This window comes from Bombus terrestris, chromosome 12, assembly GCF_910591885.1.
Source record: "Bombus terrestris chromosome 12, iyBomTerr1.2, whole genome shotgun sequence".
NCBI lineage: Eukaryota > Metazoa > Arthropoda > Insecta > Hymenoptera > Apidae > Bombus > Bombus terrestris.
This window is the reverse complement of record NC_063280.1, coordinates 3,190,909-4,282,922: the sequence shown is the minus strand read 5'-3', so window position 1 is coordinate 4,282,922 and position 1,092,014 is coordinate 3,190,909. Positions and strand designations below refer to the sequence as shown.

General features: G+C 38.8%; 33 protein-coding genes and 7 long non-coding RNA genes across 90 annotated transcripts; 24 read left to right on the top strand and 16 right to left on the bottom strand.

Annotated features, from left to right (window-relative positions):
- Positions 1–1,499: 1,499 nt before the first annotated feature.
- On the bottom strand, positions 1,500–4,337 carry LOC100642859 (protein penguin). Its single transcript, XM_003399487.4, has 2 exons — positions 4,071–4,337; positions 1,500–3,886 (listed from the first exon to the last, which is right to left on the bottom strand). Exon 2 carries the CDS (start codon positions 3,873–3,875, stop codon positions 2,022–2,024), a length of 1,854 nt encoding a protein of 617 aa, XP_003399535.2. The 5' UTR covers positions 3,876–3,886; positions 4,071–4,337; the 3' UTR covers positions 1,500–2,021.
- Positions 4,338–6,497: 2,160 nt separating this feature from the next.
- Positions 6,498–12,274, bottom strand: LOC100642413 (protein transport protein Sec24C). Its single transcript, XM_003399484.4, has 18 exons — positions 12,132–12,274; positions 11,291–11,554; positions 11,098–11,219; positions 10,916–11,021; positions 9,900–10,846; positions 9,702–9,824; positions 9,448–9,627; positions 9,175–9,370; positions 8,991–9,106; positions 8,508–8,918; positions 8,301–8,427; positions 8,068–8,228; positions 7,816–7,995; positions 7,539–7,740; positions 7,266–7,460; positions 7,006–7,197; positions 6,731–6,924; positions 6,498–6,660 (listed from the first exon to the last, which is right to left on the bottom strand). Exons 2-18 carry the CDS (start codon positions 11,544–11,546, stop codon positions 6,517–6,519), a joined length of 3,852 nt encoding a protein of 1,283 aa, XP_003399532.1. The 5' UTR covers positions 11,547–11,554; positions 12,132–12,274; the 3' UTR covers positions 6,498–6,516.
- On the bottom strand, positions 12,138–14,084 carry LOC110119748. Its single transcript, XM_048411085.1, has 3 exons — positions 13,741–14,084; positions 13,006–13,599; positions 12,138–12,932 (listed from the first exon to the last, which is right to left on the bottom strand). The coding sequence occupies exons 1-3, from the start codon at positions 13,808–13,810 to the stop codon at positions 12,664–12,666; spliced, it is 933 nt and encodes a 310-aa protein (XP_048267042.1). The 5' UTR covers positions 13,811–14,084; the 3' UTR covers positions 12,138–12,663.
- A 1,418-nt stretch (positions 14,085–15,502) lies between these two features.
- Positions 15,503–17,298, top strand: LOC100642531 (steroid receptor RNA activator 1). 3 transcript variants are annotated; one of them, XM_048411084.1, is made up of 4 exons: positions 15,980–16,234; positions 16,367–16,491; positions 16,576–16,837; positions 16,916–17,298. In XM_048411084.1, the coding sequence occupies exons 1-4, from the start codon at positions 16,216–16,218 to the stop codon at positions 17,110–17,112; spliced, it is 603 nt and encodes a 200-aa protein (XP_048267041.1). In that variant the 5' UTR covers positions 15,980–16,215; the 3' UTR covers positions 17,113–17,298. The 3 variants fall into 3 exon arrangements, with proteins under 3 accessions (XP_012169997.2, XP_048267041.1, XP_003399533.2); XM_012314607.3 differs by lacking the exon at positions 15,980–16,234 and adding an exon at positions 15,503–15,788 and having other exon boundaries at positions 16,367–16,837; XM_003399485.3 differs by having other exon boundaries at positions 15,984–16,234; positions 16,367–16,837.
- Positions 17,299–18,704: 1,406 nt separating this feature from the next.
- Positions 18,705–162,341, bottom strand: LOC100642293 (DNA N6-methyl adenine demethylase). Of its 8 annotated transcripts, XM_012314603.3 has the most exons (13): positions 162,244–162,332; positions 160,983–161,898; positions 144,133–146,863; positions 85,992–86,066; positions 53,197–53,436; positions 35,648–35,885; positions 34,784–35,019; positions 31,567–34,309; positions 31,016–31,191; positions 30,293–30,646; positions 29,760–29,987; positions 29,503–29,657; positions 18,705–29,410 (listed from the first exon to the last, which is right to left on the bottom strand). In XM_012314603.3, the coding sequence occupies exons 3-13, from the start codon at positions 145,252–145,254 to the stop codon at positions 26,710–26,712; spliced, it is 8,268 nt and encodes a 2,755-aa protein (XP_012169993.1). In that variant the 5' UTR covers positions 145,255–146,863; positions 160,983–161,898; positions 162,244–162,332; the 3' UTR covers positions 18,705–26,709. The 8 variants fall into 8 exon arrangements, with proteins under 8 accessions (XP_012169993.1, XP_012169994.1, XP_012169992.1 ...); XM_012314604.3 differs by lacking the exon at positions 160,983–161,898 and having other exon boundaries at positions 162,244–162,341; XM_012314602.3 differs by lacking the exons at positions 160,983–161,898; positions 162,244–162,332 and adding an exon at positions 160,206–160,409.
- Positions 54,518–58,495, top strand: LOC125386124. Its single transcript, XR_007225999.1, has 2 exons — positions 54,518–56,671; positions 57,579–58,495. It is a non-coding gene; the product is annotated as an uncharacterized LOC125386124 (long non-coding RNA).
- On the top strand, positions 86,662–87,769 carry LOC125386123. Its single transcript, XR_007225998.1, has 3 exons — positions 86,662–86,851; positions 87,166–87,271; positions 87,436–87,769. It is a non-coding gene; the product is annotated as an uncharacterized LOC125386123 (long non-coding RNA).
- Positions 162,342–171,772: 9,431 nt separating the features above from the next.
- LOC125386140 lies at positions 171,773–178,879 on the top strand. Its single transcript, XR_007226024.1, has 3 exons — positions 171,773–175,744; positions 178,535–178,720; positions 178,791–178,879. It is a non-coding gene; the product is annotated as an uncharacterized LOC125386140 (long non-coding RNA).
- Positions 178,880–180,816: 1,937 nt separating this feature from the next.
- LOC100652321 (protein spaetzle 5) lies at positions 180,817–190,671 on the bottom strand. 2 transcript variants are annotated; one of them, XM_003399482.4, is made up of 7 exons: positions 189,916–190,671; positions 187,572–187,726; positions 182,789–182,878; positions 182,224–182,376; positions 181,973–182,134; positions 181,604–181,849; positions 180,817–181,430 (listed from the first exon to the last, which is right to left on the bottom strand). In XM_003399482.4, exons 1-7 carry the CDS (start codon positions 189,943–189,945, stop codon positions 181,259–181,261), a joined length of 1,008 nt encoding a protein of 335 aa, XP_003399530.1. In that variant the 5' UTR covers positions 189,946–190,671; the 3' UTR covers positions 180,817–181,258. The 2 variants fall into 2 exon arrangements, with proteins under 2 accessions (XP_003399530.1, XP_012169991.1); XM_012314601.3 differs by lacking the exon at positions 189,916–190,671 and adding an exon at positions 188,829–189,646.
- Positions 190,672–192,081: 1,410 nt separating this feature from the next.
- Positions 192,082–198,470, top strand: LOC100651965 (endoplasmic reticulum transmembrane helix translocase). Its single transcript, XM_003399479.4, has 18 exons — positions 192,082–192,601; positions 192,817–193,082; positions 193,161–193,389; positions 193,457–193,610; positions 193,788–193,937; positions 194,019–194,201; positions 194,263–194,400; positions 194,480–194,600; positions 194,673–194,827; positions 194,916–195,091; positions 195,164–195,403; positions 195,480–195,695; positions 195,769–195,958; positions 196,026–196,274; positions 196,357–196,693; positions 196,768–196,939; positions 197,023–197,166; positions 197,244–198,470. The coding sequence occupies exons 1-18, from the start codon at positions 192,338–192,340 to the stop codon at positions 197,349–197,351; spliced, it is 3,492 nt and encodes a 1,163-aa protein (XP_003399527.1). The 5' UTR covers positions 192,082–192,337; the 3' UTR covers positions 197,352–198,470.
- Positions 198,471–199,812: 1,342 nt separating this feature from the next.
- Positions 199,813–207,768, top strand: LOC100652088 (sodium-coupled monocarboxylate transporter 1). The gene is made up of 15 exons (XM_020865700.2): positions 199,813–200,362; positions 202,476–202,678; positions 202,792–202,951; positions 203,025–203,090; positions 203,368–203,419; positions 203,492–203,559; positions 205,221–205,372; positions 205,454–205,594; positions 205,682–205,906; positions 205,979–206,162; positions 206,243–206,329; positions 206,626–206,795; positions 206,978–207,136; positions 207,203–207,314; positions 207,379–207,768. Exons 2-15 carry the CDS (start codon positions 202,491–202,493, stop codon positions 207,412–207,414), a joined length of 1,800 nt encoding a protein of 599 aa, XP_020721359.2. The 5' UTR covers positions 199,813–200,362; positions 202,476–202,490; the 3' UTR covers positions 207,415–207,768.
- On the bottom strand, positions 200,638–201,991 carry LOC110119738. The gene is made up of 2 exons (XR_007226022.1): positions 201,545–201,991; positions 200,638–200,773 (listed from the first exon to the last, which is right to left on the bottom strand). It is a non-coding gene; the product is annotated as an uncharacterized LOC110119738 (long non-coding RNA).
- Positions 207,769–208,749: 981 nt separating the features above from the next.
- Positions 208,750–213,045, bottom strand: LOC125386138. 2 transcript variants are annotated; one of them, XR_007226021.1, is made up of 4 exons: positions 212,852–213,045; positions 211,314–211,510; positions 210,632–211,151; positions 208,750–210,510 (listed from the first exon to the last, which is right to left on the bottom strand). It is a non-coding gene; the product is annotated as an uncharacterized LOC125386138 (long non-coding RNA). The 2 variants fall into 2 exon arrangements; XR_007226020.1 differs by having other exon boundaries at positions 211,314–211,507.
- A 76-nt stretch (positions 213,046–213,121) lies between these two features.
- Positions 213,122–690,476, top strand: LOC100650779 (LIM domain transcription factor LMO4.1). 12 transcript variants are annotated; one of them, XM_012314594.3, is made up of 10 exons: positions 213,122–213,294; positions 254,483–254,669; positions 296,644–296,696; positions 403,357–403,440; positions 467,350–467,382; positions 558,195–558,325; positions 605,779–606,316; positions 614,283–614,491; positions 684,092–684,235; positions 685,835–690,476. In XM_012314594.3, exons 7-10 carry the CDS (start codon positions 605,948–605,950, stop codon positions 685,992–685,994), a joined length of 882 nt encoding a protein of 293 aa, XP_012169984.1. In that variant the 5' UTR covers positions 213,122–213,294; positions 254,483–254,669; positions 296,644–296,696; positions 403,357–403,440; positions 467,350–467,382; positions 558,195–558,325; positions 605,779–605,947; the 3' UTR covers positions 685,995–690,476. The 12 variants fall into 12 exon arrangements, with proteins under 12 accessions (XP_012169984.1, XP_048267100.1, XP_048267098.1 ...); XM_048411141.1 differs by lacking the exons at positions 213,122–213,294; positions 254,483–254,669 and adding exons at positions 263,828–264,597; positions 270,234–270,383; XM_048411143.1 differs by lacking the exon at positions 558,195–558,325.
- Positions 410,287–412,878, top strand: LOC125386110. Its single transcript, XM_048410981.1, has 4 exons — positions 410,287–410,345; positions 410,435–410,560; positions 410,693–410,715; positions 410,778–412,878. Exons 1-4 carry the CDS (start codon positions 410,287–410,289, stop codon positions 410,843–410,845), a joined length of 276 nt encoding a protein of 91 aa, XP_048266938.1. The 3' UTR covers positions 410,846–412,878.
- Positions 690,477–692,751: 2,275 nt separating the features above from the next.
- Positions 692,752–933,839, bottom strand: LOC110119775. 7 transcript variants are annotated; one of them, XR_007226018.1, is made up of 8 exons: positions 933,578–933,835; positions 932,893–933,254; positions 932,718–932,817; positions 930,908–932,636; positions 929,506–929,786; positions 929,121–929,220; positions 738,539–738,658; positions 692,752–697,719 (listed from the first exon to the last, which is right to left on the bottom strand). It is a non-coding gene; the product is annotated as an uncharacterized LOC110119775 (long non-coding RNA). The 7 variants fall into 7 exon arrangements; XR_007226017.1 differs by lacking the exon at positions 692,752–697,719 and having other exon boundaries at positions 738,445–738,658; positions 930,908–931,534; positions 931,616–932,636; XR_007226013.1 differs by lacking the exon at positions 692,752–697,719 and having other exon boundaries at positions 738,445–738,658.
- LOC100650656 lies at positions 704,956–708,592 on the top strand. 3 transcript variants are annotated; one of them, XM_048411148.1, is made up of 8 exons: positions 704,956–705,432; positions 705,500–705,861; positions 705,961–706,043; positions 706,804–706,988; positions 707,448–707,564; positions 707,627–707,744; positions 708,004–708,265; positions 708,335–708,592. In XM_048411148.1, exons 4-8 carry the CDS (start codon positions 706,839–706,841, stop codon positions 708,345–708,347), a joined length of 660 nt encoding a protein of 219 aa, XP_048267105.1. In that variant the 5' UTR covers positions 704,956–705,432; positions 705,500–705,861; positions 705,961–706,043; positions 706,804–706,838; the 3' UTR covers positions 708,348–708,592. The 3 variants fall into 3 exon arrangements, with proteins under 3 accessions (XP_048267105.1, XP_048267104.1, XP_048267103.1); XM_048411147.1 differs by having other exon boundaries at positions 704,957–705,432; positions 708,348–708,592; XM_048411146.1 differs by having other exon boundaries at positions 704,990–705,432; positions 708,434–708,592.
- On the top strand, positions 709,178–716,072 carry LOC105666324. 2 transcript variants are annotated; one of them, XM_012314589.3, is made up of 8 exons: positions 709,178–712,823; positions 713,226–713,343; positions 713,419–713,680; positions 713,752–713,868; positions 714,957–715,047; positions 715,114–715,250; positions 715,483–715,615; positions 715,707–716,072. In XM_012314589.3, the coding sequence occupies exons 1-8, from the start codon at positions 712,734–712,736 to the stop codon at positions 715,752–715,754; spliced, it is 996 nt and encodes a 331-aa protein (XP_012169979.2). In that variant the 5' UTR covers positions 709,178–712,733; the 3' UTR covers positions 715,755–716,072. The 2 variants fall into 2 exon arrangements, with proteins under 2 accessions (XP_012169979.2, XP_048267093.1); XM_048411136.1 differs by having other exon boundaries at positions 714,957–715,250.
- LOC125386135 lies at positions 724,148–725,371 on the top strand. The gene is made up of 3 exons (XM_048411149.1): positions 724,148–724,611; positions 724,686–724,947; positions 725,026–725,371. The coding sequence occupies exons 1-3, from the start codon at positions 724,500–724,502 to the stop codon at positions 725,168–725,170; spliced, it is 519 nt and encodes a 172-aa protein (XP_048267106.1). The 5' UTR covers positions 724,148–724,499; the 3' UTR covers positions 725,171–725,371.
- Positions 725,506–726,558, top strand: LOC125386137. The gene is made up of 3 exons (XM_048411151.1): positions 725,506–725,685; positions 725,750–725,886; positions 726,182–726,558. Exons 1-3 carry the CDS (start codon positions 725,650–725,652, stop codon positions 726,342–726,344), a joined length of 336 nt encoding a protein of 111 aa, XP_048267108.1. The 5' UTR covers positions 725,506–725,649; the 3' UTR covers positions 726,345–726,558.
- LOC100651770 lies at positions 728,884–734,126 on the top strand. Its single transcript, XM_003399478.3, has 9 exons — positions 728,884–729,033; positions 729,474–729,590; positions 729,653–729,770; positions 730,166–730,427; positions 732,536–732,658; positions 732,745–732,835; positions 733,387–733,520; positions 733,700–733,832; positions 733,918–734,126. The coding sequence occupies exons 1-9, from the start codon at positions 728,884–728,886 to the stop codon at positions 733,963–733,965; spliced, it is 1,176 nt and encodes a 391-aa protein (XP_003399526.1). The 3' UTR covers positions 733,966–734,126.
- LOC125386136 lies at positions 735,002–736,137 on the top strand. The gene is made up of 3 exons (XM_048411150.1): positions 735,002–735,185; positions 735,602–735,718; positions 735,787–736,137. Exons 1-3 carry the CDS (start codon positions 735,039–735,041, stop codon positions 735,943–735,945), a joined length of 423 nt encoding a protein of 140 aa, XP_048267107.1. The 5' UTR covers positions 735,002–735,038; the 3' UTR covers positions 735,946–736,137.
- Positions 737,403–738,325, top strand: LOC100650535. The gene is made up of 3 exons (XM_012314656.3): positions 737,403–737,494; positions 737,567–737,700; positions 738,150–738,325. Exons 1-3 carry the CDS (start codon positions 737,447–737,449, stop codon positions 738,295–738,297), a joined length of 330 nt encoding a protein of 109 aa, XP_012170046.2. The 5' UTR covers positions 737,403–737,446; the 3' UTR covers positions 738,298–738,325.
- On the top strand, positions 742,696–746,970 carry LOC100650413 (odorant receptor 13a). The gene is made up of 10 exons (XM_020865903.2): positions 742,696–742,819; positions 742,909–743,891; positions 744,129–744,245; positions 744,314–744,431; positions 744,978–745,242; positions 745,306–745,425; positions 745,887–745,977; positions 746,054–746,187; positions 746,525–746,657; positions 746,726–746,970. The coding sequence occupies exons 2-10, from the start codon at positions 743,700–743,702 to the stop codon at positions 746,771–746,773; spliced, it is 1,218 nt and encodes a 405-aa protein (XP_020721562.2). The 5' UTR covers positions 742,696–742,819; positions 742,909–743,699; the 3' UTR covers positions 746,774–746,970.
- LOC100650169 (storkhead-box protein 2) lies at positions 815,343–927,208 on the top strand. 3 transcript variants are annotated; one of them, XM_003399547.4, is made up of 8 exons: positions 815,343–816,342; positions 872,343–872,600; positions 887,351–887,546; positions 918,601–919,056; positions 921,725–921,931; positions 922,500–922,663; positions 922,847–923,320; positions 923,850–927,208. In XM_003399547.4, exons 2-8 carry the CDS (start codon positions 872,400–872,402, stop codon positions 925,089–925,091), a joined length of 2,940 nt encoding a protein of 979 aa, XP_003399595.1. In that variant the 5' UTR covers positions 815,343–816,342; positions 872,343–872,399; the 3' UTR covers positions 925,092–927,208. The 3 variants fall into 3 exon arrangements, with proteins under 3 accessions (XP_003399595.1, XP_012169981.1, XP_048267091.1); XM_012314591.3 differs by having other exon boundaries at positions 922,479–922,663; XM_048411134.1 differs by lacking the exon at positions 815,343–816,342 and adding an exon at positions 871,153–871,170 and having other exon boundaries at positions 922,479–922,663.
- An 84-nt stretch (positions 933,840–933,923) lies between the features above and the next one.
- On the top strand, positions 933,924–980,713 carry LOC100651536 (follistatin-related protein 5). 2 transcript variants are annotated; one of them, XM_012314586.3, is made up of 17 exons: positions 933,924–934,099; positions 967,022–967,108; positions 972,967–973,102; positions 974,989–975,228; positions 975,756–975,940; positions 976,021–976,155; positions 976,242–976,374; positions 976,545–976,705; positions 976,864–976,987; positions 977,056–977,349; positions 977,691–977,812; positions 977,992–978,129; positions 978,220–978,435; positions 978,519–978,669; positions 978,760–978,960; positions 979,038–979,184; positions 979,257–980,713. In XM_012314586.3, the coding sequence occupies exons 1-17, from the start codon at positions 934,067–934,069 to the stop codon at positions 979,484–979,486; spliced, it is 2,733 nt and encodes a 910-aa protein (XP_012169976.2). In that variant the 5' UTR covers positions 933,924–934,066; the 3' UTR covers positions 979,487–980,713. The 2 variants fall into 2 exon arrangements, with proteins under 2 accessions (XP_012169976.2, XP_003399524.1); XM_003399476.4 differs by having other exon boundaries at positions 933,942–934,375.
- LOC105666323 (acyl-CoA Delta-9 desaturase) lies at positions 937,321–950,307 on the bottom strand. 3 transcript variants are annotated; one of them, XM_012314585.3, is made up of 6 exons: positions 949,997–950,307; positions 942,626–942,871; positions 941,997–942,127; positions 941,705–941,910; positions 941,135–941,317; positions 937,321–941,013 (listed from the first exon to the last, which is right to left on the bottom strand). In XM_012314585.3, the coding sequence occupies exons 2-6, from the start codon at positions 942,837–942,839 to the stop codon at positions 940,749–940,751; spliced, it is 999 nt and encodes a 332-aa protein (XP_012169975.1). In that variant the 5' UTR covers positions 942,840–942,871; positions 949,997–950,307; the 3' UTR covers positions 937,321–940,748. The 3 variants fall into 3 exon arrangements, with proteins under 3 accessions (XP_012169975.1, XP_048267096.1, XP_048267095.1); XM_048411139.1 differs by having other exon boundaries at positions 942,626–942,854; XM_048411138.1 differs by having other exon boundaries at positions 942,626–942,840; positions 949,997–950,305.
- LOC125386139 lies at positions 942,009–942,742 on the top strand. Its single transcript, XR_007226023.1, has 3 exons — positions 942,009–942,139; positions 942,216–942,270; positions 942,350–942,742. It is a non-coding gene; the product is annotated as an uncharacterized LOC125386139 (long non-coding RNA).
- On the bottom strand, positions 950,759–956,960 carry LOC110119773. Its single transcript, XM_020865998.2, has 3 exons — positions 956,294–956,960; positions 954,723–955,123; positions 950,759–954,172 (listed from the first exon to the last, which is right to left on the bottom strand). Exons 1-3 carry the CDS (start codon positions 956,354–956,356, stop codon positions 953,596–953,598), a joined length of 1,041 nt encoding a protein of 346 aa, XP_020721657.2. The 5' UTR covers positions 956,357–956,960; the 3' UTR covers positions 950,759–953,595.
- On the bottom strand, positions 979,629–987,530 carry LOC100651414. 3 transcript variants are annotated; one of them, XM_048411132.1, is made up of 15 exons: positions 987,411–987,530; positions 987,083–987,300; positions 986,368–986,602; positions 986,155–986,264; positions 986,062–986,094; positions 985,667–985,947; positions 985,318–985,588; positions 984,502–985,229; positions 983,977–984,249; positions 983,088–983,345; positions 982,213–982,521; positions 981,899–982,116; positions 981,706–981,822; positions 981,505–981,623; positions 979,629–981,425 (listed from the first exon to the last, which is right to left on the bottom strand). In XM_048411132.1, exons 3-15 carry the CDS (start codon positions 986,574–986,576, stop codon positions 981,253–981,255), a joined length of 3,099 nt encoding a protein of 1,032 aa, XP_048267089.1. In that variant the 5' UTR covers positions 986,577–986,602; positions 987,083–987,300; positions 987,411–987,530; the 3' UTR covers positions 979,629–981,252. The 3 variants fall into 3 exon arrangements, with proteins under 3 accessions (XP_048267089.1, XP_012169977.2, XP_048267088.1); XM_012314587.3 differs by having other exon boundaries at positions 986,062–986,264; XM_048411131.1 differs by lacking the exon at positions 987,083–987,300 and having other exon boundaries at positions 986,062–986,264; positions 987,411–987,506.
- A 413-nt stretch (positions 987,531–987,943) lies between these two features.
- LOC100651293 (type II inositol 1,4,5-trisphosphate 5-phosphatase) lies at positions 987,944–993,239 on the top strand. Of its 3 annotated transcripts, none has more exons than XM_012314582.3 (19): positions 987,944–988,166; positions 988,410–988,545; positions 988,640–988,820; positions 988,942–989,076; positions 989,162–989,277; positions 989,357–989,499; positions 989,575–989,748; positions 989,856–990,018; positions 990,101–990,279; positions 990,359–990,580; positions 990,657–990,792; positions 990,870–991,049; positions 991,110–991,206; positions 991,276–991,413; positions 991,484–991,581; positions 991,870–992,047; positions 992,123–992,250; positions 992,329–992,440; positions 992,510–993,239. In XM_012314582.3, exons 2-19 carry the CDS (start codon positions 988,480–988,482, stop codon positions 992,674–992,676), a joined length of 2,613 nt encoding a protein of 870 aa, XP_012169972.1. In that variant the 5' UTR covers positions 987,944–988,166; positions 988,410–988,479; the 3' UTR covers positions 992,677–993,239. The 3 variants fall into 3 exon arrangements, with proteins under 3 accessions (XP_012169972.1, XP_012169974.1, XP_048267092.1); XM_012314584.3 differs by having other exon boundaries at positions 988,368–988,545; XM_048411135.1 differs by having other exon boundaries at positions 987,944–988,545.
- Positions 993,240–993,593: 354 nt separating this feature from the next.
- On the bottom strand, positions 993,594–996,419 carry LOC100651654 (importin subunit alpha). Of its 2 annotated transcripts, XM_012314578.3 has the most exons (9): positions 996,259–996,417; positions 996,011–996,078; positions 995,793–995,894; positions 995,327–995,637; positions 994,977–995,232; positions 994,770–994,908; positions 994,319–994,677; positions 993,894–994,226; positions 993,594–993,813 (listed from the first exon to the last, which is right to left on the bottom strand). In XM_012314578.3, the coding sequence occupies exons 3-9, from the start codon at positions 995,856–995,858 to the stop codon at positions 993,718–993,720; spliced, it is 1,560 nt and encodes a 519-aa protein (XP_012169968.1). In that variant the 5' UTR covers positions 995,859–995,894; positions 996,011–996,078; positions 996,259–996,417; the 3' UTR covers positions 993,594–993,717. The 2 variants fall into 2 exon arrangements, with proteins under 2 accessions (XP_012169968.1, XP_003399525.1); XM_003399477.4 differs by lacking the exon at positions 996,011–996,078 and having other exon boundaries at positions 996,259–996,419.
- Positions 996,420–997,123: 704 nt separating this feature from the next.
- LOC100651049 (vesicle transport protein SFT2B) lies at positions 997,124–998,842 on the bottom strand. 2 transcript variants are annotated; one of them, XM_048411130.1, is made up of 5 exons: positions 998,445–998,840; positions 998,307–998,320; positions 998,019–998,188; positions 997,600–997,717; positions 997,124–997,511 (listed from the first exon to the last, which is right to left on the bottom strand). In XM_048411130.1, the coding sequence occupies exons 3-5, from the start codon at positions 998,183–998,185 to the stop codon at positions 997,383–997,385; spliced, it is 414 nt and encodes a 137-aa protein (XP_048267087.1). In that variant the 5' UTR covers positions 998,186–998,188; positions 998,307–998,320; positions 998,445–998,840; the 3' UTR covers positions 997,124–997,382. The 2 variants fall into 2 exon arrangements, with proteins under 2 accessions (XP_048267087.1, XP_020721411.1); XM_020865752.2 differs by lacking the exon at positions 998,307–998,320 and having other exon boundaries at positions 998,445–998,842.
- Positions 998,843–999,042: 200 nt separating this feature from the next.
- LOC100631072 (NF-kappa-B transcription factor relish) lies at positions 999,043–1,004,272 on the bottom strand. Of its 2 annotated transcripts, none has more exons than XM_020865750.2 (18): positions 1,003,911–1,004,272; positions 1,003,633–1,003,770; positions 1,003,410–1,003,555; positions 1,003,126–1,003,292; positions 1,002,855–1,002,993; positions 1,002,594–1,002,735; positions 1,002,414–1,002,518; positions 1,002,209–1,002,320; positions 1,001,972–1,002,099; positions 1,001,516–1,001,719; positions 1,001,377–1,001,444; positions 1,001,044–1,001,289; positions 1,000,794–1,000,917; positions 1,000,306–1,000,550; positions 1,000,058–1,000,213; positions 999,851–999,967; positions 999,493–999,747; positions 999,043–999,421 (listed from the first exon to the last, which is right to left on the bottom strand). In XM_020865750.2, exons 1-18 carry the CDS (start codon positions 1,003,978–1,003,980, stop codon positions 999,317–999,319), a joined length of 2,667 nt encoding a protein of 888 aa, XP_020721409.2. In that variant the 5' UTR covers positions 1,003,981–1,004,272; the 3' UTR covers positions 999,043–999,316. The 2 variants fall into 2 exon arrangements, with proteins under 2 accessions (XP_020721409.2, XP_020721410.2); XM_020865751.2 differs by having other exon boundaries at positions 1,004,155–1,004,272.
- Positions 1,004,273–1,004,523: 251 nt separating this feature from the next.
- Positions 1,004,524–1,007,886, top strand: LOC100650820 (lambda-crystallin homolog). 2 transcript variants are annotated; one of them, XM_048411128.1, is made up of 6 exons: positions 1,004,524–1,004,613; positions 1,006,340–1,006,527; positions 1,006,642–1,006,850; positions 1,006,961–1,007,118; positions 1,007,188–1,007,330; positions 1,007,581–1,007,886. In XM_048411128.1, the coding sequence occupies exons 1-6, from the start codon at positions 1,004,549–1,004,551 to the stop codon at positions 1,007,793–1,007,795; spliced, it is 978 nt and encodes a 325-aa protein (XP_048267085.1). In that variant the 5' UTR covers positions 1,004,524–1,004,548; the 3' UTR covers positions 1,007,796–1,007,886. The 2 variants fall into 2 exon arrangements, with proteins under 2 accessions (XP_048267085.1, XP_048267086.1); XM_048411129.1 differs by having other exon boundaries at positions 1,004,548–1,004,704.
- Positions 1,007,887–1,008,177: 291 nt separating this feature from the next.
- On the top strand, positions 1,008,178–1,010,898 carry LOC100650697 (serine/threonine-protein kinase pelle). Of its 2 annotated transcripts, none has more exons than XM_048411127.1 (5): positions 1,008,178–1,008,300; positions 1,008,739–1,008,943; positions 1,009,055–1,009,681; positions 1,009,760–1,010,199; positions 1,010,298–1,010,898. In XM_048411127.1, the coding sequence occupies exons 2-5, from the start codon at positions 1,008,811–1,008,813 to the stop codon at positions 1,010,637–1,010,639; spliced, it is 1,542 nt and encodes a 513-aa protein (XP_048267084.1). In that variant the 5' UTR covers positions 1,008,178–1,008,300; positions 1,008,739–1,008,810; the 3' UTR covers positions 1,010,640–1,010,898. The 2 variants fall into 2 exon arrangements, with proteins under 2 accessions (XP_048267084.1, XP_012169964.2); XM_012314574.3 differs by having other exon boundaries at positions 1,008,232–1,008,377.
- Positions 1,010,899–1,011,785: 887 nt separating this feature from the next.
- On the bottom strand, positions 1,011,786–1,030,494 carry LOC100650572 (scavenger receptor class B member 1). Of its 3 annotated transcripts, none has more exons than XM_003399469.4 (11): positions 1,030,141–1,030,494; positions 1,026,820–1,026,918; positions 1,021,056–1,021,147; positions 1,020,746–1,020,906; positions 1,020,502–1,020,646; positions 1,019,233–1,019,433; positions 1,014,784–1,014,944; positions 1,014,410–1,014,696; positions 1,013,794–1,013,912; positions 1,013,213–1,013,338; positions 1,011,786–1,012,730 (listed from the first exon to the last, which is right to left on the bottom strand). In XM_003399469.4, the coding sequence occupies exons 2-11, from the start codon at positions 1,026,851–1,026,853 to the stop codon at positions 1,012,470–1,012,472; spliced, it is 1,587 nt and encodes a 528-aa protein (XP_003399517.1). In that variant the 5' UTR covers positions 1,026,854–1,026,918; positions 1,030,141–1,030,494; the 3' UTR covers positions 1,011,786–1,012,469. The 3 variants fall into 3 exon arrangements, with proteins under 3 accessions (XP_003399517.1, XP_012169961.1, XP_012169962.1); XM_012314571.3 differs by having other exon boundaries at positions 1,030,228–1,030,494; XM_012314572.3 differs by lacking the exon at positions 1,030,141–1,030,494 and adding an exon at positions 1,029,238–1,029,258.
- A 6,698-nt stretch (positions 1,030,495–1,037,192) lies between these two features.
- Positions 1,037,193–1,047,753, top strand: LOC100650336 (HEAT repeat-containing protein 5B). Of its 3 annotated transcripts, XM_012314569.3 has the most exons (35): positions 1,037,193–1,037,490; positions 1,037,701–1,037,869; positions 1,037,989–1,038,200; positions 1,038,280–1,038,427; positions 1,038,539–1,038,649; positions 1,038,721–1,038,904; positions 1,038,978–1,039,138; positions 1,039,218–1,039,467; positions 1,039,559–1,039,702; positions 1,039,778–1,040,028; positions 1,040,116–1,040,227; positions 1,040,325–1,040,577; positions 1,040,677–1,040,786; positions 1,040,866–1,041,029; positions 1,041,242–1,041,274; positions 1,041,576–1,041,650; positions 1,041,723–1,041,998; positions 1,042,083–1,042,364; positions 1,042,498–1,042,687; positions 1,042,763–1,042,932; positions 1,043,021–1,043,342; positions 1,043,431–1,043,697; positions 1,043,774–1,043,955; positions 1,044,031–1,044,276; positions 1,044,337–1,044,556; positions 1,044,639–1,044,905; positions 1,044,982–1,045,144; positions 1,045,218–1,045,333; positions 1,045,402–1,045,686; positions 1,045,749–1,045,985; positions 1,046,068–1,046,219; positions 1,046,290–1,046,503; positions 1,046,612–1,046,626; positions 1,046,748–1,046,893; positions 1,046,987–1,047,753. In XM_012314569.3, the coding sequence occupies exons 2-35, from the start codon at positions 1,037,738–1,037,740 to the stop codon at positions 1,047,161–1,047,163; spliced, it is 6,267 nt and encodes a 2,088-aa protein (XP_012169959.1). In that variant the 5' UTR covers positions 1,037,193–1,037,490; positions 1,037,701–1,037,737; the 3' UTR covers positions 1,047,164–1,047,753. The 3 variants fall into 3 exon arrangements, with proteins under 3 accessions (XP_012169959.1, XP_012169960.1, XP_003399515.2); XM_012314570.3 differs by lacking the exon at positions 1,041,242–1,041,274; XM_003399467.4 differs by lacking the exon at positions 1,046,612–1,046,626.
- Positions 1,047,754–1,049,250: 1,497 nt separating this feature from the next.
- On the top strand, positions 1,049,251–1,052,081 carry LOC110119173 (prostaglandin reductase 1). Of its 2 annotated transcripts, none has more exons than XM_020866046.2 (4): positions 1,049,251–1,049,575; positions 1,050,880–1,051,174; positions 1,051,308–1,051,584; positions 1,051,662–1,052,081. In XM_020866046.2, exons 1-4 carry the CDS (start codon positions 1,049,470–1,049,472, stop codon positions 1,052,001–1,052,003), a joined length of 1,020 nt encoding a protein of 339 aa, XP_020721705.1. In that variant the 5' UTR covers positions 1,049,251–1,049,469; the 3' UTR covers positions 1,052,004–1,052,081. The 2 variants fall into 2 exon arrangements, with proteins under 2 accessions (XP_020721705.1, XP_020721706.1); XM_020866047.2 differs by lacking the exon at positions 1,049,251–1,049,575 and adding an exon at positions 1,050,364–1,050,515.
- A 59-nt stretch (positions 1,052,082–1,052,140) lies between these two features.
- On the bottom strand, positions 1,052,141–1,081,329 carry LOC100649939. Its single transcript, XM_012314566.3, has 4 exons — positions 1,076,379–1,081,329; positions 1,071,943–1,072,152; positions 1,070,143–1,070,423; positions 1,052,141–1,053,945 (listed from the first exon to the last, which is right to left on the bottom strand). The coding sequence occupies exons 1-4, from the start codon at positions 1,077,253–1,077,255 to the stop codon at positions 1,053,703–1,053,705; spliced, it is 1,611 nt and encodes a 536-aa protein (XP_012169956.1). The 5' UTR covers positions 1,077,256–1,081,329; the 3' UTR covers positions 1,052,141–1,053,702.
- Between the last annotated feature and the right edge of the window lie 10,685 nt (positions 1,081,330–1,092,014).

Genomic DNA, 1,092,014 nt, shown 5'->3' with positions numbered 1-1,092,014 from the left:
CCTATCCCTATGTCTAAGGCAGGGTTTGCTAGACAAAACTTGATGAGTTTTGTTGATTGATGAGTATTGATAACGAATTTAGCTATAGCAAGTTCACGAAACATTCTTTTCCCGTCCTTCTTCCTTTATCCTTCTTTTCGTCTACTTTTTAGTCTCCATAGTCATTTTAAGTAAGCGCCACATAATGTTAATTTTAAGAATGTAAGTATATATATTATCTTGTGGCATTCCATAGTGTGAATATTGGTGCGACAAAAATGAATTGTTCAGTTGCGTAGCCAAGGTCATCGAATAGAAGAATTTTAATGTCTCATATTAATTGATTAAATGCCAAAATTATTTATCAGTAAAAATATACAATTGTGTACATATAGGTCTGGAAACTTCTGTAATGGGAAGGTAATAAAAACTTCTTAGTGACCAGACGATGTTAGTCAATTTAGCCGCAGTAAGGCGCTTCAATCAAGAAGTTAAAATTCGTTGTGTAACGCCATCGTGTAAAAATAGGTCGTACTCGGTTATTTCTTTTTCTCTCTCCCTTTAATGCAATCGCGTACTCGATTCACGGTAGGTCACCTAGCAAGGGGAATAGAAGGAAAAAGCGGTATTATAATAATGTATTTGAGTTATATATATGATTATTATGATTATAATATTATTATTATTTTATATCTAACTAATGTTTAATGAATATTATATAATATAAATATTTTTTTATTATTAGATACATTTGTAAACTCTAAAATTATACTATAATATTCCTTTTTCAATAAAAAATTTAATAACATTGAAATTTTTCAGTCATGAATAATATTTAGGACATGATATTTATATATATTATAGATAGCGTTGATAGTTACACAACTTTTTAATGAATTAAAAAAAAAACTAAAAACAAATTTACTTTTCAATATACGTGTCAAATATAAAAGTATAAGTTGTTGCAGTTTAGTTGTTCCAGATGCTGCACCCGCTGCCAAGTGTTGAAAGCGTTCCATGCTCTCATATACAAAAACTTATAAAGTTAGGGATCTGCTCTTTTTAATTCCAGGCTAGTCTATACAAGAACCTATTTTATTGTACTGTTCTACAAAAAACTGTCCTATACGATATGAACAGATATGGAAATAACAAAATCGCACAATAATTAAATTTAGTTCCCTCAGAAAAAGAAATTAATTGTTTATTATATACTTCTTGGAGAAGAAAAGAAAACCTTTCCTTTCAAATGATAATGGAATAATGGAGTAACTTTACTAAATAAATAAAATTAATAAAGTTTGCATTTGAAACACAAATTTACATATACTTGTGCATTTGTATAGGTAGGTACAAGTAAGTGTAATAAAATAATATATAATACGTAAGTAACAACTATACATTATATTATGTATAATTTTTACATAATTATTTATATATGTTAACAAATTTAAAAGATGAAAAAAGGAATTATTACTAATATTTATATTATAAATGAAATTCAGTAACGTACACTCATACATGTTAAACATCCTTATAATTTCTATCAAAACATGATTTAGTATTTATAATTTTTATTTTTGCAACTTAGTACAATCTTTGTTGCTCATTATTTATCTACATAAATGTTAACTCTCTAAGAGTTCAAACGCGGATAAACAAAAAGCCTACTCTGTTTAACGGATAACGACCTTATTTGTCGTTACAGATAACCGATTTGCCAAAGTCATTACACAGACGGACGGTTAGAGAAGAAAAAGTATTTCGAGCATTAGAAATAGACACGGTTACAAGAAGGAAATTATTATTTATAGTATTGAAGATTGACAGAGAAGTAGTTTAGGACGTGGAAAATCGATTGTCGATTTTCAGGTAGATCTTGTACAAAGCTTTGTTATTCATTATTATTTATTGTTATTAATTATCATTAATTGTTGTTTACCTCTGTATTTTATTTAAGTATTGTTACAATAAACTCGATTTTCAGACTTAAGAATCGGTCCCTGAATTATCCAGAATTGAACATTATATAAATAATTCATTTATTTTAACTTCTTTAACAAGATTTTGGCACCTGGATTTGATTTTGACTTCAAAATATTCATCACTGGCTTTAACTTAGAAAGTATAGTATTCACAGTGGGCACTGTTCCATTTTCTAGTAATAATACAAACAAAAAGCATCCTCTATTGCATTCTATCCATTCCTCTATAATATTTGTTTCTAAATGATTAACTAATATTTTTCCAAATGTACTTTCACCTTTCTCTTGCAACTCTTTATCATTCTGTATTAGCTTTTTTAACATCATATGTAAACCGGCATGTTCAATAGGTTTATATTCTTCATCTCCTTCTTTAATCTTTGATTTTAAGTCTGTGATAAATATAGTGATAGCTTCGAAGGCTTTTTCTAATTTTTCTTTAGTACCTACTTTCAGTATTGCTAATGTTATCATTGCAATAGAACTGTTGGACATCCAAATTGGCGTGTTTATAATTACAGATTCAAGAAGTGAATCAGAAATTAAATCTAAAAGTTCTTTCTCTCTTATATGAGCTGGTTTTTTGCTTGTTGCATTGTTGTCCCCTTGCTCCAAGTATTTCACTATACTGGGAGCAAAATAATGGGAATTTCTTCTAGCTACTAAATACAATATTACATGTTTTCCATGATCATTTAATGCTATATCTGTCAGATCATTTTGTATTTCTGAGAATATAATTTTTTTTATTAAAACAGTATCATCTACCGAATCAAATAATGCTAATAGTATCAAATATCCATACTCAGACATTGAAATATTTTTTATATTACCTTTAATAGATTTCATAATGATTTTTCTGTCCTTGTTTGAGCCATGCCATATACATATTACAGCAACTTGTGAACCAAATTTTGTTTGAGACAATTCTACTATCGAACTTTTTAACATAGCTATTATTTCTTTTTTATCTTCAAGAGAACAATTATTTAAAAATTCTAAAAGGACACAGTGCAAAAGAGTGGAATTTAAAAATTTCTTATTTAATATTCTCATTAAATTTCCTTTTACTGCAGACAATGTTGCTGCTTTCATATCTTCTGCAATTACATAAGTATCAGACAAAGTCTTAATTTTTTTATCTTTAGCCTGTTTATACATGTCACCATAAAATTCTTGTTTAAAGTATCTCTTCTCTATTTCTGTAGCCCATGTTGAATACATAAGTTCCAATAATGGAGCAGATACAGAATGACTCATGAATCTTACTATATTACCATAACAAGTAGAAATAATTTCATGCCTAGTTTCTTGAGATCCATACTTTAGCATTGTTTTTATACAATTCCTTGCATATTTTGATTCAATCATAGACAAAAATGAAGGTTTCAATTCCTTAGAAATAGCCTGTCGAATCTCTGCGTCACTATACTTGAAGATCCACTGAATGATACGAGACATATCATGTGTAAATATTATTTTATTGTAATTAGTTTTTAGTAAATCATGTGCCTTTAAAATTAATCTTTTACGTTCCAGTTTTGAACAGTCAACCCTACGTAATTTTTCACCAAGCTGTTTTGTTACAATCGATATATCATAAATATTACTGAAACGTTTGGCTTTATATTTTTCTCTAATTTCTTTCTTTTTCTTTTTAAATTCTTGCCAATTTGGCTTTTCCATAGAGTTGCTATTTACCATGTTGGATTTCCCATTTATATTGTTGATATTATGATTCTCTTTGCCATCTTTTGTTACAACTTCTTCACTTTTTTCCTTTGCTGTCTTTTTAATTTTAAGTTTATTATCTTTATTATTTTTTATATTGTTATATATATCATTGTTATTTTCTGTTTTATTTTTCTTTGGTCTTGATTCATTATCAGATTTTAGTTTTCGTTTTGTCATTTTATAAATCTCTGAAATCAAATAAAAGACAAAATTAACGTAAATAAAAAGTATATAATCATTTATTTATTTTTTTTTTAATGTTCATTTAATACATAATAACTAATTAAGATATATTGATAGAACAACATAACCCAAAAATAACCTATAAATAACTATGTATAAAGAATCCATAAATAATAACGATAACATTACTTTAAGTTTGATATCGTGTACAATTGTGTTTAAAATTATGTAAATATATCACATCAAACTAAATCAGAAAAAGATTTTAAATATAAATATAATTTCTTTGATGTTAATGATTACACTCGGAAACGAATAGGAAGGGACGAAGTCTACGGCACTGTTAAAAATGTCAGTCAAAAGTGGACATTGAGAATGAAGGCCTCTGATAGTCAATGGCTACACTGTTCACCAATGAGCTCTTGGTAAGAAAAACTACTGAAAATTGACTGGACCATTAAAATTTGAACTCCGAAGTCCTCTCGATTACGAAGTTAAGCCTAGTCCATTAAGCCAATGCGGCTCTAATGTAACAATTGTTAGCAAAATACTTGGTTAAAAAAGGTTTACACAATTTCGTTTTGCTGATCTTGAAAGTTGATTTGAATAGTTGATCCTAATAGAGACTTTTTTTTATTAAAGATTATATTGGGTTGGCAACTAAGTGATTGCGGATTTTGTCAGGTGGTATTGACAAAATTTGACAATATTTGTTAATTAAATATATACAATCCTCAATATATCCTCAATGTGCAAATTCAAAATATACATGCTTAGAAAACATGTTAAATCGTATTTTATGTTTTCAATTAATGTTTTATTAATAATAATGCAAATAATTTTCATTCAATCATTGCATAAATATTTATATCATTTCCTAGTATAATTATTTACAAAACTGATATTAACATATTTTTCAATTAACATATGTATAAGATAATCTACAAGATAATAATACAAATTTTAATGACAGGTTATAATTAATGCGTATTTATTATAGAGGTAAAATCAAGTTGAAACGTAAATTTAACATTACATTGTTTTAATTACAACGAATGTGTACTTATTATAATTTAACAATTATTACTTATAAATACACTTGTTATCGAGTGACAACAAGGTAATCGATCGTGCGATCGAGGGACATCGAAGGACAAGGCAACCAATATCATCCCGCCCCCTTCACTTGGAAAAAATATTTATTTTTAAATAATATAAGTAAAATATAAGCATATTAAAAAAATGTTTTACTTGACATTTATAAAATGCATGAGAAACTTCAATCAATATGAAGTAAGTGGCATCCGATTTCTGACAAAAAGTTTCATTCCAAAAGTAATAGAGAACATATTTTCAAGATATAAAATGAATAATCCATTATAATGCGTTTACTCTGTGATAAACTTTATAGTTAAGTTAAGTAGAAAGAAACGTAATGATTTTACAGGAAAAAGCTTAGAGTGAAATATGTAGAACGTAGATATCGAAAAGACTGTATTGATGATCTTCTCATTCATCTTTGATTATACCATAGAGATATAAAGATACAGTGCATTAGACACGATAGAGTTATGAACAATCAACATGGAAAACAAGAAGGCTCATGTTCTGCGCATTCATGACATGCTATGAAGAGACACTCTACTTATTTCTGTCTGTCTTGCAAGAACGAGGACTTTGTTGTGTTCCATGGTGATTTTTCACGACTTAATTTTCGAACGAGTCTTTCTAGCGAGTATCGAGATCTATTTATATGACTGTGACAACACTAAATAAAAAGGATGAATAATAAAATATCCGTAAATTTGGATAACTTCGAAACATATTTAGAAAGAAATACAAAATTTTCAAGTATTTACAAAATATAATGATATATAAATAGAAATATATATTTATTTATAGCTTTTAGTCGTTTCTACATATATTTTTCTAAATATTTGTTTATATGATTAAATAATTAAATTAAATGCATTGATAATGTACATATATGAAATTTATTAAACGTAACTCACAATAACGCTATATTTAAAAGTGGAAATTAAAATATAATAAAAAATGTCATATAACTGTTTTATATGCACTCTCAAATGTAAAACATTTTTGAGATTGTAATATATAATATAGTAAAATAGTATTAACATACAAATAGTTTTCATTGCAGTAGTATTATTCAATTAACACAAGATATTGTTTTCATATATAAATTTATAATGATTTAATACATTTTTATTATTTAATTTAACATAATGATAACATTAATGAGCTAGTTAAAATAAAATGTAATAATACAAGTTTACGTTTACAATTCATGTATAAATCACTGTATGAGTGCATTCGGATGTTTTCATATGATGTCAAATACATCATTCTTTTCCACGGAATGATTAGTTATTTTGTAAAGTTCTCATTGCCCTTTTATAGGTATCATGTTACAAATATATGTTAAGTTTTGCTTTACATTTTTTTTTTGTCATGATGCATATGAATGCACGCACAACCTATGCTTTCCATTGAGCTTTGAATGAATTTCATTTTAATAATCTAACTGACCCTCGATATAACATGACAACAGTCACAAACATGTAGCAAGCTAGGGTTTCAACATAAGGTAACTGATTGCTCTTTAATATTCATTTTATTGGCTAAGAAGTGTTCTTATTTCTTTGTGCATATGGCAAAGGAAATCAACGTAACTCGGGCTTCCATCGTTTTCTCTATCCTCAATCAAGAAATGACGTAATACCATTTCTAGTTTTTCACGTTGTCTTATTATAGTTAACTGAAAAGATTTAATAAAACATGAGTTTCATGACATTTTTAGTACATTTCATAAATTTTAATTTACTTACCCTCATACAACGATGCCTTTCCATACGTACACGATTAATGATATCGGTAATCCGTTTATTTAGTGGAGTATCTAATACTGGCAGTGCAGTACAGTCTGTGTCAACTTGAACTACTGATGGGACACCGAATACTGCCTGTACCCATTGTGGAGAAAGTGCCAGGCCTAACCACAGGAACATGTGGATACTATTTTCTAAAAATGTAAAATATAAAATAAAAATAGATATAACTAAAAATTGAAAACTTATTAAGAAATTGATAAATGAAATCATACCCAGTAAGTACGCGCCATCATCAGTGAATTTATCAATGGAGCAGCGCAATATTTGTGGTAACTCTGAATCTTGAGGGTCAATATCGTGTAAAGGAAGTAATCTTGGATAGATATACACAACTGATATAGAAATTGGCATAGTTGCAACTGCTTGCATAACGAAAGATCTATCGTCAATAGTCATATCAGTACCTAGAAAATTGAATTTATAGTATTGACCATATTGTGAAACGTACGGAATTAGGAACAAAATTATGTACCTCCAGATATTGCATCACTTTTCAATAACGAGTTGATGTAGAGTGGGAGTAATTTCATACATTCTGGTAATATTAATTGACCAGCATTTGATGGAGAAGCACAATGTTTTCGATATGCCGCCAATATATTAGCACATCTTGAAATTAAATTATCTTTCACGGTTTTTGGAGTTGATTCAATTAGTTTAAACACACCTGAAATAATAATTAGGTTTAATAAACTAATATTTAATATATTTGAGATTATCATGGCATAATAATGATTTATCTCACTTTGTTTAGAGAAATAATTTATGATAGCATCTAGGTCACAAGTCCGATATAATTCAGCCATTTGAGACGACGTTTTTAAACTAAGGTTAATAATACGTAATCTCCTAACTCCACTGCAGGAAGTGTACAACAAAGCTGCTTGAATATATACACCTTCATCATCTGTTAGTTTATCATCATGTTTCACTTCTATAGCAATGGCCTGAAATGTTAAATGTAGAAATTAACTTTTAAAATATGTAATAAAATACAAAATTAAATTGCAACAACACTTTACCTTATTACAATCCACACTAGCTAATTCCATATCTGTAGTATTTGACATAAAGAAGTGACCGTAGAAATCAGTTGCACGAACACCGGTAGAGGTACGTACGCGCATAATGGCATCAAATGCAATTGGTCTACTAATGTTATTAATAACATCCGAAACTAAACGGTCACCATCTATATCAGCCTAAAAAATACAAAACTTCACATGGTATACATTTTTTACTTGCCAATATTAAATTAATCTTACTACTACTACCTGAAAATAAGTATATTTATAAACTTCTCCACCAGTTAATCTGGCAATTTGTCCTACTGTCGCAAGATCCACATATGAATTATTGAAAACAAACAAATCTACAGAACAACCCACACCTACGCAATCTTGACCTAGATTATTGTAAACATTATTTTGCGGCGCTGAAAAGGAAAGTGATTTTTTGGTTATAAATTGGGCATAATATTAACTTAGAAGTAATGAAACCAATTCACCTAATACAGTTTTCTCTTTCTCTGTTCCAAGTACTTTACGATCATCACGATTTTTCAGTTTACCAGGTGCATCAGCAATGGGCAAAGAAGAATGGAAAACCATTAATTTCCCAGAGCAATCTGAAGCCTTAAGATTTTTTATTAAAATTATAATTGGTTGATATATTTCATAATTGTTTTATCTCATACTGTGTATTGCAAAGATACCTTTAATGCTTCTAATCCGGCCTGGATGGCTGGTGCAAGAATTGTTTCTGTTTCACGTGTGTCTGCAAACATTGCTGGTATTTGTGTCATTAAACCATCAATAACAGATTCGCTTTCTTCGACATCGCATAAAAATCCATCAAGAAGTGGCATAAAAACGTCTTGTATGTCCCCCACAACCATCATTTGTGGTTGAGCAAGGCAGGAATTAATATTGTAAAAGTGCACCGTATTATTGTACGTTATAAATCCTACTTTCATGTTCGTTTTCGATTGACCAGCGTCAACGGGTAAATGTCGCAAGATTGACTTCATTTGCATACATAATAAATTAACTAAACCAGATTTAACTGTGTTGTATGATACATCAATCACGAACACAATAGCTGGTGGTTTTGGAAAAGCATTGTTCTAAAATGAATATTTCAAGATTAAGGTAATAGAAAGTGTTACAATAAAATAGTCTTTTAATCCATATCTTACTCTGCAGTAATCTTTAGTAGCAATATATTCATATGTTCCTAACATTAATTCTGGTCTTTCATAACGATCCATACGTTGTCCAGTATGATCCAGATGTTGGAAATACTCTGCTGGAACTAAATTCAAAACAAAAAAAGACTAACAATTGTATCAAGTAAAATATGCTAAGAAAATAAATTTGTACCTTCAGTTGTTGCTTTACAAAACATGCATTGGAATCTTCTTCCTGCATCAATAAATTGCATAAATGGACTCATATATGCTTTACATCGCACACAACGCACTGGACCAATTTCACCCATATCTACAATAGGTGGTTCGTATTCTCCTTCCGCTATACGAGCCATTGGACTTACTATTAGACCAAATGGAACATTCGTCTGGAAAGGAAAATTATTTTGAGTCCTGTATAAACTTAAGTTAACGATTTCACGTACACATAAATTATTCAACGTACTTGTTTTATAATATCTGCTGTGGTAGGAACAGTATACATAGTAGATCTGATATATCTAGGCGATGCATTTCCTTGATCCTGTGTTATGAATTTGGTGGTTACTAATGGCGGAACCAATCCCTTTTGATTTGTTAAGAATACACCACCTTTTACGCGTTGATCATCTTGAATTACTTGAATCTTTAAAAATATATTTGAGGTTATCTTAAAGAACCAAACTGTAAGTTATAACAATTTCATATCTAATTTCTTACCGGACTTGGCATTTGTTCAGGATCTAAACGTCTACTTTGTTGTGGTTGCATACCTGGCTGATATCCACTCGTTACACCTGGTGAAATACCTGGATATGAACCTCTTTGAGCATTATACATATCCTAAAACAAGAAAAGAGATTTATAATAGATAACTTTTAGTAATTTTAATAATTATTATTTGCAGAAACAACGTACATTATTATAGCCTTGATATCCTGTATGCTGATAGTTTGGCATTGCATTGGGTGAGCTACGACTAACTCCTACAGGATTTCCCATATGTTGTCCTTGCATTGGTGGTCCAGATGTGTATGGTCTTTGCCCAGATTGTGGTAAACTTGTACCAGAATTTATCATCTGTCCCATTGGTTGGCCAGGTAATGGAGGTGGCATTTGTGAATTTGGTAAATTTTGTTGTCCTAATAATGGTGGCCTATTAAAGCCCTGTTGAGTTGTTAATGAAGGTGGGGCACCACTTTGTTGGCCTGGTATTGGAGGTGGATGTATGTTCTGTTGATTCATTTGCGAAGGACCAAAGGAATGACCAGATTTTTGTTGCCCTTGTAATGAAGAATAATGTTGTCCTGGTAAGGGTGGTGTAGAGATAGGAGGACCAGACAATGTTTGTTGAGTTTGTGACAGTGGATTTGACAAATTTTGTTTTGGTGGCCCTATTAAATTTTGTTGTCCATGTGTACCTTGCATGAGCATGTTGTTATGTATTTGTTGATTTGATAATGGAGGCTCTGATATATTTGTTTGACCCGGTATTATTGGGTTAGAGAGATTTTGCTGCCCAGTTAAAGATAAACTAGATACATTTTGTTGCCCCTGTAATGGTGGAACTGTAGATCTTTGCCCCATTGGTGGCTTGGGAAAATTCGATTGTTCAGATGTATCAGTAACGTTCATTTGACCAGGTTGATGTTGATTTAAAGACAATCCTGCATTAAATGCTTGTTCAGATTGCAAAGTTTGTCCAGCATAATAATGGCTAGAAGTAGTCCCTGTAGAAGGTCCTGAAAATGGAAGACCAGTAAGCTGTGGTGTAGAAGCTTTTAAAGCTGCTTTTTGCTCTTGCACATTCTGTCCAGAAATAGCTGATCCAGATTTTCCACCAGGATCAGTTTGCCCTGTGGAACCTGTTAAAGTAAAAGAAATTTAATTTTCTATTAACTTTAGTGAATGTTAATTGAGTTTTTTATTCTTACCACTCCCCGATGATGTTTCTAATAAATTATTAAAACCATTCACATTTGAAGGTGTAGATATTGTTGGACTGCTCTTTCCAGGTAAAGGTGGTGGAGGGAAATTTTGCTGTGATATGAAATGAAAATTAATGCATCAAGTACTTTATAAGTATGTTCATGTCATATATAAACTGTATAATTACCACAGATGGTGGTCTTTGTTGATCTCCCAAAGACATATTTGACATTTGATTAACTATATTATTTTGACTTCCTGGAGGTGGTATATGTGGATTGTTTGTAGATAATTCATATTGAGTATTTCCTAAACAAAAGTTATTTTGTTATAAAAATAAATATATTCTAACAAAGAAGAATAAGAATAAATCATATTACCTTGTGTTTGTATATTATTCACATAATATGGTGCTTGAGGTTGATGTAAATTAGTAAGAGAAGGTCCTTGCATTGTTTTTTGAGAAGCATATAATTGTGAATTCATTGGGGGTCTTTTTAACATATTTGATGGAACATTAGAATTTACTTCTCCATATGGAGATGAAGTTGGAGGACCAGAGAAATAACTAGGTTGCTGTTGTGACTGTTGCTGTTGTTGTTGTGACTGTTGTTGCTGTATATATTGTGGATTCATTTTTGATCCTAAAAAGAGAACAAATTATTTTTGTAAATGTTTTTCTTTATACTATAATTTTACTATTTTAATTATCTCAAAAACTTTAATTATTTCAGAGAATACATGATCTCATCATTATTAAAAACCGAATTAAGTCATTTTCTAACACGTAAGTTTTTTAATGTCTCTAAAGCATACATGAAAAATTAAATTTTCTAAAAATAATAAACAGACTTATATTTATGAAACATATAACTTTAATGCATAAAATAAGATTGCGTAATGTTATAAGTGACACATTCCATAGCACAATTACAAATTCATAAATTAAAGATAGACATTCAAAATATGCTACATATTGACAGACATAAGATAACCTATACAAAATTAAATATGTGATTGTCGTACATCATATTGGACGTTGATTTTAAATGAATCTTATACGCTCATTACTTAATGACCTTCAGTCTATGTGGTAAATTATTAACAAATGTTACTTTAGAGTAGCAAAATAGAATAAGCCATTTTGCACAGAGTAATGCTTATAAACGAGTCTTTCGAATGAGTAATTCACAAGATGTTTTTGTAATATAAATTACTTACGTTATGTCATTAAACGTACTTGAACCATAACAAAAGTTAATATTTCCACAAATGTTTACACTAAATGAAGAAAATATATTTCGCTGCAATAGTGACTGCTGCCGATGCCACGTAAGGTGGCATTGCGCATGCGCTTAATGCACGCTGACGAGACACGTCATAATAAAAAATTAGAACATTGTAAAGAGGACATTTAAGTAAAAATACGAATATATTTTGTTCCACCATGTATTTATTATTATAATAGAATTACTGAAATAGTTGAATAAGCGGTGAACGACGAGTAACTGGTTGAATATTTCCACTTCTTTAATAAAAGATGGTGTGCTTTGTAACTTTATTGTTAATCAGTTGGTATCTATACAAGCGCATGAATTTAAAAAATTGTTAAGATTACTATTCTTATAAAATATTTGAAATTTATTTGAGGATAAAGTTTAATACATATTTTTATTTATTTATTCCTTTAATTATGCTGAAAAATCAAAATATAACAAGGAAATGTAATTAACTTATATGAACAATAATATTTTTAAATTACCTCTAGCGTTAGATTGCCATATATATGAATTAAGTAGACAAGTTTGATTAAATCAATGGTGCTCCATGTAAAACTCAGTATCACATCAGGTGCATAAAATGTGTTAAAAGTATGGTTATAGATGATACACACATGTAGACATATATATCCAATGTATATTATTGTCATGAGTTTGAATCGAAAACTATATGCTTCATTTAAAAGTGACATTGTTTTGTGTAATTCGAATCGAAGCCATTTTAATAATCTATATCTGGAAACTAAATTTCAACATAAACCATTCGTTTTAATGTAAAATAATTTGCAAAAATGTCTATTACAATAGAAACATACCATTGTTCATATCGGACATCTCAGAGATAGAAATGAAATGTTTTCCTTTTGTAATAATATTTAATATCGTATTTATTTGTATAAATCTAATCTCAATTTTATACATAAATACAGTAAAAGAACATATTACTATTACGCAAACAAAATCGGGTAATCTATCAATTACCCATATAAGAAGATATATAAAGCTTGAATCGTTATCCAATAATCCATAGTAATCCATTAAATTACAAGTTAGTACTACAAATATCGCAGTAGTTATTCTAACAATATCATTTTTCATACATAAAGAATGATCGATCTCTATATTTAAGAACTTTGCGCTTTCATCAACGGTATCTAACTGTTCGAATGCTTCTTTTACTTTTGAGCATTTGTACATACTTGAAATTATTATTATAGGATACGAAAGTACATTTAAGTAAACTCGAACATATCTAAGTAAAAACGTGTCATTTATAGAACGAAATTTATCAAACATGTCAAATATATAATATAAAAACTGCCAATGACAAAACCAATAAAGCGCCACTAGTATAGATACATATAAATAATTTGGAAATGCAATTCTGAAAAATTTGATAGGATATAAACCTGTAAAGAAAAGATATTCAAAACCTGATATGAAAGTAAATTAAAAAAAAATAATATAATTCTTTCTTTAAAATAATTTTTATAATCTTATATTTTCTGATAATTTATTTTATAATTTTTATTATTTAATCAATTTCTTACCTAATAATTTCGTTATACTCAACAATAACCAAGATTCTTGGTAAATATTAGAAGGGCAGAACAACTTCATGATTATGTTTCTTCGCGGTAAAAGTTTCAACTAAATAGATTGAAATCGTAATCCGCATTATATTACATTAGCGTATTAAACTTATCAATAGTTTCACTTGCATGTTAGTTGATATTGAATAATTAACTAGGAGCTTTACAACACTCGATTTATGAGTAGCAACAGTAGATATACAATCACTATTTTGTAATTGATCAATGATATTTAGCTCGTATTAAATACTACACACTTTTATTATTAATATAATTATAATGTTATATTAAATTAAATTAAAATAAATTAATTTCGTAAAAGTAATGTTTATAAATTAAACAAACAAAGTTATATTGTAATATCGCCAGAGAGATATCATTTACATATATTATTATTATATTATATAATATAAAATATATAATATAATATATATATTATATATATTATAATACAAATATATCTGTCCTTATCCAGATATATGTCTTTAGTAATTGAATTTTTAGATAGATGTTAATATTGCAAAAAATAAGTCAAAACGAAAAGAAAATAGATAAGAATTATTTAAAGGAAATTATGTATTTAATAATCATATTAAAATATTTCTTTATATACAATCTTTTTTGTCGCGTTGTCTTCAAGCAACAGCGTCAGATTATTCACATTATTGAATCATAAATAGGCTTCTTAGAGTTGGCCGCGAGAGAAACGTTTGTACCGTGAACCTACAGCTGAGTATTTTAATGCTTGTCCTTGGGCCTTGTTTATATATATAATAAATAAAGAAGCATAAGAATTATGTATTTTAATAAAAATTATTATGAATGCCCGTTCCGGCGAAAATAAGACTGTGATTATTTTTATCCTAGTTGCAAGATGTAAGCACGTAAGACGTGTCTCATGTTCCCTACTATCGCATACAACATTCGAACCTATTCCGAGTACAGCCGAAGAATGACGATCGGTCTGTTCGGGCTATCCCTTGCCGTTGCGTCACCAATGAATGTGTAACTTATTCATTCTAAATTTTTTGGTGTTTTCTTTTATCGCTTGGAGACTTGAGATAATAAATAGTGCCATTTCGACTAAATCACATTCTTTATCAAATGCTGCAAACGCAATCTAAATTGGATCGGTAGCTCTTTAGTTATAAGCGAACAAACATAAAAATACTTTGCGTTTTATATGTATGTACGTATATGTATATAAAGCAATATATCCTAAGTAATATTAAGCATAAGTAGATGTTTATATGTATATATTAAAATATTATAATAATAATGAATAATGAAAAGATATTGTAATAATAATATTGTAATAATAATAAATAAATTAAAAAAGGTTCCAAAGGTGTAGTTTATACATTGGCCGTTAGTCATAACGCTATGATCGATTTATTAGATTTTTACATTTAATGCCACCAGATATTGAAAGTAAAAGATGTAAATTAAACTACTTTTTTCATAAACTTTTCCAACGCATTTAAAATAAAGATGCAGTATTTCATATAGTACAAAAGAATGTTGTTTAAATAAACTTAGATTTACATAATATAGAGTTCATAGATATTTTCAATTTTACTTTAGAACTAAACCTAAAATTAACCTCACTCTAGGGAAAATCTCAAAAAACCTCGTCATTTTTATTTCACGAATTGCCCACTAGAGTTAAATCTAACCCTAACTCAAACAACATAAATTAAGTTGGGTTATAGTATCAGTATTAATCCGGCTGTTGTGAGGCGGCTGAATTAATAGTACTGTTAACCCAACTCAGCTTGAAAACTAAGGCCGAGCGGTGGGATATTTTTGTATAGAATTCGAAAACTAAAGACAACCACCGGTTATATGTACAAATAACAGTTGTTGAAAATGTCGAACCTTATGACATGTTCCAAAATCATCGAAATCAGAAAAAATGCTCTTCATCGACAACTTCATCGGTTTAGCTTTAGGCGAATCGCAGAATGGAAAAGATGAAGTTTTCTGGAGTTTTTGTTAAATTAAAGGTAGGTCTAATCCTAAGATAAAATTAAAAATATTTATAATGCTTTGCGACATTTCTTTTGTAACATTTTACTCATGTAAAAAGCACTTTTTGATATATTAAAGTTTGAAAAACTAACCAAATTGCTCACTATTGCTGTAGACCCCTGGTGGCAGGGTGAGGGAAGTTTCCACAGGATTTTTTCGAAGTCGGTATTACAGAACGTTTGATATAAAATCTCATATAATGTCATATCATCAAGTCTATTTTATACTTATTCAACGTTAATATGTTTACGATCATACTGTATAAGTAAATACGCTTATAACAGTTTATAAGTGTGCTTATCAAATTTAACGTTAATACTAATCCTAAATCAGTTCTACTCTATTTATCGTTTTCTTTTGACATTTCCTTCAATATAGAATTCCATAACATTACAATCACAGATGAGCGAAAAGGAAACAAGTAATATAGATACTTTGACATATGTATTTAGTTATTTCTCTGTAATATTTAATATAAACAATAATAATGTGTATGATACAGAAATATGTTTAGTAATATGTCTCATTATCTTTATGTAATTTTATTTTGCAGATCAGAACCGCTCTATGCAAAAAGTTTTATTAGGTCATGACCCTGGATGGAACGATCCTCCGAAATGGATATATTGTACTGGACAAAGTTCTACAACACCTACTAAGCGAGTATTGAACAAGAGGGTAGCATTTCCAATGGGATCTATACAAGCTGTAGATAAACAATCTTCTATAAACAAGCCATTAAACATGCCACCACATGTACAGGGTAGGACTGATCAATTAACAGCTCCACATCCTCCATTGTTATGTCCTTCAAACAAAAATGTAGAAGGAAAGAATATAGTGATTGATAAAGAGGAAGCCTTAAACAACGTTTTGAAAAATTTGGAAACAGTAATTAGTGAGCATATATTGGAAAATGGTAGAATTAAGGAGGTAAAGAAGAGATTAGACATATTGAAAACTGTATGGCTTGAAGATAAATTAAACAATGTGATATACAAGAATGTTTTAGATTTGTCTACAGGTTAGTTTTGTGGCTAATTATTCCTTAAATGCATTATTTTTTCTAGTGGTAGAAGATCAATGGAAAATTTGTTTCCAGCTTTACGAGAGGGAAATATTAAAAAAGCTGATGAGATACATGTTTCATTAATGATGGAACATGCTAGTCTGTGTAGTGCATGGATGCCTGGAATTAGGCATATTATTTTAGAATTGGAAACCAAAATGAAAAATTCAAATGTAACACAATCTCAAGGCCCTGAATTACATTTATTATCTACTGGAGAAAATAAGTAAATGATGATTCCTTGAATATATAATATTTGCTTGCAGTAACTGTTTTGTGATAGTTATTGACATTATCTTTTCGCTTATAAGTTTATATATTAATTGATGTTATTAAAAAGTGCACAGCAAAAAGAAACTATTGATATTATGAATGTAACAAATTTTATTATAATAAAACAAATTCCATGAAATTTATATAATGTGTATTGTACTTCTGACATCTATTGATAACGTGGAAATTTGTTGTAAGACGAACTCAACGTATTTTACAATGCTTGACATCAAAATTGAAATCAATATTGCGACCTTATTCTTAAACGGGTACATTCAATGAATGTATGTATATATTGAAAATATGGCTCACCATCTTCAATTTCACGCTTTTCATCAGATGGTAAATGAAACATAAAATATTAAATTATGTATAATATAGCTTTCTAATTTACCGCTAAATTTTCATTTCGCTTTCTGTAGATATGGATAGTTCGAATATTTAGCAGTTTCACATAGTGTTAATTTAACGAAAAGTATTTGATGTAAGTGTAATTAAATTGTTTTGATTAGCAAAGTCTGTATTTTGTTGACGCGTGTTTGTAAGTAGAAGTGTTAGTTACAATGTTAAAAAAATCTCGACAGTATTTATAATCATTGATATTTAACACTATCAATACATCTATTAGAGGAGTGGTTTTCATATAGAAAAACTCAAATTGTTGAATTTCGGCTACTATCGGGAAACTAGCAGTAATACTGTAATGATCGATTTAATTGATCGATTTATGTGATCGGAAAATAGTCGTGTTCAGTTAAAAAGTTTGAACGTTCTCTAAACGCGATAAACGCTTTGAAAATTAAATCACTTTGCTATCACAAATCAATCAATTTAAGAGTCTAGAGAGAATAGGGTCATTCGGTGAGTACAATTCATTTAACACTTGTGTTAAATACATAACATTTTTATTGTACCATGATATGCATGATTAATGCTTCTGTTTATCGAATCTGCGTAGCGAATTTTTTTCCAACTTCTACATATTCTTTACTATATGGAAAAAGCAATTTTATTACAATAAATAAGAGAAATGATCGTGTAGAAAATGACATGCGATGAGTTATATGTGAGCGAATACAAGTATCTGATTCCATGGATGCATCGAAGCAAATTGATCGATTATATTAATCTCAATCAATCAAATGAACATTTAACATTGATGAGAGAAATATCGATCGATATCTGGTCTTTTTTTTTACCGCGGATTCAACTAAATTGTCATCGTTCTTATACATCGTTTGAAATGATCTTTTATATCAATTTAATGATCGGCACGTATCGTATGTAAAAGAAATTCATTATAAATTTATTACATTCACACGTATCTGTAGGATGGACTCTTCTCAATGCTTTTATAATATCTCCTAAACATGTACACGAATGATCAACAGAACTGTCCAAAAATATGTGTACATGTTGTTGATCATTTAACTACGCGCGAAAACATTAAAATAATTCTTTTCCTTCTTTTTTTCATTTTGCATTCATTCTGTCTTATTTCGTTTCTCGACGAATGGTTACACGAAATACGAAAAATGATCAAGTCCTCTTTTTATCATAAAAGTTTCTTGTATTTCTCATTTCTCTCTTATGTATATTCACAAAGGACAATTACATCTTACTTAATAACATATTTTTCGTCTAAATGTACTCTTATGTCAATAATAGTCATCGATAGCAATGATCAGTTTAAATTACTCTATCGCTTATCGTCTATAAATCGCTACTAAACTCTAAGCATACGGTGTGTATGTATGTGTTTGTACGTGTGTATCCGTGTCTCTGTGTGTCTTTTCCTCTTATTTGTACGTGTGCGTACTGTGTATACGTGTGTACGTCTGATTTCTCATCGCTCAAAAGCACACCCGTGATTTTGTTTTTTTCCTTTCGTTTTTTTCTTTTGTATGTTAGTGTTTTGTTGTTACGTAATTGATCCACGTGCATTTCGTCACGTATTTCGCGTTTCAGTTGATCGATCGGAATAGAAATGCACGGCGATCAATGCTTCGATCTTTTTTTTATCGTTTGTCACATTTCTCTTTTTTGTTGTCGCTTGTTCTAAAAGTAATATTGAGAATTAAAAAACATGGACTGGAAACAGAAATAAGAAAAAAAAATACAATACGTAATAATAATAGTAATATGATAATAATAGTAATAATAATAAGTTACATCGTCAACGTTCACGATGGTACGACAAAAAACGAAGATCACTCTCTGACGTAATTAATTAATTAATTACTTTATCTTCGCGGATATTCACGTTCGTTTCATTTGCTCACGTTCATTGTTGACAGATAATTTTTTAATTACCACGTTTTCTTATTCTTTTAAATTTTTTTTTTGAATCGAGAATGAGTTTTTCCTCATTTCTTTCGACCACCATTGCTTCGCTATCCCTTCCGCTCGTTCGGCTCTTTTTGGCGCGATCGAACTTGGCGAAAGGCAATAAAACGCTTTACAAGTAAATATATATATATATATGTAGATTTATATATATATATATATATAATATATATATTCATTATAAAACTTACATCTTAAACTTATGACCATCTATTTTATTAAATCGTCAATATATTAGATTTTCTTTCATTCATCATTTTCCTCTTTTTTCCATCTCATTTAGTCTCGCGTAAATAAATATTCATAAATACATTTTTTTGGACCGGATGCATGGGGAATGTTTTTTCGATAGATCACTTCGGGTCTCCCCCATTCCATTATGCTTTATTATCTTTTAATTATATCTTTGTCTCGTATCTTTTTTCGTGATACCTATTCCATTTTCATTTCGTTTATTCTCGATGCACTATCTGCAATCACGATTGAAGGAGACAATTTTTCTCGTCATAGATCGTTTAACGAATACGATCGCGAATAATATGATACCAATAATCGAATCGATTTCACGGAAAATTATGAAAAGAAACAGAAAAGAATCATCATCATAGTACTTTTTTTACTCGTTTCAATTTTTTTTATACCATGCAATCTTCAACTCTTACTTTTTTTGTTTATTCGTTTTCCGTTTTGAATATTTGTTCGTTCGTAAACGATCATCGCGTCGAGAAACGATCCATCGAAACAACTTCATGATTTGCGTCGCGGTCCGAATTTCGATTTAAAACTTTTTTTTTTCTTCTGGGTTCTTTATCCAAAAATATATGTACACATATGTAACCGGTGTATACGTAGCGCTATATTCGTATGCCCTATTTCGGGGGATCCAGGGAATATTGTTTTGGTACCTAAGTGCAAAAATTGCGAGCAACGCTTTTTTTATCATTCCCTCATTTTTTACCTGTCTCTCTTTTTCTGATTCTCTACTCGATTTTATTTATTTATTTGTTTCTAACGGTGTAACACACTCTGTATGTATATACGAGCTTGTATGTACATACAAGTTTCCTTAAATATATACATATACATATTTAAGAGGTAAACATAAATATGTGACAAGCGTTTCGCGATTTTCGCACTTACCGTTAATTAACCTGTTACTTTTAATTTACTTTACTTTTTTTATTTTGTTTTGTCAATTCTTATCGATCGATCACCTATTGTATTATTCTGGCTTCATAAGGCGGACAAGTGGTTTCATTACTTTTTTGTTCTTTTTTATTTTTTTTACTTTATTATTATTATTATTATTATTATTGTTATTATTATTATTATTATTATTATTATTATTATTATTATTATTATTATTATTAGTATTATCATTATTATTATTCATCTCACGAGACAGATATACATCAAGTATATTTGTTGCGTAAATATTTATCTGTTTTGCATCTTTGTAATTTGTTCTGCAATCTGTTATTACAATTGTTATATTACGCTCGCTACAAACTATTTAAAAAATTTGTTCAACCCCGCCTGGCTTCAACTCCTCCCCAAACTTCCTCCTATATTTAATTCCTACACATTCTCACCATATCTCCTTCGTTTCATTTACTTCTCCTTCTTCCTTTTATATATTTTTTTTTTTACGAGTTTTTTTATAGGTTTTTTCATACAAAACAAAATGGCATCTTTTTGGTATTGGAAGAAAAAATACAGTTTTCAACCTTTTTCTTTCTTTCTTTCATCCTTCCTTTTTTTCCTGCTCTCATTCCACCTCGTTCGTACAATCACGTTATCGAATCATGCCCTGATCGACGCTAAAATCGATTTTCTCATCCAACTTCCGATCTTCCTTTCGAGAGGAAAAAGGTACAGTATTGGCAATAAAACTCGTTCGCGTGCGTCACATTCATTTTCTTCCTGCTCTCGCTACACACGACAATCATCATCGAGTACAACAGCTAGCGATTCCTCTTCTTACGCCTTAATTATTACCGCAAATATTTAATACTATTTTGGCATCGTGACGATACAATTTTTTCCACGCATCCTATACAAAAAAGAAAAGAACAGCAACGATAACTAGCCGATTTTCCCTTTTCACTTCTGTTCCGTTTCGTCCTGTCCTGTTACGTTTGTTCTGTTTATCGATCGTAACTGGAAGTTCAACCGGTTCGTCGTATGATTTTTATGAAAATATTCCTTTCGAAAAATCCTGCGACGAAACCTGTTCTTCTCTTCGTTTTTCCTTTTGTTCCTTTTCTTATTTAGTTTCTTTTTCTCAAACATTCCTTAACATTGTACTCACGCACGCAACTGAGAATCATTCGGAAGTCGACGAGAGAAAAACCTTGCCTGTGTGCCTCGCGCGGATCATTCTAAGCGGATCCATGGATCGCGATCGAGGAAAGAAACGTGTGCGAATGTGAAAGGAACAGGAGCGTTTCAAACGACGATCCGTCCACGGCTGACGATCGCTCTGAGACATATATAATAATAAAATAAGTAAACGTATCGTTTCTTCATTGTTTGTAAAATTGAGACAGAATTAACATCGATGATAAATCGAATCTAAAAAAGATTATTATAATCACTGGTTCCGTTTTGATTCTTCATTTCATTATCTCTAAAATTCATCTATTTTAAAATACCTAATTCAACAAATTGTAAAAAGTACGAATAGTTGTCGATAATAGATCTATACGAAATCGATAGATTACGATCGAGAGTGTGTAATAAATCTCATAAAAACATTCTTTTCTCGTCCAATCATTTTTCTGGTTTCACCGTGCGTTTCCTCTTATTTGTATCGTTTTAATTTCATTGTAACCGTCGCATGAGCGTTCGAAAGCAGAGAACCATTTCTACGAAATCGAACGTGAATAGTCTTCGATGAAGATCGACATGGGGTGAAGTCATAGCCGAAGACGCTTCACGATCGAGCAGAAACATTCGTCGTTAGCAAATCGTTCGTAAGAAACAAGAAGAGTGTTGTGATCGAAACATTTGCTTGCAAAGAAGAAAGAACTGGATGACTAACCAAGCTTACATTTTTGTTTCCTTTCTTTATAGGACGATCTTTCAAAACGGTTAAAAAAATAGAAATGTATTTTGCGATTTCAGCGTGAACTTTTATTTCTTTATTTTGGTTTTGTGAGTTTTTTTTTTGTTTGTTAGATGTTTAATTGACTGGCTGAGATCGATTCTCGGTATTAGAAAACCTAATCGAAAAATGGTACTCGTCTAATAGAAAAATAGTCGATTTTTATTCACCGTTTATTTATTTGATATCATCTACTTTAGAACGTAGAGACTGCGGAGTCGCGCGTTAAAAATGGAGGAACGATTATGCTCTTAGCGAATAAAAGTTCGTCGTACGGTAAAACGAAGGACGATACCGAGATATAAAACGAGAAAAAAGAAGACTCGATTAAGGAAAGAAATTTAGAAAACGAAAGGGACGACTAGCGTTTTAAAAAGGTACGAGTGTGTTATCGACGATATTGTTTCACGCTCGTGCTAAACAATTTTACAAAAAAAAAAAAAAAAGAAAAGAAAACAGAGAGGAAAAGAGAGAGAATATAAGCGAGAACACAAAATTAAAAGAAGAAAAGAAAATGGGAAATAAGTGGAAAGGCTTGGTGCGTACTCTCGACTTGAACTCGATCGTTCAATGTTACGAAACAAGAATTAAACCGAAGAAAAAGAGAGGAAAGGAAAAGATAAGGAGAAAAAAGGAAGATAGTACAGCAAAAAATATAATAATAAAAATATAATAGACCAACGCGTTTTGTCAAAACTTAATTAATAAATAGTCGGATTAAATTAGATTATATTACTAATTATTACTGTTTGCCGCTAATAATTATTATTACTACTACATTATGATAATAATGAATGATAATATATTAATGATTCTTATAATACTTCGATGGGCGAGGATTGGACGCGTTTTTTCACCACCCTTCTTCTTACAATAGTAGCGCCTCTCTGTCGATTATCGTGCAGACCCATCGATTTTCCACGAACAACCATGATTTTCCTTTTTCTATTCGATTCTCTTTTCGATTTCTTCCCCACGCATACGCTTACGCGTTAGCGTGGTCGTGAATCGAAACTTCGAAAGGCAAGAAACCGATCGATCGATTGTTTCGATTCAATGAACCAATTAAACAAAACTAACACGTGATCATGATTCATCCTCGGTCTTATCATCGAGCAAAATATCCCTCGATTTTAGCTATTTCTTTTCAATTAAAAAGACCTCTTCAGGAGCGTTTAGACGATCAATATTGCTGTCAATATTTCGGGTTCTCAACATTATTGTACGTACAAGATCCTCTAGATGATCAATATATATTGTCAATACAATGTTAAGAACCTTAAATATTGACAATAATATTGACAATAATATTGATCGTCTGAATTCTCCTTTCCACCTCTGCCTTCTCCTTCCCTTCGTTCGATACCACGATTCTTTTCTTTTTTTGATTTTGGTATTCATCGATCGAGTCACAAACGATCGATGAATGAGTTAAAAAAAAAAAAAAAAAAACAATACGATTGAAGGAAAAGCAGTGGATCTAGCCGGAAGTGGCGAAGGATGTTTCGAGGTAGCTACGCCAAATGTAGCTGGTCTATGTAAGAAAACATAGGGATCGTTCGAACGACGCGTACGATTAATACGGATGCTCCCGGTTTTTACTCTTTCTTTTTTTTTTTTGTTCTTTTTTCATTTTCTGACTCTCTGGCTCATCTTCCAACACTGGCACTCGTTAAATAACGTCGAACCTCGCCGGCTGGCCGCTGTGATCTACCGCGAAACAATTGGATCTCTGTGCGCGTGTCTTCCTCGCTCGAGAAGATCGCCTCTCGAAAGGCTTATATATATATATATATATATCTATAACATAAATCAGGATACCCGAGATCCATAGATTTGATCGTGGACCTGGAATCGCGATTATAGACTCTAAAGGGCTTGGAGAATGAATAAAAAAAAAAAAAAAACAGAGAGAACAAAAAAGAAACAATGGGAAGAACGTAGCTGACGAAGGAAATGGCACCACGACGACCGACGCATTTCTCTCCCCCTCACAGTTCGATATTCTATATTAAAAAATTATCTCACGATTCTCTCATGTGTATATGATGTGTATATTTGTGTGTGTTTGTACTGAACCGACCCGAGAATTCGATATTAATATTATAGCAATTATTGTATATATATGTATAATATATATATATATATAATATATATAATATATATATATTATACACATATATTATATATACATATTATATTATCGAATCGCCTGTGTGTGCCTCCTCGTCACATCGTTCTTGCTCTTGAATCTTTTTTACGTAATCGATTTAATAGGATAGAGCTACGGATGCAAGCACGTGCAAGTGAATTACGAAATAAATACGATGATTAACAAGCACAATGTACAATAGACGAACGAAAAGAGAGAAAACGAGAGAAAGAAAGGTTTTAGATAATATGTGCAAAAGAAAGAGAGAAATTTAAGAGAAAAAGAGGAGAGAGAGAGAGAGAGAGAGAGAGAGAGAGAGAAGAGAAAAGAAATACATTAAACGTTGATATTTACCGTTTAATTAATTAGCTTAAAAACTTGAGATCATTTTCGTGTCAGTATATGTATTATACGCGTGTACGTGTGTAACGTGTCTATGTGTGAGCTCCGTTTTTCCATGTGGAGCATCGAAGATTATCCAGACGACTTTTACAAAGGATCCACCCGAAACTATATATGCATATCGTCGTTCGATTTTTTGGAGTTATGATTTGTGGGCGTTTTAGATGATTTATGGGCTGGATGATGTTGGATAAAAATCTACTACGATGGCGCCGATTAATCGAATTAGAATTAAGGACGATTTTGGTCCTGCATGATGCACATGTATGTGTATGATGATGCAACAACAACAACAACAACAACAATGGGGTACACGTGTTACAAAAAGGAGAACGTGCGGAAAAATAAACGGCAGATCGACTCTCATAGTTACAAAATTGACCCAGCTTTGTACAAAAATGGATCATAGCAAGCGCGCACGTGCTATCAGCGTACATGTTTGCAACTCCGTGTGCCGTGTGTTAAAATATTGCGAAGAAAAAAATTATCTATCGCGTCTAGGCATGGACTAGCTAAATACGATTACGACTCTACCAGAATACGAGACCTTTTCCTAAAAATAACAAAAAAGAAAGAAAAAATAAAAAAAGAATCAAAGATATATAATTGGATACGTTTCATTCGTTCTTCGTCTTCCTTTCATTATCTTACTTTTCTACATCGTTTTTTCTTCTTTTGTCCTTTTTCCCATATTTTTACTTTCCATTTATTCTACTCTAGGTCATATAACATATTCGAAGTCATTTCTCGAAAAGAACACTGGTTCTTCGAAAGAACGTGGCCGATCGCCCTTTTGTGCTGTTAATCCAGTTACCGTGAAAATTAGCCTCGATTGCGATCAAGTGTTTCTCTAAGCGCGTGACACGTCTCTGTCGATCAGCTGCTTCGTATTCCTCCTCCACCTTCAGCCTTGAATTTGCCATTCTAGATACCAAACATCTTCATCGTGTTCGATATCCATTGTTGATCTGATTTCCTTTTCTTGTTCGCTCGCAACATTTTACCGTGATTCGTGTAAAAGATCGATATAAAAAGGGAAGCCCCGATTAAAATTGAATCCCGCGACGAAACGTCTGCGTTGCGAACCAGTCACCTGCTGCTAACTTTTCTTGCCTCTCCTTTGTTTCCCCTGTCTGTTACGTTTATTATTTATTCCCCGAAAAACGTGAGATAGAAAAATGGCAGTGCAAACGTGTTGTTTCTTCTTCATCTTCGTTTTGTCTTTTTTCGTCAATAACAACTATACACATCTAGGACGATGACCTGATAGAATTGCGATAGAAAGCCTCTCATGATGACAGTTTGCTCTTTTTGCTTGTTGATCCCCTCTCAATGTTAGCTGCTTGTTGCTCTGTTTCTCTCGTTGTTCTCGTGACTCGTTTCACGTTCTTCGTGTCGAAGTTACACGGCACGGAACAGCGTCGTCAAGTGAGATTCGTGTCGTTTGAAACCCACTTTTTCACTCGATCAGTCCGACGAGATCGCTCGATCGATTCCTGGCACGGTTCTTGCTCATCGATGGCTGGAATCGCGCCCTTCGACGTTTACTCATCCAATGGCCCCTCCCTCCTGATATGGGCCAGTTATCATGCACGGATGCATTGGGAAAAGTGTGGTCCAGGTCATGGTGGTATACGTAGGCGATCTCATCATGAACTGAGAACTAGGAACACTGGGTATGTAAGGTAGCGGAGTGGATTTTTCGGTGTTGATTGCACTGGCTGGACTGGTTGGAGTTGATGGAGTAGACAGTGATTGCGAAGTGGACGATGATGTAGTAGTAGTGGTGGTGGTGGTACTCGCAACACCTAGTTTCCTGAGTCGCATCTTTTCTTCCCATTCGTCCCATCCGTGTCTTGGTCGGTTAAGATTACGATGTTGGTAAAAGACCAGGCTGATTCTGGTTGGATTCAGACGATTAGGCTTTTTGAGAGCCGTGGTGGCATGCATCTCGTGCTTGGCGCACTCGAACAACACGCTACCGTGGCTCAATGCAATGGCAACTCCACCCATCTGCGAATCCTTGAAGCACTCTTCATTGTCGGAATAGTCGGCTACCTCTCCTAGTGGTTCTGCTTTTGGAGGAGGCTCTGGTAACACCGGAAAGTAGGGTGGTGGTCCGTAAATATCCCAGCGAGGAGTGTCCCATCTCGCCCAACCTGGATTCAAACCTTGATACGGGGGCACTCCTTGATAGGGATATTGAGGCGAAGGAAAGCAGGCCTCTCTCTTTGGTTGCTGATAGAATTGAGGTGGATATTCCGGCGCCTGATGGTGTGGATACGATTGGTGATAGTTGTAGCCTTCCCAAGAATTAGAATATGGTTTGTCAAAGACAGGGTATGTTGGATACAGTCCGTATTGTGGGAAGGAAGCGTGAGGATGTCCCAAGCCCGGCATCCCGTGGAAGTCTTGCACCTGTTTCATCTCTTCGGCCCATGGAAAGCAGTTCGAGTTTGAATTCGCGATGTTTTGTCTGGAATCGTGGAAACTCTCCTTCGTCTTATCTTCCGGCCACTCTGTTCTTCGTTGGTTACCTTGATGTGTCGTGATGCTGCTTTGCACCGCGTTGTTGCTTGGACTGTCCGCGTAGACACCGTTCCGCGTCGGCTCCTGAGGCTTAAGGAACGTTCTATTGGAAGAATTTTGATATGTATTGTCTGTGTTTGGATTCTGGTTTGACGCTGTCCTCGACGGTGGTCTGCCCTTTGGCACCCTGAACGGAGAAGGATCCGAGGGTGTTTCCCAGCAAGGTGGTTTCGACTGGTCCGGATGCGGTACTCTATCGTTCCAATTAAATGTTTTCTGGTGGTCTGTAGGTTGCTGGTGATTTCTATCAGGACCTATTTGATCGTTATAAATCTGTTGTTGATCGAAAGGTTTGTTTTGGTCGGGGTACCAAGTACCTAGCATGTTCCAGCTTCCCACTTGGTCAGAGGGCGCCGGTGACATTTGACTAATTCCGGGTGTCTTTTGTTCAGGAACCTTATACATCCGATATTTTCTCTGATCGAATGATCCTAAGCTCTGAGTGCCGTTTGGTGGATTGTTGGGCGGAAGATGCGTCGAGCTGTGTAGCAATAGATCCGCATTCGTGGCGCTGAACGGCTTGTGACTAGTGTTGCCCATGCAAGAAGACACCGACAGGCCAGTGAACATGTCCGCGTTTGAATCGTGCTGGCCCTGATATGGAAGATTTCTACCGGACTGCGCGGTATGAGGGGGGTGATAATGGCCTGGTATCCTGTTCACAAAAGGTTGTTCGATCTGCGATTTTTGAGCCTCTAAGTAGTTCTGCGTGGTAGGGTACTTTTGCTGACTAGAATCTTGCGCAGGTCTGGAGTACGGCAATTTCGACTGATCGCAGCTCTGTCCAACGTTTCGAATGTTATTTACGTTGTGCGATTGATGATGATGATTCGTTCGGTTGAGTGCGTTCCTCTGATCCAAATGGACCGGAAAATTTGTACAGCTTGTCTTCGGGGATGTACTACCCTGCCTGGTGTCGTACATATTCGGATAACTTTTGGAATTGGGAGGTGGATGGCCGTAGCCCGTGTCCGGATACCCGGAGCTTCTTGGCGAAGCAATTTTTTGGTCTTGATGTGTAGTTGGACATCCTCTAGGAGACATGGAGTAACCGATATCCCCTGGTGTTCCTGTATGAGAGCTCCTTGGTGAAATAGGATGAGCTCTCGGTGAGTGTGGATAACAGTTCCTCGGCGAGTCCATGGTGGAATTAGGCAAATTTCGCGAACCTGGTCGATGTTCATCCTGAGAAACGGTGCTCCTAGGCCTGATATCGTCTAGACTTGTACTATCTGGGTCAACTTTTGCGTCTCTGTCCAGACCACTGAACGAGTATTCTCTCCACGGGTTTAACCAATTATTTTTTCGCTGATCGAGCCAACCGTTTCTACCCCACTGTTGTTCATTCTGGTAACTCCATCCTTGATACATGGACACTGGACTGTCTAGAACAGTGGAGGACACCTGAGAGCTTTGTAATTGAGCATCCATTCCTTCGAACATAGACGCCATTTCCAGGGATAGTTGGGAGTCCCTCATTTGCGGTCTAGGTATTTCTTGGTGTCCTGGTACGCGTCCTGGGTCCGCTATTTTTTCAGCAGTGCTTTTGGAACTATCTTTCTTATTGCTAATGGTATCTGGCTCGTCTTCTTTCCTTTTCTTGCCGTGTCTTCTGCAGGGTTGGAGTGGAACCGATCGAACTCTCACTTCGCAAGGATATCTATGAATTAGATGATACGTATTTGTAAAGTTCATTACTAGAAGAATTCCGTGTGAGTGATTGTTTGTCATATAAATAACAAAATTATTTACTTTGTCAAAACTTCTACAGCTCCAGCGCGAACCTTCTCATCCTGTCCCTCTTTCGACCCATTCTCATCCGTAGTATCCATGATGTAAAGGGGAAGTACGTGCAACTGTTCCTCTTCAGGTTTTGATAGAGATCGGTGTTTTGTCATAGTGACCACCTTTAAGATGAAAAATTACAGCATAGTTATTTCATCTAAATCTTTACCTTTTCAGAATTATTAAGCATTGGAAAAAATTAAGTGTCTCTTTAAGTCACTTACCACTGTACATCCGTTGTTCATGTTGTGAAGATCACGATGAGAATGCGCGCAGAAGTCGATACAGGCCGTAACACCGGAAAAAGGTCGGCCAGGTTTAAATCCCAAACGGCATTCGCTCGCTTCCCGTTCGAATTGTGTCTGATTGTTGAATGCTTCCGGTGCAAGGCTGAGATACAGAGGCGATAAAAGTGTTGCTAGGACGTGCATTCTTTCTTCGACTTCTTGCTCCTATAATAAAAATAAAAAAAAACGAAACGTTATATTTGTATACAATAAGGAAGACAAGAATGGCGATTAACCCTTAGTATATTATAACTAGGTAGGTCTTGAACTTAGAATTTTTAATACAATATTTCTACGTTAATAATGAAATCTATAAATAGACATTTATAGCAAATAGTTAAGACTTTCGATGATATTCTTATTAAATTCAACACAGAGAACGAATGTTGTTATGACAAAAATATGATAATTTAAGTTATCAACAATTAATTATAATATATATATTTAGATTGTTATGATATATTCCTCACCTCTGATCGTACTGACAATCGAAATTTACGGACGGTTTTACTTCTGGCGTATTTGCAACCATTATAATACATTGACCAGGAACATCCAAAGGAAAAGCTTGCACCGCAAGTATCAGGATCGAGACCTTGGCAAGCACAGGTTCTCGGTTCGTTCGTTCCACATCGTCTAGTAGTAGGAAGACCGAATCGATTCAGCTTATGACTTAACAGGGAATAGATTCGATCAGCTTCATGAGTGGGTACGCCTTCCCAAGCAACCATGGCCACGACGATCCAAGCTGTTGGACACTTGTGCCCTTGTCGGTGTTTCACTATGGTCAGGATCTTCTCCTCCAGACCAGATCGTCGAAGTATCTAGCGAATCACTGATATTACAATCCCATCACCAAAGCAGTACAGAGTAATCTTAGTGGGTGATTCAAAGCGACTGGAATAGGTTGGATAAAATTCAATTTGAAAAGAGTCGAGTGAATTCGCTTTGACTTCGATCTAAAATATTAGTAGACTGCGAATCTCTATGCAAATTCATATTTTTATGAATGTTATTAGACAAATGGAGATGTAAATATCTGTTTTATTAATTTTAAAATATTATTCAATATATTATTCAAAATTTTTTTAATTCGAATTATTACAGAAAATTTACATTATTTAAATTTTTTATAAATGCGTAAACATTCGGTACAAGTATGGGGAATATATAGAATACAGTAATATGCTTACCCATTTAGCCATTGGACATCCCTGAGTGGTTTTCCCTTCTTTTCCGGTGTAGATGACCTTTTCGAATCTAATGGCGTTTCCCTTAAGGCCGGTTCTTCTTTCAAGATCGTTCCGTAGGTCAGGCAGGCTTGCAGCCGCCCCGAGATGAGTGTAGTACGAGCCGGGCTCTGGCGGACCTTGTGGTTGAACCTCATTTTACTTACGAAACTGGACGTTTCAACGGAAAGGAAGCAACAGAAGCGGAAACATTTATGCCACGTATGTAGTAGGTATGCCCCCTGGGAAAGGGGGGTAAGTTAGGTACGTGCATTCTTCTTTGGGTCACTGAATCAAGGCTCGGTTTATTTTTTGTTGGCCAGTAATATTAGTAGTGGTAGTACATAGAGTAGTAGTAGTAGCAGTAGTAGTAGTAGTATAGTTTTATATATATTTTTTTCTTTAAGAAAATTTTGTTCATTTTTTGATTATTTATTTATCTATATTTTCGTGTGAACGTGGTTAGTGTGTTCTCTCAATGTTAGTGTCGTGCTGAATACGCAATAGCAACTCACATTTGTCAGCTGGAAAGCAGTTGCAGTCCGGCACTTCGCTCCTGACATTGTTCTTCAGTTTGTCCAAGTGATCTTGCAACTTAGTCGTTGAAGGCACGCTACCGGTACGTGGACTTTGAGTGCCTTCGTTCTTTACGTCGGACTTCTCTGCTGAGTCGGCCAGTATCTCGTCCCTCGTTTGCAAACCCTGGCAACAACCCTCCCGCAAATGTTCGGGTGTCGGTTGTTCGGTGCCGCCTCGTCGACAACACCACGAACCGACACCCGGAGACACTTTAGCGGGTCCGCCATCGCCACGAAATTTGTAGTTGTTACTTTCCTGCGCCCTTTGGTCCGGTTCACTCTTGATTTCCTTCGACGCGCAGCCATCGCTCTTTGACGAGACCGTCGGCGATGGAACGCAATCGGAGCTAGAGCAACCGTACTCGACGATGTTCTCCTGCTTGATATTCTGAGAGGAATCACAGTTAGAGCTGTTGGTTGGCTCCGTCGACGCAATCTTTTCGCTGCTTTCTGGATAATTTGATGTGTCGTTCTTGTTCACTAATGCAACTAATGGAGTTTCTGAAAAACCAACGTCGTCCTCGGTCCCATCGTTCTTCTCGCTGTCTGCGTTGTTGTTTTCGCAAGATTCAAAAGTCTTATCGTTGGTTGGCTGCTCTATGCACAGTCTCCTCTGAAACGATTTATCCTCGATGTTTTGATTGTCATGGCTCTTACTTTCATCCTTCCATAGCTGTCGTTGCTCGTGTTGTTGTTGTGATTGTTGGTGATAGTGTGATTGCTGTTGCTGTTGTTGTTGTTTTTCGTATGGTTTGTCCAGCACGGACTTGTCCTCTGAACCAAACTTCATGAAGCTGTCGATGACCATCATTCCGTTTTCCGGCAGAACGGTACCGTTGTTTAATGTGTTATTACTTCCTCCTGACCATTCCCATAAGCCACCACCATCGGGCAAACTATCGACCCGAGGGTGGTGGCTATGCAATAAAAAATTACCGGTCAAGGATTCGTTGGATTGCGCCATCGAGATGATATTCGACTGACTTAAATACTGGTCCGCCTGCTTCTCTTGCAATTTCTCCGTATTGTCATGCGTGTCTCGTATCCTGTCTTCTGTATGGTATTCGCCGTTAGCTCCGTTGTTACTGTTCACATGTTGAGATTGCATTTGATGATGCATATTGTGATGTTGTTGCTCCTGATGGCTCATTTGATGCTGAGACTGTTGCTGCGATTGCTGCTGTTGAAGCTGTTGATGCTGTAGTTGTTGTTGCTGTTGTTGCTGTTGTTGTTTATTTAGAATCATCGATTTCAGTCGACTGTTCAAATTCACGCGATTTGATTGAGCAAATACATTACTCTCCTGAGTATCTTGCGTATCGACGAACCCATTCGGTTTTCCGGTGTCCTGTTGCTGCCAAAGCACTCTTTCCCCGGAATTCTGCATGTCTTGTTTGGTCGTTTGTTGGCCCCAGGTAGGTTGGTTCTCGGCCACCGAGTTCGGTGACCAAGACATTTGGTTCTCCATTTTATTCTCTTGTGTGGGTGGCTGAGGCTGCCACGTTCCCGGTTGATGGCCAGGCGTTCTCCTCGGACTAGGCTGCGAATCTGGCCATTGTTGTTGAGGTTGTTGACTACTGTCGCTCTTTATACTATTGGGCGACCAATTCGGTTGACTAGTTGGCGTGTCTGGCCAGGACATCTGATTAGACGGAGTAAGTCTAGGACTCTTCTCCAGTTTCGTCTGTTGTGACCACTGCTGCTGCTGTTGCTGTTGTTGTTGCTGCGTCCCAGGTTGCGGCATCTGTTGGTTAGATGGCGTCAGCCTTGGATTCTGTTGACTTGAGTTCTGTTGCATCTCTGGACTACTCTGCTGCCAGTTGTGTTGGTTGGAGGGCGTCATCCGGGCGTTTTGATGAGACGGATTCTGCTGATGGTCTGACAACTTCGGCGAGTGCTGCAGCCAGCCTTGGTGCTGAGGCTGCTGTTGTTGACTAGACGGTGTCAATCTCGGATTCTGCGAAGCGTCCCTCAGCTTCGGACTCTGCCGCGACCAATTTCCCTGAGTTTGTTGCTGCTGACTGTTGTCTGTATTATCTGTCCACGACTGCGGAGTCTGTGGCGTCTCCTTCACGCTACCGTTCTCCCAACTCATATGACTCGCTGGTCGGGGTAATTCTTGTTGTCCTTGCATCTGCATACTTTGCTGTGTCTCTTGTCCTTTCATACTATTGCTCTGCATACCCGGTTGCTGTTGTTGTTGAGAAGGTTTCTGGTGTTGCTGATGCTGTTGCTGTAACGTCCCATCCGACCAGTTCATGTTGTTGCTCACGTTGCTCATTTTCGTACCGGTACTGGTATCGGACCATAAATGCCGTTGGCCACCGTCAGGTATCGAATGTTGCCGTTGCATGTGCTGTTGCTGGTGTTGTGGTTGCTGAGATACCTGCTGCGGCTGCCATTGGTTCTGTACTTGTTGACCCATTTCCACGTAGCCTGGATATCCGTTAGAGTTGTGTAAACTCTGTGGGCCCGGTTGAAGTGGATACCCAGGCATCTCGTTTCCCGACACGTTGCTGGCCGCGATCGTCGCGAATCCCTTCACCTGCGTATCCGTTGGCTGTTGTTGCGGTTGCGACGGCTGTTGCTGAGAGGCCTGCTGTTGTTGCTGGTTGTCCATGTGTACGGAACTGCTACGACTCGTCGGAGTGGTTGAAGGCGGCGGTGCCATCGTCACGTCCTGGAAAAACGCATCATTCCATCTATAACTCAAAAACGTTCGGGAATTGACTGTATATTATTGCTATTCACGAAGATATTTCGTGAGAGATTAACTTTAATTTTAGGTGCATTAAAAAATATTTTATGCTTTGATATTTTTAGATATATTTAATGGTGCAACGGTTTTCGAACTGTCATATTATCATCTTAAAAATATAAGAGAAAATTACAGAAAAACTTCATTCAGAAAAATGTTTGTAACATTCAACTAATTTTTTAAGGACCGAACATCATAATTGAAAATGATCCAGAACATTTAACAATTAATTAATTTCTAATTAGCTTATCTTTTTGGACATAAGAAAAACTTTCTTTTTTCTATCTTCATGACTCTTAGATTTTTCTAAAATTCAATATTTTATCTTTGTTCGTGTCCGAGAAAATATTCGAATGAGCTGACTTTTAATTAAAAGCGATTCATTTCTAATTGTACCTGTTGTTGGTAACCATTGACGTAATCCTGCCTTTCATAACCAACTGATTGGGTTGCAGTAGCAGCGGGATCCATGAATTGACCGTTTAGTGGCCTCTGAGCTGTCGATGGTACAGTTTGTGGGGCGACTGGTGGCAAGGGTGAGGGTTGTCCCGTGATTGTGTATTGTCCTGTCGCCCCGGCACGTTGAAATGCCGACTGATCCGTAGTAATGAAAGTCTGCTGCTGATATGCGACTGTAATCAGAAAATTCACGTGCCGATTCCACGGAAACTGACGGCATATCGGCGGGACAAAGACCTGCATAGTTGCACACTTTGCATTCCACGATCGTTTTCATTCGCGAGGAATTCTGAATCGTCGAATTCAAGTGATCGAAATTGTGAATACGAATTTTATCATATTTTAGCTGTTCAGAAACCATACTCATCAACGTTATAAGTCGAAAAATAGAGAAAGACGATGATGTTACAACTTTATTTCTTTTAATACATCTTAAAATCTAACGTTGTTTGTACCATTTCCTTGTAACAAACTGATCAATGAAATTGCATATTAGTGGCTGAGAGACTCATTCTTGCTTTTTTTTTTTTTATCAAAATTAATGTTGCTTTATATCTATTGAAATTTTAAAATTAGCATCAAGGTAGTAAATATTTTATAGCATATGCTATGACGTTATTTTATAATAGTCGAAGAATATAAATATCTCACGATCGATAAGTTAAGAAAAGGATTGTGAAATTTCTAACGGGAATAGATATTTTCTACTCGATAAAACTTGAGAAGGTAAAATAAAAAAAAGAAGAGACACGTATCGGAAAAATTCGTAAATTCTTCAAAATCGATTCCCTCTTCAATTACCTGGTTGTGGATGGTATGGCGCTGCGGCGGTGTATTGGGTATGATACCTCAGCTCTTCGAGCTGATTCGGAGCAGGAATTTGTTGAATGAACTGCTGAGGTGGCCATGGTGCTGCTGACGTTTCAACCGCAACTGCTCCCACGGGAGCGACTCCCTGGTGCCAAACAGTATTCCCAAAGCCGGCTGCTGGTCGGAAACCGGCGCCAGTATCACCGTAGAATGGCATCACTCCGGGTGACTGTAACATCAACATGAGACCTAACTTTAGTTTCACCTTGAATCGAAGCTCTTAATAGTTTTCTAATACACATTAAGTTTTTCCGTACTTTGTAAATTTCTCAATTAAAAAAAAAAGTAGCATGGAATTTTACAATGCTGACAAAGTAAATTTCTTTTTTATTCTATTTCTGTACTTGTTCTACTCAACAAAGAGTAGAAAGTTCAGAGTTAATGTGATTTTTGTCTTGAAATATCCTTTCAAACTTTGATCGAGGTTCTTTGGACTATTTCTTGATGCGGAAGAATCGACAGTTGGTATATGGGTAATGTAATGTTATTTCTAGCCTCGATACTGGTTCCTCGAGCGAAGTCTACTTTAAATATTCGCTATTTTAGATATTCACTCGAAGATGGATTGTCTTGGATTTAGACAATTTGTAAGTGAAGTTACTTGACTGATATACCTATGTGTGAACATAAACTTGAAACCATGTTAAGTGAATACAATCAGCGTGAATCAAGTAACTTGATTAATCCAAACGAATCTTTAATAAACTAGTATCAAGTTATTTGTATACAATGGGTTCGAATAACAAGGATGAGCATAGAAGCTCGAAGAAATATTTCAAGTCGACTGAGCAACAATTTCACACTGATCGAGTGTTTTTGAGTTGTTCGAATACCATCAATCTGAAGTCAAATAACTTAACTAATGAAGGCAAGCATGCAAACTCTAGAATATTTCAAATCGGAGCAATAAGTTCACACCAAAAAAAGGTGATTCCATGTTAAATTAAAGCAATGACTAATTTGAACGAGACTACACTCGGAAACGTTCGACGATTCGAAGCTCGAACGAACTGATAGCCACTGTCGTGTACAGAGTGGGGGAATAGCCATTCGTCAGCAATGGTTCCTTAACTATGCACAGCGCAGAGGTTCTCAACTTTTTCCAGCATCCAACGAACAGCATATTGAGCACACGCTTCTACAACGATTCTACGAACTCCTTCAGCTACGACAGTATATACGCACACGTTCGCGACCCAATTAAATAAAGAGCTCGATGCAGCGCGGTAATAAAGCCATTAATCATCCCGGGAGGTGGGTTCGCGTGGTCCGCGGGCACCGCAGCGCCGTGGTCTACCATTATTTCCTGCATGCCTTCGCGCGTTCTCATGGTCAAAACTTGCTTCTCGACCTCCCGCTGCCTCGTAAAGCTATCAATCTCGCGAACAAAGAGAGAGTCGCGTGACTCGATTCGACGAATGCAACCCCTTTTACGTAGTTTCGACGTGTTCCCGTGACTGTTCGATGCAGACGCGGGGGTGAAACAGAGATCAACGTGGAAACGAATGAACCATCGTGGAACGCGGAGAATCCCACGGGGAATTGGTCGATGTTGCGGAACCGGGCCGAGAAAATTCCAGGACTTGGCGGTGATGATAATCGGTCGACGATGGTCTTCTTCCTTGAGACATATGGAACTTTCGTGTAGTGGATCCGCGAGACAATACAATGGAATCGCCACGTATGAAGAACTATACCTGCGCGATGTACATACTTTCGTTTATTTTCGTTCGAGTCCCGACCAGCGATGGCTTGAAGAAGCTTGCAGCATCGAGAGGGTATTTTCAGTGAAGGTTTTGAAATTATGATGTGTTGTAAGATCGGACGAGTCGTGGGACAGAGTTTCGTTTTGATCTGATGTGTGCTATTGGCACATACCAAAGATCGTAATTGCACTTTTCAACTGGATCGTTGTATATAAACTAACGCAGAAATATGAGATTGAAGACTTCGTACGAAGTTACCGAGACTAAAGAGAGCAATTATTTTTTCATTTTTAATTATGTTCATTAATTACGCGAGACAGATGATATTAAATGAGAAAGATTCATTAAATGGAAGAAGCTAGTGTGTAATAGCGTTTCAAGATAGAGAAAGAGGAAAATGGAATATTTACATGTACGTGACTGTTATGTCACCGTATCTTTTGGAACTATACATGAATTAAACATAAGCTAAACATGTACGTATACCAAGAGAAATGAATTCTCTAATTTATCTTCCTCTAATTTATTTTTCAAGATGTTAGTTTTGTCTTTTGAAATTTCTACTAGAAGCTTAAGAAGCCTATCATGTTATCGAAGAAGGTTTTCAAGCTGTAGCATAAAACGGGAAGAATTGTTGGGAAGAGTACCATTTTGATGTTTGATAGGGAATTTAGGTTACCCTGTTATAGACGTAGGATATATAGAATATACGAAAGAGTAAAATTGTACTTTGCAACCGTACGAGTGCATAACTATAAAGATAACAGAGAAGAAATGTAGAATATACAACGCTATTTAATTTTGTCTTCCGAAATTTCCAACAGGTACTTTATGCTACTGTCTCTGTATCCTTGAATCGTTTGAAAACTTGTGAAGTAAGGAAAACACAATTATTATAACCGCTCTCAGAATGGTAGAAAGTCTTAAAATGTTGCGACATCTCCGATCTCTACAGCATGATGCACGACGATGTCGAAATATAGTAACATCATTCTATACTTCATTCCCTTCTAAAATTGATTTTCCATTTCTCAATATTATATTAATATTCAATTCTTCAATTAATCAAATCTCTTCTTGACTCGTCTCATTTAAATTCACAAAATTTCAAAGATTCTTTGTTGCGACTACATTTAGAATTTCAAATAATAAACATTTTATTTCAATATACCTATATTAATTGCAAATAAAAAATAGATCGAATTTCGATCTCCATGGACGAACTAGCTTGCTTATATCCAAATATAATTCTTTTATTATACCAAGCTTCCAAAAAATTTAAAAGAAATTTGACACACTTATCAACACTTTTGCTACCTTATGCAACCATTCGGTTAAGTCAAACATCTGAAATTTCTTCTAGTAGAAGTAGGAATTCAGAAGAAATTTAAGGATGAAATGTCCCGTTTCTTTATGAAGAATTAAAAATTCCTTCCTGCAATTCTGACCAAAGTTTTAAATCTTTCTTATTATGTATTATTCATCATTTATTATATATAGATTTTACTTATCGACTTAGGACAGCTTCTCGGCCTTACATCATTTTCTTAAATCTTTCTTTATACTTAATATACCTCGAACAATTTAATTGCTCGATTCATTAATATTTATAATATACATCAAAATGTTTTTGATATAAATAGAATGTTTATGCACATATAGATAATATATTACTATAAGAAAATATACAATTAGAAAGGGAATTCCTTCGAATTCCTTCGAACCCGGTTCAAAATTTACTCAGTCCTCAACCTTGCTCGAGTTCCGTGTTGCGGCCATCACTACCATTTTCTGCTTGTTAGGAGAGGGAAAGAGGGCCTTCAGCTTCGATCCGCATGTATCTGCGTGTGGTTCGCGAGCGAGATGGCCTCCCCGCGAAGAAACGGATGGACGAGGACGGGAAAAGCTCATTGGATGGGAACGAGAAACTCGAGAAAGAAGAACGGAGGACGACGAAGGAATGATAGAGGAAGATGGACAGTACCGCAAATAGATTGTGGAAAAAAGATGGAGAAAGAACTAAAAAGGAGGGACGGTGAGGAGGGCAACAACTGGCAAACTCGCAACCGGACTATAAAACTTCGTACAAAACGAAAGCAACGAGCACGAACGATCAGCTTGCTCGTCCGTACACCACCGACGAGCTTTGTCATTCTATTTCACTTTCTCCCGCGTACCCAAGCGTCTCTCGTTTCTCGTCGATCGATTTTTTCAAAGTACGCCCCGCCGGCCCCGAACACGCTCGTTTAAATAAAAGATGTCTCCTCGCGGAGTTCGGGAATTTCTTTCCCAGTCCACGATTCTTTTATTCTCCTTTCTTTTTCCTTTTACTATTTCATCTGCTTTTTTTGTCCTTCTTCTGTCGTACTCATTCGGTTTTTCTTGTTCAACATTTCCTGGCCGGTTATCACCGAGCGAATGAAATATTCAACGTGACCACTCGCACAGCTGGAGAATTTCTCTTTTCCGTTCTTTGTCGCTGTATATAGGCTGTTTCGGAATATTATACTTATGCGTAGCTCGAGGCGTGGGTGTACGTCCGAGAAGAAGAAAGGAAATGTTGACAAACGTATATACACTGGTAGGTATATTGTGTTGGAAGGTATTGATTGTTTCGCAGGAATTTTGAGATTTTAATTAATGCGATTGTATCGTATTTGTGTGTACGCGTAGGTGTACAAAGGGTTTCGCTAATTAAAATGAAAGAAAGGTATAAATTTTAAAGGATATCAAAGGATTTTAAGAGTATCCGAAAGTAGACACTTCGAAAGAAAGTTTTACCGTAATTTTTGTCGACTGCAATTACGGGAATAATTTCCTACAAAATTATCTAATTTCGATTTCAAGGATCTAAATTTCTGTCGAATATTTAAGAAAGAAAACTTGGGGAATAATCCAGAAGGAATTTTTCATCCTTTTTAATTGAAAAGTTCAATTAATATGTTCATGAATTCTAAATTCTCCTTATACTCCAATTTTTTACATCTCAAACGTTAAATTCTACATTCTAAACTATTCATTTATAATTAAAATTAATTATAATTATAATTAAATATAGAGTTTGACGGATTTCGAATTTTTATTTATTTCAATTACCAGACCACGAACCTTTATGCGCTTGTGGAAAATTTCAATACGCAAAAATGCACAGGTACATTTCACTGATTTCAATGACTTTGAAATATGTTATCAAGATCAACATTCTAAACAACTTCTTTCCTACACATGTTACCGCTACTCGGCCTTAGTTTCCGAGAAAAACATTAGTACAATTTACCTTACGATTACGCTTCATTCTGGAATAGCCACGCCAATTTTTAAATAGTCCAACTTGAACTTAATTCGATTGACGAGAGTGATTACCATTTTTAAATATTCCGTAAATAAAGAAGAAAAGTGAATTAGGCTAAAGTGATATCCGACCGTTTAATGCAAATGGCAATACTGGCGTGAAATAATTTTCAATGAATTTATCGATGCATGAAATGTTGCACTGTGTCCTATTTGTCTACTCGTCACGTACGTACCAATAATTAGGCTCAGCAGATACACGTATACATGTCCCCTACGCGTAACATGATAATGATACCACGCAGAGTCTTAGTTTTTTCAGTTATACACAAGGTGTTGTTAGTTTATGTTTCTTATTATACTATGTATAAATAATGAATAGTAACAATCGAATTTACGACACTCTTATAAAATCGTACGAAATGAAACTTAAGTCATGTTTGCGTTACCAACAATCTCGTGACAAGACGGTCGGATATTAATTTAACATCTAACCCTAACTCAACCTATAACCCATTCATTTATCTTTCTTTATTTATATTACAGTAGATTAACGTCGATGATTTAAGTTTAGGTTGTACTGCATAAAGATACTATCATCTATATGGCAGAATCGACTGTAACGGAAACTAGATTTGATCGAAGCTTTTTACGAATACATCGAAAACGAAGATCATGCGGCGGTTACACGTATAGAAAAAAATTACTCAGAATATTGTTCCGGACAATTTATTTCAAGGTCATCGAAATCGGCAAGGCGCGCTCTTTTCTGTATAATCATCCAAATCTCTGAATTCTACCTACTTGTTTAATAACAGATACTCATAAAGATATCTTAGAGACTCACAGTCTAATAATTACAAATTATAAATGTAAATATTAAAAAACATTTTATAGTCTGTTATTTGTATCTCTATTTCCATTAGATTTAGGTCTGTTACGATTTTTAAATGCCTCGTAAATTTTCCGACATTTGTCGACATTCTCGTGGAAAATTTCATCGGTATTATCGAAGGGACGTGACAGGTAAAATTATCTAGACGGCCAGAAAAATGTCCCGGATAATTGTGTCTCGCGGTCGACACTTAAAAATTCGACGGAAATTCCGGAACACGGGTGAAAATCAAATGGACGATTGAAATAAAAGTTGTATCGCGTGCCACAGTGTCGCCTCGTGTGCATTTCGTGTTTATCTGGCGTTGAACGCCCGCTACGAACCGTTTTGCGGGTTATTACCCTCGTTACGCGGCACAGTTCAATTAACTGAGTTACGACGGTAATCCCATTGCCTATGACCAAGGAAGTGAAATTTCCTCGGGATATTCGGCCGTGGAAATTGAGCACGTTTCTCGTGATACCGATTGTCAGATCGAATCGTGTCAAGATTTCCAAACGAATCTATTGCAACCACGTAATTAAAACGTTCTATTTACCATTTGAAGATCGCAGGAAAAAGAACGTGATACGTGTGTACGTTTTTGTTGGTTGTTTTATTGGTAGAGAAAGAGTATATTTTAATATAAAATATCTAAAAGTGGAAAGAATCAGTTACGCCCAAAGATATAGTCGACAAAGATATATAAAGATGAAAGATGTAATTGTTAAGATATTTTAATATGTCGTTATAAGAAGTAATATTTCTAATTCTTCTACTCTTCGCATTTTTAAATGATTTTAGAGCTCGTGATAAAGAGATGATGGTTCAACGCTGAATCAAGTAATTGTTGTTAATTGAAATCCTGATAAAATCCATTTTCGACGAAGCAACAAGTTGTACGTGGTTTATACAGTGCCGTCGATAAAACGATAATTAACAGCCGTCTAAAAAAAAAAAAAAATCATCCTGCTTGTTCCGAAATCACCAATTCTTCTATTTTTGATCTATCAAACCTATAATCGCTGGTACATTACTTCCAAGATTCCAAAATTCCATCCCCTTTATCAAAACAATATGAAAGCACGGTAATTTTTGTTTAAATACCGCAACTATTCACCCATTTACTAACTTCCTCAATCCTTTTGAATAGCTTATTACACGTATATATGTACGTGTACATTGTATAAATTCGTTGTAATCTGTAAATTCTAACGATCTTTCTTAAATTTGAAATTATCAGGAAACAAGAAACGCTATCGTTATATCACGTATACTTTTCGGGGCAAAGTTATCACTGATATTTTAATAACATCTTACATCCTCATAAACAGTCCTCATAAAACAGTATTATCATAAACGTATACGACGTACGAGCCATTTGAAGCTAGTTGTGTCAGCAGTATCAAAAACCGACATCACTTTCCCTCCGACCCAATGCTGCGCGTGAAAACGAACCGGAGAAAGGATCGTAGAACGCCGGGGAAGCACGTAGAATATCCTAGGTCCGCGTGATGCCAGGAAATCCATAGTCGTCGGGGTGGATGGTTGAAAAAGTGGGTCGCGTGGAGTGGTCCAGGAGAGCGTGAAAGGTGTTGGTGGGCCGAGAAACTCCGGGGAACCCCCAAAGTGGCCGTGAATCGGTGTTTGTGGTCGAGGTTGATAGCATCGAAGAGTCGGGCGTCTCGCCAACCGAGTCAGCGATCCCTCAGCGAGCCACCTTCCCCTGGCTTCTCCTTCGTGTTTTCCTCCTTTCCTCTTCTACCACTCTCTCCCATTCCTATCGTTATCTTTCTCCTTCTATCTGGCCTCTCTTTCTCTGTCTAGTTCTGTGTGAGAGCGAGTCTCGACCGTGGCGTTGAGCTCTCAGGGGGAAAATCCTTCCGTTCTCTTGACATCGTGACCTAGGGCAACGTAAACCCGAGGCGTGATAAAACGGGATGTGCCGCGACAGCACCCAAACATAACCCTCAGGAGCCACGCTCCTCCCTCCTTGTCGGTCTTCCTCTTTCTTACGGCGTAGCTCCTTCTCTGACTTGAAGCCCAGCCAGCGAGGAACTTCGCCAAGCGAGCTGTTCAATGACCTCGAACCCTTCCGTTCCGGCTCCTTTCTTCCTTTCCTTCGTTTTTCCATCCGACGTGCTCGAGCGCCGGTGACTGGTTCCTGGGCTTCTCTCGATGATTCACGGAACGCTTCGCCGCTTCTCGCGTGATGGAGTATCCGGTCCCAACGAGGATGCAACGGGAAGATGTAGGGTAGTCGAGCCATTGCCGCGTTTTTCGAGATGAACAGGTTATTCGTTCGTGTACGTGACTTTTGAGTGAAATGGATCTTTCGGATTATCGAGTTTGGACGTTGTTTGTTCCGTTGTTTCCAACTTTACGACTTTGTGTTTTGCTCGTTCTTTAAATTTCTAACTGACATTTTCAGGTCTACGCGCCTGGAATATTTTAGTGAGCTTCACTCGAAGATTTTTCGGGTTATTCTTTAAGGTAGGTTGTTTAAAAAAGGAAGATTATTTTGTCTGAAAGAGAATCAGCTGTGAAAAATATTATACTGGATTGTTCGTAATTATCTTTTATAATTACGTTATCGTACCTTACAACTTATTTAATTACTTTATAAAACGAAAGAAAGAAAGTAAATTTGACAAAAAGATAATTCCCTCGAAAGCATAACAAAATCTTGATTATACTATTATTATAATTTTTAATGAAATTCTACAGAGTAGAATTTGGCAAAATTTAATGCAATCTCAGCAAGAGAGGCTAGCCCTCGAAGCGATAAAGCTGTTCACTTCAACAATACGACACGTGTACAACGAGCTCGTTCAGCGCACCTCTAAGACACCACATAATTTAAACCCCCATTATAGCTTCCACTTTAGAGGCGTGTGCGCGCTCGCGACCAGCAACAACGCCTCCTTTATTCACGTCAGAACGTCGAGGATCGTGTTTTACACGCATCCTTCTCTCCTCCCCAGCTACCAACCACTTCACGAATCAACCGAACGAAACCTTTCAGCCTTTCAAACCGTAGGCTACATTTTCCTACTTGTTGTTTCCTTCACAACGTCTTCACAATGAATGATGAAAATATACTTTGTAACAACGACGAGGCTTCGATATTTTCCAATAATTTATTACATTTCTGATTGCCTACGGTAGAAGAGGTTCTAGAAAATTCATACGAAAACATTTGCAATCTTAAAAGTCATAAATAGTTTCTAAGTGATCGTGGAATGGGCTTGGTAAAGTGATCATTTTTGTTACGAGTAGTTCGATTTTACTACAACTTCCTGTTTTTAATTCTTTGTGCGTTGTGAACAATACGAAGGAAATTTGAAAAATTTTAGAAACTGCTCACAAAGATCATAAAATATAGTTAATTCCAAAGAAGAAGAGAAAAACAAAAAAGAAATAATGAGAAGTAAATATCGTAATAATCACTTATATACCGGTAAAGGCAAAAAGTATTTAAGAATTGATTTATGCTATAATGATATATTTTAAAGCAAGCAATACATAATCCAACGTTACAATGTTTGCGATATACACGTGCTCTTTTTCTAACTCATTCGCCACTCCCATCCTTTTTGGGACAAGAATATAGCGTGAGCGATCCGCATCAGACCTATGTCTGTCACGTAAAAGGTTAAACATATTATTACATCGTTATGTTTATCCGATTTTACGGCTGGCATAATTAAACCCTCAACCCTGTTCTTATAATACACGTAACCTTACAAGAATTCGTATCAAGTTACTTACAAGCTATTGACATATGTGCTGTCTTGTTCCAATTGTATACTAACAATTTTCTGAAAACATGTAAAGTTGTTTTCTAGATTGTTATTAAAATGAGATTGAAACCTGAAACATTTAGGGACCGTAACAGGGTCAATCATTTCTTCTACTCCACTCCATAATTCTCCGTCAATTTTACGAAAAAGAATCCAAGGAATTTTCAGTTCCTTCCTCGACAAAATACTTCCGCTTCGCTCTATCCACCCTATGCATCACCCCATCAACCCCATGCTGTTCAAAAAAATTCTTCATCTTCCCCAACTAGCAGTCCCGCCCCAGTACACGCAACGAATAATTACCCCATGTACACACCTGTTCCATCCGCGAATGATCACGAGGGGAACATTGGCGAGAGGATCGACCGATATTCGATTACGCATAGGCCGGCCGAAACGCGTGACGGCAGGGGCGAATTTAAACCGCTTTGAAAATCGAGCCAGAAATTAATTTCACCGTTCTCTGTCCGTTTTTCTCTCTGCCAACGTTCTACGGCCCTTTCCATTCCCCGTTTCATCTTCGAAGCCCTGGTAGTCGTTCATCGGACTCAAACAAGAGGGGGCTGCAAATTTATCGACGAATTAGCCACAGCAATCAGTCCCGCATCGATACGCTTATTTCATTAAGCGATCCGTTGCGTGCGCGCGCGGATGATCGCAACGAAAATTCATTTATCAACGTGATGTCCCCATTGGAGCTCGTTTCTGCAGCCCTTTCCTCTGGTGATACGACAGATAACGGTGCTAAACGATCTTTTTTCTGTTTTTTGCGTATCGCTTATGATTTTTTTTTCTTTCTTCTTTTTTTCCCTTTTCTTCTTCTCTCTCTGTTGTCTTCTTTTTTTTTGTCGCTTCTAACCCAGCGATCGGCTAGCGGCACATGCCATGAAACCCGATAAAAACGGAATCGTTTGCGCAGTAAAACAGCTTTTATCGCGTTGTTTATACGTTGGGCGACGATTACGGGAGAGCGGTAACCGTGGCCTCCGATACGTCCATCGTTTTTCCGACGGCGACAAGCAGAAAGGGAAAGGGTTGAGGAGTGGCTCGTTGTAAATTTCTATTTCGCCGTTGCTTTGCAATCGTACGACGAAATCGATTTGAATGTATTCCTAAGACATGACGGTATATTAGTTTGTTGCTTTGAGCTGATCTTACGTTGACGTTGAATGGTCTGATGGATTTATGAAAATGTTTTATATTACACAAGAAGGTTAACTGTAATATAAAATTCGCGGTGGAGGAATTGTCGATTGACTCGCGTTTGTACAACTTTTAAGAATATTTTCTCTCAAAGAATATTCGAACAATATTTCGATATCGGAATAACATGAATAATAACGAAGAACATCTAAATCTACCTTAAGAATATTTTTTCCACATCTGCTCTGTGGATTGCTAAATACACAAACAATTTAGAACGATTAATATAGTTCTCGCACGAATAATACAATTCTTCATCGAGGGGAAAAAGAACATAAGTCTCGATATTGAAATTATCAGTTCGAAGATACTTTCTCAAGCACTCCATCTGTATTTCTTTTCTTTCGGGTTTTTCGACGTAAGATTTATATGCTCATTCGTTAAAACGTCCCTTTCGAGGATACTCTTGTCGACAGATCCTGTATCGGGCCCATAAAATTTTCGACGCTTTTGTCGATAGCTTTTCGACGGAATTTTCGTCTTCGTTCCTTTTTTCATCTCACCCCTGAGGAGCAAGGGGGACACGGGATTTATACGCGCACAATCCGGCGTGTTTAAATCGAGCCTACGAGAAAGAATTGGCAAACAGGAAAGGGGACAGCAGAAACGGGTATCCCGCGCTATCTACATCTTAGCCGACGGTTTTATTCACGACTGGCTCGCTTTCGGCGAAAACAATGCGCCTCAAACGATCTCGCGTAGAGAGAAAAGGAGAACGAGAAAAAATCTCGAAACAAAGCCGTGGGCTTACACCTTTCGTGCTTTTTCTCTAGGGAATGCGAGCGAGCTTATTCTTCGTCCGCGGTTCGACTACTGCGTCCGGCGGTGAAATTGAGATCGACGTGCGTCGAGAAATTCATGGTGGTTTGTGAATTGGGTATGGATAAAGGATTGAAATATACATATCGAAAATTGTAGGAACTAGTTTGTTTCAAGAATGGAACGACTGTAGCGAATTTTTCTTCCGGAAATTTTAATTGCTGAATTTTGGAATTTTCCAATAATTGAAATTATCGAATTCTCGGATTCCGGATTGTTCAATGTTCAATCTGCGATTTTCCAATTTTCTGATTTCTTAATATCCTAACTTTCTGGTTCCACGATTTTCGACTTTCTGTTTAAAATTTACGTCGATACGAGGCTAATCACCTTTTAGATGCTCGTAGAACCGATTCTCGGTAACACCATTACGTTTCCTAGAACTTATCAAGAATTCAAATGCACACATTCTTTGAGTCGTATACCTTGCTGGCAACCTTCTGCTCCATAAGTAGCGCAACTATTTTTTCCTTGAACCGTTAGAGATTCAAATATATTCTTCAAACATTCTCCGCGACACAAGTGTTCACCAACAGTTGTTACTTCGCGCGATCTTTACTCCCTGTCTTAAAACTTTGAACAGACGCAGTTCGCGATACACTGACTAAACTTGAGACATTTACATATTTATAATATTTAAAGACTCTTCTATAAAACAATCCTTAGACGTTAATCTCAATCCGCAATTCCATTAGTTCGACGACACTTTCTCCAAACATGTTGTTTAAAATATCCCTAATTAGTTACTAATCTCGTAATCGCTCAATACGCTTCTCCAAATAGAGTAGACAATTTTTGATACTTCTGTAAGCATTTCGATGCTTAATTCCGCTATATTCTTCTGATCAAGAAAATACAATTGGAACTGTTCGTCTTTTTCACGTTATTTCCAATACTCTCAATTTAAAAGTTATCCGCGAATAACGCAAAACTCTCTAAACATTCCGATGTAGCAAACTGTAAATGCAGTCGATGCAAGTAAGCAGCATTCCTCGATCTAAAAACAATTAGAATCAATTCACGATCGTACACATAAAAGAAGTTGCCACATCTATCTTACTCATTTTTCTACGCTCTTCTATATACTCGTACGATAATTCATAGAAAATGATCGTAATCGTGTGACAGAAGCAGAAAGCAAACTGAATTGTACGCAACGGCGTGTGCGTGGATCGCGACAGAGCGAAAACCGCACGTGCTTCGCGGTCGGACGCAATTCGTGCATTCGGACAACGAGCGTGCCGCGTTTCGCGGTTTCGGTTTACTGCATAATTGTGCGTCGGGCCGGGTGGCCGACTGTAACGTTGATTCCTTTATCGGCGACGATATTGCCAATTACCGTATCGCAGGACTGACCGCGTTTACGCGCTCAGATAGCCTCGTTTAACACGGGGTGAAACGCGCGATTAACGCTGCGGCCCGTCGTTTATAACGCGAGTGTGCCAAGCGCGCCGGAACGCGGCACGAAACACGTGTTTCCACGAGAACACGAGCCCTTTATTCGCGCCGTGCTGCCCTTTCTGCTCGCCCTCTGGTACGTTCGCTCAGTCGCTATGCTGCTTTGTCGACTGTCACCGACTGCGACACGGCGTTTTGCCGCAATTATTCCAACGATCAAGCTTCCTAAGACGATCAAGCTATCTAAGACGATCACGAGCTATTCTATCAGTCCTTAGCTCGTGGAGAAACTGGAGATGCGAATGGTAAAGGTGAAATGGGATTTTGAATGGATAGCGATTACTGGAGTACATATAGTTACGGAAATTTCTATGAATGTAGTTTAAAAAATGCAGTCCAGACAAAAATGTGTTTCACCTAGTAGATATCATGACAAATACTACAGTTTGGATGTTTCATATATTTTTGCATTCACATACATTATCCCGCTTTGGAATTGGCGGTGAGCAAAGTACGAAAAACCAAGGATAAGATAGCAAACGAAAAATATGCGAACGGATGTATGAAAATATACTTAACACAAGGAGAAGAAAATTCATAGAAAGTTCATTTCTTTTAGAGTTGATTGACCTGTGTCTTAAAATCAATGTCCTTTCTTAGACACTCGAATAACTTTTCATTCTAATTTTCTAATTCTTTCGTTTCTCGTTTCAAGATTAAAGAATCTTCACCTAAAAATCAGCAAGAAAATACGCTCTAAAAATTCCTGCCTCACCGCTAAAAAGAAGGAACGATAAAATGAAACCGAAATGGCAATTCTATCCAACAGAAGATTTAAAGATTGAACCATTGAAGGATAGGGGAGAAAAAAGCAGGATACGAAGGAGGAGGTATCGCGATGCGAAGAACGGTGCTCTTACCGAGGTAGCGTGTCGATCCGGCGCGAGCACTGGCTGGCTATCGCGTTTTCGCGGTTTTTTGCCTCGTGACAAGGGCTGCGAGGAAATCGGCTGCCGAAATAACAGCATAACGCCGGGGCAAGGGTAGACTACCGGCAGACAGCGACTATGGGGGCGGTGACCGCCCGCCAACGCGAATCAATACCCGCAGGAACAGGAACCACCGACCTAGCGAGAGAGACAGCGACCACGCCATGAGGGGTAGAGAAAAGGGAACGTCCCAGAGGCAGTTGCAGAGAGAAGCAGAGAGAGGGGAAGGAAAAGCGAGCAGTATCAAGAGAGGAGCAAGAGGTGGCAGCGGGGTTGGAGGCGGAGAATGACGGGCGGAGAGGAACAAGCCTGGCACATCGACGCACCCAGGGTGCCAACGGAGTGGAGCAAAGTGCCGATACCTGTCTCTATCTTCCGTGATTCCTTCCGTGGGTGCGCTGTCGCTGTTTTTTACTCTTACAGATTCTACGGAGAAAAAAAATTATCAAAGAGATCGTACACACGTGCTTGTATCCCTGTTGTCCATATATACGAAGACAAGTGCAATTTGTACCTTGATAGAATGGATAAAGAATTTTAGATTTTCAGCGTGGACAACATTGGGTACGAGTGAGGAAGAAGATGTTCGTTGGGAAGGGTTTTTTAAGGAGATTTTTAGATGTTGCTCGGAGGATCAAGATCGTTATACGTTGCAGAGAATGAACGTGGAAGCCCTTTTTAAAGAAAGGATTAACCAGTATACGAAAGCCTATACATTGCAAGCCTAAATTCATGGTATGAGCGAAGTCCGGGAGATATGATGGCTTGAAATACGAACGAAATCATTTGGAAATAAATGAAAGCCTAGAGCGAACAATTTTGAAAACTAAATATGAAAAAGTAAACATTTTTGTAATCAATTTCTTACATCTTTGATAACGAAATTACAAGAATAGAAGACTATGAGTAAAGGATTAATTTCTAGCGTGTCTCTGACGATGGTTGATAGTAACGGAGCGGTAAATTTTCGCCGTTTGCTTGTTACTCGTTCTGAAAACGCGTTCTTCTGCCAGAAGGGAGAAGATTGAACTCAGGATTGAACGGGACAGCCTTGGACGGTAGTCGAACCGGACGAGTCGCGGATCGACTGGTACCTTGTTCACGGCACAGACATCGCGGGTTTAACACGCGCATTTTTGTACACGGATAATCTTCACACGTGTTCGTCAGCAGAAAACAGAGTCGGTTCGCGCTTGGACAGACTGGTTTGCCCAGTAACCTCGCAGTACCAGGCCAAAGAGAACCCAGAGAGAGGATGCACAAGCTCGAAACGATCGCGGAGAACCGCATTCCTTCCGACGTTTCAACCTACTCCTCGATCGACTTTCCTCTTCCTCTCGGCCTCGTTGAAAGTGACAGTCCGGATGACGCTCGTCGAGGAAGCTCCTCGAGATTGAAAGACTGGTTTATACCGGTGCAAGTTGCTGCTTGATGCGAGAGTCGAGGAGGTTTTCTCATTTTTTTAGAACTTTGTTGCTTTTCTTAAATGAAATTACAGATTCTTTGATATTACAGATTTTCTGTAAGAACTTGTACGAAGATGAGATTTTCACTGTTTCGAGACTAATATATGCGTTTCAAGATCTTTTATTCTCTGCAAGAATTTCTACGAGGATGGAATTTTAACCGTTTTAAGTCTAATTGCTCTGAGTTGTTATAATTTCTCTAACATCAATAACATCTGACTTAGGAGATACACCATTTCATTATAAGTGGACCTATCATATCCTATTAAGAAAACTTATTTCTTTTTTTTATGTAAGTAGAATCTATATTGAAAGGTAGTGTATAATTTTGGAATTGGACGAAAGATTTCCAATATTCCCTATTTTCAATTTTAGTTAGAAATATTGCTGGAAAATGTGACATAATTTGGAAAATTTGTATTAAACTTTATACTATTTACCGTAAAAACTTTAATAGAAGCTCTACGATATTTTGTATTCTATCACCCTCCTTGGAGAATTTGCAAGATTTATGTTCCAATTAGTCGAATCTTTTATCAACGGGGAACTCTGAAAATTTAATAACTCCTGCTTTAATAAAATTTCCAATCCCGTTATCCCTTCTGAAGAATAAGATAATCTGAAAAATGTATATTCTAATCAATCATAATTTTTTATTATTAGAAAACTTCGCAACTTTACTATAAAATTTTCTATTTGATCATATTTCACTATCTTATAAATCTTCCTTAAAACAAAAATACAAGATGTTATTTTCGCTTTTAACAAAAATTACAAATTGTAGGCTTCAGTTCGTTCAAAAGAAAAGACCGCGAGTCTTTACTTTGGTTCTTGAAAGCAACGACTTTTGCTTTGCTTTGGTTCTTTCTTTGGTTTAGTGAAACGCAATCTGTGGAACACAGCGGGGGAGGAGCAAGCGTATTCCCTTGGAGGGTGAAGACAAATTGAAGTAATGAACCGCAATGGTCTAGGTCAAGGTCCTTGGCCTCGGTTTAGCATTGGCATACACGAAATACACCAAGGGGCCATACCGATAGGGCCGGACTGTTTATTCCCTCAAGTGCTACGTGTTACATGCCGATATACTGTGCCAGATTACGGGAGAGGAGTGGCTAAGCAGGAAGGGATCGATGTTATCCTTGGGGACCAAGACGCCTGTAATCTCATCGAGGATTTTCAACTCCATTTGAGATCGTGCCAGACAATCGGATCTCTCTAACACGCGAACTAGAATCCGGCTAATACTCCGGATAAGAAATTTTCCAAGCAGAATATTTACAAATTTCCAATCCAATTACGTAACATCTTCGCTTCTTTTCTATTTTAGGATAGTACGTTAATCGTGTATATTTTATTGAAAATAAAATATTGAAAATTTGAAGAATTGTGTGTTTGCGTGTGATGATAAATAAATATTTAGTTTAAATACTTAACAGATTAATTAATTCTAGTATTTCTGGGTATCGACGAGTGAAATATTCCTCATGTATAGTTAAATTAATATCCTTTTTCTCAAAAATTATATTTTCATAATTTGTTCATTCTTTTGTTATTTTCTTTTTTCAGTTATTCCAATATGTACGATTTTGAAACATCTATAAAAATTGGAATATTGTGAATTATGTCTAGTATCTCATCAATGCACCAGATATTCTTCGTATAAAGATAAATTAATATTTCCCTTCCCTAAACGTGTTTTCCTATTATGTACAGTTTATTCACAAAATATGGCAATTTCTTACATTTTTATATCCTTCCCTATGAATAAATTTCCCCGCAATAAGATTTACCTACGTTTTACGGGAGATTACGTGTCATAGATATCGGAGGAAGATTCGAAGAACATTAGACACACGTTTCAACAGATATTCGAAACATATAACGTTCAGAGTATCTTGTAATGTATAAGAGGAAACCAAGTGCGTACTTACCATAGAAACGACAGGAGGCGGAGGATTTCCGTTCCTAAGTGCCCCGGTTTGTTGGTTCGCCGCGGGATTCAGATTGTCCTTGGATTGCTGCATGGGATCCGGCTGATGAAGCGTTTGTTGCGTTTGCTGTTGCGGTTGTTGCTGATGCTGTTGCAGCCCGCCTATTCCAGCCTGTGGACTGCCTAAGCCTGCTGGTGCGCTATCTGGTGTACTCACTTGTCGCGCGATCTTTCGATAACTCTGAAATACAACAGTTAATCTTTCGTCAGACAGGTACATGATTACTACCTTTCGAAAATGAATATTCAAATATTTTTCAGATTTTTATGGTATGGCTTTGTACTGTCGTTTCTATTCAAAGCTTCCGGCTGTAAGCTCTGTGTAATCCATCTTCGTTTGAAAATTCCAAGTTCTACAAAATTGAAAAGTTGTAGAATTTCAGAAGATTCATATGTTGAAAAACTTTAGAATCTGGTCATTGAAACGTCTACAGTAATAACGGATTCATTTTTAATATATCAATTTTACTTATCGGAAGAGAGATAGGGGCGCAAGTTTCGTACTCAAAGGTGCAAAATTACTAAAGTGCAAAAATTCATGTGTGTATAGGTAACTAACGTCGTCCACGAATTTATAATGGCACAATTTTCTTAGAGAAATATTTGATTCTTAGTCGGGTTTCGTCGAAGCGAGTGGAAAGTGGAGTTGCCTAGTTGAATAGTTCGAAAATCGAAAGATTCAGAAACCTTTTTGATATTTGAAAGTTTGAAAGTTTAAAAGTTTGCGAACTATGAAATGTAAAAGATTATGAAATTTAAAAAGCACAAAAAATTCAAAGTTCACATTCGTCATAGCGTAGTTGTAGCATTTTCACAATAGTCGATTACGTCGTTCTCAACCACGACGGAACGCGACGCAACACAACGAGCAACAACCATTTATAAACTATATCTTGGAAACGCATAAACGTTGTTCATGCAAAGAGGCTCTCACACTAACAGCAAGAAAATCTGAAAGAGGTTGAAATTTACGGGACATATACGCGCGACGTCTCGCGTCCAATTATCCAATAACTTTCATCCTCGAGAGGGGCGTCGAGGTAGGTTGAACGACACACGCGTTCTTGCCTGTTCCTCTTCATTCGAGCAAAGTGTTTTCTTCTTGTATTGGGCCGCGTTGTAATCACCCACGCACGAGCGACGCGTCACGTCACGCCGGGCACACGACAAACAGAAGAGGAGGCTACGCTTTTGAAATGGCGAGGAAGGAAGGAAGGTAGGCAGGCAGGATGGTGTGTGGCACGGTAGCCGACCGTACGACGTACGGTGTGACCCTAATGCTAAAAATACAAAGGTGGCCTAAGTAGGCCGAGCCGGCTGAAACGGTTTCCATAGTTCAACAAGCGCCGCTGCCCGACAGCTATAACCGGCCACCCAACCGCCCCCAATGCCCCGCCACAAACGCAAACTTAATCAATTATTACGACGTCCCCCGAGGTATCACCATCTCTCGTAAACGTTTCGCGGGTGTAGTTACAAAGATCATCGATGAAACAACGCTGGTCAAATTTTGAGCGTTTTTCCAAGAAGCAATGGCTATGGATTGAGATTGAAATTCATAGAATGTCACTATAAAGTTCTAAGGTCTAAGTTGAGGAGCAAATAACGATGCTAGAAAATATAGAACTCTATTATGTAAATTCATTGAGAGGAAAATTGCAGACTGAAATAACGCGTCGTTAGCTCTTAATGGGTTAATTTATAAATAAAATAATAAACGTAGACGTAACTGAAAAATGTCACGGATAGAAAGCAATTAAAAAATTGTTAAAAAAATGTTTTTCTGTTTGGTTTACAGTTTACTATTTTTACCTCTCTCGTGGATATTTAACAGATATTGACTGTCATATCAGCTTTATTTAGGTTTATAAAACTTTGAACACACATTACGTACTTTTAAATGACAGGTAAAATACCTATTAATCTAGGAATTTACATTTTCAGCAGCAGTTTCGTTTAATAGTAATTTAATAATTAAAATCAGAAAATCAGGAAAAAAGTTATCCTATTATAATTTTCTCATATAGTTTTCGATCTTTCGTGGTTTCTCTGACTCGGAGAACGCGAGCACGAATAATTTAGACGCTACTACATGTTCGATATAGTAATCGTTTTCAAGAAAAAAACGAAGAAATGATGGAAAAATTTATGTCAACGACTTCATCATCCTCAACTATCGTTCTTTGGAAATTCTCTGGAATTTCGTTAGAATTCTTCTCATAACTGCCTTCAGTAATAACTAACTAACGTAGCTAGTATATCCATAGATATTAAAATCGATTTCTAATGTGATTTATACTGCAATTACAATAATTGCATCTACGTTTATATCATTCTATCATTTACAAGCATAAAACATAAAACGTACCAAGCTTATAAATACCATGATCATTCCCGACTAGCCTTGAACAATCAATTGATCCCGCGCACAAGCCTAACCTAAACTAAACTAACAATTTCAAGGACCACCTTCAAGTACCATCCATACTATTTAAGCAAGTATAATATGGAGTTCATTAATCACCGATAAATCTGTCTTAGGATACTTACGAAAAATTAATCTGAATAGCGAAATTATTGAAACCTTTAAGAATTATTATCTCATTTGCGCACTACGAATAATTATGGAAATTCATATTTTTATGAACACAATAAAGAAAAAGGAAAAGAAAAATAAAAAATATCAATAACACAAAATCTCAAAAATTAAAAAAATTAAGGATTTTTAAATTAAGCGATTGGGTGGCTTGAAAGTTTGAAACTTCGAACGTCTGAAAATTAAAAGATTCCAAATCCTCTTTACTTCTCTCAAGAATCTGTAAAAGTCCCTAATAATCAATCTCACGTTCAGAGAAGCCTGATCAATGAAAGTTGCGTAAATCCGAGCAAAATAGGCCGTAAATCCATCCAGACTGTCATCGCGAATCCATCAGCGTAATTACGACACAAAGTTGCTCACAATAATGCTGACATTTCCTTTTGACACGTCCTCTTCTCGCCAGAAGAAATCTTTCACGAAGAGTCACGATTCTCCAGCTCGAACCAGCACCGATAGGTGTGAATTATTAGTACGGGAACATCGAGTTTCACGTTGACGAGCAACGATGGTCGAGATTATAAAGAGCTGGTTGTTTATTCGTTGCGGGCACAGGTTGTTGCCGCAACCGCGACGCGGCCAGCCCCGTCATAAATGTAAATTGAATTCCGTCGCATAAATTTCTACCGTGCGGCGTACCCAATAAATTCACCGCCCGATACAATCAGTAATATTCTGTAACATCGTCGCCGATCGGATTACGAAACTCTTTCCGCGCTGATCGAACAAGTGCCCTTGGAACCCTGTTGACTCTTGGACGAGGAACCATCCTTTGCTCATTATCCGTGAAACTGTTATTATACGTCAAATAATATTATAGGTAAGTAAGAGTATTATAAGTCGACCATGAGTTGCAAGAAAATGGGTTCGTAGAAAGTTAATTGAATATAAATATCTGAATTTTTGAATACTCAAATTGTTGAATTTAAAAAAACTTTAATATTCAAAAATATGGAACTGCCAAGCGGTTAAATTTGTTAACAATTACGTTTCGAGTTTCCGAATTTTCACATTTCGATAAAATCCGATTTCATCGCGATCGAGCTGTTAAATTTTTCAATCGTCGGATTCTTGATAATAGAAAATTATCGTATCGTTAAATTTTTGATCTGTCAAGCTTCGAACGTTCGAAATTTTGGAATTTGCAAATTCTACAATTTAAAAACCACATCAATTCGTAATAGATTATTGATCTGACTAATGAATCGATAGATAAAACTTTCTTATATTCAAGTTAACACTTGAACTTAAGATGCTTTTAAAACGAAAGTGAAATTGCGATATATAAATACCGATAAAAAGGAATAAAAATACAGATAGAAAATAGAAGGCCACGGCAGAGTCGTTCTGTACCTAAGAAATGTTATTCACGTAGCTTTTCGCTCGAAGATATGTTAAATACCATCTATGCACCTGTACGATCTGAGACGTGTTCTGTGTCAGGACAACAGCCTTGCAGAACGGTTTGAAATTACCAATCACTTATTGCGGTTCGATTTTCCGCGCTACCTGGCCGGCATCGCTGGAATCGTGACGCGTTACGCCGTCACGTGTGTGCATATACACTGTATACTTTATAAATAGACAAGGTCTCGGGCCCACGCTAAGCCCACGGCTAGAGAGTGCGTTCGCTTGAACGGCGATCGTCTGGTCGCACTCACTGAGATATATTTCGCCCCGGTTTCTGTCCTACTCGACTTCTTGTGTTTCTCTTATTCTTCAACCAGAGTGACGGAGGATTCCAGCTGCAACACGTGCCGCGAGAACGATGCCGCTTCCGTTCATGGATCGCCTGGAATATCGTTGCTCCAACGGAAACGTGACTTGCAAGGGCCGACTGACTGCCAATTACAATCTGTTCGACTATGTTACGAGAGATCGGGTTTCTGTTAATCGGTCTACGAGCTATTCTTTAGTCAATGTCGATTAACTCAATTTTCTCTACAAATTTTTCGATTAAAATATTTGTTGTCTCTATCTATTGAGCTTTGAGATCGTTTTCGTTTCAGGAAGGATTTTAATCATTTAATACAATAAAATAGCTATACCTGTATTTTACAAAGAATATGTCGTATATCTATTTGCATTGTAAATTGTTTCTTTTTTTATCATAAAGCATGTAATTCTTTTGATTAATCTCTTAACGTGTACGCCCGTGAGATTATACTGGCGTGTACATTGGTAGAAACGTGTACTTGGTGTTAGATACACAGGTAAAGTGAAACACTCGCTTCATGGTGATTTGGTTAACATTATCAAACAGAAACTATAATATTTTATGCTTGGATAGCTGTATGAATTGTATCGTTAGCATAGTATATTACTTATAAATCTGAACAAAATTTTAGCATTAGATTGTAACGGGTATCCAAAATTTCTCTCAAAAATTATATCTGCCAAATCCAGCTAACTTGATTATATAAAATAATTTTACGAATAATATAATCCAAGAGTCAAAAAATCCTTCGCTAAAACTCCAAGTTAAACGTATTCCTCGATCATAAAGGTTCATTTCCTTTTATAAATCCTTTAATAAACTGTTCAAGCATCCAAGTTTTCTGCTCCGTTGAGTTTCTCTATCATCGAAGACACTCGATGTTTAAAGAAATCGAAGACGAAAAGACCTCTTGGGAAGGGAAACCAGCTATGAAAAACCTTGCGTTGGCCGTCGTGGTGTTCAGTGTTCATAGTCAATAACCTCCTCCAACTTTCCAAGGTTACCCCCTTCAAGGTTTCATAAATCATTTATCTTCGAGTGGGCATCGTAGTACAGCTCCATACGCGAATAATGGAAAGTCAAAATTTATCAATGCCTAGACTCTTCGTACGGTACGAAAAGTGATACCGATATCACGGGAAACGGAGCTGTATCGCGTTACCTCCGTTTTATGGAATATCGTTCGGCGTGGTTTGATCCGCACGATCGAACTTCCATTGGAACGGTGCTTTCAATCGAAATACGTGAGCTATCTTAGAGTGGAATTTAAAATTTCATCGAATTCGGAATTTACATGATGCACGTAATAAAATAATAAACAGGATAAAATTCCATTTGAATGCATCTATGAAGCTAATGCTACTAAATGAGAAAATTATTACACTTAACGGATATATAATATATTTTAACTATATCTTAACTATACAGAGTGCGGTTGAATGACACGCACGAGCGGGCATAAACTGATTCCTTATGAGAAAATAAGAAGAAAATATAGAAGAACATCATTTTATATGACGCTTTGCTTTCGAAAAAATCGAGCGCGAAAATTGATCAAGTATACTTGAACATGGCTAATGCCGGACTGAACGGGAACAAATAATCGACAGGAGGTTATTTTACGTGTGAAAACAAATCGAAAATGTAGAGCAAAATCTTTCCACAAGATGCTTTGTTTCTGAGAAAAATAAATATGGAAATTTATTATTAAATGGCGTAGTAGGTCAATTCTTAGTAAAACAAGTTCAAACTCCATTTTCTTGAAAATGGGGCTTTAAATGGGAATTTTATTCCACGTTTTTAACTTATTTTTGCACGTAGAATAATCCTCCGTTGATCGTTACTCATACCGTGCCAATAATTAGCCACATTCATGATATACTAGATAAATTTTGAAAATTGATTTTCTCGAGAACGAAGCCTCGTATGAAACATTTTCATTCCATATTTTCTTGTTATTTTTTCATAAAGAATCACCTTATACCCGCTTGTACGTGTTATTCGGTCGCCCCCTATATTGTAACATACATAATAATTCTAAAAACAGTTGCATAAATAAAAATTCTCAAATTCCTTTGTTTCTATGAGTTTGCATACCATCTTTTTGCCGTCAATCGCCAAAGAAGGCTTTCCTATCCGTTCGAGAACAATACTAAATGTTGCCATTCTCGAGCAGAATGCTCGTTAATGCACGGTAGAATGAGTCACGTAATGATTCGACTTGAGGTCGGTCACTTAATTATTTCGAATGATTTCGCGAACATCAAAAACGTGCGTGAACTCATTCCTTCTCTCCACCATCCTACGAAATGAAACGTTCGCTGACGAGACTTTTCATTGTACGGTTTGAAATATCAAAATGCAGAGAATCCTGGTATATTCGTATCTCTTGTCAGACGTTGGACTTTCGCATTTTTATCGAACTATCAGGTCTCTCGGTTTCTTGGCTGGCTTATTTATTATTCGCGACCATGGCTTGAAAGAAGAAGGAACGAGCATAATGGCCAGCCGGGACCGTGGCATCGTATTTTACAGACACACACGTACACATCTGAATCTGTGAAAAGTTGTAGAAGCTTGCAAGATCTCCGAGCGCTCATCGATCGTCGTGGAAAATGAGTTTCGCGATGCCACTAACGACGTCGACGATGGTTACGCTCGTAAACCTGGAGGAACATCCACCCGAGTCGCAACATCCCGCCACGATTTTATTGTTCTCCTGGTGTGTACACGCATGTCATTGATCGTGTTGTTAAAAACGCGTTGAACACGGTCATCTTTCACCGTAATGTAATTTGCTGTGATTATAATCGGCAGTCTCGTTTCGAGAGAAAACGACTCGATGGGAAACTCGTACGGTAGCTAGCTGTAAATTCTCGGCCCAATTAAAAGTTTCCGATTGTAATATCTCGCGTTTAAAAGAGAGACAAGCGTGTTTTACACGGATCTAACTGTAAAAGAGGAAATTCCGGTGCTGGATGTCGGAATACTAATTTATAGTAAAACGATGTGGTCTGCTGTCGGCAGCGTTTTCGAGAAGAATATATTGGTTAAATTCATATTCCTTTGAAATGAAATATTCCACTAACACTGCGACGAAATTTCATTCGTATTCCTCTTTAAAGTGAATTTTTATTTTTTCTCTTGCAAAATATTTTGAACGTGTCACTTAGAAACCGATTGCGTAACATAGTATAGACTTCGATAAGTATTTTGAAATTTTTTCAAGTGTTTTGAAAACCTAGACCGGTAAAAGAATTAAGTGAACATAAACGATCCACGAAGGATCAAGAGATTGAAAATTGATGTGATTGTAATTTGGAGAATTGATTGGTTGATCTGGATTCTTCAATATTACGTTCTTTGCACAAAGGACAGTATTGAAGATATCTCACGGATGAAAATAGCATTTAGAAACTACTATTAACAATGCACAAACTTCATGCTCAGATTTCCAACAAAGTTGATAGGATATTACGATCCATAAATTTAATTAAACCAGCACAAACCACCAGTCCATTGGTTAGTTATATACGTCTCTAAACGTTCCCTTTGCAATCAGCGATTCCATATCAGGAAATTCCACATGATGAATTCGACCAAATAATTCCAGAAAATATCTAACAGGATTCCACTCAGGGAATTTCATATGACTATCACATATTACAATACACGTAATACACGCATCTATTAGATCATAAATAAGTGTTACGTTTATAATTAAGAATAATATGAAGTAGGTAAATGTATTCTAATTAGTTCCCAAAATGTTTAGAAATTCCAAAATGTTTTATATAACATACACGATATATACATATAAAAATTTACTATAGCGGCTGCTCAAATACTTTCGTGAGTCTCACTGTAGAGAATCTTCTGGTGACAGGCCACACACTCGACCGACAATTTTCAATCGGTGTCGATCGAACGAGAAGAAGGTAGATTGGCGAGCCACTTCAAAGAGTCGCGTCGAGTCTTTTTCCACAGGAAAAGAACCCCGGCCAGGATTCATTTTTCTAACGGAGCGAGGCGGTACCAGGAGCGCATTTGCATCTCTCTGTCCGCGAGCTCATTTTTCCGACTATCTCGTCGGAAATAAATCTGCCCTGAGCCATGGAACAGGCCACAGCCGGTAATAAAAAAAAAGAAGAGAGAAGAGAAAAAAGAAAAGAAGGAGAGGGAAGGAGAAGAGAGAAGAAAAAAAAAGGCGAACGACGTTCTCCCTTTATCTGCGCCACGTAGCGCGGCTTTTTAATGACGGGCATAAGTAAAAGCGCATCCTGGCCTTAACGACTGAAACTGAGCACGGAAATTCATTAAGAGGAGAGGTCGAGATTCAATGATCCAAGAGTCCATGAATTTCGTGGATCATGGACTTCGCGCCTATTTTCCTTGTTTCTTCCATTTCTTCGAAATCCTTCTCGTTTCATCGAATCACTCTGTCGACATTCATTCGAATTTTAATACTTATCATGATAATTCTTATCATGATTAGTTAATCGCTTCTATTTTAAACTTGCGATCCTCGAACTTTCATGGGTCGATTTTACCTTTGTTTTTAACAAGCAAAAGTTTTTTAATGTTTTGAGAAATACTTCAGAGTACGTATAAGATGAGAAATCATGCATAGCAATGTTAACTATCTCGTTCCTGTCTTACAGATAAAAAATTTATTTCAGAATACAAGGCCATGATCGGACTTACAATAATCTAAGGAATGTAGGTTAAATTTATTACTTTTGCTACGTTTAGAAATTTCTTGTCGATCGTAGATATACCGACTAATTACAATCCCTAAGTTTTCGAAATAAGGAAAGACAGAATTCTTGCTACGTAATTTACAGACTTATGAATGTTACTGTTTCAACAGTGTCAGGATTATGTATCGCATTGATTGTACAGAAAAATATCAACCTGGAAGATAAATTTTACTATCATAGGATACAGTTTGTAACTGGTCATGTAACATTTACCTTATTGCTCCAATACTAATCAACGTATTCCAAAGAGTAAAAGCGAAACCATTATATCAGATGTTAGATAAAATCGGTACACGTAGGTCGATCATGACTCAGAAAGCGAAACTTGGACGTTCTATTTCGATCAGGTTATTTAACGTTCTTATCTGATCTCGTATATATTTGGATTTATCTTTGGACAATTATTTAATGTAGCATTTATAACACAATTAATATTATTTAATCTCATGAATTTCCTATATCGTAGGAAGAGAGGAAAGAGAAAGAGAGTGAGAGAAGAAGAAAGGAAGAATAAAGGTTTAGTTTCTGCTGCATAAATATTTCTTACAATTTTAAATCGTGCAGAATAATTATCTTGTTTGTAATTTATAAAATTTCTTATCTTATTGTCAAACTTGTGACTGTGTGTTATGTAAAAGATACTATTAGCATTGATAACTCGTGACTCGTAAAATTTTCTTTATAAAATTAGTTCAATTGCGCAATTCGATAAAATTGCTATAATTTATTTAAGAATTCTCTCTTTAACATGTCACTATATAAAATACGTCATATTACATTTGCATCTGCAAAAATTCAAACTATTAATTTGTATAATTGTATAAAAAAGTTTCTAACCAAGAAATAATTCTTAAATAGCGCTTGACAAGATGAAAATCAGTTCGCACTGTATGGTGTTTCCATCCTCGAAGCGTCCTCAAGACAATATCGAAGCTGATATTTCCCGTCTGAAAGACAAACTCGTTTCAAACGTCATCGTAATTCCCGCGGAAGCATTGGGATCGTGCATACGTGCCTGTCCCAGTATCTATCCGGGCCACGGACAGAATTTACGAGCGAGTTATACGAGCGACGTGGCTTTATATCATTACTCCCACCAATATTCGCCTCTTTTATTACCGATTCCGCCGGAAGTTTAGCCGTCCAGGTACACGCATAAGCCACGAACGTAACTACCAACTATTTTCTTCTTTTATTCGCTGTTTAAACGCGGCCAGCTTGAATACGCTTCACGGATTCTTTACGAAGAAATGAAAACCATTTCTCCCGAATGTAATAAGAAAAAGAGGAAAAAGAAGAAAGAAAAGATTTAGAGAAAAACGATAGATGCGTTTTACGGATGGAGAAGTGACGGCGATGATGATGGTTCTTTTAAAACATCAATCATCGATCAGAGAAGCGGACGAGGGTTTAGATCCCGCGTGGCTGGTTCGACCTTTTCGAAAATGGCCCAGGGGTAAAGACCACCTGGACCGAGCCGTCTACTTATACCAGTTGTTAGGGTCGCGATTTACCCTCGAATCCTGGGGGCTATATAACGTGCACACCACGTGCTCGAACACGTGGCCGTTTATTGCCACTGATAAATCCTACTTTTGATTAGCCACCGTCTGTTCTCATTACTACACACATCATCGATTACATTTTTCCGATCCTTTGCAGGAGTTCTCATTAACGAGATTTTCATTCGTGTTCTTGTTCCATTTGATTACGCTTCTTAATGAACCGCCGTGTTATGTACGAGTCGGTATTATGGGAAGGAAAAACGAGATAAATGGAAGTTTAATGAATGGTTGGGATGATTAATCTGAATCCTAAGTTAGGTCGCATTATGCGGAGATGAGGAGATAGCTAAAAAAGTATAGCACTGTTGAACCTCGTCCAGATTAATAAACTATTTGAATTCAAAGGAGTTGAAATGAAAGATTTGATTAATGAGAGCGTAGAAATTTGAGAGAATATTTCAAGTCGAATTAGAAGTTAAACTTAAATTAGAAATTTATACTGATCAAGTGGTTTCAAATAAAAATTCCTCGAACCTATCGCTATAATTGTCTGAAAGAATGTAAACCTACCTATTATAACAGTCAAACAGTCTTACAATTATATCAGACGTACAGTCAAAACCTTGCCTTAAAAATAAAACGAACATGATAAGAAGCCAACTTTAAATTTTACACTGTGTCCATTAAAAATTTTCTATTTTCTGCAAGACACAAAACTGGATTCTGTTACAAAACAACGTCGCCAATAAATATACAACGATTCCACATGGATTTCAAGGGCCATCAATTAAATCACATTTGCGTGCACCATCAAGGATAGGCAATCGTTATCGCGACAAATAACGAAGGGTACCGTAAGCGACGTTTAACGAGCTACGCTCGTTTCTTCCCCTTATCAGAATCGCGATAAATGTCCGTAATAAGCTCTTATCATCAATCACTCTGACAGCCTGATAACTCACTCCCATTCACAGAGATACCCGTTCCCGCGTCTTTCTTAACCATTTAACGCTTTATGTTCTCCAACTGCGTATACATAACGAAACATCTCGATACGTTTAGCAAGCATCATTCTGGTCGATAAAAGATCAACTACTAGTTGCATTTTATCACGTACTTAAGAATTCTATGCTTGAGAATTTCAGAACTTTTTTTTTTATGACAAAAATGTCATATACTCAGCTTAAGAATTTTTGTATAATGTAGTTGTACTTGAGAATGGTCGCGTGCCATGTTTTCCAGTAAACGTGACCATCGTTCAGAAGAATCTCTCTTCTTAAGCTCGTGTCTCGCCTAAAAGTTGACCACGGTTCATGATTCGGCCGTGGAATTCTCGGCTTCATTCATTCGAACCGGTTATTTCTAGGAAAGAGGAGGTTGAATGAAAATCTGTCAACCCACGTGGCGAAACGCGTGGCCAATGACCGCTTTCGACCTCGACGGTTTGTCTTTCGTCCATCTCTAAACCAAACGATTCGGTGACTAAACTCGTACGAAATCCAAGTGCTTCCTTTTTGTAATATGGTCGATTGATTGAGAAAGAAAAAAATTGGTCGATATGGTAATCGGTGATGTATTATATTTACATTGGAACTATTGACGATTAGAATACGAAGTGGAAACTCGTAGACGTTGTAGAAATCAAAATAGTTAAAGTGAAAGATATATGACGAAATATATAATGCAAAAAGAGGGTCAAGTTTTTAATCTTCTTACAAAAGATCATACAAATGTCGAAAAATATATTATTGTAAAATTGATAATTTTTGTGGTTGTTTTAACTAACCTGATAGTCTCGCTGTAAAAGGAATTGGTGATTGGAATGTTCTCTTTGTGACAAACGGGCTCCTCGAATTGATTCCAGCATTTATTCATGACCGATTGCAAATTCCACTCGCGTGAAACAATCACCTATATGGTATGCTGACCATTTGTACTCTAACGAGTTTTACGATATGAACAATTTGCAGTTTCTGCAGCTCTCTTTTTTAAATCAAAAGTTTTGTTTTGAGAAGGGAAGACCTATAAATGTCTAAACATTTATTTATACAGCAGTCTTCTTTTCTTATCCATTCCTTTATCGTTAAAGACAGAACTAAATTATCAATGTGTATGTGCTGTAAGGATGGTTGTAAAGTACAAAGGATCAAGATTAAATTTAATTTCCCTTGAACCTAATCTAAATTCATGGAAAATTCAAAAAACCCTAAGAATCAATTTCTGTAGATTTTGCTTAATTTTTCTCTAACCAAACCCAGAAGATTCAGCTACCAAATTCACGAAAACTTAGAAATAAAATCTTGAAAAATAATTTCCACGTTTTTCATAAGCGATCACAAGTCTCTATCTTCTAAAGTTATTCACATAAAAAAATCGCCTCTAACCTTCCGTTACGTTGTCTTGAATTTATTACGTGATGAATAAATGATCCTTGCATCTCGAGATGACTATCTTATGCATTGATGATTGTTCACGAGCAGTGGCTGATAGGAATCGCTATTTATTTTACAGCTAACAGGATTAGTTTCTAATCTCGTTGCCCTTTTTTCCATCGGACTCCACGTGATCGGTTCCAAAGTCACGAAGGAAGAATCGATGCCTCGAAGCTCGATGTCTCCGACGAATAGCTAGCGCATAGGACACACAACGCCTGACCTGAATTCCACCAGTACATGATAGACGAATGATTGCGTAACAGTAACACACGCGTGCTTTGTGGAATCGCTTTTTCGTGCTTAGCGTTGGTCCTTGAGGGGGGAGGGGGGGCGAGTAAAGAGAAAGAAGAAACGAGAGAAAAGAGTTGAACGAATCTCCACTGAACGTCCACCACTTGGCGGTTGTTTGCAAGAGGTGTTCTTCTCTGATCAAATTATGTTAATATGTTCCACAAGAACAAATAAAAAAAAAGGAATGTTATATAAGTAGATCGAAGCTTTGTTAACAGTTAGAATAAAAATTATGACAATGGTAGATGACGAGAATATATTTTCGATCAACATAATCACTAGCTATTAATACTCCATTACAAAGTGTTCACTGTTCCTGGCAACAGATATACGGCTGATAGTAATAAGAGACTTATTTTATTATATGAAATTCACTTCGATTTTGCATCAGCTTAATGAGTCGACAAAGAATTCTTTGATGTGTATTATTCTGTATTATTATATTCATTGTCCGTATTAATTCTCGCTTGATATATTTTTCCTTTCGATGATTTCATTTGAACGAAAATCCTTATTAAGAAAATCCTTAACCTCATTTTCATCATGCGTTCTAATTCAGGTCTAATATACTTTTTATTTCAATATTTTTCATACATAAAAGTGTAATGGTTCTAGATCTGATAATTTTAGAAACTAAAACGATCAGATAAAACACACTAAAGAATTGTAGTTGGAAAAAATATTGGAGCACTCTGTATAATTTTACTGTCTTCGTAATATATACGAACATGCGTTTCACGGAGGACCAACGGGATGTTCGGAGCATCGTATACGCTGATGGATCGCTTAGGTTTGTTGTATGCTGCTTTTTTCGCGGGCTCACGATAGTGTGCGTCAGAGACGATTAAACTCGAAGATTGGCTGACGAAAACTCGTTTAAACTGTGACAGTTGGTTTTAATCGTGCTCTAAAAGCAAACTGTCAATAGAATGAGAAAGATCCGCTATTTTTAATATTTTACCTTCGCAGCGTTTAATATCTGTGGTAGTAGAAAGCGCGCGCATGAGGTTTCCTTCGATGGAAACGATAGAAAAGAACGACAGAAAAGATGGAAAAGATAAAAGATGTTGAAACCTTTCACGGCATAATAAAATTACGAAGAATTCAGAACGATTAACTTAAAGAATAATTATTCTTTAAGTCCCCCAGCATTAAAAATATGTACTTTTAGCCTTTCGTAACTGATAAAATTTAATAATAGCACACTCTATATAATACGATTTAATACGTAAAGTAGTACACTTTCTAAGGCTAAGCCGTGAAGTCGTTCAATTAATTAAATTAAAAAATTGAAGGGAATTAGTTTTGCTTTCGATCGATCACAATGTACCGAAGCGTTGGTATAATATGATCAAGAAAAAGCATCGTGCACTATGCATGCGTCCATAAAGGTTTATCGCTTGTCTGCAATCTCTCTAGGTTGCCTTGAGGGTCCAAGGACTTCAATTGAAACCATACAAAATACGTAGTACGTTCGCGAGTATACCGGTTCGCGAAGTTTGCAACGATCTCCGCGGGACTTGAGAATCGACTGGACACACGGTTCCTCCAATATAAAGAGCGGGAAACTCACTCTGCGTCTTCCTGTGGACCACGTCTGCAACCGTGTTCTTTACCATAAATTCCACTTCGAATTCTCTTCTCTTTTCCTATCACGTCGTCGCTCTGATTCTCTTCACGCACAATAAAGAGACAACACAGTGAGCCAACACTGAATCACTCGAAGAAAAGGATTGTTTTTTTTTTGTACACGAAAAGAAGAAAAAAGAAGCAACACGCGTCGCGACACCGGAATTTCAATCTCGAAGAATCACTGCGCGAGTCTCTAGCGGAGGCGTATTTATCGCGTGTAATCGCGCGGCTCGGCTTCCCGGCGAATGCTTCTCGCTCGTGCAACAACCGTGAACACACCGTGCAACATGCACGACACACAGAGAGAGAGCCGATAGGGAAGGAGACAGCAGCAGAGTGGGAGAGAGGAAAAGAAAGATAGAGAGAGTCTCGTGTGCGATCCTCCGAACGGAGCTCTCACCGTGCACTGACTGCTCCGCTCCGCTTGCTCACTACCGTCAATAAGATCGATCGAGTCCACTACTCGCGAGAGATCACACTAGACGCGCAGCGATCCGCCGAAAAACTCCCGTGGGACGCTTCTCCGCCCTCTGCAGCCCTCCTCGCCTATTCTCCCTCCCTACTGTCCCTCGTTCCTTCTCACTCGCGCCCCCCCTCCTCCTCTGATGCTTTCCCCTCCTCTTCTCTTCACCGCGGTCTCTGGCTTCTTCTCCCTCGCCTCCCTCGCACCCCCCACTCAACCCCCACCAACAGTGCACTGCTCTGTGTGCTTCGTAAGTACGTGTATGCGCAGTCTGTGTAGACGTTTATACATATAAAGTAGTATACTCTCCCTGTTCCCCCCTTTATTCCCCCTTTGGCCGGTTGTCTCTTTCTCGTTCTTGTGTCGCTTTCCTTCTCCTTTTACGGTGTTCTTTTTCTCTCCTTCAACGAGTGAGGTTATCCTTTTCGCTCTTATCGTGGACGCGCTATCACGAATTCCGGCGGCCGGCGACACCGGCTACGTGAACTCGACACTGGTCCCGCGGTGTCATAACATTGGTAACAGCCTGTCGCTGGCTATTAAAAGCACGTACAACGCTGGGTGGCAGTTATCACGAGCGTGATACGCGGCCCGTTTGCACACGCCACACCCCGGAACCACGAGGATGAAGGAAGGTGGCAAGCAAGCAAGAGAGCGTCACGGTGACAGCCTGATCTCTCCGCAGTTTTCGAGGGTGCGACGCGATCCTGTCTCTTGGGAATTCGTTTAGTTTCTACAGCTTTTAAAACTGCCGCTCTTTTTCGCCATACATTGCTCCTTCTGTTTTTTACTCGATCTATCGAATGATCTACAGATCTATTTTAGTTTTTGCTAATTCGTTCGCGTTCGATGTCATTTCCCTGTTGTGACATCTTTTCTGCAAAAAATAAACGGTAAACAAGAGATAGAGATCGATGTATTGAGGTAACGTTCGTTGGCTCATACTGTCGTTCGAAGTCAGGCTAGCAGCGCGTCAAGTGCGCGCCTCCGCGCTGTTTCAGTGTTCTAACTCGTCACTCGTCGCTCGGAACCGTTCGTGCCTTTCCGTGTCGCTCCGCTTTCGCGCTTCCTCCCTCTTTCTCTCTTCGTATTTCCATTCCTCTCTTCTTCCCTCCTAAGCCCCCCAACATCTCCCCCTTCATCACTGTTTTCCTTCGTTTTCGTCTCGTTTTGTCTTCGTTTCGTTTCTCCTCCTGTATTCCCTTCTCCCTAACCCGAGTTGATTCTCCTACGCGTTTCTATACGTCTCTCTCTCTTCCTCCCACTTTTCTCTGTCCCCCGCCTCTTTCGTTGCTTCTGTCTCCCCTACTTGGTCCCCATACGAAGTTCTACCAATCGTACACCAACGTGGAGAACTCTAGCGATGGAAACGATACCCTCGCAAACTGTATCGATACGCTACCGTGGAAGCCCCTCGCTTTTCCATTAAAGTACAGGAAGTACTATGCAGTACTTCTCTCCATGATATCCTATTCTCGTTTTTACACATAGATCTCGCACTTTCTTCTGTTGAAACATTGGAATAATTATTGCCCCCATACTGCGTGACCTGTAGGAAAATCATTGCAATACTCTATCGCTTTGAAAGGTGGCTAATTAAATCGAGGTTTAATAATATGTATACAGTATCAGAATAGTGTACTATATGGTTGAGGAAAGCATTCGAGAAATTTGAAAGAGTTGGGGGACTCAGAAAAATGATGACGAATACCGAGGAATAGATAAGAAAAAGAACCTTCCCCCCTTAGGCATGTCACCTATCTTAAAACTCGGTAAAACTAAAAGATAACATGGAAATCGTAGGTAGACTTCAAGTGTTATTACATTACTCGACAGGCTTGTAATATTAATATTTAAAATATACAGCATACAAATCATCTTAATTAATATCTAACTATACAGTATATGAGATTATTAAAGATCGAGTATCTAGTTAATGCACCAAATATTTTTACATTTCTTTTCATTTAAGTTGTAACTACATACAAGATCCTCAATCTAATTTCAACTTCTTTTCATAAAGAAAAATATGTTTAAGTGCCAATGGAATTAATTCCATCGCTAGCTATCGCTACTGTTCCACCCCCGCCTCCCACTTTTTGTTTCTTTCGATACATATCCCTGCTAGAGTCAGGTAGCCCCCTTGAACCTCCAACCCCTTTCGTTCCCCCACCTGTGCAGTCACTACCACTTAGGATTCTCTCTGCCTTCGTCATTGCTACGGTTTTTCCATCTCTGTCGTTGGCATCGTCGTTGCAGACGCCACGACGACCACCAGCAGGTAGCCATAGCAATCCTCGCGACAAAAGCCACCACTTTCGATTCGAATTCTTTTCGATGGTTACGGTCGATTGCTCGTATCACTACGAAAGCATACAATTTTTTGATCCCAGCCTTTGGACGCCTTTTGTCTCGTCCGAGCTTTTCATCTTTACTCTTTCCAGATCTTTTAAATTTTGCTTTTTATTTTATTTTCTGTATTTTGAGTTCATCTATTTTTCTTTTCCCCATCAGTTTTAGAACAGATACATTTTTTACTCCGTTCATAATTAATGAATCTGTTAACTAGAAACTCCTATTTCTTTTAAAAACACGCTAGGCTATTTTATGTTAAAAAGGCTCTTTTACGCCTTTTAAATCTTAAAATTAACAAAGATGAACCAGTATCGGATTCAATTCTCATACGATATATATAATTTGTAATATGTAAAGAGTATTTATAAATAAAGAAAGAGATTAGTAAACTAATGCCGAATTAACTTGTCTTGTCTGATTAACAGAGACATTTTACATAATAAATTTTTTACTTATAGAATTCAAAAGATTAGAAAGAATTTCTATAGATTTCTTCTAATTAAATTTCAATGTTCTCGACACTGTGCATACACGTATGGCTACACGTTGAAAAAAGAAGAGGAATAAAAGTTGGACCAAAGCTCGTGTATACCGCGACCGGTTAACCGGTGAATCAGGCCGCTGGCCGCCGCGGCGCGGCGTGAGCAAATAAAAAGCGACCAGGGCGAGAGACCTCTCCCTTTCACGACATCGATATTTTAATTGTTCCAGCTCGTCAAGGCGACTCGCTTGCATCAGCGATCGTGTGCCATAACACTCAATTAGCTGTGTAACTTTCCTGCGTTCCCCTTCCACGCCTCATCGATTCGAGTTGCGATTTTCCGACGCTCTATTGGTCTCTTCAACAACGTTTCCTTGCATGTTTTCTCAAAATGAGAAAAAAGATTTAAACAACATCACGTTAACTTACAAGCTGTTCTATAATTGTTTAATAGAATTAATCCATGTACACTCGATTTTCTTTGAAACTTTCCAAACTTCGAATGAACAAACGTTGCTTTGAACTATTGATTATCATTTTGCACGAGGAATTATCTTTTTCCTGATTATATAATAATTTACGTTATTAGGCTAATAAGGTCGAAATGAAGTAGACGGTTAAAGCTACGATGGAGTAGAGCGAAGGGACCAATCGCAGTTCGAATTCGAACTCGAATTCGAAAAGCGTGGCTCACGATAGATACGTATATTTGAAACGCTGACTGGAGGGTTCGTTTATTAACGTCGCTGCAACTTGTTGCTGGCCGCGTTGCCGCCTCTGAATAACGCCCTTCTGACCTCTCCGGAAGCTTCCCTGTCCACGGCGCGCTCCTTTCAAGGAAACCGAGACGCCCTTCTGTGGCTCCGTGCTTCCGCATTTGCCAAATCGCTTCTGCCACTCGACGTAATCGCGGTCTGGCTTTCGAAACTCATCCTTCGATTGTCGGTGTCCTCGACATTGCGTTTCGTGCTGAAGTATACTTCTCGACTAAATTTTAGCACGTTCCTTAACAGCCAACCTTCTTACGAATTCTAGTTCAATTTTAGAATAGTAAAGCTGTTTTTTCCCTTTTTTCCTTACTTATCTATTAGTCTTTCAGTCTTATTTAGAACCTACTTCTTTTTATCATACTTAGATGATACAACAGTCATCCCATACGAATATGACAGCACCGGTGAAACTTGTTAAATTCTAACGAAAAATTTTGCTGTTTAAACGTTCTATTTAAGAAATAATAATAGGTCCTCCACATATGTAATTTACATGTTTCATTATTTACACAGTACAAATTTTCATTAATATTCATTAATATAATATCTAATATAATAATTAGAATCTTCAACATCCGTGTTAAATTTCTATCGTTTTCTTCGTTCCATGTAAGATTAATTTCTGTAAATTGTCGTGGAACACCAATGAGACGCGTTAACATCTCAATGATATGGAGAGGATGGCTACTTGACGATGCAGAGGGATGCATGAAGCAACAGCGATAACGGGGCTGCGGATGAGGGGATGAAATGAAAATACTGGTGTTTTTGATTGTGCATTCGGGGGTGAATGTTGCTTGTTGCTCTTGGGACTCTGCCAATGGTGGAGTGTTCGACGAGATTGTGGTAACATTGGGCGAAAGGTGTTCTCGAATTGTTATCCTTTCCAAATGTGAGGTTTTAGCAGATATTGAAAAAGAGATTAATTTTATTACTAGTTATCGCAATACGATCTTTTCTGAACTGATGACGGAATTTGGCGATGTTCCTCGGTTACATCAGCTGTAGTATAAGACGTGAAATAAACGGTTGAACTATGAGATCAGAAGTATGAATCAGTGCGTTGCAAGGTACTAAGTCGCGATTACAGTCATGTTTCAAATATTCTGCACTGTTTCGAAAGTTTTTAGTCGTGAAGAATTTACCGATTGTTCAAGATCATCCTGGAGTGACCTCACACCACAGACATTAATCGCTTTTAATAACTAAAAGCTCGTGATCTCTGTGATTTCTGAAATAAGGTCTGAAAGGTGTTCTATCTTATTTTCAATTATTTTACGTTTGATATAAACAATAATATTGCAAAAATTTGATAGCACAAGAATGAAATATATATAGAACCTGGTAAAAAGCGCTTCATTGGAAAGTAAAGATCCACTGTACAGTATTTATGTATAAGTAAGTACATTCCATCAAAGTTTTAAATCGTCAATAAAGAAAAGGTGGATTTCTTACAATTAACATGACAGTGCCTATATATATATACTATCACCTTTCCAATAAACTCCACATTATCCATTTGAAACATTATCGTTACTTTGTTCCTTTCACTTTAGTTGTTCCGCTAACTCTCTAATTTAATATACAAAAATCTTTGGAATACGACATTTGAAATTTCCTTTTTCTGGTATTCTCCATAGTATCACATTATTTACACATGTAATCCCGGCAAAACGAGAGTTTTACGTACTCGCGCAAGTGCAACCGTTTCCTCTTTCTTGTCAGCGATCCAACCGAAGTGGAACGTCCATAGTACGTTTGGTATGATTCATCGTGATCTTATAACTTGAAATTACATGATCTTATTCGATTGTGATCGGTTATCGGCGACACACGTGCGTTCCTTCACGTTTCATGCGGCAACCAAGCCACGATACGACTTCCATACGCCGAAACTTGCTCGAGAAACCTATCTAATCGAGCCGCGTTTACGAAAGGCAATCGATTTTTCGTTTAATTTTCGTCGTTGAGTCGCGTGGGCCCCAAGCGATCGATTAATCGTGAGCCATTACGAGTAACGATTCGATGGACAGCCCCAGGAAGATTGAGCGTTAATTATCAACCTCCTCTCGGACGAACATTCAATTATCCTCTCGAGATCGTTGGAATACTTTTTCTTGTATTTTTTAGCCAGAGCTTGTTTGTACAGCGTGATCTACTGTGATTGGATAATTTGCAGCCTATTTTATGGCGCGATTGGCTTTCTTTCCTTTTTGGTTGGTTAAAGATATTGCGATAGTATTTGTTTCGATCCACAAATTTTTGTATTTCAATCTGACTCTCGTTTCGATAAACGAAAAAGTCATTAAGGTTTTGAAAAGCTTGTGTATAAAATGCGAAGAAAATTGCACAGATTAACAGGGATCCTCGTATTTTGTCTTTGAATCTAGGAAATTTGTTAACGATTGAGAAACACGATTGGATTGAAAATAACTCAAAGAATGCAGTAGAATTAATGCTTATATAGGCAGCCAAACTGTTGTGGTCTAATTTTAATTCAACGAATTAACCAATTTTATCGTGTGACGTGTCATCTTTAAATAGATATTTTTAACACCTACAACTTTTATTCTACATTTTTTATAATCAGATTATTGAGTTTGTTGTTATATGAAAAAACTATCATCGACGACTTTGGAAATTGTTTACAAATGCAAGAAATTTCGAATGGCAAATATATAGAATGTGTTCCTGAAGATGATTTCTATAAGTTCGGGCAAAAAGATTTCAAATACCATCTAATGTCGGATTTGATCCTTTTTCAGGCTAATTTGACCGGAATGATATGTTTTGACTTAAATCTCTAAATTACTTCAACTTAAGAAAAGATATTAAGATATAATACACAGTTTCTTTTCAGTGTACATCGTTCGGTGTTCCTTTCTTGTCATTATGCATTTCATGTGATGCTACTTCGTTTTCGAGAAAACGTTGCAAGAAAATAAAACGTAACTACCCGCGAATAATTTACGAAGAGAAAGCTATCGTTGAACTTCGAAGAGGATCCATTCGCTGTTATTCGGTTAATAAGAAAAATCCGATTTCACGATAAAATAAACATTTGTATCCATAAAAGGAGTATAAAAACGTGACGAATGGCCCGTAAAACGGTGATACTCGATCAGGTAATATTTTTTTTTTAAAGTTACCTGTCTCACGGGACAAACGAGATTTATGTAATAATCTAAGCGCAACACACAGATATACATATATATAGCATCTTTTTTTCCCGTTGCTATCACACGATAAATATTTATTCGTAGCACGGTTTAACTTCTGATAACCGAGAGAGGAATCGTCGTAATGTCGCATCGATCATCGTCGTTCCCGGAATCTTCTTCAGGTGGAAACCACGAGAAACTCGACTAATGGCCGAGATTCGCTACAGACGGTCGCTATTAAATTTACCGTCACAGTTTCGGGTTAATTTATCTCCCGAGGTGCATTTGTTGCGAGTGAAACTTTGACTTGTAGGGTGAGATGATTTCCAGATGTCAAGGTCATCCGGCCTTTCACCAACAACATCATGGATTCTTAAATATTTGACATTTTTTTCATTTGTAAATGTCTATCTTTTATCTAATCGTTAGAATTTTTCGTTTTAATTTAAAGATAAAAATAAAATCTCTTTGCCGAGTTGTTGATTTTCGTTGAACACAAGGAATTTTTCATCGCGTTTGAATAATAACTATCTTATCGACTCGTTTAGTGGAAAATACGTGGGTAGTACTATCTTATCTACGGGTCTAGATTAGACAAGAGAAAGGCCCACTCAAGACCCAGAGCGGAAATCGTGGCCCAATTATTTCTTCCATGTTCCTTGCTTAATTAACAATAATAATAACAGTCAAGCCCCAAGATATAATTACAGTCTTGTGAAATCTACCATTAAACTTTGATCCAATTACCATACAATATATCTGCATACAATTCCATTAAAAATGAAATCAACGCAATAAAAGCAACAGAAAAAAGTATCTTCTAGCTACATGTAGCAGTATTGCAAAAATCTAAAAGACACTCGATCCTCGTGTCGTTCAATTCTTTGTACTTTTCTCGTACTTTGGTTATTCTGTACGTATAATTATTGTTACATAAAAATGACGCAACAGAATGCGAGTAAACGACTCTTAAGAAACGACTCTAAAATAGAATTGCTTGATATAAATACACTATCGTCTACGACTGCACGGCGTATTTTTATACGTTTTTTGAAAATTGAAAAGTGCAAAATTTATGACATATAGCATTTATGATAAATGATAATGATATTCGATAGGCAAGACAGTCTTCTATAAATATTACTTTCATTACTTCATATTGGTTTTTAAACATTTACACGCATCATAATTATTCTACGTGTTACACGTAACTATAGAAATTATAAAGCAGCCAAGATCATTGTATTTCGATTCATTAATTTGATAATCAACTAATGCTAGTGGTAATCTGATAATCAAAATGCATCTTGTCAAAAAATAAGCAAGTATCCTGTATACTTGTCACCCATAGTGTACACATTAACCGAGGCTGACGCGCAAAATCTTCGACAATGATCGAAGACACGTAAACGCCAGCTCGTCAAATATTAATTAAAATCTCGTTAATCGTAAATACGTTGTTTGGTATCGAGGCCGAAGAATCGCGACTGGATAACTGGTTCGAAAATGATAAAGAGGAAACGGTAAAAGAGAAGAAGAGAGAATGATGGCGGTTATCTGGCGTAGAAATTCGAAGGAGGGCGGAAAGTTCGCACAGACCGGTCATAAATAATGTCACCGTTCGTTCTGACTCGATTATTTCGCACGGCGCGGAACTTAATTATCCTAATCACGAAAATTATAGGCAAGAGTTCGCCACGGGTTCCATTACGCCGTGGCCAGCCTCGCAATACTTAATGGCCCCTTCTCGCCAGAAGAAACGCTCGTAAATAACATCGCGTTTTGGATAATGTAGAGTGCCTAATGGAAACACCGGGGCTCGCTTGATTATTTGAACGTTTATACGAACGCGGTCTTCGTAATATTCCTTCGTTTCGGAAATTACACTTCTTGTCGTTCTGATGAGGTAGTAAATATGGTGAAAAGGTAATCGGTACTCGGTGTATAACGGGGGATTAAGACGAATAAAGAGTAATTTTGCTTTTTAAATTCTTGAAACTGTACAAGTAATCGTGAAGTGATAGTGAACTTTATCCGTGTCAACGGTTGCTTAATTTGTTGTCAGGTTCAACAATTGTCGATGAGTTATTTAGGACACTCCACGCCGGGACATACGAAGTACAATATAACGTCTACAAGTATTTACATGTCGTTTATTACAGGATTAACATACCAATTAATGTTAGATTCCAAACTATCGAATTTCGTATTATTTAATGATACTGGCTATAAAGATTTGATACTATGAAAATGAAATAGGTTTTGATTAAAGAAAAAAGTTTCGCTGGAAAATAAGAATTTTTTTAATAGTAAGGATTTAACCTGAAGCCAATAATTATTTTAGGGTTTTTCGGTTAAAAACAAATTTAAAAAAGTTTAATCTGGCTAAATCGATATTTGGTAAAACAATAGGTAATTAATATTTACATTTAGGGGTCCTTTGGCCGATCTATCAGAATATGATATTCACTTAAATGGTGAATATGTACACTTAACTCGTGTTTAGTAATTAAAATGCGCATAGTGCGATGATAAGCGTTTCGGTAGGACCGTGCATGAAGCGCATAAATCTTTCGATCTTTATGTATGGGACGATTGCAAAATCCTCTCATCAGACATACTTATGCACTGAATCACGATTTCATTCCATACTATTCTTCCGACTCGCACTAATGATCCAGTTCATGGCGGGCATACTGCCAACTGGTTCGTTCTTATTCATCAATCCCTCAAAATTCCTGCCTTTTTTTCCTCTACTCAGCGTTCACTTATTAATTCCTCCTTCTTAATCATCCATTCAGCCTCTTTCCACCATAATAACTTTAATTTCTTTCTTTAATCAATCAATCGTGAACAATAAAATGATTCGTAAAATTCATAAGAACGCACTTCTTCCTTTCGATACTAATCATTTTTTTTTCTTAAAAAGAAGTTAAGTAATAACGAAGGTAGATAATCAAGGAATTTTGAAAATTCCTGTATTCTCGATTCGACTAAAAACGACTGAAATTGATTGTACATTGATTCCACAGCATTCGTGATACTTGTAAATGTATTTTCGTTCACGCGGGCATCTACCACAGGAAAAATTGTCAGCTTCGCGAACGTCCTACCCTCTCGAGCTTTGCCATTCCTTTGAGGCTCTTCGTTCGCCCCGATCGCTTCCTCTTTCCTTTTTCCTCTTTTTCACACTTTCCGTTTGTGTAGGTACGTCAACAACGCGGTAGCAAACTGGCCGTGGCAATGATCTGCCAGCGGTTTTTCACCTTTCTCGTCTCTTTGCAACGCTTACTTCGAAATTAACTGTTTTCTATGCTTCAGAATATGGATAGAATGTATTTTTAAACTATGTCGAATATTCATATCTGTTCAATATTATTCATTACAAAACCTTAACGAAGAAACGGTAGAGGGAGCAGGAGACGAAAGATGAGATAAAAGGCAGATGGAACGATAGTAAGAAGAATTTAAATTGAAAAGCGAAAACCTATGATGCTACAAATATTATTTTCGAAATTTAACCTAGAGTGTACTACTATTTATTATACAATTTTATTACGGAATATCTATTTGTATTATATCTACATTATATTTCTTCGTCTTATAGAATATTTATTTATTACACGTTTATATTTCATTAAATTGGAACTACTCTACTAGCAATATGAAATGAAGAAATATGTAAAACGTAAAATTGGAATTACAATCGGTTTCCTCCTCGTGTTTTTATTTCATTTTTCCGAACGAATCCTGAATTTCCGTTTCACGTTACCCAATTTCGCGACGAACGTACAGGTGAAAAAGGAAGGCGGAGAATGGAAACGAAGAAACGAGATGAACGAGAAGCAGGAAGAGAGAAAAGAGATGGAGAGGGTGGAGAGAAGAATTAGCATTTTATTCGTGCCGCGACCGATCGATATTCGTGGGCAGGTTCGTCTTCGTTTTCTGCCGGTTGGAACCTTTGGAGCCGACACATTGTTCGCGAATTCAAGATGGCGTGCACCGACACCTCTGCCGCCGCCGCCACTGCCGCCAACAACGCACCCCTCTTCGTAACCCCCTCCGTTTCGTCGAAGCTAAATTGCATTAGGTCGACGAAAGGAGAGGGAGGAGAGAACCAGGGACGACGAGGGTAGGTATGAGGTAGAACGAGGAAGGAGGGTGTATGTGAGCCAGGGGTGTAAAGAGGGAAAAGAGAGGAACCACGAGGGGATGGGTTGATGGCAGAAGACCGCTAATTATTTCACCTAGGATACCCACTAGGATGATCTTTCTACTTGCCAGCTGAAATCCGTGGATTGCGAATTACCATTGATTTTGGATTAAATCGTTTGGAAACCGGGGGAATGTCTGGCTCGATCGAGGCACGATTGCGATTTCATATCGAATTGTTGCCGCATAGGGCTTGAAAATCAATTCGTGCGATCGTTCGTTGCATGTTTTTAGCGAATTACTTTCAAAATACTACATATCAGGTTCGATAGATTTGTTCTCGGAGTGATCTCTTCATTTTTAATTTCGTTTTATGTTGCTCTTTGTGACTTGGATATCGTTTTGCTGTTCGATGTTGTTTCTTCGCGATCGCAGAGAAGATCTCGGAGATTCTTGCGATTTTTATAATTGCACAGTGCTCAAAATAATTAGAAACGTGACATTTTGATTTACGTGACGGTTGTGAAGTTAATTTCTGTTCTATATGTATAATTTGTATTTAGAGTATCTGCATATGGAATATAAATTTCTTCGCCGACATTAAGCTATACGAGATTATTATTTTTAAAAGCGTAAAGTTCTTATGAAAGCGATGCAAGTTACATAATCTACATGTATCGTGTCGATAATGAATTCCCCGTAGGTGGAGTTCTTCCTGTGTAAAGGTCACTTCCTTCTGCAAACAAAAAGACGCGACCTATTCTTTATAAGCCACAGAGGTACTTCAAACGAGCACAAAGACGGTAAGATCATCAAAGAACATTAATAATAGAGGAAAGGAAAGTACTTCCTCTGGATTTTCCGTTCCCACTTTCCTATTATAAACGTCCACCTTTTTCATTAACAATGAACATTTATTCATTTTAAAAGGAATAATTAATCTAAGTTAAGAAACTTCTCTACCTTGTAATTCTTCTTTTGCATTCAATTTTTTTTTTTTTTAATCTAATCATCTTTCCAATGTCTTACATTTACCACATTTCTTACTTAATTTTGATTCTATCTCCTGTGGTTTCTACTTTGTAAAATTTATCTAGATTATTCCTTGTCGTAAGAATAGAATATTACCTTTCTTACCATATCAAGATTTATTAATTCCATGTCAAACGAAACGAATTAACAATTAACATACAGAATTCCAATCGATTGTACGATTTAATGTTTCCGTAATAAATGAAACCGATTCCGTGAATTTAGTTTGCAAGCGTTTCGTTCGTTTCGATATCTTATACATGACCTCGATGAATGTTTCAGCAAACGTTATAGTATTCTATGAGTCATTAAAAGTTCCCTCGATAAGATCATCGCTCGTATCGAAATACCCTCCTCTTCGCTTGTAGTTTCCACGGATCTTTGCTTGGCCGTGATAACGAAATTCTCGTTGGAACCTCCTTATTGATCAAACGCAAAACCCTGTCTGTTATTCAGCAACAACATCGAACCGGTCAAGTTTGATTGCTTTTCGCTACAAAATCTATTCCCTCAAACTCGATTCCATTATCATCGAAATATTCTATCTATAACGAATTTAATTTTCTCCTTAGAAATCTATCTAAGAAAACTATCCTTAGAAATAAAAAAAAGATATTGTATATTGTACATTGTCTCAGTCGATATCGGAGTTTTATTAACGATAAATAAATTACCTCTCAGAGAGAGAGAGCGAGAGAGAAAGAGAGAGAGAGAGAGAGGGAGAGTTTATTTTATATATCGTAAACTGCATCATTCCGAGGTTAATAATTATTTTCCTTATCAATTTAATTTTAATGGCGTCGTTAACTCTTTCCACCTACTTTACTACGTACTGATTATTGGACTTTAATTACACGCATTGTAAACGGCACCATGTAAACCGTATGGTTACTATTAATTAGCAATTCAGTATTGTTCATCTGCGTGAAAAGAAATGACAAGAAAAAAAGAAAGAAGAAACCCTAAATACACCGTAGATAATTATAATTAGAACGATATACGATGAAAATACAAATAAAACAATCACGCTTCCATTTCAATAAAAAAGAGCATCAATCACGGCAGAAGTACTTGCATACTCGTAGCGTGCAAAACTAAAGAATCTAAAAACTATCGTTTTTGTAGTTGTAAAGTTACTCGTATCTAAATCCTCAATTTGCTCCACCTAAATTACTACGATGCACTTGAAGCAAATCAGTCAGCGCGATAATCGACGCGAGTCTCTAAGTATCCACTTGCCAGCGTCGTTACAGCCGTGTAATTTAACATATGGTCGTTCATATAACAACCGTGCAAACAGAGAAAGCTTTAGATTACACTTAACTCGTTGCAATGAAACATCCTAATTTGCCGTGCAACGAAATCGCATTTGCAGTGGAATCGCGTACACGTCGTCCCGTCAGAATAATTGATAAGGTGTGTAAAGTTGTTCGACGTCTGTACGACGCGACGTACAGAGGGGAGCGTCTCGACGCGGATGGTCGCGTGTTTCCTATTGGAACGCGGCTCAAGTGCATAGCGCCGCGGCTGATTTATATCGCACCACGTTCGACGAGCTTTTGATATCTTTGTGGCGGCGGGCCGGTATCGATCGAACGAATAGAGCGGTTGCACACGTGTACCGGCACCTGTGCCGACGCAACGTCTTCGTGACAGAACGCAATTCCGCTTTTTCGCTGTTTCAATTTATAGTTGTCGCGCTCGATCGATGCCAACGTGCCGCTTGAAGCCAACGTTACCGCTTGTCTGTCAGCTTCTGATCGTTGGAATTTTCTTCTACGTAATAGACACGGACATTGTTTTGGAATTGTAACTACCGATTCTTTCGATATCGAGTAGTCGTACGAAGATATACAGAGCATCTTATTCGAAACTCTACGTTCAATTATCTCCTGAACTATTCGTTATCCTACAGAGAATGTTTCAAGGAAAATTTGCTTTCTTTCCTTCGAAGATGTTCGTCGATAGCCACGCGTGTTCTTCGAGTGTCCCCGAGGATTCTAAGTGACAAAGGAAGGTGAGAAGAGAAGGTAACTGGGAGGATGTGGATCGTGTCGTTTCTCGATCAATTACTTTTAATGGAAAACTGACTTACACTGATCGGTTTTTAAACTTTCCTTAACCTCCCTCACATTCTCGTCATTTAAAAAATTCTTTGCCAGATAATTGCGACGTACGGTTTGGTGGATGTCCGCGAATCGTTTCGCCGGAAGTTCCATCGCTGAAAAATGGATCGCGCGTCCGCGTGTAGCTTCTGGGCGCGAAAGAAAGACACAGGCGCGTTTCCATCGTGTATTGACTCGGGATAAATGGCTGTAGATAAATCGGCAAAAAGTAGTGGCAGAGAGTCGCGAGGACGTATCAAACTCTTTTTTTAACCACCGAAGTGAAATGCAACGACGGCGGCCAGATTACGCTTGCAGCTGGAACACATTTCAAACATGGCGGTGCAACGCGCACACGCGCTCTCCGTTTCGATCAATACCCTACCAACATAGCACGTTGCTTAATGTCAGTTCTCAAACTCCTCCGTGGCTGTTCTGTGAGCGACGAGAAATTTATTCGGAATTTTATTCCCTTTATTTCAACCTCGAACCTGCGAGCAAATGTAGAAAAAGAATGATCTATCGGATTGCAGGACGTTCAACGATATAAAAGATTTGTCCTTTTAAAGGAAACTTATGTTCTTTAGTTTTATAATAGATTTTTAAATTGATCAATTTATACTCGCGTTTGTTCGTCTCGATGTATCAGCAGGTACATAAAGTAACTATATTTGGAATCTAATATTTTCTCTATAGAAAAAGAGAAGTGGTTTAATCTTGTTGCGATCTTGGAATTTTTTATATCTCAATCTCGCTTTAATTTCGACCGAGAAAAGGACATTTAATATTTGAACAAGAGGACTTTTAATTTCAACCGAGAAACAGACTTTTAACGTTTCAGATCATTAGCATACAACTAAAATCAGAAAATCAGAAGAAATGATTTCAACAGAAATCAGGCACATCGATAAGGATTCTTTTATATTTTTGTGAAATTTCAGAAATCTTTTAACGATGGGACAGTACAATTCGGTCGAAATTGACCCGAAGTGCGCAGATTATGTCATTTTTTAATACGATGCTATTAATATTTCTCCTATGTAACTTTGCAGGAAATAATGTAAAAGACATTCTCATATATCGATAAATTAACCACTTTTTTTTTTATTTTTACAAATTTTCAATTTCGTGTAAGATACCAAATCTTCGAATTTAAAACGCAACGCCTAACGTTCTATTAAATTATCTTCCTGTAAGAGTAAATAAAATTGTGTTTTTCTAAGAAAACGGTACATTTTTGTTTATTTCTTTATCTTTTCAGCGATCTCCTTGATCTAACTTTCTTGTTACTAGAAATATCCTACTATGTTAATTTCGTTAGATCTCTTACTCTTTTACCAGCTCGGTCTCTTTGACTATAAGAAGAGATTTTTTCTCGGTACATAGTATGTTTTATATCGGCAATAAGGCGATAAAATAGAGGAGAAATATCCTCGCGATAGAGGAGATTGTTTATGAACGGATTTTATGGCTGGTAGAATTGTCTACTGCATTTTACGAGCCTTAAACAGCACGCGAGGTAGAAGAATCGAATAGAAGAAACCTTCTGTCTATTTTACTTCGTATGTATAATGAATTTACGATTAATTAATTTCTTGCAGTATCGAGCTCGTAACTTCGACGTCACGTTACTAAAAAATATGAGAACGACAAAATACTCGGGAGAGATTTTGCAAATTATATCGTAAAGATGTAAAAATATCGAATAATAAATAAAATTGTAAATTTATTTTTCGTAGAATTTCTAGAATTTCGCTTGTCGTTCAAGAAATTAATTAATTCTTTCACCTTAGAATATTTGGTATAATCGATACGATTCATACTAATTAGTCTAATCGCAATTCTTGATCGTTATCGTTAAATTTTTTATTAAATTTCTCGTTCGCGTTTTTCATATATTCAAATTTGGTACGCACAGGTGTGCGTATATTTCAGCGATTTATTCGCAAAATTACCTTCCACCCGACCATATTTGTACTCTGATTCAGAGAGAAGGTGGGAAAATTCGTGCGAACCCCGTTCAAGACAATCAAATTTCCTCGTATTAGCCAACTTTGCGCGACCACCGCGGTTTTGTTTAAAAAGCGCGGCTGTTCACGCATCTGCAAAGCAAACATAACGTCGAGCGTTCGGCTCGACCACGCGCTATTTTTCTCTTCTCGTACAGCAACGATTTTCCCGCCGTTCTCCAACTCGAGTCGAGTAAGTTCATGTATTTCGAGTTTTGCTTTTATAAAACAGAGGGAAAAGGCTAACGGAAAATAGATCGCGCGTATACCAACGACTAAACCGCGAAATTTTATATGATTTTCTATTTTCATTAACATAATAAGGAAATGGAACTATAGAAAGATTTATTTCCCCAAATTTATTAAGGAAGAAAGTAGCCGCTCTGCTTTGAATATCTTTTATACTTTTATACTTTCAAATTTTCCTTTATCAGGAAGATACGCTCTCCTCGAGAACAAAAGATACGGTCGAAGTAAATGTTAACGTCGGCAATAAACAAAGAATTGCGTGAAGAGATAAACGCATCGACGAACGACCGATTTCAAAGGGTTTTCTGGAATTTCCAAGGGCGAGCAACGAACGTGTGTTTCGAGTAGTGGCAAACAGGAGGCCGTTTACTCGTGCGTTACCACGTTTCTAGAATTAGAAACGTGACGGGTAAGTGGCGAGCCGAGTGTGCACGAAAAACACGAGTGCTGGCCGAAAAGAAACAGAGAGTAAAGGAATGGAAAGGGAAAAAGTAAGAGAAGTAAGAAAAAAAATTGTAATAAAGAAAAGGAGAAAGAAAAGAAAATGAGAGAAAGATGAAAGAAACCAAAAGAAAAGACGTATAGAAAAAAGAAGAAAAACGCAGATACCCTGGAAATGGGATTCACGATGAACGTGGCTTAAATGCGCGACATTATGCTGGAAATGCATATCAGCCACCTCCTCTCTTTGAAATCTCGCTCGAAAAAGAGTATCGCAAGCAGGGCGAAAGAAATCATCCATTTGCACGGTCCGTGTCGTGTTTTATCGTTTTATTTTTCAAGCGTTCATCGTCCTCCGGTGTCTCACGAGCGAGCCAACCTCGGTTCTCCATTTTTTTAAGTGTTCGCCTTACGGGAATCTAATAAGAAGTAGGCGTAGCGATGTTGCTCGATGTATCAACGAAATATCAAATAGTTCGGATGGTTTAAAATTCTTTCAGGTGACTGAGAATACTTTCACGATATTTGCAACAAACTCCGTTATCTCTGTAAAATGAAATAATTCAAGACGAGTACACTTACCCTAGTTGTACCTTTGCCTCGACCCCTCCCTCTCTCTCTGAACGCACCCTCGCCTGTTTGCAGGTGGTACAGATGCTGAAACAGGATGATAACTTTCATTAGAACAAATCACCGTGTACATTTTCTAGCGATATTAACGACAAGAGTAAGAAACTCGGGTCGCCAATCTTGCGAACACTATAATTTCTATGTGTTCAAAGATCTCCTATTGTTTTACGTATAGTTCCATTTCTTTCAAAGTATATCATATTTTATACATACAGAGCCTAAACTGAAATTGACTCGCTTTGTGAATTTTTTGGAAAAACGACACGACTTAAATATAAAACCCATCTGCCTTTAATTAACGTATTAACTCAATTTTATAATTGTAGAAATTTCTGGTCAAAACGTGACTCGCTGTTGGCTAACGAATTAAACGCAAGCGCGCACGCGCGCGCGCGAGCTCTAGATCATAAATCACATAACGATTGATTTAAGCTTATAATATAAATATGCATATGTGTATATATTAAAACCGCGAGATCTCGCGTGCTCTCGGATCGTTATCGTTCCGACGATGTACTATCGTAAAATCAAGGCAACCGTATCACCTCAATTGACCTCGTTAAGTCCAATAGACGCGCCAATAAAAGTATAACCTTCCAGGGCCAGCGGTATTAGATTAGATTCCCGACGACAAAACGTTTTAGATTATTCCGGGGCGAAAGATGGTTGGAGATGGTCGCCCGCGGGCCCGATAGACGTTCGATCGGCTCGATGGGAATTAACGAGACATGACCGGAGATAATTGGAACAGGGAGATTGGTCCGCGGTTCGACGATAGTGAAAATTCATCGCCGTTTACGCCAGTGACGAGGGTAAAATCTGGTTTTCCATTTTCGTTACGTCCTCTTTCCTTGTTATCTCTGCCTTTTTTTATTTCGTTGTTTTCGTCATTTTTATCGCCAACCATTGTTTCGTAACTTTTGTTCATCGACGTCGTTATCATTCGCCATTCGTTGCTCATTGGCTTTGCTTATCGCGTTTGTCTTTTGTTTCTTGACCTCTCACATTTGTCTATTTTTAGCTTTGCCTGCGGTTTTCTTGACAGAAGGTTAATTGCAAGGGCGATATTATTTTTTATGCATAGCTATTTTCTTTTCTTGTCTTTTATACTTTTCTGGTATGTCAGGAGAAAAAATAACCAGCGAAATGGCGGATCTCGGAAGGTATTGCCGTGTCTCCTGGGAATGGTTTAGCTTCCGGTCCGAGGAAGAGCGGATACTGTTACACGATCGGTAAAATATCGAGCAAAGTGTTATTTGAAGAGCTTGTTGTTAATGCATGCTTGCAAGCAAATAAGACGCGAATAAATGTCAGTGTAAAGATATAAAAGAGAAAGAGAAATTATAGTTCTTTCGGTGTTTTTAAATTAAACGAAACGATCGATTCTTGTCGACAGCCGCTCAGTGCAGAGACCTGCGTTACCACCCGGAATGAAGAATCGCTACCTTCGAAGAACAATCGTAGATGGCGTGTGCGGTAGCTGCTGGTGCTGTTACACATTTTTAGTCGACGTATCGCGGGAAAATTTCCTAACTATAAGTTTACGAGAACCGAGATCTGTGTTAATAATCAAACGAAAGATTAATGACAGAATAAGGAAATAACATAGGTCAAATCATTCCTTGAGAACTATGTCTCGAATTACTGTTGTTTTAAGTACTGGAAAACGTACACGAAATGAAAATAGAAACATCTCAAATTTAAATACAGAAAATGGCTTATAAATCGCACAAGACCGCGTTTCTACTCGTTTTTGTACTAACGTTTCCAGAAAGTTACTTAAAAATAACCAACTCTAGTGTTTAATCTCTACAATCATTCGACTAAAATTTCTCCACTAAAATTACTAGCAACCTCGCCAGTAGACCTAATGAACCTACTAAAACTGGAAAACGAAATTACGTACACGCAGCTAAACCAGATAAGATCTCGAGAACCATTTCCTCGCGACTATTACCATCTCGCTAGGATATCACGCGATCTTCCTCAGGTACACACTGATTCCTCTTCAAATAGGTTCGCGATCGGAATCTTGGTGAAACCTCCCCGGATCGGTTGACGAACGGGGGGAAGGGGGAGGGGGGCGGGGAGGGAGTTCGATGAAATAAAAGAAGTAAGGAAAAAGACAAGCGCCGTGGAGTAGGTGGGACTCGGGCCGAGTAGGTGGTGGTCGGTGCTTGTAAGGTGCACACTCGAAGAGCAAGCGGATCCCCGCCGCGCGAGTGAACATCGAGGTCCGAGGCAGGCGGAAAACGTCCCCTTCGCGCGGCACACGCGTCGACGATTATGGTCTAATTCCCTTGTACGCGCATTCCCACCAACCTACCTAGCTTACCTACCAACCTACCTGGCTGCCTCGCATCACAGAACCGTCTTGGTGAGCGAACGAGGAAAAGCGTAGTTGTCGGTGCATTCGATAAGCGTACGCTCGAAAGACAGGGGTGTGTCCCCTTAATTCCATATCTCTCGTTCTCTCCCTTTCACCCTGGCTCTCTTTCTTCCCTTTCTGCCTACCTCTCCTCTCTTCTCATCATCTCCAGCTGAATATCTACTTTTCACCCTGTTTCTTTCTCTCTCCTTCGTAACCCCCTATCAGCCTCCTCTCTCCACGAACCTCCCTTTCGCTCTCTTGCTCTGCCAGCTCCCTTCGATTCGTCGCTTTCTTCGCTCGCCATCCGTTTTTCCTCTTTCTCCTCTTCACCATCGTTCAACCGCTCCCCGCGCCTCGGCTCGTTGCACCTTCCAACCCCTCTGCTCTCTCGCGTAAATATCGCGGTTTCTCGGTAAACAGGAGAACGCAGCGGGCAAACGAGGGACACAACGCGGCGGGAACGCGTACAGAGTAACATATACGTGTAATACGTGCGTCTGTATACAGGGTGTTTCAAATGGTTTATGCCAAACTTTATCGGTACAGATATATAATGCAGTGAGAAACGTTAGTCACGTAAAACATAGGCGTCGTTGCAAGAGATTTTTGTGCAACTTTTACCATAAGATTATGATTTCTGCGTTTCATTTATGGTTTCGTATTGGTTTTCCTTCCTCGGTTTTGGTCCTCTTCTTTGTCGGTAATAGGCAGTTAATGGAATGTTTTAATACGTACGATAGTACAATATCATGAACGATATCTCGACAATTTTGAGGGAGAACAGAAATAGAAATTTGGCTAATACAGGAATTTTAAAGATGCTTCTCTATGAAAAATTCAATATGTGATTTATCGTATGCGTCTCTTATGAGATTATTATTATTGTTTATATCGTATATTGTTATTCATATAGAACAATTTATAGAATATACCAACTGACAAGTAATGTTCTTAAAATGATAGAAACGATGAAACAGACAGACATTTAAAACCAAATAGGAAGGATAATTGTGGCGATATTACATCGATTGACCGTGTAACGAATTTTAAAGCTGCTGCTCTGTAAAGGAAAAGACTCAATTTGCATAAACGTACGCAGTTTACTAATTGTTATATCCTTATCAACGTTGTTAACATCCGTTTATATTATTGGATCATACACGGAAAATAATGACAAAGTTTGGCTATTAAATTGTGGAACACCCTGTATATGTATATAAACGCAAGGAGATGCGTGCACGCACACGGTTGCGAATATCTGCTCGTGCACGCGTGCAACGGGACGTTCCTTCGATATGTTCGTACACGGATGAGACCGCGGAACGGATGCTGGTGGAACAGAGAGGGATAGAGGAAGAAGGGTAAAAGCAATGGCAAGAGGGAATAGAGAGAGGGGTGAGACTGAAAGGGGGTGGAAAGAGTAAGGGAAGCAAGGCAAATGTCAATATCGACGATGCATCGTCAAGAGAGGACGCACTTGGGGCGGGAATGAGGGCGTAATTAATCGTCCAAGCAAAGAAATTCTCTCTTTGTCCTGTCCCCGACCCGCGTAACTACCTTCCTGCCTCCTGCACTCCCCCCCCCGTCGCGGTGGTGTCACGCGGCGAATTTTCCGCGTGCTTGGTCTTGTTTCGAATGACGTTTTAAATGCCGGATTCCTTTGAGCAATTTTTTAATATCGGCGAATATGGGAAGAGAATCTTGTTTTAGTCGAATTTCAGTTAGATCGTTTAATTTCATTTAATTTTGCATTGTATGTACGTATTATGTGAGAAATCCTATTTCATCAATGGCCTGTATGAGAGTAAGTTTGAGTCGAAGACAGACGGTTTGAACCAATGGAGAATGAGAATGTACAGACGTTCGTACTGTGTGTAAACGTTTGGATCGTAATTTTCCTTCGTATCATGCTGTTGAAACGCCATCGAGATTAGGAATCTTCTATAGCGTAATTTCGAGCCAACAAGATCGCACGAAATGGAATAAATTAATTAAATAAATAAATAAAAATAAAAAAATTAGATAAATTAAATAAATTTAAATGTAGAAAAATAAAAAATCGGTAGGATGATAAATAGTTGTCACGATGACTCTTTATAAAAAAAATTCCCTATATAAGTTTGATCGATATTTTGAGTCAAACGTAACGAGTCAAATCAGGTATAATTTATCTACTCACTTTCATATTACGTAATATGTTTGTCGTACATTTTTCCACGTAATTTTATGTTTACCCTGCATTGTACACTTTTTATCAGTTTACCGATATCAGTGCTAATTTTTCCGTTTACATTTGGTAACGATTTAACGAGCCCTTTAAAAGAAGGGTCGACCCTTTGTACATTTAATCCCCTTCTTTTTTAATCGAATATTACGAAGAATAAACGATTTTATTAACCGATATTTATCGAAGATATCCAGCAAGATCTCTCGCTCCGCTCTCTTGTCCCACGTTTCAAGTTCGGTTGGATGCTTTCTTTGGAAGTTTAACGGGATGGATGCACGAGAAAGCACGTGTTTGACAGCGTTATAATTAGCTTATTAGTCTTACGAGATGAATGCATTAGGTACTGTACCGTAATATCAGCGGAGATAAGTTGTAATTTTAATAAATCACGTCATTCTCGCGTTGTCGGTGGCGTCAACTTTCGCAATAGGAAAATATGGCTGTGAAATAATTTTCTCATTCGATTTTAATAATCTTTCGAACCGAAAGAAATTTCGAATAATTATCGATCCACTTTTCAGATCCAAGTAAGAAATTGCAATTAGTAATAATTCCTTTCTCCGAAAGCAAATAGAATGCCAATTAAATATAGAGATTCAAGCATTTTGTCCAATATTTCGGATCTAACAATCGTTTGCTAATCGTTCGTTTAAAATCTACCCGATTAAAATTAATTACATCTTACAAATTTGTCATTCATTGCCTAGAAAAATGTTTGAGTAAGAAATAATTCGTTGAAAAAGTTAATAAATGTTCTCAGATAGAAGGAACAGACCTGACATATTTTTTGGTGATTAATAATAAAGCAAGAATCGATGAAGGAACAAGGGTGCTTGATAATTATCTGCAGTCTAGATCAGTAATTAGAAGCACGTACCTTGCAGACAACTGTCATCGATTTCGTGATAAGCTAATTAAAACATCTGATAAATACGTATGTTTCGTTACATCTTCACTCGACAGATGTACGACGATTCTCGATAAGAAACACGAGTCTTCGTACTTGGGTCTTTTTATTTTACAATTCTTCTTCTCCATCCTCTTACTGAGGTTTGCTCTCTTGGAACTTGGAACAAGATGCTCCGTGGTCCAAATAATTCTCAAGGGTTGCAGCCCCGGTTCATTCTGTTTTAAGTAGAAATCTCGTCCCACGACGCAGAAAAATGAGTATATACTTTTAAGTTTCCAAACAACGAAGAAAGGGGAAGCAGCACGGTGGCAGCCGGTCCTTGTATTTGTCTAAAGTCCCAACGACGCCGAACATTTGCCCAGGAAGATGGTATTATAACCAAACACGGGTCTGTTCAGATGAAATGATTAGTGTCGGGACATCTGCTTCTGTTGACAGTAAACGTTGCGAGGAAATAGTAGTAAATTCTCAGATTCCTTTCTGTTTTAAAACGATACCGATCTTCCAATCTATCTAACATGTTTTTCTTCTGTGTGTTTTCTTTTTGCTCTTTATTCCCCTTTCTTGCCTTCTGTCGTCATTAAAACTGTGCTCCGAGTTTCTTTAAAATTGCGATCAAATTCTCGCAGATTATATTTTATCTTGTCGTGCCTCGAGGGGATTAATTACGTAGCTGGTTTCTTTATCTTCGCTTATTTTGCATGGAAAATTATAAAGTTCCGTTGTGAGTTTCTTTTTCAAAATATGTTTTGTATTCTTATATTTCTTTATACCATCCCTCGTGCCATGTGTTCTTTTCTTTCTTTTGTACTTTCATATTCGTTTGCAACGAAATGGTCGTTAGCCTATTTTCATAGAAATTTAACCCTGCACTGGTAAATTGGATGCTCGATCGTGCAAGCAAAATTCCACCCTTAAATTTTTCGAATACTCGAAAAAGAATTTAGACATTTGTTAAACGCAGTTTTCCAAATATTTCATCCGATTTAATCGATATTTTATTTCTCGAAATCTCGAATAGTAAAATGTTAAACCTACACGTATATTAATAATTATATTATATTAATAGTCTTTAAATTTTCGAATTACCCTGCAGCATCATCGCGTAATCTAACGCATCAAGAGACTTTCGCTAAAGAATTCTCTGATATTGTATCCTCAAGAGAAAGAACAAATCCCTCGTCTTTCTCCTCCGCTATTTACTTTATTTCACATTTTTACCCAATTAAACGGAATAATCTGCGAAGCAGACCGCGCGAAAAGATACAGAAAAGAAAGAGGAGTGAAATTAAAAAGGAAACGAGACAAACAAGGGAGAGCAAAATCAGACAATAACGTGAAAACAAAAATAATCACAGAGGATGGGACGAAGGGTACAAAACGGGTGCGGAATCCCGGATTTCCGTGACTGGTCCTTCGGCTAATGAAAGAATTCGACATCGAGATCTCTCTCCGCGCGTCCCTTTGTCTGCTCTTTTCATTCTCTTCGTCGGTGCTCGCGTTCACGCGGCCGATTCTGTGAAAGTGTCGCGCACAGTCGAGGGTGTTCGCGATAAAAATGTTGAATGCGTCGCGACGCGTTCCCCAAAACGTTCGTTTCAATGGCATAGCGTGCATATGTATATGCGTCGTGGAAACACGTTCCACGCAAAGCGACTGAAAATTCGTCCGAGAATTACGCGGCTGCTGACTTCGAAACGTCATCTCCCTTCCATGTCTCTGTACTCGTTCGTCATTGTTTCGCGACGCGGCTGAAATTTTTATCGTCATTTCGCACACAGCAAGTTGTACCGATAATCTGCGAGTACAGCGCGGATTTCTATGCGAACGCGTACTTTTACAAACACGATTAAATAATGGGTATTCGAGCAGAGATTTCCTCCATCCGCTAAACGTTATAGAAACTACTATTAAATTTGGAATATTTTCGATACATTTGTGTATTACGCGTATTCTATGCGTTTCTGCACTCTTAAATCTAATATACATAAGATACATAAACATAAATGTCGTTTATTTAGGAGAAATTTCTGGGAACGTGTGAAGCTTTCTTGAGTATTCTACCAGCAAATATTTATACTAACCCATCTTCTGTTAATTTAATTTAAAAAATCTCACAAACATTCTTTTCCGTTGCTTTTTAATTATAAATTTTGGTATTGCGTCGCGTGAAAATTCAATTTCTTCGATATAGGTTGCCGACAGCTAACGATAAGATCATTTACAGTGGTTGCTATCGACTCATCAAATTAAGTTTGTAAATAGGAAGGAAACATTTCATATGCACGAACCTAGGCGGTTAATATTCCCATAAATTATCTATAAGCTGGCTTGAAACGTAATGGAAAACGGAAGCACGGGATGGAAATGAACGAGAAAAAAGATTGTCGAAATTCCCGCGATAGTTAAAAACGTCCGCTTTCTCGGTCAGCTGACTTTAATTTCGTCAAAGCGTATCCAGCGGGCGACAGATGGTCGGCGCGCCGTTCGAAAGAGCCGTTGCACCCATTAGAAGTGCGACGGTTAAAAATGGTAGGTACGTCCGAAGGACAGGTTATCGAGCGTACCATGTGCACTCTTCGCCTGCAACCGCGTGTGCATTCTCTCTTTCTGTTTCCCGGCGCACTTTCGCGCGGATGCCACTGATAGTTTCTCGACACGATGATCTGCGTTTTAGCCTTTTCTCTTTCGCGCATTTATCTTCCTGTAAATTGCATTTCTTTCCTCTTTTATATCGTGCAGTTGGAAATTTTAGCGCGAGATTATGTGTGAAGCAGAATATTTCTTTAATTAGTCGAATTAATCACGATCAATTCTTATGGAAAATTAATATAAGTAACAGCTGGTTAATTAAAACAAGTTCTGCGTTTTGAACATCGTTTCACGTATTTATTTACTGCGTGTATGTATTATTTATGTAACTCTACTGATACAACTAGTGCATTTTAGCTTACGTATGTTATAACAAAATGATTTAGATGGTCGGAACGTGTTGCATGAAATGGATGACGTATTGGAACAAAGATTATCAATTTTAAGGTAGAAATATTTCTTGTGAAAAATAAATCCAATTCAGAGATGGATTGCTATATTTTAATAGTAGCGTATGTTTCAAGTTCTTATGGCAATTCTATATCGTGTTTTCCATTATTTTTGATTAAATGTATTTAGTTAGACAGAATGCAATAATGTTCTACTTTTTTAATCAACCACGATCCATTGTTACTCTTACTTATTTTTTATGCGATTCTTACATATTCTTACACACTTTGAAAATTGTGAAATTGAACCCCGATGGGATTAAATTCTATTCTGATCTTCCAATTTCTCAAGGATTTAAATGAAACGTTGCGATTGTATTACGATAATTTTTTCCCCGCGGAATCGATTCGAATTCGCGGCAGTTTAAATCGACATGGCCCGCAATAAACACGGAATATTGATCGCGGTAAATACGAAATACGCGGAAATGCGAGGACGTAAGGGAACACGCGAGCAGTTGCTATGGAATTGTTACTTCATTGGTATCGATAGGAAAAACGCAGAAACTTTACGAACAGATCGCTTTCTTGCTTCGAATGCGTTTTACCTGCGACTATTCGCCATCAAAAAGAAAAAAAAAAAAATATCCACATCTCACAATACATCGTACAAAAATGCCTCCCATTGATCTAAACGAAAATACCAACGCTATTGGTCAAAAGTTTCGGATCATCACCAATAATTAAATTAAATTATATTATAGCTCGACAATGGAATTACGCTGTAACTTCAAAATTAAAAGAAAAATTAGCTGCGACTACGGTTCCCTCAGACGATCGAGAAATACATCCGAATTGCTATCGATATTTTAAAATGGAAAGAGATGAACGAAGTTATTAGGTTGTCCGAAAAGTGTCTTTCTTTTACAGACACGTCTTTTACAACGCATCTTTATACAAACATGAAATCTAATCTGTCAAACGTTGTACTCTTTATCTTGAGACAACAAAATAGATCATACGTAATTCGATAAAATAATATAAAACAAAAAATGTGATGCAACCATTATTTCCTTATAAAACGAAAGAAACTTTTCGGACGACCTAATACTATCGGTCTTCAGCATGAAACGCACAAAATATCTTTCGGATTAACTTATACACGTAAGTAATATAAGTTAAGGACAAGATATATATATATAAGACACTATTGGATCATCGAATTCAGTTCCCCGATAGATCGAGAGGGCTGCACGAAACGTAATAATCGGATGGGAAACATGGCCAACGGGGAATCCCATTTTCTCCGAGGAGACTTAAGCCGATCGGCCATTTCGTTGGAATCGAAACGCTTGGCCGTGAGTAAAGAAATAATAATAATCTGCAATTACTTCCGCGTCGCCGGTCGAAATCGATGACTTTCGAGGGCGCAACGTGCGTGCGCCATCATGGGGTGGTGGCGGAGGAATTAAAGACTATGCGTATAAGTTCGATGGAAACGACTGTGTAAGAAAATTGAACGGCGATGAGGGAGGATTTTTCTTTCGGTTTCTTTACCTGTGGTTAATTTGAGGAAGATGGATGAAAGGGAACGTGAAAGTGAGAAAAGCTATAGACAGTGAAGATGAGGTGGTTGGGCGAGTTTTGAACGTATAGTGACGTGAGCTAGTAATACTGAATAGAAGATTGATAAATTATAATTTTGTTTATTAATGGATTCTGCGCTATACTTCGATTAACATTTATGGACGTGGACGCTATTTTTTTGCAAAACGTATATAAAATTTTTATTGGAATAGAATTCTCGTTTATATACGTATAGTCAAAACTCTGATATTATAGTTGGATTTTTCAACGCACTCATAAACGAGAATCCTACTGCAAGAAATAAATCTCAGTTACATTTTATAAAAAAATAATTTCACGTCTATATTCATTAAAGTACCATCAATATAATAATAAATTCATACGCGAAAGGGTCTCTTAAAAATCTGACGTCTGATTTAGAATTTCTATGGAAACGTGGTAATTATGGTCGCGTAAAAATATTTCTCTCGCAGTTGTAATTATATCAAGGTGTTTGGCTGGCAGCTCTGTTGGATATTTCCAACAAACGCGCGTTAATATACCGATATTGTAATTTGATTACAGTTTAAATAAGATAACGCGTTTCAGATGAATTTTAAACAGCTTTGAAAAATAAGTATATAGGCTGCGTAACGTGTTCAGCGGCTTTAACGAGTTGCAACTACATCGTGGCACGCCAATTGCAGCTATGTTGTTGTGGAGCCAGTCCGTGTGAACGCATCGTAAATGCGTCGCAAAGCAGCAGTTGCAGTTAGAGCACGATCAATTCGACGCCGTGCCACAGGGTTGCAGCTGCATCATAAACGCTGTTGTTGCAATTCGACAACGATCTTTACTTCCGCAACAATCTAAGTGTATCCGCGTTGTACAATTTCAATTAACTCTTTGTCCAATTTAATTATTCGAAGCCTTTCGATCGGAACGATGTACAGAATTATTAGAAGTAAGTTTAGACACGAAGAAACCACCTTCGGATGGTCGAAGCTAACATTTCAACATTTTTATAGAAATTCTTATTATCGTAGAATCCATCGATTCTACGTATTTGAAAATTATTCAAATAATACTGAGAAATCTTTTATTCGCAACTCACCCTTTCGAAAGAGTTAAAAATTTAGTTGCATACTCGTTAATTATGAATTATAAAAACAAAATGAAACTACATTCTTTCTGAAGACATTTCCGATATATCCTCTAATAAACAATTTGTTATCCTCTTGTATCCCCTGTTTATCCTCTAATAAAAATTTTACTTATTTAAAAATTATGCTAAAATATTCTTTATTCACAAACTATCCTTTTAAACGATATAAAGTGAAATATGACCCGCGTCCAGGTGTATAAACGTTCCCGGGAATAATCTATAACGTAACGGACCTTAATAACGATATTTGATGAAAAATCCACGAAGAAAGTAATGTTTCGCGGTTGGTTTTCCACGAAAGGATCGTTCCCCGGTGCGCTTTGCATGCGCGGATCGTGTGGACGCGCATCACGTCAACGGTAACGGCTTTAATAATTATTTTTACAACGTTTCCGAGTATATGGCGACCTTAGGTCCGTCTCGCTTGGCCGGTTTGCAGCTGCCTTTCTATACAACCCCGTGACACCGTGTACTAGGGTGCCCCATACACGAACCGGCGCAGCACGCCGATTCACGCACTAAGAGCCTGAAATTGCAGCTACGCTCTCGAGACAGGCAGGATATACCATTTTTCCAACAAACTTTTATCTTTCTCTCTCTTTCTTTCAACAAAATTTTATCTTTTCTCTCTCTACACTTTCTCTTTTATTCATTTACTTGAAACTTTCACTTGACCGAAGTTTACACGCTGTTCTTCTTTCCCCTTTCATCCTGTAATACGTTTATTGCTTGTCGTTTTGATAAATTTCTTAATATATTGCGTATGCTGTCGTAAGCATACGAGTTTGTAGTTTTTCGTCGTTCCAAGGAATCGACGCGTTAAATCGAATCGATACTGTTGCGAATGTAACGTAATACGAAGCAGACGAGAAACCCGAACAACACGACACGACGTAAAGGAGAAGCAGCGCGATGAACTTCTTCATTAATTATCCACGTTGTTCGTGTAAGGATCAATCAGCGATAATTTTCAATCGGAAATCTCCTAAATCGCTGCTGTATAAATCGAAACGTTCATAGCTTTTTTCTCAACCGATCATCTCTTTCTCTCTCTCTATTTTTTCTCTTCTACCTTCTTTTTTCTTCAGCCTCAAACTGTAACACACGAATTTTAACAATTTCTATTTCCAATTTTTCCATATTATAGATATATCATCGAACAAGCTCAACTAAAACGTTATCGATCCAAAGCTTATCATCGGCAGAGGGAAAAGCAAGAAGATTCGCAGAAGATCTTTTTTCCACGTGAACGAAGTTTCTTCTACTTGGTCTTCTTCTTGTACAGGGATGGTTTGCATAAATTTCCATGGAACTCGAACACATCATCAGGGATCGATTGACATCTGGTAGGAATCTGGTAGGTTTGGTCTTAGATCGCGCGGTTATCGCGTTCAATCTGTGGTTTTCAACGAATCGCTTGGTAATTCAGCGAAATACTGCGAGGCTAGGGGAGCCGTCAAGTTGAAAAGGTTCTGTCTGTTTACGGAGTGGATTAATAAGCGGTCGGATATGTAACAAGCCCTCCTCGACCTTCCAACCTTGTTCATGGGAAAACGAGCGGCCCAGATAGCTGCCCATTGTAGGCAACTCCTGAGAAAACTGAACTGGTTGTAAGAGCTCATAGAAATATGATTAACAAAGCGGACGAGAAAATTGCCACCAGCTTTATGACGTTTCTGTTGAGTTTGAATCGAGAGAAACCTGGTCGAATGGATTCGATGGATAGCAATATATTTTATCGGACATGTTGTTGAATATTGTTGTGGCGAACAAGATTCTATGCAACGTATTCTTATGCAATTTATTTCGTTTGTTATATAGCGTTATGTAATTGAAACATTGACTAATAACGAATAATAACAACTATATATTCCTCTACCCCTTTCTTGAAATTTTTTCTTTAACTTTCTATACTATCAAAGAGCCGAGAAATTAAGATACGTCGTTCCCTAATACCTTTGCTATATTCCTCGCTGTCAGCTTCTATCTTTCAAACTAACTTTCACTCTGCACCGATCATAAAATCGGTATGGTAACGGTACCGACAACGAGTCAATTTTGCAAAAAATTGACTTCTGGTTCCTCTTGTACGATAATTTACTAACTAATAATACTAGTTAGTAAAGATAGACAAGCGACGAGTAGTAGGTTCCAGACTTCGTTTACGACCTTACGCCAATTTTACGCCTTTCTTTTATGTCTTTGCGATTTTTGTAAAATTTCATTCGCCTTATTATGGGCCGATATTTCTATCAACTAAGTAAGAAAGCCAACTGGTGCAATTAATTTGTAACTTTCATTTTACAAAATTTCATAGTATCTATGGTTGGTTTCCATCTTCTATTCTACTCTAATATTAATATTAATCTAATATTAAAACAATCCTTTCACGAATCGATTCCTATTTTTCCGGCTTGATCACGTTTCATCCCGAATATGGACGATACAATGATATAATTCACGCGGTTCGGTCTTCTATCTTGATTTCCAGCAACGTACGCGCCATTTTTACGCTGTTGGGTGGAAACGACGCGACGGAAGCATCGCGCGACGCTGCGCTCCGAGCAGGTGTAACTGATGGATGTAACGTGCTTTTAAAACAGCAGGGGAATACTTAATACGTGTTTTTCTGCACCAGGTATTATAGCAAAACACGTATCCATCGTCTGTGTAATTTCTTTATTCGAATGATCGTTCGGAACGCTTCTGGGAGAGAGAAAGCAATAATCGAGTACTCTTGAGAATTAGAAGAATACTCTTCATTTGCATGGTATCGATGATCGAAGATTATCGTTCGTGGGAGAAAGAAATTATTAAATAATGAATTTTCTTCTAACTCGTGAGCGTAGCCTTAGTTTTGTAGAATCGTTTCAAGTTATCGTAATACTAAAAGTACGCGAATTATTAGAAAATGGTATTAAATTGTCCGGAAAGTGTCTTTCTTTCGCAAACGTGTGTTTTACAACAATGCACCTTCATACAAACGTGGAACCAAGTCTGTGAAATGTCGCGGTGTTTATCTCAACAGAACAAAATGGATCGTACGTAATTCGACAAAATAATAAATAAAAATCGTGCGTCTATTATTTCCTTATAAAACGAAAGAAACTTTTCGGACAACCTAATACAAACGCTCATGAAAGAGATGGTCTTCTCCAGATTCTATTTTTGCAATACTATATTACATGTTGTATTATGTGCACTTTATTTTTTGATTAGAAGCTTAACGCGTTATTTGGTTAATGATTAAACACACAATTTTCGAGGAATATTTGCAAAAAATGATGAATGTTTCGCTTTGAAATATTCAATTGGAGTATAGGTTGCGCAACGGGGATGCGAAGAAAAAGCAGGGGTAAATTCAAAGGGTTATTTATTACCGCACGATAAATAGCGTTTATTACGAAATTCCTTTGGTTACTGCAGCATTTTCCTTTTCATTACAATTTTACGTAATATCACCGTTCTCATTAGGAATTTACGTAACCCTGCCGATCGATATATTTCATTCATCTAATTTTAAACGCTCTGCAACAACCTTCACCCAATCTATTATTGCCTCAACTTCGAACTACTCGTCGTCGTTATCCCCCTCGTTTCCATCTTTCGATAAAAAACATCGGAACCTCCCAATCTGCGTGTACCGCCTCTTCAAATTTTATAAAACATTTCCTTCTTCGACATGTCTCAAATTTCTAATAATAAGCGCCTTCATATCGTTAGGAATAACCAAGTATGTGTCTAATCGATTCTTCTTGGAAAATGAATATTTCCCAATAACTTTTAAAATGGATGGTTATTTTTTAAAAACTAGCTGCAAACGATAAAACATTTCAATGTAAACGTGAACCAAAGGGAAAATAAGATTGTAGTATCCATATTTATGAAGGATAATTTAAGTAATTTGTTCGATTCGAATATGATACCGATTCTAAATTTCTTTCATTCTCTTCTACTCTTCTATTCTAATAGGTTACGCGAAGAGTGCAATGCAAATCGAAACTCCTAATGCGATAAAAACCACATTTTCCAAATTAATTGTTTCAATTAATAATATTCGCTACATAGAATCTCTGTTAAATATTTTAGACTTATCTTTTAACAGTAGTTAACTATCGACGATTAACGTATAATACTGATACGAACCAAAGAAATTGGAATGCAGTTGCAATCCGATATTCAGCGCAAAAAAAAAAACAATTTTCTATATAAACATGTAGCAAAAAATCATTTAATTCTCTGAAAAGCGTAGCTGCAAATTTATCCAATTCCCATAAAAAACGACAAATTGTCTATTGTCAAACTGTGCCTATATGATATACTACGAAGCATAGCATGCGCGAGCCAACACCACGGACGCCCCTGATGTTCTCCGATTGTGAAACGCGTTAAACTGTTAAAACATTAATACGATGGTGCCTCGCTAACCTAGCCATCACCACTCCAGTCACCCTCCAATCAACGCTTTACCACCTTTCCGATTAGCCCCCTCAGACTACCCTTATCCGCTACAACACGCCACACCACCAAGAAGCTTCTATCGAAGTCGCTCCTTGTGCCTATACACCTATAAAGTTCTATGTACATCCATAGATGAAAACACGTGGACAGTCCACGTGGTCATGTTATTGTTTCTCGGCGGCGTTTCTCTGTTGGGCCAGGAACGGCCGAGGGTATGGGTACGGAGGGTCAGGCACCCCAGAGTCGACCCTCCAGGAGGGATTTCATTCATGATCCCGAAACCCACCCCCGAGTGAGTGTGTCCCGAGTTTCTCTAAGGGCTGTGAGGGCAAGCGATACATTACCAGCACAGAAAAGGGTAGCCGTTGACTTCCTCCCTCCCTCTCTCTCTCTCTTTCTTCGTGTTTCTCCTGTTGGACTAACTCGTAGTCACAAGCCACGAGGCACATGACATCTGGAGTAAGAGAGGCTGACGGGGGAGACTTCGTATTTGGCCATTTGATATCTTAATACCGGAGGGATGACACGGAAACATAGAAAGCGAGAGAGAGATAGGTTGAGGATAAAGGGAAATGGGAGAGAGGAGAAGAGAGTATCAAGGACAACGCCCTCACGTTGCATTCTACTTAACGCCGATGTTCTGCCACCGAGCCAGACCTAGGTCAGTTACCGTCCCTTCTGCCTCGATTTCGGGATATCCCTTTCGTTTCTGTCCCTCGTACTTGGATCGCGTTGCTCCGATGATACCCGGCTTTGGAAACGATAAGGTGCGGAACAACGTGTACGGCGTGTCATTTTAGGCCATTGAACCCCATTCGGGTTTCCCTTTTCGCCTATGCAGGTGTTTGAGTTTGGGTTTAGCGGAAAAAAAGAGAGAGAAAGAGAGCGAGAGGGAAAGATGCAGACAACCAGAGAGTTTGTAGGGTGTAGAAGTGGGTTTTTTTAGGTGCCAGTTACTTTAGCAATTAGGTAGTTGATTCGTTACTTTATGATTTTTTTGATAGCTAATTAAGTAAGTATTTCAGTGAGTTAACGTCGTGTCGGATGATATGACAGTGAGACGTTACGTATAATTATAGGTAAAAATTGACGTAATAAGAGAAAACATTAAGTACATAGTTTCTGTAAGGAGACATTCTTTAAAAATCATAAGATTATGAGAAGATTTAGTAGACGATCTTAGCGACTGATTCCATTTTGTTGGAAGTTGTAATGTCTTTAGGGAGAAAGGCTTGCAATCAATACGATATTCCACTTGAAAGAACGAATTTCAAATTTTCTTACGTCAGAAAATACTTTGATCAAAAATCTACGAAGAAATTATTTGAAGGGAATTATCATTGATATCTGTAATATTAACTTTATATTAGAATTATTTGGCTGGAATTAATCTTTGCCCAGGAATACGTAATTGCGTTTTCTTTGAATCACAAACCTACATCAAATTCTCTAATACTACACTGCTGTATATGCTGTATCACTCACAGCTTAAACATTTCAACATCCGAATCTTACATCGTACCCATCGTAAAAAGAAAACGAGAAGCTTGAACCAACCACTGGGAAACAATCTACAGGTGCAAACGACACGTGTGTCTATCTCATTTCTCGAAAAAAAAGAAAAATAAAAAAATAAAAAAAACACTTACATTCGCTGAATTCCTATTGGAGTCGTCGAAATAGAATATCTTTAAAGGTACCACGGACGGTCGATTTGCTTTGGTCTTATGACCCTGATATCGGAAATAGGATGGATTTCTCTGACACAGAGAGTGAAAGAGAGAGAAAGAGAGAGAAAGAGAGACAGTCGTGTCCCCGACCCTGCCAACAATCGTAACACCACCCTTGTAACCGCCCGTTTCCATTCGGAGAGAGGGCCTTTCCACAATCGAGGGTTCTACTTTATCACAGTTTCGTTCTCCCGCCCCTTTTCATCGTGCCTCATCCTCTCCTTTTTTCTCTCTTTCCATCACCCTCGTTTCTTTTTGCCGAAGGTGTAGGCAAATCTGCGGATCCCATGCGAGACACGCACCGACTCAAACTCAAAGGGAAAGGGAAGTGTTTCAACCTCGAGCGTGTGTTTTTTTTATCTTAAATCGGTGAATCGAGATTCGTAATCGGGATAAGAGACGTTCATGTGAGAAAGAAGATATTAAAGCGATGGGGACGAATTATCGTTGCAGTGGTGTCTGTATACCTGTTAACTCTCATCCATTCCATTTCTTCTCCTTCTCGAACTATGTAATTTTTTATGCCTTGTCATCGATGCAATGCTACTTCAATTTGTAGATACGTCCATTGATAAAAGAAATAAGATTTCTTTTTATTTAAACTAGGCACTGTTTGGATCGTTGATTCTGTAAGGGATGTTCTTACATTTATTAGAATTTTCAGTTGATCTTTTTAAAGTCATAGACAAATAACCTTTGTGTAAGAAGACAAGCGAGAATATCGTGCGAATTTACTAATGGTGTCGCAGAGTATTTGTAAAAAGAAGGATCCGAAGAAGTTGTGGAAAAATTGTTTTTTAATAGTTCTCGTAATTAAGATTGCATAACGATCAAAATTCCCTGTGCAATGAATAATGTATGGAATTCAGAATGAAGGTTGCAACGAAGAAATTTAAACGCGTCTTTTGCATATTACCGTAACTGAAAACAATTCCTTCTATTATAAGATCAATATCACACTGTGTTAAACATTCAAAACATTCGGCAACAAATGAAGAAGAAAAAGATAGTCGGATCATACAATCTGATCGTTAACGCAGTAGCGAAACAATCGACAAACCCATCAAACCGAACAACAGTGTGCATGATTGCGATCACTCAATAATGAACACCATACGCAACAATCGCCATTGATCGACAATGTAGCAAAAAGCGATTCTAATCAAGAGGATCGAGTCGACATCGTTCTTCAGCATGAAACTTCGTGGTCTATGGCCTTTAACGTAGTACCATCGGTTGACATTGTTTCAGTGGAACAATGATCCGTCATCAGAATGCGAGACATCGTTGGAAAGGATCCCTTAGGGCACCGTAAATCAGCTCTATTTCAGGTCAGAGTAGCGGTACCGTCGGCAAAAAAATATCATCGAACCAATGAAATTCGAGTCAACGGGGCCACGGGTGCCTAACTTTCTCGACTTTTCTTTCCTTTTTTCTTAACAGGTAGCTTTCGATACTTGGAAAAAATTGTTCCATAGAAAAGAAAAATGCTTGGAAGTTAACGGAAACTTGGTTGCGAATTTGGAATTTTTATTCTTTCACTTTGATATCCGTTCCCTTCTTACTTTCATATTTTTCTCTTTTGAAGCGTTAGAGATTTGAAAAACATTCTACGGTTTTTACCTTTTTACATTCTTTAACGGGTATCCTTTCTTTCCTTAATTTGATCAACCTTCTTTTGAAGCATAGGATGTTTGATAGACAATTTGAGGTTTCCACTGTTCCATTTCTTTAAGTAGATGTATTTTCTTCTTTTAACTCAGTGGGTTCTCTTTCGAAGCGATGAATATCTGGCAAAGAATATTGGGATTTATACTTTTTCCCCTTTATACATAATTATATATCTTTTAATTTGTTAAGATTTTATCTGAAGATATCAGAGACTTGAAAAGGAAAAGAATTTATTTCCAAGTTTGTTATCGAATGGTTTGTATATAAATGATGATGACGGATTTTTAATGGGTTTTGATTTGATCAGGGTAAACAGCAGGAGGAAATGGAACGCGGAAACGTCCAATGCCGGACCGGTACACCCAAACAGCCTTCGCTCTAGGGTCAAGGTTTCATCTCTCAGACGTAATATCGCTATCTCACCCACCCTCCAGAGGTCAATACACGGCCATTGTCCGGTGACGTCGACTATTGAAGCCAAGTGTGACGTTCGAGATCGATATGTCGTCGCTTCGATAGTTTTCTTTTGAACAAATCTGCTTTCTGTACATATGTTTCTCCAAATATATAAACGATGTTGCAGAGAAAGCAGCGCGAAAATATTAATCTAATATTAAAAATTCTCAACCGTGGTGTGACTAAAAGAGAGAAAAATAATTGTAACGATGCTTCAAACCTAATAATTTAACAAATATTCAAAAATACCAAAGAGGAGGCAAAAATAAGTTCTACAAATTCTTTTCTATCCGAAGCCTGGGAGAATCATTTGCAAACGACTTTCAACCAGGACCAGATAATTAGAACTTGCAAAACAGATCTTCCTATAACGAGTTTTCCAATATTTTCCTTCTAGAAGGTGATAAATCTCAACTTTCCACCACCATCTATCAAACGTCTACTAAAAGCGATCAAAAACTATAAAACGGAGCGAATGCTCGGTAAAAATCGGTCGCTCGTCTCTCGCGAGCAAGCGAGGCGCAATTTTTTCAACGACGTTGTCAGCAATCGAACCAATGAACGAACGTACACACACGGACGAATCCAACGTGTCCGACACACGCTGAACGATCCAACGATGTGTCTCTTTCTCATTTTCTCCTGATAGGTCGGTCTCTCTCCGTGGCGACATTAACTGTCTACTTCCTAACTTAATCCGTAACTTCCGACGCCGCGGCAATCTGACATCCTTTTTATTTTCATTGGCTCGCTCTCGGGCCCGTTGTTGGCGAGGGTCTCGTTCCCAGGATTTTTCTATCCACGATCGTAGCCGAGCTGGCTCGGACCAAACTACCGGCCATCCTCGCTCCAACGTAATCAATTTATATCGTTGCGTTACATGCTCAGCTCTCTCTCTCTCTCTTTCTCTCTCTCTCTCTCTCTCGCTCTTTCTCTCTTTCTGTCTCTTTCTCCGCTTGACTTCATCCTCGTTTGACGTCGTTTGATCACGACGAGCGAAAAATAGAGAGTACGAGAGAGCAAGAGATGGCGTAACGTTGAATTACCGGCAAGAAGAACAGAGATGGAAAGGGATTGTTAGAAAGAGAGATGTTGGAATGCCGTCGACGCTGTCACACTTCCGTTCTCCGTGTTATAGATTCATAAAAGTAACGATGATTACACGCGAGCTGCGCCGCCCATTGTATCTGATCGTTCCGATTCAACGCCGCCCGAAAACAGAGCGAAAAAGAGAACCTTTTCCATGATCAATCGAATAGTCGAAAAACTTGAGAAGTGGATTTGGGGGTTGTTCAGAGAGATCGGACAGTGTTGGTGTTTCAGGAGGATCAACGATCTTGGGATTTAGTTGATTGGAGTTCGTCGTGGATCGGAGTTTGGAGATGTTTCTTCAGCTTCTTCTTGTGTCTTTTTATATCGTACGTTATATACTATACACTCTTTCTTTTTAAATGGATTTTCGCATTAACTGCACACACGTACGTGGTTATTACGAATGATAATTAGAATTAAACTTGTAGGTTGTACACGCTGCTGACAAAAAATGTAGACCTCTGATTTCACTCGAGTCGAAAAAATAAAAATACAAACAAAATGGATTTCATGAATTAGAAGAACATCAAAGTTTTTCGAAATTTTCAATAGTCCACGTATCGATCATAAAAATCGTGCAATCGCGAAAGTCGTCATACAATTCCATAAAATAATACTATAAATGACGCGATAAATGCTAGAATGTTCAAGGAAACTACAATTTTCGTGAGCGTATAGTCGTAAAAACGCAAAAACCTGTAAATGTAACATAAAAGCTATCCATAAAAATTTCCTCGACACGAAACATGATCACAAAAATAAAAGAAAGACTACGAGGATGTTGATTCGTACTTCATTTCTGGTTCTTTACGAAATGAATCACACCCTCGAGGGAACAGTATACGAGCACGTCGACGCTTTCTTATCTGTCGAGGATGGAGCAGCCGCCTTTGATCCTCAATAAGCAGGGAGAGAGCGATACTTCCTGCCCGATCCTCTTCGAGGATCTGGTTTTGCTACCAGAGCCTGAGCGAAGTAATCGTCGCGTTCGTGACATCATCTCGTAGCACCGTTTTCATCCTTTAATTTATCGGTTTGCACTGGCTGATAAGAATTCACCTGCACAGCCAGGTTGGTTTCTGCACGCCCCGGAAATAAACCACAACTTTCCTAAAGCAAAACGAAACGAACGACAGCTGTTTTATAAAACCTGACCCAATTCTTCCGTTCTTATCATTTACTCACGGTTAATCGTTTTTTAACGTTTCTCGAATTCCTCCGTTTTGGCAATTTATTTTCATGTTAAGATCGGATTGAGTGGTCTGTTGTCGATATAAGAAATTTTAAAAAGCTTGACATGCTTCGATATTTCAATTGGTATATTTTTGTATTTGATAGAAGCATTGGACTGTGTAGAATTATCGTTTAGTTTAAAAATCGAAGTTTCTTTAAATTTGTTCTTGTTAGAAAATCCAAACTCTTCTCGATGTTTCAGTTTCCAGACTCGAATTCCTTTCGATCTCTCCGTTTCAAAATTTCCATTTCATCGAATTTTTCTTTTCTCTGTTTACGTTGTTCTACGATTTAAATCTTTGGAAATTAAACAATTTCTAATCTCTACTTACGTAACGCTCGGCTTCAAATTACTCGTAAGTAGACTACGGATTTCCATGCATTTATAGGAAATTCAAGAAGTGCAAACGCATGTAAAACGTTCAGAATACAGTACTCGTTATAATATTTGAATGAAGTAAATATTTGCCTAGGTCCTACTCTCTGAATTATTGTCATAAAATTATAAATTTGCATAAATATCCGCAGTCTACTTATAGTGCTATATTATTAGAATTCCGTTACTCAAATCTTCAAATCAAGTATTCTACCTATATATAGATATATACTCGAGTATTCTAGATATTATTCGGCTTACGTTAAACGATACGTTATTTTACTATGCGAATTGGTTCCGACCTCTAATTACGTCGCCTTTTGTAAGGCTTCACCGTATACCAGAAATATGGATGCAGAGAAGGGGAGGGAAGTTGCAGTATAATTATGTTAATTAATACGTTAATACACGGAGAATGTATAAAGTGGTAATTAATGTATTAATGAGAACGAGGCTGTAATTTCGCGTCACCAGGAAGGTAAGGGCAAGATCATCGACGGGAAGGCAGATAAATTTCACTGACAAAGTAATTACTGGCCTCGAAACGCAATTTTATACTGGCATACCGGTTATGCCTGTATTGGTGGCATATGTATGTGTATCTGATCAAAGCGTGGAGCACATGTCACGCACACGCGTGACGTTTAACGAGCATCGAAATAAAAGTGTGCATGTTGTAAATTTTCATCGACCAAAAGCCGTTCGCGTAACTGCCGCTTTATATACTTTTGGTACAGTTTTTAGTTGAATGTCAATTTGACAGCATTGCTACGTTTCGTAGATACCGCGCAATTGAATTATATTCAGTATTTAATTATTCACCACACGAATTTTCGAGGAAAATTTATTTTTCTTCTTCTAACTGAAATAACTTGCGAATGGAATGGTGTTGTTATTGTAGAACATTTTTCGAGTGGATTTATTCACTTTGATAAAAACACAAAGATAAGAAAGGAATCTTTTAAATTCATATCTACTCTTACCTACTAACATGTCTTGCGAATGGAAATTACATTTCAGAGTTGTTTTACGGTGAGGTTATTTGTTTCCATGGAACATTGTTCATTCTTTCAGAAACATCAAGCGTTTGTTACGAGGTAACGAAGCTGCTTTAAAACGGAAGTGGCAGTAATATTGCTATCTTTAAGTAGGAAAGAAAATAGTGATTCTCACGTAACGTTCTCAAGTACGAAGGAAAATAGTGAAGATGTTTTCAAGTGGAAAAGAAAATATTAGACTCGTTTCGAACCGCGGAATAGCATGCTGAAAGCGTTCTCGAGAGAAAATTCGAAAATCGTTGCAAGGCATGGCAAAGCGTATTAAAGTCAAAATAGAGCGATATAACGCTTGTGGATATGATTTTTTGATTTTTCTATCCTTTATCAACTCAGAATCATTTCGACGATCGATCAAATCAAATCAAATAATTTTTCATATTAAGCGATCTATTTCGTCAACGTAGATACGTCAACTTACAATACTTTTTACCATTTCTCATACTGGACACGCTATTCGTCCTATTTCAAAAATTTTACGGAAGTACATTTCACAGTTCTTCCAACAGAACCATGTGAAATTTCTTCGAGAATTGCGTTATATTGCGCAACAGATCGCTTTGATAGTCATCAAAAAAAAAAGAAGAGAAAAAGACGATCATCATCTTCATACATAATAAAATAAAGTACCGACTTCTGGCAGGCGTCGTGAACGTCCCGGAAGAAGGGGCGCCATGTCGAACCCTCGTGTTTCGAGGAAAGTATTCGTTGTGCAAACGATCGACACGCGAGACGAATCGACCACGGGCCAGAGCCCAATTACACGCAACAGCCACCGTTTGGAATCCGTTGCACGGCGACATTTGCATGGAGTTATGAAGAAATTCTTGAGGCGGCGCGCATCGTTCGCGGGAATCCTGGCAATTTTAATTAAATCCGTCGAACAATGGGACGACCGACGGCGGAATATCGATCGTCGCCATCGTTGCCCTCCAACGATTCCGCAGAAACTTACGCGAACTTCGTGTCTTTCGTGTTTTCGCGTATAGGGCGGCAGAATCGGAGCTTTTAGAAAATTTCCAATGATTTGATCCAGAGTTTCAGAGAAGAAACTTTGTGAAAATGAAGAGAAAATATTAAAGTTGGATTATGACATATCGTACAATTGTTTAATATCATGTACCGAAATCTACTTTTAATCAGGATGAATAAGTATAATGCAATGAAGATAGACATAGAAACAAAGGTACACAAATTTATTCCATTCGTTTGAAGAATATTTTAGAACAAACATCTTTTCCTCAACATCATATTTTCATCTAAGAATGTCCTTTCGTCACGCTAGTAATTTCATTAAAAAACTTATTATTGAATATCGTATTATAAATAGAACGAAGAATATATAATATATGTTCGCGAATGTATATATACACACGTATCAGAAAACATTTTTAGTAAAACTTCCAGCTATTTTTTTTTTTTCAAGTTCCTTCACCACCGCTATGATATCCACTAAAATATTGATCTTGAGTGTCTCGAACGGTTTGGCGAAGAGCTTCGAATATTACTTGGCCGCGTATCTCACTGCGGTGTTTTCAGTACACGCTATCGAAATTTCGAGCGTTTTATCGCGGCAAATATTTATGTACGGCCTTCTTACCTGACACGAACTTAACTGTGTCTCTCTATCTATCGGGGAAATCGTCTATGGCGCGCGACGAATAGTTACGAGCTGTAGTAGATAAATTTATGCATAACAGATAAGCCCCCACTCCATGCTTTCTTTCCTTTTTATCGTTGAGCAAAGTTGGAGAAAGATCTCGATAAAAACCGACGTTAGAACGATGTTACTTGGAAATTTGGAAAGCGAAACTTTTATAAATATAACATTTCAGAGAAAATATTCCTTACGTTTCAAGTAGATTTCAACCCTCAACAACTGAAAAACTTCATTTTAGGGAGATTACGTTTACTTATATTACAGAGAAGGAGGGACTCTACGTGAAGAAATAATTCAGAAATTTCATACAATATTTTCTCGTCTAATCTTCCTTTCTCTCTCTCTCTCGAAGGGAAAATAATAAGATTTAAAAAATCTATAATTTAGAATTTACATCAAGAAATACTCTTTACATTCTCCTCACCACACACAAATGCTATAATTTTCTTCGTAATTTATATCTCTACTCTCTTTCATTGTCGTCATACACTTCGTTTCAATATAAAGACTCGTAAATCCATCCACAATTATACACAGCTCTTTAATAACGTCACCAATCCCATTTCTCAATCATCGTGCTACGGCTACCTTTCTCCGAATAATTCTTGGCGAAAATAGAAAGTGCGTAGAACTAACGAACCAAAAGGTCGCGTCACAGAAACAGAAAAACGTAGAACGACCTACACAAGTAGGTAAACTGGAACAGTTTTCCATGAGGCTATAAGTCTTTTTCCGAAGGGTGTCGAGTACCAGAGACCGGTTCGCCGAAGGGAATAGCCGTTTCCACGAAATCTTCCTACAGGATCCGGGATCCACGTGATCCACGGATCGTATGCGACCGTATGCACATGATATACGTGCCTGTGCATAATGCGCCGTGTGTTCTTCGATCGTCGCGATGCCCGACGTGATTCGTCATTGGGTAATTCGTCGTGGAGACGGAAGTGCCAGCAATTTTCTAAGAGTCCATCATTTTAACGAACACGCTCGTTCGTTCATCGCCGTTCGTCGAATTCATTTTGTAAGTTTCATTTGAAAATTTATAGAGAATATCGTACAAAGGTTACGCAGCAGGTGTACGATAAATCTCGTTTGTCAGTTTTTTTACATAGGAGCTGTTTAAAAATTCAATAGGTTATTAAACTTGTATTTGTATCCGATTTTAGACACGTAATTTTCCACACTCTTCGTAACTTTGGAAATATCGTTTGTCGCGATCTATTAAATTTAGATTTATTTCATTGGTATAAAAATGTTCTAAATACTAAATACGATGGATAAAGGCAACAAATATCTTTTGTAGCCGCTGTAGAAACTACAAGATATTTTAATGCAAGTACATAGATTCAGATAGATTACGCAAGTATTTGTAGTCAATTGTCCATCGTATTATGTAATAAGCCTCAATATCCAGATTATTTTTAGACTGGTTTTAAAATCAACATAACGATAACCGGTCGCCTCTCACTGTAATGCTAATCAAATTTGAAAATCTTTTATATAACGCGTACGACATATACGTTGAAGTTTTCAGTGGTAAACGTCCAAATATTTCTATGAGCCATTCTACGTCCTTTGTCTTTGGGAGTTTGGAAAATTTAATCGGAGAAACTTATCGTGTTGCTTTTTTTCTCTTTTAAGAGTAATTGAAGATAGAAGAGTAATAGAAGGATAGGTGCATGAATAAAACATTCAGGTATATAGTTATTAGACACTTAACGTTCCCCTTCGCATCGAGACTTTAATTGTGCATTGAATTCATCAGTTCCAAGATCTCGTGAGTCACATTTTAACGCTTGGAAGCGGGAAATCGCGAACGATCAAGGGAACTATTTGAAATTATAATCGTTGCATCCTAGAGAGAAGAAGGGATTCTCGAGGGCTAGTTAAATCCAAGAAACAATCGTACAAAACGGTCACTGTCCTATCCTTCGGTGTGAAACGAAACGATTGCGCAAAGATTTGATAGGATCGCAAATTTCGACTTTCGCTTTTGAAACATCAAAGTTCCTTATTTTTAATATGAATTTCTCAATCTTTAAATTCAAATTACCACACTTTCGAATGTAGATTTCCAAATTGTTACATCTATATTTACATTTATTAAGTGTTTTGATTCAGAGTTCAAAATATTATAATGTAAATTTCACATTCACAAACTCTCGCATTTCAATCTCCAAATTTCTAAACTTTTAGATTCGAACTTTTATGTTCCTAAATTTAAATCTTCGAATTTCCAATACATTTAATTTTACAAATCACCATTAAAGTATCTTTAAATTTCTGAAACTATATAACACGAACAGTATCAATAATATAATATTAATATTCTTCAAATAGCGAAGAATACTGAGAATTTTCCAATAGAAGTAAAGGAAATGGGGGAAAAGAAGCGTCAAATTGTGAAATTTATCAGGAATGAATGACGCGGCTAGTCGTACGGAAAATGCAAAAATGAACGTGAGACAGTGGAACCTATGGTTGACCAGCGTTACGGCGTCATCATCATCATAATCATCATCGTCAATCCTTCGGGCGCACCGTGCTCGCGCACAGACGCGCGTAATGTATGTCTGTAGGTTAATGCAATTCACTCAGATCTCATTGGGTGAATTGTACCGGCAGAGAATTGATTGATTGGCTGTTTCGTTTCAGCCTCGTACGAGCCGAACCGCGCGCGTTTGCGTCTGTCGCGAAAAACGGCACGCTGATACCGAACGATTCGTCGTGGAACGTCCCTGACCCTGGTTATGGTCGTCATTATAATGCACCGGTTCATTATTTTAGTACCTTTTTAGTGTATTTTCATAAAAGACACCGGAGATATCAATTAAATAATCCTGTTTTATTAGCAAATTACGAGCTTGTTGTTTCCTCGGTTTTTCGCTGGTTTGGAATGATTCTTATCAGATACATTGTTTAGTTATTATGACACACTTCGAGTATCATTTTGAACCAACTGAATAGATCAAAGTGCTTTCTTATAATTTGAATGAAGAATTGAACAATTTTAAATGCTTTTTTCTTGTTATATATTACAATTTGTTGTGTTCATGAAGCTCTTTACAAATTTGTTTCCTTTGAAATATTGCTACTTTTACTCGAAAGGGAAATACTTTTTCAATTGTTTATCAGGTTATATAAGATCGACGATATAAAATGAATTTGAGTTATGTAACCGTACGAGAGCAATAAAAGAGCCTTCGTGAAAGCTTCCCTTATTCGACAGTTCCTGCGAAAGCGAAGTTCCGCAAGGAAGAAAATTTAATCTACAGTTTCGATCGTTTTCCGAACTTCCAAAATCACCCTGCTTTACCTTACTTCAACCAAAACTTTGTAGCTAGGAAAGTTTAACTACTTCTGGAATAAAACGCAACTTTTCTTTCCTTCATCTCGGTTCAAGATGAAACTAAAAAAGTTACGCTTTTCTACCTCTGTATCTTATCTCCGATACTCACTATCTACCGGTTTTATTCTACAATTTTTACTGCTTTCCAAACGCAATCTTCCAGCCCTATAAAACCGCTTTATAATTAGAATTACTTATACACTGACTGCAAAAAGTACATCGTATTCTATTTATCTGCTATACCGTTGTATTTGTAGCATTTGTATTTGTTGTATTAGTAGCGTTTACACGTCAATTAACTACATCCAAGTATATTTCTCGTATCATTATCAGTACCTCCATATGACTACACGAACGTTATATCGTGAAACAGAAATATATCGAACCCGATAAAAAGAGATGCTTCGTTAGAAAAATAAAGGTATGTACAAATACTTTTGGTAGTATATATTACATTCGGATACGCAACAAGGGTTGCTTGTTCTAGTATCAAAATCAATCCTTCGCGAACGAACAAATTTACTTTTACCCTACAATTTTTACTAACCTTCCAAATTAGACCCTTCGCCTCTGTCAACATCATTCTCAACAATCATAACCTTTTCAGAAGTAAAAAAGAGATAACGGTAACCCTTATCGTGAAGAAAATCTATATCATGGAATCGGGCCATTTCCGGATCGACAACAGCCTTTCCCCGATTTCTCGTAATTCGGCGGCGATGGCTGTTGCACACGAGGAGGACAGAGAAACGCGTGTGACGCCACGGCCACGACGCTGCGTTGCGTGCATTCACGCAGGCACGCACGCATGCGCGGAACGCACACAGACGCGTACAGAGGCGGCAGATGTTCAAACGCGGAGTGGAAAACCGGTCGTGTTGATGTAGCTGCCGTCGCGAATCGCTATAAAAATATCCGGCATTGTCTGCGATGCCCGTGCCCGTAACGGTCTACACGCTTCAGCCACCGAAACGCTTCATTCTCGCCATCGTTTCATCCTTTTTTCCTCCTCTCTTTCTCACCCCTCCGACAATCTCTCATGCCTTTTCGCCATCTTCTACTTTTTTATCCCTCTCTGCCGGTTTTTTCACGCGCCACAGATGGGAAGCTATCACGGCGGAAAATCTCGGCGGGAAAACGTCTCGGTGATTCTGATTTTTCATCTCGCTAATCCTTCATTATCGTTTTATCGCATCATTTGAGCTTGTCACAAGTCCAACTGATCTAACTTCGCTCTTTCTTTGTTTCTCTGAATTTCGTTACACGAGTACACGATTAGCGTTCGATATTTAAAGAACAAACCACTTATCTTCGTGAAATAACGTTTGTTAGAGATGATTTAAGAAGATGAGTAATAATGACGAATTCCAAGATGAATTTCAGATATACCGTTTGCAATGTTATCATTTTTCTCTGTTTTTCCATTTCAAGAATTGATGTGTTGTGTGTGTCTTCATTTGCAAAGTCAACCAAACGCGTTAACTCGATCCTCTTTCTCGAACCATGCTGAGAAACGAGAAAATTTCCGCGAGTTCAACGAGAATGAACGATCGGCCGAAGAAAGTTGAGCTAGCGGAGTAATCAGGTGAAGAAAATAAATAATCCAAGTCGGTACGGAACGGCGCTGCGTTCAATTTAGCACGGGTGTCAGGAGCAAGCGATCCTCTCCCAGTGTGAGAGCAGCTGTCTACAATTATTATATTTCTGACCTGGTACTCTCTCTCTCTCTCTATCTCTTTCTCACTCTCGTTAGCCCCTCCCTCCATGTCGCAGAACGATTATCCGAGATATACCTGGTCTTTTGTTGTTCCCGCGCGAGCATTTTGCCCCAGAATCGATGACGCGCATCGTGCTCGTCCTCTTTGTCATGTTAAACGGATTAGTTGCATCCTGCCGTCATTTCTCTCTGCTTCCCTCGCTGAATCGGTTTGCCGTTCTTAGAGGTATTTCATTGCGTAATTTTTGAATCGAAGACCAGATTAGCTCGGGCCGAGGGAATTTCAACGATTAAATTCCTGCTCTGCAATTTTCTCACATTAGCAAATCGTCTTTTGTAAGAAAGAGAAAGATAAATTTTACCACTGTGCGTTCTGCTGTTGAGTTTCTTTTAATCGATACGTTTCTTCAGATTGGTTGCTTCGTGCGAATACGCATCGACTCAAAAGTCTTAGGACATGTGTTATTAATAACTTTTCAGTGTTTGATGTATCTACATTATAAACTTGCATAATATCGTAAATATATTTTAGTATACTTGTTAATGTATTAATATTTTGTGTACCTTCGTATTTCTACAAAGTTACTTGACTTTATTTGCTTTGAAAAGAGATATAATATATAAAACTATTGTGAAACTTTCTAATATATTGCTACGAAACAACTTACAGTCGACTTACTTTCAAAATTTCTTATACATCTTGGTCCAAAATATGGTTTGATTATAATTTCTACTTATGTAAACATCTATCCAGTCGAATAGCTAAATCGCTTGTTTAACCGGTATTTCGCTTTCGAAGCTTTATTTCTACATCTATACAAGATGCATTCGAAAACAATATCTAGATAGAAACAATATCTAGATTTTAGTTAGTCGATATTATAACAATACTTTGCTTATTTCATATATCTCTCTATAGATTATACACGCGTGTTCTGTAAATCGTTTCATCCTGGAATTTCCCATAAATGCGTAGACATCTATCCAGCGATCGGTGAGTGCCAGCAACGCGTTAACCTTACGACCTTTACATCTTAACGCCCTATATAATATCGGCAGCTTTGATTGCAACCCATTAAATCAGTCAAGAGAAGCTAAGATAATTATCTCAGCTCGCTAAAGAAAAAATACAAAAAAGCGAGATAAGACACCAAGCAGCTTAAGATGGAGCCATCGATGCATAGAAAAGCCCTAACTGCGGCATGAAATTAGAACAAGAACAGTTTACTTTCGGCTGCATCCAGAAATTCTAACGATCGAAATAAACATCCGGCCGCATCTGCGTTTCCTTGATGGTTCCAGCGTGCCGTTTTCCACCGTAAAAGGAAATGGATTTCCTCCACACGTGCTGCTCGTTTCAGAAATCGTGCAGCCTCCACGTTAGTGAGGCAACGGAGAACATCTGTCCGTGGCTGTGAACAGTTGTCGACCGACTATATACGCCACGTATCGTTACGATCATGGCCGAACGCGTGTATCGGGAACGGTGAACGAATCGATTTCAGCGGTGGAACACAGTAGGTTTGATCTAGAATCACGCGAATTAATATCGCGCTGGCGATCGCTGATAAATCATCGAGGATTAGCGGCGGATTAACGAGGGAACCAGATGTGCCAGTCATTTCTAGGAAAGATGGCGGACGAATAGATGGGCCGATGGCCCACCCCTGTTTCCTAAACGTTTCGCCCTTTTTGCGCTGATCTCCGTTTGCTCGGGTTTAATTGGCCCGGAGAATTTGCTCAAGAATTTTATTTGTAGCAAAGATGTTATTGGATAATTAGATATTATTTAGAATTACGTTGTTATTCATTTAAAATTCTTTTCTTCGCTCTCAGTCAGTTCTACTGTCTTAATCAGTATTTACACAGCACATAGTATTTCACACAGTATCGCAGAAACACACAAAAATTTGCAGGCTATTAATGACCCAAATTTCACTGTCAAACTCCTCGTCAAAAAGAATTTCCATATTTATTAAAGAAAAGTTCAAAGCGGTTGACAAATACGCCAGGACTTTACTAGATTTTTCTTAAAGACTAGAACGACTCAATCTCCTGAAAGAATCTACAAAAATGTGTTTGCCTATGGGAGCTTAATTAATCCTTTCGAAGGTCTTTTCAGTTTATTTTCCTTCTTGGGATGTTCAATTTCCTTTTATATAGGATTCCAGTTTCTCGTGAAATATAGTTCTGATAAAAAATATAAAATTTACTCGTAAAATTTTTACGTTTCTCCGTGGAGCGCACGAAGCGTTCGTGATAGGAACTGTACGATACGCAAGTACACTAATTCTTCCGTTTCTTGCTTGGTTTAACTATACAGAATTTCCTATAGACAAGAATATATTGGAAGCTTGAACAAGTTCCGAATACTTTCTACGATCCGCGAACTCTGAAAACGATGTCTAAATATTTCAACCAACCCTTCTAACAATCTCTCCTATGGAATTTAGTATTCTCCGTAGCTCTAAAACTACATCAGAAATCCGATAGATAGTTGCGAGAAGATATATTCCGATACGCAACCCTCGGTTTCAAATTGGGTCTAAATATTTTAATAATCTCGAACTCCCTTCGTAGACCCCACCAAAACACCAATTGCAGCTCCTATGAAATTTATTATTCTCCATAATTCTTGTCCGTGTGACCATGGGTCTGCCAATACCCTAAGCCGAAGCAGTATACTGATTAATCTCGTTGTAAATGACGCCATATAGCGTTGCGATTATTATCCAAGAGTCAGTATGTGATGTAACATGAAATATTCGTCTTATCCTTCGATATTATACGATAGTTTTTTAAGTCGCCCAACTTTATTCCGCGATTCCTACGGTAACTGTTCGCATTGTCCAACATCGCTTAAAAAGAATTTTTTAAGAAGGTAGCTAACGGCGATTAAAAGTTTGTTCGATATAGATACTAAGTAAAGAAAGAAGAAAACTATTACGAGAAATATTAAAAAAGTATTGAGACACGCGTGCAGTGGCGTTTACAAATATATTGTAAAAGAAACAAAAATTTAGATTTTTTAACTACTATATTTCATAAGGTTTCGATGACTTTTCTGATCTTTGTACGAGGATGAGCGACGGCGCAAAACGTCGAAAAACTACAATGAGATTAGCATCACCTCTTGAAATGATTTTGATCTCACTGAAGTGAATTTCTACATATATTTTGATAGATATAAACAGAACAAATATACTGCACTTCTATTATGCTAAGAAACAGATTTAACAATTAATAGAAATTTACGGATTAATAGGAAATTAAATACTTAATAACTGAGTGAATCGTAACTGTTGCCATTTAAGGTCAAAGAGAAAAGGGTTGGGAGTAGCACAGAGGAGGAGTGGGTCGGGCCATTTGGATTTCCAGAAATCTAAAACCGGCACCCTAGAATTCTCTACAATGTGACACATTAGACATGGGAAAAATCTCCGTGGTGAGAAGAGGACTCAAATGCGAACTGTAACCCCGTGCATTCTCCGGAGAAAAATGTCTCCCATGGTAACCATAGTAACTGTACAAACACCATGGCCGACCAGCTTCCGGTTTCGCCGCGACAGCTGCGAGGATCTAGTTTCTAGGCCTGCATCGGGAGAATTCGAAGGCCTCGCTATCGACGAAAGACGCGTTCGAAAAGAATCGATCAACCCTCTACGCCCAATGATCTTCCTCTTCTCTCGTTCTCGCGATTCTCTCTTTCTGTCTACGATTCGCTGTTTGCTGAACTTCTTCCAGCCGAGCTGGTGATTAATGTTTACCGCGAAATCGAATTGCGAGCCCGTTTAATGAAACCTGGAGCAAAGTATTGATCTCTCGTTGCGAGAGATGGGGCGGGATTAGCCGAACCTTCAGCTGTTTTTTCGAAATTGCCTCGAAAAATGAATATAAATTGGGACGGGGATTGGATTGATTCGTTAGCGAATTTTGGTTAATTGAATTGTCGCAGACTAGTCAACATATTTTCTGCTTTTTGAAAGTTTCCCATTTTATCAAATCGAGAAGGAATGCAGTTTGATTTAAAGGAATATAACTTACACGTTATTGTACACGTAGCGCGTTTATAAATTCTTAAATATTGAACAGCTTTAGAAAAGAACAAATTTTCGCTGTAATTACGAATCATCTAATTATGATAGCATTTGTGAAGGAATAATACGAATGGATATTTCCACAAGAATGGACAGAAAACAATATCTAACAACCGTATTTATTCGTAAGATTTGGTTATGAATTTCTACGAGTTTAATAATAATATTTAAAAGCAAACAGATTTCTTTATTACAGTTTGATTCGAATCAATCTCAACGGAAATATGAGATTCTGTAATTCGCTTCATCTGTTTCCAAGTCTCTCAAACGTAACACAGATTATTTTATAAATGTAATTTTGAAATCAAATTTTCTATAATTTCCACGCAATAATTTTTCTTCAAAGCTACCTTTCACCGATATAAGCTTGAAATGAAATGTTTCCCAATTTCCATATACTTATCTTTCCTTCAAAATTGACACTTACGAATACAAATTTGAAGGTAATGATTTTCCAAAATTTCCAACTGACACTTTCAAAACGTGAACGTAGTATGAATCTTACATGTAAGTACGTCGATCAAACGTCGCAAGCATAACATTAACATTCGAGAGTGGGAACCCGCGGATTATCACGGTCGATCGGAGGGCACGCGCGTGTCAATCGCCACGGCGGATCTAATTGGAGCGAGCTTGATCTATCCTCATGTAAATGAGCGTAATTAGCGTGCAACATAAATCAAGGCAACGATCGATTGGGTCTACGAATGTGGGCAACTAACCACGACGCGACATAGGAGAAGAGGATGGTGGGTAGAGGAAAACGGTGTACAATTTCTGACCCGATTTTCCTTCGGGATGAAACTAATGACCATTCGTAATTGGAATTAGCAGCGGCTTACTGTACCATTGGGGTTGTACACGGTGGACTTGAACGAAATGAAACAAGCCATTTTGCCGATCATACAAGGGCCAAGATGGAATTAGGTCGTTGCCCGGCCTCATTCGACTAGCTTCCAGATATCAGACAGGGATTTCACTGTCAAATTCACCGGCCAAATTGATAGACTCCGGTCAAATGTTAGGCATATGGGGTAATTCGATAGATGCGATTGGTGGTTGGATCTTAAGATGGTCAAGTGTTTGGAATTGATAGTTACGCGAATATTATAAAAAAGGAATGTATCTATTATTATTATAATGTCTCGGTGTGCATTACACTCTCTATCGACGAGTAAAAATCTTCTCATTACAATGTAGTAAATTATAAATTTTCGAGTAACATTTAGGTGTGACGCATTTTGCTTCGCAGTTTCGATAACGATTTATGTTTCATTAACGAGTGTCTTATGGAATTGGAAGTAACATCTAAAAATAGCAAGTAAAAAGAAAACTTAAGAATGGTAAATGTATGTTTAGCAACGGTGAAATCTATTTTCCAAGCATAATTTTTAATCAAACGTAAATGAAACGATCGGTGAACACGTGTCGCAAGAGCTTTTTCCTGTAATAATTCTCACCGACAGTCCAGCAAATAAGTGGCAACGATTTTTCTGTAAACACACGTCGCCTAACGATTTTCCTGTGTCTGAGTCACCGGTGACCCCAACCGATGAACTCACTGCCATATACCTCCACACTGTAGCTCCTATCGCTTGGGAGACTGTGACTAATAGGGAGATACAATGCAATAAATTCGCTATTGTATAGATGGAACTTTATGTGAACGTGGCCGAATTGAAGCGAAACGCGCACCAACGAATATTACCGTTCAATTTTATTCTGCGTAGTATCTTCACGTAAAACATTGGCTTCTACATATATCGGAGATACGAATCAACCAGAATTGTACGAAAAATATGGAAAACAAAGCGAAAAATGAAAAATTCATTTTCACGTGCTAGTTTCAAAAATTCAACGTTGCCAATTCCCATTGTGAGGCAAATAATTTTACCTCTATATTTTTTTATTTCCACAGCTTCTTCGTGGGGAAGAGATATCGCTAATTTTACAGCATCGTTAATCTGCTATTTATTGAAAAACAGACCTCAATAGCTGGCTGTATAAACAGCTCTATGAACAGACGAATAATTAATATCCACGTTGGCCGATAGCGCAGAAGGCCGGGTGCGCGGTAACGTGCAAGTACACTTACGTGTGATTTATTTGCGCCATGGGACACCATGGCACCGAGCACTGGCTGACGCACTCGACTCGAAATTGCTCGCGCGAAAATGGAAGGGCTTTCGAATCGACGCTCTTAATTGACCCAATTGGGCTGACAGCTCGACGATTAGATACACCGTGTAGCCGGTGCAGCGAACGTGGCTCGTTTTCCTATACATCGACTAATTATCATTCGCTTTAACAGTTCATTTCTATCGTTTTTGATGAACTTTCTCTATCTATGGCTCGTTAAGCTTGTTTCGAACGAAACCTGCGTTTTAAAAGCGAATCGTTCACGAGCTCTTCCATCGTTTTCGATGAACTTCCTGTACCTATAGATCGCTCAACTATTTTCCAGTGGAATTTGTGTTTTCACAGGGAAACAGAATTTCGTTTTTTTAAATCCGTCCTAAAGATCATTTTCGATTCCTCCTACTCGCACACAATCGTGTTTCTCTATTATAGAAATATTTGTTTAATTTCAGGAAAATATGACAGAATTGTCGTCGGTGCGCCTAATTTCTTTTGTCAATTTTATGCTAAAGATACTTTCAAAACATTAAAAGTCTACTGATCTATCGAAATGAGAGCGAGATTGAGACGTGAAGATTCGCGCAGTGCTGCAAGATTAACAGCAACAAGGGATTCTTCCCTTCTTAGGGAATGTTTCTTTTCAATTTCTAATCATTTCATCCTGCTATACTCTCATCTACTATAATTTCAGCCCAAACTATAAATCTTCGTTCGAAGTTCCTTAATGAACGTTTCTCAATCTCCTTCGATATCCCAGTTTAAAACCCCACTGACAATCGCTGACCTATGCATACGAAAGAAGGGAATCTTACCTCATCATTTATGCACTGAAAGCCTTTGGCGACGTAAGTCGCGCGATATTCTGCAAACACAAGGGGGTGTGTGACGAATGAGATCACAAGAGTAAGGAGACATGGACTTGCGTGACAGGTGAACGAAGAGTCACAGCAGAGGGTACGATAGAAGAAACGGGAATGGCGATAAATGACGATATGTTGTGTGTAAATGAAATAAAATCGAGATTATAACAAGACGACGATCGGCAAATTTTAATTTCTTGATTATAAAAATTTCTGATTAACACGAATCGAACAGTTGTACATTCGTACAAATTATAATATATTCGAATTTGAAGAAAGATAATTTAAACGTGATACCCACTTATAACGAGATCATATGTTTCAACAAATGCCAATAAATGACAGAGAAGGATATAATAATTCAACGATTTTCGCAGAAGTTATTTCGAGACATATTATTCTGTTAATGTAAAAAAAGAGGAAAGAAAGAAAATCGTACAAGAAAGATTCTCATCGAACCATCGTATTATATCGACCCTTTAAAGTTTCTATTAGCTTGTCCGAAAAGTTTCTTTCGTTTTATGAGGAAATAATAGACGCACAACGTTTTTTGTTTTATACTATTTTGTCGAATTACGTACGATCCTTTTTGTTCTGTTGAGATTAACACCGCGACATTTCACAGATTTGGTTTCACGTTTATATGAAGGTGCACTGCTGTAAAAAACACGTTTGCGAAAGAAAGATACTTTTCGGACAACCTAATACTAAGAAGACTCGAGCGGCGAATTCACAATTCGCGTTTACGGTGAACTTGGTCGATCGGAGCGCAGAAGGCCTGCGCGCCTCTGCGCCGATTATCCTTCATCGTCGGCGCTAGGTACATACCGTACCAACTAGATTCGCTTTTATGACGTCATAATGAACCAGCAATCAGCAGCATTGTCGACATAATTCCCGTGCCGTTGTCTCACTCGGTCTCGCGCCATTATTCGACCCGTTCCTTTCGACTTTTCCTCTGCTTCTTGCCGGCCGCCACGCCAATGTTCCTTCGCCCGTGACAAAGGAGCAGCTGCCCCGGAAAGGATGCTCCTGGCCACGACAGAAGACTGTCTTGCAGACCAGTTGACTTCTAAATTCGTCTTTCATTCGTACATTCCACATTGTCTTACGATTCCACATTGCCATTTAGTAACTTGTAATTGATAATTCGTTTTAATTCCTGATCGAGTGTATCGTTTCCTATTTTCTAACATCTTCGGTGTTTGGCAAGTGGATAGAACAGGGACGTTGTTTAGAAAATATAAGCTGTCTCTCTTTCGAGTTCAGTATCTACGTGGTTTTGATGGAAAAATTAGAGCAATCTTTCTGGATTAATTTGTGGGTGAAGTTTGGAATTAGAATGGAGGATAAGAGAGTTCTTCTATATTCTTCAAAACACATTTGGCTTCCACTTTTCAGAGCTGAAAGAATTTCAGAAGACTGGTTGGTTCCTCGTTTTTAAATAAATCACTGAATAAACTTAAGGAGGTGTGGTAGGATAAAAAGAAGTGTGGTGAAAAGTAACTGTAAACTTGAAAGCCAACATGGTCTTCTATGGAATAAATAATAATTCTTTGAATAAAATTCACCCACAATTCTGCGAAGCAATCTCGCCAAAATTGTCCAACAATCAAACACGCAACTTCTCTCACAACCTCCACCAGACTTGTCTCGCAAACCATTCGAAAACGAATTTCTGGTTCTCTTTACGTTTCGACTTTCAACTAGCAGAAGCCTCGAATCTCGTACTCGTCTCGGCAACAGAAACCAGTTCCAGCCCCGTTTCGACGGACAATCGAATATTTATGCGTGCGCGTTTCTCTCTGAGGATCCGTAAAGACGGACAGGACAGAGAGCATGGTACCGGCAAGGAATAGCGATCGAATCGACAACGAATCGAGCGAAAATCAACGGAGTGTACCAGCGTCTGGCGCGGGGCGATGTAACGAGATTCGCTGAGCGTGTGCAAGTTGGGGAAAGGGAGGATGCGTAGAATCGTAGAAAAGGGATGAAATGATGCGCCACTAATTCCGTTATGCTGTACGATCGATCCTGCGGCGCATTCGTTACGCATTGTACGCGCGAGCATGCTGCACGTGCACCAAAACACAAAGTGCGTTCCGACTCCGGCTAACATTCGTTCGATTTGTCTGATATGTGTATTTCTCTACGTGTGTACGTATAAACGCACATACGTGTACACGAGGGTAAATATATACATGTAGAGGAAAGTGGTTCATCACGTATGTATATAGGACAGAGGCGGCAGCTGTCAGACAGCTGTAAGGGCCTTTTTACCTGCTTCATCCAGCGTACGTAGAACAGAGTCCGGTAGCGTGGCGCATCCACGGGCAAAAAAGAATCGAGAAGTGGCCGAACGTCGGCAGGGAATATCGTAAAAGTTCGTACAGAGGCGACAGAGGAAGCAAGAGAGGGCCAGCACGTGCAGTCGGTGCGGCCGCGAATCGAAAAAAAATAATAACCACACCCTTTCGACGTTCCATGCAGCGATGGCCCACCTCGAAGTTACAGTCCGGGTTAGGTTTGCGGATCACAGCGCCGATTACGATACCATATCGACGTGAAAGCAACAAATTTCTTTTCTCTTATCTCCAAGGAAACAGGGAATGAATACGTAATTGTTGTTTGTTCGTGGGAATTGTTCAGCTGGATCGTTTGATTTTTGCGATGGATAGATGGGGATGTTACGAGGGGAGAATTGGTGGATTCTTATCGTAAGCATTGAAATACTTTCACGAGGCGGCGTACGTAGTTAAATAAAGAAAGATTACGATTTTTCGTAATTCAACGTCCAAAAGATGTACGTTCTATCTTACGATACGATATTTAAATTGGAATCTAAATAAATACGTAAATAAATCCGAGTTATGTTTCCAGTTATCAGCGATCAAAATTCAAATTATACAAGCCACTGGATAGATCTAGTTGCGAAACGCGACGAAGAATCAGAAATTCTCAATCGCAGATAACGAACGCGAACTCGCCCGAACAAATCATCCCCCATTAACAGAGAAATCGAGCGAGGAACGTAACGTCCGTTTTTTCCCGTATCCGCTTGAAGGGTCGACGGTTTTTTTATCGAGAGAATTCGCGAGGAATTTCGTCGGACGGGGTGTCTTGAGTTTCCCTTTCACGGGATTGACGCGCGAACTCAAGGTCTTGCCTTGGCTTCAGGGTCGGTGCCACGGCCTGGAGAGTGCGAAACGGAGAGAAAGAGAAAGAGGACACGATTGTGTCTCTCTTCGTACAGTACCTCTCCTTCCCGTGTTCGGGTTCTCTTTCTCGCACGCTTGTATCGATCCGACTGGCTGCCGGATGTAGTATCTTCGACGCAAACGCAAAACCGAGCGAAAAGGTGAATGCAAACGCGAAATTAGACACGCGGCGCGCGCGTCGCCGGCAAAAATTCGAGGAACAACAAATACCCGGGACCGTTAAACCGCTTGCAAACTTCGCGTGCAAGATGAGAAATCGAGGAGTAATCGGAAAGTGGCGAGATAATCTTCGATATTCATCGAGATCATTTTTCGATCGATTCTGCCACGTTGTGATTTCGATTGGAAAATTAATATTTACCTACATATTTCGATAAATTTACTATGGCTACGAAACTATTGGTATACAGCCTTATTTTCTTATAAAGCGTTCGTCTGCCAGTTTTTACATTTCATTTTCATAGTATCAAATTTTTATAGTCATGTAAGGATATCACTAAATAATACGAAGTATAATATACCTATATATAATACAATGGTGTGCTAATATTTTTTCTAACCACTATATGTATGTTTATTAAAATAACAGGTATCTTTATGGACAGACAGGAGGAAAGGAGACGTAAAAAAATATTTAAATTTCTTACGATATTTGTATCGAAATTGTTGCAAAATTTAATAGGTAAAGAATCATGTAATTGTAGAGTGACTCAAATCGTAGAATACAGAGAACCCCGCGAGAAATACGCTAATAAATTTACTAGAACTAGTAGAACTATTCGGTAATTAAACATGTTTTCTCGTATTCAGGTTTATTTTAATCCACGTCGGATGTTTATTGCACGATGGGATAGGGATATATTTGCATTTTAATGTCGAGTGTTTCATTCTGACGTAAACATAGAAACGTAGGCTGGAAAACGAGGGGATAAATTTACCACCATCGCTTGAAAAATCAAAGAAGAAAAAAAATTACAGAAAGTTTAGTAAAAAAACAACACGGCTCGATTGTCTGGCTAGGTTATCTATTCATTCCTCGGACAGAATACGTAGATCGTTGGTCACGTTTTCCGTTCGTTACGTCTTTGATAGACATCTTACAGGATCGCGCGGTTATCACCGATCTGTTCGCCTTTCATCTAAATCACACCCTGTATAAACTGTTTCATTTATGGTCGTTATAAATTCGTAACGCAACAATCCATTCTCACAAAGTTGTTTACTTTCAAACTTAACGTGCTTCTCATTACAGGCATTTTGATTTCAAACATTAATTAAAAATAAAGGAAATAGACGCAATTTTAATTTATACCGAATAATATAAATTCCTCTCTCTTCGCTTAAATTATGTTTTACTCAAAGGCAGTAATTCTACATAGTAATATTGCTCGAGTTATAGTACCATGTTCCAGTCGTTCTCGCTAGAACGTTCGCACCTTCTGTTCCCAGAAACGATTCTGAAACGAGCCTGAAGCAGGTAGGTACTAACAAGTTACATTTTCAATTGGAACTAGCTAACGTGCAAGTACGAAAATCGAAAGACTGTATTTAAATGCCATTTAATTGAAAGTGTTTGGTCTGTACGATTTCTATGAGTATACTCTTGTCTATTCTTATATTCTTTAGAATAATATTTACGTTAAACGAAAGAGAATTAAAATCTACAAGTCTACAAAACTTGAAACGATAATAACGAGGAATCATGTATGAAAAATCGCAGAAGTTCTTTAAAGCTATACCGAGACAAATAACTAGAAATTCTGCATGAAAAAGAACGTCGATCGCCAAAAGATCATAAGAAGGACAAATTTTAAACGCCCGCTCCAAAAATGTACGCTTTGAATCTTAAAAATAAAAGACATTAGATTCTACGAGAAGCTAAAATCTAGCAACCCGCGTCAAAACCAAAATAACTCCGACTCTCCAAAAAGTCACATAGAAAGCAAAATTCCAAACATTTCCTTCGAAAAAATGTCCAAATTTCGAAATGAAAAATTCCCTAGATCGTTAATAAATGCCTGGAAGAAAGAAAATTGCAAAGGAGTGAAATTCACAAGACGATCGAAAGCACGAAAAGCAGCTACGCTTTGATCACGATCGAAACGAGCACGTCGAAAAGTTGCGCGGAATATGTGGCGTCGCGGCGGAGTCTCGCCACCGTGGGAGCGTGTAAGCACGCATATAATGCGTGCGCAAGGTCGCACGATTCGTACGCGCGATACACACGCACAAACGATGGCGCGCGAGCGAGAGAGCTCCAACCCTCTCGTGTGTGTGTGTGTAAGTGCATACACGTGTGTGACGACGCATGAGTCACAGCGGCGTTTGAAATACGCGCGCGTCCACAGTGTGCGTGCACGCACGCTGAAAGCCAGCCAGAGAGAGAGACGCGTGCCTGACGCATTAGAGTCGTGCACAGCTCAAAATCGATATGGCGAATCTAGCCGGATTATTTCCTTCACGGGGCTTCGCGCAATGCTCGTAATCCATGGGTAAACCGTGGCCGCAGTTCGGCCCTACGAGGTGACGTTTTCAAACTTGTCTTTGACTAAGTTCGCATTCATTCTAACTTTGTACATACAAAATGTAATTTGCCTTTTCTTTGCTCTTCAGTAAATGTACGTGGATTCTACGAAATATTAAACATTTAATTAAAACGTCGTCTTTTTAATCATTATCTCGTTCAATGTAGCAAGAATATCTATTTAATTTAAATGAATTCTTGCGAACGAAAAAATTATAAATCGTGGGCAAAGTGTTTCTATTATATCTTTCATATGTATATGTGTGTTATATGAATTGCAGTTATATGCTCGATGATAAATGAAATTCTACTGTATTTATACAAATTATCAACTTTTTAATTGAAAATTTTTCGACTGCTGTTTCTATGGATTCTTCGCGATGAAGCGCTTTGTACGTTGAAGAATTATACAGACATTTTGGAGAGACGATAATATCCGAGTGTAAGAATAGGCGATCTAATCCGCCTTGTTCATTTCTTTTAAGTAACTTGTATTGCTAAAGGATTGCAAATGTTGAGAAAATTTAAAGAACTCTAGTAAAAAGAAAGCCTAACTTAAATTATGAAAGAATCCAAAGGACAAATAAAGATCCCAGAATTCAGGACAGAAAAATCAACTTCCATTTGTGGGAGCAGCCTAGACGAGAATTAATAAAGAAATAATCAACGATTTGCTTAAAAATCTTCGAAAGCAACAAGATGATAAAAAATAAGATCAAAGATGGACGAAGTTGGATATTTATCTGTCAACAGCTTCGAGAAAGAAGCAAAAAGCTTCATCGTTTTTGATCAGCCCATGGAATCTATCAACCAATCGTGACAGGACAACAGGACGGGCAATGTGAGCAAGGTATTTTGCATTTTTTAGCTATAATTGGACATTGGGGTGTCCCACCTTGTCATTAAGTGCACGTGAACGGTTGCACGTGCACGCGTATCGCCTGCGTGTCCTGTTCGCGACAAGGTTTTCGACTTCGCACACTCTGTTAGCTTCACTCGTTCGATCCTCGAGAGCAAACCCATGACCACGATCACGAAAATTCTCGTGGTTATTCCTATTAACGAAGTCCAAGTCTCTTCGACTTCGACATTCTTCGCGAAGTCCACCAATGTTGGCTAGAACTGCTGTACACGCGTATAATTCGCAACGAAATTGCTGACTTCCTATGGAAGCATCGCGAACGCGGGGGTTGAAAGTATCCATGGAATCTGAAGATTGATCATGAGCACGTGAATTCGTGCAGATTGTAGGTTGTACGAATTTGCGAGGCCAACGCGGAATTCTACTTTGGGAATTTGGTCTACGCTCGATGATCATTTTGGGAAAATTCTTTGAGTTCAATTGGCGAACTGTTTTGATTATTTGGCAACTTTGTAATTTAGGAGCGGCGTGGTATCTGGCAAGCGGGCGACTTATGGGAATTGACCTCTTTGTTTTTTTAATAATCCATTATTAGGATTATTTTTCGATGGTACTTCCAATAAAACCAAATTTCTATTACAGAAATTATCAACTGAAATTATCGCTTCACGTGGATACCAATATTTTGTAAATTGATCAAAGCATTTGAACGAATCGAAAGTTTTGTGATTTAAAGAAATTGTTGTGTTTCGTAAATGAGTGAGCTACGAGAAGCATCGACTCAGCTTTTTAATATTATTTTCCAAATGTGAACTGCGTAAATGATCGAGCAAGGAGCGAAACTTCCGTCTTCGTAGATTCAGCGGAAAAGGGAATGGCTTTGTGCGAACCGGAAACGGCGGAGGCCGAGCTTTTCCGATAAGTGTCGCCAGCGAAATCGAGCGGTGAAACAAAAGGGAAACGGTGAAAGTGACGCGCCGAGGGCAGCCAGAGGGCGGCGAACGAGCACTGGGAGGAACGGGAACACGGCCACCGCGAAACGAGGCGGAGAGCTTCACATAAACGTTGGAAATTAGGAAAAGCAAAATCGATTTTTCCACCTCCGTAACAAGTTCACGGGTATATATACATAATTTCATATTCGCTGAAATAATGTGCGCGAAATTTTCCACCTAATCGATACACAGTAGGGAACTGCGAAAAGAAATGGAAGGAGGCAAAGAATTCTCACGAAGGGCGGAAACTGGAGAAAGCAAAATATTATACAGTTCACGTTCGCACAATTCCCGTGTATTATACACGAAACTGTATAACTTTATATTCGATGGAATAATGTGAGCGCAATTTTCCAAACATAATCATATATAGTATGAAATACATAATCATATACAGTAATCATGTATATCATGAAAGGACGAAAAGAAGTAGAGAGGAAGAAGAAGAAGAAGGAGTAGAGGTTTTCAACAAGGAAGAAAAAGTTCATCGGAGCGTGGAAAAGAAAAAGAAGAAGGGGTAGGGGTAAACTAGGAAAGGGGGAGGAGAAAAAATGAAAAAAGAGAGGGAGTAGGAGAAGGACGTGGAGAAAAACAGAGTAAAAGAATGGTTTTCTCTGTGTTTCTCCGTTGCTCGTACGTGCGATTGTGCGTGCGCGCGCGTGTTCTCGTAGAGCATCGTAGCTGCCGATGTGTTACGGGGAGGCTGTGACTCATCCTGCGGGAGAGGGAGAAAGAGGAGGAGACGGGGAGAGGATGGGGGAGAGAGCGAGTCCTGTTCCCGTGGCAGGAAGCAGCGAGTGGGGGCGGGGATCGATATATCGACTCGAGAAACGTTCCTGCCGCTAGCAGGACTGCGTAGATTCAAGGTCCTCTTTTTCTCTGTTCTCTCTCTGCGTGGCTGTCTAGCTCGCTCTCGCAGCTCCGCAAAGTCACAGTCTTCTTCCCGTAGCCGGGGAACAAATGCGCGCAAAACTGTAAATTCCGTCCGCTTCCAAGCCTTGTTCCTTTCGACGTTGGAATTTCACCGTCGTACGTTTTATTCTTCCTTAAGTTCTCTTTTCTTTCTTCCTTTTATTTTTCGTCCGTTTCAATTGGGAGAAATATGGGTTTTAAATGAGGAGGAAGACATCTCGAGGTTTCAGGGGTGAATTTTAGAGGGATCTTTTTTCTTACCAAATTATTCGACCGTTACAGCGATGAATTGAAAATAGGAGAATCGATTTCTTCGAGAATGGCTTAGAAATCCTAAATCATACGATTATTCGATCGCATTTAACCTTAACGTTTCAACCCCTTGTCTCGTAATATCGAGTCACACTTCTGCCGTGGACTTATAGATCAAATATAACGAAGATATCTATCTGTCTCAGAATGAATTCAATTTTACAAATTCTAATCTCACTGTCGTATTTCGATACTGCCCTCGAATAGATTCCTAAAGATCGAAATATCTAGAATCAACGCACATACCATATCTACGAGAAAAAAAGAAAAAAATCACAAGATAAATGATGAAAAACTACAATCTGAATATTCTTCACCTTCGTGTACAACTACCCATTATCGTCAAACCCTTGCAACTTCCAATGTACGTTCGGCACTGAAAATCGACACGGAGCTATCAGCGTTAAGCGGAGACCTGAAGCCCCCGACGATCGATCGTCTCGGTTTGTCGACTACCGTTTCTCAGTGGCTCCAGAGTCGACGATTCGCGAATCATAACAATTCGCTGGAAGCGTACATACTACTCAGGTCCACGTGACATCTAGTGGATGATATAGATTCAGTGAGCGCGTCCAACCTGCTACGACATGGCACGATGACGTCAAAGAGGTCACGTTCAGAACATCCGGTGTGCGTAAGGCACATTTTGGCCATTTTTCGGCCACAGGCCTATCGATTCGCGAACGTTGTCGCCAGACCATTTCCGTTTGACTTCGAGAAGAGTTTTCGGAGGGTGGCGGCGGGAGGGGAGAGCGACACAAATTCGATTCGTTTCGAGAGCGCATACGCCGCGCAATGACTGCGTCCTTTAAAATTGGATTCCTGAATAGCATTACGAGGGAACTTATTGTGTTGGTTGCTGGACCAGAGGTTCTCAATCGGTGTCTTTCATCGATTAGTGGATTCAGAACGAAAATAATTCGTAGACTTGGAAAAACGCTTTTGTCTTTGTCAATTTCTAATAATAGAAACTTACGAAGATTAGAGGGGAAAAAAGAAATCATTTTTATCGGTGTTTTTACTCTGATATCAGTGGATGGCGAAAAAGAATGTATTTCTCGTATGAAATAGTGGAAATTGAGATAAATCAAGTTCAAATCCACGAACTTTTGTGAGAATCCAATAATACACGTACCTATAAAATTATCGTCTTAATATATGTAATTGTGTAACTTGTTATCCGAAGAAGAAGACAAATATCGTTATTGACAGCGGTAATTAAGATTCGTTCCAAGAAGAATGTTGAGAAGAACGAGATATCGTACTGAATAATGGTAATTAAGATTTATTCGAGCAACACAGACGAGCTGAACGATACTTGCGCTGTAACGGACGTTTTTTATGCTAGATCCTCGGTCGTAGATCATTAAATATTTTATGTCGAGAGCCTCGAGAATCTTCTTATTTATTTTATTACTTCTTTTACCTAAAAAAACTTTTCCGCTTCTCTTAGTTGCTGAACTTTCCTGTAGCTAACATTTCTCTGTCATATTTTCTTAATTACACGGTCTTGCCGATCGAAGAATCAATTTTTCGTTGATTAGTCGTTTTTGATTTGCTACGGTGAATAATATCTTCATTCCTAACAACCTGTATAATTGCATTAACCTCTTCACGCTTACGGACAACATATCTTACGAACTAATTCTGTCTCGAATTTATGAATGAAATACCTCACGTCTTAACCCTTTCTTTCATGCTTGATGTTGCGTATACGCAACAGCGTACTTTAATTTAATTAATTAACTGATTAATTAAACAAATAAAATCCGGATGAAAGGCTTCGTATCCACTAAATACTACAAGACGTACTTATGTGTCATGTATATGTTTTACATAAGTATTCTTACGTACGCATTTTGTGCATTTTTCCCTGTCGAAGCTATAATCGTATAAAAATTCGCATTAATAAAAAATAGAATCGATGTTTTTCTCGAACTAAAACGAAATTCGGTTCTGAGAAGATTAGCGAAAAGCGTGATATCTCGTCCATACGTCGCAAGCACGACATCGAACCGCGTCTATGGATGCGGAAGGATTAAGAGGCGAAAAGAACTGTTTCACTTGAAGTAAAACGTGCTTGGAACGATCGTATCGCTTCCTTGGTCGCGGCTTCGCACAAAGATTATCGGAAAACGGCGCGTTTAAATGCGAGCAGATGTACTTAAAGCGACAGATGCTTCGATGCCGATGCGAGAAATGGCCGCGCGTCGCCACGAATTCGTTGCTAGCTTGGCACAAGCCGCCCCGGGATTCAGGGTGTTTCGACGAGTCGAAAAACAGTCGTCGCTCGATCGATACTCGCCTCTCGTTCTTCCTGTACACACACTTGCGAACGTTCATGCGTACACGCGCATACACTTACGTGTTTCAAATACACGTACATGTATTTCAGGATTAACTAAAATTAAACTCGGTCGAGCCGAATGCGAGCAAGGACGATCTATTGACATTAACCAGTTTCGCAAATAGGACGCCGGTCGGCAGATGGCAGACACCAGAAGAAGAAAAGCAGATCTCGTTCGCGAGATTTCCAAAAGGCGATTCGATCGCTCGAAACACGAAACGCCATCTGCTGTACGAGGATAATTAGATTCTCGTAATGCAAGATAGAATTTTTGTTGACTGGCTCGAAATGGTATTGGGATCGGTTCTTATTGCCTTTGACGAACGAGCTGTAAAGGTTTCCGGTTCGGAACGGGTAATCCGATAGATGATACGTTTTGTCACGATGTTTTCACTCTTCTTTACGAAGAGGACCTCTTTTCGTCCTTTTCGATTGTCAAATGTTAAAGAGAACTGGCCATATTAAAGATAAAATCACCTGTGTGTAACTACCGTTACGCTAAATAGAAACAAGTATTCTGTCTTCCACATCTTCTGATAGAGAAGTTTGAACGAAGAGGAATCATGATAAATCTCGCGTATGTAGATGAGGACTTCAGGAACAGTAAAAGTAAAAAAAATTGGTTTAAAAAACTAACGTTTGTAGTTTTATCATCAAAGAATTCTTCGTTACACGTTTGCCTATGCTCATCTGATATTTTTATGCAAGGGGGAAAAGTTTTATCGAAAACATGGTAAACATCGTAAAATCTCGGGAAATTTGGCTAGACGCGGCTCCATCGTCGCAATGGATCGACGAACCGCGGCTAACGACCACGAAAACTGGATTTCACACTCGGCTGATGAAGGCCGCGTCCCGGAGAACCCGGCCCGTGTACCAAGGACGAAATTCCCTTGGCAAGGTGGCCGGGTCGATCGTTACTCGCGCGATTTCGCTGTCGCAACGTCTTCGCGCCTGCCTCTCTTCCAGGAAAATCGAGTTTTCACCGTTTTCCCTTTTACCAAGATAGAAAGGGAAAAGGGGAGGAGAGTGGAAGGAAAGGGGAGGTTGTGTTAATTTATACGAAATGTTAAGTCCGCGTCTCTTAATCGAGTCAATTGTCCTGGGCGACGATTAATCGACTTTTCCTTTCGCAAAATGAACGGAATGAAGCGAGCAATCTGTTCACATCTTCCGTGTTTTCTGAACGAGATGAAAATTACGCGACAAGGTGAACAAGTTCTTCGTTCTATAAGTTATTCCTTTTCAAAGATGATTTTTTTACTGATGTTAGAGGCACAGTTTGCCTTATAATTATGGTTAGTTAGATTCCCGATTGAGATCAAAATTATACAGTAACGCGAATAAATTCCTTTTAGTTGTAAGACTATACAGTACATTTGTAAGATGTTCCTTTTTTCCTTAAATCTTTAACTGGTATTGTTAGATTATAAGTGGTATATCAGAACAGTTTGACATATCATTTAATTTTGGACTATACGAACTTTCTTTTGTTCTATTCTTTGTCTGCTAAATATCATTAATGGTTCCTAAAATGGTCGTAAAGTGGTAGGAAAAAGTGGAAGTGACTAAAAAATAGAATGGGACGATGTCGGGGGATTTTATAAAGGAAAGGAGCGAAGAAGGAGCACGAGAGAAAGCAAGAAACCCGAGCAAAGGAGGCAAGGGCAGGGAGTAGTTCACCGTTGCGAGACGTTTCGCCGAGAGGCGGTCAGGAAGTGGGACGAATTTTTCGACTTCCGCGGCTCGATCGATCCCTTGTGCCCCGGCAGGCTCTCAATATCCATTATTACGACGAAATAGGCGCGCGGGCGCACCTCGGCGCCTCCCTTTTGCCAACAAAAAAAAAAAAACGGTGAAAACGCGAAAGCGCCGACGTCGAATCGAAATGCTCTTTAATCGCTCGCTTCATTTGCTACACGAATGGAATTGAATTTTTTTTCCGCCTCTTCCGAAAATCGACTTTTCGTCGCGTCAACCGATTTGTGGGATCGTTTAACCCTGATGCGATCCACTTTAATCCTAAATCGAGTAAAAGCTAAATAAGGATTGAGAGTGAAGGTTCTACGGAATTATGATATACGAATAAAACAAAGTTGTAAAATATTTTATAGAAATGGTAGAGAGGCTGCTTCCAATCGTATTTAATGAACGAGAGCTTGAATAATTTTCCATGTTTCCCAAAGATCGTTAATAGAGATTTAATTTAACAAATGTTCGATACTTGCAATGCTAAAGTGATAATACCACTATTGAACGATTATACGCTTTAGTAAATATATGACGTATATAATACACATAAGCCTAAACGAAGAGGAATCATGGCAAATCTCGCGTATTTAAATGGGGACTGTAGCAATAGTAAAAGTAAAAAAATTGGTTTAAAAAACGTGTTTGTAGATTTATCATCAAATAATTATCGTTACTCGTTTGCCTATGCTGGTCTGGTATTTTTATAAGAAGGGAAAAAGTACAAAACTTTCCAAATAGTCGATCCACTAACGCTAGAATTATTAATCTTTTAAATTTGCTTAAATATATTACACGTAAATCTATAGAATTTATCTGAGTCTAATTTTAATTTGCAAAATTATCATACTTTAATAACCATAAGAAGAATAATCTGAATTCCATATTTCGATAAATTGAAGTCTTAATGATGAATATGACTTTAAACTAGAATGCATAATCTCACGAATCAAGTCCTCGTTCCAAACCATCGAAAAACTCTTCCTTATTACCATTCCACGTCATTCTCTTATAAAAAGTTCAAAGAAAATTACAAAGAAAATCCTCTTATTCATCCATCATCGGCAACCTCATCCACCCTGAAAGAAAAGAACATCGAATGGTATACGAATGAGTCGATTGGTCTGGATCGATCCGCGGAAAGGGGTGATTCTCCCTCTGGTTCGAACGCGAACCGAATAATCGGCATTGGGCGGGCTTTTCGGTTCCGGTTTCTCGATAAATCGAACTGTACGAAGCCTGTCAACGGTAGCAAAGAGGAGAGAAAGAGGATCCGGCGAGTGTTCGGTTACTGGACGGCGTCGGATCCGACGATTCGCGCGCGTTTCACTCGTCGAACCGATAACCGTGTCCGATAACCGGCTGCAATTGCCTCAGGGTTATCGTACATCAGGCCAATCAACTCTACTCGGGCCTGGGAAGACGTTGAGAAACGGCTCATTCACTTTTCCACGGCCTTGGAAAGCGAAAACGAAACGTGTTTCATGATTTGTTGACTTTACTTGATCGCAGAGGAAATTGAACGATGACTATGTTTCGGCTGGATGCCGGGTGACATTGATAGGGTGCTTTTGTTTGATTGCAATAGGGAGGGTGATTGATGATTATGATGATTAGGATGGAATGGGTTATGTGTTTGGAAATGGAGCGGCATGATCCGTGGATTGCTGGCGAAGTTGAAGCACCGTGTGAGGAATCGGATTGTAATGGATTGGAATGCATAGGTTTCACGGTGCATAGATACGATTTTAAATTCTTTTGTTGATCAAATCATACCATTCATTTGTCTAAGCGTGTGATAATATTTTTTATACTATAATAAATTGAACTACTTATTGTATATAAAACTTGAAACACTATTTGGCGAAGATGATGGGTATATATCATACCCCAACAATATCGCGTGCAATTTGTATTCTTTTTAATCAAGAACCCGTCAATTATAATATATCCGTTTGTCTCGTGTCTTAAAATTCTATTACAATTAGTCCGTAAACGTCACACATATGCGTATGACGCTGGTAGCTGGTATTTTGCAGATTAACTGTCTGCAAAAATTGTTATAGTTGATGAGAATTTCGTACGTGTAAATATGTGCAGCATTTATATATCATATGTATACAAAACAATATTTTCCACTTTCCAAAAATGTGAATTCGCATGAACGTTCCCAATTTCTGTATCATTTCCTAAATTCATACCAATATTTAGGACAGAAATCGTGACAAAACATGGGCGGAGCGCATGGACAAGCACGTTGTCAGTGAGGTCACCTATTGCCCGTTTGCTCCAGGCTGATTCAACTGTGGTCCCCACTGCTTGATCTTCATGTCGTGCTCCGCCCATGATGTCCAGTGATTTCTAGAACCTGCTGCGTGTGCCTTCGTTCGCGTAGGTCACGTATAAAATTTTCCAGCGATGCCATTAGTGTAGCGATGAATCGCGCGAAAACTCGACCGCAAAAGAGACCGCAAAACGCACCGCGTATCGCACGTCACTGATGCGATCTTCGTTGAAGATCGCTGCCCCCGGCGGTTCCAACGCGCGATTCCCAACCGGCACGTGTGAATCGCCGCTCCCGGCGACGTAACACGACGTAATACCGCGCAAGAGGCGGCGTGGGCGTTGACACTTCTTTCGGTTGCCTCCGGACTATCCGTCTTTCTTGTTATTGTAGCAACGACGTAGTAAATACCTACAGGGTGTTCCACAAGTGGTTGTTTATATACAGTGGCTACGAAAAATATTTATAGACGATTCTATTTATTATTGCATTTAAATGCTAATTAATGTATCCTTCTTTTCACAATTTTGCCTTTACAGCAAGTAGTATATATCGAGTATATATAATATATATTCTTCATATTTCTAATGTTATATCTTACGTTTTTAACACGGTAAGACGCAAGACGCAAGGCAGAAAGGGAAAGAAAGTAATGGTTTTTACGAATGCGAATGAAATCTTTAATATGAAATTGTCTCCTATTTTTGATAGTGAAAAGGAAGGGAATTGAATTATATCTGCAGTTCCGAAAAAGTCAGCTCTTGAAATTCTACGATTTAAAATGAAACATTCTTTACGGTGCGGACAGCAATACCAAATACTTCCACTGAATCATATTGGAAACAAAAGCAAAGACCAAAGCCGACTTCTCCATTCTTAGCTTCTGGAATTATTTCCCTTCGTAAGATCAACGTCTAAGAAAATTCCTCGCGCCTCGACCCACCTCCCTCGATAACTTATCGTTGCAACCTTGGCATAAAAAGGCGACAATGCAGCCAATTAACCGGTTCGCGCATAGGGATACTTCTCCTCCGCAGAGTATACGTATCGATCCAATTGCAGCGAAACCCGGCAAGTGACAAACGTTTTCAAGGGTTGATCGATGTCGGAGGGCGAGGATATCATGCCAGTTGCACGATCGCAATTCCGTCTCCGACTTTCAACTTCAAACTATCCGAGACCAACTTTCTCTTTCATTCAATCCGAGAAATACAAGTTTTCACGCGAAAGAAAAGGAAACGAAAGAAAACGTTTCAAAGGGTTGTTCGATGGAAAACCATTACACCAATCGCATAATAGCGATTTGTTCTTCAATTTTCGACCTCAAATCCATCAAAATTATCTTCCTTTTCCATTTCAGAAAACCTTTACATCCCGTTCTTTTTTTCTACTCGGAAGAAAAGGAAGGAAGAGAAGAAAATACTTCAAAGGGTTAACCGATATCCGAGGACGTAACTCAATTGCACGATCGCGATTTCGTCTTTCATCTTCAATTTCAGACGGAATCGGGCTTCTTGTTTATTCGAGTAATACACGTATTCGTTTGACAGAACAGAAAAAGATGCAAACGAAAGTGAAAAAAAGAAAAGGGAGAAGAACTTGTGGAGGAATTTCAGGGGTTAAAATCCTTTACCCTCGGTCATGAAACGGGTCAAAACAGCGAGAAAGGCGATAAAAATTGGGGCATCGCGGATGGCCTCTCGACAGCAGCCAGGTGTACGATGAACTCGAGGGTGGCCTCCTGTTTCGCGAGCAGAAAGACACGGGGGGTGAGCCTTCCCTCGGGATAAAGAGGGTGTTAAGATCCGCGATGGTGTGGGTTGTTGTGACGGCAATGCTTGTATACCGGTCGGGGCCTTCGACTCGTGCCGCTGCCCATCTATCATCCGAGCATCTCTTCCCATTCCTCTCGTTTTTCTTTTTTTTTTTTCTTTTTTTACCTTGCCTTTGTCGTGCGTCGTCCCGCAACTCCTAACCGGTCGACGCTGTCTCAATGTGCTCGTAAAGATCACGAAATGTTTAGAGAAGTGTTATATGTGCATCTTGTTCGTTGTTTTAAATCAAAACTAGCACAGAATTTAGAATTACACATGGCTATTTGACATTTGGAATTTTAATTGTCATAATCATCTAACGATTCTAATACTATCGCGATATTATAGCACGATCATTTTTTATTCAATTATTTCTATAAAACGCCAATTCTGTGCTATTTATATTTTCTTTTGCTAGTTTTCTAATGGGATAGAGATAAAAACTATTTGGTAGAAGATTTAAATTTGTTATTAAAACTACTTTATACGTTCTTATAATTCTTAGCTAATTAAAATCACAAAATAAGCATGTTCTTTTTCCTGCTATAAGGGTCAGAAGTCGAAAAAATCGGGATGTCCCAGTTTCAACTGCCTGTCGCGATTATTATGAAATGTTGGAGGGCAGAGACGTCGCGTCCCTGTTCTAGCAAGGCGTAGAACATAGAGGAGTTTAACATAATTGGTTGTCATTGTCGCGGCATAATGGAGCAACGAAGGTGATGCATATACGGTGACGGGTTATTCAGTGATCGATTTCAAGAATCGCATATTATTTGCACTCGACAGGCTATCATCGAGCGGAACAACAATTTTCTCGTTTAATCGCGGCTCATCACGAGATGCGCTCTGCCTACGCACGGCTGTCCGTGAAAGTCACGATAATAGCTGTCAGTGACTCACTTAAGGTCAGCTCTCGGAAAGTGGCACGATAAAGACAAGAAGCAACTACGAGTCGACGACTCGTGAAAATCATCGTCGATCTGTTGAACTTTCCAGTAAAATGTCGCTCCTTGGTACGTCCAGAGGTACATATGAAACTTAGGAAGTTCTAAGAAACTTAGGAAGTTTAACTGTTTCACAATTCCATCCAGTTGTAATTTATTACGAAAGCTGAGAAAGAAGATTGATTCAATATTTTTCGAAATATTTAAACAAAATTTTTCAAACGTATACCATGTTATAATCGCTAAGAAGCACTGAATATATGTTAGGGTACTATTGAGTTTCTATAATGCAGCAAAATTGCTGTTACTGAAACGCGAGAGAGAAGCGTTATTGACTATGAATGATACGATGGAAAATGGCTGATCTTGCTGGACGATTGGTAAGAACAGCTAACATTACTCAATTTACACCCACATCTCTAGAATCCCTAACGGACAAACGCGTTTCATAGAACACATTCCTCTTATCAGTATCAACGACCGACCGTTCGATTCTCTGCCGAACATTGATCTGAATGTTTTTCTTATCGCAGTTCCATTTCACACAGAAAATAAAGAAAAGGAAGAGAAAGGACAAAAAATCTTACGCAAGAAAAGAAAGATCGAGTAAAAGAATATTGTTTAAATGAAATACTACGACTTCTCGATTTTCACGTGATTAGTATGAGAAAACTTTGCTTGTCGAGGAACGAATCGATTCGTTTTAATTGTTAGGCGAGCATGTTTTATCGTGACGAGAAGAGAGAGAAAAAGAGAGAGAGAGAGATGAAAGCAAAGGAGAGAAAGGAGAAAGAGAGAAGTAGCGCTAGGCCGTATCGGCAGCAAACAACACGTTTGTTTCTGAACGAGTCTGAGTTCGATACGCGATTATTATGACCCGCGACGAGCCTTGAACTTGCCCTACGATAAGCGGAGCTGCTTACGAGACGGCGACGCCGCGCGGCTGTTTGTTGCACACCGCTCTGTACACGCTTGCCCGCGACTTTGCCATTAAATTGACTCGCGTCGGAGTACAATGACCTCATGCATTCGAGTTTTCAAAACGAACTCTCCACGTCTACTCGTGGCTCGTTCTCGCTTTCGATGCCATTATCCTATCGAATCGAATCGTTCTCAAGCGTACTCTTTTTTCGATAAAGGTTAAACCTGGGTTTCGAAATTTGTTTGGAGTTTGTTTTATTTTTCGATGACTATCTTATCGAATTGAAGCAATTAAAGATATTTTAAATATCTGCTATCGTATGGATTTTGTAGAGGGATTGAAAACGTTCACTATTTTGATAATCGTTTGTCTACATGTTTGAGAAATTTCATTGCTTCGTTAATATAATTTTAATAATTGCTCGATGATTACTTAGTAGTACTTCTGGGAAATTTTTATTGCAGATGTTTCGATAAAATTTAAATGAGTTTGAGAATATTTAACTCGGTCTCTTGCGAAATGAATTGCGATTGCAAATAAATTGCGACCGTGTTCTTACGGCGAAGAATGCAATTTTCCGTTCTAATCGGAATCGGTAGTCGAGGAGCAGTACATTCGGTATAATCAACTTGCGGCAAGTTATTGGTAAATCGATGTTGTTAGAATGGCATGTGATTTTCTGTTGTATCAACGTGAACGTCACAGTCTCCTTCTTTTTTTAATAATTTTCATATGTGTAGCTCCTTGGTATCAAACAATTGAACCGTAGCATTGCAAATGCATAATTGACGATAACCTCCACTTGCAGCGCAACGTCTCTGATAAATAAAAGGAAGTAAATCATTCCCGTTGTTTCAACAAAAAATCGCGAGAAAAGCTTCTTCCTATTTTAAGAATCTAAACTGATCAGTCTCCTTTTTTAAACATTTGTTCCATGTTAACAAAAACTAACATTGTCTTTCAAACATCTAAATTGATCAATCTCTCCTTTTAAACATTTAATAAAAATACTTGTTCGACATTATAGAGTCACCAGCTCTCGATAATATTCCTTCTGATTTAAAAATTCACTCAAGTTTAATAAAAATTCATAAAGCGCAACAATTTCTTGGGAATAAAAACCAGGAGAGAGAAAATATAGGAGAACAAATTTTACAACGCTCGTTTTTGAACACAGTTCGAATCCGTCGCTAGGAAAAGCAACTGAACAGCCGAACAGCCAGCCAGCCAGCCAGCCAACGAGCCAGTCAACCCACCAACCCCCTATTCAATGTCGTTACAATAATAAACCACCTCGGTTATCTGTATTTCTGTATTTCCCTCTGGGATTCTCGGCACATTCAGGCATCGGGGCCAAGTTCAGCCTCTATCTATATATACACGGAGCGTTCTATAACGCGGCTGTATGCCAGTGTTTATCCTATCCTGGCATCCGTGCGCCACCCCTTTCTCCCAGCGGGCGCCGCGTGCACCTGGATTTTCACGAATTTCAAGGGAAACATGGGCCGACAACCAACCCCACCCTTCGAACGATGTCGCGTGCCGACCACCTTCATTTTCGCGCTCGTTTCATCGCCCCTTCGATCCGCTCGTTCTCGCGGAATTACTCCAGTTACGCGGGCGCGAACGCGTGCGGCGCAACAGGATTCCTCTTCCAGCGAAAGTGAATCCAGTCAGAGCGAATTTGTAACTTGTCGAGTGTTTTACGCGCCGATGTGTTTTTTTAAAGGGGAGAAGTCTTCAGTAAAGAAATGATTACAAACGATCTATGATTTAGGGACTGTTTAATAAATTACGAAAGACCCGTTTAAAGAAATATCACGTTTCGATCGTTTCAACGTGCTTCAATCAGAAAAGTATACTTTGATAATTAAAATAGTAAATGTTGGTAACTAATATCTGCTCTATATAAGGCTGTTGATTGTTCTACGTATATTCCATTCTAATTAGATTAAGTTTAAATTCACTTTGGGTGCCGAACGATCTTCGCATATCGCTAATCACGAAAGGATTTCGCATATAGCATCGATAAGTGATCGTGAAAATTCCAAGCTTCGTCGATGAAAACGAAATTGATTGATAAAACATACTAACCTTTTTCTCGGTGAGTTTCTCGCACCGCCTCATTTTGCAGATCTGATGGCTCTTGTCGTTGCGGCATGGCGCGCAATCTCCGCAATTGTCCTTGCGTTGACATCCGATGCACTCGCCGCACCTCTTGCGTTTCTTCTTAGCCGGTTTGTCGCTGAGTCCGCCGTCACCGTCGGCGTCAGCCATGCCGCCACCAAGGTGATGGGCCCCTCTGTTCGCAGTGGATGAAACCGCGGCTACTTGCCCGGAACTCTCGACATTTCCGGCGCCAGCGCTGTCTTCGGACTCCATCGAGCCGGCTCGCATTTTTCTACGCTCTTTTTTCCTGCCGTCGATGCCGATCGGCCTGGATGTAGGTGACGAGTCAAGCACCGTGGACATCGGGTTCTGGAAATTGGCGTGATGCAACTGAGGATACTCTGGCTTCACCACGGTCAACACCGTGTGATGAGGATGTCCAGGAGGCGGAGGCGGGAACGCCTGCACCGGACTGGAACCCAGCAACTGAATGTGCCTTTCGTCGAGTAGCTGCTGTTGAAGCGCCGGCACCTCTCTAGCTTGAACGGGAGCCGGTACCAAAGGATAACCGACGCTGCCTCTATGCGGATGCGGGGCTGGGAGCGGCGTGCCGAGCGTGTGGAAGCTAGGCAGGCCGACCGCCGACGTGACAGGTGGAGAGTGCGATATCGAGGCTGGCGACAATGGCGTGAGCGCGGTTAATTGAGGCTCTGCCTCGCTAGGAGCCGTAAATTGACTCGCGAAGCTGGGCAGACCTTCGGCGGCTGGCGCGGCGGTCGGCGCACCGCCACCAACGGCATTCTTCGACTCCCATGGCCTGTACTGGCTGGCGAGAACCACCTCACCCCGTGAATCGATCAAGCGACCCGTCAGTCCCTCGTAGTAGTCCCAGGAGGATGTCAGACCGAGTCCAACGTCCTGGGAGTGAAGGGTAGTCAGTGTTGTCGAGCTGTCCATCGCGTTGTCCCCGGCGAAGCTGCTGAATGGCGGCAGGTGACGCGCCGGATCACCTGGACCGACCGAGCTCGGCGAGGTCGCGACCGCCGCCGGAGGGCTTCCTGTTACCCTCTCGGTGGCGACGACCTCCTTCGTTACCTCGGCGCTCATCTTCCCCGCCACGTCATCTCGACGTGAACCCCCTGCACGCAGGAGGTCGTGTTACTTTTCTGCTTCCGAGAATACTATGTTTTTGACACTGGTCCGGGACGAAATCAACGACAGCACGAAAGAATATACGGTGCGTATGCGGCTGTATACGCACACGAATTTCCAATCTTTCGATCTTGTTTCCTCTATCGGGTGATTTTATAGACGTTCGTTTTTCCACGATCGTGACTGGACGCTCGTTATCGGGATTATCCGCTTTGCTCGACGCGTGCTCGGGACTCGTTTCCACAGCACCGTGACATCTGGGAGAACGGGTCGAATATTCTTTCTCTATCGATGCCTTTCCGTGCCTCAAACCTTCCGTTGGTCGATACTGAAACGCGGGTTTCTCCTAACGATTCTTCTGGTGTGTTTTCTCTGCTGGTGTTGCCTTTCTTTCTAGCTTCGTACCTTTGCGTTGTCTCGGTGTATGTGTTTCTTTTTCGTGTGTATCGGTTTGTATCGATGTGTATCAGCGTGTATGTGTGACTTTCCTGAATTTCTTCCTCTTGCCTCTCGTTTAGAGCTTTTCTTCGTTCCTCTTTCGCGTTCACTCTTGTCGTTATTCTCACTTGCTCTCGTTCTCTCGTTCGTACGTACGCTCTCGCTCTCTCTCTCGCTCTCTATAACTCTATTTCTGTCGTTTGTACTCAACAGGTTTAGGCTACGAACTGAAGTAGATCGGTTTCTCTGGGAGTAATTATATGCGAGTCCCCTTTTCCGGATATATAGGGCGGCCTGCGTTCTCTCCGTCTGTCTTTCGCTTTGGATGGGACTCTTCTTCTTTCCTTAATTAGATATTCTCATACGCGCTCTTTAAGAGTAGGTGCATCTGTTTTACTTTTTTCTCCTTTTTTCTTTTTTTTTTTTGTTTTTTTAAAAAAAAGAACGTCTACCCTTACTTTTAGTTTGCCTATCACGTAAAATTTGTTTATTATAAGCTTAGAAAACTTTGTCGGTCAGATTTTTTCATTTACTTATTTCGTATGCTTCTGTCTTGCGCTTTTTTTTCTTCTTCTAATTAAATCTGTTCGCGAAGAGATCGCCGCTCGTCTAGCTGGTTAGTGAGTATATCGTTAGCTCGCTGAGTGATTAGTAGAAAAAAAGAAATGGTAGATTCTTTGGTTTACGGTTTTTACTTCTTCTTTCTTCTTTTTTACCTTTTGTTTCGTTTGTCTTTTTTTTTTTTAAATCTGCTCTTAAACGTACAACAATCGTGTTAAACGCGTTTCTCCGTTTTTTTTGCTTTCTTACTCTGTTTCCTTTCCTTTTTCGTTTTTTTTTCTTTCGTTTCGTCTTTCGTTTTGGCACTGGCGGACTTTTTTTTATTTTTTCTTTTTTTTATTTCAGATATACTTTGTACACTAATTAGATACTATACCTCTTAATGCTTTGTCTTCTTCTGAACTTAAGCTCTTGGAATATCTTTCTTCTTTCTTTTCGCTTTCTTCCTTTCTTTCTTTGTTTTACGTCGATATAAACACACTAATTACTTCTTTCGCGTTTCGTAAGAAAATAGAAATCACTTGAGGTTAATGTGGCTTGTTAGAAGGCGGTTGATTTGTACGATCTGCAACAGAAAGACACAACACGATATTAAAATCAGTCGTTTTACAACTAAATCTATAAGACAGTTAATATCTTTGTAATTCGTCTCTCATCCATATCTTCGCACAACGATCATTTTCACTTTACACACTCTTACGCTTTTCGGGACGAACATTTCAACATTCAGAAACAAAAAGAATATACAATGACTACAAAATGTACTTGCACGAATCCTTATTCTTTATCGAAATGTTATCTGATTAAGTTCTACTCATATATTTGGATCCAATTAGCTACATAGTATGTAAATGCTACAGTCAATACAATGATGAGATGCAAATACTTTCTGTAGCCATCGTAGTTATCTCTAGCCTCTTGAGAAATAAAAAGTTTTCACATCACACTCCCACACTTTCTATCATCATTTTCGTACACTTCAACGCCTCCAGAAAAGGAAAGAAAGAATTCTTATAACCTCTCATAAAGAATAAAAAAGGTTTCGATGAAAATAATCTTTTGCTACATCACTAAAGTTTCTCAAAAAAAAAAGAAACAAAAAAAAAAAGGAAAGAAGAAGAAAATATAAGAAAAGGAAAAGAAATTTGGCAGATGATCGAAATTCCTGACGAGTTACTTCGGAAAAAACGGAGCGTTTCGAGATAAAAACGCCCCGATGACGAGGCTCATTGAGTCCTCCCCCTTCTCCATGGTCACGTGAGGCGATCGTAAGCGAGAACGTGACACGCGACTACGTGGGAACGTGTCATAGACGTTACCATAACGTGACCATCGCTAAGCCAAGGTTACTATTACGTTCGGCGTGTCTGCACACCTACTCGCTCGCTTTGATACCCGCGAATGTTGTGCCCTAGTCCCCGGACGGTTCATTCAGCGTTGCTTAGACCGCTGATGGCTACGAGCTTTTCGCGTTCTACCATTCTTTGTTTTCATAAAAAATGTACAGTCACTCTGCATCATTGATCTTCGTAATGTGTATATTTTGTACTTGATTTAATACTGGAAATATAATATTCATATTTTGTATATTGTAGTATTGTTAATTCATGGATGGTTCAAGGTCCAATTCAAGGCGCAATTTAACATGGTAAACGAAATAGAGATTATTTTGAATGTTTAAGGTGGAAGAAATAGTATTGTATGTTAAAAGTATAGTTGTTATGTTACATATACTATTATATATTACATATACTATATATAATAGTTTGCAGAATAGAACGTGATGTTCTATGAAAGAGTCATACAGGTATTGTATTAAATGGAACCCCACAACTCCTAAACTTTGATATTCTACCACATTATTTAACCAATAAATATATCATCATATTGTATTTTATTTTATTCTATCGTTGACCCACCGTCAACTTACCCTGTTTCAAGAAATTAATCACCCTAAAATGTTTAGTTTGTACTATCATCGAAGTACATTTACTATACCATCTAACCTTTGATTCTACGCTTCCTTTCTTGTACAATCTACCCTTGTTTACTTCAATATTCGATCGATAAATATCGAATAACATGAAACTAACGTACAATAAATTAATACGCGCATTATTAAGAAAACAATCAAGAATAAAAGGAACTCTTCTACAGAATTCAACGAGCGAGCGATTCGCAAGCGGTTCCAAGCCATCGTCAAAAAGCGGTGCGATGTTGGTCCTCTGTGAGATATCGACCGCCATTTAACCCTTCTCTGTCCTTCTAACAACCTCTCCCTATCTTTCTCTCTCTCTTTCTCCCTTTCTCTGTCTCTTATTCGCAGTGCATAGAGTAAGTACACATCCACACGATGAGCAATGCTACGCTTCTATACGTATGTTCATGTGTGTGTGTGTGTATATGTGAATGTGTACGTGTGCTGTTGGCGCGCGCACGCCAGCCAGCTTTTGCACGGCTGGTGGATGCACATAATGGCCGGTACATAGAGAGAGCAATAGCTCTGTCGCTATCTCGCGGCCGGTTCTCCATCGCTCCGCGCCACTCTCGCTGCAAAACTCTCTCTAATAGCTTTACAGCTGTGGCCGACGGAGCTTTCGCTATCGTTGGAAACTTGCACTGTCGTTCGACGCGCACTTTCGCTTGCTGTGAATTAAAACGCGAGTCACGTTGCCTCTTCGTTCGAACTTGCGCGCGAATGCTGTTCGTCCCTTCTTCTATTCTTCGAGTATATTTCATTTGAGATTGTTTGAGAATTGTTTCATTCGATTGTGTTCAATTTAAAATCGTTTAAGAACCGTTTTAACGGTGAAACGTGTTGAAAGAATTGTACGAGCTGAAAGTGGCCTTTACAAGGATTTTGTTTGCGTTTGAAACGCTCACTTCTGGCTTTAACACGTCTTGCGTTTCATGGTTTCGACTTTTTCAGACAGATTATCGATGTTTAGAAGCATATAGAATAACCAACGGTATGTGCTACTGCTCGCAATTATTCGTATTCGTGTTACACAAAGCATGTACAATTCCTAGCCAATGGTGTAATTAAAATAGAATTTATTAATCTAATAAAGAATCGTGCGTGTCAATCGAGGACCTTTATTTTGTTTTTGTAATAGAAAGCGAATTTAGTTTTCTGGATGGCACGACATTTTCGGGTTTCAACGTTGATATTTCCCATTATTTATACGAACGTAAGAATTTAATTCATATTTCATAATGAAAAATAAAAAAGCTTTTATACACCAGAAAGTATTTTAATTAAAATTAATTAAGCTTCGTATTAGAATTGAGATTCCAACAAGATTGCAACAATACTTGCAGCAATTTTTTCAGAATATTTTTCTAAGGAAACACAGCATAGGTACAAACAAAATTTTCGGAAGATATAGTTATACAAATAAGATCGACGAGACTAAAATTTTCAAGACACACTACATCCTGCGCATACCACGCTGCGTCGACACGTGACATGGGACAAAGACAAATTCGGCCAGTTGGGTCGAATTAACGAAGAATCGAACAGTTCCACGAATTTCCTTGAACGAACCGCTGTGCATCAGAAATAACGACATTTGAGCGAACAGCTCGCTGCCAGGAATTCTTCGTTCCAGCACGAGACTACGATCCACTGGGTGTCACCTATTAGCACATCTTTCAGAAAAACACCAGTGTCTTCAAACATCAGTGCACTTTTCGAAAAAGAATTTCATCAAATAAAAAAAATAAAAAATAAAAAAAGAAAGAACGCAAATTGAACCGCAGGGAAATAAATTCCTAAAATAAATTCCAAGGATAAATTCTTCGCAAATTCCTGCAATAAATTGTCTACAAAGATACTAAAAGAATTCCACTTTTATTTCAGTTTAAATTTCCAACAATTCAAAATTCACGGTTCATTAAGAAATCCAAGTCGCGATATTTTAGTTTTGTGTGGAAACACCTGCACGAAGGATCAGCACGCAGACCACAGGAGATTGAACTCTTCTCTAACTGTCCATAAATCTAATCTACACTGAATACCGCGAACTTTAGTCTTTAAAGGTCGCGAAACTCGCCGCGCTGATAGCACGGCCGCGGAGAACGTCTGCGTTCCCTGTCTGTACGCGAAAGAAACATTAGTTCGAGAAAAGAAGTTCGAAAGAAACCGGTGAATTCATGACACGGGTATACGTTCGGCCTGCTCGAATATAAATTGCTGCAGTCGCTTGAAAATCGATTCGGCTGCTATCGGCGTCCGACTTGACGCAAAACTTTCCCGCTTCCTCGAGATGTTTTATCGTTTCTCAGACTCCTTCGGCCACGGGATCGGTATAAATTAAAGCTATCTCTCGAATGGATTTCGATTTCCTTTGAAAATGGACCGATGTGTACATATAGGTAAGCACGTGCGTGTCTGTATTTGTACGTTTGGGAAGAGAGGCGAGTTTCAAGATACGTAATTAGAATTTATGGGTTTGTTTTTAGGTGGAAATATTGGAGTGAGCGATGCAAGATACGCGGAGCAATGACATTTAGAAGGAATTATGGGCTTGTAATGAGTAATTTGTAAGCGTAACTTGAATCATCGAAAATGACCACAAAACTTACAGTCAAAAGATTTTCAGAACATAAGCCACAGTTACTCCAATTTGTAGAAACCTGTCTATATAGACTTTACCAGTTTTATCAAAATGTAGGTGTATTTTGCGCTTGTCTGTATTATGCCGTAAAAATTCCAACAACATAATCTTTTGAATTCACTGCCACATCGAACACAAAACTACAAATTTCATTGCAGTCTTTATACCTTAATTTCCCTTGAAGAATCTTATTATAGAATTTAGAGAACTAATTATAATAAAATCAACAACGTAATTTATACGTTCCTACATAGATGTATCGTAGTATCGTAAGAAAAAGCCTGATTAGAGATCGACCAAAACAGTGTCGTCTGGCCTTTAGTTGTTAGTTTACATAGGGAAAAAAGCCTATGTGACTAAAATCACCTAGTTCTTGCGGAGCGTTAACAGGATGAGATTAAAGAGAGGAAAAAATAACGCTAATGGAGAGGGACGATTTGAATTCAAAGAGTGTTGATCGAGAAGTGTTGAACGTCGATCGAGAAGTGAGAACGTTGATCGAGAGGTCGAAGAGTAGAGTTGTTAGCGTTGTCATGTTGCGAGAGTTGCTAGCGTTGTTGAGAGATTGAGTTGTTAGCGTTGTGGAGTTGCGTGAATTACTAACGTAGCTGAGAGATTGAGTTGTTAGCGTTGTCGAGTTGCGAGAGTGGTGGTCGAAGTAAAGTACGATTGTTACATTTAGTTCAAATTAAACAACCATCGTTTTCTGTCTAATTAATATCCGTATAATTTATCTATTGTAAATAAATTATAAATAGTATCAGGAAAAATTTATACCTAAATTTCCACGATACTACAGTATTCGTGTAAGCTACAAATAAACCTCCAACCGGATCTCAGATAATCAATAAAGAAAGACGCAAGTTGCTACAAAAATCCCAAATTACTATAGATTCAAGAATTACCATAAATTTCGAGGCGGAACGAGGACTAATTGTCGGAAAATAAGATGTGAGAGTGCAAGAACGGATCTATGAGTACGCATAGCGGAAGGGGCGTCGCGACGCCGGAAGACGAGACGAAATTTCGAAAAGCTACGTCGTGGCCGTGAAAAGAAGCAGGAAGAGGGGACGCAGCTGGCGCCTGGTCGCGTTGTTGCACTCTCGTCGAATCGACCGTGTACGAGAGGGCCCTGACTGCTTTGTGTGCGTACGAGTTGCGCGCAGAAAAATTCAATAGCGCGCGCGCTGGTCGCGCTAGCGTGCGTAGCGACACCGAACGATATATCCCGTCGTCGGCACGCAGGAGCGCGGCTTCCCAGAAGCGCAACGCGCCGCGGACCAGCTGGCCAACAGAAAGAGAGATCGGAGATTCCGCGCGCTTGGAATTAATATTAGACGGCGACGAGTGCGCGCCATCGAAAAAACCGAGCTAACGAAACCTGTGCTACGAGGCGACCCGGACCTTTGTGCGCGCGGAATATTCTACAGCCGCATACGAACACACGTTGATGAAAATTAAAAACAATTGTGGCAAGAGACGTTGAATAATTATCGTATAAATTTCAATTGTCAAATGTTTTGAGTTTTAGAAATATGGTGTTGAAAAGTGGTTTCATTTGGTGTAATTAAGCAGAGAGAGAGAGAGAGAGAGAGAAAGACTGCAGGAGATATTCTTAGGATGAAATTTACACGCATCGTCGAAAACAAATTGATCAGAGAATAATGCAAATAACTTGATCCTTGAGAAATTAAATGTTAATTATGTATATAATTATTCAAGTACTTAAAATTGAAAAACTTTTAAAAAATGATGTTATATAATAAGTTTGCCTTTTGAGTGGCGAATAATGATTGAATTAGTATGAGGTGAAAATTTGTCCATCTGCATGTACAAGACTGATAATTCGCCAGAAAGAATCTGAACTTCTCGTGTATAAGAAGTAACTCGTACTGATAAAACTCGTATCTTCTTAAACTTCTTTGTAAAAACCAATATTGTTTTAGGTATTAAACATTAAAAAATTCTATTAAAAAACCAATCTCGTTATGTGATTTTAACGAGGGAACTTTCATTCCTTGTATGATTTGCGAACTAATTTTTCTTTAAATTGTAGACACGTGTCGGTAGACGCTACCCTTTCGATATATTTTATCTTGAAAAATCAATCCTCTTAAGTATGTATATCTCATCGAGGCGCAAGCTGCATCGCACCCTGTACATCGAGCGAAGGATAATTGTCAACGACACGTTCGTGCGTATATCGTCGTTCGACCGTAGCGTGCTCCTTTCTTCCTTTTTTTTTTTTTTTTATTTTTATTTTTACAAGAAACGACGCCGCGGAATTCTGCGCGTCTCGTTTCGTTATTATCGTGTACCCGTATCGAGCAGTTACGGCTGGCTCGAACTCCTTTGTTCCACTCGGCCACGGCGTCGCGCCGCGTTATCGTGACGCGGGCGAATTTCGCCTCGACGATTTTGCACGCGGCCGCACGGCACGCATGGAATTGTCGATTCGTCGCAGACTTTGCTCCTTCCTACTGATACGGCGATGCTTGGAAAAACAGAAAATTTCAGCTAAAGAGCAAGTTACAGTAACAAAATTTCGAATTAACTATTTGCTTCAGATAGAAGTTACGTGTTCCTTCCTTTTTTTCTACGTAACTATTTAAAAAAAAAGTATCTTGTAATTTGAGAAATATATCATTTGAGTTAAATCAAAATTGTTACTTGAAGCTCTGAAAATTTTCGGAATATTCTTAGAGAAAATTATGAATCGTTGATTCATTTTAATTATATGTTTCCTCCTTTTTTAAAAAGGATTAGTGCAACCGGTTTTTACCCAGGCTCAGTGTAAGCAGTTATGCAACCGTTCGAAAGAAAAGTTTAGGAAAAGAAAAAATAGGTATTTTAAACGTTCTTGTAAACATTGTGCACTCCAAAACCAAGTTTCAAATGATGCACAGACGAAAACCAGTAAAGAGGCACTCGAGGCGTTTATACATACATATGCTGATTGATATATATGCTTGAGAGAATCACAGTTTAGGCAATCTTATCGCTCACGGAGGTGTTCGATAGTTCAAAAGTCCCGACAAGTTATATAACTCAGATATCGCGTGTCAAACGGTGTAGTGTTCGATATAACAGTTCCTGTATCATTAACATGCTCTAAACAATCATAATTTTACACGGAAATTATCAATATCAACTTGACATTGTAGCTCACAAACTTCAACCACGACCTTCAATTAAACTGACTGTAGTTTTAATTTCGCACAAAGGCGTAGGTATTATATGTCAGGATAATTCTCACTTCAAAAATTAGAATATCATTTACGAATCTGTAAACCACTTACAAATTGTACTCCAAGAACTTTTAATACAAATGATCAACAATTTGAACATTTTTCTTACTGAAGCTGTTCGTGACATTTTCTCTTATCCTTTATTAAACAAAAATAAATTCAACTAACAATTTGTATACATACTATCAATGGAGAAATGAATATTTATCATTTCTCTTATCTATTTCTCACCAAAGTAGAATAAAACTTTAACTATTATTAACATACAAACTGGTAGACGAAATTCCGCACCGACAAAATCCAAATATATCAACGAGAAGAATATCCTAAGAATTAGAAATTCATTAACCTGAAGATATGTAGAGCAAAATTAAAGTCAACGCAAGAAACTGTCAACCAAAATTCTACAACTCTTCCTGATACGCAAATTACAAAGAAATCATCTTTCAGCAAAAACCATGGAAAGACAGAAAGAACCACTTTAGGAACGAGAAATTCATAAACGACAAGGCCTGTAACGAGATGCCAAAGCGACTCCAGTGGCATACCAAAAATTAAATAAAACTCTATAACTTCTCCTAATATAGACACAAGCCACCAGAAAAGATTCTATTCTCGCAAATACTAAAAAAACCAACGAAAAATTCATTAACAAGTAGAACTGAAATGCAATCTACCCTATGGTCGAGGAGCAGGAAGCAAGAGCAGTAGGTGAACCGGTGGGAAATCGGCGAGAGTGTCAGCGGGGGTTCATAATTATTATTCGGGCCCGGTTCCGCTTATCTCCGTTTCCGCAGGCGTAAATCCACAGCGATAAGCTCGGTTTTTCACGAGACTCGGCGTACGTCGCGCGCTAATTCCGGCATTACGGCGACGAGGAACAAAAATGGCGGTGCGCCTCGGTCGCCCGCTGGCGCGCGCGCGCTCATGTCACGTCCCCCGTCCCCGCTAGAGGCCGAAAAAAGGAAAGGCGAAGAAGAAAAAAAGACGAACTCTCCTCTCTCGCGGCGGCCCCAAGCAAAAAAGCTCCGGGTATACTTTCGCCGACCTCGTGGTGGCGAGCGCGCGCACCCGCGCCCGCTCGACTCTCGCGACAAAGGCTGCTTGATTCAAGGTCCCACGCACACGCACACGTCGCTGGATCCATACACACGAGCTCACGAATGCACGCGTTCGTCCGAGCGCATGCTGCCAGCGGCGTGGCCAGCTAATATGGTGCCCCACGAAAATACGGGTACGGCACAGCCCTCCTCAGTTCGAATCTCCTATCTAACATTTTTTCATTTTTCGAGATACGTTGAAACGTTTGACGTTCCTCGTGTTGTTTTATATTTCGAGATTTTGGAGCATGTTGATGCACATATGAGCTGAAGGTCATAAGGACGTAAATCAGTTCACCGCTATTTTGTGAAACGAAATGCTGTTTTATGTTTATCGACTTTGAGATTAAGAAGGGCATACCGCGACACAAAATAAAATTACTTGTCGGCTGCTGTGAAAGAACGTACAAGTGATTTGGCTAAATATTGAGTTGGACGTACTTATACGTACGAGAGGAAACTAGGAGAGATTGGAGGAATCGATGAAGGCGTAAGGAGTTTGATAAATAGTTTAGTGGTATTTGGATGTAGAAGGAAATTGAGAAGTTGGAAGAATTGATGGAGCTGTGAATTTGTAGATTGATGGAGTAGGAGGTGATTGGTAGGATAGGGAATGGGACAGGAGAGAAGGTATGTTGATACAATTGGAACATTACGAAATAGAAAAATTAAGAGCTAATGAAAGTGAACGATGAAGCAAGCAGAAAATGCTTCAAATTTGAACAAAGTATCAAAATTATAAAGACGACGCTATTATAGAAGACGGCAGTACTTTGTAAAAGTCCAACGCCTGTCGCCTATTAGGATCGTGAATTTGAAAATAGACGTGAATGCAAAACCATGAACTACAGAATCGACAAACTTAAAAGATGACGGTGGTCTCAACAGATTTAAGCAAAACACAATCTACAAGAGATTTACAGCATCAGGGCGAAGCGTGAATCGAGGATCCGAGCGAAGCATTAACTTTACACGAGCTATCGATAAGATTCGCGTGTCGAGATCGAACTTGGAGGAAGTTTATCTGGATTGGAGGAACGATAAGTATTGGCCCGATGTCTGGGCCAAGCACGCTCTCGTGAGTGTCAAGCACGAAACGAATAAAATTCGAAGAGAAGTATTTCGGAGCACGGTTTCCAATATGGTGAAAGATAGCCTCGTGCATAGAGAAGAAAACGAACCAGCGAACGTCGAAAGAAAAGCCGTAGCTGAAGGTATCATAAAACGGTATTTACTCCCGTATTAAGTAGCAATAAATAGCGAAGAAAGAAGCCGTGATAACTGACGTCATCCACTTACTCAAGTCATAACAATACTGTTTTTGTAGCGGCGATTACTAGCATCGTCGAAGAATATATAACTTATTCATCCGCTGAAAGCTACGGCCTCGCATACTACGCCATTGATAACCTCTCTTCGATGCCAGTGCATTCGTTGTACGAAGCACACCGTAGCTCAACATTCGTACGTAAGTACCACGATTATCGATTCGCCGACAACAGAAACGTTCCACCCTGGATCCGATTTCAACTTCTTCCTCTCGACCGACCCGTTTACCCTAAGCCACCCATTTTTCAGTTCTCTAAATCCCTGGGTGTCACTTTCTTTGTCGCGAGTTACACGTTTGATAAAAAGGCTAGAAATCGATCAAGAGAAAGAGAAAATGGAATAAAAACGCTGCAAAACGATCATAGACGTGGACGTTGTTCCCAGGAACGACCGGGTCACTTGTTGCTGGCGTGCACCGGCGTCGAAATCGCTCGGACGGGACGCGGGGATGGGCATTGGTCAAGCGACGCTTTTACGGCACTGCGTACGGTGTTCGACGGCGGACGAACGCGCTCGAGTGCGCATTGATTCGCGCGAGTGCGCGCGGCTCTGTGTGCTGGAACACGTACGCGTAACACGCGCGTATATTCGCCGTATGCACGTTGGTTTGGCCGTCGTAAAACGGACCACAGCTGGTGTTGTACCGTGCACGAACGTCCACGCAGACCACGGCCGCGCGATACGTATGCACACTGCACATGCACGCACGTGCGCGCGTAAGAGCACAAGGAGTGCGCATGCGCTCGTGCACTTTCACGATATGTACCGCAAACATACGTCGTGACGACGTAACATGCGGTACACCGGCGTACACCGAGCATACATACGGAGCGAAACGGTAGAACGGGTAAGAACCGGGGCGAAACGAAATAGAAAAGAACGCTAGAGAAACACGAGGTAATAAGAACGGCTATATGTAATGTCTATGCTGAGGACGTTGTTGAAGACGTTACGTATATGTTTGAAAAACGACAGCAGTGGCATTCTCGTGCAAAGAGGTGCGTAACGGTCCGACTAGGTGGAGAAGAGTGGTGGGGGTAAGGGGGGCGGGCACACTGTTAAACCCACCCACACAAGCACATGATATCGGAAATGATATAAAATTGCGTCGAGCGCGCCGCTGATATTTAAATTGGTTCGCTAAACCACGGATTAATGCGCACAACGACGTCCGACAGCCCACGCAAAGAGCGGGCTTCGAAAAAGGGCGTACTACGAAAGGGAGAAAAAGGAACAAGAAACTATAACGTATACGCTCCGTTCTGGGCCGATCGGCGATCCTTCGAAAACAACGTTTCACCATCGATACCTGTTTCTACGTTGGACAGGTGTTCGCTTCGCGTCTATACTGCTTTGAGCACCGCATATGCATATGTATTTCGTTTCTTTATCAACGTCGTTCGATACTTCATGCAACTGCTTCGCCTTTTCCGTTGGTTTACTTTCGTTCTTTTTACTTCGTTCGATCGAGCTAGATCACGGAACGCGTAGTCACTGAAGACCGGTTATGATGGTTACGACGGTTACGAATGGGTCTAAAACACGCGATAATATGAAAATTTCACGCATAGTACGCGTAACTGTCCCGGCACGCGAACCACAACGTACAACGCACAATGCGTACAACGAGTGTACGGTCCGGTCGACTTGTTATCTCCGCAAATTTGTTACGGAACAGTCCGAATTTAGGCGCGAGAGCAACTATCGAACGATTCATGTAGGTCGTCCGTAAATAAGATTCACGATCAAAAAACGATTACGAGTACAAAATCAACTGAAAAAACTATGCTGAAAGTACTGAAACTGTTTCTTTATGCATGGCATCAATGTCAGAATATATGTTATATATGATAAATAACTGATAAAAATGTCCTCGTTTTGGAAAACAGCCACACGTGGCAACGACTATAAAAGTTGCAAAAAATGATAACAAGTCGCTGATATCGATAAATATTTAAATGATTGAAATTATAAAGAATACCTTTTTGCGAAATTTCTCTTCTTTCCTACCTGATAGATTACCCAAGTCACATAGCGATTCTAGTATTAACGCCTCGGCTAATAATATATTTATTGGAGCAAAGAAAAGAAAAATACACGACAAAAGTATTCTCTATTTCATACACGGAAAACAACTGCTCGCTTTTCGAACGGCCGCGCATCGACTTTCGCCTCGCGACTCTACCTACTCTGTATTCGCGCGTCCGACTTCATCGCGGTCTATTCGCGGCCAAGTTCATTCGCAACCCTTTCGAACAGTGCCGGCGCAAAAGGGGGCAAGAAAGCAGAAGAAAAATCGCCGAGGAAGAAGAAAGAAGAAAGACAGAAGGAAAAGGATGAAAAAAGTAACATGGAACAGGTAAAAGGGATACTGTGCGTGCCCTTAAATCTCTTGGCGCCCGTTGTTCTCGCGGTCCACGACGTTAGTTCCTTGTCCGTTCCGATCCGTTCCACCGTTCCGTGAAGCGAGTAGGCCGAAATTCGCCCCCTCCTACCACCTTCTCCGCCGTCGCCGCCGCCGCCACCCCCACCTCCCTGACCGCGGCTGTAGCGCGCGGCTCGCCAACACAAAAAAGGAGGAACACCCACAGGAAAGGGAACCGGAGGAAAAAAGGAAGGAGATAGGAATAGAGCGAGAGAGAAAGGGGAATTGATCGCATTCGCGACGGCGGAACAGAGAGAGCTTCTCCTTCGGATTACTTTGCATTCCTGTCGTTAGGAACGCGCCCGTTAATTTTCGATTTCGACCGATCGTTTCTTTAGATCCACGCGTTGTTGCAGAGAGATTGAGAAAGAAACGGATATGTTACTATTTGGACCGTTTACAATGGATGGAAATGAAAGGTTGCCCGATGGAAATTTATCTTTTCCCTGTCTAGCACGAGGACTACGATTCGACGTGGCCGTTAAAACGACCCTTAACGATCCCGAAGTCGATCGCGTGTGTACGCGTCGATTATTATCGCATAAACTACAAATTGCACGTTATTACCGGGCTGCGTTTTTCTCTGTACGTTACACACGTCTATAGATCAGGGTCAAATTGTTCGTGCTTGATCCTCGTGGTGTACTCAAGCCGTTGCCACACAATATCCCACTTCCGATACCACTGCTGGAGCCCGATAGCGGCCGTTGCCGATGAAAATTTTTGACACGGGATCACGATCGAAATTTCAACGAACTGTGTGTACCGCACCACGCGGTTTATTGCATAGACGAAATCTTGAAACACACGTTACATACAGTTACATATACAAGCACTATGTAAGTATAGCAAGGAACACGCGAGCAGTGACTGCAAGATTCGAACGTTAGAAAATCAATTATGTATCTGTTTCTTGTTTTCTCCCGTTTTCTTCACCACACCAGGCGAGCCGGCACCAAACTCTACACAATCGACGAACAGCACTCCGTGTGTAGTCGATAATGCTGTTTACCAAAGCGGCGTTTGTTCCCAGTCAGGCTAGGCTAGGTTCACGCGCAATCGAGGCGAAAAACAAAATAAAAGGATCTCTCTCTCTCTCACTCTTTCTTTCTCTATGTAACTTTACGTGTACGGTATAGGTCGTGATGCGCGCGGGTTTATATGGAAGAGAATGGTGTTTAAGAACCTGTTTCCCATACACTACGCGACGAACCGTCGGAGCCGAGCCTCGAAAAGACCGGGAATCTCGAAGGGATGCACTTTGGCCCGTCACCCGTCTGACGACGACACAACGTGTTTTTGCCTGACGCACCGCGCGAGACTCGTGAAACATTCACAGCACGATGCGTGCACGCCGTGCTCGAGGACACTACCGTGCATCGCCGCCGGCTAGCAGGAGGCGTTGACGGCAATGGTAGTGGTGGCAGCGGTGGTAGTGGTCTGGTGGTGGTGGTGGCGGTTGCGACGGTGGTGGTGGTGGTGGTGGTGCCGATGGTGATGGTGGTAGAGGTAGAGGTGGTGGTGGCGATGGTGGTGGTGGTGGCGGTGGCGATGGTGATGGTGGTGGTGGTGAGATTGTGAGATTGTGGTAGAGGTGGTGCCGATGCTGATGGCGGTGGTGATGATCGGCGGACTTAGCAAAAAGACCACGGCGACGGAAACGTGTCGCGGGTGAAAACTTCCGTATGATCGTTCACAAGGGAAAAGGGGATTTACATCGGGACACGCTTCGCTTTCGTTGATCCGTGTCGTTTGCGGACACTTGGTGTGTTCTCGGTGGCGTGTACGTTCAATTGGAACAGGTTCCCAATGTCAACAATAGCACAACGAACGACAACGAGAAAGACACAACGATAGAGGACGAATAACTAAACACATCGAAACACATCGTTCCCACCGAAACGGATTGGTATCGGGCGCATCGATAGATCCACGGAAACGTTAGCTTAGCTCGCGCACTTACCCTTCTCCTTCTCCTTCTCTTCGGTTTCTTCGGCTGGACGAGGTATTTCTCTCTTTGTTGCTCGACGGGCACACGCTCCAGCTCTGTCTTCCGCGCGACGATTCTCTTCCTCCGGCGCTCTCTCACTCTCTTTCTTGTGTTCTCTTTCTCTCTCCGTTCTCCTACTAGTCGACGAGTAGCAGCAGCAGCCGCTGCGCGAGCAAGGGAGAAAGGAGAGAAGCAGAGAGAGAGGGAGGGAGAGAGGGACAGAGGAGAGAAGGAAAGATAAAGAGGGAGAGCCGAACGAAAGCGAGAGTGGTCCTCCGTGCTCTCTCCCTCTTGCTGCACACTCCACCCGTCCGGTCGCCCTGTCGCCGTCGTTGCCTTTGCCGTTGTCGCTGTCGTAGCCGCGGCGGACCCACTACAGCCACTACCGTTGCCGTTCTAATGCCCTACCGGCGTTACATTCCAAATTTTTCTTCGATCGGTCGGCACTGCGATCGATCTCAGAGGCGCCAAAAACCAACGTTCATCCACAATCACCGATAATATCGACACGACAAGACGTAGGAACTCTGGTCGCGGAAACCGTTTAACACTGTCTCTGCCGTTCTCGTTCTTCCTGCTACCCGTGTCCCTATCCTGTCCCTTCGATTTGCTTTTACCACGAAATTTTGCTCCTTTTCCCCACTGTTTCTCCGTCTCGTATCACCGTACGTATACATATACTTCCCGATCACTTTGTTGTTCCTTCTTTTATCAACACACTAAACGATCGAAACGATGAACCACGAGCGGAACATACACGTGTTTTTACGAGAGCCATTCAAAGAAGAAACTTCTCCGTTTATTTGACCATAACAATAGTAACACCGTTCTTTTTCGTTCCTATTCCACTCCAGTCATACGAATCGTCGCGCGTCGATCGAGAAATCACCTAGAGCCGGCGTCGTCTTTTAATATTCCTGCTCCTACTCACGCACGCTCGCATACGCACATACAACCACGCACGCACACCTCGCGCGTTCCTCCCTTTCTCACTCTCTTTCCTTCCCTCTCTCTCTCTCTCTCTCTCTCTCTCTCTTTCTTTCTGTCTCATTCGTTCGTGCTTTCTTTCGTTTTCTCTCGCGCTCCCTCGTTCGTACACGTTCACGTTCGAAGCTTCATACTACGTGCACACTCCGTGTAATCCTGGCCGAATAATACCCAGAAACACACAACACACATTTACGAGACACAACGTCGGCCGGCTACTCTTGGACGACGTATCAAAACACTATACCTTTGGTTCGGCGGACTGCCCCGTGGTGAGTGTGCTCGCCGCGCGGTGACTGTATGCTCCAAGAGTATTCTTTGTCCGTTCGGAGTCGCAGCTGCCCGCGTTTCGGCCGTCGGTTGCGATTCGGGCCTGTTCGGCTATTCTCGGGTGTCATCCCGTTCGTCATGGCGGGAACCCAGGATATACCCAGGACCATCGGTGGAAAGGGAAAGGGAAAAGGGAAAGGGGAACTCGAGCGTACGTTCGTGCACCGCGTCTCTTATTCTCCCTCTCCTATTCTCTTTGCCGCTGTTGTATACGCGAGAAAAAGTAAACGAGACGGTAACGGAGAAAGAAAAAGAGAGCGAGCCAGAATAAGAGAGAGGGAAACGAGAGTGAGTTAGTTGACCGAATACAAGACGAAGCACGAAAGATTTCGATGCGTTTCTGGAGTGGGGGGTGATCAACGGGAGTGGCGGGGAGATAGAAGCACGCGCAAGCGCGATAGACCGGGCTGCAACCCCTCGTGCGATGCCTAAGCAACAAGGGGATGCTGCGAGCCTGCTTCGACCCAAAGCCAAGCTTTCGCCTTCTTCTGTTTCCTCCTTTTCCTCCGCGCTCTTCTAGTTACATTCTTCGCTACTCCTCGAATTGCTCCTGATTAACCAACGATTTTCTCCCACCGTTGGGAAATCCTGAGAAAATTTTTCCCGTCTGATGAAACATTTTTTCGAATCGATAGAATTTCGCCTGTACATTATATTTCCTTTTCATATCTATGGTATTATTCAATCTGTAAAATTGTGACATAAAAAACAAAATTATAAATTATTTGTAATATACATAAACTACGAACAGGGATGATATCCTTTTAAAGTAAAAAAATCAGTATTATATTGTATTCTTTGAATTTATTGAAAAAAAAATTATTATTCCGCCTCGTTACTACATTTCTAACATTGTACGGTCATTTCCAGTTTATCCAAACAACATCAACTTCTTCGCAGGGGACAACAACACAGTGTCCGTTTCTTACGGTCGAGCAGGTCACACCGAGGACAGCCGTGCGAAGGGTTAATCGGGATTTGGTAACCCAAATTTCGGAACGAATGCCCAGCCACAAAGCGGACGAAGAGGAGATGGGGCGTTTATCACGTGTCGAACGCGCGACACCTCCTTTATCTTGGTAATTTTCGGGTCGAGTGCGACGAGGAGAATCGAGCCCTGAAGGAGAAGGGTTGTAGCTCGGCTGTAGGACCGAAAAGTCGTTGATATCGAATCGGAGAGGCACGTCGAAATAAATCGTTAGCGACTAGAAGGGGAAACAGAGGAGAAATGTTGTATACCGCCGCTGGGATTGGCCGGAGCAAGTTCCGGGATAGCGAGACCACGTTTTACGAGCATTTTTTACGAGTCCCAGAAAAGAAGTCGGTAGCCTCGCAAATGGAAGTCTAATTCCATGGCAAGTACATCGATCGCGAAATTATTTCCGAGAAGACTAAGACAAAATAACGATTCACGAATGTAGAGAATCTTCTCCGTTTGTTTTCGAGTTTGGAAGAATTCTTAGATGGGATGACCGTGTTAAGTAGTTCATGAGGGTATTCGCTGTTCGTTATGGTGCAGTTAGATATTTATCCAAGGTGTCGGCGTGGTACAGGCTGCGCATACGGGCCGACTTTTTTTTAACAAATACCCTTGTGACTCGTGATGGGTGCGGGTACATTCAAGGATTTTTAAACGTGCTAGTTGATAGAGACGTCGTTTGATTCGAACGTATAGCCTGTGCTGGTTAAACGCGATCCTTTTTACAAAGTACTCGATGTACTTCGACTATGGATTCAGACAGAAAAGTCGCAAATATTATCGAGGCTACGATGTTATTGAACCTTTTAATGAAACATTGAGAAATCAATCGGGCGTTATATCTATACGTTTCGTTTTAGTTTGCCATACTTTCCATAAAAATTCTATTTATATTGTGTTTGAACGAGTACACTGTACCGGAAAAGGGTCTACATCGCGCCTGAGGTTGTTTTTTTCCGATATATACAAATTCTGTCGATGGGGTCGCTATGACTGAGTTTCCTGATGGATAATGTCAATCTAAACGGAAGCAGTCCTCGAACCGTTCTCAATCCGAAAAATCCTACCAATCGATCCAGCATAGAAATTTCATAAATTACATAAATCCCCCATAATGTTAAAATCCATTCTTCTTCCACAATATTTTCCTCCCTCTTTCTACTTGAAGGTTTTCAATCTTGGTTTGATAGATGCGTCGTGTAACAGCAATCATGACGCATTTAATTCCCCTTTAAATTGAGGTAATGCTGAATTGTCGAAACTCGAAAGGATTGAACATCGTCAACTGCATAGAATTCTTTTAAAAGCCACCACAAACAAGGAAAAATCGTTTAGCCCTTAACGTTAAAGTGCTTCGAATGGAAGATTATTTCTGACGATTTCTCCATGCAAGAATGTCCTTCGTGGTAAATGATGGAATGCAGTTAATCGAGAGTACTTTATGCATAGGACGCAAAATGTCTGTTCAAAGTGAATGACGCTGGCACCCCGCATGATTAACATAATAATACTCAGCGTATGCAGATATAAATTAATGCGTATTCTTCTTGAAAGGGTCGACGACGCGATGGCTTCTACAAGCTGACAGGAGATGCATCCTTCTGGCGGTGAGTCCCGTGAGGATCTTCCGTTTCTCAGGCAGCACGTTACTGTTAACGCCAGCGTTACATCGTAAACGGGAACATGTATTATATCGTAGCAAGTATCGAATATGTTTACCATTTCATTATCATATTTTAGATAATAATTTTTGGCTTTGATATTTAATTTTTTTAATAAGCACGAAACAATTCTTTCATTAAGTCTGCAAATACATACATTTGCGAGTTCAAAACCAACGAGAAGGTTATCTGTGTGTTTTGTGCGAATATTATATACGGCAAATTCGTATTTTTGTAAATATAATTTACAAAATGAAGCTTAAATAGGAAATTGCTTTATCTATTAAATACTATAAAGGATATTGTACTTTGAATATTTTATGGATTTTTGCATATTCTATGGACTTGAATTCATAAAAATTCCCAATTTAGTAATCATAATCGTCTGAATTATAATAGATCGTACTGTAAAAACTATTTCTGTGGCTATTGATGAAACTAACATTAATCATACACTATACCTTAAAATTTCAAACAAAACCGTAATCTCAAGAAATGATAATATCGAATCTATATTTGCTAATATCTACCTATCCTCTCGTTCTTGCAGTACAGAGTGCTTACATATGTTCGCAAAATTCTATGACAAGATATCGAGTTTCTACATAACATCGACTCCACGAAAACAACATAACGTTTCCACAGTTATTTATATACCCATAGAAAAACGGCTTTGAATCCAGCCGGTATACTTGATCGACGATATCGTGATAAAAGAAGCCGAAAAGACAAAAAGATGAAATAAGTCGGAAGAGGCAGAAAGAAGGATGTGAAAGGTCGGAACGAACGGTGTATATTTCATCGAAGTGTGCGGAGGTTTCGGCAATGGCACTGGGAATCATGGACTTCGCTTGGCTACGAAATTCGCCGGCACAGATGCGACTTTGGCCCGATACAATGATGTCGAAATAAATCAGTTTATCGAGACCAGGTAGGTGGGGACGTTCCGTTGTACCTACAATGGTCTACGAGGCATTGTGTGTTGCATCCGATCAGTGACTCTCAATCGTGCCGAATGAATCGACGAGTGAACGAGCCAGAAAAAATAAAAGACTGAAGAGGGATGAAACTTTTAACGCATGATAAATGCACGACTCATCTTAAAAGCGTTCCTTTGTACGAGAAAAAGAGCTTCTGTCTCTTCGATGCTGTACTTTACGACGAAGAAGTTCCGCTTCAAAGAAACGGTATTCGTTTTTGTTTCCCGTAAGTGCTACTGTACGTGGAAAACACCGGAGGTAAATGTTTCTCTTGCGTATTCGCTTGGGACAAACTGATAATCGGACTTGCGGATTTTTCTTTCAGGTTGAAGAAAGAATGGCCTGTTCTCTTCTACTTTTTGCTGTTACGTGCATAAGAGCACGTGTAAGAGGGTATTTAAATATTTATTTCGTAGGCTCTTGTGTTAGAAGATGACAGGTAGAATGATGCGCGCTTTAAATGCTTAAAAAGATAACGATATACAGAGAGAAACCCTGACGCCAGATTCGGCTTCGAACGTCCACCTGATATTTAGCTTCGACTAGTCCGATATTCGTCGTACGACGAAAATCGACAGACCGATCTTATCTATCCCTTGGATTCTTTCCAATATCGATCCGAACGAATCGTGAAGTAGCAGCTGCTGAGCTCATCGCAAACTTCATTAAGATCGAGTATCATTTAATAAGTTAGAAAGCGGCAGAATCACCAGTGCGTTGTAGTTCGCTTCCTTTCGTCGATAACTATTGATATCGACTTTATCAAACGTATATTAACCTATGGACAATCTAATACGAAGATTTCACTTTTTGTCCCGAAAACTTCGTCCACGTTTCTATGTGACCAGATGGTAGTCGTGAATAATTTGTCGGTTGTTTGTCATCTAATTGCATACCGTTTGTAAATATGCTCTTTGAAGTATCTCCATCAAAGTTTCTGTTAGTTACAAGATATATTGGCACATACCTTCGTTACCTAATAGAATCTTTTTTCATCAGATCTTACATTTCACTAAGAAGTGATTAAATAGATAATTACATTAAATAATATGGAATTTTATATATCAGTAACCTAATTATTAATTATCAAGTTATTAATGTAAACGCAATGTATATTATAATATAAATAATACATACAATGATGTGCCAATACTTCTTATAGCCACTGTAAATCCTCTGCAAGAAGGTATCGAAATTCCCAAGTTCAAAGTTTCTATAAAATGTCCAGCCCTGCCGTGGAAATTCAGGCAATCTCCTCGATTCTTAATTCTTGCACTCGAGGTTGCTCCTTTGGATATTGCGATACATGTTCATCGCCCCATGTACCATGTGTACAGCACAAATACAGCGGCAAAAGCAGCTGCAAGATCGTGACACGCGTTTATTGTCGGTATTCCGTGGCATCGAGACATGAAAAATCGCCTCCCTACCCTGTAGTCTTTTCCCTTTACGACTGGCCCTGTCGAGTTCTCGTTACGTTGGGGATGCTCACCTGGACCACGACGTATAGACGCTTTTTGGGAAAAGCCAAACGATAGCGAACTCCGAGGACAAAAGTGGCAACTTTCCTTGTGTTGTGCGTATTCTGACAGCATCACCGGCCCGTGTGAACCGTTCTCAAATTCCTTTCCGATTTGTATCCCGTTTACGCAATCATTGAATGCTGCTGTCTATTAAATTGTATGGATGTAACGGGCCTTCCTGATGCCGATGTTTCATTTAATTTAACATCGATTCATAATCGATTAAATTTATCAAGTACACGTGTAATCAGTCAGTATACAATATACATAAGCGCGGATGAATCGGTCAAATAACGTTGGACTGAAACTTTTCTGAGTTTCTCGACTTTGGTGCTAGAAAATATAATAATTTTTTCAGAAAACAAATTATGTGCGCGTACATCGATATCGATAAAGGGGACAAATACAAGACGATGTGTATATGATAATAAATTTTCTACTATTATATGCATTCCATGCACTTTTAAATTTTCTATAGATGCGTGAAGATCCATAGTCCAGTTACAACCAAACAAGGCTCCTCGTAGAGATTAATCGATTTGCCGATGCAAACATAACGGAGCAAGGGTATCAAACCGAACGGCAAACTCGTCGGATAGCGAGCTCATCGACACGAACCGAATGACAAGAGCCAGATAACCGCGAGACCGACGACGGTCGCGGTCGTTTCACCTAACCCTCGGTTGATTTTTCACCGCAAAGGGTGGTCAACGGCTCGCTGCTGGAAGAAAAGAGCATTTAACCCCTTTCCGATAGGGCACCGTGGTAATTCAGAGAGGCAGGCTACTTGAGTGAAGAGGGCACGCGCTAGCTATCCGGGTGCCGACGGGACCCCCGTTTCGGGCGTACACCTAAAGCTAACCCCTGCACCCTCGCATCAGGGGCATTCCGTCGACGAATTCAGTGACTTTTCACCGGTCACGACACCCTCTTTCTTCACCCCTTGACGCAAGGTGCCTGCACTCGATGTTGTCCCGACGGATTAACGAAGAATGTTGCTATTGTGCACACCTGATTAACTTGCGGGTTCAGTTCGGAACGATGGAAGATCGGCCGAGTGAATATTCTAATTAATGAATTTTCCTGTGAAGGCAGAGTCATATTCTGGTGGAAAAATTATTGTCCCATGATAATTAACTTCTCATTCGATCACGTAATTAGTAGACCGCAGGTTTTTACCGTCTCGTAGGAAATTTGAAAGTGTAAGATCTTAGAAAATACAGGTAATATGAACAAATTTGAAAAATATCCAAAGTAAAGGGCTTCTCATGATATTTTCTGGATAGAACAATCTTCCGAGGTTCTACTTTGTTTTAAATATATTTTGAAAAATATGAATCTGTATTATCAAATTCGCAGTCTAGTTATTAGTCATACGATTACAAATTAGGGACATTACAGTTTAGTTCTCACATATGTAAATACGATACAAACTGACATGTAATAAAATAGAAAATCCACGGATAAAGAAATTATTATGTTCAGAGATTGAAAATTTGGGGACGTATTAACTCGTCTTTCTCGGATAACAAATTCAATTTCTATCAATATATATAATATTATAGGAAACCTTAAACACCGACATGTTTTTCTGCCAATTGTTGCTTTTTTTTGTCTATAATATAATCTAACCGAAATTTCGTTTCGATCACTTGATCTCGATCGTATACTGTTAAAAGTATAATACTAAAGTTGCTGTATAATACCGAAGTTTTTATTCTTTTCTCACGAATAACGGCGCGTTTGTACATTCGAGGTCTATAAAGAACGATTCGAATCTGGCGTCGTGGCATTTCAGGTTACAATTAATGCCACCGGTCTGTAGTATCAGGATCAATATTTTCTCATACTTAGGCCGGCTCATCGTTCAACGGAAACATCTGCCGTGCCCGTAGCCTACGGGGCACATGCAGCCCGTCTGGTAGCGAGACAACTTCTGTGCATTGTTCCATCTTCGATTGATGTCCGTCTTCGCTTCCACACCTTCGTACATCGAGTTATCTTTCTCTACCTTCCTGTCGAACAAGTAGTTTTAGTCAGTGCTCGATTAAACGAACTTTTTCTGGATATACCCATTTACCTGAAAGTAAACTTCTAAAGAAAAATCATAAAGGAGGACAGATCGTTGGACTTTCACAGGAGTTCATTGAACTCATGACATTGAAAGTTCATTGAACCCATGACATTGAAAGTTCATTCGTAGTTAAATTCATTCGAATGAATGAATTAAACCACCAGGCAAAATAACTAAAATTTGTTTCAACCTAAATAAAGTCCACGTAAACGCAAATCTACTACACACGATCGTATTTTCGATAGAAATGGTCAGACGAAATCTTTTCACCTTTTCTTTTCCCACGAACAAATTCTGACCCAAAAGAATCCAAACCTATAAATTCCAATAAAATCTACAATTTCGAGCAAACGTGAATAATCGCGAACAATTTGGGGCGCGATTGTTTCACTGTGGCGAGAGAAGAATGGTTCGTCAGTGACAATTTTGTCCGGGTTTCACACACGGCTGCCATGGGCAGGTATCCCCTAAAATTAGCCGTCTAGAAGGCCGAGGTCGATGATTTTTTCAGGGTTCCCAGTGTGTCAACAGCTGTTCCAAATTTCCCTCCTCTTTAGCTTTTAAGTCTACTGTTTGATTTTTCCCGCCCAAACCGTTCCCTTCCCCTATACCCGATCGGGCACGCGCCCAATCCTGCAAAAACTGACCGACGGAGACGAGATAATCCCCGAAGGAACCCCAAGATCATCGACTTTCCCGCTTCACGAGCCTCCTTTTTCTTTTCCATTTTTCTCTTCCTTTCTCTACTTCTATCTGTTACACCAGATAGAACCAACATTTCCTATTCGAACAGAGCGTGACATCTGGAAACTGTGCGCCTATTGGATCGTTTTAGATCGTTGGATCACGAGACGCAGTGTCTTGTTTCGATAGAAGGGAGCGCAGATGCAAGGAAGTCGCTCCTGGTGAATTATTGGCTGAGAGAAGAACGCTGCTATTTGGATATCGGTTTGCAATGCGTTTCCTCCGGCTGTGTATTCAGTCAGGCGATAATCGTGGTTAATTGCGGATGTATATGGCGTGGATTGACGGAGGGAATTCGACAGGGGGTGATCACAGGAATAGCGCTAACCGCTTCTGTAGGAGAGAATGTTTCTAAGTTAGGAAATTTAACAATACGAGAAAGTACGACTAAGAAAATGAAAATAATTGAGATTTTGATGTTACGTGATTTTTCGAGCTGATTCGATTCTGTAAAATCGACGTGCTGGATGATTGAACGGTGGCCCAGTAAATCCACCATGGGGTTGAAATCGACACAAGACTTTCCACCTCTGTTCACTCCCCTATCCGTTTCCGTGAAATATAGATATTAACCTTTTGCGGTTCGATGAGCGTTTCCCTTTCCAAGAAATCGGAATAAATTAATCGGCAAAAACGTTTGTAGCCATACGCTCCCTCACCAACCCTACTGTAGCAAATATATATATATAATACTGAGAACAATTTCTTTTATCAACATACATAAAAGTAACTCTATCTACTTTCTCGTAATACAAACTCCTTCGAACGTAAAGAGTAAGATATAGATTGTCGTTTAAAAAATATCTAAAATGTCAACCAACAGAAATAGTATAACGTACACACGATGCTAGGAAAAATCCTAAGGACTCCTATACCCCTGCAAAAGACCAAACACCATATGAATTCCTCCATAACACATGGTTATATAAATGAAAAATAGAATTGCAAATTCAAATAAAAAGTGTTAAAATCAACTAGGTAACCTTTCCTAACCATCTTCTCTTTATTCGCTAGATACTTTTACGTCGGTTTACATTTTTAAGCTACAATTGCGCGAACAAATTTGAAATATTAATAACTTAAACATATTTACAAGCTTCAAACTTTACCGATACGACCCTGATAAATCGAGTCTCGATACAGTGCTAATAAAATTTCAAAATGTTACGTACAGTAACGCAGTTTAGCTGTAGTACATTGATCACGAAACAGGCGTGAAAATTTTCGTTGCCCAATACGGGTTAAGCGAAAGCACTGAAAAGAGAGGAGGCTGTAACGAAATAGATAGAAAACGAGGAGGAGGCAAAAGTCGGTTTGTACAGTAGCCAGCCAGCTAGGCGAGTCGCGCACATACATCATCCCCAAGCGCGTATCTCTTTCGTGCGTGCGTTCGTGCGTGCGCGCGCGCGCGCCTACCTACGTCCCTTCTTCTCCGTCAGGAGGTTCGTCTCTACGCACTCGACTCGACGCACCGTCGAGCGGGAGTCTGCGATCAATGCGTGGCACTGGCACCGGTCGTCATGGTAACGGTGCGCGCCACGCACAGCGAACGAACGATCCGCCTCGATCGTGCGTAAGTGCGTGCTCGCGTAGCCCCGCTGGCCCCTGGTGCGCTCGCGCTCAACCACCGCACCGTCAGGGGTGTACACGAGCGGCCATGTGTGCGTGCGTGCATGTGAGTTCGTACGCGAGGGGCACGAGTCGCGTCGTGCTACCTACCGCCGCTTTATGTGCGTAAGGATCCAGGTTGAGGTTTTCGGAAACACACTCGAGCCTCTAGGAGCTGGCGGAAGCTGCGAGAACTCGCAATCTGCGTTTCGCGAATCGAATCTCACCACGGCTGACATTTTTTACCCAAGTACCAGATTATTGCTTCTCCCGTTTTGTAACATTTTCATATCGCTCTTGTCATATCGAGTTTGATGGATGTCTCGGAACATCTAAAGTCGGGGAGCATTTCTTGGAAATTTTTAGATGAAGATTTAAAGGACTGGGATTTTGGAGGGGAAAGCAGAAATGGGAGGTTGGTACCTTGGTTGTTGTAACTTGATGTGGTTCTGACATGGAACGAAGGTTTCGCGCTTGTTATTGAGATATCAGCACGTCGTTGCACGATAATTTACTATATAAGCACGTAATAATATCGGCGAATTGACTAGTGGCAAGTCGTTGGTTATAGACACGTTTTCTTTGACTTCGTCGGTCTTCCTTAAGTAGGATAATTGGGTAACTTATAATTTGTAAATTTGCCAGGGAATCTTGTAAATCAAACGTTAGAACAGTCTCTGTTACGAACCATTTACTTTGGTTTTTTTTTAGAAATTCTAGTAATTTTTATGGTAAAATGATCTTCCAGTACAAGGTAAGTATTTGAATAAGTAAGGTATAAAAAGTAGACAGGAATCGATATTGAATTTTTCTACAGTCACATACGCTGTTAAATATACTTTAAAAATCACTTGGTATTACGACTTTTCCTTTGTCGAGCAATCAAATGCATATAAGAAGAATACACATATAACGATGTACGTTTACACACACGCTACATCCTGCCACTTCCTACCTACGATCATACTTCGTCTCTAAAAGGACATTTTCGGGGAATTTATGTATTTTAACTAAAACAACCCCCGAGATATATGGCTCAACTTAAACAATCAACTACCTACGCGAATTTTTTAGCAATCATATCCCAAAACTTCTTAAGGAAATTTGTCTTTGATATAAGAGCCTTTACTTAAATTTCATACGAGAAGCAATCACTTGAAAAAAGAAATTACCTACGCATTCGCAACTTAGCTTAGAATTGTTCATTTTCACGGACATGATAATTTCTTAAAACCGGGAATATCGGAATGTTACATTTCTTAGGAAAGAAAAATCACGACACTATCCATCCCACAATCAACGATCGTTCGAGAAAACAATCTAACATTCGCGGCTTTACTTGCCGCAATTAATTTACATACCTACAATTAACTTTAATTTCCTTGAAACGAGGACACTGAACACTTACGTATCTCGTGATCCGATCTAAATAAAACCGTACTCGATAACAACGAACATTTACTTGCAAATACAAAATCAAGAATCTAGGTCTACAGTCAGGACTCTGCCTTGACACATAGCTCGGCCAGAGCATTCTATAAATAAAAAAGAAAAAATCCACCCTTTTCTGCACGCGTGAAACGGCGCAACGATGGGCACTCACACACCGTCAGGGTGCGTAAGCTTAGTTAGGTGTAGGCGTGCACGTGCGTAAGCACAGAGGCGCAAGCGTACGGAGCACGCACACACAAGAGGCTATCCTACGGGCCACGAGGAAAGTCGCATAGGACCGCGTGTACATGGCGCGGCGCGGCGGGCCGAGGCAACGATCGATGTCCCGCAAACTTCGAGCGGCAACGAGCACGTGGCACTTGTGTACGTACTCTATATATATTGCCGAGCGTACACCTCCACGCGGCCGAGGAAAAAACCGGAGAGGGAGAGAGAGAGAAACAGAGGGCAGGGGCATGCTTAGCTTCCGGGTGCTGGGATACTCCATCCGGGATCCGTGAATTTTAGTAGAAATTCGCTTTTACAAGAGCATCGATAGTTTGTATTTTACAATGATACGGTAACCAAGTTCCGTTTAAGTTTCAATTTTTATGATAGAATATCTTGCATTTGAATTTTCAGAAACCAGATAAGCGTAGAGTAGTGAGAACTTTTTCGAAATTTCAAGCTTTTCGAATTTAAATCGGTTCCTTTAGAATGAATTCTAAGACATTCGTGCGGGTTGGATTTTTAAGAAGAGTAAGGATGAAAGAGATGTTTCTGGATACCGTAAGAGATGTGTGTGATGTCAAAGAGATTGGATTTAGAATGGAATTGGAATAAGTGGATAGAAGTAACGCGTAACAAGAGATGAAGCGGGAGGATGTAGATCGTTTCGTGTAAAGTTCTGTAGGAAGCTCATAGAAACGTATAACGTAGGAATAAAGAATTCATCGAGCAGGTTTTTGACAAATCAAATCACAGTTCGCAAAATACGGAACTGCATCGCTTTTCTTTCTTATGTCCATGCGAACGATATCGTGAGAGGATTAGAAGGGTCGAGAGCAGGCGGGACGGTCGTCGAAACGCTGGGTGCAGACGATGTTCACGGGGTGAGACCGAAATGGCATGCAACGGAAGGGTCTGTGTCGGAGGGCGAACGTCGGAGGTGAGGAACAAGAGGCGGGAGGACCCTACCTAAAGCAAAACACAAGACCGCGGGATGTTTCGGCTAAGCGGAAAGGGTTTATGGAGAATTGGGGTATCTCGTAAACTTGACCTATCTGACCACGCGCTTAGGACATTGTGCACCAGTGTCAGGCAAGCGGAAGTGGGTCAAATTAAATATTAACCAACGTCTGCCGAAACTCTGTGATCAAGCTGCCTGTATAGGTATGTAAAATGACGAAATTTCTGACCCACGTGAGATCTAGACGCAAACGAGACACATTGCTAGTGTGCTTCTGTGAAATTTTTATGTAACGCGCGTTTCTCTATCGAGATGAGAGGAACAAGCAGAACGGGTATTACGCACTTATGAATATTTTATGTATAAAATACAGCATCTACGTTTATCTATGTTTCATTGATGACTCGAATATGTATAATGTATCTGGATTTACAACGGCATTAGATGATCCGTACAAACACTCGTGTTTCCATTCATACTCATAGAAGAATTCTTGGAAATGTAAGCATAAATTACGACCAGTGTCACGATCGTTAGTGATCGTAATAAACGAGAGTGACAATCCGATGGATTAGTCATCCTCTATACTGGTATACTTAGAAGTTTTATAGATCTTAGTTTATGAGGCCGAAAACTACTTTGAAAGTGTTATTTCCTCCTCTAAACTTCCTTATTATAAACTATTCTATATCATTAACTGAATCCATACAAGTATAAAGTAACCAACGATATAATTAGAATAAAATATCGTTCGTCGTTAGTAATTACAAAACGCCACAATGAAAATCGTTCGAAATCGATTGAAATCGATCTCCCCCTCGAGTAGGAGGTAAAGGGGAGGTGAGTACGAATTCCGTTTCCGGAAAAATCCGGTTGAAGGTAATAAAGGCCGCGCGTCGACGCGCTGGCAGAAGCGGCAATGGGCGAACGAAAGGGTTAGAGGTTCGAGATTAAAAGGAAGTCACCCCCTCTGCCCCACCCTGCCCCTTCCCCCTCGTCTCTCCATCAATCACAATTATATCCTCTCTCTCCCCAGCTATCGTTCATAATTACTGCTCGTGACTTTATCCCGACGCTGAACGTCGCTGGACCGGGGCCGTATCGTCCGCTTCGTTCCGCTCCAGCCGATCAACGGGGATAGGTGATAAGAGCGAACGAAAGAAAGCCACGAATCAGAAAGGGACGACCCGTCGACTTGCGTTCAACGTTCAACCACGGAAACCCAGCAAGTATTTTCATCCTTCTTCCATCTGGTCATTTATTTTTAAGATTTTGCGATAAGTAACAGTATTGAGAATTTTCAATGGGAGAAAAAATGGAGAACTTTGTGGATATTGAATACGTTGGGAAAACGATTGATTGATATTCTTGTCGTTTCTTTTCTTGTCCGTATCGATCTTCTTAAGATCTTGTGAAATATCTAAGGTAATAGCATCGAACGTTGTTATTCGAGGAAAAGGTGGAGAACTTGGTGGATATCGGATGCGTTGGTGGAACGTTTTCTCGTTTCTTATCGAAAATTGTTATTAGAGGGAAAGAATCGAGAGCTTGACGGATCCTGAACGCGTCGGAAGAGCGCTTGGTTGGCGCTTCGATCCAGAAGGTTTAAAGCGAGCGTAGGCGGATGCGAGGGTGAGCCAGAGTTCTTACAGGTTTGATTAACTGTAAATTCTCCCGTGGTATCTTGGTTGAAACTTGGTTTAAGAGACGGAGTATCCTATAAAAAGATGATTTCGATGCTCTGTTGATATTGTAATTAAAAGCAGACGATAATATGAAAAATAATTTGCAAGATAAAATTTAATATTTCCGATTAGAGAAACGTATCTTTTACGTCTAAATCAAATTGTGCTCGTATTCATTCCATTTGCTAATAAATTTCGTAATATCAGGATGTAAATCGAGACACAGTTTGTAATTTCTTAACATTTTGTCTTTCCTTGAAGTAATAAATTTTCTAGATCACAGGAAATTTATTTTGACGGCGAGGATTTGTTATTTTCGAATCGGTGAAAAGCGTTCGACAAAAGTTGAGTGTAACGAGTTCACCGGATGTTCGGCTATAAAAATCGTCGGATAGAATTTCCGGCATCGCATAGAGTTTGATGCAGTGCAGTTTATACCTTTGTCCGCTGCTGGAAATAACTGTACGTCTTACTTTCATCGCGACGTTGCGGTATAATCGAGCCCGGAGGAAAAGGAAAGGAGGAAGGATAAAAATCGAGCCGCGCTGTGAAACTGTCTTGCTCGCCCTCCTTTTCCTCTGATTGCGTGGCAACGAGCAAACGACAAAGAGGAAAAAAGTAGAACAGGGAAATTGAGGATTAACGATGGAAGTAGAAGCGCAGAACAATTGAACATTTTGTAATTCGTTGTAAACGGCGTACACGGGAACAGAATCTTTTAGGCGAAATTAAAATTATTAAATTAAATTATGAATTCATTTTGGGGAAGGAAAAACAGAAGAAGTGGAAAATAATTCCTATTTCGGTGTAAAAATAAAATATTCCATGCGCAGACCATAATTTATAATAGTAAAATATTAGACAAAAAAAAATATATATATATATATATGTATATAATTTATGTATATAATTAAATTATATGTAAATAATATAATTAATAATAACAATCGGATTGTAGATAATGTTTTTGTTTGTATCGATTAATGTTTGCCGCTTTATTCTCGAAGAACGATAAACAAACAGAAACACAAAAGCCCTATTCCAATGGCCCCCGCAGGGAAAGGACCTATAGCTACCTACCCTCTAACCATAAGCCCAAAAGGACCGTCAAAACAGGTGTCCAACACCATTTCTCACCTTCCCCCCTATCTTAACCATTCCACCCTCAAAAGTCAACAAACCTTCATTCCCAAAGGTTAACTATTTTACAGCATCCAACAAAAGTCATTCTTAAGTACAACTAATTTCGTTCTCCACCAAATACGAACTTCACTTTCCAATGATAGAAACAATCGTTTTAAGTTCTTCCAACGATTCTGAAGAAAATTTAACTGAACAAAAAATCCAATTTCTACCAAAGTTCTTCAGACGGTCTTGACTAAAATCAAACCGAACGAAATTAATATGAAAAATTAAGAAAAACGGGTTTCACTGGGGCAGCGGAGAGTCGCGCAGCAGCGCGCAGGATAATTGCGTGCGCCGATATACAGTTGGCCTATTACCACCGTGAACAGAGGAAAAAGGAAAGGGAGAGAAAGAGAGGGTGAATGTAATATATACTTTCCTCCAGCAGGCGATTTCAGCCCCCATTGGTCTGTCCTGCTCCGTTCCCGGTCGGCCGCTCCGTTCGCCCTTCGGAGCTGCGTGCGCGGAAGCGCGCGCCCTTCCACGCGGGGTGCGTGCGCGCATATAAATGGAATCCCTTCAAGTAGCCTCGGTGCCCGCGTTGCCATCCACCTCGTGTGCGTGTACCTCCCTCTGTACGCGCTTCTGGATTACCAAAGGGGCGGACGGGGGTGGCTCGGCGAGGGCTGCCCCGACGACGATAGTGCAACCCGATGGCTAGCCACGCTTGTTCCCTTCCCTCTCAATTTTACTCTTAGATTTGGAAGAATTTTGGGAACTTTAGGGTTTGCGGTAATTGGAAGGACACAGTAGGGGTAGCTAATGGATATAGATGTTATTAGGGAACGTATGAGATTTTGCATAAATAGCTTTTGTATAATTAGGCAGTTGAAATTTTCGTGATATTCGAATAACCGGAGGTATGAAAGTTTTGAGGAGGACGTAGAGATTTTTTACAATATTTTCGGAAAGTAAAATAAGCCAAATAGCTTCAGTTGGAAGGTAAAGGATGAAGTTGTTTTAACGACGTATAAAGCCTCTTTGCAATCGTTTGAGAAATTTAGACGAAAAGATTAAAAGAAATTAAACGGAGTTTTCTTTACTATCTCGTTACGTGAAAGCGCTCGGTTTCGAATGTAAGTGAGTGTTTTCTACGACGTTTCCAAACACTTCGATAAAAATTCTCGAAACGATACATTTCCAAAATAGGTTGGATCTCTGAAAATCAGTAAACAAGCAACTCGACGAGAATGTTTCTCCGGCATCGAACTCTCGAGTTGCGAACTCGGCTGGCACATCGCGAGGGATCCGAAGCGTCTTGAGGCCATCGCTAGTTGCAGGCACCGAGGGTAGGAAGCGCGTAGAGCACAAGTGCACGCGGATAGTGGATGTTAGGTGCGTTGCACGAGCGCTTACGTGCCTAGAAATTCACCCCTTTTTTCTGCTTTCTCTCTCTCCGGCGCAGGTTGGCCAGGCGAGGGTGGCCAAGGGGATGAAAGGGGACCAGCAGGCCTCGAGAGTGAATACGGCATACAGGAGCAGCACGCACAAGTACACGGTTTCGCAGAGAGTGGAACGAAATCTATAGCATGCACTTACGCGGTTGTATATGCGTATACGCGTACGCGTACCGCCGCACCCCGAGGACACTGCCACCGAGGGAGAAAGGGAAGGGGAGAGGGAGAAGCTTTCAATTTTTCCTGCTGCCTTCGCGACCAGCCGGAAGCTGAGATTCTTGCGGAAGAGTACGCGCCATCCATGGGCGTAGCCTAGCTCTAGCGCGATACTGCGCGCCGCCGTGTTAAAGGATGTACAAGCTTTCATGCCTCTAGTAATCGTTTCGAAGAATTTTTAATCTATCGCGGAAAATCGCATATTTAGTTCCTCTGATTCTTTCTACTATTTTCTTTTTGAATACGAAGCGTTGCCATCAATATTGTTTACTGCTTTGCTAAAAAATTGTTTGAATCGACGAGCCGAATTTTAGATGCTATTTGCGTAAGGTAGATGAATATCTTCTATATAAATCGAACGAAAGAATTTTTCATTTTGCCTCGCACTGGGTTGAAGTATTTCTTAATTTCGACTATGACTCTTCGATTTTTTGACGATCGCTATTATGATTCGGCGAAACGGACGGTAAGCGCGAGGCTCGTGTATCCTGAAAAATACTTCAACCGCGTGTGTCACTCATTGATACTCGATCTAACATACAATTTTTTACGTTTCGCAAATGAATCAATTCTCATTTTTATTGATCAATTATTCTCGAATGATTTTCTAAAACTTTTCGTCAAACCTTCATTTCTATTCTTCTTCGTGATCGGAATTTTCTTTTACATGAAATAAAACTCGTAATTTCTGAATTAAGAGAAATTTCCCGACCTTGGTAGGACCACGTTGCGGAAATCGAAGGAACGGAACCGTGGCACCGCTGAGGGTTGAAAAGTCGAACGATCGTAAAAAAGCCGCGTAGAACGAAGGGTGTGCGTGGCCTCGCAGCGAGAAAATTCCGCGCATCCTGCGCGTGTCTGACCTCCTGGCAGTTATTTCCCCGCTCCCTGCCACTCAAGCGCCATTTCCACCCCCGACATCTCCCGCCGCCCCTGTCCTTCTCCTTTTAGTCCTTTTTATCGCGGTCGACGCGAGTCGAGATACTTTTATTTCATGGCTGCGAGGTCGCATCCGCGTTTTACAACGATCCACACGGCTTAACCTATATCGCCCTCTGTCCTTGATAAACTGTTACGATCGGCCGTGAATCGCTTTCCGCGCGATATTCGCTAGTCCAATGACGTTTATCGCGTGTAAATTGGGAGTTTGGATCGGATTTCGCTTCGTCTCTATCGAAGCAGAAGCGAGACTTTTCGTTCCTCGATCGACCACGAACCTGATTATTTTCACAGAAAAGGATCTTGCGAAATTTAACGATAGAAATATTCTTTTTTTTCCTACCGATTTTTTCTAAATATCTGCGAGGATGTCGTATTATGTGTAAATGTTGGCCTTGAAGTAGCAACGCGTGCTGCACTTTAAGACCAGTTTCCAGGAGTTTGTTTCAAGCGACGATCGATGGCCCATGAACTGATGAATAAGTCAAGTCATTTTGCCGTACGAGATATAGCAGAGACTGCATTAATTATCGATGATGGCGATACAAAGTAAAGGTGAATTAATAGCGCGTAACAGGTACGACTTCGTGAAGTTCGTACTTCAGGCGCTTTGAGTAATAATTTGAATTTCGAGACAAGTAGCGACACCTGTCGACGAATCAAAGCATTATCCCGTTTCATTATAACGTAGAAACGTTTTTTTATTCTCGCATCGTTTTTATATGTTTTAATTAATTCTTCAGATTTATTCCCCCTTATTATAAAATCGCGATGAGTATCGATTAATTTATGTATACACGTGTTCATCTATATTACCAACTACAGAAAAATTCGCAAAAGATATCTCGTGAAGATTTATAAATATCCGAACTACTTAAGTGCTACTAAATTACTCGTATTAATATTATCTCAAATAAAACGACTGAAATAAAATTAAAAATGTAGAAAATATAAAGGTCATGTAACTAAGTAATACGTAGAATTAATATTTTAAGTTCATTTTCCTTTTTATATAAACTGAAGCTCCTTCGATCTCCTTTAAGAATTCTCCTACGAAATCCTTGATTATTCAATTATTTATACACGTACGAATCCATAAATCACGCACTTCGAGAAGTTCTTTCTTCATTTCTTCATCCATTGGCTATCATGGCGGTCCGATATTCTTTTGCTTTTCAATACCAAAGTATGACAAAATAATTTGTCCCAAAAATTCATTCACGAAGACTTTCGTAATACTGCGTTTTTTGCTGACAAGGATATACAATTTGAATTTGTCCATAAGTAAAATTTCTTCAGACTTCGTGATTCATTCGTGTTTTCAATAGTTTGCTATAATTTCACAGGCGCAGCCATGGGGGAACCAGAAAACGTCGGTGTACAACTGGTTTCCGCTTCCTTCCAATGCCACCAATCGCTTTTGGACATACTGTTGCTGACATCTACTGGTGTATCCCGCAGGAACGGAACAGATACCGTTGCAAACATCCATCCTAAGGAAAATCAAAGTATAATTTGAATTATCATAGAATTTTATTGAATCCCAATGAAATATACTATTGTGTCTGCTTTTTAATTCCAATTTAAATTTTCATATCTCAATAGGCATTTAAATTTTCGGATTCGAACTGACGCAGCTAAGAAAATTATAAATAAATCTACTCACGTGCATTTCTCACTCTTCACTACCTGCGAATATTTCCGGTCGTTCTCTTGAAGATTCACCACGTACATCCAGTTTCCTTGGTTGTTCAGAGCCGCTCTCGGAGTGATATATTGTGTCTCCGTTGGGCAAAGTGGAATTGCATCGAGATTGGACTGCCTCTTGTTACGCGTCTTGCTCAATTTGCTGTATTTCAATAACGGATTTTCGTAGGACGTACGTGGCGCAATTTTACTGCTTCTAGCGTATCTGAATAAATATAAATATATATATATATACAATTATACCAGTATGAATTTATATCAAAATTTACAGTACTACAATTTGATCAATATCATTACAATCGAAAAATTCAATATTAAGCATGATCACCTGTTTGACCACCACGCTTGACCCTGTCCAAAGTTCAAAGTCTGTGGTTGAGCGTAAAAAGAACGATCCGACGTGACTCTTTGCTCTGTAGGATGAAACTTGGCGGGCGCCGGTTCCTCGCGTAAAAACGGATTCCCTTGGGCTGGTGTCATGTACCTGTAGCTATAAACAAGAGCACGAGTTACTCGTCCAACGAAAAACGGACAATTTAGTTGACAATTTGGTAGGCGCAAAATTAGCATCGAAATTACCCATTCTGCTGAGTGTCGTTCGTCGGGGTCCCGTAAATGAGCGGCGGCTGCCCTCGAACGGGATACTGAGGCGATGGCAAGAATGGTAACGAGTGAAACTGACCCTCCCCGTGCGCCTGATAATCATATCCCTCGGAGTAATCCGGTACCGACCTTGAACAGAAGCACTATGTCTTTGATCCATTCCTCGTTTAATATAGTTTAGGAACGATGGTGATATTTAGTTTAATTTTATAATTATATATCATATTATAATTAGTTATTATTTTATGTATATATGTATTATTATCAGCATTATAATTATTACATTTTAATTTACGTTTTAACTTTAACTTACCTCATTACGATTTTCTTATTGATTTTCTTTCGTCTCAATAAATACATTATAAAATTGCGTTATAAACTTTTTATGGACGATTTATGTTATTATAGCATCTTTTTCTTGACATGAAAAACCTAGGATAACCTGTATTCTTTTTTTAACGATAACGCAATATGCGTTATTACAAAAAGCTTGGATAATTTGTGATCTATAAATGGATATAATGAATACAGAGGTATATACCTGTAATCACTGAAGTCCTCTTTGGACTCGTCCTTTAATGCAGAACTGAAGTCGAAGCTGCATTTGTCCACAAGAAATTTAATTAACTGTCTGTAATAGAAATCAAAGAAAGACAAAGTATTAATAAAAAAGAGAGAATGCAAAAGCATAGGTTTTCAATTGCATCTTCGAAATGATCTTTGACCCGTGTCGCGGTACTAAGTGTCGCGTATGATTTCTTGACCTAACTTTTAATAGAATCGTTTCATAAATGAATAAAAAATTGGTTATTTATCTCATGGATTATTCATGAATTCGCGGAAACCGGGTTCCACGACCTGTGGTCGTTCTTCCTATATCTCGCAACTGTTTTCGAGCGAAATTAGAAAATTGGATAATTATATTCCTTCATATCTTCCTCTACCATTCTCATTCTTCTTTAAAAAAAAAAAAAAAAAGTGTAAAATTTTAATTTCTATTTTTCAAAGAGAAACTTCAGAAAAAGATTACATACATTAACGTCTCTCGAAACTTTCAAAAGCCTATAAAAGACAAAAAAAAAAAAAAAGAAAGAAAAAGAAAAGAGAAGAACGAAAGAAAACGATAAACATAGTTCGATACTTCACGGTTCTTAAAATAAGTTAGTCGGTAAATTTTAAAGTATTCAATTGCAGAGAAGAAACGGGAGAAAAGAAAAGATTTCGATGTATACTTAAATCATTATCACGTCATAAGATAAGTAAAATATAAACGAATTGAAAGAGTCCAGTGACCCATAATGCCGCGTGAAATGTCCATGCAAACACGCGCATGAATTTCGTGCGTGGTCGAAGGCCCGCGAATCTTGGAACTTTCTCTACCGGTGAAAGACACCGGCTAGAAGATATGTCCCTATGTTTAATTCATGGTCCACGCCTAAAAGCTGTTTTCTCGCGGGCTGCATCTCGATCAGTGTCGTGGTGCTTCCACGAGCCCGGCCAACTTTCGAACGTGTGCGATTCGTCAATAGACGACGGAAATGGGGAGAGACAGGGATTGACCTCGAATCCCAAGACAACGTTTTAACTTACAATCTCGATACCATCGTTGTATTTGACCAACGTAGTTTCGAACGTTTCTTCCATGTCGTCCATCCGTCTTCTTCGAATTGTCGTTTGACAAGGGAGATGGTAAAAAAATGTTACGATTTTTTATTTTTTTATATTCATAGCTTTTTATTTTTGTCTTTTGTATTATGTCTTTTTATATCTTCTATATATATTATATTTTTAGTTATTCTGTTATCCTTTCTGTTATTCCATACTGTATTTTCCTCAATCATATTACATCGAGTAACAAAGTCGTTCGACTTTCATAATGTTATAAAGATGCGTATGTATATCTAAACCTTTTTTTTTATAAAAAATACGAAGAAACTTTTTATTAGCGTGTCATTGCAGCAGTTAGGAGAGTAGTTCTTGAGTCGATAAATGTGTTGCGGGGAAAATCTGAACTGGATGAAAATCCGCGAGAATTGGCGGGAAATAGCGGACAATGCGAGGTATTAACATTTCCTGTTATGCAGGCCGCATTACCACGCGTCTGCACACAATTGCAGCGGCACGCCGCCGTCGCGTCGCGCCGTCGAGAACTCGTTCATCAACGATAAACACCAGCAATCATCGTTTCCTTAAATCTTCCGTAATCTCTAGTGAGCGCACGTAAATACCAATTTGCTGTAATTGATCGCGTTCATTTATCCAGATTTATGAGACAGTGCATCGTGCTTGTATTGACACGATCGCGTTATCTAGAAGCGGTATCGATCAAAGATGATGAATGAAACGACGAAGACGAAAAATTGTATAGCAATTACGATATCAATTACAAGAGACGGAAAACCTCTTTAATATTCGTGTAACATATACATTGAAGTCGTTTAAGAAACACGCGACTTTCTAATTTAACAATTACCTAATATCTATAGAAATTCTGTAAATTACACAATGTAGTTTCAATAGAAAGTATTCAAAGTAACCGCTGTTCGTTGAATACGTATTTTGCATGTGTGCTGAAACGAGTCTGAAGCGTATAGGATTCCTTTCACGTCGTAACAAGCATCTTCGATTTGTTCAAGTTGGTTAACACTTGTCAATGCTATCAACACGCGTTTTCGTTATTCTATGACAGTTATTTGACACTTCTATCTCCATAGGAAAAATAAATTCTCTAATCGTTCATTGTCGATCGATATTCTCAGCGTACGATAAATTAATTTCTGAAAGTACGAACAGAAGCAGGAGCACGGAAATGGAAGCATCGTGACGAACATAGTATCCACAGCACTGTATGGAAATCCATAGCGATGACTAGCAACGATCGTTCTCGTCGATAAATCTGTTACGTTCCACGGACAACCTCACAACGCATAGGTGGAACTTCGAATCGCTCCTAGTATCAATTCGATCCGTAACGGTTCCGATAATTATCTAGCAGGGCATGACCGCGTCAAGGCCACGGTCACGCTACGCTGATCGAGAAATAAAACGTATCGGAAAGACGTCGGTTTTTACGTAATCGTTTGTCGCTTTCGAATCGATCTGGCTCCGGCGCAAAAAAGAGGAAAGATCGTGAAAATGATATGAACGAATGAATTGTATATAATACGATGCTGCTTTCTGTTATTCTACCTGGTTAGTTACTTTTCTAGTTAGCTTTTGCAATCTCCTTCTTCCTCGTTTACCAATGACGTTTTTATCTACTAACGAGGAATTTAAAAGCAGAAATAATCGAAAGAAATGATATAAATAATAAAAGGATACTGCTAGTTGACACGTTTAATGAAGATACAAGATATAAAATAATCCTATCGATTATTGTAATAAATCTTCTATATTTCTTTAGCGAAGCTCTTCTTCGTCACACTTCCTGTATCGACTAAACTGTTTACGATGGAACACGAGCGGAATAGAAGTCAGATGACGCAAGAACGCGACGATCTCCAGGATATCGTCGGGGTAATTTTAAGCAAGTTCACTATCCTGGAACTTTCCCTTCCTGAAATTCGTCTCGCCACGCACGATCAGCTGATTCGTATGCGGGAACGGTAACGCCCGACACGCCGGGAATATTAATAACGAGACGGTGAACCATATTTTTACAAATTCCGCAGACGCGAGACTTTTGGAAATTCGAGGAAACAGCTCAATCCATCCTCGAAATTCTTTCTTTCGGCACTCGATAATCCGATACTGTCTTACATGATTTCAAAGTCTAACAATTTCATGCACACTTGCGGGAAAAACTAGCTGTCCTAGAAATCCGTTTCGCGTATCACAGCGTCCTTCATTATTTTATTCGCCGTTGTGCACGTTATTTTTCCAGTTATTTCTATCCTCAGACTTATTCTCAAAAAAAGAGGAAAAAAAAGAAAGGAAAAGACTAAGATCGTAAAAAACAACTAGAAAAATATAATTAGATAACTAAGATTCGAAAGACACAAGTTTCTTATCGTGTTTCTTATCGAGTTGCCTGTCGTCAAGTATATCAAGTCATCTAATTTTTGCAGTTACTTTGATTCATATTGAAACTCTTCATTTTATATCTCACAAGGACCTTTTGCAAACTCAAGGAATCGGACGAGCTTCTTAGCGAGTCTCGCTTCTCCTGCGTCGCGAATGATCCAATTTTTTCGATCGTTCCGCGCGATTAATTGACCAAGGATAAACGACAAATGACCAATACCTTGGAATGATAATGTGTAATACTCGCGCAACTGTTAAGAGGCAGCATTATCATGCAAATACGATTATAGGCCTGACATCATAGATCTGCCATGTGGTATATCACGAACATAGTGTACGCGTAAGTAGCACACTACAACGACAGCTTTTTTTCGCGAGTCTTGCAAAAACCCATCCGGCATCTGTGTTATGCCATTTGTTCATTATTTTCGAAATCTAATGGTTACGAACGAAAGAATGTGTTTATCATCTGAAAGAAGGTTGCCCGATGCATACACTTCGCGAATTATTTTTAACGCGAAATAATTATCAATAGCTGTGTTCCTTTTTAATTTCTTAGAAACCCCTGTTTTAAGATGAATGTCCGTACATCTTGATCATTATCTTTTTAAAAACATCTCTTTTAAGATATATGTATGCACATATGCCTACAGATGATGTAATTTATATTCAATAGGTACATAGTCATTGATAGAATCTTTTCAAATGATGATCACCGTCATCTCTTACTCTTTGATAATTATTCAACAACTAACGAAAGAAGAGCATGAATGATTATCCCATTCCTTAAATTTACTGTAGTTTGAAAGTAACAGCGAAATAGGTAAGCGTTTAACCTTCGAACGATATAATAAAATGAGAAAGAATTGGAAATAAACGTTTCAGTGAATGATTATCGGTTTATTCTCCAGATTTTCTGCATTTTCAGTGTGGGATGCATATCCATAATTTTTTTTATAGAAAATAAATATTAATAATTGGCTTCAACCTTGGCGTTTAACCTTCGAGCGATATAATAAAATGAGAAAGAATTGAAAATGAACAACATCGGATGCATGTCCATAATTTTTTATAGAAAATAAATATTAATTGGCTTTATGTATAATGATACTTCAATATGAAACTTATAACACTATATCCGTTAGTTTTCTCAAACTACATTCTTTGCAGGGTTAATATCTAATAAGTATTCAACGTTCATCGAAAGCTTCTTAGGATATAAATCACGTTTTCCTGCGTACAGAGAACTCGTATCTAGCAATTGAGACTTCCTCTTTTATTAAACGAAATCGTCTTCTTACCGAGGATAATGATCGAGACTTTCACAGAACGTTTGTCCTGGCTTTGCGCAATTTGGTGTGTGCCCCGGAGGTGCGGGTACAAAAGGTTCGTATTGTGGTCGGCCTGGACATCCGTACTCGAGGCAAGGTTCGCCATGAGCGTTCACCAAAGATGCCTGAAACCAAATCGAGAATAACGTTCAAAGGGCCTTGATGAGACAATTAAAACAGCGACTAAGTGCAACGAACTGGAGCGTACGAAACGCTTACCTTCTTTCATCGCAACAAATACATCGCCCGTCATGAGTTAGAAGAGCATCTTTATTGTACAATTCAAAGAAATATTTAGTCGATATTCCATATGCACGAATGAAAATGCGTTCGCGAATATGTTACAAAATACATAAAATCTTAATTTAGATTCCGCTATAGATTTGATTTAGATACGGCGGGAAGAACGATAGTGGTTAAAATATTTGCAATATTATCCATTTAATGAGAATAACGTTTCCACTGATGAAACAAGATCGTCGAGATACTAACGTAACTAGAACGTTATTTGTATAAAATTTCTATAAAGATTATTAGGAGAAATCTTCTACTCGGTTATTGCGGAACCCCGGTGAATCATGCTTCTCTGAAATGGTTCCATTGGCTCGCGGCGCTATATAAGGAATATTAAATCTACGCTCTCCTAGCTTTTATTAAAACTAAAAAAAGGAAAAAGGAAACATTATTAACGATCTATCTCGTTAGCGTTCGCAATTGTGCAGACTTCAAATAATTTATCATGTTTGCGCAAAGAAAAAAAAAAGAAAGATCAAGTTCTTATTCGCGAGTTTGTTTTCATTGCTGTAGAACCGCAGCCGGAAACTTTAAGGTTATCCGAATTATTTGCTTCGATCAGTGAACGCATTTAAACCTGATGTAATATTCTAGTATTGGGTTGGCAACTAAGTGATTGCGGATTTTGTCATTACCACCTAATGACAAAATCCGCAATCACTTAGTTGCCAACCTAATAGAACGTTAATTAAGAGCTTTCTTATGCCACTTTCAATTGACTCATCGCATGGCATGGTTGGTGTCACTTTTTATCTATCCCCGAATCACCCTAAAAGTTCATATACCGCGAAGCAACTTTCGTTTCTACGATAATACAATTGGGACACAAATGTCTTATAAGAAAAAGAAATGCAATTTTTGGATATCGTACATGTGCAACCCTAAGGAAAAAAGTGAGTTAAATTATAGGTTATGAATGAAAATGGTACTTACTGTTTGAAACATTATTATCGTAATAAAATTACGGTATCCATACAGTTTCGATAAAGTTAGGATATTGAAATTTTCTCGTAATCAAGAATCATACATTGAAAGTAATTTTAATTTCGATCAACAAAAATGAATCATCCTGTATACTGTGATACTATGATAAGGCGTTTACACAATTATAGCCGTTTTATGATCATTTACACATATACTTAATCGTTCCTTTATTTTCACCGAAGTGTGCATCCGGTATTACAAAAAGCTTGAATTCAACTGACGCAATCTTACAAAACGTAGAGAATCTTACGCCAGATATTACGATACACGTCAGGCTTGAGTTTTACATTTCACTCGTGGCTTTCACGGTGTAAGAAACTAACTCGTTCTACGGATCCGAGCTAGCTACGATATCTGACACAGAATGGTCACGTGTGCGATCGTAAAATGCGTATTCACTTGTAAAATATTCGATTCGAAATTACTTTCATCTTCGATCGATCGATAAAAACGCGTAACGACGACTTTTGAAATCCGAGATTTTTACATTAGACATTTTTACATCACAGAGAATTTATCTTTAGTTTAGTTTTTAAACGTATTAAATTATATACATAAGCTTTTCATGTTTAGTAATTACTTTTCAAACGCGTCTCATACGCGATAAGTTTTGTATTGCAGCGAAATGAGGTTTAGGGCGATTCTTTATATCGGAACCGTTTCATTCACCGGCAGGCTAGAAAGTTACTCGTTATCCTTATCGTTTCTAACCACGTTGACTTTAAACCACGTACAGTAAAAGTTCCGCCTCGACCGTGAGACACATGCACACACGCTCGTGTGTTTAGAACTCGATTGTTCTACATCACTGCATCCGCTAAACCGACTGGAATAAACAAGCGAACCATATCGCACAAGTATCCTGTTTGTATTTTTTATTTTGATTATATGTTAATACGAGGCATACTTGATTAACCCCGGCTAAAATCAATAATTACCATATCTGCAATTTAGAATTACCACGGACATAGAAACTTACGAAACTCTATCTAACTCTTTCTAATAACAAAAATAATAAAATCATGTTTCTACTTACGATCGTTAATAAGGAAAAGATCAATTTCATTTTCGAAGATGTTAAAATAGCGATGCTGGCCACCGTAACAGATTCAATTCGAAAACACTTCACCACGTTCAAACAATCGTATCACCACTTTCTTTTCTTTTTCTTTTTTCTCTTTTTTCTTCTTTTTACCGATCTGAACCACACCGCGAGTCCTTTCGCGAGGGCTGATATTCGATCAGAAGTCAAATCACATAATTATGACATTACGCGAGCCTCGCGGAACGGGATTACTACGACACGATAAACGATTATCCGTTCAGTGAAACACGTGCCGGTAACCGCGGATGCGCTTCGCAAGTTAGACGGATCGCGGAAACGCCGATGTGCAATCATCGAGTCATGCGTGGTGCGAGCGTTGACAAGTATCGTTGGCCGCGAAAAAATACGTTTCGCCGCGCGAGTGATTAATCTTCCGAAGAGCACAACTTCTTAAACATGAAATTTACTCAACCGAGCTACAGAACGAAGATGAATCACTGAAACGCGATTAAAAGCTTATCGAAGCGAGTGAAATGTTCCTTCGTTCCGTATACGAAAATTTGATATCCTATTTAAGTCGCGAGTAACTGCGATACAAGCACCACCGTATGACGATCGTCGAACTGTGGAGGACGAGTGTGACTGTCGATACCTTAGTCACCGCCACTGTCACTCGTATATATGTATTCCGTGGCGTTAGGTCCAGATTCCGTCGGGGTTTGTCCTGTGTGATTTTACGCGCGGCGATCTTACCTAGCAACGTGGGTAACTCGGTGTACCGATACCCATACTCGCGCCTGTACCCCTTCCTCTTGCACGCGTGCACGAGTTCCGATCGAGCAACCATGGGTGGGATATAGTTGCACTTTGCTAACTGACCGAGGTTTTGCCTTGTTAACTCGCCCTCCGTATCCCCACCACTTGGAAATGTCCCTGCTCACCTAGACTAAAAACCAGTCGCTATATCTTTCTTTTCGATTGTTTCGAGTGTGGACGTTTAATTTTTCTATTTTTATCTTGTTTAACATTGGAAATAGCAGGATAAGCAAAATACCGAACAATTGTTCGTTTTTCATATTTTATTAATTTGCAATTTTAAGATTATTTTTAAGATGTAAAAAATTTTACTAATTACTTTACTTCAATTCTACGAGACGGTTCTGGTATGGATCTTGTCTTGCTAACTGGGTAGATTCTAGCCAACTACCAAAGCACTACCGTACTTTCACTGGTGTCCGTGTTCCCTAGTGTTCCTCGTTCGACCTTACACGTTGACAGAGATCGTGTCGCTAGAACGGGATCAATGAAATTGCGTAAACAGACGAAGGTCGACTTCTTGATAGTTCTACTTTTATCTCTCTATTGACGACGTGCGAATCGAGTCTAGTTTTATATACGATTTCTTTGCATGACGAAGCTAAAGAATAGCTTTAATAACAATGTGTTTTTCGTCTTATACATTGAATGACTGAATGAAGAAGGATAAAAATTGATTTATGATAAGAAAGTATTTGCTTCAAGGCAATGTCTTTAAAGAGAATATTCTTTACAATCTGATTCTATTGTCGTTTCCATATATACTATACGAAACGTCTTTTTATGTTTTTTTTTTTTGGCAATATCATCGTCAGTTATAAGTTAAAGATAATATTTCGAATTTTGTTAAATTTCTGAAATTTGAAAGCCAAGCGCTAATTTTGAAATGAAATATTCTGTCATGCGCGCTTTGTCGAATATGTAACAGTGCCATCTAGGTATATCATCAAGAACTTAATATTAATTTGATAATATTTCCACGAGTTTATTCACCTATGGTTGAAATATAGTACTGTAATTGAAATTACTTAAACGGTCTTAAAATTAATATTTTAAGAACATCTTGACATCTTAAAATAATTAAAAGATTTAATTACCATCACTAAAATTCAAAGACCACTATCTCATCTATTATATACTACAAAGATTAAAGTTACAATCTAACGTTTCAAATGCCAAACGTAATGATTAATGGATATTCGTGGGAGTAATGAATTATGACAAATGAATCTTAATTCGTAGAGCTTGAGTACGTAACGTATGAAAGTAATCTTATCGGAAAAATGAAGAATAGTTCAAAGTATGGCCACAAGATGCCACGAAAGTGATCCGCATAAAACTCATTTTTGTCTTGTTATCATAAATTGGTATGTACATATATAGTGGATTGTGCTAAGGTGCGAAAGGTGAGAGGGGTAAACATAATTCGAGCAAACCAACCACCTTTTGTACGGGTCAGTTGCTATGTACACGTTTTGCTGTGTGAGTTTGCTCTGTTCGTGTCATTGAATTTGATGTGAAAGGAACTAGAACCTCTCGATATTAAAGATCATATACGCTCCTGTTACGGCATAAGCGGCATAGCGTAATCATAGCCATGGCGATTGCTTCGTCGCGAGTAGACGAACTTGTACAAACTGTTACCCTTCATAATCCTCGAAAGTTGCTATTTACGGGCTATGTTCTGCCCTCTGTGATATTACACGCTGTGTGGATTTATAGTTGGATTTTTGTCTATGGAATTGACGAATATTATGATGCGGGTTTAGTGGGTATCGCAGCTATCGGTGTATTACAAATTTTCATATGTTTGTGTTGCCAGTGGTCAGTGCATATACACACTTTCCTTAATTGTAGCTCGGTGAGTTGACAATCGTTTACCGTAAGGAACAATATATGCTAATTAAATAATTCGCACGTGTAAGTTACGTTGTTCAATATGTTTTGTTAACGTGGCAGCCATTCGAACCGGCCTTCTGATCATACGAATCATATGGCTGATTGGCGGGAAATTTTAAATTATTAAAATGTAGCATTTGTGGAATCTACGAATACGGCCATTTGAAATCTTTTCAGGAAAAAGATCCATATAAAGCGAAAATAGCAAAAGTAGTGCCTACTCCCAACAATGGAAGTTCAGAGCTTGTTAAACTACATCATTCTGAACAACATGAGCCGTGGTTCATATTTCAAAAAACTAAATATTATTGGAATTCACATGAAAAAAGTTTCGAAGGCCTTCATTTTCCTATTAATCACTCTATCAAACATTATTGCGAATGGAGAGGATACTTGGATGACAAAGATGTTGCAGCAGCAGAAGAAAAATATGGGAAGAATAAGTAAATATATCTTTTTATATGTATTGTTGGAGAATTACATAAATTGCTTTATGTACCTTTTTCATTACTTTCATATAGGCTGGATATGGTGGTACCAGAATTTAGAGAACTATTTAAAGAAAGAGCAATTGCACCATTCTTTGTTTTTCAATTATTTTGTGTAGCATTATGGTGTTTCGATAAATATTGGTATTATAGTATCTTTACATTAGTTATGCTTATTATGTTTGAGTGCACACTTGTGCAACAACAACTTCGAAATATGGCTGAAATTAGGAAAATGGGAAATAAGCCATATACTATAATGGTTAGTAAACATCATAAGTAAATAAAATATGTTCCAAATATTTCCAATAAAATTGCTTTCATCAAAGGTCTATAGGAACAGACGGTGGCATTCCATGTTTACTGACCAACTAGTTCCTGGTGATATTGTATCCATAACAAGATCTCAAAATGATAATCTAGTGCCATGTGATATGTTACTTTTAAGAGGACCTTGTGTTGTTGATGAAAGTATGTTAACAGGTAAGTCATTAGGAAGAATCACTCTTAACACTGTTTGAGTCTTTTGAATAGAAGCTGTGTCCATAAGGAATTTCTTTTTTAAAAAGGCTGTGAAAGCCTCAACTTTCTCCTTAGGAAAAATATTAATTTATGGTTAGTGTCTTATATATTTTACATTCGTTAATTATGAATAAATAGGGGAATCAGTTCCTCAAATGAAAGAGCCCATAGAAGAAATTGATGGAAATAGACAGCTGGATATAGAAACTGATAAGCTTCACATACTTTTTGGGGGCACGAAAGTTGTACAACATACTCCACCAAGTAAAAGTGTATCTGGCCTTAAAGGTATCTAAACAGTAAATAATAAATTACTATATTTTAATATCATATATATTTTGTATTTTACATATATATTAAAAATTTTAGCTACTGATAATGGCTGTGTGGCCTATGTTTTACGTACTGGTTTTTCAACGTCGCAAGGAAAACTTTTGAGGACAATATTATTTGGAGTCAAATGCGTTACTGCTAACAACTTGGAAACGTTTGGTTTTATCCTATTTTTGCTAGTTTTTGCGATTGCTGCAGCATCATATGTCTGGATTAAAGGTATATAACATATCAAAAAGAATAAAGCTGTATTTCTATACTAATAATTTATTAATTACAGGAAGTGAAGATCCTACAAGAAATAGATACAAATTGTTCTTGGAATGTACACTTATTCTCACATCAGTTGTTCCTCCAGAATTGCCTATTGAGTTATCATTAGCCGTAAATACTTCATTATTGGCCTTATCAAAATTAGGTATTTATAAAGTGAAGATGAATGAAGATGATATTTAGTTCTATATTTTTTAATACAATAATATATAATTTCTGTATAGGTGTATTTTGTACTGAACCTTTTAGAATTCCATTTGCTGGAAAAGTTGAAATATGTTGCTTTGATAAAACTGGTACTTTAACTAGTGATAATTTAGTCGTCGAAGGTATAGCGGGGATTGAGTAAGAATCAAATAAGTTTCAAAATATTTTCAAATGTAAATACTTATATTAAGATATTGCTCATTATTTTAGAGGGAAACCAGATGTTATACAACTTTCTGATGCACCTATAGAAAGTATTCAAGTACTCGCAACGTGCCATTCTCTTGTACAATTAGACGACGGAATTGTTGGAGATCCCCTTGAGAAAGCTACGTTGAAAGCTATTAAATGGAATCTTACAAAAAGTATACTTCTATTTATTGATATTCTTATTCTTATTACACGTAATTTTTTCTTTTTTGACGATGTTGTAACAATTTCAATTTATTTAAGCTGATTCCATGATACCAAGAAAAGGACAATCGCCTGTCTTAAAAATCGTACAAAGACATCACTTTTCTTCCGCGTTAAAGCGAATGTCAGTCGTAGCAGGATACACGATGCCAGGATCATCAGAAATCAATTACATGACTACTGTGAAAGGTGCTCCTGAAATTATTAAGGACATGGTGCGTAGTAAATCGCAAGTAATTTCTTTTGCACTCATAATGTGTCGTAAATATTTTAATTTTTTCTTCTAGTTGCTATCTATACCAGATAATTATGAATCAACGTATTTGTCACTTTCGCGTCGCGGAGCAAGAGTATTAGCTTTAGGATATCGAAAACTTCCTGGACCTCTATCTTCGCAAGATTTAAGGGAGTTAACACGAGAAGACTTAGAAAAGAATCTCATTTTTGCTGGATTTGTAATCATAAGTTGTCCACTTAAACCTGATTCTAAAGCTGTTATTAAGGAAATCGTGAATGCTTCACATTCGGTAGCTCTTTCAACAATTTAATTTTATTTCTAATTATTCCATTTATAAATTATGCAAATTCACGTCGCTATTACAGGTTGTTATGATTACTGGTGATAATCCTTTAACAGCATGTCATGTTAGTCGCGAATTACATTTTACAAAGAAACCAGTTACGCTTATATTAACTGCAGCTAATGGAAAGTGGATATGGGAAAGTGTGGATAGAAAAATAAACTTACCTTTGGAAATGAAGAATGTTTCTCGGAATAATGAAATTTGGCGAGAATACACTCTTTGTGTAACGGGAGAAGTAAGTTATAAAAAGATATAAAATACATACTCATACTATAAAATACATTAGATCTATAAGATACAATTTTTAGGGTTTAACATATTTAAAAGATAACGAACGAGATCTACTTCGTAAATTGTTACCACACATCGTAATTTTTGCAAGATGTGAACCAAAACAAAAAGAATTTATAATTGTCTCGTTGCAAAATTTAGGATACACAACGTTGATGTGCGGAGACGGCACTAATGATGTTGGTGCTTTAAAACATGCTCAAGTGGGTTAGTAAAAGCTTATTAAATTTATATATAAAATAAATCATATATAGTAATTACTTAATTTATTCAGGTGTCGCCATTTTATCAAGCCAACCTGAAAGAGTATCTGCTGAAAAGCAAGATAATGTAAGGAATGAACATACTGTCTCAAATTCAGCAGTAACAAATGGTCCAAGAAACAATCCGAGAGTTTCTGCTAATACCAAGGCGAGAATACAAAAGATACTAAAAGAACTCGAAGAACAATCTGTTATAGTTAAGTTAGGAGATGCTTCAATTGCCGCACCTTTTACAAGCAAAATGTCATCAATTCAATGCAGTAGGTTCTGTTGTATATGATTTATAACAGTTCAAAGATATGATAATATATTAATGTTATATTAATATTTGTTTTATTATAGTATGCCATGTCATTAAGCAAGGTCGATGCACCCTGGTTACCACCTTGCAGATGTTTAAAATTTTAGCACTTAATGCATTAGGGCTTGCATACAGCCAATCTGTTCTTTATTTAGGTGGAATAAAATTCAGTGATGCACAAGCTACCTTACAGGGTGTTCTACTGGCCACTTGCTTTTTATTCATATCAAGATCAAAGCCATTAAAAACATTGTCTAAACAGAGGCCTCTTCCGAACATTTTTAACTTATACACGATTGTTACCGTACTCCTTCAATTTGCAGTACATTTTATCTCTCTTGTCTATTTGGTTAAGGAAGCTACTTTATTATCTCCAAAGTAAGTAAAACAATTAAAAGATTATGTGTACAATGATACTTGAATTAATATTAACTTTGTTCCAATTTAACCAGGAGTGAAAAATTAGCAGCAATACTAGCTCCAAGTAATTCATCTAATGGAAGTACAGCTTTGAATATGAGCTTGACTGACGAAGAAGAATTGTTTGAACCCAATCTATTAAACAGTACAGTTTATATTATTGCCATGGCGATTCAAATTTCTACTTTTGCAATTAATTATCGGGTAAAGTGCTTTGATGAATAAAATATTTATTAATGAAGACTTTATGTATTTTATTTTAATTTAACAAAAATTTTATGATACAGGGTCATCCATACATGGAGAGTTTGTTACAGAATAAATCTTTACTATACAGCCTTATAGGCAATGCTACTGTTATATTGGGATTAGCATGTGGATTTTTACCCGATTTGGCAGCACAATTTGAAATTGTGGATTTCCCAAGTGATGTAAGTTTATGCAAGGAAAATGTAATATTTTTCATATTTGTATAAATATTAATTTTTTAAATATTTTCTGTTTCTAGTTTCGAAGTCTTTTAGTTCAAGTTTTAATAGCAGACTTTGTCCTTGCATACATAGTTGATAGAACCTGTTTATGGCTTTTTGGAGAAGGAAGACATCAAAAACTGTGATTAGTACACAATTTCTATACTCAACTTTTAACTCCAAAAGTGCGAAAAATTGAATATACAACTTTGTTTTCTTGTTTCACAAAAAACGTTATCTTAAAAATGTTATCTTTGTTTATTAATATCTTTATACTTCATGAATCATTACAATTCATATGTGGAATATAATGCTTTTAAAAATCTGACCAATAATAACCGAGAAGTCATTAAAAACACTCATATTGTTAAAGAATTTGCGAATAATTCTTTGTGGAACAAGAAAAATTAACGTATATATACTTATGTGTGTATATGAGTATGTGGTATGTATGTTTTAATGAATGTAATTATTGCTATACAATGTGAAATAGTAAAAAGAGCATGCAATGTGAGTGTGTACAAATGATAAGTAAATAATACATAATGTCATAAGTATTACATATATCATTGTTTAAAAACGATGTAAGTGTACCTTGAGAACCTGATTTATGGAAATTTATAAAAGAGATTCTTTTATTGTACCACAAACGTATAAAAAACTGACTTTGAATAGTGTATAAAAAAATTATTGCATACTAGTAGAAGTTTGAAATTGATGGTGGAATTTCACACATACAATGATATGACTGATTATATGCTGGATTATGCTAGCAAAAACTGTTATGTTGTAATTTTACAATTTTGTACAATTAACATATCTGTTTTAAAATAATTCTTTTCACTAATATCATAAGATATGCACATGATTCATGAATGTTTAAGCTAATTCAGCAGTAAATGTTGTCAGCAGTTATACTTAAATTTCAGGGTTTATATCTTTTCTTTACTTTTATACTATTTTCATGTATAATAGAATCAAATTTAGAGAAGCTACTAATAGGAAGAATAGATTTTTAATTCCAACATTCCAATTTTATTTTTATCACATATTTAGGAGGATAAATAGAATATAAATAAATGGAATTGTATATGGCTTTGTCTACTAAAAATATTTGTGTCCCTCTTTGGTTGACAAATAATGTGTACACACCGAAATATTGGGTGTGGTTAATGAATGTGTATACCTTGGTTAATACTAATATCCTTACAACAATTAAATGCAACAGAATAAACTTTACATTATAGAAAATATTCAAAATTCAACAGTATGTGTTTTTTTGCGAAAAAAAACGGTATGCGAATTTTTAAAGCATCATATTTTTATATCAAAAATCCTGCAAGCTGATTGTATATTGTTGCCTTATAATTATCTATAATGAGAATGGTAAAATACAGTCAGTGTAAAAATTATTTGTAAAGTACTTAACTTTAACAAAATTATTGCAGAACATTGTTTAGTAACAAAATTTTAACAAATAAAAATTTATGCATATTCTTCCAAGTTTCCAGAATAATTTTAAAAGAAAAAGGGTATTTTAAAAGCGATACCTATTTCTTTTTTGAAAATATTAATAAACATCTTGCAAATGGTAAAAATATATGCATAATAAGTATTCGTACAGTTACCGTTTCACAGGATAAAATGTACATAGATATTTAAAAAAATAATCTGCATCAAACTGGAGAAAAAATGGGTTTAAAAGACAATTTTATTCTGATGCAAGATAACGACCATAACGTTACAAGCACAATGTTACTAATATGCGAGAGTGGATCTTGTATGATCTTCGGAAACACATAGAAACATCTCCACAATCCCAATATAAATATTATTGAAAGTATATGGAATACCTGAAACTGAAATGACTTAAAGAGAGCTCTTTTAAAAAAATGGAGAAATATTTCAAGTAGAATACTCATCAATTTGACAAATTTAATGTCACGACGACTTCAAGTTATAATAAAATCAAAAGAGACCTAACTAAATATTAAAATAATTAAACCTAGTAATTTCATCTTCTGGATATTAGGTAAGTCTTATTAGTTTTTCCTATTAAATTGTAACTACGAATGCGTACTTATTATGCATATATTTTTGCCAGTTTTTAGATATTTGTTAATATTTTCACAAAGGATATTGATATCCCATCTTTCTTTATGAAAATTATTCTGCAGACTTGTAAGAATATGGACATATTCTTTATTTTGTTAATTAAAATTAATACATTATTAATAATAATAATAATATAATTAAAATTTTGTTAATATACAATATTCTACAATATTCTTTTTATTTGTTGAAATTAGTTACTGTACGAATATTTTGTACACTGACCGTAATTTGCTGTAAACACTTATTTCCGTTTTATTCTACATCTTATATACTTATCTACCTTACATCATTAACCAATGATATGCAGGAACATACATATAGATCTATCATGTGCCAATTGAGGGAAGTAAAAAAGCAACAGGATACGTGAGTAGGTTAAACCATATTTATTAAGAAGGAGAATATTTATTTACATCCATGATTAGTATATTTGTGAGATTATTATTTTAATTTCAAATTGTGGAAGTTTATATTCTTAACTAAAACTTATATTCTTAACTAAAAATTCCTTTATTAAAATTTGAAGTAACATAAGAATATTTTCATGATTATTCTGATTCAATCGCTATTTGAATTTTGTAATGATTTCAATAATAATTACGGTCTTTGCTGGAATTTATCCTCGCTTAAAGATCGATATAAGGTTCGATCGAATGAATTATGTGTTTAAACTTTGTTACTGCATGCTTAATGCTTGGAAAAAGTTGAATGACTTAAGTCTATCGAGGAAACCGGTTGCTCTGTGTTGAGTCTCTGACTTCACGACAGTTGGTTGTTGATCACGGTACATGGTCGTTCGTTACGTTATTCTCTTCGTTCGATTATACTTATTCGCTGTATTATTTTGTCTGGCTTTTTTTTTTTAATATTTCAATCGTATGAACCTATCGATGGAAATATGTATACCAACATTAACATCACGGGTCGCGTAATCGTACTTTCTCATTGTAATTTTCGCGGTCTTGTTTGATGTTCTATGTCATTACTTGTGTGAAAGGAACGCGCTTAATTTCCTGATCGGTAGCTCTGAAATATTGTTACGGTATGTAAGTCAAGACAAATAAAATATACAAGTGAAATGACCAGCGGCACTTTATTTTCTCTAATTGTTTTCGATAGATTGTGACGTGACAAAATATTTGCGACAGATATAAACGATATTATGTCACATCATTTCCCTATGGATATCGTTTCTGTTCTACGAATATTAAGTTGTTTTTTGTGTGACGATTTATCCACATTCTATTGTATTGGTATTTAAATTAGTGATTAATATACGTATATTCTCAATATTTAAAAATGTTTTTTCGAAACTTAGGATAATTTTATTTGTTGTCATATGGAATTTTTGTAACGATATAATCAGTTTCTATAATTCCTTTATATTTCAAATTTAATTTTTCCACTTTTTTATTGAATTTCAAGTTAACTATGCCATTCCACGCATACTTTACTAAAAAAGAAAACAAAAAAGAAAAAGAGATTGCTTTCTAATATTACTCTCTAGAAGTAAATTGTTTCGTGGAAAGTATCGCTTGAATAACGAGGCAAGAGAGAGACAGAGAAGATGGGGATCAACTCAGGTAAAATAGAAGCAATTTACGTCAAAACTGAAGAATTCAGTTATTTGTTTGCACACCTTTTACCGATTATCGATCGACATCAAAGTGTCCCTGTCAGAAATATAATTAACTCTTTTTGTGAACGCGAAATAGATCCGTGTCCGTAATATTCTCATGTCGTGAACGTATAGAGGACAAAAATTTGGTCGCGTAAAACGGATACTAGTGCACCACAAATTGTTACTAAATATACAGAAAACTATTTATAAAGTTGAATAGCAAACGTTTATCAACGATCGGTCTCTACTTCATCGTTTACTAATTGTCCGGTTCAGTCGGTAATATCATTTAGTCAACCTTCACGTATGTATGTGCATATTATTTTTGTATTAAGTTGCATGCGTATAATTGCATGTAAGTAGTAACGAAAAAATACAGTTATGTATCAAGAAAGCATATGAAACCGAATATTTTTTCCACTAGCACGATTCACAACGAACCAATGTAATTAAAAAAGATGTGGATCGTGAAATATATTATATATTAGAATTCTCTTCGATGAAATGGTTAATATGATCAAGAATTATGTCATCGTCATAGGATAAAAAAATCTCAAGAAGCAATTAGGCTTTTGTTTTGTGAAGAAAGACGTAAAAACTTACAATGAGGTGTAGTGTTTACGCAAGCCTATATCCGTGATACGTAATTATTGTTCGTATTCCTGGAATGGTGTTTCATTAAATCCTTTAGTGTCTTTCGCGTTGTTCTCCCACGATTTACTGATCCCTGACTATTCATATTACCCGGTAACATGGTACACAGTTCACTTTCTCGAATTGAAATTGATTTCCGTATGGCTCTGACATCTGTGACTCATCAGGCGATACTAATGCAAACAGCGCCAAATTCAAACATTTGATATTCCATAATCGCTGCTAAATACATTAGTAAATATGTAAATATGATAAATAAATGTCTCACAAATGTTTCTATCGAAAAAATGTGAATAGCGTAGCAAAATTAATTTGCTTATTTATCGAAGCAAAACATAGAGAAACGAGCAGTTTGCCCCGATGCTGTGTTCAGAAAGTGCAACGTTTAGGAAGTTAACAAGCTTTATTGAAACACTAACAGCTGCGAGTCGCATTAAGGTCGCATGTGTCAATTACCAATTAGGGATATACACGCAATAGATACATGCATTAGTGTAAGAATTCCACAAACTCATTGTGAACTAATGGACTTCTGTACGTCTGCTACGTTCCATTAACACCGCGCATCGGTATATTATCGTTTTCCAAGACTATATTATATTCAGCTCCATTCTAATAACAACAATCTTTATTTCGTATTTTTTTCAAAATTTCAATAAAAGCTACAATTTATTTAAGCTTATTTATTAGTAAAAGCGAATTCTTGCCTATTGCTACATACTGTATAGTAGTGGCAAGTAAATGGCCGTCAAAGATCCATTATGCGTATCATCGCAAGAGCTATTAAGCTTTCATATGTGTTACTTGACTTCCATTACGTCTATTATCGGTGTTATCAAGCAAATCTGGCTTCATAAATCAGGTTTTCGCTCGTTTCCAGCTTCCCGAAGCTAGAATGCTGGAAACACAGGAGAGGGGATACTTTCATTGGGCAGATTGGCTGGTGTTCGCGCTGATGCTAGCCGTATCTGCCGCCGCAGGATTATGGCATTACAGGCGAGCGCAGAAGTCGAGCACGGAAGATTATCTTTTAGGAGGAAAGAGTATGGGACTCTTTCCCGTGTCCGCTTCCCTCATTGCTAGGTAGTTTCTCCCTTGAATCTTTCTAATTGCCACTGAATTAAATCGTCAGAAATTTCATCGTGATTGATCCGTGAAAATATAAGTATAGGAAAAGGAATTTTTATTCTTTCCAGCTTCATATCTGGCGTGACGATTCTTGGGACACCCGCGGAGATATACAATTTTGGAACACAATATTGGATTACTATTATCTCAATATTCTTCTCGGGCGTTGTCGTGGCTCTTATTTACGCTCCAGTCTTCGTTTCGCTAGGATTGAATTCCGTTTACGAGGTATATCTACCGGCAATATCTAATGAACGTGCTAATAACATATACGCATAATTTATTTATGATTTTCTTGTAGTATTTGGAAATGAGATTCAATCGCGGTGTAAGGATTCTCATATCGGCGATTTTCGTCGTTGACGTGGTAAGTGCGACAGTATCGATAAAGTTTACGTTGCTATGTAGCACCTATTTATCCTATGAGCTTAGGTATAAAATTCGATAGGCACAATTAAGAAATTCGAAACTCTGAAAAATATTATTTATTAACGATTTTAATTCGATGAAAAATTATTAATAACAAAGTTACATCACGTTACGTTACGAAAACACGAAACTTTAATTTGCTTCTCTTTGAGAATGACCAATGGTACCGACTGATCCCATGTTGCATTAATAATATCGTAATAAACCAATTTTAGGTACTTTACCAATCGATCGTGGTCTACGTTCCAGCGTTGGCGCTAAATCAAGGTATTACGTGCCCATATTATCCATAATAGAATATTAACCGAATATTACTAAAATCTTTCTGATTAATTACAGTCAGCGGCATTGATGTACATTTGATCGGGATCATTGTATGCCTTGTATGCGTGTTCTACACTGTTATGGTAAGTTCTCGTTTTGAAAATTCATCACGGTATATGTTTAGCCGATTTGTCGTTAATAAAACGAAATGATATTCTACAAAAACTGTTCCTTTGTTGTCCAAATGATCTTTGTGTTAGACTAGAGCTATATCACTAGTGATTTTCGCTTACTTTGACTTTTACGAAACTCAATAACTCGCGCTACCTCTATATCAATAAATTCGATTTTGCTTCGTGAACGTCTCGATCCCATGAATTCGTATAAATATTGAACACGTAGAAAACTGTGTGCGCTGTCGTACACAAAAAATTCTGGGGTCACGTATTTGAAGTTAAAAATACTCGGGCAGTGCGAGGCAAGGACACGTAGCTTCTACGAGCTGTAAAACTTGCATGCCTCCACAGTATTTCGTGTGAATTTTTTTTACCAGCCTTCCTTCCTCTTAATAATAGTTTCATGAAGCTTTTCCTTTGATCCTCGCCAGCTTTGCTTATAAATATCCCAAAAAACGAAATTAAAATCTATAGGTTGTTAATAACGATATATTTATACATAATGACGTTTAATGTATTGAAAATTATGTTGAGGGTTTCTAAAAATTGAGGAGAATTGAAATAGCTTTGAACAAGTTTCCAACAAACTTGATATGACTTTGAAAGCACTGATCCAAGTGGTAACGATATATTTTTCTGTCTTCGCAATCTTCTTAAATATAAATAATAGTAAACTAGATATAATGATAAATAAAATAAATAGAAATACCTTCGTAGAAACCATGACGGTAATAATGATCCAACGATTACGATTAGATAAAAAATCGATAAACGTATTTAATTAGGAGGATGTGATCGCGTTGAATTATCGTGACGAAGCTGATTCATCGTGAACCCTCGGGGACTTAACAAGACGTATCGCGGTGACGGAACACATGTAAAACGAGCGTAGGGCAGACTAGAAGTCCAGCCTCGACCGGGTGACTCGGTGTCTAGGTATATGGCAGCTAATTTTCCAAGGACGCCGGTTCAGCGAATTCTCCCGGGGATAGCTGGAGTTCCTCGGACGGGAGGATGCCGGTAGCTGGTAGGAAACAATTTTCGGTGGACAATGCCGCGAAGAATCTCTCACGCGGACCCGGCTACTGGAAATGTTTATGGACGGAAACTGAAAGCTCGACAATGGCCCAGCGGAAACAATGGCGCGGAGCACGTCGAGTGCTCGTTCCCCGTGGTAGCAGATCACAAAGCCAGCGCCGAAGTGATTAATCGCATGCTCGCGCGCGCTTGTAATTATTCAAGCAATTTGTTGTAGCCCGCGAATTAATGAAAATTTATCGCGGCCCAGTGACTCCTTGGAAATTTGTTTATTACCGCCATGGTCGCTTTCGCGTGTCTGTAAGCTTGTCTTTCGCTTAACGATCGCGTCTACCAAGACTGTAGTCCGCTTTTTCCTGGAGCTTTCGAGGTCATTCTTTCATGAAGTTTGATGGTTCTTGTTGTTATGATAAAGGAGCTTCGCGTAATGACGCTTTGCAGGTTGCAGGTGGCATATACTATTTCTTGTAGATTTAAGTGTAACGATGGATGAGACGGAATTCAATGAAAGGGTAGTTAGTCACGATTGTTCATGGCTATCGATGGATACATAGATGAAAGGTGGGTTAATTGGAGAATGTCATTACTAGGGTGGTATCAGGGCAGTAGTTTGGACGGATGCGCTTCAGGTCGGAGTCATGATTGCCGCTGTACTGACTGTTAGTATATTGGGTACTTATCAAATGGGTGCCACTGAAATATGGAAGATGTCATTGGAAGCCAATAGAATTGAATTTTTAAAGTAAGAAGAATTTAACATTACGTTAAGCAGACAAAATAAGTTTGCAATTCCATCGTTTTATGTTATATTTCCTTTTTGTAGCTTTGATACGTCTCCTTATATAAGACATACAGTATGGACCGTGTTAATTGGTTCGTGGCTCTATAGCACCGCTTACATTGCTGTCAATCAAACTATGGTACAACGGTATAGGTCGTTGAAAGATTTGAAAACGTCCAAACTGTAAGTGAGTACACTATTCATTTCGATATATGTAAAGTTATTTAATATATTATTTGCTTGTTATCGTATATAAATGTGTGATTTCAGATCATTAGCGATATTTACTATCAGTATTATGTTATTCATTTCATTATGCTGCTGGTGCGGCCTCGTCCTTATAGCCTGGTGGTCTCCACCTAAGTGCGATCCTAGAGCTACCGGTCTGATAACTGCTGACGATCAGTTATTGCCCGCTTATGTAATGGAAGTTGCGAAAAATTTACCTGGAGTACCGGGCCTCTTCATTTCTGGCATTTTTGGAGCAGCTCTTAGGTAAGTACTTATCATGAATTTACCCTTATCTATAAATAATTTTTTGTTAAAATATGTTTTATCTTGTCTCAGTACCCTGTCTGTAGGCCTTAATTCAACGGCCGTAGTGGTCCTGGAAGATTTCGTGAAGGGTTGCTTCGGCTTGAAACTGACCGACCGATGTTCCCATCTCTTTGTAAAATGTCTGGTTGTCTTGCTTGGTTGCATAGCTCTGGGTTTGCTATTTCTGGTCGAGAAACTAGGAGGAGTTTTAGCTGTGAATATTTTTTCATTTATTCGACTTATAAATTAAGTATTTTTTTGATAAGATTGCATGATTCTCTTATTTTGTTATAGATAACTGGAAGTCTAGCAGCAATAGCTGCAGGCACTTCTTTCGGAGTGTTCACGCTAGGTATACTCTTTCCATGGACAAATGCTAAGGTGAATTATTGAAAGGCTTGAATTTGCTTTTTTTATATTTCTTTCCTACATGCCTTCTTAATCCGATACCTCGACTGTGGATATTTATGGGATGTTTAAAAATGAGATCTAAGCAGAGACTCGTGCCACCTATTAAATATTGTAGCAAGTACCGTATTTTTTCACATCATGTGCATTTTATGCATTTTTATGCCATTGAATTTCCTATAAATGCATAAAAGCGATCTATTGATATCTTTCGTCAACATCACAATAGACAGATATAAAAATTTCAATACTTTTGTTCCGTCGAATAGGGTGCGTTTATGGGTGCTATCGTAGGATTCGTGATCGCTGGCTGGGCGAGCTTAGGTGCAAATTGGTCTATCGGTGCTGGGTTGCTGGTTCCTAAGAAACTTCCAGTCCCCCTTTCTCATTGCCCAGGCAATATCTCCGAAAGTTTCCTGAAACAGTTTGATCGTCCGAAGTAAGTTAACCTTAGCCTTGGCTATAATTATTAAGTCTTTCATAATCAATTAAATCCTAAGTGGCCACCAGCGTCATCGTTGAAACGTATGACCAGAGTTATAAATTGTTCTATTATCTTATTTGAAACTGTAACGATACGGGTTTATCCTCGTATTGAACAGAATCTCTCCTTTGTTTTAGCGAAGACGATGTGTTTCCTCTGTATCGATTATCGTACCATTGGTTTACTGGTTTAGGCACGTTAATCGTTATCGTCGTAGGCAATTTCATTAGCTGGTGGACTGGTCCTATGGATCCTTCTTCTGTTGATAAAAAGCTGCTTTCGCCGTTAATTCATTCGTGAGTTAAAAATAATATGTGTTTAACTACTTTCATAGAACTCTTACAAAATTTTGTATTTTTCAGATTGTTACCGGAACCAAAGGACGAAAATATTATTCCTACTGGAAATAACGCTGGAAATGGCGAATTAGCAACAACAGCAAGTCTTTTATTATATGATTTAAAGAAAAAAAGGGTAAATATCAAAGATTAATATTAAAAATATTTTCTAGTTAAAAATTTCTTCGGTTTCGTTACAGAGAAGTCAAAATTTTCCTAACGGGGCTACGACATAATCCATGCATCAGGATTGAATAGCTTGCTGAACATTTATAAACACATTGGAGCTAAACCACTGCTATGCTGCTGTGGATAATGCAATACTGAAAGTAAAATTTTCAGGTCGGGCGCACGCGAAATTTTACTTCTCTTGTTTGTCCCTCTTTCTGTACTTATTTAGGTTTAAACACCATTGTAGACAATAGTGTTCACATCGTTATAAGTCGTAGATCGACTCACTCACGTAAAGCAAGGTTTTGTTAGTAAGGTCATATTAAGACGCTGTTACTAGAAACGTTTACGAATTGTTTTATATAACTTTTAGAGTATATATAGAATAAATTTTTATATTATATTTTATGAACCACATACTTCATGTCATGTACTACTTTTCGTTACGTACAATCCTACCTTAATTTTTTCAATCTTATTTACTTCAATTTTATAGAAAATTATTTTACAGAAAATTACACCGTGATTGTCAGTAAAAATGTACAATCTTTCAGTACAATCACCGCTATTAAATTAATGATCGCCTAGGACGAAACAAAGTCAGTCCATAAACGTGGCAAGCTGCGTAAGAGAATCGTGGATGCGGAGAAGGATGAGTTTTGCCGGCAGGTCCGGTTGCTCCTCACACCGAGTTCTCTAACTGAGTTTGTTCGGTTTTCAAGCTTTGGTGATTCCCGACGGTGTCCGCCGTGCGGAAGGCGAGCGAGTCGATGGAGAAAGGGAGACGAAGGAACAGAGGGAAGGACAGAGAAGGTAGACCAAGGGGAGCCAAGGCCCCGGGATATTAGCCGTCTTGTTAAGGGAAAGCTAACGCCGTCAAACGTCCTTATTAAGGCCACGCAAATAGCTGGTACGCTTCTCCATGCTTATCTCTTGACTCGGCTTCCTCGAAATTCAATTTTCGCCTGGTCGAAATACGCCTGGTCAAAAGCGACATCCTCCTCCAGCTCGATATTGTTCCTGACGCTGATCGTCAAAATCGATATCCGCTGTGTCGTCACAGTTTTTGCACTGACGCTTTGAGGCGTGTCTCACGATTGGTCGGAATCGCTTGAAAGCTGGACGAAATGACGACAGGTGATTCGAGAAGAATTTATTGGAAAGAGGAACGGTTCATCGGTGTACGTTCTCAGGGTGGTGGGGATGAATTTATGACGCAATGGTACGAGACGCGATTTCTTGACGAAAGTAAGTCAAAAGTTTGAGCTTGATAGAGATTATTTTGTGGGAAGGTCCTATAAATGTTATCGCTTTGAATTTGACCATTAAACATAGAAGCAAAATAGAAGTTTCGTAATATAAAGTCTTCTATTTATAATGGGAATAAAAGAAAATAGTTCTTAAGTCTATCGTTTTATCTATATCCATAAAGTTTATTAGATAATAGAATTTCCGTGATTTACTAGAAAAGTTTTATTCTATGGAACTTGTATTCTTATGAACGGATCTCTTTCTACAAGGGAGTTGAAATGGCCCTCGTTCTCTCCCCTGGGCCGAAGCTTAACGATCCCGAGTGCGTTCTTTTTCTAACGGTATCGCGGGACGGAGATGCGTGTTGAATGGAAGCGTAGCCGCGAATTGCGCACGGTGCATGCGAAGGTTTCATTAAGAGGAGCGTGCGACACGTAGCGTCGAAAAGAAAATTGCGAGTTGCGGGCCGCGTGCGAGGCTTTATTAAGCGCGCTTCATGCGCGATTTGCATTCGTCTGGGTCGCTGATAGATTTGAAATTCCCACGTAGAACGTGCCACGGTTATATAGGGTCGAGAATTCGAATCGGGACGAATACTCGGTGACGCCTAGCGGAATGTACCTACGTAACCATGCGTGATTGTGTCGATGAATGAAGCAGGTCGAACAGAGACCGAGAATAGAGATAAGGTACGTCGGGGGAATAGATTGAAAGAGGAGAGGTAGTTGGTTGCGGTTCGAAAGGGTAGAGAGAGAGAAAGAGAGAGGGAGAGAGAGAGAGAGAGAGAGAGAAAGAGAGAGGGAGAGAGAGAGAGAGAGAGAGAGAGAGAGAGAAAGAGAGAGAGAGAGTGAAAGACGGACGAAAGTGAGAGAGAACATAGATTTAAGAAGGGGGAAAATGAAGCAGTGCTGCATAATCGAGAAAAGGAACGCGAAAATCAAACGAGTGAGAAGCGGTGACGGTGGAGCAGGGAAGAAAGTGCATGTAGGGCTTACATTCTTAAAAGGAATGGCTAGAGGCGAGAATGTATGAATTTGTGAAATAGAAAACGACGGAAGTCGAGTTAAACGAGATGCACGATTTAACGGATGAAAAGAAAGTGGAAACATTAGATGGACGGAGGACCAGATAACGGGGCGAATGGAATCGCCGGAACCTCGAAAAGAAAAACTTTTTTTGAGAGAGCTGAATAGAGGGAGCGAGATAAAGGATGTTAAATGGAAGGCAAAACATTCGATCCGCGAGGTGAGATTGAAAAGAGATGAGGCTACGACTGTATGTGTATGGAGCGAGCTATCGCATTAGGAAAGGTAAAGCGAATGAAATAGAAGATTACGTGTGTGGCGAGAGAGCCGGTCGAAAATTAGAGAGGGATACAGGGCGTGCAGAAGAAACGTGCGGCAAGAAACGTACGTCGAATTCGAACGGCGAATGAGGACTGAGTTTTCACCGAGTAGGAGGGAAAATCGTCCTGTGAAGTCGGTGCAAACGAGACGCAAGTTGAGAGCAACAGAGAGGCGAAGTTTGGTGATGAACGAGACGCACGGGTACCAGGGGGAGGGTGGCGGTGAATGAGGGTTGGAACGAGCGAGACACAGAGGCTGGGCTGGTAGATAGAGACGGCTAGAGAGAGGTCGTAGCGGTTTGAATGGGGCTAGTTTGAGATAGTTAGCGGGCCTTCAGAGGCACAATCGGCCGCGATTGGCGGGCCTACAATCACACGTCGCATTATATGTCCATCAGCGCAGCGGATCTTGCAAATACGTTAGCGCGTGAGCCAACGAGTTACCGTCCGCAAAAATCTTCAATTCAAACCGTCGTCGATGCGGATACGGGTTTCTGTGGTCAGAGACGAAGGATTCTTAGAAGCGTTGCAGTTGGCATGAGATGTTGGCCATTTTGGACGTGACCTGTTAGAAAAAATATGGAACTCGTGAACGTTGGAATTGTTAAAAAAAAAAAAAAAATAAATTCGATACTAATTTAAATATGATAAAGAATTGAATGGAACGATTTTATGGATTATCGTACCCTCGATTTTTGTTCTATCTGTGTAATACCCACGTCGGAAATTTCCATTGTAAGGGAAGACAAATAGTAAGCGATATTAAGTGAAGGCGCATCTGCGATTAGACGCAGAAGCACCGAAGCAAATATTGTCTTTTCTAATCTGCTGTTAGAGTCGTACTATCTTAGAATTACCATGGGATAGGATCGAATTCTTAGAGAGTTAATTGGGTCCTGGCTAGGGATTTCGCGCGAAGATTCTCTGGATGCAAAGACAAACGAGAATGGTCATAACCCTTAGTCTTGTTTGCCCAAGAGTAGAGTTACATTCAAAGGATATACTCCGGAACTGTTATCCGATGATAAACGGGCCAGCTACGCCCACTATTAAAGCTTTTCCGAATAATTTATAACCTTGTATAATCTCTAACATCTGACATGTATCAGATTACATGTATTACATCAAATTATGTCAGCTTCGCAGAAAAATATACTTTTTGATTCTGCAACATTAGATCGCCACAAGACCTGTAGTTCCTTGTTTCTGAAATCAAGAAAGAACAGAAAGAATATGATCAGAGAATATTTCCATCGAATTCTATCCCAGTCATCGCGTATATGTACTTAGATAGTCGAACGTTGGGAAAGCTCCAAAGGTCTTCAATATAAATAGGCATGACTATTCGAAACCTCAAATCAAACGTACCTGGAGGAACAGCAGCAGACGACTGACGGAATAACTAATTTATCAATTCTTCGCTTCGGTTGGCTCCGATACCTATGGCTATATTTGCGAACTCGTGTAAACAGACCTCCGAACTCCCAGAGCATGTTGTCGCGTCGTCGTCGTTGTATTTGGCTACGGAAGATCTCCAGAAAGCTTAGGATTCCGATGTTATCCTGCTGAATTACGTATATTTGTATTTATTCGATAAAATTTTTAAAATTCATTTAAAAATCATATTGTATCGTATTAAAAAAAAGGTATGATATTATATTTTTAAACGAGAGCTAAAATCGTTACAATATTTAAAAGAGAATAGCATCAAAGTAGGATCATTAACAAAAAAAAAAAAAAAAAAAAACAAGAAACAAAAAGGCAGCTAATTACAAGTTCGGATTATTGTTATTGCTATTGTGCTCATGGATTTAAATTTCCACGTTTTCGATGAAAAATATTTTTAATGCTTGAAAAAACAAGGTTTTAAGAAACACCACTCGAGGCAAAAAGCGTAAAACAAGCGCGCACCGTGTAATGCAGAGCAAGGGACGGGGAATCGGTTTATCCCAAAAAATGGGCAGCGCAGTAATGATGCCAATTAATGCAGATCGAGTAGCGCCGTCATGGATTGTGGCGGGCTTGTGTTCCGAAATATTGTTCGCGATACGGCGAGATTGTTAGAATAAAAATTTCGAGCGCAAACGTGACGTATTAGCTGGACGAGCGAGGCATAAAGGCGTATAATTACCAGTAGGACGTTCGATAAATTGTAACGAAGATAGAGTGACACACTCGTGAAAGGAGCGTGTTTAAAGGGAGCCGTTTCGCTAATTGAAGAAAATTGCACACACGAAAAGGCTTTTAATTAAATTGACCGATTCAGCGAACGAGTTGTATTTATCTACCGTTTTATCGAAATTAAAAAGAATTGGTATTGTCAAGAGAGCCTATTTACAATTGTCAATGCTACTTGTTACTTTTTTTTCGAATATGTATGACGAACGAATCGATCAAATTCCTTTGTATCATAATTTATTTAAAGAAATTAAATGAAAAATTGATCTTTTTCAGTTATCCGGCAGTTCGACGTTTTGTATAAAATTCAAGTTGTTGCTCGTAGTAACGGTTACGACTTATTAAGGGAGTTTTCGCATTTACGCTGTCGAATGGGTACAAACGTGTGCGCGACGTGTTGAAAATTATAATTCCCCTGTGTATACTTTACAGTGTTGCCCGTACGAATTTTAAAAGGTCTCGATGTTCAATTTAAAATTTTTTAACACGTAACACGCGAACAGTGTTGTGCGTGACTATTATTAATAGGGGTAGGAAAAAATCCAATCGAATCGAGTGCGGTTGTAGCGGCGATTTTATCGTTCGTCAAGATGAAATTTATAACAGCCGTTGCGCTTAATTTGTTTCGAGTGATCGAATGGCGTTCGAATTTTTTTCCTACGTGCAATTGTTCTATTTTTGGCGTGACCGTTTAGTAAATTTTTCCACAATCGTATATATTTACTTACCGTTTATATGTTTCCGTGTGTGCATTCGTCCGTTTCATTTCACTAACGATGATTGATGCTGCTCGTTTATTAGCACACAATAATCCGATGATAAAAAAAAGTTTCCAATAAGACACGTGAATTTATCCATTAACCTCTAATGACGCGAATTTATCTACCAACCATGGGAATCGAGCGTGGAATCGAGCTAACGATGTCTCGCATCTACGCTTCTATTCGTTAGTTGCGTGACGTCACGATGCAAAAAGACGGCAACTGTGGAATCAGGCGTTCGGTGTGTACATTTTTTCGTACCGCGATGTTTGGATCGTTCTGTTGCTATTTTTGTTGCAATTCTTTCAAATAAACGGATAAATGTGTGTTCCTTATAATGTGAGACGTGTAAAAGCAGCAGAAATATGAATGGATGATATATTCAATAATGAAATATGAATTGCAGTTAGGTAAGTACGATTCCAACCTTACAATTTCATACGAAATGATACTAATTATATTCATACTAATTTTGAAATTAATAAGTATCAATTTAATAAGGATCGACATTATAATATCATGATACTCAATAGATAGATACCCTGAATGTCTATTAAATAAATATAATTCATTTTGCTATGTAATTGTCTATTCGATATATTGTAGAAAGGTTAGGCTATGATTACAATGGGCACAGAGGGATCGTCCAGAAAGTAATACTCGTTTTGAAATAACAGCAATACAAATACATTTTAATAAGATTTCTCGATCTATATTTATAACTTTAGTATATATATTAAGTTATTTTTCAATATATCCGCCAGCTCTATTTGAACACTTATCGTAACGTTATACGAGCTTTTGTATATCGTCATACGCTTCCGCCGCCAATTCACATAACCATCGTCTTACGCAATCTTTTAAATCATCGTTTCTTCTGAAGCATTATCGACCAAACAATCCTTTAAGTTTTGCAAAAAACTGTGATGAACATCATTTGCAGTAAAATCGCAGACACGTTCTTGAGCTCCTTTGTAATAAGAGACGGACGACCTGAATGTTCGCGATCACGTACAGTTTTTCTCTCCCTATTGAATTCCCGCATCCACAATCTTACCAACAGTTCATTTATAACTCTACTACCTACTTTAATTGCTATTTAATTTATTTAATAATTTACTTAATTTAATTCTACAAAACCCTGCATTAACTGCTGTAATTCGGCGGTGAATTCCTTTTGGAAGAAATTTTTCAGCGTTCGGAATTCGCATCATCATTTCAAACGTATGATACAACGACGATGCTAAATATTTAAACACAAAATTTTGTATGATTTATGTCGATACATGAACGAAGCTAGACAACCTCCTATAAGTACATTCTATCGTTTTATGTGACTTCTATATATAAACGGGTAGTTCTTTCTGGACGACCCTCGTATATTTGATTGTTCTGACGTATTCGTCAGAATGACAATTTGTCAGGACACGGATCCACCGTAACCACAGGTTTGTTAGACGTGAAGTATAGAGCGTGCATTATTCAAATGACAAGTTAAGGTTTTACGAAGGAAATAATTTTCATCTATTTCAAATAACTGTTCGAAATGTCAATCGAAACATGACACATGAAAACGAATTGAAACAATAAATTCGATATCTTGTGTGTTGATACAAAGCACAGGTGGTTAAACGCACATGAAAATAAGGCATTGTTTCGAGAAATGTGTACCATGCAATTGAAGAATCAGATAACCGTGGTTCCTTTTTTTTTTTTTTTTTACATAAAGCTATTAACGTTTATTCATCAGTTAAATATTAATCCCTTCTATATTTGACATTTCCATCTTGTAAACGATCGTTTTTATTGGTCGTACATATTGCCAATTTCAGGGTTAATTTATATATGATTTCGGTTTGAAACGTCCATTGTAAACAACCACAGACGTAATTAGGACGGTTATACGACTGAAAACGTGTATTTTGTTGATATTTAATTTACGCTAGGTCGATCAAACGAGCGCGTTATATTCATGAATTTTGACTTCATACGCCAGGCGAGAAGGAAACGCCCCGAACCTGAAACCCAATTGCGTGTTTTTCATTTCCAAGACAATTGATGAATCAATTATTTTATCGATTATTTGTTCCACTCATTTCGTTCAAATTACCGCTAGATCTTTTTCTCTAAATTTTTTTTATTTATTTTTGACATATTAAAATTAATGATTCAAAATTCACTGTAATAGAAATTACATAATAATAATGTAAAAATAAGTAATAATGCGAAATAAATTAAAAAAATACTATTTCAATTATTTAAAGGTTTAAGTCGTTAAATTTAAACCACGACCTAGCGTGTGAGATCGCGAACGATCTTCCCTTAATAGAATCTTCTTTTGAATTGAATTCTCCAATTACTCAAACCGTTAATGCACATATTTCAACACATATCTTTGCAATCGTAGTTGCAACATTATCATTTCCTACGTTCGTTGGAAACTTTCACGTTTTCATTCGGCGTAATCCCTCAACACGCGCCTCGGTGATCGGTAAAAAGGATCGTGGACGAGGCAATTAATCACAATAAACGTCATAATTACTTAACGCGTGACGCAATAAACATAGCTCGTCGTTGGCAAAGCGAGAGGCTGACAAAAGGTTAGGTGGTTTGAAAAGACGCGGCCAGGTGACTTGTCGGTAATTTTTTAACCCGCCCCGAGTCCTCGGGGATCCAGGACACAGAGGTTCGCGTCATATCGAGATTACGCGAGGAAACGCTGCCTATCAAGCATCCACCAATCTCCGGCCGCGAGTTTCAATGAAGGTCCACTGGGATCTCGTGACTTCGTGTCGAACATAATGACACTGAATATTTTTCGCTGGCATGCGGATTGTCCTAGGAATCCACGTGTCACCCTTCCAACAAAAACATTCAGTTTCGTCGGTCTGTTCGTTTTATTCCCTCTTTTCACGGGTTTAAATACATGTCGACGATAATGCAATGTATTCTATGAATTTCGTGATTGGTAGAGATGTTCGTTAATTTTCCGTGTTTTGTTAGTTTTTTAGAGTGAAGTGGTGCATTTAGTTAGACGCCAGGGAATATGGATTTGCAAATGAACGTTTGAAATTTACGGAATCGAGAATTGGAACACGGAATTCAATATCGGGGATTTTTCTTGAAATGTATTTAATGGCAGGATTTATGGGGGAAGAAGATCGATCAATTCGTCATATTTATGAAAATTTATACCTTTATAGACGCTATCAGAAAGATTGGATCTAAACAGAAAGCTGGTTTGCTTATTAAATATTATAACGAATATTCTACATTGATTATTTTAATATTTTACGTTATAAAACACATATACGTTGGAATACGTGCGCTAAATATTAGAACGTGTCCTAATACTTCTGATCGGTTGCGTACATCCCATGACTTTTGCATTTTTAAATTTCTCAAAAATATCTAAAAATCCCCACTATATATAGTTATATTACTATTTCATGAAACTAACACAATAACTTACTAACAATTTTAGACCTAGAAATATCATCTCTTCTTACAATCCATTTTCTCATTAAAACTGCAACAAAAACGCCTACAGAATAATGTTAACTATGTATTTCAATATATAAGCTATTCATCTCTTATTCGCACTAAAGCGAACAATCGGTATCAATTAATCTTACAATTATTCGCGTAGTCCAATAAAATAAACGAGCGAGGAATATCATTACAAGGATCAAACGGCATCCCCGTGTACAAGCGTCTAACTAGGGTCTGCTTTGTTAGGAGAAAGCGACGAGACTCCTCTTACTGAGAATGTCTGCGTAGGTTCGTGCTGGTGGTCGTAGCCACGGTCGTGGTCGTGGTCGTGGTCGGTAATATTTCACGGTAACGGTATTTAGCGGAACCGTCGCGACTGTCATCCGCGATGAAACGGTGGAGGCAGGGAAGACATTAAGCGTAATGAATTACTAGCCGGGAGGAGTAATGTGTCTTAATTACGGACCCGCGGCACAATAATTATGTAATTAGGCATTGTTTGCCGACCAGCCCCTAATCACAATCCCGATGTCGCAGCCTCGTCACGGCTCGAGGTGCTGCACCGCGTTATCGACCGGCTCCGTTCCAACGTCGTTCGTCCGCGTCTAGACGCCGACGCTCGCCTCCTGTGTGACCGGCTTTGTACGACCAACTTACTCCCCTAACGAACTTCATCGATAAACGACTAGAACATTCTTATTCATTTACTTCTTTTTTTTTATATAATTTTATGTTATACATTGAATGTTATATGTTGGAAGATGTTCTCTGGGCTAAGGAGCGTGTGGTAATTTGTATTTAGGGTGGTATATTCTTTAACGATATGCTTATTAATTTGTTAACTGGATCATAGATCAGCCAAAAAGATCCATAATCATGGTATTAAAAGTTGGCACAGACAGATCAATTTTAGTTAGATTGATTTTAATCCTTAGAAATTTAAGTATAATATAATTTATCAGTAACAAAAATGAAGCTTTATATTGAAAACGGTATATTGAAAAATCAAACGAAGATCTATAAATAATGAAATCACTTTGTCCAAGAGATTAGGAATTCGTGTGACGAGTTAATTCGTCTTCTTCGGTTTCCATTAATATTTTTAAAAAAATTGTATTTATAAATATATAAGCAAGACTACACATAGAATATATAGAAAATATATTGGATATGTGGCTATTGTATCTTCGTACATCGTAAAGTATTAGCTACATATGGGACAAAATGATGTGGCAATACAGTTTCTTTTAAATACCACGGCACAGTTAATGAACGTGAAATCACGCGATTGCAGATATTTATTAAACTATTTCTAGTATAAATACGGTGATATTGGAATTTTCGATTCTTATCGCCTTATGTTGGCATAGCAATTATAAAAGGTGAAAAATGCTACGAGTTTTAATACCAAGTCGTTGAGAGACATGTAGTAATATCCGGGCTTTTTTAGATTCTCGCGATACGATACACGTTAATTATACGCCTATTCCTTCCTTTTCGCCTACGCTTGTCAGAACCGCGTTCGCCGTGGTTAGGAACGATTATGTCGAGTTCAGCTGTCCTTTCCCCTTTGTCAACATAGCGCCTTCAGATTCAGCCAGTCTGCACAAGTCATCTCTTGGATTGCTATCATAACCAACGTTTAACCAACTACAATTGTTCTTTGTTTTACCACCGTAATCGATTAGAATGAATCGAAACGAATAATTTCCTAGAATGATATCTTTTGATAAGTAAATCTTGTACCCAGATTTCACCAACCTATTCAGTCGTCGCTCTTAGGCATAATAATATACATGTATAAATTTCTGTATAGATTGTATTTATACTTCAAAAAATAAAACTAACGTAGGTGGAGAACATGATAAGTCAAACTTCTTTTGTAGAAGAACGATTTTAAAATTCAATATGTTGCCAATCAATTCCACTTCAATATTATTTTCTCATGTGATTTCGGACTGAAATGTGTTTTTGTACTAACGTAATAACTAAACTGAAGTTATCTATTTTTTTTTTTAATTACTGAATTTATTGTACTTCTGTCGTGCAGTCTTCAAGTTTTAATTTCGCGATTAGAAGTTTCTGGTTACAAGACGACTAGATTAATAGGTTAAATCTCTCTCTGGTAATCAAATAATGGAATATAATAAAATTATAGAGTACAATCCAATTGCCAAAATATTCAATCGAACTTTTTTAATCTTTCGTCGATGCAGTCACACAGCATCCATCGACACTTCCGGCGCACAGAGGCCAGGGTGATCACGATGCATTAATATTTATGCGCGAAATCAAATCCGTAAGCCGTGAGGTCTCGACCTGGTGGAAACGTAAGCACAGGAATCGAGTCACCTAAAACGCAAGACAAACACGATGGTATGTCATGGGCTTCGCAGATTTCCTGCAGGTATTTGGGATACCTTCTCCCCCGTCGTCGTCGTTCTCCTCTTCATCGTCTACAGTGCAAACCGTTCCATTCCAAAATTTACATCGTTCGTCGTACTCGCGCTTCCCAACTTGGTGTCGTCGGATTTAGAACAGTCGGATTAAATTTTCAGCTTTGTATCGAGCGGTGCGTAAGGCGCGTGCAAAATACCGTGTTTGCCTATCCGTGAAATAACACCAGTTTAGCGGTGATATCCGCTTAGCCGTCGAAACCTTCGAAATCGATGAAAATAAACGATGTTTCTACTGGGTTGTTCATAAAGTTCGTCGAGAAATTTTGGGAAAAATTTGAAGATATCGTATCTTTATAGAGTTATCAGACCATTAAACAATATATGCAGCGTATCTTCCGATAACTTTTTGTTATTTGTCGAGTAGCATAATGATCGCTTTTCCCAAAAAGTTATTTTAGCGATGAATTGAAGTATTGTAGTATTGTAAGTATTTTTCAGGTTTGTAAATTATATAATTTCTTATTATGAAAAAACATTTGCAAAAATTGGAAATCTTGTTAGAAACTCTCTCAACAAATGTATTTCCACAATTTCTCAGGCAGCATTTACATACGTAGATATCAGGTGGTAATATGTACGTTATAGCAGAATATATTGCTGCTTTTCGAACCACTCGATACTAGAACATCCACGAGATACGGCTATCTTCTTTAATAAATGGGACGACGGTTACAGTGTCTCATTGTTTCTTTAAATAATAATCAACGATGAGAAAACTGTTTAAGTTACTTGGTACTTCGATCGCGTAATAGACTTGCGTAACGGCGAATGAAAATAAGAAAGGTAGCTATAAATCGTATCGGTCGAAGAAAACAAAAGAAAGAAAGATTTGTAGGGAAAATTTAGCGGAACGATAGTTAAATGAGGGACATTCTGTTTTCTAATTTATTTCCTTATCTCATTTGGTATAAACCGAGGCCTACACGCTCAATTATTCCTCTTGGAATAACCGCGTAAACTGGTTTGCAGAGTTAAGGCTACAGGAGAGGCAGCCTGTACAAACCAGTTTGTGCAGTTCAGTACGCACAGGCAACACGGCGTATTTAGACGGTTCTACATGCTCGGCCTAATCCGTACAAACCAGTTTGCGCAGTTAAATACGCGCGAGCAACACGCTCCAAATTCTTGATTATGTTTTCCAACAATGCCGCTGTACTTTTGATATACCATCAACTTTAATGGCATCCGAGAAGAACGGAACTTTCTTTCTTGTGTCAGGAGTACAATATAGTTCAAACTAACCCTGTTAACGTTATAAGATGATTTTATAGTAAAATCGTTCAGGAGATATAAATGGTAAACGTGGAAGGTAATAGTACACTTTAAGATAAAACTTCTACTTGAAATACGTAATACGAGCATTCTATATTGTCGTGAATAAATCAACCATGAATTTCGGAGCCATTAATCCCGAAAACAGCTTATTGCAGTTCGAGATCGAACTTTTACATCGGCCTCCTTATGGCTGATTCATGAAGTCCGTTACTACTGCCATGAATCTATTACGATTGGCTGTTATTCAAACGGCGCGGCGGCTGGACATTCGAACGGCAACAAAAGATCATCCACGAGCCTTACATGGTCGTTATGTTCGATCTATTCCTAATGGTCTCGGCCTTCACGGTTCTTGACCCTGTTCGCTATCATAAATCGCTCCAACATTGGCGAATAATCGATGACATAGAATCGGCGGTTGTAGGGCGTTCGAATAGTCATAGAGAGATGTATGTACACGCGTTTCACGTGAAAGCCAGCGAATTAATCTTGAACGAACGAGTTTCTCGAATTTTTCTTCCTAAAATCGTCTAAGCTGATGGAGTGCTACGACTAAAATTATGGTAGCAGACATTTTCGTCGAGTAATCGATGTTCAATAGCCCTGTTTACTCGAGCATTGCGATAATTTACCGAATATCAGCGAACGTATCGAATATACCGTATGGAACGCGAATTCTCGATGACATCTTCATTTTCTTGATACCTCGACGACTCTATCGTTCTTCCGGAAGGGATAGAGAACGGGACGACAAACAGGCTTCGCCGGGACTTGTCGCGAACGCGAAATAGATGGCACGCTGCCATCGCGGAATGATACAATGGCACGGAATTATTCATAATTTTCGCAAGTTGGTTTAATAAACTTAAAGCGAAGGTGGGCATTCATCAGGACGCAGTGAGGAGCGTAGCTCGAAGGAAGGAAGGAAGGAAGGGGTTATAAATACGTCGCGAAGACACTCTTTAGCCGACGGAGAAGGAAGAATGAAGAAGATAGGGGGAACGGGTTAGTTACATACACTTCTCTGAGTCCTGATTTGCATGTCTAAAGCTTAAGTTTAACATCCACGGAGTGTCGTGGTCTCTGGCGGGAACAGCTCATTTAAACGTAAAAAGGAAAAGAATGTAGAGAGAAAGAAAAGAAAGGTCGAACGTTTTACGCTTATGGCGATAGAATGCTTTCGGCTATACTTGAACGATTAGGGACACGCTAATAGAGGAATAAAGAAAAATTACCGGATTAAATATAAATGAAATAGTTTCGGGATCGGCATAGGAAAACTAATTAAAGTTATTTGTGAACTTTTGCATTCCGTAGAAAATAACCCCAAACTTTTAAAATTCTCTAGAAAGTAATTTTCTCGTAACGACCTAAATTAAAAATAATGGATTCGATGATATAAAATTTGTTTCTTCAATTGGATAGCTTTGATAACTCGCAAAAGCTACTATCGATCTAGGCAATAAACTGTGATGTATGGTAATAAGAACCAGTTTAATCACGTGCATTTATACAGTTGCCATACTCGGTAAATGTTTACCATAGAAAATTCATTACAAGTTTGTACGGAACGTTCTTCTTTCTCCTGTTAATGCCCAGTTGTATCAGTTTCATTGAATATGCATAGTGGTGATCCAGGCTAAAGCGAAAATAGAGATTTCGTGGGATAAAGTGGTATTGATTTATGAAGGTTTCCAAGCATCTGTCAGGCCGAAACAGGTATCGTGAATCGTAGACTGCGGAATAGCCTGCGATATGAAAACGATTTTTTCACCTAGGTATATCCTACCTTTGTTTAGTTCTGATACCATTTCCATGATCGAACGTACGATTAAATCGCGCTCGTCATCGAACTATCCCATAAAACTACTTGTATAAATCTTCCTTTCTTTTTTATAGACAATCTAACAGATTAAAATAGACGCCGAAACCCTACAAAATCTAAAATAACTTTCTCCGGTTCTTACACGTAACTCGGTTTAGAACGTAGGTAGATTACTTGATGAAACGAAATTCACTCCGTGGAACAACTCGGCAACTTCTGCATCGGATTCTGTCGGTGCAAATGGATGTTAGGGAGATCCGTCACTCTCTCACCGGCACTTTTATAACTTTTCTGCTCTTCGAGTGGGCCAACTTTTGTTTCCATAATGTATTAACGAAAACGTTTTAACGCGATCGAAGACAGACACATCGAGATGTGTATCTTTCTGGATCGTCCCGTATATCGAGCACCCCTTTAAAAGTAGCCTCCGTCGAGTCGATTGGGGAGATAAAATTGAACGTGGCTGCCGCTATCCTGGTTAACCAAATGGTATAACGAAATTCAAATGGTATGCGATAAGGAAGTTGCTGGAATTCGAGCTATTAGTCTTTACGATGTGTAATAGTCTCGTAAGTGTATGCTACCGTGAGCGGAAAATCATATAACGTTCATAAATAAGGCAGTGTCATGGCTCGATGTAATGTAATGCAATAAATCTGTGCGCGGAGGAAGTGGAAGTGGAAGTGGAAGTGGAAGTGGAAGTGGAAGTGGAAGTGGAGGGGTGGAATAAATTCAGATTTGCCCAAGGCTCGGCGAAACTGGCCAAACGTAAGAATGCATGGCGTGGAACCGACACGCGGTGTAATATCATCGATGTAATTGTATGGAAATAAAAAGCGCACCTTATCGTTTACATCTACGTGGGTCGAACTCGTGTCGAGGGTTTAACACAGGGCGAGGGGATGGGGAAGAACGAGAGGGAGGGAAGACAGGGTCAGAGTGGTGTTGGTGGAAGCCGATGTAACAGGACGAAGGTGGAGAAAGGGGGGCGCCAGGGATTTATGTCTCGAGTAATACTACTCTTAACCGTAGCTTATTATGGAAATTTCCTTAAATTGTCGGTTGCCTCCGCAGAGAACAATGCAAACAGAAAATGGATAATTATTGGACTGTAAATTGTGGCGGGCATTCGGTAATTTATGTTAATACCGATCGTAAAGTAAATTCCAGTGTAGCGTAAGTGATGCGCACGTGGTACTTTGTAAACCAGTGAAAGTACAAAGCCGTTCGACGAGCAGCGTTTTTAGAACGTTGTTTTGCTGGCAGAACCGTCCGACAGAGAGGTAAATCGCGGCCTTCCATTAGCTACCCGAAACGCAGCCAAGCTTTATCGCTTCGTTTACTGATCTAACGATGCGTTTCCATTATGACCGAAAATCTCCATAATTACGAACTACGTTCTTCATTTTTTTTAACAAGTACAATTACGCTCGAATACACAATCCTTTGTAAATATAATAATATGGATAATGGACGAAAGAATGTGCCACTTTAACCAACAAATATCGCTGGAACGTGCCCAGTTGGGGGGGAAAAAAGTTGCACCGATTTTCACGAACGGCGTTTTTGACTTCCCTTTTTGCCCCGAGCCGAGTATAGAAATTGTCGACGCGCGAATGAAGGACCTCTTCGGGGGGTGGTCGCCGGGTTACGTCGATTCCAGCCGACAATCGCAATTATCCAGTAGATAACGATTCCCGGAGGGCCGCCGCTAATTAATATAACCGGCGACGATTCGTTCGCGATTGACAGGAAAATGCGCGGAGGCCGACATCGTGGCCACCGGCTGCTACCTCATGGCCACCGTTCGAGTTGGTTCGCCTGGTGCCGCTCGCTCGTTCGTTCGTTCGTTCGTCGGTTCCGCTCGCGCTTCCATTCGTCCGCTTCTGTTCGCTCGCTTCCGTTCGCGCGCGTCGATCGTGTCGTGGCAGCCTGTCGGCGTAGAGGGAGTTCGTCACCGAGTACGCGGAAGCGGAGGGGTGACCGGGGGGCTCGCAATTTGTCAGGTGACAGCCGAGAGACTGGAATAAATGGACAATTACACAAATACAATGTTTGACGTCATTTCAATGACGCGAGAGACACCTGTGATTGATTGTTAATTGCCTCGGTTTGTTACCCCGACCGGCGGTGTTGGTCGGGGCAAGGGAGGGAGGAGGGTGGTGTTGCGGACGAGGATGGGGTGGCGTGGCGGCGGGGGGTGGCTTGCCAGGAGGAGGTGAGAGAGGTAACACGGGATGGGCGCGAATAATTTAATTGAACCGATCGATGCGCGGCCTGTTTTCACCGCTTTTTCCGCTACTTTGCCACATTCTTTTTATTCAAATCGAAACCCGTTCGTCTTTATCCGCGCGCAACCGACATCGCTTTCCGGCTCTATCGTTTCCATTATCGGTCCCGGACGGGAATACCGAGGGGTTTTTTTTCGATTCGTTAGATTTGCTTCCTAAGTGGTAACTAACTGAACGGCGCGTAGTCTTGATACGTACCGTTGGGTTGTTTCTCCGGTTCTTAATATTAACTTGCTGGTATCATGGCGTTGTACGTACGTCTTTATTTCTCTCGTTTTCTTTTTCCACTCTTAACGCGTTACGAGCACGGGAACGAGCGCGAGAAGAGGCGCGACCGACACTTCGGTGGACGTTCGGCTGAATGTTTCAAAGCGGCATAACTTGCTGGCTGAGGGGTGAATAATGGAGAGGCAATAAAGTGCGCGGGCAAGAGGTTAAAAGATACTACGAAAATTGTATCTTCTGTCCCTTCTCGCTCTCGTTTCGATATAGTAGTATATCGTATAAGCATAAACATACGCGTTCAACCGGCCAATCGAAATACGGCGGCGTTCGTGAAACAAATGTTTAATTTCCGAAACTAAGTTATTCATATCCGTGTTTTCAATAGGAATGAAATTTATTAGCGGTGTCTTTGTTTGTTTGTCCGTAAGTTCGTGTATATGAAAGTTTCGGTTATGTGTAATTACGAGGATACTAAATAAATTGTACGGTTATTGTTTCTAACTCGGATTTTCAATGTAAAATGTACTCCCATCAAGCGTTATTATTGCCTCGTGCGCGTTCGACCATTCGGGAATCCATGGAACGATTACATCGGTCCTCGAATGATTTAATCCGTTGATTTTGCTCGATCGATCAACCCTTATCCCTTTAGACTCTGGTCCTATGTCTGGGCTTGACATTCGATTCTACTTGACCTTTTCAATTTTTGATATATAACAAATATTTTCTTGTAATATTATAATGTATTAGGTATATTATTACATTTTTTAGAATTGCATGAAATTTGGAAACATTTTACCGATTATGAACTAATAGAGTTAAACGTTGATGAGACTGTAAAGGATTTGTAAATTCAAATATATTTAAAGAAAACCTTCGAAAAATTTACTTTGCACTCGTCTCTTTTTTCCATCAACTTCGATACGCAGAATCGTGGTTTTTTGCCGGTATCGACCGTTAAGATTCGAGATACGAACGAATCCGGTAAATTAATTCGTCGGACGTATCCCATTAGAGCGCATATTCGCCGGACTAACTTCGTTAAGAATGCATCGACTTGCTCTATCGTTCGCATCAGAACCGTGCAGCTGCTCGTTTAAAACTGCCAAACACACGTTGCTGCCTGCCCCACGAGCTATCTTTTTTTTTCACGTAGCGTTGATATCAGATACTTATAACCACGCAAATTAAAAGTTTTCATCGCGCAATGGAAACTTTTCCCGCCCTTCTACACAGCACGCACGCAACTTGTAGCACAACATTTCGATCGCAGTCTGCTTACTTCTACGGATTTTCGACTCACCTGTTTACCATTCCGTTTATTCACTCCGTTTATTCACTCCGTTTATACACTCTGTTTGCCAGGGATTTGCTTTTAATTATCAATCATTTGATAACACTATAGGATTTAATTCTATTCCAAAATATTTTCATTTCCCTGTGAATATTTTCACACGAGAAGTACCCATTAGAGGACTGAAATTAATCAAATTGGGAAATGTATAAATGTACGAATTGTAGCATCTCGTTCACTTCCACTCGCAAATATGTGGGAAACACAGCAAATTTAAAAATCTCCTAAGAAATTATTAACACCTTTAATAATAGATAATCCCACTGACCTCACTAGAGAAATAAAATAGTCAAACTCGAAGATGGTATCCCGCTGGGGATAGCCATCTACATGTTATTTAGCAATAAAGCTAGAAAAATGTACCGAATGTCCAGCTGGGCAAATTGTAAAGTACAAATTAAATAATAATAAAAAACCTTTAATAATTACTATTCCGTGAGAAACTTCAGGCTATGAAAAAGAGTTCATGTATTTAATGGTATAAGTAATGTTAAGTAATATCGTTGTAAAATCAAATTCCCTCTCTCGGAGTTTAGATAAACTTCCTTAAGTCATGCACAATTTTCTTAATAAGATTTCAATCTAGAAATTGTCAGAAGCAATCTATGATTTTGAATACATCCTGCTCCGTAACTCCTGCAACATTGTTGCTCGCTTTGTATTATTATTTTCCATCAGTACAAAATTCTGGCCTGTTAATCGCTTTCTCCACACTGCAACTCAATTTTCCCGTTTCGTATAAGATCAGCAGCTGTCCTAACATCTATGAACGTACATTCAGTTTTCCATTAAAATGCATGTACAGATACACTGTGAACTATGTTTATTCGCCTCTCGACTAGAATTTCGACTCATACAGCTGGCTCGCGGCGCGTTATTACGCGTATAAGCGCAACGCTCGCGATCAGCCGGTGTTTGGAGCGTAAACGAGTGAGGATGAGTGTGGATGGCTAACGGAAGGAGATACAGAGGGAAGCGTAGGCTCACGTACATCGCAGACTCCTAGGTACGCTGGCAAACATAGATAGTGCGTCAGCGTGTTAATGGAGCTATCAGTCAACATACACGTTTGAGCGACGTCTCAATCAAACAACGATGCACTCCTGACCTGCGCTATATCAACGGCTCTGTTTTCGTACTGTGCTCGATTCACCGTCGCGTCGGCCAGATTCTCTGTGCTACCTCTTACCTCATTATGCCCGGTGATTAGGCCTCCAACAGCCAGTTAATTAACGCTGGATTTCCTTAACTTTTAATTCTTCAATCCCCGCTTGAACAGACAAGGAGGTAACGACCGCGATTCGAATACGTCGAATGCGACCCAACAGCCGTGGATAGTTCGGTTTTCGACGATTAAGTTGAAATTCGAAGTTATATGTTAAGTAGAGGATTTTTTTTTCTTTTTTAAATTAGCGATTTGTTTTCAACTTTCAGTTTTGGTTCTCGTAGACCGCAAAAGCTGTTGATCATTTAGTAGCGTTGGATCAGTAAACGTATGGCGTAATGTGTTTGATACATATCTAAGAACATGTAGATATCGTACAAAGAAACGAAAATACATAGATTTCGTAGAAAGTAATATGTTAGATGGGAAATATGAGAATGGAAAGAAAGGATAGCAGCCTTAAGTGATAGTCTTCTCAAACGTTGTGCGAGCTTCAGGTGTTTACAAATACATTTTAACGGACACGGACCGATCATTGAGACGTACAGAACGAAAATCGACCTGTCCATCGCCGACGAGTATAGCTACGCGAAAAAGACGCGAGAGCGACCCCGGGGACAGGAGAAAATTAATTTTCCACTGTCTGTATTTTACAACAGACGCTGCACATCGGGAAATCCTATTTAATCGGTCGTATTTCGACGTCGCCTTTATTATCCGATTTTATAAATCGCCGTAGAATATTCTCTGTAAAATTAATTAATATACACGTACAAGTAAGTGCAAGTCCTGTCTCGTGTATGTATATTCTTGATACGAGACAGGGGTGTGGCGAGAGGGAACCGATCCAGGTCCGTTTTAATCCGCCCCTCGACAATTTTCTTTCCACGTTTTCCGCCGATGATTTCGACCGGTCTGCCATCTATCCATGGAAAATTCTCTCTGTCTCTTCTAACAGAGAGGACATCCGTCCGGGGACGAGTTGTCCCGTATGCAAATTCGTTTTATTGTCGCGGCACAGAGAGTCGACCAGACGTGGACCCGTGTAAACGGCCATCTTCGCTACCCGCCTTAATTTCATTCATACCCTCTGCACTGACCCCGTCCGCCCCCGGCCACCTTTATCTCCTCCCCGCTTTAATTACTGCCAATTGCCCTTGCCGCACGCGAATTATGTCATTTCCACATGAGCAGCACTTTAGCGAAATTTTCGCCAGGTAGTCAGGAACGAGACGACCTGCACACATGTGTATACGTACATGCACACACACACATACACATACACACACTCACGGATATAGATACATATACATATACACGTATACATAGTCGCTTTCCTAGCCTCCTCTCTACTTTTCCAGAGAAACCCTTCGACCCCTTACCTCCGCAATTCCCTACCCCTTCTCCGCCAACCTAAACCATGCCCCCATCTCTTGTGTGCCCTCTCGTAATAAGGGAATAATTAATTAACTGCACTTTCGTGCTTCGTTTTTGCGCCGGTGAGCCTTGCCAGGAATAAAATTTATGTGTATCCGGGACCTTAATTAAATGGTACAATTTGACGGAACTGGCTGCATGGAAGTTTATGTTAATTTGCGAACGTACTTGCACTACCCTGACCCGTCGCCCGACCGTAGTCCTCGACGGGTGTCGCTACTCTAAATCGTCCTTTATCCTATGCTTTTAATTAACGCGCGATTCGTATCTCGCCGATAAAAGGCCACGCGTGACTTACGATTTTCTAACTTTCCAATGTTTCTAAAATTTTCAAAAAATCAGCTAGGTTTTTCGCGCAAACGATGGAAACACACGAACGCCAGTTCGAAACTTTCCATTTTCGTTGCGTTTCTATTGAAACGTATTTCACGAGGGCCGCGCGCGACGTTAATGCAGCGTTTCGAAGCTGCGCGAGATGAAATAAGGCGCGGGCTCGTGTTTTTTATTCGGGCGCTGGCTACAAATCAGTAGAGCGAGCAGTGTACTCATGCCGCCTAGTCGTAGAATACTCGCGCACGCTCACCACGGGGGGAACAACACCGCTAATGGAGAAAAATCACCCAGGTATGATAACATGCCTCCGTACTAATGCAATACACGATGCTACAAGCGGCGTTGGTGTGACGCCAAAAATTTGTCCGACGCGCTTCTTGTTTTTCGAAAAAAAAAACGTGGTGCGCGTACGCGTACGCGTTGCACCGGTTCCCTGTGAAAAACCGGGGCTAAATTTCGGCCCGTCGTGTAACCCGCGTTCGATTTTCCACTGAAATCTATGCGCGACGAGAAACTGAAACTAGTAGCTGCGACGACGGACAACGACAATATGTTCTTCGAAATGGCGACGTTGTCGCGTGATCATTTTCGAAAGTAGCAGATATAGTAAATCCTACGCCTTTTTGTGGGACAAAGATTCGAATGTTTATTAAAACTTTGGATTTTTTAAAAAAACGCTTTCTTATTAATACTTTCGAGTATTTTAAGAAACTTGCAAATTTTTAAATATTCGGAGATTCGTATATATTTGGAAGCTTAAAAATTTGAAAGTTGTAAATTTTATAAGCTTGAAAATTTGAAAGTTGTCTTCCTACATTCCGAGACGATTCGCAAAGTTCGTGAAGAACCGTAATAAAAAGACAGAGTTTTAATAATCCAGCGCGATAATTTGTCTCTCCCAGCGTTGCTTGTCAGAAGTTGTTAAGTATCGAAGAGGAAGGGATGGACTTTGACAAGTATTATATCATTCGGTCCGTTTACCCTTCTGCGTCTGGTCGGGGGTTAATACGACTGATTTATCTAGAATGGCGAGTGCGTGGTAACCATGCATCTAGGAAGAGGGATCGGGTGACCTGATTTTCCGCGAAATTAGCTTTGAATTCACTTTCGAAATTGTTCGACGGTCGGCGAATCGAGCAGCCATGAACTCTCGATGTGCGCTTCGACTGGCGTATATTTTTTGGTTTATTCCGTGACCGGTAAAATCGACTGGTTTCCTTTGCCGATTAAACGTGCACGACGTATCTAAAGGAGGGGATTAAACACGATCGAATCGGGACGAAGTTTAGGCAACTGGCAGATCTTTCGAATTGTCCGAAATCGAGAAACGTGAAACTTTTATGGGTTCTCCCTTCGGACTCGTTGGAAATGTCGAAACGTCGCTACTGACCGACCCCGTTCGCTGAAAATTCACCCCTCTGCGCATCCGCGTTTAATAACTCGAACTCGATGGGGTGGTTTGTGCCCGCGTATGTCGGTAACAAGGGATAACTGTATCAACGTGACTCTTGCAGTTTTTGTAGATTAAACACTCAAGTTATTTTTCTCCTCGAACCTTATCCTTGTCGTTAATTTCTTCGAATTTAATAGCACGTCGGCCACCGGAAAATTTATTCCACAGGGAAACAGAAAATTAAAGGATTACGGGAAAAATGGCAGGGACCGTTTCGTTTAATTTGCATCGAATCGGCCCAGTTGCAGGAAAGCAAGGATAAGAAAGGATTTGGCCATGGCTGCCATTAATTCTCATCTTCGGACCTTACCGATTGCTCTTGGATTCTCTTCTTTTCGGGACGCGGCAGTTTAGTCGTCACTTAGTTAGTTACTCGCTTCCTTACGTTCCTTAGACCACTTACTTTAATCGGGCGCTCGTTCCCCGCCGCTTCAACCCGATTTCCACTTGTTTTTACGCCTTATCCCTTAAGGCTAATTCATTAATTAATTCCGTTAGTCCTCGTACCATCGCTTCTTCGTGTTCCACGTCCGCCTCCTTCGTTGGAACTGCCACGAACCTCTTCTCCACTGAGCATGGTTGGGTGCTCACTAATTAAAGTAATTACTAAATAAATTGCAATTACACTAATGGATCGGGTACGACGACGAATACAGTCATCAGGAACTGTCGTCGAACTTTTCCAGGGTTATGTTGCCGATTTACACGCTTTCTATTTTCCACCATCACCCATCCAACCCTCTTTCCAATTCAACGATATTTGCATTTAAACGAGATTATTCGCTTTATTGCACGATACGTTCATTGTCTTACATTAATGTTTACGGTCGACTAGGATTATGGATTTTTAATTAAGTCAGTTTTTATATAATATTAACAAATTCTACAATTAGTCGTAATATTTCTTTTACATACACTACCGTCCATAAGCATCGAATCGAATTGAAATTGAAGCAGGTAAACCTATCACCGCTAGACTAATTTTGGAGAACAATTTAGCTAGCGATTTATATTGTCTGGCGTTCCAACGACCGTAAAAAATGAATCCAAATACGGATTTAATTAACGAAATAGATAGTCGGTGGACGTGGTGATTGACTGAAAGCTTACCGGAAAAGACATTTGGATATTTCATTACGACCAGTGCCAGGATAACGTCAATTATTCAAATTATAGGCGTATCACGGAGGTTCGAAGAGAAAAGCTGAAAACTTATTTATTATAAGCTTTTTTTAGAATGAAATGTTTGTCAGTTAATCGTGTTACGTATGGCACGTTAACGTTCGATTATCTTGCTAAATCCATCTGACTTTTTTTCAATCTTTCACTCACTTCGATATCTCGTCGTAAATTCTTCGTTTCTTCAACGGCATACGCTTCTGTTCACAAGTATTAGGACATTCAGGAAAATTTAGATAAATCCGAAGAATCATTAGGAAACTCAGAATGCTTGAGAATTCTTATCTCATTTGAAACGATCGACCATGAAGAACCCGTACATTCGGTATTATGATAATAATCCCATGTATTTGGTATAACAAAATTAATTTTCACTAGATAGGATACGTGTTAAGCTTCGTTTACGAGATTCTTAATCACGGGCAAAGAAAAAAACGGGGACAATGCGTTAAAATGACAGAACGTGAAAGGAGGATAGTGTCGCTGGTTTCGAATGGAATTACAGTTGTTGGTCATCGAATAAACGTTCTCAGTGGTAACGTGATACAGACTTCAATCGCGTCCCTTATCCTATCTACAATTTTCGAAATGGAACGGCTCCGCTTAATGAATTGACAGGTAAAACTCTATTATCGAGCCAACCAAATATTTCAGTTTGTACGCGAAGATTAAAGGCAATCCATTTTAAAAACATTGCGTATCGCGCGCGTATACTCTTTTTTTGTTTCGGTTCCGTTCAAATCTCTCGAATAGCTCGAAGTTTTCCTATGATGCGCAACAAAAAAAAAAAAAAAAAAAAAAAAAAAAAAAAGAAAAAAAAAAGGAAAAGGGAAAAAATTGGGGGAAGGAGAAAAAACAGAAAAACAAAATACAAGGTAAAAAAATCGGGGAAAAAATAAAAAACAGCAAAACATCAGACTCGCACAAAGAATTTCACGCATGAGATTTTGCCTTTCGGTGATCAGTTTTTCAATTATTGGCGTGTACACGAAGACTGGGCTAGGGCCTTTGATCGCGTCGTGTTGATTTCCGTTCTCCGCAGGCGATAAAAAAGAGAGAACCCCAAAGCAGAGAGAAATAAATCGCCGCTGTCCACTGTGTTTGATTTCGACTAAACAATAATGATCAGTAATATCGACTTGTTTATTGTTCCATTCCATGGCTAACCCAGCGCGCCGACGTTATTGCGGAATTTTTCGCCGAACCGGCCTTCATAAAAATGAATAACCATCCACCTCGGTTCCCCTGTCCTATCCACTTCGATAGAACTCTGTTACAGAGATAGCATGCTCGTCAGAGTTTCGTTCGGAACAATATTGTTATTAAGTCTCGGCTGTCCTACCGGTTCTGTATTGCAAAAATTAATACGTACGCCCCGTGTGTTCGTCTCTTTTAGCCCTGCGAATCTTGCGATTCGTTGCGTATCGTTACGTGATCAGCTAGTTAAATCAAAATAGACGATGCACACCTTTGATCCAGTCTATTGCATCCTTCGGCCCATTTTATCAAACAACAATTGACGTAGAAATATCCAATATTTAAAAATCGAATATTCCTCGAAACTCGTCTAATTTTACAACTCTTTCGTCGGCACATATTTCGAAGCTATTGGAGTCACCTAAGCATTCAATCGAATAATTCAGTTTTGAATTTTGCGCGTAGTAATAAACTTTGTTGTAACTTGCGAGGCACCATTAGACTTTCATATAATAACAAAAGAATGAGAATGTATCGTGTATTTTTGATGCAGCAAGAAAGTATTAAGAAACGAGAAAATTATTTCATTAACACTATGGTAGAGTTCTTTGAATCGGCGAGGGGACATTATACGGGAAGTAATAAAATAAAAAAGAAAACAACTTGCAGGAATAAAGTAATGTACGCATGATACGATTTTGACGGATTAAAAAATAAATTATCAGGTTGTCCGAAAAATTTCTTTCGTTTTATAAGGAAATAATAGACGCACAATATTTTTTGTTTTATATTAGTTTATTGAATTATGCACGAACGTAATAATAGAAATAGAACGAAATGAATCATACCTAATTCAATAAAATAATATAAAACCATATATATACCATATAAATAAACATATAAATAATATAATTTAATAAAATAATATAAAACAGAAATTGTTATTCATCTATTATCACTTTATGAAACGAAAGAAACTTTTCGGACAACCTAATACTTATGTTGACTCAAATATCTTCAAATATCTTCAATTGATTCAAACAATCCTATAATATAAAGATATCCTCGTTACAAGACCAAAGTCCATATTTCGAAGAATAATCCGTACGATAAAATATCCAAACGGTAGTTTATTTTTGGCTATTTTTAATACGAAATTGCTAGTTTGTCCGTTTCCGAGTGCGAGGATGCGATCGTCCGGATATTTCATGGATGCTTAAAATTCAATAAAAACCATGTTCCGTGCGCGTGTGTCACTTGGCCAGCAGGGTACAGGGCCGTTTTCGATTCGTGACAACGATCGCAACGTTTGTATTTCGTGATCGTTTTGCGTTTCCCCATTGTCCATGACACTAGCCGGTTCGCGCTTTGTGACGGCAAATGAACTGGAAATCAGGAAATATGTTGGGTGTTCGGGGTGCCGGCCGATTTTACCCGTGCGAAAGGTCGTGAACAGAACCGCCCCCTTCCCCCACTTTTCGTCCCGCATGAATCGCGTGTATTATCCGGAAGGAAGACGATCGATTTGTACATGTATCTCGTGGTTTCGCGACCGTTTTCGAATCGTTTTTCCGTGCGTGCCGCTGCACAGCGTTCCGCCGTATTTCGCGCGGGGAGCATTTTATTTTATTATGACCGGCTCTCTGTAATCGGTATCGCGCGGCGTGATCGGAACCGTAGAACCGTCACGGTGCGCCGGACCATTTAAATCGATTAGAAACGTTCGTGGAAAATACAAATTTTAATAATTTATAGCGGGCAACAGACCGCACCAGGAGTTTGGTTTTTCCATTCTTTTTCCCCCTACTGCAATGTCATTCGCGCGATTTTCAAGGCTCAAATATTTTAGGCCAATTACCTTCTCCTCTGTTTCACAGAAATTAGTTTAAATTAATCTTTGATTTCCACAGAATTTCGTCAGCTTATTAATTACTTTTAAAAGATTTGTGTCTTTTAACCTGATACGTCCATTTGGATGATGGTTCTCATTTACAATTATATCACATTTATATCATATTCATATTTAATCGTGAAGAACATTAAAATGAAAACATGGCAGGATATTAGAATGAAAAGACCAACAAAAATGTAAAAGTAAGCATATCACATTTTTCGCTCGCAATCTTTATATGATTTGAGATTTGGTCTTCTATGGTTGTTGATATTCTTAATATTCTACCTAAACTGGAAACGACTCGATAAATGAAAAAGATGCGTGTCTGCACTTTGAAACACGATTTCACTTAGTCCGTCGTGGCAATGTATCAAAGAGACGCGAGAGCATCCGATCGAGCTCGTTCGACAAACGACAGCCTATTACTTCGTTTTCCCAATGAAAAGATTCCCCATGTAACTCTATTTCTATTTCTCTCCATTGAAAACTCGGTTTCTCAGGATTCGATCTCTGGTGCGAGGGGGTTCTCTCCTCGGCTCGAATCGAAGGTGCAGACGGACGCATTGAAGAAGCATTTGCGTTTTGACACGCTCGGTTGCCGTAAGCCAACTTCAATTGAAAGGTAGGGAAACGGAAGGTGAACGAGGACGGACGATGTGAAATGAATCGGGCAAACGGACAGACGTGACAGACATAATTCCCCCGGTAAGCAGTACTTATCGGGGGAGCTACCTCTAGGGACACCTGTCGATTCCCACCGGGAAATATTGCCGAGCCACACGAACTGTCTTCTCGCGTTTGGACTGATACCGTTGCTGCTCCGAATGCACATGCGTCTACCGATACCAACTTCTTCCATCCCCTGGTGTGTGTACTTAGTTCTCTTTGCTCGTCGTGTTAGTCAGTCGTTATCATGTCGGCGCGCACAGTGTGTCGAGCAATGGACAAAAGTCAAGAATCTGAAGTCTATGAATGATAACTTTTTATATGTTTCAATATCAAGAAGTGAACGTAGATTCTAATACTAACCATAATTTTTATTAAATTTATCAGTTTGTTGTAAAAAATGATACCAGAAATTTATTGGAATTTTCGGCACATTCTTAAATGCTTCGCCATTTGTAGATTGTTTGTAAGTTTAATTTGATTTCTATAAGTTGTGTTTTGTATTATACTACCTTTGAAATGTTCATCAACTTTGAATCGAGTTTGAAAGAAAAGTACCAAAAAGTACCTTCGTGATGTTTTGTATATTCGATAAGTACACGTTAAATATTATATTAATACGAAAGTTAACTGCCCAAACTTGCTCGAACTAGAAAAAGTAGTCAAAATCATTATCGATGTCTTCACCGTATCGTGCACGGTACCGTCTAGACCTTCAGTGTCATATTTATATATTTCTACATTAAAAAAATTGTACTGTCATTGCCATTCCGTCGACCTTCCTCGGCCTTTTGCGATTTTCTGTGTTACAGTAAAAGGAGATCCTTTCAGAAGAGTTTGATTTGCATGGTGTAATTTTGTAATCGGGAATTATTGTTATCCGCATCTTTGACTGTAATAGGCAATTAATGTCGTCATAAGTACCAAGTACATTGCGGATTTTTATGTATTTATAGAAAATTTGAACATGTAGAAACGCCCAGAATGTATATAACACGGAAAAATATAGTACCTTGCATTATTTAATAGATAAAACAATTCATGTACCTAACATTCATTACTTCACTATTTATAAAAATATACATTTGCATAGATATCCACATGTCTGGCATTAAGAAACACGTTAAACGTTGTAGAGGTTGTTCGTGATTACAAAATGTAATAACCGCGTGTAAAAATGTATCGTGGTGAAATAAGCGAAAGTAAGAATACGAAATTCAACTGGCATTGAATGTATCAAACGATCGCCTTGCAATATCGAGTCAAGGCTTGAACATAATCGACTTCACCTACGAAAGAACGAGTTTCGATCGCAATCAGGTCGACTGACATTGTTTTTTGTTAATTAAGCGGTAAAAGCCAACGGCGTCAAAATAAGAAAGTAAGGTGGCTGGCGGTGAATGGAAGCATCGTTAATGGGGCATTATTAAATATCGTTAAGCTAGATTTATTACCTTGCCAGGCACGGGAAAGTGGCAGAGTTTTTAACTTTTTTCCTCGAGTAACTGAACGAACTTTCGAGGATAGAATTGTCAGTTGCGTTGAGAAATTCGAAAAATTCATCCGGTGATTTATGTCGGGAATTACCATCGAGCATCGAGGTATAACTTACCTTCTTGTTCGTTCGGTTAAACGTGTCTTATTTTCGAACGAGAAGGAACATATTCAAAGTTATCGACAGAACGTAACGCGTGACCGTCTTGCGACGATGGTCGAGGTAATTGAGTGTCTTTTGGTTCACCGATGTCCGTTAACTTGTCTTGTATATAAATAATGGCAGGCGAAAGGATAAAACGGCCACGAAATAAAATTCACCGGGCTCACGTTCTTCCCATAATACATAAACGTCAAATTTTTACTTTATGCCGACGATTAATTCTTTTCCTTCTTCCTTTTTCTCCCCTCGTGGTCGTTCCTTTGTATAGGTCGCATCGATAGCAGTAATATTTGTCATACGTATGTACAATATTTCGCTCTCATGAATCTAACGTAAGCTCATTTAAATCACGTGCGATCTTGATGGCGACTGCCAAGCGAATTTACGAACGTTCTCGACACCAGTGGGGCTTGTGTAACGCGAGGGAGCGTATTTCTTGTTTATTCCGATCGTAAATAGTACTTCATCGAGATGATAAAGAAGCAAAGAGAAAACGGTCGACGAGAAATTAGCAAGAGAAGGAAGAAATAAGCGATGACATGAAATATTTAAAAAGTTAAGATATCGTGTTTATCGGCATTAATCTTTTATAAACTCGTGTGAGTTACAAGTTACATACTAGCATATGTATACGTTTCTGAAATTTTATTCTATTTTTGTTAGTACTATACGTGATGTGGATGTCTGTGCAACTTTATATTACGATATTTAAGATTATGATATAATTATATTATACTAAACAAAGTAGCTATTTATTAGATATATTAGTGTAATATTATATTATATTAAATATATAACACAATTTTCTTTTTTCTAACAAGAATTATTAATCTTTTATAAATCGTAACTTTTTTTTCAAATAAAATTATAATTATAGAAGGCTAACAGATTTGTTGACCATTTTAACATACTTTTTGTTGCTTACTTTCAACTTTCACCCTAACTGATCTATTAATGCGTTCTTCAATTACTGGACGTTTTCAGTAGTTTAACTTAAGAAAAATTCAACCGTAATTTAATTATATATAACTCATTTAAATCAATTATACATAGTTGAATTATTATAACAATTACTACCGCTACTACCACTATAATACTTCTCCGTGTTCTTCCTTACTTTTTCCAAGCAGCAGTAAACTTGCTTGTCTTTTTTAGTTTCCCCTCCCTGATTGTATTCGCTTTTGAATAATAAAAATATGTTTGCTCTAACGATACTTGACGCGCGCGTTATCTATACGAGGGAAGAGACTACGAATACATTTTAGGTATACACGATGGAAGATACCATGCATACAGCGAATTCAGCTCAGATCCTGCCACAAATGGATGTAGCTCTATGTTCTTGGGGGAATATCATATGTCAATAGCAGGATAAGCGGCTTATACTCGCTTATTGTCGTCACGGCGCGTCGTCATAGCTGTTGCACGGCCGGAACTTCGCAATTTCTCATGCGATACTTAATTAAAATTAAAAATTAACGTGGTTAAAATTTGCGAATAAATTCCTTTGACTTGATGGAACATTAGCTTATTTAGATCTTTATTTTCGTATCTTTTTTTCTTTTTAGTTAAAACGAGATCTACGGTTCACGGTTATTAATCCAGTTTTGGTAATTGCAAATTGCAAAAATGGATTATCCTTTTCTAAAGTAAAATTGCCAAGGATACGCTACAATGGGTTCCGTAAAAGTTATATTCCCATGGGCTTTTGTATTCGAAATTATATTTTATTACGTAGACATTTCGTATCGAAACATCGGGACTGGGCCACGCTAGGGCTGTTTGTTATACTAAAGAGTCACTCGAATTTCATTATAAAAATTGCCGCGTTGTTGCTGTCGCGTTTGGCCACGGAGAGTTTGGAGTGTTGGTGGATACTCGAGTGCGGATCTTTCTTTTTTTTCCACCGAAACGGTCTCATCTCTAAATTAATTCGCGATGCGGTGTCCCCTTTAAAATGGTTTAATGTGTATATTATAAACCGGTGGCGGGCATCTCTCTGCGTCTCTCTATACCGTATAATCGTGTCGGCCGGTTTGGGTTAGGTGGAATGTTTAAAAGGGTGGAACGCAGCGTGCCGCTTAAAAAAAATCTCTTTCCACAAAGAGACTCGCGCCAGCCAGTCACACGCGAAAGCACTCGACACGAATTTGTTCTATTTTACGATATTTGTCGGCGCTTAATATTTTCAGCAAACAGGTTAAGTGCCTCTAAGTGGTCGAGCCAGAGAAATGAAGAGGGCTGCCGCGCGTGAGGGTTTGTCAGGGGAGGCAGACGGATAGCGGAGGGGGTGAGGAAACGAGGCAGGGGAATCGACAAGGATCGAGGGAGGAAAAGACAGACCGTTGCCGCATATTTGCGTATACGCGGGAACTGAAAAGAAAAAAAGCGTAAAGCGAAAGGCGGAGGTAGACACATTAGTCGGCTGGCATCTACCTACCTTTGTTCATTTTGCAACGGTCGAACGCCTGCGATGAGGTCAGACGTATATACGTAGGTATCCGGGAAGATCGCACGTTTCATCACAAATTAACACATTTTCGTGAAAATTCTCTGACCAGAGAGGTCGAACCCTCTCACTCTCTTTATTCGATCCTGGCTTTTTATCCCACTGTTTATGTATGAAGGAAAAGTTAACTGGTCGGCGAATGTTGCCACTGCTCCTCATTTTCCCTCCCTTAAATTACGTATTCCCAGTGTGTAACGTAGTTTGGAGCTATCGGGAATCAAATAGTAACGGCGCCAGTGAAAAGAGTCGCTTTTACTGTCTGTGTCGTGAACAGCTTTGATTCGTGATATATCAAAGGAATCTTATATCATTCTTTACATATCGACGGTTCGTAATATCCGACTACATGCTGCGGGCATTTCATATCCCGCCGATTACTTTAAAATCCTTCAAGGGGTACCGGGATAATTAAAATATTTTCTTACAATCAATATTATACTTACAGAGTGCAGTAAAGCATACAAAGAGCGGAAGAGGAAACGTTGGTGGGGGTGGTGGATGGTAGGAGCGAGGCCTTTGATCTGCAATGCAATCTGAAAGTTCGGCGTCCGACGTTTTCTCGGATAAATACATCCTCTCTCGGATAGATGCTAATGGGACACTAAGTATCCCACGTAGGCGGTTACGTTCTGTCAATGTTTGCCTACCCTTATGGCGTCCTGCTTGCACGGAGTGTCTTCTTAAACATAATTTTCTTTCTCGATCACGCGGCCTCGTACGACCGTTTAAATTACACACGTACGAATTATCACTATGGAATACCGACTGGTCGTAGAATTCCCTCTTGAATAAATCATCAACCAAACGACATTATTATTCTCATCGTAAGTTAACGATAGAACAAGATATCACGACCGACGACGACGAGAATATGATTTTCCTCTCATTCTACATTCTACATGCTTGTGAGAGGAAGTATGACCGTTGACTACATACAATTTCACAGCAAATAAGAGGGTAGACTGTTTAGAAGGGAATTGTGCACGCGGCGCATAGCTGCTGTGTTACAGCGGTAAGCATTCGCAATCAATGTCTATAATTCAATCGTAATTCATAACGCTGCCCTGGAATACAATCCGGCTAATTAACTCTAGAGACGTGCGTACATAAACGTACGCACGCTTGGAGGATTAATTACTTACTTACTTGCCCGCCATACTTGCTTAATTCGAGATACAATAGGGGTCGGCTCTCATTTGCAATCGTAAACTGGAATTCGTGCGCGAGACATTAAGCTGAGAGGGTGAGTCGATTCTCTCTCTTTCTCTCTCTCTCTCTCTCTCTCTCTCTCTCTATTGCTCTTGGTTTTCCTCTCTTTCCGGTTCTCTTCGTCTGTCGCGCGCGAGATCTCTTTCTCTTCGTCTTTCTCCAGCGCCCTTCGTCTCGCTCTTTCCTCTTTCTCCCTCTGAAGCGCACGCTCCGGGGTTAATTGCAAATATAATTAGCGGCTCGAGTCATAAGCGCAGGCGTTCGTATTTGAATGACTGCCTTGGTGTTCTCACGACCCCGATTGTCTATGAAGTGGATCTCGGGGCCGCACGCGGCAAAAGTAGCGAAACTCATTGCTAATTATCCGTGGAACGCCGTTTAATTAAGGCTGCGGCAATGACGGAGGGTATCCAGATGTATAGAGGTGTAGGTAGTAGGTACGTGCCTGCATGCAGAGGGAAGGCACACGCTCAAATTAGGTTTCCATGGAACGAATAGCTTGCTCGCTCGCTCGCTCGCTCGCTCGTTCGTTCGTTCGTTCTTTCGTTCGTTCGTTCGTTCCTTCGTTCCTTCGTTCATTCGTTTGTTCGTTCGTTCGTTTGTTCCTTCGTTCGTTCCTACGATCGAGACTCGAACGTCGCGTTTCGAAATTTCTCTCCTTATTTCCTTCCTCTCTCTATTCTCTCTCAGCTCTTTCGTTTTCTCGCGGATGTCTCTTCTTTTTTGTTTAAATTTCTTCTACCTTTCCGCCCGCTTACCTCGTATTTCCTTCTCTTCTAGTACCTAATTTTGTATTTTTTATGTTCTTTTATTTATTTGGAATTTTTATTATATTTTTATCGGTTGGCGCTATTAATTTTGTCAAGTACCTGGGTGACTAAACTCTGGCACTCGTATCGCAAAAACATCTCTTTCCTTCATTACCTAAATTCTTCCATGTTGTTTCACGCGATCGACAGCTCATACAAAATCTCTGACGATTAAGCAATATTCAACCTTAACAAGCTCAAATTAAACAAAATATCTTCATCCTAGTAACAGCAGGGTATTTATTACATTCAACTACAAGAAAGTGGCAATGTAAAAATCAAACTACGAAAGTACTAAAGCGAAAACATATTTTATATAGACATCACTCTGTCTGAAAAATATTTACAGATCATTAACTCAACATCTTGCGCGTTTTTCTCTTTTTTTAAACCAATTAATTGACAATTACTTAATTCGCAAAAACAGCATGATTAGAGTGCCATCGTGAACGTTCGCTTTCGCAGCAAGAAGTCTTGGCGGAGCCGAGGATTGTAATTGACTGGTAATTAAGAATTGCTAATTATTCTTGGTCGGCAAGCGTGGCCTCCTCTTCACCCCTCCTGTTCGTGCACCCTCGATCTTTCTACGTTTCCAAGCCTCCTTTGTGAGGCATTATAATGAGAGGCCGCACAACACTCGAGACTCGCAACTCTAACTCGGAGTCGTGGCACGGGGAAGAGACGTATTATTATTTCCTAATTGGGCCATTATTCACGAAACTAAGACCACGTGACTGTGGTACGCGTCCCGCCATACAATCCCGCCGACGGTCATAGTATTTACCGTGTTTTCGCGTTACTTTCGCTGCGATTACCTGCCATTTTTCCTCGTTCACTCAGTTCTTCCTTCTAATAACGAAGCTCTTCGTGATCTCCGCTTTTAGGGTTTTCGTAGCTTTTTCCTGTTTTACGATCACTCGAAACTGCGTGATTTATTGGGTCGCTCGACAAATTCGTAGCGAAATTGAAGAAAAATTTATAGACGACGTATTTATTTTCATTGAATTAATATTTTATCGAATTTTAAGTAGCGGCATATTATTGCGTCTATTATGACGCTTACAAAACTATGAGTACGAAAATTTAACGCTATAAACACGAAACATAGAATATCATAAACCTCCGGTTTCTTTTTCAAACCTCGGGTATAATATTTGTTTTAAGAGCTTTGAAATATTGAGCGAAAATTCATGATAAATAATCCTCTTCTAATCCTACCAAACATATACATTATAATAAACAAATATATTATACATATCTACTGCCAAAACTTTTTGGACAACCTAATAAAAACATGGATCAATTCGTTGATTTCTAACCGTAATAATTTTTAATTGGCTTAGTTTCAAGTAATTTCAAGTAGTTTTAATTATTACTCCGGGAAGAAGGGCTTCGATTATTCGATGAAAGCTTTCGCTTGGATTTTACAGTGACGGTCGAGGAACACGCGATAAAACCAATCGAATATTGTAAACTGCACGGCGGATACAGCGATTAAGGAGCTTTAGATGGAAATTACAACGAATTTACGCGCAACTTTCGCAACGGTTTGCCATCCTCTCGTTTCCTCTTTGTCTCCGGCAAACAATTGCCGCCTTTCGATGAGGCCGCCGCGTATTTAGTCGGTACGCGGGCTTAGTTTTAATAAATAATCAGCATGCCGTCCCGGCATATAATTCCAATTAATAATTCATTCGTGAACGTTATGGGTGGTCCTCGCGAGCTACACGACTGTAGTATTAGCATATACGTAAATTAAGAGACCAGCCAATTATAATAATTGTGTAATTACGATAATTGCTGGTCCAGGACCTCTCTCGCTCTCGAGCGTGCTTTTCTTCCTTTACCTTTGCTCGCCGTTCTATCATCGCCTAACCTTCGTCGAGGTATCGTAACGAGGTTGTCTCTATGTATGTGCGCGGCTTGATGGACCGATTAAAATATTTCTACGAAGCGAATGTGTTGTACAGGACAATACGAAGCGGTTGAAAATGGAAGTTTCAAATTTATATAAAATTGTTTCCATTATTTCTTTCTTAATATTAAAATAGAATCCAGGATTGCGATGGTTTAGTAACATTCTGTATTAATTCAGCGGATATCACTAATTGATATGTTGAGTTAGAAAATGTCTTTCTTTAACGACTGATGATAATTTAAAGATATAAGATGTATACGAATATATACATATCAAGTTTGGAATTGCAATTGAAAACGTCATTGAACTAAAGAAGTAAATGATAGAATGAAATGTCTGGAATATAAAACAGTCGACGGTTAAAAAATCAAGTGACGAATAAAAATTCCACAATCAAGATCGTCGACCCACCAGAGTACAAATTAGAACTGTACAAACCTTGCTAAAATATACAAAATATATGAGTTTGAAATATATCCAAACTCAAAAGTAGTAACTCAGCGCAATAGAATGTTTTTTTTTTTAGAAACTCGATAAGGTGCATGAAAATGTATTGGGAATCTACTCGAATAAAGCGATGACATTTTGTTGGAACAGTGGTTCGAGCGTCTCGTATTTGAGGATCGAAGAATACAACGAGCGGAAAGATATTCGCAGCGAAATAGCAATCGCTAGAAATCAATTAGAGAATCCATGAAAGCGGCAGTGATGTCAGAAAGGATCGTAATCAGCCGCATAGAGCGGCCGCGAAATATAGGCGCTGATAGATCAAACAAACGTCGGATTGGATTATTTTTATCGTTGTTAATGGGGATGGCTCGGCCAGGTTTCATTTCACAAAGCCTGGTGCTAAAATCAATTCTCCACGCTGTGATCCCCACCCTCTTTGAATCTCCTGCTCGATCGGCTCTTCGCTAGGCTACCCTCGCACCACCCTGCTCCATATCTATACGTATCTCGCTTATATTTATATATCTATATATATTTATACACATACACTCGCACAGTTCACTCTCCACGCGTATGTGTATCTACATTCATATATATATATATATATATTTTCAACTTCGACATGCAGAGCGAACAGGTATTCATCCGTTTGTGCGATTTCGACGGAATCATTTGAGCGAGTCGCTCTGCTATTAATATCGGCCCTCACGCGCCATCATCATCCGTGTACACTATGTAAACCGTTCAATAATCGTTGGACAATTGCTGGAAACTATTTACGGTGGCTCAAAGGTGGTTCGTTCGTCTATCCTGAGGAATTTTCTCATAATTGTTTCATAAACGTAAATTATATTTTTTAATTTGATTCGATAGGTATGTCGATGAACGGTACTAATTCTAACTAGTTCTTTTTTAATTTATTAACCAGAAAAGACGACTCGTTATTTATTGTCGGTGGATATCTATACAGGAGTTTTTTACATAGCTTTTTTTCTCATCACTTACGAATTACCATACGCTACTCGATATTTACGCTATATTTAATTACCATCACGTATAATCTTTCCATGTTATCAAAAACTTCGATGTATATATGAAAAGCATTCTTTGTTTCAAAGGTAGCATAACGAAGGATATCGAACAGTCATCGAAGTGTCGATTAAAAGCTTATTAAACACCCTCTATTTGTGCTTAACTGCGGAAAATGAAGAGTTACCGCAAGATGACACTTGGCTATACCATCTCAGGGGAGGGAAACCATCGTTTATACTGAAACACTTGGAACGTCAAACACAATGGATCCGCAGACGGTCGGCCCGTTTGTTTTTCGAAATGGCCCAGGGGAGGATGAAACGAACAGAAAATCGATACATCGATCTCGATGTCGTACGAATGGAGGAGACCTCGTGAATAATTTGACGAAAGACAAAACTGATACCGCGATCGGTCGTGTGCCGTGTCAATAGGAATCTTGGCAATGGAAGGTACACAGTCAAATATTTGAGGCGGACTGTCGAATTTCAAAAATATCGTCACCGACTGTCTGCCGTGCATAGTCCCGATGAAATGTTTAATTCACGGAAGGTCGCAGGGGGTTGAGAACCGGTACCCGGTGTGACATTCGCATAGAAGTCTGCATAAATCTCTTTTCAGCTATTCGACCTCTCGCCTTTCTTTCGTGTTTGCACTACCTCGTGCCTTTCTGACCGTTCAGCGAGGCCAAAATCGCCTCTCGATCCTCATTGAGTCGAGGGCGGGGCGCGACGGTCGCTTTTGTTCGATGGCCGTTTCGTTTTACACAGGCGCGCGCGGTTCGTTCGCTTTTTTCCTCTTCGATTACGCAAATTTATAGCTGATGCAAGACTAGCCGGAATTACACTGTCTTTTACGCATATCTTTCTGTCAGCTACATTTTCTTGTTCATGCGTGTAATTTTATGCTGCAATGTTATCTTTCCTTCATAATTATTCGAACCACGTCGATGGATAATAGGCGTGTTTTAAATAATTTAGAATTAAAATAGGTACGATTTCTAATCAATTTTTAACTGGAATTTATCATTCGACTACACGATCCGGACATCAGCGTCTTCCTATCTTATAAAACAGAGTTTAGAAATCTGGAACGGATGTATTTGTGCATTGAATAAAAGAAATAATAATAATAATAATAAAATGGCTTATAAGCTATGGAGTCCAAAAAATTAATTTCTGGAATTTTTCTCTGTCTGTTCGTTTTTCTGTTTATACTTGTATCACGCAAAAACTAGTGATTTAGTATCCGGGGAAGAAAATAGAGTATCTTTCATCTCGATCCGTTTTATTGAAGTTGAGAAATAACCTGGCGTCTGAGTTGTATGCGTTCCAATGTTTGATAGAGGTCAAAAGCAACGGTGGTTATTCTTTACCTCGCGTTTATTTTCAAATCGAACTTTTTCATAATTTAATACTTTTTTACTCCGAAAAATAAACTAACTATTAATATAAAAAATATATAGGTATTTAATTCGTAAAAGTTCATCTGCTTAAAAATTGTTCCGTACATTAGTAGTCCGCGCGGACGAAGTAGCGGGCTAAAGCTAGTCGCTAATAAATAATTAAACAATATCCATCCATCCGTATTAAGCGCGACAGATAAAATCCAAGAAGATTAAATCCTCGAAAGATTTGATTCGTACATAAAGCGGAGGCTCATTCCGCTTTCGATGCAGCGGGAACAGCACCATTAAGGGGTCTGAACGAACGGCAGAAGTACAGCAGACAAAACTTGAACAGCAAGAACTACGTTACCGTGGAGGCTTCCGCTTTTTAACGGTCACTTTCGCGCCGTTGTAGACGTTCGGCCGTCCTAACACGAGATCCACGCGCCTGTTACCGCCTAATCGGAAGTTTATGCCTTCATCCGAGGGTATAAAGGGGCCCTGCTCCCCGACGCCGCGAAATATTCGCCGGTATGGAACATTTAACGCCGCTCGCGGTCCCTCGCGCCGCGCGCCGTGACGCTACAGTAAAAACGACGATGCGCGAAGAGCGATAGCGAAGTGAATCGGCGAAAGAGAGACAGACCTCGGTGGAAGAGAGCCTCTCTCGTATTTGTGCTCTATACCCGAAACCGGTATATTCCCTGTGAAATTCACCTGGTTTATATTTTCTGTCGTTTCCGGTGCATCGCGTAATTTTCTCTCCCTTTCGCGCGCCTCGTTCTCTTTCGCTCTTACCAACGCGATCCTCGCTCGTCCTCTGCATACCCTCTCGTCCGCCATCCCGTGTCGTTCCATAGTACCCAGCTCCGGCATTTTTATGGGGATAATCCACCCACTCGCGGATACGGCACTGACACTTGTTTTATCCGTCGCTGAACGACGTTTCATGCTCTCCCGTGTCCTGCCACTTTTGATACGAGAAACGGGGTGAACACGGCGAGTGGGTGTACAGGGCTTGGACATCGGGATGGGTCATCGGTGACAGGGGTGGTGCGTAAACGATTTTTTATTTCGTCGCTTTTCCTCCATGTACCAGTGTATCCCGATGAAGTCCTGCAGCTGCATCCGATGCGCCATGTAATCGTTTATTAATTGTCGCGGAATAGTCGAAAGGACGTTTGTGCGGGAATAGAAAGGACGGGAATGGTGACGCTTCGTTTTGGGAAACTGTCGATCGAGCGATCGCATGTGCCTCGTTCCGTTAATGTACTATAAAGCTGGCCGATTCAAGGCAAGGGATTGATCGGTTTATAGCGGGATATCGTGTTGGCGTACGTCGTTAATCGGAGTATGATAGCGGTTATTGTAAGGACGTGTTGTTCGAATGGATATACTTGTTGAATTAGTATTTTAAGTAATAGGGGATCTTTATCGCTCGACAACAGAGGGACGAATATTCATTTTTTGAAATCTTTATGTCTTGCAGAAGAAAATTTTATCGACGGATTATCCGACATGTACTACGATACTAAATTCACCCTTCCATTTACTCTTTTTCTTCTTCACTGCTATTTTACGATATAACTCTCGTACGTATCTGGTACATTTTTGCTTGACTAAAAATACGACGTTTTCCGTCTCGAAATTCCCCTATTCGATTTCCACAGAATTGTAAAGCATCGCGCGACAAGCTAGCAAAGAATTTCTTATCATCGTTTCTCCTGGCCGTATTCAGCGTTACCGGTGTAACGGCGGACTAAGGTGGATAATGCCCGGTCGGGAAGCAGATTCGCGAGAGGAGAATTTCCCTTCGTTCCAGCCGGGTATCCGAGAAAACTTTATTGTTGGCATATTTTTAAAAATTCACGATCGTCTCTAAGCCGTCGTTCCGCGGGCACTAAACGTTCCGCAAACGGCCACCACGAATGTAATTTCTACTCGGCTTTAGCCGCGTACTACTCGGCCCCGCCGAAACCTGAGGATATTTCACGGTTTTCGCGGGACGATCGAAACGGCACGTCTGAACGTTTATCGCGCGTTCTCCACCAACTTACACGGCTCGGGGTAAACGCGCACGAGTGCGCCCAACATTCGCGCCGGCTTCTGGTCGTTATCATCCCATAACGTTTCCTCTGTGAAATTGTCGAAAATATTTCGATAGTACTTTTCGTCTATTTCATTGAGAAGCTTCTTTCGTGAGCCAAATTGGCTAAAAACTTCACAAATTATAGAAAATTTGAATTTGAATTAATGATTACTTAGGTTTCCGATTTATTTATCAGTAACATCATCACATCCTTTTTTCATTTGTCGTAGTTTGGTTGAATAAAGTTTCGGCTTTAAGAAATTACAATTGTGTATGCGGCGTTACTCGCGATTTGAAGAAAGAAATAATTGTAGCATTTTCCTTCTCATTTCTATTTCTCATTCATAATTTCTATTTCAACATGATATTTCACGAAATATACACGTACGTACATGCTGAAAATATTTCTGGAATCCTGTTGCTTGTATCTTTTAACAGTTCAAGCGCTCCATTTTTCCGATTGTTCGCTAGACAAGAAAACGTTTAACCAGATTCAAATACCTGCCATCAACCAGCATCTTCATGGCCCTGAATCATTTATCAGTTCCAGGTCCGCGTCAGAAACGTTTGTCTAGACTCGTGACTTGTTTATGATGGCTGCCCTCGGTGCAGTTTCATTTCAGCTTCGCGCCTCATATGGACAGAGCAAATAACTTTTCTCGATAGTCGGAGTTCGCGCTCGCTTTCTAGAAGGAGAGTAAACAGCGTGCCAGAGAGGATGGAGAGAAAAAAAAATGAAGAAGCTCGTTCTCTCTTGCGTTCACAGTCGCGTAAGGGAAAAGCGGAAAGGAAAGAGCAGCAACAGCGGGTGGAAATTCATTCGTAATTCATGAGTATCGGGCCGAAGTCCCCGTCAAAACTTTGGATATTCGTCCGTCAAACGTTTCTCCCGTCAACTTTCCGAGTGTCTAAAGCCGCCTATCCCCTTGGTCCTCGTCCAGCTGACGGTTCTTCCCCGAGAAAATGATAACCTTGTTTTCGACCACTTTGCGCCCGCCTAGTCTCCACGTACGAGTTTCACGAACTACTCTCTACGATCCCCTTCTACTCTCCTCTCTTTCTCTTTCTTTCACGTATACCTGACGTAATCGCGTTACCTTCACCATTTTCTCTATCGCACCACATTTCTATTTCGTTCCAACTCGGTTTTTTCCCCAGGACGAAACGCGTCAGGATAACATCAAAATAGCTGTGCGTGACCGCTAATCCGCGACAGTTCGAGTATCACGTAGCCACCGTGTATTCGCGTCAATTTACTTCCACTTACTACGATTCGCCTTGTCGGGCTGGATTAAATTCTAACAATTCCGCCTCTGCCGCTGGCTATCCATCAATCGAAAAACTCTCATCCACGTCGAGAGCAGCGAAATATTATCCGGTCGAGTTATTCGAGAGAAAGCAACGATCTTGGACTGCGTGTCTTAAATAACAATCGAGTAAACGGCAAAAAGGAGGGGGTGGAAGGGGGAACAAGTTTGAACGACGACAGCGCGAACGGTTTAGCCCCGGAGCTTCCATCCGAGACGGGCAACAGTAAAACACTCGGTTTCGTTCGCCCTCCCGCCGTTTCTCCAATGAAGATTCGAAGAAAAAGGCGGAGAAAATGTGCGCGTTTGCACACGAAGCGAGAACGAGATAGACGGGGCTCCAGGTATTCTCTCCATGGCGAAGAAGTCGAACGAAGCTGCCCAAGGCAGTCGTCGTTGTCTGTTCGCCGCGCTCTGTACTTACCGCGAAATGAATCAAGTCTCTGCTTCCAAGCCGGGCAGGTGCTTATTACTCACTCGTAGAGGCCACGGCACAGCCCTCTTTCCACCTCCGTACCAGCGTCCCTTGGCCCTTGTCTTCTTTCTCCTTCTAGTATCACTACTACTACTAATATTTCAGACTTCTTTGTCTTCCTCTTTCTTTCACGTAGGTACATATATCGTTGCGCGGAGACTTCCCTCGCCCTCTGGCTTCACTTCGGAACTCCTCCCTTTATCGTTCGCGCCTCTCCAATGCCTCGGAAGCGGAGGAGATTGTAAACGTCGCGATTCGTACGATTATCGCGCATGAGAATAATGTTCCCAAGCTTTAGTTGCGCCAAGTTGCCACGGAAATCATCCGTGTCCTCCGGTTCGAAGCTTCCGCCGATAGTTGCACCGACTTGCACATTTACCCGACACCCCTTATGAGACTAACTGTACTTGTTATCTTTGATTCCGAACGAATGGTGTTGCTGAGTAATGGCGTTGCGTGAATTTTCAGTCAGTTAATTTATGAAGTTATCTAAGCATTACGTTCATTAGACAGGGAAGTAGGTTGTATATTTAAAATTTCTAACTACAATTTTATGCTTCGTATTTAAAAATAAGATAATTGGTATACCATGTGTGGTTGGAAAATTGGATAGTGTGATGGTAAAAGAGCGAGAGACTCGATTACTTAATGAAAAATTTACTTGATGAAAAATTGACTCTACCTAATGAAAAATTCACAGTTGATGTATAATAAATTGATACTTTCATTAACATAATTTAAAAGGTAGAAGGTAAACAGGAATTTAATATAATAACAGATACTACGGTTTGAATATTTCGTATATTTTTGCGTATTACGTACATTTTGTGCATTTTTGTTCTTTGAAATTTATCATGAATGCCTAAAAACCCGCAGTTCAGTAAGAAACAAATATATTTCAATGATATATATATATATATATCGATGAAATATATATCGTATCATGAAAGTTGAATGTATATCGTACATATAAAACAGCATGTTTATGCGCGTGGACTTGCGTGAAATTTTGTAGCGGGGAGTTTGTCGTTTGCGAGGGTAGCGGAGGAACAACGAGGAAAACGGAACGAGGGAGAGATGAGGGACGCGCTTCTAATGGCGGTCATCTCGAATGCCCTAAGGCGGCTATTGTCTCGGTTTATGCCCTCCTTGCGCATACCAGCCCATACACAGGCCGGAAGACCTACAACATGACTACCTTCCCGTTTTCAAAGGGTGATCAGACGTTCACGGAACGCTTACGTGTACACACTTGGACGTCCGACTCGTACAACATCCCGCTGCCTTATATTCCCTTTAAGGCACTGCTTCGTTAGCTTAATGCCCGGTGATAATCATCGGTGGTTTGTTATATTTCGAAGGCTTCTCGAATGCTTTAACAACGCGTGATCCGACATCGCAGATGTCGTATTATACGTCTAGCGATTTTGATCCTCATGCTGCCTGTGAATCACGCGAGACATTCTTGTACTCGAACACATTGTTGCATGGTAGACAATGTAGCTACGATGGAGATAACAATGTGGAGGAATGTTACATCGATATTGGAGCCTGTAATTTTGTTAATTGCGCAGCTGGAGGGAAGTAGAGGGTAGGATATTCAATCCAGGGTGGATTACGTCACGAGCAGTTTGTAGAAAGATAGGTGGAATGATAGGAGATTCTTAATTAAGCAGCGAATGCGGTACGTGTTACGATTAAACGTAGTTTTTCATTCAATCAATTCAACCAATTTTGTTGATTTTTTAATACGCTCCTATTTTATGATCTCTGAATTTGTCGAGTAAGATAGGAATTTCCATCCCTAGCTTAAAAAACGTAATCTCGTAATATTCGAGTTATACACAATCGTGTTAATAGTGTACTAGACAGCTATAGGTGCATCGTAATTTTACTGACATAATAGTTATCCGTTTCAAACAAGTTTAAATTTGCTGCTCCCTCTTACACAATAATGTAACAAATAACAATAATAGTAAACTGATAAGCTACAAATTATGCAGTTTTCTTTCGTGAATCTATAATCGTGATTTTATAATCTTCTCTTACATACGATAATGAGATAATTCGTGGCTTGTACAATTTTACTAACAACACCATCTCTAAGATAGCTAATTAACGATGATAATTAATGGTATTATCCTAAAATTAAGATAAAATAATACATAAAACCTGTGAATACTTTTTATGATCTCACATCGTTACTTTCTCACCAAAGATCCATCAAAGACTCGAACATGAAATATTTACATATATGATAATGATAATAATGATGATAATAATAATAATAATAATAATAATAATAGTAATAATAAGAGTAATAATAAGAGTAACGTCGTCGTAGGTATAATTGTGAGACATTAGGATGAGAAATTGGGCTGAGAGAGACGAGGGTGCACACGGTACGTAGAAGAGCCGAATCCGCCCGAGGGGACGATTTCGATCTCTTGAACTATCATCCGTGGTGCAGCTATAATGCTGGTTTGTGTAGTACGTATCACGAGTTACCTGGTTGGGGTGCTTTCTATCGGCGATGTAGTCGCGCGTAATAACCGCGAACGGTTCGTTTCGTGGATCAGATTAGGAGAGACTCGGTACGTCCGCGTATTAGATCCTCCTGAGTGCGGTAGGCCGAGATTTTATCGTGGCGACGGTAAAGAGGAAGCCAACCCTCTCAGACCCTCGATCGGACACTTTCGACTGTCCTATAAAACGGCTCGATTAACTGCTTACACCTATGCCACAGGATAAGACAGATAATCTCGACGTTCTCGCCGTTTCCTACTCGATTTCCTGTGGCTCCAAGGACGTTTTCGGGGTGTGTTCCAAGCTTTTTTATCCTTCAGTCACATTACTTGGGATTTGGTTGCGGGAACCGTGACTCGAGAACTTTCTTCTCAAGAGTTGGAAACTTGATCCCAGTAGTAGGAAAGTTGGAAGAAGTTAAATGTGGGAACTATGTATTTGAAATTTTGTTTATGATTTGAATTTTTGTTTGTTTACATTCTTTTAGTTGCATGGGCGTACAAATAATCACACACAGTAGGCATACATCGGTCGGATTTGCCTGATATTTTAATCCAGAAATATTCTTCGACCAATGAATGTCTCGGAAGCTTTTCAGCGCCAAATGTATCTGTTCGTGCTCAAGATATTTGATAATTTAAATAAAATATTTACCACGTACCATCGATGATGATCGATTGCGGTTTACTTAATTTTTTACTAATATAACATTGCCACTCCTGAAATTAGTGCTATCAAAAGGAATTTCCTTTACTTGCATAAATTTTTGGCGATAAAATGTTCTAAAGTAACGTAAATTTAAGCAAAGCTTTTCTTTAAATTCTTCTATGGGATCTTAATTAGGATCTTAAATTCTATAGGATCTTAAATTTCTCAATAGGAATTAATGCCAACGTATAACTAATAATTTTCAACTCTTTAATACGGCTCTCATTTGAAACGGCGGAAGCACAGAAATATAATATCCTTCCTCATTTGTAAGAAATGCAATCGTCACATCAGAGAGTGCATCGATAATTTCAGGTAGTTCAAACTTTGACGATGCCTAGGCATTCGCGTCAGACACGGGCAGGCATTTTGTAGGGCAGTATTTCAATCGGTAGATAGTAGACGAAACGTATGGATAGGGTAAAGAATTAACCGGAACATCGTGAAAGTGCCGCGGGGCTTCACTTTGACAGCCGATCACCGCCGAAGGGTGAATGATACGAACAAACTCGCCCGGCATTATATTTCAATCACGTTTGTGCAGCCTTTGATTACTCGCGATTCGAGAGGCGACGCTAACTGAGAGACTAACGAACGATCTCTCTGATATTATTGATCGAGTTGTCTAACAATTTTACACGGCTTTCTGGCTTTCCCCTCATCCTTTTTTCGGATGCATCACTCACGCTTCATGGATCTTCATCGCGATGCAAATAATTTTTGCAAATTGCAAATCGAGTATATTCACTTCATATAGATACCAATTCTCTTTAGAAATATTCCTTTTATAAAAAATAATTGGTTAAAACAATAGTCGTATCTACAGATTCTTTGTAACTCGTTAAACACGGCATGGTGCAATAGAATTTCCATTAGATAGGTACTAGTGATATAACAGAATTTGTGTTGAGAATTTAAGAAGCACGTCGTATCGTTAAAATGGAAAACTTTCGAATTTACGAGTATTTTATTCGAAATTCGTGAGAATTGTATATGAAAGAAACGCAGAGGATAAGGATATCGATATAACAACGTAGAACTAAACCAACATCGACTAGCCGTAAATTAAAATATTGTTCTTTCGCGTTTAATTTTATATAATGCATCGTTTCGCAAGCGGTGCGATAAAACGCATAAAAACGCTGGTTGAATAAAATACGTTGCACGCGGAACATTTATCGGAAAGCTTCTTTAGATCCCCGGTGAATGGATTCGCCATGGAAAACTAGCATCTCTGGCGTTACAGTTCTCTACTCTTGATTTTTGCTAATTTACAGGTGAGAATGCTCGAGGAAGCGGGCCCGGCGAATGCAGCATTAAGGAGTAACCGGTCGACTTTTTTCTCCATCTCCATGGCATTTACCCGAGATAGCCGCGGAATCGACGGTTAAAAAAGCATTTCACGAAGCTGCAACCAACCAACCAACCAGCCAACCAGGCAAGCCAGCCGGTTTCGAATAAGAGGTAAGCCGATAGTCCTTCCTTTTCGTTGAAGGTGGAACAATAGGGTAGATTTTCCGAGATCTGTTTTACGTCTGCTCGCACCGAGGGTATGGCCCAGCATGGTAGCTCGGCCAGCCCCCGCGAATAAAATGAAGTAGAACGTTCCAACCGACCCCGTGTGTTTGCTTTTTGCTCGTAATAGCACCCACATCCACCTGTATCTCTTCATACATCCACTTTCATCGTTGTACCTGCTCCCGTAGAGATCAGAACGACGGCTTTTGACTGAACATTTTCGTAGTTAAATACCGCCTCTCCCCCCTCTCTCGCTCTCCCTCTTCCCCTCTCTTTGGCGTACACTCATTCCTAGTCCTTCCTCTTTATCTTCTACCCTTCCTTCGTTTTTTTTTATTTTATCCTCTGTGTCTCCGCTTTCGTGTTTCTTCCGTCCCGTCTCTCTCCTTCCACTCCCTCCACGTTGTTCCTACGGGATCGTCCCGCTTACGGACGCACTTGTACGCTCGCTAGAGTGCGGGGCAGGGGAAAAAAGCAAGATCCGTGAGTATAGATTCGGCATGGAGCACGCGAGCGAGTTTTTTAATCTTTCAATGGGCCTTCTACGCTCTGGAAATCTCTCTCGCTCTCTTTCCCCCCTTTCCCTGCTGTTTCTCTGTTTCTGTTCTTTTCCCGCTTTACTCTCATACTTTTTTCCCTTGCTCTCGCTCTCTGTCTGCCATGGCAGACTTCCTCTCCTTTCTCTCGATTCTGCAAACCCCTCTCGAAAGTTCGTCCCACTTCAACCCTAGCTGCGACCGCTCGGCTGCTTGTCTCTCGATATATTTACATATTTTCGTGATATTTCGCGACGTTAATCCCTGAGCCGGCCTCCGCCCCCCGCTTCACTCCGACGAGCGCGAATTAAATGTGAAAACTCGCCTCCGGCCTTTTTTTCTCTCCATCTCTCTCCTCAACAGAGGTTTATTGTTAAATTCGCGCTCAGCTACGGCTTGCTCGCTCGACGATTTTATCTCCGAGCTTCTGCTCTCTTTCTAACTCGCGAACGTACGTAACCTCCGTTTCTCTGTCTGTCTTTTTCACGCTGTTTTCCCTCTCCTTTTTCTATTTCTTTCTTTTTTCGTTTTTTACCTGGGAAGGTACGTCGATGTTGTAGCGTCGTTGTTGTCGTTGTTCTTCTCGCCGTTCTAGTCGATTCCGTTCCTTTTTTCCATACCAGTTCCGCTTTCGAACGAGTCTATTCACTCGTGGTTAGGTCAATTCAATTTCGTCTCGAAATTTCGTCGTTGCTCCGTGATTACGCGAAATTATAAGCGCAGAATTACATTGCCCGAGAATGTTACTTCACGTTAATTGTTCGTTAAATGTTCTATTTTATAGGGAACAAAGAGATAATTGAATGAATAAAGGTAATAAGCGAGCAATAAGGACAGAATATCGCGGAGCTGTTTGAATTAATAATTATGCGCAAGCTGGTTCCAAAGTGATTGGAAAATCATAGTCGATCCGTGGTTTCGTCCTTGCTTTCGTCTCGTGTAGACCTGCTAACGTAATTCGCACCGGAAGGCAAAGAAGATCGCACGAAGCCGGAACTCAGCTCGCGGTAAGATCTTTCGCATGAAATACGAAGTCTCGCGGGAGCAGGTCTTCCTGAAATATCGAGTATATATTCCACAGACAACCGTGACTCTTAAGACTTTCTCAGTATTTAGCGATGTTTCGAAGAACGAAGAAATAAAATAATTATAGTAGTTTGATGCTTGCGTGTTTTGGCCATCTGTACGATTTGCTTTTACATGGCCCTCTTTTTACCGTTATTCATTTTGTTTTAAACTATATTTTTCATTGGACATTTTTATCTGATATATATTCTCAAAGAGCCGGAAATTAATCGATAACGAGCTACGTTTAAATGATAGAAGTTTAACAAGTAACAAGGTAATCACAGCTGATCATTTTTGAGCGAATACAATTCTATTACGAATTTCTATACAAAATGCTAGTTCTCCGAAATAGCAGATAGTTCGTCTACAACGTTAATTGGAACGGATGTACTTACAGGGTATAAACACTTTACAGGTCTTGCCTAAAGTTTCTCGAATTTCGAGACACGGTGAAAAAAAAAAGAACGCGGAAGATTCATCCATTTCGGGTGGAGGCAAAACGAGTGCAATTTCGTAGATTAAAAATCCCAGGTTTGGCAAATGCGCGCGATTCTTACCGATTTCAATGAACCTTCGCGTTAATCCCGCGCGTAATTACGGCCACGCGATTGTTCGACGGCAATTGAATTGCGAACGGACAAACAATAAGCAAATTATATTTCCGAAAGTACCCTCGTTTAGAAAATTAACCGCGGTAAAAAAAAAGGGAAAGAGAGAGAGAGAGAGAGAGAAGAAAATGAGAAGAGAGAAACACGGCTGGAAACGATCGTTCAGCGAAATCCTTGGTAATTCGCGTCTTTAGACGGGGAAAACAAAACAAGAAGCAAAGAGGAGGGAAAGAAAGAAAGAGAAGGAGGCTCGAGAACTTGTATTTTCCTACAGCTTTTTATCGACCTCATTCTATACCGCTGAAAATGAAAAAAAGGAAGAGACGTGGAGGAACGAGGGAAAGGGAGAAGGGGAAAGCGAGGGGAGGTTCTTTTCGAACTCGACTTTATTCTGCGTCATTCAGCCGCTTCCGAGTTGCCGCTGTTTCACTTCCGGCCGATGATCGTACAGCGGATGAACATTTTGTCCCTTGCAATTCATAAGCTGAAAACTGCGTGGTAGACGGAAGGCGGAAGAGCACTCTTTATCCGTTTTGTTTCGCGAAACTATCAGCCACTTATCAAGCGCAAGTAGGCTAGTGGCGCGGGAAAAATTACGGACAATGCTGTGCTTAACGTTTCGATGGAAAAACCGGTATCATTTATTCAAACGGGAATACCTAATCAGTCATAAACCTTGAATACATTATTGTTTCGATTCATGATCGGACAGAAATCCAATACATATTCAGGGAAGATCAGAACATTGTTCATTTGATGAACGATTGGTGACTCACAATGATTATAAGGGTCGAATATTTAATTAATCTGTCTAAAGTACAAATATTTCTTTGGTTTATAGGTGAAAATTATTAAAGTTTGTTGCAAGAAAAATCTTTAATAAAGTGCATTAAATTAAACCCCATCCCTCTATATCAGATCCTACATTTATTTTGTTAATCAATTATTAGAAGTGGGAAGCGAGTAAGATAATCATGCCAGAATAGCGTAACGATACAGCGGAATTTGCCAGTTAATTTTTATATTTATCCTGTGATATTGTCCCAATATTTAAATGACTAAAACAAATATTCAAACCAAAAACAATCCTCTTATGAATACAATATAGCCTTATAAGTTATAATATATATGTGTGTTGAGAAATGCTTATTCAATTCACTACTTAAACACAAACAAACGCGATATAAAGAATTGTAAATTCTTAAGGATCGTCTCTATTTTTCATTAATTAAATATTTTCATAAAACAATTTCACCTTTGCTACAAATTTTAACCAAAACGTTTAACTTTCCCACGACGTATACCATTGTAATCGTTGGAGTTTGCGGAAGAAATCTGAATCGTACCTTACATGCGACACGCGTACTACAGGTGGTGAAGTTTTATAAAGTGACGATCCCTCGCCGTAGTAAACTTGTCGGGCTTGTAGTAATCTCGTTAACGAAGTCTCTTCGGGTACCAGGACGGCTCTCATGCATCTCATCTTATCTCGTTGTCTTCTCCATTCGTCTCCTCGTTATCGTCGAATCGCTCGTAAATCGAGCGTGCTCGTAGAGGCCTCGTTCAGGTTGTTCGCTTCGGGAGAATCGATATCGCTCTCTCGTGTCTGTGGGATGCCAGGCTCGACTTGATCTTACAAACCGGAGCTCTCGAGATCGCTCTTTGACTTCGTAGTCTCTCAAATCCTCTCTCTTACTTATCAGATCGCGTCACCGGGTGAAAGCCGAACGAATGGACCGATCGTTCTCTGGTTCGATCGTCTGCCGGACACTGCGAAAAATAGTCTTACTTCGATACCTTATATCCGGCTTTTCCGAGTTCGTATCTTTTAATGTAAAAATCCTTGTTATCTTCTCTTTTCGTGATTAGGATTGTTCCGATTCTTTTCTCGCCATTTAATACAACAGTAATGAGACTTTATGGTGTACGAGAAAATATATAACGCAATGAATTTTATTTACATATTTTACAAAAATACAAATTTCCAAAAATGTACTGTTGTAAGTTTAGGAATTTTCTTTGAAGAATCGTGAATTGGACAGTTTGATTATATTTCGCATGGTTCATACGAAATTATGATTACCTTATTCGGTCTATATAATCTTTATTTATTATTCCTTTTTTATTACTCTTTTTTCTTTTCCTTTCTGCATGTAATATATTTTCACAGAATTAAACATAGTATGAGACGATAAAGCCGTAGTTTCATAAGAACTTCAAACCTCACGGTAGAATGACCCATCAACCGCAGTAGATTTACCCAGTCGCCGTTCAGACGAAACAACATCGTAACAACTATAAAAATAGTATTCTAACAAAGACGTAATTTCGAAGACGAAGACGAAACTTCTTCACAGTACCAGGTAAAATGATCTATCAACCGCAATAGATTTATCCGATCACCATTTAAACAAACCAGTTAATCAGTCACCAACAAACTCCACTTCATCTAATGTTATATAATTTCGTACAAGTGCTATCAGCTTCTGTATGCGCGCCATAAACTCTTTTTCTCGTCTCGAAATTCATCCTAGTGAAAAAAAGGGGTTAACATGTTACTATCCGAAATGGGACGTATTATGAAATTTTGAAGCAGCGAGTGGATCGTGGTAGTGGTACGCGTGTATATATATCGAACAATAGGAGCGTCTCTATCCAAAAACAATGGTCGTGGCATTAATTAAATCGCACGAGCTCGGTTAGACCTCGGACCGGCCAGCGTGTGGAACAAGAAGGGGACGAAGTACCGTGACCCGCTGGGCGATTCAAAAATAAAAGGAATAATTTTAGTCTACGTATATCCCCGGGCGGAACGGATATCATTGTTGGATAGGACGGCACGGCTTATTAGAATAATACGGTCGCAGGAGATCCTGGAGGGGGACGATGGCCGGCTAAATACGGAGGTAATTGTTCGAGGGATTGTTGTTCCAGGTTATTCTTATGTAAATCTTGACCAAACCTTCCATGAAGGGATAAAGCGGAGGAGAGCGGTGGGGTTGGAGGAGGTTGAAGAGTGGATAGGGCGCAAGAGTGCCTACGAATATTTGCACGAGGTAATTATTTCGTCCCCGGAGGAAAGCCGGATTTCCGCCGGAGAGTTTTCCACGTGTTATTTTGCGCCACGCCACTCGGCCTCATTATATAAGCCATTGTTCTTTCCCTTAGCGCCTCGCCGACTTAACTATGTTCCGCGAGTCGATCCAGCCTGGCTTGGCTTCCGTTTAGGGAGAGCCATTTTATGCTTGTCAAGTGTCCTCCTTCGGTCTTTTGTATACTTCTATTACATAAAAATCGATATAGCAAGATAAGCGATAGCGATCGTTTCGAATAGATTAAAAAATGGATTTTCATGGATTAGTTTCGTTTATGGTATATTTGGATTTAGTAATGCGACGAGTAAAATGGATTTTATTATTGTTGGGGGTAAATGATGGTTTCTGAAATTGGGATGTAGAATGAAACGAGCGGAGGACGCGTTACGAACACGTGACATTCTGACGTTCTAAATAATTTATGTGCAGAACACGGTGGTGGCCTAACCTTTGCTCTTTTTAAAGTTTCCAGCGCGAACCATTGTTCGGCACTGCCTAGCACGCTACAAATTCATCCTCTTAGTTAATATATTACAGTATTTTTCCCGTTATTTTGCGCTTCCCTTGTGATATACGTGCTTTCACATTCTTTTTTTCGAAGAATTTTTTTGCAAAACGAAATATCGCCGGATTACTTTGTCACAGAATATTATTATACGTTGTCATTGAGTTTTACTCATATAACTTTTTATTTAGACTTGTACTTCATTTAGGTATATGTAAATTTTAATTTTAAAAGAATTATATATAACAACAAATTCGAAGGTTTGCAAGTTTATCAGATTCTTATCGTAATTTAAAAGAATTAATATAAAATTCAAAGATCCGCAAGTTTATCAAACTCATGTCGTAATAAAATTCACAGAAATATCGTCGATATTTTGTGGAAGGGACTACGCTTACCGTGCATCGCGGTTGATCTTTGTAATTTCCGAGCGACAGATAAGCGACAGGGCAGAAGTTAATAGCAATGTTATTCGATGTTGCGTGCGCTTTTGAAGCAGCTACGGCAGCCGTCTGTCTGTCACATAGGTTATCCACTGCCGTAGGTGGTTAGCTACGACTTGTGCTCAAACGAGCAAAGTCGATTACCTTGGCCCTTACGTGGCTCGCCGGAAGCCAGTCGGACATCAAAGTGCCCCGTCTGGCTTCCTGGGTAATTAATTCCTCCTGCTGCCAACTTTCATACAGAGCATCGTAACTGTCCTTCCAACAGATCACATCAAATCTTCTACGGAAAACAAAAACTGGCTACGCTGTAACCGGCTTACCTACCATGTTCCATGTTTGCGATGAAAATCATGAATCAACTTTTAATTAGATGAATGCTTCTCCCAAAGAAATACATCTTTCATTTTGTATCACAAATATACATATTCAATCAGTTTTCAAAAAACTATTACGATACGTACGAAACAAAAATTTATGGAATTTCTTTTAAAACAATCAAACACTATCAATCGAAACTTTTTTCAATAATAATTAAAAAATAAAGATTTCATCAATTTTCGGTTCTTCGTTGTTCTTTTATCAAGATCCTATCAAAATATTCTAATAGTTTTATCGATATATCTCCAAGATCATCGAGAACAGTTAGCTCGCGTTAAAGTAGAATTATCTATCAGTGTCAGACACGTATGTTCGAGCGTTTTGGCTCCCAGCGAAGTTCACATGCGAAAACTTCTTATCATTGTGAGATATTTCTATTATAATACATTGAGAAAACATTCTAAATAATTTTCAACTATCGTATTTGTGTTAACTAATCAGACTGTTGAATTACGACAGCGAGTTCTTCTTCTCATCTCTTATATTGTCGGCTATATATATTAGAACACTTGATGATACTTAGTACGAATTAGATGTCTTTCACTGTTTGCATTTCCTATTTATTTTATTCCCATCATATACATTGGCGGCTAAAAATGATTCATCATTTTCAGAGAATGTATATTTACTTTCCACTTTCACAGTATGCTTTCTAACGTGAAATATCAAATAAAATAAAAATTATTACTTCTCGACTAAAATACGTGCTAATAATTGATAATGTACCATCCTATGTCCTTCTTTATTTACTAGAAGAAAAGCTCCTTTTCTCTACTGAATGTCTGACTACTATCGATTCGATACAACAATGCAACCAACGTACATGCACATTCTATCACATAAATTCGTCATTAAACAACGTCATCGTTATTCGTTCTCCCTATAGCAAAGTTTCAAGTCTGTGTGAAAGACGTGTGCACGCCTTATCGGTCCAGAACTGATGTGACCGGTCATGAAACGAAGATCAGTCGTGTGGTGGGGGGTGCAAGGTGATTACTAACATCATGCAGGTGTATTAATAGATTCCGTATTCGCCGCGGGGGAGGAATGGATGAAACGGGGGGAGTCTTTCTGGCCAGTAGAGAGGGATGGATCAGGGGAACGGGGTGAAGAACGGCAAGGACACCGGGACCAAGCAGGTGAACAGAGTCGCCAATCACGAGCCTCTCTCCGGATTCTCTTGCGTCTCGCTCCTCCCTGGCCGAGCTTGCGGAGGTGTGGTTTGCACCTGCGCTTGCGCTGCACGCCCCGCCTCCCGCACCTGCGGCTTTTCCGCGCTTCCGCGTACGCTTTCCGCACTTCGTGCTGGTGGGGCACGGAACCCGAGACGAGGTACCACGAGGTTTCGGCCGCTAGTGCTGTCTGGACCGCGCTGGCTGAATCTACTTGCATCGTCTAGGCGGCTTTCGTACCGCTCCAGATCGTGCTTCCTCCCAATCTTTATGATATTTTCTTTTAAACTATGTTTGACAGTGAATGAGTATTTGGGAAAACTAGCATCATAGTGATAAAATATTTACAGATCGCAATACGCATACGTAAGAGTAGTAATAGTCGTATACATATTTGATTGCTTTAACGTATTGAGTTCATTAGAACACTAGTTCGTTCGAATACTTATTCGCCATAACCAATAGCCTTAGGTATTTAGGTGAAATCTTTCCGAATGACAAATGGTAATTACTAGTTGAGAAATTTTGTTGCGATGAAAATGCAGTTTATCGTTGCTGTTCTTCTTGCGTCTCTTTGATCCTAAGTGGACGTTATATTTCAATATCTCATGTATCTCATTCCTAATAATTGATCTTGCCAATCAAACTAATCAATTCCATATTGTATAAGATTTTGAAAATTGAATTTTAACAAGCAACGGACTTATTGCCATGAAGATATTTACCGCAGAAAAACAGCATAAGTAATCGCAAATTCCAAGATAAGTTTGAGAAGATAATGTCTATACTTGCCATTTCTCTTTGCATTTCAATTTATGCAGTTGACCGCCATGGCTTCAGGGATGTTCGTACATCCAGCCATTCGTCTCAATTATTTCTACATCCTCGTACAGCGATTCTTACCAAACGCTCGATCTTTCCTCGTCATAGTTCGCTAAACCGTGTCTTCGATCGTTGCACAAGTAGCGATCGATGCCCGATCCTTGGGCACGAACATTAGCGCACAATGGTCGTGAGACGTCAGACTTGGTGCTTCCGATTTCCGATGTTCCTCATTGTCTGAAATCGCATAAAAGTTTCATCGCTAGTATTTAGGGGATACAATAGCACAGGCATTCAGAAATATACCCCAAAGTAACACAGACACACATAGAGAAAGAGAATTATAGAGAAGCGTAGAAATGGATCGTCTTCCCCTCTATCGTCGTCCCCTCCAGCGCGTACCAGTAGAAGGGTCGCGTTTTCCGGCGGGTTCCGCTAGATGGCACGGATGCTTCCTTACGCGGTGGCTCGCAGTCGCTCCGCGGCGCCCAGACCGTGCGGTTATCCGTCTCTGCTCGAAAAAAGCCCGCCACGAGCAGGCGAGCATCGACGTTCTTCTCCGCTGCGAAGCGATATTACGTCCCTTTCTTGCAATCATCTCTCGCCAGACTTCTTCGTCTCATTCAGAATCTATTTACATATTTCCGTGGAAAAAATCATACTAGGAACGAACTTTGGAGAATTTAATTGGAACGTGTTCTCGACCGAATCAGTCGGTCCCAGGAGAACTCGGGAGCGCACACTCCTGACGTTTCTTCCCCCGTCGTTTCAGTCAGCCGCGGGCAACCGTCGCGGTGTCACGTGTTTTCGTATCGCCATCGTGTATATTTGCAATTAACCAGCAATTAACAAAAATCAGCGGTATTCAATTTTACTTCGAAGAATTATTCGCTGTGAAATTACTGCCACTTAACGAACGATGTTATCGAATAAAGTTCAATTAAACTTTAAATAAACATTTGGAATAAATTTCCATATATAGACTGTAGAATTTTCGTCGTCGCGATTAACAAGTTCGAAAGACCTTCGTGCACGGTCGTTTTCTGTTTATTCTTCTTCGCTCGCTCCTGTCTCCCCATTGGACGGCTCGCTCGTGATCGCCACGTGGTCGTGTCGCGATCGATCAGTGGTGCATCCTATAACCGGCCGAGAAGGAACGAGCACGACGTGGTGCCGCGAACCGGAGATAAGCGAAGAGGATCACTCGGAACTGGTGCTGCTAGGAAAACGTCCTGCCAGCCAGAGTGAGTACCCTTGTTACGATCAACGAACTTGTAGCATATTGTTGCCTTGCCGCATTTCACAACCCCCACCCTCTAGTCGCTGCCGCTACCCTCCTGTTTACGCTCGATGTCGATGGTCCTTGAACTTGCTTTGCTGAGAGAATGTGCGTAGGGTAGGTCTTTATTTGTTGCGCCAGGCTTAAATGTCAGAGTTTGTACATTCTCGTTTTATTATTTGCATATTTCTATTAAGTAAACCGCTTTTTCTTACTTCATTTTGCCGTGCTACTACATAGACAATTTTTGTGAAATTTTTGTTAAAATTTATATAGACATATAATCGATATGTGAATTTATACTTCTCAATTGCTTCTACTCGCTAACGCTTAGTAATGGAAATTTGCACGCCAAACAGAAACGTATCGATAGGACAAGTTTCTCTCACGCAATCATATACATAGGACACACGAATGTTTGCTATCGATGGACTTTTAAGATTTAGTTTCGAATAACGTATCTTATAATCGAATGTAATCGAATAATGTATTCGAATAGATACATTTTAGTATACGGAATAAAATATACATACATTTGATTTGCGTATTCACTATTCGATGCCCGGAAGGAGAAACGGGTCAGTTGTTGTGTCGTAATAAACATAATACATAGTGACTAGTCAATTCTACGCAAATTCATAACTAGACTGCGGATGTTTGTAGGAATTTTACGTTCTTATGAATATAATTACAGAAACGAGAACTAAATATAGAGATTTGTTATAGACATTAAATATTCTTGTGTGCGTTCTATTAGGTTGTCCGAAAAGTTTCTTTCGTTTCATAAGGTGATAATAGATGAACAACAATTTCTGTTTTATATTATTTTATTGAATTAGGTATGATCCATTTCATTCTATTTCTATTAATACGTTCGTGCATAATTCAATAAACTAATATAAAACAGAAATAGTTGTTCATCTATTATCACCTTATGAAACGAAAGAAACTTTTCGGACAGCTTAATATTTTACATATTTCATATATTCTTGCATATTATATACATCTTGCATTTTTAAATTATCTGCAAATGCATAAACATCCGCAATCTATTTATATCGGCAGATATCGCGATTACATGGTGCTGAGTTCACGTTCACGACAAAGTCAAAGTTTCCTTATATCGTGTCTGTCTGAATTAGTAATCTTCAAGAAGCTTAGTGTCTCAAGCTTCTAATTTTCTAATTCGGTCTGCAGGAAATCTTTTATCAAAGATAATCCGGCTAACCAACGTTGACCGATCAGAGATCGCAATTCAATCGAACTTTCCGCGTATTCCGGTCGAAAATTTCGCGAGGTTATCGGGTCTTAGGCGGCACACCATCGATCTAATTGCATCGATTGTCAGCAAACCGCGTGAAGAGACTAGAGCGAGGCCTGCGCCTGCACCGGGTTTAGCCCTTTAAATGACTTAGCAGACAATTTGCCCATTAACTCAGCCAGTCTCTAGCCGTAATGGAAGCCATTGTTCGACCTATCTTGTCAGTAATACACGGCTGACCTGTATGTGTGTGTGCGCGCGCGCGCGCCGTTCGCGTGGACGTATTACAGGTAGATGTTGCCGTGTGCACGCACGAGGACATCAAGACACTTGCGATATCGGGTAGCCCACATTGTGCGTCGAGATGAGATCGTCTCATTACGATTACGTTAATTAATCTAACGTATTATGGTCTGATAGTCCCTTAAGAAGGCTTGTCCGAAAAGCTAGCGCGAGGTAACTGTTTTCGGAAATGGGGTCTGAGAAGGATAGAACGGGGATATAGGAATATTATCCGGTAAAATAATTATTCGATATACGCCCCTATCTGAAATCAGATCATCTTAAAGATCAGAGCATCTTAAAATTTAAGAGGAAAGAATGAATTCCTTAAGTCGATAGATATCTTATTCGTGATATTCTTTTATGCTATAAAGTGTAACAGATACTGTACAGTTTTATTTCATTTTTTCAATTTTAATTAATTAAAATTAATTTCAATTTTAATAAACTAAATTTTATATTTAAATGTAATATTCTTATCCTTTAGAAAAAGTTTGTTTCGAGCAGGAGCGTATATGATTTTGATAGATTAATATTCGGTACTTTGAAAGGTAGTAGTTCAGGATTACGTTTGACGTTGAAATAGATATGTGATTTTGATCTCAGACTATTTTGATATTCGGATTTTCGTCCATTAGACTGTTTTATAACTTGATAGGTTAGCTATTTGTATTAGTATCGAGTAAGTGAAGTACCTAGATAGATACTAATAGATAGATAATAAATAGGCTTTTGTATCAATTATGTTCTGTCTATGTTCTAACTTTTAAAACGAAGAATGTTTTATTAGACTAATTTTAGTAATAAGTGAATTTTTTCGCACAGAATATACATTCAATTTTTACATGACTGCTTTGGTGAACCGGATTTTTATTAGAGCGATAGTTAGAAGAGAACAGTTTGTATAAAATTTAATGGAAAAATCTTGAGTTTGCAAAATTTTCATGCGGTTCCGCTACCGTGCTCTTTATATCAATATCTAATCCATTTTCGTTCGAAAAATATAAAAATTTTGTAAAAATTTGTAACACTTGATGCATCTTTCTACCTATTCGTTACTTTCATTCTTTTTATTTTACAAATTTTTGCATTTAAAGGATTTGCCAACAAAAACCTTTCATACCATATTTTATTTATTCTTAAGCGAAAGTTACATTAGCCTTAGATAAATAATTATATCTAGAACCCACGTGGAAAGTTATTTTAAATTTTCCGATATAATTATTATTACACATCGTCGCTCTCATCGGCAGTGAAAGGGTTCGCTTATTTACTCATTAATCATCATTCCGTTATCGAATTCATATACCAAGACAAATTACTTATTAACAATGAAGAACCTATCGTCGACCACGCTGCCATCCTGCTTTCTAACATTCTCCAACCTGCATCATCATTCGCTTATAACGTCTTTAATGGTGCACGATGTTCGTCGCTGTTGTCGCCAAGAGGCGCGCAGAGGGAAGCGGAACCAGCGTGGCGCGAAAGAGTTGTCGGGTAACTTTCACGCGAATCCTTCGCCGCGAGGACTTGCGGTCAGCGGAACTCGCAGTGGAAGGCGAGTTAGGACTCGGTAGTGGGGGCTGTGTCGGCGCTACCGGCGGGCGCAGAAGGCGCGAAAACGTCCTGCCGTGATTAGGCTGGCAGCTTGCGACAGGAGGTAGCACAGGACTAAGCTAGGTGGTGGCGCCGATCGCCGTGCGCAACGACAAGGAAGAACACCGCAAGAAGAAGGAACAAGAGAGACGGACCGACGTGTGCCGGTGAGCATAGTCGGCGACGGTCCTGGGACGAGTGCGAAACAAAGACGAAGAACGGAGAGAGAGAGAGAGAGAGCGTGGATAAAGATAAATCGAGGTCCTTGATTCGCAGAGCAGAAGGTGATCGTGCCGGGTCGAGGGAAGAAATTGTACAGCGATTTGTAATTGCATTGTACGCCAGACATTGATTGGGTTTCGCGATGATTTAGTCCTTTGTGCTCGAGCCTGGGTTATGTTACCTCGACGATTGTTCGATTAGGGGGAACGTTGAGTAAGATATTTTATCGGCCTCGAGTATCGCTTCTTGAGGGGTGGGGGTGGTATGATTGTGTTGCAATTTGGAAGTTCGACGGGGGCTTGAAGCAGGAGGGGGTTAATTAGAACGATAGATTACCGCCAGTAGTAGGGAGAGGGTAATTTCTAAATTGAACGTTGTCACGAATAACTTGTTAAAAAAGTATTCAACTTACACGAGTAAGAATTCAGTAGCTTAGAGAAGAGCTTGCCAGATTTTGTATATGTAGTTTGTAATGGCACATTGCGTCGATACAGGTATCGTACAGGAAATTTAATAATTTTTGTCAACGCTATTAGAAGAATATATTAGTGAAAGGAAAATGTATTTGTATGATCTTATTTAGTTAAGTGCATCTAAATCTCCTACTTCGTAAACACAAGCCGATCACTTAATCCGAAATATTTCTTGTAACAAAAAGCAATTTCTCTACCACTTAGCAAATGTAAGAAGACACTTGTACCGGATCGATCGGTGCCGTAAGGTCATAAAACTCTCGGGATTCAGTGGGTTATCTGTGTGCTATAACTGGATTTTAAGAATCGGCTGGAAGCACGCGGGACACTATTGTCCAAGGTCGTTGAAGAATTTAATCGAGGGCGGCCGGAAACGATTACACCGGAGAATTTGATTTTCGAACACGGTATCCGAATTCAGTGATGGGAGCGAGCATAACGCGGATGGAGGGAAATTCGCGAGTGAAGATTCTTCGTGCGGCATTTATTGGATCGTGACAAGTAGAGAATGGGGAAAGAGGGTACGACAGCGATGAAACGCAAAAGGGGGAGAAGCTGCAAAGGGCAGAGGACACCAAGCGCTCGCTCCATAAGAGAAAAGACGAGCAGCTCTCATTAAAAGTCGAGTATTAATATTTTAACGGACGCTCGTCACTTGAACGAGGTCGTTGCGGTGCCCAACGTCTCCCTTCCAATAATCGACCGGTGTATCGTAAACTTTCCAATATTTTGTTTCTATGGTGTTCGGATGTCAAAATCGCTCGACAACATTGACGCAAAATTACTCGATTATTATCGTTCTACAATGCGATCGTTAATGCGTTCACCTTTCCTGTTTCTGCATTCAATTCCGGATCGATGTAACCGTTAGATAACGTCTCGTTTTTGTCCGGTGGTCGATCTTATCCTATCCAATTACGAATCTCACCAGGTGCGCACAGGCTGTATTGGTGCAACCAGATCGTCGTGATTCGTAAGAAAAATCGTCCAACGACGACGAGATTATCGCGGAACCGGCGAAAGAGGGTGGAGAGGGGCAAAGAAATTGCAGCGAAGGCAATCGCGAGATAAAATGACGCGATAATCGCTTTACAGATTGACGGCGGGCCAACGTGGTATGGCGGCGCGACCGTGTCACGTCGATGCTACCGGCGTCGATTCTTTGGAACCTTACGAAAGTGACGCTCGTTTCCGCGACGCTTGAGCACCGCTGCGTCCGCTCATATTACATCCAGGATTAATATTAAATTTCACACGATGAGTGCAATTTCATTACCCCCCTCCAAACGGCCCTTCGCCGTCCCAGCACCGTCGTTTCTCCACCTTTCAGCCAAACCTCGCCGATGCTCGCGCAAAGACCTATAACGAATTGGCTCTATGAGAAAAATTGCAGTCGCAATATAACGCGATAAGGACTTACTGGAATGGCGGGTTCCGATCCTATGGAGAAGTAAAAATTTCAAGAATTTCTACAGATCGATGTCTGACCCGTTGATCGTTGGTGTACCGAAGAGTCGTAGATTTACGATGAAACATGACATAAGATTGTGCTTTGTAATTTCGTGATTTGGGAACAGATACCGGTTCAGGCTACAAATCGAGCTCTGCAGGACGCTTAGACTTTTTTTATATTAACAAATGTGACTTTATCATAATAGGAATCATGCTTTTAACTCGTTTGATCTGTACTCGTGAATCACAGGTTAAAGTAAACATACTATGTTTTTTCCACTGTAGAATAATCGCGTCATGAAATTCTTCTTTTAGACGTTCGTATATCGGGTGAACGGTTGGTGCGAACGGAAAAGACCTGGACGGGCTGTTACGCACGAAAAGCCGAAAGTTAGACATTAAACCTTCCACCTTTCGCGTTCGTTTGCACGACCTACAGGCACAGATGCGTCGGCCGTTGTGCAGGTGCGTATACATATATGATTTTACATGTGAGCTTTACGCGCGCGTGTAGGGCCGAGAGGGTTGACTGGCTCTCCAGTCGATCAATAGCACCCCCACGTTTGCGTCCCTGGGTGAATGCATGCGATAGGCACCCCATTGCTATGCCACCCCGAAAGCCACTTTATATTTTAGTGGGAATGTTCTACAACCCTTGGAAAGACACTCTCGAACCGGTTCGAACGCCCGGAGACCGATGTGCCAGTGCGTCGCTGCTCTCTCCATCCGCCGCTTGTTTCGAGTCTGGCCTGGATGAATATGACAAGGTCATTTCTCTTGTTTAATCCACGTAATTAGTTTGCGCCTTTTCCCGCCCTCTGCCTGCCATGCAAATCGATAACTTCTTTCTGTTGTTTTTTTAACGAGGCGACATCACACAGCTTTGATACTCGAAAACGATTTCAGAACAGAAACTGTTATCTTAGACCATTTTTTTTTTTATAAACAAGTCCGTGTTTCAACATTCGAATGACGTACGTTGTTACTAAAATTTGACTATTCATCTCTTCTTTTTGTAACAAATGAACACATGGAAATAAGTAATTTGTTTTCGGAGCTTGAACATTAATCGTGTATTTATATAATGAAATTGTGAAATTCTGATAAAAAGTGGAGTTGACCGGCACGACTTCTGAGCAGCTCATTTATTACCGGCAGTCTGGCAATTGAATTTCAGATAATTAATATAAAGCAACGTATGCATCGATAGCAGCAAATATGTTAAACTTTAAGAGGTATCGTTATTCAATCGAACAGTAGGCAAATGAAAATATCGATCCTTTTTGAGATTGGAATTTCGTTAAGAAACTCATTACCGTTCACGACAAGCACGAAAACGTACTGTTCGAGAAGCTGGCCAAGAGGTCGAGGTAGCTTCGGCAATGAATTAAGGTCGCGACATTAATCCTGGCCGGGGTAGCGGCCATGCTATCACGACATGTCGTAAATAACCGCGGAGGGACGGTGGGCACGGGGCGGGACAGAGGGTAAAAAGATTTCTAAAGAAATGTAAATTAAGGAATAAATTGATCCGTGCTGCTCGGTACCAGCGACACTCGCCTCTAACTGGCCGCAACGAGTGGCTCCTTAAGCGGGCCGCGTGCGCCGCTTCTTGAATGCGGTTCGATCGAACGGTCACGCAAAAAATTAATTTCGTTACCTCGGCCCCGTGCACGCTTGTAGATTGTGTCGCATTGCGACGTAATGGTCTCTGATACAACGATTGATAAGCTTACAAGATAACCTTTCCTCGATAAGACTAACAGGCTTACTTGATATTCGAGTCTCTCCCTCTGAAATGAAGCCTCGTCATAATAGAAGTATAAATAAAACGGTAGAAAGAAGAAAAGAAAAGAAAACAGGGAAAAAAGGAAGAAGATATTCATTATTCACGAAACAACGAAAAATGGACGAAACAACGCCAGCGGATTTCCAGAGAGCGCCTTTTAGGGATGAGAAGCACAGTCGGTACAGCAGGTAGCTGCAGCAGAATCATACTAGGTCACGTTTTCATCAAGACCTCAAGGTGCGGACGAGGATCCGGGAAGAAAAGAGAGGAAAGGACGAGCGAAAAGAACGGGCATACGGATAGGGGTTGAACACACCATTGTTTTTCGACACACTTTCTCTCGGCCTGGTCCTCTCGAAGACAATGCGTGCCTTACTTTTAACCCTCTCTATCGTGCTTAGCCCGATGGCCATCGTTCTTCTCGTTCTTCTTTCTCCCTTGGCTGGTATGTCGCTGTGCTCATTAAGTAAATCACCGTAATGGTGGCTCATCACCCGGGCCAAAGTGAAAATTCACTCGTGGACAGGACGCGGAATCTCGATCCTCGAAGGAATTCCTCTTCGTCGTTGTTTCGGCTTCCGGAAATTCGAGCTGGAAAAATTACAGCAACGCGTTCGCCAGTAGGGACGCTTTGTTCTTGCTCGTTGAAGTCCGCGTGTTTAAGACGTTCATCGTGGAACCTTGTACGGTATTTATGTATAAGGTGTCGCAGAAGTATAGGCCGATTAAGTAATAGGTGATGAGAAGATGAGATCTTATTTTTTGTGTATATTGTTTGATCTTGTAGTATTTTTAGTAAATGCGATAGATGTCTATAAGATTCATAACTAATTGCCGGTTTGATTACGATAGTCTAATCTATGTTAAACCTTCTGTATTAAAAAAATAAAACGAAATCGCGCACACGTTTATTAGAAAAAAAAAGAAAGGAATGTTTCTTCATCATCTTTTGCTACATCTTCCTCGATTGACCTGTTGTTATGAAACACTTTGTACCTTTGTAAGAAAGGTGACGCGCGTACGAGGTGTGTAAGGGAAAAAGAAAGAAGATACACGCGCGATCTCTGTCGTAACGAGATGGAGCGGCGACCGGTGTGTGTTAATGAGGTAATGAGAATAATGTGCATCGTCTGGTAGGAATATTAACGGCGGTCCGTCCTGGAATTTTGTACGCAATCTGTCTGCTTTCGAAGAAAGTATCATTTGCAGCGAAGCCGGAGAGAAATAATGAGCCGCGCCGTTGATCGATACCTCACCGCGCCGCTAACGATGCAATTTCGACGAAGTTATAAACGACCGTGGCGATCGATCAATGAGATTGAATTTTGCAACGGTCACGTTGAAAGGATCGACCGCCGCCAATGAAATAATACCGCTCGATAGCTTGTAAATATTTCGATACCCGGGCCCGACGTGACTTTTTGCTCTTCGAACTTTTCGTACTTTTCTTCTCGCTCCTTCTCCTCTTCTCTTCGCTTCCCGACCGACGTTAGCGTGTTTTCGCTTCTCCTCTCTTCTTTCCTCTTTCACTCTCTGTCACCCTCCTCTACCTTCCTACCTCACCTTCTGGATTTGATTGAATTTTTTCCCGAGGAAGAAATGTTTCCACCAAATGAATCCGTCGAAATATTGCATTCCGACAAGCACGATCCAATTTTTCGTTTAATAAAAGAGAGCTTTTCTCTTCGCAGACCTTTCATTTCTTTCTCACGCCTTTTCCGTAACCTTCACAGGGCCGAAGGGCAGAGTTTAACCCTCGCCGCCGAAACCTTCGATTTTCGATCTTCCATTGATCGCGTTTACACTTTTCCCCATTCCTGCATCTCTTCTTCTCTTAATTCTTCTTTACTATTTTCCTAATTTTCTCCTCCAACAGCAACATCTACAAAGTTCGTTACACAAGCTCGACGAGGCACAGTGCGAAGAGTTCTTTATCTGTTTCAGCGAATAATCGTTCAACGATTAATAAAATATATTTAACAGATCTTTGCGTGAATCGTTTCTCTTTTTGTTCGTTTTTCCTCCGGACGGTCATCGAAAGTTACGATACTCGGCTACATTTAATCGCGCCGGTCAGACTGCAACTGCGACGAAATAATTTTTTATTAGTCGATTCCACGCAGCTTCTACTTTTAATTTACCCGTACATTTTAATATTGCGTATCGTTGCTTTGTGAGCTTGTAAATACAGCCGTCTCTCTCCGCGGCATCGTCCCAACCTATACGCAACTTCGCCTCTATCCTGCGGCGTGGAGGCAAATATGGACGATGGTGTGGGACGAGGGGGTTGACAGGGTGAAGGGAAGGGGTGGACCAACCGGATAGTACTGAATAAATATAAACGATAACCAATAATACCTGTAAAATTAATAATAATCATGATCGTATCGACGGGGCTCGTTCTTGCGGCCCTCCTCGCCGCCCATCAATCACATCAAAAATTCTGGATTGGTCGATACGAGCCGTCGTCGTCCGCTGTCGCTGTTCGCCGACTCATTTCGATGAGTTTGTAATTAAAAAATTAATTAAACGAAATCCCAGTCGCCGGCTGATTTTTTCCGCGCGTATCCCCGTCGTCATTGTATACACTCGTATCCTGTGTATATCGCAGGGGTCATTATGACGACTGCATTTCAACGATACCGCCCCCATCTCGCGATACTTTTCTCTACCATCCCCATTCCAACCGACGGGGATAATTGCCTATGGTCGATTTGATAGGTCCAATCTCGCTTTTATGAATTGTATATACCATTTTTCTGCACGGCAGAAAACGCCGTTTCGTTTTTAATCGACTTACGATTAGAGAATATTACAGTTTGTTTTAAACTTTATTCGATATTAACGTATCGACGATATACTCGAATAACGAAGAATTCAGAACGAACGATTTGAAAAATAATGATCTCTTTATTGCGAAGGTAGTTCGCGTTTCAACGTTTTATCGGATGCAAGTATCGATAATTGCTTTACGTATGATGACACTTAAAATGTGACATTTACAATACGAAATTTCGTGGCTTGAGTTTTTCACTCTCATCGCGAAAGTGTGAAACCAGCAACGATTACGAGAAACTATTATACTAAAAAGTCTCTGGAGATCGGTCCGTAGGACGCAAACGAGGGAAAGGAATGGAGTTCGGCATACGATCCGGACAATTCCTGAACGGTACACCGTGCTGTGACATAAATTTCCAGAAGCGCCGGCCAGGTAAAAGGGTGAAAAAGTCTGAGCCGTTAACAGCAGCGGGTTCTCCAGATCTGAGAATCGGCCCCGAAATTAAATAACTTCCCAGGGGGATTCGTCGGCAGAAAATTTACGTTGGCCAAATAAATTGTGCGCGGTCCCACATTCCACAGGCCGCTACTATTTTAACTATGTGTATAGAGAGCCGCAACGGGGTCAGGGGTGGAGGGTTGGGTGCCAGGGACCGGACGAGTTCCGACTTATATCGCGTGAAAGGCGAAAGAAAAAACTGGCGAGGAGGAAAAGAGACGCAGATACGGAAAGACACATATATCGGGGCCATTTAGAGCAACGGTCGACAGTTCGAATTGTTAGCACCCACCGGTCTCCACATCGGCTTTAATTTACTCTTATTGGCCGGAATGGGATTGCATTGCCTAGCCTGGAATGCTTATCCATCGTTCTTTCTTTCGTACGAAGATAAAGTTCGCTCGAATTAATCGCGAAGATATGCTTGCAGTTTGATTCCTTTACAGTCGATCTTCGATGTAATACTCGCTGCAAATTGGGCCGCCCTTCTTTCGTTCCTCCATCTTTGAACTACACTGTGTTTCCTCTATTTGTTTCGTTCGATGAAGTTGCAATAAGAGGTAGTAACCAACTCTGGCCACATACTCGCTACTCTACTCCTTGTCACAGTTATCCTTTTTTCCTTCCTACTTCTTATTTTCCTCTACATTTCGATTTCTTTCCTCATCCTCTTCACCTACCAGTTTCTATTTCTATCAGCCCTGGTCGTCTCCCTCCCTCTTTTTATTCGAGTCGTTCTTTATCTCCGCTTTCTAGTCTACTATACCCTTTCTCGCTCGTTCCCAGTCTCTCCACTTTGTCTCTCGCTTTCTCTCTCATTGCCACTCTCCGTTCGTCTCTGTCTCGTTTCTTCGTGGCCAGGAGTGAGCCAGAGGTCGTGTGGCCAGGGGGTGGGAGGTTCGGATTCAATTATCCGATATTAAACTGCCCCTAACCACGTTCGTGTCGACCCCTTTGGCTGTGTGGGTTCAAATGGTTGTTGCTAGCTTGCCCTCCCCGGACCACCGTCCTACCCGTAGAAGTATTAGATTGAATGGACTTGGTGTTGTACTCGCTGTTACCCGGCCGAAGATACGCCTAAAGGTGGTAGTTATAGGATCGCGCTCATGTACGCCACTTTTCTTTCCACGCTACTTCTCCCATCCTCCTGCCACCCCCTTTCTTCAATTCGTTTGTTATCGTACGGCCGGGTACCGGTACATTTGCTATAAATGGACGTCCATTCAATCTTTCAGCAGATTGAGAGCGTAATTTTAACCGGCGGAAGGCTACGTGCGTCGAATGCTCACCGATGGATTAAAATATGTGAAGTTAGAGGGATAAACGTTTAATAGGCGGATGAACAATTTCAGTATAGGATTGGTAATAGGGAATAGAACTGGCAGTTATTCTTGAAAATAGGTTTTGCGTATGGTTAACTCGGGCAGAGTTTTATTCGCGGAAAATCAAAATTCGATATATTGACAATGGAATGAAAATGAAAATTCCTTTTCGAGAATTGAAGTGGCCGGCTCCGCTCCACTTTCTGTTAAATGAAATTTTTCTCCTTTGATATCTAATATTCGCGAAAATCTGTACCATGTATTACCGATATGGCAAATTCCACGATTTACATTCGGCAAATTGTTTCGTTAGAATTCCATTGTTAACAAAGATTGTTCTCTTTCGATATCTAATAACTACCAAAAAACCCTGCTATATGCCAGATAAATACCGATATTACAAATCTTGTAATCGTTACTTTTCCTTCGAGATACGATTTAATAACACACGAATGTTAAATATCTCCGATGATATCAACCTCTGCCAAGCGAACTAATAAAGTCGAATTACACGTTTGCTGGTGCAGCAACAACATAATTTCTTCGTACAGGTACCGATCGGCTTTCCCGCATGGCCGGTCGAGGAACTGGCACGACGATACACCGGCCGAGACCACTGATCTCGCAGCTCGATGATAATTAAATTGCCCCGCGGAGCTAGCGGTGACTAAACAGTCATTACAACGACTGGGTCATAATTGCGAAACTAGCAACGAACATGCTGGCAAGATAATCGTCGGCCGAGATATATCTACCTAACAGTCTAGGTCAGCCGTTAATTTACCATTATAATTGATTTGCATATAGATTGAATCAGATAAATCCGTGGGGACGGGCGGGTAGGGAAGGGGGGACGCAGAGAGGTTAGACTTACGAAGGAAAAAACCTGGGAAACATGGTCAAGTTCGCGTGTACTCTATTTTCGTTTTTCTTTTATGGCTATAGTTTCGCGTCTCTGGTCATCGCTCGACATTTCCAATATTTTTCTCCTCTTCGACGAAATTGAGAGGCGTAAACGAATTCTAACAGCAAATTTTATCAGTTATTGAAGTGTTATACACGCATATGTCGATTACTTGTATATTTTCCCTCATGCGATAGGCCATATTCCTTTCAGTGCACGTTAAGAGATACTGTCCTGTTTTTGCGACCAGGTTTTCAGGACAGAGATGGAAGTAAAAGACAATATCGTATATAAGCACCGCTCTACAGCGACTTAAATCTAATTTAAAAATAGTAACACTAAAAACTGTAATTTCGATACACAAAACATTGTATGGCTATGTCGTACCGTCACGTATCGGTACTTTTGCCTAAACCACCCCACAACCGAAATTCATTGTTTGTTGTGAACAACACACACATGTAATACTCTTCTACTGGTCAATAAACGTTATAAAAAAAGCACGCTAAGAGATCGTAGCGAAAGCGTATTTTCACTGACTTCGATTGGAATCACGGTTGATGTCTTTGAAAGAACGAAATGAAAAGGTATCGCGCGGGAAAGAACGGGAAAGAGAATCGGAACCATTTATTTAGTTTACCGTGCGCGCCACCACGAACGGTGCATTAACCGATTGGATGACCGATTAAGAGACGCCATTCTTTTTCATTCGATAGATCGAAAGGCTCCTCTAATGACGACAGGTTATTTACCGCTTGCACGGACGACACTTGATGTTGTTTTTAATCGAACAACGAGATCAGCCTGTACGTATGCTACCAACCATTTCATGAGATCACCGTGTGTTTCGTGTTGCATCAGCGTTATCTTTCTTCCCACTCAGTAGTTGTTTCAGTTAGGCACAGTAATCCAGAAACAGAAGTTAAATTACTACGAGAGCACATCAGAAAAATAGAAAAATGGCTACAAGATAAACAAATAAAAGCAAAGCCCAGTAAATGCAACCATATTACATTTACACTAAGAAAACGGAAACCACCAAATATCCAACTGAATGGCACGCACATAACGCAAACAAGGCAAGTTAAATACCTAGGACTTCACTTAGCACACAACTTACATGGAAGCAACATACTAAATCAGTTATAGACAAAATACGGATAAAAAGAGACAAATGTACTGGTTAACTAGTGGGAATTGTAAACTCGGCATAGAAAATAAATTAAAAATATACAAAACGATAATTGTTGAAGTGGTCACCACTTCTACGAAAACTCCACATCTGGTCTTTTTAGTTTTCTCAAGCGCTGAAGTCATTGACAGCATATAGACAAAAGATTAGCAGGAAGGCAGACCATAAATAGTAGACAAGCGACGTTGGCTTCGGGGTTTTCAGTTATAAGGTAACACTGCTGGTGGACCAGCTCAAATTGTATTCCTACTTATTATTACACTTCTCTATTAAATTAAATATATGTATATTGTACCTTACACTTTATCCACGCGTTTTCTCTCTTTATACATCTAATAACCTCAACAATAATAAAACTAATTTGGACGTACGGAATGCCGCTATGGGGGACAGCAGCAATGAGCCACATAAATAAACTAGAATCGCTACAATCGAAGATACTGAGAACAATAATCAACGCCCCATGGTATGTCAGAAGCGAGGATATACGCAGACTTAAAAACACCAACGATCAACGAAGAAATCGGCAGGTACGGAGAAAAATACAAGGAAAGAACGGCAACACATCCAAACCAGCTGGCTGCTGAAGCGAGCAAAACTCTTATAGTAAGAAGACTAAAAAGAAAACACCCCATTGACCTCATTAAAGAAATAAAATAGTCAAACTCGAAGATGGTATCCCGCTGAGGGTAGCTATCCACATGTTACTTAGTAATTAAGTTAGAAAAGTTTTACCAAATGTCCAGCTGGACAAATTGTAAAGTACAAATTAAATAATAATAATAAAAAAGGAGTAGTTTCTTTCATTTATCATTTTCTCTTATACGAATATTAACGTACAAATATGGCGATATTTATAACATTACTTTATCGAAGATCCAAATAAGGAAAGATTTCGCTCTGATCTGCTATCTTCATGGAGACTGGGATTTTGGATAGCTAGGAGATTAAAGTCGCAAGGAGGAAGAAAGCCGCGGCGCGATTAATTCCACGATAGAGGCGTTAACAAGCCGTCGAGCCGGGGGCGTTTCACGTTTCGTCGAACCGTTTAAATTTTCGTCTGGTCAGTTGTGAGATACATTCTCGAGCCATGATCCGGCGAAGAGATTCAGAGCAAAAGGCCAAGCACTATGGTTTCGTGATCGCTGCTGAATCTATTAGCATCGATTAGCTTCTTCGACTGACGAGATATCTGATCTTCCGGTACCGTTGTGTTTCCAGCAACTATTCTTGCTACACGAACGCTTAAAATCTCGAGTCGTATTAAATGGATATGCGTTTTTCGAAATTCCTTTGTCTATAACACCGTAGCTTGAAATCACAGAGCAAACAGCGCAAATCACAATAACAAATCAGGATGAGACAACTAGTTGTGCCAATTTTGGTCTGTATCAGTCTTGTGCATCAAAGTTGGCGAATCGTGTGAAAAATCGGCGCGATTTCATGAGCGTTAGCCGGTCCAGCGATAAACTAACTGGTGCGTGTAATGTTTCATGCCATTAAGCGTAATTTGTCAATGAAAGATTATCGAGTGGTGATATATCGGCAGGCTTTTAGCCGAACGCATTGATATGTCGTATTTCAATAGCGACGATACCGTGTGGAGGGTTAACGAGAAAACATTTGTAGAACTAATTGAGGATTGTGACAGGGGTCGGCTCCGAAATAAATCGATCGTGGCCGCGCTTGTCATTGTTTCCGCTTGACAATTTTTTTTACGATGCTCAACGCCGCTTCTACGTATTTCGAAACTTAAAAATATCTACGAGAAAAAATAACTAGAAAGTTGAAACATCGTTAATTAACGGTAGAATTTGTCCTTTTCCTTAAGAATTTTCACCTCCTTTCATTATGGCCATTAAAAGGAATTAACTGGGAAGCGCCGCGAAAAAGGACTCGAAAAGACTTGCAAATTAATTAATTTCAACATTTGTTGTGACAATTTTTCAAATAGCTCTATTCTTCCTTCGTCTTATCTTCCTTCTTGGTTTTATAGTTGGTTTACTTTCATTCGACGTAAAAATTAATTCGTCGTCTTCTTTCTTTGGTACATTCTTAGTTTTATTTAATATATTATAAATTCTTACTTCAAAGTCCGAAAATGGTGTGTAAACGACGAAATATATAAAGTGGATTTGTAATTATTTTAACAAGTAAAAGCATCGAATTAATTTCTACAGATAATATACATACAACCTCTTTTTTTACCTTTTTCCTCCTCGTTCTTCTTTTTTTATTGTATCACTTTTTAACATCGAGCATGGAAGCACTGTCCATGACCAAGCCCGAGTGTTACAAACAGCCACGCCGTCGAACGCAATGAATCGGATAATTAATCTGTGTTCCCTCTCGCATACTCGCAATATTTGCTCGCGAGTTAGTTGGCAAAAGCCATTTTAGCGATTATTTTCCACTCAAAAAAGCCCATAGAATAAACCCCGGAGATAGACGGCTATATGGGAGAGAGATGGCCCGGTTTAATATTTTTTAATTGCGTCGCTGGCCTGCCCGGTACCCGGCCCCGGCTTTATCACTAGCACGTAATTAAACTTTATGTTCAGCTGTCATATTTGCATTCTATCTAAGCTAGCCATTTGAAAATTAAAAAGCCCCGGCGAACCTTTAATTTCGTGCCCGCGGTTTAACTCGCGGGGATTGTTTACGAGGAATTTACATAAAGTTGTTTCGCGGCTATTTCCCCAATATACGTATATATACCGTGTATAATCTTAACGAATTAATACTGTGTTACGAACCAACGGATCTATATGTTTAACCGATTTCCCCTTACTCTTTTTCTCCATTCTGTATTCAATTCTGTTCTCCCTTTTCTTTTTTCGTTGTTACTCCTTTTCTGTTCCTTTTTTCTATTTCTTTCTTTTTTTTTTCTCTCTCCTCTTTATTAGACGCGTGTTTGCGTAACGCGGCCGCAAATTGTTCATTCGTAGACGAGGGGAAGGAAACGAGCCGGTCCGTAAATTGCGAAAGTTAACCGGCAAAGTGAAATTTCAGATTTCACCCGGGCAACGAGAAAAGTGTCGCGGAAAATTATGGGAATCGTTGCCGCGACGATAAATACCTCAACGTGATCTCACTGTGTACCTAAATATACCTCAGATAAATATACGAGATATCTCTCGTCACGAGTATACTGTTTAGCGGATCTCCGTGAAGCGATCAAAGTGATTCTTTAACGAAGAAAGGAGGCAAAGATCTGAAATTTGAAAGCGTTTCGCTAACAAATACGGGGAATACCATTTTCATACGATACGTTCGACATTTTCTTCCCTTTGAGTGAATGTAATTCAGTGGATATAAATCATCCGCGATTAGAAAATTATAGATATAATTTTTTTTTTTATTATTTAATTTGTACTTTACAATTTGTCCAGCTAGACATTTGGTAAATTTTTCTAACTTAATTGCTAAATAACACATGGATGGCTACCCCCAGCCGGATAACACTCTTCGTGTTTGACTATTTTATTTCTTTAACGAAGTCAATGGTGTGTTTTCTTTTTAGTCTTCTTTCTATGGGAGTTTTGCTCGCTTTAGCAGCCAGGTGGTTTGGATGTTTTGGTGTTCTTTCCTTGTATTTTTCTGCGTACCTGTCGATAATAGCTATAATTGTGAAGCTTTTGCAGCTTGTCGGATTTAAACAAGGGAATACAAGATAAAATGGTGTTTTTCGTTGAAATTTCATTGAAAGATTTGGTTCTACCTTAATGTCAGTAACGTTTGAATTGATAATTAGGGTAGCTCTTATATTTACTAGATAAATGAAATTTTCACGAGATACATAACTCAATTGCTCTTCAATTAGGGATTTTTCTAACAAAAATCTTCAAACTATGCAAATTTCCGCCCCAAAATTTCTTCTTTGTACGATGCATCCTCGCGTATGTACTCGGACCGAAGGTCGAAATATAAAAAGCACAGTATTGAACAGGAAGAAAGTAGGCTGATTGTCCCGTGGTACCGTGACGCTTTGATATTAAAACAAACGTACAGGGAAAATCACTTGAATTGCGCGGTAATTAGAGCTAGGAAGTTGCTTGTTGACGTTTATTTTGGTCGCGCGAAACGCGCACAACTTTTAATGAGATATGTCTGAATTATAGAAAGCCGTTACCGAAACGGAAAGACGGAAAGATTAAAGCGCGCGCGGCCGTAATTACTTCATGTTCATTAATTGCTTTTCCAAACCTTCGTGAATTAAATTATCGCGAACTTGGCGCCATAACCGTGCCGAGGGACAAACAGACCCTGCCGTGAAATCCATTGGCCAGTCACGTGTGTCTCTCGCTGTATGAAACGATTTTCCAGGTTAAAAATAACCGGCTTCGCATCCAGAATCAACGTTGGCAGGATTTTCACTGTCGTATATCGTCTCCATGGATATGCTCGTAGCGTTGTTACGCTGTGCCGAATAATCGTTCTACGTCATTTGCACAGACCAGTCTCTGGAATTAACCAAATACTTGACGACGTATTTTAATGCAGTCAACAAGCTGGTTAGTAGGTTCGTTAAAAACTTGTTGGCTTGTCTTGCTTCATTTGAAAAAATGGAAAGTGGAGCCTGTTTTTCGAGTACAACCATGTCAGAGGATAGATACAGTAATATTCAGCTATCATCCTTTCTCGTTGAAGCTTTTTAACGAATGTTGTTTGTTTCGCGTTTTTATTGCAGCATTTTTCTACTTTATTTTTATTTAAAAAACGATATTGTCCTTTATCCAAACTTTTTCTCTTATTCTGCCTTTCTTCGATGATTTTAAAGTCTGACTGGTATACGCACATGTTCATCATTTAATACGTCCATTTCTTTGTGAAACAGTTGTCACGAGAAACTAATTCGACTGATAACTAAACGTATAAGGAGTTTATCCATCAATCGGTTATTTACCTATCAAGAAACAACACGTTAGAACTTCAAACGGTATAACGAATAGGACAAAGATCGTTGATCGCTATTACCGATGGACGTCGATCAACGTTAGCGTCGACAGGTCGAAGAGGCCGTCGAAGAAAACGGGAGTCGCAGCTGCGGGACGCGTTTTATCGTGAATGTGCTAAAAGCAAAATCTCCTTGATATACCATGGAACCTTTTAGCGTCTTCTCGAGTGAAAGTCAAACGAGGTTCGAACGTCTGCGAAAGGCCCGCATGGCCGACGAATGGTCTTTGAGGGCACTCGCTCGCCTCTATTTTCATTCGAACTCGATTTTCACAAAAATTTACTATTCAAACGTTTCACCGTTAAAGTTTCACTTTTTTTTTCCATGGGACCTTCGAAAGATTCCTTACCCTTTGATAGGTCTATACATTTTTTGACGCTGCTTTCGTTCCCCTTCTTTGTTTACTTGGAAAAGAAAACTTTGATACATAGTCGATCCGAGCGATACCGAACCGTTTACGGAAACGAGAATCCTAGATACGAGGACACTTTGCATTTTCATGGGCTCTCCCAAACATTCTACGTTTTTCAACTGATCGACGAATTTTTCTTCTCGTTCCGCTTCTTCGTTTACTTAAAGAAGAAAACCTTAACATACGTAACGCGTGGTTGTTATAGCGATACCGAATTGTTTATGAATATGAGAATCTTAGACGCGAGCACATTTTACTTTTTCACTCTCCTTCGCTGACTTTGATAGATTCAGTAACTTTCGATAGACCGATGAACTTTATTCGCACTCTTCCTATGTCTGTTCTTCGTTTGCTTCTCGAAGAAAATCTTAACATACGGTCGAACCGAGTCGTTCACGAAAACGAGAATCCCAGGCACGAGGACGTTGGCTGGGCGGGCTACCCCTTTTAATTAAAATAAATTCCGCCGGCGAAGCGGAGCGGCGGCCACGGAATCGGAAACCCAGCGAACACTACACGAGGACAAAGGTGAGGGAGCAGCCTACGTGGAAAGACAACGCTCTCATCGATGAGACGAACGCTCAATTATCAAGCCATCTCGTTCGAGGTTTCCGAGAACCTGTCCCTCGTTTCTCTGTTTTCCCTCCTTCCCTTTCTTCTTTTTTCCCTCCTTTGCTTTCCCTCATTCTTTCTTTCTTTCTTCTCTTTTTTTTTTACCCTTTTACCCATGAGATTCCGCTTCGCGCATTTCGCGAATGGTCGATCGCTATTAAACGGAACGAAATAGCGCGGCAGAGAGCAGGAGAGAGCGAGTTGAAACCAGATGAGGGACGCGTGGATGGATTGAGGGAGGAAACACGAGGAACAAAGACAGTGGGAGAAAGGTGGTAGGTGGTTAGAGAAAGAAACGGATGGTATAGAAAAAGGAACGGGATGGTAAAGTTGGAAAAGGAGAAAAAGGGAAAGAGAAAAAGAAGCGAAAGGGAGGAAAGAAGGAAAGAAGAGCGTGGAAGAAGGAGGGAAGAGGGGTGAAGAACGCGACTGGTGTATAAGGGGGAGAGGGAAAAACGAGAGGAAGGGAGGAAGCTCGCGCATCGTGCCGGCACTTAGGCCTGGCTTTTAATCTTCGAGCCTCGAGAAGAGCTCTAATTAGAGCTGGCTCTAGCTCTAGCTACGAGCCCGGGCTCCGTTATAAGCAGGAGTTAGAGTAGGTAGCGTACGGGGAAAGAGGAGGTGGAGGTATGTTTAGTTTTTAGCCAAGCGCGCAGTTACACGCGGTGGTAATTAAAATCTTGATTAATGCACGTGTCCATCAGGGCTGCCTCTAATGAACTTTCACGTCGCCCGTACTCGTAAGTCCACACGAAACCGTCGTGATCGTCTTCCCGGATGATCCTAATCGTTCTAGACGAGGTAGACGGGTGAACTGTGAACTGGCGGACAGGAATGAACAGTGGGAAGGGGTTGTCGAAGGGTGAGAGACAGGTGAGCGAACAGGAGAGATGGACGAACTCGGTTCGACCATTGTCTTTCGCTTGGTACTCTTTAGTACCAGTGCTCTGCCTTCGAACCTGTAACATTTTTTCGCCAGGTGTAAGCTATTTTCCGCGAAAAACCGGACAGCTCGCGCGTTACCTCGTCGAACGGTGTTGATTCTTCCCGTTTCAACTGGTCCAACGTTCGATTTGCGAGCGAAGTAGCGGGAAGGGAGGATGGGGTGGGTTTTGTACAGCAGCGCAACGAAAAATAACGAGTTTATTATAGCCGGTCGGATGCGAGATATCAAAATCGCGCGCATGTATTTTTAAGCATCGCTCTTTAATTAAATATCGTTTTAATTACCGCGGCAGCTTTGAAATTCACCGGTCGTAAAAAAAGAAAAAAAAAAGAACAATACACGTGGGCGAGTGAGTGTGCTCATTCGCGATCATTTCAAACATTTTCATTTCGGCCGATTCTTACACCCACCGGGCGGTGAATCGACTCTGACAACAAAACCTTTTATCGGAATTGATTTAAGTTGGACGAAGCTTAAATGAAATTCAAAGGGCGCAGTCCACGGGTTCGTTTATTAAACTTTTCTGCGGCTGATTAAATTGCCGACCGGTCCCGAATAATATGTAACGAAATAAAACATTGGTATCGCTGGTAACGCGGTTGCTATGCCTCTGCCTCTCCCGTGTATGGAAATAAATAATGAGGCGAAATTCGAAAAATCTGGCGATATTTAACTCGTTCTCTGACCTAGACCGTGATTAATTAAGTCGCGTAATCGCGAACAATGCGCGAGCTTTTCGCGGTTACAAACCGAAGTTGCTTGAAAGCCACGACAAAAATCGTACTACTATCGGTTGACTTTTTTCTACTTGTGGCAAAGTTGTTTAATTACTTTAGATATAACAGGAGCACATTTAGATAATTGGAACACGTGTCTTATTGAATTTTATGGATCTTCTGTTCTCTTCCCGTTTTTTCTTTAAACTCCCTTCTTCCTACGATAACCTAATTTTTCTTTTATTTCAAACCAATTACAAACTCGATACAATAAGTTCTAATACCATTTCCTAAAAAAAAGAAAAAAAAGAAAAATGAAAAGAGCGTATATCGTATAGGAAATTTCTGTCAATTGAATTAACCAACCACAAAACCTCTCTGTATTTGATATTCCTAGCCGATTGACAATTCCAAATTTCAATATTCAATAATTTTTAATATTCTCTTCTGTTTTTCGAAATTAATAGAAACAAATAACGAAACACCTGGGAAAGTCTGCTAATTGAACCGACTAACCACGAAGTACTTTCGTAGATGCTTAAAAAAGGAAACGTGCTGGAAGTTCGACGCGTTCGTCGCCTTTTCAAACAGAAAAGTGAAAACAGGCAAACAGTCAGCTATGAACGGTGGACGCGGAGGCAGATATCATTAAATCACAGAAACAGCCTCTGTTATTGACTCCGCGGACAAATTTATCGTCAGCCGGGTACGCGTTTCGTTGTATAGTGGTCCTCAACGGTCCTCCCTCTCTACACGTTCCCGTACGTTCCTGGTAACCAGTCGTCTCTCCTCCTACCACTCTTCCCTGCCACCGACTACCGTACTCCGCAACCCCCTCGTTCCACCCATTTCTAGGATCACCGTACCCAAGCTACGTCATTGTTCTGGTTTATTCGGTGATTTGTGGATTTTACTGCCTCCTACCCCTGCTCACCCAACTTTCACGGTCCTCTTCTTCCTACCGCTTGCTCCAACTGCGTTCTGGCGCCCCCAATGTCGTCCTATTTGCCGCAAGATCTATCAACCGTCTCCTTTTGGGATATCTTGACTACTTTCAGGTGTTTCAGCGTGTACTCTTTCCAATGTAGCATTATTTATCCTTTTTATTTAGCATGGCGAATTGGAAGCAGCAGAGAAATGTTACTTAGTGAACTTGATTCCCCGTTTAACGAAGGTTCGTGTTCAACATCAGAGAACTCTGTCTTGCATTACAATTATGTTGTCATTAGTTGCACGTACGAATCGAATCGGTTGTCGTATAGATCCTACTCCAATCTTCTGTCATTCATCCACAATTGTTCATCCACAACGTGTGACTTACATTTGCATACTCGCACCTATCCACTCACACGCATCTCACATTAGGCGATCATTACACACACTTTTACATATACATATATGTAACTATATGTATATTTGCTTCGTGGTGAAACGTTCGTGGACATCATTAACGTATGACGATTACGTGTAATGACAAGAAGCTTTAAAGTACTTAAAGTTTGGTGACACATATATGTAGGACGTTTACAAGAATATCATCTTAAATATCACGTTTACAGTTAAAGACCCGTAAAAGGAAAGAACTGATTGTATAGAAAGAAAAAAATGGTTGCAGGAAATTCTGCATTTATTTTCTAAAATGCAACAGATCTATTCGAATCGCTACGTACCTATCCGTACTAAATCGATCTCTCACTCCTCCACTTTCGAAGCATTATCCATTATCGCGCGAGCGCGGCTCGTCACGGCTCGAAGTTTATTTTTGAGGTACAAGGGTGAGGAGTACGGGGTGGCATAGTGGCGGGGGGCGGGAAGGGTGTATGAGACAAGCTCGTCGAAAGGCGGCGCGTTAAAATGAAAGCCGGGGGTGGAAGCCAGGGAGCGAGCTTTCCGAAAATCCGCCTTAGTATGGTAATTGATTTAATTTGGGGGATGAATCCGCCCTTAACGAACGCACCGCGGCGATGGGGTTGGAAGGCTAAAGGGACCGTAAAAGCACTGCGACGTCTATTTGAGGCGAGACGAGCGAGATTTAGAGACGGAGGAACGTCCACGCGAGAAGACGAGCGCCTGATTACTAACGATCTGATTAATTCATGATTTTTAATTAAGGGGAAAAGCGACTGGGGACGAGCGGGTGGTGGGTAGCACGGGGGGATGTGAAGGAAGGTGCACGCGGTCGAAGCACCAAGTTATTTAACACTCTGTGAACCGGGTAGAACCTGTACGAGTAATCATTACGAACATAATTACGGAGAGTGTCGCGTAATGATTACAACCTTTTATAGGGTGGCTCCTCTTCCCCTTCATTTTTTCTTCGCCAACCTTATTCCTGGCTAGAGGAGAAGAAAGAGAAATGAAATAGGAGAGAGAGAGAGATAGGAATCGTCGTCGAGGAGGAAGCTCGAAATTAAGGCCGATACAGAAGAGAAGAAACGTTCGTTTTACGATTTCGTTCAATGTAATTTTCTCCCATAATGGAGATAGTACGATGAAATTTGTTGAAATCAAGGTGTAAAAACTTGCCTTGTCGTAGGTACACTTGTACGTACAGTTTATCGTGTATGTGTGTATTATTTGGTATCGTTCTGAATCGCTTGCGACGCGGTTAGATCGTTGATAATCACTCGACACGCATAACTCAAATTATATATAGGTTAAACTACGGAAGAGGGGTCTGCGAGTTTCTGGCGGCGCGTAGCAGTGGTTGGTATTATGATAGTAATGTTTATGGCTTGCGCCGGGCATAGTAATCAGAATGGTGACGGATTCCTAACCGAGAACCGGAAAGGATGCTAGGATGCCCTCATCCGTTATCAAACCGCAACTTGAACGAGAACCACGTCACTGATGTTGTCGTTATCCCCGTGATAAGAACTTGCTGGCAACCCTTGTGAATGTTTGCGAATATTTACATTACAAATTCATCTCCGTATTCTTCTCCCTTGTGCCGCGTGTCTACATTTTTCGTACATTGATCGGAGAATTTTGATTCTTCTCAGTTCTCTCAATGAATATCATAAGCTGGCAAAATTTGAATTCTTTTCATCGTAACACCCTGTATATGATAGCTCTATTTCGAAATAACGTGTAATCATCATGACGAAGAATGTCGCAGATAAAGGCTGTGAATCGGACCGTGATCAGTGTGTATTAATAAATAACAGTAAATTCGGTCGACCTGACAGTCGGTGTACTAATAGTTGAGAAAACATTTGGATTATTAATGATCTCTCATTTGAACGATCATTTAACCGATTCATAAATAATCGGCTAATCTGGTTCACGCCATTAGATTGATTAACCGATTAAACTCGTTAAACATTTAATCTTTTATCTAATTAGCTATTCGACCGATTAACTATCAGCCTGCACGGTTGAAATGAAATGTATATTTACCCTGATCTATCCATTCAGGTTTCGCAGTTAGCTGTCGCCTCCATTCTATATATATAAAATGTTTCACGGGATGTCGCGTTAAAAGTACATAAATTCAACGTATGAATAGTAAAATTCATTGTGACAAGTTTAATTCCGAACCTGTTATTTCTATTTCCCCGCTATTACTACCTTCTAATATTCTAGCTCTCTTGCATAGCAATTTGTAGTTAGTTCACATAGATCCTAAAGTTAATCTGTTCGATAAAAATCATGAAAACTTGCTTTCACAAACGAGCAATATCTCACTATTTTTAACAGGCTTATATCTTTGAATCTATCAGATTATTTAGAGTCTTTGATCATATCATATTAAAAGACTTCTTTTTCTTTTTTAACAATTCAATTAACAAAAGTGGGCTTGCAATGTTCTCTTCCAATATCTTCCTTTCTTTCGTACGATCAAATTTTTCTATCGACACGAGAGTGCCTGCAGATGATGAACCTACTTATTCAATAAATAAATACTATAATAAATCTTGTCCGCGATTTTGTATAGAAAAACATGAAAATCGTTCGTGACTAAAAGGCTAAGCGTCTTGGCATTATGCGTAGTTTTCGTTATCCTCCCGCCGGCTAGTTATCGCGTATGCGTAAGCGTATTGTGCATCGGCGCGAGCGAACGATTCATATCGAGTCGGTAGTCGCAGTTTTATCGGCGAGATGCCAAGCGACCGGTATAATTGGGCCATTGTTGGCTGGCAGGTGGTAACTAGCGGCCCTGTGTTCATACCAACTCTGACAAGAGAAAGATCGATCCGAGATTAGACCGATGCGCGTACGTACGTATGTATATGTATATATATACGAGGCTTTCTTCATAGCGGCAAGATTTATGCGCGGCTCGCGTCAATTGGTGGCCGCGCGCGCGCCTAATGCGATCGATAATCGTGCCGGAACAATGAGAAAGATCGCTCCTGGATCTGAGAATCTAATAAGCCGAGGATCCACGAAGGGCCACGCAGGGACGACGCCGTTGATTTATGCGATTCACCAACTCGATCGCTCCTTGCATCTGAACCATCGAGTAGGTTAACGAAGAATCTAAACAGCCCAGGACTTTCGTGCATTTTACTTAAATTGTCAAGTAGAGAATGTTAGAGGAAAGAAATTCCAAAGTCTCGTTCGTATTATTTAAATTGTTTGAATTGAAGCGATCATGACGTAAACGATTCATATTGGTAATGTGATGTCAAGCTGCTCGAATGTATAGTAAGTAAATTTATTTTTCTGATAAAAGCTCGAAGGGATAATTTTCACCAAGAAACAATTTCACATTAGAAGATAAGCATTAAGTGCACTTACTTTCCAACAGAGTAAATCGAGTGAAGGAATTAACTGAAGTAATTTTCAATTTACTCCTCTCTTTTGGATACGATAAAACATTTACACATAGTTATTCTATTGATGATGAGGTTGTATCATAGGAGCGCACTCATCGGTGATCGACGAACACGAAAGAGCGAGACGAGAGTGATAAACTCGTCGCGTCTCCGGCGTCGCGGTGAGTATTCGACGGCTGATTTGTATTCACCGTTTCGAGCGATTAATCTCACGACTTTTGACCCTGTCAGCTTGTCAGTCTGTCAGGAGTGCAGGCCGAGTTGTCGCGCGTCTCGCCCGATGATCGATCATCCCTCTCGATCCGTTCTATCCGCTGTCAGATATAGATCTTTCGCGGCTATCGACGTGGATCTCGATTTTGGTCGATGTTCTACATTTGTATTCGAACTACCAACGGAAGAACTTCAGCTCAGTTGTCCTTGGATCGACGATAAAATGGTACAAAAAAAGATGAGAAACATACGAGATTCCATTGAAATTTCATGCACGACGCATTTGGTTATTGAGAAATATTCTAATCGTCGATCGACCAGATTCCTTAAATCTGATTGTTTTTCTGGCGGACGATTAATATTCCATTCAGCATTTATATTCGAACAATTCTTCCTAATTTTATCAGGCAATTGTCGTTTCCTCTATCGATCTTTTCAATGTGGATTAAAACGAGGATACAGTGTAATAATAATACCATAACATTTTTTAAAAGATATTGGTTCACGTGGATTTTGTATTAGATTGTTCGGAAAGTATCTTTCCTTGGCAAACGTGTTTTTGTATAACAGTGCACATTCATACAAACGTGAAACCAAGTCTGTGAAATGTCGCGATGTCTATCTCAACAGAAGAAAATGGATCGTACGTAATTCGACAAAATAATATAAAACAAAAAACCTTGTGCGCCTATTATTTCCTCATAAAACGAAAGAAACTGTTCGGGCAACCTAATAGGTTGCCATCTATATATATTAGTCAATACATACCTTATGTATGGTAAATTTTAAAGCAAGAAATACATGGTTGTTCATAGTACCTTTCACCTCTCGATAATGAAACGATTAACATAGAAATCACTCAACTATAGAGGACAGTGTTCTTCAACTACGCTCATCTCGAATGTCTTAATTGTCTGCATATCATACAAATATCTTTCTGTCGTTCTAATTCCCCCACAAGCCTCACTCTTATTCGATGAAACTGGACAAAATTTACGAAGTAAATACTCCACTTTCTCTATACTCACAACTACCTCACCTATTCACTAGAAATCGAAACGATCCTCACTTAACCGTTCGAGTTTGGTAACACATCAGAGAGTCATGGTACGAACTGGTGATGGTGAATGATGGGGCAACAGCGATAGAGAACGTTTGGTAAATATAAGAGAGAGAGAGAGAGAGAGAGAGAATGGAGCATAGGTGAAACGAGATGGTGAACGCATGATCGAGGGAGCAGAGAACGGTGTCTTTGTGCCGGTGGTGGGCGGCCAGGCGCATATGTCGGCGGAGTTCGAAATCGGGATATTGAATTCACGCCATTTCTGTTTTGACGTATCGCGGCTTGTGATACGATCCGTCGGGGTTTATCAGCGGCCGGGCACGAGGAAGTGATTTTTTCATTCTAACAAATAGCCTTTTGCGGTTTATCGGATTTCAGTCGGGATATCCACCGGCGCGAAATCAAGCGCGTACGTTCCGCGCCAATCGAAAAGCAAAGCGAAATCATTGAAAGATACAGTGGTTTACGATTGCGTTTACAACCGGCCGACTCGGAGGCCTGTTTTTCCTATCCATTCTCGGCTTTTCATTCGAGCTTCTTGTTTTTGAGGATAGACACGGCCGAAGGAGAACGGCGAGCAACGACCCACTAGTGTTCGAATTTTCTTCCCTTTCGCCACGGTTCCTTCCTCCGCACTTCGAAACGTAGATCTGTCCGTTAGATTTCGGTGGAATCTCGAATGTAGATTTTTCAGTTGAACTAGAGTAGATCGATTTACTCCCATTTCAAAGCATTTCTGTTTACGATTCACAGAAATAAAACTATTCCTGTGTCAGTTTCACTCTTCAGATGCCCTTTACCGTTCTCGATTTTTAATCGAGTAAAAACGAAGTAATCTTCGCGACTGACATTTACTTTATTACTTTGAACCTTCGATCAAGTTACAATTCTAATTAATACAAAAATTTACAACGTCTGTTTAACGATGGATAATATAACGAAACATCTTCTCTGATAATTAAATAAAGTTGGACGAACGAAAGATGCAGATTTTCACTTCGTCAAATTCGATCCTTCTCTCTCGAACCTATAGGTATAAAAATTACGGAACGCGAGCTCAACTTGAAACATCATGATCCAGCTGAATTCTGTTCTATTGACCAAAAAGAGGAGAATATATGTAAAGTGTCAAAAGCCGTGACACATATTTTCCGGATGCTTTTGCTACGAAATCCATCCTCTGTCTCCCGTCCGATACATTCGGAATTACGTTTTATAAAACTCGAGTGAAATACGTTTTCGCCGTATCCAGAGCTCCCGCGAACAATGATGCGCGTAAGATATTCTTTGTTTTTTTTTTTTCGTCTACCCGTTGTTTTATTATATATGTGTATTTGTATTTTTGTATACGAGTACACTCTGAGAAAAAGCGAGCGCCCAGGATAGAAGAGGACCAGAGCGCTCGATCGTGAAACGTCGGATGAAGGCTGATTTATACTGCGCGCGGGAAGTCAACAAAGCGGAACGGATCGTGACTGCCGCGTCACGATATATTGTAATATATTTAAATATAATATTTCCGCAACGGATAGAAGGAATAATTGTATTTGCGCACATTACACCGTATTACCAGTCATCCCTCGTTGACGTTTGCACGCGTGATCTACTGTTTTTCACGTATCCGTGATTCAACGTTGTTGAAAGCGACACTGGCGAGTAGAAAAAATGGAATTTATCTGTTTTGTCGTTCGTTCGTTTCCAGTTTCGAAATTTGCATTTCTTTCACACTGTGTTTGCGATTTTTTCACAGATTTAATTGTTAAATATTGTTAATATTATTCTTTAGGCATTACAAGTGAAAAATGATCGTAAAACTGTTTATGCAACTTTGAGGAAAATGATAAGGAGACTGAGAGTGAAATTTCATTTTAACAATGCGACCTATAGTCGTTTCGTCCACCGATTTACTAATTGATGGTGTTGATAAATTGAGCATTGCCTTTTCATTTATATCCATAAAATGATCTTTAATCAAACGCAAACGCGTGCTTAAGAAATATATTTCGAGGGTCGTACGAGCCGATATGCTTGAAAAGTTCGCTTTTATTAGCGCGAATTTGATAAGGACCCACAACTTCCAACCGATTGAGAGAAGCTGCAAGGTCGATTGGAATTCATAGGGTATCGCGCGAACTTTCGAATTTCCCCTGCAATTTCCCTTGCGCGACTAGGAGCGAGCGGCGCGCGTAACGGAAGTACGGGACGCGACACGGCGGAAATCGCGATGAAAATTGGTTGAACGCTGTCCCGATCGAGTAGCGAACGTCGTGTTCAAGCCTGAAAAATTTTGGCGGGATTCTGACGGCTCGTTGGACACGCGAATGGAGACTCGCAAGATAAACGAACTTTTATGATCAAAGGATCATCTTAGACGTTTAGATCGTTTTATCTTCTTACATGTATAATAGCAACGTAATGAATTTGTTAAATTGTCTCAAGAACTTTCCGTTGATTAGAATAGACGTAATTGTTTAAACTATTTTTAATTTCTTCGGAACAGTGTTCGTTTTAAACTTACTGCCTCGCATTAACAATTCTACGACTCTATCAATTTCTTAATTTCATTACGCAAGAACACGATTACCGTTTCATTCTGAAAAAATAAACGATTATTTCAAAATTTCATTTACCGCAAAGAAATGACATAAGTAATCACTTAAAAAATACTGTTTGCAACAGCATCGCGTTTCTCCGCTTTTCAATTTACAGAATTGATCAATATGGCTTTGAAACGGCTCTCATATAGATAAACCAAATAAACGACAATAATATTAATGTACCTTTGAACACTGAAACCGGTAAGTCTTGATATACAATTCATAAGACAAATAGGGGTCCGTGCCATAAATGAAGCTCATAGAAACTAACCCTAAGTTCTATCGACAATCTCCCACTAACGATAATACGGCTTGTTATTGATTGGCAATTTCACGTTTCACGCACGTGTCAATTAACCGAGAGATTTTCTTGGAATAAAGGAAAATATTCATTTCTCTCGATTATACACGGTGTCCAATTATAAGCTGGAAAAATGCATGGAGAATGTGGTCGGAATACATCGTACGTTCGCGAGTCGCGAGTTTACGACATCGTTGATAATAAGCGAAATTTTCTCCTTGTTGGTCGACTGACTGATTTGCGCCGCGGCACTTCATTAAGGGTGTCGAACAATCTCGATATGGCCAGCCAATTTTCCATGGACAATTTCTGTTCTACGGCACACGGCTGAAATTTACGCCACGTTTCTTCTGCAACGAACATCTGCCACGTGATAGCTTTGTCCTTTTTCCACGCCACCTAAATCATCGCTAACGGTTATCACCCGTACTCGATACGATAATTGTAACTTTTCCTACATTTAAGCTTCGTTCACAAATTAGTCAACTTGTCGGAGTTCAAGCGATTCGAATTTTAACAATATGAAACTATTTCCCTGCAGTGTCAATTCGTTATTTATTTGTTTTCGAATATTCTATCTTATAATTGTCCTATGTATCTTATAAGAAAGATAGAATGGAAGGAGCACTGACCAATCGTTTACCATAACGCCACCCCTAGACATTAGTCGGTTGTACCGGCTGACATTTGTTCAGGCACTGGTTCCTCGTTCGAGCACGCTTTCCTCTTAAGCTGATTGCTTGCCCGTAAACAAGGCGCTTCGATACCGCGTTGCTTCGATTGCGTGCTTCTAAAATGCACGATGGCTCGTACCAGTCGAGAGTGTCGTGATACGGAAGACACTTGTGACCATATTTGACTATGCAAATAACGGTGCTACTTATGACTTTTCTAATCTGCACTTTCTCTGTAATACATATCCTTCTGATTCCTCTTGATCATTGGAAAGAGTTTCTAAATATCGACAAAAATTGCTTGCGAATTTACTATGTATTTCGTTATCGTATTCTTAAAACTACCACGTTGTTATAAATTTCTCTTTTCGTACTTCAAGTACAAAAGTTGCTAGTATGTTGCTAGTACTTGTTGCAGTAAACATAGTAAACATAGTACAATTGAAAATGGAGGATCGAATACAATTTTTTACTTTCCCAATATTGAGATATGTGTAATTTTGTGTGCTACACTAGATTAGCCGCGTAGTAGTGACACACATATATGAGTATGAGTGTTTGGGAGTATGTGCGTGCACAGCGTCTCGTAAAACAGACAAATGCAACTGTTCCGTTGGTAATGTGGTAAAGAAGATGGCGAGACAAAGAGAGCGCTGAGACGCGTGTAAATGCGCATCGACGAATATCTTGTAAATCAAATATTAAATAAATCTGAAACTATTTCAATATCAATTCTAAGTGTAATCTAAATGTTCCTATATATTTATTTCGGCGATTAAGATCGACAATTCTCAACAGCCAAAAATAAAACTTTGTAGGAAGAAATTTCACTCTTATGTAACCATATGATTCCGTAATCCTTTTACGTACATGGCAATACAATGAAATTAGCAAACCCGATCTACCGATAACTTAGGATCGATAATTTCTCTAACAGACGTTTCTAAACCATCCATTGTTTCGTTTCAGTTGGAGAGGAAGCGTTACGAAGCAGGAGAGTTAGAGAGCTTCGTCAAAGATCGGTGAGTAACCTTCGTTCTATGGGGTCTAGATCGATAGGAAGAGGCAAAACAATTAGAAAGGAGAGGATGTATTTCCCATGAGAGAAAACAAAGGGTACTGCGGTGGGTAAAGGTAAAAGAGAGAGACGATACCGTGGCGCTGGCACGCTAATGGAAAGAGCCTCGATACACATTTACCGTCTACGTACTCGCGTGAGTCCGGATCGATCGATATATCGATGGACCCTCTTCGTCCGTGTATCTGCGCTGCATGCTTAAAGGGGTAGTTAATTACGTTTAATACCCTCGATTATGTGTTTGCGCCGAACACACGCTCCACTCGAGCGCGTCATACCTCTCTTGCCGCTGTCGTTTCCGCTGCGTTTTCATCTTCTCCGCTGTATGGTGATAGAGCCAATGGCCGTTTTAATGTTGTATTATAGCTTTTATTCGTACAGTACTTACCATGTTTGGACATTCGAAACGAACAGCTTTTACACATTGTATGTAATATGAAATCTTTTTTTCATTCTTCAACTTATCTTAAATTTCTAAATGTTAGGTCGTTTTTGTGTTACCTCTCTTTAGCAATTTTCAATCCCGTCAGCGTTTCCTTTTTCTTACGAATCTACTAAGTAGTTTTAAATTTTGAACAGACCGCCAAACAACGTGCTCCGCGGCATAGAGCCATGAACGGAACATTCAGCGTCTAAAATATGACCAGCAACAATCTCGCTTTTACGACTCGGCTGCAACAGACGTACCTATTCATATTTCAAGCGTTCCTCGCTTCATCTACCACCCTGTAAGACTTTTTCTGTCGAAACGTATTAACCGCCGCTTACAAGCCGAGCTTCGTCTCGTCAGAAACCTAAGATTTATCTACGAATTTTCCATTGTTGCAACGATCCGCTTGTGGATCTTTTCAAATGCAATTACATCGTGGCTTGTTTGCGCGCGCGGTAAACTCGAAGACGTTGCTATAAGGGGTGGTATGCCTGGGTTAAAAGGGAAATGAGAATGAATGTAATAATATATTTAATATTCGTCGGGTCCCTGCCTCCTTCACTCTCGGTATTACAAGTCGACCAATATTCTCGCCCCCGTCCTTTCTACTCTCCTCCCCCTATTCCATCCTCCTTCACTCTTATTCTACCTTCTCTTTCTCGAGAGAGAGAGAGAGAGAGAGAGAGATTCTTTTACCTTTCCCCTACTCTGTTCTATCGTTGTTCCTTCGCCCTTGCTGACTTTCAAAGTGCACCGACATTATTTCGGTTGTAAGCAATGCACGATGGGATGGTGAGTTCCAGGGCTGGAAGGAGAGTAGCGGTTTTCTTCATCTAAAGAAAACGCCAACTTGCACCATTAGCCATTTATTTTTGTACGTTTAATCCTTTTACAGACACAGACAAGATACGAAGATATTCCGCGTATATTTTCATTAATGCCAGATGCCTGGTCCAGCACATAATCCATAAATCAAAATCGAAAGATATGAAATACCTCGGCCGTGGATACTAAGAGATCAACGTACAGTGGCTAGAGAAATTATTGGCACGTATAGAAGCGTTTTCCTGATAACCTGCACACTTTATTTCATAGTACCAAATCTTGGTAAACGTATGAAAGTACCGCTACATAATAAGCAAATTCAATAAACCTGAACCTATTGAATTAGTACGTACCTAAATGGTATAACAGATACAATGGCATGCCGATAATTTTTGTCATCAAGTATAGTTTAGGTATATCTTCAACATAAGAGATTAACGTATTTGGTTGTCCGAAAAGTTTTTTTCGTTTTATAAGGAAATAATAGACGCGCAATATTTTTTGTTTTATATTAGTTTATTGAATTATGCACGAACGTAACAATAGAAGTATAACGAAATGGATCATATCTAATTCAATAAAATAATATAAAATAGAAATTGTTGTTCATCTATTATCACCTTATGAAACGAAAGAAACTTGTTGGACAACCTAATAACATTACACCGTCGAAATTAAATTTTCAAATTTTTCTTCCACGCGAAACTTATACACGTTGCAATTTAAATCGCACGCAAATAACATCACGTCATAATTAAATACATCCAGTAGATAGTTTAAACACATCTCCCGATAGCTTCCTTTTCCTATCATATTCTCCAACTATTTATCACGGAGACAATCACATAGCCAGAGAAAAACCACACGGAGGCAACCGCACAAGGCGTCTTCGACGCTCAAAAATTCACAATAGAGAAAGGTGAAGGGGTGTGCGGGTGGTGCACACGAGTGCCGCTGCGTTGGCATCACGTGCCACGTGATATTAGTTCATATATATCGCGGGGGTAAACATGCAGCGACGCAGAGACAGGTTGACGGGGTAAGGGGATGGTTGGCGAGGGGAAAGGGAATGGTTTTTGCGAGGGTTGGAAAAGGAAAGGGTATGTGTAAAAGTAGCTGGTCCCGCGAGGCCCTACGGAGGAAGGGCACGTATTCGATGTAAACTATAAAACGGTACCCCGTTTGTGGCCCTCTACCCCCGACCTCCGCCCCTTTCCTACGTCTCCGCCGCCGCTCTTCCAAACCCCGCTAACATCGTCGCAGAGTCTACCCCATTCCATTGCTGGCAACCTGCTCGCTCGCGTAGCATATTGAATCTTATGAATTTGTGGCCCGTGCGGTCGGGCCACCTCCGGGGAAAAATTTAATTTCCAACGATTTCGGGCTTTACGCTGACGTGGGCAGCGTTCCCTGAGATCGAGGGGGATGTCTTGTTCCTTTCTCGCGAAACTTATCTTCATCGCGCTTTGCCTTGTTATCGATACCTGGATTTTAATAATTGTACTTTAGCAAGGCACGAGGAAGAATAGAATGGAAGATGGTTTGATATAGTGTTTCGGAAGATGTAATAAGCTATGGTGTAAGAAAAGAATCTTGGAAGCGATTGATACTAGAACTATTGATCACGTGTTTCGAACAAATTAAATTGGCGAGGATGTATATTATTAGTTATAAGTAATCGAGCACCTGCTGATATTTAGTCCGATGTGAATGTTTTTCGATAGTTTCTTGGAGTTATTTTATCGCAGATCTCGTGTTAATTCGCATTATATGTATCTTACAATATCGAATACTAAACAAAGTAAAATTTGTTTCCCAATAAATGTAGTTGGTAGATGTCGTAGTACTCATGGCTGGTAGTGTATATGGAAAAATACATAATGCAAGGTGAAGAACAAGCTTCTATCACTGAAATTTGCAAAAGTGCATCGTTGCAAATCTGTGAAATTTCTATGAATGGGATTGATCAAGGACAGCTTACAGAAAGCTTGAATTCCTCTTGACGTGAATCTCTATAACGAATTATTCTTCTCTCTGCTATTGAATTCAAATTTAATGCTTGTCTGGCTTGCCACGATTTTCAAAACTCCGCTACCATCAAATTTCACAAATATCGCTAATTAAGCGCATCTGACAACTAAACAGTTGCTGAGACGTCGTTCCATGAAGTATTAACTGCATCGAAAGTTGCCGTGCCTTCGTACAGGCAAAAACTACGGCCATTGGTCGGCGCCGGATGGCCGATACGATTCTCGAAAACGCTTCATGAATATAAATACCAGCCATCCACTGAATTCGATCATAACGCGCGATAAGGTGGCACGCGATAGTAAATATCCGGCGAAGTGTGCATTTTCTTCGATCGGATCGAGCGGTTACGCGTCGAATATATTGAATTTCGTCTCTGGTAAAAATTATCCTGCTCGCCGCCAATTAGACGGGAACACGTTCATCGTGTAGGTAAAGCGTGCACCAAGTAATAATGGTTTATTATACGCCGTGTTACGCTAACCAATTTTCGCTTGGTATAATTCAAGAAATTTCGATTAAGTCTTCCAACTGCAAATTATCCGCCTTTCTGTTCCCGCCCTATTTCCCCACTTCGTCTGGTCTGTGTATCACGAGCCGAAAAATATTTCTCATGAAAGGGACACGTTATTCGTTAAAAGAAAAAAGAGAAGAAAAAAAGAAAAAAAGGATAAAGCTGTTGGTTCACGCTGATCTTCTTCCTGCCGGTAGAATCGTATTTTTTTACGTTCTACGGGCGCTGTTACATATTTAGAGGCGATATACGATCTAATATCGCGCACTACGATACTACCACCGACGCGACGTCGCACGTGCTACCGTATAAAACGAATACCTGTCAAACGTTCGAACGAGACGAACCGTTTTCGTCGTTATCTTTCTGGGACAACGTGGCGATGATTTTTTCCAATCATTTCCCCGATTGTTCTATTCTTTTCACGTTCGACAAGCGATACGCGTAATGTTTGTCCACGTGGCTCGGGCAGACATTACCATAGAAATTGGACGAAGTCCTCGGTTTAAGCAAAGTAACAACCGGCCTGCGTACACCGGTTTGTTTTTCCATCGGTTCGAAATTATTATGGATAATATTATATGTCGTACACTATTCGCTAACAGTTTGAAACCTCTAGATGTTCTATAGGATTCAAAAGTTCAGCAAACAATTCACCCTCGAATCCTTCTATTGCGTTGGCAACTAAGTGATTGCGGATTTTGTCGTTAGGTGGTATTGACAAGATCCGCAATCACTTAGTTGCCAACCCAATAGCTTAACGAGTGCTTTCCCTTGAAATTTGTCGAGGTAAAGTAAGTTATTATCTGTATCAAGATTGATCGGTATGCTTTCCCATCGATTTGCAATTATTACAGATATACTACACACGTACGTTGTTATCTAAAAGTATGAAATTGTTATTCGCTTCATAGAAACTTGGAATGTAAAATAACTACAGCTTACAGCTCTTTCCTCGACAATTTATCCGACTGAAAAGTAATTATTATTGACACGTAGAATATTGGACTAAATCACTACACTGGATTTTTGTATACATTTATGAGAAACTTAAGATGCAAAAATGCATGAAATATGCCATATGCCAAGGATACTTACTGTAATGATAACTAAAGCACATCTCTGCATAGATCACCTTTATTCGCATTTATACACATGTGAATTTGCATAAATACCAGTAATCTATCGATATGCACGACGTTAATTTCCAAACGCTAAGAAAATTAGCAGAAAATTATAGGTGTAAGCGGGGAAAGTGATTCCAAATTTTTGATCAGCAGTGTGTATGTGTATCGGGGACGCAGGTAATAAAGTAAACGGCGTGTTTTAAGATGGATGGCGTTTTAGGGAGTGGAAACCAGTCTCCATCTGATATAACTGTAATTGCATGGCCGTTTAGACACGTAGGTAGATATACACCCAATACCTATTGGTCGAGCAATAAATCACAGCCTGGCGTGGCTTATTATGACCGCTCGTTTATGTTCGTAAGTTATCGTCGAGGGGAAAGATTGTAGAAATTATTGACTTTACGGTACGTACCGTGTAACGAGCGAACCAACACACCGACGTGACGACCGATGTCGGGACCAGCCAGAGATTTTCCTTACTCGCGTTCGATTTAATTTCTAAATTATGACGCTAAAACTATTCGCCTGTGGGATAGTTCGACGATTAGGCCATCATTTTCGCTTCGACGATTAGATTGCTGGTTCGTTTTACTTGTTCCGTTTTAAAACGACGACGCATGTTCATTTTTAACAGGTCGACTATCCCGCGAATTTTGTATAAGTATCTTGCCATGAGGGCCACCATGTAACATTGAAATATGCTACACATAACATTACATTTTTGCAAAATATATCAGCAATAAAGAAACAGCTACGATATTTTGATTGTATTTATCTGAAAAGAAAGAGGAGTATAGGTTTCACAGTGAAGAGCGCGATGATTTATTACTACGAATATTAGTTAATATTACATCACATTCGAAAAACTATTTGATTTTTATTTTTTTTTTTTTACTCAAATTACTGACAAATAGAGATATCTCCATGTTACAAGAGTCCCTTCAATCTCTACGCCGTTAATCGAAGAAAAGAAAAAAGGGTGAAGAAAAGAACGTCGGGAACAAACTAAATTAAGCACATTCGAAAATAGTGAAATCGCTTTCATCGCGAAATCCGACAGCTTCCCCCGGGCTCCGTTAACCGCAGGAATCAGAACGATCGAGGGTATTCGGCGTAACGTTATCCGACCCGGTGGCCATTAATTTCTCGGCGCGGGGCTCGTTACGAATCGCAATTTACACGCGCGCCAGCGTCCGCTCGATGGTGATGCTCGTAAAATTATTCAGGATTTGTAAATCCTTGAAATTACGTTGTTACGAGTTCTTACACGGGACAAGCGCGTCTCACTCTCTTTCTATTTCACGCGTGCAGAAATATTTCACACGTGACACGTAATGAGTGAGCGAGAGTAAACCTTAAAGCTCCCCCATCCCTTTTTCACTCTCTCCCCGGACTGCCTGTGTTGGTCGTTCATCGCGACGGCATGTCTTGATTTACGTGAGAGAGGCGTGCCTCCACGGAAGCCGCAATTAGTTTATTAATAATTAGTAAACGAGCTGCCGCCGCTCGAATACGCGCCGCGGGACTACGACGCCCGTCGTGAGGCGGCTACGGTAAAGAGAAAAGGAAGGAACGCGTGACAAACGCGAATGGTGGACGAAAAAGAGCGAAGAAGCAGGAAGACGTAGGGCCGCGGATGGCCGAGATGGTAAAAACTTGACGCCCAAATGCGAACACAGCTGAACGAGATCGGTTTTCGTGGAATCGCGCGAGCCTCCGGTTAATGAAGATATTATCTTCGATAATTTTACGAGGACTAAATGACTGGATAATATTCGAGCGCGCGGCTGGTTCATCGATCTTGCCTGCCGGGACCGAGGTGAAAGTAATTTGTCGAGTTAGCGTCTTTTTGTCCGGCCTCCGACGCTACCGGACGCCGTTGGAAGCCGCTCGACGATACGATATCGCTCAGAAAATTCGTCGATGATTCCGTTATTCAGGTAATTGTCCGTGAATGGCTGCTGGTTTAGGCTTGTACGACGCAGACGTTCTTTTCTCAGGTGCAACACACTAAATATGCCATGTTATAACAACACTTATGCTTTAATAGTGGCATAAATTGATATGTCCGTGAATACTTACATGTTCATTATCAAGTACCAGTATGTTAATATTTCCAAATTCATTGTGACAACCAAAGCAAAACACATTGCCTGCACAGATAGAATTAAACAACGCGTAAGCCGAAAAACTTATTCATAAAATCACCAAAGACAGAAAGAAAAATAAAAAAGAAGAAAGAAGAGAGAGAGAGAGGAGGAGGAAAAGAAGCAACCTTAAAAGAAGCAGATAAAGGAAAATGGTTCAAGTGTCTTTCCTCCGTTACTTTCTTGTGCCAGAGTCACCCTTCGCGAAGAGGACGCCGCTGACAACCGGTTGTCGTCTCTTCAACGTTCGCCGGTTCTTCCGGCGAGTTTTATTCATAGCGTGGCGTTGCTAATAAAAAAGTGCGCATAGGGACATTAAAGTCTCGGTGGATGGCGAGTTAGGGTGGCTGGTCCTGTCTGTGGTTTCGCTGCTGCCTTGCGGAAGCTCGCCTCTGTAGATGTCGCGCGATATACTTTGCGCGTGGCACGTTAACAAGGTATGCATTGTATCGCCAAAGCGTATATTTACTTACACACGCACGTGACCCGTAGCTGGTGCTCGTAAAAAGGGTCGGTTCGTACTTCCATTTATTCCCCTTTTTTCTTCATCCCCGATTCGCTTCGTCCTTCGTTCCTTCGTCGTCTTCTCAGTGACGTTCGGGCCTCGTTTGAGAGGTAGCCAATGTACACGGCCATACAGCACGGAAGTGCTCGCATTATGTACCGACAAACTCGAATCGAGTGCGGTTTACGATCGGTTTATTCGTCCGCCGCCCGTGAGCCGTTTCAACGCTGTTGAGCGACAACGTGTCTCTTTTGGCGATTCTTACGGCCCGTGAAAAGTCGCTTTACGAGTTGTGCAGCTCGTGGCTCTGAATAATTGCATTCGTTTTGATCGTTTAATCTAGCGCCGTCGAAACTGAACTGAAGAGATATTGGAACGTATCTTCGTTCTGTTCAATTTTCGTATTAAATATCTCATTTCTTTATTCGTTGAATATTATATATATATAATAATAGAGCTATTAAAAACCATTAATATAAATAATTGTATTATTATAAAAAAATTGTCGGGTTTGCATTTTACACGGTTCGCACATCGATTTTGGATTTAGTGAAAATTCGTAAAATATAACCGCGACAGAGAATTTATCGTGGTTTAGAAAAGTTTCGCGAGTAGTTTTAATAAGACGACGAGTATTAATTTAGAGAACAAGCAACGCGCATCGGGCAGGCCACGTAAACTGCTTACGTCTCCTGCAGACATGGCAAGATGAAGGAGGACGAGGCGGCCAGGATATGCAGATGAAAGAAAACTCGTTACTGTGTGACAAGTGCTCGTTGCGTCCTCGTAATTATCACATCCGACGTAATTAGAAAGAACGTGCCTTATCCTAACTCCAGCATCATAAACGATTCTAACGCTTGTCTTCTTTTGTGCAACCGTGGGACGCGTTTAAATATCGGGCAGCCGTCGAAAGAACCGCCTCAAGGATTGTTAAACCCTCGAAATTCTATACACACGACCTTTTGTCTAAGATTTTACTCGGAATATTTTACAAGAGAAAGTTTCCTTTGTATCCTTTGGAATCGTGAAAGAATTGCTTTTGGTCAAATTTTAGTGCGTTTATGTTGATCCCATTGACATACATATGTATCTGATTTTCGTATATAACTTACCATACATATAGATAGTTTCAACACATCTAAATCAGCTAGCTGCTGAAGCGAGCAAAACTCTCATAGAATGAAGACTAAAAAGAAAACACCCCACTGACCTCACTAAAGAAATAAAATAATCAAACTCGAAGATGGTATCCCGCTGGGGGTATCCATTCACATGTTATTTAGCAATTAAGTTAGAAAAATTTACCAAATGTCCAGCTGAGCATGTTGTAAAGTACAAATTAAATAATAATAAAAAAAAGAAATATAGATAGTTCAGTACAATTCCTCGTTGTTGAAGTGATCTTACTTACAAGAAAACTCTACATCTTCTCTGGTGTTTAGTTTTCTTAGTCCACAAAGCCATCGAGTATTGTTTAGCTCTAAATCAATGTGAAGGGCCTTCAAGCCTCATAGCCTTTTCTAGGAACATGCCATGCACAGATAGTGTAACGAGCCAGTTTTCGTGATTATATAAATTCCCATAGACCCATGGCTTCGAAGCTCTATTGTAAAATAACGCTGCCAGCTTACGGATCTGGACTAGTATACATTCTACTTATACTTACTTAAATATATTTCTATTATACATTCATCCACGCATTTCCTCTCTCTATTCCGAGATAAACCTCAACACTCATAGTAGTTTTTTTATTTCTGAGAACTTATATTGGGCTTTGAATCGATCGACTACCATAAACTATCACATATATTAGGTTGTCCGAAAAGTGTCTTTCTTTCGCAAACGTGTTCTTTACAGCAGTGCACCTTCATACAAACGTGAAACCAAGTCTATGAAATATCGCGATGTTTATCTCAACAGAACAAAACTGTACGTAATTCGACAAAATAATATTCTTCTTTTTTATTTGGAAGAATTTTACAATCAATTCTCATTGAGAATTATAAGTAAATTATTCTGGCGTGGTACTATAACTTATGTCTTTTTAGCCTGCGGATCTGATCCGTCGTGTCAAGTAATTGAGTAACTAGTGGGTTTTAGTGGTTGTTAATTCTTATGTTATATCTATTACTGAATTTGGATATTTCTTCTTTAACTGTAGGTATCTTAAGGTCACGATGTATTGTTTCGTTGGTAATATACCAAGGTGCATCTATTAAGGATCTTAGAGTTTTTAATTAAAATCGTTGAAGAATTTCTATGCTGGAATTACTCGCTGTTCCCCATAGTTGGATCCCAAACCAAACAGGTTTTAATATGGCTTTATATAGCATTATTTTACTCTGTCAATGAACCAGTAGAATTTTTTAAATTTTGATCTAAGTTGTTTGAATTTATCTATGATGTGTCGTTTCCATGTCATTTTTCTGTTCAGGATCATGCCCAGATATCTGACTGTATCTTTGTTTGTAATTGGAATATTATTTATGGTCACCTGCGGGCAGGATTGTTTTCGCAGAGTGAAGGTTATAAGACTGGATTTATTTTCATTTATGACAAAATAATATAATACAAAAAACGTTGTGTGTCTATTATTTCCCCATAAAACGAAAGAAACTTTTCGGACAACCTACTATAATATATATATGTTCGACTAGAAAGGAATATTTCCTACGTGTAGAAATTTCTATGATTTTACCTAGCTAAATACTTTAAAGTCAGATCTTAAAGTCATTATTGTACCGTGATTGATCGCCACTTGTGAAACATAGTCATAACTCCCCATTCCCTCGTCTAACATAAACAAATTGCTCCTTTCATTACCCTAACGAGCATTTGACAGTAACGCAAGACAGAAACTCTGCTCGTGACCATCTTAAACTATCTTATTTAGTTAGAGAATCTTATCAGCGTTATTCGAGGCGAATGAAAATCTGTTTCAACGTGACATTTGAAACGGTTGAATCACAACGAGGATCAATGGTTAGACTACGGGGCGACGAGAGTGGTACGCTTACTGTCGCCCACAACTCACTTTTCCATTGTCAAGCAGCTAGGTTCGTTCGGAGCACGTGGTTGGACGATCTCTTTGAAATCGAATTAGTTCCGATCCAGCCGGACAGATACAACACGAACGATATCCTTCGCCTCTATATAAACGGCTATGATATACCTAATACTACGCCGAATCGCTTCGTCATTCTACGGCTGTAATGCCGCGTTATTAGGCTGCGTCAGTTCTCAATCAACCAATTAAATCAACAAACGAGAACTTGACAGTTTGTCCTTTCATTGCTCGTTACATATTTGCCCGGCTTTGTGTCGGCGTACAGAAGAGGAACAGAACGATAGAAAGAGAGGAAGAAAAACAGAGGAGAGAATCGTTCGGCGTCGTTGGAACGCGTTTCCGTCCCGACTTAATGAAATACTTTCGAAGACATCGCTTTCGCGATTTAAAACTTGATTAAATATTTCGTGGCTCACGTTCTACTTGCTCGAGACACGTGTTTGTCCCTGGAAACTTCGTGTCCTTTACTTTCTTTTTTATTCGACGAATTAGTTGCGAATCTTCGAGATACCGCGTGCAAATCGGACGATTTGTCTAAATATTTGCCACATTGTTTAACGTGTGTTTTTACAACACACGGACTTTTTCTCCCTTTTACCCGAACTTAATAAAGAAGTTTGTGAAATGAACAATAAGATTGGCAAAAGCTAGCTGTTCCCTATCAACTCCGGCAAGCACATTCTACGATAAAACGTCACCTACGAAAGACTGACCAACGATGTAAGTATCGTATCGCAAATTGTACGGTTAAAAATACACGACATCAGTAACGAGTATGAAGCTTGTCGCGAATAATTGATATTCAGATGGGAAGATTTGATTCGAGTCGTACAGTCGATACGTCTCCGACGGGTTTTCCAATTATCGTGGACGAGATGTCATTTCGTCAACCACCGTCAGGCCGCACCCAAATTCCCGTCAACGAATTTATTCCAGCCGGTACTCCTGGACCGCGAATGCATCGATACGTCTTACGGTCGCGTTCGATCGATATGCAAGGTCGACCACGAGCTCATCCCGTACGCAAATGCGTGCACCGAGCGCGAAACTCGCTTCTGCCATCCGGTTGTTCGGTCATTCGTTTTGCACACCGAGAATATTTAAACGAGTATTAAATGCATATTGAGATAAAGCAAATTAAACAGGCGATATCATAAAATTCAAACAGTTTAAGATCATAAGTTAAATCATATATTAAATACGTTGAAACATAAGTCATATTGAAAATATAGAGTTGTCAACCACTTGCACATCAAATTTATTAATTCAATATTTGATGATCGAAATTCACGTGATGCAACCATAATTCCGTAAACGAAGGAAACGTAGTTTCACGTAGAAACACAGTTTTTCACCGGCAATATGAAACGTTTATAACTTTGATAAGACAATTCCACTTTAGTTCCACTTTAGTTTTTGGTTCTTTCTTTTGCTTTAAGTCTTATTCGAAGCAGAGAGAAGTGCACAGTAAGCCATTTGTACAGTTTCGAACGACTGAAATACTCTACAGTTTTCAGGTTTGTGTCATTTTGATAAATTGAGCCGGATATTTTATATACTTCTCCCTTTTTCAGTTCTCAAGCTTTACTGCGTTAAATATTAATTAATATCAATATTATAAAACTTTGTCGCACGTATAAGATGTAAAATACGTCAAACCGATCGTTCGTCTGGAGATTATATTTTAGTCTTCGGCGTTGATCCGATTTTAAACTGTCAAAATAAAGAAAATAAAGAAAAGTTGTTATAATAATTTTTACATCTAATACGTTACTTTTTGCTTTACTACGTCAGTCACAGTAGAATTACGAATATACTTTTTCTAATAAATGCACTCGTTATCATAATTATCGCTTTCTAGGGACGTTAGAAAACATTTTTGTCAATTATTTTTCATGCACATTTTCCTTTCTACAAATGCATCCATTCTACGATAAGAAAGTTATGATCATCCGAAGTCATCGATTCGAGTTACCAATTTAACGATTACCAATTTTTCGCTCTGTTCGCTTCATAGTTCAACTGCTTTTTTAACAACTTTCCCATCATATCGCCAGTAGAAAACTCTACTGTTATAATTCATTGAAACCTACAGAACGATGTCTTATAAATATATTTGGTGCCTGAGCTACACAAGAATTAGCCATTTTCGAACATCTTTCTTTTATGTGCCAAACATTTTGAATAACTTATTTCTTATCCAATTCTAGCTCCTTATCAGTATTCACGTTAGAATTTGTCTACGACTGCAATATCGCTTGAAGAACAGCGCTACCGTTGTATTTCAATTGCAAGAATTTCCAAATTCCAATTTCTACCCGTTTCTATCTTTCAACGCAGACGACGTTCACAACAGAAAAGCGAACGGTCCACGAACTTCCATGATGGAAACACGATGATTTCGTAAGAATAGTGGATCCGTCTTATGAATGGTCGAATCGGTCAATGACGTCATCGTCCTTTCTCCTTTGTGGCACCAAGACCTTCTTTCCCGCCCTCTCTCTCTCTCTCTCTCTCTCTCTGCATTTGCTCGTTGTCGTTCCCCTTCTTTATATCCGCCTTTCTATTTCTCCGTGTACGAGGCAGACGTTAATTTTCTGGTTTAATAACCGGGGCCGCGTTTATTAACGAAGCCGCCCCGAAAGCGGGCCAACCGTGAACTCTGGTTATTTGTTTCTTAATTAGAAAGAAAACTTTGACTCGCTCCGCGGCGACGATTATCGTTCCCAACTCCCATTAGAACTCGTTAACGCGGTATTGGAACGATACGTCTCGCGGGATGGCGACCCGATGGCCTTCCGTTTAATAACAACGCTCCTGGATACGCCGTTTTTCGGTGGGAACCGGAGAGAATACGGCGCGAGAAAAAGACGATAGGAAAAGAAAAAAGAAATGATTAAGCTTAGCCTAAGTTCCCGTTTAATCGCCTCCCGTTCCCCGTGTTACACGCAGCCGATTCAATTAAAACCAGACTCTTAAACGACGCGAAAATACCGCTCGATACAGCTGACCTCGGACTTTCCGCTTTAAACGCGAAGAATTTGTGAATAAGTTTCCACCTGCTAGAAATTTCCTGGATAATCCTTTTCGACTGTAATCAGCGAATCTGTAGTATTAAACGTGTTTCGATGTTCGACAATGTTTGTGTATGTCGATTAATGTTTGAAAATATCTCGAGCGGATCGTTAAAACAGCCGCTATAAAAATTGTCGATTTTTTATAATAGCGATGCACATAGTATAATGTATGCAAAGGCTAATTGGATTTCCAAGTTTCAGACTTCGAATTTAAAAAGTAAATATACATCGCAGGAAATCAGTAGCGGATAACTAGTATGAAAATACGTAATAGCGAATCTACGTGAAATAAAACAGCACGCTATAATTGCCGACTAAACAAATCGTAAAATCCGAAAGTAAGAGCAAACGAGTAGCCACTTTACTTCTTTTTTTTTTTTTTTTTTTTTTATATGTAACACATGTAATTTGCCTTACCGTGAACGTACAAATTTTACTCCATAATCCAGCGTGCATCGGGGAGCCGCGTGCCGTTTTTACAACCGCACGCGTCGATCCGGTTTGATTTTGTTTGCCAGTGTAACACTCCGTTGATGGACCGCCGTTGATGGGAGCACATCAAACTATGATTTGGTATTTAGTCACCATTAGGGACGCATTAGCACTGATTACACGTGCATCTAGCCTATCCTCCATCGTATGGCCGTGTGCACGCGTACACACAGGCAAACATGCGTATACATACAGGTGAGTCCAATATACATTAACCCAGATACATCGTGCGGGTTCGCGTACGTTCACACTGAGACATACAAATGTTTGCACGGCCATAATCGACCGATCCACCGACGGATTTCTCATGAATTCTTAATTCCATATTTACTTTCGCTGGTCGGGGCCTCGATGCCCGTGAAATTCGTTAATATTCCACGATCCTAAGTGTGCCGCCGACAAATAATCGGCGAAATCGCTCGATCGATCTGTTCTTCGTACGTAGATCAATAGATTCTTCCTGGTATTAGTCACAATGAATATTTCTTTCATCCTTTTTTTTTCTTTTTTATTTTCTGCACGAGGATACGGGCGTTGAAATTTGTACGATCGAATGCAGTGGCAAAATTGTTAATCGAATGTAGAATTTCGAGATTCGATTAGTCTGCGAAAGGACTAAATCAGCACGAAGGGAGGAAAGTTTGGACGAGTTTCGAGATGTAAACGGTTATAATTATCGGAGAGTGAATGGGTTTTAATTCTAGTCTGATCGGAGTTTATATTCGTTTCCAATTAGCCTCTAATCAAGAACTAAATTCATATTCGGAAACTTCGTTACGCTTAAATCGTCGATTTATTGCTAGCGTATATTACAGCCAGTCCATAAATTACAACCGATGAATTAACAAGTCGATAAGATTACGAGAGCCAATAGAGTATGGAAAAAGTCCAAATACACAGACAGCTACGAGTGTGAGTGTTGGTATACAGATCGAACAACTACTCCTCTCATTTGCTAATCTATATTACCTATATCCTGTTCCTCTATCCGCATTAGCGGATTGAAACGTTTAGCCAAGGCAGCTGGATGCATCAATTAGCGTTCGACCAAGAAGGAAGCGTAAATTCATTGACCGCTGTGTTTATTCGATGTGATGAGAGTGCGTTAGAAGCACTTACAACTGTGTTCGCACTACGACTAACAGAGTAATTCCCGAAGAAGTAAGTAAGAGCGTCATGGTGGCAGGATTCGCGCGTCCATTAAATGTCTTACGATTCGAGCGTGGATCGAGTCGTTGAATCGTCGAGAAAGCCACGATGGTTCCGCTTGGAACGCGGCCTTATAAATCACGATAATATCTCTGTTCGCTCAGAGCGACAACGAATAATTATTTGTATTAACATCACGATACGTAATTGCCGAGTATTGCCAAGCGAGAGACGAGAAATTTCGTCTGGAAGATAGCGAATGAAAGATCGAAGATCGTCGATGAAAGAGGGAAGGGCGACCTTTGACCCTTTCGAATCGTTCTCCACTTTCGGTTATCATCGTTTCCTTTCGATGTTTTCTTATTTACGATCGTGCGCAGCTATGCAAATAACATCGTTGAGGAATGAGCTTCAATTATGCTCCCGGGGATCCGGGAATTCTTTCGAGAGTTGGTGCGCGAAGTGTGCTTACCCGCGGCAAACGATTAATTAAGTCGATTATCGGCGGGCATCGCGCGGTGCGTTTAATTAGGCGCATATTAAACCGATCGCGACTCCGAGGTTTCATTTTAGAGCGAGGATCGATCGCGTGATTTGTATAGAAAAGCGAAGATGACGGGTTAAGGATTTGACTAAAGATGTTGGCGGAAAATTGAGCAAAAAGTTGGCCTTCGAAAGACGAGGCAAAACGTGGATAAATCACGCTGTAAATTGTACTTGTGATTTATAGACCCGAGATACGAGAAGCTACATAATTCTTACTAGAGATTTTCCTCAAAGAAGGGACATTAATTCAGTATTTAATAAAAGATGTGATTTTAAGGAAAAGAAAAAAAAATCGAGAATATTCAGATATTTGAGAATTTTGTATAGGTTCGCAGTACTTTCTACCATAATATTTTATAATGATTTATATGTCCCTTCGGTTCTGCTTCAAGCTTTCGATTCTAGTCATTTTTCGAATAATGAATATCGATGAAAAACACCAATATATTATGCACATTGCGTTCGTTCGTTTACAGAAATTTTTTATGAATATATTTTAAAATTTCATTAGCACGATAACAAGACCATCGACACTAATAAAATATCGACAAGTTTTCTACAACATACACTATACGTTCGTAAAATATTTCTATAATAAGCATCCAAATACCACTGTAACCCACTCTATGGATATATTATTTGTCATTTATCTATTTCAATTTGTATCACCTCTAACAGCTCACGATAATCGTTCAATAGTATCTCACGACTACTATCATCCGCTCGTTCTCATCCTCCGTTCGAAACAATTCACGCATCGAACAACATCGACGACGGATCGCACCAGCCGCTATCTGTCACATCCTAAGGCAACTTCCCCTAGTGTGCGCATCTCGGTAGGGTTAAACGTGTGTGTTGGCGCGCAATTCCGCGTATCAGCGGGTAAACACACAAGTGCAAGTCCGGCGAGATGCATCTCGCACGCGACTCCAGTATTCGGCTCTTCCTCATCATCATCGCCGCGTTCTCCCCTCGATCTTTCCTCTCCTTCTCATCCCCTGTTGCTCGACAGAGGTCACGGGCCACGACTCAACGCTATACTTACCGAACTCGAAGCTCATCATCTCACAGACATTTCATTATATGAATCAGACAACGGCGTCCCACCACCTCCAACGTTCCCCTCCCTTCCCCTGCAACCTCACCTTCACGTTTTTATCCAGCAACACACGCGTTGCAGCGAACAGAGAAACGTTCGAAGTAAGACGAAGCGTATTCAGATAGGTAAAGGAAGGAAATATATACAGGGTGTTCCATTGGTCATAATACAGTCGGTGACTGTAGGAGGGCGATTCTTCGTGTGAAAATGAATGGGAAGTGGAGAGTAACATTTTTCTTGAAAACTTATTCTATGCTTGTGATGTATTTTTGCATGTAGAATAACCTCTTCATTTTCATATCCGGTTGTTAATTATATTTTGATAATGACATAGTGATAATTCTGTAATTAATCATGCAAGTTCACATATGCAACGAAGGTGCGTATGAAAAAATGTTACTCCATACTTTCGATTTACTTTTCCACGTAAAATCACTCCTTTGTCGATTGTGCTATGATTACCAGGACACTCTATATGAAGAGAGAATACTATCCGCATCGCAATCTCCGATAGGCCGAGACTTAATTCCTGATTGGAATTGCCTCGTACGAACGCTATGGCTCTTCGCGATCATCGTGGAAGGGGCCACGTTGTGAGACTTGCGCGACGTGTTTTTCGCACGCGTCGACTAGCCGGATCTTCGATTCGACCTCGATAATTTCGATCGAGCATCGATCCGAAGTTCAAGTAGGATCGAAATCGTGATGAAAGTTTCGTTATTTGGCCTTCGACCGCCCTTTGTAATAACCACAGACAATTGACTGATTATATTGGTAAAATTTGAAAGAAATCTAAAAATGTATACAATTAAAAAATATTTTTGCAAAGATATATTTAATACAAAATTTAACGCACGGTATGAACTTCTGAACTATCTTAAGCACTTAATAAACGTTAAATATTCAATATTTATTGTCGCATAAATACGTGTGTCACGTTATCTGGTAACGTTCTCTGAAATCAAATAGCTTCGCAAGATATCGATCTACATATCGTTCCGGATAAACCAACCTTACTATCTCGCTAGCTAACCACACCAGCGTTTTCTTCAACGACGAATCGTCACTCGGCTCAACCCACCAGAAACTATATCCCTCATCGTCACATCATCCCGTCCCTACACACTTCCCATCAAGCCATCTTTCTCCCAGCAGATCACCGACCATTCACCGATCCCGCCGCAAATCAATCGTTAATCAAACCGTAGTCGAAGACAAGCGTTCGCGTTCCAGTCGAAATCGCAGAGCCAGCAACGACTTCGCCATCCTTCTTTTTCTCTTCTTTCGAATTACCCTTCCTCCATCGTGAAATTGTCGTCGCGTGCGGATTCCCTTTGGCTTTTTGGAAGGACCCTTCCGTGGAAGGCGGTCTCGAATTTCCATACACGCACCGCAGACCGCCGCTGAATATACTCACTTCCGGCAATAGATTTCCTCCTCCTGTGCCACCCTTCTCCTCGTCCGCCACCCCTTCACTGGCGCTGGCTCTCCCTTCCATCCCCCCCTCTCTTGTGTCGGAACTACAGCAGGATAGTTAGTTAGGGGTTAGAAGGGCCGGGGGGTGAGCGCAGTAGCGTACACAATCGGGGCCATTGTGCGCGGTGATTTGTGGGGACGATTTTTTGACTTCCGCCCTCGGCAGGGGGTGGCTCGCGCGCTTTCTGTCTCTCCTTCTCACTGCCTGTGCCAGATCAACCCTCGCGCTTCTAGACGAGTCACCAGATACAGCTAAATTATCGGATGGCATCGGGTTAAAGGTCGATCGCCGATTTATTCCTGGAGAAAGAAAAAGGGGTGGATTCGAAAGGAGATCGTAAGGAGGAGGTGTGGCAAATCGGGCTTCGCCGAATTTCGTTACCGCTCCAACCTTTTTGTTTCGTTCTCGTATCGCTGCGCATGCGGATTTTTTTACCAACCAAATGTTTTCTTTCGCGATTTTCGCGTTTGGTCATTTGAGGGAAAATGTAGATTACTGGTTCGGTATGTTTTGGATTAGATATCGTTTGTGTAATATTTGAAAGGAGAAGCGATACGATGATCACGCATTGGTATTTCGTAATAGACACTGTTACATTTATTACTTTTTATTAACTCGTTTCTATCGTTTTGAAACAGAATAGACAATTAAACCTAACGTATTTACTTTTCACTTTTATGTTATCATGCTCTTTGGTAATCATTGGGGTTTATATAAACGTGCATGAATTGATGATTTCCACTAAGTAACGGAGCATTCGAATAATTGAAAGTTATCGTCGCAGAATCTACGATGCTCGTTTTGCTTTCTAATCCGTGTTGATTGCAAATAAACTTGAATTTGCGCGCTCTTGATGAAACAAACGTTCGAAGACCAAAATCAATTTAAATGTAAATCAACCTATCAATCATCGCAATCACAAATTTCCCATTCGCAGTTTATAATTCATAGCTAATGAACGCTATTGCCTGGTCCAAGTGTTCATTTTCGACTTGGCTAATAAAGCGAATCGAATTCTTCGCGCACGTTGGAGGTTAATAGCGGTAATGAGACAGAATACCGCGAAATTCCGGCAGGCTGTATCTCGCTTATTAATAGACAGCGGTGTTTTTCACAGCCGGCCTCCAAATGTTCCCGTTCATCTCGCGCGTAATTACGCCCGGCATAACTTTAAATTTTAATCCCATTTTTGAAAGTGCTCTTTGTCTTTGCGTCGGCGCACATAAGCAATATCGTAATTAAGGGAAATGAGCAACGCGCGTCAGCATAACTCAACGTTACATGCCTCTGTTCGTGCACACTGTACGCGGACAAAAGCTTAATATAAATTTATATGCATTATTAACGAGGGCTCCTCGTCGAGTAACCGCTGTAAAAACACCGGCTACTGCCTAACTATACCACACGTTCCTTATTATTTGCTGGTATATAATTCGTCGAATCTGTCGAATCTGCCAGTTGAATATATCTTTTTAATGGGATTAATATAACATATAAGCGATGGGAGAGAAGTGAAGTGAAGAATTGGAAGAGAAGAGGAGAAACAATAAGGGAGAGAAACATTATAATATTAGGTTGTCCGGAAAGTGTCTTTCATTCGCAAACGTGTTTTTACAACAATGCATCTTCATACAAACGTGGAACCAAGTCTGTGAAATGTCGCGGTGTTTATCTCAATAGAAGAAAATGGATCGTACGTAACTTGACAAAATAATATAAAACAAAAAAACGCTGTACGTCTATCATTTCCTCATACTAATACGTTGTCATCTATATATTAGTCAATACATACTTTATGTATGGTAAATCTTGAAGCAAGAAATACATGGTTGTTCATAGTACCTTTCACTTCTCGATAATGAAACGATTAACATAGAAATCATTCAACTATAGAGGACAGTCTTCTTCAACTACGCTCATCTCGAATGTCTTAATTGTCTGCATATCTTACAAACCTTTCTGTCATCCTAATTCCTCCACAAGCCCCACTTTTATTCTTTTCGGACAACCTAATATTTTCGAATTAAAATGATCGTACTTTCTTCTAATTGACCATTCGCTTCTCCCAATTTCTCTTACCTAAGCGTGGTAATTAATTCCCAACAAACTGTCGCTATATCCAATCTAAATTGTATTTCATTGTTTTTTTTTTTTTCGCATGCATCGGTATTCATCCATCGAAACGGGAAGTGTCAGAGGAGCGCAACGTGCGATTTCCATGGTAACAGAAGTGACAGGAACCGAATTGTTTTACGAGTCTGTTTTTCCTTTATGCTAATGTACGATTGCGATGATCGCGATCATTTCACTCTCCCACCCCCCTTACCACCCTCTTTACAATTTACTACAATTTTGATTCATAGACTACTACGGATACTTTGAAGTTTCAGAGATAAGTTTGCGAAGGATTTAACGGGTCTTCGACCAGTCATGACGTCCGTAATGTTATTCTCCCTGTGGTCGATCGTAAAAAAAGTGACTCGCATCGACCCCCCGTCTGTGGCCATCTTTTCCACCCTCCTTATCGTTCCGTTCGTTCGGGAAGCAATTTGTATACGTTCGTCATGCGAACGGGGGAGACTAATGGGAGTAGGAACTGAGGAAATTAGAGCGAGTCTGAATCTCGAATGAGACTGGAAACCGATACGAATCTCGCGTTTGTTCTATCGCCCCTTATGAATAAATCGAAGAACGTACGAATAAAATCTCTTTAACACGTTGATTACTATGCAATTTTTCTATATTTTGTCCTTGTAGTCTCGATAGATATACCACACCGCGTAACATTTAATCTTTGCAAAATATTATATTGTATACGAGAAGTTTTTCGCTGATAACGTTATCTAAATCATTCACAATCTTGAAAATTTCATAATCTCTGAAATTTATCTTATTTTGATCTTATTTCTAATAAATTTACTTGACCGTTCTTTTGAAAAACACCCTTCAACTGCTATCGCAGCGAACCACCAGCATGATAAACCCGACTGAAAAAATAAGTCAACGCAATTGGAAGGAAATCGCGAAGAGAGAAGTGTATTCCTTCTTCGATCTGGGACTTGCAACGCGAGCGTTTAGACCGATTTATAAGTCGACTGTTGGATCGCGTGGACACGCCTGTTTCGTGCCAGGGCTGCCGATTTGCCATTCGAGCGGGGTCACGAAGACGACCCCTATTTATTCAAGAACGTTTCAACACCTTCGAACTACTTAAGAGACTCTCAGGAGTCGACGTGGATCCCGAGGGGGCAGGATCGACTCCGTAAGATAGAAATAAATTTTCGATGGAGAAATTGTGAGGTAAATTCGAGTTCGAGCGTAGGATATCTTCTTCGTAGGATGGTGTGCAACAGCGTAACGTTTTCTTGGAAGATGGGACGCTATGAACGCCGGGTATAATAAGGAGAGAAATCACGTATTCTTATGAGGAAATTTTTATCACAAAGCTTTATTCATCTATAAAGGAACGCGATAAAAAATTTGCCAAGACGCCAGACAGTGTAAATAGAATTATCCGTTATTACTAAAAAATTACCTTCCCATATGCATATTGTTAAAATAAAGAGCAAGTATGAACGCAGTCATGAAATGTCAATGAGATTCAATTGTACGAACTTTCTCGTATTTTGAAATAGAAAAAGGGTGTAACCATACAACTAAATTTTCTTTTTTATTATTTAATTTGTATTTTACAATTTGTCCAGATGGACATTCCTAAATGGTTATAAATTTGGTAGGTAGCCACTACTACTGTATTTGTTTGTTAGGACGTAATGATTGGTACCCTCGTTTCTTCTTCTTTTAGGCATCATGCAGTGCAAGGAGTATATTGTTATACAATGGAAGGTAAAAGAAATTTGAGGAGACAAGCGCCACAGAAAATAGCATAATTTTACAACAGAAGATTATGTTTCAACATTAAACTTGTTTTCCGCCGTCACTGTATATTTTATTTTCTACTATATACGTACGTTCAAATACAGACACACTATATTTCGGAACTATACTTCGATATCTGTTACAAGACACTAATCATTAACAGTCACGCTCACCTAAAAAAATACTGAAACCAAGAAGAACGACCATAAAAACTTCAGTAAGCAACTAAAGAAATTCTCCATCGAAGTAGCTAACTTTCAAGCTCGAAAAATCAGCTGAAAAAGGGGAAAAATCGAAAAACAACAAACTAGAAGGAAAGAAAAAAAGAAACAGGGACACGCAGGAAAATAAAAATGATTACGTAGCCACGGTAGACGTACGTGCATTGCGTGACACCGGGATGGTGTGCACGCGCGTGTACGCGTCCGGCGTTTATGCTCGTACGGATATTGGACGAGGGTGAAGCGCGGCGGCGAAATGTCCGTGAGGGGTAGAGGATAGCCGAGGAAGAGGAAGGGGTCGGATGGTGTCGCGGGGGCGTACGGCGGGCCGCCGCGCCGTTACCGCGATGTTTTGTAATTTAAATTAATTGAAAAATATGCACTATGTGTGTTGTCCGATCGCGCTCGTGTTGCCGGCCCGAAACGGGGAATGAGACCTGTGCGGCAGAAAAAAAGAGCGAGACCGGATGCGACCGCGCAACGAGGATCGAGAAACTCCACTTTGGGGGTGAGGGGGGAGGCCGGCTCGCGTAGAATAGGGGTGGTTCACGCGTGTGTGTGCGCAGAGAAAAACGGCGGAGAAACGCGGCCAATGCTTCGACCTGCATCGCGGGATCGAGAGGCGTGCAGGTATACCGCGTGGCCAATCATTCGCGCCAGCCGACCAATAACTTATTGGTTTTTCACGTACGATTTGATTCATTATCATTCCGTTATTTATATTTGCCCGGCCTGCTGCGAATTTCGGGGATTTCGGGGATTTTGTGACAAAGGTGTGGGTGCGTCACGAGCCGGGGGTGACGCGTAAAAAAAAAATGAAAAAGCAGTGTATGTACACATCGGAAAGCACGTCACGCCACGCAATCGTGTACGGCCGATGGTTTGCTGGTGTTTCCACGCGCGAACTTGAACCCGTGATTGGGGTTGCTTTTTTGCCGGAGGTGGGGCTAGGTGTTTGTCTTTGGTTTTTGGCCAACTTGGTGAAGTATCTTTGGAGGGTAGGTTAGCTGTGAAGATGAATCTAGGGGTAGGTGTTGGAGTTTTGTGGGGTTGTTAAAGTGCGTTTATTAATGCTTAGAGGGTTTCTTGCGGAAGATTTCGGTTGAAGAGGATCGAAGATTTTGGTTGAAGATTTTTGCGATTATGTTAATATCGATGAAAAAAGAATTAAGCTTGTTTGAGCTACGCTTCTGTTGAAGTTTATAATCCGGATAAATAGGGTAGCTAAATTTTCGCGATCGAACAAGTCGTATCCACGTCGGAAGATTTTTTTTCTCTAATTATGTAATGTAATTTCAGTGAAATATTGGAAATGTTACATCTTAGAGCAGATATTGTTATTTAAGTGTAATATAATATTGAGAAACAAAGGACCTTTTCCATTTGCTATATAACCAATATCAGGAATTTTGCAACAGCTAACAAAGGTTCTAGTTTCTTTTCTATTCTTAGCAGAAATACCTTTACTGTTAAAGGTCGTGAATCATTATCTAATTCGAAAGTTACTACCGCATTTGTCAGATTATTTTCTATAAAGGAACATGTGAACTGTACTTTCGTTATTCCATTTGGCGCCAGCTGAATTTCTCTATCCATAAACAGTGGCAGCGTTTAGAATAGTCTTTAACCATGGACTGAAAAGAGCATTAAACAGCATGTTTGTTAGCCCGTACTTTTTACTTGGCGGACTTCTCGAGTTACGGTTATTGTTTCGTCTAAGACTTCTGAGACCCCTTATAAATATTCATCGGTTCGCTTTCAAGCGGCAATTGTTTTCAGCGTACATAATTTCGCGATTTGTGGACAGAGTCGAATTACTGAAAGGGGTCCACTGTTGCTCGACTCTCGCTCTCCTCTTCATAATACTACCCATTCACCAGTAGACCCCATACGGATCTTGTACGTTCTCCTTTTCTCCCGTGTAACATTCTTCACTTGTTCTCTTTTTTTTTTTACGCGACGTTTCTTTACACTCGTACCGGAAACATACAAATTTGAAAAGCAGCGTTTCATCTTTGTTCATATATTTGCATGAATATGCAGTAATTCTGGTGAAAAATCATTAATTATACCGCGTGTATTTCATGGGAAGCAATATTGGTTAGAAAAATAGAGCAAGTATCATTCAGATATTCTAATTAGAAGCAAAATAAAATTCACATAATGATTTTTATTCTGGTAAATCCGATAAAAAGAAAAAATGTTGAAATATTTGCGATAACATTGCGAGTAAGACAGCGTTTCCCAAATTAAATAAAAATTGTTTTCTAAATAACTGTATCATTTTTATCACCTTCCGTGAGAGTAACAGAACTGGCGAAATATCGTTCGGGCGTATCGAACGAAACGATGCAACAACAGGGACGACAGAAATCTGCGATGTCGCTCTAAATCTTCACCGGCTAGCCACGGTTTCACGTTATTATTCATCGCGGTGTATTTGCCCAGCGAAAACATTTATCGAAGTTCGTGCATAAATTAATTACGATATTTTAGTACAACTGATGTTCTCAAACATCGTCGAACGATGCATTAATATAACTCATTTATATATGTTTTTAATGCGCGTTAATGAGCTATAAGTACGTTAAATATTTGAGAGAAAATTAGAATTAATAATTAACGCTTCGTTGCCGTTTAATATGTTGATTATCGGCTACATTTGTGCTCTCTATCGCTGTTCCTGGTCGTTGGATATTTTCAGTCTGTTGCCGATTATTTAAAGCACTTTCGTGTCTTCCGCCGATTCCCAATTGCAAACGCTCCTGATATTGATTTAATTAAAACCGTTTCTCTTAGTAATTATCGCTTCGAAAGGGAAAAAGAAAACGTGAACGTTTCCGGACGATTAACTCTTTGCTCTGGGAAATCGTTTGAATCCCTTTGAACGTTGCCAAGCGAACTAAAGACTGTTTTGAAAGCTTATGCACACCCGTGTTTGTAAAACATCAAAACGTTTTCAACGTGCCCGACTTGTGGATTTATTTTTCAATCGTAACGCCGCGCCGCGCCGACGCGATAGGCGCCTCTCCAAGTGATCGCTGACGTCTATCAGAATCTGAAAAAAAGAGATAACCGTCCCGTATGAAAAAAGCAATTTTTCATCACCGTTTTCCATATTTATGTTTCAATTTCTTTTTCTTTTTTTTACAAACTACCGATACGAGATACAGACGAAACCTTTTAAATTACTTCAAACTCCTGCTCTAATCGACGTATCTCCAAAAACGACGAAATACAGAAGATACGGCGGGGATTACTTTCTAACCATCTCGTGGATATACAAACGAGCTGCGGTCAATTTTTAGGCAACGATTTCTCTGTATCACCCTCTGTACCATCAAATTTCGTCGACGAATAGTCAGAAAAATATCAAAACCATCAGTAACAAGGAATAAAAAATTCAACTCGGAATCCATCGTCGGTAATTCCAAGTCTTCCCAAACATTCGGCCAAAAGGGTTCGATCCGAAGCTTCGTGAAACGTGAAGTTGCAACTTTCTCTGGAAACTCTCTCGTCGCCGTTTCGACAGGACTCGTGCGTCGAGTTTACAGTCCCTTCTGGCCGTAAAGTAAGCCATGGGGTGCCAGGTATCGTGGCTTCATCCGTTGAGAAAAAAGAAAGAAAAAAATTCTCTATTTATACGCGAGCACGGGACGGAAAGTCGGCCGGCCGATATTTCGCCCCGGTATACAGTTTACACGTAGAGACAATTCCGGAGGAAAAGTCTCGCCAAGACGCAGGCTTGCCCCGCTCCTTTCCAGGACCAAGCCTTTTTAATCATTCACGAGGACCTGACGGCGGCCGTGCCTTTAAACGATCCAACTGAAATTCGTCCGGACGTCCAACGTCCGAATTTAAATCCTCTCAAATATTAAACGTGCATCCGGGCTGCTCGCGTGTCTACACGCATGTATATGGACGGCTCGTGTACACATATGTGTTCAGCCACCTGACTTCTTCTTTCCTTTGCAATCCTAGTTGGATCTGGTGTACGTACGTACGTCTGTAGAGAGCTCCGTCTCCAACGGGCGAGCTGTTAAACCCACTCGACTAGGAGGAACGGTTTGTATCTGGTCGACGAGCCGAGTCCGAAAAGCGGATATAATAACGTAGGAATTATTTGAGTAGACTCGGTGGAAAAGGTAGCAAGCAGAGAGAAAAAAATTCATATTTTGTATCACGTCTGCCGACGCAGATCGAGGATGGAACACGGCTCGGACGATTTTGTTCGAGTAGGGATTAGAGATCGCGTATCTGTAGCGTAATACGTTGGACATCGTGCTCGTATTTTTGATCCCTATGTATGTACATACACTGCTGTCGATGAATTGGGACCACGTCAAACCGATTCCCCTTTCAGTCAAATAATTATCCTGCCTCTCTGTCGATTTACCAGGTTCATTAGCCACTTGTTCCCTTTTTTCCTGCTTCTTGGTTATTGAAAATATTCTTCCCTTTTTGTTATTGAATGTGAATTTTGACTATTTACCTTCCACAGGTACAATAGTACAATAGTACAATAGTACAGGTACTAGGTTCTTGGTGTGTCCTTTGAAACTGGTATCATTGGCCGTCATTCAGCTTAGAAAATTGAATTTTTGTCTGAATATTTTTATCTATTTTTTACCTAAATATCTTTGAAAGTTAACCCATTCTCCATTTTCCGGTTTATTTTTCAAGCAATCTATACCGTGTTTCATAAAAATATTTCACTTTTCAAGAATGTTTCCTGCTTTCTTTCAACGAAAGCCACAATCTACTCCCACCCCGTTGAATTAATCGAAGATCATCTTTCACCGAGTCGCCATCCAGCAAAAAGAGTGGCACAACGATTAAACAATCTTTCAGGCCGCGATCGTAAACCCGTACGACGATGCGACGGCTGCGTTTCTCGCGGTTGTAAAAGTCACTGGAGCAGATCTTGTAAACCGGGACACCCGGTATAAGCACGAGAAGGACGAGGCGGCCACGTTCGTTACGCGGTTCATAATAGCGAGCGTGATGTGGCATCGCGCGGACGTCCGAGCAATAACTCGGCCGGCTCTTAATTACTTTAATTAATTAGGAAACGCGGCTTCGTGGAAGTCCGATCTTATGGCCTCTGCTGTACGAGATGCTCGCGTTCTTCTTGTATGGGCGTGTATGTGTACGTGTACGTGCGTTTTTACGCGGGTGAGAGTGTGTACGAGCGCGAAAGAGCTCGCGAATAACACGAGGAAGGGAACGCAAAGCACGAACTACCCTCGAAATGTCTTCATTAATAATTTCTGCTCGAACGATTCTGCTACGGGACCACGGGAATGTAAAATTGATATTTTTACCTCGAGGAGAATCTACCTGTTTCTTGCAGGTGTTTGTAAGTTTAGTATACCATTCGCCGTCTATTGATTCTGCCGCCATAGAAATGGAGATTGGACGATGGATTAGTGATGAGGACTTGCGATGGTCTTTAGAAATTCTAGTTCCCGTTACGCGTCACGCCCCTACGAATCTGCTTGTGCTGATTTCCCGACCTTGAAATTTCGAAGAATTGTAAGTGCCACCAAGAGCAAAGAATTTATTTAACGAGAGTAAAAGAGCATATCTAATGGCTCTATCTTAAAGACATTCTACTCTCTCATCCATAAATAGAGCGTAGATTTTTATACAAGTTTATATTTTTATGAACGCAATTAGAAAAATATGTGTTTCATATTAAATTATAATTTCCTATAAAATCATATCAAACATATGGTAAATACATAAAAATCTACGTACATAGAATATGCTATTACATATGCTTTATCTACATAATCGAAAATCGAATATCACGGAATCTTGTTATCTGACGATTTTTCTTGGTCAAATAAAATACGGAAAACAGTGGCAATTAGTAAGGTTTCACCGTGGAATCGGTGTTTAACCGAAAGCGAAACTGGTTAAGATGGAGGCGATGCTGGTCCTCGACGGCGTGCCGCGGCACGGGCGCAATTGAATTAACCTTAAAAGAAATACGCGAGCCGCGGCTGAGGAAGAGAAGAGGGAAAGGAATTTTATCACGGACGAAAATACTCCGGAGGAGAAAATCCCGGCGCCGAGGTTACGTTAGGTTAATGCTTGCCCGTGAGGAGGAACGAGGCGAAAGGGCACAAGAGTTAACAGAGTCGTTTCTGTAATTGTGTGGTGGCACACACGAAGGAACAAGGAAGAACCATGGAAACTTCACCGGTCTGGCTAGGGTGGGAAGCGAGCGAAGAAGGGACATACGCCTCTGTGAATCTCAGCCTGTCTCCTTCCGCGAGAAGGATAAAATGTTGTTGTCGAAAGGAGCGCGGGAAAAGCTGGAGAAGGACGAGAGGATTATTCGGGAGGAAAAAGGATAGGACTGAACAGAAACGACCGACTACGAAGACGACGACTACGACGACGACGACGACAAGGTGGTAGGAACGAAGAAAGGGAACCGGGACAAAGAGGGACTAATGTCGTGGGAGGAAGACGGACAAAATGTGGATGGAATGGAAACGAGGGAAGGTGGAGGTGTGCAGCGAGGCACAGGAGAGAAAGAGAGGGAATGGAGAGAGTGGAACGACTCGATGGCATCCCAATAAGAGCAAAATCGCCGGAACATTATACCGGCAGTGTTGGTATTGCAACGTCTTAAACGATGCTTCGCGAAAAGAAAATGTTAGGCTCGGCTACAAATATTTCGAGACTTCGATTCTCGTGCCGCGGTATGGCCGAATCTTTTTCGATGTTCATTTTCCATCCTTGCCACGACAACCGCGGACTATCCAGTCATGAAAGATCGTTATTAAAGTCTATTATTCAACGATTGTCCCGACACGGCGTTCGTTCGACGACGTATCGCGTATCGAATCGGACGGGAATCGTGGGTTTCGCTATTAACGAAGTGTCAACGGTTAATGATATCGTGAAATCGTGCAACCTTGCGGGTGAACTATCGGTGAGCGCCGCTGTATTAATTGGTTCACCTCCCATTCTACCGTCCGCGTTCCCACTCCCATTTCTATCCACCGGCCTCCACTTTGTTGGCCCGGTTCAACGGAAGAGCGTTCTTCGATAAAATTATTTAATTAGAAATTGACTTCAATTAAACGAACAGGAATCACGGGGACGAAGAGTTTAATACACGGATACCGGCGGGCGACTAACGCAATAGCGGCACCGAGGCAGCAATAATTCTGATATAATATCGTTACGTTTACGAAGGAGGGTAATGCTGTTCCAATTTCTTGTAATATCGCGAACCGTATCTCGTCGTCCGGTATTATAACCTGAATTCCTCCCACCCTTCTCCGCCTCGCCACGGCAGCCGGCTGTATCTTCCACCGGGTCCCGGAGATTTTATTGCCACTTTTATTGTGACGGTGTATAGGATTAATCGCGTTTCTCTTTATAACGTCGTTGGATCGACCGGAGTAAATCCCTCGCCCGCTTGAAATCTTAATGCGGGTCGCGTGTCCCGAGAGGGTTTGTTCTCCTTTCTCGTTAATTATTCGATCAGATTGTTGGTATCCGTCGAATCTATTCGACGATCTACCGTGTAATTATTTTATCGTAATTTCTTCAAGACCCTGTGTGTGCACGTCTATCCCTTCATGAAGCCTGGCATTTCTTCCAAAGTGTCGATTATCGTTTAGCGTTGGAAAAAAGAAATATAAGAGGAAAGAGAAAAAGAATGCTGGACATCGAAGAAACCGAAGAATCGATCCCCGAAGGATCTCCTCTCGCGCGATAATCTGGAACATCGTCATTTTCAGCGGTTTAATACCTTTATGGCACGACAAGAACGTTATTAGCATCGACCACCGTCGTTCCTTCCCTATCCCCACGTCCTGCCTCGTTCACTTTCGCGTTCCTAAATTTAATTAAATTTCACGGTTTTTCGCGATTAAGGGACCGTCGCGGCGCACGGGAGACGTTACAAAATTAGTTTCGGCCAGGGATAATGAATTTCGTTAATTATGCCCCGCGAATCGGCGGTTCTCAGCCAGTGGCGTGGTTAAGGCGTCTTAATCTGGCAAGTCGCTTCCGGAAGGTGAAGCCACGCTTTTGGCACGTTCGTGGAATTACCGGCTTCGAGTTCTTGTCGAATTTAACCCCCTTTTAACCCGGTTCGATCAGCTGTCGGAATGCAAAGGAAATTCTAACGGAACTACGTGATCAAACACTCGTGATCACTTTCCTTTATACTTGATTGAAAGATTCGACGAGTCTGAGATTATAATTCGGCACGTAATGTATAGATCCTTTTCGTTTCTTTAATCGTAACTGTGTGTCGGTTTCACGAATTGTACTCGTCGTTATAGAGAGAGCAAGAACGTGTTTCGTATAATACGACTCTATCTACTCGGTAAGGGGAAGCATATTGACGTCTTGGTGCTGATTAGTCGTAGGCACCGATGAGGTTTCTCTTCCCTATGGCGAAGCCCTTACGACACCGCGCGTACCCTCGACCATCCGAAGGCTTTTAACTCCTGATTAACAGAACCTCAACTTTCTGTCAATGTCATAATCTCTTTGATAAGTCTATTCTATACCCTATTCAAAACTGTGTACTCCGCCCGTATCGTTATAAATTAGTACTCTCAATCCTAGATAATTTAAAAAATAAAAGGATAGAAGCTTAAGAATTAAAAGTTCAAGATTTTTTCTATCTACGTGGATGTTAAATCAGGGATTCTCTTATTCGCACGATCGATCACATTTCTCGACTGGTTCTAACACCGAGTACAAGTTCGTCTACTATTTTTTCTCTGTTTATGGTCGTAGTTGATACGCCTAAAATTGAATCGCGACTTCGACCATACAGGTAGTCGGGGCAGACTCCGGCAAAGACTCGCCCTTAGACGATCGCAATTAATTCGCGACTGGAGAGTAGGTGGGGGATGGTGAGGAGGGCGGGAGGGTGGGTGGGGGGAGGTAGGGTGGCGGGAGCGGGGGAGGTTAATGGATTTCCACGCCGCCATCCGTACGGTCGTTCCCTGGAAGCTCGTCAGAGGTTCCATAATGCAGCACTGTGTGCAATTTTAAGCAACCCTTTATCCTGGCAGCCTCTTCCCCCCTCCTCCCTCTAGCGGAGCTCCACACGTATAAGACTCCGGTCCAATTACCTCCTTGCTACGCCGGCTGCTGCTGTTGGGAAGGGGTTGCATGATAGTTAATTACACCCCCTCTACACTCCCCCGCATCACCACCACCAGCATTACCACCACCACCACTGCCACCGCCACCGCCGCCGCCACTGCTACCTACTCTCCTTCCATCCTCTTCGTCCCCACCAGCATCCCTTCACCGTCACCCCCTTCTCTTCGTCTACCTCCTCTTCGAACCCTCTTCTCTCCCCTTTCACCCTGCTTCCTCCTCTTCCTCGTCGTCGTCGTCGTCGTCGTCCTCCTCCTCCTCCACCTCCTCCTGCTCTTCATACATCTCCACCTCCTCCTGTTCGAGCTTCTCTACCGCTATCCCCTGCTCCGCAGCCACCCCTGCGTTCCTCCTCCACCTCCGCCTTCTTCTTCTCTTGCCGCCACTGCTAATTACTATTTTTAAAACATTAAAAGTAAAGTTTGTTAAATGAGTGGGAGTTAATTATGAAGCTACCGGGAGAGGCCGGAGGTAATTGGAGCGAACGACAAACAAAGGCTCGTACCTACGGCCCCGGACTCTATACCTATACCACACCACCAACCCAGCTACCTACTTTATTTTCGCGGAGAATTTCTGATCCATTCGCCATCGTTAATCCCGACCACTCGTCCTCGTCCGCGGGGCTCTTTCATTCGTCCTGCCAATTACGAGCTCGAGGCGAATGTCGAACCGGTTAAATTGCGAGGCTCCTCCGCAGCCTGAGGCGAGGGCTGCACGCGAGTGTGTCCTCGTGTGCGTGCAACTACGACGCAGCGCCGCGCGCCCTCCTCTCACCCACACCACCCCTTCGACACCCCCTCGACATCCCTCCGTCGTTCACCCTCTCCTCCACCTCCATCTACTGCTCTACCTCGTCCTCTTCTATCCACCTCCTCCTCCGCCCCCATCTCCTAACCCTCATCCTACAACTCGTACTGTTCCTCCCGGAGAGCCACCCTCGTCACCCACGACACCCTACGCTCCGCTAGCCCGCGTCGCGTTTGATTCTCTTTACCTACGTTCTGTGTTTCTTTCTGCAATTTTCCGGTTATTAACGTGTTCGTCCGTTAATCGAAGTTAATCGATAAATTAGGTTGCATCTGCATCTTCGGTTTTTCTCTGGCTAACCTTCCTTTCTTTTGCGTTAACAAAGTACTCGTTTTCTGGTAACGATTATTGCACGTAATATGTTTAATCTCTGTTTCTTGGGAAATGATGACAAGCTGAAATTTCTGCGTTTTTACTATTGCTTGAAAATTATCATTTTTAAAAACAAAGGTGCAGCTGTGTACAGTGATAGGCATACAAAGAAGGAAATACTTGCAAATTCAACTAATTGTACTATGAAAGGTTTTATTCTTTCCTAAATTTCTTTTAGCTTTTACTTTATGATGCAGGGTTTAAAAATACGTTTCTTGTCACTTGAATTTGGGCCAATAAGCTAAATTAAATTGAATTTGTTGTATTTATAAAAATGTTTCTGAAGGCCTCTAATAAAATACCATATATACAATTAATATATATATCCTGATTAAACAAAGTGTTAAAAACAGTTTTTGAATGCTGACAATCTTCTTATTAAGAAACATAATTTCATTGTGCATAATTGGTAAAATAATGTCACTAACAGCCATCCTAAAAAATAATACATTTTTAAAGTTCATTTCTGCAAACATCTCTAAATTAATGTTTCTTGGGACGTGTTACTCGTTTGACGAAGTAACTACAAACCTAAGGTGACAATTATAGGGACAGCTCCCCACGACTAACGAAGCTCAGTTCTCTCGTGTTTGCCTCGCATATGGCACCACCGTTGATCGACCAGTCCCGTTTAACGAGCGGATTTCGTGGATCCTAGCGATACACGGCCCGGAAGGAATTCCAAGACACCATCCCGAGGTGGCGTCCGTCACGGCCAGTTACCGATGAATTATATGCGTCGGACAATGTTTCCATCCGGCGACGACTCCTCATGTCGTGCGTTGCCACTGGCCGTTTCTTGGCACCACGCACTGGTGAGTCAACGCTCCCTGAGGAGGCGTTTCTGACGAGCTGTGACGTAGCATTTCTTTGGCCTTTTCTATTAAGGTTATTAGACTAGAATGCGGGTGGTTTGATCTGTTGTTCGATAAACGGGCCCATTTTAACGCGCGTGTATTGGATGAAATTGAATGGAATTGTAAAATTTCATTTGAGGAATTGTTTCCAATAAAATAGAAAATTAAAATACCCTTGAATGGTATAATAAAATTCGTAGCCTTCTAGCATTGTATCGTTATAAAACTATATTATATATTTATTTTTACATAACCAAATTTAAAATAAAATGTTTTACTATGCATGATGAAATGCATGATTCCCCAGTATATTATTGCTAGAAAAGAATTGATTTTGAAAGTTCCGCTTTAGAAAATTTTAGCGAAATAACAGATTTCAATTATTTGTAATTCTACGAAAAAGATTGAAATATTTTACAATATTGTTTTAATCAGTTTTTTACTATTGTATTATCACAATATAGGCGATACTGCTTCGTTTACACGTTATTACCACAAAAAAGGTAATACGGTAATCATGGCGAATAACACGAAGCGCATATAACCTATACAGGTGGAAAACATGAATTAGATGGTGCTATTAAGTACCACTCTAAAGGCAGGGTATGCTAATAAAGGGATGAGAGACATAAAGGAACTTTTTGCCTGCTTGTGGTACACCGTTATGTAGCTCTTTAATGTAGTAAATAATAAGTGCTCTTGCATTTGTAGTACATGGATGTGCCGCAAGGTGGCCTATAAGATATTTAGTTTCTCGTCAATTGTCACAAAGGTAGTACGTTGGAATATATACAACAAGGAACAAGTAAGTAATCCATTGTAAGGTACACCCGAGTTGGTGGTGTACCAGTGAAACACTTGTAATCACTTATGTTATTTACTTTCTCGTAACTCATATGTTAAACAAAGAAAAAAATTTTTTTATTTTATCATCTCTACATCTAATGAAATTATCGAATCTCGACAACATATATCGAGGTTTCACGCACTCGTATCGTAGAAATATCGGTCTCAGTAATAAGCATATCGGCATAGCAAACTACGTGTAATACGTCGGACAACTTGATAATAACTTGCGGCCTCGAGTTTTAGTTCACCGAATTTATTCTGCGCTGATTGAACATCCAGAATACGGAAGATACTAATAAACGACTCCCGTTCCTGGGAAAATTCAAAATGTGAGAAGTTCAGCCTTAGATTGTAAATGTTTTTACCTGTATTCTAACTATAACTTTAACTTCGACTTTCGTGTCCGATGCATTTTTCAGCGGGTAACACTTGTCAGAAAAATCCTAAAAAATTATGATATCTTCAAATGTTTTGGATTAAGATTATCATAAAACATTTATCGAATGACTTTTTTAGGCTAGGAAAGAGAAAGTTTTCTACTTGCTCCCTTGTGAGAAACTCAACGCGGTCAAAATGACTTGGATATGAAATACCCAGTTCTCTACTGTTCAAGGGTTAAATTTTCTTCATCTTTTACATTCTTGTACACTCTGATACTTGAACAATACAACAGCAAATTATTAGATCGCGACTCATGGCACTGCCGAACGAATAATCTTCTACATTCACGTAAGGGCAGCTGAACACTTTTATGGAAATTTAAATAAATTGTTCGCACTTTTCATAAACGTATTAATATGTGTCATACGCAGCGTGAAATTTCATTAGCACCCTAATGAGACTCGGAATTTCCGAATTTTTTATATAACGCATGTAGTAACTTAATGGATCTTAGAGTAAAGTCAAGTAGGGATGCTTTATTTGTTAACAAGGTGATATAGTTTGTGTATTTAATAACGATGAATATAGTGGTAAATCGTGATAGATTATTCAATGTCAACGTGTTCGCGACTTCATCCACCCGACTTCTCGACGTGTACTCTTAGAATCTTCAAAAAGGACTGCTTTGACCTTAGATCATTGCTTGATCTTCTCGGGAAGACGATCCCCCCGCCCCCCACCCACGCTCGGATCGCGCCACCGTTCGCGCTTATGATCACATATGTCGCATTCTTTTGAAGCAACAGACTAAAATCAACGTTTCCGGAAGTCGCTGCTTGGCGACAACTATGCGCTCGTCGATACATTGTTTGCACCTCGTTTTTACTATTGCGTTTGTAGTACATGGATATGCCGCAAGGTGGCCTATAAGATATTTAGTTTCTCGTTAATTGTCACAAAGGTAGTACGTTGGAATATATACAACAAGGAACAAGTAAGTAATCCATTGTAAGGTACACCCGAGTTGGTGGTGTACCAGTGAAACACTTGTAATCACTTATGTTATTTACTTTCTTGTAACTCATATGTTAAGTAAAGAAAAAAATTTTTTTATTTTATCATCTCTACATCTAATGAAATTATCGAATCTCGACAACATATATCGAGGTTTCACGCACTCGTATCCTAGAAATATCGGTCTCAGTAATAAGCATATCGGCATAGCAAACTACGTGTAATACGTCGGACAACTTGATAATAACTTGAGGCCTCGAGTTTTAGTTCACTGAATTTATTCTGCGCCGATTGAACATCCAGAATACGGAAGATACTAATAAACGACTCCCGTTCCTGGGAAAATTCAAAATGTGAGAAGTTCAGCCTTAGATTGTAAATATTTTTACCTGTATTCTAACTATAACTTTAACTTCGACTTTCGTGTCCGATGCCTTTTTCAGCGTGTAACACTTGTCAGAAAAATCCTAAAAAATTATGATATCTTCAAATGTTTTGGATTAAGATTATCATAAAACTTTTATCGAATGACTTTTTTAGGCTAGGAAAGAGAAAGTTTTCTACTTGCTCCCTTGTGAGAAACTCAACGCGGTCAAAATGACTTGGATATGAAATACCTAGTTCTCTACTGTTCAAGGGTTAAAATTTCTTCATCTTTTACATTCTTGTACACTCTTATCCTTGAACAATACAACAGCAGATTGTTAGATCGTGACTGATGTCAGTACCGAACAAATAATCTTCTACATTAACGGAAATACACAGAAGCAGTTGAACACTTTTATGGAATTTTAAATAAATTGTTCGCACTTTTTATAAACGTATTAATATGTGTCATACGCAGCGTGATATTTCATTAGCACTCTAATGAGACTCGAACCTTCCGAATGTTTTATGTAACACATACAACACATACATAAATTGCTTTCTATGGAAAATCCAAATACTTTTACGAGCTACCGTATGATGTCGATCGATCCACTGGAGTCGCAAACGTTATGAAGAAGAGATACGGAAGAAAACTATGATCGTCTCGAGGGAGCACAAACCACGGCGACGCGTGGTGCCGAGAAAAGTATTAACGCGTTGAGAATCCGTGGAAAAGAAGCCGGAGGCATAGGTCAGGTCGGGCGATCGGAGAGGCTCGTCGGACGTCTGAGGTACGCAGAAAAAACTCGCGGATCTGTTTTCATTAAATAATTCGCTAATTAAGACGGGGCGGCCGGTACCGCGTATAATTCATGAAAACGTTTCGCTGAACCGGGAACAAAGGGCACGGTAAGTAACGTTACATTTACGAGAAAAAGTATTAGGTTTAAAAAACCCGTGAAAGGAACTTATTATTCCGGCAAGTTTTTAAAGCATCGCGTTTCATGCCATTTGTGCGCGCGGTTATACGCCGCTACGAGAAGCAAAAGGAGTGGAGAAGGGAGAGAAAGAGAGGGAGGAGAAAGAGAGCGTATCTCGAGGAAATCAAATAACGCGGCGCCGTGCACAAGCCGGGGGTTTGAGTTTTACGGTTATTAATTAACCGATACCAGATTTCTGCATTAGCACTCTGTCCCGGCTAATGCACGGAATACAAGTACTCGGATAATGTGTGTCCTTTTCGCGGTAGATGGATGCGCCCGATACGGAGACACTCGCGTGCATCGACAATAGTTACGCACATGGTAATCCTGCCGCCGTCATTTCATGAAGATTCTGGCCTTCTGCGAAACCGGAAAGAAACGATTTTCGCGCGTATTATATATTTTTTTGTACAAGTCGTTTCCACATATTTTACATTTGTTTTAATTCAATTGAAGACCTAATATTGCGCGCGATACCTGCAATTTCGTGGAATACCGATTGATATGTAATTAAAATTACACCAAAGTAGGGCTGTAAAAATGATTGGAAATATATCGCTATTTAACGAATATTATAATAAGTATGTGGGCATTTTAGTCGATGTTGCAGTATGTAGTTACTGTGATGTAAATTAAAGATAGGAAATGATATTTATCATTTTTCTATGATCCCGATAAATTATAAATGATAAATTATAAATTTTGTTACAAAATTTAATATGTCAATTAATCGATGTGCCTTATTTAAAACTAATCACTAAAACTAAAACTAACTACTACTATTTCTATCTTTATCTAGTTTTGACGATGGGAAACTTTATAAATAGCGAAACATCATATACTTACTTGTATAGTTAATATCTGAACATCAATTATGTCGTGATGTACACAATCATAACAAAACTAAAAACCATTCTATGGCATTTTCGTAATTTTTTCATTAAATCGTATCCTATCAGAGATAATCATGTGTACAAATACTGTGGAGGAATAGTTGGTGCACGCAAGTCGAGTGTCGAAATCAAACTCGACGCGTTCAAAGAAGAGTGAGGCGCGATGGTTAGTTGGCACGCGACAGAGAGATCGCATCATCGCATCGGGGCGACACTCGGATTCCCAGACGGCTCGACACCTAACCTTCGACGATACTTTACGTTCACAGTATCCCCGCACGGTGAACGATATCTCTCGGCCGTACTTTTCGCTATTTCCGGCGCTATCCGTCAGGCCCGGTTACGAAGACACCGACGACGCCCCTCTACGAGAGCTATGCATCTTTCACAGACGGTGTGCGCCGAGTTATGCCCCTAAAGAGGTTTCTATTTAGATCGCCACTTCCCGCCAACACGTACGCCCCTTGTCTTATTCTTCTTCTTCTCTTTCGTCGTCTTCTTCTCCGTCGTCCTCCTCGTTTCTTTTCCTTGCCGATTTCGTTGATCTTATTCTCTTTTGATGCTACTTAGCATCCTGAGAAAACTAGGGTACATGTTCGCATAAGTGGTGTTTTCCTTATTGTATCTAATAGAAGAATAACATGTGGAGAATATTGATATAGACAAATTTTAGGGACTTTCACAGATATTTAAGAAATAAAGAAGCGGCAAATGTTTGTTTGTACCTATTATTTGAAAATTATTTTTTCTAAAGACAAAGATGCGGCTGTGTACAGCGATGGGCATACAAAAAAGGAAACACATGTAAATTCAACTAATTGTATTATGAAAGGTTTTATTCCTTGATAACGAGGAAACAACACTCCTTGATGATGCGTTTCTGACGAACTGTGCCGTAGCATTTCTTTGGCCCATTCTATCAACATTATTAGACTAGAATGGTTTGATCTGTTGTTCGATGACAGGGCCTATTTTAACGCGCGTGTATTGGATGAAATCGAATGGAATTGTAAAATTTCATTTGAGGAATTGTTTCCAATCAAATAGAAAATTAAAATATCCTTGAATGCGATAATAAAATTCGTAGCCTTCTAGCATTGTATCGTTATAAAACTATATTATATATTTATTTTTACATAACCAAATTCAAAATAAAATGTTATACTATGCATGATTAAATGCATGATTAGTCAGTATATTATTGCTAGAAAAGAATGGATTTTTGAAAGTTTCGCTTTGGAAAATTTTAGCGAAATAACAGATTTCAATTATTTGTAATTCTACGAAAAAGATTGAAATATTTTACAATATTGTTTTAATCAGTTTTTTACTATTGTATTATCACAATATAGGCGATATTGCTTCGTTTACACGTTATTACCACACAAAAGGTAATACGGTAATCATGGCGAATAACACGAAGCGCATATAACCTATACAGGTGGAAAACATGAATTAGATGCTGCTATTAAGTACCACTCTAAAGGCAGGGTATGCTAATAAAGGGATGAGAGACATAAAGGAACTTTTTGCCTGCTTGTGGTACACCGTTATGTAGCTCTTTAATGTAGTAAATAATAAGTGCTCTTGCGTTTGTAGTACATGGATGTGCTGCAAGGTGGCCTATAAGATATTTATTTTCTCGTGAATTGTCACAAAGGTAGTACGTTGGAATATATACAACAAGGAACAAGTAAGTAATCCATTGTAAGGTACACTCGAGTTGGTGGTGTACCAGTGAAACACTTGTAATCACTTATGTTATTTACTTTCTCGTAACTCATATGTTAAAGAAAGAAAAAAATTTTTTTATTTTACCATCTCTACATCTAATGAAATTATCGAATCTCGACAACATATATCGAGGTTTCACGCACTCGTATCTTAGAAATATCGGTTTCAGTAATAAGCATATCGGCATAGCAAGCTACGTGTAATACGTCGGACAACTTGATAATAACTTGCGGCCTCGAGTTTTAGTTCACCAAATTTATTCTGCGGTGATTGAACATCCGGAATACGGAAGATTCTAATAAACGACTTCCGTTCCTGGGAAAATTCAAAATGTCAGAAGTTCAGCCTTAGATTGTAAACGTTTTTACGTGTATTCTAACTATAACTTTAACTTCGACTTTCGTGTCCGATGCATTTTTCAGCGGGTAACACTTGTCAGAAAAATCCTAAAAAATTATGATATCTTCAAATGTTTTGGATTAAGATTATCATAAAACTTTTATCGAATGACTTTTTTAGGCTAGGAAAGAGAAAGTTTTCTACTTGCTCCCTTGTGAGGAACACAACGCGGTCAAAATGACTTGGATATGAAATACCCAGTTCTCTACTGTTCAAGGGTTAAATTTTCTTCATCTTTTACATTCTTGTACACTCTTATCCTTGAACAATACAACAGCAGATTATTAGATCGCGACTGATGGCACTGCCGAACGAATAATCTTCTACATTAACGTAAAAGCAGCTGAACACTTTTATGGAATTTTAAATAAATTGTTCGCACTTTTCATAAACGTATTAATATGTGTCATACGCAGCGTGAAATTTCATTAGCACCCTAATGAGACTCGAAATTTCCGAATTTTTTATATAACGCATGTAGTAACTTAATGGATCTTAGAGTAAAGTCAAGTAGGGATGCTTTACTTGTTAACAAGGTGATATAGTTTGTGTATTTAATAACGATGAATATAGTGGTAAATCGTGATAGATTATTCAATGTCAACGTGTTCGTGACTTCATCCACCCGACTTCTCGACGTGTACTCTTAGAATCTTCAAAAAGGACTGCTTTGACCTTAGATCATTGCTTGATCTTCTCGGGGGGACGACCCCCCCCCCACCCACGCTCGGATCGCGCCACCGATCGCGCTTATGATCACATATGTCGCATTCTTTTGAAACAACAACTAAAATCAACGTTTCCGGAAGTCGCTGCTTGGCGACAACTATGCGCTCGTCGATACATTGTTTGCCCCTCGTTTTTACTATTGCGTTTGTAGTACATGGATGTGCCGCAAGGTGGCCTATAAGATATTTAGTTTCTCGTTAATTGTCACAAAGGTAGTGCGTTGGAATATATACAACAAGGAACAAGTAAGTAATCCATTGTAAGGTACACCCGAGTTGGTGGTGTACTAGTGAAACACTTGTAATCACTTATGTTATTTACTTTCTTGTAACTCATATGTTAAATAAAGAAAAAAATTTTTTTATTTTATCATCTCTACATCTAATGAAATTATCGAATCTTGACAACATATATCGAGGTTTCACGCACTCGTATCCTGGAAATATCGGTCTCAGTAATAAGCATATCGGCATAGCAAACTACGTGTAATACGTCGGACAACTTGATAATAACTTGCGGCTTCGAGTTTTAGTTCACCGAATTTATTCTGCGCTGATTGAACATCCAGAATACGGAAGATACTAATAAACGACTCCCGTTCCTGGGAAAATTTAAAATGTCAGAAGTTCAGCCTTAGATTGTAAATGTTTTTACCTGTATTCTAACTATAACTTTAACTGCGACTTTCGTGTTCGATGCCTTTTTCAGCGGGTAACACTTGTCAGAAAAATCCTAAAAAATTATGATATCTTCAAATGTTTTGGATTAAGATTATCATAAAACTTTTATCGAATGACATTTTTAGGCTAGGAAAGAGAAAGTTTTCTACTTGCTCCCTTGTGAGAAACTCAACGCGGTCAAAATGACTTGGATATGAAATACCCAGTTCTCTACTGTTCAAGGGTTAAATTTTCTTCATCTTTTACATTCTTGTACACTCTTATCCTTGAACAATACAACAGCAGATTATTAGATCGCGACTGATGGCACTGCCGAACGAATAATCTTCTACATTAACGTAAAAGCAGCTGAACACTTTTATAGAATATTAAATAAATTGTTCGCACTTTTCATAAACGTATTAATATGTGTCATACGCAGCGTGAAATTTCATTAGCACCCTAATGAGACTCGAAATTTCCGAATTTTTTATATAACGCATGTAGTAACTTAATGGATCTTAGAGTAAAGTCAAGTAGGGATGCTTTATTTGTTAACAAGGTGATATAGTTTGTGTATTTAATAACGATGAATATAGTGGTAAATCGTGATAGATTATTCAATGTCAACGTGTTCGTGACTTCATCCACCCGACTTCTCGACGTGTACTCTTAGAATCTTCAAAAAGGACTGCTTTGACCTTAGATCATTGCTTGATCTTCTCGGGGAGACGACCCCCCCCCCCCCACCCACGCTCGGATCGCGCCACCGATCGCGCTTATGATCACATATGTCGCATTCTTTTGAAACAACAGACTAAAATCAACGTTTCCGGAAGTCGCTGCTTGGCGACAACTATGCGCTCGTCGATACATTGTTTGCCCCTCGTTTTTACTATTGCGTTTGTAGTACATGGATGTGCCGCAAGGTGGCCTATAAGATATTTAGTTTCTCGTTAATTGTCACGAAGGTAGTGCGTTGGAATATATACAACAAGGAACAAGTAAGTAATCCATTGTAAGGTACACCCGAGTTGGTGGTGTACTAGTGAAACACTTGTAATCACTTATGTTATTTACTTTCTTGTAACTCATATGTTAAATAAAGAAAAAAATTTTTTTATTTTATCATCTCTACATCTAATGAAATTATCGAATCTTGACAACATATATCGAGGTTTCACGCACTCGTATCCTGGAAATATCGGTCTCAGTAATAAGCATATCGGCATAGCAAACTACGTGTAATACGTCGGACAACTTGATAATAACTTGCGGCCTCGAGTTTTAGTTCACCGAATTTATTCTGCGCTGATTGAACATCCAGAATACGGAAGATACTAATAAACGACTCCCGTTCCTGGGAAAATTTAAAATGTCAGAAGTTCAGCCTTAGATTGTAAATGTTTTTACCTGTATTCTAACTATAACTTTAGCTTCGACTTTCGTGTTCGATGCCTTTTTCAGCGGGTAACACTTGTCAGAAAAATCCTAAAAAATTATGATATCTTCAAATGTTTTGGATTAAGATTATCATAAAACTTTTATCGAATGACTTTTTTAGGCTAGGAAAGAGAAAGTTTTCTACTTGCTCCCTTGTGAGGAACACAACGCGGTCAAAATGACTTGGATATGAAATACCCAGTTCTCTACTGTTCAAGGGTTAAATTTTCTTCATCTTTTACATTCTTGTACACTCTTATCCTTGAACAATACAACAGCAGATTATTAGATCGCGACTGATGGCACTGCCGAACGAATAATCTTCTACATTAACGTAAAAGCAGCTGAACACTTTTATGGAATTTTAAATAAATTGTTCGCACTTTTCATAAACGTATTAATATGTGTCATACGCAGCGTGAAATTTCATTAGCACCCTAATGAGACTCGAAATTTCCGAATTTTTTATATAACGCATGTAGTAACTTAATGGATCTTAGAGTAAAGTCAAGTAGGGATGCTTTACTTGTTAACAAGGTGATATAGTTTGTGTATTTAATAACGATGAATATAGTGGTAAATCGTGATAGATTATTCAATGTCAACGTGTTCGTGACTTCATCCACCCGACTTCTCGACGTGTACTCTTAGAATCTTCAAAAAGGACTGCTTTGACCTTAGATCATTGCTTGATCTTCTCGGGGGGACGACCCCCCCCCCCCACCCACGCTCGGATCGCGCCACCGATCGCGCTTATGATCACATATGTCGCATTCTTTTGAAACAACAACTAAAATCAACGTTTCCGGAAGTCGCTGCTTGGCGACAACTATGCGCTCGTCGATACATTGTTTGCCCCTCGTTTTTACTATTGCGTTTGTAGTACATGGATGTGCCGCAAGGTGGCCTATAAGATATTTAGTTTCTCGTTAATTGTCACAAAGGTAGTGCGTTGGAATATATACAACAAGGAACAAGTAAGTAATCCATTGTAAGGTACACCCGAGTTGGTGGTGTACTAGTGAAACACTTGTAATCACTTATGTTATTTACTTTCTTGTAACTCATATGTTAAATAAAGAAAAAAATTTTTTTATTTTATCATCTCTACATCTAATGAAATTATCGAATCTTGACAACATATATCGAGGTTTCACGCACTCGTATCCTGGAAATATCGGTCTCAGTAATAAGCATATCGGCATAGCAAACTACGTGTAATACGTCGGACAACTTGATAATAACTTGCGGCTTCGAGTTTTAGTTCACCGAATTTATTCTGCGCTGATTGAACATCCGGAATACGGAAGATACTAATAAACGACTCCCGTTCCTGGGAAAATTTAAAATGTCAGAAGTTCAGCCTTAGATTGTAAATGTTTTTACCTGTATTCTAACTATAACTTTAACTGCGACTTTCGTGTTCGATGCCTTTTTCAGCGGGTAACACTTGTCAGAAAAATCCTAAAAAATTATGATATCTTCAAATGTTTTGGATTAAGATTATCATAAAACTTTTATCGAATGACATTTTTAGGCTAGGAAAGAGAAAGTTTTCTACTTGCTCCCTTGTGAGAAACTCAACGCGGTCAAAATGACTTGGATATGAAATACCCAGTTCTCTACTGTTCAAGGGTTAAATTTTCTTCATCTTTTACATTCTTGTACACTCTTATCCTTGAACAATACAACAGCAGATTATTAGATCGCGACTGATGGCACTGCCGAACGAATAATCTTCTACATTAACGTAAAAGCAGCTGAACACTTTTATAGAATATTAAATAAATTGTTCGCACTTTTCATAAACGTATTAATATGTGTCATACGCAGCGTGAAATTTCATTAGCACCCTAATGAGACTCGAAATTTCCGAATTTTTTATATAACGCATGTAGTAACTTAATGGATCTTAGAGTAAAGTCAAGTAGGGATGCTTTATTTGTTAACAAGGTGATATAGTTTGTGTATTTAATAACGATGAATATAGTGGTAAATCGTGATAGATTATTCAATGTCAACGTGTTCGTGACTTCATCCACCCGACTTCTCGACGTGTACTCTTAGAATCTTCAAAAAGGACTGCTTTGACCTTAGATCATTGCTTGATCTTCTCGGGGAGACGACCCCCCCCCCCCCCCCACCCACGCTCGGATCGCGCCACCGATCGCGCTTATGATCACATATGTCGCATTCTTTTGAAACAACAGACTAAAATCAACGTTTCCGGAAGTCGCTGCTTGGCGACAACTATGCGCTCGTCGATACATTGTTTGCCCCTCGTTTTTACTATTGCGTTTGTAGTACATGGATGTGCCGCAAGGTGGCCTATAAGATATTTAGTTTCTCGTTAATTGTCACAAAGGTAGTGCGTTGGAATATATACAACAAGGAACAAGTAAGTAATCCATTGTAAGGTACACCCGAGTTGGTGGTGTACTAGTGAAACACTTGTAATCACTTATGTTATTTACTTTCTTGTAACTCATATGTTAAATAAAGAAAAAAATTTTTTTATTTTATCATCTCTACATCTAATGAAATTATCGAATCTTGACAACATATATCGAGGTTTCACGCACTCGTATCCTGGAAATATCGGTCTCAGTAATAAGCATATCGGCATAGCAAACTACGTGTAATACGTCGGACAACTTGATAATAACTTGCGGCCTCGAGTTTTAGTTCACCGAATTTATTCTGCGCTGATTGAACATCCAGAATACGGAAGATACTAATAAACGACTCCCGTTCCTGGGAAAATTTAAAATGTCAGAAGTTCAGCCTTAGATTGTAAATGTTTTTACCTGTATTCTAACTATAACTTTAACTTCGACTTTCGTGTTCGATGCCTTTTTCAGCGGGTAACACTTGTCAGAAAAATCCTAAAAAATTATGATATCTTCAAATGTTTTGGATTAAGATTATCATAAAACTTTTATCGAATGACATTTTTAGGCTAGGAAAGAGAAAGTTTTCTACTTGCTCCCTTGTGAGAAACTCAACGCGGTCAAAATGACTTGGATATGAAATACCCAGTTCTCTACTGTTCAAGGGTTAAATTTTCTTCATCTTTTACATTCTTGTACACTCTTATCCTTGAACAATACAACAGCAGATCGTTAGATCATGAGTGATGGCACTGCCGGACGAATAATCTTCTACATTAACGTAAATACACAGAAGCAGTTGAACACTTTTATGGAAATTTAAATAAATTGTTCGCACTTTTCATAAACGTATTAATATGTGTCATACGCAGCGTGAAATTTCATTAGCACTCTAATGAGACTCGAAATTTCCGAATTTTTTATATAACGCATGTAGTAACTTAATGGATCTTAGAGTAAAGTCAAGTAGGGATGCTTTATTTGTTAACAAGGTGATATAGTTTGTGTATTTAATAACGATGAATATAGTGGTAAATCGTGATAGATTATTCAATGTCAACGTGTTCGCGACTTCATCCACCCGACTTCTCGACGTGTACTCTTAGAATCTTCAAAAAGGACTGCTTTGACCTTAGATCATTGCTTGATCTTCTCGGGGAGACGACCCCCCCGCCCCCCACCTACGCTCGGATCGCGCCACCGTTCGCGCTTATGATCACATATGTCGCATTCTTTTGAAGCAACAGACTAAAATCAACGTTTCCGGAAGTCGCTGCTTGGCGACAACTATGCGCTCGTCGATACATTGTTTGCCCCTCGTTTTTACTATTGCGTTTGTAGTACATGGATGTGCCGCAAGGTGGCCTATAAGATATTTAGTTTCTCGTTAATTGTCACAAAGGTAGTACGTTGGAATATATACAACAAGGAACAAGTAAGTAATCCATTGTAAGGTACACCCGAGTTGGTGGTGTACTAGTGAAACACTTGTAATCACTTATGTTATTTACTTTCTTGTAACTCATATGTTAAATAATAAAAAAAATTTTTTTATTTTATCATCTCTACATGTAATGAAATTTCTACATATTTATTTCGGCGGTTAGGATCCACAATTCTCAATACGTCCCAAATTTTTTTGCCATATTCTCTACCGATTACAGATTTGATTTACGTTGAAACGTAAATAATACTACCTAGTATAACTGATTGTAATTCCAATATGGTTTTTTTATATTTCCAACATGAAAACAAATCATAAAATATATATATGAATAAAATATTCAGCACAATCTTTTCCATATTGTCACTTTTTTGTTAATTTTATCCGATTATTAAATGCTGAGAATTCATTTCTCTCGAGCCATGTGCAGCCGAGTTATGCGACCGAGTAGATGTTTCTATTTAAACCGGCGCCCCGTATACGTGTCATCCGGCCGCTTTTGATCTTGACAGGTGAACAACGTGAGAAAAGTCTTATTAACGAGGCGTGTTCTTCTGGCTGGCGAAAAGATTTTTGGTCGCCTCATAAATAGCCCCGCTTGATCACCGTTGACAGCCGTAACGGTCGGACAAATTCTCGACGGAGGGGTGTTTACGCCCCCGCGACGCGGATGTTCTCTAAATCCCGTTGAGAATCGAGAATCGAATAGCCGTTCAATCCGTAATTACTCGGCTACATATTTTATTGTGGCGCGAACTCTGTGTCCACCCGCGGTGCTGCGCGCCTCGAATTATTTACTCGGCAATTACATTAATTATGTTGTCGATAATTAATCCAATTACAAATGAATATTGTCGTTGTCTATTCTGCTAATGGCGTTGTTTCGCGCCATAGTGCGTTTCGCGATCGGCATTATTATTCTCTGGTCGTTCATTAAGTAGCAGACATTTTGGCTAATCGTTTACATTGGGAATATACAATGGGCGATACAACGAGAGCGAAAAATGAGTACGCAGCTTGCAGATGTGAGATTCGCTTAAAAACTCATCGCATATGGTGTATAGATTAATTAAGATTATCATATAATTTTTGTCAAATAATTCGTTGAACTTAACTAACTTAAAACGAGAACTAGCTTAAGAAGTTACAAGTTGTTTTTGTATATACCCACTTTATGAAGCCAAGTTGATTTTAAATATTTCGAAAATTGTCTTTTACCATTATACGTTATTTTCTGTTGACCAGCGGCGCTTCTATCGTAAAGTGGGATTGTTAAAATCTAAACAGTTTCTGTTCGTTGTTCGTTTTATTGTATAATAATATTCTTTATCGTTCGATCGTTTATGGATCGTTTGGTCCTTTCCTTTTTGATGATATCGATTGTGTTTTATTTTGAGATTATGTTTGATACAGCAGGTGTAAAATTAGGGAACTCGACGCGCGTCTGTTCGATCGGCCCGCGCAAGAACAAAAACTGTTTGTTCGACGCGAATAAAAGCGCAAAGCGTCGCGATGGACGATTGCCTTGCCTTAAAGCGATAGTTTCGAACGCGCCGCTCTTGCGCTCGATAAAGGACACCGATGCATGGACCGACGCGCCCCTTTGCCTCTGTTTAGCAAACAGCACGCTGAATTTTCTGTTCATCTTCTTTTTCAATCTTTTTTTCCATTCGTCCAACTATTTCGTGACGAAATGGTTCTGTTATCGCTTGTTTTCCATCTCCAATGAAGAGGTTGAGTTACATTTACGGATTCCTGCTATTTCTTCAATGACCTTTTTTTTCTTACCTAATTCCTAAACAATAAAAATAAAGATTTTATAATCTCTTTAAAATGTATCGATGTTTTTAAATCGGTACCTATACCACGAGATAAAACCCGGTTTTTGGATACTTTCGAAAAATCTTATTTCCTTTTGAGTCGTGTAAATGGCAATTTCAGGAAGCAAACTATCGTTTTCGATTGTGCGAGATTCATTTAAGACTTCTAATGATCTCTAGAGTGACTCTCTGCCTTTTGATTTTTTGCTGCCGGAAAAATCTATTAGACACACTTTTACAACATTTTCGCCTTTCATTGTGCAAAAAGACTGGCAATTCGAGTGACAAGATATTTCTCGATTAATAGGTTAAGTTCTCCTTGTTAATTTTCTGTATTTTATATCTTTTTACCTGCTCTGTATTTGTTAAATTATATTTACTGTTCATCTCTTATTTCATTTATTCAATCTCTATTATGCTCCTCGCTATGCACCGATATTTCTCTTTGCATACTCTCGTACCCTTTCCACCTTTTGATTCTCTCTCTCTCTCTCTCTCGCCACACATTTCCCATCCTCCTACTGTTTCGCGCTCTGTCTCATCCCCCACCCTCTGCCAACGAAGCCCCTCGAAATATCTATAACAGGGGGTACACTTTTATCTGCGTTACACGAACGTATCGAACGGGGCAGAAAACAAATGCGTTGTCGAACGTTCTCCACATAACGTAAAAATAATATGGCGATACGCTGCCAATGTATTACGAATTATGTAAAAGTAAAATTTGAATTTTAATTAATCGGAGGGGCACGGGAAAAAGCGTTCGGTGTACGGTATCCAGTAATTACGCGACGGTTGGTAGGGTTAGGGGTGGCTGTAGGCACACGAGGGGGACGGGAGGGGCGGACGGGAAAAATTCCGTGCGATCGTCCGCGAAACGCAGCGTAATAAATATATTTGATTTCCGCGATGTTTCGCGCGGCATAGTTCGAATTTTGCTTTTATTTTTTATCAGGCCACACCTTCTACCCCCGTATATCTCGTCCAACACCCTGTAAACCTCCCCACTCTGACGTTAATTGATTCATACGCGCTGCGTTTCTAATTAAAATTGTAACGATTTGCGAATCAGCGCGACTTTCCGCCAATATTTAACGTCCGACGTTTCTTTCTTTTTTTCTTTTTTTTTTTTTGTTAAATAATAATGTTTTCGCGAGCATCGTTCGCGGGAAAATCCCGCGGAACGTGGAAACGTATTTGCTCCTCTTCCCCGATGATGTAGCGAATACGCGTCCGATGAAAAACCGAATTGTCCGCTTCATTAATGTCATTTCCGACTGTGACGAGTGTGCACGATGCAAGAAGCTCCGGCACTGTATTTGCGATAATTCGACGATAATGGAGGAAAATGTATAAAAGCGGCGGAAAAGTATTATGAAATTGTAACTGGGAAACGTGTATTTTTGTAATGTCGCTGGCGATCGACGCTCGTAAAAGGACGTGTTTTCAGGTCTTATGTATTAAACAATACGGATAACACGCTGGAAGATATATTATGATTCACGGAGAGGATTTACAAGTGTACCTCCGACAGCTTTAGTAGCTGCAGGTACGTCTACAAACAATGTCAGCACGAATCTGAAACATTTATAGTAATCGCATATGAAATGTCGCTTTTTAAAATGAAACTTTAAACACGCGGAGATTCTTCGATATATTGCATGTTTAATTCAAATAATTTCCATATATTTCTATATTATAATTTTATTATTTCTCATTTATGAAAATTGTAGATCCTGAAATAAAAGATTCCTTCGGCGCTGTTTTAAATGTTACGAGAAAGATAAGATTCGTAGAATATCGCAGTTAGTAATTATTCTTATTACGATTGTCCGATACGTAATATATCTCCATTACGTATCTTTGCTCAATGGATATCTTTAGTTCGAAACTTCAATGTTTCCTTATCAAATGTTACATTGTAATTGTCTCGCTACTTGAGTGCACTGATAAGTACAAATTGTGCTCTTACAGTTATTCTTCTACTTAAGATTACTCACTATCCTCAAAGATAAAAATTACAAAACAAACACCAGCAATTCTTAATCGCTTCAAATGATCGTTGGTTAGGAACATAGTGACGAACAATCGTATGTTACGGCTTTATAAATAAATTTTATAAATCCTCTAAGAAGCTGTTAAACACGTTTTAACGCATCCTATTCCGCTATTAAAAATTTAAATGTGAATTTTTCTGTCGTTAAAGCGCAGCATCAGAATAAAAAAGTTTTCCACTTCGAAACTATGAAATTAAACGAAAATTAATCATTTTTTCTCACTTCCCTCTTTTCTCGCGTTTCTCCTCTTCGCTCCTCTGGCTGCATGGCAGATTCTGTTGCTATTCTCTTTAGTCTATTTCGTCTACTCACAGGGAGAGAACGAGAAGGAAAATGAGATTCATAATTCGTTGGCGTATTAGCGTGAATCGCGTTATTACGCGTCGTCAGCGGAGAAGAATACTCAAAATCATTAAAACGTAGAAGAACGTACTAATTAGAGACAGTAAGAGTTTATTAGGGAACGATTTATCGGTAGGAAAATCCTCTGTCGAGTAAGATGGAACTCTTGAGAGGTGACGGTACACGTGTTGACCACGTGGTACGATGTAAAGGTTGTAACGATGAATTCGTTGACAGTGTGAATGGTTTAATTACTCGTGGTGAAGGGAAGTAATGGCGTTGTGAAGAAACCGATGATTTATCGTGTGAAAATTAGAAGAAGATACCGGTATATTTTCCTTTAAAAATTACAGAGACAAAAAGAATTTATTTATTTTAATATAGAAGTAGAAAATCTGCGAATAAGCATCCTGCAATGCAAATCGCTATCTATTTAATTAATCGACACGAATTATGTTTTTGAAGGTATCGCTATCAAAATTAGGTATCTCGATCGTGATCGAAATAATTCAAGCGGTTGCCGGAAAATATTTAATTGCTTATTGTCGAGTTAAGCAAGACTTAAACCTCTTCGTATGTGGTTGTTGACGAGGCGACGCAAACACTATGAAATGCATGGGGTAAAAGCCCGGCTTGCGAGGGCTAGGTTTACTGCTAATTGCCGTTGTATTACAACGACCAGTCAAAGGCAGCTCTCGACTTGTAGAGTGCCGACCAAACCTTCCCCTTCTTGCCGCTCGGTCGCTCCAGCTAGTTGCCTCGTATTATACGCAAAACTCTAACAGATACTCGGCAATAACTGGAACGACAGCAATGGAGTAATAACCAGCGGCCCTTTGCTCAAATTCGATCATTCGCTACCTTCGTCTGATAATTCACGCCAAAGGAACGATGATATATCGATGAATTTTAAAAGTAAAACGAAGAAAATTGTGCATACTTTTTTTTATTTTTTCTCCTGTTATTGCGTACTAAAGAAAAAATATGGCAAACTTTGAAGGAGAAAGGAGAAGCTTCGAGTTCTGAGCTCTTTTTACAGATATTTAGCTGTTACAAGAATTACGTAGACTGTTGACAAATTAAAAGATTCCGGCTAATTTTAAATAACTAATTTCAACTGATCGAAAGGGAAGGTGAGAGAAAGGTAAAAAGAAGAAAGAGAGAGAAGCAGAGGGAGAAATAAAGTCACGTGGCAGAAATCTGGAGACGAAAATCAATCGATACCACCGCGGGTATTGGCAAACAATCGACGAAGCAACTACTCTCACCCTCTCGGGATGTGTAAACGCGATCGAAATCCCGCGAGCTGATACGGCGCCGTGGTTGACGCGGTGGTAATTTATTGGAACTGTCAATAGCATTGGTCACGTTAATCAGCCTGTGCATTACTACGTCTGCGTTCGCGTGGACACGCGGGATTCTTGAAACACGGTGAAAAGCGTTCGAACGAGGATCGAGCCAGGTTTACCAGACGTTGGCCCAACATTAAGCCGTGGCCCCGGCGTGCCGCGTGTGTGGCAATTTATCACGGCCACGTCTTGGCCATTATACGCGCCGCGTGACCGGGCTAACTCGAGAGGTCGACGGACATTAGGTTGTGACGGACGCTCGATTACTTTATACGCTTTATTACTTTATTTCCAGTATGGGACGACTGTGACGTCGTTGCTGTACATTTCTCTGAAAGTCTAGGGAAAAATGAAAGGAGAACGAATAATAAATTAACGTTCTTTCAACTGGTTCGATGTTATCGGACGACATTTACCGAAATTCTTTCTCGCTTGAAGGTAGAAAAAAGAAGGAGCGTCGTATTGTCGTAACTGGCGAACGAAATCGATTAAACGGCGTTGGTAATTTTGAGTGACGCCGGTTGATTAAATTTCTGATTCCGTTGCTAAATATAGCTCGCCTTTCGGTTATGCGGTAATTCGTTTCGCTTTATTATTTCTTCCATCTCTGTTCCTCCCACACCGGTACGGATGTGCTATTTGTTCCGCATTTTGCGACGCGATGTTGGATTACCGTAGGATTATTCCGATTCTGTTTGGTTTTCCGAATTTGTTTCGTTGATCGTTGCAACTTTCTCTTTTGCAGTTAATCGTGTGGATACTGATAGCTCTGAAATCGTTTCTTCATTGGTTATAGTTTCAATTCGATAACTGTATTTAACGATAGTTTACATTTAATATTTGAAACATTTACGTATAGGTTTCATATAATCTCCAAAATTTTAGACACATACAGTTCCAGATCATTTTTATAGTTCCATAAAATGGAGCGTAAAGACATTGGAGTAAGTCATTATCAACAATAACTAGGTAGCAAATTACGATTAAAATCTATTTCGTATCACTTTCACTAGTGTTTTGAGTTTTCACCTTATCAGTTATCTGTCTAACTGTTTAGACATTTTGAACTTGGACAATAACTTGGCCAATTTTATGGTCTCGTTACATACATGTATATATGATACGTATATAGAAGACCTAATCATATTGGAACCAACTGAAAAGCCAACAACGAGTTCGTAAGACGAGCAAAACCGAATGCTCGTTGACAGCGAGGGAAATCTTAATCATCGTAATCGAGTAACAGACAGCGTGAAACGTTTCAAGGTCTTCAAACAATCGCCGCAATGATTCTGCAATAAACAGGCCCGTCAACGAACCACCGTCATCCTTCCAGCCTTTATCTCTTTATTTTCTTCCTGCAGTTTATAACTTCGTTACACGAACTTCATCGATCGGTTGATCGAAATCTGAAACGAACCGCTCGAAATCACCTGTTCCTCGTCTATTGTCTTACCTTTCCTCTCTTTCTCCTCTCTTCTTCCACCTCTCTGCCACGATTCTCTTCGTTTCTTGATTAAAGAATTAAAAAGGAGGAGAGGAGAAAACGAAATATCGAGGGCGTGCGTCAACGGTGTCCCGGCAATTAAACACAGATACGATGTTATATTTGGCAGATCTCGAAGCAAGATCGCAGAGCCGTTCGATCGGGATCTTAAAAGCGTTTGAAGCCTCACCTGCCCAATCTGCATAATGAGAAGCGTCCATTAGCCACCGGGGATTGAACGAGGCATGGGGAAAGAGCGCTGTTACCTCCAAGCGCGCTGTCAGCCGTCTTAAATAATAACTATCGATTACCTTCGTGAACAGCATGCTGTGGTCACTTTGTTGCCGAATCGTTGTACCACTGTCAGCCCTCGTTTCAATTTTCGCTCATTTTTGCATCGAGACACCGTTTTCGAGAAGTTTCGTTATCTTAATGGTCGGCCAAATCAATTTGTAGATTGAACTATATGCCTGATTATTGAGTCAAGAGAAGCAGGTTCTTGCGAGAGTTCTGATCACCGTGATAATTTTATGCAATTGGTAAAAGAATGGCCGAGATGAGAGAAATTAATTTAACGAGGAAAGTTTAAAGGATGGTAATTATAATAAGCAGCATTTTTTCTCCGGTTGTAGCTTACTCTTATTTTTCCTGTACATTTGTACATAACGTTATGATAATTAATTAAATGTAATACGGTATCAAATTAAATTCATACAATCCCAATGGCAAATATTCGCTTAATTATTATGTAAGATACATTCTTCGAAAGGTAAAGATATTACGATCGATATCATTTCGTGTATTAACACGAAGGAATTCCAACACCCTCTCCATTCAAGTTTATTACTCGTGCTCCTTATAATTCGTTCCTTGGACTTTGCCTGTAAATCAACCTGCGCTGGGACCTTGCGTTACACCTCAAGTGGATGACCTCATTACTTCTTTACGCGGACCTGCTTCAATGTTCCTCGGTAGCGCTCACGCGAGTCCAAAACCTTATTTATATTGTACCACTAGGTCCCGTGAATGTTTGAAAAAGTTTATGTCGTGCGCGTCTCCTCTTTTCCTCCCCCTTCTCAACCGAGACGTCGTGCTATGTATTATTTGCGTATTCAGAGCCATGCAATTCGTAGATTGCATTTTAATCGAGCGAAAAAGGAACAACAGGAGAATATTTGTCCCGAGGAAATTTTCGTGTAACTTGGACGCACGAGCATGTCTTGGAAGTGACACTATTTGAAAAATACCCCGAAATTTGCTTATTTGCGATATTTCACGATTACAATTCATTTCAACTACAACATTATGAATAAGTGCAATGATTTTATCTTCCATAATCCCAATAGCTACGTATTAGATTATGATAGAAATTATCGATCGAATAGATTTTTAAAAGCCAATTTGAAGTAGTAAAAGTAACTCTTATAATTGTTAAACTTTGTAGAATTATCGTGTTTTATTGAAATAAATAACCCAAAGCGTCCAGATATAGTACCCACGGTACTATAAAAGATACGTAATCGCCATCTACCTGGCTTAATCTACCTATTTCTATAAAGTTGACTTCACGAACTCGTCCAGTTTCTGGTCGACGAAAAAATCTAGAAACGGTGGAATAATTTAGCTGAACGAATCAAGTGCATTCACTGGATTGAAGTATTCTTTGCCTTGAACAGGTTTCAATGGTGCAATTAAGGCATGAACGATGGGATTATAGCGTTAAGAAGGCGAGCCTCTTAACCCTTACGAGACTAATGGGACAATACGTCCCAAGGCATCTTTTAGGGAGATTGCTGGCTTGCTGTAAATTTTCTGACACTCCTCACATCTATTCAGACATAGAATTATAAATGGAACTATATTTTATTTAAAAAATTATGATTAGCCCATATATTTTTCAACTTAAGTGTATTATAGTCTGCATTACTATACATTACATTATTACACATTACAATTACATTATTGTACGTTCATTGTTAGGAGAAATTTGATGGATTTTCGGTATATGTAAATGATGTAAGATTTACGTTAGGTTTCTGGCTTTGCATAAATTCTAATCATTGTTCGATCGTGAGAAACCGCGCGAAAGAAAAATGAATCTTAATAAAATGTATCTTAATTAAATATACAAAGTATCTTCGCATATGCTTCAAGTTTCCCTTTGAAGAGAAATTTCGTATTCGACTTAACGTTAGCCAAAACTTTTATACCGGTTAAACGCGTAGGGCTACGATTTAAATCAGAAATATCCTGTTTTGAATGGCGCAAATTTACAACGGGGATTTCTAAAAGCTAGCTTTACAGCTTGGAAACTTTCAGAAATAACATAATCCGATCGTCACGTAAAATTTATATGTATTCCCGAAACTGGTCGGATAAATATACAAAAATTGCCTTCGAATAGAACCGTTTAACGAGCTCATAAATCCTCCTCTAAGACTTTCTGCCGTTCGACGGTGATGCTCGTCTCGTTCAATTTCACGGAAAATCCAGCCGTCTCGTAACTTTCCTCCTAGCAAAACAACATCCCCCGTCCCTGTGGCTCTCTCTTTTCTATTTGTGCCGCGCAATTATTGCATGAGGTGCTGGTGGTGCGCGCGTTCCTCTCGAGAGTGCATGCGAAAGTAAGCTTAAAAGAGATGGTGACGGAGGTACAGAGAAGATAGAGAGGAGGTTGGAAGCATTGTCGCGTAGCGAGTAGAGGGATAGATGGATGGATGGATCGATCGATCGATCGATCGACGAAGAACACCAAGCTCAGGGGGACAGAGTAGGCCTTCCATTAGCTTTCATTTGTTTGGACAGCCGGTACCGTGTCTCGATCTTAAGAGGGATAGACCGGGGCTATAGAGCCGGGGTGGGTTTGTTTTCTATCGATACCGTGGCCGATCGAAGCTAGTCGGAAGTCCCGATTAGCATCGTGGATTCGAGTCGCTTTGAATCGTTCCTCGACCCTGCCGTTGCTATACCCGGTCGCTTCTTCTATTTAGTCGATTGCTTGTCCCACCACCACTTTGCCTATTATTTCGCCGGGCTGAACCAGGGTTTGTTCGCGGCGACGGGTTTTGTGGATTTTCTACTGTCGCCTGTAATGCCAATAGTGCAATGCTTAGGAAATTCTTTATGTCCTTAAAGTCCGTCGTGATATGGAAGGTGTGAAGAAATAGATTACGATCAAATGATCGATGTTATCGTATTTTTGAAGGATAGGGTGTCGTTTGAATATCTTTTACGAAACTGTGTAAAGAGATATTTATTATACAGACTGTTTCTAATATAATCTAGTTGACAAAATAAATGAAAAATGTAGAGTAAGTTATATTGTTTCAGTATCTCCTGTAAATAAGAAGAATGTACAAAAATATAATTATATATTGTTTGAAAATGACTAGTAGAATTGGTTAAAATGTCTAACATTCGTTTTCCATTATCCTTGTCCCGATATATGGAACTTAAGGAGATGATTTGCGCTATAAAGTATAAGTTCATTTAACTCATTTGCTGCAAGGGAAGCTTGCCAAAAAGCATCTTCATTCTACAAGCACGGTATAATCTTCGTTACACTCTACAAGGACATACTATTTTCTATGTGTTTCCCTGATGCTTCGCAACCTACGTTTTCTTCCATTTACACAATTATTGCAAGTCAGGTTATATGTACAAAAAGTTCTTAAAGAAACGCATTACCTCGTCAAAGTAATTTGTTTAATCATATACAGCGATAAAAGTACTATTAAAAGACACGAAACTTAATATATCCGAATCTAATTAATTAGCAAGTGTAACAAATAAAATGTCTTGCAGATACTTTTTATAGTCGTTGAAAATAACACACAACGTCATCATAAACAAGAGTATCGATTTGAAACTCGTCACCCTGTACATCCAGCGAATGCTTTCACAGCCATTCGGACGGTCTGGCCATTAACCCAAATTAGTCTTGCAAGTGCTCGTGCCTTTTCGATTCCACTCGAAAAGAATCCCCTGCAAACACAGCTTACGCCTTTCCGCGGCGGTCAAAGAGCGCTAGGAAGCGAGAGTGTCTCGAGGAGATCGAGGGACGAGCGTTGCAATCGTCGAATCCTATTTTCAGCGATCGATATCGCGCGTGCCCGCGCGAGAATAAAGCTGTCGCAAGCCAGAGAGAGATGCCTCGCTTTAGGTGGTGTATGTCAATCGGTTAGAGCGACACGGTTAAGTGGTTAACGCGGCCCCGAGATTAGAGAGCAGAAGCGGCGATTTAAGAGCTGTCGTTCGCCGTTAAGATGTTTTCATTAGCCTGAGCTGCACGCGTGTTCGCATTCAATCGACCTCTTAGCTGCCTGTCTCCACCAATCATTCGACAACTAGGGGTTGAATGAGTTTTTATTCCTTCAGCAACTTGAATCACGTTGAATCACGGTAACGAATGTTGCAGATGTTGTGCGTATCGTTCGACAAAATGCTGAAGACGTTTGTGATCTATGGCTTGATTCGTCCAATAAACAGCGTATCGTGAATTCCAATACTATTGAAGATTCAAAGGTATCATTCAAAGGAAACATATATAATTTATTTCAAATGTACTAATTAGTATGTCCGAATGTTTGTATATGCAAATTTGTATTGTGTGTTAAATTGTTTTATAGAGATTACTTTTTTATATAATACATTCCTATACACATACTTTGCATATTTAGTGGGAAGAAATTACCTTTGCCCTTAAACTCATAATATGATCGAGTCAGGTGAGTTTGAACTTTCTACTGAGAAAACAGTATATACATGTGTGTGTACATACTAATACATAATACTATTTAATACGTACGGTGAAAGCATCATTATTGATACGTTCATATTGATCTTTTTGCGAATCATGGCTAAGGGAGGGGCATTCATTCAATAACGCCTTCGACGCGAATCGCGGTTGATTGAATCTAACGATCGTAATTAATTAGCAGAACGATCTGGGCGACGCGAGCACGCGATCGATATAATTTTCCCTTCCTCTGATATGCCACCCCACGCTGTTTACAGATCGCGCGTTCCCTGGTCCCTCGACTCGTTCGTCGCGAAAAAAAACTTGTCCGATTAAATCGCGGTCCATGTTTCTCCGGAGGGTTGCTTGCCATATTACAATTAATCAGCGACTGCAGCGGGTACGCTTCATAATATAAATAAAGCACGTTCCCTACGAATTGGTATTATAGCTCAGATCATTTGTATAGCATGCGCGATTATAAAAAATAACAGTGAAGCTCATAGCGAACGTGTTAACCGGTCATTCTATGATTTTGTTTGTAAAAGTAGCTGGAAAATTAGACTCGTACAGTACCAGAAGATGAACATCCTCGGTTCTTATCTTAATTCATGGACCTTCGCGTAGCTCGTTTCGTAGCAATGCCTGTAACAACGATTCCTTCCTTTTCGACCGGAATCGTGCCGAATTTGTCTGCGAATGATAAATAATCGATCCGGCCGCAATATTCGCGGTTCGTTTGATGGGACTGGCTCGCGGGCATGGGATGAAAATTTGGCCGGCCATTAATTCCGGCCCGTAAAATAAGCTTCTTACGAGCGCGTTATCTGGTCGCTGGTGCAAATACACCGCAAGGATAATAGAAACATCGTTCGCTTAATAACGGGACGCGATAGTGCCGGAGACAGGGGCCATTTTCGCGCAAATGCCTGGCCGAAGGTTAGGCCTGCCCGGAGACTGCCCCGTACCCTGTTCCCCCTTCCCCATTTCGCTACTCTCAAGGATGAACACGCCAGGTAGACACGGCCCTGAGGCAACACCGGCGGACCTTGATAAGCATTCAGATTAGCGTGACGCCTCGAATGTGTTTACGTTTAATTACGCTAAGAGTCTCCATTAGGCTGGACCGCTGCCAGCTTCAATTCGGAGGCCGTTCTGTTTTACCCGAGCGTAGGTGCACCCACTTAACTTCTTTCTCTTCTCTGTTTCTCTGTCTGTCTGTCTGTCTATCGTGCTTCATGTGCTGCTTCTATGTTCCTTTTACCCTTCCTCCGCTAACGTCCCTATTTCGTCCTCCAACTGCTCGTTCCTTCTTTTTCATCGTTAGATTGCTATTCCTCTTTCGGTGTATACATTTTCTTTGCATCTGCATTTTTCACTTATTGATAATAACTCGAGAATTGTCGAGAATTTTGCTCTCTTACCTTACGCTTAAAATTTCATATCGCAAATTAACAAATGTTCAAACATATTCAAACTGTAAATATAAATTCTAAAATTTAAAACATCCTTAAAAAATCTTTGCTCTTTGCTTAAACGATTTTTCAATCTTAACAATCGCCATTATAACTCAAACTATGACCAGTGTAACTGTGTAACTTAAATTATCAAGTAGCCTTAAATCCAGAAGTATTCGGACCTATCTAAACCTACATACACCTAAGCAAATGCTACTGCATTACGTTTTGGAACATTGATACGCATTGATGCGGGACTGATGACCTAGCAACAACAGCCTAGCGAAGGTTTTTGAGAAAGAGGAACGCGAAGGAAACGCGCGAAGCACACCGAGGGATGGGGGACAGGGGGTAGAGTTGGCGGAATTTAAAAGCGCTTTTAGCTTTTAGCCCGGGCGATACCGCTAAGAAAACGTTTTAGCGGATTTCATTTGCTCGTCGTCGCGCTCTTCGCGTACTGAGGCTCCGAGACGATGGATCTCAGAAGAAACGCCGGTTTGAGGGGTTGGCGGGGAGAGGGAAGGGTGAAACGCGCTTGGCAAAAGGGTGAGAAAAAGAGGCGGCCGTGGTGGTTGCTCCGAGGGGCGTCGGCAACACCGGTTATTAAGTAGATGCTACATTGGTGGATGAATATTTAAGACGTTCAACAAGTTGCGGATTTTTCTTTAATCAGCCTTTAACCCGCCCTCCAACCTCGCCACTTACTCGAGTTATCGCGGCGCGCCGACTTGAGCGGAAAGATTCGAAGAATCTGCCACTCTTTGTCGTTTGACAAAGCTGTTTCGTAAGTGAAACGAGTTCCGCGATGAATTTCTTTTTCATTGAAGGAATTATTTTATATTCTTCTAATTTGTATGGAGGATTTGTTAAAAACATTTGAACAATATTTGCTGGATAACGTTAATTAAATAAAGGTAGCGTACCTTAAGTTACGGAATTAATATCGTAGTTTGAATGGTTTTTTAATTACCGTTTCGATATTGTTTCGGTAACGAAAACGTAACGTACGAGGTTCCATTTAAACCGAGATTGCTAATGGAAACGGAAGTTTTCTTGGTCGGTTTCACCGGGGCTTACCTTTTCCGAAGTTTCTAATTATTATATCACAAAGCCCGATCGTAATCAATCGACAGACTCGTCAAAGTTAGTTAGCTACTTATTATAAATTGTTCGCTACAGTATGCAGCTAATAGCCGGCGCGCTCGATCACGCCAGTAAGTTAGTTTTAACTTCAATCCAGGTTAACGAAGGTTGAAACGTTCGTTCTATCGCCCGAGGAAAAGACGTGATTGCGCCATTTATTCTGTATTTAATATTGTCCTAAAAAGGAGAAAGCTGTCGCATGAAACAACGCGATCCGTTCAACGATCATTCTGTACAATGTGCTTCCGAATCGACGCGTACTTTTAACTTGTATAATAGATTTAACAATTTCTTTATTCGAGGATTTCCTATTTTTTTACGTGACATTTTTTTTAAGTAAATTATATTTACAACGAGAGAAATTGGTAATATGACGCATTGAATTTAAAAATTATCTTCTGTGAAACATGAAAAGTATGATATATTCTTCTTCTGTGATATTCATGTGTAAAGTTTTACAACGCAAAGACAAGTACTACATTGTAGGTAACAAAAATCGAACACGCAGTGTTTGTGTCGATCGACGACCTATATTCTGACCACTGTCGATCATTGACAATTACGCGAATCTTTTAAAACTCAGCGTTACCGCTTCTTAAATTTCAGCTTCGTTTTTATTGCGTCATAACACAGTAATCGGGTGAAACAGCCAATTCGTTGAAAGAAGAACCTGGTGCACACGGCTAGAGCTGGAAAGGTGATCAAATTCTCGAGTGCAACTAGGAAGCATGTTCACCCCTCTGACCGCTCTCGCAGTGATTTAAATGTGGCTCGCGCCGCGCCGGCCGAATCGATCGATTCTCTGTCCATCTGCTGAATTGGTAGCAACGGATAGGTCGATGTACAATCGCCAGGAATGAAGTTTTATTTGCTCCGTGTATTACTCTTCCTGAGATGGCGTTCCGTTAGGACCATCGCTCTCCTCGCCTTTTGCGTCACGCGGCTGGTCGCGGGAAGGTTCGCGAAATGCTCTAAATCCCTAAGACAAATAGTTTTTTCTCGATATCCGTGGGCCAGAAACAAACAAGATTCTTTATAGACGAGGCGAACCACTCCACCATAAGTACGTCCTCTCTTCGCCCTTGTGCCCTTCCTCTGGAACACCGGTCCACCTCTGCCTATGCGATCGTGCAAACTTCGCGTATATGTTACCGCGACCGTCTTCGTCCTTCTTGCGCGAGGGCGAAAGTGCGACTGTATGAGGATTTTGATGGTGGAGATATATATATATATATATATACAGGGTAGTCCGTAATTGATGGTACAATTGGGTGATTGTACGAGAGAAAATAGGGCAAAAATGTAAGTGAAATTTTGTCATATGACACTTAATTTCTAAGAAAGTCAGGTTTGAAAATTTGCCAAGTACACTTAAACTTAGCCAATTCCGGATCAAGTAGATTTGAACAATCGATAGCAGATTAAACTGCGTGTGAAAATAAGTGAAAAATGTGGAATAAAATTCCCTCGCAAGACGCTTTGTTTTCGAGAGAAATAAATTTGTGTATCAGACCGTCTCTTATCTAAACATGAGTATTCAAACTAAAAATTTTGCTTGAAAATGAAGTCTCAGACGGAAAAATCTTGTTTTACATTTTTGGTTTATGTTCCTACGCATAATAACCTCCTGCTGATTGCTTACTCCTGCCTAATTAGACAAATAGTAAGTTGTCAAAGTACAATGTTACGTTTGCGTAATATCGATAATGGGTTAAAACATCGCGAATTCTATTCAAACTTTCAGAACGGAAGTATTTTTGAAGTTCTCTGTTGATAAAAAAAGGCAGATAGATTTTGATAAAATAATCTAACATCAAATTATGCATAACGTTTAACCACTTATTTTCCAAACACCCCGTATATAAACTTGCTTTCTCTATTTCTCTTCTGCACATCTCCCTTTCTCTATGTTCGAACACGCTTTGCTCGTGTTCGGTCCGCTCGCGCGCTCTTCCGCATGTACACAACTGTGTACGTGCCTCTCTTCCTCTGAATGGACATACACACATGGCCGCATGTTGTTTGCGCGTGGCCGCAACAGCTAGCCAAAGTAAAGTAAGCTTTTAGCGGAGTGGCTGATTTATCAATGTATTTATTCCGAGATATTGAATTCATCTAGTTAAGTACTGCTACCAGGGCCGGTCGGCTCTTTCTCCCTCTCTCTATAGCTATTTTCACCTATAGCCAAACCATCCCATCCTATGCTGCTGCGACTTTCTCCTCTCGTTCCCGAATTATTCCAGCTTTCGACAGAATTTACCTCGCGCGACAAAGTTGGCTCGCTTAGACGTGTGTGTGAAAGTTGCGAAATGTCTTAAGTGCGAAAGATTGGTGGTTGATACGGTAAACTGTGCGAGCCAACAGGAAGAGAAAAATGTTCGGATAACGGAACAATCACGTTTCTGATATCGAACTTCACATTTGTGTTCATATCGATTGAGACAGTTGTCGGTTCGTTTGAATATTCAAGGACCTCGTATTTCTTCGCTACAGAACTGCATAAATTTCCGAAAGAAAACGAAGTTTGAGAAAGTACCTATGTCCTGATCATTTTCATCTACATACTTATAATATCGAATCGGGACACACTATGGTGCACTATGAACAGGAATCGTATTGAAACTGAATCTTCATTTTAATTTCAAATTCCGTTCCATTTTCTAAAACTGAATGTTATTAAATTCAACTTACACATATAGCATTGTTGCAAAGATGTTTTATCCACGACGATGCTTTAAAAGCAAATAATTCAGTTCAGCAAATTTGTATACTGCAGGACAAATTATAAGACAAGGGATTGATTAATACACAAAAATACGAACGATATAAATTGTTCAATTTCTTACACCTACGGTCCCTTATTTCCCTATTTTCCATCACGAGGCAAAGTTTCGGTCGGATGGCTACCCATTGGAAATTACTTTTCCAAGGGGGTAGATTTCCGCATAGGCGTACCGTACGTCGGTTGGAAGGGGTTGGGACGACTTATTGGAATTTTTGTGCCGCGAAACTGGGACGAACTGGCAGTATAGTTTACAAATAAGCTTCGACCGGCTTTGTACGTGGTCCCGTGTCTCCGCGTTCGATTCGTTCGTGGCGTTCGCGCGACTTCTCTTCTGTCCGGGACCTGTTTCGATCAGGCCACCCTATCTTCGTTGTTTATTCGATTTCACGTGTTATTTTACTTTGGTCGAAACAGCGACGGGATCAGGTCACTTGTAACAAAGTTTCGTAATTTAATCTGACGGCGTAACGTGCTTGAGTGCTGGACGAAATTTTGCCCTGAACGAACCCCGTCCCTGTCGCGGACATTAAGTGCCATACACGCAAGCTTTTTACTTGAAACGTTTCTATGACAATCGGTTGGCTGATTAAATGTGTCACGTTACGATGTGTCTACTTTTTTTCCAACAGTCACGGCCAACTCTTTCTCTCTTTCAGTTTTTTTTTTTTTTTTTTTTTTTTGGAGCGCGATCCCTGAAATGGTCCTTCTACGATATTTAGATACACGCGCTGTGAAAATATTTTATTGGAAGATGGTGGAATGAAAGTAAGGGATGATTCATCGATTCGTAGTATGCGATGTAATCGTAAGAGTAGTTTGCGCATCAAATTTCGCATATCTGAATGCACATGATGCACGTGTATGCACTCAAATGTGAAACAATCGTGTCTTCTTGATTCGACATGGTTACTTGATGCAAGAAGTGGTTTCTCTCTTTCGTTTAAATTATACCGAATCGTACATTTCACTTTGATTATCCGAGACTCAATTGAGAAACTTGCTGAAAAACGGCACCTGTAAATCTATACAGTAAATATATACAGTGAGTCATAGAAGTACTTGTGCTGTCTCGACTGTCGACTTTTTATTTTTACCATACCTTTTTTTGTCTCCTTGTTTTTAAAAACCTCATCGATTTCTAAACTCACCTTTCTGCATAAACAAACCACGATGGAAATCTGTCGTGTGTATTCATCCGAAACGCGATCGACATCGATACGAAAGGAAATCGCGTCGCGACCAGAGGTGCAAATCTCCTCCAACTTTCGTGCGTCTCTTACTCTCGATCGTCGAGTGTAACTCTTTGCTTCTCTTTCCCCTCGACAGTTGCAGAGGTAATTAACTTTCAACTCGTTATCGCGACAAACGAAGCAACGAAAAGGGCGTTCACCAGAACGTCGACGAGTAAAGAGAAGACTATTCGCCCCGTAATCGAATCACGAACATCCTTCAAGCATCTTCGGTGAAATATCGAAAGATATCGAACGATCGATAGGCGTCTTCCGCGTCCTTGAAGAACTTTCTCTGTCTTCTTTCGACATGGATAATTGCTGCGTTAAAATTGTCAGCCCGATTACGTAGCCAAAGTTATCGTAATCGGTTCGAGGAACACGCACGACCTGGAAATGTATCATTAGAACGATCGCTGGTGTTGCACAATCGACATCTGCGTTTACGTGGACGTCGTCCTTGTTATTAGCACGACTGTTCGCCGGATAATTGGTGGCCACTGGCCGACGTCGTTGCCCGGGAACTTTGTTACCATGCACACCGCCAGACGTCTGCAAACGAAATATTTACATAATTTTAAGTAGCCGGTAATCGGCCGGTTAATTGAGGGTCACGTCTCAATCGTGCGGCCGGTACCGCGAGGCGACGAACGCGGTGTAAACCAGCACGAAATTAGTAGCCGGAACACGAGCGGAGCGTGTTGCGTTCTCGCGAACCACTGCTGTCAGAAAGTCGTGGCTTGTTCGTTGCTGGATATCTGCAGAGATGCGATTGCTCCTGTAAAAACAGCTAATAACGGGCAATTGAAGGAAACGTTTGTTACTTTTTGTACACGCTCTATATCTTGCTCCTGCTTTAAGCTATTTCACGATATATTGATCTCGTTCGAGGTTAATCGATCCAAGGCATTTTGTATTTTAATGCGAACATCATAATAATCGAGATCAGATTGCTCGCTTAACTAGTTTGGGGAGGATCATGGTTTATAACGATTGAGCCCTCAATGTCTGATTGCAATGACAGATAGCTCGTTTATTTTGAAGTTTTCTTAAATTAATTCGTCTTATCTATATTCTATCAATATTCAGAACATCATTGTCTATATTCGTGTCAACCAATGAATCAAAATCCTACGAAATTCATTTTTTTTTATTTTATAAGTAGAATATAATTAATTGATAATCTATATGTAAAATGTAAAACTAATGTAACGATTAGCTTCTCGGTGTCTAAATACATGTAAATCGTTCATCTTAATGTCTTAAAATTAGTTCATCTATATCTGCTTAAATTCGTATGTCTAGAATCTATCAGTCGACCAATCAGGAATCTAAGAAATTGTTATTTTCTCAAGAATCTCTTAGTACTTAAAATTATAACTAATCTCATAGCCTCCGAAATTACTTCGCGTCAATAATATCTAAATCTAAATCTCCTCGCAATTTCCATCAATCGATCGATCACGAATTACCGTCCAACTTTACTCGAGCGAACGATCGGCCTGGTAAGCAACTGCATCGCGAGCTCGCAACCTCGATATCATGTTCTCGAACGGAAACGTGGCGTCCTTAAACTGTCGCGTAAACCGTCGTAATAATTGCGTTAAACAGCCGATCGGTATCTCCGACCGCTTTCGTCCTCCCTTCGTCTTGTTAATCGCCCCCTCCCCTGACCGCTGTCATTGTTATCTTTCCTGGGATAATTACGCGAGCAATAATCAACGAGGTTATCCGTTTTGATCTCAAGCCTTGGTGCAGCTGATCGCTGGACTTGTCGTTTCGAAGAACAGTCGAGTCATACGCAGGCCTCACGAGGAATTATTGGCATTACCGAGGGTGTACGATGACGTCTTGGTGTTCGGCGATCGTTAATTGTGTACGTTAGCCGCGAGCAGTCGATCTCTCGTTTCTCGGTTCGCTGGCATTTCGTGAGCATCATGTGTCACGACATACCTGTCGTCTAGCGGTTGGCAGCTGCTTAATGCGTGTCCTAAGGGTAAACGCGACTGGCCGCTGCTTTCACAGCTAATTTCGAAACCGAGTTCATTTTCTTCTCTGCTTTCGTACTGTTTCTCTGTTTGTTTCTGCTTCTATTCTTCCTTTTCTTTTTACTCGTGAGATATTTTCTTCCTTTATTCGATCTCGTTTTCGTTGCAGACCGCGCACCATATCCACGTATTTTTCCCTTTCCCTTTCGTTTGGAGTTTTATATTCTTTTTATTTTGGTACCCAATGGTCCATCGCTGTGCTTGATGTTCTTTTACCGACCGAGACTTAGATTCGTTTCATTTTGTCTTTTTACATTTTGTTCTTGTCCTTTTTCTTAGTTTTTTGTTAGCTCTGCTTTTGTTTCGTTACTTCTCCGTCGGTTTGCTCTGCCTTCGTTCTTCTGCAGCGTTGTTGCGTTTCGACTCGTCGTTCCTCTTTTTACACCGACTAGTTTTCTTTTCCCGCCGTTTCCACCGCTTTCTCTCTGTTTTTCCTTTTTCCACCGTCCCCGTCCGTGCTCCACGACTCGTCCCTCTCTTTTTTCACCCTTTTCGGTCTTCTTAGTCTTTTTCCCTACTATCCCTTTTCGCTTTCTTTTTCGTTTCGTTCTACTCTCGCCCTCCTATCGAACGCGAGAGCCTACACCTGGCCTTCATCGAGATAACGAGAACGGTCCTTTACGAGCCTTAAGGCCCTAGCGGGCGTTAACTCACTGCGACGCGCCTATCGGTCGCCCGATTAATTGAAATATACGTTTTAAAAGTCGACAATGAGATAACAGGCACGCGGATCCACTCGTTCGACCGGTCGTAAAATTCAGTCATCCCGTAGTTGGTGAATAGTTTCTTCCTGAATAGAGTACCTTGAAAATAGCGTGAATGGAATAACAGTTTCAGCAAATATCGATAAGTTATCCGTAGAATTTGAAATTTAAATGGGACATCGGAATTAAAGATCCGTATGGAATAATTAGAAAATTTGGAAAATTACTATTAATACGTAAATTTAAAAGTTCATAGATTCGGAGGTCTAAAGTTAGAAGCTCCAAATTTCGGAAGTTAGTAAATTCATAGATTTCAAAATCTAGCAGTTAACAAAGAATTTCAAAATCTACAACTTTGAGTTTAAATGAAAATTTGTCCTAGAAATTCCACGACTTTTACGAAACTATTACAAAAATTTCCAACCTTACCTGTCTCTGAAAAATTAGAACGAAAGAAGAGCTGATCGAATGTACCTAAATAAAACGGTTCACATGAATTCATCACACTTAGCTAAAGCCATGTGCTCGTCATAATCGAGGACAAAATTATATTCACGATGGCTATTTTTACAATCGTTTCTTGGCGTTTCATTGCAACATAAAACTCGCATTTGCTCCGCCATTGTGCCTCGTCATCTCCTTAAATATAAAGCACTTCTAAATCACCAAGCAATTACCGCTCGTTACCCTCGTTTCAAGGTGAATTCTCGTGTGACATGAATCAATTCAATTAATAAGGATCGATAATTAGACCGGTTTGTCGATAACTTAGCCCGCTTTCCACGGATATATTGGCTCGCAGTCGAAGCAACGAGCACCGGTCCTAGATAATCGATAATAATACACAATTATTATCCTCCCGGCCCGCTATAATTATACTCAGCTTCAATTTTGGGAATTAAGCGGGGCTATATCGCGAAATACGCCATTTACAAGATCTCTCCCTTTCTCTTAGACCTGCTGCAGATGTAACATGTAGGTTCGTTTCTATTTCGAAAGTGACAATACTATTCACTTCATCGGTCTTGTATTTTATAGCGAGTGTCCTTATTGATAATAAGTAGACCGTCGATGTTTATATAGAGTCGTATCTTTCTAAATGGAAACTACTGATTTTGAAGCCAATTTGAAGCTAAATTTATTAAAATTGAAACTAAAATCGTATACTGAATTTTCTAAAATTTGTCTACGTACGTACTAATTTTTGGTATATTTAATTCTATTTTGTACGTTACATTCTGCGTGATAAAAATGTCTAATAGTATTTAATTAAATGAAAAATATTTTGAAATAAATTAATTATTACGGTCATATAGAACGTAACGATACCATTTGAGAGTTAATATTTGCTAAATTTCTGTTTTATTAAATTACCTGAAAATACTGAAAGTTCTCCGTGTACCCAACCATCTATTCGAATAGGAAAGCGATCGGAACACGTAGAAGTACGCGGTCGGGTGTCGCGGAGGCGAGAGACCGCGTTGCGTTTACACCGCTAATGAACTCGACTTCGCAGACGGCGGTCGGTCCATTGTCTCTGGAGGCGGGCACAGATTGCGACTTCTCCTTTTATCGTGCGGCTCGCTCGGTAATCGGATTAAAGAGAAAGGAGATTACGGCTTTTTAAATATCCCCGGTGAAATAATAACAAGGCTTAGGAATCCGACGGTGGGGAATAGAGTGTAAGGGCCACTGTAGGCCAGCAACGTAACATCGTTACAATTTCGCTGATTACGCTCTATGATTCAGCAGTTTTATGCGTATTATAATATACATACGATCATTGGATCGTAAATTTGCGTAATATTTTGTAGGGAAAATTTCGAATATGAAAGTAACCAGAAGACCTGATTAATCAGTTAACACTAGAAGTACCACACCAGTCATATTTACTGGTTTTACAATTTTATTTAAAAATTCGTACTTCATGTTATATTTTTTCCGCTATGATGTAATGACTCTCGCAATGATAATTAAAAGAATAATATAATGAATTTTATTTTGTTTTTTTATGTATTCAAACTCGAAATAATTTTGTATCAAAGCTACTTATACCAAATACCAGTGACAGTCAAAATGACTGGTGCTTGTCAAAGTGCAAAAGGGTATTGCAATCTGTTTATCGAACCCCAAATAATCAGTTTCCTCGTTTTGTAAAATTTGCCACACGTTTTTAAAATTTATTATTCAATATGACGATATCAGTTATTAGGAAAATTCCGGATCGATCGCTGGATCGCTAGATGCTAATAAAAATACCATAACAGTCAAAATGACTAGTTCTACAATTTTATAAATGTGTCAACCCTCGTTCAGGGATCATGGTCCCAGATGGATTAATAATACCAAAAATGTACTACATAACATGGAATTGCTTCTGTAAGAAAGTAATAAATCAATAAATATAAAAATATTCTAATATTACGTATTTTTTAAAGACCAGTCATTTTGACTGGTCTTTCGTGTTAACTATCGGTAGTTCTAGTGTTAGTTACCTGACCTACTTTGGAAACACGTATTTTAATATCTTTCCACGGGATATAAAGTATAAAATATTGTATAATTACAAGTAGATATATAAAATATGAAGTAAAAAGCCAAAATTGTGAATAGGATAAACAATAGAAACTTTAGAATCTCTATTGGCCCCTTTTACCATTTTTAAATCTAGAAGAACCAGAGGCTACTACAGCGTCTTTAATTTCTGAATGCCATCTTTAACATATTTTAATCGTTTAAAAGGAAATACTACGATACATGTTTCTTATCAGCGATTCTGTAATTATATTCCGGAACAATTACACCTAATTAAATCACGAAGTTGTGTTCCTCACGGCGAAGCCCTCTATAAAACCGGTTAATTCTCATTCGACGATAAATCAAAATATACATAGTGGATCATTTTTTACAAATAGCAATTCCATTACATTGTTAGTCTATTGTCTAACGATAAAAATCCTGAAACTATGACTTGGGTCGTTTTCTTTGCGTGTCTCTCAATTTTGAAAAAAGAAAGAAAAGAAAGAAACAGTGACAAAGAAACTGTGTTTAAGCTTAAAGTTTTTTTACAATGGCTATATCCACATGAGTAAATGAATTCATTATTTCACAGCTCACGTGATAAACCATTTAACAAAATTGTCAGAGGCTGACTAGGATTTGTTGAATAAATCGATGGAAACTGGTTGTGTACGCGCGAGCGTAGCGAAAACGACGGTAAAGTGTTTCCGTTTTCTTTGTGGCCGCAACGCGACGCCGTGTTTCGCGCTATCGATCTGCTAAGTGACTTATTTCATAGCTGTACACGGGCTCTGACGTAAAAACCCTTTGCATGTCCGTCTGCGATGCACGACGTAGGAGTCGCGGTATGAATAAATGGCACGCAGCCCGACTTTATAGCATTCGAGCTCGCCGGCATCCATTAGTAACGAGGCTACATGCAATTTGATTAAGCAGAACGCACCATCCAAAAAGTCATTTTTCCTGTTTCTAGAGCTTCTTTTACATCTTTTGCATCTTTACATTTTCAAAATATTCGTTCGACCCTTCTCCTTTGGTTTCGTCTTTCGTTCGATTCAAATTTTATTTGTCAAATATGTAATTATTATACGAATATTGACGTATTTTTATTAGCCATAATAATTATATAAAATTGTTAAGAATTGCCGAAATAAAAGTAAAGGAATACTAAGGTTATACTTGGGATTCATATTAAAATAGTTTTAGATTTATTTAATAAACGATTTCCAGTATCTTCGTCGATATACATTTGCACGCTGAGTACACACATACTTCCATACACTCATACTCACATACGTGTGTTACTACTACGCGGCCAATCTAGTCCAGCACACAAAATTATATATATCTCAATAAAAATTGTTTTCATGGAGCACATAATATATTCATTTATTTGCCAGCTTAAAATGAAATGTAAATTAATCTTTAAACGCGACACTGCGAACATGTTAAACGAAACAAAAACGACGATTTTAAATAAGAGAAATGTAAGTTTATACGTAAAACATTTTAAATATGCGAAAAGTCAGGTGTTTCAAAAACCGTGGGAACTTTCAGGCTGAACTGATGTGTATTTTACTTTATTATATTTTGATTATATCTTCTTTGTCATACATATTTAAAGCAGCGTATATTTATTACGAAGGTTGATGAACTTACAAACGGTATCTAAATATAAATAAAAAGCGGATGGAATTTTTGAGCGGCAGCCTACAAGTTAGAACTAGAGTTTCTATATAACAAAAATTTACCGGCTCTTATTCATCCCGATTCAAGATCGTGTGTAGTCGACGGAAGAGGAATAAGGCGAGTCGTAAATTCTTGGCAAAGTTTTGGAGAAATAGCTAGAAAAGGACTCCTACGCTGTTCAGAATCGTATGAAATATCTTAACCCCAATACCATTACGTTCCCATTGCGGAATATATTTTTAAACTTTCAGTTCTGAGATTACGTGGATCCTTTTGTCTTCATATCGAATAAATCGAAAGATTATTATAGCTTAATTATATCGTCGGTTTGACAAAGGAGTAACACACATCAAAAAATTGCCACTGTTCAGATATCTTAAAAGTAAACTAAATTTTCTCAGATATCGAATATCAATCACGTACCTGTATAACAAAATTGGAAACTTCATAGAAAGCAGATCGTTATGGCTTTGAAGAGGATCCCATTATACTCAATAAAAATACATATCATCCATGGCTTCTGTCAGGCACATAAAAGCTGTCTTTTTCGTCATCACTGACGTTAAGCGGATTCGTACATTGAAGAGGAATGATCATGAACGAAAAATAGGCAGTATCAGGGGAATGTTAAAAAATGTCCGACTCGGCCAGCATGGCCTTTCACTTCTTCCTCTAATTAAAGGCCTGAATATTGCCGTGACCGTCTGTGAAACATCTCGATCGGTTGGATTCGCGAGCAGCGACGCTTATAATTATTGTAAACGGTGTACGCGCTGCCGACGATTCGCATCTCGATCGCCTTTGACGTGTCCTTTGCACGCGAGCTCTTTCACCTATCTACCAGAGTTCGTGCTTTACATGGGATACAACGGAGCATTTTATATTTTTCAACGAGGTTATTTAAATTTTTAAACCGCTCTAGGTTTCTATACAAGCAGCTTTTAAAATACGAGTTCACGATTATTATGTTTCGCGTTACATTTACATTTGAAAATACGATATTTAAGAACATCGAGCAGTGTCATAGGAAAAAATAGGGTAAAATTATTGGCAATTAATTGCAAAAGAACTGTGTTTCATTATAGTAATAATCAAGCAATTTGCAAGCATTTGATAAGCACTGTACCGGAGCGAGCTGCCCCAGTTTCCCCCAAAATAAGGATCGAGATCCGCAATTTAAATTATGATCGTTCATTGCTAATTTCCGTAATTCTACCCGTACCTTTCATCGACATCGGGGCGTTATAATCGCGCGTTATTACCGGCATCGCCGGCCTCTTTTCGTCCTCGTTCGGTTAATTAGAGTAATTGTAGTGGCCGCGTCAGGGTGAAAGTACTTCGGCGAATGTCTTCGCCTGTTTGACTTTTTTCCCCCGTGACGATCGTTCGTTCGATTCTTAAAGCTTCGCAGACATTCGCGGAACGTAAATTGAACAGACGTGTCATCAACCACGTGCCTTATTTGTTCGTTAAACGGAAGAATCAGAGAAATCGATGCTAATCTCCCCCATTTGCGTTCACGTAGCGCGCGCAGTTTTAATTTCTAGCTTCCACCTTTAATATTATGAGCTCGTTTTACTTTTAAAGGTTCGAATCTTTGATATTTCTATAATCGAATTGTTATTCTTCTAATTCATGACAGTTTTCTTTTGCCTTTCGCAGAAGTCTGTTCGATCGAAACTTTTTTCGAAAGGATATCGTTGTTTGAATGTACCTTGCGATGTTTAGTTTACGTTAATGAAGAACGTTGAAACAAAGTCTACAAATATGTGCAGCATTTTATAGACACTGGGAAGATCGCGTTTTGCAATATATCACACACGATGACGTATACATGAGACGTAATAGTTCTAGTGTTAATAGTCGCAGCATTAATTCCAGTAGGAACACTAATAGTATCGATTTAGCCAGAGTGTTCCAACAAACAGGAATAAAACACGCAGCAAAACCTACCACGTTACGTTGTGCTCTACATACGGTATTCAAACAATCGCATCGTTTTCAAGCAAATTCGCTTCTCGCATATATCGAGGTAAGCCATGGAGCAATATCTCCACCAAAGAACCAACCCTTTCTAGCTATTCCCTCAATTACACACCGAACATTCCTCTTTCACCAGAGTAATGTCTCAACGAAAACGCAAAGAAGCTTGCTTAACCCAAGCAGAACGCCAGAATTCATCTCCGTTCAACGATCCACCCCTTATTTTCCCCAATTCCACCAACAAACCACCTTTCCCCTCAGTCTTCCTCCAGGAAACATCGAGATTAGGGTAATCTCAAGGTCGATGGGGTTCGATTCGCCGAAAAATTCGTACAAGTATAGAAGGAAAGATAAAGAGAGAAAGAGAGAGAGAGAGAGAGAGAGAGAGAGGTTTTCCAGGTTTTGCCCGTCGGTCAGCCATTGCTGGCTCGCAACCACCCCAAAGCAGCCTGGCCGAGGTGGCTACCGAGGGTGGCTTCGCCTCCCTCCTCGCCTCAACCCCCTTCCGCTCTCTCGTCTCTCTGTTTAATGCAGTCCATTAGAGTGCATTTAGATCGAGGGATAGTTAAAGCGCGGACCAGGTACACGGCATTGTGCAGCGGCCGCCGCGTCACCATGGAAAATAGTGTGTTACACGTCGGCCGTCTACCCGCCCGTGTGTGTACTTAGAAATGACATTAGTCGCGTGATCGACTACTAGCTTCGACCTTTCTTTTCATTTACTCCGTGTTACGTTTCGGTTTATGATCGGTTTAATGGATTTCGGATGTTCCCTTTGATACGTGATATTTTATCGCGTTGATTAAATGAGGTTGTGGATACAGTGGATGTTTGGATGAGTGGAATATCTGAGAAACGAAATGCGTTCAATGCGGTTAATGTTATAAGAATATATGTACATATTTGTTTGTTTTAACGTATTCGTAAAAAAATGTATGTGATAGTCAAAGATATACGAGAAACGGCTCTTTTCCGCTTGAATTTTCTTGTTTTAAAGAATCTTTACGCGAAGTTGTCGCACGTACGATAGCTATGTTGCACAAATTTCAGAACATCGATCGGGTTCCTAAATGAAGACACGAATAAGTTTTAGTTAATAATTAGTCAGTGTCATCCTCTCCGTTTGAAACCAATTTAGCTCGGCTGCTGTTTTCGGGTCTGATGAAGATATCCGAAGAAACACAAACGTGAAGAAGAACTGCGAAGAACATTAAATTTAAATCGAAAGCAAACACCGTTTCATTCCCTGTCATATCCAATCTGCAATTCATCGTCGATTTACCGATCGAATTCTCCAACGAAATAATTCCGAGAACCTAAGAATCGTAAATTTTTCTATAGCACAACGAAATGCGTGGCTCCGCGGAAGAAGCAAAGTCTGTGGCTAACGAAGCTCGGAACGTCGGTCATAGCGTGGATGGTGTGCTCGTCGGAACATCATGTACGACAAGGGGATAGGGCCAGTCAGGCTTGGGAGTCTCGGCCATTGTATGCCGAAGGCCGTTATTCAGAGAAGCCGTCTCGATTTGAGAGCCGCGGCGATGCAGCTGGCATTTAGCAGGCATTCAATTAAATATTGATCCAGCTCCGTTTAGCGTCGGTAAACAATTATGCACGCTAATTAATGCCCCGCCGTTGTCGGCGCAATCAAACCGTATCGTCCTCGAGCGCGCCGAGCCGAATCCAACGATACCACCGCGGCCGTGGATCATCGATCCCGCGGGGATGTATGGCGACGCGCGCCTCGCACTCTTCCCTCGTTTCTACGTAGCACGCGTACACAGAGAAGCGTGTGGCTGTACTCCTCGATCGGTCGATCCTAATTAAAAACTGCTATCGACGCCCAAGCGAAGCTGAGAACGTGGGCGAGCCTTCGTAACGAGTGCACCGTGCTTCTCGAAGGAATTTTCTTCGTCGCATTGTCGTTTTTAACTCGAGAGATTCTTTCGTTCGATCGATGGGAAATTTTCCACCTGGCCGAGTATAGCTCTTCCGGTTTGCGCGTAGTTGCGGATATTTATGGAATAATATTTTTATTTCGCCAAGATTGTTTCTGTCGGAGTAATGTAACTATTGTTGCGCAGCAAGGGACTATACCAGCGAAGGTTTCAGTACTATTGGAATTGCCGTAGATATATCGCAGAAACATCTTCCGAGTGAGAACGATGTTAGCTTGTTTCTAGGCTGAATATTCTACTTGAAGAATCGACTAGATGTAGAATTTGGTGTCGATTGTTTTGTTTTTCATATGTCTCGTTTTCCTTTCTCATCGCACGGTGCTATACGACGTAAATGGAGAGCCGATAAATTCATATACCTATCAACTCTGGCCATCTGGATTTTAATAAATGTTACAATATGACGCTAAAATTAACAAACAGAATCTCTCGACCGTCGAGGTACGTATAATGGAACGAAACCGCGACGCAACACGGCGTGTGATTACGCGAGGAAAATCTCTTTTCCCTTTTACCTGTAACAACACAGCGGCACGCGAGCGTTGCGATCGCCGTTCTAATCTCGCTGAACATCGACAAAGCTTCCCTTCCTCCGAAGGCAGCGTAATTAAACAGGAAAAAGACGTGGCGGGAAAACGCGAACCGTGTCTATTACTCGACAGATCGGTAGCGGTTTTTCCCTACGAATTAATAGCCGAACCAGTAACCGTTCGGCCCTATCATCCACCAACCACTCGAGGTACCCTCGCCGCGAGAATTAGCGATCGTCGAGTCGTTCTCGCTCGATTCGTTCTCTATCGGCGCCAGGCTTCTTCGTTTATTCGTTCGTGTTTTGTTTCCGGTTCACTTGGACACAAACTGTTTGTTTTTCGTGACAGGATGGATCAATACGCGTTTTCTAGGGGGCGGAGAAGGGGCGCAGTTTATACGATATAAGAAATTTATTCGTGGGAGGAGAATTATTAATCGTATTTCTTGTTGAGTGTGGAATAGGAGCTTATAGCGTAATATTGGGATGCTTTTAAGGTTTCCTCGCACGATAATTTAGTATAATAATAACGAGTCCGCCGATATGAATGATAAATGGCAAGTAAATTCTACGTTTCTACGCTCATAGTTAAAATTATACTATTTCGTTTCTACCACCGATCGATGGGAAATTTTCTTTTATTTAACTCTTTTCACTAATTCTTTATCACATTCTATCAAGTAACTCTCTCTTAAGTTTATTACATGTTTCTTCTCTATCGATGTGACTATTATTCCATCAAGTTGCGAATCAATTTTTTAACAAATCCAAATTCAGTGGCAGCAGAGTCCTTAGAATATACCGACACCGAATTCGCAATAAAGCTACGCCCCATACGATTCATCTTCCCTGCGGTAACCGAAACCTCGTCCGGCAAGAAAATCAGCCGCCTGTTCGTAGACTTTCTCTCCCTTACGCGAGAAGCAATACATTTCACCGGAAGATTCGACCATGCCATTCAGGCAGCCTCCTTTGCATCGCGCGAGCGCGAGCTCGTTTAACCCTTTAAACCCGGCTATTCCATGCACGTTGCGCGTCGATTCGTTAGCCACTTTGAAGCCGGATTCCCTTGAAAACACGAAACATCCCGGAAACTGCAACCCTTGCTAAACCTCCTTTTTAACGGCGCCGATTCACGAAGAACCATCCACCATAGGGGCGAGTAAAAGTAACGGGAGTTAAAACAGAGAAGATGAGATCGGGGAGGAAAAGCCGCGCGAGACTTTTAGGGAAGGAGAAAATGCGAGGAGAGAAAGTACGGGAGAAAGGGAAAGCTGCGAGAGGGACGAGGAAGCTCGTTCGTTTCGTTCCTCCACCAGCTTCTTAGCTCGCTGGCCACTCGAAGGAACGGCGCAACAGGGGTGCGAACGAGACTCGCCTTCGGTCGTTCGCTCTTATTTCAGCCATTGTGGCACATAAACGCGACCACAATCTCGGTATAACGCTGGTAACTCGTTCGAAGGGGGTTAATCACAGAGTAACACTGTCGGTTAGAAGTATCGAAACATCCGCACGAAAAATCAAACTCTGATCGTTAGACTGCGTTAAACAGAGCAGCGGACCCTAAACGCAGAGTTTCCTTTACCTAACATGTTACAAAAAGAATCATTTTTCCCATCTTTTGTATGCTTTTACATATACGAAATTGTACATATGCATCTGGTAAAAGCAGAATAAAAAGAGACTAGGCTTACGAACGTTTATTTCAATAAACCTAGTTTATATATTACAAAAAACAAGTGTTATTGTATTTATTTTGCAGAGGCAAAATATGTATAGTGATCGCGGGGTTGGCGATAGGCAAGTATGGGTACCTGTGCAGATCCGTAGTTCGGTTGGCCGCCGGTTGGCGGCGCACTCTTCGCGGGCTCGAGGGTTGATTTAAAATTGATTTATGCAAATTGGCGCTGCACGAGCAATTAACAATTCCTTGTAGACCGGCTCGAGTATAGCTTTTCGAGGGTGTGGAAGGGCGGCTGAGACGGTAGGTGAGGATGGGTAGACGGTTGCGCGGAGGGAGGAAGGGTAGTGTTGGAGGGGAGCAGAGTGATAGAGGACAAGGAGAACGGAAGGGGGAGGGAAGGTTTGGTAAGGCACCGAGCCAGAACTCGAGCTTCGAGGAGGTCGGCGAAGCGCGAGAGGGTGAACGGTAGAGGAACATGCGAACGAAAGGGGTAGAAGAAGAGGAGGAAGTGGAGGAAGAAGGGGCTGAGGAGGGTGAGTAAGAGAGGTACCAGAAGGAAGGGAAACGGAGACGTAGGGGAGAGTATAGAGCAAGGGAAAAGGGGTAGCTGCGCATAGCCGAGCTGATGAAGGACGAAACACAGAGAATGCGCGATGCTCCGAGAAAATGGAATTAATTTGCTAGGATTAAATCCGCCTAGCGCCGCTACAGAACGCTGAATGTTTCTCGCGTACGTGTGCGGACTTATTTCAAGAGCACACGCGGGGAGAGATACTCGAATGTGCTTTGCACCTTCCACCGGCTCTGCCTTCTCGTCCCTTCTTTCTCTTTCTCCGCGTTTCTCCACTCTCTTTCCCTTCGCCCTGGCTGCGCCTCTTACGCTTCAGGGCTGCAGCTCAAGAAAGCGCTACGCAGGAAACGCGCCAGGGATAAAGCGTATCTTTTTCAAACATTAATTTAATATGGAAAACCATGGCGGAAAAAGCATAGCTGCGTTAACGTACACTGCGGATAGTTTAAATCGAATTTCGTGGTTTATGAACGCGGCTATCGTTAGGCTTGGCCAGCGTGCACGGTCGCTCCGATCGATCGCACATTTATTTCGTATAATATAACAATTCGATTTCAGTTTTCGGAATTGCACCGCTTGTACGTATACGTGCAACGTTTGAAACGATGCGTTCTCGATTGTAGAGTTGTTTTATCGCTTGCAACATCGTTGGAGAAACGCGTGATATTCGTGGATATCTTTTATATAAATTTAATTCTACTCGATATCTTCTGTTTTATTCGATTGTTTCGCTGTTTTGCCGTTATTTTCGATTATATAAGGTGAAAAGTTCAAGGTCGTTCTTTTTTATCAAAGTAATTTTCTCCGAAGAGAAGTCTTTTCCAAAAGATATTTAAAATTGCTATTTTCAATCAACCACTCTACGAACATAAAGGCTGCCATTGTGACAGCAGTCCATGAAAATCTTGGACTGGAAAATCAGAGGAAACGCTGGTTCTGAGTAGCGAGAAACGGCGAAACGAGGGGTATCTTTTTCAAACATTAATTTAGCACGCAAAAACGGGGAAACAAGACAGACGGGCAGAGGCATTAAGCTTGTTACACGGTTTATTAACGAAACGGGTATTAGTTTCACGAAGGAGACGTTGAATTTCTTTCCCCGGGCATTTTCCGCCCTCAGAACGAGATTGTTAAACGAATAGCGAAACCTTTTAACCGGAATTGAATTTCCACCCTCCTTAGAAACTCGTTTCTTGACGATTTGAATTTTAATCGAATCGAATCAGATGGCCATCAAACAGGTGTCAAAACTGAAAAATCCTGACGAGCCCCGAACATTCGCCTATTTTAACCGTCTGCACCCTTAAACTTTTCTGCTCCGATGCTACCTGCGACGCTGATCGCCAGCTTGCTGTTAGCTTGCTTCATGCTTGCACGCTCGCGTCGCGACATTATTCTACCCTAAAAGAATCCTACTCGAAACAAGCTCGCCGTTTCCCTACGAAAATTCGTCTCTTTCGTAGTTAATATAAAGTCGATAGCTCCAAACGTGTTCTGCTTCGTTTCTGATATATGCAAATCAAGAAATGTCGCTTTGTAACATAAAAACGCAATATTTTCGGAACGATCTTCAAAAATTCCAAATTGTCAACTTTCCCGACGTGGTTCACGCAAATTCGCGTGTAATTAACGCTAGAAGACCTGAGCAAGTAAGCTGGAACAAGTAAGCGCTGGATAACGCGCTCGAAATCCGAAAAAATCGCAAATACATCAAACTTCGATAATTATACACTTACCTCTCTTTGTTTTTAATCCTCCAAACACCGCTCTTCGTTCCGCGAAAAGATTATCCTCGCACGGTCCATCTCGAGAATAAGGAGACGAAGATCGAGGGTGGACGAAGAAAGGACAACGCTGTAATCGAAAATTCTAGTGGCGGGCCTTGCGAGCATCTATCGCGGAGAGGTTTATACGCGGCCCGGAAACGGGGAACGTTGGCAAATGTCTCCGGTGAGTATTTCGCAATAACAGCAGAGACGTCGTGGGGCCGAGCGCACACGGCGATTCTCCACCTTGCACGTACACGCGCTCGTAACAACCGGCTTCCTTCGACAATTTTGTCTGCAGGGATACTAATTTTGTAACGTCTTTGTCTAATCATCCTAAAGGTCTCGCGGTGTGCACAAGTGTCTGTGTGTATTCCCCGCTTCCGCCCATACCAAACAAAAGGAGACAGTTAGAGAGACAGACGGACGGAACAGTGCTAAGAGAGAGGGTACACCGTGGTGGAGAGATCGAGGGACACAGGGGAGAGACGTTGGATTCATGGTAGAAGAGGGCTGCCCGAAACGGAGGGAAGATGTGCAACTAGCGAGAGAGCCCCGGTATAATTAAAACAGCGCCGAGGAGAGTCTACGAGAGGAGACAGACACCGTGCTGATTTCATTAAACGTCTTACCTCAACGCAGACCCGGGTCTACGCGCGTTCGGCCCGCACCATCCCCTCGAGCTTCGTAGTATCGTTTTCCGTCTGCTGTTTGCGCGGGAAAGATCGTTCGTAACGACGACAACGCGCGATTTTCAAGAACGGTGAACAAAAATCTTACGGAACACGGTTTCCTTAAATCTTTTTGAGGTGCATGTGTTCTTCATTCCTGAAATACATTTGGTAAAAGTTATTGTATTATACAGTCATTTTTATTTTAGTTATCGCTAAAATATGGGCGATATCTCTGTTAGTCATGTGTCTTGACGCTTCCCTGGTACAAATAAATTGTTTGAAGCGTTAGCAGAATTACGTCTGCCGATCGTCTGAACAATCTACCTTTTGTTGTTTTTGTGATTGGATTGATTGACAATAATATGTGCAGGAGTAGTTTTTAAGTTATGATATTGCTACATGTATTTTCTTTGACGAGATAATCCATTTCTTTTATTATACTTTGAATAGTACCTCTGACTATTCGTAACACGTGAAAGATTGAAATTTCGTATTGAGTGCGTGCAATATGTCCTCCATCTTTCGAGCTTCATGGTTCATGACCGGTCTACAAATCACTGATTTATGCGGTGTTCGACATATTGGTGATTAATCGCGCGACGATAATTCACGTTTCGAACAGAACGATCTCGTCATTGCCAACATCGATGCATCGCGTACGTTTCAATTGTTCTTTTCCTTTCTTTTGCTCATCCTATAATGCTTGAAGACACGTGGAGCGTTATTCGTATAAAGCATTTTGTTTCACCCCTTGTGCTTGGTCCACGTTTAATTATTTAATCGATCAAAGCCATTGAGTTAAAATGGTAAAAGGAGAGACGTTGAAAAAGAGTTTGAAGAATAGAGAAAATGAAGAAAAAATAGAAAGATGAGAACGTTCTTCTTTTGTGGATAGATAAAAATAATGATAATGTAGTCATATAGATCACTGCTATTTTATTTCACGACGTTTCCTCATCACGTTATACATTCTGTAATTTTCATCCTCTCTCTGTTCGAGATGATACGAATCTCAGAAATTTATCTAAAAGGTACCCAAACACTCAAGTTATTCAAACTACCTCACCTACATCAAACTACGTTACTCAAACTATTTAACGCATTCACTGCTATTAAAATATGAATATCTCTCATTCTGACCAATTCGTCAGAACTTTAGCTCATCGCAAAACGCGTCCGATGTAATCATAGCTTTAAGCTTGGCGATATCATGCTACCGCGCTTCAAACTTTGGACGCAAACTTTTTTGCATTTTCGTCTCTTCATCGAAGATCGTAACAGGAGCGATTCTCTCAGTGGAAGTTCACCAGACCACGTCCGGTTTGGGATAGCGGCCGACCCTCCAGCTACATTCTTTCTGTTCCCCGTCCGGTTTCGGGAGTAACGAGATCAGCAACGTCGTCGTCGTCGTCGTCGACTGCACCAATAAAAGTGTACAAAGCCAACGCCTTGTATTTCCTTTCTCTGAACGAATCTTGACTCTCCGGAGGTCACCAGGAATGTAATATGGGACCAATTACTCGTGGTACCTAACCTGACCCGCACCTACCATTCCGACAACACGCTATATCGCGTACCCGAGACAGGCTCCAATTTTTCGTGTGATCCTGTCGAGCGATTTCGTTTCTTCCGATGAGACATCTCAACTTTCCCTTTTCGATCCTTCCAATAATTTCATCGAAATTTCCAAGAATTTTTTGTTTAATTCAGAGATATTGTAACGTTGAATCGTAAGTTATATAGTTATAGTTATATAGTTATATAGTTTTGAGTATAGTTAGGGAGGGAAGATGTAAGATGAAAATTTATGGTATAGCTTTGTTACGTCCAGTGACTCTCTATACAAACCAGGCCGTACGCCACCAACCTGGTAAATTAACCAATTGACAGCGAAGTCTATTTCCCTTACTCTCCTAATGAAAACTTGTCCTTAACAGCTTATCAGCTTATCTCGTGTCCTTAGACCCACTCATCACAAGCTTTCCTCCATAGCATTATCTTCACAGAAAGTTCAGTTCTTTTACATTTTTTGATCCGTCACCATATAGACTTACGTTGCGTACTCTGCACAGTAACTTTGTCTATCAATCGAGATCTTAATTATTCTATCAACTTATATCTATCTATCTAGAACGGTCGAAACAAGCTTACAGTGATTTGTGAAGAAGTAAAGTAGCGATTTGTTTAATACGACAGTTTACATCGAATATAATTCGCTTATTTCTTTCAATTTCAAGTAGGAAAATGTACTATCCACCTATGGAAGAAACTAGTATTTATTAAAAAGTCGATTCATGGTAAATCGTAATAAACGTTTTAAATCATCGTGTCCGAAAATAAGCGATTTTGAGAAAAATTCATGACGCGTTCTTCCCCGTTCGTTGCATATTGGATCCCGTGCTGGTCTGGATTTATTGTATCCTGAAAGATTTCTCTGAATTGTCCACGCGCACCTCTTTCACCTATACTTCTCGCTAGCAGCCTGTTCCCACCCTTGTGATTCCCAGGCTTCGCAGGAGTTGCGTAGCGAAAAGATTACATGACTCAGGAATCATGGGTACATCCAACTTTGATATTGAATTCTTCATGCATTCTTCTTCGTTAAATTTGAATTCTTCGAGTCCTCTTTTGTTCGACGATGCTTTTCTTCCTAAAGAGTACCATTCGTACTCATTCCCTTCCCTTGTTCTAATCTACAAAGCTATTTCATCTTTTACTGTTTGTCTGTCTTGTATTAATTTTTTTACGCGTATACATGTATCATATACGCTTATTGTCTTTTACTTTAACAGTCGGAATGACCAAGATAAGTCGCTCGTAATTCCAACGTCGATATTTACGCGCAACTATAACGCGAAATTCATAAAAATTCTTTCACCGTTTCAACTTCCATCTGTGGAAGTTTTTGTATAATTTCATGTTGTAATTGCGAGTTTTGGATTGTTAAATTCCTTGGCTAACGACTTCGTTATCTGTAACGAGATAGGAGACGTCTTTATTGGAAACTTTCACAATAAAAATATTCTTCTTCGCGCGATCATAAAGTACGCTTCTTTGCAACTTTTCTCCCTCTCTATTCGTAGTTTTTTTTTCTAGATGTAGATATATTCATTTGTAATATCAGTCGCGATACGATAACTACGGATTTATTAAATAATTCGAACGATAGTCGAACGATACAGTCGCTGCTATATCGAATCTCCTATCGCCTGGTTTCCTACTCTCGAAATTTCACACACAAGTACGTGTTCCATCAAACGCGGAATGTTAACCCCACACGAGCCACATACTAACTCATCAATTAATTTCTTTTTACCCATTTCGCTTCTTTTTTTACGTGTTTCGTACGACAGTTACCAGTGACCGACTTATCGTTAGAAATCCGATGCCAAATCGCTCTCGTCGGATAATCGAGACAACCGTATGGTCGCACGAAGGCCATCGCGGGCGCACAGTTTTTCTAGTTGTTTGTCTTGCATTTACAACGTAGTCGCGCAAAATGCATTAAAATTTATATCCTCCGGGATGAAATGTAGTCGCGATCCTGCGACTACACGTGCACGGTCTGTCCACCTGTATTACAGCCACTCGATCGTGAGCCAATGGTGGAATGGAAAAAATGTTTCGGATAAAAGTTGCATGATTTAAAGCTTCCAATCCCCCTTGCCCGCTCTCCACCACCCTTTTACCTTCCCTCTTTCCCTACATTTCTCCCCTCCTCTCTTTCTCTCTGCCCCTTTTTTTCTACGCAAATTCGCTTTCGACCGAAGTTCCGACGTGAAATATTATTTTTTTAACAGGCCTCTATGTAGCTCGTGTCCCGAAACGGGAGGAGGAGAGAGAAAACGAGAGAAAGAGAAGGAGGCCATGCGCACGCTGTAAATAAGATTTACTGGAATCCGATGACGTACGATTACGTAACCGTTTCGATAACTAAATTGTAAGTTACGAGCGCGATGTGTCTTGATTCGACTTAGAGAATCGCCCTCGGACCGGCGGCATTTGTCACCAACCGATATTCACTCTCTTCCGCGCGAGCTTCGCCAGCAAATTTATTGCGCCAAAGACGATACTGCTCGTATGCGCGTATAATCGGATAAAAACGCACCGGACAGGGAACAAAAAGGCCACGAGATCCGTGTGAAACGCACCCTATTGTTTCTCTACGATTGAAATCGATCTACGAATCCTCGTGAATTGTTTCGAACGAACAACCCCTTCTTCCATCTCCCCTCTTCGAACAAAGGAAAATCAACGAATAAAGCTGACTTGACTGACTCACAATGGACCACAAAAAGACTGCCGATGTCTTCCACGCAGAGAAAATAGAGCAGTATACTCGATGTTCGTTCGTTTCAGCGTCTAAGCAACAGATTATTTACATGACAGTCGTGTGGTCGTCAACGTCGTCGTTCTCGAAGTGTTTCGAAGGGGTAAGGTTGAGTTCGGTTGACACATGGCGAGCCTGGACGCCCAGGAATGTGTTAATGAGATCATTTAGTTGCCCCTATCTTCTTCCTTTATACTCTTTAGTCTGTTTTCCCCTTTACATCGGGCTCTGGGACCAGCTTCTGCTACCAGCTTGATTTACGCTGTCTTTCTTTCCCTCTCTTCGCTATTTCTCGTTTATTTTCTCTTTTGATGCGTAAGATTCGGAGCTTAGGTATCGTAAAATGGAAGTTATGCGCAGTTTTCGAACTAATCCTATTCCTCCTCTATGTCTCTTTTTTGTGAAACTACGCTATAAAAACGTATTGATATAAGGAGAATTTATAATCGGAGTTGTTTATAATCAACTTATTTCTCCTTTAGATGTTTGCGATAGCCAATTAAATCCTATTCCTGTTTTTACTTCTCATCCTCTATTCATCCTCGATATTTCTTTGAACATTTAATCGATAGTACCGAGAAGAATCTAATTTATGGCACCCCAAATGTCTGCCGCTTTCTCTTCATGGACTAAAAAACAGCCCAAGTTACAGCTTAAAGTATTAACTGGTGTGCTTGAAATTTCACGTTTTCCTACATACAAGATGTTTTCTTTATCTCGAAAAATCGAGATATCTCGTAAATGATTGGTCCTAGCAAAAAAATGTGTTCACAGAAATTATTCGTACCATCATACAGTGCCAATTATTTTTTTGCAGCTGAAGTAATGGAGGAGATTTTAAGGTGAAAAATGATTAATCTATTTATGTTGAAAAACTATCAGTTTAGCAGATATTTTAACTTGTATCTGTCAACTATAACAAATAATAATTTGCGCCACTGATGAACCCCCCGCCCTCCTCCGAATCAAACAAATTTTATTAACATTTTTTTTTTGATAAGAGATATTTGCGAGATATTTCGATTTGTCGAGATAAAGGAAACACTTTGCATATATTTGCTCGCGTTTTCTTCTTTACTATTTTGTGATTATACTTTTTAACGAGACGAACTGAAAGCCAAGTCGATGATTTCGACGTCATAATGAGAATAGGAGGTTTGGTACGGCCGCGTAAACGTACACACGTATGAATTAGCGTCACGTAGAGGCGATATTAATGTTAGGCGGTGCGGGATAATTATATTGTCTATTCTTCCGGCGGCCAGCCGACGTCGCTGTTAGTTTTCCCCGATAAGATAAGCCGAAGTTAGAGTGCATAGAGCCGGAGGATTTTAATTAACGCGCCTTCCATATTATATATCGCGACGACGCTTAGACCGGGCCGGCGTATAATGGCAGCCCGCTTGAGAAATTAATTGGCCCTGCCGCATAATGTAACGACAAATCTAGCACGGTGTAATTGCGTCCTCTGCCCCCTCGGCTAAATTACCGTGCCGCGATTCACTTTTCCTCGATGAAAGCGTGCTCCGCTTCGATCCTCCGTCACAATCGTTGCGTCATATCAGTTGAATTATAATTACGACTGAAATTGTATCGGAGAAAAAATGATCCTGACCAATCATCAGGCTGATGCGTACAGCGTGTATTGAATATTAATATGCGCTGTATTAATGTGTTAAATAAAATTGCTAGAAGTTTATTAGCCGACATGAATTATCCGAACGTTTGGCTTGTAAGAAGCTTGTGTAACTGTTCGTTACGAGGAATACGGAATACTCGGTTGTAGATAATTAGCTAAAGTTGAAGTAATGATCGTTTTCCGGAAATTAGTAATTTTCAAGCGCCATTGCAATCTATCCACTTTCACCGCTTAACACTTTCGCTGTTAATGACGCGTACATATATGTATGTATTACAGCGTTTCAGTTGTCTATTGGTTATGCAACTATTGCATTTTTGTTTCTATGCGTTTCGATAAAATGCCTTAGAAAAACAAGGAAGGTAGCGAGAATATGATATGATGGAAGAAACGTTATTGAAATAAATAAGATTCTGATGAAAAAACGTATAATTCCACGGACCATTCAATCGACTTTCTACCAATGAATTCATCTAAAAACGCTTCGTATTTTTAAAGATATTCAGAGATGAATCGAGGATGCGACTGTTTGTCCAGTAAATCGATGGTAAAGCGTTATTAGCTATGTCCAATTCCACGTAGAACGCGTGTCCACGTAAAAGCGAAACACTTATAAATTTTCCTTACGATGGCGCCATTAACGAAGGGTTCTTAATGAATTTCTCAGCGGGCAATCTCGAGGACCAGTTAAAGAGTGCGTCGAACCTTTCGTCGATGCTCTGATTTACGCCCAGCGATCTCTGAACTTCGACTGACGCGTGGAATAAAATCTTCCTCACTCTCCTCTCTCAATCTCCTCTCGTCCGCTCTTCAACCGCCTCCTCCTCCTCCTCCTTCTTCTCCAATAACGTTCTTTATACGAAGCCAGCATAAATAATCCTCGCAAATTTATAATGACAATTACCATAAAAATCGTCACACAATAAAATATTCGGAGAAATTTACGACGTTGGTTGGAAACAGGATTTTCTGAACGCACGAGTCACGGAAAGGGGAGGCTAGACCTTGTTCCTTCGTCATCCGCTTCGTAACCCTCTTCTGCCCTGTTCCACGTCCTCCCTCGGCGTCTTTTACTCCGCGTCTCGTGCAACTTTACAGCCAATTATTCTATGCGTACGTTTATTGTGCCCGTGCCTCGTCCGTGGGAGATCCTCGTTCGCTGTTGACCGAAAGTTGTTTTCTTGTCCACGAATACGTTTCTCAATAAAATTCAGCATATTTGCCAGGATATTGTTATCGTAATCTCCATTATGCTTATTTAGTTAAAATCGCGCTGAAAGTTATTTATATCGTCATCGAGTATTAAATTTATGTTACGGCCTCTTTCTTTAACGCGTTAACTGCGTTACTGTATTTTTCGGAGCGATTTGCAATTAGATAACATAGGGAGAAAAAAGTGTGCAAACATAATAGGAAATAAATTTAAAGGGGAAAATTTAAATATGTTTAGAAGATAAAAATGTAAAACGACTTGAAACTTACGCAACGATTAAACGGTTAATATTAATATTCGGTGGAGTTTCGATGGAATATGTTTCTATGGCGGAACGCGTGATTACATTTGCAAATTGCAACATTTACCGAAACCGAAGCGCAGCGTGGGAACGTATCGAGGCACGTGAAACGACGTTCCAAATAAGCGGGCACGATGGTATTTCAAATAATAAACGAAACAGAAATAATGTTTTCAATTTTTATCTGCGAATCGGTGAGCATCGATGGGAAGCGCGATCCGCGCTCGTGCTCGCGTACACTAGCCCCTCGGACGCATCGAGTAATTTATAAAAATACGGGAAAAAGTGGAATGTAAATTTCCGGGATGCGTTTTGCATGAAATGAGCCGCCTCATAAATATTGGAATTTTATTCAGTAGCTGCATTTCGGAAACCGGACGGTCCGACGCTCGTTATGGATCGCCCCTTTTCACTGGATTGCCAAGCATCTGTTGTATTTCGCCTTTTTGCTTCGTGAAACGTGTTCATTGTACCGAGCTTGTTTAATAGAATGAACTGTGCGAACTTTCAACCGGAAACCCATCGATTGTACCAGGCTTGTTTAACGGAATAAGCGCAAATTTCAAACGTATGGTTGTTCTACTCCAGAACTTTCCTAAACTTCACACCGTTTAATTTTCTTTGTTTGATCGATTTGAACAAGACTCGAGAACAGAACGCTGAAGATAAGACGCCCCATAAATTTATGGAGATGACAAGCGGTATCGAATCTTAAAATTAGAATTTCTTTTCGTTTTAACGACGTTTATAATGGCGCTGTCACAAACTTAATCGCAACAAGTTCTACGTTTTACGACTGCATAATAATTATATAATAATACGTCTGAGAGCGTCATGTGTGCGAATTTGCGTCGATTTTCTTTACGGTTATCATGGAATGATAACATTTCACAATGTCGAGCGCTGTCGTCAGCGTCGTGTTAGGTCTGCGAGGTCGTTGCCATGCAAAATGACGATACTAAACCGGGAAATACGACGGTTAGGTGCAACGCGTGACGGAAAAGCAGCGTTTTTAAAGAAACATACTCTAAAATGAAATGACGCCTCCAGGGTCAACCTCGTCACAGTCCACCCGCATCACACGCGTTTACGATGATCCCGAGTCTTTATATAAAGTGGAGCCTCGAGAAATTCTCGCAGACGTTCGTTCCTCGTAGTCAGTTTTCCAAACGACTTCATGCCACGTACAAACTTTTTATATACAAGTTAAAAAAAGTTTGAAAAATGTTGGTAAAAATGTATCTTCTCCTTGAATAATTTTCTTATCGTCAATTTACTTATTTACTTGTTTATTCTATATTAACCTGATTATTATGGTATTCTTAATTTGTCAAATACGTGTAATATTCTTATTGTTACGTAGAAATTTTGTTTCTTTCTATTTGAAGGGTACAGATTAAAAATACAAGCCGTATTTCTTCGAATTTCGTATATATTCAAAATTATTAATTTATTATTATTCCCTTTTTCGATTCTTTCATAAAGGCTACTTCTTTCCAGTTACTCAAGTGACATAAGAGTGAAAAAATGAACAGAAACTTGTCATGGCTTTTCCATTCGGTATTCGTGTACTTCGCTTTATTTTGCTCGTAGAGCTTTAAATTCATAGGAAATCTCATTCGTTGATCATTCTTCCGCATTGAACGGCGAAAGCAGCACGATCGGAAGAAGGGAAAATAAGATCGGATAACGGTACGCGATACGGTCGCGATAACCAGCCGTGCTAGACCTGACAGAGACATAATTGAACGTAATTTTTTTTAGGCTCTGAGATTGCACGTAAGGTACAGTCGAACACCGCTCGGCGATTAATCAGCCGCGTGACTTGCATTTTCGATTTTAATTAGAACGCTTCCGCGGCATATCGGCCTGCTCCATAAATAATACTCGTCTTTTTTGCCGTTCGCTTCACCGCGATAATCAAATTCTGATAAATTCTAGAACGAAGTCTCCGGCATAAAAAGGAATATTATCGGACGTTACGCGTAAACCATCAATCTCAACACCTTTTCCTTCTTTCGTTGACCATAAGTTTCACTCAACTGATTTTATTCGTCTACTTTCATCGTGCCTATGTCGTTCATAAGTCTTTAGACGCTTCTAAGATATCAAAAATATTCAAATGTTCGAATATATTAGAATACAGGATACGTTTAAAATAAAAATGGCGATACTTTATAATTTACTACCTATATTCATTGCTATTTACTCCAGGATCTCAATTAAGTTCAATGAAGTCGTTTAATTTTAAATACTCCAGGTATTCGTTTTTAACGACTTTTCAAGTTTCTCGTTTCCCGAAACCCAAACAATAACGATATGTAGAAAAATATCTTTTCCTTTGAGACCAATAATTCTGATCGGAAAACCGCTTTGACCAAGACTAAGTTTACTATATCTTAAAATATTAGGTCGTCCGAAAAGTTTCTTTCGTTTTATAAGGAAATAATGGATGCACATTTTCCGTTTTATATTATTTTATCGAATCACGTACGATCCATTTTGTTCTATAAAAATAAAAATTACAACGTTCGACAGATTAGGTTTCATGTTTGTATAAAGGTGCGTCGTTGTAAAAGACGTGTCTGTAAAAGAAAGACACTTTTCGGACAACCTAATACATACAAGGAAGAATCATAATCGAGATACGACTATACTACTACAGGTCTATATTTATGAAAAGAAGGTCGTAAACGAAGCAATTGCCATTTGAAACATGGAAAGTTCGCATTGAATCGAACATTATCGATGACGATGAGGAGAAATAAACGGCCATGGAGGACAAAATCGAGCGAGACCTAGGTAGATTTCATCATCCTTTACTTCCGGCGCGGCTCGCCACGATCGCAGCAACATACTGCCACAGGGAGGTTACGCAGTATTGCTGGCGTGTAAAGGTGGAACGTTCCACGTCTTGAGATGCGCATACATTACGTACACGCGAGCCCTCGTATAGAGGGCCCCGCTGCTGAAAATTACAATTTAAATGGCCGCCGTCCGTTCCCTCGTGCTCGCTTATCTCCTTGTTTTCATCTAAACATCTCATTTTTATGCGCCATTCAAATTCCACGTCCCTTCTTTTCACCCCGCCGACCGGACTCTCGGTCACGCGATACCACGTCGTTGTCACTTTGCGAAACTTTTTCGCTACCTCGCCTCCGTCGCTCGTCTTTTCCCTGTCGATGCTCTGCAAAACGAAGAACGCGATCACGAACGGTATGGCACGTTCCTTTCGATAGAAGAATTTGGAAAATTTGGCCAGGACTCAGCGAGCGCGACTTGCTCAAATCCTTTCGAGGAAAAGCTAGCGGCTGTTAAAAGATTATTAAAAATTGCCACTGGGAAGTCGATGGTGTATTGGGTTGGCAACTAAATGATTGCGGATTTTGTCATTAGGTGGTATTGACAAAATCCGCAATCACTTAGTTGCCAGTCCAATAGTTTTCGTATCAGAATACAAAAAATTTCGATGGCAAAGAAACAATTGATACAGAGATAAATAAAGAAACGAGAGATTGCTCATTCTGAATTCTTCTTCGTTTTAATATCCATGAGTTAATAACATTTAAGCAAGTAAGATTACTATAAATTGCTATCTTGTCAATCTTCTTGCTGACAGTATCGTTTTCTCATAAGGAGTCTAGTTAAAAGTATTGATACCAAGGTGATGAAAAATCAGCATACCAATTTATCATTAGCCTAAAAGGAAAAAGATAAGATGTAAGAAAAACACTTTGGCGTCGTAAAGAATTCCTTTGAAAGTGGCATGGGGCGAGAATAGCAGAGGTGAAAAGACGAATGCCGGCTATTAAAGCGGTACATGATAATAGAAAGCCGTGTTAGCCGCGAGACATAACTTCACGCTGGCATATCAATTGATCAGAATGTACAGCAGAAAGGGTAGAGGATATTAAAACCGTGCTTCGTTCCATCGTCCGATTTTATTGCCCGGCGATATCGATAAGCTTCGTTATTAATTATTGCTAACTATCTCTAATCGACGTATTGGGTTATCGGGTATCGGGACTTCAATAAAGCTACAATTTGATAACGTTAGAACGCAGTGTGATTCACGTCAATAAAACTAATTGCTCGACGTTACGCGTTACTCGTAAGATCGCGTGCCAGCCGGCTGTATATCACGCGTAATTATCTGAAAAATTACAGTTCCGGGAGACAAGTGACTGTGACGCTTTGCGATGAATTTCAGTTGCGCAGCGTGATCTAGAAAAAATACGATATAAAGGGGTTAACACGTTTTCCAATTGAAATTCCACAGATTCGCTCGCTTGGTGGCTAAAATGGTGTTATAGGTGATAAGAAATTTCGTGGTTACAGAATATGAAATATTAGTCGAACGATTGAATAAATTGAACTATCGAAGGTCAAATAATCAAATAATTCTTAGATATAACATTTATACGATATTATTAAAAAATTAAATAAAGTCAGATTGTTTCATTTTGTCAAGGCTTATAGACAACTTACAGATAAATAACAATTTCGGAATGAAAGAGTCCGTTTTTCTTCGTTACTTTCGTGGATTTGAACATTGAAGAAACTTTTGGCAATCAAATTGTCTCTTAATCTTATTAAATTTTTGTTAGAATGTTAGAGTCAGTAGATTTTGAAGAATCTTTGTCTGTACCGTAAATCATGCAAGTAATAGTATAACAAATTAACTGAAGTAAACTATCGTTCAATTTTTCTCTGGCGATCGCAACAAATGCGCGTAATTATCCGCGAAATCACGGCTTTCCACTATGAAAGCACTTGTTTCTGTAGCGGTAATTGGCAGCGAATAGATATCCGTGGCTGGATCGATCGATCGAACGTCGCGGAACGCGCACCGGCCCGCTCGAGAAACGAGTACACTTTCTTTTTCACGGAGCCGCGTTCCACTTCGAAGCGGCCCGTGGAAATCGGCTGATCGAGCCGGCAATAATGGATTTAGGAAGCGCGGCGAGTTTGATTAATCGTGGCCCGTTGTATCGATTAATTGTTGCCTTCGACGGAGCCAGGAAATCGAACTGCCTTGTGTTCGCAAAGCCTCTGTTTCTCGCAAAAGTTTCTCGATAACTTCGAATGAATTAGAAAATCCGTGGATCGTAGCTTTTCTACAAATTCAATAAAAATTGGGAACCTGAAGTTTTTTCATTCTGGTTGCTATCTTTCTCTTTATTTAATTAAGATAATTCGTTTAACTTTCTAATTATATTTATTTAAAATCTATTTCTTCGTTTGATACCGTGAAGAATATGTTGGAACTCCTGAGAAGAATAATGTACACGCACGTGACTGGGTATGATCAAGATGCATATTACCCTAATTTTTTCAAACTAGATGATTCTTACCTATTTTGTTCTTTCTCTTTGTTCTTAATAAAATACTGGTTGACAAATTGAATGGTTGAAAATATTTGACAACGACAAGTGTGTTTTTGATAACATCTGTAGTCGTCACCGTTTCAACGACGAATTTATTAAGCGCAGAAAAAAATAATTGTTTCCTCTTCTTTATTTGTATTTATTCACAAATATTACTCGATTCAATATTTTTGAAAATCACAGATATGGTTACTGTATCTTTGCATATTTAAACGAAACAAAGGAAAAACAAATACATACGTATATGTGCCAGTAACTCTCAGAAAGTTAGTAGAAAGTTAGTAGAATTTAGATGTAATGACGATAAGAACTCAAAGATAGAGTTTGAAAATATTGTTAATGATTAGTAGAAATGATTTAAAGAGATAAAACTTACAATTAAATATATCTACAGGGCATACGTTAATTCGATTCCTATTATCCAGCGGTACGACTAAGCAGCTTCTACCGATTAAACACGCGATATGTACCTTCCATTTCTAGCTACGTTCTCAATCCTTCGGTAAACATCGATATCGAATAGACAGTTCCGTTCACGAGAGCCGAAAATGTCCATCCGACGTGAACGTTTAACGCTGAAAGGACGAAATTTCGCGCGAATTTCCTCGGTGTAGTTACACGCGCGTATTGGAACCTTCATTAAGTCGGTTGCTGATAATTTGTGACCGAGAACAACGGAGACATTTTTAATTCGAATGCTAATTAGTGTTATAGGTCTTCTATTTATCAGTGGAATGTTTTATAGTATAATTTGAGGAAGGTACAGAATAAAAAAAAAAAGAAAAAAAATTAAGGACATGGATAAATGGAAAAGAAAATAATCACTTTGCTATTTTTAAAAATTAAACAGGATGGATTAGAACATGAAATTATGTCACATTCTCTTATTCGTTCCATCTTGTACTCGCGAGTTATCGTTTCCGCACATCTAGACAATTTTCTAAATGAAGCAACCGTGAAAGTACTACGTTGGTACTTCAAGAACTTTTTAATTCTAAAACTGACGATTTTAATTAACAGAGAGGAATGAAATTAGATAATTGTTATAAAACCTGCGCGAAATTAACGACACTTACTTAAAAATTTTTCTTAAAAGAGCAATAATTCAAAGCAATGGTTCAACGAGCTGAAAATTAAAACGATCTCATAGGAAACAGATCAACTTATCAAAATACTATTCTGTGAAAAACGAAGTTGAAATTGGGTCGTAGGATACCGTCAGCTCGACCGTCGATACAACGAGTGGACATTACGGACGCGTTGTTCCGCATAATTAATTTTATAGAATTCTGGATTGTCCCCGGAGGCGAGCGACGTTTCGTCGCGACGTCGAGCGTCGCCCCGGTGAAACTTCCACGATTGTTTTGAAACGAAAGTAAATTTAATTTACCGGCTAATTATCGCCCGCGCAAAGTTCCGAATTAAACTTGTAATTGGCTTTCGCTTGATTCAAAGAAATTGCACCGAGCCACGCCGCACCTGGCCCGCGACCAGGACTTCTCGCTTGTAATTCGCGCTACGTGTACACGCGTGCGCACACATATACATACACACACATATGCTGTTGATCTTTGGTAGGATCGATTTTTCTACGTGTTCGTTCGATTCATTTAATTGGTTTTTTTTTACGTTAAGAATAGACATGTCTTAAACCTATTCAGGACCAAAATTGCGTTAACGCAACATTATTTCATTTGCAATTTTTTATCAGTATAAAAATACAGTTAGATTTAGATTAGCGTTACACGAAGTACCGCTAATTTTTAGGAAAAGAGCTTCCAATAGCTGTAGGATAATTTCATTATTCGCGTCACACCAATGCGGCTCATTGGTTCATACTAAACCGTGCCCATGTTTTTCTCATACTCTTGAAATTTATTGCTTTCCAGATATGTGACAAGTACTTTTCTGTTTCAAGAAAAATCCAACATTACTTTATTACTAGGTTTCTAATTAATTCCTGTTTCTTCAATGTTCCAATTATTGAATCATCACCGGAAGATCCATATAAACTACAAGATTAAAACGTTACTCAATTAGAAAAACGAGTTCGAACAATCACCACGATAAAAGTAAATCTACCTCGATCGAACGTCTATGGCTTTTCTATCTTCCTGTATTCGTTTCTTTTTTAACCCTATCGACTAATGGCTAATGGGCTGAAATGCCTGAAAGATTATTACCCGAAAGCATCCTCCGCGACCGGCAGAGCGGAGGATCAGTTCTTTTGGTTATACTTGAAGCATAAGACCGTGCCACCGGCAATCTTCTGTCTTCTGGTAATTAACCGCTTCCTTAAACCAAACCGTATCTCCCCTTATCTGTCTCGACGCATCTACCCTGTGTGGTTACACGTACGCACGCACACGCGCACAAGTCCGCCCACAGTAGATGTTATGACCTCAAAACAAAGAGTATTTTCCCAGACAGGCTTTGCCCGCAACACGATTTCATCTAAATGTACACCAATTGGAGAATTCCAATGATTTCGCAAAAATGAAACGAAGAAGTGTTTGAGGCAATTAACAATTTCTACAGATGATCTATGATCCTCAATTTGGATGGAAGGATGCCTAACGCTTTATTGTTTGCAATACTTGAATTTTCATGCTCCAAATGATTCAAAAATTACAGCAACATTAATATATGAGCGTGGGGTTGTGTCATAGATGATAAGAGAACTGAAAGTCAAAAAATGGCACATAACGAATGGTAGATATTTGACAATAAGTAAAAAACAGGATAGAAGCAAATAAAGATGGAGAAGGAAGAAGAATCCCAAAATCAATGTCACGTATGAATCCAACTACATTATCAAAGAATAAGTAAACGAACAAATAAAGTTACTTGTAGAAAATTATTTTCATACAACGAGAATAAACAGTAAGAAATAGCATTAATAAATCGTCCAACATTTCCCGATATACGTAAAGTATTTTAACGGTTCTCTACTTTTCCTATTATTTTTAACGTTTTGTATCCTTTGAACGAGGCCGCACAAAGTCTCGTTATCTCGATAAGCAAATATAGATGTAATTCTCTATGGACGTTCGTTCGTTCGTTCGTTCGTTTTTCCTTTACGGCGAACGTACGTGCACTATTATACTTTCCGCAAACCTTTATCGGTATTGTCTCGCGAGTTATTCATATTTTACGACAGCATTAGTTGAATACATAGAAAACAGATAGGGGCCATACTTCAGCCCCCGTGACACAAGTGGATTTCCATTCCTTCGTGAATAAAACCAAGCACACGCTATAGGTGCATTACAGTTGACTCGTTACATGTATAGCTACTACTACTGCTGCTATTACTACTACTACTACTACTACTACTACTACTCTCTCTCTCTCTCTCTCTCGCTCTCTCTTTCTCTATCTCTCTCTCTCTCACCTTCCCTTTCTCTCAATAGTTCATTTCCAACATCTCATAAATTTACAAGTATAAATTTACAATTTGAATACGGGGATGAGCGACCATTGCCAGCCTCAAAGACTGTCCTCGCGCACATCCAACGGGAAATTAGAACAGACAGTTTCTCTATTTCTTAACGTTGCTTTCGCGAATTTTCGCGCTCGTCACAGATCTCTTAGAAATCGATGAAAAAGTTGCATAATGTCGCCTTACCACTGATTTTTATCCCTATCTAATTTTCCTCCTATAATTCTACTCTCTTCGGTTAAAACATTCCATTCGCCATCTAAACATTCAGGAGAAACTGAGTTTTTATTACTTTCTTCACTGTCTTTGATTTTCTTCGCTTGGTTGAAATTTCTTAACTAAGTAAATAAATTATTGAAGTAATTAACAGTTGGTATAATTTTTTACACGTTTAATAGTTATACGTTTGTATAACTTTACTTGCAAAAGTAAGATACACGGCGAAATTGAAATATTATATTTGAACATGTCTTGAAAAATGAAGAAATGTTAGAAAAAATAGCTCAAGCAACGAGACTAAGATTACTTTGTGACAATATTTTTTAAATTTTCAACAGTATGAAAACTTCATAAAATTGAAAAGAATAGGAAATGTGACTTATCACATTCTTTATCGCGATCTTCATACACGTTTGAGTGAGATAACTTTATTTTAAATAACTGCGTCGTAAATTATTTTAATGTATATAATACGTTCTAGAATGGTATACATGGAGCAAACTCATGATCGTAATACACACCTTTCGAACGCGTATCACGGGGAATCATCGCTGCGTTACTTAGACGGTGCGATGCGCGCTCAGAAGATTATTAATTTCATTTTCGTCGAACAACGAATTACAAATGCGGTAACAAGCAGCTGGTAATAAGTAGAAAATTAGGCAAATTTGCGCCATTACGTTCCCGCTGAATGGATGAGTAGATTCCAGAATTTAGACTGAATTACCATCAGAAATTCCGGACGCCTGGCTGCGACTACGACTCCGTTGTTAGTTCATGCGAACGGGGCCGTGTTCGTCGTAGGAGATTTCACGTCTGTCCCGGCCAGTTTTAATCGATACAACGATGGTTATTATATTTTCGTCACGCTATTAGCCAATTAAAGCTCGTATTACTTCTGATCATTATCAATCCGTTTAAAGCAGCAGGAATAATAATCCGGACGGTCCTTTCGCTCTTTCGATCGATTATTCCGTTTGCGCCTAGCCCGTTGGAAAATTATCCGATGGTTGTATCGTTCCCCTGCCTAGTCCGTTGTTTTATCGCGCGATCGTTTTTATGAGCGCCATTATTGCCTGTCCACGTGTTTTCCTTCGAGTAATGAGAACGTACAGGATCGTGTAATTTCCGTGGCTCGGTGGTTGCAACAATTTTTACTGTCAATCTTCTCCGCGCACTACCTACTTGTATTTTAATTAGCCTTCCGTTGAGAACTCGAAGAAACATATACTTTCTTCTTCTGCTTAGAATATTTTTTACGTCGTTCGTAATTGAGAGAGCTGGTTGCTTGATGAGAAAGACATAGAAGGAAATAAATTCTTTTTTATTGTAGCGAAAAGACTCACCTAGATTTCGCGCAATTTTATTCTTTGAAACTTGTACGTTCTGGCAAGCACGAATTAATTTCCATGGCGATTAATCGTGGTTTCTTCGACTCTAACGGTCAAATATTAACCTTCTCCGCCACTTTTCATTGTATCCGGCTGTTTCTTTTAAACCTTTCATGAAAACAGCCGGAGACATCGAGTATTTCCCCTCGACCCCCTGCATTCTTCGATACGTGTGTAAAAAAGAGCGGAACCGGAGAAGGGGCAATGCATAAAAGCCCAATTATGTGACTACTTGAAAAGCGAAAGCTCGGAAAACTTGTGATTGTTTAATATTTTGCGGGAGAAAGAGACGGAGTGGGCGTAAGAGAGAGGAGAGTGGAAATGAGAAAAAAAACTGAATACGTGTACAGTGAGCGAACAGAGCCCATTAACCGACGGCACGATTTTAAAGTCATTTGGCACAGTTAAAAGACCGACCAAAGAACTCATTACCAGAAAATGAATGGTCGTTGAAATTTTCATTGTCTTCGAGACTTACCTCGAAATGTGCAATTCGCGAGCAAGCAAACGAGACCGACCGATATAAAGTGAAGAAAGACGAAAACATGGAGGGGAAAGGGGCTCGAGGGAGAGAGGAAATTGGAACGAATTCACGGCGAGCGAGTGTTGCCGCGAAAGATATTTCCAACCACTTGACTTCGATGGCGATTCATTTGTTTTATTTACCTAAACCTTTTTAAAATTCCAACGATAAATTATTCCCTGTCTGGACCCCTCCGCTTTTAGATCGTTCTCCACCCCGAAATTTATCGTTTTCCAATGTGACGCACGTCCAAGGCTGCATTTCCAGCCAAACATTTGTTAATCGACCACGTTAGAGGGCGATAACCTTTCCGATTTTACCGAAGAAGCCACGAATCGTTCGAACACGACGATCGTTCGTTCGGTGCACGCGTAAAACGAGGGATTCTTGTTCCGCTGACGTCACAGGACACGTCGCTCAAAAGCCGAGAATGGCCGGAAGTCGTGAAATGGAATTACCTGTTCCTACGTATGCGGCCGTTCCAAGGTGATAATTGAATAGATAGCCAACGCCGTTTCTTCCACCATCTCTTCTTCGATTTTCCTTCGTTAGCCGACCAAACCGACGCGCTACGTGTATGATATTTTGTTTTTTGCATCGCCGTGTTTCATACAAAGCAACGAAAAATCTTTCGCCTTGGTTAAGTTAACGCAAGGTGTTCAACCGATTTAGTTAAACCAAGTTGTTGCAATTGAAAATTAAGTTACTTATACAGGGAAATAATATTAGGTTTTCCTCGAGGTTCTCTGGAATCTACTATTGTAGAATAAACACCGTTTTCTCTATATTCTCGCGTTTTATCGATTGTCCACACCTACCTCCTAAACTCTATCGTAATATTACTCCCATATCGCAACAGGTTATCCACTGTTCCTCTGATCATCTCAAAAACTTCAATTTTTAACCACAATTCTTTATTAATAATTATTCTATCCATTAAATGAATCTCCAGTGTCACAACCACGGATCTGCTCAAAACTTCAATTTTTAACCACGAGTCTGTGTTAATAATAATTCTTATCCATTAAACGAATCTCCAACAGTCAAACAGTGTGTGTTCAATCGCCAATATCTTTAACCCCCTGCCAAAATCTCAGTCCGACTGTCACCATGGTAAACCTCTGCTGTAACGGGGATTAAAAAAAAAAAAAAAAAATGTACGTCGCCCTCATCGATGCAGAGCTTCCGCCCTTTTCAATCGGCAAATTCATTACCGTTCTCGATGAGCATCGGGGTCTGTCTGACTGTCTGTCGACCGAGGGTTGACGAGCGTGCGTCCCAACGAGACCTAACCACAGCGTTTTCTCTGGTGTGCAGGGCGAGAAGAGAGGGGTTCCGATTAATGAGGACGGTTTAACACGCGTCTCGGGTCTCTAGAGTCGTGTGTTCCCGGGAGCCGATCTCTCTCACCGGTTCCTCCGCATCCGAGGCACGCGGAAGAGGCGCGTGTGCGTAGGTGGCCCTGGTACACGTGTCCTTGTGTCGCGTTTGCTACCGTGCAAAACCGTGTATGTGAATATTTCTTGCGACATGGGAGCCTCCTTTTGATCTCTTTTTAGCCGTCGAGTGCAATCGAGGCTCCCGTTCCAGCAGGCTTCAAGCACCACCGGAGCCTCGAGAGGGAAACGCACAGGGGTACAGTAAAGAGGAAGGGGACGCGTCGCGTCTTGCATGTGTTTCGACTAATTAACATACGTGAAAATCCTCTTAATTGGGTGATTAAACGCCTGCGGAGACACTCTAATGGGGAACGGACCACCCCCGACCTCCCCCTTTTTTCTGCTCTTTCTCTCGCAACCTCCATTCTCGACTCTGAACAACGGTTCCTCTCCGATTACTGATTCGCTTGTTATTCTTATCGTTCCATTATTTTTAACGTTGATTATGTTAACGTTTACAAGGGGTTGAAGAAGGAAGAGAGATTAATTATAGAGATTCGTGTGTTAATACATTAAGGGAGGGTGATATATTTCATAAAATTGTAGAATTCAGATGGAAAAGATAATAATGGGAAAAATATTAAATGAATTCTTGGAATTTTCTTTCATAGCCATAATGTTAAGAAACAAAATTCGATAGTATCAATTGATTGCAAAAGATTACCAATCAGATATTACGTTAACCTAACTTAACTCTTACTGAATTAATGTCATTTTTTATGCTGATCGCGAACGGACTTTCTTGAGAAGACTAAGCGTTTGGTTTTCGTGATTACATATATTTTATTGTTCATGAAGTTAATAACTATGATATAAGCAAGGCGAGAATAATTAGTGTTTGCGATCACGGTCGCGAGTATACACGAGTTTCTGCGGAAATTTCGTGAAATATACGGGCAAGACCGATCATTCTCGCCGGGCATCCGTTTTTCTAATTAAATGGCCGCGTCGGTAAATAAAGTTGAAGCGGAATTTACGTCAGCTAGATAGCCGACCGCTTGCAATTACTTGCGCAAAGTTACCGCGAGTAGGATTGGTTCGATACTAGACTCTATCCGTGCTCGTGCACGTTTCCCTTCTCTTTTATTTCACCGTGTGAATGGTTTTTCTTCTCCTTTTTTTTTTCTGTTACGCTTCTTTTTTTGTCAGAGGAGATTAAGTAATCGAGCGGACGATCGCGTATCTTACGGCGAGGCTTCAATTCTCGAGCAGCGAAATCTCGAACGGACACGAGCGTGTTTAGCGCTGTTATAACGAAGTATTTGCGTAGCTCGGTTTACTTGGCTCGCGAGGCGGCGTAATTAGAGAAGTTGAAGAGACTTTTGATGGGACTTTGGCTATCCAAAGTATTTACAAAACGAAGACAAATGGAAATTATGATTTCTTGTTCGTGAAACGTCGCACGGAACGCCGTAGGAACAGAGAATACGAGAAAACGGAGAGGAAGAGTAAGCTCGTCCTTTCTGGTGATTTTATCCCGAAATAAAATATTTACGACGTCTTCGTTAATTTCCACTTTCCGAAACTTTCCGTCAGTTTTTATAGGAAACATTTAATTAAACCGGTGTTGTTTACCAGTTTACTTTACAACCGGTAACCAGTGTTACAACGCCCGTATGTGTTCCTTTGTTAATTGCTTCCCTCCATTTTAATTTTCTTACTTCTGTGTTAATTACCGTACCGCGTCCTTCGACTGTCGTACTACTTTTTTTTCAACCGTGTTTGTGTCGCTCGATTTTCGATTCTACCATTCCGAAACGAAATTAATCTAAATTCATATACTTTTGGAGTGCTTATTTATAGAGATAATGAAAAATAAACAGAGAAAAATTTCGTCTCTTTGTTTAAGATACGAAATATTTATATTCACGATTATATTAATGTATATTTGTGTTTTATAATCTTCTAAAGCGTAGTATCTTCTGAGATAATTGCCTGAATTACCAGGAAAATTAATTACAAAGCAAAATTTATTCATTGTAGATTCTAATTAAAAAATTTTTAATAAAATGAAATGTTCCATGAACGTTGTTAGATCCACACTGTACGGTATAATGCTTTCTCCAATATTTATCAATAGAATCAAAATAACAAACAATTCTTTAAATCTTTGTCATCGTATCATTTTCATACTTGATATTTTATTTCCTTGTGTAATATTTGTGTATATGCATGTATCAATCAAGAAAATGCTTTCAAACATGAAATTCGTTTTTAATAATTCCGAAAATTAGATACGTTTGTAATAGTCATATTATGATAAGAAATTAATCTAAATTCATAAATTCTTCAAATATTTTGAATAACTTGTTAATGAAAGTTATGTGAGCAATAAACAGAGACTTTCGTCTCATTATTCAATTCAAACGTAACTCTCTTCATTTAGGATATATAAATATATACGTAATTGAAAGTTAAACGAAATCGATATCGATCGTAAGATATCTCAATTCGAGAATCGAAGGATCTCAATTCCATTTATCGACTGAGCGTGGCGCTTCGATCGCGCGTCTAACGACTAGTTCCCGCGTAATTTTTTCTAGGATAGTCGTCCCGTCGCAATGTCAAATACTATTGTAAATAATTTATTTAGTATGTTTACCTCGATGTTGAATCGGTTATAAATCTGTGAAAGTTCGATTAAGTGCTCGGGTTTGTATTGGTGCGGTGAATAGAACGTTGTGTTTATTTACTTTATGATCGTATCGTTGTCGTCATTGCGTGGTGCGAAATGTGATTCAGTTTACCGTATATCGTCATATCGTTACATCGTTGCATCGTCGCGTTCTGTGAAGCATATCGAGGTCTCTTTGATCATTTCGCGTAAAATGGAACGAAAGTTTCCTTAATTCTCGTGTTCGTTTCGTGTCCTTATTGAGTGTTTTTCGTCTTTATCGTAAAATCCGTGAGATAGTTCAGCGTGTCGTTCTCCCGTGGAATTGTGTGGATATTTTGAAGCGTCGAAAGCAGTAATTATATTTAACAATATTTAACAAACTGAATTCACCGTTTGAAATAGATCTGAGCATAAGATATTCATTGTAACAATTAATTTCGTTACTTTGTTTGGATTGATTTTGAAAAAGTGTGTATAATACTGGTTGTATCTATATATATTCTTTCTAACGTAACAAACGACATTTCCAAAACGTAACAAAACACATATGAAATAAATCTAAATTTTCGTATAATTAATACAGTTTATTAGTATAATTTGATGTTCTGAATTTGTATTTCAGAAAAAATCTAACATTCCATTTTTGATCTCAATTAACATCAAAATGCCTTAGGAGTAAATTAAATATACGAAGCGCGTTTTAATACTATACCTACTGGCGCCATAATTACTTTCTGTGTACCGAACATGTAAAGTCGTTCAGCCATATTGAACTTTGGCTGTTTCGAAACTAGGTTGAGCAGTTACAAGTACGAATTCGTTAGTCGAGTCCTTTTCTTTCAAAGTGCAAACGATGAAAAACATTTTGCGTATGTTCCATAAAAATTATCAGTCAATGTTTACATCGATCATTTCTTATAACCAATAACCATTTCGAATACTGATTTATCGACAACTTAAATGGTTTAGTCGTCAAAAAACGAAGAGAGACCCACGCTGCCCGCCTAGTAATCCTGTCGATTAATTTATGTTTATATTTATGTTCACATTGCATACTCGCGGTATTTAGCATGGTAAATATATTTCGATAGAGCTATCTTCATTCGCTTAATCGTCGATTTTATATAAAAAACAAATTCTTACAAACGGTTAATTCTAATTATGTACCTAATTATCTTACATATACATACATAATTGTCTTACATATAGAACGCAACAGGATTAAAAAACACATCGACAGATTCGAAACATTTTGTATATTACAAAATGTACAGTACAATATACAACGTACACTATCATTCATAAGTATTAGAATACAAATTAAATGATTTCCACTTCTTTTACTTAAAATAAAAAAAATAATATATAAAGTCTAACTGACGATTTATTTAATCAAATAAAATGACATTTAATAGAACTTTTCAATAGATACAACGAATACGAGTCCTAGTATGTACATACGTACGGTCAGCAGCGTAACCAGAAACGTAACAAGATAAACAAAATAAGTAGAAGAAAGAACTTTGATCATTTCACTCTATTCTTGCAATCGTTTACGAGTTTTGACAAAGTCAGTCAGCGTGTTGAGTGAGTTTCGTTGTTGAAAGTTCTGGCAAGCAGAGTCGGGCTTAGAGTTCGGCTGGTAATTGAAACCTGCTTCTTTCTCTAGAAGCGAACTCGTTCACTCCGTCTCGTTGTTCGAATTCCGCGAGTCCGCGCGCGTCTTTGAGGCTCCTCTAATTTAAACTAGCCGACGGGTGGCTCACGTGTCGTCCCCAAGTATTTTCTGCAATTAAATTGACATCTCGTATATCAGGGAAAAGTATGATGATTCGCAGAATGGAGTGCACATACTCACGTCCCCTCTGATCTAAATTAGTCCCGCGAAATTCGTGGAATTTTGGCACGCCGGCCATCCGGAAGGCATTCCGAACATTCGTCAATCTTTTGTCATTTACGTTTATGTTACATTGTAGTTATAGAGAATATGTTCTATTCATTTGGAAATTGTACAATGAAACGTATAGATATACATACGTAGTTGTTAATTTAGCGAGATTTGTTAGAGAAATATTCGTGGAAGTAAAATGTATATATTTTAAGTTTGGATTGTCATATTGAATAAATTTATACTTTTTAGATTATAACGTAATATCTTAGTTCTAGAGATATACAGAAAACAAATTGATCAATTCAATCGAGGTTACTCATTTTTGAAAGAATGTGAATTTAATATTAAATTTAGTATTAAATTTAAATTTAATAGTATGCATATAAGTTTATTAGAGGAAGAGCTTAATAGAAATCGGCAAACAATCGTAGAAATGAAAGAAAATACGCTGTTGATTAATTATTAAATATATTATTTATGAGATAATCTAATAATTAGACAGTATTAATTTAGATACAAATTGAACATTTCTCGGAAAATGGTTTGGTTTCTTAACGGTTTATATAAATTTGCATATATTATATTTTATTAAATTAGTAAAATGTATTGTTTCAGAATTATTTGTCGGTGAAATGGAACTCGAGTCTCCGCAGCTTTATTAAAACTTTCACCATCGGGTTTGAGAGACCAGTTGATAAGGTTTGTGATACTGATTACGATTTTTAATTACATTTCGTATGTAACCCCGGTAAATACAGTCTGTATATTGCTCACGTACATCGGAAACGTTTAACGAAATATTTTTGTACATATGTATCCCCTGTTACACGTATCGTTGATATTTTAATTACACTGCAGAACCGAAAAACCGAGGGGGGAAAAAAAGAAAGCATAACGAAACGCGTGTTCACGGCATGGAATAATTCACTCAAATTCGTAATTACAAACGCGTCAGAAGGAAACGTTCAATTAAACTGTCGGGTTTCGTTCGAACGAAATCAAAGCTTGTTCTTTTTTTTACACCGCCCCCCTCCCCGCCCTTCTATCCCGACAAATCCTGGACCACGATGCGGGAGCATAATTGGTAATACGATATGTTTGTTGTTTCGTTAACACTGCCAACAGTATAATTATGAATAAAGAGTTTTTCAGTCGCCGTGCCTTTCAATGATCTCGATATCAGTCTCGTCTAATTAATTCATAATTAATATCCTTCCTCTGCGACGTACCGCGATGATATCCTATCGATTTAACGCATCAAACCACGTTCCTCTTATATATTTTAATTTTCCAGACTTTCAAACCACTCTCGATCCTTGTAGATCGTTTTTGCGGTAGTCACTCTGTCTTGTAATTAAACTACGTTACATAGCTTTTACGTGGGATATTTGGACGACGACAAACCGCGCAGCTAAATCTCATTAAAAAGTAACACCCTCGTCCATAAATCACGAAATATAATAGATCTGCAATAAAATCTTCGAAAACATGGGATAATTTAGATTTCTTTGTAATACACGCGGTTAATCAGCGTTAGCTTGATTTTGTAATTCCAGCACTCATTTATACTAATCCTGAGTACATTAAGTATCCTCTCACTTTCTGTTACATTAGTAGAATTACCATGCAAATATTTTTGTATTTATACATTTCCTTTGCATCTACCTTTCTTCGTATACTAAATTAATCACTTAAAATATCATCTATGACAAACGAGTTGTTCGAAAGAGCTATAGAAAATTATTTATCAAAAGAGATAAGATACATCACATGTTCGAAGTAAGGATAAGAGCTCGTCTAGAACTTCGCTTAGTCCGTCGAAACGACGACGACGACGACGAGAGAAACCTACATCCATCTCTTTTTATCATTTCGCGATCATCGTTATCATTATCGGCAACCGTTGTATCGGTCTTTCGAAGTCGGTCCGCTTTTCTGGCCAGGATGCTCAGACCACTCGTGCGCCCGTATATTTGACCACTTGTTAAATCGGCCTTCGTCCCTTGTCGGAGAATCGTATCGCGTTCGTGGCCCGAGGTCCTGCGGTAATAACTGGACGCCATTATAAAATCTCCTGAGGGAAACCAGCTAAGGGTACCTTTCCCTTTCCCTTCGTTCCTTTCCTCTTTTCTTCCTTCTCTCTCTCTCTCTCTCTCTCTTTCTCCCCCTCCTCTCTCTTTTACCCAAGCTCAAGCCTTTCTTTCCCTCTTATTCTTTCTCTTCGTTCGGGCTCTTCCTTCCCTCCCCCTTTGTCCCCCATGATTTCTTTCTCTCTGGCTCTCTAGCTGCCGACTCTCGGTCCCGTTCGTCCATCCCGGTCGTTACTGCCAGGATACGGATTTTCTCCGTTGACCGACGATATTTCTTTGCCGCGATTCGACTCTCGTTTTGCTCGCCGTACGTATTCCTATGGCCGCCTTGTTCGACCTTACGATATTCTTGGATTCCGTACCTCCCTGTTTCCTTCGTGGTTTCTTTTTTTTTCCTTATCCGGTTCCTCGTCATGCTTCCTCGTCCAGACTACTACGGTTCAACCTCTCGTCTTCTGTCCAACATCCTCGACGTCGTGGTCGTGGTCGTTGTCGTTGTCGTTGGCCGGGACCTCGTTCTTTCTCCGCAACCCTTTCTCGAAAAACGGCCGGATGGGAGCAGGATTTTGTGTGACGAAAAAAGGAGAAACTCTAGCGAACGATTCGACAGAGAAACGCGGCAGGAAACGAGGGAGGAGAAGGCAGTCGTACAGAGGGTGGCTGTTGAACAGCGAAGGTAAACGCGAAGGAGAAACGAGGAGAGGCAGCGAAGGGAAATAGAGAGGGACAAGCCGGAACAGGGATGCGATTCCGCCCAATTTATAGCGGACCGGATTAAGCCGTAATCCCCTTTGGTACACGCTGCGCGTGCGGTGTCGCGTAATAATGATTCGAGTGAAAATATAACAAATATACCGAGTTGGTGCCGAAAATGTCTAAATTAGAGTGGAGTCGGCTGATCCGCGGCCGAGTCGATCAGCGCGGCTTTCAGCCGAAATCGAACGGATTTTCCCTCGCGTTCGATGATCAGGCGGGGGTAGGGCAGTATCTGGTCACTCGCGTAATTGTATTCTACACCGATTTACACACCCCGGGATCTTCGGCCGGATTGTTTTAATAAGGGCCGAACGAAATTCCGGATACGATTATTTTGTTGCTCGTCCGTGTGAATTCGGAGATCTAGGAAATGGAACGTGCTCCGTGTTTTTGGAGATTTCCCTCGGAAATAGCGTTATAGTTGGTTACTATATTCGGGGGCAGGTAGATACGATATTAGAATAGATTAAGTTTGTAACGTTTTTCATTGCTGGCATATCTTCGATTTGAAGAATTTGAGTTTGATTGAATTTTTATTAAATAATAAAATGTTAAGTATGAATTTCAATACTGCGCATAGTTAAGTTTTCACTAATACGGGAGACTAAAAAGAATTATATGTTAGGATTGATTATTTTTGCAAGAAATGTTTTGCTTTTCAATAAGGCAATGTTGAACATTATATGCGAATAAAATAAAACTGGAAAAAGAAATTATTACCGAAAAGTATGAAAAAATGGGTCGTAACGCTAGGTAGAAAAAATTATCCAACAGAATATTGCATGTATTATAAAATAATATTTGTATATCGCTAACAATAATAATTTTTTTTTTAATTTCGCGACGAACTTTCAGGATATCTCAATATTTATTAGATTTGCTAGACTACCAATGGGTACTGCATTTATACTATTTATAAAATATTTTGGAAATTAAAATATATTCTTTTATTGAAAATATTTTCTATAGGATGTCTTTAAAATATTTAATATAGCGAAATTTCCAAAATATACATCAGAAACTATAACGTATAATAGTTGACCTAAGTACCTCCATTGGCTATTAAATTTTCATACGCCCTCTAAGCACTTGGTAATTATTTGTCATACACGATGGCCCCGAAACAGTACACACACATTTATCGTACACTCGAACGTGCAAGCTCTTGGGTGCATGCTCGACGTACGAGCGTCATTAACTTTGTTTCCGCGTGATTTTGTCAAAGAAGGGGGCTTAATAACTTCGTCAGATACGGAAGAACCATCGGAAAAACGAACGGAAAACCGAGGCGAATAGAAAATTGGCGAATGTAAATTCCGCGCGCGGATTAAGCGGCCAGATTCGTTGCCTCGTATTTCTCGTGCTCGTTAAATCCTGATGTACTTGTCATTGACGCGTTCTTATTATCACCGTTCATTACACGATAATCGCGTTTATGATTCGTATTTATAAATCGTATTTAAGTATCGTATTTATAATCGTGATCGTTATACGAGCATCAGGCCATTACATTGTCGTTAGCACGGCTGACTCGTCCAAGCCGGTAAAATCATTCTTTCGAACGATACACACGTACATACATACAGAGAGCTGTGCATATGCAAGAATGACGCGTACAAACGCATTGCCTCGATTTCTGCCGGCATAAAGAAGTTAATTATCGCGACGTTTAATTATGTATTTATTTTTAGAACCCTTTGTCGAGCCACGAGTCCTTTACCGAGAAAAGAGTTACGCCGATTCTCGGTAACCCTTCCCCCTTCGTCCATTGCTAGCTGACTGCTAATGAATTTTCACCTTTTTTCGCCTTATTTGCTCATTAGTGCCTTACCCTCGCCTCGTCTCACCCTCTCCCACCCTTTTCCTCCCTGCCGTCCGCTATTTCTCCACGCTATGCGTCGTCCACCATTTCTGCCTTCTTCCATCTTCCGTCTTCCTCCCCCGCCTTGGTTAATCCACCGTAGAAGGAACTCTTTTCTGCGTTCGTGTAAGAGAATGGAATCCGTATACACGTACGCACCGGGATCCTTTAGAAGGCTCCGCTTGAAAACTCGATGTTTGGCGGGTCGTCGGTAAAATACTTGTTTGCAGGACGGCAGAGTACTAATTAAAGTTTAAATAATTCGTTTGTTGATCGTTAAATTATTAGCCGGATCGTAGGAATGTAAATTGTTCGGTTGATTAGCTGCTATTCTATGGTAGACGGCCAAAAAATTGTTAATAATTAGAACATGGACATTCAGGCATTTATGGGAAATTGAACGACACAAAACTGTTCACAATGAAAATATTGTAATGTGCAACGCTACATGTACAAAGTATCCGGAGCAACGGGTTTATTATAATATTCAGCAATATGAAATATATATCTGTATTTAGTTTGCACTTCTTTATATTCGTAAAACACGAAATTGCATAGGTAAATCTGGTAACATAGATTTTTGAAACTACGCTATAAAGTAGAATCGCGCTTTGTCGAAGGGATCTATCGATTATATCGCGTGAATGGAGGAAGTGGTGTTCGATCGTGGACGACCGTACAGCATCCGTAAGGAAGCGATTCGAGTCGTTTAAAAGCGGGAGCAAAAAATTAATTGAACCGCCGGGAAAAAGGTCGCCGCGAAAACGTTCAATCTCTAGTGGCCTTACACGCCGGCCACTCATTACGCTTCTTCATTACGCTTTTTCTCGCAATAATATCAATCGTTCCACCACCGACCCTTCGATCCCCATTACCGAACGTCGGTGCTCCTTCGTGTTCCTGTGTCGCGTGAGTTACACGCACGTTCCTCCATGAGAAAAAGGACCGGCCCGAGCAAAGAGGAAAGGAGAAGCAAGACAAAAAAAGAAAATACGTAGGAACAATGAAGGTAGAAGCAATCGAGCCGGTACGACGGTAGCTAACGGCCTCGTTAAGAAACCGATCGCGGGCGCGCGGATCGAAGATGCGTTTTTAATGATTCTCGAAAGTTGCTGGCTCGCGGGTTCCCGCGTCTCTCGCGATTCCATAAGTCGCGGACGTCGCTTCTAACGAGGGAGTTGCGTAGTAGTAGCGTGACGAGCATAGCCAGGAAAAGGGGCAAAAGAGAAGGGACGAGCGCCACAGCATACAGCACGTTGAAGAAGGTGGAGTAGGCGAGTGAGAAGAAGAAGGGATGAGGGTAAGGGGAAGGTGGATGGTGCTTTACCGAGGGTACGACATTATTAACAGTCTCTCGTTATTTATTCCTCGTTAATCCCATGCATTTATTACACGGCCTCGTACTCTGCTTTCTCTCTAAGTATTCGTATAGACCTCCCCCAAGCAGCTCGGTTCTCTTCTCTTGGCCGCGACTGATTTTCCTCCTCGGCTGCTCCTTTCCCCTCCGTTTGAACCTTCCCGCGCGCACCATCGAGGAAGCATAATTACTCGGCCGTTGAGATACGCTTTCTCGCATGACCCACACGTAAGCTTGGAGCTGTAATGAACGGTTGGGAACAACGACTTGTAATGGCCGAATGAAAGCATGAACGCGAACGATAGAGCGAGATAGATGTCGAAGGAGGAGGGAGAAACGTGGCAGTGCGCGTTTCTAGCTTAAAGGTAATTTATTATCGATCGCGTTTGTAATCGCGTGTTAGCCTTCGTAGTGCGCCGTCTCGCTCTTCGTCGTTCTCTCGCTCTCTCTCTTTCTCTTTCTGATTCCCTGTTGGTCGGTCTCGCGCGCACAGGCTGACCCCTCCGGGCGAGCGCGATGAACGCGCTTAATTAGTGTGCTTAATTAATAATTCCAGCGGCGGGGCCACTCCTCTACGCGGAGATGCGTGAAAACGCTCGTTATGCCTTCCTGAATTCCTCGGTCTCCGACGCCGGCCTTTGTCAGAGCATTCGCGGCGATCCTTCAGTCCCTCGTTCTCTTGATCTTCGATAAAGATCTCCGCTCCGAGGACCCTCACGGACTGTCTCAGTGTATCGGGCATTTGTATTCCGCTATTCGAACCTGCTCCTTCCGCTTGTAGATCTATGTAGATCCTTGTTCAACATCTAGATTACTCTAGGTCGCGAACTTGACGCGCGATAATATTTAGAACGACCGTAATACCGGTATTAGCCGAGGGAACAGAACGACGGATATGTAATTCTTTATAAGTTTTAAAAATTTGTCATTTTTTGAAAAACATATTTCTTGAAATTTTTACACTTTGCTCTTTTAGTAAGTTAAACTCTAAGGAATCTTTGATTTCTGTTTTATAATCTTAGGGAACCTCGAGCACACTCAAAGCTTGTTTAGTCAACCATGCAATAGTCCCATTATGCACCATAGTCATTCATGATACAATGTCCGTTTAAAGCCACGGGACGTGAATTAAATGATCCCTGACGGTCGATGCTAGGAAAGAAACGTCGATAGAAAGCCAAGCAGGAAAATCTAGAAACGGGTCGTACATTGGTGGAGACCGTGAGGCGCGTCGTAAATACGTAGTTAGGGGAACACAAATACCTAAAATGATAATCTCTTTACGAAGGATACAGGAAGGTTTACGTTCCATGGCCCGTTTCGTGGCATCGCTTCCTTCTCGGGCTATATCCCCGTGGCTTACTAACTCGTTCGAATGTAAATGGTGAATAGCGGCCCGCTAGCCGGGGTGCAGCCGAAGGAGGCAGCCTCAAAGCGCACGGCAAACAAAGTCTTTGTTTCGAGAAGACGGCGCGACTGGAATGCTGCCACAGAACATTAACCAAGCAGCTAGCATAGCAGAGAACATAGTAATGTTCCGGCGAGCGGGCTAGGTGCATAATGTGACGTAACGTAATATAATGCGACGGGACCATGCCGTTCGAGCTGTTGCATGGAGTAAACCGAAAGACCAAAAGCAGAAACCACGTGGAAAGACGGCACTCGTGGCGAATGGCAGGGGAGGCAGATCATACGCTCGACAAACAATTCCATGGTTACAAGGTCAAAGGGACTGCGCTGTGGCTCGAAAACCTAGCTGCCGTATCGTTTTTTAAGCCCTTCGCTTTTTCCAGTTAGGAAACGTTACGGTTTCTCTTCTTTCTCTTCTTTTTTGCTAGGCAATTCTTTTTCACATTCTTCCTTTTTTTGTTACTATATTTTAAGGAGCACAGGGTGGATGCAATATTTTCGTGGAATTTTCGAAACGAGATTTGCTCTACCTACGCTCGGCTCAGGGATTAATCCCCCGTAGCACTGGCCTCTGTCGGGCTGTTTCAAGGCAGATTTCGTTGTTCCACGCGATTTCAACCGCGCTTTTAAACGTTAATAATATTACGGCTGTAAAAAGTGATTTACTGGCCTTCGAAGTTCCTTTATTGCTGTCACGAGTCGGTAGAAATCACAAACGTTTCTAGGACGAATCTAAAAATGATGTAAAGTAAATTAGCTATTTAATGGCCGGTAAAATTATATTCGAGAAAAACAATGTACTTCGAAAAATGTGCACGGAACTCTTTGGAGAGTGATAATCGTTTTCTTGGTCACTACCCTCGACGTGGTGACCTATTTGCCCGCGTAGGCGAATATCGATACTCGTCATTTTCACGCCGCGGAAGGCAGCCCTATCCCCTAGTTCCCGAATCGTTTTCTGTTATTTCCATATTTCAAATTTCAATCTCGAAATTCCCCTCCACCTCGCCCTTCTTCGCGTGTGCTCGCACACGAACGGACTGAAACTTTTCGTACTCGGAACCCACATAGGGACACGCGAAATTGAACTTCGTACGAATACACACGGACCTAACGGTTACACCAACGAACTCGGGAACGTTGTTGTATCTGTACGACACGCTAACTCGATAAAGCTACAAGCTGAACCGACGTTGTGTGCGAACAAATCAGGGGAGTTTAGAGGTCTGTACGAAGGTCTTAGCTGCGCTCGCGATGCAGAAATATTGGAAACGCGTGGATTAAGTAGGCCATGTAACGCAATTGCCATGAATTTACAGGCTGGTACTTGAACAATGCTATTTTACGTTGTCAGTTAATTGTTCTAACCCAAATTTAATCGAAATGAGACTTGTAAGAGTATATTTTAAAGTAACTTGTTTAGTTATTCGTCGTACAAGTTATTTTTTAGTATCTATCCATTCCCGATTGAAAAACTAACAGTTGTTTAGATTAAAAAATAAAATCTACCTATACTAATTCTTTGAACTTAATATTCATGATTTGTTAGAAAATTATAGAAATCTCCTAGATTCAAAATTCAATCTGTCCGTTCCAGCATGCAGAATTTGGTATTTATCTTCCATTACAAATCTATAGAAATCTCCGCTTTCCTAAAAATTAATCTATCCATTTGTTTTATAATTTTCGTACAATACGGCGTCAAAGGCACCGCAAGATCACCCCAACGTGTTCATAATGCGTGTATACCCTGACGAGGGAGGAAGTTGAGAAGACGCAATCGTGAAGAAAGAGGAGAACGTGCGATAGGACGAGGAATGTGGAGGATCGTGATAGACGAGGAAAGAGGTTGGCGAACAATCCATATATGCAGATCCGAGATTTGCAAGAGGTGGCCGGCTTCGATTCTGGGCTCGAAGTTATTATCACATATATTAGATAACTGACCCTGCTACCCCTTGCTGCCACCTTTCTTCTATCACTATACGTCTGTTGGCGTGTGTGGCTGCCGCATTTCGCCCACCCCCGTACCTTCTCGCCCGGCAGATACAATATCGTGCCGGCTGAACCGCGCGGTTATGGTAAGAACCCTTTATTGTTTTATATTGTTTCCAAGCTGCCTTTATTATATGGCCAGAGCAGCCATCTCCTCCTCTACTCTTCCTCTTCTCTCTTTTCCCTCCTTCCTCGTCGTACCGTAGTGCCGGCAGAATCAAAATAAAATTGCCGTGAACGTGCGCGCTAGTATTATACGAAGGATTAGGAGATGCGCAAGGGGATGCTAGGCAAGAATCAAACTTCGCTGAGAATCAAATTTAGTCGGAAACCAGATCTAACAAAAATAGGAAATGATAATTTCAATTACTAACGTATGATTACTTGATGGATGATTCGTTAGAGCTTCGAAATTACCTCTCTGATCCCTTATTAATTGCTTATATAAAATTTGAATGTAGCTTATTGTTGACTATACCACACCTCCAAATACTTATCATTTACTATTATACATCGCGACCTTAAGATACTCACAGTTAAAGAAGAAATATCCAAATTCAGTAACAGATCTAATATAAGAGTTAACAACCACTAAAACCCATTAGTTGCCCAATTACTTGACACGACAGATCAGATCCGCAGACTAAAAAGACACTACCCTTTAGATCTACGCATTAGGTTCAACTAGAATCAAACATACTATAAACACTTATAATCCAAGTTACAGTACCACGCCAAAATAATTTACTTATAATTCTCAATGATAATTGATTGTAAAAATTCTACCAAATAAAAAAAAAATTTACTATTAGGTCGTCCGAAAAGTTTCTTTTGTTTTATAAGGAAATAATGGATGCACATTTTCCGTTTCATATTATTGTATCGAATTACGTATGATCCATTTTGTTCTATCAAAATAAAGATCACAACGTTCGACAGATTAGGTTTCATGTTTGTATAAAGATGCGTCGTTATAAAAGACGTGTCTGTAAAAGAAAGACACTTTCCGGACAACCTAATATATCATAGTCAGTAACTCAACTATGTGTTGTATTGGGTCGTCCGAAAAGTTTCTTTCGTTTTATAAGGAAATAATGGATTCACAACATTTTCCGTTTCATATTATTGTATCGAATTACGTATGATCCATTTTGTTCTATCAAAATAAAGATCACAACGTTCGACAGATTAGGTTTCATGTTTGTATAAAGATGCGTCGTTATAAAAGACGTGTCTGTAAAAGAAAGACTTTCCGGACAACCTAATACATACTGAATAGCAAAACTCACATTGCCACTCGTGTGACACGGTCGTAACGTCCGTCGCTTCGATTGTTTGCGATTTAAAACAATTTGGGTTAGACTTTTCTCTAGTTACAGTTATTTTAAAATGTCATCGATTGCGGAATATCGAATATTAATTGAGACACAGGTAGTTCTTAAATCGCCAGGCTCGTAGAAATATGTGTATATGTTAACAATGTTCGATTTTACTCGCGCAAGCGACAGTGATAAAGGCCCGGTACGAGGCGAAATTGACAATAACAGTGTTGCGGCGTCACGTTCATTGTTTGCCCGGCGCGTTACCATAACGAAACGGGAACTGATGAAGTGGTTCCTCGAAAAATGACAATGATTATCGAACATTTTAATTACAATATTTACACGCCTATCAACGTGAACAAAGCTGTTTGTCGACGGCACGCTTGTCCCGGCAAACGAACGATTACAGGTCGATCATCAGTCGCTCGATGCAGATGGTCGTTGATGGCGCGTGGACATTTGATGTTGTCCAGCTTCTATGGTTGTTAATAGCATAAGATCACGTGTGAAATATCGGTCACTGCAAATTTGTCAATAATCGGACCATTGTATTACCTTCTGAACGATACTTGTGAAATAATACTTTTAGCTATTATATGAATCTTTCTCAAAGTATCATTTGCTGTAAAACGCAATCAACTATAGTAATATTTACTCTTCGCCCATTTCGGACCTTCTCTGCCTTGAATTTGTTCCAAAACTTGAAAATTTTGATATCTCCGATTCTATTCGCTATATATGTATAAATAAATTATTAAAATTGATGGAAATGAAACAATAAACGTACATAATCAACATATATAAAATAAACAAATAATATTTTAATCTGGATAAAGAAATTATTAATTTTGCACGTATTCTTAGTAATCGCAAAAAGAAAAAACTAAAATTCATCGTCTTGACGTGTTCGATAATTCTGGCATTAAAGTCATTTATAATACCCGTTAATAGCATCATTCGAACCTGTATACGAATCAAAATACAATAGCTCTCAATTATCGTTCTACTTAAAATTATCCAAAATTCTATAACAGATTATGTACACATTTAACACATCTAGCTTTTCGTCCCTAAACCAGTACGCGGTTTTACTTAACGTTCCCCGATAATGGAATGTTAAATAGTACAGGTATTTTCGAGTCTACACAGCAAGAGCCAACATCTCCCTTTTTCATCCTCTAAAAGGGTGTCGAAGGAGCGATATAACGCAAATACAGGCCGGTTCCCTGGAAAGAGATTTCTTCCGTGACGGGATCGATCGATCATCCACGGTACTCATCGATCGAGATGAGTCCCGCGTGTCTTCCGCTCGCAACCACAACCCACGATACCACGCGAAAATCGCACGCACACGCGCACCGCTCGTATTTACCTTGTGGTTTCGATCGTAGCTTATTTAAATATAAATTACACGCGCGCGCGCGCGCACTTGGTGAACTGCTTCGATTATCGTGGACGATCTTGCGCCTCGCAGACGTTTCGATTCGATGGTCAAAAGAAGATCAGCTGTATCGTTTCGTGATCATAATTGCGAAGAGGCCAAGTGTGATCGACGATTTTCGACCGATAGTTGGAGACGGTTCGACGATTGAGAGCCACTCTTTGTGCCTTTTGTGCTTCGCGGATAACGATCATTATGCGATCGTAATGGCGCGAGATTGTCGGTCTACTCGGTCCAGCCGTGTAAAGCCACCACACCCGTTCTATACACGTGTATACCCACGTTCGACGTACCGATGTATCAATTTCTCAGAAGACATGACCAAGCGACATAATAATCTGCCCGGGTACCTACGAACGATCGATATCGATGTTTGAACGCTCGCTCATCGATGCTGGAGACATTGCCGAGAGGTTGTTGTGTTTGATCGATTTCAGCTGTTCCTTTTCGTATATAGATTTTCAATTGTTTGAATATTTTTGAATTAGTAAGATCGAAGTTATAAGTGAATCGTAATTGTTCGTGTAGCGTTCATCTGGAGAAGACTTTCTGGAATCGTGTCAAATAGATGTATAAAAACAGGCGTCCGTTTGTCTTCTTTAATTTTTAGTTAGATCTCATATCGATTTGCTCTTGAAAGAACTGTGGGAAAGTATAGTGCTAGTAGGTTTGGTAACGGTATCATTTGTTTCAATATCGTTCACGCCAACACAAAATCAAGTATGATCCGTCAGTTTTTTTTTTTTTTTTTTTTTATTATTTAATTTGTGCTTTACAATTTATTCAGCTGGACATTTGGTAATTTTTTTTAACTTAATTGCTAAATAACAATGTGGATGACTATCCCCAGCGGGATACCATCTTCGAATTTGACTATTTTATTTCTTTAGTGAGGTCAGTGGAGTGTTTTCTTATTAGTCTTTTTTCTATGAGAGTTTTGCTCGCTTCAGCAGCCAGCTGGTTTGGATATGTTAGCGTTCTGTCCTTGTATTTTTCTGCGTACCTGCCAATTTCTTCCTTGTCCGTTGGTATTTTTAAGTTTTGTGTGTATCCTCGTTTCTGACATACCATGGGACGTTGACTATCGTTCTTAGTATTTTCGATTGCAGCGACTGTATTTATGTGACTCATTGCTGCTGTCCCCCATAGCGGTATTTCGTACGTACAGATTGGTTTTATTAACGTTTTGTAGATTTTTATTTTATTTTCTATGTTGAGTCTAGAGTTCCGACTAGTTAGCCAGTACATTTGCCTTCTTTTTATCCGTATTTTGTCCGTAATTAATTTAGTATGTTGTTCGTCAGTCTATATGCACGCAGTCACCATTCGTCACTCACTCCTCTCGTTACAACGGTTCCAACGCTCTTTTTTCACGTTGACCATCCTCCTTGACAACGCTGACAACACTAACTTCTCAACTTACGACTGCCTGTTAATTCGTCTTTCTCCCTTAAGCATCCCTTTGTCTTTTCTCATAGCCCCAACACGTACGTGTTCCACAACCATCCGCAGCCATGATCACATAGGGCTTTTTTCCAAGTAACTATTCGACTGAAGGACCGACAACACATTGAAGGACTCATTGAAGTTTCCAGACCCTTTTGGCCTGCCGGCACTTAGGCTTTCTCGCAACATTGTTTATGGTTCACGCGATATTTCTTAGACAATCTATCCACGATACTACAGAACCGTCACGTGAATTTATCAAGATAATTTCATCCGGATATTAAAAGTTATTAATACGGTAGATTCCTTCAATAAATATCCATAAACATGAATTGTTGGCTGTCACATGGATTCTTCAGCGAAAGGGGTCAATGGCCAAATAATTGAAATCGAAGGTATGCGCGTGATTGCCTGGTAAATGCTCGTTAATACGCGACGGCCAGCCGAAACGTTAGCTTTGTTCTAATAACGTTTAATTTACTTTGACTGGTTCTAAATCGTGGCAAATTACACGGGATTGCGGCCGCGTTGTTCGTGATCGAAACCAGCATTCCAACGTCTGAATCTACGCGCGTGACGAGACCCCCCGTTGCCTCTGGTGCAAGTGCAACGCTCAAAGATGCGTTTCCAGCGCGGATGCGATCGATAGTTCGCCGAATGCGAATAGCAGCTGCGTAAATTTCTACATGAACGATAAAACATTCCCTAGAAAATGTACGGAAAATGGTTGTTGAAACTTGTAACAGCTTCGGGCTCTTCTGTACTCTCCCTAACATTTCACCTTTCTTTACACGATGCTGATTTTCACCAATAATAATACTGATGAAAATGCTATTAATAATGATAAAGAAGAAAAGAAAGAAAATATATTGTAATTATAATTATTGAGCTGGAATTATGTTGTTTCATTTTGTAGAAATTTACTCTGCTAGAGAGGACATATTTTCTGTGTAAAAACTGTTGTGTAAGTTTGTTCACATAAGATGTATGTATCATTGTTTTGTTATTCTTTCCAAATGGATCGATAAAGTTAATTTTTTATATCACAAAGAATCCATTTATGTACTCTTATGTTCTTCGTAAAACAGTTTTCCAAATATTGAGACGATTAATTGCTCAGACGAACGTAAAGTACAATTTTCATAAAATTAGTTTGTAATCTAATTAGTATGCCCTATCAGAGAATTCTTTTAACTAAACACTTATTAAGATTTCTATTATATTCCTTAAAATGTATCATCGAAAAGCGAACGATTGCATTACACAAGCTAATAACATCTTGGGCTTTTCTTAGTTTTTCAAGTACAATCGAATCAAAAAGCTGTTGTTTGCTTCCAGAATGTATAAGTACTTGAAAAATACACAGTCGCTCACGGCATCTTATCTTATACTTTGATTACGGTACCAAAGAACAACACGTCTTAGCCCTGGAGCGTCTGTGGGCTTCTTGTTTTAGCCTGGGAAAACTGCTGTTAAATTATGCGACTTCTTCGTACGTTTCTTGTTGCTTATTCGCTTATTCTTCCCCTCACCCCGGTGGCTCGTGTAATTTTCTGCGTAATTAATCATTACATCGGACAAAAAGCTCTCCCTCGTTAACAGCGGCAATGATACAGAAAGTATTTTAACGAACCTGTTCTTAAGCAGCATGACTGGGTACAATTATATACATACATGCATAGACATAATCTACTTTTAGATTACAGTAGAATTACAATCTAACAAATTCTCATTAGTTAGTTAATTACGTGATATAAGAAGTGGCTGTATTAAACGTCTCCTTATTTTCTAAAGTACGAAATTAACAGGTGGATGCCAGGTTTGAAACTTTGTTCGATATTCAGTCGTCGTAACTTATCTTAAGAAAGAAGAAATTTTATACGATGCGCGTGTGTTGAGTATTAAGAAGTGTCATAATAAAATTGTCAGAACTTTATTATTTGACGTCATGAATCATCAGAATATTCTTAACCTTTTTAGAAGCTTAAGCTTGGGAAACATTTCGTACAAGCCTCTATGATTATAAATTTACCACTTGAAGACCTTATATACCTAAATGTTAAAATAATCCGACGCTGATTCGTGGAATTCATTTCTTAGATTTCAATCATCGAAGCAATATCAGTATGTATACAGCACCTTGGTGATTAACAAGCTTAGTCATTAGAATTCCATCGTAACCCACGATTCTATTAAAACGTTAAAAAGTATCGGAACATACGGCCGAAAATCAATAATCAAACGCTCTAACGATATTTCCTACATCGATAAAAATACCACAATAAATCAAAAGGATATCAAGACCAAAGCAGGAGACAGCAGACATCAAACCAAAGAAGATGACGAGACATAAATTTCATTCCATGGAACGCAATATCCTGGTGCAATGGCTAGTCGACGTAAGAAACAAGTAAACTTGCTCGCGATCCGCGACCTCGATTAAGGCCGCAACGGGCAATGTTGGATCCTTCGTCCTTCCCGCAATCGTTCTGTTCCATCCAGATCAAGTTGAATGTCTGTCGAGGGAGCTACTTAATTCGCGATGGCGTGGCATCACGGTAGGCCGCGCGACACGCTGCACAATGGCTCAGAACGCGATTCGAACTCTGCTGTCGGGCAAAAAGTTAATTCATTTTCAGGGTTCTTACTGAGGATACGGTGACCCGCAGGGGCTCTCAGTTTCCTTGTACACTGCTATGCCCGGTGTCTATTTTGTGCAATATCGTTGTTAGAATGTACAGTGGCGTACAAAAGGAGGTTTATAAAATAAAAAATATAAAAAGACAGCGTAACCGTACAAACTGAATTTATATTTAATAAGAGCAACGAATAAATGTGATATATATTACACATAGATAATTGTTAACAATATGCTGAGAGATTTTTAGTATAGAAGTTACGAAAATTGATAGCGTGTCGGTTTTAAACTTTCATTTATCCATCGCTCCTCCTTTTTTCCCTTTATTTGGAAGAATTTCACAATCAATTTTCATTGAGAATTATAAGTAAATTATCCTGGCGTTATACTATAACGTGAATAATAAGTCTTTATCGTATGTTTGATTCTAGCTGAATCTAATGTTTCTAATGTTTAAATTTAGAACTCGGCTCCTGACATTAATTTCAATTTTAAATAATCTTAAATAATTGCTTCATAATACGGGTTATTTCATAGTAGAAGATAGTGCATATTTTAATTCGACTAAAGAATAAAGTATCAATTCAAAGAGTCATATGTATATTCTAACAATCATATATTCATAAAAAATAAGCAAGTATCTGATGATTTATGGACGGGAGTGTACACCTCGGACGATGGATTTCCACGTTGGAAACGATATAGGAAGACGGTAGGAAGGATCTCGTTTCAACATCGTCTCGATCGCGAATCCGATTTCTAAATAACCGTGGAGATTGGGTGTTTGCAGTGCTCACCGGCTGAGGAACGGGGATTTGACTCGTCTGGAGGATCGAGGTTGAGCAATGCGACTCGAGTGCTATTGTATTCGAGGAGGAAATTACGCGAGAAATGACGAGGGGGGGGAAGGGTGCTGGGCTCGACCGAGTTCCGCGGGCCGGTCGAACGAATTCGAGCACAGACAGTCGAGTTTGTTGCAAACAAACAGATGCCGCGACGATTTAAGGATGACGGAAACTCGATCGCGAGACTTTTTGATTTTCAAAGTGATGTAGAATGATATAAAAATTGGGGGATAGTAGATTTATATTTATATAGATTTTTCTTCACAACTATCGTTATTGGGGGGCGCGTCAGAGACTGTAAATGTTACAGCAAATTCAGAAGTTTTCTGAAAAGAGATCCTATAAGTCTACGACATATGTGAAATATATATATGTATTATAAAATTTCTATTCGTTTTGTACATACATAACGGACAAAGTTCTTTAAGAATGATTATAATTGTGAATTAATCTTCTCAATAATGTTTTACCGGTCCTTTTTCTCAACGAGTGTCTCTATCGTGACACGTATTTGGTGATCTTTCAATACACAAAGGCTAAATGGAACCGATCATCATTAAAATTCTTATGGTTATTTTATCACGAATATTTACTCGTTGTCAGAAGCTAGCTGCCATATTTCCAAGCATACAATATCGTTCTTATAAACCATTGTATCGCGGCAAGAATAACAAAATCCGCTTTCGCATATTCGACCCGTTTCTTGATACACAAAAGCTAAATACCATAACTGCGGCACAGTTCCAACATTGCATTGAAGTAGAGAGTTTTTTCGAAACACGTATTCTCGTGTATAGAAAATAGATCTCTATTTGCCTGTAAGGAGCTTGATTCGTATTATCAGTGTAATGCCAGTAATAGGTTCTTAATTATCCAGGCTTTGCGTCGGTTGTTTTATATGTACATTAATTTCATCTGTGTACATATAGAGCTTACGATGTGTCATAGCTTCGAGTTTCGTGCGCCATAAGGTGCAAGGGACCGAAAACGCAGGTGTAGCCAACAACAGATGGTATCAGTCCCTGTCGGTCGATTGGAGCTCATGGGGATTTGTTAATTCAATTATAGACTCAGTCGACGACGCAATACGATCATTGAATAAGTAGATACAAATGCTTCCTCTCTTCCGACTATGCTAATTTGATATGCGTTTAAAGAGGGTAAAAACACCAAATGTATCTATCATTTGTAAATGTAAGGAGGATGTTTATGCAAATTTATCAGTTAGATGTATTTTATCTGCCAAACATCATAAGAAGAACCTATTGTACGTTGCATATTTTGAATATTCTGAAATTAAGGACTGCTCCCCTGTGAAAAATGGAGAATATGACATACCGTGTCCAGCTTCTGTAATCATCATAAATTTTGCATGATTTTCGAATTCTGTGTGTTTTTACAACCGTATTTTTCGTAAATGCACAAACATTCCTGCTCTGGACATAACCCGATACAAAAATAGGGAGACACAACTTCGACGATAAGCAAAATGAAATCATACGAAGAATGTCAAACTGCAGGTGGCAAGGACGATCTTAGAGAGTGAGGGGAGGAGGAGGGGAGCAACAGCGTAACAAAAGGAAACGCGCAGCAACTCCTTCTTCCCTTGCTTAAAAAATCTCCCAAAGTATAAAACAAACCATAAACAGGCGCATTAATTCAACGGTATGGCCCTTAAAATGCGCCCGCGTGGGAATGGAGTGCGGTACTAATTAAAATCTCGAGCATAAACTCGCTCGATTCAAACGCATACAACGAAGAAGGCGGGAAAAGACTTTTGATCGGCTCCCTTCGTCCTTCGTTACGCGAAATGAGGGGCAAGCATACAGTCGGCCCACACCCTTTGTTTTCCGAATGCAAATAAGTAGCCCTCCGCCACTCATCGTCTCCCTCGTCCACCCTTTCTAACTCACGATTCGTCTCTCTTCAACCCCTACTTCTCAGTCTCTGTCTCTCACGCTGAAACACCCTCTCGTTTCCCAGCACCCTCTCTACTCGTCCTCCCTCTCTCTCTCTCTTATTTTCTCCTTCTGTCCCCGTCTTTCTCGCGCAAGCTGGTTCTACTCGCGACCTCTTCGTTGCTCGAACGTGGTGAATACAGTAGGCACTCTCACACTGCGAAACGCACAACAGACCGCATGCATATTCATACGTGGGCCACGGCTATGTGTGCACGAGAGGTTATTAATTAACCGGAAGCCTAATCAAGGCTCGTAGTCGAAGAGGGTAGCAGTCGCTCTGCATCGTTGAAACCCCTTCGAAATTGCGAAGCCACCGTACAGGTGACGCTCTCCCACTCTCTCTCTCTCTTTCTCTATCTATCTATCTATCTATCTATCTGTCTATCTCTTGTTCGCTCGGTCGCTCTCTCGCTCACACTTTGTGTTTGATCGACTCCGAGCGGATAGATATTTGGCGAACGCTTCCGTGCCGGGATCGAGAGGTTCCCGTGGCCACGCGCTCAGTGCTCGATGCTCGATCTTTAATTTTTTGGTTGTCCGTTACACGGTCGAAAGGGTGCTCCGTGAGGCACGTATTTGCTGTTCAATCTGTCGTATAGGTTTTTCGAGCGGCGATAGATACGTAAAATGCGACCGTTTTCCCGTGCCGACTTATTTTCATATCGATTCCCACAAGCCGTGTATTACTCTTCTCTTTCTATTTTTATTTTTTCCTGTTCTAGCCGGGGTGAATCATTCTGTATTGAATAACGTATTTACGCAAATTCCATACGAATTACCACCGTCCCGCGTAGAACGCTACATCATCCAACGTTTGCCGTATACCTCGATAAACCAGCAATTCGCTCTTAAATCAACCGGATGCATTTACGAATACAACCCAAATCGATTCTCCGTATAGAATGCTGGTTTACGCGTTAAAAAATTCAATTCGAACAACAAGACGAAGTTGCAGCGCGTAAATATAAATTTCGCGCTATTCAATTAAGAGAAACGACCGGTGACCGCGCTATCCCACCAACGTCACTCGATCGCGGGATTGAATCAGAGGAGACGAATTTTTGCTCTCCAATCGGCCCGATTAGCCGTGGCATTATTTCGATCGATTAGAAAGCGGGCTTTCGTTCCTGGTTTCGGGGTTGTTCCACGGGGGATGAAACAGGGCGCGCCCTCTTTCCGCCGAGTAATCCAATGGATTAGTCAATTATGTATATACCATTACGACTCCATACATTTGGATGGGTCTCCTTCTCTCTCTCCCTCTCTCTCTCCCTCTCTCCCCCTCTCTCTAAATGATTACGGACATACATACAGAAAATATACACACACGCGTGCGCGCACACATGTACACATGTACAGAGAAGAGCAAAGAAGGAAAGTAGGAAGAAAGGAAGAATCGTTGATTCGCGTGGCGACGGTATACGATGGTGTGGGATGATGGTAGAATCGGCTTGCCACCACGGAAGGGGTGCGTATATGTATGTGGGGTAGTGGCTGGGGTTGGGCGAGTAAGGGGTAGCGCAGGGGAGGAAAAACCAAATGAAAAAGAGCCTTTGTGTTTGGGATTCCTGCGCAGCGAGAGTCGAGGGATTGAGAGAGAGCGAACGGGGGATGCAACTGCAATTTGTACCTCTTACTGTCCGCGGGAAGAATAGGTATTGTCTTGCAGGAGAGAAACGAATTGAGCTTCTATGAAGCCCGGCGTGCGAATGGGAATCGATATTTTTAATTTCAGTAGAAGCCAAACATCTCCGGGTCTCGTCACTCCTCTGCCCTTTCTCACTCGTACCTGCTCGCCATCTTCCATCTATCCTCTTCCCTTTTTGCCGTGCCGTTTAAGCCACCACCGTTTGTACACACTTGTGGCTGTAAATACCTGTGGTACTTGGCCTATACACACCTGACCCCTTCGATCGACAGTCGACACTCGCTAATTGCAGTAGCGTATTCGCCTCGTGCCACGAAAATCGACACGTTCGCGCGTGACTCTCGAGCTCTCACGCGATATTCCATCGTTTCGATTAAGAATGTACCCGTGCCAGTGGCGAAAGCTTGTCGTTTCTCTGTTTCGGTATAAACATTCGCTGAATAGACCGACTGCATCGTCCTGATTGCTTGCTTCGTGGGTTTGCGAAGGGGAAAGAGACAGGAGAGCTAAACAAATTGCGGATGAATGTTCGCAGTTTAAGGTCGATTGGAGTTTTCAGACTCATTGAAATATGGCACAATTTTGTTTCGTTTCATCTCGGCGCGGCCGATATTAAGAAACTTGACCGTTTTCTCTTTCTTCGTCACTTCATAATGGAATTACCCGCCACCGAAATTGTGCTTATAATAGCGACTTATTTCGCTCTCTAGCCTTACGCTAGACGATTAAACAATCGTTGTTGCTTCCCACGCGAGTAATGTAGGAATACTTGCGTTAATCGCGTCTCGTAACGAGCGTCTAACTTACGTTCTCCGTTTTTAGCGTTGTCTTCTTAGAGCGCTCAATATCGTGTTTATTCTCTCGATGACGTTAGTGGACTCACTTTTTACTTGTGAGACAAATCGAGATGTACTTAACTATTTTTTTAACTATTTTTATAAAAGAATGGCCATATACATATGTAGTATATCAAAAATAATTCGAGTCATCTAAGCTTCAACATCTTAAAATCTTCAAACTAGATCGCGTAAGTACCATTCATAACCCGTTAATAACAGTCATAACAAATACGAATTATAAGACAAAATATTTAGTTCGACTTAAATATCTTTCCGATACAATTAACTCTGTCTTGCATCTATCAATATTCACAACGCCAAGTTCTCCCATATCATTGCAAGTTATATAACATCGATTGCATAATACTTTCGATTAACATTCCAATTGCTCGATAAAGAGGCTCGTTCCAAACTAAATCGGAGATTCTTGGAATCGTATCTGGCGAATGAAAGGAATCCTCCACCACTATCGACGCACCATCCAAAGGTAACAATTTGCCGCAGTTTCTAACCAAAGTCCCGGACAATTTGCGCACTACATGTATCATCCTAATTATGCAGACTCCTCGAAGCCTATCCGAAGTTGCGAAGCAACGGGGCCGCAGCTAACGCCTAACTTCGCCCGGTTGAATCTCGTTTCGGACCTCGAAACACCTATAACAGGATCCGATTCGAAGCTAAAACGGAGGGAGTCCGCTTTGGAAGTTGGAGATCGCATCCGGTCGAATTATCAGAGGGTGCTCGCTGCGCGAAAGACCTCTAGAATTCGTTGGTTCTTCTCGGCTCGGTGGAATCTAAGCTTGGAGGATAAAGGAGGAAGATTCACCTCGCGGCTAGAGACAAGAGGCACGCTATCGATAGGATGAGCACGAACGGTGCCAGGATGATTTCATTCCCCATAACTGACCGTTCCCCTGGGATTATTATTTTTTCATCAAGCCACGGAAAGCCGTGTGTGCGAGCAAGGAGAACGAGGAGGTATAGAGGAAGGCGGAGGTCTAGGGCGAGGGTCCAGACGGACGGAGCAAACCAGCACCCCGAGAAATTGCATCTCCAGGGCCAGCAGCGGCAGCCGGCCTCTCTCCCTTCCTCGCTCGTTCCTTCACCAACCTTCGCGAAATATATACGAGCCGGCAAATTGAAAACTAGCGATCGGCTCGCCTGAATAAAATATCGTTTAAATTTATCGTAACACCTGGTATATCGGAACTCGACCACGCCACGCCGGCTGAGTGCCTACGTTATATCGACGCTTTCCAGGCTACGATTGCACTGTAAACGTGCCGTACCTCCGATACCTTCGCGGACTGCCGATCTTCTCTCCCTTCCTCTTCTTCGTGCAACTCGTTTGAGGATACTTAGGGTATTTTATTCGCGTCGGGGCTTCGATCTGCTAAAAGATGCAAGCGGCATTGGTCTCGCGTCACCTTCTACTCCGAGATATTAATATCAATGTTGGCATGAAAGTGTAATTGGACATTAAAATTGGACCCAACTCTCATAATTTCGATGTTGAGTACCTAGAAATTATTTAAACAAAAGTTCGTTCTCTGCAAGTTGGTTTGCTCGTCGGCTTGTTGAAAGAAGGTATCTATATAGAACTTGAGGATAACAGCGATCTAAGTAAATTATTAAATGATATTACACCGAGTATCGGATCCATTATACCATAAACGGTGAACCCGCATAATACCATTCTTATTTCCATTATTATCCGCAATTTGATACCGATCTTTCCATCAGCCGGTGTACGTCGTGTGCACCTACCGTCTAAATTTAATTCCAAGGCTGTGCCACTACTTGGAAGTAGCTGATTCACAATGGCCGCGATCCAACAACACGATACACGTTAATAAAATATGCAACGAGCCCTGTACGTTACGGTCCACGCGGATAACTGGCGGATGATTCGATGTTCGGCGATAAACAATCGGTGTTTTGGTGTTCGCAATCGATGTTTGAGATCAGTTGTTACGATCGTAGATTGTTACGTAAATCGTAAATTTCCCTTTTCGTATTTTTTTCCCCCTTTTGTAGAGCAGAAAAATTACGATCGAACTATAGAGAAACTGAATTAAACAGAATTTTCAACTTTTACGAAGGTAGCGTGTTCTGACCTCGATCGCGACCAAGTAGGAGGACCGACGAACAGAAACGCGGCGCTCTCGACGAGGTCGAGCCACGCCGCGTTACTCTGGCATTAACTCCCTTCTACCTGACGCTGTATAATGTAACACGCTCATTAAGAAAATACATATCATTTAGAGGAAGTATATTACAGATTACTCGAAAGCGAGTAATTATCGGACCCGGTGTTCTTCGTGCTTGGAGAGTGGAAACTGAGTAACATAATAATTCCGTTGCCAGTGGAGGAAAAAATGAACCCGATTTCTAGATGTAATATATCGTAGGAAAGTTGGTACAGCGTCTTGAGATAAGAATATTTAGTACCGCTCTAAGTCTCACTAAATAGAATCGAAATGGAAGTTATTCGTTTCTCGGTATGGAAATAGAAATTCTTCTTAAGATTTCTAAATCCTCGAACTTTCTAAACGTTTTCCGCTCTACGTTTCTTCAGTCACACACCATCCACGTAAATTCGTATTCTCGCAATGGAGAATTCTAAATTATCCTTTGCCTTTCCTTCCACCATCGTTAGTTGCTTCTACCAAAGACCATGAACAATTCCGTAACAAATCCATCGAAGGTCAGTTAGGCTTTATGAACGGAACGTGTCTTAAACGAGTTGGGCATCGTTTTAAGGAGTATGTGTTGGGGTGGTTATTTTAATTACTGTCCGGCGGCTTTAAATTAAAGAGCCAGGTTATTCCAACCCCTCTGTTCTTCCTTCTGCTTCGGTAACTGGTAAGCACACAGCCACCCTCGTTGAACGCGCGTCTCTGTCTCCTTGCTCCCTCGCTGCTTCTCGGTTCCCTTTTCGCTAGGTAACCTGGTGCGTGGACCGACATTACTGCCGTCATTCTTTACGCCCGGCCAAGTGGCGAGGTTATGTTTGACGCTAACCGTGTAACCGCGCTAAATTGTCTAAACTGCGCCAGATTAAGCGAGGCTGCCACCCGTTCAAACGTGGCTCGCCATGCCGTCGGTGTCCAGAAATTAACCGACCCTCAGTCCCGGTCCGAAGGGAAGTCACGAAGAATTCCAGGAATTGTTTCATTTAGCTGCGAACATCGAGTCCTCTATAGAGAGCCGAGTTTCAAGGAAGTACGAGACCCTCGGTGCACGCGAGTTTTACGCGACGTCGTTCGTTCTAACAGATTCGAAACATTTCAAAGTTTCTAAGGTGATTATATGGCTCGTAAACTGATCATGTAAAAGGGGAACGTTTTATATTTCACGCAGATTTTGTGATCGTGACGGTTATCTTACATTTCAAGTTGGAATCCTTTAATAAGACGATCGTTGGAAGCCAGAATTTTTTCTTATTTATACAATGGTATAAATTAATCGCCTGATTAATCGAAACCTAAGATAAATCGTTCATTTAGATATTGATTCGTCGTCGACTTTGAATTACTTAATATGAAATAGATAAATGAACATATGTTATTTGTGGTTCCTGTAAATGTGTGAACGTGTCTAAAATAAGAAAGGGGATCAGCGGTCGTTCCTTCGAAAACCAACAAAGAACTCGACTGTTTTTCCAAGACACAGATTTCGATGGACCGAAGTGGGGACACGCGAGGACAGTATCCGGTACGCAAATCATCGCGTAGGCACGTTTCCTTTTCCTTCGCATACGAAGTCAGACGGCCACGACGATATTCTAATGTATTGTAATAAGGCTGTCGAAGGGAGGTAAACCTTCTCGCGCGACGGGCCATTGGCCCATTTTCACTTAAAACCACCGTCGATTGGTAGTCCGCAGAAGAAACACTGCATTATGTATGTTCCCGTTATCTCCTGGCCGAGAATGTTTCAACACGCAGATTATCAGCACCTTCTGTCCTTTCTCGTTCATCTTACCCCTACCTTTAAAGCGTCCCTTTGCTTTTCGACTTTCAACGTTCTCTTTCTCTCGTGCCCTTTCAATGGTTCCACTCGGAGGCAAGAACGATCGCCTTCGTTCTCTCGTTAGTGTTTCCAACATGAAGAAGAATGGTTGGACGGAGACTTAGCAAGTAGGAGTGTCGTTGTCCCACTAATTTTAACCCCTACTGAGCTGCTCGCGGTAGAAGTGCCGCCACTCCTCCGACACCACGCTTCCTTTTCTCTCGAAATTGAACGAACCCGCCAGAGATTCCCGATACGGTTGGTAAACACGCTCGGGATTAGTATCGGCGATTCCATTGTCCGATTGCGTTCCTTGGATGGGATGAACCGGGATTTACGATTCGGCCCGACGAGTGGGACGGGATGAGTGTTCTTTATTCTATCAAAGAACTTCTGGCTAGGTATTTTGCACTATCAATGGGATGGTGAGGAGCGGAAAGGGAAGTAACCGAAAAGGAAAAAGAGAAGAAATAGGAGGGAAGAAAAAGAATTATTCGCAAATGGTCTGTACCTTGTTTCAGCTGTTTCCAAATTTCTGGCAAGACTACTTCGCAATTTCAATCTGTCAATGACATATTTATATTTCATTCAACGAATACAAATTTCATATATCCATTTTATCATAGAATTTAACATCCTCCATGTATTTGTATAATTTCATACAAAACTTGTAACCACGTAGCACAGATTAAGGTCATTGTACCTCTCAAATACGTTGCAATCTATGACGCCAATTTTAAGACCGCGGCCTCCAAAAGGCTAACGAATAAATTGCACTAAATTTCTTCATACCGGACCATAACCTTTTCCATACGAATTTTCCGATATCGAAGTTCTTTCGTCCAGCTTTAACGGCGTAGCGTATCGCGGCTGCTCTACGAAGGGTTGCTTTAACGCGGTCGAAGGCTGTCCAAGAGGGATTCCACGTTGGGAGGAAAGGGGGTTGGCTGGCTGGCTCGCAGGCGTCCTCCTCGCGACGGTTGGAAGAAGGGAGGGCACTCGATGTTTAATACATAGGATAGTGGCGATATTGCAACACATAGAGGGGTAGTCGCAGTAGGTCCGTGTCTCGGTGACAGGGTGCGAAGTCGCAGCGGCCTCCTGGCGGGACGCGGCACTCAACCAGGGAAGTGTTGTCGGGCTTTTCAGGAGCTTTCAAGTGCTTTCGCAGTTGCCTCGAGTGCCGTAAGAGGCTTTCAGAAACGGAGGCAGAAACGGGCTTTTTAATAGGGCCGAGGAGAGGGCTTTCCCTCTCCCTCTATCTTTCTCTCTCTCTCTCTCTCTCTCTCTCCTCCTCGCTCCTTCCGTTTTTCTCTCTTTCTCATTTTTTCCCTTCTATCTTGTCCTCCAACCTCCACCTCCTGTTCCTTCGTCTCACCGACACGAAACCCTCTTCCTCCACCACCGCCCTCCTCCATCACCACCTCTGCTTCCCCCTTTCTCGTCCTTAGCTTCTCAAGCACGCGGCCAAACGATTTCCAGGTTATCGTTTGACGCGAAACAGAGCGTGCTCTTGAATCCCAGCGGGGATACCGATGAACCTGGTGATAAGGTTTTCAACATTGTTGTAATGGATCGAAATTTTCCTGTAATACTGGCCGGGAACGGGTGTGAACAAGGTGTTTCGTGTGTTACGGAGATTTGAATATACGTTCGAAGAGTACGAACAGTCTAGTGCTTTACCGATTTCAATCGTTTCTCTTCCAAAAGATGTCTCAGATGATTTAAATTTTTTGGATAGAAGAAATCTTTATTTAGGTTCCATTTGTTTAGTTACATTTATAAAAATATGAAACTGTATAAATATACATAGGCTAATTGCACGTGTTTTTGTGTTTACTTCATTAGTTTTTCGAAAAGTATTACATTTATGCCGCTTTTCCACTGATTCTATCAATCAACATCAAAGGACAACGATTATTACTTATTGAAAATGGAAAATTTCGTTTTTCCTTCGTTACGTGTTAGACGCGAATTTTGCCTCAAAACAAAATTCGTATGCGAGAATAGTACATACATACACACTTCCTAATTACATTTCGGCGAAACGGTCGTTATAGCCCGTTATATTTAACACGCGAACCACTTGGTGAGCTGGTTCGCCTAAATTGTGCGAACCGAAAGCTTCGACCTGCAAGACGCGAGAAAATGCTCCGTTTTCTTCGCGATGGAACGTTACTCGGTAACGTAACGCATTGTTCGAGCTGGTTAGTAACGCGCAGAGGATTCGTTCTTTCTTTAATTAATCACGATCTCGACACGGCCGCGCATTGCGAAAAATTATAATTAATCGCGATTTCCATTAACGCGCTGGCGATGAATTTACCGGTGGCGGAACGAAGGACGGGGTGCAAGTATTAAGAAAACACGCGAAACGTTTGAAAAAGGAAACGTTTCTTCGACATTTTATTCACCATAGAAAATCATTCTTGGAAATCGGAATCGAATAATATCCTCTTGTCGAAGAAAATATTTCAATACTTCAAAGAATTATTTGCTAGAATTATTTATTAAGAAAAAGGCTTTTCTGATAATTCTGCATTTTATCGGTAGAACGCGAAGGAAAGATATTTACACGAATTTTTAAAACATTAATCTAGACATTTACAATTTTATTTATATCCTTCGATTTATTCGTTTACACTTTTCGTTTATTGATTTAAACTCCTGGTTTGTCCGATTACATTACAATATGTTTGCATAAAATTTCCGATGTTTCTCTGATTCGAGTGAAAGTTCGAAAGTATCCAGCGTTGTCTGACTACGTTGTCTACTCAAGTTTAACGTATCAGAAGGTTTAAATGAAAGGTTCACCACTATATCTAGCAACGCTGAATAGAAATAGACTGTCTAATAGCGAAAGAAAGGTCCACGTGTGATTTACAGCAACGTTTGAGATAAAAGCCAAACAGCTTCGTCTCGTTTGTCGCCCTGCTCTACTCTGTAGGTTTATGTAACCATGTTATAAGGAGAGAATTTAATGTTACGGTTCAATATTCTCGTGGAAACCTGTTAGAACGTGAAACGCTTCTAAAAACGTTCTTTCGTGCATTTTTTTTGTCACTCTCATAGAAAATAAAATACTTGTAAGTTGAACAAAAGTAAGAATACAGGTTTTGGAAAAATTATATTGTTTAGTTTCGATAAAATTCAAATATATTCCTGTATTTCTTAGTAATCTTTTACGGTAACGTAGCACGTGAAAAATATAGAAATTTGATATAATATTGAGCATAGAACATCCTTCAGAAAGGATCGATCGATTTAAAAAGAAAATTTGCACTTCCATTTGAAATAGAAAAGCACTTTACGACCGCACTTTTACACACACAAAGAGGACGAGTGCTTTCTCTGTCTCTGCTGTTCGGAACCAAGTTATAATATATGATGAGCGTCCCTCATACAGAGTTCGTAACGCAGAGTATAATTCTCAATCTGTATTAATATCTTTAATATCTATGCCTATCTAAATTGTAATAAGTCCAACTTTCGCGATTCAAACTTTAATGCGAATATCATATGATTACATAGAAAATTATACGAAAAATGTGAGGCACGTGATTTGAATAATCCAACGTAACGACTGAGATAGATATCTTTCATTTTACTTTATTTAATAGGAAAGTTACGCATAAAGTATCACGTACAGATAAATGTAACTACTTCAATGAAGACAGAAACAGTACGGATTTATCTGTACTTGCAATCAGTTCGTAAAAATTAATTTTCAAAAACAAATGTGTACATCGAACGTCGAAAATACTACTATATAAGTACAATAGAATGTGACGAAGTAATCGAGCAAAAGTCCATCGTTAAACAAGAATTCGACGATCATACGAATACAACGAATCTTTATTTACGGATATTGAAATTATTTGCGGTAAAGTCTTCAACTTCTCCATTTTTATCATTAATTATTAATGAATTCTTAGTATTTGTGACATCAAAGTATTTTTCATTCATTAAAGAGATACGAAGGAATATTATGCTTCAAACTGCGGCAATTTTTCGATCAAATATTTGCCTAAAATATAAATAAAATCACACTAGAAGCTCAAGAGGGCAGTTATAAGCACATCTACCCTATAAACCTCTCAAATACGACTCCATAGGTAACTATGATTCTATTTTAAAATACGAGAAGCCTGTTACCGAATCGAAACACGATTCGTATATTACCACCATCCCTAAAACCGTAGAAACAATGAACTGAGAACAACGAGTTTGGTATGGAAGCTAGAGAAAAATCGAAAATCCGGAAACGGAAAGTCCTAGACTTTGGCCGGTCTCCACTCGACAAAGGGGCGACTTTTCCCGATTTTCGCATTTCGCGCACGTTTCGGCCGTCAGTCCGTTCGCGTCGCCGGAAACTCTCTTTTAATTTTCCGCGAAATTCGAATAAAGTTGCCTGGCCAAGCAGAGTATTAGGGACAGGGGTATTCGACGTGTGCACGTCGCCAGGCAACATTTTAAACTCGCATTTCACTGGCTTGTGAGCCCTAACTTTATCCGCTGGCTCGCAATCGCGCGCGGCGTTCGGGGTTTGAAGCCCCGCGATGCGACAACGTGTACCATCAAAACGAGATTCCGATGCCGGCCGGACGACGCGGCCAGATTTGGACAGAAAGAAAAGTTTCGCCCGGCGAACTGGCTTGAAACTTCCTCCAGCAGGGATTAGACGACCGTGCCTTCGTTTTTCGTCATCTTGCGAAGCAGATCCATGCAAATTTTCGTTCTTTAATATATATTGGTAAACCGTGAATTTTTATGCATTTATGGGAGAGGAGGTACAAAAATGTACAGAATACATGTAACACGCGAAGGTATATAAATATCCGAAGCGTGGTATTTGTTATGATTTTTAATAGGTAAAACAAGTCTTAGTTTTAAAATTGTATTCGTAAAAAATATGAATTTGCATAAATAGAATTATGGTTGCTAGGATCTGTGATAATCTTATTCATCGTGATTAGATTGCGAATATTTGATTTGATTGCGCATATTCGCTTTTTATAGAGGTAATTGACGAAACTAAATTTAAATAGAGATTTGTTTAACCTGCTTAAATGTTATGACGAGCATCTAAATCATCGCAATGAAAATGATGGATCGATACTGAGGTTGAATGTTTGTTTTTGCTGTTGTATACGGTTTTAATAACTCGTGATATTTACGAGATTAATGTTGTAAGGAGAATGTTCATTATCCTGGAATAAATCGATCAGAAGATCTTTACTCATCAAATCGATCCCATCAGTAAATTGAACGATAGGATCGACATCTGTCAGATTTTTCGAACAAAACTCCCGCGAACATCCATCCGTTTACCATACCGTTATCATTGCGAGCGAACACTGTTGTACATAACTCGCGAAATTGCGAACTTGCAACGACCGTAAAGTAAATTTACGACTACTAAATCGATGAAACAGGTTTTATCCAAAAATTCTTCTCGTCTTTCTCGGCCATCATCTCAAAGATCCAATTAAGCCATTCGATGCATGGAACGTACCAAACACAACGGAAATTGACTGAAAATGCGCGAAACACTTGCAATCGAAATACTTTCTAACTTTCTCGAGTATCGTTGCAAGAACCGGACTGATTCGTTTCGAAACAACTGCAGCCTGGTCTTTTTCACAAGTGAAGTACAAAGTTGCAAAAAGGTATCCTGTGATGGCGAGATTTACGAAACAAAGTTGCATCGAAAATCCTTTCTATCTGACATGACCGTTGTCGAGAGTCCAGGTTTTTTGCGATAGCGCCAGGGATAGCCGTGGCAAATTTTTATAGACCGTTTACGAGGGCGCGGAACGATTTGTAACACGAGGAACACGAGCGTCAGCACGTTGCCCATCGGCGTCGACCAAAAGAAATCGTCGGTCGTATTTACCGAATTGTTTTCGACTCCATTAGCCGGCGCCGCGCCCCGCCGGTCTTCTCGAACGCAAGAATAGAAACGAAGCGATTAGTTCTGTTGAACCGCGTTCTCTTTCTCTATCGTTTCGAACATCGACTCGTTTAGTGCTACTGTTAATAGCACCCTTGCCACGCTAATTTAATTGGAAAAATTGTTTATCGTCGTACGCATTCCCGACCGGGTTAAATGTTAATCGAATCTACTGGCAGATGGTAGACAGTTGCCTCGGTAATATCGATGTTTGCGATCAAAGGTATGGAAATTGTAGGACGAGGAAATTTAGATGCTCGATCTTAACGAGGTATCAAGCTAAACGTCGGTTTGATAAGCTTGAGAATTATAGCGTAATAAATTGGAACGTGTAATGCGTGGTAATTTCATTTTCGTGTTATATTCATAAAATTAATTACATTTGCGGATGTCCCAGAGGAAATTAGTTCTTAAGCACGAATTTGGAAGAATCGATTTACCTGATACACGATCTTAAATACTGCTTGTACTTACGTGTGTTACAAGCAGAAAAAATATATTGAATATTTTTCAAGCGAACGCTACTCGTTCCAACCATCTGATTCGCCTCTACCGCTACTATGTACAACCTACGAATTCTTTAACTGTGTAATAAAATGACAAACAATTTAGATTCAACTGTTTGGAAAATTATTTTCTTTTTTTTTTAATCGAGATATCTTGAATTTATGGAATCGTAAACAAAAAAACACATACTATCAGATTTTTATAGAAAATAAATATTCATAATTACGTTATGTATTACGAAAATAGTACTATATCCGATTACTTGTTCAAAACTTGTCTTTATGTATTTCCTGACACAAAACTAGTGTCACATCAATTATTCTTCCTTGTACAAATGGAACAGTAACTAAGTACTATTAGAAAGGTTCATGAAGAGCACCATTCAAAGAAGATCGGGCATAATAAATTCGTGTAATAAATTTGGTGCAGTGGTCGAAGCGACACGCGGCCGGTATCTAGCATCGGGCAAATGCCATAATAAACGGACGTGTGAACGGTGCCTTAAAACGCTGGGTTATCTGGCATGCTGGAAACCGAAAAGCTTTCGAGTGTCCACGGAGATAGTGGGTTAAGTGGCACGCCGGCAGAATGGTTGTACCGCTAATTGCCTTAATTCGATAAACTACTAACCCGTTCCTGCTGGGTTGCCTCCATCTTTCAACCTTTTCACGACTTCTTCTTCCTGCCATCTCTATCCCCTTACCCTGTCTCTGTCGTGATCCACGCTTTCTCGCTCGCCTCTTCATTACACCGCACCAAAGGTCAGCCGTTATTTAATGTCTCCGGCTTTGAATCGTTCATTCTTCTGCTTTCTCGTTACATATATTTCTTCGTTGAGCGTGACCAATCGGTCGGACGACTACGAATCGTCCTCTCTCGGCACGCGATCTCTCAGGATCGATTCTTTAACCGAGCCAAATTGATTTGACTCGTAATATCATTATCGAATCATGATTTATAGCCTCGTCGTAATTTACACGCGGTTAATTAGAGATTTAATCGCAACGTTGGATCATTCTTGTGATTTCTCTGCAATTAACAGCAAACGTATAAGATACACGTTTCTCCATGGGAAGAAGATTTCAGCGATGCTTAATCGCAACTCGTGCCCGTGTAAAATCGAACCATCGACAGTGTGTACAGTATATGTACGGTTCCTTCGTTGGTTTCTCTGGCTCGCGTCGCCAGCTAGACCCTGCAAGATGGGCCGAGTATCGGTTTGAACAAGGGGCCGAAGAGAGAGCAGTCTCAAGATATAAACACGTACACGAACGCCAATTTAATTCCGGCTCTCTCGATTCCCCTCGATTCCCTATCCAATTACACATAAAGCACTAATCACGCAATTAATCTCAATCTATTTAATAACACCTTCATTACCAGCCACTATAGGTACCGATTCAACCAGAGAGAATCTTCTTTGGCTCGTACTTTTTCCCCCTTCGTTCACCCTGTCTCTCTTTCACCCTTCACCCTTTCTTCGTTTTACAAATCTCTGCCTCTCTTTCACCCCTTACTCTTTCTTCGTTTCACAAACTCCTCCGTCTCTCTTTGCCGTTCGTTTCTTCTTCGTTGTTCGTCGGATAATTTGTTTGTTCGTCGTTCTTCCTCTCTCGCTTGGTTCAGTCGTCTTGTTTCTCTTTTTCTCTGTTTGTTGGATGGTCGTTCTTCGTTGGCGTTCGTTCTCTCGATCCTTCTCGCAAATCGTCGACACGCCCCTGCTATTCGCATTCCTGTAGAACGCGAGACCCACTCGCACAAGGCTCGATGTACACTCGCGGTGAACGCGAGCCGGATTACACGATTCCGGTTAATTGAAACAGCCTAAGAAGCGCATCGGTCGGACGTCGATTACACGTGCAGATATATCCTTTGCTATTGGTCACGATTCCAGCGAATATAGTTGTCACTCGCTCGATGGTGCACCCTTTCTGCTTGGGTATTTAAATATGCGCTGCTGAAAACGCTTCATCATGCGAAATATCGTCTGCGGAAATTTGAACGATCGATGGAAGAATTTGGGCTACAAGTGATATCGCTGTTCGAGATGTTGCACCTCGATTGCGATTTCTTTAATTTTCAAATCTCCGAACTCAGTTCTTGACATTTTAAATCTTTAAAATTGTTTAATTCTCAAATTCTCCAACTCCCGAAATCTCACATTTGCCGATTTCCAATTTCTGCCTCACTTACGCGTATTATTTCAAACATAATTCGCACGAAATTTATTTCACTGATATCGTAAAACGGTATCGTGAAATAGCTTCAGAAGCCGCTCGACCATATCCCAGAGAAGACTTCGAGTGAACCTTTTGGATCGAGATTAAAACACGAAAGTGGGGGGAAACCGGAGACAGGGGCGCAGAAATAAGAAATTAGAGTGGAGCCGATAAACAGTGAAGCATCGGTTTCGTGACACCTGCGGCGTGATTTTTTCGTTTCTCGGCGCGGTTCGACGGTCAATTTGATGGTAGTCCGCGAAATTTTTCCGCTGGTCCATCCGACCTTGTCTCTCTTTCTGGTTCTTGGCTCGCGGCCGCCACTTCCGGCCGTAGGATGATCGCGGACTGAGACCACGACCACTTTCGTGGCATCGATGCGCAGCGAGGCGCGAAACTGTTATTGAAGAAGAAATTAATTCCTCGCCGATTTTGTCCCGGCCGTCCTTGTTTCTCGTCTCACGCCACCCTTCCGTTACGGATTCCGGCCGATCTCGATTTTCCGCTCGGGGATTGGACCGGACACTGCTCGAGGTGTTTTTGCGATCGTTAAGCTTCGCCGCTCGAGGACAGATAGGTGTTCTCTTACGGTGGAAACGTTGAGAATCGTCGAAATAAGTCGATTACAAAAATCTTTTTCCGAAATATATGGAGAACGAATGTAATATAAATAGATATATGGAAGTTTACAGATTGTGTAAAATACAGTAGGTACAGAAATCTGCGTCACCATTGTATTTAATGTGGCATTTATATATAGTAATTGAGTTCCAGTATATCAAATTTCGGAATATTTTCTAGTAGTACTTTCATATAGCTTTGATAATTTGGTATTATGAAAATACAATGTAAAATCTGATAAAAAGGTGCTCCATTGAAAACTCAGGGTATGTACAAATACTTCCCGTAGCCACTGTAATTTATAGAAAAAAGCTCGTGTATAATGTTATTGACAATGGTAGAATTCCGTTTATAATGAGTGATAAGTTATGATAATCGCTTTGTATCGAGGAAATAACCGCATACCAACAAATTGTTAAGATTCTAGTTTCCTTTAAAACCTAGGAACGAGACATGCAGCACGGATAATCGGTATTTGTCAGTATGATAATTTTGTTCGTTAACGACTCGGCTCGGGGCTCGCGTAGTTTGGACTGAAATTACAGTTATTTTAAGGGCCCGTATAATATCCTCCGGCGCAGTTGAGAAACGCACGAATGGGCACGTTATTATTGTATCATCCGTGTGCCGTAGCCGCAGTAATAACAAAATTAATACTTGGCCCGCGCCCTCGCGTCCATGTTAACAGACGTTAGCGTCTCGGAAATGGAAGTCAAACAGAATTTTACGTCGCTCATCTCTGCGAATTAAATCGGTGCGAATTTTCAAATTTTCCTATACCGAGAAACTAACAAAAGCGATACTTATCATCATCTTACGGAATCAACAAATAGTACATTTTAATTGTTCGTTTCAAATTTGACAAACAGCATATCAAAATTCAATACGCGATTCATCGATATCCCTTAGAGACTTTTCCAGAACGATTTGTAAGTAAGGACGATAAAGAAGTTTTTCAAAATGATTTGTTGTAAATTAAATAATATAATTGTTAAAAAATTAGATCTGGCTGCATATGTACGCGAACTGTCATGGATTTGGACCCATAATATATACTTTGCGAGACGAAACCAAATGTACGTGTAATCGACTAGATTGGATTACTAGCTCAAAGCCATCGACACGAATAGAATTAAAGTTCGTTACATATCAATTACGTTGTTTGTCAGTGAGCTTATTACGCGAAGCATATCATTAATCAATTAATCGCGCACCCCGGACCCCGTTAATAAAGAGAAAATAATCAATCAACGGCGTTGGCGGCGGTTCCCGTCGATTCCGTATTTTGATTGATTGTTCTATGAGCGCGAAATGCGGTTTTCCTTTTAGCATTCGGCGAATGTGTTTAAATAAAACGTCATTAACGGAGGGCTCCGAACTGGGTTAGCGGGCTGCAACATTAATGGCCGTTCGATGTAACCGAATGAGTTAATAGGAAATCGAATCAACTTATTTCCGTGCATTGTTTCGCGCCATTGAATGAAATTCCTCGTTGATACCAGCCACGTCGTCTATTTTTCGCAGTTGAAAATCCACGCTCTAATTTCTCACTCCGTATGCCTTTCGTATCTCGTCGAAAGTTTATTTACAAAAAAAATTCGACGAGTCTGTGTGCAAATCGACGAAAGGTACGCGTACGTTGTGCGGGGGAAAAAGTAAAATAAAAATCATTTTCTCTGCAAGCGAATAAACTCATCTCGGAGAAGGAAAAAATCTCTCCGGTGCGACGCAACCACGCTGCGATCTACGGACCAACTTTCCCTGTTTACGTTAATTTCATAATGGCGAAAGTTCGTTCGTTGGTTTCGATGGAACTGACTGGCCCTCGGAGATCAACGCGCCACTCTAAAACCAAGAGAGTTCTCTGGCAACGCACAGGTTGCGTGTACGTGTGATTTATGGGGTGTTACAGGTAATATGGAAATCAAAAGGAGAGTGAATGCTCATTATCGAAATTTATTACAATTGAAGTGTTTGATCAAAGATTTGAACCTCGTTCCTATTTAATTAAGCTTATCAACAAAAAATTATTAGGTTTCCAACGTGTGGCTACAGCGTGCGGAAATATTAATACCCGTGTATCCTTATTTTCCAACGAAGCGTCCTTTTATCGTTCAACATTTGATCTTCGTATTCGTATGAAAGTATCGTACTACCAAGTGATACGAAATTTAACATGCAATTGCTAACATGGATGCAATTAATTAGTATGTAAATGCTATGCTAAATACGATGATGTACCAATACTTTTTGTAGCCGTACTGTATGCACGCGAGTGCATCTTAACATTCCTCGATGTATTAAAATAACTCCACTCGAGAAAGAACGGCTATTCATTGAACTCGACGTAAATCAGAAAGTATGTAATCGAACGATCGTGACCACAGGGTACCGCGAGGACGTAGGCGTCACATCGCGCGTCGTTTCGATCGGGCGACACCGGAGCCGCTGAAACATCGATCTGTTTTCAAGCCGGCGAGCGAAAAGATGCGGTACGGTCGTTGCGTGAACTGGAATATGCACTTAAACCCCGAAATGCCACTTTTCCATTAATGAAACCGTGTGCAACCCTTCATACGTAGGATACACCCTCATGCGCTTTGGCCGCCGTTCGGTTTTAGGTGGAATGGAAAAACGCGCGTGTGTATGCGCGCGTGTATCCGGCCGAGCCTATACAGATAGACGCGCACACGAATCGTGTGTATCGCGAATCAATCGATTCGATCGGCTTGCAATTTACCAGCGCAAGAAGCATCCGCTGGAATTTGCAGATTTTTGCCGGGCGAAACCGACTAATCAGTCTTCGTAATGGAAACACAAAGATCGTTTGACTCGATGATTCGTCTCAAATGGACCGTTTATTCAAGTTTATTGTAGTCCACTGAGAGAGGTCGAAAGTGGATCGGAGTAGAAGATAATGGATGAATGGCCGGTGTAATAAAAAGGGTTTCGTGGATGTTGGATTCGCGTGGATTATACTGGATGGTTCATAGATTCCCGTAGGTTTTATAGATGTTTGCTAATGTATTTTGCAGGTAAAAGCGAGACCAAAAGATAGTGCGATATATATTTTGTATTGAAAGGTGATAAAAATACGAAGTCTATAGGGAAGATAATGAATCTAATATTGAAGCAAATTAAGTGTATTGGATAACAAATTGTTTGACAAAATATCGACTTCTCTGATACAAATATCAAAATAGCCTACTATGAAAATAGATAAACATGAGCTGGTAAATTTAATCGACGTACAAAATATTACATCGTGAAACTAGTTCGTAGCAAAGCACGATTCTTATTTTCCTATGTTACTCGAAGAATAAAACCATTATCTCTTCTATATTTTAATTCACAAAACAACATTAAACTACCTCAATTTACGGAACGCCCTATATACTAGGCCCTATATACTATATACTAGTTAAATAACGTAGCATAATCAGCGTGACGTACAATCAAACATTATCATTCCAAGAAATATTATTAAACTGTCGTTCTTCCCAAGGTCCATTTAACTAACGGCAATCTTCTTCAAGACCTTCCCGCTCAAAATACATCCCATTAACACCCCGCTATCCCCGTGAATATGTGTTCACGCGGGTTCGTAGCTACACGAACTCACATGTATCCGCCCACCTATGTACTCGCACGCACACATTCTAGCAATCTCTGATTGGTATTCGTTTCCGCGCACGAATTCTACGTTGATGTGACCGTTGGCCCACGAACACATGCTGCCGTGTGAACCACACGTTACGGAAATGCGTACGAGCGCGCGTGTGTGGGGCCAAACAGAGCTGGATAGTATACGGGCCAGGGGGATGGAGGGAGTTGCCGCGTAGCTGGAACGAGGCAACATATCAGAACGACTATCTATCGCTGCCTTTTACGCTAATTGATAAATCGTGTTACGTTAATGAATGCAGCGGACGAGGCGGCTAGCCGGGGAGGGTTCGATATACTCGCGGACCTCAGGGAGGCCACGTAAGGATAACGAGGAAATTGAAAATCTTGCGGTTATGCGGCCGGTATCTTAAAGATGCCGCCTGCGATGACGCGATTATGGCTGCGTTAGACCACAGGACAGAGTTTCTCTTTCTGGATCGTTTCTTTTCGAAATGGATTTTGCCTCTTCTTTCACGATCGCTGCCTGCCCTTGTTTCTGCGAACGATGACGCTGACGCTACACAGGTTCGACCAAATTCTTACTGTTTCCGGTTGGAATAAACGCTATATTCAGTGGTTTTTGTATATTTAGGATATTTGTTTAAGGTGTTAACTATTTAACCATAAAAAGATCTCGAGTCTGGAAGGGTTAATTTAGAATCTCGTAAATAGATGTTGAAGAGTTATCATGTTCAAGACATTTAAACATATATTAACGATACATATAAGCAAAGATCTGGTAGCATTCGGTATATTTTCTAACTATCATACAGTTTCTCTAATTAATCTGTCAATTAAATCATACCTTAATCACAAACGACGTAATCATGAAATCGAAAATGAATAAAGACATATGAGTTTCAGATAGGTTGGTTTCTATTCTTGCAAATATACGTATAACATGAAATAACGTGTTAAATAATCTATAAATAATGTATGTTATTCAAGCGACGAGTTAGCTGGTCTTTTTTCAGTTATTGAGTTAAAGACATTCGGTGCCCTTCTTTTTGTTACTTTATTACTTTAATATAAATGAAGAAGCAAAAAGGTGAAAATTCTGCAATCTTTCTCCACGTTGTTTCGTTTGAACAAACTCTCGATGATCCGTGACTGGCGGTGTATGCATGCCAGTGGCCGTGATCGGCCGTTGACAGCAGCGAAATGAAAGGCAGAGAACGCAGCGGGCATGTAATTTAGTGTACTTTCGCCGATTTCGCAGATAACCGGTGATGGGCGTAATGTTGCACGGGTAAAATGTTTCCGATGTCCTGTGCTGCGGCCTTTGATAGTCGGGCCGTCTTTTTAATAAAGCCTCGAAAAACAGACGCCCCGAGGGGTGGGTGTGGGCGTACGTTGACTTCGGACATCCCGACGCGTTCTCGAGTTAATCGCCTCGTAAATTTACCTCGTATCGGCAGAGTCCGAGTGTCGGTACCCGAGTTTTTCGGATCCTCTTACTGTGTAGTAGAGTAAATTAGACTTATAGCAGAAACTTGCTTTATCGGAAAGAAATCGAAGCTGTTATTGACTTTTTAAATCTTGGAACGATGGTCAATAATAATAACAATCAAGCGCTATATGCGCTAAAAGTGAGGTAAAATTATCATTTTAAGAGATCACTTTGTTATCGAAATTTACCACGATGAAATTCGCGAGTGTTCACGGAATAGAACGTTGGTACGGTGAAGTACAGAAATTACCACGAAAACAGAGCTGCGTTAAAAACGTTCTAAGCATAATAACAGGAATGGTCGTAAACGTTGTGAATAGTATCGTGTTTTCATAGATTGCATGGAGAAGGTAATAATACGCAGGTCATAGTCGTCGAAGGGGAACGTTTATGCGAGCTTCAATCGGTCCGCATAAAGTGGATCGCGTGAGTGCACGCACTATATAAAAATGCACGGTCGCACTCAACTAAGATTAAACCACCGCACCGGTACACGTCTTATAGGGTTTAATCGAATTAATAAATCACCCGTGTTCACCGGCCAATTCGCAGCGTGATATTTTTATTTCACGCTGAAAGAAGATACCGGTGTCTTTTACGAGTCCCGTCATCCTCGTCATTTCTTTCCCCTTCTCTCCCCCCCCTTTCTACCTTCGCGTTTTTTTTACCGTAATCAACGAAAATATGAAGCTTCGGGTTTTATATGACTGCAGATAATATTAAATTACTCTTATCTCGTCAAGATTTTGTTGTTAATGGGATTGAGTTTGGATTAAATGTTTCAGATAAAATCTACTTAAGACTTACGTAGGTAGAATGTCGTTTTTAACTGACGTTAATCTTACGTAAATCGTCGATGAGCTTACATTATAAGTTGTTGTCAAAGGAATTTTATGATGAATCTCGAGGAGGATTCTTCATTACGAAATATAAACTGCATAGACGATTATAAGACAGTTATGCCATATTAAAAAGACACACTGCGCTACTGCACATTTTTATTCATTCGTAAGAATCATAGAAATATATAAAATTTCCAATGTAAACTTCTCCTTATAATATTTAACGAGCGAAACGAACCTCTACTCAAGTTCCACTTCTTTAATCCCATTCATAAAAATATGGATTTACATAAGAATTCGCAATCTACTAATGACAAAATTTAAAAAACCAGCCTTAAACTATCGTTACTAAATTTTGCATCCTTCATGAAATTCCCCGTATATTTGTATAAGCTGTTGTAGGAAAAGATTCATTGGACGTTCGATCGGTTGGGCCGCGATCGGCGCGCTTGTCGTCTTCCACTAATACTCGATCGCTCACGGTACGATTCCCAATGGCCAGCGAGAGATCTCGTCCGCTTCCGAACTTCTCTGGCCTTCCCGCACGAGACGGCCAATCCATTCATCAACCCCGTAGCATCGCATGTCGGTGCGCCCAGCGGGGGAGAGTTAACGCGCAGCAAGGGCGCTGCCCTCTGAACCCGAGAAGATTCTTCACCGTGCGAGTAAATCGCTCGATCTCGGACTTCTTCGCGTCGAGTTATCGTTATTGGCCACGATTGTGCTCGGATCTCGGCGGATACGCGCTTTCCAGGCCGATCCAATATACATAGGGATATGCACGTGTAATTCTCCGCGACTCTCGCGTCGAATGTTTCCCTATCTCGATCATCATCTTCAACACAGGGATTTCTCGTTGGCTTTTTGAAAATCTAAACGATCTGTCCCTATTTCCCTCTATCTGCTCTTTTCTTCTGCTTCTCTTTTTTTCCTTTTTTTTTTGGTATGGTATCTTTCGTTCTCGACCCTCGACGGTCATCCGAGTCACCTCAATTATCAAGATTCGCGGCTAGATTCTAGAGGAAACTGGACTATCTGATGACGATTCAGACTGATTCTCTTCTGGCCACTTGCCTGGGATTTTGATGCGGTTATCTGCCCCTGAGATGAAACTGCGAGTGACACGAGTGCGAATTGCGATGGGAGATTGGAAAGGTTTTAGCGTAGGGTGATTTTCGATGGAGAAATTTGTTCTAGGCGATGCGTGTATTTTGTGGTAAGTTGGGGTAATGCGAAATTTAATGGGGATAAAGAGGCTTTATGGTACTGTCGGCTGTAACCGAAGAGAAGCATTTTGTTTCTACTTGCGAGTAAATGAGTGCGCTGACGAATGCGTTAAAGTAATAAAATATATAAGTAGATTCTTATGAGAGTGTGCATTTCGACCTCCAGTTGCTTCGCCAGAACGATAGTTCGACAGAATCCGCATAGCCACTGTAACAATGGCCTAAGACGAAATGAAAATGTGAAATCCAAATTTGCAAAATTCGGAAATTCCAGTCAAGAAGTAGCTCACTTTCCGTAAACAAATTCGTGTCCTCAGCGAGGTGACCAAAACGTGAAACGTGTTTAGATAAACTATACCGAGGTTTTCGCGCGTGCAGGCAATCTTGCAGCGCGAATGTTTTTCCGTTTTCCATTCTTTTTTTTTTTTATATTTATTCAGCCCACAGATTTCCGCGATGGCTGGCTGCGAGAAATTATTTTGCGCGTACCACGGGGCGACGATGAGATATGTATCGGGCGCAAAAAAATTGCATGATGTCGCGAAAAGGACGGAATCGCGGCATTTCTGAGCGTTTTCGACCGGGGAACAATGGCGAGCTCGAACAAACAGTTGCTGTCTGCGAAACAATCCTCGTAACGCCTTGTTATCCCAACACCAATCGCTTGTACGCTTGCTATACCGGCTGTCCCGTTCGACGAAATTTTTTTCTCACCGAGATGCGACTGATAACGATCACGCGGCACCCTTTCCGGTATCGATTTCGGAACGTTCGAAGCATCCCCTTTCGTCGTTGTGTAATTCAGGAGACATTGTCCGATGGTATTTGTCGCGAATCAAATTAGCTCGTTATCGGAAAACCGGAATGATTTACTTGCTGGAAATACTAGGAACCTGATTTCCTCAACGAACAAAGCTTAATGGACAGTTCTATGAATGCCGTTTCAAGATTCATTCGCTCAAACCGAACAATCGAGTTTTAGAAAGGTCTGAGACGCACCTAATATGTTTAAACTTTAAAACTGTCTCTTCCATTCAATCCGCGAGTGAATCCCGGGATCAGTTTTTAGAAAGGCCAACTATACCACATACTAATGTATTCAACGAATTAAAGTTCCCGAACAGAAGGAGAGAAAGAGAGAAAACGTCATTGGCAAACGAGGTCGCGATCCAATAAAAGTGTCCGTCCCTTTTATTCGAATCGAAGATTCATCGCAGCCGCTCGGTAATATTTATTGTTCTTACGGGCGTCGATTCGAGAAGATGGCCCGACGAGGTTGTATCAATGCACGAGCGAGGAAGAAGAAGAGAGAGATAGAGATCCGTGAAGTCCGATCCAGGCGACCTTGAATAGGCACGAACCGCGTGTGCAGGACAAACAGACGTGCACCGAACGGACAGAGAGACTGGACCGCTAACAGAGAGGCTGTATGGCGTCTCTGATTGCCCATTGTCCGACTAATAAGATATTCTATCATCTGTGGTCGTGGCGGTGGTGGCCCCGGCCGTTTCGTGAGACGAACTTTCCAACTCGGCACCCACGGCCAATCACCTTCGAGATTTAACCGAGATCGACCAATGGTATCGCGGTGCCGCGGCCTCGTAAGTGCTCGGCGCTCGTTTTTCTTCGGCTGGTCGTTTTGCCGGGCAAATGAGCTCGGCGTAAGTCAACCGATAAATAATATCTGACTTTGCGACCAGCTGCGAGCTTTAATGCGGCCCCGTGTAAAAGTGTAATGGGGGCTTAATTGAACCCACCCAGGACATCCACGGACGTCTACGTAGGTAGCCGTCTATTTATATTCGTTCGTGCATACATCTGCTCCAAGCACCGTTTCGCTGCCTCGTATATTCTTCGTTCGAATCGTGGATCCTCGATCGCGTTACGATTTTCTTCCTTTCGAGGGAAAGTATCGAATTCATCTTGAGAAAGTACGTATAGACAGAGGCATCGCATACGTTGTGCCAGATAAACGACGTTTGATCCTCGGATCGCCTCTGCCTCCCACGGTTTTCCGTCTTCCATTGCTTTTCAATTTCAGAGACGGTTCGATCGCGTTTTAATTGCCATCGATGAGACAGCAGGCTCGTGTAGTGCACCGCGCGCCGCGCCGCTACCGCTAATGCCCGGGATATCGATAATTAGAGTTAATTGGTTTTCGCAATAGAAAATGGCCGGCGCAGCGAACGAGAGCTGCGAACAGCGGCGCAAAGTCGCCCCGGAACTCGTTCGATTCCACGGTTTCTCTCTCTTTATCTCCCTCGTTTCCTATCGCGTAGCGAGTTTACCGTTCCGCCAGTCGTCCTGCGTAACTCGTTCTTTCCTCTCCCCTTTCCCTCTCCTTCCTCGTTTCTCGCGCGCCCGCTACGCGACAGGAATTAAAGGCGAATGATAAATTAATTCGATAAAGACGTTCATTAGGGAGCTAGCAATGTATCTCGTTTTGGATGGTGTGCCTATCTGGACACATGTATCTCACCGAATTCTCGTTCTCGTTCGCCAAAGCCGCGCGTTCAAAACAAATCTGCCTTCAAGGCCTTTCTAACGCGTTCGAGATTCGACATTTACGCACGTATACCACCTGCGAGAATGTCTCTGCCCCTTCCACTTTTCATCTTTTACCCTTCTACTTTTGCTTGGAGAAGAAATCCATCGATGAGGTATCGCGTTACACGACGAAGCTCGAATGATTAACGATTGCGATAATCCTGCGTCTCTTCAGGAGTTTTCCGGCTCCAGCTAGGCTGGTCGAACGGTCATTTTGCAACGTCCATTTCACTGGGTCCCTCGCAAGCCAATGAGTGCGCTAGCACGCGAAATAAATGCAACTTTCCCTGGCAAGCCACTCGACTCTCCAGCAGCCTTGATATATCGCTTCTGAATTCCGCTCGGGCATTTCTTTTTTCCCCTGGTTTCTCGTTTTTTTCTTCTCGACCATCCGACCGCCAACCCATTATCCGGTGCACATTTTTGGACGATATCGGAGGGAAATCTATCTTCGTCCCTCCCCTCGCCAACCCTTCTATCGAGCTTTCTTCTCGCGAAGAAAGGGTGCACAAACATCGAAACGTTGGCAGCAAGTATCGCGAACAGTCATCTTTTAATCGAAGAAAAATGTTTGCTTTCGTTACGATATCGTCGAGTCGTTTGATTTTATCGTGCGGTAGATAGATAGAGCATGTATGGTATCAGGTACAAGGTGCTTCTGTTACTGGTGACAGCTATTTTTTAGTGGATAGATGGATTTGGAAGTCACGGACAGATTCGTAGAAAATCATACATACAGATACGTTCGCTGGTAAACGTGCCGGAAATGCGGATGTTAAATGTCAAACCGGAGGTATAACAGAATTTGCGTGGTATGTTTAGAACAATGAGTATGTATCAATATATTACAGCCTGGTTTAGAAAGCGACATAAAGACAATTCCTCGGCAAATAAATTATAATGATAAAAATAATACATAGGAATAATAATATGATTTCACTAAATTATCATCGAACTACTTCATCCCCTAAACACAGCATCTAAGCTACAAAAACAAAAGAATTAAACGAAAGAATAGAGAATCCACTTGCAAGCCAATTGTACGTGATTATGCTAGTCGAGGCTGTTGGAAGGAACGTTTAACGCAAAAACTACGTGGCCATTGTTCTCTATAGAGTCCATTCTTGAAACGAGTACCATTAACAGCAGCACACCCTGTATATATCGACGTGGCCTACCCGGGCATTCAGCGACGCCGAGAAACGAGAATGGATTTCGATTAATCTGTAGGCAGAGGAACAAACACGGATCCGGTTTTGTAACTGAAAACGTTAACAACCGACTCGTAAAACACGTCATTCCCGTCCACTCGGGGATTAAACGCGTCTCGTACAGGAAGTTACATTCGACGAATCCTTAATTCGCGAACAGGGGTCCAGCGTGATTCGCGTGCGTTTCGAGATAACCGCCGGATACCCGGTGCTAATTGAGCGATAGTCTTCGTCGATAGTTGTAATACCCTTCATGCTCTCGTTCTTTTATTTCCTTCTGCTCGTCGTCTTCGTTGCATCGAGTCCTTAACAAGTGGTTTTCTTGGAAACACACCTGTCAATGTTCTTCTTAATTCAATATATTTTGCTTCTGGCTTTTCCCAACGATCGGTTCCGGTGTTTGAACGTTTCACGCGGGTTGATTCATTTGTCGTGTAATGGAATTTTCTTTATATGGATTTGTTGGGATACAAATACGTAGATAGTTCTAGACAGAACGAAATGAGAATTTTCGGAACGTAGAATTGATCGACAGTGTACTGAATCTTAGAAATTGTCGCCGACTAAAAAATATGAAATTGATTTATCGTATTTTTCCATTTTAGAAAAATATGTAGAGATAAAAGAAATTATACACGAAAAGAAACTAGATTATTATAGTGAGACACGATAAAATTAACACCGTTCCACTTCAGCATCGTCTTTTATCTTGCAATAGCATCCGCGTCGTTGAAGTTTTCAATCTGTAGTTTACGAAGGACGTTCGCGCAGTTCCGTTTCGTAATCGAGACATCGCCGGAATACCGAATGGCAAGTTTAAAATCCGCCATGAAATTCCCCCGGCTGGTAACGAATTACATTCTCGAAAACGTTACAATGGTCGATGTAGAAATAAGAGGACGGAACAGGGATGAGAAGGGAAACTGTTTTTCGCCATCAGAGGAATTTCATTCGACGAAGTGAAATAATACGATCCCGCGCGAATAAGGGGTGGGGAATTTTGTTATTTTCGTTGGCGAATACAACAGACGAGCAGCGACTCGAATTTGCCGTTTAACACGGCCACGCCGCTCTTCAATGAACTTTAATAGTGTTGTAAATAATATTTCTTCCTAATTATACCGCTGGCGGTTCGAGCGTTTACGTCGCTGCCGACGCGTTGCTGATTAAGTTTCAAACTGCTCGTTTTATTTCCCGTTGCTGTTAGCCGTATGTTGTACGATCGAAAAAAATGATGTCACAAAGGGACGGAGAGTACAAAATAACCGCAGAAACAACGCGCCGTGTCGTCTCTTTAACGCGAAAAATGAATTCCAACGTTTACAAATCGTTCTTCGTCGCGTAATACGCGGGTAGCAAGTTGATTGGAGGCAGCCGAATTATATTAGCCGAAACGAAATAAAACAGAGCGAAAAAGACGGACGAGGAAGAGAGAAAAGGGACGGAGGAAAATACGCAGACAAATCGTAGAGGCGAAATTATAAATTCTAATTTTGTGCGCTCGCGACGATGTATTTACACGCCTTCCGGGCTGTTTTAATGAAAGCAAACAGCGATTTTTCAGTCACCGGCCCAGACGGAAATTCGTCAACGTTGTAAATAATAACGTTACGCTGACTGTACGGCGCGTTCGCTCGACGAAAATCTTCGACGAGAGCTGGACATTTTCTGATTCTACGAAGGTAGACAGAAAATTAGAAGCTGGGTAAAATCACGAGGGCCTGGCGGAATAAAATTAATTAAATGCATTAGAAGAAAAAGAAGGAGATAGAAATAGAAGGAAAGAAAAAGTAACGGAGGAAGGTGAAGAAGGAAAAAGGAAAAGGAGGGTCGAATCGAAGCCATTGGAAGCGGTGTGGTCGTAGCAGGCTACGGGACGAAATTTCCCGGAGTGGCAGTTTCTGGCTCACACGAAAAGGGTTGTCGCATTTACGGTGGCTCTTTTGGTTCTGGTCCGTCTCCGGGAAAAACGCAGCGAATTTCGCTGTATGAAGGCGGCGATCGTTTGGGAAAGAAAGAGGGACCGAATCGACGAAACGTCGAATTGAGTACCGCCCTAATCGTGTCGAGATCTGGTCCTATGGTGTGATGCACGTGGGTATATGGCGTACTTAGTCGACAGCGACGAGAGATCAACGTGGAGAGGCAGCGGGGATCAACCGGGAAGAGATACAGGGAAGAGTGGAGGCCACGATGGGGACAACGCGAGAACGGGCCACGGGAGAAACACGGCCGATAGACGGAGTAAGAAACAGCGGAAAATGGACGAGGGTGAGCGAGAACGGGGACAAGATCGTGAGAGAACCGGGAGGGTGAGAGGAAGGAGGGGGTGGATTCGAGTGAATGAGAGTCCTGATGGTAGAAGGAGTACCAGAGGAGGGTAACATCGGAAAGGGAAGGAGAGAAGGAGAGAGAGAAGGAGAGAGAGACTGCTGACGGTGGTCGAGAGAGTCGATCGAGCGTGGGTTGCGGGGCTGGCTAATGCGAATATGCTGTCGTCCAGATAGAAAGAGATACCCGATAGCGAATCTGTGTCCGACACGGATGTCGAATTAGCTTGGATTTAGGTTGCCCGGGGAACTGACAAATAGTTATTGCTTGATTAGGTGCCGGTAGTACTGGCACCTACCATACCGGCGCGACCAACACCCCTTATTCTCCTTTTTCCCCTATGGTCGAATCATGGTGGGGCGCGATTTTTTGGCCGACAAGGGTACCTTAGGGTAGTTTATCACCGAAAGAATACGATCGCGAGGGATTTTCGAAAGAGAAGAAGATTTCGAGGTTGGCAAACATTTTGAGACGTCGATGAAACCTTCCGTTTCTGTGCTAACGATTCGTCGTATAGAAGAAACTCAGGTTTCCACTATCTTTTCGTGGCAACTTTTCTCGATTCTTCTGCTAGCTGTTTCCGTTTACAAATGGACACATCGATAAATGAGTTTGTCTCCTATCTTTGACCCGGCGTCGTCTTAAATCGTTTCGTTTCTTATTCGTCGATTCTTCCAACGGATCGCTCTGATAAAGAAAAGTTTTCGCGTTAAACTTGTTTTCCATTCTAGACACGGTATTCCGAAGGGAAATGGTAATTAAGCGATTCAACTTTCGTAAATACGTTAACAGTGTAGAGAATAGAGGAATTTAATATTTAAAAACAACCATCGGTTTATATACGCCGGCGCTAGAGCGAGCGGGCATTCAACGAATTCGTTTTAATTTCGCGCGGCACGGTATCACTCGGCGTATTTAGCCGAAATATCGAAAATCTATAGGGCGAGAATATCGTTAAACGTACGTCGAAAACAACTTTAAAAAATATTAATAAACTGATAAAAAGCGTCACGTCCCGCGGAAAAATAATCAACGCTAATTGAAGCGTGTAGCCGTGATGATGCGGAAAAACAATGCAACCAATACATAAACGGGAGAGCGCGAACATGTATACACGTACACACGTGGGTGGGCGGGCGCGCGTGCGTGGCATCGATTAAAAATTAATCATCCCAATTACACAAGCTTTTTCCGTAGCGGCCGGCGTGTGCACCGGCGTTCGTTATTGTAATTGAATCTCGAAAAATTCAATGCATCGAATATCACTGTCTGTAATACAAATCAAACTTTATACGCACCAGATTTATGACATTTATGATATCATTATTATTACATATTTTCATTATTGCTCGCAACTGAATACGTACCCTTGTTCACGGCTCGTATTGTATTGAGGAAATTGAATAGAAAATAAGCGAATGAAATAAAAGAAAAAAGGCAACACTAGCGTGGAAAATAGTAAACCATTTTCTCACCACCATGCGTCACGGCACGGTATATTATACTGTATCCACATTGGAGTTCGTGAACAGATTTACAAACAGTATGGGTTAAAAATCCTCTGTTCATGAAACTGTTCGAGGAGAACTGGACCCAAGCGTTTAATTATTTTCATATGTCCTACGCTATCCTTCGGCTGCTCACAAGCTGTTCGTGATTGGTTCGCCTACAGAACGAACTTTTGGCGAACAGCAGACGAGCACAGAAGAAAAACACACTTGGATGTCATGGTGTATGTTTGTAATAACGTAAAAGAATTGATTGTGTTTCTTATTTAATATATTAAAATGAATATCGTTGTTAATAAAAGCATTTGCTTCATTCATTTAATACACATACTTCCTTAAATAATAAGCGATAACAGTATTTAATTTACATTAAATTATATTATTATATATTGAACGATAACAGTTGATACTTAATTTATCGCTTGCTATTTAAAAAGGTATATGCACTAAATGAATAATGTAAATCTTTTATCAACAATGATGTTCGCTTTAATACAATAAAAACTATCATAAACAAATATATTCAATAATATGATATTTTCGACATCATAGTACCGAATATTAAATATGAATCGCTATATACTGCTTTACTTTACTCTGTCTATTTTATGTCACTCGCGCTGCCCATTTCTCACTCGTGTCCTGGTGCACGCACGGTGCTTGGAAATCTAAATATCTGGAGAGGTTCGCAGGGACACCACTCCATTTCTTGGTATTCGGGAATTGTTCGCCAATTTGTTACAAGCACGTTCGCCAAAAATCAACAAGCAGTTGTAACATGTTTGCGAACAATGTTCGTCAACATGTTCACTGACAGGGACGCGCCTTACACGATCAAGTAACGCATCGAAATTCTCTATTTCGTTTGCATCTCTTTCGTCTTTACAACTTATTCTCCAATATAGCGCACACAGTTTACGACCAACGGTATCCCTTCCCTTTCGCTCCGCTCCCGAAACTTTTTCCATTTAATTAGTAGAATTATTCCAATTTAAATTTCACCACTGGCGTGAACATTCCGAATGTTTTTTCTTCCCCCCCCCCTTATTCATACGTTTCTTTACCTCACGCTTTGTCATTGTTGTTATTGTTCGTTCGTTCATTTCAATTTATCAATTATCTACAATTATTATACACACGATGTGAACGATATTCGATGCCGTGTTAAAAGAAAAAAAACGTGCATGAACGAAACGGGGTGGCAGATCACGTATGACGAGAAGGACAGAAATTAATGGTAATAACTCTTTTCCGAGTCATGTGTCGTACCATGGCAGAAACAACTGTTAAAGCCAAATGTCGTTCTCATCAAGGATTGACGATGGTGGCCGTGTCAGGCTCGTAATAGGCCTTTCTAAAACAGTGGCTGCTATGAGGAATGGATCGTACGTGGGTCAGTTGGGGATACGATCGGTTGGTGACGGTATAATGCAGAATTAAGAACGGCCATCTTTTCTCTTCATTTGACTCGTCCGTGTTTATGGAGGTTAACGAGACCTACGGGGGCGACCGATCGAACGATTTTATTTGTTAAATTACGCGCAATTAATGATTAATCCGTTCGTTAACGGCAAACACGAGCGTAATTGCTAATTACAAATTAATTTAGTCGACGGGCTTACGGTGCGCGTACACGGCAGACGTAATTCGAAATTAATTACTATATGATCCGTGATTTAAATTTATAATCCTATTCGGCCGCCATTGTAATTTCCGAGTTATTACCGTTTACTGTCCCAATTTCTGATCGAACCCACCACCATTAATATATTCATCCTTTATCCGCGTGATCGCACGAACAGCAAAATTAGGGATTTCCTTGCGACGAAAGCTGTTGCAGCCGCATCGCTGCCTGTCAGCTTTGAAACGCTAACGATCCACGTTGTAACCTATGTATATATAACGTTTTCTCTACGATATATATATATGAATATAATATAACTCAATATAAAATAAAAAATAAAAAATATATAATAGATATAATATAACTATATATGTATATAATAAGATGTAATAAGAGATTTTATATATATAATCATATGCAGTAACATCAACATTCTTTGTCACCAGAAATACAGATTTTTCTAACCATGTAAAACACGTTGGCACGGCAGCAAAAAAATTAGAAAGATCTGAAAAAAATACAAAAAAAAGATCAGTGAGCGGAGGGAGTACAACGGAAAGCTGGATACGGACAAACGCGACGACGGTGCGAAATCCGCCGTTATAAAACAACAACCGTGAAAATTTGTTTCCAGTGTAGCAAAACTCGCGAGAGCGAGGCTGGCGACGTCAAAGTATCGTCCCGCACTGTTCTATCCTGATCTCTATGGCGTCGCTAACCGAACCGACCAAGCTAAATCCAAAAAGGTAGAAATAGAGAAAAAAAGAAGAGAAACAGGAAGAAATTTTTTTTCGAATAACCGATCCTCGACTCGGGAGCCACGAGTCGAACAAAAAGATCGATAGAAAACAAGCACGCGTGGCGCGTTACGGATCGTGGCCGAGTCATGCGACCGCCGTCATTTTTACCCTCGACCAGCCCCATAGGCCGGGTTGGTTCTATGCATGTCTGAGTGGTGTCCTACAAGTAATGATTACCGGATTACCAGAATTTCCCATGTGCCGGTCGGCGCGTACGTGTATCTCATCAGTCCGCGGCGGAACTTCTCGTTCGGGGATCGATAACGAAGGGCGGACGAGAAACGAACGAGATCGAGTCCGATCCAGTGTTACCTGAAGCCATTCCGGGAATCGTTTGTTCGTTGAATTAACATATAAATTAGGCCTCGACTGGCGTCCATTGCCTCGCGGACTCGTACGTCTCTCTTACCTTTCTTCTATAGCTATACGCGTTCAGGTTGGACGTATTTTCAATTATTCCCTGTGTCTTCCACGGAAACCACCGATATGGTTTTGTGTAGTCGCCGGAGTATCCCGAGTTTTTGTTGGTAAATAAAATATGTGGATGTTACGATTTTGGGGCGATGGTTTTGGAATTGTTGTTTGACGTGAAAGGGTATGCGGAATTTTTATTTCAGGAAGGATAGGAATTTATTTCACAAAGGAAGTATTTATATATATGAAGTATTTTATTGGTGAAGAATATGATATTGTTTATTGGAAAGATGATTTTAAAGATTTTGCTGGTTGATTTTTATATAGTGAATAAAAAATACGGGTGTTACGATTTTTGACAGGATGTTTAAGTGCTCCGTTATGGAATAGTGGAATTTAGTATCTTTTAGCGCACAAACCTGATGTTTTTCTCCTATGTATTTTTATATTTTAGGTGTTAAATAAATATTAGTCTAGCGATATTAAAAATACGAATTCCCATTTTTACTGCCTCAATTGTAACAAAATATTTGTCTCGCTTTTAAAATAACGCGCGGTGTGTGTATTTGTTTCCCTCCGTATATTTAGCCACGAAGATAAAGGTTATAAAGGTACGACTTTCTCCTATTTGTAAAATATACAGGAAAAACGTGCAATTTGAAATTACTTTATTTAGTTACGAATTAATCATATTCTAAAAAAAAATTGGCTACTAAAATATGGGCTACAGTTTTTAAGTATCATTGGCCAAATTGGAACATTAGCATGAATGTTAGTAAAATGTATGAATTAATGAGAATCTAGCATCTAGGAGCAATACATATCATGTTATAATGAAATCAACAAATAATCGATATCTTTGTCAAAAATATTGGTTATCATATCTTAAATGTTAGATATTTAATTTTCAGGTAGAATAATCATAAAATTATTACTTATCACATTTTGCCTTGCGATATTCTATTAAAATTGTTAGAATTGTTAAAATCAAATAAGAACAAATGGAAACCGCAATAAATTACAAGTACAGAGTTAATTTCGTTTGATAAAAGAAGCATTTTCAATATTTACACGAATTTTAAGTAGCGAGAGAAAGAAAGAAAATCTACGAAAAATTGAATTAAATCCACATAATTGCGGCAAACAGTCGGAAGGTTGATGGAAAAAAGGAGCAGGCTAACGTTAATTCTAGAGAACGCGGTTAATTAGAATTTTATTGGGGTCCGAGCGGGAAATGAATACGAATGAAAAGCCTCATTTTTACAAGCGATGGAAAAAAGGAAACGCGTTTGATAGATGGTTCCAGAAACAGCCGGTATTATTTGCAGTTTTATATAGAATATCAAGAACGAGAGTGAAGTCTCTGCAGTAACAGAAGATCAGTTTTATAGCATGTTCTGGTATTTCCATATTAAATCACGGTCGCTGGGAACGCGAATGCGGTTATGGAGCCACAAAGGCAACTCGTAAAATATATATATATATATATATATGTATGTGTGTGTATATATATATATATATAATCTATATATATATATATAAAATGAAGAGAAGAAAGAACACGAGAGAAACAGAGACAGTAAATAAGTATGTAATTCATGCACGTGTTTCTGAATCGAGCGATCGTCCGAATCAAAGGTTACGAAACACCGACAAATAATTTGATTAGACACAATAGAAGGATTTACATGCCGCGGCCTCTTTAAAGCGGCCACCAAAAATATTATTATATATGCGACGTGACGCACACTCTCAACTCCGAAACACAGTTCCAACTTCTTCGTCCCCTTTAACGAAATTTACGTCGGATACCTCTCGAAACCGGACAAAAATTTTGTTGAACAAAACCAAAGCTGCGGTTCAAAAGTATCCAGACACTTGCCTACTTTTGACAAGATATAATTTAATTACAAAATCGTGAATAAAAATTGTAATATGTGTCCATAAGTAATCGTATTATTATTGTCATAGCACTATAAAGCTAATAGGCACGAATAGATAGAAACGTATTGTACCATAATTTTTCAACAAAATTTATGACAGAACATTCTTTATATATTCCTTACGTATCAGGATAAAGATTCTTCTAAACCCGTAAAAAGGCTAATGTCATTAATTCAAGTATTAATATTCCACTTAGTGGAATTGATTCTAATTACATAGTTTTCAATTAAGATCAATTCCAAAGGACTTTGCTATTTAATAGCGATCGATTAATCGAAAGAGATTCACGGTCACTTTCGTTGACGAATTTTCGTGGATCACCGCAGCACGAATAAATCCCTAATATTCCCTCTATTACGTTGGAAGCTGGGCCGACGCCGCCGTTCACCGATGAACCGTCAGTTCATTTAGCTTGCCCGGCCATCAATAGATAGTGTGTAACGAACGTGTAACGTAAAGTTTCCATCATGTTGCACAAAGCAGACGCGTGTATGCGGAACCACCGTTGCGGTAAAGCAGTGCGGTTCGTATCCCTATATGTCATATTAGCCTAAAAGGTTAACCTCGACTGTTTTACTCGGTTAATTGTAAATACTCTCCATGTACTCTCCATACTCAATAAAAACTCTCCATGACGATATATTATATATATTTTACAATGACGCGTTCGATGTGGCTGACTGTCGTGTAATTAAAAGGCAAATATCACGAATTCTCGTGAGCCGGTGGTTACTTTGACCGTATACCGAAATTGACATCAAAGTAATTATCGCGAAGGCGAAGAAGTGGTGTGGAATATGTTACGGACAAATGTGAAAAACTGATCGTTAACACGCTCGTATCTTTATTGCCAAGAACTTTGATATATCTGTTATTATTCGTTATAAATTTCAATAAACTGCGATTTAAGTGGTTCAAAGATGGAAAATTGAAGGCTGAAGAAGATTTAGAAATTTAAAAATTGATTCTAAAAACTTAAAGCTTCATCAATTTGGATTATTCTACCACAGTCACTTTAAATTTCTCCAGATATCTGGTTTCAACGATACAAAGTTCTCTCTTCATTTATCTAACGAATAAGCTACATTGATACCAATTCATTTGCGTCAATCAAAATTCGTTGCACCCTGCGCCGCGTGTCAAGAGCGCTAAAGCGAAATGTGAGTGTGTATCACGGCAGCTGGTTTCAATTGTAGCAATAATTGAACGTAAATATCTAGAAATAGGTAGCTGGGCACCGTGACTCGACCGGTCCGTATTCTCTCATGGATCCTGCTCGATGATACTTGTGGTCGGGTCGCGCGGCGAATTCGCGTAATAAGCTTACACCATGGGACAGTGGCCTTGTAAAACGCGAAACGATAACATATAGGAATACTTTTTAGTGGTTCGATTTATCCGCCGTTTTTACGGCGGGTCGGAAAAATGAAATTTTGAATAGATCCAATTTACGTTTTTAGAGCTATCGTTCCGCGATAAGATCAATCGTACTCGCTGGCCGGAATCGACGTATGAAAATTTTTACGTTCAATCAGCTTTGTTGCCATTTACCCCCGGAACTATTCTACGTCAACGGGATTAATCTTATTTTTTCTTTTTTTTTTGTTTTCTTCCTACTTGGTCGAATCGATCGTAGAGAAGTCGACTTTTATTCACTTGCATTTTATATCCTGTCTTTACGATCGGAACTTTCAACGTTTGACCAATGCCAGAGTTCTTCAAGTTCGATAATATGTATACATCTTGCACCACGTCCATGCCTTCTGTTGTTCGTTGCACGTTTCGAAGCTTGGTGTTCTGAAGAGTACGCGTAGCACGTGTTTGCTCCTTTTCCCGTGTATTCATCGCCAGATATCGACTCATTAACGACATATTGGTTTACCAACGTTTAACAAACAAGTACCTAATGAAGGCTCAAGTTACGGTGGATATATTCCATCGTGTATCTAATTTAGAACATATTCATGTTCACCATGGTCCGCGCGGCGAGATCGCTATGATTAGGCAACACGCGCACTAACGTGTTTATTCTACGAATAGTCTACATTTTCACTATAAGCTCGAGCCTTGCTTCACGATATTCATACCGTATCCACGGTATTTCTATCGAATATATAAAAATAGAGAAAGAAAAAGAATAAATATATGTATTCTATACCAAAAAATTAGGAATAAATCATGTACGCTCATCCCCTGTAGCGATAGGGTAATAACTCGAACAGTGTAAACCAGTGCATCGATAGAGATGTCGACGTCCATCTGAAAGCTACGAAGAGAAGGGATGCTGTGAAGGGTGAGTTGGCGATCGGTAGATGCGCGTCGTGGTAACGCCATTAATCGCGATATATTCTCAGGGAAAACGCGCGTGATTTGGACAGGGGTGTGGTGTCAGTGGGTGCGGGCGCGTGGAATCGATGGAGCGCGGAATCGGTCGCGGAGTACCGACCAATTAGTCGGCCGATGATTGGCGCGTGTAAACCGAAACGATGACGTCGCTGGCGAACCAACGACCGACGCCCTCGCCGTTCGTAAACCGGCCGGGACCGTACGGTTACCTATCGGTCTCTCTACCTGCTGCCAACACACCAAGCACACATACGCTTTCACATGGCGCTACACATACGCGTAATACATAGAGACACACATAGACATTGTGCAAGAGAAGAGAAGCGAGCACGCGCACCCAAACAGGCCAGCACACTCGGGCTACCATCACGAGCACCGTCAAATATCCGTGTGGACGGTTACAGGCCGGACTAATGGAATTGATTAAAATGTGTTCGATCAACCGAACCGCGGGCCCACCCCTGACCATCCACCTAGCGTGTTCACCTAGCTTCCACCTCCATCCAGCATCGCTTCTATCTCTCTACGCCGTTCTGATCCACCCTGCTGCCTCCTCCCTGTCCTCTGGCTACCGAGGCTGACCCTAGAACCAGCGGGGCGCAATCGAATATTTGCGTTTAGGTAGCCACGTCGACGCGGAAAATGCTATCTTTGTCAATTAATTCAACCTGTTGTCGCTCGGCAGCTCGACGTGCTCTCGCTAGCTCGCTCGCTCGCCCGCTCTTCCGTATACTCCTGTCTGCTTACCAGGCTGGCCTACACCCGCCTCTCTGTACGAGAACGACGATCGGGAAAATTGGCGGTTTTGTGGTCGCCATCCACCGGGAAAGGACCAACGCCTGGGAAATTTGTCTCTCGCGAGCCTATTCGCGATACTTTCTACGTTTAACTTGCATTTCCTACATTTCATTTAACTTGGATTTGCATCGATATTCGAATGTCTCTTAACAGGTGTCATTTGTTGCCTTTATCTTGTATCTGATAACGCTACGGTCGATTTAATCCATTCAAGACTGATCTCGAAATAAACGATTCCCCATTAGGAGTAGACATTTTAATGTCCTGATATTTCTGATCGTAAACTCGCTTGAACTCAAACTATTCACTTTGTTCTCCGTTTTGAAAATAATATTCTTTCTTAACAGAGTTGATATTGGTTACTATGAGATAGAGCTAAATTTCAGGGTATTCATTTTCGTAAATAATGAAATAATGACAAACTATTTCTCAGTAAATATGAATGAAATTAATATCTGGAATGTTCCAATATCTCAAGTTTAATTTATAAGGTGTAGATTTCGCTGTATGACACACGTGGTCTGATTTCGAACGAATAAAACAAGGATTTGAAAATTTCAGAAATAAGAAAGTTCCTTCATTTCTATCACTCAGCAGCGATTATCAAATACCTCAGCATCTGACAGACTTTCTACCTGGCTTCTATAATTGTCCTAAGCTAGATATCGTCATGGGTTGATCAAAATCGTTAAACATACAAGAGCATGGTTCGTGTAGCTACCTATGTTCGTAGATACAGAAAGAGAGGAAAGGGGGCGAGCAGAGACGGATAAGGTGAAAAATAAGGGAATAAATAAAACAGATGTCTCCGAGGCAGGCCTTAGCCAGTGTCGCTAATGAACTGGTCTTTCTCGTCTCTCTCAGGCCGACACGGCAACCCACTGTTCGCCTTCGTTCGCAGCTGTTCCTGGACAGTACTCGACCGGTCTTCATTATACTCGCCTCTCTGTCGTTAATTGCGCACGCACCTACGTAAGCATGGCGCCGTGTCGTACCGCCCGGGAATTAACCCGATATCGCGTGGACTCTCGCGTTCCTGATAAATTTATGGCTGTTCCGCGTGCGTTGCCAACAGCGCGCCGCGTTGGAAAGCTCGCGTGCACACGGGCGCGCGTTTTACCGACACGTTGGCCCTACTTTCGCCACGACGAAAAATTATCTGTCGAAGCAATCACCAACACTGTGCCGTGTGATCACCTGGCTGTGGCTCTTTCTCGTCTCCCTGTAATGTTCGTATCGTAGTTAGGCTTCGGAGAAATGGTACTATCAAATTCAGTGGTAGACAAAGTAGACAAATATCTTCTAGTCGTATATGGATAAAGATCGTTAGGGTAATAATGTAGCCACACAAAACCATATACGTGTACGTCATTCTTTTCAGAAGTTCCAAGCTATTTTTCACAATATTATCCGTCTCAATCAATATTTGCTATTTCTTTACCATCCCAAATTTATTTCAAACTTCTATGATCGATAGGCTGCACGTTGCACGCGATAACCCGCCACTATTTTTTCATCACAAGCATGTGACAAGCTATAAATAAGCCTCAAACTAGAGTCATTAAAAAAATCTTAATACGAATGCAAATTTGCCATGCTCCTATTAAAATATTCAGGGACTTACTCGCAATGCATCGAACCACGCAGGCTATCCGTCTCCTAATGGAAAATTCACAAAAAGAAGCTCGTCCCCTGTATCATCAACAGCTCCTCGAGCCTCTAATAGAACTACCTACATACTCCAGCAGCAAAAAGCTGCATATAGTACAGTCGCGTCCGGTAATCACCGCGTTGTCGATGAAAAACGCGCGAAACCTCGCAATGGCGTTTCACACGTTGTAGATCGCGATTGACAACGAGGCAGCGATACCACACGCAAAGGGAAGAAAATCGTCGATGAGTCGAAGTCGGCCGCGATTTATCGTATACACGAGAAAAGAAATAACGCGAGAACGAATCCGTGCATGGACGTTGGAGCGATTGGTCGCTAAGCTGACGAGGATACAGGGTTGAGACGCGTGGATTACAAATCGTCGCCAAGTATCCAGTTTCAACCTGTTACGGACATTGAAAAATCTGGCAGGTACTCGCGCTCCAAGGAATTTCCTATCAATTAAGGACAGGTTTCCACGGTACGCCGGCGTTGGAGGACGCCTTTTTTACATCCCCTCCTCTTCTACGCTCGCCACGCTGGTCGCCTTATCCGCGTTTTCATTCCTGTTTCTCTCATTTGTACAGTTAGCCGCTTAAACAGTTCCCGGCCATGAATAAAAGCGTCCATCCTCGCACGGTCATTCTTCTTATTTACATTCCCACGATTGCGCCGCCGCGTAACTTTTACCAGGGTGAATTAATTTACCGTTGTAAAACTGCTGCTAGATGCGAATCCATCCTGAAACCGTATCTACGGACGTCTCGATTTATGAAAATTGATTTTCCGCAAACGGTGCCTTGATCGCGATGTCTGATGCTCATGTGGAAAATGAATATTTTCTTGGCGTTTTCATAATGGTTGACGTGATATTATATGTTTTTTCGTGGATAAAGCATGGACAGGATTTTCTCTAATATTATCGATGAAACTATACTAACTAAAACTATACTATATATGTATACTACAAACTGAATCCAGATTTACTACTTAGGGATTTACAATATCAGATCTTTTAAGTATTTTACAATTACATATGAAAAATTATGAATGTTTTATTATTATATATTATATTCAATATTATCAAATATTATAGAAAAGGAATTTCTTCTGTTTATTTGAATTAATAATACACGATATAAAGTATTAAAATCAAACTTTGAAAATTCGTACCTTAGTCGCAAAAATTTGCGGATTTAGACTATCGGTGATTTAAAGGGAAGAAAAGCTTCTTATACGTATATTTGACAGAAAGTTTTTAAATTTTATGATTTAATTGTCGATTTATCTAAATTGCCGATTTATGTGTACCGTAGAAATCGAAGGACTGTTTAAATATTAACATCTCCAATACGACATCTCTGATACACGAATTCACGTGCCTAAATTTCACTTTCGTACAGAGCACCAAAGATTTCGACAAAGTTGTCCCATAACGAGAACTTATCGATTTAGCATGTTACTTAAATGCAAGCACTGGTTCATTTATAGCGTTGCAGCAGCGAACGAGCAACAGTTCCCTAACAGCGACTCGCATCTCGATCCATCGAACCCGCGTTACAGGCTGAAAACGCGATAACGCGAGTCGGCGATGTGGCGCGGTCGCGAGTAGCGGATTTGCAATTCGGATACGTCGTTATTTTTCGCGGCACAGTTTTACAGCGCAGTCCAGCAGCTGCATTGCTACAATTTAATTATTCGGCCCTTCTCCCCTTCTCCCGATACCCTGCGCGCTCTTTTTTCATCTGGTCCCCCTCTGGTCTGTGAAATCCGCGCGATGGCACGTATAAATTTATTCGAGAGAGCAAAACGTTGCCGAAGGAACGACCGGACAACGATAACGTTTGGTAACGTTTGAAATGTACAAAAAAAAAAAAAAAAAAAAAAAAAAAATAAGGGAGACGGGGCAACGCAGGAGAGAAAAAGAGCAAGAGGTAAAAAAAGGGGAGGGGGTATTTACATAGTAACAAGGCGACCGGTGGATAATTTTTTCGAGAAAGGTCGACATCAAAGCGTGGCACCGGTTGATGCGGAGCCACGACGCGACGGTGTTCCAAAAGGGCGTACATACACGCCATTTTATGGCATCCCCCTTCCGCGAGTGAAACGCTTCGTATCTAATTGGCCTTTAATTGGCCGAATGTAAATTATACATTAATGCCCCCTTTAACATTAAGCGGACGGAATAACCGTACGTTTGGCCTGTTGCAGACGACGCAGCGGGAGCTGTGCGGGTTGAATTTTTTGAAAAGCCCTCGTAAATGCCGCGCGCGCAGTTCACTACCTTTTGATAGTTCCCCCGGACGTTCGTTCGCCTCTCTTTTTAATCGTAATTGCAAACCGTCCATCCTCTTAAGATTTACGCTTCCAATTAGCTATACTTTATGGTTATAATGAATTTACATTCGTCTCCGGGTATAAATTAATCATGACCGAGGCTGATTCGAGAGGCGATTGCAGCGGACTTATGTCCACCGTGTATGGCAATCCGTCGCTTACATTCATACGTCTTTCGCATTTTTCTCCTTAATTTCTTCTTCTCCGTTTCTTTCATTTTTATTCCGATTTTTCAGTTGATAGCTGCTTTATGAATTATCCCGCCGACGTGATTAAACGAATGATACATCGCTTACTAGAAAGTAATCGATGATGTAAGATGTAAAAATATTTATTGGATTCTCGGATTATGATATTTAGGTTGCGGGTGTCTCTACATTTATGGAAAAGTCATAAGGACATAGGGTCAAGTCATAAGGATGAACAGAGTAATCGAAAATATGATAAAATATTCCTTATGATAGTAATGAGTGAAACTGATCTGCGCAGTATTTCTATAATTACGATCATCATTCTAACGATGATTAACTTTATCCCAGAGGACAGCAATAAAATAGTATGAAACGATATTTGTCAAATGCGCAATCACTCGAAAACAAGGATAAATATCAGCTAAAATCGATCGAGATGACGAACGTGGATCACGTGGAACGAATCGCGAGGGACGACGCTAAATGCCAAGGTCACAAATTTCCACTGTACCACGTTATATCCGTTGGGACGTAAGCCGCGCGCAGAAGAGATGATTCTCGTATTTGGATCCGGTCCAATTCGAAAGAGGATGCGACGTGGTCGTCTAATGTGCTTTTTCGAATAAAGCTACTTACACGAAAGACGGAAATATAAATGGCTGTTATGTATGGACGAGGAGAGAGGAAGGGTCGCGATGCAGAGACGACGCGCCGTTTCCAAGACATTCTGTGTCGCGATTTATACGATGAAAAAATGGATGTTGCGTCACGAGTTTACACGCATCGATTTCATTTAAGACAATAGCACAGGATATCTAAAGTCACGCGAAGTGACTCACGAAAGTATTTGAATAGTTGTCGTAGAATACTTTTATATACATGTACATATATTGTACGCGTTATATAAAACGTGTAAAAATTTCACTAACGTTGTAATGAGACATCAGGTTTGTCTTGATCTTGGAAAAGATTTTACAAATCATTTCAATCTATAAAAAAGCATTTTTATAAAAAAAGGTAGCTAGTTGTTTCGAAGATGAAGAAAAGCGACGGAAGACGGGGTATCTGGCGAGTCCTATGAGCCATTGAATCGCTCGATTTCCACGCGATCTTCGTAGAAGACACAAGGTTGAATCGGTCTGGGCGAGGAATCGAAACAAAAAGACACCTCTCAATGGATTATTTGTATCTATAGAAATGAAAGCGACCGGTGAATACGCGAAAGCGGACGATTCAGGCCGTGTTGCGTTAATTATCATGCTAGCGAGTCACGTTTCAATTTTTCCTGCGCTTCCTCAATAGGCTAGGATTCAAAAGGAAAACGAACGAAGAAAGCGGGTTCGACGGGTTGAATTCAGTTTATAATTATCCCGACGATAGGATAATAGCCTTATTGATAACGCTGTGTTACAATCGACGGATCGGCTAATCGTAAATCCAGCTACACGTAATTGCAAACTCCATTTGCGAATTTACATGGCTACACAAATTGCTTTTAAAAAGCCGTATAAAATAATAAAGATAGTACGACAACTCTTAGCTATCCCGATCGTTAACGTAGATTCGTCTTTACGGCTTCGATGTGGCGCAGGAGTCTGCGGATATTCGCAGCGCATCGAGTGCCAATAAATCTCTCTCTCTCTCTCTCTCTCCCTTTCTTTCAATGGAAGCGAAATCAGCGTGTGGAAAAAAAGCCCGGCACAAAGTGACCGCGTCGATTTTTATTCGCGACGCGTGCACGGGAATTTATTATTGAAATCTCGATGCCGCGGCTGGATGCTGCCACACACTCCGTTTCATCGAGTATCGACCGCGTGGCAAACGCAACAAATCCGGCCAGAAACTATGTAATTCTCCCGCGTTTTGTTTCGTTTCGTTCACGCTCGAAGCTCGTGTCATACATCTTAAATCGATCTGACGTCGATAATAGGAGAAGACGTTGTTCGAGCTTTAGCTCGTACTAGTCTATACAAAGCTTAATGGCCAGGACTTATGGCCGATTAGCATTTGTTTGGGTTACAGTCGGATGCGGGATAATGATGCAATTAATAATGTCGCGAAACACAGAGACAAACGTTCTGCCTTGTCTATAGAGTAGTATAGAGTACAGAGGATCTCCTTTGGCCTAACATGCCAGTATTGTACCGATATACACGTGTAGATGCGCGTGCTTCTACGTATATATAGAAACACATGGATGAAAGGGATGAAAAGGAACGACGGAGAGAGACATAGAGGAAGAGACGAACACAGCTATATGTATAGGTTTGGGTAGAACGCTTGTGCCGTTGTCGCCCGTTTGCGAGAGCACAAAGTGCATCTCCAGATTTATCGATGGTTATCGATGCACGGTTCGTTTAGCGGTAAGTAGGAAGCTGGCTCTCGCGACACGAACCACTTAAGCGAGATCCGAGAGTTGCATAATGATTGTTTCTTTATGGCCAATTAAATTTCGAACTCGTCGCCTCGTTGCGCTCGTCGTGCTTCTACTGCGCGTTTCGCGCACGGCACCGCTCTCCCGTTCGATGGAACGAAATAATTAATGCCATTTCATAGTCGTTTCTCTGCCTCTAACCCTCTAGCGATCGTTCCAACTCCTTTCAAGACCTCTTCGAAAGATTCGCTTCGATGACGTTTCTTTCTATGTATTATTCTATAACCTCTCGTTTCGGTTCAAATTGAAATGATCGATGTAGGCTTTCGAATATTTTATTAAGGTTCGTGTGTATTTTTAATTTGTGAACAATTTATTTTCCATTTAAAATATGTTTATAAAAGTTCTTTTTGTTCGTGTTTCAGAGCCGGAAACAGTATCGACGAGCAATCGTTTCGGTGAGTGAAAAAAATATTTCATATCATTTTATAATATATTATTTTTATAATCAAAGCAATGATGTTTAGAGACTTTTCCCTCGAATATTTCCATATATCTTGCATTTTGTATATACATATTTGAGAACCTAGAAAAATTGTGCAAAACGTCCTTCAAGAGTAAAACCGAAATCGATAATTCTTTCTAACCTAAATTCATTTAGCCTTCATAAATTAGCATGTTGGAACAACCTTAAGCAATAATATTTCTGTTTCAACGCTAGGAGAACGCCTAGTTGATAAAGGAAATTTATGCGGAAGATAAGGCGGTTCTGTTCTATTTCGCTGCACCCTGGAAACAAGTCAAATCGACCGTTTGATATCGAGTACGTGTTTCGTTCGATACGATCATTGTGAATTATTGTCGGGTGGTGGCACCTTGTCACCAGGACCCTGACTTTCGCTCTTTCGTTCTGCGTAGTTATCCTCGGCCTTGAAACGCGCTACGCGACGACCATGAGCGGAGCCTCCTCAAGTACAAAATCGTGTCATCTTGTTCTTCATCGTTCGCTTTAATTTAATTCGATCGCATCCTTACGATGTAGTAATTTATAACTGAAAGAATCTGAAACACATTTTCAAATTTCACACTTGCGAATTTCATGTGTAAAGATCGTTACATTTATTAATAGATAATCCTCGATTAATCATTTCCTTCATGACCTAGGTAAATTATTACGCCATGTGCAAGATCAGCAGATATCTTAATATTTATGAACAGTAATATATAACTGATAGCTTGCTTATTTAATAATGACTTGCACAGCCAAGAATAATTTATCATTTATGAAATATTATTTTAATTACAAAAAAGACATTTTTCCTTGTGATATTCATTCGATTACCAAGCACTGCAGATTCTAGAATTCAGTAAACTTCTCCTCAAATTTCTTCTCTCAATTAGCCACATCTCGTTAAGTGAAGCAAAGCTTTGTCCATTTTCCGTGGGTTGCAATGAATCGTCCGAAAATTTATGCAACAGCCAGCCAGCCACTGCGTGTTTCGTATTATGTTTGTGACACTTCGGAAGCAATAAATTCCACTGATAAGAGTAGAACGAGCAACCTTCTCTTTATTATGAATCGCTAACTCGCACCAGTTATTTTCCACGAAAACGTTATCAGAAACCACCTTAGTGTAGAAATTCTATTTTCCTTGGACGATTTCAATATAACAGTTACATAAAAAGAAAAAAAAGAAAAGAAAAGAAGAAAAGTTTCGTTATATGCAAACTGCCATGGAGATATATTCCATTATCGCAATTTAGTTCTATATTCGTTTCCGTTGCTCGAATTCGAGCAAAACACAGGGAACGGCGTAAAACGAGTCGCACGATCGAGACGAAAGTGGTCGAAATCTGCAATGCAGATTCGCGAATCGTACCGGTGTCCGATTCCATCCACCAGTTCGTTCCCTTTCGTTCCAGACACCCGGTGCTAATTGCGAAACGCGCGAGATTCGTGGCTCGATTCGCGAGCGAAACAGACTAATGGACGTAAGCGTGCGTTTAAATACCGGAACCGTATAATCTTATGTGTGTATATAGTATATCTTGATATAATACTAGGAACAATCGCTAATCTGAAAGTACAAGTTTTCTTTGTTCTGTTATTCATTACTCTGTTGCTATCGAACACTAAGTAGCAGGAAAAATTACGCGTTTCCGGCGAAGTCGCGTGATAACCTGACGTCATGATTGTTCCTTTGAATATTCCAAAGAAAAGTTCTCTTAAGCAGTGATTATCTCGAGTTAGCGGTACGTGAAATTATCGGCATATGTATGTTTATTAACCCTTTGTTTCGTGGTATTGCCATAGCCGCGATAGACTTTGATCGACATGTTCTACAAAACAAAAACTGTGTTCAAGATAAATTTCTCATTATAACTTTAAGTTTTGTTCCAGTTTGTAGGATAGAAATCTACTAGATACGCAAAATTTCTCCTTTATACGTTCTATACATTCGGTGTCTTCTTAAAACATCATTTTCAATTTTACTAATCCTTTCTGTTTGCTGAAATAAGAAGAAGATGAAACTGTAAAAATCGCAGGATTGTAGAGAGATTAAATCCCAAAGTACAAAATACGATCTTTGCAATTTTACCCTTTTCTTTCCTTTTTTTTCTTTTGCCTCGGAGATGTTCGATATTATGCAGAATGCAGATACACGAACTGCTTAACTTTTATTTCTTCAATTATAATTTCCATTTATTTAGAAATCGTGCGTTAATTAGTTGGACCGTTAAAGTAATTTAACCAATTCAATCGAGAGAAGGGAAAAAGATAGAGGCAAAATAGATGATCGAAGGAAGAAAAATCCTGGAACGATCCGAGAAAGTTAGATGCGGAATTCCTGTATACACAACCGAGCCCCTCGAATCGAGGCTTTCGAATGCCAGCGAGAATCAAGGGGCTATCGACGGCAGGGCTCATTTTCATAAATTATATTAATTCGCCACGCCGGGGGCAACCGGTTGATTGGGTGACACGTACTACGATCATCGGATGCTTCTCGTCTCCTCTTTCTCCCCTTCCCACGACTTTCTTTTATCTTTCTCTTCTGCCTTCTTTGAAAATTCCTCGGTGCCAACGAGGGAACAAGTTTTTATGGGATCATTAAAAACGTGAAATACGGAGTGTCAGCGGTATCGTGATTATTAGAAGTGGTCTAATCGGCATAGAGGCGTTAATTAAGAGCGACGCCCAACTCGAGTAAAATAATCTTAAGAATTTCTCCTGGAAATATGTATAGTTGTATGTATATGCATGAAACATGCGGAAAATGATATTTCCATGGGAAATTGGAATCGAAGATTATGTAAAGTTGTATGTACAGCGATTCAATCTGTGTATTTACATACATCTCGTGGAAAACTTTTACAGATATGTTATGCGAGCTGAGTAAAATTTGTTGAAATTTCGATGCTATTGGAAATGAGATATCGTGATTATATTAACACATTTACGCCAGGGAACGTGAATCAACGTCTTGTATTTTTCAAGCGTTGCTAAAGGCACACTAGATGCTGAAACTATGTCTTTTTGTTTCTTCAAGCGCTGTCGCATTTTCCACTTACACACTTACCTCGCAGAATTGTGCGGCAGATGAAAGTACATGCATGGCGCAGCATACCGATGTCACGGTGTTAATAAACTTTGAAACAAATTTGAAAATGTAAATGGACGATACGAGGACTCTTTGATTTGAATCAAAAGGACGTTCTCCTTGCTTTAACAATATCTTTCACTAACTTGCATTTGTGGAAAACTTGGAATAAGGAGAATAAACGACAAAACTGTAAGATTTCAAGAAAACGTCGCTGTTTTTGTCAACGTTCTGTACCTTTCGATAGAAAACTAAATTGTAAGAAAATGCTGAGAAATTCTTCGTTTATATTAGGAAATTATTCGGACCAAGAAACGTCCTTGTATTTTGATGATATTTTTCCACTAATTTCCAAGCGACGAAACACTATGAAGAGAACGAATGATGGAAATGGAAGATTTAAATAAAATATATTTCCCTTTAGGGCAGGTTCGAGTAAGGTTCGTTATGGCGAGACCGCGAGTCACAAAATCAAGGAAATAATTACGTTCGAAGTGTGTCCCACCGCGAATCAATTAATTCTTCGTGAAGCCCGGGGACGAACTTGCGAATGAACAAACTACCGCTGATTTTTCGCGTTATTTATCCCGGCCGGAGGGACGATAAAACCGCGCAAATTGAGTTAGCGTTCGCTTTACACGTCGGACAGGCGTCACAACGCCGCCGCGTTACAACGCTCTTACGCCGTCATCTATACATTAAATGGGCAGATCGCGAGACCAAAAACGATTCTACGCGAAAATAACCGCTTTTATCTGAATGCCGTATCGCGTCTGTGATTACCTTGGTGCTGCCGGTCTTTTCCAAATCTGCACGAAAACCATTATGGACTTATTTAAAACCGACCGTGTTTCATCGATCAAAGAGAAGTTATTACGTAACAATTACAGCGAAGCTTATCGTTTTACACGCCTTCTCCTTTGTACAGTTAATCACCAAAGTGAACATTTATTGTAAAAGTGTTTCATAGATATTTTATGTGTTTCATACATTAACGCTATAATGAGACACAGCTATAGCGATACAGTTTGAAAGAGATACAGTGGAAAAATGTACGTATATTTTATAGAACCATTGCTACAAATATATACTTGATTTTCTGGAACTCGATTTTCTAGAAAATCAACTGGCCAACGCGATTTTGTTATCCTTGATTTTCCTCTTATTTTCAGCCATAGAATTCCTCTGACTTCGTTTGTACCACGAATTTAGACCCACGGTGTATATTATGTCTAGGGTCGAAGCGTTACATCAACGTACTTACGATTCGTAGGGACACGCTTATATACGTCGTACAATGCGGCGCGAGTCGTTCGTCTTTCGAGAGTTCGTCCTCGAGCTCCCTTTCCTCGGTTTTTTCGGCGCGCTTCTGTCGGAGCCGAAGGTGGCTCCGGCGGGGTGCTGGGTGGGAGGCACCGATTTTTATTTCACATCGCGAGAAACCAGTTTGTAAATAATGTAAATCCATAGAAAACGACCATCTGGAATCTCCACGAGCCCCCGCGCGAGTCTTTAAAAGTGGAATGGCTAGTGGGGGATCCACGAATGGATTGGGAGGTGGGGTAACAGGCAGAAACGAAGAAGAAGAAGAAGAAGACGAAGAACTGGCGATCGCCGGCTCTCGCAACTGTGGGAATTCTGCGCGTATGAAACGTTGAATCATTTTTGAAAAGGGATTCGCGGAATCTCCACGTATGATTCGCTTAAATCGTGAGCGCACAGAAAAAGCATCCGGTTTCTACGTCGTTTTTGGAACACGAAATTGCTTCAGTTTCGTCACCGGTTTAATTCTTTTCCTGGATTCCCTTTGACATGTTTTTTTTTTTCAACAACACGCCGCGAAAATTTCAAGCATACATCGTTTTGTCAAACTGGCTAGCTATACAACTCTGACTGTTAAATGCGCGATTCGTCGGATAAACGACTTGTGGTTAAGCGCGGTTTCACCTGTTCAACTCTGCGTGGCAAAAATGATAAATTATAAGGTACATATGTGTGTATACGACGAAGGTAGCGCGTAAATCTGCTAGTGTAACCGGTGCTTGTAAAGGAAAGGAAAAAATGAATTCGAGGCAGGAGTAAATCGTGGTAAGGGAAAAAAATGGAAGAGGTATCGGTATCGAAATACATAAATGAGTTTGACCCTCTTTTGTCGAGTACATATTTGCATATGCTAATGAGGCGAATGTTCAAGGAACAAAATAACGGCTCGAAAACGGACCAACTGCTCCCTCTCTCCCTCTCTCTTCGTCAGTTACGCATCTGTTTGCTATCGCAATCCAGCAATGGCGAGTACTTGCCGCTGTTAATTGCTCCCTGTTGCATGAATAATATCGATAATTGTATTTCCACAGTTTCAGAAGATGCTTTCGCTTTTGACCAATTGCAAAGGAGCTTTCGGACTAATTGAACATGCAAATTTCTATCTTTAATCCATCGTTAAATAACGCAACTTTCGATACGATTTCACGTAATTAACTTGATAAATATTTGCAAAAAATCTGTCATAACACATTAAGACCAATCAAACATCCTTTCATCATCTTCATCTCCATAAATCACCAATCACCAAGCACACAGTTATCCCATCGCCTAGAACCACCACCATCCCAATACCTGATTCGATCGGTCAGCCATCAAGTTGGCAAGTTGACCTGAGTCCGCACCACAGTGTCTCCAATCGCAGAAACGGAATAATCCCGAAGTTGTCCGTGGCCGGAAACCGGTGGTGGATTTTCATCCGCTGGCGAAAAGACCGGTTTCTCTCGTCGTGTCGGCGCACGACACCGCGCCATTGTAACCGTTCCTCGTTCTCTTCATCTGGTTCGACGATATCTTGCCTGTTCCTCCCGCCTCCTGAACCTCTCTTCTTCTTCTTTTCTCTCTCTCTTTCTATTTGCTCTGCTTTCCGTTAACGGAGGTTTCGAGAGCAAGAGCAAGAAAGAGAGAGAGAGAGCGAAAACAGGGTCGAAAGTATAGAACAGAGGAGAGAAAGATAGGATAGAGAAGAAGAGGGTGGTTGAAGGAGAAAGGAGGCACGAGCAAAGGAGGAAAGAGAAGAGAAGAGGAGAGTGGCTCTCGACACGATCGCGAGATTATAGCTACACCCACGCCAGGAGATAATAGATAGTAATTGCAGGGTTGTCCGGTCGGGCTCGGAATCGGCTCGACAGATCGATCGCCTCGAACAGTAAAGAGGGAGATAATGATGCGGCCAAGGAAGAAATCGTTCTCACATTATTTTCTCGCGGCGGCGCAACCATCGCCGCCATTATTATTATTATCATTACTATTATTATTATTATTATTATACATATGCATGTGTACGCGTGCAGTTGAAGCCGATGGTTGAAACTCTCGTGATGGCGATCGATCGAAAATCGAAAGGGAATTCCACTCTTGTTTGATGTGCTACAAGATAGATTTTCGCGGTGCCAATGGTCTACGGTGTTGTTTCTCTGCTTCTAAACTGTTATTCTGAGATTCGGAGTATACAGTTAGTTTTAAGGATTTCATATCGTTGCTTTAAGAGACACTGTGTATAACGAGTTATGCACTCTGTTTCGTATTTACTTGGTAACAGAGGCTTCCGGCCTTTTTCTTTCGACAGTTTGATCTGAAAACGTGTAGCAGAGCTTGAGAGTTTTAACTGGTGGTGCTTTTTGCGGTACGAAAGTTGCAGCTAAAATTAGAGAGTTAAGTGGTGTTTTTGTAAGGGTGAACTGGCTCGTCGTACCACGGTTTGATTAATGAGTGAACAAATTGGGATCGTTAAATATCGGCCAGAGGGGAGGAAACGTTGCGAGGTAATGAAGACGATACGGGCCGTTTTCCTTTATTGGCAGTTACTTTCCGCATATTGGAAACAATAACACTAACATCCGGGAACGCTAAGATAACGAGTAATTGCCATTCTGAAACAAACGGCCATTTTCAATGGAGAAATGAGTCGATTATCGCGTATTTCGTCTCGCTACACCTGTTAACGATAACAAGCGTCGATAAGTCAACTTATGCTTGGGTCGATTACGTCGTCGATCGACGATTCTACGTGGGAAGATCATAGGGAAGAATTTTCTTGAAAAAGGTCATACTCGTCGCTATCCTTTGCCTGTATCGTTTGAATATATCAAAGAAGGATTATGTTAAATGCTATAAGATTAAATCATATTGACATATGTTCTAAAATATGGAATTCTTGGAATTCACTGTCTACAAGATGTTCCAGAATATCAAACGAAATTTTACCTTTTTGCACTTGTCGATCATTTTAATATTTTTCCCCAGCGACTCACGGCAATTAAGTCCAAATTCATGGAGGAAGTACAGGAGTGCAAGGGTTTCTACTTCGGAAAACGACGGATAATCGCGAAAGAAATTAGATCGTTCGAAGAATTCGTTGTTGCGCTCGGGGCAAGCGAATTATTTCGTACCGCGGCTCGTAAACACGCGACTGCACGTCAACGCGATGGCAAATTATTATTTATCGGCCGATCTAAAGGCGCGAAGCCCGAATCGACTAACGGAACGAACGCGACGCGGTCAATAAATTTCGGTTTAGCTGGCCCGATCTCGTTCGCCGCCGATTGTAAATCGCCCACGCTGCCCACTCCATCGATATCCCGCGCGATTAAAGATACTGCGAACAGATACGGCTAAGACGTTTTTACCGTGAACCATTGTGTTACTTTCTAGGTTTTCTCTTGATATCTCTGCACGTGCAACCTTCGCGAATAATGGACCTGAATTCGTCGTGTTGATAGCGTAATGGTGAATTAGCGACGATGTTTGACAAAATACCTGTAGAACATGGAGAAGATACTTGTGAATAAGGTGATTGTAATTATGGAAATCTGGAATTTCGGTTTTATTTCTAGAATTTCAAGGCTGTGAAATGTATTTACAACGCTCGTACGAGGAAGTATCTTTAATTATAAGCTTTCTTTAGTATCACGTGTCAGGTTTGATATCTGTTGAAGATGAAGATGAAGATGAAGATCTGATGAAGATGAATCTACTCTTTAAGGAAGGATGTGTAGCATCACATGAGTCATAGGACAAAGCTAATCATGCAGTATTTGCCTCGATGTATTAAGACTGCTAGAATACAAGTAATGTAAAAATAATGTCACCACTACCAGCAACCGTCGTAGGAGGACAAATTCGAATTCTCTGATTCCCCTCGACTAGTATAAATAATCCTACGCGATTGAGAGCGATAGTTCTTACTGAGTACGTATAGAGTTGATAGCAAGTATTTAGTGGCATCCGGAGTGACTTTAAATATCTAACAAGCGTATATCAGGTACGTGATAAGTGTTTGCGAGTCTTTATCCCGCGATTTTATATTGCGATTTATACTACTACTACTATTTATATATCGTCTATGTTTATACTTTAACTTATTTGTCTAAAATACATTCGACAACAAGTGTCTCGTCATTAATCCTCACGACCTGCTACCACATAAACATCTACAGATGTTTAACATTAAACCTTCCCAATAACGAACAAACTTGCGCCGTTCTCTTTTTCGTTTCATTTTGTTATTCTTCGTTCTCACGCCATCGATTTGACGTTCTCGCGCTCGTCGATCCCTTGCCCGCGTCACCCTCTCCCTTCCGCTACAGCGTCTCTTTATCACTGCACCCTTGCGACACGAACGACGTTACGAGGGCGATACCAAGCGACGCGACGCCGCGATACCTGCACGGCCGTCTCTTTGTTCCAGCGTGTCCGCCATTGTACCGTTTCCCGTTTGCCAGACTATCGCGATAAACAGCCGGAAAAGCCACGATGAATGACGCGCCACGCTGTAACCGTCGCGGCTCGCGACTTTCGCGCATCGATACCTCGAGATCCGTGTTTTCCAGCGCTCTACTGATGGTGTCCAGTCTTGTTCGTTACGAACGGTGAACATCGTGTTACGCTTGAATATTGAAATACAGTTCATTGATAAACGAATTTTTTAATTATGTTGTTCTCCTGACTCCAGGAGAATTCAATGTATCAGTTAAAAGTATCAGGAAATTAATTAAAGCAAAGAAATGTAAACTGCGTATTACGAGGTTTATAGTTTCGGAGTAGCTGATTTTTATTTTCTTCTGGACACTTTTGTTCAAATGTTGGGTCACTTCGTGGTCCTATTAATCTAATGATAGATTATCGAACGAATTTATCAGAATTATATGATCGTCTAGCACAACGATACAGAATACACAACAAAAGTTTCGATAGGTCACTTGCAAAATTTATAGAAAAATAGAGAATGTGAGATTATGAAACCCATACATTTTTCGATTTCAATATTATTAAAAAAATTGTAAATGAGTCAATGACCTTTTTCTCTTCCTTTAAGTATAATGATAAAACATTGTCACCCATAAACGACTTGTAACCGAATTGCTTACTAAAGAGTTATATACTCGTAAGTATTGTAATAATAATGATGATAATAATGATAACAACAATAATAATAAAAATGTATAGTACCAACGAATGACGTATACAACTGCCAAAAATAAGAAGAGTATTTACAATAGATTAGTAGTTTCTCAAAGAATTCTTGCTCATCCTCATTGTCAGCAATCGATGGAAGCGAATTTCGATTCATATACGTGTCAGTAATAAAACGACAATATGCATATAAGTATTAGAAATTTAAATTGAATTCCTTAAATAAATACCTAGATACGTTTCTGCGAGGAATTTTCGATGCTCTCCCGTAAATGGAATAATTCGTAGATCCGGAATTTAGATCCCGGATCGCAAAGTCATGCGCGCATACATACGCCGGTCCTTTGGGCTTCGTATCTCGCGTTGCACAAATATGTATCCTGGGTCTAATAAGCCCAATTAGGCTAATATAGCCAGTAATTAATATAAATACCAGCGTACGGATATAAAATTTAAACCCGTATGCTAAACTGGAGCTACGCGTCGTGCACTAATCACCACGCTGTGATATCAACCGTGAAATTATTCAGCAATATTAATATTGTATAACAATTATTCGTTCTATCTGTTTCACGTTTTCAATTAAAATCAACTCTTTAAAAATCAACCGTCCATTCAAAATATACAATATCATAATCGTTTAATAAAAATATAACAATTGTTTTTAATATTTTCTCATCATTATGATAAAACTTCCAGATGCCTTCATTATCGTACACTTGACAAACGTCTTCGTAAACTTGAACGCATTCGCAAGCTCGCACAACGATGTATATGAATTTTAATCACGAACATCTTCGATTGTTTGCAAAAAGGAACAAAGATCTACTTGTATATTGTTGAGATACGTCGTCTGTAGTTATTATATCAAATAATCTTCTATCTAATTTCATCGTAATTCATTTAAAAGAACGATCTTGTTAGTAAATGAAGCAAGTATCTGTCATCTAATAGAAAAAAAAGAGAACAAATCGTCATAAGTAACGAATAAAATAATGTCGAATTAAAACACGCGTTAACTGATTAAGCTCGCAGCAGTTTCAGCAGAGTAAACGTCGATATAGTAACGTGTATTAATGCGACACTAATTGGATAGGTGGCGTGGAAAAGAAAGAAAGAAAATTTGTACGAAATGAAATCCGCGACATAGCATAAGTTGAGCGAATATCGCTGTGGAGATAATTCGAGCTATGTAACAGAGAGGTTGCTGGTACACTTGTCGCGGGTTTTGCGTGCCCTCCCTCGCCGATGATACAATAAGGTACAGTCAAGGCTGTCAGCCGCACTCTCGTCGACTAAACAGAAGCGTATTAAGGCTGTCAAACGCATTTTCATCGACCGGCTGAAAGAATACTCGAAATATTTGAAGTATTTTCCAATCAGACTGGCCCGTCGCTCTTACGAACGTATCGTTCCTCGTTTCTCGTTAACGGATCGCGATCGATACTTCCGATTCCCGACGAAAAATCTAACGGAAATTTTTTTCCCAGGGACCTGCCTTTTCCAACGGGATTGCGCGTTAGAATATGATACCCGGAAATTACAATTCGAATTCCAACTTTTTCCTTTTTCTTTTTCCCTAGTAGATTGGAAAAATGTGTAACGAGAATATGGGTTTTTTACTACGTAAGTGTACAGATTTCGAAAGAGAGTTTGTTTCTCCATGGAAATTGACATTGGGTGAAAAATACGAACGGCAGGTGTCCTACTAAATAGCACACGGACAACGATTTATTTGATAACAATGAGACGTTCGTCTCGATAAGACGAGGATAAGATGGCGATATTTTAATGCGCTGTGTTACAGCGAAAGTTTCAAATCAAAGGCAATGTAGTTTTTAGACATCCGACAGAAAATGAGTTTACTAACGAACATCGTTAAAGAGACGATCTCTAAATCTTCAAAATACCCATTTAATAGAATGTTTCCAAATTCCTCGCTACGTAAGAATTTAAACGAGCCCAATTCCAAGAACATCTACTTAGGGACCATTTCGGAAGGTCCTAACACAAGACAGATTCCGAAACATTCTACTTCTGTTCTTCGCGAACCCGCTTCGTAAGAAAAGCATACTTCACTCGACGAAGTGAAAGAATTCTAAAATAGCGGAGTTGAATCAATTTAGTTTCTAAAAGGTTCATCTGGTGCCACCAATACTCGCTAAAATCGCGTAAACTGCGGAACGAAAGGGTATTTCAGTGTTTCAAGTTCCCTATCGCGAAGAAACGAGGTTCGAGCCTTTAATTACTCGGCGGGTGAACCGTGACAGAGGAACGACTTCTCGTCCCCTTGTAACCGGTCGACCGGTTGTTTTAGCAACAATTTAAACTCATAACGTTGCAATGTAGCCTCTCTCGTTGCTTTGGACGTGTCCGTACGCGGAGGCTTTGCCATAATTACTCGACCGGTAATACAGAACGGCCCTTGAGTGGCAGCTCATATTACTCGCCTAACCCGCGTGAAAACTAACCCCTTGGGGAATGAGCTGGAATGGGAATTACCATGGCTCGTGGACGCGCCGAAGCGGAGGGGAACTCGCGCAGCCGGGGGTCCAAGGGTGTAACGAACAACGGAGGAAAAAAGAAGTCGATGCTCGGCCTTTTCGACGGTCTTCTCGTTCGCTAACGTTCCGACGGTTTCTCTGTTTGCTCCACCGAAATGGCAAAATAAACTGCGAATTATAATTCGAGAGTGTTACTTTTTTGATCGAGAATGTTGTGCTTGAAACGTTGAGATGAATTTAATGCGAAGATACGATGTTGACTTTTTACGATGACGTTAATTAATGCTTTTGTCCATGCGTACGTATTGGATATTAGATATTAGAGTAATTGCCGATCTCATACAGAACATAATAATCGATCTATATTGTCAAGGAAACAATTAACTCACCAAAATTATATTAATACTAAATTAAGCTGTGGAATAATTTGTGACAGTAATTTGCAAGAGTTATATGAGAATAACAAATTAGCAATTACATATTTGTGTCAGTCAATCAATCCTTTGATTTAAACAATACAAAGAAATTTCTAGATGAATTAATTAGGAAATTCATGAAATCATTTATGAGATATACGAGATCTAACGATAAATACAGAGAAAGAAAAAATGTAAATAACAAAGAGACTTGATTATGTTATTTATTATTGATTTCGATCATAACGTAGAACATATAAATTCTTTATTAAGCGTGCTAATTCTTGTGAACAGAATAGTATAAAGTTAAAGATCTACATAGTTCACGTTCACACTTAAACGTGAGAATCGATTAGGTTCGCGGATTCTAATAAATTAATGCGAACCCTATCAAGGAAATGGAAGTAGAATCGAGTCGGGCGACTTTCGCAAGGCGTTCTGCAGTGACGCGTGCGATCTTCCGATTTTGCGAGGGCTGCAACCGCACGGTGCAATAAATCGCGGGTTGGCCGGAGATTACGCGGCAAACGTAATTCTTGTTTGTAGTAGATAAGATAGGAAACTCGATGAGGTGAGGAGACCTAGAAAGAGAGGAGAGAGAGGGAGGGAGAGAGAGAGAGAGAGATAGTATGAGAGCGCGCTCGAAACGGCAGAAGGTGGCGGAAGGGGAGTTTACGCCTCTATCGGCGCGGCTTATCTCAGGAAGTTGTCAGCCAGGACGTCGGGGCAGCCCGTTTAAGGCCGAGGGCCTGTTTAACGTGCAAACTTCTTCTCGGAAACCTGAAAAGTCGCGTCCTTACGTCGCGCCCAAAAGTCTCTCGGGCTTCAAGAACCGAGGAACCGAAGCGATAACACGGAACGATCGTTTTGGGAACAGCGAAGAACAGTTCTGACACGTTTTGCTCTGCGTGACTCAACAGGTCTCTAGTCTTTATTGTGGAAAACGATGTCTTGCTGTCTTCTCTTCGTCCTTCTCCATGCTTTTCAATCGATCGAGTGTCACTTTATGCCGTCTTTACCGTCACGAGATTGGGAACGGACGATCGTAAATTTTATAATAAAAATTACCCTTGTCTTTGTCTTTTTCCAGATATGCGAAAGAATACGTTAGTATCTAATTCCTGTCGAATGAAATTCAATTTTTGTAACAAATTTGTTATCATATTAAGCAATTATTGTAAGTTTAATTTTCATTCGACGATAAACCAGAAGATAAATCAATGGAAGAATTACTAATTCAGAGTTTGGAGACATTGGAGATCTCGTAGAATTTTACTTCTTGAGGGATTTTGAGGTGTGGTATGTTTGACAGTCGAATGGCTTTCTGAAGAACTCGACTTTCGTTAAAGACCCCGTTTGATCGAGTGTCCAGCTCATCGACAAGAAGTGACTGCAAAGGAGACGTTAAAAGACGCGTGTTCTCGAGTATCGACGTCGTGACACGATACTGTCGCATTTAAACGACGAAGAAAAAGCGAGTTTGCTGGCTTACAGCGTGAAAAACAGTGGACAAGTATATCGATAGCTCTCTCAATTGACGTCAAACTTCGTCGTGGCAGCGTGGAAAAACGCTGCTGGGTAGATCCAATCGCGAGTGTAATTAATGAAATCCGCTTATAAGATCAGCCCGAGAATCCAGTGTAATTACACGACTCATATTCAAAAAAGAACGACTTTCGACTAGCTGGTAGGCCTTGTGGTGGATTTAGGGAAGCGGGTCCGAGGAAACAAGCAGCTTGGCAGAGACAAAGCGACCATAGAAAGGTGGACAGAGGTCGAACAGAGAACGCGAGAGAAGTTAAAGGGTCTGATCGAGGGAAGAAAAAGCAGAAGAAGAACGGAACGAGCTGAACAAGAAAGGGAGAAGAATAAGCAGAAAGAGGCTGAGCAGAAGACTTGGCTTGACTCGGTGGGGAAGGGGCAGGAGTAGAATGTGAAGGAAGAAAAAAAAGGACGAAGAAGAAGAAGAAGGAAGAAGAAGGCAGAAGAAAGAGAGTGAGGTCGCGGAAGGTTCTCCGTCGAGGTGGGGGAGTAAGTTGTTGGAAGAAGGGTTTGAGGCGAGTCACCGAGCCTAACCGTGCACCACTCGAACTCGAACTCAAACAACTTTAAGCCGTGTGTACTCGCGCAAACAAAACAGCGCACTAATTGCTTACGTCACTCGGCAAGTCAATGGACTTCTTGACTGAGAGAAGCTCTCTCTCTCTCTCTCTTTCTGTTTCTGCACTCTGACTCATAGAACGAGTCCCAGGCCGCGGTGCTGCACCGCCGGTGTCGAGCTGCACCTCAGCTTTCAATTAAATCACGTCCACGCACTGTTTACCTCGCATAAACGCACCACGAGGACTGCCTTATACATATATACACCGGCGCGGCGACCGGGATCGCGTTAATGACGATGACAACCCCACGAACACGCTCGTAGAAAAAGTTACGCGAGATGTCTTCTCAAGACCGATCGTCGTTAATACGACGCGACGCAAGGAATGGGTTTTTCGTCCTTGATCAGGTGGCTGATCGATCCCATCACGCGGTTTAAATATAATTAGAGGCCATTAAGCCGGATAACACGTCCCCTTTTTCCTATCGCGAATCTTTTCCCCTTCTTTTTGCGCCGACACGATCCGGCGCAATCGTAAGACGAAAATTAGACCGTTAATGACTTCATTTTCACGAACCATGGTTCACTTCTCTTTCGCCTGGTTGATGAACAACGCGTCGCGATCAGATTGAAATTACAGAGAGACCGAATGGGCTTATTCCTTTCTGAGCGATAATGACGCCAACCGGGTCCGTGTACGGACTCTATTAATGTTCCCTGTCATCGATCTTATTTTCTTGCCTTACCGGTAATCGTGGCTATTCTATCTCGACTACTGATATTAATACACACAAGGAAGATGACTCGAGGTTCGTCGACACGGTGTGTAGGCAAAGGCCACCGTGTATCGCGATGGACGATCCGAGGTTTCGCAAAAACGCGCCGCTTCGATAGCCGCGTGACTTCGCGGAGAACTTCTACACCCGCAAAAACTTGGAGCTCCGCTTACAGACATTAACGATCTGCTGATCGAGGAACAATCTTGATACGAAAGATCCATTGCAGTGATCATATCGTTTACCCTGTTTGATTAGTACTATTTCTTCGTAGTAATACAAATGTATGTGTGCCTCTGTCTTCTTTACTATTCTCTGATGGAAATTATGCATTCGTGTGTTTGCTTCTTAATTTTATTATCATATTTATTACTAATTGTTTCACCCTCTTTACTTTCTGTCAACAATTACGCTTATATTATTATTCAACACATTGTGCTTCAATAGATTGAATAAATGATTATAATCAATAATAACTAACTGAAAGATAACAAAACTTTTCTCGTGAAATTGCTCTTACTATTAACGTACTACACTTTCTTTACAAAAACACCAGGAACAATGTGTTTTTGTTACGAACAATTGACAAAAATCCTGACAAATGATCAGAAAATCTCCGATTAGGTTTCGTAATTTAAGCACCTTTACTTTCGTTAAAGTTTGAATTTCCTCAGTCGCATTCATAAAGATATGAAACAGCAGAAACATGCCGCTTTATCTTCCTCAAAGATGATAATCCGTTAAACCATTGGAACTTTTGCTTTCTCCACGACGAATATCCCCGGACAGATCTCTCTCAGAATTCGTTCAGCTCAGCAGGTGGTTAGAACACCAGAGCAGGGATCCTGGCGGACGAAAAGCATCCAATTGATTCGAGTATCGCTGGAAGACGCGATCGCAGTCCCAAATGACCGAACGTTAACGGGAACAGACGGAAATACGGGTCATCTGAAGGATCGTGGCCGCTAAGAAGCTCGAGGCTGGCCGAGTTGCATAGGGCCAAGAGTCGAAGAGCGTATTCAACCGTGCAGCACATATCCCCCGCGGTATGCAAGCCTAGCAAGGGGCTATACAAGCTATCTTAGATCGAACGGAGTCCAATTACCGACGTTATTAATTAATCCTCTACCCTTGCCGGTCGGTCCATCGTCTCTCGCTTCCATTCTCAACCCCATCGTCGTCCGTCTGTCCGCCAGAGATACCTGCCAGAGATATCCCCTCCAGCGCAGCGTACTTCGGGTTACTCCATTACACACCGTGGCTCGGCCTTCGAAAGCTCGAAGGTCCTTTAAACACGTGCTTGGCAACCTGGCCGCCATTATTATCTGGCCGATGAATTTTCTTCGATTGAATGTTATGAAGACGTGAGTAGGCGTGGTCTGCCAGGGTATCAGCCGAGTGAGATTTAATTGTGACGGATGGTGGCAATTTTCTAGTTGTTGCGGAATGTGCCAGGAAGTTGTTAAGAAAATGTGCAAGTCGTTTTGGGTTTCGATAGATGATGGATGATCGAAGATAAGGGAGCTGTGTGGTCCAGTAAGGGTAGCTTTGTGAGCTAATTGGATGCGTCTGTGATATCATGTAGGAAGCTAATGAAGTATCAAACATGATTTTATTAACCCATTTTATTGTCGCTTATTGGGAGTCTTTTGTTTGCAGGCTAGTTTCGATATAACCATTGTTAATCATTATATATAGCATAATCTTAATTTACAGTCAAGTAGTCAACTATCAAGTTTTTGATAGTTTACGTAAAGAGGATTAAAAAAATCGCCGAGCAGAGAAGTTTCTACGTAATAAGCAACCGAAGGCGCGAATATTGCTTCGAGTTCGACTCCGTTGTTTCTCTCAACGAAATGCTACGTTATTATAGCCCTTGTACGCCAATGGTTATTGAAAAATCTCGAATGATCCGAAGTCAAGGTCAGCCGAGGTTATAAGCGAACGCAAAGTGATGATTGGCTGAGATACAAGCCGCGTTATAATATCGAGCGTGGTTATTTCTTCAGGATCAAAAATGTCCAATTACAATAACAAATTTTTTAAGATCGTGCTAAAACCGTGTTAAACGCTCTAAACGTACGAAACATTACGCGAAAGCGTAAGGAATCTTGCAGCTACCTTCCTGAAACAACTTCATCGTCAAAAATTCGACCAGGTATCGTCACAGTTGACTTCACCGCGGCCACGAGGGAATTGTTTACCTCGTCGGTCCGAGATCTTTATTAACTTTTTGCTTGGCACCCGATGGATCTCGATCCGTCCGGTTACGTACGCCGGACCAACGATCGTCCAGCGAAAGCTTCTGCTCGAACACGACACTTTCTTGCCTACGGTCTCCTGCTTATCGTCGTTTGATATCTACCGCGTTTTGCGCGCCGAAACCTGTCCCTGTTGGTCTAACGGTAACGGGCCTCTTTTTTTCTCCGTGTTGCTCGCGATCGCGATAACCAGCCGTGTTTTTCGACGTAGCCCGACGAAAACGACGAGTCGCGATCGCCTCACGGTTGACAAATCGAGTCCAGCCGAGTTCGATTTGAAGGAATCGAAGGAGCAAAGTCTCGTCTCTCCAGAGTCTGCGAAGAAGAAGAGACGGTTTTGTCGCCACGGATCGGTTTTCTCTCTTCATTTCTTTCTCTTGGTTAGAAACGTCCGTGAAATAACAACGAGGGACGATGAGCCACGGTGAAACGAAGATGATCGTGGAAAAGGGAGATAGAGAAGGGGTTAGAAGGAGAAGTTAGAGAGAAGCTAGTCGCTTTACCAGGCTGGTTTTTTGCTCGCGGCTGTCTGATTGGTGTTTTTGCTTCGAGCTCGAGATCCGATCGAGTCAGCACGGCTAAGGCGAGCCGAGAGGCTGCGCGGTGTCAGTCAATTACGCCTTAACAATAGGGTTACGTTTCAATTACATCGACCAGGAATTGGGTAGATCGGCCGCGAGAAGTGGGGCGTATGCCTCGCGTGAACCCTACCGGGAGATATAGGAAGGGAGCCTCGTGTGAGAGTGTTCTTCCTATTAGATACTGCTATTGCTACCTTTAGGGTTCTACTATTATGGTTGTATTACGATAAATCGAACACTGTTATTTGTTAATCGTTCTCTGATCAATTTTAATATCTTTTCTCCAAATCTTCATTATATCGTCGGTCATATCTATTCGAACCTCGTAGATCGATTTCTTAGAACACTCTTGTACGAGATGCCTGGTCAGAAACAAAATACAGGAAGATATTCATGCTATATGCGGCACGGTATCCGTGTAAAATCGTAGAAGAAAAGCTTATAACCCACAAGCTGTATCTTGTCAATTTACTAATACTATTACTCGGTAAATTACTATGTAAAGTTTTTGCACACGTATCTTCGTGTGAAAGCACTGTTACTCATCTTCCCCTAACAATTCTTCCTGATTCATGCACAACAGAGAGTGCTTACGACGAATCGTGTGACATGTATTAGTCCAATTTCATATAGCCTAGTCCCTTTGTATCTTGTGTTTCACGCCGAGCCGATCGGTGAACCGAGACCTTCGATTAAAACCGTGAACGATCGAGCATCTCTTAATTGATAGGCGCATCGTGGAATGCACAAAGGCCAGTCTTCTCGTCTCTTCGCCAGGCAACAATACCGTGTAACGAGTCGAACGTGAAAAAGACGGTACCGAGGTGCGGACTACCGCAAGACCGCCGAACTCTGGGTGAAGCTCGATCGATCGAAAAAAATGGCGTGGCATGACGTGCCGCGTTGCGTGGGCCCGGAGATAAGGCCTCTCGAGGCCTTCTGCCGGGAGTGGTGCGACCCATAAGATGCTCGGAGTCGTCGAACCGGCAACGCCGAGAGACTCTGTGGTCCCGCAGTCTCTCAGGTAAGGAGAAAAAGGGAGAAAAAAGGCAGGACGGTGGCGAGGAGCGAGGGGAGAATCTCCCCCTAGAATGTCCTTTGTCGCGGCCCCCTCCTCCGTCGCCTGCGTCCACCCTCTCCTCAGCGACGAGTCGAGTCCTAAGGCCCCGAACACGGGGCCCTTCACGTGCGTGGAATGCGTGCTTCTCTACCAGCCGTGCCTCCTGTTGACGAACCATTTTTGTATGTTTCCGTTCGACAAGTGGTTCCTTTTTATTTTTCATTTTTTAGTTGATGAATTGGGATTGTGGAAAGAATTGGAATTGGGTGTGTGGAAAGGAAGGTTGTTTGTTAATGGGAGGTTGTGGGAATGATATGGTTATGTAATTGAAAAATTATACAGTGAAGTTATGTTTTTATAATACTAACTTGAATATACACAAATTTCTTCTGATATTTCTTGGAACAATGTGTGTTTTCTCTGTTTGGAGTCTAAATCAAAGGTCGTCGATCAACTCTCTGACCATGGAATAAGATGACGACGAATTTACAACGGACTATCTTAACGGTGTCATTGAAGTGGTATTATGTAAAAATAATCAGTTTCAAAGTCAATGTTAATTTTCCTAAAAGCACTTGCCTAGTTTCAGTAATTGCACAGACAAATATCTGTGATCCATCATTTTGATAGATCTGGTAGTTCTAGCCTCCTCGATGAAAGTCTACGTGTATTTTGCCAAATCGATGATCCGTCAGTTTTATGGATTTGATCATTCCGATATTATAATGTTCTCTGAACTAACCCCCAAAAATGATATGGTAGATAAACTTCAACTAGTACATCATCTTCAGGTCAAGTAGATAATAGAGATCAAAGTATATAATAGCTGTAAATAATAATACCATTGCTCTCAGTATGTATTCGGATGGAAAAAGTCCACTCTGAACCTACTTTCCCAACTGTCCTCGCGTTTCCCTGCATGACGTTCGATTCTCTCAAATTCGGCCGTCGATCGGGCTCGTTATACGAGATCTAGGAATCTTGATCGCGTGTCCGGTGCATCGGAAGCCTGGTGAAGAGGGATTATTGAGAAGAGGGAAGACGGAGGGTGGGAATAAGGGGGCAGAGGGTGGGCTGGTATATACGAAAGCATCGTCCGAACTGTCGAATCGAATATCTGGGTAATAGCTTTCTGGGTCTCCCGCTGCCAGGAACACGGACCCATCTACGGCGAGCTTAAATTAAGGGTGGACCTTTCATTTTCTTAAAATATTAAATCATCGTGGCTTGGTGTCGCAGCGGGGCTGCCAGGCACGGACCCCAGAGGATCCGAAGAACGAGGCCCAGGGTCCGTGGAGGAATTAAAATTCATTGGTCTCAGAAACCCATGTCACCGGTCGAGTGCCATCGTAAATACCTGAGTCTCTCTTTTCTCCGTTGAGCGAGGTCACTGTAAAAATTATGCTTCCACGATTCACCAAGGCCAAGGGCCGATGATCTCCTCCACCGCTACCATGCTACTCATATACAGTATCAAGATAATCGAATTTTGTAAAGGAAAATGTGCTTGGTTGGTTGAAGAAGCGAGCCTCTTAAATTGATCACTTTTTATTCATTTTATCGCATGAGTACATTCTTACGAAACAAATATATCTTGCTTCTTACTTGCACGAAGCAGAAGCAAGAAAATGGCATAAATAATGGTAAATGAAAAAGATAATATTTCTAACACGATCGTTTCTCTTACATTTTCCATACTTTTTAATTCATGAAGTCGATCGATATATGGCTTCTATACGGTTCAAATATCGCAGCTTCTCTCAGACGAATAATATTACAAACGACAATAGCGGAAGTAATAGAAACGAAATATTGTATGTTATATTTATTCATTTTTCAGGATACGTTGAAACATCTGAAGCTTCCTGCGACTTTTACCTTTTAAAAAAATTCACAGAGCAGTAGAATCTCGATTATCCGACGTACTCGATAATCAATCGTACGGGATAATTGGACTATACGTATGAAACGATAAAAACGAAAAAACTAATTTAAAAAACCATCGTGGATAATATGCTAATGCGATTTATTAACAAAAATAAAATGTGAATTCCTCCAGTTTCTTCGTCATCTGTTTGGTATCGATATTACTGTCGGATGGTCAACGGTAATTTCTTTGTTCGTGCGAAATAAGATTCGCGACGATCGCTGAAGAATAGTCACAGCGAACGTGCATTTTTCCATTTGGTTAATCGGAACTCTACTGTATACGGATCAAGTATTTTAAATTAGACAGAGAAAATTAGACGACACGAATGAAATGATAAAAGTTCTATTTTTTTGTAGTTTTAACTAAGAGAGACAGTTTATAGATAAATTACTCGCAAATAAATTACACGTATCCATATCGAAATATTTTATCGCGCAAGTTAATAAATCACACTGTAGATACGAGTAAAAAGACTGCGCATCGTATCTCGTTATCGCGTTGTATCGACTTGGACTTAGCACTGTACTATTAACTCAATTATTTCGCGCCACAACATCTTCGCACATTATAAGCCCGTTGCAAGAACAGACACCCTCGTGTCTCTTCTGCCTCCTCGCCCATTCATATCCACATTCATATCCACTTACTTTTAATAAATCCCCATACGAAATACTCTCTGCTGGTCGGAATTCGCGAGTATTTCCATGCAAACGATCTGTTTCACCCCCGACGCTGCTCATTACGGCGTACAATAAATCGAGATTAAGCGTATAATTGTAGGCTCGCGTACGAACGCCAGAGGATGGGTTGCGGACGCGCAGGTGCGAACCACGATTTCCTGTTAATCTTATTCCAATGACTATGGAGCGTCCCTCGGTGAAACACGCTTGCAGCCGCGATCTGGACCCCCTTTAAATCGCACGGCAGATTCGTTAGAAGTCGGGGCGCATTAGTCGCCCCTTTTAGCCCGTTTCCAGCGTCGTCGATACGATCTTTCAGGGCGAGCAACACGAGAAACGAGGCGGAGGCGCGCGACTGCTTTGCATTTGCCGCGTGAGATTTTCATCTGTGTTTTCTCGGAACGCCACGATGAATAAACGCGCCTGAACGGATCGTTGAAAAACCGTAAACAGCGAAGGAAACGGTGAACCGATCGCTGCAACTATCGGCGACCCCTTTGCCTTCCTTAGCCGGTGAAATTGTTGCTGATCGGAATTTCGGTAAAATATACCAGGAAATTACGGTCGAAAGTGGAGCACTTACGACATTATCACGATGTATAATATACACAATTACACAAGTATATAACAATTTTCGTAACGTTTCTAGACACTTTTTACGAATACGGTTTGTCACGTCCCGCGATCCGTAGCGCGAAAGTAAAATTGGTCATTTCTTTCAAATCAAGGTAATTTAAAACGTTTATTTGAAACCGTGTTAGTTATATCTTGCGAAAACTTATCTAACTATGTTTCTATATTTACCTAACTATGTTTTCATAACGATATTAAGACAATTTAAATTTAGTTTGAATAAACGTTGGGGATCTTTCCAAACATTTTCAAAAGAAAGACCCCGACGTTTTTTCATCTCCGACAGATATAAATAAATATAGCGACTCGGAGAAGTCAGTAACAATAATTTCCGTTCGTCAACTGAATAATTACCATTCGAAGAGTTAGTTATCATTTTGTCTATCGAAGAATTTTATATCCGTCAGTCTGTCAGTTAATTGTCAATATCGAAATCGAGTAAGATTATAAATAAATCATTACATATTGTTAATTTACTTTCGAACAACTTTAATCCTCTCCCGTGCCAGTATTCCCGCACATAGCAGATTAGTCGAAAGTGGAACTTATTGCCAGTTGTATTAAACATCAGTTAACGCTACTTTCTCGTCGGCAACTAAATAGAACGTAACACGGTTAACAAAAATTTGTGTGATACATTTTGTCTATACCAAACACTCGCTTATTGTACGTAATTATATTATACGTTCATTTCTCTTGTCAATTGTCACTCAGTCTCGTAATTTCTCTTCTTCTTACGAGTAAAGAGAGTAAAGAGATCAGCACACTCGACTTACAAATTAGTTTCGACAAAAACTCAACACTACAACAGCGTTACAAGTCCATGTGAGGTTTAGATCGAAGGTAGATGAAATTGGGATTGGACAGCAGTGAAACCTAAATCGGAACGAATGTGCATTTTGATCCGTGATATTTTCGACTTAAGGTCGAGGCAGGGATAACTCGCAGGCAACTGTGTCATGGAAAGGGTTGAGAACGATTTCTATATCGCGACGGTCCTTCTTCTACCTCAACTTATATTCGTAAACAATATTAAACGCATATTTATTCGTCGTTCGAGTTTCCACCGTGTTTCTATTAAGCGCTTTATACCCACGATTCGCCAACTTGTTCGAGCAGAGCTGATCTTCGAAGCATCTTTAATTTCCAACCTGCTCTGAAGAAACGCGCTGGAATATTCACGATATGCCGGAACGAAGCGCAACGTGCCAATACAAATATGATAGAAATCCGAAGAACCGCAAATACATCATTGAATGATGAAAGTCTGAAATGTAAAATGTTAAACACCTTCTGGAAGCGATGCTCGAGAGTCGTCGCGTTTGTCAAGCTGACAAATCAGTATTCTCGTGGAGTAGAAAGTCTCTCGTTCTCTCTGCGGAGGGGTTAATCGTTTTTAAAATTTCCGACACGTGAAAGAAGAGAAAAGAAAAGGGAGAGGAGAGATGGGATGACCCGGGGCTCTCTCAAAAGAGCGTATCTCGCGCAAGCGGAGAACAGAGCCGGGTACCTGTTGACAGACATTTGCATCTGAATGGAGCGTGCTGTTCCGCTAAACGACTCGCCTAATCTCCCCGAGATTATTTTCTCGAGGACACGAGTTTCCTGCCCATTACCACCTCTTACGCCGCGTTATTATCGCGCTTCCCTCCTTTTTTTTTCTCCTTTTTGCCCTTCACGTTTCTCCGCTGTTAATCCCACGGAATCGAACATCCGAACCGACAAATGGAATTCCAAGTGGCGTTCCTCGTAGTTGACACTCGACATTTGTCAAAGGGAATACATTATATGTTGATTGAGATCAAAGATCTCGCGCATACTATGAACTTAATCGCGTTATTAGGTTATTCGGTACAGCAAGCTGTAGTTATTGGAGCTGGCTAAGATTCATCTTGAAATTCGATCGTGGATTTCCTATGGAACAATTTAATTTATTGTACTATGCTAGACGATATTGAACTTTGATGCAATAACGGAAGGATAAGAAAATGCCGTTTACTCCAAGTGCAAGAAATGTTTGATAAATGAACACTGGACAAATTGCTCAATGAAAATCTAATTCTGAGAAAATGTATCGCCCGACAATTTTTCTTCAGTTTTTGCACCAACTTTACAAACCAACCCATATCATAATCACAGCTATTAGAATTCCAAGAATTTCAATCGTGATTGATAATTTTATTATTAAATTCATCGACTTTGATGACTACCACGCGTTAGTAACTTATTACCAAAATTAAATATTAAACGAAGATAATACACTGAGGTCTTTCCCATTGTATCACCATAGAGTGCGAAAAGTCACAAATATCAAAATACTCATACCACCAAGACCCTCGACACAGTCTCACATTACACATTCCATGCTCAATCAGCTTCTTGATCAGGCTGCTGTCTCCTTCGAAAATGTTCATAAGTAGATACGAACAATTTATCGCCAGTGTCTTCGAAAAAATTCCGCATGAAAATTCCCGCCAGCGCTAACCGAATAAAAAGTCAATTACACACCAGGGTACAACAAGGTGCAAGCTGATCGGTGATCAGCTGAAAAATCAGAAAACCGGCGCCTATGCTGCTCGAGGTCCTCGTCGCGTATGCACGTTTCCGATATACATGCGTGTTCATGCACCAGCGACTTGCAATGTTCCTAGCACACAGACGCGAGATACACCTGGTCCACGTTGTCAGTGGCATATCTTTGCATTGACATGATGGACGGCCGACGTGAAATTAACAATCTTATCCGGTCATTAATCCCGGCGTGCGCGCATAATGCACGGCCACGCGGCCACCCTATTAATTAAATTAGCTTTATCTAACATTCTTTCGGTTCTAGTGGCGTACGAGCTTGTTCCGCCTCGTTGCTACAACTCGATTTCATTACAAATTCCAGATAATATACCTGTATTTCTAAGAAAAGCACAGTCATCAGTTTTTGACGTAGATAAATATAAACTGGGTCGTGTGTCTGGTTCGTGGGCCATCGTCTGAGAAACGTAAGCGAGCTGCAATCGAGAAATCGAATCTTATCAATGAGAAAGTGGTTAGGTTGGTAAGTGCAGTGATTTATCCGGTATTTAAAATTAACTAAATGAGTAGCATAGAATATTATACCGATGTTTTATAATAAATTTCTGATCAATTTTCCACCCCTGGAGACGCTACAGACTTTCCAATAAATCTAGCGAATGGCGAAGATTTACACCATTGCTGTATTATCGCTGTTTAATGTTAATTTTGATATTAAACTTCATACAGCTAACGAACGTTTATATTATGAATTGAAAGATAGAATTGGCAAGTATGATTAAAATATTGAAACGTTAATAGCTGCGATTATGGTATTAAAAGATTATATTGAATTGGATCTACTGATGGTAAAAAATTGGAAAACCACGAGGCTGCAAATATTTTTATCCTGATTTACAGAAATCAAGTTTTTACGCGAGCTATTATCAGCCGAATGAAGTTGAAACTCGGCCGGTCCAATGTTCGGAGTCATTTATTCGACAATTTCATCCGCGGTATCGTTCTATCGTTAGAGAGCAACACGTGTTGTTGCCCACGGTGTCATTAACAGGTTTTCGATTGCAATCCTCGCGCAGATCATATCAGAAAGAGTATTTGTAACACCTTTGAAAATCAAGACCGCAAAATTTCAAGTTACTTCTCTGGATTTTCTAGTTCTCTCGTAGAAGTATTCTTGTTCCCCGTATAAAAATGGTAGAACGTTTTTGTTCTTTTACAAAAATAAAATAAAGTCTCTTCTATTCCTCGAGTATCTTCAATCATAGTTCAAATTTCGTCTTGTGGAGAATCAGTGGTCAAAACAGGAATACAGAAATAATTAAAAACTTTTCAGTTTCCTCTCTAAATCCTTTAATACCTGTATAAGGTGTCTAATTAAATCCATCACTGCGAATGTTTGAAAACTGTTCATCATTGATGGGAAAGCGTTTCGAACAAAAGTTACATAGTTTCGAGTGAAACATAATTTGATGTCGGTATTTTTTTCTAAGTAGAAACGTAGACATACGAACGTCAACTTTATATTTTTTCGTAGGACCATATATTTTTCAATACATTAATCTATACGTCTTAGTATTCCTTATATTAGATTGTCCAAAAAGTTTCTTTCGTTTTATAAGAAAAAAATAAACTCACAATGTTTTTTGTTTTATATTAGTTTATTGAATTGTGCACGAACATAACAATAGAAATATGACGAAATGGATCATATCTAATTCAATAAAATAATATAAAATAGAAATTGTTGTTCATCTATTATCACCTTATGAAACGAAAGAAACTTTTCAGACAACCTAATAAAAAGTTACATCACTAATTAACATCACTTTATCAACATTTATTAATCTATATCAAAGAAAACTATGAGTTTAACAAATGTCAATGGATCTCCCCGTATACAAAATTTCCCTATACATGAAATGCGATAATCTACTGAAATCACAGGCCTCCAACGACGAGACGACGTTTCACGGGGAATCAGTGGGCACAAAAGGACGTGCGAGCAACAATAAGATAATAGGAAATTCTTCAACGCCGTCTCTTATTATGTTTCACATCTCGGCTAGTCTCCGCGAACGGCGTTCCTCGAACGGGGTCCAGGCCGAGAGAGAACAAAGCGAAACAGAGAGACGATGGAGAAAAGGAACAGTGGAGGACAAGCGAATTGGATGAACAAGAGGGAACGTGGGACAGCTTTAGAGAAAGACGGAGTGAAAGGGGGTGGGGAAAGGGGAAGGGGAACAATTAAAACACATTTATACGCCGGCCAATTCGTGATCACCATTCTCGTCGGCGCTGGGCCCTGAATAGGTCCCTGGATGACGTATTAACTCATATTTGTCTCCTGACAATACCCGGCTAAACTCTCTGCCCAGGTGTCCGACGTTTTACACTCTTCCATCTCTCTAGAGAACGTACGGACGACGAGCGTGCATGCTCGGAATTATAATGGGATAGACCATAACAGGACGAGAGACCAAGGGCCACGGAACAAGCTCGGGGGAGTCCCAGAGGTAACAGGATTTCGTGAAAGGAAAAAGTTCATTTGACCAGGAGGGAAAAGGTGGAGAAGAATCGCGAAGGCCGCGATATTTGTAAATATCAATAAATATCAAAAAATAGTCAATTGCATAATATAATAATAATGGGGTCTAATTAGAAGATCGATCGAATCCGAACGGTGCAATCACGTGATAAATTAAACGCGTCGTTAATTGTACGAGGCGAGTTTAGGTAAAGAAGTGTGAGAGCTTGCAAGGTTTCGTAATGTTCTTTGGGTAGTTTTGGCGATATTAGAAGGAAATTTTTGAGATTCTCTTTTGTCGGCGTTGTGAGATGATAAGCGAAGTTGGACGAATATTTCATATTAATTACCTCGTTATTTATCAGTGTTTTGATACTTACGCATTTATGGAGTATATAGGTGATGATCGATGAAAGGAGCATTTTTCTGATCGTTTAACGCGATAATACTACGTGTACTTATATCAAAAGCAGAAATTGTCGAGGAAAATGTGTGCTATCAGTTGTATATATACGATTCTTCTGAAGACGTTACGTTACACCATAGTCGATAAGGAAAGAAAGAAAGAGAAGAAAAAATGAAACGATACGGGGTCGGTTGGATTTTCGAGTTTCGATTTAAAAAATGCAAAAAGGGATTAGGATAAGGGACATAAGAAGGTGATCGATAAGGGGCGAAGAGACGAACATCGCCGGCCCTGTCGGTACAGTTCCACATTCCACGTTCACGACGGGTGGCCCGTTCTTCAAGTATCGCTGTCTTCCTCCGCTTCGCATTAGAGACACGACAGTTCCGTTGTGTGTTTTTGTGATTGATCACGTGATCTCGTCATTCGATATAATAAGATTCGCTTTAATCTGGCCGGAGATGGAACGACGCCGCCACGGTCGTAGATTACCGCATACCAAGATAAAAACTGTTTAAGCACTGTTCCTCCTACTCCATTTCGCATATTATTTCTCTGATGTAACAATGTAACGTTTGCTTTCCAAGAGACGCGTTATAGTACGCAGACCGTATTCGATATAAAATTGGATCTGATGTTGTGCACCTTGAAAAAAGAAGAAGTTGGGAAAATTATTGAGAAACCGAAGTTTAACAGCGATCGAGCAAAGTTTTATTTCAACACATAAATAAACTGTTACCTATCGTTAGATTTACGCTAGCCAGTGAACTACACTGTTTTTAACCGAAATCCTTGTAATGTCAAGATCCCTTGCGCTTGAAAGCACAACGATATCTACATGAATTCAAATTAGAAAAAATAAATTTTAATTCGCATGTGGTGTAAGTCAGGTCAGTCACCGCGTGTCAAATCTTTTGCGTCGTTTTTCAAAACAGTTACAAGTACCTAGCACCTAAAGTGTATTGTTCTCGCCAGAAGCCTGTACTAACGTCACCGTTGCTTATAGACCTGCTGTAATTAACAGATTAATTGCAAATAAACTTGGTATAAAAGGAAATTCCTGCGTTACCCGGATCATATTGTACTTCTTATTTTCCTCGTACTCGTCCAAATCCCTTACACCGTGATATGCAAACGGAAGGAAACGTCGCTGTGAACGATTACACGTGACAGAAGAGCAGCGCAACTGGAACAAAAATATCAGAGCGGATACATGCAGCGCGACTCGTTGTCGAGATAAAATCCTGGACTATCGCGTGGTTAAGATTCATTAAAATCGCAAACACGCCCGAATCCCGTTGTTCACCGAATCCTAACCCATGCGGCGGGGGAGGGACTGGACAAAAAAGGAGGAAAGAAAGAGAACGAAGGCAGAGAAACGGACGTGGGTATAAAGGAAAATTCGTAGAGCCAACCGTGTATTTTTTCCAATGGCCGGTGGGACTGGCTGGCGCTTAATTAGCCGCACATCCTCGCCGAGGAGAAGAGGAGGCGTTACATCATGAAATGTTTCGAAGTCCGCGCTGATTACGTCGGCCGGGCGTTTACACGGCGCGAAAACTTCGGAATTATTCTCGATTATTCAAATTTGCAACCCTTGCCGCGCTAGGGCCGATTCAAATTTATGCAAAAATCCGGCAACGCGAACCACCGTTCTTATTAATATGGATCAATTTGACGTACTCGCCGTGTCTGTCCGTGTTCGCGTCTCTCCTCGCCCGTCTTCTTCGTCCTTTTTCTCATCGCATCCCCTAAAATTGGACCACCTCACCGACCAGTTGCCCCTGTCCAGATGCTCGAATCCTTCTGTCGATCTCCAAGGTTGTGATCGTGTACAACGATTGCCAACAGAATACTGGAGGATCGATATAGCGTGTATCGACAATGGTATATCGACACAAGTCGAAGGAGAATGGTTCTTTGAGAAAAAGTGAGTGAAATATGTACAATGGCAATTTTTGATACGTGTATCACACCCTTAGTTCTACGATTACACAATCAAATTATAACTCAACTTTGTGCCATGATGCATTTGTGCAAAAGTGAGTGAAACGTGTACAATGGCATTTTTTGATACGTGTATCATACCCTTAGTTCTACGATTACACAATCAAAATATAACTCAACTTTGTGCCATAATGCATTTGTGCAAAAATGAGTGAAACGTGTACAATGACAATTTTTGATACGTGTATCATACCCTTAGTTCTACGATTACACAATCAAATTATAACTTAACTTTGTGTCATCTGGAATAGTAAAATGAATTTTATATAATGATAAATACAGAACACATTATGACGAACAAGAATACATCGAGCTACACAGCTCTTCAAATTGTCGATCTACATCTGCTTCGTGTTCTTTTGCACGAGAAACTTCTTTCTTCGGCTTAAACCACGATTTTCATCAACTGCTGGATAAGATACGTAGAATGTATATAGAAAATCGAAGCTGGTGGAGATCGAAGGTACACAAACCAGTAGAGAAAGTTACATTGGGAATAGCGGTAGCCGACGGGAGGTTATCCTTTTTTACTTCGTGTTAATTCTTTGCGTTGGAATTTAATTAGCGCTGGCGGGTCGAGCATGCTTATTCAACTCGCCGCTATTTAAATCTCCTCCTTGCTGTATCGCGTAGAAGACATTTAAATTTGATTTTCCTCGGAAACCATTTAAACTATGGCGTAATATAAAACCGAGCGTATCTTGTTGCCGGTGCTGGGCTCGTGTAATTATTGTATTTATACGGATCATTTTTTCGTTGGTGTTGCCAGATGCTCGTTCTAGAACATAAAACGTTATTTGATACACAGAATTGTGCTGTCCCTTTTTTATTATCGACATTTTTTTAATTTAAATACTACAATACCAAATAATAAATAGGAAAAATAAATCGGTGTTAAAACTATCGACGGCTAAAGAGTAGATTTTTGGCGAAGAAATCAAAATGAATATCGCAAATTTAGTTTAACAAAATAGAAAAACTACGTGGTACACCGTTGTGTCGGAGGAACTTTCCGATTATTGATTAATCGCGATATCATCGTCTGTAGCTTCGTAACCCCTTTAAATATCATTAAATGTATCCGACCGGCAAAGGCTTCGTATCGTAAGTTGGGAAAATTTAAATTCGATCGTGATGCGGCTTGTTACGTGCGCGTTATTCTGTAATTTCACTTTTCGTGAGTTAACCATCGAACTTGCCGAAGAAAGTTTTCGTAGATGAGCGGCTAAACTTTCATCTTTCCCAGAGCGAAATGCAGAAGACGCTTGAATTTTAGTTCTCTATTTTTCTATTTTGTAAATTGCTTGCCCCCGTTCATTGTTACTTTCGATTATTTGTTTCAGAAATCATTTGGCCGATTACGTTACATTTGAAAATCGGGGGTTAGAAAATCTTTTGCGTTTGATCGTGGAGAATGTTCTTCAGAAAATCAAGGTGAATCAGGCGTCTGACAAATTTCTTACGAATTTTTATATTGTTTAAATAATGTTATTGTCAGTCTGCGAGTGTTTATATATTTCTGGGAAATTGAAATATCGAGCGCACATATTAAGTTACTGAATAGAGGCAGGTATTATATGAAAATTATCTGTTAGTAAATAGCATTGTATATTATGCAAATGAAATTCACAGCAAACGTGTTAGTGGGTGAAACAAAGTCCTATCTAAGATTTACATATTTCCTTAATAATATTTCCAAAGATGTAAATTTACATAAACACCCACTGTCTATCTGTTATTCGAAATATTTATATCGTTATCCTTATAAAAATATTACAAAATCCATCAAAAATCATATTCAAGAGAAACATTCTCTTTGTCCTTCTTCTTGTATAAATATAAAAATAGACTTCTTTAAAAAAAAATCATTGTTCCGAATCAAACAAAGAACGTATAATTTCTCGCTCTGAGAAACGTAGCTCGAAGCACGAACATTGAATGTTTCACACTTGCCTGGTTAAAATTCCGCGCTAAATCGGGCTCTGCTCAAGGAAACCGAAAAAAGGAGCCGGAACAAAGGGAAAAATAAAGAAAGCGGGCTGACTGAATACATTTGTCCGGGCGACAAGGTTCGACGAAAGTCGTCTGGTGGCCAACTGGTAAGAAACAATCGCACGGCCCCGCGACGTTCGATGAATAGAATCGGGAAACAGCGTGCTCAGGAAAAGGAAATATTTGGCGACCGCGTCACGCGTCCTTAGAGATTGCGCGCGACCGCGACGGCGTAAAAATCGTGGGTGGCGGAATACCGCGGGTACCAACGACGAATTTCGTATTCCCGGATGGTAGGCTAGTCAGCTTCTGACAATACCGTTGGTGAGTGACGTCGACGTATGTACGCCACAGTATATAGACCTAACTGTGCCATACGAAATGCCCGCCTGACCCTATTGTAGCAACGTATCTGAACCTGACAAAAGAATCGAGCTGGAGGAAGATGCACCCAATGAATTTTAACATTCCTATATTTCTACATTGAGAATCTTAGAAAGCAAATTGATCGAGTGTAGTTTTTATAAATTTTCTATGTAATATCGCGCGATTGAACTACGCGTGTAATACATTGACGTTACATTTCCGTAAAACAGATGATTTACTTGCATAAGCTAAAGAGTAACGTTTATGACAGTATTTTTCTCTAGTTTTCAGTTTGTGGAGTTGGTCGCGGTGTAGTCTCCTAAAAATTGTCGTTGCTTTACACGATAGTCGTAAGAATCTACATACATATTTGATTGCTTTAACTTGAATGTTTCATCGGAATGACGGTTCGTCATCCATTGTAACCATAGCCTAAGACAAGTGAAGAGGAGGGTAAAAAAACTGACATAGACGGGACGAGTGCGCATCAAAAATTCGCGTGGAAGACAATGCGAGTTGATTTGGAAAGGCGCGTATCGATAGGCCACGGGGGAGTTCGGTCAGCGGAACGTTGCGACTCTGTGTTCGCAGCTATAAAAGAGAGAAAGAGAGATCGAGGGAAAGAAAGAAGAAGAGAGAAAAAAAGAGCGAACGGTCGAGGCATTTTGTTTCCGATCGTTGCACGAATGAGCCGGCAAATTGGAGTCGAATTTAGCCGGCTTTTGCGAGCCGTTTAAACCTTTCGCTATGCCGCGGCGCGCTCGTAGAGTTTGCTGCACGCAAATGAAGAATTGTCAGCCAAATACGGTTCGAGAGTGGTAAGGGGCGGCGGCAGGGGATGAATGGGGCGTAATGCCGGGTCTACCCTGATTGTTGCCCTCTTCTCTCCCTTCCTCGACCTCTCGAACCCATCGGAATTTCCAGTACGAATTTCCGTCGGTGCCTGCGACGTCACTTCCGTCCCAGGGACAAGCAGAATCGTCTAGCTGCGGCTCGTCGCCGCGTTTTACCTACCGTGTGCCACCCCATTTTCGTACCTTTCGCCGTGTCGAGGTGGTCCCATCGAACCGTTCTAAAATCAACTTTCTAATATTCGATCGATTAGAATCGAAAAATCAACTTCTTCAGTTCGGCGATCGTGGACGAAACGGTTCGAGTGATCTTTAGGAAAGGCGAGCTCTTCTTCTGAATTAACGAAGCGTTACGTTGGTGACCGCTCGTGCTATTTATTCGATTATTCGAGAGAGACGAACACGGCGATCGGTAGGCAGAGGCCAATGAAATTCCCATAGAATATCGCCCCATGTCTTTCACAGTCCGATGATCCTTGACAATCGGCCCTCTCGGTATTGGAAAGGGAACGCGGTCAATTTGAAGCAAACGATCGCTGACAACCGAAGGCCTGACCGCGCGCGATGAATTCCGGCTAAAAACCTCGAAAACGTCGAATAACGCTCTTAAAGACCGTGACAAGCTTTCTTCGGAACGAGGAGGTTGCGCTCCAGGTGTGTTGCTTCTCTCCGCTCGACCTGCCCCTGGGAAAGTGCCGGCTCCGTAGGGTGAATAACATCGGGGTACCTTAGCTCTTAATCCGTCTCACTAATCCTGACAAGTATGTCTTCATTACCGAAATAACGACGTCGTTTATTGACGTCATATCATCCTTTAAGGTTGCTTAAAAGTAAATGGGACAGTATTCTTTTTTCTATAGCTACGTAACGTGAATAGCGTACTTGATAAGCAGCAGAACTTTTCATAGATCACATGATTTTGAGTAAGCCATTGTACTTGGAGCAATCTGTAAAACGTTAGCGACTTCAATTGGAATAATTTCTAATGGTCTTTGGGAATATTCAGTGATTTTCTTTTATTTAGTTTACCTGAACATTTACAACGCTGATAGCATCTTTTTTCTTTTTTTAATACTTTTTAACTTTCCACTTGTGTGAATCATGTAAAAGAATCTACGTAATTTCTACGTCAATTAAATATTGTCGCTTGTTAAGATCTAACTGTGAGAAAGTTATTCTTCATGCACTTGAAGATACCATCGAAAGGTAAAGTCCTTTCAAGAAGCTTGTCAGTGTGTAAGGGTTGTCTTCGAGGAAATTTCGCCGCAGCAACAAAGTTGAAATTATCCAACGTTAACAGGCACGTTAACCATCGTAAAAAATTACGTGAAACTTAAAAAAAGCAACCCTTGCGCCGAGGGGTGGAATATGTCTGGCCATTCGGCGACGAAAGACCGGACTAAAACACGTCGAAAACAATGCCACGTAATATAATATCGCGAATGGTTACGTGTATCATTATCCTGTGGCTGTTATCGAGTACTTGCGGCGACAACGGAAAAAACGATTTCGTACTGCGATGCTTCCGCGCGTCTGTTGATACGCGCCACCTCATCGTCTGACACGTATTATCGTTAGGCTGATCGTAAAAAGGGGTTACACCGTCGAAGGGTAGCGAGATTGGGATAATTCGCGAGATAAACGCGCGACAGTCGCGTGCTCGATGTGTTTGAAAAGTGATTACGAGGGGTAATAGGCTGTCGGATGATTTTTCTTGATAATCTTTTTAATTCCGTTTTTGGATATGGGATTTTGCATTTTGAGAATCAAAATCCAAAGAAATGAATATAGTGGAGAAGAGGAGAGCGAAGGCTATGAAAATCTATTATTCTCGGTCTTAAAAGCTGTACATAATAACATGCTACCTTCTGCAAACATTATTTCTCGTCACTTACAAATTGTCTTTTAATTACTTCGCGTGTGGTAAATATCGTAGAGGCTAACGTTTCGATCATACGCGGCATACAAAGACTCGTACATTTTTTTGTTCGTTCCGGGCGTGTTTTATCCGCGACACCCTCACAGTGCTGTTCCATGGGGGTGTTTCGTTTCGCGCTTTACGCCAGCACTACTCTTTATTATCGTTATCGTCATCATCGCAGCACGGTTTTAACGTCGAAGCTCGACGCGTACATTGCGTTACTTTTCTATAGCCGTCGTTTCGGCGTCGTTGTTACGCCGGTAACTTTCGACACGATTGCGCGTTGAAATCCAACAATATTTCTAATACGATCCTCCGGTAGCAATTGCGGTATGATAAAAATAATTTGATACTTCGTCCATTGTAGAGTGGATATTGGAGAAGATATGAATTTTCAACATGGAATAAAATTTGTATTGTTACTCTTCACGCAATACTCTGAATTTAAGAAGAAACATGCACACGTGCATATGGAGGATCCACTGTCAAAATCCACGCTACAGTTTAGTCATAATATATTCATGAATTTAATCATTATAATATAATGAATAAACCGTTGATTAATGGTTTCAGCAGCGGAAGGATATTTACTCGACAGATGTCATCTTTAACGACTTACATTGATTAGCTTCTGAACTCTGTATATGGTAGGGTGTTTTGTCAACTAAAACCTGTTGTACGTATAATTTGATTCTAATAGGGGTTTCATTTTTAAATAAGCCTGAGAAGCAATAGATTGTTATAAAAAAATACAAGTATAGAAAATTTCATATAGAAATATAGGACGTATAGGTCTTATGAATATACAGATTATATTCGCCCAATAAGTATCAGCCCCATTCCTCTTCTCGTAGTTTCTTTCGGAAAATGACAAAAGAAATTCAATTTCTAAGCAACTTACGTTCGATCTAACCGAAGGTCCAATTAGAGGCGAGACTATCGCGTGTGAACGTAGTCTAAAGCTGCACGTGCACGACCTATCGACAGGGGAAGCAAGGGGAGGAAAGTGTGTACTTCAGTATCGCCGTTGGGACTTCACAAAACAGATTTAGCAGGTGAGGTCGGCAGCAACAGCGGGGGCCCCGTAAAGAAAGCGTTTAATTAACCCTTTGATCTCGAAAACAGCGTGGCAGCCGCGCACTTAGCTAACGGGCTACATTGATACCGAACTTCGTTAAGCACTTTAACCTTTACGAGGTTCATTTTCGAATTAATCCGCCCTGTCGATTCCCTGTTCGTTCGTAGCTCTCTTCGAAAAACACGATTCGCCTCCCGTGTCTTCCGCGTTCCTCGGACACGATCATCGTGCGAGCAACGAATTCCCTCTCACAGCCGCGCAATTTCCCCCGAGAGTCCTTTGTTCTTCGTTACTTACTCTTTTCCCATTGATCGAGTTTCGTGATTCAAGGTAAATCATGGACTAAATATCGCAACTTCTATACAATTGGCGTGGAAAATACGAATCTTCGGAGAACTTCGCGCCAGATTTCTTCACGATATTAAACTTTATCCGTTTAGTTAACGTGTCCATCCCTAATACAGATGTTAGTTTAAATCGTTTTCAATTTTAGTTTAACTACTGGCCCCTAAATCTTCACGGAAATTTGTTCCAAAACATTTTTACTTTTATTGCATTGTAATACCTGACACCCTAGTAAGATACACAGGGAATTACGGATCATTATCGGATATAGGTCAATATTTGCGTAAAATTTAATCTGCTGATTAGCAGGTGGAGGAACGCGAATCCTCGCTAGAACGCAGTTGAGGAAGAAAGAGGATGATGAACAAGGCGACCCCGTCCGTTGGGCCGTAAATAATAAAACTGCGAAGGTAAATATAATTACCTAACTGTGTGTGTAACGTGTTTGTAAGCGGGCGTGCCGCGACGGAACAACAATCATAAGGTTCTCTTGAAAACGAGTCGCTTTTGAAAGGGCTATATGCCCCTATGCCAATGGCGCGGCAGTTTGAATTAAGATTTCAGTGGTCCCCGGTACTCGTCAAGATTGCGCCACTGGCCAATTTAATCTCCACCGGTCCGCGAACGAGATCCTTTTTACTGGCCCTCCCCCATTTTGTTTTCAACCGGAAATCACAATGCCCCCACGTAAACATCCCACTGAATGGATAGCCGATTAATTAAGCGACCCTCTTACTCGGGGTGTCCTTTATGGTAGCCACGTCTAAGACGAATGTGGATACACGAGTCACGCGTTTCTAGATTTAACTTTGATTTTCTTCCCTCTTGGGAGATTACATTAAGAAATTGTAAAATAGAACGGACAAATACTAATATTTTTTGTCCTAAGTGCATAGTATAAATCGTCTATTAATTTTCTCGTATTTTCGAATTATTTATCAGCGAACTTCTGTTTGAAATGTGTTTGCCTGTCATTTATGCGATAAACGATTCGAATAAACATTTTGATATTCGAGCCTCAAATCATGAATCGAATTATTAACAGGCATTTTCTACCACAGGTTTATCCGGTTTTCCCGTATTTCCTCGCCAAAATACTGTATTATACTTTTTCCTAGCTATCTTTAACGTCCCTACGATATGAGACCGGTTGTTAGCCGAGCTTTTTACCAATTAATTTCACTGCCACATATTCTCTTTCGCCATAAAATCCTCGACCATTCCAGAGCAAATTCAAAAACTCGCTTTAATCGAACGCACAAACGACCGCCATTTCTCCTTCGACAACCCTTGCTACCGTTTGCCCTTGGAGCAAGAAAAAAGACTGGAGAAAATTCCTCTTCGACTTGCCAGTAAAAATGATCCACCGGAAAATTTGATCGGATAAATGTTCCCAACGATGGTGGTCGCGAGCTACCCTTAACTCGATGCCCTACTCCCTACGATCTCGGCTGGAGCGTATGGCAGCGCACAATGGGAGCCGAGCGGGTACGTAGCTAGGCGAACATTATGTGTATCTGGCTCCTCCAGAAAGAACGTACGAGCGAGCAGGTAAATTTAGCGACGAACGTTCGAATGCGCCGCTCGTATGCGAGCACTCGCGGTGACTCGAGTGCGCTTCGAGTGTTCGCGTAAGGCACGTAGATAAAATACGTGCTCGGTACACGTACGCGCGGGCTGCCCTCTCCCCCTTTCCAGCCTCCCCAGGGTAATTGGCCCTCTTGATCGCGTTCGTAGGACCGCTTTTCAATATTCTCGTTGGCGTTCCTTTCTCCGCGCCCTACGTCCGCCCCGTGTTCCTTCTATTTCTTCCTTTCTTCTTCTCTCAAACCTCTTTCTCGCGACGATTCAACTACTCGACGCGTCCTCTTCGACTCACCGCTTTTTGATATATATTTTCTAATTCTATCGGCGGATTTCGTAAGATGTTGAGTGTGTTGGACTTGGTCGAATATGAACGTAATTCTGAAAATTATCGTGTCCTTGTTTTGGGTTAGGAAACTTGGGAAACTTAGAAAATTCTGATTTAAGAATTCTTTTCTTTTGTGTTGGTTGTTTCTTTGGTCTGCCTGGCATTTGTTGCGAGATCAATTCGTTTCTTCGTCACATCGGTTTTGTCTAAATCTGGATTTGTCTAAATTGAGAGCAAAAGGTAACTTCAATACTCTCAACAACGAACTGTATAATTCTCCGACTAAAGTAGATGTTGGTTTAATATAATATTGAAATAACGAAGAATAAGAAGAAAATATCCTGTGCAATAACATGATATTTGGAAAAAAGAAATTCTTCATTTTGAGTTGAACGGTGAGTTCCTTTATTTATGATAGGAACGTCTTATTGAAATAAGTTAATACTGCAAGTGCGCATTCACATAAAAAATTCACCTCTGCTCCCGATGCCTTAATTACGATAAATATTTTCTTGCGCGTTATCTTCGCTCGCTTCTGTGAAATTACATTCACGATGGACAATGTTTTCGTTTCTGGCTGGTGGCAGGCTTGGAGGAGGATTTTTAAAAAGCGGACGGCTAGACCCCACGCCAAGTCGGTGGGTTGTTCAGCGGACAGGTCAGTTTGGAATTCGAACAAGCTGCTACCGTAGAAGCTGCTGCAGGGCGGGGCAAACGTCAGGCAAATGGGAAGCATCCCTAATTTGAAACTGAGAAGAGAGAGCAAACAAGTGGCGAAACCCGGTTCGACGCTGTTACGGTGTCGATTTTTCAGCGGCAGACACACGGTTGACCCGTAGATTTCGACTTCGATGCCGTATAATTTCCTTGCCCGGTGTGATTCCACAATTTATATAAAATTACGCGTGGAAACATCCTCCTTCACGCTTGCGACTCTTTCATTCGGATATTTTAATAATTATCCTTTAAGAATACAGTTTTCTTGTAATTTATGTGGCGGTGATTTTGACATTTGTCGAAGTAATTTCAAAATTCAGCAGAAAGCTCACGATACAGTTCACAGGTTACCTAAATCGAAATTTAGAATTATGAAAGAAACCTTGGTCCTAGAATCCCATGAAGAACGAACCAAAGCTTGCTATTATTTTCAACCATTCGCACTATCCTCTTATCGTAAGCAAACACTAAATGATCTTCGATTTTTCTTATATCCTCAGATGCAGAAAATGTATAATTATGAAAGTCACGTTAATTTCAAGATGCTATGAACCCTAGTCAAATCGTTCTATCATCTTCAATCATCCGTAGCATCCTTTTACCACGACAAAAGGATATCACCGAACTAAATTAACCCTACGATTCCTTCCTTTCTCCGTCACACGATGATCAAACTTCCAGCCACGTAGACAGTCAAACGAAAGGTAACAAAGTAAGCAACGTGTCCTCGCGGAAAGTAGCTTAGCGGATCGTTACGAGGCGCTAGCGCGGTGTTCATCGACGCGACCAGAATGCAAATAAGGAAAAAATACGATATTCTGCGTATCGAAACTCGTTCCTGATGAGAGGGAGAACGGACAGAAAGGTGGTGAAAGGGTGGGTGACCAAAGGCAGTGTTCCTTTTTGGACGTTTGAAAAAAATTTAACACCCCGTGACGCGCGGATCCACACCAACGACGACGCACACACCGCCGATATGACCGTTATAAATTTGCCGCGGAAACCTCTGATTTTTAGTGGCAATGATTTTACAGGGATATGACACCCGCCTACGCCACGCTACCATGTAAGGTGCGTGTATTTTGGTGATTTTTACGAGGCGAGTTTACGAGGCTCGCGCGCCCTCCGCGGCTTTCGTAATGATCTTCGGAAGTTTGCGGAAAAAAAGGCGTGACCATCGAACTCACAGACATCGATCCCTGTTCGTTCTACGACCAATATGTGTGTTTACTGCGATCTGCAAACAGAATCGTACGGCTTAGTCAATTTTATCGGGTATCCTTTATTATATATTTTATTCTGTTTTTAATACTATTTACAGATTATATTATAAAATTCTTAATTTTGGATAATCTTCTGATATCCGATATAATCTTTCACGATAAAACAGCTAAAGTTAAAGTACTGTTGACTGTTCGGATATCATCCATTTGGTTTGTTTCAACGTACCGTTAAGAAGTCATCTCTTGTTACATACTAAGGAACATCGCATACTCTGTGGACATTGTAGTTGCATAAATCGAATGATCAATCACGCAAACTCTTGCCATCCGAGTATCGAAGTCTTCGGCTAATCTTTAGTATCCTTAAGACATTCTCTTCGGTATCTTTTATGACGACATTACATTATATCTTATTCTTAATCCTTTTACACTTTGTTCTTGTCTCATTACTCCTTGCGTATATGCATCTTCTTCTTTTCTTTCGTATGTATATACTTATCATCCTATTTTCTGCCGCCTAAGTTAATCTTCTGATGTATCCCGTAATAGCAAATAAATACGTGCAACGTGAATCGAAGACAGTGAAATTATTCTTCGAAATTCTATGGAAAAAGCTATCCCGTTAGAAGTTGCCATATTTTATTCTATCCATCCGTGTCTCAAATTTATTCTCAACTATCCTCTGAAACACTAAAACCAGAAGAAACTGATAACAATTACTTCCAAATACACTATCCTAAAGAAGAACTGAAATTATTCTTGCAATCTCCATCGAAAGAAACTATCTGCCGAAGAAAAGAAGCAGCAACGATCGTCGGTTAAACTTCGGTTCACCCAAAGTATACCCCACCAAGTATACCTATAGCATGGAAGAAGTTCTACCTACACGAAGGACAATCGAGTCCCGGGTTTGGGAATTTTATCCTTATTGGATTACGAAGAAACAATCCTAAGTCGTCCTAACGAGTGCTTGGCCGCGTAGGATATCGTTCAGGCTTACGATAGATATCCTAATGCCTCCTGACAAGCGTGCCTGTCCTTAGCCGGTCGGCACCTTTTCGAGCTATCCGCTACAATTATCCGAAACCACGGCGAGCTTCGGTCTCTCTCCTTGTTTTTTTCTACCCTCCATTTCGCCTGTTCCTTCGACGCTTGTCCATGGCCAGCAGGATCCTTTCCAGGGATTCGCCTATTGTCTGCGACCGAGAATCCTTCGGCTTCGCTGTTTTCTTGCATCGCGGTTGGCCCGATGAGAAGCTAGATAAAAGTTTTGACAAGATTGCGGTGCCCGATACCTGGTGAACCGATAACAAAAAGCTGGTAATGAAAGTTAGCGCGTTCTGTCACGTTACCGAATGTTTTGTTTGTTGATACTCTGTTTATCTTCGCTGATTAGATAGGCACACCGAGGAATTTTAATGATGTATGCGCTGATAACGAGGGATCGCTAAGGAAATTCTGGTTCGGGAAGTTCACTCGTACGTAGAACCGTTTTAGTAGTGTAAACAGAGGCGATGTTTAGACATGTTTTTTGTATGTATAATTTTTGTGGTTTTAAGGCTTCGGGTTATCGTTATCTCTGACGAGACTGGATGGGACTGAATGAACCTTGGAGAACTTCCAGAATATTACGTGGAAATTTTCGTAGATCTTGTAAGAATCAAAGTTGCTATCGAATACGTGAGACTACATATTTAATAGTTTTAGATTAAAGTATAATTCTGTGACAAATCATTGTGAGTCGAATATGAATCGTATCCTGTAGAGTAAGATAATTTGGATCATCTAACAATTTCGCAGCATCTTAAAATTCAAGCTTGAACTTTGCAGAACAAAGAAAAAGAATATGTTCATCTACTATTGCCAACAAAAACCCAGTGTATTGGAAGACGCGAACGAAACAGTTCGTATCTGCTAACGTAATTTTTTATTCCGCCACACGCACGTGTCGTTAAAAAAAAGGAAATATCCGCGGTCAGGATTTACAGTGCGCCAACGAATAATAGAGACGTCGAGGGAACAAACGATTCTCGTGACGAAACGCGACAATGGCGCGCTTCGAGTTCCTACTGTATGCAAATTGAAAACGCATTCGGATAAGTTGCAAGCATCGATACGTAGTACAGTGTGTTCGTTCGGTCGGTCGGTCGGTCGGTCGCACGACTTGGCCAGCAGCGGCATGCAATACGCGCGGTACCAGCGTCGCTTTAAAAGTTAAGGATCAATCAGTCGCGGCTATTGTTTCGTGGCATTGTGCGACGAACACCGACTTGTTTATGGTCCCGAAACGATAGCGTGGAGAAACGATAATAATAATAGACGGGTGCACAGGGGAGTACGCAACAATAAAGCGGAGCGCGATCGCAATAGTAAGCTGTACGACGAACGAGTTCGAAGCCGCGAGTTGACTTCAGAGTGAAAAACAAAAAAAAAAAAAAAAAAAAAAAAAATTTGTGAGCGAGAGAGAAAGGGTGCCACAGTGTGAAATATCCTCCCACGCGAAATTAGAATTTCGACGAACGACGACGCGCGGGAAAATACGGGAAGCTGGCCGGCTTTTGTACCGTGCGCTCTATAGTCGTAAAGCATATTCGAATTTTTCGCCCGCGCTTTCGTACTGCTACAATTTTTCCTTCGTTTTATCAGCAACGGTTCTCGATTCGTCGGATGATCATGTTTTAAGATAGTTTTACATACGTTTTACGCAGATTTTATTGAGTATGACCGAATGTGTATATATTTCAATTTCCCTATGTCCATTAACTTATTCGCTATATTCTTTTTCTTAACTAAAGCTGCTGCTCGATATTCAATCAAAATAACAAAGAGTTACACAGTTAAATTTGCAAATTGTTTTATACAAAATAATTCAAACTGAATTTTCTGCACAGTTCCTGTAAATGCCGAGTATACTGGTTATTGCTAATAGAAATCGAGGAGACTTAGTGCATCGTATCGTTACAATAATAATATATATTAGGTTGTCCGAAAAGTGCCTTTCTTTTACAGACACGTCTTTTATAACGATGCACCTTTATGCAAACATGAAACCTAATCTATCCAACGTTGTGATCTTTATCTTGATAGATCCATTATTTGCTTATAAAACGAAAGAAATTTTTCGGACGACCTAATACTAATAATATGTACATGTTCTTGGTGATATTTTATAATAGTATTGACTTCGCATAACAATCTCAGCCTGTGAGGAAGGGACATTGCAAAATATGATATTTTTGATTGATCATCCATCCTATCCATGTATTGTTGACAACGATATCGTTAATAACGATACCTTGTAGTCGTCACACAAACAATCTGCAGCAATCAGCAAAACATTGATGCTGCTATCGAGGTACGTCGATTCTATGCCGTTACCACTAAGCGCACTTCCATTAAAATACGCATAATAACACGAATATGTCGTTGTCGATCTGATGTCGTTTCCATGCATTGTGCTGTTAGATGGACGACGACCTTTATCGACCGAGATATACAATTACTCGAGGCAGGCGATCCTCTAATTATTTCGAGCGATGTAAATTGGAATGGCGGAGTTCCGCGGGATCGGCTCGTCGTTGACCCGAAAGCAGGCACGCCGATGTTTTAATCATTCCAGACGTGAGGGAAATAATTCATTCGCGTTGCTATTTACCGCGTTAATTATTAAAAGTGCATTATGACGGTGTGCCGTCGCACAGCCTCTGACGTCGCGCGCACACCCGCCGGAATAAGTAGATCGCAATTAATAAAGTAATTAATCATGGGATAATTGAACGAATTAAAGCCGGATAAACGAGTCGCGAGTACTTGTACGCGTGCCACGGTACCGTGCGCCATAATTTCAATCGCGTTCCTCCTTTGTTTACCCGACGAACAAAATAGGAGACGTGAAATATGGACGTAGATCGACAGACAGGTACTGACCTGTAAGGCATTATATACAGTGACTACAAAAATTATCTATGCATGGTCGTATTTGTTATTGCATCTAGATATTAATTAACTAAATCCAAATGTATTAATGTATTAATGTATGTTTCATATCATCTAGTAATACTTACGACATTTAGTACCTAATTCTTATGACTTACTGATCTTAGTAAAGACTACCTTTGATAATATGAAAACGAAACGCAGAATAATGGAATGCGGAAATATTTTTTATAACCACGATATTATAGTATCGTGTACGAGGGGCCTGGGGGTGTCGGACGAATTATAAACAAGCGGTTACGGAGCATGTGCGTGGTGGGGCTAAGACAAGGGATTGCTAAGGGACGATAAACGAATTAACAGTTATTGTGAGTTGAGAAGTCAGAGAGTGCGAATTGCGTTGTCGAAAGAGTGTTGCTAGCGTTGTCGAGAGAGCATTGGGTCCGTGGTGACGAGAGTTGCAAATTAATTATCTAATTGTCTTAATTATAATACGTTATCGTGATTAGTTCACGTTAAACAATCACCGTTTCCTATTTAATCAACATCTGTTTAATCCATTTATTGTTAATAAACTAATTGTAGTAAAGATCCTACAGTATCTATTTTAATGGTGATTGAATTTTATTTGTATTCAAATTTAGAACGATTTATGTAAGTTGTTTCATCATCTTTCTTGGTCTTTGTTTAACGAAGATAAGGAATTGTTGAATAATCGAGGAACTTTCTGTAAGAAGGTCTCATAAGGCAAAATGGCAAATCGAATAGATTTATTGAAAGTTTCGGTTCTGAGTTTTTAATGTTATATTTTATATAATGCATAATGTATTCAAAGATTTCCTCGTAAAAATGTTCAAATACTTTTGTGAGTTACTATAGGTATATATTTTTCGTACTGTTTTAAGACTAGCTTATATCACTATAGTATAAATTAGTTGCTCAAGATCCGCATATTTTATAATAATAATGTAAAACGCCGAAGAAAGATTTGTTCGTATTTTTAATACCAGAACACGATCTGGAACGAATATTCTACATTCACATAGTAGAATCTACAGCGATGTTACAATCAAGCAAAGAGGTTGTAGATAGATTCCAGGAATGACTGGAAAGTGGAAGTAAATCGAGTTCCAACCGTAGAACAAATAGAAATAACACGAACCTGGAGGTGGATCGAGCCACTGTTCAGCAGAAACAGTAAGACTTTCCATCCTCGTTGCTTCCCTTCTTCTAGCGCTTGCTCTCGCTTCGATGGAAGATGACGCGACGATGACGAAAGTCATTAGCTCTACGTCGGCTTTCAATTAATCGTCCTGGCCGATTGCAAGTTTCGATTAACCGATTACCATCGACAAAGTACAAACGGAGAGCTTAATTGGATGTTCGATCGTTTTCGACCGAAGGAACGAGGATAGCCAAGTGTAGCTCGCATCCAGACGCGAAAACGAATTCTCGAACGTTATGCAAACAAACGTGTGTGAGCTTGCGCTAAGAGTATAAAAGCAGCCGGACAGCAATTAAAATTGGAACTTAATGAGTTCCCTACGAGTTGCATACGAAAATGAAGACGAAGCGGCTTCTCTTTCATCAACGCGAGAAAGACGAGATCTTTTCAAGACACAGTCAGCGGTCGTGTTAATCGCGTGGCATTTCCTTCGTCCGTTATTTTACTATTATTTCCTTCGAGCGGGTAGAAACGAGCGTATCAACGAAGAAAATCTTCATCCGAGAGAGAAAAGAAAGACGAAAGAAAAGAAAAAGAAGTCGAGGGGAAGAGGAAGTGGTAGAAAGTGGAAAGAAGGGGAGTCTGACCGGTAAACGGAGTAATCATTTTATCCCGCTTTAAGGGAAGCACTTGAAAGTGTCGTATAATTTTTCCGGAGCACGCGCCGCGCTATTTATGCGCGTAACTCGTGTTTTCCGCAGCCGCAACTGTACTCTCTCCCGAGTTTTAGCGTAATCGCTGAAGCTATGCCGTTTCACGGATGAATATAAATAGACGCGTGTGCCACTAGACACGGCCCGTTCCAGCCACTAAGAGATTCGACTCCTAGTTTTCATTCTGGACGCGACTCGCCAACAGTTTCGCGTGGACACGCGCGCGTTGAATTCGCGAACGAGTCTCGCGCCGATCGTTTCAGGTAAATCGAGAGTGTTTGAGGCTGCGAGTCCTCCAGATACGCTGCGAATACACGTTGATCGTGCGCTTGTTTTCGGTAGAACGTCGGTCGAGTGAACTGTGCAGCATGGCAAAAAGAGGCTGCTTAGCAATTGGATTAGGTAAAAGCTGGTGGACGACGACGTTCCACGAAACACGCGTTCATTGCCGATGGAAGAATGCTGTTCCACTTGATTGAAGAATCGAGAGCTGATTCGTGTGGAGATACATGCGAATCATAGACCTCACGCTCTATCCTAAATGAATTTTCATGATGGTCTTTTTCCTTCGCCTGAGAAGTTTTGTTGTACATATTGTTCCATCTAGTTATCGTCCAGTGATGTTTACGAAGTTTGCCTACGACTATCATTTTTATCCCAGAAATATAGATTTATAAAGTACGAACCGATATAATTGGAATTCGCATAAATTTTAAGAAAATCGAGACCGTTCTCTAATTCGGACTAAGCTACAATAGAAATATATCATTTATCCATAGTCTATTGTACATGGAAGATTCAAACGACGACTAGAAACAAAAGCAATAGGAGGAATACATTTGCTCATTGATGTTAATTAGACGAGACGTTATGGAATCTGTGGTTTGGAGCGGTACTAAAAGACGCGATACGTATCAAGAGATATGTGCAACGAAATATGGTGGTCCACAGAGAACGGCACTCGTGGTTGGCCAGCGATAAGTGACGTTACGCGGCCCATGGGAGGGGCAAAGAGGCTGAAAGTAATAAAAATAAGTAATTACTCGGAGTAATCGGCCACCATTCCGGATTCCCGAGGACCGTGGTCGTTCAATTAGCTGAAAGTGTTCTTTCACTTCCACGGTTACCGCGGCAACCATTGTCCGGGACCTTCAGGAATTCATAGTTGAAACACAGGGACGGGCGGACCGATCCCCCAAATGCTCGCAGTTTCGTTGGTTTTTCACGATTTCTCACGTGACAACCTCGATCTCTGTATATCTGATCCTATAACGACGTAACACGTAATCAAGATAGCCGTGTTGCAAGCACAAAGTAAGCAGATGAACGATCGCTACGAGTTTACTACAACGTACTTCGGCCGAGATAAACCTATTGCAGATTGTAATACGCAAAAAAGTGGACTTAATAACGCTGACCAAGAACGGTGAATGGCAAACGAACCATCCTCGTCGTCATCGTCGTTCTCGTCCTCCACCTCTGCCTCCTCATCGTCGTCGTCGTCGTCGTCGTCATCGTCCTCTCGTCGTCGTGAAACACGAACACAGAGTGAGACCCAAGGTAGGTGGGGGGAAGGCAGAGAGGCGGAGCGTAATAAAAATAAGTAATTACTGCGAGTAATCCTCCCCCTCCGTCGCTGGCCTCCTCATCTTGCCGCCACCCCTCTCGTTCTCTACGAGAGTCGTTCAATTAACGGGAATACTGTTGTCTTCCCTCACTACGTTTCCCTTCCATTCCCCCTCCGACAGCCGGAACCCCATCCCACGCCCAGCGTCCGCGAAACCCGCGAAATGTTTCACTCGTAAAGTCGCGTGGAGTGCGGACTGCGCTCTCTGTACATCGGGGTAGGGCGAAAGAGGGGAGATATCGATGCCCCTCCTTCACTCACGCCCCTGACGTCCATCTATCCTTCCCCCACCGCGCTCACCCCGTTCCCCTAGCATCGTGCGCCATCCCTCTCGCGCTTCTCTCTTCCTCGTCCCCACCACGCTGCGTTCCTATCCCCACCGCGCGCCCACCGCGGCGCTCCCCGCTCCCCCCACCAGTCACCCCGCCATTCCCTCAGTTGCAGCCTATCCGCTCGGGCGCCAGGCGCGCTCACTCTGGCCCTCTGCACGGCCCGAGCCGGAGTGGGGGAAACCTCGAAAGCCCCACTCGCTCGTCCGCCGTCGTGCTGTACGGTTCGTGTCGTAGCTCGTACATGTTCTACGTGTCGCGCGGTGTGCTTTCGCGTCCGACTCGATCTTCACACACCGGTCCCATATCTCATGTTTGACAGCGGTGTATTTCGCGATTCGAGCGAACAGTTACGCGAGATTCGCTGCGTCTTCTCTTCTATCGGCCGATATCGCGAATCAAGTCGCGGCTGCATCGTGTTACCTCGTCGAGTTCCGATTTTCTCCTACCGAGGAACAAGCGGAGAACTGATGCGGAACACCGCAACACAACTGTGCTCGCTGTGTCCACGCTAATCACCTGGACTACGTATCTTGGATGATCGGGAAGATACTGTCGTTCGTAGAAGGGAGCATCGTCGTCGATGATCGAGTGGACTGAACTACAGCCGGGAGAGGTGCATCGTGGTCGGTGCGTTACGAGAGTCGTTAGGTGCGGGATTCGCGATACGAAGCGAAGCTTAAGATCAATAGTCGAGCGTGCAAGACGCGGGCTTTCGAACGAAAGCTTCGTTTTCTGGATTCCAAGGTTTTCGACAGAGTGACAGGTCATACTCGTTGCAAGCACCGTGACACTGGGAAGGATCCGCAGGACCGGTGCGTTGACACCTGCCCGTAGCTCCATACGGACCTCTCATAGTTCGTAGTTTCCACGAATGCCGTACCGTTTCGTATAATCTTTCTGTGAACCATCAGATCGACCAACAACAACAAGCATCGTGTTCACACGACGAAAAAATATATAATAATAATCGTGTCGTTAGACGAGTGTCGTTCGTCGATCTACTACATTGTGCAAAAAGTGTATTTGTTTGTTGTCTGTTCGGCGGCCAGCGGCTCGAGGGAATATTACCGTCGACCAAGAACACAGCCTACGCATGCCGTGGATCGAGGTAAGATATTCCCATACCTTTGCCACGGACAATTAAAATTCACGTAAGTCCGTCAGGCTCTGTATCTACTTTGATCTTCGCGCGTCTTATCGTGATCGCCTGCTATCTGTCGAGAAAATCGATATCGTAGATCGCAGATAACGCTCGAAAGCCCTTGTATTCGACAAATTCGAGTGAAGCACTACATCTGTTTAATTGAATCTCACTGCACGATTTACAATCGTTCAGGTGTCTTGTCAAATATATCGAGGTTGTAGGTGTCAGGTGAGCGTAGTCCTCGCGAGCTTGCTGTCTGATTGTGAGTTTAGGTCTGACTCGCGGTGGCTCACGTCACGTTTCCCATCGTACGTAAAACATATCGGAAAGCGAATTCTTAGTACAAAAGCTTGCTTAAACGCTATATAATATTTTACCAATGAGTCGCGAGGGTATCGTGCCAACTGGTGGGCACGGGAAGACTGAGAGAAGAAATTTCCGTGTAAGGTCTCGAGGCTGGCTGGGGCACGCAGGCGCGTCCGTCGCCACGTGGTCGAATGCTGATCCGCGCTAGTCGAGGTGTTAACCTTTTTCGAAAATCGACGGGATCAGCCGCCGGCTGCGGCGGTGGCGGCGGCTGGTGTGGCGGTTGCGATGGCGGTGGCGGTGGCGGTGGCGGCCACGGCCTAGCCTGCCGCGGGGAGGGTGTGCACACGCTTGGCAAAACAAGTAGTTAGTTACGTGAGCGCTGGCAGGCCGCCAAACGAGCCTCGAACTTTGAAATTGCGTTCGAGGCTTTCTTTCGCCGCGGCGATTATATGCGCGTCGGAGATAGGACAATGAACGACAGAGCAAGAGAGAAAGAAAGCGAAGGGAGAAGGAAGAGGAAGAAAGAGGGACGCTTATATTCGAGATTTCTACGCTGCAATTCGTCCAACCTAACCTCTTACTAGGTTGGCCGTGTATGGTACCAGGGGTGTCCTACCCTAAAGTTCGACCTTGTTTTCTCTCTCTATCTATCTTCTTTTCTGTAATTCACGCGGCTATCGCCGGTGTATCTCCTTTCTGGCGCGGCCAATTAGTTTGCCGCCGCTATCGCGCCTGCTGGCGAACAGATAGCATCGGCTAAAATGTAATTGGCTCCTTATCGAGCGTGGCGAGCTTACGATTTCTGGACTGGCCAGCAGTCCAGATCCTTTTCGCCACACACGTAGCGCACGAACCAATTCGATCGTTTCTCCGTGGTTGTCGGCGTTTTTTCGGGGCGTCGCTCAACCATTTACAGCGAAGCCTCGTGCTCCAGCTAAATCGCCAGAAAATTCGCGCGGGGCCTCTGTTTGTCAGCGAAGTCTCGAAATTGCTTCTATCTGGCGCGCCATTAATCTCTGGAAAGTAACACGGAAAGCAAAGGAGAGAGAATACGCGTTGACCAAGGAGTTAAACTGTAGAAAGAATCGTTGCTTTATCGAGACTCGGGACCGGTTAATGCGCCCGACCTTTATTTTTCGCGTTCCTCCGCGTCATTTGTATTCTCGTTTCAACGATCGCGTTGGCCTGGCATCTATGCGAAATATAGGACGGACGAGGTATTTTCGAGGTAAGGAAAGACGAAAGAAGGTTCCCTGTAGAAAATCAGCTGAATCGAATTGAAGAAAAATTGACTTTTGCTTTGTAACACCGATTGTAACCATGTTGTTACTACGTTCTAAAATCATCGTTTGTAGGATACGTTACGAAGGATTATTCGCTACATAGTGTGCTACTCATTATAGTAAACGGAACGAAGATGCGTCAAAAAGTACATCCTCGTTTCGGGACTATGGTACATTTTCTTTCTTTGAAATTAACTTTGATAGACAATTTAAATAAAGAATAAGAATTAAATAAAGATAAGGAATTTAAGGCGAAGATCGATTTCCACTGCCACTCGAATATTACATCCATTAGAAAATGTATTTTGAAAGAAAGATTGTTTCGTTATTACAAATGTAGGTATATCGTAGCTAGCTTGGTAATAACTATATCTGAAAATGATTCGGTGCAACTAATCGAGAAAGAGTATTTTAGACGAGTTGCCATTATCGCGACGTACATACTATCGATAACATAATTTACTCTGGCGTAAATGCAAGACGGTTATAAAGTATTTCTACGCTTATAATATCATCGTGGATGTTATTTCGGGTTTGCCAACTGCGAGTTGTTTCGTGCTACAGTTCGTGCACAAATTTAGGGCAATTCGACTGTCGTAAATAGAGAATTATTGAAGCTATTTGCGATAATGAAATCGAACTTTAACTATTACGTTAATCCATATAACGCAGTGGTTTAATAAATAAAGTTATCAAATGATTTAGGAGACTACGTGATTGTAGTTGAACGTCTGTAGAGTTTAAAAACTGAATATAAAGTGAATAGAATTTATCGACCCAGCGTGATTCGTTCTCAAAATTTCCAATTAAATGTTATTATACCGACATTCCTTCGTACTGTTGCTAATAAATTCAATTAACCGTGTCTGTATATGACAATCATTGTTCCAAAAAGTATAACAGGTTCTCTCGTTATTATTCAAAAATGGGTTGAACGGTCCGATCGGGAGAACAGGATTCAGGCAGGAACCGGGCCGCGAAAAAACAACTTTAGGATCTGTTTCCGTCCGTTCAAGCCAGAACGATCGTGAACGTGCAAAAACTCGGATCTGCCGACTCATTGTTCCCCGTAGCGTGTTCGTTAATTGGAAAGTTTGACACCTGAATGAGATCGTAAAAATGTACCGTGCGGAATTGGGGAGGTCGGGGGAAAAGGCGCGAAAATAGTCGTCAGGCAGGCAGGTAGGCAGGAGAGAGCATCGTAAAATAATAAATTTGGGTCCTTGACCACCCTGGAACCCATAACCAGCCCCCTACAACCTGTCAAACGGTCGACCCAAATACTTTGGGCACATGAATAGTTTCAGGTACCTGCTGCACCCCAAAAACGAGGGCTATTGTCCTTCAACATCTTTCGTTTTTCTTTCGTTAGAGAAATATCGATAGTACTCCGTGTTTAGTTATAGCTGAGATTTTAGATTTTGTGCGTTGTTTTCATCTTTATCGAATATTCGTCAAAAATATCTCCGAGAGACTACTCGTATGTTTATAAGAATATTTGAATATTTAATATGTAACGTTATTAATACTTTTGTATTTAATGGTCCAATGTCTAAAATTCTCGCATAGATATAAGGTTTGACGTAACGATGTTCGAAATACAATTTTGTAACATCTTCTGTTTCTAAAAGACTGTTAAAAAACATATAAAAATATCTACTAGGTGGCACGTTAATAATTTATTACGTATGGAAAGTAAAATTTTCAGAAGTTGTAATTTAGTATGGAAACGAATTGTCATGGAATGGAGTAGCTGCTTGCTACAACGGCCAGTAGCTTTTTTATTTTAGTCGCGCAACGATTCGATTTCGTAGCGCATCTGCCGCGTGGTGGGACGAGTTCGCGTCAAATGAAATTCAACAAAGGATCCAATTAAGTTCAATTAGAAACGTATCGCGCGACGTAGAACAGCTGTCACGCAAGATAAGCTGCAGCCTCGCGCCGCGTCAGATTAGGCTCGATTATCACTGCGATTCGATAATGTGTGAAAAGCTTGGTACATTTAAATGTCGCGTTTAAAACGACACAAAAGAAAGATACAATAAAACAATATCTATGTATCTAGTACGGAACATAGAAACGCAATAACCGTCCAGTTCCACTGTCTCTCGCACGCAAAGACTTCAAATTATCATCCATACAACGGCGATGACGACGATGATCGTCAAATATCAATTTTCCAGACTCGATTTACAACGACCGACTTTTACAATTTTTAGCTCCGCGGGCTAGACATACTTTTTTTTTCAATAGCGTCTCAGCTGTCACGTTTCACCTTCGACTTATTATCCCGCATATAGTGCTGTCGCAGTATCTTTTCCTTTCTTTGTGCTCCTCTCTCCGAGACTGGACGCAGGCTAGAGCAGACGTCTTGTCGTACGAAAGTGGCAGTTTGCAATTAAACGACGATGTTATCGTAAAGGACCTGTAGGTCGGTTGAGTGTACATGGCAGCGAATTAAAATGTAAATACTTGATTAAAGTTAATCCCGGCCAGGTGAATAAACCTGCTGTGGCGGGAGACAGAGGAACAGGGGGCGAAGAAGAGAAAGATAGAAAGGTGGAGTGGTGGAGGAGCAGAGAGGGACGCGAGGGTTATGGAGGTTGGAAGGGAAAGGATGGGGGCTAGAAGAGTAGCGGCGAAGAGGGAGAGAAAGGGGGTGAAAAGCGCGAGAGAGCCGTCGGTCCTAAGGGGTGGTTTTTATTGCCGGTTTTTATTAGCTGAGTAGGTGTACTCCATTCTGCCTTCTACCCCTTTCCATGCCACCCCTCTCTTCTGCTCTCCTCCTATCCGTGTCTATAACCCGTGCCCCCCCCCCTCTACCCTCGTGTCCTCTTCGCGTGGAAACGGGCTGCGTGCTTTGGGGTGCGAGGGGCGAGGAGTGAAGGGTTGATTAAAACTAACGTTGCGCCAAGAATTACCCCGTGAGATTGAAAATTAAATTAATATACAAAACCCCCTTCTGGCCAACCGGGGCTAATTAGTTATATGATAGTGATTAAAAGTTAAGTGTATGTCTTCGGGATCGGTTCGTTGCGACGTGAGTAGAAAAGCGACAGGAGTAATCGATTCGCGTTTGTAATATTGAAATTGGGTTCCGTTGAAATTGCACGGTGTTGGGAAGAGTTGAGAATCGTCTGGTTTATGTTCGTCGCAGATCGTTCGGTAGCGCGATGTAATTCTTCGTATACGATAGTGAACTTGTTTTTATCGTTTCCAACCCCTCTACCGTCGTAATATATTCTCCACCTTCGAGATTACTATTTCTTTTTCCTTTTTCTTCTTTTTTATCTGAAGTTGTATTTCGTTAAGATTCAATTAATTACGCTGGCGAGATGCAAAACGAAACGAGTTTAGAGTTGAAGCGAGGCAACTCTACGCTTTGAGAGTTAAATCAGTGACTTGCAAGACAATCTTTTTTCTTCCGTACTCTTCCGAAGATTTTTTAAGTTTTATCTGTAAAGGCGGTTCCCTTTAAGAGAAGAAAGACGAGTGGTGATTGCGACATCACGATAGTTTCTATTTGGAAATTTTATTCGGCTTTGTTCAGAGATTATTATTATTAAGAGATTTCAGGCAAATACACACGAAGCATTTGTGAAAATTAATTTTCCTCGCTTCTATTAGAAGTCGCTGGTATTCTTTATAACGTAAATACAATAGTTCAAGGCTCACGATATTAAACGTCTAACAAGGCCACTGCAATGGAAACCGATCCAATCGAGAAACAGATCCGGCAATCGTGAAACACGGGCAAACAGTAACGAATCCGCTGCTCGATATACGTTATTGGAAGCGTCGTAATTAGGAAATAGCTGAAGTACCCGTAAATTTTCATTACAGGGACAAAGAGAGTGCGTGGGATCGCGGTCGCAAAATGAATTCGCGAAACACGTGAAATGCAACGTCGCTGGACGCTGAATAGTTTTCTCAAGGTATTTTCAATATATGTTTTGTTGACATTAAGCCAATTGAATGTTTCACGGAGGAATGAGTGATAAATGAAATTCCTTGGCGGATTTAATAATCGCTAATGAAAAATTTATTCGCTATAGACCGTCGAGCAGTGTAAGGGGGAATGGAACGATTTCTCTTAACGAAATTAATCCAGGTAGCAGAATAAATAGTTTCAACGTCGAAAAGGTCGATCCTCACGAGAGACAAGCTCGCTATGAAACACGTTTTATCGGCTTTTAGCGAACAAATTCTCTCATCTTAATTTGAAAAGTAAAGATTTTTCAATGAAAATTACGTATCACTGTCTTGTTTATGCACCACTTTTATTCTTCCAGGATAAAGATAGAATTTATCAGGTATATCCTGATATAGCTGAAAAGTCGTAACGCGAAGGCGGAGAAATTCGGTCCTTAACAATCCAATTATCCGACGATATTTTTCCTTTCGAACCGTTCCGTGTCGGTCCCTCGAAACCCTCCCAATCCGTCTGTTCGTTCATTTCGATAATTAAAACGAAATTTCGCTCTCGGATACAGATTTAACGAATCGAACTTACGGCGGGCGCAAATGAATTGCTTCGTTTAGCGCGACTCACCGACCGTGACAGAAATATAATTTTCAATCTGTGCGCGCGTGTACGCGCTAAGTCAGGCCAGGAGTGTGGATAGAGATCGATTCGCGAAGAATTTTGTTAGGAGAAAAAAAGAAAAGTAAGAGTAAAGCGAAGAGTAGGAGGAAAAAATAACGAAACCTTTTAATGGCGTTAAGTGCGATTCGAACAAATAATCGAGCCAGTATTTCGCATTCGGAGTTTCATTATTTTTAATGAATATCCATTATTTTTAATGAATCGTCGAGAAGAGACGTTTTGGAAAACGTCGACGCCGAGGAACGTTCGATAATGGACGATGTCGACGTTCCTCCTATTTGTATAGACTGTTTTATCTAACAACGTTTATCTATTACCTCGCCACCGAATAAATCCTCCTTCGCGATGATAGTAATATCCGTCATATTTTAATTACTAGTCTGTTGATCACGATAGCATTTATCTTAAATTCAATATTGATAAAGAAATAAATGGCGAAAGTTGGTGGCTAATTCCGATTCACAGATAATTTCCAAAGTGGACGTTGTTATGTAAAGAGAAAATATCGATTTTTTATAAGAAAATTTATTTCATTCTCAAATCTATTCTATCCTAGCGTGTGATTTTCGAGTTTGTATATCTCAGTTTTATTCTCACTTAACGAACGAAACGGCAGTTTTAACGTTCTATGAAGATATTTGACATGAAATTGAAACGAAAAATTATGCACACCAATATTAGATTTGTTCTCATACTTTGCAGCTTTAGAACATATTTTTTATATTATAACGACCAACAGAATGCGACCAACGAGTTAAGAAACGTCGTGTTCATAGTTTCTTGTGTAACTGCCTTTTCTAATTTTAAACTCGACAACTTAACCCTCTCGTTAGTCAACCAGGGTCGAACCTTGACTGACTAACTGCTCGATAATACCGAAGAGTAACCTCTGCAAACAACAAATCGTCGATCTTCGCGCAACTTTGAAATAACGATAAAACAAAAGGATGGTTCCCTATCAAAAGCACGAAGAAGAAGAATATTGGTTTTTTCCCAGGGGGGAAGCTTAAACCCTTCCACGGAGTTCACGCACTCGGATGCTCGCACAGTTTCCTTTGGTCGGTTACGTAATACAGCTAGAGCCTGGACGATTGAAAATCTCGCTTTGAAATAAGATATCCGGAGCCTGTGTGTCTATGCTGGGGGGTAGGTGGTGCAGTTACTCGAACGCGTTTTCAATCTCATAAAGGCGTCCCGCCGTCGATTATTCCCGTTCGATACTTGGCAGAAATTTTTAAGTATATTAGGAATACACTGGCGGCCGGGCTGAATTATTCGAATGCTTTCAAGAAATTGCAGGATGCATTAGCTTACATTACGCCGCTTCCATTACATTATGAATATTACTCTGCCGTATATTGATGAGGAGAGTGGATCCGGCGGGCGGCGGAGAGCGGCCGCGCGCGCCCGACGCGACGGGGGCTTTTATTATTTCTTGCGTTTCAGACGCGCCATTTACGAATTACCACGTTAATAGGGGCGCGACGCGAGATTTATCGGATTGGTCGGAGCGCGGCTGGGTTCGCGAGACGACGCGTGTCGCGTCGTTTCCAATTAGCTTGAAAGAACGGAGGGAAGAAAAGGAGCGCGAACGAAGGTGATGGAAGAAGGAATACTCGATGGGTAATACGACCATAAAAGTGTCACGATCGGGAAATTATTTTCGAAGCTTTCCAATTCAGCCTGACAGATAATAATTGATCGAAGCCTGACGCGGAAAAAAAGAAAAAGGAGCTGAGCATTAGCGATCTTGGGGCAACTCTTCTGGCTGCTCTGCTCGTTTGTATAATGCCGAGAAGAATATTTCAAGTGCGGAGAGAAAACCTGTCCCGATTTAGGAGGCAATTTTAAAGAAGCGTGTATCGGTTCTGTGAAGTCTATGTTCGCGTTACTTTCACACTCGTTCGAACGCACCAACAACTACCATCTCGCGTTGTTTCTCTATCTGACACGAGCCACTGGTGCACTCTCCTCCCTTTTCTCCGGGACGCCTTGGAGCATTAGCTCGAATACATCCATGAATATTATCCCGTACTTTGGCGAGAGCTGAGAAGGGTGTCTGGAGACGTGGAGAAGGGGAAGGGAGGCTGGTGAGGGGTCGGATGGTATATAAGGTATAAGGTAGTCCATTAGCGTTAATATTATAAACGTTAGCTGCCCTCTGGCCATCCCCGTAACATACTCACGTGCGCCTGCGCTTTCTCTCTGTCTATTATGCATCTTCCTTTCTCTCTCTTTCGCGCACCACCACCCTCTACGTTCTCTTCCTTTCTCCTCTCCATTTCAACGACCGTCCCCTCATACTTTTCATCTCTCTCTCTTGCTTCTTCTCTTTCCTTCTTTCTCTTTCTCATTTATTTTCTCGGTTGTTTCCTATCTTTCTCTCCTTCCTTTTCAATCCCTCTCTCGTCCCTCTTCTCTATCCGACCACGGACCTCGTCGAGTCTCTCTCGTCTTTACGTTCATCGTCGTACAAACAACACACGCTAATATACCTCTTGACTACACACGAAGAAAGAGAGAGCGCCGTATACACTGTGCTTCGTACACGGCGAACCTCTTACTTAGGTGTTCTGTTACCATACTTTATCCCGGAGCCACAGTCTATAGGGTGACCGGATTGAGATCCAACACCGGCCACCTATACGACAGGTGGCCTGTGCATCAGAATGAGTCGGTATACTACTCGATTAGGCTCGTCGCTGGATAATGCGCAGTGTATTTTCTATTTCGTCGATCGACTTCTCCAGCTAGCTAGCTAAACAAGCTAACGCGCAACGTTGACACAACTTCTCCGTCTTTTTCTCCGATTGTAACGAAGGCTTCCAGGAACTCTGACAAAGTGACTTCTTCAAATCGACGCGTTACAGGAAAGTGTTTATTTTGTCGCAATATCCGATGAACAAAAGTATGGTTAATGGTTGACGATACTTGTACAATTACGATCTCTCTAAATACTAGTAAATCTACGTACTGGTATAAATATTTATTCTTCTCTTCTGCAAGATTGTACAGACAAGTTACCAATACAGTACATTGAGATAAGTTTACTGTTAGGTTAATCTGTCTTGTGAATCACCAGATTTGCTTACGGACAATTTTTAAGCATTCTTAATGATCTACGTTTGTGAACAGCCTATTTAATTCGTTATCAGTGGCCTGATAAATGATGAAACGTATCGTGCACATCGACAGCTTTACGAGGATTTTAATCATCAAAAGGATTCAATTCACCGAAAGGACAGTTTGTACAGCTTCTATTCTAATTGATTACCTTGTGTAGCTTTTTCTTCCTGAAAATTATTTTGTCGTTTGTTTTATTAGTTCTTCCTTGCTGGCTCGAATATACAATAATTCTGCTCTATCTAGCATATACTGGACCAAAAATACACAAAAGTTCTCGCATTCCTTCTGGATAAGTCGTGATAGGAGCTGAAGAAACACTCGAGTATAATTAACGGTATATTTGTTAACAATACTTGCTGTGTACACTTTACGTAGAGCTCGCGATTACACTTAGCGGTTCGCACTTCGAGTTACAACTCGACTTCTAGACGGTGTGTTACGATAGCGATTGAGCAGAATGCGTAGTACAAGATAGGACAATGATTGCCCAAAATGCGTCGAGGAACTCTAGTCAACGGTCAACTGCATTTCCGTCACGATGATGTTACAGAGGAAAATTATGAAGAGGTATGTCTAAGGATCGGATTCGTCAAGGAAAGCCTTCGTTAAGTGAGGGAAATAGACGTCGTCTTTTTTTTTTGGAAGTAGCTTACAATCAATTCTCATTGAGAATTATAAGTAAATTATTCTGGCGTGATACTATAACATGAATAATAAATGATTATCGTATGTTTGATTCTAGCTAAATCTAATGTTTAAATCTAGAGGGTAATGTCATTTTAGCCTGCGGATCTGATCCGTCGTGGCACGTAATTGAGTAACTAGTGGGTTTTAGTGGTTGTTAATTCTTATGTTATATCTATTACTGAATTTGGATATTTCTTTAAGTGTAGGTATCCTAAGGTCGCGATGTATTGTTTCGTTGGTAACATATCAAGGTGCATCTATTAAGGATCTTAGAGTTTTTAGTTGAAGTCGTTGAAGAATTTCTATGTTGGAATTACTCGCTGTTTCCCTTAGTTGGATCTCGTAGGTCCAAACAGGTTTTAATATGGCAAACGTCGTTGTTAATTGGTTAATCTCTAGGTCGGTGGTTGAGGAAAGATGCTAACCGCCCTCGAGAGAAAGTTGCTAACGGGAAACATCGTACGTGAGAAAACCCAGATTCCCTGCATCTTTCCGTAGTAGATAATAAATTTAGGGAATAATAAGACAAAAAATATTTGTTGGTTTGAAGGACCTTAGCTAGAGTCCTTAGAAGGGTCCTTAGGCTAGTTGAAAGTATGCTATGAAAATGTTTCGCCATCTGGCAATCATCTTGTCCGAAGGATAGGGTCTTTGTGTAGCAAGCCACGGGACAGAAACTGTTGGAAGGCTTGCTGTCAAGTGTTGCTACACTTCGTTAATATAGCAAAGACTAACGATGCCTAATAATTTACAAGTTTGATTATTCTGTGCAAAGTTCAAGATTGAATTTTAACATGTCAAAGCGTAGGTAACTGAAATACCTTACTACGTCACAGAATCTTAAGATTCGCAACGTTAAGAGAGTATCATAGTGGTTCCATAGTACGATTTCGACTGGAGATCAAGTCCGTACTGGTCCCATTATAAAGAACGCATTCACCGATCATCAGCTCGCGACAAGAATGCAAAAGAGCTTTCAGGTTCTTGGACGATGAGGATATCTGGTTTAGGCAAAAGAAAGAAGACTAATAAGAACGTGTTGGCTTTTAGACATTCCCCCGGGGTTAAGAGAATGGCGCCAAAGGTCGGGCAGAAGTCGGTCCGGCATATGTCCAGCGGCTAAGAGGAGACGGTAATTTCCTGTATAACTGTACCACGATTATTGTTTATTATGTATACTAATGGAGCACTAAGGGACCGGGCAGCACTCGGGCCACTCTGATTCGAGAGGATTTCGCTAATTCCCCGGCCGCGGTCTTTGCTTTCTAACGATGGATCATAGCGTAAAATGGGAATGCAGAGTTTACTTGGCAGAGATGCTTTTCGAGCGTAAGCAGAGATTATCCACGGATGCAACACGCAACGTTGATGCGCCCTGGCCACCCTTCTCCTCACCCTCTTTAACGCGTACACAGCGTTTCAACCCGTAGCTATAGCACGAGCATGTGTCTCCCTACTTATTTGAAAATCGACCAGCAGGAGCTAGCTGGTTATTTTTCGACGAATCGCGAACCATTTCGGATAGGTAGGCTAAACCAGTCGACGAAAGTTAGTCGGATCGAAGGACGTCGAAAAGTTAATTTGCTCAACTTTTCTCATGAAATTTCCGAAGTTCCGTTTCATTTACATCCGCACGTTGCTAGCCTCGGTTACATCGATTCGTTCTCATCGACGGATCTACCATTTTCTCTCTTTCTCTCTCTCTCTTTTTCACTCTTTTATAGGACGATGATACTGGGCACCAGTTAATGTACGAGCGAATGTTACGAACGGTTTCATTGTATAGGAACAATGAGATAAATTTTTGTAAAAAAAATAGCGTTCAACTTAGTCGACTTGCGTTTTGTGTTTCGATATATTTTTTTGATAAATTGCAGTGATATATATTTCTGAATAATGTTGTAGATCTTGTTAGCTATTTTACAAATGTACTTCGACAGCGAGAGGTAAAGATGTAATGCATAGATCAATGATGTAAGAGCTTCTAGCCAAATTTTAGATGGTCGTTTCGTACATTCAAACACACATATATACAAGTACTACTAGCTAAAAACGTGAATTTATGAGCTTGGAAAAAAGCTATCCTAAAGTTCCTCTATCTTGTGATACTTCTCAATAAAAAAAATGTATTGCCCAGAGGGAAATTATCATCGAGGTCTGTAAAATTAGTTCCGAATTAATAGTAAAGTCAGTAGAAAATTCTATAATTCTTTCAAAAATCGAAGATCGTGTAATTCTTTACAATCCTTCTATCTTAAAATTTTCCTTAGTCAAAAATCTACCGTTAACTTTAAATTAATAACAAAAGTAGTTAAAAATTAGTAGCAGCTTCAACATGAATGCAACTAGAGAAATGGTTCTAAAACTTTGCTCAGCTATATATATCTGTCGTTCGTAAAATATATAAAAATTACTATCTCCAATATTACGTAAAACATTGTCGATGCTATCGATAAACAATCTCGTTTCAATGTCTTTAAATTACGAATCAATTCCCAAAGTGGTTTTCCCACTAACTTGCAGTCCATAGATATAAATGGTATACGAGATTGACGTGGCCACGTTAATGCGAAGAATTGTCGAAGGGTGTGCATCAGGGAGAGAGAATCCAACCTCGTTTCTTATCAGATACGATACGCTTGAACCAGGGAGATGGTCTCAAGATCGCGCTATCGAGGCCACTCTTGATCTTCCATTTCGTAACAGATGCCAGAGAAGCGCGCGCGCGTTATCAGGAAAAGCGAGAAAGTGGATTGAAACGCGAAGAACAAGACTGATTGCGCGACGTCGCTCCGAGCAATAACGTTAATTGCTGTAATTTCGATTGCCACGGATTAGTTGGCCACTCCGGCCGTTGCATTGTAGCGATTTCACGGGAATTGAAATACCAAAGGATGATGACTGCCACGTGAATATTTTGCTTCTTTTTCTGTTTTCATTTCCAGTAAGTGTAGTAAAAAAGAAAAGAAAACTAGGTGTGATAGGTGTTTAAGGTGATACAGCTAATATATGCATAATGCATAATCTGTTTTTTATATTGCTTGTGACTTTGACTTTAGATTACGGATTTTTATGCAAATCTATATCTTTATAAACACGAATAGAGGAATGGAGCTTATAAGTAGAGGTTTATCGGAGGAAATATCGTTTTGTTTATTAATAACATTGTTCTAGATACGGGCAATTTGAAATTAAATTCGATACACTTCTCGATGTCGTACTGATGATGAGTACAAATCATGCATAAGTTTTCTTTATACTTCGTGGGTCAAAGTACGGTAATAACTTGACTATGATCCTTCATGCAAATTGACATTTATAAACGCAAATAAAAGAGTGGGATATAGAAGCAGAGGTTTATTTTGCCACTCTTTGTACATCTTTCGATTTTTGTCACGATTGAAAGTATACTTAGATCCAGATTTCTTAACAATTTTAAATACAAATTTTAGATTGTTGTAGACTAGAAAAAGTCTATTAAAATTGATTCTACCTTCAATGACTTACGAGTGGATAACGGTTTTCATAATAGTCAATGAATAAAATCAAAATTTCACTGTTGCATCTTATATCCAATCTGAATATCTCTCAAATATAAATGCACAGATGTCCTCGATCTACTATTAACGAATAATAAGAAATTTCGAAGCGATGTTAATTTTGAAACGATCAAGGGAAAGATCTGTGAATAAGAGAATTTCATGACTACAACTAACAAGTAGCGCAATAACAAAGATAATAACAAGAATAGCAATGTTACAATGGTAACAAGAAACAACGTTGTTCCTAGTTCCATATTAATAGAAGAATTTTTAATGTCTCTGCCAGGGAATATCTCTCAGCGAGACAATATTTATCGTTGGTAAACAGCTTTCTTGATTTGATATTCATAACTCCCGCGAAACGACATTCAGAAATACAATTTCTGTCTATCTGTTTTTTCGAACACAGATATGTATTCAGACATTTCTACGTGCATACGCTTACAATTGTGTTTCCTCCTTCGCTATATCTACCCCAACACTATTATTGGAATACATATGTTGCTATTAACAGAGATGTTAACATCTCCGCCAAATTACAGGTTTGATATGAACTTCATAATATCATAATTAGCTAAACTTTTCAAACATTTCACATCGAATGTGGAAAGCATTAAAAATCAAAACTAAAAACTCGTATTATTCCAACATGAGAATATTTACGGATCGATAAACCCGTAGCAACCTTGCAACCTTGTAGCAAGAAATTGCTTGAATACTATACATCATCCTCTCGAATCATGCTGCTTTGAGAAGCACTGATCGCCTCATTTTACCCCCGGTTGAAAAAAGGAAATGCTCGATCATCTTTCACGGAACATCTCACGAAAAGGAAGAAAGGGAAACTATGAAATCGCATCGTATTCGTAATTTATACCGATTCCAGCATCATTCTGCAGATGTCCAAGCGAACGTTTGTTTTATTTATCGTTTGATCGGCGAAACGGTTTTTGCCCTGTACACTGGTCGTTGTTCAGCTTCGATTTCCCACTGATGTCTGTGTGGACTCGGAGAACCCCTGGCCGCGCGTAGAATCCTAAGATCTCCTCTGACGTCTGCTTAATTAATTACCATCCGCGGTTTTAATTAGCTGGGGCTTCTACCTTCTCTCGTCCTCTCTCGTTCTCCACGCATTCCCTCGCCTCCTCGCCGTGGAAAACCATGTGGCAGCCAGTTCGTTGCTTCGTTCTCTCTCTCTCTCTCTCTCTCTCTCTCTCTCTCTCTCTCCATCTTTGTGTCTGCGTCAGTATTTCAGTGCATTTGTACGTACGTGACTGTATTGCAATGTGTTTGTACGTGTGTTTCTATCTCAGTATGTTTGCACATATATGTCCGTATCTCAGTGCGTTTGCACGTGTAAGTATGTATGTGGTTGCAGCACTCAGAGTCGTTACGAACCAACCGTGACATGTCCACACCTTCCACGCGAGCACCAGGTGCTACGCACTCTGTCCTTCGCGTACGTATACGCGTAACCTAGAATGCGTTGCGGTGTCCGAAGGGTGATAAAGAGGATGATAAGGGCTCGTAAATGGAGAGACGAAGGATCGACGACGGATTCGGTGACATTTGATTCTCAGCTATCGTTATTCCGGGGTACGACGTAGTTCGATAGTGGCGAGGATGTCCAGCTGCAGGGAACGTCGAACGAAGATTACCGATGTTACTCGTTTTACGAGCACAGCGAATCGAGGATATTGAGTGAAATGTAGTAACATCCGATGGTTGAGGATATTGTGAAGACAGTTGACAGTCAAGTGGCGGATGAAAGTATTTGAGCACCGTGTATCGTACGTTTCATGTATAATATTTCGATGTAATCAGACACGATTGTTATGATCGTATCGGTATTCAAAAGCAATCTGAAAATGCATATGAAAGTTAGAAGAAATGCTAATGAAATTTCAAAATGTTTCATATATAATACACATGATATATTCAGAAAGTATTTCTACAACTGTTCAAATACATTCGTAACGTATGTGTTCTTTTACAATAGAAAAATTGATTTTATACATATACGCAGAATTGGAAACGTAGAATCAGAGGGCAGATATATGTTTGTAACTTTCGAAGGGAATTAAATAAATTAGCGTGAACTCCGTGTAAATGTTATGACAGAAATTTCCTGCGAACAATTTAATTGCGCCCGAATATGAATATTTTGCACGATGAAATGTTGTCATTGTCGTACTGGAGAACGAAATTATATCCGCAGTTTCCCAGCGTGGAATAATAGTCCGTTTCGCTGAATGTTGTCGGCCGCTATTGAATCGAACGCGGAGCCGCCATGTCTTTTCTCTTCGAATTACCGATCGTCAATGAAGATTAAGATCATTCCGTATGAAATTTCCAATAGCTTTTATATCGAAGTACAAATCGATTCTTCCTAGTGAATTTCATATCCGCGATTCTCAATAATAAAGTACAACTTTTCGAATATAATTAAATACGCGAACATATACAAAATATCCAAAGTAAGCTACTCGTTATTATATTTGAAGAGTTAAACAATATTTTACGTATTCACAAAACCATAAATTTGCATCGAGATTGTCTATCCATCAATAGTAACAATCAGACTCTGAACAAATCCTGTTGCAAAATACTCGGGCATCAGCCTATCAAATCTTAACATCCCACAACTTCAGGCTCGCGAAACCTTGAAAGATCACCTTTTCGAAAACAATCGACCCTCCATCACGCGAGTCGATCAAATCGAGCATAGTGGCGGTAGCGGCGAAAACAGCAACAGCTAAGCTCATTTACCGAAAAAGGTTTGCGAAAGATGCGAAAAGGGGGCCTGGGAGAGATCGGCTGCAGCTGAGGAAGGAGGCAAGAAACCTCGTGAAAGGAGACAGGAGTATAGGGTAGTCGAGGACCGTAGCGGTGAAAAGGGCAGCCACGCAACAATACAAAGACAATGTGTTTGTTGCCGATTAGCAGAAGGATGAGGTGAGGTTTTTACGAGAGTTCGAGGTACGGGTCTGTCGATGGCGAAGTGGGAGAAGAAGAAGGGGGTCAGAAGAGGCGGAAGGGCGAGACGAAGGGACGCAGTCGTTTACAGCCGAAGAGAATCGGGGCCCGTGGCTTAAATGACCCCTCTCTCTTGGGTCGCCACCCGCGGCTTCCCCACCTGTGGCAAGATTTACGGCAATTCGCTTTTTGCCTCCTTTAAGAGCTTTCGTATTATCTTACTGCCTCCGTTGCTGCTTCCTCCGCGGAGCAAATGTACTTCGGCTTCTCTCGCTCCTCGTTCGTTCATCAACCTTTCTTTCTTCCCTCGTTGTCTTCGATTCTCGATTTCTGTCTGTCCCGCGGCCGGTACGTTTTTCTCGTCTTCGTTCCCTCTTCGTTCGTTTCCCTTCGTTGTCTCCCCGTCAGCCATCCTCGTCTTCTCTTTCTCCTTTCGGCCCGTTGTGACTGGTACCACTCTCGTCCTCGATACAAACGAGTATATTTGCTCAGGTAAGAAACAGCGGATACAGGTGTAACGCAGACGCGAATACAACGGGACACCTGAGTCCGTAATTATTTCGGGACGGGGGCAGGAATCTCCTCTCTTCGTTGCTCTTACGGAATCGCTTTAATTACGCCAGATTTGATTAAATCGCGTGTCTCCGTTGCAAAAGGCGCTTCCCGTGCTCTTGAAACTTTTCCTCGTTAAGTAATCCCCCGGTTACAGGAGAGATATGTATTTTATCGAGCATAAATTGCTACAAAACGATAGTTTCTTTTATGGGAGGCTTCTTAATCAAAAAATCGTGTTTCTTCTTTTCTTTTTTTTTCTTTGGCCGTTTAACACAGAGAACGTATCAACCTGGATGCTTGTTACCCTGAATTCCGGGACGCGCCGTTAACGTAGGCACACCTTCCATCGGACGTTTTAATTGCCATTGTAATTCCCTCAACGTTATGGTAATGGCACCGCGTTTAAGTACCGCGTTATCGTCCGTTAGCATAAATCTTATTATTCTAATGCCGTTATTACGATCCTAATCTACAGGTATCCAAGCGTGGTATCTTTCCTTTCCTCGTCGCTCCGCTCTTCGAGTCGATTCGATTCGCTCGCGGGCCCCCTCCATTTTACACGCCTCCTCTCCCCGCGTTCTTGCCTCTGTCTCCATCATCTTTTAACCTTGAACTCTCCCTCGTTACCGTATCACGCTTCAGAGCGCACGGTTTCAAGAAGTTTTAGAGATCCTCCGGGAATCCCATTATGAATCCCGAACCTAACCGAGGCCACTCGTTGAAACATACGACGATGATGAAACGGATAGATCGTCCAATCAGCCCGTTCCGGTTGTTCAATTCCTCGGACTGTCGAGAATCGTTGCTCGATGCTGATCGCATCGTTTAAGAATGTTTCTCGTATACCGACGGTGTTTGAGCGGAAGAAATAACGTTCGACTCGTCGTTCAATTAGCAGACATACCGGGCGTCACATTATCGTAGTTGGTACTTCTCCGACGACTTTCACCTAGAGAGAAAACAATCGTGTTTGATCTATACTCTCTGGATATTTGTATTGTCAATTTGTTTCATGCTTCTGATCATCTTCCTCTTAACGCTTGTCGAGGTATAGGTGGCGCAACAGTTATCTCACTCAAATAATCCTGTTTCACTGTAAAAAATATGAAGCAATAAATTCTACGAAAAGAGCTTGCCATTTTCTTCGAAAAATTCAGCAATACAGAGCGGCGTGTCGATGTCGCGCGATATAATACAGGAAGGACACGCGGGGGCGTCGGCAGGCACGAAGGCGGGACGGGGAAAAATTTAATTAGCAAAAGCCCGAAAATTAATTGCGCCTGGCGTCTTATTGTGCTCTGGCCCTGTGCCTCGAAGCGTTACCGGGGACCCGCCGCGTCTATATACACAGGGAATGTAATATTCACAACAGCCTATATTCCAGCTAGCAGTCAGTCTGGCCACCCCTTCCGTTCACCCCCGGCCAGCTTTCCTGACTTGCCTCCATCGACTTCGCCATGGTATAGTAGTTACGTACCCAGCTTTACAGTTCTCCATGCCAAAGGTAGCGTGCTATGCTCCACCACGTTGATGATGGTAATGCTGTCGTGTGTTCATGAGGTTGTATGTGCCGTGAGGATTCCCTGATTCTCATATATTACAGAATACACGATGATACTTATCGTTGCGAAAGCTTTGTCATACGATCATGCATCGACGTGGATGTATCGTGAGAATCGTTCATGAGTTCATCATCGACGTGATCAACGATGTTGCTGGTTACCAGAGTAATAGTGCAAGAGTTTGTGTAGATTCTAGACTGTTCCTATAACTCTAATGACGTGGATGTATAGCAGAAATCATCCATGGTCCTATCATCGACATAGTGGACAGCGTGGCCGGACATCAGAGTGGTGCAAGTTTTCGTGTCCATTCTAGACTTCTCCCCCCCGTAGCTGTAATGACGCGAGCAGGGACTCGAGGGGCGCCACAACGACGTTATTAATTGCTCCACAATGCCAGCGGCGTGTAGGCACACGAGGGGTGTTCTCCCCCTGGCGCTCGTCGATCGACCAGCCACGTCGGAAATTTCATTAAGTGGATTCTTATAGACGCGGTTTTCAGATTAACAGTATGATATGTGCTCTATCCCGGCCCGGGCAGATATTAGATCGGGGACTTGCTGTGCCTGGATGCTCTCCTTCTCTCTTTCCGCGTCTCGATATCTCTGTCTTCCATGAGCTTCCTGGTCGGTTCGTAGGATGGCTGGCTGGTTGCCCGCGCACAAAGCCTACTGCACACCCCGATATACCCTTTACCCTTCTGTAGAGCTTGTAATATCTACAGACCTTGCTACGGTGGATCCTGTATGAGGCGTCTTAGGAGTTGAGAGACTGTTCGAGGGTCTTCTAGGCTGGACTCACGCGAGAGCGGATTATCAAGCTTCGTTTCTTATAATGCAATATAGAAGACAGGGATAGCAGGTGCAATATATACATATTAGACTATGTCGAAAGTTTCAGGCTATTCTGGACAATTCGTACAGTTTAACAAGATCTCAATTCTGATGTTAAGTCGTTTCAAAGAAACGTGGTTGAGGTTCATTGAGCTAATGTTGATAACACCGCGTAATAATCCTAAGGATCATGCAAAATTGTGCATTAGCAATCGAGACCACTTGACGGTCGAGAGAAGATGTTAGATAATAGAGATTTTATGCGAATTTGTCATAGGTCTATTTGTTAATGTATACTCTTCGCATATTAGATTTTAAAACAAGGGATGCATAGTTGCTCAGGTGTTTGTAACAATTTTATACTTTTCGATGGCTCTCTCAACAGTATTAATTTTAATAGGTAGTAGTAAGTATCAGGAATAATTGTACCGTGCCAAACATTGGAAATGGAATATCAGAGCCTAAAAATAATTTTTAAAATCATGATCGCTGATTATGCTCTGGTTGGGAAAAAATCATGTTTCTCTGTAGGGCCGCGTCGAGTGATTCGATTAGCGTTAACCATCCGAGCACGTAGAATATTCAGTAAATTTGGCAAATATGCCGAGTACCAAATAGTTGGTGAATATTCGGTGCATCCCTAACAGCAATTAAAGGCAGGGAGATTAACCATGAATGCAGCAACTCGGTCGGTCAAAATTGATTCATTATTGTCGGTTTCTCCGGCGGAGAGAGAGAGCACCACGCTCTCTAGCTAAGATAATGTACACTAACCTCTGCCCTTCCGGAGTCGTGTGGTCTTAAGTTTCCTTCATTATTTCAGTTATTGCTGTTATTATTATTCCATTATTCCTATTATTTCGCGTATAATTATTATTATTATTATTATTATTTTACGTTAACTCGATGACTAGTAATCAGCGATATTTATTTATTCGTATATCACCGTACAGAATTTCGAGTAGGAAATTAATTACTATTGCCGAGCAGGGTTCTAATTGACTATTAATTAGGAACGCCTAGTCATAGCGTCAGTCAAAGCTGCTTGGTGATCTCAGGCTGTGTATTGTATTGTATCCCTGTTGCTTGCAATTAAGCGGATAATCGAATACGATAATGAGAGATTATCCTAGGGAATTCTTTGATAATAGATCGTTTATTAAACTTGTACGAAACTCTAATTACGTCCGATGCGTTAAACGATCTATTTCTATCCAATTTGAGTGAAAATAATAAAACACGACGATTGATAGGTAATTATAATGTACAATTAATTGGAATTCATCTTTGAACCGCCGAAATTTTTAAATTAAAATACAAACGAAAGCAAGTCTTGTGCATTTTTAAACTGACGCCCAACCATCAATCACTGAAAAATCGTTGGCATTAAAATTATTTACGCGTTTATTCTAAAATTCAAGTGAAACTAAAGCCAGTCCTGTTTGAAACATAAGTGGATAACGAAAATATTTGAACACTTATAATACATTCATAAAAGGTATCTGCGAGTGTTGCAATACTTTCGTGATCCACTATAGACACATCCATTTAAAAGCATTTATTATAGAACACAGCAAGCAAATAATAGACGGCAGACAACGTGTATCATCGTTTAGATTTTTCTTCGTTAACGTACCGTTACTGGTCGACGTTCTTCGCGTTTCTCCGAGGGGTGGGTCGGATAACGAACCACGCGGGGTACGGGAGGGTTGCAAGACCTTAAGCCAGAGGGATGAAGGGGGTACGCGGAAGGGATCGTGGCGGATGGGGGAAAGTTGAAGGTAACCGACACCCTTTCGCAAAAAGTAATTGGTTAATGCCTCGGAAATGAGTTTAGTTCCTTTTTGCTTGGCGAGCGTGCTGCTCCTTTTTCGGCACCTTCACCATCCACTCGCTCTTTTTCTCTCTTCTGTGGCCTTTTTCTCTCTACACATGCACACGTAAACATGTAACATAGACAGGCGTGCGCGCAAGTGCACACTCACACGAACGAACGAAACACTCTTTCTTTCTTTCTTCAACCCGTGAAAGTCTCTCTTTTTACGCTGGCCTCTCTTTTCTCGGGTCTGCTCGGTCGGTCTTCCCGTCGTCCTTTCACCTTTCAAACGTTTCTCCATTCTCCGCTCTCTTCTATTCGCCAATTCTCCCGGTATGTATTTATTTTCTTCCCTCGTCGTTCTTCCTCTCGACGTTCCTCTTTCACCCTGGCCTCTGTTCTCGCATGCACGCATGTGTTTTTATGCTCGCTCCGGGGCTCTAGTCACGCTTTGTGCCACATTGTGTGTGCCTTTGGAGCCCCATTATCCGCGTGTAAAAGTGTCATTACGGCCCGCGGCGAGGCTCGAAGACGAGCAGAGCTTCGCCTCCTTTCTCTCCCTGAGCGTCGCGACACCCCGGGTGGAAGAGAGAGATAAAACCCGCTTAAAGGATTTGTCTCCGTGTCCGGGCCGATTCGTTAACCCACCAGGGACTAGGGATTTTCTTCCCCTCTCTTCGTCGCCAATGCGGACACACCGCGACTTTGTTTTAAAATTGGATAAGCGTATCGACTTATCGCGCTGGAACCTCCACTCATTTGCCAGATCATTGGGTGGTATCTTAGTGTAGACATTCGCGGACTATTACAGGGGATAGTTTTTATGGATGGGGGATTCCGGGCTCTTAATGAAATCTTCGTTATTTGATTGGCTTTTGAAACAGATTTGAGGAAATGAAAGAGTTTTATAGGTACGCTTGTAGTAGTACTTTAATGATTTTTTAAACGTTTCTAAGAGAGAGGTCTTTATATTCGTGAGATATGTTTTTTAAATTCAGTTCATCGTCCATTGATCCTGTGTTATCAAAAATGTCTTGCAGTCTGTTTCCACATGCCCTTCATGATTAAGCAATATTTAAAAAATATTGCTTACCACGATATTAAACTATTTCTTTTTAACAGTTTCTCACAATCGTGTCTTCTTTTCCAATCTACCAGACAGCTTTAAAACGCGTCGAATACGTCAAAATATTACATTGTAGTCGTAAAGTGGCATTGAAATAAGAATATTGGTTGATCTAAAAATATACCTGTCAAATATTTCTCCTACGCTCTTCGTATATTATATACCACGATAAATTCTAGCCTTTTTACTAAACTAAACCTAATCACCGGACATCAAAACAACCAACGTAGGTCTCAACAACAGTCTCAATTATACTACGATTAATCCCAGCGATCTCTCTGCGAGCTCTGAGATGGAAAAGAGGAAAAGATGAGAATGACTTTCTCACTTGCGAGACAAAAGCTGGAGAACCAGTTAACCCAGCCATTGAGAACCTAGAGAGGACACGGATTCGTTAACTCCGCCGGTGTTTCACCACAGAGTCGTTCCCGCTTTCCTGCGGCCGCGACGACGACGCACGGCGGCGATACGATCGTCATTAGCAAAGGAAGAAGCAGCCCCGCCGTCGTCACCCTTTGTGGATTCTCTTGCGCCTCGTGTGTTCCTCCGTACTAATGGTCTTAACGAACCCGACACTACGAGCCCGTTCCGTCGAGGGTTAATACATCAACCGCGGAGAACCCTAGCTGATATTCCGCTGCCGCGGTATACAGCATACAGTACACGAAGACTTCGATTATCGCCAATTTACCAGCTGGCTCGTGTTTATTCGGTGACCACCGGCGTGGCCCCCGGTAACGCCAGCATCAGGAAATACTGGATACGCTGTACGATCGATTTTCCACCCCTTTGGAATCGTTTGACGAAATTAGACGGTTAACCGATCTCGGCGAATACGAAATGTCAGCTTTTATTCGTTGATTAATTTGTTTATCGTTTTAGTAATCTTCCATGGTTTAGTCAGCCTCACAATTGTGCAACTTGGATGAACGAATAGGCCGGTTCTTTTGTTTTTGGGTTCGTTTATTTACGAATTGTATTTTTAAATGGTAAAGCTCGATTCTGAAGAAGGTGACGCTGAAGAAATAGAATTTCTTATGGGACGTTAGGTAGAAAAATACCAGAGTTTGTTTTATTTTCATTTTCCTTTTACATATATTTTTCTCATATCTGAAAAATATCTTAAATACTGTGTATTGTATGTAAAAAAAGACACAAAGAAATACTTCTCTTTGCAAAGAAAATATTTACGGATAATTATATTCCTTTAGTGAAAATAATTTTTGTTGATTTATTAATAAATTAAGATGGTCAGAATGGTCTTCCTAGTTAAGAATCTGTAATATAATAATTTCTGTATTATTAATATTAAATTATTAATATTCGTTTAGAAAAATTGGCTTAACTTATCCTACTCAAATATTCGTTTAACGTAATATTATTAATTTTTGGAAGTGTAATTATTTTCTTGTATTATGTATCTCTAATACCGATGGAAATCAACCTCTTAATCCTTTTAGTTCTTCGTAAGTAATTCTTAACGACGACGTCTTATTCGATCTTCTTCAACGCTTGTATAGTTCCTTTTGAAAAAGCGAAAAGGGTTGGTAGTGGTCGATGAAACGACGGAAATTAATGGATATACATGGTGAGCATAGCGAGTCGTGGTCGGTGTTAATTGGACCGCAACGGAACGGGTTAAGCCGCCGGAGGAATGATCCCGTGATTCTGATAATCGATACAAGTGCCTGTTCGATTTCGTTCGCCGCCAGCTTGTTTAGAGGTTATGGATATAGCGTAAGGTTAATCGGATCGCGTTTGGAAGCGTTGCACCGTTTCCCATATACTTTCGTTTCACGTTAAATTAAAGTCGCTAATTTTCTCAAAGTGCAATAACTCGGTTGCACTGTGGGATCAAATTTGGGATCATACGAAATGTTTAATTCGTGGCTAGACTTCGGTACGGTACGAGTCATTAGGAGATTAGACGTAAATCTCGAAACTGGTTTCCGTTATTCTCCGTTATCAATTCGTGTAAACGGTTCTTATTTCTTTGGAATCGAGACACGTGAATCAGATGATATTTTTCATGTATCTCAGTTCGCTGAAATCTTCCACACTTCATTCTATTTATTAAAGATCTCCTTCTAATCGCTTTTCATTAAACGCAATACGTCTACTTCTAACAGTCTAAAGAAATTTATAGAGCAATTTGAATTTGTCAAATTTTCAATGAAACATCATTTTTAATTTTCTCAATCTGCTTTCAAATATAGAACTGTAACGTTGTATCAGACTGTCGAGGTACTGGAAGGATATTTTAGTAACACAAATTAAAACATCGAAACAATTAGTTTCTCCCGATTTAAAGAACGAGAACGACAGAACTCTCGGGTCAACCTGACATAAAACAAACCCGAAAAATCACAAATCTGTTACTTAGTTGAACAATACTCTCCCTGGCATCTGTCAATCAATTACAACCAATCAGCGAGGCACAAGTCCCAGCGCAACGGTATCCCCGAATTAGCCACAGATCCCGGTGGACCGCGTAACGTTTCCGTTTTTTCTGACCGTGTCTCGAGGGTGCGCTCGCGTGTTCGTAATTTCGTTTACACCGGAAAGCGTCGGTAAATCAGCGACTTAATGAATTCAGTCGGGTACCCGGGCGACGCGGGGCCATTTAGAAAGAGCGACGTGCCCGCCAGAAAGGGGTTATTCGCGGTTATCTTTACGAGTCGAAGAGATACGCCTGCCCTTGTCTCTCTCTCTCTCTCTCTCTTTCTCTCTCTTGGTCTGTCCCAGAGGCCGTGTCGGGATCGTAGGGCGGAAGGGGTGGCTGGGCTGCTCGTGCTGCCAGGAAGTCGACGCTAAATCTTGTCCGATGTCGAGCCGCCACCGGCCCGGAACCGTGCCCGTTCGTTATTCTTGTTAACGTTATGATCATTGCACGCTGAAACGTGTAATTTCGGATTAACCGCGATGTCCAGAATCGGAACGCTGACGTCCCTTTTGTCCCTTTTCGACAGTGACGTCTTCGTGACATGGTAATTCTAGCCTGATTTATGCTTTCTCACTGAAGTTTCATCTGTTCTTGTTTATTTTTAGTAGGACATTTAGCATACAATATGTATACTCTTCTCAATCCAATAAAGTTTTATTAAACGTAGAAATTCATTTAGCGTTTGATACTATTTAATAATATTCAATCAGAGATTTCAATTGGAAATTAACGTATCTACAAAATTCATATCCTAGTTTGCCAATCTAAAATCGAGATATCAAAAACATTTACGATATTTCATTCGTACTAGAGAAACTGCATGTCTTTTTTTTTTTTATTAATCGCAGATATCATTATACCACGGCTCTACTTGATTAGTTGAGAATCAAAGAGCTAAAAGCATATTAATACCATCCGTATAACACACGCTTCATCTCAACGGAACAGAAATTCTTATTATTTAATGAATTACCATTCATTTCCGCAAATATCCAATTACGTAGGTATTCGTAATTTTGGTTGATCGAAATGAGTTCCAGAAACTGGACGAGCATCATCGTAAGCCGTGAGGAAACATTCTATGCCACTATCGCGCTGTTGCTCGATAACGTCGACCGTTCGAGCGGACGAACGTGTCCGCGTAAAATATTCAACCAGTCGTTCTACGAACGCGTGTGAACGGTCCGGTTGTGAAACAGAGAGAGAAGAAGGGAAACGGTATAACGAGCACGCGTCCTCGCCTATTTTCGCGTAAACGACAGGGCACGCTGAGTGTCAATTATATTTGTAAAAAATCACGAGACGCCTAATTGGGAGAGGCGCTCTAATTGGGCGACGTGTTTAAACCACGTAGACAGTGAGACGCGGAACCGCTTGGGTAGATAAGCCTCCTAGGAACAGGTTATATCATCGCTTCTCTCTTTCTCTCTCGGGAATGATTTCTTGATTCCGAGGTGGTTACGCTCGAGATAAACTAATAATGTTGCTAACGTAAACCTGTTTAACGTATCTATTACGCGCGGGATATGCAAATCCTGCATGCGTGGCTGGATGATCGGTGTGTGTTCGCGTTCGACGGCGAACAACCGTGTAAAATATTGATTTAATCAATCCGAGTCGTTTAAAACCGTCGACTCGCTTTTATTTGCCGTACGTTCCGCGCCATTTATTATCCTTGACTCGGCTATCCGAATTGTTTCTGCGAAAGGAGTACATTTTGATCTTGGTTACACAATTTACTTAACCAGCTTTCTTTCAAATTCTGTATTTTCCAACTGTAGATTATTTATTGGTAGTTTCCTTTATTTAAAAGTCTTCGTGTTAGAGATTATAGGATTCTAGGGGTTGATATTTTATCTGGTCAAGGTCGGTGCTTGTAGTAGAGCATGAATTATAAGAGAAAGAAGTACAGTAGAATATTCTAAACACAAGATATGAGAGGAAAAATATTTTTCGATACTTGACACGCGATATTATTCAGGTTATATAGTGTAACCTGTGTAATATTATAAAATGCAGAATCAGCGTTACTTACAGATACGGTAACATGTCATTTAAATATTAAATATTCTTGAACAGGTAAATCCTCAATCAAATCATCAAATAACGTTAAAATCATCTACTAATAGCCCAGGCCTATAGATACACAGCTGCCCTTAAAAGCAAGCAGACTGTATTTAATTTTTAAAGCTCTTGCAATCTCGCGTGAAAAATATCACTACGGCATAGTTTCGACCCAGCGAAAGGGTGACCCGGCCCAGTCGCCGAGAAGGGGCAGAGAATGGGTTGTGTAAAAGGCCGTAGCACAAAGCCGGGAATCCCTTGAAAAGGTGTTGTTAAAGCGTTCCTTCGCCGTGTAAGACAACGTGAGCGCGGCAGCGCGCGCGTCTTCGCCTTTAATTAAACCCATAAATCAATGTCAATTAGTCTATTCGCCGGCCGTCCAGTAATTAATTATAATCAACGATTAATAATAGAATAATTAGTGGCGAAGACAACGAAAGTTTCCATCGGACGATGATTTCCCTATATTCTACCAACGAAACCATTTTCGTATTAGCTTAAATCCTCTCTAAGTGATCGCGTCTTGTTCCAAGAAACGCAATAGCGCAGCCGACTTTTATTTCAGACATTCGGTCTGTCAACAGCGTAGCTATAACCAGTTACGTAGTTTCTCACGAGTCAAAGAAGAAACGATCCTCTTTCAGGATTGTTTCGTTAACGACGCTCATAAAGAAAATATCGGTCAACTTGCTCTCGAGCTACGGTCGATCATCGATCTCGGGATTTCGTTAACGCGGTTACGTTCGCTTAAACTTCGTGGCGGGATAACGAGATCCTTTGATTCCAGGGCTCTGTTACTCGATACGAGAGCAAAGTGCTGGGGGCTTCTTTTTTTACGAGCCTCGTCGTTTTCCTTTCAATTTGCGCGACACGGCGGTGGATTTGGCCTACGTTCATGGAAACATCTCTGAAAGGGTTTACGCTCGTAGATTAGGGAAATTGTTAGTGGGCAAAATGTAAAGAATAGAATGGCTTTACACGTAGATTATAATGTCACAGTAAATTACATACCTAGGTTAAGTATGAATTTTAGGTACGTTTTGAATAAAAGCAAGATATAGCGAGTGGAATTTAAATAGTAAGTTGATACCGCAGTATATTTAACATCGAATTACAGTTTTTATGGAGTCTCATGATGTGTATTCTAATGGATTCTTCGCATAAAATAAACATTCCCTTTTATTCCCATTCTTCTACAAACTCGATCAGAACGAAACTGCGAGTAAAGTCCCAAATCGATCTTCGCGCGATCCTTTCGACTATTTCAACTCGTAACGGCCCGAGTTTCGGACAGTACCGATGAGATTCGAATAAATTTAATGGCAGGGCTTCGTGTCAGGCTGAAGAGGGCCTACGGGCCTCGCTAGGCGAGCAGGTGGCCGGTATGGTGGGGTTGCGTGGACCAGACCGACCGGTTTACATGGTTGGAGATCCGAGAACGCCTCTCAGCCTGGTCCTGGGAGCGAAACAGACAACGAGAGGCGCATCCACCGTACCAGTCGAGACTCCATTCAAACCATGGAGGGGAACGATCGCAACGGCACACGTGTTGGTATATATGTACATACACACGATGAGGAGAAACGAGCACTGATTTCTGGAACTACGAAATTTAGCTTGACATTACTGTCAATTGATCGACGATCATATCGAACCTAAAAGGCAGTCTGAGGGATATGATGTTGATCGTTTGATTGTTTAGTGGACTATAGGCTGCTTTCGTGGTTGTCTTATTTTACGATTAAGATATTCATTTTGAGGGATTTTCAAACTGCAGATCCAAGGGTTTTTCACTGTGTATAGGATGTTTCGAAGACTTTTAGTCAGACTTGAAGGAATCACGTGGAACATGCTTATTAAAATAAAAAAAGATATTTTAAAAAGCATAGATGCTTATTAAAATAAAAAAAAGATATTTTAAAAAGCATAGGTCTAGAAACATTAGTTTCGAAATTATAAGACGGTTTTCATCGGCGAAATTTTCATAGCGTTTGTGTCATTGTGTCTGGTCATCACGTTCCAAACGACACGCAACATACGTGAAAGGAATAGAAGATGTAAAGGAAAATGATACGAGGGAAAGCCATTGAACACGTTCTACAGATTCTTACCCGGAATTTTCCACCCTCTGGGGTGTGCTTCTGTTTGTTTCCCTTCTGTCTTCCATCTGTTTATTCCCCGTTTCTTCTGTTGCTCTTTTTATTCCTGCCACCCCGGTTTGTCTCACAACTACAACAGCGGCGTGTCTCTTCGGCAATTATTAGCAGTTTTCGCCGAGCGTTCCTTTCACTCGTTTCCTTTTCACTTGGCTACACCGAATTTCACTCTCAATGTTGCGTACTGAGTCTCGCGCCACGGATGTTTCGGGTATTTCTTCGACGACAAATGGCGTGCGAGTTAGTCGAGCTCCGGAGAACTTGCGAGGAAATTGGCACCCACTTATGGGTTAAGAAATAGTGTAACATTTCTTATAGAACCTTTAAGAATAAAATAATATTTGACTGATCAGAAGTATTACGTATCAGTGTAACTACTAATACTGGGGTTTCTACTAATCTTCGAGTTTCGATCAGGTCGATATAGAGGGAACATATAATTTTTGTCATTATATTTTAAATGTTTTATTCCACTATCTACTGGTTACTTTTATTAACGTCTAATTGTATCTCATTAATTGATTAAATTTTACCATATTGTATTTATTACTCGTGATGAGCTGTACATTTCTTACGAAATAATTTCTTTCGCCCAAGGGATAGTTATCTACCTTAAGTATCAAATAAATGTGCCGTTTAAAAAATCGAATTCTTTATTAACAATCGATAGTGCTTAAAGGAGAAGAATCTTAACCCTTCTAGTGATGTAATTTGGTAAGGTTTGAGACAAAGATCATAAAAAAGAAGGAAGAATGATATTTGGAAAATTGAAAAGGGGACATATTACGAAATAAAAGAAGAATCAATTAATGTCAATTGTATTTCAATGTTTGTTGAAAGTCATACTAATGATATTTATTCAAAATCATTAGGAAAGATAGAGAAATCAGTTTTTTTTTTTATAAAGAGTATCTGGAAAGATGAAGAATTTTCTTTTGGTCGTAGTTTGAAGTAGAACGCATAGTATAAAGCGTAAGTACTGCATTCTCAATTATTTGCAATAAAATGTATACAATAATACCAAAACACAAAACTAAATGATAATCACTTCAAAACTCGTGATTCATGTAGCTAGTGTAACATCACTAAAATAACATTCCAATATTATTATAAACGTATAAAGTTATCCGGCCATTGAAAATGTATAATATTTACTATTCATATGAATGTATAATATTACTAACACAAATAATCTACTTAGCATTGATGGTTACTAATGTGCCGCGTAATCTTTTATTGCCCAGATTACAAATTGCGCGTGATCCTCGTACAGGTGTAACAAAAATTTTATTCTCGGCCTGTCGATGCAATATTATTTTCTAAAGCATAAGAAGATATTCTATTCTAAACAGTGTTATCTAAAACCTGTGATTACGGTCTCAAGCAAATCTCCCCTGTCGGGTTTTTATCTTACGGCATTAGCGTACACACAATCTCGGTATCAGGCATCGCGGGAATAAAATCTCAAAAAGTTAACACCCATAAACAATTCTTTCAATTCGCAGAACATCTCGCACAGAGCTTCTGCCGAGAAATTCAACCATTTATAACGTTTTATAAATTTATCCTGAGATAAAGTTGAAAAGAACGATATATCGTTGCTCGGCACTAAAAGACTTAAAGGAACAACTGGACGCGATTATAGTCGCGAATCGCGTATCGCATCGATCGACGCAAGTGTTTCTTCAATTTGCAAAACGTTCCTCTCGGGACGGACAAGGTAGAATGCCAAGCAGACAGATCATGTTAAGGAGGCTGAATGGAATAAACAAACAACACGTTCCAAAAGCAGAAGAGTGAAACAGCGGCTGGTGGAGTGTAGGAATAGAGTAAGAGAGAGAGAGAGAGAGAGAGCGAGTGTGGGTGGGCGAGCAGAGAGGAGAGGAGAGGAGAGTGAAAGACGTCGATACAGAAGGACGCTCGAGCAGCGAGGATCGGGCTTAAGAATGGTAGAACGAGCGGATAGAGGCGGGCCAAGAGGGGTTGCAACGAAATGGACGAGTCTTGTTGGAGGTTGAAAGGGGCGAGCGAGAGGGTAAATCTTAAATAAAGTGATATGGAGTACTTTCGTATAAAAGCTCCATTTCCAGTGCTCCAGTCGAGGAATACCTTCAACACGATTCCAACGTTGGAACTTTGTAAGGATTTTCGTTCCTTCCTTGCATTGACCTCATGAGGTGTATGCGTCCTCGCCCCCTCTCTCGAGCGGGGCTAATGTTTGTGGTGCTGCCACTTAAGAAATTAAATGACCGATCGTGTCAATACCACGATGGATACCCTTCTATTAAGCTCTTTATCGATCGAATGATTCCCTTTTTCTCTAAACTTAGAGGTTGGAAACAGTTATGATATTGGCTTGGGTCTTGAAACAGTTTAGTATCAAGAAAATGTTATAGATATAGCGACTCTGCACCATATCGCTTTCGGTTTCAATTCTTTAGAACCGATATTTCATCGGTTCCATATCGATTCTCTAACTGTTATTTTTCGGTTCTGTATCGGTTTACGATTCGATTCTATATAATTTATAATACGTATAGCTTTATACCGGTCTGATTTCGGTTCTTAGTTCTTATCAGTTTTTCTTATCGATTTTGACAAAACAATATATATCAATATGTATTAAATATTGCAATTATGATATTAACATTCTAAGATTTCCTTTAAAGATATAATTTACGACGTAATAATAACTGCTACTAATAATTTTATAATTACCATTAGTACGGTATTGAACCAAAACTGACGTTTTAAGCCGATGTATTACGGATTATGGCGTTGAAACTATACATTGAAACATACATAGTATATACATAGTACCGAAAACCGAAATAATATCGCCAAATCGTACAGGAAAGAATATAATGCTTCGATTTTCGATTGTCGAAATAGAAGCCGTACCGATTGATGCCGCGACACTTGACATATGAGACCGACAACGTTCTGCAGATTGTAACATAGTAGTATGTATGTCGGTTTCGGTATAATGGTTTTGAATCACGATCTAAAAATATTTGGAAAATTATAATAAAATTAGAAAACCGGAAAAATGACCGGTGAATACAGTTAAATTCCACTAATATAAAATCCCAATATTGAAATTTATTTTATCTCCATATCGTTCGAAAATGACTGAAGAAATGATTAACGACATATTATTGGGTTGACCGAAAAGTGTCTTTCTTTCTCAAACGTGTTTTTTACAACAGTGCACCTTTATACAAACGTGAAACCAAGTCTGTGAAATGTCGCGGTATTTATCTCAACAGAACAAAAAGGATCGCACATAATTCGACAAAATAATATTGTAAATTCGACCAATCGCGGGGAGACGCAATCGCGAAGAAACACGTCAACGGGAGTCGTAAATTCCCGTTACGATTATAATAATCGTCGCCGCGAGTAGATCGATCCCCTGATTTCCGTTAAGACAATAGAGGTGGTTGAAATGATATAACTCCGAGATTAACAGTGTTATAACTTATATATTTTCCAACAGCTTAGTATAATCACACACCTTAGTAACGTAGCTGAGTATGAGGATTGCCTTGATCTTGCTCAGATTCTGACTGCCAATCTGATAGATGAAGGCCCTTGTGTTGTGATAGACGTAGCGATTGATCAGATCCGACTTTGACTGAATCGAATCAACAGAATCAACCGAATGACCGAATGAATAGACTTCGACTGCTTGACTTCCACTGTGTGACTTCGACAGGTTGACTTGAACTGCTTGACGTCGACCGTCTGACTTGACTGAGTGACTTGAACTGACTGGCACTGAACTGGAACTGAACTGAACTGACCTGAACTGACCTGAACTGAACTGAACTGACTGGACTCCCTTGCGTGACTCCCTTTGGGGATGCGAACCAGTAGAGTGGACCCTCTTGGTGGCGTAGAAGCAGTAGTAGCAGTAGTAGCAAAGGAGTAATAGAAGCCGTAAGAGATGTAGGAACGGTAGGCACTGTGAGAGCTATGGGGACTCTAGCACCGCATACTCGTTCATAACGAAAAATATGAACAACGAATCAGCTTCCTTCGTTCGAAAACCACCCCCATACCGAGTTTTCCTCCATAATTACATCAGAACGAACCTCAGAGTTCCTATAGTTCCGACGGAGAGTTCATACAGTTCATACGGCTCTCAGAGTTCCTACGGCTCTCACGGTGCCTAGAGTCCCCATAGCTCTCACAGTGCCTACCGTTCCTACAGCTCTTACGGCTTCTATTACTACTTTGCTATTACTGCTACTACTGCTTCTACGCCATCAAGAGGGTCAACTCTATTGGTTCGCATCCCCAAAGGGAGTCACGCAAGGCAGTCCAGTCAGTTCAGTTCAGGTCAGTTCAGTTCAGTTCCGGTTCAGTGCCAGTCAGTTCAAGTCACTCAGTCAAATCAGACGGTCGACGTCAAGCAGTTCAAGTCAACCTGTCCAAATCACACAGTGGAAGTCAAGCAGTCGAAGTCTATTCATTCGGTCATTCGGTTGATTCTGTTGATTCGATTCAGTCAAAGTCGGATCTGATCAATCGCTACGTCTATCACAACACAAGGGCCTTCATCTATCAGATTGGCAGTCAGAATCTGAGCAAGATCAAGGCAATCCTCATACTCAGCTACGTTACTAAGGTGTGTGATTAAACTAAGTTGTTGGAAAATATATAAGTTATAACACTGTTAATCTCGGAGTTATATCATTTCAACCACCTCTATTGTCTTAACGAAAATCAGGGGATCAATCTACTCGCGGCGACGATTATTATAATCGTAACGGGAATTTACGACTCCCGTTGACGTGTTTCTTCGCGATTGCACCTCCCCGCGATTGGTCGAATTTACAAATATAAAATAAAAAATGTTGTGTGTCTATTATTTCCTCATGAGACGAAAGAAACTTTTCGGACAACCTAATAATTATAATATTAAACTACGATAAAATTATAAGCAATTAGAATTCCCAATTTATGGCAATACATTTTTCAATGATAAATCTTAACATACTTAATACCATTTAACATTTTCGCAAAATCAGTAAAAGAATTAATAAGAAACGAAATCAAACGGACACTTGTTAGTGACAGAAAAGAGACTATTTTCCATCCTTTATTCTCCATTTTCTAACTTCAAGAGAAACATGAGAACAATTCGAATTCGCAATTGCAAAGTAAGATTGGAAATAGAAAGTACGTAACACAGTGTTAGATCATAGATTATAAATCATTTACAGTAAATATTACCTACTACTGCTACATACATTAGATTGTCTCAAAAGTTTCTCTATAAGGAAATAATAGATGCACAACATTGTTTGTCTTATATTATCTTGTTGAATTATTCACTCTGTTCTGGATTATACATAATTCAATGAAATAATATAAAACGAAAAATGTTGTGCATCTATTGTCTCCTTATAAAATGAAAGAATCTTTTGGGACAGTCTAATGTAATAAACAAATATGTCAAGTACTTATATCTCACTCGTGTTCGATGGAAAAAAGAAATACTCAGGATTTTCTACAACTATATCTCCGTCAATGCGATGCGCACATAAAATCCGAGCGTTTGACCACCAATGACTAGTCAACACAAAACTATACTATATCAGAACGTTATTTGCCTCCGTCATTTAGATAACTGATAATCCAGAGTATATCACATCGTACAATAGAGCAAATCGTAAATCGTTGTCCTTGAACACCAATTCGAGCATAGCTATACTTACCGTTACACTCGTTAAACCCCCACGATACACAAACTTCTGTCTCGTTACACTAGGACCGCGCTTTCTTCCCTCGTTCTCCTTTCTGCTCTCCTCTCTATCTCTGTTACTCTGCCTTCTCACTTGTTCCCCTACTCCCTCGTCTCATGATTTTCATTCTTTTAATCGGTCGTTCTCTTCCATCGTGTCACTTGGCCCGGTAATTGATATCGGTACGCAGTATGCAAACTCATTGCAGCGTGGTACGGTTTAATTGGGAAGAGCGGAGGAGAGCCTGTGAAACGGCGGCTAGGTCGCCTCTTATTGGATCGCGTAGGCTAGAGAGAACGGTGGAGAAAAAAGGAAATGGAAAGAGAAAGAGGATTACCGCGTTATACTAAATACGAGGGGCCTGGCATTATTCGGGACCCCTGTTGCTAATTGGAGTAACTTCGTTTCTCGAACGCGATTGTTTACCGTTCCCCGGTGCACGAAGAGGGATCGACGCGTGTCAAGCCTTTGAAACGTCCTTTCTTTGCCCCGACAAGAATAGTAATTATCGTGGAACGTAACGGCTTGGTGGCTGGTTGCTTCGCTCGAGTCTCGACGTCTCGATGACGACGACGACGACGACAACGATGCCACAACGGAGTCGCGTGTTTCAAGGTGTCCCGGCCGGTTTTACATTCGACGACCGACCAGGGGAATGCCCTTTTCCGGGGCGACAGAGTGAATGAGAGAGAATGAGGAAGAAAAGGAGAGAATGAGGACTTTATGCAAGGGATCTTTATGAATAAAACAAGATCGGTAATTGTGGTAATTGGAGGGAACAGTTAATTGTTCTTTTCGTACGCGAACCGCGCGTCCACTTTTGCTTCTTACAGGAAACCGGAAGTGGCTTCGATACACGAACCGCTTTGCGGAACTCGATGTCGACGGATGAGTACCTGCGTCTGCAGGAAAAAAAGATGATTTACCATATCAGAGGTAATTGCCTGGTCGACTGGATTTACATAGCAATTCTCTGTGTTTCCGTCGAATCATTCTATTAATTAAAACAAACGTATAACGTTACGGAAAGACCACAGGCAAAAGGAGTAATACATTATTTTAAAATTCAATAATCAATATCATCTTACCAATTGATTCGATATTTGATTACTGAATTTCATAGATTTATCCTCTGCTTTCGAGAAAGCTATTTGTGAATCTAAAAAGATATTGGAGATCAAGAAATTAACCAAAATAATCTGGTCAAATTCTTCTCGTGTGTTTTTCACATATAAGAATATTTATTAACGATTATACGCGAAGATGAGAGAATTATCCTCGATCGTAGCTAGTGCATACTTCGCCATTCATCTTGCTCGCCATTCATTTCGCTCTACCCCTAACAGCAAAGCAGAAAATTAATTCCGTCCACTTGCCGAGCCCGTGCACATTCCTTAAAAACCCCTTGGTTCACACGAGCGAACCACTCCAATCGTGAGCGCACGATCCACCAAACAGTTTCACCTTGTGCACACTCATTGCGAAAAGAGCTACCCTACCCCCCTCCCTCCCTCCCTCTTCGTATAGCCAGTAACAGCAAGAGCAATTCGTAGACGAGAAGTCTGCAAGTAGGCAGCCGGAGTTGCGCGAAACGACACGATTCCGTGAAATCGGTTTTCGGAACGCAGTCTGTTATACATATACACATATATAGTTACTATGTACACGTATATGCACACATCTGTATATACGGTATAAAGCGGGCCTTCGTTTTAATTAGCAGTAAACAGCCTCCATTAAGCCCGAAGCAGTAAATCACCTACACTTATACGAAGCCCCAGAGAGGGAGAGAGAGAGGGGGGGAGGGAGAGAGAGAGAGCCTCTCCCCTCGTATGGAACAACGAGGCATCTTTGGTCGGCGTGCACAAGCCCGAGCCGAAGGGAAACGAAGAGAAAGAGGAGAAGGAGCGAGCAACATATCGTTGAATGAGCGAGAGGTTTGGCCGATCGAGAGGCCGAGGGGGTGGACGTTGGAGGGGTGTACATTACATTTCAATTTGGATCTGTCCGTCCTTCTTGCAAAGAGGAGCACTCTCCCGGACCGTCAGGCCAATGCGCACCACCGAAATGGGGGAAGGAAGGTTGCGAATTTTCCTGGTCCTCTCTCCGGAGCGGCGAGTTTCGTTGGAGTAGAGAGGAGCGCGAGAAACGACGCGTTCTCCCTGTACAGCGAGATAGACGTTTCTTCTCTTTCTATTTTCCCCTTTTTTCTTTTCCGACTATTCTTTCGCTCTTTCACTTGCCGTCAGCCGGTTCTCTCTCTACGGCAGACGACAATAGAAACACGTGGAAGTTGCCGTCGCGTTTCACGGTGCCCGGAAGAAGTCAGCAGGAACGGAGCTTATGTTTTAACTTCGATTATTGATTCCCTGGTCTGCTGGTCGTTTTTCCCCGCGACTCATCGATCCATTCTCCGTCCCCGTTCGTTCCACTGTCCCAGCCGCCCGCATAGAACTTCATCGTCCTCTTAATCTTTTCCAGTTCTTGTTTCGCGGCTACCCGGCAGAAACAGATCGCTCGAGTCCCCGTGGATTTCAACTTTCTTGCCTTTGCTCTCGTTACGATGCAACAGTGAGAAAGAAGCTGCTATGCCGTTGATTCACCGATCGTCGACTCTCTTCTCTGTCTCTAGGTCAGAAACAGTGGCAATGGCAATGATGTTTCTTGAGGAAACAACTCTTCATACCAAGGTTTCATCATCTGCGTGTATTTGCTGCGGATAAGTCGAACGGATTCTCGAAATTGGCGTGGTCTTCCCGCATAAACTGGCTCACGAGGATCGATAAGCATACAGAGAAAGAGTAAGAGAGAGGTAGAAGTTAGAGTGAGAAAGAAAGGCAAGAGTAGGCGGGCAAGGATGAGGGGGAAAAGCTGGTCTACTGCAAGTGAACCAACGATATACGATCCTGCAACTTCATCTCGACCTCTTCCACGAGTCAGAGGTCGTAGGTCGAGGGCTTCGTCAAGTCAGGAACCCGTCGATCCAGTTTGTGCCTGGAATCACGGTCCCGTTTTCACCTCAAAACCCTTGAACTCGACCCGGGAACCGAGTGGCGCTCACGCTCGCGCGCACACACCTCGCGTCATTCCACGCACGTAAAACGCCTGAGAAAAGCGAGAATCCTTGTTTGCTCGAAATCCACCGGCGAGTTTTATCGTCTTACTACACCGAATTCTCCGAACGGTAAATTCGCGGCAATTCGATTCGATCTAATCTCGTGGGACTGTCTTTTTTTTTCTTTCTTTCGAATCCTTTACTTTCGTGTTTACCCATTGTTTGGGGAATCTTCTGAGGCTTAGAGATCTTGACGCGAATTCCCGGAATCATTCTTCGTCTTGTAATTGTCCAATTCATTCCTTAACATTAGTATTACAAAGGCGATCGAAATAATAAATACCTAAATAGAAAGTTTCATTTTCTAATTATACAATCTGGTATTTAACGATTGAATCATCGAAATAAACGAATTGACAAATTCATGAGTTTCAAGATTATCTAATTTATTGTTTAATACTGGAATACTCAGAATGGTCGAAATAACAAATTTTGTTTAGTTTTGATTGATAAAGAAGTTGGCAAAATTTTGTAGATTTACAACGCTGCATTTTTGGTAATTTAAATTTGTAAATAAAGTCCAAACACGAGCTTTTTCTTCCCTTGTACTAAATATCTTTTAATGTATATTTCATTTCGTTTTTTCTTTACCACAAATCTTATATTATAATCGTCGGAAATTCCTAAGACAGTTCACTAAATAAAATTTCCCAACATTGTATTCTCGATCTATTTAAACCAGACAAACACTCAGCCACGACAATGCAGAAAGTCGCGTGAAGGATTCGTTCGTTCACGTGTACGATACAATTTCTCGCGATTTTACGGTGTTGAGGATAACAGTGTTGCCAGGTACAATAACCGGCGCTTTTAGCGAACATCAATGTAGCAAATTCTTATTACCGAGAGAATCGTGGCGTTCGAAGAAAGAAGGTGGGAGCGGGAAGGTCTTACAGACCTCGTTTCATGCGGCCGCATAGCTGCAATGGAACCCTTTGTGAGCCCGGGGGCCCAACAAACGGGCCTTTGTCCTCCCTTAAAAAAGGCGGACGGGGGGCAGACCGTAGAATGGAAAACGTTCGGTCGAACAAATCGAATCTATCGTTCACGTTGTTTAGTTTCGCGATCTGAAAGGTAGCCCTGTTCTCAATGCGGATTTTGTTGGTTCAGTTGTTCACGATCGTGTTTTCAAGCATGATTACGTCTTGTGTGTATGTGTTTTTTTCCTTTTATTTCTCTATGTGTCTCTTTCGATCGTTTTTGCTTCACGTTGAACTTAATGTTCTGAAGATCGTAAATTTGTTGGAGGGAAAAGTAAATTTCTAACTTATCATCGACGAATATGAATTTCTATAGAGTGTTATTGAATAACACATGGCGGACTGAAATGATACTGATATAAAAGTTTAGATTTTGAGAATTGAAACTTAGTCGCGTATCTCAACTTTTACAAGTAATAATCCTTTTAGTATTGTTAATTGTGGAAAGGTTAAGCATACTTCTGGATTTGAAAATATCTTGTTTAATTACCTAAAAAGTATAATACTTGCCAATAAATGGTACCGATCGACAATACCGATCGATAATTGAGATTCAGGATGTTTAAAGTGGTCTCGTTATCGATATCAGATAATTGGTTGAATAACGATACAGAGGAAGCACCTTGAAAGAAACAAAGGGCACCAGGAGTCTCGTTATTAAAAAACGAAGGGTAGGAAGGGAAAAGGAAGGCCTTTCGTTTAATTCATTCCGCGTTTTATTAAACGACGAAAACACGGCCGCTTTGTGCCGAGTAATAATTCACATGGGTTCATTGTTCCTGCTCGTTAAGATTTTCCTTTGAGGCGTCCGAATCTTTTACATTGGCTCGTCTTTCCCCTATCGCCTTAATGGTGTCTTCGTTAAAATTACAGCGACGCAGGGAAACTCGATGGTCGGAAGGATAAGATTATCGAATCTATCCACAATATCTGCAAATTTTCTTTTACAAAAAAAGATATATTGTAAATTTATATCTTCTTCGTATTGTTTCCACCAGTAAGATTGTTCTATTAAATCAATCTAAATTATCTCCTCCAAAATACAAATAATCTTTTACTATCGACAGTAAAATCGATGCTAGAACTGAAGTCTATCGAAGTGCGCACGTCATACGAGCACATCGGAAAATGTAAACATAAGATTTACGATCGTTATATGGGCAACTGTTTTTTAAAATCTATCGTACAAGAAGTATCAACCATGTAATAAGGTCCGTATCACTGTTACACGTCATATCGTTATTTTAACTCATAATGAAAGGGTTAAACATCTTCAATCTAGAAACAAAACTACATAAAACATAAAAATCGTCCTAATCGAGGAGTACAAAAGTCGGAAAATCAGCTGGTCCGTTGAAGGAATGATCGCGACGCTAGTGTTTCCAGCTCGTCGAGCCTCCGCACTGGTAATTCCCCTTGGCCGAGCGTTGCGACGTGACTGCACGCCACGGGCCGACAGGATGGGCGAGACAAGCAGAAACATAGAGGGGGTTGTCCTTTCCCCGAGAGACCGCAAAATCCTCGTGTCGCAAAATACAGACCACTCGAGCGTCCCGGTCGTGGAAGCATGCCGTCGACATAGGAAGAGATACAGTGAGAGAGAGAGAGGGCGCGGGAGGGGGGGCCGAGTCCTGACCGAGAATCGTAAGCAGAGCATCGCGTCGTCTCGTAGCAAGTGCACGTGCTGCTGCCGGCAAAGAGCAAGTTTCTTTCGTTAAAGGGGCGCCGTGGCTTAGCGTGGGCGAAAGAGCCGAGGAGAGAGAGGGTGGTGGTGTATCCACGGCCGATAATCCCTCCGGTGTTTTTCTTTTCCGTTCCCCGACCACGACCCACTTATCCCGACATCGTAGAAGACCTCCAACCCTCTCTACGGCCCGTTTTATCGGGTGTCGCCGCGGGTTATCGTCGTGGTTGCTGCCACGGAGGGTGAAAAAGGGGTTGAGCTGCCGTACTGAAGCAGCAGCGCTGGTAGTGTGAGGTTGCTACCACCTGTTGGCAGGACAACGTCTTAGCCCCTACCCCCGATGCCAGCTCTCCTCCTCCTTCTTCTTCTTCTTCACCTTCTCATCCTCTTTCCCAAACACTCTCGTTTCCTTCTTTTTTATCCCTTTCTTTTCACTCTCGTTCTCTCTCTTCCTTCACGTTTCCTACGCTTCCTTTTTCTGGCTTCTACCCGTCATCCTTTTTCTCGTCCTCCCTTTAGCCTCGTCCCTAAGCCATTCTCGCGCCAACGCCAATCACGGTTCCCGTAACCACGCTCTTATGTATGTATATATGTATGTAAGTATTACCTAGAGAGAGATGTACCCTCGTTGCGTGAATTAATACCTGCTTGGGAATATGTGTTTTGCGAAAGTGATAGCGTTAAGATGGGATTTTTTAGGTGGGATGGAATAGTTGCGGGATTTTTCGAAATCGTGAAACTATTAATTTTCGATTAAATAGAAACACCGAGGAAGAATCGTTAGAATGCCATTTGTAATGTATAATAGTATTATGAAGTAGTGTTGTAAAGCGTGTCTTCATAAGGTTATGTTCTATTCTCTTTAGGTCCTGAAACTACCTTTCTTATCCCCCATATGCAAGTACGAACGAATTTTTCGACTGCTGCATGTGACTTAGATGGCTGGGCAATAAGGGATCTAGGAATTCGCGAGTGTCGTATCGGCTGAGCCTCGACGGTAAGTTTTCGTTCATTCATATTTGAAAATAAGAATACGTAAAATTCCACGAATACATAAAAATCATTCACGTCCTGCTTTCCTTCATATATTATATAAACACAAAAACAACAATTTTATCTTCTGCGTATACGACGTTGTAACTAATTAACTAAATAATACGCGTATTTATTTTCCGTGAAACTGGTCTCAAATTTTAATGCTTCGTGTCTTCTTTACAAACTGTCCTGAAAAAAGCCAGCTCTATCACAGATCTACGAGTATATAAAATTTAAAAAATTTCAGTTATCTATAATTCTTTCATAAACCTATATAATATTTTTAAAAATCCCTGACTCTATCTGTGATCATTTCTCCGTGATCATACCACAAATACATCTGTAAATTAAAAAAATTTCGATCCTGTCCATCGTCATGGACTATATTCAGATCGCGTTTACGTCCCATTTGAAGCCATCCCCGCATTTATTTCCAGCATAATTGAATTATACGTCTAATTGCGATGCCAGTATTTAGCATAGAACCTGTGGCCAAGGGGCCTTGGTGCTCCATCAAGATCTATCAACCTGTTTGCGTCGGTGTACGCTGTTCTGTGTTCCGCAACGGAGAAATACGACCACGGGGTTGGTCGAAGGAAAGGGATGGAGTAGTGAGATGCGATGGCCGGCTATGAGGTCCGGTAATGACACCACTCGCTTCTCCGCCGTTAGTATTTGACATCACGACACGGTAATGCTCCCGTGCATCCTGGCCCGCAAATGGATCTTGACGAGGCTAGAACGACCGTGTCACCTGATAAATGTTAGATATGACTATTTATGCGCAGTCGGCCTCCCGGCCGCGGAAAACATCGACGCCGTGTTAAATGAGAGCAAACGATCCCCTGGCGGAATTTCACTGACGTCTGCCTTTTTGGAAATGAGCGTTGTTTCTGTGGAGGCTTAGTCGAGGGTAAATAGTGTGAAATAATGAGAACGAGATATTGCTGTCGCAACCCGTTAAATATATTTCGAATAAATAAGTAAACGTACACTGCGTCGTAAATACAACAAGTAATCCGAAATAGATACTCGACATAATTTATCGCGGAGATATTCGTTAAGTGCTGTTGATCTCTATCGATACTCACTTGATACTGTACTATACTCTCTCTCTCTCTCGCCCGCAATCGCGTCTGTTTATTTATACTGGTCGGGGGAGAGTCGGAAAATTCGAATTCGTCCTAACTCGACGGTTGCACGTAGCGGCGACATTGTTTTGCCCGGAGTTTATTTGTTCTTACATTACTTGTATTCTAATGGTCTTGATACTCCGAGGCAAAACAACAACATGATTTGATTTGTCCTCTAAATCATGTGTCGCTACATTTTCGAAGTTTTGTCTTTTGGTCTTTGCGTCCATCGCCTGAACCAAACCGAAATATGATAAAATACGATGGCACGTTGTAAAGCTTTTCTGCTCACTGATGCAAGTAGACAGATTTATTATAAATTACTCCGTAAAGTTTGATTTATCGCGTGGCTTCGTTATCTTCGAGCGTAAAGTTCATTTTAATGGACTGTGCGATTTCAACGATTATCTTGAGGTTTCTTATTTTAAAAAAGTGCTTAATATTTTAATCTACTGAGATTAATAGATAAAGTATTCGATCAAACTATAAACAATTTATGTGGTTCGTTTTAAAATGATTAAAGCTTAATCCACGATTCCTACATCTGGTTATTACCAGCTCGAAATATATTTTACGTATCGATTTCAATTTGAAAGAACGCATTGCAAGTTCGATGAACAAGATCATGATCTTTCATGCTTATCTGTCCAACAGAAGTGGACACTAAGACCCGACTGTTCTCCGTTGTCATCGTGCACGATGTCGTAATAATGATTGTTCGTCGTATCCGTGGCACTCGTTTGTCCCATGACTATCCTCCCTAGACAGGTCTATCGGGAACGTTCTATATCTGCTAGTCATTGCTGGCAATGAGCGTCGAACGAAAACACGCAGGGAGGTGCTTCTTGTTTGCCCATTTTCGTCCCGTTGACCTCTTCATTCTTGCTTCCCCCGGCTTCTTCTCCTATCGTTACCTGCTGCTGGTCTCAATTAGAACGACTAAGAGGAAGGGAAACCATCGAACTGGTCACGCGTGGGTTTTACGAGGAGCCTGCCGCGTTCAAATTGATTTAAAGAAAAAGTTTCTCCGCTTTGTGTCAGTTACGTAAGTCCACACGAGAATAAACGTGGGTTGCTATTGGCTGGAATCTTCTGAACTCTATACTGTTATGGTGCATCTAGTTCCAATAGGAATCGAATTATTTATGATAATTTAAAAAGGATTGAACCTGGACAAGTTTGGTTACTGGCATGACTCATCGATGATACAGCATGTTCCACTACTGGAAATTAGAAGAAAACGATTTTTAACGTTATGACATTCAGTGATGCTTTTTATCGTTGGATCATGTTGACTATTATAAATTACACTTATTAAATCTTGTGAAGTCCTTCTCTTCATTCAGGCAAATGTGTTGCGACATACCACGTCTGAGAATAAAGTATTTGAAGTGACTGATTTGTTCTGCAAACGAAATAAAAATCATATTTTAAAAGAGATATTTCATTAAGTTTTGGAAGAAATAGCAGATCATTAATGAAATTTACAAATAAAATGAGAATAAATTTTCATAGGATCGGGGAATGTCGAGTTCGTTGTGGTCACCCTCGCATGAGAGCGAGTTCCGTGGATCCTCTGTTCCTTATTGTAAACGCAAATAGAGAAACGGGGCCCGAGGCTGAGTATTGTGAGCTCCAGAGGCTTTGTTGTTTTTTCATCGAGTCTCAGAAGAGACTCTCAGGCCCTCGCCTTTGGAACTATTCACGGGCAACGGAGTGGAAGTCCCATTTCTCCCTTGCCTTCTCGTAATCCGATTCCTTGGGACTCTATGCTCTTAACTGCTTACGTCGTGAACGCTGATTTCTTCTCTGTAAAAAAATTCTTCCTTCAAATAGTCAAATATTCATAATATCATATAGACAGATGCGGTTGCAAATGGCTTGCAAATTTCAAATGAATTCGATAATGAAGTTGTATTATTTGTACAGCATTTTTCCTCTCAAGTCTTTGACAATATAGTCACAGCTTCGGTACCGCAAATATACATAACGAAGCACGCTATGCACCGGTATTTGTTGTACTTTAATGCTTTTAGGTGAAAACATATTTCTCGTGGCATTCGATCGGAGAAGAGAAAATATTATAAGCTAAAGTGTTTATACACTTACGCATCGATTATTCACGAATGGATTATACGTTTCGTAGTAGATATAATAATTCGAATAATTCCAAGAATACGTACATGAAATATTACATCTGCCCAGAACAATTAAAAGACGAACGGTTTGAGTCAAGCAATCATGTTCGTTATTCTTATTGTTGCAGACGAAACGACTCGTGAGTTATAATATCCTGCTTTCCGCCTTGTTACGTTTCAATATCATACCTTTTCGTTACGAAGCACAAGCGTAAAATCTCGTCATAGTGACAAACGATGGAGTAGAAAATGGCCAAGAAGAGAATCTATGGAAGAAATCGGTGGTAGGTCGAGCAGCTTGGTCCGCGAAGAAAGAGGCAAGAGGGACAAATTGCGCGCGAGCGAGGTTTACGAGAAGCGTAAAACGCCCGTAAAGATCTCGCGAGTGCGTATTAATGGCCCACTGTGTACACTGTTATCGCGCCATTATGGAAATTCATTAATGCCCTCGACCAAGCCGGAACAACCGGCCATTCCTCCTCGAGAATCCCTCGCTTCGGTCACTTAGATACGAGATGATTTACAGCCCACTAAAGCCTTATCATCTCAGCCGATATATTGAAACTTCTTGTAGAAATCGTGGGATCCTGGCCCGGATGGGAACGCGGCACGCCGCGCTGCCCCGTTCCGTTTCAGCACCAGCCACCTCGATCAAACTTAATTAAATCTCTCGTATCTTCCAAGCCAACGACACCCTTGAAACTAACCGCGACATTTAGAAGCTTAAACGATAGAGGCATTTTCCAAACCATTATGAAAATGGTTTGATCGAAAGTAAAAAGAGTTAGCGTACCGTATCGATTATTGGAAAGGTTCAAGTCTAATAGTATAATTCAGAGAGTAGCGTAGAAAGCGAAGTAGTAGAAGTAATATCAGTCAATGAACAAGTTACAAATCGTAGGTTACACACTTCTCTCTTACAATTTTACAAATTTTATATTCGAAACCAGATAACTTGTAATTTATTAAATTTCGTTTGCTTCGTTAACAGACTTGTAATTTACTGATACACATTGATAACTTTCAACTTGTGATTTGTAAAAATTCGCTAGCGATATTGATTCAATCGTGCCAGAGGGTTGTAACAGACATATACTGGTCTAGAGACTCTTTAGTTCGACATCGACCTTCCTAATCGCGTCGTTAATATCTAGATATAGCCCGTACCTAACACGTTTACTGTTGCTATAAGATACCATTACTCCTCAAATCTCTCTCGTCTTCTTTATCTTCACGAGTGTTTACAAGTAAACAAGCGCAACGTCTTGCGTAACGTTTAACACACGTTAAAAACGTTCAACCTTCCTTCAGAAATAGTTCGGAAATAGCTTGAGTGAAGCAGCAAGAAATCGAGAACGCCGTATACAGAGACGGAAGAAGGGGAACGAGAGTCGCGCGGTGATCGTTTAACGACCACCGATAAAACGTGCTCGACACTGAGACGACACGTGACGAGAGTCTCGTGAGTAGCTAAAGCGACAGGATCATGGGGGACGATCAGCGCGGTCGATAAGAAATCGCTCGGAAAATTGGCTTATTCCGATCGACCGGCTCCGTCTCTCTCTCTAATGCTGACAAACGACTCTGTCGGAAGTGCCGAAATACCTGCGCATACCGGCCCGTAAAGTGGCCCCGTCGCTCGATATATCGACCTTGACGCCCTCGACAACGATCTTCTGTCGAACGATAACGGACGCTGTTAATCGGTCCCGATCGTTTTTCGACCACAACACGGCCCATCGGGACAGCTTCCACGCTTTTCGACTCGAAGATCTTTCTCTAAGTAGAATTCTGCTCACTCGAACTACGTTTATTAGTATAAAATCTTGATTAGCGAACTACAGTATCTAAAAGTGAATTCGTATACATGGAAAGTCATAAACGACCGAAAGAATCAGTAAATTCCTATCATAGGAACAATTTGTCCTACCATAAGAACAAATGGAAACAAATCATAAATTAAATCTTCAAATCTTAGAGACGAAGTTCAACCGACTGTTCTTAGGTCAATGTTGTATTACTTGGACCATTTCTTCTATCAAGATGTTTAATCGTCAAACCTATACGAGATAGTAGTTGAACATTATTTGCACGTTATTGGGTTGAACATTGATCACAGAAAACTTGAAGATTTAATTTATAATTTGTTCCCATTTCTTCTTATGATAGGACAAATTGTTCCTATGATAGGAATTCACTGATTCTTTCAGTCGTTTATGACTTTCCATGTATACGAATTCACTTTTAGATACTGTAATTCGCGATTTTATACCAATAAACGTAGTTTGAGTGAGTAGAATTCTAATCACAGTGATCCATTTATCCTGGTAAATTTCTATTAAAATAATAAATGCTCGTTTGAAAGATAGGAAATATTAAATAGTTACAAGTACTGTAACTATTGTGCATTTCTGAAGGGATATCAGCAGTGTTAATCTCATAGTAGTTAAACAGCATAATCGATAGTGATTGCACAAACACTCGAGTCGATGACGTAAATGACAGAATATTTTAACGATTACGCAATCATCCACATAATAGAGTTGAAAGGAAAACAGGTTCATCGTGATAATGATAGGTTCTGATAACGATGCACCACGTTTAGAGCGTTAGGAAAGGATAAAATTGGCGAGAGAACAAGAAAAGCGCAGATCGATTAATTTGTAATCAAAAGACGTTGTAACCTGTAATCGCACGTTATATTCTAAATACATAACCCTTCTTGATCAATTATCAACGAGCAGGCTATACAATTGCTTCATTCGAGAACATCCGATTGATTCATGCGTTCATTTTCTATCGACAGCTATTTTATTAACGAACGAAAACTATATGCGTAGTTTTTCCTTTAAAATTTTATTTCACAAAGATTAATTTATGCAAAATTACGCCTCCGTTCTGATTTTGCAAATCAATCTCCTGCTTTCAAACGTTATTATACTTTACATCGTTGTAAATTAATTCTTTTTATTCTCATTTCAACTCGGTTTATTTGAACGAAGTACCTCGTTGAATTTTACAAAGTAAATTTAACACATCGAAGTTGATTGATCGATCATGTGTAGGCGACTGCTTTGAAAAAGGAGTATCGATTCGTTGGTTTCAAGACATATTAGTTAAAGGTGGATTGTTCCTCTGAGACAGGTGTATTTTTGGAAACGCGGCATCGTTCCAAGCAAACGACAAGGTGCTTATACCTGTGGAATCGAGTTCTAAGCGCATCCGCATTTAGATTTACAAATATTGGATTGGCCAGCGGCCAGTCAACGGCTAGAATTATCAGCAGGACACAATTACAAGATACCTCCACTGACATTGACATGACGTAATCTTCCGATCGAATCAGAGCCATTAAACGGTCACTGCGGAAAATAACTTGCTCGCGAAGAATCGAACGGAAAAAGTCGAGTACAATGGCCGGTAATTTTTTTTCCTTTTTTTTTTTTTTTGTTTCGATCGCTTTTTTGCGTGATTCGATTGTTTTCCAGTGATTTGATTTCGACTTCGTGGACCGAGTGAATTGCTCGAAATAATTAGATTTTGGTCCTTTGTAAAGGGACCTGTGAATAGGTACTGGTCCACGTTACACGAGGTTGTTATTGCGAAATTTTCAAAGCTTCAGGGCGGAAAAAAATATTTTCGCTGGTGAAAAACATTTTATGTCCTCGCGGATAGTACAAATATCGTTGTGATAACCTATGTTTTATTTTTTCAAATTTCCAAATTAAATTTGCTATGAATAAGGAAAACTCTCTCTAATTCTAATTGATACCATCGATCTTCGATTTAATTACGTTATTCACAGTCGACTGTATACCATCATCGCGCGATCCACGTTCCAAACGGCTATCATCTAAATTAGGGTACGTAAATTTCGCGTAGCCAAGCTTCCTGTCCACGTTCGATGGTCGTTCGTTTAAAGATCATTTCTCGACTTGTGATCGGTATCGGTGCAATTTTCTTGCCACATAACTGGAACGTTAGTGCAAATTTCAATTGTGCATTAAAGGGATACGTGGCGCTATTGAACCTGTTGCGGTCACCGTCGGATTTCGTGAGCCGTTGGAATAGCTTTATCGTGTCTCGTCTCTCCGGTCCATACAGTTTCCACCGAGATAACACACTATATCCGACGACTCCATAAGATAATCTTATTGTTGGCGTGTATCTAACTATTGTTACAGAAGGTAGTTTATGCGAATCTTTGATCTAGATATATATATGTGTTGCATATATATGTATATGTGCATGCGCAGTCGGACCATTTCGCAGGATGAAACAGTGCGCTTCGATAACGCAGACCCGCGTTAATTGGTTCGTTTAAGACCAGTAATTGCGTTTCCTTCGAGCTGTCTGATTGTCTGGAATGAATCTTGCCGGTTGAAGTTTCGATTCGCGACCGTGCACGAGGGGAATTTTCATCGTGCACCGTGCGTGCATAGAATGACACTTGAAATCAGTATTTTTCCACCATTGTTCTCGATTTCACTGCTATGATGTGGCAGACGGTAAATTGATTGGGTAGCGATGAAAAGTATCTATCCAAATTCCGCGAATTAAATTTTATCCTACAATATTTATAAAATCACTCTATTGTTTTATATAAAGAGAGAACTATAATTTCAACGTTTATAGGGATATTTTACGTAGCTATTTTTACAGAGCCAGGTAGATTTATATCAATTATTGATATAATTTTTCCTCGTAGCTAGAATTTAAGAAATATTTGAATTAGAAACTATACAGAGAAGTGGAAAAACGGGGTAGACGGTGGTGAACAACAAACAACGACCGCGATGCTTTGGCCAAAATAAAGTCTGCCGCACGAATTGGATAGAAATAGAGAGAGGCCGTGTTATAGTTTCGTGCAAATATTCGTCGGTATTCCTTCCTTCTCCCACTGGCATAATACGTATCAAATGACATTCGGAACAAATTTCCACCGTCTATTTTCCGGCAGATTAAATTCGGTTTTCGATACGTTTAACGACTTCGATCGGCAAACCGTACGATTTCGTGCCTCCTCTCTTCATACAAGCTACGGAAATAACGGGCTTTCATCGATGCTACTCCATGAAATTCCGTTCGATTATAAATCGTATTTTTTCGGGTGACAGTATACCGTGTAATAAGCAAACGTCTTTTATAATGTGAACGAATTTGGAGAAAGACCTGCTCGATAAAGTACAATCGAAGATGCGATTAAGATTTTCGTATCTTGCGATCACTGTATCGATCAATTTTAACATCCTTACGATTATTGTATATTTTATAACTCAGTTCCTTGGAATATCTAATTCAATTCATCTTCGATTTTTCGCTAAAATTCGCACTAAGAACGGTATCGTAAGTGACTGATAATAAACAATAGAGAAAGAATGCGGTGATTCGTGTTAAAGTGTGTCGTGACAACGTAAATACGTTTGGTGGACGAACGTTTTTATGGAGCGAGTATGGGTAAGAATTGAGCAGAATGAGGCACGTGAAATTCCATCTCGTCGGTGGTGTGCTTTCGTCCAGGATGAATCGTGAAACATTTTTACGAACCTCGTAAACGAAGCCGTATCGTCGAACTGCTGTCGCGTACATCGAACGAATTTAATTTCGCTAAATGGTAAAGAAATATTTCGATTGCTTTGGTAAATATTTGTCCGTGTATGTAGGTGTATTCTAAGTGGATGTGCTGAACGCTCGTGTGAAGAGCTTAATAGGTATATGTACGTATATGCCGTGTATGACAGAATGTTTGTTGAGAGACGCAATTAGCTTTTTGGAATTGGACGTGCAGCTACTTGAGACCGGTTTCGCAGTTTCAACATTGGTAGGATATTTTTCTTTCGCAATCTCGACGCTTCGCGTATCAAATTTATAATTAATGATCGCCATGTAACGCAGTTAGACGCCGTAAATATAAGTTTCTTATTAACTTGCAAGCAATACTATCCACACGTTCCGTACGCACCGTTGATCGTAATTTATTCGAAATAGAGACGAAAAGGCCTACTTCGACGATTCGAGAAAGGATAAGTATTGTGCTATTGACAGTGTTATACGATACTCGATATCAAATGGAAGAAGTTTTCATAATTCGACGATTAATTACGTTCTTTAGTCCATTAATCGTCTTCTTCAATCTATTAATTGCCGAATCAGCTATTACGAAAGCCTTGTGGCCTACGGGTATCTTGTCCCTAGCATTGTCATCAATCAATTATAGACGTCAACCTACAGTCTCTATAACGTAACAACCGAGAAACATTCCATGTCTTAACACTAGTAAGTATTTAAATTCAGTTATTTACTGCGTTTATCTTAATTATATGGAAATGAAAGCTATTTAAATGGAACAATAAACATCCTACGAGTGCCACTTTTCAACGTCAATAAATATCGAAAGGATAGTACAGTTGCTCTAATCCTGACACCTTGAACAATTACTTTAACGAAATTTACATAAAATCGGTTTCACTCACTCCTACAACCTTATTCCAACTAAAGAGAATTCTTAACGAGAATGTTTAACTCGCGATCTAATTATGACCGATCAAGCCCACGTTATTTTCCAACTGTACGAAGTGTAATGGTGAATCTGACACGCCCCGATCGAACTACGTACTATGTTTCACAAGATTTCACCGATAAAATCTGTACCTTCTATATCATCGATATTAACTCTCGTTGACTGACATCGTAGCCATGGTTAATTCCGCGTCGATACGATAGCCTCGTGCGAGTACACTGACGGCCACGCACACGATAGCACGTGGGAGAGCCGGACACGCCAGATGCGGCGCGCCCACGCGGTGAAAGTCGCGGTAATTGATTCCGTGCTCTTAAGACATCTCCCAAGGAGATCCCGCGGCGAGATTAAGCGCGAGAGAGGATCGCCTGAGAACACCGTAGCCGCTTCGATAGAAATCTAACGGGGCGAGGGAAGGCCTGTGACCGTTATATGCGCGTCTGGCCTCCAAATCTGGAAAGAAAAAATAAAGACGTCCATCGTGCACGCGGAAAATTTACACTCGTGATTTCCTCGGGCTGTTAAAGTATGTACTGGTGAAGGGATGACTTCTTGATTCTGTCCGAGATTGCAGATTGATGATCGAGATTGGAATTTAACAAGCAAGACATTGATTTAGACGTTACGCGAGCTTAATTGGGAATCCAACGAAGTTATGGTTAAGTGTTTAACTTGGTATAGCGGGGAATTTGGAATTTGGTTTAGTCGAGATGGAGCTGAGGGGGTTAGTGAAACTGATACTGTTATCGTTCAAGATCGAATCGATGTAGCTCTTTCTTTTTCTTCTTTCTTTTTTTAAAGTGGGCTTAGAAATTATTTTCAAAAATTTGACGGACATTTGATATTCGATGTACTTGCCAGGTGTAATTGTCAGTCAGTTTTGTAATGATTTCACTTTAAAGTTGGGAACGCAGAATTCAATTTTTCCAGAGACTTAAATATTTGCACGATACTTGTACTTAACTATGTCTCAACTTGAAACTGGAAAAATTTATATAAAACGTGATATATGATACACAATGACCATGTAATGATGCGTGAATACGAGTTTGGTGTTATTTGTACAATTAAAATTTTGCTTTACGACGTGGTAACGAAATTGATTTGAACTTTAGACGGGGTTAATTGGCAATCGACTTGTGGGAAAGTTATTGGCGAACATGGACGGCCGTCAGCGTATTGTTGGAAGAATACAAACGCTTTGGCTATGGAGAAAGTGTAGAGAATGCAGGATGGTAATTGATGAGTGTAAATGATTGCCGTGGTTCTGTGGTATTTAGAGCTCGACGGAGGAATGTTTCACGATATTACAAAGGTTACCCTCTTGTAATAAATTCTATGAAGAATTTTCATGTTTTATAGATACTACTTTCTTATAGAAAATGTTTTGTTCAGTTATCAATACTCAGTCTCTTCAACTTTTCTGTGATAGTATTAGACAAATGTATTATCTCAAATAACGAAATAATCGTGATACACGCTGCTCATATAACTGAACTTTTCAAATAATCAAATAAGTTTTAATAATTTCATTTAAATCTTTAAAATTTTATTAATCTCCGAGTTTTTATCCTTCTGTTATTCAATCATTTTTTAGGAAGTATCATTTGCAAATATTTTTTAAATGTTAAATAGTTGCTAAATGTTTCAATAATTGATCGTTCTGTTAATTAATATTTTGATAATCGAAATTCTATCGAAATTTTGCGAAAAATCTTGGAGTTTGTAAACTTTCATCTTCGAATTCTTGAATATCGTTTGAATTCTGGTATTCTATCTCCTGATGTTTTCATTTCCCGCCGACCACCGTCCACGAAGTCAAGTGGCCGCGTCTCGAGGGATCGGCTCTCAAGCTTCGAAATGCTTTCTTTATTTTTTCATAATAACGATGAGTCAACCGTGTGCAGCAACTGAACGAACTGCATAAGGATCGAGAATCATCGAAGTAAAATGAATCGTGAAGAGCGCGACGTTTTCAAAGACGAATAAAAAAGCACAGTGCCCCTTTACTAAATGCCTGATTCTTCGCCATTCGAATTTCGAAGATATTTGCATTGCGTAGGCTGCAGATAAAACACGGAGCGCGATTTAATGTTTATTTTAAAACACTCCAGACACTATTGAATTCGAGTCTGTACGACAAATAGTTCGAAATCGTGTCATTTGATTAACGCACCTTTCATATACATACTTTAGCTTAGTTTAGTTATTTTTTTAAATTTTATTGAAACTATGTTTTTTAGTTTGCTTCATTTCTATATATTTTCTAAATATTTTAGAATACACGTACAAAATTACTAGATGTATTAAAACGATACAAAATTATAGCTGTTATAGAATTGTCATAAGCTCTTGCAAACATAATAGAACAGTTAGAAGTTTCAATTAACCGAAGAATATTTCATTCGTTTCTTTAAAAGATAGAATATTTTTTCTCAAGATACACGAAGGACGTTCGATTAAGGTTTTATTAAAAAATTCGAAGATTTATGAAAGAAAAAATGTTGTCGATTTTCATCGTCACCATTCGGTACACGGTCAAATATATTACGTTCAATAAATTTGACAGTAGGAGTATCAAAAGAATCGATCGGATGCGGTCTCGTTCTCTCCCTGTTTCGTACTTGCGCCCGACTATTCCACAATAGACACCAAATGTCGCGTTCAAAATTGAAAGCTAAAACGCGTTAACAACATTCCGCCCATCTGAATCGATTTCGTAACAGCAACAACGTAACTCACATTACAAACTCTACAGGAGGACGTAAATTTCGTGTGTCGCGGCTACGGATTTTCCGGCAATATCGAAATTTGATGGAACACGTTCTGACCGTCTCAAAACGCTTCTACCGATATAATTCTAAGACAAAGCACAAAAATGTTTATTCACACATAAATATAACCTCTGTATACAAATTTCTATATAGCATCAACAATTTTATTAAAACGCGCGTGCAATTTAAAGTCGATAATCTACCTCAAATATCAAACTTTCATTAAACACAATTTCGAATGCTTCATAAAAAAATTCACGCAATATCCTATGCTCTTTAAACGGAAGCGTATAATTCGAACTTCATAAAAAAAATTTCATCGATCAAATACTGTAATCGTTAATCACGAATGATAACAACGGACGAAAATGATTCTTTTCCCGTTTGTTGCAGTGAGAGAATAAACCACCTCCGCTTTCGTACGCGGCTCGTTAACCGTTAATAATGATCATTCGATTACGGGCATCGTGCATAATTCAATAACGATCCGCGCGCGCGGTTTAGGCGTAACGTTGCAACGCCATCGTCACGCTGGCAAGCCATGACGATGACACTCGTCCCGCGTAATCGGTCATTACGGCCGATGACGTGCGTTTTGCGTGAGACTGCGGCCGCCGCGCGTTAACTTTGTTAACATTCGAACGAGATTCCCGTTGCATTAGCGACTGATGGACTGCCTCGGCCCAACAACGTGCATTAATCTTACTCCCGAGACTCTCTTCTTATTGAGGATCCGAGCCAGCTAACTCGACGATCTTCGATTCTTTGGAAATGCACTTGACTTTGCTTCAACCACTTCGAACGAATGTTCGGCACCCGTATTGGTTTAGTCCAATCGATTCACTTGATACACTATGAATTCTTTGTTTTCCCTTCCTCCACTCTTTCCCTCTTTTTCTTTTTTCTTTATTATGGGGATGAGGTTTTATTCTCATAAATGTGACAAATATATTGGAGATGTCTATGCGAATTGGTATTTTCATGAATATCGTTCAAAGAGGATTAGTATTTCCAGCAGTGAAAGAAATATTTGAAGCAGTGAAAAAGATCGATCCTTTTTTTATTACATCTTTTTCTATCGTTGTATCTTAGCTTGAAAATGTGATCTTGTATTTGTATATCTAAAGATGAAATGACAAAGTTGCGTAGTTGAGGCTGAGTGCAAAACTTGAAACGTGTTTTTCTTGAAACTGTGTTATTGCGACCTCTCAACTAGGTGGCGATCAGTTAAATTGCAACTGTTCGGTTGGGGTCTCGCACCTTGAAAGATATTAACGCTCAAGGTGGAGGGAGATTAAAGAGTTCTAATTCGTGTGTGATTTGTATGTTTATTTGAAGTGTTTAGTATAAGCGTAAGAGATGAAACGTAAGCGTCTTCTCCTCGAAACGCTTGGTGCTCATATTGTACGTTTTCTACGAGGTGGGAATCTATGTCTGTTTAATCATGTAACTATGGAACTGTCGTTGACGTTTAGCAAGTAGTGCGTGTCGTGCGTACCTGGTCGAGGGTGCGTAACGTAACGTTACCTTAGCGACCTTATCCAGTTGTCTATTGTCGAGTTCTAATCTGGGGTCGAAGATTATGACACGTCATTTGCTATTGAACGGAGCGCTTAAAAATGCTAATTAAGTTGTCGATGTGATCTGAGTTTTAAACTTTACAATGTGCAATGTGGAAAATTCCAACTTGTCAAAAATAGCAGATGTGCTGTCCGTGTCGTAAAGTTGAGATAATCTTATATCTTCAACATCTGTTTAGCGAAATTGTTTTCATAATCTCATAATAACGAACTAACTAATTTCTTGCAAATTTTACATGTGTATATATTATAAAATGGATGCCTAATAAGCTTCTTAAGAAAATAGAAGTTTAATAGAAACTTTCGATTTAATTTTCTAAATATTGTAATGGCTACTTTACTTTAAGTGCTTTATTTCGTATACTTTTCATATTATGTGTATTTTATACAATTCTGCACCATTAAATTACTCATAATCAACAATTTTGTTCTCTCTAATTTCACATAATTGAACAACAAGTAATTGAATTATCAAAGTGGTATGGAACAGCCTATAGATTGTCCTGTTTACAGGAATGTTTACTAAAGTAAGGATTGTCGTTTGATAAAATTTGATCATCTACATATGTATGTACCTGCGAACCGTTAAACCAATCCATTCCGCTCGTGACATTTATAACACATAGACACGAGGCTAAACATTTTCTAAAGCCTGTTCAAACGATTCGAAATTCTACTCTATCAATTATATTAATGTTTGCTTTTTTTTACATTAACTTCTAGTATTGAAACCAGCTTTCCTTTTAGAATTTTATCACTATTCTTGTATTAACTATATTTCTCTGACATCGTGGAATTTTCATTACTCACGCCTTCCAATTATCATAATTTCGGATATTCATGTTCCAACGATAATTCCAGTTGTGCCAGGGAATTTTCCTGATACATATTACATATTCGTGAGAATATTACAGCATCAGATAATGACTAAGTACTTGTGTTTGTTAAATATAACTCGCTTATAATCTATCAAGCGACTATTAATCTTCCACGAACGAAGATAGATGAACTATAAGAAAGTGACGCATAAACCAGATATTTCTTCTCCGCCTGCAACCCACGAGGACGAAATCGATTCTATTACGCGTCCTGTCTTTTCACCTCAATTATTGTCCGTTTGTTTGCTATTTTTACGATCATTCCGATCGTTTGTTCAAAGTAACAAATTTACTAGAAGCGTATAATTATTTTCATATCTTTTGAATATTTGTGCATGATAATTTATCATGCACAATGTAGGAAGTACTACAATGTCATGTGAAAAGATTTTATTGTCCTTCTTCTATCGATAATTTATTGAAACCTAATCGTTGATTTTCTTACGTTCATATCTGTGTCGTAAATATCGCCATTTACTTACGTCGCGTGTTAACATCGCAGCCACAATTGCGTTTTATTGACAACGGCATTCAGCTGTTGAGCTTCCATTCGTCAACAGGGTACAGTCTTATCGAGCTCACCTTCTTCTTACTTATGTACGACCATATCATCTAAATTATTTACATCCCCTACGTGACTTATCGATCCGGTGGTTAAACGTTTTCTACTGGCTCTTTTGAACGACACTGGCTACAATACATGTGTTGTTTACAATTACTTTTCGATTTACCCTTATTTCTCTTCCAAGCGATATAGAAATGGAGCATCATAGTGGTGATTACTCTTGAACTTCCTTATTAGCCTGTCAACGTTTGAAAATATTATTTTTTAATTAAGTCTTCGTGTGTTTTCATAGCCTTTAATTTCGATTCTAGACAGTGGAATAATTAAGTTATTCCTTGTGTGAGTAATGTGCTTTTTTATACATATATTATCTACAATAACTAATTGGGTTATTGCCATGGATTTGCAAAGCTTTTTCACCACAGTTATCTTTAATTCAACTAATAAATGTTTATCTCAATGGGAAGTGAATCGATGCGTTTTTATTAATTATTGGGAGTCTACCAACGTATGCGTCAATAGCAACGAATCTGTTATACATGCTTGTACACATCGTTTTTATCAAGCTCCTATCACAACGGATTCTATTATTCCAAACTCAGTTTTCGGAACAACTTCGTTATTTCTGGACCTAACCTAATATGTACCTTGGAATCAATTTAGTTAATTCTCTATCCACCCACAAAACGTCCTCGAAACAGTTAAGGAAAATATTCGTTAAACTTTTTTTTGTCAAAAATTGAATACTGGGAACCGGTCATGTGTGGTAAGAAAGAAGAGAGTTCAAACGAATCCGTACGATCCACGGGAGAATGGTTTGGACGGGCAGAGCGACGTTCTCCGTACACTTCTAACGAGCACGGTCCGTGTACAGCGGCGGCAGACTTACGTTCACCTCGGCAACGAAACCGTAAATCGATAACAGCCGTCCTAGGCACCAGTTACATAATATCGAGCCGAGGCACGGGCACAGTATCCATTAATTAATTGGCATTATGCGCAAGATAGCGTACCATCTCCCTTCATCTCGCTGCTTCCTTTCTACGGCTTTTTCCCTTCCCCTTCACGGTTACCCCCACTCCACATGCTTCGACTCCCACGCGACTTCATCCGTGCTCTTCCTCGTTCCCCCACTATTGCCCCTGTCTCTCTCCCCACCACCGGCCCCTTTTATTCCCCTACCCTTTCGAACGTCTCTGTGCCCGCTCTCTCGCGCGTCGAACCACTCTCTCTCTCCCTTCCCTGACGTCCATTAGAATATTAATGCGAATTGATGCACACGTGTCATTACCGTAATGAGTTGGTTGGTGCTGTCCATGGGTGTACAAAGTGTCGTCTGAAAAGCAATCACGAAATTGCGGGTGTCTCTTCGTACCATTCCTCCCTGTCCCTTCCGCCCAGCCACCCCCTTGTCCTCCGTCTCTTGGTGCTCGTCCTCCTCCACCTCCTCCGCTCTCTTGTAACGGCACTCTACTGCTGTCCTCTCGTGCTCCACCGTTTCTCTTTCCTTGCTTGCTTCCCTGAGAATTTAAGTACCCGTGGCTCAACTACGTGGCTGCGACACACATGGGGCCCAATGTTCGACTATCGAATGGTAAGGCAGGGCATTCCAAGTACCTGTGGTACCTAGTCTCTGTGCCTGTGAACGATACTTCGCTTCCTCCCATTGATATCGATGGACGAGCTCTGCTTCGGTTTGGAAGTAAATAGGACTTTTGCCAGGGAATTATCGTACAGAGGTTACGTTTGGGTTAGCTGGATCGATGGATTGACGTGAATAGGTTTAGGTGCGAAAGGGATATTCGCTTATTCTGGACAATTTATTGTTTTAATCCTACCGATTCGATTGTGTTCGACTTACGAGAGATAGATGGGGTTTTTTTTAGAGTTGTTAAGGTTTCGTTGTGGTTCAAGCGTGCGGATGTTTCGGAACAGCTGATGAAAAGAAGCCGGCACGGGTCCCAATGGGATCGTAACTCCCTAATTATGTCTCGTTTACTTTCTTGTTTAATTACAGACACGTGCTGCTTCCTTATTATTATATTTCGTAGCGTGTAATCTTCTCGCCACAATCGAATACCTCATGCACACACAAATTGCATTCGTGATGATTATATAGAATCAATTAACGCGAAACTAGACGGTATCAAAAAAACCTAAGCGAATGCCAACCGTTATCTTTCATCGTTTCAACACTTCCATCGCAAAATATCGTCGAAAAAAGTAAACGTAAAGATATTACTCGTGCATCCTATCGACTCAAGCGTTCCCGAAGAAACATTCAATCGTGTCTACAGACAGTGGACTACAGATCGTATCGCGTCTCATAAAGAAGATTTTCCAACTAGGGAAGAAGCAAAGGGGCTGATCGAAAAATCGAAAATCGCGGCGACTAAGTCGACGTGCCAGCCGAGTTGAGTATAGGGATCTCGGCGAAACGAGCTGTAAAGCGATCGTTAGAGAGTACGGGCCATGGTATATACGATCGTATCGGTAGCTAATGGACGTACAATTAACGTGCCGCGCATCTGCGATTGGATCTCCGTCAAACGGCGATAAATTAAGTTAATTAGCTCGTTACACGTATCACCCGGTGGCTCTGGCCACGGTTTGACGAATGTGACGCTCGTTAATCGTCCGACCGGGACTCGTTCGCTTAGTTTCCTTCGATTCGACCCTGTTCCCGCCTTTCGTCAGCCCCGAGATTCTACACTTTTTCAACGATCCCTGTTTTTCATCGTGATCGACTTCTCTGATCAAGTCTTGTCCTTCAATTGGTTCGACTTCATTTGCCTTTGGCTACGGTGAGTAATGTTAACACGCGAGAAATTGAAATGTCGCGAAAGATTAAATGTAGAACAGTTTATTTGCGCTTAATGTAACTTGCAACTCTTGTTAATATTGTACGATTTTTATTTTTGTATAGTTTCCAAAGTATTCTCTGCTTTCTGTTGCCTTGGATCGATGGTAATGGAATAATCTTTGTGGCTGGTATAATTTTCTTCCGAAGGATTAACTTTTATTGAATATTGAAGGTTAGATCAGTTCTGAGACACAGAGATATTATATGCTTATTATATTCTGCTTTATTATATAGATTATATATATATTTATATTGTATTATTATTCTGCTTCACTCATAAAAATTTAGTTATCGCATAAAAGTAAGAAACTTTTTTCATTTAACTGCGCGCTTTATTACTATAAAACAAAATGTTCAATTTCATTCTTGTGGAAAGATTATTGCAGTTCTTGTGGCTTGTAGCTTGTTATTTAACGTGTATTTTCAGAGAACTTTCGGAATGTTCGATTGCATTTTATGGATGGATATAATCATTGTGAATAAATATCTTGTATTATCAATGATGTTATCAATAGATATGAGTTTATCATACTATATATTTCTGTTGCTTAATCTATCAATGTAGTGAAACGTACGTATATGTAATGTATAAACAAACGATAAGTACGTCCAAGCTTTGGCAAGGTTGCAAAAGTAAGAGATTCGATAGCTTGTAAAATATTTAATTTCGATTATAAAGGATATAATATGAAGCGATCGAAACAAAGAAAACCTGAAGAAAATACAGAAGCAATATCAATTCTTAGGTGAAGCTTATTGAATTCCGATGCATCGTAAAGTTTCATCAAAGTCACTGAATTTGATTTCACCAGGCCTCGTGTGAATAATACCAAGCATATTATTATCAAAGTTACAGACAGCAATAGCAGCGATCCACGCACAAGAGAACGCATACGACAGGCCAGCTATTCCGTTGGTCGATCAATAAATGCTACCAGTATAAACCCTATTTAATATTTCCTTTTATTCGCTCACACAGCCATAATATGGACAATAATAATATGTTGGATATCAGCGGTAATAATCAACCGCGTGACAAAGCGTTTACGCGTTCCAATAAGCGCGTGTTCTAATGCTTCTTCTGGTTCAACACGATCGCCTGGTTTACCAAGAAGCGATCGCCGTCTCTTTCTTTACCAAGTCGTACTATTGTTAAACATTGTAGCGTCGGACAGAAATTTCATAGTTCACTTTAATTTCTAGACATTTTTAAAATGTAATGAGAAAGATATACATCCGTAAACGAACATCAATATTCCTAAAAATCTTCGAAAAAACGATCCTAAAATAGAACGATTTTGTACAGCGTAAAATTTGATTCTTCTTATAATGTACCTATTGTCCTTTAAAAAAGCCACTTATCATGTTTTTCCTTCTGTAGTCTATGCTTGAAAGAAATATTATATTAATAGGTGATCACCCAACGTAAAAAGCATAGAAGATACTGGAGAAATGAAGAAAATAATTTAACCAGCTAATGAAATGTAAAAGGGAAGAAAATACAGGGAACGGAAAGAAAGACTCATCGAATAGCATGTGTGCCTGGTTCGTATCACGCGCTTTTCCTCGTGGAGAAGCTTTTTTCTCTCTCTGCCTTCCCCTGTCTCCGCTGGCCAGTGCTCGGTCGATTGTACAAGCTGTAGGAGAAACGGAGCCCTTTCCATCCCCCTGTGCGGCCCGCTCAACTTGGAAATTGTTCTCGGCCCCCGCTCGATTCTGCCCGGTCCTTGTCGGCACTCAAACTAATAAGCTCTCCGGATTAATTAAAATTTTGTCCGATGTTGCTGGCCGCGCGCGCGGCCAAACCATGAGCTTTCGACGTATAAACAGGAACGCGGACCTCTTGTTCCCTCGTTCCTTCCTTTTTTCTCCTTTCGTTTTTCCCTCCATCTTCTGTTTTCTCTTTCCCCTTCTTCCTTTCTTTTTTCTTTCTTCTTCTTTTTTTTTTATAATTCGTCGATTCCAACTAATTACGACACGCACACGTACACAGCGGGTCACGTAGCTCGTTATACCAGCGTGGTTGTATCACGAACTCGACGTTTCGATGGCTGCTTCTCGCGAGCCTCTCTCTTCCTCTCTCCGTTCACCGCCACGCAGTCTTCGGACGTTTTTCTCTCTCTACCAGAATCCCCCTCTCTTACTCTCTTCTCGGGTCGTCGTTTTTTCTTTTCTCCTCGTTTCTTTTTGCGAATATTCCTTCCTCCTTGCCCGATCTGACTCTCTCGTCGTTAATTGCCGTTCGAGCACTAATTACTCATTAACGACGGAGAAAGAATCGTAAGAATCGGGGATTTACGGATACACTCTGGATAATTTCATAGGCGAGCACACAACGAACGAACGTATCCTTGCATGTGTATGTGTACGCGTGTGTGCGCCCGCGCGCGTGCTCGAGAGAGCCCCGTTATCGAGGTGAAAGGATCTTTTATTTAGTAATAGAAGTTCGAAGTGGAATGGGTTTAAAGATAAACATCGTTACGTGCTCTCGTGGCTGCGGCGGATAATTATTAACCATTAAGTAGCCTGGCGTAAGGTCGTACTGTTTTCCAGACCCTGGTGCTTTATGCTCTTCGTTTCACGAGATATAGTTTAATATGTTGCGAATCTATTCTCTACGGTACCGTCTTTTTTTTTTCGTCTCTTCTAGCCAGCGAAACGAGATGAGTCTGCGAGAGGGATAAAGAAGTTTACGAGTGATTCGGATGATAAGCTGTAATTAGAAACCATCGTGGTTTAGGCGAATCAGGGTAACTTGAAATATTCCTGAAGATACAGTAACGATATATCGGAATTTTTTCTCGGCCATCAGAATTTGCTTTGTTCTCTTTAAAAGTTTCTTCTGCGAGTATAAACGAGTATCTTAAGAAAGTAGATTAGAAGGAAAAAGTGAAGAAGTATCTGTAGACATACGCTGATGGTCAAATGAAAGTTGACGATTAATGGACTATAAATATTAAGAACTTGCGTACTAAACATTTTCTACGATGTTGTTAACAGTCATTTGTTACACAGTATATATATTGTTTAAAACAATTATGAATGATTTTATCACGATAATTAAGAGTACAGAAGCGAAGAAATGTCCTATTGGCTTGATAGATTACCATATTATTTGTACGATGATGTTATAAAGATTGGTTTTAAGACAGTCGTTAGATATTAAAATTAATATGATGTGGGAAATGACCCTTTAATTATTTTCAGTAACGTATTATATCTATTTATTACTGCTGTCAGATATAATTCCATTTTATAAAATTACAGTGTACGCTCGGTTTGTTTATCTTCTAATCTTTCTTTCGTCCATCACCATAGTATAACGATATAAAAATAACATTACGTATTTTCCCTTGCCACCTGTATCCAGCTATAAATTCTCACGAGCGACGACAAATTGCCACGATTGACTCTGCTTCCACCCAAACGTAACTATGCGATCGTCATCGAAGCTACTCACCCTACGAAGACGTGTCCCCTGTCCCCTTCTCAATTTTCTACGGACCCTCGAATAACGCTTCAATCCAGTATAATATCGCAGCTGTCGTTGCTAATGCGTTATTATTTCCTGTTTCATAAACGAACGCCGTACAATGTTCAAATGCACTGCCGACGTGCATGCGTGTTGACCGTTTCCCTTGTTCCGCGAGCTTCTGTCTTCTATTTTTCCAATTCTTTCTGACTTATTTGTTAATGTTAATGTTATTAACACTTTGACTGCCACGTTGGTCGTATATGACCGGCCACGGTTTCTCCTGTGACGCCACGGTGGTCATCGGTGACAGGAGCGCTTGAACTTACAATTGTAAAAATTGAATGAAAATTGACAGTTAGGGCATTTTGAATATAACCGATAAATAGAAGATACTTTGAAATAAAAAGTGCCCCATTGAACAATTGTACATTTTTATTAGAATATCAATAAAAAAAAAAAAAAAAAAAAGAAAATGAGAACAAATCTTGCATCAAACGGAGCACTGTGTTTGCATCCATATCTTTGAAGGGTAATCTACGAATATTAATATAAACACACCTTAGAAAATAATCGTAAATGCTGCTTTATAATCATAAAATTGAAGTTTGAAGTGTGAACATACCTTGTTATTATATATAGAATGAGCAAATACTGTTTACTAATATCTTCTACACGTTTCAACAATATATTCTGGACGTTTTGCTTACGACGAAATTTCGAATGTGAATGATTTATTGAAATAAACGAAGCCTTGTTATAATATGTCGCTATCAACTGTTACCAAGGCGCCACAGTGGTCACCCGTGACCACCATTGGGGAAGAATATTATCTTACAATATCAATTTATTATTATTTTGCAATTATATGCACTGAATAATAAAAATACTTCCTTGGCGTCCTGAGCGAAACATGTGATTTTGGCGTGGCAGTCAAAGTGTTAATCAATAAATATTATGCAACTTAGATTCGATTGTCTCGTCGTATCCAATAAATTAATCGCAGAATTGAGATTTCTCGTGTAAGTTCAGACCTTGTATACATTTGAAAGTGTATAACTCCAAGAGATTTAAAACTAAGCTTGTCCATGAGTGTTTCTGTTAAAATTGGTCTGCACCAAATACCAAGGCCATTTAACCTGGCAGTCCACATTTTGGAAATGCGAAAACAATCGGTCAGACTTGAATAACCGCGTTCACGCCACGAGCATATTTGCACGACAAATATTCGAACTTCATACGCTCGAACCGCGTGCCTCGAATGAGAATTAGTAGCGAGAACAGCCTAATAACACGTATTTGCATATTTATCCACCAAAATTCAAAGAAATTCCAAATACGCAATCTGTCTGAGATAGATGTCAGTTCAAAATATTTAATGAAACATTTGTTATCTAGTTTTGATAAGGGAAAAAATAAATTTTTTCTTTCGCGTGTGTTCGTTGCTATAAATTCAGATTAAGAAAAAATGTGACTTACAATTGACCCACTTTCGCTCTTAATGCCAAGCCATGACTAACTTTGATGCAAACCAGGCGTGCGGAGCTTTCAATACGATTGCAACGGTAGATTGTTTGTGAGTAGAAATTTTTTTACTGAACTAACATATTTTTTATCGTGTGTTTTTATTGCGTTTTTATTGTATTTATGTTCATTTATAGCTATAAGCTGTACTAATCGTAAAAAAATGAAAGAATTCATTTTATTTTCAAATTGAGTCAAAATATGTAACGAAATTAATTGTTGTACTGAATTTAGTTGTTTAGCCAGCGAATTACTCGTAACTAATCCGTGAAATAAACAGTCTTTCACTCAGAATTTTTAATCTGCACAAGAATTGTTCTTTCTTCTTTTTTCTATATCCTCATTCACAAATATCGGTACTTTCGAGCCTTCGAACATAATCACCGAATTTAGTCGCCTAATTTCTGCTCTTCCATCGACCGAGTTATTTTATGCGTAATACTTCTTTGTAAACGTAATTGACGCACATACGTGTTTACGCGAGTCCTCGCTTTGCACGCGTTCACGCGCAAACCGCAGCCGCGTAAGCTGAGAACCGACAAATGTTGGAAGCCATGAGCGATTCAGGAGTAACGTCATGCTGGATTGCATCTGCTGAAAAGAGTTTTATTATTCTCGCGGAGGCAGATGCGTGGCGGAGGGAGAAGGGAATCTGTTAGAAAAAGAGAGGAAAAGCAGGAGAAAGGGGAGTATGGAATTGTATTAAGCGACGCAGGAGAGAGGGAGAAGGGGGGGTGAAACGGAAGGATGAAAAGGGGGAGAATGCAGGAAAAGAGAAACATTGGTTAGAAGGGGTGGTTGTGGAAAAGGAGGAAGCGCTTGGCTCTTTAAGGACTTCGGCCCTTTGTCGTCGCCGGGCAAATTAATTCGATGAAGGCACGTTAAGGATCCTGTCCTCATACCACCACAGCGCCAGCCAGCCGACTCCTTTCTTTCTTCCCCTTTTTTCTTTTCTCGCCGGGGGTGATCGCGTGAGTTCACTCGCGAGCGAACGTCGTTAGAGGGATTTACAATTAGCGTGTCATTGCACGACAATGCAATTAGGATGTTGCCGGCTGAATCGTTATAATTGGGGATTGTAGTAGTTAGTCCCGATTGTACTTGCGTAAGATGACCTGGCTGACTTAGTCGTTTTGGGGGGAAAAGGGGATCAAAAGTAATTGACTCGATGTTATGAGTAGATGTGACACGATGACATTGGAATTTCCATATAGTATGGATACTCTATTCGTCTTCTTCTTCGTACAATATCGATGAGAAATGTTATTCAAAATTATCCCCTTGTTTTATTTATAATATCGCGTTAGCCTCCTCGTTTACAATTCAACAAAGTATTTTTTATTTATACCAAAGTTCTCGTTTCAGTTCTTCAACAAGAATTAACAAAGGCAACTTGGGAGAAACGTTGAAATTTCTTCCATCGTTTCCAGAAATGGTGAATTTACCAAATTGCGAAGCTTTCGATCGAAACAGGGGGGTGATTCTACGTGGGTTGCGGCGAAGAAATTAAATTGCGTTCACGGAGCAGACCGTGATAAATCTGAAAAGATATGTGTTTGACAGATATTGGTCGTCTTACTCTCAGTATGTCCTCGTTTTCACAAACAGACCTAGCCTGTCTCACTATTGCCGGTTTCTTCTCTGTTTCTCCTTTCGCACCCGCTGTTCTTCAATCCCCTATCCCAGTTTCTTTCCGTAAAATTACCATACCTCCCAGTAACAGCTGCCACAGTCATCCTCAGCATCTGATAAACTAATACTAGTGACACATGCTATAGTTCGGGGGTGTACAATCTCTCTTTAAGGTTCCTTTCTTTCTGAGATTTTTCCTGGCAAAGTGTCACAGTTTTGTAGAGAACTTGTGTAGAGGATGGTTGACCGTGAGATTTACTAGATGTTATTGCTTGTTGTCGTAACCGTCGAATATATTTAAAATACTAAATTATTATACGGACTATATTCGCTGAGACGCTCGTACAGAGTATAAATTGCAAAGTAAAATTGCTAATTAATACTCAGTAAATGCTCGCTAGATAATCGTCGATAACTCGGTAGATAGCTCGTCGATACGGAAAGATACTCGTGCATACTGATAGATACCAAACTCTTTTCGATTGCGTCAGTTTATTTATTGCGGGGGAGAGTCGGAAAATTCGAATTCGTCTTTGTTCGACAGTTGCACGTAGCGGCGACATTGTTTTGCCCGGAGTTTCGTGCGTCAAGGTGGTGTCAATGTCTCGAGGTAAAACAACAACGTGATTTGAATTGTCCTCTAACTCATGTGTCGCTGTAGTTTAATATTTCGGAGCATTTGGAGCCGAAGTTTCAGAATGGTTTTTGGTTTTGCACATGGTTAGGGTTGCGTGTACTGTTTCAGGGGTTCTTCGGTTATAAATCGAAATTTATGGACGGATTTTCCGGAGAGTTCGCGTTTGCCACGCCATCATTAGGTTTGTAAATTACACACGTTGAAGTACCGTTTCCGGTCTACGAACTGTGACGCGCTTTATTGCCGTTGGTTGCCGTTCTCAACCTTTTGTCACTGTATCTCGTTTGAACCTTTTTCTTTTTCTAGTCGCCAATTACCAAGGTCATCGAAACTGGCAGAACGAAGGGACGGTTAATTCCCAAGGTTGGAATTTTTATTCTACCACAGTTTCTTTACATTTGCTTGTAAGGCTACCTGTCTTGATTCAAGTTTCCTATCTACCATTTAGACGGTCTGTTGCAATAAAAAGATAGTTTCATTTTCCAGTAATTTGAGCAAACTAACAAATACGAATGAGAATCGTTTATTTAATTAAATTGTAATTAAATTACTTTTCGAAACTATGCTATAAACTCCTAACCAACTAATGTTCGCGATAGTAAACTTTTGCACTTTCAAACGTGGAATCTGTATTTTCGCTTGGTAAAATTGTAAAATTATAGAAAGAAACCCACAGCTTGTTACTTATCGATATGTTACTTATCATATAATGTTCTTAGTTTGGTATCGTGAAATTTCATCTTACGTGAATTTTGTCTTAATATTATCATCCTGTGTGAATACCATTTGCGAACAATAATTTTTCTAATCTTCATCTATCCAACAGCGAATAAGAATAAGACGCTTGATTCGAATCTATTAACACTATCAATTTCTTACTTTAAAGAATATATGCTACGGCGAACTTATAGCCGTGGTAACTTTGAAGTGTTGGATTCAAGATTTGCAATCTAAAGTTGAACGTTCAAATTGAAAACTTACGAATTTGCATACGTAAAATTGTACCATACGAGAACACCATAACAAAATTCGCCCAAGTCCAGACATTCTTTCATTTCTCTGCTGTATGCTATTCCCTACACATTTTTACCGAAACACTTATCACGGTGACCTGAAAGACTGGAACTACACTGGTGGGTGGCGAACCGTCCGTTTCCCGGAAACGTAACAGAAACCTCGTATTTCATCCGTGTGGAGGAGGGTGGTCGTTGGAAATTTCGCCGAATTACGCAGTGAAACGCGGCTCGAGCCAATAACCGAATCATAATCCCTTAGTTTTACACGGAAACGCGGCGCGCGGGGACAGACCGGTTTCGGTGGGGTGGAACGGGTCGCGGAGCGGGGAACTTTACTGCGCAAATTAAGGCGAAGTGGCAGTCAGTAATTTTATGTGCCCATCTCAGCCACTGATATTGAATTTCCTTAGTCGCTTAATCCAAATCCTCGAACGGGAACGGGGCGAAGAGAGTGTGTTAAGAGAAAGAGAGGGAAAGAGACAGAGCGAGGAAGGGTGGGCGCTGAAAGGGGTGGAAAGATGCGGGGGGAAGGGTGAGAAACCCTTCGTAGCCGGCGGCGGCAGCGATCTCGCGAAATTGAAATCATTACTTTACGGGCGCACCGGCAAAATTGGCTACACACCCGGTGGATCACGATAGAATTTCTAAAAAGCGAGTAACCCTTGATCGTTTCTAATCAGTTGCCTGTAAAACCTGCTGGTCGACTGCTGATGGATGGATTGGCCCTCACGACGATCTATCTTTTCGTATTGATCGCATCTCCGAATAGAATGACAGCGTGTACAGTCGAAACGTTTTGAGGCCGATTGGCTTATGAATTTTTTCTAGGCTTCAAAAATGAGATTGCTTGGTGCAGGATTAGTTAATCGGAGATATTGTATTTTGGTTTTGAATGACAGTACGATGATTGAAGGCAGTACGATCTTTATGCGCCTTTATCAATAATTTCTATGTCTCTATTTGGCCGAGTCAGAAACCAAAAAAAAAGGGGTGAGAACAAAAACTCATCATAATACAATTAGTTGAACTTCTCAAAAATCATTTCTCCGTTTATACAGTGATCGTTTGTCTTCAGTAATAGAGTTACCAAGATTTTCTACAATTTCTTACGATTACTAAAGATACGTCGGTACTTCCTTCATAAAATCAATGTTACGTGTGATAGAGATTGGAACACGTTCTAATTTATATCCATTGTTACTCGATCGATCGATACGGTACTAAACTAGAGATTGATTTTAAGGCAATCGCTAAAAAAAGGGATGTATAGGATCAGTGAGTAGATGTAATTAAAATTTCAATCATCTCTACATACTACATTTAATCATACGTTATAAATCCGTAATTATGAATCCAAGCAATATGGACAACTCCATCAAACACGCTTTCTAATAAGTTTCAGTCTTTGTAAAGTCACAACCCATTTACCCAAGGAACAAAGACAGCGCCCCCCCCCCCCCCCGATTGAAGTCAGAACCGGTGATTTTCCGGGTGGATTCTTCGGAACACGATCTGGAAGCCCCATTCCGGGGAGACATGGAGCGGGACACGGGCCGTGTACGCGGAAACCGCAGCGCGTGAAACGCGATTCCATCGGTGGGCCAAGTAAGCCGACATTTCGATAATCAGCGGCCACGTGTTGCGCCGCGCGCGTTGACTTGCTATAATTACTTTGGGTGAACCGTTAGCGTTCGCCGGCCGGCGCCGATGCAAACGTGGAACACAACGGTCTCTCGCGCACACACACGCCGCGGGATAATTTATCGCGAACCGATGCACGTTCCCGCGAATATTATCCCGTCGCTGGGAACGAGAAGAGAGTAGAAAGGAAGAAGAAGAAGAGAGGATCCTTGTTCCTGATGCGCGTGATCGTTGTTCAAACGAAACGAAACGGTTCAAGTTGGAGAAAGAAAGGCAGAAACGAGAAGAGGATGAGGATGAGAAGAGAATGGAGAGAGGGAGAGAGTTAGTGGACGAGAGGGTGAAGAAGGACAGAGGGTAAACGTTGTTGCAGTTTGCCGGCGGGTGCATGAGGCAATTACAAAATTGCAAAAATTAACCATAAAACCTGGTCGGCATGCTGCGCGCTACCATAAAACTAGCCGGCCGGCCGGCCAATCGGCGCATATTTTTGGCGTTTACGACCAATCACGTGGCCGCTGAGAACGCTCGGTACTTGTCTGCCCTTTTCCTTTCGCAGCAGCCACAGTTGCCCCTCTTTACAACGCGAATATTCCTCGCGCGGGAAAGAAAATTGCACGGCGATTTTGCGATGCTCCGCCGATCGAAACGCCGTAAAACGACTGCCCCCGTGCCAACCATTCCTCCAGTTTAGTTTTTCTATCTCGTGTTTCGCTTCTTTGTAGGTGGTTCACGGAGTAGACTGAAACGAGTTTAGAGTCCTCTTTGAGTGTTTTTAGAAGTTCTTTCGTTTTTTTCGAAGGAGTAATAAAGAGTTGTTTGATGCTTTTAATCTACTCGTGAAACAGAAATATTACTTCCTTATATTATGTAAATTTGATGCTGTTTGGTGGACATATCACAGGTCAATAATTCTAGTACATAATATCTTATGTATTACTTCTTTGCACATTCGAAATCTCGAAGTACGTATACATATATTTTCGTAGTGTATCTAGTGCATATATGTAGAATATATATCATAGTATATCTTCTTCTGTCTGATATATTTATACGACAGATATCAAATCTTCCTTCTAATTTGATATGTTATTGACACTTTGTGTTTTACGGACAGTATTTCGGTGGATAAAGTATCGGTGGTTGGTACGTAGCCGGGATTATAAACTGGTCTGTACTCATTCAAGGCCATTCGCAATAATTTCGCTGTGGAACGGCCTCGATAAGAAATCTGTGATACGGTCCCCTCTAAATTGAACCGGTTCGAATTGGCCAACCCCAATTGGATCAATTCTGGGGACGCGCTCGAATTACGCATAACGTCGCTTTACGACGATCGTAAAGCCACTTCCAAAAACGTCGCCTCCACCTATATCGATTTGCTTAACCATCTTTTGCTAACCATGTTCAGTCCCATGCGAGGAGAGTACAAACAAGTAACAAATAAAATAACAAAATGGAAAGTGCCGTTGGAGATTAATGCAACCCTTATTTTGTACGAAGTTTCATATTTCAGTTTCATAATATCAAATCTTTTCAGTCATACTACCTGATCATACAAAATTCAATAGACTTGCTGATCAAGTGAATCAGCTAATATGTAAATGCTACAATAATTAAGTACACGGTTTGCAAATACTTTTTGTAATTACTGTACCTACGTCACGACAGTTAAATCAAACATATCTCTCAAAAGAAACGAGCAGCGTAAACACAAGGGGCCTGCGAGGCTAATAGTGGGTCGTTGTCTAAATTGATCGGCATCCCTTAAACGCGATCGTGTACGTTCTCCAGGGCAGCGGTAAAGCGAAGCTCGGTGGGTGTGGGGAGGAAGAGAAGAAAGGAGAAAAAGAGCATCCGGACGAATTGATCCAACGTTCCGTTTGAACGCACAATACCGCAACTCGTATACAAACGTGGCGAACAACTTTTCCTCGGTCCCTCCACGGCACAATAAATTTATGCCTCCATTCAGTGCCACTACTTAACCCCCCTCCCTATTCTCAATCTCTCCCTTTTGCATCTCTGTATCGCGCACACGCGTGCAAACACGCGTTACAATAAGTCCGCGACCTGTTTAATAGAATAATTAAGGGCCCTCGTGCGGCAGCTGATGCCTCGATCGTGCGTTTCCGCGCGTGCACACGCGCGCGAACTCTCGCTAGCGGATCTGTATCGTGGACGATGTATTGTTGATTCAGGGGGTGCGTATGCTTCGCGGACAATGGGGCCACAGGGGAATTAAGCATCGATCCGAATTCTACGCGGGATTAACGCGCTAAAAAATGGTATCCAACGGTCCAACTGCAAAGATTGCCCCGACAACGTTCTTCTGGTTATATACCGGTTCATAATTGACGGTATATCGAATATTTAGAGCAGGCTAGAGACTATAGAATTCAATTCCTAATTTTTCGAAGTAGAATTTAAATTAAGAAGCTCGTATATTTATATTTATATTTGAAACTTTAAACGTTTAAATTTGGAAATATGAGAACTGAAAGATTTACGTGTAAAGATATAAAGGAATAGGAATTTTAATTGTGAAGGCATACGAAATTAGAAAATGTTCATTTGAAAATTGAGAAATTAAATAATGTAAACGTGCAGATGTAAAAATTCGAAGATTTACATCTGATTTTGAAAATTGATTGAATGAATCGATTGAATTTTGACGATAGATTTGAATTAAGTTTTGATTTAGATTTTTCTAAATATAGTCGCAAGGTAAAGGTACAAGTTAAATTTCAGATTCGCTTATCTACGGGACATGATGAAAACCAGAACGTAATATAAAGTAGACAGTATACTTTCTGGACGTTAGATTCGAGGACGAAGGATGTCGTCGATAGTCCGAGTAGTTAGGCTGCGAAACGTTCTCATCAGGGTGGGCAACGGTCCAAAAGTTGGTTAAAAGTTTTCATGGTAAATACGAGGAATTGGGACCACGTTCGTTTGCATCCTGGCCTACTGGACCGTGATAATACAATTTAAATACACGTTGTATTAACCGTGTATCGGTAGATTTATCGAATTGACCTGTCGCAAGCAGTCATCAGGCTATAAAGAAACGTGCACCCGCTACATATCTTCTAGTTATTTATATAACCTAATTAAATTATAAATAAAACTATGTACATTACGATTCTTCCTTCCCTAATTCTAACTATTTGCTACAAGGTCATCTTCGATCGTCAACAGATTCAGATTATACTTATTCGCACAAAATACATTTATTCCTCTTCCAAATCTGTCTTCTTCCTACAAAATTATCTTCAATCACCAGTCGCTCTCGAAACGAAAAAGGAACGGTTTCATGGCAAAGTTGGGTCCACCAGACGGGTGACCCACTCGAGACTGTGGTAATACGGTTTAAATACGTACGATGCGTGAAGGCGTTGATATCGCGGCGGTGGTAAGGTGTAAAACCACAGGATTCCAATGGAAACAGTTATTTGCGGTCACGAAGTGTACCGTGACGTATCCGAGCTCGCGCTTGCTCGCTCGCTCGCTGACTGGCGCGCGTGCAAACTTACTATACGTGTCACCTATACCTATATAACCTCTTACGTGCATATATATATACACATATGCATATGCGCAAACACATGTACAAACGCGTGTTCTCAAACTATAGTAGACACAAATACCTGTATACGTACATACGTAAGGGACACACGTACATACATAGAGAAGCGTATCCAGACACCGCGTAACCGATGGTAGGTGTACACACCTTCCTTCCGTCCTTCCTTTCCCAGGAAGTGGAGTCAAGTGGACCCACCGCCACCGCCGGAAACTCCACTAATGACTAAACTTGCTAATTTCGACCAATTAGGCTCCCACCACCTCCCGTTTCACCGTCCTCGCTGTGTCGCTTTCGCCCTTACCGCTTCTCTCTCTCTCTCTCTCTCTCTCTCACTCTCTCTCTCACCATCTCTTTGCTTCTGTCGCTTTTCCACTCTCCGTGGCCCGGCCAACTTGCAGCTCGTCTAATGCGCGCCGCATTTACCTTGACCGATAGACGCTCGCTCCTAATTTCGTGGTACATTGCGCAGTGCGGACTGGCTGCGGATTAAATATTTTCTTATTAAACATCGTGACCAACGGTCTTTGTACTTACATTTTGTCGCGTGCTTTCTGGCCTAGCACATTGCGAGGGGTTGGCTGGACTAACGAGGGCACGATCGAACATAGACATTCGGCCGATGATCGGGTGACTGCGCTTGGTGCAAACTGCCAAGGATCGATTGGTACTCGAGTATACCTTCGAAGGATAAACTCTACTGTTTCGTTCAGGTACGATACCTTGGAATGGGTGTATTTGTTGAATTAGGATCACGCGTGGAAATTTTGTATTTACTATGAAAAGTAGGATTACATGTAGGAGTTTCACTTTTATCAGAATACGTACGAGATAGATCGGAATAAATAGAATGACGAATTGTTTAATTTATATTTAGATATGTAGGTGATTGCGTAGTGAGGACAGTCGCTGATATTTAATACAAACTGAATGCATTTCACTGCTTTTATTTTGTTCAGTCACTTTAAAATTATTAGTTGATTTTACAATTGTCATCACGTCACGTCATATATTGACGTACGATCTCAGTATGAATGGAAATATACCTTGTTCTAAAAATTATAACTAAGTTGTATTTCCTCAAACTTGGACCGTATTATAGTCTGTGCTATTATATCACCTCATTCATTGTTACAAGAGAAATCGCTTAAGTCTGAAGAGGGTTAGATTAAGACCAGGTAAAACAGTTCTTCTATATTATAAAGAAACATGGGTACCTTTTAAACAGCTTAAACTAACTTAAACATTCATTGGATTACTTTATGTTTTTCCTAGCGGCGGAGCCTCTTTTACAAAAGATAAAGACGAAGGTAAAATAAAGTTCCCAAAGGGCGTGCAGGTAATCACAGCAAGATTACCGAAAACTACCTTACTCTGTCGGCGTCTCTTTCCCTCTCTCTCTTTCGTAGATTATTCGGCAATTGAACGCGCGACCGGTTAAGTAGTCGAAGGATATTGAGTGTTGTGGTCGGTTTGAAGTTCGCATGGTGTGGAGTAACAAGCTGCCACCGTTGGATATTTATAGGGGCCGTCAGGGGTCGAAGCCTGTATTGTGGAATACGTGCGCGAAGGTCTCTCGCAGCTGTGCCAAACACAACAGTTTTATACTTTATCCTTAACCGTGCACGCTTCCTTCGTCGAATTCGCGACCGCGTCTCCTTTTTTTTTTGCCTTTCTCGAAAGCTCGTGCTTGTGCTTGTGCTTGTGCTTGGTGCATATTTTCTACCACCGTCGAAAATCAATTTTCTTCGATCGTCTCGTAAGCACATTTTGATTCTGATGAATACGTCCTCTGTTGATTTACCATGCAACCTCGTTGCGATTTCGCGATTGTGAGTCGCTGTGAAATTCGGCAGATTTGTACAGTGTTGCTTAAATTCGAATAAAGTGGGTGTTTGTGTCATGATCCTTATGGAGGAGGGTGGATTTTATCTGAGGAATGTTCTTCAGTCTCTGGACAAGAAGAAGGGATGTGTTTAGTGATTATAAGGGAGAAAGATGTACTTCAAGCTTAGTTTTCCTGTATCCATTTTATTATTTGTACCAACAGGTTTATTTGTCAATAGACACCAAGCAGAGTAGAAAAAGGCGAGAATGGTTCATTTAAATTTGGACAAAAGCAGTCCATTGAAAAAGCAAACATTAATGAATTTTTAACGATACGGTGCACATGATCACTGCGATTTTTCTATACAAACTATAAAGTTACCGAATGGTATAACATCAGTATTACAAAATTACAGTGACAATTTCTTTCGCTTACGATACTCGCCTTTTACACAGAATATATAATACTATGCATGGTTGGAAAGTATTAACATAAAAACGAGATCTGTAGATCCGTAGATATAGATAATCTATAAATTAATTTAAAGTCTCGCTTCAGTCAATAACGAAAATTCGTGTGCCCTATTTAATCCTTTCACATAGAATGTGTTCCTATTATTAATAATTGATAAAATACAATGTTTCCCACAAATCATCATACTTTAATTTCAGGTAGGGGTTAAGTTCTCGAAAAATACATCTAAAAACCGTGGTAAATAAATAGTATTGCGACAACTATAGGAACATATCATAATCAGGAGATCTTGTATCATCTACCATGCCATGCAACATTGTGCCAAGTGGTCGAACCGACTGATTTATAGACATGTCCTTCGTTTCCTCTTCGTTTCTTAGGTCAAGGGTTAAGTGGGAACCTTGGGAATCGGAATAAAGAACGGCTCTTCGAAAATATTTACGAAAAATCTCTGAATGTTAAAGCAGAGGGAGAAAGGGTGAAAAAAGTACCTCATGGGGACATCGATAAGGGTCTCTCGATGGTTGGAGGTCGCGAGTGACCGTATTAAGGGGCCAGTATGGAGAACGAGAGACGGAGAGGGAATGGTGGACTGACAAGGGCGTTAATGCGCCGGAGATTTATGTCGTAACGGGCAGGATGAAATTCCATCGCGGTAGGTACGCGTACATAAGTGGCGCTGGTACCGGCTGATGTCGGCGGAGGCGCGAGAATTATGGTGGCCCGTACTGATATCCACCATAAACCCCGCCTGTGCCCCATCGACCGGTTGGGCATACTTAATTAAATACGTATTAAGGGGCTGAGTGTGTTCCAATGTACGTCCGTATCATGGGATAATATATGTTCAGCTGTGAACGTGCGACATCACCAAGGGACACCACGAATTGTTTCGGAATAATCACCTTTTGCGACCTGTTACCCGATAGTTTTTTGGATCCTTGAAATTCCGAGAGAAGTTTTAACTAGAGTGAATAATTCATTTTCTAGCCTCGTTCTTGTAATTACATTGTAGCGTTATGTGAGCTGACGGAAGCTTCAAATCGGATGACTCATATTGTTGTACCTTGGAATATCAACATTGTTTTGGTTTACTAGGTTCAAAGGTAAACGAATACCGGACAAAAAAATTATCGCCGTTATTTGTAATCGTCAACCAAATTTACATTCGAACTACATATAATAACAAATGATCTCTAGGGCAGTCAGTATAGCGAGTCCTTATAGCATGTCAATATAGCGAATTATTATAGCGAGTCAGACAGTCGAATAGCGTCAAAGTTCATCAAAGTTCATCAAGTAACATCAAAGTTTAAGTAATTTGTATGGATGAAGATGTATGTAATAATTTTGATCATTCATAGGTTGATTTAAGAACAAACAAATGATAATCCGTGGAACGAGCTCTCTCTCTCTCTTTCTTTCTCTAGCGTCGTTTCTCAGCCCTTTGTCTTTTCCGGGCTGCGCGCAACAAAATACTCGGTACGTAAACGCTTCGAGAGAATGTCCATAATGATAGCAAAGAGTCCGTTCTTCCTGGTGCAGGTCGCGACCGGCCGTTTCGCAACGCGAAACACCAACGGGCTAACGTCCAGAGGCATTCCTGAGCAACTGGCCGACGACAATAAAATAAAACATTACTATCTCGGAATAGCACCTCCACTTGGACGTTCTCATCCGCGCGAGAAGATTTGCTTTCAGTAATAAACGTTTCGCAGAGTCGCGAGCGCCCTCACGGCCCTTTCGTGGAACGGGTGCCAGTCGCCATTTTACAATATAACCATTTTACAATATAATCTTCACCACGATTTGTCTGCTCCGAGAAACGTGCAAGTTTACGCTTTTGACGCAAAATCTATCGTTGAAAACTATAGGCTAAAGTCGTGGATCGTTTCGAAACGATCACAAACTACGCATCACATGTTGGTAGCGTAAAGGTGGGATATCATATAAGCGAAGAAATTCACGAGTGTAATATTAGTTGAAGATCATTTAAAAATATGCTTCTTCAATTTACATATTACTACATAATAGACGCATCTCATATTGATAGGGAAACTTCTGTATGAACAATTGGAAGACAGCGTATCTCTGATGCTTATAGGGCATTTCTCCTTAAGAACTAGACCGGCATTCTGCACCTTTTCTGTCCTTCAGAACTTCAACGTGTAGTCTTAAAATAACCAAAGTATGTATAAAAAAAAAAAAAAAGTCAGAGGTAGTAGATGACTAGCATTTCGTTCAACCTGAACTTAACAGGAATAACATAGAAAAAAAGTATCTTATAACGTATAATGCAATATGAAATTAATTATAAGAATGACCAATATTAAAAAACACTGTGGTTCTTGAACCACACTGGGTTACACAGAAAACACTGGGTTATAATATAATACTCCGAGATATGGACGTAATAAAAATCAGTGAATAACCGCGCTAATACAGATTAAAAATTTTATCTAAAAAATGTTAAAAATCCCTATTACATATATCGATACCACGATATAAACACGCAATTTATCTACGAATCGCGACAGAACGACTGAAATAAGTGAAACAAAAACCGGGCTATGAAAAATATTCACCCCGTGACCGTAGCGGAGGCAAACAAAAGAAGGCACCGTGGCCGGGCCAAAGAGGAATCGGTCGGAAGAACGGATATAATGATAACTTGGAGTCAGGTATAATGAGCATCGAGGGACAGCGCTCGAAGACATTGAAAATAATCTAATTATTAGCGGAGACGATTATAGTAATTAGATGCAGCGTCCATGGGCCGGGGCAAAGTCGGGTTCCCCGTTTGCCGCGCACAGCCCACCTATTACAGGTATACTCTGCCTATGAGAGCGGTCAAATGAAAAGGTGTACACTCCTACGGACCTCTTTTTCGAGGAACCGTGTGCCCTCGAGATAGCCTGTGTGTGCACGCGGGCAAACGTGAAACGAAAAGACGAAGAACGAAATGGAGAATGTCGAAAAAGAGAGAGAGGAAGAGGGACCACGTTCCCGGTGTGCAATTATGTAGGAATCCTGACGGCGGAAGAAAGCTTACTCGATCGCTTGGCTATGCATTGAATGCAACAACTTTGAAATGATTCGTGCCTCAAGGTGGCCGCGTTGTTTCACCGCGATGGCTCGCTTTGTGCTTCCGCGGACCATTTTCTTGCGACACCGAGGTCCGCTGATTTAGATCCTTCCTTCTAGGAAATGGGACCCAATCCGTGGATCGCGATACACTTGCTCCTTTGTTTCGATTTTTCTTCGCATCTGATATAAGGACTTTGTAAGAAACGGCGAAGAACTACAGTAAGATTTATATAAATTGGTCACTACATATGTTGTGTCCTGAACCAATTTATACGAGCCTGTTTCATTGTTTTCGTATATACGATCAATCCTTGAAATGGCTTTACACATTACGTGACACCAAGTATAGGATCACCATTAATTTATCTACGATAATTTACAAAATCAATTTACTATCCTCCTCCGCTCCATCACCAAAATAATTAGAATAAATATTGACCTCATAAGATATTCACCGAACAACACGTTGCTTTAGTTTATAATCGTTACCCCGGTGGACACGTTTGACGTCGATTCTGCACCCCATCTGTTTTACCAAAAGAAAGTTTTTTTGTCTCATTTTATTCAGCGTGATCGCAATGCTAGAGCCAGTGGATATTTGCATTTTTTCATGGATCTAATGGAGCCATAATAATCGTAACACGCGGATCAACTTCGGCTGCCGGTCAACCACTCACCCCCGCGAGTCTGTGCTCCCCTCGAGTAGCAGGGATTCTTTTCGTCGTCCACTACAAGCATCGGAACGGCGTCGTTATTGTATGGAACGAGGCGTCCTCGTTATCGTCGCTTATCGCTAATAAGATCGCTGGACCGCTCGTTATCGTCGTCGTCGCACTCGCCCTGTCCTCATTTTCGTACGATTGCGATCGTTAATTATCCCTATCGCAGCTGATCGTCCTCTCTCTTCTCTTGCTTCTCCTCTCTACCCTCGCCTCTTCCTTTTCCTCCTCTCTCTCCTCCACTTCGTTCGAAACGTTCGCGTCCGTCCTCCTCCCATCCACATTCTCTCTCGTCGCTGTCGTCGTTGTTGTCGTCGTTCTCCTCGTCATTATCATTCCGGTAATTATCGGTGTATTCCCTCGTTATCATCTTGTTATCGCTTGGCCGTCGTGCTTCCGCGGCTGATCGAATTTCGAGGGCTCCCTGGGTCAGGGGTCGTAAACAGACCTCTGATCCTGCATCTCGCGATTTTCGTCAAACACCGTCCCCCGAGCCAGATGTTCCAGATCGAATCTTCCTTTTTCTTCTTCTTCTTGTCAAAGAAGAGAGATATCGATCGCCATTTTGTGGAAAAGAATTTTGTCGTTTTTTTTATTTGTATTCTCCTTGTTGGATCTAAAATACATACCATTTTCTCATTCTCTTGTTAAACTTGTTTTTGGCCATAGTTACATGTTCATTTATAGAATCTTTTAATTTCAAATGTATCGTCTTATTCTTGTTTCAAATAATTTGTCATATTTATATTTAGATCTATTCAAAGCGTACTTGCAATTAGTTTAATTTTCTTAACTTGTTTTTACAATTATAGAGACTTCTGGTTAAAGGATGATCCGGTAACAGGTTGATACTAGGACTTAATAAAATTAAGTGTATGATATACATTTAATTAAACTTAAAACAATATAACAAAGACGAATAAGAAGTACCAATATATATTTCTGTCGTGATGAAAGTATCCATTAATATCGCCAAAAATGTTTGCATGTTCTTAGTAATGAAAAAATGAAAAAATTTGCTACCAATCATTCTGCTTACACTGATACCTCGGCTGTTAAAAGCTAATAGTCTCGTAATATAACGGTATAATTATTCCGTGTAAAATTCAAGGTTGAACTTTAAGCTGTCGAAGCTTAATTTACCTCAAATAACCCTATCTTACTTCAATCCGTTTGAAAGGTGAGAATTTTGTATTGCATGGAAACGACTTTAGGGAGATATAATCGACAAGTTTCTATAATGTTCCTTGATAGCTAATGATCGTCGATCTATGGAATTTAATGATAGTCGTGAGAACTCGAATTTGGATTAATTGTATGATACCAACCGGTGTCGATGAGGCTTGACGTATTAATACAAAGATCGACGTTTATGCTTGTCCATTTTAATGCATCATCTGTGGAAGGAGAGAAGGAGCGACGATAGCCTGGAAACGTTTCTTACAGGGCCTCAATTAGCTCAAAATGTTTCGCTGGAATGGGAAACGGTGTACACCCTAACGTTTAGAGATATGCCTTCGATCGGCCTGAATTCGACTAATACGCACTTGGACTTCGACTTTAAGTATAGAGGCAGCACGATCTCATCGAATCCAAATGAACATCCTGCTGTCGGCGGCCTACTGTGTAATTTCAGTGCGCGTAGTATACGTGATTATTTGGAAGAAACGTAGAATTCGAACGAAAATCTTTCTCTCGGAGTGAGAAAGAAATTTGGAGGGGCAAATTGATCGGTGTCGATCGATCTTAACTGAGAACAGAGAATAAAATATCAAGTTGTATCGAAGCTTTATTTCACTTTCAGAGAATAAAAAACTGGGAAATATTCGAAATAGACTTGTCACGTGAAACTTTGTGACGCGTTGCTATTAATCAGCTGACAATAACATTACGTAAGCGGCGCTCGTGGTACGTAAGTCATATCTAAATATAAGACGAGGAATCAGAATCATTAAGACATTTTGAAAGGCGGCACACAATTTCTAAAAATAATTTCGAACGTCGACGATACACAAAGTCTGAAATGCTTTGTAACGCCGATTGAGAATTCCATTTAGTCGCAGGTGTATCAACATCCAATATAAATATCATAAATTATCCATATAAGTACAGACACATAACTCGAACCGAAAAAGATTCTTCCAAGTTAAAAAATGTTATGACGTTTAAAAATAAATTCAATTACAACCTCAAGGTTTATCTCTCGAGAATACAGACTCGATTAAGAAATCGAGATCACAGAGTCGACTTATTTTCTTCCAAAGTATCGTGTTACGCACTATTTCTGAAACGACTTGTAACGAGGAAGCCAGTCGACGAAGGTTCGTGCGTTCGATTCAACATATTGGCCGCGCTTCCTCGGCCAGTCTGGCCGTAAAGACTTCAAGCGCGACTGCCTCTGCATTGACCTTCGTTAACTGGAACGTAAGTCACCGTCTCGCCTTTATCCGGCCGAATAATCGTAGAACCTAATGAACAAACCTCGCAACTAATTGGAACAGATTGAACGTACGATCGTATTGTGCGTGCACGCGCGTTTCTTCGCAATTAATAGCGCCATGACGTTGCACCAATCTGCGTAACGATTGCATCAGTCCCATATCTCAATTATTCTTTGTCTCCCGGTCCCTTTCTTTCTTTATCTTCCTCCGATTACTTGTATTTAATTGCGATTATTACCTTGCGATTATTCCACAAAATAGGAAGGAACAAAGGTTCGCACAACAATGATTACCGTTGGAATTAACCGATACGTTTGAAAACCTATGTTAAGAATCCATGTTGTATCGATACAACGATATTGTAAATAAAGAACACGACTCAGAAAGAAAACCAATTACATAATAATATTATGAAGAAGTCTTGTACGATAACAGCTTTTAGCGTTGCATCTTATACCGATATTTCCCGCCCCCCCTTTCACGGTTCATCTTCTTCATTCAACCAGGACTAACTTAGATATTCCTATAATCCTTCGAAAAGGATAGTTGGAAGATAATTTTATCCTATTTTACGATTTTTACAGCGCCCCTTACACCATCCAATGTTCCTTAAATTGGACATCCATCTTTTGAAAACTAAATTAGAATAATTAGAAAACTTGAAATAATACAGAGACTTAATCAACACAATTTTATGTAAATTTCAAAGAAAAATGATATTATTCCGAAGAATATTGCAGCAAGATTCAACCCTCAATCAGGACACACTTGCGGTTTTGAAATGCAGTTTCATCGATCGTTTCGTCCGATATGCGCGTCTATCGACAATCGTTCACTTTGAACGCTCCTGTTGTCTAGATGGACCGATAAACCCAACCAGTAGTTAATAATTAATGGTTAACAATTAAGATTGAAATTAACGTGTAACACCGCGAGGTTTAATTGGATGTAACACGAAAAGTGGGAGGGTTTGGGTGGTGAAAGAAACGAAGAGAGATTATGTGAGGAGCGAAGAGAAAGAGCTAGATAGAGAAACTGGCAGGTGGTAGCGCAACGGGACGCACGACTCCTTCGACGTCTCGCTTTGAATTTAATTTCCTCCCTGGTACACATTGGCTGATAAATATTGCGGGCCCCGGGAGATTTTCAAACGTCCGTATAATTAAATCCGGTAAAAATGCTTCGGCCGCGTCGTCATTCACCTTCCACTTTCTCGCTCTGAACTTTCAGACTTTCGCGAGGAGACGCGATCTCGAAGAAGCGCGCCAATGGGAGTCGTAAATTCCCGTTACGATTTGACTAATCGACGCCACGAATCGTTCAATCCCTTATTTCTTGTAGGATAATAAGTAAATCAATATGTAGTTGATTGAATATAACGCTGCTATTAACAGGTTACTATATATTTTGAATGATCCAACAACTTCAATGTGATACAAGATTGCGTATTTGAAATGACAACTACGAATGAGTACGACCTGAGACTCCTTTTGTGTTGGCGACTATGATGATGTATCTTCTGTCGATTGACTGTCTTCGACTTGTAGATTGTGCTTGACTTCTGAGTCTTGCTGTTCCTTGCACTGTCCTTTGACTCGTGTTAATGTAGACTGACTGATGAGATTTGCCTGTTGAATGTTACTGTGGAACAAGTCTAGTGTAATAGAAGAAGTTGAGTTGACCCTCCTGATGTCGTAGAAGAAGTTGAGTTCGTTCTTATGTGATCACGGAGGCAAGCTCGGTAAGGGTGTCCCCTTTGAACGAAGAACGTGGGGTTCTGGGAACGTGGGGGAAGATTCGTTGCGTTATGACCAACGTTAGGAATCAAGATAGAAGGAAGAAACCTCCTACCAAAGTGGCTCATAGGCGACATTGTTTATGGGGAAACGCAGCTTTTCCTTTAGACAACTATTCATTTTTCCTATTAGATAACTATCTGCTTTCTTCGTAATTTGTAAGAACGTGCTATAGATCTAAGGGCTGTTTCAAGTACCAGCTATAAACCGAAAATATTTGCAGGATTAAAAGTTACTGCAAGCTAATAAGTTAATAATAATTTGGTTTACGGTGGGGCCTTAGATTTATTGAGAGTCTGTCTAATGGTGCTTGGGCCTTAACGGTCTGACAATGAAGGGCGTCGTACGGACCGTTTCACGCGACGTAACACGCTCCTTTCCATATCTTTCTTTCTTCTTTTCTTTTTTCCACCTTGCATCTGTTCTGATTGCCTTTGTAATTCGTTTTAATAGGCGCAGTGACTCCTGTGTCCATGTATGATAAAGAACCGGTAATCTCTTACGATTCGATAGTTTCCGATGGATTTTTTGGAATCGCTCGAAAGTACCGACTCGTCAAGATACAGTTTTGTTTGTAGCTCTAAGAATAGTAGGTATAGGGTGTGAGGTTACTTTATTAACGAGAAAAATGAAATTTAATTCAGGGTGAAGGAAGTTAGTTGGATCTAAATTTGATTGACTGTACTTCCATTCGTACTTTATATTGTTAATTACAAAGATGTTTAGAGTAGATAAGAGGGGAGGTAGACGTATAAGAAGAGAAATAGACATAAGAGATGTAAAACCGAAAATCCAAAGCCGAAAGGCACCGACTAAGCAATAATAAATAAATAATAAAATAAAATACAAAAATGTTTAATCGTAAATTTAATCTTATGTATGATGAGCGTGTAACGTTTGTCTCCTTTCCGAATTTGACGGTGATTTTAATTATTGCGAGGAATATCGATGCAAAATTTAAAGAATAGCAAGGTGGAGAAAGATGAAGCGGATGAGTGGTGCAGATCGAAACGCAGTTTCTAACGAAGTATTGTTATTCTTGCGTGACGTTAAGGACGCGTTCTTTTAAGCCGCGTATACACGACTGCAACAAAGAAGAGGTCAGTATAACCGCATCGCACAACTTTCACGGGAAACCGTTCAAAATGAAGTTGAGGAAGTTCGAATCGGGCAACGTGAGGGCGCGACGAAATTTCGTTCGGTGTTCGTTATACCTAACGTTGACCACTGCTCATTCTTCACTAGGTTGCTAGAAGGGACTTGGACTGTAGTAGGTAGCTCGTTTGAAATGGAACAGGCAATTATTCTCCCTCCAGGATACAAATATAAAGGATCTAGGATAGCGATAGACTCTGCTTCGTCTGCAAGTAATTTTTTTCTAGTTGACGCGCGTTATTTGTGATAAAAGTCACAGCAAACTGTAATTAACGTAGGGAATCCGTATAATCATTCTTTCCAACTTTCTCTCTCTCTCTCTCTCTCTCTCTCTCTTTCTCTCTAGTTGTATACACTCGAGCTACTCAGTCGATCAATCACTCTCCGATTATTTTCTGCACGACTATTGTATGCATTTCAATAATTCGTAGTGTTCTACGTATTAAAACCATCTTACAAATGTATATACGTAATTGTAGCAGGAAAATATTACATGGTACGTTGTGTTTCATATAAAATTGAAATTTGCTTCGTTTCGATGAGCCTCACGTGTCGAACAGCGATACTTTCTCACCTCTTTTATTTACGCACGCAACCGAGCCTTACGATACTCGCCACATCACGCTTGTAATCTTAACTTCCCTGTCTGTAAAAAATGGAATTAACAAAGTTACCTGGTACTGAACAAGCCAACGGTGAAAACATTCTGTAAGAGAATAAATTGGATATTCCATGGAGAGTATATCTGAGAGCAACGCAGGTTCGTTTCACGCGCAGTTTTCTCCAGAAAACGGTCAGGAACCGGGCACCGTTATATTCTTAATGCTAGGGACCGGGCAAAATAGGGTGACGTGGCGCGACCGAAGAGAAGAAAAGGTACTCGTTATCCGGCCCCGGACAAAAAGACAGAAGTTTCGTATAGGTCGGCGATCGTGTCCCGAAGCGACACCCGCTGAGCTACCAGGAAGGAAGATTATTGTTAATTAAGGTGGGCGTGTCGGGCAAGTCGCACGCCGGTTTCACGGCCCTTAACGAAGGGACAGGTCAGCTCGTTTTATGAATCCTAATGCCGACTTGGCCGCTTCACCAAAAATTCACCAAGCATTTGCATTTCATCGTCGTCACCAGACTTTTGCGTCCTTTTCCCTCATATTCTTCGACTCGTCGCCTCTTAATGTAATTAGTCCTCCTATTCACCTTTGTGCGGGATTATCCGACGTTAACGAGGTTGTTTGATAACCAATCGAACAGCCATTGTTCGTCAAATGTGTTTTCGGGCTTGACGCTAGGCTTACCAGGCACAGTCAAATGACCGGTTTCAAAATTTAATTTAAAATTGTACATTCGTTGTTATTTCTCTTGTTCATCTAACTTTATGTAAATTCTTATATTATCTGATTAATCAGTTTCTCAATTTTTGTTAATATAAGAGAATTTACATAAAGTTCGATGAACAAGAGAAGTAACAATGAACGTACAATTTTAAATTAAATTTTGAAACCGGCCATTTAACCGGGTCTGGTAAGGTTACTGTTAACGACTTCGTGGAATACGTATATGTTTCTGGAAAGAGAAGATTCAATTGTGAGGGTGAGGTGCGTAAACTGGATTGCTCGAAGCTTAAGAAAAATAATTTTAAGAAACTACATTATTTTTATTTGATAATTATAACCAGCGTAATAAAATATTTCATGACGCAGAAGTTAAACTCATGCTATAAACCATGCAATAAAATTACTCTTAAGAATAACTTTATAATTTTAACTGTTCGATTTTGTACTATATTTCTAATCAGATTTTTCGTGTTACATATATCTTACTTTGTGTTTGTATAAGAATTGAAGAACATTTAAGGTAGGATGATTTTAGAATTATAAGTCGCAGAGTATAGACTGAAACAAGAAATCTCATTATTCAAGGTCACTTGCCTCACCATAACCCACGTCAGCTCCCCACTTTGTTCTAATTTTCTTCCGTGTAACCACTAGATAGAACTATGAAGAGGATCTTTATAACCGTGTTAGATTTCATAGGAATCGTGGAATGGTTAGAAGATGAATCGTTTGCTTTCGAGGAACACCTATATCACGTGTTGGCTCGTGACTAGAAGGTGTTAACGGCGATGAGTTAACGAGATTAATCGTGCGAAGAGCGAGGAAAACGAGGAGATCCGATTGGATACCGGAAAAGATCACAAAGGTGTGTAATTAGAGCAGGCTTTGTTCCTCATCGCCACAGCGGACGCTTCGTTTCCGGTGTCTGTGGTTCCCATTGGGGAATGTCCTGATCGAAATTATCTTTTTTATCGATTTCCCTGAATCCCCGTTTTTCCGGGCCGCTATTCTAATTATAACTGGGAAAATTAGATCTTTGACGTCACGCCTACATCAGCCGCAAAAAATCTAGCAGTGCCACGAAATGGAAACATAAATCCTCCGTTACACCAAATTCGACGTTTCCCTTCTGTCGACTAATTGCCTGAAAAGTAAAATACTTTTCGACCTAGTTCTAAAAAATCGAATAAAAAAAGCTGGAGACCATTTGTCAATCACCCTAATACTCTAAGTTAATATCTAAAGTTTAAAACCGTAACGTGACTTAACTTGATTCAAGTTTTAAAACTCATAAATCGAGAAAATCTAAATGAACGAGACAAGTTTCACGATGTAAATTAGAAACTTCGAAATGGCCCTTAGTCGTTCGACTATAATTACTCGTGAGCTCGATAAACAAACCATCGCATTGATTCTCGTAAAATGTTTATTATACCAATCGTCCCAGTATTCCTTGATGTCTGTAGTTACAATAACAATCGGGCACGTCTTTATCGTGCGGTTCTGTTGGTGTGAAGAGAGGTTGGTACGGGCAGAAGAAGCATCAAAGGAAACAGAAGTAAGAAGAAAAAGGACAGTCAACGAACGATGAACAAGGCCACATTTACCACCTCTGTTCGGCCACCTTTCGTCCCTCTAGTTTTCCTCACTCTATCTGTAGGAACCGTGATGCTTTACTACCGTTGTATCCGGATTGAATTTAAATATTCCTTCGACGGACGAACTCTTTCGCGAATTGCCCTGTCGTAAAAGGTCCATCATCCGTCTCTCTTCCTACCACCCCCTTCCCTACGTTTTCCCTCGCGAACCTCACCGACGAATCGTTTTGCTACGAACTGCTGTTTCATTGGAATCGTGGCAGAGATGGAGAAGAAGAGGGTAGGAGAGAGACATTATGAAATCGTTGCGCGTCGTCTTAAGGGCCAATAAAATTGCACGGAACTCCGGCCGCCGGTGAAATTAATATCAGCCAGTACAGTTTCATCGCAGTATGCAATGCGGCGGTCGTCTTTACGACTAGTTCGGAAACTGTTTCGGCCTAAACATTGTGTGTTTTCGAGATTTTTCGCCAGACCGTCCTCTTATGAAAGAAGTTTCAAAGGCTGCTCCAACTTCTTCGTAACGATGACCGATCGAATCTGTTGATCAATACTATTGACTCTGGTGGTAATTAGACTTTCTTTATAGAGTGTTTTGAAAATTCTAGAATGGAAGTCAGGGCTACGAAAGTTTTGGTACGAGTTCGATAGCAAGTCATTCGCAGACCTTCCGATCGTAATTTTAATAACTTTTATGAAGCTTTCCTTAATAAATATCATGATACAACTCGTACATCCGTGTGGCTTAGTGACTATTAATGCATGACCTAACGCGTAATGTTACCGTGGCACCACCGGTTGCCATAACGTTATATCTTATACCTTTAAAACTTGTCAAACACTCATTATAAACCAACTTGAATACCGCTTACCTCGTCTTTATAACACTTTCTAACCTGTGACGTCCACCTGCAACTGTAATCCGCATTACCCATCAACACCCGTAGCCATTGCCTATAAATACAAACAGCCCCGCAAACAACTTTCGGAATCACCTCTATAACCTTGTTTTTTCTCGTTTCAGGTAACAGTAGAGTGCCGGAAGAAGAGAGCCGGTTCGAAAAGAGCCGGTCTCCAATAAGCTTCCAGTTAGGTAGGCCACGAACTCTTGTTTTTCGTCGTGAGAAGCTGTTGGTGGGCTCATCGGGCCCACCCTCTCATCGGTCAAGCTGGCGAGCGCTCTAACCGCTGGTATGAACCCCCACCATCCGGGCCATTCCGCAGCCTACCCGCATCATCCCTCGCTTTCGAGCAGTCCGCATCATTCCGGGCCCCATCACGGCTACAGTACTGGCGGCGGAGGCGGTGGGGGTGGCGGTGGCGGCACCACAACAACCCCAGACCTGCCAAGTCCCCATTCGCCGCCTCATGGGCCATCAATGGACCCAGCCACCCCCTATGGATCCCTTCAGCCTGGACAAGGCATGGGCAGTAACGGACATCATCACAGCGGTGCTGGAATGATGACCGATCATCCACATCACCCCGGACACCCACACCCCCACTTACCGGGACATCCTGCTTATCCACCGGTCAATCACAACAACAATTGTACGCTTAAGGTAAGTTTGTCAACTTGTTGAGAGGATTGTAGTAATTTATTTAATTTTACAAAGTGCGCGAAATTCGAACCTATGCTACGGCGAGTAGCGTATAACTTTTGGCATTTGAATCCATAAACATAAAACGCTCTTTTCTTTCTCATCTCGAATCCCGAAATGTATCTGTAAATTTGCTCCGATCGTAAATTAAATCATTCTGTAGATGGTTTCTTCAGATTAATTTCACATCTCCAGTTTTCAATTGGTACAGAGGAATCATGCGAGTAGCGTAGAAATTTATTTAATTTTACAAAGTCTGCGAAATTCGAACCGGTGTTACCTCAAGTAGCGTATAACTTTCGACATTTGAATCCATAAACATAAAAAACTCTTTTCTTTTTCATCTCGAATCTCGAAATGTACCCGTAAATTTGATCACATCGCAAATTAAATCATTCTATAGATGGTTTCCTCAGATTAATTTCACATCTTCAGTTCTCGATCCGTACAGAGGAATCATTCCCCGTATCATTGTATTGAGAGTTGATGCGAATAACGTAGCAATCTATTTAATTTTGTAAAGTCTGCGAAATTTGAACCTGTGCTACGTCGGTATCATATAACTTTCGGCATTTGAATCCATAAACATTAAAAACTCTTTCCCTTCTCATCTCGAATCTTGAAATGTATCTGTAAATTTGATCACATCGTAAATTAAATCACTCTATAGATGATTTCTTCAGATTAATTTCACATCTTCAGTTCTCAATCCGTACAGAGGAATCATTCCCCGTATCATTGTATTTCCTGTTCGCTTTTATTATCCCACTCGTTGCCATTCTGCCCCCTTATTCTCGTTCCCGACGACCGTTACAGAATCAAACGGCGAATGAAATTAAATTAAAATCCCTCGTTAATGAGGCCTGGTCGAGTGGCGTTCGTTTCCCGCCAACTCTGTTCCATCGAAGGGGAGGAAAGGAGAGAAGGAACGGTCCGGTCTTGGAAGCGTTTCGTACCGCGAAACGGTTCTCCTCGTACGATTAAAATGCACTTTCTACGCTGGCTGGTCGCGCGACGATGGTCACGAGAAAAAGTTTTCAACCGGAAACAGCTGGAACGTGTACGCGGCTCATTGTTCGCGTAATAACCAGCGTCGGCCGTTCATTACGTAAGTTCATTCCCTCTGCACTGTCTAATTTCTCCTAAACAATAATACTTCTCATTTGAAAAAAATGTTAATCGTAGGCGACAATCATATATGTAACCTGAGAATTATTGATACACCAAATATATCCATATTTTAATACTAGAACTACAAAAGTGGTCATAACGTCCAATTCCTTCATGAATTTACAACAACGCAGTTTTAAAAATTCCAGTAATTGTTCATCAAGTATGTATGCATACAAAGTCTTACATTTCTTTTATTACCGTAGCAAACTTACCCCGAGTAACCAGATTAACCCATGCACCCTAATCTGCAAGTATTTGCACCTTGATCGTGTCAATAGATTAGCGTGTGAAACGACTTTTCACTTCGATGCGAAATCAGTGTAACGTACAGGTGCGGTGAGCCATAGCTTTACAAGTAACATTGCCTGGGTCGGTAACGAGAGTGACGAACGAGAGAATCGCGGCAGCAGGGTCGCAGGCTAAAATTCAGAAGACATTATCCGTCTACGTGACCCTCACTTAGCTTGCCATTGACAAACGTAACAATATAGGCATTTACCATGGAGAAATATAATTGAATAGGGGCGGAGGGGAACTGGAGGAGGCCGGCTGCCCCCTGGTTGCCTCTTTCCCTCGAACGCCGCCCCCTCTTCTCTCCGTGCAACGTGTTTCACTCCATAATACTTAGCACGATCTCTGTTCAACGTTCCCCTACCACCTATCTTTGTCCTCGTTCGGCCTGGCCGGAGCTATGGATGGGTCCCGTCCCCTTTCAACGTTAGTTAGGTCCTTTCTAGGCTCACCTTTTTATTTCCCCCACCAGCAGGCCCACTCCTGCTGTGGCTGGCTGGGTTACCTGAACCCGGGGCCTCTCGCAAGGCATTCAGAGGCCCAAAGCAGCCACGGACCAGTCAGTTTGCTGCTGACTTCGGTCGGGACCGGTTCGTCTTTTTCCTCTGTTCGTGGCGCGTGCTCTCTCACCTTCTTCCTTGCTTTATATATCCGTCTTTATATACACCGTTTCTCTGTGTGTCTTTCGCGCGCTCTGTGACCGCTTTTTGCGTCGTGTAGCCGCGATCGTCATCGCTACCACGCGTAGTGGTTTTTGGGACCGATCACCGTGTATATAGCTTGGACTAAGCCCACGGGATGCTACACTCGGCGCGTTACAACGAACCAGGAGAAGCTTGTTGTCAGTTGCCGACGGCAACGCAACTTTGTCGCGACGCGTAGATTCCAAGAACAACGTGCTCCGTGCAGGTCCGTGGAAATATATCGTGTTTCCTGAATGGTTTTTCGTGGTGGTTGGTGTAAGGTGGTTCAAACAAGGTGTATACCAAACAGGATTTATTTTCGTGTTGTTAACGATTCGAACGAGAACAAATTATATCAGTGCCCGCGTGAATACGTGAGAAGTGTTTGAGGACGATCATTTTCGGGTACCGTGTCCAGGGAGCCTGTTGGTGATCATGGAGGTGCACGCGCATCACTACAGCGCCATCGCGTCACGGATGAACCAAATGAAATGTTTCACCGGAGATAAAATTGTACGAGCTAAATTATAATATTACTTCATCTTTCGTCATTTAGATGATTTCTCTGTGGTATTCATTGCGACAAACGTGGCAATATCTGCGAACTAGTTGCACAGTGGAAGCTGTGGTTTGCTTATTTCGTCCCAAATATTTTTCGTAACCCTAAAGTGTCTTGAAGTGAATCTATGCTATCGTTACATAGCTTTTCGTGTTGCATAAATTGTACGAATAATTAACGCGATCAATGAAACAAAAAAAAAAAGAAAACCGTTCAACGTTCGCTAATTCTGAATCGATTTTCAGTTGCAAATTTCGAGGCTGGACATTCGAATTTCGTCAGAATCTGACCGGGGACGTTCGACAGTGATCCTAGTTGTAGCAAATTGCTCGGACGACTCCGGCAGTTCCGATTGCCTTGATTTGTCCCGATGTTCGGCTGTTTCCGATCTCAGCCTCGCGTTAATGGTATCGTTGTGAATCGAACGTTCGTATTAGCCACGTTCTCCCGCCTAAATATGCATATTTATCGATCCATCCCTTTCTCTATCCCTTTCTCTATCCCTTTTTATCTCTTCCATTCAACAAAAGACAATACACCATGCTTTTTTGCCCATGTCGCGAAAATGGTTCTCATTAGGAAAGCTGTGGGGGGACTAATTAAATTTTTCCAACAAGCTAACGATTGCGCAACGCAGAGAACGTTTCTCCTGTGTTTGTTTAATACGACGCGTCGCTGCTTACGTTCACTCTCCCCTCTCTCTTTCTTCTGCTCTCCGAATTTTTCCCTGGCAATTTGCTTCGACTCGTTGCCTCGGAACCGTAAGAACAATCGAATCCACGATGATCAACGTCGTCTCTTGTTCCCTACTACATTGTGACTCACCTCCTACGCGCAATTACGCGAGTTTCATTCGATTATAGTAACTGGACGATCGTAATTGCGTGGTAATTGCGAAAGAAGTGTCGTTAGGTCGAGGCAAAAAGTGAGAAGGAAAACGATTTTCCTCGTTGATCGAACACGAGCACCGTTCCTCGATAAATTACCGCCGCTGCACGCGTCGCTTTCTAAGAAGACACTTTTTTTCTTTGTTGACGTTTACTCGGACGAGCCACCTTGAACTCTCTCACACTTATAGTCTTTTTCTCTTTTGCTCTCCACTTGTTGTTGCATTTTCTACCTTTCTTTCGCGGACTCGCGTGGACAGAAAGGTCGTTGTCGCGATATCTCATGAGATGCAAGTGGAACGATAAGCCACGCGATTCTTGTAAGCAAATTACAACAACGATTTTGCAAGAAGTTTTCTATAGAGATCAAAGTTCGCGGAGAACTGTAGCGCCAATATCGGCCTCGATTTTGAATTTACGGCGTCACGTTCAGTGTCTCTTGGTCCTTTCGTTTGTGCGTTCTTCAAGTCCAGGCTTGTTCCGCCCGATTATCATAGAAATCGTTCCAGTAAATCAAGCAACGGCCTCGGAACCAGTTGCGCGCTCGCTGTTTTTCGAAGCTTCCACGCTGGTACGCGCGACCGCTCATCGCGCAGTCGTCGCGCGTGTAATAACGCTCGACTCGGTCAGAAATAGTTTCGTTTCACCGAACAGGTTGCAGGAGATGACGGAATCTGGAATAGACTCGCTAAATTTGATCAGTCTTGTGGAAACCGTTTTTTTTTTTTTTTTCTGTTGACTGAATCATTCATTTCCCAAATAAATTGATTTTATAATATTGGAAAGTTACTTATAGTGAAGTAATATAGTTAAAATTTTGGTTAAACGACCGTTTTCAAATTTCTCTTTCCTATTGTTACACGAAGATCATGCCAATTTATGAAGCCTATAAGACTTCTTTTTTTCGGTTCATTTGACGATAACTATTTATGGTGATATATTGGCCGGGAAGTTCGTTGCGATTTACATTTCGATTTGATATACATTTATTGAATTGTATAGGTTCAATTTTGTTGCACAACGTTTCTTCATCTTTCACGCTACTCGTATACATATTCTAACGTCCAATTACACGTTTCAAATTCTTTAAGTTTCAATTTTAATAGGAGGAAAAATATGCACGTTAACCTGTATCATTTAGACACTCGAAATTGATTTCCTCTAGTTGAACAATGAACCGAAGAAAAAGCTTGAAGTGGCCGGTCTTTAGCATGGCTCACTCGAATCCGTTTAGAGTTTATTATGCGCTTGACAGAAATTAATGACGTTCATGACCGGCAAGAAAAGGTACGTCGCTTGAATTCGGGCTTATTGAAACGACACTCTCCGCTTCCCAACAAATTGGAAGCGTCTAAATGTGCAAGTTCCCAGAAAACGTGTACTTGGGCCTGTCTATATTTCTTTTTTCCTTTTCAATTTCCTGTAATAAAAGATTCACTTTAAAGATAACCTACCCCTTAATTGTTCCGCGCGTTAGTCACGCTTCACGTGAATTTTTACTTTGAAACAGATTACAATCGCGGTATGGTGCCTCGAATTTATCCACCGAGAATCCACGCGATGGAACACTCGATCAAACGAACGAAAATTTCGATGGCGACACTACCAAATGTCCTCTAACGTCTTGTCATTTTTCAAGATATACAATGGCTCACGAGAATATTTTAACATTTATGCATACTTTTCGTGAATATGATTATATCTGTTACGCCAAACATTTTGAAATTTTATTAGCGCCATAATGTGTTTAACGAGACACGACTGTCACGACGATTGGTAAAATAACAGAGATGCTAATGAATCCAAGATAAACGAAATATTCTTTATATACTTGGACAAAATATCATGTAGATTCTATGTATGTACAAGTTCAGATTCGTTACCACTATACATAATGACAGCGGATTCTCGTTACTGTGACATTTCAAAGCCATGAATTTTCAAAATGTTTTGTATAGAACATGTAACATATATAGGAAAGATTTCTACAAATGTGCAAATATTAGATTGTCCGAAAAGTTTCTTTCGTTTTATGAGGAAATAATGGACACACAACGTTGTTTGTTTTATATTATTTTGTCGAATTACGTACGATCCATTTTGTTCTGTTGAGATAAACACCGCGACATTTCACTTGCTTTCACGTTTGTATGAAGGTGTATTGTTTTAAAGAGACACATTTTTAAAGGAAGACACTTTCCGGATAACCTAATACTTTCGTGAGCTATTGCATGTACACTAACCATACCATATTGTTATGGAATAATAATTAAATGTCGTCAATTTAATAAAAAAAAAAAAAAACGAAGGTAGGAGAAGGTAAACTATGGAAGTTAGGTTTTCTCGAATATTTCGAAATGATGTGGTAGATAAGACGTTTCAAGGAGAGACAATAGAGCACGTACAATATTCTCGTGGAAGCTCCGTACATCGAAAGGTTGCAATGATTTTCCCGGTGCAGAGCTGAGCAGCGACAATTCTCAGCTTGGTTTATCAGATAGCCGTATATTTTAATAATCAGCGACGTCGACCACGATTATTCACGCTTACCGGCGTTTACATAATCGAGCGACTAAGTGTTCGCCGAGATTGCCCGCTTGACGCTTCACGATGATTTATCGTCAGTTAATGACTTTCGATTTCGTATTAATTATAGCAATGCTTCTCTCTTTCTCTTCCTCCTCTTCCTCCTCGTTCCCTCTTTCCTGGTAATAGAAGTACCGTGAATCGTCGCGGACTCGCGTTGCAACGTGTTATTACGCTTAACATTTTCGTTGTGTAATCGGCTGGTGGACACTCGATAAAACAGCCAAAGTCTTTGCCGATTAAAACAAGAAATACCGCGCCGTTTAATCGATCTACTAATGTGTCTTTACGTAATTACGCTGCCATGTAATTGCGTTCACGTTAATGGGTGCTCGCTTGTTACGAAATGGTGAAAAAGTCGCGCAGGAACAATGCGATGATTTATTATCTTCCAAATGTAAATTTCGTAGTTTTGTCTTTTTTTCTGATTCCATTGGAATAATGAATAAAATTTGTAGAGTGATAACTGTGTAAGTCATTGTTATATTGTCCAACTATGTGGAAAGGCAGGTTCTAAAGAACCAATTTGTGGTAAATCAACTTAGTGATAAATAAACTTTTATAGCTTCAGCCATTAACATTATAAACGATAGTAGGTACTTCATAATACGCTTGCTGTTTTATTTATTTGTGTTTAATATGGTTTGTTTAAAATTACTATACTATTGACTTTTTTTAGTGGAATTTATATTTTATTGTATGCCTCGTCGTAAGTCAAGGTACAAAATGTTCGTAATTATTCACAGATACAAAGAAACTCGTCTTACATTTCTTTGCAGTTATTACTTTCACGATTAGACCATATAATGCCCTTATTAATCAAAATTTTATGTAGATACTACCATTTGCAAATTAAAGAAAACCGAAGCTTTATTATTTTCTTCGTGTTATCTGTTTTTCTTCATTCCATTTAAAATATTTCATCATCATTTTGCAACGGGTTTGTATAATACAACTTCACCTAAAGTAGAAAGCTCGAGGAATTTCATTTATATTTCAAGACATTTTGAAAAATAAGAGAATACTAGATAAGAAATTCTGTTTTAACCGAGGAAGGCAATATATAGTTCCCTTATAACAAAGAATTAAAATTTCTATGCTTCATATCCCGTTTTCTGCGCACATAAAATACACCGTGCGAAAATTTAGGAAAATTTATATGTTATACTTCATATATTCTTTTATCCTGTAGCAGAATATCAATTGGAAAGTGTTCCATGTACTTTCACGTGTATCCATGAAAGTAGCATTCGCCAGTTTGTTTGGACAAATCAATTTCCACTTCGCGCCGTTTGGTTGGAGAACTTCGCAGTTCTCAGTGCCGCAAGAAGTTGAAGTCACCGAGTAACTTCGTTGCTTCCTAATTGCGTGAGCCAATTATTATTCGAGAACTTCTCTAGGAAACACGATTTCGAAATCCTGAAACATTATTTACTCTGCCTGGGAAAACTCTTGAAAAATTTACCAAAAATCTTCTATTATATTTCTAACCAGATTCCATTCTTTAATTTCGATATTGACCAATTGAAATCGTTCTGAATTTCAATTTACAAATCCTTTCAATATGATTTTCACTTTGCTGACAAATAGTAATAGTAATAAAACCATAGTAATAAAACAAATAGTAATCGTGGAACAAGCGACCATAAGACGAAATAATAAATAGAATAAATTGATTTGCAAGTTTTAGTATTACATAAGGAATTATACAAATTATGATGAAACATGGTGTTTCCTTTTTGCTACAGCAAGAAGGTGGCCCAAGTGGACCAACGGGGATCCAGCAGTGCGCCGGTTGCGGCGGTCAAATAGTCGAAAGATGGCTGTTGCTGGCAATGGATCGGTATTGGCACAACGGTTGCCTCAAGTGCTCGTACTGTGGTGCGGCACTGGCGGAAATCGGCCACTCGTGCTACACCAGGAGCGGCATGATCCTCTGCAAAAGCGACTACAGAAGGTAAGGGTCGTACTCACTTCTCTTGGAAGTAGCCCAGCTAACCATTCAACTACCTAATGGTACGAGTATCGTTACGAATTTGTGAAACGAACTACAAAATTCGTACGATCGCGAAATTCGTTTCCCAACAACATCAATATTTCTATATTTTCATGTATGAAAGAGACAAACTGAAAAATATCAATCACATATAATAGCAATTTTTGCGTGTAGAAATTACAGTAGTGAGGTGGTTATAACGTGTATGCGTATTTGATAAAGTAACGAATGGATGAATTTGCAATAGTCAGATGTATTAAAATAAGTACAAGTGCAGAGATAGTGTATACCGGTTTTAATAATCGCTCGTTCAATACTACTATACAAATCGAAGAATAGATAATAATACTAATGTTCATACATTTGTATCAACGGACGTTACCACAAAAGGTTAACCTCTTTGTGTAACTCTGGCTGAAGATTATAAGAAACAGCAATAACAATTTTCTATTTTTTATGCAATATAATTTTTTAAGCAATGTTCAAAGTTCTTTTGCTTCTAGACTTTGTAACCCAAAACAACGTTAGTATTCAGAGACACAATAATATGGGTCTCTCCCAGATTTGAATTTTCCGTTTGAACTTGAACTTTCTCTACGCTCATGTGTCGCTACACTAGGAAAGATATCCTATAATTATTCGATACTTTTTTAATCGTTTTCGTCGTTAAAATTCTTCGGTTTCTATGTCACTGGCAATAGCGGCAGTAGCAAACTGCGAATGTTTATGTAAATTTGTATTTCTATGAGAAGTTATTAGTAGAGAATTAAGTAGTAATTAATTGTTAGAGAACTGAAAGCCACGTGGAGATAATAATTGGAACAATTTTGAATATCCTATATACTTTTTGCGTATTATGCGAATCCAGAGTACTTGAATTTCCCATAAATGCGTGAACGTCCGCAACCTAATCTTCGTTAAAATTCTTCCAACTTGATTATACAAACTTGAATCGAGCGTTATCGTCAAGTGTTATAAATCTTTTCCCGTTTACTCTAATTTCTACAGAAGACATTTATTCAAGTACAAATTACGTTTTAGCGGTGCTATTATCAATTGTTGGAAACGCTGGCGTTACTTAGGGGGATGACCCGATTGCTCGCCTGAAACGTCCCAACTCGCAGCCGTTGATTGATCGCGAAACAGGATTACACGGCACGAACGTCGCGTTTAGAGCTTCATTAAATCGCAGACACGCAATTGCTCGACCGATTAATTCCGTGGCCGCGTATTCGTATCAGCCTGTTCGATTATTAAACGTGTCTACACTAGCGGATAAGTAATACGATGAAGATGATAAAACTTTTAAGCACCGGAAGAAAAAGAGGCGTGGATTACGCGAGCGAAGTTGCATAGATTCGCAACTGACATAGGAATTAACGATAATTGATACGCAACGTTTTCATGCTGATAAACGCTTACTACGGCTGAATTAATCGCACCACTTCCGGTGCATCGATGATCACCAACCGAACAGACTCGTTGGCGCCAAGTATCGAACAATCAACATTCCGCTGGCGCAAAATAGCTGCAATCTACGAAGCTGTCACTTCGCTGTGACACTTAGCCGTTGATTACACGCCGATTCCTTCGTCCCTCTTTTCGAATACTGTCTTTGTAACAACGTGATGTTTTGCCCCGGTTCGCGAGTCTCTTTGATCATACCTTTTATCATCGATTTCTCGAATAGATGGTTTATCATCGAGTGAGCAGAGGTTCTTCATTTTTAGTTCGTTAAGTTTAAACGAAGGGAAAATGGGAAACTTTGATTTCTGATACGGTGGCTATGGTAGGTTAAGTAAAAATTATGTGACAAAATTATTATAGCGATCTTAATGATGTATCGATATAGCGTTGAAAACTTCACAATTTTCAACATTGTTTGTTCCACTATAATGTGATACCGGTCATTAAATTACTGATATTTAGACTTGTATTATTGTCGAAGGTTCAGGATTCCAAACAATCTCATCGATATGTCACATCGATTCTCATTCTCAATAGATTGAAAAATCACCGAGATGGTCTACGTCGCGTTTGAAAACGGTTAATCGACGGAGACCGTTCCAAATTTAGAAGATTCGAGGTCAAAGCGCAATTTAATGAGAAACAGACGCAGAAGTTAGTTGGCATCACCTTAAAATAGATCGGCACAATCTGGCCGGGGCAGCCGGTGTGTACAGAATCCAATGAGTCTGTCCATATTCTCTTTTTTCCTTTGTCGACCTATTAATTCGCCGCGAAACGATGCTTCTTTTCATCTCTGATTAAACCTGGAAAATATATGATACAGTCTTCGAACGAGCGAGCGTGATGAAATAGATACTGAAACGTAATTTGTTCTCGTTATTGATCACAGCATATATATAATCTGATAAATTTATGGTTGATTCTCATTAAGTAGATTGGATGGATAAATTAATATTTCGAAAGTTGTATTACCTGCCTTTTTTTCTTTCGATTATTTTTTTCTTGAGAGTTACGTAATTGTTGGAGAATTGACAAATTAGATAAACATGAAAGAGAGTGACACGTAGTTGAAACGAATTGGCCAGCGTTCCGGGGATGGAACGAATTAATTAAACGGTCGACAATGAAGGAAAATATTCAGCCCCGTGGCAGTTCGAAGTAAAACGGGTCGGCTGGTCGTTATGAAATTTTATACTTCGTTTAATTAATTCCTTTATTACGATCTTCGACGGGGACTGGTTTCGTGTAGCGAAGGCTTTAAGGAACATTTGAAATTTTTGCTTTGAAAAGATCGTAAAAATATCACAGATCATAATCACAAGAATATTAATACATGTAATTATATACAAGATCTAGTCCAAAATTAAAAATTTAATGATTAATACCGTCGTTGGTACAGGCGTTTAATTCCTCTAATTAATTTATTTCATCATTCGTAAATAATATTACAGACGCATAACTGTTATTTTATTTTTTTGCATTCTTGGCAAAATGGCTTAAAAAAGCAAGATAAAAGTAGATTGAAGAAAATGTTATTAAATGGAGACATTTATAATGAAACATATATAATTCTACACATGAATAGCCGCATTTTTAGCGATGAACGCAAAAGGAGAACAGCTGAAAATTGAAAATTTTGTTTTTTCCTTAAGTCGCATTAATTATAAAATTCCTTTGATCATTTACATTCGTGACCGTGGTAAACGTAGCCCCTTCTCATCCGTCATTCGTACAATCCTGTTTATAAATATATAAAAAATCTATTAATAGATTAAAGAAGGAAACGTTGAAAGTTTTATCTTAGATTTCTCGTAACAATAGAAAATTTCGTTTTCTATTGAATTATTGTGATTATAAGATTCCGTTGGACATTTGGATTCGTGGCCGCGTTAGTCGTGGTCCTTCCTTGTCGAACCGATCGCGAGAGACTCGTCCGCAGCAGCACACGTACGCCCTAATCTGTTAGCACAGTCCAACGATTTAGTCTAGCGTAGTATCAATATTTGATTACGAGGCGTCTCCGTCCCGCATGCCGGAATTGGAGACGGATTCGTCCATCCAGATGTCCAGTGGCGCGCGCGGTTCCTTCGTATTTCCGGAAGTCGGACGTCGTCCTAGAAATCGATCTCGCTGGAAACACAATGCGAGTAAAACTTGGCGTTAATTACGATCGCGTGTTTTCCTCGCTGATCTGTTTCGCAGGAAACTCATTTAGGATGTATATTGCAACTTGAAAGCTGTATATTTTGTTAGTGAAATTAAAAAAAAAGAAAGGGGAATAGAAACAAAATAAGAAAATGTATTTTCACTGCGAGTGGAGTTACACGAAGTAAGTTTGACTCTGTAAAGATCGAAGTTCCCGAGGAAGAATTCGAGGCGACGGAAAAATTGAATCGAAAGAGGCAAATTTTGGAAAAGATGGTACGCCAGTGTCCTTGGATCGATCGTTCGAACTTGGAAGATGGAAGTGAAACTCCGAGAGAATAAGAGATATTTAAAATACATAAAACAAGATTCAACGTCATATTTCATCGCGGGAGTTCGACAGAACGAAAAGTGGTTCAATTTGCCGGCAACGATTGCCTCAATTTAATATCCTGTTCAGTTTGCTCGTTAGGTTACCCGGGAACTCGGAGCCGGCAGTATCGTTAAAGACAATCCTTTGACGGAACGACTCTCGCAAGACACAACCACGTCACGGTCCTTCTTCGTGTATACCCGTATGTGTATACTTGCGAGTCAGCCACGACAATTCGGGAGGCGGCCGCCTCCTGCCCCCTCATCTGCCTGCAAAGGCGTAACTCGTCGAGAAAATTTCCCCGTGAAATTTCGAAGGAAAAACAAGCCGCTATCCGAATTGAGAGAAGTAGCACTCCGGAGCAGAGTGACGCGACAGAAGCATCGACATCAGGCTTGCGGTAGGGGTTGCTAGAAGGGGGAGCCAGCCGAGAAAGAAGCGCGACGGACGATGGGAGAGAGACGGTCGAATTGCACATCCGTGGATAGAAGGCGGCAGAGACAGCTGGTGTAAGAGTGAGAAAGAGAGGGATACCCGGAACAGAGGGAGAACCAGCGATCGACCGAGTGAATGGGGAGTAAAGGCGAAAGAGAAGGTTGATCCAGAGAGAAAGTGAGACAGGATAAGCGTGGGGAAGAAAAGAGAGACAGAGCGGAGAGATAGGCGAGGGTAGGAGGTAGTGGTTCGTTTCTTTTGGATTCAAGGAATGTTTCAATCAGTTTGATTGAAGGGCTGAGCCACGGCAAGAGGGTAAACTCGATTTACAGCCGTGCACGAGGGGAATGGGGAGAAAGGGGAGAAGAGGGAGCGAAAGAGAGAGAGAGAGAAAGAGAAAGAGAGAGAGGAAGATGGGGGAGTTTGGGTATAGGTATGGGAACGGTTCGAGTCGGGACACACGGGGTACGAAGGGTGGGTGGCTGAGTGGGTGGTAGTTTCGGGAGGAAAGAGGGAGGGTGGTAGGGTGGCGGGTGCCACAATCACCGAGATGCGTCCAATCACCCCCAGCCTCCAACGCCATCGGGTTTCGGGTGCACGGACGAGGACTGAAGGGATTGAAGGTGTACGGAGGGTGAAGGGGCATGGGTTGCGGAGTGAAGAGAGCGGCCAATCATCGCTCGGCTTTCCGCTGGAGCGACGTCGTCGTGGTGCTGGTTTGGCCTAGATGTGCAATCAGACCGCTTCAGAGCACCTCGCTCTCTCTCTCTCTCTCTTTCTCCACTTCTCCTCATCCTCCCGTCCACCCCCTCCGCCCCACTCTCTCTGTGTCCCGCTCTCTGTTCACCGTTTTCTCTGATTCTCCTCGCTCCGTCTTTCTGGCCGAATACCAAATTCCAGCAATTTGGGTAGGTGGGTACTTTGTTGAATCAACATGATTGGGCTTGACGGAGCCCGGCGACAGGGTGCTTCGTCTGCCGTCGTGCCGCGATTCCGGCCGGCTGCTTGCCGGGAGAGGACATCGCCGATGCGATCCCGCCATTTCGCTTTCTAACCCTTTCGCGGTCCCGGGGACCGGTTTGTAGCTTGTAATTCCATTAAGAGTAGACGCGGTCGAGTGGCATGCGGCTCTTCGCCCCGTTGTCACTTTGAGGGGCTGGAATGAAAAGAAAAAAGAAAGAAAAGCCGAACGGGTTCGGCCAGATCGGAGTACAGTCGGGATGTTCTTCTCGCGGCGGTTTCCGCGTCGACACGCGATCAATGATGCGTTAGAAATCGATCTAATGCACACGATACACGAGACATCCTACTCTTCGATGAAAGATTTCATCGTATCACCGTTGGTTATACATCGTCGCACGAGTTCACCGGCAAAGGATCGTTGATCGCGCGATCAACGCAGCATCCCGGGTGCAAAGAGCAGCGTGATACGCGCGAACGATCGTTCCTCGGACGGTGGAACGTATTTACAAAGTGGTGAGAGTGTAATAGAGGCTGGCACGCGAACGACGTGGCGGGACGAGTTTTCCGCATGACAGGAATCGCGATCGACGTGGTAATGGCACCTTATCGCGTTGGTCGTGCGACAACACACGATCTGATGACGCGGCGCGCGCGGAGGAGGGTCACGGATAAGAGAGGGCAAAGGGTTGCAGAAAAAAGTCCGCTGAAGTGAAGGAGAAAAAGTTTAAGAAGAGGAAAGGGAAGAAAAACAAGCGACAAGAAACACGCTGGTCGTGTCGCATGTATAGTGTATAGGAAGTGCGGGTTTGGTATGCAGGCAAAGTAAGAAGAAGAGTATTTCAGCGTTCAGACCGATGCGGGCTCGAGTGGTAGAGAACACGCGGACACGTACAAGCGGCCTGGTTAGTCGTTGGCTGCTGCCAACTATCGGGGTGTTGGTTTCGTGGTAGTGGTAGTAGTGGTGGTAGGTCGCTGAAGAAGTTTGAGGGTGGTGGTAGCAACGATAAGGGGTTCATTAGAGACAGTTTATTACTGCCTTTGAAGTCTCTCGCGTGTTGCCGTTAAGTCGCTCGATATCTCGTAATATCTCGCTCTAATCTCGCGAGGAGAAGTTAATTGCTACCTCCACCTCTGCCACCTTCTCACCTCCGACCTACCCATATTCGCTTCCCCGCCGGCTCGATCCTTGTGGAACCTCCCCTAACCCTCTTACTCTGTCTCTTCTACATCCAAGACTCCCTACCATTCCTCTTTCTATTCGTTCTTTGCACCGCGTACGACGCTCATACGTGTTGCCTTTACAATTAAACGTTTAATTCGGGCCACCATCGAGACGATATTTTCATCCTTATTCCCCTACCGGTCCCACGTCTTCCGCTCTCACCCCTGCGAGCCCCTTTTCACACCTTTCGCCTCGAAAGTTTCCTGTCCATGGTCAGCGACGTATCCTGACCGCCGCAGTTCGTAATGCTCCTCGTGACTCGCCCGCGACCGGTGACTTCTAATTATTCCAATTCTCGGCCCACTGCTTCACGCTCGGCTTGCGTGGGATGTTCCTCGACCCTGGTTCGTCGAGAAACCGTTGCACAATGGGATCTGCTTAATACCGAGATAGTGGGTTAATTAGTACTTGCAGGTTGGTAGGTTTGACAGGTGGATGGGGGATTTTGGTTTTTAATTGTCAGACATTGAATCCCGGTCATTTTGACCGGATGCTGGTGCCCAAGTTAGTTTTCTTCGTCTACTTTTTTATATTTGCACTCTGGTAACTTTGACTCTAATTCCAAGCGAACTTTTGGAAGTCTTTTAACGAAATTTTTGCAGAATATTCTTCGTACTATGTATCTATATTTAAATAAGCCAACAACAATAGATTTTTTGAATTATTAAAGATATTTCCGTTTTTAACTGTACTTGGATCCAGTTCTTATTCTTAGCATGGAATATACTAACGTTACAATGAAATTTTGTAGGATTTTATTTTATAAAAAATATTATCGGTTAAAAATCTAGATTATACGAAGATTTTTATGGATAGCTATATATGTATTTTGAACCATTTTGACTAGTCTTCGATATTATTAGAGTAGTCCGATTTCTGAAGATTAATAAGAGAAATTGTAACTTGTTATCGCATGATTATTATATACTGATTCGTCTAGAAGCAGATCTTTAACATAGAATATAATACGATCTCCGACCTTGCCTCGTAAACGTATCTCGTAAGTGTTCATATCTCGCATAATTTGCTTTTTTTTTTCTCTTTTTGGTTATGAGATTTTCGAGATGGGGGGCAAAAAGCGATCGTAAATTTCCTGTCCGATGCTTGGTAGGAAGTAACACGAGCGCTCGGCTCGAACGTGTCGTAATTAATTGTACGTTCTTTCGACTGCTAATCCCTGGAAACGGCTGTCTTAATGAAGGTAATATTTCACCGCTTAGCAAATAACAACGTCCGTTCTCCAGCGAGCGTATTGCTATAATGACAGTCGATGCTCTAACACGACATTACCCTACATAATAATCACAGTAATATCTCCGTATCTAATCTAAAAAACAAGTTTCTATATAAAACAATCTCTTTAACACCTTGACGGACACGCGATTTTTAATCCATATACTTTGTCCTTGGAACCGCACTAGATTGAAATATAGCACATCGCTACGTTTAATTTTTACGAAATATTATATTGTATTTGAGTACTTTTTCTTCCATAATGTTATCCAAGTTAATTGCATCGTTGAAAATGTTTCAAATTAGCAAATGTGTTATTTTAATCATTGTAAAAAAATCTAGTAACACGACGATCAACGTGTTAAACGTTGTATAAATTTTCGATAGCTCCAACAAGGGAATATTCGATCTCATTTCAAAAAAATCACAACTTGTAATGTCAGAGAGGTCTTTCAAATGGCTCAGCGTGTATCGAATATCTTCGATATTTATTATCGTCCTAGTGGAAGCGCCTCAATTTTTCATTTGACAGCTTTTATAGTAAACCATAGGTGGCAGAGTAACGCAAACACGACAAAACGGGCCCCGTGATTATAGCCTGTAACGGCAAGATAATGTTCGATCGGGACTTTATGGACGCAAAAGGTCCACCCCTGATTTTATTACCGATGAAACGGCGCATTTCGATATTAACTACTAACGCGGTCCCTCGATCGGGGATGGAATTTCTGTCGGCAATTTAGTCGAAATTCCGGACATCTGGCTAATAATGGTCGATAACAAACACGACATTATTGGGCCACCTTTGACGGCGTTAAGCTTTGTGTTCCCGTATTTCGACCGCGAACCGCGACGGCATATTAAGCGGCTCGACGCCGACCCTCTCCCTGCGAATACGAAATTCAGCTCAACTTCGTTTTGGGCCATACCGAATTTCTCATTTTTTTGTTTTTTTTTTTTTTTTTTTGTTTTTGTGTAATCTTTGATGCGTAGAATATAAAAATACTAGTTTCTATGTATAACGTTTGTACGTAATTTTTATATATAATGTTCATTGAATAGTTTGCTTGGACGCCTCATAGACTTTAATTGAGTAAAGCTGTTATGATACCGCTCTCTGTCAGCGTCTAATATTTTGCAGAACGCCAATTAGCTGATATCCATCAGACAGCAACTTATTCCTTAATAATATTAATCAAGTCATTTAGAAGCTACATTAATCAGTCTCATAAATTGAAAAGTCCAAACAAGCGATGTTGTGATGATAAATATTGTTTTTTAAATTTACGATAGAACACAACGAAAATATCGATTTTCAAAGTGCCACGAAATCTGCCACTAAAAGACTTAGGTACGTAGGCATATCTTTGGACCAGGTAGACTGTTGCTCTTTTTAATTGTTATATCAAAGTACGTTCTTTTAACTATTAAATAATATCAAGATCAGAAAGTGGAAGAAACTGTATTTATATGCTTCGTCTGTAATCTTCAGTATGTCACAAAAACGTCACAAATTCGAGATATCTGGAAACGAAGTTAAGCGAGAAACCCTGCAAACGCGTCTGCAACAGTTCTCTATTACTTTCGCCTGGATATGAATTCTTTCTCAATGATTTCTTCATGGGCTAATTGAAACGTTCCGCGATAGACGGGGCTAATTGACGCGCACGTATCCCGCGGCACTCGCCAATTGCATAAGCAGTTTCCGTGGCTAACGTGTAGGTTGAGCAATAGGCGCGCGATGCGATCGGTAACGTTTCAGAAAACACGAGGAGGCGAGAGATCGTCGTGCGATGTACCGTATGAGAATCGACGTTGAGGAAATCGCGAAGTAAACCGGTGAAGGAAAGATAACGAGGCGAGCGTCGCGCGGCTAATTGCCTCTCCTCGTTCTCGTTGCTTCGTTTGCCTGTCGAGCACCCAACGATTCGTCCTATCGAGGTCGTGAAACAGCCTCTCGACTTTCGTAAAGGAGTGTGATTTGAATGGTGTGCTCTTTTCTAAAGCACTGAATTGAGAATGATCTGTTTCGATAATGTGACTATTACAAGCTTAGCTATTATTGGCTAGTACGAAATGCAGTTATAAGATGTTTTTGATAATTATAGCGAATTATTGTTTCCATGATGATAATTAATGATTGATATGAGGTGGATAGGATGTGGTAGGTGCCAAAGGAACACTCAGAGATGTTTAACACGTTGACTGCACGCGTGTTTCCACTGAAATCTCCGTCGGGCCACGCGTGCCGCAGTACCAAGCGTTCTCTGCTAGGTACTCCCATCGATATTTTAGTAATGCGAGTAAATAATTTTTTTAATAAACCTTTTTCGTATTATTATTATAACAATTCAATAGTTTTATTATTTCCTCTAGAATATCTTTTCAAATACCTACGACGATCCTTCGCAAGTAGTCAAATAAGCGCCACCCAAATACGGGTGACGCGGCCCTACCGGAAACTTTGCTGTCACCTGAATACGGGTGTCGTGGCAGTCAACGTGTTAAACAGTATATTTACTAGCAATTCTCGCTTTCGACACTTTACGTAGAACTCGCGATTACAACTGACGATTCGCATTTCTCCGTTACAACTCGATTGATAGACGATGAGTTAAGATAGCGATTAAGCAGAGTGCGCGATATAAGTTAAGATGATGACTGCTCAAGGAACTGTAGTTTCTGTGACGATGATGCTGCGGAGGAAAACTATGATGAGTGTGTCTAAGGGTACGAGATAATCGGATTCGTTAAGGAAAGTTAGGAAAGTGAGGGCAATGGACGTCGCTGTTAATTGGTTAATCTACCAGGTTGGTGGGTGAGGAAGGATGCTAACCGCCCTCGAGAGAAAGTTGCTAGCGGGGAGCATCATACGTGAGAAAAACCAGATTTCCCGTATCTTTCCGGAGTAGATAATAAATTAAGAAATGCTAAAACCAAAAAATATTTGTTCGGTTTGAAGGACCTTAACTAGAGAAATCCTAAGATTTATTGCGGGTCCTTAAGCTATTGTAGTTGAAGGTATGCAACGAAGATGTTCAGACATCTGGCAGTCATCTTGTCCGAGGGATAGAGTCTGTTTTGTGTAGCAAGCCACGGGACAGAAGCCGTTGGAAAGTTTGTTGTCGAGTACCACTACAGATATTTATCAATCACACATGGAGATTGGTATATATCGAGCACACCTTAGACTTTAAAATGATACATAATTGCGAAGCGCTGTCCCATTGGCGAATCAGGCTCTCTCTCACTTCCAACCAATATGCTTCATAATGACAGAACAAAAGTTTACAAGAAAATCCTAATATGCTGTGTACTACTCTACGAAACAAATTCAAGTTTAAATTCTTCGATGGCCTACCGTGTGTTCATTGTCCAGAAATGGCAGGTACTTGACCCAAACGAAGAAGGAAAGTACATTTTCACGCAAAAGGAAAAGTTGCGCGCCATCGCTGGGTGCAGGTTTTTCATGTTTCCTTCGCCAGCAATTAACCGACCATGCATACATAGGTACGCGGGAATATGAGTATCGACGTTATCGAGTAGCCACGTCAAAGGAAAGGCCGAGCAGCAGTAGCGCCGGGACAAATACGTTTCGAGGTATGGGGATCGCCGCGGCATTTATTATTCAGCTGCTGAAAAGGGTTCGCCCTGGCGCGTGTGTGCAGTTCGATCGTGGGTAAACGTCCCCGGGACCGTAATGTGAGCTTTACTTTAACGATTAGATTTTTCGCGAACATGCAAGAGCATCGGCCTGTGCACACTCGTCGCCATCGCCGCCGCCGTCGTCGTCGTCGTCGTCGTCGTCGTCGTCGTCGTCGTCGACAGGACGGCTCACTCGGAATTGATTCGGGGAATAATCAATGCGGGACTAACGTCGTTCACGTGTACGCGCTCGAATAAAGCGCCGCGACGAGACTTGTGTTTGCTTCCTTCCGCGTCGGGAGCTGCTCCCTATTCGCGAATCTTTTTCATTGATCGAATCTCGTTGAAGGGTGGAAGGGGGATAGTGGAGTAGAAGTTGGTGGATCAGATTTTTTTTATTTTGAATTAATTGTTAGTTAGAATTGATTACAGTGATTTAAATTTTATTCGGGTGTAATACGTTGTTGTTCGAACATCGAGTGATTTTTAGAAGGGGATGATGAACGAAAGTACCTGTAATTGGTGGATCTTAATTTCCTCTATCTTTAATCGACTATTAGAAAGAATAGGGTTGATCCGTGTGGCTTATGTCTAGTTCCGACATAAGCCAAACACTGTGTTGAAATAGATGTGCTTGTTTAAGATAAATAAATAACTTACTCGTGATAAAAGATACAAATGGCACGTCGTTATATTTTAGTAGCGGCGAACGCATCATACCTCAATTAGTATCGTTATAATAACAAATATTCTTCGCAATAATGTGAATATGTAAACACAGATATCTAATTTCAATTTGTATTTGATATTTAACACGATAAATGCTATTAATACAGAATATAAACTACAATGATGTACTCTAAAATGAATCGTCCAACTTAATCTCGATTACTATTAGTTCGATGGATTATTATTGGGAGCGATGCAAATTGAGAATTTTTATTTTCCAATTAATTTTCAATAAATTAATATACATGCGCATCGTTTCTCATAAAAATAAAAAATAGCTGTTATTTTATACATAATATCTGACAATGAATGCTCGCTAATTACTTCGTACAGATTTGTGTATAAATTATTTATCGAACGACTAGAACAGGTACCTTTTAAATTAGTTTCCTGTAACTTTTATTTTTCCAATCAATAACCAATGCACCTATATCGGGTATGTGAAAGACTTTAGAATTTGAAATATAAACTTTCTAACAAATTTCCATCGGTGTAAGCAATTTTCATCGATATCGGTGTCTAGAGATAACTGATTTCTCTGCGAAGGGGTAGGTTTCCTTTGCTCGAAACGTTCGTTGCCATTGTTTCATGTGGGCGGGACAGGTGCGTGAATTGTCATAGAGCAACAGCTATTGAATATTTAATGAACATCGATGGCATCGTTTTGTCAACACGCGATCCGAGTATCGATCGCGCAGGCAAACATTTCATTCGGCCGCGGATACCAGTTGTCGGTTCTGTGGTGCACGATTAACCGGAAGAAAAGGTCCTCTCCTTTTAACCTTTCTTCTCACAGATCGAGCGAACGTGCTCGCCTGAATAAATTTGAATATTAAGCTTAATCTCAAGTTAAATCTCTGAACAATAGAAATCTCAAGCTGAGTATCCCTTGATGAAGGCCAAAAGAATATCTGAAGATTATCCGAAAAGTGAGCGTCCTTCGAAACTTTAAAACTCAAAGTTGAAGTTCGTTTAGGTTATTCTGTAATAGCAAAGTCTATTGAGGTATTAGAAAAGCAAATTAATTATGCTTCTCTGAGAATATCTTAAGGGGGCATTCTAGTTTACAAATTTGAAAAAATCGAAAATTTTTTTTCATATTTTAAGGTTCATGCTATAGCCGTATCTATACTAATTAAGAATCTGTTCGGCTTTTTTACTTCACATGACCAGAAGAGTTGAAATCATGCACGCCAGGACACTCTTTTTTGGACCCTCCACTTTGCCAGCTCATAACTTCGTGAATTTTGAGCTTTTCTCGGTTAATTTTTTGTGTAATCTTAAAATATCAATAAACAAATGATAAATAAATGGATAGTAAAAATATTTTTTGTTTCGTTTGTACAGAGCTCCAAAAACCGCCCGAAATGCGTGCCTCTAGACTAGAATATCCCCTTAATCTGAATTAGAGAACACACGATTAGTAGGTATAATATGCATATAATACGCATTCTGCATATTTTTACTTCTTTATATTTCCTATAATTATGTTAATAAGTCAATGATTTAATACTTCAGAAATCAACCGATTAACCTCTATAAAGTTAATCAATTTATCTGTGATGTTTTGATGGATTGATAAATTTGTACCGTTTAAACAATTAAACTGCGTATATCATTGAATTCTCTCATAGTAAAAAATCAAAAGAGTCCATTGTGAAAGGAAGAACTTAAAAAGGATTTCTCTCTGTCGCGAGACTTACACTGTGTATAGAGAAGAGGTCACAAAACTGGCAACGTCTTATTACAGTGCCCACAGCAAGCACTACTAAAATCTCAATCAGCACTACTATTTCAAGTTTCGTAGACCTCGTTTGAACAACGACCATAAACTCTCTGTAACTTCCGTAAAAACCGCACAGAACATCCAAATTTACATCCAGGAATCTAAACTCGGCTGTACATTATATGTGGGTCTTGTGATTAGAGTAAGCGTAGAGCAAAGTAAAGCAAATCTTAACAGAATGATCGCCGAACATCGTATTCCAGGCGCCAAAGATGAAACGGCTAAACGTATAAAGTGTAGTCAGCCACGGCGATTACTGAAATATTAAGAACGCACAGCCACGAGTCTATTATTAACCTCAAAGGGAGCCTGTCAACGCGAACCACGCATAAATGTCCGTGTAATACGTTGCTAGTGACAAACGCGACGCTTTGTCGCAGGGAACTCGCGAAACGCGGAATCGTCTACGTTCAAAGGGAGAATCGTTGGCCATGGCTGTTCTTGTTACCTCGATAAATCGGTCGAATTACGATTTAGGCTAGATGCAAATAGAATTGAATAGAAATCTCAAATAAGGATCTACAGACCATATCTAGCATATTTCGGGAAAGAATGGTTTTTATGTTACACTATATTCGATAAGCTGTGACGAATGTGATTCTTATGCGCAACGTTATATTGCCTTCTGACGAAATATTTGCAACCTGTGTATACTAAGACCAACAGGAATTGCAGAATCATATTTTACTGTTAATTGAACTTTGACCAAAATGTGCTATAGATCCTTATTCGATATTTCCATTGACATAAGCTACCATAACTTACCATTTCATAAACCTTAAGAAATTTTTCGGTTAGTGTGAAATGTTCGTATCACGAATGAAATATATGTCGCTGTAAATATTGTAATATCTATATATTTTACGCGAGTGGTAAAAACGGATTGTTTCTATTTACGAAACATGCTCGTCACTGTGACTGTTCTATTTAGCACGTAATAATAATAGCATAACCGTAGAGTATAAATACAACATCAGATGTTCGTCCCATTCTCTCTGAAACCAATCTATCGAAATAATGAATGAATAAGAGATTATATCAATGAGCTATAATTATCTCTTTCAAAACGGAATTCGATTTTTACTTTGGAAGAAAAATTCTATTTTCTTAATTACAAGCAATGGTTGAATATTTTTTAAATGATTTTACAAAGAAGACGTAATGCGCTACAATTTGAGATCACTTTTACCAGAAACAAATAGTTAATTAATAACATATATATACAACATGGAGGGTGAAATGATTAGACGAATCTCAATTAATAGTAATAACGCAGTTATCTCATAGTGAAAAGTACGAGAGCACTGTAAGCCAGTTGAAAGCGAGAAGTTCAGTACGGGCTGGCTATCGACGAAGGCATCTGAAACGAAACCGAATTTATGCATCGGTGCCTCAGAAGAATATCCACTCGGACAAAAATATTCCCCGAGTCACGAAATAACAGAGGTGAGTTCGAGAACCGGTTTCAGGAAAGAAAACGATACGCACCGCGTTAAAGGGGTTAATACGATCGTCTGAAAAAGTTGGAATTGGCAAGGATCACAGTGGATATCTCATATTGGTGACTCGGTTGGTTTCTTTCGATAAAAATGAAGAAAAATAAAATGTAAGTCGTTCAACATATCGAACTTGAGATACCGAATCGAGGATCTAACCTGAATTCTATTCTAAGTTGAGTGGCTATAGTGCGCGTAGTGATCGAATTCAATGCTCCGCTATCTCGAGTTCCAGCCAAACAGTTAGAAAATTCTAATTAAACTGATTGGCAAAGTTTTAACAAGGTATCAGCGTGATGAAAGTACGAACCTTTTAGGCTGCAGATAGATACGTCAAACCGACTGAACCGACTGATAATCTGTCCATTTATATACTCTAACAACGTATTTTTTTTTAAATTGTTACCGACTGACAAACTAAAGCTTTATCTACCTAATGGTAATGATGTATATCGATACGATCTAATAATGCAGATTTTACACGAGTTCCTTCAAATCCTTAGAGTATTTAATTTTTTTAAATTAAACTATCCCAATTAAGATTCAGGATTTTTCCTATTTATCTGCCCTCTTCATCGACATACGAGGCCCAACGTTGTTTTATCGAAAAAGAAAAAAAGAACAGGATCCTTTGAAATCAGCGAAATCAGTGAACATCGTAAATGCCAATGCACTTGAGCTTAGCTGATCGAAAACAGGCTAGAGCAGATTTTCGTGAGTATAAGATCGTAATATAGTGAACACAGTGACTTCTAACAGTAAAAAATCATGAGTGAAATGCCTATCCATTTTCGACATCTCATGTTATATGAATTTCGGAAAGGAAGTTCTGTAACAATTGCCACGAAAAACATATGTGCTGTTTACGGAGAAAATGCGCTTTCATCTCGCAATTGTAGGAAGTGGTTTCAACGTTTTAGAGCTGGGAATTTCTGTTTAGAAGACGAGGAACGCTCCGGGCGTCCTCCTCAGACAGACGAAGATAAAATTCGGGATCTTGTTGAAAAATCACGAAGTTTGACAGTTCAAGAGATGTCAAATGTTCTGAAAATACCTAAGACAACGATTCATAGGTGTTTAAAAAAAATGGGGATGGTGTCAAAGTTGAACGTTTGGGGGTGCCCCATGAACTTACGGAACGGAACCGTCTTGAACGAACGACAGCGTGCATGTCATTACTTGCGCGTAATAAACATGAGCCATTCCTTAAACGCCTGGTAACTGGTGATGAAAAGTGGATACTTTACGAAAACCCTGCACGGAAACGTAGCTGGTCGCAACGAAATCAGCTACCTCAACGCTGTGCAAAACCAGGATTACATCCACGTAAAGTTCTTTTGTGTGTATGGTGGGATTATAAAGGAATACTCTATTTTGAACTTTTATCTAGTGGTGATACCATTAATTCAGACAAATATTGCACTCAGTTAGAAAAATTAAGGGAAGCACTAGCTGAAAAACGACCAGGTTTAGTGAATAGGAACAACGTTATCTTCCATCACGACAACGCTAGATCGCATGTCGCGAAAAGCGTTACAAAAAAATTGTCTGAATTTAATTGGGAAATTTTACCACATCCCCCATATTCCCCAGGCATTGCCCCATCTGATTATCACCTGTTCAGAGCATTACGACACTTTTTAGTAGGTAAAAGATTTGAAAATATTGACATTCTCAAAAATAGCTTAGAAAATTATTTTAAAGAAAAACAAGAGAACTTTTATCGAGACAGAATAATGGCTCTACCAGAAAAATGGGAAGAAGTTGTACAACGAGAGGGGGATTACATTTTTTCATGAAACTGAAAGGTATGTAAACAATCTTAATATATATAACCGCTCGAAAAACGGCACGAACTTATAGGATGACCTAATATATAATAGTTTTCATGAATTTCTGTTACTATCTAACTTGGCAGAATTTATCATTTCACGTAGTTAATTATACCTTTACCAGTCCCATACAATACACTATGTATTGACTGGTAGATGCAGTTACCAATTTCCCAAACAATCTAATGCTATACATAAAATTATTCTTGAAAAATTGCAACCTTTCGCAGAAAGATTCGATATGTTATATTCACAGCTTACGCAGTAATAGAATCGCAATGTAAATTGCATGCGGAACTCGTCGTTAAAATATTAATCGCGAATCGAGAGATGGGAAAAAAGAAAAAAATAAACGAGTGGGGTAGCGCACGAACAATCGGTTTTCCGATCGTTCAACGGGCATCCGTGTTTTCTAATATTCCTTCGCCTCGTAACAGGCTTTCGATGTGATTGCCTGTTGCCCACTCTCCCTTGCAACGACGTCGAATGATGGATCGACGAAGGTTAATTAGTTACCGGGCGTTGCGCCGAACATCCGCCGCAGTTTCCTGCATGCGATTAATTAGATTTTCGCGATTTTCAAGGTGCGATCGCGCGGAACGACCGCTAGAGACGTACCAAGTCTCCAAACCTCCAAGTCTAATGAAGAATAATAAATTCTTCTTAAGAAAATAGCCAAGCATCCGGCGAATATAATTAAAGTTGAAACAAGGGATTAAGTTCAATTCTTTAGCTTGCTTTCATTATCTTAGTTATCTTTTACTAACAAATTTGTTAAAAGATTCTCAACCTAATAATCTATTGAAAATCTCCAAACAATCGTTATTCTAGATAATACGATTTTAAACTGATTTCTAAACTTTTTTGTTTTTAATTATTCTACGAAACCCAAAACGATGTCAGTTTTCTAGCCGCAATGGATACATTGTTCGAGGGAAAGTTTTCAACAATTAACACATGCACTTTAAAGGTATTACGATTGAAAGTAATTCATCCCTGTGTTAACACGTTAAAAGAACATAAAAAATTCAAAAGAAGAATTTCAAGGAAGATGAATGTAAAATTAAAAACTAATATTTAACCATTATTTCCTGGAATCTATTTTGTTGCCAACGTTACGTGTTTAGTGAATAATTTTTTCTAAGCAGCCAAATAGTTTTCCGTTTTTTTCTGAAAATCTCATTTGAGTTATATTACTTTTGAAATACATATGCAAATTATTCGATCAATTTGTCAGAAAAATTATCCAATCATCGAGGAAACTTCAGAATACTATAGAATATAGCAAACACCGTTATTACCCACAATTACTCAACGATCGTGTAGGAAGACATCGTTTGTGTGCGCGCAGCAGACGTTCAAGCGAACCCTTCTAGTAAACCTTCCAGGTCATACGAGGCGCTGTCCAAATATCATTACCCGGCTCGATGGCGAATCAAACGCGATATTTGAGTCGTTCGCAGGCTGAATATTCCCGGAACGGGTCACCAATAGCTTTCACGTTTGCACAGATACGCGGTAACAAACGTCTAGGTCCAGGTTACACGTTGAAACCGATTGACGCTGGCTCTTCTCTTTGATCGCTCGTCCATCTTTATCGACTTTCTTTAAGCCGTGTTTGTGTCGCGTTTCATTCATTCTGATACCATCGTGTCAAGAAACAAAACGAACAATCGTTTGAAGAAACAAATTTTGTGGAACGAACAATCTGCGACTTTGATTCGATGAAAACATGATTTTAATTCATTCTATTATCCAGTCGATATAAGAGGAATTTATCTTAACAGGTTCAAATTTCGCGCCTATATTTGTTTCTTGATGCATCGATATACTATTGGTTCGTGCGAAACTTTTCCTCAACAGAGATTTCCGGTTAGGCTGTCGGCTTAAAGGGTAGAATAAGAAAGGGTGGGAGAAGGAAGAGAATAAGAAGGAGAAAATACAGGCGCGCGCGTGCCGCAAATAAGCGTCGATAAATCCGAGACGTAATACAAGCTGGTCGGCCGCGGGGCAACTTAATCCAGGGCCAAATTAAATCGTGGCCCCGACAAATCTGTGCTTTCCGAGTGATTTGTGGCTCCGTTTGATGCCGCCCCCATATCGGAAATAGCTCGAACCGTCCATGCCCCCAGTCATGGTGCAGCTCACGAATCAACGCTGTTGGAATTTCTCCCTTGTGTTTCCTTTTGCCTCTCGACTTACTTTTCGTCCTTGCCTTTTTGCAGAATTCGATGGTTCTCACAAACTTGCATCTAATAATCGTAGTTGAATTTTGATAATCGCATCTTTCTTTTGTTTTTTTACGACGATTTTAAACATTTTATATTTTTTCTTAAACTTAAAGATCGATTACTTTGCCGTTTCATTTCGCCTTAGATTACTATTTACTTACGTAAATGTTTAACTGACTTAATTTCTGACATTTGATATTTTGAAAATCGATGTTCTTCCTCGCGAGTCTTTAAATATTCTTTCGTTAAATTATTAGGTCATCCCATAAGTTCGTGCCGTTTTTCGAGCGGTTATATATGTTAAGATTGTTTACATACCTTTCAGTTTCATGAAAAAATGTAATCCCTCTCTCGTTGTACAACTTCTTCCCATTTTTCTGGTAGGGCCATTATTCCGTCTGGATAAAAGTTCTCTTGTTTTTCTTTAAAATAATTTTTTAAGCTATTTTTGAGAATGTCAATATTTTCAAATTTTTTACCTACTAAAAAGTGTCGTAATGCTCTGAACAGGTGATAATCAGATGGGGTAATGCCTGGGGAATATGGGGGATGTGGTAAAATTTCCCAATTAAATTCAGACAATTTTTTTGTAACGCTTTTCGCGACATGCGGTCTAGCGTTGTCGTGATGGAAGATAACGTTGTTCCTATTCACTAAACCTGGTCGTGTTTCAGCTAGTGCTTCCCTTAATTTTTCTAACTGAGTGCAATATTTGTCTGAATTAATGGTATCACCACTAGATAAAAGTTCAAAATAGAGTATTCCTTTATAATCCTACCACACACACAAAAGAACTTTACGTGGATGTAACCCCGGTTTTGCACATCGTTGAAGTGGCCGATTTCGTTGGGACCTGCTACGTTTCCGTTCAGGGTTTTCGTAAAGTATCCACTTTTCATCACCAGTTACCAGGCGTTTAAGGAATGGCTCATGTTTATTACGCGCAAGTAATGACATGCACGCTGTCGTTCGTTCAAGACGGTTCCGTTCCGTAAGTTCATGGGGCACCCAAACGTTCAACTTTGACACCATCCCCATTTTTTTAAACACCTATGAATCGTTGTCTTAGGTATTTTCAGAACATTTGACATCTCTTGAACTGTCAAACTTCGTGATTTTTCAACAAGATCCCGAATTTTATCTTCGTCTGTCTGAGGAAGACGCCCGGAGCGTTCCTCGTCTTCTAAACAGAAATTCCCCAGCTCTAAAACGTTGGGACTACTTCCTACAGATGCGAGATGAAAGCGCATTTTCTCCGTAAACAGCACATATGTTTTTCGTGGCAATTGTTACAGAACTTCCTTTCCAAAATTCATATAACATGAGATGTCGAAAATGGATAGGCATTTCACTCATGATTTTTTACTGTTAGAAGTCACTGTGTTCACTATATTACGATCTTATACCCAAGAAAATCTGCTCTAGCCTGTTCTCGATCAGCTAAGCTCAAGTGCATTGGTCCCCTATCGCCGTATGTTTATAAATCGACACATGAAATGTATACACAAAAGTCGTCACGAACTTATGGGATGATTTAATACTTCGTTTCCTATTCTAACCCGATAAAGTTAAGGTTCAATTAGTACGGTCTGTTGCTGTATTTCGCCTTATATCAAACCAAACCCTTGTTTCGTCTTTCAGAATGCGAAATTTAAAATTGGAAAGTTTCTAATCCTAAATTTTATACACGAAGTTTAGAGTTGTAAAAGTTGGACAAGCGATTATTATTATTATATTACGTAATCGATCCATCAACGAACCGCTGTGCATAATCACTTTTGAAAGTAATCAATTAAGCTATCAAGTAATTTACGAAGCGATATCGGAAGTGAAAGAAGTGAATGTAACGTGAGGCGACGGTTGTGGAATTTTCATGGCGGTCTTCAAGGGGACCCCTAACGTTTCCGCGGTTAGGCCGCTGGATCCGCGTCGCGTACGCGGATCGATAACCCTTAATGGCGGACAAATTGTAAACGTTGACAGGAAGATGGAACGGCGGCCGTTTCGCGGCGAACTGAACTTCGCTAATTGCCATGGATAATCGAAGTTAACGGTCCCGGTGAGCGATTTTAACGGTTGCGACGCTCCGAAGGGATTCTTCGCGGTGAGATCATCGCGATCTCGCGCTCCAGGAAACCGCCATACCTCGTTCAAGTGGTATTCCACGTGCCACGCGCGTTTCAGGAAGAAATTGTTTCGAGATAACTCTGAATATTTCTCTAGCAAATTGATTTTTTTCTTTTTTCTTTGCAAATTCTGAAATGTGTTTTATTCACTGCGGAATATTTTTTGCTCGCTGATGTTAGAAAAAAATCGAATTTGAGTATTTTTATTACAGTTTGGAATTCCACATTGTTTTGGAAAATTCTACATGTTATACTATTACTGTTATTGGTAACATATTTTCCTCGGAAAAATATAAATATTACCGGAGAAACTTTTTTCATCATGGTCTGGAACATGTTGTAAAGAATTCCATAGAGCGTTTTATTATTCGTAAACTATTTGTTTGAAATGTTAATGCAAATGGAACATTGTAAGATAGAATAGCGAGCATAAAATCTGATACTGCCCCTGAATATTGTTCGCAACGATCCACTACATATTTTGGTAATTAAAAGGCAGTAAAAGCGGGTTTACGCGTTTGTCCTTGTATTTGAATTATGGTCGTTTTTATGTTCGCTCAACTTGTAACAGTTTATCTTTATAGCTCGGCGTAAACATCCTTTTTTATTCATTTATTACATCCTTTTTTTTCGTACAAAGAATTTAATTTAACATATCGTAAATGCCAATAATTTTAACCTAACATCAACGTTTAATTACTTTGCCTGATTAAAATCGCTTCAAGCCTCGGCGGATTAATTTCATTTAGTAATTTAGAATGTTACTCTATTATCACTTTCTCAATTTATGTGTTCATAAAAATATGAATTTTCCTGAATAGGTATGCCCAGCCCAATAATTAGTAAATGAGGTGACTAAAGAATTAAATATTTCAAATTGAATTAAATATCAGCAGGTGTCCTGATACTTATGGCCTATATCATCGCGTATGCGTAATGTGCATATGTATAAGAGAGATAGGAGGATGTTGCTAACGATCGAGAACGTCAACGTCACCGGTTCAACCACTCTCGTTTTCAACGACGTCGGCCTTCGTTCTCTTTATTTCGACGAACCGTTCGAAAAAGGAAAAAATATATTTGCGGTGTTCCTTTTCCCGGGATCCGACGGGAAGAATTAAAATTCATGGGCGTGCAGTGGTGTGGCGGTCGGTAACAACCCCCGGAGTTGGGAAAAAGAAGAGAAGGGATCGGGTTGCTAGCAGAGGCTGAGGTAAAACGGCTCGCTCTGGGCAAGCTCTCTCCGACTCCCGTTTCTTTGCAATAGTCGTACTTCTTCTCTCTCTCTCTCTCTCTCTCTCGCAGCGATCGAGTTTATGTAGGTATATGTACGAGTAACCCGCGTTTTCTATCCAACATTTGCAGCTCACACGACACGTGGAAAATAAATCGTCGAATCTCCTAAGATGTTCTTTAATTTGAAAAGAAAAGACGAGGAGGGGAAAGAGGAGAAAAAAAAAACAAAGAGGAGGCGTGAAGTTAAACGGACGGTTAAAATGTTTTACCGCTTGCCAGATTTATCGCGATTAAGCTGTCGTAAAATTTCGCCAACAGATTTAGTGTTTTAATAATCACTGCTTTATGACCATGTACCTCGTTGCTTGGCTGAAGAGATTTAATTAAGTGTCCTCTTTTTATTGATGAATTTCCTACCTCTTTTTTCTCCCTGCTCTTCTCATTCTTTACGATTCTTGTCATATGTATGCAGGCTTCATATTTTAAAAACGGGGCATCTTCTGGGCGCCACGGTTTAGTTTCTAGAATTTCAAACGTTTCGCAGAGTTGGTCGTGTCGGGGTGATTCAATTAAAAACGATTCGGGACTCGCCGGAAGGAAAGTGTGAATTTTTCTTTCCACCGGACGATCGTGTAGCCAGAATGTACATAGTCGGGAACACCTCAAAGCTCGCCTCCAGGGTAAACCACCCCCGTGGTGGACACTTTGGTATCGTTTGCTTGTAAAAATAGTGACGATTCGGGGGAAAACTCGAATTAGCGCTCACTCACCCTTAATCCACGCCACGATATGCCTACCTCCTGCTGTTCCTATATGTTTCTTTTTTCCCATTTGCCTCAGTTCCGACCCTTTTTGGCTGTTTCGTTAACGCGGACCCCCGGCCCTTGTGTAAATTCATGTTGATTTTTCTTTAGATACGCCGAATGAATCGACACAGGTCGTTATCCGTCGATTCCGCGAATTTCCATTTTCTCCTCGAGTGTCCGCCAGGTTTGATGCTGCCTGACGTTTCTCGTTGTTTTGGCAGACGCCGTTTGAAGTGGTTGCGAAGGGCTTCTGTTTAAATAGCAAGAGAGAAAACGAGCTCTTTTTCTTTTTTTTTTCTAAATAAGCTTCTTTTTGATAAGAACGTGAGTTTAATTTAATTTCGATTGGAATCTTTAAGCTTAAGTACAATATCTTTTGTAGTATATGCTAATACGTATACAATTGGGAACAAAAATAAGTACACGGGTTGTGGAATTAGGTATCAAAGAAGTTTAGACAATCGGACTAGTACTAATGTCAACTTTACAGTTATGTTTGCTTTATTATATATCCTTATAGCAGGTAGATTGTTCAATAAATAATTGAACTTAATATTCCCTTACCTTCCTCTGCTATCTATCCACATTTTCAAAATTTGTCATGGTGTAATTTCAAAACTTTCTATTTAATTGTTTAGAACCACAAGCAGCCACGGATAGTGTGATATCGTGGATACGGAATAATCAAGTTTCAAATTACACGATGTACCAATCTTTAAAATTCCCTTCTTTAAAATTCTCCGTAGAGAGGCAGTTAAAACACCTGTGGGGGCGGCCGCCTGTCAGCGCTGCTGTTCGAGCACGACTATAATAATAATCGTATTTTGCGGCTACGGGCCGCATAGCAAATAGCACCGCGATGTGAATTTCTCCGGCGACGGGGGTGTGGTTCGACGTTCGGTTCGAAACAGAGTGCACACGCGCGCGCGCTCCCGCTAGTTCGTGTGACATTGTGCGCGCGCCACGGGGTACAGAACACATTGCTTGAAGGCTGAAACGTTGGTTAAGAGGGACGGAAGAGGCAGATGCGATGGAAAGAGACAAACACGGAGGAACGTTGTGGAGGAAGAAAAGGGAAACAGAGGAGGAAGATCGGCGGAAGGGTGAAGAGAAGGGTGGGCTGGCGAACAGGTCAGGGTTCGGTCGAACTACGTTCGGGGACGGTTCTACCGTGTACTCAACCTAATAACCGCGATCAGCCGTCGCTTATGTGTACCTAATATATCAAATTATGGCGGCGTGCCTCGAATGACAAACCGCCCGACGCTAGACATAGAAAGAGGGTGCGTGTCTAAACTCCTGGACTCTGCTTATGATGCTAGATGAGGCGCATTGAAATATAACTTGCTTTTTCTCGAGTGTCGTTCTTTACCTTTGACTGGTAGGGTGACATGGAAATAAAAGACCATTTATAAGTATTAGGATATTTACTGAAAATGAGGCGAACCTCAAATATTATTAATAGGCTGCGAATGTTTAAGAAATTCATATTTTTATTGATATGTTAGAAGTAGAATATAAATAGAGATTCGTTTCACCGGTTAAATAGTCCATTAAGTATTCTACTTTGAATATTTGTATATTTTTCCTAATATACTTGTTTACATATTTTTGCATTTTACAGATTATCTTAAATGGTAATTACAAAATTTGTGTGCTTACAAGAATATTTCGGTTATTCGAAAGTTTTCTCTTTTAATTGTTAATTAAGTTATTCTCCTGATTGTACCATCTGTGACACGAATACCTTGGATCATCTATTTAAAAACTGTCGTAGAGTTTTGTATCAAAATTTCTTTGTACTTTCCTGTTGGATTTTAATTATCGAGATATTCTCGATCAGCCGGCGTGCACGTTCGTCGAATCATAATCAACTGTAAAGTTTCGGCAGACAGCGATTAATTAATCGCTACGATTGACGATCGTCTGAGCGTTCGTTTCCAGCTTCCTTACGGGGTCAGAGAATTTCGATTAAAAACAAACACAAGCGCGGGAACGCGCATGAATTATGTAAGAAATTGACGAGTCACGAAGGGAGGTTGGATTAATTGGCAAATACTTCGGACCACTTTCGTCCACTCACTAACGAGTACCGTCGTTTCGAATGTCTTCACCCCTTTTTATAGCGTCTCCGTGTTCTTGCCTTGTAATTACGAATCATTTCGTGCATACAGCGACAGAAAAATGCAAAACAAACAGAATCGAATCGTCACTTTTTAACACTGTGCGTCGATCTTGGTTGTCTCGTCGAATCACTCAAGAGTCGTTCTAAATATGGTACGATCGGTAAGAAAGAGGAACGCTCTGAATTCTGGACCAGCGCTGACTCTTTGCTAAGTTTGCGCGGCTCCACAACGCAATTTAAAACCTGGCTGGAGAGCTGCGCGCATAATTGGCTGCCGCAATGTCGCCTGTTTTCCCTTTCGCGGTGGAGAATACGCGGGAATTGAATTTCGCGCGAGCCGCTGCGTACCGACGTGTACAAATAGCGCGCCATGTGGAATCTGGATGTCCAACTTTCATCTGTTTAAAAAATTCCTAATTAATTAGTCGGACTTCAAAGATCTAAGAAATTTTACTCTTATTATAATCGATTACAATTAATTGTGACTCTATGGACTAGAATGATGCTATATAGTATTTTCAGGGCCGTCCTGCTCAAATTTGCTTTATAAATATGATTAGCGAAATTTTACTATTCGCGAGTTACAAATCATCGATGGATATTAATAAATAATTTCACGTAACAGTAACAGGATTGGTATTAAAACAAATGAAATTCTACGAGTAAATTTCGTAAATTACAAGTTACCTGATTACTTGATCAAAAATTATAAAATCTCAAAGGACAAGTTTATAATCTACAATTTATAACTTAGCAACGTGTCGATAAATTTTGTAGCGACTGTTCGTGATATAGCGATATCGTTTCAAAATCGGACGATTCGAGTGTCCAGCAACTTGTATCCGAAACTAGAAATCGGAAACACCGGAAATCTATAGCGAGAGCGCCACGCAGTTTCGTATCATTATCCCGGCTGTAGATACGAGAGCGCACACCACTGGTGGCCTGGTCAATTAAACACGAAAACGTGGGGTCCCCTGTACGCATACCACCCTCCCTTCCTCCCCCTTCGTGCTACCACTCTCCCTCTGTATTTCCGGCTGGCATTACTTCTCCCTTTATCCTTCAGCCGGTCGATTTCAAAGCGAGAGACCCACCTTGCACGGCCGTTCTCGTTTCGAGTGTATCGATGAGAGGAGCGCGTAATTGGACGCGGCGGATAATTGTTTTGCTGTCCAGCGTCTCGCGTTAGCGAGCCCTTTTAGACGGCGGACTCATTACCATTAAGTAGCGCGGGACGACCCGTCGCATCGTTGCCCGTTTTTGGGAGCTAGAAATCTATGGCGGTGCACCCTGACGAGGGTTCGATTCGACGATCATCGCTAATTGGGCCGATACGTTTCTTTGTGCGCTGCGCTCGACTGAACGCTATTCCCCGCGGATTCGCGCGACGATGAACGCGCCGTGTAACTAGTCCCGGTATCGAATAGTCGCCAGCGTGGATTATACGTCATTTTATGAAATGCTGTATAATTCTTTTTGAAGATGTTACGCTATGTTTCGTAGGTTAGAGTTAAACAATTTTTTTTAATCATTTGATCATATTTTTAGAAAATGAATGGTCGATTTTGATTCTTTATTCGAGACTAAATTTGTATTTATCTAGAAGTTTTAATACATTCTATAGCGATATAATTATGAGGATAGAAAGGTAGAAGCGTGTTTTATGCGCAGCTTGGTAGTGGGTACATCAGTAAAGTGTAATTTTGTACGGATCGCTACAATTGAAAATTATTTGGAAATATGTTTCTTCAAGGTATCGTGATACAAACATCTCATACAATAGAATGCAATAGGAAGCGTTCAAACGCATATATAGTCGTTGGTAGTGAAGACCCAGTTTAAAGGACGTTAATGATGTTAAAATGACTGAAAAATTTCATCGAACAGCAGCATTGAATGTAACAACCTACTATTTAAGGGAAATTGCAAGAAAATGGGCGCTTATAGTTAAGGCTTGAAGTTCTACATTTTAAACAAGTAACATAAAATATTCCATTCTCAGGCGGTTACCTAGAACACGGAATATACAAATAGCCATATTTTTTCGAAGAAAACCAAGCCATATATTCAAACAACCCCCTCCGGCTAGCCATCGCCATGAAAGGAAGTTCATTTCTTTCGGTGGATTTGCCAGACGGGTTGAGGTTAGCGACGGAATAATAATGTCTTGCGGTCGTAACCGGATTTTGCGCGATTGGTACGTCGACGGCGTTCCTCGTCTCGTCCCGGCGATACCTTTTAACGCGAAATCTGTCTCATTAACAATCTAATTAATAATCCAATTACGCGGTAAGATCCAGCTCCCTACGGTATATTTTCACGGTAACGGGAAAACAATTCTGTCGGTCGTTTCCCTTCTGGCTCGGTACATACCTTTAGGTGGATAGAGAAATGGTGGTGTGTTAGAGGCGGGGTGACACGGGGCGCTTCGGGTTGTTGCCTCATCGCCCTGGAATTTAATAAGCAATTACCAGGGATGAAACGAGACGCATCTGTGTACCTGTATAACGAGAGCCAATGTGCTGGGAACAGCAAGTTAGAGAAGAGAAAGAGGGTAGATAGTCGGGGGAAGTTATATGAATCGAAACCGAGGGACGAAGCAGAAGAAAGAAAGTGGGTGAAAACGAGAGAGAGAAAGGGAGAGAAAAGACTGTGTTCTCCGCGATGGGAGGTGGGGGAAACAACGCCTAGGTACACAATATTTCCGATAAATTATGTTTGGTCTGCACGATTTGTCCAACGCTCCGACCGGAATTCCAAAAACCCCTTATTTGTGAAATTTAGTAGCTTAATGTGAGCGCGTTAGTCTCCTCGTCGTCTCCAAAGCGCGTAATTCGAGATACTATTGTCCTGATGAAGTTTATAATTGTGTTGAATAGGGAAGCCTGCCAAATTTGAGTTCCCGTGGATGGGGATCAAGTGAGAATATAAAATGAATTATTCGTAATGTGTTAATCGAAGGAATATCTTAAAAATCTAATTCTTTCTTGTCGTTGTTTTTCATTTTTCGATTCACCTTTTCTTCGGTAATCTATTATGCCATATCAAAAATTATGATTGCAAGTTTATGATTATAGATTATGATAATGGAATGATTACAATGATAGAAAATTATTGGTAAAATCATAAAAGTCATCTTTCTATGTGTTTGAAAGGAACGTTTAACACGATCATTTCACGTAACGGCAACGAGCTGGGCGAACGGTTTCACGCTCAGCTTCCGTTCGACGATCTCGAGGGCCGACACGCCGAGACTTTCGATCCACACCGGTGGAAATTCGATAATACGCGTTCCCTACAGTCGGTAGCCCGCAAGATTCGAACGCCTCTCGAAACGCCACGCCACAGGTGGTTGCGAAGTGTCTCATCCTGCGGACCCTCAAATTTTCCACACGCCGTGCCACGTCGTGCCGATTACGGTCGGATCGAACCTTTTCTTCTACAATGAATCTCTTTGGAGATCTCTTCTCAACCTTTTCTATCGTTCTATGAAATCTCCTAATATGCCTAATAATTGTATACAAAGAATAAAATAGAAACATAAATGAGATATAAAATGGAAAAATAAATATGATAGGTATTCGAAGATAAAAGAGATGTCAAGTATTTTCTTTGGTTTTAACGTATATTTTCCTTTGATTATCAAATTTTTTCGCGACTGATCGAACGTTTCAATTGAGAATTCCTGGTCGAATTTGAAAACGATTATTCGCGTTGATGAGAACGGATAAAATATTGCGGATTCCAGAACACGATCTCGCGAAGGTTGCAATGCGGCTGTTTCATTGGTTTCCCCTGCTTTTCGATACATATATATCGCGAAATTTCCGAGCGGCCGACAGGGATGGTCTAGTCGACGTGAATCAAACGTTTCGAAAGAATGGAATTTAAACGGCACGCATAATTTTGCGGGCTTTTATGCATGAAAATCGCATTCGCTGACCGTTCATTGCGAATTGTTTGCACATATTATTCACCGCTATTTTAAAAACTTTGTATAATCGTCTACCGATTAAAACTTAGACGATATATCCACTGATATATATCGACCATTATCCCTGCTTCTTCTTTACTCACTTATTCGTATCCTGTTTTCCACGCCTTCTTGCCTCGTACGTGTATAATCAACCCAAGGTACAATTATCGCATTATCACCCTATCATACAGATTACCTGCTGTACTTAGTATTTTATCATTATCTATATATCACTATTGCCACATTATCCTTGAAAAAAATTACCTAATATGAATTGAAAATCACCTCCAACATATTACATGTGAAAACGATATTACGCAGTCGTACAATCAGTTGAGAGCTAAAATTTATACTTGAAGTCTTTCTAATTTATCATTTTCTCACCAAGATTTAATCAAAGAATTGCAGGCATCAATATATACAAATAATAGTTAATTCACTACGTTCTCATAACTTTTAATTTTTAAATCGAATAACTTGTAGAAACTTTTCCTACACATTCTGAATTGTTATCTTATACGAATGTACAATTTCTGCCGATGACCATTCCGTTAATAATCTAAACTAATGGCCACATTTTGCATAAGATCAGCATACGTTCTAACGAACGTAATTGTAAGTATCGCGGAGAAAAACAAAATCAGAATAGATTTTTCGTTTGAACATTTCGAACCATCCAAGACACGCACATTCTCCACCGGAGCAAAAGGTGTTAATTGCTATTTACCAGGTTGATTGACTCGCGCATAAATTGTCGCTCGAACCAGTTTCCGGAGTCCGGTCACTATCAAGCGGTCTAGCAGTGTGTGTTGGCTGCGAGGGCGGCGGAGGCGTCGTTGTCCAGAGCGCGGAGGATTAAAATGAGAACGACGGCGAAAGAGGGAACTGGTTACGCGTAGATTGTCTCCTGGCGAGGGAGAAGGTGGTGGTTGCGCGCGAACGAGCTACGGGAAACGTCTTTGTGTGCGTTTTACTGCCACGAGAGTAGACTGTGTGTGGGATCGAGTGACTGGTGGGCAGCGCGGAGCTAGGTGAAAAGGCATTAACAGCCTCTTAACATGCAGATTGCCCTCTAAAGACTTTGGGAGTTGCTCGAACGTTGATTGGACGATTATTTAATACCTCGTCGAGAGGCCTCCGTTAACGTCCACGTGTGTGCGCGAGTGTCGATTCACCTGCGCGATTCGTGGCAATTTCCGCGGCCGGCACGCTTGAAATTACGCGCCGATGAAACTCGTACCTCTTACGTGTTCCCCCTGGTCGTTCGTTTTGGAAACGACGACGTTGCATACGCTTGTGACCCTAATGACGTAAGGATGTGATGTGCGGGGCGTTTTCTGCCTGGACAATCGATCGGTGATTATGATGATCGAGTTATAATGGTAGTAACGAAGTAAAATTGCGCGCTACCAGTGTTCGCTGATACACTTTTTCGGTTAGTTTGGCAAAGTATCAAACATAATACTCGAGCATAAAATTGTTATACACCTATCATCTCTTTGACGTAAATCTATAGATTTCTCAAAATAAAGAAGGGACTTGTGATTCTGTCGCATCAAATTTACAAAAAAATGTTATCGTAGCAGCTAACTTAACAAGATACCCTTCACCCGAAACGAAGATCAGAAAGTAGACGAATAAAACAAGAAGGAACGTGAAGTCCAAGAGAGAGAGACAGAGAAAGAGAGAGCGCCTGGATGGGACAGTCCGCGTGCTGAATCGTTAATTCGAAGAACCAGGCGAATACTCTAGACGAGGAGGGGCTGCTTAATAGTAACAAAGAAGAGAAGGTTAGAGGAAAGAGGAGAGGAGAAACGGAAAGAGATCACTAGTGGAGACGAGGGGCTCCGGGGTCCAATCGCGTTTAATAGCACGAAATTACACCGAAATTGGATTCTAATTTACCATCCGCGAGAGGCAAATGTATTCAAATTAGCCGGAGGGGAAATAACGAGTCCTTCGGCCGCGGGATTAAATAAATTTCCTTTCTGTTAATGATTATGTAGATTGAACGACATCTCCTCCTTCTCCTCGTGCGCCTCCCCCTATGCTTCCCCACTCCATAGGGTGTATCAGGACTACCAGGCCCCGATGTCGCGGTTTTTTTTACGTAGACCAGGGTTGGCATCGGTGGACCCGCAGAGAGAGAGTCCACCTCTACGATGGGGTGGAGCGGGACGTTCGAACGTGGGGCAGGGGGAGAGTGAGGGACCACAGGACCGAATTAAGGATAATTGCCTCGCGGCGAAGAAACGAGAGAAAAAAGCGGAGCGACAAGGGGATCGAGGGGACAGACGTCGTGAACCGGCTGAACGATATCGGGCCACAACGTGAACGCGTCCGGACGACGCTAGTAAAAGCTGCCGGTCACTCGGTGAATTGATTTTCGGCCACGCCACGTGCTATAGGAGTCTCTCCGTTTTTACCATTCACCCCCGATTTTCACCCTCGTAGATAGATACACCTCTAGCCGAGCTTTTCTCTCCTTTCCTTCGGCCACGTCACCACGATTTGCATTGGTGATGCGTCTCGTCTCGGAGTTTACGATTTAAGGAATAAATAATGCCCAGAGTGAACTCGCGAAAGTGCACCTGCACGGGCTGGTTAATTTGAAGCGGGATTTTTTGTTGCACAGGTAGGATAAGCGGGGACAAGTACTAGGAGGATTCGGCGAAATGGAAAGCGTAAGATAGATCTGTGTATAGCGAGGGGACCAATTGGGCTTTAAGTGGTTGTTTGGAATTGGTTTAGTTTTAGAATTATTTAACAGACGATTCTTCGGTGTAGAATATCGAGTTTAACGGTAACCGTTAACGATGTTTCTACATCGTTGTTTAGTTATCAGTCACGAGGATTTATAGTATACAACGTTTAAAATAATTCGAAGATTGCTCTGTTTTAAATGATCGTCTTAAATCACTTTTATTGCAGTATCATGTTATAACATGTCAATTTATCAAGTTTATAGAACTTCCTATCTGCTTGATTGACGCAATAAAATCATTCATAATGGTAATCTTCTAATTATTTTGAACAGTGTATGGTTCAGTGACTCCTTGACAATCTGATTGAAGATCTAGAATAGTATAAGTATCACTAATTCGAATCATTTCCATTTTGACAGACACTAAGTGATTTATCCTTGTCTCTAAATAATCCTGTCACACTATAGAAGTTCACGTACCCACGCGTTCAAATTCTATGCATTGTCCATACGTTGATTTTTCAACGGCAGAAGTGAAATCGATTAATTCCCGCGTGGGAGTAAGAAAAATTGACTTAACTTCCTGGTCATGATCCGAAACAGGATTGTTATATAAACTCTGATCCGCGGTGCGTAATTGATTTCCATCGTAATTTCGTTATAACTAATTATAACGCGGCCGATAATCGTTAACGCCCTTTTTACAAGAACAAAAACGCCCCCGTAGTAAACGTGGTATATTTATAAACGTGCATATATACATATATTCATATACATATATATGTGTTACGTGTCTTGGCACAATGTGGGCTACAAGTCGAGACTTTATATAACGCGAATGTGGCAATACCAATTATAAAGCTTCAACCAAGCAGTTATAGTAAATTCATTAACGAACTTTTCTTCCGGAGCGCGGTATAACAAAAACGAACGCGAGGGCAATAATAAATGTAATGGGCTCTCGAGTAGAGTACCTCGTTGTTTCCACCCTTCGGCCCAGAAAGAAAAAGGTGTACAACCCATACACCCACATGCTGTGTATGTTCTACGAACGAAATGAAAATAATCGTGTGTTGCATTGTTTCTCTGCAAATTTTATTCCTTCGACCATGATCAATTCCTTTGCGTTAATTACGATTTATCAACATTTTTTAATGAACTTCCATGCACGAATCATGCCAACTATTTAGGTATTTGATTCGTATTCACTGTACGGTTTCTTTATTTTCTATTTCTTTTGAAAATCTCGGATGACGAGCATGATAAGTCACATTCTGTGGATTTAATAAGGAAACCATTATAAAATTCAGTATACTATTTGTTCAATCGTTCGCGGAGAGACGCGATCGCGAAGAAGCGTGCCAACGGGAGTCGTACATCCCCGTTACAATTTAATAATCGTGGTGTCGAACGATACCCTATCTCGGTTAGGATAATAGAGGAGATTGAACTTATGATAACACTCAGTTAACAAATTAAAATATCCACTTTATTCCAACAACTTCGTAAATATAAATAGTTACGCGTGATGTGTGTAGATGTATTTTCAACGAAGTGTTAAGTAACGAGTTAAACTGATGACTGATAAATCATCATCAGAAAAACAGTCAAGAGATGGGGACTGATCTAAGGATGAAAACCAGTCAAGATATTGCCTGGTCAACGGATGAAAAGCCCGTGAAATTTAGTGAAGATGCCGTCGCAGAGGAAAACTATTGATGAGTGTTGGTCGTTCTACCATCCGTCGCTTGCGGCTGGAAATGACCGTTGAACAAGGGAAAAACCCTGCCTTCCCATTTTTCATTTGATTGAACAATAACCCTAAGGAACGTCTCGACTTGAAATATTGTTTTGTAGCAATGAAGGGCTCGACGATAAAATAAAAATGCTTAGTTTTATGATTTCCTTAGAATTATTGGGATCCGATTAATTATATTTGCACAGCTAGTGGCTCTCTTGACCGAGGGATGGATTTTGTACAGATTAATACTGTTATTCCATCTTCTACTACCAGTATTATATTCCTATCCACTTTTCGGTTTATATACGTTTTTCGTAATTTTTGTCAACATTTCAATAAATAATAATTAATATCCTTTTTCTCAATTGTCAAGTAACGTAAAAATAAACTTCCATGTAATCTTCATATGCAATATGCTGACAATACGTCGAATCAAACATTGTATCTTACAACTGTTTACATAAATTAAACAACGCGACACGATAGAAAGGTTACATCAAACTAAAAAAATTTGCAATTAACAATGATTTAAAAACACTGATTTAGCCCAATAAAGACACAAATATACAATACCGGATACATCAGGGTGGCGGTGCTCGAGTTTCAGCCGTGAATCACCCGCTCATAACGATTTAATATCGTAACTTTCCGCAGGTGAATGGTGGAAGGAGGTGCAAGGAATGATCGGTTGGGAGCGGGTAGAATGCGGCGGGAATTAATTGCAATTTGAAAAGCGCGCGATTAATAATTTCTCGTTCGGTGTTTTCGAAGGGAACCGCCGCTTGAAATCGCGAGAACACAGCGCATTTTAACTAATGACGATTCCAAAGCCTTTCTAAGAAACCCCACGGAACTAATTGCGATAAATAAGAGGCCTCCAGCGTTTCTACGCTACGTATGCGTGACTGCTTTTTATCCGGCGTACCATCGTGCTTCCAGCCCCGCGGGCTCCAGTCTGTAATTTAAGTCGTAATAGCGCTACATTATATCTCAGTGTTTTCGCAAGAAACCGCATTTGTCCCAGTTCCAAAAGTTTCCAGCGTTTTATCGCCGCCGCGGCTGTGCGTCCACGGCCGCTTTACACAATGTACAATTTGCAATAATTCATTGCTGTAGCCGGGCCACGAGTAAAGAAGAACCGGCTGAAAAACTCGCGAAATACAGTTTCCTAGACACGATAGGTTAAACGCGTGTTATATGGGCATCGCGAGTTCGTAAAACAGAGTGAAGCTGGTGACGAAGGATTTGAGCCAATCGTTTCTTTATCTTCCAGCTTTATACAGTTAATTATTACTTATTCGCAATGAAAATTGGGAGGAATCCTAAAACTGGCATGTCAAAATAAATATGTACTTTTACCAGGATTTATTCGTTGAAACAAATCCTTATCAATTTGCTAATATGCATCAGTATTTTAGAAATTTTATTTGATTTACAGCTCCAATCGTGATCATTTTGATGTAGTATGATAATTGATATACTTTTTCTAGTTTTATGTATATTAATAATAAACAGCTCAATTATTGTTCCATCATATTCGCAATCAATTAACCATTCTTTACTGAACTGTTGAATGTACTATGAGAACATAAACAACGAATAGTTGATTATATAATCTCCAAAGATTAAAATGAATTTATTTGAAATTAAAATTTTATGTTTTGTGTTTTATTTAAGATCGTTGAAGTTGTATAAAAATATAAAATATTATCGAATATCACAGAAAAAGAGCAAGAAAGATGCAATTTTACTGTAAAATCAACGCCTGATTCGTAAATCATAGAGTACAGCATAGAACATCCCTGACGCGGATTTTCGCGCTGATCAAACTAAAACAAATCAGAACGAGTTACGGGGTGGATGTTGCGTAATGCAGAGTGCGTCGTGATGTAAACATGAGTGCAACGACGGCGCCGTGAGATACACCCTTATCAGAAGGGTGGCACGCATTCCCTCATTACTGTGGCCCCGACGACCAACCTGCTTCCCTCTGGCCCCCACGTTTGCAACCCTCCTTTTATCCTCCAGCTCCCATACGCCACTGGCGCAGGGAAACGGGACGAACGCCGCGAAGATAACGCACGTCGGCATGTCCAGTAGATATGGTTTGAAAAACGCCTGTTTTCCTTTCGCTGCTGGACGCAATCGATGGAAATCATTCGAAGTGTGGTACATGAATAATCACTTTGATCAATCCTTTTGATCAGTTTTTAAGAAGTGTTATAGCTGTGAATATTAAAGCAAGGGAAGATTAAAGAGAGAATTACCGTGCTGCTGATTTTTAGAATCATGTGTAATCACGCAAGTACATAATCAACGCACAAAATTTTCATTGATTGATTATAATAATGAAACTAATTAAATTCTTGTTGCAGTTAAAGAAATAATAGGTTTTGATACATTTGGACATATTAAAATTTCTTCGACGAAATCATAAAATATAAAAAGTTACTTATATACACATTTAGCAAGTAAATAAGAATTTTAAAAAAGTAAAATTGTCCTCCGCTCTTAATACGAAACCAAATATCCACATCTAAAATCTAAATGATCTTTATTTAATATATTATATTACATTGTTCTTATATTATATTCTTATATCCTTGTAAAATCTGTTTGAACATCTTGAAGATTTAAGAACTGTTACTAGATTATATAAAGTTACAAACGATCTAGACTTGGTTATTATCGGACCCGTTGTTGACCAAAAACGAAACGGTTAAGTAAGTACACGACGTAAATTATGACGATACACATCATCTAGAGGAAACGCGGAGAAACTCGTCGTGGATCAAATCCGGAACCATGGATTTGCGAGTCTGCACTCGTTTATATAATACTCAGCGTCGAGTGAGTATTATGCTCGGCGGTTGGCGCAGAGATAAAGCGGAGTCGTTATCTCGGTTAGGGGTTTCAACAGTGCCGTCAGTGGGGGCTGCTGGGCGGCATGGAGGGGAAGGAGGCTCAAAGAACGTTGCTTAAGGGTTGTGAATCGTAATGGGCTGTGCCCTCGGGCAGGAGTTGACGATGTCATTGGAATATGTAACACTCGCGCTTCGCTTTTTAGTTTTAACGATAATAAATCCGACACCGGCTGACTCTACGCTGTCTCGTGCGCGTTTCAAGTTGGATGGACAGTAAATCATTTAACAAATGGAGATATGATTAATATTACCTGGATTTCAAAATTCAGTTAACCCATTTATATTTTCTACGGAAAAAATTTTTCTTATGTACCTATAATTCATAATAGAAATAAATTTTTTTTGTTGCTTTTGTAAGGCATAGGTATATAATACTTTGAAATTAGAATTTTTACCCTAACGATTACATTTATCGTGTAATTAATTAATGATCTGTTATAGCCTTGCGTTATATATGACATATTATATAATATATAATTAATATTGAAATAGCTCCTTATAAAGTTATTATCGCAATTTAGAAGCTTTTAGATCGAACATGAAATAACAGTTTCCTTATTTCTCGTAGGTAGTCGTAGATAATTTCGAGAAGTTTCTCGCCGAATGTATTAATGAATGAAATTTAGATAGCTGGAGAAAATTTCTAACGTACCACTCGAAATTTCTGCTGCTGCAAAATGCACGTTTCCCTTCAGCATGCGAGGTTACGTTAAAATTTTAATTAAGCCTGGCAACGCGAGTGCATTAAAAATTTCAATATTTAAGGCGCCAAGTAAGACGAGTATCCTGCAACGGAAGGATGTAAGTTGCTCGTCTGTAATTTCCCGAAAACACGAAAGTTTATCCCGATATATCTTACAGCCAGCAACTTCCACAGGCCTTTTCGTTCATTTACAAAATTTCCGCAAGAAGCTAACACTTTCAACGATCGATCGGTTCTACGCCACCGCGTTTGCTTGACGTCGAATCAATTACTAAGCGACAAATCCGCGCGTGTAATATGCAATTAACGGTTTATTAATCACAAGCAGTCGGTATAATCGCGACGCGCGCTGTAATTAACGTCGCCAAACTCTGTTTAGCCTCGGAGAACTGTTAACATCATGCAAATGTTCCAGTAATGACGCGTACTGACAACGCACTTTTGTTTCGCAACCTTCATTTAGCCTCCCGTTCATTCTCTGGCGACGGGCATCCCTCCTCCTCGACCGCGAACAATATGGGAAGTGCCTTGCGAGTCTAACATACCGGGTGTTTCTCGCGAACACGATTTCACAACGACACTCGGTATCATTCAGTGTTATTGATGAATATGATGTACCCGTTTATCATTGTAGGTGATGTGTTTTCCTTTAATTAAATTTGACAAGCTTCGAGGTATAATCTTCGCTCTAATCGCGGAGTTTTTATCGTTAAAAGATTTCTTAAATTTGAGAAAAATATAAGAAAGGATCGGTATCACTCACATATTCACTGCTATTAACAAGGAATTTATATCCGATAATAACAAATCAAAAAATCAATCAATTCTATTAAATCACCAAAGTTCACACGGCGACCACTAATTCGACCGTTCACGCAATGGTTGTTCGTACGGCGTTGTCCTCGTGTCCGCGTCATTACTTAAATGCGGACGATAGTTGATCGGAGGCATTCCGCGAACACCAAGTTAAACGTGTATATAACGATGTACCGAAAAAGAAAGGGGAAGTTAAAAAGGTGCACCTAACGGGGTGGTTTGGGCACATAGACAGAGACAACGAAAAGTTTAGAAAAAGCGAGAGGGGGAAAGAGTAACAGGAGATGGTTGATGGTCGCAAGAAAAGGACCATGTCGAAGCGTCAGCCACACTGTGAGAGAGAGACACTGTGAACGAATGATAAGGAGAGAAAGGGGGCCAGGGCGAGAAAGGTGGCAGCCTCGAGGGGGGGAGGATGGAGGTAAAGGTTGGAAGAAAGGAGGTCTTTTGAATCGGAGGTAAGCGAAGGTTTGCAGGTGTGCGCCGGTGCATCGACAGTGAGGCTCGTCTGGTTAGTGGAAACGAGACGATTCGAAGGAAAAGACGAAGAGAGTGGTGGATGAAGGGAAGAACTGACAGCGAAAGACAGAGAAATGATCAGAGTAGGAGAGATTGAAAGGACGTGGGTAGAGGGGGATGAAAAAGAGAAGGAGGGAAAGTGTACTAAGCAGAGAAAACGAGCGTGCAACGGGGCAAAGGGGGTGGATGAGGCGTTGTGGGACGGCGGAGGGGTGGGGGTGGTGTGCGACATCGCCTGCTGCAAATTGCAATTTTGTTGTGAGATCATTATAAAATACATAATGCCGAGTCGCCTACTGCCTCGCTCTTCCCCTCGTTGCTCCTCCACTATCCCCTGCCCCCGCCCCACTATTCCGTCGACCGAACTCGCTACTTTCCTCCTCGTTTTCTCTGGCTGTGAGCGCCCGGCGCGTTCCAGCCCGCGCGACGGTGCTTCCCTCTTGCTCACCTCCACCGACTGTGTGTGTACGTTGCTGCTGCTTCTGCATCCCTCCCACCCGTTGTGTGAATAAAGAGGGAGAGATTTTGTACAGGAGAAGGAGAGAGTAAGGGGAAGAAAGAGAGAAAGAGAGCAGGCAGCGTCTCGTTAAAAGTTTCTAGCGACGCGTATTCTTAATAGTCTGCGCGCGGACACGCCGTCATTAAAATTATAACCAACCGCCTGTATCACCACCCCGGTCCTCCATCGCCTAGCGTCACCGGCTTTGCCGCCTATCGCCACCCATCCAGAGGCCCCGTTTCGTATTTTTAACCCCCCTTTTCGCTCGGGGGCCAACCACTCGCTACTGATTTCAAGACGCGTCCGTTTAATCGAATATCGACCAACTTCTGCACATTTCGCGATATTATATCCTGTGTTTTGAAAGATGAGAGTCTCGAGGACGTGCTAGAAATGTATTTTGTCAAAAAACTTGTTGTTCAACGCTAGTTGCGTTAAGGAAAATAATCTTCCATAAATTAAACAGGTGCAACAGGACACTGTTTGTATGAATTTCTCTGCGAAAATAATTTATATAGTTGGAGTTCAAAAACTAAAAGTGCTTTGATTCTTTTCTCTATCTATGATTTTTCTTTTATATAATATACATTCTACACTTTTATAACACGGTACTATGAAAATTTGTTGTCGATATAACACGGTGCAAAAATTACGACACAGTTCCACATACGACTTAATAAACTTGGACAACCCTCATATAATACGAATGTTTCCATCACATTGTTTTGGTTTCGCTTAACAGGTTTTCGATACAACGTGGAGCGAATTAGCCGTGTTATAGGAGAGTTGAATGGATTATCATATATTATCATATAATAAAAGTTCAGGTAAGTTGATTCAATTGACAGGAATTCACTTAATCGGACGTTAATTAAAATTTTGTTGGAATAAATGGATACTATATTTAAAATATTTCAAAATTTGTAAAAAATTAAATCATTATGAAAGTAAATAAATAATAGTAGGTAGATATTTAACAAAATATCAAAATAATAGAAATTTACCATAGTTATAAAATGGCGGTTATTAATGTCCCCAATCGATTGACATCGTTCCAAGCATAACAGCATCTGAAAGCATTCGTAATGCAGTTAGTCAGACAAGACGATAAATAGCCTATGTTGCGAAGAGACGAATCAGTTTATCCAAACTGTCGACCAAGACAAAGATGTTACTCGTGCAAGTTATTTCCTTGCCGAAGAAGAACGATTCGCCAACATTTCTTCAGGCGTGCGGACCTATTCGACCAAGTCTCGGTCATAGTTTTTACATAACCTGTCCCGACGCAAGTATCCGTGGAAAATCATTAATCACCGGAACCGCGTCGTTTGCTCGTAAAATGTCCTCCGGTCGCGGCTCTGGAGTATCGTACTTTCTCCAGAAGCCCGTCAAACAGCCAGCGAAGGTTCGTTCGCAGAGCCATCACAGTTCCAAACTATCCCCATTCCTAGACCAAATCGGTTAGGTGGTAGGAGGATGAAAATGGTCCAGGGGGTGTCTGATCGCGAAACGAGCGTGAGCAGCAGGATTCCACGCTCGTAAGGAACTCGCCCAGCCGTGGCTAAGAAGAGAAATACTTTCTGTCCGGATAAAGGCGGCATTAACTGGAACTTACGCGAACTCGTGGGCTCTGGTAAATATGTAAATATGAGGCCAGTGGATGTTATTACATGTACACGTTGCACGTTGCGTAGAACCGGCCGAAGAGATAAAGAAGAAACCCAGAAAAAGAGAAGGATGGTCGGTTGGTGGAGCTTCAAGGCTCGGCTCGAAAGAAAGCCACGGGTATCCCGTAATCGTCCGATATTTAAGTAGCGAGTTTAGGTACACCGGGTATATTTAAACGCGCTTATTATCATATAAATACAAGTTGGACGTTCAATTTACGCGTCGGAGTGCCTTGCCGCTCTTCTCCTGCCCTCGCGACCAGCTCGTTCGTACCTCTCTTCTACATGGTGTGCGCGAGCGCACGCGTCGCGTTCTCGTTCAGTTCGCCCCGTCGCGTCGTCGTCGTCGTCGTCGTCGTCGTCGTCATCGTCGTCGTCTCTCTCTCTCTCTCTTTCTCTCTCTCTTTCTCTCTCTCTGTCTCGTGCCGGTGTGTGTCGGCAGAGTTACAAAAGTTATTATTGTTATTACCGTACCGTTTAGAAACTTTCGTTGCCCGCGATAGATACCAACCTCCACCTACCCTTCTGCCACCCACATCCATGCTCCACCTACCTATCTTCGTTCGTGGCCGACCCTATCCTTTGCCCACCTTTCCACGTGCACAATCCAGCCTCCGCGGCTCCGCTATCCGGGGATTTCAGTCCTTACACGGTGAATTTATTGGACGGAGTACCCGGTTGCGACGACCTTTCCAGTCGACTTTAGCCGGGGGCGCAGGTTGTTCCGCGACTGAACGCTCCCTGTTTCACGATTTTAGCGTGAGTTTAGAGTAGTAAATACACAGGCCTCAGTAACAGGAGCGTTATGCTCAAATTCTTTAGTGTTCGTTATCTTATGGATATTTTAGTATCGAAGTTGGGATTTCTTTTAGGACTGGGTGCTACAATAGGATTATTAGTAAGGTATTAACCTTCTCCCATTTCTGTTAGTCTGGGAAAAATCATTGTTTATTATTTGTTGATAGTAGAAATATATATTTTTTTGTGATTTTATAAAGAAGGTGTAAAATATTATAATTTGAAAGCAGTTTTACTGAAAGCTAATACATTTGTTGTTATATACATATTAATTAGTAAGGTATACAACGACGAATGTTTTGTACTTATAGAAGTTAACAAAAGCAATTGATCAAATGTGAAAGGATCAATTAACGCATACTTTTTGAGCTTTTGTATTCTTTTTGATTTGTAAAATAATATTTAGAAAGAAATGACAAAGTTTCGTTCCATATTACTTTCAGGACATACTTGTTTTATAATGAACTTTGATACAAGTTTAATCTTTTGTAACTGGAATTTTCTCTATTTCTTAAAAAAGAAAAATGTCTGTAATTGACTGCAATTAATTGTCCCGTTGTCTCATCCTTTGGCCCTTCTCGCGACGTCCCATCAAATCACGAGAAAGGTACACGGTTCTTCGATTGCTTTCAAGATGGACTCCGCCCGCGGTGGGATGAAGGTTTATGAGAAAATTCACTTAATAGAACAGATCGATATCTGCTGCTCGCATGTTTCTCGCCCCAGAATCGTTTCACTTTGAGAAATAAGTGGATCAACTGAAACGGAGGAGAGGCGAGATAAGTGAAACGCGGTTCGTTTCGTTTAATGACGTTGTCCCATTTGCGGTCGTAGTGAATCGGTGCCACTTATGATTAAGAAAACGAACGATAAGCTGTTGCTCACTACTTTCTCGGTTGCAAATAAATGTGCCTGACGTGCTACAAAATTCAAATAAATTCTTCTAAATTTTTTTAAATGGATACATCCTAAAATAAAATATAAAGTAACGATGTTTCAAGAAGGAAGAAAAAAAAGTTTAATAGGGATATTCTCTAGAAAAATGAAAGAAAGTTAATAATTCATAGTTGTACGGGTAGACAACAGAGGAATGAGAACAAACGCAAAGTTCGATTCCAGAAAAGAGTTCACTGTTCGGACCATCAATCATTAACGAAATCTTGAAATATTAAATCGACATAGCCTTTGCAGACGCGAGGGTTATTTCCCCTATCCCATTGATACGCATCTAGAAGCGGTTCAAACACGGTGATGAGAGACAGAAATAGAGAGAGAAAGAGAGAGAGAGAGAGAGAGAGTTACTCGCGGGGCAGGCAAACGCGAGGGAAAAGTGTGCGTTCATCGTAATATCGAGCGGGCGCGCGTCGACCTCGATGCTCCGGCGCCTTCAATTTCTGCTGAAAAATAGCGTGCATCGTGTTCCACCGGCTGGGAGGGTTCAATCTACTGGTACGCGAGAAATCTGTTATCGCCGAAAATATCTGTTAAGCGTCGAAAATATACAGGACCCGTAATAAGTTCCGAAAAAGCACGCACATACACACATACTCCGTTCTCTTCGCCGCCCACTGTATGCGCGAATTTACGAGCTTCGAGGCGCGTACCAGCCAATTTTTTTTATTTTTTCGTCTTTTTTCCTCTCCAAACCCTTTCTTGATTAGAATTGATACGCGCGATAAACGTAATCCGCGGGGAAAAATTATTATTCCCCTGCTAGGACCCCTAGCCAGCTGGAAATCTGCTATGGGCCGAAAGTAAATTCGTTAACCTTCTCGTACGAAAATCCCGCTCGGCGATAAACAACGCCAATTAGCGCGTTCGATCGAGCGGATCCTCGTTTTGTATCGCGACCCAGGGATGGGAACGGGTTTGGGAATGTGCGACCTTCAACGGGTGAGAAGGAACTGGAAAAAGGGTTACGAATGGACGAGAGAAGAAGAGCAAAACGACTGACTTCCTATCGCCGACAATGTGATTATTGCCGCTTGCTGGTGGTTACTTCTCGCTATTTGTTTTCGACCAGGTTAATAGGCTGATATAATAGATCGGTTTTGTATGCTCTTAACTAGCGATTCAGTTGAAAATTAAGTTGTTCGGTGAAAGACGATAGGGGTTCTTAAAAAGAGACGCTGTTTCTTTTAGATATTATTGGATAGAACAGTCTTTTTCCTTAATCTCTTTGCATTGCAGTTTATTTATTTATATTTGTATTTGGTTATTCATTTTTATCTGCATATTTAGTTAAGGACATCTGTTCTTCTCAAAAAGTAGTCTTCAGAAAAAAATTTGGTGTATTGTGATATATATAATATGTTTCTTAATTTTCGTCCAATATCGGGATTGTTAATAATTATAGATGTGGATATTTATACGTTTATTGGAAATCTAAAAGTACACAGAATACATTCATCGTAATAATATAATAAAAATATATCAAATACCTAAGTTGTCATGTTCTAGTAGATGAAACAAATCTCTGCTTAGGTTTCATTTCTTCAACGCTGTCAGGGCGGAATCCCCTTTTTATCCTGTAAGACAAATTGTCTTTCGGTTGATTTTGTGAGAAAGACCGGATACAATAAAATCCGAGATCAGTTTTACGAAAAATAAACACATTTCTCGTTTAATTAATTAATAACTTATTAAAGTGCAATACAAATTGATTAATTATACTCGTAATAATAATCTCATATTAATAATTTAGCGTGAATTAAATAGAATCCACAAATTAATTGATTTTTATACTAACAAATATGCTACTTATAATAATAAATTTACTAATTTTTAATTGAGAAGGCATTCATTCATTTCTCGGATCTCGAATACTTGGAATTAAGGCCGATTCATCGAAAGCGTTATCGTTGACAGTGGTCACCGGAAATGAATGTGGAGAAGAAGAAGGGAGAGAGAAAAGTGCGTGTCTCGTTGGTAACTAATCAAGACGTATTAATTGCATCGCGTTCCGTTGGCCTGCGTTCAACGTCGGACGACCACCTTGAACAGCGCGGCATCGCGAATCATTTAACGAGTTCACGTTGCCCGACACAAACCCACCACTAACTATGGAACGTTATTCATTTACAAATATTTGTGGCCATATTGTCAGCCGGATTTATCGGGCACAATTTTTAACGCAGTCACCGCGGTTTAATGAACCCAGTTTTAATTACTACGCCACATCGTGAACGAATAACTGCCGATTCCTCGCGCATACATAGGAAACGAGATTTTTATTGAAAGAATTGTTCAGTTCGAAGCGTTAATTGATTTGTATAAAAATGTAAAATTTTCGTAATGGCAAGAAGGACAACGGTGATAAGAATTTCATTAATTTATGTAATATGTATTACATATCATGAAATCATAGTTTGTGTGCGTTTTGATCGCGAGTTGAAATTTTAGAAAAAGGAGAGATGAGAAATATTAAGTTGTTAGAATAAATTCACTCATGTTTCGTTAAAGAAGCGTATTAATTTAGTTCTGTTATCTAATTTTATTATAAGTAACGTTTTATTAATAGTCTTCGAAATATATACATATTACATTACACAATCTAATACATTGGAAATTGTATTTTATTATGAATTATTAGTATACTTTGTTAGTTTAATAATTCGATGACAGACAAGTAGATGAAAAGGTTAATAAATATTTAGTCGACCATTGGCTATCGAAGCAGCACTCGATTTTTTTTTTTAGCTAGCAATTCAGCTAACGATTACACGTAGTGTAGATCGGTTGATACACTTTCCACGTCCTGTGCTCCGAGCGATGGCTATTCTTTCACTTTTGTTTCTTTCACTTTCTAGCGAACGGTGTGATAAATGTACAATACGCACGCGATATCGCAAGGAATTCGCGTTCACCTACTTCCAGAAAGCTACTGTTCCATACTAGTTCTTTAAACCTCCTGAATAGCTCCTTTATTACTATCAAATATGAAATAAAATAAGATGAATTTCTTAGAAAAATCTATAATCGAACTGATTAACCTTTTATAAATAATTCAATTTTATTATCCAGTACGTGGTTAATATTCAATTTTAAAATAAATAACTTACTTCCATAGATTCATAAGGAAACCGCATGAATAATAGTACGTTTCAAATGAATTTAGAAGAATTATATTCATAATATTATCACATTTGCTCTACCTTTCGATTTATGTTTTCGACAATTAATCCCTGTATTAATATTGAAATTTCCTAGCAAGCTAACGATCATTGATCAACTCGTTCCAGTTCTCTGTTCAATTTTTACCTAAAATCATGCCAACATGTCCGGAAATGAGTTCTACTCTACTGACAAGGCGATCATCAAAATCACGTCTCGCTGAAATTTCGGAAAACTGACAGGAAATTGTCTTCGGTCCGTGACGTTTCTCTTTTCATAGTGTGTACACCAGCCCACCCCTTTTTAACCCCATTCTGGAATCGTTGTCGACTATAGCTGGGGGATTAAGGCGAACGCCGTCGGAACGAGCGTTCTTCTGGTAGAAGGAAGCAGCTAATTTAAATAGATTAATTAAGTCGAAGCTCAGGTTCCTTGTTCCTTTCTCTCTTTCGTCAGCCAGCCACGGTCTTACGGTTTTCACCAAATCGAGCAATTATTACCGGTGCAGGACATCTGTGGTTTTACGACCCCGCAGAGTTCGATTATACGCGACGAAAAAGATTCAGAAGGAACAATGGATTTGCGTTTTAGTCCTCCGCCGTTTTGTTAGCAATTCGTAACGAGATTTGCTTGCCGGATATGAAACTTGTTCGACGAATGGACCCTAGTGTTCCTTGAACTTTCATCCACGTTATAAATCTCGGTACAATAATATTCTGTATTACTTTCCATTTCAATGACGTTTAGTGTGTTTTGAGGGGGAACTATGAGGTCTGAATTTATGGAAGTCGTTGAGGAAATACTGGCTGTCTATACGATTTTATTTTTGTTAAGCTGTAGCTATTTTATTTCGCAACCGGGAATTTAGTAAAAATAGAGGAATGACTATTTTATGTCTTCTAATTAATTTTATTCCATTCTATTTTATTAATACTTGGACAGCTTATTAAAGAATTGAAAAAAGATGGCAGTTTTTCCACGTTTAGTTCAAAATAACAGCAAATTATTATTTAACAATTATTTTGAGACTTGACATTTTAATAGAAAAGCAATGTAACCAAACGATAGACGATTAATTTTACAATCTTCTACTGGAAACAAAAGATTGAAATTTCTATAATATGTTTAAGCAAATAAAGTTACTCGTATTCTTCGCTAACGTATTAACATGTCAATTTTACAAGGTTTGGCCATGACGCCACGATGTTTTATTTATTATGCGATACATATAATGTTAAAATATTACCTACAAGAGTTACGGTGTATAATCATTATTAATGAATTTATCTCACTGAGGTCATCGGTGACCTCCATAGCGTTATAGTGTAACTTTGCTCGATTCACTTATTTTTTATAATTATCAATTATCTCATATTGTTTCCCCGTGTTGTTGAATAATTGCTCTATTTTGTTACGTCCCGGGACCTACCATAAACCATAATCCATCCCTCGGTCATACTTATTCGGACCTCCAATAATTCTAAAGGACCGTCACGAGATTTAGCATTTTCTACTTTACTGTCAAGGCCCTTAATTGCCATCATATATCTTTCAAGTCGAAAAGTTCCTAAGGGTTATTTTTCATTAAGGTGAAACACAGAAAACGCGGTTTCCCAATTTTCGACATCCACTGGTGAAGGCTTATATAATAGATCTATATTTCATGTATAAATAAAACTATTTTCATATGTTTTATACTGCATTAATTTTGTCACACCATTGTAGTAACGACGGTAATAATAAAAAATTTATAACTATTGATATTTGTTCAAATTATGTATTTCTACTAATCTTGGTGCGCCGGTCACTGGTGACCCCCACAGCGCCACGGTCAAATTGAGTGCCGGTTACACAGACAATCAGTACATACTGACTCTGTACATTTATCAGAGTATTTCAAATTATTGAAAATATTAAAATCTTGCTACATAACTTGAAACTGATCTTAAAAATAGAAATACATTGGTATTTCCCGAAATACCAGCTATTTTACGAAAGTGTAACAAGTATCGCTTTTAAGAAACACGTATATCGGACTAGCTTCAAAGATTGAGTAAAGTGTACACAGAGAGCTACGTTGGAAATTGAGATGTTGATCGAGAGTCTTGACAGCGGTGTTGCGTACACGGGTTCTCGATACCGGTTCGATAGGGTGTTTAAATATCAGAAGGTAGATCAAACGAAAGACAATGCGCAGCCTGTGTAAAGTGACAACTATAGGAAAGTGAAATTGTGTTCGGTATAGGTGGGCATGTGTATGTGTATGAGCGTCTGTGTACGGCCCACGCACATGCACACACAGAGAGTGCCAGTCACGACTGATCGATCCTCCTACTGCACGGTCCCCTTGTTACGGGGGTGGACTGGACTGTGGCGGGTAAGGGACGGTAGACGAACGACGGAGAGGAAGGTTAGACGAGGAAACAAAGCATGCAATCAAAACGTTAATTACATTAAAATGAGTCGAAGATCAGACCAATCAGAGTAGCCTGACGATGGCCTCGAGTGGCATTCGAACTCGCGTATACCAGAAATCTAACTTGACTCGTATCGGGTTCAGAACATTTCGATTGTTTAGGATCTTTCAAACTACTAAAGTATATTATATATAATTGGTTTATGATATCGCATAGCAATCGCTAAAGTTTTGGAAATTTCTTGAAAATTGAATTTCCTACGAGTGTATAGAGAATAGATGTTGTTGGTTTAGAAACGTATAGAAGTTTCCTGCTATTCTAAAATTTCAAAATGTCTTAAGAATTGAATTTCACGCGTATGTACATAAGAAATTGATTGTTAATTTTAGACCGTATGAGAGTTGCTTGCTATTATATAGTTTCTACGACTTCTTGGAAATTGAACTTCTTATGTACATGATCTAAGATTCCTAAAATTTCTTGATAATTAAATTTCTCGCTCTATGTATGATGTTATAAAATTTCCAAACGTCTTGAAAACTGTGTTTCTTATATGCGTATAGAAAATTCACATAGTTTGTTTAAGACCGTAGAAAAGTAATTCGCTATTGTAGAATTTCCAAAATTTCACGAGAATCGAACTTTTCACGTGTGTATAGAAAATTGATATATGTAGTTGGTATAAGATCGTATGGGAGTTGCTCGCTATCGAATTGTTTTACGAGCGACATTACGATCGCTGAATTTTACGGTTCGGCTGTAAAATCACGATTTTCTAAATTGAAAAAATAATAATGGAGCGAAACGAGAGGCTGTTCGAACTATGCCGGGGTCAGGAATAGTTCAACTGTAGAACACGGACGTAGTTAAAATCAAAACGAGGACTTCTACATCCAGATGTATACATAATTCAGTTTACTCATTCGCCGGATTCACGGCGAAATAACTTCATCCATTCTATAACAAACCTCGACCTCGATTCGTTCAACGTTTCATTCTACTTGTCTCTTCGTCCTTAAAAAAAATCAATTTCACAGAAAGAGAAGCAATAATTTCTTGCCGGACGCTTAAACCTCCGAACGAGTCGAAAGAGCACAAGACGTCTTCCTTTATGGACCAGGGCGGAATTAATTCGATTTCGCGACCGACTCGTAGCCATTGCTGGCCCCATCCAATATCTCAGCGAACTTCTAATATGAGCGCGATGTTCGGTATATCCGGCCAAATTGCGCTCGGGAGCTAATAGGAATTTTGATTGACTGAATTAAATAGTTATTGGAAATTCGGGCTTTTTGTATCGATTAGCTATATTAGGACCGAATTGTCCAGATAGTCGATGCAAAAGGGCAGAGGAAGGTTGTGAAAGTGATGGGGGGCAGTCAGTTGGAAACGAGCTTAGACGAAACTCGAACGAGACTTAGAATTGAGGTGAGGAAGGGGGTTCACCGAGGTAATTCGTTGTTAAGTCGGAACTCATTTTCTGGAACGCACACTAGTTAATATGGTCGAGCCTGCGGGCCACCTCATTACCGGACCTAGTCAATTTCAATCTAATTTGCCGGTCGGCCGTTTCGTCGCGGAAAGAAGGACGCAGGGTGGCGAAGGGTGGCATACAAGGGAGAAGGGTAACGAACGACGACGAAGGATGGTAAAAGGACTGTGAGGGGATGAGGAAGTGGAATCAGAGAGGGGGTTGCTACTGGTTCGTCATATGCCGTGTCGCTTTTTAATTAAACCGGGCTAGTCCGTCCGAGAGCGTACGCGATTAATCGTTATTATGTAGGAAAAATGAAAAACGCGGGTTCGAGGCCGCGCACGCTCTCGAAGATACCTTCCGGTCGCGCAATTAGCCCGCGACGCTCGGACGAATACGAACGTCGCGTCGCTAGAGAACGTCCGTCGTTGTCCGATACACGCACTTGTTGTGCGCGACGCGGTGTGCGCGGTGCGGCACGCGCGTTTATTTAGCGGTATTGGAACGAACACGATTCGTAGAATTGGCGGCGTAATTTTCTGTAGTTAAATTAGCACGATTGCAGTCGCTCGGTATTTAATTTCCTCATTGCCTCTCCCTTTCCGCGCCCCCTCGCTCTCCCTCTACCTGTCTCTATTGCATCCTCGTACGATACGCAGAGCATTTCCTTCTTTCTCCTCAGCGACCGTATACCACCCTTCAGTCCGCATCGTCTACGGTCTGCCGCTCGCTTTTTTCCACGTTGCTGCAGCTTTTATTTAATTACCACTGATTCGATACGCGGGCCCCGTCCAGTACGTTTGCTTTATTATTATGATTCCAGAGTCGAAAAATTCGTGCTCGTAATTGGATTAATGTGTGCGCACTGCTTCGAGAATGCGATTCACGGTAGAAAACGAAGATAATGCGTTTTCGTTTTTCGCTTCTATCTTTTTTTTTTCTTTTTACGTGTTTCACTTTTTCCCGTATCTTTTTTTCTGTGGTTCTTTTGTATTATCGATCTCGTGTACCGTTAGGTTTCTATTTGTTATTTCTCTCTTTTTTTTCTCTCTCGTTTCTTCCTTTCGCGTCGATTCGTCGGACTTTGAGCTCGTTTACGATTGCTACTTTCTCGAGACTCATTGCCATTAATAACGTCCAGCGTTTCTGGATAATCTTTATATATGTACACTGTTAGGCGTTCGTTTATAAGGAAGACGCGATATGATCGAAGTGGCAAGTAGCTTAATTATATTCAAAAGCCTTCAGCGGTTATACATCGCGGCAATTATATGCAGATTAACTAAATTGCGCTGTCGGGCCCCTTGGTGCGCGATCAAAATTTATATAACCCTATCGCGTTACACGCGAAATTCGACGGACGCCCGAAATCGCCTTCATTTTATCTCGAGAATTAACCCATTTAGTCTGCCACCAGGGCTCGTGAAAGAGGTATACGCAATCTGAAACACGAGAATCGAGAGCACACCGAAGAACCGTGTCCTTAATTATCCTTTCTGCTCTCTGAAGCCTGGAATAATCATCGTAATGAGTTCGGATACACTTTGCTTCCTTATTTCGTGGATATCGTAGAATCGAAACGGTTGCCTGATTGTTTCTCGCAACTTCTGACGAGTACAAAAATTATTAATAATACTGGAGCGAAATTAAGTCGATCGATTCGTGATTTTCTCACTTTAATTTCCTTACTATAGATAATATATTCGAAACAGAAAGTCCGTTGCAACTATATTACAGTTGCGTTAACGAGCTGTCGTAATTGATTCCATTCTCTTTGAAGCACGCACTACAGCAATAATATTACAACATTTCCCACCAAAAGCGCAAGGATCAAAGACAGTCGTTTCGTGAACTCCGAACTATGAATTTCGAACGTTTCTCAAATTAGACACATTTTAAAAATCATCGTTACACTGATTAGGTATCACCGAACGTTTGCATTAATTCTGCTGCGATCCTCAAATTTTACGTTTCAATCTCACGTTCGTTTCAACCGAAAAATTCAAAATGTTGTCTGTGAAAAAACGCAGAACATTATTTTATAAAGAATAAAAGTGGACTTACTTCATCGTTATGGTGCTTGGCTTTTCATATTTTCTCCAAACATAAGGAATATTCTAACAACAGAAAAATACGGTTCGGTAGAACCTGATCCATACAACGGACTAGTATTGGTAGGCCATGCAAAATTGAGTTGTACTGTGCCTTCATCCCGCTTAATCCTTAACACTTGACTGATACCGAACAATTGTCCATACAGCGGTGACCTCGTAATTCTTCCTCGGTATTAACAAGTATATATGCACGGTGCATCAAATTCAAGCAAAAAAAGTCACCGAAACTCCCCCAAGGCAACCCTTGCCGTCGTCTCTCGCTCAATTCTCTTGTTTCACGGCGCACGAAACAACTTGGCCCCACCGCCATCTTTCGTTCGTCGTTTCCTCTCGTTCTATCCTTCCGTTCCGTCTCTTCGTCTGTCTGTTCGCCCATTTCCTCGAGGGTGATCACCCTCTTCTATCTCTTCCTCTTCCTCCTCTTCGCCCCTCCACCCCCTCTCACCTCGCTGTGTCTCGCTAACAAGAGGGAATAAGAGGGAAACATGGAAACGCGCGGGCGCGTCGAAATGAACGCATTCACACACGCATTCCCGACGTGCACACGTGTGCATACACGAGGCCGGCTCGCTGTTAATGAGTTAGACCACCTTACCCTCGCCACTTTAATTGTCTAAAGCGCAAATTGGGCGGCTTTAATTAGCGTAATTATTTGGTTCGTTTGTCCGTTTATCCAAGATCCCTGTATCGAGCGGCCGAGGGAAAGGGAGAGAGTGGCGGTGGTTGCCACCCTTTCCGCGGCCCGTCTAAATAGATTCGTTAGCGCTTCGCGCGATTAAAAATCCGAGTTCACCGGTTGGACAACGCCACGCTTTCGTTTGAACTTGTGTCCAATTTTCTATCTCTAGTGCCTTGATTTTCCAAATGAATAGACTCAATGGTACAGGAATTCATTAAGTAGAGTAGTACGATGGTGTTAATAAATACGCGTACAATCTTTGCTGCTTGCAGTATATAGGAAAACCTTTTGGTTCTGGGTCTAAGAGAATATTCCAAGAGTATTCGGGAGGTTTAATATCTCTCGCTTGTCTTTCATTGTTTCTTTTAAATTCCGTGTAAGATAATGAAATTTGTCAAGTAATTTATAGACCGTACATACTTGAGGACAAAGGTACACCTATTTGCATTCCGAAGTGGAATATACGTTCGATAGTACTCGAAAGATGTTGGAAATTTGTTCATTGAACATCGTTGAACGGTACGTTCTACGTTGCACAGAAACAAGAACTTGTTCCACACGTCCGTAATAATGATCCATATTTCTTTGTCAGCCATGAAATAAGATCTCCGTTGATCGAGTGTCCGTTCCTGTTCCTAAATGGATTCATTATTGTTCTGCTTCGCGGTGTATTCTACTCACATGGAAAGTCGGCCTCTGATCGTGTTTATAAATTACTACCTTTTTTTTCTCTCTTCTTTCTTCTCTCATTGACGAGCCAAAGCGTTCCGCGGCTAACCTGATGGAATACATCAAGCACCGATGAATAGAGAACGAACGTGTATTTATAGAACTCGTCGAACGTACTCCCTTCGGCTTGATTCGTCTCTTTAACAGTTTCGTAACTTGGCAAGTGTAATAAGCCGCTGTATGTACAAGGTGTTTCCGAAAACGATCGATATTTGATAAGGAAAAGTTTTCCGCCCGTCTTCGTCAATATTTCCTCTTATTTTCAATCGGAATGGGTTCGCGATCAAACATCATTTATCACATCATTATACATACATATATTACGTCAGACGTAAATTTCCCTTACGCCGTTCTAGAAACACTCTGTACACACGGAGTCCGACCGAACTATAATTGGAATTACGTTCTAACCTACCCCTCCGGGCGCGCACCCTTCCGACACGCGTAGCGCCCTCTCTCGGCACAGCCGTCATTGAATGCGGTACTCATTTTCCCTGCTATGGAATGTAATAATTCGCTATTCAATTTACTGAATCCGCGCGATTTATTCGCCCCGTCAGAGGGACATGAAATATTCATTCGCTCGCTCGAATTCGCGCGAACTTCGCCAGCCGCGAGATTCAAGAAGAAAGGGAAAAAAGCCGCGCCTTGGCGTCACGCGTAAACGAGATCGATTAAAAATTTCTTCTTCTCCCTTATTCTCGTAAATTGGCACACAATTCGTATCTTTATCGTCGATGCATTGATATTGCATTGAATCGGCAACTGAAGAAAGAAGATGGGAAGAAAGAAACACGAATTACGCGAGCATCGTCGATTGCACAATTTTCGTGGTGTTAATTAACTGAATTCAGTTCTAGTAATAAATGTGCCCCGGAGAAGACAAAAGGATAATCGTGGAAAAGTGTTCCTTAATCGTAAGGCCGTTTAATAACACAATGGAGGAATTTCACGCGGAGATGGGTGCCCCGTTGCAGAGGCACTTAATTAAATACGCCCCTCTCACTCTCCACCATCTCCCACCCTCTCTCTGTACCACTCTACGTCGTCTCACTCTCCTTCTCTTTCTCTCTCTCTTTCGGCAGGTGCAATCAAATTTCAATTAGAAAAGGGACTTTTTGCACGAAACGCACCGGTGTCCCGTGCAATTTGATTTAATGCCATATTATTACACGGCGAACGTGCTAGTAATAATAGGAAGCTCAAATTGCCCGTAATAGTAACATACGCGTGGATACAATATGGATAAGACCAGCGCGGATGGCTTTTCGCTTGAAACATATTTTACGTACACTATTTACATAATGGCCATTATCGTGGCGCTTAAGCGCGACAAAACAGGAACAAGAACGAAATCTCCAACTTTCTAACGTTCTTTATTATTCCACGTTTTATTTTTACTCCGTTCCTTTCTTTTTTTATATCTACGCTTTCATAATAATTTTTAAAATATAGACTCGTTCCGAAGCTCCAATTTCTCTCGCCATCGTATTAACTGGGCTAGATGATTTAGTAGATTAAAGACTGAATATAATAATTTCTTATTCGAGGACTTCCTATTTCCTTACGTATCATCCACTTCTGTTAAAAATAAATTACATCATATTTACATTTTCAAGCATTAAAGTATTCAGGTACCAATTAATTTATCCTCGTTATCTTTCAAATCTGTAATTGTAGAAATGTTTGGATTTAAAGAATGTGCCGAAGAAACTAAAGTGTTATCATTTCTTTTCCGTCATCTTTGTCTTCCTCTATTCATTAAGGATATTTAGCCATTATTTCGTAACAAACTAAGATCTTCTAAAAAAGAAGAGATTTTGAAAGATTTGGAATCCTATTTTTGTTATTGTACGTTCATTACAAAGACACTTAAGGCACACAATCTTGATTACGCAATTTGTTTCATGCATTACAAAGTTATAGACTTAGAACCATAAGTAGCTTGTACTTGTATCGCAATATTTAAATATTCAAGAAACAGGGGTAACTTCGAATATTTCAAATATCTGAACAACGATTAAGATCAAGAAAAAGTTCCAACGATTACAAATATAGAATTTCGTGAAACTATCATCGCACGTGACATGGAAACATCCATAAGCTACGAGGAGCGCGTACACCGTCGGACATTCCGGAGGTTAATTAGGAGACGAAAGAAATGGGAAAAAGCATAATAACGGGAGAATCGTGGGGCAAAAAGGAGACGCGCGATAGACGGCGACCTGGGCGCAGCAGAGGAGAAGAGGACGAAGGAGGAGGAGGAGGTGGAGAAGGAGATTTTTATGCGCGCGATCACCGGCCGGTCGGGTCTGTGTAATTTCTTCTACTCGTTCTAGTCGATCGACGCGGGACGGTCTGGCCTCTAATTAGTAATTAAGGAGAAATCGAAAATGGAGCGATTCGGTCAAGCGGTCGAGCATCTCCGCTCATTACGCCGCAAAGGACGCGCGCCGGATCCATCGTTGGCTCGATAAGGTCGGAGCAATTAAAAGTTGCCACGTCGATTCGTTTGAGAGAGGGGCCCTTGAACGCACCGCGCCACGCCATGCCATGCCGATAAACAGCCACCCGCTTCGATTGGGATTTTCGTTATACTCGAAACGATAAATAACAAACGATAGAAGATGGGAAAGATTCGGCGAGAGTGCGAAGCACTGAGATATTTCGTAATTGAGCCTTCCCACACTGTCCTTATTAGTTAAAATTTAGCATTATTTTCTATTTAACATTTTTTTATAATTTCAATTCATTTGTCATAATTACAATATCTTTCTATCTAGTAATTTTTCATAATTCCAAGTAGGATAATTTTTGGAAAGTTGACGCAGTGTATTTTAGAGTAGTGGTAATAGATCAAAGTACTGTTGATTGGAATCATCAGTATATGTATGTGCCCAACATTGTTTTCATACTGTTGCTGGTAAGGCAAGAGTAAATTTTGCTTATTACATATTTTATTATTTTTTCACATTACTAGTTTCGAAGTCTTCGCTGTTTTTCCAGATAACTACATAGCAAAAATTGGAATGTTCAGAGAAGTGGAGGTATTCCGGAGATTGTTTTTAAAATTGATCGTAGAATTTGTCTGATATACAGAGCAATAATAACACAGTTCTTGATTATCTTGACATAGAGCATACTAAATTTTCAATTTCTTGTAAGCAATCAAAATATCGATTTCTCAGCGAAGCATCCATTGGCTTATTCAACTAAAATCGAGCATGAGAAAGTAGCTAAATTGGTAGAATATAATCGAGCCTCGATGAAAATAACACGCGCGTTCACGTTTCAATTTCGTGAACCCGGTTGATCTGTTTTCCTCGCTTCCTTTTTCTTCGGTGGAATAATTTCCTCGGGATGGATACTGGTTGTTCCCAGCAGTGGCGGTGGGACGAGCGACCTGAAAGAGGACGCACAAAGAGGCTCTCTCGCTGGCACGGCGCCTTTTCATCTCGGCTGTACCTTCGCTCGGCATTTGTCCGTGTCTAACGTGTTAATCACTGCCGTCTGATTAGATTATTAATTGTCCTGCGTGGCAGATGGGGCCCTGGCATGCCCGTAATTACGGCTATTACGTACGGATCGTACAATCGCTCCGATTTAGGGATGTGAGGGGGGAGGGCGCGGAATAGATTACACCCCGAAAAGATTGGAACGCGCACTGGTAAAGTTCTCTGATACATCTACGTTTCTAATTTTATAAGTTATTCGCACGTATGCCTTGTGACTTGTATTTTGGATTCTTCACTCATCGACAATGCGAATAAATGACGGAAATTTGGAAAATAATTATTTCCTTTGTTATGAATTTCTATCAAATAACTCTCTTAGTTGGATCTCTTCAAGAGAATTAAATGCGAAACATGTAGCATAAGTAACATAACAACATCGATCATATCTGAAGCTCGATCTATCGTCTCCAAAATTATCTCACTATTTAACGTTCGATTCTAAATTTCCATCGAATAATTTATCAAGTCTCCTGTATCCACGATATTGTCATGAAATGGACGATATCGATTTTCCTTCACATAAAATCTAACTAAAAATAAAAAATACCAAAGTGCATGCAAACATCCCTTTATCCTCCAATCTTCCTTTCTGCAACACGTCAATGAAAACAAAAAAGTCGATAACCCAAGTCGTCGTATTATTAACCATCTAAAGCTATCTCGGCAACCGACTGCTCCCAATTTGCGGAGCTTTGTTCCCGCGGCCTGGATCCTCGCGCGCCTTCTAGCTCGATCGCGTCTCTTTCTCCTTCCGCTCTTTTTTTCGCCCTCCTTTCGCCGTTTCAGTCGGTGGATTGTGTGCAAATCGACCGTATTAATTAGCGACACGAGGCCGCGACAAACCGTTCCAACACGGCACGAATTCTCGTTAACCGCGGCAAGATTGACACCGCGCGTATAATTAAGACGCGAGAGTGGGGGGCGTTAGGTGATGGCGGGTGGCGTGTGCGGGTGGGACTCGAAATGAATTGCGTGCAAGACGGAAGATGGAGAACACAAGGGTGTACCCGATGGTTTGGTTCAATTTCGAAGTTCGAATTAGTGAAATCAACTAATTAGAAATAGCGCGGATTGCTCGTTAAAGATCGAGCCCGCCGGCTGTAATCACCAATTACTTCCTTAAGTAAGCCGCGCGCTGAACTTCGCTCATTAAAATTATTAAACGGTTCGCTCGTATAGAATCTGTATTTAACCTTGATACACGAGGCCGCCTCCGCCGGCTGAATTTCTTCCTCTCTCTCTCTCTCCCTCTCTTCCTTTCTCTCTCTTCTTCGTCGTGTCCCCGTGTATTTTCCATTAATCAATCTGTCCGTGTCTTCGTTAACGGGGTTCTCTCCATGGCGTCTTTCGCTATGAGACGCGGAGGACGTTTCGACCGGAGACGGCTTTGAATTACAGTCACGAGTCTCTCTCTCTCTCTCTCTCTCTCTCTCTCTCTCTCTCTCTGTGTTTAATTTTTCTGATTGGCGTGTGCGATCGTTTTATTGGCTGTATATGAAACGAGAGAATGATTCGAATGGAATGCGAAGTCGTAGATGAAGTTATTTGTTGAAAGTTATTGTGGGATTGTAAGGCAGAGATGGAAAGAAGGAAACTTAATTTATGTATCTTTCGATTTGTTACTTCTTTCTTTCGAATTGATACTTTCCAATCTGGATTCTCCAATAAACTATACATCTCCTCCGACAATCTCTTTGGGGATTCACAAATAATCGAATCTCGCTGGAAGGTTAAGGCAGAATCTCCACAGAAAATATTTTTATTCCAACTGCTCGTTAATAGGGGGAAATCGGTATCTTAAAAGACTTTGGTTACGGGATCCGGACTGAGTAACGAGACGTTAAATAGAAAGAAAGGAGAAAAGATGAGCGAGGGTGATTCGAAGACCGGGAGGTCTTTTGGTGATTAAGTCGCATTCCGTGGCGCCGCGTTTACCGCCTTTCGATATAATTAATTGCATTTCGACATGGCGATCGACGATTCTTACGGCGGTGTTATAACGGTCTTTGGAAATTGCTGGACCCGTTAGGGGAATAGCCACGTGTGCGCGCGAGTATTTGTCCAATAGAGACGCGGCAGCGATGCGATGGCCGAACGATAATAAGTTTCACGGTACGCCGCGTCGATCGAAAGATCCCTTTTGGCGAGGATCAAGGCGCGATCTCTGCTCACCAATCTGGCCAATTGAATCCGAGGAAAGCGCGACTAACCGCGTAATAAGAGCATAATAAAGTTCGAAACAGTTACGTGTTCGGAATAGCTATCGCTTTGATTTCGAATATTAATATCTTCTACCCAGATTTCTTTTTGATCGAGAGGAATTTAATTAACGTCGTTGAAGATTGCGGGATTAGATTTGAGAATAAATTAAGGATTTAATTAGAGATTTATTCGACATCGGGACTTGGGTTTTACGGTTAATCGAAAAACATATTTTATACTACGAGTATCGTTGATGAAATCGGTAAATTAATTTCTATGTCGTCGAATGTACCGTTCGTCGTTGATTGGACCGACGAGCCCTACAAAAGTAGAAACAGCTTATTAGACGACTCCTCATAACCTATACAAGAAAATCACGCTTCGCATCAAACTAGAAAACGAACGCTCGTGAGCCACAACACACGAGTATAAATCATCGAAACATCGTAATCGAAGTGGGAAAGTTTGCTAGGATACTTTCTCCTCATCATCGTGATTCTCATGGTTCCTTGATTCCTGGATAAAAATCTCTATTTCTTCGTTGTTAAACGCATACGTATTATATATATGCTTAAACGAAATATAATCACGATATAAACGATCGAAACAATGTGGAAAAGCAAAGAGCGAGGAAGGTTTGCTAGAGGATAGAAAGAACGGGATAGAAGAGATATGGAATAATAAAATTAATAAAAAAAAAGAAAGGAAAAGAGTAAAAAAAGGAAACGAGGAAGAAAATTGGAGAAAGAATTGAAACGTCATTCCGGGAGCAATCATCAAGCTGACTGGTTGGCTGGCGCGCGATCGGCCAGATCCTGGACAGATAAATTAGCAATTTAATTATGGAACTGTCAGGCGGTAATTAAATTAATAACGAGAAACCTCGAATCCAATCCGATCCGTCGTGGCAACCTTTCGCGCTCCACGGGTCTCGTCCGACGATATCGCATCGATATGCGCGCGTGTGTACGTCGCGCCATTTTGAAGGCTGTCAGAAATTGCAGACAATTTTCTCCTACGCTTCGCAAGAGCTCGCTTCCTCTATCTCGTTATTCGCGCTCTTTCTTCTTTATCCTCTTTCCTCTTCCTCTCTTCTTTTATATTTGTTTTTGTCGGTGCTGTGTTAGTTGCTTGTTTCTCATCGTTTGCTCTCCCTCCCTTCTCTTCGCTGTTCGGTATGAGGAGATCCAGCAGAGGTAAATTATACGCGAATTAAACAGCGTTTTCATGAAGGGATGCTTATTAGAATCGTGAGACATGATTGATGAGGAATTTTGGGACAGATAAAATTCGTTTTATACCACAGGTTTTTACTTGGTAATTGGAGTGCTTCGTAATATCATGGAAGTTCGTCATGTTTGATTAACGGTGGTTCTTCGACGCCAATGAAAATTCAGTGGTAAACTTTTCGGATAAGTTGGAAAATGATTAAAATTTGTTGCTTCGAATAGAAGTTACTGTGTGGAATGGTTAAGGAATTGAAGATATTCCTTTATACTGTAAGTTCCACTTCCAACGTCCCATGAAAGGTTACACTGTACTATAGAAAAGTCTTTGACAATTTTCCATATTTTTCATTTCATAGCGCACATAAATTAATTGCTAAAATTCTGCGACACGCTAAAAGATAGCGTGATCTAAAAAGATCTGTTTGACTTAGGACAGGATATTCACCGCACGGTTATTGTCCTCTTTTATTTGACAATCTAAGGGAAAAGAGGTCAGTACTGTTCACCAAATAGTCAAGTATTGTTTAAAAAATTTTTGCGTTACGAAGATTGAAAATTACGGATCTAAGACTTTTACAGGGCGCTGTCTGTCTACGTTCTACAGACGAGGTTGCGAACGTCGATCATCCTCGACGCCAGTCAGAACACCTCCGTATCCCGTCGCATTGTGTGGCGCTCACGTGATCCAATATACGAAAAGCAAAAGTGTTTACAGGCTGGCGGGCCGATACGAGATTAAACGTCGACGGTGAACCCGGGCCCGATTAAAATTCCCCGATATTTTATCGACGCGGCACGATGGTCGGCGCGGCGAATTCGACGCTTCCTCGCGATGCAACATAAATGGGGAATCGAGCGGAGACGCGCCTGAAACTTTCATCGACGTCGATCGGCTCGCGATCATCGTCTATACATGGCTAAATTGCCGAATTCACCACGTTTGATGCCATCCTTCGATATTTTAATTCTTCCTTTTCATCGAATTTTCCACGCAAAGAATCAACAGGTTTCCTAGTTGATCTGTGCTTCGTTTCTGGCGTGGATTATCGTTTCGAAGAAGGAATCGAGCACAGATTCGTGAACCATCCTGTAGCTAGTGTATGCCCTATATAAGAATGTCCGACAAAGTATCGCGGTATGCAAGTTGCACGTGCATACAGGTGCAGTAACTGTGTCCGAGTCGTTACGCTCCAACGAACGCGAGCACCGTGAACGGACAGCCACGTGTTCCGCGTACCACGACAGACGGAAAATGGCTCGATATCGTTCCGTCGTATCGAGGCTGGATTTGCTTCGGGTTCTCCTCCTACTCTTTATCGTTGTGCGACTTTTACAGAAAGTACCTGTGCTTGGGCAATTGGTTTGTATTTAAAATATTTGTTCCCATTTTTTGAGATTTTACTTGTGCTTACGGAATGATTATTAGAATTTCATTGAATTCTATGGAAATATGAACCGAAGATAGAATTAGTTGTTTCTTTACTCTTTTTGGTGATACTTTTTATTCGTTCCATATAGACTTGGCAATTATAGGCACTAGCTCAATTTGAAGGAATACAAAATGAGAATAAAGTTTCTTTTATGTTACTTTTTATTGATTCATTTATAAAAAAGTTTGTTATCGTTTAGAAGATGCCACAACGTTTCTGATCGGAGATAGCAATGTTACTTTACGCTTGATATAAAGTTAGGATAAAAATAATCATATCACGAGAGAGAGAGAGAAAGAGAGAGAAGGGGGAAAGATAGAGAGAGAGGGAGAGAGAGAGAAAATAAGTTTATGGCTTGCCTAGAAGCTCATAGATTAAAAGTTAAAATCGAAAGTTTCACTACAGCCACTATACCAATAAACGTAGAATAATAAGAGTAAAATGAATCGTACTATAGTTTCGGTCTTTCGAAACACGGTCAAGTTTCTACTGTGTCTGACAAACGTAGATCGATCTACTTAAATATATTTACAAGATAGCCAATATATTCCCCTTGATCTGGCTAGAATTAAAATCAAAAACTAATCAAACTTTGATTTAAGTAACTCGCGGCTCTTCGAGGGGCAACTTGGTCCTTCGGTTAAAAAGGTCACCGTAATTATTAGCGTACTTGATTAATCAAGCAGCAAGAACGAGTCGGTGCAACGAACCGGTGAGTTATCGATCTCTCGGCCGAATGAATCGAAAATCGAACGAACCAAGGTAATTTCAGTTCGTTTCGATCGATTCCTTTCGTCGTTCTGGACAATATCGGACGCGTACGTGTGTTCGTGAAGGTGGAACGAACCAACGATTCTACGCATGTGTTCCTATAGTAATACATGTGGACGTCTATGTATTCAAATACTTACACATAACCATGGAATATAAATGTGGGAGGCCTTTCACATTCCGGAGAAAATTTGCTCGATGGGCATTTTGCACTCGTGGTCCGTAGGAAAAAGTTCGTTTCAACAACGTATCTGGTTCAGCGACGAACGATTATAAGTATCGCGTTCCGAGAACCATCGTAAATTAATGAGAAAACACACGGGGACAAAATCGAGCATGGAAAGAGTTTTCTTCTTCCGCATCTGGTCGCTTCGAGCTTTTTGTATCGTCCCGCTTTCCTCCGTTCGTCCTCTATTTTTTTCTCCTCTCCCTTTTTCTCTCTCGCTCGTCTTTTTTTTCTTTTTTCCAACGATCGATCCCGTCGAATGGATCACGTATGCAAAACGCCGCCTCTATCCGATGCAATTAAACGCACAACCACTCCCGTGACGCGCGCACACCGGCAAGAACTTTGTTTCATTTTCTCCTTGCACGCTTTCTCATTTTCACTTCCCCGTGTGTTATACCTGGCATAAATAATCTGGTGAATCGAGTCGACTCGCTTGTATGTGATTCGTACGCGGGAAAAACACACGGGAGTCTGCGCGGTTTTATTGCTCGATCAACGTAATTCTCTCACTCAGCGGGAATATGGAAACCCGGAGTATTAAGTAATTATAGGATTTATAGTAAATGATGAGAGGTTCCATTGTCCGACGATTTGTTTCACACTGGTTAAGTGATTAGTGATTACAGAGTAGCGTGGAAGACGTTACCATACAATGAGATTCTAAATTGAAGCACAATATTTTGCTTTTATCGATAAGTTTAGAATCGAGGTTGAAAAATAATTTATATGCTATTCACTGAACTTTCGCTCTTTTTATCAAATATTCTTAATAATATTGAGACTTGAAATTTTTACATTTAGCTGCAACTTATTTCGTGAATATTTCGAATCAATAATGCGAAAATACTCTATTACTCCAAATATTCTATTATTTATCGTAATCAAAATGGAATTTGAAAAATTTCCACATTCACGAAAAGGAATCTTGTAAGAGGATTTCTGACGCAGCACTCCGAAAAAAGGAGAGTATTTCAGTTATAAAAGAGCAATGTAAAAGCAATAAAAGAGAAATAAAAAAGTAAAGATATAACACGATAAAATAGCAGAATAAAAAAAGTTCCAGTAATAAAGAAAGTTTGCAAGAACGTTGAAAAAAAATTCGAATAATTTAAAAAGCACTATAACTTCCGAACAACGAAGAATTCCAATAAATAAAAACTGAATCCTTGCAACGAAAAAAGATATATATATCTTATATATATATAAAATATAGATGATTTTTAAAAAATGTTGACCTTAATTTACAGAAGCAACAAAAGTCGAGGCCTGTTACAGTCAACTTTTCCTATCAATTCTACCATCAAAAAGGGGCCTTTATCCACCATGTAACTTGCTAAACTAAAATCACTATACCCTATAGACGATTGCGACGCTTTCATCATCGATCAAATTCCGCCTCTATACATAACCAAGCAGAAAATCGAATGATTTCGTCTATTCTTCGATCCTTCATCGGATTTAAAGCTTTGAAATTTCCGCTTCGAAATTCCCGAAGATCGAAGGAGAGGCATCGCGTTATGCTCGATTCGATGTGGCCACGTATCGTTACACGGCTAATTGCGGTATAAACAGTGGACTTTACGAGGCACCAGTGTATGGCTGGCAAACATTAACCATCATTAACGAAGATATAAGGCCGCGGTATTGATGCGTCCGCGGTTTGAAGATCCGGAATGTCAAGGGAGAGTAGAGGCTGAAATGTTGAAGATCGTCGTCCCATAATCGAACACCTGACGCGAAATATTCCAGGAAATTGGCCGAGATAGCACGGCGTAATGCTAATGGATGGATATTAATCTACCCCTGGCGAATACATTTTAACTAATCTGGCGAATATCGCGAGTTAAAGTTAAGAGAGAGAGTCAAGAGAATATAGAAAGGTTGGGGTGAAAAGTTCCGTACACCGCGAGTAACCAGTTTGTGGGCAGGCCTGTTAATCCGGAAACTCTGCATCCTCGATAACGTCGATAGATGACGACATTATGTTATTATACTATCGACGATACGACGATATATATACATAAACTCATGAAAGTATTCGAATGCTTGTAAGCGTCTTTTATCAATATATATATTATAATATATGAAACATTTTGAAATTTCATTAACGCATTTAATACAAGTACCTATATTACATACATTTACATAGAAATCCTGAAAGTATTTAAACACTTAATTATAGTTAAATAATTATCATATTATTGGAAATGGAATTTCCTTTATTGTTCAGAGTCATATGCATGTATAAATATCGTTTACTTTTTTTAAACACCTAGTACCTATACATATACGAAGAAAAAGAACGCGAAAAGAGGAGTTAAAAAGTAAAATAAAGAAAAAAAGAAAAGAAACAGATAAAGGAAGATGTAAAAGGGACGAGAAGGGAGCAAATTGAAACGAACCGACGAAAAACGCTCGACGCTGTCCGATCGAGCTGGGTGAAATATCGAAGTTCGCCCGGTGAATTAATGGGAATTTCCATCGCAACCAACGCGGGTGCGAAAGAACGCGCGCTTAGAAAAAAATATTCACCGACGCCTCGATAATATATTTTCCATTGTTGACCGCTGGCAGCGTGTCGTTTTTATTTTTTATCAAACCAGATATACGCGCGCGTACGTAGCCTAACCCCGATAAAAAAAATTCGACATTTCACCCAGAGAAACTTACTAAACAGAAATTTAGCGAACATCTCTAGCATCTTTCAACCCTGCTGCATCTTTCGGATATTTCCATATCAATTGCATTTATCTGTTAAAATATATTTCAAGTTTGTATAAAATACGAAAAGATTTTTACTTTATATCTTCTTAATGCATAAATATCTACGATCTAATTATCACATTTTTTCCGTGTGATCATTAAATATCGCCAATTTTTCAGTAACGCACTATATATCGTATAGGTACTTCATCAAGCCGCACCCACTTAACCCAAATATATTAACATTGATTATTTTAATTGCTCCGTAGCCTGTATTAATAACCGCTTCGAGAAAGGACCTCGCGATTATAAAGCGTGGAATTTTAATGATACACAGAACCTAAAGGGGTTGTCGCGAATTGTACACGACGAGGGAAACGTCCACGCGTTGACGCGACATGCTGCGCGCATTTAAAGATTATAGGGACCTATAAAGCTTTAGTCACGCAACGCGGTACATTTTATAAAGCCGATTATTCGGTATCTCGAGATAGCACGAAGCACCGAGGGCTTTATTTATTTCTTCGCTTTACCGGAGTCATGGCGGACCTTTCAGGAATTCGAGGCGCGGACGTTTGCCCGTTTACGCTCGACCAGATCGCCGAAGGAAACGTTCACGATGTACTTTCCTGTAAAATTGACAAAAGCTGGACCGAGACGATTGCAACGGATGAAATTTCTAAGTGTCTCTCCAGTTTCGTTAATCCTTCTGCCCTTTGGAATACTCGTATTCTAGCGCGAATTTGAATTCTGACTTTCCTTTCTGATCATTGTAATTCGTTAATGGAGAACAGAGTGATAAAGAGATAGTGTGATGATGAAGAAGGATGAGGACTTGTTATTTTGAAATTATACAGCGTTGCTCTCGAATCTTTATCATTTCGCTGGTTTATGTCTATTGTCGCTGTGAATTGGTCATTTTATTTTACTGAACTTTTTCAATTGTAATATGAAAAATATATATCTCTTGTGCTATAATTTGATTTAACAGATAAAACGTAAGAGAAAACATTATAATTTTACTAAATGGAATTATATTTGACAGTATGACGTAATATACATATGTATAAAATTTAACAATATAAATATAATACACATACACTCCCGAATATATAGATAAATATTACCGACATGTCAACTTTTCTTTTGTCTTTGATGCAATGTGGAAATATATCTGAATGATGAGTTTTTAAAAGTACATTGTTAACCTTGTTATGTTGTTTCAATTATGTCCAACTTATTTTTGATCGTATTTTTCTAAGAATCAAACTCTTACATTACAATACAAAATTTCCACCAAGCAACTTCGGTAATCGCTCTACACAACAAGATTGCCCAAAGCCAACAAAAGTGACGATCTCTATGACGACAGGATTTCTTCTCGTAAATTCTTTAGGCTCCCTTTCTAACAACTAACACCATCTCTAGTTCTCGGTTACGATCCATTATATGACGTATTAATTGCGAACGACAGCAGTGAGTGAGAGAGAGAGAGAGAGAGAGAGAGAGAGAGGGAGAGAGAAAGACACAGGTACAGAGACGAAGTGAGAGAAAAAGGGTTTATTAACTCGCTTGTTGGTGTAGCTAGCACGACTAACGACGACGTTTAGCCTGAAAGAAGGCGTGCTTGTTTTGAAGAGATCAAAAGGGTGGGTACATAACGCTCATTGAGCTAGCGGCTTCTGAAAGCTGCGAAATTCGCAGCGACGCATATTTCCGACTTCTCATTCCATTTCGCTGTTCTTCGTTATGCTTTTCTATATTATTTTCTTCTTTCGTTTTTTCTTCTTCTCGCGACTAGAACAGTTTGAAACGTATTTAGGAAAGGAGAGGAGGATAGATTTCGCGCGAACGAAGACGCCGCGACAATTATATATGCGACGCCTTATTATAATCGGTCTCTCTCTCCCTTCTCCCTTCTTCGTCTATTTCAACCTCTCTTCCTCTTTCTCTCTGTGTCATTTAAAGCAGCTGGAACATCAGTGGGACGACGCATAATAAGGGAGAAAAGAAAGGGAAACGTGGCGGGTTGAATATAGGATTCTACACGGTCCCTCTGTTGCCGGCCTAACCTCATTTAGTTAGAAAGTGTTTGCGCGATGAGACTGGCGCGAGGTTTAATTGGAAACGCCTCGTGTCTATCGCGTTCAAACCGGAGCCGGAGAATGTCATCCTCTGAGCCCTCGGCCGCGACCGTAATTGGTCGCCTTTCTCGCTTCATCCGACCGCCAGGATTTTCCAGGGGATACCCGCCGCCACCACCCCTCTACCCAATGATAAATTTGTATATTCGGACTAATGGCGTACCTCCAGGAATCTCGGCAACGAACATGTTTCGGAGATTCGCGACGAGTTCAAGCGATGAAGCTGTGTTGGGTTTTAAAATCTTTCCTGGGAAAGAACGGTTGATGATGTTGAGGTTGATATTATGTTCTACGTAGGCGAGACGGCTTCGATGTTATTCTGCTTGTTACAAGTTTATTTTAGAATGCAAGAGTTTTTATAATATTTAATATTACAAGAGTAATGTTACAGTAATGGGACAGGAAAGGAAAATATTGACAATGATTGTGCAACTATCCTGTAATGGTAACAATGGATTACATAATAAAAGTGGTTTTATATTAAAAGGAAGGAAGGAAAGGAAAGGAAAAGAGAAGTTGGAAAATAAAGGGAAGGAAACAATGGAGAGGATGGAGTGCAAAAGGATAGAAGAGTAAAAGAAGAACAGAACAAGAAAAGGAAGAGAAGAAAAAACTATTAAAACCTTTTCCTCATGCTAATTCCGAGGTTTAAACAAAAATTCTGCTTGTCTGACATAGGATTTTTATATTCTATGCCTCGACTAGCTCACTATAAATTCCTATGTATTAGCATTAAAAAGATCGGGTTTTTAATGAAGAAAAAGTGAAGGAAATAGCAGGTTAATTAGATTAATCTCATTTCAAAGAAATTTTTCACTAACTTAACTGGTAATGCGTCGTAACGAGTTCGGACACCATTGGAATCTATTTATTCGGCTTCGAGGGAAAATCACTTTGTTAATGCCACGATAATACGTAGAATATACATATATTCAACACCTGCCATATACATATATGGGTACTTATGTTTTTGTGAATTACCAGTTTTCAGTCAACATCATTGAATTCATAATGCGTAGCCGGCATAAATGTGGACTCGTTAGTGTAGCCAGCTACGCGTATAACCCAATGAAACATTAATGAACGTAGAAATATTCGTTTTCGCGAAACAAAGAGAAATCTCGTAATTATCGGCGCCTCGTTTCGCTTTATCCATTCCTTCCCTGATCGACCTAACCCTTACTTATACAATATCGTTCCTAAAATCCATTGCCTCTTTTTACAAATTCCTTCTTATCAATCGTTCGTTATCAGCCTCTTCAACCATAAATCAAAGTCGAATTAACCCAAACAGTGAAATATATAATATATACAAGTAACAAACGCGATATTATTAAAAACAAATATTTTATATATTATTATTAAAGATAGTATTATTAAAGAAAATATAATAGAATAATAGACGCATTAAAGTGACGTGCTATATAGACTACACACAAAACAAATGTTCTATTTGGAAGAATATATTTTATCATAGTTCTACACATGCTCCAACTTCTTCAAACTTCATAATAACGTAGATATGGAATAATAATTAGACTTGCGGATTAATCTAATGTGTAAGTAATCAAGATTTTCGATTAATCGATATTGTTCACGATTGTTTCAGGATGTTTGGAAGCAGTGGTGCTTGCGCAGGCTGTGGCAACGCGATACCTGCCACCGAGCTGGTAATGAGGGCGGGTGGATCAGTGTTTCACCAGAAATGTTTCACCTGCAGCAAATGTGGAAATCAACTCGTTTCCGGCGATAGGTAAGATTATGAACTAATAAACGAACTTTATAAGTGTTATTGACACGATAAAGCATTAATATCCCTAAAGTACTTAGTTTTGGCTGTCACGTATGTAGGTGGAAGTGAATCATGAAGTTAGGATTTGACAAAAGTACGATCGAAATTAATAAACTAGTTTTATGAATGCTGTTAATAGACAAATTAATATTTTTGTTAGACTACGAATGTTTACGCATTTACGAAAAATGTCTAGGTAAAAATATACCCATGATATATGATAATAATATAAAATATAATAACAATAAGTACAGTAATAATAAGACTATAATGTAAAATATCAATATGGGTCACTAGTCACTAGTAAGTCCCACTTCTTTGAAAATACCAATTTGCATAAAAATCCACTGTTTAATTGTTTTGAGGTATAAATTTCGGTACAAAATGGAATCGATCATATAGTAGATTTAAAGAAGTATGTATCAAGAAACGTGTATCAAAGGTTGGAATTAAATATAATCGCGATCAAACTAGAACATTCGCTTTACAAATTCGCTATTATATAAAGTGTTGAAACATTAATAACATTAGTGTCTGAATTTTTAAAGACTGGATTTTAAGATAGGATGGTATTGATCGCGGATTCAAAGGGATATCAAGAGGAATCGGTTGAGGGGTTAGGATTTGGCCGCGAATTTTGCTAGGGAGCATAGATACGACTCGAAGAGGAAACGCGGCAATTAAAGGGTTGGAAAAGAGGCGTGTCACACGGGACTGTCGGTTAATTGGTGGGGATCGCAACCGGGGATTTTGTAATAAAGGAGGAGGGACACAATTATTGCAGGCCAGTAATGAAGCAATCTTGTTTATGAGCATCGATTTCGTGGATACTCTGTGCGCACGTCGTGCTCTGCTTGATTGCCAGACATTCGTTTCGAACCACGGTTTTTGTTCGTTTGAAACGATTGTTTCACGTCCATGTTTCTATACTATCACGATTTTCGTCAAGTGTTAATGTCCTTACTGTTTTGTGGCCCCAGCGATGTTTGATATCAATAATTGATTCATATTCGATAAGCTACTTTCAATGATTGTTCCTAATTTGGATGTTTTTTCTTATTCTCGTAACCAATAATACATCTATGCTGATGTAATTTTAAATTTAATTAAAACAATTAACCCCGCTATTTATCAATTTCTTATCATATCTTATCATATAAGTACACGATTAATATTCAGTACTCAAAAACAAATTACTTCCATGAGTACAAGAAGATGACATAAATAATACTAAATTTAAAAATTAATTAAAAAGATAACGTTTTATTCTGTTTTCCCATACATTCAGTACTTTACAAGAATTATTGATAATTACATTATGTATGATCTTTAAGATGCAGAATTTATGGTACCATATTTACCAACAGGCCCATCTTTAAATATACCTCATGCCACATTGTGAGAGGTTCAGTTACATCATCAATTACAATATCATTTATATTCGCTTTAACATGTTACAGGTCATACTTAGATAGTTGTAATGTTAAGATTAAATCTAAGGACCTACATAAATAATACGAATAACGGCAAAGATTAATAAGAATCGTTTTTCTTACACAGGTACTACCTGTTGTCCGGGTCACCGGTATGTGAAACGGACTGGCATAAAATCGTGAAATCGTCGAGCGTCGCGGCCGCCGCCGCTGCAGCGGCGGCCGGGAACGGCGGCGCACCGGTAAGAAAAGGTAAGGTTGGTCGGCCTCGAAGAAGCCGCGAATGAGGTGGCAACCCGGTCGGTCGCCCGAAGAAGGTACAAGCCTCTCCGCAGCCGACGCCCGTCGTCGTACCATCGCAGGTCGATGTCGTGGACGTCGCTGTCGGAGGGGATCCCTATTCGCCGCCTCCGCCGGGTCATCAGCAGTACCACCATCATCACCACCACCATCACCATCATCATCAGATGGCACTCGTACATCCTGGACTGGCGGTACAGCAAACACACCTGCAGGCGTCCACCTATCAGGACTGGTCTCCGTGGGCACAGGACACCTGTGATTGAACAACTACCCTCGTTGATTAATTTTATCGAGGTGTCAGGCCCGTTTCCTGGCTGAACGAATCCTCGCCCTGGTTTCGAACGCCGCCGCTTGTCTTCTTCCTCTCTCAGTTCCATCATCGTCGTCGATTCGAAGATGGAAGAAAGGAAGAATGGAGTACTACATAGAGTTCTTACGATCTGTCATCTGAAAGAAAAGTTGTAGCGACGTTCGAATCGTGAACTCCTCGTAGCTTTGATTAGCCGATTCGCGAGCTGTCTCCTCCCGCGGAGATAGAGGAAACAAGTGATAGACTGTATCTTGTCCTGTGGATGACGCGAGTTCTGTGTACGAGTGCAAGAGGAAACGAAGGATTATCCTGGTGGACAAGGAACCTGCCCGCAATACGAGGTTCTCGTTCTGCTTGTGACCGAACTATATCGTCGCTAGCAAGTACTCCATAAAGAATGGAGAGAACAATGTTTCTTTTTCGTCTTTCGACGTGCTCCGACCGATCGAACGTATCTTCGATTCGGTCTTTCGTCACGTGATAATTGTTTGTGCGTCAACGATCCTCTCGATCGCCGCTTTGAGGGCGATTCAGACGAACTTCGAGCAATAGCGTGCACATGTCTCGTTGGATTGCTCGGTAAATTGCGCGTACGGCCACGTGCGAGAACGCTGAACGCATCCTCTCAACTGGTCTCCCCCCTTTAATCGATAATCTTTGCTCAATCACGGAGAATCGAGAATAATCGAAGCGTCCCGCAGTGCACGGACGTGTGTATCGTCGCCGACAGCAGTGTAACGCAAGTTCTCTTCGGCTCCAGTCGATTCTTTGGTACTCGTCACTGTTTAATCGAATCGGTAATCCTGTTAATCTCACGTCAGCCAATCGACAATCACTTTCGCGCTTGTGTTTCACTGCGTTTCCTCTGTAACGTGTTTGCATCCACGCTTGGTGCTCCCTTCTCTCTTTTACGGTTGTTTATTCGCGATATTTTGTAATCGATTTCGTTTGGTTAGCCTTTGTAAACATTATACGTCTCGTGATTGCTGTAAATCACCCCTTCCACCGTTTTAGTTCCAAGATAATATTATTTTAATCTTCGGCAAGTTGTTCGTTTTATTAACGTTGCTGCGATTATTAATCTATGGCCTATTGGCTTTGCTTTAATCTCGAGGGAAAAATATTAATAACAGTTAACAGTAAAGAACAGTTTCTCCGTTCGCAAAGGTTCAACCGATCGAAGCTTTCAAACACGTGGCTTTACGTATTCTTCTCTTCGAATAGAATTTCTAAAGCAGTCAGGACCTGAGGCGGGTACCTCGAGATCTAAAATCGCGTATGTCGGAAGATCTCATCGATCTAGATAATTCGACGATTGAAATTGTCAGGTTCCGGACCTTACGAAATTATTTTTCTTTCAATGTCGCCCCCATCTCCGTCCTTGAAGCGTGGCCTCTCCCTGTAATCTCATTAAGCGTTCCTTGTTCTCGCGTTAATCGAGTCTCTCCCACGGTGAAATAAAAGGCCACATCGAGGTGAAACTGTCGAATGAGCGAAATTATTATTCGAATTTTCCTTGCCAATGCCCTCGTGGTTGGATTGATTCTTTTCCTTTTGCGAAATGTAGTCTGCATGTGCACGATTCATGAGACGTAACGCAATTTTCATCGAACAAAAAATTGTATTTATCAAACATCGCATTCGCAGTTTGTTATTAGCGTCATTTGGTACTGTAATATTCTACCCACGAAGATGAAGAATTTTTTCATTTAATATTCTCCAATAACGATTGGGAATACAATTATATTCAATTTAAAAAATTCCAAAACGTCGATAGGATCTACGAAACTTTTCGTTCAGCATCAAAGCAATGTGATCGATATATTTTGTTTATTAAAAAAATTGATACGTAGGATGCACGATAAAGAAAATTTCTGCAGAGAGAAACTCATCGTCCTGAATCAAAGCAAAGTGTTTTGTCGATATTTTCTGTTTATTAAAAAGTTGATGCGCAAGCTGCACAATAAAGAAAATTCTTGTAGACAAGAAAATAGAGTTGATACACTGTCGGATGACGAGAGCGCGAGCACCGCTGCCCAAGGATGCTCATGGCGAAGGATTGAAGCGTGTAACAATACTTTTTCTAAGTGGCAGGGTTTCGACATCCGTAATAAACATTTACGTAAATGTATAATCGTGAACACGTTACGATATATCTACTATCGCCCGAGTTTGTCGTCGGTTTCCGTGTCGAAGTCCCCTGTTACAAGTTGTACAAATTGTTTCCTTTATCCATCAAGACACGCTGTTCCGTTCGAAGTCGACGAACCGGCAGGGAAACCGGAAACGACACAGGTTCGGGCACGTTCGAAGCTCAATGCGAAACTAAAGACACATGTTTTGGGTGTAAATCACGCGGAAACGGCTGGCTCAGTTCGCTTTATGGCGGTCTACATTTTCTTGTCGATTTCTCGAGATATGTACTGTAGAATTCTTCGTTTGACGAACGATCGTCGAGATCATTACAAAAATATATCGAACGAATTCTAACGAACATTGTGAAAAAATTCGTACATTGTATAGACCTAAATAGCATACTAGCTAATAGAAAAAGAAAAATCGTTGACAAATGATCAGTGATTCTCTAATTATGATATACGACTTCCTCTTCGAGGTTCATTCAAAGTAATAAGCTTTGTTTGTAATAAATAGAAAATATCCTTTCCCCTGTTTTTTTCCCGACGTTTTTCATATACAATGACTCGCATTAGTATTCGGATATTTCGTAAAATTTGAGAATTGTTTACCTTAGCATTTCTTATTTAGGAAAGCTATGTACATTAGGTAAAATGTTTCTATCAACTACAATATTTCACTATTCAACTACAGGTATTTATTCTAATATATTAAAAACAAGTCAACTAGTTAATTACAAACAATAATGTTTCGCGTACCACGTGTTCGAATATCAATGCGAGTCACTGTATGTTTTCCGCGTTATTTTACAATCGATCGACAAGTGCCATGTCCGAAATTTCTATAAAGCGACCGAACGACCGCCTCCGTGCCGTGCAACTGATCGTTACTCGTTTACCCGTCTCGTTCTTAGCGAAACTTTCGTCTCTCAGAACGCCGCCTCGCGCTTACGAGGATTTGAGACGAGAATGATAGAGTTAAAGAGTTAACGGAATGAAAAAAAAAGTAAAAGGAGAGAACGAAAAAGAAAAAGCGGATGACGATGTTTTCAACGCTCGATCGCCGCAATGGTGCTCGACGAAAGGGATCCAAGGGAGAGCGCGTTCGTTCCCTTGCTGATTTCGCGTCGATTTCTCTTCGAATATAGCGCGCGTATTCTCCGATTCTTTCGACCCACGACGCGATCGTGCGAGAAAACGAAAACTTCATGCTCTCGAATGGAAGAAGCTCGATCGGAGGAAGGAGTTGTTTGCTGACGGATCGTGTAATTTAATCTTGTACATAGGGTACATTTTGTATATTGTTAAAAGTTTGTGTGATATAAATGGTTATGTATTTACTATTAAATGCGGCGACGGGGCACCGCGCGTCCTATGATGGACGATCGCGGGTACGATGCTTCGACGGCCATCACTAGTGGATGCACGATTTTGATCATCCGCTACATTGTACGATCGAACGTTTGACTCGCTTGATGGTTGTGTTCGAGCGAGGTGATCATTTTCGCCGGTCTTATTCTAACATGAAACTGATTATTTTCTTTTATTTCCTTTGTATCGTTAATGAAGATTTCGGACAATTTTTCTTTTTATCCATCTTCGTTTAAAGCGACGTGAAATTACGATTCCTCATACTTGGTTCGAAATCTTAATTTCAAAATCTTAATTTCTATCCGCTCGTCTCGACTCGGACCACAAGATGATGGTTTCCAATATTGCGAAATGGTCGAAGAAAACTGGAAAGATTGTATGCGTAGATCGCATCCATTGGTGGTGGTACGTCGAAGAACATTGTCCTCGGTTGAGCGTACACGCGGTTGGATCAGATCACGATCTTTTCGCGTTTAGTTAATTTTGTTATTTGATTTATCTCGATCTTCTTATTCGGGACCCGACGACATCTCTGAATGATTTCTCGCGTCCTCTTGTAAAATACAAAAAAAAAAGAAAAAAATACACACGACACACAGACACATACAAAACACGTTTATTAATTAAATAAAAATCACAAGTTTTTAGAACGTCGTTCGTTCATGTGAGTCACATATATATGCTTGGTCATACGTTCGATTCTTGATGTGTGTATATACGAGAAATATCACATCCGTCCCAGTTCTTCCGCAGTATACTTACACGATCATTTCCTTGGCAGTCTACCGCGAACAGACGCAGACGAGGAAGCCCAAAACGACCTCGAGGTAAGCGAACGTTACTGTCCAATTTAAGAAATTGAATCTCACGAGATATCGTACCCAGCGTGGCGAGATTAATGAGCGAGCTTTCCAAACTTTTCATGCCTCCACCTTCGGAAACTTATTGGCCGCGTTTTCGGGAGACGGGGAAAAAGTTTCTCTTTCCCTGTGGCGGAAGTTGTTTTGCCATTGAGGAAAGGACGCGATGGCAATTTCTTTTATTTCTTGGGAGAGAAAGGATCAAGGACGTTTCAAGGTCGAGCGAAAAGTGCCAGTGGAATATCTATCAAAATCATTGGAATTTTTATTAATTTATTAACCGAGTCGTTGTTAACCAGGAACTTTATAAAAGACAGATCAACTTCAGTTAAGTCGGTTTTAGTTCTTGGAAACATAAATATAAAATAATTCGTTTTTAACAGCGATTACGTAAACAAGTAGCGGATTTTTAATTGAAGATATTATCGTAACTGAGAAAGTTGCAGTTTGAGTGATAAGTTGGCTCGTCTCCTCTGGTTAATAGATTAATTTGCTCTAACAATATTTTAAATATTCATCAGTTATTTTAGAATCTATAGATTTTATTTCTTTCATGCTTCCGTAATTCTATAACTTACTTTGAAATATTCGTCTACGATGTAGTTGCCACAGTCATCGAGTAAATGATCGAATTGTTCGATAATCAATTATTATTATTCGTCTACGCGTTATCTACTCATCTACTCATCCATCAACGATATTTTCAAAAAGGACATGAATAGATGTAATAAACGTTTATGAATAGCAATTCTGCTGAAAGTTGGCTGTCGAATACCGAACTTCAGAACGGTAATGCTACGCAATTGAGCGCAGGTATTTTGATAAAAAAGAAAAACCTATACAGGTGTCTTTGTCCCTGTACTAAGCCTTATAGGTTTGCGTAAAATTTTATTAATTGATTTTCCGATAATTGGCAAGTTTGCAAGTATGTGATTAATTGCTGAATAAATGGCGAAATAATGTAGACAGGAATTAATTCGTTGAAAGATCTAGAAGCAATCGATTTAAGGAAACTACTAGTGCGACATCTGTGGCAGACTTTAACATTACGCGGCACAGTTGCAGGTTTCTGTAAAAAACGAAACGTAGTTTTGTTGCGAGATCTTGCTACAAATCTTTTATAGTTGATTTTCATTTCACTATGGCGAGGTATAAGTACAGGTGAGTTTCATTATTAGAGATTATTAAGAAAGTATACGAAGGTTATAATATTAGCAATTTCCAACTTTACCGACTGAGATATCATCAGTGAATAACGTCTCTTAATATTTCTCAGTTACTTCGTGTTTTATGGAGGTTCAGTAAAAGAATTGCGGCGATCGATGAATAAAAAAAGAAATACTTAAATCGCATATGTATTTTCTAAGGCATTTTATAATCAACATTATGGAATATTACAAAAAATAACAAGTTTCAACAGAGATTACGATAGTATAAAAATTTAACGACGTATATTTCCCTCTTCCTCCTGTATTTTATTTGTAAATACATCATCATATGTGTATATATAAAATGTACATACATTACGCTGCACATTAAATCAAGACAACATTTAATAACAATAACTTGAAAAAAATAAAGCATTGCAGAAATTTATTTGACAACCCGGTGTACTTTCTTAAGTTTCTACTATAAATATGTTCATCGAATCGGAAAGATTATCTGTGAAACAATTAAGAATCCGAATATCGGACATTTCTGACAGAGAAATCTCATATCAAAGTTTCATAGCTTTGGATGTCTAATTTTTTGGAAAATTCAACGCGGCACACGGTTGCAAACGTAGAATCGGTAAACGCACAAGCGCGTGCTCGCGCGCACGCAATCAATTTTTCATGTAATCAGATTTTATTGGAACGGCTTTAATAAAATACAATGGAATTGAACATAGTTCGAACTACGGTGCACCGCGCTGTATCGTTTTCCTGGGCGTACGATAAACGAAACTATTGTACGGCAATAACACAATTTAAATACAAGCGGCGCATAAGCACCGGGGCCAGCTCCACTCGATCGAATTATTATACACACAGGCTGCAGTAATTGGCAGCCATTGGTGCCAGCAAATTCAATTTAACCCCTGTGAATTGACTTCGAAGAAACAAATCAATTCCATCTTTGTACATAGGGAAACAAAGAAGAAAGAGAACAACGCAACGTATAGGGTAAAGTAGAGTTATTCGAGTCAATTAAGCTACAACATTTTCGATATTCGATCTCGAACTTGGCACAAAATAAGCAGATTATGAGACGTTATTAGTTTTATAATATGATAATGAAAAAATGAAAAATATCGTGTACTGTAGGTGGAGCAAGGGAAAATATCAAAAACGAGAAAATAATTCGGATAATCCTTTAATAGGATTATCTAAAATAGAAGGAGGTATTTATTATACAGGAAGTAATAAAATAAACAACCAAATAACTTTCAGAAATAAAGTAGCATGCGCACGCTACTGAATTATCATAATTACAACCGAGAATATTAATATTATTTGTAAAAATTAGTTGAAGCAGTAAAATTAGTTGAACAAACTTTCCTTTCGATGAGTGGAAGTTATATTCTTATAGAAAATTATGACCGTCAAACTGTCAATAATATTTTCTCATATCACTAGCAACGAGTCAAGGAATCTACTTTCATAGACCAATCGTTGGAAAGAGTTATTGGTAATCGAATTTGATATATCGCCAAATGAATCGCGTAACTTGATTCAAGTATTCCACTAATTCGACTAACTCTTTCTTTCCCTACGCATTTCCTTGCACAAAAAGGAGAAAATAGGCTGACAGTTGGCCGAATAAAAAGGGAAACGGAAGAATTTATTTAATTAAGGAATCGTTAATAACCCCACCGGCGCAGGGTGCATGAATCACTCGGTGGACAAGCACGCGGTGGACAAGATGGAGGATCGCAAGTATGTAAAAGAAGAACAATGCATGTGATCCTGCGGGGGAACCGATGGGCCGAAATAAAACTTTAATAATAGCGTAAAAAGCGCACGGTTTAATGGCCGAGCAGACGGCCGTAATACATTATTTTCGAGCCGACACTCTTCTTGCGACGGAATCCCTTTGAGGACGCGCAACTGCTCCAGCTATCTGCGCTTTGTTCCAAGAGGAGATCGTAAAAAGAGCAACCACAAGGGCTGGGACGGGGTGGTTGCAATGGGTGACGGTTGAGGTAGGAGGGACAGGGGTTGGAGAAGGAGGAGGCAGCAGGGCAGGGAGAAGAAACGAAAACAATCGATACTGTCGGAACAGGAAAGCAAGGCCAATCGGCCCATGCTCTATTCGCGGAGTGGCCAATCAAAATGCCTACTACGTCGCCGGCAGGCCCGCTAATTAGACGCCACGTAAATCAGTCCTGAAACTCAACGTTAATTAACACGGGTTTCCGTTGGAGTTGCTTACCTACCTATTTATCGAACGACACAAATGCAATATGGTCGAACACGTGCACGTCTGTTAAATGCCTCCTCCTCGGGACGGAGAATGCCAGATTCTGCCTCACTCTGTCGGTCTCAGTGTACGAGGACCCTGCGACCTCCGACGTGCACCTATTATATCCGTAAGTTTATGCTACTTTAAATAAAAGTGGTCGTATAAATAGGCGTGTGTTCGCGAGGTGTAACCCTCGCAAAAAGCGTCGAGACACCACGACGTGTTTCGCTCGTTAGAAACGTCACCCACCCCATCTGACCGACCAACGGATCCGCTTTGTCTCATTCCCCTTAATGACCGCGGATTTCTAATAATACACTGTCGGAATTTTTCTTAATTGACTGTCGCTAACTCGTTACCGAACCGTCTTTAATTACGACGAATGTTTGGCGGACGCCCCGGATGCCTCTAAATATAATCCCAGGCCAAAAACCGCGGTCCTGGCTCGTTTGCCCTGTGTCGATCAAGAAGCCGTTATTTCTTCCGATGTATCTCGGACGCGTGTTTCAATTTAGAAATTCCGACGGTGGACAGCCGTCCTGAATTGGATGGTTAACATGTAAATTTCTCTTTTTTCGTATCGAATGATTCGAGAGAGATGGCTGATTGTAGTTGATCATCTAGAGATCAAACTGGAGAACACCCAGCTTGAACGATGAAGATCCTGGAACTTATCGCTGGTGAAGTAACTTACTTACCTAGAGAGCTACGGTTTTCTTGGAATATTAAATTCGAATAATTACCTTAAAATGGACTTTTCTTATTAATAACTCATCTTTGGTAAATTTTCGCAAAATTAAAATAAAGACTGGTTTTACAAAAAATAAATGTATCGTTGGGTTAACCCCTTAACCTACAACTACAGGCATAGCCCGTAGTGCAATGATCGGGTCAGACGTAAATATTACGGGCATAGCCCGTAGTACGTACTACACAATGGCGTAGTGCGAATGGCCCGAAGGCTGCGCGAGCTTGTTTACGTTTTCGGCCCAAAATTCTCGAACGTAAATCGTAGGTTAAGGGGTTAATAATTTTTTAACATATAACATCGCATACCAAACGCGAGAAGGTTGACAAGAAAAGAAACAGAAATGACGATCATTGATAGGAAGAAATAAAAAACGACAAAAAAAGATAAAGTTTACTAACTTGAAGGCAGGAGAAAACATGGGAAAATAAAGATAGGGCCGAGCAAAGAGAGAAATCCCATAACATTATTGGTTCTTATTAAAATGCAAAGTGCGTCTGATTGCAGACGGATGCAGAATTGCCAGGACGGGCACTCGGCCCTGTCAGTAACAGGCCGATGAGGAACCAGAAACCATCAATAACCAGCGGAACCGGTGCTCGCTTAACTCTAACGAAGGACGATTTCTAACGATCCCCCGGCTACGTCCAACTTCTGGACGTAATTAATTCCCCGGCTAACCCGGAATGCTATAATTAATTGCCGGTGGCTGATGAGGGGTAGAAGGGTGGCTGCAACAATATGTACCCGGTTCGATTAGAAGCACGGACCTCCGTGCAGTTATGCAATTAATTAAATTCAGTTTGTTATGCGCGACCGATTGTTAATTACCGCTAAAGTTGTAGAAACCGGGGGCTGCCCCATCGGAATTGGTCCCGTGTACTCTGAAAGACTCTGTCGTTGACTATTCCTCCCATCGAAACAACGATAATTACGCGTCGTCGAACCGATAAACTTTTGCCTTTGTCACGCGAAAAATCAAACTTTCCCCACTCTTTCTCTCTGATATAGGAGAAACAGAGGAACAGCATTATAATTAAGGTAGAAACGAGTTCGCGATCCGTTTAACCCGCTTTTACCTGGCTCGATTGTTTCGAGACAACCGGCTGTTAGTAACAGGTTAATTCGAAGTCGAGCTACGATTCTTTTATTGTGTGCGATGATTTGCGTCTTTTATGAATTAGTGATAAGATCGATAGTTGTCAGATTGATAGTTTTATAAAATCTTGTTTAATTTTGTTATCTGTTCACGAGCATCCGTTGCTCGTTTACGATCATTCTTAATGGTCGAATCATTTAGCTTCAAGTTAATCGCATTTAAATAGCTTCGAATATCTTTTCTGGAACACTTTGTGCAAATCTTATATGAATATTACGTATATTAAAGGAAACATTTTGAACTTTTATTAGGACTGTTAGAAGACTCGATTATCATGATTATATCGATAAAATGTAAAACAAATCTGGAAATCTGATACAAAAACTACAAGATATTTAATATAAGTATGTATATTTCGCAGAATCAAGAATATCTAGAGGCAGTCAATTATTATATTAATGAGACCCTTATTAGATATATACTATATATTATATATCATATTTTACACTATATATATTACACGTCTATTCACACTATATATTAATTTTTTACTAAATATATTTTGGCAACAGACATCTTGCAATTTCTACATATGCCCATTTTCAAATTGGTTTCTTTCCAATATAATTATGATAATCGTGTTTCATTACAACGTTAAAGAAATTTCACAATTTTTCATATAACGCATGACACACTACGAACTATAATAAGCGTCCGAATAACTTTCGCCAATCACTGTACCTCATCTGTCGAGAAGAAGAAAAATTTACCGATCGAAGGTCATACCAGAAATGGAAGGCTAGTTAATCCGTTCGCTAATTAACGATCTATTAAAAGGAGGAGCAAACGAGATTACAAGCGACCGGGCGTTCGATCGTGCGGACGTCTTGGAAGTGGTGTAACCGCACGCTCCGCTTCTTTTTATCCTCCTTCCAACGACACCCGTTTTCCGTTGCGTGCAATCCTGTGAAACGAGGGAGAGCGGAAAAATAAAAGGCATATATTAAGAGTGTCTCCGACGGCGTTCTCTGCCCAGTTCGCCGGCAGTCCGTTCGGTCTAATTTCTAATTATTCCGCCGGAGTGGTTCTAATTAGCGTAGCTACGTAGTTAGCTACGTATAACTGTTTTCCCTGCGTCTAGGGGTGGTGTGCAGGCTAAGTAAATAAGCTCCTCGACTCTCTTTCTTGCTTCAACTAAGTATGTATGTATGTTTCGCATATACATACACAAGTATACATGCGTGAGAAAGGGAGATTGTGTGCATGTTCGTGCGAATGAATATGTGTTGTTCGCCATCTACGGAAAGGATTTTATCGTGTACGCTGCACGCTCGTTGCCTTCGGTACAATAATTATTTCACCTTCGAAACGATATCCGCCTGCAAAGGTTAGCCGATCGAAATGCACGTAAAATATGATGCGTATACACTGGGTTATATCGGTGTGTCTGGGTTAAAGATACTAAGATTTTCTTGCAATTTTGGCCGGTTGGTTTAGTGATCGAAACGCTCCGTGTGTTCTTCAGATTCCTTTTAAGATACGGTGCGCGAGACCTGGCTCCATTTGTGTGTTTCACTTGTAAATATTAAAAATTTGTTGGACTTTTGGTTAGTTGGTTTAGTATTAGTTAGTTGGTTTCCAACTCCTTTCAAAATATGGTGCGTATATGATGAGGCGTGGATCCATCGATGTGTTTAAGTAGAAGATATTAAAAGTTGGCTGTTAGTTTATGAAAAGGTGATCTGAAATGATAAAAAGAAAAAGAAACAAATGAATTACTATGATCTGAGTAGCTTATTTAAAATATTCAGGTAATGTATGTTTGAATTTTAAACTATTATACAATTTTATGTATTATATATTATATATTATTTATATTATATAGAACATTGGAGGTATATTATGTATATATTAAAGAAATCGTCCTTTCTCTATCATAATTTTATATTTGATATTTTTTCATTAAGTACCTCGTCGAAACAAGATGGCAAAAAAGAAAGTGTACCATTGGGGCGAATGAATTAAGCGCTATGCCAAACTCATTTGTTTATCTGATAAACGAATATAATTTCTTCTAATCAATCGAATGAGTCTCTATACTTGAGGATTTTAATAAACGTCGCAGAGGAAAAATCTTGTTAACTTTTGCACCTCTGGCAGAAACGTTCGAATGGAAATCCTCCATTGCTAAAACTTTTACACTCGATATTCGCAGCGTTCCCAGTGTCCGTTCCGGAATCAAGCGACGATACCTGTTGCAATTGCTTTAATAACGCTCGCAGGATCACGGCGTTCGAAATAATTAAAAGTACAATATTGTGTCGCGAAATAGAGAAACAGAGAAAGAGAGAGAGAGAGAGAAGGAAAAAGGAAAAAAATTGAAGCACAGGGAGGAAGGGAACAAGTTTTCTGGTCCAGAGGAATTCACAAAGGAATTTATTTTCACATATTTAATTGAAATGGTTGATGAATACTTTTCGACGCAAAAAAAAAAAAAGAAAAAATACAACGTAGATATTAATTGCTGATGTTATTAAATCGTTCGTTTTATTCGCGTATTAAGCTGAAATTTAATTAATTCTCTAAGCTATGCCATTCGATTGCTGAGGCGAGGATAGCTTTGTTGTTCCTTCTTTTAAGTCACGTTAGTTAAAATAAAGCGTAATTCGTATATCAGTAGTATAAATGAACATAATTTTTAACAGTAACTAAATAAATACAGGAAACAACGTTTATTATACATGTTTAACTGTATATATTTATTATATGTATTTAACTAGAAAAAAATTTTCTACTAACTAAACTAAAAAAAGACTAAATAGGATTTTCGTAGAAATTGTCATACCCTTATGATTATCTATGCTAATGCAACGTTTCAAGATTAAAAACAGAATGATACGTCTCAAGATAACTTTCATAGTGATTGCTGGATCATTACGTATATTTTTTTCATCGCCACTGGAACGATATATTTTACAAAAGTACTGCAATGTGTCTTTTGTAAAGAATAAAAAAATGTTCGTGACATTGAAAACTCGACAAAAATAGCTTCAAAGAAAGAAAATCTTAGAGTCAATGTTATTCATCCTAAATCAACTAATTTTCTATACCGATAGGAGTAACTTCTAAGATGTATACGAATCCAAAATAAAAGAAATGTTTCGTGAAAACCGAAACATTTTCACTTGGTTTCTCCTGGACTGTAGCGATCATATCTTTACATTTTCTCGAAACGTAAACGCAGAAAGGGGAACGAGAAGATGGACAGGAAAGGGACATGGGCCCAGAGACGAGGGTGAAGGGAACGCAAGAGCGAAAGCTGACATCCAGATGACAATTATTATTTCGAGTGGCTGGCGTCGGAACGCTGGTGATATTTTATTTAAGATACAATCGCGTAATAGCTTGGTTCAAGAGGATAGATAACGCGTTGGCAAAGGCGGATGATCACAGGATCGCATGAAAGCCACAAAGGAGAAAGAAAGAAAGGCGAAGGAAAACGAAATTGATGCTTGTGAGAGACATAGTTGGGATGAAACAGGGTAGAATCAAAAGGGAGATAAACGGCGAAGTTTGAGGGGAGAGCGTGAAAACGAATGGCTTTACATTAGTAAATTAGCCGGTACCCACCATTATTGGAAACGACAACCGTTTCTTCAAACGTAACTTTCTACTCGCAATTCGACTGATTTTGTGAATCAGCTGATTTTGTTCGACCTATAAGATATACGATTTTACAGCTCTTCATCATCGAAATAGAACTATGCGCAGAATTGTCACTTTTATAAGTACAGTATGTCATAAACGTACATGCACTGGCTCAAAAAGCTATTCGAATACTTGCAAACGCCTTTTATGAATACGTTATGCGAACATTTTGAAATTTATTAGCACGTTATGAGGTTATTGGTGAAATATACGTATTGAGAAACACACAATTAGTGGTGGCATGGCTTAGATTTCAGTTGCTTGGTGGTAAAATGGTGAAGTACTGAAAATAGGTCCTTCGGTCTTCATTTATTCAAAATGAAATGGTTTGTTTATATTCCAGATACTCATACAATCAGTAGCTTTCAACAATTTTCAAATTTATTTAATCGAAAAAATGTTCTTTGAAAGCTGCTCTATCCGGCAGTCTTTTCTCTCATTCTTTTTCATTCTTTTATTTGTTAATTTCATGTGTCATTTTTATGTTCACGATTGTAGCAATCATACACGCAGCAATATACAGTGGTCAGCTTTAAAACTCGGACAGCCTTTAAAACAGAAACATTTTTCTAAAATTGGATCAAACGATTTGATATTCTTTGGATTAGTTCACTAGGTGCAAATTAGTTTTCTAAGTGCAATTACTCGAAATCAAGAGGAATAAAGCAAAAGATCACTTTCTCCAACTTGTTTACCTAAGTTTGTAATGAAAATGTATACAACACATTTTGTAGAGATTTATGTTGGTTATATGTGTACAGGGCGTACAAAAAGTAAGTGTAAAAAAAGGTGTAAAAAGGGACATCGAGCATGATTTTCAGGGTCAACATTTTTTTATTCCAGTGTATTCTACTCGTCACGAGGAACAAAACTCTCAAAGGGACCACTGGTCGCACGTGACCTCTCTCGGAAGAGATGTTAAAGTTTTAATAATTCCTAAACTGGTTTTATGTACAATGTGTTTACATTCTGCAGACAGATGCAGGGAAAATAGCTCTTACTGTTGCACGTAGATGCCTCAGATTCACCATTATATACCCCATGTCTTATTTCTTTTTTACCTTTTTATCTTTCTCCTTTTCTTCTTCTTTTTTTTTCGTTCCGTCTATTTAAATAGCCCTGAACTCGCATTTCTACATTTCTCCCCAAGATTACGTATTGATTTTGTATGGAAAAATCCACATGCAATCGCATGTAATCTGTTCACTTGAACTACAAATAATTTCTTCTCCCCCCAAAAGGATCCACCACCAACAAATCTCATAAACAAGGAGATTGAATGCGGAAGAAAAGTGGAAGAAGGAATGTGAGCAGCAGGTCCACATGCTACTCACGGTAACCCAAAATTTTCGTTTAAAAATTGGCGAACCAGTTGGCTATGATCAGACGGAGCACCATCGTGTATAAAATAGACGAAGTGACTATCCTGGCGTGATATAATTTCACGTAATTCGCTTAAGAGACGTGAGCATAAAAATCGAATCGCAAATATGTTGCACTTGTTATCGATATAGCCAGAAGGATAGAACCAATAATACGATTTTCCTTGATTATTGTTGCATGTGAATTCCTATAAGCTTAAATCCTGACATTTCGTCGATTGAGGATACTACAACTCGAGAAACTGCTTTCATCCGTAAATAATACAAGCTTAGAAAAGTGAAAAAGTAAAAGAAATTTTATACAGTAGTAAGCATTCTTCACGAATTATTCATCGCACTGTCAACTGATTGATTCTCACTGGGCGAACTGTTTTATGTAAGTCTAATAGTGGATCAGCACGAGCAAAGGTGTTAATCTGTTCTTCTTCACGCCAATTGATACGGACTCGACCTGCATTCAGATGTCGCAATATTAATTCTTGATAGTCAAATTGTTAATACGGCCGTTCGAAAATCGCATTGTCACGGAATGTCCTCTGCAAACAGAGACCTGCCATTATTCCTGTGTTCTCATATATTTCACGAGGCAATTTTTAATATCCTGTTGCATCGTAAAATAGCACGCTACTTTCTCATTAAAGTTGATCATAAATGTAAACACATTGTGAATAAAACCAGTTTAAGAATTATTAAAATTTTAACATTTTTTTCAGGGGGTGGGGCGGAGGCAGGGTATTTGCGATCCATGGATTTTTCGAGACTTTCGTTCTTCCTGATGAATATAATACGTTGCAGTGAAAATCATGCTTGTTGAGGTTTAGAATTACGTTGCGGTGGTTTTCACATTTACTTTCTATGCGTTCCATACATGCTGAAATTTTCCTCGAAATCGATGAACGTTACTATGAACGACAAATGATTAAAAATAGTGAAAATCGCAGTTTCGTGATAGTCGGGCTAACATGTACAGATTCTTACATCTTTCGATGTCTGTCGCTTGTTTCCGTATCAACTGATTTCGATAAAATTTTCAACACATACTTATATAACTGGCACAACTCTAGAAAATGTGTTATTTAAGTTCTCATTACAGGCTCAGGTAAAAAAAATTGTAAAAAGTGACCTTTACTTCCTTGTTCGCGGTCCCGAAAAATTGTAAATTTTAACTTCTAACTTCTCAAAAAAAAGAAAAAAGAATTGTCGTTTGGTCGTACCGAAAAAAAAGATGTTCTGTCGTACAAAGTGTGCGTTCACTTTTGCTTATTACTGTAAATCATGCATACGAACCAAAGTATCGAAAATTATAAAATACGCAAGATAACAGGCGTCTATATTTGGAATAAGTATGAAAAAGAGAAACAAAGATGTAAAGCGGTCTCCAGCTGTTACTTATCGCCTGTTATTGCTACCGGCAGGAAACCAAAAATAGTCAAAGTGTTGAATAGTGACCAGTAACGACAAGCGGGAAGTTAGCCGTTGACAGACTCGCTAGGCACTACGACTAATTGAAAATTGAAAGTACAATCGCGTTATTTGATAAGTGGTCTCTCGCGCAGCTCGACGCGCGGCACAGGCTAAAGAGAGGGCACATCTCGTGTTTTTTTTTTCGTCAGTCACGGAAACTCTATGTCGAAACGGCTAACGAGTTCACACACGATGTGTGTATCGGTGGCAGGCCAACAACGGGCCCGACGTTTTCCTCGGCTTGACAGCGCAGCCAGAGGAATTCGTTCGATTTTCTATGGGGAGGACATAGTTGTTCCATAGGTGGCCGCTGGCGAACCGAGCAAATCGATGAGAAAAAAAGTTAGGATACGCGCGCGAACGCGCCGATATGACGTTATCCAATTAAAAAAGCTGCCTTTGTGTAACTTGATCTGTCGTAGTAGTCAGTAGCAGCAGCTACAGTCTATGCCGTTACTCTTCCAATCTAAACCAACCCCCGTTGCTCCGTGGCAGCGGCCTAAAAGGCTGCATCCAATTAGTACGTATCTTCCACTCTATTGTAGCAAAGCTAACACGTACGACAACGATCATGGCTACGTTCTCGCAATATCTTTGCGAGCGAACGTTCCTTCCACTGAAAAAAAAGAAAGAGAAGATATTTGTTAGAAAAAGAGAGGACTCCATAGCTGGGAATACTCGTTAAAACGAGTGTGGTGGTTCGATCTAATGAATTAATGTTTAGAGTTTATAGAAAATAAGCAGTCATTGTTTGTATTAAGAATATGGTTATAATGGGTATATACAGTGGACAAATGAAATATTTGGGGTTCAAAATAGATGTTTCATAAGAATCTATATACATATAATAAGATACGAGCATATAGCTGAAATAGTTAAGTTTGAATATTTTAAAGTTCAATCTTGAATTTCGTATAGAACAAACAAACTTGTATATTATGAGAGGCGTAATTAGTATTTAATATAATAACGAAAGAATACAAAATATCGTATATCTTACGAGGTACAGCAAGAGGTAATATTAAAAACGAGGAAACGATTTGAATTTGAGTTAGCAAGGTGTTATATAAGAACTAATAAAACAAACAAACAAATCATGCTACATATTTTCAAGCTTGTCTGTAGTGCCGCTGGTATCTGTATTCATCATGGCAGACATGACTCAGATCTATATATAATAGTTCGTCTTTTCTTTGTTCTGCGTTACTATTGAAATGATATTCAAACATTTGAAAATTGGAAAAACAAAAATACGGCATAATTTAGGATTTTATTTTTAAATTTAGCGCTGGTATGTATGTGCTGCCATCTGCAGTGAGGTATCGTAAACCTGTCTCTATGCCTTTTTTAAAAGTTTTTTGCCTAAACGCAGGAAATGACTAATAAAATAATACATTATTTTACAAATACGATCTGACATTGACTAAGGACCACGATCGTATAAACAGGACTCAACACTTGCTAGGGACAATCGCTCGAAAATTGAGTCATGGAAAATCAACATGGAGGCCAAGAAGGTTCTTGTTCTGCGAGACAGACAGAGATGAGAGGAGTGTCTCTGTCACTATTTGATACATTCATAGCATGCCACGCATGTATAGAACGAGAACCTTCTTGTCTTCCATATTGATTTTTCATGACTCAATTTTCGGATGATTTTCCCTATACTTCGACATACGAATATCAAAACCTGTTCATGTAATTGTGCTAAGAACGATATCTCTGATCGCGAACGAGAATATCTCATTTGTGATTTCGCAGTGATTAAGAATAACATAGATATTTCCTGCAATGTAAATAAGCGTCGCATAGTTTGAAGGCTGCATAGCCCTCCGTATACCTTCATATAATACTATTTTAATGTCTAATGCGACAATATCGGTTCAGGGTAAAATAAAATACTTGCGTTACTGGAACGGTATAAGTTATACTTGAATCAATGATCGATATAATTACAATCGGAATCGATTTACATATATTCTATAGCAGACGAGCATATATGCATATACAGAACAAACCTCTTGGACTTCGTGTTCCATGTTCTGAAATACCGACCGTACAAAAACTCAGTGTTTCTTACGCCCTCTGCGATTTACAGCGGTGAGCGGCGTAATTAATTTAATATAGTTGGTAAAGCTACAGACGAGTGTCGTGAAGTCAACAGGAGTAAAAATCTGTGGTAAAAATATCTCTCTAGTTATACATTACACGTGATTACAGAGCTACATTTGTACATTTTCTTTTTATTAAAACTCCATCATAAATCTTCGTAATATCATTGACTAAGAATAAGATAGGTTTTGCATGCAATAGAATAGTGTCCCACGGTGCGGAAACAAACGTAGCCCGCCACACCATTTAGGTGTCACATCCGACGTTATCGGTTCAGTGTAGAATAAGATGGCAGCGCTACTGGAACGATAGAAATTATAACTAAGTCGTATTTACAATCGGAATCGATCTATTGGGTTGGCAACTAGGTAATTGCGGATTTTGTCATTAGGTGGTAATTACAAAATTATGTTCGTTTGCTTAGTTTAATCGTTTAAAATGAAATGTCACAAGTTGTTGAGTAAAACTCAATATAGAAAGTGCGTGTATCCATACTTACTACATAATAATTAGTAAATAAAACGATAGAAGTCGTTTTACCGTGAGAGGAGTGAGGCAAAAAAGATCTGACAAGTGCCACGTGAAACGGATATCCTCAGGACCTTACAGGTCGAGACAAACAATAGTCAATATAATGAACAAAGAACCCAAAATTACATCCTCGGAAATGGGTGAAATAGTAAGAAACGAATCTAACACGAAAATAAACTCCATAACAGTTCGAAGAACACTTAAAGCCACTGTCATAGAGCATTTGACGATAGAGAGGAGGAAAGAGCATTGATGACGGTAACGATGAAAAAGATATTTTTTGTAATTTAGAGATATTTTCAATTAATTCTTATATTCTTTATAGATCAATAGAAAAGCAGAGGAACGAACGGTCACTTAGAATAATCTCAGAAACTAAAATGTAGCGGCGGTAACACGCAAAGAAAAAAGTTACTCAAAATATTACGCTGATGGAAAGTTCTTTTTATACAAAAACAACCGAGCATTTATCTAGGACTACTCGACATATCGATTGCGAAATTGTATTTGATAAATCAATTAAAATACCTTGTTCAAAGTACGATCTTTTTTTTGAATGTTAAAAACAAACGTAGGTTCTTGTCCATTCTGCGTAATGTATTTACTTGGCACTGCCACCGCTCGTGCCATAATCCCGAGAAGTCGAACATCCAATAACTGGCGTCTCTTGCGTCTGTCACATGCTTAGTACGTGATCGTTCTGTTTAACTCTGCTAACTTTTCTCGTTGAACAGAATATAGTACATATGATAAACTTGAATGAAAATCAACTTGTTTGTTCTATAGGATATTTTTCTATACTTCACATGTAAGAAATTTGTAATCAAATGATTTATGCCTCGTGAAATTGGAAAAGAAAACATTGATTGGTAGGTATTGCTTCTATCAAACGAATCATCCGTTATGTGAAATATCAGCTGTGGTATACCAGCTTGCAATATGGTGCTGATACCAAAAGGAATGTAGCTGCCCCTCCACCATTAATTTTTCATATTGCCTATATAGGCGCACTTACCAACATATTACATATGAATTATTCTCTTCAACGTTTATGTACTTACTATGTACACTAGTACTATGTTAAATTAAATTACCTTTAAATTAATAAACCTTTTTCACATAGAAGTATTAGCGATAGCATGCCACTAAAATAATTCCATTTCCCGCATAAATTAATCAGATCGCTAAAAGCGAGTGCAATTTCTTAAAGCGATCACAAAATTGCTATTGTTTTTGACGTAATGGAGGATATACACGTTTGAACTTGGCCTACTTGATTACTGCAGTGTGGACAGTGGAGGGTATTAGTTGCATTTCTGTTCATTTAATGTAACTCTTAAATTGTAGAGATTCATTTGAATTTACATTTTCATAAACGTGATACTGGTGAACAGTACTTGATCAATTTTATTCCTTTTATTAAATATTATAACGAGTATTTTACTCTCGTTATTTTACATATTCTAGTATCTTCTTATATGTACATTCTCTTATACATTCTACAGATTTTTGCTTGAAATTTCCTATAAATGCATAAACATCGCTTAGGCTACTAATTCTAGCCAGTAATCAAGTCGTGTAATTCAATTTTAGTCCAATCTAACGAATTTTATATCTCACGATCTCTAGCGACCTATGCAATACTGATTATTGATTGAACGACTATGGATTGGCAAACAATCGAGTTTCAATATCTTAAAACCATCAAATTTTTCGGGCAGCTTGTTGGTGTGTGGCCTTATCAGGAAGAATTCCGGAAAATTACAATGCGATTTGTCACATCGATTGTGACTATTGTCTGTCTTGTAACTCAGGTATTGTCTTCGTTAATTAATATTATATCCAGCCTATACGCTCCTCATTTATAAAAAATATCTAGTATTCGAGTGTTATTTGCCATAACCATTTTGTTTATAACCATTAACGGTATTAATATAAAAATGTGTTATACTAGTTAGAGACACAGTATCTGTAAAACATATTCCAGAGGTTGACAATTAGACTGTGTCAGCGTATTTAATACATATAATACATATACATAGATTACAAAGCTATATGCAAAATGATTTTCAGATACGAAAATAGTTTTAGTGCGATATTAGTTGACAGCATGTTGAATTTTAAAGTTCTTATTTAAACTTTTACAAAAGACGGGAAATACGATATCGTGTTTTTCACATGTCGCTTTTATATAATAGAATCTTTCGATATGATAGGATATAGAGATTATAGATGTAAATATGTAATGTAAATATTTTTTCTGTATATTGTAGATATCACGGATACTAACGTTTTACAGCTTGGACATACTGTTAGAACAGATGCCGCATTTGGATGTAACATTAATGATTGTTCTCAAGCAGTACAATTACATTCTGAACGAGAAGAAGGTGAAGGACAGATCGACATTCTGTAATCTCTTTGATTATTATAAGCATCTTTAAAATTGTAGTTGAAAGAACTTTTAAGCGAAATCGTCGCCGAACGTCTGATAGAACGACCAAAGAGGGAATTAGAGATTTTGGACATATACTCTCAGAAGGCAATGATCATGTCCTTTATATACAAAGGTGACAAAGAAAATGAATCAATTTTCACATTGCACTAAACTTAATTAAAAAAAAAAAAAAAACTAATTCAAACCTACTCTAAATTCATTTTAAGCCATAACAATATGATATACTCGCGTAACACTAAAAATGTTTATGCGAATATATGAAATGAAGTGCAATTACTTGGCAACAAATCCCAAGTTTACATCAATTGATGAGGTGTGTCTGCCGTAAATAATTGCTATTTTATTTTGTATTTTATTCCTTTTGCATTTAGTCAGCACATTTGTCACCGCCGTTATGTTCGCCCTCATACCGGCTGTATCACCTATTCTGAACATCGTCGCGCCCTTGAACGAGTCACGGAGCCGCGAATTAATCTACCCAGCTTATTACTTCGTGGACGAAGAACGATATTATTATGTCATACTAGTGCATATGGTAGCATCGGTGTCAATACTCGTAGCTGTTTATATTGCCTGTGACACCAGTTTAATTCACTTCGTACAGCATGGTTGTGCCCTGCTGGCTATCAGTGGGTGAGTATACCTTAATTTTTGCACGCACATTGCACATTTTATATTAAAAAATGTGGCCAATATTTATAGCGTGTGGTTTTAGACATCAGCACAATGAAGAAAGTTTATGCAGAAAAATGTCGTTTCCGGTTTATTTTTCAAGCTATATATGTATATGATTGGTTACAGTGGATACGTATTCTCATGGAATACCATAGTGATGAATGAAACATCTGAGGATCGAAATGCATGCAATGTAATCACTCTCTTAAGAATTTCTATAAGTTCGCGAAGAAAGCGCCCAAACATTTGTAGACATTTCTTATGAATATACTTTTATATGGAAAATTCATTAGCATTGTTAATAAGATTTCACAATTGCGATTATATGTGTGAAATTTGAAATCTCATGAATTTCAAAATATGTTTAGAAATTACAAGATGTCTAGTATAAGTGTATGTTTCGCACAGGCCAGAAAAATATGTGAACTGTATTCCATTATATTATTAATAAGCCCTAACATTCAATGACAATATATTTAACATTTGTTATACGTTTAAGATACGTTGCATACGAATCTCTTATTAAATATATATTAAATGTATATTTGCACTAAATATCTTATGACTTCTATATAAATTTTCAAATTCATTTCAAATATCAATATTGTCATGACAATCGTATTGCGATACTAATGAAATTTCAACATGTTTTACGTAACGCGTACAATACATACACAAAGATCTATTTCAATGTAAATTGTGATATTATTTATGACTTAACTTATCTGAACAATTCAATAAGTTATGGTTATTTTTTAAAATGTAAGTAATGTGATATCACTAGTAGCAGTAAAAGATATATAATTATTAATCATGACAGGAAGGTAAACTGTTCATGTGCATATTATCGAACGTCCATTAATTTAATGCGAAATTTCAACCTGGAATCTGATCCGTGGTAGCTTAAACGTTTACGAAACTCGGGGTATTTTCTCAAGGAGAAGATAGACGGGGGTAAAATATCTTTCATTTAATCGTACCTTAATGAAGAAAATAACGAGATCAAGATCCGTATAGATCTTTTTAACCTTTTTGTTACCATTGTTTAAGGAAAAAATTACTGTTCACAGCTCAAGTTCCAAATTTTCAACATGTTGCGTAATATGATATATATTTTTACGTATATAATAATAGAAAATGGTAACTAGGCAATACATGCTGCACTTAGAATGCGGCACATACATATGCGTGACGCCTGGGGCTGTAGAAAGCAATAGGGCGTCACATATGTGAGACACGTGGCAGCGAAAGAGCTAATTAATATTTAACTATTCTCTATCCTTTTATACAGACCTGTCTATACACCCAACCACCCTTTTCCAAGTTACCTTTTCTAAACAATTTTTAGTCGAAATATCTAAAGCTATATCTTAAATTAATTATACTTGCTAATGATTCGACATGGTTTTTTCAGAGGAAAAACACAGCGACAAGAACGCACATTAATATCAAGCTAATACTTTGATCAACAGCTTACCTGTACATCGCCATGAAAGGTATTTTAGGGGTACAAACTTAACAGGGGTGAATGAATGATTAAACCACCACTTTGGTTTATGACGGCCGCAATGGCAGCAGATATAGAGTACTTAGTCGTATTCTTTGTGTAAATATTACATAACTTAAATGAAGTAGAAGTATAGTGGCTGATCCTAGACACTTAACAAATTTCACTTTCATTCATTAAATGTCAGTCCTATATACTAGCGTGTACTCTTAACGTCATCAGTTTTCTCTTTACAATGGACAAAGCCACTGTAGTAGACGAGTATATGAAAGTAGTGAAGATATGCACTATGATTATCGGAATTTGGCCTGACCAGAGTAAATCTTCGAAGCTCGTCATGCGAACGATTATATACATCATTAGTGTACTATCGTTTGTTACGCAGGTACGTAAAATAATTTATAACCAACAATCTATACTAATTTTCTTGGTTCACCAGTATTTTGTATGCTACACTAATTACTATAACATCTGTATTGTATTGTACAGTAATCATCTTTTTATTGTTTTGTGATTGTTTATTCCCTGTGATTGACCTGTATGGATCGTTCGGAATTGGTTGGCGTTTGCATGTGCTGTGCCGACTAATAAAATTAGCTTAAAGGACCACTCCGTGTTAGAGATTAAAACTATGTATTTCAACAAACAAATAGATTATGCTGTTGACTAATGGTACATAATGATGAAGGCTAACTAACGAAAGACGAATGACTGAGAGTGTCAGACGAGTGATGATCGAGAGAAGATAGACAGTTAACGATCAACGAGTAACTACTCGAGATGGATGATTAGCAACTAACTTATTCCTAATAGTCCGAGCGGCTCATATTCAAAGATTCGAGAGAGGCCTTCAAATGTCACCTACAAAAATACTAATTACATCAATTAATGTCTTTCTTGGAACCATTCAACTTTTATTTGAAACATTTCTCGATATAATTAACACTTTCGAAGATATTTTAGATCTTTCACTCTTAGGTGACTCAGCCTGCATATGAAAATATGTAGGAAGGCATCTGATCGCATGTATTGGACATTGAAGATTAGCCTGTCGCGTATTTGCAGCAGATAGAGATGTGGTACAGCTTTTTATCCGTAAAATAGAAATTATATTGTGATTTGTATATCTATTATGATCTTGTAATCGATGACGTAGGTAACTGCGTGTAACAAGTCAATTTGTTAGTCGAGATATTTTGCTGTTAGTAATCGAACTCAGCAATGAAACATGATTAAATTTCTTATACTCTGTGATGTAGGTATAAGGCCATAAAAGCGGAGTTTCTATATTTAACCATATACATACACAAGGGTAGGTTGTGTTCCGACAGACTAGGTGACTTTTGTTTATTTATCTTTATACTCTCTTTTTTTATCTCCAATAATTTTTACAATTTGTCCTAAGGAACACTTGACTAAGACAATTTTGCCATAACAGTCAGTAGCATTGGCTTGCGCTTTAACTTGCGTGTTTTTTAACTGCTTTAGTGTATAATTGTCTTGAGCAATTGATTCTAGAAGATCTAATAGAGGCTTAATAATAATTGGCATCTATGTAGATTAGGGGAGGCTTCAGTTGAATAATTTTTGTTGCAGCTTTTTTAAAGAGGTTCGTTTGTAATTTCTGGAAGTAAACTGAAAGAATTTTGGTACTTCTGGTAACCATTTATCTTCATCTGTTATTGCATTTGAGGCGTTTGTAATTCCTTTTATAAATAGCGAAATTTTACGTTTCGTGCTTAATGTTGATTAAGAACCATTAGCTGACGGTTTATCAATTTCCATTAGGTTCGCTGAATTTTAACTATCGTTGTCCTCTTGCTGTTTACATACTTGCATTTGTTTCCACTTCAAGTAATTCTAAGTTGAAAGTTCTCAGTTTATGTTATTTCGGCAATACACTTGCCAAGTGACAAGCCTACTCAACCTGGCTTATATTAGCCACTGACTCTAATAACACACGCACTCACAACACACCGCTATTGAAATCTCTTCGTGTAGCATATCTTAACAATATGATTGTCAAAGCGCGATTGCTATACTATCAATAGAAACACAATGTTTTCTTGTACTCGATAGAGTGAAGTATACTGCGATCGCCGCTTCGCCCATGCAGACGATCAACCCTTAGTTGCACCCTCCAGGTTCGTTCGTAGCGTGATATGCGTGATATGAGCGGGGTAAAGAATCTGATCATTGGTGGATAGCAACTATTAGGGTAGTCCCACCAGCTCAACATGGGCATTACGAAGTATAGAGAATCGTTAGAGTACCCTGAGACTATCAATACATATTATCAATATTTCAAAATTCTCAACTAAAAGCATCTGTGGCGGCACTCGACAGCACAAATACCACCACTCGACACTAACTAATATCGGACAACGGCAGCGCAGTGATTAGCGCCTTAGGTTACGAACTTTCGGGACCCGGGTTCTCAAATCCCGTCCGATTTTTCTTCCACGCATCTAAATCAGAAGAAAAATCAGCAGTAGCCCAGCAGCGATATCTACAGCCAGCGCTATAATTATCACGAACAACATCTACACCTCACATCAAAATTACAATTACAAATCACATTTTCGTTGAGAATATGGGATATCATGATTATATTATTGATTGTTTGAGGGCAACATTACGTTAGATGCTGAGCATCTGAATTCGCTCTTCATCTAGAAGCTCTTTGGAATATAACTTTACTGGAAACGAACAATGACCGACCTTTAATCAATCAAATTTTTACCAAGTGCCGGCGAAAATTTATGGAATAGCGGAGTAAAGATATATGACACTTCGTTATACCATAAAGTCACAGCATTTTAAACTTTTTAATAGCGTTATATATTGATTCGAAATTCTTTATATGTTAAGTTAATCGAATGTTGATTGTAGATCGCAAACGTCGTGCATTTCTTTAACATGAACGTCCTACTAAACCAGATTTGTTTTCTCACTGCGTTAAGCGGGGTGTTGTTGAAAGAAGGACTGTACATTATCAAAGCTACGGAGGTAAAGAAATTTTTTGCTTCATTTTCCATTTTCTATTATATTTCTATCACATTCTGTGTAAAAATCACGTGGAAAAATTTGATAAGTCCACTTTTATTGAGATACTGACTCTTACGTCATTGAAAAGCTACAAAGAACTATTCTGGTATGAAATATTTGTAAAAATGTATAACTCGATGGATTTGTAAATTAAAAGCTTTTTGAAAATGATGGTGATGAATTCAAAATATTCTGTAAGAAGCGAATAACACAATTTGGACACAATTAATAAGTCTGCATATCGTTAATGTGTGCTAGCAAAAATATTTCTGTACCAAAAAAAAAAAAATGAGAAATACGATTTATTGTGTTTTCATACCTTCGTACATATCTTTCGGTTACATGAGACTGATCAAATTGCAGTACAAGATGCTACTTACCGCTATTTGGAAGGATTGGTCAACCGATAGTCACAGTAACGAATTCCACATTATGGCCGAGTACGCCAAAAAGGGAGCACTCCTTTCTTGGTTTGATTGTGGTAGGATAAGTTATATTGAAATGATGTGTTTTCATTTTATAATTCACTTCACGTGTCGCTGTAATTAATTTACAGGAATTGGTGTTGTCTGTATCGTAATTTTCTTACAATTATTTTTAACGCCATTAGTTTTGGACATAATTTCACCAATGAACGAAACGCGGGATTTACTAACCATTTATCCAGCTTATTATTATATCGATGACCGGAAGTATCGTACAATTATAAATTTACATATGGTGTATACATATATTTTAGGAATTATTGTGTATGTTGGTTGCGATACAAGTTATATGTGCATTGTGCAACACGCCTGTGGACAATTAGCAGTGGCTGGGTAAAAAAAGAAATATTACTTGGACCAAATAATTTTAGCTGGGAACTGCAAGAAACATAAACTTTTTGCAGACATCGTTTCAAGAATGCGATTTTTGATTTGTCTATTGTCAATGAAACGAGTGCCATACAGGATGAGATTCATGAAAGAGTGCTTCGTTCGATTCGACAACACCAATATGCTATAGAGTCAGTACTGAAACTGGAAAAACATTCCTTTTCCAGTATTATTAAACTTATTTTTTATTCTTTAAATATATTTTCAGTAATCTTATTTTTTAACAAAATAAGGTGCATCACCGTTTAGAGATAATTTTGTTAGGCGTAAAAAGTTTTTTTTTACAACAATATGTAATTCAAACACCATATACTTCTTCTAAATTGTTAATAAGCAGTGACAGTGATTTTTTTCCATTAATTGAACTTTACTGTGCAGTAGCGTAACAATTAGCTAATGTATTCTTTAAAATTCTCAAACAATGTCAGGAATATCCTAAATACTTTCAAAGTAATTTAATGCGTGTACTTGCGTGTATCATGTACAAGGTGATCGGACTTAATTTACTAATACACATTACTTGTACATTATGTGTTGTATACAAAAATTGTTCAGATAGAAAGTAAACATTTTTTAGGAAGGTTACAACCTGGTGTAAGAATATTTTGTAGATGAACACGTAAACTCCATACAAAGATAACAACCGTTTTGTTAAATAGGATTGTATATTCTTTAATGCATTAAACGATGCAGCCTATTATTTTCTAGACAAATGTATTAACATACTTATACCGAAAAAGCATAGGGATTTGCAAATATTTTAACTTCAATTTATCAAATTTAATGTATGAAAGACAATGAAAAACGCGATTAAATATTTTTCCGTTTACGTTATCCTTGTCTTTTATATGCTAAATACGACAAATTAAAGTTAAAATATCTCCTAAACTAATGTCTTTTCGATATAAATAACTTCATACAATTTTGTAGAGAATGACGAGCTGCATCGATTAGTGTATTAGAAAATATGCAATTCCATTTAAAAAAATTTATGTCACCTTCATATGACCTCTGCGTGCCTGTCCACAAAAAAATTCTTACCCACCTCATTTGTCACCCCCTCAAAAAAATTCACTTCATATCTGAACTACTTTTTTATACAATTCATAATGTACTAATAATTTGAATTTATAGAATATAATTTGTCACTCTGTATGTGCATTACTGAATCTTTTATCGACTATGACCTCTTAATTCTGTTTTAATGGTTCCAAAACAGTTACCTGAAAACTATTCAAAGCATTCATTCTACTTATCTTTGCATTTGCATCGGTTTGGTAATGGTAACTTTCAGCGTCACGTTAGTAAAGGTGAGCTCTTCAACGTACAAATTCACACAGTTTGACAGTAATTGTAAATATCGTGCTTCAAAACAGGTTGCAGCACAATCAGAAATTTCTGCGGAGTTTATCAAGGACGTTGTATTTCTCTCATCTCAATTGACACACATATTTCTATTAACGATACAAGGACAATTCGTACAGAATGCGAACGATGAAGTTACCGAATCAATGTAAGTAACTTATAAATACTGAGAAATATACTTTGCTCAAAGTATTTTGGTTTTTGTCCGGAAATCAAATTTTATTACAATAACATACATAACATAACAGGTGGATCCATTAAATCTGTAAGGTTCCTTTATTTCTGTTGTGTGATTGATGCTAAAAGTATGAACTGATGTAAATCATTTATTATCATCATCCTATATGAAACCTTTTTTACTAAATTAACACCGTTTACAGATATGACGCGTTATGGTATAATTCTAATAATAAAACGAAACTATTGTTTGTATTAGCACTAAGAAATTGCTTAAATCCTCCCACTTTATCAGCTGCTGGATTAATTATCTTGAATTTGAAGAGCTTCTCAGAGGTAAGTAATTTTTTATTTAACCAGAAATTAATGTGGAAATATTTCAAGAATATTTTTTTTTAAATAAATGTATACTATGTATGTTTTTCAGATTTTAAAAACATCTGTTTCATACTTTACCGTATTGAAATCTACGTAAATCATAAAATACTCCCGACAGAGGCAATGGAAAACAATACTCCGGAACAAAGATTAATGGATAAAATATGAAAATAATTACAGTGATTCTTATTTCTAAACTACTAACTATTTTTTGGTTTTACCCCCACTTGGTGATGCTTGGTGAGAAAATGATTTATGCTAAATTTCAGAGTGATTAGACAATAGGAACATATACCACATATAAGTTGAAGTTTTCAAGGTTTAATGTTTTCGCATTAGTTATGAGCATAATCGTGTTTTGTTGTTTTGGAAATATTAAGGAATATTTTAAAATAAAAGCACAATGTCTAAGATCTATACTAGCAATGCGTATATATTACTTCCAAAGATACATATGAAAATGTTTGGTTTGTCACCTTCTTGATTTGCAAAAGCCAGCTATTCATTTAGCGAATCTTACAGACTTTTACATATGAATTGTCTTCTGTCACAAGTATTGTAATAAAGGTAGCCATTATTTGTATCTTACTAGTAACTGCAAGCGTCTGTTTTCATTTTTAGTTGAGCTTCCGATGTGTTTACATGGCTGAACTGCATTTAAAGAGAGATTGAATATAGAAAGATGGAAATTGGAAACTTTGATGTAGTACACCTATTGGAACATGATGATACTCAAATTATTTAATCAAATATTATTACTAATGATACATTTAGCGTGTACTGTTTCACAGTGTATGGAAAGTAGAATTGTCCCTCAGATTAAGTTATAAAGAAAACGCAAGTCGTTTTAGGATAAAATAAACATTCACCTAAATAAAATATACACTATCGTTTCTTGTACAAAATTATCAGTGACGTATGAAAATTGACAACAGTTTTAATAGCATAACGGAATTTTAAAATATTTTACATAACGTACAATATATGCAAAAGTATTTACCTCATATATTAGTATAAATTATAACATTTGACCTACTTAAACAATTCACATCAATTATGGATTTTTCAACAAATCGAAGTAATGTGATATTAGTAATAGTAAAAAATACATAACTGTTTGTCAGGGGAAGAAGTTGAACTACTAACACATATCGGCCAACGCTTATTATAACCGTCACAAAAAATTAATTTGCGACCAGAATTGGCGAAGCAAATCAGCTTAAACGTGCACGAAAGACACGACACTTTTTTACAGAGAAACAAAATATATTTTGATTATTCACAGTTTGAAGAGGATTATAGCCAGATAAAAGTTCGTACAGATCTGTTCGATCTTCGACAATCATTTCAATCTTTCTACTTCGCTTAGCCGTTTCGGATAGGAACTGTCTGTTTCACCCAATTGTTCTATACCAAGCTTTCTAATATCAAATTTATTCAAGGTATCCAAAGTACCTATGTCTTAAATTATTCGTTACTAGCAATTTGTCAATCAATCGATTCTTTCGAGAGGATATTTGATGTTTCAAGATGATTCGCCGCGGGGAAGTGGACACAATGTAAAGAATACACGATAACGACGGGCTAATACTTCGATGGAGTTACTTGCACATCTTTATCTTAAAGGTACTTTAAGGGTATAAAATTAACAAGGGCGAATGAATTATTAAATCACCACTCTGGATTACGACGATCGAAATGACAGGCAGGTACACATTACTCAGCTGCACTCTTTTTGTAAATATTACATGGTCGAAATAAAGTGGCAGCATAATGGCCAATCCCAGACACTCAACAAACTTCACTGTCACTCATCAATTGTTAGTCGTATATACTGCCGTGCACTCTTAACATCAGTTTTCTCCTTACTATGGACAAAGCCACAGTAGTAAACGAGTACATGAAGGTAGTAAAAATATGTACTATGATGGGCGGAATTTGGCCTGATCAGAGTAAAGTTTCGAAACTCGTTATGCGGATGATTATATATATCGTCATTGTGATATCGCTTGTTACGCAGGTACAAGAACATTAATTTACAGGCAACTTGGTAATCGTATCACAATCGAGTAAGTGGTGATTCCACTGTGGTGTAGAAATCCGTATATAAAATAAAATTTTTTCATTCGAAGCTTCGTCGCTGTGAAAGCTGAATTTAAAAATTTGTGAAGTATTCTTCAACTTGGCTAATTAAAGACTAGATATAGGAAAATAATTAACAGGATATTGTCATACATACGAAAATAAGTTGAAAATATGAAAGAACATTCTTTCGTTTAAGGTATCCTTTTCAAAAAAATGAAGTTTAAAAGTGTTTAATTACGAAATGATCTGGGACACGTGTATCATACACATTCCAAATTATTGTTTTAGGAAATGAAACAATTTATGAAAAAATTTTATTGCATATTTTTTATTTATATTCAAATACGAGTTTAAGCACATTCAATTATTTGCTCTTGTTCAGTCAAGATAAAGTATACTTGTCAAATCTTTAATATCGATTTTCTCGAAAACGGAGGTAGAGGGGAGGTAATGTTATATCAGATTTTTGTTTTCATTTTTCACAGAACTGCCGCCTCTCCGATTGTGTTATGATTATCATCTCAACCTATATAAATATTATTAATCACACAAAAGCATTGTGATGTTCGCCGAATATTTCACAAAACTCCAAATCTGTTTAATGTTTGATGTAATTATGGCATTATCTACTAATATGAGAATTCCTTTTTTATTAAATTACACGATCGTTGATTGTAGATGGCAAACGTTGTGCGTTTCTATAGTCTACATACCGTAGTAGAGCAGGTCTGTTTTTTTAATGCAATGGCTGGGGCATTGCTAAAGCAAGGGAATTATATTGTGAACGCGGCGGAGGTAACGGAACTTCTCGTATCACTTTCCATTTTCCATTTTTGTGCTATACATTATATAAAAACGACAATGGAAGATATGATAAGTCGATATTTTTGATCATCTGATTCTTATGTTATTGAGTGCTATAAAGAAATAATCTGGCATGAAATATTTACAAATGGGAATAAACCTGATAGATTCGAAATTATATGCCTTTTCATAATAATGGAGATCTACAATGTTTCCTAAGAAACGAATAATATTTGTTCTGCTTTTATAATAACGTTTATGCACACTGTTGACTAGCAGTCGGTGTTTCAACTTCGTGGGGTATTTGCACGTGGTTTACCGACTGACAAAATTGACTCGAGAAGCAGATAGTCTGACGTAATTAAAATAAGTCTGTATAACTAATATTGCTACATATTTTTTAAATGGTCAGGACTATAACAAAAGGCATATTTGAAATTGAATATCATTTGGAACCGTATTTTGAACCGCAAAGTTCCACCTATTTCAATTTTGTTTTAATATTTTTCCGTATTAGTAATTTTTCTAGATTATTTATGATCATCGCAAACAGTATTTTTTCTATGATTGTCTAACTTATAACCGCACTCGCTTGACGTAATTAATTTCCAAGTCAAAAAAATATCTAGAATGCAAATATGTCAGCAATAATGAACTTACTTAACATCCCTCTCTCTTGATAATAGTTTTGTGGAATCAAAATAGCAGGATCAGAAAAGACGACAAATACGACTTATCATGTTCTTCATGCATTTATATATATTTTTTGGTTGCACGATACTGATCAAATTGCAGTACAAGATGCTGCTTACCGCTATTTGGAAGGATTGGTCAACCGATAGACTGATTGATGAATTTGAAATTATGGTCGAGTACGCCAAAAGGGGAGCCTTTTTTTCACGGTTGTACTGCGGTAGGATAAATCATATTGAAAAGTTGTACTTCCCTTCCGTGATTTACTTTATACACCGTTGCCATCGAATTACAGGTCTTGGCGTTTTCTGTGCCATATGTTTTATTCAACTATCTCTATCGCCATATATTTTAGACATAATTTCACCGAATAACGAAACGCGAGATTTAATATACATTTATCCAGCTTATTATTATATCGATGACAGGAAGTACCGTACATTTATAAGTTTTCATATGACATATACGGTTATTTCAACATTTTTTGTGTTTGTCGGCTGTGATGCGAGTTATATATATATGGTGCAACACGCCTGTGGACAATTAGCGGTGGCTGGGTAATAAAGTGAAATATCAGTTGCATCAAATAATTTTCGTTTAACTTGAAACTGCAACAAGTATAAATTCCTTCACAGGCATCGTTTCAAGAATGCGCTTTCAGATTTGTCTATCGACAATGAAAAGGGTGGCATGCAGGATAAGAGTTATGAGAGAGTGCTGCATTCGATTCGAGAACACCAATATGCTACAAAGTCAGTACTGAAATTGGAAAAACATTAGTTGCCATCATTCTCTTGTTAGCTTATTTCATTTATTTAGCTTCTTTTTCTCCAAAGACATTAAAAACAACTATGTTTTTGAAAAAAGGCAGTGCCCTACCGTTTGATGTCAATGTTGATAGGAATAAATAATTTTGTTTGTTTCACAAAAATATATAATTGGAACACCATGATGTAATGTATCTCCTTATTTGACGATAAGTAATGAAACATTGATTTCTTGTCATTAATTGGATACTTACTGTACTATAGTATAACAATTAGCTAACTCGCGTTCTTGAATATTCTTAAACAATATCAAGAATAGTCTAACTAATTTTGAGAGATTTACATGAGTTTACTTCCGTGTATCACATATGTATATATATTATTAAACTTTTTATGGACAACGGCCTGTTGGTCCTGTTTTGATGCCATCAAAGCAGTTACCTGAAGAGTATTCAAACCAGTCATTCCGTTTACCTTTGCATTTGCATCGGTATGTCAATGGCATCTTTCACAGTCTCATTAGTGAAGGTAAGCTTTTCGTCTAATCTCGTACTATTTCGTAATAGTCGAAGTTACCGTGCTCCAAAACAGGTTGCATCACAGTCGGAAATTTCTGGAGTGCTTATCAAGGACAGTGTGTTTCTTTTGTCCCAATTGATACATATACTTCTTTTAACTGTGCAAGGACAATTCGTACTGAATTCGAACGATGAAATTATCGAATCGATGTAAGTGATGCATAAATATTGTTCAGTATACGTAACGCAAAGTACTTTCGTTTTTATATCATTTTCTTGTGTTAGTACACTGTTCTCTTAAATCGCTAAATTACAAGAATGGTGATAAGATTGTCTTGGAATGAATTTTTATTATAGTATCGAACGAATGAGATGTCCATGTGTCAAACTTATAAGGCTTCTTTTATTGTCTTTGTGTTATTAATGCTGTATTATAAGAACTGAATTAAGTTGTTCATTATCATTAACGCATGGACCATCTTTTTAAATAAATTCAAATTCACAGATACGACGCATCGTGGTATAATGCTAATAAAAAAACGCAATTGTTGTTCGTGTTATCCATCAGAAGCTGTTTGAGTCCTCCAATTCTATCAGCTGGGGGACTTTTAGATCTGAACTTGAAAACTTTTGCAGAGGCAAGTATCTATCCCTCCTTCAACCCACAATTATTGTGCAAGTTCTAAGAATACCTTTTTAAAATAAATCTACGTAATATCATACCTTCCAGATTATAAAAGCATCTGTTTCATACTTTACCGTATTGAAATCTACGTAAACCGGAATCTACTCCTGATTGAAGCGATGAGAAACAATACTCCGGAACGAACGAATATCAATATATAATATAATATGTACTGAAATGGAATGGTGCTTGCTTCTCAACCACTAATTTATTTTGGGTTTCATTCTCCTAGGCTATGGCAATGAATTCGATGAAGAAGTGATACGTGCAGAATTTCGAAATGAATCCGTGTCGCATTTGAGTTTAAATTTTCAAATTATGTATAATTTCACATCTATTACGAGCATGATAATGTTTCGACATCTTGGAATTATTTGTGAATAATTTTAAATCAGTGTGCAATGTCTTAGATTTATATTAATAATACGTACGTGTTACTTTCCAAAATATACATATGTAAAATTGTTTAGTTTTGCTTAACATTATGCTTGGGATATAACGTGGCGTCTGAGTTAGCTTCCTGATCTGTAAAAGCAAAATCGCATGTGCTGTTTCACAGTGCTTAAAAGTATAACTGTACTTATGATTATGTGATAAAGAAAACGTGTTGTTTTAGGATAAAATATACATTCTCTAAAAAAATATACAATATCGTTTCTTGTACAAAATTATCAACGTCGTATGAAAATTGGCAACATTTGTAATAGCATAGCAGAATTTTAAAATATTCTACATAACGTGCAATGTATGCATAGGTATTTACCTCATATATTAGCTTAAATTATATCATTACATCTGATTTGAAAAATGCATAACTGTTTATCATGGAAAGAAGTTGAACTATTAACACACATCGTCCGGCGCTTTTTATTATTGGTACAAAAAATTAATTTGCGACCAGGACTGGCGAAGCAAGTCAGCTTAAACGCGCATGAAAAACACAACTCTTTCTTACACAGAAACAAGGTATATTTTGATTATTCACAGTTTGAAGAGAATTATAACCAGATAAAAGTCCGTACAGATCTGTTCGATCTTCGACAATCATTTCAATCTTTCTACTTCGCTTAGCCGTTTCGGATAGGAACTGTCTGTTTCACCCAATTGTTCTATACCAAGCTTTCTAATATCAAATTTATTCAAGGTATTCAAAGTACCTATGTCTTAAATTATTCGTTACTAGCAATTTGTCAATCAATCGATTCTTTCGACAGGATATTTGATGTTTCAAGATGATTCGCCGCGGGGAAGTGGATATAATGTAAAGAACACACGATAACGACGAGCTAATACTTCGATCGAGTTACTTGCACATCTTTATCTTAAAGATACTTTAAGGGTATAAAATTAACAAGGGCGAATGAATTATTAAATCACCACTCTGGATTACGACGATCGAAATGACGGGCAGGTACACATTACTAAGCTGCACTCTTTTTGTAAATATTACATGGTCGAAATAAAGTGGCAGCATAATGACCAATCCCAGACACTCAACAAACTTCACTGTCACTCATCAATTGTTAGTCGTATATACTGCCGTGCACTCTTAACATCAGTTTTCTCCTTACTATGGACAAAGCCACAGTAGTAAACGAGTACATGAAGGTAGTAAAAATATGTACTATGATGGGCGGAATTTGGCCTGATCAGAGTAAAGTTTCGAAACTCGTTATGCGAACGATTATATATATCGTCGTTGTGATATCGCTTGTTACGCAGGTACAAGAACATTAATTTACAGGCAACTTGGTAATCGTATCACAATCGAGCAAGTGATGATTCCACTGTGGTGAAAAAATTCGTATATAAAATAAAATTTTTTCATTTGACGTCGCTGTGAAAGCTGAATTTGAAAATTTGTGAAGTATACTTCAACTTGGCTAATTACAAACTAGATATAAGTAAATAATAAACAAGATATTGTCATATATATGAAAATAAGTTGAAAATATGAAAGAACATTCTTTCGTTTAAGGTATCCTTTTCAAGAAAATGAAGTTTAAATGTGTTTAATTACGAAATGGTCTGGGACACGTGTATCATACACATTCTAAATTATTGTTTTAGGAAATGAAACAATTTATGAAAAAATTTTATTGCATATTTTTTATTTATATTCAAATACGAGTTTAAGCACATTCAATTATTTGCTCTTGTTCAGTCAAGATAAAGTATACTTGTCAAATCTTTAACATCGATTTTCTCGAAAACGGAGGTAGAGGGGAGGTAGTGTTATATCAGATTTTTGTTTTCATTTTTCACAGAACCACCTCCTCTTCGATTGTGTTATGATTATCGTTTCAGCCTATATAAATATTAGTAATCACACACAAGCATTGTGATGTTCGTCGAATATTTCACAAAACTCCCAATCTTTTTAATACTCGATGTAATTATGGCATTATGTACTAATGTGGGAATTCCTTTTTTATTAAATTACTCGATCGTTGGTTGTAGATGGCAAACGTTGTGTGTTTCTATAGTCTACAGACCGTAGTAGAGCAGGTCTGTTTTTTTAATGCGGTAGCTACGGTATTGATAAAGCAAGGGAATTATATTGTGAACATGGCGGAGGTAAAGGAATTTCTCGTATCACTTTCCACTTTCTATTATTTTTGCGTCACATATTATATAAAACCCACAATGAACAATACGATGAGTCGATATTTTTGATTTTGTGACTCTTATGTTACTTATGTTATGTTTCGTTAGAAACAAATAATATTTGTTCGGTTCTTATGATAGTGTTTATGCCCACTATTGACTTGCGATCGGCGTTTGAGCTTCGTGAAGTATTTGCACGTGTTTTGCCGACTGATAAAATTGACTTGAAGAACAGATAGTCTGGCGTAATTAAAATAAGTCTGTATAACTAATATTGCTACATATTTTTTAAATGGTCAGGACTATAACAAAAGGCATATTTGAAATTGAATATCATTTGGAACCGTATTTTGAACTGCAAAGTTCCACCTATATCAATTTTGTTTTAATAATCGCACCGTATTATTAATTTTGCTATATTAGATATAATCACTGCACACAGTATTTTTTCTATGTTTGTCTAACTCATAATCGCACTCGCTTGACGTAATTAATTTCCAAGCCAAAAAAATATCCAGAATGCAAATATGTCAGCAATAATGAACTTACTTAACATCCCTCTCTCTTAACAATAGCTATAAAAATCAAAATAGCAGAATTAGAAAAGACGAGAAATACGACTTATCGTATTCTTCATGTAATTATACATATTTAGCACAATACTGATTAAATTGCAGTACAAGATGCTGCTTACCGCTATTTGGAAGGATTGGTCAACCGATAGACTGATCGATGAATCTGACATTATGGTCGAGTACGCCAAAAGGGGAGCCTTTTTTTCTCGGTTGTACTGCGGTAGGATAGATGATATTGAAAACTCGTACTTTCCTTTATGATTCATATTATACACCGTTGTAATCGATTTACAGGACTTGGCGTTTTCTGTTCCATAAGTTTTATTCAACTATCTCTATCGCCATATATTTTAGACATTATTTCACCGAATAACGAAACGCGAGATTTAATATACATTTATCCAGCTTATTATTATATCGATGACCGGAAGTACCGTATGTTTATAAGTGTTCATATGACATATACGGTTATTTCAACATTTTTTGTATATGTCGGCTGTGATGCGAGTTATATATATATGGTGCAACACGCCTGTGGACAATTAGCGGTGGCTGGGTAATAAAGTGAAATATCAGTTGCATCAAATAATTTTCGTTTAACCTGAAACTGTAACAAGTATAAATTCCTTCACAGGCATCGTTTCAAGAATGCGCTTTCAGATTTGTCTATCGACAATGAAAAGGGTGGCATGCAGGATAAGAGTTATGAGAGAGTGCTGCATTCGATTCGAGAACACCAATATGCTACAAAGTCAGTACTGAAATTGGAAAAACATTAGTTGCCGCCATTCTCTTGTTAGCTTATTTCATTTATTTAGCTTGTTTTTCTTCAAAGACATTAACAACAACTATGTTTTTGAAAAAAGGTTGTGCCTTACCGTTTGGTGTTAATGTTGGTAGGAATAAATAATTTTGCTTGTTTCACAAAAATATATAATTCGAACACCATGGTGTAATGTATCTCCTTAGTTGACGATAAGTAATGGAACATTGATTTCTTGTTATTAATTGGATACTTACTGTACTATAGTATAACAATTAGCTAACACGTGTTCTTGAATATTCTCAAACAATATCAAGAATAGTCTAACTAATTTTGAGAGATTTAAATGAGTTTACTTCCGTGTATCACATATATATGTATCCTATTGAACTTTTTATGGACAACGGCCTGTTGGTCCTGTTTTGATGCCATCAAAGCAGTTACCTGAAGACTATTCAAACCAGTCATTCCGTCTATCTGTGCATATGCATCGGTATGTCAATGGCATCTTTCTCAGTCTCATTGGTAAAGGTAAGCTTTTCGGTCTAATCTCGTATTGTCTTGCAACAGTTGAAATTACCGTGCTTCAAAACAGGTTGCATCACAGTCGGAAATCTCTGGAGTGCTTATCAAGGACAGTGTGTTTCTTTTGTCCCAATTGATACATATACTTCTTTTAACTGTGCAAGGACAATTTGTACTGAACTCGAACGATGAAATTATCGAATCGATGTAAGTGATGCATAAATATTGTTTAATACACGTAGCTCGAAGTACTTTCATTTTTATATTCATTTCTTGTGTTAGTACACTGTTCTCTTAAATCGCTAAATTACAAGAATGGTGATAAGATTGTCTTGGAATGAATTTTTATTATAGTATCGAACGAATGAGATGTCCATGTGTCAAACTTATAAGGTTTCTTTTATTGTCTTTGTGTTATTAATGCTGTATTATAAGAACTGAGTTAAGTTGTTTATTATTATTAACGTGTGGACCATCTTTTTTAATAAATTCAAATTCACAGATACGACGCATCGTGGTATAATGCTAACAAAAAAACGCAACTGTTGTTCGTGTTATCCATCAGAAGCTGTTTGAGTCCTCCAATTCTATCAGCTGGGGGACTTTTAGACCTGAATTTGAAAAATTTTGCAGAGGCAAGTTTTAAGAATACCTTTTTAAAATAAATCTACGTAATATCATACCTTCCAGATTATAAAGGCATCTGTTTCATACTTTACCGTATTGAAATCTACGTGAATGGTATAGTATTCCTAACTGAGACGACGAAAAACAGTATTCCAGATCGAACGAAGATCAATATATGATATAATATGTACAGAAATATAATGGTGCTTACTTCTCAACCACTAATTTATTTTTGCTTTTATCCTCCTAGAATATGGCAATGAATTTTAGAAAGAAGTGATATGTGTAAAATTTTAGAATGATTAGACAATGAAAACCTGTGTCGCATTTAAATGGAAGTTTTCAAATTTTGATGGTCTCGCATGAAGTTCAAACGTAATCTTGTCCGCTATTTGGAAAGTACTAATAAATGTTTTTGAATAAAAGTACAATGTTTTAAATGTATAATAATATTTATGTAAATATTATACACATACACACACACATATATATATTTACATAGTATATAATATTTATAACTGGTGTATCAGAAACTTATGTACAAGTGAACACGAGGTGATTTCTTATGAAAAAAATGAAACAAAATATAAAATGAAATTATTTTGTTCTGAGGCTTCGTTTTCAAGAAAATCGACTTTGAAGATTTGACAAGTATACTTTAAGTTGATTAATTCCGGACTAAACAGAAGTAAATAATCGACAGGTGTTTAAATTACGTCTCTTTTCTCAATGAAATCTCTTCATAAGATGCTTTATTTTCGATTAAAGTTTGAAAATGTATTATGCGCATTTACCAGACACCTCATAATTAAATATATTCAAATTTTATTTTCTTGAAAATGAAACCTTAAATGGAAGAATTTTATTCTATATTTTTTACTCATTTTTGCATCTAGAATTACTTCCTCGCAGTTATTTAATCCTTGAAATTAACCATGTTCAAATATACTTGACTAAATTTAGTTTTCTGAAAAACTATACCTCGGACAAAAATGTTTGCTTTTATATTTTTCTTCCTTGTTTTATATGGAATGACCTCATGTCCGCTTGTATATAACCCATCAAGTGTGACAATTTGTGCAGATACATTAAAGTGCATTCAAAAGAAATATTTGTCCCCCATAGCTGAGGACCATCCTAATACGTAATTTAACACATTATTGAATTCTTAATTGAATTGAATTAATCCTGATATTCGTCATCATTTGCCGTGAAGTATCACAGAAAACTTCACGGTCGTTTTAAAAGCACTTTAACTATACACAGAATATAACGAATACAAAATAATATATTATTTGACCAATTTCATCCATTAATAATCTTTCGCAGAATGTTGGAAATGTTTCAATTTATCTACATATTTCTGGTTACTTACATGATAATACAAAGATGTAATTCCAGGTGGAATGTGAAGAGGGCAACACGTACATAATTACATACATTGGAATATATTTAATCAATATATCAGTACTTATCATCAATTTATATTAATTAAACTCAATTTATAGACTAACATATCATTATTTCAAATCTATTATACATATACACGTTTCAATAAGAGATATAACACAAGGTTTTATATTTTATAGAATTTTTTTTGTACACCACACACGAAAATATTTTAATCGAGAAACGTACGCTTCATAAAATTGGGAAAGAAAACGTTAGTTGATTGCTGTTGCTAAAAAATAGTCCGTGTGTTATGTGAAACACCAACCCTGTCATATTCTGAAGCACAATGGAAATCAATGCATGTAACCATTAACTTTTCATATCCCTTAGATAGACCAACTTATCTACTTATTGCATATAAATTATTCTCTTCAATATCCCAGGACTAGACCTAGGACTACTTAATGTAGAATTAAACTACATTAAGTTGTTTTCTAAACCTCTTTCACATTGAAACGTTGAAGTTTTTTCATGGACAAAGTAAGCGAAAAAGAGGTCTTTAAAATTGTTATTACCCGGCATGAAATCGTTCCATTTTCCGTATAAATTAGTTAAACCGGAAATTTCTTGTAAAAGCGAGTGCAATTGAGTAAAATAATAATAAAATTACTACGTTATGGTGGATATACAGGTTCGAACTTGCCCTACTTGACCACTACAGTTTGAACAGTGGTGGACATGAATACTGTTGATAAACCATTATTCAGGATTAAATAAACAAATCAAGAAAATTATTGAAGTTGGCCACGCGAGTATTAATTGCATTTTAATTTATTTAATGTAATTCTTAAAGTTGTAGACATTTATGTTTTTATAAACACAACTAAAGAATAATCATTTTAATCATTTAATCATTTTCACCTGCTAAATACTAGTGTTACTAAAAATTAGGGTTTTAGTCCTGTTATTGTATATATTCCTGTATCTTTTTATATATAAATATTGTATTTATACTTTCATGCATTTTCTACACTCCTGCTTTAAATTTTGTATAAATGTATAAACATTCGCAGTTTACTAATTCTAGCCAGTAATCAAACTATATAATTAAATTTTAGATTAATTTAATGAATTTTATATCTTACGATCTCCAGCGATATAATGCAGATTCTTGTTTGACCGACTATGGATTGGCAAACGATCGAGGATCAGTGTCTGAAAGCCAACAAATTTTTCGGTCAGCTTGTTGGTGTGTGGCCTAATCAAGAAAAATTCACGAAAATTATTATACGATTTGTCATATTTATTATTGTTATAACCACAATTACAGCGCAGGTATTTTGTGTAGTTATGTTATCATATGGGAGTTGTATCCAGTCTATGTGCTTTTCATTGATTCAAAATATATATCATCGACCTTTTTTTTTATTGCTAATAACCATTAGTAAGAATTTAATATAAAAACATGAGGTTGCACTTATACAAGATATCCCAAGGTTTAACAGTCAAACTTTGTCAGTGTACCAGAATTTAACAGATGTAATGAATGTAATCGAACAAAAAATATTATATAATGATTATTTGAAATTTCGTAAAAATATGGTGCTAAAAATATGGGGGAAAATATTAAAACACGCATCTCGAAATCATTATAAAAAATGGGAAGTGTGACATTTCATGTTTTTCATTCGTGACTTTCAAATACAGTTTTTTCCCATGTCACAGGGAATTCATATGTCAATATCTAATAGAAGTGTGTTTTCTATACATTATAGATATCACGGGTAGTAGTATTTTATAGTTTGGAGGTGTTGTCGGATCAGATGCCGTATCTCGATATAGGATTCGTCATTTTAATCAAGCAGTACAATTACATTCTGAACGAAAAGAAGGTGAAAGATTGATAAACAGTCAGTAATTTCTCTGACAATTATAAATATCTTTAAAATTATAGTTGAAAGGACTTCTAAACGATATTGTGGCCGACCGGCTAATAGAACGACCGAAGGAGGAATTAGAGATTTTGGACATTTACTCCAAGAAGGCAATATTTCTCTCCTGTTTATACCAAGGTGACAAAGGGAATGTACAAATCTTTACATTACAGAATCAAATACAACAGGGATAGTCAATAACGAAGGCCTTAATAATTATTCAGTTGATATTGTTAATGCAAATCATCATTGTTCAATGAAAATATACATTCTTTGAACAATGTTCATATATTTACTTTTTCTATTTTATTATTAATAATCGCTTATAAGGAGGCACATGTCAATGCTGTTTTTACAAATTTAATTGAAATAAAACCTAAACTTAATCCCACTACAAGTTTATCTTAAATCATAATAGTATCAGTGGGATTATACGTGGAATTATTTAACAATATATCTCAATCAAATTGATGAGATGCGTCTGCTGTAAATAATTATAATTTTGTTTTATATTTTATTCCTATTGCATTTAGTTAGCATATCTTTTTGTGCGTTTATGTTCGTCCTCCTACCAACTATACCACCTATCCTGAACGTCGTCGCACCCCTGAACGAGTCACGAAGTCGTGAATTCATCTACCCATCCTATTATTTCGTGGATGAGCAGCAGTATTACTATCCCATACTTGTGCATATGATAAGCGTGGCGGTAATACTCACAAGCGTTTATATAGCCTGCGACATCAATTTGGTTCATGTAGTACATCATGGTTGCGCCTTGTTGGCCATTAGTGGGTGAGTATACTTCGGTTTCTACGTGCAGATTCCGCGCCTTTTATGTCGTACAGGGTGGTAAAAAAGTGGGCATTATTTATAATTGATTTATTTTTCGAGTTATCAATAGTGTTATCAACATTACATCATCGGAACATCAAAATGCATGCAACGTAATCACTTTCTTAAGAATTTGCATAGACTGAGAAAAGTATCGAAATGCTTGTATATATTATTTATGAATATACTTTGAAAATTCATTAGAATTATTTAAATAAACTGAAATGAAACTACACGGTCATGATTAGTTTTATAAAGTTTGAAAGCGGATGAACTTGAAAATATGTATGAAAGTTACAAATGTCTAGTACAAGTATATATTTTGTGGAGATCACAATAGTATTAAATAGTCAATTATCCATTGCATTAATAAGCCTCAATATTCAATAGCATCATATTTAACACTTGTTACATGTTTAGATTGAATATTAATCTCTCATTGCAGATATATTTGCAGTAAATGTCTTGTAACTTCTATATACATTTTTAGATTCGTTTCAAATACCTACTGCTATTATCATGACAATTTTGTCGCATTACATTACAGTATATTACATATATGCATAAAGATGTTTTTCCATTTAAATTGTAATATTATTTATGACTTAACTTGTCTGAATAGATTCAGTTAGCTACAGTTGTTACGTAAAATACACCTAATGTGATATAATCAGCAACAGTAAGAAATATATAATTATTAATAATAATTATAATTATATAATGTAATTATTAGCCATTGAAACAATTTGACTACTACCCTTCACGTGTAAGACTTATACACAGCCGTGTAATCTTTACATCATTTTTCATCTTACTATGTGCAAAACCACAGTAGAAGAAGTGTACATGAAAGTAGTGAAGATATGTACTATGATGGCTGGAATTTGGTCTGATCAGAGAAAATTCTCAAAACTCGTCATGCAAAAGATTATACATCGTTGTTGTGCTATCGCTTATTACCCAGGTACGTAAATAATAATTTATTTTTAATCGTATTTATTATATATTTAAGAACTGCGATTGTCAGACTGTGAATGTTCATGGAATTGCATATTTTAATGAAATTCAAGTAATGAAACCTAAATACACACAAATTTCGTTCGAAAAACCCTTTTTCTTAAATTAATCAATTATTAATCGTAGATGGGAAATGTCCTGCGTTTTTTCAGCCTGGATACGCTGTTGGAACAGATCTGTTTTTTGTCTGTGGTAGTCGGGATATTGATGAAATCAACTTTTGTTACAGTATAATACCGTTTCTACGAACGATACGGTATAATACAAGGTACACAATCTCGTCCGTAATAGGTAATACAATTGGCTACTGTGGCACAAACCGTACCTCGTCTATGGTACTACTTACTTACATGATAATGTACAGATACAATTCCAGGTGTAACATGAAGAGGGCAACGCATAGGTAATTTCACCTATTAGAATACGTTTAACCAATATACATATATACCCACTATGGATATTTATTGAGCTGGCCAAAACCCGAAATCTCCTTTCAATAAACCTTTCAATAAATAGGATAAAATTAACCTGTTATTTTATATATTTTTGTATCTTCTTATATATATATATAGCATATGATATATAGCATATATATGTATAAGTACTGAAAATACCTTTACGAATATGTGAAATAAACTAAAGTTATTGGACAATATATTCCGAAGTTACATAAATTGGTGAAATGTGTTTATCGCAAATAATTAGTATTTTATTTCATATTTTATTCCTATTGCATTTAGTTAACATATATTTTTATGCGTTTATGTTCGTCCTCCTACCGACTATACAGTAATATTACTATCCCATGCTAGCACGTACGATGTTAGGAGCATCAATTTTCACAGCCGTTTATATTGCCTGTGACATTAATTTGGTTCATTTTGCACGTCATGGGTGCGCCTTATTGGCCATCAGTGCGTGAGTATACAGGAACTTTCTTCGTTATCTTGATGTCTAAAATCACACTATATAAATATTACCCACTTTTTTTAAACGCCCTATATAATATATAAACGAAACTTTGACTATAACCAATGAAACAATGAGTACAGGTATCGTTTCAAGCACGCAACGGATAACGTGAACTTTTCCAATGAGAAGTACCTGGACGTGTTACTAGATGAAACCTATGCGAAAATAAGCCGATCCATCGATGCTCACAAAAAGGCCGTTGAGTTAGTATTATTGCATATTGTACAATATACATATAATATAAACATAAAGTCGCTTGCCAAATTTTATACACTTTTTGTCATGTTAGATATGTGGATAAAGTTGACGCCTGCCACGTGCACTACTTTTTCATCATCTTGGGTCTGATAATCGTAACATTTACATCCACGTTCGTGCGGGTAAGTTTCAATTCACCAATACACATTTAATTTACGTTTAATTTACAGACACAACTTAGACTATGGTTGCAGTGGATGCGTTTTCTAACGAAATAATGTTTTGACGAATGAAACATTTAAAAACCAAGAAGCATGCAATGTAACCAGTCTTATAAGAATCTACCCGAAAGTATCGTAAAACCACGAAAGTATTCAGTCGCTTGTAGACATCTTTTATGAACGTATTATATATATTTTGAAATTTCATTAGCACTAAGACTCAACAATCATAATTATATTGAGAAAGTTTGAAATCAGTCTGACACGATATGATAGCCATGTCTCGTTACAGTAAGTACTTTAGAAATTTCAAAATGTTTTATATAACACGAACATATCCATCAAAATGTTCTATAGTAAATGTTCGAATAATTTCGTGAGCCATTATATATACTGAATTGTCTTGATGCGCCTATTTATTAGTATAACGTAGTTTGTCAAAATATGCATCCACTGTGACTATAGACATATGCTGCCGTGACTTAATATGTGATATTATTCTTTGTAATTAGTTGTCAACGATGGAAGTAGGAGTCAGATACTTCACATTCTGCGCGTTCACTATTAGCCAAATGACTCATCTTTTGTTTTTGACGATAATGGGGCAGTTTCTGATAAATTCCAATGATGAGACCTTCCAGACAATGTAAGATCGATATAAACTCCCATTTATAAGTATTAAGGCATTTTCTACTTCCATAGAAGATGTTATAATTGTTTTAAATTATCAAGTAAATGAAAAAAAATATTGAAATGCTATTTAATTTAATTTGATCGACACGATAAAATCGACACGTTAAATTCACGATAGAATTCATTGTATAGATGTGAAGCCAATTGGTACAATGGATCGTCGAAAGCGCAATCGTTATATCTATTGGTGTTGCGAAAGTGTTTGAGCCCGCCTAAACTAACTGGTGGAGGAATAATCTCTTTGAATTTGGAGAGCTTTGTACAGGTTAGCTTATCATTTCCACGAAATACACATGAGAACAGTTCTAAAAAAACAATTGACGGTTCATTAACGACTAATATCTTTCTAGGTTTTAAAAGCATCTTTCTCGTATTATACAGTGTTTAGATCTTCATAAATTGAAGAAAGAACAGTGTGAATTGGATGGTTCGAATTTATAGATATATGTATTCAAATGAAATTCTTTTTTCAAATGTTGACAATATTTTTAGTATAGTGTATATTTTACGTTTCACTTGAGTTAGTTAACATTTCACTTTGAACATAAAATATAATGTTTTCTCATTACTTCTTTCATTTTCTCTTTTCCTCTGCTCTTGATACAACGAATACATAAATATCTTAAGTGTTATTGATAGACATGTTGATTGACAGACATATGTATGTGACGAATAAGTCTTATTATTACCGGCCCTTATTTTAATTTCTTTACTTTCATAAAATTTCTGAAACATTCGGAAATGAAATTTATTTTTCAGCTGATCGACGATAACAAATCAGTCGATATATTATTTTATTTAAACAAAGTAAGTAACTAAACATCTTTAACTGAATATTAAATACATTTAATTCCCAATGTTTAAATTGCAAAAGAAATAAAATATTATTATCTGAACTATAGCGATGTAGGCTTAAGCATTCTTCATTTCGATCTATATAAAAGTCAATTACCAGAAATTGTAAAAATAATAGATATTAATAGAAGCATCAGTTCTAACTTCAATGAAGCATAGTTATTAAGACATTTATTATCGAATTTATCGATGATTACGAAAATAATTACGTACTCACAATACCATCTTTTCCGTTGGCCCGTCTTGTCGTACTTTATTTTTAGCTTACAGATCATCTTTTTCATGTCACACTTAACACTACGGCTCACGACTGAATAAATGTAGTTCCCATGTAACTTTGCATACATATGTATGTGTGTACTTACACATGAGAACAGACAATATAATGATTCCTCCAGCAAGTATGATGATTCAATATTCATAATGTGCATGCAGCATATACGTCGAATTAATGACATACGATTAACAGCAATTTTGAAATTGATGCACTTTATCGTAAATACATTTTTAATGTATGCTTTACGATTCCATTAACAGAACCAGATCCAGAGGCAGTAAAAGTACACTAACGTACGGAACTGTCAAGGGTTTGGTTGGTTAACATTGGATTCATATCATGAATAGAGTTATAATCGAGAAGCGATTCTTAAAGATAACGAAAATATTCGCGATACTGAGTGGGATTTGGCCAGGTCAAAATAAAATTAAGTTCATTTTGTGGGCTTTGGTGCATATTACTATGCTATCATCTGTCATCGTACAGGTACGTGTCTATCAAATTATATCCACCAATATTTCACGAAAAATTACGACATCGTAAAGGAATATTTTACGATACTTGCAAATCACATTATATTTCGGTTTCGATTTAACTAATAGAAAATGCAAATAAAATTCATAGATATTCCTAATAATTTCCATTTCAAAACCAAATTCTCGGGGCCCTTAGATAATTTAAGGAAGACACAATTAACTCGTAAATGCTACAATAAAATTTCACATCTTGCGAATTTCGCTTTAATACCAACATCCCACTTATTTTAAATTTAAATAATAATTTACTAAATAAAAAAATGTAAGAAGCATTACCGTGGTTTCGTTGATAATAGCCTTTAAGGGTATAAAATAAAAGAAAAAAATTATAAATAATTAACGATAGACTCGTAATATTAATTTTAGGTAGCAAGAATTATACATATAGGCACTTTGGAAGTCGTACTGGAGCAGTCCTCCTTTATAGGCGCGATAATACTCATGATCATAAAACATGGTAACTATATCCTGAACGCAAAGAAGGTAAGAAAATGTTTGCCAATCATGACAAGATACTTTTGATTTGCACACCAACCTTATAAATATCATAGCTTAAATCCCTTTTGAATGACATGTCCGAGGATTGGGCAACCGATCGATTGAAAGAAGAATTTGCCATTATGACGACATACGCATATAGGGGAACCACTCTTGCGATGTTCTACTTTGGTAAATCAATATCTAGAAAAGCAGGTTGCAACTCTGGTTGATAATTTCAATAGTACACAATATAGACTGATGTAGTTAACGCTTACGTAAATAATCAAAATAAAACAATTAATTCTAAATTACTCAATAAATGCATAACTAAATTTAAAACGTCAATATCGAAAACTGTTGTATTCGTGACGTATAAGTATACAATGAATGGAAATTTGGTGTGGTTTTGCGATATTTTTACTAGAAAATAAAAAAATTAAGAATGGGGACCGGTTGTCCACACTAGGGTTCATTATTTAACATTTTGTAATATAATTAATAGACTGCGAATGTTTGTGCATTTATGGGAAACTTAGAGGTATGAAGATGGATGGAATAGGTATAATATGCAAAAAAATAATAAATGTCCAAGATATATAGCATTCGTTATACAATATAGTGAGTGAAAAAAATCTTTGCTTAATCTCCAACTTTTTATATGTGTTTGCAATAATATGTATTTCCATAAACATACGTAATATAACAATTAAGATAGCAACTATTTACTTTCAGTAAACGCGTGCATATGCACAGTCCTTTTTATACAAATGCCATGGACGGTGCGCCTAGTACACATGTTGAAACCACACAATACATCCTCACCAATATTATACACTATACCAGCTTACTATTTTGTCGAGGATGACCGCAAATATTATTATTATATTCAAATGTATCTGGCTCTCTCTGTATATGTCGTTCTCATTGTGTTCGTTGGTTGTGATACTTGTTACATGGTCCTTGTGCAACATGCATGCGCATTGTTGACTGTGGCCGGGTAAGCAAATCGAAAATTTCCTCCATACTTCATATCTTATTGAATAAATTGTAATATTTCTAGATATCGCTTCAAAAATGCCATCAATGACCTTTCCTACAATGGGAGGAATCCCGAAAAGGGGGCAAAGGAGATATATAAGAAACTACGTTTCTCTATACAAGGGCACCAGCGGGCAATAATGTCAGTATTAACCAGCGATTATAAACAATCTTGAATACTTAAGTGAAAAAGTTATGGTACAAGAATTCATATCTTAGTTTCAATGAATCTTTTTTACGAATAACCATGACAAAGGATTTAACTATTTTGGATTAGTGGTAACCATTATCGATGATGGAAATTGTTTTCGATTACTTTCAAACATCATCAACATTGTAATATTTTCTACTGACATTACTTCTATCAATAGTTATATTAATAAATTGTATGTTATATTCTTAATGATTTCATTTTTTAAATTTTACTAGATATTTTTAAATAATTTTACTTTTTAAAAAATCTTTTGAATCGCCAGTCATTACCTTTATTTAAACAAAAAATTGACCTTGTCACAATACTTGAAATGAGTGTTATTCTTGATCCGTGACTGAGGTACTAGATTTTGATTTTTAATCATGTATTTCTTCGCTTCTTTTTTGGAGATTTCTGTTCTGGCTGAGCAATATTTTTCTTGATTTTACTCAAATAGGTTTCTGCGGAATATCGAGAGCACACATGTTACTTACCTTTTTATGTGTATGGGTATAATAGTCCTGTGTGTTAGTATTACTATGGTAGAGGTAAGTTTCTTGTAATCCACTTCATATCGTTGAACGCGACTTATCAATCCACTATCAATTATTTGAGATTAGATCGCTACAATGGATCCCTGTTGGGATTTTTACAAGTTTATTGGCTTTCTGATTATTCAATTGTTGCATCTATTCTGTCTAACGATGCAGGGACAGTTCATCATAAATTCGTCCGATGACATTTACGATGCAATGTAAGTACAATACTCATTATGACAATTTCATTTTCTTCCATTGCATTCTTCCATAGATTGTAATTTTATCAACCACTTGTATGAGAATGCAATAATAATGCAAGAGAATGAAAAATTATGAATATATATTCCTGCGTAGGTTAAGGCATTTCATGTAATTTGGTAGTTCTTTTATTTATTTATATTTCTTTAATTTGACCCCCACAGTAGATTTTAGAATTGTCCTTTAAAAAAAGAATATTTTATCAAATTTAATTAATATCCAGAAAAATAAATGAATTTTGTAACTTGAGAGAAATAAGATTAAAGTACAATTAGTATGCTTTTGTATGCCATTAGCTTTTGTAAATAGAAAATTTATTTATTTAATAATTTATTTTCGCCTCATTCGAGTGGTTGTTTGATCGATATAAGTATATGAAATTTATAAATTATAATGACATTCATAGATACGAAGCACAATGGTATAATGCGAATCCAGAAATGCAAGCATTTTACGTGTTAGCATTACGGCGAAGTCTAACTCCACCCCGTTTAACTGCCGGCGGTTTAATACAATTAAACATGCAAAGTTTCTCAGAAGTAATGTATCACTAGTGTTATTTTGTACAATTATGACACATTCGCTGGAACAATATTGGTGTTTTCAGGTGATGAAACTATGCGTTTCGTATTATACAGTGTTGAGAACAACATCGTAACTTCTTTAAATATAATTTTCTATACTATACAGTACGCAGTATACACGTTATTGAGAGTAATTGTTTTATCAATACGAATGATAAACTGATATTACAGAAATAAATATTTAAAAATATATGGTTTTGTTTTTACTTACAGCATCTCACACAGATTGGATTCAAGACCCCTTTAATGAATGTTTATTATGTGTGTCTTGAAATTGACTCTGTAGTGGAACACGCATGTTATGATTGCGTCGGTAAAGTTTGAAGCAAATCTGAAAGTATTTATAGAAGATATTTAATACAAGTATAAGCATGAGTGGATTCAGGAAAATTAAATTTGGAAGTTCCTCGTATTAATGGTCATACTATTGACGTAACTGATTGAACCTTAAGTTATTAAACATTTATAAAATTTGTGTATGTCAAGTCATTTAATTTTTATTCAATAATAAATCAATATATAGAACATTTTTCACAATACCGATTTCAGCACGTTGTAAATTTTCCTTCTAGCTTCTAGAATGAATTATTATCTAAAAAATTAGAAAATTCGACAAAGATCTATAGACTATTCCCAGCTCTTCTCTCCCGTGTGATAAATTTTACTAAATCAAAGTTAAAACATCTTTCCAAGTAATTGTTTTAAGATCCAAATACTTACGTAATTGTAAAAAAAAGTAAAAAAAGAAACATTTTTCCCTTGAAAAAGTTGCTCTAATGGTTACTTCAGCGTGCAAAAAATGTTTCTATAAGTTGCTGTTTGTTGGAGGTGTTTTGAACATGCAGTAACACTAGTAACATATACAGAACTGTGCAGTAACATGTTGTTGCTGGGGATGGGGTTTCACACGACTGATACTCCACTGAAAGCAAAATGCAGATTTGTTCATACGCAAATAATTTAATAAAAATGCGATCGAAAGAATAATACACAAGCATCCTCATTACAGACATCACTTGACAAATCAAATTTTACCACTGAAACTAAATTTCTGTGCATGTAGAAAACAACAGCTACTCTAGCAGCGATTAATATTGAATAAAATAATAAGCTTTTATGCACGACCGTTGCTTTCAGTCACTTGTAAATATGTAGTTCTCTAAATGGAAAGAAAGCACTTGGCATTGAATTGCACGTAACAAAGTCGTTCGTGAGCAATTTTCTTAAGAGAAGAGTAAATAAGTCATGAAGAACTATTAGATCGATAGCACTTAATAAGGACAATGACAATTTATAATAGTGGCTTGTATCTGTCTAAGAAATTATTCAATGGAACACCGCACGGGATAAAAATCATAAGATCATTGAAGATAGACTATTGTCTCGTGAAAAGTCGTTCTTTCTGCGCGTTCTTTATATTATTTCAATGGACGTGGAAGCAATGGAGAAAAGATTTTTAAAAATCAACAGAATGTTTGGAGTGCTAACTAGTGTTTGGCCGTATCAAAAACCTTTCCCAAGATTAATACAAAGAATCATTGTTCTTACGATATTGTTTACTTCTTTCGTTACGCAGGTATCGGTGTTTAGTTAGTTCTAATTCGATCTTTGTAAAGTTAAATTTTTATTTAATAATTTTAAAAAGAAAAATTAGTAACAAAGACTTATGAAAAGGGGATAAGCGTTCTAAGCATTGTTTATAATTATAGACCGCGTACCTTATACTTTTCCCCAGTATACGTGGAATTGTGACTAGTATGCCTTATTATATACTAGTGCTTGGGACGTTTGTGAAAATGGGTAATTACTTTATAAACGAAACGAAGGTAAGAGTGTTTTACGAAATTACTCCATCTATTTAAAATTCGCATTGTTTTAATATTATATTAACACATTGACGATCACTGATGTTAAGCTTTTATCATGGCTGAAGTATATGTAATATCAATGAATCTAAGACAATCTACAATTAATTAATTCAATGCTATTTAGCAGTTGAATTTCGAAAATTCATTGGTGCCCAGTGTATATTTATTTTTAATGAGGAGTTTGTTCATTGAATGCAAAATTGCCAGCTTTACTGGATATAGAAATACGATCATCCTTCGAGAAAGAAACATATATGTACCTCTTTTTCAGCCTTATACGTGTTGAATTCGCGTGTAGGCGTTGATGAGTAAATCAGTTACTTTTAACTATAGACAACGAACTCTTCAAACCCATGTTCTTGTCGTAATTGCAAAAACTCGTTTTTTACTTTAGGATTTTCGTAAGATTATAAGCCGCGAATGTTTTAAGATTTGTGAAAGATACATATACTCCGTTCTCAATACATTCAAGCTTTATCGGGAAATTCTAGTTGAGATCAATGCTGAACCACATATTCACAGACTGGGCAACGATAAAATCGAAAGAAGAAAATGACATTATGATCACATATTCGCAAAGAGGACTTCTTCTCACGCTAAGCTATGCTTGTAAGTTTTTGAATATAATGCTCAAATTTCTGTATCGATACTGATCACTGTTTGTAATAGATACCATTTACATTTTCCATTTATAGTACACGCTTTGATTACTGGCATATTGATGATTTCGTGGCCCCTTGTACCACCTATTTTAGATATCCTTATGCCATTAAACGAATCCCGACAACGCATGTTCATATACCCAGCTTATTATTTCGTGGATCATGAAAAATACTACAACATTTTAGCGATACATATGGTAACTGTCATGTGCATGACTGGTTTTGTATACTGCGCATGTGATGCGAATTACGTATACGCAGTGCAGCATGCTTGTGGACTGCTAGCCATCACAAGGTAAGAAACTCTTGCAAATTTAGTTTGTTTCCGTGACGATGCACGCTGTTGGTTATAAGTATTAGGATACCTGCTCATATTTAAAATATAAATCGAACCGTCTTCGTTGACTTTTGTTTATTTTGTTATAGATATCTTGCTTCTTATGTATTATATGTGTGTACCTTATAATGTAAACTACTGAATAAAATTTGTTTGATTGCTTTTAACCCTTAGGCCAATAGTATATAATTATATAATATAAATTATAATTATGAACAATTTATATAGATATCGGTTCAGAAACGTAACCGAAGGTGTGTTAGATCACTATAAAAATGATGCAAAGTTATCGAAATTCAATTATAGGAACGTGTGTAAATCGATTCAGGCACATCAACATGCCCTAAGGTCAGTTCCATCACTCAAAGACCTGTAAATATATCATATAACGAGAAGAGAAATACTTTTGCAATAAAGCGGTTTTAAAGTTAAAATTCGACAAGTTTTCAACTAGATCTGCTTCGTTTAAAATATCATAGGCAAATTCGCTTCTCATTTCATGTAATGGCTCATTTAGTGAAAAAAATGATATTGTTTTTGAATTCTTTTGACAGACTAATTTGCACACTTTAACGTAGATATCTGAAGCTAATTGAAACCAATCATCACACTTATTTATTCATTTCTGTGGGAATGCTGATAATGTGTATCTGTGTGTCCTTGTTACAGGTATAATGTCATTTGTTACCATTAATCTTACATATATTTTCCATATTGATTAATCAATTACTCGAATTTAGGTGGCAAATGAAAAGAATGATTCATGGCTAGTTCAGTGTATATTTTTGTTTGCTCAATTGTTTCACACACTTATTCTTACTGGACAAGGACAATTTGTAATAAACGGACTAGACAGTGTTTTTAACTCTATGTGAGTAAAGAATGAATATTAATAAAAAAGTAAAACGAATTTATTTTGATATATATCATGATAAATAACCTATTCCTAAAACATAAAATAGCAATTGGTCCAAAATTTTTTTAAAATTGAATTTTTCTGGACTGTTAATTTATAGATACATACAAGTTATAACTAGACCTTGGATGTTTGTGTAAATTCATAAATTTATCAAAGTGATTAAAAAGATGAGACCTAAATGGAGATTTATTTCACTTACCAAATATTACAATGTACGCTGTAGTTTGGATATTTTGTATAACTTCTGTTATTACGTGTGCAAATTGTATCTATAAATATCCTATAAACGAGTACACATTCGTATACTGATTATAAATACAATAACTACTCGGTTACTGGAAATAATCATATCCAAATACACCTGTCTCGAATATGTTGAACATAATGAAATTTTTGGGTACGGTACTATTTTCTCTCAAAAGATTACCTAAAATCTTCATATCGCGGGTGTGATTTTCTTAAATACACTGAAAATATAATATTTGACGTTTTGAACCAGTTTCCAATTCTAATTCATTTTTTTTAAATCTTCCGATTCTCTATCTTCTTATTGAATAAAATTGTTCTTTACAGATATGAATCGCCATGGTATACTTTTCCAGCGAAAATTCGAGCGTTATATATATTAGCGTTAAGAAGTTGTCTATCTCCTCCTCTGTTAACAGCCGGTGGTTTAATAGTATTAAATTTACGATCTTTCGCAGAGGTAGTATAACAATCTGATTCCAAGTTGATTTTAAACACTTTAAACACTCCAAACGCACAACTTTGTTTGAACGGAATTTTCGTTTCCAGATCATCAAAGCAGCCGTTTCTTATTACACGGTAATGAAAACTAAGTGATACTGTTGATATGGAATATAACGATAATATGAAAATTATAATAATTAATAATAATATTTAATAATGTGGAGTATAATAAACATAATGTGGAATAGGACAAGTTACGTAATTCGTGTGAGATTCATATCAATATATTATACATTATCATCATGTCAATACGCATGTTAGTTAATTAAAATATTTGTTACATGTAATTGTAGAAAACGTAGATCATGACGAAACATAATCCATTACACATTACATCAATAAAATGTACATAATTATGGTTATTCATGAGTTCATTATCGAATTTACTTATTACATTACGAATTTTTAACGTGAAATAGAATTACGATTATTAACTTTATAAGAATAATCAGACACTCAAAATCCTCATTTTCTTCTTATTTCTTTATTTTCTTAACTTCGCTGTTCTGTTGCAAACCTACTACATTACATTAGTTTGCTTTTCACATTATACATAAAGCCCTACGCTGACAATGTATAATTCTGTAAATATCACTCGTTTCCAACATCTGTCATATTCTGTAAGTAATACCTATGCAGAATAAGGACAACTGATTCCGCCCGTAAGTGCAATGATTAAATATTCATGTGCATGCAGCATATACGTTACATTAGTGACATATGATTAACAGTAATTTTGAAATCGATGCACTTTATCGTAAATACAATTTTAATGTGTATTTCACGGTTCCATTAACAGAACCAGATCTAAAAGTAGTTATGACGTACACTGACGTATGGAATTGTCATGCGTTCAGTTGGTTAACATTGGGCTTCTTATCATGAATAGAGCTACATTCGAGAAGCGATTCTTAAGGATAACGAAAATATTCGGAAAACTGAGTGGGATTTGGCCAGATCAAAATAAAGTTAAGTTTAGTTTGTGGGCTATGGTACATATTACTATGGCATCATTTGTCTTTGTACAGGTACGTGTCTACCAATTTATCTACGTGTATATGTAAAAAATTCTCGCAGTCTTTAGATAATTCAAGGAAACATGATTAACTTTTAAACGCTGTCATTATTAAAATTTCACACCTTGCAAATTTCGTTTTAATATCGACATTCCATTTAGAGAAGAATTTTGCTTGCGACTTTTAAGTGTTGAGAACAGAAGTAAAATTTCTAAATAATTATGGATAGACCATTAACTTCAATTCTAGGTAGCAAGAATTGTACATATAGGTACTTTGAAAGTCGTGATAGAGCAATCCTCTATAATTGGCACAGGAATTGTCATGGTCGTAAAACATGGTAATTATATTCTGAACGCAAAAAAGGTAAGAAAATGTTTGCTAATCATTATAAGATACTTTTAATTTGCACATCAATCTTATAAATATTCTAGCTTAAATCCCTTTTGAATGACATGTCCGAGGATTGGGCAATTGATCGATTGAAAGAAGAAGTTGCCATTATGACGACATACGCATATAGGGGAACCACTCTTGCGATGTTCTACCTTGGTAAATCAATATCTAGAAAAGCCAGTTGCAATTCTGGTTGATAATTTCATTTGTACACAACATAAACTGATCTAGTCAACACTTACGTAGATATTCAAAATACAACAATTAATTTTAAATTACTCAATAAATGCATAACTAAATTTGAAACGTCAATATCGGAAACTGTTGCATTCGTGACGTAAAAGTACACAATGAGCGGAAATCTAGTGTGGTTTTGTGATATTTTTACTAGAAAAAAATAAAAAAATTAAAAATGGGGGCCGGTTGTCCACGTTAGGGTTCATTATTTAACATTTTGTAATATAATTAATAGACTGCGAATGTTTGTGCATTTATGGGAAACTTGGAGGTATGAAAATGGACGAAATATACATAATATGCAAAAAAATAATAAATATCCGAGATATATAGCATTCGTTATACAATGTCGTGAGTGAGAAAAATCTTTACTTAGGTTCCATCTTTTTGCATGTATGTGCAATAATATGTATTTGCATAAATATCCGTAATGTAATAATTAAGATAACAACCATTTACTTCTAGTAAACGCGTGCATATGCGCATTCCTTTTCCTACAACTGCCGTGGACAGTGCGCCTAATGCACATGATAAAATCACACAATACATCGCTGCCAATGGTATACGCTATACCAGCTTATTATTTTGTCGAGGATGATCGCAAATATTATTACTACATTCAAATGTATCTGGGTCTCTCTATATATATCGTTGTCATTGTGTTCGTCGGTTGTGATACCTGTTACATGGTCCTTGTGCAACATGCATGCGGATTGTTGACTGTGGCCGGGTAAGCAAATCGAAAATTTCCTCCCTACTTCATATTTTATTGAATAAATTGCAATATTTCTAGATATCGCTTCAAAAATGCCATCAATGACCTTCCCTTCAATGCGAGGAATCCCGAAAAGGAGGCAAAGGAGATATATAAAAAACTATGTTTCTCTATACAGGGACACCAACGGGCAATAATGTCAGTATTAACCAGCAATTATAAACAATCTTGAATACTTAAGTGAAAAAGTTATGGTACAAGAATTCATATTTTAGTTTCAATGATTTTTTTTACGAGTCACTATGACAAAGGATTTAATTATTTTTGGTAACTGGGAACCATGTTCGATGTCAGAAATTGCTATTGGTTACTTTTTCAATCTTTAATTACTTTCGACCATTGTCAACAATGAAATAGATATATATTTTTTATAACTGCAGTGTCAGATAAATCTTTTATATATTATATATTTATATATTTAACCATCGTGGTGTTCGACATAAACAGAAATTATTATTCTCATAGTTTTTAAACTGATTCCTATTCTTGAGCCCGTGTTGTTATGTTCTCACTTTTAATGTTATGTTTTTTTCCGCTTCTCTTTCGGGGATTTCTGTTGCGGCCGAGAAACGTTTTCCTTAATTTTACTTCGCTACCAGGTTTCTGACAAAAATCGAGAGCGCACATGTTATATACCTTCTTCTATGTATGGGTATAATAGTCTTGTGCCTTAGTATTACGATGGTACAGGTAAGCTTCTTCTAATCGTCTTTGTGTCGTTGACCATGACTCATAAGTGAACTAACTATTGATTGTTTGAAATTAGATCACTACGATGGAAATATGTCTGGATTTCTATAAGTTTGTCAGCTTTCTGATTCTTCAGTTCTTGCATCTGTTCTGTCTAACGATGCAGGGACAGTTCATCATAAATTCGTCCGATATGATTTACAATGCAATGTGGGTATAATACATGAGTATCATGAACATTTTATTTTCTTATGTAGTCTTATCAACCACTCGCTTGGGCTATTAATAATGCGGAAGAACGAAGAATTATGATTCTATATTCCTGTATAGTATAAAGCGTTTTAGGTAATTTGGTAGTATTTTTATCTATTTATGCTCTTTTTAATTTTCCTGTGTTGCATGTTTTGGAATTAAATTAAACATAAAGTAACTATGTTTGCCGTAAGCTTGTGTAAACCAGAAATTTCTAATCTATTTTCACCTCATTGGAGTGGTTGTTTGTACGACTTAAATGTATGAGATTTATAGATTATAATGTAATTCGTAGATACGAGGCATCATGGTACAATGCAAATCCAAAGACGCAAGCGTTGTATATATTAGCGTTGCGGCGAAGTCTAACTCCACGCTATTTAACTGCCGGTGGTTTAATAGAATTGAACATGCGAAGCTTCTCAGAAGTAATGTATCAATAATGTTATCTTCGATAATTACGATACATTCGCTGGACAATATTGATCTATTTCAGGTGATAAAATTATGCGTTTCCTATTACACAGTGTTGAGATCAACATAAACAACGGACCGATATACATTGAATTATAGTAACTTTCGAAACTAGTTTTTGTGAAATTGGATTTTAACCCTCAAGTGCTATCATGGATGCACTTTCATTATGTGGATTTTGTTTCATTATTGACCTTTTAATATTATTATTACAACGTGATTTGTGATCACTGCAAATAGTAATTTTTATATTTTTCACGTAATAGCAGATTATAGCAGAATATGAAGTTAATTGTATTTATTTGACATTATTAACATCTAAAATAAGGAAAACATTTTCATCGACGCGAAGACCTTATTTTCGAATTACCAATTCGAATAGTAATGTTCAATTTTACACACGGAAAAATAATTATAAGATTGTTATTCTAGAACAGACGAAACTTATTATAAGTTTCGTATATCTTTTCTATATTTTTGGTTCACGAGACCCGAAAATTTTCAGTATGAGATGCTGCTCAATGCTATGTGGAAGGATTAGTCAATCAATAGAGTGAAAGATGAATTTGACGTTATAGTAGAGTACGCCAAAAAAGCTGCTTCATTTTGTCGGATGTATCTTGCTGAGATAAATGATAAGAAAACTACGTCGTTTCATTCTACAATTTATTTCACATATCGCTGCAATCAATTTACAGGAATGGACGTTTTCTGTGCTACAGGTTTCATACAACTATCACTGACGCCATTTATTTCAAACATAATTTCACCGAAGAACAAAACGCCAGATTTAATATACATTTATCTAGCTTATTGTTATATCGATGACAGGAAGTATCGTGTGCTTATACGTTTTCGTATGACGTATACTATTATTTCAGCCTTTTTTTGTGTTTGTCGGCTGATTGATCGAAGATTGAAAAACTATCGTATTAATAGTTTCGTGATGCTGTTGTCGCAAAGGAGAACTAGTGATGGTTGTGTCTAAAGCATAGAACAAGCAGATTCGTTGGCAATTTTAGTTAGGAAAGTGAGGACAACGGTCATTGCTGCTAACTGAATAAGAAAAAGGCTGATGGATAAGGATGGATGCTGGCCCAATCAAAGGTCGCTCGTCGTTTGCATTGTACACGGAAAAAATCCGCTTTCCCGTGTTTTCTCGGAGTGGGCAACTCAAAGGAATGTTTCAACTTAAAATATACTTGCGTGGACTTAAGGACCTTAACTATAGAAAATGCTAAAATTTATGATAAGTCTTTAAGATTATTGAGAGTCCGCAATAAGGGGCTTAAAGATGTGGTGATCTTGCCCGATGAATAGAGTCTGGTTTATGTAGAGGGTCACGGAAGGTAACCAACAACTACTCCAAACCCCGAACGATAGTTGTTTAAAGCTAATTTAATGCATTTATTTACATATACCATGAACCTGTTTTAATGACTTTGAAACAGTTTCCTGAAAACTATTCAAACCAGTCATTCTACGTATCTTCGTATTTGCATTGTTCTTCCAATGATAACTTTCAGCAGCACTTTGCTAAAACGAGGATATACGCAAAGACTTAAAAATACCAACGGTCAAAGAAGAAATCCGCAGGAACGCAAAAAAATAAAAGGAAAGATCGGCGCACATCTAAACCAGCTAGCTGCTGAAGCGAGTAAAACTCATAAAAAGAAGACTAAAGAGAAAAGACCTCACTGACCTCACTAAAGAAATAAAATAGACAAACTCGAAGATGATATCCAGTTGGGAGTAGCCACCCACGTGTTATTTAGCAATAAAGCTAGAAAAATTTACCGAATGTCCAATTGGACGAATTGTAAAGTACAAATTAAATTAAAAAAAACCTTGTTAAAGGTGAGCTTTCTACGTGCAACCACGCCCTGTTCCATAATAATTATAATCATCATGGAAACGGTTGATATCTGAAGAATGATTCTAAAGAGATCCATTATAATAATATTAAAATGTACCATATAAATAACGTGTATTCATTTGTAAATTACTAATGCAGATTGTTTTAGGGCCATGGATATACACATTAGTGGGTGTTTAAACAATCGAAATTGAAGAAATTAATCGTTTCAATCCAAGATCGTTCACTGAAGGATTTACCGAGGCAAGTACATAAATCCCTCGTTTTAAGCACGTTCTAATCGTCTTCTTTATTTCATCGTCACGTAGAGAAACGTAATTCTCTTAGAACACTATTCTAAAATGCCGTTCTTATTATCGTGCACTGCGCGTGCAATGCATTGTCTACATTTGTTCATAACAGTTAATTCGTTAACTGCCTTCTAACATAGCAAAATGTTTTTGCTTCGTATGACTTGCGCGTATCGACTTCTTTTACATTCGGATATAAATCCATGTGGATGTCGAAAGGCGAAACTATGGTGCACGCAACGATGGTTAGTTAGTTTCTCAATGACGTTGTTGGATTCAGAAACGGAAAAAGAGGCCGGGCATCGGCGCAGGTGTCACGTATATGAATTTCAATTCCACGTTAATCGAGCGTTGCTGGATTCGTTGAAAATTATGCCGCGATCTCGCGCGTATACGCGCACGAGCTATTCATGACTCGAGGCACGAGGCTTCTCGCGAAAGTAAAGAATCTAGAGTAATTGGCCACGTCGGGACAAGGAGAGCGAGTTTTTCTTTCTTTCAGCGGATATCTATCGCCTGTGGACGTCGTTAATCCCCCCGCTTACGGGACAATAACGGTTCTATGAGTAATTGTGGAACGGTAGCGTTGAGCCTCTTCTGCTTAAAATTATCTTACTTAGGCCTCCCTGCGTTCAGATCAATTGGTATAATTGAACAATGTAATTAGCAGGCCCACGAAAGGCTTGTAGATGCCTTTCACGACTTGTTTTCCTTTTTTATCATTTAATTTGTACTTTACAATTTGTCCAGCTGGGCATTCGGTAAATTTTTCTAGCTTAATTGCTAAATAACATGTGGGTGGCTACCTCCAGCGGGTCACCATCTTCGAGTGCCTTTCACGATGGATACCTTCCCATGTGTGTTGAATTATTTTGAAACTTTATAGAAGTTACACGATACTTATATTAAGTTACAAGTGCGTATATGCTTTGTCAAGATTACAAAAGTATTTAAACACACAATGTTCCATTATATCGATGAAACCCAGTATTCAGTGGCCTGAATCCCCATTTCTCGAATTTATTATCATCTACTACGAATCATACTTTCCTAATACAAGTTCCCAGTCTTGGGCCAAAAATTCTCATTGATTTTCGAGAAATTTGCTTGGAAAAATTCTTCGGAAACATGTCGTATCAGGAGAACTATTTGACAGAGGAATTTCGCGCGCCATCTTCTTACACCTTATATTCTCCTAACATAATCGCCGACTTTAATTCTTCTTTCTACGTCAACAGCCAGTTTTCACCTGCCCGTAAGCTGATTCAGCGCCAGGCTATTTCTACGAAACAATCAATCCCGCGGTATTCCGACTGCCAATTGAATCTCTCTCCCATCGCATGATTGCCCATCATCGAACAATCACGTCGAAAAATCGCGGGCCGACTCATCCATGCGATCAGCTTCGATATTTGAAATTTCGAAAGAACGAGGAGGAAGAAAATAAAAAGATGGATTTCGTGGCTGGTGTGGAATAAAATCCAGCAAGATGGTTTCGCGACGTACGTCGATTCGAACGTAGGAGAAGCGCTTAAAGGTAAAAGTCGTGACTCGTGATCGACAAACTCGTTGGAGGAACGATCGGTCTTAACGACTCGTCTCATCGGGAATTTTCAAGGATCACGGTGTTAATAAATTGCTGCAGGATAGGTGGCAACGAGCGTAGTGAACGAACCTGGTGGTTTCGTTAATTCCGACGGGAAACGCGATGAGAATCGTCGATTGAAAATTGTGCAATCTCGATTCGTTCCGATCGGTGAATGTCCATAGGCGACTTGACGAGCATTCCACGTCCTGTAATCTTGCTTCAGGGGCGTTCATTGGAAAATGGGATTGCATTGGAAAATGGAATTGCGTAGGAAAACGCATGCTGAAAATTCGCAATCGTTATTCGGCGGAAGATGTTCCTTTTAAGTGATTTTTCTTTTGAAAATAATCGTAATTGACACCACATTGATTTTTCGTTGGATGTAATATACAAAACATCGTAGTATAGGGTTTACACATACACTGGCTCACGAAAGTATTTGAACTGGTCGTAGAAAACTTTTATGTCTACATTGTACATATATGTACATTATAATGCTATAAAATATAAAATTATTATGAAATAACTATTATGTGTTCTGGAGGATTTTTTTACCAATTTTATTCGCTATCACAACGATTAATATTTTTAGTAAATATTATATATAAAATTGAAATGTAATGGGATAATATAGAGGACTAAATTGATCAGAAGTCAGAATCCTAGAAAATTCTTCGGCTCTAAAAGGAATGTACTTTACGCAGGAAACATCTCGCTGACGTAACCGCAGTTCATCAAATCTAATGACCCGACTCCTCAACCGCAAAGCTAAATGAAACTCGTTTCGCATTGGTTGCTGGGGAAACCTAAACCGACGATATGATTTCGCTATCCGAAAGATGTGTAACTTGAACTTGCTACGAAGAATTGTGAATTTTATAAATTATCAGTGAAACTTAAATAATTGAACAATCTTCTCAATGCAAAATCAATGAAAGTGTGTTTGCTGAAAGATTACGGTGTAGTAAGCGTAATAAACAAGATGGATAGCAAATAAGAAACAGCACTGAACGATAACCGGGTCGTAATAGCGTCTGATATTTTCCATTTCACGGATTTAGAGGTTTCACGATTTACGACCACCGTTATTCTCTTGCAACGATACCCGCTGCATCGTTCCTCCTGGAAGTTGCAGTCGTTACGTCGAATAGATGAATAACGTGATTTCGCTGTTTCTCTTTTGTCAGTACGCTTTATCACGTTTCAATGTTATCATTTTCGCGTATTCCTTTCAGGATAATTAGCACCTAATATTCTGGAACTCGATGACGGTATCCCGCTGGGGGTAGCCATTTACATGTTATTTAGCAATTAAGCTAGAAAAATTTAGCGAATGTCCAGCTGGACAAACTGTAAAGTACAATTTAAATAACAATAAAAAAATATTCTGGTGTTTATTTTTGTTATCTCGAAAATGATGCCTGATCGATGTCTAAACGAGGAATATCGTTCACTTACATTATATTAGAGTTGGAACCTTTGGAACCTCAAAATTTCGAAATTCTTCGATTTTCATTTTGATTGATGAACTGAAAAAGTTTCAGAAGTTCAAAACTTTGTGCTATTTTTGTGATTCGAAATTCTCAATGTCTAGGTAAATAATAATTTGTACATATAGCTGTAGACGATGTGATATCGTTTTATGATATCGTGACGGTATAAAGTTAATTTTATTCAACTAATAGTAATCTCTAACTATATTATAAAAACAAAAATAATTTTCTTTTTATACGTACAAAGTGTTAATAAATTTACGATTATAAATACGATTCATTGATGTTTTCTATAGTAGTTACACGAAATTCGATATCTTTTGCATCTGTCGTCAACAAAAAAGGGGCACCCTACTCATTCGATATGATAGATTATACATAGAATCAGATGGGGTGGTCATTGGGGTGTACGATGTGACAAATTGGGGATGATGCGACGTGTCTTCCAATCGATAAGTACCGGTGACAAACAGGGTAGCCTTCTTGATAAGATTACTGAAAGATAGAAATATTACAAAGAACACAGTAGTTCATAAAAATATTTGAACACCTGGTATAGAAAATTTTTATGTATATGTATATTGTATCATATCTATGTTATATAACATATTTGTAAATTTCTTTCGAACTGTAACGAGGTACGACTATCACAATTACATCAACAAAATTTTAAATGAATCTAAAAATGTACTTAGAGTTACAAAATGCGTCGATCAATAAAATGAATAAATCTTTCTATTGTACATAGGAACTTAATCAACAAATTACAAAAGAGGATGTGCGATTAGTTATAAATTAGGCAGTTTCATCGTTAGTATCTACATTAAATTAATCCATTTACTTGGGAAGATCAGTTAATCCTTCACTCGAATTGCCAATCTTTTGGATATAATCGTTTTATTTAGATTGTTTCATTTCTATCAAAAATAAATTGCATTATATTCACACGTATAAGAACTGAATCCAATTTGACACTTATTGAAATTGATTTCTCTGTATTAACTTTCAGGTGCTAAACTGTGGAAATCTTCAGCTAAAAGATGATTCATTCAACAGGTAAAATAAATACTTATAAAAATCTACATTACTAAACCATCGTTTATACTCAATCGCGAACAATTCTTTTCAACAAGATCCAATTTTCGCTATACAGCAACTACCAGCAGAATAGTAAAATATAAGGCACCTCGTGCACTTACTACCCGCATCTACGTGGAAGAAACACCGCCACTGAAATCCCATGGTTGCATCGAGGCGCATCCGGTTCCATGAAGCGAAATTACGCGAATCTGTATGACCATAATTTACGCGCAGCAAAACGCGAATCTATCTTTGTCCTGAATATCGGCACCTATCGCGATCGAGCCGCGCGTTCTGGAAATATACAATCTGCCGTTGGTTTTCACTCCGCTTTCTCGCGCCGCGAAAAAATTCGAATGACGAACGGTCGAACGAAAAGTGTCCTCCACGACGACGATGGCTTCCGTGTGTACTTAGCTGTTGCTCCCTGATTCGCTCAATTTCACGGACAAACGAACATGGAAGACGACAACGACGGTGTGTTAGTTCGATAAAGGAAAAGCGTGGCAGTTCGTTTCGAACCATATACGGTTTAGCCTAATTTCTGCCTCGTCTCGCGAGCCACCTCGTGGAATTTCTCGTCGATCTTGCGACAGACCGGCCGCTTATATGCGCATTTATCTTCTAGCGATTCTGCAAGTTCCATGAAATTGTGTCTTAAGTGAACCAATGGTTCGTTCGGGGCGGACTTTGGTTTACAAGCGTCTTTGATCACTTGATACACACGAAGTTACGGTCAAAAGAAAAGTGAAAATTGCAGTTTAAATTGCACAGGAAAAACGCCGTTATTCAACAAGACTGAATTCTTATCGACAAGAAAAATGAATGTACACATTATATGTCCTATAATGGAAGAGTATTTAGAGCAGGAAAGATTTAACTCAAATTTTACTTGTACTTATGTACACAAGTATCGATGAACTTTCTTCTATACGTCCACCATCGTGTCAGTGACACGTGTTCCGGAAAAGAAATCTTATTTTCATAAATTTATTTACCTATTATAAGGAAACAGAAGATAAATTGTTACGGGGAGGTAATAATAAAAATATAAAATTCGCAATTCCATTTGAACGGTTAAAATCCAATACGTTGTCAACCAATTCCACGTAAAGATTATCTTTTTGTTTGATTGTAGAATGAAAACCGTCTTCTGGCACTCTCCTAAACATTAAGAAATGATATCAATAACGTTAATTAACGCGATAACCTTCAAGAACCTATAAAAACTGCGAATTTCAAGTATCTTGAAGTTAATCATTTCTCGTCCATCAAATGTAATGCGACCAACATTCCACAATTTTCCTTCTAACTCGGATCATTTTCTTCTTCTGTTTTCTTCTGTGTCTTTTCTTTGAAGACCGCAACTTATTGAAATTGAGCCTCGAGATCAGGAGGTTCCTTTTTAGAATTTCTCCTCGTGTACGACGCTCTTTTGCCTCGTACTCTCTCTTCTTCGAGCCGCCCCATCGACGAAAGAAAAAAGGGAGGAAAAACGTAGCCAGAGGCTGGGCAAATAGGAAGGGCACGTCGACAGTTCCGCGGAACTGTAGAGGATTTCGAGGTCCTGGAACTTTCTCATATTGATCCTGGCGAGTCTGTGAATGGCTCGACGTCTGCGTCTAAGATGTCTCTGCGTAGGAGGAAGTGGTCTCCTCCCTCTGGAATGATGCATTGCGACAACGTTAGGCGCTTCTTCGAACAAACTAGATCGGCGTTGATATCGAGGCCGTGTCTTAGATAGAGATCTATGGTTAAATCTCCGAAAGCCAGTACGCGAGCGGAAACGCTTCGCTGAGATTGGTTCCTCGACTCTCGCGAGCGCGCGTGAATTTCATTTAGCCGACTGCTGACTCAATTTAAAGCTGTGATCTTCAACCGGTGTGCTACGGAACTTCTTCAAACATGCAATATGTGGCTATTTAAATTTTCAGTCTTTATGATGGTTGATGGATGTCATGCTTGCTGATTTTGAGCTTGGCACGACAGTTTGCGTATAACTGCAACAAAGAATCGCAGCAAAACCTCATATAACATCTTGTTTATTTTCCCGTGTAGATTATACTTCTGTTATTTGTCGAGAAGATTAGAAACGTCCTCTGTATATCGTCATATTTCTTATATGAATCGAAGATAAGGAACGTATACGTTATCTTCGTTTCATACTGTTGGTGATAAGAGTTTCTCTTGAGAAATCAACCTCGGTTTAAGATGGAGAAAGGTCCGAATGAAATATGCTCGAATATTCGAGTTACGACTTATTTCCAATGTGCGTTGATCTTTTTGATCGGAGAATGATATTACGCAAATGGAAAGCGTAGGGCAGCGAGTTTGGGAAAGAATTCTCGTCGGAGATATGGACATCGTAATACGCGGTGACGTGACAGCCTCTTGAAAATTGAAACATTCTATTAAAATGTATGATTCGTTTACACTCATTCCGTTAGCTGTAAACATTTCAGATCTACTTCGATGACATTACACTTTTAATCTTTGTGCTTCATACGGAAACGTTTAACCAGAAAACCTTTCATATGGAACGATTTATCGTTGCGGTTTGTTAAAAGACTAACATAAATAACGTAACACTTCATACAACATTTTCTTCTTATTTTTCCTTGTCGATATTATATCTCTGTAACTTGCCCAAAAAAGCTAGAAACATCCTACAAAGATAAAGAATCGATGGTTCCGTGAAGCGAAAATCGATGATCTACACCGCAAGAACATTTCAAACATTTCTTCTCTTTGTCTCTTAGTAGCTTGTCTCCTTTCAGACGAAGGTTTGTGTTTATGTAATGTGTTCGATTCGTGGTGAAGTCACGAGGGCGGTAAAGGGTGATAAAGAGACGACCGTTCGTTAAGTAATGTTCGAGGGCAAGTGCGCAACCATATATACACGGCCATATTTATTTGGTTCGTAAAAGTTTCTTTACGAGGCAAGGCGCTTTACGACTGCCAACGCGTGACATTCCTTTCTTGGCTGCCTCGTACTCGAAATCGACGATTTCGTTGAAAGTCTCAGAACGTATCATTCGCATAAATTGTTCGCAAGAATCGCCACCTATGTTCTGCTGGATTTTCCTGTGGTAGACTAACTTCTATGCTGAAGTTCGTAGAACAGGTCGTCTTTGAGATCGTTTTCGGCCGTGCAATATTTTTATTTCGCCTTTATTTTTATTAAGACTCGTAAAGGAATTTCGCGACGATCGTTCGAGTGAAAGAATTCTCGTAAAATTGTCTGTCCTGTCAAAGGTTAGCGGTAACGATCGATTTTCGGTAATGATTAAGTGTCGTACTTATACTATAATTCTTTTTATCTTAAAATTGTAAATTATTATCCCGAAGCAACAAAGTAATACAGATGTACGTATAACCTGAAACACGAATTAATTTATAAGTTTCATTGACTTTCAGCCATACTTTGTAATACTTTAATGCGGATTTTTAATTAAAACTCAGATATATCCGAACTTTTTTACATGTTTCAAAATAATGCCTTTATTAAGGTTCTGAACTGAACGTATCAATTAAATTTTTTATTACTACGAACCTATTTTCCAAAAGGATGTTGGCTAATATGAACAATAACTGAGGAACTACAAAGTAAAATTAGATATTTACCTCGCAATCATTCTTTTGGAAATACGATACGCATATTAAATTTCATTATTATGTTTAAATTAATGTCGTCTTTCCAACATTTGAAGTCGTTAATTAATTTATTTTTAACACGAAAGCGTTTATTAAATTTTTGTATCGTTAACTACTTCCTTCGTTCCAAGTGATAATCGGTAGCGTGATCAGGGTCATAAAAATTCTAAAATATAATAAAGTTACTTTCTATGATACGTACATTTGTCAGTTGATAAAAGAAGTTGAAAAAAAAGTTCCTAAAAATCTAAACGACGCTGAGGTACAGTGAATAATCATCAAAGAATAATATATATAAATTAACGCGATTAAAATAATTAGATGGAGAATAAAAATACTTATTTTCTATTAGTTGTTGACTTAAGAAAGTTCAAGGTTGAGATTTTTCTTCACCGAAGAATCCACGGAGCGAGGTATTCGCCGAATCGGCGTTCCAGGATGGGCCGGTTGCGTCTCGGGTAGTCAGACAAGTTTTAAAAATACTTTACCAAACCTGTGCCGTCCTGTCGGAGACTTTTTGCATGATTTGGCGCCGGTTACCGATTCACACTGGCGAATATCGACTTACTCCCTGCGTTCGAATAGGTGTAACGAACTTTGCTTTAACAAACTACATCGCTAATGCGCGACCACTTTCAGGCATAATTTAAGCAAACAAATTACAGTTATTTTAATTTTTTGTTATATTTATACATCGGAATAAAGAAAATAATAGTAATTAAAAATTGAAATATTTCGATAGCGATATTGCGTAAGGAATGTTAGCTTTTTAACATTATACTTTCTTTATCTCGTTATAGCTCTTAATATTTTAAAGGCAGTCACTGAAAAATAATTTGTAATTATTTTGAGCAAAATACAGAAAAATCTGCTTTGCTCGAAATCGGTTTTACGAGTCAAGAACTTGGGAATAGTTATACCTGTTACTTAAAATAATAATTTTTGCTGATTCGTCAATGGCTGGTACTTTTAATATAAATCGTTCAATTTATTAAAACTTTTTCTTTTAATGAAAGTCCTCACTCTCCATATTATTCTTCCTCATTTTTCCATAAAAAAAAAAATTGATAAAAGTAAATCATTGAACATAAACTTTCCACGCGACGACTTTTTCTTTTTTAACAAGGTTGTAAATCAGATGAACAACATGATCTGAGTTAGATAATGATATTCAAGGATACCATCCAAGTGACATAATACCATGAAATCATAGAAACACGTAATAACAAGACATTCTCAAAGGATTAAGAATAAACTAGACTTTTGTTTCCAAGTCGAAGGACAGCATCTCTGGATCTGTGATTCCAGTGATCTATAAAGATTCTCCACTCACCATTATTCCGTAAATACAATAAAACAGAAATTTTTCACAGAGAATAGAAAAAGATTGTCTCATAAAAAATATGTAGCCGATGATATACGAACTATTTTTCTCAGCGTTCTGAAATCGACTCAACAAAGCTTTCGACGAAGTGAAAAGACTGCATTTTAAACGCGAAACACGCGTTGGCCGGAAAGGGCGCCAGCTACATTTCAATCCCCGAATATATTAATACGAAACTACAAAGTTCTCCCTGTGACCCTGCTAGATGCGTTGTTCGCGGTTCTCTGGTATGCGGACAACGTGTCGCGCAATTTTTTCTCATTCGTTCGCGCGAGCCGCCGATAGTACGACATCCAGCTATTCAAGAAACTATTTGAATCTAACATAGAAAACATTTAAGAATATACAAGGTGTTTCATATACACAAGGTGAATATACAAGGTGTATACAAGGTGAGTTATAGTCAAATTTCAAAAATGTGGAAACAGGATGACAAAAGTATTCGAATATTAAATACCTTTTATGAATATATCATTAAATATTTTGTAAGCTTGTTATAGACTTCCAAATTCGTTTCAAATTTTACCAGTATAATTATGACTAAATATCTGTCAATATAATGACAATTGATAGTTCAAATGCCTTGGTAATCTCTGGCGAAGTATATGGTTGCAGGAAATATCTTGTAACTTCTGTATACATCTTCAGATCTAAGATTTCAAATTTTATCAACGTCATCAAGACAATCGTGTCTTATATTGCTAGTGAAATTTTTAATCGTTCTACGTGACACGCAAAATATATTCGTAAATGTGTTCTACGATAAACATTTGAATATTTGTATGAGCCTTATGTATTTGTATGCCGACGTGGTGAACTTCTGCACCACGGCTCGTCGTCATGAAGAGAACGCGCCATCGTTCAACCTTGCCCCCTTTGACGTCTCGCCGACTCGAAAAGAAGGAACGCCAGCTTCGCCGCCCCCATCCCACCCGCCGTGTTATTATTTAACGCAACTTACATAAGTAATAAGTTAGCCGCGTGGACGTCTCCTCCTTCTTCGAGAAGGAAAGTCGATCGTAGGTGGTCGTGGAGGACCTGTGGTTTAGCAAATCATCCGAAGAAAAAGAAGTGGAATGCATAAATGGTGATTCGAGAGAGACGAAGTGAAAATCATGGTGAGATAACTCAAGAGTTTCAGAATTTGGATTTAATCACATATTTTAATTCTTGAAAGCACCATTTTTTAAGGTTCATAGATAACTAAATTATAAATTTAATCGGTGAAAAACATATGGAATTTTCTATATAATGATAAATAAACGCAAAGTGCTACTTAATAAAAGATAGCAGTTGACTGACTTACAATGCTATGATTCACAGCTCTTGGACCGAGGGGCTTTCTGGAACAACAAACTACAAAAAGAACAGTATTTTCTTTATATTCAGAAAATGAAGGAACATTTCATAATAATTCAATTATTCGACAACCGATTGAGAAACTACACTCGGCACATGCATGTACATAAATTTACCACAGATGTATAGACTCCCTTTTAGAAAACTTTTCAGTTATGGAGGAATTTGACGTAAGAGGTGATATTTTATTCTTGCATAAAATGTTGCGGTATGAACAGAACGAAGTGAAAATGCACTTTGTCCTGACTTTATATATGGATTTTGCATTGAGGCTACCTAAGACAGCCGTGGCGTTCGAGTGGGCGGTGGTATACGGTGTTAGGACAGGCGATTTGTTCAAATAAATCGATGGAAACTGGAAGGAAACAGGAATTTCGTGACGATAGTTGAAAAGAGGCGTGTAAAATGTCACCAGCAGGAAGTGTAATAACTAACAATTTAAGAACAAACACTGTAAATAGGGAGTGAGACTTCAAATATTTTAGCAAAAATATTTTAGAAAAATGGAAAAATGCTGGGTAAGTCGGATAGTACATGCAATAAAAACACTAACTCACCGCGACTCTGTCACAATATATATTTCACTGGTCGTTAAACACGTTATACAACGTTAAAGAAACATTTCTCGCTTACTCTGCGGACAAGCCGAGAAACTTCGTTGTTGTCCAAAAATCGCCAGCAACAAAACCTCTCTCGGAGCAAAGTTGCGCGCACGAGTCGGCTACACGATGGCCAGGAGACACAGCCGCAAAAGTTGTTCGCCAGAATGGCGGCGGTGTCTGGCGGGTCCGCGAGGCGACACTCTTTATTTTCGCTGTCGCGATATCGCGCACGAAAACACGGGAACGAGGTCCGATAAAAGAGGGCCGCGGAATTTCGCGGCAAGTGACAAATTAGCTTGCCACGCGGCTTCGTAGCAGAACGTAGCAACATATTTATAGAGCGTCTGGCCGTTAATGGTAATCCAGGTGTTTCCTCGGCGACTCTATTTTCGTCCAGCCGTTTATCTACCTAGCGGCCCACGGGATCGCCAGTTGATCTTTTCTTTTCTCCTTTCTTTTTCTTTTCTCTATCTTTGCATTCCCTTATCCCTTCCACCAAACTGTCTCGTTCTCTCGAACAAGTTGAATAAATACAAGCGTGGACATTACCAGATAATGGCGTGATTGTTAACCGCAATTCATTTCACTACCTACGTTATACGGCGCGCCGCGTGACGTCCAGACGCGGCGTGGATTTATCGCTATCTAAACGCTCTTTGGAAAGAACGTGCCACGATGTTCCGCGTTAATCCACTTCGAGCACGCTCGCCATTTACTCGGTAACCGCGTGTATACGAGCTTCTTCATTCTACGGGCTTGTTAGCCGCCGACTAAGGTTAAAATGAGCGCGAATAATTGAAACGTCTCAGCTCCTGCTCCCGTTTTCAACGGATGTCCCATGTGTGTTTTGCAGATAGCATGTGGGGAAACTAATTGTGCAATTTGTTCCTGTTTCCGGAACGACACATGTGATCATATATTTATTCTTTCCACGAGAATATATCGATGTTTTTTTTCATAATTAAGCAACTCTCCGAAAAGATACTAACAATGCAGGTAATAATAGCAGAGACAGGTATTGACAGTGAACACTCCGATAATTCGCAATTCCGCACATGTAGCTCGATGAAATAAAATAAGAAACAGGGATTTTTCTGTATTTGTGCACGGCGCTCAAGTCGACCGAATGATGTCCAGACATGGCCGGGTTCACCGAACTCGATGTTCAGAAATGGTCCTTGGCATGTTCGGGAAGCGACTCGAAAAGGGTGCTGCTCGTTCACAGTCTGAGTCATCGCGGGAATTAGCACGGGAGGAGTGAGGTCCACGAGCGTAATTCAGCGGTGAATGTGTCGCTAGTCTTATGAGTGCGCGAACGCGTTGTGCCACAGTGCGTAATATCATGTAGGTGGCATTAAAATGGGTGAAGGTGGCCCCGGGGCATAATGGCTGCTGGTACAACGATACCCTGCGACGCAACAAGTGTTAGCCCACGCGCTCCACCACATGAAACGATACGTTGGCACAGGTACGGTCGGATGAGTAAAACAACCTTTATATTAGGCTACAGTTATATCAAATGCGTGGTATTTCTTACGAGTATGGTAATTCTGTTGCGTTCTTTGAATTATTTTTGTTCTGGTTAACCAATGTTGTCTATTGTAAACGCGATTTCGTGTAAATATGGTTATGACAGACCAGTTGGATGTTCCTCTCGAAAGAAACATAATAGACGTGTCTATGTGTCTCTGCTGTTTCGTGTGGAGCTTAAGAAAATAAAATGCATAGATGATAAATGGACGAAAGTCTGTGTTGGTCGATCTGCATGGAGAACACGCGCTGGCATCTCACCTTGAAGCTGTTTCTCGGATTTCTACGCGCTGCCAAGGTGATTTCAACGGGCTCCTGTTCTCCTTTACCTTCCGGATGGATTGCGATCGGGGACCACAGCGTGAGAAACTCAAACGACAACACTGCTTCTCCGACGTTTTAGATTTAGGCGGCTGGGATGTTGCATTATCTGCTCTTCTGCACTTTCTCGAGTTTCTTCCTTTTTCTATCGCTTTTCTTTTATATTCAAAATGTTAAGCTAAAATACTTGAATGACTGTGATCTATAATCAACAAAGTAAGTATAACTTATTCTTACAATAATTAATTTATCATCCATATATATGTTCTTTATATCTTGTAACCACTTGACTGTTTCTCCCAAATAAAAATGATTCTATTGTCCTACGATATGATTGGCAATTCCGGAATGTTTATGACGTATTTGAAGGTTGACGATTAATTTATGCTTTAAATAATTGACGGGTTGGAAAGATCAACGACGAAGATCAGACAAACCTGGGTCCCGGATAATTATATACAAACTTTCTTCGTTGCTTGCATTTTACACGATCGTAACCTATTGCATAACGCTATTTACTTAATTTTCTGCTTATTTTCTATCAACTTTCAAATTCATCAAACATCTAATTCAAATTGAGCAATGCTGTCAGCGATTGTAATTTTCATAGCGAGGAGGGAAACGAACCCTCATCATGGTAATTGCCGTCATCGCTTAGTCTTCAAATCGAGGTTACACAGTCGCCTGATGCCAGCAATTAAATAATTTCCGTGTGTTACACGGATAATTTCTAGCAGGAATCCAACGTCAGATCATTGGAGAAGTCTCTTCGTTTTCGCGGGCCCGAGAGAATTAATGGCTTGCCCCACCCTGTTCCTGGATGTCGTAGCCTGTATCATTTTCGCGACCCGCAGACTTTCACTCGAGACACCGTGAGGTTCCTTTTGTTATGAGACCGCGCGCCTCTTGTCGCACCTCGCTCGATTCCCACGTATTTTTCTGGCGACTACGCATCGTTTGAAAGTGATCCCTCGTGGCCCTTTTCACTTTGATTACTTTCACGTTTTCGTGGTATGCTTCAAGCACTAGAAATCACTGTAAACTTATGATTTCTTACAATCAATAAAATTTAATTGAAGCGATGAAATTTCCTACTTTGATTACTTTCATATTTCTATGGCACGTTTCAGGCGCTAAAGATCGTTTTCACGATCAATCGATAACATGTAATTAAATAAAATACAAAATTTAATTAGATTTAATTAAAAGGAACGGGTTTTGGGAGGAAACTAGAAAAGTATGGTTCTCTGTGACATTTTGTAAATTGATTACTTTACTTGTAGAGTGCCAAGCATTGGAAATGTCTATAAATTTCTTATAATTTTTTATAGTTGGTACAATTTCACCGAAAGAAACAAATTTTAGAACGAATTACGTAGTTTTCAAAGTAAAGGATTACGTTGACATTATAGAGTTACGTTTCTCTCTCTCTTTTTATTATTATTTTGTATTCAAACATTTTGTAAAACAGAAGATTGCAATAAAAAAGTACTTTGCCATAATCTATTCCTATTTACCAATAACAGAGAAGATGTTAAAACAAATTTCTTTTTAAAATGATATATAACTATTTCTATGGTCAGGGAAAAGCAGAGGAGACCGACTAATTAAAATTATTTCTCAATTAAAGATCGTTGCCAGCGTTAGAGGTATTCCAGCAGCGTTAAACGTACAAAAACGGCATTTCGAGAGATTAGAAGGTGCAGTCACGTTGTGGTCGCCCTTCGAAGCGAAAATAGCGTCGGAGCAGCCGTCTAAACCGGTAAAATTAACCGCAACAGGTGTAATTTATACTGGTAAATTGCTGTCTCTATGTACTCGCTATCGCGTACATGCGTGTAATTACACAGACACGTTTGTGTGAAGTGTTCGTTCGTCTGCAAAAGCGCTTTCAACACGTGCATCCCAGCGATGGCTCTTTAACGCGGCCGCTTCCGCCCGATTAACATTTTAATATCTTATTTATAACTTGACCATTGATCTTTGGCGAATGAAACGGAGAAAGATGGGAGGAGTGGAATAAAAACGAGCAAGAATTTAGGTTTCATTTCAAAGTCATTAACGTTCGGGTAACTCAATATTTGAATTAAGCAGCTTACTTATCTGTAAGTACCAAAGTGTAATTAAGGAAAATTGAAGTAATATTCATAAATAAACGTACAAGGTTGAACTACGTTTCACCACTTTTACTCAAATTATTCCAAGTCTGATATTGGAGTAAAACACGAAGTCGCAGGCTATCGCGTTACGATCAAACGTACGATATTTTTCATTACTTTTTAATAAAATTCTGAGGCATATATTCTATCAATAAATGTGAAATTCCTGCATGTGATCCTAACTTCGTGTCTAGGAACTAGGAACTGTATAAAATTTCGAATGTTCACGATCCAATCTCAAATAAGAATACTTTCAACGTTCGAAGAAAAACTGTAACGAAATTGAAACAAGAAATCACACATATTAAGATTCATATCATATTCAGATATGTATATGTACATGTATACTTCTGTATGTATATACCATATGTACCTCTCACCTATGTTTTCTTTTTTGCTAAACTTGAGAAATTTTTTAACAATAGAAAATCCACGATTGAGTTAAAAACAGTTCGAAGGACATAGAGGGGTCAATTACCTCACCAAATCCAATTAAACACAATTAAATGCAATTAAATACAATTAAATGCAATTAAATAGAAAAACACCATCTAAATTCGTCATCTACAACTATGGAGCGACTCGACCAACGTCAAATACGTCCAACATAATCGAACCTCGGGCAAAACAGCGAAGTAGGACATGCAATCCCCCGCACAATGGGGTCGCCGAAGATGCGGTCGTTGCATTTCCGTTTCGCGGTGAACAGCAAAAGGCGAGTACAATTCATGGGACGCGGGCTGACGTTGTATGTCATCGCGCATCGCTGTCGTTGTCGTCGCATGAGAGACCGGTATTGTTTCATTAAAAGAACGTTGCAATTCACGACGATGGATAAAGACTAGTGGGGGATTCTGGTCGAGGTCTGCCAGAGAGGATCTCCTCAGCCTCTTCTGCTTTCGCAACTACCAATTCTTCCTCTCGCGACGTCCGCCCACCTCGATCTCTCGATCGTGACCTTATATACGAGCTCGAAACTTGCGGACGTCGTAGACGCTGTCCCGAATAGATCGTGGCCACGAACCGTGAGGAACAGAGAGAAAGAGAAAGAAAGAGAGGAGACTATCACGGAGAGTCAAGTTCAAGGAGAACCTCCGGTTACTCTCTCGATTACATATCTGCTGGAGATCTGGCCGGTTCCCATGAAACTGACGAGAGAAAGGCGCGAAATTGTGTTGTTGTCGATGGAATAGTTTTTCAACGGCGAACTTTTGCTTGTTCGATCGATCATCGTAATTAACAGAACTTCTACACCGACATATTATAGCAAAGGATAGTATATGTCGAAGAATCAATTCGTGGCATATAGACATACACTTTTGCAGCTTTAGTCATGAACTATGTGAATGATTATATTCGAAAATTACAGGAGAAGAATATGAGATATGATGGCTACAAAGAATATATGTACATCATCGTATTTATAATAGCGTTTATACACTAATTAATTAAGTCCAAGTGTATTGAGTTTCATATCATTTGGTAATAGCTGCGTATAACTACAAAGATTCAATATATTGCTCTGGTACCCAATGAGAAAAATGCTGCATTGGAAAATAAGGATATACGTAAACACTTTTTCCAGCCATTATATAATATACTCATAAGATTCATAAAAAGTTTCTACAAATTATCCGTATTAAATACAATTTAATCCGAGGCTTAAATATCGAATGTACAAAAATGCGGTGTCAAAGACAATTCAACCTTAAGCGCAGAGTAACATCAAATATAAGTTTGCTGAACACGCAGGATATCATCAGACCACGCCAACTTTCGACCATATTGTAAATTTCAACGTGCGAATTTCGAGTGTTACGATAACCATATATAAAATCAAAAAACATTAAGTAACGTTACGCAACCATAGCGCGTCCCGTCACGCAATATTTGCATACCAATCGTACTTCCTCCTTGATCGTTCTGTTTGCGATGACATAACGCTCTCTCCTTCTCGCGTTTTCTCGTGTACGCACCAAGCCGTCGAGAAAATTCTACGTGCTCGTCAATACATCGCAAAAAAAAAAAAAGAAAAATATATAGCTTAACCGATCATTTCTTAACTTTTTTAATCATTACGACATATTGTGAATTATTTTTTTAAATATTCCGCATTAATGTTATTCTATTCTCCTTTCACTTGGTTTAACATTTCTTTAAGCCTTATTGCAGTTTCTCTTACTCGTCGATCTAATTTATGAAATTAAATCCTTGAATTCTTAATTCGTAAATTTTTTGTAATATTTAAACTGGAGAATACTAGCTGCCATTAAACGAACTCAAATTATAAGTAATGAAGGTAATGAATTAGATAATTAAACTTTTATTATAAGGATCTGCTTATCTTTTGATAGCTTCATATAAATTTCGTTTTTCTGCACTCGTTCTTTACGTAATTGGTCGACAAAGATTATTGCGAATGCTCGATTTCCTCGTCCGGTTCGTCTCCGTTTCGCCAGAAGATTTCTCAGATAAAAAAATGTAATTACACGGTGCCGATATTGGTTTCCTGGTGCTCGCCTCTTCGCCCGTTGCTTTTTTCAGGAAAGGGACCCCTTATAACTCCACGGTTATACCTAACCGCACCGTTAAATTGTTTATTAACGCGTTACGCGCCGCGTGGATCATCGTCGACCCGGTTCACAGGAAGATGCGTTACACGATACCCTAAGAATGAAATGAGAAAGAGTGGAGATTCAGTTTTTGAAACCAGTGGATCGGTTATTTTGTAATTTTTTAAATTCACATCCGTATGAATATAATTAAAGAAACAGAATCTAACTAGGGGTATGTTTCAGTATATAAATACTATGACAAGTATACGTTGTCTATTTTATGTATTCTTGCACATTATCTCAATTCTACAAATTATTGAGAAATTTTTAGTCCATTAAACTTGTCTTACTTTAATCATTCTGAAAAATTTAGTAACATGGGTTAGCGATAATCACCGTGGTCGTCAATATGTTAAGTAACGCGAAATATTAATGACACCCTCAACTTTTTTCAAATGTCTAACAAATGTTTAGCTTTTTTGTTCAATTTAGCGCACTTTCTCAGACATCTATTTATGGATCGAAGTAGGACAGTAGGTATTTTATTCTAAAAACTGCAGGGTCTCCGGTATAATGCTATAAAGCTCGTCTTCGATATTCATGACTGAAGCACCGATGCGTCGTATTATGATGTCGAAATGTTAAATAAAGTGGGACGCTTAACCGTGTCGAAAAATTACGACGCGAGACGAAACGATTACACGAAGAGAATTGCGAACGTCGCTTATTTGCATACAGCCGCTTAGATGAAATATCCCCTGCCGGAGGACATAAAAACCGAAGAAAAATTAATGACGCTTTTCGCGGCGAGCTTCGATAAAGACAGGACTGGCCTTACGTAAAATTAGCGCGAACGCCGTAGGTGGGTAGCTAAAGAAAACGTGCAGAGCGAAAAATTGTGAAATTTAAGGCGCTGCTTCGCAACTTAATCCAATGGTAATTCTTTTACGATCCAGACAAACACGTAATTACGTGAATTTTTATTTGGAATTTCGTCCGCCTTCGCAGCTATAAAAGATGCTATATACAAATAAAGATTACGTTTTAAAGTTGCAGCGTTGGAACATTTATTAGTGGAGAAATTCACTGCAATCGACAGGCGACTAAAATTCTCAAGGCATCAGAAACTGTAAGCACAAAAATTGCTAAAGACACCACAAATTACTAAAGCGTTAAAATTACCAAGATTCAAAGACAGATTAGTTTTGTGAATCGCTCAGTTTCTAAGATTGTTAAAGTCCTAAGATCGGTAAGATGCGAAATCAATAGAACGGAAAGTCTCTGTTCTTGAGATCTTAGGGTTGATCTTAGGCTGACAAGATCATGGAGATTCGCCAAGAAGTCACTGCTGAAGATTGATAATTGAGACGTCTGAATGTAAATACATCTGTCTTATGATCGTGAACATAAGAATATCCATATCGAATTGTTTGGATCAAAAGCAGTATTTATTGAATCTACTAAGTTTTCGAATAATCGATATTGGATGTGTCAGTTCTCAAAAGTTTATCATCTTGTTTCAGGTGGCTACAGCTGGATCCTATTGATCAATGGTGTTTAAGTACAGTCATAAAATGATACATATTTATTATTTGATCATTTTCCCAGTGTACAATTTAAGGCAAAGTATACGGATAATTTTTAAACATGAAAATGATCGTTCGTTTCTTAATCGCGTAGTAGTTTCAACAGTCGATTCAAGGCCACTCAAGTGATTCAACGATGAAATTATATTTGAACCGCGTTATGCGTAGCTCACCACAGGTGCAATGATATTTAATTTTAGCACGGTAGGCGTTATCCTTGACTAGCTATGCCAGTTGAAAGGTGTGTCTATACAGGTTTCGCGCCCGATCGCTAAACGTATTGCACACATTCCAGCGTGCCTCATTAAATCATTTGACAAGAATAATGGAAGATGTCCCGGCGGGTAAGATGGAGAAATTTATGCAATACTGTCCTCGTACACGATGATACCACATTAAATCACTCGACAAATTCATCAATGAAAAATACAGGTAGAAATGAAGTATCATTGAATCTAATCGTTAACACGCTATTATATCAAGTAGGTGAAATTTATCTATAATTTATTAAACGAGGAAAAGGAAATCGCGAAGCTGATGTGGTCGGTAAGCTATTAAGAAAATTTTTGTTTCGCATCTGAGTAGATTCTTTCATTCGAGAAGTCATTCACTCCTTCGATTACATCACCAATCGCTTTTCAGCGTTCAGCTGTTTGAAGATCCCTGAAAAGATTGAAACAGGTGGCGGCTGAAAGGCGCAATTTGTAGAGAAAACGACAAATCATTCGGCAGATTCGAAGCCAGGTCTATTAATTATTCCAACAACACTAAGAATAGATAGTAATTTAGTGCTATCGAAGACTGACAGACGATAATCTTGGCTTTAACTTTTATACTTATCATCGTGTCGCTACACGCTGTAACGTGTCGAATTTATTTTCTTCGGACACGAAGACAAATTCACTTACCAAGAGCTATAGCCCAAACCTAATACAGCAGAGCTTTCTGTCTTCAAAGCCCCATTATCTGAATATCCGAAATTTATTTATGTGGATTCATCGTCAATGCGATTAAATTACGCGAGCGCGGGACACGGCTTATCGCGGCGGCATCGCGATTTCTACAATGACCGGCACCCTTGTATTAGGAAAGCTGGTCGAGCGTCGATCTTTTCTGTTTTACGCGTACCTCGTAAGCAAGAAAGACGAAAGCAGGGTAACAGCGCGACGTGAACGTAACTCGTCTGTTGTAAACGGTGCATTAGTGAAAGTGGCGCGGCCGATTACACCGATAACACGGCAAGAACCGACGTATTCGATGCTTTATTGGTGTGATTCCTTTACCGATACTTTCCTCCTGTTCCCCGATGACCTTCCACCGGCCATACTTTTTTTCTCCAGAGACTTCACGTTCCATCGTCGATCACACGTGTTCTCGCGTGGGAGACGCGTGAGCCATTGTTTCGTCGCGTTTCGATGAAACCAATGGTACCAAGCCAATGGTACAGAGATAAGGTGCTGTCTGACCGATTGAAATCAACTTGTGGATTGATCTATGGTGGTTCAAATTGGATCGATCTTTTGAATAGTACGACAGATCACGAAAGCATTCAAACACTTGCCACAGAATATTTGTTATTCAAGTTAATAATTATGAACTCTTGCGAAAGTACTTGAGACGTTGCAGGCTGTCCCAGTTCTTTCCGGCCAAACGTTGTCGATGTATTCTATAGGCCAAGATGAGGAAAAAATATCATATAGACATATGTCATTGGAAGCATTGTTAAATGGTTATAACAAATGAGCGAGTATGAATAGATCAGGAATATTTGCATCTAGTAGTAGTCAGTAGAGGTACCATAATACTTACCATTCCAACTTCAATGACTAATAAATGAGAACTTCAACAAGTAACAAACGAGAACTTCAACAAGTAACAAACGAGAACTTCAAAGAGTAACAAACGAGAACTTCAAAGAGTAATAAATTCAATTGTTCTTGTCTTGACAGCAGTGGTGAACATTCTGAAATGGACTTATCGTTAGTGTCGTAGAAATATTATGACACCTTCTGACTACTACTAGATATAAATTTCTTTATCTATTCATACTTCACACCCCATTCATACTTTACAGTAACGTTCGTTATTTCTCAATTTTGTATGTCGAATTTTTTGTTACAACCCCTTAACAATACTCCCAATGACAATGACTTTAATATGGCATTTTTTCTTATCTTGATCTATACAATATACCCACAACGTCTTATCAGAAAAGCTAAGACACTCTGTATGTTCTAAAATAACTTTTAGAAACACTATGGAGATGACGCCATTCACATCTACTATGAATCTCCTTTTAAGAGTTTATGTTTGGCTTATTTCTTCAGATTTGAAATATGCTATATTTTATTAAGTATATGTTATTTCATTCCAATTATATTATACATAATGAAACCTATTATATTTTATCATATATAGCCGTTATCGCTATATCATCGTATGAATCGTTAAAAGAAAACTTTGTATCGGAGAAGATAATCGATTCTCGGTCGAACGAAACGAAACTCGGTCAAAACCTGAGCAGCTTACGACAAAAGGAAAATGGCCAGTGTGCGCGATTCGTTAGAAGAAGCGGAGGCAAACGACGCTACGCGGTGAAAGTAATTACGTAAATACAGCGGGGGCAGCCTCGCTGTCGACCACGGAAATCGAAAAATGCGTGTTAATCAACGTCAGCCTTGTTCGCTCGACTCGCCGAACTACATTCATTGTCGACTGGCTGAGTATCGACGAAACCAAACAATATATGTATCCATGTATTGCAAATACAATATGAACACGAAGAGCTTTCGACGGAAAATCAGCCGACTTCACCTTGTTTCCAGTTCGTGGCGAGTTCCCTATTAGCAACGCCAGACCTTTCACCGCAGACGCGTGCACGAGTACGAGCACATGGTCGATCGTTTTTCTCTTTCGCATGAAATTGTTACATCGCGTCGTTTATCTGGGTCTCAGGCGGTTGCCGGTTTCACCGCCTTGGAAAGGTCGCATCGTTGCACGATAAGCCAAACAGCCGTGGTAATTGCTCGTTCATAGGGAGAAAGAGAGAAGAGAAAGAGAGAGAAATTGAACATAGCCTCGATCAAGGGAAGTTTTCGCGACGAGACGAATTTTAAAGTCGACTCGAGCTTAGAAAGCGCCGCTCTCAACGTGGAACGCGTCCGATCGGCGCGAGCTGGACGTTAATAATTCGTCGACGACTTTCGCGCTCGACAGTAGAAGAGTTACACTCGGCAGAGACCACGCGGTTTGCTTTCTGCGAATTTCACGGTTATTCGTTCGCCGCGTTGAGAAATTCTCGCATCGTAGCGATTAATAGATGTCGAACGTCTGCGGAGATGAATTCAGGCTCTTGGTTTCGTCTGTAGTAAAGATTCGTAGAAAGGTATTACACATAGTACAGCTCGTAATTATTCAAATGATACATCTTTGATATTTTATTTTACTTTTAGAATACTAGGTTGTCCGAAAAGTTTCTTTCATTTTATGAGGAAATTATAGACACGCAACGTTTTTTGTTTTATATTATTTTGTCGAATAACGTACGATCTATTTTGTTCTGTTGAGATAAACACCGCGACATTTCACAGACTTGGTTTCACGTTTGTATGAAGATGCACTGTTGTAAAAAATACGTTTGCGAAAGAAAAATACTTTCCGGACAACCTAATACAAATTAAATAGGGATTTCTTATTATTTTAAATACATATGGTTTTTTATGAGAAGAACGAACGTTGTTTTGATTGTATTATTACCTATATTTGTTTGAGTAGGTAAGTACGAGTGATAGTGTGCATCAAGTTGTGCTCTAATTGACAGAATAAAGTAACATGTCTGTTTTAATGTGAAATTTAAATGCTACAATATTTCTGATGCTTTATAAAGATTTGAATAACTTTATGAGGATTTTCTCTTGAAAGTTCAAGTAAAGATTAATTTTCTTCGATTAAAGATTTCGTATTTCCAACCCCTTCAATCATATATCTCGCTTTTGAGCGATTCTTTACATCGGCTAATCGTTGCAGGTTGATTTCTAAGAAGCACAGGACAATTCTTGGAAGAGAAAGTAACACTTTCAGCCACGCAGATACACCCACAACAACATAAATCTACCAATCATCTGTAACGCATTTATATGCAGCATGCGAAAAATCTAGCAGTAAAAACTGATTTGTATTAACCAGTAAAGGTGTCAATGGATTGATCGATCAATCGACGGTAAGACCTAGAATACGTTCTCGAATATTATCTGCGGATAGTCGGTCTGTTGTGACTTTCGTGCTAGACCTCATCTAGAGAATACGTTTCACCATTTAGTCGTTATATCACTTTGTCGCTTTCGAGTAGCCCTTACGATACTAATTCATCGCTGTCGGAATGGCGGAGCATCGCGAGAAAGGATCGACCAGCATCTACTTGCGACTTTCTGCGCAGCAGAAACACGCTGTTCATTGAATACGAAGCGCGATTCTTGCTAAGAAAGTTCCACTAAACGTCACTTCCGGAATAATTCCTCAGAAAGTTATTGTCGACGTTCTCGAATGCTATTACATCTTGCGAATTGCTTCATTATGAATCGTGGTTCATTTCCAGTGTGGCAATTCGGGATGAGCAAGATTCATCGACATCGTGAAATTAGTTGAATCATTAACTCCAGCGAAATAAATTATCTAGTTTGTACAACTGGACAGAATTGTAAATTAGTCAGGAATATACACCCTATATGGACATAATATGAAGTCTAACGTTGTAGTTTGATTCAATAACCTATTTAATAAATTTTGTTCCTTTTTGAAATAATTCACATAAATATACTGCGGATGTTTATGTAATTTCATACATTTTTATGAGTGACACTAAAGAAATAGAATTTACATAGAGATTTGATTGGCTCGTTAAGATAACAAGTGTCTTATTTTGGACATTTTATGTATTATTTTTGTATATTACGTGTATTCTATGCATTTTTTACGCTGCTAATATCTGATAATCATTTAACAGTAACATCTAATAGCCAGTGAAAAACCAAGTTTTATGAAAATTCCAAATTTATGTCTTCAATAAAACCATCATAAACATATCTGCAGTCTAAAGTTGCAAAGATAGCTGAACGATTACATCGCGGATTACACAAGACAAAGTGTGGAAAGTCAGTTGGCCTAGGTACGAAAAAAGAAACGTACTCTCGTGACACTGGTATCCATTCCGGAAGACAGGATGGCCAGGTCGCGTCCGAGATTAATCGCCGGCATTAGCGGGATTTATCGGACGTGCATCGTTTACTTCGCGGCCTGTACGGCACTTGCGGTGTATCGTCTCGTTACTCAAAACGACGTTTCGACCGTTTCCACGGTTCTTGGCTCGCGATGAAATCCGGCCCATTCTTCGGCCACACGAAATCTCACGGTCTCGGACGTCTCTTGATGTGACATCCCGATGAACCCTCGCGCCACATGGGAACGCCGCCGTGGAAATTTCATGTCGCGCGTTCTATAGTACGGCGAAACCTACAGGCCGATTCAAAAATGTATATTGTATGATTCGAAGCTTCGTGGGGATTTAAGAACGAGCAACAGATCGAAGCTGGAATGAACAGAGCGTTCCTAATGAATATTAAGGAACTCTTACATTGCTTTCTTCAAGATCGGAGACTTCTTAATGAAAAGGTAATGGTAATGCCAACGTGGATTGAATGCTTCGATGGTGGTCTTAAGAATTAAGGTATTTCTTGAAGAAATTATGGAAAGTTATTGGAAAGGAAGATTCTTGGATTGTATTACCTACTTCCATTATTTAATGTATAGAATTGGAGAAATATTGGAAAATTGTTTTTCTATGTATTTATGTATTTATTTAAAAGCCAGTATTCGTTATGATACTAGCGACCATGGTATTTATGTGTAATACATAATTAATAAATGAGGCAGAGTTATATAATATGTCAATTTTGTTTTTAAAAAGTTTCTTAAAGAAAAGAATTAAACTGGATTGTAACAACTTCTGTTACGTCATATGATTGAAATCGGATGCGTATACTAACAAACAATTCCTTTACTAAATACATACAAACCCATTGTTCCACGTTGCTGTTATTAAATGGTATAATTATAAGTCACGTTTATATAATTATTTATTATATGTTCATACATCGCAAATATTATCAAAAATCTTCATGATATTCCTCAAAATGTAGCATCAAAAGACGAATTCATTACATGTTCTATACCAATGGTCAAAGAAGAAATCGGCAGGTACGCAAAAAATACAAAGAAAGAACGGCAACACATCCAAACCTGCTAAAGCGAGGAAAAACTCCCATAAAAAGAAGACCAAAGAGAAAACATCCCATTGACCTCATTAAAAAAATAAAATAGACAAACTCGAAGATTGTGTCCCGCTGGGGGTAGCCATCTACATGTTGTTTAGCAGTAAAACTAGAAAAATTTACCGAATGTCCGGCTGGACAAATTGTAAAGTACAAATTAAATAATAAAAAAATTACATGTTCTGGTATTGTTCATTATTATGTCGGAAATTTGTATAAAGAACATATACGCGAGACCTCTGATACTTTCTTCGAGCATTAGCTGTGTGACTTAGATGAGATAAGCGTCAATGAACTCCTTCTGCTTACTTAATTGCAGATGCAATCTTCCTTGGGATTAGCAGGTTGCTTTTGTATCGTTCTGTAGAAACGCATGCATCTAGTACGTATATCCTGTCCCGTATACAAGTAGAATTTCATTAAACGTATCCTGACTCTGGTTGAATGCTACATTGTTTTGAAGATGCCCCCTTACATTCTGAATTAAACGAAGAACTCGTGACTCAGTCTGAGAAAGAACAGATTTATCTACGTGCCGGAGAATGCACCACTCACTGTGCGACTGCGGCAATCTCGCCATCATCCCCCATTCACGATTTCCCTCGATAAGAACATTCACAAGCGCGTGTACGCGTGTACCGGGTCGTTCAAGAATCCTGTCCCGCGATACGTGCACATCACACAAACTTTAAAGGAAGCGGTACGTAAATGTATTTGCTGTTGGTATATACAGCTGCAAAATATTGTCATTTTTATCTCATGCGCCAGTTCGAGACGAATCGGAAGGCGCGACTAAGATCTAAGAATCGGAAGTTTGAAAGTTTGCAAATGCGAATGCTTGAAAATTTGGATATTTAGAAATTTAAAAGCGGAGAAAAAATTTGGGAATGTATTTAAATTTGAGAACTTGAGAATTCCAAGTTCGAAAGTTTGGAAAGTTAAAATTTTGAACCCTTGGGGATTGAAATTATCGACAATCTGAAAATTAAAAGTTTGAGAATATTTCAATTTTTTTATTTGAAAATTTAGGTGTTTGGAAGTTCACAGGTTTAGATTATACAAAATTTGTAAATTTCAAATTCTCAAGATTCGAAGAATTGAAAGTATCAAAGCATAGGAATTCATGAACTTGAAAGTTGAAAAATTACAAAATTGGAATTTTAAAAGCTTGGAAATTTAGATTATTAACATTTTACTTTTAGGTCAAAGATTTCAAATGTTTAGACATTTCAAACTTATTCCGTCATGCCTCTGGCTTAATTTCCAATCGACTTCGCTCTACTTAATTTTTCATGGGAAAACTAGTTTCGCACGGTTCTAAATATTCGAACCACTTTGGATTCCAGATCCAAGATCCATGCCAACGAATAGCTCGAACGACTTTTAATCTTTTCACGCATCAACGCGAGGGAGGAAGATTTCACAGTTCGCAAGGGCGGAACTTCGGCTCGCCGTCCATTTCCTGCGACGAATTACTGAACTACGTTTCACACGAAGCCACAGACCAAGGTGTAAAATTTTAGGTAATCCGTAGTCTGAGCATTTGCGTAGAAAGCAGGTAAACGAACCACCTGTAGAACATAGAAACCGGATAAGGCAGCGACAAGTCGCTGTCGTTCCTTTGTAATAAGGGTTGTAATAATACATGGTACGTTGAATACGCAACTTTCGGCCCGGCTATTTCTCACACAGAATATTATCCATAATATTCGATTAAAGATTAAGAAGAAGACCGACACTGTGCTGTCTGAAAAAATTAACATTAAACACTTGTAGCAGCACATGAGCTAGAGGACAATTCAAATCATGTTGTTTTGCCTCGGAGCAGCAATATCGTTAGAACACACATAATGTAATAATAAATAAACTCCGGACAAAACAATGTCGCCGCTACGTGCAACCGTCAAACGTAGACGAATTCGAATTTTCCGGCTCTCTCCCGACCAGTATAAATAAACGGACGTGATCGTAAGGAGTTCAGTTATCTATTAGTTATCTATCAGTTATCAGTTTGTCGCGCGAATCAATATCAGAGTATCTACGAGTATCGATCAGTTATCAACGAGTTATCGGCGATCTAATTAGCGATCTTATTTTGCGACTTATACGCTGTCTTAGCGAATCCGTTAGTACGAGTGTCTTTGCGAACATTAACTGTATTTATTTATTTAACATTTTAAATATGCTTGACGACAACGAGCAATCTTGTCTAATAAAAATCACGATCAACCATCCTACACAAGTCCACTGCACATTTCTATCAGATCAAATAATGAGAAAAATCCTAAGCTATTAGGTTGTTCGGAAAGTGTCTTCTTTCGCAAACGTGTTTTTTACAACAGTGCGCCTTCATACAAACGTGAAACGAAGTCTGTGAAATGTTGCGGTGTTTATCTCAACAGAACAAAATGGATCGTACATAATTCGACAAAATAATATAAAGCAAAAGACGTTGTGCGTCTATTATTTCCTCATAAAACGAAAGAAACTTTTCGGACAACCTAACATTATGGAACAGATTGTACAAAATATTCTTCCAAATGTTCATGCAAATATATGCACTTTGCGAAGCTGAACCTGAGGTCGGAACTAATTTCGAGAAATATGTCAAAGAATTTCTAATAAATTTCTCATGAATTCATCATCTGTATAATTTCGCCGAGGGGTTGAATATTGATAAATCCATTTAATACTATATCGTATCGTACGCACCTCGTTTCTACGGAATTTCAAAAAGTTAAAAGGAAAAATCAATTTGTTGAAACTGTCAGAATACTGTAACTGTAACCCATTAATTATCCTACGAGTAATCGGTTGGAGTCAAGGTCGTTCCGGGTTGCGACGTGAGCTTGCTTCCGGTGCAGTGGTATGGAGAAAGCGGTGACGACGAATTAATTTGACAAGCAACGTATAATTGCGAAAATAATGTTGATTTATGGCTAGCTGGTAAAAAAAACCCGCTCTTCCGAAGCTGATCGCCTTTCTCTCTTCCCGTTCAACGACTGTATGCTAATGATATCAAGCGTGAAAAAGCAACCATTAATGACGCTAAACGCGGCTCTTGATTTATCAGACGATAATTGGAATCGGCTTTACTACCTGGTTAGAATTCACCTTCGTCCTATTAAACAGTACGAAGGATTCTGAGGCCAAAGAATCCTTCGCCAATCTCGGCCTTTTCAACTATCTTGCAATTAGATAAAAGGATGCATAGAAAGCGGCGTGGAACGCGGATATATCGCGACAAACACACGATTATTAATTTCTGCTACAGCGTGCATTTCTGACCTACTGCCGATTAAAAACCGCGGCGAACCACTGAAATGGAATTTCTCGAGCGAACCAACTCCGGTGTCTCTCCTTTTTTCCTTAAGATGTTATCGCGAATATTTCCACTACTTTTATTGCGTGTTGCGAGATATATGTCTTCCGCAATCTTTAGTAGCGCGATCGTGAACTGATTAATCGTTTTTCAACATTCTACCAGGTGATATTCGTTTTAACGAATATCAAGCTCGAGGAGAGTCTATTGCCTAACGTATAAAATGTTTCCTGGTGATTTTTTTATATCGGTACATCGTTTCCATTAGCAGTAAATACAGAATAGGTCTAAGTATCAATAACTCATGTTTAGTTGAAGGTGAAAAATGTTAAGTGGTGTCGGTGAATCTATTTTCTAACGTCACCTTTTTCTAGTATAAGTGAAAGGGTATAATTATAAAATTTAAATGCACCTTCTCTTAAGTGGCACTGATTAAAATAGTCGTTTGGAAAAGGAGTGTTTAATTACGAAATTCTTACTGCAATGATTTTATTCTTCATAATCGTCATAGTTATGTATAATATTACAGGATATCATGGGACGATTCGATTAATTTTTAAAAATCGATATCTAGTAATAAAACTGGCTAGAGAAGTCCTCCATCTTCAGATTACTTCATTCTTGACTTATAAAGTCAGATTAACCGACCGATCAGATAGAAGAATTTAATTTCTGATTTTAATGCAATTTGATTTAATTCTGACTTTAATGCATGCAATGATATTTTTAAATTATAAATAAATTATATATATTTAAAGAGTAAATGTATCTAGTAATATATATACAATGTATTAATGTATAACGTATATTATTGTACGTATCGTACACGAATAAACAAAATGATATGTATATAATAATACATATGTACATATCTATATTGCGAAACGAAGAGACAAAGAAAAAAGTACGCAAAACTGTAAACATACAAACACGTATCCTCGTTAAAAAATCAAGAAAATCCAAAAAAGAACATTTTAAGCTAAATCTTCATCTCGTTGGTCTCCATATCGTTTCAATCTTCGCAACCACCAATCAATCGATCCACGGAGGCAACATCTCGCGTAAACGAAGATCCCGAAGATAAGGAAAACACGGTGATCAGGGTTCGAGACGCGTGATTTCAGTTGCGTGAACGTAATTACAAGCAACCTTGGCATTGGTATCTTTCCTTCTCATTCTCCGGCCTCTCTTCCTCCTTCTGTGTGAACGGGTTCCATTCATTTACGTGGCCGGCGTTCCTCGAGCGTTACGAAGGTGTACGTTCGCCGCAGCGCGTGTTAAACCTCGCGTAAAGATCCCAGACCAGCCGCTGAGATTCCATGGGGACGGAAGAGGAAGGCGGAGACGACGGGACGATGCCCCGGGAGCACGGTTGACAAAGTCACTTTACGAGCGCCGCTTTTACGACGTGCTTTAGCGACCTCCGCGTTCGAGACAACTTCCAGTTCCACCTTGAACTTCCTGCATGGGGTAACCAGCTCGTTCGTATCGTCGCGACGATCGTCTCGTTCAACAACCACCGACGTTTTCGTTACGCGATTCCAATTGCGTGGGAACGATCGTGATCGTTTCGACGGAACGACTTTGTTTTCGTTCAATAAAAAATTCGAGTACTGAGCCTGAATTCGTTTTCATTTCCGCAGATTTGAGCTTCAAACGTGGATCGATATCGTAATAGATCGTAGCACTGCAATGCATATTATACAAGATAGCATAAATAAAATGTTACAAGCTGTTCTCTCAGAAATTAACCAAGATATCGATTTCATTTTTGCTTTCTTTTTTGCAGCTCATTTTTGGATGGATTGTTAGAGGGAAACAGCGGGGCCTTCTAGATTTCTCAAACAAAAGGGGGTATTAATTGTTCGTTATTTGGATAGCTTTTATCAAACTGAATAATTTGTTTGAACTATTTTTTTTTTATTCCTTTGTATTATATATTATTCAAAATTACTACTAAGGAATAAAATATAATACTTATAGCAGTAGTAAAATGTATGATATACAAAAGCGTTTAACAAAGATAAAAAATCGTTGAAATTTCCAAAAAGTAAATCATTATAAACCTATAAAATTTCTGATCTAATATTAGACTTCATGTTTCTGTGAATTACGTATTACTTATTTTGATTACTGCGCTATACCAGCTCTAACGTTAAGAGAATCAATGTTAATGTGGAAAGTAATGGTGTGTTGTATAACTCGATCGAAATAATTCTATTAGGAAATAATTCCTCTGTATAATTTCTACAAGTTAACATTTCCTTAAAGATTGGAGAACGTGTTCCTGGAGGGCGAATTATAAGAATCATTCGCGACCTATCAAAAAAATGTATTTTTAACGTACTTTAAAAACACAGCAATAAGACGTAGAAATGATTATAAAAAGGGAATATCAGATACGTCGAGTAACATGTTACGCGCAATTTCATTAGAAAGACGTCCAATCAATTATTCGTAACGATATTAAATTACCGAAAGTGCAACAAGTTTATGACAAATCGTGTTACATTCACGAGCATCTGTTCTTACCACGATTTCACCTTTCAGACTATCCATTCTACACAACTATATTCGCCTGCGACTTGTCCCATCCGATCGAATATATTCATCTACTATTAACTTAATGTTCCATGCCCATGTATTATTTGACAGAGATACGATACTCACCACGATTCATTATATAACTAACGTTGATCCATAAGGGCACTATAGAAAGAAAAAAACGAGATATATTCGTTCGATAGTTTCTCAAACTCGGGCCTGATTAATTGATACACGCAGGTTCGCGCAGAATCTGACGGGACGCTTCGAATTGTTCGGCTCAAAGGTTAATAAGATTATATTTGCAAATAACTGTGACTACGTTTTGCGAGCGAAGCTGTTGATGATTAATCGTATCCTCGCTGGTGTCTGCGATCCACGATGACTGAATGATATATTCCCGCTGACGTTTCACTCTATTCTGATCCTTATGATATTCGAACGCGTCTTTGACGTTGACTCTTTCCTTTCTTCCTGCTATCGTGCTTTTTTTCACTTCGAGTGAAGGTAGATACGCTACAGTTGTCTATACTCCACATGTTGCCGATGAGGCCAATATTTCATCGATAATCATACCTCCGGACGAGAAGAAAGTCTCGATTTTTACTACCGTCGATTGTTTTAAAATTCTCGAAAGGGAAATGCGTAAATGTACCGTAAGACGATTGGCTTTTTTCCTCTTTCTTTCATGATCATTCCCATTCTGGTTATTAAGAAAAATATTTGAACAGTGTATAGGCGTTTCGTGACGGTGAAACTTCGCCGTTTCGTTGTTTAGAAAATGATTCCGACTGCGAGGAAACATTGGCTCCGTAGCGATTATATTAACGGAAAGTCGTTGGTCGATCGTTTGGAAAGCCCACTCGACTGTGTGAAAATAATGCCACGTTGCGCCGATGTTATTGTACGGCTATTGATGTTGGTCGTGTCTTCGACATTCAATTATTAGGAAAATTAGTTTTATTGTGTGTAAGTGTAAACTGTCACTTCTTGACAACTATATTGATGGAATGCCACCGTTTGATCAGTTTTAGAAAGTTGCTGCCATGGAAAGGGCAGCTATTTGATTGAACAGGAAAATTTCCCAATTATTTAACAATAACAATAAAGACGGTGGGAATGAATTATTATTCTTTTCACAGACGAATTTATGAAAACTGAAAGAACATTATTTTCTTACCTTTTTTTTAAGAGAAATGACCATCCTTTTCTAGATCGTGCTTGTCATCTTTCGTAGATTGTATTTTATCAATTATTGATAATAGAAACATGCATCTTTTATGTTTTCACAAAGAAGACATAGTGCAATTAACCTACTATTAAAGAAAAGAGCTGAAACAGTTTTCAAATTGCTTTTCGTAGTTATTTCTAGATCGACGATCTTTTAAATATATCACTCCTCTATTAAACTTAATTAGCAATTAACTTTCACAAATTCTTCCATTTTAATGATCTTGATTCGATTTTATATAGAAGAAGGTCGCATTAAATCCTGAGTTTATAAATTATTAAGATGTTATACCTTCCCAGCGTCGTTCCATATTATCTGATACGAATTGCATGATTAAATTCAACTTACCTTCATGTATCCCATGTATCCCATTTCTCAAGGTGTCGCGCATTCTCGTGTGCAAGGAAACGGATGCAAAAAGCAGTCACGAACGCACACGCTCATAGATATGCAATACGAAAGAGAAAGTGGTCGTCTAACAATAAGTGGCACCATTCAGGCAAATTAGTATGGTCGAATAATAGACTAATGTGCCAGTTCTTTTCGCGTTCAAACAGCTAATTATCGTTGGCACGCAGGAAGGTCGTGCCATTTTACATACTCGGTCATTGCCATAATATTCGGTTCGCCTTTTCACGCGTTGAGAAAGTGTAAAAGCGCGACTTACAGGATAATAGAGTACGCGTGAATGTAAAAGCAAACGGTAAATTCACAAGAAGCATTCAATTCAAGAAGCATTCGCAGAGGAATTCGGGAACATCGTCGTCTCTATTCTGACAGAAACAACTGTAGTGCTTTGTGATAAATAGGTTCATACAACAAAATAATGAATCGAGTAAATTATGCTTAGTTTTCATTATGGGACACGATGATTATGACAGTCATTTTTTTTTTTAATGTTAGCTACATTTGAATTGATAATCAATTTTTTCTATTCTTATTTACAAGATGAAGAAAAATCTCATAATATAATTTAACCATTCGATTGGAAAATACGCTGAGCATTTATACATCTTATATTTATCTTTCAAAGCTCCCTTTTAAGAAAACTCTTCAATTTATAAATTATAAAATCGTATAAACGTGCGTATAGAAAGTTTGGTATGAGTTTTAATGTGAATGACTAGACTGACTATTCTTTATTTTGTTGGTTCGTGGATTACGTATTGTACAAGTTACTAACATTTATCAGAAATATTCAGAAACCTTGAGCGAAGACCTTGTACTCGAAAAATATAATGTTACGCAACGAGAAAAATATGGAACACGACAACACGACGATTATGAAGGGCAGTTTTATGTCAGACAAAGATGACTTCACAGAAAATCGATCGTTTCTAAATCGATCCTGTCTGGATTGACAGGTATTCAAATGCTCGATCTCACAATCAACAGTAAGAAACGTTTGAATATTCTATTACAGGCACAAGGATACTCTTTATGATCATTTAATAGATCCGCATACTCTTTGAATAACATAAACGCACTCGACAATTCAGGAAAGGAAGAAGAAGGAGGAACTAAGGATAAGTATGTCGTGCAAATGGATTGTGTTTATGCAAATTTATGTCGTTGTGAATACAACTAAAGAGATGAATTTTACATAGAGATTTGTTTCAGTCATTAAATTTTATAACAAGTATGTACCACATTTTGTATATTTTGTAATCAAACGAAGAAATATTATATCAATATAGGGTATCTAAATTTTTATTAAAGAGTTATAGTCATAATAATAATAATAATAATACCATAAATTTGTTATTGTAACTTCTCCTGTATCATATCTTTATTATTACTCTTTTAATAAAGCTTGAAACGACCTAATGTTTTTATATAATATCGTTTGTATAATAAATATCTTTAATACTAAATTTGTTTATATAACAAACTGCTTAATTATATCCATAGAACATAATGACCAAGTTTGCTTATCAAATTCTAAGATGTCCTGTACATCTCCGCATATTAGAGTCTGTTCTTTCCATCTTCAAATTTCTAAAATATAAATACATAAACTTCTCTTTGCTGGGACCAGCAATCTTACGTAAACCCATAAACGGCGTTCACAAAAAGCGTCAGAAATAACATCGAGAAACGACACGATTTCCCAAACGGTGACCGAGCTTATGGAGGGATAGCGTCCATAAATTACGGTCAAAGACGATGCAACAAGAAGAAATAATTTGAGTACGAACAGTTTTTCAACGACGACACCAGGGAGTTAAAGTGTTGCGCCACGCCACGTTGCAAGAAAATCGTCACGATGCTTCCATCGACTGGGAGAGATCGGTAGAGACAGGCAAAAAGTTGGCCGTTACGTTAACAGACAAGTCGAGCTGGGGATAGCTTTTTTTCATACGTATAATTATTAGATACGATCGATGGATCATAGAAGATATCGTGCGTCGCAACACGTGCCACCGACAGGTATACAAACCGGAAGTAGATGACTCCTATGTTAACGAAAACGATCGAAGCAGCTATTGCTATGGGTTTCGGTGGTTGCTAACTCTTATATTATATCTCTTACTGAATTGGGATATTTCTTCTTTAACTGTGGGTATCTTAAGGTCGCGATGTATTGTTTCGTTGGAAACATACCAAGGTGCATCTATTAAGGATCTTAGAGTTCTTGATTGGTTTGTCAGAATTGTATCGTCCTTGTTAGAGGAAGAGATAAATGAATGCAAATTACGACGTAAATACACATACGTTTCTCGTTCTTAATATGTATTGCAACACTTAACGAAAGTAAAATATATCTAACAAATAATTAGGAGGTTATTAAAATCTTTGGAGTTATTATTCTGTTTGAAATCTCGAAATATAAGGGACCTATATATTGTATACGATAATATAAAAATCCCATTAATTGTAAATAATATAATGAAATTGCTTTTCTTATTATTATAAATTCATTAATGATGAATTTTGATATTTGTACTATCAGATTTTCCATTGTATCTGTCGTTCCTTAGTCTCTCGCGTTTCATAAATGATTTCAGACCCCTGTGAATTTTTGCTCAATAAAATATCTTTGAGAACCATGACACGGTGAACCGGAACTGCAACGTCAACGAGGTCCCGTCACGTTAATTACCAACGGTTGAACCAAAATCGAACCACGTATTTAGGATTGGAGATCGCGCGAAAGCGATGCAGCGGCTAATTGGATTTTACTAATTAGCTTTCACCTTTGTACAATTAAGCCAGCTTTTTCAACTCGCGAAGACGGAAGTCGAGTACTGTTTCTCCGTCGCGTTGAACCCGCGAACAGCGGTGGCGACGCTCGCCTCGATCTTCTCTAGCACGAGGCGATCGTTCGCGTGCGACTCGTTCGACGAGCGATTAGGCCAGCCGACTCCCGGGATTTCTACGAGGTTCAACGGCTCGTATTGTTCGTCTCTTGATTGGCGAACACACGGAGGCCGATCAGACGTTTTGCCTGCATTGCTGGTGAAAGTGGAATTAGGAAATCGGCGAGGAAATTCGAAAAGATTCGTGCCACAAAACAGGAGACTTTTAAATGCCAATTTTTTTGAGAACACGTTAGTACCTCGAACAGAAAGGGTTATATAAAGGAAAAGAAGGAACAAGAAGATAAAAGACAAGGAAGATTACGGCCGTTGATTACTGGGGAAAATTAAATCGAATGACCCGAAGCGCGTCGTAAAAGTCGAAGCAGAATTGCTTGCATGACTGCAATAAATGCGGTGCGTGAACACGAACAACGCCGAGGGACAACTTCAACGAAACCTTCAACCCGGTCGTCCCATTCTCGTCGGGAATGTATTGGATCGTTTACAAAAAGGAACGATTTTTTTATCGAGATGAATAGGTAGTGGAAGAGCGCGGAGCAATTAAACCTACCCTTAAGGTGCGTAATCTAACCGCGAGTTCGAGTTGCCTTAATTTATGCTCGTCGCTTAAATTGCCAATCTTAAACGCCCTTCGCCTTCGTAATTCATAAACAATAAATAATTACGATTATCTGTACAATAGGTGGTCTAGATTTACTTAACGCATTCGCTGCTACTAAAATATGGATACCGCTCATATTTTTGGAGCCATACAAATATTTCTTTTAAATAACAGTTATTACGTCCGGTGACGCTTTACGTTTGAGGCGTTCACCAGCTGTGCACATAGAATTAAGCGGGTCGCAATAATGCTAAGGAACGGTCATAAGACGAGGTTTTTTGTTTCGCCGTTAAGACCGGTAAGTGGCATAAAACATTTTCGATTCAAGGGGTTCCATATGGTTATTGCTCCATCAGATGAAAATTGGGTAAACGTGGATTTTCTCATGTTTCCCGGGATTTCACCCGCAAACGACCATTGGTGGGGCGATCACCACCGAGTAAGAGTTTTCCTTTGCAACAGTATCGTCACCGGACTTCACTGGATCTACGACTACAGATCAGTCAACATCTCTAGACTGGTTCATCATCTTTAGAACAGTCGACATCTCTTTATCGGCTTTACATCTTTAGATCATTCGCCTACTTAACTTATATCTTACGCACCAGCGTAACTATCTTTTCTACAAAGTTGTTGGGAATATATATACTATCTTTGAACTGTTAATCAAGCGTTATACTAATTAAACCACCTCTATTATCCTAATCGAAATAGGGAATCGATCAGTTGGTGGCGTCGATTATTTAATCGTAACGGGAATTTACGACTCCCGTTGACGCGCTACCTCGCAATCGCGTCTCTCCGAGACTGGTCGAAAAAACAAAAGTGTTATTTTAATGTAGTGTTTCCTGTCTTGCTCCTCTTCTGAAATCTTTATATCGAAATTCATAGATTTAAAGACGCAACAGATACGCTAACAATATTATTTGCAATTAGGATATAATATATTAATATGTATAATAATGTCTAATATATAACAAATATGTACAATAATTCAATCGGTGCAACAGATATTCTAGTGTCAGCGAAAATGTTAATCGTGAATTATGGAATGAAACATAAGTTAAATCTTATTGGTTATTACCTGCGTTGTTAAAAAGTAATGACAGAGGAATTTTTTCCAGTCATTTAGTAGTCTCGTTGATCGTCACGATCATGTGCTGCTTCTAATAGCCGACAACTAACTATTTCTCGATTTGCATCGCATTAGCGGCGCATACAAAGAAGTATTGTCAGGTGTTACGTCAGGTAACAACGTGACGAGAACGATAATTAAACCGACCGCCTCCTTCTACGGGAAATCGGTGCTCGTTACGTGTGCTGTGTATCCGACGTGCAAATTGTCCATTTTCTGATGACGTTAAAAACAAAAGTGTCGATCAACACGATTGAATTGTAAAACCGTTGCGATTAAAATGAAACTGAATAGCATTGACGTATATATGGAATTTATTACGACGAATGGAAATGGAATAAAAGCGAAAAGCTGTGCATTGCAGAGATTCCGTGGTCCCCCGGGGAAAACCGGAAGAGTCTCTGTCACGTGGAAACTGTATCCAAGAATGATATTCCAAGAATAACAAATATTCAATACCAATACTCCTTCGCCATGATACATATGTAAGATAAATTCCATGAAGTTTAAGATGCGTAGAATTTCAAATAGAAAACTAAAAATCCGTCATACGATACGACAAGATCCTCAATTTTTTATATCAGAATATCCTTAAACGTAAGATAGAGAGATGTAAAAAGAAATGTTAAAATAAGAAGAATCACAGATATGACAATTCTGATATTGTTAAATGTTTTTAAAATCCACAAAACAACCTAAACTCCAGGCACAAATTTTTGACTAGATTTCTTTTTCAAAATATACTATCGGCCGATGTTCCATGCGAGATAGATAGTTTTGCGAGGCACGAGTACTGGCACGGCCGCGTTCCTCGATCCTGTGCACACGCCCTTCCCGTATTTTTTCCGACTCTCCGCTGACGTATACGCGGCTGGAACCCGACGTCCTCGGTGGAATGCATTTCAGGTACCAGCGGCGTTGTACCAAGAATTGGGCCCGTCGCCCTCCGTGGAATGCGGCGCTGGCTAATGTCGTTTTGCGATTATGCTCTAGCATATTTTCCACCAGACAAGTACTATTTCTCGTTTAGAAGATGGTATCTGAGACGACGACACGGGATCGAAAGGAATACTTTTCTCCTTCACCCATTACGATAATACACGATGCTATAAGATCTTATTTGTACAGTTCCTATTCACCGAATTAGCATCATTCAAAATTTCCAATATTATTCTTCTGATAAAATTGAGGAACCCGTGCAAATTGTAATAACCAACTTTATTAATCACTATGGCGATATTTTCACAAGAAGGTAATTTAATTATTTGTGTTTGTCTTTTCTTTGCCTTCATTGCTGGTCGTGTGACTGACTATTGATGCGAATCTTTTGAGCAATACACGTGTCTATTTTTACGATTGCATTGGGCCTATGAGAAATAACCAATCAGATCAACATTCCTTGCAAGTGCCTTCTTCTGAACGACGAACAGTACATGCCTGCTCGTATAGGCCCCCGTGGCATCCCACACGTGTGTAACTTCATCGCCGCGCCGCCGTCGCCAGGCTCTTCGGCCGCTACGCAGATCGTGCATCCAGATACGAAATGGCATACGTGCCCGGTTGCCCGTTTCCACACAAGCGGATCTCCAGTTTCGCTGCTGGTCGACGCTAACGTCGAACCTGCAAACCGTGAACTCGTCTCCCTCCTCTTTGCACGCCGTTTCACGCTCGCTGGAATCTTCTTCGAGATCAAACGATGCGTTGGTGGCTCGATGGACTTCTTTCCAGATTTTTATCGGATTACTTCTTTTTGCTGGGCAAGAGATAAACGATATAGAGCGTGGTTCGATGGTTGAATTTTGCTTTCTTCAGCGTGAATTTTGGTTTCCTTTCGAGAATATTAATGGGAATTGAAATATAGAGCAGAGAGCGTATAAATAGAGAAATTTGTTCATAAATTGAAATAACTGTATTGTTACTTTATTTCTAAAATGAAGATATTGAAACTTTATTTCTATCTTTTTCTGTAATGTATATAATAAGAGTTTTTAATATTCTTATATATACAAATATTTGTAAGTATTTTTAACGTATAAGGTTGGATGTATGTAATTCATAGCAAATATCTTGTCTTTTAATATCGCCCACTTAATGAGTAGTGTTAACCTCATTAATAAGTAGTTAGTTGTTCGAGAAACGACATTTTGTATGCACCGATCTAATAACCTGTGACTTGTAAAATACCTCTAACAATATTAATCTAATTACACAATAGGATAATCATTTAAATGACACCAATTACATTGAACCTAAACTTTTTCAAGTACCCAAGGTTTTCAACTAATTACCCTTTCGTCAAAGCGGGAATCGTAATGGAACCACGGTAAAACACGCCTGCAGGTACTGGCTACCGATCTGAATTAACAGGCGGCTGTACCTACTTCTTATGATGTACGCAAGAATCTCGATTAACTGATACATAACGATGCTGTCTCGATTGACGTTCAGTCGGCTCACGTATAACAATTGGAATCCCGCTGGCAAATAAATGAGCTCGCTGAAACGGGAGGAATTTCAAAGCGGCGACCTCGCATCAAGAAAAGAGAGTCTTGAAGCTAACCAATAAGTCACGTCAAAATAGAGAAAGAAAGGAAGAAAGAAAGAAGAAGTTGCATAAAATCTTTCATGGTTTTTGCCGCGTGGAACATTTAACAAGGAAGAAATCCGCTTATAAATTAAACAGCTTGGTTCGCAATTTGGTTTGCACAATCCAACGGCGGTGCAGCCGTTTCTTCGAGGTGTCGAAGTAGCTGTAAGTTCCATAAGGTAGCTCTTTTTGCCCGGATGTAATAGCGTACGGCTCGTTGGCTCGCGTAGATCGGTCAATCGGGGTCTAACAGTTGGGCATTTCTTTGCCAGCGTCTTTGCGGCAATTGAGATAGAATCTCGTTTTCTTAACCTCCTCTCCGTACTTTTAACCAGCAACTACGGTTAAGTCATAGTCTGATATGTGCACAACGGCCATTCATGCACTCGATTTCATTGATCATTTAAATGTCAGCGGAGAACATACATGTTGGTGCTAGGTTGCCCGGGAAGTGTCTTTCTTTCACAAACGTGCTTTTTACAACAATATACCTTCATATAAACGTGAAATCAAGTCTGTGAAATGTCGCGGTGTTTATCTCAACAGAACAAAATGGATCGTACGTAATTCGACAAAATAATATAAAACAAAAACGTTGGACGTCTATTATTTCCTCATAAAACGAAAGAAACTTTTCGGACAATCTAATACTTGTACGTTCGAACCTTGGAACAGAAATCTCAAACACTATGGAAAATTTTAGATTTTAAACTTTCAAGATGTTTACTGGATGATGTATTCGTGGGTCTTCCAGCTCCTATTGTTCGTTTTCATAGCGTACTATGCTTTTCTTTGACGTTTCAAGTTTCTCGATCTGTCCTATAGAATTAAACTGAAATGATCACGAAATTAGAAGAAATAATATTTTAATATGTAATTTAATATCAATGTTTCAATAATTTTCTCTTTCGTAGGGCGATATTTTTAGTTATAAAGCAAGTGGAGGAAATGAAATAACAGGACTCTTGGAATTATAACAGGAATTTTCATAACATGACTCGTGTTACTATAAGTGACAACCTATCGAATTTAAAAACTGCTCCGTAAAAAGTGCAAGACGTGGCTCCTCCCCTTCTTCCTCCTTACTCTCCAAATACAATACAAGATTCACGTATCATCGACGATTTTATTCAACGCTAATCACGAAGATATGCGGCTGACTATCACGAAAGCGACGAAGAATGACAGAGGATCGCGTGCTAATGATATCGACCAATCGATAAAGGTAGAAGCGTCGACCTTTCGTCCAGATGACAGCGGCGGTTCGCGGAGCACGGCCCGTTTAACTGAGAAAATAATAAACGAGGGGAAAGTCCGGGCAAGTTATCCCTCACACGATTATGTCCTGACTTACGTTCTGACTCCCACGTTATGTAGCGGTGAGGATTCGCCTCGGCCGTAATTTACGGCCGTTTGACATTATCCCGTGGCCCTTGCAGGCGTGACCCGTGTGTTCACCGTCGGCTACACTGTCACCGTGCCAACGACGTCCGTTAGATCGGCCTAGGGACCCTAGCCTGGGTGGGAAGAACGAGCGAATGCTTGGCAAACCTTCCAACTATCCGTTCAAACCGAACTTGCCTGCTTTCGGTAGAGAACGATCGAGACGCGACTGCTGGTAGACTGGTTTGACTGTGGGAATATTCGCTGCTTTTGTCTCAGTTTCGTGCCATGAGATGTTTATGAAAGCGTACTTGCAACTTGGAGTTTCCATGAGAATCTTTGAGCGAGTCGATAGCACTGTCGGGTGTCTGAGTAATACGGACTTCTTAGAAGATAAATTGGTCACGTGGCACCTTTTATAAAGTTCTAGGTTCCATTCAATTCAAGTTCATAACTACCTGATAACTCAATGTCTTAGAAGATATATATTACTTATCTTCATGAATTTTGTAGTTACAGAGTTTGCAGCGGTAAGCAGGTGGGCCTTGTATCTATATCCTATTTATTGGGAAAATATAGGTTTCACATTAAGAAAAAAAAAAAAAAAAAGAAAGGAGAGGTTTATTGTAAACTTGTGCTCCTTTCGCTTAAATGGATCATCTGTTCGTAAACTCATTACCTCTTACAATAATTGAACCGTTTTGCATTATTTTCAGAAAATTCTTAGAGCATTCGATTTTCGATTCATCAAGCAATCGTGAAAAATCAAAAGAATGTTCGTTTACATTCCAATTTTACCAAAATGAGGGAAGAACGAGCATTCGCTTGCTTGATCTAAATGCGCCTTTAGGAATATTCAACGTGACATAACACAACGAGTTTCTTCACCGTGAAAATACGTGATTCCTCCAACAATACAGAGCGAACGAAGAGGACAGACGAGAGGAAACCGCGCGACTCAGCCCCAGGTCACGCAGGATAGCCAGAAGAGGTTCCTGTCGCCGGAGTGCGATGCCCTCTGACGATAAAATACACATTCGTCTGTCGCTGGTCCCTCGGCGATTAACAACGAAACTCTCTCGCGCGTAATTAAGACGTAACTCGCGAGCACTGCGTTGGCCAGGAAACACGTAATCTTAGGTGTTCGTTTTATGTCTCCTCTTTTTCTCTTTTTTTTTTTTTTTCTTTTTTTCACAATGTAAACGTAACGACTTCTCGTAACGACGAAACGATAAGGTCGGATTATATCACTACTCGAACTCTCACTTTTACGCGAACACGCGATTTTCGTAATCGCATTTTGAAAATGGGACCTCTGCGCCGCGTTTCACTGTATCGTACCAAAAACGTAATGATCGTTCTGGCTAATATATCCGGCGTAATTGAACGATAAAATATCGCCCGACTCTCGTTTGCGATAGTGGAATCGCGCCATCGTACGAAAAATTTATTTATTTACTCGATCGAATTCGAGATGAAGCAATTCTCTGGACAATTATTAAACGTGCCTTGGATCGAACTCGGACCGAGGTGTGTTGTAAAATCCCGCGATACGTTTGATTTATATTTACTGTGGCGGAAAGGTGCGTTCCACGGCATAGAGAGAAAAAAGTAGATACATATGTAACAGACGGCTGTTCCATATAAATTTATATCCGACAGACCGTTGCGTAAGAGGGAACTTTAATTCTCGATAGCCGAAGATTGCAGATGTGAAGTCACGAACGTGCAAGTTACGATTAATATCGACATGCTACGACAATTTATCCAACTTCTAAACGTTTTTCAATCAAAATTTACAAACTAACAAACTATAGAAAGGCCTTGATATAAGAAAAATAGGACGAGTTTAATCGATTTCGCAAGCTTCTCAAGTAAGCCTAGAGAAGTCATAGGAAAATCTTGATGTGGCAAAAGTAAACGCTTATTCACCCTGCGTCTAAGAAAAAATCGTAAACTCTAGAAATATGAAAACGTCTCAATGTACAAAAAGAAAAGATGCCAACGTATTCCATCTCTAAAAGTACCATTTCCAGATTTTATAAAAATTATAACGCAAAGAACCTTACAGAGCTATCATTATAGAAAATAAAATGGAAGAGACGCTCGTTTATTCGATTTGTTGCAACAGTTTCCATGCAAAACTTACAAGGTAGAAATAAATGGACGTATAAACGTCTGAACATTGGAATATATAAATATAATAATATAAATAGTTTGATCCCCAATGCAGCGCGATGAAATTCAAATTAGAAAGTCCTCCTCTTGTTTCCGCATCGTCGGTAGAAAACAGTGACGGACATTTACTCGTGCAAACTTCCCTGGCACCAGTAAAACGTCAAGAATCCCTGTTGGAAGAAGAAAAAGGACATGGAGGCACGAAGACATGCAGCGAGGTCGAGTCCACACCGGCCGGGAAGCGGAAAGCAAACGTCTGCCCGACATTTCTCCGGCACGGGCGTCTCACTGTCAATGTAGGTGACCTCGTCTCTTAATTAACATGGCTTCACTCGACGTAAGAGCGAGTTTAACTAACTTTTACATCGACGTCGCTCGTTCGGCGAGATAGCTTCATTAGCGCCGCTTCATCCGCGTGCACTTTAGAAAGTGGCTGATGAACGTGCAATATGTTGTGGAACCGCTAACATCGAGCTTTCCTGCATGAACAGGAAAATCTGATCGGAAGACCAACGCCTCCTGCCAGGGCTACTCCTGCAGAGAAGTGCTTCGCTCGAGGCTGATAGAAAAACGGCCTATTGCCGAGGTGATTTTACAGAGGACGATAATAGGACATACGATACTGACGATTCTGGCAGAGTATTCTGATCTAGCTGTAGGTACATTCTCATTCAGAAGTATTAGAACGCCTGTAAATTCTGTATACAACGTGATAACTCATTTGATGATTAAGACTGTCGGAGGAATAATTAGGTGGAATTTTATATTTGTGTGCACGAATAACTCAAAATATACACAGTAAAATATTGTGATAACTATTCGTGATCTTAGAAGGAAATATTAGTAATTAATTCGTAGAACATACAATCTTTTCAATCTATAACACGTTAAAAGAATTTGAGACAAATTAATAGCTCAAAGTTTGGATCTGATTTATAGGATCCTTTGTAACATATATGACAATAGAATACCTAATGTAGAAGATACGAATATTATATAATGTCACAGAAGTGTGAAAATATTTCTGAACAATGGTTTATATCATTTAGAATATGAGAAATATATCTATGAGAAATAAACCTATGCAAAACTAACGGTACAAGTTTCTTTACATAAACTTTTACAAAAAATTTCGCTTAGTTTTAGCAACGATTTTTAACGATTTAATTTACCTAAACATGTTTCATTACACGAATGAAAAATAATAACCAGCGGAGTAAAATCAGTAAATTTCTATTAGAAATGAAATCCAATTATTGTGTGCAGAATAGAAAATTGAATTTTAAGATATTAAAGCCTAACTGAACCAAAATGACCCTAAAATCACCTGCTGATTTTTAAAGTGTATCACATTTTCTATCAAATTGGCGATATCGTTTAACGATTGTTTCAATGTATATATATTGGAAAAATGGAGGCAAAGAGGGAAGCAATTTCTCGGATTCCCTCGAAAGCTTCGATAGATCCTGCTGTCGAAGCGAAATTGCATTCGATCGTTTGGCGAAGAAGGCGCTCACGCTCGAGTTCATTTTTCCCGTTTGGAAATGCTCACGCGGAGAGTCCGCTACGCAGATGGGTATACACGACGACCTTATTCGGCTTATTTGGCATGGACAGACGCAGGTGCTGCAGGAAATCGACGGGAAAGGGGTCGACCGGAAAGAGAAACTGTGAGCTAATCACATCGAGAAAAGGGGCCCCGGTCGAGAGCAGATATACGCTCGTTAAACAATTATAGGTGTTTCAATAGTACTTAAGATTTACTCTACCACTTTAACTTCAAATGTCGTATTGTTGCAAACGTTTCTTCCAAAAATGCGTTAATCTCTGTCAATGATTAATATTTTAATGTGTTCCGGCAAGGTTCTTCTATTTCAATGAAACAAAGTTTAGATTTCTACGTTTAAGATGAAAAAGCTCAAGTATTTTTTCGGAAATTAATAGTCGTTACTTTTTTCTTGCGTTGTCTTGAAATATTTTATTATGCTTTATAAAATAATTGTATACTTAATTTTTATGAGAAATGAATTTTTCTGTTAATAAACTAATTCTGATAGTTGACTGTATTCAGGTTTTCTTCTATGAAAGCGGCGAATAATTTATAGTTGGAGTTCTAATCACGGTATCATTAACTTAAAAATCAATACATCAGTTTCACAATTTTCAGATAACGATTTATGGCTTTGAACGTTAAATGAATAAATCGTGCATCGATAAAAAGTTCTTCGCATGTAAAACATAATTCTCTGCGTTTCGTGATATTTGGATGTTCGTAACGTCCAATTAGCCTTCTACAAATTATCGCGGTCTGTAATTAAGAGAAATCTTTGCATAATGAAACAACTTTCTTATAGATATTAGATGGTATACGTTGGTTAAATCGGCTACGTTTTCGACAATGAGTTTCAGCTTTTGTTTCCATCGTTTCATCGCCGTACATTCGTACATTTGGTTTCCATTTATGGAGCTCCTGATTTGTTAAGTACACGCGTGGCTTATCGTCACGCGTCGTCTACTCCTTTGTGTTCCATTCCTGTATCCTGGTAGATTCAAGGTCTTACATGCCATGACGATCGGTGTATTGCTTTTGTGGAAACGATGGAACAACCGTACTGTAAGTGGTACGCGATGATTTGTTTGTAAAAGTGATCTTTCAATACTTTTGGAACAATGTACATCTGATTAGAAAGTACTCGCGTTTCCCAGAATTTCACAAGTAGCTCCACGATCGAATATCTTCCTGAAAACATACTTTCCAAACAAACAGGGTAATTGCTTCAAAAGCCTTGAGAAACCGAAGCAGGAAGCCATTCCATTCTAATCAAGGACGTACTGTACTCGAATCACTTTTAACCTGATGTTTTAATTCGATATGTATCTAATTGTTTAATAGAGACTTCGTGTTTTACTGAGAAAATGATGTCGCTATACTTTCGTGTTACTACTAAAATTTTGATTATAGTTTATCATGGTTTTGCACTTTTAAATAAATTTTAAAAACACTACGGAACATCCAGAGCGGCTGTAAAAATGCACATTGGTATTTGCGTTATGTACAATGGATATTTTACGGCATTTTTACTTCGAAACACTGATCATTACACTGCGTATTTTTATACATCTGTGGGAAATTTGAAGGTGTGACAATAACAGGACCAATGTAATACAGAAATACATATAAAGATATGCAAACTATAGTACTCGTTATAATATTTAATTAGTAAAAAAATTGCCTACTCAAGTCCCAGTTTTTTAATTATTGGATCAGTGGAAAAATTCATGCCCGATTCCAATGGATGTAGCCAAATTATTTGTCTGCAAGTCTGTTTTTGCATATACAAATTTCATAGCTGATGAAAACATTCCGGGAAGGTGTAACAGTGAAAACTGCTGTAAAAGACATTCAGGACGTTTACCAAAATGATGTACCAGTTCGGCCAATTTCATGCCAAAATTCGGGCAATTTTCAACCAGATGACGAGCCACGCTCTGTCCGATCTTCTTTGATAAATGATGACGTTATGCTTAATTCGTTGCAAAATGATCATCGAATTTCAACTGAAGAAGTTTCAGAGAAACTTTTTCTATTGTACGAAGAGCTAGCTGGTGCACGGTCTTAGTAAACGTCCTGAATGTGTCTTACAGCAGTTCCCATTACATCAGTTCCCATTCTTAAAGAATGACATGACGCAAATGAACCCTTTCTCCGTTCATTTTCGAAATCTTTTCCACAATGCAGATACTGTCAGAACACAGATGTCTGCTGGAAGTTGAAGTAACAATTGAATTTTGCTATGAAGTTTGCACATACAGCAACAGATGTGACTTGCAGAGAAATAATTTAGTGACATCCATTAGAATCGGACACGAACCTTTGCACTGACCCAATAAATGCACAAAAATCTGAATTTGCATGAATAGCCACGGTCTACCAATCACGTATCCTGATATTGAAATTAACAAACTTTCCAAAAGTTGATCAATTTATCTTCTGTGTGTCACAATTATTAATGTTCGTATCATGGATGACGCATTGATCTAAATTTACCTATATATGCATATGATACCATGAGCGCTTTTTCATTCTGTTTTTCAACAACTCAAGCTACCCTGTTGCTCGATCCATATGCAAACACATGGAAATCGTGTCAAGAGCACGACATAGAAAAAGAACAAATGTCGATAGCTTGATGACGCTATAGTTAATCTTTTTGCAAAATTCGCGCAATATTCATCCTACATACACGAAGCAATTACGTTTCATGACGGTCGCGTCGGCAATTTTCTGGGAGCTTCGAACCGTGGACTCGTGATCGTATCAGGTTAATTATCTCGATCCATCGTCCACTATCAAATCCGTGAAGAACCATAAATTCGAGAATCTTCGTCGTCTTCCTTCTAGGTAGAAAATCCTGTTACGTAACTCAACTTGCCTATACGGGCAAAAAATCAGGATGTCAAACAACGGTAATCACGGAACAAAATAACAGCCACGCCACGAAAATTCCAGCTTTTATAATCGCACGAGAAAACGATCACCGGTGGCATAGCAATTACAGAAGTCTTGTATAAAATTAATATCTCGACCGGAAATGGATCGTATTTCTACAATAATGTTGCATAAACGCTTTTACGAATCGATCTGAATGCCAGACGTTTTTTCAACATTTGTTAAAAATCCTCCGATGCAATGCAAGCTGGGAAATGAAAGAACATTGACAAAGTGGTATATAACTTCCGTCAGACGAACAGTCAGTCTCTAACGCGTGAAAGTGGCTATTAACCTTATAATATTAACACTTGTACTCGTATTAACCTTGTGCCGCACATACTAAATTATCGTTTTTCTTTAAACTCTCTTCAAACGCTCCATTTTCGTCTGCGTTTTATTCTCCACGAACACTTTCATAGAGATTCAACATGGCACGTGGCCGATTCGCACGAGAGACTATTAAACTGTGCTACGGTTTACCTTTTAGTGAAAACGGTTCGCTCTACATTACATATACATATACATGTCATAGCGTATGTGTATTACACATACATATATATATTACGTATACATATTACAGCGAATATCTTGAAACTTAGCACAACATAGTCTAACTTATTTTAACTTTCCGTTGTATTTCCGGCTCAAGTCGTTACAATTAAAACACGAACTACCTTTAACTACTAGATACACGACTAGCATACGAAAATCGGGCTCTGTTCGCGACATACCTATTACTTGAACTTAAATCTCATTGTCAACGATACTCGTGCGCCGTTTCTTTTCCAGCTGTACGGTGGAACGAGTTAAAAGATAGCGAAACACAACATAGCATGACATTACAGCCTAGGTACACGTGGAACGTAGAAGAAAACACTTGTTCCCCATTGTTCGCCGATGGCACCTCGCTGAGGTAAGATCACCTACGGTCTCCCTCTACTTTCCTTCCGCCTATCTTTTGCCTTACAACCTTACTAGGAGCCATCGAAGGTCGACGTAAAGCGACGCTGGCGCTTCGTTCGTGGAATGCAAAAGAACGAGCGATTCTGCTCGCTCAGCCGTTTTGTCATTGGTCAAAATAGAACGGATGAAAAACGCGAGAATAAGGGGAAAGAAAAAACGAAAGCAGGCTGTCCGCTTTTGAAAACAACGACAGCCAGAATAGATTTGTTCTTAGGTTCGTACCTGTTTGTAGGCAGGCGGCCTCTTGTTTGTCCGGAACGCGCGGCCATTCAAAGAAAGCGAAGATTATGAATCTTAAGTAGCGGTGTGGTTTCTCATAAAAAGGTGACGCCGTCGTTTTCCTTCATTTCTCCGTTCCTTTTTCAAGTTAGGGATAGTTACGACTGGGATAACGTGTTGACTTAAAATGTGCGAAACGTCTACCAGCGGGATAACTTGGTATAACATTTGTCTATGAGTTTAGTAGTGCCCATGGCTGCTGCTGCTTTTCTCTGCACGTTAACCGTGACGATAATAGAGACAAAACTGGTTCGTACATAGGTTGCCTCGTTTTTCGAAACCGATGCTTGCGAAGTTAATTATAGACCAATAATCCTGGTCGATTTAAAAACTGCTTCGTGTGTAAGTTTACCACTGCATAGCGGGGCGCTCGTAACAGAAATAGCACGATGTTTTCAACGACAATGATCGCTTACATGTCTCGAATGGAAATCGGAGAAAAATGTTTCCGCTCTGGTCCATTCGCTACATAATTTATTCGTTATCTGCCACGAACGCAACCACGGATCGATCGTGCTCATGCGTGCAACGGACAGAGAGATAATGGGTAAAAACGACGACTAACAAATTCCAGGCAATAAGCCGGATAATTTAAGGCCGGAACCTTTTCGACCGGTTTCTCTATCTCTCGCTCTTCGTCTCTCTCTCTCTCTCTCTCTCTCTCTCTCTCTCTGTTTTAATACGGCCAGACGTAGAACCGAAAAAGAAACCACCAGTAACGCTCGATGTCGTTGAGTGATTCTTTCATTTTCCAGCGAATTGACACCTCGGTAACGTTGTTGGCGTATGGACACAACGAGTCGAAAGTTTCCTAAGCGGACGTTAAAGTATGACGAGAGTAACCGAACGCGACGTTTTGCGATTTACACGCGGCCGTTGATAATAATCGATCGCCAAAAATGGAGTCGTTTGCGTAAATATCGGCAGCGTTCTTACGCTCGAGACCGGCCAATTAACTGATCGACCGTCACGCGTCCGTTTTTTCATGCTGTTTCGTCACACTTCACCGTCCACCGTCGATAACGGCCTCTAATTCGCATCAATAGCAATTCCTGCGAAAAATGAAAACCAGTTTCCAGCTAGCATATCCGTTACACTAAATCGCGTTTTAAAAGAATCGTTAGACCGAATCATCTTCCCAACGAATCGATAAAAACGACATGTTAATTGCACATGCGCTATTGTCCATAGGCATTCGAAAACTTGGTGCAATTCGGTCAAAAGATTAATATCCTTGCCATCCGTGTTTTTATGAATGCAACTGAACAGATGGTATCCCAGAGGAAAAATTATTTTATTTATTTGATATCATAAGGACTACTCTAGTTCGGACATTTTATGTACATTTGCGTATTACTATACAATCTATATATTTTTCTGACTTAATTGCTATACAATACATTTACTATATTTTTTTCTTAGATATTAATTTGCAAGTGCCTAAATACTTATGTATGATCGTGTGTACGAGGAATATGGCAATGAAAAAATAGAACTATGTCATTTATAAAACGTAGAGCTCGTGCTGTGCCATTTTTCGCTTAACGGTTCGAGCGATCACGCTTTTTGCCGCTTTTAACACATTACTTTGAAGTGGTACATGATGTTGCGAGTTTCTTTGAACTTTGCGTGTGGCGTGTGGATGGTGTTGAATGCGATTCGTTGTACGCTTGTTGGACAACTGTAAAAACACTGGATTCGAGAGCGATAGATACGAAATGAAATGCGAAAGATAATCGATAAAGCTGTTAAGTAAGTTTACAGTTCTGGAGAACGGTTAATGCGCGTCTTAATAACTGTTATTTAAACCAAGGCCTACCTTTTTATCCTCTGGTTAAGGTGTCGTTAAAACAGTCACGAATACTGGCGGCGGTACTGTCACAAAAGCTCCGTACGAATATCCATGATTCGAGTCGAAGGTTCATTCCAGAGGTCGCGGACCTTAACGGTCACCCGCCTTTTTGGGAACGATTCTTCTTACCGCGTATCGCTGTTTAGTTGCCACTCTATCCTCATTTTCCATTTTCTACATTTACTATCTTGCATCGCTGGGAAAAGTATGAAAAATCTTCTTTGAGTTGGTCGTAAATCAATAGCAAAGTAACTTCGAATTGTGTGAGAAGAACGTAAATGAAAAAATTTTAATATTCATACCTGTTCAGGCTGAACATGAGGAGTGGTTAAATAAATCAATAAAAGTATAACTATAATTAAAAGTACGATTATAAGTAGAACGTATATGTGTACGCTGATCTGGGCCTTTACTCTCATAGTGTTACAATATAATAGAATCGATAGAGAGCACGTTCATATATTTATAGCAAAAGGACATTACCAAAAGTAAGTTATAGCTCTCGCCAAAGGCTACAAGGAACATAAATAGAAATCTATTTATTAGTTCCTTTGTTCCTAGATCTTATAACCTAAAACATAATTTATATTCAAGGGCACAATAATACGGACCCCTCCTTATTTAGAATATTTTTGTTTCATTAAATTCTATTTTTTGCGTTATAGCGGTCTCCCGGTCACGGATATACAGAAATAAAGATGTAGAGTTTTTCTTCAAGTAATTACTTCTAAAATACCTATACATGTAAATAGGTATTAGATCATTCGATAATTTCATGCCAATTTGGAAGTACACATTTCCAGTAATAATTGGTATCTGCACTCTAGCCTCCCATAATTTTTTCGATTATTCGTACGTTCTATCAGAATGTCTTTTAGGGGCATTCAAGGGATTAAATTTCCGTTTTGAGGAGGAATTCAGGTAGCTCTTTTTTTTTTTATAGTCGATACGTTACGCTGTGTTTCGACGTTCCGTGTACGTTTCTATCGATTTGAACAAAATTTCAATTTAAATATTTCCTCATCTACTCGTTTCTGGAAACTTTCCAGAGGAAAACGAAGGACTCTCGCGAGAAAATCGACGAGATCTTACTCTTATTCGCTAGGCATGGCCCCGCGGACTAATTACAGCGTTACTAATCGCAGAGAGGATCCTGGGCGTCGCACAACGACCGCTCGACTTTCTTCTTACGGGCGAAATTGTTGTGACGTTCGAGCGACGGCCGATATTAATTTTAAACGCCAATCCGCGCATCATCCATAAATGGAGTGTCGTGATTCAGCCGGTCTGGTTTCGAGCCAACGCACGCAGAGAACTTGACCTGCTCGTCTTTCCGTCAGAACTTCTTTCCTCGTATCCGATGGACTTTCTCGCCGAAGCGATCGCCTAACGTTTTTTTACCCGTTGCTGCTCGGCTCTGCTCGAAAATTAACGAAAGCGTGGAAATCGTTACAACGATCGCAGCTAATGACCGCCTGCCACGGACGTCATTATTGTTGTACCGATCTCGCCGAACCGTCTTCACCGAACGGTTCGGTCGAGAAGGCATCGAGGATGATTGAGAATCGCTTGACATCGGCTCTAACGCGGAATTATATACTCGAGGTCGTTGTTAAGAAATCGTTAGAAACGTTTAGGAACCGTTAAGATTCGCTACGAACTAATCCGACCCTGCTATGTTTCTTGGCTCAGTTTCGGGCCATTAGAAGTTTTGTTAGGTGTTTTCTTAGAACATTAAAGATCTTTCTGTTTGTCGAGGACCGCAGGAGGATTAAGGCAAATTATGATACATCCACTATTCGTAAGTGTTAGAACAAAGAAAGATAATTAATCCGACCGATCGATTGAGATCTAAATTATCAAGGGAGAAAAATAATCGAGCCAAATCTTGTGTTTATGCAGAACAACGATCTAGGAATTTGTAAAAGTTATTTGTAAGACTTAGAAGAGAGCAGATGGAATTTGCAGTTATCTATGCTACTTCCTTATGATAAATGAATCGATGAAAATACAATCTTTATTTTTCAAATATTTAATATTATTTATATATCCAGATAACGAATTTGGAATCTTCGTACAACATGGAATTGATCGATGTAACTACTGAGAAGTTTACATACCAGGAAAAACAATGTGCGATTAAGTATTTACCCCTGATATTGGATATGTTTTTATAGTAAGAGCAGAATTCAGGAACGAACAGGTATTCTTCTTGACAAGTGCAATATATACTTTCTCAATAAAAAATCAAAGCTAGGATCGCTGTAAGTTGCACGTTCTATGAACCGTGTAAGATTCTCTTCCCACGAAATCGTCATGGTATCAAGGACTCATTAATTCCTTCAGACGTAACAGCGACACTGTTACTCGATTATTCAGTAGAACTGTTACAGCAACCCGAGTCGTATATTACGTAAATGTCCGCCGCTTTCAACCGAACTCGTGGCACTGAGTTCACGGTTAATCCTAAAAAAATGGACAAGAAATCGCAACACCGGAATGCAACGTTTGATTTATACTCTTTATCGCGTCTAACGGGCGCTGTGTGCATCCACTATGCAACTGGTCACGTTATTAACAATAATTAATTACCTGTTTAACACGGCGATTGCAACGTTCAGCTTCTTCTTTTTTTGATTTTTTGTACGTGTGCGTGCACAGAGAATATTCAATCGCGTTAGATTTGCATACGAGTCCGTTTCATTTCTAGAATGAAACGGGTTAGTCGTTTGTAAAACGGTGTTTTGTTGTTTCTAAGCATACTTGTTCCGGTGGAAACGAGTTTAAATGTCTTTCGAAGAAACTAACGTTTACGTCATATTCGCTTTGTGCAAACTTCCTCAAAATATATACGTAGACGGTATTTTTAGAGATTTTAGAGAAACGTTTAGAAGAGGTAACACATTTCACAGGAATTTTTCTGTTTCCTAACTCGCACCTTCCCACAATCGATAGATGGTTAAACGTTTAGAATTATAAGCACAATGTTACTTTCGTCGGAAGGTAACTAACAAAATTATAGATACCTTTCATTTCATTCATGAACTGCTTTACCTATTTCTTAATATTAAAATATTTGTACGAATTGCTTGCTTATCATATAAAACAAACGCAACTAACAAAATTTATTAAGCTTCATATCATTGCTCGGTCGAGATGAATTGGCATTTTTGTATGTAAAATCTCCAAGGAAAAAGTTGTGCTGCAAAATATCTTGATAGTACAGGTAGAAAATTCTGCTCATGAATAAAAGCGTGCAATGTGAATACATAACTAATAAATCACGAATTCAGTCCGCCATTCGATGCTCTATCCTTAACGTACAAACTTCACCAAGCAAAAGTAAAAACCAAAGCGTGGTAGGAAATATAATGTATAGACTGGCGTCTCACGAACCACCCTATCACCTGTACACATCTGCACATCCATCAGTCGTTATCTTGGCGCGTAAAATTCCCACGTGTCAAAAATCGCTACGTCAACGAAAATTCCCATCGTCATTCGAAAGTTCAGCACAATCGCTGTAGCTATACCAACGTATACAAATGCAGTCGTCTCTTCCATTACACCGGAGCACTATCGACCTCTGATAATAAATCGTATGCGCACAGTGTTATCTCCGCGATGTAATTGCCGACACTGCCCTTGAATTTAATCTCGAAAAATTCACCATTTGCGAGTTCTGCCTTTACGGGATCGACGGAATCGGATAAATGGAATTTTGGTGTACTCGAGATGCAAGGAAATTCACGAGGCGATTGAAAGCACGGCCGAAAACTGAACGCGCAGAAAAAGCGAGAAACGAGGTGGGAAGCTCGCTCGAGCGTGGAGACACGAGCCTGGGGCCAAGTCAACGCACTCCGATCGAATGAACGCAACGTGTGCTGACCGGATCTATGCACACACGTTGCGTGTATCAAACAATCCGTCGGTTGCGCAAGATACGACGATCGATTCAGAACTCTGCGTCTAATACGCTCGCTTACGTTGACAAGTTATTGTGAAATCCGCGCGCGTTCGCACGAGGCTCGCGCGCCTTTCCACTCGCCGCACTCCTTTTCATTGTTAATTGATCGAGCCTCTCCTCTTAGCGTTCGCTTCTTGTCGCTTTGCTAACGCTGAAACCGTGCCAGTTTGACGTTTGACAAATGTCCGTTGAACGTGGTGATAATCGTAATGGAAAATAGGATTCTCCCTACGGAAGCAGTATCCCATTCTCCGCGTGAAAGTTTCCTACTGTGCCTTATTTGATTTTCAGACTTTTGAGACTCTACTTTTGAATAATGGTGTATACGTATTACACTGTCGACATCAGCCTACCGGAACCTTCTTCTGCGGTTTCGAACAGCTGCCAACACATCGACGCTGGTCCATTTACCTCGATTTAATTAAGGAAACTTGCAAACGAGTCGCTGCATCTACAAGACGTTTTCATTTTCACGGAAACGCTGTGATACCGTTCGTGAAGGAGATTAGCCGCTTCGCTGCGTTACTAGGTCGAGAATAATTTTAGTCGTGTTTTTTACTTCGTCAAAACTTCCGAAATATTCTTTCCCTTGAAAAACCGTGAAACGAGAACCGAAAAATACTTCGGTCTAATATAAGAGAACTCTGTATGTAATGTTGATGCGATTTTAATGCGGCGTTACTTGAAACTTAATTATATTCCCAATAATGATATCGTACACTTAGGCGTGCTGCGTCATTAGAAATATAAATCTGTGAGATCGCAAAACGCCACTTCAAATTTCCTGACGAATACGAATATTTACGCGAGTGTAATTTTATACACATGAAGAATAAAATATTCGCGATGATAGTGAATTTTTTGCATTCGTTCGCTGAAATGCAAAATTTTTGTTAGCGCTATGAATATTTCACGTTGGAATAATATCCACTAACAAAATGCGGTACGCAACAACCTGTGTTTCAGCCTTTTCTGTTTATTAGCTTGCTTTAACCACTGCGAAATGGAGTTGTTCGCGAGTAAACAATTAAATCAAAGAGACAACGCTTGTGTTAATGTTTAACGCTTTCTCCAAAAACGATAAAACATTTTCAATTTTTTATATCTATCTCTATTCTATCGATCGAACATTGTTTAGAGACATTTCACAAAGAAATTTGAACAAAGCCATCACGTCGCGTCGTCCCGCGATACATAGTCGCTAGAAGTAAGAACTACACGAGGCACGAGAGACATAGATGCATACAGGCCTCGTTTCGTGCGATCGCTCGACCTCTGTGCATAAGTCGGTGATAAGTGGCCGACTGTATCAAGATAGAAAGCAATCTGGCCACGAGCGTCGCCGGTCTGTCCCAGATGAAATGGAAAAAATATCCTATTAGGAAAGCGCAGGAGGCTGCCGTTCAAATACGCCGCAGTTTGCGCAAGAGACTCGGGTTAAGTTAACAGAGGCAACGGTATCTCGTTTGACCCCATAACAACGCCGGCCACTTTACGTATCCGTGTATTAGGAGCGCGTTTGAAGATTCCATCGATGCCATTGGAACGCAAATGCTCGAGGAATGACGCTGTGATCGGGCAGGGGTAACACGTACTTCACGAGACGATCGTGCAGGCGTTTACAGGATGGCATTGTCTCGCGGTTAGCGAGTATACGATCGAGACACGTACGAATTAAAAGGCAAACAAAAATTATCCACGTTCTTATATAATATGTTGCGATACATTGTTATATATTGGGTTGTCCGAAAAGTTTCCTTCGTTTTGTAAGGAAATAATAGACACATAATGTTTTTTGTTTTATATTAGTTTATTGAACTCTGCACGAATAATAATAGAAATAGGACGGAATGGATCATACCTAATTCAATAAAATAATATAAAACAGAAATTGTTGTTCATTTTATTATCATCTTATGAAACGAAAGAAACTTTTCGGACAACCTAATAGATACGTTGAGCTAATTAAACGACGATCTTTTTTTACGGTTCTCAATGACGGTTGGGATTTGATGTCTTTAAATTAAAGTTGTAATTCCGATCGAGTAACTCGGAGATAATTTACAGAAAGTTTTTTTTTAACTTACCAGGAACGCTTTAAACAAAGGAACTCTTTGGTTTTAGAACTTCGATTCCATAATTTCTACCACGTTAGTTAGTGTCATTTTCTAAATTCACTTGGCAAGACGTACGTCAAAGAACACAATGATTCGATTATTTAGAATAATTCAAGACGTCCAGTATCTGTTAGAACTACGAAACTCATTATCAAGAAGAGAAAGTGATAAATACTCGAAGGCGCCATAAATTTGACCTTCTTCGGTACTGCGTCATAAGCCAGATGGATCAACCGTTTTGCGACTGCGACGCAAGAAACTGGCGTTCACTTCTTTGACTCTGACGAAAGCCTTGAAGAGGTATATATCTTATCGAAGCTTTCCCTGCTCTAATTATTAACACGTATATCCTAAAAAAATTTGCAGATATCTGCGTAAGCAATTATTCTATTTTGTTACATTATCAAAGTCTGGCCCTGAAATCGCTTCTTCATTACTCCGATTTTATTAGGAACCGAACCTACAAGGCGTGCAAATCAATGTACGTAGTAACGTCAACCGAATATCCAATGACGCCCCATCCGTGATATCCTAACATGACTGAAACAACCAGAGGAAATAGTAAAATAATTGATAAATCGGAAGGCGAAGAAATACAGTTTACCTGTATGTACACACTCGTGTATAGGATAGAAATAATGGTTTTAGCAGCCGGTGATTAATGTTACGATGGCAAAAGCCGGAGGAGGAATTAGCGCGTCTGAATGTGACGAGCGGATAAATTTCCATTTTCAACGTCGCGTCGTGAGCTTGCGCACTAGTTTAATTATCGATGCAAGCGTACGAAGAGAGGAGACGACAGCTTTCTTAACCAGATAGTAATACAAGGTCTCGCCGTAGCCCCTACAGCTCCCCTGCAAGGCTAACTGGAATATTTGCATAATTATTATAATAATACAGCATCGCGTTTAATAAACCATTTACCGATGGAAGAGGAAGAGAAGAGGGGCGTTCGATCATGCGTAGGGAAATAAGGGGGAGATCATTTAGAGAGGCGAGGATAAAATCACTTGGCACTTCGTGGGCAACGATATCGGCTATGTTTAACGAAACTGAAGCAGTTAAAACACTCGCTCTAGGCAGGAATATTAAAATAATTATTAGACGAGAAACGCGAGGGAAGTAGCTGTATCTCGACAAGTTGGTAACGAACGCGATTGAAGTGTAATTCGCGTATAAAAGGATGCGTCAAATGTATATTTATCGCCACGCATATAATGATTGGATAGTGCATAAGATGTTATCATCACAGGTTGATTATAATTATTCGAATATAGATTTTCATTAACGAATGCACGTACTGTGAATATGGAATTCTCAGATGTGAATACATACAGTGGCGAATGAAAGAATGTTTGAAAGATAAATAGTACGAAAGAGTGTTATAATTCAAAAAAAGTTATAATTAATAATAGTAATAAATTCTAATAAGTTTAAAGATTTACTTAAGATACTTATCTAAAGATTTATGAAATTTCTGAAACAAAACTTACTAATATTTAAATACGCAAGCAACTACTGATTTTTAAGCTTCTGTTAGCGTATGTAATTTTAATTAAGAGCGAATAACCTTGTAGTTAATTGCGATCTGATAAGCTGCACTTTTATCGGAATAACAAAAATAGACATCTATTATTTAACTTCAGCGCGTTAACTTTCGCATACGAATACCGTAACAACGGTTACAGGAACGTTAGTCACAGGCACGAGGATGTATACTAGTGTTTTCCCACTGTCCTACACAGGCATAACAACGTTACGCGTTCCCGGCGTTTATGCTAATTTTTTCCGACAAGCCTGGCTATTTCAGAGGAAAACAGAGCCGCGTACGTAATATAATCGTGTATAACGTCGGCTTGGTCGAGACGAAGAAATGGGATTTTCCACGTTTACGGGACATTCCACGTGGAATTTCCTGCTGAATCGCGTTAAAGGAGTTTGGCAAAGGTTCCCTGCAGAATTATACGTCGTTTCACTCGAATATGGTCTTGTTTTCACGTCCCTTTTTCTGGAATCCACCGCATGACAATCGACATCGTGAAAACAATCACACAGCAAAAAGTGCACACCACGTGTTCCTGGTGATTTCTATTTTGACGTAGGATCGAGACAGAAGACGAGAGAGTTGCAATTAAACGGCAAATGAAACGAGCGCGGGTGTACCAATATGGCGAACAAGGGAAACTGTGTGAAACCGTGATCGCGGGAATTTAAATCGATACGCATCAGACAGTAAGAGCGCGGTTTCTAGGTTTTCTCGATTCTCTTTTATTTTAATTCATAGACGTTGTTACATAGCGGGTTGATGAAGTATCGTGTAAATATAATTTTTGTTTGCTAATTAATTTCGCTAACACAATTCTTTAGTAATTGAATATTGCTCTGCATGCTGAATTGACGTAGAAAAAATTAAGATCTTTTTTAATGTAATTTTATACCAAGGTTTTTGGTGAGTTAAATGTTTCAATTTTTTCAAACTGCGTTAAAAATACATTTACACTTTACTGTCAGCATGAATTTTCTAGTAACTTCAAACAACAGCCGGCGTCTTTCTGGTAGAAAATTTTAAGTTCGTAAACTTTACGTAAAGGGTCAACTTGCGCGTGACACCAACGTGACCTCACTGGACACTAGCATTTGGTTTGATAATACGTTCCTGCCACCGGATATAGAAATGTTAACACTTTAACCAGCACGCCGAAATCACATGTTTCGCATAGGACGTCATGGGAGTATTTTTGTTATTCAAAGCATATAATGGCAAAATAATAATAAATTAATAATGTAAGACAACATTCTTCCCCGATGGACCGTTTATCTTATTGATGGTCACGGGTGACCACCGTGGCGCCTTGGTAACAGTTGATATCGACATATTATAACAAGGCTTCGTTTATTTCAACAAACCATTCGCATTCGAAATTTCGTCGAAAGCAAAACGTCCAGAATATAATGTTGAAACGTGTAGAAGATATTAGTAAACAGTATTTGCTCATTCTATATATAATAACAAGGTATGTTCAAACTTCTAACTTCAATTATATGATTATAAAGCAGCATTTACGATTATTTTCTAAGATGTGTTTATAATAATATTCGTAGATTACCCTTCAAAAATATGGATGCAAACGCAGTGCTCCGTTAGATGCAAGATTTGTTCTCATTTTTTTTTTTTTTTTTTATTGATGTTCTAATAAAAATGTATAATTGTTCAATGGGGCACTTTTTATTTCAAAGTATTTTCTATTTATCGGTTATATTCAAAATGCCCTAACTGTCAATTTTCATACAATTTTTACAATTGTAAGAAGTTCAAGCGCTCCGGTCATCAATGACCACCGTGGCCTCACAGGAGAAACCGTGACCGGTCATATGTGACTAACGTGGCAGTCAAAGTGTTAATGATAATTGTATCGTTATGTGAGTACAAATAATTTTGTGACAAAGTACGTCTATAGGTTCTTTGACTTTGTCGGTTCGCAATTGATTAATAACGTTGGATAAATAAGTTGATAGACATAATATGGGGACAGTGGAGCACCGCGCCCCATTTTTTACGTGTTTTTGAAACAATGTTTAATTATGGCGCATAATGTATTATTTACCGGATTCAGTCGTATCGCAACAGATTCCTCAAATATTTGAAAGCGGCTCGCCGTTCGCGTTTCTCTGTCGAGGTATCGTCGATTAATAGGGCGCTCGTGTTTGTTCAGCTGTTGCCATCGCCTCCCAAATTTTTCAACGGCAAGCAAACGATCTGTATGGACGGATATCACAAGGCGAGGAAAATTTGTTGACGTTCCATGGCAGTGTTTACAGAATCCGTGGAAACGCTTCTGCGGAGGAACTCCAAGAACAAACAGCCCGAATAAGAGATCTATACGCGTGTCGAGGAAAAATACGGTTGTGATACGTTCTCCATTGATTATTATTCTTTGTGATCTTTTGCGAATCGTATAATTCCAACGATTCACGGCAATGATTTAAATGGTCTAAGCTTAAAAATATTTGAATAACATTGGCTGAGTACCAAAAGGTTGAAGAATCCAGGGATCAATAATTCGAAGGTCGAAGGTCACGGACTGAAGCTTGGAAAGAAGATTTAAAAGTTGAAAAATCTAAGGATCTAATATCTAAATTAAATTCTAAACGTCGAAGGATTGAAAGGCCGAAATGTTAGAAGTGCGGAGATAAAAAGTTCCAAAGCATCGTAACTTGAAGTTTCGAAAGGCCACAAAGTGAATGAAATCAAAGATCTGGTACTTCGGGCATCTAAAGATCCGAAAAAGGAGATCCAAAAGGTTCAATACCTTGGTAATACAACAAACTTGTTGCCGCATTAAACCATCGATCTTTCTGCTAAGCCTTTAAGTACCATACACGTAACAGAAGATCGTAATGTTATAAATGTGTGTTAAGCAAATCGTCGGTAATACCGCGAAACTGTATCCTTCTCGTTTTACCCGTGCAATTATCCTCAGCATCGTTTCCGGTTTATAGCGCATTATGATCCGTCTATAGGCAGGAAGTCGAGTGGTTCACATATTAATCTCGGCGAATTAAAATGCACGACGCGCACGCAGCTTCTGTTTTAGTGGCGCAATGAAACGCATTGAGTCACGCTCGCGTGCCAGCCAAACGGCAGAAAATACCGTGCGGTTTCAAACGCTGCTCAAAGTTTTCTGGCGGTCTGCGATTTTTATCGCATAATCAACTGATATCTATGGTAAACAAAGCTATTCTGAAAAAGTTCGAGAAGCCAGTGTCCTAGATAACGTAAAAACACTGAACCATTGCTCAGATAAATTTCATCAAAATCAGAGGGGACTACATTAAAAAATAAAAGTAATTTAAATCCCAGCCGAGGATACAGAAGATTCATAAATATTGAAACAAATTAATGATTTCCCTGGACTCTGTTTGAATACGCGAAATTCGTTATTAGAAAAGTGGTCGTTGCATTATGTAAAAATTCCACTATCATTTTTATCTGTTTCGATCTGATTCGAATATGAAAAACTTTACTGTACTTCCACTGTTAAATCACAAATTTTTCAACCTGCCATATATTAATAACTATCCGCTATCCATTATCATATATTGATATATAAAAAACTATAAATCAACTGTTACACGTTAGTACGAATTAAACGTAATCGTCGTTTCATGACACAGACAAAATTCAAATTTTACTAAAACCGTAATCAAAGTCGACAAACTTTCATCGCGATAGAAGGCGCCAGATACCGTTGCGGTGGTGTCTAGAAGAATGTCCTCGCGCCGCTATCGGTCCGAGAAGTGCCTCGAAATGTAACCGTTGAAAACACGACAGGGCCGATTAAATCGCGAAAGAGGTAAGAAGCAAGAGAGCAAGCTTCTCTGAGCTACGTGGACACCGACGTTGGATAGAGGCGGTGGAGCGGCGATTCGCGGACGGACACGGTCGCTCGCGGATTCGTAGCGGGCCAAAGCAGGAACACGGGTTCGAAACAGGTTCTGGTGACGGCAGAAACCGTAGATCCCCGAGATGTCATTGAGGCAAATGGTAGGCGACCGGCTACGGCCGAGATTTCACTGTAAATGTCAAGCGTCGGCACATAAAACGTCCTGGCGATTTGAAGGAAAGTCGTTCGTGGCACAGGCGGAGGCTCGCTGTGTGCTTTTTTCGCGTTTTGTTTTAACTCTGTGTCGCCTTCCGACTCGTGTTTAGACACGGGGCTCGGTAACCGGCAAATATTCGACGAGTCGTGAGATTGCCAACGACGCAAGACATTTTCGATCTTTACACCCGATAAATGTAGGAAAACAAGTGCAACTTCGTGGCGATAACCCAAGCAACCAAGAGCGACTCGGTATCGGCAAAAGTGGAAAAGTTATAAATTCCTCCGACCACGCTGGGATCATTTTGTTCTACTCTGAAAGATCTCCTACTCTGTCTTGTCTTTTCTTTTCGTATCTTCCTCTCTTCTTTCTTCTTTCTCCGATCGAACCTCTTTTTCCGTCTGCACCGTCTGCTCCACCCATTTTCCTTGTCACTCCCATTCGTCCTCCTCGTCCTCTTCGTCCTGTAGCTTTCTCTCTCTTGGCGAATACCTTCGCCAGACGGTAATGCCTTGAATGAAGTACGGTTACTCCACGCTCTAGTGTTTGGTATTTTATCAGTGACATTATTATTCCCGCGTCGGCGACGCTAGTTCGAATTTATAGACCGGCAGAAATGTCTCCGTTGTTTCGCAATCGCTGTATTTTCGCGTCGTGGCACGAGGGACCACGTTCCACCGAGCCTCGTCGTTCGACTTCAAGCGTACACTGTTGCTCATAAGTACACGAACACTAAGTGTCTATTTTAATGGTCTCCTTCTTTTTTAATTTACTGTAGCTACAAAAGGTATTCGCCATTATATTTGTTACAGTATTTAATCATAATGATTAATTCCATCTTAGTATATTAAATTTTACATTATTTAATAGCGCTTTCGTATAATTATAAAAATCTGATATTATGAAAATGAAATATATTTAGAACCTGATAAAGGAATTCTTCGCTGGAAAATAAGGGTATGTAACCATTGTATGTTTATAAAAATATGAATTTGCGTAAACATTCGCGGTCTAGTTCTACGTCAGATCTAACGAAGCATAAAATCGTGCTGAATCTTCCCACCTGTATTTCTCCAACTAAACTCGATTCCATCAAAAATAAGCAAATGGCTGTGTTCGATCGCTTCGCGGGGAGACGCTTTCACAGCATAACACACCAACGAGAGTCGTAAATTCTCGTTACGATACGATGACCGACGCCACGAATCAGCCGTCCCCTATTTCGATTAAGATAATAGGGGTGGTTGAATAATTATAACACTGATTTAACAGCTTAAATATACTCTCTATTTCCAACAACTTTCCCTCGAAGAATATAAGGTGAAGAGTGACTAACAAGTTGAGATGTATTTTCTGCTGCTATCCCTTCTGTTGAAAGGTTGCTAGCAAGTAAGGTGTTTTCTGTGAAGGCGATATTTACAAACTAATGATGAACTAATGATGGCTGTTGTCCGCCCTTCATCAACAGTCGTTTGCAGGTGGAAGTGGCCGTTGAATATTGTACATGAGAAAATCCGTTTTTCCCATCTTTTCACTTATTGAGTAATAACTGTAAGGATCGTTTCGACTTGGAAGATGTTTCTAACGATTAAGGGCCTTTGACAGAAAGGTAAAGTATTGAACTTTATGGGGGGTCCTTAGGATTATTACTGATCTGAGTTGATATGTTTGTACAGGTGGTAGCCATCTTGACCAAGGATGGATTGTGGTTTATGGAAAGGTCACAGGACGAGACAGGTCGCATACTCTTGAGCTAGTATATACGTCAAGTACGATATATATAATGCGCAGGAGCACGAACACGCTCGAGGGACCAGGTTTCGGAAAGGTGCTACGCCTTGAATTTTGGAGGACAGCTTTGATTTAACGACGTTCATCAGGCTGAACGTTACGAGGGTTCTTCGCCCCTTGTCAAAACCGTTCCCCTCGTAGAAAGCTCACCCACACAAGTAGCACTCGCGTATACATAGAGAAAAATCGTCGGTACGAGGTCTAACCGTGCGTTCGGCTCGCCCTGCTCGGTGCAGCTGTTTGCGAGCTTTTTATATTCCACTTTCCATCTCGACGGCAGGAAGATTCTTTCGAGACGCATTTACAGTTTCTTTTTTACAGGTTTACTACTTAAAATTTAAATCTTTAAACGGGGATTGGTTACACTGGTATCCATTATTAAAATTCTTCGCCATCGATAACGGTTATAGATAATAAAAATAAAATTCGGGTCTCTTATATTAGTCAGTGGTAACCAAAATTAAATTTCCATCACCGATAATGATCACCGAAAATCGAAAAACATTTAATCATTTATAATGGTTATTCGTAACCAAAGTTTCTTAATTACAGGTATTAGCTCTTATATAACTTTTAAAATTTATCTCACAATAGTCATAATGTCTGGATTAATCCGAACCAGAATGGCTGAAAGATAATGTTGTGTTGTATGGCCAGGAACTCTTAGGCAGAACGTTCGTTTTATCTTTACGGAGATCCAACGCCTTGTTTTTTCCAAACAGATAATACTAAAAGGCAACGTTCCAAATTCTAATGCTTTCTACCTAATTACAAGAATCGGGGGTCATATCTAAACGATTGTGCAATTGTATCAGTAAAAAAAGCCCGACACTTATCTATTCGGTTGTAACTCAATCATGACCCCAGCCACCGGTTATAAACAACGAACTGGAAGAAAAAAATCGTTGATAACCGTGGAACATGTTCGAAGGGGTCCAGCGACTCATCTGGACATGGCCCGAAACGCTTTTCCAGGTTGAGCGTCCGTGCCATTTGTGAGAGCCCAGAGCGTTCCCCTCGTCTCAAAACGCAATCGTTTTTGCTGCCGGTCCGGTTCTCCTCTAGCACCGACCTACCGGAACGCGTGGAACTCACCCAACATCCATCGAGGACCGGCTACGAAGTGCTGGAATATCAGCGATTCTCGGTGTGCCCGTGAGCAACCGAGAACTCACGACTCGCGACTCACGGCGACCGACGGAATGAATCGAGATGAGGAGGGGGGATGTTCGAAGCGCGGTTGTTGGGGTAGCTGTGGGGAGGTTCCACGAGGGTAGGAGGAGGGAGGCTGTCCACGACAAGAGAAGGTGGAGAAGGCGAAAAACTGGGGCGAGGAGTCGAGGGGAGGCACGAGTACGTTGCACGAGCCGTGTATTCCCACTCTTGGACCAACGATGTGAAAAGGAGTGGGGGAAGGAGCCGGAGAACAGCGGCGGAGAGCAAGCGTGGAACTAGCGTAGAGTCTGCGCTAGCTCCGACTTTTCAGTGCCGTCGCCAGTGGCAGAGCCAGTTTCTCGTAGCATCGGTGAGCCGGCGGCATCGAGGCGCCCCTTCAGTATGAAGCCGACGACCGTGCCAGCTGCAGCTGCTGCACCTGTCGTCCCGTCTACCGCGACAACTACGCTCGTCGTACGCTCGGGTGATCTGCTCGCCGGACGCTCCTGATCGTGGATCCATACAACCGCTCGACACCGATACTACATGGATACCGTGCTCCAGGCTCCGATTTCGTTCATCGAGAAGGACTGAGCGGAAGAGATACGTCACGCGGCCGATACACAAGTATATATACCGTGCCTCTGGATAAACCGTTCCCGTGGATCGTTCAGTGGAATAATACAGAGGAGGTAGGAGGATCGATCCGAGCGATTCCTCGACAAAGATCCTCGGGACGCCGCGAGAGAGAATCTCGTGAAATCTCCTGTCTCCCTTTATTTCTCTAGCCCTGTTCCTCTTTATATTTTCTCCTTCGCCTTTTCTTCGCCGGTTCTTCCTGGACGTGATCGGACGGCGATCGGCTTGTGCTCCTCCAGTGTTTCTTATTCCTTTACCCTTCGCTGGGTAAAGTTGCCATTTCTTTCTTCGTCGTTATCATCGTCGTTATCATCGTCGTTGTTGTCGACGTTGCTCCAGTTCATCCTCCTCCACCTCCTCCTTACGTTCACTTCGTCGCGTCTTCTATAATATATAGCGGCGCGACGAGGTCGACCGGTCGCGAAGAAACTGTGATACGTAACGCGGTGAAGAAAGAGGAGACGCGTGCGGGACTTCGTATAATAAAAGTGAAAACTCGTTCCTCCGGTGTCGTGGTTCGGCTACTCGAACGAGAATCCGTGGAGCCTGTATCCCATCACCCCTTCGTTTGGATATTTCGGACTACTGCAAGGAACTCGTGGTTGGATCTCGAAGCATCGAACCAACCGCTCGTCGTTGGATCGAACGGGCAACCAGCGTGTGCATCAGTGGCGAGGTAAGTCCTTCGAACGATAAATTCCAGCACCCTGGCACGAGGGTCAAGAGCGGTCAGACCTCTCGCGCGTCGCGACGTGTGTAGACTGGTTTTCGAGTTCTAGGACTCTCTGTCTCTTTCTCTTCTTCTTGGTCTCGCATCTTCCTTTTCCTTCGTTGTTCTCTGTCTCGCGTATTGTCGTCATATCGTTTCCCTTTCTCCCGTCCTGTCTTTTTCTCTCTGTCCATCGAACATACCGGTGATAAATCTTCGCGATCTCGCCGACCGTTGACTGAGCAAATTACCACCGTGATCCTTCATCTTCCTATTACCACGCACACGCTACGTCGAAGGGTGATTGTTCTGACGGCGCGACCGTGGGACCATGGGGTTGCGTCGACGTGATCAGCTCGTGGAAAGTGAACGCACGTCGCGGACGGTCCACGACCGTGAAACGAGCTCCGCTCCGAAATTGGGATGGTGAAATTAGCCAGGATCAACAATGGCGATCGGTCGATTATCCCGTTCGACGCAGCTGAGCAAATAACTGGGCTAAAATGCGTGTCCCGTATCGTCTTCTCTCCCTGTGCTTTTACTCTTTTTGCAAAAGCAGACTTTAATTATTTTCATACCTCGTCGCTCCCTGATTAACTTTCTCGATAATTCGACAACTTTCTCGGAAGTATACGGTCGCTGAAATATACGATCGATCCGTTTCGAATGGGAATTTCAGTTGGACGAAAATTTCAAAGCAACTGTTAGAGGATCCTGGAATACGACATTGATACGATAAAGTGGAAAACGTGCTCGTCGTTGGATCGATAGTAATAAGTTATACTAGGTGCATTACGAAGCAGAGAAAATTACCAGCATGATCTTTCATCTTCCCATTATCGTCCGGGTAGCACGGTCAGGATCACGTCGATCCCTGTCCCGCAAGCAGCTCCGATTCAATCGACTTGAGGGACTAGTCAATGTTACCGGAATCTCCGTGTTATGTCCTATGATCAACAGAGACGCATAACGAGATCTTCAGCCATTCAGAGGATCGTATTAAGCCGGACGATTATGTTAATTCCTGTGATCTTAATCTCTGAGAAGATACTGAACTTTCTTAGGTGACGAGCGCGTGGCACGCCAACGAGTTTAATGCGACTTGCTTCAAGATATCAGAAGATCTAGAGAATCAAAATCTTCTGAGTTACGATGTAGACAGTCAGAATATTATGTAATAAATGTACTTCTAAGTTCGAAGTTTCAGCACTATGACATCACTCGGATTATGTGAGTGTTAATTCTTATTATATAATTATTATTAGTAAATTTTCAATAGCCCTATAGATTTGCAAAAATTTACCGAACCCCGTAACATGGAAAAGAAATATTTTAAATTATTCAACTTTTCTATAAACGCGACAAATTTGGAATTTTCGTAAAAATATTTAAAGGATGGAGATCCAAAGCAGTTTAGTAATATTTTTACTAAGAAATAAGAAGACTGCTAGAAGAAATACGGCAAAATATATATATACATAGTTGCACTAATTAAACGGGAACGTTCGTACAAAGACCAATCGAAATTTTTTATGAAGGTTAACGTTATCGATTAATTACATAGAAATCGGACTATCGAAGGTTCGCATAAAATTTACACCACTTTCGTCAACGATTACACGTTCGACTTAACGATTCCCCAAGTGACCCACATAAACGTTCTCGAAACCGGTGGATTCCACCTGAATTCTCTGTGCGTCGCGCCGTGCCCCAGCAAGAGTAGAAAAGTTTCCTCCAGGCGAAACTCAACACCTTCACCGACCCATCAATGACGAGAATAACGAATCATTTTGCTCGTCCACGTTCTCGTTTACCGATTGTTCAAACAGACCGTTTCGACGGAGGTCGATGACCTCCTTACACGAATCCCAGGGTTCTTACGACCTCGACCTCGAGGTATAACCGCGGAATAATTCCACGATGGGATAGTTAAAAGAGTGGACGCAACGTGACGGAAGATCTCGAGGCCAAAGGTGAGATCGCCTCTCGTTTCGAGACTCTTGAATCTGCATCGTTCGTCAGATATCCAGCTCGATTACTCGAACGAAGGTCAGTCCTCTCCATCGACGCTTCTTCCGTTTCATTTAAACCGTAAACCAGGAACTGTTCGACTATTAGCAAACGTGTATTGCATTGAACGAGACAATGTAAAAAAATCACACGATAAAAGAGCCAGGATTTCCATAGAAAAGTTCTGTTTCCACGTTGATGAGAAAGACCGAGGTTGCGTTCCCCGCGGAATTCTTCGTTTTGAACCTATGTACATTGTTCCATGGTGGCAGACGTCATAACAGTAATTAAACGTAATCTAGCTTCGAAGAGCCGCGCTGGGAACGAAGAAAATAGGGGACGTTATTAAGTTCGAATTCGCGCAGACAATAATCAAGCTGGATTGCGTCCCTTCTTAGAGGAAAGTGGCCTAATCCACTTTTCGTCTATTCAATTATACCAGATTACCATGGGAGATTCTTCTGCGTTCCGCTAACGCGAAACTTCATTAAACTTTATCTTAGGACGTCAACAATTTCTCGCTATATTTTTTTCCAGATCCCTATATTTTCTAATAGCAAGTACTCGACAAGAATGTTAGCTTTTAGATTAGAAAAGTTCGTTTGCAAATTACTTTTATTAGTCTCGATGTGTCACAGGATTTAGTTTATACAGTAAGCGAGATTAGGTTTGAATCAGGATTAGAATAGGTGAGACTCGGCTTAAGGTTTAAATTCAATTATATTTAGATTTGAATTCAGCTTAAATTTCACAAGTTCTCTATATACTATAAAATTAGTATTCTCTGATTCTGCTCGCCAAATACTTATAATTTGAATAGATAATGATTTTTAATTAAACAAAACAATATATAATTGTAAAAAAATTTGTCTACGAAACAGCAGGAATTAATTAAAAAATTTGCATGTTAAAGCATTACAAATGTTTCCCAATTATCGATAACAAGTTTAGTAAGGAGCCTTTAAATTTTCAAGAATATGCCGATATAAAATAAAGCAAAAGAGTTAAAGATAATAACTTCGACAGACGGCAGGTTGATGAAGCTAATCGAGAAGTCGTTTGCTTCACGAGGCAAGTTCGCGTAGAGACGATGGCTTAATGTTTCACTGATCGAACAACTCAGGAGGAACGTGGCCGTTTTCATCCGGCAATACGAAGCACCAAACACTGTCTATACTGCAATCTTGGCCTAATCGGCGATTCATCCAACAGGCGGAAGAGGAATGCAAATGATAGATCACGTCGCGAGTGACGTAACGTTTGTCCAGGTTTGCGCAACGCCACCGTTTCACGGTCAAAACGTGCGACACGTAGCTGAAACCAGCTGGTCGAACTCACGGCTAAGAAGACGATTTATGGTCCTTGGTGCAGGGAAAGCAGAAATATTATCGTTTAGAATACATTAACCTTGCGAAAATGAGATTTATGTATTCGCGATTTGATCGAAGGATTTGCGGGATCGTGTACTATGCACGCGAATACATGAGATCTGGGTCGAGATATTATTGAATTCTATTATCACGTTCGTCTTTGTATCACTTGAAACGTTGATTGTGTATCTACAATACTACTTGAAGTAGTGTGTTAGTGAAAAGACTACTACTCTCGAAATAAGCGAAACATTTCGACCATAATCTTAACATGTTTATGAATTCATTATTAAATCGTATTAAATCGTGTCATATATTCAAAAACTTCATCGATAAACAAGAATCACTTTTTCAAAATACCTCATTCTTTAAAATTATCAGCATATATTGCAAGCCACTGTAAAACATTGCTTGTCGCACTTTGCAAAAAATCATCTCTGCTATGTACAGACAAGACTTTATCTGCCTTGTCAAATTAAAAAGTAGAATTCCTATGTTGTACTTATGCACGTAACCTTGATCTTTCATGCAAAACCATTGCGTCACACATAACTATGTGAATGACATCATTTAACTGTTGTTTATGCAATTTCATATTCTAGAACAAATGGAACATATTCTTAAAAAAATGGAAAAATCTGAAAATACACAGATTTGTTCTATCCAGTAGATATAACATTGAACGTTTTACTTCGGATGTTTTATGCATTTTACATTTAAATTTCTATATCTGAAGTGTATCCTAAAGGCATAAATATCCTCGATTTAGATACCACGCGTGCTAACAACGTGTTAAAAAACGCAAAGACTATACTTTCTAATCTTAAACGTGTCACGCCAAACTACTATACAAATTCCATCTAAATCCTCAAACAAATGCCGCTACCATCGAAGACACGATAATTAACGACAATTCGAACCAGCGTTCTTCGTACCACGCCACGTAATATTTGCATCCAAAGAGGCTAGTCGTTTTATTGTACAAGTGAGCCGCCGTTCTTTCTCCAGACACCGATCGTTAGCAATAGATGAAACGTCGTAAAAAAATTAGCGTTGTTCAAGCGACTGCGCTGTTCGCTGGTAGCGAGGAAAATTACGGTTTACGCCGAGAGCACGCCGTTTATGCTTTTTACGCTTTGCACGCGGATCGCCGTTTAAGCGCTGTTTACAACGATCCTCAGGGCGATCCGCGAAGAGTACGGTAGGCTACTTGTAATTCAGCGGCTGGATCGGCTGAAAGTAAGTTAGTTCAGGGTTACCGGTTCCCGTGGTAGCCGTTGTCGTTCAGTCGACGCGACAAAAACCGCGTGAACTCGGGCGTGAACGCGAGATCTGTCTGCGAACCTGTCGCGAACTCTAACGTTCCGTTCGGATCGGCCTTCCTCGTTCATCGGCGTCGCTTCTTTCGCGCTTACGAAGCTGCACCGTGCGGTTTTCCCACTTTTTATCAATGATAACGAGTAATGGCTAAATTGAGGGAGAATTGTTAGAAAATGATGGAATATTTTGAGTAAAAAAAAAAGTGATTGAATTTCAACATAATGTCTGTGTTGTTTCTATAGACAAAATTTGGATAGTAGACGATAGTAGACGAATAAATAGGTACAAGTACTACTGATAGTACTTAACAAGTATGGATCATCGATACTATTGATGGAAAGCATTTTCTGTTTCAGGTACATTTTTGACGAAAACGTAGCGCATTGTCTTTTTGTTTCAAATATATTCCTGTTTGAAATGATTTCTGTTTTTTTAATGTCCATTACAGTGTGTTTGCGAATATTTTAATTAGTGTTATGACAGATTTTTCCGATTCGTAAACTCCTTACGACATGGAGTTATTTATTACATTGCAGATACTCTGTTGCGTATGAAAAGATATTCTACATATGAAAAGCAGGCAAATATCCTGGAAATTTCCAAGAAAACTTCAATACGCGATATCTTAGAGACCAAAATGCAATCAAATTATAATCACAAAACTAGACTAATTTGGTTATTAGAAGAAATGTTGCCAATAAAAGTAGCAGACAGAGAGTTTCTTTGATTATTTTTCCGCGCTATGAATCACCAAAAAATGTATCGTTTTTCTCTCTATAAAAACAGGCAAAAAGAAGACGTCATTGAAATCAACGCGTAACGAAGTTCTTGCCCATTCCCATGGGCAAGCGAGTAGAACGTAAAACCAGGGAAAAGCTTGAAATCGCTGGGAATTGGTTGGATCGCGCCGGTGAAAGAGACTTTAATGCCCGCTAACAAGAAAGTCTACGGCACGAAGGTCGTGGTAAAACGAGGGACGAATTTTAAGGGTTCGAGAAGAGAAAGGCAGAATGGAAGATTGGCGATGTTAGAGAACAATAAACGCAAAGTAACGCGGCAATATCGCCGGCAATTAATTCAATTACACAGTGAAAGGAAGTTCAATGTCGACTAACAAGGCTCTTCGCGGACGTCACTGTCGCGGCGTACGATCGTGTCTGCATGCAGGGTTTTCTTTCTCTTTCCTTTACGATTTGCCGTTTCCATATTCCTCGGCTATGAATGAGACACGCGATAAATCTGTCAGGAAAAAGCGAGTTGCCAAGAAAACCGCGTAGCATCCGCGTTTGACCTGGACTCGACTTACTTCTTGCCAGATTAAAACCTCTATGCACATATTTCGATTTCATCCGATATTCGATGCATAAGTGAATTAATCTTTTCATTCCTACGATTAGGTTATGCGTCATCAATTTAATCCTGCAATCGCCGTAAGCACAAGTGCTACCTTTCTGGTTTCGTTCTTTCTCCAAACGTGATTAACAGCTTTTCTGTAGAAGAAAGCGTGTTTCGTATGGCTCCATTAGCTTTGTTATTCCACTGTGATCACAAAAGAACATATAAATTATGTTTCGATTTTTTATTATTATTTCAGATTCATAGAAAATTTACTACAAGTTTCCAACACGTACAAAATAAGTCCGTATTACACCTAGCTTGACAGCAACTTGTCTCTAAAATTGGAATCTAACATAGGAAGATAATAATCGAAACCAAGGCTGTTCAGGTTCTGCAAACTGCATGATTTCTGCACGAATAATCCAGTCGTTTCGCAATAGGATTTCAGACAAATGAAGATAAATATAGTAACTATTGATGAAGCGACACATGCAACGACCTTGCTGAACAAATGCTACGATCACCGGTACAATCACACGTCGTGTCACTCTTCTATTCATCTTTTGATTCGATTTCCCATACGATTCGCACCGTGCGTTATCTGCAATCACTACGTTCGAGCGTTTCAACGTATCCAACGGACAAATGAAGAATAATTGCCACGTAGATAAGTTTAAAAGGGACGACGGCGTTAATTTTTATCGATACACGCGGGTCGGTAATCGATGAAGTAAGGGGGATAATTGATAGAATTCGTGGAGGGGACAAACGATCGCGTCGATTACTCGGGGATAAGTTATTTTCTCCGACGACGACGTTGGTCTCTCGATCGATCCGCGGGATGGCCGTTAATAAATCGCCACGGCGATAAAAAGACATTGCGAATGGTGCTTTTCCAGCCCGCGGGGCAGCTGTCGCCGCAATTACTTCTAATCGGTTTAGAAAATCCCGCGTGCCGAAACATAGCGACGACGTCCAATTAAGGAACATCCTCGACGATCGATCGCGATCGCCGAGTTCTTTCCGCGCTCGGCCACTCGACCGCGCGTTGCTGATTCGGCCCTTGATTTCACCATGCGCTCGATAACGAGCATCGCCAGCGAACCTATTAAATCTCTATGGTATCACTACGTTATGCTGCCTTTTGCTATTTCCTACAGATTCCTGTAAATTGGATTGTGTAAATTAGGCAGTAAAAAAAGACTTTTTTTTATAAATGAAGCGGAAATAGATATAGGAAAATTTGGAAGAGTCTGATCATTTAAAGAGAATGACTCAAACCTTTCAATATTTTTCGTCGTTACGAACGAGAGACACGAATGAATTCTAATGGCAGAGATTATTCATTTCTAATGTTATACGCATACTACGGCGCTAGTAAATTACAGGACTTTTTGTATTTTATTTCGCTTCTACTATAAACGCTAAGTAAGCAGCGTATCATTAGTCAGACATTTTCGTGTATTAAATTTAGATTATTCAAGCAATGTACATCAACTTTTCAAGTGATTCGAATAATTATGAGCGGTAGTGCAAGTGGTACTAATTCGATGATCAAAGACCCTATGACGAGGAAGATAAACGTACTTTAATTACTTGTTATATAATTTTCAAATGAAATAACAAATGAAAAACAACATTTCTAACGAAGATTGAAGAAGCATACTAAATTCTGCGTAAACTTCAACATTTTAAACTATCTTAGTACGTGCTACAGAAAAATATTAATGCAATCGATTGATAAATTAATTCATAAATTCGTTTATTTTACTTTTACCCAGCTATAAAGTAGAAAAATGTATTTATCCCTTCGAGAAACTCGTCGAGTTTCCGGTAAACGTGAGCAATAACCAACCCAACACCGTGGACATTAATAAATCGGTCATTTTCTTTACTTTTTGGGCGGGACACGCTACACACGATTTCTACTCGCATGTAATTTCCAAGCGATTGCACTATTTGCAGACAGAAAGCTGCTGTCAATTACTCTTCCTGTAACATCAATAATCACGGTGTCTTGGAAGTGATTCAGGGGAGCAGCTAGAGGAACATTTGTCAATCAGGGAGCACGAAAAGAACCGTTTCTGATAGTTTCGAAATGTAAACTCTAAAACTGGACCGACGTCGTCGATCCTAATTTGCTTCTTGCTCCAATAATAAATGAATAATGAACGCGAGTGAAAAAAAGATCCATCCGTTGCCTGCTTCTTACTTATTCTAACGGATGTGATCTGTCGTAGTGCTCGAGGATTTCAGTTTAATCTAAATTACCAGCAAAGTTACGATTAATTATACGCGCGAGAAAAACGAATACCAGATACGAATTGTCTTTCATCGTCCACGAATGCCAATTTTACTGTTAAACCATCGAAAAACGAAAGGCAGTTACACGCGTTGAACGCTAAGCTATCTGCGACGACGAATTCAATATATCGTCACCGCGAAAGGATCAATATCGTTCGACCAAACTACCGAAAGAATATTACAACGGACCGATAGAAAGCTACGTATCTCGATTCCGTCGCGTTTCATTTCTCCAACGAGCTAATATATGCCATGTCCATTTTAACGCATGTAATTACGATTGCAGCAAAAAAGCCAAGTAGCCATTGGATCGTTAATAAGAGGCGACTTCGCGCCAGGAAAAGTTCCTAACGGGCGTGTCAACCATACCGACACCATGGGCAAGTTGCCTGGTCGACATAACTAGCCGTCCTCGATAGTCGATTAATAAAGAAATTATACGACGTAAACAGTGACCAACGGTGCTTGCGTGCCCCGTGACGACTTGCAGAAGATTTCCAGTTGCTTTTCTAGAACCGCATTAACTATAGCGTAGGCTCGCGCGAACGCAATTACTTCTAATCGTTTTAGAAAATCCACGATGTCGCTGGTTGATCCAGTCGAGACCAGACGCGAGTTGTGTGACTAAGCCGTCCTTCTGGTTTCTGTACGCCGGCTTTTCAAACCTCGTCCAGGTTTCCCCGACGCGTCTGCTTTAACCGTATCTGGCCGATAATGCCTCTTACCCGGTTGTGCATACAAGTCGCGAAGGAAGAGAGGAACGTAGCCAAGAAGCACGTTGATCGTTCCTCTTCCTGCAGCCGGTCTTGTTTTTCCCGCGGAATCGAGCGTAGGAGAAATTACCCGGTCGTCGGCTCGAAAAGCCGACCGACGATCGTTCTCCCATTAGCCTCGTTACGTTCGAGAATGGGTCGAGGAACTCTCTCCCTCTTCTCTCTCGTGTAAGTACGTACGTGGCTTGTCGCGTCTCTTCATCCTGTTCGACCGCCTCGATCGATCGCCACACAACCATGTGATAACGACCGGTGACGAGATGGTTTCTAGGTGACGTCGTAGGTGGACTGGACAACATGAAAGTTGCGTTGTGCCTGATGGGGGATTCGATAGTGGTTTTCGAGACGAGACAATGATTGGAAATGAAAGGAAAGGAGACGAAATAACGTTGCTGATAATGGATCAAGATATACCTATAGCGTTCTTACTTAATAGACGCGTTTTCACCTTGGTACTTATTTACTTCGATAGTGGGAATGTATTAAAATTAGAACGATATAGGCAAGATTAGTGATCCTCGTATAAGGATAACACACAGAATCCTGAAACGTTCCATTTTGTCTTTGTACTTCTGAAGGATTTGTCAGTGGGTAATATTAATATATAGCTTGTTCAAATAAACCAAGTATCTCGTACTTGATCCTTAGTGATATTGATGTTTTAAAGTAAGTATTTCTTTACTCGTCAAATTTGCAGGTTTTAAAAAACACTTTAGAAGAAGTGAAATATTTCAAAAGGAATTTTATCGAGTAGCTGCCAAGTTTTATTCCAGCAGTGCTCTGGTATCGTGAAACTCTTGAGATCTATCACGTTGGCAGATAAAAGTTTGTTTGTCCATAACTATGCGTTGGCGTGGAACTTTCGTGGAACAGTTATACAGAGGTACAGAGCAATCTCTATATCCCACCGGGACAAGAAACGAATTCTACGAGTTGGCAAACCCGGCTAGTTTTCTACTAGCTTGACTAGTTCATTGAACGTCATGCTTTCAAATCCAATTGTTCCAAAAACGATCCTAAAGTTTCCTCCAACTATGATCAGCATCGAGCCAGACGGAAAATTGCTCGCCCGAAGGCGAGCAAAAGTTTTTCAAGCAACTTCTCTCCTCGAGGACAATGGCCGATCTTATTCGGAGCAAACACGAGTACTTCGTTGAAAAAAGTTTGCCAGAGAAGTTTCCAACTAACGAGTGCACGAGATAGTTAAACGATTTATCAAATTAGTTTCATCTATACAGAATTTTCTAAAAAGATAAAGAATTATTTAATTTTATTGACTTTTATTATCAGATTCATCTTTGTTGAAACGTTAATTGTGTATATGCTAGGAGCAATTTATTGATAAAAAGGGCGCTGTATTTGTCAGAAACGAAAGATTTTAGTCGAAATCTTAACACGTTTCATCATATAATCGATTAAATTATATCGTATACGCACGTATGTTGTGACTAAAGTTAATGAAATTTGGGGATCATAATATTTCAACGGTTAAATTAACTTTTATACTATCACGACATATTTTATCATAGCACTAAACAAAGTTTGATAAAGCACGATTTTGCTAAGAATCTTCAAAAAGTAGGAGAGTCTTTAATCTCATTCCCCAGAAGAAATAGTTAAAAGTTTAACCGGAGAAGTTTGAAACTCATCAGAGCACACGGGATGGCTGTACAATTTGTAAAGTTAGCTTCACCAATAGACGATCTTTTCGAAAGAAAAGTAAAGTGAAAGAGCAAAGAATCACACGTTTATCGAGATGCGTATCGATACGAGATTCGTTATTTATCGTTGGTACCGTAAGCACCTTCACCTCGGTGCGGTAACGAATTTTTCCGCTATAGATCGGCAGTGTTGCTGATATTTAGTTAGCCTGGCACACGTGGAAATTGGCGGCGAAAAATGATCGACTACGTGATTCGATGGATTTGAAAGTTTCAATTAAAAGCGCCCCGGATATGAGTGTTGGGCACCGTTTCTCAAGTTTCACTGGGATCGATCACGTATTTCATTAGAATTTACGTACTCTAGAACATGCCGGGGCGGCTCGTTACCTTCGAAATCGTTGCCTTGCAGCTTTTCGACTCGCCTATACCCAGCTTGCTTCGTACGATTTAATGGCTTAATCGTCCTCCATTTTTCGCTTCGATAAACACTTCAATCTTGCGTAGTAATAGCCGCAACGATTTGCTAAATAAGATATCAAGATATGAAGATTTGAACATTTACAAGATTTGCCACCCAGAAATTGGAAGATTTGAACAATTGATAGATTTGAACGTTTAAATATTTGAGAATTGAGATATATTTAAGTATTTAAAGAGTTGAAAATTGAAAGATTTTAAGTTCGGAAATTTGGATAGTGGAAGACTACAAAATTTGAAAATTTGGATACTCGGAGGTAAATATTAAAAGATTTAAGCGATCGAAAGTTTAAATACTCGAAAGTTTGAGCTTTATAGAATTTTTATATTCGCAAATTTAAGTAACCCAAAAATTAAAAAAATTCGGAAATTTGAAAATTTGAAAATATATTCTTCTGCAACTTCGCGCTTCGTCGAAACTTGATTTTCTACGTATGTAAATTTCAACAATCTATCAATGTGTCAATTCTAAATGCAACAAGCCAGACCTTGAAAATCACATATCAGGTGGGTAGTAATCAGTTCAAAAGTACAATGCTTAGTTCGTAGGGGGCTCGTAACAAAGTTGTAAATCAGCGGTTCGCTAACTTTCTCGAGACGTCGTTACTATCGATCATGCGTGCAGCTGGATGGAGCTGTTCGCGTGCCATTTCGCAAGGGGCCACGTTCGTTCTATTCTTAATGTCCGCGTGACTCCTTATATGGAAAGTGCGTGAAACGCACAGCATTCCATATAACGAGGCGCACTTCGGGAACAGAGAAATGAATTTTCGCGCGTTTTCACAATTTGACTGTGTATCGTCTTTAACCCCGAGACGTGCAATTAGCCTCGCTAAATAAAAAGGAAAACGGTCGATCTCGCGACTCGTTTCTCACGCCGTTTCAGACCAGACCGCCATCGGTAAATTGTTGGCTCGCGCTGTTCGCGAAACGTCCATTAATCAGAAGCAATAACGCCGCGACGTCGGTGCATCCTGTTTTTACGGTTATTGAAAGTTATTACTTTGTGCAGACTGTTTCGGAATTATAGGCTAACAGAACTGGATGAGAAGAGTCGAAAGCTAGCAAAAAATTCTCGATAAACTTGTGTCCATAAACTAATGTTACATGGAATATTCAAGTTTCCACTTTGCGTGAATGTACATTAGTTCTCTTTTCACATTTTTACCTTATAGAAACGCGACTTTGTTGAAAATAATTCTCCGATGCATTCGTAAGCTGTTTCAACGAAGATTATTTTCTATCTACTTCTTTGGAACATCCTATAAACGAATTAAAAAATTAGCAAGAAACAAGTCATGTTAGTAGTGAAACGTAGAAAGAGAACTCATATACATTCCACGTTCTACTTTACATTCGGTATTTACCTGAACATTAACATACATTCGTGTAAAGTGGAAAACCGAAAAGTGGCAGAATAATTATTCTGTTATTTCTTTTTTTCCTGACACCACATAACATTTTTTAAACATCGTATTCTACAATAACTTCTAGTTAAAAATCAGCCTCTTCATTCCGCGTCACAGAATTCTACTTTCCATCTCGTTCGACTTAACCGACTTAACCTCGGATAAACGAGGACCTCAGAACGACCAAATTTCAAGGCAAATTTTCAAAAGACCGCGAAGCGGACTCAAGTCGACCTTACCAACAAAGCTGACACGTGAAAGGCGATTTTCGCTTGGAATCGCTCAGTAGCGTTCGAAGAGTCCGTTAAACCCGTTTCCGTGCAAAAGGAAGCCATCGCGTGGCACGCGTTTGCGGGAAGCTTTCAGGACGTCGACACGCAGGCAAATCGACTACCCGCTTCCTTTACTTTCTATGAGAACCGCGCTTAACCGGTAAATTATGCGCCGTTGCGGCAAGAAGTCGCCACGCGAACCGTTTCCGAACGATCACGCCCGATCGAACGCTATCTAGTTCCTAAACTCGTGATTTCCCACCGAACGAGTCGGCAACAAGAAATTTACCCGTTTCATCGGATGTAAAACGCGTTTACTTTCTTCTCTCGGTGGATACTTTTCATCGTGGCCATGGAATAAACGGATGAGAAAGGATGATTTACGTAATTCCACGGGCACATTTCCATCGAACGATCGACCAGCGGGGAAACGACTGTTACAGCCGAGTCGTAAATTTGCCAACTCGATCTCTCGATTGTCGCGTTAACCTCCTAGCGGTTATTTATACGTAATTCCTGGCGATTTACAGCGACCTCCGTTTGCGTCCATCGCAATCGCGCCGGAAGTCGAGGATACGCGACCCTTGACAGGCCAATGTGAACGTGCACGCGCGCCTTCCTGTCGCGCGTGAAACGCAAACCGCCGCGATCGACGCGGATCGTAGGATCAAATGCTATACTCCTAGACGAAACTCTTGCGAAATAAACGTCCACATGACTTTTCTATCCCGAGCAGTTACAAATAGTACCGGCGACTTTCTACGCAAATCGCGCCTTAAGAGGCGTCACAAATCATACGCTGCATCCCCGACCGATAGTCTCGCAGGCAGTTTCACGAGATTTACGTTTGCTATTTTTCTCATTCGACTAGGCGAGTCTCCTGTGAGCCATTCGTGTCCTCGATTAATAGTAGTTGTCGACCAAAATCTCCAGGTACTTACAGACATACATACATGCATCGTAGAAATTTTTCTGTTTCCATGATGTTTGTCGATTATCTTAATCCTTTGCATTGGATCGTTTGTTTATTCAAACCTAGTACTTTTTAATATTCTAGGCTTTCAAACTTTTTGAAAAAGTTCTTTGATACTAGAAACTCTCTACTACTGTTACGTCCGGTGACTCTCTACGGTCGAGGCGTCCACCAGCTGTGCACATAGAATTAAGCGGGTCACAATAATGCTAAGGAACGCAATAATGCTATAAAACGAGGTTTTTTGGTTTACCGTTAAGTCCGGTAAGTGACAAAATATCTTCGATTCAAGAGGTTATTGCTCTATCAGGTAAAAATTGGGGAAACGTGGGTGTTTCCCGGGATTCCAGCCGCAAGCGACCAGTGGTGGGGCGATCACCAGCAAACAAGAGTTTTCCTTTGCGACAGCATCGTGACTGGGCTTTACTGGATCTACGACTACAGATCAGTCAACATCTCTATACCTTCTATCATTCACCTACTTCTCTTATACCTTACGCAACAGCGTAACTATTTTCTCTATAAAGTTGTTGAAAATATATATTATAACCTCAGTGTTATACTAATGCAACCACTCCTATTATCCTAATCGAAATAGGGGATGAATCTGTTCGTGGCATCGATTATTCTAATCGTAACGGGAATTTACGACTCCCGTTGACGCGCTTCCTCGTGATCGCGTCTCTCCGCGACTAGTCGAATAAACAACTACGTTATCATCAACCATCTGTTAACTCGAATGTTCCGAACATTTTCAAGAGAAATGAATGTTCGGAGGAAAGAAATTCAGGGGTAAAATACCACTGAAGTCACCAACGATCCAACTCACCTATAAAGGTGTTATTATCTTCCGAACTTTCTCCAGTTTCGTGCTTTCCGTCAATAACGAATTTCCATTTGCGAAAGAAAAAGAAGAAAATCCAGCCAATATATGGTAATAATAAAAATTGCTTCCCGTAAATCCGAAGAGTGGCTTTCGCTTCGAACGCACAATTTGCTGAAATCAGTCCGTTGAAATTGATCTTGGTCGTGCACACGGAACCATATTCCTTTGCCAGTTCGTCCAACGAAGCTCGCCGTACATACAAAAATCGACGTCCGCCCCAAAAAGAAAGTTTCGTTCCGTTGGTTTTCGATGCGACTTCCTGTGTAGTCGCGATTTCTAACTTCGCGCAGCACTTCCAGCTCGGAAGGCCGGTTTTCCGATGAAAAGTAAGAGCGTTTCACAGTAAGAGGCGTGGATGCGATTCACAGTGTTGGCCCTCGTGAATGTTTCGACGTGGAACACGTGTGAAACACCCACGTTGCGCCAGAGTTTCGTGGGGGTCTCTCGAATATCATGCTTTCTCCGTGGCAAAACGGAATTCGAGATCTTGTGCCGGCCGAGGCGCATGAATAGGCCATCTGGGGACCTGCGCCGCTTTTTTTCAACTGTTCGTACCTCGTCACACTTCGGGTCAATGGCGAACAATTGGAATTCGTGAAAGCCTGACAACGTGTCAGTAAGTCACGCCTTTCAGTTGAAAACAAGGGATGAAGGGTAAGGGTTGGCTGACGTACTGACAGAAAAGGATTCAAGCTTCGTATGTGTAGTAGAAAGCTGAAAGGATGATTAGACAAAGAAGTGTAGGTCTGATTAGTTGTTTCTGACAGAGCTTTTACAGTCAGAAAGACAGACACGCGTATTGGCGAAGTGCTTTTAGCATTTAGTAAGCTCATTGACGAAAGTATTGTATACAATCTGGGATAAAAATAGTTGTATAGGTAATGCACTAGTTTTATTTATTATACTGTGCTCTTACAGTAGATAGATCATTTATCGAATAATCGAAATTAACGTTTGCATTTTCGTGTAATACAAGCGTCTTAATTTGTCGTATTATTTGAATCGATTTGTAACAAATCATATTTAACAAAATATTATCGATATTCTCTCTTTTCGACTACCTGTTCATTTATTTTTGTCTTCGACGGTACACAAATATTGTAAATAAAATAATGTTAGCATGACGCTAACGTATAATACTTCTCCTGTTTCTATGCAGTCCCGTTAATCATCTTTCGAGTTCTGCACGGCATTTATTGTTAGTTAAAAGAGATCAATCATTTAAGGTGTAAGAATCGAACGTTTTGATTGATAGATCAACAGATTGACAGGATAATGTGAAGCTTTAAGAGTGCAAAATGATTGTTTAATTTTTGTCAGTGTTACAGGACTCATTGTTAGCAAGAGAAAACGATAAAGTCTCGAAAGTGTCATAAATTAGATTCTAAGTACTTTGTACTGTGTCATGGGTCAAGTTTTTGCCACTACGACATAGAGAAATGGTATTCTTTGTAAGAATCATCGGCTAGGAAGAACATTCAGACAATATACGTGCAACAGATGTACCACGGTGTGTACATTTTTCATAATGTTTAATCTTAAAATTTTCTGGCATTTCTCTTTCGGAAAGATTCAAATGTGAAAGTCGTCGGATTACTCTTTGAAGCTTATAAATGACGAAATAATTCAAAGGTCTAACGTCGTCATCGTCATATTATTATTAGAACGTTACTAACTGATTAAGCATACATTGCATTTATTTCCGATGAAACTCATGCTAATTTTAATGCATTACATAATTTTTTTATATCAGAAAAAATGTATTTCTTAATTGACAACACAATTTTCCATATATCTGGAGAAATATTCAGTCGTGAAAAGGTTAAAGCTGTACATTTCACATGCCCTATCCGTTGATCCCAAGTATTATTCGCGAAGTATCACATTCAAGCGATTATTCCGCGATAAAATCCTGTAGAAATGGTTGAAGTTCCTTCCTCTGCCATCGGCTGTTTCAGAAAACTCGTGACTAAGGGGCATTACTAGATAAGCATCGCTTAATCAGTTCGTGCCCCGGGGCCACGAATAAAAAGCGAAGCAATAATATCAGGAACGAGAACCATATCCCAGGACGCAGCTCTTTTCAGCAGTGACGTCATGGCGCATTGCGGCTTTTCTACTTGACATGGTTGCGTATCGGAACTAGTTTTTCTATCGTTGCAGTGCCTAGCGCTAGTTAACTCGGCATAACCAAGAGAAGGTGAAAGAGCAAGCGTGCGTTTGCAAAGGTCAAAAGTATAACTCGTGACACGCGAAACGCTCATATTAACCACTGCAATAAAAATGTTCGTGCCGAATCTGGCAATAATTAGCAATAATAAAGCCCGCAGATCGGCTGCAATACCTGTTCGTTTTGCGAACCAGAACAAGCGGAAGTTGACTAACCACAGCGAAATATATCGCCTGATGATATGTTCAAAATAATTTCATAATGGTCGTTTGCATCGTACAAGGATTTCGAAAAAGAAACATGTCAAATTTGCTTATCCTTTTCATCTTTGTTGAAGCGAACAGTTCTGAGAACGCACATGGATGCACGGTGTCATGTGGAGATTTAACTGCACGTGGTAAGAATATGTGCTGCGTACGTGAAATCTGTAAGAGTGTAATGTGCTTGTGAGTGAGGGAGTTTTTTTACGACACGTCAGAAAGTACAAGTCATTCTAACCCGATACAGCAGTGTAATTGAAACGTATTATCACATATTTAACTCAAGTGTTTCGTTCATTAGCCGAACACGCAATTCTTACACCGAGATCGATTTGAAGCATAATTTAACTACGATTGTCAATTCGGAATATTTGAATAATAATACTGAAAAATAGAAGTGATTCTGAATTTCCCACTATCATAAGATCAAGGGTGCTTTGAAGTTTTCTTATTTAAAAAATATAGAAAAAGAAGAAGAAATTGCTATTCCATGTTTAGTTGTTTAATGGAATAGAAACTCCTCGATTAAACGATATTATATTTTCATCGTTCACATTAAACGGTAAACCGCGGTCATAATGATCGCACCGTAATTGGTGATTCGTCGAAAAATCAACAGTATCTAATCACATGCAAATAGTAGCTGACATTATCATGCATATGATCTAATCTTTGAAATGGACTTCATCAAAACTTCGTTTGAATAAATTTTACACTACTTCTTATGTAGGTCGAAAAATATAACACCTAGCGTACCCTGTTCACCTTCTCGAACTATGCCAAACTATCTGCGATCCGACACACCACGCCCTTCTTAAATAAAGATATCTAAACTTTTTCGAATTCCAACGCGAGATTTACTCACAAACCATTACCCTATCTCGACACTCCATCTCGATGCTAAATAACTCGGCGAAAGATTAAAACATTCTGTCCTTCGTTGTTCGATCACACCGGTATCAATTGTACAATCACTCGTACATTGTACAATCGATCAACCATAAATACGAATAATATGTAGGTAACTCGTTAATCGTGTCAAAAGCATAGAGTAGAATTTTTCTAAACTTTATTTATTGAAACAATTCATATCCTGTCCTTGTTAACTAAATCAACTTACCGGAACCTGGACTTCTATTACGTTGTTTAAATGTAATTTAACGTCTTCTTCAAGTAGTCTTCAAGTAGCGTGATATTTATATCTTATAGATAAACTAATGGTCGCAATTATAGTTAATACAAGTATGGAGAAATATACAGTGGCTACGAAATAAGGCGGTTCTTCGTTAGGTTTTACATTTCATTTTCAAAAAATCAATTCTTTATAATTATATGCGAGTACTGTTAAACGGTATAAAATTTAATATACTTCAATATAATCGATTAGTATGTAAATGCGATAATAAATACAGTGTCAATAGTTTCCGCTAACTGTTCACTTACTTTTGTATATATTCGTGTAACGTGAAATTCTACCGTAATTCTTGATAAGCGCTGTAGCTATTCTCAATAAAAGGCATCCATAATTCAATAAATTCACCGTCAGGAATCGGACGATTTTCTCAAACAGCAGCGCACGGAAGGCTTGGAAACCGGTCGACAAAAACAGCGTCGGCCATTGACTACCGGTAATCCTTGACGATCCTTTCTCGTCCTGTGCATCGAATAAGCTCCGTAAGGTAATTCACGCGGCTTGCTTGCACGCGACACAGGATATCCTTGAAGCCTGCTAACGGTGCTGCTGGGATCGGCCCGCGTCTGCTCGCGATGCCACGAGAATCTCGACTGAATTTTCCCATAGACCGCTCATCGCTCGTGTGCACACACGACTAGATAATACTGAAGCTTGCGAGCTTGTCACCGGCACGCTCGTCGTGCACGTGTGCACCTGACCAGGCCCATCATTCGAGGTAACGGAGCCTGGTTTCGATGGCATTGCGGTTTCACGGAACAAGATTTTCACCGGTCGTGTGTTGCTTCTAACCACGCGATCCTTTCGTTCGAATTTGGCTCTTTACGCTTGCTAAGTCTTTGTACTTGGAATACTAATACAAGGCTGGTACAATTTTTTTTTTTTTTTAGTGTCATGAGTCATGGTCGTGAGTCTTATAAATATATCAAGTTTAGAGAATTATTAGTTTGTCCTAAAAGTTTCTTTCGTTTTAGAAGGAAATAATAGATGCACAACATTTTTCGTTTTAATGCAAACGAAACGTGTTCGACGACAGCTAGAAGACATTAGAATTTCATGTTTGTATCAACATAGCCTGATAGAGCAGCTGCGTACAGATAGCGAAAGACATTTTTGGGACAACCTAATACTAGACGCGATCATCTGATTCGAATGTGACCCACTGTAATTCCTTTTTGCAGCTGTGTGTTTAAACCTACGTATACCATTTAAGGTTATTAGCGATTATGTCAAGAAATTGTAATCATTAAGTTTTCACTCTCTAAGTATTGACTGTTCTGATACGATTACTGTGATATCACGACTCACGAGTCTTCTGAAGTGATTTGATTGGCAGAATGATTTGGTTCTTGGGTAGCTATGTTTTTTAACTGTTCTAAATTTTAAAAGATATAATAGAGCTTCGAATTCATAAATTGTCTCGTTCGCGATCATATTCGTGAAACACAGTTCCTTGCAACGTCTACACGTTTTTGTAGGTTGTGAGAAATAGCACTGTTCGCTGATGAGTATGCACTTTCGAATTTTGCCTGGGTCATTAACGATTCGATCAAAGCCTCTGACTCTAGTGAAATATCGTAATCTTTTGTAATCCATTGCAAAATTAATAGCGAGTTGTCAAATTATTGTACGAGTAGCAATCCCATAGTTCTATTCTAACGTGCGTGGTAAAGAGACAAAAACCACAACGAATTATCCGTTATTGTATCAGGCAGAAAAAAAAACCCGCAACCTTAGCGGTAAAGTAATTTTCATTAGAGACATCATCGATGTTATCCGTCAAGTTATAAAGGAGCCCGTAACATTTACAAACAATCGCATGCAGGATAATTAATGAGCAAGGTGTACCAAAGGTTTTCAGAGCCTCAAGGCCGACGTTTCTATTTATACCTTGGACTTCCGGATGCGAGATGCAACCACGTGGAAAGCAATATAGGTTTAGGTGTACACAGTGTATTTATGGAGGAAAGCTTCGAAATGCTTTCTCGACGTATCTTGTCGTTTATTTTCGTACGAAAACGTCCCTGCAGCCACGATGAAACGTGGAATACGTAAATGTTTGCATTCCAAAAGCCCAGCAAACTTTGGCTGTGAAATATCTACGACGTACAACGTATTAACTTTTTCAATGATCGAATTATAAATTCCGGCTCGAGCTAAAATCTGACGCAAGATGATTTAGAACGTGGACGGCCGTTCTAAGCCGGTGCGATAAACGAATCGATTAAAAATGCATCGTAAAGTTTCGCAGCGGGCAATATGCGTTCGCAGAGAGGAAATCCCTGGTGAACATGTTGCTGAACGCGTGCAGTGTATGCACGAGTCCCTTGCAATATGAAAGGGTCCCTTTAAGCCTCGGAGATTCATAGCGTGGAATCAAATGTAGATGCAGACGCGCAGAGCAAAGTGTACGCTCTGGCAGAGCCGCGATCCCATACGATTCGTGCCGTTACTCTCATTTTTCTTCCCACACACGTGCCGTTGTTACCATACTCGCAGTTCATTTGGTTGTCCTGCTCGTGGGGAGCGTTTTATACTTCTATAGAGAAACGAAAGGGTTAGCGGAACTGCGCGTTTTTGCAGCGTTTGCACGTTTGCCTATAGGCGAATAATATTCCCAATTGCAAGGAAAATTTATTATTGGTATTATTTATCTTATTGCAATGATCTATTATAGTCTCTGATTTTTAACATTTCATACGTATTCTATTTGTTCTATAATTTGTATTATTATATAAGTTATTAAGTAAATATGATTTGATCATATTTGCGACATTCGCATAGTGTTTTATTAATCTTTATGTTGCGTAATTAATTTCTTTAACTCTTTAAGACAGATTTTATCGTGTAATGTACCACCGTACGATTACATAATATCGAAAAGAGATTCGTTTCCAACATTTTCAACCGATACTCAGAGCGAATAAATAAGCGGCATTCTTCGACAGCAGTCGAACGTTGCAGCGTAAATATTAAAGAAACGCGTTTAATAGCGTTTAGTTGAAAAGAGAAATCGCGGATTATTCTTTTAATATCGTATTTAAAGTCATCATTTTTAATGATACTAGCAGTCTTAATACGATATAAGGAAATAGGCTATTCAAACAAGACCAAGAAACGAGATAGCGAAATAACGAACCATAGAGGAGCCGCTATATCCGCGAGAAAAAAGAACGGCTAATAAAATTGACACACGTCAAGCGAGGATTATCGCACGAGATTGAAATCGTTGTTCTCGTCTTCTTTCGATCCTGGCTCTCGTCTCCGGTATCGTGCAATTAAGTAATTATATCGGGTATTCCTTGTCGTGGGAACGCAGCCACACACTTATATCAAAAAGTCATTAGGATTTTCGTTTTAGATAGGAGGCACAAAGTAGCTTCCACACGTGGATGCTCTATTATTTCCTGCTCGGTCATCGATTTCACGAAACATCGTGTTTGTAATTTGCAACGCAACCTATCCATTACGAACTCTCGAAACGCGAATTTCCAATTCATTGCCTCTCCCTGAATATATCCGGAGACTCGGATCGCGAGGCGATGTTTATTCGAGCTATCTGTTTTCGCGTATGAAAACCGGCTCGTCGTAAGAGTCACGCTTGAACCGATCACAATGAGGATGGTCGAGTCTCAGAGAGGCGACGCGTCACTTTTTTCTGGCTAAGACGGGATTTCCTATAAACGTCAGATGCATCTACAATACAGATACAATGGAGAAGAATATCTTCGTTTTCCTATAGGCGAGTTTTATACGTTACGTACACGTCGGACGATCACCCGCCTGCTAAAATAGCAATCTACACGCGAACGATCAATTTTTGTCGTGTTTGAAAAGTTTCAACAAGATCTTTTTTTTGTGAAGAGAATGAAATCTTGTAATACATTGCAAATTAACTTATTCTACAAAAGTATTTTCAGATATCTATATCCGCCAATGAATAGATTTTTAGTCAGATCCTACATTTCATTTCCATAGTGTCAAATTCTTATAGTCGTATAAGAATGATACTAAATAATACGAGATTTAATGTACTTGGATCTAATCAACTGGTATGTAAATGCTATAATAAATACAATGGTATGCAAATACTTTTCGTAGCCACTGTATACGATAGTAGCGAGAAAGATTAGAGTTTCAGTTCACTTTAAACACATATTTCACTTTCTCTGTACGTAACTCTCTCTTTTGCTAGACAACAATATACTAAATAATGAATACATAAAGAAACGAATGCGTTATGCTCGTACAAACCGTTCAGAAGTCACATAGATCAACCGTGTACATTAAAAAGCAGAAAAAAATCATGTTGGAGATATTACTTTTTAATCTTATCTGGGAATTTGCTATTATTTGTCATCGCCTCGTGATAAATGAACTCGTGGAAATAATTTGTTTTTATGAATCGAACGTTACTCGTGTACTTACATAATAAAATTGAGAAATTGCTTAAAAGTGAAGTTGACCGAAGAAATTGATTAAAAGTGACTCAGTCGAACCATTTTACGTTTATGAGAAGTCTCATCCGCGCATGGATGCTGCGTTCAGCTGACAGCAGAGAACGTATACGTTTAAATGTTTGTGTCTAACGCTTACAGGAAATCCTGCCTTTGCTCAAGGAATATTTCCTACCGTTTCATCGCGAGTTTCCTTTTCCTCCACGCAACGACAGCCTCCCATATAAACTTAATCGCGAGAACTGTTTGTTACGGGCGGCCATTACAGACTTTCAATGGCGAGAGACAAACGCCACTTTGTTTCCCTACAAACACTCCACGAAGACCAAATGCGCAGGCTTATCAACGAAATAATACTAGCACTAGAAAACAAACAATACTGCACAGCCCTCTTTATGGACATGGAGAAAGCATTTGACAAAATAAGCCACGAAAGCCTACTACAAACAATTAGGAAACAATTCCCGGAACAAATACACCAATTAATAAAATCTTACTTAAACAGCAGAACCTTCGTAATAAAAATCAAGGACACATACTCTGAAGTTAAAGACATCAAGGCAGGGGTTCCGCAAGGAAACGTTCTAGGCCCAATACTATACACATTATACACGGCTAACATACCAACAACTACCAATAGCAAAATACTGACATTCGCGGACGACACAGCTACACTAGTCAGAAACACTAATCCAGAAACAGCAGTCAAATTACTACAAGAACATATCACAAAAATAGAAAAGTGGCTACAAGAAAAAACAAATAAAAGCAAACCCCAATAAATGCAACCATATTACATTCACACTGCGAAAACAGATACCACCAAACATCCTTCTGAACGGCACGCACATAACCAAACAAAGCAAGTCAAATACCTAGGACTCCACTTAGATACACATAAAATCAATCTGGACGTACCGAATACCACTATGGGGAACAGCAGCAATGAGCCATATAAACAAAATAGAGACAATGCAAGCTAAAATTCTTAGAACGATAGTAAGCGTCCCATGGTACGTTAGAAATGAGGACATACGGACGGACCTGGGAATCCCAACGATCGAGGAAGCAATCAGCAGCTACGCGGAAAGATACAAGGCAAGAATAGCAACACACCCAACCGGCTAGCAGCGGAAACGATCAACACTTTAAATATGGAAAGAAGGCTAAAAAGGAAACACCCGGCAGACCTCGCAAAGGATATAACCTAGCAAACGCGAAGATGGTACCCTGCTGGAGGTAGTCACCCACATGATAATAATACCGCTAAAAAATTCTTCCAAATGTCCGAATGGACAAATTGAGAATGTAAAGAAATAAATAAAAAAAAAACTTTGTTTCCCTCATGTCGTTCCTCTCGTGCGTGTACGTATACGCACATCTCGTTGTCATTGTGTCCATTGAAGGATCCAGTTCTTGATTTCATCTGGATCTCCGAAAGCCAACCGGCTTTCCAACTATTGCTTAATCAATTTCCAACTAGTAGATTCTGGGTTGTAATCGGTGGTGGAGAAGCGAGTTGATAATGGTGGGGTATGAATACTCCATTACCAAGTACATTGCTCTGATTGAAACTAGTCAGCGAGCTAACGAGGGCCAGGTACTAAGAAGCTCGTCCTGTTCAAGATAAGTCGTCGATTAAAACTTTGGTGTAGTGACTCCACGTCACTTGGAAACGCTTTAATTCTCGGACGACGAAGAATAGACCAATTCTGATTATCCAGACATTTCACGTTTATTACATTTTAAGTTACGTTCACGTGTTATTGCTTGATATTTTTATTACTTATGGACAAACGGAACCTAGAAAGTGATTTTTACCATCAACTAAATATCATAATGAGTGGCTTGTCTGGGATATTTCATATATTTTTTATACCATACATAATTTATATTTCTAATAAATGCGTAAGTAAATATACGTTAGACTAATTATCATTGTATCGAACTATATACAATATTACATTTCCTATGTAAATTTAGTTATCATATAGGGGCAAAACACCTTATCTTTGGTTTATTACTCTAAAGCAAAATATTCGACGTTGATGACAACAACGAACGAATTAGGTCTCCCCGTAAGATTAACTTCAGGAATAAAGCGAAGAGAGGACAAGAAATAAGCACAAAGAAACTGCCCACTATCTAACTTCCGGGGAAATTCCTAACAACGTCACTTCTGATTGTGGTTTCGTATCCAATCTCGTTTACCGTGAAATTAACCGAATAAACCTCGTGCCCCTAAACGAAGCAGCATTCTGAATAGAAAATTTAATTCCCTCCTCTGCAATGCGTCTTTCATAACCTTTTGCTGCCTGGTCCAACACGATGCGGGTGCATTATTCGTTCAAATACTGGCATAGATCCAACTGGAGAACACGCAACATTTATACTCTAAATAGTTGCTTTCCGTGTTCATCGGTGAAACGTTTGCATAGGGACGTAGAACGTCGACAGGCAGGCGCAAGGTTTTTTTCTCCGTGATCGTTTCAACGAGCTGACGTACCAATTTCGATGATCGAGGATGATCGAAAGCGGATCTGTTTCAGAGGCCGAACCGTGCCCCCGAATTCGATGGAATCCAGTTCAGGACTGGTTTCAGACCAAGTGCCGTGGTATCCGCGCGTTGCACCGTGCCATCGGTTTACCACGCGAATCTCGGTCGCATGCAAATTGCATTTCATAACTTGTTACCCGTGCCGTGTTCACTAAGAGTTTATCGGCCTGATCTTCGCCTCGAAAACCGTGCTCTTCCTCCTGTATTTTTCCGCCAAGATCGATGTGTCCGCTGTATACACCTTGCGACTCCGATCAATTGTCTCTTCACATTGGAATACTTGTTCTTTAACGTTCCTCTTTTCTTCCTTTCTTCTTTCTTTTGTTCTTCTTCAAAGATTTGTTAAATACTATATAAAAGTGAAGTATTGAACTTGAAATTATCGAAAATTCTTTAAGTATGGGGTAGTACAAAAAGCTTTTGTAGAATTAGAACGACATCAGTTTGTATGTGCATCGTTTCGTTATGTGGATGTTTTCCAGTCACTGGGTAGCTTCCACGAATACATCTTTCTGAAGTAGTTTGCGCAAATCACTTTTCTTGAGGTAAAAACAACTTTCTAAATTGTAGAATAAGTGATAGGTGGACGATGTTTATTGGTGAATGAAATATATGGAATCGAATATCTCAAATAAAATCTATATTTCTCGCTCTTATTCTTCGATGTATGATTTGATGGTTGCAGCCAATCGTGTAACACTAGTTTCGCAAATAGTACTTTTCTAATCTCTTCGAATGTACAAAAAGTTAACATGGATTATGAAAAATGTTATGAATCTTCTCGAAGAAAATATAGCATTATTCGTTGCTTTCAAGAAGAATCTTCAATCTTGACAGAAAATTTGATTAATCGTAAAACAAAGGAAGAATTAAGTGGCTGATCCCTTCGACGATAATTCGTTGTTTGTTTTAGCACAACCATTAAATTACCATTCACCTGCACATCTCGTAATTAGAATCTAACTTCTGCATCGTCACACTCGGAGGGCCGAGTGAACTTACAACCAGCGAAAGATATTTGAATGATAATACGCCGCGGAGACGTTCAATTGCATCCGGTTCCCTCAATTATTGCCGCAGCTGACCCGCATACCATTAATTAGGTCGGTGGATCGTGCAAGATCAAAGATCTGGCTGGAGGAGTTTCATCGTGAATCTATAGGCCGTGTACTGCTTGTTCCCTTCTCGCTTCTTATCTCTCGCGAAACTCTGTACTCTCACGATTGTCCTAGGCTTCACCTTTGCCCTCTCGTCTCGCCGCGAACGAGACCGTTGAAAATCGATTAATCGGCGAATCGATTTTTCACGCAACGCCACCACGACCGATCGGCTACAGCAAGAAACAATAAACAACAGAATCTGATGCTTCGGAACCATTGAAAAAGAAACCGCGTTGGCAATTGGTTGCGCCTAGCAAGGTGACGGAACGTTCATAAAACTGCACAATATCAGCGTCCCACTAAGAATTGTTCGTTCTTCGAAGATCTTTGTTCCAAGAAAACGCCTTAAATCTCGGTTCGCCAAATAACAAGCAACTGTCCCAACCATAATTCAGCTCCGACCGAATGAAACGCGGCTCGTATTGATGCGCTTGGGGGACCAAGAGAATCCAAGGTCACCGGAAAACGAAACTCCTTTGGAAAGAGCGAAGATCGCACGCAACAAATCTTGACCCAAAGAAACCGACTATTAGCCCCTAAAAATAGACGCATCTGAAAGCCTTCTACGATTCTTTCCGACAAATCGCTGTTACCAGGAACCCTAGCCAAACCGAACCTATCCTAACTTCTGTAAATTAAAGCAGATATATGTGGAAGAAGACCGACGAAGCTCGTGAGAATCGAGGTTAGGCCGGTAAGTAGCCACGGATGTACGTGAGTTGGCTCGATCCAACTCCTCTATGTATGTGCCACGATCTTATGGAAACAAGTCCAACCGATGTGGTTTCGAGCGGTGAGAATCTAGCCAAGAAAGATCTTGGGCTATGTTAGGTTGGGTTAGCATAGGGCGCGACCACCGCACTCTCATGCCACCCAAGACTCTCCGTGCTCTGTCGGGTCGCACCAGGTAGAACCTGAATCTCGAAGGTTCTCAACCGGCTCTCTCCTGCGTCTCGTCTCTCGTCAAACAACCTGATCTCTCTCGCGAGAGGCTCGCCAAGAGATGTTCTTTCTTTCGTTCTGTTAACCGACAAGGGAACCGCGGAACGGCCCAGGTGAATGGAAAGCAAGTTTCGGCTACCATTTTCGAAGGAGCCGAGTTGCTCCGGAAAGAAGATGACCGATGAAAAGAGCACGGTTCTTTCTGTCAATGGAAATGAATGGTTTTCTGCCTGCGTGACGTTATTTCTGTACTGTTGTTCGTGTCGTGTCATGAAAATATTCCCTATTTCGTAGCCATTTACGAGTAAATTCTATAGAATTCGAAATTAGGATATTATATGGTAGAGCTCGTTCGAATTCCAATAAATCGGAGTTCCGTATTGTAATTCTCGCAGAGCAATAATGATTTTATTCCGGGACTATTTTCGGGCTCTTTAACAAGGGAAAAGAATAGTTCTGGCAAGAATACGGGAAGAAAGCATAATACTTCTCACCTGCTCTCGCTACTTCTATTCATTGCGTTTAAAAATAGGTTTAGGTTTTGCTAACAATGAGCTCGAGTCAGTCACGGTCAATAGCGAGGAATAATGGATCGCTTGAATTTAGCAGAAACAACTCCGTAGAAATTAAAGTTTGTTACTAATTTTAATACGCAGATTACGTACAATTGGCTAATAAAACAATGACACGATCGTAATTCGCGTAAATTCTCTGGACGCGTCGATGATCGTTACGCGGCATTACATGACCGTGTGCAGGCAGCAGAAAATGTATATAGAAAAGGCCATTCTATCTTATCGTTCGTGGGTTGGTGAGCAAGGAAATTTGTCGTGCGGCGGTGCCGAATTTTTATGGGGCGGTAAGTTTTCGTTAAGTGGAACGCCGTCCGATTTTATTTGGTGATTCGGTTGCCGCCACACCTCGGCTCGCTTGCGCCGAGGCGAAAAAGAAACACTGCAGCAAAAAGAAGGATAATTAACGGCGGCTGTGCAATTCCTTGCCAAAAATGGCCGCGTGGTGTAACGCGTCCGCGGGTTACATAAAACGACCACGTGCCATAAAAGGAGCGTGTCAATTTGAATGGGAAGGATTCACGGGGAGGGGCGTGGAACGTTGCAAAGTCGAGAATGAATTACATTTTCAGTAACGTAATAATAAAGCAATACCGTAACTACGTAGCCGATGCGCAAACACAAGCGAAATAGGTGTAGAGAGCTAAAAGAAAGGTGTGAACGCTCCTCAAAGCCAGATACAGAAATTAAAGTACGCGAAGTTTACCAGTTCACGGTCGTTGCGCGCTACGATTCGTTGCAACGATGATTTATTAAACCTCGTGTGCCTAGTGTACCCTGCTAAACGACCACGTTTCTTGCAGTGTTGCAAAATAGACGAAGATTAGAATGATACAGCTGGATTTATATCTACCTGTGTGGCATTCCTCCCTTCTTCTTCTATTTACGGCGTAATAAAGAGACGAGTAGTGACGCGGAAAGAACGCTTTGACCATTTCTACCTGGATTTTAGCTTGCCTATGTGACAAAAGTTACGGCTGAATACTATAGACAGTTTGTTGTTTTATGTACAACACCTTAGTAATAAATAAACTCTGCCACTAGAATTGGATAAATGAAAAGTATAAAAATTTCGACTGGTCCTAATTCAATACTATTTTTTAATCGCGATGAATGGAATTTGAATAAAAACATAATTTGAATGTAATTTAGGTTATAAAGCGCAGTATTTAAACTTAAGTAGAGTATACACAGCACGCTCAAAGAATATTAAATTCAGCGTGCCTATTAAATTTTTCCAGCTCGACCACAGTCGTATTTGTATCAAGGATTAAACGTAAGCGCGTTCTGCCCGATCGTTCTGGGAATATTTTAACGTTCAACCTACCGAAGAGTCCTACATAATCATCGAGTGAAGAGAACTAACGACCGCTACCTTCATCGTAGTTCCAAGTGATTAATGAGTTCCCCTAATTTTTATCTCGGCTGTTCAGTTTCGTTCATCGACGACAACCATATTCGGCGCCACATATAGCGTCTGTCTCTGATTGGACTTTCAATATCATCCCGTTACGAACGAGATTTCACGTTTCATTAGGATACTACATGGAAGAATCACGGCGAACGTATCGCTGCAATTAATGAAACGGGATCAAAGGATGCGCCGCTTTCAACCTCGACCCTTGACTTCCTATCATGCAGATCGACCTTGCGCTTATTAGATCGATTCACCGAGCGGTATTTAATTAAAGCTCAGAGCAAAACAAACATCGATAATCGTAAGACAGGAATGACTATCGTGGACTCTTATTCTCGAAACTACCGTTCGTTATACGCCCATTCTTGCGAGTTATGCTCTAGTAGTTGGCTCGAGAACCAGCCTCGTCATCTAACTGCCATAACCGCAAGCGCTGCAAACCCAGTGACAAATCCGTCAGACATGTGGAAGAATAGGTCAACTACTCGTAAGGCGATCTGAATTCTCAACATTCAGCTACCGTGTCATGCAAATGAAATTATTCGTTGTATGCGACACGGAATTACGTTAGAATTTAAATATTTCGTCATATTTAACATTTTCTAGACGAATCCTTCTTAGTTTGCTTTTTTTAAATGGAAACATTGAAATATCTGGCAAACCATTGGAGATACAAATTAAAACGTTTAAGTAACTAAAGGATCGTTAAAGATGTGAAAATATCAATCATCCTGACTCTGTAATATTTCGCAGTCCAAACAGTGTTTAATATTAGATTTCAACTATTTCATAGATGATAAGTTATGTTGATAAGACTTAACTGAGATAGCATGTCTAGTGCTATTTAATAATGAAACATTTTATAGCATTAAGTAACTCTACGTGACGCACCGTAGAAAAAATACTATTGTATTTGTATAATAAATAATATCGTAAAACATTCCATTGGAAAAATGAATATAATTTTGAAATCTGCCCAATAATTTCATCCTTTACAATTCATATACGATTTACGCCATACGAAACAATTCACGTAATATCAATTTCCGCATATCTCTGATATCCTAGATATTTCCGCATTTCTCAACTAAAACAAAAGATACTTACTTAAATACCTAAATTGTAGAAAATACTATTCGGAGGATACTATTAAACACGTAACGCAACGTAGAAAGGTTTGATTGTAAGTTAATTTCCAATTGAGAGGCTCGCTAGGAGAGAAGGTTTGCCTTTTGCTCGACTGGTACTTTCCTTCCTGCATTTAGGCACGCGTCGTCCGGCAGCTGGACACACCAGCATGTTACACGGTCGCGTGTCCACCGAGACGGATAGAAAGTATACGTCTCGCCGCGGAAACGAACCTCGAAGACTACCTGCCACGACATTGTCGAGAACAATGCAGCCCGGCCTCGGACAATGTGGTCTGATGTTAAAGGAAATATCCCCGGTTGCGCCGCGCTTGCAGTGTCGCTTTTCACTGAATTTCGTCCGAGAAATTTAAGCGTGCCCTTTGGGTATTAATGGCAGAAGGCTGTGAATGAAGTTCAGGTCACGCGACCGCTCTTTTGTTCGAGTAATCCGACGGTTTGTGACAGACCATTATCAGTGATTCTATGGAAGGTGAGATCGTTCTTTACACAGCTGGAGATTTATTTCTGAAGCTATTGTCTCGCAAATTCTACGAAGAATAGAATTATTCGTTGCTCTGTGGATAGCACTACCCACCTGAGATCTAATTATAATCTATGTTATTATAACAATCCTGTTAACGTATAATCAGGGACTGAATATCTTGGATATCTCAATTATGAAATTAAATAAAAGTTAAATCTAGGGAGTTGTGAAATAGAATCTTATAAATATAACAAAGTCAAAGTTAAATTAGTTTATAGTTATTATCGTATAGTTTTCGTTTACCGCGTTAAGACGCTATCAGGAACTATTAATAACCGAGGCCTGCTATCTCTTAGAAATAATGAAGAATACAATACTTCGCTATAATTTTCCAGGGTTAAAGTAAATTTCTATGGACGATCTGAATAAATGTCCAACGATCAAAATTTTCGTCGACTAATATTTTTTCTACCGTGCTCAAGTCTATATGACCTGATCGCAATTATCTTTACAGATTAATGTAACTTCCTTGCATTGAACTTTATTGAAAACAATAATTTTTCGTCTTATTTATTTTTTCTTTACGCATTTTAGAACATGCGATTAAATGTATCACTAGATTCGTTGAAAAGATATGCGATCATAATTTACGCGAATAATAGGACAGTTGACTCGATGCTCAACGAAAATTGTCCTAACACTTAACGTCGTAACACTAAATTTCAACCGGGGCTAAGCATATCGCATCCCAAGGGAGGATCGAATAGTTTCCAAGTATCCTTCCCTTTACTCCACCTTAGAAGGATTCCTTCTACTACAAGGCTTTCCTTGATCGGCTTATATGGCATAAATGTTCGACGCCGGCATGAAACATCCGGATATACTTGTGCGCTGCTTTTAAAACGCATAGTCTCGGAAACACGTGGCTTTGATGTTACGACGTAAAAAGCTGTTGGGAGCTTCTTTGACTCCGGTGCCCGTGAGTAGCACAATGATTGACACTAAGAGGTGACTGTCTGAACGATGCGCTCGACAGCTCGACGCACGTGTTTTCTCTTCGCGCGATATATGTTCATCGCTTTTACCTGTTCTTACGCTCGTATTTTGTTTAATCATCGAACGTTTCTCACGAAACAAACGGAGATTCTCTCGTTCTCACTAGAAACAAATTTTCCAACCAACTTTCCACCTATGTCTTCTCACGATATTTCTCCTCTCTGTTTCTTTTATTTCATTGATATCGATCTTTCATTCCCCTCGATTGGTTTAAACACTTAAGAAGACGAGACGCGGTGGTGGCGTGCAAAAACTTTCACGAATTCAATTCGCAGCCAACAGCTTCCTGCTTTCTCGATAACGACCCTAATCCTCGGGATAAAGACGGTATTGTTCGTTCGACGTCGGCCGCTTTAATTGTTATTTAATTAGTCATTGTTACGGACGGCCGAACCAACGGATTCACGCTATCGAGATCAAGGCGTTCGACCTCGGTTGAGCCTTCCAGATTACCCTCGCATCCATATCGATTTTATCCTCATGTACAAATCGATCGTTCGCGAGTTGAATCAATTGTTTACTCGTACTACTTTTGTCTTGCTCGCGATACCTTTTCATCCTTTCATTAGGACAATTTCAATCTCCATGAAGAGATTATTTTGCAGTATATTTACGATATATCTTCAACGCTGTTTTCTGTTATTCGTTCCAAGACATTATTATCTACCGATTAAATAATATTCTAGTTTTCGATTTTACTTTTCAATTTATGCGCCGAATTTGAATAAAAAATTACTTCCAATCATCGTCGCGATCGTTATTACCGTAAATCGAGAGAAACCAATCATCGGTTAACAGGAACTAACCAGAGTCTATAAATTGAAACTTGTCTTGCTAGTGGTTCAAGGATAGTCGCCAGAGAAGAAGAAATGTTCTTCCGGGAAGAGCTGGTCGGAAAGATGCGCCACTTGGAAGAGAATCCCGAAGGTGGATACGCGTGCGTGGGTATTACACCACCGCCGGGCTTGGATGCGGCTGATCATAGGATATCTAATAGTCGTGAGAAGTTGAGCAAAAAAGACGAACGAGGAAGATGCTTTCCTGCGGGCTCCGCGTACACACAAGCCATCACGCGAGCCCGTAGGAAGATCGCGAGCTACGAAACGGAACGTTACCAGGCAAGGCATTGAAATAAAGGGATAACGGTAGCTGGCCTATTACATTGCCACGTCTCTGTTTAACGTTCCGACGTTGACTCGTGCATAGAATTCGCATGGAAAACGAACTTCCAGCGAAAGAAGACGTTGATGGAAAAAAGTGCTTCGTTGCGATTGTTAATTACTTTCTCTGGTTCGTGATAAGAAAACACAATTGCTTGGTTTATGATGTATTGTCTGACAGTTATGGTCTTCTATTATATAGTCGGGCTTATTATTATTCTTCCGACAATAAGCGTGGCGAAGAAAAAACACGTGGAACGTTCATTTGTTTGAACTCTTTTAAGGATTATTTTAATAGCGTTACGAAGGCGATATGGATCAAAGTGTAGAGAGTACGTCAAGTTCTAAATACATCTAATTGTCACTTTTATTAACCATTCTATTGTATTCTTCGTCAAAGCTTACGCTCAGTGTATTCGTATCGTGTAAATTCTCCCAAGATGTGCATCCCTCTATGATTATACCAGCTGAAGCAACTATCGGTATGCCCGATAAATCTTCTCAACAGACCTGAAGAAATGGCACGGCAAACAGGAAAAGGGCACGACCGATACCGCTTTGCATTTTTTCATCAGATTTTCTCAAAGACCCCTTCGACTACTTACAACGAGTCTTCGTGGAGACTCGTGTTTGTGATAATTGGGCCATAATCCCTGTCGTTGGTATTCTTCTTGTGCGGCCTGTCGATGTTCGCCATAATCATGAAAAACATCGTATAACATAAATACCGTGCTCGATCGTTCGACCAGCGAAAAGGAATCTCTAGCATTCTGCGACTTTTACCAAGTCAGAGAAAGGGAAAAAAGACAGGAAAAGAATGCCGCGAAAGAAATTTATACCGAGATATCTGGCACTTGATGCAAGGCTATCGTAGCTGGGCACAGAAGGTGAACTCGTTTCGCCTTTGGGCATCGATCTCGAGAAGAACCGAGCTTCCCTCTCGTATCTCCTCTTTCGTCTCCGCGCGAGCATTATCCAACGATCGGCCACACCCGAACCCTCCAGCGAAATCCGTCGTGGTATTGCAAACGCGTACATCTTCCTCCGGAATTCCTCTTTCGGCCTGGCATCGCCACCTTCCTCTTCCCATTCCCCCTCGACATTCGCTGGCCCTAAGATCATCGAACACAAGCCGATCCTCGTTTCCGTGTGTTTTATTTCAAGCTGTATTCCATGAGAAGCCGCCTTCTTCGTCTCGAGATTTGCCTGCCGGAAACTCTTGTCGATAAAATTTACTTCGTGAGAAAAGTCGGCCCTTGCTCGTACGCGAAGAAGACTCGTAATAATTATTTATTAAGGTTGATAATTAAGTGCTGATAATGTACTAGATTAAAACATCAATTTCAGTGAAAGTAGATTTATCCTTCAGTCAGTTACTAATTTGTCAAAGTACAATATGGCGTATATACAGCGTCGACTACGAAAGATGTAAACATGAAGAAACAAATTTCTTACATATTTGACAGACAGGTATTTAAATGATAGAAAAGATTCATAGCTACATTGGCAAAATTCCTGTAAGCAGAATGGCGAAGTCTATCAATAGGCAAAATCTCAATTAATGAACAATGCAAAGATCTTGCGTTCTTCTCGTAAACTGCAACGTCGAATGTATAAATAAGGAAATATAAACTTAATTTAAAAATAAATCTCTTGTAAGCACCATAAACATAAAACAGCTTTCAAATCTTCGTTTCGAGCAATAATTACGACTTAAATTAAGTCGTATTCGGTATAAGGACTTTCCCTGTTTATATGCCACAGTATCTTTGCGATCCTTCGAAAGTCAACCTACTTGTTCCGAATATTCCGTACAAGTCAAATTCCCAGAAGCGACACGCGTCGTCGTGCTTCGATCCTCGAGAGCTTTCTCTCGCGGGCGTCTATTCGGAAGCGTCGTGCAGCAAAAACGCGCACGATTGCCGCGTAAAACGATTATCGATCCCCTAAAGGACAATTCAACCGTTCCACCCGCTTAGGGACGAGCCGCGTAGACGAATGGATACAGAGAGAGGGAGTAGAGAGAGAGAGTACGAAGCTGTCGGACAAAAAGCTGTTTCACAGTGAAAAATCCGTGAAGCGGCGCATTCTGGAGTCGGCGGCGCCTATAACTGGCCGACAGAAGCCGAGGGAAAAGAGAGCTCGTTATCTTTTCTTTGAACGGCTGCGCTAAACAGCGCCTCTACATAATTGAATGGCTGAGGCTATTCAGGACCAAGGATCGGATCATTGGTGAACACTGACCATGCTTTTTGTACCGTTTTCTGCTCCGGAGACTCTGCGCTCGGACAGACGATCTTTCCCTGGCGGCAGCGAAACGTATCGCCACGACTTCAAGAGGAAATATTTATATAATACCGCGTCTGTATGCTTGCTTGATTTGACGTGGGTGGATTCGCCGAATGGATATGTCGGATTTGTAAACATTTGACAAGCAGCCGACTGTTTCGACCGATGAACGAATCGATCCATGTCGCTGGATGAGGAAACACTTTGGAGTTACATCGAAGCAAGTTTGATTTTTCGACTATTCTATTTGCATTTACTTGATTAATTTGTAATAAACGATAACGATATTGCTATATGCGCTTTACAGTGCACTAATCGCATGAGCAATTTTATTTGCAACTTGTGAAATTGTATCGTATGATATATGCCTATACTGAAAAGTGTAAAATAAATTGTTATTATGGATGAATAATAATTGTAGAGGAAGATCAGCACCGTGCGTGCAAAAATATTCCAACGACAAAATCGTGTTCGGTTTTGAAGGATTAATTTGAAAATGAAATAAACATCCACGCTGAAGAGATCGATGAAAAACAAACGGTAGGAAAGCAAAATAAATACCGTGGACTTGGAGCGATTAACGCCCGCCGTGTAATATTCGTCGGCGAGATTTCTACTAGTTGACTCTCGTCTGACGTGCGGTTGGCCTCTCCTGTAACCTTATAACCGTGCCAGCAGCGTGTACACGCACAGACAGGGAACTGGCAAGGAGACTGGCCAACTAGACGACGAAGAACGACAGAGATTAGCTGGGAACAGGCTATGTGTACCAGGGATCAAGAGAAAAGATCAAGTGAAAACAACCTGCGATCGTGTCTCTGTCATCCCTCTATCGTGATCGATCCCTGCAGAGTCCAACGTTGAGAGCGATCGTCCCGAAATCATCAACATTACAAGTATCAGATCGCTGAAAATGAACGATTCGTAGCTTTGGTCAACTTACACAGAAGGCTCGTCGCCATATCGCTGATGTTGAATGAAACTAAGGCATTCAAACCAAAGAGTAAATAACTCTAAAATTCACGAAACTGCAATATAATTGGAAATGTAAAACACGTTTAGTCTGGTAGAAGATTATTGCTGTTAGTCGAGTATGAAATATTTTCTTCCCGAGCAAACATTTGGTAAAGCTTTCTCTTCCTTAGTGGATCCTATGTTATTTCAACTCGCAAACTTTGTAGCACGTGTTGAAGAAACAATTCTTCAAAGTCCAACTTATATTACTCGCACCCTCGTTCGAAAAGTGTTGACCTTAGGGAAAGCCCGCAGATGGAGCGTTCGAGTTACAGTACCGAACATAACTCCTATTCAGACACGTTGTAAGTCACAGATAAAATTCTCTCCTTTTCTAACTGTTCAACTTTTACGGGACAAGCGTGACAAACGTCATGCGGGACATCGATCATACTGACTAATGGCCGAAACCGACTGTGTTGTCTAAAGCCGATTCACGGTTATCGTTCACGGTGTTCGCGTTCGTTTCTCACGTCCGAAAATTTCCAGTTCGTTGTTCCGTTGCTTTTCTTGTTGAAATCCGCTGTCTCGAACGATTGACCTCTACGAGCCCGTTTCTCCTAAATCGAAATATGGAAACGAGGCAGCCGACGTAAGCGTGGAATGCGGTCAACCAATACCATCGCTCGAAAATGCAATCACATTATATCATCCAGGAAGATAGCCGATATTTTAGAGAAACTTCACCAATCTCTACGGAATGGATCATAAAATTTTATCCACGTCATTTTTTTCTTCTTATGACATCATTATCGTCTTCTTATGAAAGGCGCAGTCCTTCGATCCTTCAGCTATATCTTTTCGCTTCTTCAACGTCTTGAAAGTACCTTCCCATTAAAATTTTATGTTGAATTACGAATCAAGTATGCTTAGAATCCTAAAATATAACGTCAAATTCAGAAACGCATTTGGTAAAAAATTTAGAACGATCGTCTAAGTATGATTAGAAGCTTGATAATATATAACGTATATATGGTGTATAATTGATGTAATGTGTAAAGATATAACTCGCATAGAGTTCTATATATGCATTTATGCTCTAGTAAATGTAAAAAACTTGTACAGTTACCATGCTTAACGTATATGTATATTATTAGAACGGTGTTGAAGTATTTAAAATAGCAATAACATATAAGAATAGCATAATTTAGCTCATGAAAGGTTAACGAAGACGGGTTGAAGGTAAGAGAAGGGTATATAAAAAAATAATTCAGCGAGTCATCCGGACGCTGGTCTTTGTCCAGTGAGTGAAAGAGACCGGTTCAACCGCCGGAGAAAGGCTTCTTGTCTGTCCTTGCGCGTGTAAAGAACGAACGGAAAGAAAAAACCAAAAAGCAAGAGTGATTTTAACCGAGAAACTTGCGTGTTCCGTGTCTATCAAGGTCTCCGGCGAGTTCGTTCGTTACTTTGAGTCCTATGGAACGATATTCTGACGCTAACTCGATATAACCGTCTCGGAAATCGAATCTCTAATCAAGAAGACGAAGGAGTAAGACCAAACGAACGATAAACGAACAATGGGAATGCTTTAAATAGAATTTATGCCAGCGTCCATCGGATGTTAGAACTAGATCGTTCAACGCGTTTAACTAACGTCGTATTCCTTCCTATTGACCGTATTGGTAATGTAATTACAGGTCAATTTACGTTCAGCCGGTGTTACGTTTCGTAAGGCAACTTTTTCCCCTTAAGCTACACCAATTCGTCTCACTTGCCGTACCATGGAACACGTATCGCTTTCTCGCAGAATTTTAAACAGTAAATTCTCTGCGGCCGAGAATTACTATCGCGCCGTGACGAAAACACTTGTACTTGGTCGAGCGTCGCTACCAACGACGGACTCGTTCCACGATATTTTCGAAATCGATTTTTATCAAATTTCAACATTGAAAAGATATTAAGGCTTTCGACAGTTTTTAATATATTTGTAGCAACATCGAGCAGATAATACTCTGCAGGAATACAGAGAATAGTTAAACGACACAACTACTCTACTACATCTACCGTCTATCACCGAGACACCCTTTCAATTTCTCAATATTCTTGCTCCTATTTTCTTGTACGAAACTACAATGTCGAATTTATTTTGTGTTTTAACACTAGGGCTATCGGCATTTGAAACGTAGCTATCTCTACCAAAGCCAGTCAAAATGACTGGTCTTTAAAAAATACGTAATAGTAGAATATTTTTATATTTATTGATCTATTATTATCTTATAAAAGGTACTCCATTTTCTGAGATCATAAAAACTATATAATAACAACTATAATAATAACAATAAATACAATAATGAATATTCAGTACCAAAATCTTTGGTAACAAGAATATTAAAATAAATTTCCATTGGTAAATATAAGAAGTATAATATAATAAAGTAACTCCGATCTTCGTAATACCGGAAAACTTCAAATTCTTCTCCTTCGCCTCGTAATTGCGATTCATACGCTCTTGACGATACGCGACTATAGGAACACACGATCGTAGCGAGTGCCGATAGTCCAGAACCACGTTGGCAATTGACTACGTGTTTAATAACGAACGCGGAGCACGCGCTTCGATCGAGGTCCGATTATTTTCTGCGGGCTCGCGAAGAGAGAGAGAGACTCGCTCTATAAATTTCGTACGCGAGGACAATCCACGATAAATCATTTTCCAGCGGCAGCGAACAACTAACGGTAATTGGTCTAGTCGATGCATAAGCACTACCTGGTTCGGAAGGTAGTGATATTAATGATCGCGAGCCGACGTGTATAACAAAGACCCGTTGTTCGTTTTGTGGTATCGCGAGGATAGTCGGTGCGGGTACACCCGGCCCGTTTCCCTCCTACGAACACTTTCTTCCGTGAAAAGTATCCGCACAGAGAAGAAAATACCTTTCTGCCTTCGCTTTTACGTGACGTTATTACGATCCTGAGGAAACAATGCTGTGTATGCACGAATGTGTGCGGTCGATAGGCCTCGATTTTCTCGATGAAGGATAAATTTAGTAATTACGGCTACTAATTTCAACCGGCAATCCATCCACGCGATTAATTATCTTCGTTGGCGGTGATCGCATAATTTCGTGAACGTTCGAAGTGAATATGCAAGCACCGTAACGTCGAATATCTTACAAAATGTAAAAGCGTTAAAATATCTTAAGCAAATCCTCCTTTACGGGCCCATGTTTTCATTTATAAACCTTGCAAGATGTAAAAATTCCAAAAGAGTCGACATAAATCTTGCCCGGTATTTACCGTATTCGCATTTGCGTCCCTTGCGAAATATAAACATTCCGCAAGATTTTAAATCTATCTTTCTCAGACTTATACGTTTGTGTAGGTACATTACCTACAGATCCTACGAAACGTAAGAGTTAAATTAATCTTCCTCGTACTTCTACGTCTCTATATCTACATCTACAGCGATGATCATCTATGAACAGCCGAAACTACTAACAACTACTTACAGACTTCCAATATGCTAACAAGCAAAGAATAAACTAATGTTGAGATACGAATCCACGGTAAAGAGTCAAGGGAAAATTGTGGTAATAAAATATGATCCGAGAGAGGCAGGTCTGGAAGCGGTATGGAAACGTCGAATGAATTGCGAATCGACCGAGCAAATGTATCTCGGGTCCGGTTACGATAATCAAGTAAATGATTTAACGAGCGCGCACCTATTCGCGAACCGCAGGATATTAATGATCGTGGACCGTGGAGAGGAACTCGTCTCGCTGTTCCCTTTACAGCCTGGAGAACACACGCGGCCAGCAGCCAGATTGTTTTCCTCCTACAGCCGTCACTTTCCTCTCGTACGTAGCAGGTCGCCGCGAAAAAATCCCGCTTTCAAGACTTCAGCTCGTGTTCCCCACCTTCGTACTGCGACAACCTGGCATCGGGAATGATAATTCGCTTCTACGAATGCCTCTGCAAATGTTACATGCCTCTTCTAGTGCGTGAATGTAGAAGATAAAGTGGCGAGATGGGTTATATAATGAAAGACAAGCATATTCTGTGCTATGAATGATGGAGCAGTTCAGTGTTTTAGGATTAAGATCGATCGGTCGTGCAAGTATAGTTAAACAAGACTGGATGCGTTCTAAACTCGTGAAATGGAGTTGAGAAAGGAAAACAGAAGCATATCGCGGTCTGCGCATCGAGAGTGGGTCTCTTAATGGATCCCCAAGTGGTAGTGAAATCAAATTTCGAGAAACCAACGAGGTCGTGCTGCTTTCAGGCAATAATTATCTCTAGACAAGTTATTTGCATACCTCGCAGTTCGGATCAACTTCCGCGGATGCGTCGAGTCGTAAATTGAACCATATACCGTAACAGATCTATCGGTGAAACCTGCTCGTGTTTACAGTAGATTCTTATGTAAATTTGACCCGAGAGAGACATTAGCGATCTCGATACGTCCTCTATTCATCCAACTATCAATTTTTCATCGGCAGAATATCTTTTACGCCTCCGCTCGATCTTCACGATTCAACGCATTTTCCACGGTACGATCGTTTATAGACGAACCTGTCGACGCCAACCTGCATATTTTTTCAACTACATGACGTCAATGGCAGATACGTATCTACGCAAATGTTCCGTCGTTTTTTCTACAGGGTTCAGATGGTTAACGACAATTAAACCTGTATAGCTCTGCGAACGAAGTCTTGTCGCGAATATTTATCGTATAATTACGATCTGCGTGTTCATTTTCCTCTTCGATAACGTCAAACACGTGATCTAATTTACACAACTACGATACGAGGAAAATCATGGTGTCACGGTGTCAAGTATTCCTTGTAACGCGCTATCGTCTCGTGTTTGCACAGCCTTTTAACGGTTCGTCGATTCGTATCCATCTTAATCCGCGTTCTAGAACATCGTATATTTTTCGAAAGGCAAAAACGTATCGCGAAATCGAACAGCCATCGAGTAATTACTTGGCACACGATTCTCTGATGGTAATCGAACCCATTGATCATTCTCCTACACGATCTCTAAATCACGTTTGTACGTATACACGTCAGTTTCTGGACAAGTTCCCGGGGTCGGTGGAAAGTGAAAATGGCTGACTCCCGTTTCCAAGCGATGGTATGTCATAGTCATAGGACCATGACGGGTACGACACATCGATAATGATCCACGCGACTATAATTAGCCCCGGTGGCTGCGCGGATCGTCGATTAATCGCCTAGCGAAGAAAACTAAGGAGGAAACGCATGGTTGTGGATGATGCCGCCGCGTAATGATCTTCGTGCACGCGCTCGATCCGCGCTCCCGCAATTAATAATGCCACGCGGATCGGTGTTCGTTCACGATCCTTCGACGTTTTAAAAAATTTCCCGCTGATGAACTCTGACCTCGACGCGCCGAGCTTTCTTATTCCCCCACAACCACGTGACACTTATTATTTCTCCGTGTGTACGATAATCAGCTAACGATTCTTTTAATCATACTTTTAAAGAATCTCTCGTTTCCGCGTTCAAACTACCGGTTTCCTGGAAGCCTCGCGGGAAAAATCATTAAGTCACCGTCATTGTCCAGGATGCTAACTGTTTTTACGACGCTTGAAAATTTCCATCCTGGAGACACTTTCGTGCAAGCGAGTTTCCATTGGATACACTTTCTTCCGAGGTTTAATTTGTCCGCGGGCGTCGCGACTAATCTGTCCGTGTCATTCGAGATTTCTACCATAGCCATTCTCCTATCTGTCTTCGATATTTACTAACGCGTCGTGTTAAAGTGCATGAAAAGTTCGTAATTGTTTCGAGACCGGAGTATTTTCACAAGACTGTTCCCTGGAGGCTGACGTCCCTACAGGTATAATTTGTATTTTGGTAAAATGATGGATGGTTGATGGATGGTGTGGTTCTGGGATATCCATTTTTTACTTAATCCGATAGTGTGTCCTTTAGACAGCTTCTTATATAATTCACCTCTTTAGTAGAACAATTCCCTTGACTGCAATCCGATAATTGATTGATAATTCAATTTCATACAAATGACCCATACGTTGTTGTCGACCATTAGAAGGCAGTAGAGTGAGGCTCGATGTTATGTACCACGAGCAAATATACACGATGCCAACTTCTAGTAAACATAAAAAAATACTAATCTTCCTAAATGTACAATTCATTACTACGTAAAATAATACAACTACTGATACACGCGGTAAAATCATATGAACTATCATCAGTCACAGAGTAACTAATGATTCAAGAGCGAAAGATGTTTCTGCTTCCGGTGGTATATCTTTTATACATTTTCTTCTCTAATTACACTGCTAACTAGTTAGTCGGGAAACAACCTTTGCCATATCATCTTTAAAGATCGATGATTCAAAAACTGTTTAGGTCAATAGTATACATATGTCTTAATAATGTGTATCTCACCATATATATCACTATATATCAACCCAACCCAAATGTATGCAAAGAACGACTGAATTTTTGATATCAAATAGAAGCTAGTTGAGACGATAACAGGTGAGAATTATAAAAATCTGAAATCGAAATATTCGATTCTAACGGAAAATTATTAAAATAATTCGAAGTCGAAGTTATGGAGCCCAGTGTATGTTGCACCATCGTCGTCAAGAATCACTCGTTCAACTCGTTATGTCCGATGCAATTTATCCTGCCGGCTAGTGTTACTCTCCTGACAACCGGTAGTCACACTCGACTGCAGTTGACATCCTTTGCCTGGATACCGAGAGGCGACTGCTTCATATTCCTCGATTTACGTTTGTTCGTTAGCGACTCGTAGAACCTGATCTCCGGCACGATGACATTTTCTACCCTGGAAGCGGCCATATAAAACCGCCTCGTTGGAACGGCATCGTCGAGAGTCCGAGTTTCCTTCGCGCACCATTTACCTCGCTAACGACACGCGACCCGCGCGAATTCCTTCGTTTTCTAATCGTTCCTTTCCTCTCCATACACGATCCTCGATCTCACGTCTTGTACACGTAACTGAATTTCGAAATTGCCTCGCTTCGTAACGCTGACGACGTCGTGTTCTTTACCTGAGACAACCACGGAAAGTTTAGTTTTGTAGAAAACTCTTTCGCGTACACAGTATCGATAGGAGCTAATTTCATGGTGGTACCCAGGTAATTAGTGCTTAACATCGTAGCGTGTATTAACGGCAATTTATAATACGCCACGGCAGTACCGCTACGTTTGCCTATCGCTGATCGAGACCCAGTTCCATAAGTCGACGTCATTAACAACCGAATTCATCCTGCTAAACGCGATCTTCGTAATTTTCACGCTGAACAGTGCGAACCTATTATTATAGCTACTGTTTATTGAATTAGGCTCGTTCTAAATTTCCATTTTTCACTCTTTTGAAAGAATTAAGCGGTAGAATTGTGAGTGTTTATTGACTACTGTGCTACTATTTATACGTACATCAGATAATTTATATTTCCATCTTTATCATCGTTAAAGCTTCATGCATATTCTTATGTGTTAACCACGTGACTTATGAATAGTAATTTTTCACGATCTTCATCAAACATCTCAGATCACAACAACTGTATTTGATTGAATCAGCAATAATAGCGCGATATTGAAATTAAAATATCTCCTAAAGTAATAGCTCCTTGATGTAAATAGAGTAATACTTTCTTTATAAATAATAATGAGTGGCATCGAACATTGTACTATAGTAAAAAAAATGTATGATTTCATTTAAAACAACAGACTTGACATGCCCTCTGTACATCCATTTACAATGAGGTAGCTATTAATATTAAACTTTGAACTTTGGTCTGCGATATTTTTACCGGAGATAATAACAATTTGATTGTTTGCATTTTTAATAAATAATAATTTGAGCAACCAGGGATAATAACACGTCTGCGTAGATACGATCGTTTTTGACAAATAAAACTGAGATTCGCTGGGATGGTCAAGCTCGTCCCAGGCCAACCGAACCTTTCCCTCTATCGTTATTTCAATAATGTCCATGTACGGTGCAATTTATACTGTTTGAGCCGCATTATCCTCGCGATGACCCATGCGCTAACGGCCTCAACGCAATTGACATCCTTTAGTTGAGAATGCATCAGCTCCTCACGGCGTCATCCTCGTCATCCGTCGTTTTACCGTTGTTTGTCATTATGGAGATACGAAGCCTCGGTTATCCCTCGTGACCCTGCTCGCTAGTTGCTTTTCTGTATTTTTCCCATCTTTCATTTTTTCACACGACGCCCAACAGATTTGACGCGAATGACTCTATGGAAATCGTCTCGAGCGATCCTTGGAAAGTTCTCTGGATTTATCATGGACAATGTTTGTCTACGAAATGTGCTACGATTCTCGAATACTGTTACGTCTCAGTCCTGTTTTATTATCGTCTCGACCGAGGAAAATTTTCTTAATGTTTTAAGGAAATCTTTGAGATACGAGAGAAATCAAGAATATCGGTAATTCTTTGAAGAAATTTTCTAGGGATGGAAAAATACAATCTGGTCGAAAGTGAGCCGAAGGGTGCAGAAGAATTATATTTGGCGCGTGAAATAGACGCCAATTATATGGATAGAAAGATAATGAATTTCAAATACATACTGTGATATTTGTGAGATATTGGATAATGGAGCATGATGTGGATAGTACGAGTAACATCTGAAAAGTCATAGTGGAAGTGTAAATAAAAAATCAAGAGTATACTGTTAAAAATGTGCGGCTATATCATCTTCATTACTTCATAAGGTGGATATTGCATAAGGTGCAAAATAGTTGAATTGATAAAGACAGTAATTGGTATCGACTTTTTACTGACAGCTTTTTATACTCCTGTTGCAAGTGAGTTTCATAACAAGCTAGATAGTCTAGCGATATTCTAATCACATATTCGATTACATGAAACGCACGTTTCAAGCGCTTTTTTTGTACTCATAAGAATTACATAATATATATACTGTCATTTCAGGTGAATATCAAAGTCACCTTTACGCTACTTAGTAACTTAATAAACCAAAACGTTTACACATAGAATTAGTCTTATTAGCTTTTACCTTATAAGCATATACTTATTTTCGACCTAATTGTATTTTTCTAACGCTAAAAAGATATCTTCAAAACTCGCAAACTTGCTACAAATGCTTCTCCGTTCCAAATTTCGTGTTAAATATTTCCTTAAAACATAAGAAACCTTTCTTATTTGCTAAAGTATGAACAAATTTGAGATACAAGGATTCGCAAAAGGATTAAAAATTCAAAATTCGTTGCATTCTAATACGAAAGAAAATAACGTAATAATCCATTAATCTTAATTGTTTCACCGTTTTCCAAAACGCATTACATGATCGTTGCATAAAAATCGCGAAATTAACTCAACTCATTAGCGAAGCAGTGCGAACACGTTCGAACGAATGATTTGCGTTAATCGTTGGCGAGACCGTGCAAATTACGGACAATTTGAGGCTTTCCGTTAGCATATCGTGGCTATGTGTACATAAATCTTGATACGAGACGCTCGTTGGTCGTCTACTGAAATACGGTTAAAAGCGGAAATCAAGTATCCGCGGAATCGATAGACGATTTAAATGATAATTTATCCCGGCAGGAATACTCGAGTTTTATAATTATTGACTTTACGAGCTTTAATAGGCTGCTGGTCAGCTTTCCCATGTGGATATACTATATCGTTAACAAGGACCCAACAGCGGTGGCACTGTTGCGCGCAAAAGCGTTAAGGATAAATAAAACAACAAATGAAATGAAAGTAAATGCATAATGCATGTAGTAAGAGTAACGATAACTCCGTGCTCTATTTCACGTACGAGGACGATCATTTTAACAGACAATCAGAAGCAATTTCGCAAGAACGAAATTATGCTGGACATTTACAGTGTCCGCGGGAAACACGCTTGATACTGGCAATTTTAATATCTACGTGTTCCGCTGCAAATACAGCCTAACGATTCGAAAGATCGCCGAGGCAGTTAAAATGAAACGAGGAAGGTACCTAAAGTATAAAAGTGATACAAAAACGCTAATGATATGCATTTTTCGCGTGTATAATGTGTATTATATAAAAGATTATACAAAACATTTTCATCGTATCACGTAGCTTTGTTATAATATAGGTTGATATTGAAATAGAATTTAGACCTGCATTTAATTGAAAAGTTCCTGTGAGTAGCGCACCGATAGCGCAGACAGGTGCAAATTAGTCCGCGAGGAGGCGCGTAATAAATAGGAATTCCTACACATTCTCTCGCGGCGATGCTAAACGACGCCGATAGGTGCAAAATTATTTTCATACACGAGTGCGAAACACGTAGTTTGTTGTTTGGTTTATTCCATCCGGATATCTCACATACATCAAATGCCCGTTAAGAAATAAAATAGAAGGATCTAGAAGTTAATACGAAGTAATTACCACTTCTGCGAATACACGCAATTAGACTTTTATTAATCTTATACTAACGGAAAATCATATCATTTGCAATTATGAAATATTTTTTCCATTCGCTTCCTACGATGCATTTTTCACATCCTTTGTATCAAAGATAAAAGATACCTGTCATATCTCAAAAGAAACAGAGTATTCACGTAAGAAAGGAAGAACTTCGTCAGAAAATTTGTCTATCGTTTCCCACCTTTAAAATTGATAAAAAGTAAGAAATTTCAAACAATCGTAAACTCTATAACTACGAACCAATCTTAATCTAAAGATCCTGATCAAACTACTAGACAACCGAATCACGCAAATCGAAAACTCTAAAACATCAAGATAAGGCTCTGAACTTTCGCTATATCCATTAAAACAAAATAAAACCTCTTTAACAGAAAACACCAGCAACCTCGTAGATTCCACCGTGGAACGTTGCCATAGAATGGTACACCTGCCCGTCGCATTGTCAGCGAGTAAAGAAAGAGAAGCGGAGCGTAGGATCGAAGACTGGGAGATCGAAGTACCGGAGGTTGTCCATAAGGAAACGGAGAACGAGGCGGCTGAACCGCGTGTGTTCTCCGGGACTCCTCTTCTCCTTCTCTCACCGACCGCGACTATGGTATACGAGCGTAATGGACGAATGGGCAGCTGCTGGCAAGGATTTAACGCGCGGACCTGGGTGGTCCCGGATAGATACGTACTCACGAGAGTTATACGTGCTCGCGGCGCTACGTATTCATAACCTTATCCACGCTCCGCAGAAAATAATACCGCGCGCCATTCATTATGTATACGTTTGCGAGCCGCGCCGCGGCATGTGTCCGCGCGGCTTGTGCATCCGAGCGGAGACCGCATGCGGCGAAAACTTTTCCCGCGAGCCGTCCCGTCGAAAGGGAGCGCGCGTACTTCGTGTCTTCGACCCCCGTTGACGGGACAACGCGACGATCACGATCCAGTTGCCTCGCCGGAATCGATGAATGCTAGATAGACGCGATCCAGCGTTCTCCAATAAATTACGAACGTGTGGAGTGCGCGGGTATACGTGAGAAAGAGGAAATGTAGCCGGTTGCAGAAGTCTGTTTACGTTCACTCAATTTATTCGTCTGCGTTGTTGAGGAATCTTTTAGGCTTGCGCATCGATACGAAATGACTCCGAATTGTGTTGAATATTTTTTTTATTTTATAGCGGTAAAGAGAGGTGCCGAATGAAAAAAGCATTTTAACTATGTGATGGTAAAATTTGTTCGAAAAATGTAATTGTTAGTATGGTTATATAATAACACGTAAATATAGTTTGAAAAGTAATATATGTGAAATATGTCATATATAAACATGTATATAAAGATTTGGATTCGATTTTGGCAGAAATGGCGAAGCTTCTAATTTTATGGGTGCTAAGAATATTTCTTGTTATTAATCCTTATGGAGAACTTATAGCCTGTTACTATGATTTTATACATATGTACATATATACAGACAGAGCAAGTACACGTACTGCACGCTTTTGTGATATTCTCCTCTTTGTTGGAAAACCGTCGATTTGAATAAAGTTTTGTCCCCACGAATTACGCACAATTACAGAACATGGTTGATAAGCAGCGTTTACTTTTGTACATCTAATAATACGTTTTTCGCCTGCATAGCGCGAAGAAATCTTCACAGTGAAGTAGAAAGAGCCGTATGTATAACAACTTGCTTACAATGACCCTCTGTTCGCAGGTCTTTGCACCGATCTGGAATCTTTCCCATGACTCGAGAAAAAAGATTCATTCCATCTAAAACAATAAAAAGTCACGCTATCTCGTAGGCTTCTTCTATGAAGAAATCATCCCGTTACTTTCACGGTTTCACAAACATCATCGATATTTTATTACACGCGTTTGATTTATCTTTCTCTCTGTTCCTTTGTTCGTTTCTCTGTTCTTGCGTTTCTTCGATCGTTCGTCATCTGTTTCTTCGGGCCGACGCGCGACGTTGTATATCTGGTATATTTGTCAAGTATCGCTGCAGGGTGAACTCAAACATAATTATACACCGCACTGGTCACTGTTATATAATTACACCCTGGTAGATACGAATATAAACCGTGCGTTCAACAGTTGGCTCGTTATCTGCATGTATCGAGGCTGCACGAGCCGCAACTCTTTTCCGTGATTCAGCGGTAGGTGGATACATCCTCTGTTCGCCGTGTGTGCTTATAGTCGAAAGACAGAACGACCAAGACTTCCACTTCATTGTTGCCCTTGCTGGTGCTTACAATGAAGTCACGTTGAATCGTTGAATGCAACATAAACCGTCGCTTTGCTGTATCGTGCTGCTTGATTTAATAAATCACGAAAGCGCCGCGTTTAATACGCGCATCTCTCCCATCAATAACGTAGATACGCAGCAAACCCTCGGGGATCGTTCTTTCGGGATGGAATATTGTTCGTAGAACTCATCTCTCCTATGACTTCGGAGGATCGTAAATTCGAAAATTACACGCCTCGTTCAGTTTAGCAACGGAGCCAGAAACGGAGGGTGGTAAGCTCAATTATATGGCGGATAATCGAAAGGGAAACGGAACAGGTATGAACAATCGTCAAACTGTTGGAATCTGAGCGTGAAACGCTACGACGAAATTTAGCTTCTAGATCGTCACGATGTTTATTAGATATTTGTGGTTCTTCAGGCTAAGATCGTACTTTCGATGATATACCAGTGGCATCGGTGATAGCAATGGAAAATCCATTACGACTCAAAGTCCAAAAGCCCGTTGTTTCTTGACAGAAGTTGGATCTCCAACTTCTTTTTTTATCTCTTTCTAGATTCTGAATTTCAAAGAACGAGAATGAGTAATTTATTTGATGGACAAGTCAGCACATATGATGGATAAGTCAGCGATTTGATCATCCGATACAACCATCCCATCGACCAACGTTAAAAATATTCTCCGACGTTCGATCACTCGAGTAGTAGTTTCTCTTTTCTTATACATATTTTCGATAATCGACATTCGTTTTTAATCGTGTTCGGTGGTAAATCAGATTAGTCATGGTGCTCGCGGAATATACGGAGTAACCTTCGGCAAAAATTACAGCGCGATTGCATCTGCCGGCGCGTCAACTTGCTTTTAATTACCTAATTTCTCTTTAGGGACGTCTGCCTTTATTTGGCCTATCATTAGGGGCGACGTTCGATCGTACCCGTTATACGGTTTACGAGGAATGGTCCGACGATGTGCTTTCTAGACACTCAACGAAGCTCGTTCCGTTCGCTGGAAGAGCCGGTGCTACATCAAAAGGTCCGTGGCAACGGTTAATATATGCAAGCCTCTTCTACTCGCCTCGCGTCTGCATTCTACGTATATACCCGATTCGACACCGTACCAACAGATGGATGAATAACGACAGAGTGGCAAATTGATGTTACAACGGATCGAAAGCGCGCTGGGTGATTTATTCGCTCGTAAAAATGGTACCTGTGCAAATATTCCGTGGTAGCCATCGTTCTCGGCGATTCTACCTTCTCGCCGATGAGCACAGAAGGGGGAACACTGAAATCCTGACAAATATTTATGTACGCGAACGGCCACGTATTTATCGACAAGTTAAAAAGTATTATAGTTGAGCACGATTCTCTCTAGGCACGATTCAACTTCTCAGTCTTGCTATAGCTCGCGCTATTATTCATCTTTCATAAACACCGGTGTGTGTACGCGCTCGTGTGTGCGTCGATATGTTCATATACAGATCCGTGCAAGGCTAAACAGATTTTCTTACGGGCAATGGCATGCTCATCCGCGTCTAGCGTCGACTAATTGTGAAACGAAACGACGAGACTATGATAAACTCGCGGCCTTCTTGCCTGCCTCCTGGGAAAACAGTCTTAACTTGACTGTTATTTTAAGCTTTCTCAACCAACGTTTTACATTTTCCATTTGGAAATCACTGGCAAACACTTTCCAGCAATAGTCAGTTTCGAATATTTCGAATTGATTTGCTTGTACAAGATATTCTGCGCGACCTTGAGCAGCAATTATGAACAACAACTACTACTAAAGCACCGTGACTGTGCTTCGTGTCGTGGCGTTACAGGTGCGTATTAAAAAGACACGGAGGATTGCGTTGATGTGCTGGCAATTAAGGGTGTAATTATCGTGTTCAATTTTGAACGTGTAACAGGCAAGAAAGAAATTACAACGGGCTTATCGGACCGGCGATCAATCCTCGCCTTTCTCAAGCCACGATAGTCTTCACTGTGGAAGATGAACCGTGCGGCTTACTTTTTCATTCTACCATGGAGCATTAGAAGCAATCCACCCACAATATTCGAATGTAGAGCCTGCGAGATCTTGATCGTCATTTTAGGTCAAGAATCGCGGAATCTGTTCGTTCAGATGGGAGGACGTTGCACGAGTGGAGCGAGGAAAACAGACAAGAAAGTTTTTTTTGGAAATTAGTTTTTCGAGAAGAAAAAAATAAAATAAACAAGATATAAATAGAAAAGAATAAAAGAAATAAATAAGAAAGGGGCACGTGAATATCGACAAGCAAAGATATTGGATAAATTCCGTTGGAATCGTTTCACAGAATGAAGCAATCAGTTTCTTTGATAAGACGAGACATCCTTTGGAAAAGACACATAACTGACGCAAGGAATGCATTTAAATGGCTCCATTGTGAGCAAAGTCCTGCGTATGGAATGGAACTCCGCTGGAACGGTTCTATCCCCGGTTCAATCTAACTTTGGGAAAGTGAGGGTGATCGATGAAAAATTATGTCGATAAAATTGTTTAAGGACGATGTAAAGGATGATTATAGTTGAATCTGTCTTCCCTTAGGACATGGTTCATTCTTTCACTTCCATACAATCGATACATATTCCTTTTCGATTTTTTAAAATTGTATATTCGTCGTATTTTTTTATATTAAAAACGAATCAGAAATCTGTAAAATTATTCTAGTTTGCGTTCGATCGAATTCAAAGACGAGTTAATAAAGCGGTCCAGATCTGAATGAAAAATAAGGCGTCTGTCGAATGACTTTCTCTCGACACGCGCGCCAATGAACGAAATTGGTACGAGTTGAAAAGGATTGTTGAACCATCTTGGAATCAATCTATCGACATATCTGGATGGCCAGTTTCGGGAGACGAGCGGTTAACAACAGAGCCGGCATGACTGACGGCGACTTAATGAGATTCGTCACAATGCAAAGACACGCTGATGACTCATACTGCAGGAAGTCTACCCCGAGCGAAGCGAGACCGGATGTCTTCCGTTCTTTAAATTGGCACGAGGTGAAACGAAGTCAGTGACACTGCCGGTGACAGAACAATCTTAACCGTTTCAAATTCTCAGGTTTCTACATATTTAAATGTTCAAACGTGCAAACTTACAAACTTTTTCCAAATTTTCAAATATTGGTATATTCCAATTTTTATATTTTTAGATGCTTTGAAGATATTCAAATATTCGAATTGTCAGAAATTTAGAGATCTTTCAGTTATCGAATCTTAGTATTCGAAACTTCACAAAACTAAAACCGAACTTCAATCGAAAACTGCAAATATCGTATTCAGAAGATTGTTTCAGAAATAGAAACCTACTAGTCTTTAGAGATTCGTTGGACTTTCGAAGCCGAATGATAATTTATACACCTTTTAAGCTGTAAATGACAACTGTTCGCGATCAACTTTCGCCGACGCGGTTAATTTGTCTCATAAGACAAATTTACCCGGTCATACTTCCCAAGATTCATTGATGAATCACTCCGAGACAAATTAATTTTCTCTGCCGCGTCATCGCGACCTTCACTCGTAGATTTAGTATATAAATTCATCGCGATTTTATCGAATGTACATATCTTGTTTAATGTTACCTTGTAAATATGGTTGATTTTATTTCCTGTCTTATCCTTATCCATAAAAAGCATGAACGTATTACGCGATTCAAGAAAGTGCATGTGTCGGTGAGTCACGCCAGAGGAAGTTCTCTTTTTTTTCTCCTTTTCCGTTTTCCTGATTTTTAGTCGACTACGATGTAGGCAAACTAGCACAAGGTGAAACGAAGGAAATTAAGCGACCATACGAACAAAAAGCATTAACGGAACAATTTTACCTGGCAGGGATCGCGTGTCTATGCGCCATTTTATATCTACATTTCTAATATTCAATCGCCGCAATACAGGAGAAGTTTCGCCTGTTCTCAAGATCGGCACGATAATAAAATATGATGAACGGTCTGCTAATTGAATACTGAGAAAGTTACATTATTGTTCCATTAACAACACCGATCTATCCTCTCTATGTTCCTCGACTCGTTCCACGTTTTACAGAAAATTCTCCATTTGATATGTAATGAGATATAAAAGATGTCTCACGGAGCTGTAATTCTTTACAAAACGATCAATAAAATCTCCGCAATTTCCTCTTTACGACTATTACTTCTCCTGAGAATATTTAATTTTCTGATTCGTAATAACATTTAACAAAATCCAATTTACGTCTAATTTCACTTTACTCTCTATCGAATGATGAGCTGGAAAATATTTTCACTAATGAAAATATGCAAATATTAAAACATCAAATACCTTGGTTGTTATTTGTCAACGCGAAGAAAGTATTCAAAGACTGTCAACGTTTCCTTCATTGTTCTCATATTTCAGCAAGGGACGTCAAAAAGTTTATAGGACCAATGAATTTCGTCTGACCCCAGGGGACAAGGGACCAAAGAGAGAAAAATATTCGCGGACGAATTTCATGGTCGGTGCAATTTCTTCAGGGTAGCGCAAACTGCAACACTATATTAGAGGAATTGTCTGGATCGACTGCGCCTTGGAGCGTTGCCAAAGGCGCGAGATTACTTCGTTGATTCCTTCCGGGCCCCACAATTCGATGCGGCCGTAATTGCCAGGCTTCCGTGCCAAATTTACGACCGTTCTGTTTTACCAAAAAGATCTAGACGTTTTAGAGCGTGTATCTTGGCACGTTGTACAGCAATATAATATTCATCCATCCTGTTATCAGTGATAGCTGCAAAAGCCATTTTTCTTCGCTCTGTATCATTATTGAACCTAGACCGCGAAGCGGATTTTTCCACTCTGCTACAAAGCAGAGACAAGCTTTAGAATAGAATAATACAATAAACTTTATCTCCAGATGGTTAACCAACTTAAAAAGATTATAAAGTGGCGAGTAAAATTATGACGAACTCGATTTAATTTACGAAATAAAAATGTGCAAAACTATATTTTTCCAGTGCTTCGAGTTAAGATTGATTCAGGAAAAGAGTCACGCCACATTTTTATATGAAATATTTTCAATAGAAAACGAAAATGTGCCGAGAAAAAGAATTCTTCGTCTTCTACTACATTTCGCTCATAATGAAATTTCCAAAAAGGATGTATCCACGAGAAAACAATTTCTTCCGACGGTGTTTCACGTCAGAGCCTTCGCGTTGATGCAATCATGTCCCCTTCGCACATAATTCTTCTCCGAAACGGCTCTTCCCTCTTTAGCACCCCTTTTTGCAACCTCTAGTCCTAGCGACCACGTGGATTTTTGCGGATGAGATTCCTTCAGCTTGCTGATGACCAAAGGGACGGCGTAAATCAATTAGGACGCCGGCGTGGTAGTTGTTGATACAATAAAGAGAAACGTGACGTTGCTTTGTGACCAGCAGGAAATGAGGCGAAGGGCGAATCGAACGTGTCGAGATGAAAATGAACGTTTCATCTGTTACATTTCATCGACTTTCTTCGCTTAGGTTGGTTCTTCGCTAATTATCCTACTTAATTCTTCCCAGTTTTCTGCGTTGAAACTCTCCTGTCGTTAAAAAATCTTGCAAATTTGAAGAAAATGCGAAAGAATCATTGTTGGCACGTATGCCCCAATTTTTGTTTCAATTTGGTAATGGTATCAGTTTTTTTGCCTGTTGAAATAAAACTGAGGTTGAAATACGAACCGTTCGGATACCACAGTGATCAACTCTGTAAATTGGAAAGTACAGATAAAAGGTATCACAAATATTATTCTTTTACATTCCAACAGGGATTTACTGTCAGTTACGCCATTTACTTGTAATTAACGAAATTATAAAAGTACATTATCTGTTTCTTGAAAATTGAACATCGCATATATTGGCCAACATAACGAAATTAAGAAATTTATAAAAAAAATAAGGTTAATCAACTTGACTTTCGTGAGGCACATATGTACAAATTGGAAGAATAAACATCCTTCCACCGTGTCAAAAATTTTCTACAGAGAAATTAAATACATATATATATATATATACACACCTATACGATTATTCCAAAAGTTTACGATCGTGCTAATGGAAGGAAACCTTAAACATATTGAGAAACGCAGCAGCTCGAAACCTTTTACAAATCGATTCGCGCGTTAAGTATTATCCAGCTGCGTTTAATTACTTTTAAGAGGTACTAATTGCCGAACGTCGATTCGAGGTGAACGCGCAGCTGCAGAATTCCTCGAAGCAGCCTCGTGGAATAATGCAACTAATGCAAGGTGCTGCTTCAACGTCCCATCCACCCGTGTAGCTTGATAGTATGCGCAGCACTCGAGTTTGCGCGAAAGTTTCATAAACGAGGATAACGGTACCGCGAACTCCACGAGTGTTATCGTTCCTCTACGTAATCGTAGATAAGAATTATCAGAGGAAAGCTTGTATACACAAACGAATTCAACGCTTGCCTACCTGTCGGTTGAAAGTAAACGAATAAAAGCCATTAAGAAAGAAAGAAAACACTCTTACGAGTTCATCAAACTTCTTCGTTCGCGGATTTACGATCGAGAGATAGTGGCAAAAAGTAAATCGATCTTCGATCTAATTCAAACTCTAACTTTCGTCTTTTTCTCTCGACGCGAAATTGCTACATCAGAAGTACGTTAACGGGTTCGTTTCCTGTTTTTCAGATTCCGTGATGCCACCACCGCCGAGTGTTTGGAATCGTTAAGAACGGGCCTCGAAAAATGGGCTCGATCTTGGGAGATGGGACGAGCCCCGGAGGCTCGGGACCCTCCCGATGCCTCTTGCTTTTACAAAGGTCCCTGGCGATTCAGCTGACTAGGGGTCCGCCTCCTCAGGTTCTGAACGCCAGCCCACGGGAGAGTCCTAAGGAGCATCCAGCCGACGAGATGTGGATGTACGATAAAGGTTACAATTTGTTTCAGGTGAGTCGACGTACACGCCGCATTATCCTGAATTATCTGTATACTTCTCTATGCGTGTTATAGCCCGCGGAACGCATTCCTCTCAGCAGAGTTAGCCTTCCAACATTTTTCCATGTAACGATCTGTTACAACCGTACCGTGTGGCTACCGACTGTCCGTCCATTATACCCAATATACTTTTCTTTTATTCAGAAGCGAACACAACTAGTTACATGCTTTATGCCTCGTCGAAGAGACTAGCTATTCCGTATAATCTGACTCGATGATGGCGACATTTCGTTACGCTATTATAAATCCTCGCACGAACCCTCTTTTTGTTCCTTTCGCGCGAGGTACGAATCGAATACGAACACCATGAAACGTGACGTTCGAAATTGTTTTTGGGAAACGGCCAGATTAGACGTTAACGACGTATATGATACACGTGTACGTATAATAAAACGCTACGGTGTATCTCTTCCGAACTGCTGGGCCGTTTTTACAACTCAGCGTTTCCGAAGCGAAGATTGGCGTTGATTGGATGCACCGTTACGCTGGAATGAGACAATATGAATTACGAGCAATTTTGCGAGGCAACCTTAACGGTAGGGGAGTATGAGACGAGGCAACGAGTTAAGTGGCGGATGTTCTATGGTCTTGTCGACTCTTCGATATCTGTCGTAATCCTTGTCCACGAGGCCTTTTCTACTCTGTCGGTTACAAATTTACGCGACACGCAGCGAATGTGACAAAGCCGCTCAAACACCTAGATTCCACGCAAACGTGTTTCATCCATGGGTCTCTATCTGCCCATAAACAAGTTCCAGAACGGCTGATCGCTAATTTAACCGAATCGACGCTTATTCGTGAAGACAGGTCGTTTATTGACCACACCTAGATTTCTTTTATCTTCGGGAGAGAACGATCTGTTCAATGGTTGCTCATCGAAGCTCACGCTGCCAGGCAAAGGAAATCAAATTGGGATCCGCCTTTCGACGAGGAAGAGCACCTCTTCAGTTTCAATGAGCACTAGCCGGGGGTGGAGCACTCTCCGGGGGAACGTTAACCACGGCTGCTCCTTCTCGCAACGCAGGAAATAAGATGATAATAGTTTAGCTAGCAGGGCTCACTGATTCGCTCGATCTATGACAATGCCACCTTCGTGCCAGCATCCTCGGCAACCTTTGACTTTTCCTTTAGCTTTATACCTGCACCTCACTGAAGCTTGACTTTACAATCTGTGTCTGGGTCTGTTTTAACACTTGTCCTCGCACATAAATTCAGTAGTCGGATTGCGAAGCATCTTTTTAGACGTGTAGTGTGTGCCACACAGATATAGCGAGGTTGTAAATTTAATAAATGAATTCTTTCCATCTCCGCAAATTTGATGCCGCAAAGGTGTTAATCTTGAAGAGAAATCTTAAAGGACCCTAAGACGACGCGGAAGACAAGAAACATCTATTAGAAAGTCAAAGTTTTGAGTATTGAATGGAGGATGAGGGACTTTGTAAAAGTTTATGAGAGTTTAAAAGGTTTCATGCCCTTTTTACGAGATCAGAGTCAAAGTCGTTGACTACTTTGGAGGCTGTATTAAAGATCAAAGAAGACGACAAATCTCCAAGGTCTTTCTTCTTCGAAAGAACGTGAAAACGTCAAATTGATAAATTGGTGCCAGACAGATGCTTTCGTCACGCTTAGCAAGCAAAGGCAGTCGGGGAAGAATCGATCGTTGAAGGCAAACGATAATAGCACGAGCCACCCTCTTCTTGTTTTGCATATCGTCACACGATCACATCCCATGACTGCTTACTTCCCTTGCGCTTACGACCTTTTTTAGGCTTCGAGCCAGAAAATATCGTACGAATAAGTATGCATATACGTACTACTTGTATTATACCTTATAATTTTTGTTGAGGTTGACTGATAGAATAACGAGTAGATGAATCTGTAATAGAAAAATATATTGAAATAAGTATAGGTATAAGTATAAATATAAGTATAGTGTATGCTGATCCAGATCCTCACTCTTACAGTGTTACAATACAATAGGAAGAAAAAATGATAGGGAGCACGTTGATATATTTATAGCAAAGGACATTAGCGAAAAGTTAACCTTGGTGTGTAACTCTAGTTGAAGGCTGCAAGAGACAGCAATAGAAATGTACTTATAGCTCCTTTGTTTCTAGACCCTGTAATCCAAAACAAAATTTATATTCAAAGGCACAATAATATGGACGTCTCCTTATTTTGAATTTTTTCACTAAATTCTATTCTCTTCGTAACAGCGGTCTCCAGATCACGGATATAGAAAAGAAAAGGTGTAGAGTTTTTCTTCAAGTAATTACTTCATCAATTTTAATAATTTTTGTCTTTATTGTTGCTCAAGTCACATGTTTTGTGATTTGTCTCAAGTCGCGTTCTCCGCGGTTATTTACGAACCTGTTACGTCATTTTTATCTAGCAGAACGGTTTATTGGTCATTTTGTACTTGGTAAATAACAAAACGTAAAATGATTTGAGTAGATCGGTTCGATCGTTAAGAAAGGGTGTGAAACGATCTCTTGTTCGCTTGATAAGGAGTCATAATCTTACGGTGAATTGGATCAACGCACTATAATTGTCAGACTAATTAGAGCCGCGGCAGAAACTGCTGCATTTACAGCCGACGTTGTCGTTTCACAATACGGAGACCAGCTTATTTATTGCCACCGTTAATTATTGTTCGCCGCGACTGACTTCAAGAGAGATATTATCGATGTTGCACGGAACTATCGAGTTGGTACTGCTGCTACAGATTCCATCTCGTTTAAGTCTGCCTTATGTTCGACGTTCTCTTTAGAATATTATACGATCCTCGATGAACGCTGGTATAGATAAATATCAATCGAATCTCATTGTACTTGTGGTCGTAAATTGCACTTAATTGCAGGGACTTAAACTCTGGGACAATTAACAGGTAATTGTTCGATCGAGTGGTCCCTGTCGCTCTTCACTTAGAATGGATTCGCCTATTATTGAGACATTAAATTAAAATCGTTTAGACTGTTTGAAATCAAGGACGTATTGTAATTAGTAATATCTGTGAAATGATCGGATATAAAATTAAACCTGTCCCGCGGAGTGAAAGCGCGACACGCTAGCGGTAACTGACACGGTGCAGTGTTGATTTTGCTATAGTCCAACGACAGCTACTTGAAAAGAATGATTATTCGAGAAAACATAGAGAAAATTGAGTTCTCAGTTCGAAGATCCCGTGTATCCGGATATTGTAAATAAACGAGCTTTCGCGTATCAAAGGAAAATGTTTCGAATCTGTTATTATAAGGTTAGGATGCTGTTCCATCCATCGCGAAATAACCATATTGTATAGCAACGGAAAAGTCAGATACTTGAGCGTTTCACGACTATAATCTACAGATTACACAAGGGGTGAGCAGTTTACTTAGGGTCGCCGTAATCAAGCCATCTTTGCCGATCGATATCAAGGCAAACTTTATTTTGTGTCTCTGGAAAACATCGTTCTCCACGAAATAACCGATCGTATTAAAGAAATCGCTTTATCATTCTTTGTGCGACGAGAATATTGTCATAACACGTTAGAAACGTTAGAACACACACGAGAAACAACATTTTTAGAAACAATGTCGTGCGGATTGTAAACAAGTTGAATCTCGAGTGCATAAACAACGTATGTACTCGATTACACACTGGAGGAAGGAGTGAAACCATAGTCCGTTTTATTGCGGATATTATGCCAGGAACACACATATTTGCGATACGTTTTCCTTTTGAACGTGAAACACGATCTTAGAGCAGACACCACTACACGACAGCAACAGTAACATACATCTCGAGCTGGATGCACCGAGGAATCGTGTTACCCCTAGTGCCGCCGTAAGCGGAAATGGATTGTAAATAGGAGTAAAACCGCCGGATTAATATAAATATCACGACGTAGAACGTCTAGGAAGTATACATCCTAGAAAAATTTTCCTCTAGATAATCGGATGAGTTATGGCCATTTTATAGAAAATAATTCGCTACAGTTCGCTAAAGAATCGATCCAGACTCGTGCCTTTTATCAATTTGTTACATTGCAATAACAATAAAAACGCAATATGTACATCGTTTCATTATTTATGAGCGATCTTATCTTCGTAATTTCTAATAAAAGAATTTGCAAAAATTAACAATTTATTTTTCATTATATCGTTGTATCCACCTGACACGAAGAAATCAATTAAACTGAGATAATTTAGAAAAATGTAGGTTAATACATTTAAGAATTCAGGCAGCTTAATACCTTCATGAATCTTCTGCTAAAAGCATTAACGAGGCATTCGTTGTCGATATATGCAAATTTATATTAATAATGGCACGCTTTCTCCGTGAAAATATCGAGCTAACGTTATTTGGCGATAAAAACCCGGATATTTAAACAGCGTCAAGCCGATGTTGTTTATGTATTCGCATAGTAACCGGTTAACGGTAACTCGGTCAAATTAAGCTGATCTTAGATTGGAATAACGCTGAAATCTTGACGCATGATAGATGCTCGGTGCTATCACTGATACCGGCTAGAAACAAGATAATATACATAAGCATTGCGCAATAGTACCGCATGCCGTATTATACATGCAAGACGCGCGTAGATCACATTCCATGTGTGCCTTGCATCTGAAATACGTAATTCCGTCTATAACGGATGCTACGTAGACGATTCCATAGAAACTTCCAAACTAAGCATCCAAACAGTCATGAAAATTATTCCATTAACAGTCCATATGGGCAAGTCTCAAATTCGAAATTGGCAGTCACTCTGTACGAGTGAAGGTATATGTATTCGCGGTCTGAGTTGGTAGTATACGAAGAAATTGGATTCTTCGAAGTGTTGCGACAGGTGGGCCTTGATGGTTGAATTACTCCTATGAAAGGCATTTTCGCAATTACTCTCGCGCTGTGATGGCCAGCATGTTCATCCTTCTATATTTGGAACGTACCGAATCTTCAACGTGCAAGACTTTCAGATTCTTAATTTCGGATTCGAGTATTTGAAATTTGAAATTTGAAATTCCTCAGTTTTAACGATTCTGGCTATCGGAAAAATTTAGAGAAATTATGAGATATCTATCAGCGTTTCCAGTGCGATACAATCGTGCGCCAAGTCAAAGATATTTCTCAATAGAAGTAAATATTCAGAGGAAAGAAACTGAAAAATGAAACTTCCCCTATTTACCTGATGGCTGTTAAAACCAAAGATTAGAATAACATTACGATAGAACCCATACATCGGTTACGAATAATAATCACCGACATACTACTCTTTCGTGATACAAGAACAAACCCGAATCCATCACAATCGCTAAAATCATTGAAACTGTACGATCCACCTGATCGCGAGTAAAACGATAAAATGATAATTTCCCCAGGAACAGACCTCGTTAGACCGCCAACAGTTCCTGCTCAATCTTGGAAATAGTATTCTTGGTAACTGGTAGAGCAAGTATCGCCGGTTGAAACGCGTGTATGACTGGCCATGTTGGAGCTTGAGCATGGGCGCACGCGCACGTGCACGTTGCATCTCGCCGGAAAGGGTTTCTATGGCGGGTAAGTCGTAAAGATGCAATATACACGCGGCCGAGTTCCTCGTTTCCGCGCGAGCATTCGCCCGACGCAAAACGCCGTGAAATATGCATAAAGATAAGCGACGCCCTCTTCAAGCCGTAGGAACTCCTTTGGTCGCTTACGCTGCATTACCGCCGAGCTGAGGCCAGCTCGCAGCCCTACGGCGATTTAGGATCCGTTCATACTGATACGTCGTGAATCCCGTACCCTCTCTTCCGTCCTAGTGTCAGTTTGAGCAATAATGCCTCTCTCCGCTGGCGAACAATACAATGGGCTGCATATATCTGAGCGAGCTTTGCGCAAGCTGTGCCAGAAGAACCAAACGAAGAAGAAGAAAGAGCACGATGGTTCCATAGATCTCGATGTGCTCAGATCGCCTGTTTAATTCGTTTCGAAAAAGAATAACGCGAATATCGCAAGAGGAATGTGTCAGACAGTCGAAAATAACGAATACGTACGTTTTCTAAACCTCGTAACGGATTTCAAAGAAATGCAAATTGCTGTGTTCCTTCCGAATTACCGTTATTATGTCTGGTATGTACGTATTGCTTGAGAGACCAGCACTAACGCAACCAGTCGGCGTAGACGTCGAGCATACGGGTACATCCACGAGGATTTTGGTTCCAGAGGCCGCGTAGAACGAGACCGGCCCACGTTTGAACGAACTGATTTGCATAAACACCAAGCAACAATGTGCATGGACCATAAAAAAGACATTTTCGAACCATGTCTATTTAAGTGGCAGTTCTGTTTACGCGACGATGCGTAGTTTGTAATTAGGATTTTATTTCCTTCCTAGATCCGGTACATCCTTGTTGGCAAAAAATATATGGTGGACGATATTTACCTTGCCTCTATTTCCTCCGTAGATCCGAGTTGAGTTTCGCTACGAGGCTGTACGAATAGCAGCGATCTGTCCTTAAATGACCGTTATTACGATACATTGATCACGTTACCTTGAGGATGGTCGATGCAGCAATCGAGCGGACACTTTCCATCCGCATGGCGATTTCTGCCACGAGCACCGCCAACAAAAACACCGTGCTTTGTGTCGGCCTTCTCCGCCCATAACCGCAGTGTAACCAAGGATACCGGTTTGTTATATTCACCTTTTTACAATCTCAACAGCCGAGACTTCGATATTTGATTACAAACATTTTCTATCAACTGGAATGATCGTCAAAATATTTGGACCGCGTGTTTTCAATATTTCTGACTGTGAGATTTTTAAATCGACAGAATGATCTTTGACTTCTCTACGAGAGCAGCTGCAGTGAAAAATAATCGAGGAGGAAGCTATATGGCCTGGAAAATCGTTCCGTTTTATTGCATTTCACTTCACGCCAGTTCTTTTTTCTTTTTTTTTTTTTTTTTTTTTTTTTTTTGTTTGAGTACTCTCGATTAACCGCGAAGACCAGCGTTTTTAACTCGCCACAAGAAAGCGAAATAAACCGGGTAAACAGACGGGGCCGTTTAAGAGAACTTTCAAACGTTCCTTCGGCCGGTAACGCGCGTCTGTCTCCTTCTATCGTCGACGGAACACAGCCGCAGGATTAAAAAGTAGCGGGTAATTGCCAGCAAATTTCTTCATCAAACATACAATTTCCAAGAGCATTAATCAAATCGCGCGACTGCAACGCGCTTCTTAATATGCCGTTCAGGCTGCTGGCTTCCGATCGTGTACGCTCAACGAGTCACACGTACATCCACTTCGTCTAATCCGACCGTTACACGTACTACGATAAACGATCAACAGAACCAAGGGCAAGAAACGAAAATGAAGAAATGATAGATGGGAGAGAAGGCGCTTATACAGCTACGATTGCCTCAAAGATATTAATTAAGAAAAAAGAACCATTCTCGATACACCCTTGAACAACGTTCAAGTACCACATTGACTATGATACGTCTAGGTTCTCTCGATGATTAAGATTACACGCCCGTGCCGGCGTAATGCATCATTCCATCGGACGATTTATTCAAAAGTTAAAACGTGACTATTCCATAACAGTCATATAGAAAAAAATTCTACAAAGTTGTTTATTTCGATAATATAAGGATACGACTGAACGTTTTTCCAAATATGATATCAAAACGATCCTTGGCTTACTTCGTCGTCTCGATCGTCGCCTATGTCGTTGACTTCGTAAATCAGCATGTCGTGCAGCCGTGCATCGTGAACAGACGTGGAGACTTCTATCCACAGCGCGAGAACTCGTTTATCCGCAGGATGCCCATTCACCTCGCAGGCGCGTCTTCCTTTATTTGTTTGCCAATTTAATTGCAAAAAAATGAACGAGACCTATCCCCTGTTTTCCCTTCGTCCGCCTCGCGGCGTGCTCCCTTCCCGTTCCATGGCATCTGGCCCCCCAGCCCCAGTTTCAAGTTTACGATGACATAGAACGACGACATTGCCGGCAACCCTGGCTCACCATTGGCGTCCATCGAGAAATATTTCCCGATGATGCGCTATTATATCGTAAATCCATGTGAGAAATTCTCATACTCGCTACCAGCATCGTATTAATATTTTCACCTGATACTTCTTCAATAAGTCGAGATTAAACCGTGCACAATTCCTAACCGATAATATAAACAAAATAATATTCCTTTTTCTAAACGTATGTGTTAAAAACATCAAGGAATTCTTACTTGATTCTCATAGAACGAGTGAAGTAAAGTATAAAATGTTCGAAAAATTATAAACGGCGCTGTAAGTGTGAAGTTTCAAAGTTAATTTGGGTTAATCTTAAATATTTGCGAAATAAATGAACATGAATAGACTCGTTCAATTAAAAAAAAAAAAAAAAATACACCTCGGACATTTATTATTCACAGATGGAGAATTTAATAGATGTTTAGAGTGATTAATATCTATTTATGAAAAGGGAATGATTAAATATGATTAAACGATAGAAATAGTAGATATGAAGGTTTAAGTTAATCGTTTATCGGAGTTTGTCGATAAAAGGACAACACAGTCGACGAAAGTCGACGCCTATGTAGTAGCCGGATACGTAGTTATACCCAGTTAAACCCTTCGCTCTGCATTGCGTCCGCGCAAACGCGCACGCTGCACTCGCGGTATTAGCATATAAATTATGTTATCGTGATTTATGTTCGCGGGCCGCGTGCCCACACAGGCACTGTGGGGCTACTGATTAAAATTCGACGGCAACCAGATCCGAAGGCCTATCAAGCCATTGCGAGCCGACAAAATGCTTCGATCTTCCGTTGATATCGACTTTCCATATCTCAATGGAAAGACAGGCTCTCCTTGATCGAATCAAACGGGGAAGAAATGTTTTCAGCGCACTACCTTTATGAAATTTTATGTAAATTAATTTTTCATTGATATTTAAATGTAAATCTCGGTTTCCAATGACTTTGCACAATTTCACACGTACCGTGAATGAAGTGTACATTTTTACTTTTCTTACACAGTTAGATCCGTTTAAAACTCTGTATGTTCTTGATTTCGCTTATTTTTCAACTCAATCGTATTTTTCCATCGTTGAAAGACTCGGTAAGTTCCGTTGTAACTTTGAGTGCATTCTAGTCTCATTCTGAAGTTTGTGTTACACCATTGAAAAAGGGTAAAAGTGGAACACAAACTCGACCATAAAATTCGATGTTCGTAACAGGGATAAACCTACTTTCTTCCAGCTCTGCCGTCCATCACCATTACCCTCGATTACCGAAATCATGCGAATCGTTGTTAATCTTCCATTTTCTCCTATTCATCCTTTTGACCTTCTATCATCTATCTTCTCTGGAGCTCTCCGTCATTCTATTAACAATCTATTGGTTGTAGGTTTCGGTAGTTTCGATTGTCTAATCCAAGGTCGACTTCCTCGAAACATTTGTTTCTTCGACTCGTCGCGAGTTCTTATTCGGCCTCGCGTAGCCGAGCCTCTAAAAGGATAAGCATGCTCGCGAGAGCATGGCTAGCATATTGCATAATAATTAGTGGGCAGCCAACGACCGTATACCCTGTAGAGTGAATTGCCGCAAGTTCATTGTCGGCAAAGAAATAGCAATATAAACGTAACGTGCACCAGGAACACCGAGCCGATTAGCAACGCTATTACAAGAGTTCTCTCAGTTTCCACCTCTCTCCCGCTTATCCCTTTATTTCTTTCTGTCTGTCTGTCTGTCTCTCTATCTCGTTCTTTATGCACTGTGTACAGGTAACTTTCATATAACATGTCAATCAGTGTTTAAAAAAATGTCACGTTAGAAAAATCACATTCCGTCAAACTCATATTACATACAGAAAACTTCATATAAAATCAGAATTATTAACGTTAAAAAATACACACAAAAAATCACCTTTAATCATGATTACTAAACTACGGGTATTTATGTAGTTAAATTCACATTTTTGTAAACATTATAAAAGAACTGGTATCTGAGTAGAAATTTCTTTTATCTACGAAATATTATAGCGAGTCGTTTTTAAGTATTTTACATATTTTTGCATATTATATATCAACAGTCTCCACATTTTCGTATCTTTAACTTTCCCAACAATGTATTCCGTTGATATTTCTTTCTTGGTATAGGTATCACATTATACAATGGTTAGCAGTATTTTCAAGCATACCGCGGCTCCCTCTCATAGTTCTTTTCATTCTTCCTGGTGTTATCGTAAGTAATGGTCGCTCAAGAAGAACAACGATCAAGTTTATGTACTGTTTACACGGTCTTCGACCGCTTTCTTCATGCATCGTTCCCAGACGCACGTTTTTCCATCGCGGTGAATTTATGCGACGCGAATACTGCCCTTGAAAATTCCTTTCCGCATTCTGTGCGCATAGAACGATTTGTCGGAAGAATCTTGTAATTATATTGCACGAACTAATTATTAAAAGTGATTTCAAAGTAATTTGGTATTTACTCTATGGTAATATTTTTTATTTAAATTTTTATTGAAAGGAATTTGGCTATTCGCCGTGATATTAAAGAATTTTGTAACGAATTTTGTAGCACCCAAATTAATATGAAACATTCTCAATGATGGTGATAATGAAATTCGCGTATGTCGTATCTGTTGGAATATTGAAGAATGGAAACAACAAAGTTAAAACTGAGCAACCGCTTTCTTTCTTGTACGCAATGGACCAAGAAGACTGAGGTTGCAAGCCATAGAAAGAGATGCGAAAGAGAGCCGTTTCGAGATGAAGAGTTCGTGAAAGAAACGATCTCGTGAAATCGATGTGGTCGATGTTATGCGTCCGCGTGAGATACGAATCAACGACCGTCGACAAAAGAAAGTTTGACGTAATCGAGGGAGTTTCACCTGCCGAAACACAAAAGCGATCAAACGATAGCAATTCCCCGAGATTGGTCAAAACTGCATCGAAGAATTGCGAGATCCGTCGTCATCCTTGAGGGCGCCTTGACACGAATAAATCTGTTAAATCACCGCGTTAAGTAACGTCTTAATAAAAGCTGAAATGTTACTACCTACGATTCTCTCACGTGGCTTGTATTGCGATTATGTCCATATACCTTTCAATTTAATTCTTTTCACGACAAATTTTATACTTCGATGGATGGTAATTTTACTGTTAAATGATTAATATCCAAATGATTATTTCTTTACTCAATCGTAACCTTAACGATTTAAACTTGTAAACAATGACTTGCACTAAACATATCACCTCATAATTTGGTGTTATTACAATTATTCCTTAAATGGACCATTATCTCGTCTTATACTAGCGAAAAATCATCCAAAAGAATTCACATATAATGCGTAACTATTTTTACCGATTGGAAATCGAACAGAGCTGTTATTGGCCAATCTTTACTTCCGAACGATGGAACCTTCCTGCTGCGACGAATTATATGTAGTAAATCGAATCGAGAACAGCACGAAACTCTCTCGTTTTGTGGCAGTGCAGTCGAGCAACGCGAAATTCCCATCGCGGCGATCGTACTGCGCATTTCGAATTGGGACGATCAGAGTACTAAGGAACTCGAGTATGCTTTAAGGGATGTTATAAAGGATAACTACTTTCCTGTTTACGTGTGTATACTTGAAAAGTATTCTCGTAGCATTTTGAGACTCGCTCGGAAGAATATCTTTCGTTTCCGCGATTCGAGCACCGATATTTTGCCAAGCTGAAAGTTTCTAGAGCTTGACATCCACCGAATTATTTATTCCAATTTCCATTTTAATAATGCAAATGCAGAAGTTTTTAATTAATTAAGTCTTCATACAAGATGGATTTCTTCTGTTTGAAATTCTAATGATTATTAAAGAAATTAATTGTTCAAAATGTCTTCGTTATATGCTAGAATTTCGATAGTAACGACCATAATCGTATACCGTCATCTATCGTCGATAATATTCGAACGATGGACATAAATTAAGAAAGTTAAAATACGTATTTATAAGTTTTATATTTGATAGTCTAATAATATAATATATAATATTGTAGGATCTTTACTACAATTAGTTTAGTTACAATAAATGGATTAAACAGATGTTGGTTAAACAGGAAACGATGGTTGTTTAATGTGATCTAATCACAATAACGTATTATAATTAAGACAACTAGATAGTTAATTTGCAACACTCGTCACCACGGATCCGACAACGCTAGCAACATTATCTCCTTGACTTCTCGATTCACACTCTCTGACTCCACAACTAACACTGACTGTTAATTTGTCTTTGTCCCTTAGCAACCCCTTGTCTTTTGTCTTAGCCTCACGTCTTTTATCTTGGTCCCACCATACACATGTTTCGCAACCGCTTGTTTATAATTCGCCCGATATCTCTTAGGCCTTTCGTCCACGATACTACAATATATAATATATAATATATAATATAGTATAATAAATCTAATAATATAATTAGATTATTAAATGTCTTTACGGTATCGCAGATATAGTTCAATAATTCAGCCAATTTTATAACTCAACATTGCCAAAGTATCGAGCACACTGGATTATTGGAATTTTACGATAACTTAATTTTTGAAAGTATCAGTCATTTCATTCAGAAATATCTTATTTTCGACGCACGGGAATGATTTTTAGCCCGAATTGGATATCGTTAGCGAAAAGTCACGCCCTGAGAGCACAAGTGCCATTACGGTCGATACACGGTCGGATTATTCGCGACGTTTCGGGCAGGAGCTCGTTGAACGCTTTCAATCGGGGCTCCAAGTGAAAAATGTCCTGTCAGGTGCAGCGAGTCAGACCCTATCGAAGGTCCTCCAACATAGGAGCTGCGTTGAATGAGCAAAAGGAAAACGGGAATACAAAAAAATTTGTGGAGAAAACGTTTCACCAGTGCACAGCACTAAATTGGTAGTAAGATTGTTGGCATCGGATATAGTGAAAAGTATTATTAAAAATGACTGGCTTTGAAAAACAAGAAACTGAAAGACCAGATTTAAATCGACGATCACGTAAGGTAAGTCGAATATATAGGATAACACTTTTTCATATAATCCTTCCTTTTTTGAGAAAATCGAATATTAAATACGTACTTATATTAGAACTCAGCCAGTTTCTGACTTGACAGAATTGGCGATCGACAGGACATTAGTTATAAATTATCCTATAAATGAAAATAAGTCGAATATTGACAATGAAGTCTTTTCGTTTGAAACCACGTCTTCAAGAAAACCAAAAGATTTGAAGATTTATCGACATACTCAAACACCATTTTAAGGCACATGCATTGTACTGCGAAGTTAATCAAGGATATGTGTTTGCTCAATAAATATATTTCATACCCGAGCAAGTTGTCTTTAGTTTCTACGACTTCCCGTAGTTATAAATTTCTCAAACATAATAAAAATTAAAAATTCGAATTATAGCTTCATGCACGATATGACAGTCCTGCAATTAAACTAGTTGCAAATAGAATTTGAGCAAGGTTACAACGCGAGAAAGTACACTAAAATCAAAAGAAGCGTGTGATTAATGCCGAAGAAAGTAAGTAGAGAGAGGAAGTAGCAATGGATAAGCGACGAGAAAAATATCGCAATTTGCGATAACCACGAGAAACGTATTCTTGCGATATATTAAGTCGTGAACAGAGCAATAACCGTGGTCACGAAACGAAAACAACTATGTTTCCTTATCTCAACCTTTCTGAAGAAAGAAACAAATCTTTTAACAACGATCCTCTCTTACCTCTAAACGAGTCTTTCTAATCTCGGCATAATACATTGCATAAGAAAAGATTTAACTTTCTAACTCATTATATAAACATAAACGCGTGCAACATTATGCTCATTCAACGTGACTAATTACCGATTTACCATTTATTTACTTGCTCTTACTATTACTATCTATTACCATTATTTAAGAAAAGCCGTAGCGAGAAAAACTTTCGTTCCAAATATCTATCATCCTTTGAAAACCTTTGACGACAAGAGTAACATCAAAGCTGCATGATTTACGGGTCACGTGTGACTCCTCCTTCCACCTCCAATAGAGAGACGAACATCATGAAATGGACAAAAGCATAATGCGTTGTATTCCATCCGCACAAAGGCCGCAATGAATCATAGTAGCCCGTGAATCGACCAATCGATTCGTCCACTTCTCTCTAATTTCATGGTTTATCGTGAAGCACAGAGGGAGAACAAAGTTCATTGATCACGTAGCGAGACAGAGAAGGAAAGGAAGGAAAAGGGCAATCGTCGGTGAAAATCCTGCGGGGCCATTCGTTTATGAGTACGTACTGTCTGGCTTATTCGACCCCCATCATGGCTTACGCCTATATATACGGACCGTAACTACATGGGGAACCGGGGAAAACTACGAGGGTGGCACAGTTTCGGAGTTTGTGAGAAGGGTGAACGCCAGCCAGCCCCGTGGCACTAAACACTTAACTGCCCGACCGTATTTTACAGGATGAATCCTAAGATTCTATCTTTCGTACGACCGCTATCTCGGTAATGGAGGATTCACCTTTATGGCACTGTAGTCGACAATTTGGCGAAATTTACATTTGCGGACCATCTGTTACGCAACGTCAACGAGAATTATGATTATCAGGTTGCCGATATTTGTGTAGATTTATTTTTATATTATTATTTTTATATTAGAATTAATTTTATGAACACGGCTAAAGAAATGAAATACACATGTAATTGTGATTCAAATTGTTTCAGAGCTTTTTGGAGGCGAACTCCAAATGCTGGTGGAACGCAGCCTTGGTGGACGCAACCCGACAACTCAGGTACAAGGGTCACGTGTCACCTGGGGTGCTGATGGTCGGTGGACCACCCTGTGCCCTCGAGGTCTTGAGGGCAGCCTGGGCTCGGAATGTCCTACGACCGCCGGCCGACCACGCGATAACTTGCCTTGGTAAGTACATTCTCAAGCTTCTAACCACGATTACCCTCAATTTTCACGTACTCCTTCGTCCTTTTCAAACCAAGTTGTTACGTACAACGACCGAGACCTGTTCTAATCGTACCGATTAATTACAGAACGATTTATTTCGAATGCTAATGAAACTCGAATCGAACGCATCAGCGACATGCGTCGATTATATCGCTGATCGAGAGAACGTCCGATGCCCATAGCTGGAATGGACGCGCGTACACCGTTGCAAATAAACAGAACTGCTATGCCACGCGGTTGTATCTCGTGTCGTTAGCGGAAGCGGATGATAATGCAAATTGGATATGGCGTTAACGTTTGGTTGTGCATCGCGCTAGTATACGTTTAAATCGAGGAGAGCAACGTATCTCACCGGCTTTATCTTTACGCAACTATGGTTCTTGCATTATCGGCACCGCTTTACCGCGTTCCTTTGTGCAAGTATTCGAGTTCCAAGGAAGTCAAGCGGCGTATTCCATGCTCTTACGCGCTACCATGTGCTACCTAAGTATCGTTCGCTGTTGTCGTTCCGTGTGTCTCTAAATGCCTCTACGAAATTCATTTCTAGCAGCGGCGAATAGGAACGCGAATGATACCGTCGATAGCATGTAATGTTTTTCCGTTTTTTGTCTTCTCGTGTGCCTTTTTCACCAGCACGTTATTCATCGACGTGCCCTCCATCTTCTTTTTTCATTCCACACCACCACTATTGCCATTTTTGCGCATCGTGTTCCTCTATCTATATACACCTACGCACCACTACCTCGCATACCAAACGTATGCTAATGCGTGTAAGTTCCAAGGTACATTGGCGTAACAGCGCAATTAATAACGTCATGACTACAACGTTCGGTCGCAGAGGTAGCTGGATCACCTGCATGGTTTGTTGGATTTTCGAGTCGATTATGTTTTACTGGTCCCGTCGTAGCTATCTCCACAGCTACGATCGAAATAATTCCGATGGAAACGATACATTGCTCCCTTATGCCGCGTCCTCATTGAAGCAACAATGCTTATCGTCGTCGCTGCAGAGCGCTCAACAAAGATATTAACTCGTAGAAACATTTTGCAACAACGTAATCGAAAGAATTCACGCGTTGATCATCATGTAGAAATACCACGATACGAAATTTCCACTCGAAAAACTTCGACCTGGAACTTGATTACACAATGCGGCAGTTACATAACGTGTAGCAGACAGTTATCGAAACATCCGTAAAATACACGTTTGGCATTTCACCACAAAACTCGAGCCAATCGTAACGTTAAAACAACGAGTCACGATGTCAGCCGATTCCTCGCATTATCCAACACCACGGTTGGCTAAAATTTCCGCTTTATCAGGAGGATTTTGTCAGCCGCCGCACCGGCTGATAAACGCGTTCAAACACACAGCAGGGTACACGCGCCTATGCGACTCGCTGCTCCGGCGGTGTCTTCTTGTAAAAAGCAAACGATAGCCTGCTACGTTCTACGTCGTTTATCTGCTTGGATTATAGAGCATCCGTGGTATCTAGGGGCCGCTTTCCTTATATGCTCGCTTTTCTTCTTCCTTCCCCTCCCTTTTCGCGTGTCTCTTTTCTATTGCCTCGGTATCTCCTTCTTCATTTTCCTTATTTTTTCCTTCTTCCCTTCCCGCAGGCCGGCTCTCGTATGCCTTAGACACTTAGATACACCTACACTCGGCTATCTCGCGTATCGGTTTTATGCTAATGTATATGCATTCCAACATGCCCGGACACAGTCATATAATTAATGATACCTTGTTCTCGCGGTTACTTTTTTCTACAAGCGGATTTAGAAAACTTCGTACATTGTTCGCGGCCTCGTTCGTTACCGCGTTCTCGTGACGAATACCTACGAATACCAATGATCCGAGCTTTAACGCGAGATACACCCTTATTCATGGGGTTATTAAGAAATGTTAATTTTGTATTGTACGTGGTAATTGATCTAGATCGCTAGAGAAACAATTAACATACGATGAAAAATCGTGGAAGCTGTTTGCAGCAGTTTTAGAAAATAATAGCGAATTGATAATTATACGTAGACATAACTGTACAGTGTTTTCTATAAATGTGGTTGAAAGAATTTTGAGACAACTCAAATGGCCCAAAATTTAAATCTGCTTTATGAAATCGTTTGTATTGTGGGAAATGATCAAGTAACGCCATATAAAACATAGCAGTATATCAGAACAGAATTATATAAATATCGAAATTAACTGAAACAGTAATCGTGAGATAGAATGAATAAAAACGTTTATTACATACATAATTGTTGATGCTGACCATACGTGATCTTTACAATCTAAAGTTTCAAACGAATGTTGATGATTTCCAAATGAATTAACAGTTTCTACTTTGTTTTTCTGTAAGTGTCCTGATAAACGGCGTAATGTAGATCGCTCGGTTATACTCAAGCTAAAACCGAAATTGATCGCGTGTCGCAGCTCAAAGTCACCCCAGCCATGTAATAAAATGCTACCCTTCAACGAGTATCGATACGAGATCCACCTTCATCTCCCATATAAATATCTTCCACTATGTTGGTAGCGGAGCGTCTTTGTAATATCTGTGAAAACTGTCGGCTTAACACCGTGAAATCTCGACTCTCTAAGAGTATTACGCAAGCAAGAACAGCCGCGAATCTTCGAATGGTTTTCGACGAGTTTATCGAAAAATGTAATCTGAAAAAAGGGGGCTGTTGAGCAAGGCGGCTTTATCGTCGATCATTAAAGAGGCACCGATGGTAATGTAAATGAATCGTGGCGTAAAGTTCTTCGCCTTTCTCGGCGAGAAGATCCGTGCCAACGGCAGCAGGAGTGCTTAAATCGCGAAGTTGCCTTATCTCGAGTACCTTATCTTTACGCGGCTACGGTTCTCGCTTTATCGATACCAGTTTACCCGCGTAGCGTTTAGATGAGTTTGCCCTTGCAACCAGAGACACGCGACGCGTTTGCACGAGAGTGCAAACAGCAACAGCAGTCTCTCATTTATTAACAACGATCGTCTCAAGCACGAACGTCGAAATCGTTCGTTCATATTCCAGTTTAAAGATTGCGACATACCGACATTTTCTTCGTCGTCTAACGTTTCTTCCCTCTTTCCTATCGCCTCGTTTGCATACGTTCTGCTCCAAATTCAACATTCCTATCTCCGTCGCAGGCGCGCGTATCTCGGCGACTAGCACGCGCTGACACCTATGTGATTTCGTTCCTCGCCATTCTTTTCCTCTTTACCATCGTCTTTGCGTTCCTTAGCTTCTTTTCTCTCTTTCTCTTCTTCGAACCACCGTGCTTCCCTTCCCACCCTGTCGGCATTCTTTTTACTCTCTTTCCACTTTTTTACACATCGTCCTCTCGTATCTACACACGCCTACGCATGACTATCTCGCATACCAGGCTTATGCTAATGCACGCGCATATCAACGCTCACTGGCGTAGGAGCTCGTTTAATATTATCCCCGCGCCGTGTGACCTTATTTTTACGAGGTTGTTGCACGAAATTACGACGCTACGCTTCCTTCTTCTGCCGTCTCCTCTTCCAAGCTCGTCGGAAATTTTTCTTTTTCCTAACTCGAGAGAATTCGTTCGGAAGGTCGCCAGCGGCGCAACCGAGCCGATCTCCCGGATGATCAAGCGCGTATCTGTAGGGCACTGGTCGTTCGTGTCAGAAATTCGAGAGGGAAAGGGCTTCGAGGATGCGGTTGTATGTAAAAGACACAACAATTCCTTTCGACTCGTTGCAAGATTTTCCATTCTCTTCTCGCGTATAAGTTGAAATGGACGAGAAATATCATGTTAATGTCCCGATAAATTCGCGATTTCTCCGTAGTTGCGAGCAACGCACACGTTCGTGCGTGAACATAACGCGCGAAGCGAAGCGAGTTTCACGCCGGCAACATAATTGGTCTCTCGTCTACCTCGTGGACGCCGGACGGCTTATCCGATCTCTCTATTTCCCTTCTTTCATCGTTTCGTTGGCTGTGTGTCACGAGAATGGCAAGCGGGATCCATAAAAGCGGCCGTAGTCGCATGCCCTGTCTGCTCGATCACTATCGATTTCGCAGAGCTACCTCAAAACGTACGCATCAAGGACAAGCATTACGCGCCGATGCTAACTACAAAGATTCCTCCCTCGACGCGATAGTAAAACGAGATCCGTAATTTGCGACTTCTAATCTCGTTATAGAAATTGCGTTTTATAGAAATGAGAACATTGGTCGTTACTCGTGGTTAAGATTTATCTTGCCGAACTATCTTTGCACGAAATGAATGTACCGTTCGTATCTTCCGAAGGGATGATTCACTGCATTTTCTATGGGAACCGACTAATGGAAGGCGATATCTATCCATCGAAATTTCCAGATTTAATTCATTACTAGATAATGTAAGAATGTAATATAAGAATTAAATAGAAAATTTGAAACTTGTTAAGAAATTTGATGCCTAAACATACAGTACAATCTTCCTCACATCCTACAAGTCCATCCATTAAAAGTTACCTTCTTTCCGTCGTAATATTTTCATCCGCACAAAGGGTGATATGAAACTTGTAAATTTCGTGTAAGTGAATTTATTTTAACCGAATGAAGTATTGTATTGCATATCTTTTATAATATAAAACTACGTTTTATGTGATTTCCTTATAAGCAGAAAAACTGAGAATAGCCAAGGAACAGCCATACGCTCATGGCAGAAATATCCGTAACTTCCACGGGAAGGAGTTAAGATTGCATCGCTTTTATGCTACTCTGTACATGATAACCACGCAAAGTTTACAGATTTAATCGATTAGGGGGTAGCACAAGCATAGCAGTATTACAAATTTGAAATTCATAATGGAGAGCTTCATGAACAATTACAAGTAAATGATCCTTGCATCATGCTCCTATGTTATGTACTATACAATTCTTTCAGTGTCCGTAGAAGCTCCTCTATAAATTGAGAGTTAAGGTCGCTACTTTATACAGTATTTACACAAAACGTACAGATCTCATCGAATACCGGGTAGTACAAGAATAACACAAAAGAATAGTAAATTCGTAATTCGTGCTTGATGTGCAATTGTAAATGCACGATCCTTGCATTATGCTACATATTACCCCAATATACAGGGATACCATACAATTCTTTCGTCGTTGCTACAGCCGTTTCCCACGCATTTAAAATTAAGATCGGATCGCTTTTGTGTAACTCCGTACATGGTGTATTTACGCGAAATTTGCATCTTAAATAAGGAAGAAACCTCTCTGCGAGTTAGCCATCGATTCGGTTCGTTCAACCAGACACGCAAGCCAACCTAGCACAATGCTTCTTCCCTAGCACGTAACTTTACAAGTTGCGTTGCATCCGCAAAAGATCATTCAATCATAAGAGCGTCAACATTGTCCGACTTGTCCGATCATTGCGACTCACAGCCGTACGCACCGATAACCGGCCGATAAATATCCCCGTGTCGCCTGATCACGACCAAGTTATACGAACCTGTCCTGTTAAAGCCATACAAGAACAAGACAATTGTAACCCACGTGCCAGCCTGTGCACCAACCCTCCTATCATTTTCTAGTCAGAGAAAGGGACTTTGTTAGGTCATGCCAGCTATAGAAACGCTATCCACGTCCCTTCCCCCTATTTCCGCCACTTCGTCGCGCCCCTATGTGAAATCTATACGCCGGACACGGCAGCACCGAGTGTCGATAAATCAGGCTCTGCGAGTCCATGCGCGGTTGCCTGCATTCCGGGGCAATTGATTAAGCCGCCATGCAGTATTGGATAAATGTACCCGACAAGCGGCGCGTTTCCATACATAATTTTCTAACGAACGATATATCGGCCGTTTAGGTGGCCTACCGATAATCCGACTTTGAAGCGACGACACATTAGAAGGAACGCGAGCTATTAAAGGTCGCCAGCGAATAGCCATTATTCATTGATAAGGCGTGGAAAGATCGCCGCTTGATTTACGAGGACGTTTCACTTCGTTGAACTACTTCGACCGCTAATTAGGACATCTACATTGATCGAGCTTGGTACATGCTTACTTTTATGTAACACTTTTACATAATTTACGGTGTCTAGGTTTCTTCTTTCTTCGTCTTTCCTCGTTTTTTATTCACGTAACTCGACGAAGATCCGTCTCGACGAAACCTATCGCGTTCTTGGGAATCTAATTCCTGGTGTTCCATTATCGACACCAAGCAAACATGGGTATCGTTGCTCAGTAACTGATGCGCTGTATCAGTGTTACAGACAGCCATCCGTATCCGTATGTATAGGACGACGCAACGATCGTCGACTTGTGAAAGTCGTAATTTTAATAATTCGTCGTTATCTTTAGATAGAAAGACAGAAAGGAAGGAAAAGAGTGACTGGATAAGGTTGATCGACTTAAGTCGGAAAGACCATGAGAACCGAGATCGGTGAATCGATCGAGATTAACCTATTATCTGTGCATGTCTTTCCGTTCCTTTTTTCCCCCTTGCGGCGTAAACGATCGCGATCAAGGTTGTTATTTCGATATCGAAACGATCAATTATCACTTTTATCGGGTGAAAAGCGTGGCGGGCTGTAATGGACGGTTGCAACACGGTTTTCATTCCACGCGTATCTCACTCATACGTGCATGCGACAATGAAACACAGTGCGACAGACGCACTTGTACTTTCACGCCCGGCGACCTGGCTGCAGGTCTCCCACTGCTTCCGGAAAGACCAACGTTGGGGAAAACGTCTAATTCGCTATAAATTTATCTCGGTATGCCGGGTATTAGCATACACGACGCTTGTTGGACAACCTGGAAAGAAGGTCTCCGTTATCGTGAATAACAATAAGCGGCAGAGCACGACTTGGAAAGTGGTTTATGAGTTGTTCCCCGCGATATCCCGCAGATCGCACTCGCAGGATCGCCGAGGCGATTCGCTTCGCTTCACCACACGCCAGAATTGGCGCATTCCTCTCCGAGATATATCGATAGCCGCACGCTTCTTGCTACAACGGCGCATGCATTATGCCGATAGATACTTGTTTCGAGGTCCCGGCCACGTGGATCGTTCAAATGAGAATTCCAGATGCTAATGCGGACAAGTTAATACCTCGGCTAGATAAGGGGGCTCGTTAGGACAGAGATAATTCATATGTGGTGCCGGAAAGAACAACCGTCGCCGTTGGTTACGCTGTGTACGCACGCTTCGTTTTCGATTCGAATTAACAGACACGTCGATACAATGTACAATTACGTCGGACCGGCAGATGGAAAGAAAAATACAATCTGAAATAGTCTGGGTGATGTCGATCGTTTGATCGATTCTGGAAATCGAAGCGTATCTTAGCTGTGCGCAATTGAGAATGTTCGTGAAGGTAATTGCTGTAGATCTTTATATTTCGATGAAAGAATTTTAAATACAGAGAAACCAGAAATCTTAGGAAATTAACCATCGTGAATACTTAGAAGGATATTTCGAAAATTTGCAGATATAAAATACCTCGAAGAAGTAGAGTAGGGAATACTTCGAAGAAATAAAGTTGAAGACTATCTCCTCAGATCGTATCAATTCGTTGTTATAAACGTATTAAATAGACATTTTTTAAATTGCACTCTAAACAAACTTTCTCTTATATACTTCATATCTTCCAATTTTAAATTACATTCAATAATGGAGCAAGTACTAGTCCCTTTATCTCAACTCTAATATCATCTCGTCGAAATTCTTGATGCGTCTAACGCGAAATCCGAGATACATATCGGCTGAGATCACAGTACCTTATCCCTTATGCGTATGATCCCTGATTTTCTCTATTATGATAATTCACAATTCGTTAATAAATTTTACACTAAAGTCATAACTTTCCAGAAATATTTTAATATCAATTATCTAAAAAAATCCTCGCTATATATTCCACATTAAAGTTCCAAATATATTTATATGTTTCTGATATATCTGAAATATATGTATAGATATGATGAAATAGGCTGCATCAGATATCTCGAGTATCCAATTGCTCAAAAACTGTGAAAATTTTCGTTACCTACACAAGGATTAACAGCAGATTAACGCTCTCTACCAATGTAACTCTTCTAAATGCAAGGCTTAACTTACTCTCAACGCACGCAACGATCACATAACGATCCTATAAAGGCGCAATTCCTCGTCAATAAACGTACATAAAACCTGTTAAACACTTTGCACGCGAGCAACGTGTTCTCAAAATTTAAAGCCGATACGAAAGTGTATCGCGTTCCAGTGTTAAGCCTGGGGAGCGATTAATCGATTACATCTCGAAAACAGCCTGAACAAATAAATAAACCGTAGGAAAACGTTTTGCGTGCAACGTGACCGTGTTTGATGCATATTCTCGAGCGCATTAGACGCGCATACGTCAACGTTGCATGAACGTGCGTTCGAACACGAACCGTTCACAATGCCGACAAGTTATGCGTACTACAGGCCGTGGATCACTCGCGATCAGCGTGTATCAAATCGTTTCTAGCCGCGTATTTATTTGTTCTGCCACTCTCGAGCGGAGCCCCGTGGGACGTTCATGTAAATTGCCATTAGTACGAGCAACGGTTGCTCACCCATAAGACTTCGGACTTGTTCGTATCCACGCAGCTAGATAGAGAGTGGAAACAGGTCCCACGGTTCCCCTCTGTTTGATTCTTCCGCCGGCAGCGGCGGTACACGAATAAAATAACAGAGAGTCACAAGTAGCTATCTATTTGCCGCGGTGTAAATGTTTATGGGCCCATCAGGCTGGCCCATGGCGTTTTCGAGTGACAACTTCCTGTCGAGTAGCAGCTGCTTTCTCACCATCTCCTAAGAGTGACAATTGAACTGATGACGGTGGGATGGAAACGCGTACACCACTGTCGTCTTACTATCAGCTTTCCTCCGTGGATCGTCTTTACGATAATGGCCGTTAGCGATCATTACGATAATGGATTGTAACGTTACTGACGTATCTTGCGCTCTATCCGCGCATCGATGTCTCCGCTTGTATTTATACCCTATATACACTGTCTACATACTGTTTTCGTTTGGTAGGAGCGTGGTTACAGTTACAAAGAAATAGGGTAAACGGTAATTTTCGTGAAATAATTTCATTTACTCTTCGTTTAACATCCATCATATTTTTTGTAGGAATAATTATACCAAAAGCAAAGATATTGTATTAAAGGATTTTTTTGATCTGTTTGCACGTACAAATCATTAATGCACTATGTGTTCGTTTTGAATCTGTCGACTCTCAACGGTACTTGAAAAAGTAGCTCCGCAACTGTGGACGCATCTGTATGTAATTATAATCACAAGACAGTTATTCGTATCATTTACCACGGTGAAAATTGAATTTACTTTACCGCGGTTTCCGCGCAATCTTCGTTGCATCAACAACAATAAGCGTAACAACCGCTCGCCCGATGGAGAGATCAGAAGTTGAAGACGAGCCTAGCATAGTTCCGCGTAATAAACTCGCAATTAAACGATCATTCAAGACCGGTAGCAAGACATTTCGTCTTTGCGGCGTAACGAATTCGCCTGCCTTAAATCAACATCGATTTTACCATTGATGCAGGACGCTGAGAGGTATGTGCAATTTGTAGTTGCAAGGAGGCTGCACCGAGCAACGGATAATTGCGTCGGCTAATAAATTAATCCCAGATCTCCTTAGGGCACGCCCACCACAGGCGTATATAGTATCGTCTAATAGTCTAATAAGTACCTTGCGCCGTTGCGATTGATCGGCTTGGGTCAAGGTGTCAGTGTTCGAGTAAAAACCACGCTCGGCGACTAATCAGCTCGACGACGTGAGAAAATGCGAACTTTAATTGTATCGCCCTAATTGTATCGATATTAATTGAACGACTGCCGCGTGCTTTCAATAACAGAGATTCCAGAGACCTGTTACAGATCAACGAGTTTTCTATTCTCTCACTCTGATAATATCAAGCAAATTAATTCGATCTAATTGCTCGTACATCGAGCCGATGCGTTACGACTCGCGTAATTTATTAAACGTAATAGGCAGGCTTCTTTGGTTCGACAAGAAAACTGAAGCCATCGCGAAGATAGAAAAACGGCGCATTCTTATTTAAAATTTTATTTTCTTCAACGACGATTTATATGCGCTGTGCGACTCGTCTCGCGAAACGAGTCTCGCCGCTTATACACGTTCAAGTTACACGGCTCGCAACGAAGGGTAACTTTTATTGCCACAATCTAATTTAAGGACCAGCCGAGTTTCTCACCCCGCAATTTGGATTAATAACAAATGTAAATCAGCACTCCCCCCCCCCCCGTCCCTTTTAAACACGCTTGCCGGAGTCTGGCATTCTTTCACACGTTGTTTGTCCGCCAGCGATGACGCCAGTTGCGGCCGTAGCTTTATTCGATTATTCTCGACGAGGGGTTAATGCTTTTATCGCAGCGGACGACGCGTTCCAGAAACAAACGTATCTTTTATACGATTTATTCACTTGCCTTTTTGTCCACGACAGCGACTTTGAAAAAGCGACGCGAACAAACGACGAGTTTTGTATACTTTAAGCGTGTCGAGAATGCATGAAACTCATAGTTCATGGCCTGTTCTTTCAAACAACGCTATACATAAAGGAGCTATGAACGAACAACGACTTATTTGTTTGTCAGCCGCGATATTTATTTCCCTGTTGGAATACATCGGTATACGTAGGTATATTCGTTCGCCTACTCTATCGCTAGATCCGAATATAGCTCGGCTAGGACGAAGATGACACCTAATCAACCGAGTTCAGGATCAAACGACATGAAATACAATCTCCTGTTCGATATAAATCGCAATCAGTGTACTTCGAACATCGCGAAACTCGCCCCTCAGACGCGATTTAAAGTTACTACGAATCAAGGTACGCGCATAGGAGAATCGCCGAGCAAGAGATCTACCTCGATTCACGACGCTTGAAAATCCGGATTCGAGAGAATCTTGAGAATCTAAGATCGATCGGATCCGATCTTCGATGCGCGGAGAAAACGGCTGGGAAATTACAGTGCAGAGGAGCGGCGGTTCGGACAACAAGAAAAGGGAAGATCGTAGCATTCTATCTGCGAAAGGGAAACTCTTGCTTCTCGTGGACTATCGCGTGGTGTTGGACAAAACTCAGTTCGAATGAATTATCTATCGTGCTCTTCCAACCATGTTGTTGCGGCACGATGTCGCGATAAAAACTTGATTCTTACCGCCGAAAAAAAGGTACAAAAAGAGGAATGGCTCTTCGACGATCGGAAGGAGAAACCACGATACCGGATCTTTATTTCAGACGTGCCAGAGACAAAATGTACTATGAAAAACGATAGAGAAAAGACGAAGAGTTTCGTCGAATGGCGAGAAGAGCACGCGCTCAATTATTTCCCTCCTCGCTGAGTTTTCACCTGATTGTTTATCGTTCGAGTCGTAACAGATTCGTAATAAATGGGCCTTTTACTTTTACCGCTTTGGACTAATAAATAGCAACGGGCTGGACAGAAATCTGGGCACGTCGTCGCCGGAGCGCGCTTAATAAGAAGAGAAGGATAAGGTCTCGTTTGTCTAGAGGAACATGATGCAAAGAGTGCTGGTTTATCTCGTATGAGTATAACAACGTCCGTTTACTTTCGAGAACCACGTTGACTGTTATCGCTGCATCTTAACGAGAATCGGCAATCTTCACAGAATGTCGTGCATAGACGGCCTTGCGCACTTCGCGTACCACCGTACTGGGTGTCTGGGAATTTCCTGCGTTTTAGATGAATTCTAGAAAACCTGTCCGACATTTTCTGTTCGTAAGATCAAGATCGACGTTAATCTAAGATGCGAATCCTAGGCTTTGAAATATTTAATATATTTCTTTTCTTTTCTCGAATAAGCATATTATGTCTCCTGTGCAAAACTTTTTGAAATATCGCGAGACACACTCTGTATATTTTCTGTTTTACTTTAAATATTATCGATACATCTCATCAGACCACTAATGAAATTCTAAAATATCATCGCGCGTAACACGCAATATTCGTAAAAGGATTGTGTCAGTGATCAAATACTTTCGTAAGCCAATGCACGCAATGTGTTTCCTCTGTATCAATACCTTTATCACGAAGTTATAGATTTTCTAAATCTACTATTAACTCAAAAAATATCACGATGATATTCGTTCGTGTTCCACGCTGCTGTTCGATTATTTTTGTAAGACTACTTAAAATTATAATTTATGCAAACATTCGATAAATGTTGTAAATGTTTCGAAGGCATATTCGGTTGCCAGTTTAACATGAATTATAGTAGAAAGCTGAACGATGTTTCGAATCGAACAAACGAAACGAACCACTTCATTCTACGTCAGAAACGACACCCAGTATACAGGATAGCGGACTAACAGTACGTAAACGTTTGTGTATTTAAACGAAATACAGTGGATGAAAAGCGTAGGAAGATCTATGCACCGATTCAGGTTTCCAGTGGATTCGTAATTGGAGAGAGTGAAAGTGCACTTTCAAAAGGTACGACCCGATATTCATACAAATTTTCCAAAACAGTACCCTCGTTAACGGTGCCTTGATTGTCGGCAATCACGTCCACGTATCGAGCGAGCACTGCTGAACGAACAGGAACAATACGAGTTATACGAATCCCACCTATATACTCGGGCGAAAACACAGCTTTCCACCCAAGTCAAGTCGAACCAATTACTCGTGACGCAACTTCTGAGATCTCCTTGGTCATCTGTTAAAACTGTTCGATTCGAGCATGTAATTTTTGCAGACTCTTTTCGGAACGGACACTGTACTGTGCTCGTTGAGTTTCAACGAGCGAAACGTTTTCAGCAAAATGCTATATCAGAATGTAGGTTAACATAAATAGTTACAAAAATTGAAAGATGAACGTCACGTTAGAACGCCAAGCGAATCTGCCATGCGTAGCAAGAAGCGAAACATTTTTATAGCAACAACACGGGAAAACAATGTTAAAGATATCGGTAAATCGTAGACAAGTAACTTGTATAAATATAATAATAAATTCCGTTGTTTTTGCTTAAAATCGAACATAGATAGATGGAATAATATTTCCAAGGATCGTCGAATTCGAAAGACACGAACAAAGAATCCACGAGCACATACAGTTCACAAAGGAATTTCGCTGAGGCAGATATTAAGGGTTGGCACGTTAAAGTACCGTGGCCTGTTCCAGCAGGAAACATATTTCTCGTTCGAGGAGGTATACGTACGCGAGGAGAAAGACGCGTAGCCGGAACGATCCAGTTCCCATGGATACTCAAACCTGTATACACATAGGCAGCAGAATTCTGCACGACTTTGCGCCGCAATGGATATTTGTTATTCATAAGCCTGCCAGTATAACTTCTGGCCGGCTTCTCGTTTGCCGATACTGACCTGCACCACCCCAGGCGTTACTCGCGTACTTCCCATTTAGATCGTGGATTCGCGATTCGTATCTTCGTCGTATCGTTGTGCGACGAGTTTCTAAATCTGACGCGTCACGCGCGCGCTTGAAACGTTAGTTAGCCTCGTTATTGGCGAAAAAGAAACAACAAAGAAATTGGGAGAAAGAGAACGTTGGCGATATAAATGGCTCGAAATGGTGTGGCATCCTTTTTACGTGATTTTACGCCGAAACACGTGCGCGATTCGCGTGAATGTAGGCTAACAGTTTGGCGTGATTCCAGCGCGAAAATTGTCGGCAATGCGTTTAATTTTCATCCTCTTGATTCGCATCGAATAGCGTTTTCATGTGACTGGACGGATTAATTGCGTCCCTTTCGGAACGCTTTTGTAGTTGCTCCGTCACTGGGATTGCGAATCCACCCAACAGGATCGAGTGTCGCGATTCATCGTTGGCCTGTTGGAAATTTGATTGAACCTCGTTTCACCGATTCGGTCTCCACAATCAAAACGTTGCGCTACTCCTGGTCTACGTAGAATGGAGTTTCCCATGAAAACGCGGATTCCAACGGGATTAAATCTGAGCAAAGCAAATGTTTCAATCGAAACGTATACATATACTATATATACGGAGTGTTTCGTTTAATTGGAAACGATAGAATATCTCGCAAGAGGTTATAGTTATGAAGAAAATGTTTTAACAAAAGTTGTTTGATTCGAAGCGGGGCACTATATAGTGGAAATTATTCTTTATTCAGATCGAATAGCGGCAGAGATTCTCAAGTTTATTTCTTTAAATGGAATTATATATTTTTTTACTACGTTACTCGATGAAGTTGACTTGAAAATTTCTCCCACTACCCGGTCCGCAAAATAACTAATTCCTCGAGAGACGTTCTACCGTTTTTAGTTAAACAAAGCACCCGTATACGAGGGAAACTTTTGGGCAACATTTTACTCTTGGTCGTCAATCACGCTTGTAAAACAATATTTCGTTTCTCTAATGTATTTCATTGTTCCGTAAGAGTACAATACGTTTTTGAGTTGGCATCTCAAGAGTTACTTGTCACCAGCCCATGAAACAATGTTCGATCGCGTATAAAGATTTAATCGCGAATTCACAATTGCCTTCGACTCGTCTTCGTGCCATCGATTCGTGGCTGCTCGTAGATCACCGGCAAATCTGCTTCGTGCATCTTCCACATCTTTGCTCGTCTTCGTGGGATTTTATCATTTTAAACGCCTGTACGATATTGTCGATAAAATATCTGCATTTCACTCGTAACCCCCGATATACGATAATTTAACAATTTCTCCTCGCATTGCGTTACGTTGCTTTCATCGCTTCGACTACGCGTATCAAACCGCGATCTATCGTAATTTAATCAAATTGCAGATCGAAGTAATAAAATCCTTCGTTCATTATGATATTAACGTGTATTAAGTATAATGCAATGACGGTAGAACAGTGTTATTGATGATGAGCTTTCTGAAAAAAGAGGCCAAGAGGACATACAATGAATCGTGTAAATTGCATTGGACGTTTCAATCCTAGTTTTTTAATATTGACTGTATTTCAATCGATAATAAGAAAATATTTTAAGTTACATTCAAAATCTAAAAGGACCATATAAAATAGAATTTTAAAGGATTTTTAATTTTTTAAGATTAAAATTATTTGTGTAACGGTTCTAAAAGAACTTTGTTCTTTCCGTATCCGGAAAATCAAACAAAATATCGTTCAACAGTCCAACTATTTGACTAGAAAATATATCTATATATTTACGATAGATCCTTGCACTCGTCTTTTCCAGAAAGTCTCTCAATTGCAGATAGAACAATCGTTCTCCTTATTTCTAGTGCAATTTATGCTACAGTCTCATAACATATTTTTTCACTGAAATATTACTTGGAAAAGTCTCTCGATGTTGTTTCGAGATATCTTCTCGTTTTGCTATATTCACTTTCCTTAGGAATACATTTACTCTTACCAACTCATAGTTCAAACTCGTATTTCGAGCAGTTGAATAACACCCACATGAAAATGCGAGAAGAAATTCTGAAAAAGCTTGCGCAATTTTTCCAGCTATTCGTTGCTTTTGATTTTTACCACATTCATGACGCAAGACCATGGACCGTAGAGTATACGTAGCATTAGAAACCTCACCTAATCTGAACGCGACAATGAACACTTGAATCTGGACAAAATTCTTTCTGCAATATCTTTCGTTGTTCCGATATACGAAATTAGAGAGAAAATTGGAAAGTTAAGACGTCGATAGAAACTTTCGTCGATCGAACTCCAAATGAAGGAAAACTTAAGCGATACTCCGCAAGGTCGCGAATAAACTTTCCTTACACCAGTGGCGAACACCTGTTTGCATAGTTGCGTCCTTGAATGTCTGAAGATCGGACAGAAGTATTCTTGGCGGCACTCGTAGCGCACAGAAGGCAGCTCCAAGTGGATTTCCATGTCTTGCTTTCACCGGTGTGATGTCCTTTAAATCGAGTGGCTTGTTTCAAAGTAAGAAGGGGGCGAGCAAAAGAGAAATAGAAAAAGAGGGAGGGAGAGAGGGGGGAGGGAGAAAATAAGAATATCACGCGCCACGACAAAAAGTATTTTTAACGTTGTTACGCGAAGCACACGTTCGTGCGGTTTCGTAATTGCGAAATCACACATAAAATTCGCGCTTCCAACAAATCCGGTCTAAATTCCCGCGAGAAATCCAAAAGTATCTTTCGCAAGTGCCTCGTAAAAACGTCGCACGAGATGTCGCAGCCGTGTCATAAATTAACACGAACCACCAATCCGTTTTTTGCAACCCGTGAACTGGATTTAAGAAACTGAAATTCTGAGAACGGACCGGCTGAAAACCGACCGGTATACGTGTCACTGAGAATATACGGTAAACGTTGATATTTCATGGTTTTTAGTGATTTTAGTGCTCCTGCGTCAAGCGTGGGAGATATGAGCATTTCTTTAGAATTCAGAGAAATACGTAAATCTGTCGATACAAAGGTTGTTTCGACAAAATACGAAAGTAGAATATAAAGTCACGGAAAGTTTCACGGATACACACGGCTTGGCGCCTTGTTACGAAACATAATCACTAGTCTGCCGATTTACGAAACCACGGAAACAACTGTAAACAATTCCGAGTATTGACACCGATAACGTTGGTCCTATCGTCCCTACCTAAACGAAATGCCACGACGTGGATAATTCTATAAGTGGCGACCACGACAAGAAGCACAATTACACCGAGCGCGCGCTAACCTGTCGGTAGAGGTGAGAGGCGTGGCAAAAGGTTGGTAAAACGGGTCGTTCGGCATCACACGAACCAGTAAGACCCATTAATGCTGTATGTAGGCTAATGTCAAGAAAGCATGACAAGCCACGCGAATGTGTGCGATGTGATTGATGACGCGCATCATCGCCCACTCTATAATGTCCAATTTACTACGTGAGACCAATTCACGGCTAGAATTGCTTGTTAAGGTGTAATAATCCAGTGGTTCGATCTCGCGCAATTTTCATTTACCCGGCACGTCGCGATTGTTATTCCATTAAACCACTAATATATATTTGATACAGAGAAAGTTTGCAAAAATTCTGCCGGGCCTGAAATTACCCTTTAAAACAGCTAACGAGACAACCTTCTTCCTTCTTTTTTCTTTTTTTTTTTTTAATCGACGCTTTCTACTTGTTCTAGCGTAATAACGGTGACACGAACGATCATCGCGTGGTTGACTCGTTGCACGACAAGAGTATGAGCGGCCCGTCAAACGTCGGACAGAAACTTGAACCTGCCCCGACAACGTCGATTTCACTTTCCGCGATCAGACGATTGCATTCTATATAATGGGAAAAATTAGTTCTCCCTTGGGATGCCATCAGTTTCTAGTTAATGGTCGTCGCGACGCGGACACGGGTCGATAATTTCAGTGCAACTTCGCAAGTTGCGACGTTTAAATATCATTAAATGTGTACGAGAAATGTTCCGTTCGACGGCCTGTCGATGCTTGTTAATAGGAGTAAATTGCATAAATCGATTGCAACATACACACGAGCTGGATCTCCCCTCGCGTGCCATACTGGCTACATGGAAATCGAGAAGCTCTTAAATTTCCTTGATATTTCAGGTGCCCGTAGTGCGAACGTACGTATAGAACGTGGAGCGATTTTCTAATTAAAGCGCGTGTCTACGCGATTCGATCATTCACGCTGGCGCCATTTAACGTGTTCGTAACAAAGTTGGGAAAACGCAGGTTACACGGGCGAAGATATATCGTCAGCATGCGTTTACACACGAAATACGAAGCCGGTTATTAATATCGCCCACGATTCTGTCGTTACTTGCGCTATCTTTGATGCATTAACGGCAATAACCGGAGCATAAATTTAACAACTATCGGCGAACATGTTTCGCTAAGTTCGCAGAAAACACTATGGCTCGCGATTGCAAATGAGAAATTCAGCGCGTCTGGCCTGAAAATACCGGGCCTACGTATAACGTCCCTAACTCCGAATACACATAATTTACCTTATATAATGTACGGAGCGTGTTTGACCTTTTCCATCGTAATTTACGGAAATACTTTAAGAAACATTTCCCTACCGAACGATAATCTGTGACATGGAAAGTGAAAATCATTCGCCATGTCTCACGAGGACCTACCTGTCCGAATTTGATAAATTATCACGAGTATCGTGCATTGTACGCTGTTGTTTTTCTGTCAGCCAACTGTCGTATCGCAAACTTTCTTCTATGAAACGAATATATTGAAAACAATGAGGATAAGAAATATCGCAGTTGTCCCGAGAAGAATCAAAGTTAAAATCGCGATATATTTTCGCGATACATATTTCATGGAACAAGCCACTTTGTAGATAGATAAACCGCGATTTTCCATCAACTATTAATGTCTCCCTTCACTTTGATACGTCGTAAAAGACACTTGATGTGGATACGACGAAACAGTACCAGCAATGGAAAACCCGAAGAAAATCGCTCGATGACGATAAGAATTTCAATTTACTTACATATTATTTACTGGTGTCGAACGTATACCGTAATGGTATACGGAAATCGATCGCAACGTTCCCATCCTGTTACCAGACAGCTCGAACTCGTTCTATAAATCATACAATAGTCGAGCCACGTATCCTATCGCTTGCTGTTTGCAAACTTACGAAAACAGTCGAACTATCGTTCGATTAATAATTGCAGAGCCGATAGAGCTACGGCGCGAGGCAAACGTTGCAAACGTCGAATCGCTGGATAATTCCGAATTCAATAACTCAAAGCTGACGCGCGCGGTTAAAGTGTAACGCGCTAAAAACGGCATCCTTTCGAGATTGCACAACTGGTTGCCTAAGAAACAATAGCAGGCGAAGCAATAAAACCATCTTAATGACGGGCAACTCGCTCGAGAATCGTGCCGTATGGTACGATTCGATGTTTCATCGCGGCGAAAAAGCTGGATAATTATCGCTAGAATCGCGTTACCCAGTGAATTTATTGGTATTTATCTCGAAGGTAAAACGAGGGCCGAATCCCTTGGTGTCGGCTTCCCATTATCGAAAATGACCGATTGCGATTGGTTAACCACCGATAAATCAACAAAGAAACTAAACTTGTTCATTTTCTTTCTTTTTTCAATATCTACATATATCGAAGGGAAATTGAAATTCCGGTATTTTCTCCATATGTCATAAGAATCAATGAAATTGCGTATAATTGCTTCCGTGATAACATAAACACAGTATTTTGTGTTATTTTTTTTTATACTATAATAATTGAAATACACTTTGAGCATCTTCAATGTTGACTGATTTATTAATTACTTATTATTAATTGATATGATTAATTTATTAATTATAGTTGTAATATTAAAGACAGTCGATGGTGCAACATTTGCAGTGATTGATGAACATTACATGTACAAATCGAGATCAGGAATCAATAAGAAATATATTACTATGTACAGATGCATACGTATGTACTTACATCGTTAAAGAATAATTTATTCGAGTATGACTGTACTACGATAGAACCACCGATAACCAGGTGCTATTCCAGATTGGTTAACCATTGCTCGTTGTTTTATTTTCAAAATGGGTAGTCGCTTAACATCTTTCACGGAGATTAAATACCTTCTCCTGTTTTATAGTACAAATATCGAAAATATCGGGAAATGATCTGAAGATAGGAATTTAGTTCCTGGCCATTTATCGTACAAAGTTGGAAAAGAAAGTCCGCCGAGACACAGCGCAGAAGCAAGTGGAGTACTCCCTCTATGCGATCTTATTTGTAGATATGAAACTCTCGATCAATCTTACGACTGCATTAGATATATCAGAAATAACCTATCAACCCTGTATCCCTCGTAGTAATTAAAAAGAAAAGCTTGAAGATACGAAAACATCAATTCATTTCAGCGATTAAAAAGAAACAATACGAGGATATTAAACAGAAAATTGTAGAAAGAAAAAAAATATTACAAGAATGTGTCAAAAATCTAAATAACCATCGATAAGTCATAAGGAGAGACGTTGCAAAATCGCACGAAAGTATCAACTATGAAACATTGATATACGACAAAAAAAGGGAACTTTTATTTTTAAGCAACATATATGTGTAACGTGTGTTAACTGATTCACTTGGTGTTCTCTCTTCTTTGGGTGAAATTCCTGTCTGAAATATTTTCTGGGCCATTAAACTCGCTGGAAGAATGTGTTGAATATTCACGAGCGAACGAAGAAGGTATCTCGTCACTGTTAATAAACGTATTTGGCGAACAGGCGAAGACGCCATTTCCAGCAACGGACTACATCAGATATACATAGGAACCGGCGGCTACGCCCTTATCGGAAAGAGCTAATGGTACCGGTACACGCGGCGCGACCTCAGACGGCGGAATCCAGGCTAGCAGTCGATTCTCATGGCCTCTCTCGTATCTTCGTTCCGGTCGACGAAAAATCGCGAACATTGAGAGATTCGTTTTAATTAAATGACGGCTGCTCTCTACCTTCCTATTCGAGTTGCACTCACTCTATAATTTTCAAGCAAGAACATATACTATTTCTTAACGAAAATTATATATCTTTCGAGAGCTTTGATTTCTTTTAACTAAGAAGTATCTTTCGTGTACCTTTTTAATTCATAACTAGGAACTTAGAAAATTGATAATACCATATATTCGGCAGCTTGGCCAAATTGCCGTGATATAGTATGAAAGGGCAAATATGGGAGTTAGCTTTCTCGATGCGTGATCTCCGCGTATATCGGCGAGAAATCGATCTCTTTTTTCCCCGACCTAACCCATTATTCTTCCGTGTGAAAAGATTAGAACGGGAACGATTACTAGAAGAAAAACTGGATAGAACTTTTAACAAATAAGAACTCGTTAGCTCTCGACTATAGGCAAATTACCGCCATCACTCTGAAAGATCTTTCGAAACACTTTCAATCTCTCGTAGCTGATTTATGCGGGCAATGGATCGAGTTCAACGAACGAAAAAAGAAACAGCCACTCTGTGAAATTCTAATTTCTCCGTTTGATATCGAAAGAGAGAGGACGTCGCGCCTAACGATCTAAACTGCGAAGAACTCTTTGTCGACGCCTGGAGATAGGCTAAACACGCACGGATAGTCTGAAGCCTGAACCAGAGTGGAACTTTACGAGGCCTTAACCGACGATCATTAGGAACGCGAAGATCGTCCTCGCCGTGCGCCAACCACATTGTCGCGACCCGGATCCGATCGCAGAATTCTCGAGGAAGATCACGACTCCCATCACGACTCCCATCACTCCTCGTGACTGTCGTTACTCAAAGGTTACCTACCTACGAGACTGGCCTGCAACCCATTTGCATCGGGTTCCAACGATGTCGGTCAGTAGTTCCTTCCGAATGTTCCATCAGCACGTGCAGCATTTGAGGCTGAGCCCTGGTTACGCGAATATATAGACTGTTTCGAATAGTTTAAATATCTCTCTACTCGTGTGACACAAAAGGTACGGGTTGAGATAGTTAGATTTTCACAAGTAGAAGAAAATCTACGTCTCTGTAAAAAATGATTAACCGGGAATAAAATAGCGTGTTGTCAGACGTAGATCGTTTCAAAATTATTCTTAAATTGGCGAATTACAAATCGCAAATAACTGATAGCTTGACTCCGACGTCCTATTATCTCAAATAACTCTACTTTACACTAATTGGAATGTCACTGTACTCACATGAGCCTGTTGCAATTCATACGATCCTTGATGGAAGATATATTCGACGTTTCAACGATTAAAATTTATTGAATAGAAATTGCGAAAGTTTCCTTTAAGGAATATACACTTATCTTTTAAATTGTATAATATAATACGCAAGGTTTTGCTGTACCGTTAACAAGGAATTTGAGCCAAATGGTTTTGCAATTGATCCAAGAAGCGTAGAAAAATGATTAACTAACGGTATCGGTGACGAAGTGGTGATTATAATCTCGTGGCACGATTTGATGAACTATTTACTACATAAGAGGCACGTAGTGGTGAATAAATAACAGGAAATACGTACGGACATTGGGTATAGGATTTCATAAAAGCCCGCAGGGCAAGCTGCGTGTATCCCCATTGTGTCCTATGTTGCGACTCAGCCTCACGGTGAAAGCTGACGAATTCACGGAAAGCCAAGATTTGCATGAAATTTACAACGACAGGCCTTTTTGTCTCGCGGCCTCTTCCATCGCGCGATTTTATTCTTCAAAGGTCGTGGGTACCTCGATATGTTTCGCTCGAGATATCATCTTTCGTGACTGTCCATGGAGGAAGAGGCGAAACACAGTGCGGGCACGAAGACGCATAGACTCGACCAACTTCATGAAAAGTGCCAATCATCTTTGCAGAACCGGCTACGATGAACGAACCATTGTTCTCGAATCAATATCTATTTACACGGGACTACTTGTGTGTACGCACCTCTGGTGGCGGACGAATTTTAAAAGCCACGAGGAAATCATCATAGAACATCGTGATTGTTATTACAAGACTTCGATAGTCCTATTACGTGTCCACGAAACTTTTCGTTCGAATATGCATAATCGATCACGAAAGTATTCGTACATTTGCCAACAATTTTTACGAATATGTTACGTACGTACGTTACACGAAACGTTTTGAAGTTTCATTAGCGCTGCAATGACACCCAACTATCAAGATCATATTGGCAAGATTTTTAATGATTCTGAAACTGTATATCAAAAATGTGTTATATGTATAATATCAACGGTAAAAGCTTCATGTGGTAAATGTACGAATACTTTTATCAGCCATTGTACATTTTCTAACGCTATTCCAGCAGCTGGCTTCCTTCGCATAATTTTCAATAAGCTATCGCTGTTTCCGGCTCGATACGATACCAAACGATTAAGTCGAGCAACCGTTTCATACAACACGTTTATTACACGAGCCGGACAAACACGTGCTTCTATCGACGATTGACTTGTGCCTTAACGTTACGCAATATATTTGCATTCCGCTGCTCGGATAACAAAACGGTCGGCTGTTAACTCGGTAGTGTATCGATTGCCGACAGTAATACATAAATCCGATAGGAATGAACGAGCAACCTGGCCAGCATCTGACCAAAGTGCTAGCAACCACACCTTTCGCAAGAGAAATATAAAGATTCCTTTTGAGAAGGAATACAGATTTGAATCCAACGTTAATTCTTCGTATCTCTACTTTTTCTGATCTCACCCCATTTCAACAAATCGTATTTTACCGGTATCCGTAATTGGTAAGATAAAGTTTATCAGACAATAATTTTCACTTTCATGATGATTTGGAAAATGCTCATCGCGAGGTATTAGGATAGAAATGGTAAAATGTTAAATTAGGGACACGAAAGGCAAAGGTTTACCATCGTCGCGATATCTTTGATCAAGTTTATGGCTAATTGCGCTTGTTATAGGTACTCTAAACACGGAACTATTCCCTGGTCAGACTACCGTACACCATAAAGACACTATTTGCTCGCGACTAAGAAGTGAAAGGTAAAGCGTTTTCCTAATGAATACAGCAGACTGCCGACCACGCACATACGCGTCTAATATAATCTATCAACCTCGGTGGTAAAACTCATTACTACGCAGCCGTAACCGGGGAGAACGCGACATTCGATGCGTTCCTCGCCGAGAACATCAATTTGCTTACGAGTCTCTCTCCGTATATGGGAAAACGTGCAATAGAGACGACACACACAGGTCAATGACGAAATTAAGAAAATCGAAATTTAGAAAATACATTAGGACGTGTATCGAAGAGGAAAAATTAGACAAAGGGAGAAAGATGGGGAAAGAAATGAAAAACGGAACCAATCGCATCCTTCGTGTTTCCAGTGAAATTTAAAAAACAGATTATAAGGCAGGATAGCAAAAGTTAAAAATGCAAATGAAAGAAAGATAGATGATTGACAAAAGGGAGACAGAGAAGAGAACGAATAGAATCGTATGGGTCTGGATCAATGGGAGTCTAAATTCGGAAGGCAGATGACGAAGAATTTATAAATAAAAAATGGATGAAAGAAAACTGCTCGCCAAAGCGAAGAGAACACGTAATGAATACCGTTCTCCGGATTTGAATCAAAAAGAGTCGAAATTCGAAAGGCAAATCACGACGGACATCAAAGAGAAAAAAAAATAGATAAAAGAAAGAAGGAGAAAGAAAGCAGGTCTCCAGGTGGATAGAGAAGGGGGACGAATAGCAATCTATAGATTTGCATAGAACAGCGTCGTCGGCTGGTAGAGGATAGGCGGAGGACTCAAAGGTCGTCTTGTTACGAGGTGATTCCTTGCAAGTGGTCTTTGCCATTTCCCATGGGCAGACCCATAAAGCGGCGGAGGTCGGCCAACCGACACGATGGATCACGGCGATAAGGATATATGCATCGTGTTCTGCACCGTGTACCAGTACACCGGAAGTGATCCGACCGTGTGTCTCGAAGTTCGAAATGCGCGCTCGTTCGCGTCCAGCATCCTTCTTGCACCCCTCCGGGGTGTCTCTTTTCTGCCTACATGATACCTCAACGATATTCGCGTGGGCGAATCGACCGAATACCAAGTCTGCCTCTTACTTCGTGCGCTATCTACGTGGGCTGTTTGGATATTATAATAAAGGCCTCGCGGAATGATAGAAAGGTACAAGGGAAGCTGGTAATAATAGCGGCTCGCGGAACTCGCCTGGTTGGCAGGTGTTCATCCATATTTACCGAAAGGCCGCCTCGAAGATTCAACTTTATCGTTACGACAAAATGGTAAACTGTATTTTATAATACAGTTTAATTCCTGGAAAATCACGAGATCCTGGATTGTTGTGTGTGCAAACGTATCGAAACTCGATAATAGAAGTTTTGCACGAAAGTAAGATTTTTTATGAAAAAGGATAGTATTTATTAAAGAGGCAATTCCTGACATATTGAAGTAGAATTTTACAGCTTCTATCATTAACATTTTAAACATTAATACTTTAGAGTATTGTTATCACTTGTCTCGTTTACTACGTTTTGTCTAAAAGCGATAGCTAGGTGATTTTTCCAGGAGAATGTTATGTTTTATTGCAAATTAAGGCGTAAAATGCTCATAATTATTCAAAGCTATTAAAATTATTCAAAAATTCAATTATTCAAAGCTACAAAAAATTCGTTTTACACATTTTTGCAGTTACTGCCTCTTTACTTGAACAGTGTAAGCATCAAAAGCGTTCGATTAAACCATACCATGCCATTCACATACAAAGATTACCCGTCTTAACGTGAAATACTTGTATTAGGTTGTCCGAAAAGCGTCTTTCTTTTACAGATACGTCTTTTACAACTACGCAAGTTTATACAAACATGAAACTTAATCTGTCGAACGTTGTAATCTTTATCATGATAAAACAAAATGGATCATACGTAATTCGATAAAATAATACAAAACGGAAAATGTTGTGCATCCACTATTTCCTTATAAAACGGAAGAAATTTTTCTATACTCCTAAACGATTTTCAACTGTCTTATTTGCATCTCACTTAACCTCTTACTCTATGATTTGTTTGACTGCATTCGTTAAACTTTGCTTTTATGATACCGTAGCTAATACAGAACGCTACATGTAACCTAGCTGCAAATAGTTTTAATTTCATAATTGGAAACGAAATGTAAAACCAAAATGAAGGTTCAATTCGAAGGTGATTCTTATGACTCGATAATGTAAGACGAGAAGTTAACGGCGATCCTTTTAAAAGAAAAGAAAAGATCGCTCGTGATCTCCTCTAGTTGAGTTAAACGTATATCTTCCAAGACAGTTTTTGTTGCGTCACAAAGGAAACGTACCGCTTTTCCACGGTTCCCGTGTCTCTTGCTCTCGTCTTTTCTCATTCTTGACCGTAGCCTGTGTGTAATCCTAACGCAAACACAGAGGCGAGAAGTACGATGCTACTTGCCTGTATTGGATACCTAGTCCGATATGTATGTAGTGGAAAGCATTCAAAACGCGCCCGGGACAAGATTCTCACGAGGAACACGATGTTCCACGCCCCAGAAACTGACGTATCGAGTTCCACGATCCAACTGGCCTCTCCCTGACTCTTGCCTGTCTGCGCCCCTCGTTCCGTCCTTGTCGACAGCCCCACGAAAATTGTGCAACCGAAACGTTTCTCGGTTTCTTCGTGATCCCCGTTGTTGGCAGCTTACGGGTGTAACGACGCGGGGTATTATCCTGCCACTTTTTCCGACCGTGCTCTCGCGCCGGATAAGATCTCGTAAACGAGATCGAAACTGGCCTCTCCCACGCAGACATTATGCCGTCTTAGTTGGGCCATTTACTGCCCATACACCTTGTGTATACATGCTTCCACATGCGAAACAGTCAACGATCGCGAATAAATTTCAAGCCCCGGAGACTCGCGTGGGGGACCTCATACGCGTCCACCTCGGCCATTCAGAATGAAAAAATTGAAATAAAATTTGCTATCCGTACTTTACACCACAGACTTTATAACTTTCTTCGGCGCTGATATCAGAGAATAAAACATTTTCAGAGCTTATCGTTGCGATTCCATCAAACCATATACCATGGAAAATGTCTCAACGATTTTTCATCTCACGAGAAACTACATTGTTATCGGTAAATTGAATTATGCTAACGCTACGAGCGAGGCGTACGAAATTACATTATCACCGACTCTCTCTCTCTCTCTCTCTCGAAATTTCTAGAAAGATCGTGTATACGAATGATTTCATTCGTTCAATTTCATTCGCGTGTCTGGTAACACGAGAGACGATAAATAACGTCAATGTAACCGAAGCCCACTTATTCTATACGCTGTTCTAATGTCTTTTGGCGAGGGCGTTGGGTAGTAAGCTGTCGTTTCTGCGAAAAAACCACGAAAACCGGACGAGTTTCGAACCTGTAAAGGTCTCGCACCTGTCTGTAAACCGTTCTCAGCTCTCCCCATCCGTTCTTGACTCGTCGTCGTCGGCGGTTCGTTCCTTAAAAGGAACGCGTGGGTGGGCTACTCCTTGCATAATTACGTGCGTGCAACTCCCTCCTCGTGGGCCGTGGAGAAATTCCAGGCAAGTGGGCAACTGGACCTCGTGCGGCGACCGTTTCCAACTTTTCCATTGAAATAACCACGTGATGAATATTCCATGAGAAAGTCGCGAAAGAATCGCAATCATCGTCGATCGGACTTCTCTAGCGCCATACGCAACAGTGATTTCTCGATGGCGTATTCCAACGATAAGTTCTCGGTTTTATCTCGCGTTCGACACGGATGCCGGTAGAAATTGAAAATCTGATATTACCCGATACATTACAATCGTCGGAAAGACAACTCTCCAATGCAAACTGGTTTCTCGCGATAATATCCAAGGAGGACGCACAGCTGGCGATACTCGTCAAGGAACAAATGAGAAAACTCGCGATAGCGCATGAAGTACAACGAGATCTCGCCGGTAATTTCTATACGAAGAATGTCCGGCCTATTTACGACAACCCTTTAACAAAAGCGTACCAGAGAACAGACGCTTTGTGGCGAAGTTGAACACGTAATTACAGCTCTGTTTCTTCCTATCTGTCCGCGAATAGGGACTCAAAAGCAACTAGGGGACTAGAACAGCGAGCGTCATCGAGCGGTGCACGGAAATGGCAGTGATCCGTGATCGCGATCTGTTCCAGAGGGTAGATTCATTGTACGCCCAGGATTTAGTGAAATTCAAAAATACGAAAGATACAACCTTGGGAAAATTACATGCCACGCGACTTCACGCGATAAGCGTTGGATACGGACCATTTATGTACAGAACGATTTTATTATCTTAGATGGTACGTAGGATCTTGGAATAATTATACAATTGCTTATTGGACATTGAAGAAGCCATTCGGAGTATTTTCACTCAACGAATTAGCTAAAATTATTATTTTCGCTAACGTTTTAATTATTGGCAAGGTAATTGCTAAAGGATAAGTATTTTACTAGATTTTGTTTCAAATGTCATCAGGTTATTATTAAGGTATAAAAAAGAGTATACTTAAGAGAAATAAATATCAGAGGTACCATCGTTAAGAGGGTGTGTGCGTGTGTGTATAAAATAAAAATTAAATTTTTCTTAAACGCTGATACTCGCGAAATTGCTTCGTGCAACGTTCATCGAATATTTTTCAATGTAGAAGCGGACGATCGATATCTGTCAAGGGTCAGCGCAATATCGTGTACAGAAGGCCTAGCTACCCTTCGAAATTGGCATATGCCACGCGGAGATGAGGGAAATATGTACATTAAAATGCATTACGAAGGCCCATGGTGGTTCAAAGTGACGGCGCACGAATAAAAGTATTCAACTCAGTTTTATTGTGTCACAGGGTCCATCGTGCAGTGTATACAAATCAGGAATGAGGGTTAACTTTCAAACAGGCGAATTCGCGTACCATCTGTTTCGTTCGTCGGCCTACCGACGTAACAAGCGAGCAGCTACAATGTATCGCTGAACTCGATATTTTTGAATTGTACAATATTTCAATAAAGTATAATCGTCGGACAAAATTGAACACGCTGACAGAAGAACTTTCCACGTAATAATTTAAAAATATATGTCTGAATGACTAGGAACATTGCAGGCCTATCGAGGCATATCTCTCATGTATGATTCGCAACTTTTAATCGTCCATCCATTATCCTCGGATGCCTACCTGACTCAATCTCATAAATTATCTAGCTTTCAGCTAACAACGGAGCTAACTGCAATATTTCAAACTATTATAGACAATTTAGCTGAAATTTAACTTTTAGACCTGATTTTATTGATTTGTCTAGCTCGTTTCCTTGAATTAGATTGAATCTAGTTTGCAATCTAAATACACCAAACATCCAAAATAGAGTACTCGTTATAGTTTTTGATGGATAAAAAGAGGTCTTATTTACTTAAAAGTGTAAGAGCTTTTATTTTGTTTGAATAAAAACTAATTCTAATTCTACCGTTGCGACCATAAAAATATACAAATATTTGAATGAAAATCCGTAGTCTATCGATGGCTAGCGCAATCTGAACTGTTAAATTGGACGTTGTATGTCAAAAATCAACGTACAGTAGGAAGAAAAAGAATAGGAGGATTAAATGTGACAATCTCCCTACGTGTTTGGAAAAAATTCACATGGTGCAAAGGTGATACGGTTACTCATACATTGCAACACAACGTCTCTGATGACAAGCTGTTTCCTACACGTTGTGCTCTTGTCAGCATTGAATATTCTTGGCACGAGCGTGCGGATACCACTGGAATTTCGGAGTCCTTCAGAGTCGCGAGCTTAGAATAATCCATAGTCTTTTCGTGGGCGTGGACCAAAATGTATGAGAACAGGAGGCCCTCAGGGGCTTGAAAGTCACCTTAAAACGTGACCGGAAGAACAAAGGCTTCAATTTCGCCACGAACGTCTCTCTCTTTTTCTCTCAATCTCCTTACGGCGTCGAAAATTTTCAGTTTCCATTTAGCCTTAATTACCTTTCCTGTGTATCGCGTTTATGGTACGCCGTTTGACTGACGTTTAAAACGCTAATTAAGTATTGTTAGCCCGGAGCAGATTTGTTCTGGCATACTAGTTTTCTCCGCTCCTAGAAATTGACCGTTTTAGTTCTGACTCTCTGTGATCTTGCACGTGGGAATGCATCTGGTCGGTGTGGCGTTTCACGAAAATCGAGACTACGAACCAAGATACGCATGTATACAACGTTTCTGTTGTTTCGTACCTAATTTAGAAATTACAGACGTTGCGCCGTCGACGATATTATAAATAGATGGAAAAGACGTTTATCACGAATGGGAAAGTGTACCGTGGTATTATTGGTATCTGCTCGCCCGGTTATGACTGCGATTTAACGAAAATTGTTCTCTTTCTCTTTTTCTCCGCGTATCGAAAGGTTGAGATACATTCGCATGACCAGTCACGGAACGTTATATTACGTTGTTAAGCATTCAATAAACGTATATTAATAATACAACCGATAAATCTACGTTTACCCGTGTTACTGTACGAATGACCGAATCGATACCGGTAAACTACGATTTACCAACTATCCGCGCGGTCGTTTAAATTTTCCGCTTTCACGAAAGCATAGCTACGCGCTCATCGCACCATGCTATGCACGACAAATTCACGAGAATATTCCGTAAGTGGATTTATAGGCGTACGTCGCTCGCATGCGAATGCACCCGCAGATCTGCCGCGATGTACTTGTCACGAACTTAATACAGCCGCCCCTGTCTACTGGAAATGAAATTCGATATGTTTCGCCTTGTTAAACCTTCGTCCCATGAATACGTGAATTCAGTGGTAGAATTATCTTGGGATTATATGGAATAATCTGGCTCGAAGAGCCAGCTGAATTTCGTCGACCTCCGGACAGTATCGGGAACAGAATCGAAAGATATTTGAAATCGAAGCGTACTATACGTAATATCGGGACTGTGGATTTTTGCGAATTTGTGGGAAACTTAAAAGCGTAGAAACGTTTAAATATCACGTTGAACGAGCAGAAAGTTACATACGTTTCTTAATGAAACACTTTGTTTGTAGCTGGTACACGCATGGAAACTCGAACCGTCTCGGTTGAAACTAGAAAGGCAGTTACCTGAATGTTGCTAGTTTTTAGCAGGCAACCTAGCTGTTACAATTTCATTCTGTCCAGCGAATATACATGGAGAATTTTAATGAACGCGAGAACTTTAAAAATCCGATAGCCACATCTCCTGACGTCTGATCTTATCGTTCGTACTTCCACGAAGCTCTACATCCGCTGCTTGTTTCGCCTTGTAATCAACCTTGATCTCCCTTAGTAAGCGACAACTGTTAAACTTGGGGAATGCAAAAGTATTTAAACGTCAAGGACAGAGAATTAACTTTTTCAAAAATAAACTATGCATCCATAGTTAACTATTGGCCGAAATACCGTAACAAAGTGTAATTATTTTTTAATAAAAAAAAAGAGAAATAATCGACGATTAAATCAATTTCAAAATAATCAGAATCACGGATAAAATTCATTCCACATCATGCGCAACGACCTGACGTATAATTGGCATTTTCCTTCCTGTGCAGGCGACATCGACGATTGCCTGGTTGCCCCAGTGGCCCAAGGACAATTCACACCTCTACCGGAAGCTCTTTGTTGGGCCATTTTGGAGTTGACTTCTCAGAGGCAAGCTGCCACGCTCGACACGCTCAGGTCCGCCCTTAGGAACGCATTTCCGGCGATGCAGAGACCGAGCCGCGAATTAGTTTACGACGCCCTCGCGAAACTCATGCAAGAACGAAAAATTTATCACACGTCACAAGGTTACTTTGTCGTTACGCCCGAGACCAGGAGGCTGAGGCGCGATTCCAGCAACTCTAGGAGATGTTCCAGAGAGGTGAGCGGATCGAGAGGTCAGGGTAGCATGCTCATGTCCAACGACGAAGCTATGGCGCTCGTACACGGTGAGATGCTAACCCTGAGGGACGGCGACGTGACGCATCAAGCTGTGCAGACGAATCTCGCAGACGTTATTTGCGGAGGTAAGAAATCTCTGAGCTCACAGAAAGTTCTGTTACTTTTCTATCAGGTTTCATCGCGAAACTTCATCGACAAGAAAGATTGCAAATCGTGTGGAATTTGTTTTTCAATTTCTTTTATAATGCACAAAGGCTAAAGAACACAAGGTACTACTAATATTACTAATTGCAAGAAAATTATAGTTGGTGCATATGAAATTTCAAATGAAATAGATTTACGTAAACTACACGTAGTGTCTTCGAAACACCGTATATGTATTTAATGAAAAGTAATATCCACGTGATTCGATGCGCTTTCCCAAAGACTAACACAGTTACGTTATTCGATTTTCATTATCAGTCCTCGAATTGAAGAACTCTTGGATTGAAGTTTTTTCTCCATTTATAGCTTCATTTAAAATAATTTTGTATATTAAAACATCATCCGGGTCGAGTAGAGGATGTCTTTAACCTTCCCCAAATACTATGTCTTCGGTAACTTTCATCTTATTTCTTGCAAGTTCTTTAAGTTCGTATAAAGAAACTTAAATATTCCGATTATTCACAGTGGTCGATAGAAAGACCTTAATATTTCTTTGCGTATCTTCTTTGCGATAATTATACGTGATATTTAGCAATTTTCTTCTTCAACCTGATTCGTAATTATTGACAATAGGAAAAGACGTATTTAATGACTGACTGACATCTGTTCATCGTTCGTTTAAAGTTTGGCGAAACGTTTCATATAAATTGCTACATTGAATTCAAAATTTAGAGGTTCGTTACACATACGCATCGTCTTTTAATGAAACGTACGTATATACGAGCGAAAATATCTAATAAAATCGCGAGTTTTCGTGTAAAAGATTAGCCAGGAAACAAAGTTTCTCTTGTTGTGAAGGAACTTAATCGCGGAGAGACTGGTCGATCATGGCAAACTCGTTCAGCACGTGTTCGGGGATCGTTCCGAGTGTCCAGGAGTAGTGTTCGTTGGCTCGGCTTGCACCGGCAGATCTTTTTCTCTAAACTCGATGGACGAGTCCAGTGCGTTTATGTTGTTGTCGTCCTTGGCAGCCACGCAGTCCCGCAGCGGAAGACGGTGCATTCCTACGCCGGATCGGATCGAAAAATTGTCGCGATTCGATTTAAATTGCGCCACCCTTATCTTGGTATTTAGAGTGGCTGTCGTCTCGGTGGCGAATTTATACCTAGTGGTATGCTTTAAAATTAGAAATTCAAATGGAAACGCATATTACCAGAGGACTATATAAAGAAAAGTCTTCTTTATCGAGTATCGTGCGTGCTCTCTCGCTATGGTCAACGCGATTTCAGCATTGTACGATAATACTCTTTCCATATATTGCCCTGTACTATCAGCGTTTCTCCATTGCCATCCGGTAATAGCTAAAATATCGCGTGCAGCGATGTTACATTGTTACCCGCGCCATTGATCGCCGCCAGACACCATGAATCCTTGCATGCGATCGTATTTGCTAGCTTGAAAGCACGCTTACGTTTCGTCCACGTCGAAGTCTCGCAGTTGTAGTTGTGATCGTCGTTGTTGCTGGTCGTGGTCGTGGTCGGTCAAAGTTTTGGAGCCGCGCAAACTGGAATTTTCTGGCGCATTGACACGGAAACACCTTCAGCACCTTGCATGTTTCGCCTCTTACATACATCAGCACGTGTATGGAGGACGTACACGCGAGCATCGGTACATACAACAAGAAGAGAATAGCGTCCGTGCCAAGTCGACGATCCCTGGAAAGCGTTTAGCACAGCCGATATATTAGCTATTGGTCACGACAATGTCTACCGTTACACACGCTGTCGAGATCACGTGGGGGAGGGGGGGGCACGTATATAATCTTCCTACTTTTCTCTGACTCGTTTCTCGAGTGATTCTCACGCTGCTAACCCACACTCGGTCGTCGCCACCGCCTCTGGCTGTGTACCACGATGAAAATCAGGGACGAGGGTGTTCCACTTTTTGAGAACGCGATTCGAGACTTGCGGCTTCGAGCTCAAACAGTGCTTGGAATGGAAGCCTTCGACGACATTTGGAAATCGACATTTGGAAATTTGGAAATTTCTTTGTTTTTTTTGATTAATTACAATGGATTTTCACCCGGAATAAGTAATCGATATTTGATGACTGTAATGTTAATTCAATTGATGTTTGATTGGTACAGAACAGTTGCATGGGATGTAATAACTTCAATTGCCTGTGATTTGTAAGAAACTGTACAAAGAACATCAAATACTAAATAGATTATAAACTGTTCTTCAGCTAATGGCGACAATAAGCGGTAAGGTCAGTGACTGCAGTTACTGAGAATTTAAAAAATTCTAAGCGATACAATTGTTGAACATATTTGTAATATCGTAAATCTTTGAGGTAAATAAGACGATCGATTCTGGAAAATCGAGTTTATTTTGGGAATAAATTAAATTATATACAATAACAATTAATAACAAATCTACTAAAAATTTTACCTGGGAAATCAAGAATCGATTTTCTAAGTCCTAAATTACCATTCTTCTCCCGTTATCTAATCTAGTCAGTAAAATGGCTGCCGTTAAAACAAAGCAAAAGTAAAAATGTCGGTTGGCGGATAGTTTGAATTCTATAGAATTTACATATAAATATACGTAAACGAAGACTCGGAAAATATGTAACTGTTGGTGTTTGCAGGTAACCCCAACGACAAGGTTCTGTTCGCAAGATGTCGATCGATGCCGGGTCGCCTCGAGAGGCGACATTCTCTGCGACTTTGGGGATCCGCCAGACGTTTACCCAGAAGCGGAAGTTCACGGTCTCTGCCGCGAAGGCCAGAAAGAAGCGATACTTCGTCGAGCGCGGAATATGCGAGCACCGACAGCGCACCCCATAGTCCAACCAGTGAGTCGAATCGGGGAAGGGATTGTTTTGGTGATGGATGATCATCTAATCGGAACGTATTGCCTTTCCACTTGAGGCTATTACTTTCGATTTGGACCACGTTCTTTATAAAAGAAAGCATCTCGTTTCGAATTTTATACACGGAGAATTTTCATCCTTGCTATATTGCACGAAACAAAATATAAAAAAATATGTTGGAAGATACAAGTACGGAAAGCTTATCGCACTAGCACAAATATTCAGCGTTATAGGTTTTACTTAAAAAATATTATTATTCGAATGCTGAATAATTTTTACTTTCAACGAAATAAACTACCCAACCACGCTTTGCAGCTCTTGCATCTATCTCTGAAAACCTTAAGACGAATTAGAACGAAAATCCCGACTGAAGAGTATCTGCAGTTCCCCAAGTTCCTAAACCCGCGAACCACAGCTGAGCATCGACCAAAGAACGAAGCTTCTTAGTCACCTTTAGCTGGCAAGCCCTTCCTCGATCCCCGATCTTTCATTACGAAATGCAACATCGGTTCCTCTCTTTTTTCTCAAGGTTTCTCCGGTATTTTTTCAGAGAAAATAGGTCTACTCTCGAGGCTATTCCGACGAAGTACGCGAAGAAAGGGTGCACCATTAATGGGCACGTTCAGTGCTCAGTATCCTCCTACCGAGTGGTTTAATCCACGTGTCGTTCATCTACACAGCGTAGCCACGCAAACGAGAGCCGCTAGCCCTTCGGTGAGTTTTAAATCGGGACGATGCACTCTACTAACGAAAAAAGAAAAAAAGAAGATAAAGGAAAGGAAGCATCCATGTTTTTGCTCTCGACAGACGGAAATTGAACGCGAACGTCGAGATTAAATCGCGCGAGAACTCGGGAGGAGCGAACCGGTCAGCTTAACAACGGAGTAACATTTTCAGATGATGGAGGGTCTAGCTCAGTCACAGGCCAGTTTCCAAGTATGGGATGATTCGAGCTCGGTGCGATCCGCCACGCTGCCCAGGCGACATCGACGCCAAGCCAGCGGTGATTCCTCTAGTTTATTGGCGAACTCGACGCCCAGAAGTTCCAGACGACATCGATCACCGTGTTCGACAATGCCCAGATCAAAGTGCTCTAGTTTAAGCAGATGTACGTCCAGAGCTTCTGTCCTGCCGCCAAGTACCAACCAAGAACCGTATCAGAGTCGCAATCAAACGCAAAATGGTAAAAATTCGGCGAACTCGTCGCCTAGTAGAAGCGGCGGAAGTTCCGGATCAGTTAGAACTACGAATGCTAGCCCCGCGAAAACGGCCACCCTGGGCAGATCCAGCACGAGACAATCTAATTCTAGACGTCCCAGTCACGATTCCACTGGTAGTGGTACCAAATCAAACGGATCGCCTCAGCATAAGGTAATAGGTAGCTTTGATTTAAATACATAGTGATCGTGCTTCAGCTACAGAGTCTATACGTATCGTTATCCTTGGCTCTATGTATCGATACTGTTTAATTCCTGGATTTCCAAAATTCCTATTTTATGTGTATTTGAAAATCTGTTTAGTACGAGTTAAAATCATTTTTTATATGATAACCTAGATCATTTAGGAAGTTTCACTTGCGAATTTTTTCGAGATGACTTCTTATTTGCTCTGAGAAAGTTTTTGAACGTTCGACTTAAAAGCTTAGATTCGTAGACTGCGATGAGTTCTAGGACTTTCTCAGATTTCTAGAAAGTTTAAAATAGTAAAAAAAAAAAAAAAAAAATGACGCGAACATAAATGGCTTTACCTACAGAAACGTAGATACACATACATATAATAATGTACGTGATTGTTTGAAGCGTTCAAAATTATAAACATATGACTATAAATTTCAAATTCATAAACACAGATTCTCGAACACAGATTAAACAGAAGGCCGAATAGCACGTTATCTTTGCAGGTTCTACAAAAGACATCATCCGGTCACTCGTCCCACTCCAGTGGAAAGTCGATTTCGAGCGGTAAACTCTCATCGTCACCGTTGAAAACATCCACGTTACCAGCAAAATCCTCGCCGCTCAAAGTGGTGCAACAAGGATCCTTGACCCCGCTTCAAGAGGCACAAAATTCGATAACTCTACAGGTTTCGACGAATTTAAGTCCGGTCAGTCCATCGCAGGAACAACGTACGATACAGAACAGCGTGACGCTAGCCTCAAATGCGACCAGTACGACAACCATCTCCGGGTCCCCCGGCACAAAAATCTACGTGCAACAAAACAACTCGCCCATGAGATCCGTCATTACGTTTGAAAATGGCACGGTGAAGACCAAAGTGGCTGACAAAGAAACGATGGACTGCAAGGAGAAACAGGATCGGGAATTGATCGGTGAGAAACTCTATAAAACCAAGATAGACGAGGAGAAGCTATTCAAGTCGAAGCTCGACGAAGAGAAGTTGATCAAGTCGAAGCTGGACGAAGAGAAGTTGATCAAGTCGAAGCTCGACGAAGAGAAATTGAACAAGTCGAGCAAGCTCGAACGTCCATCCTCCCTTTACGCTTCCAAAGAGTCGAAACCGAGCCATCTCTTGTCAGAGTCCGATAAAGAGAACAAGCCGAAAGCCGACGAGGAAATGCCTAACAAATTGAAACTGACGAATCGCTTGAATAACAGCCAAGCTCATTTAATAGACGGATCGACCAATAATATAGACAAGAATTCTTTGGTCAACGAGCATCCTCCATCCGCGTTAACCAGCATGAAGAATACCAACGATGCCATGAACAATTCGAGAAAATTGAGTTTATCGTTATCGAAGGATGCCTTAAGTTACAGGAACCTTCTTCGTCCGGATTCGAAAAGCAATATTGCGTCGAATCCACCATCACCTACCAAGTCGTTCGATGGCTTCGGCGGATCCTTTAACAACGTCTACATAGAGAATCTGGAAAGTTCTAAGCAGCAAAAGGCGCCGCAAGGTTCGGAACCGAATTTGGAGAAAACGGTCAGTCGAGGTGATCTTTGTTCGTATCCAAGCCTAAGCGACATGCAGGTTCAATTCACCAGTCTAGCAGCGCAAAAGATTCTCAAAGGTTGCCCGATTAACAGCGTGGACACGTTGGTTGAAGTTAACATGGCAGCTGCAGAAAAGCCGAACAACTGCGACGTTACCGTTCACACTGACTTTGGTCTCGTTTAAAGTTTTCTTCTTCGTCGATCATCAGGAAACCGGGCGTGGGTTTTTCACACGTTTTTCGTACAGTGAAAGGTTGAACTTTAGCACGATGAACTTCTCGGTATCTCGTATGCTTGCGTCGTGGTAGAAATGTTAAATAGCAAACGGAAGAACGCTGTACTGCTTAAGCATATAGAGAGAGCATTGTAACAGTTACCAATAAATAAACGTTTGTTATGTTCATCAAATATAGTATATGTATCGTACGATCGCACGTTATCTCTTTCCCCGACAGTTTTCACGATCTGATTGTAATATTGATCACTGATTGTAATATTCACGTTAAACGAATCCCATGCGATTCTCATTGAACATTGTGCTTCCATTTGATCATCTATATGCTTACGCGGCTGAACGTTCGATTATATTGTGTAAAATAAAAGCCAGCCATTCCATAGAGAATATTCGTTAGCTTATTTCTAGTTGCTCATAGCTCAACACTCAACCAATCCGGCGAATTCTATTAATTATCAAGCGTTGATTTAACATGAATTAATTTTATCCGCGTGATATTTAAGTTACATAGCGATATTTGAATGCTGCTTGCATTGTCGTTTCACCTCATCCATCTTTATTGGCCACTCTCATTTGAAGATATCGCATTTTTCGAATTATCACACCTTTCGTAAAGATGTTTATTAAGAAAGCAAAGAAGTAAATATTCCTTTGTCAAAAATTATTTTCCATTGTTGCTCCTACATTCAGCTTAAAAATTATTCAGAAAACAATGCATTGCGCGCATCAAATTTCATCGTGCCTCCATTGCCCTTTCATATTCTTTTCTTTTTTTATTCGTGGTTTAGTTTAATATATTACGCAAAATGAACTATAAACGGGTACCACAGCGTCGTAACGTTAGCAGTTTTGCATCGCTTTACCGAGCTAAAGCGATTTGCTAAAGCAATACTTCACGTACGATAGCCTGACAATTTGCCTTACTCGAACGGAAGAAAAAATAAAGATGATAATATTTTATGCAAATTCCAAATACTGCCAATTTCGTAGCGTCGATTTAGGATAGCGATCAATCTCGAGTCTTCGTGGAAGGTGTAAAAAAAAAAAACTGGTAACGTAACGTGCACCATTCGTTCGTCTCGAATTAGTTGTCACAGTGAACGAGCGTCTATAAGCGTTAGACGATATTTTATTTCGGTCAATATGCCAAAGTAGAGAGGAAGCGTAGTGCAGTCAACTTTTTGTAGAATTTAGGACATAGTTATTGACTACACGAGCTATAATTAACAACTATAATTAAAAAGTTACGGCTATAGATCGTCGTTACAATTATCGTATTCATAATGAAATTCAATTAGAACGGATCAAACTTTTCAAAAGGAAATTCTCACGGATAACAGCTATGCGTATAAATTTAATACCTAAATTATGCCCTTTATATATATACCTCTGATAAAACTGCAGTGAAATAATTGGAAGGAATATTTCGATCGGATTCGTCGTTTATAAGAGAAGAGAAAAATGTAAATTTAGATTGAAGTTTGCAGATGTATAAAACGTTTATACCGAATGAAATAATCGTGACGCGAGAGACAAAAGTCAACTGCCTACAATATCACGAAATTCTAGTGACATTACACGTATAACGAAAAGGAGGTGCATTATTTCCCCATTGAGAAAATAAGCGGTACCATTTTATTCATTAGAGCAATGGTAAATCTAAGTGCCAAAACCGTTAATAGTACTTAAAATCGCCTTAAAACACTCGCAGCGCGACCTCATAACGTGATATGACAACGAAGTCGCGATGTAAACGAGTTGTCCGTGTAACGTTCGAATTACATTATTCATCTTAAAAACGTCAAACACGTAGTCGTAAGATGGTAAACGAAACTGGGCCCTCATGAATGGCCCCTGCTTTGTACATTTCGTACGTTGTATTACCGATTAACCGATGGTAATTTCGATAAGCCTCTGAGTCTTCCAGTTTTTGTGGAAAATGGAACGACAGCGACCGTGTTACGTCTTTATTTCTTATCAAAACTAACTTGTAGAGTACTTGTGTAATCTTGTTCTTAATAATTATAACAACGAAAGCGTATGATAATAAAGAAGATAAAAAAATACATACACCTGTTATTTTTCAACCCGACAGTTAACAGATTAATAGATTTAATATAATTAATGAATTAATAGCTATTGGTCTTTCTTTTATGATCTCTAATATAAAAATCAAGTCATCGAAAAGTAAACATTAAGAATGCACAAGAAAATAGAAATGTAAATAAAAACTAAATGATATATCGAATAGAATGCAAAATGGATTGAAAGACTCGGCTACATAGATTTGATTACATTATGTATGCAATAATCCTTACACAAAGCTATAGAACTGCTAACACTAGATGTTTTTTAAATCTTAGTAGTAAAGGCGAGAGCACTCATAAACCGATATACTTCTTATTTTAGTGCTAGTTAGATGCTATTTAGATGCTATTTCCAAAATTTCCAATTTAATAGAGAACAACAGCTGGTTCAAAAGATATGGTTTTTTGATCGATTTGGTAATTTTTACAAATCATTAACAGTCGAAAGCAGTGTCCACACATTTTTGTATCTTCGAAGCACGTTCAACTCTTAAAACATCTAAATCAATGGATTCAATGAAGCGTGTAATAGCTGTTACTATAATAGCTCATTCATAACTACAACAAATCGTTCACTTATCAACTGTTTGTTTGCACATACATTTGTTAGTAGCACATACATACGTTTCATAAATGTGTTTATCGTGAAATTACCGATTTGGTCGCTTTCTAGCTAATCTATCTTTTACAATGCGATGTACCCAATATCTTCTGTTGATTCTTTTTCTATGACGGTCGGTAATACCAAAACGTAATAAAAAATGTGTCTGGCAAATAACAGAATAGACGAACAAATAAAGTATAAGCATATGTTGTAAAATTACCGAATCGGTCAAAAACCGTATCATCTGAACGAGTAATAAGCTGATAACGCTGGTAATGACAGGAATTAAAACTAAGTGCCATCATTGACTAATCGTCGATCATAGATGTATATACGTACTTTACCAATCACAATATATTCTACCGTACCAACCACCAATCTTACCATTTTAATGTCATTCCCGACATTACCGATTTAGTGTAGACTAAAATTATTGACCTCGTCTATCATACCACTGACGAAGAATTTTATATACTCGTATACTGTATACTGTAGAATCGTCTATGATAATATTAAAATTTTAGGCAGCATTTGTAATAGTCATATGTAATTGAAACTAAATTCTAATAATAAATTAGCAACAAACTACGCCTAATAATATATACATTATAAATAAGATAAATTATACATATCCTTGTATAACATAAAAATCAACGATTCTTTAAATTGTTTAAGATATTACCATAAGAGAGTTATAACAAAGTCAAACGATATCCAATCACGGATAGACAGGACCTCTTTATGAAATAGTGAACCACTATTCAGATAGGTAATTTCAACATTAACATATGTGTTACTCAGAATAATACTGATGTATCTCCAATCTTATCATAAACGAAACGATATTACATGTTGAAGACAATTTTAAAGTATCGATATAACAAGGAAATATCTACACGTATACTACTTTAATTATTTAATTAGGTCAATAATTTTAAAAGAGAGTTTTGCGTTGAATATTTGGCAATATTCAATATTTCACAAAATCTTGTTTTTCAATATCAATACAGAATATATTTCGATTTTACTAAGCTTATATTAATATCGTATCAGACATCAGACATAAAATTAGTATTACTAAAGAACGCGATATGGACAACAGAATCCCATCCTGAAATGATAAAACACAAAGAGGAAATGTTACTACTCACGGATATAATAAATACCCATGACTACTATGCTCGTTGAAAGAATCTATGTAATGCAACCAGACGGCGGTCTCGATTCAGACCTTTTACCCTAAGATATAATTGATTAACCAGAGGAACAAAAATGCATGCAACTTACGATTAGATGTGGAGAACGTTGTTATCAATGTTGCTATGGCCCAGAAGAAACCGTCATCAAAGCATCGAACCTTATCGTAGATGTGGAGGTTGTGAAAAGTCTTTGGTAAAAAAGAACGAGACTCTATTAAATTCATTTTAGTGATAATAAACATTAAAATTGTAATAACGATAAAAATTGTAATTCTAACCTAAAAGCTTGAATCTAACTAAAAATGCAGATTCTAATGATTTCTAAAGTATACTAAACGTTCCTATTTTACAGCTTAATATTGAGATTTTAAAATTACATTAAGGTTTGTTACAATAAAAAAATAAAGATTTAAAGCTTCCAAAATTATTTTTTTTCATCAGATCACAAACAGTAAAATAAATTAAAAACTTACCATTTTTAAATTATGCAGAGGATGGATCCCTTTGAGAGAAGTTTTGAGTTTCTGAGAAAACGAATACTTAAAAAGCTTATTATGAATTACTAACGCGGCCATTTGAATTATAATCGACGAACAAACACTGACTGTAATTTCGCGAATGAATTGTATTTTTCATACAATACATTGTAGATACAATTAACTCTGACCCTAATTGTATTTACGATACAATTAATTAGAGCTAATGTGTAGACACTGACTCCACTGACCGCATCGCGCACGATCACAAACAGTCTCTGAAACAAAAATAAAGCCATATTAGTAGGAAAGCAGAGGCAAGCACGAAATCAAGTAAAGAAATAAAATCTAGTAAAATATATTGTTCTTACATTTATTTAAGAAAATACAGCTAAATGTTAGTTATTCACGTAATCATATTATCACAATCACCATAATCACAAATCTATATTAAACAAAATTAATGATAATAAGATAAAGCTACATGAAATAATAATAGCCATCCTCTGTCAGAAATTCGTAATACAAGGATGATTCGATCAATCAGAAAGCAAAAATGATAAATGATTAAATAAACGTATAGTAAGTAATTAAATAAAGCTGATGGAAGTGTATAAATGTACTTACAAAGCGGTTAACGACGCATGTTAGATGAGGTTAAACATCTTAACTACTGTTTACAACGACGCACTAATACTGCATGCCAAACGCGGAAAGTGGTACGAGCTTGTACGAAATACGAACATATGTATTTTTCTATATATATGTGCACACAAATTTAATTTGATACGACCAATAGGAAAGAAGCAAATTGACTTCGAGAAAACTATGTAATTTTACTTATTTTCAATTTTATACAAATATTAAATGAAATATGTAATAAATGTTTAAATTTAACACGTTGTAACTAAATGAAGTTGATAGAATAATATAAATGCTTACAAAATTCCAAATCATCGAATTGCCATTAATTTTTTAACATTCTGCTTACATACGTAGTTATTATAATTATATTTTCGTTATTATTAATAGCACGAACATTGTATCAATTTTTTTATTTCTATTTTCATTACTACGAAAAATAAACGAATTCACATCATAATTTTTTTTCTTTCGTAACATCATTACATTTAAGTATAGCAGATGTAATGTTCCACTTTAATTAAATAAAACAACATAAGTGCTTAAATTAATAATAATTGATATTGTCTCCCAAATATTAGTACCTCAAAATATTATTATAAATATTAGAGAACTAATATAATATTAATTTTAATATTAGGAATATATTACTATTTGAAAAACGATATTAAGATAAGAACTATTTTAATACAGTCCGCTATAGATCATCCAAAATTATTTACGAAATCCTTTGATAATTTAGACTAGACTGACATACCTCTCGGGGACGCCATGGGAAGTCGTGCGATATCTCGGGAACATCACAGGATGCGTGTGTTTTAACTTTAGTTAATCATAAGATAGATACATATGTTAAGTTCATCGTGAGTCCATTCCGTACAATGGTACACTTATTTAATTTGGAACAAAACATAAAAATCTCTTCTGTCTTGCCCCATGAATTTATCACATAAGTCGATCTTGCGATTTATCGGTTCGCAATCGCCCAATTCCTTCGAATTATTACGTGGCGTACTCGCTCGTGCGTATTTCGGATACGCACGAATCAGCGTGCATTTGACAACCTCTTGTATTCATAAGTCGCTCCAAGGATCCCCTTATCTAGGTGACTGCTCAATGACTATTCGCGGTTTGCATCGAGTCGCGGGAGTTCTCATCACGACCATGGTGCTTACAGAGTCCAATTGAAGATCCTACCCGATTGGTGCTTCGGTACTCGGACAGGGTTAAGACCAGTAATTTGATGTCCTTCGTAATCCTGTTCAGTAGTTCATCCCACCGGGAGTGAACCCCACTTGTTCAGTCGAGGACTAGTGCTTCGTAATCCTATTTGGTGGTTCCTCCTATCGGAAGTACCACTTGTTTGTTGGAGTGTGTCATACTTCTATGTGTACACGAAGACAAAATCAAAATTTTGCCATATTTAATAGGTACTTGAAAATTTGTAATGTTTGCTTTTCTTTACATTATCTCGATCCTTGACTAATCTACCGCAGTATCATCAGTCGGCAGCTTCGACGGTGGATTGTGTAAGTTTCGAATGGCCAGACAAAAATCGTGTGATGGTCAATCCTAGAGCCCCTCGTTGAAACTTGGAGGTCTCTTGTGATACTGAATGCTGTCATCGAATTATTGTACAATGTTCTTATAACGTAGCGTGGGAGATAGTTGTTGCGTAATGTATGCGTCCTTTTAAGTTTTAGGTTTAAGTATTAGTTTTCACTCTCAGCTTAAAAACCTACACCGTGCAATGCATGCGTTATAGCTTTAATTAATCATACAATAGATATTCGTTAATAAATTATTAGCACCAGTTGTAGAGAGATATTGCAGGGATATATTGCAGGGATATCGTGGGGTACCTGTGTTATATAATTTAATTTCTTAAATTTCGTTCTATGTTACAGTCTTTGATATGAAAAGCTGCCAGTATAGCCACGTCCTAATGCACATTAGATTGATATCTATCTAATATCTATTTTTAGTTTAGTTTTACATTTAAATAGGTTTTAGTTCTAAGATCTATATTACGTTAACTTTAAGCCTGATTGTTGGATGGCGTGAAGCAACAGGGGACTTACTCTTTGTTTTAAGTATAATTTTTAATCTTAGTCTTAAGTCTTACTTTCAAATATTACTTTTAACTTGTTTCGTTAGTTTTAAGCCTTAGTTTTAGTATATTTATGAAGATTGAAGTACTTGATCGATACCTTTATCCACACAAGCAAATTGTTGATGACTTTTTTGCTCTTTTCGTTTGTGCGCAATTTATCTATTTAAGTTATCCATAAATTGTGTTGCGAGTTTCTTAGATTGAAGTATGTAAAAGTGTAAAATTCCATACTTCATTTACAATTACACCATATCCTAATTCGTATTGTATTTGTAATTTCATAGAAAACTTTACTTGTAATTGAAATCACTATACTATATTGAATTGATAACGACGCATGTAACACAAAAATGGTAGAGGGTACGAATGAGACCTACAAAAAAGCATTGCATATCACATTTATTCTGTTCTTAGCACAGAGATATAGAGATAGGGTATGCGAGTCATACATTACCGTGTAAGTAGGTGCGATATGGGAATAGATAAAGAACGTTGCGCAGAGACCCTTTCTCTTCATATTTAATCAAATATGCACACTGACACCAGTCGTTGTTCTAGATTCGGTGCAGATGAGAAAAAGAAAAAATAAGAAATAAAATTCTTCTGTTTCACAAAAGAAAGGTACATACATACGCATTTTCTTTTTCTTCCAACCCGCTGTCACTGCGGCGATTTGCCGCAAATCATTCTTGTCCGCTCGATATCGTTGCTATCATATGTCTTTCTTCGTTTTCCTATTAAGAACAAGAATGGCAGATGTAACAGATCGCAAAGGGATTGGGCGGTAAAACGCCGCTCATCTACACGGAGACTTAGTCAATGATGTCACGTATATTCTGTTCTTTGTCAATGCTTTAGCCACAGACGGTTAGCACCCTCGCAATTTGTTTTGATCAATCGGTATTTCAGAACATGCGACACAGAATCCCGTAAGATGCCAGGTCAATTTTGTGTCTCGTCTGTAATGCTACTGCTAATAGAAGAACCAAATCTGAAATACCGATAGTAGCAAAGTTTATCAATATACAAAAATAAAACATATAGTTAGATAAAAATACATAATTTCTAGATAAGTTTGCAACCTTATATTCAAACTACAGATTTTAAATTGTATTATTGTTCACAATCTATTAAGTGCACTTGCTTCTTTTAGTCCATTCCAAACATCTATTAAATATATATATATAGTTCATCCTAAATTAAAATAGCCTTAGTTCTATGACAAATTTTCTCTTCGTTATTCTTAACTTGGCAAATTGAGTAAAGTAACAGGATTTACTTTATTTCATTTAAACTTTAATAAATTGTACTTACAATTATTCTGGTAAAACCAAGAAAGTTCAAACTCATTGACCGTAGAATCGTTTAACTTTATCCCATCGACAAATCCCGTAAGAAAGCTTGCACGTGAGATTCTTTCGGCGGCTGGAGCACTTTCGCACAAAAGTAATAGCTATACAATAAGAATCGAACGCATTAGTTAATCCCGTTTCCGCTTTCCTTCCTAATTGCTTAAATTGCCGGAAAAGTTTAAGCGAAGCAGAGGCCACGCAGGCGCACTGAGGCGCGCACGCTGCGCCACTACCACTCTGTTAGGTAAGGTTAGATTAGATTCTACATCGTTTTCCAACCCTCTCCTCATGTTCAGTACACCCCAAGCTATCACTGCGGTCGGTAGGTTTCACCTGTATAATCACATCGACGAATGCACGCGCACACATTCACACACGCGCACGTTCGTGTATTTGTTTATACGCTTGCACGATCGCGTATTCGTTTTGTTGAACATCGATCTACACATCAATGCGATCATCTAGATTATCAATTAGATCGGTGGTGAGTAACTAAATGAAAAGATGAAACCGTCACTTTTAAATACAGTTTGAACGATTCGAATTTTGTCTAAACTGCCGTCTCAAAGTTGCGGAATTTCTTAGATATACAGTCGTCTTTTTCATAAATCGAGAAACGTATTAGTAGACTAATGCGAAGATGCCTAAGAAACTTTGGTTGGACTAAACAAACTCGCGTAGTGTTGTCGCGGCGGTGGTTGTGAAAGTGGCCGTGAAGATTGTTACTATAAAGTAGTCTCGACGGAACTAATCACACAGGGTGAGTAAAATAATTTGTAGTTCACAAGATTAATGTTTACTCTCGAACTATCTAAAACTTTTTCGCGTGGGAGCACGAGGATACTAAACTCGTGCTCCCTTAATGCAACTGATTTAAAGGTCTATGACTCAAGTACTTCGGAAGTTTCGCACAAACTAGCTTCCATAATAAATTTTTACTTAAATCAAGCTATACACCAGTTTTTTAAGGATTTTACGGTCCTTTAATTTAGTGGAAGGTTCGCGTACAATGCACCGTGGGTTCGTACCTACACGTGAAACTATCGTCACGATTTTATCAAGTCCACCGTGTAATCATGTTTCAATCATGCATCAGCTAACTCAACAACAACATTGCGAGCACAACAGGGAAACCTCGAGCAAATACGAAACGAAAACTCATCGGTTTAAATGTAACCGTGCACCGGTGGTTATAAATGTCGTAAAAGAAAAATAAACCGACAGTTTTCGTTCACAATACAACCGGTCCTATTAGTAGATCACGTAATCAAAAAATGCGTAAATGAAAGCACGAACGTCAGAAACGTGGTAGTGACCAGAAAAATCATGTGAAATAGAGAAATGTAGGGTAGTGGAAAATAAAATGAGATATCATGGTCCAGGATGAATTGATATAGAACAATTCCTCGATCCTGGCTGCGAGTACCTGGCCGCGTGGAATGAACACGTACAGGCAGCTGCATATCTGTAATCACGCAGGTGTGAGTGACATCTACGAATATCTGAGCATGACGCGCAGGCGCCTCCACCTGTAGATACGCGAGGCTAAATACTAGATTTATCCGTCGGTGGAACAGACCGCTCGACGGAGTATGCGGATCAATAGAATTATCTTTTTTTTCCTTTTCTCGCAAAAGAACGGATCCTTTTACCCTGCACTTTTTACCATTTGGTCCCAACGTTCGGAGTCACGGAATCATACAGCGCACCGTCGTGCGTTGTAGCTTGCAGAGAACTAACTAACGACGAGAAGATCGATAAAATTACGTATCTCATTGAAAGAGTTCGCATTCGTGTCGCTCCTACTCTTTTCTTTTACTCGCCATAAGGAAACTCGATCCCTCGATCGTAGACATCGTGGAATTCTTTGAACGACTCATCCTTTTGCTTTCTACTACTTCAACGATCCACATCAAGGGAGAAGTATCTTGGAGATAGAGAGATGCTTTTTCACGATTTTCATTTGTGTCGAATGAAAGAAAGGAATATACTAGTATGTAGTATCGAAATATGTGACGAGAAAATGAAGCAACACTCGCTATATACGATATATTTCCGGATTTTGACAAACGATCTTTAAGAAAATAGATTTTGCAAGCTAAGACTGTAGCTTAAAGAGCAATTTAAGTCTCTTTCGAGAAATATTTTTTTTAATTAAAATTGTCCATCGTTCGCTAGGACGAAAATTAATTTGGATACGGAAGAAAATATAGGCAAAATACGTGGTATCATCGTCGTTTGGTTGTTCTTACGATAGAGGCTTGTTTAATCAAAACCGCTGATATTTTTATTTATTCAACTCCATACAATATATGCCTGTGTATCGCGTAGCGATACACTAGAAGGGAAATAATCGATCTGCTGCAAAACTTTTGATAGTTGCCACAAAATATTCTCTTGTAAATAAACAAATAGTCTAGCGTTTTATTTTCAAGGTATATAAAGGATGAAAAATCCGAGTGATCTCGTTAAACAATTTCACAGGGTCTGGCTTGGGCGACAGTTACAACTACAATACTGTTCATTTCACCCTCGCATTTCCCTCGTATTATCTCGTGCTCATTGCTGTCGTGGCCGTTTTCATTGTTCTTATTATTGTTTCCCATGCACGACGACGATCCCTCCATTAATATCACGGCCACCGCCAACTCCCGCCCACATCCCCCAGCGTCATTAACATTAGCATTTTTATGATTATTAAGGTCCATAAGCATTATTATTTTCGCCGGTGGTTTCTGGAGACGGGAAAACACGAGCGGAACGCATCACAGTGTTCCGTTATGAATTGCATTACCTTTTCAAAACAGCCATGCATTATACATACGTACGCAGGAGCCACATGCAAAACGATAATGCCACCCCCGTGGTCCAGCTGTGCCGGTCCTGGACGCGTGAAATGTGCAACACGGAATAGAAGAAAATAGGGAAACGCGATGGAATAGACGTCTGTCGGCCGTACAATGGTCGCCGTCGGGTCAAAAGTTCAGAACTTTTGTCATGTAACTACATATGTAGCTGAACTAGGAGTCGTATTGATCTCGAGCGAGAGCTGGACGAACAAAGTTCTTGGAGATTTAACGAGAGGCTCTTGGCGATGAGCTGCTTTCCAAACAATACTTCGTATGCGCTACTAGGAAGTCCGAACGAGCGCGCTTATGCTCGAAAGTAACTCCGTGCACCGCACACCACCGGTTCGCACATCGCGTCGCTCGCCAACTTGCAACCTATCCTCTTTCCTTCCCTTTCTTCCTCTTTTTTTTTTTTGGGCCGAGTCGGCTTTGAGTCGCCACTGCTCTCTACGCCATTATCACCGGCTTTTTGGTCGCCTTCGAAGCTCGATCCACATAATGCCTACGCTTTTACCTCTCTTTACGACCTACGAAACGAGCCGGAAATGTCACAGCCGTGGTTTGTCGTTCCCTTCTATTCTGGTTGCGCTTTAGCGCACGGTGTAATGTCTCCTTTGATCGTCTCTCGGTGGAACTCGCGTTCTTCCTTCCCTTTTGCTAGATTAAACCTCGAACTGTTGCTTCGAAAGTCGATCGTTTACCGTGATGATGCTTTTCCTTCTTTGATTCCATCGCAATATTCTATTTCCACGATGCAGTTTCAAGAGGCGAGCGTGTATTTTACGGATAACAGTTGGTCTTTCACCTCTGTTTTACCTCGTATATATGGGATCAGTAAGTAATAATGAAACCTGGACAGCTGCTGGTAAACTTTATTGGTGTATAAGTATAATTAGAATTTTAATAAATGTGAGCATAAAATTGAGCGATCTACTGTAATACTACTATATAATACTACGTAATTATACCCGTAAATATACGTAAATTACACCCGTACGTATAAATTCTTTTTTTAAAGACATATTTCGAAATAAGACCCGCTAATGCATAACTTAGGCACACGCTAACGCCTAATAACTAGTCTGATGTATCACCGTCAAGGCGTTAAGCTGTGCAAGACTGTGACCATATTTATAGTTATTGTAAGCCCGTACCGCGCTGTACAATCATAATTCTCTTCTAATTAAATCGTTAACTCCGCTGCAACGCGCTTCTTTTCAGTAACTCAAATTTTCTTGGCAGTAGGTAATTCAAGAATAGTTAGTAGCATATATAAATGAAGTTTACAAATTAGAAACGTGTATGCATATGGTCAAGAGAAGAATAATGAAACAAAGTAAATCTGATTTTTCTAGTCGTATCGGATCAACGAACGATCTTTCTCTGTACATATATGCGATTCAAATTTATTCCATCGCCTCGAGGCGACGGTAAAAGACACATCAGAGGCGCGCACAGACAGAATGTGTCTTATCGATCCGTTCTATTGCGATGGTCATAACAAATTCATAGAGGAAAATACTCGACGATGCCGAGGGAATGGCAGAAATACACGGTGCATAGTGTGAGGACGCAGACACTGATTTCATCTCTTATCGTTAATCAATACACGAGAGAATTACCGGAGAAACGTAGAGAAGTGATTCTCCGCGAAATCGTTTCCGACTAAGGTATAACCGTAATTGAAGGTAATCAGAATCGATAAATGTCATGTCCAAATAGGATCGTAAAAAAAACGTTAATTTTCCACGGCATCCTTGTTTGAATATAAATACCCTTAGCTCGATATGAGAGCAATGATTCATCCCTCTGTTTGAGCTACTTTGCATTTTAATTTAGACGAGAAATTTTGCCCAACGAATTATTGCGTGATTTTTTAGAAATACATTTTTACGTCTCTGAAATATAACATTCATCGATTACCATTTTCCATTTTTAGCGCATACTTCTTCCAAAACGATGATACTGCGTAGCTAATAAAAAACTAGTCTCTACGCTGTTATTATCGGCTACCTATCATCCGAGAATAACTGTCGAAGATAAAAATACTATAGGCCAGTAGCCGTACATACGGTGAAACAATGTCCTGTCCAGCTATAAATATGAAAAGTCGCTATAACTGCGCTGCCTTCGTGTCATACTTATGGAAACTCGTAGTGTATTTTTGCCCGACTTTACGATAGTCTGTAGTTTCGTGCAATGTTTTCTTTCTTTCTTTTTTTCCTTTCCTCTCTGTCTGCCTAAAAATAAACGGGGGTGATACCAACGATAATCTAGAACATAAATGAACAATATCGTAGAACGAACACGTGGAGAGCAGAAATGCCGCCGGTATTTATAAAGCGTGTAATCTATGCGCGATATCTATCGCGTAGCTAATACAAATCTGCGAAATATTACACGACTGCAAACACGACCGGTTACGTGTTTTCTCAGTACGGCGAGCAACCAGCATGTAATTACTACATCGTTAAAGCTTCAGTAACCGTTGTTGCACCGATAATTAATTTCCGCCGTTTCGTTGAATAATTCGTGCGATATGCAAGCGCCGCGTGTCGGAACGCGACAAGTGAAAGTGGCTGCCGCGTGTACGCAAAATACGCGCGACCATCATTACCGAACACGGACCAATAATGATCACCTGATGAAAATTTACACGAGCCTCATGCATACCGAACGCGGAACATGCCAAAATTATCTGAAATTGTTTCGTTTCCGACGATTGCATGCTCGTTAATTAACATTGGTTTAGACTCGATTAGAAGCGTTTTGCCTCTGACTAATCGATATTAAAGTTTATTTATTGCCGAGAAATTGACGCTTATTACTCGATAATTACGTTTCTACGAAGAAGTGACATTTTAAGGGACAAAGAGATAGACAACACAGAGTACCTACCGGAAATAACCGTGCTGTATATAGGTGTACGCCCGAATAGATAGGCTAAACACGGTTCATTACTGCAGCATTCATTACGTACCTTCCAAAACGACGACCCTTCGTTGGTGCTTTGACCGTTAAAGCAAGGTAGAACAGGTCGCTTTTCGACAACTCCTACAGACTTCTTGAATAAATGAACAACGCGATGCGTAACAAGCCCCGCTATCGTATTTTCGAAAATGCTCTTGAAACGTTACTTTTCACGTTCAGAAATATAGTAGTATAGTACATAGTATCGAATAAATAATTTTCACGTCCTATATAACGCTGTGGCAGAATTTGGAGCTTGCAAACGGTGAACCGTGTTTAAAGTTTGTTGTCAGCTCAGCGCTGACGGTTGTGTATGCTACAACGGGAAATTCGTAAAGTTCCTTGGTAAAGTAAGCCTTATTTCGTTTCATTTGCAAATGCTATTTGCATTTCGAGACGAACTTCCGTGAAGGTATTCTGTTCGTTTTCGTTTCATTCGTTGTACTCTGTAGCACGCTACAGTATATAGTATACCATCGTAAATATTCAATATCCTTGCTAATTAACGCGAATCTATCTCGATTACGTTCTACGACCAACGAACGGATGTTTTTTCAGCGTCATTTAATATTTGAACAGATTTCGATTGTCCGATTTCGCTGGAATCGGTTTCATTATAAAAACACTTGCGGTGACTTTAGTTCGAGAGAAACATAAGTACGATAGATACACGTAGAGGAAACTATTTGTTCCTACATAAACATCGGCCTAGCATTATACGCGTACGTGTTCACCCATATACCTGACCCGGCCTGATACGCGATGCGAAAACGCGCTAAATAAACCTGGAATGATAACAGCAAAAGGATTCGCGTGACGTCCGAAGCATATAAATCCCTCTACAAATACGAAAATATACAAAAGCATTTAAATAAAAAGAATATTTTCACCCCACACTGTTGCTTTATAAAAATAATATTTGGTATCCGAGGCTGCTGTTTTTCTTCTTGCAGTCATATAAAAAAAATTAGTATGTATATCAAATGGACGCGATACAGTGAGATCGCAAAATCGGTCAGTAAAATATATAACACGGTTGAAATACGTAATTTGAAGGACATAAGCAATTACCCAGAGCTTCGTCCAGGATTATACTATGTCGACTCAGGATCAGTTCAAATTTTGCAAAATTCTGACTTCTATCAATTTTATGACTTATCATTGTACTGTCAGAAATTTCAGAAAGCTGACGTACGTAAGTGCCAGCGTGCATACAAAATGCACATAACCCTAGCTGTAGTTAGATCAACTAGTGACCCTATTTTAACGCTTCGTTTTACGATCTGGCTATATCGCTCCCGATACGAAATCTTCTCAGTGTCTCCGACGTCCCCAAAGACTGTCCGTTCCATCGCCCTTCTTCAGTATCGTTCGATCGACCAGCTCTTTCTTCGGTGTTTTTAAATTGTACGCCAAGCCTAAGCGCGCCATCAGCTCTATAAAACCGGTGGTAGGATTCAGGCCATATGCGCCCAGTTCCGCAGCCTTGTAATCCCACGGGAAAGAATGATGGTAATTATGCCAACCTTCACCCAGCGCGAAGAAAGAAACGGTTGGGTTTTCCGTTGGCTTGACCCTCCTGCAGCGGAGTAGAAACGAGGTTAAATCGCGTTTGAAAAACGGCTCCGTCGTCGTTCGCAAGTTTTAATTAACTTGGCCCCGTGATCAGGTAGCGCGGCTTGAGTCGCGCCAAAACTTGCCTGTTATATGGTCGATTTCCCCACATGTGGGCGAAACTGTTCACGATAAAAGTGGCGTGCAACGACCAGACGTAGCGAATGAGCATCGCATGAACGCTTATGAACCACGTTTCGCTCCACACGAACACCGGCAACAATATCGGCAGTACGAAGCACAGCGAAATCATGATGACCTCGTAATACCTGCAATGAGATAGCAAAATGCCCAAATGACCGCGTTTCACGGTTTGACTAGCCGCGACGAAATGTAATTCACGTTGTTTTAACGCGAACGAGATCTTGGAAGCTTCCATAGCTCAGCCTCCGGTAACGTGAACACATATTCGTCGGCTCTCATTTCCGAGTTACGTGTCTTTTCAGTGGAATATTTCGATGCTTTGATACGGTGTAGCTTTATCAAAATTCCTAAGGAACGCGAAGCTAATCATAAGCTTGTAAAGGAACGAGGAAATTCATGAATCCATTAGAACAGGACTGATATCTTTGAATTACCACTGTAAACATGAAGATGAGCGAACACGTTCCGACAGCCGTACGTGTAGGCAAACTAGCTTAGAGGAAATATCTTACTTGTCGAAGAATTTTATTACAGGATCCGCAGTGATGTCGCTCATATCGATTTTACTGCCGTATTCTTTCACGGCTGGATGCCTTTTAACCATCAGCCAGCCGATATGAGAGAAGAAAAATCCACGGGTCGCATCGTGCGGGTCTGCATTTGTTTCTGTGTATCTGTGATGCGTCCTGTGATCTCGTATCCATTTATAAAAATGCGTCTAATCGAACAAGAAACATCTATGAAATTATTGCTCGAGACAGTTCCTCGAGCGTGAACACAGAAAGTTAGGAGGGATTAACCTACCTGACCAGCCATGCAATATAAGTAAGCAAGAAATATTCGCAGAGGAATCTTGGCGGAATAACTTTTATGCGCCCACAGGCGATGAGCTCCTGCCGTTATTCCCAAACCAGCCACGACACCGTACGCAAAACCTTCAGGATGATGTAACATAAAAATGATACGTTAACGTCTATGCTACTATCCTTGAATATTTATATCTCAGTTTCGTTTTCGTTTCAGCCAAGAGGGTTTTTGATATTTAAAAGGTATATACGTTTAGCATGAAATCGAAATGGTGAGTCACGCATATCGATACTTAATTTCTTGATTGATCTTCCATTTAATAAATTTCTTAACTTCTTACTTTCTTCAAGCTTAAAAGATTTTCCAACGGATAAAGGAATATTTGGGCGAGAAGAGCGCAGGATGCTTAAATCTCAAGCTTGCAGATTGAAAGAAAAGGATAGAATCGAGAGAAAAATGGGATAAAAATCGATTTTCCAGCAAACTCAAATATTTGATGCGTCAATAAATGGTTTGTTTGAAATTCTGAATGGATAAAAATAAAAGAGGTAAAATGAAGGAAATTTGAAAAAGGAGAAAAGCGAATTTCCGGTACGAAGTAGAAACGAGTCACGATATGTACTTACTCCAAATCCACGTCCAAAGCTTGGCATCTCGATAACCGCTCACGAAACCGTAAACGGCGAGGAAATGAAGCACAATGATACCAATCACATTTCGCCATATTATCCGTTGGCTAGCCGAGGTTCGTACTGGCAATGGAAGCGGTTCCACGTCCTTCTCCATTGTCTGATTCGCCTCCTTCTTTTCTTCGTACCATGTTACCGTGGTGGTACACATTCTTGAAACGAGATGCTACTCGATTTTCACTCCTAATTTGAAAATTGATAGATACGCGTGCTAAAACGCCGATAAAAATGATCCTCTTCCCGGTCTCCGATCAAATTTTATGACCAACCTTCGTGTAAAATTTCTGTTCGTTAAATATATTACCGATACTCTAATTATCTTACTATGGCCGCATTAATTAATTAACGTGATTAACCATTAAGCCGGCGATATGACTATAAATTACACGTACAATATAAAGGCAGTAATTGCATCCACTTCGGTTACATCATCGATTCTCGCTTCTCTGCATAAAGGATAGAAACATGCGTTGCTATATAGCTGTACATATTCTACTAAGCTTCACGGGCGCGTAACCCGTTCGATAGGCGTAATTTGTCAGATATAAGGAAGTTAACCATCTCTTTTACGAGGCATTTTGCATTCGCGGTGGAAGAAAGTGCAAGGTCTGGCACGAATCGCGCGAGCCAACGCTGCTTGATAGACTTATATAAATTTTGTAGAAATACACTCGCAAGCCTGTGAAATAAATCACGACTGAAGTTTTCAAGAAGCGATAAGCACTTTTAATAATCTCCGTTTAATTGAACGCTCGTTTAATGCCAGAACTAAAATAAACTCCGAAGTCGTTCCAGTATCCATTTTTCATTCACGGCAATTGCTGTTCGCTAAACAATCGAATCGAATTGCTGCGTAAACGAGATAAAATAAATAATGTTTTCTACGTTACAATTGGCTCTGTCTATTAGATTACCCGTCTCGCGAAATTTGTACGATTTGCTCCGGGACGAATATCGTAAGTAACTAAATCGATCTGAAATGGCGTGGAAAGAACTTGAATAGCGCTGGCGATTTTATATATAAATGTTGTCGACCGTACACCAAGAAAGTATCTGTTAATCTCTGGTAATCTTTATTACCACTTGCACGACAGAAGCTAGTATTTCGAGACGGCGAACAAATCGACCGCTTATCGTTACAATTACGAGTAGATTTTCAACGATTTTACAACACGATCCAATTATTTACAGAGAATGTTTATTTTCAGGACTGTGATTTCTTGAGTTGTGAAACAAATTTCTGTTTTCTTTTTATAAATTATTAGAGAAATATTACAACTTAAGCCAACGAGATCTTTTGCGTATGAAATAGTTCTTCTCTTTGAACATAGTGTGTAAGATACAAATAAAAAAAGCCACGTCTTTATTTCAGCTATAAATCCCCATCCATTTGAAAAACAATCAATTCTATATTTTTATATTCCATATCCGTTTGTTTCAAGTTTAAATTGCAAACTAATTGGCACTGCCACTCAAAGTGAAAGAAAGAACGAGCATTTAGTGACGTTGCACGAATTTTACGTCGAGCACCCGGATTCAATCAAAAGTTTAATGCATTCTAAAACAATTTCGTACAACGTGAATTATTCCAGAGTGAAATTAGAAGACAAAGAGAGCGGTGCCAAGATTCTCAAGATTCTTTATCATTTCTATTATCACCTCTATTATCGCTTTAAAATGAAATTGCCTCGTGAGGGCGAGAATTTTATCAACCGTTTTTGTTGTTGGAACGTGGTCGAAACGCATTTGGGCAGATGTCCGGCTTTATATTAATAATTCAATAACACTGATGACACATATGCGACTCTGTGTCCGCTGCATGTGATCGGAGCATAAAGCTACATGGCGGACATCTGCGACTTCCGGGCACACGCTACGCGGAAAAGATATTCAACGATATATGGAAAGTTTCCTGTTCCTTAACCGATACGTATGTTCGTAACAGTTTGACGTCGAACCAGTTACGATTCCAGGAATTCTATACCATCGTCCTATAGATTTATAGATTATGGAAGGTCTGTCAACCCTCCTTAGTTAAAATCTAGCATTTCTTCGATCTTGGTTATCTAGCATTTGGCATATTTGTGGTTCTTTGCGGGTTTCAATCGCGTTTTTGTTAGTACGCCGCGCTTTGTTCCAACATTTTATCGACATTCCGCTTCATTTCTTCAGGGCAAAGCGGAAAACTTTATTTCTCTTGAATCGCGTTTCAAAGCCATTTTATGGTGATACGTAAGTGTAAACGATTTTATGAGAAATTTTCTGCCGGATTTTTATCGAAGTCCGTTATTACGTTCTTTTGATAAGTCAGTTATACAAAGACGGACGAATTACATAGATCTTTGCGTACTGTATATCGATCACTGTATATTGTAATATAAACAGACATTTTACATTAATCTCTCTCTCTCTCTCTCTCTGTCGACCGATCGAAATGATTGCCGACGTTTCATCATTTTTTCGTGTTTTTCGTACTTTTCGATGCATTTTTGACACACACACACACAATTGCGATTAATTCGGTTGGTCTTAATGTACGTTTCACAAATCCGTATGCAACAAAATTCATATATTCAACCTGCTAATCACTTTGGTCATTAAATGATTACGCGTGTTACTCCACATGGTGTTCTATTCCAACCCAGCATCTTTCGAAATTCGGGGAACCGTGATTTACGGTACGCCGCGCATAGCGAGCATCAAACCGAGCCTGCCCCGCTTTCGCTCGTAAAATTGCGTCTTTCGACATCGACGGCAATTTCCTTTTCGTTTTCTATGGCAGTTCATAAAAATCGGTGCGTCGATCCGTGGTCGCGTACCCATATAACGACGACCACGTATGATGGACCGTCGAACGACACTATCGTCGAAACTGACACGAGCGCATGTTCGTTAAAATTATCGTCCGTTTTCGCGTTGTTCGTTCACGATGCAACGAAACCCTGCCTGTAGCAACGATGTCACCCATGATAACGTCCCTGACAAATTCAATTGAATTTTCAACGTTAATGCGAGCGAGGTCGCGAACAGGTTTAAAATTGATATTGTTGCGGAAATAGAATATTGCGACACTTAGGCCTTTCTATTAACTTTTAGAAGGAATTGGATATATTCTTGCATGTATCATTTTCATATCAATTTATAGAAGATTCAACAAAACCAAAATTCTCGGTAGAGCTCCTGAGAATCTACTTTGAAAACTGAAAGTCTAAATATATTTAAAATCCTAAAGTTTACCAGGTCACCCTTTAATCAAGAACTTTTATAATTAAAGAATTAAAAATTGATGAAGACAAATCAATTTTAGTTAGGATGATTATAGTTCTTGCTAGTGTAACAATTTTTATAGGTAACGAATATGGAACGAAATGACACATTTAAAAATACGCCATTTATGAATAAAGAAATGATCATGGACAAGTCGTTGGGAATCGGGCGACGAGATAATTTTAAGTTAACCTTTCGAGGCGAATTTTTTTTTTGCGCTATATTGATGCGCTATATGATGAAACTATATTTAGTTGATGAAACGCTGTTTAGTTGATGAAACAAATGCCTGCGTGATTTCCATTTCCTAATTGTTACATCAAAAGTTATAAAGATCGTGAATGTTTATACAAATTTCAATTGTTCTGAATACGATTAAAATGGAAATTAAGCGGATATTTATTTTACTCGTTAAATTTCAGATCGCTACGCGTTTAATATTTTTATTGTATTTCTATATATATTGTTTGCGTTACGTATATTTTTACATCTTTTAACTTTATGAGTAATAAATAAATGCATAAACATCAGCAGTCTAAATAGAATAAATTAGCAACTTCCTAACAATTATCTCAGGATATCTTGTCCCGTTAGTCTCGAAATGCTTAGACTCTAACTCCACTCATTCAATTAACGTTTCGCAAACAAACCATTGCAAAAGTTTATCTAATCGAGAACATCCTGTCGAAATATCGTACTGTCGAAATCTCTTGAGCGAGTTTTTGCCTTCTCTTCCAAACGCTTCGCTCCATATCCTGACTTCCGGTATCAACGTAGCACGAACACCGTGACTATTCGCAGATATTAAATCCATGCTCGATTGCCTCAAGCCAGTGGATAACACTACGCTACAACGCTACGGGTAACGTTTTGTAATTATCTTCATCTGTTAATGATGCTTCTGCGATTTGTGTAACCAGCAGGGTCATAATGGGAGTAACAGAGGAAATTGCAACTTGAGAAACGCGCCACGAATTTCCGCGAACGTTCGTTCGTTAGCGAAGAAGAAGAATCGGAGGAACGGCGTGGATGAGCGCGAAAGTAAGTTTCCGGAGAACGCGTTTAACATTTGTTAATGTCTTGCGTCTTTTTACGAGCAGGGTCGAAGTGTTGATAATGAGTGAAAGCTACAAATTGATGGCGGCGAATTTATTTGTCTTTCTTATACGGCTGATTTCGAAATTGCGATCTAACTAGACGTTATTCGTCACGTAAAAGTAGATCAAAGTATAAGATAACATTTTTCCATACAACGCTTTGTTTTCGGAAAAATCAAATATGAAAATTGAGCGGATAATGGCATAGTATGCTATAGTTAACAAAAATATATCTTATATGATGTATACATATGTCGCAGACCAATTATACCTAATGAAATCACGAAGTTGTGGACTTCGTAACGATAGGTTTCATTAGAACTGGTTTATTTTTTCCAACAATAATTTAAGACAGCATTTTCTCGAAAAGAAAATGTGCTATGAAAAAGTGTTATTCTACATTTTAACTTATTTTTACGCGAAAAGGTACGTCCTTCTCCGATTACTCTGTATCATCCATCTTTCTTATTTCTCTATTCGGGAGTAAGAATCGCTTTCTCGCTGAGAAAATGTTTGACAATTCATTAAATCGATCGAGTCATAAAGAAATGGCGTTATTAGTCGCACCGTCTAAGCTAAGTACTTTAAACGAAACGAATGCTTGGGCAAGCGTTACAAGTCATTTGACCGGCATAACGCGTGTAATTTCGACTATGCACGTTAAGTAAGAGATACTTTCGATTTTTCTATATATCTACATTCCCTGACCATCGCTCAAAACTTTCGATATTTCTTATATTCCTAGTAATATTGAGGAACATGAGCAAACCTTAGTAGCGAAGACTATTATTTATTAAAGTAAAACATAGTGAATTATCTCACTACATTCTGTGCAATAAGAGCAATAAACCATTAAAATACATAGATCGAGTTTAGAGCGGATGAAAGATTGGTACCCGAAAGCGTGATAGTGCTGAAAGATTTGTGCAGGATATTGCGTTCTATTGTAGCTGGAATATTTGTCGCCCCGCAGGAAATGGATTCTCCGAATAAAAGATAACGCGCTGTATGCGCGCAAATACAAAAATGAAAACATAGCGTAACGAAAATTTCATTTCCTAGTATTCTACTCATGGAACGTGATGAAGGAAGTTACAATAGAAAATACCTAATCCATTAATGAAATTGATTGAATTTCATCGATTTTCTCTAAAGTACCTGTATAGATGGTAATTAATAGAGGTTAAATTACTGTAAAAACTTTCCATCCCATGTTGCATGTTGCTGCCAAAACGCTTCCCCGTTTTCGTATGCAGCGTTCTAGTGGTAACGAAACAACGTGGTATAAACTCTGGGTTTGTAAACGCTTCTGTTCGAGTTATAATCTTTCAAAGTTCCAGCATCACGGAAAATGTTCGTAGTGGCTTGTTCCAGGGTAGATACAAGCTTCGTAACATCGCTTCGTCTCCTATATTGCTGAACGCTCCGAACATTCGAAAATTCTCTGGCTGCTTCGGATCGTTTGACAAACATCCACAATATGCTGGCGCGGATATAGTAAATTAATAACCAATATTCCATAAATCTAATGTTTGAGATATTCTCAAAGCAACTGGTCCGCTAATGCAGTGTTTAATAACTCGTACTATGGATTTCAGCGACGAAAAATATTATTTATGCACGTATAAGCAAAAATACATAATTGCAAACGCGTTGATTGCAGAAGTAAAGAGAATACAAATTTAGAATTAAATACCTCATTAGGGAAATGCTTGCATAACCATCAGCAATTCTGTGCGATCATTATAGAATCGATCAAAATAGATACACAAATATACATATTGCTTCGATATCGCGTACCGACTTTGATGAGCAAATTAGGATTCTAACTGGTTTGTCGGAGTACAGACTCGTCTATGTACCTAACTACCTGGAATACCAAGCAACTGTATCTATAAAACGAGATTGATGTCTCGTACTGTCATTATCAATTAACCGAATTATCATGATTTTAAATGCAATAGAATTGTTTTCTATTTCCAAGCGCTTTAACTTACTTCGTTTATCCGGGCTAGCGGTTCTTGTTTCAAGCTGTTTCGGGACACGAAATTTCACCGTTTCATTCATAGTATTGTATACCCTGTTAAAGCAATATTGAATGATTCAGTACATACTTGTGTCATGGATACATAGAATGGTCTAATTTACTTGATATTTATTCATCAATGGTCATTAACGTTTAAACTAGCGGCTGGCTAATCCTTTAATAGCGCATCATTTATCAAATGTTAATGACTGTACAGTAGCTTATCAAACACTCGGTCGAAACCACTGTATTAGCTGTTACGAATTATCAATCTATGCACATGTGTTATTCGTTAAATATATCGCAATGAAGCATCATCTATCGATTATCGATAATTGCCAAAGACGTTACCCTGTTTTCAACGCGCCGAACACGGCATACCTTATAGCACGGGTGGTTTAAACGTAAAGATTACACGTAACAGCACCACATGGTTAAATAATCGTTTCAAAGGAAGATCCACAAAGTTATTACTTCTATCTGTCACGCGTGTATTTACATGCTGACTGTACGCATGTACATCCTTGATTTGTCGCAATTAGTTCACTCTGCGAAAAACTCTCGAAACGAGTATTCTCGATATTCGATCCTCTTCCTACTTTTTTTATTCCCTGTTTTGCCTCCTAGTCTAATTGCGTGTCAATCGTAGCGGCTAATTGCTAGCGCTGGAAAACCGGGTAGCTGACGTTATTCTGGCTCGTAATCAGAGAGGAACATTTTCGTGGAATGGCGAAGTCTCGACAGTCTCGTCTGCTGGCTAAACGACGGTAGCCGTCCAACTCATCGTACACACCGGTGTGCTTAAGTATCAGTAATCGATACATCTTGTCTGCGCCGATGTCACCGCGAACACCGGAGACCGGAGTAACATCGAGGACCGTCAAGCTACTCGGCGTACTTCGGGTTCTCTCTACTCACCCGCCGTGTCGGCCGACTACCAGCCACTTAGAAAGCCAGTTAAACACCACAGCACTAGCACTACCGGTGCGACGCGTGTCATCGAACTTGTCGATAACGTTTCACAGCGATTCCCTTGGTGGCCAGCCGTTTATAAAGTGCCCCCTAATCTCCTGACGTGTTCGTTCATTGTTAGATGCCTGTCCAACTATCAATGCCTCTCGAGTTGCTTGGAGGGGAGATTGCCAACTATACCCGATAATCCATAGTTTCTGAGATGCGTGGTGGTAGGCCCCGTCTGGAAAACAGGGAGGAAAGCGAGTCACTCCAGCCGTTTCAACTCCTACTCTTTCTTCCTCCTCGATCTCCTGTAATCTCGTTCCCCCGAGTTTTCCACATCCTGCTGTGCACAGGGGGTTATGTATCGTCGTATACACGGTATATATACGTATACTGGCTCGCGTCTAGACAAGCGTCTACACGAAACACACGTACCGACGTTTCGTATTTTTCCTGTTATGGCGAAGCCATTTCGCATCTCGCTTATCTTCGCCGAACTATTGCCCTCGTATACGCGCCCCTCTTTTTGGATTCTCCGCTATTTATCTAAACGTCGGCGTGGTCGCGGGTGGAAGAAGCTGTCTGCATTTCCGACTATGATCGAACGAGATTTTGTCGAGATTGTCGGAGTCAAATTCAAGAGACACGCGCCGCAGGAAGTGTATTAATCTTGCAGCTGCATTTTGTTGCCTCCGGAGATTTATCCCTCGGAAGTTCTCAGTGTCTATCATCTTCAAATTTGACAAGTTAACATCTTTCATTCAAAAGCTGGTGGAAGTTTGATTTTGGAAATTCGTTTGGAGAATTCTTTTAATATATATAGGTGAAATCTAATTTTATAGAAGAACACACGTATGGATAGAGCATCCACGTTTTCTCTCTTTTTAAAAGGATATATTTGTGAAATCGTGTTTTGGTGTCTAGAAGCGTTTCACGGTAATCGACCTAATATGTTACCGTTGAATTCTCCCCAGAACTGGGTTCTATTGGACTTTGGAGTTTTCCAGATCGATCCATCTTGCATCTGCTTTTACTTCGCGATAAATTGAAGGTGAATGTACGAGAAAATCGGGCAAATTCGAAAATCCGGGTAAAATCCACTCTTGGAGGGAATTCAAGAGTAACGTATCACGTCGAGCGTGGTGAACACCGAATGTACAGAGCTTTTGCTGAAACGTGTTTCTTTTTTTTTTCATCATTTGTTTCACGGGTATCAATACTACTATAAGGATAACGTATAAATAAATAAATATTTGTATTCCGCTATATTCATACATTATCGAAACGTTCACGAAATATACCTAGTCTTATACATTTCGACCCTTGTTCTTTATTTAACTTTCAACTATGAATCAATATTTTATTTTTTAAATTCGCATTTATTATAAAATTCTACATCGACCAATCAGGAAAACGTCGATTCATCGTTGAATAATTCATCATTTCTTGTTGAATGAAATGCAATACTAGAGATTGTTACGGCAAATATAGTAGTTGTCTTAGACTTCGATGTTTGATAATTCTGGGTATTTGTTTAAGGATTACACAATCTCTCCGATATTCCGAGCTTCCATCCTAGGAAGATTCTCCAATACACTTAACCTTGCATTAGAGATCGTGGAATTATGCTTTCGAATTAAAGTCTAGCATAGTCAAGGAATGTTGCGCTACACATAGAAATTCATTAGTTCCGTGTAATAGCCATTCAGTGGCATGCATATAAGGTGCCAGTCACTTTTATGCCGGTGATTTATTGCGATCGCATTTTGAGGGACCCGTGAACGTAAAAATGCACACTTTCACTCGCCGGCTGTTTTTTATCGCGTTCGAGCATATTCCGAGATCAATTGATCTTATATTACTGTGGCATGGGCGCATACTCTTTCAGTAAAAGATCACCGTTCTTCCGACTCCAGATGAGTGACAAAGGATTTTTAATTTTACAATGTCACAAACTCCATATTTAGGATATAACGTTAAAAAATATTTCGAAATTGCATAAATCGTCGGTGTCTGAATGTTGATTATGTTGATAACGTATGTTGGAGGATTTTGTCCATTTCAACCAAGTTACAGGAGCTCGTATTTGCGTGGAATTGTAAAACGCTCCATGCGTACATTTAAATTAAGCGTGACAACAAATAGTGCACTCAATGAGCTAAGACTCGTGTAAAACATGGCAAACTCTTTATCGAGAAACGTGAGATATTTTAGAGAATTTTTTAGATACAATCACGCGCATCGCTGCACACAATTGCGGCACGTAGGAAAGAAAGCGAGGTTACGAAACACAATCATATCGTACAATTAATTTTGAATGTGGCAACTTTGAAATTGTTCGGTTTTTGCTTTTCGTACAGTCATTAAGGTTTCCAGGCTCCCTTTTACATTAAAAAAAGTGCGTCGTCATTAGCCTCGTAAACTTTCACCGCAACTAAAACCGCTTACTCGTCATATGGCAGCTAATGAATACTACTCGTAAAATAAAATTGTACGCCCACTCGTTTATTTCTTAGACAGCAATCACGTATTTCGATTTAACGTTTGACAAATATCACTGTGAAATTTCAACGGATTGATGATATGTACACATATATATCAAAAGATGCGAAAACGTTGAAAAAGTGTTTCCTACGTATTGAGTCCTCTTAGAAATTGTCCAAATAGAGCAGTGGTTTCCTAACAAAAATTTAGGAACCGATGAAAAGAAGCGTTCGCTCTATTTTCACAAACCCGTTCCTGGATTCCGCGTGCCTCACGATTGAAGATTTTTCGCCCTCGCCAGATTCGAATCTTTGCATAATGCCACCGATGATAAAATACTCCCCTACCTGCAAATCGAAATCCCGGCGTGGCCGTATACGTACGTAGATATATATACACGTACGTGTACTCGGCGATCTTCTTCGCTAGTATAGGAGAGAGGGTGTCTGTAATCAAAATGCAAAACTCTTCGGCTTTCAATTGCATGGAATATCGGAATATCCGGGGCGCGAAGTGGATATCGAGTTACCCCGGACACGGTGAAAAACTGCACGTCCCGGTGCATGAAATTCCTCAGAAGACGGCTCGGTTCGCTTTGCAATTTACAATCGCCCGGTCTCGGGAACAGATTATCCTACGTTCCATGCACATCGATGATACACAAAGGGAGAAACGTACGCGGATGAAGAGAATTCTTTCTTGCTTCCCATCCTTGCGTTTATTCCTGTGAACGGAATAAGTAATTCGAGAAAGTCGAGGAAAACACACCCTCGACCCTCGACCCTCGACCAAGTCACCCGACGATTCGGCTGCACTCGTACAAACCGCTCCCCCAAACCTCGTCTGGCCCATAAAATTTCACCCGGCAATTTGGGAAATCGTCCAATCGCGAGGGATGAATGAATCATAAAATACGATAGGACACGGTCCCTGTGATTACCTCGGGAAAGATTTGGTTGGAACAATGGTAAAACTTGAAGCTCATCTCGCGGACGTAACGTCTCTGAATCTTCCAGGATGACTTCACGATTCCAGCTTCCTATGCAAATTCTCTGTGACTCGTAGACGGCGTTCGTTCATGGTAGACAGTAAACGGTCGTCTGCTGACAGGGATTGGGACAAACGGAGGGCATAGTGTAAACGCAGACAGGTGGACACACCGTGGGGCAGATACACGGTGACGGTGACGGTGGACAAACTCTCTTCGTTTCCGCGGGCGGCATTACGTCTGGACGATTTTTTCTCATCTCTTTCATCAAGGCCAATAGTTTCTGTACATTAGCCATTCTGAGCATTAAATTGAATTCGTCGCGTTTGCGTTTTCTCGCCTTTTTTGTCTGCGTCGCCACTCCCACTAATTTGTCCATGAGATCTTTGCATCGACAGATCAAATTGTCAGGATAAAGGGGCGGGATGATCGTCAAGCTGCCCCAACAGAAGGATTCCAGATCCATGGTATTTAATTCCCGGAATTGATATCGATAATGGTCGTCGGTTTCCTCGCGTGCGTAGAATGCTGTTTGTATGCTCGTAGGGGAATGTACTTCGGTTATGATGCATTTACCCAAGTAACTGATGCGTATGTAGAGCTCAATGGTGGCGTCGGTTGCTTGTAAATCCTCATCCAACAGAACGAACGTGCCGCGTGTCGACCTGGACGATTAACATAATTTTGTTCTGTCTTTACTTTTTTCTTAATTCAACCGCGGAGAAAAGCGGATTCACAAGCACCTGTCAGGCGTCTGAGCCGTATCAACAAGCGTTTCTGCATACTTAGAGAACGACGAAACATTAGGTATCTCTTAATTCGTGTCTCGTTAATTCGTGTATTATACTCGAGAAGAAATTGTAGCGCAGGAAATTTCACTAAAACCAGTTTAACGTTTACACCACCTGTACGTTTATCTTAGCGAGTAAAACGTTTCGAACTAATCCGAACGAGATAACAAGATTAACAAAGACCAAACAGACACGCGAGATTACTATCTCCTTTTTTCAGGAGGGGAAGAAAGATTTTTCCCGATACGATTCAAACGGTTTTCGATACAAACAAACCGGCTGCTGTTCAAACCAATTCAGTACTACTTGGTATAGCAGTTTTTTAAATTACATTAACCCGGCCGACGTAACATTTGCCGTCCGGTAATTCGTTTTGCCGGCGAATTTGCATAAACGCCAGGTCCGCGTATTTAAATGCATTTACCTTGATATAGGTTCCCGCTCCAGTGCGGCAGAAAAATAACCCTCCAGCTCCTTCCGTTCGCAGAGGTCCTTGATAATACTGTTAAACAGATCGTCCATCCTGACGAGGGCGAATCCGAAATTCCGTCGTGGCTCCAGCTCGAAATACTTGGACACTCCTTTGTACACATACAGCTGCAGATCTACTCCGGACATTTTCTCCTCGAACATAGTTTCCGGCACGGAAAACAGCACGGATCTGCCGCCATAAAATTGTTCGTTCTCGTAATTAGAGCCACGGTACGAACGATAGTCTCGTCGATTCGGCGACAACGTTGTCCATTCGTCATCCAGCATTCGAAACATTATGACAGTCCTCTTCATAAGCGCAGAGTCGAACACGTCGGACCATGGCATGTACAGCTGTTCAATCGTGTCAATATAACGGAATTTAGTGGACGCCGTGCCAAAAATATAGGTTACGTGGATTGGTTTCGTCGAGTAATTTTTACATCGGTGGAGATACGTTGTTTTATTGTAAATATGTCATGTTGGTGAAATATTTATTTATGGAAAGGTTTTTGCAGCTTTTTTTACGAGTGACTTCGCGCAGTGAAGCACACATCTTGGTCATTCCATGCTCTAAAAATACAGATTTTAAAAGAGGAAGAGGAAACGGTGGTATGATACTTTTTAATACTATATGACGTATCCTTACGCTCTTACGTGACTGCTAGCCCATATACTCGCCATTACGTGACCGGCACAGAACGTGTTAGATTTAAAAATTTCAGGAAGATTGCGATGTCGGCTAACCTTATGTACAAGAAGCTAAGCAACCACATTTATATGCGGTTATAGAATTTTACTATAAAAGCTCTTGCATCTTCGATCATCCAAATCGTTAAAATCGTATTTTTAGTCGTTATTATGTAAAAGCTTGCAATTTTGCAAAAAAAAAGAAATATAAAAAAAGATGTTGTAATACGTATCAATCAATAAGTTACTTCTCCACTCTCTAACTCGTGTTCTAAAAGAGACATATAATTGCCACTAAGTGGTAGATGCAACACAGTTGTCGATATATAGTCAGCGTCAACTTAATTGTATCAACCAATCTAATATTACCTTGTATTAAACATAGAATGTCGTCTAACAAACTCGTCCAGGTTCAAGATACCTGCCGTTATACCATCCTCGGACGAAATTCTGTTACGTAAAAATGGGGACAATAGGAATATTTCCTTTACAATCCACGCCTATCGCTATGACTTTTATGTTCGAGTGAAAAAACACATAGATGGGAATCGTCACAACACGGATGACGAAGTAGAGGATGCAACATCACAATCTTCTTGAAATATGGGACACAAATTCTTTAAAAACGTAATTTATGAGTTAATTTCCCGTTACGAAAGACGTTTCCGACTCAACTATGGCCAGAAGTAATAACTGAACGTAAATGTACGTTAACAATGAGAAATATTTTTTCTATTCGTTCGTATCTTTCTTAAAGGGGAGGAATAACTTGCCGATTGACTACGTAGCTACATAAACGTCGCGATGATATACAACTTATCTATAATTACTCACATTTTTCACAGCTACCTCCAACAGCATAATTCGCGAGTCGTGCATTACGATCAGGGACGACATGGTATAATGTATTATACGTGTTGCCCGTTTTACGCTTCCCTCAACGAGTTCGCGTGAACTTCTCTCGAGGAGTTTGATTTATCGTCGATAAAGCGTCAAGAGCATAGGGAAGATTCTGAAATTTTTGCTTGTTACAAACTATTTCTTTATGTGTTTCGCGGAGTTTGAGGTTGGAGCGTGTCGCGCTTTCCAATTCTGCGACATCGCTACCCTCCTCCTCCTTCGCCGTTCCCACCGAGATATTGGTGCTTCTTTCGAGAAATAAATTCTATCCAGTAGCGACTGTCCGCTAACTTCATTTCCCTGTTCTCCCAGAACAATATACCGAACAAAGTTCCGCTGCAACCTAGTCTAATCGCGTTCGGATACACATAAATGGTTAACAGACAGCTTCAAGGAACTTTTATCGGACATGGGATCCGACGAGATATCGAACGAAGGATAAATGGATTTTGCCAAAGGATCCGATCTGGAGACTTTGAAATTCACTTCATCGATCTTTCAATCTCTGCTATCTGCTTTTTCGTCTTTATCCTTCGTTCCATTTCTCCCCTGCTTGCGTTAGATTAAACGAACGTAAATTTATGGTATTATCGATAATGTCTAGATGGAAACAACGGCTCCATGTCGATCTCTTTTCTCGACCGTACCGCTTTTTGTGCCCGTTGCATCCGTGAATTGTTTGCAGCACACTGAAAGTGCTCGAGAAACAAATCCCGGTCTCTGGTTCGGTAGGTGGGAACGCCATTAAAAATATTTGGTCGAAGGATACGGAACATCAGGGCGTGGCGTGGCAGAAAATAAAACAACAGGAACAACAATGGGGGGAAAAAAGAGCACGAGGTAGAAGGAAGGGGCACCGCTCGAGGGCGGAGAAATCGTATTAACGACGGAAATAGCGAACAGCCGAGGTAAAAATCGGCGAAACACGAGCAATTTATAGATACAGCGAATGCGCGAAAACACGGACGCAATTTATTGGCCATGCCGAGAACGATCTTACCCTAAAAGTAATATCGTAAATCGCGCATCAGTTCAGTCGTTCGGACTACATTCGACGTGGGGAAAAAAAATGTCGTAATCGCGCTCTTCCAACGAAGGAAGTCTAGTAAGCCGAAACGCAATAAGCGTGGCGGCACGACGCGGATGAATATGACGTAACACGCGTGAAAAGGAAAAGCTAAATGTCGTTTAGCGCGTCCTTTTTACCGTTAATTCGTCTGCGATGCAACGAGGCGCATCGCAGAGAAAAATTTCACAGCGTTTCGTCACATTTTCGCATCGGCTTTTCAAAGAACTGTTTATTACTATGACACAAAAGAGGAGAAATTAACAATTATTAGAATATTAAGATTCTTACGCAAAAATAAGAATGGCGTGTCGCGTGTATCTTCTTTTTCCTCTAAAAAAACATTTACTCTTTTGCCTGACTTTGTCCCATCGTAGTTACGTTTTTACGTATCATTCAAAATATCCACTCGCCCTTTTTCGATAAAAATGATGCACGCCGATAAGGAATTCAACCGGCACCCTTCATCTGATCGATTAAATAGATCCGCTAATACCCGGAAAAAAGCGAGAAGTTCGACTTGTGAGTGACGCTATCTGACGCTTTTAATCGAGCTACCATAAATCGCTCTTTCAGCGGGCCGCCGTTTTCGCGATCGCTAATGGTGGCCGACGATAGGTCGAGGAGCGAAATATAAATTGCTGACACGGTTAATTCAGCCTTGACGCGGCGATTGCGAAATAAAACGCGTTCCCTCGGTCTGATTGAATTTGAATTGAATAGGAGCGTCCTGATTACGTAAATTCGAGGTGCTCGGTACTCGGAGATAAGACCTATTTAACGTTGATTCTTTGAGAACTCGAACACCCAAAGCATGTAAAAGAACGCGATTAAACGACGAATTGAATTAATTATAGAACACGGATCGTCGAATCGTCGAACTTTACCTTAGTTTCGACAGCACCGGCGATGAAAGGATCAACCAGCCCGTTGCAAACCTTCCGCGCGACAGTCAAGCTTAACGATTATACCGTGGTATTCGCGTGCTAATCGTCGCATGTCGACATTTCGGCAGATTGCACCCGCAAATCATACCGTGCAACATCGCGATGCAAGTATGAGGCGGCTGCTGCTGATCATTCGGTCGAACTAGCTACGTCAGTGGGCATTTGGAACGAACGGGCACTATTGAAACTGACAAATTGCTCAAATTTCAGTGGCACGGCAAGAAGCTTTCGAGAGTCAATGGACAGGGTCATGCGATTAATATATAGAAATATTAATATGTGGAAATTTATATTTCTGATATTTTTTCGGCGCATCGTATATGCACAAGGTGCTTTCGAATTGATATTTTACGAAGCTGATACGTGAAGCAATAAATAAAAGTTATTCCTGAATAAATCGATGCTGGAAATCATTGAGTACATCTAGTTTTTGGTACACATACATGTATCGTGTTTATAACACAGCTGCTCGCACGCAGATTTGCCTGCACGGTATTTGTTTTTATAGCAATTTATGCTTATTACCTTCTGTTTGAACATCATTTAGGATTTGAGTATCGAAAAATGCTTAAACACGGGTTTGTTTATCTTTAATGACAAGTTTATTTCCTGTATAATATATAATTCTAAATCCCGCAGTTATTGGATATACGGTTATTTTTTCAGAAAACAACTTACCCCTTTTTCATTCCCATAAGGGTTCAACTTCGAAAAACGCTCACATACGTGCTTGTTTATTTTCAATAAGGATTTGTTTACCGAATCCCAAATCTCCAGCTTCAGTGAACATAGAAGTAGTTACAGTTATCATTCGAGAAAAGAACATATATATAACCCTTTTATTATATATGTGCATCATATATGAACAATACATACAATCATACATATTTCTATACAGATTGAATTTCGAAAAATGCTTACATATGCGTATGTAATACGTATACAATGTAATGCGTATACAATATGCGTATTTGCCCATTTTTAATGAGAAGTTCATATGCTGAACTTTACGTGACCAATTTTAGCAACTCGTGGAATGTGGCATTCTTTTAAAAAAATTTTACCTCATTTCTACCCCGTTGGGATTACTATTTCCAAAATTCTTATCACATGCCTACGTCGCATAAGTAGTATGCTGTCCAAATTTTACGTTTCTAGATACAACGGTTTGAGCTAAGCGTTGATCAATGAATCAGTCATGTGACATATATTATAATGTGTTTTATACACTATTCTGGTTATTAGATAGTAAAACTGCATGTCGTAAGAATACTATAACTTTAATAAGAGTAGAAATGAAGCATTAAATAAAGATTTCAACTTGATTCACTATTCAATTCACAAGCGAACTTTGTTTCGATTGAATACTACTAATTGATTTGCTGGAATCATGCAGTGAGAATGCCTCATGCAGAGGCTCCATTGATGCATAGCTCCATTTCAGTTTTGATTCATAAATGCATTTCAAGTGCTTCAATATTGGCACTCTGCGCCCTTTTTTCTTCTCACAAATAAAAAACGTTTCAATGGATATCGACTTTAACTCTTCGCAGTGAAAGAAAACTGTGGACCTGCTGAGCATCTTGACAAAAGATCAATTGTTACACTGTTTTGAAAAATGGGAAACGCATATACAGCGTGAAGATGTAGGGATGGAGAGTACTTTGAGAAGAGACACAAAGACTATTTTTATCGCACCAGTCCAATTTAATACTAGAACAACCAGTTTCTATCGTATACTGAAATATATTGCAGATATAATTTAGATAGATATATTACAGGTAATTATAGTTGAAATAGTATATTGACTATATATAATCAAGTTCTAATCTCAAAATTCTATAGGGATTAATTTTTCCTTTAAATCATATATGTCATTAATATATGAAAAAACGTAGCAAACTACCTGTCTAACAAATTTAGTAATTCTAATATTAACAGTCAAAATAGTATCTATAATGTACAATAAAACTTTCTCTTGATATATCTCCACAAAATCCTTCAAAACCCAGTTCTAAATAATCTCCCAATCGAATCAAACGTGCCATTGATTGTTCGAAGTTCGAATACCTTTATTGCTCTCGATTCTATGCGTATGCCGAAGCATTTTCTAGTGAAAGAATGAAATGTCAGAACACTCGTCATCCCGGCCGTCATTTCCGATCGACCGGTGCAACTAGAGCGATTGCAAATTCGACTGATGCTTGACCTACCTTCGGCAATTAATGCAGTCCAAATATTCGGCAGTCCGTGCTTTCATAGGCTTATGGACTCGTGAATAATGGTAATCGCGGTCGCGTAATGCGATAACAGAGAAATTCCGCCGATGTTTCTTAAACGACGCCAAATTCCAAGCTGCTTCCGGCTTAATGAGCGCCACTCGAGCAACAGCTGCTGCTGCTTCAAAATATTTGCGCTCACGAGTTTCACCGTTGCAGACTGTATCGATATATTCACATAGTCCGACGACGCACTTCAATTATGGTAACTACAAGTTTTGCACGTTCAGACATTCGATGTTTCGTTCAAAATTAATACAATTTAAAAGTGCACCCAAATAGCTAGCATACATGGCACGTAATATAGCTCTCGTGCACAATAATTACGAGAAATATATCGTAATGTGCTAAAACACGGAGGCTTAGAAGGATGATAATAGTTTATATGTATATAGCGATACTCGTTTGACTCTACTTTCAATCGTAGCCCTTTCTAAAATAGTAGGTTAATGAGAAAGTAATGTGAATATAGAAATTACTTAACTTACTAACGTTTCTCTTTATATTTCTTCTATTTAAAGAATTCTTCTATTTAAAGAATATGTCATATTTGGAGAATAAGGGATTTTTCTTACAAGGGATCCTTCTTATAAAACGATTTTATCATAAAGCGTCACGTATAAACCATTTGAAAATGGTTTTATAGTATAATCAAAAATCTACATTATTTTACTTCCAACCAAAACCTAGTATTTCTGAATTTTCAGTTAGAACAAAAATCGAACCATGTTTATTCACAGCATCGATGTAATAAATAAAAAAAGAAGAGTGAAACGCGCTGTCGTAAATAATTGATAAGCAAATATCGAGTAAATCGGTTAAAAAACGCTAGCCAAGTTAATCCCGTAGAACATCGATCGAGGGAGTCGCAGGTGTACGAGAGATCGAGCAACAACGGACCAACGTCCACAGCCCATGGAATATTTTTTCGGACACGATTAATAGAAGGACCCGTTGGCCGAGCAGCAATTTAAAACCACAAGAATAAAGCTCAGTTGGCCTCGCTGCTCGTAGGTACAGTCTAGGCAGAAATAAACAGTGCAGCCTGCCTTGTGTATTTAAATAACACATAACACTGCTTTTTATGTTTGGCTCCCTAGTAAAACGTTAAATTGTTCTGCCAAGTAGAACTTCAATGGAAAAGAACTGTGTTTGTTCGTACTCGTTATCGAAGATAGACATGCAATGAATCAAATTGAACCTATTGTAATGTTTCCCAACGTTTTTCAGAGCCCGCTTTCCCAGCCATAGAAGAAACATCTTTAACCCCTTAACGTTCCAATAAATTTGACAAAATCCATTTGAGATATTTTTCTATTAGTGCGCTGAAAATCCTCAATTAAAAATGTTAAACTACGACGAACATCCAGAGAACACTTTACGACCCCCAAAAAATCTATTTTTTCTTTTTAACATTTATCACGACGATATTAAAACAATTGTATTAATAAGCTGCCAGACAACGTATCGTAGGACAATATAGCTGGATTCTTAGGACGATATTGAAAACAGAAACTGAGGCAAAACCCCGCATCGTCCCATTATCTCTACACGCAATAAACCATTCCAGCCAGCTCCTCCGTCTCCGGTCGTCGAGCTTCTCCACCCCTTAGCATTTCCTCTTCTACATTCGTCTCTTGAAAAAATATCAGCCGTTCTCTCGCTACACTCTGGCTTCTACCGTCCACAGTTTCTCTTTCTTCGAATAATTACAGAGCCATGCAATTCGTCTTCCGGTGGCCGAGCTTTTTTAAACGGGACAAAGATACGGGATGTAAATTAGAGACACCGTGAGCTTTCGTGATTAAGCCGCCGCGCCGCACAAGGATGGAAAAGGATACTTCGATCTACGAGAAAGCGAAGCAACTCGGTGAAAACGAAGAAGAACGTGAGAACTTCGTTCGAGTACGTATTGGTGACGCGTTTGAATCCGATATGCTTCATCGGAAAGAATCCTACAAATGATTATTCGTATTCAATTCATGGTTCATCTTGGCGAACGAATCTAACCTAGTTTCTTCGTTCTCTAATTTAGTAAGGACGAAAAATCAATTATACAGGTTTCGGAATTCATTCCTGGTTTATCGTGCCGTGTTCTCGCGTTGGAATTTCAAACTTCTTGGTATCTGCCTGATGTGTTTTTATTCGCACAAACTTCACTTTTCCCTATGGTCTGATGTTATTCCTTTTCCTTTTTAAAGAATTGCTGGTTGCTTCTGCAGTTACTATTGCTTCTACCGTCATTGCGTTACTTTTTTAACGTTTTAACCGTTCTTCGTGTCCTTGCGTTGCTACTTCTTCTTTAATCCAACTTGTTATTATAGTATCTTTTATAATGTCCTTCTTTTTATGGCAAGAATTCCATTTCTTAGTTTTACACTTTTCTATGGTTCTTCTGTTGTTACGATTTCCTTTAGAATTTCAAACCCTTGCTTTTGTAAATGTAGAAGATTCCTTTAAATTACAATTTCATCGCGATGAAGTGAACTTCAATGAAAATATTTACTGGTTGGGGAACTGTAGAAGATGATAGATTATTTTCCATCATTGATCGCAGACGGATACGGTCCATGGAACTAGTTGCAATGAGAAGAGAATCCTTAGAAATGTGGATACAATAGCCAACTATATATGGTGAATGTTGGAATCGATTTTGGAGAAAGTGACTACCTACTAACCAATAGTGACCACCTACTGACCAGTAGTGACCACTGATTGACCACAGAATGGATGTTGCCCATGCCCAGTAGTTGGGATGAAGGAGTAGTAGTGATAGTACTAGTGGTAGAGGAGGAAGCTCCAGGCACTCATAGAAATTGAAGGCACAGGAATTATTTAGAAGCCCGTGTGAAAAATGTGCTTTTACTCATCCATCCTTCCGTGAACTCCCGACGAGTGACGCTTAACCTGGAATGCACCACCACCCTGCCATCGTCTAATGTTTCACTGTATTTTCGGATTTGAGTCGACTATTCTTTAATGAGGTACACGAGGACATGCACAGCTGTAGAATTATCGATTTCAAATCTTGATTCTCACACATGCAACGATGATTGCAAATGCTGCATTACTTGCTCTCTTACGTTAAATTAATGTTATCTATTCGCTTGAGTACTCTTACATAATTGTATTATTATATATAATAGTATTATTAATGAAATTCTTCAGTCGCCAGAAGTTACCACAATCGCAATGAATTCGTTTACATGATAATAGCAAATATGATGATAAAGAAAATGATGGAACTTTACAAGCAAATTTTTCAAGCTATATAAGTCATCAGAGTACGGTGTTTGACGTAAAGTTGTAAAATTACAAAGGAGAAGTTCATTTGCCAATAGCCAAGATCAAGTGAAGCGGTTAAACCTATTACTCTCGAAACTAAGGAAACAATAAATTATTAAATACTGTACAAACATTATAATGACCGATAAAGTCAAAAATTAAAATTTATATTACGTTGAATCGATAAAAAGACAAAGTTCCTTAGATAATGCTTCAAGACCTTATTTAAGACTACTACATAAAGCACACTTTAGTTGTGGTTCACTCCTTATCGAGAAAAGTAGGATGCTATATATGACCCTGGGGAACCGTGCCTCAATCGGTATCGCTACTTGCTACTTTAATTCGAACTTGGCCATATCATAAAAGCTAATGTTGGTACATCGATTCATCCTACTAATTTTCTCACCAAAATCATTCCCCATCAAGCGTTCAATTAGGAAATAAAAATACGGTGATGAGGTGGGCGGGGGGGGGGAGGTAAAAATCGGTAGCGTAAGCAAGCCTGGAACTTTTTCAATCGCGTTTCAATTTCCCCGCGGTAAAACGGAGTTTAAGGATGGAGGGGGTTTATAAAACTCGTCGGAAATCAGAATGCTAAACGGACCGAAAAGGACTTACTTAAGCGATCCGAAAGCGAGGATTCGCCGTGGCTTTAAAGATAAGACCCCGGAACATCGAAACGATCCGACCCTCGTCGTTCCGGCGCGTAACTTTGAAAATCGTCCCGACGTGAAAGAACCGCGACACGGAGTGGGAAACGCGAAAGCAACGCGCGTGCAACTCTCGAAGCCCGCCGGAATCGATCGAGCCCGTTCTTATTCGTTAGAATGGCTTCTGCTCTTACTCGTCTAAAGAAAGTAATAAGAATCTCCGCCGAGGAGGATCGACGCGAGGATTTACAGCGAGCCAATCGTTTGCCCGTATAAACGTTTTTCAAATATACTGCCGAGCGGGGAACGTGCTGGGCCTCCTCTTGGCCAATAACAATATATATTTCCGCCTTTATCAAAGCTATTTGTCTTCGAATTGAAAAGCCGGGAATGAATTCAGAAAGGGCGGAAAACCTATGCCAGGAGCGATCCCGAACGACAACGGAACGATCTCTCTTTTCTGGCCAGCGTCGAGACGCTCGATTTACGACTTCTGGCTGTGAGACGTCGTCGGATTTATCTTCCGCTTCACGCGCGCGGATTAAACAGGCTAAATAAAGCATCCCGTATACCAGGGAATACGGTTAAGGAAAATTCATTTTTCACCTGAAACGTTATATGGCGCGTACGTGAGAAAAATTTAGTATCTAACCGCGAAAGGCTCAATCTTCACATCCTCCAACTACCGAGGATCGCAATTCGTCTTGGGGACACATTAGCTCGTGATATATCCGAATAAATAATTTCTGATCGATTCCGTTAGAATGAAATTTCATTTTAATCATCGGGCTCGAAGCGGTTTTAATTCGTTGTAATCGATAAACGTGATACGTTTCGAGTGGTAGACTGTAGGAAAAAAGATAAAAGATAATCGAACGATGGAAGGATTCGAGGAGTTCGCAAAGATAATTGAGTTAAATTATCGAGGTGAAGGGTCGAAGATGATAAGTGGAAATGTTAAAATCATTTTCCTATTTTCTATTAAAGGCTGCTAAATATTAAATCTGAAAAATAAATTAGCGAAAAGAATTGTTCATTTAATACCAACTCGATTTACTCTCATTTGCGAATTGAAATACTACTCGTGAAAATGATTTCTTGAAAAGCTTAAGACGTTCCGTTTAAAGTGAACGTATCATTATACGTACCTTTATACGTGTCTTCTATAATTTTATTCAATATATATGTATTATATATGTATTCAACGTTTCCTCAATGATTACATCATACGATAGTAATAATCCAGCGCAACATATTCCGCTGAAAATGTTCTTGACGTTTCGACGACGGATCAAGCGATCGGCAGTGAAAACAATTTCCGACAAAAAATCGCATACTCGCCCCGAAGCAGCCTTTTGCTTCGAATGAAGCTGACTAGTTCAAAGCAAAAACAGGTAGCGGCACTTTTAATTAATACACCCGATACTCGGCTGACGTCTTCATTTTCCGTGCGTGATATTTGCCTGGCACATGGTAAGCAGGTCACGCGAATGCGAACAGTTCGCGAATCGCCTTTGCGTTAAGTCGATTAGAAACGTGTACGGGTATGTATGTTCTCCTTTGCCATAACCGTGTCACCAGTTTATCGAATATATGCCGCGGTGGCAATTCATCCGCGAATGACTCGTTTCAGTTTCAGCCAATATTTCAACGTCCCTCGTGTAAAGGACACTCTAAAACGTTCCCAGGGTTGCAATAGTCTCTACGCTCGTTCCCGCAATTTATGAAAACGACGTTCAACTGGAAAAAAAGATCGGGCAGAAGAGGACGAAGCGAACGATTAAATATCGCACGAACAATTAAGTTTCAGCAAAGGAAATGAAAGGGCGGAAAAGATCTCGGTGGTAGATTGTTGGTTGGCAAGGAAGCGTTTAAATTCTGGGACACGCTTCACCCCGAGAATCGTAAGGGATTCTAATCAAAGAGGATCTTGTTCGCCAGCTAATTGAAAATCAGCCACCGCAGACTAGATAAACATTTATTACGCAAACCTCTGACCGCCGAATAAATTCAACGAATCCTCGATCGTTACTGCGTTTTACAAACAGACTGACACGCAGAGTTGACCGATGATTTATCGCGGGGATAAAGTGGATTAAATTAATAAACGTAGACTCGAATTTCCCCTTCCCACAGTCAATAAATAATAAACCTTTCACTTCCTGGCTGCAGCTATTAAATCGTATAATACAAACTTGCCAACGAACGAAACGGCCACGTTTGCTGGTCGTTGCAATATGTCGCCACGTAAATGTTGCGATTCTTATATCACTGTATCTACATAGTTATAGTCTCTATACATAGAGGATCGTTCAAACTAGTTTCACTCGATAAACGTTGGAACTATAATTTAGATTCATCGACTTCATCGTTGCAACGAGAATTGTGAAAAAAGCGACATTTCTATTAACGCATACGCGCGTTTGTTCCAGATGAGACGGAAATTTGAAATCGCAGCCCTTTACTTCCTCTTGCTGTCGATCACCTCCACTTACGTCGTCTCTGTCGCCGGTTACAAGGTGAGTATCGAAGCCTCTGTGTGTTACGTGTACATCGTTTAACATAATTATCATGGCCTCGACGTTCTGCACGAAATCGCTTACCCGGGGAAAGAATAGCATGGAAACGACGGAATCACGTAAAATCGTTCCGTTTCACGCTAAGCCGTCAGCCAGGATAGCCTAGCCATTCGTCTGCCACGAAAACGCACAATATTCTACTGAGCAGATTTATGGTTCAACCTCGTGCACCCTTCGAAATTCTTTTTCCCGCATCGTCGCCTTTTTGCTCTTCGCGGTGCACGAAGTTATCGACGTTGAAGGCGAGAGCTGAACGCAGGTAGACAGGACGAAGAAGCAAGAAATTACCAACAGCTCGAATACTCGAAGGAATAAAAAGCGTGTGGGTTTGTTTCGTGAAATTCGACCAACAACGGAATAACGGTGATTCATCGTTTCCTCCGTTTAATCCTATGTTTAGTTGGCCCCTCGCAAAGGAAAAAAATGAATCGAGAAGATCTCTGGAAAATGTGCCCATAAGTTTATGGTAAACATACATACATATATACATTCCGTCCGTTAAAACATTCACTAAAACGAGACATAAGTCTCAAATATTATTAGAAAATTATTAAAACATCTAAGAATTATTATCTCGTTTAAAATCTTACATTAACATAGATAACACGTTATAGAATTTTAAGTATAGTATAAGATCATCAAATACTTGAATTCTTGTTAAATTCTTATTTATTTTGTAAGTATAAAAAGAACAAAGTTGGGAAACTAAAACTAAAATTTCTTATCTTATGCAGCCTTTCTCCACGAATCTCCTCGATTGTTGTGAAGGAAAATATTGATATAAAGTATATTTAGTCTATACCTCTTACACGTGTCCTTTCAACTGTTCCGTCTGTACCGAATGTGGTCAATTACAATGGGATTCTACTGCAGAACTTCCACAAAGGATAGGCAAAGAATCGTCAGGACATTGTCAAAGGTATTCCGCGACCCAATGCCCCAGCGTATTTCAACATTATTCACCTGACGACCCGCTCTTCGAGCAAGAAATGGCATAACCGGTTCCTTCCAATAGATTCTAGCGTACAGTGACCTATTTACAGTAACGGTAATAATCGATCAAACTCAAATATGATTCACTAAAATAGCGTGCATTCTCTATGGCAGCAAGTTATTTGGAATAATGACCCGAAAGTCAAAATAAACGCGACATATGAAATGTGTGCTGATATCAATCATCACTAATTTGAAATTATTTATGCTTATATATATCAATGGAAACTGTGGTTACATTCGTGTAATATATATACTAGGTCATAATAATTTCCGAAAATATACAGTTTTATCATTGTCGTTTAGATAAATTTAGAAGGAATAAATTTACTTCTTATAGACGTACAGAGTTAACAAGGTACTTTTAGACAATTTTTTAAACATTTTACTTCCACTTAATTTTCACGTTTTCCTAATAAAATACGCTCGTACATAGATGACGTAACGTAAAATTGAATGTTAAAGATATTCGATTATGTAGAATTTAGGATTGCCAAATTACTGAGCTCAATTCAAATCGCACTAAAATGGTGTAATCCAAATGGAATATCATTCAATTCCAATCCTGAGCTACTTAATATGTAATATCAAAATCCTCCATAAACTATATCAAGACAGATTACCCTAAAATAAGACCACGAATCGAGCAATTTCGAAATTGAAGAATTCATCATGAATTATCTCGGAACGAGAGACGTATACTATGTAGAAACGATATAGCGCAGTCGTAAATTAAAGCTGGGGTTAAATTAGGGAGGATTAAAACGCCTATTGATGTAATTACAGAATGGTACGCGTTTTGTAGATGAAATTTAATTTTTCGTCTACGAAAGTTATTTGCAAATTAATATTCTACTCTGCTCATATTTCTGTTTTAGACCTATACTGTGATTGTGGTATTAGAAAAATTAATTTATATTTGTTAAAAAAAAGCTTTTGCAGAAGACAGAAAGAAACAGTTCCAAGTTGACATTGCACAATTCTGAACGAAACTCAAGATCCTCGCCTCTCCAAAAATATTTCCAATTACATGCTTCATCACTCGAAACTCTAATTCCCCATAAATTTTGCAACCATGCTATATCATTTTCACAATTTCATAAATCCTTCTAAAATCGTAAAACCGCAAATCGACCTTAGGACCGAAGAATTCCCAGAGAATCTCGAAGTTAAGAAGCTGATTACAGACTATCTTAAAGTCCAAAGATCCGTCATGAGATCAAAGTATATCGACTCATCTTACAGTATACTGAGATGGTTTACCCTCTAAACCATATCATGGTTGAAGGCCACGTATTGTTTGGGTTTAGGAACGTTGAATTCGGAATGACCGAAACACAACCCTGGGGGTAGATTAAGATGAGTCTCTCGACCACTAGGTAGTCCATGACAAGTTCTTAACCCTGAGGCAGTCCAAGAAAGGTTCTTTCAACACCGAGATTGTCCTTGGCAGTCCCCTCAAGCCTGAGATACTTTCTGGCAAATCCCTCGACTCTGGATTCGCCACGAAGCCCTCGATCTTAAAGCGATCTGTGGTAGGTCTCTCAACTCTAAATTGATCCAATTTGAATCCTTTGACTCTGAGACAACCTCGGTGTTATCAATTCATATCGCGTTATATTATCAAATCCATGCATTAGAATGACATACGTTGTCCTTCTTCCTTCATCGTTAGAATAGAACAGCGGGATAGCAGAATAGAATTTCTTCGCTACTTTTGATTCCCTAGAGAATCTAGTCCAAGTTATACCATATAATCCGTTTCTCAAGTTCTCTCCTTCTATCGGAACCTACGGAATCACAGCATGGACATCTGACTTGCCGTCATTGCTGCACGAACGGCTGTGCTGACCATTCCGTTAATGTTGACCGGAAGTGTTTGTTCTGATGCATGTGCACTAGTATGCTAGACACCACTTGTCTCATGGATCGTGTAGCGTTGTAGTCCAACATAATTGTTGGCGTGCCAGAATTTACTCAACGCATAGGTGGTTGGATCGGTGCCGGCATTTGTCCCGTGTACGTCCTCCAACATGCGAGGATAATTCGCTTCACGGCCTGAAGCGGATTTGATTGCACGACACCCATGATAAATGTAAATGCAAACAACGTCTGACAACTGAATTCGAGCGCTGCAAACTGGCTAATTTCCATAGCTGGTTGTTCTTCTGATTTCGATCCTAACGATCTTCTCAGACAACTTTCGCTCGACTGCGTTCCATCCGCAAATAATCTTCTCCCACTGCTATTACTCGTGGTTCGTCCGAGTGATATAGTATTATCAATTAATTATCGTCCTCGTTCAAGAAGTTTCAAGCCCACGGTAAACACGAAACGTTCGTACGCGACATTTCATTATCTCAGGCGAAAATAATGGCACGGTAATTTCGTATAAGGGGCGTACTTACGAGCGTTTTTCGTGGCAAGGAACATTCTGCTGTTACTTCTAATACCCGAACTAGTTCCCTCCAACTTACCTCTTAATGAACGTCTAAACGTGTACCTGTAACACCTTTTCGTTATATTCGCTTCAAGTTCGCCTCTTATACCGATTACTTCTTTGACAAAGAACTGAAAATTTCCTCCAACGAACGTTCGAACGAAATGGAAGGGTCCTCCACTTTCGCGCGATAAAATTGCACCGATTTTCACGAACGTGGAACGTATTGTTAAAATCCCGATACGCCGTCGGCTGCACTGTAATCAATGGCATCGGCCACGCTGACAGCGTTAATCGATAATCCAAAATAACACGCGTTAATACGGCAAGTCGTGGAACCAACGAAATAGCTGGTCGTAATTGGATCGGACACAGTGTCGGACGTATCTACCGAACGTGTGAATGTATCCTTGCCTCGAGCGAAATCGTAATTTTTCCAAAACGAATTGGCTGTTTGCGTTCAGGTGATCGATTTGATAAAACTTCGTAGAAGAGTGTATGAAATACGGCTCGAAAGTTGAATGGTACGAGAAACAGAAATCGCTAGTCAGATCTCTAATTTGTGTGATAAATAAAATGTACTAAGAGGCACATCACTCGATGAATTCGAGTAGTGGTACAGGATTTATTAGGTGTCGTTACAACCAAGATCTTTCTTCGGTGGTTTATTTTTAGATAATTACATTGTGAAAGTCTAACTTTCTGCGGTTAGACGCGCTTAATATTATCTAGCATGCAATCGATCAGACGTTGTGTAAAAAATGTTATAAATCAAATATTAATTCTTAATAGGTAAAATAGAACGTATACTTGAATAAAATTTAGCCATTTAATCGATCTTTACGTTGTCGTTAACGGACACGATCTTTTTGTATCATGATCGATATCGAAATGGTCACAATATATAATATAATGGTTGCAATATACAACAATAGTTACATTATCTGTATTTTTCTCATGATGAAGATAAAATATTAAAATTGAAAAAAAAGTTGAAAATACGAAATCTGCGGGGTGATGGCACGAGGAAGAGACGAGTATGTTTAGAAAATATGTTTAATGAAAAAAGCAACGGATCCAACGTCAACCACAAGAACGAGAGAAGCTGCTTGAAGTTTAATGATTCTTAAGGACGAGTTCTCGGACTATCTAAATTAATTCTTAAAGTTCCCTCCCAAAAAGTTATTCTCCCTAGCGGCCGGTAATTTCAGGGAGTAATTGAAAACACCCGTTCCGTGAATGAACAATTTTAGGCGACGCTAATGGAGATACGGAATGCCGCGGTGTCCTCGTAAATTTCCTCGTGAAATAACGCGGTCGCGAGAATGAATGAATCCTAAAACTACTCATATTTTTCGATGTCGTTCTGATATTTCAGCTTCGTATATTAACCCCTTGCTGAACTTCCGAGTATCCGGCGAGCTTGACCGATCGCTTTGAGATCTCCGCCAACCAATTCCTGTTTTCTTTTTTGTCTTTTTCTGAACGATGCGACAACCAACCAAACTATATCCTATGGCGTTCCGCTGTATGAAAAATCGAACAGATAGAAACCTGGATGCTCGATCTCTCTTTCCAACGTGTTTGTCTCCCGATATTGATACTTTATCATCTTTCATTCCAGGCAAGAATTTAACGTCGGATGAACGTCAAAGACCGAAGATCTCTTCATTTTTCGTCGAAATAATCATGGATGGAAGTAATACAGATCAGAAACAAAAGGATTTCATCGTGTCTCGAAACAATTTATTTGCTTCCTTTTTCTTTTTTCTTCTTTTTTCCTTATTTTCAATCAATTAAATGAAAGGTACAATTAACAAAAATAAGAAATAAAGGTCTTTCGGTAGCAGAGATACGAAGCAATCTCCTTTACGAAACATCCTCCCAGCGGTTCTTTTAACAAGACTAATTTTCGTAGCGGATGATGTATTGTATCAACAACGACTCGAGCACAAAAGAAATTACTTGGTAACAAAGTTTACTAATAACGATTCGTTCCTTCTCTTCTCGCCGAGTTCGACTTTTTAATAAAAATGGAAAGTAATAGTGGCTCGTGGCAAGTCGGTCCGGCCTGGTCAAACTCAAACGAAAGTCCGTGTGTTCTTAGAAAGAGCATGATACCGTGACACGATGCACATATATGTATACTAGCCAGCTGCATCATCGACAATGGGTAAAGTGCTTTGTTCTAATTTTCGTTAACGATGCACTTTTTCCAAACTCGATCGTGCCTAATCTGAACTGTCGATCGTGCCTTCCATCGATTCGCCCTGCCAACCGTATACGAGCCTGTTTCTTGACCCTCTCGCGTCTTTAACCCAGTTTTCTCTGCGGTTCTTACGTATGCATTTTTCATTCCTTTCAGCACTCAAGGCGACACCGAGACTTTACTGTGGCCGAGAGCTACGATGCGTCATCCTCCAACAGTGACAGCCTTTCGATGACGATACCACCATCGATCGATCGGTCCTCGCTTCCTGAAGAATCATACCTTCCTGAAAGTAAGAAACGAAGGTTAATCTAATAGCTTGGAATTTCCACGTGAAACTTTATTCCGTTTTTTGTTCGTTAATATCCGTTTCGTTCTCTGTGTCTTATAAGAGGAAAAAAGAAGATCTATTAAAAAATGTTGTACATCACGGATGTAGTAGAAAGGCAGCAAAGATACGTGTACAAAGTCGAGCCTTTGCAAAATTAACGTACAGCCGTCGTTTCTTCTTCCACGCGAGAGAAACGAAAATTGAAAAGCCAACAAACTGGCCGGCATGCCGGAAGAAATTAATGAACGCGTTTACACACAGCGTGCATTTGATACAGCTGACAAGAATAAAAAAAGAAAAAAGCGAAAAAGAAGCTGGTCATTCCCGTCATCTGTACTGTGAACGCTTTATTCGTGGTTACGAAATTTCTAAAGCAAACTTTCGCGTTATTCTTTCGTCAGCGCAACTGCTTTTCCCGCGAGTCTCGTTCAACATTTCTTAATTAAGTGATTATTCCGATGAATGTATAATTTTCAGCGTACAATGGCGCTATTCGAAGACCAGATTTTCGCGTTCTTACTCTCGAACGATAGTCGTTTAAAATGGAAAACGAAGAAGCGTCGTCGGCAACGGAAACGAGACCCATTTGTTTATGCTGTTTTAGGTAAACGTCGTCAGTCATTCGAGAAAAGGGATTTATAAGTACTGTATTTTCAGGATAAAGAACACCATAAAGAACACCACGCCGGTGATAGTCAGCGCACCAAAAATTTGAACGCCTATCGAAACCTTCGTGGTCATTCTCTTTTCCTGTTACTCCCGTTATCTTGATTCTTCCTCGGAAGATCTCTCTTTTAGTTTTTCGTTCTTTCAAACTAAACGATACGCCGCGAGAATCGCGTAAAGAACAAACCCAAGGATTAATATTAACGCGACTACGTAAAATAACGCGCACATCGCATATCAACTTTATCCGGTTAAAAAGTAAATTTAATTGTACGCACCGACTTGCACTCAACTTCGCATCGCAGAAATAAATAAATAATATTGAAATACGTGTACATATATCGATATTACCTGTGATTACTTTGAACATATCCATTGAAATCAAAACGCAGCTCGACACAACAGCGACAACCGGTTCAATTATCGATGATATCGCAATATTAAATATCAGAAAACGATTGAATTTGTATAAACACAAAGACAGTCGATATGTTATTATAATCGCTGATATAATAACTCGAAGCTTTGCCGTAAATTTTACAAATTCGAGTGCTAATTAGCGTCAGTCATGACTGGTACCCGTATTAATTACGGCAAACACACGTATGAAATATTTATCCTGCATTGTTGACCAGAACAAGTTTCAGGCAGAATTTATCTGTCGACGTTCACCAATAATTCAACGCTACGTCTCTGTCAAACGAGTGTAACATATAAAACTCGAAATAACCCGAAACAGAGAAAAAAATACTCGTCCAGTTCCAAGCCGCGATTCTTTGTTTAATACGCGTCCCCTTCTCTGTCAAAGCCGTAACAAGAGGGCTCGAAACCTGGACAGGACCACGGTAATAAAATATTCGAGAGAGTCTCTTTGATGAACGAACTCAGGCCAAAGACAAGGAGATCGCAGATTCCGTAACGCGAAGCCACTAAAAAGAAAGAGGAAAAAGGACGAACTACCTCGTAGCCAAAAGATTTAAATAACTTTAACCGCGAGAAAATTTTCAAGGATCTCAAAGCCTCGAATTCAATTCAGGACAACTTGAAATCGTGTACCAGCGCGCAACGATCGGAAAAAGCAAATCGCACGTGTATTTGCGGAATCAATCGCTCGGGGATAACTTTCGATGTTGTTCGAAGCCCATGGCGAAATCATGATGTCTCCCATATTTTTCTCACAGGCCCACATCCGATCGATCCTTGCGTGGCAAAATATTGCGGGATCGGCAAAGAATGCGAACTGTCGCCAAAAAACAACACCATCGCCGTGTGCGTTTGCATACGAAAATGCCCGCGAAGGCATCGACCAGTTTGCGCCAGTAATGGAAAGATTTACGCGAATCACTGCGAGCTACACAAAGCTGCCTGCCACTCTGAATCGCCGTTAACCAGAAGCAGACTGATGCGATGTCTACACCATGGTAAAAATCTTATGTTATTTCACTACAAATTATTATCGAAGTTCTTTAACTATCCTCGAACACTTTGTGCTAATTAGCTTTGACACATCTATCAGACTGCTTAGATTCTTTCAATTATTTCTTCTATATTATTATTATTAGACTACATTATTATTAGACTATGGATGTTAGTGAAAATTTTGATTGAAGTGGAGCTTACGCAAAAATCGATTTAACCTAGTAAATATTTAATAAATACTATATTATGGGTATTTTATATATCTTTGCGTATCATGTGCATTCCGTGTAAGTATCTCTACACTTTTTAATTTCTTTATAAATCTCTGCAGCCTGGTTACTATCGAAATGTCAAACCCTATGAATCGTTTATGTTATGTTGCAAATAGTAAAACAAATTACAGTACAAATCGTCGATCAAATTTTGAAAGAAAATATTCCACTCGTATTTAAATTAGGTAAAATGTTAGAGCTAATGTAATTAAATTCGAGCCACATTTTAATCCAAAATCTCGTCTCTTTGAATCCAGACATCGAAAACGCTCATATCCGAAGAACCTTACACATGAATAGAACATCCCCTAAAACGGGCAGGATCGTTTCTTATCCAAGATCCAGAAGCCGAAAGAAGGGTGGTTTGAAGGATAACTTGATACCAGAGAAGAACGACTCGGACTCGAAGGAGTGCTCGAATCAAGAATACGAAATAATGAAGGTAAGAGGAGATATGTAGTGAAACGTCGCCTATAGTATTCGATCATTAAACGTTGTGCGATTATATTACTTCCATTCCAGGATAATTTGCTGCTCTACAATCACGCGAGATTAATGTCCCAAGATAACCACAGCAAAGAATACCTTGTCAGTATAATGTTTTCTCACTACGATCGGAATAATAATGGTAATTTGGAACGCGAAGAATTAGAACAGGTAACTTTCTTCTATTTTACTTTCTCCGCGATAATCAATTTAATCGATGATCGTATGTATTTTATGTGACAAATGGTAATTTGTAGTTCGCGGAGAACGAAGACTTGGAAGAATTATGCAGAGGCTGCAATCTCGGTCACATGATCAGCTATGACGATACAGATGGTGATGGAAAGCTGAACGTGAATGAATTTTACATGGCATTCAGCAAACTTTATAGTAAGTATTCTTTCAAACTCGATCTAACCATTGTAGCCACAAGTTTTCATGTTTTTAAAGGTTCAGCGATATTTTTCATTTAATAACGAAAGCCAAGATACGTGCATTTGTATAGAATTAAAATCTTTACGTACGTATAGTATCTTTTAAACTAGCGCAATCGTTCATAGGTGTCTCGGTGGTATCTCTGGACAAGTCCCTCGAGATAAACCACATATCCGCGAGGGTAAGCGATAATGTGGAAATCAAATGCGATGTCACGGGAACACCGCCACCTCCGTTAGTGTGGCGACGCAATGGGGCTGATTTAGAAACGTTAAACGAGCCTGAGGTACAATGAACAAGTAACAATTTCTTAAAAAAGACGACGACTCTCCTTTTATATATCTTTGTAATAAATAATTCGATAATAATTTAATAATTGTCATAGACAAGTGAACTTTCATACTTCAACAGTAATAAATCTATAATTACTTTTTTCTTCGGTAGATTCGAGTGTTCAACGATGGCAGTCTTTATCTAACGAAAGTGCAACTGATACACGCTGGAAATTACACTTGTCACGCAGTTAGAAATCAAGACGTTGTTCAAACTCATATCCTAAGTATTCGCAGTAAGTATTACGAATATTGCAAAATTCGTTAACGCAAGAACGATCATTTTTACGAAATTACTTTTTAGCTATTCCCGAAGTGAAGGTAACACCGCGATTCCAAGCGAAACGTTTGAAAGAAGAAGCAAACGTAAGGTGTCACGTGGCTGGTGAACCTCTTCCACGAGTGCAGTGGTTGAAAAACGACGAGGCGCTGAACCATGATCAACCGGATAAGTACGATATCATTGGGAACGGTACTAAACTCATCATTAAAAACGTTGATTACGCCGATACTGGAGCCTACATGTGTCAAGCTAGTAGTATCGGCGGTGTTACAAGAGATATCAGTAGCTTGGTGGTTCAGGAACAACCTACTCCAAGTAAGTCACTTGTTATGTGTATGTATAAACCTGTTCTTCTATACGTTAACATAAAGTAAAAAATAAATAGTCTCTCTGTCTGAGATATATAATTATATTCGCAAATATAAATAAATATATATATATCATTTATCAGTTATGTGATAAATTAGTTACTTACTATGCATATGTATAAACCTGTTCTTCTTCTACATGTTAGATAAGGTAATATAATACATACAGCGCAGTATCAGTTAATGAAAAATGGAAAAGGAAAAGTAATTGTATCTACAAATATAAAATATAGATCATTTATTGATCACGAATTTCGATAAATTAATAACAATTATGTTCTTATCTAGCGACCGAGAACGAAGAGCGGAGATTCTTCTCTTTCCACGAATGGGGCATTTTGGTATACGAACCGTCTGCTTGCCGACCACGACATGAAATTCGCTCTACGGATGTGATACCTGGTACACAGGTAACATTAAACGTGTTATTAAATAATTGTCTGTTGTATAAACAATTCTAAGTTTTCATAGTCGAGATTGCTATTGTTCAATAAGTTTCAAATAATTTCAAATATTTAATAATTATAAACGGTAGCCTGGACTAACAAATTCATTTTCATGTTTTCATGTATTAAATTTCGTAACTTAGGAATACGTGTGTGGCATTAAAGGTGTCCCTTGTTCATGGGGACGCGCGATTAATGTAGCAAATCGATATGTGTACGTCAGTCAACCAGATAAAGATCGCGTACTTGTCATCAGTGAAATACAAATGGTTATAGTCGATGTGAGTAAATTTTAATTTGTTGATATTGCTTTTATTCGTTAAATACAACTACTACGATTAAAAATAAATCTTACTCTCTTTATATATTAGGTGGTACCGACCGACAAAAACCCTGTTCAGCTCTGGTATGTTTCCTCTCTCGATCAAGTATGGATATTGAACTGGCGAAACGAGAAAGACATCGATGTAAAAACGGTGCAAGTAATAGAAGATGCTGCTCAGAAAAAAAAGCACCGAGCAATTCGACCAGAGCCTATCGATGCGCAATTTGATATAATCCAAAATATTTATATTCCTGAATCACAAGTAAGTCTCTTAATCATTGAAAATTATCATCTACTCTGAAACTACGTAAACGTAAGTATTACCGTATACTTTTCATCTTTTAGGATATTGAGAACGTGTTCAAATACGGTTACGTGAGTCATGCGAATCAACGTAACATGTATAAACTTGATTTAAAGAATATGAAATATACACGTAGCGCTGATTTAAGTTCTTATAATTGTGTTCCAGTGAATGTCCAATTTTCAGTCCTATGTGAGTAATTTATTTTAGTTATGTATTAAATTGATAAATGTTTGATACATAACTGAAACAATTTATAAATATACCTTACAATTTTTTCAGATGGATTTGTAGTAATCGAATGTCAAGAACCGGTTACCAACCGACCAACAGGCCAATTGCTGTTAGATTATTTAACTGACACCGTTCTTGCATACAAACCAAATCTTTTAGGGAAACCAACTATTTCACCCGACTCTCGGCACCTTGTCACGTTAGACAAACAAGACACAGGCGTAACTCTAGTCGTACAAGAAGTATCATGTAACTAGAATTTATTTTTTCTTTATAAGATTATTAACGGTATTACTCATAACAATTAACCAATCCTTTTTTTTTAGCTGATGGTTTAAAATTCGCATTTGACGTAAAAACGACATTGAATATCAGCGATATCGCGCTCTATCCATCACAAACGACGCACGGTTATGATATTTACGCATCATCCATTGACAAAGAAAACATTCTCTTCCTTGATCTGTCCACCGGTATGATGAAAATTTTAAAACACAATAATATAATAGTACATCAAAAGTTAAAACATTAATTTTTAACTATAGGTAAAGTGGAAATGATAACAGGCGTGGGTAAAGCAACATCGCCTAATTTAACAAAATGGGGAAACCCGAATAGACCAATTGTACAAAGTGGCATATTTGGTAAATATATGGTCAGCCCATCTAGTGATGCACTATTTGTTTTAAATGGTGAAACCCGAACAATAAATTGCGAGATTGGAGGTCTGGAACATCCTGGAGCAGTGGTATGGTTTACAGTGTCTTTACATTAAACAATCGAAATTTTGACAACGATACACGGCGCGCATAGATAAAGAAAAGTAGGCAAACACAGAAGAAACAGTGATATGTACATCACCATTTGAACAAAAGGGTAGAATAATTGTAGTTTTGTTAGGTTAGAGAAAGGAACGGTTGAAACAAATTTTGAGAAATATATTCTAACACCAACATACCATTATTCATGGTTATCGTTAAAATATCTAAAAAGTTTCCACGTACTGCTCTTCAATAATTAACGGCGTATTTTTGACACCATCGAGCAAATAAACGTTTTTGATCGTTACAATACAAATATTTATCGCGAAACATTTAACGATAAGATTTTTAATGTACATACCAAAGATCGTCTTTTACATACATATTTAACGTACCTAATCATTACCCTATCGGTGGCCTTAGTTTCCCTCGATTTTGCATATCTCAATCTTTGTACTAATATATTTCTCTTTCGAATAAATTTTTGATGGCTATAAGAATACAATTACAATTCTTCCAAATAGCAATTAGAATAATGTTATTTCTTACCCAACATGTACTATAAATTATTAAAATTTAATATTATTAAACTCAATATAACAAAACAATTTAGAAATTTGGCAATTTTTATCTCTAACGATATATTAAAAGTTTTTCGTTAAATGATATCAAGAGATATTAATGTTATAGCCAAAGATCAATAACTTGTATATCGTAGCTAAACCAGTTGATTAGAAAACAAGAAACAATCACGAAATTACATAAATCGAATGAACACAAATATAATACAGTATAATCACTTCGTAGTTGGCAGGTCTTAACCGAAAAATTAGAACCATTTCTTTTACGATAATTTTTACAGTAACCTATCCGGCAAAGACGTATAATACAGTTATCGGGCCACAAATAGTATATTAACAACGGGTATGATGATTATGTATTATAACGCATGCGTGTGTCCATTGTACACGTGAAAATACGAGCGCATATAACAAGTAAAATGAATACCTTGTAATAAAATTACAACAAAACTAATTTAATAAATAATCTGCAAATACAAATCCTTTTTGCTACAATGTACATGCAGATTACGAACATCTTAGCAGTCTTGTATCCATTCAGATAAAAAGGAATTAGTGATACAATGAATGGTTACGCTCCATCGTTAAGAATCGTACTTTTAAGTGTGTCTAGCCGTAACGTTCGCCTTTATTCACTAATAAATTACGTCTGTTCAAAACCTCAAAGTCTACTTTAATCACCTACTGTACAAATTCGACGTACGTTTACGCACTAATCTGGTATAAATACGCTTAGTTCTTTCCAAATTATCAACTCTTCCTTGCATAACTGCTGTTTTTCACGATTAATGTCATTAACAATCTGATAATTACACTATACCTTCCAATTCAATAAACAATCACCGATAAAATGCAAGAATTTACCCCTAGTGATAGATACAATTGACAGTCAATCAATTTCCACGTGTATATCCCGCTCGCTATATCGTCTGTAAAATGTTTACTGCGAATTGAACAGCATCAAATTGAATAATATAAGGAAGGAAAAGAGACACAGAGGCAGACCATGAACGAATTATTAGGAAAAATAGATCGAAAGATTTGTAAGCAGTTTTCCATTCAATATGACGTAGTCTGATCAACATATAAACGCAGCACCTTGTAAACTCTTCTCTTGATTTCCCAGTTACTCTTCTGTTTCTCACACTTTGTATGTCACTGGCACTATCTATTTGCCAGTTTCTTTGTTCCAGCACTGGTTATATATTGCACGATTTTAAATTGGTCCCTTGCCGACTGTAAAAAAGTATATATGCATTGCTAAAATCTTCCTCCTGAGGTTTTTGTCTGCTCGTAATTTCATCATTGTAGTAGTACCACATATCAGTGCGAGGATTTTTTGCGTATGCTGTATAGTGTCCAGCTGAGACCCCTTATAATACATTAACAATACATAAGAACATCTCTTACATCATTTTTAACTACGAATGAAATAAAATGAAGATATATACCTCCAAAATGACAAACGCATGCATAAAGATCGTATAAGTGTTGTCCAACGCTCAAACCAACCAAGGGAAATGTAACTTTATCGTCTAACTTCATACTAGTACACTCATAAAATACAAATCTATAATAAACAAAATACAATTATCCTATTTTGTAGAACAAATTTTATCTTTACGTCGCCATACAATCAAAAGTAAACATACCGTTTCAAATATACTATAAGGAACTTGGGATATCTATGAACTGTGAGAGTTTTCGTAGCGCATCGATTTCGTTCGCATTTTGGGCAAAACCAAGGATTGTATTCGTCTAATGTTTCACTATAAAATATTATTTATTAGTTATTTGAAAAATTTGTAGAACTAGAAAATTTTAATCATCAATGATAAATTTTACCTTTGACTAAATGCTTGAAGACAATCATATAAAGACAAAGGATGATGAGGCCTTTGTTTGCTGACGCTAACATGATCAATGGGCGATGCGGTCTTAGGAACCTGTTCCGTATAACGTACAGCTAGAGTATCACCATTACACAAGATTACCATACCCGTTTCGGGTACACTGCACCCTGTACAATGTGTAGTATACATACAACGAGAACAATGATGCCCCTATTAAGAAAGGTGTATTCGTTAATATATTTAATTCTATATCAAAAACTATTTATATTGAGATTAATATCCACAAAAAATAATAGAGATTCTAACCTGTCCTGTAACAAAATGAAGTGTATAATTTCCTTCTTGTGGTACATTTTTTCTTACAATATCATACAAGTCCTTAGCGTTTACTCTTGAAGGTAATCTTACTAAATGCGGATATCCAAAAAGTTTTGTTCCTTTACGATTGTTTGTCGTTTCATTTGTTGTATCATGTCGCAAGACCAATGGTACATTTAAGATCCTAATTGCAGGTCTTGGTCTGCCTGTTTGATCTATTTTAATAAAGGATGATGCAGTCATATAGGTTGAACACATTGGACACATTTGCGGTTCCGTTTGATTTTTGAAGTAATTCTGTTAAATTAAACATAAAACAATAACTTACAAAGTTTACATTGTAACATGTGAGACTTAAATATATACTTAAAGTTCAATTTTTGCAATGTGATATGACTGTTAAAGGATAATATAATACCCTCAGTATACAGCAGCTTCAGATTAGTCTGAATTGAGTTCCAAAGTATAAGTCTTTTGGCTTGCGGATTGTACTCAAATAGCGAATCATACGGGGTTCCATCTTTTCGTTTCCAAGCACCTCTACTTCGAGCGAAGTTTCCTGGGCTAATTGGCAACAAAAAGCTATTTCTGGTTCCCGTACGTACCCTTATGATACCGTCCGGCTAGAACGTTTATTGACTGAATCTCAGACCTTCCCGAGGTGAAAACGTGGTAACTATGTACCTTGCCTGTACACCCCTTCCGCTAGATTGAAGCTGCCGTTTTCATCATCGGGTTTACGTATTATACCAATTACGATTATGCGAATAAAGTATCAATAATAATGTAAAAAAATGAATTAATAGGAAATTTTGATCGTTTAATGCTGTTCATTAGAAAAATTCAGCTACAGAGTAGCCTACCTCAATACAAGTATCGCACATAACAAAGTTGCAACTATTTCCGCTATGCTTTTTCAAATCTCCGTCCAATTCTTCGAGACAAATTGTACATGGAATTTCTTCTCCCATAACTGTACATTTTTGACAGGAATCAGCCTCCGTTATACGATCTCCACCACCGTCTGATACTGAAGTGTACGCATCAGGAGGTTCCGTGAGTTCAAAGGCATATATAGATCGATTTGTATCATTGATGTGTCTCAAGAGTGTATTGTCATCCTTAAATGTAAAACCTTGATGTACAATCCAACAATGACAATTCCGTCTAGTGTGATAAGTTACAGCAAACAAGATACATAATTCCCGATACCTACGGTGCAAGGGTAAAATAATATAATCGAGGAATGATGGCCATAGTTGGCCAATAACAAGAAAGTATATAACGAAAACCAAATTAAACATATATAAAAGAATACAGAAACAAAGAAATTGAATCTGTGTGATGGAATGTAGCCTCGTAACTAAACTTTACGCTACGAGAATGTTCTTCCACAACATTTACTCTTGGAGAGCAGTATCAACGATTATCGAGACTACTCGATAAGCCGCCTTCTTCACCCTCCATAATTATTCTCGCATTAACATATAGACCCACGCACCGTTTTTCATGATATGGAATAAAATTTAACTTTATCCCTAATTAAAACAAATAACTTGATACATCCTTAAAAAACATATTGGATTAAAGGATTATCCTAGTAACCTCATTATCCAAATATCTACTAAATCTGCAGACTTCTTTGAAATACCATAAACTCACAATGGACTGACTAAACGAATAAAAATTTCTTAATATATACATACATGCAATAGGAATTAGTTAAGGAAGAGTTAAGCTCTATATGCTTACCAGAATCTTTGATATATGATTTTCTAAAACTTCGGCAAGTGCAATATTTCTTACTGCAATATTTTCTTTCCCAAGTGTTTTTAGTAGCTCCTTCTTCAATTTCCCAATGCGTGATTGCTTATTTAATGAAACAACACACTTTATAGGTTGATCACCATTTGCGGGAACATATGTAACGTTTAATTGTCTTTCCATTGCATGGGGCAGCGGTACTGATAAATACATGAAAGGTTCATATGTAACAGAAACATGATTACATACTGCACAAACAACCTATAAAGGAAATATAACAATGAAAGTTATTTCAATCGTATATATAAATAACATGTATATTTGTAATTTAAACATTATCATATATCAGCAAAATGAGACCTGCTTTTTATGCTTCGCAAAGCAAGAAGGTATAACTGCTGAAGTTTAATATAGGAAACATTTTACGGTAAAAATCAATTATGTGTGTAAATTACCCCAACGCAGTCTCCATAGTATGAACATAAAGTATCATATATGATACAATAGAGTTACCTTGCTTTTAAACTGTCCCTGGAAAGTATCAACGATAATACTCCTATTAGATTTTAAATGCTTTGCCCAATGTTTGTCAGCTTCAAGCTCATCTTGTGTCTCTATAGCACCATTTCCATAGCTTTGTGACATTCGTGTACATTGAGAACTAATGCTTCCTTGACCATCACGTTTATGATTCTTCTCCTGATCATCCAGTCTCATACGTTTTACATTACATTTTTCTAAGCCATTATCATATTCTATATCAGAACCACTTGATGCATAATCTACACCACAATTGACTTTTTGAACATTGACTTCCTTTATTCTTTTGATACTGACACTTTTATTGTCAAAATCATGATTTTCCATTAGATTTGAATTGTCTAAAGGCATTCTACGAACATTTTCCTTTGGAAACTTTTGAGAATCATAATGAATCTCATTATTACATTCTTGTTGTGTTACTAAAAAGTTTGCATTGCTAGTTTTCGCTTCTTTATGAATATCATAAAGACCATGATATTTTGGTACATTTTTCGAAAGTTCGATTAATGTTTCCAGCCTTAACGAGGGTGCAACTTCACTTTTTTTTTCGTCAACTTCATTGTGGATAAACGTACTTGACTTTGCTTCAACAGTTTCATCAGAATCAAGCGTTTCTTCATCATCTTCACCATCGTTTAAAGGCGATCCTCGTGGCGAATTTGCAATACTATCTAATTCACCTATTGGTGAACCTAAATCTAAAATCAATTAATTTTTATAATTTCTGTGTATGTACCATGTATATAATTTTTACTTATTATAAATCTATATTAAGTATATTTTTACCTCTTGGTGAACCTGCCATAGTAACATTAGGACTATTTGGACATTCTGGTGATGGTAAGCAATCATACATTTCCAATATATCCGTATTACAATTGGAATTACTAGTGGCAGTGACTGGGGACATCATTTTCCCATTTGAATTCTCAATTGAATTAATAGAGTTGGCAGTGGTTGTAGACGAAGGAGTTTGACAATTTTTTGTACACTTTGCTGTATTCATTTGTTCATGTAAAGAATCCAGTAACAGTGCAAGAAATTCTTGACAATCATGCTGTTAATTATTATTTATAATAATTATTTAAATTATTCAATAATAATTAAACAATCTATAAAGATATCTTATAATTACCTGTCTATTGTCTTTAAATTGTGAATGATACGCGCCTAATGTCTGTTTAAATTCAGTAGGCCTAAGGACACTATATTTTCCAGACCACATTTTGCCAAGAAGTACACTAAAATGTGCCATCAATGATCCTGGAGGAGGTAGTTTTTCCCCCCCCTGCTGTAAATCCAAAAAATGTCGCAGGACTGGTGGTGTTGCAGTCAAACATTGCAAACCAGCAGCCATAAAGCAAGTATTACCAAGATTACGAAGACCACATACTCCAGCACGTAAAACTACATCTTCTATAACATAGAAAGACACAAAAATATTACTATTCAATAAACTTAATAAAGAAATTCATTTCAAAATGAAACTATTAGAAGTGTATACATAAATACATAAGAATTTATACACACCCATGGGAGAATCATCTTGAGAATCTCCACCTTCTGAAAACAAATTATTTAGAGCTGGAGTACCGGGAGGTAAAAATGGGCCATACTCTATACCAGTTCCGCTATCACCAATGGGATCTGCACCAACATCTGTGAAATCATTTAAACCAGGTGGTGGTGGAAGTGGAATAGCATAATCTGATGTAGAACTATTTGCTTCAGTCCTATAACAAAAATGTTGATATAGACCAATATGATTTGTTATATATAGCAATATATATATATATATATATTGCTAACTATTTGAACAAGTAATATTAATGATACCATGTATCTTCGATTCCCATATTAACTTCTGATGAAAGCAATTTATCTTCTTGAAGAGTTAGAGTATGATCTAAAGAAGACGTCAGTGGACTGAGACCAGTAGAATCTAACACCTCTGATATCTCTGCTACTTCAGGCAGATAAAAGATTTCAGACGATCCAATCATTGAAATATTTTCTACTTCTGAGACATCCACCTTATTGTCCATTCAGATAGTAAAATAGCAAGTGTTACCTAAAAGTATAATTATTACAAAAGAAAGAATCAATGTACATTTGTTAAAATCAACATTATATCTTCTTCTAACATAAATACATTTTCTTCAAAAAGTTTTTCCATATTAATACTTTTTAAAATAATAAAAGCTTATATTTGTCTTAGCAAAAATTCATGAAATTAATAATTTATATCTATAACAAATACAAACCTAATATATATGAAAGTATAAATATCTAATACTATGAAATATTACAATACAGAGTACATTTACTAGAAACAAAAAGGTTTTATAAGATTTATTTGTTGCTTTGTTTTTCTTCTATTTTTTTGTTAATATAACATGCATTACTTAAGTATGTTTTATTTACTATAAAATTAACGATAAATAAACATGAAGGAACATTACATAAAAACATAAATGCCATTTCATACTAAACTTTTGCAAATTATATTATATTACATAAAATCATCAAACAATACTTAAATCATCCTAACCTAAGACGTCGGGTACGATTACCGCGAATTCTTTGGCGTCCTATTCTTGTAAGCCGGAAAACTCCTTGAGGAACAATTATTATCAGTAACTGGATTTTTTTGTTTTTTATAAGTAAGATTATGTTATATTGGCTAGTACACTGATCAATATGGAAGAAACTGAATTCTATAGTCTATAAAAGTACAACTAGACCTTGCCCACTCAAATCGTAATCATCCTGTAATGTTGTAATACCATAAGTTCGATATAAATTTACACAGAAAAATCATACAATTTCATATTTAATATGAATGCATAAAAGAAAAAACAAAAACAATATTCACTTACATTGCAGAAAATCCACTTTCTTCTTCGTGAAGTATCTATACCGCCATTGCAGTAAACGGCATGGTCAATGGAAGCGTTAGAAAAGGAAGATTTACCTACGGCGCTTCAGGAAGTTGGCATATTTTCTAATTTATAATGTAGGTACTTCCTGCTTCCTAGGGAAATTTCATTTGCGCGCCTAAAATTGTATTTTACATTTGATAAAAGCTTTCGTTTCTACAAAAAATTATTTTATGAAAGACGATGTGGATATATCAAAAAACAATACATATTTCTTTTACTTCAGAAGAATTATATCTGATTATATATATAAGTAAACAAATTATACAGATACATGTGTAAAATGTAAATATTTTAATAATGTTTTATTTTATATAAATGAATCAGAAGATCTAACTAGATCTAACTGATTTTAACGAGTTTAATGAGAAATCCTTTTATCTTTCTTTTATCTCATGGAAACACTCCATTTGTGTATACACATTTTCATTGAATATATGTATATACAATACCCATACATATATTGAAACTAACAAAGCTATATATCTACTGATTTCTTTGACACACACGAGGGAAACAAATTTAATCATGTCTAATGTCAATTATCGTACTTTGTCACTCCTTTCTCCTCAGTGATAAATTAAACTATATAGTATAAATTAATTAGTAATTGTACTGGAACATATTTTAAAAAGATATAGCAGTCTATATGAAAAAAATGCAATGATAACTGAGTTTTAGTACAAATAAGATAAGGTAATGTTTGATCTGGAAAGAAAATAACATTTTATGACGAAAATTCGTTAATAAAAAATAATCATTTTATTTAGTTTTATGAAAATTATATTATTAACACTAGTAAGATTATTTTGATTCATTACTATTAGTATAAACAAGCATATACATTATTCTTATTGTCACTCTTATTAGACATAATAATAAATAAATCTTTGATAGAATTAAATTATAATTTCATTAATATTTGACACTTATATGAAGAGTATTCATCCACCACACAAGGATTTTCTATTAAGTCTTTCAAGCAGTAGATAATACTTTATTGATAAAAATGTCATCATCAGAACAATCAATGATTGTACAATCGAAATTTGTCTCAGGGGAGACTGTAATAATTGTATCCTTTTATTAAAAAGCAAGATTATTGTCTCTTGCGTTTTTAAAGAATGTATATAAGATATATATTTATAAAACCTTAATTATTTATAAAGGCAATGGATGCATCATTAATACAAGGTTGGGTTAAAGCTGCACGAATTATAGCACTTCTTAACAAGGGAACCACTCATGCATTGGTTATTTTAATTACTTCAAGAACACCTCCTCAAGTTTATAGTGATCTTACCATAGAAAGAGTATTGCCTATTGATCAAGATTTTAAATGTAATATAAGTATGTAATTTTATTTAATTGTTTACATGTTTAATAATCAATTTATATGTAATTGCAAGTTACAATTGAACTACAACTATTATAATATTTTATCTACAATTTATCAAATTTCATTTATTAGATACTGATGAAAAGCAACAAGATGGTTTAGATGTTTATCTGAATGTTACATCAAGGAAATTACACCTTGTATTTGAAATGAGGCCTGGAGTAGCAACTAGCTCCTTAGTGTCTGAGATATTTAGGGCTATAGAAGGTAATCATGTTATTTATCATTTAATTTTATATTATCAACAATATTTTTCTATTAATAGTTAATATATGTTTTTTAATCATTATAGTATATCAAAAAACCAAGAATTCAGCATCAGAGTTTTTATGGGTTCAAAAATTGACAGGAAATACACGTAATTTAAGTTCTAATACCAATGAAGAAATACAAGATAATACCGATCCTGTTAGTAGTTATACTAATTTTTATTATAATGATATTTTTTTAGAAATTAATAATGGAAATTTTAAAATATTCTTTATAGTTGGTAGATTTAGAAAGTCCAGTTTTAGTTGTAACAAGACGCAGCATTGCTTCTGGCAAATCACCAGTAGCTGCCAGAGAATCAGCAGTACGATATCAAATGGCATGCAAAGAAGATGATTATACATACAGTAAAACATTTCGGTTTGTTTTATTTTCCTTATATATTATTAAATATGAAATATTTCTATTTGTCAGTCTATAACCAATTTATTATAGTATATTTATTGGTACATGGAATGTAAATGGCCAACCGCCAAATGGTATTAAATTGCGTGAGTGGTTGAGTTATGATAAAACACCTCCTGATGTATATGCAATTGGATTTCAAGAATTAGATTTAACTAAAGAAGCGTTTCTTTTTAATGATACTCCAAGAGAAGAAGAGTGGAGGTATAAAATTTATAAGGAAATATTTACGTTTTTATAATTATTTAAAAATATTATTGAACAGTACATCAAAGTTATTATTGCTATTTGTGCTATTAATATGTTTATAGGCAAGTTGTAGCAAAATCTCTTCATCCAGATGGTGTGTATGAGCAAGTAGCTATTGTGAGATTAGTCGGTATGATGTTACTTATATATGCTTTACATGGTCATATACCTTATATAAAAGATGTATCAGTTGATACAGTAGGTACTGGTATCATGGGTAAAATGGTAATATTTATCATGTCTTCTAAATGATTAAACACTTCAAAATTCAATATGTGCGGTATTATAGCAATTTAAATCTTATCAGGGTAACAAAGGAGGCGTAGCAGTAAGCTGCTCTATTCACAATACATCGATTTGTTTTGTTAATGCTCATTTAGCAGCACATTGTGAAGAATATGAAAGACGAAATCAAGATTATGCAGATATATGTGCGCGATTATCTTTTGCAAAATATGTTCCACCTAAAAGTTTTAAAGATCATGAGTAAGTGTTTTATTCAAATATTGTTTCAGAGTATATATTAATAGAAGTATATTTAAAAACACAAAAATTTTTAATATAGCCAGATCTATTGGTTAGGAGACTTGAATTATCGAATAACAGAAATGGATGTTCTAGTTGCTAAACAACATATAGATGCAGAAAACTATGCTCCTATCTTAGCTTTAGATCAATTAGGTCAACAACGACGATTAGGCCGCGTTTTACAAGGATTTCAAGAAGCAGAAATTACATTTAAACCAACATATAAATATGACCCAGGCACCGATAATTGGGACTCAAGGTTTCACAATTACATTTACAATTTTTCTCTTTGTATTTAAAAACTTTTCATTGAGCATAAATGTATATAATCACAGTGAGAAAGGTAGAGCACCAGCATGGTGTGATCGTATACTATGGAAAGGTGAAGCAATTACATCAATAGATTATAAAAGTCATCCTGAATTAAAAATTTCGGATCATAAACCCGTTAGTGCAATTTTTGATTCTCAGGTAAATATAAATATTTTTTAATAATATATAAATTATATATTCTTGAGCTTTATATTTTTATATCTAAAAATTTATAGATCAGGATCATAGATATGACAAAATATCGTAAGATTCATGAAGAAGTTATGAAAAAACTTGATAAGTTAGAAAACGAATTTTTACCACAAGTGATGGTTGATACAACAGAAATCATATTTGATACTTTGAAATTTCTTGAACCTAGCAGCAAAGAACTTATTATTGCTAATACTGGCCAGGTAAATAAATTTTTCAAACTTATACACTTATTGTGTATATAATAATTATACTGTTCATAGGTACCAGTTCAATTCGAATTCATAAAAAAATTAGGCGATGCTAGTTATTGTAAAGATTGGCTGGATATAGAACCGTTTAAAGGTTTTATAAAACCAGGTATGATTTCTTCCTCTTTTTCTTAACTTGATTAGATATTTTATAATCCTATTTATACATCATATTTAGGAGAGAAATGTGATACTAGATTCGAAATATATGTCGACAAAAGATCGGCATGTAAATTAAATTCTGGAGAAGATAAATTATATGATATTTTAATTTTACATCTTGAGGGAGGAAAGGATATATTCATAACTGTTACAGGTAGCAATACTTTTAGTCGCTACTACATTGCTTTTAAGAAACAAAAAGGCAGATTATATAATTTTCTTAGGTACTTATGAAAGAAGCTGTTTCGGATCTTCAATGGAAGCTTTAGTTCACATTCCAGTACCAATTAGAGAAATTCCTATCGGTAGATTAATGGAACTCGTAAGCGTATTACATATATATATATATATATATATATATAAATTATATACATAGGGTATCCTATTTAAATTAATTCAATTGATGCTGCTGGTCAATTGGGAAAAATTTCTTACATCAAATTATGTGTCCTTTCAAATCGTTCAATTTTGATCTGAAATATCTTTTAATATCATCAACAGTTTCCAAGATATTTGAATGGTACAATTTAAATGGAACATCCTGTATATAAAAGAATAAAACTAAAATACTATAGTTAAGTTAATATTACTTTATTTCATCGAATTGTAGGAAAATAATAAAAATCTTTCTCAAGAACCATATGCTATACCTAAAGAAATATGGCTATTAGTTGACAGATTGTATCGACATGGTATAAAAACGACGGGGCTTTTTGAGACACCCGGACTTCCCAGTGAAATTATAGCAATAAGAGATTGGCTAGACAATTGGAGCCAAGATCCAATGCGTATCCTAATCTAAATATTAACTTACAATATTATATATTATTATAAATAATTCTGATTCCTTAACTTCTACAAAGCTGGTAGCGTACATTCAGTTGCAGAAGCATTACTTTTACTTTTAGAATCTACAGCAGAACCTTTAATCCCGTATAATCTTCATAGTGTATGCTTATCCGCAGCAACAAATTATTTACAGTGCAAACAGGTGTGTAAATCTATAATTGTTTAAGAAAAGATAATACTATATGTTATGTTCCTTATTATTTAAAATATTTTGTCGTAGATTGTAATGCAACTTCCAGAAATAAGGAGAACAGTTTTTGTTTATATTTGTTATTTTTTGCAAGAATTATTAAATCATACTCAAGATAATGAATTGGATGCCAAAACCCTCGGTAAGGCTCTACACTATACTATTTATTGCTATAATTAAAAAACTTATTTGTTATTCATTTATATTGTAGCAACAATATTTGGATCAATTTTTTTAAGAGATCCACCAAGAAGTAGATGTGATAGAAATCAAAGTAGTCGTACTCAGATCATCCAAGCAACAATTGACCGAAAAAAAGCTGCATTTGTTTATCACTTTTTAGTAAATGATCAAAGCGACTTTATTCTTGGCCGATAGTAATTAGTATTTAAAACTTAAAAACAAGTATTTATTAAATGCAGTGCAGCTAATGCAAGCTTTAAACGAAATAAAATGTTTTGTTTAGGAGAAAATAATTTTATAGGTAGCAGCATGTTAAATAAATATTTTATGACATTAATATTTCTATAATAGTACTTAACAATTATGCGAACAAAATTTTTATAATGAAATAATGCACGTATATAAACAACTTGCCAATCCAGAAACATTTTATGATGAATACATCGTGTGCTTACATGACATATTCCTATAATCAGATAAGAAATTCATATTATAATTTCATCTAGTCTTTGTAGCCTAAAACGGTTAAGTATGTATTATACATGACTTTATTTATAGCAAGAAATTGTATTGATTTAAGTTAATTTTATATCAGCTTGTAATTATTATTGAATATTTAGAACTATAACACTGAATATATAAATTACTTGTTCAACGCTTATGACTGTATTATATAAGATTATTTAGAACTACACTATCAATACATGTTAACTTTTGTATCAAAATTTTATTAAAAAATACATATAAATTGTAATGTATATAAGTAATGTAGTTCATAATATTTTATAGACACATAATTTAATAAATCATGACAATTACATATATAATAAAAAGACATAAAAATAATCCATACATAAAATTTAAACAATGATTAAATACAAAAATTAATGTTTCAACACGTATGTATTGTAAATTTGAAAAAAGGACACAAAACATTAAAATGATTTTAGAATATCGCAAAATACATAATTCATACATTACAGAATATTCTGAAATTAATACCAGGAATGATAAATAGCGAATTCTATTAAAAGGAAAAATGAAAACAAATAACTTGAAAGCTATATATAGAGAGGAACATTAATTGGAAATTGATGTCCAATAAAGCATTATGAAAGAGACAGAAAATTTCGTTTTTAATGTTCATTTTTAACGACAGAAGGATGTAAATCTATTTACAAAATGAACTGAAACACACACTAGTATATTAAATGACGTAAAACTGATCAAGGGGTTTTAAAAATTGAATCCGCTCTGTGCAGTTTCAGTTGTTTTAAACTCCAACTGACCATCAGCTACTGCAGGTGTTGCCAATGTTGATTCCTGTGCCTCCTATAAAAAAAATCTTTTTATATGATATACAAGTACAGTTATTGGTAATTAAATACTAAATTTTTTATAAACTTTCTTACAGGTTCTGAGAAGAAAGTATCTATCATTGCAGTAGCTTTTTGATATACTTGTTCTACTTCATGATGCTGTAAAGCTTCTAATTTATCCAAACCTCCAACTTCTTCTATCATAATAGCTACTCTATCAACTTCTCCCATTTTTTCTGCTGCACTGCAGATGTTACTTAAACCGTCAAGAACAACAATTATTGTTTTCCAATCTTTAGCTTCTAAAAGATTGCAAAATGGCCCAAGCACTCCCAATTGTACTAATTGGGCTAATTGTTGTACTGATCCACTTGATGTCAAATTTGTTACTGCCCATGCTGCCTCCTTTTGAGATTTAAAATCTCCCTAAAAAATAAAATATATAATTATAATTAAATACATTATAATATTCTTAATAATTAATTAGTTAAAAAACATAATTTACACTCTTAACTTACACACTCTAGAACATGTATCAAAGGTGGTAACAATGCAGCATTTATAACTTCTTGAATTTGTTCCATGTTTCCAGCAGTAATATTACTGATAGTCCATGCTGCCTCTTTAACAATATTGAGGCGATGATGTTGTAGCAATAAACCTAAATATTGTAAACCACCTGCTTGTATTATCACATCTGTCTGTGCATCATTGCCTGTAACTATATTTCCAACAGACCGAAGTGCTGGTGTTAAGACTGTCACTTCAGTTGAACCGAGTAATTGTACAAGTTTTGGGATAACCCCACAATCAATAACTGCTTGTATTTTATCGTTAGGACCATCAGTAAGATATGAAAGAGCCCAGCAAGCATCAGCTATAGTGAAAAACTTGTTTATAGTTACAAGATTTAGATTTATATTTATAGTTAAAAATGCAGCAAATGTTAAATAAAAATAATCAATTTACCAAGTATGTCTTTGTCACTATTGCTCAGTAAACGATTTAGCACTGGAAGAGCGGTTCTCACAACATCAAATGGAGGTGGAGGATTTTTATTACGACACAAATTTGATAATGTCCAAACAATGTTACGTGTAAATGTTATCTGCAATGATAACAAACTTAATAATACTATTATACCTTCATTAAAATAAATAGGTATATTGTACATACAGAAGTGTCAGGTTTAATTAACTCTAATAAAAGTGGCATAGCATCAGTTCCAAGAACAAGATCTCGAGCCATTGCTCCATCTCCAGCAATGTTTCCAAGTGCCCATACGGCTTGTTCAGCAACATTAGGTGATGCAGATTTAAGTAATGCAACCAATTTTGGTATAGCACCATGTTTAATAACAGCAAGAGTTTGTTCTGTTGTACCAGATGCTACATTCGTTAAAGCCCACGCTGCTTCAAATTGCAATGCATTGCTACAAATATTTAATATAAATAATACTTTACACATACACTGAATAAGATTAAAACAAAATTATTATATATATGTATATATATATATATATATACTTGTGATGATAATCCAAAAATTCAACACATAGTGGAACAATTCCACGCTGTATCATATTATCTATAGGTGGACTTTTTTCCCGGCTTAACATTTTTCTACATGTCTGCGTTGCTTGAAGTCGAATTGTTTCATCCAAAGATTTCATGCCATTAACAATTTCATCTATTGATGAAAGAAGTAAGTGATCACTTTCACTCACAGAGTTTTGTGATTCTTTGCCTATATTTAAATTTCTCCGTTTTAGTAACTGTTCATCTTTCCTAGCTTTACGTAATTCCACTGATATTTCATTTCTTCTTCTACGTGCTTCCTATAATAGTAATTTGTACAACATTGCATAAAACAATAATTCAAAAATTCATTTTTACATATATGGAATATATTTGTTCATTAAAGAATGTAACATAATATTTTATATATTTTTATAAATTATGTGCTTTATAAATATATAATTGATTAACTTACTTCATGTTTATAATTGAATTTAAAATTAGCTTTACGACTATGGCAATCAGCTTCTGGTGCAGGCATTTTCGTATCTTAAGCAAATTAGATCTAAATTTTCTTCTGTAAAAATATAAGTAGTATGAATCACTAATGTATGCAATTAAAAAATAGGATGTAACTTTTAATAAAATTCTACAATATATAATTAAAAGAATATGAAGTTTGTTCTTTCCCACCTACTAATTATATACGTAATGACTTCGGCGTAATTGCATGTAATGATTGTGATATCCTGTCAGATAGCCTAGTATAAATGCGAACACTGTATTATATTGTAAATCGCATTAAAATATTACGCTAAATATTTTAAATCTACGTTTCCTAACGGTTATTTACTATTTTTTTTCAGCTCTTCTCAACGTTATATGACATCTATCTATAGTGTAATTTTAAGTATATATTAAAGTTGAAAAATTTCACTTACTGAAAGTATGTCAATAAATATTAAGATACGCAGAATAAATGATGGTTTATCGAACACTTCATGAGCCGATCGCGACCCGCGCGTTAAAGGTACAATGGCTGCTAAAGAATTTTCTTTGTACTTAGAACCTGTTGCTGTTAATCGAAGGACGTAAAAGAAATTATTGTTTATACCTTCAACCAACTAGAACTTCCATCCGTGTATGACGAAATATCGTATTGAATCATGATTGGTGGTTGCAATTATGATGAGATGTGATTGGTTGTTCAATATTCAACGTTTAATTTTTAAATGAAAACAAATTAATCAAAGTACCATTTATCTTCATGAATTTCATACTAATCTATATAATTAAAATAAAATAATCTATTTAACTTTTATAATCTTTTACTAATCTTCATGATAGTTTTAAAAAATGAAGATATAAATTGTACTTGAAAAATTAATCGTAACGGGACATTTTAGCAATATTTTAAATTTACGTTTTTTCATTGCCTTCTAGTGTTTACTATTAAAATTAGAAAGCGAATTTTTTATAATTACATTATTAATGTTAATTATTACATTATTAATAAGTAGTACATTAGTATAGTATATTACATTATTAGTTTAATTATAATAATAGTTAAAGCAAGATTAAGTCAGTATTATACAAAATATACATTTACAGACATACATACTTATAAGTAGAAGATAATAGATAGATAAAAAGATAAAGAAATTCATATTACGAGCAATAAATAATTTGATTTCCATTTAATATATAAAATTATTAACACACTGTACAAAGATTAATAAATATAAGACGTAATAAACATTACAAAAGAAATAACATTATAATATTACATATCTTACATAAACTTAGTAGATTCCTTTACTTTTCTTTATTTACAATATTATAAAATATTACAATATTAAATATATGTGCAAAAACATCTTATGGTATACATCTTATGAGGTATACGTATATTTTAATTGTAAAAATTTCTAGTTGGTTAATACTACATTGTGTCTTAATTAATTTTTTTATTTCAGTTTATAATTTATATAATATAAAATAACAGTATATAAGTTTGAACATTTTTGTTAAGTTAGGGATATTATTGTACGTTTTGCAAGCTTTTTCATGTGATACATGACTCCAGAGTTTTTCTGACAGCATCACGTGCATAGGGGATATAAGATAAGGAATACCAAGTCATTGCCAATGATTGAATAATTATAAACATAAGAGCCAACCCAGGATTCTTCAACTAAAAATATGCATATTAATTGAGTTAAATGTTATTTTATATAGGGAATAATATTCATGTATAACAAACTTTATTATGTTATACTTACATGCAAAGCTGCAAATAATGTCATTACAATTGCGATAAATACTAAAACAGTTGCCACGACTCTTGTTGGAGCAAACATCTTCTTAAACTGATTGAATGGACCCATCAAAAAGCATGTGCTATGAATAAAATAAAAAATATTTTTCTTTTATCAGAATTATATGATTATACTCAACTATAAATTTCATTGAAAACAAATATTATATGTAATTATAATAAAATAAAGGATTATTAGGAAAATGATTACACTGAATCTATGCTAATCTAATTTTTGTAGTTCTTGTTATACTATATTAACGAATTCACTGAATTATTCATTGTTGAGGCCCCTTAAGTAAAGAAGCAGATTATAAAGAAAATGTATCATGTAAATACTTAGATATAAGTTTAATGATATTTGATTTTAATATATTATTTTACCTTGCTAATGAGATAATATTGCCTAATGTATAAAATACAGCAAATACTGTGAGTCCTTTGTGTAAAAATAAGGCAAAGGATCCAAGGAAGGAGCAGAGGATACCAACAATAAAGCAAATAGCAAAACCTTTTATTCGAGTAGACCAACTTAATGTAGATTGATCCATAACCTAAAAATAAAAATTTATACAATTTATCTTAAATTTAAAAATTCTTCACGTGTTGATATATACAGTTATGTTGAAAAATATACACAACTTTGCATCCTGTTTTAATCTACAAGCTTACCAAAGAATCCACATCTGTATTCCATTAAAAATTGTATGCATTCATAACAATAATTCCATATGAATAAAATAAAATTATATGTATATCAAAAAACTAATATTATTAATAATTATATAACTTTAATATGACATTAATTACCTGAGTAATAATACCACTTTCTTCATCGCATTGATCGTTACCACTTAAAGCTCTCCTTAACTTATCCATCGTCTGTTTCAAATTAATTAACTATTATTTTTTTAAAAATAACGCTTTTACTTTAATATTTTTAAATCAATACACTATCCTTTCATAAAATTAAAAACGATCTGTCTTTCGTAAATATGATTCATTTCAACATTCAACTATGATTATTATAATATAAATATTATTAAAATTGAAGAAACGATAATCTAATACAAAATGTTACAAAATTTTTCACGCGGGAATGAATACTATACTATGCGGAACAGCTGTTCCCTATAAGCTGTACAATTGAATACATGCTTTATTTATCATAAAGATGCTCCTTTTATCTTGAATGTAAACACGTAGATATACAGGATGTCTTTAAAAGGCATTCAGTGATGCAACATAATAAATTTTTCAAGACCTATAAAATTGAAATTTTTAAACTATATAAACAATTAGTTATTTTATTTATAGGTTGGGATGATAAGAAGTACATGATACATAACTTTGGTTCGGCTATGTATCAATATTATCTGTATTGTGATACAATAAAGTAAATCACAAGTTACATTTAGCATACTTGTAAAATAAATTATTTTAATACAAAAATTCGATATACATAGTATTTTTATATGTCTAAACTGGTAGTGTAAAATATAATTAAATCTTCAAATACTTAACATTCTTTTATATATATATACATATACATGTATAGTAAATATTTTTATCACATTTTAATAAATGTAACTGTTATAAAATTAAAAAGTACATAATAGTGATGTACAATTAGTATATGTACATTTTATTATGTAAATATTTTTTTGGAACAAGTGGATATTTTATGAACATGTAGATGAAATTCCATTTATGTAATCTGCTGCTTCTTCCTCTTCAATTTCTCTTAACACTGTTTGTATATCTGTGAGCGATAGGGATGCCTCTACCTAAAAAATTTTGTATATTTCTTACCATTCAAGATTTCAGTAGTCTCATAATAATAAAATATATAACTTACGTCAATGTAATTTAAAAGAATCAATGATGGACTTGTTGAACTATATTGAAATGGTTGTAGTAAGTATTCAACACCTAAATGTTTAGCAAGTTTTTGCCATCCTTGTGTTTTGTCTAAAAGGGTAGATAATTCTTTTTTGTGTTCATCATTTAACCAACTTGTTTGTAAATTTTCATCTTTTAATTCTAACTTTGTAGCAACTGAACACATTTCGCTTGTGGTTTCCCCAGGTTGATCATTAAAAAGCTGTAAAATCTTTATAAAAAATGTATTTTTTATTAAAAACCTTACTATAACTGCGCATGATAATAAATTTTTAAATCAATATTTTCACATATATATATAAAATAATAATTACGTCTGGTTTATTCATAGCTAAATCAAATGATGACTGCCCAATAGTTCCTTCTATATTTTCGTCTTCTGAATCTACTTCGACTTTCACATTAATGTGTGATTCGTTCTTTTCGTCCACCTATTGAAGAAATCAAATAAAGGATATTATATATCATCTGAAGCATCCGAAATTAGAATAAAATATTTTTTACAGAAAAAAATAATGTACATCATCTGACTTCCGATTATGATTTTGAATATGCGGATCTGCACCATGTTGTATTAGTAATGCACACAGTTCTTTTGCTCGTGTTCCTGTATGTACAACTGCAGTATGCAAAGCAGTATTTCCACTAAAGTTTCTTTTATTCACAAGTATATTTGTCTATAATAGTAACAATATTTAAATCAAAAATATATTATAATCATAATTAATAATTGTATTGTGTATTTATATTAAAATAATAAGTAACATACCTTTTTGAGTAAATATTCAACTACATTTTTATGTCCACCTTCAACAGCTATATGTAATGCTGTTCGACCATAAGACATATCAGTATTATTTACATTTGCTCCAGCACGAATAAGTGAACATACTGCATCGTATGACCCTGCTTCAGCTGCAAGATGTAATGGCGTCCATCCAGCATCATTGTGTGCTTCAATGTCTATTCCTTTTTCAACTAGTAATACATCAACACACAACCCAGCGTCGGGGACTAAAATATATAGGTGCATTAAAATGACTATTAATTGTAGGTATTTTAACATTTTTTTTTAAATCTCCTTTTCTGGAATTTTTTAAGCACTAGATTCTATTTTTATCTATCATAAATAAATTATAGCAATTATGAAATACGAGACAAAAATTTATGATATAAAGAAATAGGAATTAATTTAGTTTACATATATTTATTATATGTAATTGTATGTTAGTTTTACTTCTTAATAATTTAACATACTTTTTACTGCTGCATGTAGTGGAGAGAATCCATGCTCATCTGTTCGATTTGGATCAGCTCCAAGTATAAGTAATGCTTTTGCAATTTCAGGTTGGTTTTGTAAAACTGCATAATGCAATGGGGTCTAAAAATAAGATATTATATCTATTAAACTATATTCAGTACATTTATAAATATCCTAATTGGTAATGTTAAAATCAATTTAAAATTAATGTAAATATTTTATAAATATTTTAAAAAGTATATTTACTTTTCCAGAACTATTTTGGCTATTAACCAGCGTTTTACAATCCTTATTAGTACATAATAACATTAACAGGTATTTAATAATATCACGTTGTCCATATCGAAGTGCTGCATGTAACGGCGAATCCCCATATGTTGATCGATCTCTGAGTAGTTTTTGGACATGTTCTTTTACATTTTTTACATCCATTTTCATACATTGCATAATTTCAATAAGTATATTTTTAGCGAACATTACATCATCCTGACGCTAATAAGAGAATATTCACATTATTTATTAATTCAAAAATATCTTATAAATGACTTAATATAAATTGAAAATAGAAGAAATATATACTTGTACAGTTGATAGGCCATCAGTGGTTAACATGTCCTCTTCACCATTAACAAGGAATTTTAAATAATCTACAAAATGATGCAATTAAAATTTTTCAATAAATTCTATCTTAAGAAAGAAAAAGAGATTGCTTACTTACTGTCAACATCTATATCTTTCAGAAAATCTTTGCACACTGGTGTTGGGGGACCTTCAGATAATAATTTTATTATTTCTTTAGATAATTCTCGACTGCTATTACTTAAGAGTTCTGATGTATTTTCATTTCCAATACAATTGGGACTTGATAGTATATGTGATAATTCCGAACTTCCAGAATGAGATATTCGTTGACGTTTCCTACCTAAACATTTATTACTGCTATTTTGAATGTGCGATTAGAGTTGCGTCGGCTTATGTCAAAATCTTGTAAGTTTGTAACCACATATGTATGTTCAAGTACTTGCTATCCGACTTGATTACCTCCCAACCTGAATTTAACCCAAAGATACCTTTAGGTGTTTGACATAATTATGTGATTTTCAACTTCCAGGATCTTGACTCAACACGAACCTATCTTTAAGTATCTGTACATCCCTTAATATTTATTTATTACCTATAATTCTATCACTTGGTTTGTAATAAAATTTCTTTGGTTCAGAACAACCTCCATCAGATGGCCGTTCTAACTGAATGAAAACTTCTTTTGTCGTTGTGATATTTTGATCTTTATATGGTGGTGTTCTATAAATATATATATATACACATATATACATATATACATATATAAGCTATTATATATTTTATTTGTATGTCAAAAGTTAAGGTAGCCTGTCCCTAATACACAACTTACCGAAATACAATAGCATATTGATGATGCACATCCAATTCTGAAAAACGTCCATATGCACTCCAAATTTCACAATCATCCTCATTTAATTCAAAAAATTTTATTTTAATATTTTCTGCAACAAAAAATATTGTATTAAAAGTATTTGTATAAAATTACGTTACTGCTTTTTATATTTTGTAAATCAATAAACTAATTTAATAATTACTTTTTCCTACTTTTTCTACCAGTATGAATACTTCTTCTGCTCCCTCAACACTACTAGTGTGTTTATCAATTCTGCATATTTTAAGTTCTCCAGTTAATGCACTCTCTATCAAATTATATTTTTTCAATTATTTTGCTTCTATAAGATGTATTTTTAAATATTCTATTATTTTTCACTTACTAAGATTATTAATAGCATGTGAATATACAGGTTCTGTTATCGGCCTCATAATTCCATGATCATCTAAGATGAATGCTTGAAAGCACAGTGCAACACTATTCAAATTCATACATTTTTGATAATTTTCAGCATTGACTTTAATCTTTAAAGTAAAATGTACACTTAATTAAAAGCTTAGAAAAAATATGGGAGAGTATACTATAGAATATACATATATATTAATATAGTTAATATAAATTATAAGGTATTAAAATAACATACTTGTGCTTCCTCTCTAGTAGTAAGAATTGCCTTCATATTTTCAAGTTTCTTTTTCTCTAAAGCTTCAGCTTGCATCTTTTTTATAAGTTCATCTCTAATATGCCTTTTTCCTGTGTGTATAATTGCCATTCCATGGAATCTAGATATCATATAATACTAGCGATGTATAATACAAAATAGTAATAACATATCAGATTTTAATATATAACATAAAATTTACAAAAAATATAGTATGTAACACATGTAATATATAATATATTATATAACATACATTGCAGTATATCCAATTTCAGAAGATACTGTGATATGATGTGGATCATCATAATCGTGACCACCATCTCTACGAATTAATCTATGAGCATGAGGAATTCTGGGACTTCCTTCGTCAGATGTAACAAGTGTACACCGTATTATTGCAGACTCCAGGAAATTATTTAACTAAATGAAGTATTAGTGTTATTTATTTATTATTTAAATAATTTAAAAACTCAAGATGTCTGATCTTTTTTATCAATATTAGATAAACATTATAAGAATAGAATGACAGATATATACTTGTACTGTTGGTGCATTCTTGTGACGATTAATAGCACTATTTGATCCCACTAAACTTCCATGTGTTCCTACCATTTCTGATTTGTATCGAAATCTAAATTTTTCTATAGGTTGTTCCAAGATTGTTATAGATGGCTCTCCAATAACTTAAACAAAGCAATGATATATTTTCCAGTACCTTTATGCAAAAGAAGGAAATCGTATATCATAAAAGATATTGTACCTGTTGTATCATTTAATGTTAAAAATTCATTGCCCTGTAATGGTGACAATGTAGTAGACATAGGTGAATTGACGCTCGCTGTCGCTTGAGATCCACTAAGTGGACTATAAACACCTTGATTGTTCATTGCTTGTAAATCTTAAAGAGAATCATATATGTATATGTAAATGAATATTTCTATGTCATATGTACATATATATATTTCAAATAATCTATTATATGAATTCACATTGAACATTTGTTTAAAGTACTGAAATTAAAAGTAAATTAACAATTACCACATTCATAAGAATAAAAATCCAGATTTTCAGAAATTGGAACTGCGTAATTCTCGTAAACTTCAGGCATTATGTGTTATTAAAAAATTATCACACAACTAAATAATTATTCACTACTTCAAATATAATATTTATAAATATGACGATGTTTATATTGGACAATACATAACTATATAAAAAAGTTTACAAAAATAACAGAAGATTTAACAGTTCGGTACACCTCTTTAAATACTCACGTACTCACCGAACGTGAATATTTCTTATCTCAATTGTATATCCCAATATAACCTTGATGCTAATGTAGGTTTTTCCCCGTTAAGTAACCAATCATTCTTTAGAAATGGATTTTCCGTAAGAAAGGGCTGTAACAAGCAGTTAAAAAGCCCCACTTTATGTTATGGTTTTATACGAATCTTATAAGTAATATTAGAAATTTTTAATATTTTGTATTTGTTTACTAATTATGGAAAATGATTGTGTTTTTTTCTTCTTTATTCAATTTCATATATATATACATACAAAATTCTCACATGATATTAGCCGCTCCTGCAAAAACGTAATCAAATGTAATCGAAAGTACATTTCATAAAATTGACAAATGTTAATGGTGGGGATACCTTGTAAATACATGCGTATGTATGTATACGTACGAATCAGAAAGGCATGTTCATATAGTGTCAGACAAGGCATTAGTACACTTCAAGTACGTATTTCGTAGAGTAAAGTTTGTAAATACTTTAAAGTAATTCAGAAACGATGTCTCTCAAGAGCGAAAAGATCGGTATAATTGGCAGGTAATAAAGACAAATAGATAAATAGAATGTAATTAATAATATTAATTATTTCTTACATATATTTAGCTTTATTAATAACAAATGAACAATATAATGACTTATACACAATTATATTCCATATAACTTGGTTTTAATATCATAAAATAATTTGCAACTAGTAATTATTTAAATACGAATTTCATCAGAATATTTCATGGAAAATATATCATCCTAATCCGTTTTATAATATTATATATCTAATATTTTTTGTATTTGATATAATGTATACAGGGTGGATCAGGTAAATGGGAGAATCTAAATATATGTCTTATTTGTTGTCATATAAGAAAACTTCTCAGAAAAAAGTTGCATTTTTTTAAAAAGTTGTTAAAAACTTGTAATTACTACAAATAGTTTTTTAGTGATTATTTTTCACGAGATCTTAAGGTCACTGATATTATTTTGTTGATAATTCTATACTTATTTCTGGATATTTTTGTAGAATGTGAAGAAACAAATTTAATTTCAAACAATAATTTAAACAAATTTATAGAATTATAGCATTCTGATCATTTAGTTTTGAGATACTTGCGTTTAAATCTATTAAAATTTTACGCAATATCTCAGGTTACGCAATACGCTTTTATCTGTGGGGTAAATAAAAACATTTAGTCTATCGCGATAAACGAACATCGGAGAACACGAAGGAAAGAATTATAATTGCAGGTACATCCATAATCTACAAGAATTAGAAAATATGCACGAAGAAATGCTTAAAAAATTCCAGTTACCATAGCAACAAATTATCAATTGATGGTTATTTCTCATTTTTCTCATTTCGGAACATTTGTAACCGAAATATCAATGAATTGTGAAAATATTTTCTAATGATAATTAATGCTTACGTTTTAATACGAATGTGTGACAAATATGTGCTATGTAAATTGAAATGTCACATAATTAGAAACAAATATCTCAGAAATATATAATCCGAAGGATATGATTCTGTAGGTCGTGAACTTGTTTTTTACGGTTTGCAAAAATATCCAAAGATAAATATATTGTTAAAAGAATAATCCCAAAAATGTATTTTCAGTATTACATGTGTTCCTTGGAACAGTACAACTTTCTTCTGAGAAGTTTTTTTATACAACAACAAATAATACAGATATTTATAGTCTGTCCAACAAGACGAGGCAATAAAATTTGATTGCTGCGACTACAGACGGTAGATGATCCCATTTAACTGGTTCATCATCTATAACTTATTAATTAAAAATATATAAGTACAAAATCTTTTTAACGAATATACAAAACTATATTGGTAATAATAATTGTTTACACAAGAAACTAGAAGATTGCATTTATCTACAAAATATTTTTAAATTATAATTCATAAACAATTTAGAAATCATGGTGCTGATGCTCTGAATTAAATCTTCTTTGATAAGATAATATTGTAAAAATTTACTGATAAACAGTAGAGGATTACATACGCTTTTTGGTATAACAATATATAGCTACATATATATAATTTATTATTATGTAAATATCAAATATAATATTTCACTTAAATAACACAATGAAAAATAACAAATTATAAGATTAGAAAATATATTAATATTGGGCATACCGAATTTTCTTAAACTATTTTAGCGGTCTAATCGGTCGCAGTTGGGCGATGCTTTTTGCTAGTGTAGGATACGAAGTAATTATTTATGACATTGTAAAAGAACAAATCAATCGTGCTCTCGAAGATATTCACCAGCAATTGAAGCGTCTTGAAAGTAACAATCTTTTGAGAGGTTCACTTACTGCGGATCAGCAAATTAAATTAATTAAAGGTTCGCTCTTATGTTTATGGGTAATATATATATATATATATATTCATAGAATTGATATTCGAGTAAATATAACTGTAATCTATTATTGAGATCAATTTAATTAATTATTAACAGGATCGTCTAACTTAACGGAAGTTGTAAAAGGAGCTAAATTTATACAAGAATGCGTTCCCGAAAATTTATCATTAAAACTTAAGGTTTACAACGAGCTTGACAACTTAGTTGATAATAAAGTAATTTTATCTTCTTCAACGTCTACCTTCCGTCCATCCTTATTTAGCGAAAAGTTAAAACATCGTGAACAAATTATTGTGTCACATCCAGTATGTATGCTTTTCTATTCTATATGTATATGAAATAAAATAAATATGTATTATATTTAGCTTAAAACATTTCCTGCAATAACTAAAGATATATATTGTTTTAAATATAGGTAAATCCTCCGTACTATGTGCCACTTGTAGAAATCGTGCCAGCTCCTTGGACGCGTGCTGAGATACCAATACAAACAAAAGCTATTATGACTGAAATAGGTCAAACGCCTGTTGTATTTTCTAGAGAAATTGATGGTTTTGCACTTAACCGAATACAGTATGTACTTTTTTATAATATATTAACTTATTATTAATCTTTATATATTTATCAAAAAAATTTGGTTAGATATGCAATTTTAAATGAAGCGTGGAGACTAGTAGCCGATGGAATTTTAAGTGCAAAAGATATGGATGCAGTCATGAGTGAAGGTCTTGGAATGCGATATGCATTTCTCGGTGCTTTCGAAGCAGCACATTTAAATGCTGAAGGTAAAATTTTTTATTATTCAGCAAACAAAATTAATTTTGTAATTAATTTTTGTAAAACAAATTAGCAGCAAAGCTATCCCTTTATTTAGTTCCTCATGCAATTTTTTTTCGCGGATAAAAATCGCGTAAATGAAATCTGCCAGTACAATAAAAATAGATACCTCGTAAAGTGACAAGGAGACTGTATGAAAGTACCATCTAAATAAAAACATAATGGCAATAAGTAATGCAATAAATCACTTCATTTCAGGCATGAAAAAGTACTGTGAAACGTACAAAAATTCAATTTATGATGTAAGTATGACATTCGGTCCAGTTCCAAAATTTGAAGGTGAGATGGCAGAAAAGATTAGCAATGAATTAAATGAGATGTGTCCGCTAGAGAAGCTTCAAGAAAGACGTGCATGGAGAGATGAAGCTTTGACCAAGTTATCCTTATTAAAGAAGGAATTGAATAATAAGTAAAAATATTCCTAGCATAGCAACATATGTTAAAACTGAGCTTGTTGTTTATTAACTAATAAAGTAAAATGAGTAATGTGTGTTTAAAAGCTAATTCGTGTTATTCGTTTTTTTATTAATACCTGTTGATATATAGATACATATTAAAATAATAGAATGTGTATAATATATATAAAGTATATAAAGTAACAATATAAAATAGTAAAACAGTAGAATGAATAAAAGAGTTTATAGTTTTCAATATTAATACTATAATAATAATTGACATGTATTTATCCGGTAGATATGTATTTATCATGCTATGCATGGTATGTATGCGTAGCATATGCTAACATGGAACCAAACAGAGCAGATCCCTAACTTTATAGGTTCTTGTATATGCTAGCGCGGAAGTTCAGCATTTGTCCGTATGATGGAGCACCTGTATTGTGGCACACCTAAAACATGGGCGCAAGTACTCTTATTTCCTTTTTCGTCATATAAACAAGTCTCGTCGGATTAGATCACAGTTAAGTACAGATCTGGAAATTCCAGTGGAGAGATAAGGACTTGAGATAATCTTACGCATCAGAAAATGTTTCTGAAGTAAGGCGCTTCAATCGATTTGTTAGGTTTTGTCATGCAACGCCACTTGTGTTTGCAACTTGCGATATGATCAATTTTACAGCTGAACTCTATCCTATTATATAAGTCAACATTTTTTTAAACATTCTTCTGTATCACATGAAATTTATTCTAGATACATTGAAAAAATTTATGAGCAGTAGTTTAATTTACATTCTTTGCTTTCGGTGGTAAGGATGGCGAAAGTGGCGTTAAATGCAAAAGTCTAACAGATCTTCTGCAGTGCTATGACCAGCGGCCAATTTCTAAAGCATTTACGACCGTATGCAGAACGATATCCGGTGTTGTTGCCATATTGATATTTTTTGGCTTCATTTGACAGATGCTTGCTTTATGTTTTTGACATTTTTGGTATAAGAGTGTCCAGACTGGTAACTTTGGTTTAGATTAGTATATGTATGTGACCCTAACTATGGCTACATTAAATTCTACGGATAATATCAAATATATTTATCAATTGCCATTTTTTGCACGATCGGAGATTTGTAAAATACTTAATCAAAATGATAAATGGGAAGAACTTGCTGGTAAGTTCCAATAATATAATTTTAATAATTAAAATTGTATTTAGTATAATTTAGCAATACTTCATAAAAGGTTCTAGTAAAAAGTTTAACATTAAATGGGAATTCATTTAGGAACATGGATGAAATATGATGTATTGACAATACAGAGTTTGCGAAAAGAAAAAAATCCAACGGATGAATTACTAACAATGTGGGGTCACTATAATCATACAATATTGGAATTGTTTGTGCTGTTATCTAGAATGCAGCATTATCAATCTATGGTACCATTGAAATCATTTGTCGAAGAGAAATTTCATAAATTACTTTATAATGGAGAAGGAAATCTCCATAGAATACTTGGGAAACGCTTGAATAAAAACACAAAAGATTTAAAGATTGGAACACAGAATTTTAATCAAATTGCACCACCAGAACCAAATATGCCGAAGATTATTGTAGAGAAAAATACTAGGGAGGAATCCCATAAAATTTTAAATCGACCTATGCAAGCCATGCATGTTGGAGTTGTTCCAAGTAATTCTAACAACTTACTTGTTGCTTCTCTAGCAGCAGCAAATCCTGCATTAGGTTCTTTACAACGTACTCCAACTAGCGGAAGAAAAGATAATGATGCTATCATTTTCTCAGCAGAAGCAGCTATACCCCATGTTCCTTATAGTGAACTAAGTATAGCTACCAATGAATGGAACTTATATAATATATTAGGGAGAGGTGGCTTTGGGACTGTGTATAGAGGTAATCAGGATAGAAGCAATAAATTTTTTAATATATATTAATTTCATCTAAATAAACTGTTATATCTTTGTTATATAGGCACATGGAAAAATACAGCTGTAGCTATTAAGAAAATAGAAAAAAGAGGGACAGATTCTGATGAAAGTCATCTACTTCAACTTCAACAGTCCTTTAGAGAAATTAAAATTTTAAATTCTTGTAGGCATGAAAATATATTACCACTATATGCTTATAGTTTAGATGGCAAACTACCTTGTATTGTTTATCAGCTTATGAAAAATGGATCTTTAGAAGACCGGTTATTGTTAAAACAGAAAAGTCAGCCATTATCTTGGATCCAACGTCATGAAATAGCTAAAGGAGCTGCATGTGGTTTACAATATTTGCACACAGTTGGAGAAAAGCCCTTGATACATGGTGATATAAAGAGTGCTAATATTTTGCTTGATAAAAATTTAGAACCTAGAATTGGTGATTTTGGTTTAGCAAGAGAAGGTCCTGAAAGAGATTCTATGGAAGTAAGTTCTGTTCTAATGATAATATTATTGAAAAAATGTATGAAATATCTTGTTATTTATTATCATTATTATTTGTTTTATTATTATTTTTATTTCAGGTAAGCAAAATTCACGGCACTAGACCATATCTCCCAGAAGAATTTTTACATGGACGAAAATTATCTACGAAAGTCGATACATACAGCTATGGTATAGTTTTGTTTGAACTAGCTACTGGTTTACCAGCTTATGATAAATCTAGGTTGGGCAATAGGTTTCTAAAAGATTTTATTGACAATTGGGAAGACAAAGATCTTCCTTTGCTAATAGATAAAAAAGCAGGTGAGAAAGATAAACAGGTTTACAACAACCTAATGATTTTGGGAAAGTGGTGTACTAATCGTATGGCACAAAATAGACCTGAAATGGATTATGTATTCAAGAAACTAAATGATTTATAATTTGATCACGCTTTTATTTTTTATTTAAATTGTATGAGAATTTTATATGTTTCTATGTGAATATCTCGTAAATTGTATATATTTAATATTATAGTTTAGAAATTGGCAATATATAATGTTTATGATATGTAACTTTCTCATAGAATTGTAGTATATAATTTATGATTTTGTTACAATATAAACATGTGTATGTAACAAATTATTACCAATTCCTAAGGAATATTTGTAATTGTATGCTGTGTAATACTTTTGTTATAATTATATTAATATTTTTATTCTGTTATAAAATATACATATATTTTTATATAGATTCTATATGTAATAACAATATTTTTAGAGGAAATAAAATTTTGCAAATAATGAATATACAAAAGACATTTTATTTCAATTATCTATACTATATAATAAAATAATAGATAACTTATCACAGGTACTGAGTAAATAAATTTTACGTTATGCGTTTTCAATAAAAATTTCATTACAAAAGATGAAGGAAAATTAAAAGAGAAATTAAAGAGAGTAATCATATAACGAAACGATTATAATATTTATGGTTCATCATAAATAGGCATATCTAGCAATACATGTTTTAAGGAATATATAGCAAATACAACTTCATTTTTACAAAGAGAGTTTACACGTTATATATATATGTATTGCTTATTTTTTAAGTAAAATATCTTAACAAATCTGAATACCTATATAAATTATTGCTGTTATCAAATGTGATTTTATTTTTCAAATTATAAAAATAGAAGTTAAAATTGTCTTAAGTGTATAGTATGATAAACTGAATTCCAATTTCAGTTTAGGAATGTCATTAAATAGACGAAATCGCGAAAAATATAAAGAAATTTGAGAATTAATACGTTAGACAAAATTAGAACATATTTTTGCGTCCTAAATATAATTACTTAATAACTGATAAATGTAGTCCAGTAGTATAATACATAATTCATTTTTTACAATAATTAAAAGTTATAGCGAGCGTAATATTTTCTACGAGAAGAAAATGTATTGAAATACACATTAAATTCGTTTTACACAAGTAGTAAAGCTAGGTACTTCCGATGGTGTAAATCGAAACGGAACAAAGTGATAGCTTTCGTAGTGATTAATGTTTCATTAAAATACTGAATACAGGAATAATAATATGTAAGTGATTTATTATATTTGAATGTTTCCTTCTTAACATTAAGTATGAAAGAATATTGTATACAACAACAATTTTTTTGCGAACGAATTCCATCAATCGAACTTTTTTCACAAGTATACAAATGTCATACGTCATATTCTTCTTTTTATACATTATCAGAATATATTTATTATTTTATATTCAGCAGGTTTATATTATTAGTTATGTTACATATTGGTAACATATGTATACATAAGTATATAAATCCAATATGTAACAAATAAAATACTGCAATAAAGTTTCTGTATGTATACATGTGATAGAAGAAATATTATTACAATATCATTTATAACGTACGTTTAATTATGTATAGCGAAATATCAAATGAATTCCGTGGTACATCAAAAGAGAACGTAAATTACTAAATGAATAAAAGCATGCAACGATAATATTCTGTTAGAATAATATCGATCCATATCGAGAATATTTTTAGCGCAAAACCCTGAATGTGTACTGTAACGTAGAATACCTTTTGCCGTATTCTGAGTCAATCAAAGTATATAATAGAGAGCGTTGGTGCATTTTCCACTCATAGGAAAATAAAACGAATATTATCATCTAATGTTAAAGTATATTTAGTTATATTAAAGTAAATTTGAGCATCGTACACGAATACTTTTATAATGTTTGGTTAGTCATTTTTTGATAGCCGATAAAATTTGTATCGTTGTGTATTGACCATAGTGTAATGGTACTCGTAAATCATAGCTATCTCTCCTGTCTACCGGAAGTGATTGTTGTTGCTGTTTGGTGTTCCACAATGTGGTTATCAATAATACGAACATCGTCACCCCTGCGATAGCCAATAACCATATAAATACTTCCTGCATTATTGGTCCTACTTGAAGCAGTAATCTCACGAGGAACAACAAGTCACTGGGTACTTGAGGTATTACCTGCAAATAAATTTATGAAAATATAAGTTTAAGACATTATGGTTGCTTGTAATTGGAATTGTTATAACTTTCCAATTTTAAGTATGTGTTTTTCGAAAAATGATTATGACTAGCGTAATATATATTTGTAGCGTAATTAACATATTAAACATTATATGTTCGTATTGAATAGACCTCGATGCACTTGAAACCTGAATGAACATTTGTTCAATGCTATTTAGGCTATTTCACAATACTCATACATATCCTACTCTCACTTTATTACCACGCTTAAGTATATATAGAGAAAATGTTATCGGACAATGTGTTGAACAGGTTTATAAAAGAGGCGATTATTTGTGATAGTATTAAGAATGTTGATCTGTCGACTTTAAAGGTAGATTAAAGTAGATTAGGTAGAGCTTCATTCTACACGCCCATTGTTAATTACGAACGGTTTTACGAGCATATTAGATGTAAAAATCTGAATGAAGAATACTCACCAGGTCACTCCAGAATAATGGTATTACTAAGTTATTAAAAATTTCAATCTGTGAATTGTACTGAACAGGATGCATAACAAGATTGATCTGTACTTTTGAGTTTACTTTCATCGGGAAGCCGATTGTCTACGAAGAAAAATGAGAAAAATATGGTCTGTTAATCATCGATTCTCAATAATAAAATTCGACTTCAGTTTTTCTATACAATTTCGATATTATTGAAAACTATTCAATGGATTTAATTGCTTTGTTGATTTTTAATGGTTATTAGTACCAATCTCACGAGCACATTAAACATTATCGTTGTTCAATTAGGTAACTAATAGATCGCTTTCGAATATCTACGTTATTCTCGCATATTATGTCTTTACTTGTGAAACACGGCGTAACACTTTCGTTAAGGAGAATGTGCTTTTGATAAAAGTTGCTCAAGCAGTAGCCAGCCTCGCAATACTTACATAAATTACGAAGCAAATAATAAAATCAAAGAAAGAAGTTACGTTACGTATCTTAAAGCGATCATAGATGCCGAATAATTCCTAGCAAATGTTAATAAGCTAGTTGCTTAGTATTGTATTTACCGGTTCTAGAATGATCTTCGTGGTGTGTTTTTCTGGATCTGGATTAATACCTTCGATATTCTCTTGTAAACTGGGATCGGCGTGAAGAAAATGCGGTAAAGACATCGCTGCAGGGATACCTTAAATAAGTAAGATACCTTAATAACAAGTACTTTTATATATCTGTATTAGTTATTACGTTTCAATCAACGTTATAAAGAAAAAGCACTATGAAATATCTTGATCTAGATGAACATTTCTAAGTCTTCTAACCTTTTAAATTTGTTAAGAAAGGATATAAAAATTGTATTTAAAAAAGTTGGTTATCGGTTTCAAAAACAGTATAACAGCTACGTTCAAGAAACGCTTAGTCTAATATTGTTTTATAAAAATGTTTGGTAGACACGTGGTCTAACACTCTGCATTATATTCGCAAAGTTCAGCTTTTGACATTTAATGTTAGAGTCTGGCCGATGATGTTACGCTCACAGGTAGAAACTTTGCTATTCTGATATTTAGTCGGCGAGTCTGATTCGTGCAAGAACTTATATCATCCAACAAGCCAACGTATGGTGAGCTAAAATTGGTAAGAAATCTAATATCGCTAAGTATTCATCAGTTAATAAGAGATACGTACTGTAGTAACACGGAGTCATGTCAGTTAGTCCTTTCTTTAAACATTTTCCTTTTTTCTTACAATAACACGTATTATCCGGATTTGCATCAGGAGTATCTAAGAAATTGTCTGACATGCTGTAAAGATAACCATCTAGACCGTTCTCTGCTACCACTTCCTCTTTGAAAACAATTGGTATCGTTCTACAGAACGCTTTCCTGAATATTCTGAATGCAGCACGTTTGTCTAGATGTGCTGGGAATAATTCTCCTTCGGTGCTTCCTCTAATGAGATTACAAATAGTATTCCTGTAATGTGAAGAGTTTGCGATAATACTCAATTCTTCCACTTAACTTTTTATTAATTGACTTTTGTTGTTTTTCCTCTCCACTTACTCTGGATATGTTTCGTTTCTATTATCTTCTCGATATCCCCATTGTGACATTCCTGGACTGCCGTTGTACAATTGAATACTTAAATAACGTCCTTCTTCCTCGGTCATATTCTCATTGTGCCCGATATTCATGAGCACGACGTTGTTTCCTTCGTCATACATCTAAAAAAGTTGTCAATAAATGCTTTTCGTGAATGCACTTTGATCATCGATCATGCATTATCGATATAAATGATATAATTTCACAGTTAATATAAATTTCAAACGCAAAAACGTGAAAAGATTGCGAATAAAGGTATAACAAAATGTTTAATCGCTTCTTAAAATATTGATAAACGTAATTCGAAAGAAGAAAAATGGATATTATTAAATAGTATTCATTTTCTAGCATTCCTGTTGCAAATTGACAATAAATGATTAAGTTACTAGTGGAAATATTAATATCGAAGTAAGCGGAAACATCATAGATCATAGAATTATTTTTAATTATATCTTGGTGGCGGGTTGACATTTCTCACATATTTTCTAACGACAAGGAAAACACACGCGAATAACTGTTTGTATGCAAGTGAGAAATCATGCCAACGTGAATAAGAGGTATACAAAGACGATTATTATAAAACGTTCATTGAACTTGACATGATATATGATATGCGCTTGTTACTATATGTTATGCAATTATATCGACTTATTTGAAAAAAAGGCAAGATTCTTGAAATGTATTGTGCACCACCATATGACGAAAAAAAAATGGGACAAGATACATATATTAGAAACATAACTTTCTGTTGCTGAATTCTCATATGTTATTTAAACTATTCTAAAATTTGAAATGATATATTTCTATATTATTTAAAACTTAATATTTTTAATTGATCAAATAAAATCATTTTAAAAATTTTATTATATTAAAAATAGAATTTTATGCCTAATAAGATGGGATTTTAATCATTTATGAGATATTTTTATAATTGAATATAAAAATATCCATGATACAAATTAAGTAGTTTTAAAAGTAAACGAGATTAGCGATAAAGAATAACTTCCGATCAAATTCATTCGCTGAACATACACTAGGACAACCTGTTCATGTTTACTAATATATAGTTGTTTTTTGTGTAGTTAAAAGTTGTTGACACTAACCTCGTGAACCATGAAATGCATGTTTGCACAAACAGTGAAAGGAGCAACGGCTAGAAATAATTGCGTAAACCTTCGGTAATTTGGCGTATTATATTTGCAATATGGTGCACATGTGTATATCTGATATCGCATTTGACTTATGTATTTGTGTATATATACATATATAACATTTATATATATGTATATATAAATGTTATATTTTTCACATAATCGTTAAATCGCGTGGAGCTTGTATGTGTAATTGGCGGTTGCAAGATATTGATGTGATCGTGTATATGAGAGTTCTGCAACAAAAAGCTTGAAATGAATCAATCGATTTATATACAGACGAAGTTAGTTACTTGTGTCAATAACCGGTATATTATTCATTTGATTTTTTTCGTAGCTAATTTATCTCATACGCAATACGATATTGGAATTGACGCATTTGCGTCAAGTTAATCTACTCATGTCGATGGTGTTTGCAACTAATTATTGCAATCTTGTTTACAAAATTATTACTTTTAAATTGTTTATAGTTTAAGTAGTTTATATTTCAGATATGGCTAATTGCCAGACGTTGCTCTTAGTATTTTCGTTACATCCTTTAGGATGTTATTAGCATTTAAAGTTTAGCAGAAAAAGGGGAATGCCGATTTTAACGAATTTTGACATTTTTTAGTTTTACATTTACAAAATTTTTTCGTATGCTCTTTGTTTCCATGTGCTCTTTATCACTGGACATGTCGTATTATGAATTAAAATTTTCTGAGTATTGCAATCATAAAAAATTCAAATGTACAACGAAAAATGAATACTTCTTATTCTTTAATATGTTATGCATATATTATTTAAAATTATAAGTGAAAGTTGAAAATGATGCAGAATAAAATGGTGTTTTATTTTGATATATGAGAAGGTATGAAGCTGCGACATTATAATATCTAAAAATAAATTTTTGTTTTCTGAGAAATGTTAAAACTTGACATTCTCTCTTTCTCTTGCCCAACCTTCATTCGAGATTTCGATAAATTGAGAACTTTCTATTGTTTAGTGTTTGGTGGTAAAAGTTTCTTTTTCAGCAATGCTGTAAAAATATGTATTGATATTTGTTCTATATACAGGATGTATGTATGCTACAACTATCGCCACGATTTTTCAATGACGATTTCATTCATCGCATTTTACTTCCAATAATCTGATAAAAAAATATTTCAAACAAAAGTGAATCAGTTTTCAAAAAATTGTTTCTTCAATGAAAGGTTAAAATCACATTGCATTTTCTTACATTGCAACGTTACTTATATTGTCTTCGCAAATCGTTTTTTCCTAGAATTCACAGTTTTCAAAAAAATCAATTTGGAAAGAAATTACAAATTTTCAACTTTTGAGATGTTTTGTGCTATTACAGTACGAGCTTGCTGTTTATCGGTTCCGTTATGCCAAATGGCAGGCAAGGTAACCGGCAACATTGAATATCACTATCGCCGCCGCGTATTTTGTTAAACTGTTTCGCTTTTATATTGTAAACAAAACATGGTTTTCTGGTTTCTCTTGATGCTTTCCTTAGTAAAAATGTCTGCTATATCGCATGTTAGACTTTTTCTCGTAGATCATCATTCGGTTTTGAAATAAACCAAAAAATGTAAGCAAATAATGATGCGTTTGAGGTGTTCTTTTCACATTGATCATTATTCAAACATGTTTAACCCTTTGCACTCGACGGCCTTTTCAGTCAGGCGTAGCAGCAACTCGAGGTAATTTTGCGCGTATGTGATGAGTGTCTCGTAGGTAATATAAAATGATTGTATACAAAAATTAACTTAAAAAAACATTATATTTTAATAATCTATTTATATTTACATCTTTGAGTATATAATTTTTTAATATTTTTTTGTATTTTACTTTTTTTACGATAAATTATAAAGCATCTGTCAAGATGCATCCTTGGCTTATCGGGACAAGTATCGCAATAATAAGTTTCGTGTCTCCCTCCTGCTTTGTTTCGGTAAGAATACACCTTACAATCCCTTTTTGTTAATGTTAAAATTACATGAAGCTTTCCATTTAACCGAATTTCATCACAATTAGTACGTCGAAGCTCGATTTCGCGGTTGTCGAATATCTCCTCTCAACTGGCTGACTAAGTTTTTTATAAATCGCAGGTAGTTAAGTGGCCTTTTGTTCTTTTGTTTTTTTTACAGAATATATGAATTAATTAAACAAATTTTCAAATCCATTTTTTTAGAGCTTCTAAATTTACGAAACTATAATATTTCTGTCACGATCGTTGAATCTGAATTAACGTCGGAGACGTTGCCAGAACTATAATTTCGGAAGAATTTGAGCATAAATATTTCATTTCCATCTTAAAATGTAACACTTCACACTTCATAATAAACAATATAAAGAGCTAAGGAATCTATTTATGAATCAATACTTCGCTCTCATTAATTGGAGGGGTCGAAATCTAGCATATATAGGGATTATCGCCTCTCATTCTTCTCTCGAGTTGTCACACGGAACGCCGTGGTGACGGAAGATCGCCTCTCGAGTGCAAAGGGTTAAAAGTTTATAACGCAATAATAATACATATCATTTTCTTCGGCAGAATCCAGAGAATCTTTTTATCTCAACCGCAACTCGATAGCTACTACTGCAAAAGCACAAAACATCTCCAAAGTTAAAAACGTAGAATTCTTTTCAAAATTAATTTTTTTGGTTCTAAGAAAGGACAGTTTACAGATTCGTGTTTAGCTCACAAAGATCTACAAGAATCGCCTATTGAAGGATACACAATCAAATACGCGTTGAACAGTGCTAACGGAAGTCCCTGAAGAATCGTGACGACAGTTATACCATTCACCTAGTATAGAGCAATGGTTCATGAAAAGCAAAGATCAATGACAAAACGTGACGCGTAATTGTTCGTTACAAGTGCTTTTACGAAAGAGTTTCTTATGCATTTGATTATTCCGTTTACGAAAGCATTGGCAAAGCAATTTATAATAATGATATGTATATTGTATGATTCCTTCTGTATTTATTGCGTGTGTTTGTCTTGAATAACTATTCTTACATTTTATTAGCTTTTGTATGATAACTCTTGGAAGACTTTTCTTAGAACAGAATAATGTATCTAAGTACTATGTGATAAATATCGCACCTTAGAGTTTACTTATCATATGTATAAGCAGATTTGTTAATGTGATTAGGTTTTCTTGGAGGTAAATCATCATTTATTCTTCTTACATTTATTTGTTTTATTAATTTTAATTTTAATGTTAATATTAATTGTTTTTATTTACAATTAAAGAAAATAACTTACCCTGTCAAGCAGCCCGAATTTGCCGAAGTTTATGAAACTTGGCATGATATTGCTTGCAAGATGAATCAAAGAATCTTCATAGCCCCACAGATAATCGTGAACGGTTAAATGTAATATTGGTTTACTGTTTAACAAGTTTATCAGGCTATTCAAAGGGTAGTTCACAAAAAATCCAGCATCGTGCAGCGTTGAAAAGGCTCCCTGTGAGTGTTAAAAGTATAATAATACATATAAGAAAAATTAGAATCATTAATACAAACAATACAACGAATAAGAATATAGTACGTACTAAAACTATTCAGATATAAGAATCATGGATATATATGGAATAATGATATTAACTTATTTTATTGATCATGGATTTATTGCATCGCGTGAGATAGTTTTGCATAAATTTAGTGCGCATTTTAAATATCATTTCAGAATAAATAATCGTGGATATTTAATGTAAAGAAAACAATTTTTTAATGGAATGACATCTCGAAATCCTATTTGTAATATTGTATATTAATTGTCGTAACTGACAACAAACAAAATACTATAATTAAAGTAGTAAATCTCCTATGATGATTTATTACTGATTTATTACTGATTTATTACTGATTTATTACTGATTTATTACTGATGATTGTTTCTTTTATTAGCGAAAGCTGGATAATTGTATCACGGATAACGACTTTGAAAATGTAAAATATCGTTGAACTGTTATCATAGGAATTGTTATGAATCATTACGACTAATGATTAATTAACATTTGCTCACATAATTATAATAGGATCATAAATTGATAATTGTAAGATTACTGCAATTAAACAGTTTTGTACTTATTCAGCATATTTTGCATACTCTTAACACTAAATCAATCTCACGTTAAAGAATATGATATCGTAAAACTAATAAAGCATTTTCAAAATTGATCGTTTCATGTCAATGCTTAAGCATTATTGAAATGTGACCATCAATAAAAAAAATGAACATATGATGTTCCCATATAAACTTTACTATTGGTAAGCTTCTCATTCTATACATTTTTATTAGTATCTTTCTTTGTAGTTGTATATAACCATATCAATTAATTGAACTATTCTCTCTGAAAAAACTTTTAGGATCTCTTACTGGAATTTTTGAACGCTTATCGTCAGAACATTAGAATGATTGAAATATTGTATGCGAAACCACATTATGACGATCATAATTAATTGATTAATTACTCATACATTTGTAAATAATAACATTATCCATCAATTTATGAATTTAGTATTTACTTACCAACATGGGTATGTTTGGAGCAAACACCGTATCTGTTTCCGGATTGCCAGTCGACAGTTCTGGTACATACACTATCTTTCTCTTTGGAATGTACGAAACCGTGCTGTTCTCGTGCCAGGTGACATTTGTGTTTTCTAAAATTTCCCTAAGAGTGAAAAGAAAAAATCAATTATGAATAGTTTGTCAAAATGTTGAATAGTCTATCTAACTTATAAAATGAAATGGAAAAGTTTGTATTAATTACTGGTAGACGTAGGGGCCAACTTCTTCAACTTTTAACTTTACTCCGCCTTCGAGAAATTCATCCGCATTTGTGATATTGAATATGTATATTTTCATGTAAACATCAACGATAGGCTTCCTCCATAGTTCAAAAATCAATGAATTCGGTGTCATTCGAAGTTCCTGAAACAAGTTTTTGCAATTAGCACGATGCCGTGTTTTCAGACAAGCTGAATAATTTTGTTTCAATGTCTCGAGAATTGTCATAGAAACTTATTTATGAATTTTTAATTACAATTTCTACGAACATGGTATTATTTCGGTACACTTACTTGATCTAATATTAATTTCATTGGATTGATAGTACGTATAAGGCAAGCCAAAATGCTGCAACTGATGCCTACTGAGAAGAATATTATGCATTCTGTAATAGAAAAGAAAAATGATTAATAAAATTTGTTTAACTTTTTTGTTAAACAATCTTTTTTATAGGAAAACAAATATAAAACTAGTATCTTATGTCTTTCTCTATCTTTCATATGATAAGTTTTACAAAATAAAAGTTAAAACATCTATTAAATTAATAGTTTTCCGACATAAGTAGGTTAGTAATTTTTTATACAAAATCTTGAGCTGCATAAAAATTAATGTATTAAGAAATATATGATCGTATTAAAAAGAAAACAAAGTTCACCTCTACATGATCTTTACCTACCTACCTACAGAAAAACTAATTGTAATATTAAAATATGCCCGCTTTGAAGCCATTTATCCTTTATCTGAAACATTTCTCAATATAATTAATGATGTCGAAAATATTTCAGCTTAAGGGGTATTCTCGTGGAACAACAGTATATGCAAGTAATTTTTATAAATTTTTTTTAACCAACTATTGGTTATATGGGGCTAAACGTTTTTGGAATGTAAATAGGGAGTTTTAAATGTAATTTTTTTATTCCAGTTTCTTTTATCGTTTATTATATATTAACCAAGTTTCGTGATCATCTTTAACAATAGTTACGTTGTTGGCGTGCAGAATAGCATGCGTCACTATCATCAGAATGCAAAAATTAAGAAATTTTCTTAAAATTAGATAGCTTATGTGATTGAATCTATTTTTGAAAGATAAACGAAAAATTTGAAAGTTCTAGTTTTAAAAAAAAATTGACTTTATTTGGCAGATAAATGAAGTTTATATTGTTAGAAAAAATATTATAAATAAAGAATCAAGTAAAAATTTGAAGTTCAATCCCTGGATTGTAACAAAAATTTGTAACAAAGTGAACAAGTTTTGTCTAAAATTGACTAATCAATTTGTTTTTTAGTTATCGTACACGCCAGTTTAAAAAGTTATTAAACGCAACAATTTAAAAAGTCAATGAACAATAACAAGGATTGAAAGAAAAAATATAACATTTTTATTTCAAGACTATATTTATATCCCAAGAATGTCTAGTCCATATAACTAGTAGCTAGTCTAAAAAAAATGCATAAAAATCATTTGCTTTTATTATTGTTATACGGAAATCGTCTCTCAGATAGGTAACTCAGCCTGCACATTACATAAATTTAATAAGTCATTACGAATTACAAATTTATTGTTGAATGCCAGAAATGACAATTGGTCCAAGTTCTAAAATTCCGGGTTATTTACATATCTCTGTCAATCTACTATTATGTAAATCACACTTATAAACAAATTCATTAAATTGGAAGATAAACTAACAAATACATATATTTACATCAAATGCAGATTGAATTAAAAGATATGATAATTCGTTCAATAATTGCGTTTGAGATATGTAAATAATATATTTCACATATGTAGATAAAAGTGTTGATAGGAGTGCGAGGAGTACAATATACATATTTTCTTTTTGCATTTGTATTTTATTACTCTATAAATATTAATAACAATTCTATCCATTGGATAGTTAATCGCGAATAAATCTTGCGTCAAAAAACTGAACAATATCAGATAATTCCTAGCTTTTTGTTGCTTTATAACGTAAATGCAATGTCAAGTAGTTGTCATTTATATTTCTTAATCGAACCTTGAGTTTTTTAAACGTCTTTTTTTGACCATAGTACCACCGATGATCAACATAATAACATGCTAGAGCAATTTTGATCTCTTGAATTAACTAAATCTTAAGATGATTATAAATGATACATAAAGAATTTATTATGCAAGTTATGACGCGTGTATTTACGTGTATGTAATTTCTCCTTCTAATACTTGAATTCGATTATGAATTTGATTTTCAAGGAATTCTTTGTATTGGAGGGCGATTTATAGGATACGTATTTTAGATGAAGTGTCAAGATATAAATATTATTGATAAGCGTCAATCATGTTCTACGGTATGTTTTGTGATTCGCACTACCCTGCTTACCTTGACTCAAATTCAACATTAAGTAATATATAAACCTAAGAAAAAGGACCAGTTTAAAAATTATTTCTTCGGTTAGGTGGATGGTAAAAGTATTAGTTAGCGAATTGCCTTATTCTGTCGTTCATTATGGTTCTCATCTCTTACTCATCTTACTGCGTTGTACCTTAATTTGGAAGGTATTATTTTTACTGATGACGTAAATTGCTGGTAATTCATGGTTTGCTAAAAATTAGGTTGTTGACGAAGTTTCGTATCGTTTTATTTTTACACTGACAAAAAGTTGGACAAATTGGGTTAACGATTGTTCCTGGGGGGTTTTCTTACATTGTATGAATATGCAGGAATACATGAATCACGCGCAATACGTTTTATGAGCGATTACAGTGATTCTAGCAAATTAATTTCCACTTATGAATAAATGACGCATGTAAGCATCGAAAGCATCTCGTCTCGGAATTTAATTGTTGAATATATGTATTATAGATTATAATATTATTTCCTAGGAGAAATTATTTCATTTTGGAGATTTTGAACATTTATAGTGATATGTAATGAAATATTTTATTTATGTAATTCGTGGAATTTGAAGGATAAGTATTTTCTTTGATCACTTATAGTAATTTACAACAACTTGATAATTGTAAAAGGTTGTTTGCTGTTTGTTTATTGTAAAAGATAATAGGATGCACTGAACGTTACAAAATTTGTAGATTCGCTCAATTTATAATTTATTGCTTTTTAAAGAGAAGAGAAACAAAATAAAAATAATTGATTCCGTTCCAACGAACTCGTCAATATACCTATCCTTTTTATTACGATAATGTCATTTTTTTTTTATTACAGACAAATACGACAGACGAGTAAACAAGACAAAAGTTATTTTTATCTGGCCATGGTAACGTAATACTGAAATTATTCTAGATAATGAAGTACTGACTTACTACCAATGCGCTTTTAATATTCCTAAACAAATAAAAATTTTTTCTCTCGATCCATCACTTTAATTAGTTATTTTCTTAAAAATATGCAAATTTATAGCTTGTATAATATAGATAATTAAAAATATATTCCTTGGTAGAATAGATATTCATAATTATTTATTTTAAAATAAGTAAAATTATTATTACTACTGTGTTAGTATTAGCTTCCTAAAGCTCTATAAAACAATATGAGGTACTGTCATGTTTGTACATAGCTGGAGTTGCGAGGTCTCTCGGGTCTGCCTCGTACTGTCTGTACTCTGTACCCTGTAACTACATAGCTTAGAAAAACGTAATTGTAACGCGTGCCATTGGGAGCTACTGTGTGTATACGAAAATGGTGTGTGTGTTTATTTACAGCGTCATAGCGAAAGTAATGTATGCAAATGTCATTATGTATGAGCTAATAATTGCCACGGTGGACAGATGTCATTTACTTTTTTAGTTTAGCGGCGTGATTTGAATGAAGAACAATTAAAACGATAATCGGTGACAACATACGTTATTACATATGTAATCTCGATATGTAAACCTATCATGAATAGAGAAATGATATATTATATATGTATATCATTACATATGCAATGTACTAATGGAATCAGGATGTTGTGTTTGTTATTGCTATTGTTGTTCACTAAACGCATAAAATTTTAATTTACAAACTAGGAAAATGTAAACGAAAGTTGCATATGCAGTATCAAGAATTCAAGAGATAAAGTTTGTCAATTTCAATTTCAACTAAACATAACTAATTCCCAATACAGCAAGAATTAATCCTTGACCTAAAGAGTCTGGCCATTCACAAATCAAAACAATTTGTCGGAAATATTATACTAGCCATTAGTTATGACTATTCACGTATATCTACATAAAAATATTATAAGAATTGCAAATTTTTTAGTTGCATTGGCATTCATATTGAATCATTATGTCATTTTATCTTGTATGATAAAAAAGCGATCAATGAACACGTAACTTTTTTAATAATAATTCGATATTTTTAATGTGGTGCACTTCACTGTTTATTTCTGACCAAAGATTGTTTCGTTTATCGTAAAACAGGAGGAAATTAGTGGAATATAAAGTATTCGAATAAAACGATAAAGACAGAGTTATGATGTAGAAGTATTTTAGTCAGAATTTAATGAAGTATTAATAATTGAACTATTACCACGAAATTCATTATCTCTTCTTCGAAGTATACTAATTGATAAGTTTGGATTATTTATAAAAGTCTCTGACATATCGTGTACATTATGGCGATAAATGTCTCATTAATAAAAAATAAAAGGTTCTTCTTATCTCAAATATACAAGATCTCAGATATCATAGATTTTTTATTCAGTAAAAATCGATCATTCAAGACAAAGCAGAAAAGGTATTCGTGTTGAGGTCAAAATCATGCTATCATATTAACATTCCTTGACTTTCTTTAGAAATAAAATTCAGCATGTACAATTTTCGAAAGTCTCTTACGAAACTTCGGTATTTTATTACCAGTTATACACGTTTGAGTAATTCTTCAATGGCCGAGACCTTTAAACGATTACCAAAGTTGATACTAGTTAATATATGTTAATATATGACATCTCGTATCATTAAAATCTTAAATCATTTTCAATCAAGGAACTTTTTTGACGAAAAATTTATTAACATTCTACTCGTTATATGCTTGTTACACATAACAAACAGTTAAAGTAAAATACATACGCATATGTCTCAAAGTTCTTTTGTCTATTTTTCGACTTCGTTTAACTCGGTTCTCTTTAATTCATTAAAAATTGTTTTCAAAGCTTCAGTTATTTAATATTCTAGAAAAGTGATATGTTTATATCCTAATACTTATGATGTGTGCGATAAAAATTTGTGATGTATCTAATAATCATAAATAATTATAGAATCATATAACTAATTTAAATTGAGATTATTGAATTAAGGTCTAGAAACCAGAAATAGAATATAGTGAAACTAGATTATGAAACAGAGTATTTAATTTTTGTCTAACGCATTGAAATATCAACTATGGAACGCCTGACTGAAAATAATTATTTATACTCTATAAGATAAAAAGAAGAAGTAGAGGCTGACAAAAACAACGTGGAAGGAAAACAGGAAAATAAGGAAAAGGTATCATCATTTCGTGCAACACTTCTGATGTTTTTCCCATATTATTGTTTTTATGTAATTCATATGTTTAGATAATGAAAACATATTGTTAAAACGTGATCGAGGTTTCGTTTCTACATAGTTATCGAGCATTTGCAGCGAGTAACAAGTTTTTCTACATTATAGATCGCTGCCTGGCATTAATAGTAACAGAACTAAAAAAATTTCAAATTTGGTTTTATTGAATAGAACGTCTATATTATGTTTCTACTTTTATCGTGTAATACGGTATATTTATAATTTCATCAGATTTGTGTCCTCGTCAGAGGGTAAAATTATTACTTGTGCCGTTATCACCTTGGCCTTAACTGTACAACAACACTTTCAGTTGTTTTGTGACGCTAGAAGTGGAAACTTGCATTGCTTTCGCAAATAGGGACATATCATGTGTTAAGCAAGCCTTATATGGCCTTTAAGATTCTTACGAAAATTTCTTTGTAAATATTAAAAAACCACTCTCGATGCCGATTATTGACATATTTATAAAATACGATATGCTTAATGGTACCTATTGATTGACATATGCATATATGCATGTACATACGATTACTCACTTTTAAATTGCGGCAGCGGGTTTGTGAATTTCATGGTTGCGACCTGGTTTTCGCGTGTCTCGTTGCCTTACTTTTTTCTGTCTCCTTGATCGTAAAGTTCTGAAACAGAGGGATTGCTTTATTATAGCGCCTTGTCGATCAACTCTGTAACCCTAATTCAATAATACGATAATTTGTTTTCATTCAGGTACGAAATAGGGAAGAATCTCTTTTTCTCATAAGAATTTGAAAAATTTTTGTTACAGTTTCATTTTCGAAATAATAATATTTAAACATGTAGCACATGTTTTATTAGTCTTACTGTCATATCTTGTTCCTATTGTCATAATTACTAATTTAGTATTTTATAAGATAAGCGGAATATACAAACATACTCATTTGAAGAAGTTTACGTTTCGAACATACTGTTTTACTAGGAATAATGTGATTGTATAGTACGGGAAGTTTAAAAAGACACGTGCAAACACAATACATATATCTATTCGACAAAGTCTGACTGAGAAAATAGATCTAGAAACATGTTAAAATTACGTTCAAACTATACAAATACTATACAAAGTTTGAAGCGGAATTTCATCTTAATTTGTCAAGGTCATTGACATGTCCGCGTTATTTGCACAGCTATTCACACAGCTATGAACAAAATAACTTTTTTTTGGCTGTAGAAATTTTTCATTCTCGAATTTTTATTCTGTTCATGTTTTTCTTGTACATGTTCAATGTATGTGGTGACTTATACGTTTGAATATAACTCGGAGGTATATCTATCTACACGATAGATTGTAGATTTTTATCGGTAATATACATCGAAAATTTGCAATAATAATAATACGACAGTAACCATTTACAGTAACTAACTGCAGCAACATCATGAACAAAAATGTTCTTTGGGACTTCTATTACTAACACGAATTATTATTTTATGTTGACCGAACAGCAAAAACAGTTGATAAATTAATTGAACGAATTTTGAATTCATAAGTTAATAGCTAGTGTGTCTTGTAATTTTTAAATGTGAGGGCCGAATCATCGAGGTGTCATAGATAGATGGTCATCAAAATCAACGAATCAATAAAGGTTAAAAAAAAAAATTATATAGGCGTTGTTTTGTGATTTAATTAATGCGTTGATCTAGCCAAAATCTTTGGTTAAAAACTTGGGAGAAATTCATATATAATTTATGATTCACTCATAAACCTTCTCTGGCTCACCTTCTTTTCTTATATTATTTGATAAATTGGATGTTTTCTCGTTATATATATCCTTCAATATTCGCATAAAAGACTTATTCTTTTTGTTTTCTTATCATAAAGAAAATGTCATTTCTTTCTGATTTTAAATATTACTTTTATAACTTTTTTCCGACTCTGTGATTAGAATTATATTATGAAACAACCGATAGTTATAACTATTTTGTTGCTGTTATTCATAAACATCTGTGGTTCGAAAATGCTATCAAAAATCACATTTGTAATGTCATAATGTAATGTCATTTGTAATGTCTAAATATCACATTTGACGTCAGTTGAAATATTTCTTAAAATAACCCCAAAAAAAGTAACTAAAAAAAATTTGTGAATAGATGATAAGCATTTCTTTACCGCTGCAAATAGCCGAGTAACTCTGAAAATAAAATCTGCCTAGGATATAAAATATTTGTTCATATCTCAGATAATGGTATGGCATGACATTTTCAAATTTTGTCAGTTTCTTAAATCATGCTTTCCTTTTTATATTCTTTGACGTCATTAAAAAATGTAAAGCTTTTTTTTACCTTCGATATGAAGTGATGGAATGAGGTAGTCGTTAAATTATTGTCTCCAAAATATTCACACGTAAGAATATAAATTATGCTTGTTAACTCGTGAACACTTGGCAATTAAAATATTGTAATAATAGAGTACGTAATAGTAGAGTAGAGTGGTTTGTATTTCGAGTACATAAATATACAATGTTTAATTCGGACGAACTAATAAAACTAAATTTAAGTGTTGGGAACTCTGTTAAACGTTACTGTGATCTAGTTCTTCTAGTGATTTCAATGCCTGGTTAAGGAATCTTTATGTTGAGAAGCATGTACGCCAACGTTTATGATCTGGAAACTTGATAGAAGGTTATCTTCCCTTAAACATTTACTATCGAAGTTTCACATTTAGGCAAAACGAGTATTCTAAAAGGATTCAATTAACACCTTTATCCATCGTTTTGAATGTAAAACGAGGTACATATTCAGTAAAGATATTCTCCACACCTTCCTTAACTAAGGATTTGTTCCTTTTAAACTGGTGGAGTATACCAAATTTCTGTCCAAATGAAACGCTAGTAGATTGAATGTTCAAAATTTCAACAGTATTTAAGACATTATCCTTATTTAGAAAGTAATAAAAAAACAAGATAGCACAAGTATTATGAACTTACGTAAATGAAATAATGTCTGAGCACTAAACATGTCTATTGATCACATATTCAATTACATTTATATAAGGGAATTTTTGGTTTTGAACACGTAATTTCAAATTAACAGTTTAAATAATTTCAATTTTTTAACAGTTAAATAAATTCATATAATTTTCGAGTTCCGTATTTATAATGATTAATTATAAAATATAACTTGTAACGTAGGCGCTATTCACTCATATTTGTTTATATTCCTTTTAATTTCACAAATGTAAGCGTAATTTTCTAATATCGCGCACAGTTATTAACATGATGACATAATAAACAAGGTGATCCGAGTAGATGATCTGTCATCTTTCAAGTACGCATGTTGCATTAATATCGAAGTATAAAGCGAAAGAGAGTGCATATGCAGAATGAAACGTGTCGTGAGTACCTATGAAGCATCTCTTGGTGGAATCAGAGCTACCAAGCTGTTCGAAGAAAATATATTCTGCATACTTAATAACGCCAGCATACCTTGATGTTAACAATTTTTATGATCTTTACCCGCTGTTTCTTAGCATAGAAGTTCGTAATTTCTCGCCTTGATACGCGTGTTCTTAGAAAAAGATTCATAAAAAGATATATGAAATATATATCTTCATATTTGGAAGAAAATGATTATTTATTATATTGTAAATAATTAGTCTATTATATTGTAAATAATTAGCTTCATATGAATTTCAATATAATTCTAATTTATTATCTCATCTATCTACACAATGAATCTCTACGAAATTAGAAAACACATTACGTTACGGAAATATTTGATTGTTAATTAGCCTCATTATTTTTTATTTTTAATTTATTGTATTATTTCAAGTGTCGCATTGTTTCAGCCAGTCAGACAAAACTTTTCACATAATACGACGAACATCTTACCACATGCAAATTTTGTTATTTGTTGCGGACCGACTAAAATTTGGAGAGAATAAAATTGTAGCACATCACTCAAACTACTTTACTTACTGAGTTAGAACTTTAGTTCTAACAGGTCGTACTAATTCGAAGGTATAATACACTGAGTAACAGAAACAACATGTATCACAGTTCCATCTTTCCTGTGCGATTCGGAATTTCGTTATTAATAAAAAATAAAACTACACGTAGTTTGTTTAATGATCAAATTCGCGGCACGAACACGACATGAAAATTCGTAACTACTCCAGCAAGACACTTTATATCGTTTGCCACTATACATTCCCTCCCTATCTTGCCATTAGTGAGCACGAGTCTTGTGTTCACTCTGCTTTATACTGTCTCCTGATCACTAACCCCCATACGACGCCGATGAAGACAACGTCTACGATTTCTCTCGTTCCTCGAACATCAATATACTGATAGGACCCGATGTCTGGCATATAAAAAGTGATATATTCAAGACATCCTGTTAAATGGGAAAATATTCGTAATATAAGCTCAATTTCTAATTTTATTAAAATATCGAATTAATTTCCAGAAATAATTTGCTTTGGATTAAATTTAGAAAACTGGATTCGTAAGAATCTGTACATGTTAAAATTTGGTATTTTGTGATCAAGTTATTTTTCTTTCTGCATTGAATTATAAATCAAATATGACTTTCGTCGGTTTTTCTGTTCTTTAAGTAAAAATAAATTATCTTTATTTATACACCGCTGGAAAAAAGTTGCGGACTTTGTTCCAACTTTTGCACACAAAGCTTGCAAAAAATTTACAAAAGTAATAAATATTTAACTTTTCTGGAAGAAAATTCTTTAACGTCCTGCTTAATACCGAGCATTATGTAGCATTGGAAATATGGTCAACTTGTTTTTTAAAGTGAAAATTGAATAACATCTCTCATACTAAAAGCAGACTCATTGCTCGATTCAAAAAAGGAAGGTATTTATCACTATATTAGAAAGTGTATGTAATTAATAAAATATTTGTGGTAAACAATTAGTAAAGAAGTGTAATTAGTAAAACATTTAGTTTTATAATAACAAAATAAATATTTTAAATAAGAATATTTAAACAAACACAATTATACATTTATTAAAATAGATATTTTACAATATCAAATATTATTATCATTAATGTAGACAAACAAAATATTTTAAATATTAAGAAATGCATTTTTAGTAAAACTGGAAATACAGAGTGTATCAAAGCTATATGTCGTGTCATTGCAATAACATTCTACATCTCTGGTTTTATGGAGATTAGATAATAAAAAAGGGACTACAAAGCTAAACAGCTTGACCTAGAAATTGAAAGCCGCATCTTTTTGGTCTCTATCATGTTCTATTCATTAAGAGGATAAAACTTGTCAAAAGAACCATTATTCACAGTTGAATCTCTTGAAAAATCCTCTGAATTCTCTTGAAAAATAATCTCCTTTATATTTTTACACATTCTTTTGAATTGATTTGTTTCAGACGTATAAAGATCTAAAGATTACATAGGTAATCTTTAATAAATTCTGTTAAAAAAATTAAAATATTTTTACATGTATTTATGTGTCCACGTTCAGTATCCCAGAATATAGATCCTTCTTAAAAGTATACTGTAAATATCATTTTTTAATTGGTTCATTGAACCTATCAATAATTCAAAAGTAAACGTGTTCAAAATTGATAGGCCAGTGTATTAAATAATTTGAGAAGATACATAAATAATTATTCAAAGTTAAAAGTCACTAAAATTCATTTTAAAATTAAGAAGTTAACAGTATAAAAATCAAAGAATTAGATTTAATCGCAATACCCAATTAGATATAGTAACATAATATTCTAATTCTTATTTAGATATATTTTTATTTATTTATATATATTTTTTTTTTATTTAGATATTTTTTTTATTTAGGTAAGTCAATGAGTTGTTTAAAATATCTTATTGCTTATTAAATTGAAAATAGAAAGTTTTCTATATAAAATGAATTGTATTCAAAAAAATTGTCTTTAATGAATGCGTTTTTATTTATTCTTTCAGATTCTTTGAAACATTGAATAAATTATTTCTACCTGTTTCTTTCAAATTCTAGAGAATCTTAAATTTTCTGGGATAAAGCTGCATATTCTTGTTAGTGGCACGTTGAATCGATAAGAGAATGAATTTAATTATATCAAGGTGATTCTCTGTTAACCTTGAACTTCAAGACGAAAGTACATTACAAGTGATAATATTACCTGCTGCAGAAGTGATAAATTTATCGGGAGCTCGCCGGCCGTTTGCAGTATCCTTCATCACTTAAATTTTACTGATTCTATTTGATTTTGATTGTATTTGCTTAAGCTAATTCTACGCTGATAGACAATTGCCCGTAAATACATATCGTAGGCAATCATCGTAAAAAATCCGCAAAAAGACAGACACTGATTGGCTGCATCACGTTTCTGCGGACAATTGTCTGACAATGTAGACAGCTTCACTTGTGAATACAAACCGAACTGTGATTTACTGGAAATCCATATTAATTTTTTGACTCATAATGTTCCACCCATATGTATGTAGTGTCTGCGTTATCATGACTTGACGAATTGGACAATTCATCATTAATATTGATACTATTAAATAACTGGTCTCAAATTTGTTCTCTTTCTAATTATTAAATACATAAAGAGGTATCTGTCTAAATTAATAATGAACTTTTAAATTCATTAATTTCAACAATGAAATTCGATAGAAAGCAATACACGATTGTTTCACGACAACCGAAAAATTTTTATGATATGTATATATAAAAAGGGAACTCTAAGGACCCTTTTTAGAGACAATCAATAATATTGCCAATATTTCAAGATTCTTAACGGAAATGCAGTTTGTCAATAAATATTGACAATATTATATTGACAGTACATATTGATCCTTTTAGTTGAGAACCTTGAAATGCTGACAACATGTATTGATAGCCTGAGGATACCCTTAATGATATAATGATAATCTTACGTGTAGTTCGCTTCTATTGATACGTAATTACAACAGATCTATGATAAACATGTATGTGTTTTCGGCATACCATTCGATGACGTATATTACTTTTTACCATTCCATACGTCAAACTTTTTTCAAGATGTCTGATGATGAACCTGTAAGGATATAATAATATGTATATGCACACGTGTTCTGTAAGAATTTTTTCTTTAAAATTTTATGTCGTATAGAAAACGTCTAGCTTTAGATTTAAATATTAATTTCTCTTAAAATCGGTTTGAAATATTTCTGTAGTACCATCAAGAAAGAATAACTATTCGACAAAATCAAATTTTGATGATATGAGGATTAGAAACTGACATTACGATGGAAAAAGTTCATAAATATTCAATAACGAATATGAATCAATATAATTTTGGTGAAATATTCCACTTACCTGTCAGACAAAATATAACTTGCTGGAAAATATCAATACTAAATAGTATTGTATAATAATAGTAGACCACTTATTTTATTACAATTTATTCGCAATTATGACCCACTTTAATTCAATTAACAAAATCCAAAGTATTCTGGCTACTTATTGCCATCGATGATTATAATAACACATGTTTTACCGTCTTTAACAGCAAAGATAGTTTATCATTGCACTCTCGATCATAAAGCTAACGAGTCTCTTGACAATGTTGCTAGTTATTGCCGTGAACCATAATAATCAGTGTCATCATTTCCTTTTATTTTCTTGGAGTTTCCCGATAACTTTTGTAGACCACGAGCAACACGAATGCTACTTTCATTTCAATGTTTATACAGTGACATTGTATGTATGCCGGGTTAACGTGTTTTAAAAAATAATTTGTAAGTTAAGCCATACCTGTAGCAGCAATATACAGTGTGTTCCATTTATTTGTAAACGTGTGCAAATATGTAAATATTTCGAAACCTATGCGATACGAAGGAATGTTTGAAACAAATGCTGCACGATGGTAAAGAAGACATGTCATATCGCTATTTATCTTACTGTGCGACGACCTTGAAAATCTCTGTACATGTTTTTAAACGGTAACTATATTCTTTTATTACATATTCTTGTAGCAGATATCGAAGCGTTTTCAAAGCGCTATTTACTTGTAACTTTCTCATAAACTGCTATTGAGATACTAATTCTTAAGAAGGATAAAAAATTGTATACCTTTTAATGGTAGACGCGTAGGAGGAAAAGCGACTAATTGCTTTAAGGATAGAATTTGGCATACACTTATTTTCTAGAGCCACTATAATGTACAAAGTCCGACCGAGTAACCACCCCGTTGTTTACAATGGATAACGCTAAGACTCTGACGACGCATCATATTTGAAATTTAATGTCTCGATAGTAATTTATACGAAAGATGCAAGTAGGTAGTGTTCTGAAAACGTTTCGATATCGGCCGCAAGAATATGAAATAAAAAATATAGTTGCCATTTAAAAATAAAAATCTTCATAGATCTTTTCAAGATCATTGCAAAATAAATATCGGTATGAAATGCCTCCCTTGGTATTATATAACGTTCGCTTCAAACATTTTTCCATATCGTCTATAGTTTTCGAGATATTAAGATGTTTATTTAGGCATTTCCAAGTATTACATTTCCAGTTAAATGACACACACTGTATGATAAAAGGGACAAGTAGTGGCGGGAAAGTTATTTAAATCGTTGCATAAATCGCGATCGATAAAGCTGGCAAAAACTATTAAAATATGTATCATGGAAATAGGATATGATGTAATAATTTCTAGGTTCGTATAACATGATTAGTAATATTGTATGCATTTAGGAGCGAGAGTTTTCTGCTCCATTTCATTCAGTTTCGTAATAAATAATGTAATTGATTTTCGTAATTTCCAAGATTCGGAGCAGACGAGTAGCGTCACAGTTGCCGCAGCAAATTACTGCCGCGTTTGCGTATTTAATTTTTGTTGAAGTCCATAAGAGCGTTTTGCATTAATTTCCCGTCTAAGATTTGCATCCCGCGTGAACTGATTCATATGAATTTATGCTATCCTCAAACGGCAAATTGTCGCGGCGGTGACGCTCGTCTTTACCGAATCTAACTCTTTCTGGTTCTGCACATATTGTCGCATCATAACAAGGGGTAATAGCTATTTATTAATCTGCGAATGTTTATTGCAATTTGATAGTTTTACGGTTATTAAAGGAATAAAATTTTGATCAAGATTTGTTCTTATTATTATTAGAGTACCTTTTAAAAATAATTTATACAACTTTACATCATATGCGTTTCAAATTTCCCATAAATGCATAAAGACTCACAGTTTAATTATTATGTTTGTTCGAGTGTCGAGACACCAGATGAACGCAAAAAAGTAATGTACTGGTGACGTGAAATCCGTTGATATATTACTTACTGATACATGCAACTATGATAATTACGCATCTGTGGTTTAACGATCTTGGGACATTTAAATAAAAATCTAGAGGAGAGACAATTTTTACTCTTTTTTTTTTAGAACCTCTTAGTATCCGGAAAAATATGCAAAAAGTTATAATTAATAAAAAGTAGCAGAAGAGAACGCTACCTTCTACGATTGCAAGTACTTCCGTCGTTTATATAATAACCGTTTATAAATCTGAGTATTTGCGAACAGTGCATTATGAATTATGGAGATTAATGAAAAAAAATGTAACTTCATCACGATTCATATTTATAAAGTAGCTTACATACTAACGTATATTACATATATTAATCCTCAATTATCATGTATCTACGTAGATGTGTGACTAACAGCTTTGTTTCGCAGAATTGACTTTCCTGTTATGAAATTAATTTTAACAAGCGTTTTCAAAGAAAAAATGAATACCTTGTTTACTTCTATACATATTTCCAAAAAGCTCTATGTATAAAAAATTTTACGAATATCCAAAATGAAATATTTTAGTGATATGGGTTTACCGTGGTAGAGAAATAAAGAATCCTTTTCTTTTTTAAATAAAGTAGTTTGACTGGTGAAATGTTCAAAAAATATGTTTATACATTTTTCTGCATAAATTAGAGACAAAAAGAGTGATATAATTTTTCTCGAATAATTTATCAGCGCTAGGAGACTAAAGAAAAGAAAAAGGCAGTAGTGATACGATCATTAATGTTTGCCATTATCAGTAGACATATCATTAACTGTGAAATTACTCTGACAAAGCATTAATTCAAGACATACATAGTATATAGATCGTACATTTCTTTACTGGAGGATATTAATGTTATAATTATCCATGAGATGCATTATGTCGAAATTATTATGACTGAATGTTGATAATGTTATGTTTGAATTCTTTCATGAAAAGCGTATATCCCGTGACTTACAAACACGAATTTATAGCGCATATACGTGTTCCAATTGATTTTTAAACGTCATGCAGCAAATACAAAATTGCATTCAGAAAATTTTTAATCTGTATGTATACGTTATAGATATGTATGCAACACAAAAATATGTATACATCTGACATAATGATTTGTAATAAAAAGCACTTTTCACAAGTGCAAATTTATTTACGTCAATATCCTTAAAAATAATTTTCAGCAAATTAAATTTTATACTTCTAGGAATCATATAAGAAAAAATTATTTTTATTATTAAAAATACATACTACATCTGAATATAGACGTAAACTATAAGCAGTATGATAAACTGCATGTGACATAAAGTAATAAATTAATTTATTTATAAATTCAATATTAGTTGTACATATAGATTGAGTATGTTATAAATAATAATTAAATAATACATAAGATATATCTATATATTGGCTTCCATACATAGAAAAAAATTATTAACATTTTATATTTGTTATAATAAAAAATTTTTTGATAATATGTTTCATAATTACCTTTTTTCAATTTAACATGATTTGTTATTTTATTAATTTTATGATAATAATTCAAAAAGATGAATAATCAATCTAACATGGATGATATACGAACATAATAAAAATACGCCAAGTAAGCAATCTTAATAATTCGTTGTCAATGTTTCTTATCCAGATGATTACGATCTACCCTAACCTAAATCAGGTTAAGATTTGTCAATTACGTGGAAAAATTGTATCTTGCTGTACCCGTTTATATAAATTGTTGAAAAGTGTTAAATATCGAATGACATGCTGTTTATAAAGTGATTTACTTTACATCGTTTTAGTTTTTAATGTGAAACATAAATAAATACGAATACTAACAGTTTTACGTTGATGAAATGGAGTGATTACAAATATATTATATAAAAAGAAATAGAAAATTATGTTATTTCCTGTATACTGGTGATATCGGCAGTATTTCTGGTATTTAATTATATATTTTTATCAAATTTTAGTATTAATATTTATGTATTGATAAATAATTTGTTTGTTTCTAATACATGATAAAAATACATATGTATATTTTATGAAAGAGAGATATCAGATTGTTATGATTTTTTAAAATACATATTTAGTTCTTCAATTACAAATAATAACATTAAAAATTTGTTAATAATGTATGATTAATTGCAGGAAGAAAGTGGGTAACATTAGAAACTAATTTATTGAAATGATGATGGAGTTGAGTCATAGTTTGACTCTCAATGAGGATGCCCTTAATCAAATCCCAGAAGCTAAGAGGCCAGTTTTTATATTTGAATGGTTACGTTTCTTGGATAAGGTTTTAATAGCTGCACAAAAGGTATTATTGATTTAAATGATATATTTCCTTGTAACAATGTATTTTTGTCAGGCAATATATATATATATAATACATTTGTTGTTGTGAACTTTTATTTTATAATAATATATAACTTTCAGAGTGATATTAAGGGATGTCAGCAAAAGCTAGTAGAACAATTAACCAAACACATGCAAGGAGCTCCTGGGCCTCCTACACGAAGACTTATTGCAAGATGTCTTGCAACTTTATTTAGTGTTGGTGATACATTTTTGCTTTTTGATACTGTTAATAAGTGTAATGATATTCTTAGAAATAAAGATGATTCTCCAAGCTTCCTCCCAACAAAATTGTAAGTAAAATTCTTGTATATTCAGTTAGTAATAAATTTTATACATTCTGTAACATCTAAAATTTGTTACTGTTTATAGAGCTGCTATATGTTGTGTGGGATGCATGTATGAAAAATTAGGAAGAATGATGGGCAGGTCATATGAAGAAACTGTACAAATATTAATAAAGTCTTTACGTTCTGCAGAGTCACAAACTCGAATAGAAATTATGCATACTCTAGAAAAGGTAATATTTGATATAAAAATATTAAAAATATTAAATATTTGATATAAAAATATTTGATATAATATTTGATTAAAATTATTTTGAAAATCTTACATATATTTGAATTATTAGGTTTGTGCTGGCATGGGATCTGCAATTACAAATGTTCATAAAGAAATATATAAAGTTTCTAGACATTATCTTACAGATAGGGTAATGGCTGTAAGATGTGCTGCTGCAAAGGTATTTTATTATGCTTTATTTAATATTTTGTAAATATACTGCTTAAAATATATTTGATAAAATATTTTCAGTGTTTATTAGAAATGTTAAACCATGCATCATTTTTGTATACTACTGAAATAGAAAGTGTTGCTACACTTTGTTTCCGAGCATTTGAAGGTTCGAACTATGAAGTACGATGTGCTGTTGCAAAATTACTTGGTACATTGGTGGCAATGACTCAACTTCCAGCTCCAAAAGGAAAAAGTCCTTCAGGTATTTTGAATCTGCACGTTCAATTATGCATTATGCATTATGCAAGAACTATTTGTTATTATTATTATTTTAGTTACACAAAATAAAAATTGTAAACAAATTTCACTTGACGAAGTCTTGAATATTTTAATGTCTGGATTTTTAAGAGGTGGAGTAGGTTTTTTGAAGGGTACTGGAGAAATAATAAAAGGAAATTCTAGTGTTAACAGAGAAGTTCGAGTTGGAGTTACACATGTAAGAAAAAATACAAAAAATAACATCTCATATTCATTTTATAAAACAATCTAATTAATTATTCATTGATATTTTACAGGCATATGTTGTATTTGTTCAAATGCTAGGAGGATCATGGCTTGAACGCAATGTTGGTACATTAGTTGCACATGTACTTGATCTTGTAACGAATCCAAAAGCAGCAAGCTCACATGTTGATGCTGTCTATTCTAGAAAATGTGTTAACTTTATATTACACGGTACTGTAGGGAAATTATTAGGAGAAGGGGCTCAAGCTGCTGCATGTAAAGAAATAGCCTACATTATTTTGAAACAGATGAATTCTATTGGTAAAAATAATTTTTTTTAGTTTTTATTGTTATAGTAATTTAATAGAATATACGTATATATATTTTTTATCTTTTTATCCTAAATTTTTAGATTTTAGTCCAGAAAACGCAAAGGACTGTAACCAAGAAACATTATTCAGTCAACATTTATTAGTTTGTGCACTGCAAGAAATGGGAAATTTGATCTTAGGATTGGGTACAACAGCTTGTAATTTATTGTCTGATCAATCTTTGAGTACGTATCCTAGATATATACGATATATACTTACTAATTTTTTTGATATTTATATTAATTTGAATGTTTTTCCAGATTTAATTGATACCATTATGGCTGTTTTGATTCATCCATGTCAAGCAGCTAGACTTGCAGCTTCGTGGTGTTTACGTTGCATTTGTGTAGCAGTACCAAGTCAGATAACACCTCTAATTGATCGTTGTGTAGATGGAATAGAAAATATGCGTAGTTCACCAGAAGCAATAGCTGGATATAGTAGTGCATTAGCTGCAGTTCTCGGTAGCGTTCGTTTATCGCCGCTTGGAGTTCCACATACAAAAGGAAAAGTAATTATTTCTAAGTAACATTTATGTCCCTTCATGTGATTTTATGATGGCATAGAATTTTGTAAAACAAAAATAATTTCATTTTAGATTATATTTAATACTGCAGAAGAACTTTTGAGAAGCGCAAGTCAAAACAGTCGTTTATCGTTAAACAGAACACATGCTGGATGGCTTCTAATTGGAGCTATAATGACTCTTGGTATAGTAAACTTAAAACAATGTGTTGTAGAACAATTAAATAGTAAATGTATCCGCATCCTTAAAATATTATATCTAATAAAAAACTATGGGTTTAGGAACGGCGGTGGTAAAAGGGTTATTACCTAGAATGTTGTTATTATGGAGAAATTCTTTTCCTCGTTCAAATAAAGAACTCGAAAGCGAAAAGGCTAGAGGTGATGCTTTTACATGGCAAGTGACTTTAGAAGGTCGAGCTGGTGCATTATCTGCGATGCATAGTTTCTTGTTACATTGCCCCGAACTTTTAAATGACGATATTACAAGACGGCTTCTAACACCAATTGAATCTGCATTGGCAATGTTAACAAAGTATGTTATATTTATATATATTTCTGAAATATTTCTATTTCTCTAATATTGCTTCCAACATATTCTTAGTTTAACGTTATATCCAAAATAATATTTCAGTTTATCACCTGTATTGAAAAATTATGGTCAACAATTAAAGGCTCCAGCTGCTATGGTTCGTTTGCGTTTATATGAAACACTATTATTATTACCACCTCAAACTTTTGAAGGTAATGATAAATATTTGTAATTATAAGAATTATGTGGAGGTACTACTTAAGGAAGCGAATAATTGCAAATATTAAACAGGTTCTTATACACATCTCTTAAGGATGTTAGTATCAGAGTTTACATTAACTGAAAACCCTGGAAATACTACAACTTCATTATTGCGTGCAGTTTGTCATGCCAATGATTCTGTAATCCTTGGTACATGGTTACAAGAAACTGATCATCGTACAATTGAAGATCAAGTATGTGTTTTAAAATACTACTTTATAACAGTGTTCTACATACATTTTTCATGCGCTCTATGTGTAAATGCTGTTAACATATCTTTCATATACCATTATTAACTTTTATTAATGTAGAAATTTAATGTAACAACTAAGTGGTCAAACTGTAAGGAAATTTAACATATATAATATTAATTGAAATTAACATTCATATTTCCACTCATATCCAGATGGAACCAAACAGAAGGGCAGATTTGGAACATGTGAGTAATGTTCTATGAAGCCTTTCATTATCTGCTGTTCATCTGCACAATTTTCCTTTTACACTTTTTTTTATTTCTTATGAATATTGTAAATTAATTTATAAAATAACGATAAATATTAAGATTGGTAGTCTCAATTTATACTTTGTTTTAAAAACTGTTAATTATAATTAATTTCACATTCATGGGTTCTATTAAGATTTTATTTTTTACTTTGTATTGTTCATACTATTGATAGTAAAAACAATAAAAGATAAAAATGGAATTTACTCTATCTACATATATATTGTATTTGTTTCAGCTGCAACCAAATAGCGCTGCAGGGTCTGGAGCTTTGGAACACAATCCATGTTGTCTTTATAGACCTGTACCACAAGTAATGTTTTTTAGATTTTATTAAAAATATAGATTTTTTATAATGATTTTAATTCCATTGTTGCTGTTTTAGGACGATATAATTCCTGGACCTTTACCTTTGGGAGTTGCAGTCATTGATCTCTCTGTATCCCTGTTTGGTCAGATCTTCCCACGTGTAGCAAATAAGCATAGATTGCAAATGTTAGATCATTTCAGTGAATGTATAAAACATACAAAATCTGGTAGACAAGAAGCAATACAGATGAACGTTTTTACGGCTGTGCTAAGCGGATTAAAGGGACTAAATGAAGCAAAAACTGGCTTTGGTCAAGAAGATGTTAAGAAATCTGCGACTAATCTCATTATTGTAAACATTGTCTTATAATAACATTACAGTATATTTTCATTTTATTCGTTATAGAGAACTTAATTGATGTTGTTTATATTATAGAGTGCTTTGGTAAGTAGTAATTCGATACTAAGATGGGCAGCTGGAGAAGCTGTTGGAAGAATGGCTCAAGTTATTTCTGATCCCAAATTTACGGCGGAATTAGCACAAACAAGTTTTGACCGCTTAAAATCTGCTCGCGATGTTGCTAGTAGAACTGGTCATTCTTTAGCGTTAGGGTGTCTTCATAAATACGTGGGTGGGATGGGATCTAGTCAACATCTGAATACAAGTGTCAGTATTTTACTCGCACTTGCTCAAGATAATTCATCTCCAGTAGTACAAGTGAGTCTATATTGATATATGTATAGCTAGTTTTAGTTAGGTACTCTTTAGATTACTCTTACATAGTCTTTTATGTGTAGTTAGTTTCAGTTAGGCACTAGTTAAACAAATTTAATTTTATTCTTTTATTCAGGTATGGGCATTGCATGCTCTTGCACTTATAGCTGATTCTGGTGGACCAATGTTTCGAGGCTATGTTGAACCTACATTATCTTTAGCATTGACTCTTCTTCTTAATGTTCCTCATTCTTATATTGATGTACATCAGTGTATAGGAAAAGTATTATCAGCTCTTATCACAACAATAGGGCCAGAATTACAAGGTCCATAGCTTTTATCATACTTCAATTACAAAAGTTTAAATACACATAATGTATATTGATTGTTTATATCTTTAGGTAATACATCAACGATTTGTATGGCACGTTCATCGTTTTTGTGTGCTTGTGCAATTATGCAAGATCATCAAGACCCTCTTGTACAGGCAGAAGCTACAGGATGTCTTCAGCAACTACATTTATTTGCACCAAGACATGTTAACTTATCTTCTCTGGTTCCTACACTATGTGTAAGGTTTACACTACATTTATATTTCATTTGTCCCATATAAATGATATAAAAATATTTTTTTATATTGAAATTTATTTTATTTATAGCGAACTTTATCAAGCAATCATTTGCTTTTACGTAAAGCTGCAATCTCTTGCCTTCGACAATTGGCTCAACGCGAAGCGAAAGAAGTATGCGAACATGCAATGACATTAGCTAACGAAAGTCGAGATACCAATATAGTAGAAGGTCTTGTTATAACAGAAACTGGTCTACCGGGGGTCTTGTTTAGTATGTTAGACACAGAAACTGATAGCAAATTAATTAAAGACATTCATGACACGCTAACAAGTATGCTGCAAATTTTAGCAGCAGATCATCTATCTCAATGGTTGTCCTTATGTAAAGATGTTCTTACAATAGCTTCAGGTATTATAATATACTGTAATATGTCAACAAAGATAACCATTGCTAAATTGAATAAGATTAATAAGATATTCATGCTTATGACGTATAGAAACATGTAATAATGAAGAAGGAAATACTATTGACGTTGAAGATAGTACTACGGATACTGATAATGCAGATACAGAAGGAGATGATGATCAAGCTGAATTTCATGCAGACGAATCTACAAAACAACGGCCAACTATTACACCAAGGTGGCCAACTAGAGTATTTGCAGCACAGTGTGTTAGAAAAATTGTCGCTGCTTGTGTAAATAATAAACAAGCGCACTTTGATCTTACCTTAGCGAAAGAGATGCAAACATCTAAGGGAAAAAGTATTAATTCTTCAAATTGTAATATTTTTAAATATAACTACCAACTTATAACTTTACTAATATTTCCTAATTACAGGCGACTTTCTAGTATTACATCTTTCCGATTTAGTACGGATGGCATTTATGGCCGCGACAAGTGATTGTGATCCTCTTCGGCTTGAAGGATTGAAAACATTACAAGAAATCATAGATAAATTTGCCAAAGTTCCTGAACCAGAATTTCCTGGACATTTGTTACTTGAACAGTTCCAAGCACAAGTAATTAATTATAAATATAGAATTTTGAGGTATATTTCATAAATATATCACATCATTATTTAATAATTATCACAGGTTGGAGCTGCGTTGAGACCTGCATTTTCAGCAGAAACAGCATCGCATGTTACAGCTGCAGCATGCGAGGCATGTAGTGCTTGGATTGGAAGCGGAGTTGCTAGGGATCTCAATGATCTTCGTAGAGTACATCAGCTACTAGTATCTTCTCTAGAAAAATTAAGGGAAGGACATACACGAGCACAACTTTATAACGAAAGTTTGTTAACACTTGAAAGATTAGCAATTTTGAAAGCTTGGGCAGAGGTAAGAAACAAATTATAATACTATCCTTTCTTTCTTTATATTTATTACTTTCTTCATCAGGTGTATGTAGTTGCTATGGTAAAAGATGGTTCTGCATTAAACAGTAAAGACACATTCAATCAAAATTCGAATCAAATTGATGATGATAATTGTGAAGATTTTGGGAAATTTGAATTTCAAACTGAAAGTTTATTAAGCTTAGTGCAACCAGAGTTATTAAGTTTAAGTCAATATTGGCTAGCTGCCTTGAGAGATCACGCATTACTTTCCTTACCTCCAGGTATAAATAGTCTCTGTGCTGTATATAATTTTTTAAATTATTTATACAAAGTACTTACAACAATAAGTCAATATTTTATTAGAATTTTCCAGCCAATTACCTCATGATGGTGGAGCTTTTTACACAACAGATACAATGGAATCTGCTCGACCTCATTATGCTGAATCATGGGCACCTATTTTACATGCTGCAACACTTTGGCTTAATGCAAAAGGATTTGGATTAGAAGAGAGTAAAAACGAAGTGGAAGCATCAAACGCAACTAATAATAATAACAATAACAATAATAATAACAGTGATGTCTCTACTAATAATACTACAAACGTTGAACGTTTCCATTTATTATTTGGTAAAAATCCTTCAATAATATTAAATTAAACATTATATCTTATTTTTCAGACAGTTATATTTATTAATTATTTTAGGTATATGTATGGAAGCATTATGCAGCCCTCGTGCTTCAGAGTCTACTCAAAATACAGAAACATGTTTAAATGCATTGTATACTTTATTAGATTCTACTTGGGCTCGTAAAGTTTTAATTACAGACCGTTCATTACCGATTGAATTATGTAATGTTCTTCACAGGCAAGTCCCTTATTTATATAAATATAAATATAAATATACATATTATGATATCTTACTGTATATTTTGTTGTAGAATGCTTTTAACAAGAGAAAGTTTCGTAATACAAATGATAGTAATGGAAGTTTTGAAACAAATAATGAAAGCAGCACAAGAAGATTTGACAGAGAGAAAAAAATCTAAATTGGAAGGTAAAAAAATTTTGTCTTACATATTCAGGAAAATTAAATATACAAATATGTATATTATTTTATAACAGAAATAACACCAGCACATGAAGAAACCAATGAAACTCAACATGTAGATTTACTAGGGGAAGGAGAAGAAAGTGGTGAACTTAATCCTGGAAAGTCATTGGTATTTGCTGTTCTAGAAGTGTGTTTGTGTCTTTTAGTCCGACAAATCCCAGCACTAAATCCTAATCCTGATGGAACAACAGCGATTTTATCCCAAAGGGGATATATGCCATCTGAAGAAAGTGGAAAACTCATAGCTGCTGCTCTTAATATAATGGAGTCTCTTCCTACTCTTTGTTCTCCTCAAGGTAAATATATGCTTTTAAACAAAGTAAATATTTATTTTTAATGCATACTCTTTTAATATTAGGAGCTGTAGCAATTTTACCAACACTCCTGTATTTATCAACTGGAGTGATCAGAGAAACTGCAGTCCGTACGGACAGTGAATCCAATAAAACAACATCAGATACACCAGTTCATGCAGCTTTACATTGTATAAAAAGTCTTACCACAAATAAATATGCAAAAGATCATAGAAGTCAGGAACAATGGACAAGTCTTTTACAAAGTGCTCTTGCCAAAATCATTGATCTGGCTAAAACCGGTATTTGAAGTTAAAATTACATAAAATTTGTTTTGATACTAAAACATATTTAGCTAATAAATTTTTTAAAATATATTTGTAGGAAATGATGAAACGAAAATGGACGAAGTGGCGATGATGTTAGGTATTGCGGTATTTGTTCTTCATGCATCTTCTGAAGTTGTGAGTGCACCGAATTTACAATTTCCGTGTATAAATCATTTTAGACACGCTTTCCAGTCAGAAAACATAATGGTAATAATGTTTCAATATTATGTTATACATTGTTTATAATTTGAGATATTTACCCTTTGAAATTTTATAGGTCAAATTAAAATGCGTTCAAACATTGAGAACGATATTTTTACATCCAGATCGTGCAATAAGCACTCCTTATATCCATGCATTAGCTCCAAGATTAGTAGAATATCTATATAGTGACAAGAGTAAACAGATTACAACTGATTTAGAATTATCTTTCACTTTGGAATGTATTAGCACAGTTGAAGCTCTTATAGGACTTGCCGATCTTTCACATCGTACGTATTAATCTGTATTATTTGTATTTTATTTATTACATAACATTTACAATAGTATATCAATATTAGAGTAGTGTTATGACAAAAAGTATGTTACATGCTACTCAGGAGACTTTTTACAAGGTTTGTAAAAAGAGAGTAATATGTTTACTTTGTATTTTATATGATAAAATGCAGTTTATTTGATTAATTGTAAATTATTTTAAATTTGTTATAATCTTAACATATTTTTGTAATTAACTAGGCATACAAATGTTGACTTTACTTGTGCCAATCCTAATTAATTATTTATTGGAGGGAGATCAACTACAACATGCTTCCAAATATCAATTAAGTCTTCATCAACAAAGTTTTCAATGGCTTAATAAGATAGGACCAAAATATCCTCAGGTACTTAGTTCATGTTCAAATAAATTCGTCTTTAAATACAAAATACAAAATAAACATAAATCTAGTATCTAAGTATTCAATATTTTATTTTAGGAATTTAAGATGTTAATGTCTCAATCTACAGAACTAAAAACTAAATTAGAAAATGCAGTGAGATCCACTCATCAACAAGCACAAAGACATACTAGACCAGTAGATCTTGTAAAGCCACAGATAAAAATTTCTACACCATCCATTAAACTCAAAACAGATTTTTCAAATTTTAATTGAAACTTTCTATAATCGAATTTGACATGTTGTATATTTATTGGGGAAAGAAATGTAGTTTATTTATTATAATTAAAACTTTTATAGCTTTAACAATTAAATATATGTTACAGGAATAATACAAACAAAATCTAGGTTTTTATTTTTTAAACAAACATTATACTTTTATAACATGAAGAGTAAAAAATAAGATAATGTAAAAAAATAGGACATAATAGTGTTTCTAAATAATATACAACATGTTAAAAATAGTGCATCTAATCCTACTAATGAATAATAATATATCATCATTGTATTAGTTCATTAGTTAAATTCCATGCATGACGTGTGGAACAGATATAAGATATAACTTGATATTATGTGTAAGATAAAATATTTTAATTATGAAATTTTCATAAAAATTTCATTAATATAAGTACTTGTTTCATAGTACTTATTCCTTAGCACTTAGTATTATTTAAAATAAAATAATGATTTGATTTAAATATAAAAACATTTAAGAAGATAACATTGGCATAATTATGCAATATATAAGTTCAAAAACTTTTTTTTCATTGTACGGATTTATGTTCCTTAAATAAAGAAAATTATTGCTTTTGTCTCTTTTAGTAAATTTTATATATAAAAAATTTAACGTAATTTTGAAAATGTATATTAAAATTGTACAATTATATTTATTTAAAAATGTAAATTGTATTTTATAGAAAATTTTAATAATTCTCTTAATTTTATTTATATCTTTATAAAAAATTGAGATAGTAGGGATTACATCAAGGCACAATAAAAATTATGTAAAGTAGTAGAAAAGTGTAAGTATTTTATATTCCATAACTGAAACAATCAATTTTCATAAATTATTTTTCATACAGTTAATTTTCATATCATATAAAACTATAATATTTTGTATTATTAAGTAAAGTTTATTTAAAAAGTATTTTATATTTTTTAAAGTATAATTTTGATACCTTAAAATTTGCATAGATTATTTACAATAATAATTATATTTTACAAACTTTAATTTCATACAGTGATACATAATAACAAATATAACAAATAGTTCAATATTTTAAATGAGTAGTATAAATTTTCATTGTCTAATAATCTGTAGTATTAAGATAGATATATTAAACTATGTATACTGTCAAATAAATTAATTACATAACAAAGAGCAACATTATATGTGTTATAAAATAATATAATTTATACAAAATTATGCTAATCAAATACAAAAATATTAGAATAAAACATAATCATTATATAAATGTAATATGAAATACTCCTTTATAGCATAAATTAGGTAATAAAATATGAAAAATATGTTATATTATTATTAATTATTATTACTATTATTGCAATATTAACTTTAATATCCGTTAAACTAGTCAGATAGAAATGTATTAGATATGATATCGGAAATTATCAGATATAAGCAAACAGACAAACTTAAAAATATATTTAAAAAAACCTGTACTGCTTTACTATAAATATTTTCAAAATATTACAATAATAATTAAAATTTGAAATATACAAACTACTTACTTAATAAAAGACATGTTGAAATTAAAATAATATTTATGTTCATTTAAATGTCTGTTTTTCTATATTACTTCTATGTGTATACTTATCACACTAAATTTTGATGTAAATCTTACAAATATTATGCTCATTTTGTTTCTAAAACCAATTATAACTTATATTGAAATTTTAATTATAATGAAATATTCAATAGAACATTAGGCATTTGACATGTATTATAATAATAATAAAATGTATTGATATTGTATTAGATGTTAGATAATACAAAGTATTAAATTAAAATTTGATCCTTTACAGATATATACATATGTAAGTTATGAAAATAAAATATTAATTGTGTACAGTTACATCTTGCATTAATTTCTGTTATAATTTCGATATTTTTAAACTTAGTATAAACCTTTATTAATTAGGTAAATTAATAGAGTTCGATTTAGTATCTTTAATAAATTAAACCTATTGTTGCAGAAATATCAAATGAATTAAAAATTCTGTTATTTCATCAAGTCTAATTACTTTTCATCAAGTATAATTACTTATCGCGTAGAAATAGAGGGGATTTCCAGAAGAAAATAATCATCGCGATGAGAATAGTCTGTTAGTCAGTTTATATAAAGTGATCTGTCGATTATATACAATTTATTTCATTGATTTAGCTAGTTTATGTTCGAGTGGTTATTTTAACGACTATAATTCCAAACAATATTGTGCAAATTATCAAGTTAAAACTATTGCGAAGTCATTATTCTACTGCCTGTGAATATTTATTAAAAATGGTAAAGACAAGAAGATTCATTGTAGCAAAACATTTTCAAAAGAATCCAGAGCCATCAGATTTGCAATTGATCGAAGAAGAATTACCTTCTCTTCATAATGGAGGTAAAGATTTTAATAATAGAGTTATATATGTATCGATTAAACAAATGCAAGTAGATGTCACATGATTTGTCATTAATCAACATTTGACATTGATGACTATGTATTTTTTAAAATAAAAAACTAGTTATATTGATATTCTTACTCATTATACTCATAAATTCATAGATCCATTATATTCATTGTTTGTGATTACATTTTTTCCCTTTAACATTGTACAACAACTTCAATATCAAATGATATAAGATGTAGTTATGTATTTATTTAACCCGTGATTCGTGACTTAACTCAACGGAGGTCACGATTAATATCTACGCGGCATTTATAAAATATCGTAGACATAACATTCATTATTTTGTCCTAAAATAGAAAACTACAGAATATTGTGTTCAGATATGATTTTTTAATACACATTTTTCTGATGATCAAATTGGAAGATATAAAATATCACTCAACAAAAACATACAAAATATACTCATTACTTTGAATTTACAGAGAAAATTGAAGAAGATTATATTTAAAAATATTCGTTTATTATTGATATGATTTTTAATATATGTACATTTCGTTGATATAATAGAAAAAGGAAAATATTATAAAACATTATTCAAAAATAAAAAGAAGGATACAATAAAAATTTATCTATGAATTTTAAAAATAGTACAGATAAACATTTTTTATATAAGAATTGTTTATATAGTGAAATTTGAATAAACGTTTTAGAAAATAACGTTGCATTGACGGGATGAAATTACATAACTTATATAAAAAATACATGCATTATATATGTTTCCAACGTCTACGCTGTGTGTTGAATAAGTTAGCAATCTATAAATGTCATAAATAGAGAAGAGTGTCATGCAATAATGGATGTTTTAACTTCTAAATGACATCATTATTGAATATATTTTATTCTTATGAAGAGAATGTTTTTAATGTGTTTGTACGTATTTCGTAGCTATCGCGATTCCGTAGGGTCAAATGAGACAATTATGATATCATTATCAACCTACAGACAATATCCCTTGTCATATTATTGCATAACAAATTTAAAATAAATCTTGCATTAGATGATTTAATATCTTTAACATTATGATTATCATACTATTAATAAGTACTAATTGTATGCAAAAATATTGACATTAAAAAATAAAAGATAATAAGAAATAAAAATATATTCTGTTTATATTAATATTTAATAATATTGTTAAAAAATTAAATATTGAAATAATTGTAATGTTGTGGAATAAATACGTATATACATATAATGTCCTAAAAGCTGAATAACATATGATTTATGTTTTCAGAGTACCTTGTCGAAGCAGAATATCTCTCTGTGGATCCTTACATGCGAGTTTATATTCAGAGATATCCAGTGGGTGCAACAATGATTGGTGCACAAGTAGCTAAAATCATTGAATCAAAGAATCCAGATTTCCCAGTAGGAAGAAGAATTGTTGGTTACTTGGGATGGAGAACACATACCATTATAAATCCACATCGTTCATCTGAATATGAACTCTTAAGTCAAAGACCAACACTGGTACCTGATATTGGAGATCTATCACCATCACTACATCTAGGAATTTTAGGAATGCCAGGGTAATAATTACTATATCAAATGTATATTTTGTAATCTGATCTGTTTTTATATAATTTTTTATAAATTTGACCAATATGATATATTTATCCATTGTAAACAATTTATTCAAAAGTTTCATATTCTCTATGTTAGAGCCACAGCATATTTTGGTCTTCTAGAAATTTGTAAGCCAAAACAAGGCGAGGTTTTTGTTGTGAGTGGAGCAGCAGGAGCTGTTGGTTCCCATGTTGGTCAAATAGGAAAACATGTTTTTGGACTTACTGTCATTGGTATTGCTGGTTCAGATGAGAAGTGTAAATGGCTTGTAGAAGAACTTGGTTTTGATCATGCTATTAATTACAAAAAAGGAGATGTTGAAGTTGCTTTAAGGAAAGCTGTGCCAAAAGGAATTGACTGCTATTTTGATAATGTACAGTTCTCTAGCATTATAAAATAATATCAAAATTTTGTCACAACATATTTATTATGGTTATGTTATAACAATAGGTGGGAGGAGATATTTCCAGTACTGTTATATACCAAATGAAACCCTTTGGTCGCGTAGCTGTATGTGGATCTATATCTTCGTACAACGCAGATTCATCATCGCTACCAAAATCGACGATTCTTCAACCGTCGTTTGTGTTTAATCAATTAAAGATGGAAGGTTTCGTAGTGACTCGTTGGAATAATCGTTTTTCAGAAGCCACACAAAAGAATCTTCAATGGATACAGGAAGGGAAGCTTCGCTATCGTGAAACAATTACAAAAGGTTTTGATAACATGTTTGATGCATTTGTTGACATGTTACAAGGAAAGAACGTTGGCAAAGCTGTTGTTCAAGTTTGAAGGCTCAAGAAAAGAATATTGTAATTTGTTTAAAACTACTTGTATACCTCTCTAAAATACATATATTTTTTGTCTTAATTTCATAATTTTGATTATAAACTCTCGTTGTTCATATAGTAATTAGTATAAACAAAAGATACAAAGTAATTAGCATAGACAGTTTTATTGCAATATATTACACAGATCATAATGCATCACAATGAATAATTACATTCGGTTTTTTTGATGCCCGAGAGCATGATCCTTAAACCTTAGGTACATATCTTAGTAATCGTAACGTTATGTCTAGTACAACCTTATACGATACCTTACTGAAAATTACGCAAACTTACATCCATTTCTACTTACAATATAATACATTTCTCGATTTAGTGGAAATTCCATTATACCGAAATTTCCTCGAGAGATAAAAATTTACACAGAAATTTCAATAATTTAAACAGAAATGTATTTGAATTCAATTTACATATACGCTATTACGGCAAATATTTCTGGCGATACAAATTAATTTTTATAATTACATTATCAAGACATCGTTGATGTTATGTCATAAAGTAAAAAGTTATTCAGAAAATATTTTGAATGTCTCATAGGATAGTACCTTTTATACAACTCAATTTCTTATCTTCAAGCTTTTCTTCGTAGATTTAATTTATATATGCTATAAGATCCATTTTCGCGAATCGAACATAGTACAATGGAACATGTATACAATGCTGTCGCAAAATTGTCGATGAATTAACTTTATTCGTTCATTTCGTCTCATAAAAATTATTTAGACTTAAAAAATTCGAGGCGCGATAAAAATCGGGCATTCATTTTAATAAACAATGAAAGGAATAATTCAAGGAAACTTTACTTATTTGTTTAAATACTTTTTTCTTTAATTATAAAACTTATCTAAAACTAAAACTTTAAATTGTTTGTTCTAGGAAATTATTTTGGCACAATTTTGTTGCGATTTTCATCGTGTCATATATTTCTGATTGTTTTACATCATCTAGTTATTGGAAGATGGGTTCACAGATCGCAAAAAGTAAAATTACATCTACACAAAGATAAGCTTTACCGTTAAAAAAGATAATGTTGCAATTGCTAAATACAAAGATTGTATTACGGTTAAAAGATTGGAAATCATTTAGAAGCTCTAAATCTCAGGATACGCACAGGAGAATCTATCACTCTCACGAACGTTTTTTTCAAGTTCCATAAGAATTTCACGGATAAATTATAGAATGATTTCATACATTCAAGGTCACTTTAACTGCAAGTTACATCTACCAAACATGACTCAATATTGCTTTTTATTCCTTTTTCTTATGTAATGTATTGGTATATTGAACATTCATAGTCAATTTAAACGCAATCTTTTACATTTCTTAACATGTAAAATAATTAGATGTCATAAATAACTTAGTGACCTCGACCGATCAAAACTTTTATCCTCAATCATAGTCTAAATTGTCGAATTTTCTCCTGTGAATCCCGAATCTGTAATGAACCATTATTATTTCATCGAACAGACACATTTTGATTATGATTTAAGCGGTAGTGAAACTTCCTTTGAAATTCACCAGATGTGTTTTTCATACACTTTCACTGCCTGCTAATTGTTCGACGTTTTTAATCCTGAATCATGAGTCACGATCGTGTCTCATCAAACGAACACGTTTATATCAGGATGATCACTGGAATTTCATCACGTGACATTGATCTCCTCGTCTTCTTCGTTCTCTGTTTGTTCTTCCGGCCGTTGAGGACTCGTTAAAGGACTCACGTCGCTCAAGTCCATCCTCGGCCTATCTCCATCCGCGTCGCTTAAGTCAGGATTCGGATTGTTCTTGTTTGGCAACGTTTGTTCTCGAGAACCTCCGGTTGCTAGCAACTCTCTCTCTTTGCTATTCCTCCATTTCATTCGCCGATTTTGGAACCAAATCTTCACCTGAAAATTATATTCGTAATTCGAAACATGTTCATTTTGGATGATGATGTACAACTTACTTCAATAACATTGTAACGTTCGAATGACAGAAGATACGATCGACGATTGATCGAATTGTATCATAGAATGATCAGTGGAGAAAGGTGTAATAAAGCGTAGGTGTGTTAAAATTATATTGATAGACAGTTTGTCTAGAATTAATTGTCTATCATTATCTTTACCGCAGTAAAAGCGAAAAAAGCAATTTTATATTAAACAGGATCATCTCGAATTTTCCCCTAATGGCGTCGAAGAGATGAGTTCTTCGTGTTCTTGGCCTTCTTCCTGATGAACATTAGATAAAAATTGGAGGAGAGATCGGTAGTTATTCTTTCTATTAACGTATCGATGATGTCAATCCTACATTTACATCAAATTATTCAAATTCTATCGACTCGATAACGATGGACGATTATGAACATTACCTTTTAAAATATGCCTTAGACTTTGTAATCATTTATGTGGGAAAAAAATAGAAATAACTAGTTCCTCGTGTTGTTGTTTTTTTTTTTGAGATACTAATTATTAGATTGCGGACTTTTATGCATGCTAAATTTAAAGCAGTAGAAATGTATATAATACGCAAAGATATATAAAATACGCGTAATAGAGAACAAGATATAATTTTTAGTAGCTGAAACAAATCTTTACTGAGGTTCCTTTTTTTCACTTCGTTCATAAAAAATGCGAATCTTTCTAAAAACCTGGTACTTGGTTAATGAAAAATTTATAAAGAGTGGCGTTGATCGACTTGCCCTCTCAGAGACTCACATGTTAATACAATAAGTATTCACATATGTATATTTCTCTCCAGCTCTCCTATAAACGTGGTAACCTGCGAGATGGAGATGGGAAGAGGGTGCGGCGTGATTTTCGTAATATTAAAGACCATGCATTACCGAACCGTTGAACGGGCCAACGTCAAACGCACATGAACTCTGAAAATTTTCCACCCTTCCCATCCCTTTCCCGCCGAGTTTCGCCTTCGTACCACCCTTCCTTTTCTCCAGCCTGATCCTGCTCGCCACTTTATTATAGCCTTAAGCTACGTCGAAGCGTTGACCCTGGGGCCGTGGATTGATTTACCTAAACCGCTTTTCGAATTTTCATCGGTCGCCACTCTGTGCAAGAATGCCTGTGAGCCTAGTACGTGAATGCATTTGACATCTTTGCTGGATCTTAAAAGTTCTTTTCAATTTGCCTTTGGAGTTTTCCAACAAGGCGTTAGACCTTATGTAGAATCGATTTTATATTGTACTTCTCGTTCTTGCTTCTACTTGGAGAAAGGGAATCCGAGATTTTCAGCTTACTTTGGATTTTCGTTTCGTGAAGCAAAGAAATCTGTTGAATTTGAGTATAATGAACATACGTATGTCGCTGGGATGAGTTATTTGAAAGGGATCGTATTAAAACTCTTTCAGAATGAATTTTTCTTTTAATAGTGAACACGATTGTATAATACTGTGTGGTTATGTTTCATTCGAACTTGGTAAAGTTCGGCATAATATTTAAAATGGAATATGTAGTTGCATTTGTGATGGAATCGTATATCCCTGTGAGGAGATCTCAATGTAACGATATCACAATGACTAGAATGATCTAGCAGTTTTTTTAAAAGCGACCAGCTTTAATTGTCTAACATCGTACAACGTGCAAAAATCTTTTCCGTGGCATAAAGAAATACGAATTTAAAAGACACACACAGAAACACTAATTGATTTCATCGTTAGCGATTATGTAATAGGAAATAATTGGTGACGTGAAATCGATGGAAAAAATCATTGTAGTCATTGTTCATACGTTTTATAATCGCTTGTAATTTAGGATGATATTACGAACGATTTTGCGCAAAGTATCAACAACTTTTGAAATCCGTTCAACAACATTATCTGCACTTGACGTTCGCCCCGTCGTTATTAATATTGCTTGGCTTCGGTGGTAGGGAGGGTGAGAAATTGATAAAAAAGTTTATTATTCTTTAATATCTCGTCGAATATTTTATGAAACTTCGTTTACGGACGTGTTGCATGCATCTGACATACTGAAATGCGAACGGTTTGGGTGCATCATGTTACCTTTCATCCTTTGAACTTTCATTTCTTGAATTTTTTTATTTTTACCTTTTTTTTTTATTTGTTTCGATTCCTTCTTTTTTTCTAATAGAAATGAGAATGAATTTTAATAGAAATTTTTAAATAGAATGAAGTTTGCGTTATTGATAGACTCTATATTGGTAACGAGCTCATTCTGACGGTTTTGCTGATGGCAATCGATCATTTTCTAGATTGGGTATTGAACATGTGTCTAGGTAAGGATTTTTGCATCAAAATTTTACATGCAGTTAGTTCAACTTAACGTGGATATTAATGAGAATCTATGAGAGTTTAATACGCAGTTGGATATTTCAAGCTGCTGATTAGATAAGTTTTTATAGTTTATCGAAAGTACTTTTATTTGTAGAATTCAGAGTTCGTTATTGCCAATCATTTTTGATTAGATTGATTTCAATTTTTTGTAAATATAGATATGATAAAGTATATTCTGAACACAACTATCAGTCTACTTAACAGTTAATAGTCATTGAAAGAATAAGTTTTAAATAGGACTTCGAACTTGTTTTTAGAAACTTGTTTTAGAAAAATATTTTATTTTCAAATATAAAGCTGTATTTCCTTTCATATTAAAAATTCAACTTAAATTAATTATGTTATATATAATTTATATAATACATAATATATAGATATATTATAATTATATTTAATATAAAATAGTAATACATAATTTGATCGATAATTAACTATATATTAACACAGTTAGAGCAACGATGAATTGAAACTTTCACCATGCATATAAAAGTGTAAAATTAAACTTATAGAACGTTAAAGAGACAAAAGAAAGAAACACGAGTTAGATATGACGGATTAAACGCAATAGGAGAGGCGAGAAAATTACATGGATCTGCCAGGGATTAATTTACACAAATTGTTTTCGTATTTTCATTCGGCAGGGTGTGTGCGCTTGACAGGATGCAGAACCCTAACGATTCGACGCGATAATACGCTCTTTAGCAATAGGGTAAACGCGCGTTGTATTCTCAATACCGCGGCTGGCCCATCTTTGTCGCGAAAACACCATTGCACAATCGCCATGTAATTGCGCTGTCGACGTAGTTCATTGAAATTGAATGAAAAAAATGTTCGAAAAAATATTGAAAATTTTAGACGAAAATATTTGAAGAAAATACATTTTTATTCCGCTTAAAGCAATTGTAGTAAATAGTTTGGTAACAATAATTTGTATACCGTTTAAAATAATCAAGGAGTTACTCTTGGAATTATTTAATAACATTTTGATAATTTCGCATATTACATGAATTTACCAATTTAACAGACATTTTTAAGTACCTAATAATTATTCAAAGATCTTATACATTTCTATATTTTAATAACTGATATAAATTGTTCTTTATAGATTTGGCGAACGATTTTATGGAAATGAATTTTTGTGGTATTTAAAGTAGCCAAAAGATTAATCTTAATCGTTCGATAGTATTTTAATAATTTTCTACTATATATTATACATTTTTACATTCTAATAATTGCTACAAATTGTTCTTTATTGATTCTGTCATTTATTGCTTGATAATCCATTCGTTTAAGTACGATCTACAATTTCGCGCGAAATTTCGCAACGTTTAACTTGACAGCGACGTTTCAACGTAGTGCGTAAAAATTCTGTTTAAAAGCTTTTGTTTTTTGCTTGGTTAATTAAATGATTTATAATTAATAATTTGCTGCTCGTTTAAATGAAAACTTCGGGTAGATATATTCAGGAAATACACGCGTCGGCGAAATTGCCTCTTTTTTTTCACGAGGGAAGTGTAAATCCGGGAAATCGGACGAGCGGATGAAATAAACGCTCGAGTGTTCGCTCGTTTAAAAGGCAAAAATCCCTCGAAATCCGATGCTTCCTGCGAACGAAAGAGATTAAAGAGGGAGGTTAATATCGAGCTCAAGACGTTGCTCGCTTGGGGTTGAACACTCCATCCGAGGATCCTCGAAAATCAAAAAGAGGGGATCGTTTCACCCGAATATAAATATTAAAAAAAATAGTAGAAAGTCATTCTCATTAACTGCTTTAACTTTTATTCTTCGTTATTTCATGTTTAATGAGATTCCTTTTAATTAAATAATCGTAATGGAATTTTGAGGATGAATAGTAAAGAAGATGAATCGCGTGTAGGTGTAATGACAGAAGCAAAGAAACATATATATATATATATTTCAGAATATTTCAAATAATCTCTAAACATTTTACTCTATCTTTGAATAAATGTTACATTTATTCGTTGCTATTTGATATTTAACGAGGCTTTTTTTTTAATTAAGTAATTGTGAAAACGAATCAACAAGAAAATCTTGGGAAAGATAGATTATTTATCTAACACTAATTGCGTGTATATAATATTAAAAGCAAAGGGAATTTTGGGGACGATATTTGTACGAGTTTCGAGAGAACGGAAATTGCGGGATGCATTCCAGGGAAATCAAGGGATTCGGTACTTCCGCACTCCCCTTTTGGCGTGATCCTTCTTCTTTTCGTTTTACGTTTTGCAAGTGGCGACGGTGATTGATTGTCCCGTCAGCGGCAGACAGATTCGGAACTGTATAACAAAAGTAACAAAGCGGTTCTCCGTTCGGTGTGAAAGACGCGAGGCTTTTCGGAGAAGTTGAATCATTTCGTTGTTCACGCTTTTCGTTCGTTTTGTCCGCGTATCGCGCTACTCCTCGCTGCCGTCGATCATTTTTATAAATTGTTCGAATTGTTTCTGTCAGCTGTGTTGAAAAATATTTCTTATTCTCTTTCTTCTCTACATCTATCTTCCCTTCATCACTGACACCGATCGTCCCATTTTATTTCAACTACTTTGACACTCGGCTTATCAGCTCGTGAGGATTGGAGTTGTCATTAATGACCGTAACGCGTTATTTCGACAACAAAACTATATAAAAGTGATTTAAATTATAACGAACGATTACTCGACCAATCACGTTCGATGAGATATAATCACTTCAATCGTTGGACTGCAATCTTCGATTCACCCTCTCCACCCTCTTCGCCGTTTAATCGTCAACTTATTGGCCGTAGCCACACAGTAGCGCGTTCCTTTCATCCACTCTAAATCCTCGTCTCGATTAAACACGTCGATAGCAAAGTTCGCTATATAAGGTGACACGCTATTCGAAGTGCTAAAATCGTCATAACTCTCTCCCTCTCCTACCGTTTAACTCGCCTTCTGCCACTTCTGAATCATTCTGGCGAACCCAAGACCATCTCGAGGATCTATATAAGAAATATATAATTCTCCTGTAATATAACTGCAGCCCTTTGGGATGGCTATTAAAAAAGGAGCTGGGAACGTTTCACGCGGGCCGCGCTAAGGATCGGTCCATACGAAAGGATCGGGCATAACGACGACATCCGAAACGCGTTCTATAGAGTGGGTAATCGTTAAACGATTGGCTGCAGCCAGCCTACCGGTCTCTCCTTTCGCGAACCACCCTCTAACTCTCTCCCTCCGCCGTAGCTTGAAAGTTCTCCTCTATTCTGCTCCCTTCCTCGCGCCCACACGCGACCGCCCTTACTTCCGCCTCTGCCCACCCCAACTTTCTGCCCCTACCTTCAGGACTATGGCTACCACCCCCTAGTTCTGGCACCCTCTTTATCTCCCTACGACTCACCACGTCCCTCCTTCGTCCTCTGGTATATACACATACACAGTCACACTCACACGTATATTATATATACAAATACAAATACGCTTGTATGTATGTGCGTATGTATATAGGAGGTACGATAGGTATTTCTGTGCGCGGTGGTGGCGCCATCTGGTGCAGTTTAATAAAAGACGATCGATTATGACGTCGGCCTCAGAACTACCCCTCAGTCTCGCTCTCTCCATGATCCTCTTCCTCGCCAGCCTGTCTTCCCTCCCCTCTTTTCTTCCCCTCTTTCTCGGTACTCCTTCTGTACATAATACTTCACCAACCCCTCTTTTGTCTCTCTACCCCTCTCGATAGTCTCACCCTATCGCGTCGTTCTTTCCTTCCTGTCTCTCTTCTTCGTTCCTCTTTCGACTCGTAGCGCTGATCGTCTTTCTCTTCGTTTTCCTCCCCCGATTCGATTCGAGCGGCTCGCCACCGCGTGCACCGAGAGAGGAAGGGTACAGCGAGGGTAGAAGGACGCATAGAGAGAAGAGAGAAAGGGTGCACCGAGAGAGGAAAGAGTGCAGCGAGGGAAGAAGGGTGCACCGACACCCTCCGCCAACCTGGTCACGGTACCGGGTCGTTTCGTGGCGGTGCGGTGGGGCGAAGAGGTCGAAGGGCACAGAGGCGGAGAAAAGGGGCGAGAAGCGGGCACGGACAGGGTGCTAGAGAGCCAGAGAGGGATTCTCTCTCTTTCCTTTTTTTTTTTTTTTTTTGAAGGGGGTATGGTGCGGTCAACGGAGGGGCGAGTGGGTGAAACAGGAGAAAAAAGGAGGAGAAGAGGAGGAAGAGGTACGGCACAAAGCTACCACGGCGCGATTCTGCGGCCGAAGGGTTGGCTGATGTATGGAAAGGAAGTCGGCTCTTAATGGTTGAGGGTGGGGAGGGAATCCAACCCTCCGGATTTATATCGGCGGTCCGCGTTTCATCGGTGATGCTTTAATCGAGCCAGCCACCCGCTGATAAACGATAGTGTTAATCCGTTTATCCTTGAATCTATGCCACGTTTAATTAGTCCCTCTTTTATGGGACGCAATCGTGATAGTAATTAGTTTCAAAGACCGATGTCGATTAAGTTGGTGCATAACGCGTAAATTATTTGCCACGTCGAATTTTTACTCTCGTTCGATATCACTGGGACATTAATAACAACAATAGTTTAAATTGGATTACTAATTTCTCGAGTATTTTATCTCATTTTATATTTTACATTTTACACCGTAAAAATCGTCAATCATCTTTACCACGTAAGATGCAAAGTATAGATTAAATTTGGAAATATGTAAATTATTATGATCGTCTGTTACCGGACGACAACAATAAGGGTTAACCCTTTCGATATGATAGTATAGCAGAGTTGTGTAAAATGCGTACTAAACGTAGTTACACTTTTGTGTATTTAGAAAGAAAGTAACTTTCCCAGTTGCTTTAATAAAAAGCAAATTCCATTCTTCATAAGATTTGGAGAAATTTACTGGACAAAAAAGTCGGGTTCTCCTATTTATAAGACTGTCTGATTTTATAGACACGAGCGGAGCAATTTTCACGAAGGGTGGGCGCAAAAGGGGAGCGTAACCGGAAATCAACGTCGACCGCGGCTGCTTTTACTTGGGACACGAGCTGCGAATTTGGAATTCGTCTGCGTGCCAGTGGTATAACGCGGTACAGCTGTGAATGGCTACGACCTGGCACGAATGGGAAGCGATATTTCCGGGCGAAATGTCGCGCCAGCGATATCAAACGCATTCGATTGCGACATGTGAAGATGTTTGAAGGCCGTTTTGAAAGTTATATGACAGGGAGAATGAAACGGTCGTCCTGCTATCTTCCTAAAGAACTTTAACACGACGGAGAATTATTTTAATTAATTACGCGTTCGGAAGAGTGTTGCTAGATAGACAAAGCTAAATTAACTATTATCAGTTAAACGAATATACGTAGTTCCATAAAATTTGTGTCCTACGTAAAATGCCTTCCTCAAAACAGAGCAAGTTCAATTTGAGACATTGTTTCAAACGATTATTGTATTGCAATGTTCAAACATAATACCCGATCTGCTAAAGAATGTACTAAAATATACTTAAAAGAAAGGAATCGTAAAAGATTGTACAATGTAAACAAATTGAAGCGTATCAAATATCAAAGGAACTGTTCAAATTTAAACTACTTTAAACTACATTATTAAATTAGTTGGGAGAACTATCCTCCTTCAGAATTCCTATAAATTATCCAGATAATGCTCGAAAGTCGTCACAAATAAGAGGTTCTCAAACTTCCCGTGAATGTGCAGCATCGAAACCAAGATTAACAACTTTCAATACCATCACGAAAAAAGTACTCATCCTGAAAAAATTTTGTAATAAATAATCAAATGACACACAAAGCGATTAAAAAACGTGCAAACCGCTTTTATCAAAATCGACAGAGAAAATAATGGTGAAGACGAACCTAATGATTCCATGGAACTTAATGGCAAGCAAGAGGGATGAAGAGAAAACAAGAATCTATCGAGACTCTATTCGATCTTCAGCGATCTTATCGGTCGCAAGGCGGACACTGCGGTTTCGTGGAAAGTGATTAAAGTTGATTCACAAAAGGATGAATCTATATGTATACCGCGGTATTGTATATTCATGGTTTCTTAGTTCGTCTGGCGTCTGGGGTAGCCGGCGCTTTCTCAAAGTAAAATCCATAATGCATGAAGGTCCGCGGGCTAAGCCGAACAGCTTAAGCCGTAAGATATTGCGCGACGTTATATTCATGTTATGCCCTGTAAGAGGCGGCCTTTGTTTTTAATATCCATCGCAGACTGTACCGCGGCAAGTTTAGGGTAACGTTATGACCAACTTCCGTGATCTCTCGCTCAATTTTTGATCCTCTCTGAAATCTCCCGGAGAAGAGATCAACGGCGCGGCGTCTTACAAAATATCAGAAACAAGATGAAGTAGAATCTTTACTCTTTAATCGTCCTTCGGCTCGTCTTCGCTTGACTCGCATTTTTCCGTTAGATTGTAGATTTTCCATTAGATTTTATACTTTAGAAAATTTCCTAGATTTGAACCAAGAATGTGAAAGAATCGATACGCAGTATTCTCATGACTCGATCTTAAGATTGTCTTAAAACGTTAGAATTGCTTTTCTTGGTTGGAACTACAATGAAATTGGGGCATGAAAAATTCAAGAGTCACAGCAGTATCCGAGAGATTAGAAATTCCACGTTTGAAAGAAATCAAATGAATTAATTTGTTTTTGCTACTGAGTTTTTCTAGAGGGATTTCATGGCCGAAGAATGGTCTGATTAAAAAGATTAAACGTGTAACATGATGCATTTTTATTATTTTATTTTAATACATTGAAAAGGGATTGATTTCATAGCTGTTGTCTATTCACTTGTGTCTAAAATTCATTTACTTCTAAAGACGCTATAAAGAAAAGAACACGATTTCGCGAAATTCGGGGTACGAAAATGAAGGATATGCGTTCAGGGATAGTTTTTTAAATACTTTCGCAAGAACTTTCATCGACATTCTCGAAAACGTGAAAGAACTACATGAAATATCTGTAGTAGCATTCTTCATCAAACGAGACAAACGATCAAGATTACGTTTACTGATCGGGGTAAAAGATCGATTACTGTGTAAATAGTAGGATGGTCCTTCTACAGAGAACAGTGACCGATTGTTCTAGGAAAAGGTTGTTCAAAGTAAACTCGATCCAAGAGCAGTACTAATGGCTACAAATTGATTTGACCGACGGAATTCAGGAAACTCTATATTTGGGTGAAATGCAAGCCTAATGGTCGATCTATCTAACGTGTCAGTGTCAGTTTCATGGGAAAGGGCAAGCTGCTTCTATTTTCCGCGCGAACCCATTCAAACATCGGGATATAAACATGGAAGAACAAATTAATTTAAACAACTTTCTCTTCTATTCTTTCAATTTTTTTTTATAGTTCTGTTTTAAAAATAATATTAGGTTTATTATCTATCTAGAAAAATAAAAATATTTCTGAGCGAGATATAATATCGACAAGGGGCTATTGTTTTGGATCAAATTAAAAATCGAAGACTAAATGTACAGTGAGAAGGAGAAACTCGTTTTTTCCGTGAGGATTAAATAAGCTGTCAGTAGCACCGAATGCGAGCTATTATTCTTCGCGCGACCTTTATAATTCGTTAAATCTTCAAGACGTCTCGATCATCAGAAGAGTAGTAGCTTCCTTATTTTGGAGATAAAGAAATGGAAAAGATGGAGGGTGCGTTTTAATTTAGCATTTTGCGTTGTGAGATCTTCAACTAACGCCGTGTCTTCTGCTTTTCCTCATCTCCCCACATTCTTGTAATTATTTTATTAAAATAAATTAATAATCCGAATGCTTTAATAAATATTTCCAGCTGTTACTTCTTACGTTTCAATTAATCTTGTAAATAATATAATAATTTTCATTAAATAATAACATAGCAAACCAACAATAATCAAATAATTAATTATCTGGTATCGAAGTATGATAAATTCTTAGAAAAGATATGTAACTATAAAATAAGCAAAAAATAATAAATGCAGCGTATAGAAATAAATAGAAGCAGGTTCGTTCTTAATTTGATTTTCGACGAGATTAAAAATTACTCTTTACATCATGAATTAATATTGGCGACGTGACTCTGACAGGTCTGGTATCTTGTAAGAAAGAAGAACCGACGCGATGCCGTCGGTTTTGATTATTAAAAAGATAACAAGCCCTCCGGACCCTCTCTTTACTTTTTCCTACGCTTCCGCTTGCCCGACGGAAACGTCTTAAGCACAAAAGTGCCTGCTGCTCTTAATTCCGCTTAATTTAAGGTCGACGCGTTGATGAATCTTGCCCGGAGGCGATACGGACGGTTTTGACATGATGCTGTACCTACAATGTTACTTCGTGACAGGACTCAAACTCTTTCATTCGTTGTTTATCGTCTGATCAATCCTACTAAACTTTTCGGAATTTTATATCTTCACGGACAAACAATAAAATTAAAAGGGTAGTATGATACTTTTTAAACGCTACGGTGACGAAAAAAATGTTGAGCAGAATTCTAGAATTTTTTTTTCATAGCGACGATGTTGAAAGGCAAAATTCGATAATGTAAATTGACCGGAAAGAGTTGTAAATTAAATATTATAGCTGTAGCCACAGCCAAACAATATGGAAACAAGAAGAAAAAGAGAAAGTACTAGGTAAGTTCTTAAGTATTTAATTTTTCTATAAAAAGGCCGGCGATAGATGAACATTTTCCTGTCGTTAAACGAATCGAGAGGAACAAAGACGTGGATACGGTCGGAGAAGGGTGAGTTCACTCACCATCACTAATTACTTTAGTCAACCCCCTTTAACCCTCGACGTCCCTCTTAAACCCACCCTCGTCATAAACTGTAGTGAAGACTCGAACCTGAGTGAAACGGCACCTTGCCTTCTCTTCACTCTATCCCCAACCCTCTCTGCTCCGCGCCACTTCTCAAAGTACAAACCTACCCCTTGGAAAAGCTTTATTATTATCATCCACCCGTACACCGCAAGTCTTTAATTAAATCTCACGAAAGATTCATAAAACCGGTATGATTACAGATACGACAAAGGACGGAACTTAATCCAAAAAGATGCCTCCACAATACAACGGGAGACTTCGTCTTTCTTCAAGATTCATTTCTTTTAAATATCGTTTTTATTTATTTACAGATGCAATTTTTATGGAAAAATTTGGAACGAATTTAACTATTTCCTTTTCTAACCTTGATACACGGATTGATTCATTTTGTGTTTCAATTTTCAATGAATACTTTAACCCTGCTACGATCTTCGAATTCTTATATTTCAATCCTGCTCTCATTTCAGCAAGAGAAAATAATTGGATTTGTAATGCTTTAAGAAGATGCTTAACGTAACATTCAAACATCCGGAATACCAATAAAGATTTTTTCATATTTTCTTCAAATTTAAAATATTTTTTATCATCGGGCAAATATAATAGAGTCAAAAATGATCCAAAGAATGTAGTAAAATCAAATCAAATTCCCATTTGAACGTTTTACAGAGATCTTTGCAGATACAAACGAGGTAGATTTAATTAATAATTGGTAAATTAAGTTGAAAAGTAGTGATTAGAAAAGAACTCGTTGCAAGAGATCAGGAAATCCAGCATCTGCTGCTTATAGTCGAACATTATTAAGAGAAACAGAAAAGAGGAACTCGAGAGGGAAGAGAAAGCCATCATCGGACAATAATCGCTTTTATGGGTGTTCGTGTGGTGAACCGTGATATTAGATAGCAGCCAAGTGCGCAAAGCCCATGCTCCTCAAATCGCACAACACTCAACATACCTTCCAACAACTTGGAGATTGTTCTTTTCTTTCTCCTGTTTCCTACGTAACGATAGAAACATTTACGATCGAGTTACGTTTTATTGTTCCAAAAATAACATTGTCACTTCCAATATCTCGAGATTCAATGTCACAAAACTCAAATCCTCCGCACAACTAAAACCCCGTCAGCTACTTCTTATTAAAATAGCTCTTTTTACTCACCGACTGACGTAAGTCTGAAAATTAACAAAAATATGCTCTCCGGGCAGAAAAATTTCAATGAAAAACACAAAATGCTCCAAAGCTCCAAAGATATATCGCTACAATTAGGTAACGTCACTTCCAACGATCTTTCTTCGCTAAACAGGGTTGTCGACGATTCTGCTGACCGATGATATTTCAACCCTTTAACAATTTTATTGGGACAGCTCGTGAAATCTCGTTCGATATGCGGGAGCCTTTGCTCGTAAAAGAAGAGAGATCCTTGTATCTTCACGCTGGTACTACCAGTTGTTCCAACTAAAGCGGAAGAAGGAGAAGAAGAAGAACCTGAAGAAAGCAACGAAAGAGAGAGAGAGAGGACTCTCTCTTGTATATGCGAAGTTGCAAGAACCGTCAATTTACTGCAACTCCAAAGTATATGTATATATCTACTGGCATACATATATACGTATACGTGTATTTTTGTGTGTGTGTGCAGGTTTCTGTGCAGGAGTATGCGTGGTCTTTAGATTTCCTCGTAAAACCACAGGCAGAGTGGGCTTCAACCAATGGCAGTGGAGGCATGGCGCTCGAGGTGTGAATTATACATGAGAATATATCCTTCCGTGCCCTTTCTCTCCTTCTACGTTCTCTTTCTCTTACTGCCAACTTCATCTCCGTCTATTCAGACCGTTGCTAACCAATGGTTATCTCTTACCGTTATTTGCGCTTCATCTACATACTGCCATATGCTCGTAGCTATGCAAAATGTATCATCCTACCTTGGCTATATGTGGCGAATATAAACGGAACACCTTTTATCTGAGAAAGATCAATGCACGTGGTTGAATTTGCTCATAGCTATCTCTTCAACTGATCGAATCAGACGGGTTTGAATAGAGAAGCTTAATTACAACTAGACGATTGAATTAATTAGAATATTTGAAGATAGGTGAAACAGAGGTTTCTCCGGGATAATGTCTTTCCTGATTTTTGCAAAGTTATAGATGGCCATTTATTCGTTCCATTTCTTCGATATAGCGCGAGAATTCTATGTACACAAATTGTAATTGTTCAATTTAGCTGAGACTTTTACGATATACTGTTTGAAATTAGAACAAGCGATTTTGATAAAGGATGAATGCCGACGTAAGAATTAAAGCGTCATGATTATCGCAGATTTGTTTTAGGGACCAGATGTATCGAGAAAGGTAACTTCTGAATTATGTTTATTGTCGTATCACAACACGATAGTGAATCAATCCATCTTCTAACATTGTCCAACCTGGAATCCAATTCGACACAATTTCATCGTGCTTAGATAAATTTCATTGAATTACTTAAAGAACGATAAACTATACCACTCTATAACAAACTTTCACTCACAGAGAACAAATGAACGGTTCGAAAATGACTAACAACGCTAAACGTGCAAAAACAAGTTAAATTTACAGAACAAAGTAACTGACACATATCAGGTATAGTAACTTTCCACGATGAAGCGACGATCGAGGAAATGTATGTTATAATTATCTGACATGATAGAAGGAAGCACGATGACGGCGGAATTCATTGGCCGAGTAGGAAACAAAATTAGCTGGAACATTGCCGCACGCATCCCCCGGTTATCCGAGCGGATCGGCAAACTATGCTCATGAAATCAAATGAAACTAACTTACTATGCCATTTTCTGGGCATCCTTTGTTTCATTTGCGTCGCCACAACGAAGCTCTGGCCTGCTAGCGACGGCGAAGCTACGTTGGTGTGTTGCACACGACCCCACGCGTCGATATACGTGTGCAGCTAATGAACTGGCATCGCCCGATTAACCCCAAACCGGGGGTATTATATGCTTCTAGCACCATGTGCAGCCGCGGCTCTTTCTCCTATGTACACTACCGACGCGAGGTGATGATATCTCGCGTGATCACCTCCGCGTGGTCACCGCCCACAACTTTAAACTTCGTGATTTCGACGTTAGAATAGGACAGAAAATATCATGCGTCTTTGGACACTTCGTTTCTAATTGCGTTTAACCATTGAGGCGATAATAAATTTAGTTCACCTGTTTTGTTGGCTTGCTAATTGGTTTCACTATGGTGATGGTTACACATTCATTTCGTAAGATATGAAAGTTACTTAAGGAATTTAGACGTGTGTTTGAATTTTTTGATGAAAGATACGTAAGATTTTTGATACAGATATAAAATATACAGAGAGATAGTATATATAAATTACTCTTTGATTACAAGTACATATTATATGAAAATAATAACACTTGCTGCGAATGAACTTGTTATTCTTATTTGATTGTAATATATATAACTTATCAATATAATTTATGCGTCAGTTTGTTGAAAGTAGAAAAGGTGTGTTAGAGGAGTAGATACTGTTAAAAACTCGATACACAAATTCGATATATGAGAAAGATCGCCATAGTTTAGAACAAAATAGTTGTGCAGAAGAATGCATCGTGCTGGTTTGCTCACTTTGTCCTTCAATGAAACGATCCATAAAAATTCTATAAATGCAAAGTTATTAGAAAATATGTGAATCAAGTAAGTATACATACTGTTTTGTCAAAGTACAAAGTATGTATTGAAAAAATAAATTCCTTACGACAGCTCGATACATAAATTAGAGATACGATTTAGAAAAAGAATAAATGCCCACAGTAGTATAATATGACTTTAAGTTTAATGTTTTGTTAGAAATAATTCTATTATTAGTAGGTAAGTTAATAATCCCTATAAGAGGAGGAATCGGGCTTTCGATGCTTGTACAATGGTGACGCTATAAACGTGCTACGATTGTTAGAATCGCTTTTTGATTACTTTGCCGCTAATGACTCAGAAATGTATTAAATCGGTTTAATGGGATAACCGTTACGATCGAAATGTTTGCAAGGAGTTCAAATAGCCCGTAAAGTTGTTAGTACACGGGACTAGTAATGCTCTTTCTTTCGTTCTAGACTTGTGTTATGCGCATATTGTATATCTTTTATGTAAAGTAGATGCATATGGTAAAGTTTGAAGGCCGATGTATGTAGATACCACGTGAGAGTTGGCTCGGCGAAACCTGAGCATTAGTCTCCATCAATTCAGTGAATGGAATCGCTGGAGGGTGAGAGCAGTGGCTTCGTCGCTGAATTAAATGCTCCGTTGGGACCAGGTTTCGTACTTCGTTAAAGCGACAATTAGTGCCCTAATAAGGTCATTAAGCACCTTATATTCTACGACAACCTGGTCCCCTTACGTCTTCGTACGGATTAATTTCTTGATTATGCGCTCCACTATCAGCGAATATCGAATGCAATCATTTATGACGTTAATTAAATAAAAAATGTAATACGACTGATCGTATTACAGCATTAATAGATATATCGTGATCTTTTAATTACTCTTATTAAAGAAAATTCCAAACAAGGTAATTAGATTTTACCTTGCAAACAGTGTTATCAAATAAAATAAATTTACAAATAAACTAACCATTTAATTCTTAATAATAGTACAGCGTGAATCCGAATAACAAAGAACTACGCGCTTCGCTAGCTGGATCAGCAAATTAGTACGCTATTAAGATCATTAAACGCGGTATTAAGCATCACGTTGTTCATTCATGCGGCTGCGAAGGCAACCGCTTGATCATGACAAGCCTGTGTACATTATAATACACGCAAGTTTACCTGAATATGGCATATTTGATGCTATTATCTCGTATAATCATTATTACCCACGAAACTATTTGAGCTTTGACTTATTAACGAATCTGTTGCCTCTAATATTATAATCGATCATTCATACATGATGAAAATAACTTTCATTTATAATAAGTATTTCAACAGATATTTCCTTACCTGGGAATCCTTCAGGCCGAGCTTCTCAGCCAATTTCTTACGATCCGGCTTGCTGATGTACTTCTGTATCTGAAACCTTTTCTCAAGGCCACGTCTTTGAAGGTCCGAGAAAACCGCTCTTCTCATCATTCCTCGACGAGGTTTTCCACGTGCGTTTGTTGCCCATGGAAATACTAGGCCAGTGCTCGTGAAATCACCCAGCCCACCTTGAATCGCACCTGGAAACGCTGTCCCACCACCTGGAGCACCCGGATGATGACCTCCAGTTCCAGAACCCGCAACTACCGATTACATACGTTTTACATTCAGGAAGATTGCCTTGAGACATGATTTTTATTTTAAATGTTGAGATTGAAGTTATAAGTTACGGAAAAGAATATATAGAAATATCTAACACATAACACATAAGAAGTTATAAAAATTACAGATATATTAAAATCATTCTCTATAGATTTTAGTTAAAAGTATTAAAAGTAAGCAAAATGCACAGTAATATAAAAGTAGAAATAGTGGCTCGCTATAGACACTTCTCATGAATATATTATACGTGTTATATAAAACATTATGCAATTTCATTAACACTTTAAATGAGATACTACTGTCACGATTATAATATTATATGCACACGAAAGTTTTCCATTGATATTGACATTCAAATTTTGAAATTAGTAATAAAACATTGAATTCCATATCGTGGTGATAAAATGACGTTTTTACCCCAAAAGTATTAGGTGGCGCGAAAAATTTCTTTCGTTTTATAAGGAAATAGTAGATGCACAATTTTATTCTATTGGAAAAATGGGCCATACGTAATTCAATAAAATAATATAAAACAAAAAATGTTGTGCATCTGTTACTGCCTTATAAAACGAAAGAAACTTTTGGGACAACCTAACGTTATATTTTTATAACCAGTACAAAATTGCACTGTACAAGGAACAACCACATATTTACAGACACGAGTCAATTAGTATTGAAGCAATGTGTTTTCTTTTTTAATTTTTTCGTTAGAACGTGAAACCATTCTATCAGCATTTGGAAAAATGTCAATAGGCAAAATTTATTGCTCGTACGTTAAAGGCCCGGTCTCGATAGTAATTGAATCAAAGTCATCTAATAACGAACGGGCAATTGAATCTCCAGATCGTATCTGTACAATATTGCCAAGCTGAGCATGACAGTATTATCTGCGCCGATGATATTTGCACGCACTTGTTGCATGCGTGCATTTTGCTTGTGGCGGTGCATGTACATAATATGGTAGTGCTTTCACTGCACTTCATATGCACTCCATGTCCCATACGAGCCTACCTATAACAAGATATTCGATAAACCCGTGCCCGTGCACGTGCCCGCGTTTATACGCTTTGGCGCCATGTGCGGAAGTTTCGGTTTTAAATGTTCATCGAGATTGTGTTTCCGCCTCGCGTCCAGCTTGTTTATTAACTTTTTCTCTCTCGAGTATCCCAAAATAAATATATAATGACCAATATTTTTTTGTGAACAATTTAACACCATCCTTCATCGCTTGTTGCGGCTCTTTTTTAACCAGTATTTGCAAACGACTGGAATGATTGTGGAAATTAGCAACAACCTTTTCCAGACCTTTTCTTTGTATATCTTTTTTTTCTTTTCAGTAGTTCTTTATCTATTTTCTTCATATAATAATGAATTGAAAAATCTTTGTGGAAAGTTTAGAAAAATTGAAGATATGTCTCCTAGTAACCAAGTTGATTAACTCATTTGTTGATTAGCTCATTAAAATATAGATCTACGAGTTGTAAAAAGAGAAGTATTTACCTGTTAAGTAGGGTCCTCTGTAGAACAATTGTTGCAACGTGTGGTGCGCATTCGGGGGTAAATGACGCTGAGGTGGCTGATGACTCGGCCTGTGATAAGGATGATAAGCCGCTGGTCTGGCGATCGGTTTCGCGATACTGTAACTCGCAGAATTTTGTAAATTCTGCAAGAACGCCGGTATCGCTTCCGGCGGAAGTCCTTGAAAATTCTCTGCACAAGTATAAGACACATTTTATGTTGCCGATAAAATTGTGTGTAAAGTACGTCAAATTTCCCGTTAATAGGTCGAGTGATATTAATTCGAAACATTCAAACTGAGGTAACAACGCGTTTTTTACGGACGAGTTCCCCGTGAAACGCCCAAGGTTTTGGATCTTCGCACGTCGGATTGCTCAAGTCGTCGTATTCCTTGCGATACATAATTCGAGCTGACACCCCCGACTAAAACCCTCCTCAACAGCTCCAGGCGGAGCCCAAACGTCTTGTTGACGCACGCTTCAACACCTCCGATATAAATATACGGATATTTGGTACGTGTGAATTGCTTAGATATATATTTTACCTTCCACTGTTCAAAGAATAGATATATTCTTGCTATATCATTTTTTCATTAAAAAAATCCCTCTCTTCTTCTAAGCAAAACTTCTATCCAGAAAATCTGCTTAAAAAGTTTTTGAAGAATATAACAGTTGCCAATTGTATGAACCATGAAATTCCATTAAAAATGAACAAGCACTTGATAAACCGCAGCTTACTCTCGAAAGAATAAAAGAGAAAAGAAAGGTGTACACCAATCATTTACAGGCGTCTAAGAGGGTTGATGGTCCGACGTGTGTTTGCAACATGCATTTTTTCAGTCGCATCGCCACGCCCAATTTAACCGAGCCAAAAAGGATAGCAAGAGAGAGGAAGCGAAGGCGATGTGTTTGAAAATAATAAAATAATAGAGCGGCACGGTTCCCGCGTACGTTTCACGACGACCAAGAAGCTAGAATCGAACGGAGAAAGAGAGGTTTGCCTTGCGTTCCAACCAGACAATGCTTTAACAATGGCCCATACACGACGTCCTATTGTGCCGGTGTACCCCATAAAATACTCATCGCCTTTTATCGTTGTTTTCCTAGCCAGCCAATAAGAGGAGCTGCCTGCCAGGATCGCGAACCCTGGCCAACTAATAACGGCTTAACCTCCAACGGAAACATTGAATGGGAATCGTTTTTTAAGCTGCTCCACCTCCTTCGAGCCTACTCCCTTCGCGAATACTATTTCCATCCCTTTTTCAATTCTGTCTTCGTTCCTCTATGACCATTCGAATCGAGCAGATTAAACGTCGAAAGCCTGTTGAGGATACGAGGATATCCAGGACACAACGTTCTGTTGTTACAGTTGTAGAACTGTGCTTTTTTTCGTCATTCCTTTTTTAATGCCCGGGCTTAAAGACCCTCCCTTCGCTTTTACCCCCGGATTCACTACACGACCGAGATACAACATATCGGTGGTTATTCTTTGGGATTAGGGTATTTGATGCATTATTAAGTAGACACCGCTGCAGGTTTCCCGATGAATGGGGGTACTACGATTTATGCACGGTAGGAAACGATGTTGTTCGATAATAGAGGAACGATGTTTGCCTTAGCGCATGGTTAGCGGGCTGACGTCCGATGCCGGCTTATTACGTCTGACGTGCCAACTCGATCGAGAATATAAGACGGGATGGTTTTTCTTGCGATACCGGGAATTTGAGTCTTCAATTTTCAATTTCAGTTTCTAATTTTAGTTCCTTCGTGGGTCTATATAGCTCATCAAATTCGTTGGAGTGGGATTAAAAATTTACATGTAATTAATGTTTAGTGACTGGAGGGGAGTCTGAAGCAATAAGGACAGGTGCGATACTTAAATTGCATTTATTGGAAGAAGAAGGAAGGCGTATGTTTCACGTTCTAAAGTGCAAATGTTCGATTGATTTTCATTTTGAGTTGGTTTTCGATGATTTACCGAAATATTGGAAAATTGGACTACCTGCTTATCGCAGTTTCCCTTCAAATTTGTTTTTAAACCCACGCAACTTCCGATCCAAAGGTCTCTGTAATTAAATTTCTAGCAACGTAGACGAGTTACTTCCAAAGAGTGATCGAAAAAGCGAGGACGGGAAAAGAAAAAAAAATAAAACGGCACGGGGTACACGCATTTCGCCATCCATCTACACGAGTCTCCGGTCGTGTCACGCTCGATATCGAAAAATATCAATAATAGCGACAAACAACAACGAGAAACAGGCGGCAACGAGGCGGTGGGAAAGGGGGGTTGGCGAAAGAGAAGAGCAAGGGGGACGAATAAAAGCGTGGCACCGGGGAGAGAGACGGAAACAGCACGCGCCACGCACTGCAAAAGAGAGGAAGACGAGAACGGAGAGCGAAAGAGTGCGAGGATCTGGTAAATCGCACAACGATTGGCGAAAATGCTATTCGAAATTTAACGTCGCTCTCTCGTCAAACGCCCATCCACTCCAGACCGTGCGCCGCGCCAACCCCTTCCATACCTAACTCCACGTTGCCACAGCGTTCGTTCGTGTCCGTCGATGAATTTCGAGTTTGTTGCCAATCACTTTTTCGCGCAATTATTTCACAACATTTCGACATGACGTACAAACCAAGCGGACCGAACGATAGTACCCGTGGTCGCGAAGGGGGGAAGAGGGAGAAAGGGGAGATGGAGGAAGGGGGTGGATTGTTGGGATGAGTTGCATCAAGAGGGAGTCAGGGGGAGGAGACAGCTCATGGACGCTGGAGGGTCTATCGGAGGCGATGGATTCACGCAAGAGGAGAGGGTGGGTTGGGGGTGGCAGAGGAAGGGATGTAACACATGCACGTGGCACGGTCAATGCATCCGCTATCCGACAAATGCATGAAACCCCACCCCCCTATTTCGAGTGCACCAAATTTCCCCGACTACTCTTCTCTATCTCCCCAACGTTACCTTCTCCTCTTCCACCGGCGCATGGATGCAATCCGCCAATGTTAAATGCAACATTTGCCTCTCCACCTATCTACATTCGTCCACACGTATCCCTCCCCCTCCTCCTACTGATGAACCGTCTCTCGGTTCTCTCTTTCCTCGTTCGTCTCGTTCCCACTTTTCGGTTTCCTATCTGCTTTCTATCCCACTAACATGTTCGGCACCCGTTTATGTATTTATCGTATGTGCATGAACTTTATCGACTCGTGTCAATCACTCGTTAGTAGTAGGGTGGGGTGGATGAAACAGAGGAAGGGAGGGAAAAAAGAACGACGGGGATGCAAGAGATTGTACGGTTGATGTACACTGAAGTGGTTCGGATACGTGATGTGTTTTTCGTTTTCTCTTCTGTTTCTTTCTTTCTATTTTTCCTTTTTTTTCTTTTTTTAAAGAATGAAAGAAACGAATTTTCGATTGATTTCATCGTTTGTTTCGACTCGGTGGTCAATGATGAAACGATTCGAGAGAATAATGGAACGTCCGTTGTAAGCTACGTTAAAGAAGTATTTTACGTTAATAAAATGATAAAAGGATAATAGGATAATATACAGATATTTTCATGGTACAGTTATATCACCGGTTCGGTCATAAATCGGAAGGTTTGGTAATAGGACGAGCAATTTCGTGACGACGTCGCCGGAATTACTGTGAATAAGGAAACGCGATAAGAGGCACGGTAATACATCATTTGATCCTGCCGCTTGTCTAATATTATAGGCACCAATCGTAAGGGCTTAATATTGGGGTGAAGGTAAGTGGCGGACCAGCTGACGTCCTGCTCCACCCTGCACGCACGCTGCGACTCGTCTTGAGGGTGTGCGGATGAGATTTAGGGACCGACGACAGAAGTCTGCCGGCGACACTGATTTGTGGTGAGCTTTGTTTCAACACTCTAAATGCTCAGAGATGACTAAGATTCTTCTGACGTGCTCGTTAATCCGAAACTTATCTTCCTAACTGATAACTCTGCGAAATTTAATTAGAGATGACGATATTATAACCGACTATTTACTATACCTTATTCGAAGATTCTATTAAAATTCTATTAAAACAGCCTTTAATAAGGATAGCTAACAGATTATAAGGATCATTAACGACAAGGATCGTTAACTAAACAACGATTGACGATCTTGTAACTACTTTTTCAAGTATTCTTATTCCTGGAGGCTAATTATATTCAACAAGACGACGTTTTAAGACACTACTCCTGTTGTTCCTATGTATATGCTTCATCTAACATTTAATATAAAAAATTGCAGATCACTGTTTAACATAAGTTTATGAAAGATTCGCCATACCGTCTTTTTCAAAGAATCTATTCTCCAATCGCATCTACGGATCGAAAGCTACCAAAACTATGTATCTTAAATCTAAAATCACAGGCGATAAACGCGTGCCAGGTCTCAAGTTAGAACAGTTACCCGAATGCGGTCGCCTGTCATGATTGCCGCCAAGTATAGCGTTGACGCTGAACTTGAGCTGCGGCTTCTCCTTCTCCTGGATGGTCCTGCATGCGGGTCCTAAGCATTGCTCGTCGCCGCAGGAACAGGCGGTCGTTCTCTCACCTATCCTGTCGACGACACGCTCGACCGCCACGTCTCTCTCCCCTTGAATCGTCATCTCATCGGACGTGTGCATGACGTTTCTGCATCCAAGGTCGTACCGCCTGTCCGGCTGTAATGCCGTCACGCGTTCACCTCCTAGAATTCCATCGTCCTTTTCCCTCTCGCCTTGAAGTCCTCCATCCATCTCGATACTTGTCGGATCCTCGTCGACGTTCGAGTTGCACGAGTCCACCGCGGAACTCGATCGGTTCTCGATCCTCTCGTTACAGAGCCTCTCCATCGCGCATAAACGATCCACGATTACGTGTCCGTCGATCCTCTCGTTGTCCACGTCCACGTACGTGATCTGACTCCTCTCCATACCATCCTTCTCCCGTAGAATGTGCATGCGATCGTTCTGTCGATCGATCCTCCCGGAAGATCCTCGTTGATGGTCCCTGCAGTCGATCATCGAACTTCCACGATCCGAGCCACGTGCACCGGTGGAGGATCGTTGATCCAGCTGATCCTGATTCGCGCTCGACGGCGAAATCTTCTCCCTGGAGATCCTTAGGTTCGCCTCGCATTCTCGTTCCCGCTGTCTCGCTACCAGACTCGCCGCCCAGTTCAAGGTCAAGCTGGTTAAATCGGCACCGGGCGACGCCTTGCTCTGGAGCAAGTTCTCCATCAAAAACGGCGAGGTCATTGCACTTTGTTGCAGATTCTTCAGCATCGCCGCTGACGAAGGAAACATACCACGGCTGTCCCTCCCCTCTTCCCCCAAACTTCGTTTCCACCGATTGGTCTTCTGTTTCGATCACAGAATCGTATTGTTCTCCTTGCAATAATGGTATTGTCTTTGACAATCGATAATAATATTTGAGCTGTTATGGATCACAAATACATTTCCTTTCGTTCACTCAATCTAATACTTGTATCAAATGTATTATACATTAAAGTCGTAGTTTCTACAACTACTATCTACTCAAGAGCTTTATACACAATTTAACACTCGTTGCTTTCTATCTAAGCATAAATCAACGAAGTCCTCGAGTTCTCCAGCTCCAGCCAGCGTAAACAGCATCGATAGCTCCCACGATATTCGAAATCGACATTACACGCGTATCTTCGTCATCTTTGTAAAACCAGCAGTGACTAAACGAACATCACTATATCGTCCCTCGATCCATTCGTGCGTATGTCCGAGTCCTCGCCTCGGATCGATGCGTTAATCGAAGCACGCGACCGCGGAGCATGGCATGGTCTCACTCAAAAATCACAGAAACGTTCGATAGAACCGTAGACGCGTGTCATATCACTTCGCAAGTAATCAACCGCCACGGAACTGTCACGAAGGTGGTTACGTCGTGGAAGAACGTGCGATTTCGGCAGCGGAATGTCAACTGACGTGCATGCGAGCGCAGAGAGAGGGATAGAGAGAGAGACAGAGAGAGAGAGAAAGAAGGGGTGCCCAGAGTGTGGCAGCGCAACGTGAGAGCGTGCAACCCTCGAATGAAAGCCGACAAAGGCATATAGCTAGCTGTGTTGCCCCTTCCCCGTGAAGCGGGATTCACGAAACAGCCCCCTTTAACGTATAGCCAGTGGCTTGTGGGTATATAGGTAGAAGAGGGTGTAGAAGGGAGGCGGGAGTGTGTTACTCTGTACCCTTGCCCCTTCTCGATACCGTTCCACCTCTTGGAGAAAACCGGCGTGCAAACCGCCCCTCCTCTTCCCTCTTAGGTGAGATAATACAGACTATAAGCCGAGCAATTCGGGGTTTGGCTCGCTCGGTAATGCCGTAATAAAATCATACTCCCATCAAACGGCGCTGCGCGCACCCCCTTTAAAGGTAACGGAAGGGAGACGGAGAAGGCGGGAAAAGGACGGAGCTCCGGAGAAGAAGGAATGGAGTGGGAAGGCCACGGTGCACGGTACAGAGGCAGGGGTAGCTTGCCAAGTGGCAAGGGAGGAAAAAAGCTAGGAGACTCGCATTCCTTTGGTCCTAACGATTGGATTTTATTTGACGAAGCAGACCAACGGTCCGTCCAATCGGCTGCTTCGAGGGTAGTCCATAGCCACGCCTACTCACCCCTCTGACTACCGCGCGTGTTTTCTCTCTCTCTCCCTCTCTCTTTCTTTCACCCCGTTCTTACTCCCTCTTGCTTGCTCTCACCCTCTGTATCCTTCTTCTTCTCGCCCCTTCCAGATACACATACATACGCGCTACACAACTGCGCGCACAGTTTTGCTATGTCCTTTTCGCTCTTATATTCGTTCGGTTTAGCCACCGGAGCCAGTAGGGGTTGCCGAGCGGTTCTCTCTACACCCTTATCAACATTATTATCTCTCACTACTATCGACGCCGCGGATGTACGTGTGCCGTTTTATCGGCGTGGTTAGGTACCGTGGCCCGTCTATTGCTGGTAACACACTGACGCTGTACACACGCGGCAGCGTGCGCGCGCGTGAACGTACGTGTTGTACGAGATCGTTTCGCCCAATGTGATTTTCTTGTAGGTATAATTGCTTCGCCGGCCACTTTTCTCCTGCTTTAAACCGCCGCTATAACGATTATAACGATTACGCCTGGGTGTATGATTATAACCGTTATAATAATAATAATAATAATAATAATAATACTATTAATAATAATCAACCAGCTTGGCGATCGTCCACGATCGATCTGCCGGCCGAACCAACTCGGCTGTTTATCTCCATTAACACTTTTCTTTCAGCTTTCTTTACAGACCTTAAATAGAAATCGCAAAACATTAAACGGAAATTTAATTCTTCGTAGGAATTGAGTTTTTTTGTTCAATAACTTTGATACGAAATCACGTAAGTATTGGTATTCGATTGTCCGAAATCTGATTTTCGTTCGTATACGCATCCAGGCACGCGACACACACACAGAAGTCGTCGCGTTCGTCCGGCGGAAATGTCGGCAGGGTTAATCAAATTAATGAGCACAACGATCCCCGGAATCGGACGTTGTCCGTGTACGTTGACCGCTTCCGCGTCAAAGAAACAGAGACAGCGTACGCGAACTACACTAAATCTTGATCGATCGTGTCGGAGACGGGCACGCGAACTACCTCGTGCGATATCCCGTTGGCGCACGTACTCCTTCTCCAACGAGTCATCGAAACACACGAAAATAACAATAGTCGGGTAGAAAAGAAGTAAACGAGCTACGCTGGCGTAGAGAGAGAAGGTAACAAGGGTGGGTGGTTTAGAAAGGTTGGTAGTCGGGAACATATTTGGGAGCTTAAGTAGAATCGTCGTCGCGTAGAAAAGCCCTAAAAACAGGAGGGGTGGTTCCATCGGCGATGGTTCTCCGGCTTTTTCTTACACGATTTTCCAGCCTCTATAGTGACGTCCACCAGCGGCGTTGCCCGCGCCACGTGGTGGTGGAGGGTAGTACAGCCAACGAGAGCGTACCGCGAGCCACCCTTTCCTCTCGATTCGACCCCTCGCACCCCTTTGCGGAGGGTGGGATGCCACGGCCACGCCTACCCTTCGGAATCACCTCTACCTCGTCGACGTCACGACTTATCACCCTCTCAGCGTGGATGGTGGTGGGTCGCCTCGTGTGCAAAAGGGGATCACGGGGGTGGTAGACGAGGGAAAGAGAGGGGCTGCGGCGGTGACGAGACGCGACGAAGGGTATACGACGTTGGCGATGCTCGAGGAAGAGGGACCAAAGGCGGTAAAGAAGGAAAAAAAATAATGAAATGAACATCGCGCGCGCGGCTTTCTCAAGGGAGGGGAATCGTGGAATTATTATAAGAGTTCCGGGGTTGAAGTTGCCACGGCTTATATAAATTGGAGGTGAATTCGGCGAGTGGTGTGCAACCTCTCTGCAAAGTGTCTCCGGGGAAAGAGGGATATTCCCGGGAAAAAGATTCGTTTTGTACCAGCGGCAGATAATTATTCATTCATCCAACCACCTCGGAATGGGATATCAAAGTTTCAAAATGGGCGAATAATACGGTTTTTGGGCGCGAACTGTTCACCCCTTTCTCTCTTTCCTTGCCTTTTTTTCACCACGTCCCTCTTTTTACGATTCTTTGGAGATAATAACTTCCTCCGTTCGTACATTTTGATCGTTCAGCTCTTACGTTTATGAAGGTAGGCGAATTCCAATCGTTTTTAACGAATTTAAAAAAAAAGGAAGTATGTCTTTACTAGCTTCTTAAGTAGTTCACACGTATAATAGTACGAATCGATGAACCTTACGGTTAACGTAGTCGTAGACACAAAAGTAAGAAATATTTCTTCTTTCTTTTCTCTCATAATACCAATTAGTTCGTTAATAGCGCAACTTAATGAATCCTGCAATTAATGTACCAAGGATAGGAAGGAGGCGGGTGTCAACGAGACGGAAACTACGAATTCCCTACACTTGCCGGTACCGCGATATTACCCCAATTTGCATCTTTGAACTTTCCTGCTGCCGTGCCCGAAACTTCTTTGCGCTCCTCTCGCCCACGCTAATGCTAATCAGGCAACCGCCTCGTACAAATTGATATTTAAGCGGTAAGTTCTACAACCGATGAGTTGTCCGACCAAGATCAAAATTCTTCCCGTTAACATGTAAAGTGGCGGCGATAAGCCGACGATTTGCCCTCGATGCGGAAACTTGTGCGTTTTCCTATTCACGAAGGACGAAAGCTTCACAATCCGGTTGAACGGAAAAAAAAGGGATGATGGCGTAAAGAAACGGAAACTTCGAGAACAGGATACGAAATAAAGTAGCCTTCGATTCGACACGTTTCTCGCGTAACATAACAATTTTGCAGAATATCAGAAAAGGGACAAAGCGAGGAGCGAACGTCTCGCGTCACAAGGATAATCGTAGGGTGGCCCAAGTAATAATATTATTCTGATAGGGGGCAGTTATGAGCATATGACGCCATGGACTTATGTCTCTTATCCCATAACAACTTTGCCTATGTGTACGTGTATATTTTCCATCGCTGTCGATACTATTCCAAGCGAACAGTCATATGCGTATGTGACGCAGTTATTGTTGAGCGCGTCCGATACGAAGAATCGCGCGTGAAATCGGCTTTATTGAATACGTTCACCCCCTCCTCGATAACGTGGCATTAAGTACACGTATCGACTTCTATAGGTCGTTCTAATGACTTGTTATTACTGTACCATTTCATATACGACTGAGGATCTTTAAAAAGAAGAATCAATCTTTTAAAATTCAATAGCGGTATCAGTAATTTGTTTCTTGAATTATATTTTTATCGACTTATATGTGCCATAAGTCAGTTATTGTGCAACATTAAACGTAAGAATCATAAGAATAGGAAATATACGGAATAACTGAAGTTCATACTACTGGTATAACTGAAAAAGCAATCATAATTGATCATTTACGTAATGATTACGTAATATCTCTGCCGACAGATCATCTTGAATATTTATTAGCATAAAAAATATATTTAAATAGCACTCTCTCATATCCTTGAATTTTGATCATTTGTTTGATATGCAAGTCGTAATTCAAATAGATTTGAATGCGATACAAGAAAGATATACATATCTTATACGGATAAACATACTGACCATCTTAAAAAATTCAAGGAAAAATATATCACTAGAAGAAATGTATTTTTTCATCATACTTCTCTTTTTCAAATTACATGTTCAACATTCCCAATATCGTTAAAAAACGTCATATATGTATCGTATTTAGATCTTTGAATTCTGGAGGGACACTTTGTAGGTGTCTTTTTTTTTAATCTATTTGAATTGTCAGGCATTGAATCGTATCGAAGCCGATATTTTTTGATAATAAACGACGAAGCATGGAACTGTGAAAGCGTCCGTAGCCTCGCGCGAGAAAGACGTATCGAGTAAGTTGTTATATAGGTGGGCGGGTATATAAATTGTCACCTAGCAGTCGCACGTAGGGGCTGCTGCTACGGGTTCGAGATTGCTTTGTTTGGGATAAAGAACGGTAGGAGAGGAAGTCGGTATAGAAGGATAATAAAGAAGAAAGCGGCGGAGGGAAAGTAGGGTGGCCGGGGAAAATCCGATATCTCGGTGAAATGAGAACTTCGCTGCTATATCGATGTACATCGTACGTACCCCCGTGTACACATCCTACAGAGAATCGAGACTTTCTCTTACTTTGTGTTTTTTCTTTCTCTTTCTTCCAAGAGAAGAAAAAAAACGTGTTTCCAACGATCGATCATGAACCAAATTGGAAGAATTATTCAAATGTAATGGAACTTATTTCGTTCCTTTCTGAATTATTCATACAATAGATACATTTATGAAGACGATTTATCGCGATAAAACAAACAATTGTTAGAAAAGGAAGGCTTCGGAATTTACATTTAAAAGATATTGCTAAAGAATTTATCGGAGCCATAAAACAGCTGTTAAACCGTTACTCTATCACAAAGCAGGCATAAATCCTAATTATAACCATCAACTCGTAATATTCTAAAATTCACCGCCGACACGTAGTTTCATTTCAAACTTCCGTACTGTTATTCCATAAAATTAAACAAAAAAAAGAGAGATCAACGGTAAACGGTTGTACGATTTATTTGCGAAAATTTGTTTCCAACAAACATAACGACCATACATATACGCGTAGCCCGCGTAAGCTTGAGGGACTAATTTGTCAAAATTTTAATTAAATTCAAAAGCCTGGCCGCGTTACTTCACCGAAGCAACAGCTCGAAAATTAATTCGTCCTGCTTCCCCGCGTCGCAACACGTATTCTACGATACACTTAAACAGGATCTAAAAAAAGAATAAACATAAAAAAGACAAAGTGGAAAGAAAAAGAACAGAAACACAAAAAAGATAGAAACAGGAATAGAATTTCGCTCGTCGATTCTCGTACGTACTGTCGTGTACACGGCGGTCACGTATGTCGTTCGAAGGAAAATGTGATGGAAAGAAAAGGAAAAAAAGACGACATTTCGCTGTTTTACCCGACCATACTGAAAGGATCGACAGAGAAAGGGTGAGAAAACAATTTCCAGCCCGCTCGTGCTCGGCCTTCGAAACGGCGCTCGCCGCCATGCTCATAGACACGTTCGCGCCGTTTTTGCCTGACGTCCGGCAGCTCGAAAGCTGCTTTTAAAAAAGCTCCGCGCGTTCACGGTCATGATTCACGCTACGAATCGGTACCACGAAAGCTTCCACCACCAACCTCTTGCGTGTATTCATCTTCCCGACATCGTCCAACCCGTGGAACGTGTATCTCGCGCAGAACGGTCTCATATGAAACCTTCCTTTACGGATTAACTCTCATGTTTCTTTTGTCTGTTAAATTGTTTTACAATATATCGTGTATACGCGTGTACTTTAAGAAATATTTGCGATGATAAAAGAGATGGAATTCTTGAAGTTTTCATTGAGAATGTTTCTTACGATGAAAAGTATCTTTATGATAGTTCAGATAAATTTATAACATAGCAAAGCTAAAATCGAGTCGTTGAAGCGATCAGAGAGAACGAGTAGACCATCCTCTTCGACATGAATGTCAACCATAAAGCCCGAACTTGTCGGTTCCTATGAATAGTCAAGAACTTGCACGATTAATCGAAATACGGATCCTATATCCCACAACGTGTACATCAAGGACACGTTCGAGCAGTACCCGATTTCGTATTAATCTAGTCGAAAATCACGAGGGCACCGGTGCGCGACGACATAGAAATGAACGATGAAATTACACAAGCTGTCCACTATCCAAGGGCAGGTATCAAGGCGCGTTGCAAATTGTTTCGGCTGCCAGCAACCTTCCCAGTTTCCGCTCGTTGTGGGATATGTGCGCCTTGCGTGACACTTCAAACTCGAACTCTCTCTTTCTCTTTGTCACCTTCGAGGGTGAGCAATAGCGAGCATATGAGACAGAAAGGGAGAAAAGTGACAGAGATCAAAGAGGAACAGAGAAAGACAGAAAGAGAGAAAAAGGGGGGGAGAAGGAGGAGACAGAGGACTCGAAGGGTTCGTGTTAATTAATATCACGTCACACGCGTTGCCCGGTTAAAATCTGTCTCCGCCTCCGCTTTGCCGGAATACTTCTCTCTCTCTCTCTTTCTCTCAACCGCGCGCGTGAGCGCTTTCAACCCTTTCTGTCGTTTCTATCGCGTTCCTTCGCCGTTTCTCGTTCCTCCACGGCCTCGACAGTTTGCATAGGGAACGCGTGTGCGTACACAGGACCGTTTCACACCATATACATACACGTATAGTATATGCACGTATATGGCGAAGCCGAATAAGCGGTAATCGCGGGTTCGCTTCCTCCAGCGGCATTGTTCTTGCCGTTTCGGCATCGTTTGACACACGCGGGAAGGATTATACGCGTACCCCACTTTGCGCGTTTCATTATGCAACTTTCTGCACGTGAAATTAATTACGCTGTCACCGGTCGCGCCTGGTTACTCCACTACTTACGACGTTACAAAGGGGAAACACGCTGTAAACGTTCAGGAGTTTAATCGATGATGTGCCCCTTTTTGCGGCACGCCTTACGCGTTCCTATAATTAATCCCTGATTTATAAACGTTCGCTAGAACTTTGAAACTTTAGGATTGACGAATATACGAGGAAGATTCTATAATATCGTTTCACGTATCTTCCATGTAAAACTATCTTTAAACAAATATAGTAATTCACGATAGTATTCGAATACTTGGCATAGAAAACTGTTTCGTATAACGTACGTGATATATTCATAAAGGAAGTCTACAAATGCTCGACTGCTCCCATGAGACACTCTATTCTATGTATAACAAATGCTCGACTACATTCGTGAATCACTCTACTCTATTCATAACAAATTGAAGTGACTCAAAAAATAAATACTCTCTTTCAAGGAAATCTTGCACTCTCGTGCAATCTAATTATTACAGAACCCTTAAATTATAGAGTCTCTATTCCCCTAACAATAGTTATTCCCAAACGTATTTTTATTTCCGGCGGATTTATAAATTCGCGCGGCCCTTTTGTATCGGCTGCCCTCGGTCGCTTGATAAATTAATAAAAACTATAACCGAACGATATCGTATTATGCCACGGCTTAATTAACCCCGATACCTCACTCGTTCGTTCAACATTTTCTGTTTGAAAATCCCGATTGGAGGGCTGAGAGAGAGAAATATCGAATAAGAGAGAGAGAGATGATGAGAAGGGAATTAATTAAACATACCGAGAGAACGAGCAACACCCGGGACCGAGCTCACCGTCCGCACTAATCAGTATCGTGGGAGGATTTAAAATGTGGTTTTTATGCCAATTACACGCGAATCGAATGGAAGCCGACCGCGATGGATACAGGGACGGGGCCAAGTGTTAGAATGATGCGGTCCAGGCCTTTATCGGGCAGGACACGAACGGGGATATTCTGTGGTCCATTCACAGCATCCGCGTTGACGCTTTGATCATTTGTTTCATGGCGGGCGATGAAAGCGTCGGATGAAGGCGATGACAGCTAATGCGCCGTGAGGGCCACTGCTGCCGCTGTTTTCACGGCGGTAAAATCCAAATTCTCTCCCATCGCCTATTTCGCTCCTCTTTCTCTCTTTCTTCCTTTCGTTCGAACCCTGACGCGTGCATACTTTGCCCCGTTCGAGGCCTGTGACCTTTCCCTCCAGCGGGAACATGTCTACTGGTTAGCCTCGGACACCTTTTGTGAAAACAACGTCACGATCCCGTGAATTGGTCCAACGAATCGTCAAATTGCTATTCTTCGCTGATGTATCGTTGCGAATGGATAGAAGAATTTACGATATTTTACAAGTTTGCCTATTGATGTTTTAAAATTTTGTATATTTGAATATATTTCTGTCGGGAAATACGAAAGACAGTGCGGTATAACGAGAAGAGATAGAACTTTTAATTGGAAGAAACTGAATAAAATTAGATATTAATAAAGAAGACTATACATACAAAAATGCAAACACGTTATTGTGCCTTATTTATTAAGCTTTAAAAATTCATGACATGATTCTGTATGCGTTATTTTCTGTGCTATTTTCAGTGAATAGTTTTTAGGGAAGCTCATCGCCCATACAAATATAAACATAGAACAAACTCATAAGAAAAAGTATGATTCAGCTTCTTTCCTCCTTGCTAGATCTATCCGCGAATCGAATAAATTGATCGCGATTATCGAGGAGCTGTTATATCCAGCGGGGAGGAAATCGGTTGCAGAGAGCCCGTGGCAAATCGGACCGAGTTGGCCGGCACCGAGTGGGCTAGGAGAAAATCGTAGGATCAAATATCCGGCGTGCTTTTACGGTACGCTTCCCTAATTTGTATTGCGTATGGCAGTGGTGCCGAGATATTAGGGGCAGTTATCGCAACGTATTGCTCCTAATCGTTCTGCCCTGACGGTAGCTGGCGAGGGCGGCGAGAGCGTGGAGGAGAGAACGAGCGTGAAACAGAGAGACCGAAGAGGGCCAGTGTAAAGAAAGAAGGAGAGAAAGGAGGGCCGTACGCGTCGATGGGGTGAGCCAGGGAAAAGAGGAAAAGAGCGAAAGGGAGCACCAGCGGGGGTGATAAAGGGGGAAGAGAGAGGAAGGAAAAGTGGGAGAAAGAAAGGAGGAGGTAAAAGAGGCAGAGAGCGTGGAGAGAGAAAGAGAGAACGATCGGGGAACACAGCGTGCACTGGTGCTTTTGACAGGCCGATGAATTGAATAATCGCAAGTCGAGTCGAGGGGGTCCGCCAAATCTCAGTGCCCAATACGTCGACAGATTATAGATATAGGTAGCCACGTACGTACGTGCCGCGTGTATCTGTATGACCAGGGTCCGGGATCTTGTGTCGGTGCGTGCGTGTGCCTGAATAGGCGAAGCTGATCACGGATTATCAGGTTTGTGGAAACAAGCCTGCCAAGTCGAGGGTTAACGATATTATCGTGTACCGCGTGCGTACAGACACTTTGACGTTTCTCGTTGATCGGTTTCAACTTGTCGATGGTTGCTATTTTCTCAATGGTAAGCAGCCCGGTTACGTAGCGATACCGCGATAATAAGAACGATAGAGAGGTAAAAAAGAGGCTAAACGACGATACGCCGGCTTTGAAATTCGATTCCGTAAAAGCGAATGACGTTTCAACGACGGATGTTTTATCGGGTGCACCTTTGTTTCGATCGGTGCTGATAGCGTTAATCGTAAAACGTTGAATTAGAGAAGTCACAACGCGACCGATTACGTATGTGTAATTGCGTATATGTGACTATAATGGTAGAATAATTTATGCATTACACAGTGGGATGAAATTAAATTGGATTTACTTATAGCATTAATTCGTTCAACACGAAAATTTACGAATTACGCGGTTCGACAGTTCGCAAGCTACGGACGACGTCTGGCTAGCACGTGGCCTCTTCACTTTTACTGCTTCTGTTTTGAACGTGTAGCCAGCGGGAGGTAGTGCGATCCCATAATGCGTAGGGTTCGATTTCTTATTGTAGGCATACGCGTAGGGGATCTGACCGAGGAAACGAATACGTTTGCTTTGAAGTTCATAGCATGCAAAACGGAAATACTATTGGAAGATAAGGAGAGAATGGGAAGCATTAACCCTTGAGGCAACATCTTTTACGTTTACTTACTCCTAAATCACGCATTTACATGAAAGCATTTAGCTGAAAACTCAATTATGTTCTTTCGAACAAATATAACTTTCTTTGACAATTTATGTACCCTGAAATTCATCGCCTTCAAGCGACATACACGCGTTAACTCGTGGTAGAACCATTTGAAGAAAAACGATAAAACGCGCAGACCAAAAGCTGAAATTTCTGACCATCCGCCTGGAAGCTAAATCGAAACTGCATCAAGGTTCGTGTATACACATACATGGTGAAAGGCGATACGTTACAAGCAGTCAGGCCACGGCTTAGGTTTAGGTACTGACTTCTGGCTCGGCCTGGATACGTACGGAGAATGAGAATGGGTGGAAACCAGTCAGAGAGCGAGCCGAGTCGAGTCGAGTCGAGCGTCTGGTGCGTTTGACGTTGATACCACGATAAGATGAAAGAGCCTCGAAGCTTATATCCGACCTATATGACTGTATTGTTGCGCACGTCTAAGCATAACGTAATGCGGTGCCGATACACGGCTGATATATATTTCAGACGTGGTATTTGCTCTTTATCGAGAGGGAGAAATACGAATCCCTCCGAGGGATTGCTGAGAGATGTTCTCCTCGAATAACTTTGGAAACTGATCTGATTGTGTCCCATTTCGGGCTGAATCTAGCAATTAAGATATTCCCTATCGGGAAATCGAGACATCCAACAGCAAACGTCGCTTGTGATTGTAAGAATCTTAAAAGTGGTTATATTCGAAATAAAAATATCTATACTCTCATATCTCATATAATATCTAACTCTCATCCGCTCGAAATAAAGTGCATACGCGAAATTCAAAGTGTAAAATAATTGAAATATCAAGAATGAATTGAACAAACAAAAGTTAAAAACTTAAACCTGTGAAAGTTACGCAGTTGTACAAGTGACTTTTCTCCTTTTCTAACTAAACGTGTCCTTCATCGGAAATCACTTTTAACTTTAACAAACCTTAATTTTTCGAACAACTTTCTTAATGAATTACTATCTACTCTGTAAATCTTAAATCCTTCTTTACACGAATTCTAACGTAACCAAGATACGATGATACAAGGAAAGAACATTCGCCCGATGAAAACAAAAATCGTCAAGGCGTAATGCGGATGGATGAAGCGATACCAAAAAATAGCAGGGCACGCAAACACATGTATGATACGTGTACCTGAAACACGGGCTGTAGAATTACGCGTATACCTAACATTCGATTCACCTGTTTTCCGGCGTTTCGCCGATTGGCTGCCGTAGCGGCGTCGTTTCGTTCCTTCGTTTTTCATTCGACCAGTCGAAGAGAAAGCGAGATAGAACATGGGCGGTTCGTTTATTTAAACTGCAGGTGCCAGTGGAAAAATGCGGCCTCTACCCTCCGAACCGACCACACGAACACACTCTCCTACACGCGACTTGCACACGATATCACGTACGTGTACGTGTACAGAAACGTAGAAAAGAGAGACATACACATCGATGCAGCCTGCGGCTGACGAGCGACCGAACAACAAACGCCAACCAGGAAAACGTGGAACCGCGGCTGATTGCGGCTTGAAAATCAAGCCAAACCCATTGTCGGGACGTCCTATTAGTTTTCCATTTACCCGTGACTCTGTCTCCCTCTGCCTCTCTTTCCCTCGCTCACTCAACCTTCCGTTTCTTCTGCCTTCTTTTTGGGACCGTCTTAATTCTGTCGCTTGATGCACCATGAAACGAATAGAGAAGACATCTATGGTGAGAAAGAGTTAGTATAATGAATACCTAACGAATTTCTAATAATGGTTATAACTTCAAAATTCTGAATTTCTACCTACCGTATATAATAATAAACAAATCAAACTTTGAAAGAGTTATTATTAATTTGGGTGATGATATTAATCGTCATATGAACTATTTGATTAAACTTATCAATTTGCTATTATTTATGCTATATGATGACGATACGACGGCATGTCATTTGTTTCTTGAAAATTAGATATCAACCGCGTATCTGTGTGATAAAATTGACAAATTTATAAAAAATCGAATTGATCAGTTTGGCTCGCGTGTTAAAGGAAATCTATGAAAGAAGATGTCCTGGGAAAGGAACACAATGTAGCGATATCCAGAAGAATCATCGGTAGAATGTTACAAGTAACACGCGACGATAATGGGCCGATCAGAGTGGCCCTTGGAGTATCTTCTTAAAGGGCCTACAGACGAGATGTTTCATGGGAAGGTCAAACGTACAGTATTATAGTTGCTATCTGTCTTCGCGTATGTATGTCGCTCGGCAGTCAGAAACACTCGTCCAGAAATGTCACCCGCACGCCGCCTCTATAAAGGATTTCTATGGATCGGTCGCGTGCCACCAAGTATATGGTCCGACGAGTTGTATGCAAGTAGAAATCGTTGTCTGCATTTAATCTGTCGGCGATTACATATTGGTCCGTTGTAAGTAGCTCCCTTTACGACCTACCGCACGATCGTTCCGATATCAAATCGTGATCCCCGAAAAGTGGATAAACAGATGGTGGAAACGTGTCGATAGATAGTAGACGTGTACCATTGACCCTGATTGATCGAATGAGGAAATGATCGAGTATGGAGAAATATTGTGTACAAGTTTAAATAAATCGGATGTTACGAGTGTTCTATTTGAAAAGTTCCAGACAAACTGAAATACAACAAGAATCAAGATGTAACAATACTTGACGTTCGTAGGTACGAAGTACGGCAAGTTTGTTCCAACTGAATACTAGAGTTATCCGGTTCTTTGTATCCGGCAATAAAAAGTTTCCGCAACATTAGCTACCTTGTCTCTATTTCGTTCGACTACCTGGTGCATCAGAGCAGGTTATGCAAATTTCAAGAGACTCGAAATACGACCGCTCCAAATTCTTCCCGCTTTCAGTTTTAATTATCGAATTATGCCGAAAGGGAGAGAAACGAAAGGTACGGACTGTTTATTGCGAGTACCCTGAAGAACGCCGGGACCTTAATCGTTCAATCGAGCGGATCATGGACAAAGAGATATCATTCTTCGCGACGAATGACGCCTCTTTTATTGTAGATAATTAATGTAACTGGGAACGACGTAATTGCTTGTTAATACGAGCTGCACATCTGCGTTATGATATTGTAATCTAGTGTCTAGTAACGCTATACATGATATTAAACGAACTGAATGACACGTACCTACATATTTTAAGTGTTCACAATGTCGGAAAACTCTTAAACTGATTAATGTTAAAATGTAAAATGAAAATTTCGTTCTAGCGAGGAAGAAAACAAAATTCCTGCATAAATTTCGTTCGTTCGTATAAAGATGACCGACCGTCTTGAGAGTTTGTTCAATTCCATCGTCTGTTGCACCTTCAGTATATTGTACACGCATACACGAATAGTATCGTTACAAGCGCATACAGACTGGAAAGGTACGGACACAGTAGCAGCTTTAGACCTTATACAGCAAAGCTATGCCGTGCAACGCGAGTTGGTTGGTTCCATTTGAGTCAGGGTATCGAGGTGTCAATAGCAGCTGCTATGCTACACACAAGACCCCTGACTACGGCACCCCCTTGTTGTATTCACTTCACTTCTTCACCCTTATCTACAGCTTGGACCTGGATACTAGAGGCATATTCATGTCCAGACGGTAAACGAGCTTCAACAATGTCCGCAATTTTTCTGACCGATTTGTGCTTCCCTTTTCTTTACACTACCCTATCATTTTCCTCTTTATATTTCTTACCACATAAAAGGATTTAATGTAGCAAACGCGAAATGGAGAAATTAATTTGAGGAATCTAATCGTATCACTCCTTAATAATGTTTTCAAGTAGCATAACCATTTGAGATTCAACTTTTCGATACGAATTCTTTATATTTTAAATATACATAATAATCGTATTTGTATCTTAG

Coding starts and splice junctions, on each gene's coding strand:
- LOC100642859 (XM_003399487.4), bottom strand. CDS start 3,875: ATGACAAAACGAAAACTAAAATCTGATAATGAATCAAGACCAAAGAAA.
- LOC100642413 (XM_003399484.4), bottom strand. CDS start 11,546: ATGAATCCACAATATATACAGCAACAACAGTCACAACAACAACAGCAA. Junction 10,847..10,915: donor AGAAACATCATCGGGGAGTG/GTAAGAATAAAA, acceptor TTACTTTAACAG/GTTCCACAGGGCAAACTGAT. Junction 9,107..9,174: donor TTGTAAAGCAACAACTGAAG/GTACAAATTTAT, acceptor TTTTGAATTTAG/TTCCAGCAGAGTATTTCCAA.
- LOC110119748 (XM_048411085.1), bottom strand. CDS start 13,810: ATGAAGTTGTTCTGCCCTTCTAATATTTACCAAGAATCTTGGTTATTG. Junction 13,600..13,740: donor GAGTATAACGAAATTATTAG/GTAAGAAATTGA, acceptor TTTTCTTTACAG/GTTTATATCCTATCAAATTT. Junction 12,933..13,005: donor GATGTCCGATATGAACAATG/GTATGTTTCTAT, acceptor GTTGAAATTTAG/TTTCCAGATATAGATTATTA.
- LOC100642531 (XM_003399485.3), top strand. Junction 16,838..16,915: donor TGTTTTAGATTTGTCTACAG/GTTAGTTTTGTG, acceptor ATTTGTTTCCAG/CTTTACGAGAGGGAAATATT.
- LOC100642293 (XM_012314604.3), bottom strand. CDS start 145,254: ATGAGCGCCGAGGTAACGAAGGAGGTCGTCGCCACCGAGAGGGTAACA. Junction 86,067..144,132: donor AGAAACTCACCGAGAAAAAG/GTTAGTATGTTT, acceptor ATCCTGTTTCAG/CATCTGTACCACCTGCAAAC. Junction 29,988..30,292: donor GATTGTCAGTACGATCAGAG/GTGAGGAATATA, acceptor TTTTTATTATAG/GAGCAAGAAGTCGAAGAAAG.
- LOC100652321 (XM_003399482.4), bottom strand. CDS start 189,945: ATGAAATTGATCTTTTCCTTATTAACGATC. Junction 181,850..181,972: donor CAAGCGTGGTGGTCAAACAG/GTGATCATGCTT, acceptor ATATTTATTCAG/ATACGCTAGAAGCAGTAAAA. Junction 181,431..181,603: donor GTGAAGAGTGAGAAATGCAC/GTGAGTAGATTT, acceptor GATTTTCCTTAG/GATGGATGTTTGCAACGGTA.
- LOC100651965 (XM_003399479.4), top strand. CDS start 192,338: ATGGCGATTGCTTCGTCGCGAGTAGACGAACTTGTACAAACTGTTACC. Junction 194,401..194,479: donor ATTGGCCTTATCAAAATTAG/GTATTTATAAAG, acceptor ATTTCTGTATAG/GTGTATTTTGTACTGAACCT. Junction 195,404..195,479: donor TCGTGAATGCTTCACATTCG/GTAGCTCTTTCA, acceptor TCGCTATTACAG/GTTGTTATGATTACTGGTGA.
- LOC100652088 (XM_020865700.2), top strand. CDS start 202,491: ATGCTGGAAACACAGGAGAGGGGATACTTTCATTGGGCAGATTGGCTG. Junction 202,679..202,791: donor TCCGCTTCCCTCATTGCTAG/GTAGTTTCTCCC, acceptor TATTCTTTCCAG/CTTCATATCTGGCGTGACGA. Junction 207,315..207,378: donor ATGATTTAAAGAAAAAAAGG/GTAAATATCAAA, acceptor GTTTCGTTACAG/AGAAGTCAAAATTTTCCTAA.
- LOC125386110 (XM_048410981.1), top strand. CDS start 410,287: ATGCTGCCACAGAACATTAACCAAGCAGCTAGCATAGCAGAGAACATA. Junction 410,346..410,434: donor GAGAACATAGTAATGTTCCG/GCGAGCGGGCTA, acceptor GTAAACCGAAAG/ACCAAAAGCAGAAACCACGT. Junction 410,561..410,692: donor CGCTGTGGCTCGAAAACCTA/GCTGCCGTATCG, acceptor TATTTTAAGGAG/CACAGGGTGGATGCAATATT.
- LOC100650779 (XM_048411143.1), top strand. CDS start 605,948: ATGAACCCCCACCATCCGGGCCATTCCGCAGCCTACCCGCATCATCCC. Junction 614,492..684,091: donor TGCAAAAGCGACTACAGAAG/GTAAGGGTCGTA, acceptor CGATTGTTTCAG/GATGTTTGGAAGCAGTGGTG. Junction 684,236..685,834: donor CAACTCGTTTCCGGCGATAG/GTAAGATTATGA, acceptor TTTCTTACACAG/GTACTACCTGTTGTCCGGGT.
- LOC100650656 (XM_048411146.1), top strand. CDS start 706,839: ATGGATTGGCAAACAATCGAGTTTCAATATCTTAAAACCATCAAATTT. Junction 707,565..707,626: donor ACATTCTGAACGAGAAGAAG/GTGAAGGACAGA, acceptor TTAAAATTGTAG/TTGAAAGAACTTTTAAGCGA. Junction 708,266..708,433: donor GCCCTGCTGGCTATCAGTGG/GTGAGTATACCT, acceptor GATTGGTTACAG/TGGATACGTATTCTCATGGA.
- LOC105666324 (XM_048411136.1), top strand. CDS start 712,734: ATGAACGTCCTACTAAACCAGATTTGTTTTCTCACTGCGTTAAGCGGG. Junction 712,824..713,225: donor ACATTATCAAAGCTACGGAG/GTAAAGAAATTT, acceptor ATCAAATTGCAG/TACAAGATGCTACTTACCGC. Junction 713,869..714,956: donor CAACACCAATATGCTATAGA/GTCAGTACTGAA, acceptor GTTCCAAAACAG/TTACCTGAAAACTATTCAAA.
- LOC125386135 (XM_048411149.1), top strand. CDS start 724,500: ATGCTGCTTACCGCTATTTGGAAGGATTGGTCAACCGATAGACTGATC. Junction 724,612..724,685: donor TTTTTCTCGGTTGTACTGCG/GTAGGATAGATG, acceptor ATCGATTTACAG/GACTTGGCGTTTTCTGTTCC. Junction 724,948..725,025: donor GGACAATTAGCGGTGGCTGG/GTAATAAAGTGA, acceptor ATTCCTTCACAG/GCATCGTTTCAAGAATGCGC.
- LOC125386137 (XM_048411151.1), top strand. CDS start 725,650: ATGTCAATGGCATCTTTCTCAGTCTCATTGGTAAAG. Junction 725,686..725,749: donor TCTCAGTCTCATTGGTAAAG/GTAAGCTTTTCG, acceptor GCTTCAAAACAG/GTTGCATCACAGTCGGAAAT. Junction 725,887..726,181: donor GATGAAATTATCGAATCGAT/GTAAGTGATGCA, acceptor TCAAATTCACAG/ATACGACGCATCGTGGTATA.
- LOC100651770 (XM_003399478.3), top strand. CDS start 728,884: ATGGATTGGCAAACGATCGAGGATCAGTGTCTGAAAGCCAACAAATTT. Junction 729,034..729,473: donor TAACCACAATTACAGCGCAG/GTATTTTGTGTA, acceptor TATACATTATAG/ATATCACGGGTAGTAGTATT. Junction 729,591..729,652: donor ACATTCTGAACGAAAAGAAG/GTGAAAGATTGA, acceptor TTAAAATTATAG/TTGAAAGGACTTCTAAACGA.
- LOC125386136 (XM_048411150.1), top strand. CDS start 735,039: ATGAATAGAGTTATAATCGAGAAGCGATTCTTAAAGATAACGAAAATA. Junction 735,186..735,601: donor TATCATCTGTCATCGTACAG/GTACGTGTCTAT, acceptor TATTAATTTTAG/GTAGCAAGAATTATACATAT. Junction 735,719..735,786: donor ATATCCTGAACGCAAAGAAG/GTAAGAAAATGT, acceptor TAAATATCATAG/CTTAAATCCCTTTTGAATGA.
- LOC100650535 (XM_012314656.3), top strand. CDS start 737,447: ATGTGTATGGGTATAATAGTCCTGTGTGTTAGTATTACTATGGTAGAG. Junction 737,495..737,566: donor TTAGTATTACTATGGTAGAG/GTAAGTTTCTTG, acceptor ATTTGAGATTAG/ATCGCTACAATGGATCCCTG. Junction 737,701..738,149: donor GATGACATTTACGATGCAAT/GTAAGTACAATA, acceptor TGACATTCATAG/ATACGAAGCACAATGGTATA.
- LOC100650413 (XM_020865903.2), top strand. CDS start 743,700: ATGGAATTGTCATGCGTTCAGTTGGTTAACATTGGGCTTCTTATCATG. Junction 745,243..745,305: donor GGATTGTTGACTGTGGCCGG/GTAAGCAAATCG, acceptor CAATATTTCTAG/ATATCGCTTCAAAAATGCCA. Junction 745,426..745,886: donor GGACACCAACGGGCAATAAT/GTCAGTATTAAC, acceptor CTTCGCTACCAG/GTTTCTGACAAAAATCGAGA.
- LOC100650169 (XM_012314591.3), top strand. CDS start 872,400: ATGGGCTCGATCTTGGGAGATGGGACGAGCCCCGGAGGCTCGGGACCC. Junction 922,664..922,846: donor CGAGAGCCGCTAGCCCTTCG/GTGAGTTTTAAA, acceptor TAACATTTTCAG/ATGATGGAGGGTCTAGCTCA. Junction 923,321..923,849: donor ACGGATCGCCTCAGCATAAG/GTAATAGGTAGC, acceptor TTATCTTTGCAG/GTTCTACAAAAGACATCATC.
- LOC100651536 (XM_012314586.3), top strand. CDS start 934,067: ATGCGATCATCTAGATTATCAATTAGATCGGTG. Junction 976,988..977,055: donor TCATATCCTAAGTATTCGCA/GTAAGTATTACG, acceptor ATTACTTTTTAG/CTATTCCCGAAGTGAAGGTA. Junction 978,130..978,219: donor TACAAATGGTTATAGTCGAT/GTGAGTAAATTT, acceptor TTTATATATTAG/GTGGTACCGACCGACAAAAA.
- LOC105666323 (XM_012314585.3), bottom strand. CDS start 942,839: ATGTGTACCACCACGGTAACATGGTACGAAGAAAAGAAGGAGGCGAAT. Junction 941,911..941,996: donor TATATTGCATGGCTGGTCAG/GTAGGTTAATCC, acceptor TTGTTCGATTAG/ACGCATTTTTATAAATGGAT. Junction 941,014..941,134: donor GGAAATCGACCATATAACAG/GCAAGTTTTGGC, acceptor ACTCCGCTGCAG/GAGGGTCAAGCCAACGGAAA.
- LOC110119773 (XM_020865998.2), bottom strand. CDS start 956,356: ATGTCGTCCCTGATCGTAATGCACGACTCGCGAATTATGCTGTTGGAG. Junction 955,124..956,293: donor TGGAGGTAGCTGTGAAAAAT/GTGAGTAATTAT, acceptor ACGATTGAACAG/CTGTACATGCCATGGTCCGA. Junction 954,173..954,722: donor GAGCGGGAACCTATATCAAG/GTAAATGCATTT, acceptor TTAATCGTCCAG/GTCGACACGCGGCACGTTCG.
- LOC100651414 (XM_012314587.3), bottom strand. CDS start 986,576: ATGGACAATAAGGTGGATGTCTCAGAAGTAGAAAATATTTCAATGATT. Junction 981,823..981,898: donor CTTCAAGCATTTAGTCAAAG/GTAAAATTTATC, acceptor AATATTTTATAG/TGAAACATTAGACGAATACA. Junction 981,624..981,705: donor CTTATAGTATATTTGAAACG/GTATGTTTACTT, acceptor TGTTTATTATAG/ATTTGTATTTTATGAGTGTA.
- LOC100651293 (XM_012314582.3), top strand. CDS start 988,480: ATGTCATCATCAGAACAATCAATGATTGTACAATCGAAATTTGTCTCA. Junction 991,582..991,869: donor TCGGTAGATTAATGGAACTC/GTAAGCGTATTA, acceptor ATCGAATTGTAG/GAAAATAATAAAAATCTTTC. Junction 992,048..992,122: donor TTGGAGCCAAGATCCAATGC/GTATCCTAATCT, acceptor ACTTCTACAAAG/CTGGTAGCGTACATTCAGTT.
- LOC100651654 (XM_003399477.4), bottom strand. CDS start 995,858: ATGCCTGCACCAGAAGCTGATTGCCATAGTCGTAAAGCTAATTTTAAA. Junction 994,909..994,976: donor TAATTAAACCTGACACTTCT/GTATGTACAATA, acceptor TTATCATTGCAG/ATAACATTTACACGTAACAT. Junction 994,227..994,318: donor TGATACATGTTCTAGAGTGT/GTAAGTTAAGAG, acceptor TTTATTTTTTAG/GGAGATTTTAAATCTCAAAA.
- LOC100651049 (XM_020865752.2), bottom strand. CDS start 998,513: ATGGATAAGTTAAGGAGAGCTTTAAGTGGTAACGATCAATGCGATGAA. Junction 997,718..998,018: donor AATATTATCTCATTAGCAAG/GTAAAATAATAT, acceptor TTTTATTCATAG/CACATGCTTTTTGATGGGTC. Junction 997,512..997,599: donor CATTATTTGCAGCTTTGCAT/GTAAGTATAACA, acceptor GCATATTTTTAG/TTGAAGAATCCTGGGTTGGC.
- LOC100631072 (XM_020865750.2), bottom strand. CDS start 1,003,980: ATGCCTGAAGTTTACGAGAATTACGCAGTTCCAATTTCTGAAAATCTG. Junction 1,002,519..1,002,593: donor ACATGCTATTAATAATCTTA/GTAAGTGAAAAA, acceptor ATAATTTGATAG/AGAGTGCATTAACTGGAGAA. Junction 1,001,720..1,001,971: donor ACCAAGTGATAGAATTATAG/GTAATAAATAAA, acceptor ATAAATGTTTAG/GTAGGAAACGTCAACGAATA.
- LOC100650820 (XM_048411128.1), top strand. CDS start 1,004,549: ATGTATACGTACGAATCAGAAAGGCATGTTCATATAGTGTCAGACAAG. Junction 1,004,614..1,006,339: donor AAGGCATTAGTACACTTCAA/GTACGTATTTCG, acceptor AAACTATTTTAG/CGGTCTAATCGGTCGCAGTT. Junction 1,006,528..1,006,641: donor GCAAATTAAATTAATTAAAG/GTTCGCTCTTAT, acceptor AATTATTAACAG/GATCGTCTAACTTAACGGAA.
- LOC100650697 (XM_048411127.1), top strand. CDS start 1,008,811: ATGTATGTGACCCTAACTATGGCTACATTAAATTCTACGGATAATATC. Junction 1,008,944..1,009,054: donor TAAATGGGAAGAACTTGCTG/GTAAGTTCCAAT, acceptor GAATTCATTTAG/GAACATGGATGAAATATGAT. Junction 1,009,682..1,009,759: donor CTTTGGGACTGTGTATAGAG/GTAATCAGGATA, acceptor TTTGTTATATAG/GCACATGGAAAAATACAGCT.
- LOC100650572 (XM_003399469.4), bottom strand. CDS start 1,026,853: ATGAAATTCACAAACCCGCTGCCGCAATTTAAAA. Junction 1,019,434..1,020,501: donor CTCCAAACATACCCATGTTG/GTAAGTAAATAC, acceptor TAACACTCACAG/GGAGCCTTTTCAACGCTGCA. Junction 1,012,731..1,013,212: donor CATTATTCTGGAGTGACCTG/GTGAGTATTCTT, acceptor ATTTATTTGCAG/GTAATACCTCAAGTACCCAG.
- LOC100650336 (XM_012314569.3), top strand. CDS start 1,037,738: ATGATGATGGAGTTGAGTCATAGTTTGACTCTCAATGAGGATGCCCTT. Junction 1,039,703..1,039,777: donor ATTGTCTGATCAATCTTTGA/GTACGTATCCTA, acceptor ATGTTTTTCCAG/ATTTAATTGATACCATTATG. Junction 1,045,334..1,045,401: donor AAAAAAATCTAAATTGGAAG/GTAAAAAAATTT, acceptor ATTTTATAACAG/AAATAACACCAGCACATGAA.
- LOC110119173 (XM_020866046.2), top strand. CDS start 1,049,470: ATGGTAAAGACAAGAAGATTCATTGTAGCAAAACATTTTCAAAAGAAT. Junction 1,049,576..1,050,879: donor ACCTTCTCTTCATAATGGAG/GTAAAGATTTTA, acceptor TTATGTTTTCAG/AGTACCTTGTCGAAGCAGAA. Junction 1,051,585..1,051,661: donor TTGACTGCTATTTTGATAAT/GTACAGTTCTCT, acceptor TTATAACAATAG/GTGGGAGGAGATATTTCCAG.
- LOC100649939 (XM_012314566.3), bottom strand. CDS start 1,077,255: ATGTTTCCTTCGTCAGCGGCGATGCTGAAGAATCTGCAACAAAGTGCA. Junction 1,072,153..1,076,378: donor TGACAGGCGACCGCATTCGG/GTAACTGTTCTA, acceptor ATACTTGTGCAG/AGAATTTTCAAGGACTTCCG. Junction 1,070,424..1,071,942: donor CAGAGGACCCTACTTAACAG/GTAAATACTTCT, acceptor TGTAATCGGTAG/TTGCGGGTTCTGGAACTGGA.